Raw genomic sequence first — 1153433 nt, forward strand, 5'->3', positions numbered from 1 at the left:
TGCATCGGCAGGCGGACTCTCAACCACTGCGCCACCAGGGAAGCCCCCAGTTTAACTTTTAAAAATCTTTTTCATTTTCCTAATTTGATGGGTGAAAAACGTATAACATCCAAAGCTGGTGAGGGTGTAGGGAAATGATCTATCTTATTCATTGCCAAGAATAATAAACATTTCTGGTGGAAATATAAATTAATTTGGGGAGGAAATAATCTAGCAGGATCTATGAAGACCAACAATACTTAAGTTCTGTGATTTCAGCAATCCTCCTCAGAGGACTAGAATTTGATCCTACAGAAGTAAAAGCCCCAGTTCTCAACTGTAGCACAGAGCTGTTTATTGCGGCATTGTGATGGCAAAAGCTAGCGCTATGTCTATAAGTGAGCATTCGGGTTGTGGTTCTAGTGATCATGGTAGAACCACAATAAGGAATATATAAGAAATTTTTAAGTGAGGTACACACCCATATTGAGTCACGCCGTGACATATTAAGTGGGAACTAGCTGTATAGTTACATTTTTAAATAAAAGGGAACAGAAATCTTCACGATTATGTTTTGCATATCTGTATACGCAAGCAGAGAAAGGCATAGAAGATACACTAGTTTGTTTGCTATTGCCACAATAATCCACTTCTCCTTCCTAAGAGGAAACCTCAATTATTTGGGAATAATTGCTGTCCTCCACTGTAGGTAGTTGTTAGGGAAACAAGAAATTGAGACACCTGCCTAAACTAAAGGTGCTGAAAGACTCAAAGCCTCCCTCTGATGCCCGTGGTCCAACCAGGATAGCACTGAGCCAGGTCTGCTGAATTAGATGCTCTCTCCAAGGACTGGATCTTGGGAGAAAGGTGGGGATGTGGGAGCAGTGGTTGTCTGTCATTTATCCCGGTGGGTGGGTCTGCTTGGATGCTGGCGGGACTGTCCTCAGTTACTGTTACGGCGGCTGAGAGCTGGCTTGATTCCGGGCCACCCTTACACTCGCGTCTCCAGGCGTCCCTTTAAGGCCAGACCCTACTGCAGCAGCGCTGGCGTCTCCCCGGCTGACAGCCTTTTCTGACCCTCACGCTGCTTCTATCATGAGCTGCTCTTGTGGTCGCTCGGAATCCACGCCCTCGTAAAGTGGGAAAGCTTAAAGCCTGAGCCTATTTCAAAGCTTCTCGGAGGACCCAGTAAAGAGGCTGCACATACAGGGGAGACGAGGGATACCTGATAAGTTCCTGAGGACGTTGGCAGACGGGAAAGGCTCCAGGCTGCGGGGACTCAGGACAGTTTCTCTGAGGTAGCAGAGCAGAGGACAGGAAGCTGCATATGCAGGTGAAGGCGTGTGTCACAGACGCCGAATCTAGTGCAATCAGAGAGGCAGCAACCAGGAGGCGCATCAGGAACTTATTCTGGCGACTGAACCTTACACCACCGTGGAGCCGATAAAACTGTCGCGGTGAGGCAGTCATTGCTGTGTCTGGGCCGGCCTCTGAGGCCTGCAGGGCTGGCAGTCGGGAAGTGACACAGGAGAGGCAAGGACAGACCAGAACACGCACGGCTGGGCCCCTCACTGCCGGGTGGCCTCAGCGAGACGCTGCAGGACTGAGATACACCCCAGGCCCAGGGGGCGGCGGAGCTGAGGGAGGACCCAGCTGCCACCTGTGCCCGCCCGGTGAGCCGCAGAAATGCCGCGGCGACAGCGCTTTCACGCTCTGGGGCAAGAAAAGGAAATGGCTGCTGGTGCGACACCGCCTGCCAGGCCTTGAGCAGAGCCTCCTGTGGCCTCTGCTAACCCCAAACCATGCAGGGAAGACAGTTCTGGGAGGCGTGGTTCCCACTTAGCTAAAACGACATAATACAGATTCCAGCACAGTCCGTCCTTTGCCAGCTTGGCAAAGACAGACTCCACCTTTAACCACACTGGACTTCCAATAAGGACTGTAGCAAACCTGCTTCTACCATGTTCGTGTCAGGCAGTTATCCTTCACCGAAGAAAGACACGCTGATTCTTCCCCCCCCAAAACTGGGTATAAAGACCCTTATTCAACTTTAGATGATGATGATTCCTCTCCTAATTGATTCTTCACCTTTGATATCCTGTAAACTAGACACTGAGATATGAATTTAACTATACATCTTATGTTAGATAATATGAGGCTGGAAGGGAGGAGGGAAGAAACTCAGCTAATATATACACAAATATGGTCATATCACAATAAGGAAGAGATACGCATAGCTACGACGATCTTTGTTTCTACAGCCGGTCATGTGGTCATAGCTGGGATTGACAGGTGCTTTCTCCGGCTGCCCAGTCCACAGTTCCTTTGCCCTTAGCAAGCACCTTGGCTGGCCATGGGCTGTGTAGCTTTCCACTGGCTTTAATCACAAGGCCTGGGAGCACTGAGAGTCCCCTGCATTCCGAATGGAAATGTGGAGTTGTAGGGCAAGGGGTAAACAGGTCAGCTGTAGGCAGCAGTAGATGGCCCAAGACGATTATCGGACGGAATGCGAGAAAAACACGTCTGGGAACTTGATGAAAGTTAATAGAGACCCGTCGAGGAACTTGATAAGGGGCAGTACAGATAAGCAACAAATGTCAGCAAACGCTTAATTATTACGAGCCAAGTTAGTATTGCAGTGTACAAGGTGATAACGGTTAAATTCCCCTGATTTAAACCTTCCTTGAGCACGTTTTACTTTACCAACTCCCAGCTTCTCCAAGTTTCCCATCTGAGCAATAAAGACGTGAAGAGGAAGGATGATATTGAATCAAGCAAGACAGAAGAGAGGGTCGGAGGGAGAGAGCCAAGGACAAAAGTGTGGAGAGAGGGAGGAAAGAAAAATCCTAACACGGGTCAGCGCAAGTCCCTGACAAAGTCTCTTCTTTTTTTTTTTTTTTTTTGAAATTTTGGATCTTTATTTAGAATTAGGAAGGCTGGAATTAATAATTTTATATCTGAAAATACCTGATGCACAATAAAGCAACTGCTCCTAGGATGGGTTCCAAGAAAGGACTGCCTAGAATAGCAAGCTACTGGCAAACATGGATGGGTTGGGTTTCAAGTGTGCTCTTTCTGATGACTCTATGGAAATAACACTGGTAAAGAAAGGATCACTGAAGCTTCTTTCTCTCATTCTAATGAACATGTTGTAGATAAATGGAGTGAAATACATAAATCATAACGCCTAAAATAAAATGAAAGTTTCCATTTATGATCATACTATACACATATCCTCCAAGACATTGAAATTTTCTATAGGAAAGGAACATGGAACTTAACACTACCTGCATACTTCTCTGCTTTTTTAAAAAATGCTTTTGTGAAAGTTCTCATAGCTGCCAGACATAGGCAAATAGATTAAATCCTCTGCCTTAGAGACATATTAGAATTATCCAGAACTCTATTAAATCATTTAATGCTTGAAACACCTGCCTGTGCGAAGAGCTGTAAAAAGAGATTGCTTTCGTGTTCAGTGAGGTGCTTCTTTACTTTCCATAGTCTCACCTTCCTTTCTCTGCACAGGCACAGAGCAGATGCTGTCTTCCATGTGAGTAACGCAGAAGCGGAAGGAGCGCCGATATCCTTGACATTCACCCCAGGAGCTTTTCTCATATTATGATAGAAACAGCAGAAAGTCGATGACACCCAAGGAAAGCACACTGGTGCTTTCTTTTCTTTGATTTTCTGTTTGATTCTTCCTATGGCTTCCTCATCCCTGACCGCGAATACTCTCATCCTTGTCTCTTTCTTTATAAGGAATAGTGTTTTAAGTGAGGAAAATGACTGGTTTACAACCGAGGAAAGGATTACTTTGAACCCTAGTCAGGAAATAGAGTACCGCATTAGAACTTTGGTGTAGCTGGGTTTTTAATATCTCAAAAATTTATCTTCAGAATTGGCTGGAAATAGAATATTAATAAACAAAGAGTAACACTTTTAATTCATAGCCCCTAAATTTGTTCTAAGCTTAAAGCTCAAAATTCTTGGTCATGTTAGAAGACCAGAAAAAGTATTTTAACTAATTTAAGGAACCACATACCTAATTTTGCAACCAGTTTCTTTTTGGGAACAAATATTCATAAAAATGGTTATCTCATGTTGAAATGTCTGCCCTTTTTGTAGTGAAAATGATTTTTATTAATATCTTGGGACAGTGTTCCTAAAACCCCTATATTTATCTTGATAGACACCGAATTATTTTAACTTCTTTTAGAGTTTTAGTACTATTCCTTTTATCCGTGAACTTCACTGCACAGTAGGCATCTGCATTGGATATATTCTGAATAAATTTCACTGACTTTATTCATTTTCACCTGTGCTGTGCTAATAAGTCTCAAATTAAACGGCTCCATCCAGTCTCAGCAGCTGGCATTGTGCCCCACTGAGTATCACAAACTGTACAAGGATTATTTGGGGACGCTTCATAATTATACTAAGATGAAAATGTTGGCAGCCAGGAGATACCTATTTTTCAAGATTTGAGAGAAAATTTAATGAAAGTGCCACAAATATATTACTTAGGATGATAGTTTGCACTTAATATGAGGCCCTTTTCTCTCTGGACTTCAAAGTCTGGACTAATTAATTAGCCCTAATTCCCCTGTTTTCCTGATGGTCAAGCACTCAGACAGACCTCCCGAGACCACAGAGCACAGCCAAGTAGAAGTGCCGGCTGGGGGTCGGGACACCTGTGAGCTAGTTCACACCTGTTGGCTGTTGGTCTTTGGGACTGGGTTTGTGACCTTGGATGCCGCAGCCCAGAGGCGGCAAGCCAAGGCCCACAGGCTCAGTGTGGCCGGCCGCCTGCCTTGTGAATAGAGTTCCACTGGAACCTGCCCCGCTTGCTGGCACGTGTCCTCTATAGCTGCTTTCGTGCTGCAGTGGCAGGGTTGAGAAGTCAAAACAGAGACTTCACGGGCCATGATGCCTGAAATGTTTTGTCTGGCCTGTTGCAGAAAAAGTTCGCTGACCCCAGACCTAATCTCTCTGGACTTGTCTCTCCGTCTGGAAAATAAAATGCAATAGTCAAGGGCTTCCCTGGTGGCGCAGTGGTTGAGAGTCCGCCTGCCGATGCAGGGGACACGGGTTCGTGCCCCGGTCCGGGAAGATCCCACATGCCGCGGAGCGGCTGGGCCCGTGAGCCATGGCCGCTGAGCCTGCGCGTCCGGAGCCTGTGCTCCGCAACGGGAGAGGCCACAGCAGTGAGAGGCCCGCGTACCGCAAAAAAAAAAATGCAATAGTCAATAGCATAGCAACTTCCATTAGAAGAGGCAAGTTTCAATTTTGCCCAACTGTGACTGTCTGATGGTGCCTTAAAACCAAGGTGAAGAATCCCTAGCAGTGATGTTAATTCATTCAAAATGCACCCATCTCCTCTTTAAGTTATTTACCCATCATCCACTTGGCATCAGGCACCACACTATAAACACCTGGGGATATACTTGCTAAGAGCAGTTAAGACCCATTTCAGTTAGTAGAGAAAGGACTGTGTGGGTGTGCGATGGGGATGCTGTGTGAGATGGCCAAAAATTTTAAAATCAAGTCTTTTGGTATTTTAAATGTAAGGGTTGGGAGGAGGGCAAGCTCCCGCATTGGAGGTCCCCTGCCTTGAAAATGGTTTACAGACGCGTCAAGCAGCCATTACACTGAGCTGAGATGAGCTTGCGCACCCTGGTCGGCTTAGTCAGCCTTGATCCAGCCAGAGAGCCCCCAGTTATATAACTTCTTCATAATCACAAATAGAAGGGACCAAAGAAATTCTTTCTCGAGGCACCAGAGATGTTTCATGGAGTGGGACGTTTGAGCGTGGACATAGGAAAAAGAGGTATGGTCTGCACAGGCGCGTACGTGGAGGGTTGTTTCAGGTGGAGAGGTCCAGAGTCGACAAAGCCAAGGACGTGAGAAGTTCCGGATGTGTCTGAGGAAAGGCGAGTAGCCCAGGTTGGTGGGAAGAGGCCTGAATAAAGGGGAGGGGAGCGGGAGAGAAGCCTGGGAGCCCGGGTTCTGGAGCGGGTAGGTGGGCGCATGCTGAAGGTCATGGGCGACTGTGCAGGTCGCGGACGGCGGGCTAGAAGGACTGAACTTCGCTCCGCGAGCAGTGGGAAGCTGCCGGAAGTTTTGGGACAAGAGCAGGAAGGGCTGTCTGGAGAGTACTGTTCTGAGTGTTGTGGAACTCGCAGTACTGCTTTGCCTGCTCTGAACGGGAGCAGGCATTTTCCAAATGGGATCAAATGAAAGGCCCGCTTCTACTGCCTCAGTTTCAGCGCCTACATTTTTGGATAGGGATTCCTGATAGATGGACCCTGCTCGAGAGAAACGTGGGCAGTTACTGTTTCTTCGCACATGGTTTTGCCCTGAAGGTCTGCAGCCTACTTCTTTGCAGTGTCTTCTCAGCTCCGCCCGTCGGGGGTCTGTGCCTGGTCTGCCGCCTCACGTTCATTCCAGGCCGGGCCTCTGCTCAGGCTGCTCCCCCACATGAGAGTTGGTCCCCTCCGCCCCCTCCCCTCCCCCTCCCCCAGAGCCCTCTCACAGCACACCTCCTCAGAGAGGCCCTCCGTATTCATCGCCGTCCCTGTGGTATCTCCCTGCTTTAAATTGCACTGCCTTATACTACTCATGCTGGCATGTAACATGCTGCTTCTAGACTGGAACTCAGTCATCCCGTGGGCGCCTCTTGCTAAGCCTGGCTTCTTAAGCCAGGCCTACTTGCAGTGCACCTAAGTGCTACGTCAGTGTCTGTTCAACTGAAGTGAATTCCTGGTAACCAGACTGCTTCATTTTACTAAATATGTTCGGTCTGTGCTTACAGTTGTACCACCGCCCAAGCCTTCCTCATGTAACTCTCGGTGGACCTGGGCTTCTCCCGGGGAGCGGTGGTGTTCTGGACGAGTGGCAGTGAAGAGGCGTGGGTACGGAAGCGACTGAACCCAGCAGCCCCGCCCTGCAGAGGGCTGACTGCTGACACCCACGCTAGAAGGCACTTGACGAGCTGGGGAAAAGAACAACTCGGCCATTTTGTGATACTGCCTCATTTTCTCTACAAAGTAATTATTTAATCTTTTTGGTTGTATCGCTACATTAGAACATAGTTATCCACAATTGTTTATATTTCTACATCTATAAATATGACAGAACAGGCCTATTTGATTTCCATAAATCATACAGATATTAGACTTATGATTTTACTATGACTTCCCCAAATGTCGTCCGTTTAGCGCATTGACAAATCTGAGGAAAGACAATATTGTAATATGCCATTATACCACATGATAATGTCAGAGAGTCTCCTTTTCGTTAGAATTACTTAGCGTTATTCAATGATTCATGATTGTTTTACTGTCTATAATAACTAAAATCATGTGGTAGGGCTATTTCTTATAAAATCCTATGTTCTAGGATATTTTAACCTTAAATAAAGGATACATCCACTGAGTTCTAATTTGATAGAAATTATTGAATCCTAACTCATGTTTTTACCTGTACCATGTTTCAGAACAAGTGGGGAATAGCCTTTGCATGTATCCGATATCTCACCGAAAATTCCCTTCAATCTGTCCTATTCCTGCCACTGATCATAAAGCAATAAGTCTAGAACGTGGTAGTATTCCCTCTTGTCATAGCTTTCCAATTATTGAAAATTAAGTAACTCCCTATAGAGGAGAAATCATTAAATATATAGTAAATAATGAGGTTAATTAATTTAACCCCTTCTAATTAGGAAACTAATTAAATCAGAAAATTAAAACTGACACAAGACATTAAAATAGGGAAACCCTGAACTTAGATCTAACAATCATCTCTTCGTCCTCAACCAGTTCCAAAAGAGGAATGAATATATATTAGCTACAAAAATATATATCAGTGGACTATTTCCAATCTATATCAAGTTAAACTTTCCATACCACAAATACTATTTTTAGAGTTTACCTTTTTTCTACTTCTGTTATACGTGAAATTAAATCTTGTTTCTTTCAATTTTTTAAAAGAATGAATTAGAGTGAGTAAAAAAAGATGGACTTAGCCCCAAATCTGCTAGTAACTCTCATCATGAACAACTCACTTAAACTCTCTAGGCCTCAGTTTTCTCATCCTCAGTATATTCTAGTAAAAAGTGAGAGTGACTCACAGTGTCTTGGAGATGGAAATACATCTGAATAGGAGGAACAGATTAAGAAGCTAGAATCCGAGAAGATTGTTAAAATCTTTGTCAGTGTGTTACAGTAGAGAACCAGGTCCTAGCCTAGGATCTTCATGAATTAATTGGTGAACAATCTGAGATAAAACTAAGGATACATTTTCAAAGGAGCCCAACTCTCTCCACAACCTGAAAGTGTCATGCCCATCAACATGATCTTTGGATATAATTTCTAACCTCCAGGAAGAGTCTCGGAATAACAATAGAATTAGATTCAAGTCGTGGTGCTTAGTGCCATTGGCAATGGTGTTTCCAAGCTTAAAAATATCTAAGCAGGTATCCTGCTGGAAGTTTTTGGACTCTCCATCCTTTTGACGTTGTTCTCACGCTCCACGCAATTGACAAGGACATGGAGCCTCGTGGTCCAGGCCCTTTTTTGGGATCCACTCTGGGGAGGTAATACGGATTCCTCAAAGCCAGCACCAAAGATCATTGACACAGAAGGAATCTCTGATAGACACTTGATCTACAGGAAAGTGAGTGGCCCCAGTTTGTAGGGAAGCTCCCAAGTTTCAAGGCTCTCACTGCAGTACCTGGTGCCTGTGAACAATGCCAGAGATTACATGCAGCCAATGTGGGCTTGGTGGTGGTACAAACCACTGATGGGGAACAATTTCTTCCGCCAAATTTGAATACTTCATTCATTCATTTAACTACTATAAACAAATGTGTTCTAATTCCTTGGCACGTCAATGCTTCTGGGTGCTTGACATCAAATGGCCAATACAATTCGTAATGACTATTTTTACACACTTCAAAGGCCATAAATGAAGCAATGGTTAATTCGATAGCCAGCCTGCTACAAAGCAGTTAACCTTCAATAGCCAGTAAACTGCTTTTTTTTCCTCCTATTACCAGAGCTACGGGATTATTCTACACCCCAAATTCAACCACCTGCTCTGGTGGAACTCCAGGATCGTCATATACTTGGCATTTATTTTGCATTATTCCCCATTTCCCCCTTGTATCAAATAGCCAATTACTTAATCTCTAAAATGTGCAACTTTTTATTCAGCAACGCCAGCATTCTAACCTCACACCTCTTATCTGTGGCCTCCTCCCCTCCAAGAGTTGCTCCCTTCTCATCCGCCCCATCCGCGAAGTTTGCCTCAGCTATCCTGCCACACAGGGACCCCTTGTCTGAATCTTTGCTGCATTTATTATTATTAATAATTCCACTAGTGTTAGGCTTGTGTATCCAAGTGTTCGTTAGTTTTATGAGGGCAAACATACCATTTTACTTGAAAGAAAAAAATTTCTCAGTGTCCTACCAGGTTTTCATGTGCATTATATAATTAGGGTCACAAGTGAAGCAGCACGTTCAAATTAGGATCATCTGAGAAAGCTGATTTATAAAGGGATTGCTACACAGGTATAGGCAGGATGTGTGGATGGTGAGGGAACCTAGGTCCAAAGGGATGAGAGGAAGGAAAGATGACCAGAGCCTGGAAGGAGAGAGTTGTATAGAACAGATGACTTTGCCATCTCTAGGCAACCTGACCAGGAGCCTGGGAAATAAACACTCTAGTCCCACTCTCCTTCCCTCTCGGGTCTCTGCTGGGGTTCCTCATTCAGCAGATTCAACTGGCAACCAGAGTACGAGGGAGCCTTTTTTTTTTTTTTTTTTTTTTTTTTTTTTTTTTTAGCTGTACGCGGCCTCTCACTGTTGTAGCCTCTCCCGTTGCGGAGCACAGGCTCCGGACGCGCAGGCTCAGCGGCCATGGCTCACGGGCCCAGCCGCTCCGTACTTAAGTACTCCGTAGCTTAAGTACTCCCTTTTGTGGAAAGGTTAAATGTTGTAGTCTATAAACCCAAACTAAAGGTTTACTAAACATTGATAATATCTAACTTCAAGGGGTATGTGATTAGCTGAACGTAATGAGAGCAAGACTGAGATTGTTGTATACAATAGAGATGCATTTTTTAAAAGCCATTTGGAAATACTTATCTAAATAACTGCCTCAAGTTCCCACCAGTAAGTACAATTTGAGTTAAATATTCCCAAGTTTACTTTTCCATTTTTTAATTTCACATTTAACTTTTATTTTTTCTAGCTTCGTTATCTAATTTTGCAAAATAAAAAATGTATTACCCTATTTATCAAATTAGTATTAAACAGGCTGTTTATTCTCCGAAGGTTATCAACAAAATGATCATGCTTTGAACTTGGTTGGGAGAACTGTAAATATAGTAATGCTCAGTGTCGTGTTTGGGGTCATACATGTGTCAGTTAAAGAAATACAAAGCTTTTGTTAAATGAACTGATACTTCCTCAGAACATCCATTATCCACGTGAAGTTAGAGTTCATCTAAAGATGTTTCTTGTACATTACTGGCAAAGCAGCAGTGTTTGATACACTCTACCCGAATGTTTTCTTTGTAGGCCATTGACCCAGGGCCTTCCTGATGCTGGTGATAAGGCCCACATATGTGTACAACACTGACCTTGCATAATTTCATGTTTTACAATCTCTAGACAGGTTGATGAGATTTTAAATAACAGGTTTCTTAGTCCCATAATCTGCCTTCTTGACTATCAGAAGTCACAGTAGGGTAAACTTGCCCTGCTGAAATGTTACAAGTTCTTTTCTAACTTGCAAAATAAAATACCCGGTTGAGGTATGTTTCAAGTCTTTTAATATAAAAGTAGATGCTTAAGGCTTCCCTGGTGGTGCAGTGGTTGAGAGTCCGCCTGCCGATGCAGGGGACACGGGTTCGTGCCCCGGTCCGGGAAGATCCCACATGCCGTGGAGCGGCTGGGCCCGTGAGCCATGGCCGCTGAGCCTGCGCGTCCGGAGCCTGTGCTCCGCAACGGGAGAGGCCGCAACAGTGAGAGGCCCGTGTACCGCAAAAAAAAAAAAAAAAAAAGTACATGCTTAGTTCCCGTTTAACCAAGGAAGAAGAAAGCTATCAATAAATAAGTTCTCTCACACAGGTAAATAAAAGGGCATGCTAATTTTGATTTGGTATTTAGAACTAATTTATCCCTCCTACGTTTTCTTAACATGGAAGGTAAAATGTTACAATGGTCAATACCAAATATATGCTTGGGTATTCAAAGGAAAGACAGTACATTCTTATTCATTCAGGCAAGTACTGAATGTTTTTATTATTTATATAAAAAAATTGTTAGCTTTAGAATAGGGCTGTTTCAGACTGTTCAAAAGACAAATGAAAAAAGCAAAAAGCGGGATATTTAAAAGGCTTAATGTGTGCTTACTTTCTGCCCATACAAAATCACTTATTACATACGTGCGTGCAATCAAAACCGTATTCGCCGATTAAAAAGAGCCAGTGTCCATTGTATTGCGTCCTGGTCAATGAACCAACCACGTCAACTGTCACTTTCAGAACTCCTGTTATCGCAGAATATAAGTAATACAAGGGCCTCAAAAATGAGTTAATGTTATAGGAGGCTGCCGCAATAATTTTGCGAGGTTTCTCTCTCGACCAATTTCACTAACATTTACTTAAAAATGTCTTTCCGCTTAGCAGTTAAGAAGAAGTAGGCCTGATTCACGTCCCTTTCGATTCTCAGTCTTCTCAGGACTAGGACAAAGCCTGCTCCCCGGGGAAGGCTGGGGTCGGGCCGGCTGCACCGCCCCCCTCCCCCCTCCCCCGCGCAGGTGAGCCGGGAGCAGCGCGCGGAGCGCAGGTGCGCGCAGACCCCCGTGCTCCTCGCGCCGCGGCGCCGCCGGATGACATCAGAGCGCGGGTACACGTGGCGGCCGACTGGCGTCAGCGGTGCCGGGAGGGAGGAGAGCGGGGCTGGTTCCGACGGCCCGGGTCAAGACAGGAGCGGGTTCGGGCGATGGGGAGAAGCCCACTGGCCGCGTCCAGGAGGCTGGCGCGCCTCGGCCGGTCTGCAGCGCTCCGTCCCCGACTCGGCCCAGCGCCCCCGCCCTTCAGCTGGGACCCGGGACCCGAGCTCCAGGGCCTGAGGCGTCACCTCGGGTCCCGTCTGGCAGCAGCCGGCGACGCTCCGCTCCCCTGCGCCCGAGGCCAGTGACCCGCTCCCGCCGCCACCGCCGGCAGCCTGCGACCCCGCGGGCCCGCCCCTCGCCGCGCGCATGCGCCGCCCCTGCGGCCGCGCGTGCTGTCGGGAGGGGCCTCCGCGTTCCCTTCTTTCCCGGGACTGGCCCACTCCGGTCCCACCGAGGGGGGTGCGTTTCTCCTCGACCCCCGTGCTTCCTCCTGAGGGGGCGGCGGCGGCCACGGGCCCCCGTCTCTGGAGCGGGCTGCTCGGTGCCAATGTCCGCGGGGCCGCGGGCTGCAGTAGAGGCGCTGGGCGGCGCCGGCCGACCGCCCGTCCCTCGGCTCCCCCTCGGCGGCGGGCGGGATGGTGCGGCCCGCAGGGCTCGCGCGGCTCCCGCGCTTGGGCGGCCCGGCGCGGGCGGGGGCGCCGAGGGCGGGGGAGAGGGCCCGACTCGCAGGACCGGGCCGGGGCCGCGCGGGCCGCGCCGTTCGGGAGCGAGCCCCGCGGGCGGGCCTGGCGGGGCGGGAGCCGCCGCGGAGCCTTCGGGCCGCCGCGACCATGTCGGACCAGGCGCCCAAAGTTCCCGAGGAGATGTTCAGGGAGGTCAAGTACTACGCGGTGGGCGACATCGACCCACAGGTACCGCGTCGCCCCCGCCCCGACCCCCGCGTCCCCGGCCCGTCCTCGCTCCGGCCGCGCGCCAGGGCGCACAACGTCGGGGCCCCGCCGCCGGTTGCCCGCCGGCGTGGCTGCGCAGAGGCTGGGCCGCCTGGCGCCGAGCAGGCCGGTAGCGGGGCCGGAGGGGAGGGAGGGGAGAGGGAGCTGGTCTGTGGGCCCCGCGGTCGGGGAGGGAGGAAACTTGGGAGGGGTGCTGACCCTTGTAACAGGGGGAGGGGACCTGGGGGCCTGAGGGATCCGCGGCAGGAAGGGGTTGTGTCCGGACTGGGGGAGGAGGGCATTGGGAGGTGGGTCTGCCCTGGAGCCCTGCGCCGATTGTCCCCGTCCCCGCGCGGTGGGGGACCGGGGTGCTCTCTCGTGGCCGCCTCGCCCGCTTCCCACTCCGCTCCTTTCTTGGCGGAGTTCGGACCGGGCCGCACTTCCCGCGGCAGCCTCGGCGGTCTGGGCTCCCCTGACGCCCAGACGGTGGGTCCGAGCGTGGCGGGAGCTTCGGCCGGTGGAGCTGGTAGGGACGTGGGTCCCGGACTGCTGAGCGGACGGCTAGTCGCTCTGGTGTGGCAGCCACCCCAGATCGCAGGTCTGCGGCTCGGTCATCTCGTGTGCGGCAGTGAACCCTCAGTTTACCACCAGTGGATGCGTGTTCCTTGATTTCCCTAATTGGGTGAATTACACAGTAATGGAAAAATACCCTGGTAACGCCGTCACACTAAACATTGGACTTTTTTTGTCGTTCGGGCTCATGCCAAAGGATATCGTGGCTTTTCCTAAGTAGAACATGTGTTTGTGTTTGAACGTTAGAATGTTGTTTTTCCATTGTGGGAATTAACCGCAGCTGAGTCTTCAGGTGATTCTTAACACTGTTCGTTTTCTTAAAGTTTATCTTTACAGTTTTATCACCTGGGTGTCTCATTGGCCCCGAGTGCTAAGCTTGGAGACCTGCGGTCTGGGCCTCCTGAGTGGAGACCGATACTTAACAAGTAAAACTTGGGTGGCCTAAAAGGCTCTGTGGAAGGCTGACGGGCCTTGGCCTTCCAGAGGCTTGCCTGTTGGTATCTTAGTAACTAAGCTCCCTTGGATCACCACCTAGGTGGTCCTTTCTCCACTGTCACTCAAGGTAAAGAGGCTTTGAATTCAAAGGTAAACAGGTGCTGAGCTCAGAGGGCTGAAGTGCCTGTAAGGTGCGGCTTCTCCCTTCCAGGGTTTCCCTTTCTTCACTGTCCACTGTTCTTCCCCTCTCTCATCCCACCCCCTATTTCATTTTAGGACTTTGGCTCTTAAGAGTGACCTGAACCATGTGTTACTTAAAACCTGGAGCAGGCTGCACTGGAACCATGTTTACTCAACTGTGAATCAAGTTTAAGGGCTTAAAAATGTCCTTGCAAACCACTTTGATCTGAAACAGTGTATTTTCTGAAAAGTTTAGAGTCAGGATATTCGATTCTCTGAATCTTATAAATGTGGGTTCAGAGAGTTCACGTGCGTTGGATGAACATCTAGTTCACTTCCACGTGTGGGGTGCACTCGGCTGCTCTGAGCGTGAAGCGTGCTCCTGGCGTCCGGCTCCTGGCCTCCACCCTCCCCACAGCCTCCACTGCTGGCCGTGGCCTCTATTCCCTTCCCGCTGCGGCGTCTCATTCACTCCCAAAGCTTTGCCCTGTCTCTGTAGTGGACTGAGGGCTCCACTCAGGTGGGACCCAGGTCTCATCCTCGATGCGCTGGGTGTCTTCCTCGTTCTTAGAGTGGCACCAAAGAAGGCCATGCCCTAAACTGAGACTTTTGTCTTCCCCCCGCACCTGCTCTTAGACGTGGTCCTCGGGAGCAGTGTGCTGTCGTTCCCCAGTTTCTTGTCCACGTGCCCCTTTCGGTCACCAGGTCTTGCTGCTTCTCTCACATCATCTTCTTGTCCCTGATGACCTTTTTCCAGTTAAGTTACCTGCCTCTTTCGCCTGAATTATTGCAGTTGTTTCTTAACAGGTGTCACGGCTCCAGTCCTGCAGTGTAAGTGCATTCTTCTTATGCTGACGGCAGTCTTTCTGTGAAGTCTGATCATGCCTCGTCCCTACTGACCAGCCCTCAGTGTCTCTCCAGGAGACATTCTGTATTTTATTTCAGGATAAAATACAAAGGTTTTTGCACAGCATCTATGAAGCACAGTTGACGGTCTAATCCACGTTCAGCCGTCCGGCGTGTTGAACGCTGCTCTCTCCACACGATGCACGTGTTTTTGCCTTGCTGACGCCTTTAAGTTCATAAGGATTCGGCTCCTATAGCTCCTCTTCCAGAAACGTTTCCGTTTATCAGAAACTACCTGTCCCCAAGCCTTTATGTTTGAGACATGGCGTGTCGCGTGCTAGCCCAGTCTCAGCACTACGGTGCTGTGCTCACCTTGTCTGTCAGTCCTGTGTTCAAGACGGACCCTGTGTAGTACCTGGGTCACAGGAGCCTCCGTGCTTACCTGTCAGTGAATCAAGATTTGCTGCTTTTTGTTGTCCCCATATGTTTCATTGCATATGATTTAGTGCAAGGTTATTAATCTTATGTGGAGAACATGGTGTGCGTTTATTAGAATTTTCACTGTAATAATTTGTATAAATTGAGAATGAAATACAGCATTTTCCATTTTAATTTGTGTGGTTTTTTAAAGGTTATTCAGCTTCTAAAAGCTGGGAAAGCTAAGGAAGTGTCGTACAATGCACTCGCCTCACACATCATTTCAGAAGACGGGGACAATCCGGAGGTGGGAGAAGCTCGGGAAGTCTTTGATTTGCCTGTAGTCAAGGTTGGTAGTAAATTTAATGAATTCTGTGCGCTTCATCAAGTACCTTGCAAGCAGTGCGTTGAAGTTTCCGTGCAGCTCTTCTCACACTCTTTGCTGAGGTGCGGCTCTGGGTGGGAGATGCTCTTGGCATCTGAGGAACCATCCAGCAGAAGGCCCTCTACGTGAAATCAGGCTTCAGCAAGGTTTCTGCACGTTACCGCTTACGCACCTGCTGCGGGTGGCCCCGTTTTGTCACCGTCTGGAAGTTGTCTAAGCCAAGGAAACGTGTTGAAGGCAGTGGACGTGCTGTCTTGAAGCAGATGACGTGGGTGAATTCTGCTAAGAAAGTTTATTGATTCCAAGAGGAACTCCTGGAACAGGGCTCCCTTCCATCCCCAGTGGCCAGGGGTCCTGATTTCCAGGCAGACAAGTCTAGGGGAGCCCTGCCCTCTCTGGGCTATGGCTCTGCTCTCCGACAAGGGTCACAGTGACCACTTGTGCCACTGTCCCTCTGGTGGCTCTCTGTTCCACTATCCAGCTTGACCTGTGGGTAGTTTATCCTAGAAAGTAGAGTCTCAGCTGGTGGGTGAATTGTTCAGTTTTGTTGATCTGCATACTGTGCTGCTCTGTTGTGGCTGCTGGTTGAACTGACTGCTGTTAAATGTGGGTTTTTAAAATTTAAGTTTATAATTTCGATCCTTCCGTTTTTTCTCATCATTTATAGTGTATATTTGTTTTAAAATGGTTCTGTTCCACTACCCTTTTTTTCTCTTTTCCATGCTGTTACATGTGTTATCTTAAAAAAAAATCAACATGACAGTTACTGTGGCTTAATAATGAGAGAGGTAGGAATTAGGAGAGAGTGCCGCTGAGTCCAGCTGGGCAGCGGGGTTGCCGGCTGGCCGCTGCGAGGCCTGAATGCCACCAGCGTCCAGGGTCTGAAACGCTGCCCTGCAGGCTTAGAAGCCTGATTTTGGAACATAAGCCTGAAAGCAGATCTGTCTCACAAGAAGGTTCTCAGGAGGGCGCTGTGTAAGTCGGAATGACTTAACTTGCGGCGGTGAGGATGGTGGTCGTGTTTCTGGCTGGATGCTTGCTTCCGCCTGGCCAGCGGCTCACTCCGCCCGAGCCTTTTTGAAGTCTGACAGCAGGCTCCTGCCGGCTTCACCTGCAGCCGCCTCGTAGGATGGGTGGACCTGCCACGGACACTAGGCTGTGGGCCACGGCACCGGTTCCCTGGGGCCCTGTTTCGGCCTGTGGTTTGCTTCCACTCTTTCTTGGCTTGAGGGACTGTATCTCATCCCTTCCCCTGTCTGCAGACTTTTTTCCCCTCAGACAGTAGCCTGGAGCCTGTTATCACAGTGACTTCACATGTTGTGTGGATTTCCTAGTGCACCTTGAAAGGGCAGCCTTGTTAACACGTTTGGGGCGCCCAGTCAGCTTCCGCAGGCCACTTACTGCGGTGCTTCCTAAGTCCAGCGACCCCTCGAGCCCCTTTTTGTAGCAAATATTTTGTAATACCCCCTCTATTATCCTGAAATGAAATTCTTATGTACGGTAACATCATGTAACTTGAATATATATTTGTATTTATATATAAATTGCCCAAACTGAAATATAAAAAAAGAGGAAAAGAGGAAACCAGATAACAGGAAGTCTGCATTTCATTGTGTGAATACCCTGGAGGATGGGGTGTAGCGTCACCGTGGACCTGCTCCTCTGTCCTGCAGATGCCGGTGCTAGCTGGGAGGTGGCGGTGCAAAACGGGGGCCCCTCCTCGGGGGCCTAAACAGCGCTGTCTCCTTCACTTTACACTGAAGTTGTGTCCCCAGGAAGGTCCGTCTGCAATACGGCTGCATACAAGCAGCCGCCACCCAGCTCCCGCCGTGGTCACCGTTCTCCCAGTCTAGCTGAGGGATCCCCATCCTACTCCCTTTGGCTGTAGTGTTTTAAAACGACTCCCAGGCATCCTGCTCTTTGATCTCTTTCAGCATTCCAGCCTGCTTTTAATTTTGTGGCAGCACCTATACTGTCCAGCGACTGCAGTGTTGCATTACAGGATGGTAGAATTTTCCAGAACCCATCCAGCAGTTTGCGCTCATTCCAGATAGTGCTGGTAGACCCTCGAGTTCTGGTCTGAACCTAGTCAGTTTCCTACTGGGGGCTGCTGTCAGTAGTGTGGTCTGTGTCCAGCCGAAGGCGGAGGCCTGGTTCTCTAAGTGCATATCCCTTGGCCTTTACCTTAATGTTAAATTTGACAAATACTTTAAAAATGTAGGCTTCCTTTTGCCCAGGGACAGTTTATCTTTCTCATATTTGAATTTTATGGATGTTTAAAACTTCTTTAGGCACCAAGATTTTTAAAATTATCTTTTTTAATGGAAATACGTTCCTCAGTGGCCTTGGGCCCTCTTAATTATGCTGACTCTCAGCAGTGAGTTTATTTTAATTTATTATTATCTGCCTTTGGGATAATAGCTCCTCATTACTGTGCTCTTCTAGCTCTCCGTTCCTGCTGTATTATCATTAGTGTGTCCTCCTTCTTTGCTGCGTTATCTTCTCTAGACTTACCTGGATGAGGGCCGCAGGGAGTCTGTTCTGCTTTACTGCTGCCAGCCCTGCAGTCTGTAACCGGGACGCGCGTACTCGCCGCTCCCCAGCCCCCAGGGACAGCTTTCCAGGGTGAATGCTGCATGCAGAGTCATAAGGGCTGCCTGTCCGGAGTGTGAGCTCCTCCGGTCGTGGGCGCTTCCCTTCCACTGGACGCGGGAGGAGCCGCACCCACACCATCCGAGTCGTATTGCAGTGCGTTGACCTAGGTTCTGAGAATCCTGCTGACACGAGACAAAGGGGTGGCCGGGAAAACTGGTCTCAGGCAAGCCTCCCTCGTGCTCCCACGCCGCCGGGGAACAGCAGAGGGCTCTGGTGTCACTGCTGGGACTAAGGCTCGGCCCACGCGAGGGTGTCCTGAATGCAGGAGGAGTGGTGGCCAGTTCCCTCCCGTCCAGCTGGAGTCTCCCCAGGACTGCAAGAAGCGAACAGCCGCTGGAGACAGTGCGCGTGGAGACGTTGCACACTCCCTTCAGCTTGGTGGCTTCATCCGCCAAGTTAGTTACACACTTGGCAGAATTATCAAATCATCATGAAGTGATTAACCCAAGTAGAGCCAGTCTTTATTTTATAAAATGTGTAATATTTCTATGCTTTTTCACAGACGTTACACTTACTTATAAACTTATGCTGAGAAATTGTTGATGTTCCCTGAAAAATGAGGAGGGGGTACTTTGATTTCTAAAGTTCTTTCAAGGTGTATATAATGCATGAGAAATGGGTGTGTATTTATGTTGCAGGTGGCGAAGCTTCTGGAAGGCAGCTGGCTAAGTGGGTTATTACTGTATTTTTACATCGTAATCCTGTGAAGCAGAGCTATCAGGATAATGATTAATGTAATTTTCAAAATTAAATGTAGAAATAATGAGGTAATTTTTCAAAAATGTGAATTACCAAAAAGGTAGTAATTAGTCTAAGGTTTTATAATTAATCTGAGTTCTGCAATTCATAAAAAGATTACCAGACAGTTAGAAATTCTTTCTGTGATTTACAAACATTGTATCTACTTGGCTTCACTGAAAAAACTCACGAATTCATACCTGACTGGATTCAGGACTCCAGAAGGAAACATAGCGGGGCTGTCTGTACCTCAGATGGGGGTAGGGAGGGCTGTCAGTTCCCCGTCCCCCCAGTCGTGAGGACAGTTTCTAGCCGGCCTAGAGGCTTAAGCAGTAGAAAGTGTGTAAACCTAGAATTTAAATTTCCAGGGACTTCCCTGGTGGCACAGTGGTTAAGAATCCTCCTGCCAATGCAAGGGACACGGGTTTGAGCCGTGGTCTGGGAAGATCCCACATGCCGCGGAGCAGCTAAACCTGTGCGCCACAACTGCTGAGCCTGTGCTCTAGAGCCCGCGAGCCACAACTACTGAAGCCCACGTGCTGCAACTGCTGAAGCCCGCGCTCTGCAATGAGAGAAGCCACCCACCGCAATGAGAAACTCGTGCACCGCAATGAAGAGTAGCCCCCGCTCGCTGCAACTAGAGAAAGCCCGCGCACAGCAATGAAGACCCAGTGCAGCCAAAAATAAATAAATAAATTTCTATACATAATAATTTTTTAAGATCTGGTAGTGTTTCATTCTACAATTGGGCTTTTCACCTTGGGCACTAATAACTAACGTTCCACTCTGATGTTTCTGCTACGTGAATACTCGTGACTGTAATCTGGATGCTGTGTAATCGGTTGTAACAGAGCCTTTACTTTTCTAGGAGCTTCACTAGTAACGTGACGACGTGTTGCGTATGAACTGGAACTGTGCTTTGACTTGCGTTAATGTTTTCTTTTTCAGCCTTCTTGGGTGATTCTGTCCGTTCAGTGTGGAGCTCTTCTGCCGTATCCTTTGTGGGGAAGTGGGGCGGGAGGGGTTTAGTACTGGAGTGGTCTTCGCTTACTGAGCTGGCTCATTAGTCAGGGGAGGTGGTGTTGTGTTCACTCTGTCCCTGCTCTTTCCATCCTGTATCCAGGTGTGTGTACCTGATCCTTGTCATTACCCCTGGGGGGCCGGGGCGGGGTGGGGGGACCAGCTGTGTGGAAGCAGCTCTAGGCTGGGACCCAAGGCCCAAGTTCTAGTCTGCGACTTGGCTTTAGGATCTCGGCTGGTCTGGACCTCGGTTCTGTTATCTTTGAAATAGATGGTTTTTGTGGTGTCTAGTTAGATGGACTATTTCTAAAATTCTAAGTCTGTGTGAACCACATCATGAATTGTTTGAAGAATAAATTGGAGAAGAGAACATCAGGACATTTGTAGTTTTATATCACGCACCATTGTTCTTTTTAATTACATTGGTTTATTAATTCAGGACCCATGTTGATCACCTGCTGTGGGCCTGGTTCTGAAAACAGAGGGGTTGACAGGGCCTCATTCCTGCCCCCAAGGAGCTGCCCCGCACTACGTGTTGGTTCATTCAGCGTTTCCTGAGTGTGGCCCTGGAACTACCCAGCCCACATACACACTGACACACACACACTGACACACACTGTGCTGGAAGCAGGAGTGAGCCCTCTGCAGCCTGCTGTTCTGTGCTCTAGGCCTCAGAGTCCCTGTTTTCGCCCTGGAAGTGTGACACTTCCCTGCAGGGTCATTCCAGGCATAATCTGATTTTGGAGGTCACTTCTGTTAAGGTACCTGATACTATGCGGTCATGATGTCCTAGTGTTAGACCCGGGCAGAGGTGATGTTATTTACCATGTTGTGCGGCTCTGCCAGGCATTTACTACTGAATCGATGCGGGTGGAGGGAATCTTCGTGTATTAAATATGTATAGGAGACCTCAGATAAACAGAGAAAATACCTCCTTCCACGCAGTTCTTAGAGGACGTGCACAACTTATAGCAGCTCCAGCTCAAACATTCTAAGATTTCTCTTCCACAGTCTGAAGAGTTAACGGAAATTGGTTCCTGGTTTGTTTTTGGCCTTGGTTTTTTAGGAGTTTGAGTTGTGTTTGTTTGTTTTCTTTACAAGCACAGGTGAAAGAAGACTGGGAGGGAAAGGGTGTTTTTGAGGATAAGAGGCTAGTTTTTCCTGGCCTGGATCGTGCACTCGCTACGCAAGGATTTCCTGAGAAGTTGTCACTTTGTTTGAGCACTTACTGCCTGTTTTCCCAAGGAAGGTTAAAGGAGCAGAAAGAACTCCTGAGACTCGGTTAGGCAGCACACTCTTAGCCTCTGTTCACGTTTCCCCAGGTCTTTGGAAGTAGACAGTCCCTGAACTAAGGTAGGAGGATGGAGACAGAGCTTGGATGATGGGGCTGAAGGCGTGATGTTGGGGTCTGAGGAGCTCAGGGCAGCCAGGAGGCCCGAATCTCTGTGCGGTTTTCTCAGACCTGGGTAGGAGACTTCCAAACTGCAAGAAAATTTTCAGTCTGATCTTTTTTCTTAATTCACCTATCTCAGGAGGTGTACTTTTCTCCTGTAGGGAAAGAGAAGTAATACTTTAATCCATTTGAATTCTAGACACTCCAGATTCTTAAAAAAGTCATGTTTGCTTTGAATAGACCGTAAAGTACAGGCACCTAGAGGTCATGTCTGCTTATGGAGAGCCCTGTGCCCAGTGTCTGCACTCTGTAAGCGCTCAGAAAACGTGTTGAATGAATTTGAAAGTCAGAGCTTTAGAATTGGGGAGAATCTTGGGAGTTATATATACTAACTTTTGTTTTAACAAAGGGAAAACTGAAGCTCAGGGTTGTCTTGCCCAAATTCAGAGAGTTCGTGATGGTAATAAAACTAGAAGTCAAGTTCTTTTATGAAAGACTCTGCTGTGTGACAGAAGTAATCATGTTAAAGTAAACTTAAGACCCTCAATTTGCTTTTAAAATAATCACTATGCTATATGTGGTTGTGTACATGTATAGGCATGTGTGTGTTTATATATGTGTATATAGTTAGATGTTTTTTTCCATGAGTATGTTATGCCCATTTTATTGATGATATAAGTGGAGAGATTGGATTTGAAAATGCACTTTACGGAAAACCTCTCCGTTCTTTCTGTGCTGTCAACTTCTCTTTTTTCCAGTCTGCCCTGCACTCTTCTTTGGTCAACTTAAGTCTGTCTCTTTCCTAAATGGATTGAATGGGAAGCAGAGGGTGGGCAATGTCCTAACGGGCCAATAGGAAATGTCTCTTAGTGAAACAGAGCTTGCACTAATCTCATCTCATTGGAATCTTAATAACTGTAAAACAGAGTAAATGGCTTTTCTCCAGAGTCATGTCAGATTTTCTTTGGAATCACTGCCTGCCTCTCTCAGGTAAGCATAGTACAATTAGTCTTGTGTTATTTACACATAACAGTTCTGAGTTTTTGTATGATTGGATTTATGATGTATTTGTAAACCAGTGTTACTTACTAAACTGCATATTCAGTATGACCTTATGACACACTTAAAATGATTTAAATATTCATACTTAGTCTTAAGATTTAGAGCTTTAATGGGTGAAAGTGGTCTTTCTAAAGGATTACAAAGATTTAAAACTTGAATATGAAAACATAGTAAAAATGAAATTGAAAGATGACAAGGAAAATTCATTCAGAAATAAAGGCAGAGAATTTTATTAATAAATAAGGGGCTCATGCAGATCAATAAAAGAAAAAAATAAGACCTCAGTAAACAAGGCCGAAAAATGAATTTACAGCTTTATAAAGAGGAATTACAAATGAGCATAGCAAAACATTTGATACACTTTATAAACAAAGACGTGAACGCCTTAATAGCGCTGAGATAAGATTTTCTGCTTATCAAATTTGTAAGAGTATATTCGGTGCTGGTGGAGCTGCAGACAAGCTTCCCCTCTCCCGGCAGGAGTGCAGTTCAGTGCAGCGGTTTTCTAGAAAAGTTGAGCCAGGTCAGAGCCATAAAATAGTCTTTCTGCTTCCCCTGCAGTTCTCTTATGTTTAGAAGTTCATCCCAAATTGATAGAAATGAGGGCAGATTGATGCATAAAGGTGTTCAGCGCAGCTTTATTTATAAGAGGGTAAATTTGGAAACAGATGATCCATGATTTGGAAATGTTTAAGAAACCTGTTCTGTACACTTACATACTAATCTAGTTATGTAGCCAGTTGTGAATTTTGTTTTATGAATATATGTTAAGACGTGGGGAATGTCTTAACTGGGGAAGAAGCCGGGTATAACAGTTACGTACAGTATTACATCAACCAAATATAATATATAGGAAATATCTGTAAGAGGGACCAAAATGTTAACGGCAGTGAATTCTGGGTAGTGTGAGAAGTGAATGTTTAATATTGTTTTATGGTATTCTGTCCTCTCAACCCCCTAGGTAAAAAACCCTCAAACAGTAAACGATTATTATGAAAAACCAAGTTGGTGTTGTTTAAACTCACTTTTTAGGTTACATGGAACAATTAGTAGCCATTGGGCAGGAAGAAGCAGTTTTAAGGGCTCCCATTTTCTCTGACCTCAGTAGGCCTCATCCCTGTCTGTAGTTCTTAAGGTGATAGTTTTGAGAAGGTGTTTAGTCTTCCATCCCCGTGGAAGCCTTTGAGAAAGGGATGTATCAAGGATGTTAGGTGAGACGAAAAGGGATTTGATCATAATCTTGCCTTTTTCTTACACCTTTGTAGTAGAGGATTATGGAACCGGGTAATATTAGCTTAATATCGTTAGATTGTCGGCCAGACTCAGCTTTTCATTCAAACGGTATCACCATGATCCCTTCTCTGTCCAAGCAATAAGTAAAATTAATTTTGTCATTGTGTTTTTATGTCTCGTAAATTCTGAAAGTTCTTTAAAATTATAAAATTCTCTGTTTTTGCTACATTGATTTAATAGAGATCCTTGAAAAGTTGGCTTTTTTTCCCTTAAGAACCAGAATTTTGCTGGTATTTGTATTTTTCAGCATTTTTCACATCTTTGCTATAAATGTATATTTACATGTTGATGATCTTTAAAGTTGGCTAAAATGAAAATCTTCTCACGATGGGTACTGTGGTTACACATAATGTTTATTGTTTATACTCCTCTGTATGTTCCAAAGGTATAATAAATATCAGAAAAGTTTTTTAAATGAAGATACTTTATTGCTCCTTATGCATAAACACGATGTACTGTGGCAAAAGGTAAATTTTGCATTTAAGTATATTCGTATGGATTGGATTTCCGGGCTCATGATTCAGAGCCGCGAACCAGAGGGCGAGGAAGAAGCCGGGGCAGGGAGTCCTGTGGGTGTTTTCTGGGATCAAGGTCGTGGTGACGTGGTACTTAGCGGACCTGCCTTGGGAAATATAAAAGAACATCAAGAGCGTGTGAATTTAAAACAGGGTTTAAAGTTAGGGGTTAGACATGTTTAAATGTTAACTGTGACTTTAGCACTGGAGAACCTTGTAGCCTTGGAGAGAAGTAGAACCGAGATTACACGTCACGAAGGCTCTGGCATGTGTGATAGGTTATTATGCGGTGCACTTAACACCTGCAGTTGTAGTGCGCCTGGCCCACGTGCAGGCTGTGCTGAATCAGGGGCACGGGTGTTGGGGTGTGAGTTTAGAGAAGGTGGCGCCGGTGTAGACTGTGGGATCAGGAAAGCCTTGGTGGAGGCGGCAAGATGTGAGGGGCCTGAAACGACGGGCGGGACTGGCGCGGAGCCGGATGGGGGCACAGAGGCTCGTGCGAGGGGACCGGCCTCAGAACAGGCCGTGTGACTGGGAGGAGAGGAGGAGAACAAGCGCGCAGGCAGGCGGGCAGAGAATACAGGAAACTCGATAAAGTAGCCGCTGTTTCACTCTTCTTGTATATTTAACCTTGGACTGCAAACGCAGACGTTTGCATTAGAACATTTGGAAAACACAGGAAAAAAGCAAGCAAATTAAAATCACTTGCAGTCTTGTAGGTGGAACTGGTCTGGGAGCTCTAAGCAGGACAGAGGGCAGGGTAAGGATGGGAATGTGGACAGGAGGGACAGTCACAGTCTTTAGGCTTGAGATGAGGATTTGGACCCAGGTTAGCACCGTGTAGAAGACGACGGCGTGGATCTAAGGAATGGCTGGGAATCGGAAGGTCTTGGTGACTTGGGGGATGCTGTGCAAAGGGAGGAGCCGGTGCTCACAGGGGGCCTCTGCGTGCAGAGCCTGTGGTGGGTGCTCCACCGGAGGCCACTAGGCAGATGACTTCCTTTTCCAAAGTAGGAACATTGCCGGACGTGGGAAACAGAGAGGACTCTGGCTTCTGAGGGAAGGTGATGAAGTCGGACTGAAGCCCCTCGCTGTCTGAGTGTCGGGCCTGGGAGATGCAGCGTGAGGGGCTGAGAGCTACTGCTTCGTTGCAGAGCGGCTAGAGAGGGGAACAGGTAGTCAGGAATAGAGCCTTGCGTAACATGTGGGGTTATGGGGAGATCCGGGGAGAAAGGGGACTTGGAAGTAGACAGAGATGGTGCCGGGGGAGGGGTGTTATGCTTAGGGACCAATAATGAAGTCAGACGTGGTGGTTGGTTTTATTGCAGGGACGGAGCAGGGCCCCAGGGAGCGGGGCGGAGCGGCAGTTGGTGCCCCTCCATGCTGCTCGTTGACCCGGGAGCGGGAAGACGGCAGCGCGGGGCTCTGTCTGGCACACAGGCTTAGGGGTCTAGGTGGACCTCGGGTTCTGGGCTGAGGAGCTACAGGTGAGGTCAGTGGAGGAGGAAAACGGGGACCCCGTGAAGGAAGCGGGGGGCGTGCGGGCGTCTGGGAAGTAGCCCGGCTGCAGGTGTTTCTCCGGGTGGGGAGCGGCTGGGGCTGGAGTGGACCAAGGTGGACGCAGCGAGTGCTCTGGTGGAATTTTATAGCCTTTTAAGCACATTCGTTAGGAATAACAGAGTCGGTATGACCTTTATGGGTCAGTTACTGCACTTATTCTCACAGTTCGCCACTTGTGATGGTGAAAAGAAAGCTCTGCTTTATTTGAATAAAGATCATTCAGCTAAGACTGGGGAAGGCTTTACTTGATACTAGTTCGTACGAAGAAGCCCTGGTTCAGAAAAGCGCACTGGGGACACTAGTATTTTGTGGTTGCTAAAAAATGTGAATTCAGTTGTGAGACATACTAACAAACGTATGTTCAGTGTGCAGCGAAAGGACTTCAGTTCACCAAATACGTGAGGATGCTTTGTGACGGGAACAACGCCCAGGGGTGCGGATAAATGACGATACAGTTCCCCCCCTCGGGTGAGGGCACAGTCCAGAAGGGGAATGTCACATACGCGGAGCTGAAGCGGGTGCAGGGTGTGGGAGCAGTACCAGGAGGGGCGATCACGACAGTTAACCTGCACCTGGTAGGCCTCTGGAGCACCTGCACACGCGCACGTGCACACGGCAGGCAGGCAGGGCTCCAGCGCTGTGAAAGGACTGTTTGCTTGGTGGTTCTCAGTGACCTTCTGTCTTTTCCCGTCAGGGTGTTGATACAAGCTGGAGCTCTTTGTTGGAGTCTTCCAGAGCTCTCCAGGGAGAGGTAGGGAAGGGAGCTTGTACCAGCAGAAGTTGGGAAGCACAGACATCACCTGCCTTCTTCCGAGCCGGTATTGATGCAGGCTGAGGCCTCTGTTGTAATGTGCTGGGTAGGTCGCGGGGACAGGTCACGAGTCTGATGGAGAGCCTGGCCAGGGTCCTCATTTAAATCTGGAGGACTAAAGAGATCAAAGCCTTTCCATTCTGTATCTCAATCCACAGATATTTCTTGACTGCCTACCCATGTGCCTGGTACTGTACTAGGTCCTGTCGAAGGTACCAGAGTGGAGGACGTGGTTCTCACCTAAGGCTCCAGTCGGTAGGATGGTAGCTCGCAAGCAAGACGGGACGAGGAGAGCTTGTGGGGCTGCAGCCAGGAGTGTCTGGCGGAGAGACCTGGAGAAGGAGGGCGCCCCCGGGGCACAGAGGGAAGCCCTTCCTCGAGAGGGACGCGGGTGGAGGTGTGGCCTCTGCTTGGGACAGAGGTGCGCATTCAGAGGGGCAGCTTGCTGTGGGAGTGCAGGGGCCGTGGGCGCTGAGCCGAGGCTAGGGGCGGGGCACAGAGGCAGGGAGAGCAGCTCAGGTGAGGGGCCGCAGGTCAGAGCGCAGGTGTCGCAGCAGCTGGGAGCAGGGCCAGGGCTGAGGCACACACAGAGACACCGTCTGGAAACTTCCAGATCGCAGCCGTAAGGTGCTGAGGAGACATCCAGGCTTTCTTAGCTGAGACCGTAGACTTGTAGTTTAGGAAGATTACTTTTTTAAAAAAAGAAAAGCACTTTTCCCCAGTTATAAAATTAATGCTCTTGAAAATTTGGAAAATACAGAAAAGTATAAAAATTAAAATTAAAATGTCCCCATAATCCTGTCACCACTAGGTAACTGTCATTAACATTTTGGTGTGGAAAGAGCATTCTTAATTATGCTGATACAGATTCATTGAATGAGCTGGTTTGCGCATTCAGTCATTTAACCCAAACGTACGCCGATGAAGAATCTGGTTCTCAGAGGTTTTCCGAGTTGCTCTTAGCTGGAGTTTGGAGGCCCTGTGTCCATTCCAGGCCTCCCTTCTTCCCGATGTGATGTTCTTTCCACAGCAACTTCCTGTGCCCTGTTGAGACCCGGGCCAGGATCCAGGCCAGCAGGGTACAGGACTAGAGTTACTGCAGTCAGTGAAATAAAAATAATACCTAACTGATGGGTGGCCAATCTTTGTGATAAAACCATATCTAGATTATGGGTTTTCCTTCATTTTAAATAAAGATTATATAATGATTCATTAGAGTAATATGTATTACCGTGTAATTAAATCTCACCTCCAGAGGCTGCAGGATGTAAATGTTTTTGTGAAAGTCTCTAAGAAAAATAACATCTTCTGATCCAGTATCCTGAAATGTGACACTGACTTACTAAATTAAAGAGAGAGAAGATAATGATTTTTAAGGTGATTTTATAAAATTAGTGTGTTCTTGTTAGTATTCACAGAGTAGTATGGAATGCAAAATAATTTCGAGGAATATTTGTGAAATGGATGAGAGTAGCTATAGAATGTTAGATCTTTGGCCGGCTGAATAATGGCAGTTAACAAGGAAAAAACATGCTATTTGTCAACACTTTAAAAAAATTAACTTGAGACAAAGTTCAGAAGTCTTAGCCATAATTCACAGTTTATAATAAGTTATCTAGAAAAAAATTGACTTAGAGGATTATCTCAGGATTAACACCTTTATTTTTCTTAAATGTTTCTTTTGTCTTTGAGACGCTAAAATTTATTTTTTAGTAATTACGTTTGGTAGTAACCGCCCTTAGAGAAGCAGTCTAGAGCAGTGGGAAAATACAGCTTGGAGCCGGGTCTGGGTTTCCAGTTACTAGCTGTCATTTCTGTGAGTGTGCACGCCACCACCGGGTCACGGGGACTAGGGGTGGACGCGGAGCCCTTGGCACAGTTCCTGGCACATAGGAGGCAGGCAATAAATGGTAGCTGGTCAGTTGTTGTAGTGAAACCTGTTGTACCACGTGAGCCGTTACATCTGGAGTCTCCACTTCATCGCTCAGCAAGCATAAGAATTGTTCCTTTTATGCTTGCCTTATTTTCTGTGTGTTTGATACTTACGTTTTCCCCTGAGCTTACGCACCACTGTATTTTTACCTTTTATTTTATCCATTTCATAATTAGTATTTGTTATCCATTAATTATTAAGGAGTTCCTTAAATATGATTTTGATACTATTGTATGTAAACATTTTTAAAAAATGACACAGGTGGAAGATGGAGTGGTGTACTAGTTCTTTTTCCTATCATTTTTGTTATTGAACGAAATAATCCTCCATTCAATCTCTGGAGTGTGGATATAAGTATTTTTCAATTTACTTGGTGACAAGGCAAAAAAAGTGACGATTATAAAACTCACGATAGGAGTAAAAGTTTTTATTATAACAAGCAAATAGCTAGAAGCTCATCTGTTTTTCCCACTAATACCCTTAGGCTAATTTCATTCAGTAAGGGAGAAAGTAGATAAAGCAATATTGTTATGCTGTCACAGTGTATTTTAATCATAAAGTGAGCGAGTAGGTAAGCAGAGGTGGAGCCTCCTGATGAAAGCTTGCTTTCTGGTTCCTGCCAGGTGTCCCCTGAGGACAGAAGCGCCCTATGGGCTATGCTCACCTTCCATGGCGGGGGCTGCCAGCTGACTCTCGACAAGAAGTGCACGCACCTGGTTGTTCCAGAACCAAAGGGGGTAAGTGTCCCATGTACGTTCTCCTTTTGAATGTCATTTAAGTATTCCCGGTAATCAGGTATCTTCTTTGAACTTCGTTTAAATTAACTGGATTCCGTTTTACAAAAGCTGATAATATTAGTTTATATTATTTATACACAGCTTCATTCCACAAAGGATGTGAGAGGATTATAAATTTTGTTTTGAGCCAGATGTGACTTTTAAAGACAAAGAAATTTGGGTTTATTTCATGTTGAAAATAGGATAGTTTTTTGAATCTCTAAGAGTTTCCTTTCACGTCCACTGAAACTTCAGTTCATTTTTGTGAAAATACATATTAGTCCTCTTCACAATTTTTTTAAAAGGCTTGTACTGAGGATAATTATAAGTGTGCATTTGGTGAAGTTCTTAGTGTACTGTCCTTCTTACTAATCTGGAATATTTAAAACTGCGTTTATCTCCTTAAGCACAGGACTCTTCTCTCTAAGCACTGGAGGGCCGTGGGGCTCTGGGGGTCCCAGGTGGGGGTCCCAGGTCGCCAGCATCAGCCTCCCGGGACTTGTTAGAACCGCAGTCTGTCCAGCCGCCCCAGACCTAGTAAATCAGAACCTGCCAGGGAAGGGGGAGCCCGGGGAGCCTGAGACACATGAAGTTTGAGAATGACTGTTGTGTGGAAATCAAGCTTTTTTCCTTCCATGAAAATTATTTATAAATTTGAGAATTAAGTCTATTTATAGTAGGGAAAGCCTTTTGACTAGCTAACGTTTCCACGTGTCAGTCATTAGCTCCTTTTTTTGTTGCCTTCAGTCTGAGTCAGCGCTGTGTATGTTTCGCCCGAGTGCCACTGACACAGGAGGGGTGGGAGGCGTGTGGCCGGGCCTGGGCGCGGGGGTGTGGAAGGCTGACGCCCCCCCCCTGCCAAGAGGGTCCCTTTCTAAGGCATCTGGAGCAGAGGTGGCCCATAAATGCATGCCGTTCATCATGTTCATTTCCCGACAAGAAAATAACCTGTTAGCCCATGAGTTTGCTTGTAACTTAGTAAGCTGTACAGTCCAAGGGGAGACTCTGAAAATTTGAGGTGAGTCTTAAAATCTACTTGAGTAAAAAATTATATTTTACATAACAATTTAAGAGATAAGTAGTATCCTTTGGTTAAATAGTGTAGGGTTTCTTTTTATATCAGTATTCATTTATGGCTAAAAATAAGTCGTTTGATTTTAGGTAGCTAGTTTAAGGGGAATGAAGTCTTTATAACTTTTAAAACTATGAGTGAATACTTCTGAAGAGTCAAGTTATAATTTGAGGCAGCATATGAATAGAGTGGATTTGTCAAACAGACTAGCTGACTACACACAAAAAATAAATGGCATGTTTAAAACAAATTCTTTTTTTTTGCGTTTTTGGATAAATTTATGGAGAAAATATATAAATGGCATGATGAAACTATCCTTTGTATTCTTGAATTTTTAAAATGTTTTACATTGAGAAGAATGAAGGAATTTCATAACAATCAATAGAAACCCAAGTAGGTTGATTAGCCTTTGGAGGAGGGAGCTGGTTTCCGGGTGTAAGTCCTTTGCTGGTATCCGAGGCTTTAGAGCAGGTGGGTCAGACTCTGTCGGTCCGAGGCTATAGAGCAGGTGGGTCAGACTCTGTCGGTAACCGAGCCATGTTTCCAAACTTGTTTATTTTAAAGCCCTTTTATCATGTAACTCTCGTTTAAGATCCCCTGCTCATCTCCCTTTCCCTCGCGCGTTCCTTCCTTTCCGCCCTCTACCCCGCAGGAGCGCCCTCTGCCTGCCTGTCAGCGCCCCTGCCCAGTGTCCCCAACTCACTGCTCCCACCAGACCCTGCCAGACCCTGCCGTCCAGCGAGGCCTCCCTGCCCTGTGCCCACGGGACTTCGCGCTGGGTTTCTGTTGTATTCCTGTTGTGCGTGTTTAACTTCTGTCCAGAACTAAGCAGAAGCCTCGCTAGGTCAGAGAATTGTTGCGGCCTTTGTGTCTTAGGTAGAATGAGCTCGATAAACACTCGACCACCTGACTGAGGAGCGTCCCCACGCTCCTAGGACTGCCCGTGGCCCTGAAGGTGCCCCGATCAGTGACACTTTGCACAGAGCAGCAGTCAGTGACAACCAGATTGGACGGCAGGCCGCCTAGCGTTCCTGAGAGTCTCTCGTAGGATTCCTAGCTGTGCGTAGCATTACCTGAAGTTGCTTTTGTAAAAGCGAATTCGGCAGACCTGAGGCCGACCTAAGACCATTGACACATGGTTCGTTGTGTCGCGTGTTCTCTGTCTAAAAGGGGTGTGAGCTTCTCCTCTGGGTAAAGTGGCAACAACAGGAGCTGTGTCCCTCTCCTAAAGTTCTTTCTTCGAGTGCGTATTTCTAGGAAATCTGATAAAACTTGCGGTTTTGTTTCCGTGTGTGTTTGTGCTTCGCCCGCAGGAGAAATATGAATGTGCTTTAAAGAGAGCAAGCATTAAAATCGTGACGCCCGACTGGGTCCTGGATTGCATATCTGAGAAGACTAAGAAGGACGAAGCCCTTTACCATCCTCGTCTCGTCGTTTATGAGGAGGAAGAGGAGGAGGAGAATGAGGAACCGGAGTCCCCGGAGGAGGCCAGCGCGGAGGAGAGGTCCAGCCCCGCCAGCTCTCAGGACGGCTCCCCCTCGGGTGGCCAGCAGCTCTCACCCAAGTCGAACGCTGAAAAATCCAAAGGGGAATTGATGTTTGACGATTCTTCAGATTCGTCACCAGAAAAACAAGAGAGAAATTTAAACTGGACGCCCGCGGAGGTCCCGCAGTTAGCGGCAGCGAAGCGCAGGCTGCCTCCTGGCCAGGAGCCCGGGTTAATTAACTTGTGTGCCAACGTGCCGCCCGTCCCAGGGAACGTCCTGCCCCCCGAGGTCCGCGGTAATTTAATGGCTTCAGGACAAAGCCTCCAGAGTTCCGAAAGGTCAGAGATGATGGCCGCTTGGAGTCCAGCTGTGCGGACCTTGCGAAATATCACTAATAATGCTGACATTCAGCAGATCAACCGGCCGGCCAACGTAGCACACGTAAGTCACTCTTTAAAAAACAAAGATTTAAATACTGGATTTTACAGCCTTTTCAAATATTTATTTTATTGTCTTCTGCTTCTTCAGGACAAGTAACTTACAAGCAGTATTTATTTGCCTGAGAGCACGTCCCATGGTCTTTATTTGTGTATACGTACACGTGTACGTATTTCAGTGTCATAAATGCCGTGTACGAGAGGGTGACGGCAGGCACGTAGTTGGAGGCCTGACTGCTGAGTTGGCACCAGGACGCCAGTGGCGGGCGCCGCCCCCGGAAACGGCTTCCACACTTGCTCGGTTTCATTAGCGGTGGCAGCAAAGAGGAGCCTGCAGGCTGCCAGCTGTTCCTTGTTTGCTTATACCGAGCTCCACGGTAGACAAGTAGCGTAACATAAATTAATTCACTCGTTGAGGGAGCCTTAATCTTAATTTACAGTTTTGTGATTGGAGCCTGTTGGTACAGGATGGACCTTGAAAGTTGTCGTAAACGTTTTTCACGTGAAGACGGAGAGGAAGTCGTCCGGGTGGTGTGGGCCCGTCTGCGTATCTGGGGCCCCGGAGGCAAGATGGTGAATGAGACAGACGGGCCCTGCCCTCCTTGCAGGTGGAGCAGGCCGACAGTCAGCATAGGTGTTTGGAAGGCAGTAATAAGGGGTCGTGTACTATGAGGGCCGCTGGGGGAGGAGGCCCCTTAAATTAAGCGGAGACTCAACTGCAGGCGGCCCTGGGCAGAGCTGAGGGCAGAGTTGTGGGTGAAGGGGCAGCGGCTGTGAAGACCCTGGAGTAGGCGTGACCTTGCTGTGTTCCAAGGCAGCGGTCCCCAGCCTTTCTGGCACCAGGGACCAGTTTTTCCGCGGGCGGACGGGGGTGGGGAGGGATGGCGCAGGCAGTGACCCAGGCGACGACGGGCAGCGGGCAGCGGCAGGTGAAGCTTCGCCACCCACCCGCCACTCACCTGCTGTGCGGCCTGGTTCCTGACCGGGGGGTGGGGGACCCCTGTTCTAAGGGAGGAAAGTCACTGAGACTTGAACTTAGGTGAGTGGGTGGAGGTTGACACGTAGGGTCTTGTCTTCCATGTAAGGAGCCACTGGGGGGCTCTCGTCGGGGTGGGCAAGTAGCTACTTCTTATTACGAGTCGCAGCACCACAATCACGTCTGATGGCGGGGAGGTTTTTAAGAGTCTTTATTGGTTAAAGATGCATGAAAAGCACTCTTCCTCCCCTCCCTCGGCTTCAGCAGTGACCAGTTGATCGTGCCTGGTCCTCGAGACGCCGGAGGGGTGGCATCCCGAGAAAGGCGGGCAGGGTGTGTGAGGAGAGACGGGGCTCAGGGGCTTCGGGGACAAGGTTCCGACAGTCGACACGAGATTCTGGGAAGACGTGTTAGCGCAGCCGGTTCGGAGCCAGTGTAAGTTGACCCCAGCTTGGGCCGTCAGCCAGCGTGAGCACAGTGGGGCCTGGCCCAGGCAGGGAGGGGGCCGCGGAGAGCAGCCCTGCGGCGACGGGTACCTGGCAGCCCGGAAGGGAAAGCAGTTTTGGGGGTGCGGTGGCTTTGGTGATAAAGGCGGAGAGTGAGGTCACGCACCAGTCACTGACGGGCCGCGTTCTGCTCAACACGTTTAGTTTGGCCCAGATGATTTAAATTTGATTTGTTTGCCCAAATTGTGAGATTCTCCGTGACGATGGGGTTTCCGGGCTGTCTTGAGAGGTGGATGGTGTCGTAGAACGGAGCCGGCATCTGAAGTCTGAACGGTGCCTGTCCTTCATGACCGAGCAGCAGCTGTGCCCTGTGGACTGGGGCTCCATCTGTGTGCTCACTTCCCACACCCCAGCCTTCCCGAACTCCATCCCGTCATGCTTTGTGTTAATCCCTCTGGTCCTGGAGGTGAGTTTGAGTCTGAAGGGGGATTGGCAGCGAGCGGCTGAGGGAACGAGGACGAGGTCCCTGAGATGAGGTGTTCAGAGAATGGCAGGGCCAGGCCTCACCCGATGGTGTCACCAAGGCTCAGGGAGAAGGTGGAGCCCAGGAAAGAGTGGGTGCATCTGTGGGTGCCTGGGCCCGCGTGTCAGCACCCAGCTCCGCAGGGGCCTCGCGGAGAGCGAGGAGGTGGTCGGAAGCCGGAGCACGCGGGGTGGGCGGGATGCGGACGCCAGGCCAGAGGCAGAGCGTGGAGGGGAGATCAGAAATTGGGGGCGTGGGGAGGCTGGAGGGCCAGCCGGTCTGGAGAGGCGACCTGGGCTGTTCAGGGGGCCTGCCAGCAGGGCAGGCGGAGACCCACGTGGGCGCTGGGAGGATGGAGGAGCCGGTGTGCAAAGCCTCTTCCCCCGTCCTCAGCTGAGGAACGAGGAGCGGGAACAGGACGGAAGTGCGGAGCTGTCTGTTCACTGAAGGGTAGAAAGCACTGCTGGTCAGTGACTGGGCATGTCTACTGGATTCTGCATTTTTCAAATACAGTGGATGTTGACTTAAATCCCAAGTTCCCTCCATTTGGATGTAGAGGTAAACTCATCTCATTGGAAATGGAAATGCTGACTACACCCGGGGGGGGGGGCGTATCTCTGCCTTTGCGTCGTCGTCCTGCAGGTCGGACCTCCGCAGAAGACGGACCTGATCTACTCAGCCGCGTGCAGAGGCGGGACCAGTTCTAGCGAGGGAACGGTTTTGATCACTAATGAGAACGCTTGCGAAGAGGTCTGAGGGTTCTTCAGCAGTGTCAGAACACTAGGCCATTTTGCTGCTAGATGTGAAGAAAATAAACCTTTGAAATGTTAGAAATAAAAGATTTGGTTTAAAATTAGATCAGGGGGTTGAGGAAACATAGCAACCATCAAACTCCTGGGTTTTTTTGGGGTTTTTTTTGTTTGTTTTTTTGCGGTACGCGGGCCTCTCACTGTTGTGGCCTCTCCCGTTGCGGGGCACAGGTTCAGCGGCCATGGCCCACGGGCCCAGCCACTCTGGGGCGTATGGGATCTTCCCGGACCGGGGCACAAACCCGTGTCCCCTGCATCGGCAGGCGGACTCTCAACCACCGCGCCACCAGGGAAGCCCCAAACTCCTGTTTAAATTGCAAATTTCTGGTGGTTAGGAGCCGTGTGGTGTGTATCGTGCTGTTTTATAAAAATGTCGTGGCTCTCAGTATTAAGTAGTTTAAGGACTGTGGCAACTATGAGGGAAAAATTCAAAGTTGACGTTCACTAAAAATCGTAGTTGGCAGTGTGGCGAATTGTGTGCTCAAGCAGTTAAGAGTCTTTTTCTTTGATTCTTCAGGACTAACATAGGTTCTCGGCCAGAGGCAGGTCAGAGGGTTGAACAAGCCATGTGATGAGTGTGCAAGGTGTTCTAAGGGGCACCTCACACCCCCTGGCCTGCCGGGCTGCCCGCTCCCCAGCCAGGCTGGCCAGGTGCATGCACGGCTTTCCAGGCCATCGTCCACCTCTCAGCCTGGCTGGGCTCTTGCCAGTGTCTGTCTGCTCTGAGTTGCCCTCCTGTTGCGTCCTGGCCTCCCCCAGCCCCTTCAGAACATGGTCGCCCACGGAAGGGGCCTCCAGCTGAGTCCTGGCCCCGGGCGTTCCTGCCGGCCCACCTGACGCCACCAGGAGCTCCCCTGGCCTGGGGAGTGGCAGTCAGGTCAGCCCTGTTCGTGATGGCAGACAGGCAGGCTGTATCAAATCTACCCTAGGCTTTTACTTCTGGGGGTGAAAGAGTAACATATGTACAAAAGTTTAAATTTTAAGGGTACCACAGGCTGTAAAGTGATGGTAACTCCCTCCCACCCCTGACCCCATGACCCCTATGCCAGACCAGTGTCCTTTGTGTGGGCTCGTGGCCCATCTGCAGATATCCAGGCAGGGTCCCCTCCCCACTCCTGCCTCTTTTTTTTTTTTTTTTTTTCTTTTCTTGCGGTACGCGGGCCTCTCACTGTTGTGGCCTCTCCCGTTGCGGAGCACAGGCTCCGGACGCGCAGGCTCAGTGGCCATGGCTCAAGGGCCCAGCTGCTCCGCGGCATGTGGGATCCTCCCGGACCGGGGCACGAACCCGCGTCCCCCGCATCGGCAGGCGGACTTCCACCAGGGAAGCCCCTGCCTGCTTTTTTATGGAAATGTTAGCGTCCCAAATGCTGTTCTGTATACTTGTGCAGGGTATGTGGGGGGGTTCATTTCTCCCTCCACTTTACTGGGTATTTTTTAACACTTGGTAGAGAAGAATTAGTTATCCTGTTGATTACAAACGTGTTGAAAACTTTTTTTCCTGCTCAGAGCTCAACTTGAGTTTTCAAAGTACCCAAAGAGTCTCATAGAGATGTCTTACCTATAGGCTGATTTCAAAGACAGATATACTCAAACCCTCGAGTTTAACTTATTTCAATTTTAATTTATTTCACCACTAAATCCAAAGTCTGTTACTCTTGCAAATTATATAACCTTTATGTTTTGGAGTCTGTTTTAAGTGAAAGAGATATGTCAAAAACATATTTGAGATTTTTGTATAGGTTTGGTTTATGTGAAAGTTGCATTTCTGGAGTTAAATGACAAGGATGTTTTTAATAGGGATAAATTGTATTGATTGACTTTTGGTAAAATCTGTTTGTTACTGGCTTCCTTGACTATGAGAAGTTGGCTTCCAATTTTTCTTACTTGAGCGTGTTGGGAAAATTCATTGTATGACACGTTTCTTGTGTTACATCCAGCGCTGCGCAGGGTAGTAAAATGACATGGCGATCTGACGCTCAGCGAGCTGGTGTCTCCTGGTCCCGGTCCGGCCCCTTCCCGCCTTGCAGCTTGTTCGGCCCTCAGGCCGACTCCTGTCCCTGGGAGGGAGGGTGAGCTCAACCCCAGCTGGCTGGCGGCGGGGTTCTCTAGCTTGAGGTGTTCTGTCCCACGTGTGGAGCTCCCGTCACCTCTGAGGAAGGCGAGTGTACCAGCTGTGCTGAGGGCCTCTCAGCTGGGGGAAGGTCGACCACGCAAGCAAAACTAGTGCTGGTGTCTCTTCCGTCCCTCGTTCGTGTGACAGAGCAGGACGTCCGCAGACGGGGGGGGCCGGCGGCTGCTCTCCAGGGTCGCCTGTGTCCCGTGTCTTCACAGGTCTTTGCGTCCTCCTCTGCCGGACCCCTTGCTCCTATGGGAAGTGGCAGCTGTGGGAAGGAGGCTTGGGTCAGGCTCTCCGGCTGCCGGTGCCTTCGTGGCCGGGCAGGAGGGGGCCCCGGAGGGACAAGGCCGCGCCCTGGGGCCGGTGAGGTCACTGTGGCCGAACCCCCGTCCCTCTGCTCTAGAGCACGTCGGCCACTTGAGCTTGTGTCGGTCAGCTTTCACTCACTAGCTTGTTCCACTTCACTGAGGTTAGTTTCACATTTTGGGGAAAATGTCTCACGATATGAACTTACTTGCTTCACGGAGGCTGGTGATGCTTAGTGCACAGGAGACAACGGCAGCTGTGTTTGCACCGTCCGGCCAGCGAACGTCTGGCTGACGGCGTGTAGGGTGTGCCGTCGCCCTCCTGATGAGGGCCGGGGAGCACATGTCAGCAGCTGCTGATGACCACCTCGCCTGATTTCTGTTTCCAGATCTTACAGTCCCTCGCAGCTCCGACGAAGACCTTAGAGCCACAGGTGAACCACAGCCAGCAGAGCCATGCGAATGCAGCGCTGCTCAGCCAGGCGAAAGTGACCCCGGAGTCACATCTGTCACCACCGGCCCCGCCGTCCGTCCTGCACCTGCCGCCCCAGCAGGCCCTGCAGCTCCAGCAGCAGCCTTACCCGCCGCCGCCGCATCCGTTTCGGCCACCGCCGCAGGCCCACCAGCCTCAGTTACCCCTGCAGCAGCAGGCGCTGCAGCACCAGCTCGCACACTTGCAGCAGCTCCAGCGCCTGCACCAGCAGCAGCAGATGCAGACGCAGGCGCCCCAGGCCCCGCCGTGCCCGCCGCAGCACCAGCTGTTCGGACACGACCCAGCAGTAGAGAGTTAGTAATGTGGCTTCCTCCTCCTTCTCCCAAAAGTCCTGTACTTACTTGGAGAGTGCTTGCAGGTAGGGTAAGGATTCATGCCAAAACAACTCTTAGAAAACGGGGAACGGGGGTCTCATTACCTAACAAAGGGTATAGTTAGGAGGATGGAACCGTTAGATTTCTTTGGTACTTTGGGACGCCATACCCTGAAGTGAACAGTGGCGTCCATAGAACATCAGGCTGCCGCAGGGACCAACTCGGGATGCTCAGTGCCCAGGCAGGAACCGTTGGTCTCGTGTTCTCAGTCACGTAACGTAGACGGGTGAGAACTATGTTTGCAGCAGCGTGCCAGAGGTCCTCACCGTACTGGTGGATACGTGATGGTCGAGCGTGACCCGCTTCACGCATTCATACTGAACTCTGCAAGATGAGCTTGTTTATGTTTTGTGCACACATTCATGCATTTGGGACTTTAATGCGTATGATTCTATTCTAGTTCCAGAAGAAGGCTTCTTACTGGGATGTGTGTTTGCAGTTGCGGATTATCCAGAGCAGATGTCTGACAAGCAGCTGCTGGCCACGTGGAAAAGGGTAAGGTTACTGAGATGCAGATACAGATACGTATACCTACACACACACATATAATACCTGAAGGTGTTATGGGCATTTTTATTAACACCCCCGGGACCTTGGGCAGATCCGCTGTTTGGGCTTCAGTTTTCCAAACTGTAAGTGGAAAAGGTTGGACTTTCTCATTCTTAAGATTATTTTCAGTCCTGAAATTCTGAGTGGCACGGATGACTTGTATATAACCGGGGGAGTGGGAAGAAGATCGGGTTTTGGTGCTCTCGGGTCGGGACCCTGGACTTATACGTAGCTGTGTCATCTCTGTTCTCCAAAGGCGAGTGGTTGGAAGGGACCGCAGAGTCCTCTAGCCCAGGCGTGGAACTGAGTCCGTTGATTGATTTATTGGTTTGCACAGTGGCCTTTAAAGGAAAGGAGAAGTAAACGCTTTCTCTCGCAGTGCCACAACTCAAATTGAGCCCAGTTTTCTTTAAAAGCATGAGTTTGTGTGCTTCAGATGCATCTGCAGTGGGCTTCCCTGCAAGCACTGTCGGTGTTTAAGCCCCCGCCACGTGCCAGGCAGTGTCAGACCTAGGGAACGCTGGTGACTGAACAGGAGTGAGGAAACCGGGAGACGGGTGGAGGAGCAGCCGCACGCTCGGGTGACGGTGAGCAGCACGTTGGGTGCTGGAGAGCCTGGAGAAAGGTGCTAGCCGGGCGGGTGCTTGTCAAGCAGAGGACCCTGTCTGCGAGGCCGAGTAAGCGTTCAGGGGAGGGAGGGGTCCCGGTGGAGAGAGTGGCGTCGGCAGGGCCGCGGGGCTGCGGAAGGGGCGCGGCAGCGGGAGAGCACGCCCCTGGGGGCGGGGTTAGGGTTGGGGTCCGGGAGTCACGGAGGGCCGGAGACTAAGACCCGACTTACCTGGCGCGTTGTAGGAACCGGAGTTTGCTCCCCATCGTCTTGAGAGCGTGTGGAGCGTGGGCAGGTGCGCGTGTGGCCGTGAGATGTTGGGCACGGAAGGCCGGGGAGGTGGCTGGGCTGGGGCTTGGTTGGGAAGCGCTGAGCACCCGAAGGAGGGCAGTCGCCAGGGGCAGGGGAGGAGACGCCTGTCTGAGAGTTACAGCGGCGGACGTTTTGTTTTTAATTATGGAAGTGTAGGGGGTAATGATATTTAGAAAGTATCCTGAAGAAAAAAGTAGAACAAAATTCAGAGATACGAAGAGGTTTGCTTTCGGTTTTGGGGGTTTTGTTTTTGTTTGTCAGTTAAAAGGTTAGTCCGAGAGGTCCAAAATTAAATCCTGGAAGTTTGGGAACAGAGGAAATGAAGGCAAGAAAGTTGAAAGAAGGTCGCTTATAACTGAAGGGCGTTTCTGCAGATTGAAAGGAGAGAAGAGGGCGCTGTTCGGGCTGCCGTGAAGGTGCAACGTGTGAGGGATGCCTGGGCTCAGGGCTTGAGGATGCGTACCAGCGGGACCTGGGTGGGCGTCTGGCTCTCAGAGGCAGCCCGTGATTCCCAGCCCGGGATGCCGTATCCAGTCCGGCAGTCAAATGGGACTGTGGGATGAAGATATTTTCAGACTCCCCCAGTCAGAAACTGTGCCTGCCGTGTGCCGTGCCACCCAAGAGGAGGGTGTGGCCAAGGGTGGGGCTTGACCCAGAGATGGAAAGGGATTCCGAGGGTGAGGGTGCAGGGCAGTCCAGACAGGCGTGAGAGCTGGTGGAGAGGGACCAGCCAGCACCGGCGCGGGGGGCGGCGTCCGGGAGGGACGGCACGGGGTGGAGGAGACAGGTCGCTGGAGGGGCTGGACCGTGTTAAGCGGAGGTGACACTGCGTTCGTCTTCTGTTGCTGTGTGATGACTCCCCCGAGACTCAGTGACTTGAAACAACAGACACTTACTACCCCGTGGTTCCTGTGTGGGCTGGAAGTCCTGAAGCGGCTCGGTGGGTGGCTAGAGCCCTGGCCCCCAGGAGGCTGCATCTGAGGGCTCTGCTGGGCTGCAGGGACCGCTTAGAATGCCGCCCCCATGGCTCTTGGGGGGCCCCACCCCCCCGCCCCGGGCCTCTCCAGGGAGCACGTCCGCTCAGCATGGCGCTGACTCCCCCGTGGCTTTGCTGAGGCCGCATGCCATCGCCCGGCGCGCTCTGTTGGTCTGGCCCACACTCCAGGCCGAGTCCAGCCCTGGCCCCTGGAGGGAGGAGAGTCAGGTGACATGCTTTTGAGCCAGCACGTTGCATTTCTTTGAAGAGTCTGGGAAAGAAATAGTGAAAGGTACATGGAAAGCTAAGAAAAAGACAGACGAGAAGGAGGGGAATGAGGCATTTGTTAACACCAGGGAAAGCAAAAGTTGGTAGCAGAAAGGAACTTCGTCCCGGTGTGCCCTGATAGACCAGGTAGGTGGTGAGCTGTACTGTATTAAATCCCAAAGGCTGATTGAAATAGGGACTGTGATAGAACCAGATTAGGAAGGCGCACGTGCGTGTGTGTGTGTGTGTGTGTGTGTGTGTGTGTGTGTGTGTGTGTGTGTGTTAGTTTCTGGGGGGAAGGTGGCCTCCACAGTAGGAGGTTGTAGATAACATCTAAAGCTAAAAAAGAAATTGCATAGAATGTATGAGTTAGAATATATTAATAATTACCAGAAGGAGTTAAAGAGCTGGATGTGGCAGCCTTAGGGGAGTGGAAAGTGAGTGGGGTACTAGCAAACTGCTGGTTTTGTCCTGGGCCTTATTAAACTATGTTTATGCGTCACTTTAATCAATGTAAAAATCAAATTTTAAAAGTAGTAAATGGAGAGGAGTGGGTCAGGATGGCAGAGGAGAGCGACGTGGAGCTCCGCCCACTTCCACAGGTGCGTCAGAAATACGTGCACATGTGGAAACGGCTCTCACACAATATCTACTGAACGCTGGCAGAAGACCTCGGACTTCTGAAGGGGCAAGAAAATCTCCACGTAACCAGGTAGGACAAAAGAAAAAAGAAAAAAAGAGAAAGGAATCAGGATGGGACCTGTGCCCTTGGGACGGAGCTGTGAAAGAGAAAAGGTTCCTGCACCCTGGGAGGCCCCTCCCTGTCAGGGAGATCAGCGGGGACAGAAAGGGAGCTTCCGAACATACAAAGAAGAACTTAACACCAATCCTTCTCAGACTCTTCCAAAAGACTGAAGAGGAGGGAACACTCCCAAAGACCTTCTGTGAAGCCACCATCACCCTGACACCAAAGCCAGACAAAGACGCTACCAACAAAGAAAATTACAGGCCAGTATCTTTGATGAACATAGATGGATGCAGGAATGCTCAACAAAGTATTAGCAAACCTAATCCAACAAAACATAGATGATAAGACCACGACCAAGTGGGAATCAGCCCACGTTCATGAGGATGGTTCAGCAGACACAGATCAATCAGTGTGATACAGCACATCAACAAAAGACAAAAACCACATGATCATCTCAATAGATGCAGAAAAAGCATTTGACGAAATTCAACACCCATTCATGATAACTCTTACCAAAGTGGGTATAGAGGAACCAAAATATAATAAAAGCTATTTATGACAAACACACAGCCAATACAATACTCAACAGTGAAAAGCTGAAAGCCCTCCTGCTAAAATCTGGAACAAGACAAAGATGCCCACTTCACCTCTTCTATTCAACATAGTTTTGGAAGTCCTAACCACAGCAATCAGACAAGAAATAAAAAGGTATCCGAATTGATCGGGAAGAGGTAAAATTGTCATTATATTCATATAACATGGATACATACAGGAAACCCTTAAGACTACACACAAAAATGAATTCAGCAAGGTAGGAGGAGGATACAACATACAGAAATCGGTTGCATTTCTTTATACTAATAATGAAGTATCAAAATGGGAGTGTGAAAAAAACAATTCCTTTTAAAATCATACTCCCCAAAATAAAATACTTAGGAATAAAGCTGGCCAAGGAGGTGAAAGACGTCCAGGCTGAGAACTATAAAACATTAATAAAGGAAATTGAAGATGACTGAAAGAAATGGAAAGCTAGCCCATGCTCTTGGATGGGAAGAACTAATATTGTTAAAATGGCCATACTACCCAAAGCAATCTACAGGTTTAATGCCACCCCTATCAAATTACCCATGACATTTTCCACAAGTAGAACAAGTAATCCTAAAATTTATATGGAACCATAAAAGACCCAGAATTGCCAAAGCAATCCTGAAGAAAAAGAACAAAGCAGGAGCCATGACCCTCCCAGACTTCGGACAATACTACAAAGCTACAGTAATCAAAACAGTGCGTGGTACTGGCACAAAAACAGACACATGGATCAGTGGATCAATGGGCACAATAGAGAGCCCAGAGATAAACCCACACACCCACAGTCAGTTAATCTTCAACAAAGGAGGCAAGAACATACAATGGAGAAGAGACAGGCTCTTCAGCAAGTGGTGTTGGGAAAGCTGGACAGCTGCATGTAAATCGGTGAAGTTAGAACACACCCTCACACCTACACAAAAATAAACTCAAAATGGCTTAAAGACTTAAACGTGTAAGACATGACACCGTAAAACTCCTAGAAGAGAACACAGGGAAAGCATTCTCTGACTTAAGTCATACCAATGTTTTCTTAGGTCGGTCTCCCAAGGCCGTAGAAATAAAAGCAAAAACAAACAAATGGGACCTGATCAAACTTACAAGCTTTTGCACAGCAAAGGAGACCATAAACAAAATGAAAAGGCAACCTACTGACTGGGAGAAAACCTTTGCAAATGATGCAAGTGCCAAGGGCTTAATTTCCAAAATACACAAACAGCCTCACACAACTCAGCCACAAAAAAACAACCCAATCGAAGAGGACCCGAAACAGACATTTCTCTAAAGTAGACGTAGAGATGGCCAGTAGGCCCACGAAAGGATGCTCAGTATCACGAATTATTAGAGAAATGCAAATCAGAACTACCATGGGGTACCACCTCACACAGGTCAGAATGGCCATCATTAAAAATAACAAATAACAAATGCTGGAGAGGGTGTGGAGTAAAGGGAACCCTCCTACACTGCTGGTGGGAATGTAAGTTGGTGCAGCCGCTATGGAGAACAGCATGGAGGTTCCTCAAAAAGCTAAAACTAGAACTGCTGTGTGATCCAGCAGTCCCACTGCTGGGCATAAACCTAGACAAAGCTATAATTCAAAAAGACGCACCCCTGTGTTCATAGCACTATTCACAATAGCCAAGACGTGGAAGCAACCTAAGTGTCCGTCGACAGATGAATGGATAAGGAAGGCGTGGCACATATCTGCAACGGAACATCACTCATCCATAAGAAGGAATGAAATAATGCCATTTGCAGCAACATGGATGGACCTAGAGATGATCATACCGAGTGAAGTAAGCCAGACAGAGGAAGACAGATACCATATGATATCACTTAGATGTGGAATCTAAAATGCTACACAAACGAATCTATCTACAAAACAGAAGCAGACTCATGAACACAGAGAACAGACTTGTGGTCGCCCAGAAGCAGCGGGTTGCGGGGCGGATGGAGTGGGAGGGAGTGTGAGGTCAGCAGGTGTAAGTGAGAGCGCAGAGAATGGACAGGCAGCAGGGTCCTGCTGTAGCGCACAGGGAGCTGCGTTCAACATCCTGTGATGAACCGTAACGGAAAAGAATATTTTAAGAAAAGGACTTGTATATGTGTACGTGTAACTGAATCACTGTGCTGTGTACCTGAAACTAACACCACATTGTAAATCAACTAGACTCCAGTTTAAAAAACTTTTTTTTAATAAAAAATTTTAAAAAGTTGTAAATGAAATGGAATTGTTTCGTGGGGCAGGTCTTTTTAACATATAAAGTTCTCGCTCTTTCGGTATACAGCGTTTTAAGTTTTGACCAGTTCCCCTTAGTGCCACACAACTATGTAACCACTGCCGTCGAGGTATGGGACAGTCCCCTCACCCCAAAAAACTGAATCTGTTTTTAAAAATAATTTTCTGGTGTTCACAGACTTCATTTTGACCTTTTTTTGGTTTTGTTTTTTTCCCCCTTTTAGAATAACGTTTCTTAAAAGCAGTGATTCTAGCCCCGGGGGACGATTGGCAATGTCTGAGACATTTTTCACTGTCGCAGCTGGGGGAGTGATATTGGCGTCTCAGGGGGAGAGGCCAGGGGTGCTGCCGGCCCCCTGAGATGCTCAGGATCCACCCCCGCAGCTCAGTCAGCTGGTGTAAAGCGTCCGTAGTGCCCAGTTGAGAAACCCTGTTTTAGAAAGAGCATTCCACTTTTCCTTTGGAAGTTCAGATGGAATGGTGTTAACGTTCATTTTTATTGTACAGTGCAGGGTGGAAAAGTCCGTAGATATAGCTGATAACATCTTTTCTACTTTTGGGGAACTAGACGATGAAAATGTATAATGGATTCTTTTAGTAGCCGTCTTATTTGAAATTACAATTCCCTCTTCCCCTGAGCGCTGGAGGTTGACTGTGACTCTGGGTCTTGTGCGTGTCTAGATAATCCAGGCGCACGGAGGTGCTGTGGACCCCACGTTCTCGAGCCGCTGCACACACCTGCTCTGTGAGAGTCAAGTGAGCGGGCTGTTCGCACAGGTGAGTGGGGGCTCAGCTGCGATGGAACCGAGTCTGTCCCTTTCTCTGGACAGTGTTAGCGTTCTGAGTGACTCTAGTGATGATCGTGTTTGGAAAGGACTTTTTTCTACCTCTAAAAATAGAAAATTGCTTCTTACTAATTCTGCTCGATCTTCGGTGGGTTAGATAGATACCTCTGTGGCCACCAGGCCTTTCTGTCTGTGAGGAATGGAGAAGGGGACATCCCAGGTGGTGCTAGGGGAGGGTAGACGGCCTTCCGCTCCAGTCCAGGGCCACACTGAATGAAGAGCGGCCGGAAGCAGGATTTCTTAACTGTTGGGGGATTCGTATGCAGGCCTGACCTGGTCAGTCCTCCAAGCTTCTGTCCTGCAGAGCAGACGCTTCCTCCTCAGTATTACCTGCTCTCCCCTGAAAGTTCATTTCTTCTCTTTTCTTAAAAACGTTATTTGTAGACAGACGGGTGTCAGTGTGTGTGACACACGGCCTCTAAGGAACCCCTGTGACAGAGTAGGTAGTGGTGCCTGTGGGGAGGTGCTCGGTGCTTACTTTTAGGTGAGCAGTTGCGTTCTTTCGTGACTTGTGTGCGGGGCCCTTGGTGTTCTCATGGGGCGGTTTTAATTTTGATGATCAGAAATGTCGTCTCCTTCCATGACTGAAGTTATTTCCAGGTTGTCAGACGTGTAGCTCTTCCCCCGTGGTCGGCTCTCGTTCTTGGGTGGCCGGTAGTGTTTTCGGGGTGTGTTAAAGTTAACCTGCGACACCGTTGCAGTTCATGACTTCAGTAAACTGAGTGCTGAGCTCGTGAAGTTCCTTTATTCATAGGACTCCCGTTAAAGGTGGCCTTGTTAGCTGTCCAGCCTTATAGTCTGTGTTTAGCCTGCAGTGAAAGCCCCGAGACCAGCCCGTGCTCTTGCCTTTGCAGGCGGTGAAGGAGAGGAAGCGGTGTGTCACGGCGCACTGGCTGAACGCGGTGCTGAAGAAGAAGCGGCTCGTGCCGCCCCATCGGGCCCTGCACTTCCCCGTGGCCTTCCCGCCCGGGGGGAGGCCGTGCTCCCAGCACGTAAGGCTCACCCCTCCTCCTCTGCCGGGGGGGTTGTCTGCTCCCGTGTCCTCCGTGGGCTGCGAACGGCCCGCTGGCCGGTGCCGAGCGCGATAGGCATCTTACTTCTTTCTGTTCTCCTGTAACAGTCGCGGCTTCTGCGCGGAGTCACTGTTTCATTGACTCTCCTAAGTCTCTGACACCGTTGCATAAATTCCTGAAACAAAGCAAGCGACTCAAACCAAAAGTGGCTGCTGTTGGCCAGACGTTATCACTTGTGGGTTCTCCCACTCAGCTGAGCTCAAAACTGGGATCAGTAAGAAGAGCTGACTAATATTTACATGCTTAATACAATAGCTTCATTAAGATTATCTGAACGGTGTCGTAGTAACACAAAAATGGTTTTCCCATAGTTGGTAGGTTTCTTTTCCATCCCCTTGCTGGCTGTGTGTGTAACACTTTCACCATTAACAAAGTTCTGGTTTTGACATTCTTAGAGATGATGTCACTAGATGCCTCTCGTGATGCCAGAGAGGGAAGGGAAACACACGTGTCTATAAAACAAGTAAAATGTAGAAGACGGTTCTATTAACTGGGTTAAATTGTCGTTATATTTTGGCCTTCTTGCTCTTCTTCCTTAGATTATTTCTGTGACTGGATTTGTTGACAGCGACAGGGATGACCTGAAGTTAATGGCTTACTTGGCAGGTGCCAAGTACACGGGCTATCTCTGCCGCAGCAACACAGTTCTCATCTGTAAAGAGTAAGCACGGTTCTGAAGCCATCCTTAATCTTCAGTTTATACACACTGTAGTGGCTGTTTCAGCACTTCTGTATTTCTTAATATGTCATAGTTTCGTGACGGAAATTAGGGTGTGAAAATCAAAGTCTGTTAACAGGATAGCAACGATATTTATGATAATGCTAGCAGAAGAATTAAATTAGATGAATTAACGAGATGCATTTTAGCCCAGGTAACAGCAGTAAGGTAAAGGTAGGCCTAGCGATGATCTCGTGACCCATGTGTGCGCTTCCTTACCAGCCAGGGTCGGCTCTACAGAAACATCCCTGCCATTTCTAGTGTGAGAAAACGTGGACTGGCTTTGTTGAACATAAATATAAATTTGAACACAGAACTCTTAACATTTAATAAATGTGTTTTCTCTTCAAAAAAAAGACCAACTGGTTTAAAGTACGAGAAAGCCAAGGAGTGGAGGATCCCGTGCGTGAACGCCCAGTGGCTGGGAGACATCCTCCTGGGGAACTTGGAGGCCCTGCGGCAGATTCAGTACGGCCGCTACACCACCTTCAGCCTGCAGGACCCCTTCGCCCCGGCTCCGCACTTGGTCTCAAACCTTCTGGGTAAGCGGGGCCGGTTCCACGTTGCCGCCAGCTTGCGTTCTAAGCACCACCTGTCTCGGCTTCGGCCCTCTCATCGCTCTGATTTCATTTCCCGTTTCCTCGCCACACTGTCTTCCTCTGCACTCTGCCCAGGAGTTTTTGTTGCTGTGTGTTTTGATTTGCGTTTTCTAAATGGACTCTCAGAGGTAGCAGGAACGTGCAGAAGCCTGCTGATCTTGTCTCAAGCCGGCTCTGGTCTGTCCAAGGCTCCCCGTGAGCCGTAGCCCACCTCCCCTTCAGCTGCGCAAAACTGGTGGAAGGATCACTACCCCGACTGTACACGCTACAGCACTTAACGTTACCGCATTTACTGAACTGAACGTTACTCCAGAAAACGGGCGTTCAGTTCGAACACTGCTTTAACGTGCTGTCTCTCAAAGGAGCCTGTTAAGTTCCAGTTTGAATGGCTTCAGTCACGAGAAAGCTCGTCTTCATTTTGAGCTGTGGTCTGCTTGCTCCCCTGTGACGCACCTGCTGGTGTGACGTCACCTCGTCCTCAGTGGACACGCACCCTCGGTGCTCTGCACGGTCGCCGCCCGGCGCGCTGTGGTCCTTGGTGTCAGCCCCCTTGTCGCAGTCGGTTTCTTAGAAGCCGGACTGTGTGGCTCCCAGTCCGGCCAGGGGGAACAGCACACGCGGGACGGGCAGCCTCTGCCCATCACTGCAGCCGCTTAGTAACAGTCCTCACATTTTCCCCTTATTAAAGGTTGTCCGCCAAGCCACCGTGTGTCCAGGATTACCCGCTCCTGAAAGGGCTTTTTGTTTTTGTTGTTGATGATACACTTCCTTTTTTTTTTTTTTTTAAATTGGAGGATAGTTGATTTACAGTGTTGTGTAAGTTTCAGGTGTACAGCAAAGTGAATCAGTTTTACATACATGTGTATCTATTCTTTTTTTTTTTTTTTAAGATTCTTTCCCCATGTAGGTCATTACAGAGTATTGAGTAGAGTTCCCTGTGCTCTACAGTAGGTCCTTGTTATCTGTTTCATGTATAGTAGTGTGTGTATGTGTCATGAAAAGGCTTTTGTAACACGGCTTATCTATTTACACAGTATATGTGAAAAGTAACCCGTTTCTCTCTTTAGATGCTTGGCGAGTTCCACTGAAAGTGTCGGCAGAGTTGCTGATGGTATGTCAAGCTAATACCCTTACTTTGGCTGTTACTGTGTATTACACATGCAGGAGGGATACATTTGTATTTGTGAATTAAGAATTCTTTTAGTAGTTTGTCACCATAACAAATGAGGGCTGTATCTTCTCGCCTGTCGTAGCTGTTTAGTATACCCTGCATCTTTTCTTAATTGATGATATTGTCAGTTATTCATATTTGTCAGTTATTCATATTTATACACGTTAGGAACATTATCGCTTCTTAAAGAATCGGAGAGCTGAGTAAGTAAGACGACGTGTTTCCATAGGGTCAGGGAGGCAAGAGCTGAGGCATTAGTGCAGTAGCCCTGGACCCACAGCTCACTGCAGGAGCCCGGACCTCACCGTGATGGGACTGTTCCCGCATGTCCCAGGTGGGGCTCCAGCCTGCTGGCTGAGCTCTGATAGGGTACCTTCAGGAGGGACCGTTCTGGACCTGAAGGCCAGCAGTTGGTTGTTACGAAACAGTTGGGGGGGGGGGCATCTGCACTCTCATCTCAGATTGAGAGGTCATTGCTTCAAGTAGTAAAACAGAGAAAGTGTATTTGTGGACGAAGGTCTGCACAGAGGTGAGGCAGGGTGAAGGCTGACTCGGGGGTTCCTCCAGGGGCACCGGCCTCACCCTGCCCTTCGACTCAGCGTGTCCGCAGGTCAGGGGCTCCAGCTGGTTCCAGGAACGTGGGCACCCCGCGCCTGGGGACCTCGCCCCGCCCTCCAGAGCGCTGTGACCTGATCGTCCTGAACCCTCGTGGGTGACATCTCAGTTCAGGAAGAGTCTCTTTTTGGGCATGTAGTTGCAATGAGTATGTTTTCCAAATTCCAAACTGGGACACAAGACAAAATATTTGAAGTGAAAAGTGTTCTGAAAAGTTCAAGGTTGAGGATTAAATCCGTAACGTGAACAGAGAGAGGGGTGAAGACGTTTTAAAGAACTGCTGGGTCTGGTGAATAATGAGGCCACCAGCCCAGGGCTTCCCTGGAAGGCTCGCGTGTGTGTCTGTCTCTCGGCTGGTGAGGCGTAGTGGTGGGTGCATGTGTCTCGTACGCAGTGGGGTGGGTGGAAAGCTCTCAGAAGCTACTGTATTACTGGGGAGACTGATTAAAGTGAATCATATTTTAATCACAGGGTGTACGACTGCCTCCCAAACTGAAGCAGAATGAAGCCCCTGCTGTCCAGCCCTCTTCCAAAAGAGCCAGGTATGAAGAAGCGCCTTTTTTTAATGGTTGATGAGCTTTTACAGGTTTGTTTTAGAAAATGGTGGCAGTTGGGAAAGTTCCCTGAAGTGTTCACAGTGAACAGGATTTGGAAGGATTTGCTGACTGTGTCACAGCTTTATCGCGGCGCGTCTCATTTCATTGCTGGAGATAAACAGGGACTAGCCAGTGTTTTTTCCTCTCTTATTGAAAAAACAGTTGAATCTTCTCCTTTAACCAGAACCACGCCAGAACCCCCGGTGAGCTGCTGTGGTGGAACGGGGGTGGGGGACCGGAACCCGCTCCAGGCGTCCTCGGTGTGGGCCCGGGAGCCTGCGTCCCGACCCCTGACCCGGCGGGTCGGCGGGGGGTGGCTGTGTGCAGACCTGCGCTGGTCTCACCTGGTAAAGAGAAGCCGGCGGCTCCGTTAGGACCCAGAGGCCCTCCAGGCCGTGCTCAGCGAGGGGCTTCCTCTCTTCCCTGCCCCTCAGCGCTCCCTCCTGCCATTCCCCACATCCATACAGTCTGGGAATGATTGGATTTTTTAGTGAAAGCCTAATTATGTGATTATAGATGTCATTAAAATGCCACAAATAAGTTTTTCTTAATTGAATAGACTGTCTCAAATATAAGCTAAAAATAGGATTTGAGAAAATTTAAGGAAATGAAAAAGACTGAGGTTTAATTTAAAATGTGTGCTTGAGTCAAACAGCTTTGTTCTGTGCCTTCTGGGTTGAGACGGGGCAGGTGGAAGACACGGGACTAGAGCCTGGGGTGGGGGGGCCTTCCGCTCTTCAGGACCAGTGAGGGCGGGGGCGGGGCTGCTGATGAAGTGGAGCGTTGATTGGCTGCTTCCCTTGGAGGTGCCACACGGAGTACTTTTGGGGGTGCCTGTGTGTGAAAGGTGGGAAAGAAAAAGAGCAGGTAAGTCATTGTATTTTCCCTTTAAGGAAAGACCACCACACACACTTAAAGCTTGTTAAAGCTATTAAAATCCCTTGTTTGCTAAAGAACATTTTTAAGTAAATAACAGGCGGTCTTTTCTATGTGTATTTTATAGAATTGAAGATATACCACCTCCCACTAAGAAGCTAACGCCAGAACTGACCCCTTTTGTGCTCTTCACTGGATTTGAGCCTGTTCAAGTTCAGCAGTATATTAAGGTGAGACTTCTGCATGAGGATTTCTAGGAATGTTCCTTTCTGTTTATGTTTGCTTGAGGCCAGCAGTCTAATTAAGCTAACATTTAATCAGGAATATCGTATTATAAGTGTTTACAGTGTGTATCTATAAACTGTGTGTCGTCATTACCTCATCACTGACTTCCCGCCTCATTCCTGCTACTGCTTCACACTTAGATACTCGCTTTCTCATTAGGAGAAAAACGATTTAGGTGAGTAGACCGAGAACCATTTCTATGATCATGTGAACATGATTAGCAAGCCCACTCGGACATCATTTTCATAAAGACGTTAGCTTAAAAGAGTAGCTGTGCCTCTTCAGGTTTTCTGATTGAATCCAGCCTTTCAAGACTTGTTTTCTTGGGTAGGTGGGTAGGCCCAAGGGGTGGTGGTATATTTGTGTATTTAGATAAATAAGCTTCTTGGAAATAACACCAGGAGGGATTATGGGATTTTGTTTTGTTATTTTAGGGACGGGGAGGGCGATGGCTAAGAGTAGGAGTTGACCTGTGTTACATGGATTCATACGTTTTACTTTTTTTTTTTTTTTAAGGAAAAGAAACAATTATAAATGCTACTATACGTTTAGTATAATTTATTTTCTTTACTTTTAAAATTGAGTATAGTTAAAGAGATCATCTTTTATATGTTTATGTCTTCTCAGTCAATTCTTAGGTCATCATTTCTTAAAATAGAGACAGTATTTTAACGTGCCTCAGTAACACTCATTTCAGCTTAGAAAGCCTGGGCAGCTGCGTTGTTTTCAGAATTTTACTTATTTATAGGGATGTCTTACTTAATCCTGATCTGCACAGCACTGATTAGGGAAACATACATTGTCAGTCCTAGTTTTCACTTTCCTCCTACAATGGCGTGGGTTTGGTTTTACCAGTTGCGCTGTTTTCCGTGGCCGAGGACTCTGTTCGTAGTCTTAGACGCGTCCCAGGCCGTGTGCGGCTCTGTAGGCCTAGCTCTCACCTCTGGTCTGTGTTCGTGACCCCCAGAAGCTCTACATTCTTGGTGGGGAGGTCGCCGAGTCTGCACAGAAGTGCACCCACCTCATCTCCAGCAAGGTGACGCGCACCGTGAAGTTCCTGACGGCCATCTCCGTGGTGAAGCACATCGTGACTCCGGAGTGGCTGGAGGAGTGTTTCAAGTGTCAGAAGTTCATTGGTGAGTAGCAGCATCTGTACCTCAGTGAACTTATTACTTCAAGAAAAAACCCTTTTAATTTGGCATTATCTCCATTTTCATCCCAGCAAACATCTAGTTCATTTGTTAACTCTTTGTTATTTATCCATGTAAATTCATAAACTTATTCCACGTTCCAGTCATTTGATTGATATCTTTGCATTTTACCATGAAATTTGGAAGGTATTGGGGGAAGAAGAAGCTCTGCATCCCTGCCATGTTGTTTCCTGATGTGAGTGTATTTTGTTTGGAACGCTGGCTGTCGGATGAGATTCCACATGCAGTACAGCACCCGGCGGGGAGCCCGGCAACGTCCGGGCAGGTGGGAGGGTCAGCGTGTCCCTCCCTTGCCCGTCTCCCACTGTCCAGGGCACCGAAAGTGAAATCCTGTTACTGGCAGTGACACTTAGAGAGAGGTTTTTTCTTAGATGAGTCAGTACACCCAAGTGTTTTTAGAGCCTTGCTAATGAGCGCAGAGCGAATATGATTCCAAGTGACTTTTCTCTGCGGAATAGATTTGCAGCTTCGTCTCACGTGTGTTTTCCTCTGTGAGGGCACATCACAGCCCGTTGCCCTCAGGGCACGGGACAGCACTGTGCTTAGAGGCCGATCAAACAGCAAAAATCACTGACAGAAGCACAGAAATGTGAAGAAAGTAGCAGTAAGTGAACCACGGAAGGACCCTTGTTCTCAGAACGAGCTGAGCCAGGGCGAGCGCCGCCGTGTCGGCCCCAGCGGGAAGCGCTGCGTGGGCAGCTCTGCCATGTCCACAGAGAACTGCAAAGCACCACAGACGCTGGTTTTGAGGTTACAGATAAATTGTACCGAGTGGGCATATTCACAAATACGAAATCCACAAATAACTAGGTTCAACTATATTATGTAGTGTTTAGAAATTTTCAGTTGAGATTTTAGAAATTTTTTTCTTAAAAGATACTGGTGAAATATAAATAATGCAGGCAGAAGAAGAAAAACGTAGAAACAATACCATAAACGTAGATAAGCTCTCAATTGTATGAGCTATAAAGTTCAGAATGAGGGAGTCTGTTCTTCAGCTGAAATTTGAGCTGCTTAATTTATCAGGCTTACCAGTCTGCGAAAACAAACATTTTTTATCTGTTTATGAAAGTTATAACAGTTCATATTTGATGGGCAGTTTTAGCTTTCATTTCTTTATGGCCTTATTAATGTTTGCTGTGTTGACTTCTGAGGGTTTATAAGGTGGTTCTGGTCTTATTATAAACATTTACTATTCAATATTGAATAGTCAAACACTTCATATTTGATCCCTCATATTTCAGGATTTCTTAACTTTTCCAGATTGTCATATAGTTGGAATTGCACAGGATGCAGCCTTTTCATGTTGGCTTCTTAGTCACATGCATTTATGTTTCCTCTGTGTCTTCTTAGCTCATTTCTTTTTAGCACCAAGACTATCCCACCGTCTGGACGGACCTGTTTATTTATCCTCTCACCTACTGAAGGGCATCTTGGTCGCTTCCAGGTTTTGGCAATTACAAGTAAAGCTGTGTTCTGTGTGCAGCTTTTGTGTGGATGTAAGTTTTCAACTCGTTTGGCTAAATACCAAGCAATGCGATTGCTGAATCATATGAGAGTAGGTTTAGTTTTGTAAGAAACCATCAAACCGTCTCCCAAAGCGCTGGTACCAGTTTGCGTTCCATCAGCGACTTCCTGTTGCCCCACATCCTCGCCAGCATTCGGTGTTGTCAGTTTTTCTGACCGTTTTAAGAGTTGTGTGGTGGTACCTCATTTTTGTTTTAATTTGCATTTCCCTGATGACATACCATGTTAAGCGTCTTCTCATGTGTTTATTTGCTATCTGTATATCTTCTGTGGTCATGCATCTGTTCAGATCTTTTGTCCATTTTCTAACTGGGTTCCCTTATTGTTGAGTTTTGAGAGTTCTTTGTATATTTTGGGTAACGAACAGTCATTATCAGATGCATCTTTTGCGAATATTTTCTCCCGGTCTGTGGCCTGTCTTCTCATTGTCTTTGACAGAGTGGAAGTGGTCGACGTTAATGAAGTCCAGGTCGTCAGTTATGTCTTCCGTGGATCACGCCTTTGGCTTTGTGTCTAGTCATTGCTGTGCCCAAAGCCATCTTGGCTTTCTCTTGTTACCTTTCTAGGAGTTTTAGTTTTGTGTTGCACATTTAGATCTGTGATTTGTTTTCAGTTACTTTTTGTGAAGGTGTAAGGTCTGTGTCTAGATTCAGTGTGTGTGTGTGTGGACGTCCACTTGTCCCCTTGCTGCCTGTGCTCGTAGGCAGAGTGGGGGTCTGCACTGAGCTCTTGTTGTGTCCAACCATCTGCCCTTTCACCCAGAGCTTTACAGTGCGTCTGGAAGTCTGGTCCTCAGTCTTCCAGCTTTGCTCTTCTTGAGTTGGCTGTGCTGTGTCTTTTGTGTTGTCGTATGATATCCACTAGTCATTTACTTCTTTTTTGTTGTTTTTTTTTTGCGGTACGCGGGCCTCTCCCGTCGCGGAGCACAGGCTCCGGGGCACGTGGGATCTTCCCCGACCGGGGCACGAACCCGTGTCCCCTGCATCGGCAGGCAGACTCTCAACCACTGGGCCACCAGGGAAGCCCCTAGTCATTTACTTTTAATACAGACTTGAGACATTTTGTTTTGCCAAAAGTTTACATTTTGAGGTTGTTCCTGAAATTTCTCAAGAAGAATACTAACCCTAGGTTATTAGTTCTGGCAGTATCTGAAATTTTGCATTCTGATTCATTTCTTACTTTTTTCCATCTTTTAACGTTTTATGGATATTTTTAAAACCCATTTGGCTTTTGAATTAAATTTTTTTGAAACGATCAGTCACCCAGTTGCCTATATAGTACAGACATAGCTTCTTTTTCCTGATCCATTAGAGTCCGTTGCCCAAATAATGCTGTTATCCCCAGCACCTCAGTGTGTTTCCTACAGACAGACAAGGACGTTCTCGTGGATGGCGCAACACGGCCACAGTCAGGAAATCAACATCGATCCATCGCTGCTGCCTCGTCCCCATTCACATCCGCCCGTTGTCTCAGCATCGCCCCTAGAGCAGAAGGACCTAGTTCTGAATCACACGTTGCGTGTAGTCTCCTTGAGTCTGGGAAGGGCCTGTCTGTTCTTGTCACTTGAAGATGTCTGGTCAGTTAGGTCTGTCACTGTACAGAATGCCCTCCGTCTGGTGTGTGTACTGTCTCCTCCCGAGGGGGGTGGGCAGGTGGCGTCTGTGGCGGGACCATCACATGGCTGCGGTCTCCTCCACCTCGCATCCTGCCAGGGGCTGCACAGTGCAGGTCCCTCGACGCAGGTGCAAGCCGGCCAGGCTTCTTGACGAGTCATTTATGGGAAGCACTTTGAAACTTTGCAGATACTGCTGTTCCTGTCAGACTTCTGATTTATTCCCTTATTTCCCCACACGGGCTCCTTTCTGTCTCCTTGTTACCGTCTTGTTGTCACCGACCCTCACATCGTCCCCACTCTGACCAGGGATTGCCACGCAGGCTGGCTTCTGTGTCCTGTCCACCTCTCCTGTCCGGTTGACCACGTGGTAGCTTTTGGCAAAACAAGAATGTTCTGGGCTCATCTTAATGCTTCTCTGCCCTGGTTCCACACCAGCGTTTTCCCAAGGATCCCCGAGTCCTTTCAGTGTAAACCTGGGAGCGGACGGACGGCGCTCGTGGCCCTGGGGTGCTGCTCCTGAACCCTCTTCCCACTTCCTGTGTCTGTCTGTCCGATGCCAGTCTACCACGCGGTTCGTCCTCATTTCCTCCCTCCCTTTGTCTGTAATCCTTTCTCCAACAACAGTGAGAAGCCCGGCTTCCAGTGTCCTGGTAACTTACTTGCTAAGCTGCACTGTGTGTGGTCAGTAGCACGTGGACCACCACTGCCCCTGCAGTGCAGCCCCTCTCACTGGGCTCTGACGCCCTCGGGCCTGACAGCTTTAAACTTGGATTGTTCAAGAAGTGGTAGGGGATAATTTTGGAATTTTGTATTTAATTTATAAAATTGGTGTCTCAAACTATATAATCTCTTTCTGGAAGACGCATGTCCTCTGTGCTGCTGTGAAAAGTTTAATTTTCAGGTTGACTGTTTCTACGGATTCTTAGCAAGTTAATGTAACTCTGCTGCTGCTTTTAGAAAACCAAAATGTCAGCATCTCCTCTGGGACAGGATTGTTTTAGCTACTTCGTTATATTTCAGTGTCATCGTCTCTTATCATAAATATTAACTACTTCTTGGCTCCCTCATAGCTCTCCAGAAGGCATAGCAACCTTGATTCTGCCGTGGACACTTACATTTCAAATGTAGCACTTCAGGGACTTCCCTGGTGGTCCAGTGGTTAAGACTCTGTGCTCCCAATGCAGGGGGCCCAGGCGCGATCCCTACAAAAAAAAAAAAGATCCCGCATGCTGCAGCTAAGAAAATATATCACTTCATGCATGACAGTACATTTTTTGTGCATTTTTTAATTCATCATTTTTTTAGAAATTCTTATCGTCTTCTACCTAAACCAGTCTAGTGCCTTATCTGCTGATGGCTGATCCGTTTTGTATTTCTAGCAGTTGTTAAATTTCAGCGTTTCTTTAGTGACATGATTGCTCTTGCCCAGTGGTCCTTGAGCTCAGAATGGTTTTTACATTTTTAAGGCATTGTTTCAAAAACAGAAGGGCATGTCTCAAAAGTATATGGCCTACAACGTGTGTCATCTGACTGACCCTGCTAGACTCTCCCTGCTTCGGGCTGTGTTACACAGTTTGGTTATTATGATGAAACGAAGAAGAAATGATTTTCTGAACGAGATGTATTTCATAAGAAGATTACAATATTTTGTGATCTTTACCTTTTGACAAATTAGATATTTCTTAAAAATTCTTAAATCTTCAAAATTTGGTAAAACTATTCTTTATAAATTGCTGTACATATTCATAGATTTAAAAGGAACGTGTTTATGGTAAATCTCAGCTAATTGAGTCTAATGGCTCAGGAGTCACTGTGGTCCCTACACACACACACACACACACACACGACGACAGTTCGCGGCTCTCCCTCCGGGACTGGAGCTCTTCCCCTGGGCCTGTGGGCGCCCTGGGACGGTGAGATTACAGCTGAGGGGTGTGGAGGGGACAGAGCTCTCTGTGCAGTTTTTTCCAAACGCTAAGAAACACTGACCAAGGAGGGACAGTGTCTTCGGCCTGGCTGTTTTCAGGAGAAAAGTAACTGACAAGTATAACAGGTGAGGCTTTTGTTCACAGGTAAATGTGAGCCGTGGATCACACGCACCTGACCAGGGGCAGCCTGGAGCGGATGGCACGGTGCACCCCGGGCGCCGTGCACCGGTGGACGGTGTGCACTGGTGGACGGTGTGCTGTTCTCTTTTCCAGATGAGCAGAGCTATGTTCTCCGAGACGCTGAGGCCGAGGTGCTTTTCTCCTTCAGTCTGGAGGAGTCCCTGAGGAGGGCACGCGTGTCTCCGCTCTTTAAGGTACGCTTGGGAGGGAAGTCAGATAAGGCCCCTGGACGCGACAGCCGCTACAGCTGAGGGCGACAGCAGGGGCCTCCCTGGAGCCGCCCCCCCTCCACCTACCGTCCCCACCACATGGGCGGCCCTCCTCGGGCAGGGTGCTTCTGGGGGTCCGGCACCTGCAGAGTCCTGCTGTTTCCCATAGCTAAGAGAATCCACACACAGTTAAACAGATTAGAGAGATGCATTACAGATACCCGGTTCTGTAAAGAGTTACGTGTATGAATAGGTAGGAGACATTTAAATTGATTTTTTTGCTTTTAACAACTTACATTACTTACTACTATTCTCATTAAATGTATATATACTCAGCTAGAGAATGGAGAACATCCTTGGGAACATATTAATTGAATCTGTGCCTAATAATTCTAGACTAGAATATTTAAATATTTGTTAGATAAGATAGAACACTCTGGAAAATTGTCTTTGTCAAACAGTGGCTCAGTAAATTAATAAAGCTAATCATTTTTTTACCCTTCAGGAGCCAATTTAGGAATCAGAAATGATTTGCAATACTAAGAGTATTCTACCTAAGATAGTCTGATTTTTCTAAATATTCGAATTTAAAACAAAATAGTATTTTTGGTACACTTAGAAAAATTTAACCAGCAAAACCATTTCCTATTGAGCTTACAGTTTATAGAAATTGAGAAGAGTGTTCCTATTCTTGTTTTTATTGCTTTTCGCAGAGTACTTCATGTCTTTTAGGAATATAAGTTCTAGTTGCTGTTAATAAGTATAGGTCATACCTAACATAGGAAAGTGCTGAAGTTACTTCCGAATTGACACACCTGGATTCCCCCAGGCCCACTTCAGACTGGGGACTAGCCGGGGCTAGTACGTGTATCCCCCTGAAATTAGACATTTTGTCAAAAATCTCAGGGTAGAGTGAGAAATTATGTACACTAAAAATTCCATTTAAAAAACATAATACACATATTTTCATTTTACTTTTAGGCGAAATATTTTTACATCACTCCTGGAATCTGCCCAAGTCTTTCAACTATGAAAGCGATTGTGGAATGTGCAGGAGGGAAAGTACTGTCTAAACAACCGTCTTTCCGGAAGCTCATGGAACATACGCAAAATAAGGTGGACAGAAGCAAAATACGCTATTGAATTCATCATTGTCGTGTACAAGACCCATTGTTTAGTAACCAATAATTTTCTTTTCATTAGAGTTTGTCAGAAATAATTTTAATATCCTGTGAAAATGACCTTCACTTGTGTCGAGAATATTTTGCCAGAGGAATAGGTATGGTTTATTCCTTTCCTCCTGCTCTGTATTAAGCGTGTGTAGGTGCACGCACGGCAGTGCATTCATTTAACGGCTCTTGTTTTCGTTCCTTTCAGATGTTCATAACGCAGAGTTTGTTCTAACTGGCGTGCTCACACAAACACTGGACTATGAATCATATCCTTTTGAAAGATGTGTGTGCAGAAACCCTCTCAGCACTAGTATCTGAGCTGTGTGTGTTCCGTATCTCCAGAGTTGGCGATAAAAATGATAAAAGACCCCTTACATTTTGGGAGATTTTGTTTCTATACAATATGTGCTCTTACTCTCCGGGTTTTTTTTCCTACCTTTGGGTGATTGGTGGGTGTCATCTCAGGGCCCCCTTTCTTGCGTCTGTAGCCTGCAAGGAGCCTGCGTCATTCTGCCCCAGGACGGTTGGAGCCCCGGGTGGATGGTGCAGTCGCAGGGGTTGGCGAGGGCTCGGGCGCCCGAAGCGCACCACCTCGGCCTGCGGCCTGTGTCGGATGCTGTCACTAGTTTGCATCGTGTTTGTTTGGCAGTTGATTTCCTCAACAAGCTTACATATAAATTTAACTGACGCTCCTGCGCTGGTGACTGGAGCCCGGCGCACGGGTCTGGCTGTGTCAGCTGCCGGATGGAGCGGCCCCTGCGCCCTGGAGACGCCCTTGTTTTCCAGCTGCTTTCTTCGGGGACAAGCAGGAAGACAAATATATTAAATATACTGCATCTTATTAAGATGTGCAATTTTATTCTGAGGAAACATAAATTATGTTTTGTATTATATGACTTTAAGAGCCCACGTTAGGTTTTCATTTGCCGGGTTTTTAAATGTTTTCACAACACTGTTAATGGAACTTTAGCTGCAAATGAAATGGTGTAAATAAAGACCTTGCTATCTCTAAATTATGGATGTTTAAAGATTTGACATGTTTTGTACTTATTTTTATTTCTTACACTCTTTTCTTTTATATTGATATCTTGCCCACATTTTAAATAAATGTACTTTTGAACTTAGACTTGAGTGGTCCCTTGTTATTACACATTTTTTTGTACAATTTATATGATTTGCATTAAACTGGATCACATTTTAAGTAATTTCCAGGCAAAATATTTTCTAGTAAATTTTCTCCCAAAGAAATAATTTCTGGAAGGTAGCCATTTCTGTCAAGGTAATGAATAAATTCCTGGGCAGAGGCATATTCAGAATATTTAGTAATTACTACAAACAGGCAGGCACCAAGCAGCCAGAATCGTTAATACCACAAAAACCCATATATATATATATCCCGCTTCTATTCCAGGCATGGTTCTAATACACGTCCTGTGGGGCTGTAGGTACAGAAGCATACTGGAGACTACCACCTTATCAGTAATTACTAACATGAATATATACTACAATTATTAATATATTCAAGAACGATACTGTCACAGAGGTTCAGCACTGCCCTCACATCACGGCTCGTCAGGTGTGTTCCTGAAACACTGGATTTGCCTCCATAGCAATGTCTGAGATGTCTTCCTAGAAGGAGCTGTGATCTACTCCCAAGTCTACTCACCAATTGCACAGTCTCTACAGTTTAATTCTTAAACACAGTTTAAGTGGAGCATGTGTATTAAGAAAGTTAGTGAACTCCCCATCCCAGGAATTCTCAGCATTCCCGCAAGGCTCTGACGTTGGTTATACACACTGAAGACATCATTACTTCAGGTGTTCTCCCAACTCATGGTGGAACCACATGGAGTTACTCCTACCAATGGGATGGAAATCGCCCACGACTTCACGATTTTAAAGTGAGGCTCAACACCTTCAACCTGACCTGTGCCGTCTCAAAAGCCTTGACCTGTGGCAACTTCCCAGTGACCCAGCCGCTGCCATGTGGGTACACCTTCACTCTCTCTCAACACGAGTGATTGATACGCTGATTGTCCACTAGAAACATTCATCTGTTGAGCTCCTTAAAATACACCCGAACAGCAGTTTTGTTCAGATGTACCACACGCCGGCACGCACTTGCATTTTTACAAACCGTATCTCAAACTGTGTGTACATTTTAGCTCATACTTTTGTACCTAAGCAAACTTAGGGATACTTACCTGTAGAACTGACCTTTTCTCCTCACGTACAACAGGTGGAATGAGTGCTGATATGAAATAATTTCGAATTTGTAAAATCCCAGAAGTACAGAAGAGTTTCATAAGTTGGAACAAAATCTTGATCGCAGAGTATTCAGAATATGGCCCTCCTTCTTACACCCTTGAAGAAAAGTGAAGATAATGATGGAATAAGGGCCTTCTGGGTAGAGTATATGCACCTGTTCAGTCTTCAGTGGAGGCGGGGTTTGTTTAACCAACATGCAAGTATGACTGACTTGATTAACCTTTCAATGGGTGTTTTTCTCAAAACCTGCCAAGAATAATCCTTAAAGACCCCAGGAGCTGTCTGCGGCCAACTGGCTGGTACAGCTGCTAAGCACTGATTGGTGGCTCAGAGGAAGTTCCATGTGAACATTTAAGAATAAAGTAAATCAACTTCTTGGAGAAGCTGATTAGGTTAGAAAATTATTTCTCCGAGGAAAAGAAGTCTTTCACTTAGTCCTGTTGTTTTCGTCTGGCTCAAGGTTTTTTAATAGAAATGCAAACCACATACGTAATTTTAAAGTTTCTGGTAGCCACAGTAAAAAGCTTTTAGATTTAGTTTCTAAAGTTTTATTTAATATATCTAAAATATTGTTTCATTTACAAGTAATATTTTATTTTTTCTTTTTTTATATTTCATACCACTTACAGTTTAAAAAGATATATATACCCAAGTTATTCTAAGGGTAAGGTGTTTTCCAGTAACTGAGTTAGTGCCAACTTTTTAAAATTAATTTTTATTGGAGTGTAGTTGATTTACAATGTCGTGTTAGTTTCAGGTGTACAGCAAAGTGAATCAGTTATACATATATCCACTCTTTTTTAGATTCTTTTCCCATATAGGTCATTACAGAGTACTGAACAGAGTTCTCTGTGCTGTACAGTAGGTTCTTATTATCTATTTTATATATAGTAGTGTGTGTATGTCAATCTCAATCTCCCAATTTATCCCTCCCCCACCGGTGTTCATTTTAAGTTAAAATTCACAAAACTGAGATGGACAGTGCAGCTCCTCACTCGCGCCAGGCACGTTTCCAGTGCTTGGTGACCGGGCGCAGCTGGTCACCTGTGAGGAGTGTGACCCGTCTGTATCCTGTCTCACTTTGCAAGTAAGGGTGGAAGAAATGTGAATGCCACTGAAGACAACAACATACACGCTGCATCCAGGTTAAGCCCAGGATCGTGTCTCTGTGCAGACAAAGCCTAGAAAGACATGGAGCTCGCCCCCTCCCACAAATACATCAGAAGTACATCTACACGTGGAGCAGCTCTCACAGAGCACCTGCCGAGCCCTGGCAGAGAACCTCAGACACCCAGAAGTGCAAGGAAGATCTCCACGTAACCCCGTAGGATGAAGGGAAAAAAGGGAGCAGGACGGGACCTGCACCCCTGGGAGGGAGCTGCGAAAGAGGAAAGGTTCCCGCACACTGGGAAGACCCTCGCTCACGGGGAGATCAGCCGGGACAGAAAGGGGGCTTCAGAGGCTCAGAGGAGAGCGAGGCAGCCGGTGTGCGGCAGGCAGAAGAGAGAGAGACCAGCACAGAGGGCCTGTGCTACCTCCCTGCAGTCCCCAGCCTGAAACACACGCCTGCTGGTACGTGCGGGGTTTGGGGGCTGAAACTCAGGCTTCAGAGGACAGACCAGGGGAGAGGACTGGAGTCGGCTGCACGGACACAGCCTGAAGGGGCTGGAGTGCAGCACGGGCTGCGCGGAAGAAGCCCAACCTGCCATAGAAGCGAAGCGCCGTTGTTAAGGGGCACGTGAAGGGAAAGGTGGGGCCCGCCAGAGCAGCCTCACTCTGCGTGCTCACAGTCAGCTCGCGCCGCCGTTGGAACCCATTGCTAACGTGCGCAAAGGAAGGGCTGGGGCCCCCAGAGCGGCCTCTTTCTCCGCACTCTCAGCTGACACGGCGCTGCCTTCACCAGCTCTGGGAGCACGCACGAGAGCCAGTGGGCTGTCTACACGCCGAGGCGGGGCTGAAATCAGAGCCCTCTCCCTGTAGCTGTACAATCCACAGACTTGTGCCATTGCCGCCAGCTTTGCAAACTCAGTGCTGGGTGGACAACGGGTGCTTCCATGGCTGGGACAGGCCCGGTCTTAGCAGCTGTGGGCTCTGTGTGGGTGCACACATGGGGCGGGGCCGGGGTCTGGGCTGCTTCCGTAGCTCCCACAGCAGGTCTAGGTGTGTAACTACTGCAGTCCTGGTACCTGACTTCAGTGGACCTGCACTGGTGGTTTTGTGAACACAGTACCTGAGGGACACCAAGGCCAACTGCCTGCATCCCCACCATGGAGGTGAGGCCAAGAGGAGTGCCAACAACAGTGCATTCTGGGAGCCCACGCAATGGGTGACAGGTGACACCAGGCAGTGTGCTCTGCACGTGGGGACTGCTCCAGCAGGGCAATACTCAGTGGCTCCTCTCCCAGTGGGACCACTCCAATCCTGCCTACCCCACACTGCAGCTTGAAAACAGATCCAGGGGCTTCTGCTCCAACAGCTGCGGAGCAGACCCTGCCCCCAACAGGGCAGTGACAACCACAGAGCAAGGAGGAGGCCCCGCTCAACAACTGGGCAGGTCACCACAACACCAGTTACACCCCCTTTCAGGGAGATGACGGCCAGGACACACTGAGGAAAGAGGCGGCAGGCATCCGTACTCAAAACAGCCCTAGCACCAAAAATATTAAACCTATGCAAGCTACACAGGGAAACTCCCGCATAAAGATAGCCCTCCAAGACCACAGTAGATGATTGTTTCTCCTAAACTCATAGAGAAGCATAAATAAAATGAAGAAGCAGAGGAATCGCTCCCAGTTAAAAGGTCAAGAGAATTCCCCTGAAAGAACAATGAAACAGACCTCTTCAGTCTAACAGACACCAAATTCAAAAAGGAAATAATGAAAATACTGAAGGAATTAAGAAGGGCTGTTGACAGAGATGCAGATACTGTTATCAAGGAACGAGAAACTATGAAGAGGAACCAAAACAAAATTAGAAAACTCATTTGCCAAGACGAAAGCTAAGCTTAAGGCAATGAAAGGCAGATTGAATAACGAATAACGAGTAAGTGATCTGGAAGACAGAATAATGGAAATCACCTCATCAGAACAGCAGACAGAAAGCCAAACGAAAAAAAAAATGAGAGCAATATGAGAGACCTATGGGATAATAGAAAGCGTGCCAATCCACACAGAATAGGGATCCCAGAAGGAGAAGAAAGGGAAAAGGGGACCAAAAATGTATTTGAAGAAATTATGGCTGAAACTTCCCAAACCTAAAGAACGAAACAGATATCCACATACAGGAAGCACAGAGTGTCCCAAACAGACCTACACCAAGACATAATTAAAATGGCAAAAGTTAAAGAAAGGTCTCTGAAGGCAGCAAGAGAAAAACAAAGAGTTAATGACAAGGGAACCCCATAAGGCTATCAGCTGATTTCTCTACAGAAACATTACAGGCCAGAAGGGAGAAGGAAGATATATACAAAGTCGTGAAAGGGAAAAATCTGCAACTTACGATACTCTACCCAGCAAGATCATCATTCAGAATAGGAGAGAGAAAGAATTTCTCAGACAAGCAAAAAAACTAAAAGAACACAGCAATACTAACCCTGTCCTAAAGGAAATATTGAAAGGTCTTCTCTAAATAGAAGAGAAGCAACAATCTATAGGAAAGAAAAAATCACAATTGGAAAGTAAATCACTTAAATAAGCCAGTACACAGATTTTAAAAAAATTAAAAAATACGATTTCTGTGAAAGCAATGACAACCACAATGAACAGCAAAAGCATAGGCATGCAGATGTAGAAGAGGACATCAAAATCATAAAATGTGGGGAAGGAGAGTAAGAAAATGTACATATATATTTTTCAGAATGTGTTTGAGCCTATATGACTACCAGTCTAAAGCAAATAGATATTGGAAGGGGTTAACATACTTGAAAAACAGGGTAGCCACAAATCAAAAACATAGAGTCACAAAAACCAAAGAGAACACAAGCATAATATAAAAGAAGATCGAACTCAAAAGGAAAAGAAGAAGAAATACAAAATCAATTCGAAAACAAGGTTTAAAATGGCAATAAATACATAACAATAATTACCTTAAATGTCAATGGACTAAGTGCTCCAATCAAAAGACACAGTGGCAGACTGGATAAAAAAAAAAAAACATGAGCCTACAATATGCTGCCTACAAGAGACCCACTATAGGGCAAAGGACACAGATTGAAAGTGAGGGGCTGGAAAAAGATGTCTTGTCATGGCATGAAATGGCAAGAAAGCAAGGGTAGCCGTACTCACATCAGACAAAACAGACTTTAAAACAAAGGCAATAAAGAAAGATAAAGAAGGACACTATATAATGATAAAAAGGATCAATACAAGAAGAGGATATTACACTCGTCAACATATATGCACCTAATACGGGAGCACCCAAATACATAAAATAAATACTAACAAAGGGCGAAATTGACAGGAATACAATAATAGCAGGAGAATTTAACACCCCATCACATCAATGGGCAGATCTTCTAGACAGAAAATCAGTAAGGCAACAGAGATCCTAAATGATACAATAGAACAGTTAGACTAATGATATTTTCAGGACATTAGATTTTAAAAAAACACAAAGAACAACAACAAAAAAACCCAGAATACACATTCTTTTCAAGTGCACGTGGAACATTCTCTAGGACTGACCACATACTAGGGCACAAAACAAGCCTCAACAAATTAAGAGTATAGAGATTATTTCAGCATCTTTTCTGGCCACAGTTGCATGAAACTAGAAATCAACCACAGAAAAACAAGAAAAAAAAAACGATTACATGGAGACTAAGTAATATGTTACTAAAAAACCAATGGGTCAATGATGAAATCAAGAAGTAAATCAGGGCTTCCCTGGTGGCACAGTGGTTGAGAATCTGCCTGCTAATGCAGGGGAAACGGGTTCAAGCCCTGGTCTGGGAGGATTCCACATGGCGCAGAGCAACTAGGCCCATGAGCCACAACTACTGAGCCTGCGTGTCTGGAGCCTGTGCTCCGCAACAAGAGAGGCCGCCATAGTGAGAGGCCCGTGCACCGCGATGAAGAGCGGCCCCCGCTCGCCGCAAATAAAGCCCTCGCACAGAAACGAAGACGCAGCACCGCAAAAATAATTAATAAAATCCTACCCCCAACATCTTCTTTAAAACAAAAAAACAAAAAACAATGCATATGCCCTTTTAAAAAAAAAAGTAAATTAATAAATACCTTGAGACAAATGACAATGAAAACACAACCATACAAAATCTATGGGATGCAGCAAAAGCAGTTCTTGGAAGTTCATAGCAATACAGACTCTCTTCAAGAAACAACAAAAATCTTAGACTTCCCTGGTGGCACAGTGGTTAAGAATCTGCCTGCCAATGCAGGGGACACAGGTTCGAGCCCTGGTCCGGGAAGATCCCACATGCCGCGGAGCAACTAAGCCCATGCACCACAACTACTAAGCCTGTGTTCTAGAGCCCATGAGCCACAACTACTGAAGCCCACGGGCCTAGAGCCCATGCTCCACAACAAGAGAAGCCACCGCAATGAGAAGCCCACGCACTGCAATGAAGGGTAGCCCCCTGCTCACCACAACGAGAGAAAGCCCACATGCAGCAATGAAGAGCCAATGTAGCCAAAAACAACTAAATAAATTTATTTTAAAAATTAAAAAAATTTTTAAAAGAAACAAGAAAAATCTCAAATAAAAAACCTAACCTACCACCTAGAAGAATTAGAAAAAGAAAAGACAAAATCTAAAGTCAGCAGAAGGAAGGAAACAATAGAGATCAGAGAGGAAGTAGAGATTAAAAAGCAATAGAAAAAAAATCAATAAAACCAAGAGCCGGTTCTTTGAAAGGGTAAACAAAATGGACAAACCTCTGGCCAGGCTCACCAAGAAAAGAGAGAGGACCCAAATACAATAAATAAAAGAGAAGAAATTGCAACTGATACCACAGAAAACCATACGAAACCATGAGAAAATACTATGAACAATTATATACCAACAAACTAGACAACTTAGAAAAAATGGACAAGTTTCTAGAAACACACAGCCCACTAAAACTGAATCAAGATAATTTGAACAGATAAGAAGATAATCTGAACAGACCTATCACTGGAAGTGAAATAGAATCTGTAATAATAATAATAATAACAACTCTCTACAAAAGTCCAAGACCAGATGGCTTCACAGGCAAATTCTACCCAGCACACAAAGAAAAACTTAAACCAATCATTCTCAAACTCTTCCAAAAGACTGAAGAGGAGGGAACACTCCCAAAGACATTCTATGAAGCCACCATCACCCCAATACCAAAACCAGACAAGGACACTACCAAAAAAGAAAATTACAGGCCAATATGTTTGAATATAGATGCAAAAATTCTCAACAAAACATTAGCAAACCGAATCCAACAACATATAAAAGAAGATCATACCCATGACCAAGCTGGACCCATCCTGGGGTCACAAGGATGGTTCAACATATGCAAATATGAATGTAATACACCACATCACCAAAACACAAAAACCACGTGATCATCTCAATAGATGCAGAAAAAGCATTTGATAAAATTCAACATCCATTCATGATAAAAAAAATGCTTACAAAAGTGGGTATAGAGGGAACATTTCAACATAACAAAAGCTATTTATGACAAACCAACAGCCAACATAATACTCAACGGTGAAAACCTAAAAGCATTCTTGCTAAGATCTGGAACAAGACAAGGATGCCCGCTCTCACCACTGCTATTCAAAAGAGTATTGGAAGTCCTAACCACAGCAATCAGACAACAAATAAAAAGGTATCCAATTGGTAGGTAAGAGGTAAAACTGTCATTATATTCATATAACATGATACATATAGAAAACCCTAAAGACTCCATGCAGAAACTACTGGAACTGATAAATGAGTTCAGCAAGGTAGCAGGATACAAGATTAACATACAGAAGTGGGCTGCATTTTTTTACATTAACAATGAAATATCAGAAAGGGAATGTAAAAAACGATCCTGTTTAAAATCACATCAAAAAATACTTAGGAATAAATCTGACCAATGAGGTGAAAGACTTATGGGCTGAGAACTATAAAACATTAATGAAGGAAACTGAAGAGGATTCAAAGAAATGGAAGGATATTCCATGTTCTTGCACTGGAAGAATTAACACTGTCAAAATGGCTGTACTACCGAATCTATAGATTTAATGCAATCCCTATCAAATTACCCATGACATTTTTCACAGAACTAGAATAATCCTAAAATTTACATGGAACCATAAAAGGCCCAAAATATTACCAAAGCAATCCTGAGGAAAAAGAACAAAGCAGGAGATGTAACCCTCCCAGACTTCAGACAACACTACAAAGCTACAGTAATCAAAACAGCGCATGGTACTTGGCACAAAAACAGATATATGGACCAATGAAACACAACAGAGATCCCGGAAATAAACCCACACACCTAGTCAATTAACCTTCGACAAAGGAGGCAAGAATTTACAATGAGAAAAAGAGAGTTGGGAACGTTGGACAGCCGCATGTAAATCAATGAAGTTAGAACACACCCTCACACCATACACAAAAATAAACTCAAAATGGCTTAAAGACTTAAACGTAAGACATGACACCATAAAACTCCTAGAAGAGAACACAGGGAAAACATTCTCTGACATAAAAGGTACCAATGTTTTCTTAGGTCAGCCTCCCAAGGCAGCAGAAATAAAAGCAAAAACAAACAAATGGGACCTAATCAAACATAAGCTTTTGCACAGCAAAGGAAACTGTAAACAAAAAGACAACCTACTGACTGGGAGAAAATATTCGCAAACGATGCAACTGACAAGGGATTAATGTCCAAAATACATAAACAGCTCATACAACTCAATATCAAAAAAAAAAATGGGGGAAGATGGCGGAAGAGTAAGACACGGAGATCACCTTCCTCCCCACAGATACACCAGAAATACATCCACACGTGGAACAACTCCTACAGAACACCTACTGAACGCTGGCAGAAGACATCAGACCTCCCAAAAGGCAAGAAACTCCCCACGTACCTGGGTAGGGCAAAAGAAAAAAGGAAAAACAGAGACAAAAGGATAGGGACGGGACCTGCACCAGTGGGAGGGAGCCGTGAAGGAGGAAAGGTTTCCACACACTAGGAAGCCCCTTCGCGGGCGGAGACTGCGGGTGGCGGAGGGGGAAGTTTCAGAGCCGCGGAGGAGAGCGCAGCCACAGGGTGCAGAGGGCAAAGCGGGGAGATTCCCGCACAGAGGATCGGGGCCGACCGGCGCTCACCAGCCCGAGAGGCTTGTCTGCTTCCCCGCCGGGGCGGGCGGGGCTGGGAGCTGAGGCTCGGGCTTCGGTCGGATCCCAGGTAGAGGACTGGGGTTGGCGGCGTGAACACAGCCTGGAGGGGGCTAGTGCGCCACGGCTGGCCGGGAGGGAGTCCGGGGAGAAGTCTGCACCTGCCGGAGAGGCAAGAGACTTTTTCTTCCCTCTTTGTTTCCTGGTGCGCGAGGAGAGGGGATTAAGAGCGCCGCTTAAAGGAGCTCCAGAGACGGGCGCGAGCCGCGGCTAACAGCGCGGACCCCAGAGACGGGCGGGAGACGCTAAGGCTGCTGCTGCCGCCACCAAGAAGCCTGTGTGCGAGCACAGGTCACTCTCCACACCCCTCTTCCGGGGAGCCTGTGCAGCCCGCCACTGCCAGGGTCCTGGGATCCAGGGACAACTTCCCCGGGAGAACGCACGGCGCGCCTCAGGCTGCTGCAACGTCTCGCCGGCCTCTGCCGCCGCAGCCCCGCCCCGCGCTCCGTGCCCCTCCCTCCCCCCGGCCTGAGTGAGCCAGAGCCCCCGAATCAGCGGCTCCTTTAACCCCGTCCTGTCTGGGCGAAGAACAGACGCCCTCCAGCGACCTACACGCAGAGGCGGGGCCACATCCAAAGCTGAGCCCCGGGAGCTGTGAGAACAAAGAAGAGAAAGGGAAATCTCTCCCAGCAGCCTCAGGGGCAGCGGATTAAATCTCCACAATCAACGTGATGTACCTGCATCTGTGGAATACATGAATAGACAACGAACCATCCCAAATTAAGGAAGTGGACTTTAGGAGCAAGATCTATGATTTTTTTCCCTATTCCTCTTTTTGTGAATGTGTATGTGTATGCTTCTGTGTGAGATCTTGTCTGTATAGTCTTGTTTCCACCATTTGTCCTAGGGTTCTATCCGTCCATGGTTTTTTTTCTTTAATTTTTTTCTTAATAATCAATTTTAATTTTAATAACGTTATTATACTTTACCTTCGTTCTTTCTTTCTTTCTTTCCTTCCTTCCCTCCTTTAGACAACGAATCATCCGAAATTGAGGAGGTCGTCTCTGACAGCAAGATTTATGATTTTTCCACCTTTACCTCTTTTAGTGAGGGTGTATGTGTATGCTTCTGTGTAAGATTTTGTCTGTATAGCTTTGCTTCCAACATTTGTCCTAAGGTTCTATCCGTCCCTTTTTTTTTCTAAATAAGAATTTTTTAATTAAATAACTTTATTATACTTTATTTTATTTTTACTGTATCTTCTTTCTTTCTGTCTTTTTTCCTTCTTTCCCTCCTTCCTTCCTTCCTTCCTCCCTCCTTTCTTTCCTTCTTTGCTTCTTTCTTCCTTCCTTCCTTCCTTCCTTTCCTTCTTTCTTTCCTCAAACTTCTACTAATTCCCTCTACTTTTTCTCCCTTTTATTCTGAGCCGTGTGGATGAAAGGCTCTTGGTGCTCCAGCCAGGAGTCAGGGCTCTGCCTCTGAGGTAGGAGAGCCAACTTCAGGACACTGGTCAACAAGAGACCTTCCAGCTCCACATAATATCAAACGGCAAAAATCTCCCAGAGACCTCCATCTTAACACCAGCACCCAGCTTCACTCAACGACCAGCAAGCCACAGTGCTGGACAACCTATGCCAAACAACTAGCAAAACAGGAACACAAGCCCACCCATTAGCAGAGAGGCTGCCTAAAATCATAATAAGGCCACAGACACCCCAAAACACACCACCAGACGTGAACCTGCCCACCAGAGAGACAAGATCCAGCCTCATCCACCACAACACAGGCACTAGTCCCCTCCACCAGGAAGCCTACACAAGCCACTGAACCAACCTTAGCCACTGGGGACAGACACCAAAACAAACGGGAACTATGAACCTGCAGCCTGCAAAAAGGAGACCCCAAACACAGTAAGATAAGCAAAATGAGAAGACAGAAAAACACACAGCAGATAAAGGAGCAAGATAAAAATGCACCAGACCTAACAAATGCAGAGGAAATAGCCAGTCTACCTGAAAAAGAATTCAGAATAATGATAGTAAGGATGATCCGAAATCTTGGAAATAGAATGGACAAAATGCAAGAAACAGTTAACAAGGACCTAGAAGAAATAAAGATGAAACAAGCAATGATGAACAACACAATAAATGAAATTGAAAGTACTCTAGATGGGATCAATAGCAGAATAACTGAGGCAGAAGAACGGATAAGTGACATGGAAGATAAAATAGTGGAAATAACTACTGCAGAGCAGAATAAAGAAAAAAGAAGGAAAAGAACTGAGGACAGTCTCAGGGACCTCTGGGACAACATTAAACGCACCAATATTCGAATTATAGGGGTTCCAGAAGAAGAAGAGAAAAAGAAAGGGACTGAGAAAATATTTGAAGACATTATAGTTGAACACTTCCCTAATATGGGAAAGGAAATAGTTAATCAAGTCCAAGAAGCACAGAGAGTCCCATACAGGACAAATCCAAGGAGAAATACGCCAAGACACATATTAATCAAACTGTCAAAAATTAAATACAAAGAAAGCATATTAAAAGCAGCAAGGGAAAAACAACAAATAACACATAAGGGAATCCCCATAAGGTTAACAGCTGATCTCTCAGCAGAAACCCTACAAGCCAGAAGGGAGTGGCAGGACATACTGAAAGTGATGAAGGAGAAAAACCTGCAACCAAGATTACTCTACCCAGCAAGGATCTCATTCAGATTTGATGGAGAAATTAAAACCTTTACAGACAGGCAAAAGCTGAGAGAGTTCAGCACCACCAAACCAGCTTTACAACAAATGCTAAAGGATCTTCTCTAGGCAAGAAACACAAGAGAAGGAAAAGACCTATAATAACGAACCCAAAACAATTTAGAAAATGGGAATAGGAACATACATATCGATAATTACCTTAAATGTAAATGGACTAAATGCTCCCACCAAAAGACACAGATTAGCTGAATGGATACAAAAACAAGACCCTTATATTTGCTGTCTACAAGAGACCCACTTCAGACCTAGAGACACATACAGACTGAAAGTGAGGGGATGGAAAAAGATATTCCATGCAAATGGAAACCAAAAGAAAGCTGGAGTAGCAATTCTCATATCAGACAAAATAGACTTTAAAATAAGGACTATTAAAAGAGAAAAAGGAGGACACTACATAATGATCAAAGGATCGATCCAAGAAGAAGATATAACAATTGTAAATATTTATGCACCCAACATAGGAGCACCTCAATACATAAGGCAAATACTAACAGCCATAAAAGGGGAAATCAAGAGTAACACATTCATAGTAGGGGACTTAAACACCCCACTTTCACCCATGGACAGATCATCCAAAATGAAAATAAATAGGGAGACACAAGCTTTAAATGATACATTAAACAAGATGGACTTAATTGATATTTATAGGACACTCCATCCAAAAACAACAGAATACACATTTTTCTCAAGTGCTCATGGAACACTCTCCAGGATAGATCATATCTTGGGTCACAAATCAAGCCTTGGTAAATTTAAGAAAATTGAAATTGTATCAAGTATCTTTTCTGACCACAACGCCATGAGACTAGATATCAATTACAGGGAAAGATCTGTAAAAAATACAAACACATGGAGGCTAACCAATACACTACTTAATAATGAACTGATCACTGAAGAAATCAAAGAGGAAATAAAAAAATACCTAGAAACAAATGACAATGGAGACACGACGACCCAAAACCTATGGGATGCAGCAAAAGCAGTTCTAAGGGGGAAGTTTATAGCAATACAAGCCCACCTTAAGAAACAGGAAACATCTCGAATAAACAAACTAACCTTGTACCTCAAGCAATTAGAGAAAGAAGAACAAAAAAAACCCAAAGCTAGCAGAAGGAAAGAAATCATAAAAATCAGATCAGAAATAAATGAAAAAGAAATGAAGGAAACAATAGCAAAGATCAATAAAACTAAAAGCTGGTTCTTTGAGAAGATAAACAAAATAGATAAACCACTAGCCAGACTCATCAAGAAAAAAAGGGAGAAGACTCCAATCAATAGAATTAGAAATGAAAAAGGAGAGGTAACAACTGACACTGCAGAAATACAAAAGATCATGAGAGATTACTACAAGCAACTCTATGCCAATAAAATGGACAATCTGGAAGAAATGGACAAATTCTTAGAAATGCACAACCTGCCAAGACTGAATCAGGAAGAAATAGAAACTATGAACAGACCAATCACAAGCACTGAAATTGAAACTGTGATTAAAAATCTTCCAACAAACAAAAGCCCAGGACCAGATGGCTTCACAGACGAATTCTATCAAACATTTAGAGAAGAGCTAACACCTATCCTTCTCAAACTCTTCCAAAATATAGCAGAGAGAGGAACACTCCCAAACTCCTTCTACGAGGCCACCATCACCTTGATACCAAAACCAGTCAAGGATGTCACAAAGAAAGAAAACTACAGGCCAATATCACTGAGGAACATAGATGCAAAAATCCTCAACAAAAGACTAGCAAACAGAATCCAACAGCACATTAAAAGGATCATACACCATGGTCAAGTGGGGTTTATTCCAGGAATGCAAGGATTCTTCAATATACGCAAATCTATCAATGTGATATACCATATTAACAAATTGAAGGAGAAAAACCATATGATCTTCTCAATAGATGCAGAGAAAGCTTTTGACAAAATTCAACACCCATTTATGATAAAAACCCTGCAGAAAGTAGGCATAGAGGGAACTTTCCTCAACATAATAAAGGCCATATATGACAAGCCCACAGCAAACATCATCCTCAATGGTGAAAAACTGAAAGCATTTCCACTAAGATAAGGAATAAGACAAGGTTGCCCACTCTCACCACTCTTATTCAACATAGTTTTGGAAGTTTTAGCCACAGCGATCAGAGAAGAAAAGGAAATAAAAGGAATCCAAATCAGAAAAGAAGAAGTAAAGCTGTCACTGTTTGCAGATGACATGATCCTATACATAGAGAATCCTAAAGATGCTACCAGAAAACTACTAGAGCTAATCAATGAATTTGGTAAAGTTGCAGGATACAAAATTAATGCACAGAAATCTCTGGCATTCCTATATACTAATGATGAAAAATCTGAAAGTGAAATCAAGAAAACACTCCCATTTACCATTGCAACAAAAAGAATAAAATATCTAGGAATAAACCTACCTAAGGAGACAAAAGACCTGCATGCAGAAACTTATAAGACACTGATGAAAGAAATTAAAGATGATACAAATAGATGGACAGATATACCATGTTCTTGGATTGGAAGAATCAACATTGTGAAAACGACTCTACTACCCAAAGCAATCTACAGATTCAATGCAATCCCTATCAAACTACCACTGGCATTTTTCACAGAACTAGAACAAATAATTTCGCAATTTGTATGGAAACACAAAAGAACCTGAATAGCCAAAGCAATCTTGAGAACGAAAAAAGGAACTGGAGGAATCAGGGTCCCTGACTTCAGACTATACTACAAAGCTACAGTTAACAAGACAGTATGGTACTGGCACTAAAACAGAAAGATAGATCAATGAAACAGGATAGAAAGCCCAGAGATAAACCCACGCACATATGGACACCTTATCTTTGATAAAGGTGGCAGGAATGTACAGTGGAGAAAGGACAGCCTCTTCAATAAGTGGTGCTGGGAAAACTGGACAGGTACTTTTAAAAGTATGAGATTAGATCACTCCCTAACACCATACACAAATATAAACTCAAAATGGATTAAAGACCTAAATGTAAGGCCAGACACTATCAAACTCTTAGAGGAAAACATAGGCAGAACACTCTATGACATAAATCACAGCAAGATCCTTTCTGACCCACCTCCTAGAGTAATGGAAATAAAAACAAAAATAAACAAATGGGACCTAATGAAACTTCAAAGCTTTTGCACAGCAAAGGAAACCATAAACAAGACCAAAAGACAACCCTCAGAATGGGAGAAAATATTTGCAAATGAAGCAACCGACAAAGGATTAATCTCCAAAATTTACAAGCAGCTCATGCAGCTCTATAACAAAAAAACAAACAACCCAATCCAAAAATGGGCAGAAGACCTAAATAGACATTTCTCCAAAGAAGATATACAGACTGCCAACAAACACATGAAAGAATGCTCAACATCATTCATCATTAGAGAAATGCCAATCAAAACTACAATGAGATATCATCTCACACCAGTCAGAATGGCCATCATCAAAAAATCTAGAAACAATAAATGCTGGAGAGGGTGTAGAGAAAAGGGAACACTCTTGCACTGCTGGTGGCAATGTGAATTGGTTCAGCCACTATGGAGAACAGTATGGAGGTTCCTTAAAAAACTACAAATAGAACTACCATATGACCCAGCAATCCCACTACTGGGCATATACCCTGAGAAAACCATAATGCAAAAAGAGTCATGTACCAAAATGTTCATTGCAGCTCTATTTACAATAGCCTGGAGATGGAAACAACCTAAGTGCCCATCGTCGGATGAATGGATAAAGAAGATGTGGCACATATATTCAATGGAATATTACTCAGCCATAAAAAGAAATGAAATTGAGCTATTTGTAATGAGGTGGATAGACCTAGAGTCTGTCATACAGAGTGAAGTAAGTCAGAAAGACAAAGACAAATACCGTATGCTAACACATATATATGGAATTTAAGGGAAAAAAATGTCATGAAGAACCTAGGGGTAAGGCAGGAATAAAGATGCAGACCTCCTAGAGAACGGACTTGAGGTTATGGGGAGGGGGAAGGGTGAGCTGTGACAGGACGAGAGAGAGTCATGGACATCTACACACTAACAAACGTAGTAAGGTAGATAGCTAGTGGGAAGCAGCCGCATGGCACAGGGATATTGGCTCGGTGCTTTGTGACAGCCTGGAGGGGTGGGATAGGGAGGGTGGGAGGGAGGGAGACGCAAGAGGTGAGACATATGGGAACATATGTTTATGTATGACTGATTCACTTTGTTATAAAGCAGAAACTAACACACCATTGTAAAGCAATTATACCCCAATAAAGATGTTAAAAAAAAAATGGGAAGATCTAAATAGACATTTCTCTAAAGTAGACACACAAACGGCCAACAGGCACATGAAAAGATGCTCAGCATCGCTAGTTATCAGAAAAATGCAAATCAAAACTACGAGGTACCACCTCACACAGATCAGAATGGCCATCATCAAAAAGTCTATAAATAACAAATGCTGCAGAGGGTGTGGAGTAAAGGGAGCCCTCCTACACTGTTGGTGGGAATGTAAATTGGTGCAGCCACTATGGAGAACAGTATGGAGGTGCCTCAAAAAACTGAAAATAGAGCCACCATAGGATGCAGCAATCCCATTCCTGGGCATATATACAGAGAAAACTCTAATTCCAAAAGATACATGCTCCCCAGTGTTCATAGCAGCACTATTTGCAATAGCCAGGGCATGGAAGGAACCTAAACGTCCATCGACAGATGAACGGATAGAGAAGATGTGCCATATATACACAGTGGAATACTACGCAGCCATAAAAACGAATGAAATAATGCCATTTGCAGCAACACAGATGGACCTTGAGATTATCATACTAAGTGAAGTCAGTCAGGCAGAGAAAGACAAATACCATATGATATCCCTTATACGTGGAATCTAAAATACAGCACAAATGAGCTTATCTGTGAAACAGAAACAGACTCACAGACATAGGGGACAGACTTGTGGTTGCCAAGGGTCAGGGAAGTGGGGAGGGATGCACTGGGAGGTGGGATTAGCAGATATAAGCTATTATATATAGAATGGATAAACAAGGTCCTACTGTACAGCACAGGGAACTGTATTCCATATCCTGTGATAAACCATGATGGAAAAGAATATGAAAAAGAATGTATTTATGTGTATAACTGAATCACTCTGCTGTACAGCAAAAATTAACACAACATCGTAAATCAACTATTTTCCATTAAATAATTTTTTTTTTTAAAGTACGTTTCCCCTCGTACGTGGCAGATCATCTGTGGCGGGACCAGGCACTGAGAAGAAACGTGGAAGAAATAACGAGTATCCTCGCCCCCCAGGGGTGTAACAGTCTCATCAGGAAAAGTTAACATGTCTTAATCCTGAAAATATTTAGTAATTAAGAAAAATACTTGGATTCATAGGAAGATGGCGGAAGAGTAAGACGCGGAGATCACCTTCCTCCCCACAGATACACCAGAAATACAGCTACACGTGGAACAACTCCTACAGAACACCTACTGAAGGCTGGCAGAAGACCTCAGACCTCCCAAAAGGCAAGAAACGCCCCACGTACCTGGGTAGGGCAACAGAAAAAAAGAAAAAACAGAGACAAAAGATAGGGACGGGACCTGCACCAGTGGGAGGGAGCCGTGAAGGAGGAAAGGTGTCCACACACTAGAAACCCCTTCGTGGGTGGAGACTGCGGGTGGCGGAGGGCGAAGCTTCGAAGCCGCGGAGGAGAGCGCACCCACAGGGGTGCGGGGGGCAAAGCGGGGAGATTCCCGCACAGAGGATCGGTGCCGACCGGCACTCACCAGCCCGAGAGGCTCCTCTGCTCCCCCGCCGGGGCGGGCGGGGCTGGGAGCTGAGGCTTGGGCTTCGGTCGGAGCGCAGGGAGAGGACGGGGGCTGGCGGCGTGAACACAGCCTGCAGGGGGTTAGTGCGCCACGGCTGGCCGGGAGGGAGTCCGGGGAAAAGTCTGGAGCTGCCGAAGAGGCAGGAGACTTTTTCTTCCCTCTTTGTTTCCTGGTGCGCGAGGAGAGGGGATTAAGAGCGCTGCTTAAAGGAGCTCCAGAGACGGGCGCGAGCCGCGGCTAACAGCGCGGACCCCAGAGACGGGTGGGAGACGCTAAGGCTGCTGCTGCCGCCACCAAGAAGCCTGTGTGCGAGCACAGGTCACTCTCCACACCCCCCTTCCGGGGAGCCTGTGCAGCCCGCCACTGCCGGGATCCCGGGATCCAGGGTCAACTTCCCCGGGAGAACGCACGGCGGGCCTCAGGCTGCTGCAACGTCTCGCCGGCCTCTGCCGCCGCAGCCCCGCCCCGCCCTCCATGCCCCGCCCTCCCCCCCCTCCCCCCCCCCCCCCCGCCCACGAGTGAGCCAGAGCCCCCGAATCAGCGGCTCCTTTAACCCCGTCCTGTCTGAGCAAAGAACAGACGCCCGCCTGCGACCTACACGCAGAGGCGGGGCCACATCCAAAGCTGAGCCCCCGGGAGCCGTGAGAACAAAGAAGAGAAAGGGAAATCTCTCCCAGCAGCCTCAGGGGCAGAGGAATAAAGCTCCACAATCAACTTGATGTACCTGCGTCTGTGGAATACCTGAATAGATAACGAACCATCCCAAATTGAGGAGGTGGACTTTGAGAGCAAGATTTATGATTTTTTTCCCCTTTTCCTCTTTGTGTGAGTGTGTATGTGTATGCTTCTGTGTGAGATTTTGTCTGTATAAGCTTTGCTTCCACCATTTGTCCTAAGGTTCTATCCGTCCGTTTTTTAAAAAAAAACTTTTTTCTTAATAATTATTTTTTAATTTAATAACTTTATTATATTTTACTTTATTTTATTTTACTTTATCTTCTTTCTTTTTTCTTCCTTCCCTCCTTTCTTCCTTCCTCCCACCGTCCATCCCTCCCTCCCTCCCTCCTTTCTTTCTTTCCTTCTTTCCTTTTCTTCTTTCTTTCCTTCTTCCTTCCTTCCCTCCTTTCTTTCTTTCTTTCCTTCTTCCTATTTCTACTAATTCTTTCTCTCTACTTTTTCTCCCTTTTATTCTGAGCCGTGTAGATGAAAGGCTCTTGGTGCTGCAGACAGGAGTCAGTGCTGTGCCTCTGAGGTGGGAGAGCCAACTTCAGGACACTGGTCCACAAGAGACCTCCCAGCTCCACATAATATCAAATGGCAAAAATCTCCCAGAGATATCCATCTCAGCACCAGCACCCAGCTTCACTCAACAACCAGCAAGCTACAGTGCTGGACACCCTATGCCAAACAACTATCAAGACAGGAACACAACCCCACCCATTAGCACAGAGGCTGCCTAAAATCATAATAAGGCCACAGACACCCCAAAACACACCACCAGACGTGGACCTGCCCACCAGAAAGACAACATCCAGCCTCATCCACCAGAACACAGGCACTAGTCCCCTCCACCAGGAAGCCTACACAACCCACTGAACCAACCTTAGCCACTGGGGACAGACACCAAAAACAATGGGAACTACGAACCTGCAGCCTGCAAAAAGGAGACCCCAAACACAGTAAGATAAGCAAAATGAGAAGACAGAAAAGCACACCGCAGATGAAGGAGCAAGATAAAAACTCACCAGACCTAACAAATGAAGAGGAAATAGGCAGTCTACCTGAAAAAGAATTCAAAATAATGATAGTACAGATGATCCAAAATCTTGGAAATAGAATAGACAAAATGCAAGAAACATTTAAAAAGGACCTAGAAGAACTAAAGATGAAACAAACAATGATAAACAACACAATAAATGAAATGAAAAACACTCTAGATGGGATCAATAGCAGAATAACTGAGGCAGAGGAACGGATAAGTGACCTGAAGGTGAAAGAGTGGAAATAACTACTGCAGAACAGAATACAGAAAAAAGAAGGAAAAGAACTGAGGACAGTCTCAGGGACCTCTGGGACAACATTAAACGCACCAACATTCGAATTATAGGGGTTCCAGAAGAAGAAGAGAAAAAGAAAGGGACTGAGAAAATATTTGAAGACATTATAGTTGAACACTTCCCTAATATGGGAAAGGAAATCGTTAATCAAGTCCAGGAAGCACAGAGAGTCCCATACAGGACAAATCCAAGGAGAAACACGCAAAGACACATATTAATCAAACTGTCAAAAATTAAATACAAAGAAAGCATATTAAAAGCAGCAAGGGAAAAACAACAAATAACACATAAGGGAATCCCCATAAGGTTAACAGCTGATCTCTCAGCAGAAACCCTACAAGCCAGAAGGGAGTGGCAGGACATACTGAAAGTGATGAAGGAGAAAAACCTGCAACCAAGATTACTCTACCCAGCAAGGATCTCATTCAGATTTGATGGAGAAATTAAAACCTTTACAGACAGGCAAAAGCTGAGAGAGTTCAGCACCACCAAACCAGCTTTACAACAAATGCTAAAGGATCTTCTCTAGGCAAGAAACACAAGAGAAGGAAAAGACCTATAATAACGAACCCAAAACAATTTAGAAAATGGGAATAGGAACATACATATCGATAATTACCTTAAATGTAAATGGACTAAATGCTCCCACCAAAAGACACAGATTAGCTGAATGGATACAAAAACAAGACCCTTATATTTGCTGTCTACAAGAGACCCACTTCAGACCTAGAGACACATACAGACTGAAAGTGAGGGGATGGAAAAAGATATTCCATGCAAATGGAAACCAAAAGAAAGCTGGAGTAGCAATTCTCATATCAGACAAAATAGACTTTAAAATAAAGACTGTTAGAAGAGATAAAGGAGGACACTACATAATGATCAAGGGATCAATCCAAGAAGAAGATATAACAATTGTAAATATTTATGCACCCAACATAGGAGCACCTCAATACATAAGGCAAACACTAACAGCTATAAAAGGGGAATTCGACAGTAACACATTCATAGTAGGGGACTTTAACACCCAACTTTCACCAATGGACAGACCATCCAAAATGAAAATAAATAAGGAAACACAAGCTTTAAATGATACATTAAACAAGATGGACTTAATTGATATTTATAGGACACTTCATCCAAAAACAACAGAATACACATTTTTCTCAAGTGCTCATGGAACACTCTCCAGGATAGATCATATCTTGGGTCACAAATCAAGCCTTGGTAAATTTAAGAAAATTGAAATTGTATCAAGTATCTTTTCTGACCACAAAGCCATGAGACTAGATATCAATTACAGGAAAAGCTCTGTAAAAAATACAAACACATGGAGGCTAAATAATACACTACTTAATAACGAACTGATCACTGAAGAAATCAAAGAGGAAATTAAAAAATACCTAGAAACAAATGAAAATGGAGACACGACGACCCAAAACCTATGGGAAGCAGCAAAAGCAGCTCTAAGAGGGAACTTTATAGCAATACAAGCCCACCTTAAGAAATAGGAAACATCTCGAATAAACAACCTAACCTTGCACCTCAAGCAATTAGAGAAAGAACAAAAAACCCCCAAAGTTAGCAGAAGGAAAGAAATCATAAAAATCAGATCAGAAATAAATGAAAAAGAAATGAAGGAAACAATAGCAAAGATCAATAAAACTAAAAGCTGGTTCTTTGAGAAGATAAACAAAATAGATAAACCACTAGCCAGACTCATCAAGAAAAAAAGGGAGAAGACTCCAATCAATAGAATTAGAAATGAAAAAGGAGAGGTAACAACTGACACTGCAGAAATACAAAAGATCATGAGAGATTACTACAAGCAACTCTATGCCAATAAAATGGACAATCTGGAAGAAATGGACAAATTCTTAGAAATGCACAACCTGCCAAGACTGAATCAGGAAGAAATAGAAACTATGAACAGACCAATCACAAGCACTGAAATTGAAACTGTGATTAAAAATCTTCCAACAAACAAAAGCCCAGGACCAGATGGCTTCACAGACGAATTCTATCAAACATTTAGAGAAGAGCTAACACCTATCCTTCTCAAACTCTTCCAAAATATAGCAGTGAGAGGAACACTCCCAAATTCATTCTACGAGGCCACCATCACCTTGATACCAAAACCAGACAAGGATGTCACAAAGAAAGAAAACTACAGGCCAATATCACTGAGGAACATAGATACAAAAATCCTCAACAAAATACTAGAAACAGAATCCAACAGCACATTAAAAGGATCATACACCATGGTCAAGTGGGGTTTATTCCAGGAATGCAAGGATTCTTCAATATATGCAAATCTATCAATGTGATATACCATATTAACAAACTGAGGAAGAAAAACCATATGATCATCTCAATAGATGCAGAGAAAGCTTTCGACAAAATGCAACACCCATTTATGATAAAAACCCTGCAGAAAGTAGGCATAGAGGGAACTTTCCTCAACATAATAAAGGCCATATATGACAAACCCACAGCAAACATCATCCTCAATGGTGAAAAACTGAAAGCATTTCCACTAAGATCAGGAACAAGACAAGGTTGCCCACTCTCACCACTCTTATTCAACATAGTTTTGGAAGTTTTAGCCACAGCGATCAGAGAAGAAAAGGAAATAAAAGGAATCCAAATCAGAAAAGAAGAAGTAAAGCTGTCACTGTTTGCAGATGACATGATCCTACACATAGAGAATCCTAAAGATGCTACCAGAAAACTACTAGAGCTAATCAATGAATTTGGTAAAGTAGCAGGATACAAAATTAATGCACAGAAATCTCTGGCATTCCTATATACTAATGATGAAAAATCTGAAAGTGAAATCAAGAAAACACTCCCATTTACCATTGCAACAAAAAGAATAAAATATCTAGGAATAAACCTACCTAAGGAGACAAAAGACCTGCATGCAGAAACTTATAAGACACTGATGAAAGAAATTAAAGATGATACAAATAGATGGACAGATATACCATGTTCTTGGATTGGAAGAATCAACATTGTGAAAACGACTCTACTACCCAAAGCAATCTACAGATTCAATGCAATCCCTATCAAACTACCACTGGCATTTTTCACAGAACTAGAACAAAAAATTTCACAATTTGTATGGAAACACAAAAGACCCCGAATAGCCAAAGCAATCTTGAGGGAAAAAAAAAAACAGAGCTGGAGGAATCAGGGTCCCTGACTTCAGACTATACTACAAACTACAGTAATCAAGACAGTATGGTACTGACACAAGAACAGAAAGATCAATGGAACAGGATAGAAAGCCCAGAGATAAAGCCATGCGCATATGGTCACCTTATCTTTGATAAAGGTGGCAGGAATGTACAGTGGAGAAAAGACAGCCTCTTCAATAAGTGGTGCTGGGCAAATTGGACAGGTACATGTAAAAGTATGAGATTAGATCACTCCCTAACACTATACACAAAAATAAACTCAAAATGGATTAAAGACCTAAATGTAAGGCCAGACACTATCAAACTCTTAGAGGAAAACATAGGCAGAACACTCTATGACATAAATCACAGCAAGATCCTTTTTGACCCACCTCCTAGAGAAATGGAAATAAAAACAAAAATAAACAAATGGGACCTAATGAAACTTCAAAGCTTTTGCACAGCAAAGGAAACCATAAACAAGACCAAAAGACAACCCTCAGAATGGGAGAAGATATTTGCAAATGAAGCAACTGTCATAGGATTAATTTCCAATATTTACAAGCAGCTCATGCAGCTCATAACAAAAAAACAAACAACCCAATCCAAAAATGGAGAAATAGACATTTCTCCAAAGAAGATATACAGACTGCCAACAAACACATGAAAGAATGCTCAACATCATTAATCATTAGAGAAGTGCCAATCAAAACTACAATGAGATATCATCTCACACCAGTCAGAATGGCCATCATCAAAAAATCTAGAAACAATAAATGCTGGAGAGGGTGTGGAGAAAAGGGAACACTCTTGCACTGCTGGTGGGAATGTGAATTGGTACAGCCACTATGGAGAACAGTATGGAGGTTCCTTAAAAAAACACAAACAGAACTACCATTCGACCCAGCAATCCCACTACTGGGCATATACCCTGAGAAAACCATAATGCAAAAAGAGTCATGTACCACAATGTTCATTGCAGCTCTATTTACAATAGCCCGGAGATGGAAACAACCTAAGTGCCCATCATCGGATGAATGGATAAAGAAGATGTGGCACATATATTCAATGGAATATTACTCAGCCATAAAAAGAAACGAAATTGAGCTATTTGTAATGAGGTGGATAGACCTAGAGTCTGTCATACAGAGTGAAGTAAGTCAGAAAGAGAAAGAAATACCGTATGCTAACACATGTATATGGAATTTAAGGGAAAAAAATGTCATGAAGAACCTAGGGGTAAGGCAGGAGTAAAGACACAGACCTACTTGAGAATGGACTTGAGGATATGGGGAGGGGGAAGGGTGAGCTGTGACAAAGCGAGAGAGAGGCATGGACATATATACACTATCAAACGTAAGGTAGATAGCTAGTGGGAAGCAGCCGCATAGCGCAGGGAGATCAGCTCGGTGCTTGTGACCTCCTGGAGGGGTGGGATCGGGAGGGTGGGAGGGAGGGAGACGCAAGAGGGAAGAGATATGGGAACATATGTATATATATAACTGATTCACTTTGTTATAAAGCAGAAACTAACACACCATTGTAAAGCAATTATACCCCAATAAAGATGTTAAAAAAAAAAAAGCGCTCAAGCAAAGGTCTACCTCTGTGGGGAGTCTCGCTGTCTCCTGCACACCTCGCACGGATCTCAGCCTGTCCCCGGCGACCTGGTCTCTCCTGCCACTCCTCACTCATCCGCCGTGTTCCAGTCACACTCGGCCACAAGCATGTCACCTTCAACTGTCCCCTCCCCACACCTCCTGTCTGTGCCTCACCTGCTTCGTTCACTTGGCTGCACGGACGTTCACGCTGCTCCATCCCCGTCACCGCCGGCGGATTCCTGTCCCTCCCGGAAATCTCAACAGGCTTCTAGTTGCCTCTGGGCCTCCGGTCTCTTCCATTTCCCAGTGTCCTCCAGACTTTTGAAGGAGCAATTTATCTGAAATAGAATTCTGGTTGTCACATGCCTGCTAGAAAGGGAAGGACCCAGACTGTGATGTTTCGTATCTTTCTTAATCTCCTGTGGCATCTTTACCGCACCCCCTCATTCCCAGCGGTCACACGGGCTTCCTTGCTGCTGCTTGTACGAGGGAACTCCCATTCCCACCTGGCAAGCTTCCCTGTTCACTAAGGCCTGTAAAGCTTTTCCTCATGCTCCCAGCCTGTCTCTGTAGCTTCTTCCTCTTATAGCTTTAGTGCTGTGACCCAGTATAACAAATGCCTGGGAGACAGCACTTGGTTACTCTTCAATCTGTTTCTCCACTGCTGTGACAAAGCACAAGCAACAACAACAAAAACGGATCAGTTGGACCTCGTCAAAACTTAAGACCTTAGTGTTTCAAAAGGCACAACAGAGTAAAAAGGCAACCCACAGGATGGAGGAAATACTGCAAGCCTGTACCTGATAAGGGGCTGATATCCAGGATATAAAAGGAACTACTACAGCTCAACAAAAAGACAACCTGATTTTAAAACGAGCAAAGGACCTAAGTGTCCACTGACAGATGAATGGATAAAGAAGATGTGGCACATATATACAATGGAACATCACTCAGCCATGAAAAGAAATGAAACTGAGTTATTTGTAGTGAGATACATGGATGGACCTAGAGTCTGTCATACAGAGTGAAGTAAGTCAGAAAGAGAAAAATACCGTATGCCAACACATCTATATGGAATCTAAAAAAAAAAAAAAACAGATCTGAAGAACCTAGGGGCAGGACAGGAATAAAGATGCAGAGGTAGGGAATGGACTTGAGGACATGGGGAGAAGGAAGGGTAAGCTGGGACGAATTGAGAGAGTGGCATGGATGGACATATATACACTACCAAATGTAAGGTAGATAGCTAGTGGGAAGCAGCCGCATAGCACAGGGAGATCAGCTCGGTGCTTTGTGACCACCTAGAGGGGTGGGATAGGGAGGGTGGGAGGGAGGGAGACGCAAGAGGGAGGAGATATGGGGATATATGTATATGTATAGCTGATTCACTTTGTTATAAAGCAGAAACTAACACAACAATGTAAAACAATCATACTCCAATAAAGATGTTAAAAAATAAGTAAATAAAATGAGCAAAGGACTTGAATAGACATGTCTCCAAAGAAGATGTATGAATGGCCACTAAGCACAAGAAAAGATGCTCAGCATCCCCGATCACCAGGGCGAAGCACAACTACGAGACGCCCCCTCACACCCACCAGGATGGCCACCAACCAAAAACAAACCAAAAATCGCAGTAAGTGCTGGTGAGGGCGTGGAGAAATTGGCACCCTTATGCGCCGTCGGCAGAAACATGAAACGGTACAGCCATGGTGGAAAACATTATGGCAGCTCCTCAAATTTTTAAAAAAGAATTACCCTACGATCCAGCAATTCTACTGGGTGTGTACCCCAAAGAACTGAAAGCAAGGTCTCCATGAGACATGTATACATGTTCGTGGCAGCATTATTCACAGTAACCAAAAACTGGAAGCAAACCAAGTGTATACCCACGATGTATAAACAGAATGTGGTCCATACATACACCAGAATATGATTCAGCCTTAAAAAGGAAGGAAAAAATTCAGGAAATTCAATGTGGCTGAACCTTGACGATGTAATACTAAGTGAAATAAGCCTGTCACAAAAGGGCAAATGCTATAAGATCTCTACTCACATGAGGTGCCTGGAGAGGTCAAATGCACAGAGGCAGGAAGTAGATGGTGGGGGCCAGGGGCTCCGGGATTGGGGAGGGGAATGAAAGGGAAGCTAGTGTTTAATGGGGACAGAGTTCCAGTTTGGGACAATGGAAAGTTCTGGAGATGGGCGGTGACGATGACCACACAACATTGTGAATATACCTAATGCCGCTTAATTGTACACTTAAAAGTAGCTAAAATGGGAAGTTATATGTGTATTTCACAATTTTTAAAAAAGAGAAAAAGGAGACAACGCTAGTTAAGCCAGCGAGCGGTGAACAGGAGATCGGAAAGATTCTCTCGTGGGCACCTTCTTCTGTCCTCGAGACCATCACTGAACGCCCTTAAACCAAGTTTTCAAAACCGCAAATCCACACAAACAATTAAATTATAACCAAATGTATCAGAGAGTGCGCGCGCGTGCAGTGCACGTCCACATTCTCCTGTAGCTTCCGTCACATCTGAAAAGGGTTTTGACCCAGAAAAGAGCCAGCATTTACTGTGCTAAAGCAAAGAACAACGGCTGGAGAAGCAGTTCTGGAGAGACAGAAGGAGGCCCTCTGAATAGCTGCTGGCCCACAAAGCAACGAGAACCCAGACATCAGGGGCCAAAACCAACTTTCAGACTTTGGAGGCTGGGCCGTCTGCCCACTGAGCTGCGTAGGGCTTTGGTTCTAGGTTGCAAAGCTCTAGGGCTTCTGAGGTTATGCATCTAGATCTTAGAGGCCAAGGTGACACACTGAGACCGTCACTGCTGGAAAGGGGGCGCTGCGGGGGGAGGAGAGGAGGCCCTGTGGAGAGGGGCAATTCTCCTCTGTGAGTCAGCCCAAGTCACCCGGTTAGGGACGGCAGCCCCGCCTGAAACAGCGCTGCAGGCGCCCAGCACCGGGAGGGCCCGGCTGCCCAGGGTGCAGGCGTGAGAACCCGTCCCATAGACACACACGTCGGGACGGAGGCACGTGGGTCACAACGCTCCGTCGTGTAACTGTTGGCTGTCTTGCGGTGCGTTTGTTCTCTGACGTTTGGAGTGAGTGGCACGGGCTCCAAAGCTGGTCCCTGGGCCCTGGAAGGAAGGGAGGGGCTGGTGCCCTGGGGGGTGGTCCTGACGCGCAGGAAGGAGGGTGGGGATGCTTTCTCCACGCAGTGAGATGCTCTGTGAGAATTCTGTTACACAGCTGCCCGACGAGGCCGCGAGTTGGGAGGTGAGCACAGGATGACGCACGCTCCGTGGGCAACGTGTGATGACCTGGTGGTCCCGAGAAGCCACGGCAGCCAAAGCACCCGGCCCCTCCCGAGGGCAGCGCGGGCAGCCCTGCTCGGGTCCCCACGTGCCCACAACTTCCCACTGGGACCTTCCGCGGGGCCGGCGCCCACCCGAAAGCAGCCTGCGCGGCTCCTGGACTCCTTTCCATCACTGGGCAGGGGAAACGTGCCTCCATTCGCGTCCTGGGGATGTGCAGAGGCTTCAGGGAAGCAGGTGGGTCTCTGCAGACGGGCTGCGCCGCCCTGGCTGTCGGGGGCCTCACGGCTCCGTTCCCGGTGTCGCGTCCCATCGGCGTGACAGGAGCATCACCCCGGACGTACTGCACATCTCCCGGGTCCTCGTCCCTCTGACACCGAGCAGAGGACTGTCCCCGCCAGCGTACAGCGGCCTCCTGCTTCCCTCTGGGCCTCGGGCCGTGAGCGGAACAGAGGAGGAGACGCATCTGACCTCTGCTGCCTCCCTGACCCCAGGCGGTCAGGCTCAAGGGCACCGCAGGCCCGACCCAGAGCCCAGAGCCCAGAGCCCGTGTGGAGAAGCCCTGAGAGTTCTGAGAACGAGGCAGCTGCCTTGCTGTGCACGATCTGGGGAAATGACGGGATTTTCTAAGGTCGTTACTGAGACCCACAGATCCATCTTAACAAGAACAACAAAACAGGCCCCCCTCGCACTCACGTCTTGAGTGCGACCTTCCAGAATTCGAGACCTGAATTCCAGCATCACCTGACCTTACACTAACTCGCCAACAGCGTGACACGCCGGACAGGTGTGTCAGAGACGGGCGTGGCTTGTATTGACACGGATTGACAACTGCTAACGTGTTATTTGAGCACCATTTGTACACTTTCCGAGCGGTAGTCTCTTCTCTTTCTGATGATTTTATTGCAGCACCTGCCCTGGAGAGGTAATGGTGGACAGAGCACGGGGCACTTGGCCCGAAATTGCTAAAAAGAAAAAAAAAAAAAAAACCCCAATAAACGGCCCCAGCTGTCCTGAACGCCCCCAGCTGTCCTGATTATTTTTAGTCGGGATTTATCATTGGTAAACTTTGTTTTGCATACGCATGTAAGATATTTGGGTTTTATTTCAATTTACCATTTCCGGATTTTTTCCGAATACAGAAATTAGGTATGGCTGTCGTCATCACCATCACCTGGTATCATATGACAACAGAATGAAGATGATGCCAGTCTTGGACTGTGGACAGTGACACTTCTCTTCCTTAGAATAATGTCCTTTTCTATGGAAAGTTATCTAGAGAAGGAATGATAGCGTGCTAATTATGTTGGCACCTAGACACACAGGCACACACACACAATCTATTTTCCCCAGAAAAACGCTTGAAACGTTTGAAAGCCGCTGCCTGTATATAATACGAAACAAAGTTATTTTCTGAGTGTGGATACAATAGTATCAGAGTTTAAGAACTGGTGACAAGATAGCACAATTCACAGCTCTTTTTCACAGCTGGTAAAGCTCATTTCAACAGCCCAGGAAAACTAGCAACAGTTGCTCTGGGATCAGTGAAGCGCAGGAAACAAAAGCAGCCTCTTTGGAATAATACCTTAACGTGAAGCACGGAAGAGGGGGCATACCCGCTAATCCTGAACAGTTATATCACCAGCTTTCAGCACACACTGACGAACTTACAGATGCTATAGTCAACTGCTCAGTTAACAGCCCCGGTTAGACTCCCCGAGAAGCGCCCGCAAGAACAGTGCTATGTCCCGAAAGAAGAGCCACAGAAACCGCAGGGACCGTGCACTTCAAGGGTCGGTGAACAGCTCGGAGCAGGGAGCCCTGGCGGAGGGCACAGCCCCTGTGAGGGGAGGGCTGCAGGGCGCCCCCCGCCCCCGCAACGCCCGGGCAAGGCGTGTCATTCACGGAGAAGCCCCAAATGAGAAAATTCTGCCTGAAGCCAACGTTACCTGATGCTTCCAAAACCGCAAACTGGTAGAGGTGGCGCAGAGTCAGCGGTCCCGAGCTGCAGTGTCCCTGTGCAGTTGGTACCCAACCAGGCTCCTCTGGGCTGCTGCACAGCAAGCCAAACGCCGAGACGCCCGGGTCTGTCGGCGAGGCGGCCAAGCCAGGAGAGAGGAGGGCAAACCTCAGCTCTGGCGTCCCGGAAGGGAAGGGGCTCCGGGTATTTACGCGATAACGAATAAAGAAGCAGGGCCACCTGAGGCGTGGGGAGCGCGGGGAAAGGTGATGATTGGAGAAAGCTGCGGGACTCCTTCTGCGCAGGCGCAGGGGTAGCGGGCTACAGGCCGCTGCACGGTCTAAAGGGCGCTGGGCGGGCCCTCGCGCAGGCCCGGCTCGGGAATCGGTGGTCCCAGCCGGCCCCAACCAGTTCAGTTCCAACTGGACGCAGCTGATTCCAAGTTGCTGGGAAACAACCCGGGCAAACAGCTTATTGCTTAGGCTCCGTGCTGCCTGGTGGACACGCAAGTCTTAACTGACCTTGATTAGGGCAGGTGAAAAGGATTTGACTCGTGACCCACGGACTCGCAGTCAGATGTCTGAGCTGCAGGTGGCCTGTGGCGGCTATACGGTCATGGGGGGTCTGGGCATCCCCCTCCACCCGAGTCCACGACCTGCCGCTGGTACCCCAGGCGTTCTCCGGGACCCTGGGCGCTCACCAGTCGGCCTGGAAGTGGAGTCCAGGCACAGGCTGCAGGCAGGGACGCGGCCCTGGGGTGGAGGGCGAATCTGCCGGTTGGGATCTCGAGTTTTCCTCAGTCCCCAGCTGTTTCCTCACCCCAAGGAGGCCTGTGATAGGGACTCGACGATCGATCACCAACGCGGGCAGGGTCCCCGAGCAGGTCCTGGGCGAGCGAGGCCTCTCCTGCCCGCCCCCGGGTCCCCAGCTCCGGAGCACGAGGCGGCGGCCGGGGGGAATGAGCCAGACTGAGCCGAGAGCCGGCGGGCGCTGCCCGAGGCGGGGTGGCCCCCAAGTGCCCGCCGCTGCCCTCAGGCCGGGCTCCCTTCGCGGGCCGCAGCGCTGACCCAGGCCTGCGTCCTCACCCAGCCACCGCCCCCGCGCCCGCCCCTGCAGCTCCCGGCGCGCGACCCCCGCGGGCGGCCGTCCCCCGGAACGCAGGCTCCGCGCGCCCCCGGTGCCGGCCGGCCGAGCGCGCAGCCCCGCAGGCGCCGAGCCCGCCCGCGCGCCGCTCGCCCCCGGCCTCTGGACGGGCCCCGGCGCAGCCTCGCTCTGACCCCCGCCCTCGGCTCCCGGGGTCTCGGACTGGGCCCGGCGGAGGCCCGCCCGCCCCGGGCTCCGCGCCTCACGGCCACCGGGGCCCACCTACCCCTCCAGGTGCGGGGGCTGCGCCGCCCCCGGCGCGGTGGGAGCGGACGGCGCAGGCGCAGACGGGGCTCACGCCGGCCCCCGCCCCCCGCGGCCACCCGGTGACCCAGCGCCCGGCTCACGCGGCCCACGCTCCCGGGGAGCCTCGGCCCACCCATCACTTTACCACGGACTAGAGACCGCCCACCCCCAGCGCCTGGAAACCTGTTTCGCAGAGATTTTTCAGGTGGTAGTTTGGGAAACTTGAAATGCAAATGGCCAGGCATCCTTCCAGCTCTTTGGTTAAAAAAAAAGAATTCTAGTCGTTCTGAATAACACCAGCTTCAGTTTACTGACTACCGCAGGCCAGGAGATTCCACCGACGTTCACATCACCGTTCCCTCTGAGTTAGTCTCTGCCTCACGAAGGAGGAACTTGGGTCCTGAGAGGTTACTTAGGACACTTGCCCCAGGACACACAGCAGGCCCATCTGACTCTGAAGCCTGTGGCCTGCACGCGGTGCCTGGCCTCTCTGTCCTCACGGCCTCTCCTTGTCGGAATCGTTCTCTCCGGGAGGCCAGGGGACGGGATGGCTGGTCCCGGGCCAGCCCAGCTCCTCTGAGAAGCTCCCGGCCCGCCAGCCACAGCAGGTGTCAAACCATTCTTGCTGGTTGGGTTTGTACCTCACTTGCTGACCATCGGACCTGCATCTGGCCACGCGGTCCTGGGAGGTGGGGAAGCGTGTGCCGGTGAGCGACGGACCCCCGCCGGCAGAAAGCCCGCCACTCTCCCAAGGGTGTTCTTAGGAAAGTTACCCTCCGTGACCGGCAGGATATTTTGGTAAAACCAAGCTGTCTGTAGTAAAGATGGCTTCGTCAGGACAAACTGTGGTCGAACCCAAGTCCGTGTCCCTGGCGCACAGTGAGGCCGAGCAAAGTCTGGAGCAGAGAAAGGTTTACTGCAGGGGCCGAGGAGGCAGAACGGGCAGCTCACACTCAAAAAGCCAGAGTCCCCAGTGGTTTTCAGGGAAGGGTTTTTCTAGGCCAAACTGGGGAGAGGGCTGCACCTCCCCCTTGCCATTAAGCTGCATTTTGCGATTTTCTAAAATTAAAGGCCTTCAGTGGCATGGGTGAACCCCTGAGAGACACAGCAGCACTTGCCTGGGTTTCGAGAAGGAGCCAGCCACTCAGCCCCACTGCGCACCGGGCTCCTCCGGGCGTGCGCAGCTGGTCCCATGGCCTTTCCCTGACCAGAGAGCCGACAGCAGGCCCGCGGACGGCTGCTGGCGCCTCCCGGCTCTCCCGAGGCGGATGTTGGGAGAATCCGGGCTCTCAGAGATGCCTGAGGAAGGGGGCAGCCCTGCAGGGTCCGGTGGTGCTGCGGCCGCCCCCTTCCCAGGAGCGCAGAGGACACGGTGGGCCCAGCTCCTCTTCCCTCCAGAAGCAGCCTGGCTGCTGGAGCTGCCTCCTGCAGAGGACGGGGTGGGGGGGGCAGGGCCTGCTCCCCGAGCCACAGGCTTCTGCACCCCCGGGAGGGCTTCTCTGTCCTGTGGCCGCCCTGCAGCCCCGGTACCTTCTTCCTCCCCCCACGCCCAGATCATTCCCTGGTAGGAAACCCTGCTTCAGGGACTGAGCTGCATCACTGCCTCCCAGCCCCCGGCCCTAACTTACCGCCAGTGCCTCCGAATGGGACCTAATTTGGAGGTCTTTTCTTCATCACCACAGATGAGCAAGTGAAGTTGAGCTCGTTAGGGTGGGTCCTAATCCAGTGGGAGGGTTGTCCTCATGGAAAGGGGAAAGGTGGACAGAGACAGGCAGGCACACGGGGACGATGCCGTTTGAAGGTCAGAGTTCTGCTGCCCCAACCAAGGGACCACCAGACGCTGGAGGAGGCTTTCAGATCCCTCACTGCAGCCTTCAGGAGCCCGGCCCCGCCTACGCTTCTATACGGACTTTGGCCTCTAGAATCGGGAGAGCACACGTGTCTGTTGTTTAAGCTGCACGGTTTGCGGCACTGTGTTAACAGCAGCCCAGGCAACTAGTAGCCCTGCTATTCTTTTTTACAAATAATGCAACGAAAGTTCAGAAAGACCGGCAGAGCACAGGGTCCCGCCGCCAGAGCACACGGTGGAGCCATGCTCACCCCGATCCAGAAAGGCAGCCCACTAGGGCTGCTGCCACCCCTGCACGCCGTCCGCCGGGCCCCCTCCTGTGCCCGCCCCCCCCCCCCCCCCCCGCTCTCCTATTCCCACCGGGCTGGGCCCCACTGAGCTGTGGATTCAGCAGGACTGCTCTGGGCAGAGAGTAAAAGCGGGAGAGAGAGGAGAGAGAGAATCTTACTCTTCCAGACAGAGGAGCTCAGCACTGAAACTCGTCGGTAACTGACACTTTATACAAACGGAACTTTCAAGCCGTTGATTAGGTCCTAGTGATTGAATAACTGAAGACACATTTGCCGGGTTTGGCTGAAGTGCCCACAGCTGCGTGCTGTGAGACTGATGAAGCCTGAAGAGTTTCGCATGAGCCCGAGCGTTGCTGAGAGGCTGTTACCCCGGAGCAGGGAGGCCCCACCCACCGTTCATGACCTTTGACTTGCACGGGGCTCCCCGGACAGCCTGCTGCCAGTTAGTGAGCTCAGTAAAGCTCCAGAGAAGCTCCAGCCCCTCAAAGTGCTCTCCCCCTCCCCCAGCACAGCAGAGGGTCCGCCTGCGGGGTGGGATTCCCAAGGCTTGGGAGCAAGTGGTGGTCCCGCCTCCGGGGGCAACTCCCCACACCATGTCCTGCCAGCTCCGCCTGTCCCCTTCTGCCGCTCACAGCCCAGCGCTGGCCCTGTGAGGGGAGGGGAGGACAGGATGCAGAAGAAATCAACGCTTTCCCTGCCTCCAGGGGCTTGTCATCGGGTGGGCAGGGGTCGGGCTCTATTTCAGGAAGATCCCCGGTGCCACTGAAGACATAGGGCCACGACGGAGAGTGTGGTTTTGTTCAACGCCCGTAACTCCTCCCTCTGCCGGCATCCTCCGGCCCTAGAAGCCCCGCCCCTTGACTTAGCACATTAGCCAATGTTAAGGGTCCCCGGCCAGGAATCTCACCACTTCTAAGTGGCCCGAGAAGGGATTTCACACCTCGCTCCCCATTCTGTTCTCAGGGGTGTGAGGCTGGTGGTAGTGGAGTCCAGGCCCCACACCGATGCTTCTGGGGGGTTGGCCAGCGTGACCAGACCTCAGGGTGATGTGGGAGCTGCAGGAAGTGGAGAAGCCCAAGATGAGCAGGCGGGACCCAGGGCTGGGGTGCAGCCATGCTCTGGGGGCCCAGGCGCGTCCCTCCTTCTCTGCCGCCCCCAGCGTGGAGCGCCCACCTGTGACCCGGGAGTCTGCTTGACCTTCAGGGACCAGAGAGTGGGAAGGAGACAGACGGGCCTCTGGAGGATGTTGTGGGAGCTGCCACGCGGCAGCCCTGGGGACTCCTGCTTAGGTTCTCTGGGGCGATACCGTTCGGTGCGGTGCTTCCCGGACACGTGTGTGTTTGCGTGTGTACACACGTACGTCATCATCCTGGGGCTCAGGGCTCTACCTTACAAAGTGCCCGGTGGATTCTGATGTGCGTCAGAGTCGAGGGTCTTCGATCTAGAGGGTGTGGCCAGTTCAGGCTGTTCTGTTTCCAAATGTTACTCCCAGACTTGTAGTGGCCTCAGATCCCATCTGGGAAACATTAAAGACACAGCTTATACCGCTTCAGAGGATGCCTGGCGGGCTGGTCCAATGAGGTTTCCTACAAAAGAGGCTTGAACTGAACAGGAATTGGAAGCATCCAGGGATTTGTCATTTGCTCGGAATCTAGACCTTGACACCCTTTCCAGCAAGCCTGGTTCTGTGTTGGCCAGGGGCTGCGCTAGGGGCCCAGCGCTGGTGCCCAGAGGAACGTGCTAGACCCAGGAGGGAGGCCTGCGCTTCGCTTATCATGAAAGAAAACAATGAGAGGGGAAAGCAACGTAGGGCTGTAGCTGCCTTGCTGTGTGATTTTGGGCAACTCCCTTGCCTTCTCAGGGCTTCTGATCCCCTATCTGTGTAGTGTGAGTGATGAGGTTCAGATGGTGAACAGCTTTTTGGAGTTTGTGGTTTGCAGAAGGGAGCGCAGGCCTCTCAGGGCCAGCGCCCTGAGACCTGCCCGTCCAGACCCCCTGAGAAGCCCCACCCATGAGGCAGTGTCCCCGAGGCTGGGTCCTCTCCCTCCCACTTGCCCCCAGGGTCCCCACCTGCTCCTCGGCAGCTCTATTTTCTCTCTAGAATGCCTGGGTGAAGATGAGAACCACGTGTGACAGACTGAACGTGTGTCTCCGTCCCACCCCCATTCATATGTTGAAGCTCTAACTCCTGATACGATGGTTCTTGGAGATGGGCTTTTGGGAGGTGATTAGGGTTAGATGAGGCTGTGAGGATGAGGCCCCCGTGATGGAATTAGTGTCCTTATAAGACAAGGAAAGACCAGAGCTCTCCCCCTTTCTGCTGGGTGAGGACACAGCCAGAGGGTGGCCATCTATGAACCAGGAAGAGGGTTCTCACTGGGAACCTAACTCACTGGCACCTTGAGCTTCAACTTCCAGCCTCCAGACTGTGAGAAATAAATTCCTGTTGTTTAAGCTGCCCAGTCTGCGGTGCTTTGTTATGCAGCCCTAGCTGACTGATGCACACCCAAATCAGAGCAAGCACAGTCTGCTTCCCCAGAGCTGGCTGGAGTGTGGGGGCCGACCACCCTCACGTGTGCTCCACGGAGACTGAAGGCAGACAGGGGAGCGGGACAGCTTCTCGGTGGGAGAAGGGCCTCAGGGGTGCCCTGGGGGCTGGGGCAGGGCTCTTACTGCCTAGGGGATGTGTTAGGTTTTCCCCAGTTGGTCCCAAGTTGGAAGTGGGGGCAGACATTAGGAAACTCAAATGCTGGTCGAGTCCTGGCCGCCCGGGGCTGGTTGCCGCAGGTCGCGGGGCAGAGTTCTACTCGTATTCACGGTCTGGATATCCTAAGTGTGTGTACCACGCGCTAACAGGCTTCCTGTTCCTTCCTCTTGTGATTGTCCCGAGAGCTCACAGCCACATGCTGACAGAAGGATGTATCTCTGAAATATCCTTCCAGCCTCTCTTGTGACACTGAGGTTTTTAACAGGGGCTTTGGGAAGGCAACTAATCCTTCACGAAATCATTTTTCTGGGACTGACAGGTCAGGCAAGAGAGGGAGGGGCAGCGTGTGTTCAGGCCAGGGGTACACACGCCGCCCTCCCCTGTGAATGAGGCAGCTGTGTCCCAGGAGATGCCGAGGAAGAGGGATGCCCCCGGGTTAGGGCTGTGCTCCCTGTACTGGGCTCTGGAGTTCCACAGCTTCATGGTCTTATTAAAACATTTTAAAACTAACTAAAAATGGAAACAAGCAACCACGGTCACATGTGTCACACACGTCACCTCACACACACAGGGCAGGTGCAGGCTCCGGGCTCTCCCAGGCCGGCTTCCCACTGCGTGGAACTGGGGCGGTCCCAGTGATCAAGGCCAGTGTCTGCTTTCAGGGCCGGTCCTGGCAGAGGCGGCGGGGGGGAGGTGGCCTCCTTCCTGGGCGAGTGGGGAGAGGCCGGGGAGAGTTAGGGAATACCTCTATGGCTTCACCCTGAAACTTTTAAGACGAAACTGGAATTCTCTTTTCTGGTTGATTTGGGGCTTTGATATACTTGTCTGGTCCTACTCTTCCTACCATCAGGCCACTGCTACCACAGATGCAGGTTTCACGTGCTGCACACAGGCCCTTGAGGACGCATCAGTGAGTACTTGAAAGACTTCTTGAACATCTGTACATTTTCTAAGGTGAGATGGTGGAGGATAAGCAAGAAAAGAGCTATCCAAGTGGTAAAATAATGTTTTATTCCATGGATGAACAAACACTACCATGCCACATCCTCACTCCCTCCTGCCAGATCTTGTGGCCGGAGCTGGCTTCCCTTTTCAGACTGAGCTGGCTTTGCAGTCGGTCGAGCCCATTGAAGTAGCAAAAGCGTGGCCATGTAGCGCTCAAGCGGTCCTGCTGGTCAGCACGTTCATCCTTTTCCCAAACGGTGATGCATCCCCTGAAAAATATCCTGTGACGGAGATCTTCCAATCGAACTAAGTACAGCTGACATTCAAAGCTCGTGCAGATGAAACCCAAACCCCCAAACACCACAAGTGACATGGACGTATCTTCTCTGCTGATAAGAATGTCAGGGAGTCCCCCTTCCCAGGGGGACCGGGAGCTGGAGAAATCCGAACTGACACTCAGGCTGTCAACAAGCTCCAGAGGCGATGACGGTCGTCAATGTATTTCCAACAAGCACTTGTAGAGAGCAGCTCAGCCAGGCTGTGGCATGCAGGCAGAACACGACGAAAACCGGGCGGAGGGCAGGGGACGCGGCGCGACGCCATGACCGCATTCCCGTCTTTATATACAACAAGGTGAAATATACACGGGATGCTGGCTGTGCACCTGCTCAGAGGATGTCTTACAAGGCTAGGGACATCGACGACACTGCTTGTGTGCGGCACGGAGGGACAGAGGCACCCCAGGGTCGGGGTGACACCAGTGCGGGCCTCACTTGCCTCCAGGGTTCCTGTCACCCAGCACACGTGACAGACCTGGAGGTGGAGTCAACACTTTGTTCATGTTTTTTAACCAAACGTCACCTGAAAAGACTAGCCGGCTTATCAGGGAGGAAAAGGACGGGCCTAAGGGCGCAGGGAGATGCACAAGGCGACTCTAAGCCAGACCCTAATGCAGCTTTGGTGGGAGACAGGTTTCCTTTATGACTTCTTTTAGTGAAGAGTATTGGATGTTTTGTTCCCGCTCAGTGTTTTGAAATGTCTCCACAAAGTCTAATGATGACATTGAGGAGAGAGCAGTTACTTCTGATCTGTTTCTTTATCCAAACAAGTGCAAAGCCTACATACTGACTGATCGAAACAAGGCAAAACAAAGCAAAAAAAAAAAAAAAAAAAGAAAGAAAGAAAGAAAAAGCACAGCAAAGCAACCCCATGACCAGAGACAGTGTCAGGTAAAAACCATAGAAAAATACGAATTAATTCCATAAGGTTAACCATTAGCGTAGCTACAGTAACACTTCGTACAGCCCCTTAAAATGCAGAATCTCCTAATTACAGAAAGGCGCGAGCCAATCTATGGACAAGTACTGGGAAAACAATTGTGCTCTAGTTGGTCCATGGCGCGGTGACATCAGACGGAGTATGATGCCCTGGAGTGGAAGCGGTACCCGGGCGGAGGCCGGGTCTCAACGCTACCGCTCGTGAGCTCGAATTCCAGGGCCAGCTTCTGCACGGCCATCCGTCCTTCGCTTTGTTCCTCGGGGAGGGGTCGCGGGGAGGTACCCGTCACTCCAGGGTGGCAACGGCTCCAGGCTCCGTGGAAGCCCTTGTGAGCGACGATGCATCTCCACCCGGGGAGGCGCTTGTTTCTGGGGCAAAACTGCCCTCAGGACCAGAAACACACATGCTGGGAAGGTGGCGCTTCCTGCCCCCGCCCAGGCCCCTGAGGGAGAGCGAGGCGGGGCTCCCCAGTCGGTGTCCACTGGTCCAGCAGGCGCCGGGCGCGCTCCGGGCCGGCTCGGTCAGTCTTCCTCCTCGTCCTCTCTCGCTGCTACTGTCGGGAGTTTGTCCTGGACCCTGAAGCACTCCACGAAGAAGCCGATGAGGGCTCGGTACAGGTGCTGCCGCAGGGGGGCGCTGCTGAAGTAGTGGCTCTCGTCCGGGTATATCTGCAAGAGAGGCGTGAGGAGTTACCCCCGTGGCCGCCCTCCGCGTGGGCTGGGGCGCCGCTGAGACTCCGAGCCCCACGGCCCGGGCTCCGCGCAGCCGGAAGCTCAGCCTGGAGGGCATCTCAGGGCTGCTTCTCCTCGCGGCTTTGCCAGGTGGAGGGTCCCCTCAGCAAATCAGGGACGGAATCAGAAAACATCGTTTAACAGACTCTGAACGCCTCGCTCGCTCCGCTTGTTTGAATTTGCAACAGGGATCCAGGCTCGGGGACCACCGAGGCAGCGAGCGGCCCAGGCCTCCAGGCATCAGGACTCCCAAAGAAAGGAGAAGCATTCCGTGCTGCCTCTATAACCTTGGTGAGTGTGGGGAAAGCTTCGCTCCCACGGGCACCTGCGTTTGACTCACCGTGCGCCGTGCACAGGGGGCTTTCCTGGACCCCGGCCGTCGAATGCAGATGACCTCATCATAAAATCTAGCTCAGTGAGCTATGTGAGAATTGAATGATGGAACACCTCTGAAATGCTTAGAACAAGGCCTGGGACACAGGCAGGGCTGAAAAGACGGCAGCTAATCATCCCATCCCCAAATGTAATGACACCGAGTACCCAGGGGCACTGCACCACTTCCACACGAAGGGCCCGAAGCTGGGATTCAAAGCCAAGTCTAATTGGCCCCAAAGCCCATGTTCTTTCCATGACACCAGGCTGCTTCCTGCATTTTGAACCCTGTCTTCCTCTTATGTCTTCAGATGATGACACTCACCTTTATTTGCATATTTATGAAGGTGGTCATTGAGCTATTATAGGTACCTTAAACATCAAATAGTACAAAGGGTTACAGAGCAGGAAGTATGTCTCTCCTACCCGGGTCCTGGTTGCCTGGAGCCCTCACCTGGAGTTGTCACCTTTACAAGCTTATCGAGTATCTCAGACACTCGCCGCACCTGCGCAGTGTCCAGTGGGACCTGGGGTGGGTGTCGCCCAGCACCTTGCTGACTTTGCTTCGCCTGTCTGTGGAGAGTGGTCCACACCGGCAGGCAGAGCTCTGCCATCGGACCTACCGCGGCTGCATCGCGTGCATACGACGTACTTAGCGTTGTACTGTGACCTGAGCATGCTCAGAAAGAACTCCAGTGTCACGTGAACTAAGCCCCTCCCTCCCTCCGCGTTCATCAGCACGCAAGCCGGCCTCCGTCCCTGCGGGAAGCGCTCCCCCTACCGGCCAGCGCACACTGGCCCTGTACGAGACAGCCACGCAGCAAAGCCAGGGCTGGGAGACAGAGGCAGGCAGCGCTGCCTGGGACCCTGGTTGAGGAAGTCTCCCGTTTATCCTGGACCCGAGAAGACCACCGGGGTCATACCTGTCTCACCAAGTGAACCAGAGGGCGGGAAGGAGATGGAAGAAGTTTCCAGAAGCAGCACCGTGCATCGCTGGAAAGCACCTACACTAGAGCCGGTGGGTCAGCACTTGATGCCAGTGAGGTCAAGGCTGTGAGTCGGGTTCTTGGGAAGGACAGAGCTCCCTAACTACTGCGGCACCACAGAAGGTTCTGGAACATCCAGCCAGTATTTCGCAGATGTGTGCTTTCCGGGGGGAGGCTAGTGAAGCCAAGGCTGCGCTCATCAGTGGGACAGCAGCCCCCTCTTCAGTGAGCATGGGGTGTGGCTCCTGCCCCGCCTTTGCTCATCCCCCGGGGAGGGAGCGGGGGCGGGGGGCGCTGGTGGAGCCTAAAGGGGCTTAAACACAGCCTGAGTGCTGAACCGAGCCGCCATCAATCGGCAGAAAAAGCAAGCACTGCCCATCTGTCTGATCTGATGTGTCCCCGAGCATCTCCGATGGCCGTGACGGAGGAGTGTTCGCAGTCATGCGTGGCCGGGCACCACTCAGCTCCTCGTCCGTGGAAAGGCATGTGTGGTGTGAGGCAGGGCAGGCGTGCAGCACGGTACCTGTAAGCTGTAATTAGCCTTTCCCTTAATGAGCTGCGTGATGAGTTCTGCGGTGTGCTGGAAATGGATTTTTTCTGTTTAAAGAAGAAAAGAGGAAAGTGTCAAAACCCGTAACCCCACGCAGGGCGATGCTCTCTCCGAGCGCCGTGGTCAGTGTCGGGGGCTCACCGTCGGCGGTCGCGTGGACGAGGAGAAGCCGCTGCCCTTCCAGCGCAGACACCCGGCGCGCCACCTTGGCCATCTGCACATGGGCGACAGGGGTCAGCGCCCGCCGTGGGGAGTAGGGCATGAGCCCAGGAACCTTGACCCGGAGGGTGAGGGCCACGCAGTGTGCTGGGCACAGTTCCTGGAAGCCCTGCGAAAGCTCTCGGGGGCCTGGGCTTTCCCAGCCCCAACCCCTTTTAAAGAGGAAGGGGACAGGAGAAGATCTAGGAAGCAGGGAGAAAGGGTCTCCTCCCCCTGAAGGTGGCCTGGGGCCTTCATTCAACTGATGCCGCTGGGAGGTGCTGCCCTGGCCAGAGCGTCCCGCTGTCCGTGCCCGGGTTGCAGCTCTGAAGCCGCAGCCTGGCCCGCAGCAGCTCTCTGGCCTCCTCGGTGCCAGTGAGATGCATGCGCGATGCCCGCACTCAGCCGCCTGAGCGGTCAAGACCAGGAGGCGGGGTCCGGGAGGCTTCCTGCTCCCCCACCAGGGGCTGCTTCTCCCGGGAGCAGAAGCAGCCGTGGGGGCAGCGGGCCAGCGGCCATCCACACCCGAGCCTACGGCCCTGCGACAGACTCCTCCACCCTAAGCCCTTCCCCACCTCCCGCCTTGTCCCGCCGGTTCCAGAATGGGCAACCAGACCGATCTCGGAGAGATCACGGCACCCGGGTGAATGGGCTTTGACACGGGAGGGAGGGAGGAAGGGAACACAGGCCTGCGGGAGTTAAGAGGGGGCGGGGCCTGGGGGGGAGGGAGGGAGGGAGCAGTTCGGAGAAGCATCATCGCAGGGTTCCTCGTTTTTGCCAAGTGGTGGCTCTGCCCCAAACCCTAACCCTAACCCAAACACACCTCATACGCTCTGTTGTCAAGTCCGTGGAGGCCCAAGTACCTCTCGGAAAATGCAGACGCTGCACACAAGCAGAGGAGAGCGTTAGCCCTTGGCCTCGGGGCCCCTTTGGGCTCCGGGGGCCGCCCTGGGGACGGGGCTGGACTCCCTTCCATCTTCCCGGGGAACATCTGCTTCTGAAGAAGCACTAAACCTCGTGGGTCTTTGCGGGGTTACTCAGCCAGCGCCACAGTGACATTTAGACCTGCTAGTGGTGGTGGTGGGATTGCAGCACGAGGGAAACCGAACTGATCTGATTCCGAAAGAAACAGGATTCACACCCCGCCCCCACTTCATTTCAACGCCCAGAAGGGGGAACAGATACGAAGAGCCAACTTCCATCAGGTTCCCTTATTTTCAGAAAGTGTCGGCTGCCTCCGCTCTGCCTGCCCCCTGGCTCAGGTCCAGGGTCTCGTGAGGACCCAGGCCGCCCCGTCAGGAAGTCCGGGAGTGCAGGGCACCGAGCTCCTTCTACAGGTGCAGGGACCCCTTAGTTCAGTCCAGGAGACCACGTGGGCTCTCCGCTGTCCCAGGCACAGTGACACATCAAGGCGCGGGGTTGGGCGCATTCGTGTGCACTCAACTCAGGCAGATTTGAAATAGCTTGATTAAAAACCCCGAGAAAGTCCCACTGAATTTGAAAAACAGAGAATGTTACACGGATTCCCATGGGACAGTAATTTTAAGTGATTAGAGTTTGGAATTAGGGGGGTTCCTGTATGATCTTGCGTCGGAATGCGCATTGAGCACTTGCAAAAACCAGCACATCTGCCGTGAGCCTCGCGGCGGCCAGAGCTGCTGAGCTGCAGACGCGCGGTGTCCCTGGACGGCTCCGCGCGGTCCACGGGCGCCGAGCTGGGCCAGAGGGAGGACCCCCAGCAGTGCCCACAGAGCCATGTCCGTGCAGCTGCAGGCGGGGTCTGCCCGCCACACTGGGAGTCCGGTCGCAGAAAGGAGCTGGCAGGTGCCGGGGCGGAGGGCGGGGCAGAGCCACCCAGGCCCCTGGGCAGCAGCTCCCCCAGCCCTTCACCTGCCCCCAGAGCCCCCAGACACCCCGCGCCGGACAGAGACACGGCGCAGGGCCCCCGCCGCACTGCGGGGTCAGAGAGGAGGGGCGAGGGCGGCCCGGAGTCCCCTTCCCTTCTGCTCGCGCCACTCCCATCACTGCAAGCACAGGCGCTGGGCGTGTTCTGGCTCCTGGTCTCGTGTGTCGGGAACGCGACTGAGGGGCAGCGGTGGGCTGACCACTTTCCGAGCAAGTGGCGTGAACCCCTCTCCCCCCGCCCCCAGGCCCTGTCTGTGAGGTTCCACCGCGGGCCTCGCCACCCTGCAGGTTATCGGACTGGGCGCTGAGGGAAGGAGGCCTGGGGGCGGGGGCTGGGTGGGACCAGCGCCCCTCCGGTCGGGGCCCTACCGTAGAGCTTGAAGTCTGTTATCGGGGAGAGCGCAGAGCCACAGGTGAAAACCGGGCCTTGATTCTCGCCCTTCGCTGGGAGGATGTAAGTGCTCAGGTACCCGCCGTAATCCTGGGAACGAGCAGAGGGCAGAGAGAAGGGCAGGAGCAAAGTCAATAACTCACCCATGAAAACAGCCTCAGACAATGAGGTCAGTGGCTCAAGCAACCACTGTCACCTAGTTCGTTTTTCTAAAAAAATTTAACGTTGAAAAATTATAAGGGAGGTAAAAAGATAAAAACAAACGCCTTTCCAGCTAAATATAACGTGAGGCAAGTATCCCCCTCCTGGGCCTCGTGTTCGAGCGACACGAGGATGAAGCGTGGCGCTGACTGTGGAGGGTGACTGGGGGCTGGAGTGCGGCGTGCGGTGTGGGACGGCTGTCCAGCGTTCTGACGCAGCGCCCCCTGCTGCCTCTCCCTTGCCTACAGGCAGAGCCGACCCGCTTTCTGTGATTCTGAGGGCGGGCCCATGAGGAGCCAATGTCAAAGGGCTCCAGCACTGGTCGCCAGGATGCTCAGCTCAGGGGTCTGCCCGGGACAGACGTCCGCACGTGTCGTGTATGTGGGGCAGTCCTTCATTTCCTGTACTGCCCTTATTTGGGGCTGACATGAAAGACCCCAATTTCAATGTGAGCCTTCCAGAGAGAGCAAAGCATTACACCGTATCTGCCGTGGGTGCTGGCTGGTCCAGATGCACCTGTTTCCTGCAAGACCCAAAGGGAAGGGGGCACAGATGTGATGTTTTGCTGAGCAAAGGTGGGCAAGGAGAGTGAAGGCCCGGAGAACCAGGATGTGGCAGAGGACTGTCAAAGGTGTGGGCGAGTGTGAGTGCGTGTGGTGAGGTGAGAGGGTGGCGTGTGTAGAACCCACATACCTGATGGAGACGGTCATGTCCATGCCATGCCAAACTCCCTGTAGAAGTAACTGTTTTTGATCAATATATTTAAGTTTGTTACATTATAACAGTGCTCCTTCAGTAGAACAGGAATATCTTAATGACAAGAACAGTCCTTTTGGTTTCTGGCAAATAATATTCATGGTCAATGGAATCTCCAAGCCTTACCAGTCATTCTGCAGTTTGTTTTCTAAAATGTGTTGACTGACAACATCAAATGCTGGTGAGGATGCAGAGCAACAGGAACTCTCATTCGCTGCTGGTGGGAACGCAACATGGCGCAAACACTATGGAGACAGCTCGCTGGTTTCTTACAAAACTAAACATCCCCTCACCATATGCACTCCTTGGTGACTGCACTCCTTGGTATTTACTCTAAGAAGCTGAAAACTTATATCCACACAAAAACCTGCACATGGATGACCAGAGCAGCTTTGCTCGTAATTGTCGAAACTTGGAAGCAACCCAGATGCCCTTCAGTAGGCAAGCGGATGAACTGTGGTGCTTCCAGGCAGCGGATTATCTGGTGCTAGAAAGAGAAGAGCTATGACGCTATGGGAAGATCTGGAGGAACCTTAAATGCTAAGTGAGAAGCCATCTGAGAAGGCTCCACGCTGTGTGATTCTGAATAATCCGTGACACTCTGGAAAAGGCACAGCCGTGGAGACGGTAAAAAGAGGAGTGTCTGCTGGGGGAGGGGAGAGAGGGGTGAAGAGGTGGAGCTCAGAGGATCCTCAGGGCGGAGAGACTGCTCTGTGCGGTCCCGTGATGATGGAGACATGCCATCACACATCTGTCTAAACCCACAGAAGGTACCACCTCAAGAGGGATCCTGATGTAGACTCTGGGTTCTGGGTGATGATGACGTGTCAGCGCAGGTTTGTCAACCGTAACAAAGGTACCAAACGGTGGGGCTTGATAGTGGGGAGCCCGTGCATGCCGGGGGGAGCAGGGGTAATTCTCTCACGCGTGCTGTGAACCTGAACCTGCCGAATGCCCGTCAGCTAAAGGAATCGACGGCTTATTGCCTTGGAGGGGACGCAATCACAGAGTCCACAGCCCTGTACCTGAGGCGCCATTCAAAGAGGCGGGGACCCATCAGGCAGAGCGGATAAGGGTGGTGACCAGCAAACAGCACCACACACATCCTCGGCCTGTCTCAGGGACGGGGGTGTGGGCTGCGTTCTGAAGGACGTGTGGGCCCCCGTCCACACAGCGCACGACGCCCAGGCAGCTGAATCTCCCACTTGTCCAGAAAGCCTCTTCACGGCGCCCTGACTCCTGCGTCTGCATCCACAGTGACCTTTGAAAGGTCCAGGCGCGGGGGCCATGCTCAGGTGCCCATGTGGGAAGTAGCCAGAGGAGGGAGGCCAAGCTCCCAGGAGCAGAGGGCATGTTTGGGGAAGAGCCGAGACTGGACAGAGGCTGACCTGGGCCCGGGCGCCCTGCCCTGAGCCGTGGTCAGTCTGTGGGGCAGTAACTTTCCCATGGGGACGGGAGGTAAGAGCTGTCGCCCCAAGTTATGCTGTAAGTGATCCAACTGGCTCTGAGCTTCGCAGGCTGGGAGGGGCCTCCGCCAGCACAGAATGAGCCCTAGGACTCGGCGTCCAGGCTCTGAGCCGTGCCCTGGGCCCTCCCTTTGCTGCTGCACCTCCCGTGCAGGTGTGGGATACACAGCACGCGTGCTGGGACCTCCACAGGGCGAGCCCTCGTCTCAGATGCACACGGCTCCCTCGAAACCCTGGGCTCAGAGGTGATGACGAACAGGTATCTCTCCGGTTACCTGTTCAAACCTCCCCCTGCCGTGGGGTCCCTGCGAGGCCCCTCTGCAGGACCTGTTCCCTCAGAGGGAAGACGGGTCTGTGTCTATCTGTGCTCCTGCCTTGAGACCAAGAGCCCGCGGGTCCAGGCCGCCTAACAACGGGGGAGGGGCCAAGGCGATAGGACCCCACTCCAAGCCACGACCCCACCACCCCCGGCTACGGCCCTCGGACGTGGGCCACGCCGTGGAAGCTTCTCTGGTTTGACAGTTCAGTGCACGAACCTCCCCACCTCCTCCCTACCACGTAAGTGAACCTGCTGAATTAACGCGGCTACTGCACAGAAAGACATACAGAAATAAAGGCTCCTGCCTCCCCTTCTTTCCTGGGGTGCCACCCCTAGAGCCATGGCGGGCTTGTCTGAAAAGTAACTAGGAGCCTCACAGGGCACTCCCACAAGGACCTGGCTTCTAGCTTTCCTTCCAGAGAGTGTGCAAAGGAGCATTGACACACGAGCTGCTCAGATGAGGGCTCCCGGTGCTGGGACCACTGAACATCTTGAGCTATCTGTAGTGAGCTGGACGGACCCAGAGTCTGTCACACAGAGTGAAGTCAGTCAGAAAGAGAAAGACAAATACCACATGCTCACACATATATATGGAATCTTTAAAAAAAAAAATGGTTCTGAAGAACCTAGGGGCAGGACAGGAATAAAGACGCAGACGTAGAGAATGGACTTGAGGACACGGGGAGGGGGAAGGGTAAGCTGGGACGAAGTGAGAGAGTGGCATGGACATACATACACTACCAAATGTGAAATAGCTAGTGGGAAGCAGCCGCATAGCACAGGGAGATCAGCTCCGTGCTTTGTGACCACCTAGAGGGGTGGGATAGGGAGGGTGGGAGGGAGGGAGACGCAAGAGGGAGGGGATATGGGGATATATGTATACGTATAGCTGATTCACGTTGTTATACAGCAGAGACTAACACACCATTGTAAAGCAATTATACTTCAATAAAGATGTTAAAAAAAAAAAAAAGGCTCGCAGGCGGCTGGAGCAGAGATGTTCCCAGTGAATCAGGTCAGGCCTGGGGGTGGTGCAGGTCAGGGCCTGAGCAGGGGGCGTGCAAACAGGGGCCAGCAACCTCACCTTCCCAAACACGGCCACGCGTGTCTTGTCAATGTACTGCTCCTTCAGCATCATCCTGCAAGGTCAAGGAGACGGGAGTTAGTGCGCGCCACGGCTGAGTCGTGCAACCCTGGGGTCTAGAGCCGTGTTCTCCAACCATTTCAAGGATGAAAACCCCTACTTTAATCAAAGGAAATATTGGAATTCTAATATCATCGGTCATTGCTTTTGCTTTACGCCAAGCGCCAAGCGCCCCTGCCATCACTGTGGCGCGGCCGGGCGTGTAAAGCTGACTGAGAACCAGGAACGCGCAGCAGCAGACTCGCAGGCCCGCCTGGGTCCCCGTCTCCCTCACTTGGACCACGTCGTGACTCCCAGCCACCAGGCTCTGGGAGGGTCCTCCGGGATCAGCAGGAAGAAAAGGCTCTCCGGGTGCGAGTCGGCTTCGAGTCAGGGCACTGGGTCCCCCTTCACCTGCAGAGTCCTCTGTCCCCAACTCCTGGGAGGGGTCCCTGTCTTGGACCTGTTTGGTGGCAGAATCACTCCTGCCAGAGCTCTGCCTTGGATGCCACCAGCCCGGCGCCCGGGCTGGCGCTGCCCGGTCCTGCCTTGTCCCTGCCCGCATCTCACTGCTCTCCCCGAGGTCCCTGGTTTCCCCCCCAGAGTGGCTGGAATCTTTCTGGGTTCTGGACCCTCACTCGGCAGCAGGCGTCCTGCCACCTGCTGGCCAGTAACTGGCTTCTTTCTGAGCCTTCCTGCTGCCTCTCTCCACCTGCCACCACCGCGGAGCCTCCTTCCCCCAGCTTCCTGTCACCCCTGGGTATCGCCCGCTGATTATTTTCTTGCGTCTGCTCTCTGGGGCCACCCCAGGCCCTCTGACCGCCCTTCTAAGCCTGGGGGACTGTAAACCTCCGGGTCCTGGGCCCTGAGAGTGCCCTATCCTTCTCCAGCCAACTCTCCAAGGACACCCACGTCCTGGGACCCGGCCTGCCCTTCATGGTTGGAGCAGCGTTTCCATTATGATGTTGGAAGCAAACGGTCCCCGTTCCCGGGGGTGGGAGGGGAGAGAGGGAGGGCCCAGCGCAGAGCAGCAATTGTCCTGACTCCTCATGATGATACAAATTCAGGTGACTTTTGTACTTTTATTACAGTCAGCCCTCCGTATCCACAGGTTCCACACCCACAGATCCAACCAACTGCGTATTGAAAATATTGAAAAAAAAATCCAGAAACTTCCAAAAAGCAAAGCTTGAATTTGCCTCACCTTGGTAACTATTTACACAGCATTTACATTGTACTTACAGCTGTCTACATAGCGTTTACACGTAGGGGGATTATAAAGGATTGAGAGATGCGTGTATCTTAAGTACACAGGACGATGTGTGATGGTTGTGTACATGTGCTCCACCATTCCACACAAGGGGCCTAGGGAGCCGAGGACTGTGGTACCCACGTGGGTCCTGGAACCAGTCCCCAAGGATAACGAGGGGCAACTGTGTATTACTGTTTATTGTTTCCCCAGAGTATTTGTGGAAAATTGATGATTCATGCATGTTCATCCTGTGGATGGATGTTTGATTCCATTTCAGAATACTAGTGAGAACAAGAGAACTGGCCCCACTACCTTCCCATCCTCCTCCCTCCACCCCTCGTCCCCATCCATCCCTTGAGCGTGTGTCATCTGTAAGCCTCAGTGCCAAGTCTTAGGGACAAAGGCTAATTCACAGGCCTTATTGTCAGAAGCTTCCACTCTCCGAGTCAGGATATCTTGTGTCCAATTCCTGCTCAGCTACTAAGGGGCTGTGGGACCTTCAGACAGGTCACTGAAACTTTCTGGGGAGAAACAGAACACGCTCCAGACGCTGGGACACCAGGCTCAGTGTGGGGTGAGGTGCAGGATTGCAACAAGCCAGCCAACTCCGAGTCTGCACCCTACGTGGGCCTCCCTCGGCCTCTCGCAGACGCAGGCACTCGGGAATGTGATGCGCAGGCTGGAGAAGCTGACCTCCCCTGCAGAGGACACACACCATGTCAAGGGGTGCGGGTCTCTGCAATGAAGAGCTGGATGCCCTCCCCCACCCTCGGTAAAGCCCACCCGCCAACAGCTCACAGTCTGCACACAGAACTGGCAGCCCGGTTAGTGCCTCTCTTATGAGTGAAGAGGCAGCCAGGTTTCATCAGAAATGGAAAGAATCTTCCAGATGACGGCTTCCCTGGTGGCGCAGTGGTTGAGAGTCCGCCTGCCGATGTAGGGGACACGGGTTCGTGCCCTGGTCCGGGAAGATCCCACGTGCTGCGGAGCGGCTGGGCCCGTGAGCCATGGCCACTGAGGCTGTGCATCCGGAGCCTGTGCTCCGCAACGGGAGAGGCCACAACAGTGAGAGGCCCGCGTACCGAAAAAAAAAAAAAAAAAAAAGAATCTTCCAGGTGAGAGAGTCCAAACCCAAACAACAACAACAAAAAACCTCAGAATAATTCAGGAATCCAGAGGGAACAGAGATAATTCAGTGAACAGAAGAAAATCGTCCTAATATATCTAGACAGACAAAAAATATTGAACCAATTAGACAAGAAGAGTATGCTCTTGGATGAAGAGAGAAGGCTAGGGATTTTGAAGTGTCATGCCTGAAAATAAACATTCAACAGAAAGGCTGGAATATAGGAGAGAAAAGGTATGATGAGAATAAACCGGAAGCAGCAAAATAGTACAATAGAAGTTCCAGAAAGAAACAACAGAGCAAAGAGAAATTATCAACACATTATAGTAAAAACTTTCCAAGACTGAAGAACAATTATTCCCCAGATTGAAAAGTTCCACACCAATGGCTGAAATTTCAGGATACCAGGATTAAAGACGTCCTTCTTCTGAAAAGGAGAAAGAAGCAGACCATCTACAAGGATCAGCAAATAGAATGACATCGTTTTTCTCACCAGCAACACGTGGTGGACGATTCCAGGGCCTTCTAGACAGAAATGATTTTGTTTGTAGGTTTTATATCTAGATAAACATAATTTCAAATGTGGGAATAGAATAAAGACATTTTGAGATGTTTTCTAGATATATGAAGGAAAAAGTAAATAAAAAGGGAGACATATATCTGTTGCTCTTTGGCCTATGACCCAGGGTGTGTGCAAAGGACCCAACACAGGAGAGTGGTGAAAAGGGCCTCAAAAGTGACCCTATAGACACCTGGTCCAAATGGACGAGAAGAAAGGGGACTACAGCTCAAGAAAAGAACGTTGGAACTGATAGATTACTAGTATGTTTGAGCATCTGGGAAGAATACTCATGGGAGCCCGAGTGGCATGCAGGAGCAACTGGAAATATTATGAGCAGGTACCAATACATAGAAAGTTACCCAAGTGAAAGACAACGCAGCACTTCAGGAAAAATGAAGTGATGTAAAGGGAAGTAGGGCACGAAGAGACCACCAGGGTCTGAGGTCAGCACCATTTACGTACTGAGCCTGCGCCTCAGACTGCTGATCTAACCAGGCAGTTGATGTAACAGTTCTGGGAAGACGATGGTACAGAGCAGCTAAATCCTCACCTGCGACAACAGGAAGTCACGTGATGAGGAATCGTGACGTGAGGACAACTGTGCTCAGAAGAGACGAGGTGAACTTGAGGAAGGGGATGATGCGCCTGAGGGTGCTTGTGTCTCCGGGGAGCAGGGCTGGTGGGGGGTTGGGCGAAGGGCAAGGGAATTTGTGTGGGTCATTTAAGCCTTTGTTATGGGTTGAATTCTGCAAAATATGTTGAATTTCTAATCCCTCAAACCTTAGTATGGGACAGTATTTGTCAATAGGGTCCACTGCAGATGTAATTAGTAAGTTAAGATGAGGTCACGCTAGAGTGACTCGTGTCCTCGTAAGAGGAGGAGAGACACAGAGACCCAGGGAGGACGCGGCCAGTGGAAGACGCAGGATTGGAGGGACACAGCTACAAGCCAAGGACTGCCAGCGACCACGGGGAGCTGGAGGGGGCGAGGAAGGGCCCCTGCCCTGCGGTGGTAGAGAGAGCGCGGCGCTGCCCACACCTTGATTTTGCCGTTCCAGCCCTAGGAAACTAACACAACACTTTAATACTTTTGCTTTTTAAAAACATTGTGCAGGTATCATAGGATAGCCTGGCAGACTTCAAGTCACGTCTGCCAGGCTTAGGAGTTGGAGGTGTGTGCAGACGCGCGCACACACACACACACACGCACACACACACACACACACACACACACGGCCTAGGTTGACCTTCAAAGCACGGCAGGCATACCCACACACGTGGAACCATTGAATACGTTTCTCCAAGTTTCTGAATTCTCTTCTAAGGACCCAAATCCTTGATACACAGACGTGCGTCTGGGAATACCTGGTGAAATGGTCAACCTGGCCCCATAAGGATTCTGCCCCACGGCCTGAGGTCCAGACCACGACTGCTGGGATTGTGTAGCAGTCTGCAGAGACCACGGAGCGTGGAGAAAGCCACGTGAACCTCAAAGGGCACGGGGCCCGGGTCTCAGGCGCCATTCCAATTCATAAAATACATCGGATTTTTATTCTCAGCGCTACTTCCACATTCGCAGGCAGCCTCTGGTCTCCGGCAACCCCTCCATTTAATTACCTGGCGATTCACTTCCTGATCTAAAAACCACAGGTCTTGGTAAGGATCCTCATTTGTAAAGTACTCAGGAGTCTCCCAAGGAAAATACTTTTTACCAATATCAAATATTTTTATTATCTTCTGCTATTTTTCACTCATCAGCGGGCAGTTCCTGTGTGATGGCTGTTTCCTGGAGAGCAGTGGAGCCCTGAGGCGGACCAGCCTGACCCAGGCGTAGGCACGTGTTTTATCACTGGGATGCTCTGAGGCGCAGCAAGGCCCCGGCGTCCTTCTCCATGGAGCAGGCGCTGAGCTCTGCTCCACGGCAGGGTCTGCAGAGGCCCCGAGTGAGGACGGGGGAGGCTCTAGCCTCCAGAAGCGCATCTGGGGGAGGTGGGCTGACACCCTGGGAGAAGCAGTGCTCGCACCTTCCAACCTTCCACGTGTCCACACCGTCTCAAGCTGTCCCCGCCAGCGACCGGCAAGGGGTCCTCCGAGGCCCGCCTCAGCTTGGCAGAGATGCTTGAAGCCCAGCTGCCACGGGAAGCCCGCTGTGTGTCCGTCCTTTCCCGTGTCAGAGCCCCTGCAGTCTGACGGCTCTGCCCCTGCTGCGCTCTGGGCCGCGCGTCCTGCAGAAACGCACCTTCTGCACATCTAAGTGTGTGTTGGCACCGCTTCCCGGGGACCCACGCTGACGCAGGTGTCACGGGCCACACAGCTGCTCTCAGCACCTTCAGAGTCAGGGAGCCTCACAGCCAGAGACTTGATGGGGCAACTTGGAGGGGCCAGCGGGAGGAATGTGGTCAGCACATTTGTCCTGCCCTCTGCTGGGGGCAGCAGAGCGTCGAGAGGGACACAGAGCTCACCGCTCCGCTCCACGCCCGTCTCCGTATCTGTCCGCTTACAGATCTTGCTGCCACTGCTGCAGAAATGCTTCTTCCACGGCATGGTGCCGCCCCTGCCCTCCCAGGGCCTCCGACAGCCCCAGCGTACCCCACATCGGTCCCCTGGATCTTCCTAACCCTGCCATATGCCTTTGAAGACACGTATGTTATTTCTCTCTCCTTAAACCACCCCCTTTGAATGTTTCCTGCCAGGACTCTGACCCATAAAACCTGCTACACCGCTACCAGCATTACGGTTCTGAAAAATAAAGGTGGCTTTGTCACCTCCGGCTCTGGAAGATGGTGTGGGAGGGTCTCAGCCCACCCCACGTCTCCAGGCATCCCCTGGCCCCAGCGCGGCCCACACTGGGCTTACTGGGGGCCCCGGACCTCAGGCGCCTTTGCGTTACCGGGACCGTTGCTCACAGCACTTTGTCGGTGTGGAATGTGCACTCGCGCTCCCTGGGCAATCCCCACTACCCCTTGAGGTGGGGTCTTGGCAGAAAGCCACCTCCTCCTAGAAGCCCCTCCAGGCAGGGCTGTCTGTGCTCCTCTGCTCCCAGACCACCATTCGCGTGGCCCTCGCCTGGGAGGGACATGCTTCCAGCTGTGGTCGGGGGAGAGCCCCTGCTCCAGGACTTCCTCCAGGTGATGGACGAAGTTGGGACAACTGTCCGGGGCTGCGGAGCTTTGGGGAGCTAGGGTGGGGAGCTGGTCTCAAGGTCTCTTAAACTGAACAGACTGGGCTATTTCTTTCTAATGAAAATACGGACCCAGATCCTAAACAAAGCTTCGTAGAGTTTTCCATGGCTGAGACACTTGGGCATCAGCTTCCGGAGAAGGTCTGCGTGGCTGCTGACGGCTGTAAGGCTTGCGATGGTTCGTCTTCCTGTTCCTGGGAGCCTCAGTGGCCTGAGAGCTGACATTACTTACTGTTGCCCTGGAACAGGTTCTGCCCTGTTTTTGAACAGATGGCCAATCAATCCCTTATTTCTAGAAGCACCGTGAGTGTGAAACAGCCTGTGCCCTCTCGTCCCCTGCTCAGAGCGGGGCGGCCACACCAGCCAGGCTGGCAGGATGTCTGAAGGACGCCGCGTCCTCCCCCAGGGCCTCGGGGGGCCCGCGAGGACTCCAGGCTTCCTGGGAGGAGTCAGAGCAGGGCAGCAGGTGGGGAAGGACAAAAAGAGGGGGGCTCCGAGGGAGGGGGCTCTGCGGTCAGCCTTGTCCCATGCCTCCCAAGCCTGACCTGGGCCCGCGTGCTTCTCCAGAGGGGTCCCTGTGGCCCACGTGCCGCTGCTGCCTCTCCTCCTTTCCCGGCTGTGTTGTCACCACGCTTCCTTCCTCCGCCTGGGGCGGTGGACCGGTCCCCAGCCCACCGGGTCTCAGGGGTATTGCCCCCCTGCTCCAGGGTGATGCTTCTGGGTTCAGGGCGACAGGAGGAGAGGTTTGTTGGGTGCCCCGGGGAGGCTCCTCCCTTCCCTCCTGGAGGTTTCTGGAAGTGGCTCGACCTGCTGGCGGTGCTCTGGCAGCCGTCCTGTGAGCGTGAGAAGAGGTTCAGCACAAGGCCACGTGCTTGGCTGAGTGGAGAGACGAGAGAGCCGGGCCTGCAGTGGCACTGCTGGGCCCCTGAGCAACCAAGCTGAGGCCTGACGTCCCCCTGGACTTCCAGCGCCAATACACTGTCGTGTTTTTAAAGCACGTTTTACGTTGGGTGTGTGTGTGCGCGTGTGTCTGTGCTGTTGTTAACTTCCAGGCAAAAGCATCCTGACAGGAGCGACTTCCCAGACTCGGGTCCTCAGCCATCTCTCCTACCCCTGTTCTCTGCCTGTAGCACGCGCTGGTCTGATCGTGTCGCCTCTCTTCACCAGCTCACGACTCCCTCGAGGAGAGTGGGCCATTCGTTCACGCACTCATGGTTTCACCCACTTAGAAATTATTTACTGAGTACACACCACGTGCCATCAATCTTTTTAAAAACAAGAGCGAAAATGTTCTGAAAAGTCAGTAAAGTGAAATCTTTTAAACCTGCAGAGCACACAGTTACGATGACACACGGGATGCAACGTCCAGCCTTCTTACAGCCCTTCAGTCAGCACTTATTCATCTGGGTGCTGTATGCCGCCCTTTCCAGATGCCCAGCGTCCAACCTCGCGCACCCCGCTTCACCATGAGGATGACAATCGTGCGACGTGCTCTTCTTGTCCCTCCGAGCACCGGAGTCCGTGGGTCTGGCTGCATCTCCCTGGTAAAGTCATGTCTGGCCCTACGGTCCGCTGTGCCGTAAAACTGTGGAAACTCTATCTCTACAGATGCGCCTGCAGGCCGGTTAGTCGGGCACAGGTTCTTGCTGTCTCTTATTCCGGGGCAACAATAAAATTCAATCAGTAACTTCCCCTGCACTAAGCCCCTTTCTGTTCTCGGTGACACTCTATCCGTCCTGCTGCCTCGGTGACAGGGATGTGAAGAAACCAAGGGACAAAACGCGCCCGTCAGCGGGGCTGAGCGGGGGTTCTGACTTGCCGCCTGCAAGCGCAGGGGCCCTTCCTCAGGAACGCAGTGACCCGCTGCGTGGCCCCAGCCCCACTCACGTCCTCTCTCTCGGGGCCCCAGCCCGGCTCTGCCCCCGTGATCGGTGGCCAAGGTCCACAACCACAGCACGCCCACGCCACGGTCTCCGCACCCGCTTTCAATCAGCGAAACGGACAGGCCACCGAGCTGTGTGATAACGAGGATACAAGTCTTTGGGAGAAGATTACTAGCAGGAATTCACTGCGGAATGGCCCGAAGACTTTGTAAGTACAAGCAAGTCGCAGGTGAAATGTGTGTTGACAAGAAACACGCGTCTGGAGAGGACCACGGCAGCCCAGGTAGGAGCTGCGGCCGCCCCCGCCCCCTCTCCCCCGTTCCAGTGGTGCCCCCGGGGGCCCTCACCTCACAGCCTCCATCTGGTCCTTCTCCTCCAGGGAGCCCAGCCTCCGCTTCGCCTCGTGCAGCAGCTTGGTCCCTTGGAAGCCGCTGCCGCGGCCGTCGCACTTGACCACCACGGCCCCGTGACTACTCACCATCACCGTCTCCCAGCTCACCTCAAACTTCTCAGCCACGCTCTGGCTCCCCGGGGCGCCATCCCTGGAAAGACAGGCCAGGGCTTGGCACGTGGCTTGCAGCAGCGGCTGGTCCAGCCGACATCAGGTCCGATGATGCTTCCCCAGGGGCTGGCAGTGCCCTCCCCGGAGGGCGCCCGAGACCCCGGCCACGACGCCCGGCTCCACAACTCTGCACACCCGGAGGGCGATGGGGAAATTGAGCTCCCAGGACCACCCTGAGCACAAGGTCACCGAGGGGCATGTTCTCGGGGAGAGGAACTTTGGAAAGTCCTTCCACGTCCCCCCTCGGTTGGTCTCCCCACACGGCCTGACTCGTCCTGCCCTTCCTGGGCGCAGTTTCCCAGGCTGCCACCTTGGTCCCCATCATGTGTGCTCCTTCTGGTGGCTCCTGGTTTGAAGGAATTCCCTCTGTCTGGTTTGCTCCGCAGCAGAGCCTGTGGCTGACCTGGGTGGCCTTCCTGTCCGTGTCTCCGGGGGCAGCCTGTCTACCGCCCCCACAGAGTATCGCCCATCACTTAGCTGGGTGGGGTGTGGGTTCTCTTGTTCGCGTGGCTTCCCTGTTTCCCGACTGGGGGCACGACCGTGTGAGCTCAAGTCACCCACGGCGCGTGTTCTCAGCCGGGACTCGGCCAGAGCTGCCGACGGGCCTTGCAGCTGGGGACATGGCTGTTGAGCGTTCACTAGTGCTGATGGGGGTGAGGAAGCTCTAAGTGACTTTCCTTCTGGAGGGGACACAGGGTGAGCAGAAGGGACGGCCGACGCCAGGCCCAGGGCCCTCAGAAACGGCGACAGACGCAACGCCCCTTCTGAGGCTGGCCGCCCCTCCAAGGAGGCCACAGCTACTGCACCACTGTCATCCTGGCCTTCTGCCGGGACAGGAGTACAGGCAAGGGGTGTGTGTATGTGTGTACGGGTGTGTGGTGTGTGTATGTGCTGTGTATACTGGTGTGTGTGTGTGGTTTGTGCGTGTATGTGAGCATGTGTGGGTGTGATGTGTATATCTGTGTTGTGTGTGTAGCGCACGTGTGTATATATGTGAGAGTGTGTGTGCTGTTGTGTGTATTTGGTACATTCATGTGGTGTGTGTGTGAGTGTGTGTGTATATGTGTGAGTGTGTGTGCGCGTGTGTGTGGTCGCTGGCCAAGTCCAGACGGTGAGGACAGCGGGTTAGGGGCAATAAGCGGGGGCAGCACAGTGGGTCGTGGCCCGGCGTCCTCACAGTGCAGCCTTTGTCACTGAGGGCTGGGCCCCAGGCCGGGCGCCAGGCAGGAAGCACAGGGTTAGTCAGGCTCTGGGGGGGTGATTTCACTGTGGTCCCTAAAGACCCCAGTGCAGGCCTCTGCTCTCCCCTGGACCCTCCCACATGAATACGGGGCTGCGTCCCCAGAGGCCCCGAGGCTCAGGGTCTCCTCTGTCCCGTGGCCCCTCACGCACCCGAGCGAGCGGCAGCCCTAACCAGGACCCACTACCGACCGTCAGAGGTGCTTAGAAAGCTCTGAAGTCGTTCTCGACATCTGACCCGGAAGCTTGCTAATCAGCACAAGGCAGATCTGGAATCATCCTGAGGACCAACGCCTGGTGTTCAAGGCCGCCTGGTGGCACCGGAGGAGCCGCTGGCCCCAGCCAGACCCTGCCGGGCCCGCCTCCCGGGGCCCGAGGTGACCTCGGGTGCACCCGTCCGCCCTGCACGGTGAAGGTGGGCTCCCCATCAGCTTCCCTGCTGTCCCTGGGGCCGCTGACTGGCCACCGAAGCACGACTCCCGGAATGTGACTCAAGTCCTGCACTCACTGTGGCAAATCCCCCGAAATCGACTGGGGCCCCACTTTCCTTTGATGTCTGGGGTCAGCGGTTGTTACAGAAACAGCCTGCTGAATTGCTTCCAGTGATTAGCCTGCAGTGGACATCAGGCTCCCGCTTACCATCTCCATGAGAGTTTCACCCTGGGATACTTACACCACCAGGAGCAAGGGGTAGTGGGTGGTGTCCGAGAAGGTCGCTGGCTTGAGGATCTGAACGGGCAAGTCTAGGCAGAAACAGAACACAGGGCAGCAGTCAGGGGCCAGGAAGGGAGGGACGGGACGGGCGCTGGCTGGGTGTGCCCGCCCTGGGGTGTGCTCCCGGGGGCCTGGGAGACGGGCACCCTGGAGGGTTAAGGCCGGTCCTCCACAGACAGGGGCACTCCGGCTCACTCTGGACTTGGGGAAAGCACCCAACCTCTTTAAGCTTAGTTTCTCCATCTGAAGCTTAACTGCAATCTTGCCAACAGGAAAGTGTTGAAAAGCAGAAAAGCCTGGACCCCTGTGAGCACTTGCTTACAGCAAAATTCCAGGCGGGGGGGGGGGGGGGGACGAACCCCCAGGGCAGGGTGCACCTCTCTGCCGGGCAGCACTGCCCCAACAAGTAGTTAAGTGGGGACAGGCGGAGACTGAGGGCGGGGTGGGGTAAGGCAGGGGGCAGCGGCCCTGAGGGAGAGGCTAGAGCTGTGGGGAGCCTCCGTGCAAAGCCAGGGGCTGCGCGGGCCTCCCCGTTTGCAGGCTGGAACTGGGCAGGTCTGGCTGCCTGCGGAGCCAGCGGGAGGGAGCTGGTGCAGCCGTGGGTCCTGCAGCCAAGGTCCTTTGGATCTGGTCCTTGGCAACCAGGATCCAGTCTGGGAGGGAGGGGGCCGTTTCCCTCACGGCTTTCTCTGTTCTTCCCCAAACAAAGCTTCCTGCGCAAGTTAGAAATTGTTTACTGACATTAACTACAGCCCAGATGAGCGATTAGGTTGGAATTAGTGGCTTTTTCAGTACAATTGCTGTAGAGGCACCCCAGGCTGGGGGCTGGCTTAGCCGCCTGCTCTGACCAGGGTCTCATTACTGATTCGGGCTGAATGTTAATGGCTTGCAAATTAGATCAATGGCCCAGGGACCCTGGGCTTTATCACTGAAATATCCATAAAACATGGTCTGGGCTGCTTCCTGCCACTGATAAGCCCAGGGGCAGGCTTTGGCCACAGGCGGCGGAATACATTCAGAGAGTGTTCCTGGAGTTGGAATGCTTCTCTGAGGAAAGCCGTAGCCTCCGGTAGCATTAAATGAAAAACAAAGCATAACAAAATAAAAACAGTCTGTAGGGCGACATCATTCGGATTTCCTGGGACCCCAAGGGGCGATGAGCAAATGCCGGCCCTGCACACAGCTGTCCCTGCTCTCCTTGCATCTACGTCCCCGTTTACCCGCAAGGAAAACCTCACCCTGGAAAGAAACCTCATGTGCAAGGGGGGCCGGGAGTTGGCTATTCGTTTCTAAAGACCCTTTTCTGCATTTTTGGAGGAGGGGATGGCAGGCACCCCTTAGTGCTCTGGGGTTTGGGAAACATTGTGTGCAGAGTGGATGGAGGAGGGCCCTGGGCTAGAAGCTGAGACAGGATCCTGTGAAGGAATATGATCTGGCCTCCAAGGCTGTGGTAGGAAGTGACAGATGGGAGAAAACTTGCTGATGGGGGACGGGGGTGGGCAGCAAGCTGAGGTTGACCGGTGGAGGCTGACTGGCCTTACAGGGCGTGACCTGTGCAGTCACGCAGGCCTGTGCAAGAGCCCTGGCTGGACTGGAAGCTCACAATAAGCCCCACGTTTTCATTTTGCTCGGGCCCTGCACCTTACGGGGCCTGCCTGAGGTCTGCAGATAAAGACCAGGGTAGAGGGGGTGGGGCCAGACCTGTGGAGGTTGCTTGCTCACTCATCCACCCTCCTACCCTTCCATCCATCCTTCCCTGCATCCCTGTCTCCATCCATCCAACCATCCTTCCCTGCATCCCTCCATCCATCCTTCCCTGCATCCCTCCATCCCTCCATCCACTATCAATCTGAAGTTGTTTTCTTGCCTCTGGTTCTTCCTTATAAAAGGAAAGCACGAAGATAAATGTCCAGTTAATTTGAGGGCTCTCATGAACTTGGATCTGCCCTGAGTGACTGGACTCCAGGTTCTGCATGGCAGTTTGAACCAGTCACTGATGCCTTCCCCACGGGCAGCCCAGACATTCCTTTGACCCATTTCCTGGCAATACGAAGTCTCAGCGATGGGGCTGTCTGTACAAGACACCCTGTATGGTCAGAGTCACTCTCTTTACAGAAAACAGCTCGGCAGGGAAGAGGCGGAGACTTGAGATGAACAGGTCAGGAGCCGCGTCTCCAGTGCACACGTCCCAGGGCAGCAGAGGTTCTGCTTCCTGCCTGTGGGTAGCTGGTTTCGGGCCTGTCTGACTAGGGGTCGCCGGTTTCTGTCCCAGTGAAACAGCTCCCGGGCTCCTGTGGTGGGTTCCCGGGTCTCCCCGCTCTGCCTTATCGTGTCAGAGCCGCGCCTCCTGCAGGGCTCCTGAGCCCGCTTTCAGCCTGGACTTGCATCCTTCCTGCCCCTCATTTCTGTTCTGTGGTTCCCCAAGCCCTGATGACGGGCATCTGTGGACGGCCCAGTTCCTCTGTCTCCCTCTTTCTGACTGACAGCTCCTCTCCCGCTCAGGACTGGACGTGCTTGAACCCAGCCACCTGGGGCTGTGCTCCCTGGACATGCAAAACTGCCCTCGGTTCCAGAGCCGAGTGCATCCTGTGGGACCTGCGTGCGTCTCAGGGACGTTGAGAGAAACCCAGACCCGGAGAGGCGGTGGGGACAGCCCTGGCCTGTGGGCAGTGATGTCCCCGCCGGGCATGACTGCAGGCTCCACTCATGCTTCTCCTAAGTCTATCTCTTCTCCCGCCTCAGGCCCTTCCTTCTTGTTTCCTCCATCAGCCCCTCATCAGAGCGAGTGCACACGGGCCATTGTAAGAGAAAGGCCTCTGCACCCGTGGGCCCGGGGGAGACGGGTTGAAACACATCCTATTTTCCGACTTTTCTGACTGTCGCAGGTGAATCTCTCTCCCTACCTGTGTCTCTAGCGATGTTTAGAAAGGTTCCCATATAGTGTGATTCAGTGTGGCCCAACGATAGGACAAGGATGAAGGTGCTGGAGGGTGAGGGCCCCCGTGTCGGCTGCCACCTGGGACAACCCCGCGGCTGGAATTCCACCAGCCTCCCGACCCACCCACGACCGACCATGCTGATGTGTCTCCCTCCTTCTCCCCTCTTCTCCACCAACCGAAAGCGACTCCAGGAACCCCTTCAAGCCCCACCTTGCTGGGAACCTTCACGGGACCCCAGTCCATTCTCACGCTCTCCCCTGAGCTCCTGGGCCATTCCTTTCTGCTCTGAAGGACGCAGCTTTACGGGATGCACTGTCTGGGTGGGTTTGATTTCGTTCCACAAGCTGAGCCTTGGTTCCTGCCCTTAGGGGCTCACGGTCTGTCAGGCGGCTGGGTCCAATCTAACAAGGGGTGCGGAGTGATACTCCAGGGCCCACCAGCCCTAGTGACAAGCCGCTGTCCCACTGAAGGGGCAGGGCAGACAAGGAGCTTCCAGACATGCGCTGGGGCGGCAGACACAGGCTCGGGCTACCACCTGCTCCCCCGGCCCAGGCCTGCAGTTCAGGCATCACTAGTCAATCTCCGCACTCTTCTCCATTGATCCCTGGCGACCTTCTAAGTTAGCTCAGGAGACGAAGTCTATTCACCAACCTCAGAGACGAGGGGCAGGTGGTACCTGAATGGATGACTCAAAGATGACTTCAAGGTTTGAAATCTAAATTATCTGAAACCAGTCAGCACAACCGAAGGGTGTCACCCTCGAAAGGAGGAGCGTGTGGAGGGGGACACGGTGCTGGGGGAAGGACGGTGAGATGAGTTCGGAGCATTGTGCACTTGCGGTCCCCAAGGGCAGACGCCCGCTGGGTGGCAAAGCTCCGGGCTGGGCTGATGGGGGACTGTCTGCAGAGGCGAGGAGGCTGCGAGAACCCTGCTTCCCTCCAGGAGAGGCAAGTCCCATTCCAGCCAGTGCTCTGGGCTCCTCGGGGCCTAGGGGTGCCTGCTGTAGGGCGCGCGCTCGGAAAAGCTTATCGAACGGCTGAACGGACAGTTCAAGAGGGAGAAGGACACAAGCCAAGGCAGGGCGCTGGACGGCCGCGGGCCGCACCGACCACCAACCCCTCACGCTGTTTCTCCAGCTTCCAGGACGCCTCTCAGCCCACGAGCAACACTTAGACGTGAGATGATGAAGGACCAAGAACGTCAATGGCACAGAAGGGGAGCTTCCAGGGGACACGCTTTCCTGGATGGTATCATGACCGGTTCCGCCCCAACAAGACCCCGTCTGGGGTCTTGTCTAAACCGTCAGCCTCTCGAGGACAGAAACCACGTGCTCCCGCCTTTGTGTCACAGAGCGAGCACGCTGGCTGTGAGCGCAGTCAGCTCAGCGCGAGCTTCCCCTGGCCCCCGGTCCCCCTCGCTGCTGAGGATGCAGTTCTAGCCCGTGCTCCCCCGCGACCCCCCACCCGGCAGTCATGGTCAGGCTGTTTCAGAGCAGATGCTGGTTTTCCCGTTGAAAGGAGCAAGCGTAGCACTTACTGTAATCGTCAACCTCGATTTTCCTGTATTCTACTTTCGGCATCTGCCGATCGTTTACGGCTTTCTGTACGTGTTCATTTGTTTCTAGGTCAAAAATTTCTGAAAGAGAGAAAAAAACGACACACTCAGATTCAGTAACCGCTTCTTGACGCCGTGAGTCTTCACGCGCCTCCTGTCACTAGCTCCTACGTCGGGGAGAGGGCCACTGTTCCACGGCTGGAACCAGAGCTGCACACATTAGATCATGCGCTCAGGTCCCAGCACGAGGGGAGAGTCGAGCTCAGGGCAGGGGCTCCAGGCTGACGGCAGGTTCTTCCACTGTGTCCAGCGCCCCTGCCCCCCCGCGATCCTCACTCCCCACGGCGTTTCTCCCTCTCCCACACACACATGTTGCTTTAGGTGTGCTTGGTCTCAAGACTGCTGGTTTTGGGAGACCGACATCGTGCCTGTCAGGACAAGCGGTTTTACAAATGTAGTGGCCTCAATACCACTACAGAAAGGAGAGTAGAAGCTGGAGCGTGACCATTATTACGTTTTCCAGGAAAAGTGGTTGGGCTTGGGTTTCTTGCCTTAGTCATAGGGGGTCTGGCTTTGGGGACCTTGGTCTGGACAGGCACTCGAGCTGTTAGTGAAGCCACGTGAGCCGCAGTGCAGGGGGACTGGCCCATCTCCCTTGGAGTCTGACCCGCACCGTAGACACACCAGCTCTGTGACCCTTAGGTTGTAACAGCTCAAAAGGCCTTGGCTGTGGCCCTCTACCCCCATCAGCCCTCTTCACTGATTCCCTGCGGACGTGGCCCTTCTGTTACGTGTCAGACTTCCTCCATCTGACACGTAACAGAACCCACCCCACTTCTTTTCTCCCCTCTCACCTCAGTCCTACCTGGGGACAACTTGTGGTTCATTTGAAAGGAAGTTTTATCTTTAAGGGGCTCGACGTTTGGCTCGACCAGTCACTTTGAAACATTTGTGAACATTTTAAAGAATAAGCTAATCTCACGAGCATCCTCCGTGATAAGTGCCTTTGAGGACAGCGGGCCCTGCACGGACGCGGGCGTCCACTCCACACAGGCTGGGCAGGTGAGTCATTGCTCAGGACCAGGACCTCCAGCAATGAGTGTCTTTTCTGTGGAGCCATGAGGATGGCCTCTGAGCATGATAAGCAAACTTCTGTGGGGCAGAGGCAGCTCAAAGTTCCCAGGGCTGGTGACAAGCAAAGAAACAAAACAGAAGAACTTCTACGGGGGCAGAGGCAGCTCAAAGTTCCCAGGGCTGGTGACAAGCAAAGAAACAAAACAGAAGAACTTCTACGGGGGCAGAGGCAGCTCAAAGTTCCCAGGGCCGGTGACAAGCAAAGAAATAAAACAGAAGAACTTTTGCGGGGGCAGAGGCAGCTCAAAGTTCCCAGGGCTGGTGACAAGCAAATAAACAAAACAGAAGATGTTTTTCAAGTTTGTTAAGCACGTATTTGGATACTCAGCTTTGGTGAAAAGGTGAGGGGAGAAATGGTGAAACTAACACTCAAACAGGTAGGGTTACAAAAAAATCTGAAGTGGGACCCCCGCCACATAGCACGCAAGAAATGCTGTCCTTTGTGGAAAGCCAGAAGGAACCCTCGACCTTGTGGTCACACATGCAAGTTTGGGAGGGGATGCCCGACGCTGGCATGGTGTGCCTGCCCTACTGCCTGCCCAAACTCCTAACAGAGCAGAGAGGGCACTCATTCCCTGAGTCCAAATGCCCTCGGCCCTTTAACACAGCATCCCAGGCATACACAGTCTGTTGAGAGGAGTTGGTTTAGGAGATATCAACTATCTATTCCCCATGTTCTATCCACACTTATAGGGCAGGAAGATTAGAAGGGAGCTCCACAAGATAATGAAAAAGAATAGCATTCTTCAAGTTCTTTGCTGCCTCAGGGCCTTTGCACTTGCTGTCCTATGTTGCTGGCTTTTCCCCCTCCATCAAGTCAAACATCACCTCCTCAAAGAGAAGCCCTGACCCTTCACCTCAGGTACCCCTCTCCAGGTGCACTTAACACCAACTCTAGGAGATATGGTCATCTGCCTGGTTGACCCTATCCCACCCAAGGCATCAGTGTTCAGTCCCATCCCAGGGACAAAACACACTAGTTTCCAGGAACATGAATACATAGAGCTGTTTGTGGAAATCGGATTCATATTCCGGAAATGATGCATCTTCACAGTAGCCGAGTTTGGGTTTCGACCCAAGTCTTTCTTCCTTTTCCCACATGGAAAGGACTGAGAGGTCCTCCTCGGTGTTTCAGAAAGCCCGAAGGCTCTCAGAGCTTCCTGGTGCTCAGACCTCTTAGCGGTAAGAGCCGAAGCGATTGAGGCCTGACTATTAACCACTGCTTCCCGCACAAAGCAAAAAAACCCCCAAAACCGAAGCACATTTTTATTCAATTGATTGAAAAGTTGACAGTGCTTGAAGGACTAATGGTACACCCAAGTTAGTATTTAGTTAATTCTGGGAATTGAGGAAATGCATCGAGGCAACCCAAACCCAAGCTCAGCGTAGGAGCTGGAGCACAGACCTTACAGGGTCTTCTGGAAGCCTCAGCCCTCTGGATCGCGACCTGGACCTCTCTGCCTGCCTATGCGATAAGCCCCGGTGGAGACAGATGAGGGACTCGGGGTGTGCGAATGTGGGTCAGACCAGAGAAACGGACACTCGTGAGGATGAGGGAGTCGTCAGGAACCCAGGAAGAATGTCTTCAGGGTCAGGAGCAAGGCTGAGTCCTTTGCTGTCAGAGAAGCAGCACCGAGCTTCTGCTTCTGGGGGATGGACAAGGCTCCAGCGGGGGCCGACCTGGGTGATCAAACTTCACAACGAAGAGACCTGGTGCAGCCTCCCAAGGTCTGTTACAACCTTCTCTCCGCGTGTCTGCAACGGGATTTGATATTTCTGACACCAGATGAGCCTGAAGGAGAAGCTTCGGGCTCAGGCTTGACGTGCTGCTTTGCAGCCTACAAGCTCGGCTTGCGTGGAGTTAACGAGAACACAGACTTGCCAGCGAAGCACTGCGCTCCCTGTCCCTGGATCCGGGAGCCGCGGCTTCGTGCGGGAGCCCACGGCGTCCTAACCGCACACGGCGTCCTAACTGCACACGGCGTCGTACCCGCACACGGCATTCTAACCGCACATGGTCGTCCTAACCGCACACGGCGTTCTAACCGCACACGGTCGTCCTAACCGCACACGGTCGTCCTAACCGCACACGGCGTCCTAACTGCACACGGCGTCGTACCCGCACACGGCATTCTAACCGCACATGGTCGTCCTAACCGCACACGGCGTTCTAACCGCACACGGTCGTCCTAACCGCACACGGTCGTCCTAACCGCACACGGCGTCCTAACCGCACACGGCGTCCTAACTGCACACGGCGTCCTAACCGCACACTGTCGTCCTAACTGCACACGGCGTCCTAACCGCACACGGCGTTCTAACCGCACACGGCGTCCTAACCGCACACGGTCGTCCTAACCGCACGATTGTCCTAACTGCACACGGGCGTTCTAACCGCACACGGTCGTCCTAACCGCACACGGTCGTCCTAACCGCACACGGCGTCCTAACCGCACATGGCGTTCTAACCGCACACGGTCGTCCTAACCGCACACGGCGTCCTAACCGCACACGGTCGTCCTAACCGCACACGGTCGTCCTAACCGCACACGGCGTCCTAACCGTACATGGCGTTCTAACCGCACACGGTCGTCCTAACCGCACACGGTGTCCTAACCGCACACAGTGTTCTAACCGCACACGGCGTCCTAACCGCACACGGTCGTCCTAACCGCACACGGCGTTCTAACCGCACACGGCGTTCTAACCGCACACGGTTGTCCTAACCACACACGGTTGACCTAACCACACACGGTTGTCCTAACACATGGCGTTCTAACCGCACACGGTCGTCCGGACCGCACACGGTCATTCTAAGCACACACGGCCTCCGCAGGACTAGCTAGTCCCTCTGTACTGAAATGCCACCCTTCACGGAAAGGCGCCAAAGCAACAGACTATTAAATTTAGTTAAATATTAGATTTCTCATTTAATGATTGCCCACACAACTGGTTTTATCAGCAGAGAGCTGGCTGTCCCACAGGGGAGCTGAGTTAAGCCATTTTATTTGTTCCCATAATTGCATACAGAGACGGCAGAAGCACGGCAGAGGAAATAAAGACCGGCCTCTTCCCGAAGGGTTCTTCTTTTGACACTGGGGCCGTGGGGACCTGCAGTCTGAAGCATGCAAACGGCCACTCCTCAATCAGATGTGAGCCCCTCTCATGTTTGGTGGAATCAGCTATTATCAGATCTGGGCACGTGGAGCCTGCAAGAACCAGGGCAGCTGATGACGGCTCTCGCCGGCTGTGCCCCAGCGGGCAGACGCCGAGCGGTGGTGACCGCGGCCGTTCTGAGACTCTGCTGGCTCTGGGCCTTGGAGGAACTGCCACTTGGCCGGATTTGGGGACACGAATGACCAGAATCAACTGGAAGCCAATGAGCAGCTGAGCCAGAGGAGAGAAGAGCCGCCCGCCCCTCTCTCGTGTTTCTGAGGGGAGCAGGAGAGCGGGGACTGCATGCAGATTGCAGATTACTCGAGTCTGGCCGCCCGCCGGGTTTTTCCGGGCCCTTCCCGGCGAGTTTCGGACAGCTTCCTCTTGTGCACCTGTCCCGGCAGCATCAGGGCCCCGTCCTCCCTGCTCAGTGACTGCAGCATCACAGACGCGGCCTGCCCACCCCGGGGCTGCACGGCTCAGACTGGACCCCGGCCCGAGGCTGGCCCGGACGCCCTCCAGACCCCCATCTCACCTGGAGACTGTGCTCTCCAGCTCCCAACGTCCAGTTGTTAAGCCACAGTTTGGGTGGTAATTGTTCTCTTTGCCGTGTCTCTCTTTCTCCAGCCAGATTCTAAGCAACCTGGAAGCAGGGTGATGTAAGTGCATTCGTGGTGTGGGCACCGTGCCGGCAGGCGGGTGGGCTTGGTGAGACGGGCTGTGCGTGGCTCCCACCCCATCAACTACATCCCAACTCAGGAAAGGGCACAGAGCCGTGGACCTGCCGGCCCTCCAGCGTCCCAGGGACGCCGAGGCAGGTGCCCTGAGGGGCAGAAGGCGCCATGTGCTTTGCTCGCTCCGCACTCTGTCAGCCAAACACCAGCTCGCCCCCAAACCTGCCGTGTTTTGGCCTAGAGCGAGCCGTCTGTAAACCCGATCGTCACCTGTCCCTCCAGAAGGGCTGCCAGTGTGTGTGTGGCGGGGGGGAGCTGCGGACCCGGAGGACTTTCCAGACACAGCGGAGGCCTTGGCCGAGACGGGCACACGCTGGCTGGCACCTCCTGGCATCCCCCCATCCTACCTGCTCGCCACGCGCCTGACAGCACAGGTGACATCCCAAGTGGGCCCTCGGAGGAAGATGGCAGGGGGGTCTCCCAGGCAGAGAGAACCGAGTGAGAAAGGGGACAGACACCGAACAGCCTGTGTCTGGGACAATCTCAAAGAAGAACGCCTATGATGCCAGCCGGCCGTGCGGGTTGGTTTTGCTTCTGTGTAACAACCCGACCGAAGGGAGTGGGAAGGAGAGGCCCTGTCCAGGGGTTCTGGTGAAGGAGGCGCCCCGGGCGCCCCGGTGACTTGGGGTCTGCGAGCAGCTGCCATGACACTGCGGGCGCTGCCGGGACACAGACCTCGCTGAAACCGCCTGCGGCGCTCTGTCCCGCGGGCTGTGCCGGGCAGGGAGGCGTGTGGTGCTCGCAGGCCTCTGCACCTGAATTGTGTCCGCACGCCGAGCTCACACCCCCCTCACACTCACACTGAAGCCAGCAACTATTGATGCAGCGACTGTGCCGGTTTTCCTACGCCAGCACCTGAGGAGTGTGCTCTGGTCCCGACCATAATTACGTTCTTAAGGAAACAGCTTCTAAATAATTCAGAGTCACATCTGTGACACCGCAGGCTCTGTCTGCAGATAAGATTTTCTAAAGGGAAACAAGTCCAATATTCCCCGGGTGGCTCTGGGGTCGGGAGCAGAGGAGGAGGAAAGACAAAGACTTCCGAAACAGTAATTTCGAATTTCAGAGCAGGGCTGGGATCCAGGGAACGATCGCTGCCGTCTGACCCTGACCGGACCTTCGGGGTCCGTCTGCCGCCTGCCGAGCTGTGTTCCCCCGGCTTCTGTTTGCCTGTCACTGTCCCACCACGTGGGCCATACACAGCTGGACATCCAGGCTTTCCACAGTTTGCTCAAAGGCCACCTCCCCAAGAACCCAATCACCTGCGGGCCACTGGGCTGCGGGCAGGTGGCCTCACGTCCTGCCTCCGATCCGCACGCCGGTGGGACCTGCCCTCCCGACTTGAGGTAGCTCTGTACTCTGCTTGCCGGGCCCACACACCATCAGGGACTCAGCGCTGCGTCAGATTCAACCGGGGTTGCCTCTGGAGCAGTGACCAGGGATGCTGCGGTTGTGAGCACATCTCTCAGGTGACAGCAAAGCAAAGGCCTTGGGCTCCTGGGGCCCGGGTGTGGGACGCTGTGCTTAGGGTCACATGAACCGAGGTCTGGCCTGGTCGTGGCCATGTGATCTCAGGTAACGTGCTGTGAGGCTCGCGCTCAGTGCTGCCCGGGAGCCTCAGGCAGGCTGGTCCTCGGTATTAAGCGGTTACTTGGTTATGTTAAATAGAAGGGGTGGATGCGGTGCTGACGGGGATTAAGCATTCGGGGTGCAGTTCAAGGGCTCGGTCCTGCCGACCCCAGAATCCTCCCCGAGGCTGCACACCGGGGCTGAGCGGGGTTCATCCCAGAGCAAAGGATCCTTGGCCCGGCTCAGGGCAGGCGCAGGATGGAGCCACTAGGCCTGAGTAGCCCCCGGCCGCGCTGGCCGCAGGCTGAGCTGCTCGGCGCTCCGAGGGGAGGGACGGGCTGTGCCCCAGCGCCTTCCAGCTGAGGCCACTTCAGGTGCGCTCCTCGCCCTCGGTTTTCCTCATGAATAACGGGGGTAGTGAGAGCTCCTGCCTCACGGGCTGTGGTGGGGTGGGACGGGTGGAAACACACCGAGTGTCCGCAGCAGCGCTGGCCCCAAGCCAGCTCTGTAACCTGCCTGAGGTCGCGGTCGCTGTCACCACCACTCCTGAGGCCTCCAGCCTTTCTCCAGGTCCTGTTTCCAGGAGATGCTCACGACGCAGCCTCGGGCAGCACAGGCACAGGGCGTGGCCTCTCGGAGCCCGAGACTCACAGGACAGCTCTTGCAGGCAGGGCCAGCCGGGGGGATGCAGAGCCCACCGCTTGCCTCTGTGATGCTCCTGGAGTGTTTCCACGGCCTTTTCAGCCCCGAAGAGCACAGCCCATGTGAAACGCACCTGAGGCCCGAGGGCTGCTCAGTGAGCCGTGTGGTCCTGCACGTGACGCACGTGGACCCGAGCCCAGCAGAGGAGCCCCAAGGCTCGGACGGGCCCAGGGCCTGGGGGCACCGGCTCCGCCCCTCACCCGAGAGGGGCCCATCCCGTTCGACGGACAATCCAAAACCTGAGGGCACTGTGTTCTGTGCTGGTGCAGCTGGAGATGAGACGGGAGGAAGGCTCCAGACCGACGCCAGACACAGCAGAAGTTAAACACACAGAAAAATCCCCGGCTGCCTCCCCGCCGCCAAGGCCCGCCGGCTGGACTCTGGGTTTGACACGCTGTCGGGACCTGCAGCCTTCAATTCTTATTTTCCAGGCGGCCCCAGGCCTCTCCTGTGGTGTCAGCTTCCGGCACAGCACAGGGAACGGCGCGGGGCGGGGGCCGAGGCACGGGGTCCTGCCCTAGTCACCATGTGCGAGTCACACGGCCTTCCTGTCCCACCCCTGCGACTGGCACCTGGTGGGCATATGCCACTCATGGGCGGACAGAGGGAACAGAAGAAACTAAACATTTGAAAAGTCTTTTTAAAAACCTGAGCCCACTCGTAGGTTAACTTTGCGACGTTTTGCTGTTCTCCTTTCCTCCCTCCCTTCCTTCCTCTTTCTCTCTTTTTAAAAATTTCTTCTCACTTTCTCCTCTTATTGAGAGTATTTGCTCTTGAACAGTAAGAATTCCAGAAGAAACAGTCTTAGCTGTCAGTATTCTTGCAGCTTGAACCTGGGCTGTCTTTTCTGGGGAGCAGAGCCTATGCTGCCTGTGAGGTCTTCCTCACGGGGTCGGGAGAGGGAGGGAGCAAGGGGATGTGGGTAAACGCGCTCTGTCACGCACCATCCGACGGGAACCGTAGGGATGGAGCCCTTGGACGTGGGGTGACAGATGAGATCCAGGCCTTGGGTCTGGCATCTACTACACACACAGGGGTGGTGATTACGGGTTATTCCCAGACGGGGGCAGCCAGGAAGGATGCTCAGCTGAGCTCCGACAACCAGGCAGGACCAACGTGCACAATCTTTGCAGAACACAGTCAACAGGGAGTAAGTACGGGACGCACCCCGAGAGCCGTGAGGAGTGGAGCGGACACTGCATCTCTCGCGGTCTCTGAGCTCCAGTCTTTAAAAGAAAGAGGCTGGACTCGCCGTCAACACTGTCTTCACTCTGAAGTCTCTGACTCCCAGCACAGAACAGGCTTCCCTTCTATTCTGTCACGAGCAATGGGGTGTGCAGCATCTCACAGCTCCCAGTATCGTCAACAAGTAAACCATCCCTTGTCATGTGTCCTGCCCACCATTCCGACAGAAGACCACTTGTTACCTGAGAATTAATTGTTTTGGGTCATTTGAATGATAAGCAAAAGTTCAATTCTTTTGCTGATTAAAAATATAAAACCTCTCTTTTGCCGCACCTGTTTAGGATTGAAATGCATTTCTTAGGAAATAAGACGTTAGTTTAAGCCGAGTTCTTAAATTGGGGTCTGCAGACATAGTATCAGAAGTCTTACTTTCTCCCCTTTATATAGGGTCTGCTTATCATTCAAGTCTGGGAAACACTCAATTACCAGACACTTGCTAGGGCATCAAAGCTGTCTGAATGCACCTGCCAGGTGTGCCTGGGGGGGAGTCAGGAGCCTACCTGGCAGGGTCGGGCGGTGGGCTGCAGCTGAAGACAGATATGGGATGAAGGAGCTGTGGAGCACAAGTCTGGGGACGCGGCCCCCGAAGAGAACAGGTCAGAGTCAAACGCAGACGGAGGGCCAGGCTTAGGTGAAACTGGGGAGGGGGCCGGGGAGACCCTGCTGGGGAGGGAGGCAGCGGTGTGGTCTCCCGCGAGCGGCCGACCCTTCGTCCCTGCGTTTCTGCGTTTGGGGCTGGTGCCATGAAGGACAACAGGAAACCTATTCTCCGGCATCACCTGCCAACTTTCCACTGAGATGTCTCCGGAAACCAGTTCTGCTTCCCACAGGAGTGTGGGGAAAATGAAGACAATTTACAAAATCACAGAAATAACCTAAATCTCAAATCCCTACCAAATTTGAAAGCCCCTGTGACCCATTTTCTCTGAAGCCTTAGATCAAAGCTGGGCTCTTTTTTCAGGTCTTCCGGGACCTTGTCTCTGGGTTTGAGGAAGACCCAGAACTCAAACCACTGCTCAAACCAGGCACTAATGAACATGTAAGTCTTTATGGTTTCTCCTAGATGTTTGTGTTTATTATTACATTTTCTGTCCTTCATCTTTATGTCTTTTATGTCCTAAGCAATGCTAAGCTCTCCCAGTGTAGGGTCAGGTCTTAACACCTCTACAACCAGCCCCGCTCCCGGCCGTTTAGTCCCCCTGTCCTTATGGTTCCATGCTGGGCCCTGGTGCTCACAGCCACAGTCAGAGAACCTTCCTTGGTGGGGTCACCCCCCTTCTATGAGCCTCCCCGGCATTGACCACATCTGTCTGGAAAGGGCCTTCATGGTCAGACCAAAGTAATCTACCCAAGAATGGCCCATACTTACCCACTAGGTCACTCCTTTCAGGGACAGGCCTCCTAGATTCCCTCTCCTTTTTACGTCCTGTGACACTGACTGCTAACTCATCAAAGTTTCTCCCCCTTCCCAGACACACAGCTTCTCTTTTTCTAGGTGGGCCCACGTGCAGGAGTTCTGCCTGGAAAGGACGCACACCACCGCTGGGCCTCAACACAAAAATCACAGAACCTTCCCATTTTTGCTCTTCCTGCCTCCAGGGCCAGAAGCAGGGCCTTGAAGATGCTGGGACCACACCCCAGAAGGAGCCTGCAGCCCTGGGTTCCTGCCAGGAGAGCAACCTGTATTTTGTGTGCGCGAAACAGAAACCCTCGTTCTGCTGAGTGTTGGGTGGAATTGCATCCCCACAGAAGATGCTGAAGTCCTCCCCCTCAGGACTGGTGAGGGTGACTTCATTTGGAAACAGGGTCTTTGCAGAGAAATCAAGCTAAAATTGAAGTCTATAGGGCGGGCCCTGATCCAATACGACTGGTGTCCTTTTTTTTTTTTTAAGATGTTGGGGGTAGGAGTTAATTAATTAATTAATTAATTATTGCTGTGTTGGGTCTTCGTTTCTGTGCGAGGGCTTTCTCTAGTTGTGGCAAGCGGGGGCCACTCTTCATCGCAGTGCGCGGACCTCTCACTATCGCGGCCTCTCATTGCGGAGCACAGGCTCCAGACGCGCAGGCTCAGTAGTTGTGGCTCACGGGCCTAATTGCTCCACGGCATGTGGGATCCTCCCAGACCAGGGCTCGAACCTGTGTCCCCTGCATTAGCAGGCAGATTCTCAACCACTGCACCATCAGGGAAGCCCACTGGTGTTCTTTTATAGAAGGGGCAGATTTGGACACAGACATGCACACAGGGAGAAGATGAAGAGCCTGGGGCGACGTTTCCATAAGCCACGGGAATGTCAAAGACCGAGAGCAGCCAGCAGAAGCGGGGAGAGAGGCCTGGACAGCGTCTCCCTCAGCCTCAGAAGGTACCAACCCTGCCGACACCTTGATCGTGGACTTGCAGCCTCCAGAAAGGCGACGCAATAAATTTCTGTTGTTCAAACCCCCAGTGTGTGCTACTGTGTGATGGTGGCCCTAGGAAACTCATACACAAAGTTGCTGAGATTTCGGTGGTGGTTGTTACAGCAGCTCTGATCATTCAGTAGCAAAATCCTGACTTTATTTGAGGTGCGGGGAGCCCAGATAAAAGACATTTCCCAGCATCCTTGGCAGCCTGGTGGACACGCGGCCAAGCTGTGACCTCTAGATGGAAGCAGAGTGTCGGCAGCCCCTGTGGGGAGACAGCCTGAGGCGCTCAGTTACAGGAACCACCCTGTGCTTCACCCGCCCTCCTGTCTTCCAGTCCGGGATGCAGACACGATGCCACTGTGCATCACAAAGCAACACGTCTTCCATCCAGTTTCAGCAACTGCTATCTTGAGTTTTCTGTTACACGTAGCCAAATGTGATCCCAAATGATCTAAGAGATTTTGTTTTCTTCTTGTGGTACGCGGGCCTCCCACCGCCGCGGCCCTTCCCGCTGCGGAGCACAGGCTCCGGAGCGCAGGCCCAGTGGCCACGGCTCACGGGCCCAGCCGCTCCGCGGCATGTGGGATCCTCCCAGACCGGGGCACGAACCTGCGTCCCCACGCATCGGCAGGCGGACTCCCAACCACTACGCCACCAGGGAAGCCCGATCTAAGAGATTTTTATATTTTAAAAGAAGCCTTTGTGCAGGTGTGATGTCCACACCCACAGGAATGAATACACAATAGGAATATTTCAGGCACCTGCTGGGCGGGGAGAAGTAGGTACTCCAGGGGGTCTTTCTGGAGCCCCTCAAACTGCCATCTCAGAACACACATCAGACACTGAACGCAACACCCCTACTCTCTTGGGTGGTGGGCCCCACAGCAGCAGCCCCATTGAGATCATGCCTTTTCCAACTTAATTTTGTGGCTTAAGTCAAAAGTCTGACCAATTCTGAGCTATTCCAAGAACTATAAACGCAGAAACAGGGAAAGTCAGAGTGAAACATCTCCTGAGTTTGCATTAGGCTGCAGGAAAACCGAGCTCAAATGTAACCACATGCACAGGCTTACACAACAAATGTGACAGAAAAGATTCCACACATCAGCACGGGACGTAAATGCTGTCCAGTGTCCCATCAAGCAGCACGTGGCTGAGATGAAGCACGACGGTGTCACCTCCAGGTTCTCTGTTAAATTTCAGAGACGAATGGGACACCGACTGCAGAGCCAACCTCACCCCGTGTGCAAAGTGCTTTTTATTTCTTATTCCCTGGGCCCTCTCTCTTTGCCTCTGGGAATCAGCCACAAGAGTGACAGCTCAACTGCAACAGTAAAATGCTTAAAAATACCTGCTGTGTCAGGAGCGCCACAACAGAATATGGACGACGACCTACAACCTCCAGTCTGTCCATGGTGGTTGGGATGACTGGTTAATGCAGCTAACCAACCAAACATGAAAATAACTGGTCGTTTGGCTTCCCGAGTAGAATCAGTAAAATACCTCAGAACTCTCTTTTAGAGGCACTGCACCCCCCATACATTATTTTATAAATAGAATAAATAAAATGTTGTGTCGATGCTATTCCGTATATCTAAGATACAAATCTGCTTCATTTTCGCTCACACCCAAGCCTCGGGAAAGTGATGGTGACTACCCAGCACCATGGGAACGGCAAGGCAGTGGGGGGAGGGAGGAGGGGGCGTTGGGAGCTTTTCACGGTCCTGACCGTCAGGACCCCTAATGGTGTCATCACATCCAGGCCTGAACATGACTAAAAGCAAAATCCATTCTGAAAAGGTAGGTATTAACCCATTGACTTGGATAGAAAAATAATAGGACCCTCCAAAGAAGTAAAAGTATTTAACTGAATGGCTTTCTTAAGCAGAGTTACATCTACTTTTTAAATTATGGATTCGCAGGAAGTTTCAAAAATAGTGCATTGAGTTCTGTGCTCCCTAACCTTAGCTTCCCCAGTAGTGACCTCTCATATCACTGTGGGGCAGTCACTGTACTGTAGTCACTGTACTGTAGTCACTGTCATGCAGTCACTATACTGTAGCCACTGTGGTGCAGTCACTGCACTGCAATCACTGGACTGTAGTCATTGTGGTGCAGTCAGTGTACTGTAGTCACTGTGGTGCAGTCACTGTACTGTAGTCACTGGACTGTAGTCACTGTCTTGCAGTCACTGTCATGCAGTCACTGTACTGCAGTCACTGTCTTGCAGTCATTGTACTGTAGTCACTGTGATGCAGTTACTGTAGTGTAGTCACTATGCTATACTTACTATACTGCAGTCACTGAACTGCAGTCACTGCACTGTAGTCATTGTGATGCAGTCACTGTACTGTAGTCACTGTAATGTAGTCAATGTCGTGCAGTGTACTGTAGTCACTAGTCACTGTACTGTAGTCACTGTCGTGCAGTCACTGTACTGTAGTCACTGTGGTGCAGTCACTGTACTGTAGTCACTGTGGTGCAATCACTGTACTGTAGTCAGTCTTGCAGTCACTGTACTGTAGTGACTGTACTGTAGTCACTGTACTGTAGTGACTGTACTGTAGTCACTGTACTGCAGTCACTGTACTGTAGTCACTGTACTGTAGTTACTGTCGTGCAGTCACTGTCATGTAGTCACTGTAGTGCAATCACTTGACTATGGCCAGACCCCCGAATCTCTCAGCCTCCTAGAATGGTCCCCCACTGTAGACCACGCTGGAGAAGTGGCTGGGGCCAGGCACATCTCTTCCCCCTGTAGACTCACCCCTCCTCTGAGGAGGAGAAGCAGCTCCCTCTCAGCTTGCCTCCCTCTGATGCCGTGCAAGTGTTTTGAGTGGGCTTTGTATCCATTCTGACATCCATTCTTTGGCTTTTTTTTCTTTACATTTAAATGATTTAATTATGTACTTGTGATTATATTATTACTTATCTTTAATTCTGAATTCCTGATAATTATTTGATAGTTTTTTGTGTGTGTGTGTGGTACGCGGGCCTCTCACTGTTGTGGCCTCTCCCGTTGCGGAGCACAGGCTCCGGACGCGCAGGCTCAGCGGCCACAGCTCACGGGCCCAGCCGCTCCGCGGCATGTGGGATCTTCCCGGACCAGGGTACGAACCCGTGTCCCCTGCATCAGCAGGTGGACTCTCAACCACTGCGCCACCAGGGAAGCCCTATTTGATAGTTTTAAGAATATTATCATTTTGGATTTTTTTCTAAACACTGTCTCTAAATAAATCTATTTTATCGACGTTTGAACACTTTAACCATTTTTACCCAGTGATTAATACGCTGCTGGAGATCTCCTTTTCAGAACTTTCCCCCTAACCAGCTCTCCTTGGGGCCTGTAACCCTGCCATCGAGATAGGAGCCAGAGTGGCTTCCCGAGGGAATTACAGAAACTGCTAATGAGCTTTGACTCCGTGCATGAAGGTAGAATGCTGAGCAGGGTCCTGCAGGGAAGGTGGCACCTGGGTGGTGGCAACCGTGGGAAGGAGAGGTGGGACTGTAAAGGCCTAGGATTCCCCGTGGATTAGGGCAAAGGAAAGCCAAGAAAGGTCAAGTTCTCTACTTCTCAGCTTTCCCGACAGTCTGCCTGGGACTGCACACATCGGTTCCAATTTTTCGTATAAATATACATGTGCACGTCACCCCCAACATGTGTGGGGTCCTCGAGACTCTCTGGAAAGTTCCGTCCCTGCAGTGGCAAGGACGTGAGGTGCCCCGTGTGCCATGAAAATGCCCCCAGAGCCACGGAGACAGGTGGCTCCTCGGCCCTGCGGGGAGATTCTCAGAAGGGGGAGGACTTGGGCAGGCCCGGCTCCAGATCCCAGGGCTGGACGCGCATATCCGTGCGGCTGGGGCTTTGCCCAGAGTGTCGCAGGCAAGGCCGGCACGCCCTGCGGTGGCCTCCAGGCCTCGGCACTGGTGGAGCTGCGGGACCTTCTGGCTGGGAGGCCCGCACCTACACTTCCATCCCATCGAATCAGTGTTGGCGACCGCGGGCTTCATTCTGAAGTGCTAGGACATGAGCCATCTTGGCCTCCAAAAAGAAACTCTGCGCAGATTATCTCATAAAGCTTTTCTGCTTCTTTCCTCCCGAACCGCAGGAAGAGTTAAGGAAAGATCAAAAGCACTTACTTTTCTTATCTGTCGTGTTGTGCACGGTCACCGTGGGGACCCCAGGACCTGCAGTGGGCAGAGAGACAAAAAGGGGGTCGTGAGTTTCGTGGAGAACAAAAGAGAACCAAGCCTTTGTTACAAGGTGCTCACCGGGGGCTCTGGGGCGCCTAGCTCCGCGGAAGAGTCAGCAGCCATGGACGATGGCAGAGGCCGGGCCCTGGGTGTTACAGGCACGTCTTCCTAGCTTTGTGTCCGCGTCAATTACAATGAACTCAATGGAAAGTGTGTGTGTTTTAGATTATTATAAGGACATAAAACACCTATACCCTTATAACCTCATTCTGACTGTCCAGACCCAATTCCACGTTGTCTTCATGGAGTTCTGGTCAATCACTGCAGACTCAGTCCTAAGTCACCTTTCCAAGCTGCCTTGCTGGCCCCTCCCAGAGGAAGCCATCACCTCCACTGGTCTCCTGTAACGCTTGGTAAAAACTCACTAGTGTAACGGCCTAAGTTTGCAAATGTTCGTCTGCGTTTCAGTTTTCCCTGATGACGTAGCTCGCAGCTTCCAGCTCCAAGGCTGCCCTGAAGCTGCAGCCCTGGGGTGAGAAGGGGGCCTGGCCAGCTGTGGGTCAAGTCTGTAGGTCGACTTCGTTATTCTCTTTAGCAAAAGGAGGGTCCAGAAAGAGAAAAAGGCTTTGTAAATTATTTTTCAGCTATTCTGAAGGTGTATGAAGAGGCAGGCATGGGTTTTTCTAAGTTCATCTCTGCCCCTTCTCTGCACTCCTGTTCGGCCGGGGCGAGCCTTCCCGTGGGATGTGACGGACACCAAGCTTGTTCCCACCGGGCCTACTGTTCTCTCTGCCTGAAGTCTCCGTCCCCAGACACCGGCGCAGCTTGTCTTTGTCTTCATTAAGTGTCTGCTCACACGCCTCCTCCCACCACTTACTGGAAGAGACCCCTCCACGACCATCGGCCCAGCTTCCACCTGCCCCTGCTGCCTGGTCTTCACAGGGCGCCGCCCATACCTAACGGCAGGACCCTCTGGTATGCATTTTCAGTATTTGTTCATTGGCCCTTGCAACTGCCCTAGAATGCAAGCTCTAGAATTTATGTGAACAAATTCTGGAAGTCTGTCTTTACTGCCATTATTTCCAGCATCTAGAATACCGTTTGGAACATAGTTGGGGCTCGATTACATATTCGTGGAGCGAATGCCGAACGAATGATCACAGAACACACAGGACGGAGCAGGGGAGGCTGCCCCTTCGGCCCTGGTGCACTTGGGAGGAAGGAGACAGACAGGAAGTGAAGGCTGGCGGAGGGCAGGTGTGCAGAGAAAGATGGACGTGTTCTGGGAGCTGTAGGCCCTGGGGCTGCTTTTCCTCTGCCTCAGGCTGGGGTCTCTGGGACGCTATGAACTCCCAGGGGTGGCTGCACCTAAGCTGGGGATTCGTACTATTTGGGCAGCTTCCCGGGAATCATCATCAGAACTTCCTGCCTGCTTCCAAGGGGCCACGTGACAAGCGGCTGAGTTGAGAGCCAGGGTACTGGCCATGGATCTCACCACAGTGAGGCTCAGAGCCCACCCCACAGGGGCTGCTGAGGGGACATCCTAGTCCTGTGTCCCGAGAAAATGTGGCAGAAAAGCAGTGCAGTCCGAGGTACCATGGAAAGGCAAGATGGGCTGGTCCGGCCCGCGAGCACCCCCCGGCCTGGCTGAGCTGAGAGACAGACTGCGGTCACAGCAGCCGTGGACCTGAAGCCTGTCCGCTACCTGGGACTGGGCCCAGACACTATCCAATGCACATCCGAAGTCCGGGAGGTCCGAGGCCTCATCTCCCCGACGATGTGGCCCTCCCCCATTCACCCATAGATAGTATTGCCCAAACAGAATGCAGCTTAGCCAGTTATATTTGAATTTCAGATAGACAATATATATTCTTCAGTATAAATACGTCCCATGCAGTACTGGGACTTACTACTAAAAATCCATTTGTTGTTCACCTGAAATTTTGTGTTACTGGGTGTCCTGTGTTTTTATTTGCTAAACCTGGCACCCTTGACCCAGGGACGGGGAGGGCGAGCAGTGATGGGAGACTCTGTGCGTTTAACCTAAAGGGACAGCACTCACTGAAGGGGATCTAAGCACTGGCTGTGGGTTTAAATTATTGAGCCAAACTAAGTTTTCTGGCTCAAAGATCCATTTCCCCATGGGCACTCATGTGGAAGAACAGATCAGTTACTGAGAAATAAAGAACCTGCATCTCTTTTCTCTGCACATTTCAGGGTGAGTAAATTTGCAAACAGAGCACATCCTCCATTCTTATTAATAATGTAAACAATTATTATTTATTTAGTGCCTACTATGTAAAAGGCACTCTGCTAGGTGTGTATATGAATAATTTCTAATCCTCACACCAGCTCTACAAAGCAGGTGCTTCTAACCATATTTTACAGATGAGAAAACACAGGTTTCAAGAGCTCTGTGTTTTTTGTCTCAGCCATACAATAAGAAAGTTGCTGAGCCTGGATTAGTCCCTTCTTATTTTTAAATCCATAAACTTGACATATGTTTCTAAAAAAATTCAAAAACTACAAAAAGGAATAAAGTGACAAGTAAAAGACCCTTCTCACCCCACTTTCCAGAAGTAACCTAAATGTTTCTAAAATGTCCTAAAATGTTTCTCTGCATATAAGGGGTCAAATTTACACATAAGCAATTATTTTAAACATACAAATAAAAAATATAAAAAACCTTTCATGTAAATATGCAGCTTTATCAGACCTTAAGGTTATACCATATTGCCTTACTTTTGAAAAATAAAACATAATACACAGATTTTTGAGGTCACCTGTGTGCCCTGCCCTAATCTCAGTCTGCTCCCTTTCCAGAGGTAACTGTTATCTTGGAGTTAGTATTTATTATTTCTCTGCATATTTAAAAGATATTTTTGCTGCATGGTATGTGTTCACAATAACATATATGCCACACACAGTATAAAATAGCATACCTCAGTGTAACATCTTTTATATTGTCTTAATATCCAGTCTGACAATAGCAAGAGAATGAAGCCAAATGCCCACAGGATGAGTAAACACAGCCACTGTGGAGAACAACTGAGCAACGGCTGTGAAACCTGAAGATCCCTGACACCACCAGACAGTCCCATCCCTGGACCACATCTCAGAGCGAGCCCTGCACATGGACACAAGGAGGCAAGCACGCAGTAGATCGTTCTCAACAGCATTTATGTCTGAGCCACAAGTGCCGAGCTAGCCATGGGCAGGGGAGGGGATGACTTAAATGCAGTCTGTCTGTTCACCCAGTGGAAGATCGCAGAGCATGTGAAATGAGTAGACAGACACCTATCAACACGGGCAAGTATGAAAAATACCACGTTGCATGAAAACAACAAGTTGCAGAATGGTAAATACTGTAATATACAATGATGTAGATAATTTTCACAATCTGTAAACCTTCGTTTTTAGCAGATGTATGGTATTCCATTCCATGGATATACCGTATTTCTTTGGTCCACTCCCTACTGATGGATATTTAGGCGGCTTCCTTTTGTTTTTTCATTGCCATAAACACTGTTGCAGAAGTCCCTCTAACATACATCTTCACACACAGGGAAGACTGTGTTGGTTAAGCTAGTTACTGGCATTGCAATTGCTGTGTTGAAAAGGTTTTATAGCTGGTTTTCACTAAATAAGCTTGTGGTTTCAAACACAAAACCCCCAAGTCTCAGTGCTTTAAAACAATGAAAGTTTATTCCTTGCTAATGTTACATCCTGGTAGATGGTCAGCTGTGGCCGTGCTGGTCCTCCTCCAGGATCTGGGCTGAAAGGGTAGCCTTCATCTAGAACGTACTGCGCTCGTGGCCAAAGGAAATGAGAAGGGAGCTGCAGAAACGCAGCAGCTCCTGAAACACCCTGGGCCATAGCTCCTGTCCGCTCTGGTGCCTTTGCCAATGGAGCTGGAAAACCTCTCTGGGGTGGGGGGGTGCAGGTCACGCACGAGGGGAGGGTGGTTCCAGAGGGCAGACAGGGGACAAGGGCATTAGCGCCCCAGGCAGAGACCCTGGACTCCAGTGAACACTGTCTCCTCGCCCTCTAACTGAGGGTGGGTGCGGGTCTATGGTATAACTTAAAAAAATGTGTTCTTTTTCACCGCTCTAATGGGCAAGTATTGTATCTTGGTATTGCTTTAAGTTACCTTTTTCAACTTTTGAGTGGAGTTGGACAACTTTCCGTGTGTGACATCTGCATTTCGTGTGTGTGTGACTGCAAATTCCCCTTTCCCGTGCACCGTCCACTTAAATCGCGTTGTTGCTCGTTCTTCTCTTATTTAGGAATGAGATCGTCACCATGCTGCTGCAGACTTTTCTCCTGTGTTCTTTCTAATCTGTGCCTCAAAAAGTGTCGTAAGTACCAATGGTAGCAACTGTCATGCTGAATTGTACTTTCAAAAAACATAATCGCTCCTGCGTGCATGCGTGCGCGTGCGCGTGCGCGTGCGCGCGCGCGCACACACACACACACACACAGAGGAATCCTTGGGCTGGGGATCTGAGTCATCCCAGAACCTGTTCTGAATCTGGGAATCAGTGCCCTGAACAAAATGTTTGCTGAATGGATTAACAGCTCATGCAGGATGACTTCCCAAGCATATACTTGGCCACCATGTGTCAAGGCAGCAAAGTTAAATTCAGCTAAAGAAGGATCCCCTAAGACCATTCCCATGTCCTGTGTCTTACAGTTGAGGTCATTGTTTCCCTGCTGATACTGAGCACCCAGCCCGCTTTTCTCTAACCACCGAGGGTAGCTGTCTCCACTTATAGGATCTGAATTGTGTGTGGTTTTCTTTTTGAGAGCAACACACAACTGTGCCACATTCCCTGTTATTTTAATACAGAATATTCTTTAGAATAGCCAAACAGACACAACACAAATAAAAACTGTATTTAAAGAGGCCACAAAGTTAAAAAGCAGCCCCCATGTACGATTTAAATCGACTGATTACAACCTAATCCCATCCAGTTATCCAGACCCTCCTCTGGGAGCTGGGCCCCCTGGGTCCATAGCCATCGTGGTCCAGAAGCGGGGTTCTCCCCCTCAAGCTGCCATCATACGAGCTCCTCTGGCCCAGGTGGCCTCGACCCACTGTTCTGCGTGAATTTTAAGATCACCCATCATTGTGAGACTTCCATGATGTTTGGGCTCCTGAAAACTGGCAGATAATTTAGGAAAACACCAAAATCTAAACAAACTTTCTTATAAGAAATGAAGAAAAAGCAGGAGATTCCCAATTCAGAGTGAAATATTTGGGCTTTGTGATACTTTGACCAGACCTGGGTTAGTGTCACCCAGGATTTCTGTAAGAAGAGAAGAAACGTGCTAAACACAGGAACAGCACACACACGATTTCAGGGAGCTTGCAACATTTAACGGGGAGCCCTCCAAACTCATTTTAAACAATTAAGCATACTTTTACTAATGAGACTTTGGAAGGGCTTCACCACCGAAGTTTTAAATTGGTTTTCTTTACTTTTCTTCCTCTTCCTCCAAACGATCTCACGTGCATCTAGCCAACAACTAACTGATTAAACGCGTCGTTTTGAACAGTAGGAAGCTTCTGTCCTTTTGTCACTGCTGCCTGTAAGTCACCCCCCCCCCCATCATCTGGGCACAGACTATCACGGCCCAAATCCGGGAAATCACGCTTTTTGTTTGCTGGATGGTCAGAGCCTGACAGCACTCTGCTTAACAGCTCTTCTTCTGACAACTCCTATATAGTTTCTTCTTACTTTGCATGTAATTCAATTCAACAAATATGCATTGAGATTCTACCACGTGCAGGGCACAGTGCCAGGTCCAGGGGACACAGGCAGAAGCAGACAAAGTATTTGCCGTCAGGGAGCTCAGAGTCTAGTATAGGAAGACAGCCACGCACAAAAGCAGGCTTTGATGACTGTCACCAGAAGAAGGTGTACCGTTGTGACATCTGCACACTGACTCCGGGACTAAGGATGTGGTCTGGAGCCCTGCTCTGGTTCCAGCCCTGCCACCAGCTGCTTTGTGGTTCCGGCCAAGCGACTTTTCTTCTCTGGGTCCCAAATGTGGAATATAGGGTGACTAAGGTCTATTCTGAGTAAGAGGAACAGAGGTTGCAGCATAAACGATGACACCACCACTCAGGGCTCCTATCATGTGCCAGACGCCATGCTGGATGCTGGAGAGTCGCTGTCTCACTTCCCCAGCTCCCAGAGACAGGGGCAGCCTACTCACAGAGATTAGGATGCTGTGATCAGAGCCTCCCCGAGACGCAACATGGACCTCAAGCAGGAGGGATGCTCTACCCCTGTGCCCAGAAGGAGGCGCTGTTCTCAGCCGGAAGCGGAAGGCAAGGAGGCGCAGGATGAAAGTGAGGGGGGAGAAGCAGGACAGCGTTTCTCTTCCTTCTCAGCAAACCTTCCAGCGTCTGCATGTTTTCGGCTAGTCTTAGGATACAGGATATGCTTTCAAATAAGAGCATATAACTCTACGGCACTGTAAACGCCTCTGGCAATTAGGTTCTGTATTGAACACCTGATTCTCTGTGTGCTCGCCTATGGACACACTCTCATGCACACGCTCCTAGATTCGCGTGAGCAGGTACATATGGACACATACATGTAGACATAAAAATATTTATTATGATTCTCTTTGCCCCCTTCTAACTAATATTTCTTTCTTTCTTTTTTGCGGTACGCGGACCTCTCACTGTTGTGGCCTCTCCCGTTGCGGAGCACAGGCTCCGGGCGCGCAGGCTCAGCGGCCATGGCTCACGGGCCCAGCCGCTCCGCGGCATGTGGGATCTTCCCGGACCGGGGCACGAACCCGCGTCCCCTGCGTCGGCAGGCGGACTCTCAACCACTGCGCCACCAGGGAAGCCCCATAATATTTCTTAAGTCCTTGGTAGGTAAGTGTGTCTCAGCTGGTGTATACCCTTGTTCAAACTGAAATGCAGAACTGCATGAAAACAGTTCTATTTGCTCAGCCTTTGCTTACAAAGACATAACTGCAATAAAAGCAACATTTGGCCTTTTAAAAACTCTGGTTAGCGACAGAGACTATTCTGGCTCAAGTTAAAAATCTGACTTCTGAGTTTATATTGTTCCCGAGAGGGAAAATAACCACACTGAAGCAAGCAAATTTACAACCAACACACAAGGTACTTTTGGTCAGTGAAGACCTTGCTGCCAGGTCTTCTCCCCTTGCTGCCAGGGGAGAAATTCAAATAAACAAAAGAAAAGCTTTGAATGACACAACAGACTTGCAAACAGAAAATATTCAGTTTTGTGTCTCTGGTTTCCAGTCCCATTCAGTTCAGAACATTAACTTACACCTGCTTGAGCGGATGGAGAGATATGACACTTCCAGATGAGAATGAAGTAATGAAAAAGGACACAAACCGGAAAAGAAACAAGTCGTGAGAATAAAAGAAAGTTCACACGGAGAGTGCTTGCCCTCACTGCTCTCATCTGTATCCTCAGAGGATGTTTATGTGATAGATCATTTCCACCAGAAGCTACACTCATGGTATATAAACAACGGAGACTCGGGCGGTCTGGCTGTCACCACCCGAGTCTCTCTCGAGTGGTGATGGACGGTTTCAAAGACCAGCGGCCAGCAGCGAGAGCGTGAGGAACGCTCTGGCCAGGGCAGACGATGGGCCACGGCCCCGCTGGGCATGGCATCCGGACCTTTTTATCTGCCAGTTCATGAGTTACGTATGCCCGATGCACAGGGTTTTATACGTTGAGGTGATATTATCATACCAATAAGCAGGGTGCTAGCCGAGCTACTGGAACTACTGCAGGTAATTAAAGTATGTTCCAACGACAAGATTTCCTCGTCAACACAGCAGATGGATTCTGTGGCTGTTTGACTTTGAAGCCTCGTATGGCGGACATCAACCCTGGGGTTTGGGGTTCCCCTGCCACGCCCCGCAGCACTGAGTCTTTGCTCCAACCCCATTTCACGCGCCCACTTGAAAGCAGTCGTATTTCCCATGCAGCAGGGTACGTAGCGTCACTCAGTGGGGTTCACAGAAATCGGGGTGGTTTTTACAGGCTCGCAACGGTGGTGAAAAATGTCACATTAACCTTTCCGGTCACGTGGAGCCTCTTCCTCTAGAAATTACATGCCACACTTAGGGCACACGACAGGCGTGTTAATAAGAGAGACCAGCCCAGTCATAAAAAGGGGGTCTCTGTGTGCTCCCCAAAGTCAGCTAGTATCTTTGGGTAGTTGATCCACAGAAGTGTTAGGTTTTAGGAACTACCTGCCTTCAAGATACAGCAACACTTTTGTGCCCCGTATGCATCACCCTGGGTGAAGGGTTTAGATGTTCAGCGTAATTCACAGAATACAAAGTATGAAGGAAGGAGCTTAGTTTTATTAATTTCGTGAGAGTAGGCAAACTACAAGAGAACGGATGAAACATACACTGGCTGTTGCATTCATCCCTGTGCGTGGCTGAGCTGGGATCTGGGCCAGGGAGGGATCAAGGCTCCTCTGAGTACACCTCCCACAGCTCCTGTATTGTCCTGTCTCTCAGAACTGTGATAACACTTCTCGTCATCTGCTGACATTGTGATCCAGTAGTTCTGTGACGAATTTCAACCCACGTAATTAAGTTCTGATTTGAGTTCTAATGATACACTATTAGTGATACACTATGTCTTATCTTTTCAACTATATGTGGAGCTTAGGAACCTATTTTATATAACTCTGTATCCCACATAGGAAAATGTACAGTGTCTTATTCATAGTAAGTGGCCAATGGATAGTTGCTGATTAAACGAAGGACAAAGCATTCATGGACAGGATGCATACCCTGGGAAACGGTGAGGTTGGTGCAGTCAGTCCAGAGGCTGTGGCCTGTTCTCTTGAATAACCTCAAAGTTGCCAATTACCTGTTTTAAAAGTTAACTCTGGTTTTTAAAAAGTGCAAAAGATCACTTAGAACTAAATTTTGTAATGAAGGTATTTTAAGTTTGTTAAGTTTGGTGATTACAGCAACTGTCAACATTCCAGCCTATCATAAAGAAAAGAATGGTAGACTCCTTGGGAGCCTGGAACATGGAGATCATGTTCCAAGGAGGACCCTAAATTCTCCCAAGCAATGTCCTCTCAGTGGAGTAAACGGCTCAGCTTCCTGAGAAGAATGGTACTTATCTGGGTGTACAAATTACGGCGTGCAAAGAAATGAGGCTCCTTTTTGTAATCACAGTGAGGATGCGCTACATTTTAGGTCTTCTTTGCTTTTGAACTTGATCAAATCTCGACACAGGCCAGCTGGAAACTAAGGAGGCCCGTTGGTCTGCCTGCTTCCGCCCCCTGCTGGCCACCACTCTGTGTCACTGCCCAGGCTGCCTGCCGTTGTCCCCTGGCCCCTCACCGTCAGCCCACTGAATAAAAGCAGAGTGACTGGCCAAGCACCCGGTGTGCGCCCTGAGGGCAGAGCCTCAGTTCTCAGTGCAGAATCTCTGAGGCGGGGATACCACCTGCCTGCGGGGTAATGGGGTGCCTAGGAGCTGACCCCCTAAGGCTCCTGAGGGGTGGGCACTACCTGAGATACAGAGAGTCCTGCTTTTCTTTTTCGACTCAAGGTTGTAGAACAAACAGATCACATCTCTTAAAGGGAAATAATTCCACACTCCACTCTCTCAAACCACCACATCCAATTCCTCAGTAGGTCCCCTCAGTTGTGTCTGCTAAAGCGTCTCGTGCCCCCTCTCATTGCCATGGTAACGTTCTCAGCGCTGCCCAGGGATCCCCACCAGTTCTGACCTCGGCACTCTTCTGATTAACACCCTTGAGTCGCTCGCCATCGCCCACAGGATAAAGCTGAGACCCCCGGCATGGAATATCAGACCTTCTCAGACCTAATCTCCTATCACCAAACACACACCTTCCAAACTCGTTTTTCTGAAGAGAAGCTGTGCTGCTTCACACACTTGTGCCTGCTCGTCCCCCCTCTGCAAGGCCCCGCCCTCCTGGTCTCCTCTAAACCTCTGCATAGCCTTCAAGGCTCAGTTCAAACATCTTTTCTCTGACCATTCCCTCCTTCGTGGCACCAGTGTGATAATAATAATAAAAGTAAAAATAGCAGCAGCAACAGCAGTTCATAATTACACCATGATCACCATGTGTCAGGCACTGTTTTAAGTGTTTTCCACATAGTAACTCCTTCAGTCTTTAAAGTAACCCTAGGAAGTAGGCACTATATCCCCGTTTCACAGATGAGTAAGCCAAGGCACAGAACTGCCTGTGGTGTCGCCAGGATTGACACCAGGCACAGTCCATCCATTTGGCCTCTTGTGTACATATATTTCTTAATTACAAAGCACAGTAACCCTCAGTGTTCCTCTTAGCTGCATCACTGGCTAGCTGGGTGGAGGTGAGCAGCTTACTGTGATTAGCTGGTCCTTGGTTTCTCCCTCTTCAAGAGTTGTTCTGAGGACTAAATGATGACACACACAAAATGCCTAGAATATGCCTCGCACATAACGATATAGTCAAGGAGCTGTTAACATCCGTTCGCCCGGTGGTCACATTGCAAGATGACTGGTTAGGGGTTAGGGAATGACAGCCTGGACTCCCAGGCACTGGGAGGATTCTTGTGCAGGAATCCCCTACATGATGAAAACCTGTTCTTGGTCAATGTGCCATGTGCACCATCACAGCCCTGACACACGTGTTCCCTCGTCCCCAGGGCTCCTGGCTGAGCAGTGTGGGCCACAGTCTTCAGAATGGTCCCACATTTTGTGAGATGTTGAGGATCTGCACGGCCTACCACGTGCATCAGGCACGAGGAGGCACCTCTGTTCTCCAGATGCAGCCCGGAGCCTCTGACTATCCAGACCTGCTTGTCCTTCAGGGCCAGCGGGAGGGTCCTTCCCTGGGCTGTCCTGACTTTGCCGTTCCCACCCCACTCCCAAAGGCACTGAGCTGCTGTCCCGCACCTTTCGACTTACTGTCTCTGTCTTATCCCACAACTGGCTTATTAAGCATCTGAGGCAGGACAAGGTTGTGAGCACCTTGCAGAGAAATCCTCCAGAAAGCGGCTTTAATAAGCCAAACACACTTCCCTGTTACCCGTAGGCTCTCGGTACAACTGATTTTTATTTCCTTTGAGTAGACTTTTCTTATGACCTAAACTCTGCCCCACATTTCTGTAATCTGCAGTACGAGGTGACAGGACGGGACTGGAGCTTTTCCTGGGAGCCTCTCAAGGCAGCCGTTTCCAGACGGGGCGTCCCAGTAAGTTTTCTTTTGAAGAGGCGGCTTCAAGACTCAAAATGCACCGGAGAACACTGGGATTAGAGGATCTTTCCACTCCCTTCTGCCCTAACATCCTACGAATCTAAAGACATTCCTGACACCCTCTAGCTAGAAGTCGGTCCTCAGTTCTCTGAATCACTTAATAATTGTTTCACGGCTTCCATTATACCGACTGCGGTCTTGTATTATTGTCCTCACGAATATGTATCGTCTCAGCCACCTAAACCCCAGGGCCCCAGGGCAAGGATGGTGGAGCACGGCCCCCTGGGCCCCCAGAGTCTCCTGCACATGGAGGACCCTGAGTAAAGGTTTTAAAAAATAAATGAACAAATTCAGAAAGTGTAACAACTCCTGGGGGATCGTAGGGCACATGTAAATATAAAAGTTTTACTTTCTTTGCGTTGGGATGGAAATGGTGGAAACAGAAGTGAAAAAAAAAACCCAACACAGATGTTAGAACTTGAGAAAGCACTGCTCCAGAAGACTTCACCAGTGGGAAGAAAAGGACAAGAAATGAACAACAATACTCTCACAAGTACAGCAAGTTCTGTGTGTGGGTGTGTGTACCTCTGTGTGGATGTGTCTGTGTTTACATGCATGTATGCGACCATGTGTGCACATGAGTGTGTGCACGTGAATGCATGTGCATGTGTGTGAGTGTGCATGTCAGTGTGAGTGTGTGTGTGTGCACTCTGTCCACAGATGTGCCCACGCCAGGGCAGGGCTCCTCATTAAAACTCATCTTTGAAAATTTTTCTGTTGTTAACATAAAATCCCTTCCCCCAAGTTCCTCATTTTTTTATCATGTCACTGAGCAATCTGGAATACTTTAAACAAAATGAGTGACACCTAACACCACAATGAAATATTTCACAACACCTACGTGAATGCCCTGCAAAAAGGTAGAAATGTACTGTGAACAGCCACGCGAGCGACACTTTTAATTAATTTCCTCTTGCTGTAGCAGCCATGCTGTTAAAGTGACAGAAGAGATTTCTCTCTTACACACCAGCCTCCTAACTGAGCACTATCTGAAGGCCCAGACACCAGGTGGGCAGGGAAAGGTGAGATGGAGTCTGTGTGCTCGGAGGGGAGCACTTCCCGAAGAGGGAGACGGAAACAAGTCGGCCCAGCGCGTGATCTCCCTCAGCCGGGGCTCCTCCCTAAGAGAGGTGCATCTTCGGAGTCAAGCTTCAAGGCCAGACACCCTTCTGAGAGGCCCTGGAGGTGCAGAAACGAAGCCCACGGTGATTAACTAGAAGTGGGGCCCGGAGGGCAGGCCCAGCTGGCTTCGGTGCACCCGGAGTAAAGGGAAGGCTTGGAAGATTCTGGGGGTCTCAAGGCGCCCCTCAAGGGCCACCCCCCGCCACGGCCGGGACGCAAACAGCTTTCAAGTCACTGCCGCCTCCAGGGGTAGCTCTCTCAACACGACAGTGTCAACAGGCATATTGGATGAACGTTGAATTTACCATTTTTCATTGATTCTAAGACACCAATTGCAAGATGAAGCGCTCCTTTCGTAAGATTTTACAGAGATTGTAAGATCCATCCTAACTTCAGAAAAATTCAAAACGGGGGAAGTATACCTTGGAAGCAAGGATACAGTATTTCATGTACTCTCTCCCAGTTCCAGCTGTACCGGCATCACCTGGAGGACCTGGGCCAGCAGCAGCTGGTGGGCTCTACCTCAGAGTTTCCGATTCCCGCGTGTATGACGGGTCTGAGAATTTGCAGGTGTAATGAATCCGCACCCCACGCTTTGAGAACAGCTGCTCTAAGGCAATAATTTAAAGCAAGCTCCTGTTCAGTGATACTGTGATTTATTATAAGAAATATATATTTATCTCTGTCCACAGTTCCTGGCACATAGCTCCTAAAACCCTTGTCATTTCCTGTATTAGGGCAATAAGGCATCTTCTGCAATATCCGGTTTTTGCTCTGGGTTCCTGAAATAGTTTCAGAGCCAAAAAAATGGGAGATGGGGGGGCTTCCCTCGTGGCACAGTGGTTGAGAGTCTGCCTGCCAATGCAGGGTACACGGGTTCGAGCCCTGGTCTGGGAGGATCCCACATGCCGCGGAGCGACTAGGCCTGTGAGCCACAGTTACTGAGCCTGCGCGTCTGGAGCCTGGGCTCCGCAACAAGAGAGGCCGCGAGAGTGAGAGGCCCGCCCACCGCGATGAAGAGTGGCCCCCGCTTGCCACAACTAGAGAAAGCCCTCGCACAGAAACGAAGACCCAACACAGTCATAAATAGATAAATAAATAAAATTAAATAAAAAGGGAGATGGGTCTTTTGATATTCATAACAAGCCCCTTTCAACCACACCTGGATTTATATAACTGAGATGACTTTTGGGAAACCCCAAAGGATGGAGACTGTTTGCAGGAAAACCAACACGATTAGAGGCTCTGAAGTTTCAGCCCCACTCGCAACCTCTCTGGAGAAAGGGGCTGGAGGCTGAGTCCAATCACCAACGGCCAATGATCTAACGAACCACGCCTGCGTACTGAAGCCGCCACAAAGCCCCGAAAGGACGGGGCTCGGAGAGCTCCCAGGATGGTGAACGGGGGGAGATGCTGGTGGTGGGGGGCACGCCCGGAGCGAGCAGGGCAGCCCCGTGCGCACTCCCACGTACTCTGACCTGTGCATCACCTCCATCCGGCTGCTCTTCTCTACAATAAACTGGTGATCTGGTAAGTAAACTGTGTGTCTGAGTTCTCTAGCAAAGAACGGCTCTAGCAAATTAATTACACCCAAGGAGGAGGGCCTTGGGAACCTCCAATTTATAGCCATTCAATCAGAAGCGCAGGTGACAGCCTGAACTTGCACCTGGCACCTTAGGTATGCCCTTAGCATGTGAGGTCTGATGTAACTGCAGATCTGATGTCAGAACTGAATTGACTTTGTAGGACATCCAGCTGATGTCCCAGAACTGCTTGGTGTGGGAAACCCCACACATCTGGGGACCGGAAGTGTCAGAAGTGGAGCGTCCCTGTGAGTATGGTTAAGAGCAGAGCTGCCACCAGGAGGAACGTTTTCCTTTACGGTTGGCCTTCACTCAGGTGGGATTTTAGGTAGTTGAGGAAGGGTTTGAGGGGATATGTAGTGGGGACTGTGTCAGTTTCCCAAGGCTACCTTAACAAAGTCCCACCACTTCAGCGGCTTAGAAACAACAGACGTGTATTGTCTCAGAGATCTGGGGGCTGGAAGTCCGAGATCAAGGTGTCAGCAGGGCCTGTAGGGGAGCATCCTTCCTTGTCTTTTCCAGCTCCTGTGGTGGCTGTCAACCGTTGGGGCTCCCTGGTCTGCAGACTCATCATTCTGAGCTCTGCCTCTGTTGTCACAAGGCATCTTCTGCCTCATGTGTGTCTCTTTTCCTCTTCTTCTAAGGACACCAGTCATATTGGATTAAGAGCCTGCCCTGCTACAGAATGACCTCATCTTAATTAATTACAAATGCAACGATCCTATTTCCAAGTAAAGTCACATTCTGAAGGACAGGGGGTTGAGACTTTAACATATCTGTTGGGGGGAAACAACTGAACCCACAACAGGGACCTAGAGGTGGATCCTAGTTTGTCAGGAGAGCCGCCCACGGTACGTGCTGACCCTGTCTGTGTAAGTCCTTGGCATCCTCCTTTCCCCAAGGACACTCTCCTATATGTCTTACCTAGGTCAAATTTCAAGACACCCCCGGGCCAACCAAATACAGCACAGAAGCAGGTCACTGTCAAACAGCTCTCCCTGGGCGGCCATGCCTGCACCGGGATCCGGGGCACGTCCCCTCGGAACCTCAGGCTGCAGATCACAGCAGAGAAAAAAGCGGGTACTATCCACGTTCCAGGTCCACAAATGATGATCATTTCTGCAATGAATAGATTAAACTTTACTTCTCAGCCCTGAACATCATGATCCCACAGTAGCAGTGTGGACAGGGGTTAGTTAAGAGCACAGACTCAAGTCTTGTCTGAGCTCTCCCACTTACAGACATGCAAGCCTGCTTTCTGAAGGTCCAGACCCCCGCCGAGATCTTCAACATCTACTTCGGCTAGTTTTGAAGGCCACCACTGACTGTGTCTTGTACCCAGAAAGTCAATAAAAATTCTTTTTCCACAGATATGTTCAGTAATAAGCTTTGGTCATTTTAGCCTAATTTTTGCTCAGATTGGAAACTTAATAGCCATTATTAACTGACCACTATGGAAATTTATGCTGCCAGTCGTCAGAAGCAAGAGGTGAAATTTCCCCTCACTGCAAGGAATAGGTGAGAATGATGGAAGGCTCCACCTCTGAGGTACAAGGTCAGAGCTAAGGGGACAACAGCAACAACATCACCAAGCACATCATCATCATCATCATCATCATCAACACCAACAGCATCAGCAACAAATACAACACCATCATCAACAACCACACCACCACCATCAACATCAATGTCATCAACATCATCATCATCAACAGCAAAGCCAATACCACCATCATCATGATCAACACCAGCAACAGCAACCACACCACCACCACCACCATCATCATCACACCTTCACTACCACCAACACTATCTTCATCACCATTATCATCGACATTATCGATGACAACGATAGTTGCCGCAAGTGCTTTCTAAATAATAAATAATTTAAACATAATCATTACTGTCTAAATCTGTTCGGGCTGTTGTAATACAGTACCATAGACTGGTGGCTCATAAAGAACATCAATTTCTTTCTCCCAGTTCTGGAGGCTGGAGGGCCAAGTGCCTTCTCCCGGTGTCCTCACAGGGTGGAAGGAATGAAGAGCTCTCAGGGCTCCCTTTTATAAGGGCACTGATTCCAATCATGAGGGCTCCATCCCCCTGACCTAGGTACCTCCCAAAGACTTCACCTCCTAATACCATCACCTTGGGGGTTAAGATTTCAATATATGAATTTTGGGGGGGAACATAAATATTTGATCTATAGCAATAACCTTACAAGGCAGGTACTATTATTATCCCAATTTTGTAGATGAGGCAGCCGAGGCACCTCCTCTTGCTTCCTTCTCCTTGATGAAGGACCATCTGCCTTTTTTCTGCTTCCCATTTTTACCGGTTACCAAACACTCCCTTTCTGGGCACCTACAGCACTTACAGTGTTTCCCAATTTGCCACATCCTGCCCTTTATTGTTCCCCGTTGGTTGGATGTATTTGTCTCCTCGATGTAAGTTCCAGAGCACAGAGACCTGTAGCTTCGTGCTCTGACAGGTTCCTGCCCACCACGAGGGTGGGGTAGCCTGTCTCTAGCAGAGGTGCTTGGCAATGTCAGCTCACTCTCTCTCTCCCCATGCTCCTCTGCCCCCCTGGCCAGCTGTTAATTCTGCAGACTTTGGGTTACTTGAGGGCAGCCTTTCTCTGTCTTCCTCACGTGTGCATACCCAGCATTCAGCCCCGCCTCTGGCACTTAGCGGGCAGCAAAGGACTCTTTGCATTGGACGGATCAGTCCTCTGTGGCCCCACTGGGTGGTCTGACATATTCAGGCAAGATGGTATGATTTACACACATCGGAGGAGACACCAGGCACAGGAAATTACCTGTAACTCCGACCCCACCGCAGTTCTAGGAAGAGGCACAGATTCGCAGGGCTGCAGTGCCCTCTTGTGTCTGGGGCTTCTCAGGGCTCAGTACACTTAGGTCTGGGGAGGAGATCTTGGTGGAGAGCAATCGGCGAAGAAGTTAGCTTTTCCCAGTGCACCAGAGGGAGCAGATGTGGTGTCACAGGCACCTGGACCATGCAGACACTGATGACAGAGCAGTTTTGGTCCTGGCTCTGCCGTAACGAGCCGTGGGCCTGGGGCAAGGCGCACGCGGTGCCCGAATATTCTCATCTGTCAAACGGGTGGTGGCTTTGCTGGTGGGAAGGGAGGGGGGAAACTGCTGATGTACAGAGCAGCGTCCAGGCTCTAAATCCATGCATTTTTGTCAGCGGGAACCTCCAGGAGCCTCTAACTTCCCCAAGGTCGAGGACGGTGCCTCATCCCAACGTGGACCGTTGGCTCTGGCCAGGTCCGGGGCTCAGAGCTGGAGAATTCCTCTGGCTCCCCCACCCCAGAGCACAGCTCTGACCCCCGGACGTGACAGTTCTGTCAAGTGCCCTCTTGTAGGCATGAGCCCCGTGGGCAGGAACCCTGTGTTCTTCCTCTCCCTTGTAGCTCCTCCTAACTGAGCCACGTGGACAAGTGAGGCAGAGGTCGGAACCCGTCTTAGGGAAGTTCGGGGGAGATGAGGGTGCAATGACTCTCCTGAGGGGTAAACCAGGCAGGGCTTTGCTTTTCCAGTGAGATGGACTGCATTCTACTTTGCAAAGCCTCCTAATAAATTATTTCACATGCATTTAATTTGTGATAAAGAACAGACATAATGTGTTCATATGTTTTTGTAAAGAAATGTCCAAATCTCCTGCTAGCAGCTAACTTTACACAGTAAAGTTCCCTGATGCTCTGGAGCTGAGAAGGCAGAGGTCAGCTCCCCGAAGGCAGGAGCCCGAGAGGGGACTTGATGTGGGTCTGAACATGCAGTTTAACGAGCTGGGGTGACGAGAGGCTCCCAGCTCTCTACGATCCTCCTTTCCCTGAAAAGGAAAACTGATAAAACTAATAAAATGCACCCACTCATTCTAAGTGCACAGAGTCTAAACTTATCCTGGGAGAAGTCTCATTTCAAGAGTTTTTTTTAAAGAAAGAATGTTTTGCAATTTCCTAAGCAATTGCTACAGGCTGAAATGAAAATACAGATCAGAGATGAGCACAGAAACAGAGACGATGTTCAGAAGCAGTTTTCTTAAACAGAATCAACATCCCTTCAGCAGCCTTTTCTTGTTGTTTTGTTCTTTCAAGAAAGATTTTTTTTCTTTTACAATTTCTGCTCAGCTCTGCCTACATTCTCAGTAACTCTAAATCAGGGGCGCCTGGATTTCAGAGGTTTTATTCTATACCATCAAGGCATTTATGTCAACCAGTGACTGAAGCAAGCTTCAAAGTATCCACAGAGACCGCTCTGAGTCTCAGGACCTGGTTCCTGACTGTGATGTGACAGCATTTGATCTGGAAGCATCAGGAGCGTTCTCTTTAGTGGGTATCACGGATTACTCTCATTTTGTCCTGTCGTGTCCTTTTCTTTCTGGGTGGAGAGTCCTGTGGTCCTTTCTATAAGGTGAGAGTGAGGGTGGGGACAGCAGCTTCTGAGCGGGGCGGGGCGGGGGGGGGACGACGCCCGCTCACTCGGGAAGACACGGGAGCACGTGGAAGGCGAGAGGCACCAGTGAGTCAGGGGCAGGAACCACGGAGGGAAAGGTCATCCCGTCATCCTCATACAACACCTGGAGCAAACGCCCAGTCCACCCACCCAAAGGACAGCGAAGCTGCTTACAAATGCAGAGCCTCTCGCCCGAGACATGAACTGGGCACTGGGCCTCCCGGGCTCCCTGGGCTTGGGGTGACGATGCCCATGGCTCTCACGGTGTGCACCTGCCTTCAAAACATTCACGTATGCGTTGTGCAAACACGCGTGAGCAGCGGCCTCACACGGCACCCATGAAAACAAAGCGTGACGAAGCGTGAGTGTAAAGTCACATGACTGGCTTCTCAAAGTGGCACAGAGCATTTTAGAGTTGATGGGAAATGAGAACCAATCTAGGTTAGGGATTTTTCTCGCTCTGTCTCTGTCTCTCTTAGTTTTGTCTGAGGAACGACATACTCGAGGTAAAACAAGATTATTTTTTAAGTTTTGGAGCATCTCAGAGTTTCTGCTGGGACTGTGAGGTTTGGGCGTTGGCTTAATGAATGGGCTGCACAAAAGTGTTCCACGCGGGCTCTGGACGTCGGCGCGCTTGTGGTCACCTGCCCAGACCTCATGGGGGTGAAGCTGCATTTCACTGGCTCAGGGAGATGCTGCTTAAATGTAAACACTACCTAGAAAACAACCCATTTCATAGACAAGGAAGCTGAGGCTCAGCAAGGCTGGAGGCCAGGGCTGTGGAAGCGTCGGGGCTGGAGCTGTCACTCATGCACGCGGTCCTGGCTGTACCGCTGCGACCACAAGAAGAGCCCAGAGGAAAAGAGCGCATCTCCACTTGCACACCTGGCTGTCCTTTCCCTGTAAGTCACGCACCTGCTGAGGCCACCTCACAGCTGGCTCCCTGTCACCCTAACCGTGGCTTCCTCATTTCTTAGCAGCGGAACCCTGTTTAAAATAAAACGTAGCGCTGAACTCCCACGTGTACTGTGTTAGTATAAACTCACTTTCTCCATTTAAAATGTATTGTACTTCATAACTTCCCGATATAAAGTCTATAAAAACCAGACTAAATGAATGGGAGAGTAGAGTTACAGCAGAAGTTTTATTCCAGTCTCAACACCCAATTTATTTTTCTATTTTCACTTGCACAGTAGGAGACATACAAACACTGCCCGCAGTCACGCAACTGCAGATGGATCAGGGTTTCTCACGGTGGCCTGGCCATCTCAGGAGACCTGCCCCCGTTCACATGAGGCTTCCTCACTAGATATACGTGGCTATATACCGGAAACCTGCGTGATATCTATCTTGAAATGCTGTTTGCTTAATCATTACAGATTCTGTTTGTTAAGTGAGCTACACGAGAGTGAATGTCAGAGCAAATGTTCATCTACAGACTGAAATCTAGATCCCTGCGCAGGGCACGGGAGGCTTTGGGTAATGCGGGCCCTCCCCGTCTGCCTCAGCACACCCCACCTTCCATGCTATTTCCCCACCTTCCATTACATTTCCACGAACCTATGAGTCTGTTTCATGCTTCTGATTCTTAGTTGGACTCTTCCCTTTGTTCAGAATGCTCTGCTGCTTCTCATGGCAAACCTCTTTCTCTTCTGTCTGAAACTTCCCCACCAGACAAACTCTTCTAGGCGTGTGCTCATAAAATCGTGGTGACATTATTCACAATCACCTTCCATGGCAATGTTTACACATACCTGTTCCCCTCAGTCTATCTTTCCAAATGAACTTCCCACTACTCTCCTCATTGGTTCAACCTCAACTCCTCTGTCCCCAGCAGTGGACAGACCGCACTCACTGGCCCTGTTCTGCTCTTCCCTCTTCTTGGAATTAGACTCACTTAGTCTCTGGGAGGGGACCTTAGTGAGGGCGACATGGGCGAGCTGGTGGGAGAGGAAGCAGGACCGGGGCAGGGGATGAGTGGGCCGTCAGATTCAAGAAGCAGCCAGTGTCTATTTCCAAGATGGAAAAGAGAGAAAGAAAAAGGGTTTCAAGGCATAGCAGGAAGAGGCTTTTTTAAAGAATTGTCGAGAACATTTAATAACTGCTCAGGAAATATTCAGAGGGCTGGCTGGCGTGAATCAGAGCGCCTACAGGAAAGGTAGGGCTGTGACAGCTTAGAAGATCTGGAAGGACGCGTGAGGTGCAGACAAGACCAAGAACAGGGACGTGGATGTGGGAAGGTTCCAAGCAGTTGTAAAACTCGGACTGCAAATGGGACGTGCTCTGGGGTCGGGGTAGAGAGTACTGGGGGATGCTTCTGGAAGGGTGAGTCCTAGAGGCCACCGGAGGAGCGGAGACTGTACCTGAAGGGGCTGGGGAGGGCTCCGGGCAGGACAGAGGAAGCCTCACGCCTGCCAGCTACACACCGGCACCTGACGTCTGCCTCTATGAGGATTAAATCATGAGCCGCTGCGGCTGCAGCCCTTCAGCACCCCCTGAGAGGAGCTCAGGGGGGAGAGCAGGAAGGAGGCCCTCTGCGCTCTGGGAAAAACTGGCAGAACAGGTCTTCAGATGGTTAGATATTTTCAGGAGAAGATTATATGAGCCCAATTCTTGCATCTCCCCGTATCTAGAAAAGCACTAAGATCCTTCATGGTGACGTCTGCTCCTCGTGACGAGCAGCCACCCTCTGCCAAAGTGTGTACCTGACGGCACGTCCCCACTTCACCAAAATCACACCTATACTGACCTCCGCCTGCCTCTTCAGAGCAGCTTCTCAGAGCTATCTGAGAGCCTGTCTCACGGGCTACAGTCCTCATTTTGGCCCCAACAGAACTGACCTCACAACTCTCACGTTGTGCTCTTTTTCAGTCGACGTGCCCGTTGGAGTGCAGTGCGCAGAATCACTAACCAACCACAGGAAGCTCAGAGTTCCCGTCCGCCAGCGCTGATGCTCTCGGTGAAACGTCAGCCTGGCCCAAGGCCGTGTGAGTGACGGGGTTGCTGTCACTGCTGCTGAGCCCGTGCTGCTCTTGGACCAGCTCCCAGTGTGCCCAGAACCCAGGCCCTTTCCTGCCAGTATCTCCCATCGCTTTTCCTACCATATAGCTTGTGGCAAATACACTGAGTGTTTAAGTAACTTACATATAAGTGTGAATGATAATTAGCTATTTACGGATGTGAGTGTCTGAATTACTGGTGAGAAGACTGATGGCGCCAATGAGAACACAACTCAGAAGATGAGGATGCGGATTTGACGCTCAGGGCCGTGTAATGGCTGAAAGTAGGGCTGGACAGCTGCAAAACAATTCTGAGGCGCACAGGCTGCCGAGAGTTGTCTTAGAAAGTGAAGTGTCAATATGCCATGATTTAAAATTTATGACCTTTTAAAACTGAGGTATATGTAACCGTTTTTCTAGAAGATGGGTTGGATGGAGGCATACAGACACCCGTCTGGATCAAAGAGCCCAGGGGAGACATTTTAGATTTTCTCCCTAAACTATAACTGTGATATTCTAGTATAATAACATTCATAAAGCACATATATTGATTATTGCAACATGGACATATTTTATGTGGTCAGCGTTCAACATATCCCACCAGAATGCATCAGAGAAGACAAGGGAAGCTTGGGTGGAGGGGGTCATGTAGGCAATGTCTTCTCTTGTCTTCAGAAAACGTTAAACATTTTTACAGAATAAGACTTTGTCATTTGCTAACAGCTGTGTGCTTGAGGAAGGGGGGCAGCGTTTGCTGCCTAGATGGTGGGTGACTATTATACCTCAGTTCCTTGACTTTGCCAGCAGCACACAGTTTATTTAAAACAATTTTTGTATAATGTAAAAAAAGATTTTACAGAAGTTTCAAACTTACAGTAGAGTTGCAAGTATAATACGAAGAACTTGCTTCCCCTGAAGCATCTGAGGATGAGTTGCCGCCCTGATGCCCTGGGGGTTGTGCATTTCCTACAAACAAGGCCTCTCCTACAAACCCACAACAGCACCATCAAAGTCCGGAAATCAACACTGATGCACGACTATGGCCTAATCCTCGGACCCCTTCTGGGTCTGGCCAGTTGTCCCAGTAACGTCTTTTATAGCAAAGGTGGCAGTTCTGAAGCACAGCGCTGCATTCGGGAGACGGGGGACCACACCTCCCACCCTGTCCCAGGCCAGCACCGCACAGGGACTCGCTCTATGCTTTGCTTTCCACACTGGCGACTTTCCTCTCCAACACCCAGAAACTCGCTATTCTTACTGACCTGATCCACCCCCCAAACGTAAACCATCTTCCATCACTCTGCCGCCACCTCCTGCCCCTGCGGGGGTCCCACTCCCCACAGCGGGCTGCCCTTTTGGGTCCACGCCCTCCTTACACTTCTCAGGCTCTGACTTCCCACGAGCAGGGGTTCCCTGCACGGACGCCTCCTCACTCTGCGCAGGTCCTGACACCCCACCCAGGGCTCCTTTGTCACCTGGCTGAGGTGTAGTCACCCATGACTCCTCTGTGCAGAAGCCTGCTTTGTCCTACCCCAGCCAAAGGCTTCAGGACTGAACTGGTCACCAAGGGAAGGGAAGGGGGAGGGGAAGGAAGGGAGGAGGGGGGAAAATGAAGGAGAGGAGAGGGAAGGAAGGGAAGAGGATGGGAGGGAGGAGATGGAAGGGAGGGTAAGGGAGGGGGAAGGGGAGGAAAGGGGTGGAGAAGGGGAGGGGTGAGGAGCGGAGGGGGAAGGGGAGGAGAGGGGAGGGGAGGGGTGGGGAGGGGAGGGGGAAAGGGAGGGAGGGTAAGTGGAAGGGGAGGGGTGGGGAGGGGAGGGGGAAAGGGAGGGAGGGTAAGTGGAAGGGGAGGGGTGGGGAGGGGAGGGGGAAGGGCAGGAGAGGGGAGGGGGAGGAGAGGAGGGGAAGGGTGGGTGGGGAGGGGAGGGGGAAGGGGAGGAGAGGGGAGGTGGAAGGGGAGGGGTGGGGGGAAGGGGAGGAGAGGGGAGGTGGAAGGGGAGGGGTGGGGAGGTGGAAGGGGAGGGGAGGGGAGGTGGAAAGGGAGGGGTGGGGAGGTGGAAAGGGAGGGGTGGGGAGGTGGAAAGGGAGGGGTGGGAAGGGGAAGTGGAAGGGGAGGGGTGGGGAGGGGGAAGGGCAGGAGAGGGGAGGGGGGAAGGAGAGGAGGGGAAGGGTGGGGGAGGGGAGGAAAGGGGTAGGGAAGGGGAGGGGTGGGGAGGGGAGGGGGAATGGGAGGGGTGGGGAGGGGAGGTGGAAGGGGAGGGGTGGGGAGGGGAGGGGGAAGGGGAGGGGTGGGGAGGGAGGGGGAAGGGGAGGAGAGGGGAGGGGAGGGGGAAGGGGAGGGGTGGGGAGGGAGGGGGAAGGGGAGGAGAGGGGAGGGGAGGGGGAAGGGGAGGGGTGGGGAGGGGGGGGAAGGGGAGGAGAGGGGAGGGGAGGGGAAGGGGAGGAGAGGGGAGGGGAGGGGGAAGGGGAGGAGAGGGGAGGGGAGGGGAAGGGGAGGAGAGGGGAGGGGGAAGGGGAGGAGAGGGGAGGGGAGGGGAGGGGGAAGGGGAGGGGAGGGGAGGGGAGGGGGGAAGGAGAGGAGGGGAGGGGTGGGGAGGGGCAAGGGAAGGGTTGGGAAGGAAGGAGGAGAAACAGAATAGGATGAGAAAAGATGAAGAGCTAGTTTAGCATTTCAACACCCAGTGGATAGTTTAAAGTGTATACATGTGTGTCTGGAAGAGGGTAGATTTCAGCGTGGCTTTTACATTCTCTCTCTCCATAATACTGATTAAAAATAGTATATATTACCATTCTAAGTGGAAACAAGTAATAAAAACTTAAAACCCTCGTCAACATAGCTTGACATATATACTAAAAGGTTACGTCTAATGATGTTATTCTGTGTGCATGGATTCTTATATTCATGTCCATTTTGTCTCACTACCTATGGACTGACAGCTACAAAGTATAAAATGGATGGCTTTAAAAAATGTGTTTAGGGTGCTGTATTATCACTCAACAACTGTCTAACACCATCTAATACCTCTTCTAGGAAAAAAAATTAATGGGAGCAAAAGCAGATATAACATTTAGCCAGAGGTCTCTGCCCATTTTTCTTTGAATGTGACTATTTCAAGTACACGATTCTACTTTATCTCCATTAAGGGAAAAAAGCTACTGACTTACTTGGCCTCATGTTTCCTGAAGATAGCACTTTGTAAGCAGTTTTTCTCCTTTTTCTAATTCATTTTTCAAATTTTGGCTTTTTCGTTGTTGTTGGATAACATTGAAGGAGACAGCTACTGCCCCCCGTTTGATTTATAAGCCCAATCACATTGCTCTTCTCTTATTTTTCACACCGGGGGAGCCCCAAGAAGCATCTGGGAATTGGGAGAGAATGAATACCTCCCCTTGTGAATTTCTCTTAGCCCATAGTAACTACCCAGTGCCACTTCCGTGATGAGACAATTGGGAAGATAATAGGGAAACTGGTCCAGGGAGTCAGAATTTCAAAGAAAATTTGTCAACCATCCTAATAATTTCAGGGCATATGTTTTAAATGTATAGTATTGACCAAGAAAATATGTCTAATTTCTAGAAGGGAAGAAGACTGGTATAGGAGACAGACTTTTTTTAAAGCTAAACCAACAGTTACTTAATCCTCTTCCCAACAATTACTAGAGATAAGCCATAATGGAAAAGAATATATTAAAAAAAAGAATGTATATATATATACATATATATATATATATATATATATAGCTGAGTCACTTCGCTGTACAGCAGAATTAACACAACATTGTAAATCAACTATACTCCAATAAAAAAGTAAATAAAACCCCCACAATTACTAGAGACCTTTTCCATCCATAAAAACCTTTGTAGTCATCAAATACTTATTACACTCCTGCAATGCATGGAGTGCAGAGGGCATAGGATTGGGATCACCCACAATTCACAAGATTCTGTGTAGCTCCCATTCTTTTAACTATTATGAGCTCATTCTTTTAACTATTATGAGCTGACATACGTTGAATGTGACATTATGAGTTCTGTGTGCTTACATATGAACACTCCTCACTGCAGTGCCGTGTTGGTTGGTTCATTATTAGCATGTGAATCTCCTGGTGGGAGCACGAATGGCTCAGACCACTGTCTTCTTTCACTGTCTCACGTGTTTTGAAGCTGGACAACTTCATAACAACAGCAGAGCTCATGAGAGTCAAGTGTGACTTCCACCTTTCTTTTCCACCTTTTCCTTAGTGAGTCTTCAGGTTTGCTTCTTTCGCTCTTTCTCCGTGTCCAATGTACCGAGCACAGAGAACTCTGAACGACCAGCCGCTGTATTAACCAGGAGAAGGATGGCACTGGCAGAGACACAGGCTTGGTCAGATAGTTTGGGGTCTGGTGCCAACTCTGCTATAAGTAGCTGGTGGTTTGGCTGTGTCACTGAGCTCTGTGCCCGGTTTCCTCAACAGTGAATCAGGGCAAGTGAAGTTACCATCACCACCATCCTTTTTGTGATAACATTCTTTCTTCCTCACAAGAACCCATGTGGAAGTCACTGTCAGGAAGCATAGACAATACCAAACATCTTCCTGGAGCATCAAAGAAAGATTAATTTACAGCTAGCAGAATAAGTGGTAAATATCCTCACGTCGTAGAAGATAATTCATGTGTGGTATAACAGGAAGACTTTATTAATATGACCACTGCTCTACTCCACTGTGCTGGATAGCTGGGAACTAACTACAAGCAGAGTCAAAATACTCTTAGAGATGAGAATAAAAAGTACTGGGGGGCTGCTGGAGAAGATGGCGGAAGAGTAAGACGTGGAGATCACCTTCCTCCCCACAGATACATCAGAAGTACATCTACACGTGGAACAACTCCTACAGAACACCTCCTGAAGGCTGGCAGAAGACCTCGTACCTCCCAAAAGGCAAGAACCACCCCCCCCGCCACGTAACTGGGTAGGGCAAAAGAAAAAAGGAAAAACAGAGACAAAAGGATAGGGATGGGACCCGCACCAGTAGGAGGGAGCCGTGAAGGAGGAAAGGTGTCCACACACTAGAAGCCCCTTCGTGGGTGGAGACTGCGGGTGGCCGAAGGGGGAGCTTCGGGGCCGCGGAGGAGAGCGCAGCCACAGGGGTGCGGGGGGCAAAGCGGGGAGATTCCCGCACAGAGGATCGGTGCCGACCGGCACTCACCAGCCCGAGAGGCTTGTCTGCTCCCCCGCCGGGGCGGGCAGGGCTGGGAGCTGAGGCTCGGGCTTCGGTCGGAGCGCAGGGAGAGGACGGGGGTTGGCGGCGTGAACACAGCCTGCAGGGGGTTAGTGCACCACGGCTAGCCGGGAGGGAGTCCGGGGAAAAGTCTGGACCTGCCGAAGAGGCAAGAGACTTTTTCTTCCCTCTTTGTTTCCTGGTGCGCGAGGAGAGGAGATTAAGAGCGCTGCTTAAAGGAGCTCCAGAGACGGGCGCGAGCCGCGGCTAACAGCGCGGACCCCAGAGACAGGTGGGAGACGCTAAGGCTGCTGCTGCCGCCACCAAGAAGCCTGTGTGCGAGCACAGGTCACTATCCACACACCCCCTTCCGGGGAGCCTGTGCAGCCCGCCACTGCCAGGGTCCCGGGATCCAGGGACAACTTCCCTGGGAGAACGCACGGCGCGCCTCAGGCTGGTGCAACGTCATGCCGGCCTCTGCCGCCGCAGGCCCGCCCCGCACTCTGCGCCACTCCCTCCCCCTGACATGAGTGAGCCAGAGCCCCCGAATCAGCGGCTCCTTTAACCCCGTCCTGTCTGAGAGAAGAACACACGCCCTCCAGCGACCTACACGCAGAAGTGGGGCCAAATCCAAAGCTGAACCCCGGGAGCTGCGGGAACAAAGAAGAGAAAGGGAAACCTCTCCCAGCAGCCTCAGGAGCAGCGGATTAAAGCTCCACATGTGTATGTTTCTGAGGGAGATTTTGTCTGTATAGCTTTGCTTTCACCATTTGTCCTAGGGTTCAGACTGTCCGGTTTTTTTTTTTCTTTTTTTTTACTTAAAAATTTTTTTTTCTCAATAATTTTTTAAATTTTAATAACTTTATTTTATTTTACCTTACTTTATTTTATTTTATCCTCTTTCTCTCTCTCTTTCCTTCTATTTTTTCTCCCTTTTATTCTGAGCCGTGTGGAGGACAGGCTCTTGGTGCTCCAGCCAGGTGTCAGGGCTGTGCCTCTGAGGTGGGAGACCCAACTTCAGGACACTGGTCCACAAGAGACCTCCCAGCTCCATGTAATATCTAATGGCAAAAATCTCCCAGAGATCTCCCTCTCAACACCAAGACCAAGCTCCACTCAACAACCAGCAAGCTACAGTGCTGGACACCCTATGCCAAACAACTAGCAAGACAGGAACACAACCCCACCCATTAGCACAGAGGCTGCCTAAAATCATAATAAGGCCACAGACATCCCAAAACACACCACCAGACATGGACCTGCCCACCAGAAAGACAAGATCCAGCCTCATCCACTAGAACACAGGCACTAGTCCCCTCCACCAGTAAACCTGCACAACCCACTGAGCCAACCTTAGCCACTGGGGACAGACACCAAAAACAACAGGAACTATGAACCTGCAGCCTGTGAAAAGGAGACCCCAAACCCAGTAAGATAAGCAAAATGAGAAGACAGAAAAACACACCGCAGATGAAGGAGCAAGATAAAAACCCACCAGACCTAACAAATGAAAAGGAAATAGGCAGTCTACCTGAAAAACAATTCAGAATAATGATACTAAAGATGATCCAAAATCCTGGAAATACAATAGACAAAATGCAAGAAACATTTAACAAGGACCTAGAAGAACTAAAGATGAAACAAACAATGATGAACAACACAATAAATGAAATGAAAAATACTCTAGATGGGCTCAATAGCAGAATAACTGAGGCAGAAGGGCAGATAAAGTGACCTGGAAGATAAAATAGTGGAAATAACTACTGCAGAGCAGAATACAGAAAAAAGAAGGAAAAGAACTGAGGACAGTCTCAGAGACCTCTGGGACAACATTAAATGCACCAACATTCGAATTATAGGGGTTCCAGAAGAAGAAGAGAAAATGAAAGGGGCTGAGAAAATATTTGAAGAGATTATAGTTGAAAACTTCCCTAATATGGGAAAGGAAATCGTTAGTCAAGTCCAGGAAGCAAGAGAGTCCCATACAGGATAAATCCAAGGAGAAACACGCCAAGACACATATTAATCAAACTGTCAAAAATTAAATACAAAGAAAGCATATTAAAAGCAGCAAGGGAAAAACAACAAATAACACACAAGGGAATCCCCATAAGCTTAACAGCTGATCTTTCAGCAGAAACTCTGCAAGCCAGAGGGAGTGGCAGGACATATTTAAAGTGATGAAGGAGAAAAACCTACAACCAAGATTACTCTACCCAGCAAGGATCTCATTCAGGTTTGATGGAGAAATTAAAACCTTTACAGACACGCAAAAGCTTAGAGAGTTCAGCACCACCAAACAGCTTTACAACAACTGCTAAAGGAACTTCTCTAGGCAAGAAACACAAGGAAAAGACCTACAATAACAAACCCAAAACAATTAAGAAAATGGGAATAGGAACATACATATCGATAATTACCTTAAAAGTAAATGGACTAAATGCTCCCACCAAAAGACACAGACTGGCTGAATGGATACAAAAACAAGACCCGTATATATGCTGTCCACAGAGACCCACTTCAGACCTAGAGACACATACAGACTGAAAGTGAGGGGATGGAAAAAGATATTCCACACAAATGGAAACCAAAAGAAAGCTGGAGTAGCAATTCTCATATCAGACAAAATAGACTTTAAAATAAAGACTATTACAAGAGACAAAGAAGGATACTACATAATGATCGAGGGATCGACCCAAGAAGAAGATATAACAATTGTAAATATTTATGCATCCAACATAGGAGCACCTCAATACATAAGGCAAATACTAACAGCCATAAAAGGGGAAATCGACAGTAACATAATCATAGTAGGGGACTTTAACACCCCACTTTCACCAATGGACAGATCATCCAAAATGAAAATAAATAAGGAAACACAAGCTTTAAATGATACATTAAACAAGATGGACTTAATTAATATTTATAGGACATTCCATCCAAAAACAACACAATACACATTTTTCTCAAGGGCTCGTGGAACATTCTCCAGGATAGATCATATCTTGGGTCACAAATCTAGCCTTGGTAAATATAACAAAATTGAAATCGTCGTATCAAGTATCTTTTCCGACCACAACGCTATGAGACTATGAGATATCAATTACAGGAAAAGATCTGTAAAAAATATAAACACATGGAAGCTAAACAATACATTACTTAATAACGAAGTGATCACTGAAGAAATCAAAGAGGAAATAAAAAAATACCTAGAAACAAATGACAATGGAGACACGACGACTCAAAACCTATGGGATGCAGCAAAAGCAGTTCTAAGAGGGAAGTTTATAGCAATACAATCCTACCTTAAGAAACAGGAAACATCTCAAATAAACAACCTAACCTTGCACCTAAAGCAATTAGAGAAAGAAGAACAAAAAACCCCCAAAGTTAGCAGAAGGAATGAAATCATAAATATTGGAACAGAAATAAATGAAACAGAAATGAAGGAAACAATAGCAAAGATCAATAAAACTAAAAGCTTGTTCTTTGAGAAGATAAACAAAATTGATAAACCATTAGCCAGACTCCTCAAAAAAAAAAAAAGGGAGAAGACTCAAATCAACAGAATTAGAAATGAAAAAGGAGAAGTAACAACTGACACTGCAGAAATACAAAAGATCATGAGAGATTACTGCAAGCAACTCTATGCCAATACAATGGGCAACCTGGAAGAAATGGACAAATTCTTAGAATGCACAACTTGCGAAGACTGAAAAAGGAAGAAATAGAAAATATGAACAAACCAATCACAAGCACTGAAATTGAGACTGTGATTAAAAATCTTCCAACAAACAAAAGCCCACGACCAGATGGCTTCACAGGCGAATTCTATCAAACATTTAGAGAAGAGTTAACACCTATCCTTCTCAAACTCTTCCAAAATATAGCAGAGGGAGGAACACTCCCAAACTCATTCTATGAGGCCACCATCACCCTGATACCAAAACCAGACAAGGATGTCACAAAGAAAGAAAACTACAGGCCAATATCACTGATGAACATAGATACAAAAATCCTCACCAAAAAAAAAAGCAAACAGAATCCAACAGCACATTAAAAGGATCATACACCATGATCAAGTGGGGTTCATTCCGGGAATGCAAGGATTCTTCAGTATACATAAATCAATCAATATGATACACCATATTAACAAATTGAAGGAGAAAAACCATATGATCATCTCAACAGATGCAGAGAAAGCTTTTGACAAAATTCAACACCCATTTATGATAAAAACCCTGCAGAAAGTAGGCACAGAGGGAACTTTCCTCAACATAATAAAGGCCATGTATGACAAACCCACAGCCAACATCGTCCTCAATGGTGAAAAACTGAAACCATTTCCACTAAGATTAGGAAAAAGACAAGGTTGCCCACTCTCACCACTCCTATTAAACATAGTTTTGGAAATTCTAACCACAGCAATCAGAGAAGAAAAAGAAATAAAAGGAATCCAAATTGGAAAAGAAGAAGTAAAGCTGTCACTGTTTGCAGATGACATGATACTATACATAGAGAATCCCAAAGATGCTACCAGAAAACTACTAGAGCTAATCAATGAATTTGGTAAAGTAGCAGGATACAAACTTAATGCACAGAAATCTCTGGCATTCTTATACACTAGTGATGAAAAATCTGAAAGTGAAATTAAGAAAACACTCCCATTTACCATTGCAACAAAAAGAATAAAATATCTAGGAATAAACCTACCTAAGGAGACAAAAGATCTGTATGCAGAAAAGTATAAGACACTGAAGAAAGAAATTAAAGATGATACAAATAGATGGAGAGATATACCATGTTCTTGGATTGGAAGAATCAACATTGTGAAAATGAGTCTACTACCCAAAGCAATCTACTGATTCAGTGCAATCCCTATCAAACTACCACTAGCATTTCTCACAGAACTAGAACAAAAGATTTCATAATTTGTATGGAAACACAAAAGACACCGTATAGCCAAAGCAATCTTGAGAATGAAAAATGGAGCTGGAGGAATCAGGGTCCCTGACTTCAGACTACACTACAAAGCTACAGTAATCAAGACAGTATGGTACTGACACAAGAACAGAAATATAGATCAATGGAACAGGATAGAAAGCCCAGAGATAAACCCACGCACATATGGTCACCTTATCTGTGATAAAGGAGGCAAGAATGTACAGTGGAGAAAAGACAGTCTCTTCAATAAGTGGTGCTGGGAAAACTGGACAGGTACATGTAAAAGTATGAAATTAGAACACTCCCTAACACCATACACAAAAATAAACTCAAAATGGATTAAAGACCTAAATGTAAGGCCAGACACTATCAAACTCTTAGAGGAAAACATAGGCAGAACACTCTATGACATAAATCACAGCAAGATCCTTTTTGACCCACCTCCTAGAGTAATGGAAATAAAAACAAAAATAAACAAATGGGACCTAATGAAACTTAAAAGCTTTTGGACAGCAATGGAAACCATAAACAAGACCAAAAGACAACCCTCAGAATGGGAGAAAATATTTGCAAATGAAGCAACTGACAAAGGATTAATCTCCAAAATTTACAAGCAGCTCATGCAGTTCAATAACAAAAAAACAAACAACCCAATCCAAAAATGTGCAGAAGACCTAAATAGACATTTCTCCAAAGAAGAAATACACATTGCCAACAAACACATGAAAGAATGCTCAACATCATTAATCATTAGAGAAATGCAAATCAATACTACAATGAGATATCGTCTCACACCAGTCAGAATGGCCATCATCAAAAAATCTAGAAACAATAAATGCTGGAGAGGGTGTGGAGAAAAGGGAACACTCGTGCACTGTTGGTGGGAATGTAAATTGATATAACCACTATGGAGAACAGTATGGAGGTTCCTTAAAAAACTACAAATAGAACTACCATATGACCCAGCAATCCCACTACTGGGCATATACCCCGAGAAAACCATTATTCAACAAGGGTCATGTACCAAAATGTTCACTGCAGCTCTATTTACAATAGCCAGGACATGGAAGCAACTTAAGTGTCCATCAACAGATGAATGGATAAAGAAGATGTGGCACATATCATATATACAATGGAATATTACTCAGCCATATAAAGAAACAAAATTGAGTTATTTGTGGTGAGGTGGATGGACCTAGAGTGTGTCATACAAAGCGAAGTAAGTCTGAAACAAATACCGTATGTTAACACATATATATGGAATCTAAGGAAAAGAAAAGGTCATGAAGAACCTAGGGGTAAGATGGAAATAAAAACACAGACCTATTAGAGCATGGACTTGAGGATATGGGGAGGGGGAGGGGTAGGCTGTGAGGAGGTGAGAGAGAGGCATGGACATATATACACTACCAAGCGTAAAGTGGATAGCTAGTGGGAAGCAGCCGCATAGCACAGGGAGATCAACTTGGTGGTTTGTGACCACCTAGAGAGGTGGGATAGGGAGGGTGGGAGGGAGGGAGACGCAGGAGGGAAGAGATATGGGAACATGTGTATATGTATAATGATTCACTTTGTTATAACGCAGAAACTAACACACCACTGTAAAGCAATTATAGTCCAATAAAGTTGTTAAAAAAGAAGAAAAAAAAAAAAGCTAAGTTCCATAATCACACACACAAAAAGTATGTGGATTCATGAGTGTCCAGGGATGGATCCTTGAGACTGAAACACTTCCACCTCTGTCACAGCTCCCTCTGCCTACTTAAGCTTTGGTTATTTCATGGTAACCAAGTGGGCAGCTTATAAGCGGGACCACGAAACAAGACATTACCTGTGACAATCCAGTGCATCACTACCAGGACATCACAAACTGGTCACCTGTGGGCCAGACGTGGCCTGCAGATGTTTTATTTAGCCAAAAGGAAACTGTTTCAAATTTTAGTTGGTTTCCAACATTTAGAAATCAGATGTTTATATAAAAATATGGATTCTGAACTTGGGTTGAAATACCAGAAGATAACAGTTTCTGAAAGGGGACAACTGACTGGGGCCAAGCAGTGTCTGTTCTCATCTGTGTCCCCCCTCTGCTCCCCATTATAATAAACGAAGTGGGGTTCACTCATTCACATCCCTTCCTTCCCCACTAAGCCTTGCGTTTGCCCACGTTCTCTTAAACAGCGAGGTTTGGGAGAAGAAGACATGCCTGGCTACAGAAGCATCTGGTTTTCCCTTATTCCTTTTCTTCTCCATTAGCATCAATAAGTTTGGGATCAGTTCTTTTTATGTCTCCTTGTCTAAAATGGAAACTTTTGTTAAGAGCTAGCTAGACATTTCCAATCTAATTCTTGTAATTCATTTGTGCTAGGCAATAAGATAATGTTCCCTGGTTTTAACAAAAAGTCACCTACTATTCAAACATGGGTAGAGGACATGGATGGATGTTTTACTGTTGATCAAAATATGCCAGCAGTGTTTGTTTAAGAAGAGGATTCCTTTAGTCCAGAAGAAATGCTCCCTTACATGCATCTAAAAAACTAAATTTTCACCAGTAACCACTAAGTGGAAAACCAAAATTGATCCAGATTATGAAATCAGGCTCTGCCACAATGAAAGAGCAGTCAAGTCCTACCTAAGGCATCGTGAACTGAGGCAAAGGCAGCAGAGTACAGCTTACTGTAGACGGCCAGGGCATGAAGCGCCAGGGCTCACTGGCTACTGGAGGGTCTGTGAAAGAGACGCCACACCCCCTTACCTGGCCACCATCATGCTTCCAAAAAAGGCAACCCAGTACATCTAGCCAAATACTACATACTGACTTCACTGACCCAACAGATTTGGTGATGACTTAGAATGTATGTTAGGATCTCTCAATGTGTTCAGCTTTTCATTATTCAAATAAGCACCACTGTATGTGGCCAGAGACCCCAGGTGTCTGGAGAAGGTGTCAAATCTGCCTGGATCCTGGGATGGTCCCTAAAATTGCTCTATTGGGTCGGCATCGGAAAAGAACCACCAGAGATTCCTACTAGGGCAAGGATCCTAGATCATCTAGTCCCCAAAAGCCACAGGGACCCTCCTGAGACATCTCTTACTGGTTAGCTAGTTTCCACCTGGAGAACTCCTGGGAGGGAAGTTTCAATGGTCACCGTGTGTACATACGTCACACCTACAGTTACAACCACATCATGATGCTCCTAACCCTTCTGGATTTTTCTTTATATGAAGTTGAAACATTGTTCCCTGAACTTTATCCACAGGCCCCAGGGCTTCCCTCTGAAGCAAAAGAGAAGAAACATGTCAAGTCTGCCAGAAGGTCTATATTCAGTTAGAAAATTCATTTAGGCCAATCTCCTAAACATATGATTTTAAATGGCATATTACATTATTTTTTTTGATTTTGACCATCTTTCTTCGTTTACAACATTTCTGTCTAAAAAAATTAAATCAGTGTTCATAGTGTTCTGCATCTTGTAAGCATACAGAAGTACGCGTGTGTGATGGCAGGAGATAATGTTTCAAAGAATATTTTGGTTTTTCTAGATCACGTGAGGTAGCATTTATGGCACCTACAAGGGCATGTGAATTAGCTTCTTTTCTAGGAAGTTCTAAGGTACAACTGTGACTTTAAGCTCAGTCTATATTGGCCCCAAAGTGTAGCATTTTGAGGTCGATTTTATTCATCCCTTCAAAAACTATTAATACTTATTTGTTGAGGACCCGCTGTGTGCAGGCAATGTTCTAGAAACTGGGATCAAAGTGGTGGGGAATACAAAGTTCCTGCCACACAGAGCTGACATCCCTGGGTGAGACGGGCACTGGAAACACATGAATATCAGCAGGTGTGAGATGCGCTGTGGGAAAACTGACCAGCACCTGGGGGCGGGGGAGGGGGCACTGGGCCCGTCAGTGGACAGCTGTGCAGGAAGTGCGGGAGGAACACTTTCAGAGCTCTGCTCCCTCGGGCCTTGGGCTGGGTCTCCAGGCCTCCAGAACACACCGGGCACATGTCAGAGCCCTGGCACATTGCTGGTGCTCGGTGAATGTTCATGTATCAATATTCAGTCTGTTATGAGGCTGCTGTGCAGATGCCAATCAAACAGGCCCTGCTTTGGTGAGCTTGGCGCCTAGAGGTGAGGGGTAGAAGATACAAAAGATAAGAGAGGCAAAAAATGCTCTCAGAGCCCGAGGAGGGAGAGGGTGTGATTAGAGGAAGTTCACGGGTTGGACCTTGGAGGTTGTGTAAGATATTTAACAGGCCTCGAAGGTTTAGGTAGAGAGCTTTATAGGTATTGAGATAACAGAAAAACCCAAGCCATTTATTCCAACAGTGGCCCTAAAAGAAGGGCAGCAGTGGTTCTGAAGGTTTGGTTAATTTCATGGATGTTGAAGGTTATTAATGAAAGGCTGTAACTTTTACCTGCATTCCCTAACTTATATTATGCACACTTTGTATTCATCAAAATAGTCTTATTGCCTTCTTTGATTCAACTGAAAAGCACACGCTATACTTCTGAACTTTTAATGCTAGTAAGACATCATTTGTATCTGTTTTGTATTAGTTCCTTTACCATTTCACTTGGAAACTGGTTGTGCTGCCAAGTGTTTGAAATGCTCTAACCCAGGAATAGTGCTCTCTACAGGTGGGGTAAGTACGGTGGGGCCAGGCCGAGGACAGCCTTGGATGCTATCTGAAGGAGCCGTTTGATGTTTCCATCTGCCACTCAACTGGTCAATCACTCCCCTTTCACCTACTTTCTGTCCATCTGCCCTGGGTCCTGAGACAAACAGGATTTAAGGCAGATAGGAAAGATATAAATGCATAGATAAAAACAAGCATTAAAAAGAGTGGATGAGAAAAGCAGAACAATGTAAAAATAAAGACAAGAAAAAAGAAACAGAGAGAAATCCAGAAAACAGCTAGAATAACAAACGTGTTCTTCAAAGACCTACCCACATGGGCTATAAATTTCCCTCTAAGCTTTCTGGCAGCCAACACAGTCTTATGGACTTGATGCACAGCCCATAAGATCAACACAGGTACTTATTTCGGAGAGTAACCCTTTAGCAGATGTGTGAAAGAAAAGGTCTTCTGGGAAATCCTTCTGCTGGAGTTTCCAGGTTACTATTTGATGGTGTTCTGCTAATAATTTTGCCCAAACAGGGACACTTCTGAGAGTGAAGGGAGGGGCACTAACAACAGTGACATGGCCTCCACTGGTCTTCAGGAGGCATCATCTCAGGCTCTTGTTGGGGAAACCGGGTCACGTGCTTACGCCATCGACCCAGTTCTTCTTTCGAAACTTAAAAAAAATACCTTGGTAAACATTTTGTTAAATCTCCAGCAGTCTGTCTACTTTTTGGCCAGTGGCCTGATTTTGGATTATCAACGTGGCACCTTCTAGGAACTCTCTGAGGACATTTCCAGTGAGACTTACAGCAGTAAATAGAAGTGATCGTGCGAATGCTTCTCCTGGGGTTTCTGTTTCTGATGTTCAGTCTGAGGCCTCCCTTTCACACTTCTTTTGTGTCTCAGTGATCTCTGGTTGGCTGCTGCCATGTGGCGGGGAGGGTCCTGTTCAGGAGTGCACCCCCTCGCGGTGGTCATAGACGCTACTGTGCTGATGCCGGATCCCAGGGGTGGGCAGGGGCCCAGTGATGCCGGGTCCTGATGGTGGGTGGGGGGCCAGTGATGCCAGGTCCTGGGGGTGGGCAGAGGCAGCAGTTAGCCACCGTCCTTAGTGCTTGGGCTCCTTGTCTTTGAGGCCACTCAAGGCACAGCCCCACTTCCTGCTCCGGCCAGTGTCCACTCCGGGAGACCCCCACGGCCAAGCGCCTCTTTAACTGTCCAGGGCAAATGTGTTAGCCCACAGCTGTTGGAGCAGGGGCCGGGCGTCCCCTCTCAGCCCCGTAAATGAGGCTATCTTAGCCCATGACGACCTTCAGCTCCCATCCTCTGTCGCCTCCGATCTGATCTGAATTCTGGGAAAACAAACTTTATTTTTAATGTTTTGGTTACCGTGTCTTTCACCAATGATGCCACATTTCCTAGTCGTTGGCTTCCATTTTCAATGTGGTCCATTTATATTTACTTTTCAAAAATCCTTCCATGTCTTGTTCCATTGATGGTCTCCTTTTCGGTGGCCCAGGGGAGTCATTTATTTTTTACTGTTATGTTTCTTCTACCATTTTACTTAGAAAAGAGAGAAATGTATGTGCCCAGGAAGACGTTCCGCAGAGAAATAATCTTTAGGAAGTAGGGTCTGGTACTTGGGAAGGAAGTGGACTGGTCAGAGGGAGACCCTGAAGGCAGACTGGCGAGTAAGGGCTGTTACCACCTAGAGTCAGGGTGCAGGAGGACAGCAGTGCATGGGTCCAGGGGCACTGCTGCTGTGTCAAATAACATTATCTATTTGTCATGGACATTTCAAGCAGCGCACTACCAGGATATGACTCCATTTTGCAGAAAAGTTTGCTGGCCTCAGGCACCAGCCCAGTTCAGACACTTGCTGGGTGACAGGGAAGTGCTACCTGGGCAAGTGAGAAGTTCTGTTCCTTTGGCTGTTATCAGGGAGCAAGAGGGCTCCTACGGAGGGTATGCTTGGGGGCTGGCAGCGTCTACTGATGAGTCCAGCATCTTCCAAAGCACCTGTGTAATGATGCTCGTGAGATCACCTGCCTCGAGAATCCCTCTCCTTGTTCTTGGAACCTGCAACCTCAAAGGAAGTAGCTCCGAATGTTTGAGAGATCGAACAGATGGTCTCACTCTCAGACACACAAGCAATGCCCCAAGGAGTTTCAAACCCAGTTCCAAACATTCACCTTCACAAACCCACAGTTAAAAAGGGCAGCCCAGGTTAATGCCTTGGAAACTTGGATTAAGAGATGTCTAGAGGATTAGGTAGTTACAGAACCAAACCATTTGTTTTCCCCTTTCACATCCTGCTGTTGAGACTTGCTATCAGCCTACCTGTTTGAAGCTAATTAACACACTTTCCTCAATGATGCAGAGCATTTATTATTAACATTATTTATTTATTATATTCTTTATAATGATAAATGTTATGTATCGTTAGCATTATGTTATTATTATTATTTAGCTTTGAGGCTCCTCATTTATAGTTGGATGTGAGTGATTTGAATTAACCTGAACAGAAGCAGCGTATATAATTCCTACGTTGGGTCAGGACATAGGGGACACCTGCTTAGCTGTACACTGTAGGAGTGAGTGTGAACCAGTGTTACCCCAGGTCTCTTTGGAGGGATCTGGGTCTTTCTTTTCCCCCATCCAAAAGATGCACGACAGACAGAGTTGTCCTTCAATCGGGAGTTTTGGGCAGCAGCCTTCCCTCGGGAGACCTTCTGTGGTGGTGTCAGGATTGTAGCCACTTCTGTTCCTTCCAGTCACAGGGTCTCCACGACTGTTCCTTCAAAAATGCACATTTCTGTTCTCTGAAATGATGTGTTGTCTCTTTCACCTCCCCGACCACAATGCTTTAAGATGGTAGCGCCCTGTACGAAAATGTGCTTTACTTCATTCTGTAGGACAAGGTGAGCTCAGGATGGACCTCAACCTCCAAATATGTCCCACGTCAGAGTTTCCTCGTGAGGGGCGTACTCACTTCTTTCAGGGGATGACACCACACGTGACAGGTGCGTGGCACGTGGGCATCCCTCCCCCCTCACTGCTGCACGAGGCACATGTGACGCATCAATTGTTGACGACACTCTTTCTCACCGAACCTTGACCTGGCCTCTGACTCCTTCTCATCCACTGTGCCACGGCCAGCAGCTTCCGGGCAAGGGGAGCTGGGCTGCGAGACTGACTCTGATTTTCCACCCGGCCTTCTCCGCTGCTCCCTTAGGAACAAGACTCCAGGTGCACTCACGTGGCGCAGACGCACAGCCGTGTGCGTTTTCCCACTTAATTATGGTTCCCAAGGGCAGGATGCGGCCGGGGCAGCTGGCAGCCCTGGGTGTCTGAAGGAGTAAAGGCAGAGAGGGGACATGGCACGGAAAGAGGAAATATCAAAGAAAAGGGGAAAATGTGGTTACTTCCTAACACTGCCAAGACCCAGCTGTGGAGGCCCCTTAGGCAGAGCCACCCCTGAAGTCACCAGTTGCTTCACTGCCATGCCTACCCGATGGTTGGTTAATGCTCTGAGACTGCGGCAGCCATGCTCCCTTCTGGAACTTTCTACCCTGCTAGGGTAAGCGCAGACCCAGGGCTCCCAGCTCCACCTTGTGAGGGATGAGGGAGTCTGGTCATTTGGAGGCACTAAGTAAGGGATGTGACTTAATTTCGTGGAAGCTAACCCTCTGTAGCCTCAGCCCCACCCCCTGGATCCTGAGTTAGTAGCCAGTAAATATCTAAGACATTCTTAATTGACTGCTAAGGTGATGATGGTGGTGATGACAGCTGTGATCACATTAGTCAACATTTATTAGGCATTTGCTATGTATCAGACACCAGGCTAAGCTCTTACATGCATTCTCTTGATTAATCCTCCTGACTTGATGGGAGTAGTTATTCCCCTGATTTTCCAGATGAGGAAACGGAGCATTTTAGCAAGCTTAACTGTCACGCCTGAGTCACAGAGCCAGTAAGAGGCAGAGCCTTGAGTCCAGCCCAGGCCTTGGGACTCTGACTTCATTGCCCCCCGTCACCATCTTTTCCATGTTTCTTGATGGCAGCAAACCTGGCAATGGTAGAGGCCCCCGGGAGAACTTAACAGTAAGGGCAGTAATCACGACACAGTCATTCACTTTATTATCAGCTTGGGTCCTATTCTGTTTCAATTCGACTTCAGGATGGAGAAGACTGTCTTGATAACCTAGGCCGCTGACGCGGTGACCTTAAGAGCAGCTGCTACATCAGGGTTTCACAGGGGGAGGGGAGGCTCAGTCTGCAGCATGAGTCACCACTGCAGGTTGTTTCCTCACTCAGAATGGGAAGGAAATGTTCTAATTCTCTCGTTTGTTCCAAGAAAACGATGTTCATTTATTTATTTTTAAAAATATAAAAAATGTTTCGGATGAAGCTGCACACACCTGATTCACACACGGGGCCCGTTTTCCTGGTGGTGTTTAGATGTTTCCCAGAAACAGGGATGGTGGAGTCCTCCTGACAAACCTATAGGGAAATGAATCGTGTTCCTGGGCTTCAGTCTGAAGAGGAAAGTCCACTTCTCTACACAGAGGCTGTGATCATGAAAACTCACGAGTTCACGTGCTCTGACTCAGTTGTTCAGGGTTGAGTTTACTTGGGGAGGAGAAAAGTCAACCACTTTTCACAGCTCCATGAAACGTGAGGATTTATTTCGCGCGATGACCTGGAAGAAGACTTCCTGGAGGAAATGGACACTGGAGCCGTCTTCCTCCTCTAACATGTCAGAGTTGCTTTGCAAAGACACCGTCTGCACCCACTACTCTCCAGGGGACCCTCTCCTCCCTTCTGGAACGTGGTAAAAGCGTTAAGAATGGTCCCTGGCACACAGCCTACCGTGGCTGCCCTTGGTCCTGTGTCCCCGAGAAGAACAGCAATAGTTTTCTGTCCTCTCTTTCTTATTTGAGAAGGTGATATGGGTCTCAGGCGGGGGGAGTCGCTGTGAATTGAGTTGTGTCCCCCCAAAGATGTGGTGAAGTCCTAACCCCCAGCGCCTGTGGACAAGACCCTACTTGGAAGAAACTGTAACCAATTATTTGTAAATGTGACCAAGTTAAGAGGAGGCCGCTCGGGGTTCGGAGGCCCCGTGACTGGTGTCCTTGCGAGGAGAGGGTCTGGAGGCAGGCGCAGGGAGGGGCTGCCGCTAGGATGGGGGAGGCCCCGCAGCCCACAATCCACTTTCAGACTCCGCCTCCAGGGCTGTGAGAGAATCACTTTCTGTTGCTTCAGGCCACGCAGTCGCGGCAGCCCCAGGAAACTCACACAGAAGGTGAGTGCATTTCTCTTTAGCGAAAAGATTGGGCTTTTCCAGGACTGGAGGGTGCGGGTCCCAGGCTTCTGATGCAGGCAACCCCAACAGCTGAGGAGTCAAGCGTCCGTCCCAGGCACCGGTCTCAGGGTGAACCCACAGTCACATCCACGCTGCCCGGGCGAGCTCACCGCTGCCAGTTCAACCCTCCTGGGAGGGGATAAAAATCAACCCTTGCCTGAGAGGAACCTTGGAGGATGTACGGGAGTTCATCAGGCAGAGACAAAAGCATGGAACTGGGGAACACTGAGTTTAGGGAACTCTAAGGAGGTCTGTTTGTGATAAGAGTAAAAATTGCAAGGTGTCAGAAATGGGAATATGTTATCACAGAATATTCAGTAAAGTTCCCTGTTAGTTATCTATTTTAGGTAAAGTACTGTGTATATGTTCATCCCAATCTCCTAATTTATCACTTCCCCCCACGTTCCCCCTCTGGTAACCGTAAGTTTGATTTCGTGATCTGTGAGTCTGTTTCTGTTTTGTAAAGAATCTGAAAAAGAAAGGATTCACTTTGCTGTACACCTGAAACTAACACAACATTGTAACTCAACGGTACTCCAAAAAAAAAAAAAATGCATTTCAAAACTTCAAAAAAAAAAAGGGAATATGAACGTCAAGTATTATACCGTAAGAATGTACTTTTCAAATCGTAAGAAACTGGACAAATATTAGGTAGTTCTGTTACCCATCTCCCAAGGTCATTGAGACCAACTAGGCATGTAAACAACGGCTTACTGGTATACCCCAGAATAGATATGATTTCATTATAAAATGTTATGTCATAATACAATCTTTTGGATGCAGCTGGCTTCACTGCCAGACCCCAGAGATCTGGAAAGGAACCTAAACCTCTATATTAAATAGGTAAGTGAGTTTCCACGAGGTTCTACTGAATATGGTTTACACGTGTCTCTTATGCAAGTATCTGGTGATCACCTAAAACCCATGCCATTTAGATACAAATATTGACACAGATAGATGGGATCTGGCTACGTAATGAGTGGATATGAGCATTACAAACATTTCCGAGTCTTTACTTACCTATATTCTATTTTAATCTATGTTTAATCTAGCAGTGTGCAAAGGTATAAAAATAATGTATGTATTTTTAAGTGGTCGCATACTTAATAAAAATTATGAACTTGAAAATTATAAAAAAATATAAAAGTGGCAAGCTTTGAGAAACCACAGAAGAAATGTTAATGAAAAATTAGAGAAGAAAGTACATGATGATAAGACTAAATGAAACGCTACAGTGATGAGGAAGGACAAGACATACTACAGCAGAGCAACTGGATATTAAGAGAAAAACAATACACCAGAGGTCTAATTAAACAGAAGTACCGACTGCAAGCAGTTGATGAGCTATAATCCACTATGACGACGTTACAACACTGAGCAGTACAGTGTAAGCTAAGGGGACACATTCACATCAGATAAACCTACCAGAAACGATCATAATAGAAGGTCCACGGGAAGGAGGAAGAAGGACTAAGTTTATACGGGGCTGTCACAATTTCACATCTGCTATGATACCTAGCCCTTATGTCCTAATGTGCTGTGGGCCTGCGTCTGCTCTGATTGGGCCTCTGTTTCAGCTGGTTGGGGTCCACCTTGCCCTAGTTATTAAATCCTTTGACCATAATCTCTGCCCAAGCCGAATATCTGTAGTTCCCTTCATGACAGGCCAAACAATTTTGAGTGTGGGAGCACTCACAGATTTTCCTTTCCCTAACTGACCACAGAGAATCGTCCAGTTGCCCCTACATTTTCCCTCAGCCTAAAAAGGAGGGATTCTTGTTGTTGCTGTTATTCTGGTTGCATCTGAGAGGCCAGGTTAATACCCACGATAAAGTCCTGCAGGAGGAGGAAAAGTGAAACGGTGGTCCAAGGCTTTCAACAGTCTCAGAGCAGCTTTGGGACGTGAGAGAAATAAACAGGAGGGGACATGGAGTTTAATAAACGTTGCTGTGAGCTACACACTGGGGTCTACGTTTATATCTACTGAGAAATGTGGGAAAATAAAATTCTTTTTGGATCGTAAATCGGCCTCTTACATGCATGCATCCACGAAGTGACCGCGATTCGCAGGCTGCAAAGACCCCTCCACACGACGACCTCTGCCGTTTCTCACTTCTCTTCTCACTTGCACTTTTGCTCCTCTGGGCTGCGTTTCACATTCTGACCCTACCCACACTTTTATCTGAAGCTTTCCTCAAGGCTTCTTCACCAACAAAACACCCCAAACAATCCATCCGGGTGTGTAATCACTTCTCCTTTGAAATGTCATTAAACCCACCCTCGCATCCCCAGCGGCTGTTCCCCCCAGTGCCTACGGTGTGAACTGGGTGTCCGCTCAGCTCTCACCGCAGGAGCAGGATTTGAATTCAGGGTGCGCTAAGGCACTTACTGCTGTAACTGTGTCCAGGCCGCAGCCGTAAACTGTAAAGTTGGCTGCTTCAGTCACCTCATCCATTCTGCGGTCTTTGTAAATTTACGTCTTTTTAGAAAATCCCTTTTTAAAAATCAGGTTTTGATTAGGTTTTAGGGGAAAGGTTGATTTGGGCATACAAGTTACTTTAGCCAGAAAATAGGTTACTAATAGAAAAAATTTTAAAAAGCAGTTTTGTAGGAAAGAGGGCTAGTTTATGTTTATCTTAAGAGGCAACAGGCTAAATCTTTTTTTTTCTTTTTTGCGGTACGCGGGCCTCTCCCTGCCGTGGCCCCTCCCGTTGCGGAGCACAGGCTCCGGACGCGCAGGCTCAGCAGCCATGGCCCACGGGCCCAGCCGCTCCGCGGCACATGGGATCTTCCCGGACCGGGACACGAACCCGCGTCCCCTGCAACAACAGGCGGACTCTCAACCACTGCACCACCAGGGAAGCCCTAGGCTAAATCTTTAAATAGGTTTTAAATGATTCAGAAAATCCTCAGGTGGCAGCTCCATGATCAATTAAGAGTTAAGTTTCTTAATAAAATGGAGCAGGGGATGGAGATCAGATCAGATGGTCTCTGAGGTCTCCTATCCTGCAAATTCCATGAATCTGTTCCGTTACTAGTGGACCCAGGCATTTGTGGGGAGGGGCGCCCCATGCTTCTGAAGCTGAGATCACGGTGGTCTCAGGGGCTGAGTCATGTCTGTGACCTGGGATGTGGCCGTACGTGTCCTCTGCTTCTGTTTTCCTTCACAGTGACAACTGAGGACCTATCTCTTCACACAAAATATCCGAGACCACACAATACAAGCAGCTTTATAAAGAGAAAATGTCCTCAGACTGGCTGGGACACAAACATAGAAAGAAATGTTATCTCCCCCAGGATGGAACGCTTGCAGGATGGGAAATCTGCACATGAACCACTGTTCAGTGATCTCCACGCACACTGTCCAAGTGGCCTCCCAACATGGGCGCCATTTTTACATCCACCGCACGGACATGGGAGCTTCCCTGCCTGAACCCAGGGCCACAGATGTCCTGGAAGAACCTTTCAACTTCAACCCTGGGCTAGAGTCTGTGGAAACTGGACAAGAGAAGGCTGCCGTCCTCAGAACGAGGCCATTCCCACTAAACTCTGGAGTGAGAAGACCCTGCAGAGCTTAGCAGGAGCTAAGGGAAGCAGAGAAAGTATCTGTTGATAGATAAGAGGCTGGGTTCTGTGAAAGATGACGATGGAGCAAATACTAGTGAACGTTAGTAAGAACCCAAGAACGAGATCCAAATCGCGACCGCCTCGGCCAGTTACAGCACGGACCTTGAGGCCCCCAGCTTACTCTCTGCCTCGTATTTAAACCTATTTCTGGTACGTGATGTCTGCCCTTGTTTAGAGACCTTCCTTGAGGGAGGTTCTGTCACCTTTCCCACCCAACCATTCTTTCTAGGACGTTCTAAAGTTCTTCTTTAGATTGACTTCAATTTCCCCTTCGGTATCTTATCACGACCTTCTGCACTGTAAAGCCACCTCCTCCTTCGACAGGTAAGACTTCAGATTTCTGACCCTGCAGCTCCTGTCAGGCTGCTGTCTCCTTCCCCTAGCGGGTCTGCTCACCACAGTTCCCAATCTCTGAGCTCTATACACCTCTGCACTTCCCCAACGTGTAATATCATGAAGGTCGTGCCCTGGGGCAACAGGTCTTGCTGGCAAAGGAGGAGTCTGGTAAGATGAGCTTCAAGGGGACTGGGGGCTACTGTTGCATTTCAGAACCACCCCGACCCCCCAACACACAATTCTCTCCCATCACATTATCCTAGGAGAATGTCTGGGACTGAGCTTGCTGAGGAGGGGCTGAGATTTTGGATGACAACGCTGATAAAAAGAGGCTGAGGTCCCGAGCTACTGAGTGGCTATCAAAGGCTATCAAAGGCAGTCTGATAAAGATTCTTCAGTCGTTCCCGGTGTCGGCCTGTCTCTGCCCGTGGTGTACTCTCACCCCTGGAGATGATCTCAGTAGATCAAGCTCTTCTCTGAGATGTATTTCGCTACAACCAATTTATTATTTCTCACCTTTCCGTGGGCTCCTATCTTTTCAAGACATGAGGACAAGATGCAAAGGTATTTCTTTGTGTCCACGATGGGACTTGGTCTACTCTTTTGTATATGCTGACTGGTGTGATTAAGAACTTTCTAAAGTTTGGAATAAATCATCCATGAATTCGGTGGCAGGAAAAGAATTTTTTCCCGTCTGAATCTTCTTTTATATCATCTCAATCCTTACACATGCTGAAGAATTTCTGAAATTGTTTTACCACCTTTACAGATGGCCTATGTCCATCAACGTGTAAGATACACATTTTTTTAAGGAAAATGTAGGTGAACTTCGGGGTTAACCGGCACAGCATGTAGAAAGCACTCTGGTAAGCTGCAACCCTTTATAAGATGTAAAATACCAGTGACACACCTGGCAGAGGTGATGCACGAAGGCTGCTCCTGCGAGCGCCGACGTCCCCGGCTAGGCGGCCCTACCTGTCCCGGGATCGCGGAGCTCCTGCCGGGTCCCAGGGGCGCCTTCGAAAGAGGTGTCACTCGGTGGCAGAACTCACCTTCGCACTTGAGCAGGAAGAAGTCGGCGCTGGGGCTGAAAGAGGCGCTGAAGTAGGCGCAGTTGTCCACCAGGTCGCAGGACAGGCACTGCCTGTTGAAGCTGCCCACCGTGTTGGCGCTGCAGGGACAGGGAGCGGGCAGGGCTGTCACCAGGGGCGAGACCCTCGGCTCCGGCCCCTGCGCCCAGCATGCTGGCTTCTCTCCCGCGCGGTCACCTGGGGACCATCCTCCCACCTGTCTCCCTGCTGGTGCGCCTCGAGTGCTGGCTCTGCTGTCACCCTCCCACGGGGCCGTCCTAAGGGCTGCCCACCCCCAACCCGCCAGGAGCGCTCAGCATGGCTGCTTCCTGGGAGTCATGCAGGCCCAGGCGTGTCCTGATGGGAGTGTCGGGTGTGGGGTATTATTTCTAGTGCCTCATCCCTCTGAGCAGGCGACTAGCACTTTAGGAACAGAAGCTACGTGTTCTGGATCTTTCACTCCCCTCAGAGCACCTGCCGCCGGGACAGGACAGGGCAGGGGCTCCAGAAACAGCAGCGGTGGGGGGCTCCGGCTGCTGCCACGGCCGGTGAGGAGGTGCCGGGGGCGCTTCTCACCCCTTCAGGTGCCACCCAGGACCGCTCTGGTCAAGCACAGTTTCACGTCAAGAAGGCCTAACGTGTTTCCAGAAGCTATAAGATACCGAGGCATCTTCCAATAAACCTGGAAGAAGTCCAGGTCTGAGTGTGTGGCGTGGGAAGGCTGCTAACGTGAAAGCGGTCTACAAGAGTGAAGACACTTCACAGGAGACAGGACAGGTCAGAGGAAGCGCAGGCGGCCGGCCTCCATCGCCTTGGCTAATTTGGTGACGGGACTGGTGGGATTATCCTGGTAGACAAGCAGAGATGAGCCGTCCACAGAGAGGAGCAGACCTGTGACGGCGTGGATTTGCCGGAGTTTCCTCTGCCTCCGAAAGGCAGTGCCTCTCTCCCTAGTGCAGCCCTTACTGTCAGCACAGGGGCCGGCGGATAGGCAGGCGGCCGTGCACCCGATGGGGCTTCCCCGACTCCCGGCGGTGGGGGAGGGGAGACTGGCATCGGCTCCGTCCAGGCCACGAGGGCCACAACGCAGTAGCGTCCTCTTAGGTGGCCCTCGTGCGTGGGGCAGGAACCAGCTGCCCCCTCCTTCCCGTCTGGAGAGCAAAGCGGTGGAGGCGACAGTGCCTCACGCCCTCCTCCACTTTACTGGCAGAAGGCTCCTCGGGAGAACCCCACTTCAGAAGCACAAGTTCTCCCTGGTGAGAACGGGAACTGGGGCGGGGGGCAGGCCACGACGTTTATGCTGAAGGCGGATGGACCCTGGAGAACACCTTGTCCTCTGCAGGATGCAGAGGCCAGCCCTGCTCCGCCCCCTTCGAGACTGCGGAACTCAGCCAGCACCCACGTGGAGGAGGCCAGGGCAGTAGGGCCGACCCCACCCCAGTCCACCCGTACATTCCCAAACCCCAGTTCCCTCCTGTGAAACTCCGGCCAAGAGTGATCCTTCCAAGTTCAGCTTCGACTAAGGTGAAAGGAAAGGCTGTCAGACGTCTCCCGAGGGAGAGACTCAGTCTGGCAAAAGCAGAAAACTACGACAATGCCTCCAATGTGGGGGCCTCAGCACCTTCGGTTATTTCTCCCCAGCCTGCGTCACGTGTGCTGGCGCCTCTCTCTGCCGCCCCCCGTGTACTGCTGACGGTGTGACTCTGGAACGCGAAGCCTCTGGCGGGAGACCGCCGTGCGCGGGGGTCGGGGGACGCACCTGTACAGCTGGCGTCTCCTCGGCAGGTCCTCCGTGCTGAGGAAGTAGCTGCAAAGACCGGCAGGCGCACGGCAGTTAGCTGGCTGCGGGGCAGGTGTGTTTCTGCGCGCCAGGCTCGGCCTCCGCAGACCTCCCCGAGGACGCGCTGCTCAGGGTCCAGAGAGAACGTTCCCGCCCGGGGCCAGCTCCACGCTGGACGCAAAGGCTGATCCCGTGACTCGGCGGCCCGTGCCCGCCCGGGACCCCTGCGTGGGAACCCTGGCTCCCGCGGGGACTCCCCCACTGCCTGAGCTGAACCCTAGCTCTTCCTGCCACTGACCGCACAGCCTGGAGGAAGGCACCTGACCTCTTTCAGCCCTGGCCCTACTTCTCTGAGAAGCGGGGAAAGCAGTGAACCTGCACCAGGACAGGAGCGGCTGTCCTGAACGAGGCCAGGCTCGCGACGCACTGGGCTCACAGCGCCCTTGGGTCCCGCCCGGAACCAGCAAAGGCTCAGCCACCCCGCACAGCCACCGTCTCAGCCACAGGACTGGCTGCAGGCCCGACGTCCTCACGGGGACCTCGAGACGTGCGACGTGGGGCGGTCGGGCGGGAATCTGAGGGCGCACTTTCGTGAAGAAACTAGGGCCTCGGGGCGCTGCCCAAGAGGGAGAGTGCTGAGCACCGTGTGAGGGGAGGAGAACACAGAGAGGCGGCCCCGCACGCGCACTCACATCTTACTCCGCGTCTCGTCGTAGGCCAGGATCTTGGTCACGTCCCAGTCCCCGGAGGTGATGGACTGGATGTTGTCGTTGCTGCTGTTAGGCTGGAACACAGATGGGACACGGGGTGGGGGGGGGGCTGGGCCTAGCCTCGCGTCTCGGCCCGGGGCCCTCGTACACAGGCTGACCACCCTCGGGCCGCAGCCCCGCCCCTTCTCTGAGTGCCCGCCTGGAGGGGCAGCGCCCGCGGCTGCCCTGCGATCAACCAGCACCCAGACCAGCAGCAACTCCCACCGTGAGCTCCGTGTCTTAAGCGTCAGTGCTTCTTCACACGCTGCTGACACTGTTCCTTCACCACCTGTAAATCTGATCAGCAGGTCAGTATCACAGGGGGACGAGGAGGGAGGAAAGAGAAATATGGAGGAGTGGATGAGACATGGCAAGGAAACAGAGAAAGAATAAAGAAAGGATGGGAGGGAGGGAAGGTAGGAAAGAAGGAAGGAAGGGAGGGATGAGGGAGGGAGGGAGGAAGAAACCCCCCCGGGTCTTCGTCATTCTCCCCCGTTCTTCACAAGGATGGCTTGAAACCGTTTATTGCGTGTTGTGCGTTTGCACACACACTGTCTCTCCCTAAGTGCCTCCCAGAGCAGAACAGTTACGACAACACATCACAACAGAAGGAGAAAGACGTGACCATCCCAACAGGAACGGGCTGTGAGATGCTGAGGCATGAGCCACAGGCCGGCTGTTCCAAGGGCGGGTGCCCCGGGCATGGGTGCAACGCGAATGCTGTTAAATCAGGCACGGGGCCCGAGGCTCACACTGTGGGGCACGGGGACCCCAGAAATGGCCTCGGGAGAAGGGAAGAGCCTGTGCGGGCAGGACCAGGCAGGAGAAGTGGGCTGCCCGGGGTTCCGGAGGGCAGTGGGGGCCGAGGGGCTCCTGGGGAGGCGCCCCCCGGAGGGGGGGCCCTGCCCCTGCTGGATGACTAACGGGTCCTCAGCCCATGCTGGTCACAGGGCTGAAGGGAACACCCCAGCATTTTAAGTCTTGACTGAAGTGATCCCAAACGAGAAGCCAGGAATCCGGGGCCACAGCGCCCAGGCCTTAGGAGTGAGAGCTGGATGCCAGCCCGTCTGCAGACGTTCTGGAAGCCGTGCAGTAAGTGGCTTGAAAACGAAAACATCCGTATCTGAGTCTCCGAGTCAAAGTGGCCCCCGTCCTGGAGCCGCAGCCGAGCCTCCGTTCCCGTCCTATCAGAGCTGCTCCGTGTGGGGCGCTCTGGGAATTCCGCTTTGGAGATCGCCTTCTGGGGCGTGCCATGAGTATAAATCTTCTACTTTATATCCACAGAATATTTCTGATAACTTTTTTAAAAATAAAATTTTATTCACATGCCCTGATCTCCTTAGACTCTGCTTCAACATGGAAGCCCCACTGACTGAGGCCGAGGGCAGTGCTGATGGGAGGGCAGGGTTCCCTGAGTGCAGCTCCGGGGTCCCACCCCGTGGGGAGGGGGCAGGGGTGCCCGCTCTGCAGGAGGTGGCATCGCCAGGCTGTCCGCTCTTTCCAAACGCACCTATATGCAGCTCCCGCGTTCCCTGCTCAGCGATGCCCTGCTCTTATCCTGCGGCTGCAGCACCGGGAGCGGCAGTGCACCCGGCCGACCGTGAGGTGGGATGCCCTGGGGCCACGAGGACACTGTGCCCGGCCCCCAGGACCCGGAAGAGGGAGGAAAGGCCAATGCGGGCGGACTGACAAAGCGGTCTACGCACACGTGTCCTGTGCTCAGACCCAGCAATGCACCCAGTGTCCTCTGATATCGTCAGAAGTGTCATTCGTATTTTTGAGCATTACAGGAGGCACGAACGCCACCCCTGCCCAGTCAGGACGGCTGGCTCATGAAGGCCCCGTCCGGCCCCACGTGGGGACCCGCCTTCCAGTTTCAGGGCCCGGCTTCCCCCAGGGAGCACTTAGCTCCCCTGCTGAGGCGGGGGGAAGGCCCCCAGGGCACGCCCTAGCAGAGCAGGAAACTAGGGAGCTTACCTGGGAGGAGGACACCATGATGTGGTAGAACTTCCCCTGCCCCCCCTGCGGGATCGCTCGGACAAAGAAGAACTTCCGGCCGTCCTTGGAGAACACTGGCTCTTCATTCTGCGGACGAAAGCCATCGATTAAGTCTACAGACTGTTTTGAAGGGGTTGAACCAGGATAAACTACATTTTGAGATACACTTTCCATGTAATTGCCAATGAGAGATGCAGTTGAAAGGCTAAAGGCTGTGTGGGGCCTTTTCTCTCCTTGGGAATCACGAGTCAAGCCTCCAGTTTCCTAAGAAAATAATGAGAAATTCAGAGGCAACTGCCTAAGCAGAGGCGGACACACAGGCGTCCCCTGGTTCACAGGACACCCAGCTCACCAAGCCGAACAGGAACTCAGCACTAAAAAAGTGCAGGGCTGGGCTCCCCGCTTACCTGTGGCCCCTGCAAAATTCTCCAGGGGCATTTTTTTTTAAACCATTTTTAAAAACTGAAACATAGTTGATTTACAATGTTGTGTTAGCTTCAGGCGTACAGTAAAGTGATTCAGTTATATATATATATATATATATTTCAGATTCTCTTCCATTATAGGTTATTACAAGACAGTTCCCTGTGCTATACAGCAGATCCTTGTTGCTTATTTATTTCATACATAGTAGTGTGTGTATATTAATCCCAAACCTCTAATTTATCTCCCCCCCAACCCCGCTATCTCCTCTGGTAACCATAAGTTTGTTTTCTATGTCTGTGAGTCTATTTCTGTTTTGTAAATAAGTTCACTTATATCACCAGGGGTGTTTACTATCTATCATAATTCTGAACAATCACAAACCTGATTTTGCCTAAAAATGAATTCTAGTCTTTCCATCCTGTCTTTTGTTCTTTTATTTAATAAAATCCACCTCATACTGAAGAGCCCACCAAGGAGACAAGAGAAAAGAAAGAAAGAAACCCCCAGCAGACAAGGACAGATTCTGCACGTTCTACGACGGAGGTGAGAGCACACGCTATTCCCAGGGACTCACTGTGCTTATTACGCAGCTTCTAACGAGAAGGAAGTTCCACACGGGCACTTACTAGATGGCACGTGTCTGCTTGGATCTACTGTCACTGTTCCCTGGAAACAAAATCAGCATTCCCAGTTTTCCCTGGGGGGAAGAATTCCAGGCTGCATTCACAGCCAGCGCCTGTAGCATGTTGCTGCATCTTGGCCTGGCCCTCACCCCCCAAGCTGAGAAGCCACCACTCAGCCCCCAGCCACCCCCTGCGGGTTGGCTGTCGCCTTAATAGGCAAGAGGGATGGGCGTCTCAGCCTCTAGGAAGCTCCAGCTTGAAAGTTTCCATCCGTGAACACCAATTAGTTGTGGCTACGAGCTCCACGCTAACGTGAATGAGAACAAATGGTAAATAAACCCCAGCTGGCATGAGGAAAACTCATTTCCCTGCAGTGAATGAATACATGCAAATATGATACGCCCAGAGAAATAAACCAACATGTGATTAAAGTGACATTTAATCTTCATGAATATCTGCAGTAAAATGAAACCTTTAATCTGCAAATATTTATTTTTCTATTTAGTGCTGGAAGTATGGTATTTAAAAATAGAGGAAATGGAAAAATCAGCAGTAAATCTGGCTTTTTAAATGTACTTTTATTTGCCAACTTCAGGATGGATACCGCAATACTGCTTCCATTTTCTGGGGAAACGTCTGTACTTTTGGCAGAGAAAAATACTATGAGTAAATGTAATAAATAATTAATTCAGGCCTGAAACATTGCTTTTACACTGAGAAGGACTCAGGCATTGCAACGCCATCTTTACATTGATCCTGGGAACATTCCACAGCCGGCAGGTGAAGGACCAGCCTTTGAACCTCTCTGAGACTTGGTTTCTCATGTAGTAAATGTATATTTAGTGAAAAAGTACAATGACTTTTGACTAGGAGACCTGGATTTTAATCCTGGTTCTGACTTTCCTGGATTTGAGGAGAAGCGTTTCTAGCCCTCTGGGTAACAGGGCATTTATCGTACCAGGCCCTGCCTGGTTTCTCCACCTCCAATTGAGCAGATCTATGAAGAACGAGTCCTTTTTATTGGTGAAAGACTTTCTGTGAGCTATTTGTAGACTTTCTGCCCATTCTTTCTATGGTTCAGATACATTCATCCGGTCAACCTCCCTGCCTGAATTTTGAAATCACAAAACCAAAATTCTGGTTAAAGAAGAAAGAGTGTCAGAAATTGACCTGCAGGAGTGACTCTTCAAACACAAAGATGGGTCCTGGGTTCTACCCCAAATGGCCTCGGGCCTGCAGGGCCCCTAGTGGACCTGCCCCAGGACCGACTTTGAAGGTCACAGCCGCAGTGATGGGGTGTGTGTGGGGGGGGAGGGGCTGCCTATTTCTCCAGAGTATTCCCAGAGGAGAGGGAACTTAGTGGGTCTTCACCTTCTTTTTGTGGGCTCGTGGGGGATCTTTGAGGGGTTCACGCTGAGGCCTAGGAAGGAGACGGGAGGAAAAGATGGGGGGCAGGAACAGAGGCTCAGACCATAGCCCCAGGATGCCCTCGCCCACCCTCGTTCCCCTGGCAACGAGCACTCAGAAGACCCCATGATCTTTGCGCCCTGGGTCTCCCCAGGGTCAGCAGAACCGTCCAGACCCCAGTCCTCTCCTCCTCTGATGCGGCCCTGGGCAGCAGGGGTGAGCCCTGTGGCCCCTGATGATGTGCATGAAGTGGCTGCCAGCAGCTTCCCCGGCGGCAGATGGCAGGTTCGCCTTAAACAGATTCCTAACTCGCCCCCCAGGACCTCGCAGGGTCGTGAAGGATGCAGGAACAAGATAGCTTATTTTTGAAAAAGAGGGTCCACAGATTCCTTTGTGAAAAATCTCTTCAAAAGGAACGTCATGAGAAACTGTTTGAAACTGGGTTTCCTACTGACCACGGCGCTGAAGGAACAGATGGAGACGGGCTGAGCGGCGCTCGGCGAGGTGGGGCTCCGTGGGGCCCTGTGCCCGCCTTGGGGGTGGCTGGCACCCTGGGCCACTGGCTGGACTATGGATTTTTCAAAGGCTGTTTTAAAAATGTTAGCTGTTGCCTAATAAGTGCTTTAAAGTTTACGTATTGAAAGTGTAAGAATTATACTTTTACTTTCTGCTGGTTTTTAAGTACTGACTTGATTTTGTTTGGAACGACCTGGTTTCCCAAATCCAGGCTGCCTATCCGGTGCTTGGCTGGCTTCTTAGGTGGGTGACGGAATGTGTGCTCTGAAAATACACAACAGTCTTGCCCACGGCGGTGTCTCTGTGTCCTGTCCGCAGAGCTTACGAGGACGACAGCTCGAGGCCCAGTGAGTGCCGGACAGGAAGGCAGGGGCAGGAGGGGACCCTCTGACCCTGGCTTTCCCACAGCCCTCTGCCCCGTGAGAAACAAACCGCTGGCTGCTTTGGTAAGTCCATCCTCCCTCCTCCAACTCAGACACAGACCGCACGTGGCTTGAGGCCCAGTCCCGCAGCCGGCCTCTGGGCCCCATGCATGCCCACTCCCAGCCCTGTGACGGCCCTTCCACACGCCCTGGGGACGCAGTCTAGGACTCCGCCCACATTCCGCACTTGGGGATCCGCGCAGCTCTCTCCCTTTCTACACCAAGACATCTTTGAGAGCTGCTCTAGCGGATTCATTTCTTAAAAAGTCGAGCATGACACAAACAAAAACATGTTAACACAAGTGAGCCCTTCATGGCATCGAGCACACTCACAATGTCGTGCAACCACCAGCTCTGTCCAGTTCCAAACCACTTCCACCACCCCCAGTCGAGCCCAGACTCCACTAAGCTGTTACTCCCCACCCCAGATTCCCAGCCCCTGCAGCCAGCAAACAGCCTCCTGCTTGTATGACTTCTGTTGACCTGGGCATCTCTCGTAAGTGGAGTCACACGGCGGGTGGCCCCCTTTCACTCAGCACTGTGTTCTTGGCAGGACTACTCACAACACCAAAAGGCAGAAACAACCCGAATGTTATCAACGGACGAATGAACTATCGTATGTCCACACCGTGGAACACGGTTCCACCATAAGGTGGCTGACATGCGCTCTGTGGAAGTGGTGGATGCTTGTTTTTGAAATCCACAAAGCCTAGCATGGCGCCTGGTACAATCCGTATGTATTAGTTGAACAGATGACTACGTATATAATGGATTTTTTTTCTGACTCTTGCATCTCAATGTCTTTGGCACTGTGTGTGACTGTAAGAGGAACATCATAATATTACTTCTGATACTTGTGCTTATATCATTGGTCCAGGTGGCATTCAAGAACTTCTCAGTGGAACTCCTCAACGAATACTTTAAGACGCCCAAGCACAATCTGATTCTGGATACTTCTCAGCATGGACTCGGCATCCAAACTTGGACACAGGAAAACCAAAATGGCCACAGTGGGCGCCCCTCTCTTGTGTCAGGCCGGCACAGAGCAGAAGAAGGACATAGTTAAAAGCAATCACGCCCATTGATGAGGGAACCTCCCCTGAGACAACTGATGGGAGGCTGGGCCAGATTGCTGATTCCACAGGTAACAGAGGTGCACACAGAGTTTGTAGAATGTTCTTGGAGAGCCACTGGTAACAGTCGCATTGTCCAGCTTCACTTCCTTCCCATAAACGGAATCTGTCCCATCAATAAAGAAGCACACCTGTGCCCTCTCCACCATCATTCTGAGACTCAAACCCGATTAGATTTTTCCCACAGAATTTTCAGACGATTTTCATCCTATTCGGTAGGATAAGAAGGAATTGAGCTTGCAAACCCTCCACCTGTGCTTTCTAACCTCAGGGCGTGGAATGAGAAAAAAATAATTAAAGAAAGAAAATACCAGAGTCGAGAGTTTCATTTCTTGTGTGGGTTTAATTTTTCTGTCAGGGTGAGCACTGCATGTCTCCTTTGATTCCCTCCAGTTCCTCAAGCCTGTTTCACGTGCATCTCTTATCCGAGGCGGGGACGGAAAATTCAGGGGCGGCTCTAAAGTCAGGTCCCCAGGAAGACTCAAGCTGAACTGCACGGAATCCACCTCAAAGGAGGCATCCACGACCCACGCCGAGAAAAACAGGAACGTCAGCCCCGTTCCATTTTCTTTGACTGAAGTGGGTTAAATCTAGGCAACTTGTTTGGACTCATCCTTTCAACGCACCAAAGGGACATCACCTAACTGAGAACTGAGATCTCACTGAACACTGCACATTCTCAAGAGCAGGTATTTTCCAGCCCTCTTGCATGGAGGCCACAGTTCTCCAGCAGTGCTGGGGCCTCAGGGAAGCCAGGTGGGCTGAGTGGCTCTGCTGCCCCCCAGAGCCTCTCTCACGCGCGCGTGTGTGTGTGCGCGTGCACGCGTGCACGTGCGTGTCTACCTGGGGCTTCCTGTAGGATTTAACGTGAGAAGCCGTGTTGTAAACACTGGGAAAGGACCTGGTAGCTGGCGTAGGCGGACAGCGTGGGATTTGCATGCGGAATAGTTACCTGTCTGTGGAGCCAGGCTTCACTTTCATCCTCGTGTTTCTGAAACGAAATAAGAGCATTAGAGAAATGAGTTTTCGCGCATATTGTGTCCGCGACCAGCAGCGTAGAAACAGTTGGATTCCCCTCCATGGCAGCTGCACAAGCTCAGGAAGGGGGCCGGCCCTGCTCTGCCTTGTCTCATGACGTGGCTCAGAGCTGAGCGCGAGTGTTCCCCGAACAGGAAAAACGTCACTCTCCCAGCAACGAGGACAAATCCACGGGGCGTGTGAATCCTTTGGAAGGTGGTCTACCATTTGGTGGTCACCCCTGACCAGACACATGCCCGTCAGACGGTCACCGATGACCACACACGCGTCCACTAGATGGTCGCCAATGACCATCTAGTGGCATGTGCCCATTTAAAGGCAAATCTCAGGTGCTGCATTATTTTAGGAATTTGCGCGCATGCGTGCATGTGTGCGTGTATGTGTGCATGTGCGTCTGTGTGTACATGTGTCAAATTTCCAGTTCACAACAATCCTGGCAGACCAAAACATTAAAAGGACTTAAAAAGCATATGAAAAGTAAATCTCAGAGAACTGTGTGGAAAGACATATAATGGGAGACCAAACACACCAACCAAACCACCAGGAATAGCTATTCGGCCGCATGGGCCGTGGACCTGTGCCTGGGGCAGGTCTGTTCTTTACCTGTGGACTCTAACCACGGGCAGGCTGGAGTTTCACTGCTGACCCTCACAAGACCGGGGGTCCAGATGCCAGAAGACCTGGGTTACGAGCCATTCCCAGCTTCCCAGCTGTGAGTCCACTCTTTCCTTCCTTCCCCTCAAGAAGCCCATCAGAATAACCTGGAATCTGCTCTCAATTGTATTAAAAATCAAGTAAATTACTGGCCCACTGAGAACACTGGTCTCAGCGACAGCTCACTGCGACTCCCCTCAAGATTGTCATTGGGCCACGGGGTCAGAGCTGCTGTCGGGGGCCCCGAGGTCACAACACAGCTGCTCTGCAAGCCTTTCTCCTCCTCAGTTGGGAAATAAACATTTAGGGCCAAAAAAGAGTTTCTGAGAGAACTGCCTGGGTTTATTAACTGATTTTAATGGATGTTTCTTTACCCAACACAAGGAGCCCTGCCCCCTGGGGCTCAGGGATTGTGGAGGACGCAGCCCTTGGGCCAGGGCCAGGCCGCCTGAGGGGCTGCGACAGCCGTGGGTCGCTCCCTTGCTTCGCAGGGTTGCCAAGCCTCTCTTTAGATTTTCGTTCCTCCTTGTCTCCTCTCCCCTCCCTTCGCCCCCTGTAACCACCCACTAAGTCAGCCTGAGGCCCTAGGAACACACTGGCCTCACCGGCGGCTTTCAGATATGGTGCCGACCGTCCAGGGTACCAGCTGGCTCTGGTCAGTGAGGGACAGAGAGGCTGAAATGGCCAGGCCAGGTTGCAGTGCCGGGTCCTGGGGCCTCAGGCCGGACCCCTCCCCTCCCTAAACGTCAACTGGAAAATGAGAAGCAGCCCCTGTGTGAAGTAGCTGTGGGCAAGGATAAAGGGAAGTGAGAGCTGTGTGTGCTGGGGGCTGAGAGGATCACCCCGAGTCTGCAGCAGTCCTCAATTCATCCACAAGGTGACACCCGAACAGAGACCCACATGCAGGCTGCACCTGGACCAGCAGGAGCTGAGTGCGTGTGTGGCTCAGAGATGAGCGTGATGCCGGGGGATGCTCCCCGCCGTCCAGTCAGCCCCTCCCCCATACCTTGGTGCAGACCCCGGTGGTGGCATCGCAGAGGGTGAGGATGGACACGTTCTGCGCCCGGCTCAGCCAGTTCACGGCGACCTTGGTGCTGGTGGCCCACTTGACCATGGTGATGTAGTGCTCCCTGAAAGCACGAGATGCATGGTGGGCGGTGATGCAGGGCCCTCGGGGACCAGAGACACCGGCCCAACCTGGACACTGGGCCAACGTGGGGCGCGTGGGGCTCTGAGACGGGGGGTCTCAGGAGAGTGCACTGCCGATGAGCCCCCAGGGGAGGCCCAGCAGGAACTGGTGCTGGGATAAGCTGGCGGGGGTGTGCTTCTCTCCCAGCTGCCCCCCAAGAGCTGTGCGCCCCTGCACCGGGCCAACACCCAGCTGTCCGACCTGTCCCCTGGGGCTGGCCTGTGCTTCTGCCCCTCGGGTGTTGTAAGTCACGCTGGGCATCGCTGCCCACTGACCTGGCTTTCTCGTCACGGTCCAGCCAGACCCCAACTCCACGTGGCTGGAGGTGGTGAGGACGGCTCTTGAGAGGCCGACAGAGCAAGAGCCAGGAAGGGCTTCAAGAAGGGGGCCCCTCGGGGAGGGTTAACCTGTAACTCCCCCTTCCCCTCCCCGCGGGCCGAGCCGCGGAAGCCTCAGTGTTCCTTTCCCTAAGTTCCCAGGGGCATTCTCGAGCTAACTAGGGAAACTGGTTCGCGGCTCTGGGCGCCCGGTGGACTTGATGTGACACTCTAGACGTCACGCGCTTGCTTTCATCCAAACCTGAACACCCCACAGTGTAGCCGGCGGTGGCGGGAGTGTGGGCGGGGAGGATACTGGGGCTCCCAGTCCTTAATTGAATTACCCAGAGCCCTCCAAGAACGGAATTTTTAGGAAAAAATGTACACTTAAGAGTTAGAAGGAAATGACGGGAAAATAACTGCACAAAAATAATATCCTCAGGTGAATTCCGAGACCGTTCTTTCTAGAGGCCCGAGAACACATGCCTCACCGCCTGCCCCGACTCTCTGTAATGAGATCTCGTGTTCAGAATGATGGCTTCATGTCTGACAAGATCCTTTATCACTAAGATGCAGCACGTGCACTGGATGATGCCGGGCCAGCTGGAAGGAGAACCAGCACGTTCAGTAATTACTGTCAACAGAAGAGTCTAAATAACCAGGCGCTTTCAGATAGGCTTCAGCTAACCAGGGGATTAAATCGCGTGGCGCCCATTTCTCGAATCTGCCTGTTAATCACGGTTGTTGTTAATTTAACCAAAGTCAGGAGCACCTGGCACACACGGTGGTGGAGGCCTCTGAGCCGTGGGGCGGGGAGGGGAGGGCGGACAGGCCCTGGAGCGCGAGACACAGGCTCCATGAATTCGCTGAGCACGTGGTGGAGAGTCGTTCAGCGCAGTCCAGCGCTTACGCTTTTCCACCTCCTCGATTTCTGTGATTTTCTGAACTCCAGCTGTTCCTGTTCTTACCATCTGCTCCGGGGACCCTGGGCCTGCGTGTTTACGGGATCCCACCCTGTCCTCTCACGGCTCCTGCTCTGGAAACAACACAGCCTTGCAGCGGCTTCTGCGGCTCCTGCTTTGCTATTGCCGCTTCACCGCCGGGGGGACTGCAGCCACGCCTCTAACGACGCGATGGGACCATCGCCTGCATGTCTGCAGACATGAGACATGTCCGGTCTGTGCCCAGCCCAGCTGCACATGTAACACTTTTAATTTTTAATTAAGTCATAGATGGGCTCTATGCCCTGTCAGACAGACACTGAAGAGGGCCTGGCACTGAAGGGCCTGGTGGATGGACCCGAGTTAACTCCCGTTTTTGGATCCGTTTGACGCAGACGTTCCTGTCCAGGTGTGATATGAGGTTACGGAGACAGGCTGCACTTAAATATATCCCATCTGGATGAAATCAAGGAAGGCAAAGTCAGATCTCCCAGGATGACTGTTTTTTTCTGTGGCCTTCATACTATTGATAATTAGGGGAGTCCCTAATCTTGTTTCCATTTGCCGGAAATATTTCTTCTCATTTTTATGGTGTTCTTTTGCATAATCTTCATTTAGGCCAAATATGAAAGAAGAAATTATTCTGACATGGTTAAAAGGTGAGGCTGACTGCGTTCAGTGCTACTGCGATTGGTATGAGGGCCACAAACAACGAGGCTTTGCGGTGGGAGGGGGATGGGGCTCAACTCCAAACACAAGAAGGAAAGTGTAAACTTCCTGCCGAGGAGCAGGTGGGGGCCAGTGGATGGACAGTTACTAAGAGGAAACATCAGGGATAAAGGGGCTTCTGGCCAAACTTTCTCTTGCTGAAGGCAGGCCAGGTGGCCAGACAACCTCTGGGGGAGGTGGGGCTGAGAAAGGTGATCAGACATTGAGGGTTGGAGGATCCTGGCTGCAAGTGGGTGATGCAAACACACCTGGAAATGTGAATGTCAAGGCCTATTTGCGGAGAGGATTCAGAGGAGCTGGACTAGAGTTTGGTCCAGAAAGAGACAGTCAGTGATCACACACTATTCTCAGTGTTTCCATGTCCTAACTCAATATGAGAACCATTGTAACTGGAAATAAAAAAATGAATGCAAACCTTCTCTTTCTGGTAAGAAACTCCTGAGTGATACCTTTGGAGCGAATCACACAAGAGCATCACTGAGCTGTGAAGCTGGCCTGGGGGTGGGGCTGGGCTGGCGGCATCAACGCAGTCGTGTGGCCAACTAACCACTTTAGTGTTCATGTTTCAAGCTGCCGCCAGAAAACAGGGAGATGCAGTGGCAAACCCGCTTCATGGGGCTGGAGAGAGTCAGGACCGTCACCCTGCAGAGGCTCGCTACCTTCTAGAGGTTCCCTACTTCCTAGAAACGCAACCACGTGCCCAGTTAAAGTGAGCGCTAGAGCCTCGCTCTCTCTTTTTACTTTCCTAATTTGTAATATGGGACATGATTTACAGAGGAAAAAAATAATTGTACTGCAAATTAGGACGGTTAAATGTGGACCCACTCTGCCTAGTTCAGTGGAACCTTGGCCAGGGTGTGGACTGTCACCTGGAGGAAGGGGCGGGATGCAGCTTCCTGCAGAGACTGGGAGAGCTTTGCTTCTACAACTAATACTGTATAGAACTTGAATCCTCAGTTCCTTCATCTGTGGAGCAGGAAGTTCACAAAATTTGGATGGCACCTTTAGAGACTTTTATGGTGATGAAATATAATGAGAAATATTTTTTTAAAACTCTTGAAACAATAAAAATCATTAAGGACTCTGTAAAGATGACACAATAACCTCTCCGAGAATAAGTGGTGCTTCAGGACCTTTGCTTCCGATCGCATTACCCTTCATCAAACACCTTGGGAACCTCTCACCTGACCTGCCTTCAGAACGTCACAGCCATACAGGTCTCATTACCTGTACAGCAACATCTCGTTTTTAATCAATATTTCCTAATTCTGTGAGTGGCATCAATGACTAGACTTGGTGCCAAACAAGTTTTGGTTATTTTAAGTAATCAAGTCTGCCTGCAAAGATACAGCATCGCCAAGAATAAGCTGATTTCAAAGGTGCACCCGCAGCTCTTTGGTGATGAGGTGTAGACCCTCACAAAGAAGCGATGCTTTGGATGGAATGACATTCTTCTGCAACGAAGGCTTCATAGCCACACCATATGTTAATGGAAAGGAAAATAAAACAGGGGCTCCCTTAACGAAGCTTTCCCTAAGCAGAAAGCCTTGACTGGAGTAAGGGAAGGTCTCCTGGTTCCTAACACATTTTCCATCTTCCCTAACTGCAAAGCTGTTAGACTGACTCTAAGGCCCGTGGGGAGTGCCTGGGCCAGGCCCGCGTCACGTTACCGCTGACTGTCTGGGGAAGGGTCTGTCTGGCGGCCCCACACGCCACACGGTCGTGTCGAGTGTAGACTCCACAGACACACGCAGGCGCCAAGCACACTCACGTCTGGTTAGCAGATCGGAGTCAGCCTTTACCAACTCTGCGTTAAATGTGCCTATCAATACACAGAAAGGTGAAAAGTCATAACGTCACTAAAAATGAACGTTGAAAGCCTCTGGCTGTAACGCAGTTGGAGGTGGATGAAGCCTGGTTGCCCGAGTTTGCTTCACCGTATGAAGCAGCCAGTGGGCAGCAGGAGGAAGCGGTTTTTCTCTTCCCCTTTGTCGGATCCTCAGAAACACTGGGCTGGTACAGCCAGAAATCTGGGGAGCCAGACCTTCACTCCCTCGGGGTTAACAACATCATAGTTTGTCATGGACGCTAATTGACTTAGAATGTCAAAAAAAAAGATTCCAAGAAGTCAGAGAAAAATCTCAACTCAGCCCAGCAGAGGCACCCAGATAGATATGGGTCAGACTGCGTCTTCCCGAATCCACCCGAGAAGGATTCAACCAGCGCCGGAGGCTCAGGGAGAGGAGCCGAACATAACCTTCACATCTTGTCTGTCGCCAAATATCAGGTGTGGTGGACCTCTCCTTTCTGAGGTGGGGAACTAGGAAGGTCAGACAAACAATACAGACGAGAAGGGGAAATCATACTAGAAATGCAGAAGAAGGACATGACTGTAAAAATATAGGATGAGATCAGAGAGGTGAGATGAGGGGGCTAACAAAACTGAAATTGAAAATTACAGAAAAGTGATCCAGAGAAATCGAGGAAAACTTGGGAAGCTCCCCCAGAAGGGGTCCCAGAGGAAGACGGAGGATGGCAGATGGTCCTCACATCTGAGAACGTAAGTGCTCCTCACGGAAGAACCAGAGTGATGGGAAGAGAGGCAGTCGCCAAAGACACCATGAAAGATGCCTACGCAGCTAAGACGTGAATATGCAGATTAAAGGGTTTTCATACTCCAGGGAAACTAACAAAACACCTGAGAACATTCTGATAGACTCTTAGAGATCTATGAAAAAAGAAATGCCACAACAATCCAGTTATAAGCAAATAAGTTTTGAGAGACGACACAAATTTATGCTGATCTCAGATTTCTCTGCTGTTCTGGGTCTAATGGTATTTAATACCTCCATGTGTTTTTAACAACCAATATCTTCTTGATTAAAGCATATCTTCTACTTGAATATACCAATTCAAAAATTCAAAAAATTAAAAACAATTCAAAATTAAAGGCTCAAAATTAAAAGCTTAACATGTAAGAAGATGATCTCTAAAACCAATTCATCCATAGCCAGTCCTAAACTACTATCAATTTGATTATGAATTTGAATGCAAATATGAAAAGTAATTATTAAGTGATAAAAATAATATAAAATAAAATAAATATTAGGTGAATATTTCATAGAATTATAAACATTGGGTGAATCTTTTAAGGAAGATTAAAAACAAAGGTAGAAGACTTCCCTAGTGGCATAGTGGTTAAGAATCCGCCTGCAAATGCAGGGGACACGGGTTCGAGCCCTGGTCCAGGAAGTTCCGACATGCCGCGGTACAACTAAGCCCGTGTACCACACCTACTGAGCCTGCGCTCTAGAGTCCGCAGGCCACAACTACTGAGCCTGCGTGCCACAACTACTGAAGCCCATGCGCCTAGAGCCCGTGCTCTGCAACAAGAGAAGCCACCGCAATGAGAAGCCCGTGCACTGCAACGAAGAGTAGCCCCCACTCGCCACAACTAGAGAAAGCCCATGCACAGCAACAAAGACCCAACACAGCCAAAAAAATAAAATTTAAATAAATTAAAAAAAAGATTCTTTCTTAAAACAAAAACCAAACAAACGAAAACAAAGGTAGCACCCATCACAAATGATGAAACAAAGAGAACATTTAAGATATGGGAATACAAACATGCTACATGTCTGGAACAGGAAACTAAACATGAGAAACTTTCAAAATAATCATCAGTTTGGGGAGACCTGAATTGATTAGATTTAAGCTTCATGCGGGTAGAGATTGAACCCACTTCATTCCTTTCTATTTCTTCAGCACCTTGCCTAATGCCTCACATGTGGTAAATACTTAATATTTTTTAAAGGAATGAATTTAATTCTAACAGAAAGATCAATGGGCTTCTTTTCTGAGAGGAGAGCATCTAATAAAATAATTCTACAGTTCATATATAAGGAAAAATGTTCAAAAATGGCCAAGATGGTTTTAAAAGGAAGATTAATGAGAGGGGATTTATACCAAAAGTTGCTAATGATACAGCATAGACTTTTTACTGGTGTAACAATCAGTAGGTCTACAAGTGATGGACAGCCTTACATCACAATGGTTTACATGAAAACAGAATAGTTTATATAAGAATTTAAGTTAGCAGAAGGAAAGAAATCATAAAGATCAGATCAGAAATAAATGAAAAAGAAATGAAAGAAATGATAGCAAAGATCAACATAACTAAAAGCTGGTTCTTAAGATAAACGAAATTGATAAACCATTAGCCAGACTTACCAAGAAAAAAGGGAGAAGACTCAAATCAATGAATTAGAAACGAAAAAGGAGAAGTAACAACTGACACTGCAGAAATACAAAGGATCATGAGAGATTACTACAAGCAACTCTATGCCAATAAAATGGACAACCTGGAAGAAATGGACAAATTCTTAGAAATGCACAACCTGCCGAGACTGAATCAGGAAGAAATAGAAAATATGAAGAGACCAATTGCAAGCACTGAAATTGAAACTGTGCTTAAAAATCTTCCAACAAACAAAAGCCCAGGACCAGATGGCTTCACAGGCAAATTCTATCAAACATTTAGAGAAGGGCTAACGCCTATCCTTCTCAAACTCTTCCAAAATATAGCAGAGGGAGGAACACTCCCAAACTCATTCTACGAGGCCACCATCACTCTGATACCAGAACCCGCAAAGATGTCACAAAGAAAGAAAACTACAGGCCAATATAACTGATGAACATAGATGCAAAAATCCTCAACAAAATACTAGCAAACAGAATCCAACAGCACATTAAAAGGATCATACAGTATGATTAAGAGGAGTTTATCCCAGGAATGCAAGGATTCTTCAATATACGCAAATCAATCAACGTGATACACCATATTAACAAATCGAAGGAGAAAAACCATATGATCATCTCAATAGATGCAGAAAAAGCTTTCGACAAAATGCAACACCCATTTATGATAAAAACCCTGCAGAAAGTAGGCATAGAGGGAACTTTCCTCAACATAATAAAGGCCATATATGACAAAGCCACAGCCAACATCATCTTCAATGGTGAAAAACTGAAACCATTTCCACTAAGATCAGAAACAAGACAAGGTTGTCCACTCTCACCACTCTTATTCAACATAGTTTTGGAAGTTTTAGCCACAGCAATCAGAGAAGAAAAAGAAATAAAAGGAATCCAAATTGGAAAAGAAGAAGTAAAGCTGTCACTATTTGCAGATGACATGATACTATACATAGAGAATCCTAAAGATGCTATCAGAAAACTACTAGAGCTAATCAATGAATTTGGTAAAGTAGCAGGATACAGAATTAATGGACAGAAATCTCTTGCATTCTTATACACTAATGATGAAAAATCTGGAAGTGAAATTAAGAAAACACTCCCATTTATCACTGCAACAGAATAAAATATCTAGGAATAAACCTACCTTAGGAAACAAAAGACCTGTATGCAGAAAATTTTAAGACACTGATGAAAGAAATTAAAGATGATACAAATAGAAGGAGAGATATACCATGTTCTTGGATTGTAAGAATCAACATTGTGAAAATGACTCTACTACTCAAAGCAATCTACAGATTCAATGTGATCCCTATCAAACTACCACTGGCATTTTTAACACAACTAGAATAAAAAATTTCACAATTTGTATGGAAACACAAAAGACCCCGAATAGCCAAAGCAATCTTGAGGAAAAAAAAAAAACGGAGCTGGAGGAATCAGGGTCCCTGACTTCAGACTATACTACAAAGCTACAGTAATCAAGACAGTATGGTACTGGCACAAAAACAGAGATATAGATCAATGGAACAGGATAGAAAGCACAGGGATGAACCCACGCACATATGGTCACCTTATCTTTGATAAAGGAGGCAAGAATATACAGTGGAGAAAAGACAGCCTCTTCAATAAGTGGTGCTGGGAATACTGGACAGCTACATGTAAAAGAATGAAATTAGAACACTCCCTAACACCATACACTAAAATAAACTCAAAATGGATTAAAGACCTAAATGTAAGGCCAGACATCATCAAACTCTTAGCGGAAAACATAGACAGAACACTCTATGACATAAATCACAGCAAGATCCTTTTTGACCCACCTCCTAGAGAAATGGAAATAAAAACAAAAATAAACAAATGGGACTTAATGAAACTTAAAAGCTTTTGCACAGCAAAGGAAACCATAAACATGGTGAAAAGACAATCCTCAGAATGGAAGAAAATATTTGCAAATGAAGCAACTGACAAAGGATTAATCTCCAAAACATACAAGCAACTCACGCAGCTCAATATCAAAAAAACAAACAACCGAATCCAAAAATGGGCAGAAGACCTAAATAGACATTTCTCCAAAGAAGATATACAGATTGCCAACAAACACATGAAAGAATGCTCAACATCATTAATCGTTAGAGAAATGCAAATCAAAACTACAATGAGATACCATCTCACACCAGTTAGAATGGCCATCATCAAAAAATCTAGAAACAATAAATGCTGGAGACGGTGTGGAGAAAAGGGAACCCTCTTACACTGTTGGTGGGAATGTAAATTGATACAGCCACTATGGAGAACAGTATGGAGTTACTTAAAAAACTACAAATAGAACTACCATACGACCCAGTAATCCCACTACTGGGCATATACCCTGAGAAAACCATAATTCAAAAAGAGTCATGTACCACAATGTTCATTGCAGCACTATTTACAATAGCCAGGAGATGGAAGCAACCTAAGTGTCCATCATCGGATGAATGTATAAAGAAGATGTGGCACATATATACAATGGAATATTACTCAGCCATAAAAAGGAACGAAACTGAGTTATTTGTAGTGAGGTGGATGGACCTAGAGACTGTCATACAGAGTGAAGTAAGTCAGAAAGAGAAAAACAAATACCGTATGCTAACACATATACATGGAATCTAAAAAAAAAAAGGAAATGGTCAGAAGAACCTAGGGGCAAGATGGGAATAAAGATGCAGACCTACTAGAGAATGGACTTGAGGATACAGGGAGGGGGAAGTGTAAGCTGGGACAAAGTGAGAGAGTGGCATGGACATGTATACACTACCAAACGTAAAATAGATAGGTAGTGGGAAGCAGCCGCATAGCACAGAGAGATCAGCTTGGTGCTTTGTGACCACCTAGTGGGGTGGGATAGGGAGGGTGGGAGGGACGGAGATGCAAGAGGGAAGAGATATGGGGACATATGTATATGTATAACTGATTCACTTTGTTATAAAGCAGAAACTGACACATCACTGTAAAGGAATTATACTCTAATAAAGATGTTTAAAATATTAAAAAAAATAAATAATAGAATTTAATATTTAATAAAATTGTCAACCCAAATCATTGGGGAAAGGAAGACTTAATAAATGGTGCTGGGAAGATGACGTACTAAAAAACAAAAAAGCAAATAAAGAACAAGTGTGTGTTTCTAGAAAAAAGTGTCATAGGAGAATTTATCAAAATACCCACACTACTTACCAATGGGTAGTGGAATGGCAAGTGATTATTATTTCCTATAGTGCAGAGATGACCTTTTAAATAAGAAGAAGGTTATTAAGGGTAACTGAAAGTTTCCAATTTCAGTTGGTGGGTTCATCACATTTATTCATGTCTTCTCTCTCCAGAAACATAACTGCAGTGATAATGAAGGAGTAAAATAGGTATATACCCACACTAATAAAGATAACAGGAAAGGTTTCACCACATTTCTAGAAGACAGGATGCAGACATAAGAGTAACGAGGGACGAGCCTGGTTGAAAAGCAGCAGCTCAAGATATCTGCAGAGAAATCTGGGGGACCTGGAGGTCGAGGTGCAACACAGTGTGGGATTGGGAAATGTGCTTGGACAGGAGTGTCATCTGAGAGTCTCTGGATGAGACAGATGATGAATGACAAAAACAGAGAAACCCTACCCACATTTAGATATGTTACTTCATCCTAAACGCTTGTAGGGAAAAAAAAGTACATGATTCACAGAGGAACGAGTATCAGATAAACATCAGGTTTCTCATCAGCAACACTGAATGTGAGATGGAATTATACCCCCAAATTGAGGGACAATGATTTTCAAACTACACTTCTACAAATAAGTAAAATTTTCAACAGATGTAAGCAAAACAGACATTTTAAAATATTTAAGAACTCAGAAAGTTTACTTCCCATGGTTCTTCATTGGGAAAGTACCTGGAGGATGTACTCCATACAAAGTGGAAGTAAATCAAGAAAGAAGATCACATGAGATCTAAGAAACAGTAGCTCCAACGTGGGACAGGAGTAACAGGGAGTCTCAGGGTGGCACTAGTGCAGATGTTATAAAGAATAACTAGTCCAGACTAGAGTCAGGGCAGTGGAGTGGACTTGGAGAGACAGATTTGGAGAAAAAGCCAATGCAAGAGAAAACCTGATAGAGTGTGGGGAAAAAAAAGTGAGAGTGTGATAAAATCAAATAGTTCATGTAAAACATAAAAACAACTAAAAACTCCAGGAAGAACAAAAAGCTCAACAAAAAAGAGACACAATTAGAGGATGCTACTTAGCTCTATCAAGAGAGTTAATTACTTAAGATAAAGTCAATGCTATTTATTGATTTTAGTGTTTTAGAATCAACCTATAGATAAATAAGGAATATTTAGTTATCGTTTCAGGGCAAGATGCAAATGCCATCAACTTCAATGATATGAAAATTATAAAAAAGACTGAAGCTTCTAGGTGGGAGAGACAGGGAAGACACCTGTAGGAAAGGGCAGGACTTCTAGATCCATCTTACAAATTGGGGAGCTACAAATTCTTGCCTGTAGTTAACGTGATATGAGAGAAACTTGTAAGAGTATTATTTAAGTTTATAAAGGTAACCCATAGAGGAAATAAAATGCGTACACACACACACACACACACACACACACACACTGCCACCTGCAAGAAGCATGGATGGATATGGGAGAGCCATCTCCACGGGTCCTGTGTGTTGTCACCCACACTCGGGGAGGCGGGGCCTGTCCAGGGAGAAATGATCGGAGCAGAAACGGTGGCACTGGGTATCTGTTGAAAAATCTGCCAAAGCTCACGGCACTGGAGGGGAAACGGTCTCTGCACCCCACATTTAATTACTGGAGTTGGTGGACCACAGATGGGGTCCCCAGACCAGCACCCCCTGGGAAGTACTGGAAGTACAAATTCTCAGGCCTCCCCCCAGACTCACTGAATCTGAAGCTCTGGGTGGCGCTGAGCCACCTGTGGTCTAACGAGGCCCCCAGCTGATCCTAATGGTGTCCCAGTTTGAGAACCTCCAAACTAAGTGACCCAAGTGATGCCTGGTGGGCAGACCACATGAGGACACTCCACGTGCCACGTAATCACAGATCTCTAACCCCACCTCCATCTCTGCCCTCCCTAGATGTTCTTTGAGTGAATAAATGAATTCGTAGGTAGATAAGGTGCTTTAGAATAAAGGGAAGTCTGGCCGCAGTTAAAGGAGAGGAGAAAATAGGATTTGAAGTAGAATAATCTCAGGTGAGATGGGGCTGCGCTTTGAGAGACACAAGGATTGATCCAATGTTGAGATGAAGTGAGATACAGAAGCATTTTGATAATCACAGAAAATAGATAATTATATTTTGAGAATTGTAAAAGGTGCATTTAAAGAGAACATGAAACCAAACAACAGGAAGCCAAGATGCCTGGAAGAAATGCTACCAATTTTCTCTTTATTCTAAAGCTCTTTATGTGCCATAAATACCTTCATTCATTCAAAGAGCATTTATTTAGTCTGGGCTCTGTGTGGACACAGTTCCAGGTGCTGGAAGGCAGAGGCCCAAAGCCTGGTCATAGGGGAACCCACAGTTTGTGGGGAGACAGACACAGAACCCACAGATTTCAGTACAGGGTGAGGACCACCCTGATAGACGGCAGCAGGGTCATGCCGAGCCTGTGAGCACGTGGGAACAGCGGCTGCTGAAAAGCACAGCTTGGCTGAGGAAATATTACAACTTCTTACGACTCTCCAGCCAAACATGCCTTCAAATCAAAACACAGCAAGTCCTCCCGAGCAGTACATGAATCTCTTATTAGTCCACTTGTTTGCCATAAAATATTAACAGAGCACGGCTTCCCTCGCAGGGATTAATGTGCCGTCACTTCTTGGCTTTCCGAATTCTGGCAAAGGTTCTAACAGTTGTGTGGCAATAAAGGGCAAGGGAGCGAAAGGCCTGCTTATCTAGTGAAATAAAGAGCCTGCGATTAACGCTGCCATTTTCCAGTGACGTTTATTCCATGGATTAAGCTGGAGCAGAAGAATACTTTGAGAGGGACATTAAAAACAAAATGATGTTCTTTAATAGAAGGCATCGTTGAACAAACTGAAATGACACCACATACCAAATGCTGCTGGGATCAAGTGTACGGCTCCACACCCGAGACGCGCTCAGGGCAGCCACAGAACTGTACAAAAATACCTGCAGGCAGATTGCACTTTGCAGAACACAAGAATGGTGTGACTGTAAAACAAGTCACTATTTGATGTATATTTCCATAATTTCACTTTCAACGTAGGAGGAGGCCATGTGACCTTTCCCTTCTGTCTGAGGTGAGGCTACCATGCAGAGCCAGATATCGGGATGAGCAATGAGAGGGGGTGTCGTCCAAGGAACTGTGGAGGCCTTACTCAGCAGTTTGCATGCTTCGAACATGAAGGGAATCCTCTGAACTGGGGAAGTGTAGATAAATCTCAAGGCACCCCTCCTCCAGCCTGTCATTTCCACACACTCAGCACCCGTCCACCTCTTTGTTCATCCGTCTGTCCCTCCAGCCATCCATCCTCCATCCATCCACCCACCCACATACCTGACCCGTCCACTCGGTAGAATATAAATTAAGCACCTGCTGGGCACCAAGACTCCCGGTGCCACTTGGGGAGACGCTGGATGCCATCCCTGTGCCTCTGCGGGCCCCCTGCATCTCTCCCACCCTGTTCTGTGCTGGGGAGGGGCGAGCTCACCTGCACAGGTGGCTTCACGGGGCTCTGGCTGCCCCATGGACGCACCAGCAGGAGCTCAAAGCATGGGAGAAAGGGAGGGCGGGTACTGATTCCACTGCTTCCTGCACACGGTCCAGCCGCCGCTGTCGGCCTGCTCCACGGGGCTCTGTGTCCCTGAGATCTGGGCGCTCCTACTTCCCTTGCCCCTCCCGACCTGGGACAGGAGCAGAGACCCAGGCACTGCAGTGCCTGCCTGCTGGACTTCCTTCCCCACCCCCTTTCTGCACAGAGCCTTGGTTAGATGCTGTGGGAATCAATCCCTTCGTCTCCTGCTGGGACACTGACAGTACAAAGAGAGAGGCCACAGCAGCCCCCTGACCACAGCTGTCCTTGCCTGGAGTGCTTCACTTGAGGTGGAAGCAACAGCTGAGGTGTCCACGTGCCCAGGTAACATCCTGAGCCCTGATGGACTCCGAGCCAGAAGGGTCCTGAGATGCCAAGGGACCAGGTCCCTCCTTTTGCAGACAAGGAACCTGAGGAGTGGCCTCTGGGCACAGGCAGGTCAGGCAGTCGCCCAGTCCTCCGCAGGGCTGGCCGGCCCCGCCAGGTACTCTCTCCACGACACCACTTTCTCAGCGAGGGTGCCTGTGGCGGGGCTACGCTGAGCTCTGCGAGGCCTGCCGCCAAGCCCCACGTGGAGAGCCACTCGGCTTCTCTCTGCAACGCGTACCTCGTCCATATCCCTCCCCTCAGAGCCCACCACCTCCACCCTCGCCCTGTGTTGTCTATGGGACGATCACCTCCCCCAGGCCCAATGCCCCATCTCAGACCACCCCCCCGCAGTGCCCATCCCCGTCACATAGCCGACCGAGGGCTCCTTTGCCTGCTGCCCGCCCTGCGCCAGACCTGGCAGGCCCCTCTACTCCCTTCAGGTCCCTGAGCTCTGCTCACACCAAGCCTGAGCAAGCGCACCCCCTGAACATGGACTGCACCCCTACAGCTTCTCCTGGGGACCAGCTGACCACAGGGGGACGCTTCCCTGCGCCACCCCACTGGTCATTTCCCCCGCTTGTCCGGCTTCCCCTCCCGAGGTTCAGCCCACCTCTGTGACCCTCCTTTACCCTACGAAAGAAAACCTGCTCCTGTTTGATTGTGAGATGCTCACAGATTTCCGAGATCGGTGCGTTCTCCCTATCACAGTAGGCCCTCTTCTGCGTCCTTCTGCCTAGCAAAGTCCAGATTGTGTTTGGACACAGTCACCCTTCAGTATGTTGATGCTCCCAGGTGAAGGGCCATAAGCCCTGATAGTCAGTGCTTTAGACAGCACGTGGGCTTTTGTCCCTCAAATGACAACCGGGGGGCGGCCGCCTGTGTGTGTGCAGGGATCCCTACGAGTTGCTGTCACAGATGCATGACCCATTGGGAAGGAAAGAACCATGTCGGGCAGCACTCTGAAGATTTCAGGCTAAGACAGAAGAACCAGGAGAAGGGACAGGTCCACTAGAGACCATTTGTAATTCAGCTCAAAAGACCCAGTGACGCAGTTATTCTCTGACTTGTAATCAGACCCTGGGGAGAGGGGAGAAAAGACTTATCCAAAAGCCCGGCAGTAGAGATGGGAAGAACTCAGTCCCCAGGAGACCCCACCCGCCAAGGGTGAAGGAAGCTATCTTCCGTCCACTCATCAGTCTTCAGGGGCAGGACTGTATCCCGTTCCTCCTCGGAATGTCTAGCTCAGAGCGCCAGTTCTGAGAATGAGGTACAAGTGGACACAGCCGGTGGTGGGAAAGGGTCTGCTCACAGAGATCCTGGGAGCGGGGAGAGCTTGAACGGGCAGAGCAGAAACAAATGGCACTCCAGAGGACAGCAGATTTGGAAACCCGGATTCCAGGCCTGGCCGTGCAGAATCAGCATGACTCTGAGCAAGTCACCTGCCTGCTGGGGGTCCCCTTGCCTCCTCTGTGAATTGTGGAGGAAACGGAAGGAAAACAAGGGCAACTTTCAGAGCCCTTCCAGCCCGAGTCCCAGCAACAGGCAGCCCTTTGGAGGACAGGTGTGAGGGACTGGCCTGCTCGGGGAGCAGGTGTGAACCCCACTCGTTCATGCCTCAGTGCAGGCTGACACATTTCAAAACAAGGCTGCAGGCGAATTTGCCAAATCCCACTCTCCTACAGCTGCCATCCACTCTGTGTGGATTTGCCAGCTGCGGTCCACGGGGGAAACCTGTACCTGTCACTACGCCCTCTGAGTTTACTGTCCTCTGGCTCACCCAGCCTTGTGACAGGGCCTGAAAATCCTGTCCGGTGTGTTGCTGATGTCTTCAAATGTCAACACAGTTCTGCTGGCTGATAGAGCTTGTTGGCTAATGGAGGGGTCTTACTTACGGGGACGGGAAGGCAGAGGCACGGTTTATTTTTCTGATGTCTCCTACTCTGTGTAAGTCTGCCAAACACTAATCATTCCTTGCATATCTAGTTACAGTGTCTTCAGAACAATGTGGCTGCCCCTTCAAACACAGACCAGAACAATGCAGAACATGTGCTCTTCACCAGAAATTGATTTATCTGGACATCCAAGATCAGATTTCCAGGCTTCTGGAGCACTGGACATTTTGACTGATGAGAACATGGAAACCTGTGATCAGCAGTAACATTGAGAATTCCCTTTTCAATGCATCAACAGAATAAAGATCCGGCATTTCTCCAGACTGGAGCTTCCATGTTTCTGCCGTCACCACAAAGAGCTTCTTGCCCTCATGGATAATAAAAAGCACACCCTGATCTGATACCGTCAACACAAAAGCTGTCTGGTGGAGCCAATCCCCTTCAACTGCTTCCTAAGATGAACTTATTTGAATATTTCGGTACCCAGGTCATTACTTTAACACATGAGGTAGAAACAGAGTGAGGTCTAGCTCTGTGGGTATTAGAGATCATTTATGCATTTGTAATTCATCCCTCAAACACTTTCAAATAAATTTGGAAATCAAATTCAGTAAAACAAATATCTTCCCACAGACTTTAATATAAAGACAAAAGGCTAGATTAGAAATATGTCAGTAGGATGGCAAATTCAGGGACGGAGGTGGGGGACAGTATCTTTAATTTGAAAATGAGTTTCCACACACTAGGAGCCCCTTCGCGGGTGGAGACTTGGGTGGCGGAGGGCGAAGCTTCGGAGCCGCGGAGGAGAGCGCAACCACAGGGGTGCGGGGGGCAAAGCGGGGAGACTCCCGCACAGAGGATCGGTGCCGACCGGCACTCACCAGCCCGAGAGGCTTGTCTGCTTCCCCGCCGGGGCGGGCGGGGCTGGGAGCTGAGGCTTGGGCTTCGGTCGGAGCGCAGGGAGAGGACTGGGCCTGGCGGCGTGAACACAGACTGCAGAGGGTTAGTGCGCCACGGCTGGCCGGGAGGGAGTCCGGGGAAAAGTCTGGAGCTGCCGAAGAGGCAAGAGACTTTTTCTTCCCTCTTTGTTTCCTGGTGTGCGAGGAGAGGGGATTAAGAGCGCCGCTTAAAGGAGCTCCAGAGACGGGCGCGAGCCGCGGCTAACAGCGCGGACCCCAGAGACGGGTGGGAGACGCTAAGGCTGCTGCTGCCGCCCCCAAGAAGCCTGTGTGCGAGCACAGGTCACTCTCCACACCCCCCTTCCGGGGAGCCTGTGCAGCCCGCCACTGCCAGGATCCCGGGATCCAGGGTCAACTTCCCCGGGAGAACGCACGGCGCGCCTCACGCTGCTGCAACGTCACGCCGGCCTCTGCCGCCGCAGCCCCGCCCCCAACTCCATGCCCCTCCCCCCCCGCCCCTCCTGAGTGCGCCAGAGCCCCCGAATCAGCGGCTCCTTTAACCCCGTCCTGTCTGGGCGAAGAACAGACGCCCTCCAGCGACCTACACGCAGAGGCGGGGCCACATCCAAAGCTGAGCCCCGGGAGCTGTGCGAACAAAGAAGAGAAAGGGAAATCTCTCCCAGCAGCCTCAGGAGCAGCGGATTAAATCTCCACAATCAACGTGATGTACCTGCATCTGTGGAATACATGAATAGACAACGAATCATCCCAAATTGAGGGGGTGGACTTTGAGAGCAAGATTATTTTTTCCCCTCTTCCTCTTTTTGTGAGTGTGTATGTGTATGCTTCTGTGTGAGATTTTGTCTGTATAGCTTTGCTTTTACTATTTGTCCCAGGGTTCTGTCTGTCCCTTTTTTTTATTACTTAAAATTTTTTTTCTTAATAATTATTATTTTTTTATTTTAATAACTTTACTTTATTTTATTGTCTTCTTTCTTTCTTTTTTTTCCTCCCTTTTATTCTGAGCCATGTGGAGGACAGGCTCTTGGTGCTCCAGCCAGGTGTAAGGGCTGTGCCTCTGAGGTGGGAGACCCAACTTCAGGACACTGGTCCACAAGAGACCTCCCAGCTCCACGTAATATCAAACAGCAAAAATCTCCCAGAGATATCCATTTCAACGCCAAGACCCAGCTCCACTCAATGACTAGCAATCTACAGTGCTGGACACCCTATGCCAAACAACTAGCAAGACAGGAACACAACCCCACCCATTAGCACAGAGGCTGTCTAAAATCATAATAAGGCCACAGACACCCCAAAACACACCACCAGACGTGGACCTGCCCACCAGAAAGACAAGATCCAGCGTCATCCACCAGAACACAGCCACTAGTCCCCTCCACCAGGAAGCCTACACAACCCACTGAGCCAACTTTAGCCACTGGCGACAGATGCCAAAAACAACGGGAAATACGAACCTGCAGCCTACGAAAAGGAGACCCCAAACACAGTAAGATAAGCAAAATGAGAAGACAGAAAAACACACAGCAGATGAAGGAGCAAGATAAAAACCCACCAGACCTAACAAATGAGGAGGAAATAGGCAGTTTACCTGAAAAAGAATTCAGAATAATGATAGTAAAGATGATCCAAAATCTTGGAAATAGAATCGAGAAAATGCAAGAAACATTTAACAAGGACCTAGAAGAACTAAAGAGAAAATAAGCAACGATGAACAACACAATAAATGAAATAAAAAATACTCTAGAAGGGATCAATAGCAGAATAACTGAGGCAGAAGAACGGATAAGTGACCTGGAAGATAAAATAGTGGAAATAACTACTGCAGAGCAGAATAAAGAAAAAACAAAGAAAAGAATTGAGGACAGTCTCAGAGACCTCTGGGACAACAATAAATGCTGAACCAACGTTCAAATTATAGGGGTTCCAGAAGAAGAAGAGAAAAAGAAAGGGACTGAGAAAGTATTTGAAGAGATTATAGTTGAAAACTTCCCTAATATGGGAAAGGAAATCGTTAATCAAGTCCAGGAAGCACAGAGAGTCCCATACAGGATAAATCCAAGGAGAAACACACAAAGACACATATTAATCAAACTATCAAAAATTAAATACAAAGAACAAATATTAAAAGCAGAAAGGGAAAAACAACAAGTAACACACAAGGGAATCCCCATAAGGTTAACAGCTGATCTTTCAGCAGAAACTCTGCAAACCAGAAGGGAGTGGCAGGACACATTTAAAGTGATGAAAGAGAAAAACCTACAAACGATTACTTTACCCAGCAAGGATCTCATTCAGATTTGACAGAGAAATTAAAACCTTTACAGACAAGCAAAAGCTAAGAGAATTCAGCACCACCAAACCACCTTTACAACAAATGCTAAAGGAACTTCTCTAGGCAGGAAACACAAGAGAAGGAAAAGACCTACAACAACAAACCCAAAACAATTTAAGAAAATGGGAATAGGAAAATACATATTGATAATTACCTTAAATGTAAATGGATTAAGTGCTCCAACCAAAAGACATAGACTGGCTGAATGGATACAAAAACAAGACCCATATGTATGCTGTCTACAAGAGACCCACTTCAGACCTAGGGACAGATACAGACTGAAAGTGAGGGGATGGAAAAAGATATTCCATGCAAATGGAAATCAAAAGAAAGCTGGGGTAGCAATTCTTATATCAGACAAAGTAGACTTTAAAACAAAGACTATTACAAGAGACAAAGAAGTACACTACATAATGATCAAGGGATCAATCCAAGAGATATAACAATTGCAAATATTTATGCACCCAACACAGGATACATAAGGCAAATACTAACAGCCTTAGAAGGGGAAATCGACAGTAACACAATCATAGTAGGGGACTTTAACACCCCACTTTCACCAATGAACAGATCATCCAAAATGAAAATAAATAAGGAAACACAAGCTTTAAATGATACATTAAACAAGATGGACTTAACTGATATTTATAGGACATTCCATCCAAAAACAACAGAATACACATTCTTCTCAAGTGCTCATGGGACATTCTCCAGGATAGATCATATCTTGGGTCACAAATCAAGCCTTGGTAAATTTAAGAAAATTGAAATCATTATCAAGTATCTTTTCTGACCACAATGCTATGAGACTATGAGATATCAATTACAGGAAAAATCTGTAAGAAATACAAACACATGGAGGCTAACCAACACACTACTTAATAACCAAGAGATCACTTAAGAAATCAAAGAGGAAATCAAAAAATACCTAGAAACAAATGACAATGAAAACACAACTACCCAAAACTTACGGGATGCAGCAAAAGCAGTTCTAAGAGGGAAGTTTATAGCTATAAAGCCTACATTAAGAAACAAGAAACATCTCAAATAAACAACCTAACCTTACACCTAAAGCGATTAGAGAAAGAACAAAAAAACCCCAAAGTTAGCAGAAGGAAAGAAATCATAAAGATCAGATCAGAAATAAATGAAAAAGAAATGAAGGAAACGACAGCAAAGATCAATAAAACTAAAAGCTGGTTCTTTGAGAAGATAAACAAAATTGATAAACCATTAGCCAGACTTATTAAGAAAAAAGGGGAGAAGATTCAAATCAATAGAATTAGAAATGAAAAAGGAGAAGTAACAACTGACACTGCAGAAATACAAAGGATCATGAGAGATTACTACAAGCAACTCTATGCCCATAAAATGGACAACCTGGAAGAAATGGACAAATTCTTAGAAATGCACAACCTTCCGAGACTGAACCAGGAAGAAATAGAAAATATGAAGAGACCAATTGCAAGCACTGAAATTGAAACTGTGATTAAAAATCTTCCAACAAACAAAAGCACAGGACTAGATGGCTTCACAGGAAAATTATATCAAACATTTAGAGAAGAGCTAACCTATCCTTCTCAAACTCTTCCAAAATATAGCAGAGGGAGGAACACTCCCAAACTCATTCTATGAGGCCACCATCACTCTGATACCAAAACCAGACAAAGATGTTACAAAAAAAGAAAACTACAGTCCAATAGCACTGATGAACATAGATGCAAAAATCTTCAACAAAATACTAGCAAACGAAATCTAACAGTACATTAAAAGGATCATACAGTATGATCAAGTGGGGTTTATCCCAGGAATGCAAGGATTCTTCAATATACGCAAATCAATCAACGTGATACACCATATTAACAAATCGAAGGAGAAAAACCATATGATCATCTCAATAGATGCAGAAAAAGCTTTCAACAAAATTCAACACCCATTTATGATAAAAACCCTGCAGAAAGTAGGCATAGAGGGAACTTTCCTCAACATAATAAAGACCATATATGACAAACCCACAGCCAACCTCCTTCTCAGTGGTGAAAAACTGAAACCATTTCCACTAAGATCAGGAACAAGATATGGTTGCCCACTCTCACAACTATTATTTAACATAGTTTTGGAAGTTTTAGCCACAGCAATCAGAGAAGAAAAAGAAATAAAAGGAATCCAAATCGTAAAAGAAGAAATAAAGCTGTCACTGTTTGCAGATGACATGATACTATACATAGAGAATCCTAAAGATGCTACCAGAAAACTACTAGAGCTAATCAATGAATTTGGTAAAGTAGCAGGATACAAAAAAATGCACAGAAATCTCCTGCATTCCTATACACCAATGATGAAAAATCTGAAAGTGAAATTAAGAAAACACTCCTGGGCTTCCCTTGTGGCACAGTGGTTGAGATTCTGCCTGCCGATGCAGGGGACACAGGTTCGTGCCCCGGTCGGGGAAGATCCCACATGCCGTGGAGTGGCTGGGCCCATGGACCATGGCCGCTAAGCCTGCAGGTCCGGAGCCTGTGCTCCGCAACGGGAGAGGCCACAGCAGTGAGAGGCCTGCGTACTGCAAAATAAACCGAAAACAACAACAACAAAACACTCCCATTTACCACTGCAACAGAAAGAATAAAACATCTAGGAATAAACCTACCTAAGGAAACAAACGGCCTGTATGCAGAAAATCTTAAGACACTGATGAAAGAAATTAAAGATGATACAAATAGATGAAGAGATATACCATGTTCTTGGATTGGAAGAATCAACATTGTGAAAATGACTCTACTACCCAAAGCAATCTACAGATTCAATGCAATCCCTATCAAACTACCAATGGCATTTTTCACTGAACTAGAATAAGAAATTTCACAATTTGTATGGAAACACAAAAGACCCCGAATAGCCAAAGCAATCTTGAGAAAGAAAAATGGAGCTGGAGGAATCAGGCTCCCTGACTTCAGACTATACTACAAAGCTACAGTAATCAAGACAGTATGGTACTGGCACAAAAACAGAAATATAGATCAGTGGAACAGGACAGAGAGCCCAGAGATAAACCCACGCACATATGGTCACCTTATCTTTGATAAAGGAGGCAAGAATATACAGTGGAGAAAAGACAGCCTCTTCAATAAGTGGTGCTGGGAATACTGGACAGCTACATGTAAAAAAATGAAATTAGAACACTCCCTAACACCATACACAAAAATAAGCTCAAAATGGATTAAAGACCTAAATGTAAGGCCAGAAACTATCAAACTCTTAGAGGAAAACATAGGCAGAACACTCTATGACATAAATCACAGCAAGGTCCTTTTTGACCCACCTCCTAGAGAAATGGAAATAAAAACAAAAGTAAACAAATGGGACCTAATGAAACTTAAAAGCTTTTGCACAGCAAAGGAAACCATAAAGAAGACCAAAAGACAACCCTCAAAATGGGAGAAAATATTTGCAAATGAAGCAACGGACAAAGGATTAATCTCCAGAATTTATAAGCAGCTCATGCAGCTTAATAACAAAAAAACAAACAACCCAATCCAAAAATGGGCAGAAGACCTAAATAGACATTTCTCCAAAGAAGATATACAGAGTGCCAACAAACACATGAAAGAATGCTCAACATCACTAATCATTAGAGAAATGCAAATCAAAACTACAATGAGATATCATCTCACACCAGTCAGAATGGCCATCATCAAAAAATCTAGAAACAATAAATGCTGGAGAGGGTGTGGAGAAAAGGGAACCCTCTTACACTGTTGGTGGGAATGTAAATTGATACAGCCACTGTGGAGAACAGTATGGAGGTTCCTTAAAAAGCTACAAATAGAACTACCATATGACCCAGCAATCCCACTACTGGGCATATACCCTGAGAAAACCATAATTCAAAAAGAGTCATGTACCAAAATGTTCATTGCAGCTCTATTTACAATAGCCCGGAGATGGAAACAACCTAAGTGTCCATCATCGGATGAATGGATAAAGAAGATGTGGCACATATATACAATGGAATATTACTCAGCCATAAAAAGAGACGAAATTGAGCTATTTGTAATGAGGTGGATAGACCTAGAGTCTGTCATACAGAGTGAAGTAAGTCAGAAAGAGAGAGACAAATACTGTATGCTAACACATATATATGGAATTTAAAAAAAAATGTCATGAAAAACCTAGGGGTGAAACAGGAATAAAGACACAGACTTACTAGAGAATGGACTTGAGGCTATGGGGAGGGGGAAGGGTAAACGGTGACAAAGCGATAAAGAGGCATGGACATATATACACTACCAAAAGTAAGGTAGCTAGCTAGTGGGAAGCAGCCGCATAGCACAGGGAGATCAGCTCGGTGCTTTGTGACCGCCTGGAGGGGTGGGATAGGGAGGGTGGGAGGGAGGGAGACGCAAGCGGGAAGAGATATGGGAATATATGTATATATATAACTGATTCATTTTGTTGTGAAGCTGAAACTAACATACCATTGTAAAGCAATTATACTCCAATAAAGATGTTAAAAAAAAAAATAAAATAAACAGCCCAATCCAAAAATGGGCAGAAGACCTAAATAGACATTTCTCCAAAGAAGATATACAGATTGCCAACAAACACATGAAAGGTTGCTCAACATCACTAATCATTAGAGAAATGCAAATCAAAACTACAATGAGATATCATCTCACACAGGTCAGAATGGCCATCATCAAAAAATCTACAGGGCTTCCCTAGTGGCGCAGTGGTTGAGATTCCGCCTGCTTATGCAGGGGATGTGGGTTCGTGCCCCGGTCCGGGAGGATCCTGTGTGCTGCGGAACGGCTGGGCCCGTGAGCCATGGCTGCTGAGCCTGCGCGTCCGGAGCCTGTGCCCCACAACAGGAGAGGCCACGGCGGTGAGAGCCCCGCGTACCGCAAAAAAAAAAAAAAAAAAAAAAAAAAATCTACAAACAATAAATTCTGGAGAGGGTGTGGAGAAAAGGGAACCCTCTTGCACTGTTGGTGGGAATGTAAATTGATACAGCCACTATGGAGAACAGTATGGAGGTTCCTTAAAAAACTACAAATAGAACTACCATTCGACCCAGCAATCCCACTACTGGGCATATACCCTGAGAAAACCATAATTCAAAAAGAGTCATGTACCAAAATGTTCATTGCAGCTCTGTTTACAATAGCCAGGACATGCAAGCAACCTAAGTGTCCATCGACAGATGAATGGATAAAGAAGATGTGGCACATATATACAATGGAATATTACTCAGCCATAAAAAGGAACGAAACTGAGTTATTTGTAGTGAGGTGGATGGACCTAGAGACTGTCATACAGAGTGAAGTAAGTCAGAAAGAGAAAAACAAATACCGTATGCTAACACATATATATGGAATCTAAAAAAAAAAAAAGAAAGAAAATCATCAGAAGAACCTAGGGGCAAGACGGGAATAAAGATGCAGACCTACTAGAGAATGGACTTGAGGATACGGGGAGGGGGAAAGGTAAGCTGGGACAAAGTGAGAGAATGGCATGGATATATATATACACTATCAAACGTAAAACAGATAGCTAGTGGGAAGCAGCCGCATCGCACAGGGAGATCAGCTTGGTGCTTTGTGACCACCTAGTGGGGTGGGATAGGGAGAGTGGGAAGGAGGGAGGTGCAAGAGGGAAGAGATATGGGGACATATGTATATGTATAACTGACTCACTTTGTTATAAAGCAGAAACTGACACTCCACTGTAAAGCAATTATATTGTAATAAAGATGTTAAAAAAAATAAAAAAATTGAAAATGAGACAGACCTTCCATCCCAGATGAAAACTACTGCTCCCGAGAAGGGCTTTTCCACGTTGGCCACACTTCTGAATCACCTGAGGAGCTTTTAAAAAACCCCAAACCCTGGCCACACCCCTGATGGAGGAAACTAGGAAGGAGAGACTTATAGAAATTGTCTTCTATCTTTGTGCCATCTGAAAGTTTCAGCACAAAGTGAAACACAGGAGATGTGAAAACTCTTGAACAATGGTATGAGTGGTGGGTTAGGTGTCCAGAATCTTGGGTTCAAGCCTTGGTTCTATCCCTAATTAAAAAAGCAACAATGGGCAAGTCAGGTGGTGGTGACGGTGGTTGTTGTGGTGATGGAGGTGGTGGTGATGGTGGCAATGGTGGTGGTCATGATGATGGTGATGAAGATGGTGGTGGTGGTGATGATGGTGGTGACGGTGATGGTGGTGACTGTGATGGTGGTGGAGGAGGTGATGGTGATGGTGGTGGAGGAGGTGATGGTGATGTTGATGGTGGTGATGGTGGTAGAGGAGGTGATAGATGGTGGTAGATGGTGGTGGTGGTGATGATGGTGGTGGTAGAGGAGGTGATTGTAGTGATGGTGGTGGTGATGATGGTGGTGGTGGTGGTGGTGGTAGTGATGGTAGTGGTTGTGAGAATGGAGGTGGTGGTTAATTGTTGACGGGGGTGGGGCTCAGGTCATTAGGAATGAAGACCCTGTTTTTCTGTGATGTTTCCATTGCTCTGATGACCTCTGTCTTGTCCCTAATCCTGAATAAAGGCTTGCACTGGATCGAATATACCAGTCTCTCAGGGAGTCCATACTTCCTACAGACTGGGCAGAAAGAAGCTGCATTTCCTCTCGAGGTCAGAAGACGGTGCATCACGGGCAATGCACTTGTAGGAGGAGCCTGGAGGCAGCGGCGCCCCCGAGAGGGCAAGCTTCCTGGGAATGTGCGCAGTTAGAAGCGGCGAGCTGCACACACACATATTGATGCGCTAGGTCTTTACAGAGTCCCGGGTGAGAAAAGAGGCAACAGATCCACACAGACACAGACGTGCACACACACACAGGCAACAGTACATTTTACAAACACTGACGGGGAAAAGGCTGCTCAAACACAGTTTAAATCGGTGCCTAAGAGGTGGGGGAGCATGAGGGTAGAGAATAAAGTTGAAAAGCACAAATACACGAGAACTCTTGCACTGACCAAGGAAGGTGTGCCCTGAACAGGGCACATCTAGATCTTGGTGCTGGAAAGTAAAGTGAATACACGGAAGTGAAATAAAAGTGAGGGGTGGTGGGCGGGAAGAGGCCGTCGCTAGCCCGGAAACATCGGGGACACAGCGCCTGCTTCCCTTCTCAGGCTCTGTGAACAACCCCCCGACGACCTGATGCTGCCAGGCAGTCGGGACGGGCGCCCCGGGCCGGCGGCTGGACCGCATCTGACGGGGTGTTTGTAGGAGGAGAATAGAAACACACATCAGCGTAGCGCAACATGTCTTCAGCACGATCCTGCTGGGGATCTGCTGCATCTTAATTCAACACCCAGCTCAGCAGCTCCGCAGGGGCCCAAAGAAATCATCAAAAAACACCTGCTTTTGTTTCTGTCAGTGCAGCTGGGCTTCGCTGTGAAATGGTAGAAACTGCAGGACCCGCGGGCATACTGCTTTCCACTTAGATTCTTCCACCCACGGGAGCAGCTGTGCCTGTGCTTCCTGGAGAGGCTTGCGAGGCAGCACCCCCGCTCCCCTGGCCCAGTGCCAAGGGTCACCATCCTTAGTGGCCTCAGCGCTGCTCTGGCATCGTGAGTGGCGGGGCTGTGTGGGACGCCCTCCCTGGCACTCGCCACCCATGCTCCCGCCACGCTGCACACGACCACTGATCACGAGGCGCCGCGGCACCTGGACTCGAGCCACAGGTGGAGGGGCCATCACGGGCCTAACCCACCACCTGGCACGTGCCGATGCCAGTAGGAGTTTCCCAGGGCAAGGATTTGGGACCCGGTCTTCATCTTCGCCTGAGAACTCTTGGAGGGGAGCTCAGGCTGGATGACAAGCAAACAACAGAAGACGGGAGTGAATGGCATAAAGGTGAGACGGCTGACAGAGGAAACGTCTGACTTCTTCCTGTCGATGGCGCTGACCAGCCTGCCGAAGTGACCCCTGGCCTTCCGGAACTCTCTGCATCTTTCCGTGGAGGCTGTGCGGGGAGGGAGGGGTGACCCCGCCTGGCTTGAGTTCAGGGCCCCCCTCAGGCTCTGTGTGGATTCAGACCCATCCCTTAACCTCTGGGTCCTCGGCCCCTGCCTCTGTGGAATGGGAGAAGGTGGGACCCAGCTCCGGCTGTGTGAGGCCCCCAGGGGACACAGCCACCAGCCCAGGGGACACGACAGCCACACCCTTGCTCCTGAGGGCAGGGCAAAGGGAAGGATAAGGGTGGGAGACGCCCAGTTTGGAAGGAGAAAAGGAGAATGTAAATAGCCCTAGGGTCACACACAGTTTTATAATTCAATCCACAACCACAACTGGGCCTCACATCCGATCCAGGAACCGCCCGGCACCCTCCCGGGTCCTGGAATATCCCTCTAGCCACGTCCCAGTGTGGCCAAGTCCTGCCTGGGCCTCCAAGCCCTCCTCCCCCGACCCTACTCTGGATCTCTCACTCCCTCAGCAAAATTCTGAGAAGAACTGATGCCTATTTTGTGGCACTTACGTTTTTACTGTTACATATTTCTTTGTTTGTCCCTGCCTAGATCTTTGAGGACATTATTTAGGTCTCCTTCCTTTTGCCATCCCTCCACAAAGTAAGTGTCTTATTTTTACCTTTTCTAGATTAGTTCCTTTAGTGTTGAAGGAAACCAGAATATGTCACCCCCAAATATGCCTTTTTGACATGAAAATTATTTTGGGCTGAAGGCAATTAGGAAGCAGCAAACCCAAAAATCTCCCCCTTTTCTGCCTGAAGGCAGGAAATAGTCTCCTCTTCCTGGAGACTGACTCTTACTGGCCCAGAGATGCACCGGGGAACCTGCAAGTACACCTTCCTCCACTAGGTCCTCTGGTTTATTACCTTCCCACGGCTGCCGCCCTTGGAACCCTAAACCTGCTTTCCTTGTCCTGTTAATTCGCTATGAATTTATTGTTCCTGGTTGCAGGTGCTGTAAAAGCTGTAGTTGTAAATAGATGCTTTGAGCTGTTTTTTGTTGAGATTTTTTCCAGGTGATGTGCACCGCACGCGTGAATGAACTGGTTTTTTTCTCCTCTTGTTAATCTGTCTTGTTGTGAGAGTCCCAGCTGAAAACCCAGGATGGGTAAAGTGTGGTCTCCCCTGTGGCATCCTGTATTTGAGACAGCAGGATGTCAGCAATGGCTAAATATTTTAAAAGTTTTGGTTCTTAGAAAAGTACTAGGATAACCAAAGAAATCCATATCTTCAAGAATCCTATTGAAATAGGATTTTTGTTTTGTTTTGTTTTTTGTTTGTTTTTAACATGTATATACTGCAGTTTTATTTCAATTGCACAAAGTTGACGTGTAGGAAATTTAAGTGAAACAGTACAGTAAAAATAGCAGAGAACCAAAAACTCTAAAAAAGAAGTACACCTAAAGCATGAGAACTCAACATTCATTAGTGTTTCACCTTCAGTTTTACTGACACTTGATGCTTGCAAATTTTGAAACAAACTTTGAGATCATAATGACTATTCTGAAGAGATTTCAGCACCAGCACTAAGATTTGTACATTCAGTTCGTTTGCAACTGACTTGTGAGCCATTTACATAGTGTACAGCACAGATTTGTCACAGGTCAGATCACCTTCCTGTAATTAGAAAGGATCCCCTAAACTGCACTCAGCTTAAGACATCCAATGTACAAGGGCACGGAAAGCATCATAATAATGTGGCTCCAATGAAACAGCATTTTACTGGCTAATTTTTTTTTGCGGTACGTGGGCCTCTCACTGCTGTGGCCTCTCCCGTTGCAGAGCACAGGCTCCGGACGCGCAGGCTCAGTGGCCATGGCTCATGGGCCCAGCCGCTCCGCGGCATGTGGGATCTTCCCGGACCGGGACACGAACCCGTGTACCCTGCATCGGCAGGCGGACTCTCAACCACTGCACCACCAGGGAAGCCCTTTACTGGCTAATTTTAAACTTAATTTGCCCATTCAGCAAAGGTTTACCAAGCTTGTACTACACACCAGGCCCTGCTCCGGAACTGGAGATCGGGCTTTGCACAAAACAGACAAAATCCCTGCCTCATGGAGTTTTATGTTCTAGGTGATGGGCGGAGAAGGGACACAGGAATAAAGTGTGGGGAACATCCTGCTGGGATTCCTTCTGTGAAGAAAACTAGAGTGGGGCGGGAAGGGTGCTGGCCAGCACCTGGGGCACCTGCGGGCCAGCTGTGTGGAGCAGCTTTGCAGCAGAGCCAGGCCCCGGCCACGCCCCGGATAAGGGGTGAGCCCTGCAGACTTGAGGAGGGTGGGGGGAGGTGGAGTAGAGGCTAGATGGGCATTTGGGGCTTTTAGGCCACTGTAGGAAGTTGGGCTTTTACCCCGGAGAAAACGGGAAAGCGCAGGGAGTTCTGAGTGGAGGGAGCAGTGATCTGACACGGTTCAGGAAAGGGCCCTGGGAGGCGGGAGGGGAGACAGGACAGGGGAGCCGCCATCGGATGCTGGCTACATGGGAGAAATACCCTGTGGAAGACACACAGTGAAGTCAGAGGCCTGAGTGCCAGAAGGTCGCTGCCCTGAGCAGAGACGGGAAGGCTGCCCAGAGCAGGTTTCCAGGGGGAGCGTGGAATTCTGTTTTCACTGAGTTCACTTTGGGTTGCCATTTAGAGACAGAGAATTTCTCTGAAGCCTGCAAAGAGCAAACGGGATTGCTGCGTATCTTCCCGTGCAACGCCGGGCTTGGCTTGCGATGGCCTGGACACCCCTGTTGGGGCGGACGTCTCCATGGATTTTTGTCTGGTGGGTCAGATACCCCCAAGGTTATAGTTTGGGGCCCCGGGGTATCTGTAACCCCAAAACTTATCCTTACATTTCTTTGTCAAACTGTCCACATACACCTAGCTTATCAATGCCTTTTGGACTGGTTCTAACACCACACTGGTTCCCTTATCAATTAATGAGTTAAATAAAATCTTCAACACACGCTCATTTACTTTGCCTGAGAATCACAACCTGGCCAGTTTAAGGGAGATGTTGGGCCGGCAGTTAGAAATGGACCTGAAGTTCCAAGGGCGGGGCAGGGCTGAGTTCCAAAGGGGAGTGTTGTCGGCCTACAGGCAGGATTTACAGCCGTGAGATGGGATGACAGCCCCGTGCTGCGTGACTTATCTAATATTCACGGTCGCCCACAAGAGCAAATCTTTTGATTACTAATGTTCATCCCCATTTTGCAGCTGAGGACACAGAATGGAGCAGGCGAAGAGCACAGAACTGGGATCTGGACCCAGACAAGCCGGCGTGCGGCTGAGCACCAGCGGTTCCCAGTCTGGGGCATCTCTGACCGTCACGTGCACCCACTGGGGGAAGGCAAGGACGTGGCTGAGGTCCCCACGATGCAGAGGGCAGCCCCCATAGCAAGGGATCCCCCTGGCCCCGAGTATCGGCAGGGCAAGGGCGAGAAAGCCTCAGACTTGGGGGGTCTCCTCTTCCAGGCCCCCCACTCGACGTGCCCCCTCTCAAGCCTGCAATCCTTCACTTGCTTATAACCATTCATTCAAGGCCTGTCCTTCCCCTACATCGTAACCTCCGTGTTTCATTCATGCTAAATTCTCAGTCTAACGGACGCAAATAATAAATGCTCGTTAAACGGCTGCTCACATCGACTGCATGATTTCTGATAGATCTGCGCTCACTCTGAAAAATCCCAAGGCTGTGACGGAGAAGGAGATGAGAAAGTGTGACATTAACATTCTGCGATTTACACTGCATAGGAAAAGCATCACCGCGTTTAGCTTAGGAAACTGGAGAAGCAAAAAACCTGAGGCCCGCGTCTCAACAGCCCTGACGGAGGTGAATTTTTCATTGTCCTTGAAGCTAATCAAGCCTGCGGAAACAGCATCACCAAATGGACTACACGAGATTTTCAATTAACTCAAACAGATGGCTTAAATTTTCCAGGTGACTTTCCATATTAATTCAGAGAGTTTGCTGGACCAGGCCCCAGGAGGCTTGGCACGGATGGAGCTGGAAGAAAACAATGAAATACCTGGGTCTTCATAATCGCAATGTTTCTTCTATCCCAGCAAGAATATCATCAGCCAAACTGATTCGACTCCCCGACCAGTGCACACTAAGGACCCCTCCCCTAGGAGGGGCCAGTGCACACTAAGGACCCCCCCCAGGAGGGGCCAGTGCACACTAAGGACCCCTCCCCTAGGAGGGACCAGTGCACACTAAGGACCCACCCCCCTAGGAGGGGCCAGTGCACACTAAGGACCCACCCCCCTAGGAGGGGCCAGGGCACACTAAGGACCCACCCTCCTAGGAGGGGCCAGTGCACACTAAGGACCCCTCCCCTAGGAGGGACCAGGGCACACTAAGGACCCACCCCCCTAGGAGGGGCCAGGGCACACTAAGGACCCACCCCCCTAGGAGGGACCAGCTGCATGAGGAGGAAGGCCGCTCCAGGGTGGGGAGCGAGAGGTAGCGGGCAGCCCTGGGCTTGATCTGTCCACCTGAGGACCTCACAGCATTTTACACATCACTGGAGACAGAAGAGCTGAAAGAACCTCGGTGGAATCCTGCAGAGGCCCCAGGCAGATGGGTCCTGCCAAGGACAGCGGTGGAAGCCACCACAGGAGGAGTGCATGCCATCATGGACCAGTGGATCCAAGTGCCCGTGTGCCTCGCCCCGCGCTGGGCCTGTGGAGGAGTAAGAGTGGCTGAGGCCACAGCTCCTGCCAGAAGCTACTAATAATGGAGAGTTCCGTAACTGAATAGTGAAGACTCAGGCTGGAGTCACGGCAACATGTGGGCTGGATACTTGCTGACCCTCAGAATGGATCGTTCTCCACTTAACTGGGCCCACGTGTAGCCTTGCAGATCTGTAAACGGGTGGGTCCTGGTGCCATTCCCTTCTCCTTCTGAGTCTCCCGTCAATACTCTCAACAGAGCGAGGTCTAACGCTGATATAAGTGGACTCTGGAAGTATAGCCAGTCCCCAGACTGCTTGAACTTTGGGACAGAATGAAATTGATGTTCAGACCCCTTCACAAAGATAGATTTTACTCAGTTCTTTTGATTAGGAAATAAAATCCACCTACAGCCCTTAATAACAGGACAGTTGCCTTTGTCAACATGTTCCACCAACTACACGGTTGTTATACCAACTGGGAGATTTGGTTTATTGGAACAGGATTCACCACTCAGTTCCTGGAGCTGGCAAAAGACAGTAACGCTCTAAAATAATGCTCTGAAAATGGGGCGCCATTCACAAGAGGTCCGATTACATGGGTTTTCTTGGAAAGACTGCATCTGTCCATCCGAGGGACGCCCTCCAAAGTCTGCCACGTGCCAGGCCATGTGCTCCCTCTGCACGTGGGTGGTTGACCAGTCCTACCTGCCCCCCACCGCCCCCGAAGCCCAGCCTCCAGGGCGGAGAATCTGGGCCTGACCTGAGCCTGACATAAGCCAAGAAATAGTAGCATTGGTTTGACTGGTGTTCCCTTCCCAGAAAAACCAAATCATAAAGCAGTAAGGAAAACTTCAGAAAATGGACCTTTTTCTTGGATGTTTAGATTAGCAGGAAAATAAATCTGAGCCTAAAGAGACCATGTAAATGGACGCTGGTTTCATTATTATCGTCTTAACATAATTGAGGAAAGGGTGCAAACCTCATCCGTGGATCGTCAGGCGGCATCATCTCCAGGTCGTGCGTGGGTCCATTTAGGCCAATGACGTGCAGGGAGATACTGGGGTTTTCACATCCAGCCTGGGAAGTAAAAGGGGACAGAGATGTGAGTGAGCCGCCTCCCGCCTGGACTGGCCTGGGCACTAAGTCTGCCAGGAGATTCATAAGAGGCTCAGCGTGGGGAGGACGGTCCTTTAAGAGGAAGCTGCTCACCCCTGCTCCTCCTCCCTGGACAAGCACTGGCCTGGCAGGGCAGGAAAGACAAGGCTGCTGGGTCTGACGGCCCAGGCGCCTCTGCCCCCACAGTCGGAGATGCTGGGGTGAGGGAGGGACTCAGGCCCACGCAGGGCAGGCATCAGATGGGTCACCAGCTCCTGCCTCCGATTTGGAAGTGGACATCTGAATTCTGTTGGCCAGAATATGCTGATTTTCTATTAAAACGTGAAACCCCAAATCCTGAGCCATCTGGGCTTTATAATTCCAATTTCAGAGCACCTGCCCAGAGTTCACTGTAAAATCAGGGGGCCTGTACCTTTCTGGATTTCAGGTCATTACATCACTCCTGGATTGGGGGGGCTCTCATAAAAGGATTCACCAGGGAAACCATTCCATTTCTAGGTGATCTCTGGCTTCCAGCCTCCTGAACCGTGAGAAATAAATGTCTGTTGTTTAAGCCGCACAATCTGTGGTGCTTGTTACGGAGCCTGAGCTGACTGATACACCTGGTGTTTCCTTTCTCTGGCTTGGGACTCTGGGGACATCACTGGCCTCACTTGGACATTGTCGCCTCTCTTGCTGCAAACTGTAGGCCGGCACGTCCCGTATTTCTGGTACACACGGCACATGGCATCAGCTCCCAGAGCCCTCTGATGGCTTGGAAGCCGAGGCCCAGGGCTCACTGGCAGAGGCTGGAGGGGTCCTTCCAAGGCAGCCCCAGGTGGACGTGGGGACCCTGTCACCAGGTGAGTGCAGGCAGAGCTGCGTCCACTCTCTTGGGCACCCGCCTCTCTCCAACTGAGTGGGCGGTAGAGGTTTCGGCATCAGGCCCTCCCTTCACGTCAGGACGCTGTGATTTGCTAACAAAGCGGGCTTTGGCTATCCGTCCCCTGCCCCACTCCTGCAGCCTCGCTGTTCTGCTGGCTTTTTGTGGGAAGCAATTAGAAACAGTATGGGTCAGAACATGACCAAGGACAGAACAGCCCAGGCCCAGGGGACCAGGCGCAGACAGGGGTCCTTCTGACCTCCCAGAATTTAAAAAAGGAACTAGAGGACAGGGTGCCCCCGAGTGGGCAGTGTGAGTTTTTGTCACCACGGACTCACAAGGGAGGTGATGTATTTTGGTTGCAATGAAGCTTAGACAAATGATTAACGGTAGCTGCATTATTTAAAAGAAAGTAAACCTGCCGACAAATTCAACTGAGCAAAAATGGGAATTTAATGCAATGTAATGGGAAATAATTAATCTTGCCTCTGTTTACTGCACTGCTCATAACACATCTGATTATCACAGCTCCACGCTGGGAGACGGCTGGGCGGGGGAGCTGATGAATAATGCAGAGCTGTCCTGCTGCTGCTTCCTGCCTACCTTGGGGTAGTGGTAGGACTTCACGGTCGGGTAGGCGGAGCCGGTGTAGGTGGGCAGCTCCATGACCGGCACCCGGGAGTCGTTGATGGTGGCGTAGGCGAGCCGCGAACCATCTGGAGACCACCAGTGGGCAATGTGGGTCTTCAAAATCTCCTCTAAGGGAAACAAACAAAGCAGAGGACGGTGGATGGCATGGATGGAGTATCGGCCAGCGCTGCCCAGGCACCACGGGAGCTGGACAGAAAATCACGCGCCCCCTTGGGGTCACTTACAGCCCCTGAGGAGGCTTTCCTGCGCCCGGGATACACCTTCATCTCAGAGGTGCCTGGTCTGACCACCAAACCCTAGCACAGCAAAGCCAGTCAATCAAACCCAATCAATCAGGGCCCAACCGAACAGAGGCTAACTGTCTAAAAACCATTTTGGGGGGCACAAATTTGAGTACGATGAGCCCAGCAAGTCCTTTCTGGTTGACTTATTATTGTTCTGTTGTGGGTTATTATTTTAAGATGATCAGAAAAACAGAATTAGAGGAGATACATTCATTCTGAAGCAGGGCACACCCAGGCAGAAGCAAGTGAGGAAGTAAACTGTGTTGCAGGTTGAATCCCAGAAAATCGACTTGCAGGAGATGCCGAGGGGTGCCGGCACACAGACCCCCTCACACACAGCCGTGCAGGAGGGGAAGGCGTTCCAAGGCCAGCAGGCTCCTCACTCTGAAGCATGGAGGTGGTTTCACTCCACATGGCAGAAGCACAGAATGGCCTTCTCTTCTACGGGACCAAAGAGGAAACAGCAATCCTCTCAGGCTTCCACCAGGCGCACCCGTCACTCCTGCCCGCCCCAAAGAGTCTTGGCTAATTAGAGTTTTGACTAGGGCTGAGTGCTGTAGGATCTGTTATCTATTCTGGAAAGAACAATTCTGTGTCTTTTGAACAAGCCAAGAGAAGACACTTCCCAGGTACAACTCATCAGAGTGCTAGGGTCAGAGGAGCATCTCGGTGCACAACAGCTCTAAGGTTCGCGGATTCCTCCTTGTACATGCCATGTATTTTTATAAACCAAGTCCCCCTAGGTTTGTTTTTAAAATAAAGATCGATACAGCTCTATAATCACATACTGTGAGTCCCATTCAACGGTCGTTATTAGGTGTAGACCATAAACTGGCTCTGTGAGCCTGTGGGGACAGAAAGGTAACTGAGGCGCCTGAGAAAACAGAGTGAGTGCATCAACCACACAGGGAATGATGTGAATCGGAGCAGAGCCAAGGGGTGATGGCCACCGGAGGGAAGGGTCACAGAGATGAGAGAAGCAAGGCAGCAAGGCCAGGAGCTGGGCCAGCCTGATGGCCTGGCCAGGGGGGCACAGGGATCTGTCGGCTGCAGGATAGAGACGGCCGGGGGCCGGGGGGCTGGGGGGCAGGGCCGCATCAGTCAGGGCCCTGCTGCAGTGGCTACAAGAGCATTCCACAGCCAAGTTCAGGACTGAAAGTGGGGCACTGCAACTCCTTCTCCCAGGAGACCGGCCAACCAGGCAGTCTGTCCCTCCATCACTGGCTCCACTGGCCTGGTTTCTTAGTGGGACAAGCCCCCATGTTGCGTGGGACCCGCAGCAGCAATGCTAGGAGTCAGTCCCTTCAGAAAGTGCTGGCCTCCCCCTAAATAAGTCTCCCTGGCCCTCCGCGGGCTTTCCTCCAGGCCTGCCGGCAGCCTGCAGGGACCCTGATCCACTGTGACCCGGGGCCAGCACCAGACAGTAGAGTCTCATCCGCCACGAAGTCCCTGGCATATCTGACTTCCCATCACCCAGACACATCCCAGGCCGGCAGCACAGCTGATCAGTGAAGGATGGTGAAGGGGCCCCAAGTCCTGGGTTCTGCCCCTGTCCTGCCATCGACCGCGGAGGCCCCGAACATGCCCCCAGCTGTCAAACAAGGGGCACAGCTGCTGCCTCTAATGTGTCCTCCCTGACAGCGTTTTGTGACCTTGCGGCATCTGAGAAATGACTCAGAAGCTTCTGCAGAGCCGATAAAAACCCAAAGGTCTGCTGGGGGGGCGGGGGGGGGGGGAAGGAAGTCAGCCAACCCTCCATTGCTTGTAATTTTCCAATGTCTTTGGCGGCCAGCAAAGTGACTTTCAGGTGCGGGTGTGGAAGGCAGTGATTCAGAAATGACTTTATCCAGCACCACCTGACTTGTCTGGCCGGCGCGTGTGGGACAGTGAACAACAGACTCCAGCAGATGGTCTGCTGGAACAAACAGGCACCATTGGCCATGCAACTTCTGGGGGATTCTGCTCAGTGGCGTCTGTGCTGCAGGGACATCAGGGCATGAGGGGACATCAGCGCACGAGGGGAATCACTGGGAGTGAGCGGGACACAAGGGTCAGAGGGCCAAGGAGGTGGTGTCCGCCTGAAACCAGCTGCGCGAGCCTGGCCACGGCTCTCACGGCGCATTCATTCACGGCCAGAACATCCCCACAGAAAAGCGGTGGGTGCGACAAAGCCTTCTAGAAGAGGCAGCACCGCACAAGAGCAAGCAAACAACACAGTCCCTGCTGACACAGCTCTTCTGAGGCTTCCCTTTGACCCCGAGCGACCTCCTGAAATGGGAGAACAGCAAATCAGCAGCCTGGGGGGGTCCTGCCACCTTCATCCCCAGACGGGCCCAGGGGTGCAGGAGGGCACTGCTAGCTCCTCATCCACCTGTCATGGGTCCACCTCATTTCTAGAACTTGCCCTCAGACCAAAAGGAAACGCTCCTGCTTTGATCTGGTCGGTGCAGGGCAGGGGGTCACACAGGCAGGGGTGAGAGAGACAAAATCAGGGGAGAAGGGAGGCCTGATGCTGGGCTGACAAGTACTATTTCTGTCCCTTCTGTCAGCAGATGCCAGAGTATTTCCATTGAGCTCAATGCACTGCTCAGAGAACACAGATGCAGAAGAGGACCACAGGCTTCAGACAATAAATGTGCTGGTCAGAAGGGAATCTGGAAACCACACAGTTCAGGGATGACAAATATCTGGTGTGTGTGTGTTGGCAAATGTTCCTTTCAATTCCATCCCACAGCAAGATGATCACAAATAAAACAGAAATTCCTCCGTGCCAAAGGCCGGGCCACACACAATGGGTGGCTTCCGTTTATTTTCCCCAAATGCCCTGTAACACATTGTTCCTTGGTGTTTCTATTCTCCTGTGAGTTAGCTGCTCATTAAAGAGATAAAGTAAGGATAAGAAACTCTGGGGAAAAGGACCAGGCAAATGAAATCGTGACACTTTTGTGTTAACTGAGAACGTCCCTATTCTCCACATGTTCTCTTCAAGCTTCTAGATTCATGAGGCAGTTGGCTTAAATGCCATGAATCAAATGTAGTTTATGGATAGAGTTTTGCAGGGAAAAAAACCCTATTTCATCAACTAAATTAACCGCATGAACGCTTGGCTTGGAACAACAGGAGAAACTTGCCTTTCTGAGCAAGTACAAATAACTCGTGAGAACGGGAGGATACAGCTTTCCTTCCACCTTCCCTGTCCTGTCCAGGGACCTTCTCAGAATCAAGTAAGAAAGATACATTTGGGGACACTCACTTGAAGAGGCAGAAATTTTTATCCATGCAGCTTAAGCTCATGGCAGGATCTGGGCCCCTTTCCCTCACTTCTTGGCATCGTATCTCAAAGAAGCCAAGTCCACTACATGAGCTGTCATTCACGCCGCACACGTTAAGGGCATATCCATACCCGGAAGGACAAAATCCCCTTCGGGTTCAAGGTGATGAAGGCCAGTCCAGCCAAGAGGAGGAATTCTCGAGTCTTCCAAATGCAGAATAAGAGGGGGCCCCCAAGGTCGGTCCACCACAGTTGCCTGGAATCACTTAGGGAGGTTCTCAGGGAAACGCGGGAACGGTGGGTGCTTTCTGTCACAGACGCTCGGGCCCACTCCAGGCAGTACAGTCAGTATATACTGGGGTGGGGGAAGGGCACAAGCCCCTTTTAAGCAAAAGCTCTGTGGGTGACTTTCGTGTACTTGCCGGTTAATATGTCACATCTGATCAAACGGGCACTGCATTCTGGAAATGCATGCCTATGGTCTGCTGACAGAAAAATGTCACCTGCCATTTCAGTAAACAAAGGATGCTGTTGCCTTAAAGCCACCAGCCACTGCAGCCCACGGTGCGCCCTGAGGGGAATTCAGGATGGAGAAAAACAGGATACTGGCCCTAGATCGTGATGATGCACATCTAGGAATAATTTCCGTGAGACCAGACTCCTGCAATCTTCTCATACATAGAAAAGCCCTACAATCATGAACTTGAGATGTCTGGTTTTTGTGATTAGCAGTACTTTTTTGATATTTGATCACATGATTTTTTTTAGCAAAAACTCCTGTATATCCCGGTTCCTCCCTTTCCTCTTTGGAACAGTCCCTCAGAGATATCTGAGAGGCTCTCTCCCAGGCTATAGTCCTCAGTAAGGCCCCTGATTAAGACACAACTTGCATCTTTTAGGTTGTGTGTTTTTTTCAGTTGAAGGTCTTATTAGCATATAGGAAACAGGCTTCCAAATTATTTGGGGGGGAGTATATATACCTACTTGAACAGAAGAAGAGTAGGTTCTGCTTAAAAGTTCGTTGTAGGTTGAACTGTGTCCTCCTAAAAGATATGCTATCCTAATCTCTGGTACCCATCCATGTGACCTTATTTGGAAATGGGGTCACTGCAGATGTAATTAAGATGTACATTAAGATGAGGTCGTATTGGAGGCGGGCAGGGGCCCCTAATCTGATATGACTGGTGACCTCATGAGGAAAAGTAAAGAGACACAGAGACAGACAGGGGACAATGCCAGGTGACGGCAAAGGCGGAGAGTGGGGTGATGGGTCTAAAAGCCAAGGAGCAGCAAGCGTGCCACCACCAGAAGCTGGAAGAGACACCCTGATTTCGGACTTGCAGCTTCTAGACTTGGAGCACATCTCTGCCGTTTAAAGCCATCCAGTTTGTGGTCTTTTGTTATGGTAGCCCCAGGAGTCCGCACAAGGTCATGACTGTGTTGGCTGCCATAGAACCAGCTGCTTGCTGGGAGAACGCTGGTAGGAGAGAGTCAGCTGAATTCCGCCCTGAAACTCAGCAGGGTGAATTTCTAAGCCAGACCTGACAAGGATGGGGGGTGCCCACTGGCCTAAGCCCTAACAACAAGCTGGCCTGGACCTGGCCTCCTCCGCCCCCGGCGCACATGCACACACGCACTCACGCACTCACACACACGCATCTGATGCTGAGTGTGCTGGGCTGCATCCTGCAGGCCCTGGCACGGACCGTCCCAGCCTCCAATGGGCGGATCGAGTTGGCTTGTCTCAGCTTCCACCCAACATGCTGGGGACCTGCTGTGACTGGGACCCTTCCTGAACCCCAGTCAGATTCAAGGACACTTTTTGGTTGAACACATATTTAACATGTGCCGGACCGTGCTGCAAGCACTTCGCATGAAACAACTCATCTGCTCCTGACAGCCCTCCCGGCGCTAGATCAGCCGCTCCTCTTGAGATCTAAGCGCCTGCAATCACATGCCAAGGTTCCGCCCGCCCTCCTGGCCCGGACCCGGCGCGTCACTGCCGAGCGCTCCCCGCACAGTCTTCAACCAGGAGAGTCACCAGCAATCACCACGGGGACACAACAGCAGCAGGAGTCTCAGAGCCAGGCTCAGGGTCAGAGCCACAGCCCGAGGCCTCCTCGCTCCTCAGACGGCCGGCTCTCCTGCCCGGACCCCTCTCCTGCGCTGTGCCCCCCGAGGCCCCCCCACGCCCCACTGTGTCTGCTCACGCCTGGCAGGGAAACCTCCACCGTCCTTTCCTGAGCCTGATGACCAACGAGTGCATGTGCGCCCGAGGGACGTCATGTTTTATTCTACAGCCTTCACCCTCGCCACATACTTCACTTGCCTTTGCTAATCTTGGATACTCACAAGAACCCTGGATTAAGCCCCTTTTTACAGCTGAGAAACTGGAGGTTGAGAGAAATTAACTTGATGGAGTTGAAGACTGACGGCTCAATACATCCTAAACCCTAGGCCAGAGCACTGGAGAGATGAAATTCTGTAGTCTGAAATGTAGTAAACAAAATATGACCACCACTCCCACCCCTCACCCAGGTGAGCAGAAACCTCAGGACGGTAGGGGTTGGGGACACAGGTCTCTTTCTTTTGGGGGGAAATTAGAGAAAGCTCTTGGGGAGGTGGCATGTGACCTGTTCCCCAATAACCCATCCTTTCTTTTAGGAAAGGAAGCAATGAATCACAGCTGGGCACATGGTCTTCCAGAATAAAGACCCTTCCCCGCCTCCTGTGTGTAGCGGGGGGAGGTGTGAAGCCAGGTGTGAAGGGGGGAACTCTTGTCCATGGGCTAGGTCAGAAGGTCTGAGTAACTCCAGGTCCTCCTTTAAAGGAAAGGGGGGTCCACTACTGCCTTTTCCCTGCCCTGCTGGCTGGAGAGCAGACACGAGGTGAGACTTTGTAGACCAAGCAGGTGGCAAACGCCACAGTACGGACCTAGGGGGTCCAGAGTAGGTCACAAAGTTCCTGAGGTCCTCAACATCAGACAAATCCACGGAGTTAGAGCTGTAGGTCAATACCACTCGCAAGTAGAAGACAGAGTGCCAGCCATCTAGGGGGTCTGCAAAGGACCCGCGCCCAGGAAAGGACACTCGCTCATCTGTCTTCCGACAGCACTTTAACAAGGAAGAGTGACTTCTACTTCCATTCGCAAGCTGAGGCTGGACCTGCAATCCCCCAGGGGGCGACCTCTGCACCAGATGTCGGAAAATGGGGGTCCACAGGGGTGATGGAGGGTCGTGCAGACCTGGAAGGGCGTGGGGAGAGGCAGCGGGGAGAGACAGTGGGTCACGGGAGGCCGGGGACAGAGGCAGGCTTGCGTCTCCCCGACTGCTGCAGCCCAGGCTTCCCCAGGCCGACAGGCCACAAGGGACTGGGTCTGGCTGAAAAGAACCCCAAGGCAGACTAGGGGCCGCAAACATGAGACAGAAGGGAAATGAGAGGCTTCAGAGTCCTTTGGGGAACCTGCTGCCATGTTCTCTCAGGGCTCTTGCAATGCACGTGCTCCTGCAGGACCGGCTCCTGCAGCCTCATCTTCCTGGGGCAGGCGGGAAGGCCAAGACCCACTTTTATCAGGAGCAGAAGGCTAAATCTGACCACACACACACATTTCTATGAGCTGTGTAGCTCGGGATGGGGGAGGGGTGCAGAGACACTTCTGCGTTCTCTCTGCGTTTCTGAACAGCCAGAGGTCACAGACAGCCCCGCTGGGGCGCGGCAACACTGAGAATGCTCACACACACACACACCCCCACCCCGCCTCCAATTCAGCTGTCCGCCGTTTCTACACTTTAGCTGTTTCCCGTGTCTGATGCTCCAGCTTACTACTGGGGCGGGCCAGCCACACCATGAATTCCCTGCTGCCTGGATTTTCTGTCGAGAATGCAGTAGTCAGGAAGCAGACTGTGTTATCTTAGAGATACCATGTAAATTCATAGACTGCCTCCAAAAGCAGAAAACAAGATGTCCCTGAATTTATAATTGCTGCAGAAGTGGCTAGACCATCGCTTAAAGCAAGAGGTTCACAGGAGGCCTGTGTGTCTATGGCTTCCAAACCCCCAGTCTCGTAAGCTTGACCGATTACCTTTTATTGTTTTTCCCGAGGCCCTGTAGGCTCCTGTGCCACACTTGGTCCGTGAATTTAACTACTGGGTGGACTCATCTGGGGGAGATCTTAGGGTGCACAGCCACTTGGTGTAGACAAACATCAGAAGCATCTTCCAAGGCTGAACGCATAGAACCCTCTTGACGTCATTTTTGGGTTATCAATGCTCTTTGTCTCCCTGGGGAGTCGTTTATACCTTAGTATAAATTCCTCTACTGAGCTCGACACCTTGCTTGGCGTGGCAGACAGTAGTTTCCAAAACTGGCCCTGGCAACATTTCTGGGACTTGACGCCCTTCCATTAATAAGAGGTGAGGCTTTGGTCCCTTCCCCTGGACCCGGAGCAGTCCTCCGCAGCCGCTGAACCAACAGGATGCAGAAGTGACGTGTGTGGCTTCTAAGGCTGGGTCACGAGAGGCCGTGTGCTCCCGCTCCGGGCTCTCTCCGGCTTGGGCTGCTCCCCGTCGAGACCGCCCACCACACTGTGGGAAAGCCCAGTCACGTGTCAGATGTCCCTGCCAGCACAGCTCGGGGCCCAGCTAGCAGCCAGCATCAGCCATGGGACACCTGAGGGAGCGCACCTCCAGGAGGCTCCAGCCCAGCCTCCCAGCTGGTGCAGAGGGGAGAGGAGAGCTGTGCCTGCCAAGCTCTGCCCACCTTCCAGGGGCCACTGTTTAAGCCTTTGTATTTAGACCACTGAGAACAACTTCAGCTAAGAAAAGCTTTGAAAAGCAAGATGGCGGAGGGAGGAGGAAACCTGGGCCGGTGTGGTGGGCTCCTGTTCCTGCGTGGTCATCTCTCTGGGTTTTCCCTGCTCTCTCCTCTTCACTTTCACCGTGGGCACTTGAGGGAGCTTCCAGCACTCATGCCGCTGCCCTCTATTTACCCGCTCCACGCCCGGGCAGGGGACCACGTGTCAGAGATGTTCATTCATCCAGCTGTCCGCCCACTCATCACTCAGTGGATAACCAAACGTCTAATAAAGCAGACAGAGGACACGCTCAGTGCCGGACACACAGAGAAACTGGCTCTTACGACGTTCTTTCAGTGACTCGGAGAACGAGAACCATGTTTGCTGACTTGTACCCCTCCTCTGAGGAAGCACTTTAGAACGAAGCTCTCCGTCTGAATTCAAGTTTATTTTTGAAGTAGGGGGTCCCAGCGTGGGCCTCGGCCAGGATTCAGACAAATGTGAGGAAGGCAGGAGGTGCTGCTAAGAGCTGGATTTCCCGAGGCTCGGGGACGGGGAGGGAAGAGCCAGCCAGTCTCTGGTCTCTGTGCTGGTCCCGTGGCCCGGCCCTGGGGGCAGAGCCTTGCCTCCTGGGGCCTCCTGCTGCCCCCCGTGCCGGGCAAGAGGGCCCCACGCTCCTGAGCCGCGTGCCTCACGTGTAAGTAGATTCCCGCCCCGCATCCCCTCCCTTACTCTAAATTCTCATGCTGGTGTGAAGGAGGCATTAAGGTCCTGATCAGGAAGATAATCAAACGATAATCAAACACACGCAAACATCAGGGGCCCTGAGCTGGAAGGTGTGCTTTCCGGGGAAAATAAGCCAAGTCTGGAGAACTTGCAGGAAGGTGAACCTGGCAGGGACACAGGCCGGTGGCTGGAGAAGCTGAAGACACAGGGCCCCTTCTCAGGCCCAATCTTGTGCTCATTATCAGAGTTTTTTTCTGAGGAGGGTCCCCCAGGTCACATGAGCTTTGGGCCCCACAACCGTGAGAAATGTCCTAGTAGAATGAAAAGTGACTTTTGGAGAAAAATCCACACAAAAATAGCATCGCCTAAGAAAATGGTTTCCACCTGCTACTCCGGAGGCCACTTGCCGCCTTGGGGAGACCCGGACCCCAGCTCTGATCCCGCGGCTTTGGGCCTCTCCTCCTTGACTGTGAAATCAGGGGTTTGGCTTACGTTACTTTTTCTCAACCTTTCTGAATACGAGCACACCTCCTTACAGGAAAACACTGCAGATTCCACATTTTAATCCAGTTTGAAATAGTCAATGTGTCTTTTAGAATAATTTGTATTTCGTTCATCACAAGAGCACCTGCACATACTGGACGGACAGTTAACTGTATGGTGGCGTACAGTTTATTTGGTCCCACGGACAACCAGGCACGGGCCTGGATTCGCAGACGCCCCGACCAGGCCCCACGGCCCATTTCCCCACCCTGACTTAGATGTGGACGGAACTTCCTTTGAGCAGGTTCTAGAATGTCTGCCACCAGACAGAACACCATCCTGTTTCCTGAGCTCCTGGCAAAGTAACCAGCAGCCACGAGCAGAGGGTGGCCAAGGCTGCGGCAGGCTTTGTCTACTGGAAATCTGTGAGTCTAGACCAGCCTGAAGGCAGGCCCGGGCGCGCGGGCGCACTCGGGATGTGGCGGGAGGCGCAGAGCAGACCTGGTGCTCGGTGAGGACACGAGCTCGGCCCCCTATTCCTCGGCCCCGGCCTCTCTGAGCATCTCCTGATCTGCCTGCCAACCTGCCCACAGAGGACCTGGAGGTGGCCTCCAGAGCTCCAAAGCTGCTGGCGTGCTGGTGTCAGTGAGTGGGGTCGCGGGCCCTTGTTCAAGGTCAACATTCCCGCCTGTGTGCCCAGGACCTTCCCCCAGTGACCACGCTGAACACCAGCTCCTCGAGCGCTGCGATGCATGCTCTGGGGTATAGAAGAGACCCAGGCAATTGGCTTCTGCCTTAAGGATCTCACACAAAAGGGAAAAACCTTACCAGGGACCAGGAAAAACGAGACCTGCACATAAGCATCTGACTTCCCTCATCCTCAGGGCAGGTGGCCACAGGCAGAAGGGGCTCTTGCTGCAGAATGACTTTGCCTGCATTTAAAAAATCATGCAAGACCCCAAGCAATGAAGGCTTGTTGGCCCAGTGTCAGTTGTGTGCTGTCTTTGGGTGGGGAGGTCGGGTGCAGGAGAGAAGAGGGAGCCTGCGTGAACTGGGCTGGGCTTCTGCAGACACCATGCAGATCCCTGCAGGGCAGTCACTTCCCCAGGGGCTGCAGGGGAGGGGTGGGTGAGGGGGGGAGAGGCTGCATGTGATCCTTGGAGGGACCAGAGGTGGATGGGGAGGACGGTGTCGACCGTGGTGGCAGACCTCGTTTTCCTCTGTTCTGCTCTAATGTTCAATGAGTAGCACGTGTGCTAAGTCAGGTATCACACAGTGCTGACCACTGGGTGGCGGTCGGACGGGAGGGTGACTCTGCCCATCCCCGAAGGCGTCATGGAGAGGGACCTGGAGGGAGGCATGTGCACAGCGTCCTGCCCTACACACGTCGGCATGCGGTGCTCAGGAGGGTGGACCCTGGAGCTAGACTCTTGAGCTTCACATTCTGGCAGGGCCACTCACAAGCTGTGTGACCTTAGGCAAGTGACTCAGTCTTTTGGTGCCTCAGTTTTCTCATCTGTAAAATGGGGATGATAACAGTATCTACCTCACTGCGCTGTCGTAAGAGTTATATTAGTTATTATACATAAATACACTAGCAAGTCCTGAACAACATCTGTTATTATCATGGAATGCACATCAGCCTGGGTCTTTGGAGATTGGTAGGCAGGGTCCCAACTGAGGGAGCAGAAGCTCAAATGGAAGATGAGCCTGGACCAAACTGATATGGCCACTGTGGTACGGCCTTGTGTCTGGTGTGCCTGGGCACCTGGTGACAGAACCAGCTCTCCATCAGGGAAACCTCACTATCGATCACCCTCGCCGCTGGTCCTGGTAATTGGAAGAGAGAAAAAGCAAATGGCTCACGCTCCCTGGAGGGCCCTGGCGGGTTTCCTCTGCCTCACTGGGAACAGCAAGCCTCAGGGGATACACTAGCTGCTCAGGGCAAGAAGCGTTGCTGCTTTTTCATTGTTCATTTTGTAAAGCGCTTTTGGGCGCATTTTGTAAAAAGTTATATTGCCTGCAACAAAAAAATCCCAAACCAACACCCACTGAACTCCTCCCCACTTTTCTTTTTTATAATTAAGAAGACCTTGGCGAGGATAGTAACGCTAGGAAGACAGGGCTGATCCAGGCAAAGTGAAGAAGAAAGCGGAGGTTACCTCGTCTGGCAGCCCTGACACAGACAGCACTTCACTGTGACCCCTCCCCTAACCCCAGGTCTGGGCCAATCATTCTTCCCATCAAAATTTACAGGCAAAACGTTCACGCGTGTGTGTCCACGTGCGTGCGTGCGTGTTTCAGTAAGTTTTCATTTACCCCTCCAAACAACCACTCCAGGTAGGTAACATTATTACCTTTATTTTTCCCTTAAGGAACTTAAAGGGATAAAAGTTTAAATAATGGCTCAAACGACACAGCTAGTATGTGAAAGGAGTGTATCTGTGGAAAATACTGAAAGAGACATTTATTTGGTATCTTCCCATCTCCATTCTGCTTTTCCTACCACTCTCCCACCACGGCCCCTGTGCCCACCTGTGATTTTGGATCCTGTGCGTGCCACTGAACATGAAATGAACAGGAACTTGGTCAGCAGATTGCAAATCATCCCCCCCGCACTGCTACTCTCTGCAAGGCCAGCTGCCAGGTGGTCAGGTAGCCCTGGAGAGAGTCCGCCATTTGTGCCCTGGCACTGACCAGAAATGGTTTTAAGTTCAGCTCCTGAAATGTGTTCCATTTAAAAGAGAACGCTCCCCCACAACTCTTGGATAGTAACTTAATAATCTGTAATAGTGATCGGTTGAGGTAAAATGTATTATCAACCCCACAGTGATTTTTAATTTCCTTAGACAGTCAGATTTTTCTTCCTCGTATTTTGCCAAAGCTGATCATCCTGTTAATAATATTCACAAGAAAGTTAAAAATGACTGACATTCTGAAATTAGAATTTTAATTGGATAGTGACTTAACTACCAACTGAGATTTACCGCCGTTTGTATTTATGAAGAATCCATTTCTTAAAAGTGCTGACTATTTTGTCCTCTTCTGAAAGTTAGAATTTTTCACCACAGAGCAAAATTATAGCCTTAAAATTATATGTAACATTTCTTTTATACATTGACTTCAGCTTTAAAATTAGAAGATGAGAATATTTCCTTTTAGGATGCACTGCAGAAAAAGCTCATTACATTACATATTTTCAAAGAAAATCCTAACAGAGCAATAGTCACCTTAATCAGCCTGAGATAGTCTGCATAATTATTTCTTAATATCAGTGAAAACGTATTTTAAAAATAATGGATATCAAAAACAATGTGCATCAGGAAATTAGGTCTCAAGTTTTTGTATTTATTTCTAAAAAAGAAAGTTAATTAACTGAATTATAAACAGCACTCGGAACAGTTTCCACACCCATAACTGCAGCAAATTATGAAATAGTCTTGGTTCTATTGTTCAAAGAACGAGAGGCTGCCTTTCGACTTGTACAGATAGGTGCTGACTAGGGAGACACAGCTCAGAAATTCGGCGTGAACGACGGGAGGGGGATCCAGGTCACCCCAGGTACGGTCACACAGTGGTGCCGCGCTGCCTTTAGCGTGGACGGGAGGCTGCAAAGCTGGCAAATCTCTGAGCTCAGGGCCAAGCCACTGCCCACAGCCCACGCCGTCCCCACCTGTTCCCGCCCCCTGAATTTCCCGGTCCTGCACCTGGCCTCAGCCTGCAGTCGCTCAGTGTGCCTCAGGCTGAAGACGCGAGGTCCCAGTTCCAGGTGGGAAGGTGAGCTGTACTCTGCCCCAAGCCCAGACCACGTACCCGAGCGGAGGGTTCTTCCTCCGAAACCAGCTGTGCCCGTGGAGGGGAGAGGACGGAGAGGTGGTGGCGATGGTCCGGGGGAAGCCCCCACTTCCCCCCCCTCCCCCCCCTCCCCCGCTTCTTTTGAAGCAGCCGAGGTGGTTGCCATGGCCTGAGCGGGAGGGCTCCATGGATTTCACACGGGGACAGTCCTGGGGCGTCAACAGGTGTGTGCTGGTACTACTTGCACACCCAGGCCCTCCCAGGCTGGCCCCCGGCGTGCACCTTCGTGCGCCCGCGTATAATATTAAGCCGAATTACTGAACAATGACACGAGTCCCGTAAACCCTCGCTAAGTCCTGTTTTGTAACTTGGGCAACCCAACAATTGAGGACTACATTTTAGTTCTGCAGTGTTCAGAGGAAGGAAAGGCAAGATTCAGAGTCTGGGCGGGGCTGGAGGAGGGGGAGGGGAGGCCTTGGCGGAGCGGGATCAGGTCGCCCCTGGGAGGCCTCCCACCTCCTGTGTCCAGAGCTGCTCAAATCCAGTGAGAAAGACACCCCAGGCCGGAGGGCAAACATGGTGCCCACACGGTGCGCGGCACACAGTGAGTGCTCAATAGATGTCTTGAACTAGACTAAAGAGAGGTGATCAGAGCCAAGGGGGCCCATCCCGTGGGGTCACGTCCGTCCATAGGGCTTCCCCTGCCTTTGACGTGGATCCTACAGACTTCCCCAGCTCTCTAGCCCAGCCTGCGCGTCCAGGCCCCGGGACAGCCTGAGATCAGAGCAGCACCGACAGGGCATCGTCCCGCACAAGCGTCCTGCAAACAGGAAATGCTCCGCAAGTGAGAGCGTGAGAACTACCAGTGGTGGTGCCACAGAAATACCCACGACGGCCACATTCACGGGGTTCCCCGGGAGCCAGGACGGGAGCTGGGCCGAGCTACCCGTCTTGGTCCATGGCTCACTTTCTGGCAAAACCCCAACCCTGGTTAAATGCTGGTCACCACCAGAGTGACAACTGTCCCCCACTCCTAGGTCCTGAGCACCGCTGTCCCCTACTGTGGTGGCCAGTGCTAAAAGGTGGGGTGAAGGTGTGCTTCTGGGAGGGTCGTGGACACCCAGGGTCAGAAAAGTGAAATGGAAATCGTTCTGTTTGTTACCAATGTGGCATTTTCCGAGAGCAACAGCACAAGCAGCAACAGCCGTAACTCAGCAACAGCCTGACAGTGACCGTGGTGCTGGGCGCTGCACGGGTTACTGCGGATCCACAAGGCGCCACCTCCCACCTGCCAGAGGAGGCGGGTGAGGCTCCTGCCCAGGAATTAATTCGCTGCAGTTCGGACAGCGGGTTAAGTGGTGGAGTCAGTCCAGGGCTGCCAGACCCCAAGACCCGTCTCTTCCCACGACACGACTCTCACCGGATGGTCGACTTCACCTCGACAACTGCAGGTTGGCAACCTTCTGAGAGCCTAAGATTTTTGGTCCATTTATGGAGTGAAATGCAAATATATACACTGTAAAGCAGACAGGGCTGGAAGGCAAATGGAGATCAAGTGGTTCAGGGCCAATTACAGAGCAGCTCTTCCAGGGGGTGAGGTCAGCTTCTCCCTCCCCGGGACCGACGGGTCTCTGCTCTGGGTGAGCTTGCGACGGCACCCGGTACCCTTCCCACTGCCTTCTTCCGGCGCACTCATTCCTAGCTAACCTTCTACACTACCAGCTCTAAGTGGAGCAGGAACTGTGAGTTCCCGCGGCCCTGGGAATAATGCAGGGCAGGAGACAAAACTCCAGTTCTGAGGAGCTGACCCTTGAGTTAGAGAAGGGCTCCAGTGGGAGTCCCCATCCTCTGAGGGAACTCACTTCTAAGATAAAGGCGGTATATTTTAGTTGTGTTTTGTAGGATCAGCAGTTCTTTAATGAATCTTCTCAAATTTGTACAATAGTTGGCTGAAAATTTCAACTTCATTTTAGAGTGAAATGCAACGGTCACCATGAGTTAATTCTCCCTTTGCCAAGATGCAAAGAGCATACGAAAGTCTAAAATCAAGTGAACTCTGCTCTGTTTCCTCTAATGCTTTTTGGCCAAGTGCAGTCCAAAGGAAAGGGGCTGCCAGAAACTCTCTGTGAATAAAATAACTGCAGGGAGAAATTTCCAGAAGCCTGAGAAGAGTGTGCTAGTACTTCTGGGGTTGGGGGGATCTCACAAGGGAGGGGCTTTGTTAACAAGCACCCAACAGGATCAGGCGCCAAAGGCCATGAAGAGAAGGCAGAATCCACTGGGGCTGTGTCCTCACCGCAAACACGGGGCTCCCCCTTTCTCCCACGGGGAGGCTTTATCTCCTGGTCAAGGGGCGGGGCCTCGGGCTTCCTGGGGGCCTCCAAACCCTACAGAGTTGATCGCCTACAGGTATGTTTTTTGAAGCTGTGCCTCTGGAACTCGGAGGGGAGGTGCCTTGCTGTGAAGACAGGACCCAGCTCAGCACTTTGCCCTGGTCCTCCTCTGACTCTGACTCGCAGAATGTTCTCTGGAGCCTCCCAGCCTCGCTCACATGTGCCTGAGCTCAGCTTCTCCCAGTCTGGCTGCTTCTTCTCTTCTTGATAAATGCTGCAGGAAGGACCACTTTCGCAACCAGACAACACCCTGGGCTCTGGGACCAACAGGCCCCACGTGCCCTGAGCGTCACCGTAATCTAGTGCGACGGGAAGGGCAGGTACGTCACCTGTCCTACTAGTGACCCAAAGCTCACCGTGTGCCAGGTGCTACGACCACCTACTGACATCCTAGCAACCGTGGGGCTGCTTCTGTGATTCCATTTCACAGAAGAGAAAGCTGAGGCCCAGGGACACGGGCAGCTTGCTCAAAGGGAGTGCCTGAGTCTTGACTGGACTCTGGCCTTGGCGAGTGTGGAGTGGACACTTCCCCAGGGCTGTTTCCCAGACTCGCAGGACGGTAGAGGGTGGGGCTGGCTCAGTGTCCAGATTCCTGGTCCACTGCTCGTCCAAACACTGCCGGGGCACGGCCAACCAAGGGCTGAGCCTACAGCCCGTTTCCCCTGCCTGCCCCGAGCAGTCCGGCAGCTCGGGCTACGGCTCAGCATTCGGAGGCGCCATCCGTCTGGGTCATATCAGTGTTACAGAGTCATCTTTCAATGAGGCGAGATGCAGATCAGAACAGATGCAGACGGTGAGACAGCGTTTGGGATCATTCCTGAAACACCCGGCCCCGTGGGTTCTCAGTGTTAATAACTGCCTGCCACTACACCCCCGCTGCTGTACAGACTGGGGAAAACCAAAGCGCCGGAGAAATCGGGGTCCTGGAAAACTGCAAAAGACATAAATAACCTGCCTGATGTATCTGTACTCGGAAATAAATGGCCTCATTCTAAACACAGAAAATCTTATTTATTCCCGCGTGCATCTGCAGCCTTTTTCGGTCACTAAATGTTTTATCCGAGGTGCCGAGAGCAGAATTAAATGGGAGTTAAAAAAGAAATCGGCGAACATCAAGCCAGGAGGCAAAAGGAGCTTTTACCTCGCCGTGCTCGCAGCCTACCTCGATCATCAGCACCGTGTGATTTGCACATTACTCACCGCAAGCATCTCATCATCATCAGAGCAGTCTGCCAATTCCCGCAAATCAGCACTGGAGTACCAGGCAGACGCACCCCTATATTCCTGGGCTGGCCACCAGGGGGCAGCATCCTCAGGGAGGAGACATGAGTCTGGGTTTGATTTTTATTCCACGGCATGATCACTCAAATGTTCATTATAACCTTGCTGGCTGCTAATTTGCAGCTTCTCCAAACACCGATAGATTGCCTCAATTCTCCCGTCCTCCTTTTCTTATTCTGGGGGGAAAAAGTCCACAAATGCATCTCCAGTGGCTGGCGAGTTTTAAGTAGGAAATTGTCAAGAAGCTGCTCTTCTAGGGTGGGCACCCAAGGCCTCTGATGGCCCTTTGATGACCACCTGCAAATCCGTCTGCCGTGTAAAAGCAACTAGGCCACTCTACTTGTCATTGTCCCGCGTGAAGGGCAGTGTTTTAGGACTCCAGCGATGCCAAAAGGAGCCAGCCACACTGAGGGCAAAGAAAGTCCTCAAACTTTTGTTAAATCTCTTTTTTTAGTAAAATCTCTGTCTCTCTCTGCCTCTTTCTGTCTCTGTCTCTGCCTTTCTGTCTCTCTCTCTCTCTCTCTCTCTCACACACACACACACACACACACACACACACTCACACACACACACTCCTTCCTCATCTGCTGCTAAGCATCATCTGTTTTAGTGTCACCTGCTTTGGGAGATCTCAGTGCGGGAAAAATCACTTCCTTTTTCCTGATCCTGTAGCATCTGAGTCAGAGTCAGTAAAGCCCCATTACCCCGAGAAGGCCAGCTCCCTGGCAGCCTGAAAGGCTTCCTTTACATAGTTTTCAATTCCCTTAATGTTCAGCTTTTTGTTCCCTTAATGATGATTTTTCCAGAGTCAGTTAAATTTACAATGAAACAAAGGTAATTATATAAAACTCTAGCACATAGAAAGAGACCCACACGGCCCAGCCTGAGTGGAGAGCATCTGGACATCGTGGCAGGTAGCGAGACCCCTGCCTCACCTGGTCTTCTACAAATCTCAGCCATGACCACTCAGGACGGTTTCTCATTTCCGACTTTCAACCCGCATGGCCACCAAGGTGCAGTGTGTTATGCTCCCTGAAGAGTCCAAGGAAACCTTCCTTTGGCCCAGGAACATAGGGGGACTTCTGGCATGCTGAGGATCTGGGGAGGACTTGCCAGGCGCTGAAGTCTGTGCCTCTGTCCCTAAGTTCTGGGGGCTCTGACCCCAACTCCTTTTAGGACCCAGAGCCTCCTCAATGCAAGGCAGGTGGAGAGGCCGGAGGCTGGAAGTGCTGAGTGGAAGCTGCCACGGTGCCAGGACAGGAGGGCACTGCCCGCCCACGCCTGCCGTCTGCACCTGGCTCATGGGAGGCGGGGGAAGCGTCACTTGTCAGACTTTTCCCCGTGGTGTAGGCGGGTGGCCACGGATTTTCTAACCATCAGGGTTTCCTAAGCTATTTCATAAACCTCCCCCTTAGGACAAGCTTATGTTGGCTCACATCTCACAGGATCTCAAATGTGCAAGTGTGCAGCGAAAGACAGAAACTGAAAAAGAGACTGGGGACCAGGTACTGATAACATCACGAGAGAAGGAAATTTGGAAAAAATGTTTAAGGAATTAGCTCTTGAGTTAATTGATTAGTGGTTGCTTGGTTTTCTGAGTTTCATATTTTTACAATCTTAAATCAGAACAGGTCATTCTGCCAAAGTGTCTAAATGGTGCTGAAGATGTGTACCATGTGACTCGGATGTGCTTAAACACCATCTTTGTGCATGAGGTTCCATAATCAGTCCAGGGCGTGGGCCAGGGCTAGGTCTCACAGTAGCTTCCTCACGGAATGGATTCTGTTACATGCAAATTCCTCACATCTGTGTAGGGACACGGGCACAGGGATTTGTGGGGGGAACCCAGCTGGTGGGAAGCGGGGGGGGGAGAATTAACCTTTAACGGACGTCACGTGATGGGGACACGAAGAAGTCAGAGAGTGATTAAGACAGTGTGAGCCAGACACTCAAAAGAACCGAAAATACAAGGGTTCGGAGTGGATCCAGAACCTTCTGTCCTGAGGGCTGGGCAGGGCCTGCTTCCTTCTTTTTTTTTTTTTTTTGCGGTACGCGGGCCTCTCACTGCTGCGGCCTCTCCCATTGCGGAGCACAGACTCCGGACGCGCAGGCTCAGCGGCCATGGCTCACGGGCCCAGCCGCTCCGCGGCATGTGGGATCTTCCCGGACCGGGGCACGAACCCGCGTCCCCTGCATCAGCAGGCGGACCCTCAACCACTGCGCCACCAGAGAAGCCCCCTGCTTCCTTCTTGAAGTGACCCCATAACCTCCTGGAAAACCGGGCACCTTCCCAGGAACATCTATTTAAAACCCCGACACCTTCCGTGCTCCTGTCCCCACAGCTGTTTGGTTTTTCTATGAATAAAGCAAGGGTCAGATGTACGTATTCCTGCAAAAAGAACAAGGTGCTGGACGGGTGTTTTCCGGTAAGAGCTGCAACGTCACCTCCCCTTTGGGTACAGCCGGCACCTGGCAGTTTCCTGGCTTGGCTGCCTATTTTCCATTGAACGGATGAGCCATGGCCTTGGGAGGGAGGTGCTGTGTCCCGGGGAGGGGCTGACTCATCAGCTGGAGCCAGAGGGAGCAGATGCTCTGCTCGCCCTGGGGATGATGGGCACTGGGCTCTGGGACCTGCTCTGGGGCTCAGAGCCACAAGCTTGTGCGGTGGAGACACGGGGCCTGTGTGTCTGCCCTTGGGGCCAGTGCAGGAGTCACTCTGGGATAACCCGACACCACGACAGTGACCTTCCCAGGACAGCTCTCCCACTGCTGGGAGGCTGAGTACGAAGGTGAGGCTGACCTGAGACCTACGCCCTGCAATCGCCTTCCATGCACGGCCCCAGTTCATAGAATCAGAGATAAGAGTGCATCTTCTCCATGACTCCACGTCCAGGTGGCTCTGACATGGAGAAGCTGAGCTGTCATCTCACCCCCGCCACCCTGCACCTTCCCAAGGGCAGCCCTGAGCAAAGAGAAAAGTTATACTGAAAATGAAAATCTTAGAGAAAGAAAGGAAAAAGGGGGTAAAAGGAAGAGAGGCAGGCTGCTTCCCTGAGCGCAGACAGTCTCCCCCGGGGGCAAGGAGAAGGCGGGTCAGGATCCCCTGAGGATCGTACAGTCCTGTCAGGGGAGCGGAGTGGGGCAGGAGACAGAGGCACCCCGTGCTGGCCCCCCGCCCTGCTGTTCGCCCCTCGCACCCACCAAGGAAAGCCGCAGACAGGTCAGCAGCTCACCACAAAGTCACCTGGCGCCAATACTGACCTCATGCTGTTGTGCTGCACGTCCCCAGCACTGACATTTAAGTACAAAAACATAGCGGGGTGGGGAGAAGTGTTATGGAGTTCACTGCACTATGTTTGCAGACCAGGGAAAAGGAACTAAGGCCCAAAGAGGTTAGGAAGCAGGTACAGTGGCGAAAGAGCAGAGGCAGGAATCTGGCCTCTGAGCCTCAGATGAAGTTGTTTCGAGCACATACAAGCCTGGAGCCTGATGTGTCTCCCGTCAAGCATTTGCTGTTTGCATTTTGGTGGAACGTATTAACAAACTCTCAATACTAGGGCAAATGGTGTCCCATCCTTATGTGATTTAAGGAGACAGAAAAGACGAAAAGGAATTGGAATTCCCAAGAGCATCAAGATTTCAGCCACCGATACCCAAATTTCATTAAGACTCTACAGCAAAAAGATGAAGATGTGTTTATCTTACTCTCACAATCGATGCATAATTAAAAAGCTTTAAAAATATAACCACTGAACATCATATATTATTTATCAGAATCTCTCAGGATTAGGTAATTAATTGTGAGAAACATTTCTCAAGACCAGTGGGAATTCTTCCCACACGTTTAGAGAACGTTTTCCTCTCAGACTTCTCTTATTTCTGATTTTTAAATTTCACATTGAATTAAAGCAATCAGTTATTTTTCTGAGATACTAACAAGGCCCATGCTGGACTATCAAGTGCAGACTCAGCTTCTGACTCTGAGGCCCCGGGGTTTGCAGTTAATCAAACAGTGTCACACAACGACCAGCTCAAGGGGGCCTGCCCCTCCTGGGGCCTCTCCCCTGCCGTTGGGGGCTGTCCGCTGGGAACCACAGCCATTAATTTACGGAATCCAAGGAGACGCCAAGAAGAAGGCAGCTGGCCACAAGGCACAGGTGACACTGACCAACCTTCCATGGAAGAGGGAAACCCACAAGCTAGTGAGTCTGAGGACTCGCCCAGCTATTAGCCATTGAGTGGCAAACAAGGTGAGTGTGCAAGGACAGAAAGCCTCAGCCCCCAGCTGTCTCCTGAACACTCCAGTGCAGGGACGTGGCACGTCCACCTGCAGCAGCTCACTAACGTTGCGTGCGCTCTGAGCCGGCAGGTGGCCCTCACCCGGCATCCCCCCTCCCAGGTCCCCACACCTCCCGGCGTCCAGCGCGGTGGCATCAGCCTTGCAACCACACCGGTCCCACGGCACTCCCTGGCCGCCCCCTGAACCTGACCCTCCATCTCCTCGCCGACTCTGAGGGATCCCCCGTACCCCGCAGTAGCTCCTCTTCTGCTCTGGTCCCAGACTTGGGGCCCGCTGTCCGCCGTCCAGATGTGGAATCTTCAGTGCCGCCTCTGCCGGGCCCGGGTCTCCTGCTGCTGGCATCACTTCCTGGGCCCGGGCACCGAGCCCTGGATTGCGAGTTACGAGCAGGACTGGCCACCAGCGTCACCTGCAGGCTAGCGTTCGTCCCTCCAGAACTGAACCCCCTCCTCCACTAGCGCGCTGGGCTGGGCTGCCTGCCCGCCCGAGAGGAGGGCGGCCCCAGCAGCCTGGGCCCCTGAGGGACCACGGGGGGCGTGCCCCAGCCCCGCCTCCACCCTGACGAGGGGTGCGGCGAGGGGCGTGAGTGACTCCCCTCGTTCTGAATCAGGGAGGTGGTGTCTGGTTTGCTTTGTTGGTCTGCTTTTGTGATTCCCAGCCTGACCTAAGCTATCCTCTTCCCCCTTCTCTGACCGGGCTTATTTTAGTCCAGGGAGGACGCTGGGTTGCAAAGCATAGGTCACAGGCCCTGCCCTTAGCACTGAACTTGAGGAGAAATTCCAGATCGGAGTTCGAGTATTTGATCTCCCAAAGCTGTTTTCACAGTCAGGGCCCTCACCGCTGGCCCGAGTGTCCGGGTCAGAATACCGTTCCTTCCTCAGCCGGCGCAGCGGTCGGGCCCCAGCTTGGGCCACATCACCTTTTCAGTGGAGAACCTTTGGGGTAACACCAGGAGATCGACCAGCCTAACACCTCATCCCCACAACTGGACAGCCCGTTGATTACATAGTTTAAATGGCAACTCTCAGCCTGAATGCTCCCGGCAGGCAATAAGATATAATAGTAATTAAAGTCCAAACCGTATGGTCACCATGGCGATCAGAAGGGTGCTGGGAATATGCAGGGAAAACAAGGAGCCATGACGAGGAAGATGATGAGCCATGAGTCTCTGCAAGCTTCTGCTGGGAGAAATCCAAGGCCACAAACACGGCCCTTAACCCGCTGGAGAGGCTGTGCTTTGAGGTGTCCGGGTCCACCTTCCCGTTAAAAACACCTCCGCCCCTTCGCGGTAGACACTCGTTCCATGCCAGGCACACGGACATCTGAGACTTTGCCACGTCCGACAGTAGCCCTGGCGGCAGGGCAGGCAGGCGGGAGGTTTATCCTCGTGGAACACTTCACAGCCATGTGCTAATACGTGATCACACGTATTGGCACGTTCACGTGGTTCTACCTGTGCTCTCACGGATATGCTCTCATCCAACGTCACACTAATTCTTTGGGGAAGGTATCTGAGCTCTTACTTTTCATGCGAGGGATGGGAGGGCCAGGCAAGATACGTGACTCACTCAAGGTCACCGGGTGGCTGAGTGGCAGCTCAGGGACTCACACGCAGGCCCCCTGGGCTCTCACATCTGCACTCTGAGAAGCGCCTTGCACGGAGCTGGGGGTGTTGAAGGCTGTGGAGCGAGCAGACCGTGCCAAGGCGACGGGTGGTCCACTCATCACTTGGGCATCGATCAAGCCTATTTTTAACCTGCAAGAAGTTAATGCAGCTTTTTATACACACAATGGGCATGTGGTCAGGAGGCCAAATTGGAACCACTCACTGGCTGTGTGACCACTGAGAAGTCACTTAACGTTGCTGAGGCCAAGTTTCCGCAGCTGCGGCAGGATAAGGGCAGCGCCTTCCTCCTGCAGAGGAGTCGATAGATTCATTCCTGTTTAATCGTGTCAGGCGTGCCATGGAAGAAACAGTCAGTTAAACTTTCCTGCAGTAGGTGAGCCACGGCTGGCACTTTAGGAGGTGGTCTGGAGCTGTCAGCTTCAATCTCACTCCCCTCGGCCCCTAGTAAGGGGACTGCCGCCATTGCTAAAGCCTCTCCTGATTCCTTTACCTTTGGGGATAAAAAGTGAAGCTCGTAATTACGACGAGATTACAGTTCCTGCTTTTCAATAATCAGGTTGTTATTTCTGCTGAAGGAAGTTTGTGGAAGTTCTGATGACAGTGAAAAACGGGAGGCCAGCTGATTCCCCTGGGAGGGTTTCTAGAATCCTGCATCTGAATTTTGGAGCCGAGGCAGCACCGTGAGGACAGGTAAGCATTGCCATGTGTAGGGACCGTCACGGTTGGGAGATGTGCTGGCGGGGGAGGTTGTGATGGAACTTGAGGGGCGTAGGAGGAAGTGGAGGGCCCAGATATGGTTGGACCGGTCCAGGGGGCGAGGAGACCCTTGGTGGCCATTTAGATGTAGGCTGGCCATCACCTTCTCCCCACGCACCTGACAACCTCACTCCCTGCCTTAGACCACTGTTCTCATGCTGATATGCACAGACATCTAGAAACCCGAGGACGTCTCTCTTGGGGTCAGAGCGAGCACAGAAGGGATGAACACAGACTGAAGCATCTCGTCCACCTCGATGTCGGAGCTGAGTGGGTCCCCACTGAACAGCATGAGCCTTTGCTGTGTCTCTCTACAAGGTAAAAGCCACCTGCTACGCAAGTCAAGGTCATTACTACGTCACGGAGCTGGAGGCAAGGGCTGTGCGGGAAACTCGCTCCTTTCACTTACATTAAATACTGAAGGCGCTGAGTTACCGCGCAGAAGGCCCTGCCGTCTGGAGCCACTGCTCCACGGCAGCGCCTCCCGGGTCTGGAGGCTTTCCAGAGGCTGGTTACATTCAGGATTTTCATCATCTCTCTGACATTCACATCCTTCTTTAGAAGCCATAGATGAACTGGAATATGATTTTTAAGTATTTAATTTCTACAAGCCATCCTGAAGCACACTTTTTACTGAGGTAGAAGATCTCTGGTGCTCATAGGTTAACCAGCTGTCTGGCGTCGGTGACAAGTGAGGGATGTGACTCCGGCTCGTGACTCTAAATGCAGACAGAAGGTTCCAGGGCGATGTGCATATCTGCACGGACATCCTCTCCAGGTTGAGTAGGAAGCCATGTACTTCTTATATAACACATTATAGACAATAACTCATGAGTGAATAGATTTTAATAGTCTTTGAAACCGATACTGGAGGAGAATGGACTACACATTAGTGCTCCTGACTGCTGGCGATGCCAGGTGAGAAAATGAGGTGCGTACGTGCTATGTGACTAATTTTTGGAGTTACAGATAAAGTAACAGTAGTTTTAACAGCAACAGCTGCAGTTTCCTAGTCCCAAGCACTGTTCTAAGAACTGTACACGTATCAGCTCGTTTAACTTCCATGATGACCTTAGGGAACATTGATGACCTTTACTCTTGTTTTGCAGATAAGAAGACAGACACAAAGAGTTCAACCTCACCCAGGTTCACGTAGCTTCTACGTGGTGAAGCTGTGATTCAAAGGCAGGCATGGTTGCTGCAAAGACCCTGCCTTTACCACAGCTCTGCCACCCTTACACAAGAGGGCTCTGTAAAGCCAATCACAAGCTTCTGGCCATTTCCTGATAGAGATTTCCTGGTCTGACCAAGATTTCCCATCATGTAAATCAGAGAAGTAACCACCACTAATCCAAAGAACTACAGATCTGTGCTTTGAATAATAGCATACAGAACTGACCATGATTCTAAGTCCACTGAACTCCTGGCCATGTAACTTTCTTTAAAGCCATCAGTCCAGTGGGAATGATGCACGATGGGCGTGTCAATTCCTTTCATCTACCACCAGGATGCAGTTTGCTAGCAGCTGAAGTGCCCTAACCAGGTACTTCAGGACATTAGCATTTGAAGAACTCAATCAAGAATGTACACTCCAGTATGTGGCTGGCTCTATAAGCTTCGCAAAATTTCATGATCGAAATGTGTTTCAGGGAGTTTTAAAAATAGTGCAAGGGGCATTAGAAACACTTTCTTACTGACAAAAATCTGGTGTGCAGTATGTCCTCTACCTACACATAATAGTCCCAGGAGAGGGCTGTTCACTAGAGGCCTGTGGCCACAGGGGATCCCACTGGCTCAGTCCACTGACGACCTGTACAAAGTGGGCAGCGGACACAGTGAGCCTAAGTGTACAAGTCAGCACACACAGCTCCCCAAGCATGGAATAAACCACAAGTTTACGTTAAACCCAACAGGCACGTTCCGCGGGAAACGTTACTTAGCAATTTCACCGCAGGGAATTTAGAGAGACTGCGGGGCTCTGGATGATCGGGGAAGAACTCTTTTCCTTACGGGGGAATAGTTCCCGTGGAAAGCACACATATTCAGAATCACCCCACAAATCTCCGTAAGGGCTTCAGTCGTAGTAACATTTCTTCCCATGACAGCCATTCCCCCAGTCAACTCCCTGCCTCCTTGAATAATCCAAATTATAAGGCGTGGAGTCACACCCAAAACAAAAGTCAGTAAAGAATTTTAGTTCATCCACCGGGGCCCCCCTGGCCTCTCGTTGAGGTCTCTCAGAGCACCTCTGTGGAGAGAAAACTGTAAGGTCATTAGTGCTGACTCTGAAAGATACTTGAAGAGACAGTGTTAAGAAAAGCAAAGACGCCTCAGCCTCACCCAGGCTTTGCAGCCTCTGGACAAGAGTCTGAACGTGAAGGGTAAGGACCACGTGACCAGGCTCGCGTGTCAAATGGGCAGCTCTGAACGACTCCAGCTTAGCAAAGCTCCCGCGACTTCCATTGCCCCAGCGAGAACAGGCTTTCTAGAGCACTCTAAGCTTGGGAGCAGGATGCACTGCGAGTGCCTCCACCCGCATCAGCCCTGGGAAGGGGGCCCAGCTGCACCCCAGCCCCAAGTGAACCCAGGCAGTCAGCACGGGGCTGGGGGGAGGGCCTGGGGGCTCCCGGGCAGGTGGGCAGAGGACAGAGTACCATGGGGACCATGGCCCACGGGGCAGTTGGCCATCAGGAGCACCGGGACTCTGGGAAAGGGGAGGAGGTGTGCTAGGGAGGGAGAGCTGAGGGCCCGGGCAAGGGCACAACAGAAGCGTCCGGTCCTCTCCTGCTTCTCCCTCTGGTCACTGTCAACCAGGCACTGCCTGACTGCCTAGGTCCTGAAGCCAAGCAGAGGAGCTGACGCGGAGCAGCCAGCAGGGGCCTTATTCAGCATCACTCCCGCTGACTCTCACGTGGCGAGGCTGCCGGCCGAGCAGCCTCCCTGCATGCAATCACGTTTCCGAGTACCACCAAGCTCTGGACTAGCTCAGGGTAAAATTCATCCCGGGGTTTCATCCGCACCAAACCAGATGTTAAATAAATGCCCTCCAGGCATTTCTCGGCTCTCCCTGACATCCCAGCCTGATGGTGCCAGGCTGTGCTCTGTGAACACCTTCTCAAGTTCACTGCCCCCACCCTACCTCCATCGGGTCTCAGAGGAGTTGAGGTGACAAGGACTGGTACACACGTGGGGACAGAGTGGTTCTCAAACGAGCCTGACACACTCCAGCTTTCCACTGGGGTATGAGCCATTTCACGATAACGACCTATCACTGAATACTGGCTTTCCACTGGGGTATGAGCCATTTCACGATAATGACCTATCACTGAATATACTGCTATTTATTTAGGGTTACGCATATGACTGCTTTGGCAATAGAGGTGTGGAGGTCTCCTAGTTTAGTGGAAACATGTAATGACTTAAAGTTTCATTACTGAAAAATTATTGGCCCAAAATTCTGTGCTGTGTACCACTATACCTCCTGTGTATGATGGCAATGATGAAAATGAAAATACTGAGTTGGCCAAAAGGTTCGTTTGGTTTTTTCCATAAGATGACTCTGGTAGCGCTTAGTTATCTTTAACTTCATTCGAAACACTATTGGTAGATTGTGACAGCTTCATATCAGCGTCTATTTAAAAAAGACTTATCAAAATTGGTGAATTTTTGTGTAGCCATTTTAATATTGAAGATGGAAGAAAAAAAGCAACATTTTCCGTATACTATGCTTTATTATTTCAAGAAAGGTGAAAACGCAACTGAAACACCAAAAGATTTGTGCAGCGTACAGAAAAGGTGCTGTGACTGATGGAACGTGTTAAAAGTGGTTTGTGAAGTTTTGTGCTGGAGATTTCTCACTGGACGATGCTCCAGGGTCAGGTAGCCCAGCTGAAGTTGACAGTGATCAAATCGAGACATTGAGAAAAATCAACGTTATACCACACGGGAGACAGCCGACATACTCAAAATATCCAAATCAAGCGCTGAAAGTCACCTGCACCAGCTTGGTGATGTTCATCGCTTTGATGTTCGGCTTTCACGCAAGTTAAGCAAAAAAAAAAAAACTTTCTTGACTGTATTTCCGCATGCAATTCTCTACTTAAATGGAATGAAAATGTTCCGTTTTTAAAACAAATTGTGATGGGTGATGAAAAGTGGATACTGTACGATAATGTGGAACGGAAGAGATCGTGGGGCAAGCAAAATGAACCACCATCAACCACACCAAAGGCCGGTCTTCATCCAAAGAAGGTGATATTGTGTATATGGTGGGATTGGAAGGGAGTCCTCTATTATGAGCTCATTCTGGAAAATGAAAAGATTAATTCCAACAAGTACAGCTCCCAATTAGGCCAACTGAAAGCAGCACTCGACAAAAAGTGTCCAGAATTAGTCAACAGAAAATGCATCATCTTCCATCAGGATAACGCAAGACTGTATGTTTCTTTGATGACCAGGCAAAAACTGTTACAGCTTAGCTGAGAAGTTCTGATTTATCCGCCATATTCACCAGACATTGCACCTTTGGATTTCCATTTATTTCGGTCTTTACAAAATTCTCTTAATGGAAAAAATTTCAGTTCCCTGGAAGACACCTGGAACAGTTCTTTGCTCAAAAAGATAAAAAGTTTTGGGAAGATGGAATTATGAAGTTGCCTGAAAAATGGCAGAAGGTAGTGGAACAAAAGGATGAATACGTTGTTCAATAAAGTTCTTAGTGGAAATGAGAAATGTGTCTTTACTTTTACTTAAAAACCGAAGGCACTTTTTGGCCAACCCAGTAATATAAACAAGTAGCAGCAACTGGGAAATACAACCATCTCTGTACCACTGGTAACCATGAACCTTTCATAAAAATTTGGACAATCCAGCTCTTTGCCCATAAGCCTACATATTAGGAGCTTTGCAAAATTGCTAACACTTGCATGAAAGTGCAAATTCTTAACAGAAACTTCCTTTCTGACTTCTCAAAAAACTAGTGACATCTTTAGTTTCTGGATAACCAACTTTCGTAAACCTTAAAACAGTTTGTAGGACACTTTTGTCTTTAATCCCATATTAAAATCAAAGTTCTATGTAACTCCATGACATCTGCCCAGAAGAGTAAAATAAAGACATGCACTTTGCTTCTCAAGATCAGTGTGTGGCCACCACGAGGCAGGGCAACTGGAAAGTCAGTGAGACACGTGGTCTGAGGTTGCAGGCAGGGCCGCGGGTGCATTTCCGTGCGTGGGGCTTGCGGCAGTGAGTTGGGGAAGTTTCCTACCGAGTGCATGTAAACCTTTGGTCCAGGGATGGAGATTCCTGGCAGCCCCCAGGTCTCCTTCTTCTCTCCCTCAGTCCTTGATATTCTGAAATGTTCAATATGTTCAAAGTTCCTTTTTGGGGAACACAACGAATCAATATGGCATCTGACTGCCAACAAGCCTACGGACTGCAGGGTGGTTTAGAACTTATATAGCTTCGTTTCTTCTCAGAACTAACACCTCCAAGCGAGTCAGGCCCCCTGCAAATGCTGTCAGGGTATTTTTCCCCCTAATCTTTTTTTCCTTTTTTTTTTTTTTTTAAGTAGCATGTGGAAGTGAAGCAGTTAAGTCACAGATTAGAAAAAGGCAATCTTCAGAGTTTACCTTCCAATTATTAAAAAAGGAATCGAGATTCCCCAGAGCTCTCACGCTCCCAACTTCAGAGACCGAAGCATCAGCAAATATAACCTTCCAGGGGGCAGCACTAAGGAGATGAAGCTGCCACATCACCTGGGACTGATTTAGAACACGTGGGGCCCTGTTATCACACGAACACAATTCTGGGTAAATGCCTTGAGGAAATATTTCTTTTCAACGGATTTGCTGAAACAAAAGCTTACTTTGAATTGCAAGGCAATGAGCTTTTTATTTTATTAGGAAGATACTAAAAAAGACATTCTCCATCTCCTGGTGATGGATTTTTGAAGGAGATTATTCCTAGGGCAGGTCTAGGTCCTTCCAGCCAGGGCTCCAGGGGCCTCTCTCTCTTAGGGGTCATTGGGTTGTCACTGCCCTGATCGCCCTGGAACTTGGGGCCTGCTGCTCATAAGGCTGTTTGTGCACAGGACAGTGGAAGCACAGTGGAAGCTGGACAGTGTCCATTTGGTTCCAGTGGCTCCCTTGTATGAGCCCGATGAAACCTCAAGGTCGATTCTCCTGGGCCCAGAAGGCAGCTCAGTACCGGAATCCTGGGTGCTCCGAGCAGCAGCAGCCATGCTGGAGTAAACACGGGACTCCAGGGAGGCGCAGCGAGAGGGCCGGCCTAGATGCGCGCCCACGTCCCGGCATTCTGCAGGAAGCCAGCTGCACAGAAATCAGGATGGTAGGGGCCTCTGGAAGGGAAGCTTGGGGTGAGGGGAGACGTGACTGGAAAGGGGCTCGGCGGTGCTTTCTGAGATGATGGAATGCTCTATATCTTTTTTTTCTTTTTTTGCCATGCCACATGGCTTTGCAGGGTCTTAGTTCCCCAACCAAGGACTGAACCCGGGTCCTGGCAATGCGAGTGCAGAGTCCTAACCACTGGACCGCCAGGGAGGTCCTGGAATGTTCTATATCTTGATGGGGCTGCCCAGTGTATACTGTGTCAAACCCATGAAACCATGTCTTTATAATTGTGCATTTTACTGTCTACGACTTACATCTCACTTTAAAAAAATGGAAATCAAGTCAACCTTGTGCTTCAGTGACTTCAGTGAAATCACGATGGGAAGTGGGACTAAGCATACAGGTCTATCCGCTCTGTCCTTTAGGATACATAAAGCCCTGCAATGCAGAACCCAGCTTGAGGAATGCACAGCACTGAGGAAACATGGTATTTTATGGGCTTGATCATGCCCAGACCCCGTTGGGGGTCCCCTGACCGCCCCCCACCCTTGCCCCAGCCCAGCACAGTGAATTCTTCCTGTGATCATGTGGTCTCAGACCAGTAGGCTGACAAGAACACCAGCTGTTTATCAGCCCAGTGCTGGGCTGCGTCGGCATCCTGCTGACATCTGCATTTCCAGAAAGGGGATAGTCCTGCACTTGAACAGTGATACTCCATGATACATCTCCCCTAACCTCGTGTAACCTTGGGCAGATGACTTACCCTCACTGAGCCTCCTCTGTGAAATGTCCATAACAGCATTCATCTCAGAATGCTCTCATGAGGGCGTTATGGACTGGATGTCTGTGGCCCCACAAAATTCAGGTGGAAGCCAAAATCCCCAATGTGATGGTGTCTGGGGGTAGAGCCTTTGGGAGGTGATGACGTTACGAGGGTGGAGCCTCCACGGTGGGGTTAGTGCCCTTCTAGGAGGATGAGGAGACCAGAGCTTCCTCCCCATGACTTTCTCTCCCTCTGGCATGTGAGGACACAGGGAGAAGGTGACCGTCTGCAAGCCAGGAAGAGAGCCCTCACCAGACACCAGCTCTGCTGGAGCCCTGATCTTGGACTTCCCAGCCTCCAGAACTACGAGAAATAAAAGTTGCTTAAGCCGCCCAGTCTGTGGTGTTCCTTAGAGCAGCCTGGACTAACGTGGCAGGTAAATGAGGTAATAAAAAGCACTAAAGTGCTTAGCATAGCGCCTGGCAACTAACGGCAATCAATACAGGGCTGTTATTGTTACGACGAAGTTGTCATTAATGTGGAGACGGGTTATAAATGCTTAAGAAGAGAGCTTCTCGCTCAGATTTTTAGTCATTTAATAATGCATACCGCTGGAGTCCTCTGGTGCCAGAGGAAAACCAGTATCAGAAAACGTCCGATGAGGCGGATGCTCACAGGCCAGCAGGCCACCCTGACGCGTTTCTTTTGGAAGCTTTACCCTCTGATGTCTTTTCCAGCTCTCCCTTCCCCAGGCAGTACCAGGCACTCAACCTCTCAGAAAGGGAGCAGGAAACCTGCACGTTTGGGATCCTGACTGTTCCGGGAGTCACCCACCAGCACAGCACAGGGTTGTAGGATGCCCTGCCCACCTGGCCACCAGGTGAGTGCTTGACACCGCAGGCCCCCGATGGTCGCCTGCTGCTCCCCGAGGCTCCACAGTCTCTTTGTAATTTAGCAGAACCTCAAGAAACGGAGTTTAATTGACAGAGTCAGAGGAAACACCACCATGGCCAATCCCAGTGACGCAGCAGCAGCAGTGACCACAGGCACCAAGCCTCCCACATCCCACGTACCTTCGTACAGCCAGTCGCTAAGGCCGTTGTAAATCACGCCTTCCTTCCCAGTTGAGACCACACGGATGGCCTGCTTCCCGACGTGTGCACAGTAGTAGATATTGTTTTCAAAGATAAATATCTAATTTGGAAAGAGAAAAAACATAGCGTTAATCAACGAAGTGCTTACAAATAGGGTGTTCTTTAAAAATCCCAAACCAGCAATGTGGTCCGCATTTTCCTTTGCATTTATCTGACAGGACAGACGTAGTCTCGGGACCCTTTGGAACTCGCCCACCTCCAAAATCATCTACATTTAAGGTCAACCGGAGACTCAAACTCCACAGAGTGCACCCAATGTTATCATTTACCATGACCAGACAATCTGTCTGATACTCTTGGGTATGTTAACATCAAATGGCTTTGACTATCTTAGCAACTGTATTTTTCCTAGCAATTGTGACTGGTGGGCTGGGAAGCTTGAAATCTGTAATTTATTCACTCAACATTTATGAAAAGTTACTTAGTGGGCACCAACTCTGTGCCAATCATGGGAGAGCACAGGGATGAATGAGGTGGGACGTATCATGTGCCTTTACTCACAATCCGGTAAAGAAGACAAACTTTAACAGGAAAATGTTCTGAGGAGCTTTGGGAACACGTAACAGTACTACTAACTTAGGCCAAAGGCAGGCAAGGAGTCCCTGAGAAAGTGACTGGAAAGAAGTTTTCTTATTGTGGTAGAGCATACATGACACAAAATTTGCCACCTTGACCACGTTTAAGTGTACAGTTCAGTGGCGTTAAGTGCATTCACACTGATGTGCAACCATCACCATCATCATCTCCTGGACTCTTTTCATCCTGCAAACTTCAAACTCTGTCCCCATTAAACAATGATTCCTCATCCCCCTCCCCCACTCCCGGCCCCCACCCTTTTGCTTTCTGTGTCCAGGAATCTGACGACTCCAGGGACCTCGTGTGACAGGAACCACACAGCATTTGTCCTTCTGTGTCTGGCTTATTTCACTGAGCATAACGTCCTCAAGGTTCACCCGTGCTGTGGCAGGTGTCAGGATTCTGAGAAACTGGGCTTTAGGCTGAGATCTGAACGGCGAGCAGGATGAAGAAAGGGGGGCTGAGAAATTAGGCTACACGGAGGTAACAGTGTGAGAGAGAACCAGAGGCAGGCATGGGCCTGGGGAGCTGGACGAGAGCTCCAGGCGTGAGGGGGAGGGGCAGCAGGAATGGAAGCCCAGGGGGTGGGGGAGAGGCGGGTGCCAGCCCCCAAGGGTCCGTCCGTGGGCTACAGGACCCCAGAGGCAGCAGGAAGCCCTTGGCAGAAGCTCGAGAAGGGGAGCAACGTGGCTAGAGGCAAGTCTTCTGTGGGCGAGCCCAGGCCCATGCAGATGAGAAGGCAGGGCTGGAGTCATCCGTCAGTTGCGGGGGGCGGGGGGGATGGTGGAGACAGACAGAGATGGACCAGCCAGGGACAGTGGGGGGATGCCCTGGGCGTGGGGAGTGAAGTTGCAGGAGGAGACGAAGTGGTTCCCCAGCCATTCCCTGGAGCAACTGGGTGGCCCATGTGCAGCCTGGGGTGTCCTGGAAGATGCTACAGTTCTGACCTTAGGTCAGCCCCAAATACCCTGGGGCCGGGGGGAGGGTGGGTTAGGTCAGTGGCTCTCGAATTCTGATGTGTATTAGAATGATCTGAGGAGGTCTGACATATCCTACAGCCAGGTCCAAGAGCCCAGCCCAGTGGTTAGGATCTAGGGGTGGGACCCTGGCATGAGTATTTTATTTTTTTTATTTTTTAAAATATTTATTTATTTGGTTGTGCTGGGTCTTAGTTGCAGCAGGCAGGCTCCTTAGTTGTGGCTTGCGGGCTCCTTAGTTGCGGCACGCATGGGGGATCTAGTTCCCTGACCAGGGATCGAACCCGGGCCCCCTGCATTGGGAGCTCGGAGTCTTTTTTTTTTTTTTTTTTTTTTTTTGCGGTACGCAGGCCTCTCACTGTTGTGGCCTCTCCCGTTGCGGAGCACAGGCTCTGGACGCGCAGGCTCAGCGGCCATGGCTCACGGGCCCAGCCGCTCCACGGCATGTGGGATCTTCTCAGACCGGGGCACGAACCCGTGTCCCCTGCATCGGCAGGCGGACCCTCGACCACTGCGCCACCAGGGAAGCCTGGGAGCTCAGAGTCTTAACCACTGAGCCACCAGGGATGTCCCCTGGCACCAGTATTTTAAAGAAACACCCTGGGCGATTCCAGTGTGCAACCAAATCTATGAAGCAGTGGCCCAGGACAAATCTAATGTCTCCCGAAGCTCTTAAAGTATAAATCAGCCCGTTCTCCAGGCACTGCTCAATTCTGCCCTGTGTTTTCTCTGTCTAAATTCTTTGCCTGCTACCCCCACAAGGACCTAAGCACATGATGCAAATATCCAATGTCTGTGGAAACTGAGCTTTGTGGACCAAGAACAGGACTCAATCAGATTTTTTTAAAAAGAAATTCTAAAAAAAATACTGTCAGTGTCATTTAAGAGACCAGTGAGAAAGGGTATTTTGCAAGTGTAGGAAATAGCGTAAATATTGACATTTTAAACTGAAGATGCAGAAAGGGCAGTTCCCATAGATCGTTGTCATGGAAGCCTGGAGCTGAAAGCTCTATCAAGTATTAGCTTCCTGCTCAGGACTCTTGCCTCTTCAAAGATTCACTTCAACCAGAAATGAGCTGGAAAACTTCTAGACACAAGTACACATCCTCATTTAATTTCAGTAGCTGTTCTTACGAGTCTGCCTAAGGGTAAGATGTATTATGAAATTTCAACTTCTTTTATGCATCCTAAGCCTACAATAAATTTTTGAATCAAATCAGACCATAGACAATATTCTGAAGAAGTAAAATTTGCTATGATAGATATTAAATCCCTTTTCATCTTGACTTGATTTTATTTTATTTTTTAAAGAAGATGTTGGGGGTAGGAGTTTAGTAATTTATTTATTTATTTTTGCTGTGTTGGGTCTTCGTTTCCGTGCGAGGGCTTTCTCTAGTTGTGGCAAGCAGGGGCCACTCTTCATCGTGGCGCGCGGGCCTCTCACTATTGCGGCCTCTCTTGTTGCGGAGCACAGACTCCAGACGCGCAGGCTCAGTAGTTGTGGCTCACGGGCCTAGTTGCTCCGCGGCATGTGGGATCTTCCCAGACCAGGGCTCGAACCCGTGTCCCCCGCATTGGCAGGCAGATTCTCAACCACTGCGCCACCAGGGAAGTCCCTTGGCTTTATTTTTAATGGAAGGAAAACAAAAGGAAACAAGCTCTAAGGAACAGTGCACTTTGCTTTGAAGATGTTCACATCTACAAATGGGAGTCTGGGTCCTACACACCTCAGCCCACTCCAGGCCCTGCAAAGGCATCTGCACCATGTGCTCTGGGAGCACAGTGGACCTGCTGCAGGACCTGAGCCAGTGCTGGACTCCTAGTTGCCTCAGTTTCTTTGTCTGTCAATACAGATCAATGCAGAACTCAGTCTTAGGGTGGCTATGAGGCTGAGTGAACTGACAACTTCAAAGCACTGAGAACAGTGCCCAGCACAAAGTACGGGCTCAGTAACACCTATTCATTTTTTTTTTTTTTTTTTGCGGTACGCGGGCCTCTCACTGTTGTGGCCTCTCCCGTTGCGGAGCACAGGCTCTGGACGCGCAGGCTCAGCGGCCGTGGCTCACAGGCCCAGCCGCTCCGCGGCATGTGGGATCTTCCCAGACCAGGGCACGAACCCGTGTCCCCTGCATCGACAGGCGGACTCTCAACCACTGCGCCACCAGGGAAGCCCCAATAACACTTATTCTTGTTGTGGTTACTATCATCATTATAAAGGTTTGTTCTGCCTGGAGAGATTAGGCGAGACTTCATGCGGGAGGTGACACCTGAGCTAGACCAGGAAGAATACCCACATTTTCACAGGGTGCTTACGATAAAGCTCAGCTCGAAGACACACGGAGCTAAAGGGGGAGCTCATTATCTCAGGAACCAGGAATGGGATAAGTACCATAACTGGGCACAACTTAGCTTTTAGTTCTGGACAAACAAGGCCCAAAGGAAAACATATTGAACAGCTCAGTGCTTGACTAAAAGAGAGCAGCACAGCTCTGGTGGAATTATAAATTAGAGAATGCTGGACTTGAAGTAGAAACCTAAATTCTAGTTGAGACAACTAGTTGTCCAGCTCTGAGCAGGTTACTTAACCTCACTGAATCTCATGTCCTTCACTACAAAATACGAGGTTGACTGGACGGTCCCTAAGGTTTCCTCCATACTTAACATTGTTGAATCCAAAGGTCTTATGAGCGTCTGAGATCAGGAAAAGACGTTTAGCAAATTAATTACTGATGTGATTACTACACTTGTATTCCCAAGGAGAACTATTTATCATGAAGGCAAAATTCAACATTCATAGTGAACCCAACATGCTACTGTCAAGGGGGAAAACAGATTCTCTATATTTCAGCTAAAACCCCCAGTTATCATGTCAGCCTAGGTTTCTTTAACTGACACGGTAGAGCGACCGTGCTGATCTCGAGAACACACCCCGGTAGTGGTCACTACTTACTAATTGCTTTTCCCCTGGCTTTCTACTTCCTCTTTTGGGTTACCCCATTTCCTGACCAGGCACAATTTTACTAACACTTCCCACAGTAAACGAGGATGAACGATCTCGTTATATATGACATTAAGCTTAATTTATAGTGTGAAACAGAACAGCTTGGGTGGTCATGGTAGCGCCCATTGGTTCAGCAGTGGTCATAAGGAAGCAATGTATTTGCACAGCAACTGGGATCGTCTCTGTTGTAGGCCATTCTAATCCCACTGGAAACACTGCACAGTTAACTGACATTACTGGAACACTGCACACAGATAAGCCATGTCACCAGAACATGGAAATTCTGTCTCTAAACCTTGCCACCCGGTCAACACCGGTGGCAGACTCTGGTGAAGAAGCAAACTGCTGACAGAGAGGTCAGTATGTCTTCGGGAGGCTGGTGCCCATCAGGTTCGTGTGTCCACATGGCTTTAATTTCTGGGTGTACTATGTCACCTCTGGTCCCCTGAATGGTTTCATCAACAGGCCACATAACAGAAGGTCAGAATTACCAACTGTGGCTAACAGATTGGGAAACCCTCCTGCCTTCAGAACTTAATGGCCGGTTCCCCCTGCATAGAAATTGACCTTCAGGTAACTTTCTGTTTCTATTGCCCTGGACACCTGGTAAGGGTGGATATGGGCTCTAATGGTAGGTGATGCTATTTCTGGTGTGTTGCAACTGGTCGAGGAGAACCGTAAACTCTGGGAGGAAGCCATCACCGTGACCTCCTCAAGTGCATGATTCCAGTCACTGGGCACTTCCCTCTGGGCACCTGGCAGGGATTCCACACCCACCCACAGGGGTCCCGTTTACTGAGCTGTCACCGGTGGGGGCCGGGGAGAAGACACTGCTACACAGCTGTCGGGTGGGTGGCTGTGTGGAACGCTGCGGGGGAGGTGCACCCGAGACCATCTGCCAGCCAACGGCTCCTGTCTACACCCTTCTGAGTCCAGCTGGTGCCAAGCGTGGCCTCTGTGGACTTGCGAGTCAGCACATCTGCTTGGTGGACATGAGGACCCCCCCGCCCCCTGCTGTGGGTGTTTTCCAGCAGCCATCAGGCTCCGAGAATGGCCCCTCTTCCCTGGGTTCATGTCAGGAGAAACCGGGTGATGGTGGGACTTCTGAGTCGTTACCAGAGTAAAGTTAGTGTGGAACAATTACAAGAAGGGATATTTACCAACACTAAAAGGAGGGAGCAGTAAAACAGCGCTGGGCATATTTCTGAAAAGCAAACTAGCTGGTTGGAGATCACACATCAGTTCGGCTGACTATGAAGGTGGAAAACAGGGCAACAAAAGCCACCAAACCCTGACTCTGCACGTTCACCATTATTATTGAAAATACGGGAGAAAGTTAAAACGTCACAACCCTACAAACCACACACATACACAAAATATGACTATTAAAATACACTTTCTTGTATTTTAGAGAGAGAGAGAGAGAGAGAGAGAGAGAGAGAATGTGTGTGTTGGTTGGTGGGGTATAAAACCTAGTTTTAATGAAACTGAAGTCATATAACATATACGGGTTTGCACACTGTTTTAGAATCTACATCAGAAATGATTTTCCATGTCAGTGAGCATTCTCTGAGACATGCCTTTTAGGAGATATACCGTAGTTTATTCAATTATGTCCCTATTGTTTGACATCTGTTCTGTTTTTTATGACAATAAAAATGCTCTTGTGTGCATCTTTGTACTTCACTGCACCTCTGACATCTCCCTAGGATAAACCCCTATGAATAGAAATCATGAATCATATTCATTGTGCAATAAAAAAAAATGGGTGGAGGACAGAAACACGTAGATCAGAGTACTGATCATACAGAAGCATTTGTATTCATGAAGAACAGAAAGAAATCTTATTACAACGGGAATATTTTGTTTACCAAACTATCAGACTGAACAACAATACCCAAAGCTGCTCAGAACACTGTGCGCTCCCCCAGTGGGGGCAGAGACTGGCTGCACGCTCACAAGAAGCAGTCAGCAAGCCACACCGAAGACTTTTCTTGTGTAGATTATGTGAGAAAGACTGCTGGAAACAAAGTACAATTGGCCTTTCCAAACCATATCTACAGAACCTGATGACGGTGGAAGCCGCAGCCTCTGAACTAAAGGGGAATAACATACGTGTATGTGTGCAGACACATGTTTTCCCACGTCAACACGTGAAGGTGCTGAGAATCACTCTCCGATTACTCAACGCTCAGTTTCAGGAAGTGACCAATTTGTAGATTAAATAAATTCTTTCCTTACTGTTTTGCTCTCCCATTCCGTTTTGGCCATTCTACTGCTCACCTGGGCAAGGAAGAGAACTTCCATCATTCCAGTTTGTAACTGTGCCTGGAAAACGCAGTGATGGGGGGACGGCAACGCTGTTGATCAAGGAGCGTTTTCCAGATTCTCGGTTGTCCTTATCCAGTTTGGGAGCATCACACCAACCCCACAAACAGGCGTGTGCGCACCTCCGATCAGCCAGGCAGGGTGCCGAGCAGCTGCTCAGTAAGCTCTCATCTGGCCTGTGCAGGTGGCCAAGACTCCCGAGTCTATTGTGTCAGCGTGTCATTTCCCCAGTTAATCCGTCGCCTGAAATTCAGCACACTTGGCTCTCAGGTTGGTTCCTGCCCAGGCAGAGGGGGGACGTGGCAAAATTCACTTGCTGCTCTGCCGCTGGATTTCGCCACCCATAAATAGAGATAATCACCTGCCGTGCCAGCCTTGTGGTGCTACTGGGAGGATGAAAGGAGACAATTTTGCTGGAGAAACCTTGAGGGCTATAAAGCACACTTAAAGGAAATGCACTGTTAACATAAGCATCATCGGCCCGCTGGATCCCTGCTACGAGGACACCGTGCTAACAGCAGGGCTCTTCCAGCTTCTCATGTCAATACTGCCCCTCGGCCCTTTCCACCAAAAATCAGTGGAAGACTTTACATCACATTTTGATGCAGCAAACTAATGCAGGATTTAATGCCAAAGAGCGGAATTCACTGCCAAGAAAGAGCAAGTCCTGTACATAATCTAAAACCATTCTTCTTGTCAGAAAGTACTCACATATTTCATCCTTTCAAATGTCAACCAAAATCAAGAAGAAACATCTGACACATCACCATAAAGACCCTCCCCTCAGTGTAGCCCTTAAATGGTCAAGGAAAAGCTTCCTTTTCAGAGTCACCCACCGAGAAAAAGCTCTCAGGATCCCTCTCACTTGATGAGCCCACATTTTAACTTGGAGAGTTCAGAGATGTTATTTTTTCAAAGCCGAGGAAAAAGTCCCTAAATGCAATTATGCTCCTGAGGAGTCGACGGCCGTACTCAGTGTCCCCTGTGATATGGGAGCTGAGCAATTTCATCTCGACCACAGAGACGTGAGGCTCCTAACGCACCCAGGACCTTGGGGCGGGGTCGCGTCAGGGAAGCAGCGAGCGGGTGCCTGGCCTGAGAACGGGTGCAAGCACCTTCCAAGCTCTCTCTTCTCCCCGAGGGCCTCTGAGCTGCGGGGCTGCCCACGGACAGCCTGGTCAGGATAAGAAGTGCTGGGAGGGCCAAGTGCTATAAGGCCAGGTGACAGGGCCCCCGTCTGGCCTGGGCTCGGGGTCGCCCCTGAAAATGGCTTCTGAGCTGGGATGACGTGGAAGGTGGGCAGCAGCTGTTGTGGGAAGGAGGGGCACAGGGCATCGCAAGGGAGACAGGCCTCTGTCCGTCTGAGCAAATGGGGCGGCCCATGTGGAATGAAGGGCCGGGGGGCCAGGTCAAGGCAGGCAGTGTCGGGGGCTGGAAAAGGGGCCGGGGAGCCGTGCAGGTCCCACAGGCCACGTTACTGACTGTGCTTCCTTCTAAGAGCAGCGGAGCACCTGGGGAGCTTTGGTGGCATCGTGGTCGTTGGCTGTTTTAAGAGAGCGAGTGAGAAGATGGTGCTGTGTTTTCCATGACACCCTGTTGCAGTGTAGGGGGCGGAGCAGAGGGCAAGGGGTCCCGGGGGATGGTCCAGAGGGACAGTGGAGGCTTGGGCGGTGTTGGCCCAATGGCGGAACTGCAGCGATAGGCGTGGGTTCCCAGGGTGCGGTGCTGCCTGGACACAGGCCAAGGGAAGGCAGGTGTGAAGGAGTCTCCTGGTCTGACACGGGCAGGTGGATGGACGGCAGTGCCCCCGGGAATCCCTGGAGGCGGGGCACAGGGGGAAGCCATGAGCCCACCTAGACACGGGGAACAGGACAATCAAGTGGCAGGGCCCTGGGAGAGTCTCAGGCTGCGGGTGGGACGAGCAGCAGTTACTCTTACTATGAAAACAGCTCGTCAACCCTGAATGAACTTGAACCACCATGGAATCTGCCTCTGCGTGCCACGGCTGCCTACTTGTCCTTCCCTCTTGTGTCTTTAGCTGGCCCCAGAACCCCTGCCTGAGAGCCTGCGCTGTCCACAGCAGCGCCTGGCCGGGGCCGTCCCGTCCCTCAGGCAGCCCAGTTCCCTGCTCCGTGGGGACGGGCACCATCAGTGTCACCAGGAAATGCCATGGAATAGTCCACCGCCTGGGATCAGTGTTAACCACTGAACGAGGTGCCTTTCTTTAGAGGGTCTGGGGGGAAGGCAACTTCAAAGCCACACAAAGGGCCTCTGGCAGGGGCTTTCAGGCCGCGTGGCAACCCCCGGAGAGCCCCACCTCTCTCCATGGGGCACTGCCTCCTGGGCTGAGCCGAAAGCAATCCTCAGATGTGCTGTAACCACTAGCACAGCAACAGCTGCTCTGTGGCAACACGCTTATTGTACCAACAAAAGGACGACTGGGTTTAGTGGGTTACCCGACTTAGGAGAATATTTGCTTCTGTTCTACGCCTGGATGTTGTGGCTGAGCACTGCGCGGAAATCTCCACTCTCCGTTTGCCTAGTTTGAAGCCGTCTCTCGCCCATGTCCTGTGGCTCTGGGCTGTCTGTGAGAGCCACTTTCTGCCCTGGACATCAGCACGGACAGTCGCCCAAGATGATGCACCTTGTCCGTTGGAAGAGCCAGGATTTGGGCCAAGGCAGCATAACCCCGGAGTCCGTGATCTGTGGCCTCTCATTGTCTGGACACCCTGCTACTTTGTAGAACTGAGGAGCAGGCTCAGAGAAGCTAAGCTTTCACCCAAGGTCACAAAGCTACTTAGTGACAGAATTAGAAACGAACTGCTTAACCCACATGCCCGCGATTCCAGCACCAGCAGCGCCAACAGCGTTTAGGAATCGCAAGAATCCTGATCGTGAGAATCAGGACCCTCCCCAGACCAAATGAGTTTTAGCGGGCCCTCCAGTGACTCTGATGCCCACTGCAATTTGCTGCTTCTTCCAGCTGAAAATCATGATCAATTCTGAGCAACTCTGCTGGTGAGAAGGGCTGGACCGCTGGGCCTTCATGGGAGTGGGTCTGAAAACTCTCTAAAAGCATTGAGAGAAATGATAAATGTACTGACTGGCAGAAATCAGTCCGAGGCGCTCTCTCAATCTTTTTATACAGCAGTTAAATTCAAGCCTCATTGGTTGCCAAACATAGTCTTCTGACTCCAAAGAAGTGAATGAATTTTCCAGTATCTTCCTAAGGGGCTGAAAAAATCCATTTATTTCTTGGTAAGTTTCCAGGCTTTTTTGTATACAATCCAAATATAAGGCCAGCAATGCTGCCACTGAAACATCATTTGGACCTCCCTGGTTGGACCACCTGGATCGTACCAGGTACTTGAAGTGTGCAGTGTGGCTCTGAGGGCACACTGAAGCTACTAACACCGTCCCAGACATGCCAGCTCAGCCCTCTCAGACACATTCCCTCCGATGTTGCCCAGGTGACTGGTCTTAGGACTTCATTCTCCAAGATGATGTGATAAACAGCTGACCTCTCTTCAGCCGCTAGGGGCTCATTGTCTGGTCTGTAGATTATTCGCGGTCTTTGAAACTCCCCTTTCTTTTGGCTCTTCACCTCCCAGCTTGTTACTGCGCCCCAGCATCTCCCCAGAGGGTGGGAGTGGGGATCAAAGACAGTCCAGCTCGGAAGCCCACCATCCTTGGCATTTATGCTCAGGAGACATTTGCCGTAGTTCTGCTGGGACCAGCTCCGGGCTACACCATGAAGTCCTTAAAGATGATTTCTGCTACCTGTCACACTCTCGTCAGTGATCTTTTCTATTATTTACACACTGAACAATAAAAGATGAATGGACCCAGAATAAAACCAGAAAATTCACAAGAAAGATACCATGAGTATTAATTTATAGAAAATAATCAACTACTAAATACATATTAATTTAATCAACTACGAGATATAATTAAATACATGCTGATTTAAATAGCAGTGCAACTGAATTACATTAGCAAAGAGTTTTGAAAATTCGTAGAAGCAGCAATATTTTTTTTAATGATACAGCCTGATACTTAATGCAGTAAATATATGACCGATTAAGTACACAGGAAACAATTTGTAAATGTATATCAAGTGCCTTAAAAACGTGTTCAATACTTCAATTAAGAATATCAATTGCTGAGGAGAGGGGGAAGATGGTGGAAGAGTAAGACGTGGAGATCACCTTCCTCCCCACAGACATATCAGAAATACATCTACACATGGGACAACTCCTACAGAACACCTACTGAACGCTGGCAGAAGACCTCAGACCTCCCAAAAGGCAAGAAACTCCCCACATACCTGGGTAGGGCGAAAGAAAAAAGAATAAACAGAGACAAAAGAACAGGGACGGGACCTGCACCAGTGGGAGGGAGCCGTGAAGGAGGAAAGGTTTACACACACTAGAAGCCCCTTCGCGGATGGAGACTGCGGGTGGCCAAAGGGGGAGCTTCAGAACCGCAGAGGAGAGCGAAGCCACAAGGGTGTGGAGGGCAAAGCGGAAGACTCACGCACAGAGGATCAGTGCCGACCGGCACTCACCAGCCCCAGAGGCTTGTCTGCTCACCTGCTGGGATGGGCGGGGGCTGGGAGCTGAGGCTCGGGCTTCGGTCGTATCCCAGGAAGAGGATTGGGGTTGGCGGTGTGAACACAGCCTGAAGGGATGAGTGAACCACGGCTGGCCGGGAGGGAGTCCGGGAAAAGTCTGCAGCTGCTGAAGAGACAAGAGACTTTTTCTTGCCTCTTTGTTTCCTGGTGCTTGAGGAGAGAGGATTAAGAGCGCTGCTTAAAGGAGTTCCAGAGACAGGCGCGAGACGCGGCTACCAGCGCGGACACCAGAGATGGACGGGCATGAGACGCTAAGGCTGCTGCTGCCGCCACCAAGAAGCCTGTGTGTGAGCACAGGTCACTGTCCACACCCCCCTTCTGGGGAGCCTGTGCAGCCCGCCACCGCCAGGGTCCCAGGATCCAGGGACAACTTCCCCGCGAGAATGCATGGCGCGCCTCAGGCTGGTGCAACGTCATGTCGGCCTCTGCTGCCGCAGGCTCGCCCGGCATCCGTGCCTCTCCCTATCCCCGGCCTGAGTGAGACAGAGCCCCCAAATCAGCTGCTCCTTTAACCCTGTCCTCTCTGAGCGAAGGACAGATGCCCTCAGGGGACCTACACGCAGAGGTGGGGCCACATCCAAAGCTGAACCCCGGGAGCTGTGCAAACAAAGAAGAGAAAGGGAAATCTCTCCCAGCAGCCTCAGGAGCAGCAGATTAAAGGTCCGCATGTGTATGCTTCTGTGTGAGATTTTGTCTGTATAGCTTTGCTTTCACCATTTGTCCTAGGGTTCTGTCTATCTTTTTTTTTTTTTAACTTAAAAAACTTTTTTAATAATTATTTTTTTATTATAATAACTTTATTTTATCTTCTTTCTTTCTCTGGCTCTCTCCCTCCCTCCCTCTCTGTCTCTCTTCTTTCTACATTTTCTCCCTCTTATTCTGAGCCATGTGGATGAAAGGCTCTTGGTGATCCAGCCAGGAGTCAGTGCTATGCCTCTGAGGTGGGAGAGCCAACTTCAGGACACTGGTCCTCAAAAGACCTCCCAGCTCCACGTAACATCAAACGGCGAAAATCTCCCAGAGATCTCCATCTCAACACCAAAACCAAGCTCCACTCAACGACCAGCAATCTACAGTGCTGGACACCCTATGCCAAAGAACTAGCAAGACAGGAACACAACCCCACCCATTAGCACAGAGGCTGTCTAAAATCATAATAAGGCCACAGACACCCCAAAACACACCACCAGACGTGGACCTGCCCACCAGAAAGACAACATCCAGCCACATCCACCAGAACACAGCCACTAGTCCCCTCCACCAGGAAGCCTACACAACCCACTGAACCAACTTTAGCCACTGGGGACAGACACCAAAAACAACAGGAACTACGAACGTGGAGCCTGCAAAAAGGAGACGCCAAACACAGTAAGATAAGCAAAATGAGAAGACAGAAAACACACAGCAGATGAAGGAGCAAGATAAAAACCCACCAGACCTAACAAATGAAGAGGAAATAGGCAGTCTACCTGAAAAAGAATTCAGAATAATGATAGTAAAGATGATCCAAATCTTAGAAACAGAATAGAGAAAATGCAAGAAACATTTTACAAGGACCTAGAAGAACTAAAGAGGGAATAAGCAATGATGAACAACACAATAAATGAAATTAAAAATACTCTAGAAGAGATCAATAGCAGAATAACTGAGGCAGAAGAATGGATAAGTGACCGATAAAATAGTGGAAATAACTACTGCAGAGCAGAATAAAGAAAAAAGAATGAAAAGAACTGAGGACAGTCTCAGAGACCTCTGGGACAACATTAAACGCACCAACATTCGAATTATAGGAGTCCCAGAAGAAGAAGAGAAAAAGAAAGGGACTGAGAAAATATTTGAAGAGATTATAGTTGAAAACTTCCCTAATATGGGAAAGGAAATCGTTAATCAAGTCCAGGAAGCATAGAGAGTCCCATACAGGATAAATCCAAGGAGAAACACGCCAAGACACATATTAATCAAACTATCAAAAATTAAATACAAAGAACAAATATTAAAAGCAGCAAGGGAAAAACAACAAGTAACACACAAAGGAATCCCCATAAGGTTAACAGCTGATCTTTCAGCAGAAACTCTGCAGGCCAGAAGGGAGTGGCAGGACATAGTTAAAGTGATGAAGGAGAAAAACCTACAACCACGATTACTCTACCCAGCAAGGATCTCATTTAGATTTGATGGAGAAATTAAAACCTTTACAAACAAGCAAAAGCTGAGAGAGTTCAGCATCACCAAACCAGCTTTACAACAACTGCTAAAGGAACTTCTCTAGGCAAGAAACACAAGAGAGGGAAAAGACCTACAAGAACAAACCCAAAACAATTAAGAAAATGGGAATAGGAACATACACATCGATAATTACCTTAAAAGTAAATGGATTAAATGCTCCCACCAAAAGACACAGACTGTCAGAATGGATACAAAAACAAGACCCGTATATATGCTGTCTACAAGAGACCCACTTCAGATCTAAGGACACATACAGACTGTAAGTGAGGGGATAGAAAAAGATATTCCATGCAAATGGAAATCAAAAAAAGGCTGGAGTAGCAATTCTCATATCAGACAAAATAGACCTTAAAATAAAGACTGTTAAAAGAGACAAAGAAGGATACTACATAATGATCAAGGGATCGACCCAAGAATAAGATATAACAATTGTAAATATTTATGCACCCAACATAGGAGCACCTCAATACATAAGGCAAATACTAACAGCCATAAAAGGGGAAATCTACAGTAACATATTCATAGTAGGGGACTTTAACACCCCACTTTCACCAATGGACAGATCATCCAAAATGAAAATAAATAAGGAAACACAAGCTTTAAATGATACATTAAACAAGATGGACTTAATTGATATTTATAGGACATTCAATCCAAAAACAACAGAATACACATTTTTCTCAAGTGCTCGTGGAACATTCTCCAGGATAGATCATATCTTGGGTCACAAATCAAGCCTTGGTAAATTTAAGAAAACTGAAATTGTATCAAGTATCTTTTCCGACCACAACACTATGAGACTACATATCAATTCAGGAAAAGATCTGTAAAAAATACAAACACAGGGAGGCTAAACAATACACTACTTAATAACGAAGTGATCACTGAAGAACTCAAAGAGGAAATCAAAAAATACCTAGAAACAAATGACAGTGGAGACATGACGACCCCAAACCTATGGGATGCAGCAAAAGCACTTCTAAGAGGGAAGTTTATAGCAATAAAATCCTACCTTAAGAAACAGGAAACATCTCAAATAAACAACCTAACCTTGAACCTAAAGCGATTAGAGGAAGAAGAACAAAAAACCCCCAAAGTTAGCAGAAGGAAAGAAATCATAAAGATCAGATCAGAAATAAATGAAAAAGAAATGAAGGAAACAATAGCAAAGATCAATAAAACTAAAAGTGTTTCTTTGAGGAGATAAACAAAATCGATAAACCATTAGCCAGACTCCTCAAGAAAAAAGGGAGAAGACGCAAATCAATAGAATTAGAAATGAAAAGGGAGAAGTAACAACTGACACTACAGAAATACAAAAGATCATGAGAGATTACTACAAGCAACTCTATGCCAATAAAATGGACAACCTGCAAGAAATGGACAAATTATTAGAAATGCACAACCTTCCGAGACTGAACCAGGGAGAAATAGAAAATATGAACAGACCAATCACAAGTACTGAAATTGAGACTGTGATTAAAAATCTTCCAACAAACAAAAGCCCAGGACCAGATGGCTTCACAGGCGAATTCTATCAAACATTTAGAGAAGAGCTAACACCCATCCTTCCCAAACTCTTCCAAAATATAGCAGAGGGAGGAAGATTCCCAAACTCATTCTATGAGTCCACAATCACCCTGATACCAAAACCAGACAAAGATGTCACAAAGAAAGAAAACTACAGGCCAATATCACTGATGAACATAGATGCAAAAATACTCAACAAAATACTAGCAAACAGAATCTAACAGCACATTAAAAGGATCATACACCATGATCAAGTGGGGTTTATTCCAGGAATGCAAGGATTCTTCAGTATATGCAAATCAATCAACGTGATACACCATATTAAAATACTGAAGGAGAAAAAGCGTATGATCATCTCAATAGATGCAGAGAAAGCTTTCGACAAAATGCAACACCCATTTATGATAAAAACCCTCCAGAAAGTAGGCATAGAGGGAACTTTCCTCAACATATTAAAGGCCATATATGACAAGCTCACAGCCAACATCATCCTCAATGGTGAAAAACTGAAACCATTTCCACTAAGATCAGAAACAAGACATGGTTGCCCACTCTCACCGCTATTATTCAACATAGTTTTGGAAGTTTTAGCCAGAGCAATCAGAGAAGAAAAAGAAATAAAAGGAATCCAAATCGGAAAAGAAGAAGTAAAGCTGTCACTGTTTGCAGATGACATGATACGATACATAGAGAATCCCAAAGATGCTACCAGAAAACTACTAGAGCTAATCAATGAATTTGGTAAAGTAGCAGGATACAAAATTAATGCACAGAAATCTCTGGCATTCCTATACACTAATGATGAAAAATCTGAAAATGAAATTAAGAATACACTCCCATTTACCACTGCAACAAAAAGAATAAAATATCTAGGAATAAACCTACCTAAGGAGACAAAAGACCTGTGTGCAGAAAATTATAAGACACTGATGAAAGAGAGATGATACAAATAGATGGAGAGATATACCATGTTCTTGGACTGGAGAATCAACATTGTGAAAATGACTCTACTATCCAAAGCAATCTACAGATTGAATGCAATCCCTATCAAACTACCACTGGCATCTTTCACATAACTAGAACAAAATATTTCACAATTTGTATGGAAACACAAAATACCCCAAATAGCCAAAGCAATCTTGAGAACGAAAAACGGAGCTGGAGGAATCAGGCTCCCTGACTTCAGACTATACTACAAAGCTACAGTCATCAAGACAGAATGGTACTGGCACAAAAACAGAAATACAGATCAGTGGAACAGGATAGAAAGCCCAGAGATAAACCCACTCACCTATGGCCACCTTATGTTTGATAAAGGAGGCAAGAATATACAGTGGAGAAAAGACAGCCTCTTCAGTAACTGGTGCTGGGAAAACTGGACAGGTACATGTAAAAGTACGAGATTAGGACACTGCCTAACACCATACACAAAAATAAGCTCAAAATGGATTAAAGATCTAAATGTAAGGCCAGACACTATCAAACTCTTAGAGGAAAACATAGGCAGAACACTCTATGACATAAATCACAGCAAGATCCTTTTTGACCCACCTCCAAGAGAAATGGAAATAAAAATAAACAAATGGGACCTAATGAAACTTCAAAGCGTTTGCACAGGAAAGGAAACCATAAACAAGACTAAAAGACAACCCTCAGAATGGGAGAAAATATTTGCAAATGAAGCAACTGACAAAGGATTAATCTCTAAAATTTACAGGCAGCTCATGGAGCTCAATAACAAAAAAACAAACAACCCAATCCAAAAATGCGCAGACGTCCTAAATAGACATTTCTCCAAAGAAGACATACAGATTGCCAACAAACACATGAAAGAATGCTCAATATCATTAATCATTAGAGAAATGCAAATCAAAACTACAATGAGATATCATCTCACACCCGTCAGAATGGCCATCATCGAAAAATCTAGAAACAATAAATGCTGGAGAGGACGTGGAGAAAAGGGAACACTCTTACAATGCTGGTGGGAATGTAAATTGATTCAGCCACTATGGAGAACAGTATGGAGGTTCCTTAAAAAACTAAAAGTAGAATTACCATACGACCCAGCAATCCCACTACTGGGCATATACCCTGAGAAAACCATAATTCAAAAAGAGTCATGTACCACAATGTTCATTGCAGCTCTATTTACAATAGCCAGGACATGCAAGCAACCTAAGTGTCCATCATCGGATGAATGGATAAAGAAGATGTGGCACATATACACAATGGAATATTACTCAGCCATAAAAAACGAAATTGAATTATTTGTAGTGAGGTGGATGGACTGAGAGTCTGTCATACAGAGTGAAGTAAGTCAGAAAGAGAAAAACAAATACTGTTTGCTAACACATATATATGGAATCTAAGAAAAAAATAAAATAAAAAGCTCATGAAGAACCTAGGGGTAAGACAGGAATAAAGACAGAGACCTAGTAGAGAATGGACTTGAGGATATATGGAGGCGGATGGGTAAGCTGTGACAAAGTGAGAGAGTGTCATTGACATATATATACCACCAAACGTAAAACAGATAGCTAGTGGGAAGCAGCCGCACAGCACAGGGAGATCAGCTCGGTGCTTTGTGACCGCGTGGAGGGGTGGGATAGGGAGGGTGGGAGGGAGGGAGATGCAAGAGGGAAGAGATATGGGGACATATGTATATGTATAACTGACTCACTTTGTTATAAAGCAGAAACTAACACACCATTGTAAAGCAATTATACTCCAATAAAGACGTTAAAAAAAAAAGAATATCAATTGGCAAAAAAAAGTGTTCATTTTTTTGACTCAGTAATTCCTCATCATTTTAGGTGCCAAGATATTCCACTGCATTAACTGTAGTAATGAATTTTATAAATAATCTAGATGTCCAACAGGAAAATGATTTAATTTTTGTAAATCCATTCAATGAACTATCATGTAACTGTTAAAAATTATGTTTAGAACAAGTATTTAATTGTATAAAATGCTAACTGAATCACACTGGGCATAAAGTTGGGACACATAAAACTAATTAATATAAGTATAACATAATTAACAATAATTATTATAACTATAGTTATTATTATAAGTGTTTCTATTCTTGGAAAGAAGGTTAAGAGAACACACTAAAATATTAATAGTAATTGTCTATGGATACTGGATCTATTGGTCCTTTTACAAGAAGTTTTTTCCCCTACCTTTTGTATTTTTTACTTTGTATAGTTTGTATTATTTTTACAATGGGAAAATAAATAATAAAAATTAATCAACTACCTAAAATGAGCCTGGCACCAGTACTGGGAACTGGGGATAAAATAATGAACACGCCAGCATCTTAACCGCCAAGGGGTGTCATATATGATGGGAAAGGGGCTGAAACAAGCATTCACCGTACCAGCTGGGTGCACACAGAGGCTGGGGAGCCAGCAGGGCACAGAATCCCAGCCTGCGGTCCTAGGACCTCAGAGAGGCCGTGCTTTCACTTTCGACACCACCCCTGTCACTCACTGATTCCTCCATCGCTGCCTCTGTCTGAAATGAGTCCCTATGTCAATGGATAATTCATATTAAAAGCAATAAACATTCCAGAGACACAAAGAAGACACAGTGAGCATCTCAAGCCCTGGGGCATCGAGGCTTTGCTGTTCCAGGACCAGCCCTAACTGGGCACCTAAGTCACCAATGCCAAAGAGACCTCAGCGTCTTCCCACCGCTGTGGCTGACCTCAGCGTCTGGTCCCATCCTCCGACGCGTGGGACTGAGGCTGGAGGGACCAGACAGGGCAACCCTGAGCCTGTGCCAGGCATTTCTGCCCTTCCATTGCAGTGGAAGCACCAGAGCCAGCCCCTATGCAGACTCTGACTCTCAGATGCCACACATGTCTCTGGAGGCCTCTGGCTGGGGGAAGGCTGAGCAGGGGCTGGGGAGAGCACTGAGCTGCCAGTGGGCATACGACGAGTGTTTGTGGCAGGAGGTGAGGGGTACGTACATCTCCCGAGGGGGGCAGCCTGGACTCAGGGCCGGCTCCACCACTCGCCAGATGCCCCAGACTAACTTTCTCACCCATTAGGTGACTTTGCGTGTCTGTGCAGAGCACTTGGGAAGGTCCCCGTTCGCAGTCGACATTCTACATTCACATCCCCTCTAGTTCCTAAATACTGGGATCCGAAGCCCTCAGTGGAGCCGCTAATTCCAACATCACGTGAGACCCAGTGATGAGCACAGGACTCAGGAACCTTCTGGAAGCCAGCACCATGTCCCCCACTCCCCCTCCCTCTGGGCAAGGCTCTGCTGTCCTGCTGGAGCCCTCAGGCCTGGCTCGGCCCTTCCCCCTGCAGACCTCCCTCTGGGCTGACACGCAAACATGACTCTGACCCTCAGGGCGGCCCTGGGATTGACACCGCGTGTGCCGGTCCCAGTCATTCTCCTGTCACCTGCCTGGTGAGAGTCCCCAGGCTGCTCGCCCCACATCACTGGCCACAGCTCTTTCATTAAACAAACACTGGGACGTCCCTGGCGGCCCAGTGGTTAACACGCTGAGCTCTCAATGCAGGGGGCACAGCTTTGACCCCTGGGTGAGGAACTAAGATTCCGCATGCCGCGCGGTGTGGCCAGGAAAAAAAAAAAACAAACATGAATGTGGCATCACAGGGATTTTTAGTTACATCCTCCTATAAGCCCATGGGCGGTGCTGTTTTGATCCCCAGCTGGAGGAAGATGACACGCAGGGAGTTTAAGTGATTTGCCCAACGTGACAGGCATGAGCTGAGGTTTGGCCCAGGCTGCCGGCTCCAGGATCTGGCTCTGCAGCCTCTGGACCAGGCTGCTCCCTCTGACACTCGCACAGTATCCTCTGTAATTGGTATTAAAGAAACGCGTGTAGGAACTCAGTCGCCGAGGCCAAGGATCTCAGGGTCAATCACTTAGAGCCAGGCCAAAAACCTCATGGCCAGAGATGCCCCATCCACTCAGAGCATCGCCGCTGACACCCTGCGCCGAGGCCTCTACCACGCCCTCTTCTCCACAGCCTGTCTCGGCAGCTCGGGCTGCTACAACAGAGCACCACAGACTGGGCCACTTAACAGCTCTGGAGGCTGGAGGTCCAAGATCAGGGTGCCAGCAGGGCCGGGTTCTGGTGAGGCCTCCTCCTGGTTCACACAGGGTGTCCCTCTTGCTGTGGCCTCACGTGGCAGAGAGAGATCACCTCTCTCGTGGTTCTTCTATAAGGGCACGAGTCCCATTCATGGGGGCTCCACCCTCATGACCCAACCACCCCCAAAGCCCCCCTCCTAATACCACCACACTGGGGATAAGGGTTTCCATATTTGAATTTGGGGGACACAAACATTCAGTCCATAGCAATGCCTTCCCGTCCTGCTCTGCAAAGCCCAAGTCTACTCTGCCTCTTTCGGGAAGCCTTCTATGACTACCTTCATCTCGCTTCCTCTAATTCATGAATGCCAATTGTAGCAACCACTAAGCACAATTCCCTGTCTTAAAAAACACGGGACTTAAAACTCTTTAGCTTCTAAAATTCTGTAATAACTTTCCTAGATTATGTCAGGTGTATATGTCTTGTCCAAATATTAATCTCCTTTATGCCACAGTTATGTCCTTGCTTTTTCCTTTATCTTGTACAAACAGTGGCACAGCTCTGGGCAAGCACAGGGCTTATGCTATGAGTCTGAGCCGTGTGAGTTCTTCGCTCCTGGCCTGGGGCCCCACCAGCCCTCTCAGCTCCTGGAGGCTGAGCGGCAGGCGCTGCACTGGGCCATGGGCCACACGTGGCCCTCGCGTAATCCCTCAGTGGGCGCATCTCAGACCGCAGCCCCACACAGAGAGTGGGGGACAGCGGGTGGGGTCTGGGCCCCCTCCCACCTCTCTGCAACTGTCACTCGCCGGCCACAGACCCAGGGCACATTTTAATGACAAAACAGAAGCTGCCTTTTGAAATGCTGTCCAAGGTGGCAAATCTCAGTTTTTCAGGCATACTGGGAGCAGGCGGGGAAAGGTGAATTAACTGACCTAATCCACGAGATGATGTAGTTGGACAGGATCGTGTGTAGGCATGTGCTTGGGGAAAGGGAGGAGGAGATGACTGTGGGCCGAGGGGAGGGGTACCAATGCCCCTCGGGGGTGGCTAGCAGGTGAGCAGGCTCCCTGCTTGTCCAGACTGCCCCAGTGTTAGCACTGAACGCCCCACAAACACCGGGATGGCCTGTCACCCCGGGTTCAGGTGACTCATAACTGGTTGGGAGGGCTCAGCTGATCTCCATTATTTATATCATGGGTTGAAAATTTCTGGGATGATCAATGAGAAAAGTCATGTATATAAATCCCCAACTCCCGTACCTTCTTATACAGCTACACACATCCACATACGAGCCTTCATGCATGTCTATGTACATCTATTATGATGACATCAGGGATGGTGCTTTAGGGGAGTCCCTCTGTTTTTGCTCAGGCTCAGCCAGAACCTTCCAGGGCCTTCTAGACTCACAAGGAGCCACAGGACTGTGACAGGTCACATGACAGAAGCTCGGCCTGGAGCTGGCGGCAGAGGGGCTGTCTGGAGAGGCTTTAGTTATCTGATGTCACATGTTGGGTTTCGCACTAAAGGACACACTTAGAGACAGATGTGGCATAACTGCTTTGGGAGCACAGCCTAAGGAGCCCCAGGGCTCTGCCGGGTTCAGAAGGGGCTGCGCCCGCCAGGGCCTCCCACCCACGTGGAGGCTGGCTCTGCTGAATGAGGACAGCGTTGAACTCAGCGGGGAGCATAAGATGGAATATTTTAACATGCACCAATCTTCTGCGGTGAGCTTGGTAATTAGCACTTCTGGAAAATCAGTGCACTCCAAAATGTTAGCAAAATGAAAATGTTAATTAATAAAGCAAAATTTCAAACTCCTTAGATTTCAGGAGACACAAGCTGCAAACTATCACTAGGAGTTATGGAAACGGGACTTGAAGGAGATTTAGCAGAACCACCGTCAGGAGGGTCCTCCTTCAGGGCAGCATCACATTGCTTTCCCTTATTGGGAACTAGTGCATGACAGTAACCCCAAGGGAACAGCTGTACAGGCAGCCCCTGACTCATGATGGTTCTACTTATGATTTTTCAGTTTTATGATGGTGTGAAGCGATATGCACTCAGCAGACGCTGTACTTGGAATTTTGGAATTTGCTCTTTGCCCAGGCAGTGCTGTGTGGTCTGATCCTCTCTCTCCCGTGATGCAGGGCAGCTGCAGTCAGCCCTGAGGTCGCAGGCAGGGGGTGGGGTGGGGGGTGGAGAACCACCATACCCCGACAACCATTCCAGACCCAGATGGCCATCCTGCTTTTCACCTTCAGTACAGAGTCCAATAAATTACACGAGATACTCAACACTTTATTATAAAACAGGCTTTGTCCGGAGCCTATGCTCCGCAACGGGAGAAGCCACAACAGTGAGAGGCCCGCGTACCACAAAAAAACAAACGAACAAACAAACAACAACAAAAAACAGGCTTTGTGTTAGAGGATTTTGCCCACCTATAGGCCACTGGAAGTGCTCTGAGAATGTTTAAGGTGGGCTGGCTAAGCTGTGATGTGTGGTAGATTAGGGTATTAAATGCATTTTTCAGCTTAGGATATTTTCAATTTACAATGGGTTAATCGGGACATAACGCCATCGTTAAGTCAAGGAAGACCTGTACTCCAACCCACATTAAGTTTAGAGGCTATCACCTTATAAAAATTCCTTTTAGAGGAGCCAAATTACCACCCTTTAATCCTAAAAAAGACCTCTTGAAAGGCAGAATGTGACTGTCAGTAGAAAAATAGAGATAACAGTTTTCAAATAAAAGTGGCACAAGGAGAAAAGGGTGGTGAGTAGATGTGCTTTCAACGCCTTGAACCTCTAATTAATGAGGTGAGTGCGTCTCTATTTAGAATCTGCGCAGACACCTAAATCACGTAAGTGATCACTGAAAAAAACCCCAATTCCCAAAGCCCGGGAGAATGACTCCTATACATCTTGGTGCTTCTTGACCCCAGACATTTATTAAATGATTTCCCTCCAAACGCTGGAAAATGTTTTATGCACATGAGGATACAACCTGAAAGACAAAGGTGGTTCCAACGAGGAAGGGAAGTCGTGGTAATCCCCTAATCTGGACCATAACAAGAGCCACCATTTATTGCCTTCTATGCACTTTGTGTGGTTACTACTACGTGATTTGATTATATATTACCCCAGGTTCTCCCAATAATCATGCAAAATAGGCATCTTAATTATCCTCGTTTCATGGATGAGGAAACTGACTTAAGGTCAAAAAAGCTAATAGGGTCACCTGGCTCCAAAGTCTATGTTTTTCCATTTTATAATTTTCTCATCATTTGAGCAAAAATTATATCTTTGGCTCAGATTCAAGATGCTATTAGATTTCTCCTTCCACATCAGTGGCCAAGAAAGGGAACTAACATTTACTCCATCAAGGAAGGCTGCACTTTAGCTGTTTAAGTAACCTTCATGGCATCCCTGGCGGCCTTTCTACCCTATTTACAGATGAGGAAACCGAGGCTCTGAGGGGTCATTAAAATCATACACTCCTGTGAGTGGCGGGCTAGGTTTCAGTCCAGCTTGGGCTGCTTCTAAACTCTGCTCTTTTCACCACAGGAGTGGCTCCCAAAGTCTGCTTAACCGCCAACCACCTCCATGATGTTTTTGGATTTTGATTTCAGCACCACTAGTACTATTATTTACGGTATTTTTTCCAATCATTTCCCTTTAGATGTAAACAGGTTTCATTTACAACGGACATTTTGTCTCCCTAGCGTAAAGGGAACACCAGTATGCTTAGCAGTGAAGAGGTGGTAAGCATGAACACCAACAAAACAAAACATTATTTCTAGATCTGTCCAGGTCTACTTAAAGACCTGGACCTGAGGTGTAGCTCTCTTTGTTAAAAAGGGAGATTAGGAGGTATTAGGGGCTGTCAAAGACTTTCTCCTGGTCTATGAGCCAAAGTTTGAAGGAGAATTGAAAATGGAATAATTTCCTTACTACCTATTGATAACTCAATCTTCCTAAGCTCTCTCTCCATGCAGCACCTACAGTCCTGCCCCAGACCATCCTCCAAATGCTCACCACTTTGCTCCATAACATTAAGGAATTCCACGTAGCTAGTGTGGAGAAAAACAATCTTAGGAAGGTGTTTGAGTTGCATCAAAACACTTTAAAGTTGCTTCTCCCAGGTCGTTTCTGCCCAACTAAGATGGTGTATTATGAAGCAAAACAGTGAAAGATGTTCCTGGCTTTACCAGCCTTGCTTTATCTATTTGGTATAAACAGGATGGTGGAACCATCAGGGAACACATAGCAGCTGGTGCTCCTTAAGGCTGTGGGTTGCCTGGCAAACAGAAGGTGCTCAAACACCACTGAATGAATGGGGCTTACGGACATTATCAGGAGGGAAAAGAGATCAGAGCAAATGAAACCAGGGTTTTTTTTTTCTGTCCTCAACATGTTCACTTATTGCAGGTCAGGTTAAAATGAGAATAAAGGCAGCTGTAAAGGGGAAATAACCACTGGCCTGTCTGTAAGGTACATGCAGAGGCTGACTGGGAAGGAAATCAGCCCCTTCTGGTGCCTCAGAATTGGGAGGGGCCCATTTGGAGGGAACTAGTCCCAGCCGGCTGGACCATTTCTCCTCTTCCCTTAGGCTGAGACAGCTGCACGTATACAGAAAACAAGAGAGCACTGTCGGTCCACGGACACAGCTCATTTTTTTTTTTTTTTTCGGTACGCGGGCCTCTCGCTGTTGTGGCCTCTCCCGTTGCGGAGCACAGGCTCCGGACGCGCAGGCCCAGCGACCACGGCACACGGGCCCAGCCGCTCCGCGGCATGCGGGATCCCCCCAGACCGGGGCACAAACCCGTGTCCCCTGCATTGGCAGGCGGACTCTCAACCACTGTGCCACGAGGGAAGCCCTCACTTTTTTTAAAAAATAAATTTGTTTATTTTTGGCTGAGTTGGGTCTTTGTTGTTGCACGCAGGCTTTCTCTAGTTGCAGCGAGCAGAGGCTACTCTTCGTTGTGGTGCGCGGGCTTCTCATCACGGTGGCTTCCCTTGTTGCGGAGCACAGGCTCTAGGAGCACGGGCTTCAGTAGTTGTGGCACGTGGGCTCAGCAGCTGTGGCTCACGGGTGCTAGAGCGCAGGCTCAGTAGTTGTGGTGCACGGGCTTAGCTGCTCTGCGGCATGTGGGATCTTCCCGGACCAGGGCTCGAACCTGTGTCCTCTGAATTAGCAGGCGGATTCTTAACCACTGTGCCACCAGGGAAGCCCCAGCTCACTTTTCTTTTAAGTTCATGATGGAGAAATTACTGAAAGTCAGTATGAAAAGCTGTGGTGTCTATGTGTCTGGTCTTGGAGGAGTCCCCCCAGGGCACAAGGATTTATCTAAAATACTGCTCACTGTTGACGGAGGTTCTACTGTTTCATTTATCATCTGTGCTGTTCCTAATGGAAAGCAGCCTAACGAATCTCACTGATGGTTCCTTCTGGATGGATATCAAGTGAGTGACAATAACCTAGGAGGCTGAGTACACAGATGGTTTTAAAAGATTTTTAAGTTTCGTATGTTCATTTTGATGAGAATCTTAATAAAATTAACATGCCATATTCTAGACCTCCCAGATGACGATCAACGATGTCTTAGCATCTTTTAAAAAAATTAATTAATTAAATTTATTTTGGGCCGCGTTGGGTCTTCGTTGCTGCACGCGGGCTTTCTCTAGTTGCGTCGAGTGGGGGCTACTCTTCATTGTGGTGTGCGGGCTTCTCATTGTGGTGGCTTCTCTTGTGGAGCACGGGGTCTAGGCACGCAGGCTTCAGTAGTTGTTGCTCGCAGGCTCTAGAGTGCAGGCTCAGTAGTTGTGGTGCACAGGCTTAGTTGCTCTGCGGCATGTGGGATCTTCCCGGACCAGGACTCGAACCTGTGTCCCCTGCATCGGCAGGCAGATTCTTAACCACTGCACCACCAGGGAAGTCCTCATCATCTACTTTTAATTCCTGACTTTACGTTTACAAGCACATTAGAGTCAAGTGACACTACTTGAGTTGTTGTGAGAAAAGAATAAAAGTGAATTTGATGTGTAAGTAATACAACTCTGCCAAGCAAAGCGACAACAATATCATGCTCTGTTGTTCCAAAGAAGGTTTCTCAGCAGGTCATAAAGAAAAGTCACAGGAAATTGACTCATAACATGGCATAGGGTAACACAGGTGTGAAAAAGAAAAGGCAGGAACAGTCGGTGCTATAATCACCAGCAACATAAATTGGTATTGCTCCTTTTAAATTTGTTGATTTTACAGATTTGTTGAAGTTAATTGGTAAATTATATATATATATATATATATATAATGTAAGTTTATACCGAGCTTTGCGTTTGTACCTAAGTACCATTTTAATAAAGAGATTTAAGTTTAACTCAATAATGTATTTACCATACTAGTAGATCAATTTTACTCATGAACGTAGATGCAAAAATTATAAAGAAAATATTGGTTTAAAAAAACAAGCAAAATATGTATGTGTATAAGAAAGTTGGATTTATCTAATTGGATTTATCCTACTAACATAAGGTGGTTTTCTGTTGATCAATACAGTACTACACTGACAGATTAAAGGAGAAAAGCCACATGGATCACTTCAGTAGATGCAGAAAACACATTTCAAAATTCAAAATCCATTCAAGATAACGAATAACAGAACACAAACCACAACAGCAACAACAACAAAAAAATAAAACAAGGAAATAAACAAAACCTCAGAGCAAACTAGAAATGGAAATGACTTTCCTTAAACTGGTCAAGGGCGTCTACCAAATAAGTCTGTAGCAGCTTCACACTAAATGGTGAAAACCTGAAAGCATTTCCTTTACGATCAGAAACAAGACAAGGATCAGAGTCCCACAATTACCATTTTATACCACTTGGCCTTGGACAGCACAGCAAGACAGATAAGGGAAGCAGACAGAGCAGGGTGAAAAAGGAAGAAATAAATTTGTCAGCATTTGTAGAGGATAGGATTGCCTAAATCCTTAATCCAAAGAAATCACAAATAAATTTTTGGAATTAAATGAGTTTAGCAAGGCTGAGGGATATGAAATCAATATAAAAAGTCAACTGCAATTCTATTCACCTGCATATATGAATTAGAAAAATTATATTTAAAATAATGAAATACATGCAATAGTTCCAAAAATATTCTAATACCTAGGAATACATTTAAGCCAAATATTTGCATGAAATTTATTAGAGAAGATTGACTTTAGTAGTGGAAGACATGTTTTGAAAAAGTAAATAAATTGTCAACTATACCATGTATTGGAAGGTTCAACAGCTGAAGTTTATAAGCCCTCCCATAACTGGTGTGTAGATTTACTGCAGCTCCGACTAATCGCCCAAAAGTGTTTTTAAAAGAACACACACATAAAGCAGAAACTAACACACCACTATAAAGCAATTATACTCCAATAAGGATGTTAAAAAAAAAAAAAAAGAACACACACACACTACCCAAGATAGCCAAGACACGCCCCAAGAGCAACATGTACCTCTAGTACAATAGATGTAACAATACCTACTGCCAACAGGTATGATGTCATACCTATTATAAAGCTATGATAATTAAGAATGTGTGGTTCTGTCACATCAATAGACAAAAGACCAGTGGGACATAGCAGAGAGTCTGAAACCAAACCTACACATACAGGAAAGTGGATAAAATGGTAGAGGCAGCCCTGAAGATCAGTGAGGAAAGGAAGATTTTTTTCAATAAATGGTTCTGGGACAGTGATTATTCCTACAGAAGAATAATTGTAAGTCCGCTTCACACCCAACTCCCAAGTCAATTTTAGGTGGATTAAAAGACCTATTTTGAAAGATGAAATTACAAAAATGTTAGAAGACATGTAGGAGGATATGTTCTCAGGGTAGGAAAAATCTCTTCAAAAAGACATAAAAAATGCAAACCATAAGTGAATAAATTTTATCTCATTGAATTTAACATCTTTTCCTATCAAAAGAATATCAAAATGATAGTGAAAAGGCACGCTGTAAAGTGCAAGAAAATACTGTCAATAATAAAATGGAAAAATAATTAGATTTTTGGAATATATAAGGACAAGGACCCACTGTATAGCACAGGGAACTATATTCAATATTCTTTGATAGGGGCTTCCCTGGTGGCGCAGTGGTTGAGAATCTGCCTGCTAATGCAGGGGACACGGGTTCGAGCCCTGGTCTGGGAGGATTCTATATGCCGCGGAGCAACTAGGCCCGTGAGCCACAACTACTGAGCCTGCGCGTCTGGAGCCCGTGCTCCGCAACAAGAGAGGCCGCAATAGTGAGAGGCCCACGCACCGCGATGAAGAGTGGGCCCCGCTTGCCACAGCTAGAGAAAGCCCTCGCACAGAAACGAAGACCCAACCCAGCAAAAATAAATTAATTAGTTAAAAAAAATATTCTGTGATAAATCATAATGGAAAAGAATCTGAAAAAGGATACATATATATGTATATATTATACATATATATATATAACTGAATCACTTTGCTGTATACCTGAAACTAACACAACATTGTAAATCAACTCTACTTCAATAAAAAAAGAAACACAACATATTTCTGCATATTAATTTTGTAAAAAAACACTACATAAAGAAAATATACATATCAATAAGAAAGGGACACGCAACCCAAAAGAAAAATAGGTAAGGCATGAACAAGCATTTTATAGAAGATGTAATATAAACAATAATTACACCTGTAAAAAATGTTCGACCTCATTAGTAATCAATTATATGCAAATTAAAACCCACAGAGACTTTGGCACGTGTACCAGGAAATGAGCAACATGTACTTAACAAAACTAAAAAAAATTTTAAACTAACTAGGAATGAACTGCATATCCATGGGCAGGGGACTAGATAAACTCATTGGGACATATTTGTACAATGGACGACCAAATCGCATTGAAAAATGTTCAATTACAGCTACATGTATCACAAATATCTACAAATATCACAAACGGTGTTGAGTGCAGAAATCAAGGAACAGGAGTACATACAAGGTATGGCAACAGTTATTTAAAGTTAAAACCATAACTGATATATTGTTCAGGGATTCATCAGCATGTGGTAAAACTTTTCAAAAAATAGCAGGAGGACTTCCCTGGTGGCGCAGTAGTTAAGAGTCTGCCTGCCAATGCAGGGGACATGGGTTCGAGCCCTGGTCCCGGAAGATCCCACGTGCCATGGAGCAACTAAGCTCATGTGCCACAACTACTGAGCCTGTGCTCTAGAGTCTGTGAGCCACAACTACACGTGCTGCAACTACCGAAGCCCACGCACCCTAGAGCCCGCGCTCCACAACAAGAGAAGCCACCACAATGAGAAGGCCACGCACTGCAACGAAGAGTAGCCCCTGCTCGCCACAACTAGAGAAAGCCTGCGCGCAGCAACGAAGACCCAATGCAGCCAAAAATAAGTAAATAGAATAAATTTATAAAAAAAAATAGCAGGAAAGAGTAAAGAAAATTCAGAGTCTGGTTGTCAGGTGGGGGAGGGGAGTAAGACCATGTTCCATGTTCCATGCTGAGTGGACGGTGTGTGGGTCTTCATTTTATTATTCTTCACACTTCATATATATTCTTTGCCTTTACAAAGTATTTCATTAAGATATAAAAATGCATCTGAAACATAAAATAGTTAAAGGTAGAAAACTAAAAAAAAAAAATGTTTAGGTCACCCCCAGGGAAGGGGACACTCGGAGTTTTATTTGTTTAACCCTCTAAAAAGGCTTTGCACATCACTCAAGTGTGAGTACGTCCCACTGGACTAATGATCCGTCTCTTATAGAAGGAACATTTTATTCCGGTTGGGGTTTAGTGCCTGCTCTGGGGCCCTGACAGCTCATTTATGGAAGCTGCAGAGATTTCAGACGAAATATCACAGTTAGGTCAATGTTTCATTTCCTTTTAGGAGGCGAGTAGGGAGAAAGATAGTGTGTTAGATTAACTACACCAGCGGCTGTATCAGAAGACAGCCAGTTTCTTGACATTGCAAAAATGTTTCATATGGGTGGCCTTGAATACAAATATCATCATTCCCAGTAATAACACTTTGTATTTTCAGGACATTTAAGGGATTTTCAAAGACTTTTCACAGACGTGAACTCATTTGGTCTCAAGATAAGTCATTCTGGTTTTTCAGCTGAAGACACTGAACCCAGACGTACAGTTTGGTGCAGAGAAAAAAGCAGGACTTGGGTTTCTGTTCTGATACCATCATTAATACGTGATCTTGGAGAAACAACTTATATTTTCTGAACTTCAATCTTCTCACTGTTAAATGGAGATACGGTGAACAAAAGAGACAATATATGTGAAATGCCTGTCTTGGTAATTGGTGCCTTGGAAGCCCTAAATAGAGGGTTGCTTTATTATTAGCTATTATGTCCCAACCCAAGCAGCCACGTAGCGACAACTTGCTGTCTGAAATCTAGCACTTTTGCTAGTTATGGCTGTCTTTTTAGTAGACTTTATTGTTTATAGATTTGATTGGAGAAAATCACAAAAAAATTATTAACATTGCATAAAATGTCTATCAATGTGGGCAATGACTCCTCACCCAGAGCTAGAAGAAAAAGAAAACACAATAATTTTGTAACATCCTGATCTTAACTTTGAATTGAATTGATTGGCCAGGACCAAGGCAACCTGCAGTGCAGTCAGCGTCTGCCTGCATGTGCCCACTGACCCGATGAGCGACCACCGACATCGGAAAGTGAAGGTTTCGCTGGGAATGTTCTAATGACTGGAGATTTTATATGCAACACACTCCTTTGCTATAGGCCTGGTGACTAAAAACAATCTCACAGATTCTTTGTTTTTTCGTGAAGTTGGCCCAGTGTCCACGAGGCTTCAGAGTAATTAAAGAGACCATGCAGTCCCCACCCAGCCTGCCGACATCTGAACCTGTGATGCTCAAATCTGGCTGCACATGAGAAGTTCCTGGGAGCTTTGATATTCAGCAGTGCCCAAGCCCTGCCTGGTGCAAACACACCAGAATCCCTGGGCATGGAGCCCAGGCACTGGTCTTTATAAAAGTCAAAGAGTAGCTAAGAACCACTAGTTCAAACAGTCACCTACCACAATAACCCTTTGTTTTCATTAAATGTGTACCAGGCCGTTGGACGCTTGGCCAATAAAATCGTAGGGTTGCTGGAAGAAAGGATTTACAGACTCTGCCGCCTCACTGGGGAATTACAAGAACCCTGGCACTCTTCCGTATGGCACAGGAGATGAAAGGCAGGCCTACCAGCTGCTTGACAGGCTGCTGTGTTCTGACACTGATTGTTCAGGTACGATTCAACAGGGATGTGGGGCGATGGCTGAGGCCACAGAACAATGAGATGCTACAGTGAGGTTCTGTTCTGTTTCATCAGCCCAGAATTGATAGTTTACTTTTCCACTGACTGATGAATTTATGCTTTTATTATTCTCTGCCTTTTGATAGGAAGATTTTGGAGTCAGTTAATCTTCTAATGCAATAACAGGAAATTTAAAAGACAGAATTCACTAAGCAAGTCCACCACGAACCTTGTCCTGGGGTGATTAGAGTCAAAGGAAATAGAGAGCAGTGACTTCAGAGCACATCTTAATGATTCAAATTCTGTTAAACATTCACATTTCTCAGCGAATTTAGAAAATATGAGCTTGTATGGCCACGGAGATTAGTTTAATGAAATAAATACATGCACATGCAATTATATATTTTTTTTTAATCTGGAAATTTGCTGGAAGTTCCCTGAGCCTGAGCTTGAACGTCACATCATGGGTAATTATAACTCATTTGGAGGCTGCAAAGGTTAAGATTTAAGGGGGGTATGTTACAAGTTATGGCCTAAGATGGAAGGCCAGTTACAACAGGTGAAAATACAGGAAAAATATGACAAATGCACCTCATGTTTATGCTTATATCAGAAAAGGTAACTGATTTTCACTTTGGGTAAACAATATGCCTTAAGTAGCAAAAATAAACAAACGGGACCTAATCAAACTTATAAGCTTCTGCACAGCAAAGGAAACCAGAAGCAAAATGAAAAGACAACATACGGACCGGGAGAAAATATCTGCAAACGATGTAACCGAAAAGGATTGAATTTCCAAAATACACAACAGCTCATACAACTCGATAACAAAAAAACGAAACAACCCCATCAAGAAATGGGCAGGGCTTCCCTGGTGGCGCAGTGGTTGAGAGTCCGCCTGCTGATGCAGGGGACGCGGGTTTGTGCCCCGGTCCGGGAAGATCCCACATGCCACGGAGCGGCTGGGCCCGTGAGCCATGGCCGCTGAGCCTGCACGTCCGGAGCCTGTGCTCCGCAACGGGAGAGGCCACAACAGTGAGAGGCCCGCGTACCACCAAAAAAAAAAAAAAAAAAAAAAAAGAAATGGGCAGAAGACCTAAATAGACATTTCTCCAAAGAAGACACACAGATGGCCAAAAGGCACATGAAAAGATGTTCAACATCGCTAAAAGATGTTCAACATCGCTTATTTGAGAAATGCAAATCAAAACTACAATGAGGTACCACCTCACACCGGTCAGAATGGCCAACATTAAAAAGTCCACAAACAATAAATGATGGAGAGGATGTGCAGAAAAGGGAACTCTCTTACACTACTGGTGGGAATGCAAATTGTTGTAGCCACTATGGAGAAGAGTACGGAGGTTCCTTCAAAAACTAAACACAGAGATGCCATATGATCCAGCAATCCTACCCCTGGCCATACATCAAAGATGAAAACTCTAACTCAGAAAGATACATGCACCCCTATGTGCATAGCAGCACTATTTACAATAGCCAGGACATGGAAGCAACCTAAATGTCCAGATATTGGAGGAATGGATAAAGAGGAACGGACAAAGGTGTGGCACATATACACTGGGTTGGCCAAAAATTTCGTTCGGGTTTGTCCATAAGATGTTACAGAAAAACCTGAATGAATGTTTTGGTCTACCCAATATAATGGAATATTACTCAGGCATAAAAAAGAATGAAATAATGCCATTTGCAGCAACATGGATGGACCTAGAGATTATCATACTATGTGAAGGAAGTCAGACAGAGAAAGACAAATATCATACGATATCACTTATCTGTGGAATCTAAAATATGACACAAATGAACTTATTTACGAAACAGACTCAGACATAGAAAACAAACTTATGGTTACCAAAGGGGAAGGGGATGGGGGAGGGATAAATTGGGAGTTTGGGATTAGCAGATGCAAACTATTATATTTAGAATGGATGAACAACAAGGACCTACTGTAGAGCTAAGGGAACTTTATTCAGTATCCTGTGATAAACCATAATGGAAAAAAATACGAAAATGAAAATGTATATATAGGTATAACAGAATCACTTTGCTGTACACGGGAAACTAACACAATGTTGTAAAACACAATGTTGTAAATCAACTACACTGCAATAAAAACAATAAGATGCCTTAATGGATCAAGTCCCTCATTCAGCCCTTGTGTACTCATTCGGTGCTTACGAACAGTCACGTCTGCACTTCAGGGCTGAGGATACATTAGTGAAGAGGAGAAGGTACCTGTTCTTAAGGAGCTGACACACAGAATGATGAGCGGGGGAGGGGAATGAGCAGAGGGTCTCCAGCCCAATCACGGCTGTGGGTGAGGGTCTGGGAATACTTCCTGAGGCCAGAAGGTGGCTTTCACCAGGCAAAGGAGCTCGGGGTCGGGGTGAAGGGTGGGATTAGCAATGTGTTCTAGAGTGCAGGGACAGCGTGGATACATGTGCAGAGGGCAGAGGGTCTGGGACGTTTGGGGAGTTGCAGAGTGTTCATTATGACTGGTCCTCAGCCTGGGATGGGGAGACCAGTGTCAGGGGCAGCACCTCAGGAGCGTTAAGGGGTCTGGGTTTTCCCCTAAAGGCAATGCAGCAGGGGAAGGATTTTACATAGGAGGTCAACATGATCACTCAGTTACAGAACGTTCTGGAGCAGGGTAGACTCAGGGCAGGAGGCCAAGCCAGCAGCTATCACAGTGGGAGGTGATGATGGGAATGGAGGGGCAGGATGGGGCCTAGTAGTACCAAGACAGTAGAATTCACAGGACTTGTTGATGGGTCAAGTTGGGGACGAGGACGGCAGAGGAGTCACGGATGCCAGGCTTCTGACTTGGGCAGCGGAAGAGATGGTGGTCCCTTTACTGAGTAGCAATTACTGCAAGTGTAGCCACAGCAGGCTTGGCAGAAACAATGATGAGTCCAGATTCTGAGTCTGGGTAAGTTCGGGGCAGGCATTGCTCACGTGGGCAAGGACTCCGGGGAGACCAGGGCTGGGGAGATGTCAGATAAAAGTATTGGCCTAGCCTTGGCTTACCAACATGTGTGATTTACACTTATTAAACCAAGCCCAGCTGAGGACATTAAAACATAATTCCAGCTGTTAATGGCCATCAAAGCCATTACGGTAAAAACTGAAACCAGTCAGACAAATGATTAGGTTTTCAAATTGAAGAACAAACAGAAAAATCAATTCACAAACTTGCTAATTATCCTTTATAAATGGAAATGACTGAACTGAATTTCAGCCACTATATACATAAAATAAACACACTGTAAAATACATAAAACTAGGTCTGTTGTTTTAAACTGACTCATGGATTAATTACGATCACTCGCATCTTTGTTCTGTCATAAGGAGATGCCCGCATTCCCCAGGAGTCAGGCGACTAAAATAAAGCCTCGTGGATTGTGGGAATAACCGTGTCAAAGGGCAGAAAGAAGACACTGGTATCGAGAAGGGTTCTTTAAAAAAAATGAAGTATTGTGACTTTCCAAAATTTATAACTGATTTCTAATAATCAGTAAGGGTTGACACGGTGTTATAAAGGAGTGCTGGGAGGTCTGTTTTGAAGAAAAGGCAGGAAGAATCATTCCCACATAACCGTCCAAGATGTTGATAAAGTTCTTAGAAGCATCTTGTTTCACGTGAGCTAAACATTTTCTGTCTGGTGCCCTGTGTGTCTCTGTGCTGTTCACCAACCCAGACGCAGTAACCAGAGGATGAGTGAGGACACACATCAGTGAGGTCTGATTGTCCCCTCTGATAGCAAACAGAATGAAATCACCTGCATCTTGCTGGGACAGGAAGGGGTGCATTTGTACTCTGAAATTCCTGGGGAAAACCAAAGAGTTCCCACTCTTTGGTCAAGACACTCGGTCCAGCCTGTCCTTCTTGACAAGTTTTAATAGTGAAAATTCACATCTTTGTTTTGAGATCTTTCAAAGCATAGCAAACATTTTATAAAAAAAAAAAAAGTCCTACTCAAAAATCCAGCATTCTTTCCATGTGTTGATCACAGTCTGAACTGCTGAACTGTTCACGGTCTAAAGCATCAGACAAGTTGCTAAATCTTAAAATTTTTAATTTGCAACATCAAGTGTTTCTATTTCCATGAATTTTGGACCTTGTGTCCATAAATCTGACATTTAAGTTTATTTTCCCGCTGGGATACCACTCATTCACCAGGTATTTGCTGAGAAGCTGGACTCTGCTCAGTGGAGCCCTGGGCTGGGGAAGATCGAAATGTAATGAAAAACATTCTTTGTCCTTGAAGAGCTTACATGTGGTCTGGGAAATAAAGTTATTCACAAGTGAAATAGCTGAATAATAAAACGAGGAAGCTGACTAACTGCCACAATAAGTAGGGCTGACAATATCACAGCAGTTTAGAGAAACAACAAGTCATGGTTATTTTATGGAGACGAAGAGACGGAGCCACCACTTTGATATTTTCCAATCGTGAGACATTTCAGGAATCATGAGAGAGGGGTGTTCCCTCCATCCAAATGGGAGAAGTCCGCAAAATATCCTGTAAGTCCATTACAGACACTAAAGAGATTCTTGGCAGCACAGATAGTGTAGATCACCCCCGAGGCTCCTGGAAAGAAGTATCTGAATGTCCAGAACCTGTTCTGCACATAATGGGAAATGATGGGTTTGTCCATGGCTGCAAATGGAACTGTGGTCTCCACCCCACGTCCTAATGTCTAAAAAGGTTATTTTAATTTATAACTGCCTTGTTACATTATCTAAGGAATCTATCATTAAATGCACTCTTTCTTAATGTAGAACTCTGGTCCTGCTTTTTAATTCTATTTGATAGATTATCCTGAAATTCTCTAACCTAATATTCTCAAGGCTGATGTGGGCACCCTTCAAAATTAGATTCTTTATAAAAAAATAATACACTGCCCCCATCACGATCGCATCAGGGAAGCCCTGATGAGGAAGAGAACATGGTTTATCTTCACAGACCTACGTGCACAACTAGGTCAGGACCGGTTTTCAACCCTGAGTCCACCTTTTTCTTAATTGCTTTTGGCTTACAAGTCAATTCTGGAAAATCCCTCCTGAGGGTTTGCAGCAGAGCCCGGGGGAAAGGGCACATGCACAGTGCTTTGAACCCAGTGGGACTGAAGGCACCCTCGTCCCAAGGACCAATTTGCAAAAACCACCACGCTTGACCCCCGCCCCCCTTGGGTGGAACACACGTCTACTGAGTGGAATTCCTAAACCTTGCCCTTGACAATACACTTTCTTTCCAATTTTTAATGAATATGTAATGTTGCTCATCCAAGAAACTTTTAGAAGTGGGTAAAATGCCCATATTCTGGCCAGGCTCAAATAGTTATCCTTCCCCATATGCAAATATATACCAAACAGCTTATATTTAGTTCTAATCTTATTTAGTAGATGGTATATTTCCCCTGTTCCTATACAGTCTACCTGCTGCTTTTTGATGGTTGTATAATGGCTCATCCCGTCAATGTACCACACTTTACCAAATTGCTCTCCTATAAACACGTAGGATATTTCCAGCCTTTAAAATCATTATTATAGATAAAAGCATTATGAATGTCTTCGTTTATATAGCTTTTGGCTTCTCTTTAACAGGGGTTTCTGTGCTAAAGTGCAGGAATGTCTTTATGACTCTTACTATATATTTTCATACTGTTTTGAGAATGAATTTTCTCTTATGCCCCCCATATTCACACAGCATGACAGAAGTTAAAAAGAATCTGCACTGAATCATAATTTACTAATTACACTGCTTTCCTCACTTCCTCTCTAACGCCCCAATGACGAAGTTGCCTTTGTGTTTTGAAATCCCTGTATCTCCAGAGAACCTGCTGGTCAAAGGGAAAAGCCCTGGCAACCACTTCCTAATCGTCCTGGTTCTCTGACTGTGATCATCGGGAAGCTCCGCCCCATCCATCCAGGTTATTTGCTGAAAACTCAGCTTATTTACTTGACTGCAAGTGAATATTGAAGTGACTGAGTCCCACAGAGCCGTGAAGTGATAACACGTTGCCTTAAATTCGAAGGGTACCCTTGGCAGAGCTAGTAAATCATGGACTGAACCGGCTCCATCCGTTATTTGAGGACATAAGGCAACTTCCATCCCCGGGAATTAATTTCTTGGCTGCTGTCATGGACTTCAGTGCCCATGATGAATATTTTTACAATGAATACCAAACTAACCCAAACTGATTAGAGACTTTTATAAGTTATTAATGGGGTGTCACTTCAGTCTGGTTCTCCCCATGTCTATGACATTTCATTAAATAATCTTCTCTTGCTGGAAAGATCAATCTTTCTCCCCTCGGCCGACTTGTCAAAGTGGATGAAACGCTCCCTGCCCCCTTTGTTTTCAGAACTGGGTGAGCAGTAATGCCCTTGGGGGCTGTGACCTGGGGGAGGCAGCTCATCCATTTCCGCTCAGCTCGCTGTGGCTGCTGGTAAGGACTGGGGAACAGCGACCAGCTGGAGGTCCCGGGGCTGGGGACTCTCGTTTACAGGAGGGAGAAGGAGACAGGAGGTCCCACAGGCTCGTGGGATTCCCGCCTGCCCCCGCCTCCGCTTTATTGAGATGTAACTGACATGTATCACTGGGTAAATTTAAGGTGTACAGCACATTGATTGATACACTTCTCTACTGCAAAACGATTACCTCCTTCCACTCACTTAATTAGCATTTCATAAGTCAGACAGAAAGACAAATACTGTATGATCTCATTTATATGTGGAATCTAAAAAATCCGAACTCATGGCAACCGAGAGTGAACGAACGGTGGTCACCAGGGAGCAGAGGGTGGGGTGGGGGGAAGGGAGGGAGATTATGGTCCAAGGAAACTAGCTTCCAGTTAGAGGATGAGTATGTTCTGGGCATTGACTGCCCAGGCTTCTTATTTTTTTATTTTATTTTATTTTATTTTGTAGGACATATTTTATTTATTTTTTAACATCTTTATTGGAGTATAATTGCTTTACAATGGTGTGTTAGTTTCTGCTTTATAACAAAGTGAATCAGCTATATGTATACATATATCCCCATATCCCCTCCCTCTTGCATCTCCCTCCCATCCTCCCTATCCCACCCCTCTAGGTGGTCACAAAGCACCGAGCTGATCTCCCTGTGCTATGCGGCTGCTTCCCACTAGCTATCTATTTAGAGTGAAGTCAGAAAGAGAAAAACAAATACCGTATGCTAACACATATATATGGAATTAAAAAAAAATGGTTCTGAAGAACCTAGGGGCAGGACAGGAATAAAGACGCAGACGTAGAGAAAGGACTTGATGACACGGGGAGGGGGAAGGGTAAGCTGGGACGAAGAGAGAGTGTGGCATGGACTTATATATACATATACTGCCCAGGCTTCTTATAAGGAACGTGTTCTCTCTGTTCCTCCAGGGATAATCCTGCGGTGGCATCAGCGCAGGGGAACTGTCACCTGATAACGGTCTTTTCTAAAGAGACACATGTTTGAAAACCGACGTGGAGCCAAAGGCTTAGAGGCATACGAGCTGATGGTGCATCTGGCGAACGGCTTCCCTCCCCGCTACGAGTCGGAGAAGAGTCGCGGAAGAGGCAGCCCGTGGCCCCCCACCCAGACCCTCCGTTATAGGTGGCATCGCCCCGCTCTATCAAACGCAGCCCCACTCAACTTCCTACACATACCAGACTCTCATCTGATGAAATTCATATTTTGTTCTCATTCTCTACATTTTGGTTAAGCCACGTAATAATCCTAACAGCAAGAACAACAATAAACGCCATCCCTCAGCGAGCACTTTCTTCCTAGCAGGTTCCACTCCACGTACTTTAAACAGATTAACTTAATCCATATGGTGACCCCTACAGGATATGCGCTGTTATCTCCATTTTACAGATGAGGAAACTGAGGTCTTGAGAAGTTAAGTATTTTAATCCAGACCATGCCTTTAGCACGTGCCAGCAGCAAGAGCTGAATATGACCCTCCGGCTCCAATGTTTTTATTATTAATGAAGTAATAATAATGTTTTGGGTTTGAAAACCGAAACAAATTAAATAAAACTTCCTTCTCCTTTTAAGGCTTAAGATGGGGGCCTTCAGATTCTGAGACGGATGAGGTGGTTGTGACGCTAGCTCAAGGCTTCTAGGTTCAAATCTGGGTTGGTTCCTGGACTCCCAGTGTAGTGGAAGGTGTCCTGGCTACACCTGCCCATCCTTTGAGCTCAGTGTTGCAGGGTGAGCGCCACCCACTGGGCCCTTCTATCTGCACTTGGCTGTCACCCCGAGAGCTGAGGTCTTCCCCACGGCTGCCAAGCTCTCTGCAGGCACCTACACCTGAGAGGGGCAAGAGGCAAATGCACTCCAATCCTCGCGTCTATTCTCTCTGCCATTTATTCCATTTGACGAAGTGTTTTCAAGAACAACCTCTTCATTTAGTATCTTATGCTGAATTATTGACATTTCAGTAGCATGAATTTTTACAACGGTAATGAGCTATTTTTAAAAATTCGTTTTCAAATTAAAAAAATAAAATCAGATAATGAATCTAGGTTAAAAATACTAGACAGAATAAACATATACCTGTCATAAGCCCTCATGCATCAAAATGCATAGCAACTGAATATAAAGCAAAAATACACAGAAAAGCAATTAAAATTTAATTAAAACACGAATATATTGGTAACCTTTATTCTGCCTATTTCAGAATTAGACAGCTGTGTTAGATCAAAAATGAGGACATACAAAAAAGAATTGAATAATACAATTTTATAGTTTTTAAATGGAAAAATACATTGTGTATATATATCCGTAGAATGTTTACAAGAATTAATTATACACTTGGCTAAAGAAACTGTATAGGGTATGCTCTATGATTAAAATAAAGCTAGGAATAAGTAGTTTTTTAAATAGATTGAAATTATAATTAATAAAATACCTTGAATCAAAAAAGAAATCAGGGGCTTCCTGGTGGCGCAGTGGTGGAGAGTCCGCTTGCCAACGCAGGGGACACGGGTTCGTGCCCCAGTGTGGGAGGATCCCACGTGCCGCGGAATGGCTAGGCCCATGAGCCATAGCTGCTGAGCCTGTGCATCTGGAGCCTGTGCTCCACAACGGGAGAGGCCACAGCGGTGAGGGCCCGCGTACCACAAAAAACAAACAAACAAACAAAAAAAAGAAATCAAATCTGAAATTACAAATGGTTTGGAAGGGAGTGAAAATGAAAATACTTCATCAAAAATTTAAGGATCATAATAAAGGTTGTATTTAGAGGAAAAAAAAAATTTGTTTTCTTTAAAGTGGGAACGCGAATGCTATGAAGTGACCCAGTGGGAGTGCAAAAACCTTCCGCCTGGATTTTCCTGAACCCTCCACTGACCCACAGAAGCGTATCGTGATGCCATCTGGGAGGAAGAAGCATGAGCCAGTGCCAGTGAACAGATGAAGTAAGACCCTCGCTTTCTTTTTTTTTTTTTTTTCTGCTGGTGACATGTTAGAAAGAAAAATAGCCTCCTTTGATAAAATGGTGTTGTTAAGTAGGCGGGAAAACAGCACTGACACAAAAGGGCTCCTAAGAAGTTGACTTTTAAAGCTTACTTTCCTTAGAGCAGACTCAGGCCTTTAGAGTCACAGCTGTTACGTCCCAGGCCTAAGAAGTGTAATCATCACTAAGGTACAGCCCGGCCCAAGACTCTGCAAAGCTGTCTCCACCAGGTAACTCGGAGAACACAGGTGTAAAGGTTTCCATGAGGAAAGGCTGCTGGAACTTGGGGAGGAAAGCCCGACGGACGTGTGGGGCTGGAGAGAATCAACAGGACAGCAGGTGACCTAGTTCACTCCTGGGAGGAGGCCCAGACTTCAGTGTGTTGGCTGAGCAGGGAGAGACCTGGGAGGGCTTTGTTCCAGCAGAATCATTTTATCCAGATTGGAGGGTCCAAGAGGCTTGGGCAGCTACCGATCTCCTGCAGCTCCCGCTGTGGGCAGACACTAAGTCTGGGCGGAGTGGACAGAGACAGGGCAGGGAACATTTCTGAGGGTGACCACGCAACACGAAGCAAACATGGTTGCCAAGAGCTGCTGACCGTGGTGACAGAGGCGCCTTCCATCAGAAGCGGAAGTCGGTGAGGAAGAACCATGCCTCCCTTCTGCAGCTCCAGGATCTGGCAGAGGCTCCAGGACACGGGGAGTGTTCAGTACACAGATGAGCGTCCAAACTGTGCATACACAAAAGGACTGGCCTGCCAGGTCCTTCACGTTTAGCTGGCTGACAGTCCACATCTGTCATCCTCCGAGAGTTCTGGGGCTATGGGCAAATGCTTAGGAGTCCAGTCCCCACTGCCCTGAGACCTTGTCAGGAGAGCTGATATCTGAACCGTTCGTGAAAAAAAGCAACTTTGTTAAACAAAGACTCCTTGACTCTCCTGGATAAATTATTCTATCCATGATTTTGCCTGGAAAAGTATCCTAGGGTCTAACAAGCCATGTCATCGTGAAGTCAAGGTGAATCCCAACTTTGGTAAACATGCTTCACTTTGTTCTCTGGCCTCCAGGGAGACACAGAGCAGCAGCTCACTGTCATCCGTATCACAGCCTCCCGCCCTGGGCGATGATGGGTAAGTCAGCTTCCTCTTCTGAGTGGGGATGCAGAGCCCTGAGCACTCCTTAGTTTTCTTCCATTGGGCTGCCACATCCCCAACCCCATCCGCTCCCCAAGGACGGCGCCAGCCCTGTCTGCCACCAGGTTCCCTCACCAACCCCTCTGCTCGCTCTTCACTTTGCAATTCTGAAGACTTCCCAACTGGCTTATTGTTCATTTGTCCCCATCCTGGGAGCAGGCCAAGCAAAGAGAGACCCAGTCTCTTTGTCTCTGATCCACCAAGTGGACCTGCACAGACTCCAGCCTCAAATTCTTAATGTTGTCTAATGCTGTGCAGTCGCGATTGCAGAAGTTCCCACGTCACTTGGTTCTAAAAGAAAACATTGCTATGCGACAAATTCACCAAGTTCCCTGTGCTGGTGTGTTAGCCCGCAAGGTGCCCTGAAGAGGCCTGAACTCAAACGCCGTCAGCTGTAAACACAAGGAAGGCCACTGCAGCTGCCCTCAGTGTTTGTGTGTTTTTACTAAATGTCTCTAGCAGAGATGACATGCAAGGAAATGAAAGGATAATTTGATCATATTCTAGGCCAGAAGAGACAAAACCTCACATAAATAGACAAACACGCACGGGGGCAGGGCTTCACGAAAAGATCAAAGAACTCAGAGACGTTCTCAATTTAGGCAGAGACTCGTCTGCAGAGGATACCTGGAGAATGATGCAGTATGGAGAGAAATTTTGATATAGTTTATGTTTTAGTGTAAATCAGTACGTGTACTGACCGCATAAAGAATGGGAGAAAGGGGAAGCAACGGGGAGGAATCTGTTCAAAGTTTTACATGTATTTTCTCACTTAATCCCATTTAATCTATCCAAATCCATTTTCCTATCTCTAGGCTTTCAGTAGATGATGTCGAATTCTGGAAACAACCTGGTTATCCGTCTTGAACAACCAAGACCACAGACCAGCACCATTTCAGAAGCGACTTTCCGGCAGAATGGAGGCCTCCCCAAGGTCAAGGTTTTCCCTCCCCTCTAACAGTGCAGAGACCAGTGTTCCTGGCAGTGTTCATGACCTACGATGTGATCGAAGGTCTAACAAAATCTACCCTAAAAGGTAAGAGCCACTAATTGGAGGCCACGTCGAAGCACTGGAGAAAATGCCTTTAAGCCCCTCCTGGTGCCCAGTGTCATCTTCCTGTGGTTTATGGGGTTCCCGACCCAAATGCGTCGCTGAGACCCCTCCTCACGAGGAGGTGGCGATGCTGGGAAAGTTCTCTGGTGAACTTTAACCACAGCTGTGTTCTCTGCTCCCGAAGGAGAATTACTCATTGAAATTAGAGTCGGTTTCCTTGTGGGAGCAGTATTTACTTTTTAAAATAAAATGGCAGTGAGATTCGTTAGTGTTTACAAGGCCTGCTTGTGGGTTTTGAATTTTCTTTGGCAAGAGTGCCCACTGGGAGTACTGGTCAACTGGGTGCTGGCCCCAGGGGTCAGGCCTCCCCAGGTAAGGACGGCCAAGAGGGCATTTGATCCCCTAAAACATTTACTACCTGGCCCCTTATGGGAAAAGTTTGCTGACCCCTGCTCCAAGCTATAGGATATTTTCTCAGTGATGAGCTGTACTGCCTACTAGAATCAGTACAAGAACAGTATAATAAAAACTGCAAAGTTAAAAAAGTTTAAAAACTCAAAAATTCCATGAGCACATGAGTACTTCCGGTACTAAGCTCAAGTATCGGCAATTACTACTTAACCGAACCTTTGCTTCCTTGCACAGAAAGGAAGCTGAACTTCCCTCCCCGTCAGTAACATCCTAAACGTACACGCAGATTCTGGCTACTTGTGTCCACCCAATTACTTTATGTTTAAGTGGTTGAGGACCACAAGAATGTATCAGCTGATTATTAACCCGTCCATTCACGCATTCACTTTTGACCTCAACAGATATTTCCTCAGCGCCAGGTGTTGAGCTAGGCACTCAGAACACACAGACGAAAAGTGCTTGAGGCTTAGACCAAAGGCCACCTCACCGCGGAGAGATGTGCGGGCAGGAAACTGTGTGACAGGAGATCGCACGGTGACACGTGGGTCTGGAGGTGCCACCTGGCCTCCAGAGGTGGTGCGGGCAGGGGAGCTTTCTCAGAGAAGGTGATGCCTGGTTATGCTGCCGGTTATTCTTTAAGAGATGAATATACTAACTTCTATAATCACTTAACCCAGCCCCGTCCACTGGGAAGCCTGGCATGAGTGTAAAGTCAATTTACAGGAGGCAGCAGTGGCTTCAGGCAGGGGAGGGACTGGCCAATGAGTAAGCTGCCCAGAGAATGATCAGGCCAGGGCCCCAGCTGCCCCGCATTCCAGACAGAATCCTAAGGCATGCAATACACACCACCTCCTTTTGCAGCTGTGGGTTGATTTTTCCTTAAATTGCAAGCCCTTTCCAGAAGGCAGGCCTAGGGGGCACGACCTTGTTATAGCATCCGGCCTCCCCCACGGGCGCACGTGAGCCTGCAGGTTTAGTGAGAATCACTGAGCAGGCAGGAAGACAACCCGACAGTGCCCGGGTCCTGATGTTCTTTTCCGGATGACAATAAAACGGCTGGACGATGGCCACTCAGTAAGGTGCCCATTCCCCGTGCCCGCCCCCGCCCCGAGTGGTGTCGTGGGCCCCCAAAGGACCAAGGAGAAAGGGGAGAGCCCTCTATGGAGGTGCAGCGTCACGTTTACGGAATGACTTGACGGATGTGGGAAAGATCTGCTTTCCAGAAACGTTTTCCATCGTTGATTTTCAGAGGGACTTAGCTATCAGAGATCAGTCACATGAGTCTTAAACACTTAGGTCTTCTACAGTCTCCTGTGGAATTGCAGTTTTTCCTTGGGTAAGAGTTAGCGCCTTTGAGCAATGAAGACTTTTCTCTCCTGGTTCTGACTGCATTGATGGACTGCTGTCATCCTGCCGAGTCGGCCTGCAGCACCCTCCTGACCTGCTGTCACTGGTTTAGATCTTTACATGTGCCTTTCGAAACCTCTGCTCACGAAGTGCGCAGCACCAGGAACACTGGGGTAACAGCTAAAGCAGCCTCGTGGCCGATACCCTCCTGTTGCTTCAGATCAGTTTGAGGCAATGGAATTAAACGAAACCAAGAAAAAATAATTGTACTATTGGGGAAAGTAGAACTGTTTTAATTCCTAAGACAGCAGGCAGCCTATCCAATAGAATCTTGCCCCAAGATTTTAAAAAAATCATCATTTTCTGTGCTTTTTCTGGGAAAAGAAAGCTTTTAAAATGCAGCTTTGTTAATCAGCTTAAAGATGTAAAAGAAAATGGTGACACGATCAGCCACCATGTCACCTGATCTTCAAACTGCAGACACTTTCTGCAGCCTCCTGAACGGAACTGACAACTGTCATCCGGTTTTAGACAAACGTAACGCTGGAGTTGGGACAAACCTGCAAGGTCACCTCATCCAGATTTTTCACTCAGTAGCTGGGCCAGGTGACAGCAGCCTAGCAGCTAGTTTGTGAACACCCAGGGTTAGAACCTTTGTCTTCTAACCGGTTGTTCAGACCCCTTTTCACTACACCATCCTGGCCATTCAGTTTCTTGAAACATCTTAGCTTTGCCAGTTTGAGTGGGAATCCACGAAGATGTTCAGTGTAACGCAGAGAGGGCCACACTAGCTGTGGAGGATTCTGCAGATGCTACTTGCAGGGAGCCCGGCTCTACCATGGCCAGCACATCTACTTTTCTCATAAAACCTGCCAAAGAAAAGAGCCAGAGCTCCAAGAGCAAAGCAGAAGAACCTTTCATGACTCCATGATTCTGATCGTTCCCATCTGCGGCCCTCTGACGAGGTGTATCTCAGATTCACAGTACATCTATAGTCCATACACACACACAGCTCCAGTCAGGGACTGCTTTAAGGATAAAGGGTACCAGAACCAAGGCATATGCTCTCCCAATTTCAAGACGGTTCTCAAGCAAAAGAAATGGCCATTTACATATGCAGATGTTCTGGGGACTTTTTCAAAACTTAAATTCACACAAACACAGATTCTGAGTATAGTGAGATACATTCAGTGTATAAAACGGAAACTTCAATGCAAAAAGTTGGTCACTGAAAGCGACCTGCTTACCAGCTGTTGACCCTTGGGGCCCCATCCTGCATACTGAAGTTTTGCGTTGCTGACTTCTGGTGGATCTAGACTTTGAGGATCCCTGAAAGAAAAAAAACAAGCAAAGAAAAATGGTGGGAAACAAGCATTTAAGACGCTGTAATATTATCCTCCAGCTGAAACTTACTCCTTTTTCTTCCACTGAATCAATTTCAGGAACTTGTGTTATTAAATAAAATGTCTCATTTCAGCCTCCATTAGATTTCTTCAGATAAATAGATAGATAAAATTATATATTTATATATGCATATAAAATTTACATGAACCTGCAATAGGTCCATCACTGCTTAACTTCAATAGTAAATATTCATCAAGAGAGAACATGCAGAGAGGTCTGTAGATCAGCTTTTAAAATATCCATAACAGTCAAAATTAAAAATGGAAATGCATAGCTATGCGGTAGTAAGTCCCCACAACTCATATTTCCATCGTTGGCTTTCCTGGCAGATAGGTTTCTTCCCAAGCAGGTCATTCTGACCTTTTAAAACCAGTGGTCTCAGGACGGAGTCCACCCTTTGGTTTGTGTTGATAAGAAGGGAGGGAGGGAGGGACAGAGAGACAGAGAGACACTGAGGTGAGAGGGTGTGAGAGGAAGCATGGGAGAAGGATTTTTTTCTTTCAAACATCACTTACGCTTTTCATTCTTAATTTACTGATATGCAAAACACCATGCTAAAAAAAAATCCTGTCTATGTACTTAAATAAAGGTAATAATGAATAAAAGTCATAACGAAAAAGAAAACAACACTTTTATAGATATTACATATTTCAGCATATTTTGTAGCTACCACTGTGCTCACGTGTAGGAAAGACTGACGTCTGTGTTTCTTTCGGATGCTGCCTCTCCCTGTGTCCTGCTGGAGAGGCCAGACTCTGTCAGGGGAGCTCCCTACCACCCGGCTATGGTGCTTCTTGTGCAGAGGACACAGCTATGAATGTGCTCATTCATCTACAGAGAGACGAGGGTTGAGTGGTCTTTGGTGAATTTTAAAGACGGTGAATTTTAGGAGTTGCTTGAACCAAGACGAAGCAAGAAGGGAAGGGAGGTGAAATGGTTAAGGATGTGCTGATTCAGAGCTTAAATCAGTAGAAAATTCTAAAGTAAATGTTTAACAATACTATCAGGGCAAGGCAGAATACATTTCAGAGTAAAAAGTGTCAGGGAAGACAAGATAGTCTGCAAAGCCCCAGGGTAGTTTTAGATGGCATGGAGATGGGTCTGGAGAAACCAGGGAAGCCTGAAGGTGGGTGATAAGGTACGGAGTAAGGGGTGACCATGACAAGAGGAGTTGGCTGGGAAGGCTGGTCCCCAGGCAGTTAGAAGAGGAAGGGCGTCTAACATTCCAGCTTCCAAATGATTTTAACAAATCCTACCATTTGTATGTTTTTAATATTTCAAAGTATTTTTGTAAACATAGGTGATTTCCTCTCTAACCTTGTGGAGGGAAAGGCTTTCTAAGGATGACTCAAAATCCAGAAGTGATAAAAGAGGGGTAAACTTACATAAAAATTAAGCAATTTTTGCATGACAAAAAGCCCACAAACAATAGAAAATTGGAAGAAAATATTAATAACAAATACCATGGAAAAATGGCTAATATCCCTATTACATAAATAACTCTAAAATATGGAGGTTATAAAAGACCAGAACAAAAAAATAAGAAAAACACATGAACAGATAATTCACAAATATAGAAAAATGGTCCTCAAATGTATTAAAAAGTACTCAAACACAGGCAAAATTAGAGAAATACAAATTGAAACTACACTGATATCATTTCTCACCTATACATCCACAGACATACATATAGATCCAAAATCCAGATATGTGAGTCCACAGGTTAGTACACATACATACATGTCCTTGCTCTGTTCATAGAGAAGACCAGATCCAATAACCACCAGTAACAACGAGCCCACCCAGTGGGCTCATATGTTGCTCTCTCAGCACCATCTTCCAATTAAAAAATAAATAAATAAAATAGTGCTCGTAGGAGAAGAAATTTATCCAGGCTAGAACAAGAAAAATGCAGGATGATTCTGAAACATCTTATGGGCCAGAAAGTAAGGAAATACTCAAAAAAGGTAGAGCTTGTTAACAGAAGGCAGAACCTCACTTACAGGGATCTCTCACGGCCAAAGCTGGAATAATTTGAGCAAAAAAAATAATTAATGATAATACTGGATTAACCCATAGAATAAAACAAATATCCATGAATCCTTACTAATATAAATAAATAATCCAATATATAACTAAGTGGGGGGAGAGCCAACTCTTCCTCACAAGAGAATTCCAATCAATTCCAATCAATTCCAAGGGGAGAAGGTCGGAGCATCACCCTTGGTCGGCCACCACAGTGGTGAACCCTGCAGACAAGATCCACCGAGATATGCTAAAATCAGTGGGTGAAAGTCTGAAGAGAAACAAGATCTGCACAGTCGCAGGATACTTACCAACCACAAAGGGGAAGAAGATGGCAACTGTGCAGGGAGAAGCCTGGCAGACAGCAACTCAACCCGGAGATCCGCTCAACACCCCCAGAAGTGAAACACATCAACATCACGAACCTTTAGCAAGAGGCACTGAGAGACAACATCCTACATATGGTATCGTCACCGGCAAACCCCGTCAGTGACTCCCGGAGAATGAAAACAGAATCTGGGTAATAAGTCTAACCTTTCCTTCCTCTGTGCTTAGTCTAGTTCCACTTGCTCACAGGGGGTCGCGTGCAGAGGCCTCGCCCGCTCAGACCAGAGTTTCTGCCGCAAAACGGCTGCGCCCGACACTTCGGCTCAGGGCCCTGTGCACGGACACCGCTCATAACACCGCGATTCAAGATGGCGGCAGCGGGCCGTGTGCAGAACCGCTGCGCCCGGCACTTTGCGATCTGGAGCGTGAGCGACGCGGCTGCCCCGCCCCCGAGAACCCCGGCCAGACCCTATAGAGCAGCCCCGCCCCGGCCTGGCGGGAGAGCGCGTGCTCTAGAGCCCAAGCAGGTCTTCGCTCAGAGAACAAAGCTTCCCTCTGCCTCTGAACTGAGCTCCGTCCCCTTCTACTGGCTCCAGCGACACCACGCAGGAGACCCCTATTGGGGACCAACTTGGGTGGCTCGGTAACAGTATTTTTGCCAAAAATGCATCGCCTTACTCCAATCATGAGAAAACTTCAGACAGACCCAAATGGAGGCGCTCACCAAAACAGCTGACCTGTGATCTTCAAAAGTGATCTTTCTTTCCATGAAAGACGAGGAAAGACTGAGGAAACGTCATAGCCTGGAGGGGACTGAGGGGAAGTAACATCTACAGGAATGTGGGATCCTGAGACAGAAAAAGGACACTGGTAGAAAAACTGGGCAAATGCAAATAAGGTTTGTAATTTGAGTGAATAATATTGTACCAATGTTAATTTTCTGTTCTTGTCATTATAAAATACACTGACAGTAGGAGAAGTGGGTTGAGGAATAGAAGAGAATTCTTGGTACTATTTTTGCAACTTTTCTTCACCCAAAATTCTTCAAAATAGAAAGCTAAAAAATTCCGAAGAATTTTAATAGCTTATGTCTCATTGGTCATAAACATTATTATAGGAAATAAAGAACAGAGAATTCCCCTCCCAACATACTGTAATCTCGATATTGAATTGAAAAAAAAAATTACTTCCATATCTAGACAGCATCAGCACTCAACACACACATTTGCATAAGCAAATAAGTAAGGATGGAGGGGTTATGGGGGCGGCCTTTTGCAGGTTTGAAGGTCTAATGAATTCACCTGGCCTGAGTTGATTTAGAATTTTCCAAGCACAGAGGACAGGGTAAGAGATCAGAAAGGAACAGCCTTACTTAGTATTGAAATTCAGTTTGTTAGATTATGGTTTCTAGCAGGTGTCTAGAATATTCAGGAACAGCAGACTAACTTCTCTTTAATCTAACGAGCGTCAATTTCCATAAATGCTACCTGGAAAGGGTACCTCCAGTGGATCAAGTGTCTCAGAAGGTTGGGTGAGCACCCGGCCATGCACACCTTCCAGCTTTATGACCTCTGCTCCCCTGCACACAGGAGACCTTTACACCCTCTCTAGAGACAATGCACATTTCCCTCTGCTCATCACCAATACATCAGACGAGTGTCCCCAGCGTGGAGGCAGCACAGTAACAGGAAGAACCACAGACTGGGGATCAGAAGTCGAGCGGCCGAGTGCCAGCTTCCCGAGGCACAGAGCATGCGCTGGGGCTGATCACACGTGACCACAGATCACATGACTCAACAGTATACCGTATTACATGATAGATACTGACACCAGGTAGCACAGTGCTTACCTAGTAGATATTTGAAAAATGCCTGTTTGTTTACTCATGGGTAAACTGGTAAATACTCAAGTCAACCATGCACCACTATCTAGGTGTAATTCTAACCAGAGGCACAATCATCTACCATCTATAGGGACAAATTTACTCCACAGGACCCAGCAAGCCAGTGCATGTCCTACCCTTCTGTATTAGGTGGGAACTTGGGTATAGAGAAGTCAGCTCTCAACCACGTCTTCCATTTGTTTCTATGAAATAAGCCTGTGTTTTGGCATCTGTCTGCGACTGGGTCGGATTATTTTGCTTTCATGTTAAAAGCGCCTTTCAGCCTTATCTCTTCCAACTCCCCCTCCAATGATCCACTTGATGGTCATTCATCCTCTGCTCACAACTCCCACTGAATGGCTCCCCTCTCACAAGCCTAGCAAACACCCAACTTGGCTTTATGTTCAATCTACCTCCTTCATAGACCATTGGAAGCAGCAGAGAAAAGCACGGAGCCAGCTGGAGTCTCCAACCCTTCCCGTCATCGTCCTTACAACCAAGTCTTGGGTGGGCATGTTCTTCTCAACAACAACTCCAATCTTTTGCTGCTCTCTTCACATCCCCTTTTATCTACTGCCTCTGAGCAGAGGCCCACCTGTGGGGCAGACAGGACGGGGCCCCCGGTTCTGGTCACCTTCCAGGAAGAACCTGTGGCTCGGCTCCCAGCTGCTCACATCAGGAGTCGGCTTCAGCTTTCAAGCCAGGCCATGCTCACCTTGGGCAGCCCCCAGCCCACGATCGATCATGGCCGGGGCGCTGGAGCCTGATACTTTAACCCAGTGCAGGGTCCTCGATGGGCAGTCTTTGCTCTGAGCTCCCCATTGGGTTGTCCCAGGTGGTCAGACATGCAGGAGTCTGAGGCCCAATCCGGCTTCTTCCCCTTTTCCCAGCCTTGCAGCTGCCATGTCTGCCTTGCGGCCTGAAGCTTCCCTCCCAATCCTGCTGCTGCCCTTGGTCTTTCATGGGCCTCACTCTTAACGTAGGTTCAGCCTTCGCTTCCAGGAAGGCTCAGCTAGCACCCCAGCTCCCTGCTACCAGAGGCAGTGGTGTCCCCTCTGCCCACACATGTAGGTCCCTGTCCATCCTCACTCCAGGGTCTGAGGATGAGGCATCCCCTCTCCTGTCTAAGCCAGCTCCTCCTCTGTCCCTCCCTTTCCATTCCAGCCTAGAACCATCAAATCCTTTCCTTCCCACTTACCTTCTTGGTAAAACTTTATTAGTTATTTTTGAAAATTAACACTTATTTTCCAGGGCAGTTGTAGGTTTACAGGAAAACTGAGCAGAAACTACAGAGTTCCCATATGTCCCCTCTCTCCTGGCATCAGTTTCCCGACTTATGAACTTCTTGCACTAGTGTGGTACATTTGTGACAACTGATGCACCAATATCAATACATTATTATTAACTAAATTCTATAGTTTACATCAGGGTTCACTCTCAGCCTCGTGTGCTCTGTGGGTCTTGACAAATGTACAATGTCATGTATCCACAGTCGCAGGGTCAGAAGAGTCTCCCTGCTGTACGAATCCCCTGTGCTCCACCTACTCATCCTTCCCCCTGCCCCCTACAGCCCCTGGAAATCACTGAATTTTTTTTTTACTGTCTCCATAGTTTTGCCTTTTCTAGAATGTCATCGAGTTGGAATCATACAGAGTGTAGTCTCTTCACATTGGCTTCTTTCACTTAGCAATATGCATTTAAGGTTCCCCTGTGTGTTTTTGTAGGTAACTTTATAAAAAAATTTATTTTATTAAAGTATAGTTGATATACAATGTCGTGTTAATTTCTGCTGTATAACAAAGTGATTCAGTTATACATATATTTACATTTTCTTTTTCGTATTCTTTTCTATGATGGTTTATCACAGGATACTGAATATGGTTCCCTGTGCTCTACAGTAGGGCCTTGTTGTTTATCCGTCCTACAGATAATAGTTCGCATCTGCTCATCCCAAACTCCCAATCCTCCCTCCCCCACTCCACCCCCGTTGGCAACTACAAGTCTGTTCTCTATGTCTGTGAGTCTGTTTCTTTTCACAGATATGTTCATTTGTGTCATATTTTAGATTCCACATATACGTGATATCCTATGGTATCTGTCTTTCTCTGTCTAACTTCACTTAGTATGATAGCCTCTAGGTCCATCCATGTTGCTGCAAATGGCATTATTTCATTCTTTTTTATGGCTGAGTAATATTCCACTGTATATATGTACCACATCTTCTTTATCCATTCATCTGTTGATGGACATTTAGGTTGCTTCCATGTCTTAGCCATTGTGAATAGCACTGCTATGAACATAGGGGTGCATGTGTCTTTTTAAATTATAATTTTTGTCTGGATATATGCCCAGGCGTGGGATTGCTGGATCCTATGGTAGCTCTATTTTCAGTTTTCTGAGGACCCTCCACACTGTTCTCCACTCCCACCCAGTATAGGAGCTCCCTTTTCTGTGGAGTCACGTTTATGCAGCCCCAGCCTCCCTAGGACTTGCTCCGTCTGCACTTTCTACCTTCATCCTCTCCTCCTTCTTACTCCTTTCCACGGGGGCACCTTCCCATCTATGTACAAAAGATACGTAATGCAGGAACAAACAAAACACACCTAACCTGACGCGGCATCTCCATCCACTTACGATCCACCCCCTTGCCTTCTTTCCCGGACCTCAGTGGGTAGTAGGTCCCATTCGGGGCCATTTTCTGACCTCTGACCCCATCCTCAACCTAGTGGAATGTGGCTTCCGTCTCACTGAGGGGCTGAAGCTGCTCTTGAGATCTCCCATCACCATCGAGTTGCCAAATTCTCCTTCTGTGGCCTCTTCTTCCTCTGCCTACTCCTTCAGAGTGAGTGTCCTGGGTTCCACCAGCCGCACCTTCTCCTCCCGTTCCACACTCCCCACCCTGGTGATTCCTTCATGGTCAACCTCAGTTCCTACTCTGAGGAGCACCAACACCGCACCCCAGCCTGGGTCTCCCCCCAAACCTCAGTCGACATACAGGGTGTCTGCACATAGACATCCCACTAGTCCTCAGCGCTGACGTGAGTGAAACGAAGCCCCTTCTGCCCCCTCCTCTGGTGCTGACACCACAGTGCCCCCAGTCATGCAAACTAGGAACCTGCTGCAGGCATCTTAGAGGTCAAGTAGCCAAAGCTATATGTTGTGGGTCAAATTCTGTCCCCACGAAAGATATACTGAGTCCTGACACACAGTACCTGTGAATAAGACCTTATTTGCAAACAGGGTCTTAGCAGCCGTTATCACATTAAAATAAGGTCATTCTTGAAAAGGAGGAGAGGCTAACCCAAATCCAGCAGCTGGAGTCTTCATAAGAAGAAGAAAAGACACAGAGGGAGAGGCCACGTGATGATGGAAGCAGAGATCAGAGCGGTGCGCCCAAATCCAGGAGCACCGAGGACTGAGTGCATCCTCCAGAAGCTGGAGGAGGTGAGACGGGGCCCCTACCGGTGTCAGAGGGAGCATGACCTCTCTGACACCCTGATTTCGGACCTCTGGCTTCCAGAACTGGGAGAAAATTAATTTCTGTTGTTTTAAGCCACTGGGTTTGTGGTAATTTGTTACTGCAGCCCCAGGAAACTAACAACCTTTCATTTCTCAGGGAAACTGAAACCCTGAGTGGTAAGTGATATGCTCAAGGACACAGAGCTGATCAACTTTTGTTTGAAGATTAATCTCCTGTTTTGGTCAAAGGGGAAAAAATTCTCCAACTGACTGAGGAACAAAGTAGAAAGACCCTCAGAGAGACCAAAGTAAACCCAAGGAAGCTTTATTTGCTGACCTCTGTGCTTTCATGTGGCTCCCTGTGGAGGAAGCTTCTCCATCAGAGGGGCCTGGATGCCGACTTCACACATGGAGGACCACTCGCAGTGCTCTCTGCCTGGAGCCCAAGACCTGGTTCATTGTCATCAAATGATTTTCCATCATGGACTGGATTATTCTGAAGGGTGTGTGTGTGTGTGTGTGTGCGCGTGTGTGTGTATGTGTGTGTGCGTGAGAGAGAGAGAGAGAGAGAATAAGAAAGAAAATGCATGAAGCTGTGTATTTATTTTGGGGTTGGTTGGTGCCCTCCCCCCATTTTTCTGTCTTTTTATTTACTTATTTATTTTAAAGAATCTATGGTAAGCTCTGTGATGAATCATCTCCAGGGTGAAGATGGATCGGTAAAAAAAAAAAATGATTAAGGAAGAATAAAATTGTCTGGACTTATTACATCTGAAAATAATCATGCAATCAGTTCTCATTTTGCTTATTTGAGCAATAAATGAAATAGGGCATAAATCATGATGAATTTTGAAAAGTAAATTAATGTAGTGAAGTTTACTCATTTATCTTCTGAGGCTAGTTCAGGGGATCGAAAAGCTTCCCCCAAAAAACAGCATTTGGAAATGAAAAGCAAAAAATTACTTTTTTGGCTCCTAAACTTTCGTGGCGAAAGACATCAAAAAATAGAATTTTCTTTTTTTTTTTGGCCGCACTGTGCAGCATGCAGGATCTTAGTTCCCCAACCAGGGATTGAACCCGTGCCCCCCTGCAGTGGGGCGTGGAGTCTTAACCACTGGGCCACCAGAGAAGTCCCCGAAAATATCATTTTCAATATTAAATGATAAGTGTTTTCTGAGTCTTCCTATGTGCTTTGCATGGTGGGTAATATAAAAATGTAAGATACACTCCTAGTCCTGGAATAGTGTCTGACACATTGCAGATATCCATATGTATTGACTGAATAATGAATAAATGGATGGATGGATGAACAAATGGGATCTAGTCTAATCACCGTTGTTGATGGTCAGTAATACTGTAAGCTGATACAGCACTTAAAGATTTGCATTATCATTTTTTTATGTATATCTTAAATTACACAGTTAAATTCTTGAGGGCAGGAATCCTTATAGGCAAAAACCCTTCCTGATTGGCCAACATTTGAGTACATAACCTACTATTCATTTTAAGATGTTTCTGTGTCTATGGTGTATCAGAAGTTCCTTTCCTTGTGAAAGATCTGGATATAGAACTTTTGAGGCAGAGATGCTCTACCCACGGAAAGAGTGACTCGGGAGGCTTGCTCTGAAATATTCGTGATTTATCCCCCACCCCATCTACAGGGATACTTTAACATACATGGTTACAACTACAAGTACTAAAGAAAGTCACGCAGAAAGATTTTTTTTTAAATAAAAGGGGACTTGTGTCTTATTTGTCACTGTATACCCAGTGTCTAGACCTGTTCAAGGAGGAGGTGGGGAGGGGTGGAGAGGGGTCCGGAGCCTTAGCCAAGTCTTGAAGTGTATTCTGGGGGTGAGGAAGCATTCTACAGCTGATGGAGGTGATGGCTGCACAACTCTGGGAATACACAAAATACCACTGAATCATACAATTCACATGGATGAGTTGTGTAGTATGTGAGTTACAGCTCAATAAAGCTGGGACAGGAAGTGGGAAGGGGAGAGGAGGAGGGGGAGGGCAGGAGGAGGAAGGGGGTAGGAAGAGAGGGAGGGGGAGGGGTAAGAGAAAGGAAAGAAGAAGAAAAGAAGGAAAACAGGAAGAACAGAAAAGAGGAGGAAAAGGAGGAGGGAGAGAAGTGGGAGGAGGGAAAAAAGGAGGAGGGGAGGAGAGGAGGGGGGAGGGGGGAGGAGGAAAGACAGGGGAAGGCGGAGTGGGAGGGGGAAAGGGAGGAGAAGTCCTCACTGTGTCTGCTTCAGGGCATCAAGCCTCATGTGCAGAATCTAGGTTCAAGGTTATTTCTGTTCGGCTAACGACCTAGTGCCAAGGCTTCATGCTCTAATGTTTCCTCCAGATGCGTTCCCTGAATTGGAATTCCCATGCCTCCTCCCTGGAAAGGGTGGATGATCTCAAAGATGGCAACAGCAGCAGCAAGCCTGAGCCCACAGGCTGACGCGCTGGATGGAAGTGGAGAGAAGCCTGCAGGACTAAGGAGGCCACCCGCTGTCCTTTGCCCCACCACACCCAGGGACGAGTGCGTGCTTGGTTAACCAAACTAAAGGAGCCAGCCCTGGTCAAAATTAACCAGCTAGGTTCTGGGTGCCTCTCAGCTTGGCCTCCAATCCCTCCAGAAAGCCCTCTCCTTGAAACCAAGCAGGATCCTATGGGGCTCCTGGGCACGAAAGCCTTTCAGTGTCCCCTGTTTCTTGTTTGTGGGGAACAGATTCCAGCCTCCATGACCTTCCCTGAGTTCCAAAGGGCAGGTTCAAACAGTTGCTCATCAGGGAAGGGAGGGGTGCAGAATACAAGGGAGGAGCAGCTACAAGACAGTAGTGCAGCCTTGGGGCAGGTCCTGGTTCCCCTCAAGGGATACGCATAACAATATCTTTGAGCTCTTCTACAGAACTAAACCCCCAACAAATAGAAGATGTTAACTACTTGATGAAGCGTTCTTCATTCCAGAGAAGGTCGCAGTTTGATGAACTTGAGAACCAGAGAAGCTCATCAGGAGACCCCCTGAGGCCAGATTAAAGGAGCACAGGCCCTGCACACACCCCGGTCCTTATCAGCAACCCTACCTTTAACCCAATGCTATAAAACTCCTCACCAAATCCTCCCAGGCTGGGGCACACGGTTTTGAGAGGCACAAGCCTGCTGTGTCCTCCTTTGCCTGGCAAAGCAATAAAGCTGTTCTTTTCTACTTCACCCACAACTCTGTCTCCAAGATTCGATTTGGCACCAGTGCACAAAGGGTGAGTTTTCGGCATCACCCTCTGCTGCTCAGAGAAGGTCCCCCCACCCCACCCCATGGTGCCGCATAAGGCTGCTCACTCGACACGGCTTGCACAACCCAGAACTTTCCATCTTCTTTTTTCCTACATCACCACATGCCTCTTCTTGGTCCCTTTCCTCCAGGCGCTGCTCTCTCAGAGTAGACATGCAGTCAATGTGATGACACATGTCACATGCTCTCAGGTGAAATTACAAAAGGGGCTCTTTGGAAGCAATGCCTTAACTCTGTGCTGTTTTGAGAAGGAGAGAAGGAGGCCTTTGGATTCAGACATGGGTTGGAATTCCAATATCTCCACTTATAAGCTGTGTGGCCTTTAACCTTTCTGAGCTTCTGTTTTCTCCTCTGTGAGATGGGGTCATTTCCCATGGGGTTACTGTGAGGTTTAAGTGAGCAGGTCTAGCACCTGGGTCCTGGAAATCAGGGCAGAGGTGTGACTGCTATGATGTTACTGCTGCTGATGGTGGAAGAGGTGGGAGATGGGAGAGGTGGGCATAATTCATTTGCTCAAGGTTTTGCCAAAGTCCGTGTGGTCTGGAGCTCTCGGCACTCTCAGGCACCTTTGGGTTCAGGCAGTCTTCTGCAGGTGGGCTGCCAGTGTAGATACCCTTTGGCTTCACAGTGAGCTGTGCCAGCCTGGGCATCTGTGATGACCCACGTCACACTCGGCTTTCTGCCACCTATTTGTTTACCTTCTTAGAGGTTCCACCTTACACCATACAGCATAAAAAACAAGTTTTTGACAGTGTGGTATTGGCATAAAAACAGACATATGGATCAATGGAACAGAATAGAGAGCCCAGAAATAAACCCACATACCTCTGGACAATTAATCTATGACAAAGGAGGCAAGAATATACAATGGAGAAAAGACAGTCTCTTCAGCAAGTGGTGCTGGGAAAGTTGGACAGCTGAATGTAAATCAATGAAGTTAGAACACACCCTCACACCATGCACAAAAATAAACTCAAAATGGCTTAAAGATTTAAACATAATACACGACAGCATAAAACTCCTAGAAGAGAGCATAGGCAAAACGTTCTCTGACATAAATCTTATCAATGTTTTCTTAGGTCAGTCTCCCAGAGCAATAGAAAGGAAAGCAAAAATAAACAAATGGTACCTAATCAAACTTAAAGCTTTTGCACAGCAGAGGAAACTATTAACAAAACGAAAAGACAAACTATGGACTGGTAGGAAATATTTGCAAATGATGCGACCGACAAGGGCTTAATTTGCAAAACATATGAACAGCGCATACAACTCAATAACAACAACAACAACAAAAAACCCAATTGAAAAATGGGCAGAAGACCTAAATAGACATTTCTCCGAAGAAGACATACAGATGGCCAATAGGCACATGAAAAGATGCTCAACATTGCTAATAATCAGAGAAATGCACATCAAAACTACAGTGAGGTACCACCTCACACCAGTCAGAATGGTCATCATTAAAAAGTCTATGAATAATAAATGTTTCAAAGGGTGTGGAGAAAAGGGAGCCCTCCTATATTGTTGGCGGGAATGTAAATTGGTGCAACGACTATGGAAAACAGTATGAAGGTTCCTCAAAAAACTAAAAATAGAGTTGCATGTGATCCAGCAATCCCACTCCTGTGCATATATCCAGAAAAGACAAAAACTCTAATTTGAAAAGATACATGCAGCACTATTTACAATAGCCACGACATGGAAACAACTTAAATGTCCGTTGACAAGATGAATGGATAAAGAAGATGTGGTGTATGTCTACAATGGAATATTACTCAAGCATAAAAAGAAGGAAATAATGCCATTTGCAGCAACATGGATGGACCTAGAGATTATCATACTAAGTGAAGTAAGAAAGGGAAAGACAAATACCACATGATATCACTTACATGTGGAATCTAATATACGACACAAATGAACTTATCTACGAAACAGAAACGGACTCACAGACATAGAGAACAGACTTGTGGTTGCCAAAGAGGGTGGGAGTCGGGGAGGGATGGACTGGGAGTTTGGGATGAGCAGATGTAAGCTATTATATATAGAATGGATAAACAGCAAGGTCCTACCATATAGCACAGGGAACTATATTCAATATCATGTAATAAACCATAACGGAAAAGAATATATATGTGTATAACTGAGTCACTTTGTTATACAGCAGAAATTAACACAACATTGTAAATCAACTATATACTTCAATAAAATTTTTAAAAAAGTGTTTGATCATTTTAAGGGCTTTTTTGTTCCTGCCTTTTAGTAAAGTCCCAGGACAGAAAAAAACAACTGAAGAAGGGCTGCCTGGAAACACAGGCTTCAAGGAAGTCGGTGATTGCTTCTCAGTCTGTGTCAGGAGTGAAATGAGATCCCCGCCTTGTAGACTGGGGAAAACAGGAATTTTGAGAGGAACAGGAGAAGCTCTTTAAGGAAGTGGATCGACATGAGCGTAGCCAATTCACAACAGTGCTCTCTGCCTTTCTTCCACTCACAGGGTCTGCATTTCCTCTCTGTCCTTTCCTGCTGCCTTTTCACCCTCTCCGCCAACTCATGGGCATAATCTCCAACTTTGGGAGAATCTGCTATCATTGGTCCAGAGAACAAATTGCTCGGAACTCTTTTATCCAAGATGTGGTTTCAGCGAACATAAATGGTGTAAAAGACAAGTAATCAAAACCTTAAAACTCCTCAGCTATTTGAAAGCTTTCTTCCATGGTTTAGAAGCAAAGTTGGTACCGAAGACCAACCCTTGTAGTTGATGGATGAAAATCGGTTGCACACAGCACAGCAAGGCAGCGTGTGATGGAGACGAGGGTCTGGAGGGAGCTGCTCACCACTGAGTCAGTGACTCCTGAGAGTCGCTTATCCCCATTCTGTTCAGGAGGAAGCAGGGCGGTCGATACCCCTTTATCAGCTCACAGTGTTTGAGGAGGAAACGCACATCGTGTGCGGAATTTCCCTAAAGAGCACGAACGGTTCTATGAAGTCTTGGAATAAGATGGGGTTCATTAATGATAAGGTCCCTTCAAGTTTCTGGCATCTAGCAATTGATGAAACATCAGCTAGGCTGAAAAACGGCCAACATTTCAACAGAATAAAAAAACAGAATGAGCAGACTGGAGTGTTAAAACTTGGGGACTCTGGAAGTTACCGTTTCATTATGAACTCTCATGAATCCACAGGGTCCCAAACACTCTTGCTATCACTAGCAAGTATTATCACAGATATGGGGAGAAAGTCACATTTTCCTATTCCTATACTTTAGACACTTGTTTCTACTATTTCTTAAAGGCTTTCATAAACAATTTCTATTTTCCCATTCAAGCATCTCTTCCAAGGAGAGATCGGATATTCAGTAGAAATGGTAGACAGTTGGGAGACTTGCCATGAATGGTTTAGGCAGTAAGAAGTCATACTATTTAAGTGTAGACCGTACATATCTGGATGGGAGGCTACGAGTCTTACTTATTAAGGAACTTTAAATATTTCTTACATCTAAGCTTACAGAAAGCTGAGATAAGGAAGCCTACCTTTCATACAATGAGAGCAGGGCTCTGTTACAATACACTCTGTCCACGGTCTTCAAGAAAGTCCAGATCTGAATTTTAGGATAAAGTGTGCAGGTGCAGTTAAAAAATGCATATTATATATACGTATATATTTTGAATACAACCATATAAACCATAGAAAGAAAACTCAGCAAAGCTTTACAGCTTGTGTGGCAAATGGGGTTTTCCCAACATGGCCACAACAGTATTTCTGGTCCCAAATGCTTTTTCAAAACCTTGGCACTTTCCATCCAAAGATGGAGTTTATATCCTTGAAACTGGGCAGTGCTTTTGACTGCATCAGAGTCGAATGCAGCAGAAATGAGACTCCTGGGGCTGAGTCACAAGGCAGTACTGCACGCCGCAGGTTCTCTTTCTTGGGAAATTCGCCTGTGGAACCAGCCACCACGTTGCAAGGGGGCCCAGGCCACATGGAGAGACCACATCGAGGTGTTTTAGGTGACAGACCCGGCCGAGGTCTCAGCTGACAGCCATCGCCACCAGGCATGGGAGGGAGCGAGCCTCCTGAGGAGCCGCCCCAGCTGACACCGCAGCGCAAAGCAGAGATGCGCTGGTCGCCCCAGCCCCGTGCAAACGGCAGACTTGTGAGCCCAGTAAATGTCAGATTTAAACCCCCAAGTTTTGGGGTAGTTTGATATTCAGTCATAGTAACTGGAACTTCCAACATGAGTACATGGAAAATAAGAACAACATATTGCATGGGGGGCAGTTAAGATGGTTGGGACAAAGTGATCTTCATGGTGTCATTTGAAAGGTACAGACCTTGGACTTGCATCTATAAAAGGAAAGCCTCCCTCCCCACTGGCCCAGCCGACCCTTCTAAACGGGCAGAGACAGTTAGGAAAGGTGAGAACTCCCCAAAGGCCAAGTATTTCTCCCCACACAGATGAGCCGCAGTGCCCTGCGCAGGACAGGGCGTGGGCCGTCAGGAGCCGGACGCTGGAGGCGTCCCCCAGCCGCTCTGGAATGACGCCTCTTTCTCGCCCTTGCTCTTCTTCCCCTGCATCCGCTCTCTTCCCCTCTCCTCCCCGTCCCCTTCTCTCTCTGAATGCCTCCTTTTACTCTTTCCTACCTTACCTACCTATGTGTTAGACGTTGGTATCTGAGTTGTCAAATATTTGGGAGAAGTCATTGGAATCATTTGTAATGAGGACGATGAAACTTACTTCCTGGGTGGTGCTGAAGATAAATTCATTTTTTTATGTAAGGCACTGTTGGCATTCTGCTCAGCAGGCTAAAGGCTGGTGTGTGGCTGTGAGTACAGGTGAGCTGGTTAGTGCTTCTGCAGCGGGTCCAGAGACCCCTGCATCGTGATTACTGAGGAAGCTGCTGAAAGAGGCAGATTCCTGGTCTCCATTCCTGAGTGCTGTGCAGAATGGGTTGTCACCCTTTCCCCGTTTTTTGTCCTCAAAAAATCCCTCCTGGGCCCTCAACAGCTGGCCCTGGCCACGGGCACGAAGGCATGCTCTTCTCCTCTTGGTCCTTCCCTGCTGGCCGAGAGTCCTACGTGATCGCTAGGCCAGGAGCAGCCACCAAGAGACGCGATGTGGAAGCCACCAGGCTGGGGTGGCAGCATGGCGGCCGGGGTCCCGGGGCACCAGCCGGGCACCCATCTCTGCACTTTCACATGCGAGAGAACAAGTTCTACTTTGTCAAAGCCTTTGTTATTTTGGGTTTTCTGCCCCCTGCCCCGCCCCACCAAATCTGACCGAATCATACCTAACATACCTCATTCTGGAGAGATCCTAGAAATATGCATTCTTATTACCTCTCCAGATGTTTTCAAAATAAACCAAAGCTTGAGAACTGGCCCAGCTAAATACCCCTGCATCTCACTGATGGCAGTGAATCACACACTGATGGCGTGGGCTGGCCCTGGCTCTTGGAATGAACACCTGGGAAGGCTGGGTGGCCACGGCACCTCTGTGTAGTCCTGAGGACCTGACCACACACATGTTCTACATGCACGTAGGGGCAGGGCTCCCGGGATCTGTACGCATGGCCCCGATGAACTTTGCTCCTGACCGAGAGCTGGGTCTGTTATCTGAAGACACCGATGACGCCCTTTGCGGAATTATTTTAAACCAATTGAACTGTGTATATTGATAATAATAATAATAACAATAAAGCACAACCCAGAGAAGCCAGACAACGTTAAATCTCCAACAGGTCAGGTAGGGAATGAAAAGCAACAAATGAGAAAGCAGAATGGTACCGAACACAGAGAGGAAAAATTATCTTTGGAGCAGGAACGATTCAGATTCTACACTAATCAGCAAAGCAGGGCTCAGGTGAAGACGAGTTCCAGCTCCTTTGCATCTCTCCTCAGCATCCCCACGCTCGGCTGAAGTAGCAGCCCACATGTCTGAAGCCTGCACAGAAACTTCTTTCTGTTCTGTAAGATTCCACTGCTGGTTCCAGGACGCCACCTCCTCCTCCGCTGATCACAGACTCGCCCCTCCATCTGGTCTGTCATCCCTTTCAAGTTCAAAGGCTTAACACAGACATTTTATCTAATCTAGGGCTTCTTTTGAGAACCAGGCCTGAAACAATCTTGTTATTCCAAGGTGTGTTTTGCGGGAGGAGGCCCTGGGAGGAGGTTCCAACTCTCAGACACTGGTCCAGCCCCCTGGGGCTTCAGGGCGTCACTCACCCGGTGCCCTCGGGCTGCCCATGTGTAAACCGTGAAGGCCGAGCCCAGAGGCGTGCTGAGGGTGACTCCTGTTGCTGAGTTTGCAGAGAGAAGAGCCATTCCTCTGAGAAGGGAATCCAGCAGCCTGCCCACAGTCAGGCCCACCTGGGCGGCACCTGACACAGTTAGGACTGGGCAGTGCGGCCTGGATTTTTCCTACTCAAGTGGCCCTGGCTCCAGAGCTGTGCTCCATGGTTAGTAGCCAACAGGGCTCCAGGATGAGTTTAACCCATGAAAGGATGTGGTGAGACGTGATGCTGTGTAGACGGGGAGCAAACTGGAAGAAAGCAGAGGAGATTCCCACATGCAGTGGATACAGGGGCTTAAAATTATATTTATTTATTTAAAATTTTTTATTGAAATACAGTTGATCTACAATGTTGTGTTAGTTTCAGGTGTCCAGCAAAGTGATTCAGATGTATGTACACATATATATATTCTTTTAGAGTCTTTTCCATTATAGGTTATTACAAGATATTGAGTATAGTTCCCTGTGCTATACAGTAGGTCTTTGTTGTTTATTTTATAAATAGTAGTACACACTACTATATGTTAATCTCAAACTCCTAATTTATCCCTCCCGTTTTTTACCTTTCCCCTTTGGTAACCGTACGTTTGTTTTCTATGTCTGTGAATCTATTTCCCTTTTGTAAATAAGTTCATTTGTATCATTAAAAATTACATTTAGCTAACTCCCAAATGTGCTTCTAAATTTCTCAGCTGGGCCCCTAAATCTTCATGTCTTTCCTCTATCTTCTGTTATCTCAACCTTCTTTTCCACTTTTCATATCTCTTTGTCTGTCTCTGTTGTATTTTCTGGAAAATGTCCTCACCTTTGTCTTTAAACTTTCCTATTGAGTTCCATTTCTATCATACTTTTCATTTCTAAGAGCTTTTTGTTCTCTGAAATTAAAAATAGTACGTATTGTTCTGTTTTGTCTCATGAGAGTAACATATTATCTGAGGATATTAAGAAGAGGTTTTGTCCTAACACTTGCTTCTCCTCTTATGATCCCTATTTTCTCCAAAATACCTGCTTCTGTTAGTTGCTTTGATTTCTATCTTTCAGGCGAGAAGGTTTCTTCAGTCCAATCACGTTCTTTCTCGTGGGCCCACATTTAGGAACCTGGCTGGGGCTGAGGAGCTGATGGGAAGCTCTGCGGAGAAGGGAAGGTTTGCCTGGGGCATTTGGTTCCTCTGGTCGGCATCCCCTGGACCTGGCTTGGTCAGTTTCTTCTGGAAAGGATCCTTCAGTCCCCACCCCGGTGGGTGAAGCGTAGCTGCCTCGTGTCTGGGACAAGGAAAGAGAAGGAAGTCTCTCCATCCAGTGTGAGCAACTCTTCATCCCTGTTTCAGACCTTAAACTGTCCCAGTGTTCCTCTATCGGAGGGCCTCTGCTCTATCCTGGCCAAGAAATAAACCTCCGGTGTTCAGGGGAGTAGGCAAGGAAAAACTGGGGTTCTGATGGCTTCTTAATTTTCAAATGGCCCTTGTTTTTCTTCCACAGCCCACCCATCGACTTTCCAAAAGCAGCTGGAGGAGCCCATGCCGAAGCCTTCTCATCAGAGGTGATGTTCTAAAGGGCTAAGCCACCAGAGTGGAGACCACAGCCAACCAGGAGAAGCACCATGCGGTCTAAACTGAGCACTGCCTGTGCCTTGTGTGCTGAGGACCCCTCTGGGGGCGGGTGGGGAGGGGTCAGGAGAAACCAGGTCAGTGCTTGGGGTGGGACTCGGCTGTCTTGTTTGCGCTGCATCATTTCCCACTCTCCCTTTGCTTTCCAACTTTCACAATTTTGTTGTTTATGTTTCTTCTCTTTGCTCCTTGTGGGTTATGCGTTAAATTTTATTTTGTTTCATCGGTGGGGCTTAAGAACACCTGAAAGTAGAGAAAGTTGCTCTGCCCTCTTGACCTGGAGCTCCTCATTCATTCTTTTGAAGAAGGACGGGGGTGAACAGAAAGGTCAATATGCAGACAAGAAAAGCCCAGAGCGGCAGAAACAGGCAGCACGCCCACCTTAGCAGAGTCATCCCTGCAACCGGGCCTCCTGGGGGTGATGCTGGCTCTGCCACTGACTCACTGTGCCACTGTACCCTCTACGCCTGGGTTTTTATATGTAAAAGGGCCAGTAAGAGCCTTTACATCATAGGTATATTGTAAGCATTCGATGAGGGGTATATGGAAAGCACTAAGAACAATACCTGACCTAGAAACTGCTGTATCAGTGCTAGCCGATTTTTTTTTTTTTGGTTACGATTGTATAAAATTTCTGGGGTCGAGAAATAACTTTTTGAAAACATGGCTCTTTAAAGAGTTCAACCTGTTGTAGAAAAACGAGAAGCAGCTTGAGAATGATCAGGATGAGTCTCTACCTCAAGCTTCCTAACCATCTCCCCTGCATAGTCCATGGGCCACTTCTGCGGACCTGTAGGAAGCTGGCAGAACTCACAGGTTTCCAGAGCAGGTCCTGCTGATAAAGCCTCTGCAGATATATTCCTGCATCTCTGGCTGATTCCATCTGCAGATATATTCCTGCATCTCTGGCTGATTCCATCTGCAGATATATTCCTGCATCTCTGGCTGATTCCTTCTGCAGATATATTCCTGCATCTCTGGCTGATTCCTTCTGCAGATATATTCCTGCATCTCTGGCTGATTCTTTCTGCAGATATATTCCTGCATCTCTGGCTGATTCCATCTGCAGATATATTCCTGCATCTCTGGCTGATTCCTTCTGCAGATATATTCCTGCATCTCTGGCTGATTCCATCTGCAGATATATTCCTGCATCTCTGGCTGATTCCATCTGCAGATATATTCCTGCATCTCTGGCTGATTCCATCTGCAGATATATTCCTGCATCTCTGGCTGATTCCTTCTGCAGATATATTCCTGCATCTCTGGCTGATTCCTTCTGCAGATATATTCCTGCATCTCTGGCTGATTCCATCTGCAGATATATTCCTGCATCTCTGGCTGATTCCTTCTGCAGATATATTCCTGCATCTCTGGCTGATTCCATCTAGTGAAGAATCCTTGAAGTTGAATGGAAAAGAAGTTTTTTTTGCCATTTCTTTATGAAAATATTTCACATATCACGCAGCTTTTAGAGACGACTACATTGGTAGCAATGGCCTCTATTTTCAAAGGAGTCTTTTTTCAGGTCTGGCTTCTCATGGCAAATGTATGATTTACAGTGATTTTCATATACATGTGTTAGCGTACAGTATTTGTTTTTTTCTTTCTGGCTTACTGCACTCTGTAGACACAGGGAGGGGGAAGGGTAAGCTGGGATGAAGTGAGAGAGTGGCATGGACATGTATACACCACCAAATGTAAAATAGATAGCTAGTGGGAAGCAGCCGCATGGCACAGGGAGATCAGCTCGGTGCTTTGTGACCACCTAGAGGGGTGGAATAGGGAGGGTGGGAGGGAGATGCAAGAGGGAGGGGATATGGGGATATATGTATACTATACATATAGCTGATTCACTTTGTTATACAGCAGAAACTAACACACCATTGTAAAGCAATTATACTCCAATAAAGATGTTAAAAAAATAATAAATAAATAAATAAATGACTTTCAGATTGACTTTAATTGGGGGAAAAAGAAAGCAGTGGACTTAAATTAACAATTTTTCTTTTTAGAAACATTCTCCCTCTCTCCTCCTCCTCCACACACACACACACACACACACACACTCTCTCTCTCTCTCTCTCTCTCTCTCTCTCTCTCTCTCTCTCTCTCACACACACACACAGATGATTTTTCTCCATAGACTGGGAAAACATTCTTTATCCAAGACTGAATTCTCTGCTTTGTGGCAAAAAGTATTTCTTCCATTCTAATGCTACTTAGTGTTTGGCATTAATTTGGTAACAAATCAGCAATAGACAATTTGACATAGCTAAAGTCAGGTGTTTTTGGTCCATGTCAAGATAATAAGGACACCTAGGAACTCAAAATGATATGATCACTTTCACAGAAGACCTTTCTCTCCGTGGGTCTAAAAATCATGCCAAAAATAGCACTAGATACCAAAAGGACAAGTGGCCTGGCTTAATGCCCTGTTGTTGATAGGATGGGCATCTTGTTGTCAACAAGAAGTTGCAAGTGGCAGAGGGCATCCCACCTCTGAAAATAAACACTTCCCATGACTGGAGTTGCGTTGTTTAGCATCTATGAAACACAGGGATCTGAAGGTGAAAGTCAAACGTAAAGACCAACCACAACACTACCACCATCGACAACAGTGAGACCCGTGCTTAGAGGTTACCACTGCATGGTAAGAACCAATTCTTTTGAAGGATATATTTCTTTATATTTTTAATTGACTTTAATTAGATGACTTTTTACAGCCAAATTTTAGTCAAACTCATAAGGATCTATATATAACCAAGAAAGATAGTCTATTAATTTTTGATGAGAAATACAACGGGCCAATTGATCAGGCTCACGTGAATGAAGCAATTAAGCTCAACTGTCATCAGAAGCTGCCCGGTTAGCTGGACAGAGTGAAGGGATGAGACCTGTCATTCAGACAGGGACATTGGCCTCTCTATGGGCAAGGACAGCTTTCCTCTGCAAGGGTGGGCGCACTGCCTGTTTCGGCCGCTCTGGGTTTCTCTTGTCTGAGTATTGATCTTTCTGTTCACCGGCTCTTTCTTCAAAAGGGTTCAACCCAACCCTTCTATTTCAGATTTTTATTCCCTACAAAATAAGCATGCCCGAGTTCCCTCCCTGGATTGAGTTCTCAGCATCGCCACGTGGTCCAGCCACATAATTTCAGATAAATACCTGGGCTGTGCCCACAGGGACTAGGGCAACCAGTGCCATCGGATTTCCTTGACTTTCAAAAGACAAGTTTTCCCTTTTTCTCAGGGTTCCTGGGAAAGTTGGGGGGGGTGGGGAACAGGGGATGGTCATTTGAAAGCTCAGGTATGCTCAACACATGGAAGTAGGAATTTTAATGCAAAACCAAAACTATATTCTCAGTACTTTCCAAAGTCACGTAAGACTCTGACAGCCCTTTAGAGCATCTGGAGCAGTTGCCTTTAGCTCCAGGAACAAGGAGACCAAGGGCAGTGCCTGAGGTTACACAGTAGAACCCAGCTCCGTGACCTTCAGCTCAGGTTCGAAAGGTCACCTCCACCGAGGTGCACACTCACCGTTTCCTCACGGGACAGAGACGCTCAGGGATGACCTTCTTTTGGGAAAAGCACCCCTTCACTGCTTCCAAACCCCAGAGCCTCTCCTCTAGGAGGTAACGCTGTCTTGGTAGCCGACACATGGGACAGCGCACAGCAGACTGGAGGGGGCTAGCCTGGAGCCATGATCTCTGGCGGGTGGTCTGGGATCACCAGGGACACACAGGGCCCTCGGGGTATCCTCCCATCTGGCCTCTTAGCATGTTTATACTTAATATGTGATGATGTATAATTTTCTTTTGATAGGGGTCACTTATTTGCTTCAGATATCCTTTGTCTGTCAAATCAAAACAGCACCGATGTTGACTGTTACTCTCTGACGTCAAACAGAACATAAATTGCAGCTCGAGGCCACGCAGACACACACTGAGTAGAGGCACCCATCAACGTCACCTCCGCTGGTCAAACAATGCTGGTTACTGGGTCATGCCCGGACCTCAGAGCTAGTGAATACTGGCCCTACTGTGTGCTTCAAAGGGCCCTCAACACAAGGGGGAAGAGCTACCTCCATAAAACGAAGGGTGTGGTGCTCAGTTTGCCTCAGTGTCTCTCGTCAGACTGGAATGCAGAGCAAAGTGATGTTGTCACAGAGAGGATGCTATGCTTGGAGCCGCAAGAGCCCCGCCGAAGTCCTGGCCAACAACCAGCTGTGTGACCTTGAGCAGGTTACTCCAACTTCGAGCCTCAGCTTTCTCATCTCTGAAGTGGGGCTAAGACCTACACCCCATCATTGTTACGAGTACAAAATAAGCTTCCATATGTTAAGGTCTGTGAATCAGACGCACGATAAGTGCTCACGAAATGCCTACATATGCATTCGAAGGTTCATTCATTCATTCATAAAGGAAATCAAGAGATTAGGGAGCAGAAGGAATTGGGGCCTACGCTGGAGCTTACACGGTACGGTTTCTAAAGACACGCATAGAGGCATAAGGAAAGAACTTCACTTGAGGCACCAAGGTGACAAGATGGAAAGTGGAATGAGGGTGGCTCCTGCCTGGAGGGACGGGTGGGTCTGGGCAGGGCAGTCTGGGTGACATGGTTTCGAGCTGAGTGGACGGAGCCCGGGAGCCGGATGGTGTTCAGATGCCACAAGGTCAGCAGTAGGAAACTGCAGGGAGAGAAGCAAAGGAAAGATCCCGAGGGCTGCCTGTGGCCTGCAAGTAAGGGAGACAGACCAGGGGCCGGCAAAGGATGGCAGCACCCTCCCTGGGGCCGTGTTCACGGGCTTCAGCAGGACGTCTGCTCTCAGCTTCAGTCCTGGTTCAGGAATTCTAGTTCTGACACCACTGATGCATAAGTGTGAGGCTCACATCAGCCCTCACTTGAATTTTTTTCTCTCCTTACTTTCCACGTTGGGCCGTTTGTGCAGGGAGCCTGGGAGGAAGCCGTGTTTGTTAGCACTGCCCCAAAAGCCCGTCCAAGTGCTTGGAATGTCGATAGAAATGTACATCAGGGCCATGATGCGGTGAATCAAAGATGTGCAGAGAGATGGAAAAGCCTTGACCTTGTGTTCGTACTTGGGAACTGGTGTCCACATGTCTGAGTTCATGGACCGGGCTAACTCTCCACAGCGGCGGCCCACAACCTTTTGGCACCAGGGACCAGTCTCATAGAAGACAGTTCTTCCACTGACTGCGGGGGGGGCTCTGGTACAGTACATTTACTGTGCACTTTATTTCCGTTATTATTACATTGTAATATACAATGAAATAAGTATACAGCTCACCGTAATGCTCACAGGAGGTGGAGCTCAGGTGGTAAAGTGAGCGGTGGGAAGCCGCTGTGCATACAGATGAAGCTCCGCTCGCTCACCCGCCGCTCCCCTCCTGCTGTGTGACCCGGTTCCTAACAGGCCACGGACTAGTGCCGGTCCGTGGCCTGGGGGTTGGGCATCCCTGCTCTACAGGGTTCTTGGGCCGCAGCCCTCCCCCTGCAGTGTGGGAACCTCCGTAGGCCTTGCTGGATGGAGAGAACACCGGGCTATAGGGGAGGGCTGTTAGTTTCCGGTCCAGAGAGGCAGAAGCCTTACTGTTGTGTGACTGCTTAATCCAGGTGCCTCGGCCCCGGCAGTGCATCGACCTGCCCCTGAGTGTCCCAGTGGCGGCAGGCGGTGCTGGCCGAGCTGAGTCCTGGGAGCCGAAAGCTTCACCTGAACAAACAGCTGTGTCATCTCCACCGAATGCTGTGCGATTCAGGTCTGGGAATCAGGCCTTCTCAATGAGAAATGCCACAGCTTATGTTCTTTCGGCCATTGTGAGCAGCTTCAGAAATACTTACTAGTCCGGTACACAGCCTGGACGGGCTGTCCTTTGGAGGACCAGCGCTGTGGCCTGCCTCCTTCCCTGCTGTAGTCAAGACACAACAACAGAGCAGACAGGAGCGCCTGACACAGCCTACCATGCCCTTTGCTAGCCTAGACGGGAACCCGAAGGTCAGAGGCGGGTGTCTCTGTACAGATGCTGGATGCTGGGTGTGGGGCCTCTGCTCCCCTTCAGCCTTGAAGCAGCTGGCAGACGCAGTTCAGCGTCAAGCTGCTGGGACATGCACACTTTTGGACCGGGTCCTTCCGCCAACGAGAGGTGATTCTCAAAAAGAGACCCCCTCCTCCTAAATCAATCTGTCCAGGAGGTGAGTGATGCTTGGGGCTGGAGTCCTCTTAACCGCTCCTGAGGTTTGTGCCAGGGCCGCCCATGAACAGCCTCTTCAGGGAGTTTCCACCCTGCTCGCCACCTACTTCCCCAAGGGCCTGTCATTTACAGAGCGCTGCAAAGGGAACGATTGTGGGGACCTGGCTGGAAGGGCCCCCCGAGTGCCCACGTCGGGCAGGAGAGGCACAGGCTCTGCCCTGGGCAGGAACCCCAGCACGCAAATCAGCTGGCCTCTCGCAGGGACCAGGTGGAGGATGGGGCGGGGAGTTTACAAAGGGGGTCTGGACAGCCCCCTTGGAGAGCAATCTGGCAGTTTCTTACCAAATTATACATTTACCGTATGGCCCAGCCATTCTACCTCTAGCTACTTACCCAAGAAAAATGATAACGTGCCTATGAGAAATTCTGTATGCGAACATTCACAGCAGTCTCGTTCACAACAGCCCCAAGCTGGAAGCCACTCAAGTGTTACACGGCGAGAACACATGAGCAAACTAGTCTATCCACTCACTGGACCACTCCTCAGCAGTAAAAGGAATGACCTACCTGCACCAGCAGCGACGTGGGTGAACCCTGAAAGCAGGCACGCTAACGAAGCAGCCACTCACCAGGACTACGTACACATGACTCCATATATAAGACGTTCTGGAAAAGGCAGAACTACAGGGCTGGACGCCAGGGGCACCCACAGTGGGTGGGGGATGGGCATGGCGGAATACTCCGGGGACATGGAAATGTTCCCTGTCTTGGTCGTGGAGGTGCTTCTGTGATTGCACCTGTTAGTCAAAACATAATGAAAACTTCTCATTTAAAAAGTGTGAGTTTTACTATAAGTAAGTTATGCTGCAATGAGGCTGTAGCTATATAGATGTGACCAGTGTATCCTTGTCTCTCTAGAGTCTGGATGACCGCCCATCCCGCTGTCCTTGAGAGCTGCTTTTCTGGACAAGGCTGTCCTTGAGGTTTAATCTATGCGAATGTCACTGAAGTAAATAAGGCAGGGGGCTTTGTGTCCAGCCCCCGTACGGACCGCCTGGATCAGAGAGAAGGTGATGTGAAGACAGAACAAAATAGACTAGACAGCAAGCGACACACGTGGCCTTTCCACTCTCCATCCGTGGCTAGTACAGTTCTGGCTTGTGGCGGGGGTGTGTGCCCATCATTCTGCAGCAGGAGTGGATGCACAGCACACGCTGCTGCAAGCATCTGGCAGGCTTGGCCTCCAGGGCAGTCTGCTACATGCACCAGCCTTTTCTCTTTAGGAAAAGGTCTGTGAACAAGAACAGAGCTGACCTCAGGGATGCAGACAGAGTCTTCTCAGGTGACTGACACTCAGGCCCAGTTGAAAGGGTTCAACATAGTTGCCTCTAATTTTGTGTGACTTAGAACTGGCTCTGTGATTCTTCAAGAGAAGCTGGTGAGCAAATGCACGAATCGGAATAGGCGGCTTCCAGGCTGAGCCCACTAGGTGGCGCTCACGTCAAACTCCAGCCCAGACACAGAATGAGCCTGAGCCCACTGTCCCATTCTGGGCATGAACTCCGAAGACAAAAGCGCAAGGCTGTATCTCATCTCCGCGGTGCAGATGGCAATGCTATTGAGCCTTTAATGCATATCATTAAATAAATCTCCAAGAACGCTGTTAACCTGCGACCTGCCACTATTTCTCTGTCGAGAGGACAAGGAAATCAGTGTTTCTGGGGAAATGTTTGTCATTTTTTCCAGAAATTGAAGGGTTATTTCTCAGCTCCGGATAAAGTCCTGGGGGTCACTTAGTGATGAGAGCAAGTGAAGAAGTGGGGTAGGACCAGCTGACCCCAGATATTCAAACTAGAAACACCAGTAACTTAAAAGAACTCTCGTGAGGTCCCACCCTCTGAGACTCTGGTCTAACTGATTTGGGGTGGGTCCCAGGCTTGCATCTTATACTGGACAATATCATTTAATTAATTAACTAACTTCCTCAACTGTCAGCCAACACCTATGGACTCCCTCTTGCGTTGGGAACAATTCAAGGATACGAACATGCAAGTTTAGGCTCCACAAGGCGCCTGACAAAACGATGCATCATGCATATCTTCACCTCGTTTCCAAACGGGTTTGTTTGCTTGCAGATCTTCAGATGTGGCAGGCAAGTTTTTGAGGACAGCAAATGATTCAGTGGAAAAGAACCCCTTTGCATGTGGCTAGTGGCTTTTCTGCCGGTAGCTCAGATCTACGGGTGCAGCCTCTCCTGTGGTTATTCTTGGGCAGCCCTGTTCTCATCCTGAGCAACGGCCACCAGGGCCACAGACACAGGCCAAGCCCCTCCCAGCAAAACCCCTCTTTCTGACACCTGACACCTTAGAATTCAGGAGAGAAATGTGTCGGGCAGTAAATGCATATTGAAAACATTTCTAAACATTCTGTTCAGAAGCATTATATACCTACAACAAGGTAGCTAGCAATCTAACGCAAGGATACATTACAGTATGAAATGTGAGGCAGTCTTACTCCAGGGGTGCAGGAAGCTGCAGGGGGATTTTTACGGGAGGGGTTTTGATGTCGGGGCTTGGAGGAGCTGAAGGAGTTGGACACCATGAGCAGGGAGTTTCTGGCGCGTGTGTGGAGGATGGGGAAGGGCGGGGAGGGCGAAGGCGGGAGGGCCTTCTGCGGGGGCAGTGCTGGTACACGCCACCCATGCGGCCCTTGAGGCAGGCAGGTCCGGCACCTGGAAGGCACCACGCGCATCCCCGCTCCCCTCCACCTCCACCCTGACGCGTCGATCACGGCGCCCTTCCCCACGGGGCCCAGGCATAGCTCTAGACCACCTTTAAACTCAGCGCTCCAGGAAGCCGCCGGAACTGACCAGAGCTGGCACTGAGGATGAGATTTATTTTCTGTCTAAAGGTAGGGAAATTGCGGGGAGGGAGATTAATTAGATTTGGTTGTATAATGGAAGGTCTTGTTTCCACCATGAAAAAAGCCCGTAGTGCATTCTGCACTCCAAAATAGGCACTTAAATGCACCATCTCGTTATCCTACAGTACTTCATAACCTTTACATGAACCCTATCAGTCAGGCATTTTATTTCCATCGTATGTGTGGAGTAATAGTGCCGAGAGAAGCAAAGAAACTTTTCCATGATTACACAGGTAGAAAGGCTGACTGGGAATTTATTCCCAGATAGATTTGACTTTAAAGTGCATGTTATTTTGATAGTGCTTGCTAACAGTTTGGATTTCAGGGGAGGAAGGGAGAGATGGAGGGTGACCTGGAGGGGAAGGGAGCAGGAGAGGCGGAAGCAGCTAAGACCAAGTCCTACAGGAGAGCTCGGAGCTGTCCACAGTTCTGAAATTACTGGGAAAGCCGATTACAGCAGAACTCCCCCTGCCGGATGCCATGGTAGACACGTAAAATGCCATTCTAAGAACTCTCTTTCTCCTACATTTTGGCTTCATGTTGGCACCTCCTCAAGGCATACAAGCAATCCTATTCATGCAACTTCCGGCAGCTCTGCAGAGCAAAGTGTGTCTGAGTGGAAGGTCCAGCACAGGGTCCTGGGAAGGAGATGTGGAGACACACACTGCTGGGATTCTCCCCACTGCCCTCATGAACTCACTACTTTCAATATTCTCATGCATCAGGCTCAACTCACACAGGCACAGGCCGCCACAGATTTAATTAGAGGGACATGGAGTATAAACCCTTGGCATCTGTCTTCACTTTCCAAGTGAACAGCGGATGCCCATAACCCCAATCATGTGGTCTCTACACTGAGCCTTCACTGCTCCCCACCGGGTCTCCTAATTGGCTCCATGTTCCTGTTCATCCCTTTCCTTCTCTCTACACACATGCATAAAACTAATCCACGCCCGCCACCTTCACCACGTCTCTCTTCTGCTCGGTGTTCAGTGTGTTCTTATTGGAAAGACCCATCACACCGGGGTGAGGTTTAGGTCTTCCACACGCCAGGCTCACCCTAAACCCACCCAACCCTATCTCTCCCCATGCAGAGCCCCATGAGAACAGCCCTGCTCGGGCCTGGCCTGGCACCCCACTAACTCCAGGAAGATGCTGGCTCATGGAAAAGGTCAAGCCTGTTTAATGATTTACCCGACCTGGAACATCTCCTCTCTGTCTCCATCTATTAGACCAAACCAAACCAAACAAGACAAAACTTACTCAATTATAAGGCTCCACTCAAGCCAGACTTCCTTTCTGAGATCCTTTATGACATCTCTTCTTTTGTGTTCAGTGTCTAAAATACCCATTTGAGGCACTTAATTTTATATTGTTATATAAGTCTGTGTCTTTCCTCTTCAACAAGATTTTAAACTTCTGAAGGATAGCAACTGTGCTTTTGTTGCTCAATACAGCATTTCAATAAATGTTTGTTTATTACCAAGTCTACCAAAAACTTATATTGTCTTTTCGGCTTCCACTGGAGGCAAAATAAGAAAGTCTTAAAAATTAATTGCAGTAAGTCAGATTGAGATGAGATAAACAGAACTTGCTGAGCATTGAGAACTGTAGATAGTTGAAGCTATAGACATCTCTTTTAAGAGAGAAATTAAAATCACATGCGCAGGACTTCCCTGGTGGCACAGTGGTTAAGAATCCGCCTGCCAGTGCAGGGGACATGGGTTCGAGCCCTGGTCCAGGAAGATCCCACATGCTGTGGAGCAACTAAGCCTATGCACCACAACTACTGAGCCCACGTACCACAACTACTGACGCCTGCGCGCCTAGAGCCCGTGCTCTGCAACAAGAGAAGCCACCACAATGAGAAGCCCGTGCACCGCAACAAAGAGTAGGCCCCACTTACTGCAACTACAGAAAGCCTGCGTGCAGCAACAGAGACCCAATGCAGCCAATAAATAAATTAATTAATTTTAAAAAATCACATGGGCATTAAAATCACCCGAGTGTCACAGAACAAGTCTTAGCTTTGAAAACTTATTAAAGGGAATTTTATTATTGTAGGGGATATATCATTCCTCTCCTTGTAACAGAAAGGATTTGAGCTGGCTAGAAAGTAAAGTCTAAAAAAATTTAATTACAAGACTATAAATATATATTGGGGATATATTACAATATGAAGAATAACATTCCCAGGCATTCACTAGAGGCAAAGTTCTCTGCTGTGCACTTTGCATGTATCAGTCCACTTAATTCTTATAATGTGCCTATGAGGTGAGCACTATTATTAACATCTTAAAAATATGGAAACTAAGATCTGTAGAAGTACAGCAACTATCAAGGTCACACAGCCAAGAGTCAGTTGTAGACTGGGATTCACATTAAGGTCTATGGGACCACAGGGCTTCAGTTCTTAACTCCTGTGTCATGATATCAGGCAAGGTACTGGGGCATTGTGCTATGCTGTCAACCTAGATTTCTATTTTCTAAATAAATGGAATGCTCTTCTGCATCCCAGCCTATAATGTTAGAGAGTAACCCTGGGCAGAAGGAATCTATGTCTCAGTTTATTATTTTCACAGATGCAGAATGTGACTTCATAAGTCAACCAGAGTTCCAAAGGAATACAGTTCTGTACAGTTTGTTTGGTACAGGTAAATAAGCAAGGTTAGGGCAACAATATCCACAGAGGATGGCCTGACATGTAAACAAAATGCCTCTGAATACTTCTCAGTTTCTGTTCTATTATTGCTCTGCTTGCCAAACTCCAAAATGCCAATGCTACATAACTACGGGGTATACCAAATTTTTCTTAAAATTGATTTCTGTTACAGAAGGATTGATTTTCTCTAGCCCATATGATTTTCAGAATGATCTTAAAAGATACAAGAAATTTTAATTATATAGAAATATAATTTTTCTAAAAAAAAGCACTCAAGCCAATGGGAAAACTAATCCAAAAAAAGTCATGTCAGGAAAATGTCAAGAAACAGCCAAGTCTACCAAAAACTGCTATGAAAACACACAATGGACCCTTAACTGAGAACATTTAGCTGGTTATAATCTCTATTATGAAAGATTGCTTTATTTTGTTGACATTCTGATATAAAGACTTAGTGAAACACTTTATGTTAAAAATAATAACTTTGGGCTTCCCTGGTGGCGCAGTGGTTGAGAGTCCGCCTGCCGATGCAGGGGACACGGGTTCGTGCCCCGGTCTGGGAAGATCCCACATGCCGTGGAGCGGCTGGGCCCGTGAGCCATGGCCGCTGAGCCTGCGCGTCCGCAGCCTGTGCTCCGCAACGGGAGAGGCCACAACAGTGAGAGGCCCGCGTACCGCAAAAAAAAAAAAAAAAAAAAAAAAAAGCAATAAATTAGCACCACTAAAAATCTGATATTTACAGCTGTAATTTTACCCAAGGCAGTTGTTCTGATGGCACAGGATTGAGAGCGAGCCAGGCCATGCTGGATTCCAGCTCTCCTGGGCACCAGCTATGAGATGACAGAGTTCTCACTGTGAAAGGCGGAGAAGAATGCTTTTTTGCAGGACTGATGTGCTAGGGTGGGCGCACTTAAGACTCATTCAATACGTGACGGCAATTATTATTACTATGATTATTTAAAAAATACCAAAAGCAGCTCACTCTTCGTTGGCATCCTCTATGGAGGGGTCGTCATCCTCATCGTGAGCACTGAAACCAAGGCTTCAGCCACACCGTCTTGTCCTTCGGTTTGTGGCTGGTTTGGCAAACTCTTGTGCCAGGTCCTCAGAACCTATTTCTCTTAAATTCTAACTGATGCAGTAAAATCTTTACACCATGTGTCAAGCACAAAATGCTTTTCAAGTTTTGAGTTTTACAAATTTATATAAGATGAAATGAAATATCCATCATCTACAATAAATTCTATTGTTCCCAGAAGGGGTAGATAAATCTCAAGGCATAATATACTCCTGCCTGCCGTGACCTTGGAAGATGCATATCTGCTTGAAAAATAATAGAATAATTCGTCCTTAGTGAAAAACATTTGAGTTTCTATTTGAACTGTGCTTTTTTTAAAAAAAAAAAAACACCTATGGATACCTTGTTTTCACTACGGGGGTCATCTTCAGTTTCTCGGGGCTTGATTTTTCTACTAGTCTAATGGAAACGATTAATCACATTTGGCCGCATGTCTACATGTATCTTTCATTTATCAAGTGAAATTATTTTCCCCATGTTGTTTTTCCAAGGATATCCTCATATTCTACCTAAACTTAGTAGAAAACAGACAGCAGCAGTTGTGAAACACAGATGCTGTGATTAATGCTCTCTATGGAACAATACTTTTTAGCAACTCCTGCTGTTTGTTTACATTTGCTTAGGAAAATTAGGATGCCTCCCCGTAAACAGTCACAGGAATTTATACAACATTGCCAGTAGCACAATCCCATTCCTTTGAACATTTCCTGAGCACTTCACCTTTTCGAACAAAAAGTGAGAGAAACCGTGGAGGGTATGAAGGAGAAGGAAAAGGTGGGAACAAGAACACAGGCAGGGGTGAGGGTGGAGGGGTTGTAGGTGGGTGGGGGAGGGGAGGAAGAAGGAGGAAGGAGGAAGACGAGGGGAGAGAAAGAAAGAATAAAAATGGAAGCAGTAAAAGCCATCCCTGCCACACTCTCCTTGCTCTGCAACTGGTTTTCCCCTTGCCCACTCAACAAATGGCTTCACCGAACTTCAATCATGTCTTAACACCTCCGGACCCCAAAGATGAGCTCCTGATAACGCACCCCACGTTGTGTGCGGCTGTGTCTACCCAGAACTGAAAACTCAGCAAAATCACGCTTGCACTCATGTCTTTCCTCCCCACTCACACTTTTGGGTCCCAAATGTTGCATTTTTGAGAAACAAGATGAGCTTAGGGGTGCTGCCCTCTCTATTATGTGTATAAAACCAGGAACCTTCCTGGGAGTCCTAGGTCAAATCACCATGCCCTAGAGGGGCCACAGCTGATTACAAAGTGGGGCTGGGAAGGGGGAATCTTTCTCTGCAAACCTGGGAACCAGAGCAGGAAGTGGTGGAGCTGTTCTAGGAAGGGGGGCTTCACAAATGGGCAAGAAACTGGACTCAAGTGACCCCCTCGGCCCTGGAGGCATCACGGAGGTCCCACAGCATGGGGACACTTTGCTGTCAAGAAATAAGGTGCCTCATTTCCTGCCCTAAGAATTAAGCAACTAATCAGCGCTCTGCTTTGCGCTTTGTTTTGCAGATTTCGCGTTAAAAGAAAATGAAAGAACAATCTTACCCATGAGGAATTTTGCTCAGGACATAATATCCAGTATAGGAGTGTTGATATATCTGAAACAGACAAAAAAACACAAGAAACAATAAAACAAGCGTTGAGACAATGGTTGTGATTATGATATTTTTCAAATCACTGTGACTCCTAATAAACAGCCCTGGACCAAAAGTAGTCAGTCCGGAGACCTGGCAGCAAAGTCTTTTATTTACTCAGGAAGTTAATTTGCATACCCTGTTTGTTTTATTTTCACCATTTGCATGTAGTTTACCGGGCAGCCAGAGGCTAGATGTCATCTCCATGACTACCTGGCTTGTGATTAAATCAGGGGCAGAGACTTCCAGCTCAACTAAATGTAGCACAGAACTAAGAGGACACTACTCACTGGAGGCTGCCTGACAGCCAGCTGGACCTTGAAACTGTAAGACCCACGCACTGCTGTAAACTATGGCCGATTCTACTGTGAATCCTCGCTGAGTACTGGAGCCAAGATAGGCTTCACTGGGCAAACTCCTGCCCCCTTGGACAATTTGATGTGCAGGTTTTAGCTTCACGGAATGGTCAATAAACTAAGAACTCATTGCAAGGGGAGCATGGCTTTCAAAACTAAGGTAACAACAAAACAGCATTTCCAAACTCCTGTAACCCCCAAATCTCAGATGTCCCTCTTAAACTCTTGAACCCAGGAGAATACTCCCCAACCCATAAATGCAGTGACTACAATGCGAGGGATACCCCCAAAGAAGGGAGAACGTGGTCTCCATCCTCTCCAGCTTTCTGGATAGAGGCCCTCCCCAGGGTGTGGAATGTGATGGGTTACCCCGCTGGGTTGAAGTGAGAACCGTACACTTCACTTTCTTTCCTCTACCTGTGGAACTTTGGAGAGTTGGCACCCTGTGTGGGCAAATGTTCAGGGACTAGCATTTTAAAAGCAGCTCTCTACAGATAACAGGTGAGGGACATGCAGCTGAGTAAGACAGATCTACTGTAGAGCACGTGTAATATGCATGCATTTGGAACTGATGATGGAAGTGAATCTTCAAAGGAAAAATGGGTAGGATTTGCTAATACCTCTGACCCCCCATCTAGTCTGGGCCCCAAGATTAATTTCTAGGAAGTCACAGTGGATCAGTTATTTGGAGAAAATAAACAACAGCACTTAAGTCCCAATGACGTTTTGCTTGCAGTGATGTCAAGACTCCTGAACCAGACACATGGGGCCTGGGGTGACCTGCTGGATGGGAGGAGATGGGCATCTGACTGGGGAGTTACTTTAAATACTGGTCTAATTATGAAGAAATAACCTCTAAGGAACAAAACCGTGAAGAAGAACTTCACAGAGCTGCCATGGCGATCTGGGCGGGGCCAGAGGACCCTAACTGCTGTTTCTGAAGTGCTGCACAGTGACACTCCCCCAGGAGAAGTAGGAAAGGCCTGTGGACCAGCCCCTGTGTCCCGAGCAGACTGATACTCAGAGAGCCCCTCCGAGGTCCTGGAGCTTTGACTGAACGCTGCCTCTGTGAGCAGACGCTGGAGCGGAAGCTGGGTGGATCCGTCCCACCTCTCCACGGTTATGGCATCAGGTGCTGTGCTGTGTAGCGTTTCCGACCTCTCCTTCCAACACGTGTCTTTTCATACTATGTTTCTCACTTTATTTTCACAGTAACCCCAGGAAGGCAAAAGATTACCTTTGCTTGTTAAGATAGGAAGCTGAGGTGCAGAAAGGGTAGAGGAGGGTGGAGGAAAGGCAAAGGGGATGGGAGGAGGGGAGGCACAGGGAAGAGGGGCAGAGGAGGGAGAGTGGACCCTAATTCCGTACGCTTGAGTGCCGGGGGACTTAGTGACTCAAACAAATAGAATGTGACAGAAATGATGGTCCTGGGCTTCTGAGAGCCGGTTATAAAAGGTAGTGTGGCCACCTCCAAGCTCCCTTTCAGATCACTTGCTCTGGGGGAGGTTGGCCACCATGGTGTGAGGACACTCGAGCAGCCCTGTGAGGAGGTCTATGTGGTGGGGGGCCAAGGTTCTTCCCCATTCGATCACCAACATCCAGCAAGGAACTCAGGGAGCTTGGAAGTGGATTCCTCACCAGCAGTCAAGGCTTCAGATGATGCAGCCCTGGCTGATAACCTCACGAGAGAACGTGAGCCAGAGATGCTCAGATAAGATGGTCCTGAATTCCTGACCCACAGTAATCACGAGATAAGGTTGGTTATCTTAAGCCACTAAGTTTTGGATAGTTTCTTACACAGCAATAGGTAAATAACATATCTAGTTTAAATCCAAAGAAAAAAGATAGCTAATAAATCAGATGTGAGTACACTGAGTTACTGGGTTCCCTCCCTAAAAACTTTCAGCAACTTCTAAAACAAATATACAAATTCCTTATCGAAAGAGTGTCAGTACAGAAGAAGTGAGGGGCTGGTGGGGGGCCATTATAGGCAAAAACACTTGGAGGAAGCCTTTGAAATGACCGCAGAGAACAGTCCAAAGCCCCAAAGGTGACGGTGGTGGTGATGCTGGTGTTGAGAATGGCTAGCATTCTGAAGCACATACTATGTACTAGGTAGCATGCCAACTCCTTAGCATACATGAATTCATTCAATCTGCATGAGGAAGGTATTAGTATTCCATTTTTAGGATAGGAGAATTGAGTCAAACGCAAGCAGGATTTGGCCTGAGGTCTGTTTCTCTCTAAGCACATACTGGAAATTGCCTGAACAAGGGGTATAGCTCTTAATTCTCAAGTTACAAATCCAAGTTGATTGTTGTCAACTGAAAAATCCAGAATCCCAACAGACATAATAAACACGCAAAGTAAGGACATGTGCTGTCTTTCTTGGTCTTAATCTGGAAACAGTGATTTCAATTCATTCTCTGGTTATGACATTCCCAAACCCCTAGACTTACATCTTTGCATACCTCTTTAAATATACCTGCAAATGACCCTGAAATTCAGCTTTGTGACTATCTTCTGAGTGGAAGCAATGAGAACAAGGAAGACAGAATTAAAATAACCTTATAAGGGCAATGGTAAGAAGAAGATGAAAGAGAACTACCCCTTTACAATTCTATGTCTGTACTGTCAGGCAAAAAGAAAAAAGACGGCATATATGGATGGGAAATGTAATAGAATATCTGGAAAACTAAATCACTAATTAGAAAAATTCAAACAAAATGAAAGAGAGTCAAGAAGTAGAGACTGGATCTGCCAACTATGTATGGGACAGAAGCATTCCAGAGTAAACCGTTAATGCAAATGGAAAGCCTTTAACATGAAAGTGCAATTATGACTCAGTGCTACTCAAAAAAATGCGGAAGTGGGAGGAAGATGCAAGGATTTTCTCATTGCTCCAAGATGAAACAATCAAATACCATTCTCTTCCACAAAATATTCCCTCAACCTGGAGCCAAAAGAACCCCAGGCACAAAGAAAACAACTTTGAAAGAGGACAAATTTCAAGAGTTTCATTTGCACAATGGCTTACCTCAAAACGCATTAACAATAAACTATATCTCACTGAAAGAATTTGTTCCTTGGAGAGATAAAAGTCTTTTTTTTTTTTTTTGTGGTCTCTATCTCCTGTATTTATGCTTCTTTCTTTAAAACAGACTCTAAATACTTCTGATCATGGAAAAAAGTACAAAGAGTTGGAAGTTGGTAAGACTGCATTGTTATTTTTCTGTGAGTGGACTTTTAGAAGTTCATGAATATAAGTTACTTCGGTTTCTTCCCACAGCAACAAATTGCTCTTGGAAAATGAATGCATGAAAACCTGTTACCCAAAATGCCATTCACAAGATGGGACGACAATTTCAGCACAGTATTTTTTAAAATATATCATGCAACATAGTTGATACTGACATTCAATAATTGGGAAAAAATAACCAGGGAAGGGCTTGTCTTGGGCTAAGGTCATATTTGGTCTGCTTCTAATATTTCTGAAACATCTCTCTGCCCACAGCTTTCTTTCTGATCCTCTCCCTTCATCACCCCCTGAGCCACACTTTTCATTTCTCTCCGGTCTTTCCTACCTCAGCCCCATCACGCATACCAACCCAGACTCACTTTACATCTTCTTCCTCTATGAAACCTTCCACTCTTGTAGTTTTAAACTATGATTATCTGAATATTGGTAATTTCACAGATCTATCTCAACTGTAGACCAGTGTACCGGATTCCCCCCTCGATATCTCCATCTTATGTCTCACAGGCACCCCAAACTCAATATTCTCCAAGTTATCTCTTATCTACCCTTAAAACCCAGTTCTCCTTTGATACTTCCTGTCCCAGTCGGTGGCTCCCTCATCCCCTCAGTAATCTGAGCTGAAAACCTCGTTTTTCCTGACTTCATTCTTTGCCTCCTTCCTCCTCTGGCTCAATTCAATCTATCTCCAAATTGTACCAGATTAACTTCTTAAGTCCTTCTCAAATCTATCACCCACTCGTCATCCCTATGGCAAGCACCTTCCTTCAGGCCTCCCTCCATCCTTCCTCTCCGGGACTAACCTCTGAGATCTTGACCCCATCCCCTCCTGATACCTGTTGAACTTTATCAACTCCTCTACCACGAATTACGTGCCTTATATTTTTCATCACTCCCTCTCCTTGTTCCTTCTCCCGAATCTGCAGAATTCAAATCTCCCACATTAAAAAATCCTTGGTCGTTCTCCCTGCCACTCCTCCGACTCCTTCTTCTTTGAAACTATCATGGCACTTCATAAGGAAAGTCTACACTGCTTCACTTTCTATCACTTTGAACCCACTGCATTATCCTCCCGACGTCCTCAAAGCGCCACCTCCAGGCGGATGTCCCGCTGGCGTACACATGATATCTTCCTAATGTCCAGCGCGCTCGCTCTCTCTGCGGTAAGTGATAAAGGTGACAGGAATCCTTCTCCCTTCTTCACTCCATGGCGGGTCACTGCTTTCGATCTCCTCTTGCCTTCCTCCTTCCAGCCTCTTTGCCTTTCCTTTCTGCTGTGCAGACGCCTTGAATGGACGCAGGCACCAACCTGCCACTCTTGGGGGTTTCCCTTGTCGGTCTACATCCTTGGTCTGGAAGAGCACATTCATTTCTGCTTTCTGTGAGGCTTCTTACTGAATTCATATTTTTATACTTGGTCCATCTTCTGAGTTCTAGACTCATATCTTCAGCTTGTGTCGGGGCTTTCAGCATAGATGCTTTTACCCAAAACTTTTACACCACATTCAATATTTTGAAAACCAAATAAACTCTTTTCCTCCTAAATAATTCTCTTTGATGTTCTTCCACTTACCTGGTCTCTCGGTAGAAACATACTGGAATTAGCGCCAACCATTTCTATTCCTTCCTTTCCTTACTGTCCTTGTACAACTGGTTTCCGAATTTCACTGGACTTTATAACTTTGGAATGAACCTTAAATTCAGAGCACATTTTCCATCCCCAGTAACACTGCCCTAGTTTGGGATGCCTAAGTGGCCCCAATGACCTTCCAGCTGCCCCGCCAGCGCTCCTCCCCTCCTGCCCAAGGCCTCGGCCAGTCCCTGCTTCCGGCCAGTCCGGAGCAGCGTGGGGGGTGTGGCGGTTCGGGACAGGTCTGGAGCAGGACACGCCTACTCCCGTGGAGCCACTACTATTCTTACACAGTCTTAGAGGAAGACACAGGGTCAGTTCTCAGCCTGCTGATCGCCGAGGGGTGAACTCAGGAAAATTACTTAACCTCTGAGCCTGAGTGTTAGAGCTGTGAGTATTTGTTCAGGAAATTTAAACCACGAGAAAGGAACCAAGAATGCTCTCGTTTAAATTTTAAGGAGAATTATACGATCGAGTGACTAGCATTATGCAGAATCCATGAAACTTTTTTCTTCTCTGCTCTTTTGGGCTGTAAGAAAACAGGAATTCCACTGAAAATGCAGAGTTGGAGCTGACCTATTTCAGGGGCTGGGAGAGGTAGGAAAACAACTGAGATTTTGCCCTGGTGCCTGGTCAGCACAATCTCTCTATTCTTTAGTGTTCCAATAGCGAGATGGATGGTCCCCTGAGGTGGTAAGCCCCCCAGCACTGACAGAATTCAAGCAGAGGCTGGACAGCCGCTGTGAGGAGTGCAGCTAGAATGGGTGTGAAACGGAGCAGGACCCTATGGTCCTTGCCCTCCCGTGTCCACCGCCTGCCTTTCATCTGTGGAAACACTTTAGCCAAAGAATAAGTTTAATCAGAGAAATGAGAAAATGCAGAAACAACAGAAAAAAGTCAAAAGAGATCAAATCATAATAGTCAGTAAGCAAAGTCAAGGACCTTTAGTTCCTCCTCAGGGGCTATAGGTAATATTCTGAGCCCTGTCCTGTGAGCTGTCTTACAGATACTGAAACCCACCAGGTGGGAGAAGTTAACTACATGATGACCAGACGTAGCCATGACATAAGCTGTCACAATTCTGAGAACTGGCCTCAAGGAAATGGGAACAAACCGACCCTGGAACTGAAGACTAGCTGTACTTAAAACAATCAAGGTGACGCTGGTCAGACCACCGCAGGACCGATCTCAATATGATGGTCAGAGCTGACTGCGCTGCTGCTGCATGTAGCCCCCTCCCTGGGCCTATAAAAGCTCTTGCCCCCTGCCTGTCAGCGGCGAGGGGGGGAGCCGGCCTTTGGACAGAAGTCCGCCCTCTCCTCCACCCCCGCCCCGGCTGCCGGCCTCCAAACTAAAGCAAACTTCCCTCTCCACCAACCTGGCCTCTTTAATGGCTTTCAAGTGGTGAGCAGCCGGATCCCACTTTCGGTTACAGGTGTGACCATCCCAAAGCAGATGCTCCGGGGCACATGCCTATCCCTTTCCTATTTGATCCTATATTCTATTTGTAGAGGAAATTAAACATATCAGAGGGTGCAGATGAGCTCAGAGTAAGAGTCTCCCAAGTTAGGATCAAGGACACATGGATGGAATACGTGGTTAAAGAAATAAGATATGGTAACGTGATGTGAATAGAGGCTAAAAGTACTGGCAAATATTAACACAGGAAAAAGATCGAAAGTGAGATTTGGAAACCGAACGGTAAAAAAAGAAGAAAAATTATCTGCATGAGATGCACGCTGATGAGTGAAAAAAACAGAAACCTGAAGGGAAAAAATAAAAACTCTAAAAGAAGTTGGAAAATGTGAGATTTCTGGGCTTTAAAATTGGAGAAAATAAAGTGTTTACCCAGAGGGTCTATCTCCTCACAGTTTTAAAAGTTCTATTTCCCAAAGAGAAGGAAATTCCATTAGGTTCTAGCTGGCAATACCCAGCTCTACTGAGAATTAACACACAGCCAGTCCCCCAGGAGAAAGCGAGCAATCTGTCTCCCAAACCCAAGCCAAGGTTTCATGGACCATGACAGATGCTTCATGAGAGTCATGCACTGTTCGTGTTCCTTTTGTAACATTTTGTAAATGTTCCCTCAAAACCTTTTTGAAAACAGCTTTACAGAGGAATAACTGATATATCAAATACTGCCCATATGTGAAGTGTGCAAGATGATGAGTTTGGACACGTGTGACACCTGTGGTGGCATCCTCACCATCAAGGCAACGGATGCACCAACACCTTCCAGAGTTGCCTTGTGTCCCTGACAACCTTTCAGGAAGGTGGTGAAGATCAAACAATTAAGCCTGAAGCCCTGGTGCCCCTCAGTTAATGTGGGGAGAAGTGAGGTGAGCAAACATACCCTCTGTTTTTTCAAAAATACATCGTGAATCGCCACATTCACCTGGTGCATTCCTAAGTCTTGGTCTTGACACATTCTTCTGAACAACCTGCACTCCTGCTTCCATCCATGGTCATGATCCATGATCATGGAGCAGCTGTCATGCTTCCGAGAAGCTCTCAAAGGCCTGTCTGTGGAATGGCTAATGACCCGGTGGGCCTTCAGGATCTGACAAAGGCTCCCCTGACTATTCCATCCAGGTCCCTCTTTGAATAATTGAAACAACTGAGCACATCTACAACATGTGATGAGACAGGAGCTAACCAGCTCGTAGGGTCTTTCTGGGAAGAAACGATGAGTATCTTGTCCAGAAACCCTTTCCCTTAACATTTGGAGAAATGGGCCGAGCTCAGAGTGCTGCTTTTCTTGAGGAGTGAGACCAATGGGTCAAAATACTCTAGAGAAGATGCCCAGGTTGGCTGGAGTCTGGAAAGAAAGCCACCTGAGAGACACCCGGAGCAGGTGGTCCGCCCGGAAGAGAGAAGATGAAGGGGAGCTGGAGGGCTGTCCTTACAGGTTTAAGGGGCTTTGTGAGTAAGTGTGAGCAAGCCTGTTCTCATTTACTACAAGAGGAAGGATAATGTTGACAAGTGCGCATGATAGGGAACTCGATTTCAGTCCAACGATGCTAACTTCTGGTGATGAAAGCTATCCAACACTAACAAGGCTTCCCGGCCCCATTACTGAAAGTATGGAGGCTGAATTTGCTGGGGCGTCCAGGTGAATGCAGCGAGTGGCGATGTTGAACCTGGTGACCCTAAACTTCCTCCCCATTCAGAGAACCCCTCAAGTCCCAGTGGAGACCTCGCCCCCTGCCCTCCCCGTCTCTGCTCTGGCCGGTGCTTACGTTTAACTGCGTCTCAGTGTAGGTGCTGAAGCCCGGATCTGGGAGCTCAAGCCTTAGCATGTCCCATCTGACAAGATCCTGACTGTGACAGAGTCCCACATGAGAACCCACACTGCTTCCTTTCCAACATTCTGGAGAAATCTCATCTCCTGGCAGATTCAAGTCTCTGCTTGATTTTTAATCTCCTGTTCCATTCACGTCTTCTATTGGGCTCTACCCCCAATGACCCAGCATCTTGCCCAAATATCTGACCTCCTGCCTGGTCTCTGTGAATTTCAAGTCCTGATGTTGATGCTGATGGTGATGGGAAGTTTCCTGAAGGCACTGGTCCTTCCAGAGAAGCTGCTCCTTCTGTCAGCACAGGGTCACGATCACCCCTGGGTTCTAATGACTGCATTTGGTACATATTTCCTCACCCTTTGCCAACTTATTTGATATCATTTCGTGAAGTCAAAGTTCTTGCTGTAATAATTTAAAAAGAAAATTTCTCTAGAGGGCCCCAAATAACTAGAAACAAATTGAAACATTTAGTAAAAGAAAAAAAAAAAAAGATGTTTAGCTCCTATGATGTAACATAAATGTTAGGAAATGCCTCCATATAAACAAAATGTCCTTTGTTTTCCCCTTGGTTGCATATGCCGTTCCTTCCTCGTGATCTGGACCTCACAGTTCAGGGTAAAAATCTAGCAGGTGTAAAACAGAGCAGACATAGGGTTGCCAGTTTCAAACTACAAAAGTAATTAAAAGCCCTTAGGATTCAGTATTTGTATCTCAACTCCTCTCCTCCTGGAAGCACTGGTCTTCCACCAAACTTTCTAAATTTAAGAGAGTAGAGATGGTGGTTTCCTCTTGAACCTGCAGTCTCTTCAAATGTCTAGTTCTGCTCTGCGTACCACACCCACCCCTAATATGCCCTAATTCATTCTTTTGCCACCAATCCCCATTCATCTAACTTCTTAGTAGAGAATGTTTCTTTCATCCTCTGTGCCTTTCACACATAATGCTCTCCAGAACCCACTATGAGAACATCTGAGGATAAAAACAACATGGTTAAAAATGAGGATGCATCTAAATAAATATCTTAAATTTCAGAGATGAACAGTAAAACTTTCAGCTGTGATTCGGATCGTGTTTCCAAATATACATTTCAAGAGCATCTCTGACATCCAGACAGAGCTGAGAAATTTCTTTTTAATCATTTCCTGTGTCTTCACTTGGACATTTCAATTCAAGGAGCGTGTCCACGTGTCTTAAGCTCATCTTCTGGAGACAAATGAAATCAGTCATAGGGTTGCTAGGAAGAAATTCAAAGGAAGTGATCCATGAGGCTCTCCTTCCTGATTTTCAGGGACACACACCAGCGTGCCCCAACTTCCTCCCGGGCTCTGTCACTCCCTGTCCTCTGCGTGGCCGGCCACTAAGAAACGATGCCTGACTTCCATACTCTTCCTGGCAGCCAACTTCCCTCCCTCACTGCCCTCTCTGTTCTATTGTTTTGCCAGGCCTTTCTGCTGACTCATTCCTGATTTTGCTTGAGAACGCAACATTTTCTTTTTCCTTGCTCTCTTTTCTGTCTCTTCTCACCGGCACATATTGCCTGTAGGATCAGCCTTGTGGAGAGGCAAGATAAAAATAAGTAAAAATTCCTTACATCATAGAGACCTTTAGAATTTACAAACCACTTTTTTCTGTATCCTTTGACTTGACCCTCACAACACCTGGTCCTGTGGCTGGAGTATCGATAGCTCCTCCTCGATTCTCTTTTAAATTAAGAAACAGAGGCTCAGAGATGCAAACTGATTGGTCCAAGGCCACATACTATCACAGGAACAGATGCAGGAGGTCAATGTCTTTTCACACGCGGCTTGACCTTGTTCTCACTATAACACCCTGTCAAGAAAGCTTCTCCCACCCTCAATCACCTCCTCTTTACCAGCCGTAAAGGCTACTGATAGACCCATTTTCAAGAGAACAATATTAAGAAGAAAGTAACCGTGAGAAGATTAACACCAGAGCCATAATTAGCTCTCCAACTGCACAAGACCAGCTAGCAGCCAATGGAAGTCAAGGCCTCGGGGAACGGCACAGAATCCCAGTGGTCCCGGGGGCCAGAGTGAGACACGGAGAGCAAGGAGGACATGAAGAGGGTGACACGGGGGAAAGTCGCTCACTTGCAGCTACACAGGGCTGGGCTTCTGCACCACCTCCTTTGCACAGCAGTTCACCGGCTTCTCTGTAGCCTCTCCTGAGCCCTGTCCCTGGGACACTGAAGGCCAAGTGCACTGGACTCACTTCAAAGGACAGAAAAGGAAGATAGTGCGTGAACACCTGGTTCTCTCCTCTGGTAAACGGGCGTTGATGGATGGAGGACCCACCGGCACTTAATTAGCACAATGTAAAGACCAACAGCGGCACGTCCCTCCTGGATAAGAAGGTGCACTGGAAACACCTATGTGCTCCCAGGCCCGGGCTATGTCTGCACCAGGCCTCCGCCGAAGGCCCGTGAGAGGTGCAGTCAGTTCCTCTCCTCCCCCCGCTCCTTCCCCTCTTCTGTTTTTTTCCTTTACATCTCCGTATTTGTGTGTGCATCATAGGACGCTAAGTAGCAGGTAGCATCACAATCCCAGCTCCCGGTTTTCATCGCCCGCTCACTGTCTCCGCGTGGGTGCCCCCCTGCCCTGCTTACCCGCGTCTAAGGCGACTACTTTCCCCTCCCCGCCTCCTGAATTCCCGTTCGCGTGCAGCAGGAACGCTCCTGTGCTCACATGCAGGAGTGGGCTTTGGACCCGGGTCTGACCTCTCACCAGACTGGTCGTTTGGGTACCTTTCTTTCTTTCAGTTTCTTTCCTCTGGATCCCCCTGGACCCAGTACAGGCCCCCGTCCCTCAGGAACTTTCCAAGATGTTGCCATCTGCCCAGCACATCCTGATATAACACTTCCTTCACCTTCACTGGAACTTCAGCAAGTTTCCCCCACCTCCCTCTCGAGTTCCCTTCTCAGAGACTCTCTGATGTGACATCGAAGCGACCTGGGCAGCGTGTTGGCGAGACCCCTCGTCCCCATCCCACAGGCATTAGCATCAGTCAGCTGGTGCCAGATGAGAAGCAAGGGCTCGGGCTTTGCTGCAAATGGCCACAGAGCCACAGCTCCTCGAAGACAGGACCACGGCACAGTGGTCCAGGAGAGAGTCTTAGCGCCGCCTGGAACGGAGCATCAGGGGACAAGTCGACGGGTCCCCAGGAGTGTGTTCTCCCAGTCATGCCCGACTGAGGGTTTTCTACAACTGACAGCTGCCCTTCCGTATCAGAAACCCAGCATTCTGCATCCAAGGCTGATTCAGCTACACACTGATGGTTCTCAATCCACAGAGTCCCTTAAAAAAAATCCTTCGTGGGTACGACAGACAATAAATTAGGATACAAGTGACCTGAGAAGATTCTGGAATCCAACAGGTAGAAATCGCTGAGAGCGACCTGTCGCCCAGCTGCCCCAGCAGACACACCGCCTGCGCTGCCACGCTTTGTGTAACACTTCACACTCCCTGCAGTACGACCTCCTTGTAGCTGTTCTCTCATTTTCATGAACATTTTTGAAGGTTTTGTTCTCATCCACGTTACTGTTTTCCATGCACGTCATACTAGGTTTTGTGGGAGGTCATGTCTGTGCTTCCCCGTTTCTCCTCCACCTCTGAGGCAGCTCATGTTTCCCTTTCTTCAGTTTCTTGAGAACCCCCCATTCTCAGGCTCTCCTTTGCTTATTATTCTCAGAGGCCTTTCCTTTCATTTTTCAGCAGTAAGAGATCCTCAATGCCCCTGAGACAGGCAGCTCCTGGGTGACATGGACACTAATGGTAGGAAGAGAAGGGGATTCTGGCAGAGGCTAGCCTTCCTGCTCTGATTCCAGCTTGTTTTCTATCCCCTTGGCTGCCTCCTTCTGGAAGAATCAACCCGGGTGAGCAAAGGGCTGGGACTTGTACCACAGCCCTGGGAGTGATTTCAGAGGCTCCAGTGGGTCTGGTTTGACTGGACACCATACACGCACAATGAGGGGTAATCAGGTACCACCAGGGTCCTGCCTATGTGTCCAGAAGAGCAAAATCTGGCATCTGTGATTATCATCATAACCAGCCTCTCCGATGTCTTCTTGATCTGGAATTACCAAATATAATGCCATTGTCACTATATAATGTGCCACCCAAACAGGCACAGAGGAAGTGGAGCGATCAACAATTATGTTGGGAAAACAGGCACAAATTGTCTGGAACCGTCCGTTCCAGACAAACCAAGATATATGGTTTCCCTCGTTATCGTTGCTATGTGAGCGATCCTACCACAGCCCGAATAAGAAATTATTTTCTCAGTTTAACTAGGGGCAGGCACTTGTAAAAAGAAATGCAACAAAGACCTGGTAAATGAGTCTAAAAACAGACGAACTAAGCACGGGGGTGGGGTACTGTGTTGAGCACATCTCCAAGAAGGACTCACAAAGCACGGGGCTGTTGAGGCACCATCTTCGCGCAGGTCAGCTCCCCACACCACGTGGCACCTGCCTCTTTCCCAAGCCTCGAGGCAGATGTCCCACGCCAGAGTTGGACGGCAGTGTTTGCTGGCAGGTGTTATGTGTCCAGCTTGAGGGGAGTGGAGAGGGCACTGGGGCTGAGAGGGGTCGTGGCTGGTAGATGAACAGTGAACACAGGGCAGGAGGAGAAAACCTGGGGACAAGAGGCTGGAAGGACCATCCTTCTTCAAGTCAGAAGAGGTAACTTAAAGGTTTAGAAAGCGCATACTGAAACAAATGTAGAAAAAGCCCTGTAATCGATTGGTTATACATACGTAGGGTTATACCAACCTTGGAGGGGCTTAATACATTCTATGAACGTTATAGACATATTACAGACACATTCTCAGCAGTCTCCCAAATCACGTCATAGTTACTAGGATATAACATCCCAGGTTAGGAGGAAAAGTAGATGGAATCAATTAAAAAAAAAAAATTCAGGTCCAGAGTTGACTATCCTTGAGACAAAAAGAACTCTTGAAAATGGGGGGGGGGGGCAGGGGATGAGGGAGTAGCTGGGGTGGTGTTTCAATTTTCATTCATCTATGAATGTCCCTAGAAATCTCAGTCTTAAAAGATTTCAAAATGTAGGGCATCCTAAAGAAAATCATAGGTGATCTTAAAATGGCATTTAGTTGATTTAATGTGAGTTGTTTGTCATCGTGGATGGGGAGGAATCCACTGAAATGATACAGGAAAGTACTGTCTGCAGGTGAGGACAAAACTGTGCCATGAGGTCAGGGAACTCAGTACACAGAAATGGAGAAGGGTGTTCTCTCTGATCGCTGATGGGACAAGAATAATTGCTTGGAGAGAAGATTCCGTGGGCAGCATCAAAAGAAGAAAAACTCATTCAGAGTTAGTGCATCCTTGAAACTATCCTTGTAATTCAGAGGGGAAAACTGCAGCCTGCCTGCGTCATTACCGTCATTCTGCACCTCCCCTCCTAATTGGCAATTCTGTGTGTAGTGAAATTTTGTGTTCTGCACAAGAGGGCTCTAAATATATCTTCTGGTTTGACAATTCCAAAGATATCTGAGGAATCACGGGATGTTCTGCCTTTGATATGAGTTTTAAACCAGGGTTAGAAGCAAAGGAGGTGGCATTTTAATGTATGGCATTCAGATGCTGCACGGTTATGATGAGACCGACATCAAAAAGTGATCAGTCGATACTGACTATACATTTGCCATATGCTCAAGGTCCTCTAATGAGCATTTAAGGAAGAATCCTTCCCTATTTGGACTGGGTTGCTGAGTTCTGTATTGCTGTTCCCTGAACTAAAAATACTGAAGCTAACCAGCTTGCACGGCTCTTCAGGACTCGCCAGATGGCAACTCAAGGCTGTTCTCAGAGCTCAGAGCTGTAGCAGAGCTTTTCAAAGTGTGGTCCACAGACCACCTACTTTTGTCAGAATCATCTAGTGTGCTTGCTAAAAATGCAGATTTCGGGGTCCACCCCATATCTGCTGCATCCGAGTCTTTGGATCTGCCTTTTGACAAAACCAACCAAATACTTTAACAAGTGTTCCCAGGCGAGGACACCAACGTTTGAGAACCTCTGTCCAAGGCATTTGGTTTGCAAACCTGGCACCACGTAGTGTTACTGGGGACCTTTTAAAAAGTACTGATGCTCAACCCCAGCACCAGAGAACCTGATTTACTACATTACTGTCAGGTGACACTAATGTGCAAGCAGGTCCACATGACCCGTTCCTCCAAGTACACCTCTGGATGTTACTGTACATCCACACATCTACACCCAAACACACACCAACAAGTGTCTGAACACGGGGTCAAATGCCCCGGCAATGAGAAACACTGGGGCGATGATGGACAGCACTGACCAGGGACAGCCTCTCGGCTGCATCACTCAGAGCTGTGCAAACACACATTCTCTAGCCTCTGTTTCCTCATCTATGAAATGGGGATGACAACCGTACTTAATCACATGACTGAAGTTAAAACGAAATAGTGTATCTGAAGCATTTTTAGGGACAGGGCTGTGCTGGGTTCTCAGGACACCAGGTCAGCATGGAAATCGCCCCCATCGGGGAGTCTGAGGCCAAGCTTCAGCCTTGCCTTTAAGTGATAGCATGGCTCCGAGCACATAATAAACTCTGGGTTTTGGTTTCCACGTCGGCAAACTGTAGCGGTTCTGTAAAAATATTATGAGAACCAGACTAGCCTGATGGCTAAAGCTCCTTTCTGTATTACGATTTTCTACAGGAATCAGTGGTGTAACAATATAAAGGGGAGAACTGTGCATGAGAAGGAAACACTACGAGTCCACAGGAAGGATGGAGAATTCAGGTTCCTGCAAGGAGGCTGGTCTCCCACAGACCTCGGTCCGAATATCTGCATTCAGCCCCTCAATGAAGCCTTTTCTCATCCCTAAGAATCTCTGCTGAGTGCCCTCAGGGAGGGGAAAGGGCACCCTACCCTGCGAAAGCCCATTGGGGCCAAATGAACAGTGCTGGCCTTTGATCTGCAAGAAAAGTGACTGTGTTATTTCCCACGGGGTATAGTTCCAGAACGATCCAGCCCAGAAACTTCTAGCAGCTTTCCTACAGCCACATGGGGGAAAGAGCCGGAGAGCACAGCCAGCACCAAGCCCAGAAGCGAAGAGGGAGAAGCCGGGTCCTGCTCACGTCACCTGAGTCCTGCAGCTCCCATGGCCGCCTTTCCCCGTCAGTGTGTCCTTCCCTCCCCTTCCTGACTTGAGCCACCTGGGGCCAAGTTTTCTTTCTCATGGAAAGAAACCTGTGCTGATTACCTGAAGAGCCTTTGTCCTCCTCCTTTTCAAGCACCTAAACTTTCTCTCTTTCCCCAAACTGTCCTCCACTAGCCTGGCCTCCAGGGCTCCTCTCAGCCTCCTGACCAAGGACAATTGCTACTTCCTGAGAGCAGCCCGTGGGGTGAGCCTTCCCTTTTTTATACACTAATAAATACTCCAGAAGCCAAAACCCTTCATGTTTATTCCTTTACTTCTCTGCTGATAACACTGGCAGGTGGTGCGGGGCGGTGAAGGCCGCTGCTACCCGCACAGACGGTCGGGGATAAAATAGCGCCTGGAGCCTGGTTTCAGTGTTGGTCAGCAGGTTTGACCTCAGAGGACCCACCCTTACTGACCACCTGATACAACACAGCTCCACAGTCAGATCGTATGAGCCTGAAGGCTCCTTGCTGTTCATCGGATGGAGATGGTAGTAGGATGGGAATACCAGACCCCACAGTTCCAGGGTCCTTGGCCACACGGGCAATAACTACGAACAATACATTGTGTGTATCCCCAAGAAAATGCCTGTTTCCCGCATGGGGTGGAGTGAGGTCCATGTGGGAGTAAAGACCTTGCCTCCCACCCCTCTGTCCTCACAGCTGGGTTTGTTCTCTGCTCCAAATACAAAGTGTTGCGTCCTCCTACAAATCCCCAGGTGGGGTCAGTGGGCACTTCGCCTCATGGGCTAAGTCAGTGAGTCTCCTTCAAAACCAGACCAAACACGTTCTATCAGAGATACATCAACATGCAGTGGACACATAACGTGTATTTGATGTTGGTGGTGATGCTGTGACATCAGCAGATACTCGGAGACACTTCTGAAGACCATTCCATGACCTCCAACTTGCAGCTGGGTTTTCTTCTTGGCTAAAAGTTACAGATTTTTAACTTGATGAAATAATATTCTTCAGAAGGTAAGATTAGGGAATTTATGTGTTGGCTTCCTTCTAATGAGATGGGATCTTTAATCTAGTGTCCACTCCAGAGTGTCTTCTGTTGCTATGGTTACCTCAGGTGAACAACTTCTGCTCCTCAGGTAGGTGGAGACTGACTTTTATCTGTTTGAGCTTATTTTCTCCTCCTGTTTGAATTTACTCTGTTTACTTAGTTGAACAAGTTCTAGATCAAAGAACCATCTTATGTTTGGAGGGAGTGGCTCTGGTGCCTTCCTTGAGAATCACTCACGCCCAAGGTCACAAACAAGCAGATATTCTCCATCCTCATCATGCCGTCTCCTTCCCTCGCAAACCCTCAACCCTGTATGTTGGCATTTTCAGACTCCTTCTAAGGATGTTGGACCCCACCCTCTTTCAATTCAAAAATAAAGGGAGACTTTGGGTCTTTCCAAAGCTCACAATTTCAGACAGTCGTGAGCTGTTTATAGCAGACAATATTCAGTTTTGTAAAGGCACTCAGAGCATTAGAGTCACTTGTTAGAAAGAGATTCCTAAGTCTCGCCCTAGACCAGCCCACTGAGAGTCTCTACGGGGTGGAGCAGAGGATCAGCTTCTTTACTAACAACCTGGGAAGTTTTTGATGCTCATCAATATTTAGAGCCATGGGTTGATGGGAGACCAAGTCCAGCTGAGTATCTGGGAAGGTTTGTTCAGAAAGTCTTGGTAAAAACCCAAGGCCTCCAAACAGAGCTAGTCCTGGTGATGCGACAGCTGGTCGACCCGGGAAATGTGCGAGGCTCCCCAGAGCTCAGGGACCAGTGGGCTTGCCACTGGGGTGACTGGGCCCGAGAAAGTCAAATCTAGGGCCTCTGGGTGGGGCTGTACGTAAACCATGCCAGGAAGCTGGCAGCCTACTTCTTAAAAATCTCCTTGGGAAGAAGACTGTCTTAGAACTGGAGGGGAAACACTATGCTTAAGTGAATTAAGCCAGATGCAGGAGGACAGACAGTATATGATTCCTTTATATGAGGTAGTTAGAATAGGCAGGTTCATGGAGACTGAAAGCAGAACAGAAGTTACCAGGCTCTGGAGGAGGGGGAGTGGGGAGTTATTATTTAATGGGAAAGGTAGTGGTAATGGGTACACAACACTGTGAGTGTGCTTAATGCTGCTGAATTGTATACATACGAATGGTTGAAATGATAAATATTATGTTATATATGCTTACCACTACGACAAAAAACTGTAGAGAAAATGGATTATAATATTTTAAAATCATTGTGTAATCAATAATAGTCATTTTAGAAAGAAATATGAATACAATCCTTGATAAATCATAAATCTAAGAAACAAAGGGATTTTATTACTTGCAGGAGTAGTTACATGAGGTATGATTTGTTGGGCTCCGAAGGTTTTTGTTTTGTTTCATTTTGGTTTGTTTTTCTCGCCCACTTTTCTCATTTTCCAGGTGAGGAAGCTATTTGGCTCTGGTCTCATGTTCCAGAAATCTACTAATGGCTGAGCAACTAGTCCTCCTGATGTCTAGCTACTGTGCCCCACTGCAAACCCTCCTGTATAGTAAACCGAAAGGCCCCGAGGAAATGCATACTTTAAACTCTGCCCAGTGGGAACTTCCTTGGTGGCACAGTGGTTAAGAAGCCACCTGCCAATGCAGGGGACATGGGTTTGATCCCTGGTCTGGGAAGATCCCACATGCCGTGGAGCAACTAAGCCCGTGCGCCACAACTACTGGGCCTGCACGCCATAACTGAAGCCTACGCACCTAGAGCCTGTGCTCTGCAACAAAGAGAAGCCACCATAACGAGAAGCCCACGCACCACAATGAAGAGTAGCCCCCTCTAGCCGCAACTAGAGAAAGCCCATGTGCAGCAACGAAGACCCAACGCAGCCAAAAATAAATAAATTAATTTAAAAAAACTAACCAAAAAACCACATTAAACTCTGCCCAGTGATCTCCTGTCCACATGGGGCCTCCAGTTGACGGCAGCACTCGAGACAGGCCCCACTGCATGAACCCTGCACCCTCGGGCACTACCTGTGTTTGCCCAGGTGACCTCACAACAGCCCACGAGGGAGTGATTTATTACCTTCACGATACAGATGAGAATCCTGGGTCCCAAGGCGTTTGACTTGCAGCAGTTTGCACATGGAGATGGGGACTGGGAGACAACGGCGTTGGACACCCTTCACCCATTCTGTGATTTTTGGTCAAGGGCAAGTCCCCGACAAACATCTCACAGAAATGACTTACAGTCCATAAGGCCCTCTCCCTCCGTGTTCCCTCTGCTTTGTTAGCTAATAAAAGTGCTCGAGACGGTTAATACTGATACCTCAGGATGCTTCAATTAAATGAAACATTAACATTTTATGTTCGCTCCCAGGAGAATTTAACTTGAAGTTTTACTGATTGCTTTGCTGCTGACATTAATTTAAGTACACACAATAAAGGGACCCCCAAATAGTTCAGAATAACATGTTTTTCAAGGGAAGGTAGGACAACTTTGTCAGAGAAAGAAAACAGAGCTATAAAACCCAATAAAACTTTCAAAACAAGGCACAGTAATCTGTCTGGAGTGCAAGTGTGTTTCACTCCCACCTGAGTTCTGCCCCATCAGCGCTGGACGGAGGAGAAAGTGCACACAGACTCCATCCACCTTCTTCCCCTTTCCCTTCAAACATCATAGGCTGATACTGTTATTAGTTGGTTAAGACTTAGACTCCAACTCTTCCCATAATTAAACCACTCAAAAAACACAACCATTATAAACAAACAGAAGAAAACCAGTTAAAGAAGCTGAATGGCACAAGCCAACCCTATGTCGTTCTGTTTATTTGAGGAAAGAAGGGAGAAGAATGAGTGAAGGGAGCGAAGACCAAGAGTCCACATGGATGCACTGGATCAGCAAGGGAGACCAGCAGACAGGAGAGACGGTAGGAAGAGAGAAAAAAGAGAAGAGGAGGAGAGCAGTGAGGATGCAGAGTGAGGGATAGGCAGGGTGGGATGGAGAAGTGGGGGATGGGTGGGTGGGATGCAGAGTGGGGAATGGGCAGGGGGATGCAGAGTGGGGGATGGGCGGGGTGGGCTGGAGAGGGGGATGGGTGGGGTGGGATGGAGAAGTGGGGGATGGGCAGGGTGGGATGCAGAGTGGGGGATGGACGGGGGATGCAGAGGGGGATGGGTGGGGTGGGATGCAGAAGTGGGGAATGGGCGGGGTGGGATGGAGAGGGAGGCAGAGAGGGTGTCCGCAGCTGGAGAGTGGCTTGGAAGAGTTTACATCAGAAAGAAGAATGTGAAAAGAACAGAAATGGTTTCCGGCCAAGTCCACTGTACCTGGGGCTTGGATTCGGGGGTGACTGGCCCCTTGCTCCTTTCTCTCCACTAATGGACATCCTGCAGCCTCAGCCTGCGTCTGACAGTCTAAATTAAGGTAGAAAGTTTGGGGGAGGGGCTTCTCAGTATTCACAATTTTAGGAATAACAGGTTTTTATGATCAATTAATTTGATAGGAATAACATAAAGCAATGAGTCAGGAATATAGGGTTCTAGCCAGTTCTACCATGGTTAGCCCTGTGACCTTAAATAAGCATCTGATCATGAGAGCCACCTGCTTCGTCTGTCAAATAAAGTTCACAACTGCAATCCTTCCGCCCATATCCAGCTCCCAAGCTCATAAGAGAAGGGATGTGATGTGGGTGTGTGTGAAAAGCAACATCATTCATCTGAGCTAACATGTCTTCTATTATGAAGATTCTACTTGCCTAACCATGGTGCAGGTAGAACCACTCATCGAAACAACACTTACAGGACGTATGAGTCAGAAGTCAGGAAGTAACAGATAGTTTGGGCCCCCACAGCTATCATTAGCCCTCTGCACAGCTGACTGCCTGAAACCGTCTATAATGTAATAACACAAATTCATCTCAGGCAAGGGACCAAACAGGCTGCAGCACCGTATATGAGTTTAACTGGCAGCCAGCTTGGGTTTAAAATACTATGTAGATTCAGAGTTTGAAAGAACTGAAGAAAAGATGATTAGCCGTCATTTTCTTACTAAGGTGAGAGGTTAGGAGTTGGAAACTACAATCCAATGAGAAAAAGCTCAATGCCCTATAAGCTGCTGGGATTTAAACTAAGAAAGGTCATGTCAGATGGTGAACAAGAGTGAACTCTAGGAACAAATTTCCAGAGAATGGCAAATGGAAGCACACACACCACACAACATCACACATGTGCAAATGACATAAAGAAACAGAAACTGGAACAGATTACTCGGGTTTCAACATAAAACTTGATGTTAACGCTAATGCAAGGTCTTAATATCAAAGATCAAATGTTGCCTATAGAAGCAATATGCAGAACTTTGAGCAGAACTCAAAGAAGATATTTTCAGTTAAATAGGAGACGTTTGCTGCACGAAATGACAAATTCATTGTCAGAAGTTGGTACCTCTGAGACAGGCTGGGATCTGGAACCCTGTGCTGCGATGCTGCAATGCTTGCACCTGGATACACCTCTCCCCGAGCAATAAAATGCAAAGAAACTATATGGGACTAAAAATAATGCATGCATACGCCGTTGGGGCAAATTCTGGACAAAAGATACAAAGAGACCAAAAAACCCAACTGCCACTTCTGAAGAGCTCATAGCAAAAGCAGGGGGTCGGGAGCAAAAGCAGTGTACTGTGCATGCCCCCTGCACTCAACGCCACCAGAGGCGTGGGCAAAACACCTAAGCCACCCCTCTGGCCCGACCCCCCAGACACACCCCTACCCTCACCCTGTATAAGAAGAGCTCGCCCCCCCTCAGGGAGAGGCAGGCTGGGGAACCGGCTGTTTGTTCTCCCTCCCCCTGCTGCAGCCGGGCCTGAATTTCCTGTCTGGCCTCTGGTCAGTTTCTGTTGATTAAGGAGGCTGACAATCCTGCTCCGTATCAGCTCCACGTGGGAGGAGGCCCTCCTTTCTCTGCACCCCACATAACATCAGGCATACGATCACCGCAGAGCTGTTATTCATTTCCTTCTCCTCACCTGAACTGCCTTCCCATCTAAATTCTGGGGTTGGAGAAATTCTCCTCTTTGCCAAGACTCAGTTTCAAGTTTGTTAGGTGAAGCCCTTTGGAATCACACCAACCTACACTGCTTTCTGCCGCCTCTGAAGCAAGCCGTTCGTACCGGCAGCCCTCTTTTCACACTCAGTTAACAGAAATCTCATCTCCTCAGTTGGAGCATGTGCCAGTCGAAGCTGGGACGGACGGAGCTTGTTTTCTCTTCCTGGGGGCAGACTGTCTACTAGCTCACTAGTCAATATCCAGCATCTCACACACCACCCACAGCACGGCCAGTGCTCAGTAGATGTCTATCAAGGAAAGGAATACATGCATGAACAGATGGTCTTGAGTTCTGTCTGGTTGTATCTGATGGGGAAGACAAAGGTCAAGATAGATGCTTTTGTTTTCCAAAGAGAATATAGAAAGCAGTAATTTCTTAGAAGAATGCCAGGGTGAAAAGGAACCAATGGATCTATTGAAAGTAAAGACTGAGGGACTTCCCTGGTGGTCAAGTGGGTAAGACTCCATGCTCCCAATGCAGGGGTCCCGGGTTCGATCCCTGGTCGGGGAACAGATCCTGCATGCTGCAACTAAGGGTCCACATGCCGCAACTAAAAGATCCCACATGCCACAACTAAGACCCAGTGCAGCCAAAGTAAGTAAGTAAGTAAGTAAATAAATAAATAGAAATCACTGTTCATTAAAAAAAAAGAAAAAAAATCATACTGGCAACAATTAAAAAAAAAAAAAGAAAGTAAACCTTGATCCTAGAGTGGGAATAGTAACTTCCAGTACATTCCATGAAGATTGTATGAGATGCACCGTCGAGATCAAGTAGGAACGACTTGGGAAGACAGTAAGACTGGCACAGAGGCATGGACACACGTGTCAGTAAGACGAGGAGGTTTGTTCTGTGCTGACTGTGAACAGATCGCTGTGCCGTGTGCTGGTGTGTGAACATGCGTGGGTACACGTGTGCATGCCTGTGAATGTGCGTAGTGAGTGATGCAGAAACACTAGAAGATGTACCAAAGGCACTTGAGAACACAGGAGAATATATTCTATCAGAATGACAGGAGAGAAAACAAACACACCTATACAAAAAAACGAGAGTCACATCAAACCCAGTGTGGCTACAAAGTAAATCCCTCAGTGAATGGACCTGTCAGCCTGCATCCTAGATGTGATGCCTCCCTTGAGGAAACACTCTGTGCAAAACGTGTAAGAGAGACCAGCTGGCAGGGAAAGTCACGCAGGGGTGGGGTGGTTACATGGACAGTTCAAAGAATCAAGATGGCACTGGGTTCCTGCAATGTGCTAGATTAAGCGGACAGAGAACACACTCCCATTAAATACATAAACATAGGTACACATCATAAAGCTTTCTGAAAATACATAAAGCTTGAAATAAGGGAAATTTCTAGATGCCAGAAATGAAGACAAAATTTGTGGTGAGAATACAGAATTCCAGCGTAGGCCTGGGCAGCTGATGGGGGTGGGTAGTGTCAGGCATGAATATAGGCTTAGGGTTGGGGTCTGAGGTTTTAATGCCCCCAGGGGACAGGATGCCTTGGGCCTTGATGTGGCCTTGAGCTGAGACTGTGGACCCCTTAATAAATCCAGTGCCCACACATGGATTAACCTTCTTTGAAAATGGGACTAGCAATTAAAGTACAACCAGTCAGGAGCAGGATAAATAAAAATGAATCTCCCCCCCCACACACACACAAATCACGGTGAAGAGGCAAGACGTGCATCCAAGCAATCAGGGCAAAAAGACATTTCCTGAAGAACAGCACATGTTGGTTATACCCAGAATTACTACCAGTAACACAGAGGCTGGAGAAAACGGATTATTGTTTTTAAAGATGGAAGAAAAAAGCAATCTAAATTTTTAGCTGAACAACTATCTATGTGACGGCCAAACAACTGCGGTAGTTTATCAGCCACAGACATTCACCGAGGTGACATGGCAGGAGCCTGAACCAGGTAGCGGTCAATGCCGCTGTCCACGGTGAGCAAAGAAGGGACTAAATATGCAGGACAAGCAAAAGAGCCTGTGGAAATAATCACTGATGATTATTCTGGCGCCTGGAGGAGGGTTAAACAAGGTGCGTTGAATACGAGACAGCAATAACATGAAGTGGGTGCAGGAGTGACAGGAGAGAAGCAGCAACAAAGAACGCTGTCAATCCTAAAAAATGCAATACAGGGAAACGAGGAAAACAAAGAAAAAGCATGGTGTGTAGAAAAAACAAATATGATTTTAGGCATCGTCAACATTTATCAGTAGTATAGTAACTGAGCTAGTGAACAGTTTTAGAGCCCTATTTCAATCATCAGTCAGAAATTCATCATTGTTATGAAATTTGGTCATGTAGCAGACCTACAAAGTCTCATATGTACTCCTAAAATGCATCTCAAGCAGAATACACTCTGTGTTGCAGGAAATTAGGAACCGATTACAAAAAGCTAAGGGTAAAAACAGGCATGTTTGGAAGCTAAATAATATATGAGTAAAAAATTATAACGTAAAATATGAACTATTTAGAACGGAATGGCAATAAAACCATCCATATCAAGATTTGTGATGCCCCTAAAATAACAGAGGCAAATTCATACCTATTCTCTCATAAAAAGAAAGAAGACTGAAATTTAGTGCTAAGATTTCATCTCAAAAAATTTTAAAGTAAATGCAAAGACAGTGCAAAGAAGGAAAGAGTACAGTAAGAGTGGAAATTAATGGGAGGGAAAACAAAGATGAAAAGAGAAAATAAAAACCTCTGAAAATAATACGAATATGCAAAATTATGTCAAAATCAATTAGGATCAAAAAAGAAAAGGGATGAACAATATTAGTACTGAAACATAAGGCATAACTACATTAGAAAAATGTCAGATGAAAAGATATGAACAACTTTATTATAATAATTTTGAAAACTTAAATGTAATTGATGATTTTCTAAACAAATATTAGAATTGACTCAGCAAAAATATACCTGAATAGAACTGCAACCAGTAAAGGAACTGAAATACTAGTTGAAAAGGAATTAGTGAACCATAACAGCATCAAACCCAAACGCAATAAATACCCTCTACTGAAAAATAAAAATAGAAGGGAGAAAGCCTCTCAAAACATAACTAGCAATGAATATTTTAAAAATACTTCATATCCAAATAAGGTATCTCAATACCTGCAATATTGGTTCATTTAACATTGGGAATTTTATTTAGCAATGGAGTAAACAGAAAGAAAAAATATGATCACCTCTTTAAGTATAAAATCATAAATTCTTAAAAAATCCAACACCTGTTTATAATTCAAAAATAAAGCAATTAAAACTAGGGATGGAAGGGAGCTTTACTAATCTTCTAAAGGGCAGCTACCCTTTAGAAATATTCGCAGCATCAAAGATAGAAACAGTCACCTCAAATTAAGAAGAGGACTAGAGCGCAGGCTCTCATGGTTTCTAGATTAGCTATGGACTAGAAAGTAGTGGCCAATGCAGTAAGGCAAAAAGCAAACCAACAGTGAACAAGAATGCACGTAAAGTAAAGAAGGAACAACCTTGTCACTGTTTACAGAAGTCTATATAGAACTATCCATGAGAATCCAACAAACCAATAAAACTGGTAACATTACTATATATAAGGTTCACATTAAAGAGTCATTAACATTTCAATTCATTGATAACAACAATCCCTGTAAAGTGTGATTAAAAAGAAAGAACTAATTCCCATTATTTAAAAATTATATAGAATTAATTATTCTAAAATAAATTTAAGTCATTTATGGCGAATATTATAAAATTGGAAGACTTAAAAGAAGACCTACCTATGTATGCTATATATCATATTCCAGGATGGGATAATTCAACATTATAAGTTGTCAATTCTCTCCAAATTAACATCTCAATTCAATATAATTTCAATAAAAATGCCAAGAGGGATTTTAAGGGAACTTGCAAGCTGATCCCTGATTCATAGGAAGGAGTTCCAAATGGATTCCTGATTTACATGTGAGAGTAATGGGCAAATAATAGCCAAGGCAGTTTCTGAAAAGAAGAATTTGAAGAAGGAACTGGCCACACCAGGTACAAAGATTGATCATAAAGCTATGGTATGTGAAAAGGTTGGTACTGTATAAGGATAGATAAAAAGAACAGAGGTGAAAGACAAAACAAACCATCAAACACAGCATTGGTAAATGACCATTATTGCAAGGAGATCCAAGAGGGAGGGGATATATATGTATACATATAGCTGATTAACTTCATTGTACAGCAGAAACTAACACAACACTGTAAAGCAATTATACTCCAATAAAAAAACAATAAAATAAAGACTACCAGGACATGATGGAACAGTTTAATGAATTATGATCAAAAATGGACTATTCATGTAGGAGGAATACAAAGTTAGATCCTTTCTCCACAATATAAATAAAAATACATTGCAAAAAGACTATAGATGTAAACAAACTGTATAACTTTTAGATGAAGGATACATTAGAATTTTTAATTTACAAATAAAATTTTAAATTGAAGAATAACGCAGCCAGAAAAAGTGCACAAATCATGCATACAGTTCAGTGAATTTTTGCAGTGAACCATGCAAATCAAGGACTAGAACTTTACCAGACATGACCAAGTCCCCTGTGCACCTCTCAGTTGTTTACACTCTTACCCTAAGGTAACCACTCCTCTCCCGACATTTATCTCTATATAGAGTAGTCTGAGTATGGTTTTTTTTTTTTAACTTTGTATAAATGGAATCATTATGGTATTACTCTCTTGTGTCTGACTTTTATTCCTTAACATTACTTTTATGAGAAAAGATGAAAAAAGAAAAAATAAAATAAAAGCAGAACAGGGCACCCAGAGCTCTGAAAGAATATGTATGGTTTAACACACGTGTAAGTGCAATTCCAGAAAGAGGGCAGAGAGACAAGGGGGCAGAAGAAACATGGGAAGAGGTGAGGGCTGAATGAAAGACAGCTAACTACAGATCCAGGAAGTCACAGAACCCCGAACAGGTTAAATACAAAGACAATTACTTCTATGCACATCATATGCAAAATGCTGAAAATCAAAGATAAAGGTAAAATCTTGAATGCATCCAGAGAACAAAGAAATATACATCTGATGTAACAAAACAAGAAAGGCAACAAAGTTCTCTTCAGAAACTATGCAAGCCAGAAGATGATGAAATGCTGTATTTAAGTACTGAAAGAAAAAAAAATCAATTTGGAATTCTTTATTCAGCAAAAATGTCTTTAAAAAATGAAAGTAAAATAAAGACTTTTTCAGATAAACAAAAGCTGAGTGAACACCAGTATTACAATGTTAAATGAAGTCCTTTAGTCAGAAAGAAATGATGCCAGAGGACATCTGTATCTATAAAAAGAGATCAAGAATTAATAAAAATAGGTGGTAAAACATAAAGCTATTTTTCTTATTTTAATCATTTTTGAGAATAGTTGATCTCCTAAACTAAAAAACATGCATTGTGGGTTGTAGAAATAAAACATATGACAACATATCACAAAGGATGGGATAATGGAAATGGAAGAATACTGTTTTAAGGTTTTCACACTTTATGTAAAGTGTGAAATATCATTTGAAAATAAGCTGTAAAAAGTGAAAGATGTTAACTGTAAACCCTAGAGCAACCATGAAAAAGCAAGGGAAGAGCTTTAGTTTATAATCTAATAGTGGATATAAAGTGGAATAATAATAAAAAAAACTTAACTAAAAGAGGGCAGGAAAGACTAAACCAAAAATCAGATGGGATATATTAAAACAAAAATCAAATAATAAGATGGTTGCTTTAAACCAAATCACGTTGATAATTACCTCAAATGTAATGGTCTAAACTAGGGTCTAAACGTATTTTCTCTAAAGGGACAAGTTATAAATGCTTTAGGTTTTGCAGGCCATGCAGTGTCTGTTGCAAATACTTTTGTAGTGCAAAAATCTTAGACAATACAAAAACAAATGCCCATGGCTGTTTTCCAATAAAACTTTATTTACAAAAACAGGCAATGAAGGCTTGTTTAAACATTCTGCTTAAAAGGCAGAGATTGTCAAATTGAAAACAAACAAACAAAAGCAAAAAAACAAGACCTAACTATATGTTATCTACAAGAAACACACTTTAAATGTAAAGATACAGAAGAGTTAAATGTAAAGGATGGCAAAAGTCACATGATGCAAATACTAATTGAAAGAAAGCTGCACTGGCTATATTAATATATTAATATCAAGCAAAATAGACTGCAGAACAAGGAATATTAACAAAGATAAGGGAATACTACCAGGAGGGATGTTTCATAATGATGAAAGGTTCGGCTCATCAAGAAGACATAAAAATCCTAAATCTTATTACGTATCCTAATAAGAGCACATCAATACTTATTAAGCCAAACCTGACAGACTTGAAAAGAGAACTAGACAAACCTAAATACAGGTAGAGATTTCAATCCTCCTCACTCTGTAATTGGCTGAAAAGGTAGACTGAACACATCAGAAATTAAATAGAAGCCTTGAACCATGATACCAACTAACTGAACCTAATTGGCATACTTTAAACAGGCCACGGACAGCGTCAGATCACATCTTTTCAAACAGCCCAGGTACAGCCACCAAGACAGACCATCTCTGTTGAATCTGAGCGTTCTGGATGTGGGTATCTATCAATAATGCTGTCTGTGCTTTTCTGTACCTTTGAAATATTTCATGATGACATGACAACAAACCAAATGTCTGATTACCTTCAAAACAGTACAAGCTTTGAAAATGAATAGACCCGGGTCTGTGACCTGGTTTCCCAAACAACCAGCCGAGCACCTGAATGTTGCACTGACTTTCTCTTATCTTGCTTCCCTCATCTCGAAAAGGGGATACCTTGTATGGGCTACCATGTAGGTTTCTTTTGAAGATTAAATTAGATCATGTCCATAAAGTTTTAACATGGTGCCTGGCACACATTAAGCACTTCAAAGCACTAATTATTATTACTTTATGAAACTGTCTTTGGGACAGGATAAGAAAATTAACCAAAAGGGAATATGATTCACGGAAGTTCACATTTCCCCCAAAAGAGCTGGCAGATTGAAGTAGGTTGTGAGTGGCAGGACAGCTTTAGTTGAGTCGAGAGCTCATCCATGACACAGTTTTGCAAAGAAAATGGTTCACCCTGTAGAGAAAAGCAGGATGGAAATGATGTCACAGTGAGGGATGGGAGGGAGCGTTTCTGAGACCAGGGTCAATCCTATTACTCTGGATAGATGTGCCCTGATGAAGGAAGTGCTGGGATCTAGTAGAGGTCCCCGCTCGAGGGGAGAGAATGGCTGGAAATGAAGGCAACGACTCTTGTTCCACCGCTGCACGAGTGTTCACTTAACCACGGAGCGCCTCCCTCCCCACCCCTCCCTCCCTCCCTGTCTCCTTCCCCTCTTCTTTCTGAAATAGACTTACTTTAGTTTTTACAGCAGTTACAGGTTCACAGCAAAACTGAGTGGAAGGCACAGATATTCCCCATATACCACCTGCCTCCACACACGCATAGCTACCATTTATCAGCACCCCTCCCCATCACTGGTGCATCTGTTAAGATTGACGAACCTACACTGACACGTTATAATCACCCAGAGACCATGGTTTATGTTAGGATTCACTCATACATTCTATGGATTAGGACAGATTTATAATGACTTGTATCCACCATTACAGGATTATAAAGAGCAGTTTCACTGCCCTAAAAATCCTCTGTGCTCTGCCTGTTCATCCCTCCCTCCCCTTTGCCCCTGGCAACCACTGATCTTTTTACTGTCTCCATCGTTTTGCCTTTTTCAGAGTGTCAGACAATTGGAATCATACAGCATGTAGACTTTTCAGACTAGCTTCTTTTGCTTAAATTCATTTAAGGTTCCTCCGTGTCTTCTCATGGCTTAATATAGCTCATTTCCTTTTAAGGTTCAATATCATTCCATTGTCTGGATGTACCCACATTCTCTTCATATATAAAGCGAGGATAATATCTTCAACCTTCTCAATTTCATGTGAGTATTTTGTGAAATAAAAGAGGTAAACGATATGGATATGAGAGTACTTCGTAACTTCCAAACACAATGACAGTCCTTAGAGAGACCTGCCATCTGTGCACACCGTGGGGCCGTCACTGCCCGTTTTTATAGCGCAGAGCTTGCAGACAGCTGAGTTCTCTACAAGGCATCAGTGTGCTCTCTCACTGACTTCAGCTGCACCTATTTGCAAGTTTGCATCCAACAGCAAAGACATCAGCAGCAAAATGAACACTGGGCACATTCCCGGTGCTTTTGTCATAACCCGCAGAATAAGGTGCAGCTATGCCCAGCTCTGCCTCTCAGGAGCCCAAGCCACTGCCGGGGGTTCTCCTCTAAAGGAGAATGGTTGCCAGGGCATCTACACCATGGACTCCTCTATTCCAGGGTCCACGGTGATACTAATCATTAGCACCAAGGTGGTGGATTCATGGTGAGGTGCCTGAAAATTGATATGTCAAACGGCACTTGATACAATTAAGATGAACAGGGACATGCAGCACCGTAAAAATAAAGACTATGGGATTCTCTGAGCATCCTTGTCACTGAAAGATGCACATGGACTGTGCCAGCCTATTCTTAGTTACCGCATGGAGTCGAGTTCCAGAACATAAAAAAGGAAGCAGTGCATCTGATCTGTTGTCAGGTTCCTTCCCTGAGTGACAGAGGGATTTGGCAAGGCTTTACTGGAATTGTGTTCGATTGTTTCCAGGGGATAACGGCAGCCTTTTGTCTGTCAGAGCTGCTATAATCTATTTATAATGCTGTTAATTTCATGCACCAGTGTTTCACTGTTGGAATCAGTGACACCGAAAATGCAGTCTTAACTTGGGTGGCCAGTCGGAAACTAACTGGGTGATGATTTGGGTGTCTGTGTCCCCGTATCCAGGATCTGTGCCGGGGCTGACAAGGGTGTGAATGAACACCATCAGCTGGAAAAAATGTTTGCTCTGCATAGTTTACATCTAGAAGTTCAATGTTAGCCTGTTTCAATCAGTACATTTCTTTTTTTTTATCTCATAAAGAGGTTTTCACCTTATGAAGTGCTGACTAAGCTTTGTTTCTTGGTATAAAATTCAGGACTTAAAATTTAAGTGTACTTGTGAAATTGCCTAGTAAACAGATAATGTTAGCCTGTAACTTGGTCCTGATTTGGGTAAACAAACATCTCACGGTTTTAGTAGAATTCTGAACAGAAGACAATGACCAATTCCATTGTTCTTTCTTCACTATGGGTTACGGGTTGAATTGTGTCCCCCCCAAAAAGAATGTGTCGAAGTCCTAACCCCCAGTACCTCAGAATGTGACTTTATTTGGAGACAAGGACTTTACAGAAGTAATCAAGCTAAAATGAGGTAATTAAGGAGGCACCTAAAACAATATGAGCGGCGTCCTTGTGAAAAGGACCGAGACCAGGGACATCGGGAGAACGTCATGTAGAGGAAGGCAGAGATGAGGGTGATGCTTCTAGAAGCCAAAGATGCCCAACCAATCACCAGAACTAGGAAGAGGCCTGGGTCAGACTCTCCTTCACGGGCCTCTGCAGGAACCAACCCTGCCGACCCCCTGACCTCCTTGCACGTCCAGCCTCCAGAGCTGTGAGACAGTTTCTGCTGTTTGGACCACCCAATCTGTGGCACCTGGTTACAGCAGCCCTAGCAAACGAATGCACCATCCAGGTCGCAGCTCATCACTGGTGAGCCGTGCGGCAGGTGCAGTCACATGCCGACGCATCTCCTCTCTCTCACCTCTCAGGTCACATGAGCTTTCAATGCCTTCAACAGGCCCGGCTGTCCTGCTTCATGGCCTTTACACATACTCTTCCCGCTGCCTTGAAGTAGTAAGAAGCTCTCGGCTGCCTCTTCACTACTTTTAGAATTTAATAGTAGTGAGCAGTTCATTGGGTCATCACCTTCTAGAGACATTAGCCAACTCTTAGCTAAGAACATCACAAATACTTTATTCATAGCTTTTTTCTACCCACACTTCTAGTTAACCTAAAACAGATGGACCAATAGAAATAATGTCTTGTGCTTTCAAAAATCTGAAGAAATGTATTTTATCTTAAGTAAAGTCGGATGTTATTAGTTTCCTAAAGTTGTTCAGATTGGCCTCACTTGTCTAATTGTGAAGGTTCACTGGTTGGCACTCTTAGGCTCTTTCTACAAAACTGCAAATTCCTAAGTGTGGATGCCATTTCTCCAATGTTCTCCACTTGGGCCTTTGTCTCCTCAACTCTTCCTTCAAGGGCCACATCAATATGCATTTTCCCTCTAGAAGTTTCTCCCATATTAATCTACACCATGCCAGGCTCTCTCCTGCTTTCCTCAACCCCTTCATAGACAGTGGCTATAAAAACACCATGAACATCCTTCAAGGGGCTTCCCTGGTGGCGCAGTGGTTATGAACCTGCCTGCCAATGCAGGACACATGGGTTCAAGCCCTGGTCCGAAAAGATCCCATATGCCGCGGAGCAACTAAGCCCATGTGCCACAACTACTGAGCCTGCGCTCTAGAGCTTGTGGGCCACAACTACCGAAGCCTGCGAGCCTAGAGCCCGTGCTCCACAACAAGAGAAGCCACCGCAATGAGAAGCCCATGCACTGCAATGAAGAGTAGCCCACGCTCGTTGCAACTAGAGAAAGCCCACGCACAGCAACAAAGACCCAACACAGCCAAAAATAAATTAAAAAAAAAAAAAAGAACATCCTTTGAGGTTTTCTCAAGAGTGGTGCTTGCATATCGTTAAAATCGCCAGTTGCAATGCAGCCAGGTGCTGACAGGGCTCCATGCCACCGGCTGAAATGCAAATTCTCTGCATGCAGGATTAAGCTCTTCTTCTCCTCTCCTCAGAGCACCCAGCTTAGCACTCAGTAAGTAGGAGACCCGCAAGTCATTTTTCACTGACAGCATGAAGAAAAAATGGAACAGTTTTACTTCAATGGTTTTTGTAATTTGGGTCAAATGCCCTTCTCCTTTTCATGACTAAAATGAATACCTGATCCTGGGAAAAGTAAGTCCTGCTTCGTTCTAAGTGGGAGATAAGGGTTTTTATGTACAAAGAAAAATGCTCCAAAGTGCAAACTCCACTCAGATGTCAGAACATATTAAGCATAATAAGGTAAAGAGAAGTGCAGCACAGCCTCCTTTGCAAATAAAGCCCATTCTCCTCTCTTCTGCCTTACCTTCTCTACTGCAGGAACTGAGGGAATACAAGAGCTTTTTTACTTAGCAAATGAGTGGTACAGTTACCCAGCTCTTCTGCACTATTATGGAAAGTGCCACCTGGTAGAGATTTTTCCGCTCACTGTAACAGTGGAAAAAATATCTCTTTAGCCAGCCCCACAGCTATTATGATTCACTCCTGTAAAAATCATATATAGTTGATAATCCTAGAATGAATGGCCGTTAATAAGTGATCTAATTCACTCTCTTTACAGGTGAATCAGGGTGGGAGGGTTGCAGTAATTTCTCAAGGTCAAACTAGACAGTAGCAGCATGGAGGGGACAATCGGTTTTGGGTCCAGGACTCTGTTCCTATAGCACAGCTGGGTTCAGGAATGCCAGGTAGGAAGCAAAAGAGAAGGGCAGGGTGGAGTGTAGGAGAAGGAAAAAAGAGACAGCAGGGGCAGGACAGCAACAGTGAGAGAAAGCAAGCTGGGGAGAGTGAGGGAGCAGGCAGGGGCGAGAGAGCTGGGAGCAGAATGAAGTCAGCCAACACCCTGCACTCACCTTTAGGATGCTGTTATAATATCCGAAATCACACGGCTGTTTTAAAATTCATCAACACCAAGTAAAACTTGAACTCCATACAAGGAATCAGTTACACAGCTGGGGGTTAAAACACACAAAGCTCACCGAAGTACAAATGCTACTCCCTTACCAGCGCACCCTGCCCATGACTGGGTCTGGAGTCCAGTCTGGGTAATCCACGGGGATTTGGGTCTCTATTCATGTTGCCTTCCAGAGCCTGGGGAGAGATCTGATGTCCAGGCAGGGTCCTGATCTGGTCTAGGTCAGACGTAGAATCCCAGTCTGATACCTACCGTTGACAGTTTCCTGTATGTTCAGTACTGTGGTAGGTGCTATGGCGGAGGGCAGAGGGGGGAGCAAAGACGATACTTTCTATTCCTTTCTGATACTTCAAGTTGGGGATCAGATATGCATATTAAGGAAGTCAAACAAAATGCAAGAGGGGGAATATTTACATGTCAATGAATCAGAGGCAGCAGACACTCTAGGGATTCAGTGTCACAAACAGCATCGACCAGAGAAGACCTGGGATGAGAAGAGCAATCATTGCTACCTAAGGGGAAAGTAACTAACTTCTATTCCTTCATTCCTTCATTCAGTATTCACTTAGCTTACACAGTGGGGCAAGATACCAAGGATGCAATAATGAAGAAGATATATTGCCTACCTTCAAGCCTGAGTCTAGCAAGGGATACAGACAGTCATATGCACAGAGTAATCAGTCATGCAGTCCTAGAAACAGCATCAGCAGGTGGGCATATTACAGAATGACTGAGCTGTGGTGGAGTGATTTTACAACATGAAAATTTCCATCCGCAATCCCCTGAGCTGTCCTTCCTGATGCTTGATTTTGCATCCAAAAGGACCACCTAGACCAGGGAACCCAAGGGAGTAATGTGACCCCTGGAGTCATCCTTTGGCTAAAATAAGAATCAGAGTCTGCTGCCTTGGAAAGTTGGGGGAGGTCTGTCATCACTCCTGTGTTTTCTCCCAGGTACCTGACCAAGGGGCACGTGTTCTTGCTGCCAGCCCCTTGGTTCTCCTGCCTGCATGGAGGCTGCACACATATCATACAATTAGGATGTTATTAGCTACTAAACTGTTCTCATCACAATTCTAGCATAGGATATAGCTGTGAACAATGCAGCCTAACCCACCAGCTCAATCATTGTATGGGAGACTTGGGTCCATGATTAAAGGGCAGAGAGGTTTGCATTTCCCCTGTTGGAGGCTCCCAGCCCCCCCAGTACCTAGAACGAAGCTGCACACACTGACGGAGCTCGGGTTCTGGTTGACTGATTCCTCAGATGCAGCCAGGAGCATCCCTCCACTCCAGAGCTGGCGTAAAGACTGGGGCCCAGAGGCAAGTCCATTCTTCTGCGCAAGGGGGTCCATTCTTTTTGTTTGTTTCCATTTAGACACACATCAGTGGCCACCAGGGTCCAAGAAGGGATGTGTGACTTTTTTTAATGATCATGCCCTCAGACTCTGAACAAATAGCTTGCTAGAGCTGAAGATCACCCATCCAACCTCTAAATGAGGTCAGTTCATAATGCTAACAGCACGGTGAATGAGCACAATCTAATTTTTAAAGTATTTTAAGATCTCATGTATTTCTTTCCTCAAGGATTCATAGAAAAGAAAGTACACCCTGTGGTCTCAAGAAGGTAGCTTTCACACACCAAGCATTAGTAACAAGGCAACCGCCTCATTATTCAACCAAGATCTGTGCTAATCTACCAAGGAGACCAGAACCGAGCAGGACGGGAGCTGCTCATGTGACGCTGACAGCGCCTGTACCACACTCACGCCTGGAGCAGACACAGCCACAGGCAGACGGATGGGGATCAACCTGCAGTGTCTGTAACACCTGTCAGGCGCCCCGCAGTCATCGCCCTGCTGACAGAGCATCACACCATTAACGAAGAGGACCGGGAAAGCTAACTGCCTCTGCGGCGCCCTCCCCCGTGGCTCTCTTCCAGTCTCACTTCTCCCCAACCTGCTTTCCGCTGGAGCCTGCAGAAAGAACATCCATAAGGATGAGAGAGATGCCTTTCTTATTTCAGCACCCGCCCCGCCGGTCAGCTTGTCAAGGGGCCAGTGACCCGGCGTCTCCCAGCCCCTGGAGAATGCATGGCTTCCCCTCCTCTTTTGCTCATTTCATGAAGCTGGGTTTAGGGTAGTTTGTGGGGTAAAGATTGGCTGGTGAGGCAGTCTTGTGCGTCACTGGACCTGTGTTTCTTTTCTTTTTAACTTTTTATTTTATATTGGAGTATAGCTGATTAACAGTATTGTGTTAGTTTCAGGTGTACAGCAAAGTGATTCAGTTATACATATACATATATCTATTCTTCAAATTCTTTTCCCATTTAGGTTATTACAGAGTATTGAGCAGAATTCCCTGTGCTATACAGTAGGTCCTTGTTGGTTATCCTTTTAAAATATAGCAGTGTGTACATGTCAATCACAGAACTCCCTAACTATCCCTCTCCCCACTATTCCCCCCGGTAACCATAAGTTTGTTCTCTAAGTCTGTGAGTCTGTTTCTGCTTCGTAAATTAGTTCATTTGTATCATTTCTTTTTAGATTCCACATAGAAGCAATATCACACGATATTTCTCTTTCTCTGTCTGACTTACTTCACTCAATATGACAATCTCTAGGTCCATCCGTGTTGCTGCAAATAGCATTATTTCATTCTTTTTAATGGCCGAGTAATATTCCATTGTATATATGTACCACATCTTCTTTATCCATTCATCTGTCGATGGACATTTAGGTTGTTTCCATGTCTTGGCTGTTGTAAGCAGCGCTGCAATGAACATTGGGGTGCATGTATCCCTTTGGACCATGTTTTACTCCAGATATATGCCCAGGAGTGGGATTGCAGGATCATATGGTAGCTCTATTTTTAGTTTTTTAACGAACACGCACACCTATGTTCATAGCAGCACTATTCACAATAGCCAAGACACAGAAACATCCTAAATGTCCATCAACAGATGAATGGATAAAGAAGATGTGGTATACATACAATGGAATATTACTCAGCCATAAAAAATGAAATAGTGGCTGTGTTTTTAAACATGGAGAGCTCACATACCATTCAGTGTGCTCCATCTGGAATATGATGCCCTGAGCTCACATATTCCTTGCCCGTCCCTCCAAGGAGCAGCACTGATGCCACACTGGGGTCTGGGCACTGGCTTCCTTCTGCCCCAGGGGCCTCAGATCACCTGGCCCACTCCCACTCTTCTGTCTCTGCTCCACATGACTTCCTCAGAAGGCCCACCCTGTCCATCCCCCCTCCGGAGCCCCACTTCTGCCCCTTTTACCTTACTTCATTTTCCTTTAGAGCACTGGTCCCCACTTGACATCTTATAAACATAGCTATTAATGGGGCATCTCTTCCCATAGGATGTAAGACTCGTGGGAACAGGGACTTGATCTGTTTTGTTCACTGCTCTATTCCCAGTGCCTAAAAGAGTGGCTGGTACATATTCTGGGCTTAATCAATGGTACTTGAATAAATGAATGGGCGCTGACCAGGATGAGGAGTAAAGCAAATGCACTAGCGGATTATTTTGCGCTGTGTTATCTTTGGTAACATTGTAAATCATTCTTTTTTTTTTTTTTTTACTGCTGCTTCTTCTATTCTCCTCCTCCTCTCCAAGTCAAAGCAACAGTGTTTTCAAGCAGAATGGAATGAACGTGTTTCTCGGGTCTCTACCCCATCTCCGCTGCATGTCTGCCTTCTGGTGGGGAGCACAGACTGTGCCATCTGCCCTGTGGAGGCTGTTGACTGGGGCTCCCCTGATCCAAAGATGGTGAAATAGTAGCGGATCCTGTTCTCAGGTCTGTGGGTCAGTCTGCAGGTGGGACTTCGGGGCCACACAGCCAGGCCCCTCAGGAGAACGGGGAGCCCACATCAGTCCATCTCTGCCAGAATCCCAGTCTGTCTTGGCACACAGCTGCCACCATCTGCAATCTTGTCAGGACCTTCCCACACCAGCAAACAGCATCAATGTGGAGTCAGGGCACCATGTTTTCACCGGACTCCTCCAGACCCGCTCTGTGACTCAGAACACCAAGGGCTGCTCTCACCTTCCTTGAACCTAGGATTCCATCCTCAGGCTCACACCTTTTGGAATCTGTTCACAGCAGGATGGCCTTTTTTCCCCCTAAAGAAGCCCAGCCGGGGTCTGCAGCTGGTGATGGATTTGGTCTGCAGCTGTGATCTCCTCCACTGGATCGGGGCCTGAGGCTGTTTCTATTTAGAAATGCTGTTGAAACAGCAAAGCCCCTAATCCCGGCAGTTTTGCTCCCAGCATGCAGCAGGGAAGACAGTGTGACCTGCATACTCCTGCTGCTGCGTGCCCTCTGTTCCCTGTCTCCTTCCAGGCTTTTCATTACCTCCACCCTCTTCCCAAAGAAGGGTCCCCGAGAAATGATGACACCAAGTCGTCCTCTGGTCGTTATAATTATCACCGCCATACTTGCCTCTGACATTGGCAACACTGTAATTAGCAGAGTTGTCACCATCGTTCTTGTTAATGCTGTTTTTGTCATCATCCTCACCAGCATCACCACTGTCACAACTGTCATAGTGTCATCAGCCGCCATCATTATGGCTATACCCATGATCCCGCTCTAAGTCTTAACCTTCATCTCCAGCAATACCTCCTTTCTGGCAAGTTAAGAACTCATCCTGGGCATAAGTGATGGTGAATTAGCATCAGAGGAAGAATGTGGCCGCCCTTCCAGGCTCTGCTAGTTGCCTCTACTCTCCTTCCCCACTGGTCTTTCTGGTATTGGGATCTTTGCACCTCTGGGCTATCACGTCAATGCCAATAAACACCAAGATGCTCGGTGGAAGGCACAACTAAGCACATTTTAATTATGCTTCCTCAGCTAAGCTCATTTCCCTCCCTGGAATATCCTAGGGCCCAGCACATTCCATGTGCCCATTTCTTGGGTCACCATGCCCATCACTGTTGTCTAATGAGTGACACTGATATGGTTATCTTCCTCCTTGTGGGGACCGTCATGATGGCCTGGAACACGACAGGTAGTCAATAAATGCTTATTAACAGAATGGATTTTTTGGTTTGAGTGAAAAATATAGCATCTGCCTCATTAGTAAATACAGGCGTATTTGCCAAACTTGGCTTTTCCATTTCAAATGAAAGCATATCATGGAATACGCTCTTTGTTCACCATAAATGTGAATGCTGTGACACTGGTAGGTTCTAAAAAAACACTAGAAAATGATGTTCAAGCTTGCATGGGATGTGAAAACACAGACAGAAAAAGCTTTGGAAAATGACAAGGATGTAATTTTTTATCCATAAAAATAAAATTGGGGCTTCCCTGGTGGCGCAGTGGTTGAGAGTCCGCCTGCTGATGCAGGGGATGCGGGTTTGTGCCCCGGTCCAGGAAGATCCCACGTGCCGCGGAGCGGCTGGGTCCGTGAGCCATGGCCACTGAGCCTGCGCATCCGGAGCCTGTGCTCCGCAACGGGACAGGCCACAACAGTGAGAGGCCCGCGTACTGCAAAAAAAATAAAATCGAACCTGGAATTCCCAGGCTCACACTTTCGGGAAGCTGCTTACTGCAGGACCATTTGTTTCGTGTTGGATTTGTTACATCTCTACCCTTGTGCTTTCTCAGGAGAGGAATGGTTAGAGGGACTCCACTGCCAAATAGAGACCATTTTGCCAAGCGATCGACAATCCCAACTATCACTGCAGGACCGTGTGCATTGCTTTGCATGTCTTATTTTCATAAGCCCATGATACCTGAGAGCTAAAAAGGCTGTGTTTTGCCCAGATGTGGGGGAGAGGGAGCTGAAGGAAACATGACCCTCTCCTGTCCTGTCTCCCTCCCCCCACCCCGCCACCCCCGAACCCATGGCCATGCAACCAGAAACCTCAGTTATATAAGAAGACACGATGACTAATTAGGACGAGATTTACATGCAGAAAGAAACCCCACCTATTTGTTCACTAATTTACTCAATTATTGTGATCATTAATTTGGATATTTAACAAGATGAATCAAGGATGACTAAGCTGTTAGGAGTCTGGACACTTGTTCAGCAAAGACAAAGGATGTAAGACAGCTGCCTTCACATGCCTGAAGGTCATCAAGTGACAATGGAGAAGAAATTGTATTCAGTGTTGCTCTGAAACTGGACTATCTAATGGGAGCACCTGACTATCTATGGCTAAATGAAGTTAATTATAGTCAAATAAAATCATGAATAGAGCCCTCAGTCACACCAGCCACATTTCACGTGCTCCACGGCCATGTGTGGGCAGTGGCTACCGTCTTGGACAGCGCGGATACAGAGCATTTCCATCAATGGGGAAAGTCCCACTGGCCATTGCTGTGTCAAAGGTGGGGCAAATTTCAGCAGACAGGAAATTGTACAAAGTAGACTTAAACCAGTCTATAGAAGAACTTGGCAAAAATCACAACTGTCCAGTCTGGGGAGAGGAGGTCTACGAGGAAAGAACTAAGTCATGAGAGAGAAGGAAGTTCCCTTCCAGAGAAGTTATTCTGCTGGAAAGTGACCTGACAACAGCTCTTCAGTCTCAAAATCCTATGATTCTGTGAACCACAGATTCTGTTCAATCAGCACAAGAAGTTCACATTCATGTTGAGGAAAAGGTAAAGGAAGGGAGAGATGGAAGGCACCTGCTTAACAGGCATCAGTAGATGATCCTAATCCAAGTAGAGGAGATTCTGGGACTAATCAAAATTCTTCAGTGATATTGCAAACAGGAACCAAAGCTGATACCTCCACCCCAGCCAACCCCCAGCAGTCAATGAACATAAAATAAAAATTAAACAAGAATAACCAATACACTCAGGAATAAGTGCAATCAGATGACAGCTAAAAGGAAAGATCTGAGTAAACTGATGCATATGGGCAGAGGTTTTCGCCAGAGCCAGCTTCCGTTTTCCCTTGATAAATGGCTTTGTGAGAACAGACTAATCCATCAGTTTAACAAGCCTCTTGCTTCTTAATGGAGAAAACCTTTGTCCACTAAGCTTCCAGGTAACTGAGCGTGTGTCAGGGTCCCCAGGACAATAAATGAGGGGTGATTACCAGCTGTAGACACAAAGATAAAGTCCATATGATTATTTTAAAGCATTACAATTTGACTTAATTTATAAAACCACTTTTTAGGAATACATACATTACTAATTCCTTGAGGCCCATGGCTATTTCGTTTCAACAGAAATGCTAGCTCTTTTATTTAGCTCAAGGTTATTAAAAATTCCTGAGTCTAAGGTGGACATTTAAGCATAACCTGTTGGGATGAGGTCCTAGAATAAATCACAAGCTAATAAAAAGGCAAGAGTCGTCTCAGTAATGAGAAACCTAGAGTAAGAATTATTCTCACTGTAATAGTGAGGAAGAAAGTCAATTTGAGGGCAGTTGAGACCTCAGGTGTATATTAAATTCTGAAGGAAGACACACTAAAGTGACATCACCTGCCCCTCGGAGGAATCATGAAGGAACCTAGCTGAACCAGTCTCTGTCCTGTGATTAGGGATGAAAATATTCACAGGAACTCCACTGCCAGCAGCTTTTAGAGAAGAGCCATTTTTTAATTTTATTTTTTAAAAATTTTATGGCAGTATAGTTGATTTACTATGTTGTATTAATTTCTGCTGTACAGCAAAGTGATTCAGTTATACGTATGTATATTCTTTTTCATATGCTTTTCCATTATGGTTTATCCCAGGATAGTGAATATATTCCCCTGTGCTCTACAGTAGGACCGCTTTGTTGATCCATCCTATATACAATAGTTCACATCAGCGAATCCCAAACTCCCCGTCCATCCCTCCCCCACCCCCTCCCCCTTGGCAACCATAAGTCTGTTCTCTAGGTCTGTGAGCCTGTTTCTGTTTCATAGACATGTTTGTGTCATATTTTAGATTCCACATGTAAGTGGTATCACATGGCATTTGTCTTTAGAGAAGAACCAATTTAACCAGTGAAAGATGCCTCCCTCCTTGGTGGGAGCCTTCTGGGGACACCAGTGAGCAGGGTCGGGTGAAGAGAAGCAGCACTTCCGAGCTCGATGAGGGTGCGTCTCTCCTCCAACGGTGTTTAATGATTGAAGCAGAAGCAGAGCTGATAGGGCTCTGGCTCTGGGCTTCCCTGGCCTGAGCTCTGCCTGCAGCTGCTCTGCATTATCATCTGGGGAGCAGATGGGACTGGGGAGAAAATTACTGACGGAAGCCTTGTCCCTAGTGCACACACATCACGCCAGCGAGAGCTGCCCGGGCCGGCAGCTGTGCACCTGCGATCCTGCTTCCTTGGATTCTGCTTCAGGCCTCTGGCCAGTTCCCAGCACGGAGTACTGAAGCAGATGGGCCTGTGTATGTGCAAGCGGCCACCTCTGTCGGCTGCTGAGACGGGGCACACAAAGCAGTGAAGAGGGAGAGACAGTGATGGACGGAAAAGATGGCCCGGGGCAGGAAGGTGGGTCCCCGCCCGACTTCACCACGCTGACCCCTGCCCGGCACGTGGGGCCAGGCAGCTCCAGGCCTGCAGATGGCACGTTCCTCTTCTGTGAGGTGGGGAGCTGGTGGGACCGCCTTGGAAAGGTCCACATCAGCTCCATGACTCCATGACGCTGTTTTGGCCGAGGGGGTGGGACGCTGGGGACACAGACATAAAAACCAGCCCCCTCCCCATGGCTGCGCATCACCTCCCGGCTGGGCTGTAGGCACAGGTATGCTCTTCTGCACGGAGGAGGGCAGTGATTAGAGCCAGGTCCCCGTGGAGGTGCATGGGGGGTGGGGGTCGGGAGGGAGATGTAGCACACTGGCCTCGGCAGGCGGTAACGAGAATCCAGACGGGCAGCAGCAGTGGAAATGGAGGGAGAGGAACAGGGGTCCAAGTCCGTGGGGCCAGTCATGCAATCCAGTTCGATTCAGGTATGACGCGGCCACACGATACCCTAGCCAGACAGGACGGTGTAAACCGATGGCCTGTGACTTACAGGGAGAGGCCATCTGGACGCAGCAGAACTGACGTGAGGATGTGACGTGGGCTCCCTTACCCTGCAGTGTCAGTTGTGATGCCCGATGATAAACACAACAAGAATTACCACCCTGGTTGTCAGAGTCAAACCCTCAACCATCACGCTGCCTTTTGTGGTGGAATACAGGCCATGATTTAGCAAGGACTCATAGGACCGTTCGTTCCCCATCTTTCCCTTTCTTGAGCCTGTGGCACTGGTTCATTCATCCGTCCATTTATTCAACTAATACTTGCTGATCATTCATTGTCTGCCAGGTGCAAAGGGAACCAGGCCACTTTTCACGTCCAGGGGGCCTCGCAGCTCAGGGACGGGGAGACAGGTGTGTTTAACAGTTTACCGAGTTCCATGCGATGCCAGGGCATCTGCGGAAGCGTCCATAAAGAAGTTAAATTTCTGAATGGAAGAGGTCCCAGCTGGACAAGGTCGAGAAGCAGATCCAGAAGCAGGAAAGAGCACGTGTGGCCAATGGGGGTTCACTTACCTGCAAGTAAGAAAATCCCTGCGGGCAGTGGCTCAGACAACCAGGAGTTAACTTCTCTGGCTTAAGGAGTCCAGAGGACAGTGGTCAGAGCCATCCAGGGCCTGGGCTCTGCATTTGCTCTGACATCGTCCCATGGGCTTTGGTCCTGGCTTACCCTCAGGCCTGACATCTCAGCTTCCCTGAAGGCGAGGACGGTCGAGAGGGAGTCCGTCTCTCCTTCAAGAGAGCCGAGCTTTCTCAGGGGTCCTCCCACCAACATCTCCCTTGGTCTGTTAGGCCACACGGTGGCTGAGTCCCCGTCACTTCCCTGTCCTCCCACTCAGCGGCCACGTGGTTCTCTCTCCAAGATGGCAGCACAAAGGACCAACCCAAACATGTCGGTCTGGTCGCAACCCGCCTTCCTGCCAACGTCAGCTCCACAGACTCACCCTCACGCGCTGGCTGCTCCAGGTGCACGGTGAGGATAAATCTTACTGCCCACGATCACCAGGCACATCCCACCCTGAGCATGTGCTCGTGGGGTTCTTCCATCTGGAATGCCTCTCCCCTTCTCGTTTCTTCATCACTTGACCACCAAAGTCGGACCGCTGCTCCAGCCCCCGTGCCCCCATCAGCTCCCCGCAGAACGCCCTGGAGTCACCGCTCAGAGACGTGGTCGTGACTCTCTCCGCTCAGCCTGGTCTTGGCAGCCCGTAGGTTCCTCTTCGCACTGTCATCGGACACTCCACAGGCAGAGACCCCACCCCGTGCAGAGGTTACAGCCACTAAAGCCCTGTTGGATTTTCAACATCGAAGTTAAGGACACGGTCACCACATCTTCTACGGCTCAACTTGGTGTCATGTGCTTCACCAAAACAGCCAATAAGTTCTTCCAGCAAAAACAGCGCAGGTAATAATATTCCAAAGAAGCCTTAGATTTTCTCCATATTTGGACATCAAAAGGTACTCTCCTCTTTAAAGGTACTCTGGAAAGGTTACATGCTGTTTGTTGCCACTTATATGACATTCTAGAAAAGGTCAAACCATAGGGACAGAAAACAGGTCGCTAGTTGCAAGGGGCCGGGGTGGAGGAGGGCCTGAAGGCAAAGGGGCAGCATGAGGGGGTTTTCCAGGGGATGGAGCTGTTTAGGATCCTGATTTGCGGTGATGGTTACACAAGTCTACACAGGTTTTGAAACTCATAGAACTGTACACCCCCCCAAAAAGCTATAAACATTAAACAATGAGAAAGAAACAATTCAATTTTTCGTCATGTTATATATAAACTGAAATCCAGGGAGATACTTCAGATGGGTCGAGAAGCATCGTAACCAGAGTCCACCAAAGGCAGCAGTTCTGTGTGAATTCTGAGCTGAATAATTACAGAGATCAGCCACAAAGTGTTCTTAAATATTTATGACATTAAAAGCCTCCTCAGTACAAGAGGCTTTAAAAGATATTTCAGCAAAACACCTCTCGTACACACGCAGCTTAACAAAAGTGCATTTGTGTCAGGGAATTGGAATCGTGGGAGCTGACATTGTTCGCTGCCACGATGGGCTTCCTGGGCAATGCAGTCCATCCTCCCCTGTGCTCACAGCCCAGGAGGCTTGAGTGGTCACGGGCCACCACGTGGAGGTGGGGCTGGGGTCTTCCATTTGCGAACTGAAGACCAGTGGGGGATCCGTTATGGGACGGCCAGCGTGCAAGGCCACCTCTGAGGATCTTCAAGTAAAGAGCTGCGGACCCTGTGGTCTGCACAGGGGGCACTAGCGCCCTGTTGCACACTCTTTCTACGGGAGGGATTTGCAGGAGCTCTGGGGTGACGGAGGTGGGGGTGGCAGTGTTCCTGGCAGAGAGAACTGCAGCGGTGAAGGCGAAGGCCAGAGGGAGGTCTGGTCACGCAGGGGCTGAAACAGGTCTGGACGTCACAGATGGAGACGTGTCAAAGCCAAAAGGACCCCTTCCTGAAAGCGATACCGAGGATGTGGGCAGGAAGACACGAGGGGAAACCAAGGGATGGAAACTGGGGACTGGGATAATCTGACTGGTGCATTGGAGGTCACCCTGAAGGCAGGTTGGAGAACATGTTAAATCTGTGGACGCTGGGGAGGGAGGCCTAAGGCAAAGAGGCCCTTTGGGAGGCGAACGTAGTTCTTAGGCAACAAATGAAGGTGGGCTTCCTGGGGCAGCAGCAATGGGGGCAGATGCAAGTGGGCATATTCAAAGGCAAGGGCGCAGTGACGATGCCAGGTGGTGGAGGGGGAGCACGCAGGTGCAAGGCCTATGCCCAGGGCCCTGGGACTAGGGGCTGGTGGTGCTTATCCCAACGCACTAACATGCGGGACACAGAAAGCGAGGCCAATTTGGGGTGTAGTTGATGAGTTCACTTTGCACATGAGGGGTCTGAGGTCTCTAGGGGCCCCCAGGGGACAGCAGAATATACGACCTGGAGACCGGTGAGAGACCTGGACCAGAACGTGATTGGGAGTCACTGTTGTATAGAAAAGCGCGTCTCAAACTTCAATGCACATACAAGTCTCATCCAGATCTACTTAAAGTGCAGGTTCTGATCCATTAAGGTTTTTTTGTTTGTTTGTTTTATTTATTTTATTATTATTATTCCTTTTTACCTTTTGGCCGTACCCTGCAGCATGTGGGATCTTAGTGCCCCGACCAGGGATTGAACCCACGCCCTCTGCGCATTGTAAGAGCGGAGTCTTAACTACCTTCCCAGGGAGGAGCCCCATTGCCAGATACTAAGTTTCTCAAGTTAGTAGTACTTCCTTATGGGCCCATCTCCAGTAGAGTCACATTGGATTAGGACTTCAACATATGGATTTTGAGGGAGCACAGCTTCCATAGCTTTCCACCCCCAGTCCCCCAAAATTCATGTTCTTCTCACGTGCATTCATCCCATCCAAACAGCCTGGAAAGTCTTAACTTATCCCAACCTCAGCTGTACGTCTCGGTCCAAAGTCTCACGTAAACATCATCTAAATCAGGTGTGGGTGAGACTCCAAGTATGATTCACCCTGAGGCAGAATTCCTCTCCAGCTGTGAACTTGTGAAACCAGACAAGTTATGTGTTTTCAAAATACAACAGTAGGACAGACATAGGCTAGACATTTCCATTCCAAGTGAGAGAAATCAGAAAGAAGAAAGGGGTCACCGGCTCCACGAACGCCCGGAACCTAGCAAGGCAAGTTCCTTTCTATCTTAAGTCCCGAGAATAATCCTTCTCGGGTCTCTGCTCCTCCTCCTGGGCCCGGTGGGGTGGCAGCGGCGCCCTCATGGCTCTCAGCAGGGGGGCACTGCCCCGAGACCCTAGGCGGGGCATCCTGGCCCCCCAAACTGGAGAGGTGACCCCAGCCCTGAAGATCTCTGAATTGCCTCAGGGTCTCTCATCCCTTTTCTCGAAGGTTGGAGCACGTGTGCAGCCAGATAGCTCTGCGCTCCCTTCCTGTAGCATCTGAGAGGTCTGGCATTCCCTCTCATTCTGCCCCATTTTTTCTGTGCCCTTAGTCCTAGAGGGCAGTGTTTCTGCTGCTTTAACCCCGTCTCTGCTCGTGCCCCTGCTGAGTGGCTGATGACATTCGTGGCTCACACCCACGCCAACCTGTTTATCAGTGGCTCTTCAGGACCTCTGGAGCACGCGCTTCAGAACAAGCCTTCTCACTTTTCATAATGTGGACAGGTTGAGAACTTTCCAAATCTTTCAGTTCTGGTTGCTTTTTTCTCAACCATTCCCTCTTCAGCTCATCTTGCTCCCTTCATGTTTTACCAAGAGCACCAGGAGGATGCAGGCTGCACCGCCAACATCCTGCTTAGAAACCTCCTCAGCTGAGTTTCCAGTTTCATGGCTCACAAGCTCTATCTTCCGTAGAAGACTGGAACACAGTGCAGCCAAAATCATTTGCCACTTTACAACAGGAGTTGCTTTTCTTCCTGTTTCCAATAGCATCTGAGACCTCATCAGAACGGCCTTTCAGCCCACACTTCTACCAACAGTGCCTTCTCTGCAATCCAGGCTTCTCCTGGCAGGCACCTCGGAACTCCTCTAGCCTCTGTGCATCACCGAGTGCCAAAGCTGTCTCCACACTGTTAGGGATTGGCTACAGCAGCACCCATTTCATGGCACCCAAATCGGGCTGCTGGGACAAAATACCACAGACTGGGTGCATCAGACAACAGAAGTTCGTTTTCTCAGTTTTGGAGGCTCGAAGGTCAGGGAGCCAGCAGGTTCGATTTCTGGTGAGGGCCCTCTTCCTAGCTTGTAGGCGACGTCCGTCTTGCTGTGCCCTCACGGGCCTTTCCTGGGTGTGTGTGTGTGCAAACTCTCTGGTGCCTTTTCTTATGAGAGCATCAATTCTATCAAATCAGGGGCCACCCTTGTGACCTCATTTAACCTTAATTACATCCTTATAGGCCCATCTCTAAATACAGTCACATTGGGGTTAGGACTTCGGTATATGAATATGTCGGGGATACAAACATTCAGTCCAAAACACAACCCTCCTCCAGCCTCCTCTGGCTGGTACTCTTGACAGAACCCGAGATTACTCACCAGTCCTTCCTGCGTTGACTTCCCTGGTCCCGAATCCCCAGAGGCTCCGTTGGTGCTTCTCCTGTGCCTGCCCAGTTAGGGTCCTCTCGTCTAAGCATCTTGTTCCAGGATATACAGGGAGTTTATCCTCCTTTTCCCCAGGGTGTCCCTAGGGTCATGTTGATAACTCGCTCTCCTTACTGCGTCTGCCTCTCTCTTCTCTGCTGCTGTGCTTACAGGGATACTTATCATTCGAAGCAGCTCTCATGCTCCCGCTTTCCTAACCCTTCCTAGGTTTTCACTCACGATCCTCTTTTCCCTCAGGGGTTCAGAGGGAATGTGCATTTAAATACATGTGGATGGACTGGCCCCAGGACCTGTTTGCTCCCTTCCCGTCTGCTCCCGTCTGGGCCTCCTCTCATGCTGGACCCACATGCTTCATCCCCTTGGGCTGCCTGGTGACCCTCAGCAGCGGCTGTGACTGGTACTTAAGTCACATCAACTTGCAAGGCAAGTATGCCAACAGCATCCTCCTACCTGGCTTTTTAAGAAAACCCGGAGGCTGTCAAAACTATCGGTTAATTCAGGACAGGGGCAATTAAGTAAAAATGACTCTTGTGACATTATATAGATTAAACTATTGGATGATTTCACTAATTCTTTCTTATTTTCTCATCCAAGGAATCATGTAATCAGAGCTAAGTAGCAACTAAATTCTACTCATGAACTTCAGTCCCTTCATCTTTCCTCATTCCAATGTTAAGGAAAGAAAGGGATTTCCTTCTTTTGATGATTAATTATCTTTGGTAGCTTTTTGGAAGCCAAAAAAATTTCAGAACCCCTCAAAGCTGTGGTGCGTAGGTCAGGTAGAGAGCTGGATCATGGAGTGGTGAGACTAGCTCACTCTCCTTCCGCTTAAAAGGAGGACTAACTTTCCAGTTTATAACTTCTTAATCATACAACAGATGGCGGTGCTGTTGGAAGAATAACACTGTACACTCCCCCCGTCCTCTCTCAGCTTTAGTGGAAGTTATTTACTACCGCTTCACACGCATGTACACACGAGCGCACACACATAACACACAGATCCTGCAAACACCAGCACTTCGTCTGTTAAGCTGGCGCCACCATCCAGTGGAGGCAAGTCACCGACAGGCCCAGGGCAGCACCCAGTCTAGGAATGCTTCAAGCAGCGCTCTGCTCCTGCTCATTAATTTCTACAGATTCAAAAGCTGTGGTTACTGGCTTGGCTGGAAGTCCCACCAGAGCAGGTGCCTCAGTAAAACCCGCCAAGTCTGGATAGTCGTGTGCGTTATCACACGACAGAGCAACACTGAAGACTTCCTCTCTTGCTTTCAGGCTTTTTGCTACAGTAACACTCAGGAGTAAAGAAACCCAGTAAGATGGAAAAAGACTACAGAAAATTAAATCCCATTGTTTAATAAAATTCCAAATTCCCAAGGCACTTGCTGTATCGTGCACAGAGTGTATCACGGGGTTTTTCCAATTACACAGCTTACTTACTGTGGGAAACACGAAGAAAGAAGTGGGAACCCAATAAACTCTTGAAAATGACATTCAAGAAAGTCTACCTGTTACTATAAAAATAATAAGTTTAGTTGCCTAGAGAAAAAGCAAAAGCATGTCCTAACCTGCTTCTAGAAATGGGTTGTCTCATTTTACCCCTGAACTAAAATGGCGATGTGTGTGCTATTGGTAATACTCTGAATGGCATCTTCATAACATTCTGTTAAATCATTTTCTTTGACGGCGGTTGGAGCTGAAAATCACAAATGGAATTGGTCCTAACTTACAACAATGATTAATTCCTACAAGTTTTAAGTAACATAAAAATGCTCTAAACACCAAGGAGAGAGAATGAGCCCCGTAAGAGCCTCTGAGCCCTAAATTTTGTTTGGAAGGCCCAGCAGCTTGGGTCTGAGTCTCTGCCTATAATTGTTGTTAACGAGCTCACCCACAATAACGGACTGCTAAACTGGAATGAAGATCTTTCCCAAGAATTTGAGTCATTCTTTTTCCCCTCACTACATTACAATGATGGCCATTCATAATAAAAGCAATTAAGTGTGCTCTCTTTCCTACCTCCCCGTGCCCCTCCGAAAACCCACTCTTCTTATTTCCATTTCTTCGTTTCTTTTATTACTCATTACACAACTTCACTGGTTAACTGGGGCTGCTCAGAGACCCTCCTCCAGCTGGTGGTCTTTGGCAACGACCAGTACAACACCATCACTGCCGCCCAGGAGGCAGCAGCCACCTCCTCAGGACCTTCTCTTCACGGATGCTCAGCATCTGCAGCCAGGACCATCCTCTGCTTCTCAAACCCTCCGCCATGTCCTCTGAGACACCCGCCCTTTGACTAGTGGACTCTTCCTGAATGCTGTCCCTTCCTCCCCTGTGCCTTCGCTGACTCCAGGCTCTCGGCGGGTCACAGCGCCCTCTCTTCAATGGAGCAACTCTTTCATCTCACCCCCACCTTTCCATGTACCAAGGGCTGGAAGATGTAGGAGAAATGTCCTTCCCCTGCCCATCCCTAAATCCTCCCTCCTCTCCCAGGTCACACCCCCCAACTTCCAGTACGTGTGTCCTATACCGTTAGCACCGACCCCTCACCTGTCTTTCTTTCTTCCATTGACCTTGTCATCACGAGGCACAACCTGCAGCATCTCACATGCACTTTCTGATAACCACACTTGATCCTTCTGCTGCCTTTGCTCACCCTTCCTCCCCTCCAGGTTTCTGACCTGACCAAAGACCCCCCCACTTTCTACCTACGGCCCCTCCTGGCTTTACTTCTCTCCATGAGCAGGTGAGTTTCCATGGTCCATCACGATAATCACTCCTTTGAAAACACCCTTAACTCCCAATTTCACTCACCTGACAAATTCCAGCCCCAGATGACACCAGGGGACTGAGGATTGGGCAGGTAAGTGCTCCTGGGGAAAAGCACGTACCTGGCGGTCTGCCTTCACGGCATCCTCATCGGTACAAACCCCACAAGCCTGCTAATCCCCCAGCTGTTAAAGGCAAGGCCTTCTTCCAGCGGCTGAGACGCCAGCTCGTCCTTTTTGGCTCTACAGACCCCCCACTCCTCTGTCATGGCACTTACGCATTATTGGGAAAAATAAAAGGATGCATCAAAAGAAACTGAATGATCCTGCCGCCACTTTGCCTACAGACAAACAAGCTTCTTCCCCCACCGGGAAGTGTCCCTTTCATATGGTCAGAAGGCTCCAGAGAGGGTGGGAGGGGGCACAGTGAGTTCAAAGGTCCTGAGGTCAGAAGGGGCATGACATGGTAGAACCACAGAGGAGGCGACATGGCTGCGAAGAGCAGGCGGAGGCGTGTGTGGGGTGGGGCCTGGGGCCTCCGTGAATTGGAGCAGGCCACCAGTCTCAGGAGAGAGCCAGGGGGACAGAGACCCACGTGATCCTATTTACGGATGTCTTAAGGTTATCTGGCCACACTGGGGAGACCGGCTGGAGAGGGGCCCGAGGAGAAGCACAGAGGTCAATTAAAGGGCTACTCTTTTTTTTTTTTTTTTTTTTTTTTTTGTGGTACGTGGGCCTCTCACTGTTGTGGCCTCTCCCGTTGCGGGGCACAGGCTCCGGACGCTCAGGCTCAGCGGCCATGGCTCACGGGCCAGCCACTCCGTGGCATGTGGGATCCTCCTGGACCGGGGCACGAACCCGTGTCCCCTGCATCGGCAGGCGGACTCTCAACCAATGCACCACCAGGGAAGCCCAAGGGTTACTTCTTTGATTCACGTTAAAAGTATCCATTTCTATAGATATTTTTACATAGCACACATTTTCAATACTTTAATCATTTTTATAGTTTAAAATATAGCTGAATCCACTCTAAATTTTTTACATTTTCCCTCAGTTGATCACAGTTCTACCGCAAAGGCCAAGGGACAGTGCACAGGGAGAAAGGGTTAGTCAAGGTTCTTGTTTACAGCCAGCGTTCTGCATGGTGAAGACTCAGATTTAGCAAAATGTTCTTTCCTTAAATGGTTATCTGTGGCAATGGGATCCCAGGGCACAGTTTCCAGAGGAGCATTGGGAGAAAGGAGGAGGATGGTAGAGAATTCTACGATGGACAGAACATAGGGTCCTAGGTTAGATCAACGTATTCCAAATGAGCAGATAGGAGAATCTCTTCTAAAAGATTCTGAACAAATATAAAACTTTGTTTTCAAGTCTTGAGGAGCAGGAAGCTCATTACCAAACAAGGTAACTCATCCCACTGTTGGGATCCTCTCATCATTAAAAGATTCTCTGGTAAGATGACCTGAAATCTATCTTTTTATGCTTTTCTCACTCAGGCGTTGGTTTTGTCTCCCTGGAGCAAGCCAGAACAAATTCATTACCCCATTCCTATGAAAGTCCTTCAAATATCTACTGGGAGTTTTCTCTTATTCAGGAGTGGAGGTTACATTTTTGCTAGCTTCCATGGGTGGTGAAAGGAGCTGGAATACTCTGAGCCATGGACATCACGCTTAGAGGTATGTAGGGCTGGGTGTAGGATGTGCAGAGTCCCAAGGCTAAAAGTTGGTTTTCAGTACATTAAGTTCACTGACTTCCCTGATCAAACAGATAAAGCTGACCAGTTGTTCCAAAGGATTCAGATGGATAAAAAGAAAACTTTTACATAACGGACATTAAAAAAACTAGTAAATGGAAAATTTAAGATAGAGAATTAAAAAAAGATCTACTTTTGGAGGAATAACTCTCCAATTGAAATTTTAATTGAGACTGAAATCTCCAAGAAATAATCCAGTTGTCAACAAGTAACTTTTAGAAGAAATTCTAAAATTTCTAGAATTAGAGTTGCATCTCTATGCAAACCCCAGCTTCCTCGTTGGCATGTAACTTAACAAACTGGGCTGTCTCATGCCAGGGGAAGAAGATTCTCTCAAACTCAGCAAGGAGCTACTCAGCCCTGAATGATGACGCAGGTACCATTACATCTCACAGAAGCTTCACCAAACTCTAATTAGAACGGTCTCAAGAGAGCTAGAAAGGCAGTGGAATTCTACATTTCATTTGCCAGAGAATAAAGTTCCACTGATGCACATTTCGAAAGCTGCTAATATCTCTTACAAGCTGAACATGTTTCACTTACACAAATACACTTCACCTTCTTGCTCATTTAAAGAGCCAAAATGAACTCTAAAATATTAGTATGTTAACAAAAAAAGCCTGAGTTTTAGGCTGCCACTAAAGACCAGGGTGAGATTTTATACAAGATTCTGGTGAAATTTTATGGGAGACTCACATAGAAAGCGCTTAAAACAGGGGTTTATATAATGAAAGTGATAGTTCAAGTCTTCTCTAGAATACTGTGATGGCTAGGAGATCAATAACAACTGATTTTAATTTAGGGCGAACCTGGCATTCACTTTTTGTTCTTAGGATAGAATGTATGGCGTGACTGAGAAAAACGGCAAGGAAAATAATTGCACGAAAGGGTAAAATAAATCTATAAAAAGACAACTTCTCACCATCTCACCAAGAAAATCCTATGAACTAGGCCCTAAAAGTAGGGATTTTTTTTTTCTCTGCCAAAAAGATTTTCATACCTTTCCTCTCTCCTAGGTGGCAGTGTAGCATAAAAAGAGACTAACCCAGGACTCACCAACTACTACAGGATTCAAAGATCACTAAGAATAGAGATTCAAGGAAAAATACTTAATAAGGTATTAGCCTAAAGAAACATTTTTTTTTTATAAATAGAAAAGAGTAGTACTCACTGGTTCCACGTTATATGAAAAAAGAGCGTACTCTCTATCTGGAGATATTTCGTATCTGACAGCTCTTAACGATTCCTAAAAGAAAAAACAAAGAACAAAGAATTTTAAAGTATTACGTATAACATAACTCAAAACCTTGTAGTGAAACTGTGCCTGTGGTACCATTTTCAAAATTTGCTAATAAAATTAGTATGGAGCCAACTTGCTGAAGTCCATTAAAAATGGCTACATCCTTTTTTTGTTAACCAAATAGTGTTCAGTTAATTAATGCTATTTTACATTTTATTTGTAGTTTTTTCAAATTTCAACAAAACATATTGTATCTGCTGAAACAAATCAGAAGAAATAAACATAAAAACAAATAACCTTTTCACACAAGACTCGCAATCTCTCTGTATCTTTAAACACACTTTCTTTTGCTCATTCTTATACTTAGAAGCTTATAGTAAGCAGATCTGTTCCTAAAATAGAATCACATTCCACACATGATTTGGCAACGTGCCTCTTCACCTTCATGGATTCTGACCCACAAGTCAGTGTATAGAGGGCTATCATTTTTTCTTTCAAATTTCTTCAGAGCACACAGGGAATTTTACATAAATGAAATCATCGAAAATGCTGTTTCCCTTCAACTTGCCCGTCTTCTCTGATGCACTCCCACTGCTGTACAGACCCTCATACCCACTAGAAAAAGCCGTATATTGTCAACTTGGCGTGTATCACTCTACAAATGATCATAGGACCACACGCAAGCATTAGATGTATAGCCGCAGCTGAAAATGACGTCACCTTACACAACACTCACCTTAGTGTCCCCACGTGACAATAACTTAAGGTTTAGCCTGAATTAGCACTCTTTAAAGCTTGCATACTATTCTGTGGTGTGGCTATATCTTCATTCACTCAGTCCTTACTAAAGGGTAGCTACAGAGGTTCTTGTTATTCATGGCAGTTACATTCTAGAAAGTCTCCACAAATCCTGTTCCTAGGGGAATGCAGAGTTAGGTTCCTGTGAGCCTCTGGTCACAGTGTTTTTGTCAACCAGTCAGTACATAACCTTGTCTTAGGTGTGTTTCTGTTTGAAGACATCTTACTGAGTATATATTGCTTTCATCAACACAGAACTCATGGCTAACAACACTGTAGCCTGTGCCGGAATGAAGCTCATTAACACGTCTTTACTCTGTAAGAAAAACAACATCACAGCCTTCTTGAACTTAGGAACACAAGACAGGCCTTCAGCGTTATTCTTGTGAGCCATTTTAAACAGCATAATCACCAATAAAAAGCACAAAAATGTGAAAAACTTGGCACTACACAGACCACAAAAAGAACACTTGTTTATAGTACGAGGTTTGACACCTGAAGACAATGGACTTCAATATTCTGCCACTATGCACGTGTCCAAGGACGACTGCAGAAGCACCCTGAGTATTAACTTGAGGGTCACAAATAAACTTTAGCACAAGGCAAATCTGCAAATATGGAAGCCGTGAATGATGAAGGTCAACTGTGACGTGTTTCCAGTCTGCTGTTATTACACACAATGTTGTAATAAGGGTCCTCATCCAGATATCTTTACTGGTGTGTGTATGACTTAATTATTTTACAGGGTAGATTTCTAAGGGGAGAATTGATGATGTATAAGTTTTTTTAAAACTTTAAATAGATATTGCCAAATTCCTTTTCAAAATTGTTCTTGAAATGAACATTCTCACTATGGATGTAGGACTGCACCCATTCTTCCCTTCCTTGGCAGCAAGAAGTCACTGTATTTTCTTCCATTTTGACCCTCTGATGGGTGTGAAGTGGTGCCTCACTGATAGCTTAGTTTATTTCACTGCTTACATTCCATCCCCACTGGAGATGTTTTAGGCAATGTGGATTTTATCTTCAGAGAACTGTCTATCCATATCTCCTTGAAAGTATTTCCTACGCTGAGTTTTCTCCCATTCTCTCTTAAGCTCGCTCCTATCATGTTTTCACCCCACCTTGACCAAGACCGCTCTTCTCAAGGTTACCAGAGGCTCAGTCGCTAAATGTCATGCTAATTCCCCAGCTCTCACCGTACTTGGCGCTACTGACCACTGTCTCCTTCCAAACCCCATCTGCACTTGGCGGCCAGGGTACACCTGGTTTCTCTCTTACTTCCCTTGCTGCTTGTTTTCATGCCCCTTTGCAGGTTCCCTTGGTTCCTCTGACCTCTGAATCCTGGAATATCCAACACTCATTATTTGGACCTCTTTACTCTTCCATAAGAAATCACATCCCAGGTGATATCATCCAGCCTGGTAGCTAAAAATCCACGTACCTGCTGAGGATTCCGACAGTCAAGTCTCTGTCCAGATCTCCCAACTTGGTCTGGACTTGACCTCGACCTTCAGACTCGTCTATCTAACTGCCTCCCTGACATCTCTCCACTTGGATATCAAATGGGCACCTCATGTCAATGTGCATAAAACCAAGCCCCTCACATCCTATCCCCTCCCCCTGCAGCTCCTGGCAGCTCCTTGCTCATCTCAGATGTAGCAACCCCATTCACTCAGCTGCTCTGGCTAAACTCTTAGCCATCTTTTCTCTTTCTCTCTGTCTTACACACCTGAGATCCAGTTGATCAGAGAACACTGCTGGTTTACCACCAAAGGACACTCAGAACCCTTCCTTCCCTGCTGCCACCACACCAGTCTAAGGCATGGGCCTTATTTTCTTGAGCTATTGCAGTGACCGTCCAGCTGCATCTCCAGGTTCTGTCTTTGCCCCACTGCAGTCTGTGCTAGCCACAGGGGCCAGGGCCAGCTTTTAAATATGTAAATCATGATACTGCACCTTGCTTGAAGCCCACCCACACGGCCTCCCATCACACTCACAGTATAAGTCAAAGTTCTGGCTGAGCAGTAGCCCTGCCTGGCCAGGGTCCCCATCTGCTCTCTCTCCCATCTCACCAGTGTCCACACCTTCTCAGAGCAAGCCAGGCACTGCTGTCTCAAGGACGCTGTGTTTGCTCTTCTCTCTGCCTGAAACTCTAGATTTTCACTTCTTTCATCTTTTTCCTCAAAAGTCACCTTTGGCGTGAGGACTTCCATGTCCTTGAATAGCCATTATATCTACAAACTTTAACAGGCTGGCCTCTAATTTTTTATAACTCTCTTTCCTTATTTCCCTAGAATAATAATTATCTAAAATAAAATATATTTTACATTTATTTATTTCCTCTCTTCTTCATTAGAATGTAAGCTCCTTGAAAGGAGGGTTTTCTCCAAAAACAATGTTTAATTTCTCTTGGCCATGTTTTGTAGTTTACAGCATGCAGATCTTGTCCGTATTTTGTTAAAGTTATCCCTAAGTATTTAGTATTATTGATATTTTATACATATATATATAAATAAAATACACATGTATATCTTAATTTCAATATCCAGTTGTTTATTGCTTACAGAAATATAACAGAATTTGGTACCCTGACCTTATGCTCCGCAACCTTGCTAAATTACATTAATTGTGGGTATTTTTTGGTAGATTCCTTAGAAGTTTCTACATAATCACTCTGCTCCCCTGTGGAGAGTTTTCTCCTTCCTTTCCTAACTGGATGCTTTTTGCTTCTTTTTATATCCAATTACTGCCAGTATGATGCCGTGTAGAAGTCATGAGAGTGGACACCTCACCTTTTCCCGATCTTATGAAGAAGGCATTCACTCTTCACTATTCAGTGTGATATTAGTGGTGCATTTTTTTTGTAGATGCCTTTAATCAGGTTGAAGATGTTCTTATCTATTTCCAGTTTCCTCAGAGTTTTTATAATAAATGTTGAATGTTATAATGAATGTTGCATTTTCTCAGTTGCTTTTTCTACATTATTGAGAGATGATTAGGTTGTTTAGCTTTTTTAAATCTGTCAATATGGTGAATTACATTGTTTGATTTTTAAACATTAAACCAAACTTGCATTCCTGGGATAAACTCTATTTGGCCATGTTGTGTCACCCCTTTTATATATTGCTAGATGTGATTTGCTAATATTGTGTGGAAGATTTCTGAAGCTGTGTTCATGGGGGAAATTGTGGTTTTCTTTTCTGGCAAATATCTTTGCTTGGTTTTTATTTCAGAGTAGTGCTGCTCCGCGAAATAATCTGGGAAATTATTCCTCCTCTTCTTCTATTTGTTTTATGAGTTTGTGTAGAATCAGTATTATGTTTTCCTTAAATGTTTGCTAGAATTCACCAGTGAAAACATTTGGGCTTTGAATTTTCTATATGTGGAGGTTTTAAACTATTAATTAGATTTTTTATGTCAACATAGGACTATTCAGATTGCCAGCTGCATCTTCAGTGAACTGTGATAATCTGTGTCTTTCAAGCATTTATTTGTTTCATGTGCGTTGTCAAATTTATTGATAGAAAGCTGTTCAAAATATTTTCTATTATCCTTGTAATATCTGTAGTGATGGTCTCGCCTCTGTTCCTGATACTGGTTGTTTTGTCCTTTGTCTTCGTTCTTCATCAATTTTATTAATCTTTTCCAAAAAACAGCTTTGAGTACTCTTTAGTTTTTCTATTTTTTCTGTTTTCTATATGGTTGATTTCTTCTCTTTATTACCTTTCTTTTGTGTACTTAGGTTTACTTTTTCTTTTTTCCCTAGTTTCTTATGGTGAAAGCTTAGATATAAGCACTTAAAGCTATAAATTTCCCTTTAAGTATACTGCCTTGCTGCATACCGTATATTTTGATATTTTGTATTTTTATTTTCATTCATTTCAAACTATTCTCTAATTTCCATTTGATTTCTTCTTTGGCCAATTTTTTATTCAGAAGTATGGTGTTTAATTTCTAATCATCAGGATATTTTCCAGATTTTTATTTTGCTATTGGTTTCTAGTTTAATTTTGTATTTGCTAGAGAACATACTTTGTATAATCTCCAAGCTTTGAAATATATTGAGGCTATTTTAATGGCCCAGACTATGGTCTATCGTGGTAAATATTCCATGTGCACTCAGAAAGAATACGTACTCTGCTGTTGAGTGGTGTGATCTACAAATGTCAGGTCAGTTGGTTAATTGTGTTTTCAAGACTTTCTGTATCCTTACTAAGCTTTTTTCTACATGTTCTATCAATTACTAAGAGAGGATTGTTTGAATCACCAACTACAATTGTGAATTTGTCCATTTCTGCTTTTGGTTCAAGCAACTGTTGCTTGAAGCACTGTAGCTCTATTGCTAGTTGAATACACCTTCAGGATTCTCATGTCTTCTTAATGAACTGACTCCTTTATCATTATGAAATCTTTCTTTTTATTTCTGGTAGTATCCCTTGCTCTGCAGTCTACTTTGTCTGATATTAGTTTAGCCATTCAAGCTTTACTTTGGTTAGTGTTTGCATGGTATATCTTTTTACAACCATTTAATTTCAACCTATGTCTTTATATTTAAGGTAGATATCATAGATAGCTTATAATTGGGTCTTGCTTTTTAAAACTAATCTTAAAATCCTCTAGGAGTAATAAGGGGAGCTTGTGTACATACTAAACACGGGGACATGAGGAAAATCTGTCCTTCACACTGCAGTTATTTTCCATTCTCTACTGGATCAGCTTTCTGGCCCTGTGTGACATGCTTGAGAAAAGTTACAACACGTTCCAAAGATTTTAGGTGTGTATGTTGGTGTTTCTTATGTCAATTTTTAGAGTAGGAGAAAAGGTTCAGAAATCTTACATAAGGTTACATAACGTTAAGAGGAGCTGGATATATATCACATTTAAAGAACCCTTTTATAAAAAGACAGATGTATTTGTTTTCAGGACTAGTTAATTCATTTTACCGAAATTTCCATCAAAAGCCTGGCCACACATTGACCACATTTATCATTCCGGGCACTTGTCACTCTATTATGTAGACCCAACTTTTCATCTGGTAAAAGCTTTCTCACTCCAAAGAATGTCCTTTAAATTTCTCAGTGTGCAGGTACATGGCCAATGAATTATCTTAGATTTTATCTCTGAATACTTTATTTTATCTTTATTTTTGAAAGGTACTTTTGTTGCATATAGAATTCTAGATTAACAGTTTTATTTTTCTCCCAGTACCTTAAAGGTGTCACTCCTCTTCCTTCTGGCTTGCATAGCGTCTGGTGAAGAGCCTGTTGTCACACTTATGTTTGTTCTTCTGTACAAATGTCTCTTTGCTTTGGCTGCCATTAAGGTGTTCTATTTTTCACTGGTTTTCAAAACTTGATTATCATAGTGTAACTTGCTTTGGTGTGGTTTTCTTTATGTTTATTATGGTCAGGGTTTACTGAGTTTTTATACCACATGTGGTAAAAATTCAAAAGTGTGTTTTGTCTTTTCTCTCTTCTCTTTCTGGGGCATTAATATCAAGTATCTTACTCCACTTTATATTGTTCAACAAGTCATTGTGACTCTGTTCAGGGTTTTTTTAATGTATTTTTTCCTCTCTGTTCTTCATTTTGGATAGTTTGTACTGCTATTAGTTAAAGTTTAATTTACTTTTTCCTTCCGTGGTGTCTAATCAGCTATTAATCTGGAGTTTTAAATTTTTATATTTTATTTTTCATCTCTGGAAATTTTATTTGCGTATTTTACAATCTTCAATTTCTCTTCACTATACTCATGGTTTTCTTTATATTCTTGAGCATTTGGAACATATTTATCTTAGCAGTTTTAATGTGTTTTTCTGCTAATCCCATTATCTGTTATTTGTGGGTCTGTTTCTATTGACTGATTTTTCTCCTTATTATGGGTCACATTTTTCTGCCTCTTTGTATATATAGTAATTTAAGAAATAACACCAGATATTTTGAATTTTCTCTTGTTGAATCTTGGATTTTTTTGTGTTCCTTCAAAGAATGTTGGACTTTCTGTGACAGGCAGTTAATTACTTGTGGACTAATTTAATTCTTTCAGTTTTGTTTTGAAGATGTTGTAAAGGCTGTTCTACAATAACCATGATTTTGGGGGCTAGGTGAGCCTCATTCTTAAGGGGTTGCTCTTCTGGAGTCTCTGCTTAATATCTCATGGCCGGGAGACACTTAAATGATCCCTGGTGATGTATGAGCTCTGGGAATTTTTCCTCTTAAAGTGTCCTATAGTTTTGCTCTTTACTTGAAACCTTATTTTGTCCTGCCTTGTGCTGTTTCACGTTTTATAAATAAAGGTCAACAATTAACCAAAGTCTCAAAGGGGACACTATGCAGATTTCTCAAGTATCCTTTAGTTAGCTTCCTCCTCTTGGGATGTCTGTTTCATAAATTGCAGCCATCTTTTTTCCAAATGAACTCTGATCTCCTTAACTCAGCAAGACTGAAGGACTTCTGTCTTCCTCCTTGTGCTGAAGTCCAGCAAGAACATTCATGCAGAAGATCAGCTGGTTGTTTGGTTCATTTAATTTGTTTTCCTTTTCTCAGTGATCACACGTGTGAGCTGCCTGTTTTCCAACGTATGAAAATTGTATTTTTACCCTATATTTTACCCTGTTCTACAGTTGTGTTAGGAGAGTATAAGAATGATCAGCTTATACTCTCATAGCCAGGACCAAATGTCGAGAAGAGAATTTTAGTTTGTTTTGTCATATTGTATTCCCAGTGCCTAACAGTGACTGGCACTTAACAGAATCTCTGTAAATATTTGCTGAATAAATGAATGACTATATCCTCAGTTGTTATAAGAGTGGCAATCATGTTACTGGTACAAAGATAACACCAAGCAAAACCAGCAAAGAGTCCAACTTTCTACACTTGAAAACCATCATAGGTCACATCTCTTGATGGAGGGTCAGCTGCCAGTGATACTACTTGAGACAAGTAGAATTTCATTAGGCTGTTTGAGAAGCTTATCACTGCCATTCTTAGGTAGAGTTTCACTCATTTTTGACAATCTCAGTCCCCATGCCCCCTGGGTGTGAAAATTATAGGCTGTATGTCCACCTTTTCACCAGGTGCAAATAATGGATGCAAAACTCACTTAGCACATTTCCTAAACATTTGCACCAAGACTATGAATCAAAGATACATTTTCCCAAGCAAAGTAGGCTTTGGTTTCAGGTTTGTCTGAGGGATGTTCCTGCAATGTTTTGTCTATTTTAGATTATTTGTCTTTTTCTGATCAATTTGAAAGAGCTCCTTGTAGACTGTAGATATTAGCCTTTTATTTGTTACCTGGATTGTAAATATTGTCCATTATTTTTCCACCAATTCTGCCTTTTTAAATTTTGAAACTTAAAACTCTTTTATGGTAAGTTAAATATGGCTATCTTTTTTATAGCTTCTGGATTTTCCATTTAAAAAATTTTTTCTCTTTTGTACTAAACCAAATGATAGATTCTTTTCAACATTTATATCTTTAGTACAATTGGAAATTAATTTTGTATGCCTGTGAAATGAGACATTATTTCCTTGTAGATAAAGAGTTAAGTTATGCTCATATTGTTTTCTAATTATGTGATCATCTCCCCCAATGATTTTTATATATCAAATACCCTTTATATTGAAACCCACTTCTGAATTATTTGGTCTTTTACTGCTCTCTAGGCTATTCCTATGCAAAATTTTATGGTTTTAAGCTTATACTTTGGGGTCAAAGAGCCTGTGAGTCACACTCTGCTTGGAACATTTACTATGTGAAATTTAGAACATTTCTTAGCTTCTCTGTGCCTCTGTAAAATGGAGATAATATCATGGTTGATGTGAAATTCAATGACATAATTACAATGCCTGGTGCTATCAGCTATTATTAGTAGTATTAGTTATTACTGTGATTGAGTTGAGTACAATGTGTTTATTATGTGTTTTAATATCAGGTAAAGGAGTACATGTTACCATATATTTTGAAACTTTCTGTGGCTACATTCAGGTGTTTATTCTCATATATGTCAATTAGAATATTTTATCAAATGTTCAACACTAATTTTTTTCAAAGTTCTAATTAGGATTATGTTAAAGTTTTATATCAATCTTAAGAGAATTAACATTTTAAATACTATATTCTCACCTAAGATTACATTGTATCTTTAATTTTTTTTTCCAAATCGTCAACAAGATTTTATAGTTTGCTTATTCTTTTATGCTGTTCTTAGATTTATTCTAGGTCTTTTTATAGATTTTGTTCTTATTGTGAATGGAGTATTTTCTCCATTTCTACTTCTAGATACTTATGTTAATGAAGAGAGAAGGCATTGATTTATTTATGTATTTTTATATTTAGCCATATTAATAAATTTTCTTATTAACTGCAGTAGTTTTTAAAAACTAATCTCTGTTAGGTTTTCTAAGATAGAATTATGTTATCAGAAAGAGGGATATAAGTTTTTCCCAGTTCCTATTCCAATCATGTAGTTTGCTTATATACTGCATTTCCCATGATCTCTAAGAACATATTAAATATTAATGATGATGTTGACTATTCCTTCCTGACTGTAATTGAAATGGTTTTATTGTTTGCCATTTAGAAATGTTTTCACTGCTAATTGGTTCATGATAAATAGTCTTCACCATATTTAAGCAGTTTTTATTCTTATCTTACCTGGAATTTTTATTAGGAGTGGTTGATAAATTTTACCAGATGGCTTTTCAGCATCTTGTGATATAATCATAAGTATTTTTCTGTTATTTTGCAGTTGTAATTAATTTTGTTGATTGATTTCATGACATCATTGTCATGATTAGACCTCACTTGTTCAGAGCACATTATGATTTTGATACATGACTGAATTCTACTTGCCAATATTTTATTTACAATTTTTGCATTTATGCTCACTAGTGAGATTGGTGTATAGTTTACATTTTGCATTATTTAGGGCTATTTAGTTATCAATAACACAATTTTTTAATAACATTATTCTGACTTTAAAAAATATTGGTCTACATATATGAGGATTCCATATATATATATATATATATATACATACACACACACACACATATATAAAACTATAGGCCTGTTTCTGGTGAGATGCATATCTAAATGGTTGTGTCTTGTTTTCTTGTACTACATAAATATGTATGTGATTAGGAATGCAGAGAAAGAAAGGTGGCCATTGGTGGGAGAGAGAGAGATAAAATGATAGAATGCTCCAAATTATCAAGTAATGAAAGTAAATGAAGAGTACAAAGCATCAATATATCCATAGGCTGTTTTGTGAAAACAATCTCCTCATAAAGGGAAAAAAACCTAATAATTAGTATGACTACTAATTACAAGATTAGTAATGATAAAACAAAAGCCAAACACTGACAAGATTAAATGATTTCTAAGAGGACACTTTGTGCAACTCTAGGGGAACACGTATTAAACAAAATAAATGGACAACTGTAATCTCACCCTCCCTAGTCAATAAGGAAGAGGGGAACTTGTGGACAAGGTAGCACAGCCTGCACCTGGGCTCCTAATTCGCCTAAAAATCATTTCATTTGGAATCAGACAGTCCCAGGTGCCACTCCCAGCACTCCCAGAGAAAATCGGAACATGCAGTCGCTATAGAACAGGAGAAAGGAGGATGAATGCTCAACCACTGAGAAAAGCGTCCAGATGGTTTCACAAGCTGAATTCTCTCTAACCTTGAAAATGGATCATTCTGTGCACTCAGGGGCATCAGCATTTTTGCATTAGGCTAAGCTGACACACTATTTTGCATCTGTAATCTTTATTTTAGGCAACATGCAGCAGCCTCCAGGAGCAATCTTGTGGTATGTGACGATGGACCACAGGTATGAACACACCTCTGAAGCTGGGCACCCTTCTCAGCCGTGGGATGCTGGCCTCAGTTCCCTCTGGAGCCCTGTGGGCACAAAGGCTGCAGCTGGATACTTTACGCAATTTAGAAATAATTTTGTTTGGAATTAGACAAAGCTGAGTTCAGTTCTCAGGACTCCCAGCTCTCGCTCCCAGCTACGAGAAAAAGTTTTTTTTTTTTTTTTTTTTGTGGTATGCGGGCCTCTCACCGCTGTGGCCTCTCCCGTTGTGGAGCACAGGCTCCAGACACGCAGGCCCAGTGGCCATGGCTCACGGGCCCAGCCGCTCCGCGGCATGTGGGATCCTCCCGGACCGGGGCACGAACCCGTGTCCCCTGCATCAGCAGGCAGACTCTCAACCACTGCGCCACCAGGGAAGCCCGAGAAAAAGTTATTTTAACCTCCATACACTTCAGCTTTCTCATCTACAAAGCAAGAGTAACAAAGTACTGCTGCTCACAGGATTCCTAAGGATTTCAATTAAATAAGATGATATATGTACAGTGCTTAGGATAATTCTGGTTGCATTGTAAGCACGGAAATATCAATTATTAGTTGATTTATCCTGCATAAACCTTGCAGCATCCTCTTCCTCAAAGTGTCCCTGGTTTTCCACTCCGCCACGCCTTACTTCTCTGGACTTCGTGTCTCTGAGATTGCCACTCTTCCCATTAACAAGGGTCAAAACCCCCAGACCACACAGACCACTGCTGCAGTCTCACTCACCTGCACACAAAATGTCACCATTTGTTCTCAATTCTACCTCCACACTCAGACTTACACCCACTCCACTCCCCGCTTTCCTGCCTTCATTCAGGGCCGCATTCCTCTTCATCTGGACCTGAAGCAGCCCCTGGGGACTCCTTGCCTAGAATCATTCTCTTCTCCAAATTCCCTTTCATACTGGTCTGGAGTTACTTTCCTAAAGCACACACTTGTCCTCAAAAAACCTATCCACTCCAATTTCCTACAGAGTAAAGACGAGCCCGCTAAGAACAGTACTTGATGACTTGCTCTTTTTCCTGGGCCTTTAAGCCCCAGCCTTCCGAGCCCCTCCCAGTCAGGCTACACCAGGTCAAGACAACTCGCTACATGGTTTACCCACGAACTTTTGTTACTCCGCCTGTTCACGCTGCCAGGGTGCCATTTCCCACTTGTCTCTAGACTGCATTCGCCTTCCAGGGGCAGCTGGAACGCTCCCTCTTCACACCCTCAACTACTGTCGACACCAATACCCTTCTCTCCTTCCTCACCTTGTTCCCATCCCATACGGGACCTCAACTCAGAATATATTCCATTCATTTAGATCTTCTGACTTCCTTTAGATCTGGGCTGAAAGCTTCCCAGGAGTAAACATTGTGGTTTACAAATCCTGTATCCATCCACCCATCTCGTGGAGCCCAGGGCCTTGCTCAGAGAAGACTCTCCCTTAATGTCAAATGATGAGATGCAGGTGTGACAGGACAGTGGCATCAGGCCACCCCTCACCTAAAGAGAACAGCATGTTTGGGGCCAGAAAGATCAAGCTGCTACTTTATTTCTTTTCAGGTCTTTTAAAGACGTAAGTATAAGGTATGCTACTCATGTACTTTAAAAATTAAAAACATGGGGGAGGGAAGGATTGGGAGTTTGGGATTAGCAGATACAAACTAGTATATATAGGATGGATAAACAACAGGGTCCTACTGTGTAGCACAGGGAACTATACTCAACATCCTGTGATAAGCCATGATGGAAAAGAATATGAAAAAGAATACATATATGTGTAACTGAATCGCTTTGCTGTACAGCAGAAACTGACACAACATTGTAAATCAACTATATTTTAATAAAAATTTTTTTAAATAGAAAAAAGAAAATAATCATTTGAAAATGATTTGTCCTACTTACAATTTAAAAAATTAAAAGCAATAGCCTATGAAATGAAAATGAGAACTAAAATAAGTCAAAGATACTTTTGGTTTTTGTCCTATCTTGTTATATGAGAAGCAGACAAAGAAAGGGGAGAAAGAGAGGGGAAAAGAGTAAAAGAAAAAAATCAGGAATAAAATGAAAGCGATCATCTGAGACACCAGAGGAAAACAGAAAAACACAGAGGGACAAAGAGGATGGGCAGAACCATGTAGACACAGAAACGAATACAGAATACAGAGAGACAGTCTGTACCAAAGCTTTCTACAACATTCTTGCAAAAGACGTTGACTTTTTAGGCCACCCTTTTGTTCCTGGACTAAGGGGGTTTGAAACCCTGAGGCCAGTCTGGTCAGAGGTCAGTGCTTGTGGTCAACTATGGGGACAGGCCAGCTGCTCCCTGCCCCACCCGCCAGATTTGGATCTGTGAGAGAATTAGGTCTCGCTGCTGCCAGATCTTCCAGTTTTTCAAGAGAAGCCAGAAATCTGGATGTTGAGTTTGTGAAAAACTACTCTGTGGCCCAAATAAGACATTTCAATGGGCACCATTGGTGCCAGTGTTTACCCTCTGAATTATGGACACACACAAGGCTATTCTCCTTCCTCGCTCTAACCTGGGTGCCAAGTGCAGTCAGCCTGGGGTGGAAATGCTCGCTGGGCACGGCTGGCGCCACCACAGATGCTGTTCTAGCTGTGGGTCTGGCAGCATCAGTTTGGGGAAGAATATGGTTGAGATTAGAAGCACATCTTCCAGAGGGCCTCTGTTGTTTCTCTCCTGGATTCTGGAATGGCTCTAATCATACTAGTAATTATGTCTCTCCCTGTGAGGAGTCAGAATTCATTAATTTTTAGAGAGTGAGATAAAATTCAAATTCCACAGGCTAATTGTATAAAATCAGAGAGAGAAATTAGAGAAACAAAAAGGCTAAATGTTAATCTAGTAATTTAAATAAGTAATTAAAACAAGTGGATTAGTAATTAAACAAGTAAAGACATAAAAAGTGAGAAAACCTGACATAAGCATAATGACAGGATGCGTTTTTTTTAATTTACTTGTTTTCTCTTCCAAGTGTTTCTAGGAACCATCTACAGCTCTTACATATTCATCAATGGAAGAAGTCTAATGTCTTTGAAATGTAAGGCTGAATTTTTAAAAATCTGATTAAAATTACTGAGTAAACAGCATTGAAACAGTAATTATGGAAATCATCACTCTGGAAAATAATACACAAAATGTCACCACCTAACATGACAAGCTACTGTCAGAGTTCATTGTTCACTTCCCAGCTTTTTCAATGGACATAGCTGATGTTTACAGCTGTTAACTGAAGTGTATTAATATTGTATTCTTCTGTGTCTATTTAGTATAACAGCATAAATATTTTTCATATTACTTTATAGCCTTCATAACTATTATTTTAATGGCTACATCATATTTTATTTTTATTTACTTATTTCTTCAGTTTCAGGTACTTTTCACTGTTTTTAAAAACTTTCTAGATAATTTACTTATGAAAAATTCCCTGGAATGAGTCAAAAGACATAAATACTCTTATTAATCTTGAATATATTGCCAAGTTGCTTTCCCAAACACCTGGAACAATTTAAATAATACAGTGAATGACTGTATCCATTGTACCACTCCTTGCTACCGCTGGTATTATCAGTAAAGAGGGTGTAAAAAGGATGAACATCACAGGTAACACAGTGGGCTATACTGAATGGGCCTGCTGGGTCAACAGCTCGTGAAGTGCAGGTCAAGCCACTGTTGTCTGTGGACCGTCTTGGCTTCCTCATCAAAGAAAAGAAGGGTTTGAATCACATAATCTGCAAAGACTATTTCAGCTTTAAAAACTTGAATCTCAAGCAAAGGCTAACACTTCATCCTCCAGAGAATTTTTGGTGTATTATGTTTTAGACGGATTGGAGAGATAACAGTAAGTTTCTGTATGAATTACAGCCCCTGAGAAATCAGTGTCATTAAGTCCACTGTAAATGCACTTCTGGGGGCAGGGGGGGAGAGGGAGAGGGGGAGGAAGGGGAGAGGGAGAGAGAGGGAGGGAGAGGGAGGGAGGGGGAGGGAGGGAGAGAAAAGGAAGAAATCAGTGGGGTGGTGTGGCAATTTCTTTTTTTTTTGGCACGCGGGCCTCTCACTGCTGCGGCTTTTCCTGCCGCGGAGCACAGGCTCCGGACGCACAGGCCCAGCAGCCACGGCTCACGGGCCCAGCCGCTCTGCGGCACGCGGGATCCTCTCGGATCGGGGCACGAACCCGTGTCCCCTGCATCGGCAGGCAGACTCCCAACCACTGCGCCACCAGGGAAGCCCGGCAATTTCTTAAAATAAGACAGCAGTGAAGTTTGCCACATTGACCCTTCCTTTCACAAACAATTTCTCAACCGTGCAACGCTGTTTGAAAGCATTTTTCCCACAGTAGAAGTTCTTTCAAAATTGGAGTCAATCCTCTCAAATCCTGCAGCTGCTTTATCAACTAAGTTCATGAAATATTCTAAATCCTTTGTTGTCATTTCAATAATCTTCACAGCATCTTCACCAGGAATAGATTCCATCTCAAGAAACCACTTTCTTTGCTCATCAATAAGAAGCAACTCCTTATCTGCTCAAGTTTTATCACGAGATTGCAGCATTTTAGTCAACGTCTTCAGGTTCTACTTCTGATTCTAGTTCTCTTGCTGTTTCCACCACATCTGCAGTTACTTCCCCCACCGAAGTCCTAAATCCCTCAAAGTCATCCATGAGGGCTGGAATCAACTTCTTCCAAACTGCTGTTAATGTTGAGATGTTGACCTCTTCCCACGAACCATGAATAGTCTTAATGGCATCTAGAATGGTGAGTCCTTTCCAGAAGGTCTTCAAGTGACTTTGCCCAGATCCATCAGAGGAATCACTATCTCTGGCAGCTACAGCCTTACGAAATGTATTTTCTTAAATAATAAGACTTGAAAGTCAGAATTACTCCTTGATCCATGAGCTGCAGAATAGATGTGTTCACAGGCATGAAAACAACATTAATCTCATTGTACATCTCCATCAGAGCTCTTGGGTGACCAGGTGCACTGCCAATGAGCAGCAGTATTTAAAGGGAATCTTCTTTTCTGAGCAGTAGGTGTCAACAGTGGATTTAAAATATTCAGTAAATCATGTTGTAAACAGATGTGCTGTCATCCAGGCTTTGTTGTTCCATTTATAGAGCACAGGTAGAGAAGACTTAGCATAATTCTTAAGGACCCTAGGATTTTTGGAATGGTAAATGAGCATTGGCTTCAGCTTAAAGTCACCAGCCGCATTAGCCCCTAACAAGAGAGTCAGCCTGTCCTTTGAAGCTTTGAAGCCAGGCATTGTCTTCTCCTCTCCAGCTATGAAAGTCCTAGACGGCATCTTCTTCCAACATAAGGCTGTTTCATCTGCATTGAAAATCTGTTGTTCAGTGCAGCCACCTTCATTCATTATCTTAGCTAGACCTGCTGGATGACCTACCGCTTCTACATCAGCACTTGCTGCTTCGTCTTGCACTTTCATATCATGGAGATGGCTTCTTTCTTCAAACCTCAGGAAACATCGTCTGCTAGCTTCAAGGTGTTTTTCTGTAGCTTCACCGTCTCTCTCAGCCTTTATAGACTTGAAGAGAGTTAGGGCTTTGCTCTGGATTAGGCTTTGACTTCAGGCCATGTTGTGGCTGGTTTGATGTTCTATCCAGAACACTACAAGTTTCTCCACGCCAGCAATAAGGTTGTTTCACTTTCTTATCATTCGCGCGTTCACTGTAGGAGCACTTTTAATTTCCTTCAAGAACATCTCCTTTCCATTCACAACTTGGCTAACTGATTGGAGCAAGAGGCCTAGCTTTCAGCCTGTCAGCTTTCCACACGCCTTCCTCACTCAGCTTCAGCATTTCCAGATTTTGATTTGAAGTGAGAAATATGCGAATCTTCCTTTCACTTGAACACTTAGAGGAACTTGTAGGGTTATTAGTTGCCCTAATTTCAATATTGTTGTGTCTCAGGAGACAGAGAGGCCTGAGGAGAGGGAGAGAGACAGGGGCACGGCCAGCTGGTGGAGCAGTCAGAACACACACAACATTTTCAATTAAGTTCTCCGTCTTGTATGGATGTGCTCCATGGTGCCCCCAAATAATTGCAATAGTAACATTAAAAATCACTGATTACGGTTCCCATAACAAATATAATAGTCATGAAAAAGTTTGAAATATTGTGAGAATTGCCAAAATGTGACACAGAGACACACACTGAACAAATGCTGTTGGAAAAACGGCGCCAAAAGACTTGTTTGACGTAGGGTTGCCACAAACCTTCAATATGCAAAACAACGCAGCATCTGCAAAGCTCAATAAAATGAGGTCTGCCTGTATGTAATCCATGTGAAAGTTAGTTTAGGTTTTACTTTTAGAAATCGGAGAGAATGCCCCTGCTTCACCCTGGGAGGCGGCCCAGACACACCTCCTGCAGGGAAGGAGCTCGAAGTCAAGGGAGGCCCGTTCCCCTTCCCTGCTGCTGACCGGGTCACCCTGTGTGCCTGAGCCCTGAGCTGCCCGGGTCCTCCAGTCCACCTGACCATCCTGAGTCACACTGACTTGCACCCACATTCTACATCTGTCCTCTCATGTCATCCAGACAACGCTCCTGAGGGGAAGGACGGGGTACACAGAGCTTGCACAGCTGCCTGAGGACCTGTCACTGTGGAGCAGAGAGCAGTGCTGGCAGGGAGGAGCGGGGTCAGGGACCACCTCAAACCTCTCACCACACTGACGCTCAGGGAAGCCGCTCACCTCGGTTTTGTGTCTTTTATATCCATTCATAGAATACACAGTTACAGAGCACCCACTATGCACAGGTCACAGTGCCAAGCACCGTGGAAGAGACAAAATTAATTCAGCTAGAACCTGCCTCCAATGAGCCTGACTACTGAGCAGGCAGCAGATGTCCGAGCTCATGCAGAGATGATGTGCTTGTGATTTCCTTCCCTGCAGAAATCTAACGGAGCACCTCAAAAATCTGTGGAGACGTGGATGGACCTCGAGACTGTCATACAGAGTGAAGTACATCACAAAGAGATAAACAAATGTCATATGCTAACGCGTATGTGTGGAATCTACAAAAGTGGTACAGATGAACCTATCTGCAAAGCAGAAACAGAGACAAACAAGTAGAGAACAGACGTATGGACACCAAAGGGGGAGAGGGGGAGGGGATGAATTGGGAGATTGGGATTGACACATACACACTATTGATACTATGTATAAATAGATAACTAGTGAGAGCCTGCTGTAGAGCACAGGGAACTCTACTCCATGCTCTGTGGTGACCTAGATGTGAGGGAAATCCAGAAGGGAGGGGATTATGTGTATATGTATGGCTGGTTCACTTTGCTCTACAGCAGAAACTAGCACAGCACTGTGAAGCAACTATACCCCAATAAATAAAAACTAAAAAACAAAAACACTCTGGGAGGATCCTGCAAAAAAAAACAAAAAACAAAAAAAACACAGAAGTTGGAAAAGGGACCAGGATATTTTGATAAATCCTTCCTAAAATCAATTATTATGTCACATCAAATATGAGATGCTACCAAATAATAAGGATCTGAGAATATCTCACCATCAAAAAATTAATATAAAAAACAAAGGAATGCAAATAACAGTGTGAACCAGGATGGAACTGCCTTAGAAGGTTAAATGTCTATGTGAACTCACAATTTAAAGTGTTTCTGGTATTCTGAAATATTTCATGATCTGATTTCTACCATTTGGAGGTGTGAGAAGGGACGACTGAATTCCTTTCGGTCAAAGGAAGCTGTTTGGGGGGGCAGGTGAGAACCCTCCAGGTGAGCCCAGCACAGCACAAGCTCTCATTTGCATAATTATCAATGATGTACAAAGCCCTTGTGCTGGATTGCCTAGTGTTTGCATTCATTTGCCTCCCCTTCCATTGATCCATCCCGGGAAAGAGCCAGTCACGGAAGCCAAGGAGCCAGGGGGATGCTCAAGGCCAGCAGGCTGGAGGACCCTGGTGTGACCTTGTGTGTGACGGTCCTTCTCAGTGGCTGGGGAAAGAGAACGAGGTCAGAGGTCAGATTGTAGGTTACTATTTTAAACTTCTGCTGACCTGGGCATTCACTGCTTCATGCTCATGTCTCCACTAGTTTCAGGTTGTTTTAAGATCAACCTAAAGGGCTTCCCTGGTGGCGCAGTGGTTGAGAGCCCACCTGCCGATGCAAGGGACACGGGTTCGTGCCCCAGTCCGGGAAGATCCCACATGCCGTGGAGCGGCTGGGCCCGTGAGCCATGGCCGCTGAGCCTGCGCGTCCGGAGCCTGTGCTCCACAACGGGAGAGAGGCCACAACAGTGAGAGGCCCGCGTACCGCAAAAAAAAAAAAAAAAAAAAAAAATCAACCTAAAGATTACAGGTGGCCTCACAGGTAGCACAGCCCTCTTCCTCAGCTTACTTTTATCATTTAAACAATCTCAAAGCCTCCAGGTTTCAAATAAGGAGAGACCACCTAGGGAACCAGCATCAGAAAGGCAGGCGGGCAGAACCGGGCAAGAGCCACTGCCCTGTGTGCCCGCTCTCTCCAGCCCACTCATCCTCCCGGGAGCAGAGGGTCCGCCGACTGTGATCCCTTCCGAACATCATGCTTCCCCTTCTTAATACTTGCTCATGAAAATACAGAGAGCTGGATCATTCCATCAGCTTTAACTTGCAGATGGAGTAACTGAAGCACAAGTTTAACTGGCTCAAGAGAACTTAAATCCAGAGCTTCTGTGTTCTAAATGATGATGCAGACACTCAATGACTTTTCCTTTCTTTCCTTCGTCTGAGGTCTGTTTACAGGAGCCTTTACGTGTAGCTTTGAGCCAAGAATAAACTGGCATGATCACAAACAGTGTCAATCAGGCTGTACACATTTGGTTCTCAACAAATGTTTCTGAGGTGAGTGAATAAATGACATTTTAAGAAGGAATTTCATCATACAGAATAAACCTTCCAATTTTCAAGATGAGCTCTTCCTTTTTTCTTTACCTAAGGAGGTTTCTGAAGTCACCTTATTACTTGGCTAAAACAACTTCAGTTAAAATACACGATCTGTCACAAGTTATTGATCGGAGAAAGAGAAGGCTGTTCCTACTCTTGTATTTCCTTACTAAGTGCAGCTGTACCAACAGTACCCTACTTTCAGCAAACTGACATCCTTACGGGAAATATCGATAACATCCTGGCATTAACATGTACTCACCCTCAGCAATGGTCTGATCATTTTCTCCTTTCAATTAATATGAGAAAACCATTTCTGCAACTTCAGTATTTTTGAGTTGAATCAGCTTTTCTTACAGGAGCCGTTCTACCAAAGATGATTTTTTAATGCAAAAATGCAGGCACATTCATTCTTTCCAGGTCGGGTCCTACTTTGCAGACTACTACTGAATTCAATACCTGTTGCTTTGGGAATTACAGCATCATACAACCTTGCTAGCCCTCTCTTACGCCAGCAAACAGTCTCTGTAAAGGGCAGGATCCAGCCCATACTAAACCTCAATAAAATGTTTATTCTTAAAGAAAAAGGTATCGCTACACCAAAAAGAAAGGAAGAGTATTTAAACAGCAGTGTCATGTTCTTGAGAAGGTAGGGCAGCATTTGTGTGGGACAGGGGATAGGGCAACGCAAAGATGGAATCATCCTTTCATCCATTGTTGTCCCTGGGACAAGGCTCCGGGGACCTGCCTGAACGCTCACCCAAGGACTCCGGAAAGCTCACTCACTACACTGGGCTCGGGATCCTTATCTGTAAAACCAGGCAGCTAATTTTTTCTATCGTCTCTGATCCCCAGATCACAGGATTCTAGGATTCCTATGTTTCTGATTCTCATCAGAGGCTTCTTATGATGGTTCTGATTGAGAATTCGTGGCCTGTTTTAATTCTTGCTTTTAACACAGACTTGGCCTTAGTTTCTTCCTTTGATTTCCTCCATGTACTGGACAAGAAAATGATCAACTCCCTAAAGCTGAAGATTTATTCCTTCTAAAAATAAGCATGAACATATATGAAAAAAACAGTTAATTCTCTTTAAATCGATTTCTGGTACATAACTTCAGTCAATTCTTTAATAAATATCATTAACTGTTACATGGACTCCAAATCTTAACGCCATTTCCTTTGGGGAAACAGGTTTTCCCAGATGATGAAGCAGTGGCATTCATATCGACTCAGTACTTGTTCTAAAGCATAAACATCACTTAATGTCATTAGAGCGAGTATAGTCAGTGCCTAAATTAATATTCTCTGTGCACTTTAAGATGCATTTTTAAAAAAATAGGAGATCGTGCAAGCAGTCCTGAAGTATTCTCTGAATTACTACAATTGTTCTGTAAATGTGCAAAAGCCTGAGGACTTAGCTTTGAATTATATATGATATGCAACACTTGTTTCCAACACCTGCAGAGAAATTTCCCGTATACTCAGAGAAATGGTGATTTCATCTTATTAAATTAGTGTGGTTTCAATTTTACATTATCTGTAGCTGCTCAGCCTGTAGTACTACAAGTTTATCGCTTCTGCTTGGCTATATGAAAAGTTGAAACCTAAAGTCATTTTCTGCTTTATTGACTTGAAGGCGGGAAAACTGAAATTATCCTTGTCATTAAAGAGAGTACTTACAATTTTTTTGCCTTCTATTAACACCGTAGAAGTATTTGTTTCAACATTCTGCAGTATCACACTTCCTTTCTGCTCTCTGTAGATGAATTCTTTATCTACAAGAGAGGAAATAAAACAGAAACATGAAACATCAAGGAACTCACTAGCTTTTGATGGACACAGGTAAATGAATTGACTAGTTCCAACAAAAGTATATCCTGCATTTCATCAAAGGGTCCTTTAAATATGGTGAAATGGGTCCTTTAAATATGCTCCTCTCCATATAACTGCATGTGAAGCTTCTCTCTGAATCATTTCTCATAGTCTGCACACTGACATAAAAAGCACAAGCATATACACACATAAAATCTTTAGAACATTCTAGACTTTTCTTGGGTAGGACAAATAGAGTGGACACAACAGAGCAGATTAAGAAACCCGCTACCATAAGGGGCGGAGATAGTTGGTACTAAGGGGACTGATTTCCTATATTGGAAACTTTGGGGTGAAATCTGTATACGTCCACATGCATACCATATCCTGCAAAATTATTTTCATTTGGTCCACAGCTTCCTTTGCTATTCCTGGAGGAATTGGCAGTTTCACTGTCATGAATATCTTTGGCTCTATACATTGTATCCTCAGTGACACTTGTCCTTTGTAACTCAACAGAGATTTCAAATATCCCCTTAGAAAATTAATGGAGCAATCCCCCTGAATAGTATGCATGTAGGGGTATATATGTAGGCATGTAGGGGTGTGTGTGTGTGTGTGTGTGTGTGTGTGTGTGGTGTGTACACATACTACAAATGAAAGAGTAAACTTTCTGAAAGGATTGCAAGTGGAGAGACAGGGCACACAATTGGAAGAAGAAATGATAAACTGGGAGATTGGGATTGACAAATACACACTGCTACATATACAACAGATAACTAACAAGGACCTACTGTATAGCACAGGGAAATCTGCTCAATACTCTGTAATGACCTATATGGGAAAAAAAACTAAAAAAGAGTGGATATATGTGTATGTATAACTGATTCACTTTGCTGTACATCTTAAACTAACACAACACTGTAAAGCAACTGTACTCCAATAAAAATTTTTTAAAAAGAAAATAATACTATCTATCTGAGTGAAGGGGATGACACTGAGCCAGTCTGAAGGTAAAGAAATTTCACACGATAATCAGTTGATGAATGAAAAACACTGTGTAGACTGGATTAATTCCAATGGTATTATCATTTCTATGCTTTTTAAATTCTACTCCACAGAATTACATTCTTTTCTTTCTTATTCCTTTATTCTACTTGCTTTGCCTTTAATATTCTCTTCCTTTTTCTAGTCTGTTAAGATGGAAGTTTTGATCTTTGGTTTGATTTTCCATCCTTTTAATAAGACTATTAAAGCTAAAAATTTTCCTCTATGCATGGTATTAGCTACATCTCACAAATTTTGATATGCTGAATTCAGTATTATTCAGTTCAAATTATTTCTAATTTTTCCTGAAAAGTCTGCTTGGTCCAATGATTATTTAGAAACATGTTTAATTTTCAAATATGTAAAGTTATTCTGGTCCTCTTATTTTTATAGATTTTTAATTTAAATTCACTGGATCAAAGAATATTCTGTACATGATTTTAGTCTTTTAAAACTCATTAAGACATTTTTGTGGCCCAAAATATGGTCTATCCTGGTAAATGTACCATATTCACAGTTAATGAAATTATTGATATGGCTGAGTTTGGTCTATAACTTTTTTCATGGGGCTTTGTTTTCTACTTTTCTCCTCTACTTCTTGTTTCCCTCTTTCTTGTTTCCTGACTTTCATTTTATTTTGTGAACATTTTTTACAGTTTTAATTTCCCTATTTTTAGCTGTATTTCTTTGCCTTTTTTTAGTGGTTGTCCTAGGGATTATACTATGTACTCAACTTTTCAGCATCTACAAAGAGTTAATAATGTATCACTTCTCATGAAATATAGAAATCTGTCCAGTTTTCAGATCCACATCCAGTCCCATGCTGTGTGTGATAACTGTTATGTGTATTACATCGACATACATTATACATTCCACAAGACAATGTTATAATTATTGTTTATAACAATAGTATGGTTTATAAAGATATTAAGAAGAAAAAGTAAAAAAAGAAAAATCTGTTCTTTGCATTTACCCACTATTTACCATTACTGATGCTTTTTGTTCTTTATCGAAAATATGAGCTTCCATCAGATATCATTCATTTTCCTACTTCATAAAGAACTTTCTTTAGGATTTCTGATTATATGAATCTGCTGGCAACCAACTCTTTTAACTTTGTTTCATCTGAAAGTCTTTTCCTTTAACCTTCATTTTTTTTTTTTTTTTTTTTTTGCAGTACGTGGGCCTCTCACTACTGTGACCCCTCCCGCTGCGGAGCACAGGCTCCGGACGCGCAGGCCCAGAGGCCATGGCTCACGGGCCCAGCCGCTCCGCGGCATGTGGGATCTTCCCGGACCGGGGCACGAACCCGTGTCTCCTGCATCGGCAGGCGGACTCTCAACCACTGCGCCACCAGGGAAGCCCCTCATCCTTCCTCTTGAAGGCTCTCCCACTCTCCCAGTGGCCCTGCCCCGGGTTGGATGGCTGTCACCTTCACCCTGGACTACTCCAGGGCCTCCCAGTGGGACCCTCTGTCCCTTTCTCTATTGGGACAAGGCCACACTTCTTTTTCAAAACTTTTTTTCTGGCTCCTTGGCAGAGAATACTTTGGCCGAACTCCTTAGTCTGACATTCGAAGCCCTTCGTCTTCTGGCCTGTCTTCTCTTCCCATCTTAATTTCCCACCATCCCCCACTAACTAAGCATCCTAACAAGTCCTGCCTTCCAAGCCTCTCTGATGCCTGTGCCGCTGCCTTGGCTGCGGTGCCCTTCTCCCACCCCCGCCAGGCACAATCTTCCTGGGCTCGGCGTGAAGGTCTCTCCTCCGGGCAGTTTTTCACGCCTCTGCCAGGCAGAATCCATCTCTCTGCTGACCCCCGACGTGTCATTCACCTTGTTTTATGCCCATCACAGCACGTTGCTTATTTGCTACTACAGCTCTCTCCCTCTAGAGTCATGATTCTCAGGGGAAGAGGCCACACCTGTTTGGTTTCCTCTTAGCATAATAACTGATATGAAAGTTGGTGCTAAAAAATATGTGAAGCATTTAACACATGCATCCTATCACAAGTCTGAGTCACCAAATATCCAACCTACTTGTGGAACAACAGGCAGAACTCCTTGTAGAAGAGGGAGTGCTCTGGGCCAAAGTAAAAGGAAGGAGAGATGGACCTGGTGGTTTTCTCAAATTACACCTTTTGTGTCTCTTTGTGAGATTCTGTTACAGCTACTTTACTCCTGTCACTGCAGGGCAAAAGGATGTTACAAAAGGAGTGCATCTGAATGCTGTGAGGATAGGAAGGTAAAATTGAAAAGCCATGCTCAACAGGGAGGTCCTTAGGAAAAGACTTCCCAAAGAAAATGTGGCACAGGACCACCCACTGGCTAGTTATTCTTGTGTGCCAACTATCCAGTGCTTTGCATTTAAAATACATCATTAATTTAATTGTTCTGTGTACTTTAGCAATTCTTCAAAGCTAAAAAGTTAAAGAAATAGAGTAAGTTGCACTGGTAACTAGCACAATTATTTAAAAACTGGTAAAGCATCAAGAAAATTTCCCTTCTTTCCTATACAAACCGTATCACTGGGTGACCAAATTATAGATAAGGGGAAGTTTCATTTTATTTTGTTTCTCTAAATTGTGATATAAAAATATACAGCAATGCAACAAATTATTTTATGTACTCTTCCAAAAATAAGATAAAATTCCAGTCATTTCCTCTGAGTCATTCCTCTGATATTAGCTATAAAGATAGCTAATATCATATATTAGCTATGTTTTGCTTACTTTTGCTTAACAACAATGTATTATTAGCAACTTTCAAAAGCCTTACCCATGGTGAAAACTTTAAAAATGTATGGCATTTTATGGTACAATAGATTTCTTAAAAACTGAGATAATTTAGTTCTCATTGTCAAGTATAATTTGTATATGCTGGTTGGTTTTGAGGAGCATATTAATCCTTGATTATACAAATATCACAAAGAATTAATGCATAGAAATAGATTTTAATTACTGAAACAAATAGTGCACATAATAAATGGAGATTTGATTTTTCTCATGATTATCTTCTTTTCTTTTTTTTTCTTTTTCTTTTTTTGCGGTACACGGGCCTCTCACTGTTGTGACCTCTCCCGTTGCGGAGCACAGGCTCCGGACGCACAGGCTCAGCGGCCATGGCTCACGGGCTTAGCCACTCCGGGGCATGTGGGATCTTCCTGCCCCGGTGTCCCCTGCATCAGCAGGCGGACTCTCAACCACTGCGCCACCAGGGAAGCCCCATGATTATCTTCTTTTAATTTTAAACAATGCTGATAGAAACACTGTTCTTTCCATTTATTATTTTTTTCTCAGATATAATTTACTTCTATTTATGTACATTCTAATAACACATAGCATATATTTCCTAAAAATTATATAAGCCTATATTTCCTACAACAGTCAATATCCATATGATGGTCATAAAATACAAATCCCTAACAGCCACGCTGTAGTCTAGAAATACCATTTCCCACCAAAGGAAAGCAGGACTCCTTCTGTAGACAGTTGATTCCAGGTCTGGGACAGGAGCTATCCTAGAGACTAGCAAAGCTATCAAATTCTATTACCATGTCAAAATGATTCAGAAACCAACCTGAAAAGGCTCCCACCAGCCAAGGACCAGCCAAGGACCAGCCATTTAGGGCTTTAATAAGAATAACTGGAACGGACTGAAGCTCTTTAACTACATATAAGTTCATGAATTTAGAATGATACTTCAAAAAGAAACAACTAATTCAATTGATCATTATTAGAGGATGCTTATAAATCAACATATTATTTAAAAACTGGTAAAGGAAAAGGAAAGCATCAAGAAAATTTCCCTTCTTTCCTATACAAACTGTATCATTGGGTAACCAAATTACAGATAAGGGCAAGTTTCATCTTATGGAAGTATCCCAGTTATCAAATGGAAAAGGTTGATGGAATTAGCATATCACCATTTTGCAGCTCCTGATGAGTTAAGGTGCCAATCAGCCAGGGCTGCTACACCACAGAAGGAGAGCAATCAGCATGAACTGCCTCCTTAAGGAAGAATATAGCACTACTGATGAAGTGCTAGCACAACCAAAGTCAAAACCCTCAAACCCAGTCAGGCTACTAGACCAACTAGAACTTGCAGGAAAGAGAGGACGGAGGACCATTCACGCCATAAAGAATCAAGTAGGAGACTCTGAGAAACTACAGGGAAAATGGCCTGGCTTCTTCAAATAAATAATGACATTTATATGACAATTAGAAATTTAAACACAAATAAGATAATTAATGCTATGAATAGGATTAATAGGATAATTAACGCTATTAAGGAACTAATAGCGTTTGGGGGTTATTTTTTCTTTTAGTGTGATATGGTGGTTATGCTTTTCTGTTTAACAAGATAACAAGTCCTTATCTTTTAGAGATGAACATAGTGAAACAAAGAGGATAAAACTATATGGTATCTGGGGTCTGCTTCTAAATAGCATGGGTGGAGGAGAAAAAGGTCAGCATATAGACACAATAAGATTGGCCAACAGGAAATAATGGTTGAAGTTGGGTTATGGACAAATAGGAGTTTACTTACTATTCTTTCTACTTTTGTTTAAGTTTAAAATTTTCTATAATAAAAAGTTAAAATTGATTTTAAAGTTCAAGTAGTTAAAAAAGATCATGCAGCTACAATGAGAATAAAGCTATGCTGGCTCATTTTTACATTTTATCCTTTGTTAGGCTTTTGCAGTAATTTGCACGTACTTGGGTTGCAGGCAGGTAGTGGTTGTGTTTTCATCGTATTTCACCAGTAACCACTAGGTCATAAAATAAAAATTCTGAAATCTCTCTCTCCAAGGTCAGGAGCCAGGGGTGAAAATTTGCAGCAACCAATGACAGTCTTCAATCCAGATGTAGATACACTGCCTACAGCTAAGAGCAATTTTTCCTTTGGTTTGTAAATATTAAGCCTTGTATGGAGAGTTATAGGAAGAAACAACTATAATTAGAAACCTGATGTCATAATTAACACATTTCAGGAAATATAAGCCAAATGAAAATTTTAGGTGGACCATATTTATAATGTAGAACTGTGGTGCTAATATGTAGCCACTAGCCACATGTTCTTACTAATATTAAAAATTAATTAAAATTACATAACATTTAAAATTTAGTTCCTTCTTTGTACAAGGCACATTTTAAGCACTCAAAGCCACACGTGGCTAGTGGGTAGTGGTGTACTGGACGCAGCAGAGACCGAACATCTCCATCACTGCAGGAAGTTATTCTGAACAGCAATATTTTGAAGTTATAATAAGTGAGAGCATTTTATTCCCAAAGAATGCCTTAGTTTACACCATAGTCTATCATTGATCTGGAAAAAAATCACTCTTCTCAAGCCATGGCTATCAAAGAGAAAATCAAAGGATGTCCTTCAAAGGTGGTCAGCAGACCTTCCGATACCTCTTGCCATTTATGTGCCTCCACTCTTATAGGCAATGAAGGCAACAGCTGTGGGAGAAAAAGATTTTTAAATAAAGTATTTCCAGATTATCCCAAATGTCACAACACCTTAAAAAAGAACATGAAGTTATATGGTAACCAGAGTCCCAGTAATCATCATCAGAATCAACAGATTAAAAATAGGAGTCAAGGGCTTCCCTGGTGGTGCAGTGGTTAAGAATCTGCCTGCCAATGTGGGGGACACAGGTTCGAGCCCTGGTCCGGGAAGATCCCACACGCCACAGAGCAACTAAGCCCGTGAGACACAACTACTGAGCCTGCTCTCTAGAGCCTGCGAGCCACAACTACCGAGCCCACATGCCACAACTACTGAAGACTACACGCCTAGAGCCTGGGCTCCACAACAAGAGAAGCCACCACAATGAGAAGACAGCACACCACAATGAAGAGTAGCCCCTGCTCTCTACAGCTAGAGAAAGCCCACGCGCAGCAACGAAGACCCAATGCAGCCAAAAATAAAATAAATAAATTTACAAAAAAAAAAAGGAGTCAAGTGGAAAGAAAATGCCAAAGGTTTTTTTTCTGTTTTTTTAGGTTGGGTTGAAATTCGTGATTTTTTTTTTTTTAAAAAGTACCCACCATGATAACTATGGCCTTTTATTTGAAATTATAAGAACTACACACAATCCTCCAACATACCAGGGAAACATCAGTACAAATAGAGATGGTGAGAAAATGTAAAATAAATGATGTGCATTTTACTAAGAGTGGATAAGTAACTTATTTTCATGAGAATGTGCTTAGAAAAGGTAGGAGTTTCCAACTCCAAGGTAGGAGTTTCCAATGTGCTTAGAAAAGGTAGGTGGGTGTAAGAAGCAAAACTCAGAGAAAAGAGTCTAACCAGTGGACATTTCATTTATTCCCAAGAACATTTACAACGTGAGGGATACTCTTCTAGACACACCATGAATTAGCCATGTTCCCCGACTTAAGGACGCTTACAATTAAAATGGTCAGATGGCAATTACTGATGCTGGCTATCGAAAAGCTCCAAGTTAATCACAGCACTGTACTATAAGACATGATTCCAAGCAAATATAATTCTACTAATGTTATGAGAAAGTAGGATTTTCTATATAAGAGAAAATAAATCCACATTTAAAATCATAAATTTCAGTAAAAGTTAAAATCCTGTAGTGTTATATATGGAATCTAAATAAAAGGTACTGATGGACCTAGTGGCAGGGCAGGAATAAAGACGCAGACGTAGAGAACGGACTTGAGGACACGGGGGGAAGGGGAAGATGGGACGAAGTGAGAGAGTGGCATGGACATATATACACTCCCAAATGTAAAATGGATGGCTAGTGGGAAGCAGCTGCATAGCACAGGGAGATCAGCTCGGTGCTTTGTGACGACCTAGAGGGGTGGGATAGGGAGGGTGGGAGGGAGGCTCAAGAGGGAGGGGATATGGGGATATATGTATGCATATGGCTAATTCACTTTGTTGTACAACAGAAACTAACACAGCATTGTGAAGCAATTATACTCCAATAAAGATATGTATATATATATATATTATATATATAGGCCCTGTAGTATTAAATTTGTGTCAGAAATATCAATAGGAACATTGATTATCAATAGGAACATTTGCTTATTTTTTAAAGTATGTATTTGCTAGTTTTGTCCATAGAAATATTAGATACATGATTTCCTAAACACTCAGATTTTGGTTCCTAAGTACCATTCTCACTAAAAAGAACAAGGAATCTTTGAAGAAACAAGTATTTTTAGATCTGAGGCACAGGAAGTACAGTATGAACCTGGGACACCTTACTGGCCAGAAGGCAAAGAAGAGTTCAGTGAGTGACGGGTCTTGGCGCCCATTCTTGCCCCATCCTGTCTCAGCCTTCACATCTAACTCTGACTGGTCCTTCCTCTTGGCTCTGGGCTCAGACACAGGACTTGAACTGGTGGATGGAATATAAGCAAGCAGACACCTGACTTGCACTTGCACAGTTGACTTGCCCCCTCCTGGCTCTGCCATCGCCATGAGACAAACACACACATCTCTCACCTCATCTTCTGGCACCAGGAGGAGAAACACGTGTGAATCACAGCCGGGTTATCATGGTCACCCGAGGAGAGGCTATCCCAGATCAGCCAGCAGCCTGCTGGGTGTCCAGCCACACAGCAGATCACGCAACGGATAAGCAGAGTTCCCTAACCAACCACCAGCTGACAAGCAGATGTGTGAAAAATACACAAGTGTGTGTGTGTGTGTGTCCCTGAAGGTGTGTGCTCGTTTATTACACAGCACTCTTGTGGCACCAGACAACACACACGTGCACAGGAGAACCACCTGGGAGGGCCCTCGGAAGTCAAAGTTGGGAAAATCAGAACGTGAAAAGAACAATGCTGTAACTGATTAAAACACATCAAATACATAAAACTGTAAGGTCGGATCTTAACAAACGGCACCGCGAAACAGAGGAAAGCTTCAAGTGAGCTTTATTAGGGAGCGCTCCCGGGCGAGGTGCACTGGTCCGAGAGAAAGGGGCCAGAGAAGTCGCGCCCGGGCGAGGGTTGGGCAAGATTTTACAGGGGAAGAAGGGAAAGGGGTGTGGTGAATCTGGGAGGGTGCAGGGTATTCCTTATTTGGTGGTCTTTTCGGGTATCCTGGGGGACTGTTAGTGCCGCCCCTGGAAAGGCGGGAAGGCTGGGCTGGGTTCAAAGTCCCCAGGTCAGTTCCTGGAACTGGGTGGTCCGGAATGTCTCCAGGGCAGTTCCTGGAACTGGGTGGTCCGGAATGTCTCCAGGGCAGTTCCTGGAACTGGGTGGTCCCGAGAATTTCGGTCTGATGCAACCTGTGAATCTGATTGTGTTCCCCTGCCTCGGGCCAGTTGGCCTTACAAAAACAACTCATGAGTCCATAATGGTACCCACATAATGGTTCTCATTTTCCACAGCTGAAGGCAACTATTATAGCAACTCCTTTCTCTGAAAATTGGTAATTAAAAATTCATAATTAAGGATTCATCCTGCTTTTTCAGTAGTATGGGGACACCAAACAGCCTGTTTCTGAAGGAGAGCCCCTCCTTTCAGAAAACTGCCCACTCATAAATGAAGAAGGAATGATGAATTTAGAAAATCACCACTTTTAGAAGGAATGATGAATTTAGAAAAGCACCATTTCTAGAAGGAGTGATGAATTTAGCAAATCACCATTTTGCAGCCCCTGTCGAAATACTCATTTCAGGTGAGGCCCATCCATGGATGCTACCCTCACTTAGAGAAAAGCTGATGGGATACTTTCCTGGTGCCAAAATACTACCCCAGAGAAAACGTGCCGGTGTCAACGGGGAAACACACATTCCTCATGGCGGAATCTGGTGGCCACCACTTAGAGTCCCTAACAGTGGGACAACCAGCAGTGGACACACTTATGAGAAATCATTCCATGAGGAAAGAACCAGACAAATCCAGGATGTGGGAAATTCCACTACACACTGGCCTAATATGGGGAAATAACACTGTAGAAAAAAGAGGAGCTGCCTTCCATTAACAGAAACGTTAAGAGACATAATCAAGTATAATTATGACCCTTAATTTGATCCAAATGGTAGAAAAAAGCCACAGAAGATATTTTGAGAAGGAATGAGGAAAACTGAATATGGCCTGGGACTCCTATGATATTAGGAAATTATCCTCATTTTTTTGTTAGATCTGATAATATAGATAAATGGGAGGATATACTTTTGGAGATACATGTGTTAGTATTCAGGGATGAAAGAAAATGATGTTATAATTTAAGTTTAAATATTTTCAGCCAAAAAATTGATAGAGAACACAAACATGATAAAAGTGTTGATATTAACTGATAGTTATGTGGGTGTTCACAGTACTCTCCTGTATACTTTTCTGTAAATTAAAAATTTTTCATAAAAAAGGAAGCAGACCATATGACCCAGCAATTCCACTCCTGGGTATATACCCATCCCCCAAATGAAAACACTAATTAGAAAAAATACATGCACCTCAATGTTCACAGCAGCATTATTTACAATTGCCAAGACAAGGAAGCAACCTAAGTGTCCCTCAACAGATGAACAGATAAAGAAGATGTGGTATATATGTACAATAGAATATTACTCAGCCAGAAGAAAGAATGAAACTTTGCCATTTGCAGCAACACACTTGGACCTAGAGATTATCATACTAAGTGAAGTACGCCAGACAAAGATAAATATCAAATGATATCACTTATATGTGGAATGTAAAAAATAAACTATTGAATGTAATAAAAAAGAAACAGACTCACAGATACAGAGAACAAGTGGGAGGGGAGGGGCAAGATACGAGTAGGGGATTAAGAGGCACAAAGTACTATATATAAAATAAATAAGCTACAAGGATATATTGCACAGCACAGGGAACATAGCCAGTATTTTAAAATAACTATAAATGGAGTATAACCTGTAAAAATTGTGAATCACTATTTTGTATACCTTTAACTTACATAATATTGTACATCTACTATACTGCAATTTAAAAAAATCAAAGATAAAAGGAAGCAGAAAATAAAACAACATAGCCCCTGATTTCTAGGAACATACAACAGAGTTGGGTGGACATAGGAGCTCTTTTCTACAGACCATGAACTGAGATGCTTATGGCAGAAAGTCGGGGGTGAGCAGAGGCTCTGAGTAACAGCCCTGGTGTGTGGGTAAAACAAATGCAGGAAACAGAGGTGCAGAAGTGGGAAGCCAGATGTGCACAGTCCTCACGACACTGGTTTTGAAGATGAGGGTGCCTGGGTGAGTTTTGGAGCCCTAAACCTAACCCTAACCCATTTGTCCAGAAACTCTGGAGCAGGGCTGCAGTTTAACATATGTGTTTAGGTCTGAAGTAGCCAAAGGGCTCCAAAATTTTTTTTTTAAATTTTGTTTGTATTCTGGGTTTTTTTTTTCTGGTTTACATCACAAACATGTCAGAGGGAGGCAATGTTGGCTCAAAAATGTCTTTCAAAAGAGCAAGCTTTTCTAATTACACTCCCTAAATGCTAACAGCGCTCACTGAATCCACAGCAAGCACTTAACCAAGAGAGGACAACGCTGAGATTCTGAGACTCGATCCTGAGACCTGGGGGACTCCCAGCTTCACCCAACCGTGAAGTGAGACTTAGACACGAGAACCGCTGGCTGGTTAATTTGCTCCCTCTGGCTCAAGGGCCTCATGCAGCCATCTTGATGCAAACTTGCAGCTCTACATCTGTGGCAGGACAGCCTGACATTTTCCTGCAGGATCTTGAGAATAAGAATAAACTGGAAGGACTGCAAGTGATGCTTCCCTTCCCCCTTTCAAGAATGCAACCAGGGTACTGTGTTCTTTACATCTGAGGGTAGTAAGAGGCATCTGCTTCGGAAAATCGAAATTCTTGGAAACAAAGAGCTGGGTTGTCTGGGGCTGGGATGGGTAAGCAGATAGATGGAGGGCAATGGGTGATTAATTTCTGTGGGCTTCAAATTATGATAAAATGACGCCACAATACCCACTTTTACAATTTGGGTAATTACATCAACAAGTACCTTCCAACAAATAATGGTCTCAGCTTGGAAATTACTTGGAAAGTATCTACATTTCAAAGATGACATAAGTGGATTCAAATTTCACTGAGTTTTCATCACAGGATCTGAGATTGCCCAATTTTGTCTTTGATTAATGGACTGCCCAAATAGCTTTTAAAATCTTTTAATTTTCATTCTTCTTATGGGGAACAATTTTTATGTGGCTCTACAGAGTCATGTTTATACTTTTAAACAGCTTATTGTATGGAGACCCCACCAAAAAGCAACAAAGCACTTGTTTCTGTATTTAACATTGCCAAACATATGCTTATGTGGCAAAGGGAAAAAGAAACCAATATTTGTAGAACTAGGATTTGTTTTTTGCAATTTATTTTTTTCACCTGATTCTATCACGAAAGAAAATATATAGGTTAGGAGGCTTTCAAATAAAAAGGTTTAGGTGGGTGAAGACAAAAGAAAGATAGGGAAAGAAGTCCTTTGCTCATAACGTATTTTTAACAATATTTATGATTAGTTGCTGTAAAAATCTAAGATTCCTTGAAGGGACTTTAAAGTGATTATCGCATAATTGTTCTATTTAATGAATCTGACTTAGAACAAATCAATAACAAACATTATTGAAGGTGTCAAAAAGTTTTAAAAAGACTTTGAAATGGGCAAAAAAGACCACCGGGTAGCTGGTAGATGCTCACTGTCATTGTCTTTGAGCTTTTTTATACTCTGAAAGTTGTAGAAAACTGATAGTAATGCAAAGGATTCTTGCCAGAGAGATGCAGTTGATTTTTGTCTGGTGGAGATGCAACTGACCCCTAAAGCCAATTTCCCAGCAAATTCATTTCAGCATTGTTGATCGCCTATGTATGTATTTGTTTTTCTACCCTTCTCTTCAGATCTTACTGGTTCTCTCCTTAATTTGTGAGCTAAATAAAATCTTTGATAGATGTTTATTTTATATTAACAAAATCATAAGCTTCATGGTTTTTACCTTTAAAATATTCTTCTTCAATAAAAGCTCATTATTTGCAAGATATGGACAAAATTTCACAGATGGGCTATGAAAAGAAAATCACTGAAACACTTGAAATGTAATTTTGGGTACAAACTTGTTTAGAAATGAACCAACTTACAGATTAAATATAACTATTTTTTAGAATACCAAATTGTATCAAAATCAGATATTCTTCAAAAGTCCTGAACTATTAGTAGATTATGAAATTCACTGGTCAGTGAAAGATGTTGCTTATGTCATTCCAATACCATAGCTTATTAGTAAATCAGTAATTACTTCTCAATAAAGCAACATTATTCATGGTTCTGTGGGCTACCATTTTAATCACAATGCTAAGAGCTGAATCAATGTTAAACTGTCTACATATTTTCGTCAACAGGATTTGATGACAATACCTATTTTCCAGTACAAGTATAGAAGATATATTTTTTGAATAATCTAATTGTCAGCAGGCATTATGTTAAGGCAGAAGACTACTGCAGAAAGTAAACTCAGGTTTTATGTCAATACTGTTAACCATAAATGACCATTATGGAGCAAATTAGCAAATAAAGGTACCTAGAGGTCAAACTGAAATGACCACCTTACTTTATCTAGGCTTTCATGAGAAAAATCACCTACTACGGACAAAGAGTAATGAATGAGCTAAAAGACAGAAATTTGAGTGTCTTCCTTCAAAAAAAAAAAAAAAAGAAAAACTCTGATGAAAAATGTCAAGAGTAGCAGACAGATTGTTGGGAAAAGCTTGGAATAGGAGTCTGGAAACCTGGCTTCTATTTCAGGCTTTGCCACAGACTAGATATGCCAGGATTATGCTGTGAAACTTGTGAAGCAGTGTCCTTAGATACAGCATGCTACTCTCCTCTCCGTTTTTCATTCCTCCTAGCAGGAATGCTTTTATGATGGCTGGAGCTAGAGCAGCCATCTTGGACCTTTCAGTGATCTTGGAAATGGAATATAAGAGCAAAACAGAGCATAGATCCTACCTCTTGACCTTGATGTGAGAGAGAAGTAAATTTAACAGACAAATAAATTTCTCTCTTGTTTAAACCAGTATTGTTTTCATTTTTCTGTTGCTCAGTGATGAATCTATTCCTAATAAAGAGATCAGATCTAATTTCTGGGTTTGCAGTCAGGATACTGGTTCTAGTCCCATGGTAGTGTTCTCCTGAGTCAGGTTACTTTATATCCTAGTCTTTCATTTTCAATACTAAAATGACTTATTTTTCAGAAAGAGTAATTGCTGATTAATTGAGATCAACCATATGAAGGCATTTTGAAATTAAGAAAAAAAGAAAGAGTAATTTGTATAAATATAAGATGCTATCTCCACCTGCAACACTCATTTGAAAAGGAGAAATGGTTACGTCTTCCTGCTAAACATTCACCTATTATTTTATTTGTAAAGAAAGGAAATGTTATGAATCACATTCCAGGAGAACTGGGGGTAGAATCTTTAAAAAAAAAAAAAGATTGCCTCTGCACAGCTCTCCTCCTTCTGACTTAAAAGCAAACAAAATAATTCAAAATGTAAGCAGCAGCAGGCTGATATCCTACACAGAATGAAGAAAAGCATTACACGAAGCCATTTTGTCTATTCTTTGGGGTGGAAAAGCAGGGAAACAAATGATTAGAGGTTCTTTCACTCTCCCAGGGAAAGTAGGCAGGTACCTTTGAAGGAACCATTCACTCCTTCAGACCTGCTCACTTACAACTGTCAAGCCTCGAAGTGCCTGATTATATGGTGGATGCTGGTGGGCTGTTTCCTTCAGAGTGGATCTGGCATGTGTGACAAATGTGAGCTGTCAATGGCAGACCTCTCCCCAGGCTGGGTGGCCGCCTGGGTCTGCCAGCTCAGGTAGCCGGTGAAGCCTAATTGGATGCTCTAGGGCCTGTCGTGTCAAGCAGGCACAGTCCCGCTGCCCAGGCTCCTCCTCCAGGTGAGGGGCTTTGGAAGATTACCAAATGACATCATTATTACAAATCCACCTCTGTCTTCAACTCTGCTCTGACCAGAGAATCTCTCTCTTCTGGCTCCGAACTGCAGAGACTTTGCTGGGATGGTTGGAGAAAATCAAGCCAATTAGAGAGCTGGCAGAACCAATCCATCTGAAAGCTGGGGATGACTGGGTTATGACTCTGAGGTTGCGAGGGGGAGCGCCTGTCACACACTAGTCATTAACATAACATTGTAATTACAGGCAAGGAAGTCCCTGCATTTACTGCAGTGAAGTGAGAACCCATCTCTGATGGTAAACTATTAACCTGAAGTACTAGAAAATTCCCACCTTTACTAGCAATTAACTGTGCAACCTTAGACAGAATATCTGACTTTTTTGTGCCTCAACATTCCCATCTGAAAAAAATGGGGATATGAATAACACCTACCTTATATGACATTAGAATAATGTCTACATTAGAATAATTCTACTAACACTATTAGCAGCAAACAACCGACATCTGGGTAGTCCCATGAACGTTCATAGGAATGCTTTACATGTGGGACCTGACATAATTTTAACCTGAAGGTCAAGGATTGCTACAGCCCTCCTATTTCACATATTCCCAATATAACTGTGCATTTTATCATCCATACCAGGACACTTGAAAGTGCAAGGGGAGCAGTGCTTTAATAATCACATCAGGGCAAGTGACATAACTTGGGTATTTGAACACTGGTTTATCCCAACTTCAACAGAGTTCAGGTGTTCATGAATTAATAAGGCTAACGTTGGCAGAAACAAATTTTCATATTTACCCAAAGTTTTTAAAATTAACAATCCTGACTTAATTTAATGGATATAAGTTTCACTCTGATGTATTTGAAATAAGAGGATAACTAAACTTGAATTGTCAACATTGTAAATCTGACAGTTATATTCCATGGATGCCATCAATAAAGACTCTAGTTTAAGAAGCAACAAATCAGCTTGCTCAAAAAAACTGACTGCTCTGTAATTTTACAAACTTAGAATAAGGCTCAGCTAACCTTTAGGCTGTAGTATCATAGCCATCAACAAAATCAGTGAATGGTGTTTCAAGTCTTCTGTGGTGAAAGACATTGTTTTTATGAGTGGTGAGTAGCATTCATTTTAAGGGTAGACATCTCAGTCAAAGGCAACGTAGCAATCTTTGGACAGTAATGAGTTCTGTCCTCTTAGCTGATGGGAATGTTCAGCTCAATTTATAGCTATGGGTAGAGCAGAAAAAAGTCATCACTGCATCTCATTTATTAGAGCTGCCCTTTCTGAAGAGGGGAAGTACAGGGTAAATGATATTGAAGACTATAACTTGCAGTAGAATATCTGTTTATTTTATTAGGGAATGGATTTTTTTAAGTGCCCAAGTTCTATTGCTTTCCCTTTTTCCTGTGTTTGTTTGCATTTGCTTTTAGCAATGCAGCTGCTGTGATTTACATGTGTACACTATTGTATATTAAACAGGTATGGGGGCTTCCCTGGTGGTATAGTGGTTAAGAACCCACCTGCCAATGCAGGGGACACGGGTTCAAGCCCTGGTCTGGGGAGATCCCACATGCCGCGGAGCAACTAAGCCCATGCACCACAACTACTGAGCCCGTATGCCACAACTACTGAGGTGTGCGTGCCTAGAGCCCATGCTCCGCAACAAGAGAAGCCACTGAAATGAGAAGCCTGAGCACTGTAATGAAGAGTAGCCCCCGCTCACCACAACTACAGAAAGCCCATGTGCAGCAAGGAAGACCCGATGCAGCCAAAAATAAATAAACAAACAGGTATGGTACAGCAATCAGCTAGGTGCGACTAAAAAAGGCAAAGCTTTCTTCCCCTACTCTCAACACCATGGAATTATAAAGTAAAAGTTCCTCCCCTGAACAATGTTTTTATACCTTATTTATTCTACAGAATGAAATAATGTCAACTAGATCAACTTTCATGGGAGATGCACGCAAACACACACACACACGCCTACCCTAGTGCCAATGTTATCTGATTTCGTGAACAATGGACTAGCTTTCCAAACCCTGTCCTGGGTTTACTTACTCAATTCGATTCATTCACCAGATATTTCTAAGGTACTCAATGTGCTAGACCTTGCAAGTGCTAATCTCTTATTGTTTGCTCGCTGTTCCCCAACCCCTCCCCCCAGCAGCATGGCTGAACTTGTAATTCCAACTTAGAACATCGAATAATTGTTGACTATGGGTGAGCTTCCTTGCATTAGGCATTGCTAAAAACAGGCGATGACCTTGGTCCACACTCAACACTTTCTCCACCACCCACCACCCTTGGTTCACGTTTTTCCTTCCACAATGGCGTCATTCTCCTCTGGAGGGAGAGGCCGCTTTACGTTATGTTCTGATGTATTTTCTTATAGCCAACGCATAATGGATATTTCAAAAGGAAAACAAAAAAAAATTGTGATGAAAAGACTGAAAGCACGTGAGTGAAACTGGAAAATTAGGTGACAACTTGGTGCTCTGGAACAATCAAAGACATATTGTCATAAGAAAAAACCCACCTAAGTGCTAAAATGAACTACACCACAGAGACATCTGAGCCCTGTGTCCTTTTAGAAATGCCACCGATTACTGCTGAAATGGGAGAGTAGATTTTGTAAGTTTGACAATTTGATTTCTGCTTAGGTTTCTATTTTATTTTGCATCTACTTAAACCACTAGCAAATAAATATTTCAATTTTATTTTTATTTTTGAATTTCATGCATGTTATACTTCTTTTAACAGTCCTGGTTTTAATCATCACTCCATGTGCTACATCAGAGTATAGGATCTTGTCAAGTGAATAAATACTTGTTCTTCCCCAAATAGATTTGCCTGGTTGCTTCTCCCTCTTACAGGAACCAGCCATAGTATTCACGACATATGCCCTTAATGACTGTAAGTCATATTTTCTTGAATTGGTTTACGTGGTACATCTCTCCTAGGAGACATCAAAGCCTTCCCCGGCTCTTTACTCTAATTCACCGTTCTCCTTTTGGTACAATTTTCTCAGTGCCTTCTCAGGCTCATAAACACAGTCTTATCTCAAGTCTTTTCGATTCCAAGCATCTTGGACGCTTTCATGTTTCTGTCTGAACCAACCACCACCAGAGCTTTGGGTAGGTGTTGAAGAAGTACCTTTGGAAAAGTCTTATGAAGTAAAATTAAGTAAAACTGGTGTCACAAGAGATTTCAACGGAATATCACCAGCCCTGAGAAAGAGTCACTATTTCTACATAAAAGAGAGAAAGGAAAATGGAAAAGCTGGTAGGTTTAATGTGTATCATGGACCAACTTTGGTAAAATTCCCTGAATACCAATGACGGTGTGGGGAACTTTGCATTGCTGAATTTTAGAGCTGGAAAAAAATGTTGGTGCCATCTTCACACTTTCAGCTTATTTATTTAACTAATAAACTCAGACTCAGAAAGAATAAGTGCCTACGCACGGCAAAGGACTAGGACCTGGTCCTCGCGCTACTGCTTCACCTTGTCTCTCGGGGTCCTGGTGTGGTCTGATGGCTGTGGAATTTGACTAAGGACAGGACAGAATTATCCAGTGAGGAAACAGAACACAAATCTTCAATCATACTGTATTCCAGGGGATAGCAGTTAACCTCTTAAAGTGCCACACAAGATTTCCTAAAAGTAAATTTTATGTCAAGACTTTCTAAATCAGATAATCTCTCCAGCCACTTTTGCACAATGTAGGAACAGAGTAACAAACAGAAACAATTCTATTTTAATCGCAGAAAGATAATTGTGTGTGATTTGTTGTTTCGCACATAAAGATATTTTTTCTTTAGGTTTAATTTCCCGGGTGGTGTTGTCAAAATGGCATTAAAATAGCACTGTCTCCTTTGGTCATCCACTATTTTGAGTGATTTCTGGAAACATTAAGAATTCCTGAGACACACATGGCAATACCTTAAAACACTAAACACAGAATTACCACTCTTTCTGGCAATTCCACTTCTGGGCATACAAAGAAGTGAAAGAAGGGACTCAAACACATCTGTACACTCATGTTCACAGCAGCACGGCCAATACACTCACAGTAGCCAAAAGGTAGAAGCAACCCAAGTGTCTGTAGACAGATGAGTGGATAAACAAAATTGGAGACACATACACACACACACACACACAATGGAATATTATTCAGCCTTACAAAGGAAGGAAATTCGACATACGCGACCACATGGATGAAACTTGAGGACATCATGCTAAGTAAAATAAGTCAAATACAAAAGGAAAAATATAGTATGGTTCCACTTATATGTGGTACCTAGAGGGATCAAATTCATAGAGACAGAAAGTACAACGGTGGGCGGCAGGGGCTGAGGGGAAGGAGGAATGGGGAGTTAGGGATTAACGGGGACAGAGTTTCAGTCTTAGGAGACGAAAAAGTCCTAGAGATGGATGGTGGTGATGGTTGCACAATATTGTGAATGAACTGAATGCCTCTCAACTGTACACTTAAAAATGGTTAAAATGGTAAATTTTACATTATATGTATTTTCCAACGATTGAAAAAAAAGAATCCCTGGGGCAGAAAAATGGGTTTGATGTACAGTATACGCAAAAGAAAGAGGGGTTGAAAAAGTATATAGCTGTATATTTAATCCCCTCTTACTTTCATTCAGTCCCAAGTCTACAGCTCTGGAAATCATGGGTTCTGAAAAAAAAATTCAGTATGAAATTACTTATGCTAACTTCAGGAAGATCAATGGGTCTGGCAAGTATTTATTTGACCCGTACACCACCCCTCTCCAGCCTGCTACTCTGAATCACTGCTGGATCAGTCACTTGTTCTTGGATGCCCCCAGGCACAGATAGAAAGGAAACTGTCCAGGACCGACCAAGATGGCGGAGTAAGAGAACGTGGAGCTCACCTCCCAGCACGAACGCATCAAAAATACATCTACAGGGGCTTTCCTGGTGGCGCAGTGGTTGAGAGTCCGCCTGCCGATGCAGGGGACACGGGTTCGTGCCCTGGTCTGGGAAGATCCCACATGCCACGGAGCAGCTAGGCCCGTGAGCCATGGCCGCTCAGCCTGCGCGTCCGGAGCCTGTGCTCCGCAATGGGAGAGGCCACAACAGTGAGAGGCCCGCATAACGGAAAAAAAAAAACAAAACATCTACAGGTGGAACAATTCTCACGGGAAACCACCTAGAAACTGGCAGGAGAACTCTTTACAACCAAGGCTATACAAAAAAGATCCACATGTGGGCTTCCCTGGTGGCGCAGTGGTTGAGAGTACGCCTGCCGATGCAGGGGACACGGGTTCGTGCCCTGGTCCGGGAGGATCCCACATGCCGCGGAGCGGCTGGGCCCGTGAGCCATGGCCGCTGAGCCTGCGCGTCTGGAGCCTGTGCTCTGCAACGGGAGAGGCCACGGCAGTGAGAGACCCACGTACCGCAAAAAAAAAGAAAAAAAGAAATAAAGATCCACACGTAATCAGGTAGGAAGGGAAGAGAAGATTTCAGGCTGGGACCTGTGACCCCCGGAGGGGAGGTCAGAGAAAAGAGAACTTATATGGGTGGAGATCTGTCCTGGGGAGTGAACGGTTCAAGCCACAGATTGGGCACCCCAATCCTGGGATCCTCTGCGGGGGAGACAAGCCCCCTTGGCTGGTTGGAGGACCACTGGGAGTAAGAGGAGGGCAGTGGGAAGCCTGGACTCTGCTCGTGGAGAGCATGCATGTGCTGACTTGCCCAGGGCTGAAGGGCGCAGAGATGGCTGCTTTAGGGGCTGCTGGGTTTCCTGCATCCACTCGGCTGTGCACCCAGCCCAAGCCAAGCAAATGCTCCAGCCCGACTCACTCCCACCTCACAGCGTGGCGCTGGGCTGGAGGCCACCACCAGGGGGAGACTCCACGGTGGGGCGCTGAGTTAACTGGGCATTAATTATTAACAAAGAGCAGAAGTGTGAATTACAAGTTCAGCAGCATGGAAGAGAAGACAGGAAGTCATTCTATTTACAGCAGACGTGGTTTTAGAGGACACTTAAAGGAACTCTGTCATTGGATGGATTTAGGTCAGTCTGAAGAGAAAGAAAAAATGATGAATGATCATTTCTGCATGATCAATTGCAGGGCGGTCAACACATTTAGAGTTGGAAGGACACTTTTAGGATACTTTTCATAAAACACATGATATTTTTGTATTAGCTGTTTAGGTATAGTCACCCCAAAACTGCAGAGCAGATGATGGCTTTTCCTGTTCCTACAGGTTATGAATTCATCACCTATTCTATAGTCTCACACAGCCACTAACACATGTCTCCTCAGGTAAAATCTAATGACCGACATCTCAGTCGACATCTGTTTGTTCTCACAAAGTTTATCAATCAAGAGATGAGTCTGTGTTCAATCAACAGTCGGCAACCCACGAGCATTCAGCACGAGTCATTCATTCTCAGTAAGACTCTGTCATTTTGCCAAAGAAGATGATCTCACTCCCTTCCCGTTACACATGATTTCTGTTTTGTAATAGAGGAGTGGAGATTTTATCTGTAAGACAGGCTGACTGGACACTCAAGGTCCAAGGGTGATCATCTTCTGTAGAAAGAACCATCCTCATCTCCATCATCTTCTCCACAAAGAAGTTCCTCTTCCACAAGTGGGAATAACTCATGGCGACGGAAATGAGAAGAGGGTTAAAATGCTATTTTTTAGCTTATAATCCTCCTTTCTTCACCTGAAGGCAAGGAGCTTTAACATTCAAAGCTTTGAGTGATATGGCATCACGCTTGGCAAGTTTGAAGGAAAAATTACTATTAGAATTATCAATGATTCTATCATGAAAAATAATATAACATCTTTAAAGTACTTTATGTAACATTACACCTAGAAATACATGGGGATACTTTGGTTACCAAGAATAGAGAGAAAAAAAGTCATTTCTGTGATAGGATTATCTGTAAGCTAATACAGATTTCCCAATGCTGTTATAAAGAATCTGTCTCACAGATTTAAAGCTTTTGCCTCTAAATGGGCAATCAAAGTGAAAACACAATTATGTTTAAAAGTATACACAATGTAGAGAAAAAAATGTGTAATACTTATGAATTGGCTACCATAATTTGAGACAAAAAAAAACAGCTTTCTGTCAATGACCTCAATGACTTTTATCATTCATCACTGGATGAATTTTGTGTAAGTAGATTCCAGTTCTATGAGGAATCGTGGAACTGATTATGTGATGGTTTATGGCAAGCGTTAGTCTGGCATATATCTAGAGGACTGTGTTGCATTAATAATTTAAATGTTTTAACAAATTCTGTTAGGATCATTTACAGCATGAGGAAAATTATATTACCAACTAATGTTTGAATAAATCAACTTCATTTGAAAATATAAAAGCTGTTAAAACAACACTACTGTAGGGTCCTAATAGATTCTCTATAAAAAGTTAGGAAAATGGAATATTCATATGGCCTACAATTCAGTTACATCAGGATACAATATACTTTATTTTTATTTATTTATTTATTAATATATGTATTTATTTATTTTTGGCTGCATTGGGTCTTCGGTGCTGCACGCAGGCTTTCTCTAGTTGAGGCAAGCGGGAGCTACTCTTCATTGCGGTGCGTGGGCTTGTTGCGGTGGCTTCTCTTGTGGAGCACAGGCTCTAGGCGCATGGGCTCAGTAGTTGTGGCACGTGGGCTCAGCAGCTGTGGTTCGCGGGCTCTAGGTGCACAGGCTCAGTAGTTGTGGCGCATGGGCTTTGTTGCTCTTCGGCGTGTGGGATCTTCCTGGACCAGGGCTTGAACGCGTGTCCCCTGCATTGGCAGGTGGATTCTTAATCACTGCGCCACCAGGGAAGTCCCAGGATACAATATACTTTATTGGATACACCATATGTTTACTAATCTGCTCTAGAATTTTGCTAAATTTTACCTTCTTTTGACAGTTAATACAATAATTTCTGGTTTTCTCCCCAGGCTTTGGCTCCTCTGTCATTTGCCCACACGTTCTTACAGATTATTTACAATGATTCTGTCATTTCCTTGACAAGCTGGTTGCTGTGGGTTAGGAAGAGCTTTTTGACAACTGGACAAAACATCAGCACTGCAAACCTGAGGCTCCTTTACCTGCTCGGAACCCTTAAACACATGGTATGGCCTTTCTACTCGGCCTCCGGGTCCAGAAAGAGATGTGCTCAAACTGGCTTTGAACCTGACTATATGTGTGATATTGAATAAGTTAATTAACCTCTCTGAATGGGTGATAATAATATTACCTACGTCACTGGGCCGTTACAACAGTTCTTATATACTCTGGAGACAAGTTCTTTACCAAACGTGTGATTTGGAAAATGTTCTCTCATTCTTTGGGTTGCCTTTCACTCTCCTGATGGTGTACTTCGGAGCACAAAAACTTTCAATTTTGATGAAATCCAATTTATCTATTTGTTTTTCTTTGTTGCTCATACTCTGGTGCCATATTTAGAATCGTTTGCCAAAACCAATGTCATGAAGACTTACTCCTTTGTTTTCTCCTGAGTTTAATAGTTTTACATTCAGGTCTTTGATCCATTTTGATATAATCTTTGTACATGGTGTGAGGTAAGGGTCCAACGTCATTCTTGTGTATATGGCTGTCTCGTCCTAGAACCATTTGTTAAAGAGATATGGCCACTCATTTTCATGCTGCTTTACCATATTTTAAGCATTTTCACAGATGTGATATTTTGCAATTTTACTCTGTAACACAGAAGATTAATGCAATCACCTACCTCTAAGGTTGATAGGCTTGGAAAGTGTAATTACTGCCTTTTTCCTCCTGAGCCTTCAACCAGCCTACACTTCCCAGAGTCCTTTGAAATCAGGTGTGGCTAGGTGCCTGAATTCTAGCACAAGCTGAGGCAGAAGTGATACACAGGACTTCCAGGTTTGGCCTTGTTCTTCCCAGTCACCCAACTAGACTAAATTTCTCAGCCTCTTTGGCAGTTAGATGGGGGTCATGTGACTGACTCCCAACCAATTAGAAACGCAGGTAGAAGAGATGTACACCTCTTGCAGGCCTAGCCCCTAAAAACCTCCTGTAAGAAACTCTCCATTGTCTTCCTGAGTCTGTCACCAAGTTACAGAGTATCCAGTGGAGGAATCGGAGCTCTCACAGATACGGCAGCCACTAGAGGAAGGAACCTCAGTCCCTGAAAGATCACACGGAGTAACCCGCAGGCCAGCCCAACCCACATTAGCTGCACTGTGAGGAAGAAATAAAACTCTGAAATTTTCAAAGTGCCCAGGCAGAGATGGGGAATTCAGGTACAAGACAACAAGAGGGAGCTGGACTCCTGAGACACAAGTGAGTCACACGGGGGGGGGGTCATGGAAAAACATCCCAAGCTGGGGAGCAGGAATCAGAGTTGCTTTTCAAAGATCCAAGTCCTGGGCAGGGAGGGAGCAGAGACAGATGGACACTTATCACAGAGAGCAGCAGCTCAGACGGCTTAACTGTCCTTTGCTTAAAAAACTAGCAGACTTGTAATCTAAGGCTCCTTCAGTTAAGCTGAGTAGGTGTATGTGTAGAGGGGAGACAACAGCTCTGTTCTCCAGGATTTGAAGAACTGTCAAAAATTAGATTGATTCTGAGTCGCCTCAAAAGAAATAATTAAACCCAAGGATCAACAATTCTAGGGATAAATTTTAGATTAATAATATAAGGAACTATCTACCAATCACTGCTGGCTTCCTCAGTAAGAGCAATGAACTACACTGAACTGATGGTTCAGACACAGCTTGGTTGAGCATAGTCCAGGGGTAGCAGAGAGATTGCTTTATTGCCTTTACTGTTGAGGACATGAAATTAAACCTCTTCCAGTCCTGCTTCTGCGTGCCGTCCCCACACATGGTTGACTAATGTCCACAGCGGGGTCTTAGTCCAGAATGCCCAAAGATGCTAAATATATGCTCATAAATTCCTTTAAGATCTCACTTAAGAATCACCTCCTCTGCGAAGCCTTTGAAGAGTAACACTTCTCTTTCTTCACTTTGAGTTTAAATGTATTTTTCTTCTGAACCTCTTCATGTGATTATACTTTCTAAGTATTCTCCAGATGTACAAAGGTTCATTTTTTTAAAACTTCCCTGTCATTCCATAAGTACCAAGGGCCTTTAATAACTCAACCCAAAGAGCTTTGTATTATGAAGGGCATACAGTTGGTACTTAATACACTGAATAGTCATCCAGAAAAAAGCACCTTAGGAAATTAGATAGTATATTTTGTTCACTTGGAGGCCAATTTCTGCATCTGCTGGAGACTCTGGCAAACTCGACGTGGTCCAGGCCTAGAATTTTACACCATTTTATGGTATAAAATTTCCAGGCTGTCAGAGCAACTTTCTAGGGAAATTGTCTCCATCCCTGTTAACCAATTACTATTAAAAAGGGAAAATGGAGCTTCTCTGGTGGCACAGTGGTTAAGAACCCACCTGCCAATGCAGGGGACATGGGTTCGAGCCCTGGTCCAGGAAGATCCCACATGCCGCAGAGCAACTAAGCCCGTGTGCCACAACTACTGAGCCTGCACTCTAGAGCCCGTGAGCCACAACTACTGAGCCTGCACACCTAGAGCCTGTGATCCACAACTACTGAGCCCACGTGCCACAACTACTGAAGCCCGCGCTCCTAGAGCCCGTGCTCTGCAACAAGAGAAGCCACCGCAAGGAGAATACTGCGTACCACAACAAAGAGTAGCTCCCGCTCACCGCAAGCAGAGAAAGCCCGCACGCAGCAACAAAGACCCAATGCAGTCAAATATAAATAAAATTTTAAAAATAAATAAAAAGGGAAAATCTATGAGTACAAAGTAATTCTGTCCCTAACTGAAAGTACAGAAAGGAATTTTTGATAATACTTCTCCATGTTAATGCCATGACTACACCAAGCAGTGTCTGGGTCGAGGGTCACTAAGTTCTTTTATCCTAAATATGGATCTTAATTTCAAGAGAGAAAGAGAAACATTTTTCTCTTTCAGGTACTATGGGTTATCATCTTTTATATGCTCTCAGCATTCTATACAGAGAAGAATGAAAGAAAAATTGCTTTTAAATATGTTATTTGGAAGAATTTAGCTAAATACTGAGCGCCACATTAAGAAAACAAGACACATGCATTTTATTATTCAAAGGATAGTCCCTCTCAGAGCACTAGCCATTTCAGCACTGCACAGTAAACGTGCCAACGTGATTCCTTTTCAGATAATGGTACTGCTATGAAAAAACATATTCTTAAACACTAAAAATGTCAGAAATATGGGTTTCAATCTGTTCAACCCTCACCCCCACAGAAACACACTGCTCCCAGTAGCATAGAAAATTGTGAATATTTTAAAGTCTTTCCTGAAAACTCTTGAAAGCATTGATGGGGAACAAGCATCCTTTTGAGTATCATCCAATATTATATGTATCGAAGATGACAATCAGGTAACTGTGAATACAAAGAAGAAAAGGATTATAAGCAAAATCCCTTGGAATGAGGAGCCACTTCCAGAATGGCAGAGTAAGGACCTCTGAAAACCTGCTCCTTTATAAAAGCAATGAGACTGCAAAAATTGTCAAAATGAATTTCCCAAAACTTTGGCAATTAACCAGTGGCTTCCAACAATTCTAGATGCATTTATTCCAGAAAACTGGTTGAATTTTGGTCAGAATACTGAGCTTTGTAGTCTTTTAACTTGCTCTATTCCCATCTTCCTCCCCCCATCTACATGGTAGTCTTGAAAACCAACACCCTCGTGATCAGAGTTGCCATTAAAATCATCAGCTCAGAAGCTACTGGAGGGGGGACAACAGCTTTATAGCTCTCCAAAAGCCCCATTGCTAGAAGATTGTCATTATTTCATCTGTCTGGCTATTTCTTAGAAACCTGCACTCACAGGGTTTGTCTTTACTTGATCTGACTCAGAGCTTGCTCACTGCAAAGGACTTTCCCTTGGGGCATTTGTCAGAAACAACCAGTGACAATTGTTTAACACAGCAGCTGCCTGAGGTGATGATACCAGCTGGAGTAAATGAGAAGTTGACCAAAAAACCTAAAAGGAAAAGCTAGGGAATGAGCTGTCCATGAGGGCTTTGAAAAACTCAAACATATGGCTGGGAATCTAGAAGGCTATTTTTATGTGCAGGACTAGATGCATACCTAGGAAATATCTAAGAATGCCCTAAGCTCTCACCTCTGGCTGACCTTGAGACTCTGAGAAGGCAAGAAATAAAGACTATGGCAGGGTTGTAAATTGCCTGAGTGTTGACATTGTGTCCTAACACACACACAGAGCTTGTTGGTAAAAACTGGGAGATTTATTGGTTCAAGGTGTTTAAGGAATCTCTAGCCAATCATTATCTGAACACTAAGCTAACCCAGCAGAGACTTTAGTAGCTACACATGAAAAGAATGCAGACTTTACTGAATTAATTCAGGAAGGCCATTAAACATATGAACATCAAAAACAACAACAAATATCAATAAGACCTGGGAAAAACGGTAATATGATTTCCAGAGCTGCCACACTATATTATTTAAAATGTCCACTATATAAAAAAATTACCAGACACACAAAGAAACAGGAAAGTATGGCCCATACACAGGGAAAAACAGCAGTCAATAAAAACTATTCCAGAGGAAGACCAGACATTAGACATATTAAAAAAAACAAACTTTGAGTTAGGTATTATAGATATGTTCAAAGAACTGAAGGAAATCATGTCTAAAGAACTATAGAAAAGAATGAGAACTATTTCTCATCAATAGAGAATGTCAATAAGGAGATAGAAATTATCTAAAATGAACCAAATAGAAATTCTGGAATTGAAAAGTGTAATACCTGAAATAGAAAAACTCACTAGAACAGTGTAAAATAATATTTAATCTGACAGAAGAAAGAAGCAGTGAACTTGATGATAATTGAGATTATCCAGTCAGAGAAACAGAAAGAAAAAAGAATGAAGAAAAACCAACAGAGTTTCAGGGACTTGTGGGACATCATCAAATGTACCAACATATGCATAATGGGAGTCTAAAAGGAGATGTGAACGAGAAAAGACCAGAAATAGTATTTGAAGAAATAACTGCAAAAATAGAAGAGAAGAAAACCCTTTTCAGCTCATTCTACAAGGCCACTAATTCCTTGAAACAAAAAAACAATGACATCATAAGAAAACTACAGACCAATATCTCTTATACTGATGCAAAACCCTCAACAAATATTAGCAAACCAAATCTAGCAACCTAAAGAGAATTATACACCATGATGAAGTGGAATTTATCCAAAAAATACAAGGCTGGTTCAACACAGGAAACCAACCAATGTAATGCACCATATTAACAGAAAGAAAAACAGAAGCTGCATGATCATTTCAATAGGTACAGAAATAGTATTTGACAAAATCCATCACCCTTACCTGATAAAAAGACTGAACACACTAGGAACAAAAGGGAACTTCCTCAACATCATAAAGGGCATCTATGAAAAACGTACAACTAGCGTCATAAATAATGGTGAAGGACTGGTAACTTTCCCCTTAAGATCAGGAGGAAGACAGGGATGTCCACTCTCACGCCTTCTGTTCAACACTGTACTGGAGGTACTAACCAGGGCAATGAGACAAGACAAGAAATAAAAGGAAGCCAGATTGGAAAGGAATTGCTTATTGTAGAAGATATGAATATACTAAAATCCGCTGATTCATATATTTAAAAAAATATTACTCAAACATATGCTTGTACACCAGTGCTCATAGCAGGATTATTCACAATAGTCAACATGTGGAAACCACCAAAATATCCATCAACTGAGAGTGGATACACAAAATGTGATATACACACAATGAAATAATACTCAGCCATGAAAGGAACGAAATTCTGGTATGTGCTACAAGATGGATGAACCTTGAAAATATTATGCTAAGTTAAATAAGCCAGGCACACAACGACAAATATTGTTCAATTCCACTTAGATAAGGCGCCTAAAGGTGTCAGAGAACAGAGAGTGGAAACGAGATGACCAGCGGCAACAGGGGGCTAGTATTTTAATGGGAACAGGGTTTCTGTTTGGGACGATAAAAGATGATGGTTGCCCAACATTTTGAATACACTTAATACCATCGAACTATACAGCAAAAAGAGCTAAAATGGTAAACTTATGTATATCTTACCACAATACAAAAGTGTCTTGTAAAGAAAACAACAACAAACTTTTAAAAGGGCAAAAACATTAGGGAGCAATGAAAAAATACGAGTTTTTAAAAATTAAAAAATGAAAATCAGAGGGAAGGCTAATGCCAAAGAAACTGCATATGAACACTATACTCAGATGAGGAAATTTGTTTCTCATTGGGGTACAGCTTAACGGTTCTGAAACTTCTGTACATATATGCTGGGGTTGAACAAACCAGTTAATGGATGGCAGACGGTGGAAGTCAAGTTTTTTACTGTGAATGAGGGAAATTACCGATAAGCAACAACTGACAAGTAGAACATTCCATGTAGACACCTCAATATGAACTCATGTTTAGCTTAATATAGACACAGGCAGAGATGAGAGAGGGAGAGACAGAGAGACATGTGGATATACACAGGTTTGTAGGCACACATGTATTTCCTCACTCTGTCAGCGGTGAGGGCTTAGAAGCAATGATGTCCTTCCTGGTACCAATGATCACAGATCTTGTTTCTAACATGATTACTCAACAGAAGGAACCAGAGCTCCTTGGAGAAATGGTTAATTCTCGGCTGGGAAGGGAAAATGTAAGTCTGGAGCATCCTGTAGTATGAGGAAGTAAGAAAGAAAGAAAAAAAGGAAGAAAGGAAGGAAGGAAAAGAAAGGAAAAGAAAAAACCCACAGTAATGAAATGGCACACGAATCGACTTGAAAGGGCACCCAATGGACGAAGCCAGACCACTTGAGAAAAAAAAGCAGTATTGAATTACAACACAAAGTATAAAATGAATATCTATGGGTTGATATTCAGATAAATAAATGGTCCAATAAATAAATAAATGCAATGGCACAGAACAGACAAATCTGTCATGCAGAAGGATTCTAAATAATTGATACAGATACTCTGCTGCCAGCAAGTTAGGACATGACCTTCCACTCCTGTGCATGGTCATCTCCTTCCAAAAAGCACAGTGTGAAAAGAGGGAGGAAAGAGAAACTTTACAGAGATCCAACAAGCACCGCCTCAATCAGGTGATCAAGTGTACCTGGGCATCCGTCATGTCAACAGCACATACCCTTAATATAATGTGGTGAAGACGGCGCTTTACTCCCATGGTCTTCCTCTCAAAACCCTGTAACCCCAGTCTAGTGATGAAAAAACCAGAAACACTGCCATTTAAGAACATTCTACAAGACACTTGACAAATATTCCTCAAAATACCTGACTTTGACATTTAGACTTTTCAGATGCTACAATCCAGAACGTAGTGAAAAGAATCTGTTCCTGGTCGGCCAGAAAAAATCCTCCAGTTCTAGTTCAGCAAAGACAAAGTGGAACAGTTTTTCTCAGTTCAGTTCACCAAATATTTATGGCCCTTAACTTCCCAAACCACCGAGTCTCTTTCAATACGGTAATTTTGCAGGTCCCAGACATGCATGTCCTGTGCCCCAGGGAATGCATGATTGAGAATTGAAAGCCACAAACTACAAGTTTCAGAAACTCATCTGATTTTAATCAAGTTCCATAGCAAAAGAAAAAATTGATATTGTATATTTTCCATTTACTGTTTTGTCTTTTTAACCAAAAGCTGCCTACATTTTTAAAAGATAAACTTGGATATTTTTAGTGAAGAAAGGCTATTTTTAGAGGCAGTATTTAATTTTCATTCTCAGAAATATGGTATTGAGGTACTGGGTTGTAATGATCTGTTGGACAGAGAAAGAAGGATGAAACAAGAGTAATATTTCACATAAAATAAGGTCCCATAAGTTGACCGTTTGACTTATCTATTCCTGGACTTGTATCTCTTCCAAATCATACCTAACTACATTTAAGAAAATAATTATTGGGGCTCTTGGCTTTGGCATAAAGCAGCGCCGTCGCTCAAATGATTATCTGTCACGTGGCTAATATTATAAATGACAGGCAGCTAAATTTATACTCAAGGTAACATTATATATTAATAAGAATTAATAGGTCAGTGATCAAGAAATCATATAACCAGTTAACATGCCAGACAGCATCTGTCTTCATGCTTATTTGCTACACATATGCAATACATACATCTGCAGGGCAATCATAAATCTCTTTAAATGCCAGCCTTACAATCAATCCTCTAGCTAGACTAAAAATAGCGCCGTTACAGTGATTTTCACGTGTGTCCTCAGCCACTGGGGGGCACTGTTTCATAAAATGCTCGAAGCACTGGCTTTCAGAACTGATTAAATAGAACAGGGAGAATGAAGACATATTTCTGAATTCATCAATATTGGTAACAGGGATAATTCAGAAAAATCAATATGTTACTGTTCATATTATTTATCCGTAGCTGTCATGAACTCTGGGTTTTAATCCCAGTTCACCTGTAAACTCAGCATGTCCCCAAAACCTGCAAGCCTGTTTTCTTATCCCAAAATCAGACATTTGTGGAAGTTTTCAAAACCTATTTGGAATGTTTTCACAAAATATGTAACTCTGATCTTAAATGTTGTGGCTATGAGTCTCACTGGGTTCTTGAAATGCTCCTCTATTGAGAAGTTTTTTTTGTTTTTTTTTTTTGGTATGCGGGCCTCTCACTGCTGTGGCCTCTCCCATTGCGGAGCACAGGCTCCGGACGTGCAGGCTCAGTGGCCATGGCTCACAGGCCCAGCCGCTCCGCGGCATCTTCCCGGACTGGGGCACGAACCCGTGCCCCCTGCATCGGCAGGCGGACTCTCAACCACTGCACCACCAGGGAAGCCCTATTGAGAAGTTTTTGTTGTTGGATTTGACCAATTTAGCTGAAGTTGAACGGTCATATCCGATTTGAAAGCAAGAGCCGAATTCTTTTATCATCATTTGTAACAGCCAAGGCTGTGTGTTCACAAAGTGCTCTCAGACAAGTAGTCTCACCTTGCCTCAAACAATTACCTGAGAAAAGCATTATTACAGGTACATTTAATAGATGAAGAAACTGACGATGGAAAAAGCTGGGGTGGTGAGTATGGACCCAGGAGTTTCCTGACTTCAAAGCAGGTACTCGCTCTATTTCACTGTGATGCTGTTTCCTCATCACCACAGGACCTGAAGGGGCTCAGTGAATATCTGCTGAATAAATAAACACATATACGGCAAACACACAAAGGGATAAATAAGCCTGTTACTTTGCCTGCTTGGCGAAGGAACGCTACAGTGACAGGCGGTACTGTACTGAGAAAGGTACTCTCAGCTCACTGATGGATTCTCAATTTTCTGTGTTAGAGGAAAAGCAGAGAAAGCAAGAATAAATGGAATTCTCAGGGGATCTGGAATCATGCAGGGGCGGAATAACCATGGTAACAGCAGCCAACCAGGCAGAAACCTGGAAAGACAAGTTCAGGTTTCCTGTTACGAGCACGGAAGCCTTCAAGTGTGAAGACTCTCACACTTGAAAAGACTAATGAAAATGTTACACAAGCCTGTGCCTTAGTTTGCATGTTGTCCTCTTCCCTCTCCTGCTGCAAAGTCACAGTCCTCAACCGTGGTCCTGATCCCATGGTTCCCATGCTCAGGTGGCCTGGAGCGCCCCCACGTGCTCACAGAATGACACTCCAGGTCCCGAGGGCCCACTTTCTCCTGTCTCTCACTCAAGCTCCAGCCCAAATGTGAAACGTTCCCAGATCTTCTTTACTCCAAATGTCCTCCGAGCCCGTTGGCCGTGCACTGCGGTCAGGCCCGCGCCCACACCAGGGCACACTCAGGGTCCAGCACCCTCCCAGAGAGGGCACACCTTCATGCTGGAAGTCATCATGTAACTTTTTACAAGAGAGCTTGGCCTATTTAAATACATCTGAGTTTATTGCTAGGTTTTTGTTTTTGTTTTTAAGTAACATGAGTTTCAGAATGATGGAGAGCTGTGTGAAGCGTCCCCAAAGGACACCCCTGCAGCCATGTGGCCTGCGGACAGACTGGCATTGGCACAATTCTTTGCTTGGTTTTTTATCTGTTTGTTTTTACTATTCCATACATTTCAAGCTTGGAGAGTCAAAAGATTAAGGATGCTATGGGTGTGTGGTTTCCCATCATTGGAAGAAAAACCCCCAGGGAGCACAGGCTGGGAAGAGAATGGCTCCATCTCCGGGCACTGCCCCCTCCCCACCCCAATCCAGCTCTCCTCCACTGGGGGTAGAAGCGCTCCTTTTCCTAACCCTTGTTTCATGGGGTGGGAGGGGGAGCATAAAGCGGTGTTCCCGCGAAGCTTGTCACATCTCAGGAAAACCCTGAGTGTAGTGCGGGTGTGCGGCTACAGCCGCGCTGCCCTCGTCTGTGATGCTGGGGAAACGAGGCCGTCATCAGCTACCCAGCGGGTCCCCTGGGGAGGCTCTCAAGTCCGGCTTGTGCTCCTAGGAAAGCCCCTGATCCTTGCCCTTCCACACCATCTACATCCTATCTCAGGGCCCTCAGCTTCCCCTCAGCAAAATCTTCCTAGGATGGTCTTCCTAAGAGCTACAAGATAGAATTCAGTCGCCTGACCTGACATTCAACATCATACAACCGGGTCCCCAAATCAACTCATAAATTTTATCTCCCTCAATCCTCTTTACAGAAATGGTGCCAGGTCGGATCTTTTCAAAGATAAAATTCATGTAATGAAAGTCACCAGTGCAACCATTTTCAAGTATACAATTCAGTGTTTCGGGGGCATATTCACACAGCTGTGCGGCCGTCACCACTGTCTACATCCAGAGCATCTTCATGCAAACTGACGAGAGGGCTGTCTGTGCCTAACCGCTGTACAGTGTGGCTTCTGCTGAACCCCCGCTGTCCCTCTGGAGTCTAGGATTTGGGGATGTGCTGGGCACCTGCCCCCCATGCCTCGTGTGACTAGCCCAGACAGAGCCCGTGAGCACAGAGCCCGTGAGCACTGAGTCTCTAACAACGCTCCTGGGACATGGTATTTCACCCATGTTGCCACAGTCTGTTTTGGGGGAATTAAACGTGTCCTGCATGACTCCACTGGGTGAGGACTCTTGGAAGCTGGTGGCCAGTGTCCCCTGGACTTGGCCCCATGTGCCTTTCCCCCTGATGATTCTGCTTTGCATCCTTTTGCTGTAAGACGTCACAGCTGTGACTAACTCTGTGCTGAGTCCCGGGAGCCCTCCTAGAGGATCACCAAACCCCAGGGTGGTCTTGGGGTCCCCGGACACGTGCAGGTAAAAAGATACAGTGTATGGGATTTCTTTCAAAATAGTTGTATGTGTGGGGTGTTTGTAGGGTGAAGTTGAAACAAGGATGGGCTTGTTAATCGTTAAATTTAAGGTGGGGGGATGTGGAGTTGACCACTCTCTAATGGTATATGGGATTGACATTTTTTGTTAAAAAAGTAAAAATAAGTGAAAGGGTCTGGTGTTCTAAAGGATGAAGGACACATTCTAAAACAATTTTCTAGCTGATACAATGAAAATGAATGAGGAGACCTAAGTGATGGCCAGTTATGTTGCTCCACGCCAGCGCCCAGCTGCTGGCTCCACACCACGACGTGGCGTTTGTGACAACTGTGACGTGCACACGAATGGACCCACAACTCTCCTCCCGGTGGTCAGGTTAAACTGGGTGCTAAATATAAACAAGAGCCTGGTTTCTCCGGGAATGGACTGCTGCGGGGCTCACACTGTGGTCCTAGAGGGTGGGGACATGGAGCTCCAGACAGCGTACAGCACGGCAAGGGCCCTTGTGGGTTCGCGCACTTGTTTACCCTTCCCCTCTGACCTCCTATGGTCCACACTGCCAGATGCCCGCCCAGGGTCCACCCTACCTCCTCCTCTTTACTGTAGGAATCTCAGTTTTGTCTCGGGATTCAATATGTCCAGCTAAAAATACTCCCCTCCTATGGGGGGATGGGGGAGGGATGGAGTGGGAGTTTGGGGTTAGTAGACACAAACTATCGTATGTTGGATGGATAAACAACAAGGTCCTACTGTACAGCACAGGGAACTAGATTCACTATCCTGTGAAAACCATAGTGGAAAAGAATATGAAAAAGAATATATATGTGCATAACTGAGTTACTTTGCTGTACAGCAGAAATTAACACAACACTGTAAATCAACTGTACATCAATAAAAATTTTTAAAAAATACCCCCCTCCTGCACTTCCATGCAAGAAGACAGCGCAGTCACACAGCCAAGTCCAGGGCAGAAGGCTACTGCGTCTTCTGTAAAGTGGTTACTCTCCAACAAACTTAACCGCCTGCTTTTCTTTTTTAAAGCATCTGAAGATAAAAGCCGCACGTTACGGATGGAAGATCAGGGATCTACAATAGTGGTTCTCAAAGGGGGGTGAGCGGGGTGACTTTACACCCCAGGGGACATTAGGCAATGTCTGGAGGCATTTTTGATGGGGTGCTACTGGCATCTTAGTGGATGGAAGCCAGGGATGCTGCTAAATAACCTACAGTACATGGGACAGCCCCACACGAAGAATTACATGGTCCAAACGTCAACAGTACCAAGGCTGAGAAACCCTGCTCTGAAAGAAGCCGGCACTCTCGATGACATATTTTGGGCAGTGACACCAGCCACAAACCATCTATCTCTGGTGTCCTGCATGTGAGGAAAATTAATTTTTTAGTTGGTTAAGCCAAAATCAGTCTGAGTAATTCACTCTCCTTCCATTTTTTTTGAGTTCTCAACTCCTTCTGAACTTGGAAGTTTTCAGAGGGATCTCTTCTAATCTCTATCTCACTTAAGTCACATGTCAGGTCTGACGTCTTCTGTAACTACACAGAGAGAGGCTGACACTGTTCTCTGAGACTATTCTCTTCCATGCTTCTGTTTCACACCTTTCCCTGAACATAGAGCTCCTTCCAGACTGCGTCTTCTCTTTCTTGTTACCATGAGAGAGACATAATCCACCCCCTCCCCATCGCCCAGCTGAGGAGGAATACCCATGTGACCTCGTGGGGTGAGCTGGCTGGGTTTTGGTGTAAAGTAAGATTGGGGGGGGCGTCCAGTGGTCAGGGGTGGGGTATGGAGATAAGTAACAGAAAGGAGGAAAGCACCCATAAGCCTGATTCCAGGAGATATAAGTTGCTGACACTCTGTTTTACTCTCTTTCAGATTTTTCCCTCTTAAGTATATGTAGGAAATATAGATTCTTTTTAAGAAAAATGGGTATATTTTATGCTATTTTCATTTTTTTTCAACTTAATCCCATATTGTGAACGTCTTTCTGTGGATGATGATCTTATGTAGACAGTTCTATTCCCATTCCTGTTCTTGAGGACAGATCTCCCCACCTGCCCTTCATCCCTCAGTCTCAACTCCAGGTTAAAAATTCTCTCAGCAGATACAGTTCAGATTAGAAGACGTGCTGCCTGGACTGGCTATCCTAGTGTTCTTAGTTGTTTAATCTGTAAAAGGAGAGGCTGGGCTACAAGATCATGCAGGTTCTTCTCCGCACTCCCCGGCTTTGAGCTCTGAGAAATACCATCCTCCGAACTATAAGGTAAGCTCCCTGAGAGAGGGAGCTGGCTTCCCCTTCATCCTTGGTGTCCAGAACAGTGCCTGACACATAGTAGGTCCTCCGCACAGTGTTGCTTGAGTGAATAAATGCCCGCATGAACTAGAATGCGACTTCCTTGAAGATGGGGGACACATTTTCTTTCAAAGTAATACAGGCTTTAACAATTAAAAGCAAATCCAAAATTCCTTAGCTACCATTATGCAGGGGTGATCTACACTGGACATTTAAAGAATATTGGATGGTGGGTGGACGCCTCTAGCTTTTGATGTGACACAGAGGCCGACTTCTAGCTTCTTCCCAGCTGGTACTCCAGGCTCCTGTAGGACCATGAGGGAGGCTGGTCCAGCTCAGCAGCACTGCCTGGATGCTGTTGCTGGATCAGATCTAAGGGACCCTTTCCCCTTCCCGTTAGAGAGGCCCCTACAAAGCGTATAACAGAGTCAAAGCTCCATTCCTGCCATGGACAGAAGGGAGCCCAACTCTCCTTCTGGTCTCTCCACATGTGCGATTCCTTCTCAGTGCTCAGGGGACATTTCCCAGTAGAAATGCTGGAAATTATGGGATAAATAGATGATACCTGGTAATGGGATATTCTCATCTAGTAAAAACCTTAAATCCCTGGGCTCCCAGATTCCCCTTTTGGGTCAAGTTAATTACATTAAGTGAATTCTCATAGCTTTAATGTTCGTAACATCTTCATGCTCCTTTTCAGAAATTAATTCGTTCCTTCTAGACAGGAAATTTGCAGGCCCGGGCGCTGAGAAAAAGGATTACGTTTAGCGCACTTAAGAGGTCCACCTACATTTGTGTTTTTACTGAAATAAACCGTGTGCCAGTGTTTATTTTAGAGAGAAAACAGCTCTAAAAACAACAAACAGCTCCTAAAAACAACAAACAGCTCCTAAAAACAACAAACAGCTCCTAAAAACAACAAACAGCTCCTAAAAACAACAAACAGCTCTAAAAACAACAAACAAACAGCTCCTAAAAACAAACAAACAGCTCCTAAAAACAACAAACAGCTCCTAAAAACAACAAACAGCTCCTAAAAACAACAAACAAACAGCTCCTAAAAACAAACAAACAGCTCCTAAAAACAACAAACAGCTCCTAAAAACAACAAACAGCTCCTAAAAACAAACAAACAGCTCCTAAAAACAACAAACAGCTCCTAAAAACAACAAACAGCTCCTAAAAACAACAAACAAACAGCTCCTAAAAACAAACAAACAGCTCCTAAAAACAACAAACAGCTCCTAAAAACAACAAACAGCTCCTAAAAACAACAAACAGCTCCTAAAAACAACAAACAGCTCCTAAAAACAAACCCTGGCACATCGTTAAAAAGTGAGGTATATACCATGGGTGGAATCCTCAAATCTTACGAGATTCCTCCTTAAGAAAATGTAAGACTTTGCCCAGTAAATTGTCTATTACAAATATGTACTCTGGCTTGGGTATCCCCTATTGTTGAATCAAGGTGGAGGAGATGTACTCTACTCCAGCAGGAATTTATTTAATGCTCATTAACAAGGGCCTGCAGAAATCAGCTCCAGTGAGCCCTTGCTAGATGTACTGTTGGCCCAATGCTCAGGGGTTTTTTCCTCCTCTTCCCCTCTCTGCATCCAGGTACATACACGGCCGTTTGTGTGTATGACTCACCATCCCTGTTGGCTTCAGAGCTTATTAAAGGAGGCAGACTTTGCTTAAGCCATCCTCCTGTCCCCACTGTGCCCTGCGAAGGACTCTGAATGAAGAAAGTGATTCATAAAAACATATATACGTGTCCTTTTCCTAGCCTACATCTACTCTCCGCCCTTGTGATCCAGGCAGTAAAACAGGGCAGGTGTCACCATCCAGAGGCCACCACGGGTCCCCCTGCTCAGAGGAGCAACCTGCAGAGAGGCCCTTGTGGTCTGACCCCCACCCACTTACCCCCCGACTCCCACCAGTCCCCCCAGTGTTCCCAGATTAGCTCTCCACAAGCCACATCTCTTTTCCTGCGATATTAACAAAATTCCCTCCTCTCACCTTATACCACCAAGCATTTTTCCTTGACAAAGTCCTGGTAATGTTGAAATGTCCCTTTGGTCCAAGTGTCACCCCAAGAGACTCTCTGAGCCCTTACGGCAAGAAGTTTGTATATTCTCTCAATGTCCTTTCTATGTACCCTCACTACACTCTGTCTGTGTCTTGGGGAAGCACTCGTGGTTCCTTACATCATTTAATTATTTCTCTCAATTTCCCCCTAATCTTCCTGAGGGCAGGACTAGGTCTTTATTTTTCTTCATACCATTTTTTCCATTTCTGACCGAATGAATGAATGGAGTGAAACTGATTGTTTTAGAGGAGTAATGGGAAAACCCTGGACTGGGAACCACAAGGCCTGATGTATGAACTGGAGAAATCATCCAGCCTCCATGGCTTCACGCTTTCCATGGAAGGGATTTAGGAAGTCTGTCAGATGGTGCTCCTGGCTCTTGTCTCATCCCACATTCTACGGCGTCTTGGAGACGCCCAGCAGCTCCATATCAGGAGGGATCGACGAATGCTGCGTGGTTCTTACTGATCCACGATGTATCCCCTGGCACAGAAAACAACTCCGTGCTTGCATCTCTATACAGAGGCTTAGCAATCACAGTATGACACATGTGAAATGCCAGAAATAGCACTTCTCGTCCGGAATTCTTTTAAAAATTAAAAATAATTACACAGTTCAAGAAAGCCAATTTAGTGTAAATGAACTACTCCAGGCATTTTTGTTTCTTAAAACTAGCAAGATTTCACATCATCAAATGGCATTTTCATTTATGTAAGACGACTGTCATCATATTATAACTATTTTAATCTCTCTAGGCATTCAAAAGATAAAGAAAGTCAATTTCAGAGCAAAGTCAATCCAAATATTTCAGTCCCGTCTTCTACACCTTTAAACAAAATGATGGGCCAGCAAGCCTCAACTGTTTCATGTCAAGGTGAATAGAATTTCCCCGGAGACCTTGGATGGTGTGTGTGTCCTGGGTGCCCAGTTCCCTGAAGCGTGGAAAGTCGCGCGTCTGTGCTTACAGATGACACAAGTTCCGACTGAGATTTGGATTCATGTCATCATTTTGTCCTCTTGTAAAATGACTCTCACCCAACTATATTTCATTCACTAAAATCTCACTTGTCCCAAAGGCCTGAGAAGGCCTGAGAAAGGCTTGAAGCTGAGCCTCAGAAAGACCTGATTCTACCTCCGATGTGGCCCCTGCAACAGCCCTGGGGGCCCTTGTCCTCAGGTCGATGACTTCTCTGAAAGACCCCATACTGAACTGCAGTGATTGCTCCTGTGAACACCAGCCATATAAGAAGCACTATCTTCCAGAGGAATCTCAGGTTAGCCTGCAAACTGGGGTCACTGGGCCTTGGCTAAAAGACAGATACAGGATACTGGCTGGTGAAAGGCCATCTCCTGACTCTGGGCCACATCTTATAGGATAGTCTCAAATGAGTCTCACTCCTAAGAGGGTTTTACAGTTGATCTTCTGACAAAGCCTCAGATGCAAAGGAAAGGGGAAAATGAGAACAAGATCCCCATCCTGCTTAGAGGACCAGCTCCCTGTAGCAGGTGTAGGGTCCACATAACAGGTTTTGGAGAGAGACAAACCTGAAGTCATCTGCTCTGCTGCGACACTGGCCATAGGACTCAGATGATTCATTAACGTCTCTAAGCCTCAGCTTCCTCATATGTAAAATGGAGACACCAGCAGCCACAAGGAATTGCTGTGAATATCAAATGAGCTAATGCACACGCAACATCCGGTGCAGTGTCTAGCCAGATGGAGGAGGACAGGACAAGAATGAGGGCAGAGGTGGAGGCAAGAAGGAGGGGCCCCTTTGGCTATCTCACGCCACAGAGAATTTTTATTCCTTTGGGATTCCTATAAAATCAACATATACTTATCTCAACTTTCCCAGTATTTCCCTTTTGTGGTTGTTGGGCTCTTATATTGCTACCTTTTGTTGGCATGGACCTGCTCCCAATCTTTTCCGGAACAAAACGGGGTGAATTCATTTATTTCACTCTATGCATTCATTTAACTAACACTTCCTGGGCACTGCATGAGGTGCGGGGATACAGCCCTGGAATAATCAAGCAAATAAAAGTAACTGATGCTTTATAAGTTAACGTTTACAACATGCCTTATGTTCTACATACCAGGTACAAACAATGCCTTCTATCTATCTCCTTATGACCCTGAGTCATCTAACTACCCAGAGCTCCAGGCATCTGGCAGACACTTAATAATATTTATAAAGTGAATGGGTGATGCTCCAAGGATGCTGCTTTGTTGTTTTTATTGGAGTATAGTTGCTTTACAATGTTGTGTCAGTTTCTGCTGTACAGCAAAGTGAATCAGTTATATGTATACATATATCCCCTCTTTTTTGGAATTCCTTCCCATTTAGGTCACCACAGAGCATTAAGTAGAGTTCCCTGTGCTATACAGTAGCTTCTCACTAGTTATCTATCTTATACATAGTATCATAGTGTATATATGTCAATTCCAATCTCCCAATCCATCCCACCTCCCCTTTCCCCCTTGGTATCCATACGTTTGTTCTTGACGTTTGTGTTTCTAGTTGTGTTTTGCACATAGGTTCATCTGTACCATTTTTCTAGATTCCACATATACGTGTTAATAAACAACATTTGTTTATCTCTGTCTGACTTACTTCACTCTGTATGACAGTCTCTAGGTCCATCCACATCTCTGCAAATGGCACAATTTCATTCCTTTTTATGGCTGAGTAATATTCAAGGACGCTGCTTTACCTGTTTACATTGTTTTATGTAGTTTGATCCCTGGAGACTTAGTCTTGTTTGGTGCCATGATGGAATGAATCCTTGAGCTAGTGCGGTTGGAAATAAATCACTTCAAGAGATTAAGTTACTATCCAGAAGAAAAGTCATGAAAAGACGCATTAGTAGAAGATTTGCTAAGGCCATAAACAAGCAGAGAAAGGGAGATTGCCATATTTTGCTTGGGAGCCCCAAATCACAATCCCCCTGCTTATGTCTGGGGCATTCCACAGTACCTAGAATAAACATCCAACACTCACAGTCAGCAGTGTTAATTTAAAACTCAAGCTCCCAGGGCTTCCCTGGTGGCGCAGTGGTTGAGAGTCCGCCTGCCTATGCAGGGGACACGGGTTCGTGCCCCGGTCCGGGAGGATCCCACATGCCGCAGATCGGCTGGGCCCGTGAGCCATGGCTGCAGAGCCTGCGCGTCCGGAGCCTGTGCTCCACAACGGGAGAGGCCACAACAGTGAGAGGCCCACGTACCGCAAAAAAAAAAAAACTCAAGCTCCCGAATAAAAATTAGAGCATGACCTTGCTCCCTGGTCCTATTCATTTTCCCTGTTCATCAAGGACACGCGTCAGATGGAGGGGGGATGAGGTAAGGTGGAGGAGTCCTTCTTCTTCTTCTAAACCCTGCTGTTGAGTGCTGATTCAAAAGAGGGAGAGGCAAAGATCCTGGGCGAATCTGAGGCTCTAAAGGCAGAGAAAGATGATGGGAAGGGTAAAGGAGAGCACGGGTTTACCTGAGAGTCAAGTGAAATGGAAAGTGCTTTTTGGCCTTTAATACACTGCATCTCCTCTTAGGCCCTTAATGACTTATTCTAGTCCTGTCCGTGGGATTCGGGCATCAGGAAGAAAGGCTTTTCTTCACTTAAAGAAGAACTCAGAGAGGTGCTGATGTGGTCATAGTTTCTCATGTCCATCATCTGGTAAATGAGCAGCCTCTTATTTGCAATCCATTTTTTTATTTAACCTGACTTACTTCGGGCTCTTAACGCCAAATTAAGTTTTAAAAACCCAACAATTTGGTTTAAGGATGAACACCAACCTAGGCATTTTATGTTCAGTAAAAACCTATTTTCATGTGAGGAGTCACTGAGAAGAAAGTCAGAAAAGAAAACATCCCCAGAAAGGTTGGTATTACACTATGTTGCCATTTACCACTCTGATTTCAGCCAGAAAGCTGCCTTGCCCCTAGCTGCCCACAGCACACCCCGTGCCTACTGCTGGTGTATATTCACAGGCAGACTGCACGGATCTCATTTCCGAGACAATATGAACAAGGTATTAAATAGCTACAATGACTTCTAAGATGCATTCCTGATCTCTGGCTATTGCTCTACAATCCCTGTTACCAGAGGTGAGAACAAGACAGCAAATGGGCAGGATCTGTATACATCTGTCCTTTAGAATTCCCGACGTGGAACTTATCAACCCCCAAGTAACTAGCCTGGATTTACTGAAAATCTACTAGCAAAATGTCAGATTAGAAACAAAAACACAAAAGTCAGTCCTAAAAATAATTATCCGGCAACATTATTCTTGTCAGGTTTATCTGTTTGTTTCTTAGGCATTTGTCTTTGCAGATCACAACTGTCTTAAGGAAAGTATCTGGTGCCTGGAGGTGTTTGAGTGGAGGCTGAGAAGCTAACAGAGAAAACAAGTCAAACAGCAAAAGGAAGCAAATAACCTGGTGGAGGAAGCAGAGCTCACACTCCACCTGGCTGCCCTGCGGAACCTGGTCGGGGGGCTGCTGATAACCCGGTCCCCCCATACCCAGCACTTCTGCTGTGACCTCCCAGGATGCCAGGCTCACATGAGACCAGCAGCAAGGGGGGTGATGCGTGCACTGGACGAGGCCACAGGCCACCTAGTGAGCTGGGTGATCCTGAGAGAGCCCAAGGGGAAAAGAAACTGCCCAGGGGACACTGTCTTTTGCTTCACAGACACGTCCAGACTCCCACTGTACGTAAGGATTCAACCTCACAATCTATGCTCTTGTATGTAGTAAACAGACTTTCCACTGAACTCTGGGCAAGTTCTCAGAACCCTCAGAAAATATTTTCAGCGTAAGTCAGACAGAACCCTTAAAAAGACTAGTTCTGCTACTCGCGAGCTGTGTGACCCAGGGCAAGTGACTGAACCTCTCTGATCCTAGAGGTTACAGATCCTTATCTGTAACACTAGTGTTATTAGGAAGCATTCTGCTACATTGTCATTTCTGAGGTTTGTTCCATTTCCCCCTTACTTTTGGTGGGGATGAAAGCCCGTCTAAGGGTCTGACTTGGGAGAAATTAACAAAATGAAGTCACTTTTCGGTTCCTTGCTTTGCAAAGCGCAGAAGTCCCAGAACTCTGTCTTTACTTTGGAAAAACTCCTTAATTTGGCTTTTTGGCTGTTACTGAGAAAGGTTGACTGGCAACCGAGGCAGGAGCTCAGAGGGAGGGTTGCTGAGCACAGCTAAGTCATCTGCATAATGATGCTGCATAAGCAAGTTGTTTGCTGTTTTCTCTGGAGATGGAGATTGTGGAGGAGCCCAGGATATTCAGAGAAGTAAAGCGTCTGAACACAGAAGAGAAGACTGTGACCCAAGAGACAGTCCCTGCTGGGACTGCAGGGTGTTGGGTCTGAAGCAGCAGATGTGAGGTTGGCCCTTAGGTTGGAAATCCGGACCTTTATAAAAGCCCCAAACCTGCTGAGCATTAAAAAAAAAAATCCAGATGCCATATCTGGACAAAACTCTAACTCAAAAAGATACATGCGCCCCTATGTTCATAGCAGCACTATTCACAATAGCCAGGACATAGAAACAACCTACATGTCCATCGACAGATGAATGGATAAAGATGTGGTATATATACACAATAGAATATTAGCCATAAAAAAGAATGAAAAATGCCATTTGCAGCAACGTGGATGGACCTAGAGATTTTCATACGAAGTGAAGTCAGACAGAGAAAGACAAATACCATATGATATCACTTATATGTGGAATCTAAAATATGACACAAATGAACTTATCTACGAAACAGAAATGGACTCACGGACATAGAGAACAGACTTGTGGTTGCCAAGGGTGGGGGCACAGGGGTGGGATGGATGGGGAGTTTAGGATTAGCAGATGCAAACTATTACATATAGGATGGATAAACAACAAGATCCTACTGTACAGCACAGGGAACTATATTCAATATCCTGGGATAAATTATAATGGAAAATAATATAAAAAAGAATGTACATATGTGTATAACTGAGTCACTTTGCTGTGTAACAGAAACTAACATAATATTGTAAATCAGCTATACTTAAAAAAAAAAATCCAGCTGTCAACATGTCTATTCCTATAAACTCCCCCTATTTCTGCTCCAATAAGATATAAGAAGAGACAAGAAAAAAGGTGAATTCCACATCAACCGCTTGTAAGCCACCAGATATTAGAAGGACCTACCCCGGCACTCAGAGCGCCTCCTTCTGGAAGATGCCGAGCTTTGCAAGGACAGCACAGGACGCTGGCCATTTGGTTTGCCCAGGAGGCCCCCGAAACACTTAAACTGGGAACAGGAGATTCGCGCTAACTTTGCAGGCAACTCTGATTCATGTGCCCAGCCCCTGCCGTGGGCATCTGTGCAGGGAAGTGAGGATGAGTTCACAGGTTCTGTGATGGAAGCGGCAGCAGCAAAGCAAGGCCACTGGGTTTGGGGAAGGCCTCTAAGCAAGCGGAAAAAAGGAGGCACTGAAAATTCTCCGAGGCAGGGATGCCAAGGGGCCTTCAGAAGACGGAGGGGCAACAGTCACCTCTAAGCTGCTCCATCTTCTGGGGTGTGAAAGTGTTCTCTTCCCTGACCCCCAACCCTGCCTAAAAGGCTGCCATTAAGCAGTTTTGTGTCCTTCAGTTTGGGAGATCAGAGGAGTGAGTGTCCCTGCAGGGGACAAAGTGGAGACGAGAGAGGCTCATTGGCACGGGAGCCACAGCAGAGCACAGGACAGACAGTGAGGTGGGGGTCAGTCTGAGAAGAAGCCAGAAAACATAACAAAGTATTGAAAAGGCCACCAGACAAATGAACTTACCTGAAAAACAGAAGTAGAGGCACAGATGTAGAAAACAAGCTTATGGTCACCAGGGGGTAAGGGAGGGAAGGGACGAATTGGGAGACTGGGATTAACACATACACACTACTATATGTAAAACAGATAACTAATAAGGACCTACTGTACAGCACAGGGAACTCTACTCAATCCTCTGTAATGACCTATATGGGAAAAGAATCTAAACAAGAGTGTGTATACGTATACGTGTAACTGACTCACTTTGCTGTACACCTGAAACTAACACAACATCGTAAATCAACTATACTCCAATAAAAATTTTAAAAATAAAAAAATAATAAAAGAAAAGAAAAGGCCACCACTTTCTGTAGGATCTGTGTTCAAACAGTGCAGGTAAAGGACTTAGCACAGTTTCCGGCACATTTTGCATATAATCAATAAATGGCAAGGACAAAAATTATGAGGGGTGAACATGTCTAGTATCAGGAGCTGTCTCTACCACATCCATTAGTCTCCCTACTAAAGCAGGAAAATGGAATTGGATACATCTTTATCATTACACACGTATGTGTGATTTCTTACAATGCCAAGAGTCACCACAAATAAAGAACCTGGTTGTCCTTCAGTCAACCAGAAATTCATTTACCCAGAGTCCTTGTCCATGAATACTCGATCTGCCCGACCCCTGAGTCATTCATTCAGTCAAGTAATATTTACAGAAACTTTATCACATGCCAGACACTCTGCCCTATGAGGGAAATAGGACAGTCACAACAACATGCTTACGGCCTTAAGAAGCTTGCTGTCAAGGGCAAGGCAGAGATGTAAACAAACACCTGAACACAAAATTAGATATGCCATGGGCACAGGGTTGATCGGTCATCAGGGATTACACTCATTTATGGAAGAGATCAAGTGATTCATTTTTTATTAATTAAGAAGGTGATCAATGTTTGAAAAGGTGTCAATGATAATTAATTAGCCTCTAGTAGGCTGATGTGGTTAAGGACTTGGTGGGATAATTTAATTGAAACAATAAATGAAAATGTCAGTGTTTGTGTCAGGGTACTGCATTCAAGGATGCAGAGGCTCTAATTAATAGAACTTCCCGATTTGCTTTTAAAAGAGCATTCTAGACACAAAGGAATCTCACCCCTGGGCTCAACAGCTGCAGAAAAATTAGGACTTAGGTAACTTCACAGGCTCCCTTAATCTGGATGAAAGTAAAATAAAACAAAACTTGTGAGTCCTGGGCTGTACACTGCGGGGGTGAAAGCACCCTTGACATTCCACTGTTGGGAGGACAACCTGCCCTGCACCCTGATCTAGTCTTAAGGCGGATCTCCTGCAGTGACATGTGGTACCTCAGGGCACACCCTGAGTGATGTGGGGCGGAATGCTCAGGAAAAGCCCTGACCAGCCTTGAAGCCCTGGAACAGCCATAGAACATTCTGAAAACTGTCTCTCCACCTCACTGAGGATGAAACACAACATGTCAATCTCACTTGAGATATCTTTTCTCAAGAAAAAAAATATATGGGTGCATGTGTGAGTGTGTGTGTGTGTTTTCCTAGATCCAAAAAAAAAAAGCCTGTCCCTTTGGAATGCAAACAAACAAAGTTGAAATGGGATTTCACTCTTCGCTCCTGCCAAGGGTCTGCATTCAATTCAACAAAGACAGAGGTTGTATCTAAATTCCCACAGAAGCGGCACTTGCCAGCTGTAAGGTGATGAAAAGATTCAGAACACGCCTCTCTTTGCTGGGAGAGTGTTGGCCGAGCTCAGCCTGCAGAGGTGCAACTCCTCAAACCAGGAATTCCTACAAGCAGCAGGGCCTGGCCCCTCAGACAGAGGACCAAAAACGGTGAGTGTGATGTTCACATAGTGTCAGTGCCCCTCGGAAAGGGAAGAACCAGGCTGGCCCCGCCTCTGCCCCAGACGCTCCTTTAGCTGCTGGTGAAGCAGGTCCAGCCTTGCAGAGTGGGCTGTGTCCCCAAGGCTGGGGACCCTAAGACGATGCTCCAGGTGACGCTCTGATGGAAGTTTTACAGAGTTCTAGCACAACGTGGAGGAGCGAGCAACTACTTCTCCTTGGGAAAAGCCAGAGAGAATTTATTTTGGATCAAGCCATAAAGAGTGAATGAGAGCTTCTGAAGCACAGAATTGTTGAATAAAAGCACTCTCTCTCTCTCTCTCTCTCTCTCTCACACACACACACACACACACACACACACACACACACACACACACACACAGAGAGAACAGACAAAGGCACTAAGTTACTGAACGTAGCTACTGTTCTCATTTGTTACACTGCTATTATTGCTTCTACTGCCCCGGGCACTAAATGCTACCCTCTTTTGATTGTTTCCTGCCAGTAACTCCAATAGAAAACCTCGCAGGACAGTTAGCAGATAATCGTTTTAGCTCAGACACTGGAAATACGGGAGATGCACGAGGAAGAAGGCAGAAGGACGCGGAGAGGCAGCTGGGGAACCGTCTTGGTCGGCGGATACGGGAGCTGTGGTGGGGGTGGGCTTTACTGCACTAAGACAGTCCAAGGCGTAACTGGCCTCACGCCAGACGACTGGGTTTTCTCCTCCCGAGGAAAGGGGGAAACCTCGAAAACTACAACAAAAGCGAGAGAAAGTATTCAATAAATGGGTGCTTGACCCAAACATGTACTCTGTACATGTACATTTCATCTGTTTCTCAGGGGCTTTAATAAGACACGGTGATGCTCTTCGATGTGCATTTTATGTAATGACTTCAAATGATTACTATTATTATGTCCTTCCACACACTGAGCCACGTAAGAACATTTTCACTCTTTGAAACCTGTCCTTTCTGGGCATTCCTTTTCAGTGACTGCTGGCCGATTGGTACAGGCGGTGCCGAATAACCCCCAGGGAACTTTTTGACTCTCTGCAATTCTAAGACTTAATGGTTTTCATTGAAAAAATGTGGCCTTCGAAAACAGCAGAAATACCCAAACCATTTTAAACTCGAATTCCACCTCCATCTAACCCCCTGAGCTTTAGGAAAAAAAAAAAAAAAAACCTATCTGGTTTTTCAGAATAACAACAGAGAAGAAGAGAAAGCAAATGTGGAAATCAAGCTGCTTTGAGCCCTGTGCACTATCTCCAATTTTATCTTCTGAAACATATACTTTTCCAGGATCAACCAGCACCTGTTATTTTCCTACATTCAAAGGAAGCAATTTTCTCCAATTTTACAGTCTCTCCCACAGAGCGTCCGAGAGACAGAGAGGGCTCTTTGCTCACAAGTGCCTGGATTAATGGAAGTAAGAATCAGCAGACAGAGTGGAGAGATTCAGGAGCCAGAGGCCACCGCGGGCTTTCACCACGTTCCACTGAAGCTGAGGAGAGAGCAGGCTGGGAGGCCAGGCCTGGCCTGGAGCTTGCAGACAAGCTAATCCAGCCCCGGGCCTGCCTGCATCCTGAAGACACTGGGCAGGGGAAAGCGGGTCCCGGAAGGGGGCAGGTGGCCTCGCCTTGCCCAGAGCACAGGGCATGGGGCTCATCAACCCGTTGCCAAATTTCAGTCCAGGCTGACTTCGCAGGAGAGAACCTGCAAAAGCAAATACTCTTCTCGAGAACGTGTGTTGCCCAGGACTCTCCCCAGGTGCTACGGCATCAGACCACCTGTGCAGAGTGACTGATGTCATAGATACAGAGGAGACCATTTTTCTGTTGTTGGCAAGTGTGATGAAGGGAAAGCAAAAAGCCGTTTATATACAAATATCACGCCGTCTTTCTGGAATTCGCCTTCCCCCATTATAGTCTGAAACAGGGTTAGTAAGAGGGTAATTGCCATATAAACTAGTCTGATTAGGGGAAACAAAACCCAAACATGGGTTAGGCTGTACAAGAGACTTGCAGAAAACGTGCTCCTGGCGCAGGTAGGGGTTTGCAGCCGCCGAGGGGCCACTTCTCATTGCCATGTCCTCCGCCTGCCATCACAAAGTCAGCCGAGCACTAGCTCTCCTGCCTCGCCCTCTCCCAGGTCTTCTCTGAGGCCACCTCCTCAGCCCACTGCCCCTCCCCAAAGTGTAAGCAGCTCCTCAGCGATGCACGCTTTCCACTGGCCGGCGTCACGCCCAGTTCTCAATACTTAAAGAACGTTCCACTGGGTGACCTTTCATCGACCTCTGTTCTGAACTCTGTATGTGATCACAGAAGCTGACTCACATCCCTGGAGTCGTGGTCCTGGTTCACCAGGCTACCATCTCCGCGGCATCCTTGCTGCACGTCTTCCCGTCCCCTCCCTTTCTACGCGGCCAGCACATCCTGTTCATTTACCGTTGTTCATGGTGCCTTTTCACATCTGTCACTTTGTTTCCACTCACAGCCAAAACTTTCAGTCTCTGAAGACTGACCAAATTAAGGCACATTTATGTACTGAGAGCCTCTGAAGACATTAAAATGATCAAGGAAATATGTTTATGATATGTGTTATAAACTTTTCCCCATGTAATAAATACAGTTAGCATTGTCCCACATATTATGTTATCTAAAAGGATAAATATGAAAATGTAATGGTGGTGATTTCTAGTTGATGGAATTACAGGGGATTTATTTTCATCCTTTAAAATAGCTTTCATCTCTTTTCTAATTTACTATAGTAAATACGTAATTCAGATATAATAAAAATATTTGATACGACAGTTAAGCCTAAGCTCTCTAAAACCTTCAGTTCCAACTCAACTCCTGTTTCTCTAAATTCTGTCCCTTTCTCACTGGCTACCCTCCTCTCCCAAGAACCTGCCTAACCTGGTCCCACTTTCCCCTCTGGGCTCATCGATGGCTCTTCTCTCTAGCTGGACATTGTTCACAGACAGTCCACGTGGGCTCCTGCCCCAGGGCCTCTGTGGCCGCTGTTCCAGGCGGCCTGGACACCCCCCCCCAGAGAGCTTATCCGCATGATTCTCACATTCAGGTCTCTGCTTAAATCAACTTCATCAGAAAGGATTTTCAACCATTCTGTGTAAAATAGCATGTTCATAAGTTTCCTTATCTTTAAAAGTGGATTTTTTTTTTTCCTGCGGGCGGGAGAGGGGCACGCCACGTGGCTTGTGGGATCTTAGTTCCCCGACCAGTGATTGAACCCGGACCTTTGGCAGTGAAAGCGTGGAGTCCTAACCACTGGACTGCCAGGGAAGCCTCCAAAACTAGGTTAAGTAGCAAATGAGAAAATGTTCAAGAAGCGCCAGCAGATGGCCACAGACCGGGTGCTTTGCTAGGTGCTGCGAACACATGGTAATTAAACAGAGGCAAATCCTATTCTTGTGGCGTTTACATGGAAGGAAAGATAGGCGTTGAGTAAATAATTATATTTAATGTGTGTAATAAAAGGTAAAGTCCAGGGGCTTCCCTGGTGGCGCAGTGGTTGAGAGTCCGCCTGCCGATGCAGGGGACACAGGCTCGTGCCCCGGTCCGGGAAGATCCCACATGCCGTGGAGTGGCTGGGCCCGTGAGCCACGGCCGCTGAGCCTGCACGTCCGGAGCCTGTGCTCCGCGACGGGAGAGGCCGCAACAGTGAGAGGCCCGCGTACCGCAAAAAAAAAAAAAAAAAAAGGTAAAGTCCAGGATGCATCAGAGCCTGAATCTAGAAGAGCTAGGCAGCAGAGAAAAGCCGGCAGCGGGAGTGAGAATTAGGGAGAGATCAAAGGAAAATGATAAACTGCAGGGGTGGTGCTGAGGAGGGATGAGAGTAGAATAGAGAAGAGGGGTGTTCTGGGCAGAAATAACATCCTGTGAGAACCACCCTGAGGGAAAAAGAAGACGGACTTCAGAAGCCATCAAAGAAGTTCAAGTCGGTCCAGAGCAAAAGAAAACTGGGGACACATGAGGGACAAGGCAGGAAAAGTAAGGGGACTGATCTCAGAGAGTCTGAGAAACAGAGGGTGCCCAGGGCTGGGGCTGCACGCCTCTCCTGAGAGCAGTGGAAAGCCAGGGAAAGTTCTGTGACAGGAGATCAGGGGCGGGGAGATGAGTCCTCAACCCGTGAACTCGAAGTGTCCACAAGACATCCTGGTGGACATGTAAATCAGTCAGGGAGACACACACACACAACACACTCAGAAGAGGGTTTGAGCTGGAGCTGCAGAACTGAAACTCAGTGGCATATAGATAGTAACTAGAGTCATGGGACTGAATGAGTGTACAGAGGCTTGAGGATTTCAGACATCTAAAGGTGGAAACATAAAAACTCCACCCATGTGAGTGACCCCTTCTGCTTGTACCAGAGCCATTACCTGAGGGTGCACTGAGGAGCATGGCTCCTGGTCCTGTCTGCTGCCATGCCTGTCTCCAGTCCTGTATCCTTCAGATGAACCAGCTGACAAATATGCCAATGGCAGTCAGGAGTGCCTGACTGAATCTAAGATGGGCTCCGAGTATTCTGAAGGCGGAGCTGGCAGAAGTTCTTGGTGGATTAGATATGAAGTACAAGGAAAAGAGCAAAGTAAACGATGACTTCAAGTCTTTCAGCCTGTTCTGCCAGAAAAACAAATTTCTCATCAGCTGAATTGGAAGAGGCTGTGCATAGAGCAGGTGGGTTTGGTTTTTTGTTTGTTTTTTTTTTTTGGGTGGGGAGGTAGGTCAAGAACTCAGATTTGGTGATACTAAAGTTAGGGTTGTAATGTATATGAGACATCTGAGAACTTCAGGAGAGAGGTCTGGTCTGGAGAATAAGTTAGGAGTCATTGGTAGGTGAATATTTTAAGCCATGAGACTAGATGAAAGCACAGAGGGAATGAGTATAGATACCAAAAAGGGAGGATGAAGACTGAGTCCCAGGGCCACCAACATCAAAAGTCAGAGAGAAGAGCGAGAACCAGCACAGGAGACTGAGAAGGAGCTGCCCATGAGGCAGAGATAAAACCAAGAGAAGGTGATGACCTACAGGTCAAGTGAGAAAGCTGGTGCAGGTAGAGGGAGTAATCGTGTCAAATGCTGCTGATGATCAGATTAAGATGAGGTCTGAGACGTGACCATGGAATTGAGCAACCTGGAGGTTACTGGTGACCTTGACAAGAGGAGAGTCAGGGAGCGCTGGGGGTGAAAGCCTAACTAGAGTGGGCTTGGCAAGAACTGGAGAAGAGTAATTGAGATGTCACAGAGAGACAACTGTTTCAGGCTGCAGAGGAGAACAAGAAATTGGGCAGTGCTCGGTGGGGAGGGTGGAGTCACGGTAAGCTTTGTGTGTGTGTTTCGGTGAGGCAAATAAGAGCGTATCTGCCTGACGATGGGAATAATCTGACACAGAGATTAAAAAAATGAACATTTACAGAAGAAAGGAGACATTTGCTACAATTATTCCTCAAGTAAGTGAAGCAAGTTCACCTCTGATTTTTGTAGATGGAGCGCAGACAGGTCCTGTGGTTACAGGCTGGGGGAGGGGCAGAGCGCATGGCAGGTGCAGATGGTGGTGGGTAAGGAGATGTGATGGTGAGAGTATTCTTAAGCTTTCTTCTAGTAGTTTTAAATGAGAATGAGGATGGGAAGAAGGTTGCAGAAAATTAAGGAGAGAGGAGAAGGTTTGAAATGATCCATCATCTAGGAGTTGCAAAGAGGGAACAAGACAGCCCAGGAAGACTGGTTCATGGACATAAATGGACTTACGTGTCTGGAGTAACCAGAAGACCTCATCACAGTGGCTACCTCATATCACAGAATCCCAGCACAGCACATTAAAGGATCCAAAAGGTTGAGAAGTCCAATGTGGTCACTTATAAAAGACAGAAGAATTTACTCAACTAAGCAAATATGCGGCGAGACTACACCCTGGGCAATTTCAGGAAGTGTATGCCTCTTCCTTTGTAGGAGGGAGTTCAGAGTGAGCTCCGAGTGAGTTCAGATGTTGTCAGTTCTACTGCTCTACACACCTCATCTGACTTGACCCAGGGGTTGCAACAAATATGTGAGGGAAGTCTACAAGAGCTTTCGGACGTTAGAGAATTTGAAGACTGTTACACCAATCATTTTCAGAAAAGGTAGATGAAAAAATCGTCTCTAGTATAAAAATGGGTGAGGAGAAATTTAACTCCAACCCAATCCATTTTCTCCTGATAAATAAAGCATCTTAGTTCTAGACTATTAACTCCAATATTAAACCCAAGAAACATTTGTTAACTTTAGTGGTTAATGTGCACTAAAAGAGCCAAGTCTCTTTCTCTGTGGGGAATTACCCCATTTTTCTTGATCACTTGGGTATTTTGTTAGTTCAACATAGGCACCATGAGAGTAAGGGATACTAGAACAGAAAATTTAAGGAATGGCAACAATTCTGAAATACAACCTACAGCCTTGCTTAAAACATACAATGTAACCAGTGAGGTTGTGAGAGAAATTGGCTGGAGACGGGGGCTTCGATTCTATACAATGTAGCCGTTTACAGAAACCAGAGAGACCTAGGTTTAAGTCTGAATTTTGCTACTTATTAACTGTGTGATGTTGATCAAGTCATTTAAACACCCTTGGCTCAGTTTCCTCATCCATAAAATGTGAATAATGGTAGTTGTGAGAATTAAATGATTTAATGTGTGCAAAGCACTTAGTAGAGAGCTTAAGATGTGGGAAACCCTCAGTAGTTGATGGTGATGGTGATGGTGATGGTGATGATGATGGTGATGATGATGGTGGTGATGGTGATGATGATAATGATGTGATGATGATGGTGATGGTGGTGGTGGTGATGGTGATGATGATGTGATGATGGTGACTGTGATGATGATGATGGTGGTGGTGACAGTGATTATGATGGTGGTGGTGGTGGTGATGATAATGTGATGATGATGGTGATGATGGTGGTGATGATGGTGATGATGATGGTGATGATGATGGTGGTGGTGGTGTTAGTGACAGTAAGGAAGAAGAAGGGGAGGAGGCACAGACAGAGGAGGAAGAAGAGGAGAAGAATGAGGTTGCCGTAGTGATGATGGTGGTAGATGGTGGTGGTGGTGGTGTGTGGTGACTCCAAGTCTACCACAGGGAAACTGTTCCAGAGGCAACAAAAATGCTTCCATTTTGGGGGTCCATGGGCAATTTGCCTGCTACATTGTAGACACTCAATAATCACTAATTGAATGAACTAATGTTCTGATAATTTCCAAAGCTCATCTCAGCTCCACAGCATTTGATAATCCTATGAATGTATAGTAGTCTTTCTGTGGATCTTCACATTTAGACTTGTAATGTAAAAAGTGAATGAATTCTTTGTGGTATTTGTAAAAATCCATTATGAAGGCACAGTTAATCACCACAGTTATTTCATCCACTTTAAGCTATTACATCTTCAGGGAGCAGGAAGCAAGGGACTGATCAGGAAGAGGAATAAGTGAAAGAAAAGTTGGAGGGGGGCAGCTAAAAGGGCAGGGGAAACAGTTATGGTCCCTCACACTCTTGACAGTGCCTGGTCTCTGGGGATACCTGACCACCTGGCTAATTTGCAATAAAACTTCACACTGTGCTTAACATTTACAATGGAAGAATCCACTTAAGAAAGCTCCTGGACCCCAAAGTCATGTGTATTTGAAACGCAGGTGGTCTTATGAATAGACTTAACCTGCTGAAACAGAGAGGCTGGGCATTTTCTGCTGGGCACAAGGCCACTTCTCAACTGCTTGTATTAACGCCCAACTTTGTGGCTATAACAAAATCTTGGCTGGCTTCCTCCGGCCAGAAAGCCAGCACATCTCAGAACCAGCTCTATGCATCTGCAGCATAGATTAGCTCATGAGATACAAAAACACCTTTCAACAGTAACCAACACAGGTTCCTGCAGAAACTTAGGTGCCCCTGGGCCTCCAGATCTCTGCTTTTACACTTTTTACATTTTTTGCACAGGGAAAGCTGGTTTAGGCCAAGTCTGAGACCATGGGCACCCTAATATAAAGATCTCCCTATATTATTTTAGCACCTCATGGAGTCTTTGCAGGGCCCCCTCTGACCTGCTCTGAACCCTATACCTTTGAGACCAAGTTTATGCACCTTCGTTGAAACCCCTTCTCAGGAGGATGAGGGCATCACACGCTTCCTGCACCTCGCTCCCGGCTGCCTTTGCTCCTCCCCGTTTTGTGCCCAGAATGACTCTGTGCTCCTTAAGAAGAGAGCGATCACCTTTTATCCCCAAGGTCAGGCCCAGCGCACGATCCATGCTTACCTCCTTCCTCCGCAATATGGGTAAATGCAAACAGGAAGCAGAGACTGAGTCCCCCTCAACACCAAACGTAAAATTACTTCCTCAGTCAAATAACAAAGACCTTGGCTCAATATATGCTTTGGATTTCCATGTGCCCCCCACTGGCATTCACAATACACTGCTCTCATTTCTCCCCAATTCCATCTTCTAAAATACATTCCCTCTGAGATTCAGCTACTTCTTTAATTTTTAAATAAGTGAATCTAAGGATCAAAAATTAATACCTAAGCCATAGTGGAGGACAAAGGAGAAGCTACTGTCCTAGTAGGAGACTAAAGGCAAGAAGTCAATGCTGGTTGATTTTCAAGAGTTTGTGAAGCATAATAAGCATTTCAGAGGAGTCTGACAGCAAGAAAACGTAATCACACGGTGTCACTCAACAAAACATTAGTGGAAAGAGCACAAAAGGGGAAGTGAGGAGACAGGCTTCCAGCCACAGCTGTGTCACTAACTAGCTCTGTGACCTCAGAAAATTCACTTAACCTCTCTGGGCCTCATTTACTATAGAAGGCAGGATGTGAACTAGATCTCTAGCATTCCACTACAAAGGTTTTTTGACCTGAGGATTAATTTTCAAGTGCATCCCACTGAGGCTAAGACTAAATGCAAACAATATCCATGGAGATAGCAGCAGAGGTTCTAGGACCAGACTACACGAGAGGGATGCAGCAAAGCCTGCAGAAGATGGGGAGCAGTCATTTACATCTTTCCTCCCAGGACTGTACCCTGAAAATTGTTTCAGACCCAACTACAGGAAATGGACTGTTTTGAACCAAAACATGCCTTATAAACATACTGCCTTTTTCCACCAGTTCTATTTTGCTTTATTGTTTATAAAAATCAGCCCAAAGAAGATTTCATCCAGATTAAAGTTCAAGAGGAAAATTAATTTATCTGCATCGATGCACGAGGCTCCACTGTTTCCTTCATTAGACAGCATTCTACAAGAAACCTTTTAGTTCCTTTTGGCCCTTGTATCTAGCTGGAGTGAAAGCAAGAGGAGTACAAAAGGGAATAAAGAACATGGAGAAAGGAGGAAGGTTCAGCTGTGTCTCTCCCCGTCTTGTTGCTTAGCAACACCTCACATCTCGGTCTGAGAAATTATGATTCAGGGAGGCGACACGGAGGACCCATTTCCCATGAAGAAGCAGCCTGATTTTACCAGATGCGCATTTTCTTAGACTGATAATAAGATGGTGCTCACAGCAAGAGCTCTGAGGATCCACTTCTACAGCCAGAGAGAGAAGGTGAAAGGCAAACTACGACACCCAAACTCTCAAAAAGTGGCAGGGAGTGGGAAAGTGCTTTCTCACATGCACTCAGGACTCAGGACTCACCACTTATCCACTTAGCCTCGGGATCATGAATTTTGAAATCTTCACTGAAGAGATCTTCCACAGTCACCTTCTTCTTTTGAGACAGACTGTTATCTTCCGCTAGAAAAGAACGAGGCAAATGGTCAAAATTTTTGTTTTTTGGTAAAAAAAAAAAAAAGAGGAGTATAAAATATTCTGATTGCCATTCAGAAATAATACATATGGTAAGACATAATTTCTATAAGTAAGTGCTGAACAAAAGAATGCTTTCTGTTTTTAGCTAAGCTATCAAAAACTATGGTAAGGGGGCTTCCCTGGTGGCACAGTGGTTGAGAGTTCGCCTGCCGATGCAGGGGACATGGGTTCGTGCCCCGGTCTGGGAGGATCCCACATGCCGCGGAGCGGCTGGGCCCATGAGCCATGGCTGCTGGGCCTGCGTGTTCGGAGCCTGTGCTCCGCAACACGAGAGGCCATAGCAGTGAGAGACCCGCGTACCGCAAAAAAAAAAAAAAAAAAACTATGGTAAGGGGAATCACGGTTCAGTAAAATGGCATCATTATGCCCCCTCTGCCTGCAAAACATGAATGATCGTATTTCTTACATATGAAGGTAAACAGTTGTTTCAAAGCTGACTGATGAGCAATAAGGCGGGAATAGTCAAGAAAGGAAAGGAGCTCAACTTGTTATGTAACCAGTCATTCATTAAGCACTTATAACGCCAACTGCAGATAACATGTTGGATGCTGAAAATTCAAAGACAACTAACACATTCCTTAGGTATTTATTCTCCATGTGCCTCACTTGTCCCTGGGTGCCTTTAGGTTGGGGATTAGTTCTTCAGATAGAATCACGCCCCAAATTCTGTGTGCAAACTAGCAGATTTTGCCCTCCCTTACCTGGATCACCATGCTTGGGAGTAAGCACCTGGGATAAGACTTGAACATCCATCCCAAGAGGCAATGTTTAGCTAAGGGCCCCAGCAGGAGACTTTAGGAACCTGGCAGCTTTTATCCTGTTTCCTGAGGTTGAAGTGTCTGGGGTTTTAGATCTGCCTCAGAAGACGTTCTCTCCAGTGGCACAAAAATCCATTCATCTACTTTGAAAAGACAAAGGGCTGTCTGGGCATCTGACCTGTGAGACTAAGCAGATTAAACCCACAGAACAGGACACCAAACCACCTTCATTTCCTTTATAATAAAAAGAAACTCTTTATCTTAACCATTTCTGATGTACATCATTTACTAGAATGTTTATTTATGATCCCGCCCTCTTAAACAGAAGAGGCCAGCTGTGGTGCTCTTCCTGAGATTCAGGTCCTCCTTTCTCCCGTTTTGTGTTGGGCTGCTCTGAGGGGGATCCTCAGTGCTAATCAAGGTGTGGAGGTCTGTGTGCCTCCTACGTGAGGTGGCTTCAGATCAGTATGCTTTTACATTTGGATGTTTGGTTGTTAGGTCTGTTTCTCTCCTCAATTTCTGGCTGTTAAGCCACCTTCATTTCTTGGGCTGTCACAATGCTTGCCCTCAACAGTACCCTTTGCCTCTTTCAACTTTCTGTTTCAAAATCTGTGGCAGGTTGGGAAAACAAAAAGAATTTTTGTTATACTACATAATCAAATAAGAATATAGACTCTCTGAATGAAATCTCCAAAGCTTCCTCTAGGGTTCTAGCATGTAGATTTTGTTACATCTCCTATGGTTTCTTTCTTTTGGCCTCCCTGGATGTGATAGATTACTGAAATTCTCAGAAACGTTGCACACTGACTGATTTCTTGCATATCAAATAGGATTACTGTGTGTAAAAGTCTTTCGAAATTTACAGAATGATAAGGTTCAAGGTGGCCTTCTTGTTAGACCTGATTATATGTGGAGCTCTCCCAGGGGCTGATCAAAACATGTTAAAACCAAACCAAATTCTTTCCTCTAGGACCTTCCTATCTGCAATTGAAGCAGCCCCGAAAAAAGACACACCGCTTCAAACACAATGCATTTCAGTATGGAAGACAGACAATAAATGAAAATTTTAAAGATTACTAGACAACAGTCTGATAAAAGCTATACCGTGATCTAGTAATTAAGAAGTATACCTGCAACTAGTCGATAAGTGCACAGTACAGTGATTATAGACAACAATACTATATTATAAACATCAAACTTGTTAAGAGACTAGATCTTAATTATTCCTACCGAAAAAAAAGATAATTATGTGACCTTATAGAGGGTGTTAGCTAACCCTACAAAGGCAATCATATTGTAATATATAAATGTATCAAATCAACATGTTGTACACCTTAAACTTACACAATGTTATATGTCAAATATATTTCAATTAAAATACAATAAATAAAATCTAAAAAGAACAAAGAATAAAAATTTCAGAGACACTCAGCTATATGGTCAGAAAATAATCATATTAAAACTTAAATTGTTATCTAAGTAAACACCATTATTCAGGGATGATTCTAGCTCCACATTTTGGTTATCCACATGTCTAATAAGAAAAGAATGAAAGACTGTCATTTCAACAAACTTTGGGTAAACTATGAAAAGCCAATTTATTCACTTCATAAAAAATTTTCTTTTCACAAATGACTAGGAATTCATCCAAAAATATATATATATTTGGGGTTTTTTTGGCTGCGCCGCGTGGCACGCGGAACACCCCCGACCAGGGATTGAATCTGTGCCCCCTGCATTGGAAGCGTGCCTCTGCACCACCAGGGAAGTCCAAAAATATGTTTTATTTTTAAAAAACTATTACTTCCTCTGTTTTTAAAACATACTTTAAAATCTTACATGACTTAAATAGGGACAGCTTGTAATGGCGGCATTATGATATACACTATACGAAGTGCTCCGCCCACGCCAGGACACTTGATTGTGTCAATATCAGCTCTGCCTCCTCAAAACCATCACCGCTGGCCTCTCTGGACCTTGACGGCTTGCTCACGTGGTCAAGTGCTATCTGAGTTACTGACTTACGGCCTGATGCATTCCAAAAACCCTTTGAGGTGGTGACAAGCACGAGTGACTGCCATGTTCAGGAGTCATGCTGAGCCCTGAAGAATCACAAATGAAAGACCTTATAAGCTGACCTTAAGAATCTCACAGAGCAATGGAACCAAGGCTGAAAGAATGACCACACTGTAGCAGTGACAGGGCTGAGGGCATCAGGACCTGGCGTGCTAATATTTAAGGAGACTGCAGAATAAAAAGTAGGGGGAATTCCAGAAAGAATTCTTTGAGAAAAGAACCCCCTAGCCGAGATAAAAGAAGAACATTCAAGCTAGGAGGATTGCAAGGGCATGAAGGCATTGGTGAAGGCAGTATTTTCAGGAAATTGTGAGCATGTCAACATTGGCACAGTAGAAAGTGCGAGTTGAAAATGTCTCGAGATGAAGGCAGATTCTCTCATTATATCTGATATTCTGAAATTCCATTAGAAAGTGTCTGCTTGTGGATCTTCTTTAAACATCCTGCTTCCCAGTCAGTAGTATTTTCAGTCTAAGAACTACTTTCTCTGGATCAGGAATATTACCAGTAACTGTCTCAGTCAACATTACCGCTCCATCCTTCCAGACCCCACTGGACCTGCACAGGAGCTTTTAGGTCCAGCCTCCAAACTCCTAGCTTTTTCTTTCACATCTTTGGCATTTTTATGTCTTTGGGAGCATTTGCATGATTTCTTCAGCTCCATCTTCCACTTTATGAATCAGCATGATTTCTTCAGCTCCGTCTTCCACTCTATCTACTTGCATGATTTCTTCAGCTCCGTCTTCCACTTTATCTACTTGCATGATTTCTTCAGCTCCATTTTCCACTTTATTTTTTCTCTAGTGTGTCTAACTGTTTCATTTCACTACTAAGTTTTAAATTTTTAAATAATTATATTTTAATTTCTAATATTCCTAATTAGCTTTCTCAAGATCATCGACTCTTACAGTTGCAAGCTCTTTTATCACATCGATCATTAAAAAAAAAAAACCCTAAAGTGTCATTTTCTGTTTTCCCTAGCTGATTTATATTTCTTTGGAGTTAAGTTCTTATATGTGTTAAGCTGGTATGCTGCTTTTAGGGGATGGTTTCTGTGGGTCCTTTGATCTTAGTTGTGAGGTTCTCTCCTGCAAGTGTCCTGGTGGTGTGGTCACAAGAATGTCCTGGACAGTCAGAGGGTCCATCCGGGTAATGGCTCTCACCAGGCCTATGTGGCCATTTGGGCTGGAGCCCTTTCAGAGATTCAAGAACCTCTGAACATAAATGCCATTTTAAGGCAGGGGCCACTTGTCCAGCCTCTGGCCTCCATAGACACCAGTATCCTATCCCCTCCTGTTGGGCCTGACTTTAGCCTCTGTTCCTTTAGGGCAGCAGGGATTTGGCCTTACTTGCTGCTGTAGGTTTTTACCCGGTCCTTCTTCTAAGAATACTTCTCTATTCTAGGTATAGGAAGAACTCCCTTTCTGGTTTTTGACTGCAGCTATGTTTTTACTATATATCTTCTCTCATTTCTAAACGCTTGAAATGAAAAGGAAAAACTTCTATGCTCAACCTGTCACCTTTAAATGAAAATCAACATACACATGGAGATATAAGAAGTGGCCAGTGGCTCTCAGAGTTTGGACTTTATCCTGAAGAAAATTTGGGGATGATTGAAAAGTGCAGTTTCCTTCAGTCCTATAGTCAGATAACCACATGGCACTTGTAATTAACTTGGCATCTTGGTTAGCTCACTGGCATGCAAAGGTCTGTTACAATCTGTAGTGATGTAGTTGTTCTTTGTGTAGGTCAGTATATAATGCAAGGCTCCTTTCCATTCCTGATGCTTGTTAAATAGTTATGTTGTTAAATAGTACAATTATTGGACAACATTCTGGAACCTCTTCTCCAGAGATTTTTAATATTAGAAACAAATCCTTTGACCCTAAAGCAGGTTAATCTGACGCATAATCCTCCCAGGTGTTTTCAATACTGCTAGTGGGGGCGGGGGTTAGCTACTGACAAACCCAAGGTGATAACAGAGAAAACCTACCCAGATTACTCAGAAGTCTCTTGTAAACTCTGCTTTTGTTAGAAATTGGAATAACTGACAACTCTAAAATGTTTTGCAGTCTTTGGAGGATTCTGAGAGTTATTACCTCTCGATCCTACAAGAAGGAGGACGAAGGAACACCATTTTATGGAAGGTAAACCTGAGCTCCTGAGAGGCTGAGTGGCTTCTCCAAAGATTCATGGTAAGGCAGTAAAGCTAACATTAACCACATTTGCAGAACTTAAATATTGACATTATTCACAGAATCTGGCTTGTTCACAACCTAATCCAGAACTGGGATGCTAATAAAATCACAAAATGCAGGTAATGTTAATGATGATCCTGATAAAACACTATGTTCTCCAGGTAAAAAAGTTTTCTGTAAATAAAGAAAAGGTTGGAAAAAAAAATTTTAAGGCATACATTTCCTTAATTAGAAAAAACTTAGCCACCAAAGCAGATTAACAAGGAACTCATACTATCAATATAATGACTGGCACATAGCAAGTGGTCACCCTGCTACGAGTAGTTTGGCTGATGTCAAGTACTAAGTGCTTTCAAAACTCGAAGGGGACAAGGATGGTGTGGGTGCGTCAGAAGTAGCTCCACAGAGAGACAGACCCCAACCTGAGACTCAGAGTAAAACTACTCTTACATTTAGAATAAGTCACTGGGAAACTTGCATGTTATTTCTATAGAAGTTGATAATATTTGTATGTTTCCATACAAACACCTACAGAAGAACATGTGGAAATCAATTTTTCATTTTTCAGTGTTTGCACTGTTAGTTCACAAGTTCCAATGACAAAGCATTTGCTGAAAAGCAAATCACTGCAGCCTGTTCCACTGACGACTATCCTAACACAGAGAGCTGCGCAGTAAGAGGAAAAAGCTCAGTGAAAACACAGGAAACATTTCCCTTCACTCTGCCCGCATGTGAGCTGAATGAGTGCACTATGTCAGATATGGTTAGAGGCTGGGCCCAATACTTCCAGTTAGATTTCTTTTTTCTTTCTTTCTTTCTTTCTTAAATAAAAGAAGTTCAGTCAATAATAATGTCTGCTATAGATACTACTCATATTTCCTTGGTAGGTAGATTCTTATCACAATGAAAGAATAAATTTAGTTACGCTTCACTACCCCCATCTTAGGAACAATGACATTTAAACCAGGTAACATGCCTACAAATCATGATATGAATTTGGGAATTTTTCACCTAATCCTGAGTTAACCTGTCCAGATCATTTACCGCGTGAATCCTTAGGTCAGGACTGAGAAGGAAACATCCCATACACAGACAGAAATCCTAAAGACAGTAGGAAGCAGCAGCCACTGAGTCAACGGAGCACTCTCTCCCTTTACAAATAGTGAGATTTACTCCAAATTACAGCAAAATACAATTCTCTGGAGAAATCTCTCTGGAAAAGTCCACTCCCGAATGTAAGAAACAAAGTATCTATGGTTGGGTTAAGAACTGTATTAAAAAGAGAGTTGCCATATGATCCAGCAATCCCACTCCTGGACATACACCCAGATAAAACTCTAATTTGTAAAAATAGATGCACGTCAATGTTCACTGCGGCACTCCTTACAATAGCCGAGACATGGAAACAACCTAAATGTCCACCGACAGATGAATGGATAAAGAAGATGTGGTACATATATACAGTGGAGTACTACTCAGCCATAAAAAGAAATGAAATAATACCATTTGCAGCAATATGGATGGGCCTAGAGATTATCATATTGAGTAAAGTAAGTCAGACAGAGAAAGAAAAATACCATACGATATCACTTATATGTGGAATCTAAAAAGAATGATACAAATACTTATTTACAAAACAGAAACAGACTCACAAACATAGAGAACAGACTTGTGGTTGCCAAGGGGGAGGGGAGTGAGGGAGGGATGGATTGGGAGTTTTGGATTAGCAGATGCAAACTATTATATACAGAATGGATAAACAACAAGGTGCTACTGTATAGCACAGGGAACTATCGATATATTCAATATTCTGTGATAAACCATAATGGAAAAGAATATGAAAAAGAATGTATATATATGTAAATTGAGTCACTTTGCTGTACGGCAGAAATTAACACAACATTGTAACTCAACTAGGCATCAATAAAATTTAAAAAAAAGAATTACATTAAACCACATTGTCAGGAGTGATGGTGGAGGAGCTACAAGAAAATCCACAGTCAAGGCTGCTTTTAGGAGGTACCTCTCTTTGACTCGTCCAAACAAAGTTGATCATGCTTTCCCTTCTGCTCCCAGGAGTCAGCATGGAACTGATTATTTCCTTTCAAGTCTACTTCCCATACTAGCTTGATTGTTCCCCTTTTCTTTTTAAGACAAAAACTGTGTCTTCTTCATCCCTGTAAGGAGCCTGGCACATACACACGTTCAGCTAATTTCTGTTAAATGAGCGTTTTTAAAATCTACATCTTTGCTTTCACTTTTTGCTTATTTTTTGTAATAAAGTCTTTTCATTACTGAAATATATTATTTATGGTTATAACCCAAATTTATATCTACAAAGAGTCCCACAGATATTGATCTATCTTAAAGGCTTTTTCTTACAAGTTCACATACCTTCTGAAGCATCTAAGGAAGCTCATAGCATAATACCGAAATTAGTCATATTGCACATTTTACTCAAATGCTAGAAACCAAGTTATCAGCATTATTCAACACACCCTATAAATTAAGAAGTTCTAGATGTCGTGCTTTTTTTTTAAGCTTCTCAATCAAAAACATCAAAGATATTCATCTCTTCTTTATGCCCTTACCTTATTCTTTTAGATCTAGGAAATAAATTAAAACCTTAAAATATATTTATCTGCCTGTTTCCTTTAGTGAGCTATAACCATTGGACTTCACATAACAAAATGCACAAAGGTTGATATGTTTACCTAATCTTCTCCTTCTTTTGGACATTTTTATTAAGATAAAATTTACACACTATATAATTCACCCATCAGAAGTGTACAACTCAATGGTTTCAGTATGTTCAACAGAGTTGTGCAACCACCACTGTGATTTAAGTTTAGAACGTTTTCAGTATTCCCCCTTCCGAAGACTCCATAATCATTAGCAGTCACTCTCCATTTCCACCCCTTTCTTCCCAGGCCTAAGCAATGAAAAATTTATTTTCTGTATCTATACATTTGGCTAGTATGGGTAACTCACATAGGATCGTACAATATCTTGATCTTTTGTGATTGGCATATTTCACTTATCATAATATTTTCAAGTTTCATCCATGTAATAGTATGTAATAATATGTATCAGCACTTCACTCCTTTTTATGGATGAATAATACTCCAAAGCTAATGGCATTGAGCATCTTTTCATGTGCTTATTGGCTATTTCTGTATCTTCTTTGTCTCCCCTTATCCAGATTGTAAAAGATGCAAAAGTTGAGAAATTCACTACTAGGAGAGGAGAAGCAGTAGATGTGGCACAACAAACTTTTGCCAATATGTCTGAAAGATCAAAAGCTCAGGGTATGCAGACACACGAAAAGCTCTTTGAAACCTAAGTGTGTAACTCATAGATCTCCTCAGCCATCTCAGCAGAAGCCAGACATAGAGAAGGGAGTATCTAGGAAAATCCTGTGGAGGAGTCTTGTCTAACGGAATGGATCCCCATGACATACATAGGAGACCCACAGGTTCTTAAGAATTCTATACCTGCAGTAGCATTGCCAGCTCGGACTGAAAAGGACAGAGAGACTATGAAATAAAAGAAGGGTGTCAGAGTTCCAAATTCCTCAGTCGGGAAATGTGCTGATAAAATTACTCAGCTACAAACTCATGCTACCTTTCATGAAGAAGAAGAATGATCTCCAGAGGGCAGAGCTGAAAGCCTCAGAGCATTATTCCCAGGCCTTTAAAACTAAAGGAGTTTGCCCAATTGGATTTAGAAATGGTTTGGAACTGGTTACCCCTTTTTTCCTTCAATTTTCCCCTTTTTTGAACAGAAATGCCTATAACTGTTATCCTATGCCTGTCTCACCACTGTATTCAGAAGAAGACACTTATTTCTTTCGTTTCACAGATTCATGATAGTGATGAATTTTGCCCCAGGATGGAGCACACCCAGTCTTACCCATAACTCATCTAGATTATTTTCATGATGATATTTGGGACTGCTGAGCTGATGAGATTTGGGGCTTTGAACCGATGCTGTAATAGTTTGAGGCTTCTGGGGGCCTTAGGATGGAGTGAATGTACTTTGTATGTGGGATGGATGTAAATCTTTGAGGTCAGACTGTGTAGACAAGGTAATGCCAAGCAAAGTTGTCCTTATGTACTGGACTGAATTGTCTCCTCTCTCCTCAGTTCATATGTTGAAGCCTTAAATCCCAATGTGACTGTACTTGGAGACAGAACCTTAAAGGTTGCAGTTAAATGAGATCATAAAGGTGGGGCCCTAATCCAACAGGACTGATATCCTTGTAAAAAGAGAGGAATAGAGACAGAGCTCTCTCTTTCTTTCTCTCTCTCTGTGCATTCAGGCAGAGAAAAAGCAATGGAGACACAGTGACAAGATGCCATCTGCCAGACAGGAAGAGAGGTCTCACTAGGAACCAACCCTGCTGGCCCTTAACCTTGGGCTTAAGGACTCGAGAACTGTGAGAAAATAAATTTCTGTTGTTTGAATGCAGTCTGTGGCTTTGCTATGCCAGCCCAAGCAGAATAATACAACTGGTATTTTCAAAATTTCAATTTGCAAACATTTATGGTTAGTACACGGAAACACAATTAATATTTGAATATAGACCTGTATTCGGTGCCCTTTCTAAACCTACTTACACATTTTATTAGCATTATCTATATGGGTGTTCATTTTGTCTGCAATAAAGACAGTTTTACTTCATTTCAAGTAGAAACAATCCATTAGAATTGCTAAGAAAACGGGTTTGTTTAAGAAAGGCAAGGTCCAAATAAGAATAAACTAGTTGCAGCTATTGATGGATTTTAAGAAATGAGAGTCTATTTGACCTGAAGGCCTCCAGACAAACTGTTTAGTGATATAGAACTACAATTTCTCTCTCCCTATGGCTTTATCTGCATTGTCAAGGTTTTACAAGAGAAATATACGTCTAAGCAAAAAATTGTGAATGTTTTAAATAAATTTTCCTATTTATTTATTTATTTGGAATAACTTCTCTTGTTTTTATTTTTTATAGGTTCTTTAGGTGATTATCCATAGACTTTGTAGTAAATGGTAAAGCTGTAATCTATTCTTGATACTTAGATAAATTTCATTTTTTTTTTCAATATAAAAGCAAAATGCTGGGCTTCCCTGGTGGCTCAGTGGTTGAGAGTCCGCCTGCCGATGCAGGGGACATGGGTTCATGCCCCGGTCCGGAAAGATCCCACGTGCTGGGGAGCGGCTGGGCCCGTGAGCCATGGCCGCTGAGCCTGTGCGTCCAGAGCCTGTGCTCCGCAACGGGAGAGGCCACAACAGTGAGAGGCCTGCGTGCCGCAAAAAAAAAAAAAAGCAAAATGCTTTTGCACTTGTTTTAAAGATCTGTGTTTTTTTGTTTGTTTGTTTTTGTTTTTTTTTTAGTTGAAGGATAGTTGATTTACAACGTTGTGTTAGAATTTTCCATTTTAAAATCAACTGATCGTTTCGGGGGAGATTTTATTAAGTGGAAAGTTGTAAATGTCACCCAGATCTGAGAGAAAGAGCTGTAGGCACCGTGTTGGGATACAGGAGAAGATGCGTAGGCACCAGCTTCTCCCTCTTGTGTAGTGAGAAGCCAGGAGGCTCCATTCAAGATCAGCAGAACAAGAAATGTATGTTTAAAGAAAGTCTCGCGTGAACTTATGAAAGAGATCTCCAGAGGAACGAAAAATAACCTGATAGGTTCTACAACCCAGAGTGAAGAAAAGGAAGTGGGAGGAAATGTAAGTGAACTAAATGTTCTACTTTGATGGGAAGTAGTCTGTGAATACTGATATACGAGCATAGCATTAAGGATGACAGGAATAAATGCCAGAAGAACCAAACTCAGAAATGGTCAAAAGTAATGATATCTAGGGACTGGTTGTAGAACAGATAATATGAGAAAATTATTACTATAATTTAATTTAGATTGTTAGTATCTTTTTCACTGTTTATTCTTCAGTTTATATATATCATTGGGGCAATAAATATTTATAAAGTTGTATTCTGATCATAAGCATACACTCACACCCAAATATATTATTTGGGCAATAAATATGTATAAAGTTATATTCTGATCATAAGCACACTCACACCCAAATTTATTTTCTGGGTGAGCATGTGTCTTCACGACGCACCAATGCCAAGGTCAGCTAACTTAGTCTTCCCCAAGCACAGTGTGCTACGTGAACCAGGTGTGCAGATCCCAACAGAGAAGTGGGCGGGGCCACTCTTTACCTGGTGCCTGCAAGAGCAGGCATGTCCATCTCAAAATATCGGTGTCACAATAGCAAATACCCTACACACATTTAACGGATGATTTCGTTTCGAGAACCATTATTATTTGTCATACAAAATGTCCACTTTTTAATTTGAATTTTATTAGCTTTGTTGATTGATCTGTATTTAACTTGGCTCTTGCTGTTAAGTTTATATGAATTGTAAGTGGAGTCTGTATCTGCTTAGTGCTTGTAAGTAAAATAATAAAAAGAAATAAGTCAATGTGGGAGATAGATACTGTCTTTTCCTCTCAAATTTTTAAAAACACAAGTATACACCTTAATGTGAATGAATTTCAGTCCTTTTTCTGGTGGTAGAGATGCTAAAGAATCACAGTTTGTAACTGAGAGGACTCCCCCAGGGAGGAGGGAGGCGCGGGTGTGGGTTCTCACTGGGAGGTGAGGCACCGAACACGGCCATCACCTTGTCCATGGTCCCCAAAGTGTCCAGCACGTGTCTCTCTAGTTCTGATCACTCCATGAGTCCACGTTCATGCCTGTCTTCAAGATGCGGTCACTGTGAAATTGCTGAAGGCATTTATTTCCCTTTGTACAGTTTCCTGGGGCTGCTGTAACACATTGCCACAAATTTGGTCACTTAAAACACAAGTTTATTCTCTCATGGTTCTGGAGGCCAGAAGTCTAAACTCAGTTTCAATGGGTCAAAATCAAGGTGTCAGCGGGCTCCTTGGAAGCTTTAAGGGAGAATGCCTTCTTTGCCTCTTTCAGCTTCTGGGGCTCTGGGTGCTCCTTGCCTTGTGACTGTATCACTCCAATCTCTGCCTCCTGGTCACGTGGCCTCTCCCCTCCCTCTCTGTCACATCTCCCTCTGCCTCCTTCTTACAGAGATGCATGTAATTTCATTTAGGACCCACTGGATAATCCAAGAAAACCCCACATCTCAAGATGCTCAATGGGACCACATCTGTGAGGACCCACCCCTGGGATGACAGGTCCTTTTTTTGCCTACCACATCCCTCAACACCTTTTGTCCCGTTTCCAACTAACCCACCACTTTAGAAGGCATCCTCTGAAAATGCAATAATCACACACTTACTGAACTTTTAAAAAAGACATAAAAAAAGAATCTGAACAAGGGAAAAGTGATGGAGAAAAAAGACTGGTTAAATCTGACGTTCTGTAGATTATCATTTAACCTAATTTCTGGTGATTTTAAATACCTCACATAAAAGCACAGAGTTAAGTTAGCAATAATCTGGGATTTGGGGAATATGCAATAGCAATCTGAGAAAGTGCATATACATGTTGTTTCTACTTCAGTGATAAATGGTTGTTGAACCAGGGTTTAAGGTGAGAGTTCTGTCTCACTCAGGCAGGTGATTTAACTTCAACTTCTTCAGTCCCCTGAGCTGCCTAGTTCATTGTGGACAACTTCTCTCTATTTCTCTGACTTTATTATATCATCCATTTCTGTGTTCTGACCTAGACCCAGAAACTCAGCTTAGACCTGAATTGCTGCCTTTGGGTCCTGACTGGCCAGAGTCTTCCCTAAAATAGCATCTACTAGATCAGCCAGCCCCTTGTAACACATGGTCCCTAAGGATCCCAAAATTCACTTGAAATTTACCAACAGGCTCTCATCTAAACCAAGCAATAGACTCCAGAGAAAACCAGAGTGCCAGGATAAGATGTACTCCTTTTCACACTTTATATGCAACTATGCCTTTAAAATAGGATGCATAATGTAGCAACGCTTTGAAAAGTACCCCTTTATGAATAAATATGTAGGCACATTTGCCTTAATTTAGAGTCTTCATGCAAGCATGAATAGTAAGCATCTATCGCCATCCTGTTGATAAATGGCTCTTTAGTGTAAGGTTTCAATAAATAAACACGATGCACCTAACAATCCTTCTAGAACTAATGATGAAAAGTCAGAAGAGAGATTGTTAAGATTCTCCTAGGGACACACTTCTCAGGACTTTGGAAGTTTGCAACTAACTATAAGGTTAGTAGCAGTGTAAATTAATTCTTTCTTTTAGGAGAATCTGTCAGAACTCCCTCTTTTCAAATTTGTTTCAATTTAAAGAATGGTGCAAACTCACTGTTCAAGTTCAAGGAATGTAGACCTCGTTCCTCCACTACTTCATAAGTCAAGGGGTCTTACTGATTGTGGCAGATACTACACTGCCTCCCCAGGAGCCATGGCCCTCTGCCAACTCAGCAGAGGCAGACTCCTGTGAAATACTTGTTCTCTCAACCCTTTCAGCTAAGGGTAGCCATGCAATATAGTTATATGAATAAGCTGCCTCCTGGCTAGTTTCGGGGAAATAAAGAAATACATGAGGCAAGTTCTGATTTTCCCTTCTTTCCTGTGAGGGTGCAAGATGAGATGCGTGGCACCGTTGCAGCTACTTTGCTGACATGAAGATGATGGCAGCAGAGAAAGATGGTCTTTGAGCAACTGAATCATCCTGGGACTGAGTGGGTCTAGACTTCTTGTTTTGGGAAACATGACAAACACCTACAGTTTGAAGTATTTTAGTTAGGTATTTTGTTCCTTATGGACGAAAGTACTCTAATGGATACATCATAACATCTGGGCTTTGGAAAAACACTCAAGCTGATCCCTAAGATGGTTAACAGATAGGCTGACCAGGTCCACGAACTTCCTGAAACGTATTCACGTATTTATGAGCACATATATGCCCTTTTCCCCCTTCCAATGATAAGATCACTCATGGGTTTAACACATGCTAAAAGCAGTTATGACATATAAATTGTTATAGACAGTTGGAGCCATAAGAGCACAATCTCGAATTCAGTGCCTGGCCTTCCAGACTCTCCCAGTCAGCCTTAACTCCTGACACTCGTCCCGTCCCTCAGTGCTGGCAGGCCAGGCATCTCCTGTTCAGCAAGCACACCAGGCTCATTCTGGCTCATGGTGACCCTCCTTCTTTTCCTTCCATTAACACCGGATCTGTCTTTCAAATTCCTCATCCTCCAAAATACCTTCCACAAATGCTTCCTGTTGTCACCGATCTCTCCCATATTCTGGATTGTCATAACAAATATTATCCGCACCACCCGTTTACAGCACTTAGTCTCAATTAGCATTGACACATTAATCAGAAACAACAGTAAGAAGAGTAGCAAAACAAATACCTATTTCAAGACTAGAGAGACACGACTCACCCAATTCATCAGCTGGCAGGTGGGTGTGAAAAGAACCTACAAACACAACCACAGATGCCCAAGTGCAAATGAACAATACTAGAGACCCATCAAGTAACCTATGTGTCCCATGACAGGACACCTGGTCATGGTCACTGATAATAGATGGACTATGACAAGACTGGATTTGGGGGATGAGTTTAATGTAGGAAGGAGAACAGAGAGGAAATGCCTAGAAAAAATGGGCAAACCACCTATTTCTACAAGAAACAATAAGAAACAGTAAGGTATTCATTACTTGTTATGATATACACAAAAGTTATTAAATTACTGTTAAGCTACTGTGCAATTTTCATAAGGATTATACGAGACCTCATGAAAAGACAGTCCATCACCGATTAAAACACTGGGCATAAATACAACTTAAAGTATAACAATGAATCTCACAAACATTATATTGAACAAAAGAACCAGCTGTAAAATAATAGATATTACATGATTACATCAATAACGTAAGCGCAAGAAGTATAAAAGTATGCAAAATTATTTTATGATGTTAGAAATCAGGTTACCCTTAGGGAGACTAATGATGAGAAAGCATATGGGGCAGCTTTGGGATGCTGGCTACATTCTGGTTTTTTAATCTGGGTGCAGGCTATGTAGTCTGTTCAGTTTGAAAATTCATCAAACAATATAGTATTTTATATATATATAAATTATACATATTTGTGTATATATATATATATATAACATTTTATATATATAATGTTTTTAAATTGTTTGTTCCAGAATTTTTTTCTCTTTTTAAAAAGATTTTTATTCGAGTAGAGTTGATTTACAATGTTGTGTTAGTTTCAGGTGTACAGCAAAGTGAATCAGTTATACATATACATATATCTACTCTTTTTTAGATTCTTTTCCTATATAGGCTATTACAGAGTATTGAGTAGAATTCCCTGTGCTATATAGCAGGTTCTTATTAGTTATCTATTTTATATATAGTAGTGTGTATATGTCAATCCCAATCTCCCAATTTATGCCTAACCCCCCTTACACCTCCCAGTAACCATAAGCTTGTTTTGTTTGTTTCTAAAACATTATATATATATATATACATAATATATATGTATATATATTACACATAATATATACATATATATTATATATCTAATATTTACATATATATATAATGTTTTTAAATTGTTTGTTCCATAATCTTAAACAGATAAGCTTAAAACACTGAGTTACCACTTCACAACTATTAGAATGACCAATTAGAAAATCTGAATCACTGACAACACCAAATGCTGGCAAGGATGTGGAGCAACAGGAACTCTCATCACTGCTGGTGGGAACGCAAAACGGTGCAGCCACTCTGGAAGACAGTTTGGTGGTTTCTTACAAAACTCAACATACTCATCATATGACCCAGCAATCATTCTCCTTGGTATTTACCAAAGGAATTGAAAATGCATGTCTCACAGAAGCCTTCACACGAATGTTTACAGCAGCTTTATTCATAACTGCCAAAACCTGGAAGCAACCAAGATGTCCTTTAGTAAGTGAACGGAGCAATAAATTGTGGTACATCCAGACAATGGAATATTATTTAGTGTTAAAATGAAATAAACTATTAAACAATGATAGTTCCTCCATGGAGGAACCTTACATGTATATTGCTAAGTGAAAGAAGCCAATCTGAAAAGGCTACATAATGTATGATTCCAACTATATGACATTCTGGAAAGGACAAAACTATGGAGACAGTAAAAAAAAATCAGTGGTTTCCAGGCATTATAGTGGAAGGGAGAATGAACAGACAGAGCACGGAGGATTTTTAGGTCAGCGAGACTACTCTGTATGATACATGCCATCATAAACGTAAAGGTAGATACGTGCCATTATACATTTGTCCCAGTCCATACACTGTACAACACCCAGGATGAACCCTAATGTAAACCATGGACTTTGAGTGATAATGACGTATCAATGTATGTTCATAAACTGTCACAAATGTACCGTCTGGTGAGGGATGTCGATGGTATGAATGCCATGCATTTCTGGGGGGTGGAGGTGAATGGGAAAACTCTGTACCTTCCTCTCAATTTTGCTGGAACCTAAGACTGCTCTAAAAAATAAAGTCTATTTAAAAAAATCCATGGAAATTTTATTACAGAACTTTCTTTGTTAACTAGCAGTAACAACTCAAGTGGAGGGATTCTCTCAGATGTATCAATAATTTTAATATGTAGCTTGTTCCCACATAAACCCATTTCATGTTATTTTGACTAGTGTAAATTCAGAACACTTGACTAAGTTTCTGACTTGGATGCACTTACACCCACTTGTAAGAGAATCCGATTTATGAACTGTAACTGCCAATTTGCTAGATTTCTCTCCCTCTCAATAAAGCCTATTGAGTCCAAGTGAAAATTAAAAAAAAAAAAAAAAAGATGAGCTGGGCACTAGCAATGCAGTTATAAACATTAGATATAAATCAAACAGCTGTGAAATTTCAATTCCATAACAATAACCTCTCTGTTATGCTCCCACCCAAAAGATTGGGTCTTATATTCTGGTAACCTCTGCTTGGCCTTAACCCAAAGTCTACCTTCAATATGACTTTCAAATATCCAAGGCTTTTCGCTTTTATACCACCTGAAAGTGTTCTAGTGTTTTCCGTCACAAACAACTGTCCATCTTCTCTACAGTGAAAATCCAGAAAAGTCAAATGTCAGGGATGTTTTAATGCAAATATGATCCTGGTGGATTTTTCAGCTCCCACAACCATTAACTGTGGCATTAAAGATTATCAGAGTCCTTTTCATCAGAATGCAAGAGCTGTAGCTGCCCAAAAAAAGGCATACACTGAGTGTGACCTATTGCAGACACATATTTAACATCTGAAAATAAAAAAGGTAACTTTGAGTCTATTATTCCAAAGAGAAATTTAGAAAAGGGCACAGACTAGCAAGGGAGAAATGAATGACAAAATTGAAAAGGACACATTCTCATCTGGCTAATCCCTTTGGAACTAAGACTGCCTTAAACACTTTTAATTTGATTTTTAAAACATAAATTGTGCATAACTGGTGATAATTAGGCTGCACTATAGAACAAGGGTACTTGTTGCTCAGAAATATTACCACAAGGCCCTTAGAGATCCTGGGGCACCAAAGTGGCATTCCATCACGATCCTTCCCAAGTTGGAAAGGGGACCCACACATACTCAGAAACATTTTCTCCAAAAGACTGAATCCAAGGAGTTCGTAATGGATTGGGGGATTAAGTAGAAAGCAGATACTTTAATCTGAGTTTTAACAAACCAGAATACAAGACTGGAAAGAGGTAGCACTTGAAAAGATAATTTTTTAAAAAGTACATGCTATGAATTTCAAGTCAGTCTATGAAAGGGAAGCAAGGTTGGTAGGGATGCACCCAAACTGTGCACATATGTCCAGGGTGTTATTACTACTAGGACTCTCTACTCTTCAAAACTTAACTTCCTCCCTTGTACAGTGGAAGCCACTCCTGCCGTGGACTCATGGAGAGATCAGTACTAGAGAGAGATGTGCTGGACACTTTGGGGGCCATGGATGAGTTGATGGCCATGCCGTATGTTATGTCCAAGATTCAGTTATTCACAACTCAACAGGTCTTTAACCAGCCCTGCCTGTGACTTCTGTTTTATTTTTGCTTAATGATTACACCACTGTGAAATTCTCACTGTGCACACTCTTTTTCAGTGGATCTAAGCTCCCGTGGAGAACATGTGCATCTTCTTTGCCCACACTTCACCCAGCACTTAGCTCAGTGCCCTCAGCCCCTTGCAGGGATCATTCACGTTTGATCAATGGATAGGCACTATTGGTCGATGTGAGGATGCTCTGCATGTCAGTGAATTCAAGAAGGCTCTGAATGACCTGACATCCTCTTGTGCGTGGAAGAATTTTGAAACAAAAGCCACTGCTGCATCCCGGGAGAGGGATGAGCCGGTGATGGGAGGCACTCACCACTGAACCGGCCTGACTGTCCTAATCCTAGGACACACAGCCCCTGAGCAGCACAACTGAGAAAGAAGCACTAGCTATGAAAGTCCAACAAAGCCAAAGGGTCAGGCAGGCTCAGCCACATTTTTATTTTAACAGAAGAATAAAAGAAATTCTGCTCAAAGCCTTTTCTGGAACACAGGGATTCACTAGAGCCTCACCTCACTGTTGCCCCTGACAACTGGCCATCAGCATTCAAAAAGATAACGGTTTAGGATGACTGTGTTCTCTATTTATTGCAGAAGGGATGCTGCTGTGATGGTTCCGGCTGCACAAGGACTGAATGTAAAACACTTTCAGGATTAGCAGCTGCATTTGAGAGAACAGGAGTTTCCCTGTACAGCTGGGAAGACCCAAGGACAGCTCTCTGCCTGGCATTGAGTTGGCCACATGGAAGGGAAGGTCACAGAACTGGCTCTTAGCCTTAAGTTACTCAGTCCAGATGTTTCCCACCCAGCCTTGTTGCTCTGAACCAGCAGCTCTTCTACCTCCCTTTGAAGTGATGGCTGCAGGAGCCCTCGGATTCTGGGTGACATGAATGCTCAAGTACCTTGGTGGGGGTGGGAATGACTGCAAACTACCTAAACCATCATTGCTTCCTAACTTTCAAAGTGAGTGCTGGACAATCACAGTATCAAATCTTCGATAATCATGTTCTCACATAAAGCACACTTATGTTCAAAGAAAAGCAAAGGTAGGAACGCATGCTCCACAAATTCTGAGGGAGACCTGATTTCCTTTCTATTAATTTAAAATATGTAGTTGCTAAAGTCCCGGGCTTGTACAAATTGTTAATTAATATGAAACATCAGCAAAATTATAAAAGAGAAGAGTATTTGTCTTTACCAACCTCCTGCCCCAATCCCTCTCGAATCTACTCATTTAGATTTTGAGAGTTGAATGGATTTTTTTCCTGTTCGGTAAGATGTTCTGTGCTTAATCAGGAGTCCAAGTGTTCCAGGAACTCTTGGCTCTTCATAAAACTCACGGAGAGAGCAACTATCTTTTCATAAGCGCCACTGAAACCTCTGCACCATTAGGCAAGTGTTGTTGGCACTTTAGTATATAAATGGCCAAACTCAATCACTTTTTTTTTTAAACATCTTTATTGGAGCATAATTGCTTTACATGGTTGTGTTAGTGTCTACTGTAGAACAAAGTGAATTAACTATACAAATACATATATCCCCATATTACCTGCCTCTTGCATCTCCTTCCCACCCTCCCTATCCCACCCCTCTAGGTGGACACAAAGCTGATCTCCCTGTGCTATGCAGCTGCTTCCCACTAGCTAGCTATTTTACGTTTGGTAGTGTATATATGTCCATGCCACTCTATCACTTCATCTCAGCTTACCCTTCCCCCTCCCCGTGTCCTCAAGTACATTCTCTATGTCTGTGTCTTTATTCCCGTCCTGCCCGTAAGTTCTTCAGAACCTTTAGATTCCATATATATGTGTTAGCATACGGTATTTGTCTTTCTCTTTCTAACTTACTTCACTCTGTATGACAGACTCTAGGCCCATCCGCTTCACTACAAATAACTCAATTTCGCTCCTTTTTATGGCTGAGTAATATTCCATCGTATATATGTGCCACATCTTCTTTATCCACTCCTCTGTCGATGGACACTTAGGTTGCTTCCATATCCTGGCTATTCTAAATAGTGCTGCAATGAACTTTGTGGTATATGACTCTTTTTGAATTATGGTTTTCTCAGGGTATATGCCCACTAGTGGGATTGCTGGGTCGTATGGTACTTCTATTTTTAGTTTTTTAAGGAACCTCCATACTGTTCTCCATAGTGGCTGTATCAATTTACATTCCCACCAACAGTGCAAGAGGGTTCCCTTTCTCCACACCCTCTCCAGCTTTTATTGTTTGTAGATTTTTTGATGATGGCTATTCTGACCGGTGTGAGGTGACACCTCATTGTAGTTTTGATTTGCATTTCTCTAATTATTAGTGATGTTGAGCATCCTTTCATGTGTTTGTTGGCAATCTGTATATTTTCTTTGGAGAAATGTCTATTTAGGTCTTTTGCCCATTTTTGGATTGGGTTCTTTGCTTTTTGATATTGAGTTGCATGAGCTGCTTGTATATTTTGGAGATAAATCCTTTGTCAGTTGTTTCACTTGCAAATATTTTCTCCCATTCTGAGGGTTGTCTTTTTGTCTTATGGTTCCCTTTGCTATGCAAAAACTTTTAAGTTTCATTAGGTCCCATTTGTTTATTTTTGTTTTTATTTGCATTTCTCTAGGAGGTGGGCCAAAAAGGATCTTGCTGTGATTTATGTCATAGAGTGTTCTGCCTACGTTTTCCTCTAAGTTTTAGAGTGTCTGGCCTTACATTTAGGTCTTAAATCCATTTTGAGTTTATTTTTGTGCATGGTGTTAGGGAGTGTTCTTATTTCATTCTTTTAGATGTAGCTGTCCAGTTTCCCCAGCACCACTTATTGAAGAGGCTGTCTTTTCTCTGCTGTATATTCTTGCCTCCTTTACCAAAAATAAGGTAACCATATGTGCATGGGTGTATCTCTGGGCTTTCTATCCTGTCCCACTGATCTATATTTCTGTTTTTGTACCAGTACCATACTGTCTTGATTACTGTAACTTTGTAGTATAGTCTGAAGTCAGGGAGCCTGATTCCTCCAGCTCCGTTTTTCTTTCTCAAGATTGGTTTGGCTATTCGAGGTCTTTTGTATTTCCACACAAATTGTGAACTTTTTTGTTCTAGTTCTTTGAAAAATGCCATTGGTACTTTGATAGGGATTGCACTGAATCTGTAGGTTGCTATGAGTAGTAGAGTCATTTTCACAATGTTGATTCTTCCAATCCAAGAACATGGTATATCTCTCCATCTGTATGTATCATCTTTAATTTATTTCATCAGTGTCTTTTAGTTTTCTGCATACAGGTCTTTTGTCTCCTTAGGTAGGTTTATTCCTAGGTATTTTATTCTTTTTGTTGCAATGGTAAATGGGAGTGTTTCCTTAATCTCTCTTTCAGAGTTTTCATCATTAGTGTATAGGAATGCAAGAGACTTCTGTGCATTAATTTTGTATCCTGTTACTTTACCAAATTCATTGATTAGCTCTAGTAGTTTTCTGGTAGCATCTTTAGGATTCTCTATGTATAGCATCATATCATCTGCAAACAGTGACAGTTTTACTTCTTCTTTGCCGATCTGGATTCCTTTTATTTCTTTCTCTTCTCTGACTGATGTGGCTAAAACTTCCAAAACGATGTTGAATAATAGTGGTGAGAGTGGGCAACCTTGTCTTGTTCTTGAGCTTAGTGGAAATGGTTTCAATTTTTCACCATTGAGAAGGATGTTGGCTGTCAGTTTGTCATATATGGCCTTTATTATGTTGAGGTAAGTTCCCTCTATGTCTACTTTCTGGAGAGTTTTTTATCATAAATGGGTATTGAATTTTGTCAAAAGCTTTTTCTGCAGCTATTGAGGTGATCATATGGTTTTTATCGTTCAGTCTGTTAATATGGTGTATCACATTGACGGATTTGCATATATTGAGGAATCCTTGCATCTCTGGGATAAACCCCACTTGATCATGTTGTATGATCCTTTTAATGTGCTGCTGGATTCTGTTTGCTAGTATTTTGTTGAGGATTTTTGCATCTATGTTCATCAGTGATATTGGCCTGTAGTTTTTTGTTTTTGTAACATCTTTTCTGGTTTTGGTATCAGGGTGATGGTGGCCTCACAGAATGAGTTTGGGAGTGTTCCTCCCTCTGCTATATTTTGGAAGAGTTTGAGAAGGATAGGTGTTAGCTCTTCTCTAAATGTTTGATAGAATTCGCCTGTGAAGCCATCTGGTCCTGGGCTTTTGTTTGTTGGAAGATTTTTAATCACTGTTTCAATTTCAGTGCTTGTGATTGGTCTGTTTATATTTTACATTTCTTCCTGGTTCAGTCTCGGTAGGTTGTGCTTTTCTGAGAATTTGTCCATTTTTTCCAGGTTGTCCATTTTATTGGCATAGAGTTGCTTGTAGTAATCTCTCATGATCCTTTGTATTTCTGCAGTGTCAGGTGTTACTTCTCCTTTTTCATTTCTAATTCTATTGATTTGAGTCTTCTCCCTTTTTTTCTTGATGAGACTGGCAAATGGTTTATCAATTTTGTTTATCTTCTCAAAGAACCAGCTTTTAGTTATATCGATCTTTGCTATCATTTCCTTCATTTTTTTTCATTTATTTCTGATTGATCTTTATGATTTCTTTCCTTCTACTAAGTTTGGGGTTTTCTTTGTTCTTCTTTCTCTAATTGCTTTAGGTGTAAGGTTAGGCTGTTTATTTGAGATGCTTCTTGTCTCTTGAGGGTAGGATTGTGTTGCTATAAACTTCCCTCTTAGAATTGCTTTTGGTGCATCCCATAGGCTTTGGGCCATTGTGTTTTCATTGTCATTTGTTTCTAGGTATTTTTTGATTTCCTCTTTGATTTCTTCAGTGATCCCTTGGTTATTTAGTAGCGTTTTGTTTAGCCTCCATGTGTTTGTATTTTATACAGTTTTTTTCCTGTAATTGATATATAGTCTCATAGCGTTGTGGCTGGGAAAGATACTTGATACGATTTCAGTTTTCTTAAGTTTACCGAGACTTGATTTGTGGCCCAAGATATGATCTATCCTGGAGAATGTTCCATGAGCACCTGAGAAGAAAGTGTATTCTGTTGTTTTTGGATGGAATGTCCTATAAATATCAATTAAGTCCATCGTGTTTAATGTCTCATTTAAAGCTTGTGTTTCCTCATTTATATTCATTTTGGATGATGTGTCCATTGGTGAAAGTGGGGTGTTAAAAGTCCCCTACTATGATTGTGTTACTGCCGATTTCCCCTTTTATGGCTGTTAGCATTTGCCTTATGTATTGAGGTGCTCCTATGTTGGGTGCATAAATATTTACAATTGCTATATCTTCTTCATGGATTGATCCCTTGATCATGATGTAGTGTCCTTCTTTGTCTCTTGTAATAGTCTTTATTTTAAAGTCTATTTTGTCTGATATGAGAATTGCTACTCCAGCTTTCTTTTGATTTCCATTTGCACGGAATATCTTTTTCCATCCCCTCACTTTCAGTCTGTATGTGTCCCTAGGTCTGAAGTGGGTCTCTTATAGACAGCATATATACAGGTCTTGTTTCTGTATCCATTCAGCCAGTCTATATCTTTTGGTTGGAGCACTTAATGCATTTACATTTAAGGTAATTATCGATATGTATGTTCCTATTACCATTTTCTTACTTGTTTTGGGTTTGTTATTGTAGGTCTTTTCCTTCTCTAGTGTTTCCTGCCTAGAGAAATTCCTTTAGCATTTGTTGTAAAGCTGATTTGGTGGTGCTGAATTCTCTTAGCTTTTGCTTCTCTGTAAAGGTTTTAATTTCTCTGTCAAATCTGAATGAGATCCTTGCTGGGTAGAGTAATCTTGGTTGTAGGTTTTTCCCTTTTATCACTTTAAATATGTCCTGCCACTCCCTTCTGGCTTGCAGTTTCTGCTGAAAGATCAGCTGTTAACCTTATAGGGATTCCCTTGTATGTTATTTGTTGCTTTTCCCTTGCTGCTTTTAATATTTTTTCTTTGTATTTAATTTTTGTTAGTTTGATTAATATGTGTCTTGGCATGTTTCTCCTTGGATTTATCCTGTATGGGACTCTCTGTGCTTCCTGGACTTGACTGACTATCTCCTTTCCCATATGAGGGAAGTTTTCAACTATAATCTCTTCCAATGTTTTCTCAGTCCCTTTCTTTTTCTCTTCTTCTTCTGGGACCCCTATAATTCAAACGTTGGTGTGTTTAACGTTGTCCCAGAGGTCTCTGAGACTGTCCTCAATTCTTTTCATTCCTTTTTCTTTATTCTGCTCTGTGGTAGTAATTTCCACTATTTTATCTTCCAGGTCACTTATCCGTTCTTCTGCCTCAGTTATTCTGCTATTGATTGCTTCTAGAGAATTTTTAATTTCATTTATTGTGTTATCATTGTTTGTTTGCTCTTTAGTTCTTCTAGTTCCTTGTTAAATGTTTCTTGTATTTCCTCCATTCTATTTCCAAGATTCTGGATCATCTTTACTATCATTACTCTGAATTCTTTTTTAGGTAGACTGCCTATTTCCTCTTCATTTGTTTGGTCTGGTGAGTTTTTACCTTGTTCCTTCATCTGCTGTGTATTTCTCTGTCTTCTCATTTTGCTTAACTTAGTGTGTCTGGGGTCTCCTTTTCACAGACTGCAGGTTCGTAGTTCCCGATTTTTTTGGTGTCTGCCCCCAGTGGGTGAGGTTGGTTTAGTGGCTTGTGTAAGCTTCCTGGTGGAGGGGACTGGTGCTGGGGTTCAGGTTTGGGTTTGGCCCTGCCTCTGCACGTAGGTCACCCTCTGGCATCTGTTCTTCGCCCAGACAGGAGGGGGTTAAAGCCGTGAGTGATTCGAGGGCTCTGGCTCACTCAGGGCCAGGGGGAGAGAGGGGTACAGAATGCAGGGTGAGCCTGTGGTGGCAGAGGCCAGCGTGACGTTGCACCAGCCTGAGGCGCGCCATGTGTTCTCCCGGGGAAGTTGTCCCTGGATCACGGGACCCTGGCAGTGGCGGGCTGCACAGGCTTCTGGGAGGGGAGCTGTGGATAGTGACCTGTGCTCGCACACAGGCTTCTTGGGGGCGGCAGCAGCAGCCTTAGCGTCTCATGCCCGTCTCTGGTGTCTGCGCTGATAGCCACAGCATGTGCCCATCTCTGAAGCTCGTTTAAGCAGTGCTCTGAATCTCCTCTCCTCACGCACCCCAAAACAATGGTCTCTTGCTTCTTAGGCAGATCCAGACTTTTCCTGGACCCACTCCCAGCTAGCTGTGGCACACTATCCCCATTCAGGGTGTGTTCACGCAACCAACCCCAGTCCTCTCCCTGGGATCTGAACTCCAAAGCCTGAGCCTCAGCTCCCAGCCCGCACCCGTCCCGGTGGGTAAGCAGACAAGCCTCTCGGGCTGGTGAGTGCTGGTCGGCACCGATCCTCTGTGTGGGAATCTCTCCACCTTGCCCTCTGCACCCCTGTTGCTGTGCTCTCCTCTGGTCTCCGCCAGTGAAGGGGCTTCCTAGTGCGTGGAAACTTTTCATCCTTCACAGCTCCCTCCCAGAGGGGCATGTCCTGTCCCTATTCTTCTGGCTCTGTTTTACTTTTTTTCTTTTGCCCTACCCAGGTACGTGGGGAGTTTCTTGCCTTTTGGGAAGTCTGAGGTCTGCTGCCAGCATTCAGCAGGTGTTCTGTAGGAATTGTTCCACATGTAGATGTATTTTTGATGTATTTGTGGGGAGGAAGGTTATCTCCACGTCTTACTCCTCCGCCATCTTGAAGGTCTTCCGTGAATCACTTTTTTAAACAGCTTTCCCACCATTGTTTATGCTAACATCTTAATTGAGATAAAATTCACATATCATAAAGTTTACCTTTTTTTTTAAGTTTACCTTTTTAATGTATACAACTCAGTAGTTTTCAATGTGTTAAAGAACTGTGCATTCATCACCACTATCGAATTCCAGAATATCTGCATCACCCCCAAAAGAGGTCTCATTATGATGTGTTGAGGTAGGTTCATCAGTTGTATCAGATGTACCACTCAGGTGGGGATGTAGATAATGAGTGGAACCATGCATGTGTGGGGCAGCGCATATGTAGGAAATCTCTGTACCTTCCTCTCAATTTTGCTGTGAATTTAAAACTGCACTAAAACTATAATGTCTTTATAATAGAAGAAATCTCATGCCTATTAAGAGACATTTCTTACTCTCCCCACTTCCAGTCCCTGGCAACCACTAATCTACTTTTTATCTCTATGGATTTGTCTACTGTGGAATCATACAATATGTGGCCTTTTTGTCTAACTTCGTGCACGTAGCATAATGTTTTCAAGTTGTATCTATGCTGTAGTATGCATCCGTATTTCATTTTTTATAGCTGAATAATATTCCATTGTATGGATATACCACAATTGTTTATCTATTCACCAGGTGAGGGACATTTGGGTTGTTTCTACTTTTTGGCTGTTATGAATGTTTCTATGCATATCTGTATATAAATTTCTGTATGAACATATATTTTCAATTTCCTTGGGTATATACCTAGGAGTAGAATTACTGGGTCGTATGGTAATTCTGTGTTTCATTTTTTGAGGAACTACCAGAATGTTTTCAACAGAGGCTACACACTTGTACATTCCTACTAGTACTGAATGAAGGTTCCAATTTTTCCACATCCTCACAGATACTTGTTATTTTGCTTAAAAAAATATATATATATATATTTTTTTTTTTTGAATTAGACTTGGAGGGTATTATGCTAAGTGAAATGTCAGAGAAAGACAAATACCGTATGATATCACTTATGTGTGGAATCCAAAAAGTACAACAAACTAGTGAATACAACAAAAAAGAAGCAGACTCACAGATATAGTGAACAAACTAGTGGTTACCAGTGGGGAGAGAGAGGGGAGGGGCAATATAGGGGTGGGGGAGTGGGACGTGCAAACTATTGAGTGTAAGACAGGTTACAAGCATTTTTAGTATAACACAGGGAACAGAGCCAATATTTTGTAATAACTGTAAATGGAGTGTAACCTTTAAAAATTGTATAAAAAATAAATGCACAAAAAATAATATGTATATATAGGCATCTAACTGTGATTTTGACTTACATTTCCCTGATGACTAATGATGTAGAGCGTTTTTCTTGTGCTTCCTGGCCACTGGTATTTCTTTGGAGAAATGTTCAAATCCTTTACCCATTTTTAAATTAAATTGTTCGTCTCTTGTTTTGAGTTGTAAGAATTCTTTAAATAACCTGGATGTTAGATGTTTATTAAAGATATGATTTGCAAATATGCTTCTTCCATTCTGTGGGTTGTCTTTTCAGTTTCTTCATAGTGTCCTTTGATACACAGAATGTTTTATGCTTGCTGACATCTAATTTATCTATTTTTTCTTGAGTTGCTTGTGCTTTTGGTGTCATATCTAAAAAATAGTTGTCGAATCCAAGGTCACAAAGATTTACTCCTATGTTTTCTTCTAGGAGTGCTATAGTTTTAGCTCTTATTTTTCGGTTGTTGAGCCACACTGAGTTAATTTCTGTACAAACTGTGAGGCAGGAGTTCAGTTTCATTCTTTGCATGTAGATACCCAGTTGTACCAGTACCATTTGTTGAAAAGACTACTTTTTCCTCATCAAATGGTCTTAGCACCCTTGTCAAAAATGAATGGAAAATAACTGTATGGGTCTATTTTTGAACTCTACATTCTATTACATTGACCTATATATCTATACTTAGGATAGTACCACAATACTTTGATTACTGTAGCTTTAGAGGAAGTTTAATATCAGAGATGTAAGCCCTTCAACTGTTTTTTTTCCCCAAGATTGTTTTGGCTGGTCTGAGTACCTTGCATTTTCATATGAAGTTTAGAATTGGCTTGTCAATTTCTGCAATAAAACTAATTGGGATTTTGATAGGGATTGGATTGAATCTGTAGATAAATTTGCGAAGTATTGCCATGTTAACACTATTACATCTTCTAATCCAGGAACATGGGGATAGCTTTCCACTTACCTAGGTCTTCTTTAATTTCTTTCAATTATCTTTGGTGATTTTCAGTGTACAAGTCTTATACTTATTTTGTTGATTTCTAAGTAACTTATTCCAGGGGTCCCCAACTCCTGGTCCATGGACCGCTACCAGTCCATGGCCTGTTAGGAACTGGGCTGCACAGCAGGAGGTGAGCGGCGGGCAAGTGATTTGAGCTCCATCTGTATTTACAGCCACACCCCATAGCTTGCATTACTGCCTGAGCTCCACCTCCTGTCGGATCAGCAGCAGCATTAGGTTCTCATAGGAGCGCGAACCCTACTGTGAATTGCGCATGTGAGGAATCTAGCTTGCTCGCTCCTTATGATGATCTGAGGTGGAGCCAAGGTGGTGATGCTGGCGCTGGGGAGCGGCTGCAAATACAGATTATCATTAGCAGAGAGGTTTGACTGCACAGAGATAATAAATCAATCACTTGCAGACTCATATCAAAACCCTATCAGTGAGTGGCAAGTGAAAACAAGCTCAGGGCTCCCAAAGATTCTGCATTATGGTGAGTTGTATAATTATTTCATTATATATTACAATTTAATAATAATAGAAATAAAGTGCACAATAAATGTAATGTGCTTGAATCATCCTGAAACCATCCCTCCCCACCCCCATACATGGAAAAATTGTCTTCCACGAAACTGATCCCCGGTGCCAAAAAGGTTGCAGACCGTTGACTTATTCCCTTTGAAACTAATGTAAGTGGAATCATTTCTAAATTTCATTTTTGAATTGTTCATTACGAGTATATAGGAATATAAATAATTTTTGTATAATGGTTTTGTATCTTCCAATGTCGCTGAACTCAGTTATTAGTTATAATGTGTTTTATTTTTTGTGTCTGTGGATTCTTTAAGATTTTCTATACATGAGATCATGCCATCTATGAATAGAGATAGTTTTACTTCTTTTTTACCTGGGTGTCTTTTTTCTCCCTTACTTAATTGTTAGAATCTCCAATAGAATGTTAAACAGAAATAGTGAGAGTGTCATCATCAGAGAATCTACAAACAACAAATGCTGGAGAGGGTATGGAGAAAAGGAACCCTCTTGCACTGTTGGTGGGAGTGTAAATTGATACAGCCACTATGGATAACAGTACGGAGTTTCCTTAAAACACTAAAAATAGAATTACCGTATGATCCAGCAATCCCACTACTGGGCATATACCCTGAGAAAACCATAATTCAAAAAGACACATGCACCCCAATGTTCATTGCAGCTCTATTTACAATAGCCAGGACATAGAAGCAACCTAAATGCCCATCGACAGACAACTGGATAAAGAAGAAGTGGTACATATATACAATGGAATATTACTCACCCATAAAAAGGAAAGAAATTGGGTCATTTGTTGAGATGTGGATGGATCTAGAGACTGTCATACAGAGTGAAGTAAGTCAGAAAGAGAAAAACAAATATCGTATATTAATGTATATATGTGGAACCTAGAAAAATGGTACAGATGAACCGGTTTGCAGGGCAGAAACTGAGACACAGATGTAGAGAACAAACGTACGGACACCAAGGGGGAAAAGTGGCAGGGGGGTGGTGGTGGTGGTGGGATGAATTGGGCGATTGGGATTGACATGTATACACTGATGTGTATAAAATTGATGACTAATAAGAACCTGCTATATAAAAAAAAAATAAAATAAAATTCAAAATTTCAAAAAAATTGCATAATATGGGAAATATAGCCAACATTTTATAATAACTATAAATGGGGTATAACCTTTAAAAATTGTGAATCACTATATTGTACACCTGTAACTTATATAGTATTGTACATCAACTATACTTCAATTAAACCATGCAAAAAAAATTAAAAAAAAAAAGAAATAGTGAGAGTGAATATCCTTGTCTTATTCCTGATCTTAGCAGGAATACTTTCAGTATTTCACTGTTAAGTATAATATTAGCTATGGGCTTTTTATAGATGCTCTTTATAAGGTTGGGAAAGTCTCTTTCTTTGCTCGTTGAATGTTTTATCATGAAAGGATTCTGAACTTGGTCAAATGCTTATTCTGCATCTATTGAGATGACCATGTTTTTTTCTCCCTTTATCCTATTAATATGGGTGTATTACATTGATTTTTCATATGTTAAACCAAATTTTTTTCCTGGGATAAATCCCATTTGATCATGGTGTATAATCCTTTTTATATATTGCTGGTAATTTGGTTCTATTGGCTAGTATTTTGCTGAGGTTTTTGCATCTATATTCAAAAGAGATACTGATCTGTAGTTTTCTTGTGATACCTTCCTTGAGTTTTGGTTTCAGGGTACAAACTACTCTTTTTCCATTTAAGTTTTGTGATTATAGTTTAAACATACCTCAAAATTTGCCTGCACTTCTTGTACGTATCAAAAATTTTTTTACATTGCATTTTTTCCCCCTTAAAGTCTAATACCCATGTAGTCTATTTATTGAGGATGGGAACTTTTTTTTTTTTTGTCCACACAAAGTGACATCTAATACGACAAGGGGAATGGATAGTTACACACTGTTTATATATGGTATAATGTTTTCCTATCATGACCCCCACATGTTTATCTTATGGGCAAAGGCTTTCTTCTTGCCCTAATCTCACCACTCTCTTGCTACTAAATTCTTACCACTCCATTAAAGCCCACTTCACATATAACTTTCTCCATGAACTTTATCATAAAGGGTCTCTCTCTCTCTCTTTCCTCTCAGCTTCTATACAACTTATGTTTGAAACTTTCAATAATCCATCTCTACATATGTTTTTTTCTGTAGACTTTTGTGGACAATTTTTGTGTATTTTTCTTCCCTGAGAGATTTCTGATTCTGTTTTATACTTCCTTTATTTCATCAGTAGTATCTAATATTTAGTTTATCCTTAGTTCACATTCAATATATGTTGTTTTTATAATTTTCTTAATTCATCCTCGATAACACACCCAGGAATGCCATTAGATATATAAAATTATTATATTTATAATGACACCATCTTTAAGCTCATCAAGCATAAATTAATACTTGTGAATTTTAATATATGCCAAGAATTTCCACCCAGTCAACAATTATCTAAACAAATTCAAAGCATGTAAAATAAATCTTTTTCATTGAAAGTGTATTACATCATTTTAAGGTATGGCACAATGAGAATTAGAACCTGGAAAAAATAAATTATATAATGGGTATTTACTTAGAAAAAATCTCAAAGTAAACTTATGCCCTTTCTCCCTTATAGCAGCTTGCTTTTCCAAGAATAAATGTGAGTACCTGGTGTCAGCAGCACCACTGAGGTGACAATCAGGGAGCAGATGACCAGGATGACAAGCAGTGCGATCGCTATGCCTTTCCAGTTTCTTTGTGGAGGATTACTCCCCACCAGCTCCTAAAGCAACAGCAGGAAAGAGAAACTCTGTGAGTAAAATAAGGAACTAAAATAAGCCAGTGGATACACTTCATTCAAATCAAGAGCTCAGGCGTATTCTCATCCTTGAAGCTATGATCAACTCCTTTCTCTGCCCTCTGCCTCAGTGTCCAAAGGCCCCAGGTTCTCTTCTCTATCCCATGGCAAAGCCTTATCTCAAGAAGAACTGGATATTATGTTTACAGCTTTTGTGTAACTTAATGCTTCTCCACCCAATAAACTAGATTCCACAGCATAGGGTGACTGTGGTGTTTCTTATTACAGCCAACCTATTAAGCCCCATCAAATCAAACCCAAGTACGATGAATTTTCCAGCCCTAAGACCTCTCTCATCTTTCTCTTCATTGACATCCACATTGTTAAGTCCTATTTCAGGCTACCAAATTCAAACATTTATTTAGCACATACTATGTGCCAATTTTAATCAACGTTTGCCTACTTCTCACCATCCTGGGCCTTTTCTTCCTTCTATAGTTCCTCAAACAAAGCTGTAAGACTTCCTAGGTCTTGCTAGTGCACTGGGTAACCCCCTACCCCTTTTCTAGGTTTAGTCCCCTCCAGGGGCCGCATTATAGCAGGTGTTGGGGGTATGAGGGGGACCTGGAGACATTGCTAAAGAATGCTAAAGGTTGAAAAGATCTAGGAAATTAATCAGGCATATTGGCTGCTGAGACCAAACTTTCAGTTCCTTTCAAATTAGGATGATTATATAATTTACAGTCCAAACTAGGATCATTTGCGAGACAAAGGGGGTAATATTAATAATCAATAAATATAATAGTTACATACCAATAATTATTATTATTAATTATACAAGAGCAACTGGGACTCTCCAGGACAAATTAAGTCATACGGTCACACTGCAAATGAACTACTGCCCCTTCTGCCTATACATAGATCACAAAATATTCTCTCTTATAGCGCCCACTATTGCGACTCGCATTAACTGCGAGTCAAAATGCAATAGGATGGAGATGGCCTCAAAAAGTAGGCAACGTGATATATAAATACACCCTCATCCAAGGCTGAAAGTTCATTAGAATGTATCAGATTTCTGTAAATCAAAATATAGATAATATTGAACCATGGGATAGTAAATAATATTTGACATCGAAATATTTAATATTGGCTATCTAGGTTATAGCATCAAGAAAAATTTGACTCCAAACTATTAATATTGGCCATCTAGGTTATCCAATTAAGAAAAATTCTGAGGACCATTAAAACCTTAGCAGGAAAGTGTTCTACAGCTTTTAGAAATTTCTACCAGTATGCTTGTTTGCCATTGAGAACTGAATTTGCCTACTAAAAAGTGGCTTTTCAGCCCTTAAAAATAAGACTAAACATGAGTATGAAATTACGACGAAAGGTTATACTGAGTCAACCTCATTTCCTATTGGATAGGGTTTTCTATGGGAGGAAGTCGCTGGCCAGTGACAAGAAGTGATCAGATCTCACTGATTCAGCAGCTTTTCATTTCATTTACAGAGGAAATAAGCCATTCTCACCAAAGCTGTGAATAGCATAAATCTTGCAGTAGTACTATTCCTAAGACCATGATAGTGTACGTGATCTCCCACAGAACCGAAGTGGACATTTCTCAAACACTGTTCAGATTAAATCCCAGGGTAACAATCAAAACCATAACGGTTTCATACTCAAGACTGAATCTTATCAAGATGAAGAATGATGAAATTAGTGGTATTGTCTTCATCAGCTCAAACAATGGATATCTTTCAAATCTTGTTTCTAATAATAATAATCTAGGATTCTAAAATTTGTTTTAAATATATCTATTAGATGCACTGATAGAAGTTTATATGAAAAAAAAAAAAAACCCTAAGGCTTCTGCTTTGCATCAACTTCTCGAGCAGCCAGTAGCGTAACTAATTTCCTTGCAAAAGTGTACTTGAATGATGTTACAGTGATGTTCCCAGTAGGTCCCTCCCTGGCCCAAGTACGCTCACAATATGGTGTCCAGGTCTAGGCTGGATATTGTCAGAGATAACGATGGACAGAGTGTTTCTACAAAGAGGACCCGAAGACAGAGACATTGCAAAATATGTCATATGAAGTAAGGCTGAAGGAAGGGTTCAGACTCAAAAACCAAATACTTAGTCTCTGTCTATTTGAATTATCACATGCCAGACAGAGGACTTCTTCTGCATAGTCCAGATGCCAGAGTTAGAACCAAAAGGAAATTTCACAGAGACAGAATTATGTATCAAAAAACCTTCAGAATTTCTAACTACTAGTATTGCTTCATGACAGAATGGGCTGCTTCACCAGGACGTGAGCAGGGTGGATGAACAGCTCCCAGGGATCCAGGAGGGCGAGCCCAGGGAGGAAGGTGGATATAAGATATCTTAAAAATGTCTAACAGTGTACATTCTATGGACACACACGGCCGGGAAAAGAAAGATGAAGAACCATGAGGTGGCTCCAGTAAGTGGGAAAATGAATGAAAGGACAGTTCAGAAAGAGGACAAAGACTCTGCTCCCTGCATGCTCACTGTGCTAAGAACAGAAAACCAATTCAGGGTATATTACTGGATGGACGAATGCACAATAGGATAACCAAACAGGCGTTGATAGCAGAGCCCACTTAAGTGAAGTGATTCTGGATCACTGAGGCCATTTTTTAAGTAGAGATGAACCACACTTCTTTCAGGTAACATTCTTACTTTTAAAAAGCAGAGTAGGGCTTCCCTGGTGGCGCAGTGGTTGAGAGTCCGCCTGCCGATGCAGGGGACACAGGTTCGTGCCCCGGTCCGGGAGGATCCAACATGCTGTGGAGCAGCTAGGCCCATGAGCCATGGCCGCTGAGCCTGCGCGTCTGGAGCCTGTGCTCCGCAAAGGGAGAGGCCACAGCAGTGAGAGGCCCGTGTACCACACAAAAAAAAAAAAAAAAAAAAAAGGCAGGGTAATTTTACCCACAGAAATGCAGACACTCTTTAGCCAAATTTCATTTTCAGAGTGCAGGTAATTTATTTTTTTAACTACACAAACAATATTACTACAATAATAATAGAAAACGAAGAGGAGAAAAAAAAAAAAAACACGAACCATCTTGCTAATGGTTCCAAGAAAACAAAAGTTTTCATTTTTCCATCTTCCTCTCCAGTCCTGGTCGATATGCATATTTAATTTTTACACAGGTAAAACCAGAACATATATCTGGTTTTTGAGTTAGAATGCAGGTTAACAGTGAAAATCTAACTTGAACATGTAATTTGGCATCCCAGATTCAGACTTCCTCATCTTAACTTGCAGGAGTTGAATTATGGAAAATTTGAGTAGAACTGTTCTTGCTTCCCATGAAGGGCAAGAGAAGTTAATAAATTATCCCGTGAAATGTTGAGCTTCAGTAGTGTATCTCTCAACAGAATTACATATTTTTGCCTAGAATGATGAGATTGAGGCTGTAATATATTCTCTGTTCTGTTTGGTAATCATGCATATCTTACAGATGCAATAAAATGGAAAAGCATGCTTACAATTAAACACTGGCCTGAGAAGGTGAACAAATCTCCCATCCATCCATCCATCCATCCATCCAACCATCCATCCATTGATATTTTATCCAGGCTTACTCTGGCAAGCCCTGTTCTGAGACCCTGTTATGGCACTGTTATCAACCCGACAAGTCCAAAAGCTTTCATTTGTTCCATATTCCTTTCTTGTATTCTAGTGCAGGGATGGGGGACAAACAATAAACAGATAAGCACACTAAGAGAAGAAGAAAAAAACAGGACCAAGGGGGTCTTGTCACCTCTTTGTATATAAAAAGGTCAGATAGACTTCCTAATAAAGAGACATTTGAACAGAAACTGAAAGAAGTACAGCTGGGAAGAAGCACATCAGACTGCTGTTGACTGAACTGTGTTCCCCCTTAAATCCATACGCTGATGCCTTAAACCTCAATGTGATGGTATATGAAGATGGAACCTTTGGGAGGTAATCGCGGTTAGGTGAGGTCATGAGGGTGGGGTCCTCGTGATAGGGTTAGTGCCCTTATAAGAAGAGACACCAGAAAGCTTGCCTCCCTTCTCTCCACCTGTATACGTGGAGAAAAGGCCGTGTGAGGACACAGAGAGAAGGTGACCATCTTCAACCCAAGGAGAGAGCCCTCACCAGATACCACAGCTGGCATCCTGATCTTGGACTTCCAGTCTCCAGAACTGTGAAAGATAAATCTCTGTGTTTAAGCTGCCTGGTCTATGGTGTTGTGTTATAGCAGCCCCAGACAGAGTAAGACACAGGTTGACATCTGAGGGCAAACAATCCAGGTAGAGGTAGAGGCAGGAATACAGTCTGTAAGATAGTGTGTGCTTTGGTGTGGAGGACAGCAAAGAGACAGGGGCCAGGGTGGCCATAGTGATGTGAGTGAGATGACCACACTGAGCAAGGAGGGTGGGAGTCTGGATGTCACAGTTCAGGAGAGTAGGGTCTGGATGCCACAGTGTGGGTTGGCTTTTCCTCTGAGTGCAAGGCATATGAGACAGCAGTGCATGAACCAGACTCCCACAAAAAGATCCCCAGGGGAGCTGCTTCATGGAGAGCAAAGAATATGGAAGCAAGGGTGGGCCCAGCAGGGACCCACTAGGAGGCCAGGGTGATGGAGGTGTGTCCCAGGTGGTAGTGGTACAGGTGGTGAAAAGTGGTTGATCCTGGGCACGTAATAGAAAACGTCAGTCAACCATGCTTTTGGGAGCAGATAATACACATCTAGGTGTCAGGACACATTTATGTACCCCTTTTGCATTTAGAGCCCTCTCTGAGGCTACTGTCTTCTGTGCTCAAGTAAAAAGCCCTTTGCACATCACTCCAAAGAAAGTCTCCCCTCCTTCCCTCTACCTCTGAGCCAAGCCTAAGCCCTCCCCACTCTCTGCTCCAGGAACCATTTCTTCCTGTGTCCCAACCCCCCCACCCCCAGCTTCGCACATACCATTGACTTCTGTCTCCTGACACTCCTCTCTGGCAAACCCCTTCGCATTCTTTAGTTGTCAGCTAAAATATCATCTCTCTCTGACATTTTAGGAAGCTGTGCCTGGTTTCACAGGCAGAGTTTATTATTCTTTTCAATTGGAAGCAACTGCAACACTTTGTAAATGCTTTTCTGTAACGTTACTGTGCTATGAAATGATGTATTGAATGCCTGTGTCATCGGCAGACTGGAAGCTACTTAAGGAAGTGGGCTGGATGTTCATGTTCCCAATGCCTGGTGCAAAGTCTAGGACACCACAGCGCCCAGGGACTGTGGGCTGAATGAATCCACAGATGCCTTTATGAGAAGGAACATTGTTGTTTGCCGGCACACCTGTCAGAGACGCAATTGCTGGTTGATGCAGAAAGTAAAGCGTTAATACAACCCCAACTGCATTAACTATGCCATAAATAGCAATCGGTCCTAAAAGACATAATGCAAACTGACATCTAAGTCTGGCAATCCCCTTGTCCCTAGTGACATAACTGTTGCTCATACTTATTTTTAACTCAGGCAAAAAGAAAACAAACGAGGAAGTAAAACCAAACTAAACGCTTTCCTAGGTCGTTTGGTTGTTTTAAATATAAAATTCATCTTTCCAGAATGCTATTATCTTAGCAAGTCATGATTAGAGCTTGATTTTTTTTTTTTTTTTTTGGCGGTACGCGGGCCTCTCACTGTCGTGGCTTCTCCCATTGCGGAGCACAGGCTCCGGACGCGCAGGCTCAGCGGCCATGGCTCACGGGCCCAGCCGCTCCGCGGCACGTGGGATCTTCCCGGACCGGGGCACGAACCCATGTTCCCTGCATCGGTAGGCGGACTCTCAACCACTGCGCCACCAAGGAAGCCCAAGAGCTTGATATTTTTGTGCCAATTTTACAACTGAAATACAGATTAAAAAAATGCTTACAGACTCCACCACGTCCTGTGAACTGATTCAAGAATAAGTCCACGGCATGCTGCCTCCCTAAAATCGATGCATCTTATCTCATCCTGAGCTCCATCTGTCTCACAGAATTCCCTGCTGCCTTTATCAGACTTCATGCCTTCTGATGAGGAGCAGAGATCCAAATGAAAACTCAGGGGTGATTATTTCAAAAGTAGAAACTGAGACTACAAAGGTGGAGAAAAGAAAGGAAGGGGTGGGAAACTAGAGGAATCTAGAGCGTTGTTGTCACAGGATAAATGCAAACGTGTCTGAAAGCCCATTATAATTTATGAAAATTATAGATACCTGAATAAACATTGCTTTACTATTTACTGCGCTCACTACCAATGTCCCAGCAACATCTGACATACAATATGGGGAAAAGTCAAAAGCACATTAAATTTCCTGTACTTGATAAAGAAAGTAAACGATACAGAGATCACATTCCTTTCATCCACTCTTTGCACCCCAAGCTCTAATGAGGAGAAATCAGCATTTTAACTTTTGTTGGGTACCCAGAGTAGGGTGACGCAGGTTGCAGCTGTGAGACTCCACCACAAAGCAGTGCATTCCTCAAGCAGCAATAACCGACTTGCATGTTTCCATGCATCATAGGCACTTTGTTTAATGCACTGTGGGTATAGCCTCACGTGGCTAAAGGGACAAAGGAGCCACGGCCAGCAGAAGTGAGACTGGAGGACGATTTCTGCATAATACTGAGGCCTCTCCTAAAGAAGCCCCCCGTCCTAGGAGGTCAGAGCACGGGAAGCTGCAAGGGCAGGAGCGCTGGGCGTGGCGGAAGGAGAGCAGGGCCCGCAGCAACAGCCGAGGTCCAGGCCTTGCCAGCCGTGATGGAACAGCTGGCGATTCTGCATTTTATTTCCCGTGGCTGAAGGCAGAGGGGTCAATCAGATGGCCCACTCACCACAGAAGGAGGAAGTGAATGCAGTTGTTTTTCTCACAATAATCCATCTTTGAGCCAATCAATCTCCTCTTCTATCAAGCAGCTTTCAGAAGAATATTAAGACTAGAAGACTGTTTCTGGCTCTCAAACTGGAAAGAGACCTTCTCTGGGATATCACTAGATCCAAGCTTAGGTCACTGATAGTTTAAAATATTCCCAGAGAATATATGTGAATCAGCAGCTCAACAGAGACTGGATATCCTTCGCAGGGAGAGTTCTCCACTCCTTGAAATTCTTCCCTCCCGTGACTGTTGTTTTGTGTCTTCTAAGTACTTTGGGTGCTTTTGCTGGTTGTGAGCATGAGGAATAGATGAAAGCTGTGGCCACAAAATACTAATGAACGCCGATTCCATGTCGGTGACTCTGTAACTGACTATAGGGCTGGGGTGGGCTGGGCAGCCAATCCTGAAAGATGGAAGCAACCAATGCTGTGTGAGAGGGAGATAGTGCTCATGGTGAAGGGTGGAGCCTTACCCTTCAAAAAGCTTCTGTTGATTTCACTAATTAGAAATTAAATTTGGGGACTTCCCTGGCAGTCCAGTGGTTAGGACTTCACCTTCCAATGCAGGGGGTGTGGGTTCGATCCCTGGATGGGGAGCTAAGATCCCACATGCCTCACGGCCAAAAAGCCAAAAAACATAAAACAGAAGCAATATTGTAACAAATTCAATAAAGACTTTAAAAATGGTCCACATCAAAAAAATATCTTGAAAAAGAAAAAGAAATTAAATTTGGTTGACAGGCCCTTCTTTCGACGTCTGGCAGTTAATTACGAATCATCACCGCCTTAGTGACAGAGAGGAGCTGACACGCCCGCGCTATCAGACCCATGCTCCGGGGACCCCTTTCCCTGGGCACTGTCTCTCCATCATCTTCCTCCGGGTTATACGGATGCCCCACTCCTTAGGTTATCCTGGGCTCTCACCACCTGTTCTCTGTCAGCCTTACAGACTGATCTGGGATCCACTCTCCTTTTCTCCTATGGATTTGGAAACTTCCGAGGTTGACTTACATAACATGAATTTAACATAACATTACCGCCTGAGGGCACAGCACTTTGAAATCGAATCCACCACTATTACTAAGGCAGCTGTCACCCTCTACCTGCAACTCAACAAAACTGTTGGAGGAGTAATCTCCTGTTCTACCAGTTCCTCTAGAAAAGGAAGAAGAAGACCAAACAGGCAAAATATTGAGCGTAATTATCTATCTCTTAAAACTTCTTCTTCATTATTTTTTACTTGCAAACTCATCACCAGAAATGAAATTATTTTAGGCTCTTCAGTTTAACTGACTGTGTCTGATAGCTTCTTTATGAAATTAATTCAAAATGTTAAGTCATTCTTACCTTCACAGCTCAGGCTAACTTGGACCTATTTTGATAGAATGTTTTAAAGGTATCATGTTGTCCCATAAATCACAAGAGCAAGGGCACTACGACCCCATCACCGTCGGAAGAAATTTCACAATATATCATGCCCAAGAGAAACCCCTTTCAGTAAAAATATGGCTATGAAAGTAAGTGGCAGCATTTAAAATCGAGCATTTGAATCTCACATCGCTGTGTATGGTAACGATGCCTTCAAAGCATCTTTAGACACCGTCTGTCCTTGCCTTGACTCACTGAAACCCACAGGCAATTGTGAGACAAGTTTCCTATACCAGGGCAGCTTTTTAGCAAGCTCAACACGTCATTTCCCGATGTCACAAATCCCTGCAGGCACTCAATAAATATTAAGTAACTAACAAACAAGACTCAAAGGCAAGAACCACCAGCAATTTAATGACAGAGTCTAAAATAATTTAGCTCATTTTTTCAAAAGGGCTCGCCACCCTGATGCAACCGTCTGTCCAAGTACTAGATGCCTCTTGACAAATGATCCCAACTGCCCTCCTCTCCCATCCATGGGTGCTAGAGCTATGCTTCCACACTGTGAGCGCCCCCCTCACTGCCTCAGCCCCAAGTAACTGGCCCAAAATGGGTCAGAAGTCTGCTCCAGGATTTTAGGGGTGGGGTTAAAATACTGTAGTAGGGAAGAGCCCCTGTACTCTCTTACAAGTTAATCACTAAAGAGTGTTGCCTATAAGCTTCAATTATACGTAACGGCCCATCTCTGGGAACCCTGCTTCCCAGGCAATAAGTGTTAAGCTAAAATACCTTTGTCTAGCTCACAGGAAACATCCTGACTGGGCCCACCTGTGAACGACTGCAGGGAGGAAGAAATTATCACATCCCCTCCAGAGGCTGATGGGAACCAGTACGTGTTTGATTTTATCCCCTCCCCTTTCAGTATAAAAAGAAGCCTGAATTCTAACTCAGGCAAGATGGTTCCTTGGGGAAGGAGTCCACCATCTTCTCGGTCTGCTGGATTTCCAAATAAAGATGCTATTCCTTTCCCCAACAACTGGGTTCCAGATTTATTGGCCTGTCGTGTGGCAAGCAGTACGAGCTTGGACTCGGTAACACTATTCCAATTTATTCTTGCCTTTGTCACGCAACACCAGGATGGAAGCGGAGGGGGGTGGCAGGAGGTGTCTACTCCCATATGGCATACGGCTTCGGAAGGAAGGAGAGCAGGCTTACAGAATATGAAGAATGAGTTACACCAACACACAAAGAGACAAGAAGAAAAGAGAGAGAAGAGTCCCTATTGGTTTGAATTTCTTGACCTAATTTTTCTCCCGAGGCCTAAATAAATTTTTCCCTTAGATTTAACAGCACACTCCTGTTTCTTTATGAAATATTTTATTTCCCATTTTACTTAAACTAGTGTGAGCTGATTTCTGACACTTGAGAACAAAGAATCTGACACGTGTCACTAAGGACGTCCAGCCCAGCAGCCAGGATCCAGTCAGCGCTCCGTTTCCAGGAGGCATCCTGTGCTCCTTACTGAGGTCGCACGCTCCACTGTGCACAGCATCTTATGGCCAAATCCACACTCGAAAATGAGGTGAAATTTTAACTACATGCCTGGTTTATAATATCAAAATAAAGAATTTTCTAATTGGACACATAGTTTTCTTTGAAAAGACCAGCTTTTCCGTAAGTACGTATAGTTACTCTTCCCAGGGAAACGCTGAGTGAAATTTAGCAATTACCTTCACAGATCCCCACGGATCCACACCTGTCATTACCCATCAGTGTTGGAGTGTAGCCCCTCTGTGACAGGAGGGGCTCATTCAGATTAAAGCAAATGCCAGCCAAGACAGCTGGTACAGCCCAGTGTCCATGAGCGTCTTGAGAGGGTGGGCTGTTCCTGAGGTATTCACTATTTTTAGGTCCCAATTCCTCAAAGGAAAAGCTCCAGAATTTTTAAATTATAGCTGGCCTAGAGTGGCTCTGTTCAGTAGATCCATATGTAACAGCTATTTTTATAATCAAGAATGGTCTATAAGTTACAGATGTAGAAAACAAACTTATGATTTCCAGGGGGGAAGTGGGGGGAGGGATAAATTGGGAGACTGGGATTGACATACACAGACTACTACATATAAAATAGATAACTAATAAGGACCTACTGTATAGCACAAGGAACTCTACTCAGTGCTCTGTAATATGGGAACAGAATCTTAAAAAGAGTGGATATATGTATAACAGATTCACTTCCCTGTACACCTGAAACTAACACAACATTGTAAATCAACGATACTCCAATTAAAAAAAAAAGAATGGTCTATACCAGCATTTTCATATAATTCAGTCTAATAGAAAGACATACAGCGTCAGAGAAATTATGACCTACAGGGATACAAGTGATAAACCATCTTGATGCCATCTGCAACCTAATCCCCTTTGCCATGTAAACTAACATGTCCACAGGTTTGTGAGTTTGGGAGGTGGACATCTTTGGGGTGGGGGCGAGGTCATTATTTTGCCAACCACAGGGTGTATTCCCTGTAATGAAATGTTATACCTCAATGGAAATACCAACCTTCTACTACATGCACAGCCAGAGGAAGACCACAAGTATAACTGTAAGTGAGTTGGATTAGACACTAAAGAATATACACCGCATAATTCCATTTACGTAAAGTTCAACACTGAGCAACACTGTGCCCCAAATATAGGGCGCACCCTTGAGTCTATAAAGACAAACAAGAAAGGAATTTCTATAAAATTCAGGATGTTGTATAATTTAGGGGGGAAAGAGGAGTCCCAGCTGGAGAGGGGGAGGCAAGATGCAGGAGTTTTAGAGGTGCTGGCAGGACTCTCTCCTGACCTGGATAGAAGTTAAAGGGCTGTGTCAGGCCACACTCATCTGCTCCGCTATTTGCTTGCATGTTATATAGTTTTTATATTGTAGTATTTCACAGTGCAAAGGTAAACCATGCACAGTGTATAGCAGCTTTGGGACAGAGCACTGGCCGAGAGCGGTGACATAAGGAGATACTTCCTAGCACTCACACCCAGGAGGAAACAACATCAGGCCAAGGAAATGACACAATGAGACATGTATGATGGCCAGAAAGACAAGGTGCTGAGAGAAAGTCTAATGATGGCGGGGTGGGGGTGGTCAGGGTGGGACCAAGGCAGCAGGCAAGGCTCTCTGAGGAGGTGAAATTTAATTTGAGCATTGCAGGATGTGCAGGAACTAGTCAGGTGAGTGGCTGGGAAGGTTTTCCACGTGGAGGGAGCCCAGTGCAGAGGGCATGAGCCTGGTACTCAGTGTACCTCTGGCGTGCGGTGTCCAGGATGAAGCTGGAGGGGGAAGGCACTGATAAAACCTGGCCGGTTTTGTAGACGATGCCATGTATTTTGTGTTGAATCCAAAATGCAACTGGAAGTCAGTGAAGGATTCTGTAAGCCACTCGTAATAACTTCTAGAAGAAGGCAGGCATTAATTGTTTATTTTATTTATTGACATCAGAAAAAGTACACTGAGAAGGACCAGGATTGGTTACTTCTCCCATTGTGCCTAAAATATGTCAAATATCAGGCCAAGGTGAAATCAAATACCTCCAAAAGGAAAATATTTACATAGCAACTACTAAAATTATTGAGAGAAAATAAACCACACAAACTGAACCGCGGGATCTCCCATTACAGGACTCCAGTCTACTGTCTAAATGTATTTTCTTTCTAATATTTATTCACCATGAACAGCACTGACATAAATTTCTTTTATGTATCATGGACCATTTACCATAAGTAGAAAGTAGCAACAAATTACAAAATCAACGGTGCGTGTATCTCAGGATGGTAAAACAGCTTTCTAATCATTGTATTTCCATATCCAGAGGACGACAAATGACTTTAAGACTGCAAGAACAAGTTTCAAATAACATTTAGCAACTGACACACGTCCATCAATATCTATCAATATCTGTCAGCCTGTTGGATGCACACAGCCATTTCTGTTCTACTGGCTCATTTACTTAATCTTCCTTATTGGTGGCTCTTATCTTTCATCAAGGGCACACAAAGATAATAGTTGGCCAGTAATTGCCCAAGGAACCTAAGAGTGGACCGAAGCAGAAAGCACGACTCTTGAGTGGTCCCCAGGTCACTGAGATGGCAATGGGGCTGTGGTGAGGAACCCTCACCGGTGAAGTTAGTGGGACACGGGCCGCCCTGCACAGCCCTTGGGAGGGAGTCATAAGACCACTTGGGATGGTGTGATTCCTCCTCTTTCTGCCTCTGCTGCTCCCTCAAGGCCCCTCCACCACCTTGCTCACACAGCTGATGCCCCCTGAATCCAGGATTAATTGATCGATTGATTTTCTTTTTTTAAATTGAAGTATAATTGATTTAAAATGTTGTGTTAGTTTCAGGTGTACAGCAAAGTGATTTCATCATACATACATATATATCCATTCTTTTTCAGGTTCTTTTCCCATATAGGTCATTACAGTGTATTGAGTAGAGTTCCCTGTGCTGTACAGCAGGTCCTTGTTTATTTTATATACAGTAGTGTGTATATGTTAATCCAAACCTCCTAATTTATCCCTTCCTGCTTCCCCTTTGGTCATCATGAATTTGTTCTCTGTGTCTGTGAGTGTCTTTGTTTGTAAATCCGTTCATTTGTATTGGATCCAGGATTTCAGTGACATTCCCTGCCCTCTGGCACAGCCACGAGCACAAAAGCAACAACAAAGAAGTTTCAGAGTCCAAGAAGCACCGTTCAAACAGGCTGAAGAGAGTTTCCCCGGTGGCGCAGTGGTTGAGAGTCCGCCTGCCGATGCAGGGGACACGGGTTCGTGCCCCGGTCCGGGAAGATCCCACGTGCCGCGGAGCGGCTGGGCCCGTGAGCCATGGCCGCTGAGCCTGCGCGTCCGGAGCCTGTGCTCCGCAACAGGAGAGGCTCCCAACAGTGAGAGGCCCGCGGACCAAAAAAAAAAACCAAAACAAACAAACAAACAAAAAACAGGCTGAAGAGAAGCAAATACCCAGAGAGGAATTCACTCTGCTCTGCAGACCAAAGATAAAGCGCCCTGATTAGAAAACGCTAATGATCTCAGTAACACCGAGCACAGCGCAGGGAGCAGCTCAGAACAAAAGGTGGAGAAAAGAAGAAATAGGAATAAAAGAATTTCAAATGCACTGAGGGAGAAAAACGGAAGAGAATATCAGACACAGGACGAGTGAGAAGCACCTGGTGACACTGAAGACAGAAGCAGCAGCTGGAAGAGGCCAGTCTGGACCCCTGGGCGGGGCAAACAGCAGGCACATCCAAAGACCTGCAGGTCCTACCGCATCTGGGTGCAAAATCACGCCACCGCCTTAGTAACAAAAGGGAAAATGCAGTTTACGGTGTTGGGGTTTTTAACAGCAGCTGTTTACATGGCACATTCTTAAATAATTTCTACCTGAAAATATTAAAACAAAGTCTGCACTTGAAGTGGCAAAATTTTAGATACCTGTAAGTTACACACATCAAGAACAAGCCAGGTAAGTATATATTTTAAACCAAATTCATACTGTTAATTTTTTATTTTAATTTGATCAATCCAGTTTAAGTCATTACCTTATTATGATCCAATGTCTTTAAATACTGCACTTAAACTTAAGGATATCATTCCTGCTGTGACAGGTAAAACTGGTTTTTTTTTTAAATAACCACAATTTTTGATGTATTCAGGAGACCCAAGGCATGGGTTTAACCATGATGTGTAGAACACGAAAGGAAAAACAGAAATATTTGTTTTACTTTGGATATTATGTAACAGATGAAGAGACCCTGTGGGGAGCTTAAAGGGAAGCAAACAGTGACTATCTTGTTGGAAAATTGGATCTACAAGGAAATGTCAAGGTAATTAGTCTACTTATCTGAAGAAAAATGGCCCAGACCAGAACTTAATTACCATCTCCAAATATAGCCATCCAAAGATTTTTGGACAAAAGAAATAATTATCTAGTCCCTAGGAAAGAAACAAATTAACACCACAAGAAAGATTACTTGAAATGCGTATTTCTCAAAATGCTGCTAGAGAATTTCTGAGAACCCCTGGATGTGATGTTAAAATGCAGATTCCTCCGGCCTCTGAACCCTCCTGAACTGAAGTCTCTGGGGGTTGGAGCAGAGACCAGTCATGTTTTAGTCTGCACAGGTGATGTTTATAATGACGAAGGTATGAGAACCAGTATCCACAGGAACTTCTCACCACATACCTGTGCCCAGGTAAATCAGTTTAGCAAATTCCCTTAAAATTGGTTTAAGAATGGAATGTTCAGGCTGCCGTCTTGAGACACAGTTCAGAGCTTAATGTTCAGCTCAGGGTCGCCAATCCCACCGGATGCAAAGCCCAGCTCATCTTCTCCAATATGCTTTACCCTCTCATTTTCCAAAGGGAGAGTTCAAGGGCACCTGTGCTGGGGCTTCTCCCTTTGCCCCTTCCCAACTTCACTCTGCCCCCTTCTCCCCCGCTGCTCCGTGTCCTGGAAGGCTGGCCTCTGACACTACAAGCTGCCCCCCTGCACATCTTTGCTGATGGCTTCAGATTGGTCAAGAGATAAAAAAAGAATGAAATAATGCCGTTGGGATCAACATGGATGGACCTAGAGATTATCATACTAAGTGAAGTAAGTCAGACAAAAACAAATACTGCATGATATCACTTATATGCAGAATCTAAAAAAAACTGATAAAGATGAACTTATTTGCAAAACAGAAGTATACTCACAGACACAGAAGAAAACCTTATGGTTACAAAAGGGAAGGGGGGGAGTGGGATAAATTAGGAGGTTGGGACTGACATATACACAGTACTATATATAAAACAGATAATCAACGCACAGGGAACTCTACTCAATATTTTGTACTAACCTATAAGGGAAAAGAATCTGAAAAAGAATATGTATACTTTATATATATAAAACTGAATCCCTTGGCTGTACACCTGAAACTAACACAACATTTTAAATCAACTATACTTCAAAAAATAAATGAATGAAACAGGTTGGCCCACAGGAGGTCCAGGTAGGAGACCTCTGGGAAGGAGGAGAGGGCCAGGGACTCCCTGCTCCGCCCAGGTTGCCTGATCCGGGCGGCTTCCTCTCAGGATTACATCCCCTGGGGGTCCGCTCTTTGCCCCTTCAGGCTTAGTTTAGGACAGGTATCAGTTTCAGGGGGCTGCTATTCCCTGGGGCTCACGTCTCTGATTGCTCCCTTAACCCTCTTCAATCCGCTGCAAACAGTCCTGAACCATGTGAGCTGGATTAGGCTTCCTGCCGTGACTCTGAATGCCCTAAAGCTGAACCGTACCCGCCATGAGAGGAGGAAGCATTTATTATTTGTTACACTCAACTAGCTCTCAGCCTCAGCCTAGACTGACTGGTCTCCTTCCCATTAAATGTGAAGTTCCTCTAGGTAACCTCCTGCCACAGTGCCACATACAGTATTTTCTAAGATCCTAAATGAATTATTTGCTTTCCAGATTGATCAGAATGTATAAAGTACACAGCCAGGAGGAGGTCTTGCTTGAACTGCAGTTGCCTTGTCCATGCAAGGGGATAAACAGTTCACATCTAACATTCATACAGTTTCTCAAGTCTACACGACTGAGGGTTCACTGCTGCACGTGCTTAGGGACACCTTCAAAAGTTGAAGACACTGCTTTGCTTGAAACTCGTAAGAGGCTTTCTATTTTCCTTACTGGTATTTCTCTCTAGCTGATGGGAAACCTTAACTTTCTTTTCTGACAATGTTAATTGAAGAGGTCTTGAGGAAAGCCAATTTTCTTGCTCAGAATATTAGAATAAGAGGCACAAAAGGTTTCTACCTATTAAACATATCAGTGGCACTGTCCACCTGTAACTGTTACCCAAATCACAAATTCACATTCTCTACAACACTTAACAAGTACATGAAAGTAAGGGTTTGTGAGGACAATTTTTCAAATGCAAAATTCCACTCACTGGCATGGAATAGAATAGTTTGGAAACATGCCCACGTGGGAACAAGATTCTGGCTGGCATCTTCCGGCACCAGTGCCCACCCTGCCGCTGGGCTGGCTTCACTGACTGCAGTCTTAGCGCACCTCTCATCAGAGACCACTCGCTGCCTGAGATTTCCCCTCACCTCACCAGAAGCAGTGTGGGTGACCGGTCACATGGTCACCAGAGAACTCACGATGTTTTATGCCCACTCCTGTGTCTTACCTGTTTCAGTAAAACTCAATTTAAAAATGAAGCTCAGGGCTTCCCTGGTGGTGCAGTGGTTGAGAGTCCGCCTGCCGATGCAGGGGACACGGGTTCGTGCCCTGGTCCGGGAAGATCCCACATGCTGTGGAGCGGCTGGGCCTGTGAGCCATGGCCACTGAGCCTGCGCGTCCGGAGCCTGTGCTCCGCAACGGGAGAGGCCACAGCAGTGAGAGGCCCGCGTACCGCAAAAAAGAAGCTCAGAGCTTCCCTGGTGGCGCAGTGGTTGAGAATCTGCCTGCTAAGGCAGGGGACATGGGTTCGAGCCCTGGTCTGGGAGGATCCCACATGCCGCGGAGCAACTAGGCCTGTGAGCCACAACTACTGAGCCTGCACGTCTGCAGTCTGTGCTCCGCAACAAGAGAGGCCGCGATAGTGAGAGGCCCGTGCATCACGATGAAGAGTGGCCCCCGCTTGCCACAACTAGAGAAAGCCCTCGCACAGAAACAAAGACCCAACACAGCAAAAATAAATTAATTAATTAATAAACTCCTACCCCCAACATCTTTAAAAAAAAAAAAAGCTCAGCATATGTAAGCTTTTAGCTAGCACCTACTGGTAAGTAAACAAGTAAATAAATAGATGAATAAATAACAACAACAACAAAAACTCAAATGGATTATAAAATTCATTACAGCTGCTCAAAGGCTGTCCTAAACATGATCGTGGGGTACAAACAACAGCACTTTCTTTCCTGATTGCAGAGGGGAAATATGTACATATTTCCTACCTGAAGCCCCCAGGTCGGTGTTGAGAAAGGAGTATACTCCCATTAAAGGACTAGCTCATTTTACCATGTTACCCCCATTTCCCCCCAAATGTTGAGAAATCTATCAAACAACGAATTTCAAGTTACTCAGGGCCGTAAATATTTGAGTAATAAACTGTGACTATGGTTATTAAGTGATGGCAACACTGGCATTCAGCACCAGAACGTACGAATATTGTAAATATTCTTGTAAAACAGCAGTTACCTATGAGCAATTTTCAAGAGAATCATAAAAATAACACACAAGATATCACAAAACCCAGCCAGCTTGGTACATGGGGTTCACTAGAACCTAACTACTTAAAACTAGCCTTATTTAACATAATTGCAGGTTAACTGAATTGAAGATAAAGGACTTTGACTATTATTTCCACTGCTCACTTCTTTGAATGATTTGGACAACAGAAACTACTTTATGGAGATGACCTTCCTATTCTCACCTCCCTCTTCTGTCCAGGGAGGTGGGAGGTGGCGAAGCCAAGGGTCAGGACCAGACGAGATCCAGTTTCCAGCCCTGAGATTGGGCCATGGGGGTGATGGGCCCAGGCTGCACCTGCAGGGCACAGGGCTGAGGGCGTCGGAGTCTGTCCTGGACCACTGGGCAGGCGCTGGGAGAAGTGGAGGGTCCTGCCCTCACGGGACACGTCTCTTCACCTACCCTGTGGTTGCTGTGGCACGTGTCTCGTCCTTCCTACCGAGCGCTCCTGGAATAAGCAACTTGGGGACAGGACCTCATTATGAGCCATCACCGTAGGATCAGGGCTTAGTAGTGGTGACATTCGACACACAATGCTTGTTTCCTGAATGGAAAAGACTTAACTCCACTTGGGGAAAGAAGCATTCAAATGACCCTGGGCCTTAGAAATCCAGACACAGCTGGACTTGCCTCCACCTCTGCTAGCTAAGTGACTGTCTTCAGTCAGTTTGGGCCCCTGTAACAAGAAAGCACAGATTGGGTAGCTTAAGCAACAGAAATGGATTCCTCACAGTTCTAGGCTGGAAGTCCCATACCAACTAAACACTGGCCCTTGCCATCTGCCTCTACAAGGACTAAGTCACGAACCGCTGCAGCCGCTGCCCTTCAGCACCCCCCGAAAGGAGCTCAGGGTGGAGAGCAGGAAGGAGGCCCTCTGTGCTCTGGGAAAACCCGGCAGAACAGGCCTTCAGATAGTTGGATATTCTCAGGAGAAGATTCTATGAGCCCAATTCTTGCATTGCCTCGTATCCAGAAAAGCACTAAAATCATTAACAGAGACATCTGCTCCTCATGACGAGCAGCCACCTTCTGCCAAAATGCATGTTTGACGACACGTACCCCCCGCCTTCACTAAACTCACACCTATACTGACCTCCCCCTGCCTCTTCGGAGCAGCTTCTCAGGGCTATCTGAGAGCCTGTCTCCCGGGCTATAGTCCTCATTTTGCCCCAAATAAAACTTAACTCACGACTCTCATGTTGTGCATTTTTTTTCAGTCAACACCCAGAACAGGGTGCCATATGATTGGGTTCTAGGTCAAGGCTCCCTTCCTGTTCAGAGACAGTCATCTTCTCGCCGTGTCCTTGCATGGCGGGAAGGGAGATGACCAGCACTCTGCCCTCTTCCTACAAGGGCACTAATTCCCCCTGAAGGCCCCACCTCCAAATGCCTTCACTTGGGGTTAGATTTCAACATCCCCAAACATCCCATCCCTGACACGGACCATGCATTGAACTGATGCTCAGTGTAATCAGTGGTAAGTTGGGGACAACATACACCTTGTGACACTGAAGTGAGGGTGACAGTGACGTGTCCAGGAGAAGGCCTAGCATGGAGCAGGTCCAGTGAGCAGCGCCTGTTATCATGTGAAAATAATACTAACACCCCTCTGTGGTATCGTCCTGGAAGTGAAAGTGACCGTTCAGAGGACATTTCTACAGCCCTGGCGCCTCCCGAGTGACCTGCAGCGCCAAGCCAGCCCCGGGCCAGAGAGCTGTCTGCTCCCAAGACACACATTGCTCCCGAGACAGAGGCAGCAGCCAGTTTGAGAGTCCAGGGCTGTTGGCAGAGCCTGGCCTGAAGGAGAGGGAAGCAGCTCGGAGCCCTGAGCCTCAGAGCAGCCCCAGAAAAAGAAACTTCCAGCATCTGAACAGCTAGGAAGGTGGATGGACACTTGTGTCTGAGTCTTTGGTGATGGGCAGCGGCTGAAAGTGCCTCCACTTTGGAACTGTCAGAAAGGACGGCCTGTGTTCCAGAAACCAGACAGACAGCACTGTGCCGGTGTTCCTTCTGAGTTGCCAGGGACAGTGATAAATGTCAGGTCGTCTGTCACAACACACAACCCAGCTGAATTGTTTACAGCAGGTCCTGACCCAGGCGCTGCTTTCCCTCATCTGAAAGACACATATACCTTCTCCAAAGAGCAGGAGCCTTGCCATACTGATGTCACTGCCCCCTGCACTCCAAGGGGCCGGGTGCTAGCCCTAGCTGCCCCCTCCAGAGCAATCTAGAGCAATTCCCAGAGAAGGCCTCAATTTGTTCATGTTTGAATTCTGCTGACCAGCTCAAACGGATTTCACAGAACTCATTTCATTTGATCAAAACAAGGGGTAAGACAAATGATCCTTATTTTACAGATTAAGAACCTGAAGCTCAGAGAGGTTAAGTGACTTTCCCACATCTTCACACAGATGTGAAGTAGCAGAATGGGACCGGAGGCCAGGTCCTCAGGTTCTAAAGCAGACACTTTCTGACTACATCATCTGGGGAAATAGGCTAGATACCCTTGAGAATGATTTCTAGCTTTAAAATGCAATGCTCCTCTGAATATTCACTCACTGTGTATTAAGTAAAATGTCTCATTTGTTTTCGAAGGGCGATGCTAAAAATGGGACATTCAGAAAAAATAAAAACAGAGGCTGAGTTTTCTCTCTCCAATAGTTGCAGCTAATTTCTGACTTTTCAAAGTTTCTTTACAATAATATTGAAGTATTTTATGAAATTCTATGAAGAAATCATACTTCCCATTTTACAGAAAAAAATCTCTCAATAGAAGTTATACCAAATTCTTAACTGCCTCTTCCATCTGCCAAATCATTCGTATCTTATTCAGACTTTGAAACACAGAGCCGTAAGTTTATCTAGGTTTCTTTAAATGAAGTTACTCGCCTGTAGTATTAATATGAACCACAAAATGCTGATAATTTTGATTAACAGGTACAGCCACTGACTTAGAGCTTCAGTACCACTCACACCTAAGGGTTGCTTTCTAAATAAGTATTCTGGTTTGATCTTGGGCAAGGCAATGAAATCAACGCTTTAGGAGTTAACTTCAAAACAAACGAACAAATATAACAAAACAGCAACAGACTCAGATACAGGAAGCAAACTAGAGGTTGCTAGAGGGGAAGGGGGTGGGGGGATGGGCAAATAGGTGAAGGGGAGTAAGAGGGATGTTATAAAATAAGTCACAGGGATGCAATGTACAGCTCAAGGAGTAGAGTCAACAATATTGTAGTAACTTTGTATACCGAGTAAAGTAGAAAGATACTGAATCACCATTTTGTACATCTGAAACTAATCCTTGAAGGAAAAAACTAAGCCGCCCCTGGTCCCGTTTATTCAACACTGAATGAAAGCCTGGTGCCTGAAGGCTGCTGGGTCAGGTCCTGCATGGCTCCAGAAGCAACAGACACATGGTTTCCTTCCTGGAACAGCTCACAACTGAAGACACAAGACATGCATATACAGAATCACCCAGAAGAAACAAAAGATAAATGAACACTGATGTCAATGTGAGCGAAAGAAGAAAAACAGACTTTACGTCTATTCTGTTATTGATGAAAAGCAATGTCTAAATCCAAAGCTAAAACATTTAGATGTTTATAACACTTCTGCTAAGATTAACGTGCAGCATTGGGTTAGCACGCGCAGCCTGCTTCAGCCAAGTTTAGTCTCTTCTGAAGGCTGAGGGTTGTTTTTCAATCACTGGACTTTTGAACACAATATTATTCAACTCCTGAATAATATTTATTTCTAAGAAAGGGGAAAAAACCCATAGAATAAAGAGGATACCTATGACTGTCTCAACTATACACCAAGCTAAGAGAAAGCTTAAATTTATCTCCCAAAAACTATTGTCAAAAGCATGTGAATTTCACTTAATCTCAAGTTTTTTCAAAACAACTTCATGAACACAAAACAATGCAGAATGCACTTATCCCTAATTTTAGGACATTAATACTGAAGACAATAATGCATGTGTCTATCTCTACACACTCACTCCATTTGGGGAAGGGAGGTAGAGAAAAAACAAGTGAAAATGGGATTATAAAATAAATTGCCTACAACATTAAAATAGTAATGATCTTGGTTGCTACTTTTATGTGCACAGAGACCTTTACCAAAATAATTTCTGATTAAAATAACCCATCTCTTGTTGAACCATGTATAAAAAGCATTACCAGAGAAAGTGGTAATTTTTTTGGTCAGAAAATCTTATATATTACTCTCAAACATATTCAACTCCTAGTGTAGCAAACAAATGATTCTCTTGGAATTTTGTGTTCAATGATCTATTCATACAAACTTTTCTGGAGTATTTATGGCTCTATTTTTTTAAAAAGTATATTGAATAACCCACTTGGCTGATGCTTTTCCAAAGTCATCATCTCTCAGTGGTTTTATAGGTCATTCCAACACTTCCTCTTTGTGACCCGGAAGCCAGAGCAGCAAGTCCTCAATCCTGTGACACACTTCCTTTGTCTGCAGTGAGGCTGTCAGTGACCCTACACTGCAGAAACCTTCCAACCATACGTCCTAACCATGACCTTCCAAAGGGCTGAGATATGCCCCCATCAAGCACCAAGGCCAACATGGAATAAGCCTAGTGCAGAGTTCTCTACATATCTGTCTCTACCGCAGAGCTGTGAACGCCTCTGAGGTCATGTTATGTCATCACCATGACTCACCAAATTCCCACAAAAAACTTTTGCATTGAGTAGGCCCTCAACCAAATAAGTAACCAAAGGTTTGTGTGGTAAACGTTTTCTTTTGAATGTAGACCTCAGTAGTACTATAACTGGCTGATTTTCCATCCCCTACTCAATACTACAATAAAAAACACAAAATGTTCAATTCTTAAATATACTTTATTGTTCCAAGGTGTTTGGCCAAACCTCTGGCTTGAATACTCTTGTCCTGGTGAATTCAATGCGGGATGAAGAGAGGAAGTGACAGGACAACTCCTGTGACCATCTTGGAACGATGATTCAGAAAATCCAACCCCCAATGTTCTCTACTGGCAAAGGAAATTGAATCTAATTCTAAAATAACACCTAAGTTTGTTTGTAGCAACATGGCATCTTGTGTTTTGGCTTGGTAACATCCAAACTTACTGTCAATCGGTGCCTATAAATACACACAATTGTCTTCAAGCAAACCTTAAATAAAGAGTTGGAAGAGGTTCCAGCCACCCTGAGGCCACACTCCTGCATGTGTCAATGGGACAGCAAGCCCACATCGGGACAAAGCTAACATTTCCCCAACATACGAGAGACACGCCTTTGGGTCCAGACCAGAACAGTGTTCAGAGGTGTGTGACTGAACTTCACAGGGGATGTTCATGGCTGCACCAACTGCCTACACGCAGAAGACACAACACTTGAAATGGTTATTCTTCAACTTTTACAGCTATTTTTATCACTTCAAATCCACTTAGGAGTTTCTAATTTCTGTTCAGTGTTGTCTGCAAGGGGGTTAAAATATGAAAAATAAAAACTGTTTTTAATCTATTTCTGGAAGGCACCCAAGGTGTCTTACCGTAATCTGTTAAAACCCATACCTGATCCTTTGGGAAGACCATGCATTGACCCTAGGACAAGTCAATGACTGGTTTCCAGAGGGACCAAGAAAGTTGCTACTGGGTTAGTCTGTTCATCTTCTTAAGGAAAGAATAAACTATGTATCTGACACTTCGAGTTATATTCATCTACATTAATTACACAATGAGGGAATAACTAACTTTAAATGTGCATAAACTTTAAAAGCATCTAAGATAATAATAAATCGACAAGAACACAATAACCACATCAAAGCAACTTATTCTTCACGCCCTTCACCTCAGACCAGAAGGATTTCTCAGACTTGGAGGGCTTTTGCAGAGGTTATGGCAATAGTCTAACACAGAACCTTCATTTTACAAATGAGAAGACTGAAGGGAAAAATTTTTGTTTAAGGGTCAGGAGGTTTACCTGAGGCCACAGAGTTGTCAAGTGGCAACTGATAGATCTGGCATCTCTCCTAACTCCTAATCCAGTTCCGTGTTCCCTGATAAGCATTTTACTATCACGTATCATGATTACAGAGCGGAACACAGTGTGCAACGGGCACCTACACAGGCCAATGTGGAACTGCACTGGATGAAACTTATTTCATTGTGATAAACATTTTCACCTTCAGTAGGCAGAATGCTGGCTTCCCAAAGTTGTCTACCTCCTAATTCCCAGAACCTATAAATGTGTTATACTAAATCACAAAGGGGAATTAGGGCAGCAGATGGAATTAATGTTCCCAATTCACTGGCCTTAAAATGGGGCATTATCCTGGATTATACCTGTGGGCCCAGTGTAATCACAAGGGCCCTTAACTGTGGACGAGGGAAGGAGAAGAGTCAGCGTCAGAGTGATGGGCTGCTGTTAGAAAGACTCTGCCTCGGCTGTTGTTGGTTGTGACGACGGAAGGGGCCACGAGCCAAGGAATGCGGCAGCCTAGCCTCTAGACGCTGAAGAAGGCGAGAAGACAGCTTCTGTCCTGGAGTCACCCGAGGGAGAAACACCCTGCCCACACCTCGATTTGAGCCAACAGAAACCCATGTCAGACTTCCGAGCTTCAGAATGGAAGATCATAAATTTGTATTATTTTAAGTCACTACATTTGTGGTAACTGGTTACGGTTAGCAATAGAAAATGAATGCACCATCTATCATGTTTCCTTTGGATGAGTACCTGTTCTAATGGACCACAACTCTGCCCTGGGGACGGGACCTGAGAGTGTTGAGATAAACACCACGCCTCAAGAGCGCAGAGGTTTCCAGGCTAGTGGTACACCTGCATCCCATCTTTCCAGCAGTGTGCAAAGACGAGAGATCGTGGTAGAAAATATCATTATTTTTACAGTCTGGTTGGGAGAGGTCTAAAAATATTTATATATATGTCCACATCGGTGGGAAAAGTGGCGATCGTTTTCTCTCCATAAAAAGTACACTGAAAACAAAAGACCACAAAACAAACTCCATAAAGAGTCCATGGCAGCCGGGTAAGAGGTCATTCTCTACATTTCTTTGACTCTGTTACTCCATAAAGAGTCTATGGCAGCCGGGTAAGAGGTCATTCTCTACATTTCTGTCTATGGCAGCCGGGTAAGAGGTCATTCTCTACATTTCTTTGACTCTGTTATTTCCTGGATATGACTTTTTTTTTTTTTTCTATCACTGAAGGTATTTGTGTGAAATTTGGAAACTTTCATCAGCACCTTTGAATAACCTGACTAATGTGCTTCCTGGATTTTTGAAGAGGAAATAAACTCACACTCAATAGTTCTTTCCATTCTTGGCTCGAAACAATATAATCAAAAGTTTCAGCTGTGCTGCAAAATGCAGTTAATTTATAAGAGTGATTAAGGGAGGCATCTCACAATTCTCCATTTCATTAATCATCACTGAGATGCCTTTTGCCAATGAAACTGTTCTTTGACAACAGAGTTTTGTCGTATTCATTTTTCCTATATTCTCTTATTTAGGTATCCAGAGAAAGCTATGTGCTCTACCAATAAAGAATGACAAGAGGTGACAAAGACCTCTCCTCAACCAATCACTAGCCAGGGCCCTCTCCTCCCCTAGGCCTCAACCTCGGTCTCTGAGGGCCTGAACAAACACCAACAGGGTTTCCGACAGCTCAAGGCCGCATCACTAGGCTGACCCCCGCCCCCCATAAGGTGCCTGCCTGAGAAAACTCGAGGCCACCACTCTGGGGGTAGGAGCCAAAATCCCACCACGCCAGCTTGCAGACGCAGCTGGCCTGCTGGCCCCTGCACTGACCGACCCTCACAATCTGTCACCTCTCTGACTACACGAAGCCTCCACACACGACTCCCTCCATCTCCTTCCCAAACTTCCCAAACCTCCGCACAAATCAAAGCTGAGTCCAGTCCACACTGACCCCTTTTCCTGCGGCAGGAATTATTACTGATGAGAACCTGCCCTGACCACTTTATCTAGTGTCTAGTGTTGTTTATCTCTGACACAGGTTAGTAAAGAGGAAACAGATGTAACCGTACCAGTGACAACTACGCAGTCATAGGAGGTGATCTCTGAATAGGCTGAGAAACAGTAGCAGGTAGTGCCTCCCTATGAGATGCTGGGATTAAAGAAAAGCTAAATCTCTCCTGGTCATTAAAACCAAAGCACCTTGACAGTTTGGACACACCTGTGACGTAGCTGGGTCCTCACTGCAAGCCCATCAGGGACTCTGCTCTGGACCGGTCCTCGCTGGCTGAACGTTACTGTCTGGCCAATACTCTGGTCTTACGGTTGCTATGCTCCTCTGGTTGCCAATCCCAACTTAGCCGAAGCCCATGCCTCCACCACCCACCCCCACCTATCCTGGACGTCATCTGCATCCAATCCACCCATCCACCAAAATCTACTGATTAGCGACCTCCCTGGAGGTCCAGTGGTTAGGACTCAGCACTCTCACTGCCGTGGGCCAGTTTTGATCCCTGGTCCGGGAACTAAGATCCTGCAAGACGTGCAGTGCAGCCAAAAAAAAAAAAAAGACCTAAAACCAAAAACACTAAAACATCCTGATTAAACCTGGCATTGACTAATGAATCTTTGTTTTTTGAAGTTAATCACTGCCTTCGTTACTTAACCCTACTAATTTCCTCTTAGAACAAAATAGGTAGTTATTTCTGTGCCTGTACTAAAAGCGTCCCAAAACAAAATACTTTAGTCCACCCACCTTCCCTCCCTCCCTGTAACACACACACACGCGCGCGCGCGCACTGACACGGGCAGCTACTCAGGTGTGCTACGTATTCTCCCTTTGCCCCTTACAATTCACTTTACGCCCTTCTCTACCTGCTCTTTGCCCCAGAGGGCAGACCTCGAGGGCCAGCCTCAACCTAGTTTTCCTTGTGCTCTGGGTTTCGTTGGGTTTGGCCCATGGGGAAGCTCTACCAGGAGATCAGAAAGTCAGGGAGAGAGGCCAGGTTATCTATGGGCACAGTTCCTGCCCAGTGGCCTTCCTCTATGGCCAACCAACTTGCTGGGTCCAGCAACTGCTCCCTGGGCCATGGGGTGATGGTGTCCTCCCGCTGTTCCAGTCCCAGCATGTTTCCATCTTTCACTGCTTTCTCCTAGTCCTTCCCGTTCCTTTCTAAATTGTCACATCATTTATCTCTTCAAACACTCTTTTTGAATGTGCCATCTATTTCCTGGGGCTGTGACTCATATGATGTTATTTCAATCATTAAACAAATGTTTCCTGAGTGTCTACTACACGCTGGGCACTGGGGCCACTGTAATAAACACGATGCACACCAGTACTGTAATTAAATGGCTGGTTTCATTTCCCTGCTAAAGATTTGTTTGACTGAACCCACTGGATTGGCCCAAAGCTTTGGGCACCACTTGAATGTGTTAGTTTACAGCCCATACAGTACAAAGTCTTTAGACAACCTGACAAGTAGATAATCCAGTCCAATTCCCTCTTTTCTACAAGGGTAGAAACTGACATTCAAAGATGAGAAATGACGTGTGAAGCCAGGTGACATACAAAGGCCAGAGTGATATCAGCCACATAAGCTGTAAGGTTCTATTCCTGCAGTGAACTAGCCCCGAGGCAGGGTCTGTAATTCTTCCAACCACCCTGAAAATTAGACCTTGTTATGTCCACTTACAGATGTGGAAACTGAGGGTGACAGCGGGTATAAGTAAGGTGTCTGACATCACATACTAGTAACTGGAAGAATCATTCTTCAAATCCTAGTTCCAGAGCCCATGAACTTTTACACAAACTGCTTCAGAATTCTAAGGCTCTTCTCTCTATACTAGAACAACACTTGCCCATTTTACAGACTGTAGTTGCCCTTCAGCTTCTGGTTCTAACCACTTCCAAGAGAAGAAAAGAAAAGGAAGACAAGCCCAGAGCAGGACCAGGGGTGTGTGCGGGGGTGCTCACCAGCAACCCCTCCGTCTGAGACCCTACATGCAACTGTGAGAGCAGCAAGAACATCCTCTGCCAGGACTTGGTTTTACCCAAGGCCACCTGGCTATCAAATCACCAAGAGACGTGTGAAAAATGCGAACCCATCAGAACTAAGCTGGGAGCTATACATTTTTTTTAAAAAAGTGAATCAACCACGAATGTAACTCCTGGAAGGATAACTATCTGTAAATAAAGGACATCCGCGGTGTCTGAAATATAAACCTCAGCTCTTCATTTAATACCAACGTACAGTCATTCTCACACAAACAGTGAGCAGGCATTTTACAAAGGTTAACCTTCCAATTTATTGATATAGACAAGCCCAACATCCCTTTAAGGCAACAGTGACATGGCACTGCATTTCAATTGTTTTTCTTTCATACTCTCAGGACAAAAGTCTGTGGATGAAGCCATAAGCTTTTCTGAAGATGATTTTTTAATTCTTTGAAACTCATATTCCATTCCAGCAGTCACTGCTACAACTACATTAAAGATTGATAAATGTTAGTTGTTGCCTGCAACTACTGATATAATTTTCATTAACTTGCAACAATATGCCTAAAACACAGCAGACGATCAGACCTCAAGGAGCTGAAATTCACAGCTCTGCCACAGCGGGCTCCTGGTGGGAGGTGTTTGGACTACCTGGCATCAAACATTAGACCTCACTTTTCTAGTGCTTGCTCGTTAATAAATTGATAGCAGAGCTGTGTGCCTTACTGATTCTCAATCTCATGCTCCTGTGGGAGCTGTCTCTCACAGTTATAAAGGGAATGAAAAAGTACAGGAAAATAATCTTTAATATAATATTCCCCAAGAGGGGTACAAGAGATATAACCAGGTGGTAAAAAGCATGAGAAGTAAAGAGCAGGGAGAGGTATGGTTTCCCTACGATGTCACGGTTGTTTCTTAAATGTCATCTACAGCTCCAGGATAAATCTGTGTTTCAGGGACATTTGACACCATCTCTCCCAGCCTTCCCTCTCTGCACCATTTATTATTTCATTATGTAGTGTCCTTTAATCTTTTCCACTCTCCTTTCACAAAATCTACTCTCAAGAACCCAAGAAACCCATTCATTGAATTGATAAATTATTAAGCACCTCTTATAAACAGGTTCCTGCACTAGCTGATTAAGGAGACAAAAAGATTAATAAAACACAGTCTCTGTCATCCCAAATTTACAATCCAGTAAGAAGAACTAAACGAACAATACTAACAGAAGTAAAAGACCCTCCAAATGCTAGATGCTCTGGTGGGTGAGCTGGGGCTGCCTATCCTGATCTGGATCTCCACTGGTGGTGGAGCTGGGGAAGCCTTCGTGCAGAAGGTGGGGATTTAGGCAGAGCCTTGGAAGGTGAGCAGATTTCTGCAGGCTCTGTCATGGCATCGTGGAGGGGAGGTTGTTACTGGCAAAGGCGTGCCTTGTTCATGACAGGGTGCATGTCCCAGTGTGACTGTGATGTGGCCATAACTGGTAACCAAATGGACCACATGAGCAAGCCTTTTGGTTATGGGAACCACTGAAAGTGTCTAAAGAGGAGAATCGATACTATTCCATCAGTGCATTAGTAACAGCCCCCAGGCAGAGGGTGAAGAGTGAAGGAGAAGAGCAGAGGTGGCTTTTGCGCTGGTTGAAAAGGCTTAGGCAAGAGGTGATGAGGGTGGAGGTGAAGAAGGAAGGAGGAAGTGTAGGGGGACACCTTGTAGCCATCATCACAGGACCCAGGGGTGAGGGATGGGAAGGAGAGAAGATGAACATAACTGCTAACTCGGAGGGTGCAGAGGTGGGTGGCAGGGCTATGGCCCAGACCAGACAGCAAGGAAGGTGAAACCCACCTTCTCCCTCTTTGTTGTAGCTGTTGGGGTTTTTTGTTTGTTTGTTTGTTTGTTTTGGATGGGGGGAGGAGGAGGGGTAGGGACAAACCAGAGGGGAAAATCATCAATTCAGGTCAGAGCACATGATACTTCAGGTGCTTGGGGCACTTCCATGGTTGGAGCCTGTGCGAGTGGTCTGTACTGCACATGTGATTTTCAATTAGCAAAGGGTCGGGTGTTATTTTTCTAGAGGTTTATGCATTCTAATACCTCCATGTATGGTATGGACTAGCAGTACATAGAGCCTCACCCCAGATCTACTGAAACAAAATCTACATTTTAACAAGATCCCTGGGTGAATTCTACACAGACAAATTTGGAAAAGCATTATAACCACAAAGACAGAAAAATATTCTAATTAAGGAATTTCAGGTGTCACTGAGCCCATTTGGAAGGTGACTGGTGGGGAGAGGCTCTCTGAGATCATCCTAAAATCAAGTAGGCTGGTCACCTGGGCCTTGCTTCATTCACATCCTTGGTGAGAGGCCATGCATTCTGAAGACACATACTGAAAATGGTCATGTAGGTCAGTTACCCATGATCTGAATGCATCATAACTTGACCTGGGTCATCAGGTAGACTGTAGACTTTTAATCTACAGCTAAAAAGGCCTTGGCAAGCAAGCTGATACTATATAAACAAGATTTTAAGGAACCTGCTTAACCCACTTGAGAAATGAATTGCTTAAGAGATTTGGCATATTAATTGTTTGCATGTAGAAAGAAAAGGGGGGACCATACACTTCCCGGAACCTCTATTTGGAAATGTTTCCTCATGTCCATGGAGGTTACTGCTTGCATTTGAAAGCAAGAAAACTGAATTTCTATCATCTAGTTTGACCCTTATTTGTTCAAATTAGTAAGACTAACTACACGGACAGGTTAGAATTTAGTAGGAGTATAACCACGGGGATGTTTCTCCCAAAAGAGTTATGAAACTCCAAAACGAGGGCAGAGAGGGTCGGGGAGGGGTATATGTTCCATTTCAAGCCCATCCAATACACTTCCGGCCTTGCTTCGTCCAAAATCACCGTGGTGTTTGAATACTGTGGAGGAGCTGTCAAACTCAATCTAAAAGATGAGTATCTCTAATAGGGAAAATGGCTCATCATCTCCAATCCTGAGAATGTGCTTCTCTGACCCAGCCAAGGAAAGGAATGTTCTAGATGACAGAAGGTTGCCCAATACCACCATTATTGGATTTATAATTCTAAAAAAGGGTTCAACTACTAGGTTGAAACTTAATACTAAAATCATTCTGAATTTAATTTAATCTCCTTTACTTATTCAGAAGGGAATCAAGATTAGCACCTTGCGGTCAGGATCTTAATGCCACATTAAGATCTGCATTTGTGCCTCAGATCTCACAACCTAGAGAATCTGCAATATCAGACCAGCTTTCCAGAAAACTCGGCCATGTTGCATACACTTTCCATTCACAACAAATCTGAGCATGCCTGAGGCATGCAAATTAACTTCAGCCAAAGACAAAGATCGATGGAGGTTTTGAATATATCCTACGCAGCAGATTTACCTTCTTAATTCTGAGTAATGAACATTAAGAAATCTACCACATGAAGTGTGTTCTAAGAGTTAGAACCTTGTCCTTGAATGATTTACGAGGGTATAACTTCTGTGTGCAAAGACAGCATACACTGCCTGATTGGTAAAGGTAATAATACGTGCTAAGGGGTTTCATTCCATCTAGGGTGGGTCAGGAAGGTCCACAGGGGCAGAGGGGTTTTCCTGTGCATGGGAGGAAGAATGGAGAGGTGGGATGGGACGAGCACTGCTGGTGTGAGAAAAGGCTCTGAGGCAGCCAGCCTCGAAGACAGCCCTCGTAATCCACACTCTTGTTATTTGCTCCGTGGTGGGTTTCCCCTTCCAAATTAAATCTGCACTGGCTACATGTGGCCTATAGAAAATGGTGGAAATGACAGCATTTAGCCTCTGAGGCTGGGTTATAAAAGCCATCACAGCGTCCACCTTGGCCTTTTAGATCGTTTCGTATGGAAGAGGCCACCCTGCCATGAGACTCCCAAGCAGCCCTGTGGAGAGAGGTACTGAGAGTCTTCCAGACAACAGCCAGTACTAACTTGCCGGCCATGCGAGTGAGCCAGGAGTGGGTCCTCCAGCCCCAGCCCAGCCCAGCCCAGCCCTGGCAAACATCTGCCTGCAACCTCAGAAGAGTCAGGTCAGACCAAGTAGCCAAGCTAATGACACGTTAGTCTCCCATCTACATTTGTGCCTCAGATCTCACAATCGAGAGAATTTGCAATGTCAAACAAGTTTCCCAGAAAACTTAGCAACATTGCATACACTTTCCATTCATACCAAATTTCCTGACCCATAGAAAATACAAGCAATAATAAAGAACTAATGTTGTGTTAAGCCATCAAGTTTAGGGGTGATTTGTTTTGCAGCAATAGATAACTAACTAATCCAGGCTCTGAGGAATGACTTAGTCAGGCCTGGTATATACCTTGTAGGTTATTTGCAGCAGGGTATCTGTAAAGAGAAGCAGAGACAGACAGTGGAAAGAAGTGTTAGGGGAGATGGAGTTCAGCTGAAGATGCTTTGAATTTCACGATGGGAAATTTCTATTTTATCCTACAGGAAACTGAGAACGATTAAAGGGTTTATAAAGATGATTAAGTAAAGGGAGGCTTTGAGAAGACTGATCCAAACTACGTATCTTACAAAGAAAAGTTTCCTTTTTATTTTTAATTAAATTATACCACATAACCAGCATGGGAGAGGAAACTCAAAGGTTGAAAAGCATTTCTTTCTGACAGAAAAGCTCTTCATTCTATTTCTTTCAGGTGTATCTGAATTTTGGTAGTCTGAGCAGTAACAGTCCTGAGCAAAGTTCACATTAGCCAAAATTATGAAGCCAATATTAATGGTGGCAAATCAAAAGGCAGAGTTTTAAAGTGGCTCTTTGGCAAAAGTCACGAGATGCTATAACACTATGCAGTCTGAAGACGTCAGGTACCAGAACCGTTTTCCTCTCAATGGAAATGATGGCTTTTGAAGCACAATGGCTTCAAAAATCCAAGCAATTTACAAATTGTATGCTTCATTTATTCTCATTGGTGTCTTTCAAAAAAATTCTATACGGCACTAATGCTGAAAGAACATGTTCTGCAAAGCATTTTGTGATTGTTAGATCATTACTTTTTATGAGAAAGCAGGCAATTTTTATTTGGGGGAATAAAGATGAGCATGCATTATTGGTGGGGGAAAAAACTTTATACTCATTTTGATTTTCACTTAATTTTCAATTATTCTAAATGATTGGTTATTGAATTTTTCAAGCAGTTGCAAGGAAAGCATTTGACTCACATCACCTTATTCATACATCTAAAACCCAACGATAAACAATGAGAGAAACTAAACAGAGAAGGAATTACTATCTGAAAGACATATTTATAAAACCCTTTGTGTATTTAATACAAAATAAATATCCAGAACTAAAATTACTTACATTGTGGCTTCAGGTGAATGGATTTAAATACTATCCCCTATTTTTTTCTGTAGAAAATCAAAATGGTACATGAATAAAAGGTGGTGACGGTGAACAAAAATTTCCCAAACCAATGACTATTAGCTACCTTGCTATCTTTGTATTTCAACCTTGTGATTCACCAGAGATTACCTTACTATCAAAAAGATTCCTGCAATATGCAACAGGTTGCATAGAAACAGATCTGTGATCTCTGAATAACTGAATAATTCTGCAAGTAGGTACAGAAACATCAGATACACTGTTTAGGGAAATGAGTTCCCTGAGGAAAAGCTGGGGTGACTAGGTTTACTTAAGCAAAGTACAAGAGAGTGAAGGGGAATTTAACTATAGCTCAAGTGGCTGGAAGTTGGGGTGGGTAGCTGGCTTTTTTTGGTTTGTTTCTTAGAAATTTTTATTCAACGTGTTGACTCATTATAGTGAAACAATGCTTTGGCTTTGGATAGCCTTTTCTTTTTTTTATGTCTTTTATGTCTCTTTATATCATCATGATTTCCCTACTCTTTTTTTAACATCTTTATTGGAGTATAATTGCTTTACAATGGTGTGTTAGTTTCTGCTTTATAACAAAGTGAATCAGTTATACATATACATATGTTCCCATATCTCTTTCCTCTTGCATTTCCCTCCCTCCCACCCTCCCTATCCCACCCCTCCAGGTGGTCACAAAGCACCGAGCTGATCTCCCTGTGCTATGCGTAGTCATTTTTAATTCATATCAAGAACCAATCTAGAGCAGTGTTTCTCAAACTTTAATATTCATGGGGAATCTTAATACTCATGAGGATTCATTACATTAATATTAATGAGGAATGTTAATATTCGGGAGGTATGGGTGGGGCTGGAGAGTCTGCATTTCTAATAAACTTTCAGGTGATGCCGCTGTTTCTCAGACTCCACTTGGAACATTCTAAACTGGCAACCAGAGGACTCAGATTAGGAAGGTGTTTATAATGAGGATCTGTGAGACACTGGACCAAGTCACCTAAGGCTTTAGGGCAGAGAGCACATCAGCAGTGCCGAGCAGGCTACCCCTGTGAGCATGTGGGATGCTTCATCTGCTCAGACAAGCACCCTTGGCAGGGCAGAAACCAGGAGAGAATCAAGTAAAGACAACAAGCGGGGAAATAAAGTCATCCTGATTAGGCAGCACTGAGTCAGTGGAGTACAGAAATGCAGAGCTCCAAAAGATTTCTTATGTAAAAAAATGTTGCTTCTCTTTCTCTGGAGCTGCTGGAAAATAGGGGATAAAGCTTTTACTGAGGAAACTGAAAATCCATGATTATGGACTGAATTGTGTCCCCCCCAAATTCATGTTGAAGCCCTAACCCCCAGTGTGACTGTCTTCAAAGACAGGGACTTTAAGGATGTTATCACACAGGTCCATCTCTGTGACATTTCTGCTGAACATCAACGAGTGTTCTCTTTACAAAGGTTACCTAGGAGTGGTTTCACTAAAGGTAGAGGACCATTCAAGGATCTATCTAGTCCTAAAAGTGTCTGATTTGATGGGAATTTTTCACAGGATTGGGGCAGAAGATATTCTCAGGTCAAAACTACTTCAGGCAATTCTTGTGGACACATATTTCTTCATTCCTAAGAGTTAACTATAAAAGTTCACATTTTCTCAGGGAACCAAATGTGCACTAATTTCTTTATAAAAAGATAGAATTGTGACAGTGTGTTTTCCCATATGTTAAACAATGTTTTTAAATGCTTTTTAAGTCTAGCAAATGAATCAGGCTCTGTGGAAAAACACCAAACTTAATTTTTTAAAAGGAAAGAAACAAACTATCTCACACTAAAGGACTTTAATGCTTATTACCAGTAAAAATAAAAAATCCACTGCAGTAATAATGCAGAATCCAATTTGCTCTTAACATCCATTGATTAAAGATCCTTAAGTGAAAAATAATGTCTGGTTATTTAATTCCAACCAGCACTGCCTCTTACCTCTCTCTCCAGAGATCAACATACTAGGAAGACACAGTATATCACAATACTGGTTAACCAAAGATATGTACCATCAAACATATGTGCACAGAACAAGAAGAATTTTAAGATCTTGTATGCTTCAGTGATGGGGGGGAAAGCATTTATATCCAATGAAGTACTGAATCTGAAACATTTTAATCCAAGTAGACATTTAAGCCAGCCTGCACCTGTTTAAGTAGAGTTAGAAGAAAATTCTGTAAACCTCATTACTGCTTTCTCCGGAATCCACTAATCTTACCTGTCACGAAATGCACCCATCTTAACTCAACCCTTCAAGCCACAGCTTAAGCACATTTCCTCCTGAATTGTCATCACTAAGACATGGTGTTAGGCAAATCTGAAATCATGTGATCTTTGTTCACATAACATTTTGGACAGTGCCTCATATTTTCTCTTTAAAGAGGCTCTCTTGTCCTCTTCAAGGGATGGATTTGCAAAGATACAGGTACTACTCATTAAACTCTAAGATTCTGAATTTATTTCACCCAAGTTATATAGCTTCTTTCCTTTATTAGCTTCACAAATGTGAACAGAGAATGACTGTAACTGTGCTGAAATGTGATATTCTTACATGTTTTTCTCTCTTCCCCAGCACAAGGAGAGCCTTTCATGATCAGTACCTCGGAGAGTGACATGTGTCCCACATAGAGAAATGGTTTGTCAGGCATGAGTCCGGGCTTTGGATAGTATTGCTCCAGAACCAGAACCAGAACCAGAACCAGCTGCTGCAACAGGTCAAGAATCAAAACCTGGTACCACAGATCTTGGTTTCTAGATGCCACTTTAAAATAAAAGGAAACTGCATTCTTTGGGGGAAATGGCTGCTTCTAGGGCCAGGGTAAGGAAAATACATGATGAGCCTGGCTTATCTCGTGGTATCAGAACAGAAGTGCTCAAATATCAAAAGTACGGGACATGTCAAAGAAACACAGGGACCAACCTGAAAGAGCTCCCAGTGGCCAAGGCTGGGACAATCTGAGCAATGATTTAGCCTATAACAGTACTGATATAAATAAATGACTCAAAGTCAGGAAAAACAAGGGAAAAGTGAGAAATAGTCACAGATCAGAGAACGCTGGGGAGACATCACAGCCAAATGCAATGTGGTTCAGGACTGGATCCTGGAACAAAAAAGAGGGCATCAGGGGAAAAGCTGGTGAAATCCAAGTAAAGTCTGGAGTTTAATTAATGTAACTCACCAATCTCAGTTTCTCAGTTTTGACTAACGTGCATGGAAAAGTAAGCTGTTACCAATGTGGACACTGGGGGAGGGGTACACAAGAACTCTCCGTACCATCTCTGCCAACTTTCTGAAAACCTAAAATTATCCCCAGATAAAAAAAAAGATTACATTAAGAAAGATCAAACAAACAAACCCAGGGCTGGCTCTAGCTCAGCAGTTCCTTCGAATGAATCATGGTTCAACCACCTTTTCGAGAGTGGTTCAAGACCAGTGAGCGCTCTCCAGTCCTTCAAAAAAAGAAACAACAACAACAACAACAAAAAACCAAACCACACAAACCGAACAGTAGCATTTGGCTCAAGGAAATAAGAAACCAACCTGCTTTTCCAGCTTTGATCTAACAAAGACCAAAGCAAGTAATTGGTGAAACTGGCTTTTAGCCCCCTTCACGCTGAATACTGTACCTCACATTAAATGTACAGGAAAATCCTTTACTTTTAAAAGGAAATGTGCTTTGTCTCATTTTTATTGAAAGATGGGCAAAGAACATGACTTTCGTGACCCATCTTTTGTTTTTCTACTTAGAAGAGAAGCACTGCTAAATATTATTACTATTACTGCTGTCAACACTGGCCCTAAGAACAATGACAGTAACATCAAACAAACACTTCCTGAGTGCTCAGTATGTGCCAGGCTTGTTTGAAGTATTTTAAATATATTAACGCATTTAATCCTCACAACCTATGAGTTAGGTACCACTACTATCCCCAATTCACAGAAGGGAAGCAGAGACAGAGGTTAAATACCTTGTGCCAGGTTGCTGAGATACAGCTGGTAAGGTGCAGAGCCAACAGTACAAGCCAGGCACTCTTACAGAGAACTGTCTCCAACCTAAGAAAGTCACTGGTGCACCTGTGATGACTAACAGGTACTCAGTTCCCATAATGCACACAGTACAGGAAGTACTGGGGACTCTGAAACCCTGGAATTCACACCCTCCTCAGAGGGGCATAACCAGTAATCAACTCCTGTGGGAATGAAGATGTAGGCTCTACATCTTCTTTTATCTCAAAGGAAGCCATAAGTTTTACGTTGTGCATGAAGTTTCCCAACTTTTTTTTTTTTTTTGGCAGTACGTGGGCCTCTCACTGCTGCAGCCTCTCCCGCTGCGGAGCACAGGCTCCGGACGCGCAGGCTCTGCGGCCATGGCTCACGGGCCCAGCCGCTCCGCGGCATGTGGGATCTTCTCGGACCGGGGCTCGAACCCACGTCCCCTGCATTGGCAGGCGGACCCTCAACCGCTGCGCCACCAGGGAAGCCCCCAACTTTTAAATGCAGGTTCAAAAGGAAAACCAACCATGAAGGCACCAAAGCAAAAACACCTCCCATGAGCCACCCAACTGTGGCCTCTTGTTAGAGAAGCAGTGCCAAGGATATGCAGAGAGCAGAGAGGGACCAAGAATGAATATACTTAATTACATCCTGGAAAAATCATGGTGAGGAAAAGTTATATTTACTTCAAGGGCGTCAAAATAAACACCATAAATGATTACTTGTAGGCACTTGGCTGGACACTGAAATGATACAAAGACATGTTAGATGTGAGTCTTCCTCTTTGAAACTTTTATCAATCAGATTGAGGCAGTCAAGATGTAACACACATAAAATGATTTTTTATAAAATGACAAGTGATGGACCAAATAAATGCAGTAGAAAAGAAGAGTTATATGCCATTTGGAAAAGGGAACCCTTGGAGAAATCTCAAAGGATCTTAACTTAAATTGGAAATTTAAATGTGGGTAGGAATTCTAGTTGGAGGAGAAGGTTGGCAGCAGAGGCCTGAGATGGTGCTTGCTACACAGAGTTTGTCATCTGCGTGGAGTGAGTAGAGAAAATTAATGGGACGTATGACATCAGATAAAGACTCAGGATTTGAGTTCGTCTCAAAGAAGGGCTAGGATAAGAATGGCTGATTTGTGCACAGACAGGAAAGGTGATGTTAGCCTGAGCCTTTAGTAGACGGTCATGTGACACTGATGAGGAGTGCACAGATGCGCTGCGTTTGCACAATTCCTTCTTTTTCCCAGGAACAGACATGTTCTCATGGCCTGAAGAAGCCATATCAGGTGTTCTATACTCTCGATCCCGACATCCATCTTGCTCTTTCTCTGACTGCCCTGAGCTCAAACAGAAGCATGTTGTGAAAAGGCACTCGGGGATAACAATCCCCTAATTGACCCAGTAGGTCTGGGACAGGACCTGAGAATTCACTTTTCTAACGACATCCCCAGTGATGCTGACGGTGCTGGTCTGAAGCCCACACTTTGGGAACCACTGGCCTAGAGGTCTAAGGCTGATCTGTGACCCTCAGGGGGCTGTCTGGTTGTGTTCAATGTCAAGCCAAAGTATGTGTGTGAGTGTGTGTGCCTGTGGAGCCTATGTGTGTGTGCATGTCTATGTGTGTGTCTGTATCTATGTGTGTGTGTCTATGTGTGTATGTCTGTGTATGTGTGTCTATGGAGCCTATGTGTGTGTGCATGTCTATGTGTGTGTCTGTATCTATGTGTGTGTCTATGTGTGTATGTCTATGTGTGTGTGTCTAGGTGTGTGTGTGTCTGTGTGTCTATGGAGCCTATGTGTGTGTGCATGTATCTATGTGTGTCTGTGTCTATGTGTGTGTGTCTGTGTATCTATGTGTATGTGTGTCTGTGTGTGTATGTCTATGTGTGTCTGTGTGTATCTATGTGTGTGTGTCTGTGTGTCTATGTCTGTGTGTCTATGTGTGTCTGTGGAGTCTATGTGTGTGTGCATGTCTATGTGTGTGTCTGTATCTGTGTGTGTCTATGTGTGTATGTCTATGTGTGTATCTATGTGTGTGTGTCTATGTGTGTGTGTGTCTGTGTGTGTGTGTCTATGTGTGTCTGTGGAGCCTATGTGTGCATGTCTATGTGTGTGTCTGTATCTATGTGTGTCTGTGTCTACGTATGTCTACGTGTATGTATCTATGTGTGTCTGTGTCTATGTATGTGTGTCTGTGTGTATCTATGTGTGTCTGTGTCTATGTGTGTGTGTCTGTGTGTCTATGTGTGTGTCTGTGTCTATGTATGTGTGTGTCTACTGTCCACACTTCCTCGTCCCCACAGGTTCATTGATAGAGCCAGCTCTCAGAGTTGTGAACCTGTGAAATAACTGAAGAAAAGACTGGCCTACAAATCACAACAAACCTGTGAAATGTGGTTAATAAAAGAAAATGTTTATCTGCCTTTAAGACCTTATGGAAATGACACTGTAGACTTATCTTTTCAAAATGTAAATATAATGGTTGACTGGTGAGCTTCTAGTTTCCTTTTTCAGAAGTGTGAGAATACCTAGTCTAACAACATGTGACGTTCAGCCAGAGTCTTCTCCATGGGCTTCCATGTACTGAGCAGACTTCACCGCAGGCCTCTGGTTTCCCTCTACTCAGTATTAATATAAGATTTATTTGCACTTATTTCTTAGAAAACCCAGTAGCTAAGTTAACTTCACATTATGCATCATATTTCAAATATTTCTTCCTTCTGTGTAGCAGTCTTCACCAAAGGCTTCCTTAATCTACTGAGTTCCTTTGTGTGCAGGAATATGAGCTCATTCACCAAGCACAAATCTTCACATTATCTTCCAGAAGTTCTCCAGCAGGTAAAGGGAAACATTTTTGTGTTCATTTTGACAAGTAGGAAATGTGAACTGAGTCATGCAAAGCCAGCGTGTGGATCCCAGGGTCACTGTGTGTCCCCCACGTCCTGCTGCCCAGTGCCCGTTCAGGCTCCCTGCTCCGCCCACCCTCGTGAGCCCTGCTGCCCACGCCCTCAGTCTGCCCAGCTCCGCTCAGACGTCGCACAATTAAACCAAGCCTGCAAAACCCGAGCGGGGACCACTTCTGCCTCATATCACCTAACTCCCACATTGCAATGTGCATTTAATATATTCCTTTCTCAGCTTAGAAAACATTGCTGTTTTTTTAAGAGATGGCAAACAAGGGGGAAAAGTACCTCCTAAAGGAATTCATAATACTTTTATATTATCAAAGAAAATATTTTAATTTTCATCTGTAGCTAGAAGCAAAAGCAAGCAAGAACCTGCCACATACGCTTCACAAAGTGTTATTTAAAACTGAACATCTTTACTGAGCTGGGGCAACACTTATCCAAAAGCAAGCTACGGGGCTTCTACTTAACGTTGTCTGCTTTTTCAATGGAGCTGGGGTAAGAGCTATGAAATTCAACGGGTGCGTGACCTTGGGTGGGCTACTGAATTCTCTGATTCAGTCTCCACATCTATAAACTGGAGAACAATGGCTCCTACGTTATCGGGTTAGTTCTGAAAATTAAATGAGAACACGTATGAACACACACAGATGAACACAGCTGACCCTTGAAGAATGCAGGGGGTGGGGTCGTCAACCTTCCCCTCAGGCAGTTGACAATCCGAATATAACTATGAGTCAGTTCTCCGTGTCCATGAGCTCAACCAAGCTCGGATCACGTAGTGCTGCTAGACATATGTAGTGGAAAAATCCATGTGAGTGGACCTGCGCAGTTCAAATGAGAGTTGTTCAAGGGTCCACTTAAAAATACATGCATACATGTACATATATAAACAGACATGTGTGTGTACGTATACATACATGCATATATAAACACACACAAGCAGAGTGCCTGGCACGTAAGTGCAAAATAAATGTCTGCCATTACTATTAAACTTGTTTTTAAATACAATTTTTAATGGACTTCCCTTTGTTATCTAAAAAATGCTACCATGAACATACTGGTGCATATTTTTGCACATCAGCTCCCTACATGATAATATTTACTTGGGATAAATTTCTAGAAGTGAAATTTCTGGGTCAAGGCACCTGAGCCTGCTTAAGGCAGTTTCCGCTCTGGAACACATCCATCTACTTTGCAGCCTCACCAAGGGTTAAGAGAGGGTGCCCATTTTATTGTGTCACTACTAGATTTGGAAATGATCTGTTTTTAAAACATTTACTGATTTTATAAGGAAAATATTTCCTTTCAGTCTTCATTTGAATTTCCTTGATTACTGGGGAGCTGACACTCTCACTAACCAGCAGTTCATGTTTTTTCTTTTGTCCGTTCATCTGTTCGTATCCAAGGCTCTTTATACATTTGGCCTTTGTAATTTTGTTTATTGATTCTTCTTCTTCTGAGCACTCCTGTAGCTCAAAGGCATGATCCTTTTTCCTATTTGTTGTTAACATTTCCCAGAGCCTCTTTTTTCTTTTCTGATTTCCTGTGTGGAACTTTGCAAAGTCTATGTTTTTGCCTTTGTTCAACATGGATGGTCTTTGCTTTACGATTCCTTCCCTTGATTTGAGCACAGGAAGTCCCCACATGGCTTGCATGGATTCTGCCCATTACTGTCAGTTATGTGATACGTGCTGTTACTATCACCTGTTATTATCTCTTGGAATTCCTGCCTTCAGTTGCCGCTGCAGGGGAGGAATGGAGCTATGATTGGGAGTGACTTTAGTTCCAGTTTCTGTCTGCATACAATGAGAGGGATCACCCATGAGCTCCAAGTCCAATGAACTACGTTATGGATGAACATTGTTACGACAACAAAGAAAAGGGAAGGTGGTCATTTTTATGATGCTCTTAATGCACGGATAGTACAAGGTGTTTTCAGGTGTGTATATGACTCAACCCTATAAACCCTGATAGTTATTAGTACCACTGTTTTAGACATAATACAACTCCAGAATCCTGCAACCGTGGGCAATGCCTCAACCCCCTGAGCTGAAGAACCAGAGTTGTTATTTGAACAAGACTTGCGTGTCTTTAAAATTTCTACTCTTTCCACTTACATCACATCTAAATCTCTCCTACTATTCCTGATGGCTCTTTCCTCTCATCCAGCCTGTTCCCTTTCCGATAATGGTATTGGTAAACTATCTTTGAGTCTGACTCTTTAATCCCAGATTTTAGAAGGCAAGTGTGGGTTCAGCAGAAAGGACCTCGTGGAGAGGGTAAGGATCCTGCCTCTGGAGTGTCTCAAGAGCAAAAAGACGCATTAGTCAATAGTGTTGGGTTGCACTGAATGAAGTTGAACAATGAAATCCTGGATATTAGTTTCCAAAATTGTAATTATTTTAAAATGTCTCCTTTTCTTCTTTAAGGCATCCTCTATTTTTTCCTCTCCTTAGAATCATGCCCAGTATAATTTGGAGTATTGTTTTCAAAGAGGGTGACGGGTACTACCTTTGAATTAACTTTGCAATACATTTTACATAATAGTCAATGCTTAATAAATACTTTTTAACTAGGACAATAGCAGTAAGGTTAGGAAAGGACTGAATTAGCAGCAAGACAAATTCATGGTTCTTTCCTACCATAAAATGTCATACAATTAATAACTAAATATTTACCAAATACATAGAAAGTTTTTATTTCAAAACAATTATCTGCAACTGTATCTCTCTCTCTGAAAATGTATTTTGCGTAGGTACGTGTGAGTCCTTGCTTGCCCATGTGGCTGATAGTGGTTTTTTTATTCTAAACCAGACCCATGTCATATACAATGGAAAACTTAAATTGGATCAAAGGGCTCATTGGATGGCTCCAAAGAAAGGAGTAATGTAGTTGGACAGGAGTATGACGAGCAGCCTCTAAGATGTCCCCAGTTCCCTCACCCACTGGAATTCGCACCTGTGATGGTCTCCCCATATTGTACCTGGCTTGTGTGAGCAACAGAATACCAACAAAAGATGGTATACTAATTGCAAGATTAAATTATAAAAGACACCGTGGCTTCTGTTTTACATAGACACTGTTGGATCACTCGCTCTGGGGGAAGCCAACCTTGTGAGTGAGCCTGGACTCATGAGCCTCAGAACCTGGGAGACACGACACGTCTCTCCTTTCAAGTTGCTTGCTAAGCTTTGGGATAATTTGTTAGGTGGCAATGGATAACAAATATTGATACGTGGGGGAAAATGTTTTCAGAATCTGACCAGAGACTTCCAGTTCAGGACGGTATTTTAGATCTCAGATCGTCAGGGACAATTAGGGGTTAAGTGTCTTGTGAAGACCTCCAGACTCAACGGGCTATTTTTTAAATTTTATTTTGTTTTATTTTATTTATTTAATTAATTATTTATTTCATTTTCTTTCCCTTCCTTTGCTCGAGAGGAGCCATGGAGTGTGTGGGAAATAGCAGCTTGATGTGTGCATCTGTAGCACATCCTTCTTCTCTCACCGCACACTGTGTCCTAGGAGCTCAGAAAGAGACACATCTCCTAAATGCTTGGAGGGCTTTTAAGACAATATTCCTAGCGACATGGTATGTGAGAAAGTTCACAGAATTCTTACTACTCACTTCCTCACAAAATTTAGCAATTAATATTATGATAATATGTAAATATTATCCCATTTACAGCCATTTATAATCAATATGCATTGGCGCACTGCGTTACTAAATGCAGAGGCTGTTATAAATACTTGCTCAAGGAAGTCATCAACGGGCTACTTTAATCAACCAAATTTACAAAGTTCAGTTGTGACAAAGTCTCACTATACATGGACATGAATTGCCCAATACTAATTTCTAGTCTCATAATATTAGGGTTTTGTTTTTGTTTTTTTGGTTTGGTGTTTTTTTGTTTTGTGAGTGGTTGCTGTTAGGAATTAGTTGTGCATTTCTTCAGCATTCCAGTGTAATCAGCTTCCTTGCCTGTGAATACTAACCAGGAATAGTGATTACCAGGCTGCTTATATAGTATCCTTGGGATGTTGGCAGGTGATTATCATTAAACATACATTAAGACTCAGAATATTAAAAAAAAGAATGTACATATATGTACAGCTGATTCACTTTGCTGTACAGGAGAAATTAACATGACACTGTAAATCAACTATACTTCCATAAAAAATACTGATAAATTAAGACTCTCAGACTGTGCTAGGAGCTTATGTTTGGGGCACTTGAGAGCTTTATCCTTTGTCACCTTCCCTAACCCAGGGGGCTTTGTGCGCTCACCTGAGCACATATGTCTCAAGTTGACGGGAAACGCAGGGCTGGCTGGCAGTCACTTCCCTCTCTGAGCTTGCTTCCTGATCTTTAAATTGAACAAGCGTGCCAGACGACGTCTAAAATCCTTTCCAGCTCCAACAGCCTACGAGTCGATGAAACCTGCTGTCTGCAGATACTTGTAATTAAGGCATCCCCATCCTTCTGTAGAATTTGGTGAAGGGGAGAAATTCTCCTAGTGATGTGATCTTGGAAGACTTACAGACAAACCTGCACGAAGTGAGTTCCTTTAGAGAAACCTCTCTTTTCTACTTTGATTTTGTAAAACAGAGTCCACAGGAGACCAAATGAATATTTATTTGGCCACTCAGATAAATCAATAAACACAAAGTAAAAACCCTCTTTCTTCTACCACTTATCTAGCACTGGCCTAGCTTCCCTTGCAGTGGGCCTGCTGGGGCCCCCAAGCCATGCTGCAGCTCCAGTGGGGACATGCTGACCCCCAGCTCTCCCCCCACCCCACATCCTCAAGCACGTGGCACTGGACACCTGGCTGCTCATCAACTCAGGAGGGCATCTCTTTCCAGCAGAGTTCTATCAATATGTAGGAGCCAAGAGTTAAGGGAGCTCTTCACCATGAAGAAAGACATGCTCAGGAGGGCACAGAAGGAAATAAATCAAACTCGATGAAATGGAGGCATCAAAACTGAACCTCAAACCTGGAGCATCACACCTCATTGCAAGTACATCTCGATCAAACAGAAGCCCAACGCTCCTACCTGTGAAATCTGAGCAGCTTTTCCCCTCTGACTCTCCTTGGCCACCTTGCGGCTGAAACTCTCACCTGCCCTGGGAGTGGGATGGCCGGACCACCTCCCCTTTCCTTTGCTGGCTCTGACCGTCTGTTTTCTGTCCTCTTCTCCTTCAAAGTTCTTTTCCTACATGATCTCATTCAGGCCCATAATTTCAGCAATTACAAGAATCTTTGGTTCAGCACACTCCAAATTCATTCCACACACACTCCCAAAGCTGGAATTTACTCTTCACCATCCATTCCATGTGGCTGCCTTGCCTACACTTAGAACACTGCTCAGAGTCATGCCCTCTTTCAAGACACCTCCACTCCACCTCCGGGAAGGGACGTCCACCTGTGCCTCTGATACTTCTCTTCATCAAACCTCCCTCACTCTGCCTTGGCCAGGGATAACCAGGGAGAACCAGATGGCATTTTCCCGAATGAGGGCACTGGGCTTTGATTTTTCCAGGGCAAGTACAGCACGATCGGAAGTACTCCCCACACAATCATGCCACTTGCTGGCCTCCTTTACTCCCCATCACTTCCAGATAAGTTTCAGCAACATTCTCAGCCCCCTGCAAGCCCCCCAGATGTCTTTTTCTAGCAAAACTCTACACTACTCCTGTATACACCCTACACTCTCCCTAAGCTGCACCCCTCAGCCTTATCCAAACATGCCCATGCTTCTTTGTGTGTTTGGCCTTGGCATTCTCTCTTTCTTGAAGGCCCTTTCATTTGTATTATATTATATTATATATTATATTATTATACTATATTATATATTACATTGGCCAAAAAGTTTGTTTGGGTTTTTCCGTGAGATGGAAAAACCAGAACGAACTTTTAGGCCAGCCCAGGATTATATTATACTGACAGTATATTTCTATTGGAACACATGCACGTAGTGACTTACTAACTTATGTCTAGCATCCCAGGCCCAGTTAGAACCCAACCTCATCCACAAGACACCCCAACCCCCCACCTGGACAGAAGCTCTGCCCTTCTTTATGCCACTTGAAGGGCTCACCCCAGAGCCTGGCAGAACGGAAGGCCATTGGCATCTGATGGCTTCCACCCCTCCATCCCAAGCCTCCCAGAGCATCGAACCGCCCCTCAGCACCTATCACCCGCTACTGGGCTGTTTGTGTGCAAAGACAGACTCGCTGTTTCATTTTCTGCAATAAGACGAGCACGCTCGTTTGCCCAGAGTAAGCCCTCAAGAGAAACGCTCAGAACGATCCCTTAGTATTTTGTCCGCAGCCAAAGTATAAACAAACTGACACCTGGTGCTGAGTTTGGGCAGTTCCAAGTTCTGATATCCGAACAGTTTCATTTCATCTTTCCAACAATTCTGGGAAGTTAATAGGGAAGACCTGATTATCCTCATTTCACAGAAATGATAATGGAGCCTTGAAAAATTACAGGACTTAATCAGCAGAACTGTAACCAAATGAGGAAAGTGTTAGAGAAATAACAGAGATGTCTGATTCAGGGACCATTTTACCGCATGGTTGCATTTGAACATGAGCGCTATGTTGAAACAAAATCAATGACACAAAGAATGCCACAATGGGCATTAGTGCCTGGGAAGTAACTTTCCTCAGGACAGAGGATTCCTCCTCCCCCTCCTACGAAAAAGAAAGGTGACAACTGCAGAAACAGTATGGCTTCTCTTCAATTTCCGGAATCCAAAGATTCATTATCACTGGTGCCTTGTCCTCACCCACCTAGCACATGTCTGAAACGACTGCCATTTATTTGAGTTGGTTGCAACTTAAATATTCTGTTCACTGTTAATTACTGAAGCAGCTACTATTCACTAACAAAGCCCCACTGCACAGCTCACAACAATGCAGGGTTGTTGAGAGACAAGACCTCTCCAGGATTGGGTTGAAAAATTTTACTCTGGAGAAACAATATGTTTCCTTCTAAAGAGAGCACTTTTAAAATTTGTTTTCCTACGCAATCAAGTGTGCCATGTAAAAATGACCTTCAGTGTACCCAAGTCTTTCCGTGTTTAGGAAGGGAACTTAGCAGACAGAAGTGGTAAATGAACAAGGTCTGCAAGACGTAATTTACCGCCAAGAAAATTATGCCTCTGTGACACCAGAATTTGATACCCTGGTAGATGAGTGACATTCAGATGCACTGATGCACCTAATTTTCTGCCTATTGTGGGCGTTTCACTTTGCAAAATGAAAGCAGCATAACCAGAATCAGGAGAGAATGAGAGAAATGCAGGCTGCCCATTCACTTGAGATGGAGAAAAAATTATGATCATAAAGTGGAAAGAACCAAGAAATATGAAGAGAGATTAATATTTTCTTCATAGGATCATTCTGGTGCCTAAATACAAGGGTGATCAGACGGGTCACGAAGGCACTTTGAAGTACAAATCAAAGAAGGAGACACCATGCTAGCATCAACGTACAAATGCATCTCTAAGAGCAGGCTGGCAGTGTTGACGGTCTAGCATGCCAATTCTGGAGTCGAATTCACCTGGGACTGGATCCAGGCTCTGTTACTAATTAGCTGAAAGATCTTAAGCAAGCTATTTAAATGATGTGCACCTCAGTTTCCTAGGTTTTTAAACTGGGGTTAAAAACTTCATGGAGGTATTGGGAAGATTGAGAAGTTACACATATAAAGGGTCTGGTGCCCTCCTGGCAGATCACAGGTGTGCAACGTAGCATCTCAATACACGGCCGTTATCACCCTCAATTCTCACCCTCACACATTACACACGCCCACGGAGAGGGCACTGGTGGTACTAACAGTGTTGCCATGCCCAGAATTACCATACGTTTTATAGCATTGCAATCGTTGTATATAAATCTAGAAATGTACATTCAGGGAAAGATTAAGTTGACATGAATACTGCCCACCCCCCAATCTGTTCTATTTCAAAGACTGGCCAAAGGCACTGAGACCCAGAAAGATCTGGGGACCTAGCAGGAGAAAGACGGGTGTTTCTTAGAAAAGATGCCTTTGCTGCTCTCCTCCCCGCACAGACGGCACAAAGCGAACGAACATATTGTACACCTGCTGGCCAGACTTTTTCATCTGCATCTCAGGAGTGTTGAAAAGTAAACAAATATATTAGAACTCATCCCAAACCCGGCAACATCAACATTTCCATCAGAATGTGTGCAGCCTCCCCATCAGAAAAGCATTAATCTTGATATTAGCAGCCGGCAGCCATGGCATATGATTTATTATGGGTCATTCACTGATAATTTCTCCCACGGAAATAACATGGCACACAACTTGGGTAATATTTTATTCAATAATGCAGGTGCAGCTTCATGACAAAGACATTACTTTTCAGGGGAAGAAAACATCATTTTCCATCAGTTTGCAGATTCTCCTTTCTAATGAGAAATAAAACCGAAACGTGGTTCTTTTATTCCTTTCTCAGCAGATTGTCCTCTCCATCACCATTTCCATAAGATGAAGGCTACACCTGCCAGCATGCACATTTCTCATCATTCTGGGGACCACTGTACCACTGTTCAGCTGATGCCCACTGCTAGACAGTCAAGGAAAAAGTCATCAGAAGTGGCTTCATTTTGTTCTAAAATAATTAGATGATTCTAAAAGTAGGTCCCATCTCACCCCTATTTCCTGCACATTTAGTCATTTATTATAATGTCCTGCCTCTCCTGACAAGTGGAAACTGTGTCAGGAACATCTAGGAAATCAAGGTTATTTATGCTCCAGGCTCTTTGGTATACATTATGTCAGTTATTCGTCACTACAATCCGTCAAGGGCTGCATTTTTTTTTTTTTTTTTTGCTGTATGCGGGCCTCTCACTGTTGTGGCCTCTCCCATTGCACAGGCTCCGGACGCGCAGGCTCAGCGGCCATGGCTCACGGGCCCAGCCACTCCGCGGCATGTGGGATCTTCCCGGACCGGGGCACAAACCCATGTCCCCTGCATCAGCAGGCAGACTCTCAACCACTGCGCCACCAGGGAAGCCCAAGGGCTGCATTTTTATCCCTGCTCCAATATAAGCATCAGACAGCATCCCTTTGTGCCCAGGAAGGTGCGAGATGATCGGTTTTTCTCCCAGAAGTTACAGGGAAAAGAGGAACATTTTCTTTCCTTCCTTCCCTCTGTCTCTTCCTTCCTTGCCCCAAAGCAGAAGAAGCTCCCTGGAGTGTCTGGGGACAAGGGTCTCTTCTATGGTCCTAGCACTGCAGTCACCAGTACAGGCTGGGGGTTAGATGATAGAGTTTGAATCCCAATTCTGACCTTGCTGGCTTGTCACCTTGAGCATATTACTGAACATCTCTGAGCCTCAGTTCTTCACCTGGGGATACTTATAACTCCTGCACAGAAGGTGTTCTGAGTATTAAGAATATAATGCATATGGATTGTTTAGCAGGGCGCCATGCATATAGTAAGAACACACAATCATAGCCATTACTACTTTCATTTGTGCTATTATTTCAGTGCCTGGAGAATCAAATCAGGTCAATTTTTAAAAATTCAGCAGAGTGTATTCTCACCTAAAGGTTATGAGAACTTTTTAAAGAGCAATGAATATAAAACCTAGAGTTATTGGGTCCAAAAGGAGAAACAAAAATGCCAAGAGTTTCCTGTGTGCCGTCCAATTCCAGAGCTTTCCCACAGCCTGCTCCCCAGCCCCAGCCCCAAGTCCCATGGACAAAAATGGAAAAAACTAGATGATAATTATAAGCAACTCTTTGACAAAACACTCCCCCTGAGTAACCTGTAAGTGTTTTTATTGTCATAAATAGTACTTGGTCCACAAACCAGAGTCAGTTTGCACTAGAACCTTCCAAGGCAAGGGCTATCATACAAACTCTAATTGTTTCCACGATAAGCTTTAAGCCCCAGTGTGGACCATTCAGATTGTAATTTGTTTCCTGGTGGAGGTTCTCCCATTGGGACAGTTAAAACTCTATCTTAAGACTGAAAATGTCCCACCTAAATCCCTCAGCCATTTAGACTTTTGGCCCCTCAAGAGTCTAGACTAGTTCTCCACATTGTGCATTTCTAAATAAGTCCAGTTCACACAGTCTTCTATAGGAGACTATAGAAGAATGCAGACATTTGAGAGAAGAAAAACGTTTACATTTTAAATGTAAATTAAAATCATCAAAATGACTCTAATTTAGGGTTTATGCTTTAGATTTATTTTCTTCTGATGAAGAGTGGAAGGCAACACTTTCACCTCCTGAGTTCTCCTTTAAATAGCTCTTGACCCACAGCTGGCCTGCCCTGAGGACTCAGACTCTGGCCCTGAATTCTCACAAAGCAATGCCTTTGCCATGGAACTTGCGGCCTTGGAACTTTGCAAACTGTCTGCGGTTCCTTTGTCCCTCCATCCTCTAATTCTACACAATTATAACCCTGTGCCTCCTGGGGTCTTCTCTAACCCGAATACAGCAACACATCAATTAACCAGAAAGCTCTGGGAATGAGGCTTGTGGTTAATTTAATTTTCTAATTAACTGAGGACTAACAAGAAACACTGTTTAATTTTCCATTGAAAGTTTCCCTATATTGGTCCAGCTTTTACCTTAGTGGTCAAACAAACAAAATCCATCTAAGACCTCACTGCCTCCCTGGAGCCCAAGACCACCCCTCACTGAATGCGAGTCTAGCCAGAGAGAATGTGAGGAAGGGCAGCAAATCCACCCTCCATCTGCACAAAATAGCTCACATGGGTTGCTTTACGGTCACTTGCTTCTTAGAAGTGGAGTTAACAAAGGAAAGAAGAGTTAATCAATGGAGGGTTTTGCTCAGTTAAATTACAGGTATACTTCTTAGCTGAATACCTATTGAAAGAGTTCCTTTTTTGATATGGCATCTCACGTGCTTTAACAAACAACGAGGCTTCCTTCTCCTGTGAATATAATGTTACTGTAACAGGGAAGAACTAATCTGACTCCCTATTAGATGTGTTCCTTTTCCTATGCTTAGTCATGCTGGCTCTGCACCTTTTGTAAAACAATGTTGCCTATAGCCTGAAATATACATGATAGCCTATTCTCCGGGCTCTGACCTTTAAGACTCCATTCATACAGAGATTAAAAGCTGCAGAACAGAGAATAACATTTGTTTTATTGGAGGTTAACAGAAATATGTGACCTGACCTATGTGGACAAGAACAAAGGATTCTGACACCAAGAAGTTTGCAACAACCAACCACGGTCCTCCCTCACCTTGCCTTTAAAAGTGCTTTGCTGAAACCCTTCAGGGAGTTTGGGGTTTTTGGGGCATAAGTCACCCATCTCCGTGCACGGCCTGAAACGCCAACGTTTCGGTTTGTCTGGCCTCACTGTGCATGGGGCACAGGAACTCGTGTTCAGTAACAATACCGAGAGGACCACTGTCATGAAGGGGGACACTGCTGGCTCCTCTGGCCACTATGACCCTGGTCACGCCAAGGTGGCCTCTATGTGTGCTTCACTCAGAGAACCCCTAAATCAAGTCACCAACGTGCCCTCTGCAGCACCCACCCTTCACCCTCACCAATTTTAAGAACTGACGTCTTTGCTTATAAATATTCCCAGGCTGAGGCATGCAAGGGTGGGGGGCAGTGAGTACCTGAGGGAGGGGGCAGGTCAGGGGGGTGATGAGTTTTTCCAGGTGGGATACAAGGAAAGTCTGAGGGAAGGGGAAGAATTAGAGGTTTCTTGCCTGACTGACACAGATTAATGGAGGTTGTGCTCCCTGAAAGATGAATTCAGGAGAAATAGGCAGTAAGAGGAGGAAGGTTTGAGATGCACTTAATTTGAGTCTGGGAAGTGTCTGCTGATAATGAGTAATACCCAGTAGGGGGCTGGAAGAGTCTGGAACAGGGGCCATCATTCATCAGGCATGAGTCTGGAGGTGATGCTGAGGCTGTGCAGGCTGGAGGGACCAGACAGAGAGGGCACAGGGGGCCGGTATAGAGATGGCTGGTACACAGCAGCTGACCAGCCAGCGGAAAACTGAGGGCTCCACTGCCCGCCCAATGCTCTGTGTGAAATACAGGAATTCTAAGCCCCAGCTCCTGCTCTTGAGAATGTTATGGTAGAGCTGAACCAATACACGTGATATTGCGTACAAAACAACAGCACACATACGAAATCGGGTGCAAATACAGGAGCGCGACGGCGGTAGCAACGTTCACAGAGCATCCCACAGTCAGCACACACCAACGGCTTTACAGCATCTTCTCACTTGATATGTCCATTGAGGTGGGTGGGCCTCTTGCCCCCATTTTACAGATGACGACACTGAAGTCTGAGGCATAAAGCAACCTGTTGAAGGTCATGTACTTAGAAAGCGCAGAACCGATCTCTGGTTGCACAAAAATCAATGACAGACTGTGTGCTTGCCTCCAGGCCCTGCAGGTGAGGAGGTGAGAGGCAGGCAGGCCGGCCAGGGCAGGAGGAGTCACGGGGGACCGTGTGTACAGCGGTTAGCAGGTCAAAAATAGGAGGCTCTAAAGGGAAAGCAGAGGGGGTGGTCGGCAGCCCAGAGAGGATGGGGGCCAAGGACAGAGGAAGCCGTTCCCTGATTCCCGCTTCTCCCAGCCCCACACCTGCAGGGTATTTGCTCCTGGGACTTCTGAGGCTCCATCCCGCCTTGGACATGATTCCCTCTTATGTTGCCTGGAGTTTTACAATTTATTGAGCACAGGCAGATCTTGTGGCTTCTCTGATCCAATGCCTCCCATCTTCACTCAAAATAAAACACAAAGCCTTACACTGGTGAGCACGCTCTGGACCCAGGTGATCTCAGGGCCACCCTCCCCTAATTTAGGTAAGAGACCCACACTGACCTCCCATGGATGTCACGCTTTAACCCCCTACTCTATTTTTCTTTATATCTCTACTTGATATTACATATTCACTCATTTATTATCTTCCCAACTTGGATCTAAATAACTGTAGAGTAACTGGTAGATAGTAGGTGCTCAATAAATTGTTTGCTGAATTAATAAACAGATGAATAAAGGAATGAAAGCCTCCAACATCGTTTGATTAAAGATAAAAGTTCTCACTGAAGGTATGCGTTTGAACATACCTTCGGGGATATAGTAAAAAAAAAATAGACTATTTTAGAGTCATACATTGTAAACATATATATTTTCAATAAAAGCCATTCTTACAAGGTTACTTATAATGTCACTGTCACTGTCTAGAAATTCGGTCAAATTGTATTAATCTGGCTTTTGTGATAATCACCCATCCAGCTTCAAAGCTTAGATATTTAATCCTTTCAGAGAAAATTCATTTGCTACATATGAAAATTACCATGAGAATTTTAATTAAATGGATTTTGTCTAAGAATGAACTTGCCGATTATATTTTGGGAATGTCAGAATACAAGGAAGATCAATATATTATGTCCTATATCTTCAAAATATTATCTAGCTCAAAATTTTGAAAATAAAAATCCCCCCTAATTCTCTTAGTTTTCTAAATATTTAGGTGCTGAAATAAATCACCAAATAGTATAAAATACATTATTGTTTGACACTAATTTCAGGACACAAAGCTTATTGCCAAGTGCAAAGAGACAATGAAATGAAAGCTACTTTATGAAATTATTAGAACACTGATCTCTGCAGTGAATTTAAGTAAAACATTTTAGAAATCATAAGCCCATGCTGAGTAGATGAAGTCATCTCAACTTTATTAATTTCTAACCGATTGTTTTCACCCTAATATGAAACCTCTAAATTTCAAGGTATGATCACCGCGGAAGCAGTAACACATCTATTTAGCCCCCTTATCTTATCCCTGTATGAGGTCCCTGAGTGAGTAGCCAGCATTGCCCGTGACTTTTAAAGTCCTCCCTCTGTTTTCCCCCAGTTGCTCTGGGATTGCTGAAATCAGCAAGAATGCCTTCCTAAATAATTTATCGACGTTCCTACATAAATTAGATACTTCAGGTGAGGGTGCTGTGAACTCCATAGAGGCTGCGTGCTCGCTATGGGGACGATAATCCGTCAACATGAAGGACAGTTTTCAAAGCAGCTCACAGGCTGGCGGGCCCACCGCCTGGAGAGAAGGCAAGTGCTCGGGACTGACATGGGCTCTCGGGACGTCGCTGGGTCGCTGGCAGTAGGGAGCATGTTTGAGCAGCAAACACATCACCAAGAAATAGGACAAAAGCCTCTGACAAATGGAAAACTATATTAAATTATCCAGGTCCTATGATCTTAACTCTACTTAAATGGCACCAGGTGTATGTTTTCTTCACCTGGAATCAACTTTCCATTATCATTACTAGTCACAGACCTACATTTCCCTCAAGAGCCTACTCAAAACTCCATCCCCACTCACCTGTCAGGGGGACGACTCCCTCCAGGCTCGTGTTAGATGTGGACCAGGTTGCAGAGAAGGCTGCTGGCTGCTGTGAGGGAAGGTGTTTTCTGTCTCTGAGCCCACTCTCTCCCTTGTCAAATAGGGAAGATAGACTCAAACCGTGGTTCCCAAGCCTGGATTGTCATCTGAATCAAAAATACCCACCCCCGGATCCCACCTCCAGAAGTAGTAACTCCCAGCGTCTTGGGGGAGACCTGGACATTTTTAAGGGCTCCCAGGCATCTGGATGATCATCTTAATTCAGAAACTATTGAATCCCAAGATTACCATGGTCTTCAAAGGCTGAAAAGAACTCTCCTGAGAAGATAAATATAGCAGGACAAGGTGTAGGGAATAACTGAGCATTACAATTCATCCATTCAGTGAATATTTTTTGCGTGCCGGCCGCCTGCCATGCCCTCTTCTAGGTGCTGAGTATATAACAGTGGATACAAAAGTAAGCAATTCCTGCCCTGACGGAGCTTCCCTACCGGTGTCAGATGGTGCTAAGGGCAATGAAAAAATAGCGACAAAGAAAGACAGGAAAAGTGTGGTGCGCTAGGGTACAGGTGGTTAGTGTTGGGCTGCTGACCCAGGTAAAAGGGCGTAAAGAGCAGAGCCCGGAACATCCCAACGCCAAGGGCAGTCTCCCGAGCGCTGGGGGCTGTGACAGCTGGAATGGGAGACGCGGGGACGGACCTGAAGGAGCACATTCTGCCCTCCTGCCATGACAACGAGGGGGCTGCCTCAGCTCTTACTACAAGATAAGCGGTAAGAACCTACGTGCTACAAACAAGCGGAAGCCCTGAGTTCCGGGCGGACCACCAATCCTCCCGAGACGCTGTTCCCATGGGCACTTGGAGCTGGCCAGAGACGGTCACCACGGGCCTGGCCGCGCTCACCCGCTAATCCTCCTTTGAGCCTTGGCTTAGATGCTCACACCTCTAGGAAGCCGTCCCAAACCCTCTCAAGATTCGGTCAGAAAGCCTTCCCTGGACGCTTGCAGCGTCCGTCCTCACCTTGTAGCAGCAGTTGTGGAGTCAGAAATCGGTGGCCTCCACTCCCTTCCCTCCTGGTCTCGCGGCTCCTTGAGGGCAGAGCTGTGTTCCTGCAGGTGGCCTGGAACCCAGTGTAACAGAGGTGGGGCGGGCGCGCGGCCATTAGCGCTGGACGCCCAGCTCGAGACACTTAACGCGGGACAGACCCTCGGCTCGAGACAGTTAACGCGGGACAGACCCTCGGCTCGAGACAGTTAACGCGAGACAGACCCTCGGCTCGAGACAGTTAACGCGAGACAGACCCTCGGCTCGAGACAGTTAACGCGAGACAGACCCTCGGCTCGAGACAGTTAACGCGAGACAGACCCTCGGCTCGAGACAACGCGAGACTGGCCCTCAGCTCAAGACAACGCGAGACGGGCCCTCAGCGCGAGACACTTAACGCGAGACGGACCCTCAGCGCGAGACCGTTAATGCGAGACAGACCCTTAGTTCCAGACAGTTAGCGCGAGACAGACGCTTAGCTCGAGACCGCTGGCGCGAGACAGACGCTTAGCTCAAGACCGCTGGCGTGAAACCTGGATCTGGGCAGTTAGAGGTCGCGCTCCGCCGAGGGTCAGCGTTGCAGCGATCTTTGGGCGGAGAGTGTAGTGAGAGGCATATCGCGCCTTCTCCCCGGGGCCCTCGGGGCCCTCCAGGCCCTCTGGCCTCGGGCCGGTGGGTGGGCTGGGGGCCCAGGGACAGCCTGTGTCCTGCAGGGCCCGAGAGCCCTGGCCAAGGCCAGTGCTGGGTCCAGGGCTCGAGGCGGCGAAAAACCTCTCTGCATCCCCAGCTCTGAGACCTGATGGCGGTGGCGGCAGTCTGCATGGGTCTGCATCGCCCGGTCCACCGGACCCGCCCCTGCCGTTTGGGCAGCCTGAGAAGATGGATCGCGGACGCCTGGCTCCCTCAGTGATGATGGCTGGGCAAGGCCTGGGGACCTGGCCCTGAGGGCGCTGCCAACTGAGAGCTGTCTCTTCAGCAGAGCCGGGACACTGGCGGGAGGACGCAGCCTGGGTGCTGGATGAACGTCCCCTGGCAGGGTGACTGGCCCACGCAGGGACCCCTTCCTCTTAGCCGGGACGTGGACCTCAGAGGGTGAAAGTTGAGCCTTGGGACCTTGCCCTTTCTCGTCAGAACAGAGATGACATTTGTTTTGGTGGAGATTTACAGGAACACGATGAGCTGACTGTGACCTGACCTCAAGAACAAAGGATCTCACACCAAGAAGTCTGCAACAACTAACCACGCCCCTCCCTCACCTTTCCTGTAAAAGGGCTTTGCTGAAAGCTTTGGGGAGAGTTCAGGGTCTTTAAGGCATGAGCCACCCGTCTCCTTGCAGGGCCCAGCAATAAACCTTTCTCTGCTCCAAATTCCGACGTTTTGTAGCGACCCACAGATGTTTGCTGAAATGCATGACTGCCGCCTTCTGCCTCTTGGTGAATGATGTACGTCACTTTCAGAAGTTGCCTGGGGTTCACAGACCAAGAAAGACCTAATTCTAGAGCTAAGATGATGTGCTCGAAGTTTCTATAGGTTAGTTTTTTCTTCTCACTCTTTCATCCTCTGACCATGTCCTCTCCCATGTCCACATCCTGGCCCCTGTAACATGGCCATTTCTCACCACTCTGGCTTCTACATTCTGAATACTTGCCCACTCCACCCAGAACCCCATTCTGAAGTCTTCCTGTCTTTGGTCATCTGCTCTTTCCTCTGCACTGTAATTACACAGGGAAGGTGCTGCTTCCTTCAGTCCTGTCCCAGCTCCACGGAGGCGCCAATAAGTGTCATATATTTGGAACCACTGCCACTTTGATTCTCCTCTGCTTTCTCTAATTAGGTGAGGTTTTTGCATCTCTTCTCCTGAGTTAACCTATTTCTTATGCATTAAACAGAATGATCTGGTGAAGATCTGGAGTCCCCTTTGTTTTATAAAAGTTGCCTACTCCTTGACCTTGGTTGTCAAGGGGGGGTTTATGTAACTTCCACACTCATCTATGCAAAGTCTGAAGCCTGAAGCAATGCCAGTACTGCCATAACGTCCAGTGAGATCTGGATCTGGTGGAGCCGATGGGCAAGTATTCCATGGAGGAGACAGATGGAGACAACTGTGAACTTATCCCGGGATGAAGATGCTCCCAGGCAACGTGGGGCATCAGAAACACCAGGGCATCCTGGATTGTTGCAATGAAAGAAATGTTACATATATAAATAGACTCTCGGAATATCTACTGTAGAGTTTAGAAAGGTGAGGTGATCCTGTTTGCCACATCAGGGAAGACAGGGCAGAGACACCAATAGAATCCACCAAGATTCGGTGCGTCAATCCAGTCCATGTCTTTAAAAATACCTCAGAAGGCCACAGAGACTGAAAAAGGCACTAGTAACACTTTTCAAAAATATACCCTGTAATTCTGCTAGAAAGGATTGGCGTTCTGGAAGAATGATATCATGAAGACCAGCCCACAATCAGGGGAAATAAAAAATGTGATTCTGCAGAACTTCCTGCTTTCCATCTAAAAGTATCTGGTGAGCTCATCAAAGCTGTCGCTGTTCAAAGGCTGGGAGAGACCACCCTCCTGCCTGCCTACCCCCCCCCCTCGCCAGGGCCCTGTTTATTGGGTAGTCAAACACCATCCTTTTAGCTTTCTCCATGAATGCTCCCTGACACCAGTTTCTGTGTAAGATTGTGTCACTGTTCCGAAGAATTCCTCTGTACACAGGTGCCATCCACGGGGAGCGAACCTCTACTGATGAATCTCAGCTGGGCAGAGCCGTAATTCTGGGCGTGTCATAGCCTGTGCCCACCAGGATCTCATCTGAACCTCACAGCAGCCCAATGACATAATATTTAGCATGTCAACTGACACAGGAGGGAATTTTGTCTCGCAAAGATTAAATGACTTTCTCAGCAATTGGGGGAAGAATCTGATCTGCAATCCCACTCCCATCAGCTTTGCCTCCTTTCCCTGTAGAAACTGATAAACATGGACTGATGGATGAGGTGGACGGGGGGAGCAGAGTGATGCCAGACCACTCATCTTGCGTGGAGTAGGCATGGAGCTAAGTGTTTGATGGAAAATGTCTAATTTAAAAAGTAACACTTTTATTTCGTGGAAATAAAACTCAGTTAATACGCTCATCTGATTCTCAGTGGTTTTCCCTAAAAAATGGATAATTTAGCAAGAGAGTGAGCCGACGTGATGTACAGTTGACCCTTGAACAACTTGGGGGCTTAATCCGTGTATAATTTAGAGCCGACCCGCAGTTTCTCAAATTTAACCAATCATGGACCATGCCGTCCTGAAGTATATACTGTTGAAAAATATCCACTTGTAAGTGGACCTGCACAGTTCAAACCCGCTTTGTTCAAGGGTCAACCGTAGAGTGAGAAGGTTTTTCGTCTTGTTCTCAGTGGCCCTGCGAGCTGGTCTTCCAGCCTCCTCCAGGCACTGCCCTCCCCTTGTCCATATGTTCCCCCCTCCCAAATCCTCTCCAGCATTCAGGTGTCTGCCCAAGTTCAGGCTCCTCTGCAAGTCTTCCCTGAATGCTTCTGGACCCCAGGGACCTCCTTCTCCCAGAGGCACACATCTGCAGTTGGTGCCGTTTCTCGTAAGGATGCCTTAAATTGTCCTCTTGATGCCTTTCTGCCTCGTTTCCTGACATCGATTATAACCTTCCTGAAGGCCAGGGGATGCCACTCTCTCCATCCTTAGAAGGCACAGTCTTTGCCTTTATAAAGCTCTGCATCTGAGTCCTAGCAACACATACCAATGCCCTTGTTCAGCTCTCTGACCTCAACTGTCAAATGAAGACAACCACACAATACATGTAAGGGTTCAACGAGATCCATGTACAAAGTTCCCAGCTGAACGTCTTCGTACAACAGCTGCTCAATGCTCGTGGATTGAGAGTGACTGTAAGCCTATCAACCGGGGGTGTCAGGTGGTCCTAGGCCCTCGCCAAGGAGGTTTAAGAATCCTTTCACAGCTCTACGAGACAGTGATTATTTTAAATAATTCACTAACATTTTTTAAACTGTTGAGTCATAAGTCATAAGGAGACAAAAAGCTCCGCTGTATTTTTTCATATAATTATCAACAGTGCATATAACTTCCATATATTAAAATACTTTGCATGTCGGAATAATCAGCATATGCCCTAGAAGGCAATCCACAGGAAACACTTAAGCATCAAATAATGTTTAAAAATAGGCACAAAAAGGTGAGTGTTTCTATTAACGGGAGGATCCAAAAGGCAAATGGAGAGTGCGGGGCTACAAAGTGAGGGACAGGAAATTAGGGTATTTTGTGAGTCTGTAAGTATTCCGTTCAGAAAGGCATGATATAGGAATTCCAAGTATGTGCTCATTTACCTTTCAACTTCAGCCTGAGAACGGATTAATAGTTTTCTGATTATTCACTCTGGGCTTTGCCAGAAATAGTCACATGTGTGACTACACCAGGTGTAGTCTGTGAATTATGTTCCACTTTATCACCAAGTTCATTGTGATACACTGAATCTGATTGGCTAATAATTCTCCCTCTGATATGGTTTGGCAGGTTTGAGTTTTTCAAGATGAATATTGAAATATATGCCACCAACCACAGGTGGAAAAGAAGGGAAATGATGAAAGCATGTAACTATTGAGTTTACTCTCTACTAATGAGTTTACTCTCTACTAAGGGAAAAAATGCACAAAAGCACTTTGCACTGAGTTGAGCTCACAGTGAGGGTTTGTTGTTATTATTATTACCACTACTACTACTGCCATCGTTATTCTATTGATTGGAAAATTATACAGGACAAACCCTTGAACTTGGGAAAATGAAAATTCCTACCAAAGCAGGCATATCTGCTAGGCTGCCTCAATAGCTAATTAAAGTTCTGATGACACCTTGACAAGGACACCATCAGTCAGTGATCGTCATTTCAAAAGTAATAAACTTGAAACACAAGTTGGCCATCCTTTGCCCAAGGACGCTCTGCACCACCAGACCCAGACCCAGACTCAGAGCATCCCTGACCGCAGGCCACGCTCTACGGAGAGAACCACGCTCTACGGAGAGAGCCACTGGTGAGCACGCCTGCAGTCCCGGCACACCATAAATATGCACACACTGCTGCTGTTTCAGCAAGATTAGTGTGTGACAAATAGGCTCCCCAAAGCAGAGAGCCCCTCCCCTAGACATAAAAACCCAGTTTGCTTGTAATTTCACCGGGATGCAGTCTGTCCTCCAGATTCCCTTCCTGGTGCATCACATAGCCACCCCGTCTCGGATGAAGCACGGGGCCTCTCTGTGTCATCACATTACACTTAGGGAGAAATAAAGCAGAAGTTCAGGCACCAAGGACAAATTCACCCACAGCTTTGATAGGACCTCACCCCAAAGAAGGAGAGAAACACGTACCAAGGGCAGCAGGCTAACGGCTATACCGCATTCACTGCAAATACAAATGTAAATATATACACAGGCCGGCACAAACACACACACACGAGCATACACACACACACAAACACATGCAAATACATATAAATACACTTATCTAATGAAACACACACACTATACAGAATCGGTTTCACACCCCTGTTCCACTATTTATTAGATTTTTCTATGTTATCCGTGTTACTTAATCCATTTTTCAATCTGTAAATTGTGAACTCAACTTAGGAGGTCTCAACCAGCAACATCTCTTTAAAAAAGGAAGCATATTAATAAACATCAAAGAATAAGTGTAAGGCTTGTTTGATAAAACTTTTGTATCATATATTTAAAAAAACATACACACACACTGATATATACACATCTAGAGGTCCCCCTGCATGCAGATATATATACACATACATATACACACACAAACCCACATACATGCATGGTTGCTGTACAAAGATTTTTTTTTTATGTGGGCTCACTGTCAAAATTTTGAGATACTGACAACACTACCTGTTAGCTCCCTCCCTTCCTTTAAAATACTTATGCCTGCAAAGGAAATGAAGGCACAGGAGGAAAGGCAGGCAGGGGACAGGATGCTGGATGCCTCTGAGTGGCAGAGGTTCTCGGGTTTGCTCAGTGGCATTTGAGACCCAGAGTATGGAAACATTGTGCTGTGAAAGTAAGATGCAAAGCCCGCTAGAAACGTTCATGTTTGTGTCCAAGCCCACCTTTGCGACGTCGCCTGTGACACACCCACAGCATCAGTGTTCCTCTCCCACACTCGGGCAGACAGGTTTGGGTGAGGCTGGACACAGATGAGTGGGTGGACACTACTCTGCTGTGGACCCTGCACAGTGTGTGATTTCTGGGCGCCTTCACCCTCTCTGTCCATCTCCACCTCTCAAAGGTGTTGACCACAGTACCTACCCCATCTGCTCACCTGGGGAAGAAGCTAAGATAAAACATGCTTCCCTAGAAAACATAGGGCCAGGTGTGCCCAGAAGTCAGAGATGCTGGCACCAGGCAGGGACTGACCCGGGGCCTGTGCCCCACACAGGACACAACTCGAGAAGCTTCACAAATAGCCCACCACCCCTGCCAAACCCGTCCTCTGACCACTGGAGATTCACAGCTCAGAGGAAAGAAAAATCGCAAACGGATGCTCCCTCTGCGCCCCCAAAGCAATGAAACACATCCATCCCCCAAGAACAGGGTGTTTTAGAGGAGGCAGGTGATCCTACCAGGACCCAGCCTGACATTTTCCCACCGGCAGCCTCATCTGCTCTGCACAGACATCACCTCCTGCCACCTGCCCCAACCCTTTTTCTTTTGAAGAATCATGAAGCTAGGGAAAAGGAGAATAAACAGTGCAATGAACACCTGTATAGACTTCACGGAGACGTCACGGTTGTTAACATTTTACTGCATTTATGCTTGTGTACTCTCTCTATAAATACACATACATCTATCTGCAACATACATGTGATACACACAGACTTTCCCTGCTAATTTGAAAGTCACTTACAAACACCACCCACAAACAGTTCAGCATGAATTTCTTAACAAGGGCATTCTCCTACACTATCACAGCCGATACCATCATCCCTACGTTACAACACTTAAAATATTTAGCAATAATATAGAGCCCTATTCAGATTCCCTAATTTTTTCAAAGTGTCTTTTATATCTATTTCTTTTTATCAAGCAACCAATCACAGTTAATGTTTTGCCCTTGTTGTTTATTCTATTTTATCTCTTTTAACTTAATATATCCTCCCTCTCCCCACCTCAGCACTTTTTAGTTTGTTTATTTTGTTTTTCATGATGACATTGTTTTTTGTTTTGTTTTGTTTTGTTTTTATGGATCCAGGCTTGTCATCTTTCAGAAAGTCCCACAATCTGGATTCATCCGATTATTTCCTCATGATTAGATTCACTTGAACATTCTTTTTTTTTAACATCTTTATTGGAGTATAATTGCTTTACAATGGTGTGTTAGTTTCTGCTGTATAACAAAGTGAATCAGCTATACATATACATATATCCCCATATCCCCTCCCTCTTGCGTCTCCCTCCCACCCTCCCTATCCCACCCCTCTAGGTGGCCACAAAGCTCCAAGCTGATCTCCCTGGGCTATGTCGCTGCTTCCCACTAGCTAGCTATTTTACATTTGGTAGTGTATATATGTCCATGCCACTCTCTCACTTCATCCCAGCTTACCCTTCCCCCTCCCCGTGTCCTCAAGTCCATTCTCTATGTCTGCGTCTTTATTCCTGTCCTGCCCCTAAGTTCTTCAGAACCATTTATTTTTAATCTTCCATATATATGTGTTAGCATATGGTATTTGTTTTTCTCTTTCTGACTTACCTCACTCTGTATGAGAGTCTCTAGGTCCTCCCACCTCATTACAAATAACTCAGTTTCGTTTCTTTTTATGGCTAATATTCCACTGTATATATGTGCCGCATCTTCTTTATCCATCACCTGAACATTCTTGGCAATATTACATAAGGAATGCTGTGGATTGCTGATTGCATCATACCAAGAAGCACATATTTTGTTCCAACATTGGCAATACTGAGTTTGACCATTTGGTTAAGTGATATTCATTAGATCTCTCCATTAGAAAGGTAATTTCATTTTCCCATTTTTAATTAGTAAGAATCTATGGAATGATACTTCAAGAGTTTGTGGCTATCTTATTCCCCAACCTGTCACTTAATGATTTTTCCCTGGATCACTTATGGTATTGGGAACTGCAAAATCTTAATTTTCTAAATCCATAATGCTTTCTATATTTATTAGAGAACATTCTTCTGAAAAAGAGAGTCTTCATCCTCTTTACACTGCTCACATTTTTTAAGGTAAACCTTAAAAAAATCAAAAAATCTTAAAATCTTAAAAAACCTTAAAAATCTTAAAATCTTAAAGCAAAATTTTAGATCTAAAAATTCACTGTTGCAACCCAGGGAGCTCTTTGTTCTGGGAGTCTGTGTGACCTTTGCTAGGGCACTGCTTGGAGGCAGGATGTCACATCAGCATGTTTTTCTCTAGGGCCTTAAATCCATCTCTTACTTTTTGATGGTAGTTTGATAGTATATCTATTTTTACATTACTACTTCCAATTTCTTTACTTCTCCCTCTGAAAAGATACATCAGCTTATTCTACTTTGCCGCTTCCACGTGCTGAATAAAGTATCAGTACTTGGAGAAAAATGTCTGGCAATAGGTAGAAAGTGTTGTATAAAATCCTGCAGCTTTGAAAAATGGCTAACATTCACTCAGAAACATTTGAGTGGCCTCATCATTTTGCTGGGTCCTGGGAAGGAAAGAGTAAAGTAGACACAGCTTCTACCCTCAAAAAGACCTTACCATACCCGATTTCTATACACTAATAAGAAGCTTATTTAAAATTATTAAGAGGTACTTCTATTATGTCCAGAAGATACACCCTAAGATCCCAACCTAGAATTAAGTTGAAGTTCCCCTTTTACAACAACAAGGGACGGGGTTGAGCTCTGCACCCAGATTTTCATAGCTGCTCAGCTCACCTGGAAATCCAATGCAGGTGCCCCAGTGGCTCAAGTGGTCAGGTCTACAAGGAATTCATTCAAATGCATGTTCTAGAAGCTAGATTGAATAATGATTGAGTGTCTGGACTGGCTTTTGTCTCAGCTCTGCCACTAACTGTTCAAATGAAACACAATCACTCAGGGCCTCAGTTCTTCAAATGCAAAATGTGGGTAAGAATACCTGTCCCCTATGGTTGTTATGAGAATTGTGAGTTACCACAATAAAACTGCTTATAACTCTCCTTAGCACATAATACGTATTCAATAGCTATTAGTTGTTATTATGAGGGTTATGATTATTGTTATTTATTTGACTTCTTTGTCACAAAAAAGGTTTGCTATAAGACACAGTAAGACTCCCAATACAACTGAGGCGTCCTCCCCGCATCCCCCACCAGGTGAGGAATATAATATAGAATTACCGACTTTCTCAAAAAGCAAAATGCGGGAAAACTATATACTATTCCAACCGTGCCACACAATAAGAGGAGAAAATCCTCCAGTTAGGGGCCAAATTACAACATACTAATATAGGGGATTAGAGCCTATTGGATGGGCTTGAGTTCTCTGAATTCATGAGGTCCAAGCTGCATGCTCTTAACCAGAGAGATCAGCTTTATGGGCCGGTGGTCAGACAGAACGGCTCCAGCGAGAGCCATGATGTTGGAAGCAGGTGGACCGCTGCATGCAAACCTGAAGCTACTGTTGTAAGTCAGTTAACCCCGAGGGCTCACTGTATGCAAACAGAACTGACTGAAGTTTCTTCTACAGGATGCACGAGTAGTTTTTTACACGCGTCACATATTCATGGGCATCGCTACATGCAATTTTAGCAGAGCTGCAAAATTTTAAGTCTCATAATGTTTAGTGTTTATCTACTGAGAAGGATAACCTGTCTCCCTTTTAACCACATGATGATTAATCAGAGATGATGTATTTCTAAGTATTAGAAATAGTTGTTAAAACACAGGGGTGCTGAAACTGTCAGCATTTACTGACAGCGTGATATTTTATAGGCTGGTGATGCCTCGTATATTGAATCATTTTCCACTAAAAGTATTTTTTAAGTAGGGCCTGAGGATGGAGCAAGCACCAACAGCCTCAGCCCTTCCAGCGCAGTTAAGCTTGGTCACACGTTGGCACCGGTAATGACCACCATCTGCTCAAGTCCGCGACCCAGCAGCCCTTCCCGCACACGGAAGTCTCCACGTGTCCACCAAATTGCCCGATGCTGGCAGAGGCCCGAAGGCACCAGATGAGCAAGAAAGCTGCCCAGCATGAGTCTATGGTCGAGTGCAAATGCACACACTTCAGGAGGCTGGGGAGCCGAGCAGCTCTGGTCTGGGGGCTGGGGGAGGGGGCCAGTCACACCTGGGACCGACCTGGTTTCTCCTCAAGTGGCCAGGCAGGTGAGTGTATCTGTCCAGAAGTGGGAAGGTCTTTGACTCTTCCTCCCTTTAACACAGTGTCCACTTATCAAAAGGCAGGTAGGTATTTGTTTAAAAAGTTGGTGGGAATCATAGAGAAAGTGTGGGCCTCGGGACATGATGTGAATCATTCAGAGAACAAAAGGCTTGTCCTAGTCAGCTCAGGCGGCCATAACAAAACACCAGAGGCTGGGGTGCTTAAACATCAGACGTTTACTTCTCATAGCTCTGGAGGCTGCAAGTCTAAGGTCAAGATGCTGGCAGATTCAGTTCCTGGTGAGAACTTTTCTCCTGGCTTGCAGATGGTGCCCAGAGAGAGAACTCTCATCTAAGGACACTAATCCCATCCTGGGGCCCCACCCTCGTGACCTCACCTAACCCTAATTCCCACCCAAAGGAGCATCTCCAAATCACTACATGGGGATTAGGGCTTCAACATGTGAATTTTGAGGGGGACACAAACATGCAGTCTATAACAAGGCTCATAATAAAATGGGGTAAATGAAGGTCAATGGATAGAAATCTATGGCCCATAAAGCCTTCCTGTGTCTGCCTAACTCCATTTGCTACACTCTGCCCAGTTCTTTAGGGCCCAGCCGTGTCGTCTGCTTCCTACCCTGGGGAAGAGCCAAACATGCAGCCACCCAGGGGCTCTCGAGTTTGCTCTGCCCTCTGCTCAGAGCCCGTCCCCCAGGGCTCTTCATAATCTACCCCCTGATTTCATGCCAGTCCTTGCTCAAATGTCACCTCCTCAAAGCAGCATTTCTTGCACATCCGTCTGACTGTTCACTCTCTTATTCCTGATACTCTTATTGTGCTTTAGTTTTCTTTAAAGTAACCCCCCCACCTAAACACAGGTATAGTGTCTGCAAGTTCATTGCCTTCAGGGCCAGGTCCCTATTGATCATTGCTGTGTCTACAGGGCCTTCAGAGTATCTGGCATGTGATAATTACTTAATATATGCTTGTGGAGAGAATTAATTCAAACTATAACGCTGGCCCCTCTCTCACAATGGGAAGTGAAAAGACAAAGGACCAGTTAACCCTGTTCCCTGTTTAGAACAGGGGATGCAAAGTCCTTGCATGGTCTGCATGCATCGATGCATTTGCGTAGCAGTTGTCATAAAAATATAATAAGGAACCTGCCCTTTTTTCTTAAAATGACTCCCAAACAGTGGCAATGATGACCCTCACACCACAAGGACAGCCAATACTTTGCAAGCCAAGCTAAGTGTTTTATGAACCTCTGCTCGCGTGGGCCACGTGACACTATGAGGTATTTACTAATATTATCCTGATTTTATAAACGTGAAACTAAAAGAGATCAAACAACTTCTCCAAGGTCACACAGCTAGTGGTCACGGGGCCAGGGATCCAACTCGTCTGTCTGACTCCAAAACCTGTGGTTTCTTCACCTGCCCTCATTAGAACAGATTCAGCCATACTTCTGGAAGCTCAAAGGATCTCCTGCATGAAATTGGCTGGTTTCCAGAATTTCTGCTTACAAGTCAACCAGTTAAAAATAAGCCCTTACAGCTTTAAAAAGGAAGGAGATTCTGACACCTGCTACAGCATGGATGAACCCTGAAGACATTATGAAATAACCAGTCACAAAAGGAGGAACACTGTGTGATCCCACATATATAAGGGACCAGCAGGAATCAAATTCACAGAGACAGAAAGTAGACGGTGGGGGCCAGGGGCTGGAGGAGGGGACGGGCAGGTAGTGTTTAATGGGACAGAGTTTCACTTTTGCAGGGTGAAAGAGCTCTGGCTTTGGATGGCGGGGATGCTTGCACAACGGCGTGACTGTACTTCTTGCCACAGAACTGTACATTTAAACATGGTTATAGTGGTACATTTTATGTTATGTATGTTTTACCACAATGAACTGTTTTTTTAAAAAAATGAGCACATACAGAAATATGGTTTGAAAAATTTACGATCCACCTGCCGATTCCACACGGCTCCCAGTGAAGCACAAGTTGTGTCCCTTGACAGTGAGAAGCAGTTGACGAGGGAGGAGACGGCATCTGTGAAATGCACGTGTTCGATCAGGTGCCCATCATCGCATGACAGACCCCTCGGAGCAGCCTAAACATCATGACCTCCTCTTCCTTTTGGAGACACAGGGACCTGTCCTAGTAACTATCCATCGAATAAAAACAATCAAATCGAATTAGCTATTTTTACGTTTTCTTGAAGGCTGGTCCTACCGAGGGAGAGGCAGTGCACAGATACTGAATCTTTTGGTTCTCGCTCTCTGTTTTCTAAGTTTCCTCCCTTCAGGTGCACAACGAATACTATCGTTAATTTTATTAATCGCATGAAAGGTCATTTTTCTGCTCATCCTTGGAAGACAACAAGGTGAAAGTATGAGGAGAAAGAAAAGGACAGAGTGAAGGGATCCTGCAGGAAAAGGATGAAAGGACCTTGCTGAGGGTGAGCAGAAGGTGGTCAGATGTGACCAGGGCCAGCATCAGCCTAAGCGGCCCTGCTGATTTGGTGAGTCTGGTCCTGTCTGGAGCAGCTCAGCCTGGGAGGCAGGGGAGGAGGTCTGTCACCACGTGTGGAACGCCCTGTAAGAAATCCATCTATAAATGCCTCCGCCTCACGTGTGCCCGACCTCCACATCCCACGGTCACCTAGCAACACCTTCACCTAACAGGATCCGCACCGTGGACCGCCAGCTGTTCACAGCCCTCTCCTTCCTCCTGTAATTACCCCCTTTCTAGGTTTAGCCATCTCCTTTGGCTTTTCTTTGGAAATTAAATTTGGACCACTTCAACTAAGGCATGAATAACAACTCCTTTTTCTTCCCAGGAAGTAATTTTTTAAAAAGCACCTTTGGACCTCCACAGTGTCTTGGCTCCATGGCCCAACAGGTAAATCAGCAGTGTCAGCACTGTCTCTGCCACCAGTCAGGGAAATGGGCTGGAAATCGGATGCATGACCACTGCCACACTCAGGTCAGGCCAGTGATCTCAGTGCCACAACCTGGGGGACGGCTGATGCGGGTGTGGTCCGTGGTGGGGAGCAGCCAGCGCTGGACAAGTTTCAGGAAGCTGCTCTCAGACTTCCCTGGTGGCGCAGTGGTTAAGAATCCACCTGCCAATGCAGGGGGCATGGGTTTGAGCCCTGGTCCGGGAAGATCCCACATGCCGTGGAGCAGCTAAGCCCATGCGCCACAACTACTGAGCCCACGTGCCACAACTACCAAAGCCCACGCACCTAAAGCCTGTGCTCCGCAACGAGAGAAGCCACCGCAAGGAGAAGCCCGCACACTGCAACAAAGGGTAGCCCCCGCTCGCTGCAACTAGAGAAAGTCCGTGTGCAGCAACGAAGACCCAACGCAGCCATAAATAAATAAATAATTTTTTAAAAAGGAATTTGTTCTCTATGATGACCTCACTCCCAATAAGACATCCTGTGGTCCCTTTTCAATCACCCAGGAAGACGGCTCTAATCGGCCTGCGTTATGCTTGCACACACGTCTATGGTGGGGGAGTGTCAGTTTTCAAAGTCCAGGTTACTTGAAATGATTCCTGCCTGAAGAACGTGATCCAACAACATAAAAGCAAACAGACGTCTCCACACGGGCTGACCCCGGGCCAGTCTCCAGTAAGAGGCTTTCTCTCTGACTCACCCCAAACCCTCCCTGACAGCTCTCCCTCCCGGGCACATGGGTTCTCATCTGGGCTGAAGCATCCGTCACTCTGGGGTGTGCTCGTCTTCCTCCCCTCGACATCCTGCCCCACACAATGTCCAGTTAAAGCCTGTCTTCCGGAAGAGCTCGATAAGCGCATCCCCACCGCAACTCAGCCAGGAGGGCCTGGCACCTCCGGCTTCTGGCAGGTCACATGCCTTCTCCGCGAACCACTGCGATTCACAGCAGAGGATGAACCTGCAACCAGCAGGGCCTCAGCTGGTCCGTGCGAGAGGTCTTGATTTGCAGATTTGTTTTGGCTCCTTTGTTTTTCTGTCACCCCTGCAGTCACGTGGTGTAGGTGTCTGCCCAGGTCCACACCTGGCTGTCTCCTCCCTGCCCTTCTTTAGGGACGGGAAACCTGTCCCTAAATCCCACTCAGGCCCCCTTCTCAGGGACCCCCGGAGGGAATGTGTCCACAGGGCCTCTTCTAACTCACAGGCCTGCCAATCCCGGATGCCAGGACAGCTTGTCCGCACCTCGGCCATCACAGGCCAGGACCATCAAATCCTCATCTGTTCCCACCTTCTCTTCAGAAGCCTGAGCCTACTCAGGAGAACCACCGTTCCCCAAACAGGATGAAACGATCTTTTTTCATTTCAGCATTTCATTGGAAGTTGAAAGAGGATTTCTTTTGTCAGACAGTTGAAACCTCCCCTGAATCGGGAGCAGACCTTTGGCTCCGACAAGCAGAAAATCTGAAAGTGTACAGGGAGAGCTTTGGCCCGCTCAGGTGAGCTCATTCAAGCTGCTTCATTATTCAAGTTTGAAAGACGCTTCGGTCCTTGGTGGGAGAAGAAACTACTTGTGCTGAAGTAATCAGATTTCTGCACTCAATTTCTTGAAGAACAACTTCTAGTGGGATGTGTTTACCAACATTAAGAATAGATGAAGCACTGTCAGAAAAATTCTGCCAGTATTTCATCTGGTTCTGAGGTAAGAGTACTTGAAAGAACTGATGTCTAATATTTCTGCAAAGAAACAGATGAGTTCTGAGTCACATGCAAAAGTTCAAATGCTTTGGCTAAAGTTGCTGCGCCAACATTTTTCAGAAGAGATGGGGGATACGGGAACAGGATATCACACAGATGCAGATGGACGAAGGGTTTGAATTCAGCTAAGGACTGTAATGTCATATGTCACCATCAAGACTTGACTGCTGGCTTTACTGTGTCACAAAAGCTGACCCAGCCTGAGACCCAGCAGAGAAAGCAATTATCCACCTGGGTTGATCTGACAAGCGTGAGAGCATCCTGCACTCCCCTCCAGCTCCCCACTGTAGCCCCCACCCGACAAAGAAAACAAAATCCCTCCCAAGAGCCCGCCCGTGTGTCCAAGATTGCTGGCATCTACCTTCAGGCATGCCACATTCAGACTGACTGCATGTACCTGCTTCATTATGAATACCCTACCTGGGTGGATGGATTGGATGATAGCAGTTGGGCACCTGGCTGTGTACTTGGGCATTTTCCAGAGGAGTTAGGGAGGCTGGGAGACACGGACTGTGAAGTGAGGCCAGAAAAGCCAGGCAGAGTGTAGAGTCTATGAGAAGCAGAGGAGCTCTGGAGGCCCAGGGCTGGGCTGAGAGCAGAGAGGCAGACGGGCAAACAGGAGGACCAGGGAAACATCAGCTCAGGACTTCCAGATGTTGCTGAGGGCTGACTCAAGTAACCACTGGCACAACATCAATGACAAAATTTAGCTACAAAAATGAAAAGAAAAAAAAAACACTCCGCCAATAGATTAATTTGTAGACTTAAGTGCCTGTGGAGCTTATCGATGTTGTATGGCGATGGGTCTTCTGTAAGGGGTTAATGGACCACCTGCACACCTTGGCTGGCCAGGTGTTCCCACTGCAGCCACTTATCAGAAGAGCATCACCTGGACCGCTGTGAAAACATACTTTGCTGAGCCCACACCCAGAGCTTCTGACACAGTAGATTGGGGACAGGACCCCCGAGAACTGGCTTTTCCGAGTTTCCCAGTGATGCTGATGCTGCTGGTCTGGGGACTGCACTTTGAAACCCACTGGTCCAGCTACTCATCACAGAGTCAGATGCAAGTCAGGCTGCTCCCGTGTCGGTCAGAACATACGAGAGAGTTTACCGACCTGGTGTCTGGTTTGGGCAAGGAGGTTACCGGAACTAATACAATGATCCAACAGCTTTCCAAATTCTTTTCACGTACCACAATATAAAATACACTTTACATGGCAGCCTAATTACATACACACACCATTGAAGTAAAGGTTTCAGGGGGCAATATTTACCCTTACTCCTGTTATGTCCTCTGAGGTTTTCTACTTTTTCCTTCTTCTACTCAATTTCATTAAAAGAAAATGCTGAACATGCTCCTCTTTGACTTTCTTTTAAATGGAATGCTAGCAATAATTGGGGGGAAAAAGTCAAGAAAACAAAACTACATCATAAAAATAGACTTGTAGCTTTTAGATTCAATGAGAAATTAATATTTAAGAAGCACATAAGCATGCAACAGCCGTTGGTACTGATTTTTACAAGTTCATGGCTTTTCAAATTGTTAGAAGCAATGAAATTAGAAATGCCAGGACTATGAATGCAGAAATAATTTGTCAGAGTCAATTGAGAAAGCCTGACTAGCAGACTTGAAAAACGAAAGGAAGGAATTTTCCAACTTGGTAAATTACGCACTCCCACGTTACACTAACAACGGACACAATGTTTTTTCTTTCCATCATGCTGTGGCTCAATGTTATGGCAATGAAGACTGAGTGACAGTGGAGCCTTGGCTGACGCTGGGATCATGCGACATGCTGGGTCCCCTTTCAGGAAGGAGCCCAGGTCCCTGTCCACCTCTGTCACTGTCAGTCACCTTGGCAGTAACCCTGGGAAATCGCTGCTGGGCTCCATGATGTGATTCGGCATGTTCTTATCTCTCAGTTACTTCCATGGACCTAGGGAAACCTTTTCCTCTCAAGTGATGAGTCCTCCCCAGGAAAGGAAGAGCCCTCTCTTGTAACAGGACAGTATTGATAACACCCGACCTCCTATTACACAGAAGCATGTCTCAAAGGCAAAATAATAAAACCAGCAAGTTTTCCACTCATGCCCACACTCCTTCTAGTCAATCTGACAATCTCATCAGACAACTCTGTTACTAAAGACAGTTCTTAGACACTTTTAAGGTTCCACAGGGGGTAAATTATACTAAGACTTGGCAAAACTGCGTACCTTGATGATTAGGAAGTAATACCTGCCTTCAGTTTTTTCAATTTTGTTTTTTTTTACCTTTTTAATTATTTTTAGTAGGTTCTGCCCATCCAATTCCTCAACCTCATACTCATGAAACCTACTGATTTAAAAAATTCTATATATGAAGATATATGTATATGTATAGCTGATTCATTTTGTTATAAAGCAGAAACTAACACACCATTGTAAAGCAATTATACTCCAATAACGATGTTAAAAAAATAAATAAATAATAAAAATAAAACACCTGTATGCAGAAAACTATAAGACACTGAGGAAAGAAATTAAAGACGATACAAACAGATGGAAAGATGATACTAACAGATGGAGAGATATACCATGTTCTTAGATTGGAAGAATCAATATTGTGACAATGACTACACTACCCAAAGCAATCTACAGATTCAATGCAATCCCTATCAAATTACCAATGACATTTTTTACGGTACTGGAACAAATCATCTCAAAATTTGCATGGAGACACAAAAGACCCCAAATAGCCAAAGCAGTCTTGAGGGGAAAAAACGGAGCTGGAGGAATCAGACTCCCTGACTTCAGACTATACTACAAAGCTACAGTAATCAAGACAGTATGGTACTGGCACAAAAAGAGAAACATAGATCAATGGAACAAGATAGAAAGCTCAGAGATACACCCATGCACCTATGGTCAACTAATCTATGACAAAGGAGGCAAGGATATACAATGGAGAAAAGACAGTATCTTCAATACGTGGTGCTGGGAAAACTAGACAGCTACATGTAAAAGAATGAAATTAGAACACTCCCCAACACCATACACAAAAATAAACTCAAAATGGATTCGAGACCTAAATGTAAGACCAGACACTATAAAACTCTTAGAGGAAAACATAGGAAGAACACTGTTTGGCATACATCACAGCAAGATCTTTTTTGATCCACCTCCTAGAGAAATGGAAATAAAAACAAAAATAAACAAATGGGACCTAGTGAAACTTCAAAGCTTTTGCACAGCAAAGGAAACCATAAACAAGACATAAAGACAACCCTCAGAATGGGAGAAAATATTCACAAATGAATCAACGGACAAAGGATTAATCTCCAAAATATATAAACAGCTCATGCAGCTCAATATTAAAGAAACAAACAACCCAATCCAAAAATGGGCAGAAGACCTAAATAGACGTTTCTCCAAAGAAGACATACAGATGGCCAAGAAGCACATGGAAAGCTGCTCAACATCACTAATTGTTAGAGAAATGCAAATCAAAACTACAGTGAGGTATCACCTCACGCCAGTTAGAATGGGCATCATCACAAAATCTACAAACAGCAAATGCTGGAGAGCGTGTGGAGAAAAGGGAACCCTCTTGCACTGTTGGTGGGAATGTAAATTCATACAGCCAATATGGAGAATAGTATGGAGGTTCCTTAAAAAACTAAAAATAGAATTACCTTAAGACCCAGCAATCCCACTACTGGGCATATACCCAGAGAAAACCATAGTTCAAAAAGACACATGCACCCCAATGTTCATTGCAGCACTATTTACAATAGCCAGGTCATGGAAGCAACCTAAATGCCCATAGACAGACAAATGGATAAAGAAGATGTGGTACATATATACAATGGAATATTACTCAGCCATAAAATGGAACGAAACTGAGTCATGTGTTGAGACGTGGATGGATCTAGAGACTGTCATACAGAGTGAAGTAAGTCAGAAAGAGAAAAACAAATATCATATATTAATGCATGTATGTGGAACCTAGAAAAGTGGTACAGATGAACCGGTTTGCAGGGCAGAAGTTGAGACATATATGTAGAGAACAAACATATGGACACCAAGGTGGGGAAACCGGGGTGGGGTGGGGATAGTGGTGTGTTGAATTGGGCGATTGGGATTGACATGTATACACTGATGTGTATAAAACTGATGACTAATCGGAACCTGCAGTATAAAAAAACAAAAAGCAAAACAAAACAAAAAAACAACGAATACTAAACTTTCTTTGTTATTTGTATGGAAATATGTTAATATAAATGTTTCAGACATTACATGAAATTTCTAAAAATCTTATATATTCTGGTATAATGTTATAAGTCATAATTCTAGTTATTACTTTAAAATGTATATCTCAGAAATAACTAAATTTCCTTGTCAATTGCATTATTATGAAGTTTCATCAAATCTTTAACCATGGTCATTTTTAAGTCTTTTGTCATTTACAGACAGTTCTGGGTGTACTCTGATGCTTTTGCAAAAATGTTCCTATAAAAGTGTTTCATCTTCAAGGAATTCATGGAAAAGACTGACAAGTACAGGTTTCTGGTAACTGACTATACTGCTGAACTGAATGAATAAGCATTTTCAGAACTCTAATGGAAAACTGATGAACTCATAAAAGTGCTAACAAAAGATCAAGATGAAAAAAACAATTAATTACATGGGACTGAATGAACTGATGAGGATGATTATAATTTTTGTGACTTCCTGTTTGAATAATAAAAAAAAAATCCCACAAGGACTCAGAGGCAAAAAACATACGAATCAATTTTCACTGCAAAGTAAAGGAGATGTTACAGTGGAGGATTCCTGGGCTGAATGTCAATATTATGACATAGTGTGAGTGTGTTTCGTGTTTGGTAATTGCAGTCATTGGTGCTTTTGTTGTGGCCATCCATTTACAATGCTTGGTGTCAGTTTATTTATCTCTTGTAAAAATAAAATACAGTGTGTGTGTGTGAGTTGTGGAAAAAAAAATTCTGATGAGGTCCTTCACCCTCATCAGACAAATACATATGATATCGCTTATATGTGGAATCTAAAAAAAATAATGGTACAAATGAACTTGTACACAAAAGAGAAACAGACCCACAGACATAGAAAACAAACTTACGGTTACCAGAGTGGGGAAAGGGATAAATTAGGAGTTTGGGATTAACATATACACACTACTATATATAAAATAAACAAAAAGGACCTACTGTATAGCACAGGGAACTATACTCAATATTTTGTAATAACCTATAAGGGAAAAGAATCTGAAAAAAATAGATACACATGCACGTATAACTAAATCACTATGCTGTACACCTGAAACTAACACAACATTGTAAACCAACTGTACTTTAATAAAAAAAATTCTGGTGAGGTCGTTCCCACTAAGACAGTGGCTCCCATCTTGGCTGCATAGTAAATTCACCTGGGGGAGTTTATGAATGACCAGCGCACGAATCCTGCCCCAGATCAACCGAATGCCAATCTCTGACGATGGGAACCGGCACCTGCATTTCTCAAGGCTCTTTCCATGATTTTACCGTGTATGCAAAGTTAACAACCATCGCTCTGTCCACGATGTAATCCCCGCCCCCTGGTGGAAGAGATTCTAACAAAAAAGTGAAGGTGCAGAGTCAACCTCCAGTTGTAGGAGTTTTCCCATCAGGAAAGAGAAGGCAGAGGTATATGGCTAGAGCTACAGAGAATCCTTTCCAGCATTCCCCAATCCTGTTCATTTGCACAGCTGGGTCATTAGATGGCCAACAGCTCTTGCCCACCTTGCACTTCTCCACTCTCTTCCTCCTTGGTGGTCCCCTCGGTGGGGACACAGTCACGCCGTAGCTGCACCACCATTCTCCTCCTGTCTCAGCAGCATTGCTCAGAGCCAGGCTCCGGTTCAGCGCCTGTCCTGTCACAGCCCCAGGTGCTGGAACAGGGTCTGTGACACCTGCCGGGGGCCCAGCAGTGCAGGCTCCCCCGGAAGACCGAGAAAAGGCTCTCACTTCAAGAGGGGCAGTGAGATGAACAGTGGGCCCGGGCCCAGTAATTAGGGGATCTGTGTTGTGAATTCTACGTGAGTCGGAGACTCCGAGTGTAAGTGGGCCACGCTCTGCTCCTGTTTGATTTGCACCGCACAGTTATATACGCTTGCATTCTGTAAGACCCAGTTACACACAAAGGGGATTTATCTCCCCAGAAAATACGACACAGTAGAGGGCTCCCTCGGGGTTCTTTGCTTCTTAGCTTCCGTCAAACGCACGTGGGTCACACTTTACCCTGTGAACTTTACATTCTCTGCTAAATCTATGAGTCATGATTCCCTTCTCTCTTTTTTTTTGCCATGCCATGCGGTATGCGGGATCTTAGTTCCCCGACCAGGGGTCAAACCCCCGCCCCCCTACAGTGGAAGCACGGAATCCTAACCACTGGACCACCAGGGAAGTCCCACGATCCCGTTCTTTAACATGGGCTCTGGTTCTACAAAGTTTATTTTTGCTTTTTTCCTATTTTCCTTCTGCGGGGCAGCCTGACTGTCTAACTTGGTACAATCCAATAATGCTCTGGCATTGGCATGCCCTCTAATTCCTTGTCGCTGGGCGGGAGTCCATGGTGTCACTAGTTCCTGGATTAACCCATTTCTTGAAAGGATGGTGAGTCAGGCTGCTTTTTCCCAGGCTGACACTGTGCCGAGTGGACTGTCCGGTCACTTAGCCCAGGCAAAGCAGCGGTTTGGGACTGCAAACCCAGTGTAACTCATTGACAGACATCCCTGTTTCCGTCTTTGCAATGCACAAGCGTGGGGCTCCTGAGTGAGGACCCCATACTGGGGTGAAAATGTAATAGACGAAGGCCTGTCCTGTCACCTCATCCATCCTTTCAGAAGCAGGGAATGGCCGCTGACCTTCCGCTGCGACCACACTCGGGGGAAGGAGGAAAGGAGGTCCGTGGAGGAGGCTTCCAGAATGCACTCTCCCGCCCACACACTGCCTGGCGGGTGTCAAGCAGCTTTATGGAGTACAGACCACGAATTTCAGATCTTGTTTCTCTTGTGCTCATAGATAAATTGGGTAACTAAAGAAAGAATGCGATGATGCTGGGCTGGCAGGTCAGTGTCTAGACTTAAGCTGAATTACCGTTTCTCCACATGGGCATAAATGTGTCCTGTGCCCTCAGTGTGTCTCTGCCTATGTGGCCCCGTCCCTAAGAAACTGACAGAGAGAAAGACCAAATATGGAGATGGGGACATCATAAACGTGAGTAGGGTGAATTTCAAGTTTTGCTCTGGGTCACTGTTTTTTGTAATGGTTTAACACAATAAACTTTGCTGAAAGTTTATACGTCTGACTAGACTGATTAGTTTGTACTTACTGGTTATGTTTATACTTAGCCTTTAAGGTAAGAAGGTGACACTGAAGCAAGAACAGGCGCCTGAGGAACCCCCAGACCACTCATTTCCCAAGCAACGGGGTTAGCTGATACAGCATCTTCCCTTTTTGCCCAAACTCCCTGCTTGCCGGCTGTTAAAGCAGGGTTTTTTTTAAAACAAGTAAATAGCTATTAATTAATAACATTTAAAAATATTAAAATCAAGCAGATAAAATGATTAAAAGAAGGCACAACATAGCCACAATTTAAAATATGTAATGAGCAGACTGAAATAAACATGATAATTTATAGAAAGTCAATGGTAAAACCAGGTTAAACAAAAATAAGAGTTGCATGTTAGCTAAAGAAAATGGTCAAAAGTTAAAGTGAAAGTGTCTATATGAGTGAATTCGGCTAAAATGTCATCTTAGAAATAGACGGTTATTTTAAGAACAAACAAATAAGCTAGCAGTTGTCAATATACAGACCACAGGTTCACGGGCGCATGCTCAAACAGGGATGGTCAATCCAGGGGGCCACAGACAAGGGCTGCTCCCCTTCCCCGCCCTGGAGACTCCCAAGCCTGCCACTTAGAGGACAGGGAACTCTACTCGATACATTGTAATGGCCTATTTGGGAAAAGATTCTAAAAAAGAAAAGAGTGGATATATGTATATGTATATAACTGATTCACTTTTGCTGCACACCTGAAACTAACACAACATTGTAAATCAACTGTACCCCAATAAAAATTAAAAAGAAAAACACGTAAAGTAGAAACCTGTGACTCTTCTTGAACACTGAGTGTGTTTCCTAACAATTGTCTTTCTTCTTAACCTAAACGATGTGCAAGAGGCTAACGGGAGCCCAGAGTATGAGCTCACCGTTCCCCCTCAGGAGGGTTGGGTGCTGGGGCCGGCTGCTATGGCCTTCGGCCAGGCTTCTCAAACTCGGCCGCGTGACAGAACCACCTGGAGAGCTCTGAGAACCCTCGACGCTGAGGGCTCACCCCAGAGCAGTGTCGGGGGAGGAGGACCCAGACCTCAGTCTTCTGAAAGCTCCCTGGGGACCCGGATGTGCAGCCATGTCTGGGCATCCTGGCCCAAGGCTGTGGTCTCTAACACGTGCATGCGAACCATCTGGGGCCTCGGAGACAGGCAGCGCTAACCAGGGGTCAGTCTGCCTTCGGAAGGGGCTCCAATTACTGCTGCTGCTGCTGCTGAGCGGGCTGCCCTCTGACAAGCCAGACCTCCACTGTGGTGGCTTTGACCCTGGTGCCTGGGTAGAGTGGCACTGGCTCAGGGCGTCCTGTCCACGCCTTCTGTAAGAAGGAGTCAAAACTCTATCCTTCGGGAGGCAGTAGCACCTTCTTCTCATCTAATACCAAATAACCTCAGGGTTTTCCTGGTGCAGGAAGCACCCCTGCCCCAGGGCTCCTGCGAGGTGCTGCCTGGCTTCTTCCTGAGCTGAGCCTCAGATGCTGTTTGGAAGTCTGGCAGCCCACGTCTCCCAAATTGAGATCGGTTTGCTTGGGACCAGCTAATATGTCAGTTCTTCCCACTGAGGCAAGAACGGACAATGTTGAGTCAGTTTACCTGCTTTGCAAAGGTCATCACAGCACCTCCGTGTCTCTGCTGTCCAGCCTCTTTGACCATAGTTGTAGGACCCTCTGTGGACCCAATGGCTTCTAGGTTTTCAGGGCTCCCCACCGAATAACATGCTGCTGAGGGTGACCCTACGCTCCAGAGGTGGGGCAGTGACTGTGGAGGACAGCAAGGCGGGGAACCCTGGAGACGAACTGGGTTCAAAACCCAACACTGCAGGACAGGGCGAGTTACCTAATGCCTCTCACTGAGTTTTCTCATCTGTGATGCAGGATTAATAACAGCATCTACTTCACATGACATGTGTGTGAATTCAGTGAGTGAATACACGTAAGCACACGTCTGGGACCTGCCACATAATGGTCAATTAATCAGCAATAATTTAACACTAGCTAATTGAGCAAATAATTAATATAATATTATTACTTTGAGTTAATTAAGCAGAATGTCTCACGATGGGGCCCCTATGAAGCATGCCGTCAGCTTGGACTCCAGGTGTTTTGTTTTGTTCTGTTTTGTTTTGCTATCAAGTACTCTCACGATCTCTCTGCTCAGGTGTTCTCCAAATTGCTTTCTTTTTTTAACCGACATGAAAGATTACATTTATCCCTGGTAGATTTTACCTTGCTGATTTTGATTTCCGTCCCATATGCACGTTGTAACACAAACAAGTCAACGTGGTTTCATAATGTCCTTACAAACACAGGCAAGAAGAAACCTAAAAAGCCCTTTCAGCTCACCCTGACCTTCAGGGTGAGCCATTCCAGAAACAGTGAGGAACAAATACAAGTCATGCGGTGTCTTGAAGCACACAGCACGGCAGTGCACTGGACTCAGCTGGTTATTATTAAAACTACATATTAGATCCTCAATGGCAACTTGCATCCCATCAGATAACGCTGGACTAGAGGCACAGTCAGAGGTTCTCAATCAGCCGCCAGCCCATGTGTCCAGCATCCCATACACACGAATTCTCATCATGCTCAGTAAGGGTTCCACACACAACAGAAGGCAGACCCAGCCCAGGTCATCAGTGATGGATTCCCAGTGGGAGAGGCCAATAATTATACTGCTTCCTGTTATCTTGAAGCTCCATGCCAACTCCCTAGTTATTTATGTCCTATAATTTAATTTTTCTGGAATACAGTCATAAATCATGCAGGCTGGTCACTTAGCAAACAGCTCACTGTATGCCTGGCGAACTTTAAACAAGGCAATCATTCTGTACTGTGCTTTCAGCTTCTTTTTATAGAGCTGAACCAAGTGACATGTCACGTAAAGACTTCTGCTGCAAAGCACTGAATCCAGGCGTTTTCAGAGGAATCAACACTTTTGCCTGCGATGTTCTATTCAGGTCCATTTTAGGTTACTTTTCTGGTCTTAAGAGTCTCTGTCTTTGAAAGATCATCTTATACTGGTTTTGGGCAGCTGGTCGCAGAAATAGAGAAACCCTGGGCCTGAAATTGGTGATGTGAAAAGAAGAAACAAAGGGAAGTCACTTAGGATCTTGCATCAAAGTCTGGAGACTTGAGAGACGAACGGGGCGTGGAATTAGGGGTCTGGAGATGCCCTCAGTTCCCCGAGAATCCCATGGTTAGCGGCCCCTGGAAAGCTCCCTATCCAGGGCACCCAGATAAGATTTCAAGAATAAGTAAGTTAACACACTACACTGTTCCAACTGCTAAACGGCACCTTGAAATCAGACTCACGCCAGCTTCAATTCGTAAAGAAATAGGAAAAAAGAGGACCATTACTGGTATAGGAAAATGAGCCAGCAAGTGTCCCACGTCCAAATCTCCCATGTCAAAGCCAGGCGACGTTCAGAAAACAAAAAAATGTCCTCTGCGCGGAGGCCTTCTGTATCCAGCCGCTATGTCATTTCCACCTGCCCATGGAAAACCCTCCTACCCTCTGCACCTCCCTGCAGCTTTCCAGACATTCTAGGTTCAAGGCCAACACTTAGAAGGTTTCCTTGATTAATCAGAACGTTTAGCTGCCATGGCACTTTAGCGCCTATTGTTTTGGGTTACATCTGGGCGGACTCATTCATCAAGGTGGGCATGCAGGCTGTGAAGTCAGATTCCCCAGGGTCAGACCTGCGTTCCACCACCTACTAGTTACTAGTTAATATCTCTAGGTTACCCTTCTGTAAGACAGTTCCTAAAAATAAGCGTTCAGTAAACGGTGCCTGCCATTATTATGATCAATAACCAAAGTAGTAGAGTCTATGTAAGAGAAGTTTTTTTATTGATTTCAAGAACTAGTCCATGGTTGTAAGAATGTGGGGTGTAAACATGCAGAATGTAAATATGTCCTTGGTAATGAATTCCACGCAGGAAAAGGCACTATTTGTACAATGTTTTATTCATCTGAGTCTATCACGATTATTTTAGGAAACTTTTAGGAAACCATTTTTAGGAAACTTTCTTTGAATTTCTCCCAGACTACCTCTCAAGAATGCCCGTGTTTGAGGAAAGTTCAGTTTATACCTATATACTTCAAGTATTTATCTATTCATGAATTCATTCATTCCCTCAACAAACACTTTGGAGGCTTACTTTCCAGGCACTGTTCTAGGTGCTTGAAATACCTCAGACGAAACAGGCAACAGAAAAGGACAAAACTCCCTGCTCTTAGGAGCTTGTGGGTCAGAGAGGGGGACAGACAGTGCACAACACAATCAAATGGAAGTCAGGGAGGGCTCTGAAGATTGAGGGGGGGCGGAGGGGGCGGAGGAAGGCAGGACACAGTAGTGAGTCCTCGCCCCACGTGGCTTCCCCCATCTGCCATCTCACTAGGCTGAGAGCCCTCAGGGCACCAACAATGGCCTTCCTCTGCGTCTCCAGCACTGAGTGCAGTGCCAACGGCCTCAGCAAACAGGACGTGGTAACTGGACGAACGCCGGTTAAGGCTGACACTGTCTATGCCATGCGCTGAGGTGAACCCTCCAAAACCCAGCACCGCTGCAGGGCTCGTCCAGGGAAGCACCAGCGTTCCCGTCTGCCACCCTCCCTGCCCCCCTGCTGTGTAGTCCACGGTCAAGTGGGGAGCACACTTCCTGAGTTCACTGGCTACCAAAGGTCTTTCTGCTCAAAAATATAGTTTCTGGAACTGTAGCATCAATACTTCAGTAAGTCAAACACACTGTAATGTAAGTGTGGCCTTATGTGGAGGCAAAGAATAGCCAAAGTCAGCGTCATTCTTCACCGAGTCCCAGGCACCCGCCCGGCACATCCGGTCCCACTCTGGTGCCGCCCCTCTGCCCCCGCCCTCACTCCCGCTCCGTCGGCCTCTTTCACTTGTCTTCGTCGTTTCCTGGCTTTCCTTGCTATGTGCCTCGTGTAACATGCATGCCCATTGTTTCACACACACGTGCACGCGCGCGCACGCACACACACGGTGTTGGTTTACAAACTGAGACGGTGAGAAGAATATGCACATTCCGGGATAAAACTTACTGAAGATTCAGTCGAGTCCTAAGAACTGTGTCAGGTCTTCAGAATTCACGGGACCCCTGCAAGGTCCTGATCCCTGGAGGCATCCAGGGCCCCTTCCCTTTATCACGTGGCCCAGGCTGCCCGGCTCACCTAACCAGCCAGCTTTTACACCTCACACTGCAAAGAGAGCGGAATTGACTTGCAAACATTTACTGTTTGTGGCAAAGGAAGTTAAGGGAAAAGGGGTGACATGGTCCAGACTGATTATCACTAGAAGTCAAGGTCCATCATCTATATCGAGGTGTTCATCTGAGGGACACCACTGACATAAGAGTAACAAGGAGAATGTGTGAAGAAAGCGTCCGTTCTAAAGGTGCTTTGGTAATTCCAATCCCCCCAACCATTCTTTGAAAATTGAACACTTTCAAATCACGTAATGAAAATCCTGATCCGGTAACAGTTCTCCTGCTACAAGTTGCCCAAGCCTGAATTAATTACAGAGAAAAGGAGTTTATTTTCTGCCATTTTCAAGAGAGGATATAAAAAGGCAACATTTATTGACCTCACGTAAGCCTTCGATGCAATTAGCAGCGATTTGGCTAGAATAAAACTGCATGCAATTGACCTTAGTTCATTAGTTTGAAGATTATTTTACAAATGGAGAGCAAAGTGCTGTGATTTAACAGATGAACTAGGATAGCTGATTAAATGAAACTTACTTCAATTCTGACAAACTTGGATGATTTTCTAAAGATAATGCATTAATGAAAGAGGCACTGTGCTTGTTTGGTATAAGATCAAAGAGAATTAATGTGGTTTTTTAATTTTAATTTTAGATGAATTTCTTTTTACTTTAACCTCGTGCTTTACATATTAAGGTCAGATATTCATTGTTCACTGTTCATTTAAAATATATCATATGAGGATGGTACAATGCAATATTAGGATTCTTTCATTTTAACAATGATTTTTCCATTAAATGATAGGTTTGAAAGAAACTTTTGTCCAATAGACTTTTATTTTTTAAATTTTTAAAATACAAGGTAATACTGTCTAGATGGTGAAACCTGGAGCTTCATGGAATTTAGCTGCTAAAATAGTAGCATCAAATTTCAACAAAATTTGCTGATCACCTTACAATTTTTAACTCTTTATGTTTTTTCTTATTTTATTCTTTTTGTTCTTTATTTTATGCACTCTCAATTTTACATTAATTCAACGAAAATTGAAACGAGTACGACTCTATGGTTCTTCTCCCCTCCCAAGTCCTCCACCTGCCTTTTGCCTGTAGAAAAATTTTAGCCAAAGAATAAGTTTAATTAGAGAAGTGAGAAAATGCAGAAGCAAAGGAAAAGCAGACGAACAGGACAAAATAACAATAGTTGAGTCATTAAACAAAGTCAAGGACCTTCGGTTCCTCCTCAAGGGCTGTAGATAATATTCTGAGCCATGTCCTGGGAGCTGTTTTGTAGATACTGAAAGCCCCACCAGGCAGAAGAAGTTAACTACATGATGACCAGCGTATAGCCATGACTTAAGCTGCCACAATCCCAATAACGGGCCTCAAGGAAATGGGAACAAACTGACCCTGGAACTGAAGATTAATTGAACTTAACACAATCAAGATGATGCTGATTAGACCATGACATGACCAACTGCAAGATGACTGTCAGAGCTGCCTGGGCTGTTTCTGCGTGTAGCCCCCTCCCTCCCTCTGTACACCCCTGAAACTCCCCTATCAAAGTTCTCGCTCCCGGGGGCTTCCCTGGTGGCGCAGTGGTTGAGAGTCCGCCTGCCGATGCAGGGGACACGGGTTCGTGCCCCGGTCCGGGAAGATCCCACATGCCGCGGAGCGGCTGGGCCCGTGAGCCATGGCCGCTGAGCCTGCGCGTCCGGAGTCTGTGCTCCGCAACGGGAGAGGCCACAACAGGGAGAGGCCCGCGTACCGCAAAAAAAAAAAAAAAAAAAAAAAAAAAAGCTCTCGCTCCCTGATCAACTGGGGGGAGTTGGCCTTTGGACATGAGTCCACGCTCCTGCCATTGCCAGCCTCTGAAATAAAGCAAACTTTGTTTTCCACCAACCTTGCCTCTCGAGTATTGGCTTTTGAGCAGCAAGCAGCCAGACCCCACTTCTGGTAACAAATGACCTTTAGGAAGATGACATGCAGCACAGAAACACTGTAGGAATATGTGCGTATCTGATGTAAGAGGATGTTATGTGTTTTAAAAATTGTAATTTACAAGATGATTGAGATACCCATGGAATCTAGTTACATTTAACTTCTTAGATTTAGCTAAAATGGTGTGACCATTGAAGAACTGGTTTAATAAGTTATCTTTTTTTGATATTGAGGAGCTCAATATCAAACAAACAAACAATCCAGTTAAAAAATGGGCAGGAGACCTAAATAGACATTTCACCAAGGAAGGCATACAGATGGCCAAGAGGCACATGAAAAGATTCTCAACATCACTAATTATTAGAGAAATGCAAATCAATACTACAATGAGATATCACCTCACGCTGGTCAGAATGGCCATTATCAAAAAATCTCTGAACAATAAATGCTGGAGAGGGTGTGGAGAAAAGGGAACCCTCCTGCACTGTTGGTGGGAATGTAAATTGATACAGCCACCATGGAGAACAGTATGGAGGTTCCTTAAAAAACTAAAAATAGAACTACCATATGACCCAGCAATCCCACTACTGGGCACATACCCTGAGAAAACCATAATTCAAAAAGAGTCTCGTACCACAATGTTCATTGCAGCTCTATTTATAGTAGCCAGGACATGGAAGCAACCGAAGTGTCCATCGACAGATGAATGGATAAAGAAGATGTGGCACATATATACAATGGAATATTACTCAGCCGTGAAAAGAAACGAAACTAAGTTATTTGTAGTGAGGTGGATGGACCTAGAGTCTGTCACACAGAGTGAAGTAAGTCAGAAAGAGAAAAATACCGTATGCTAACGCATATATATGGAATCTAACAGCAACAACAAAAATGGTACTGATGAACCTAGTTGTAGGGCAGGAATAAAGATGTAGACATAGAGAATGGACTTGAGGACATGGGGTGGGAGAGTGAAGCTGGGGCGAAGTGAGAGTAGCATCGACATATATACACTACCGAATGTAAAATAGTTGGCTAGTGGGAAGCAGCCGCATAGCACAGGGAGATCAGCTCGGTGCTTTGCGATGACCTAGAGGGGTGGGATACGGAGGGTGGGAGGGAGGCTCAAGAGGAAGGGGATATGGGGACATATGTATGCATATGGCTGATTCACTTTGGTGTACAACAGAAACTAACACAGTATTGTGAAGCACTTGTACTCCAATAAAGATCTATTAAAAATAAATAAATAAAATACTTGATAATAACTATAAATGGAGTATAACCTTTAAAAATTATGAATCACTATTGTACACCAGTAACTTATACAATATTGTACATCAACTATGCTTCAATAAAAATAAAGAAAAAGAAAAAAAAATAAGTTATCACTTTTATAGTAACCAGAAAAGACTAAAGTTCCTTCACAAATCATCAGTCAACAAGCAGTGAAACATTTATTTGGTCAATATTCAGGTAAGCACTGTGAGGATAAGAAATAAAAAGTCCAAAATGTTTTCTTACCATAAGGAAAATTAAGATTACAAAACCGTAGAAAAAAAATCATTGTTTTAAATGAGGACTAAGAAATGCAAAATCAATATAAAATTAGTCTTATTTGTATTCCCATTTTACTAATATAAACAAATAGAAAGTGAGTATAATAGAAATGAAATAGAAAAAATAGAAAAGAATAAATGGATTTATATTAGATCAACAAGCCCCAAATACTTAGGAATCAATCTCATAAAAGTGTGCAAGACCTCGACACAGAACACTTGAAGATGTTATTAAGAGAAATTAAAGGTCTAAATAAACAGAGGGGTATATCACGTTCATGGTTTGGAAATTTTCATATTGTAAGTATGTAAATTCTCATCAATTTCATCTTCTATAGATTGAAAGCAATCTCAACCCCAAATCCCGACTGCTGTGTGTGTGTGTGCCCATCTGCACATGCCCATGTGTGTAATTTGACAAGTTGATTCTAAAATTTTTATGAAAATGTAAAGGGCAAAGAATAGTAAAGACAATCTAGTAAAGACAATCTCGATATCTGAAGCACAACCATCAGTTAACCAGACTTATTGAAAGGTACAGTAACTTAAACAATGTGATTTCAGTCTAAGGATACACAAATAAACCGAGAGAACAGATTGTCCAGAAATAGATCCACATGTCACCTAATTTTTAGTAAAGGTGTAATAGCTTTACTATGGAGAAAGGATGGTGTTCTTACAAAGTGGTGATGAAGTAATTCAATATCCACATGGAAATAATGAACTCTGACCCCTACCTCACACCACGTTCAAAAATACATTGTGGAGCAATCATAGACTTTAAGTGTTGAAGGTAAAATAATAAAGCTTCTAGACGATAACAAAGGAAAACATTTCACGTCCTTGAACAGGGCAAAAATTTCATTAGATGATAACAAAAGGAATACATGAAACAAAACGCAAAGATGAACAAATCAGGCTTCACTAAAAATTTAAAATACTGCTTTTCAAAAGACACTATTGTGAAAATCACTGTGTCAGAAGGCAAGCTACGAACAGACAGAGGATATCTGTCATAATCCATGTGATGGTCTCATATCCAGAATATATAAATAGCTTTTACAAATCAACAAGTGGGGGGGGGGAGTCAGGTAACCCAATGTAATAAAAAATAGACCAAAAAACTTGAATTGGCACTTAAGGAAAGCTATCCAGAATGGACTACAAGCACGTGAAAAGGTGCTCGAGCTCATCAGCCATCAGAGAAATGGAAATTAAAATGAAAATGAGATCCCATCACACACCCACAGATATGTCAGAAACAACTATGACTACAACCTAGCACAGCCTGAGCCATTCCGAGGGTTGGCGAGGAGAGATGGTGGTCTCTGCACTGCTGATGGGAGTATAAATTAGAAGGTCTACTGCGGAAAACGCTGGCAGAATCATACCTATAGTTTGCAATCCTCGGTATGAACGCACGCATTCACGCACTGAAATAACATGCGATGACCACTGTGCAGAAGAGCCAAGTCAGGGAACAACATGCGTGTCCGTGAACAGAAGAAGGAGTAAAGTGGTGCTGTGTTCATACAATGAAATACTTTACAGAAATGCAAGCGGGGACTTCAGCTGTGGCCCAGAGGACCCTCTTGGACACGATTTGGAGCAAATTAAATGTGGTGCAAAAGAATACGTGTTACACGATTGCATTCACATCAAGTTCAAAAGCAAGAAAAACAAAAGGATCGTGAGAGGTGTCAGAATGGTGTTTGGCTGTGGGAGGACCCTGATTTAGGGATATTCCAGGGAGGAGATGGGCAGGGGGTGCTGGGAAGGGGCACCTTGGGATTAGGAGGGAAAGTTCATAAGCCACTGCAGTGGCCCAGGGTGAGCAGTGTCTGGATGGGGGTGAGCACAGTGCTGTGGATGAAACATCACAGGGCTGCGGTATTAAATGGCAAAGTGCACATAAAACACCTACAGTGCCTGTCACGTGACACAGTCAAGAAATGTCAGCTATTATTATTATCATTATTCTTATTATACTGATGAGAACTGTGGAAATGGAAAGGAAATGCCAACTACAGATTGGCCCTTGCCATCTGCCTCTACAAGGATTAAATCATGAACTGTTGCAGCTGTTGACCTTCAACACCCCCTGAAAGGAGCTCAGGGTGGAGAGCAGGAAGGAGGCCCTCTGTGCTCTGGGAAAAGCTGGCAGAACAGGTCTTTAGATAGTTAGATATTCTCAGGAGAAGATTTTATGAGCCCAATTCTTGCATCGCCTCGTATCCAGAAAAACACTAAAACCATTAACAGAGACATCTGCTCCTCGTGACGAGCAGCCACCTTCTGCCAAAGTGTGTGTTTGACGGCACGTACCCCCCGCCTTCACTAAACTCACACCTATACTGACCTCCCAATGCCTCTCTGGAGCAGTTTCTCAGGGCTATCTGAGAGCCTGTCTCCCGGGCTATAGTCCTCATTTTGCCCCAAATAAAACTTAACTGACAAGTCTCACGTTGTGCATTTTTTTCAGTCGATAAAAAGAACAACCTGGGAAGAGGTTCTGATAGAAGAGCGGACGTTCTGAGTGACTGGATATGGAAGATGGTTGGGGTGTTGGCAGCCAGGACAAGTGGGGGAGGAAACTTCCACAGATATGAACTCGGCAGTTGGTTTGCTCCTGCTTTAGTGATTCCGCCGAGCCAGGGCTGGTGCAGAGGACACACGACCGTGACTCATTTCTAATCTCCTGTGTCCCCGCAGTGCTGGACACAGGGCTAAGGCTTAATAAATACATGATGAGTGAGATAATCCCCATCCCCTTGGACACTAGCGGGCAGAATAGAATGTGAAGGAAAACTTGACAATAGAATTTATTTTCTTAAAAAGTGTTCTCTTTGGGAAAGCCTTGCAACAGAAGTATATCATGTTTGCTCTCTGAACCCCAGAGATTTGCCTGTTATTTTCATATAAAGCTGGCCGTCCTCCAGCTTAATTTTAACTGCAGGCTTCCTGCCCCTAAATCAGTGTGAGGTCAGAGATGGCCTCCGTTTGCAGATTTATTGTATTTGCAGCAGAGAACCATCGCTTATTTGACGAGAGCTCAATTCTAATAGGTTAGATGTCTGGTGTGTTTTCGTCTTTACATTAAAGACCCTGTAATCAGGGCTCATTACAAGGCCTGGCCACTTTGCCAAAAGAAACGCAGAGGGACAAGTTTAAAACTCCCCCATCGCCCAGTTGTCACGGAGAATTCCCAGATCATTTTAGAATCCTGGGCTGCACCCTCCTGATGCGGGAGATAAACTCAGCGTGCTCACCCCTCCACACGCCCTGCGCTTCCCGGAGGGGCGTTATTCTGCCTCTTGATTCACTGGTACACCTACCTGAATGCAGGCGTATCTTTCCTTCCACAGCAATTCAAAAATTTCATCAAAAATCTAGTCCAAACTCTCGTTACAAGAAGAGCAATGCAGGTCAACCAGAAAGAAAAAGGAAACTTTACTAAAAGTTTCACCAAATATACTATTAGGCTAATCCGCTCCTGTTTTCTTTAAACAGTGCTTCTCAAGGTGTATCCAGCCCACCCGGGATCGTGTTAAAATGCTTCATTGCAGCTCTATTGACAACAGCCCGGAGATGGAAACAACCTAAGTGCCCATCATCGGATGAATGGGTAAAGAAGATGTGGCCCATATATACAATGGAATATTACTCAGCCACAAAAAGAAACGAAATTGAGCTATTTGTAATGAGGTGGATAGACCTAGAGTCCGTCATACGGAGTGAAGTAAGTCAGAAAGAGAGAGACAAATACCGTATGCTAACACATATATATGGAATTTAAAAAAAAATGTCATGAAAAACCTAGGGGTGAAACAGGAATAAAGACAGACTTACTAGAGAATGGACTTGAGGCTATGGGGAGGGGGAAGGGTAAACGGTGACAAAGCGATAAAGAGGCATGGACATATATACACTACCAAAAGTAAGGTAGTTAGCTAGTGGGAAGCAGCCGCATAGCACAGGGAGATCAGCTCGGTGCTTTGTGACCGCCTGGAGGGGTGGGATAGGGAGGGTGGGAGGGAGGGAGACGCAAGCGGGAAGAGATATGGGAATATATGTATACACATAACTGATTCATTTTGTTGTGAAGCTGAAACTAACATACAATTGTAAAGCAATTATACTCCAATAAAGATGTTAAAAAAAATAAAAATAAAAATAAAGCTACAAAAAAAAAAAATGCAGATCCTGATTCAGTAGGTTGGAGCAGGGGGAAGGGGCTGAGAGTCTGCAGGTCTGAGGTTCCCTGGACTGATGCTCCTGGCCCAGGGAGCAGGGCGAAGGGCACACATCCAGCACCTCTGTCGGGGCGTCGTGTTGCTGACAGATCTGTGTAGTTTCTACTTCTAAGGAGGAAATCAGTGGAGGCAGAAGGAGGCTGTTCAGTCCTCTGGTTCTTGAAACACAAACAAACAAACAAAAGCACCGCGGGTAGTTAAATCCCTTCATCAGCCCATAAACATGCAGATTTTTAAGGACAAACGAAGGAAGCTCTCAGAAGCTGCTCTGTAAATGTTTATTTCTCCTCCGATTGAGGTCCGACGGTCAGACTCTGAGGGCAGCTCCGAGGGGCCAGTGGGCAGCGCGTCCGCCAGGGGTGACCGGGGAGCAGGTGGGGTCAGCAGGCGCACCATGTGCTGATGTGTCACTGACACTCCCTGCGTCCAGCAGGCGTGGCCCACACCACATGGGACTGGGGCCCCCTGCCAGGCCCCAGGTGAGGCGAGGGGCCACCCAGCATCCTCTGTGCCCGAGACAACGGTGCTCAGCGTTAGCAGAGACGGGGCACCCTGTGGGAAAGCAAACTCCGAATCTGTAGTCTCACTGGCTTCAAATCCCAACACTGCCACTTAACCTCTGTGTGGGGCAAGTGAGCTTAACTTTCCCATCCTTCCTGTGGCCCCACTCATGTGGTCACCCCACAGGCTGGCTGAGCACAGGCCCAGGGCTCACCTGCCCAGACACTGCTCCTGTCCTGGGGCAGGCAGGTCCCTCCAGGTGCAGCAGGGGGCTGGCCCGGGAGGGGGAGGGCTGATCTCCTGCTCCTCTGATCTCCTGCTATCAGCAGGATCTGCTGATGAACATTCATACCCAGGTGCTGATCTACAGCGGTTTCTCCTGGAGGCCAGGTCTCCCCAGAGGAGAGAGGGTGGCAATGAACCCCACCTCTCCGTGATAGCACTTGCTAATAACTTTAATCCCCCTCCTAAATGCAGGGCCAGCCCCGGAGCAGACTTCCCCAGTGAGGGTCCTGGGAGTGAGAGCAGAGAGGGCCGTGGAGATGCAGATGTGGGAAGGGGGTCCCCCTCCTGCAGGGCCTCAGCTACCTGATCCCACTGCCGACTACCAACCGGCAGCTGCCAAGCTCCCTCCACAAGGACTAAGCCACAAGCCGCTGTGACCCCTGCCCTTCCGCACCCCCCGAAAGGAGCTCAGGGGGGAGAGCAGGAAGGAGGCCCTCTGCGCTCTGGGAAAACCCGGCAGCACAGGCCTTCAGATAGTTAGATATTCTCAGGAGAAGATTTTATAAGCCCAATTCTTGCATCTCCTCGTATCTAGAAAAGCACTAAAATCATTACTAACTCTTCGGAGCAGTTTCTCAGAGCTATCTGAAATGCTGTCTCCCGAGCTATAGCCCTCATTTTGCCCCCAGTGAAAGTTAACTCACAACTCTCACGCTGTGCATCTTTTCCTTCAGTTGACATCACCCTCTGCAGCCAGACACGCACCAGGTCGCGCCTGCTCAGGCCTGGCCCCCTGAACTGAAGAGCACCGACCCCCACTCTGAATGACTGCGGAAGCCTGCTCTGTATTCACTGCGGGGAATCACCAGGGTCTCCTCTGGAGCCCTGGTTGCTAGTTTCGTCACAGGGTTCATCCGTTTGCGTCACACTTTACCTTCTACTTGCCCGCCAGGCCTGCCGAGGGCAGAGATGACGGCTCGCTCACCCTGGCATCCTTAGCACAGTATTTTTATTTCTGGCAAGTATTCAGTACCCGCTTGTCAAGTGGAAATGAACGCAGCTCTTGCCAGTTTCCTGACTCCAAGGTCTGTCCCCGTAAAAAATCCATAAGTAAGTCTTTAAACATTTTTTTTTACTCTCCTTCAGGGTAAATGGCCGAAATTCTAATTCTGACCTTTCCTCATGCACATGTTTTTCTCAGCACTTGTGTTGTGAGGGAGGCCCCTTAGCAGAGGCCTCCGAAGCGTTAAAGCCTTGTAAGGTATCATTCCAACGGGCACTCTGGCTGTAACCCACACGGCTGGAAGTCGCACATGCTGAACATATTATGAGAAGTTTACTATTTCCTAAAATCTGTATCTTTCACAACAATCTCCTGGGGACAAACACAATTCCGTTTTTACTACGGCACTGGCAATTCACGGCTCAGCATACTAAGCCCTTACAAGGCAAGCGTGGCCTTGAATCGAGGGTTTGTGGATTTAACCGAAAACTTCAACAGCGCTTTCCTTGACCTCAAAGAAGGAGCAAACATAAAACCCACAAGTCATCCCCTTGCTTGTGGCCTGGGCTTCACGGCATGTTTTCCAGATGCTTCCACTGATTGTTCTCAGCCTCTCTGTTCTCGAATCCTCTGCCGACTTAGAGGACAGTATTAATGAGGTATGTCCTCTTGCACTGGATACCTGATCAAAACAACTAACACCCGTAACACCGTGGAGACAGGCTGGGACCTGGGATCCTTGGCTGCAGTGCCTGCACCTGGACACACGTCTCCTCCAGCAGCGAGATAAAAAGAACCCACAAGGGACTAAAAAGAACTGTGTGCATGCGCAGTTGGGCCAAATTATGGACAACAAGATAAAGACCAAAAGACCCAACTGCCATTTCTGAAGAGCTGGGAGCAAAAGCGGGGCACTGCGCATGCACTCTGCACACAGCACCACCCAGGGGCGGGCAGACCATCTAAGCCACGCCTCTGGCGCGACCCCTGGACACACCCCTCCCCTCACCCGATGTAAGGAACCAGCTTGCCCCCCACCTCGGCGAGACAGCAAGGGAACCTGTTACTTGATCTCCCTCCCCCCTGCTACAGCAGGAGCCCCGATAAAGCTTTGCCTGAATTTCTTGTCTGGCCTCTAGTCAATTTCTACTGATTAAGGAGGCCAAGAAGCCTGGTCGGTAACACCATAACCTAACTATCATTCACGAGACGATGACATTTTCCTAAAATCCTGAAAAACTACGGCAGAGAACAGGTCACCTGTGCTGTCAATGGCATCCTAAGTACTAGCTGTATCTGCTAACTTTATCATAATCCCTTTACTCTGGGCAACCATAGGGCCATCCAGTCCAGTGGCAAAATAAACAAGAGAGAGGAAATGACCGCTGAACTCCTAGAGAAGAGAAAAGGGAGCTGACTGGGCCACAGGCAAAGGGGAATGCTTCCAGAAACGGCTATTGCAATCTTGAACAAATCATTAAGAATCTCTCTCCTCTTCAAATCTCCCCTCCACAATTTTTTAGAAATATCGTCAGAAGTAGTTATTCTGCAGAACGTCCAATTATGCCAGACAATTCTGCATCAGAGAAGAGTGAGGATAACGAAATGAAGAGGTCCTGGCACCAAAGTCTTCGTGAAAGGAGGGCTCTGTGCAAGCCTCTTTCATCGTCTACATTCCGTGAGTCTAAAATGATTTTTCATTTGCTTTGGGTTCGTTTCGATGATACTATCCTTTAAGTAATTGGCTATTTCACCACTTATATTCTGCTTTCATCATAGAGGATGTTCGGTGAGGATGAAAATAATATTAGAAATCTCAGGCCTAGGAAGGAGCGTTTCATTTCTTGAGGACTTTGATTAAAACCTGCAGTGCTTTTTAAAAGTAATACTTTAGTCCAATTATTTATACGCATAGAACTGAACTATTGGGGGGTCTGCCATTTAAATAAGGAAAACCTCTAGTTCGAGAACAGCATCCCATGACTTTCCGATCACTTTAAAAAATTAATATGAACTTTTTTCGCTTTCAGCAGCTCACAAAGGAAGATGATTTCATTACATGGCTTCGGGTGTGTTACATACGCCTCCTGTTTAAAGAACCTCTGCCAGGAGAACTCGGAGGCAACAGAACATGTGGGTGAGAATTAAGAGATACCTCCTCTGCCTTGGGCTATAATTACTGCACGGTTCTTCAAACCCTAAAAAGGCAACACCCCCAAATACCATGCCTAACAAAGAGCAAGTGATACTGAAGCTCTCAAAGGAACCTCAGAGGCTATCAGAGCCGATTTGCTGCAGGGGCTTAGCTATACCTATACGTGTCCAGGACCCGGCCAGGATTTATTGGCTGGGGTGATTCACCCACAAGTTGGCTCTCCTCTGGCTGACAACTGAAGGTCGAGCCAGTGGGAAAAAAAAGAAAACAATTTCGTCATCAACACCCTATTCTGCTGCTAACAGACACTTCTCTATCAGGCTCATAATCTACAAGCCATTGTTAGTAAAATGCCTGTTCTCCTGTGGTTCTCTGTTTGGCAACATTTGAATGGGACAAAATAAAAATGGTAATTTATTTCTAGCAATGTTCCTGTAGAAGAGGAGATGAGCATATTTACATGTATACAGAGGAAACACCAAAACACTAATTAAGTAAATTTCGTTTTCCCTTTAATCAGACTTCCAGGTAATTAGCTGTCAGAGAAGATAAATTACAGTTTATTCCATTTTTAGACCATGCTTTGGTCAAATAAAGATTATGCTTTAATGGCCAGATTTAGTTGCTAATTTTTCATGCCAATGAAAGGATCTGCAAATATTATCACTGGACTCTTTTAATGTTCTGAAAACTAATTTCTGCCTAAAACATCACTCTTTAAACAAACAGTCTTATCCAGGACTAGGGATTATCTGTTGGATCTTTTTGATTTCATACACAACGATTAAGATTTTTTAAACCCCAGATCACAAGTTTATTGTCTCTGTGAATATGTCCTCAACCCAAGTCAAGTCTGGAAGGATAACGTTAAATAAGTCCTCTGTTCTCCATGACTTGAACAGGAGGTGTAATTCAAATCCATTGGGTTTGGTCGAAGGCAACAATCTGACAGGGAGTAACGTTACAAGGGTTCCTATATGTATAAATGATGCATATGGTGGTTTAAATGGGCTTTGCTTAACTGAAGGTGCTTCTTGCATTATCTCTGTATCAATCTCAAGAAGAGCTACAGGGAAGGAGAAATGAGTGGAAAACATTTTACTGGAGGTGAAAGTTCAGAGATTACTAGATTTTCAGTTACTGGAAACCCAGAGTCGATATTGAATATGCCGTTGCTTTAATGTATGCCCAACACACATGTTGTTTTGCGTTAAAAGAAAAACGACCACAAGGCACAGTGGTACATTTAAAGCCTTACTAGCGACATTGCCGCAAACCTGAGTGTGAAATCAGTGCTCCGAACAGGGTGATTCATGACAAAGCGGCTGAGTTGTAACGTCACTCAGGGCCCCTCAGGACACAGGGGGTTCCCCATTAGAAGTGAGTGAGAAGGACACCCACACAGTAGGTTTGACATACTTGAACAGTCCTTTTTTTGGTCTTCACTCAGTGTGTGAAGACGCAATTTCCTTTGTCCTGGGAATCTGAGTCGATGTCTGGGAAGGAGTGAGGTATGCTTCCCTTGCAAATAATTTCACCTTTAGGAAATTCAGAGGAGCTGGCAAATAGGATGTGATTGGAATCCCAATTCTCAAGTGCAGTGCACCTTCCATTGTATTGGACAGTGGGGAGGAAGGCTTTTATCTCTCTGAGAAGACGTCCTTGGTGGCAGACAATGGAAAGCGGCTCTGCTCGCTCCTTGATCAGAATATTTCTATCACAAGCAAAAAGTATGTCTACTTTAAGGGCTTAATTTCCAAAGGAGACAAACAGCTCATACAACTCAATATCAGGAAAACAAACTCAACCAAAAAATGGGCAGAAAATCTAAATAATGTCTAATTTTTTCTGCCAATGTCTTCTTTGGAGAACATCACAAATTATTAGAGAAATGCAAATCAAAAGTACAATGAGGTACCACCTCTCACGGGTCAGAATGGCCATCATTAAAAAAGTCTACAAATAATAAATGCTGGAGAGGGTGTGGAGAAAAGGGAACCCTCCTACACTGTTGGAGGGAATGTAAACTGGTGCAGCCACTATGGAGGTTCCTTAAAAAACTGAAAACAGTGTTACCATACGATCCAGCAATCCCACTCCTGGGCATATATCTGGAGAAAACCATAATTCAAAAAGATACATGCATCCCAGTGTTCATAGCAGCACTATTTATTGATACAATAGCCAGGTCATAGAAGCAACCTAAACGTCCATCAACAGATGAATGGATAAAGAAGATGTGGTGCATATATACAATGGAATATTATTCAGCCATAAAAAAGAATGAAATAATGCCATTTGCAGCAACATGGATGGACCTAGAGATTATCATAGTAAGTGAAGTAAGTCAGAGAAAGACAAATATCATATGATATCGCTTATTTGTAGAATCTAAAAAAATGATACTTACATGAACCTATTTACAAAGCAGAAACAGACTCACAGACATAGAAAACAATCTTATGGCTACCAAAGGGGAAAGGGGGGGGAGGGATAAATTAAGAGTTTGGGATTAACAGATACACACTACTATATATAAAAAAACAGATAACCAAGAAGGACCTACTGTATAGCACAGGGAACTATATTCAATATCTTGTAATAACCTATAACAGAAAAGAATCTGAAAAAGATATAAATAACCCTGACTCACTTCGCTGTACACCAGAAACTAACACAACGTAGTAAATCAAGTATACTGCAACAAAAATTTTTTTCGAAAGAAGTATGTCTATTTTAACTCACAGAAATGATATTGAGAAGGTACTCTGCATACAAAAAAATGACGTATAGAAAGAGGGGCAGTAGAACTTGTCCAGAGCATCCTTTCTCTCTCAGCAGTTAGAAGCCATAGGAAAAGGGAGCAGAGGCAGGACACATGACCCCTGACTGACCGACTGATGGCGTTCCGTGGATGCACGCTGCAGGGTCCACACGGGTCGGAAGGGACAGCTGGTGACAAGAAACACCTCCGTGGGGAAGAAGAGAGCACAGCAAAGCCCAAGCAGGTGGGGAAATGGCAACGACTCCCGGGAGATGTGTGGGGAAATGCAGCCGTATCAGCGCAACTCAAGTGACATAATCCAAAACGTACCATTTGCCCAGTGGCTACTTCACAGATTTCTCAGTTACGTTTCTGTAGGTGCCAAGTATTAAACACTTGAACCATAGTCTCCACTTTAGTCCCTACAATAGCCCTTTGGGGTTATTATTCACCTTTTACAAATGAGGACAAGGTGACCCAGAGGCACTGATAACCAGCTAGAGGTGAGGAGCTACCGAGTCACGAAGGTGGGTTTGACCTCAGATCGTTCTTATGTGGCCCCGAGCCCTTTATCCATATTCCATGCTGGTCTAGCTGGCAGCAGGACTCATTTCAAAACCTTCCACTCATAGGAGGTTAACCTGAGGCACTTACAAACTACATGTGTTATTGAGAGAAAGCAGATCAAAGGTGGGCGTTAGAACACTGACGTGGGGACGAGCTTGAGAAGACAATTGTGGGCATGGGGTTTGCCAAGGAAGCCGCCTTAATATGAAGAAGAGAAGAAGAAGAGAAGATGGGTCCAAGGACAGAGAAGCGGCCCTCCCACCCGCTTCCATCAGTCTTATCTCCTCCCGTGCCGTGTTGCTTTTAGAAAGACGTTAGAAAAGTGAAGCTGAGTGACTTATTTATCAAACCTTTCCCCACGGGGGCAGGAGAGAAGAGCCTCACAGGTACAGTGGTGTGACTTCAGACCTGAGGCTGAGTCCAGGGCTGGTTGCGACCTGCATTGTCTCAAGATCAAGACACCATGAGCTGCCGATTTCAGGGCCGAGGACGGAAGACGCCTGTGCTTGGAGACACAGAGCCCTCGTTTGGAACGTGGCTCCACTACTTACCAGCTACGCTCCCTTGGGGAATGTGCATCCTCCGACTGCCACTACCAAGTGCATGGTGTTGTAGTGATCTAACGAAGCGATGACACACGGCCTTGCACTCAGGCAATACTGAAGCAGTAGCTCTCTTCCTCTTTTCAGGGCATTCAAACCTGTATCATTTTAACAACTGACATTCCCTTTGCTCGATGCAAATATACCTTAAGTCACTTTCAGGGATGCCCCACAATCCAGCTGGGTCTCCGTTAGCAGCAGGGTGAGTTTTGAACACTCCAAGCAAAACCCCTCCGATATGTCCATTCGATGCCCTCCGCCCCATTCCTGTCTATCCTATTAGAAGCACATCGATCATTTCAACGCCCAGCTTACCCTGAGGCTCCGACAGGGATTAGTTTGCCATTGCCGCACCAGTAACATCACTAGAGTCTACTGCCCTCAACGTTTAAGAAGTGGGTGTTAATTCTGCTGTCAGCTGGGTCTCCCACGTGGAAGGAAAGAAGTGGTCTAATTCATTTATGTCTCCCTTAAATCAAAATGGTCACCACGTGGTTTCTGACTGAAAGGTACAGAGGCCGTCAGGTGTTCACATCCATTTCTGGATAAGCAACATTGACTGTTCTGTCCACTCCCAGGTGGACTAGTTTGCCTCCAGGAAAACAGTGCTTAGTGTGATGAATCTTTGAGCTACTCCCAAAGCCCCTCCTGCGAGGGGCCTACGCCAAGGGTCAGGGCCCACTTCGTCCCCACCTCAGTACAGACACGGGGAAGCTTCCGGAAGCCACTCTGATGTTGCTCTTGCATCCTGGTTACTCTGCAAAGGGCAGAGCCTGGAGAACAGGTGGGCCAGACAGAGCCCACGGGCTCCATGCCCTCCTTCCTGGTCCCCCGAATGTGCGGAGCCTCAGCTCCGCCCTCCATCCAGTCACATCCCGGCCCCCGGCTCTAACCTTGGTCACATCCCCCGCTTCGGCATCACAGGCCTCGTGTGGTCATGGACTCAGCTGCCACCCACTCCACACCTTCTCTTCATACCGTCCACACGCTTCAGATCACCTGGGGTTGCCAACCCGACCTGCCCATCAGACTCTGCAGGCCAGTCCTCGGGCCCTGGTGCCTGACCGACAGCCTCGCCATTCTCCACCTGAAGAATCCCACCTCCACCCATCCCAGCTGTGATGTCTCTTCTTCATCAGTTTTAACGATTAGCCAACAATTAACGATATGTTTCTAGAGGATAACAAGAAAAGAACTACCGAGGATTCAGGTTCCGAGATGATTCCAACCCCAAAGGACCCAAGCACTGTCTCCAGTTCATACCCCTAATGTAGGGCAGCAGCCCCCACTGTCCATGCAACACCCCTGGTATCGTGTCCATGCAACACCCCTGGTAAGTGCCGTGCCCTGCACTGAAATGTTTTCTATAACCAGTTCTAAAGTTACTGCCCTTTTAATTAAAAAATTGTTCTCATATATCTACAACATAGGAGAAGGCAACTGAGGAATAGCTAGTCACTTTGGCAAGACCTAAGATGCCCGGAATATGGACACGCATGCAATTACATGTCATCAAGGGGAAAAAGTTAAACATACACACCTCAAGACCAAACATAAGGGACAAGAAATGGAATATGAAACAGGACGTTTTGCTACTTCAAAGGGATAATGCTGCTTCCAGGAAACAATAAAGGTCTCACGTCTGTCCTTTTTTATTTGGCAGAAGGTAAGAAGGCAAGAAGTGAATCCTGACCCTGGGGCGAGTGGTTTCTTTCTATTCTGCATGCCTCTGGCTTTTTTCATCAGATCTTCGACAGAGAGAATGTTAGAAAGGCACCTACAATCGTGGGTTTCATTTCTAAAAACTGAAGGAATGGAAACCCAAAATGATCCATTTCCCCAAGGCCTATCTAATCACTCCCTCTTTCTGGACCACAGCCACCTGCAAGGTGAGAGGACGGAGCCAGGGAACATCCTCTCAACTCACGTGGGCGTCCTGCCTCAAAAGGAAAGCTGTATAGACTGGCCGCTACCTGTAACACCTTCACTGTTTAATCCCATCATTTAAAAACTCTATTTGACATATTTCATAAACGTGTTTCTGTGTGTTTTCTAAATGCCAAAAGGGAGACGGAGTCACTTGTTACTCTTAGATTGAATGATATTTAAGCGTGATATATTACTCGTAACGAAATCGCTTAAAACTCTGGTGTCTACACTAACAGCCGTAAATTCATTCATTAGAGAATGCTATCTACATGTTTATGCAACAAGAAATTGAAAGAAGTCCAAATATCAGAAGGAAAGGAGGCCCCAAGGAAAGTGTTCTTTGAAAAATTATACACATACCCTCAGCCAGCAAGAGCAGAGCCACATCCCCACAGTGGAGACGGGCTTTGCAGTCAGATTTCAGGTCCATGTCCGCCACCTCAAACAAGAACATAAACTGCTTAAGCATCATGTTTCTCAGTGGTGACGTGGGTATACTAATAATGACGCAGACGAATCTTGTATTAATTGAGATAATACAGGTAGAATACTTTGTGAGCTAACTAGCACCTACTGTGTGATAAATACATGTCAGCCCTTGCTGCTATGACCAATACTTCTCCATTCAATACCTAGAAAAGTAAAGGAAATATTTTTTAAAAACACAGGTTTAAACAAAGAGATCATGTGACCTGCGGTCTGGGTCTCCAATTTTTAAAAACACAAGAAAATATACTGAATTAAAGTCAGAGGGATAAATTATTCACCACAGCCCGTGAACCAGGAAACCTGGATGAAGGTCAAGAGAACTGAGGACATTTCTGCAAGCTGGCTCTGTGACAGCACGTCAAAAGCTGGGAAAAGGAGAGAATGGAAGAGACCAAACGGGCATTTGTGGGCTGAGCTGGCAGAGAAGTGTTTTGGGGATTCTTGATCTATTTCATTGTTAAACTGCTCACTCATTACAATCGTTCACAGAATATAAATCGCATCAGTGATTACAGACTATCAGTTGTTGTCCTGTCAAGGCATTAAGACTTTCTTGAAACTCTGTGTCTAAAACCGATTAATGAAATATTCACATTTACAGCAACATGGATGGACCTACAGATGATCATACTAAGTGAAGAAAGTCAGACAGAGACAACTATCAGATGATATCACTTATACATGGAATCTAAAAAATTGTGCAAATGAACTTACTTACAAAACGGAAACAGACTCACACACATAGAAAACAAACGTATGGTTACCAAAGGGAAAAGGGGGGGAGGAATAAATTAGGAGATTGGGGTTAACAGACACAAGTTACTATGTATAAAATAGATAAACAACAAGGACCTACTGTATAGCACAGGGAACTATATTCAATATCCTATAATAATCTATAATGGAAAAGAACCTGAAAAAATATGTATATAAAAATATATTAAAAGAATGTATATATATAACTGAATTGCTGTGCTGCACACCTAAAACTAACACCTGGTAAATCAATTATACTTCAATAAAAAAATAAAAAAATAAATTTTAAAAATAAATAAAATCTATAGTGCCTCCTCTTATAAGTGTCAGACCTAGCATTTGATCTTCGTGTATCAATCCTGATCAACTAAGATGGCTCTAAATTAACTCGATGTTGTGCTTATAACGGTCAACAAATTGCTGACCACCTAACAGTAGGGCAGATGTAACGGGTGCATTCCAAGGAATTTAAAACATTCCTTCTTTGTACAAAAGACTGGCTAGTTCTATTGTACTTTACCAGATGCGCATTTCCTAATCTACCACAGTGAAGAATACACACAGAGAATGGTGTGTCAAAGCAACCATTCATTGGACGGGGACTGAATTTTAGACGATCTATTCATATTAATTGCTCGACAAATTATTGCTGAATTCAAAGGGACTGTTATGTAGAACATGCCCAACGACTGCAAGAAGCTTCTTGGGAACTTGTAGGAAGTGAGGTTTTTCTATCCTGTGGGCTCCTTATGAAAAGCCACTTAGGAAACCTCAGTTCCACCAAGAGAGCTGCAAAGCGCCCTCCCCGCTGGACGGGCAGCCGGCCATCAGCTCTCCCCCACTCCACATCCCCAGTAACCAAACTACTGCATTAAAAATAAACCAGCCTGAACCGCCGCTCTACTGCCCTGTGACCCCGTCGTCTGTGTTGCTCTGCCCTCCTTCCTTTCCCTGTAAATTCCGAATGAGTAGCATTTTCAGTGCATAACACGTGCCACTAACACCTCTCAAAGAAGAAAAAGCAGCAGAATGTTGGATGCAATCACTTTCTTACACAGCCTACGCACGCGTATTACGTTGGCAGTGACCGCCAAGGACCGACCCCGCAGTCCAACAAGTAAGCACTTTATCTAAAAGGAAACAAATCACCTGGCCTGTTCACATCCAGTTTGGGGCAAGTTTAGAAATCTGGAGTTTAAATAACAACTTTGGAGGTTTAATAACCTCGAGGAGACATGCTGGTACCAGCCCTTCGCTGCAACAGTTCGGCCAGGCTCAGGAAGAAAGAGAAATGGATGGATGCTGAAACGGAGGAGGGCAGGGCTATGCCACTGCAGGAAAAGAGGACCCCAACGTTTGCTTTCAGATCAGGTTCAGAAGAAGAAAGAAAACAAGGCAAGCGGGAGAGAGGGCGACGCACAGCCTTAGTGAGTGTGAAAGAGGACATTGTGTCGTGCACAGTGGTTTCAGGGGATTCAATGGGTGTCTGTTCCTTAAAGGGCGCAGACATTTGGAAAGACGGGATGCTGATGCAGGAGTACCACAGCCCCACTTTCTGATGCTAAAGGAAGAAGTAACGCGATGAATCCAAGCACACTCACTCAAAAAGGTGTCCTTAAACAGACATCAGCACTGACCCTGAGTTAAACACCCTGACTCTCATAGTTAATCGGTTCTTCTTACTCCTTTTCTTTTCTTGCTTTTGACTTGAACCTTTCAGATACTGTAAGGGTCGGCCATTTTCAGTTCACTGTGTATGTTCAGACGTTAAATTTCTCAGAATCAGGGCTTTTCTGAGTTCATTTCTTTTTTTCTTGATGCTTTACAAAACTCTGTTATCCCACAGATATTTGTCTTCATAAGAAGCCTCTCAGAACACAGCATCCTTCACACGTTCAAAAAAGGCCTTTCGGGGACTTCCCTGGTGGTCCATTGGCTAAGACCCCGCACTCCCAATGCAGGGGGCCCGGGTTCGATCCCTGGTCAGGGAAATAGATTCCACACGCTGCAACTAAAGAGTCTGCATGCTGCAACTAAAAGATCCCGCATGCCACAACTAAGACCCGGTGCAGCCAAATAAATAAATAAATAAAATATTTTAAAAAAAAAAAAAAAGGAAAGAGAAAAAGGCCTTTCGGGTAAATATCAGAGGGGTTCCGGGGCATCCAGACACTCAGAAGCAGGCTTCTCAGGCCAGATCGAGAGTCCGGTTTGGGACGACAGTTCCATCAGAATAAAACTATATAAACTATGCTTCTAGAGCCCTTTGAAAACAAATGGAAGCGGCTTCTAACTTTGTCATCCACCTTCCTCTGTGACATCCTGGCAAACAATCTCATCTTCTGAAGGAAACGATCTGAAACCAGGGTAAAAATAAGCAAAATGCCACATGGAAAATATCTGCCAGAAGGCAAGACAAATACGTGCTTGGTTAGAAATGTCAAGAGGGAGCCGCCCAGACTCGCCCACCGCGGCCAGCCCGACACCCGGGGTCCAGCACACAGAGGTCGGTGTTCGGTGTGGCACCATCTCAGGGGCACCAGACCAGAGTCCCCAAACAGCAAATCCTTCCAGGGCTCCTAAAGAGCGTCCCTACAGCTGGTGCTTCGCGGTCCCCCCGTCTCCTTCCTCCCTGGGCATATCACCTTTGTCGCCTCTGACACGCAAGTGACTTTCTCCATCTTTTACCTCTGGGGGGTGGCTTTACTGGATCGCTTCCTGAGCACAGGGCTTGAGGAGACCTGCCTGGGAAGAAATCTGGCAGGTCCTGGGTATCTGCCTGGGTGGGAGGTAAGGGAGGGCACCCCTGAGCCCTATGAAGGCTCAGGAATGCTGGGCTCCTTCGGACCCCAACCTAGTTCATCATTAGCCACTGAGCCTGGCAGGGGTGTGTCTGCTGTATGGACAGCGCCCTGCCAATGAGTCTAGATTTTAGAAGATGTTTTCTGAAAGCTCAGATCCTGGACATATGCCATTATCATTCAAGAATTGACCTTTTTTTTCTCTTTTTACAATAGTGAAAACTACTCCATGGTTTGACATGAAAACTTCTGGGCTTATTTTAACTTTACATTTGCAAAGAGAAAAAGGAATTCTTTGGGAGAGGATGGAGGAACTGACGTTCAGACATGGGAACATACAGGAGACGGTAGAACGAGGGACTCAGCCACCCAGCTTGACGTCACTTGCAGCCCACTTTTCCTCCTCTGCCCCTGCAAGAGTTCACGTAGGGTCAACTTTGAAATGAGGAGAACTGATGAACTATATATCAGGAGTGATTTAACTTCCCATACCTGGGATATTTCGAAAAGAGATCTGAGGCACTCTGACACTTAAACGCTTCTTCTTTCCTACCTCAGCTCCTCCGGCCCCCAATCCGCAGTTAACACCGTCAGGTACCCACTGGGAACTCCCAGCCTTCCGATGCCCCTTCTGGCTGGTGGGCTGGTGGCTTCCCCAGCAGAGGAAGCTACAAAGCGCCCATCGGCTCAAGTGGGCAGAGCATGTCTGGCCCTCCGTGGGGTGGTCCTGCCCTCATGCATCCACGCTACCTGCCTCCTGTGGCTTTCTGCATCTTTAGTCACGGACCTCCCCACATCCTTCCCATCTATCAGAATCCTACAAGGGCTCTCAGATGCCACGCTCCGCTGACTCATCTGGCCCACGAGGCTGATCTTGGTATGTCAGTGAGAGATGCTGATCTGGAGCGTGGGAAGAGGAGTTGGCAATCTCACCCTCATCAGGAAGACGGCACAGTTCCACGATCTGGGCTATGCCACAGGCATCCAAGTACAAAGCAGGGACTGAGACCACGAGCCTCTCCAGCTGAGGATCCTGCGGTTAGCTTGAGTCACGTACACATTGGAATTAACTACACCCTCTATCTTGAATTGTATTCCAAAGCGTGGGGTGGGTGCTACGTTCAACAGCCCTTGGAGGTCCCTGTCGCCCACACAAGCCTGTGTTCAGTGGGCAGCACGACTCCAACGCCGAGCTTGCCTGGACTGTCAGCGTCCTCTCTGCCAGGAGCAGAGTGTCCTCAGCCTCCTCCTGCTTCCTGGGCGGCCCTGGAACTTGTCACTTTCCCACTCTCCCCACGCTTGTCACCAAAGCAACAAAGACAAGAGCCCTTCAGGCAGAACTGAAAAGGCATCCAGTCCCAGCTGTGCCATTTTGTCATCTTAGACCAGACACTGCACATCCTCCAGATGCAATTCCTACTCCTATCAGGGCTGGGATACAGGTCATTCTGAGTTCCTATACTACTGCAGAATTTTATAACGTTAGCTCTATTTTATTTGGACACACAGGTATGGGTTCTCCATCTAAGCCAGTTGAGAAAAGAAAATCCCACATTCTGTTTTATTACATTCTGCAGAGCACCTAACTAAAAGCCGTCAACGTTGTAAACTGCATACATTTTATTAACATATTGATTGGTACCTTTCCACAAATAACTGTAGAATTGCAAATTAGAATATAAAACAGGAGCCCGCCTTCAGGAAGGCTGCATCTAGAATAGCGTACAACCTTTCAAACGCAGTATGGCAAAAGCACTGGGACTGCTGCAATTATCTGTACGCTGTACTTGGATTACGGTATCTAATTCCAATTTAGCAGCCTTCTGGATTGATTTTGTATTCTCAATCTACTACAGTCATTGTCTATTAAAGATGTGGAACATTTCCCACCATGGGTATGGCTTGGGCTCCGAGTGTCACGGTTTACAGCCTGTATCTGCACATTGTTTGTAGGTTAACAACGTGTGCTGTGTCCTACAAATCAACCTGATGGTCATTTATACAACCCATGAGTGGCAAAGTATCGAGAGCTCTTAGGTGAAATGATAGCTACTCACAATTCAGGTGTGTGGCCCTGGGAGATTTTTTTTCTAAGAAATACTCCCATTTGAAACGCGGAGCCAACAGTGAGGAGAGGCACCTGTCTTGCACCAGCATCCAAGGGAAGAGCCGTAACAGAAGAGTGATAGCTCAAACCTATTGCTTCTTACCCATGCGAGGAAACGTGGCCATGCGACACCGCCAGTGCATGGAGTCATCACTCATCTTCAGCCACTTCCCTTCGGGCAGTTCTCACTCTCCCCTTACACATCACAGATGCTTACCCATTTTCTATGTTTCAGTCTTGAAAAGAAAATGAAATAATCATTCAACCTCAAGAACAGGATTTCCTGACCAGAAACCTGAAGTAACAAATACAAGTTTAAAGAAACACTTTGGGTCAGAAATAAGCTTGGAGCTGAATGCAAGGACCACGTATAACTAGTGATTCTGCAGGGTTCCCACGGGCATTTATTGAGTAGCTACTACACTCCAGACACCTTGGCTTCTTCCCTTAGCCAGTGAGCATCTGAGCTGGGATTCAAATTCTGGTCAGAATCTAACGTCTACAAACGTCCCATTATACACTCTGATGAGAGCTGTATATTGCAGGTGACAGACATGAGGCTTCGGTCTGAAATCTAGGGGCCTGAATTAGTATCCACGCCTCCCCCCACAAAAGCTGCAGAAGGGGTAACTTCATAAGCAACGAGGTCCTACTGTATAGCATAGAGAACTATATTCAGTATCCTATGATAAACCATATGGAAAAGAATATTTTAAAAAAGAACGTCTATCTATGTATAACTGAATCGCTTTGCTGTACAGCAGAAATCAACACGACGTTGTAAATCAACTATACTTCCATCAAAAAAGTCATTTAAAAAAGCTGAAAATCATTGTTTAAAAAAGAAGAAGAGGTAACTTCACCCTCCACCAGACCTCAACATCAGCTCCTAAATCTCGCCTCCCCCAAGGTCAAAGGGGCAGAGAACGACCTGTGGCTTCTGTCTCCATGCTCCTCTCTTCCACACCCCATCAGAGGCACAAGTTTCTCAGGTTTACAGGAAAATAAAACGTTCTTTACTGAGTTACTTATTCCTCCTTCAATGCACGCTGATGGACTTCCTTCTGTGAACCGCTACTGTGAGAGGTTCTACGAAATGTAGACGGGCAGGCTCCCGTCCCCCATGTCACTTATGGTCCAGTAGGAAAAACATGGAGCAGACAAGTGAGGAGAACAGACAGGGATGTGTGTGTGGATGCAGGAAGCCCAGGAACCTTGAGAACCAGAGCAGTTTAAAGCTTCTGCCCACCCGGAGCCCCAGGAGGTTGTAGGAATAACGTCTTCTGGCTGGTTCCTAGGCATCTTGTTCAGACACACGTTGAGCAAATGTTTGTGATCCTTTCTGACGGATGGTTTCTTCTCCCTAGACACCGACCAGCAGCTCATTCTTTTTTATTTCAAGATGTCAACCTCCTTCCTTAGATCTTCAGTCTTTAAACTAAGGAAAATGTCTGCTTGGGCTGTGGTTTGCAAAGTGACATTGGAGTTATTCTCTTCCTCCTTGAAACTCCAAGGATCAATTCCACCTTCGTTTGGTAGCAGTTATAAGGTGTAGCTTGTTCCTCCATCCCAGGCTCCAGGGAGAATCCGGGAAGGACATCGGAGGAACATCTAACACAACTTCTGCCCTCCTGTCTGTGCTCATTGCTCCAAGTTTCCACTGAATTGTCACAAGGCCAACCTGGGTCTGAGGATGCTGTAGGGCACTGTGTATGTTGCCAAGTGTAAACTGAGGCTTTGCAAATCTGTCTGCAAACGTTCTGTCCAAGTTTATGAACCCAGAAAGAGTGGCAGTCTGCATAAAAAAGAAGCATGTAGTCAAAGCCTCTGCCACCTGGAGAAAGATCCCTTAGTTGTTCCATCCCCTCATTTCAAAAATAAAAGGAGTCACTGTAAAGTATTTGGAAAGGACGGAAAAGCACAAAGGAAAAAATCAGATAAACACCATTTAATACCTGGAGACGAACCCCGATAAAGATGGATATACCTCTCCAGCCTTGTTTTCTAGGTGCTGTGTGTATGTGTAATGCTAATTTAGTTCCCTAAATATTAGGTGAGGCCACCCTCCCTCTTCAGATTTAAAGTCAAGCTGGAGTTCGCCACCTGGGCCAATGGCACTGCCATCTCCTCAGTTTTTCGTGATCCCTTCTGGCTCCAAGCTCCATGTCACCACAAGCCCATGGACTATGGATGGTCACTTCCCTAACATAAGGTAGAATGTTGCCTTTTCTTTGGCTCCCCACAAAATTACTCAACAAGGCTCATGGGGAGATAACACGTTTCACCGAAGGCTCGGGCCTTAGAGAGGTTTATCCTGAAGACACAAACTTAAAATTTCGCATCAGTCAGCCCCTTGCTTAAAAGGTTTTGGTTCTCGGCTCACCAGGAATTTCCCCTGGATTATCTGTCCTCCTTCTCATCATTGTTGTTTCTCATAAACTCAATAACTAGGCACACGTCTCCGCTCCTCTCATCTTCGGGCTCGTCCTTCTGGATGTTCGAAGAAACTCAACTCACTTCACCTTATTGTCGAGAGAAATCTAGCTCCCAGACCTCGTCGGCTCCTGGCCCACAAGGCATTTCCATTCTTCCGAGCTCGCCTTTAACCAGCTCAGGCCCCCTCCCGGTAAGTGGGAGGCAACAATAGAAGAACTGGGAACGTAGGAATCATGCCACTGAACTCCCTTCTCCGCTTCCCCCCGCAAACCTAACCCCCAGCCGATGTAGGAACAATTAATTTTTTTTTTTTTTTTTTTTTTTTTTTTTGCGGTACGCGGGCCTCTCACTGTTGTGGCCTCTCCCGTTGCGGAGCACAGGCTCCAGACGCGCAGGCCCAGCGGCCATGGCTCACGGGCCCAGCCGCTCCGCGGCATGTGGGATCTTCCCGGACCGGGGCACGAACCCGTGTCCCCTGCATTGGCAGGCGGACTCCCAACCACTGCGCCACCAGGGAAGCCCTGAATACAGTTATTTTGATAATGCCCTGAATTATCTGTACCTGGTTTGAAAAGACTTCTCCATTTTCCATTCAGCCTTAATGCAGCCTTAACTCAGCCATTCTGCCCTCTAAGCGTGTGTCTACAGTCAGGGGTCCCCTCGAACATGTCAGGGGTCCCTTCATCCTTCTCACATCTGTGACGAGGGCACCCACTCTCACCTCTACCAGGTCCTGTTTCTCTCACTCACCAACAATGCCCCCACCTCACTGACCACCTGCCCAAAGAGAAGTCTGGCATTTGCCCTCAGCTCCTGGGATATGATCTCCAAGCCCTTGGAATGTCCTGCCTGATAAGAACGTCTTTGTTTACCTGGTGATCTTGGGCTGCCAGACAGTATATGTTAACACCATTCAGGATGGGCCTTTGGGTCATGCGGTATCAGCCTGACCTCTGGAGGGGCTGGAGACCAAGGTCAGCATGTGGATGGTCAACCACGTCTACATGACCACGTCCCAACAAAAACTCTGACACCAAGGCTCGGTGAGGCTCCCTGCTTGGCAACACTCTGTGTGTATTGTTGCTTGGAGCAGCTGGCATTGTCCACAACCCCACGGGGAGAGGTCAGCTGGCAGCCCCACACCTAGAACCTTCCTGGACTCGGCACGTGAGTCTCTTTCTTTGGCTGATTTTAATCTACACCTTCTCCCTGTAATAAACCACAACCACGAGTATAAGGCTTTCTCAGTTCTCTGAGTCCTTCTAATGAATTATGGAACCTAAGGGGACCCCGCAACTTGCAGCTGACGGCAGAAGGGAGCGTGGTCTTGGGAACTTCCAAATGTTGCAGTCTGGCATCAGGTGTGTTTGTTCCTGCACCACAAAGACAGGAACTGGTGAGAGTTCCTATTATGGGCTCTGACATCACACTTCCTTTCAACTTTGCGTCCCACTACTTCCCTCCCAAACTATCCGTTCTAGAGGGCGTGGTATGAGGGAAACATCCCTGGAAGAAGAATCAGGATACCAAGGTGTGGGAAAAGCTAGTACACAGAAGAGAATTTGTGATAAAGTTTTTCCTTCTCTCTACCCCCTTTTTTAAAATAAGTAACAAGGTACAAACCTACACCAATTCAGTCAGTGCACGTGTAAAATCCTCTCTGAAGATGAAGTATTGATCTTATGCCCGTGACCAGAATAATAGAATGTCAAGCTGAAATTCCTCCCCTCACTAAAGTTAGTTCATATTTATTTCATTACGTTATAAAAATGATTTGGGACTATATTATGGAAACAGTCTGCTACAAACCTTATTTCTAACTACAAACGATGATATAAAGGAATCTGAATTCAGTTACTTCCTCTTGCGTTCTCTAACAGTTTGCCCCCAAGAGTAAACATTTTTAAAAGGTTTGATAGAAATCATTACAGAATATAAACTAACCCTAATGACTGACCTTACTAATTAAAATTATATAAAATCATGGGCTTCCCTGGTGGCGCAGTGGTTGAGAGTCTGCCTGCCGATGCAGGGGACACGGGTTCGTGCCCCGGTCCGGGAAGATCCCACATGCCGCGGAGCGGCTGGGCCCGTGAGCCATGGCCGCTGGGCCTGCGCGTCCGGAGCCTGTGCTCCGCAACGGGAGGGGCCACAACAGTGAGAGGCCCGCGGACCGCAAAAGAAAAAAAATTTAAAAATTAAAAAAATAAAATTATATAAAATCAGATGTTGAATAAACGGCCAAATATCAAACTGAATGTTGTTTTGGATCCTACATTCTTGACCTTAATGAGGAAGTTTTGTTTTTCTAATTTTAACAATGATTTAAAGCACTCTTCATATCCCAGGTGCATTTATAATAAAGAAAAACTATATGTTTCACCAAGATTCTCTACTGCAAGCAACATGTGAGCTACAGAGATTAACCGACCTTCCTACATTTGGGGGGCATCCAATATCCTAAGGGTTGTCAGAGAGAAACCAATGCTTTAAAGTCTCTAACTGCAGCCTGGGAGCTCAGCTTTGAAGCTGTAGACAGCAGTCATCTATATTACTAGCTGCTCATCACTCAAGCACTAGAATTACACAAGAGTAACTGTCACTACACTGCTGTACTGGCAAGGCCAGTCTAGAGGTTTTACAATCAGGAACATGTTCCAGGAAGTGGTAGAAAATAAATGTGTTTGTCTTTCACACTAAAGACGTCCTAGAAATCAAACATCAAAATCTCAATTTAAAAAAATTAACCTGAGAAATATGCATATTTCCTCACAGAATCAAACGTGTCACGTCTCTCCAAATAGAGTTAATACAGTATAAGACAGATTTTTCTCAAAGACACTAGAAAATAAGGAAAAACAAATATGTTGAAGCAGAAGTATTAAAACAGACCAAAAGGAACATGTGCGATCATCCTATGGGGGCAGAGAGCTCTCTAATGAGACAGGGTTTGGCCACCACGGCATCCCTCATAGGCTTTCTGACGTCAGGCATCCCCCCGTGCAGGAGCAAGACAGCTGTTCCTGGGACACACAGCCAGCCTCCAGTCGCTCCTGCAATCCTCCAGTGCCCAAGGCCCAGACAAGCGTCTAACTTCCAAGGCCAGAGTTTTCTACTGTTTCCAATTACGGTGCTGCCAGCGTGCTGTCAGGGACACTGAGAGGGCAGCTTGGGTGAGAATGGACCAAACACACACTCTCAAAACTGTATTTGCGATGAACAAATTATTCCCAGAACTTGACAATGGAAGACTTCATTTTGCTTCTCTTTAGAAGAACCCCCGAATCCCAAAATGTTTGCACGCTCTCCAAACTTGGATCCGTGGATAAATAACTCCACTTATTTACTTCTCAGAGTCCACTGGTCCTAGAGCTTCACACGCTAAGAGCCTCCTATCTAAATCCAGACAATTTCTTCACAGCAGACACACATAAGAAGACCCAAAGACTTATCCATGGGCCAGCAGCAACCTCATCACAGGGGAGTTTGTTAGAAACACAGACTCTCAGGACTTGTGCCAAACCCACTGAATCAGAATCTGCATTTTGACAACATCTCCAGGTGATTTGCGAGCACATGAAAGTCTGAAGATCACCAGATGAAGACATGATGGAAAAATAGAGCCACCATAGGATCCAGCCGTCCTACTCCTGGGCATATAGCTGGAGAAAACGAGAATTCAAAAGGATACATGCACCCCAATGTTCACAGCAGCACTATTCACAATAGCCAAGACACGGAAGCAACCTAAATGTCCATCGACAGATGAATGGATAAAGATGTGGTACGTGTATACAATGGAATATTACTCAGCCAAAAAAAGAATGAAATGCCATTTGCAGCAACATGGATGGACCTAGAGATGATCATACTAAGTGAAGTAAGCCAGATAGAGAAACACAAATATCATATGATGTCACTTATATGTGGAATCTGAAAAAATGATACAAATGAACTTATTTCCAAAACGGAAACAGACTCACAGACATAGAAAACAAACTTATGGTTACCAGAGGGGAAAGGTGTGGGGGAGAGATAAATAAGAAGGTTGGGATTAACATATACACACGACTATATATAAAATAGATAATCAAACAAGGGCCTACAGTATAGCACAGGGAACTCTACTCAATATTCTGTAATAACCTATATGAGAAAAGAATCTAATAAAGGATAGATAGAGGTATATGTATGACTGAATCACTTTGCTGTACACCTGAAACTAACAGCATTGTAAATCAACTATATTCCAACATAAAATAAAAATTAAAATAATTTTAAAATAACTGAAAAAAATTTGAAAAGACATAATGGAGAATAGATTTTTGATCCCTTCATGGGTTGCTTTCCGTGATCCCTGGCCACAGACCCCATCATACAAATAGGTGAAAATAGGAAAGATATAGTACGTTCAGCCCATTCCCCAGATAAACATATATGCCAGTGTAGGTATTTAGACATCAAGCCATCCTAAAGAATCCTGGGCTTTACTAGGTACATGTATAGTAACCCTACTGGGGGAAACTCAAAGAGTGTGTTTTTATGGACCCTGAGAACGCGGCTCTATTTTCAGTAGGCTGTTAATTTCACATCAGAGCTCCATATTTAACTACACCTGCTGAGTTAAGGATCATATCGCGTGTGATACTCTGTCCACCTTTCGAGATGACAGGTACAAAACTCTCTGGGTGTGCTGCCGATGGGGAGGGCGCACAGGAATGGCAAATCGATGGGTATTCTCCCCCACGGGTATCTTTCAAAGCTGGGTCCTCCTCACCTGCCAGCAACGCCCCCCTGCTCCATTTGTCGTAAAATCCGCTTCCCTGCAGATTAGAGCAACGATCGCTGATGCAGAGAGAATTCAAGGGCCTCAGATCAAAAGCCTGAGAGGTTCATTTACAAAAGTGAGTTCTTTCTTCTCATCGACGCTCTTTTGGTCGACCAGTTATCCGTCTGCCTATTAGTACAGCTCAAGTGAGATCCCTCAGGGCTTGGGAGAGGTCTTTTGTACCTTGCCAGCAGGTAGGTCATGGAAAAAAGTAAATCTTTTGTTCTTCTCAGAAGAAGCCACACAGACAGCCCCTGTGTACTGAGTACTGTCAGTGGACGTGAGGGTAGATGAGTGATCCCCCGAATCACACCTCTGCCTGCCGGTTCCAAATACCATTCACGCAGTCTCTACACAGGCGCCAGAGAGAGCGCTTATCTTCGGGATCGAATACCTGAAGGGGAGGAAATAAGGCAGCTACCAAGCACGCATTCCAAGCATGAAAACGTTACGTTAGCTGGAAGAGACCAACCAGCACCCACAACTGGGGCAATCTGTTCAACTCTGAGGCACCTCTGGGAATCCTTAGTTAAACACCATGCAGCACCAAAGATGCCACCAAGGACGTTCTCACAGTCTTGAGGGAAGGCCGTCACAGGGTCTTGTGCAGGCAGGGGCTACCCAGGGCCCATCATAGTGAAGCTAATGCTCGCTAGAGGTGGGAAGGAGTCACCCAACCGCTCCATCCCTGCCTCTGGCTTTGAGTTGTAACCCCTCATTTCCACAAGAGGAGTCTGAAGTCCAAAGAGCAGATTGATTTGTCTGAGGTCACACGGCGACACTGCGTGTCATGGTAAAACAGGGGCTGAAACGTGCACAATACTCTAGGGTGAGTTCTTTCCAGAACCATCTGCTAGTTCACCTCCCCAAAGAAGGAGGGGATATTTATATATATATTTTTATATTTATATATATATATATATATATATATATAGAGAGAGAGAGAGAGAGAGAGAGAGAGAGAGAGAGGAGAGAGAGAGAGGGAGAGGAAGACAGACAGAGAGAGAAGGAATTTCCAACAATGGGAAAATGAGTACAATTGAATGGTCGTGTGAGAGGAGAGAAGAGTCCGGAATTACAAGATTCACTCTGGGTCCCGCTGCTCTGGAACCACTGTGAGTTTGTACACGTTGCCCCCAGTGTTGAAAATTCCTTCCTCTTTCCGTTCATCTCTGATGTCTGCCGTAGACTCGCCTTATCCATCAGGAGTCAAGTATCAGTTCTTTGCTGCAATTTCCCTGATGCTCCCCACCCTAAGGAAGAGTCCTGCTCTTTTTTCTGTGCTCCCACAGGACCTCATTCGAACTTGTAACAGAACACTGATCCCCTCTCCGGTGATGACTGTTCGCCCACCTCTCCCCTCCCCCACCCCTAGAGGCTGCAAGTGCCTTGTAGTCAGGGTGGCGATACATCTTCCCCCCGACCCCGCCCCATACCGGCACCTAGAACTGTGCTGTACAATATGATAGCCACTAGCCACATGTGGCTATTTCAATTTTCTATAATTAGAACTAACTAAAATTAAAACTTCCATTTCTCAGTCACACTAACCACATTTTAAGAACTCAGAAGTAACACACACCAGTGGCTACCATGTGGGACAAGGCAGCTACAGAACAGTTCTATCTCAGTTCCAATGAACAATGCTGTTCTAGAAAATACTGTCTGGTGCACAGGAAAGATGAGTTGGAATCAGGAAGAAAACAAAAGTGTACAGCAAAGCTTTAATGGGGACCATCTAAGTAAATCCAGAAACAAACCATCAGCGTCCTCCTATCTATACTTGCCTAAGAGATATCCAAGTTCAAAACCGGTGGTTTCAACTTCTCACTCAGAATTGTTACAAGAAAAAAAAATTGTAGTAAGTCTTAGGAAGATGCAAGTTCATACTCACAGGGCTTTCCACATTTGGAAATATTTATTTTCAGGGTTTCTAAACAACACTGGCTGTGCTACCACAGGAAGTTAGAAAAACTTCTTGATGAGAATTAGGAAAAATAACCTAATGATAAATAATCTTTATTAATGTCTGTGAAACTCCTTCCCAAGGTTTTGGGTCTGGCCTTGCAGATACTGCGTCTCTGTCACAGGGTGACCGCGGGGCCCCCTTCTGCTCTCTAGAAAAACAGGGCTGATGGCAGGGAGGGGGAGGGTGCATCGTAAATGTGGTTCCTGTCACTAATCAGCATGTACACTCAGGAGTTAGGTAAACCCTTTCCTTCTATGGGCTTGACTGTTTCTCATTTCACAATGAGCGTAATGATCACCGAGGCTCCTTTCTACTTTAATATTTTATGATTTCTTGATACTAAACAGAAATCAATAGGACTCCCAAGGTTTGCATGGCTATTTTAGACTCCACGGGCGGATCGGCAGAGAAGCTGCAGGGCCACATCCATATCAAATTGATGGTTTCCTGTCCCTGTTCTCCCTTCATTCTACATCACCAATTAAATCCATCTTCAGAAAAGCGCTTCAGTGAATGTCCGCTAATTAAGAATCTCTGCCATGCCCTGCACTGCCAGGCGAGTTTACTTCCGCTTTGGGATGTAACATCATGATGGTTCCAGGTCCCAGCACTCCACGTGCCTTTTACTCTTTGGTTCCTGCCTCTTGTCCCCTCATCTGGCCTCATCAGCTCTCGTGGACTCCTTCTCCAAGAGCTCACATCCACCCAAAGCAACACCTGATCCGCACACCTCTTTCTGACCTTGAGCATATATAATACTCTGAGTGAGGCAAAGGGACACGGAGTTTGGAGGAAATGATCTTTTCCTTTTCTTTCAGTCTCTGATGATTGGCACTCTATCGTTCTGAGACTGCCACCTCCCTGAGCTCGTGGACCTCATGAAGATTGTTCCAGCAAATATGAATAATAACCACCTCCTTCACAGGAGTCCCAGGAAACAAACTCAAACAGCACTCCTGTTTCAAAAGCATTAGTGGTGGGCATTACTCATAGAAATACACATTCCCGGGCTTCCCTGGGGGCGCAGTGGTTGAGAGTCCGCCTGCCGATGCAGGGGGCACGGGTTCGTGCCCCGGTCCAGGAAGATCCCACATGCCGCGGAGCGGCTGGGCCCGTGAGCCATGGCTGCTGAGCCTGCGCGTCCGGAGCCTGTGCTCCTCAACGGGAGAGGCCACAACAGTGAGAGGCCCGCGTACTGCAAAAAAAAAAAAAAAAAAGAAAGAAATACACATTCCCAGTGAAGGCAGAACAGAAATGTCATAGCCTGGGCAAATGATCACAAGGCTTATAATATCTGTGTTTCTTCTTTGCTGTCCTGGAAAACCAAATCACATAACCAGTGTAAATGGTGACAGTGAAGGGACACACTCGTAACAGAGGAAAGAAATGCATACATTTCATATCCTATTATTTCTTTACCTTTTTCCATTTCCCCCACGATATTGGGGTGGAAATTAGTACAGGCAATGAAGTGCTTGAGTTCTGAATTCCAGTCCCAACTTAGAAAGAAAATTTCACAACACCCTGAGCAAAGTTTTTTTTTTTTTTTAAATCTTCACTTCTCCTCTAAGAAACATGGTCAATACTACTCCTCAAATAAAAGTAGAGATTGACATAAATATCAGATTGTGGTGTAAAGGGGGACATCAAAATCAACTTCACCAAAATCTTCATCTCCAATCTGTTGCTATTTTCAAATACTAATTCCTCATCAGTACATATGTTGACCATGGAACTTACTGCCCAAACAGGACACCACTGAGAATAAAAGGGAATGATATTAAAACTCAAGCCAGGACCTTGGCATAAACCAGGACTGTCCTAAGCAAATTGGAATATATGGTCACCCTACCTATAAAGCACTTTTTTAAAACCCATAAATTGCTTTTTATTCTCATAATGCTAATAACTACTGATTCTTCTATTTTCTCCTGATACTCAACATCCCATGTTTCTGCTTTTAATTCCCCACGTTGCCTAGAAGCTTAATTTTTTTTTCCAGAAGCATTCGTCTTCACACAGACTCCAACAATGATACGCAGTAACCAAGACTCAAGCAAAATATTAAGACTGAACCAAAGACCCAGATCCATGTATTTATCTCTCTAAAAATACATGAACTTCTTTTTTTAAATTTAATTTATTTATTTTTTATACAGCGGGTTTTTATTAGTTATCTATTTTAAACATATCAGTGTATACATGTCAACCCCGATCCCCCAATTCATCACACACACACCTCCTCCGCCGCTTTCCCCCCTTGGTGTCTATACGTTTGTTCTCTACCTCTGTGTCTCTATTTCTGCCTTGCAAACCGGTTCATCTGTACCATTTTTCTAGATTCCACATATTTGCGTTAATATATGATATCTGTTTTTCTCTTTCTGACTTCCTTCACTCTGTATAACAGTCTCTAGATCCATCCACGTCTCTACAAATGACCCAATTTCGTTCCTTTTTATGGCTGAGTACCATTCCATTGTATATTTGTGCCACATCTTCTTTATCCATTCGTCTGTCGATGGGCACTTAGGTTGCTTCCGTGACCTGGCCATTGTAAATAGTGCTGCAGTGAACGCTGGGGTGCGCGTGTCCTCTTGAACTGCGCTTTTCTCTGGGTGTGAGCCCAGGAGCGGGCTTCCTGAGAACAGGAACTCTGCCACACGTGCTTCCCTGCATCCTTAGCTATACGAGCCCTCCGAGGACTCGCTGGATACTGTTTGCAGACCAAGGAGTCCAATCGCCTCCCTTTCTTCATTCCTTCCTCATGGGAAATCAGATTATTTTATTTGTCATCTACCTCAGGAAAAGATATGAATCAGTGCTGAACAGATAGCTCTCTAGAGAAAATCATGACGGGAAAACAAAGTGGTATTCTTTCTATGCAGCAACTACACAAATTATACGATGATGATTATAGCATCCCGCAATAGAATAGAATAGAATGCCAGAATTATGCATTCTTGATAAACATGTAACACGGAGCAAGCATATGAGACTGTCTAGATCTGGACAAATTCTACTAGGACAGCAAGAGATGCCACTGGTATCCACCAGTATCAGATAGAGTTTTCAGACCTTTGAAATTATGTTTCTAGGGTCATAGGTTCAAATTTAATCATAATTATATCTGCCTCCTTGTTTCATCAAAATGTAGGTTTTGAGCGCTGACTTTTATCCTCCAGGGATGACTTAGGACTATGAAAGAGTAGTCTCCCATGAATTAGGACCCACCAAAAGATATGACCACACCATGTTTCCGAATAGGGACCAGAGCCACACAAGGGTTACATCACCATGAATAGAACCCCACAGCTCGAATGCCACAGAACATGGCTGATCCAGAGATGATAGTTTGATGAGCTGAACTGGACGCAATTCAGTTTCTTTCCTTCCCTACAGCCGTTTCATGATAGATCTTTGGAGAGTTAATTGATCATTTTTTGCCAAATCTCAAGGATATGAGATACAAGGTTTTATTTTTCCCTTGAAACATGGAGATAAGGTCATCCACGTCTGAGAGAGACTTCACCAATGAAGCATAGATTTAGCAGCCTTTATGTATGAAAAACAACTTGAAATCCATTTTTTTCAATAAAAGTGTCAGGCTTAAGGTTCAACTAAACTGATGCATGCAAGTAATCTGGCAGGTCCTGACAATAAAACCTCCAAACAGGTAAGATATTCAGGTAACAGAGAGGCACAATTTATATTTGTTATTTGAATCCATTAAAAATGTGCCTCTGGCCTAAACGTTTAGAGATGTGTGTATGACAGAAAATGTAAGTGTGTTTCCTCTGATTATTAATAAAATGTACTGAATTCCGACAGTCTCGCTGCAGTTCTGAATAAGTCATGAAAGCAGTATCCAGATCTTTAGTTTATAATGAAAATAAAGCAAAGGGACCAAATGATTCTCTTTCTGAATCATTAGAATAAATACCTAATTAAGAAATATTGCTCTATTTCTTTGGGAATGGAATTCCCATCAAGGAAGAGAGACTCCAGCTATAGTCATATCAATTTTAAAAGTGATTCTTAGGGCAATGTGCAGAGATCAAATGTAACGGAGAATAATGAGGATCCAGTCTGCATCTGAAATAAAACTGAAAAGTCAGTCCTAGAAGCAAGGATGGGCCATGGGAGCTCAAGATTACGCAGGCCAGGCATGGATATTTTTTCTCGTTGTTGGAAAGAGGTTCTCTGGAAAGTGCTATTTGCTAGATAGGCCCTGAATCCCTCCTAAGTGACGGGACGTGGGATGAGGAACCCAGTCTGAGCGCTGCCTGCACACACACCAGCCACGTGGTCTTGGGCACGTTCTCACTGAGCTTCTGTTTCCTCGTGCGGCAAATGGAGACGGTAGAGCCCATCCCAAGAGCTTGGGAGGACCAACCAAACAGCTGCCTGTGAGAGGCTCAGCAGCCCGCCAGGTTCCCTGCAATGTCACTTAGTGGCACGGTTTGGTTTCTAGATCTGTTACAACTCAGAACGTTCATGAAACGCACAACGCATAAAACGCCTGGGTGAACAAGGTGCCCGCTGGACCAGAGCATACTCACAAAGCTGATGTGGAGGATGGGGGCCTGGGGCAATGACCGCGATGCTGGGATGACTCAGGTGGGGAGAAGGGAGACAAATGGGTTCTACTCGGTAGAAGCTGGAAGGGAAGGTCACACACTGGGATATCTGTGGTCAGAGGAAAAGACAAAGTCGAAGCTTAGTTCTGATAGGGACCAATGAAAAGTAAAGGAAAAAGGCAAACGGAAATACAGCCGGTACTCAGCTGTGCCTGCTCTGAATGGGCGAGAAAGAGAGAACAATTCATAAGCAAAGAGAATTTTTAAAAATTGACGTATAGTCGATTTACAATATTATATTAGTTTGAAGTGTACAACAGTCATTCAAAATTTTTAGATTACACTCCATTTAAAGTTATTATAAAATATTGACTATATTCCCTCTTCTGGTCAATATATCTTCATAGCTTATTTATTTTATATGTAGTAGTTTGTACCTCTTCATCCCCTTCCCCTATCTTGCCCCTCCCCCCTTCCCTCTCTCCCCACTGATAACTACTAGTTTATTCTCTATTTCTGTGAGTCTGTTTCTGTTGTGTTATATTCGTTCAATTGTTCTATTCTTTTAGATTCTACATATAAGTGATAATATATGGTATTTGTCTTTGTCTGTCTGATTTATTTCACTAAGCATAATACCCTCCAGGTCTATACACATTCTTGTAAATGGCTAAATTTCATTCTTTTTTATGGCTGAGTAGTATTCCATGAAAACAGAGTATTTTATCACACCATATACAAACATTAACTCAAAATGGATTAAAGACCTAAATGTAAGATCAGAAACCATAAAACTCCTGGAAAAAAACAAAGGCAGAACAGTCTTTGATGTAAATCGTAGCAATATTTTTTGGATCTGTCTCCTAAGGCAAAGGAAACAAAAGCAAAAATAAACAAATGGAACCTAATTAAACTTAAAAGCTTTTGCACAGCAAAGTAAACCATAAACAAAATGGAAAGACAACCTACTGAACGGGAGAAAATGTTTGCGAACGATATGACTGATATAGGGGTTAATATTCAAAAAATATAAACAGCTCATACAAGTCAATATCAAAAAACAAACGACCCTATTAAAAAATGGACAGAAAACCTAAACAGACGTTGTTCCAAAGAAGACATACAGGTGGTCAACAGGCACATGAAAAGATGCTCAACGTTGGTAATCACCAGAGAAATGCACATCAAAGCCACAATGAGATACCACCTCACACCTGTCACTATCATCAAAAAGACGACAAACAACAAATGTTGGTGAGGGTGTGGAGAAAAGGGAGTCCTTGTGCACTGTTGGTGGGAATGTAAATGGATGCAGCCACTTGGGAAAACTGTATGGAGGTTCCTCAAAAAACTAAAAATAGAACCACTGTATGATCCAGCAATTCCACTCTTAGGTATATATCTGAAGAAAACGAAAACACTAATTTGAAAAGACACATGCACCCCAACGTTCATAGCAGCGCTATTTACAGTTGTTAAGATACGGAAGCAACCTAAGTGTCTGTCAACAGATGAATGGATAAAAAAGAGGTAGTATATGTATATTATATATACACACACACACACACACAATAGCAAACAAGTTTTTATAAAGTATTTGAAACATAGTTAAACCAAGTAAAGAGGGACTGGGACGTTTAGGATAGGACTAGATAGCTTCCCAAACAACTGTCTGCACAAGTGGAAGGTAATTGTGGCTGGGAAGTTAAGCAGGAGTTGTTACAGGAAGCCTAACTTAATCCCTAGGATATCTACAAATAAGAAAGAATATGTCCCATTTCTTTCAGGGAACCCCACCCACTTAACCCTCCGTTCAAGACCCTGTCCTGTTTGAAGAAATCACACACTGTACTTAGTTTTTTCTCCTGTCTTCACCCTCCTCTTTACTATAAAAGGAATATATGAGGACGCATATATAAATGATGTGCACTTGTTTTACTAGAGTTTCTGTAAACTTTTCACCTGTAATTGTCTCACTCGTACCTCTCAGCAGCCTTCACCGATAGCAAACCCATCAAACTTTTGATCTAATGATCTCAAGTTGGTTTTATCTGTTCCAAACCTTAACTAGCTCAGATCCAAATATTACTCACTCAGTTATCAGCTAAAAAGGAAACTTTAGAACTGTTATGGAAATTCTACCCAAACTAAAGACAGCATGCCTCATGCCCTCCTCCCAATGGCCTATGGTTCACAGAAAAAGAAGAAAGGAGCTAACACTGAAATCTGTAAAAACGGCAGAGGCTCAAATGCTCGGAGACAAGTGTACTATTATTCTTGGAGTTTTCCCATCAAGAAAGATGATTCCATCCACTTATATGAGAGATGGCAAATGGGTCAATAAAACTTCACAGTTGGGGGACCAAAAGCAGCACGTGCCACAGAGAAGTTAGCTGATGATAAAAATGGACGTGGACCTTTTGAGTAGAGCTTGACAAAACCCTCCGTCACCAAGATCAGAGCTTGCCCCAAACGTGGGCCAAATGGCAAATGGCAGCTGGAACCCATACACGTGGAACCATCCAACAAACGCTCTTTCCATGGAGCCCTCCCTTCCTAGAGCAGTTTGGGCAGAAGAGCTTCCTTCCTTTCTTTCCTTTTAAAACAAACTATAGAGTTTTTGCTTCAGGCTAACTGTGCTGATTTAAAGAACTCTACATAAATTCCAAGAGAGTCTTTAACATTAGAACCATCTTGGAAAAGTGAGTCTCGGAAAGGAAGCGATATCCTTCCAGTTTATTGCCGTGCTTACAATAACCCTCCACGGATAAACTACTTTATCAACTTTTTCAAGATGTGTATGGAATGGCGTTTTATTTCGCTTTGAATTTTCTTCATTATTCCATTTATTTTTCCCAGAACAGGGCCAACGGGCCCATTCTTCTCTGCAAGCAGGCTGGCTTCCACAATGAACTATAAACCACAAGGTATGATCACAGTAATACCATCTCGGTTTATACGGTATGAACTTTTATACACATCACCTGATTTTAGTTTTGCATGGCTATTGAAACCAGGTTGACAACTTCACAGTTATGTGACACAGTACAGGCATTTGAAGTAAGCTTATTTAGCTAATGTGAGCGTGTTTTATGTTTCAAACGTCTTGAAGAAAAAGGCTGTAATGTTTCCTGCCTATGAAAACCCTCTCAGCATTTGATCATTTTTTCTTCATAGTAGACATCCAATAAATGCTGCTATCTTCCTGAGTACACGTGGAATTAGGAAGTTTGTTAGAGTCTAGTATCTGTTCTATCCTATACTGCTATGGTTTCCTGAATCTACCCTAATTCCCCTGCCACAGCAACCTGAAGGTGGAGGTTAGGGTTCCCGGTGTTTGCAACCTTCCACGCAGCCTAATGCAGCTGAAAAATGAATTACTAAGCACGATGCTCTTCATGACACAGAATATCGCAGGTACAACCTTTTAGAACAAATGAAAACTGTCTTCCTTCTGTTGTTGACCTTTTCGCTGTGACAGTTTATTGTTAAAGTGTCAGAGCACGATGCGGGTGTGTGTAAGGAATGCAGATTTGGTCAGACCGTGTGGCTTCTGCCTGAAGAAGAAGAGCTGTGGGGAAAACCAGCTGCTGTGCTCTCCACAACTCCAATGCTTCTCCCTCCATAAACACACGCAACGCACGGTGTCATAATATACAGGAGCATTTGAAGTCTACTTCCTAACAGTTATGTAACCCGATTCAGTATGTGGAATCCTAGTACCTCTGTCCCGAGACAAGGTGACAGATCAGTAGATGGACATGTGACTTTGGCCAGAGACCTACCATGAACTTTTCCAGGCTGGGGATGGAGGGGATGGGAGTGCTCTCTTAGGGACGGAGCTAGGAGGTGTGGTGGTGGGAACTGCCGGCAGCCAGCCTCTCTGTACGAGGGAGAAGAGGCTTGATTTCTCAGTCCTCTGCAATTCCGTATCTTCAATCCTGGTGTCTTTACAATTAATACCCCTTTTGCTTAAAACAAACAAAAGTCCACAGGCCACTATCTGCAGGGGAGGGAAGAACAATGATTGAAACTCCCGTACATGGCCATCTCCCACTTATAATCTTCCACAATCCCCAGTGAGCAGTGATAATGAAGTAACTGGGGAAAAAAAACAAAACACTTTACTGCTTCAAAGCCCTCTCCCAACCCCCTTCTCAGCTAGCTGAGGCTGCTGCCTTATCCTAGAGCCAGGATTCCTCTTAAGGAGGGTAGAAAGGGACATAAGGAAAGCAAGGTTTGTAAAATTGTAACACATTTTCTTTGGTGAAAACTAACCCAGGCTACAAGTGTACATTCTATCAATACAGAGAACAATGTCTAGCACATAATCAAAACTTGCTATATTTAATATGCTTGTATTTCCTCTGGATCCGTTGTGTCCAGCAGTGTGCTTGACACCTAGTAGATGCCCAGTAAATACACCTATTGAATGAATCCTACCTTTTTCTCAGTTAGTTCTCAGTAAATATTTATATAGGAAGAAGACTACCTTTTCTGAAACTTTAGAAAATTACTACATTTGCCAATGTAAGTTCAAACAGAAACACGACAGTCTAATTTTCCTCTTCATGATAAGAGACCTTAGATACAGTTTCTATTACCTGGGGATGAGTCCTTCATTTTACTGTAGAATTGAAGATATTAGAGGATATGGGATAATTTCTATGAAACCAAATACAGTATAGAGCTGCTATCCAAAAGCTAGACACTAGACACACAAGGAAATTTGGCACTTAAAGGTGGCTAGTCTGACTTGAGATGTGCTGTGGGCGTAAACTACACACCCAACTTCAAAGACTTAGTATGTGGACATAAAAGAATGAAAAGATTTTGCTAATATTATTTTATATTGTTTTCATGTTGGAATAATAAAACTTGGGATTAAATAAAACATTATAAAGTTAATTCCATCTATTCCTTTTTAAGTTTTTAATGTGACTACCAAAAAGTTTTAAATTGTATATGTGGCTTGTGCTACATTTTTATCAGCACTGGTGTTCAAATGTTATACAAATATACAACAGCATTATTACTCTATTCTAGATATTAAAATTATACAGAGAGAAATCAGGAGTTTTATCTTTGTCTTTGGAAATAAAAATTTCACCTGATCTAGAGCAAAAACAATTTGAGGGCAAAAGGGTGATCGCTTTATTTTAATCCTTACATCAAAACAGTCTTTGGAATTTTACATGAAATAGATAATCATCAGGTACAATTTCTGTTTCAAAAAATCAGTGAGACTGTTGAGGAAATTCACGATGGCAAGTGCTCTAGAGAGACTGCATTTGGACAATCCTTGGGAGTTTCGACTATATTATTTCCTCGGACGTGACAGCCTCCTTCCCTATAGCTGCAAGACTTGGGAACCAAGTAAACATCAGCTGAGGGGATCAAAATGATGTCCATCCAAGCCAGAGGGGCAGCGGAGGACAGATGGACGGCAGGACAGACGTGCATGCATATGCTCCCATCTCCCACATCAGTGGCTGCAACTGCCAACAGAGAGGTAAGAAAGAACGTATCTCTGGCATGATCAACTGCACTCAAGCCATTTCTTTTTTCTCTAACATGTATGCCCCTGCATATGGCTGGGAACAAGTGGTACTGGATTGTTACTTAATCAGCCCAAGAAGAAATAAAATAATACCTCCTGTGAACAAAGGGACAGAAACACATCTCTCCATCCTCACCTTGCAGGTATAACTTACCTGCCAGTGAGTTCTAGTTTCGCTGCAGTGGGCCTCAACTGGGGCCACTTCAACCTGCTCAACAAAAATCAGTCAAGGGATTTATCTCTCCAATAAGTTTTATCAGTGTACAAATCATGTTCAAGGGCCTCAAGGGAGGCAATCCCTCGCTTTCTGGTCCAGTGGTCAGGAGATCGGGGTGGGCGGGGGTGCTGGCAGAGATGTAAGGAGTACAGGACAGAGTGTGGCTGATAAGCATGTAATTGGTTTGGGGCTTAAGAATCCCCCCAAATCTCTCTCATTATCTTTAAATTCATTACACCTATTTACGGGATAATATTAGAAAATAACTGACATTCCCAAACATGGAAAGGGAGGATGAATATTGAGTCCTACATCATTTAAAATCTCTCACACTTTTCTAAATAAAACTATGTAATACACAGTCTCTGTGAATATTTTCAAATCAAACAAACATGTGATTTGAGGCTAGAACTGAGGCTTCTCCAACAAAGGCACATTCATAGAATTTTTCTCTGTGTACTCCTAAAATTCAAGCCATTGAATCAGCTCAGAAGCTTCTACAGAATTAAAAGGTATTATAAGGTTTTTTTCACGTAATTAAGATGAGTGAAAAATGCACATAAATTTAGTATTTCCTCTCCTTGGTATTCATTTGATGAGAACATTTTCTTCAAGCTTCACAAACGGCACAAGCCAGCCTTTTGGTGCACAGCAATCTTTATTTTCTTTAGTATTTTTCTTGAATTCAATTACTGTCTGTTACTTTAAGTATGATTTCCTCATTCACGCAATGACAACACAATTACATAAATCTAAAATTTTCAACAGGGATGTTACAGCATAGAAGTAAACTAATAAAAAATTCTAATCTTATACCCATTCATTACAAGGACCCATAATTCTTCAGAAACCAAGTCCAGTACTCTTAAAACCTGGCTACACTGTAAGATTTTAATAACTTTAAAATACAGAGTCGATTTTGCAGGCAAAGTTGCGGACATTAGCTGCTAACATCTCCATGTTCATAGCAGCATCACTACGGAACCAAATTGGATAAACAACTAAGTTGCAAATACATTTCTGACAACGAAAAAACAACAACTAAGTTTCAAGTACCCTAACATAACTATTCAAGCCACACCCACACACCTAAGTGAATTTAATAGAGCCAAAGACTGCAGGTTAACTGCTTCAAGGGCAACTTACTATCTATGCAATTTCAAGCACGAGAGCCGTTAAGGAAACGTAGACTACTTCATTCAATGCAGCAAACACATTTATATGAAGTAAACCTTTGCGTCCGTTTGGTTACTTCTTCCTACAGCCAGACTGTTTGGGCCGTGCAGACAGTAAAAACCTGGACCCAGATCACATCACGCCATCATGTTTCTACTCCTTTACATGGTGTGATAACGTAACCACCACACTGACAGTATTTGCAGCTATTATCTGTCTAGCATTTGCTCAGCATAGAAACTGAGGTCACCCAAAGAGTCCAATGCCACCAAGCTGGTGACAGAACTGAATTTAAACTCAAACCCAAAGCTGGTACCCCTTCTCCTAAACCATCCCTGCCTCGCCACCCTGGCTCTATAAACCACAGCCTCACTGTTTCATTTCTTTCTTCTTAAGAAAGCATCGCATCCTGTTACTCATGCCGGAAATCACTCTTGCACCTCTACTGCCTCATGAAAAAGTTAAACAAAGTTGGCAATCACACCTCGCAGAGGGCAAATAGGGCGAACGTTCCAGACCTTCTCTTCTTGTTCATCTCGATCCACTTCCTTTCTTTCCTTTTCCCTGAAAGCACTTTTCCCAGCTGGTTTCAGAGGACCAGCTCAAATGTCCAAGTCAACTCTCTCTGCATCTGGGGGAAGATGGTTCAGTTTGGATCTTACCATCCTTTCATTTCAGCAAATCGCTTCCGTGGAGGAGAAAGACTCGGTGCTTCAACAACAGCAAAGGGCTTTGGGGATGCACACTGTCCATTTTTTCTCCAGTCGCCTTTTCTCACCAGTTGGTTTTCTTATTTATCTACCCAGTTGGTAAATAAGAGAACATTTAAAAGGGCTTTGGGGATGCACACTGTCCATTTTTCCACCATCGCCTTTTCTCACCAGTTGGTTTTCTTGTTTATCTACCCAGTTGGTAAATGAGAGGACATTTACTTACATTACAGATATGAGTCACGCAAGACTGAATGTCCATGCCTGGTCTGTAACTGTGGCAAAGAGTGGATGCTTCTGTGGTGGAGAAACGGCTTCAGGCAGGTCTGGTGGAAGTGGGATTTGGGAAAAGGAAACGTGGCAGTGACACTTCAAACACCAGGAACAGCAAGGTGAGCTGGTCGTTCAGGGGGCTGGATTTTATTTTGCCCTAGGGCTCCAAAATTTTAATCTATTTGTTGAATGAATCAAAACCACAGACGTCTGAACTCTGAGCCATTCACTGCAGGGGCTTTAGAGAGGGCGATACCCTTCACTCCTTCACTGATTTCTTTTGCACACACGTTCATAGGACTGGCATGGTGCGTGGTGTTGGAGATACGTAAGGAACAGGGCATGTTTTGTGTCTGCCAGAGGCTCACAGCTGTGTGTCAGGGAAGGTATAATAGGTTTCACATTAGAGTCTTGAGACCTTCAAGCAGAAGGGCCCTTCATCAAACTTGCCCCTATTGGAGGCCGACGGGCATCATGTTTGTCCTGGTGATGAGAAGACGGCCAGCAAGTCACCCATGACCTGCAGAGCACGGGCTGACCTTCAGCTAAAGCTGCCGTCCAGGGATCCATAGATCCCACAGTTTTGCCTTTTAGAGTAACCCAGAAAATAAAAAGATCAAATCATCTCCCTTCTTCTAACAGTTCTTCCATTTAACAGTTCCTCAAGTATGAATTAAAGACATACTTTAGGTCTTCAGCTATACAATTGCCTTTCTTTAAACTTTCTTCACCCACATGGCTCACAGGTCCTTCATCGACCACTTTCAGGGTGTCATAGCCACTTCTTCCTGACTCCTCGGCCTAGCCCCACTCCCTCCTATGTGCAGTGAGGGTCTCCACTGTGCCCAGCACTGCACCCAGATGTGACAGCCACCTAGTCAATATCTGCACAAGGTTTGGGCAGTGAGCACATTTCTATCCATATATCTTAAGAAGATGCTAGGAGGAAATACAGCTCAGAGAGGTTACGTAAATCACCAAAATCACACAGCTGACAAATTCAGGACACAAACCACATTAAGGGAACAGAGATACTCAACTTGGAGTCTACAGACAGACATGAGGGCTTCTGCAAGCCTCAGGTAATCAAGAGATTATAGTACTTTTTCTGGTGAGCAGATCTATGGCTTTCATCAGACCCTCAAAGGGGATCTGTAATCCAAGGGTCGTGATCAACGCACTGTTGGTTCAGTTCAAGCTTGTGAACTGATAAAATTTCCAGATGTTTCAACATCAGAACTCCTGCTGTGCCGAGTACCTGGTGTGTCCAGGTGCTTTGCTGGGAATTCTCTTTCTTTGACTTTCGTCTCCCCACACCTGTTGTATAACTACTACCTTCAAAGCTATTCAAGTGTAAGGTGAGATTGAAAATTACCTACTGCCTACTTTCAAAGCAAGCAGAATTTATTAATTGTTGCTTACTTTTAAAAGTTGGGGAGGAAAACATTTGTTATATCCTCATTTTTTTCCCTAGTTTCAAAAGCAACTCATTAAATAACTAATTAAAAATGAAAAGTTGCCATGAAAAACCTAATGCCTCCAGGGATGGTGCAATAAAAAGAAGAAACAACTCTGTCTCTCACAGGACATGAAGACAAAGGATGGCCGTAAACCCCCTGCTGCCCTAAGTACATACCTTTTCTCAACTGATCTGCAGACAAGGATTTTTTAATGCATCTACAATACTAAATTCTTTTATTTCCTTTGCAGTTTCCAGCCAATATCAGTTTTTGTGTTAATTTTTATTATATATATTTTTTACCATGTCTCACCCGGAATTGCTTGATTTGGAGCAAAAAATAAGGATTTGTGTTCTGAATCTGCAACTTGTTGGCTGTGTGATTTCGGTAATTTACTTAACCTCTCTGAGCCTTATTTCCCCCTGTGTAAAATCCTACTGCTGAATTAGGTATCTGGTTTGTAAGCTGTACTCCAGGTTGCTCCGGAGCTCTGATGACATGTCCCAGGGTCACTAGGGCAGTGCTTTCACCTCTTTTACATGTTGGATTTGGCTTATTTTCTTTGGGGAATAGGTTTCTGTTACTAAAACAAAAGTCCAAAAATCACTGGGCAAGATGGTCTATAAAATGCCTTAAAAGTCAAAATTCTATGATTTCACAGAACAACCCCTCTTGGAATAGACACACAAGCCCTCACCAAATGCTGAAAATCAGGGCTTCCCTGGTGGCGCAGTGGTTGAGAGTACGCCTGCTGCTGCAGGGGACACGGGTTCGTGTCCCGGTCCGGGAAGATCCCATGTGCCGCGGAGCGGCTGGGCCCGTGAGCCATGGCCGCTGAGCCTGCGCGTCCGGAGCCTGTGCTCCGCAAGGGGAGAGGTCACAACAGTGAGAGGCCCACGTACCGCAAAAAAAAAAAAATGCCGAAAATCAGAAGATCCATTCAAATATCATTGTTACGCCAAGAAAGTAAGTACTCATTCAACAGCACGTTGAAATCTCAGTTTTAAGAACAGTATTCTGTGCTTAACAAATGTTTTCCTCACAGCAAGGGTGTGATGGGCATTATCTCCAGATGAGGAATCAGACCAGATTTGCCCAAGGTCCCTCAGCTAGGAGGGGGAAGAGCTGCGATCAGAAGTCAGCTATTTCCAGGCCAAGGCACACATGTTCTCCCAGCTCCTGGCAAACAGGGCTATTGGCAAGGTCACGGTGAAGGGGCCACCCCCCATCCCCCCATCCCGTCCTTGTAAGGAGCAGATAAAATTCACGAAATGCATTAAGGGAGTTTTGAGGCATTAAGGCTTTATGAGTTTTGAAGGCACAATAGTTTTCACCTGCTGAAGTTCTCTCACTGGTTAATCTCCTTCTCTGACTGGGCACCACATGACTTGGTACTGGAGGAATGGAGGGTTTATTTTGCTTTTCAAAATCAGAGCGAGAAATTCTAATTGTCCTGAGTCCTAAAAATGTCTCAGTCTACTTTAAGGAATATGACATCTACCTATCTCTCCATCTATACACACACACGTGTGTGTGTGTGTGTGTGTGTGTGTGTGTGTGTGTGTGTGTGTGTGTGTGTGTGTGTGTGTGTGTACCATAAGGCCTTAAAACACCTTGTTGCTTCTAAGTGAACTTGAATTTTATTGGGACATCACACACCCCTTTAGCTCTCTGAAAACCAGAATCTTGCAGTGCCCTTTCCAGTCTATCAAGACACGCCTAGATGACATGACCCCCCCCTCACCAACCAAGTATAATTTTATGTCCAAGTCACCCTTCCAGTTTGATATATTCCCCCCAAATCCGGTTTTTAAAGCAGGGTTCTGTCGTGTTAAGTTCAGGTTTCTTCCCTTCGTTCCAGAACCTGACTAACCCTTCACTGCTTCCCGTCCTTTCCAGACCACTGTGGCTTTAAAACCACCTCACGTAAGCGTGTCCTGTCTCCCCAAACCACCTCCATGCCCCACAGAACATTCCACCTCCCCAGGCGGACTGCTCAGCCGACCCTCAGGCTCTGATGGTACAGCCAAGAATCCCTCTGCTCTCCTGACCTCCAGCTGCTGCATCCAGGTGCCCTTTCCTCCTCCTCTGCCTGTGCTCCGACTGCAGAGGCTATCATACTAAGTGAAGTCAGGCAGAGAAAGACAAATACCCTAGGATATCACTTATATGTGGAATCTCAAATACGATGCAAATGAACTTACCTAAGAAGCAGGCTCACAGACGTAGAGAACAGACTTGTGGCTGCCAAGAGGGAGGGGGGTGGGAGAGGGACCGAGTGGGAGATTGGGGTTATCAGATATAAGCTACTATATACAGAACGGATAAACAACAAGGTCCTACTGTAGAGCACAGGGAACTATATTCAGTATCCTATGATAAACCACAATGGAAAAGAATATTAAAAAAGAATGTATACATATGTATAACTGAACCACTTTGCCGTACAGCAGAAATTAACACAACATTGTAAATCAACTACACTTCAATTTAAGAAAATAAAAAAATACAAATCTTCCTCTGATCCAACAGCTGTCTAATAAGTGGATGGGGTATTAGGCAGCTGTTAAAATTTAAAAAGATGTTTACTTGCCTCTCCCATCCAGGGATCCAATTTAAGAGACATAGTCAGTGTCATAATTTTAGAATTCCCTGCATGAACACTGTCACAACCTCAAATACTCTAACAAGAAAAATACAAATCTCCTCTTTAAAATAGAGAAGTAAAATTCTTTCATTAATTTTAACACACACATCACCACCATTCAAGGACATCTCTGTTGTATATTTCTAAGAGAAAAAAAATGGGGATACACTTCAGATTCTTTGGGTTGATGACCATATTGCACTGGGTAAACTAAAGGGTGGACTCTGTCCTTCCAAGGACACGGATGCCCATTATCTTCAAGAGGAATCACGTGAGCGTGTCAGCAGACAGATTTTGACCTCTGAAAGTGTTTTGAAAGAGCTCTCCCGCCCCAGACCACGCTGGTGCCTTTGGGTCCCTCATCTCCACCTCCACATGGGCGCACACACACATTTTTGAAAAGCATGTGTTCCAAACTAACGACTTAACAGCTTGAGAAGACGCTCAGCGTCTCGTGCAGTTTCCGCGGGGGAAAACAGTTTTTCCTGAGATCTAGCAGGAGAAGATACATCTCTCTAAAAATTGATCAGATACTAGTAAGGGAATAATATATACACTGTCATAGAAAATTCTGTTATCAAGACTTTATTCTATCACTGATGTGTTTGTAAAGTTGCTGGTGGAGGGCTGCATTCCAGACTCCAGCCACCGCCGGTAAAAACAGACAGGCACCACCATGGATGCGGGCCAATGGCACTGACTCAATGTCTGTGCTTACGGCCATTCTCCCCAAGAAGCGATTGCTGCAAATTTCAATTCTATTACCATAAAATCCTCCTGGAATTGGAAGTTGAACACAGCAGCAGTATCTGCTATCTGGTCCTTGTCTGATGATGCAGGACCTACTCCAATATAAATGCAGAATTCACAGCACTGATAAGATGCACACAACCCGACAGTGGTCTAAGGGGTGCCAAGACGGTCCTCACCATGACCTGTCCTTAGTTTTCCATGAATGGTTGTGACTAAACACCATATTTTTTCTTGCATCAACTCTGCCATAACTTTGTGCCAAAAATTTCAACCATTAATAATTCAATTCCGTTTCGCCACCAACAGCTATTATTAAATTCTTTTAATTCTTATTTTATTTGGAGTGTAGTCGATTCACAATGTTGTGTTCGTTTCGGGTGTACAGCAAAGTGATTCCGTTATACATATACATGTATCTATTCTTTTTCAAATGCTTTTCCCATTTAGGTTATTACAGAATAAAGAGCAGAGTTCCCTGTGCTATACAGTAGGTCTCTGTTGGTTATCTATTTTAAATATCCACACTGCTATTGTTAAAATTACCAACTTTATATGTTTTTCGGTGATTGCATTTGTCTCAGGCATTTAGCGAGGCCAGGTGGAATACAGCACGTGTGCAGGTTTGATAAAAAGAGTCGACTATATTGGTACTCTATAGGTACCAGAGGCGATTAAAGAGCCTACCGGGGGCACGACAGTAAAGAGGTCTGAAAAGTAAATGGCAGATGGGGGAGGAGGACAGAGAAGAAACTTCGTGGACTTAATCACTTTCCCTGGGCTATTTTTAAAAATCTTTTCCACCCCCTCACCCCCTCCTCTCTTTCATTTATTTCCCCACTTTGAGAAACACAGGGTACCAGGTCAGGAAGGACCTGGGAATGTCAGTCTCATGAAGAATTACAATAAACGGGAGTTAGGCTGAAATTCCACCCAGTCCCACGGTTATCTCCTCCCATGCTTTTAAGGCTACAAGGTTTCCAAACCCAAATTCGAAATAAAAACACTTTAGTACATTCCGGGTTTCCAAACGATGCCTGAAACAAGAATATACACCTTCCACTTGTCTGATATTTTAATTTTATTATTATTTTTTGCGGTACACGGGCCTCTCACTGTTGCGGCCTCTCCCGTTGCGGAGCACAGGCTCCGGACGCGCAGGCTCTGCAGCCATGGCTCACGGGCCCAGCCGCTCCGCGGCATGTGGGATCCTCCCGGACCGGGGCACGAGCCCGCGTCCCCTGCATCGGCAGGCGGACTCTCAACCACTGCGCCACCAGGGAAGCCCTGTCTGACATTTTCAAAGCAAGGGCTTCAAACCACCCTTTATCTTTAAAAGCTTCTAGAGATTTGCTTCTTCCCCCAATTTTATTCTTGTCCTCAATTTTCAGGACTCGATCATCAGACTCATTCTGTCTTCTCTTTCTCAGTGAGAGAGGGTGAAAGATGTCTACTGCAAAACCAAAACCGAATCAGTTAATGCCGAACACAGGCACGGCTCATTTGCCTAAAAGATAATGAAGCCACGATTCCCAACGAGCCGGAAACGTGGTGACTGTTCTTTCCTGCAAGAGGTTAGCGTCTTGGCATTTTTCACAGGCATGCCAGAGCTGAAGCTGTTTTGCTGAAGGTCAATGGAAAGCATTCTCCAACCCTCTAAGTCCCCCAGGTTTTCTCTGTGGAGCACTGTAAGGTCCTGCCGAAGCTTTCCGTGGCAACTCCAGGACGGAAGATGAAGGGCAGGACCAAGTTCAGTGGAATGTCAGTACAACACAATGAAATGTGCTCCATGCAGAGAGGAAGCATTTTTTCAGAAAGAAAAGTCAGCTGCTTTCCATTTGTTTTGAATCTGAGCTGTGGATACAGCCCTTCTGGGGTTGCTGGGGCTTTCGTTTAGTCCCTTAAGTGACCAGAACACTCCTAGAGCTCATCCACGAATCTGGTAAGGTTGCAGGCTACAAAATTAACGCACAGAGATCTGTTGCATTTCTGTACGCTGCCAATGAAAGATCAGAGAAAGAAATTAAGGGAACGCTCCCATTTACCATCGCATCAAAGAGAATAAAATACCTTAGGAATAAACCTACCTAAGGAGGCAAAAGACCTGTACCCCAAAAACTATAAGACGCTGATGAAAGAAATCGAAGATGACACAAACAGATGGAGAGATGTATCACGTTCTCGGATTGGAAGAATCAATATTGTTAAGATAACTATACAACCCATGGCATCTACAGATTCAGTGCAATCCCTATCAAGTTACCAATGGCATTTTTCACAGAACTAGAATAAAAAAACTTATATTTGTATGCAAACACAAAAGACCCCGAATAGCCAAAGCAATCTTGAGAAAGAAAAACGGAGCTGGAGGAATCAGGCTCCCTGACTTCAGACTACACTACAAAGCTACAGTAATCAAGACAGTATGGTACTGGCACAAAAACAGAAAGATAGGTCAATGGAACAGGATAGAAAGCCCAGAAATTAACCTATGCACCTGTGGTCGATTAATCTACCACAAAGGAGGCCAGATTATACATTGGAGAAAAGACAGTCTCTTCAATAAGTGGTGCTGGAAAATCTGGACAGCTACATGTAAAAGAATGAAATTAGAACATTCTCTAACACTATTTACAAAAATAAACTCAAAGTGGATTAAAGACCTAAATGTAAGACCAGATATTATAAAGCTCAGAGAGAAACACAGGCAAGAACACTCTTTGACATAAATTGCAGCAATATCTTTTTGAGCTTCTTTTAATATAGCATGTAACTTGCATCCTAGAATACTGGGAACTACCTGTAGACACCAGAGCACACAGATTATGGCTTCAGGCTAGTGTCTGCCTCATTGCTATATTCTTCTCTCTGGTGATGAGAGTAAACATCCCTCCTCTGAGAAAAGCACCACACCAGCCCGCCTTTCCTCTCCTCAGAGATGTCACACTGCTTTTGCCCTGGTCCCTCAGCTCCAGGAGCCACCCTGGCAAACCCAGGCACTAAGCTTTCGTTCTGAACCTGCTCTCGCTAGGATACCCAGGGCTTCTGAGTTCTCCCCCCAAATCCTTCACACGTCAACCCATTTTGCAGCCAAAGTGCTTCTCTCTTTCTCCCTGCTCTGGAAGTTCACAAGTCCTAGAGGTATTTTGAGACAATCTTAAGAACCCGGCATCCCTATTCTTTGTCCAGTTCCTTCAAGTTCCCTTTTCATCCAGAGAGTCTTAGATAAGTCAGTTCATGGGCAGAACAGAATTTGATTTACACTAGTACAATGACTGCAGCCACTGCCACTTTTTGAGTCATAAAAGGACCACCTCTCTATACGTCATGTTTGCACTTCCTCATACTGAATCTTGTTTCTCTGGTTCTTCTTCTTCTTCCTCTTCCTCACCCTCCCCTTCCCCCTTTCCTCCTCCTCTTCCCCTCTTCCCCTTTTCCTTCTTTTGGTAAGATTCCCTTACCATAGTTACATAAAAAATTTAACTCTCATGACTGTCAAAGCCAGATCCTCTGTTTCCGTATCTAATTCTACTACTGAAAGAAGCAACAGGATCTCATGCAAAGAGTACTGGACAAGGAATGTCAGAAGTCATCACCTATGTACCCTTGGGAAGGCCTACCCTCTTTCAGAAGTCTCGGCTCCATGCATTTTAATGTTCACTTTAGAGCTGTTTGTAAAATTCTCTTCACGTCAGAAAACTCTTCTGTAATGGCCTTATCATTATGAAGTTAATTATCAGATTAATAACTATCAGATAAATAATTTAACATATCAGTCAACACTAGGTCCTGAGGCCCATCATTTAATAGGAGAAGAGACACACTGGGGCTATATATTAGGACTTGTGCAGATCAGAGAAAACTGAGAAGCAACAAAAAATAATCGTTGCATCTAATAGGACTATCAGACCCACTGGTTTTCAGATTGAGGGAAGTTACAGAGGTGACTGAACTTAACATACAGCAACAGATACAAGTTAGCCCACAGAACACAGAATATTTCTATATGAAAAGAGACTTTCTTGAAGACCTTTAAAGAAAAGGCATATTCTCATTTATCTGTGAGACTCCTGAGCGAAAGAGGGTAGGACAGATCACGTGATGCACTTTTCCAACTCTGTGATGCGTGAGGCCTGCCTCTGTGTGTGTGTGTGTGTGTGTGTGTGTGTGTGTGTGTACATATCCACGTACACACAGATACAGAATCTGCCACTCATCCCTGCTCAATATTTGAGAATGTGTCATGGCTGACTGGAAACATGGAGAATGAAGCCTTCTTTCTCCTCTGCCTCTTAACAGCATCGCTGACGACCACTTTTCAATTTTAAGTCACTTGAAATGAGTACAGCATAGTTTAAAATACATTTGTGCTTTTACTTATTTTTAAGGGGAAAAAATCCCTCAATTTGGTTCTCTAAGGAAGGATCTAGTTTGTTTGCAAGAACACACTAAATTTAAACCGAACTGGCCTCAGCTTTTTCTACTTCACCTCCGAGGCTGACCTCTGGGCACATGGTGCAGCGGGGTGCCGGCCAGGGCGGATTCTGTTCTCACCGACAAGCCTCTGGAACATCTGATTGGCTTCAGAGCCAAAGGACGGATTTAATTCCTTCAGCTTAAAAAATATATTGTTTCCAAACCTCTCTGGGCTTTCATACTTCATTTAAAAATAATTTTTAGCATCTCCAAAGAGAAGGAGAAACAGTCTTCTAGAAGTCTATTCTCCACTTTATTCCAACATGTTCATACAGTACCCTTAAAAAAAAACAACTCTTTCCACATATTCATCTATTCTCAGTACATTTTTAGAAAACAAGTTGGAAAAACTTGGCAATCTCTAATTAATAGGTAAAATCAATTGGTTTTATGTCATTTCCTAGACTTTTTTCATTAATCTGCAGTAATCCTCGGCATACAAAAGTTATTTCCAGCTGCCACCCACGTGCCTTGGTTCCCAACTACCAAGGCAGATAAGAAACTGTACTGTGCCTGTGTTAGCTTGCTAAGAACTAAGTGGTCGTCTACTGCAACACCACCAAAATTTTTAAGACTGTTGGAAATACGTATCATGCTACATTAAATCCAAGTCCTAGGTAATGCTAAGGGTTTCAACCAAGACATGAGGCTTGGTGATTTGAAGGCAGCCACGAAGTTGGTTAGTACAAGCAAATGATCCCCAACCTAACAACCAAACCAAACCACAAACCAGCATCTATCTCTTTCTCCTACAAAAACGTGGAGCAGATTCCTCCCAGCCTGGGTAAGGGGCCATCCCCTTCATTAATAATGAGGAAAAAACTGATACGAAGAATTAAAAGATTCATTAAGAGCTTTGTAGCCTGAGCACATAAATAGTTTAAATATCTTTTGAAAACTGACAATGGAAGAAGATAGTCTTCATGAACTAGATATTCCATTTCCCTCTTTGTGTTTAGAGCAGTTACAATTTTAGCCAATGTCCCCTAAAGGTATATTTATGTTCGATGTGAGACCTCTGCCCTCCAGCCCAGTTTGCTTCTCCTCCTCTAGCCCTGCTGTCGACCTTCTCTTTATTGGACTGTGGGCTGCTCTGTGCATTCCTCAGGGTCAAGATGATGTCACTCTGAGAAGAGAGGAAAGGGCCCTCCCAAGTGCCTGGGAGGGGACTGCTTCTTCTGGATGCCCTACCTGCTACCCGAATCCACAGCCACCTCTGGTTTTCAGATTATGCCAGCTGAAGTCTTCCATGATTCCAGCACGTTCAAGTATAAGGGATTAACCATGATCAAAAAGTATAAAATCAAACAAGAGCTTACACCTCCTCCAAAACCCACACCCTAGTTAGCTATTTCCCGTATGCTGGCATGTGAGGGTATCAGGCAAGATGAGAGCAAAACTGAACAGAAGCCATGGACCTTCTTCTACATAACATAGCCTGGGCTTCTGAGTGCCCGCACTTGGGTTTAGACCTATGAACAGCAAAGTCGTCTCTCCATAATTATTGTCCCATGGTCCGAGATGCTACCTAAGCCCTTGCTGGAGCCTGTAAGCCCAGGGCATGTTTATTTTATAGCTAGTGAGGAGGAGATCTGTAATAAAAGGAAGCCCAGTCAGTCACAGGATGTTAATTCAGGGTGGACCTATTTCTTTATTGAACAAATATCCTGGAAGAGAAGGGCCTGGCTTGCCTCTTGCGAACCTCTGCGTTCATGCTACACCGAGCATTAACCCTCATACAAGCTCGCCCACTGCATACAAGAATTCCTAGATTTCCATATTTACAAAATCTCCTTCCCGGAAGAAATCAAACTGTACTTAAGTTCTTTAGATGATGAGGATGATGATGCAACTAATAAGATGGTCTCATTTTTAATGGAAAAATGGGATTTGAGGAAATGACCACAAGTATGCAGCTTGCAGTAAATACAGATCCGAAGTTGTCTTCACAAGGTCTCTGAAGAGTTGATGACGGGCTGGTCGCAGTGTCCCCAAAGAGGCTCTTTGCCTTCCTGAACTTTAGACGGATCCCCTTTCTTCGCCCCAATCCTAGCAAGTGAAAGCTAACACCCCTAAAATAAACAGGGAAAATCAGCTCCGCTGTTGGTTTACCAAGCCTGAGCGAGCTGCTTTGATAATCTACTGGTGTCTCCCAGGATCTGTTTTAACGATCTGCCAGAGGAGAACTAAGCAGTGATTAAAAGATAAGAACCTTCAAGATCTTTTGAGAAGGGAATTACAATATAACAGATTGCTGGTTCCCCTTTACTTCCTGCAGATGCTGGGCCTCTTCAGGGCAGGGTGAGCCGTGGTGGTCCGCTGCTAGATGGGGACACCAATGCAGTCCTGAACACCTGTGTCAGCCCTTTAAGCCCCGCTACTTCTCAGCTGGGGCCCCTCTTGATCCTAACTGTGCCTCCGCTGGTTTTTCTGGCTGGGAGAGTCTGAATTCTCTAAATGCCAGGATGAACAGCAGAGATTTGTTAGTACCTTCAGAGATACTGGGGAAAAAGCAGGAAAAAGAGACACAGGTATCCAGAAAGAGTCCTTTAAACAGAGCTCATATGTCTTCTTTTGACTTGTGTTAGAACCAAAGCAAAGTCCTGCTGGAGAGTCAGAATAAGCTGAATTATCTGGGGGGAGGGGGGTTGGCACTAGCCACTTCCTCCATCACCCCCTCCCCACCCCCAGATTACAAAGTATTATAGTTGGCAACCTTCACAACTGACATGCTAAATTTGGCAACTCTGAGAGTGGCCTTTGTCCTCAGGTCCCTACACATCAAGTTTACCTCTCCAGATGTCCCCTGGGCGCATGCATTATTGATGGACCAGGGGTCGCTCAAAAACAGAAGCGGGGGAGAGGTGAGAGGCAGCCCCCAGCGCACACGCTCGGCACTTTATCTCAGGGACCAGCTCCGTGGCTCAGGGGGCTACAGTGGTGCAAATACAAAATCATTCAAGAGGCACAATCCCCCCTGACTCCCTCACACGCACACGCACACCGAGACGCGGGCACACTCCGGAAAGCAGCATTACCTGCTCCTGCTGTTGCATGGATTTCCCCGAAGCATTTGGCTCCTTGGCTGTAGTCATGATTTCCTGTTCAGGGTGCACACAGGCACAGGGGCAGATGCGATCTGCCCGGGAGTTTGGGGCCACCAGAGTCCACTGGGCGGGAGGACCGGGATTTAGTCCATGCTTCCCCAATCACACGGCTACTGGGGCAGGGTGGGGGAGGACCAGTGAGCTGAGCAGCCTAGTTTTCTTTTTAAATGCAAAGAGCGGAGAGCGGCTCCGAAAGGGGAGATGCTGCGGCTTAGCGGGGCTTCTCCTGTTAGCAACAGCCTCTGCAATCGCCACAGAAACAACGACAACTGCTTAGCAACCGGCAAGTGGCGGCGCGGTGCAGGAAGGGGACCCGAGTGATGCGCGCCGCTCCCACCCGCCTCCCGTGGCGCACGGCGCATGCTCGGGCCGTGGCCGCGGGGAGGGGAGGGGGCTGGGCAGGGGGCCCCGGCGGGAAGGGGGTGCCGGCGGGGGGAGGGGACCCCGGCGCGGCGCGGCCACAGGTCCGGGAGCTTGTCGCCAACCTGCCCAGGTGGCCGGAGCTGCCAGCGCTGCCGGCAGGTCCCACCGGGGCGGGGCCGCGAAGGGGCCACACGCGAGGTGCCTTGTTTTTCCCTCTGCCAAGCGCAGGGCCTTGGGGGAGGAAGGTGGCCTGTGGGCACCAGAGAATGGCTTCGTTTCTGTTTGCCCGGTGTGTGTGTGTGTGTGTGTGTGTGTTTTTCTCCTGGATCGCTAGCTATGGAAATCTTGGCCTTTATTTTCCTTAAAATTCAGAAAACTTATTATGTTCCATCTTTTAACTCAAAGAATCCTCTGTTTCTCTGTGAAAATCAACCAGGACCTCAAGGGTGTCTGTTGCTTAAAAGAAGCAAAGAAAGAAAGAAGCCCATGGGGTGACCTTACAGGAACGCAAGGGCTCCCCGCCGAGTCCTGAGCTCAAAGCCGGGGCAGAGGCGGCCATCCTGCTCTCCCGGCCTGATGTCCTTGAGCTTGGCGCTGACCCTGGGCGGCCCGAGCCGCTGGTGGAGGACAAACGCGCTGGGGGACTCTGGGCTTGATGAGCTAATAGCTTGCAGGTGGGGATACCTGGGCCTTCCAGAAACTGCAGCCAGCTCGTGCCCGGGGGTCTTCTGCTGGCCCTGTGTGTGACGTGGCCTCTGTTAGTACTTGTCTCTCCCCTCCCTGCCTTAAGCCTCTGCCTCCACCAAAGGGCCTCTGGGAGGCCCGGGGGAGCGTAGCCCTCACCCCACCCAGCCCTGACAAGCGCTCTCAGCAAGGAAGTCCTGCCCGAGCCGCTGGTCTGTCTTGCCTTCGCCCCTGCGAAGCCAGTGCAGTTCCCTGTAGAGAGAAGGCGAGGTAGGTCTGTATCCAGTTGAAAGGTGTTTCATAGAAGACTTCCCTTTGTCCTGCCCCTTCCCTGGCCCCCTGGCCCCAGTCGTTGGACAAGAACAGACACACGCCGGCAAGATCCATGGCACTGTGTCCTTCCCTCGAGTTGACAGCTGAGTCCAGATAGCGCAGAGTTGCCTGCCCCTTCCACGACGCCTGGGCACAGATACCCGAAGGTCAGGATGGGCAGCTGGAGCTCGCCTGGTTTGGCCGAGCGTACGAAAAGGAAAACCCCGTGTAAGAGCCTTGTCCCACAGTCAGGCTTTGCTTTTGTTGTGTTTGCCTTTGACTTAGACGTCCCTGTGGGACGGGGAGTTTCCGGGATGGGAACAGCAGTGGCGTGGATCCCTGTGTTTGTGGCTTGATCCCAGGGTGTCTGGAACATAGGTTATCACCAGTGTGGGCTGGAGGGAGTTTGCCAGGCCACACAAGCCCTCAGGGGAGGCGTTGCCCAGTTACGGGTTTCTAAGGAGGGAAAGCTGGGGTCGCTGCGGTGTGAGGTCCCCAAGCGAACCTGACATCGAGGCCCCAGCAGCAAAGACTCAGAAAGGGGACCTGGACAGTGAGGTGAGCAGCTACCCGCCCCTCGCACACCTGGACCACAGCAGCCCCGGGGGGGGACCTCGGTGACGGGTGAGACCAGCAGCCCTTGTGGCAAAATGGTTCATCGCTGAGCATCTCAGAACTGGTCTGTCCTCCAGAGTTGCCTCTTAAATCAAAACCCCTGGGGTGGGTCAAATCTTAAACCACCACCTGTTAACATCTCCAAAAGCATCCACCGCTAACTTGTGGGGGCCATGAACGCCACCCGGGACCGATATCCAAGGACAGGGACACCAACGGGGGGCAGGGAGAAGCAAAAGGAGCCAGGACCTGCCTCCTCTTCACGGTTTCCAGAGCCCTGGGTCTAACCCACTCGGTGGTACCCCAGGGTGCTCAGCTGTGTCTGGTGGGGACTGACATGAAACCCTTCAGGCACTTCTATTTTATTTCTCAATAACGACCTTAAAAGTTATTTTACATCTAAAGTGAATATGGATGTAATGCAAAGTTCACGCACATTTGTAAGATTATACCTGATACTTCAACGAAGTCTCCTGCTGGCATCAGATCACCTGGGCACTTGCCCTACCAGCCCCTCCCCCACCCACCCCCACCCCTCCTTCAGCTACTCTCCCTTCAAGAGCCACTGGGTGGTGCAGCTCGCAAATGGCTGGTGGATGGACAGGACAGGTGGTACCACTCGGAACCTTTCCATGGGCTTTTCTGGCACCAGGTGTCCAGAGGCCAACTTTTCTGCCTACTTGACCTTGACTGCTTTTCAAAGAGAAAGGGCAGGACTTATACAGAGGAATCTAAAATCGTCAGGCTTACAGAAGCAGAGAGTAGAATGGTTCTGCCAGGGGCTGGGGGGCGAGGGAAGCAGGGAGGGGCTATTCAACGTGGATAAACTTTCCATTCTGCCAGATGACAAAGTTCTAGAGCTGCTGTAAACATCACAACTCTAGTGAACAATGCTGCATGGTACACTTAATAACCTGTTACCTGAAATAAGTCACAGAAAAACAAATACCGTATCATTTCAGTCAAGTGCAGAGGAGAGCAAACGATCAAAAATAAATCAACAAAACAAAAACAAAAACATAGATGCCGAGAACAGGGTAGTGGTTACCAGAGGGGAAGGGGGAGGGGCAAAATGGATGGGAGCTAAATTTCTGGTGGTGAGCACACTGCAGGGGACACAGAAGTCGAAATACGTTGTACACATGAAACATATCGTGTTATACACCCGTGTTACCTCAATAAAAAATAAATCTATTGGGATTAACAGATACACACTACTATATATAAAATAGATAAACGACAAGGACCTACTGTATAACACAGGAGGGATTATAGATCCCTGTATAACACAGGGATCTATACTCAATCTTTTGTAATAACCTATAAGGGAAAAGAATCTGAAAAAAAAATATGTATGTATAATTGAATCACTGCTGTACACTTGAAACTAACACATTGTAAATCAACTATACTCCCACTAAAACAACAACAACGACACACATAAATCTAAAAAACAATCTGTTAAGAGGGTAGATCCTTAAGAGAGAGAAAGGGCTGCCTTTTGTCCATGTTCTAAAATTAATCAGTATCCCTCTAGAAGGAAAACACCCCGCCCAAGTTTATCCTTTCAGCTGAAGTGTGTCCCGCACCCTTCTCTCCGAGCCTCAGTGAACATTCAGTGGATAGCATCCATCCTTAGCAAAGGGAGAAAGTCAACGCTTAGCTACTTCATAATAATGACAGTAACAGTGGCTGCCTGGTACTGCCCTGGGCTATGCACCCAAGCCCAGCATCTCTGTGAGGCAGGCCCTGCGATTCGCCCATTTTACAAAAGAAAAGTGACATTTAGAGAATTTATGAAACCCATGGTTACCCAACAAGTAAGTGCCCAACCTAAACCTGGGCGTGCAGGCCAGGGGCCACCATACCACACTGCCCTGAAAGGCGTGCAGAGTAGAATATTGAAAATACTGAGCTCGTCCGTGCCAGGAAGGACGCTGAGCACTTGATACCTATAATCTTAATTGCTCCTTAAAAATCTCTTAGCTACCCATGGCATTAGCTCGCTAGGGCCGCCACAACAAAGTACCACTAGAAGTCCAAGGTCAAAGTGTTGGCCTCGCTCTCTGGTCTGCAGGTGGTGGTCCCTCTGTGTGTGTGTCTGTCCTGATCTTCTCTTCTCTTCACAAGGACACCAGTCCTATGGGATTAGGGGCCACCCAGTGGTCTCATTTTACCTTAATCACCTTTTAAAAGATCCTGTCTCCAACTACAGTCACGTTCTGAGGTCCTGGGGGTTAGGACTTCAAGTTATAAAGGTGGGGGGGGACACAATTCATCCCCTAACACCTATTGTTACCCCATTTCACTGATGAGGAAACTGAGGCTTGAAGCAATTAAGCAGCTCTTCCAGAGTCACACGGTCAGTAGTAAATGGCAGAGTTACTCAAAACAAGAGTAAGGCTCCCAAACATCGCAGCATCTTCAAAGCGGCAGGCAGCTAAGGTGGTCTCACGAAGGCCTCACTCTGGGCGAGCCCCTCGTGTGGCTCTAGGGAGGATCTGGAGAGCAGTATGGACCTAGCCCTTCCCAGGTGAGTGTTCCCTGTACCAAGGGGGCAGAGAGAAGCTGCAAGTGGGGCATCTTCATTCTGCAGCTGAGCACCTTCCCGGAGCACCGAGCAGGGGCTACCCTGACGCCTGCTTCTCAGCTCCGCCAGCTCTTCACTGCACTTGCTGGACACAGGCAGCTGAGCCTGGCAGAGCGTGGCAGCCTGCCTGCCAAGGCAGGGAGTGTATCCATCTCCCATTCCCACTGGCCCCATTGCCCGGTGCTACGAGAAACATCTCAGAGCCCGCAGTCAGCCCCCCTGCGTGGACCCAGAGCACAGCAGTCCTGAGCAGGTGCACCTGGACGGAGGCTTGTTCGCGGAGCGCGATTCAGCCTTCAGCCTTCTCTCCCGCCCAGGTGTGTCCAAGATGGGCGGCTGCCACAGGCTCGGCTAGGTAGGTTTGTCTGTGGATGTGCAAGCCTGGGTCCCGCTGCAGCTCCAGGCCATTTCTCACTCCTCTGATTTCCGTTCACCTTGCCCAGAGTAACCAATCGGCTAAAACAGCTTTGCTTCACGACTCGCTCCATCAGCAGGTCTTTATGAAGCACCTACTATATGCAGATAGCAAAACTGCCAAGAGACAGACACGCTGGCTGCCTCGTTGCTGTGAGGTAGGGATGAAAATGTCCTTAGAGGAGGATCCCTGAAGATTTAAATTTTTTTTTTAGCATTAACCATCTGCAAGAGAAGCCACTTCTAACTTACAGTTCCCTGAAAATAAAAGCGAATATGGGCAGAAAGGTAAGATTCCCTGGAGAGTTCAGCCAGGATCTGAAGAAGCAAGCTTAGAAAAACAGCTTATATAGATACATACTGAAAATAACCAAGGGGGAGGAAAAGTGGATACGTTTCCTGAAGACTGGGTTTCTCTAGAGAAACAGAACCAATAGGATGTGTGCGTGCGTGCGTGCGTGCGTGCGTGTGTGTGTGGAGCGAGAGAGAGACTGAGTATTTTAAGGAATTTAAGGAATTGGCTCATTTGACTGCAGGGACTTGCAAATATGACAGCTGCAGGGTAGGGCCATGCAGGCTAGAAGGCTGGAAACCCAGGGAAAAGGCCATCTGGAGGCAGAATTCCCTCTTCCTCCAAGGAGGTTGGTCTTTTTTCTCTTAAAGCCTTCAACTGATTGGACAAAGCCCACCCATATGGTGGAGGGTACTCTGTTTTACTCAGGAGTCTACTGATGTAAATGTTAATCACATTAAAAAACCCCAATCCTCCACAGCAACATCTAGTTTGACCGAAAGCTGGGTACCATGGCCTAGCCACACTGACACATAAACTCAACTACGACAGGCTATGAGCGGAAGCGACTGGTAAAGCATCTGACAGGGTGAATATTCTTAATTTACTATTCTTCTCCTCCCCCTTTTTCCCATCTATCTTCCTGGGATGCTTGCTGCAATCTTTATTTATTTATTTATTTTTGGTACGCGGGTCTCTCACTGTTGTGGCCTCTCCCGTTGTGGAGCACGGGCTCCGGACGCGCAGGCTCAGCGGCCATGGCTCACGGGCCCAGCCGCTCCGCGGCATGTGGGATCTTCCCGGACCGGGGCGTGAACCCACATCCCCTGCATCGGCAGGCGGACTCTCAACCACTGCTCCACCAGGGAAGCCCTCCCATCACACTTTTTATGTCCCACACTTGTGTAAAGTCTTGTTCCATCACAGCTCCACCGTCCACTTCCCTTCCTGGCTTCCTAGCCCCATTGTGGGTTTCTCCAGGGCAAGGCCAAGGTAAAAGGAAGAGCTGCATATCAGTTAAAGGAATGAGCTTCAACGTCAGAATCATTTATTTGCAAACCCCAGGTCTGCTCACTTGCTGTCTGTGTACAAGCCACTGAGTCCAGGTTTCAGCTGTTTAATGCACACAACAGTGGGCGGATTATAGAGTATGGTCAGAACTAAATTAGGTCAACTCTGTAAACCAGTGGACACAGAGGAGGGGCTAAATCAGCAGCTCTTCTCATTGCTGGACTGAGGTCACCTTAAGGACATGTCTTCTTCTTTGTATCCTCAGTGCTTAGCACACAGGAAACAACAGAAAAGTGGGTGTGTTAGGGAGAGAACTTTGGGAAAACTTGAGTGTCACCTGCACTGAAATTCAGAGGACAAGAGTGTTTCTTCACATGAGCACCAGGAGAGGTCAGAACCAGATCATTCATTTTAGGCAACTCGTCATCAGCAAAGACATTCAGACAGAACCACAACACAGATTTCCTGTTTGAGCCTCATGGGGTAGTACGGCCACGGTTCACAGATCACTGAGAGACGGAAATGTGGATGCAGACCGCCCTGGGAGGATGGAACCGCGTGCACAGGAGGAAATGTCAGGTGGAATGGCTGTCAAAGTGACGAGGTTGGAAGAAGAGGCTTCCCGAGAACTTGGGGCTCCATTCTGCCCTACCCCTGTTTCAGCACCCAGCCAGGGCACTTGTCCTCCCCGCACCCCCCGACGAGAGCCACATGTCATTGAAACGAAGGGCTCCCCGGCTTAAAACACAGGATCCACCAAGTCCCTCACTACAGATGACCACCTTTCAAGAAGAAAGAATGAAAAGGGAAGAACAATGACCACAGAAGAGAAAACAATGTCTTACATTTTAGAAATCAACGATGAAATACACGAGGAAGATATATTTCCTCGATTCATCAGACAAGCTTAAAAGGTTCTATGTGCCTTATTACGTCTTTTTTAAGAGTCTCTTTTGCTGAAAATTAGAACTAAGCAGAAGTCCTTAAGAATTAGAGCCCAGCCTATCGAATAAGATTATCTGCCATTGAGTATCGACTGGGAGGCAGACTCTCCGCCAGCCCCCAGGAAACAGAAAAGATAACTACTTGTTGGGCAACACAGAAACAACTTCATGAAGACAACTGCCTTCCTAAGAAAATGAAAAACAAGATTTATATTGTGAAATTTATTCTGTCACTTATTGTGTCAACCAGCAATGAAGGAGAGGAAGTAGAATAAAAGAGAAAATATAAGTGGATGTGGCTCTTAGTAAGGGTATTATTTTGTGAAACTTTTGTGAAATGGGGTCACCTGTGAAATATTAGAAAGCCACTGTTCTAAGATCTATAGGAGATCTGTGCCTGTCCATGGGCCCATGATTCCCTTTTATTCCAAGTCTTTCTCTCCCTTTCTGAGAATGCTCTGACCCTGTAGCTTCTCCAGGAAGCCTTCAGAAACTGACACCAGAGCCAGATCCCTAGGCAGCCTCGGGCTCCAACACAAGTAATTTCCCCTTTTCAACACGTCCATTTACAAAACACGCCACTATCCCAAAAGGGTCTGCATGCGATGGAGAAAAAGCACGCCCGAATCAATGAATTATGTCTCTTACAAAGATGCTCAGATGAATACTGAATAGAAAGATCGCCCTTGTGATGAACATATTACACCAGGAAATTAGCTGAGTTTGAGCCACATCTCATACAGGATGCAAGATTGAAACCTACATGATTGATGATTTCTCAAAGCCCATCCCCAGTAGGATGACAGGCAGCAAAGAGTACAGTGGATGCGGTAAAATTCACAGGGACCAGAAAGGCTCCGATTTGAAAGGATTTTCCTCATCGAGACTTCAGAATCACAATTATGTTTTTATCCTTTGTGGCTGCTATCATTCATAAACTTATTGATAACAGATACAGTTGACAGAGACGTTAAGACACCCCGTATCTCTACATTAACCAAGTATTGAGATCCTGTCAGTGGATCAAGTTAACAGACCTACCCCACCAGAAGCACTAACTTGAAGAAACTCGGGAAAATCATTTCTAGATTCAGGGCTACCTTCTTCCCTGACTCTTTTCAGCAGTTTTCAGAAACCCACCTCTTCCTTCAGATGAAGCATGGTCTTCTGATGGGTACAGATTTTTGCTATACCTCTAAAAAGGAATGGAGTCAAATATTACTCACTGATACTAGAGTATTAATTATTAATACTAGAGTATTAATATTACTAAATATTACTCACTGATACTATACCTCTAAAAAGGAATGGAGTCAAATATTACTCACTGATACTGGAGTATTAAGGAAGGAATATGTTTTCCTTCTCTTGAGGGTTTATTATGTTCTAATAGAAAATACCTATATGTCCATCATTAGGTTCATTCTGGATGGAAATCCCCCTCTGAGTATCCCTCTTAGGACGAGACAAGAATACCACGTCATGTAGGACGAGACAAGAATACCATGTCGTGGGTGATAGGACCAGGGTCTGTGGCCTGACCCAAGGACAGCCAATCTATAGCCATATAACCCATGTGAAGAGTCAGGCCAATCTGATTCTCCTTTTCAGGAACTTGAATTCATGCAAACTCAGAAGCCTTCTTTTCAAGCCCAAGTTGGTTCCAATTTATCATTTGGTGGTAGTGATGAGCAAGTGAAAGGTCCCCGTACAGACTGACGCCTAAGGATGCCCAAGGATAGTCCTACCCCAATGACCCTCTTGTCCTGGGGGTCAGATGGAATTCACACAGCTTTTCTAGGGAAGAAGTGACTGCAAACTAGTTCAGGTTCCCAAAGCCCAACAATAGTTTTCAACTTGCTGAGAGTTTTGATTCCATTCAAAACAAGAAATTATTATTGGATAACCCTGATTGGTCACTTTTTTTGTCTCTCTCATTTAATTCCCAGACATTTATTGAGCATCTACTATATACCAGGGCTTACTGGGACACTGGGGAAACACAGATACAGAAAAAGCACAACCCCGGCTTTGAAGGACACTCAGTCTAGTGGGAAGGCAGACAAACAAACTGTATCACGAGATGAATGTGAAGGCAAGTGCGTACAGAGGTGGAGCAATGGACCTGTGGTCCTCAAAGGTTTTGGTAGGATGTCCCACTGGAATGACAGGGGGCCAGGTGGACTAGTGGAGAAGGGACAGAGCAGCGGGACCTATGTGCAAATAAAGGGTGGCAATGCACGAGAAGGTCCTTTGAGGGGCTGTAGGGGTGCTGGGGTGCAGTGTGGGTGAGGCAGCATGGACTGGGCAAGGCTGGACTATGATGACCCTCTTCATCAAAGGGACAAGCTCCACCCTGCAGACAACTGGAAAAAAATGTAGGCGATAAAATGTCATGAGCACATTTGCCATTTAGAAATGTCTCTTTTCAGCATGTGGAAAATGCACTAGGACAGAGACAGCAGTTTAGGAAGTTTTTGGAGCTGTCCAAGCAAGAAAAAGGAAGTGCCCGGAGTCAAACGGTGCGGATGGATAGAAAGGAAGTTAAAATTGCACGTCAGGGTCCACTTGAAACGGTGCGGATGGATAGAAAGGAAGTTAAAATTGCACGTCAGGGTCGACTTGAAACGGTGCGGATGGATAGAAAGGAAGTTAAAATTGCACATCAGGGTCGACTTGAAACGGTGTGGATGGATAGAAAGGAAGTTAAAATTGCACGTCAGGGTCGACTTGAAAGAACACGTTGGCCAATTAAGAGTTGATCCATGGGACTTCCCTGGTGGTGCAGTGGATAGGGCTACGCGTTCCCAATGCAGGGGGCCCGGGTTCGATCCCTGGTCAGGGAACTAGATCCCACATGCATGCCGCAACTAAGACCTGGCACAAACAGATAAATAAATAAATTAAATTAAAAGAAAAAAAAGAGTTGATCCATTTTCTTTGGACACATTTAGCTGCAGCAACACAAATAATTCTCTGGAAGGCCCAAAGCAAGGTACTGCCAACGTTAGAAACATCTGTCACTTATTTTCACCTTTTGTTTGTACCACGTGGAACTTACAAATAAGCAATTCTGTAATGATGGGGATAAATTGCAATGATCACACCTCACTTATTTTTCCTCCCCACCTGGTCATTCTACCAAGGGTTATATTTTCTCCAACCATTGTATTTCAACCCGAGGATTCCTTCGTTCCTTATTTTGATTAATCTGGTCAGTATGGCTCAAGGAACAAAAGCAGCTCAGGATTCAGGACACTTAGACCCAGTGCCTGCCAGGGGATGGACGTTGTGTCCCCCAAAATTCATGTGTTCAAACCTAAGTCCAATGTGCTAGCATCTGGAGGTGGCACTTTCGGGAGGTGATTAGGTCATGAGGGTGGAGTGGGATTAGTGCCCTTTTATAAGAGACCTTGGGGGCCCCTTCCACCACCTGAGAACACACTCAGAAACTGCCACCTATGAACCGGGAAGCTGGCCCCCACCAGACACGGACTATGCCACAGCCTTGATCTTGGACTGCCAGCTTCCAGAACTGTGAGGAAAACATTTCTGTTGTTTATTTGCTACCCAGTCCATGGTATTTTTGTTATAGCAGCCCGAATGGACTAAGTACCCTGCACACTGCACAAAGGCAGGGTCCCAATTCACACTGTGCTCTATGGACTCTGGACCGGGGTTGCTGGGCAAAAGTAAATACCTAGAAACTCAATGTCATTGATGCTCTCTGGAGTCACGTGAGAACATGGTGCTCCCTGGCGTCCACGCAGGGCCTGCCACCTGCACAGGCTGTGTGAGTCTGGGCAGGTCACTGCCACCTTCCAGTTCTGTTCACCCCAGCCTGGGCCCTGTAGAGGCAGCAGGCAGCCCTGCTTACTGCTATCCTTGTGCCACCACACCTAGTACTTAGCATACAGTAGGTGGTCCCTAAATGTCGGTGGCCCTTGAGGCAATGAGAGGACTGAACCAGCTCAAGGGGGCGCAGTGCCTGTCACTGTGAATTAGGTACCGTCAGTGCCCTGCAAGCCACTGGTCCAAAGATGGAACTCATTGGGCTTCCCTGGTGGCACAGTGGTTGGGAGTCTGCCTGCCAATGAAGGGGACACGGGTTCGATCCCTGGTCCTGGAAGATCCCACATGCTGCGGAGCGGCTGAGCCCGTGCGCCTCAACTGCAGAGCCTGCGCTCTACAGCCCGTGCTGTGCAGCAAGTGTAGCCACCGCGGTGAGAAGCCCGCGCACTGCAATGAGGAGTGGCCCCCGCTCGCCGCAACTAGAGAGAGCCCGCGCACAGCAACGAAGACCCAATGCAGCCAAAAATAAATAAGTAAAACAAAGATGGAACTCAGAGGGGAAGGACTCTTTGTCATTGGCCTGGTGACCGTTAGCCTGCATTTGCAACGCATCCCACACGGAGAGCTTCATCCTACATCCAGGAGTTGGGAGCCAGCGTCTGGATGATTTATTAAGTCTATGAAATATTCTTCTGCCTCGGTTGATGACAGCGTTTTATTTTTCACCCAGATATTCTATTGTAAGCCATCCCTCCATCACTTCTCTGTCACCAGGCTCTGCTTTCTCTTGTGGTGTATTTTTCTCCATCTTTCATCAGCTTCTGCCCTGAAACGCCTTTTTCTGCCATTCTACAAGCTTCCTTCTTCAAATAGGTCTGCACTCCTGACACATTTTATTCATTGAATTTTACAAGTACAAAGAGAGAGAGAGACAAGGGTCTGTCGGTCTCAGAGTGGCAGAGCCTTGGAACACTACACTAATTTAAAAAATCAATCTTTCCTGATTGGCCCATGATTTTCATGTTCTGCGTATAACTTTTCCTGTCATTTCACTCTATGTGGAACCAGATTTAAGTATCCATTAGAATGCCAACTCCAAAAGGGCAAAAATTTGAAAGCTGCTTTATTCACTAACACAGGCGCTTCAAACAGTAGGTGCTCGATAAATAACTGTTGAAACATTCATTGTTACAGAGGCTTTTTTTTCCTGCCACTTGCAGGGAGCAAAACGTGGAGGGATTCATCATCTAGATGAAATTGCTTTAGACAAATCATGGCTCCCATGGAGAGAACTTATGATATGCCTTTATCTACGACGTCATCATCATTCAAACCGGCCTTAAAAAGTGGGCAAGCCATAAATCGTCTCCCCTCTCAAGAAGAACGGTCGTTGGAGGCGGCAGGTGCACGGGGAGGTGGCAGAGTCCCGGTCTAAGGTCCCTCAGCGAGTCCGCAGCAGAGCGCGGGCCACCCCAGTGCCTCCACTCTGAGTCCTCTGGGCGTGGCTTCGGTCCCTACAAGGGAAACGGGTGGCTGGTGCATCTGGGGGAGGGGTGATGCAGAGTCACTGCGTCACGCTGCCAGGTAGGCATGGCGGCACCCCGACCCCAAGCCCAGCTCACCGGTCCTGCCTTCCCAGGTCTTGTCCTCCGCTTGTGCGCCACCGCTGTTCACACCCCTTCCTCACCTCTGGGCAGGAGGTTCACACAGGACAGCTCACTTGCTGGGTTGCCTCAAGTGAGGACAACGGATGAAAATCACACCCCTTGATAAGTCTCGGAGAAGCAAAGTCCCGAGGTCAGAGGAAAACTTTCCTGGCTCCAGAGATCACGAGCTCAAGACTGGCGGGGCCGGGGGGGGGGCAGTGTGTGGCCAGGAGGAGGACCAGATCTCAGGTGCATAGTGGCCAGGGCATCCAGGGGAGACCCGTCACGCTCCTCTGGGTGGCAGGGGCTTTGCCCCGTTTTTACCAGACTCATTTTCTGTAGAAGAAAATCTCTGCTATGGTGGTGGCCCAATCCTCTATAACCATCCAGACATCTTCAGGATGGATCCTGCCTGTCACCTTTAATAGCCTCAGTCATTTGGGGACACAACGAGCAGGAACGTCTCTGGACAGCCTTCCTTACAAAAGGCAGGGCTCGACGCCCCCCCCCCCCCACCCCACCGGCTCACAGCTGATCGCGCTTCTCCTGCTCTGCCAGGCGCTGCTGTTTAATTAAGGAAGGTGGCAAGTGGCAAGAGCCCCTTCTGCTGGCCCTTCGGGGAGTCTGGTTCCAGAAGCGTGGCTGGGCCACCGGTCTGAGTCAGGCAGGCAGATGGACCCGCTGGGAAGCAGACGATACGCCTGGTCCCTCTGCTACTCCCAGCTCCTGTTTACCCCTCAGCTCCCTGTTTATTCTTTTCTCTTCTCTTGGGGACAGAATTCTTGGAAAATAGATGACAATGGCAGAGAATAGGTCGCCATGAGATTTGTCCAGATGCATTACAACATGGCGTTTACCTAAACCAGTGACATAAACTATTAACTTGGGAGGCTTTTTGCACTAAGTAGGATTTGTCCAAACCTAAGACAACGAACCCAGCCATCAGGAATGAACAAGGAGACTGTGGCCTTGGGGAGGCCAGGGAGCGTCAGGAGAGGAGAGCTGCTTCCTTGACACCATAGCTGGACGGTCCCCAAGGCCACAGTGACGCTCCACCAGGAAGGCCCAGACGGCCTGGGGAGAGGGACAGCGCCATGTGAGGGCTGAGCTCGAAGGCCACTTGGCCACTGACTCCGGACATTGGGGAGCCTTGCCTTAAAATTCAGGTCCTGTCAATAATTCCCTCGCCTGGAGGAGAATGTGCTTTTCAGAGTCACTTGACAGATGAAGGCCATCAGATGACCCTGCTGCCTACCTAAGGGAACTCTAGTGCATTGTATGGTCTACCTTCCATAATGGTCCGAAGCGCCCATGACCTGAATGGTCCCAAGGACCCCAAGGCTCAGTCTCTGTCCTGAACATGCATCCCGGGGGTTAAGCATCACAACCATTTTACTCATGGCCTCTTCGAAGTGCAGAGAGGATGAAATTGCCCCAGCCTGTTGATGAAGCTGGAGGCTGACTGGAGACCTGGATCTGGGGATCACTTCCTCTTTTCCCCATCACTAGACAGAACTGTCTCCCATCTCAGTGCCTCCTCCTGCCATTTCTGTAAAAGGGCTCATGTCAGTTCCATGGTTTTGGAAAATTGAATCTAATCTCTTCCAACCTACGGCACACAAACTATGAAATATTTAGCACACTGATCAAGAGCAGATATATTTAAAAAACAATATGGAGGAATTAGCTCTATTTTCTTTGAGGTGTATTTCAGTATGACAGGGAAAAACAGATGACAAATGGTTCTTGAGAATGTAAGGATAAACGAGTTTACCAAAGACCCCACATCCTTCTTATTGCCAGTTGATTGGTCAGAGTGAAAAACACGCCAGAGTTTTCTTGCAAAAAGTTAAACTGTTCTCTCTTTAGAGACTTTGCCTTTTTCCATATTCTACACACATCAATGCTCTGCGTATGTTTCATACACACACAGAAAGAATAATCAGTCTTAAAGTGAAACTAAGATCACCTCTGTATTGTGATATCAATGCTTTTTCTCATGAAAAATATAAGAACCTACCATGCTTCTCAAAAATTATAATATTCATTGTGTTGCCATCTCTTCACTTTTTAAAAACATTTCCTCACAAAAAGTTACTATAGCTGTGGGGTTTTTTTTTGGTTTTTTTTGTTTTTTTTTTTGCGGTACACGGGCCTCTCACTATTGTGGCCTCTCCCGCTGCGGAGCACAGGCTCCGGACGCGCAGGCTCAGTGGCCATGGCTCACGAGCCCAGCCGCTCCGCGGCATGTGGGATCCTCCCGGACCGAGGCACGAACCCGCATCCCCTGCATCGGCAGACGGACTCTCAACCACTGTGCCACCACGGAAGCCCCTATAGCTGTGTTTTTAAACACACACACTCACTCCCCGCCCCACACACACGGCACACGGGCATACCTTGGAGATACTACGGGTTTATTAGTTCCAGACCACCACAACAAAGTGAATATTGCAATAAAGCAAGTTACATGAAATTCTTGGTTTCCCAGTGCATATGAAAGTTACGTTTACAGTCTACTGTAGTCTATTAAGTGTGCAATAGCATTATGTCTAAATAAACAAGATACATACCTTAATTTTAAAATACTTTATTGCTAATTTTCTGGTGGTGTCTTTAGGATTTTCTATGTATAGTATCATGTCATCTGCCAACAGTGACAGTTTTACTTCTTCCTTTACCATTTGGATTACTTTTATTTCTTTTCCTTGTCTGATTGCTGTGGCTAGAACTTCCAATAGTACGTTGAATAAAAGTGGCAGGAGTGGGCATCCTTGTCTTGTTCCTGATCTTAGAGGAAAAGCTTTCAGCTTTTCACCATCGAGTATGATGTTAGCTGTAGGTTTGTCATATGTGGCCTCTATTATGTTGAGGTAGGTTCCCTCTATGCCCACTTTCTGGAGAGTTTTTATCATAAATGGGTGTTGAATTTTGTCGAAAGCTTTCTCTGCATCTATTGAGATGATCATATGGTTTCTAGTCTCCAATTTGTTGATGTGCTATATCACACTGATGGATCTGTGGATACTGAAAAATCCTTGCATCCCACTTGTTCATGGTGTATTATCCTTTTAATGTATTGTTGAATTCAGTTTGCTAATTTTTTTGAGGATTTTTGCATCTGTGCTCATCAGTGATATTGACTTGTAATTTTCTTTTTCTGTGATATCTTTGTCTGGTTTCGGTATCAGGGTGATGCTGGCCTCACAGAATGAGTTTAGAAGTGTTCCTTCCTCTGCAATTTCTTGAAATAGTTTGAGAAGGACAAGTGTTAACTAGTCTCTAAATGTTTGATAGAATTCACCTGTGAAGCCATCTGGTCCTGGACTTTTGTTTGTTGGGAGTTTTAAAATCACTGTTTCAATTTCAGTACTGGTTATTGGTCTGTTCATATTATCTTTTTCTTTCTGTTTCAGTCTTGGGAGATTGTACCTTTCTAAGAATCTGTCCATTTCTTATAGGTTGTCTATTTTATTGGCATATAGTTGTTCATAGTAGTCTCTTACGATCTTCTGTATATATGCGATGCTGGCTGTAACTTCTTTTCCGTTTCTGATTTTATTGATTTGGCTAAACACCATCTGAGCCTTCAGTGAGTTGAAATCTTTTTGCTGGTGGCGGGTTTCAAATATTTTGAGATTTACCAAAACGTGACACAGAAACACTAAGTGAGCAAATGCTTCCGGAAAAACGGTGCCAATAGACTTGCTTGATGCAGGGTTGCTACAAGCCTTCAATTTGTAAAAAAAATGCAATAGCTGTGAAACACGATAAACCGAAGCAAAGTAAAATGAGGTCTGCCTGAGTGTGTGTGTGTATAGATATAGAGATTTATATATAAAATTTGCCAGTTTAACCAGTTTTAAGTCTATAATTCAGTGGCAGTAAGGACATTCACAACGTGGTGCAACCATCACTACTATCTATGTTCAGAAGTTCTTCATCACTGCAGAGGGAAAATCCCTAACCACTAAGCAATAAGTCCCTTTTCCTCTCCCCAAAGCCCGTGGTAACCTCTAACTACTTTCTCTCTCAATGAATTTGCCTATTCTACATATTTCAGATAAGCAGAATCATAGAATAGCTGTCCTTTCTGCCTGGCCTATTTCACTTAGTATAATTTTTCAAACTTATCCATGTTGTAGGACATATCAGAACTTCACTCTTTTTTGTTTGAGTGACATTCCTTTGTATGTATAGACTGCATTTTATTTATCCATTCAACTACTGATGGACACTTGAGTTGTTTCCACCTTTGGCTATCGTGAGTAACGCTGCAATGAAAATTGCACACTCATTATCTGCGTACTGCATACTCAAGTCCCTGTTTTTAATACTTTGGGGCACTTTAGCTGTTTTTAATTTCAGAAGGACAATTAATTGGTTGAAATTTGCACGATTTATCCACTTTAAAAAATGTATTTATTTATTTTTGGCTGCATTGGGTCTTCGTTGCTGCGCGCGGGCTTTCTCTAGTTGCGGCGAGCGGGGACTACTCTTCGTTGTGGTGCGCGGGCTTCTCATTGCGGTGACTTCTCTTGTTGCGGAGCACGGGCTCTAGGCGCGCGGGCTTCAGTAGTTGTGGCTCGCGGGCTCTAGAGAGCAGGCTCAGTAGTTGTGGCGCACAGGCTTAGTTGCTCCGTGGCATGTGGGATCTTCCCGGACCAGGGTTCAAACCTGCGTACCCTGCATTGGCAGGCGGATTCTTAACCACTGTGCCACCAGGGAAGCCCTATCCACTTCTTATGTCTTGCAAATCATCTCACAGTCTTGGCAGAACCCAGTAAAAGTTACCCCATTGGTCTATAAATCAGCTAAGACCCACCTACAACAGGCACCTCTCAGCCCCATAGACCACAGGCTGACCAGGAAGGGTTCCAGGACTCACTCCCCCATTCTCCAGTGACCATGATCAGGTGTCTTCTTGTGACTCAGCCCGCATTTGTCAAACAGGGCAAATAATACTTTGTGTATCTAATGTGATTGTCATTAGGATCAAATGAGGCAATGTTTGGAAAACCTTTGAAATGCAAAAAGCTCTATGTAGCACAATATGCTATTTTTGAATTCGAAAACAGCTGTTTTCATGCATCTGCAAAGAGGACTGAAATGATTTGGGTCCAGAAGCACCTGTTCCCTTGTCCTCATGGTGTCAGAATCATGAGGCAGCGACAAGCATCCCCAGGAGAGTACAGTATCCAGTTTACCCCGTGTAGACGGTGGGCATCTGATGTCAGCTCATCGCGCCCTCATATACCTGGGGTTGCATGGAGCTCACTCTGAGTCCTTCCTGCTTGGTCGTCTGAGCTTCTATCTGGAAAGATACCAGGATCATCAAGGATGCTCGAGGTCTGTCTATACAGGCCCACTTCCCAGGCATCCTCTTTGTTCTTGGAATTCCCATAGTACCATGTGCTACATGAGCTTCATAACAAAGACCATTTATGTTTTCTGTTATTATTATTCCTGTTTGCCTGGAATGGAGAGTGAGCTCCTTGAGTAAAGGAGCCATGCCTAGCCTACTGCTGTATATACCCCACGCATGTTGCTTTGCCTTTGTAAGTACTCATCAAGTTCCTGCTGGTGATGATGGTGGTCTCGTTGATGATGACAGTGCCGATGGCTAACCCTTAGTAACAAATACCAAGCTCCCAGCATTCTCACAATTCCTGTGTATTAACTCAGTTATCCTTAAAAGAACCCTGTGAAGTAGATCGTTTCTATCTTCCTCTTACAGATGGTAAACCTAGGCAGAGAAGGTTGCTTCAGATCACACAACTGTGTCGAGTCCAGGATTCAAAGGAGGCATCTCTTGCAGATTTCATGCCTGGAGCATCTATGCTCGTCTTCTCTCAGATGAGTGGTCTAGGGCAATGCAACAGGGATTCTAGGGTTCAGAAGCTGAGCAGATCATATTAGTGGGGCCAGTGGGGCAGGTGGAAATGAACCGAGTCCCAATTCAGAGAGGGCTACGGTGAACATCACCGCCTGCTCCCTGATGAGGGAGGGACTGGAGACAGGATGTGGGTACCCTGACCCTTCAGGTACGCACAGGTATTGCCCCTGAGACCAGAGCGAGACATCAGATGTGTTCCGACTCTGGCCTGAGCAGGACGCCCCGGGAAGTTCTGGCTTTCGGGGGCAGAGGACAGGGAGGGTTCCAGAGTCACCACCTCTCATTTGACCTCCTGTTATATATGGACCAGTTATGATTGCTTCCAATCCCCTTAGAAACCACTGAATATTTCTCTGCCCAAACACACAATAGAGTTTTTGGTTTGTTTTATTTTGTTTTCTCATGGACGGTCTTCATTTCAATGCCTAGCTACTATAAACAAGCCATTATATGTGAATTCTTTCCAATAAACATACACCTTGATAACAGCTCCGAGGAAACCGCCCCTAAGAGAAGGCCATGGCACAGCCTTCTGTCATGGGCTTCTCACTCCAGTCCCAGTTTTGAGTCTAAAGCCAGGGCTATGCCCAAGGTCAGGGGCACACTTGTCTCAGCCTGCAGCTTCCTCCTGAGGGATGTGGGGAACAAAGGGAAAGAAAGGCCCAGGAGGAGGAGACAGTGTAAAAATTATCTACGAGGGATGCAAACCAAGACCCGAGGGGGGGCTGCCTCTGCCTCGTTTCCCACGTTGGAAAAAGGCGTTTGTGTGGACCGCTGGGTGTACTGTGTCTGGGAGGATAAGCCTCAGAACAGCTGCAGTGAAAGAGCAGTTATTGGATCGGACGACGGAGCAAAGATTATCCGGCAAAGTACCAGCATCAAAGGCAAGCCAGGGATCTGCATCTTCCTGATGGGGCCACAGGCAGAGTGGGAGATGGAAGGACAAGGAAGCCACCTACTTGCTGAGAATATGCCCGGCTCTGTCCCAGCCCCCGCCAAAACTCCTACTACATGGAATTCTCAAGAAGACTCACTTAGGGGAAGCTGATTCTTCCTTTGACAGTGAAGAAACTGAGACATGAGGTTAAGTCACTGAGATAAAGTCACAGAGACCCACGTCTCAAACCAGTTCGTGACTCCAAACCCCGCACCAGTCTATCTTTGCTGAGCTCGACACCGAGGATTATGGGAAGCTCTTGTTAAGCAGCAAGAAGGTGGTTCGCATTTTTCTCAGGTAGCAGGATGCAGGCCACTGCATCAGAGAGAGTTCAAATTCCTCAATATGCAGTATGACTCTAAAAAAGGGACCACTGATATGAACGTGTTCTGGTGCTAAAATCCATCTGTGCCGCCAATTGCAAAGCATTGCACGCTTATTCCAGAGATATTATATCCAGACACAAGATGCATTTGAAAGACCACTTAGCACGATATCCTAAGATCTCCTGGGTACACAATGGTGGTAAGTCTTTGGACTTTGTGACACCTTTGATTTCTTTTAAACATTAGTCCAGCTACGTAGGTTTATAATTGAACAATGCTTGTGTTAAATCGTTAATACTCTTCGGATCTATCACTCAGTTATGATGATGAACATAGAGCTCCAAGCGTGACTCATACGAGTCGGAACCCAATTCCCAGGGGAGCCCCAGCAGAGGGAACGTCTGCCACATGCCAAGTCTGGAACCAGATGCAGCATCTTCAGATGCCGGCACCTAAAACTGTATAAATCCTGGCATTTGAAACTGTATTCTTGTTACATAATAGTTACGTATCTCCCGCTTACTACCGGTGTGCCTTTAGTCAAGTTCCTTAACTGCCTCAGTTTCCTTACATGTAAAAATGAAGTGGTGCCTGTCCTAACCTCACAGGCTGAATGACATGTTAAGACGTATAACATGGTTAAAGCAGGGCTGGTTTCAGAGTGTGCTACCAACTCAGGCCGGCTCCTGTGTCGCGTTATTGGAACAAGGAGGTGTGAGGAAATAGAAAAGTGTCGATACTGTGATCTTTCTAGGAAGGATTTTTTTTTTAACATCTTTATCGGAGTATAATTGCTTTACAATGGTGTGTTAGTTTCTGCTTTATAACAAAGTGAATCAGTTATATATATACATATGTGCCCATATGTCTTCCCTCTTGCATCTCCCTCCCTCCCACTGAAGGATTTTTAACCTGCAAATATGTTGTGATTGGAGTGGATTTTTAGGAAGGATTTTTAACCTGCAAATACGTTGTGATTGGAGTGGTAATGAACTCACTCGTTACCATTATTAATTAAATCCCAACATAAATTGAATTAGTAACTAATTAATGGATAGGCGTAACCACGGCCATTGTGTACTGAACAGCTACAGGAGACCACGCCCAGTGTCGGGCACATCGTGCTGCGTCCCCGCAGCAGCCCTGCCCTGATGACACTGTCTCCTGAACAAAGGAACCAACGTGACATGTCTCAGGTCATGGGCAGAGTACATGGGAGACAGCTCCCACCCAGGGCCTGCCGTCCCCAAAGCCAGAGCTTCCTGCATTCACGCCATAGGCAGGCCTGTATTTCAGCCTCGGAAGTGGGGCCGGTTTTAAGAGCTGCTTCCCCAGAAAGATTTGCTCCTTGAGTCTTTAGCTCCAGTTTGTGAAACTCAAGGGAATAAATTTACGATGTACATTTGCATTTAGTCTAACCCTCAAGAGCTCTGTGATGGAACCTTTTAAAAAATCCACTAATACTAAAATAACATTAAGAGGGATCACCACGTTGCTTCCAGCAATGACAGGCCAGCTACACGGCCACGATCCCAGAGCGGTTCCTCCCACTGTTGGACCGTTTGCATGCAGTGGTGGAGGATAAACAATTACTTTACTTTTCTCTATACTAAATGTAACTTTTCTTTCAACATCCTGCTGACTATTCTCCACATCTGCTGAGAGTTATAAAATGTTCTCAGCTTTGAATAGGACATAAGCATAAACAATGGCCCAAGATGCTTATTATCTCAACAGGAAGAAACAGGATCTTTTCTAGGGTTTTAGAATCGTTTTGGTTTTTTTTTCCCCAAAGGATCATCTCCTGTGCAGTTAGTGCATGAGGGTTCTTTTTTTTTTTTTAACATCTTTATTGGAGTATAGTTGCTTTACAATGGTGTGTTAGTTTCTGCTTTATAACAAAGGGAATCAGTTATACGTATACGTATGTTCCCATATGTCCTCCCTCTTGCGTCTCCCTCCCTCCCACCCTCCCCATCCCACCCCTCCAGGCTGTCACAAATGAGGGTTCTTTATTGAAAGCTAAATCCATCTGAGGACAGTCTAAGAGTCAAACCTAATCAAAGGAGTTGCCAACATGCTCATCAATGAGCAAGACCCCTAAACAGGCACCGTGTACCACCCCCAACGCGATTAAACGTCACGTTCCATTCAGCTCCTTCCCAGGGCTCAATAGCTTTTTCTAGGAGTTTATCTGGACTCAGAAATCAGACTAATGAGACTCTGCCATCTAAACACAATGATCATCAGTACCACAGTAAGAAGGCTCCAGTTAACCGACACGGGCTTTTAGATCCACACACACGCATGGCGCGTTACTCTAAACACTGCGGGATTCACGCGTCTGTCCCAGTAAGTGATGCCCTTCGAAGCTGCCACCTCAGAAAGCCACGTTCTCATCCGCATGATCCCACCACTGACGGCAACCTAGGAATATCCTGACGAGGGTCAGTTTGGGGACCACAGCTGAAAATCAGTCACAAAATTTCGTAATCATTCTTTAACCATACAGAAAACATCTAGATTGATCAACCACGGTATTCTCCACATGTGCCTCCAAACGATTAGATCTGTGCCCCCGCACCCAGACACAGATCACACACACACACGCAACACACATACCACGCATGCACCACAAGCACACACTCATACACACCACATATACACACTGCACGCACGTACACACACAGCCACGCACATGTCTTTCCTTAAACGACCGTGATTTAGTATCATCCAACATTTTCAAAAAATGTGGTGAAGATGTTCAAACACTTCCAAACGTATTTGGAACGAGAGCATCCTTCATAGGACGAGGCTCTGACTTCATAGGGGCCCCTCTGAAGGTGAAAGCATGTATTTGGATGGATAAGTTCTATCACGACTGCTCCAAACTCACATCACCTCACAGTCCAAGGTTTTTCCTTGTCCCTACTTTTCACCTGAGGAAACAGATGTAAGTGCTATATTCCTGATGGATAGGACTGTCTATGACCGTATATTTATAGCAGTAAAATGCAGGTTCTAAAGTAGTTTGGGTCCCACTGTTCCTGCCTGAGTTTTCCCCAAGCTGCTTTTGAAAATAAGGTCGTAAGTGAATTCTTCGTGGAGGTCGCCTGATCCAACAGCAAATGAAAGCTATTTAGAATTTTTTGGAGTTTAAAAACTGTTTCTCCAAGTATTCTAATTGTTTTAACTTAGCAAGTGGGTAAGTGGCCAAGATATTCCTGTGCTTGTGCTTGGTATGCGCGGAGTCGGGACCCCTCTGCCCCTCCACGTCTGGAGAACAGACTGTCTGCATCTCCCTCACTTAGTGAAACAAAGTCCTCACCTAACTCGGCTACAGGGAGGGTCTGGCGCTTTCCCTGAGTCGTCCGAGCCATACCCATCACCTGCACAGGGGGACGGTCAGCCCCCTTCCTCACGGTTATCCAGCAAACATGACAGGAGACTCTAGCTGGTCTGGGCGGCTGTGTCCCCCAGCACGTCACCTGCCAACAAGGTTGTTCCACGTTGTATGGGAAAAGCAAACGTATCAACAGACTATGACAATTCAGAACAGCTAGACAAGGATAGAGATGAATGCTTTGCTCTTTGCCACCTTTAAAATTTTACTTTTTAAACCAGAGGAACAAATAGATCTTCCTAAGCTAATCACTCCTTCGGTTTGTCCAGGAACGGGTATTACCTAGTCTGATTTTTTTGCAGCTCAGAAGCATTCTGAGGATTTGCAAGATGGACAAATGCTCTAACGCGAAGAGTTGGTCCTTGTCATTCACAGACTTCTTATTGGCCAAGTCACCTGTTCGCTGACATTTATTTGTAACCCCCCAAATCAACCCTCGTGGCACTTTTGTGGTCATTCGCGGACGTGCATAGTGGAAACAAATTTGTTGCCTGATGTGCATGTTCCCAGCTGAGGTCCACAAGACATCCCTCTGCCACCTTGTTTCAGCTCATACTGTAAACAAGGGTCCTGCCCATGGTCTACTTAGTGCCACGTTTCCCACATCTTTGTGCTATTTGGAGATGATTTCATGGTTTAAAATGGCCCCTAAGCATCACACTGAAGGGCTACCTAGTGCTGCTGAGTGCAAGAACGCTGCGATGCACCTAAGTAGAAAAATGCGTGTGTTACATGAGCTTCACTCAGGCATGGATTACAGTGTGTTGGCCATGGGTTCAATGTGAATGAACAAACAATAGATATTCAATAAGGTGGCCTTTAAACAGAAACACTGTTTCATCTACTGAAACATTTCATTCTTGAAAGGCTTAAGGGTCATGAACATCAGGCAGACCCAAATTGGAATGACCTGCGTGACCCTAGGAAAAATCAGTTAGAAATTCTGAGTCAGTTGCCTCATTTCTCAAATGGGAATAGTAACTGCCCATGGGGTTTTGGTCTGTAGCTCTAAGATAACATCCATTAAGTTTGGGAAAAACCGTGACCAACAATAGGTTATCAATAGGAAGTGTTCATCGTATACCTCCATGCTGACCCCCATGCCAGGTTAAACACTGACTACCTGGACACCAGCAAGGCCGACAAATCTCAAACATCAGAGCTACAGGAGCAGAGTCTGTATTCCTAAGAGATTTCAAACTGTGCTCTGAATTCAGAGCTATTAGCTGTGGAGAGGGCGGACGGGGGCAGTGAGATAGGGAGGAAGGAGGGTCGTGATCACAGACCGAGTCCTTCACAAGAAGCAGGGAAGCAGCCTCACTGGCTTGATCATTCTTAACAATTTTAACATTTACTATGAAGGAGCAATTAATTTATTTACAGTGGAACAAGTCCCCAAACAAATGGCTCAGGGCAGAAAGGTCCAAATCAATAGGTCTCCCAGAAAACAAATCAGGCGATTTACCCGTGTGAGGACCACAGAAGAACGTGACCAGCTGCTAGCCTTGGTCGTGAGCATGCACCTGGGGCAAGTGTGCCCAGAGACAATCAGGGGAACCGAAGGCCTGCGGGGAGAGTGGTCAGAGTCTATCTCCATCTTTGACCACAACCCTCGGATGGTCACGTTTGCCAGAAATGTGGCTCAGTGGCCTGGGATGACGCTAAAGCATGGTAACAGTGATGGAGATAAAGCGCTGTGTATTACAAAGAAAAAAGGTCAGTCTTAATTTAAAAAAATTTATTCCCAACATTTTGTACTAAAATACAAGAAAAGCAGTGACTTCAGAACTCACTAGGGTTAAAATTATAGCCATGATTTCCCAGAGCCAGGTTTGGAATCTGATGTACATGTAGGCACTGAGATGCTTTTAAGATGAAGGTAAGTGAAAAATCAAGACAGTCTCACAGATTTTGGTAACTAGTGCCTGAGGACAGGAAAAAAAAAAATCTTAGGTTGCACGTCCGCATTTAATTCATTGAAGAATTAGATCTTTTTCTTATGTGTATGGAAGAATCCCAGTTCAGTAAATACTAAAATTTAGGGCCTAACGCTTCTGGGTGCCAAGAGGTCAAAGCTGGCCCTCGACCGCAGGCTGGAGCTGTCGGTAGGCGCGCAGATGGTCAACGGCCGGGTGGATGGACCTACTCTCATAGAGCAGCTGGCCTGCGCACAAGACCAGCTCCAGGTGGAAATGGCTCCTGCATCCCTGCAGTGGGCAACTGGCTGCCCTGCTTGCGTGGGATGATTTTACTGGTGTTGCCCAGACTGGAGAAGAGGGTTCTGTGTGAGGAACCACGGAATCCCGTGGACGTGCCGATCGGAACTTAGGAACCTGGCAAGAAGGTTTCCATTTCACAATGAGGAGCTTTGGATGAAGGAAAGGGACGGGGCCATGACTGCAGGATTCTGCAGTTGAAGAGGTGCTGGGAGATGACAAAGCAGCCTGTACGTTTCCTGCTGAGGACCCTGAGTTCTCAGGGCTTCGGGGCATCAGCGAGGGAGCTAGCGCCTCAGCCACCGTGGCCTCCACCACCACGCGGCACTGCTCACCCTTAACGAGACCTTCTTGTTATCTGTCCTCCTCGCTTCCTGAAAGGAGCAGGGACAGACATTTATAGAGAAGCACCTAGGGTTGTTCCAAGGAGAGTGCAGTTTCTCTCCTAATTGTTAGTGCTGCTATAACTACGTTTTTCTACTTGTGCCGAATTGACTATACCATCCAGGCTACATCTCGAGAGAAATCATGCTTAAGAACAAGCCATCTTACTCCCCCAATCTCCTCTACATAAAAAAGCCCAAAGTTTATACTTCACTTTCAAATGGTTGTTTAAAACATGCTGCTTATTAATAAAAGTGGATGGAATCAGATAATCCTCAAAAGGTGAACACAATGATTTGTTCTTTTCTTGTTGTAATCTTCCATAATGAGGTGCACTGTTCCACAGATCATCAGTCTTATCCACCGATAAGCCTGTATTTCGCTTCAGTATAAAAAGCGCACTGCCCCCCCCCCCCGGCCCGGTATGGGTAACGGCCACCTGACAAACGTAAAGCTAACGGTCACCGTAGCAGGGAGGGAAGCCCTTGCCTTGCTGCACAGCCTGGGTGGCTCACTGTCACAGCTGGCTGTGACACAAGCCGCATCTCGTCATGAGCTTCTGTTGTCTTTGGGGGCGGAGGCTGGCTCCTCTAGCCCAGATCCTCCACCTAAAGCTCTTCCCCGCACATCTGGGGGCCCCCCACTGCGCCCCGTTCTCTGTTCTGCTTCCTTCACTGTACTGTTGGGCATCACAGCTCATGGCAGAGAGGCTGAGCTGAACAGGGAGGACCCTCCAGGACTGGGAATTTCAAGGTGACTAGACAACGATACAGATCAAAAGATCCTTGGGACAAAGAAAGTGGGAGAGATAAACAGCAGCAAATATTTGTTGTGTCCGCAGATCAGTGGAACTCCTGTGTATTCTAGACAAATGAGGTGAAATATAATTCACAACAGCCAAGACACGGAAGCAACCTAAGTGTCCACTGATGGATGGATAAAGAAGATGTGGTGTATATATATAAACAATGGAATATTACTCAGCCATAAAAAGAACGAAATAATGCCATTTGTAGCAACACGAACGGACCTAGAGATTACCATACTGAGTGAAGTAAGTCAGACGAGAAAGACAAATATCATATGATATCACTTATATGTGGAAGCTAAAAAAATGATACAAATGAACTTATTTCCAAAACAGAAACAGACTCACAGACATAGAAAACAAATTTGTGGTTACCAGAGGTGAAAGGTGGTGGGGATGAGGGATAAATTATGAGCTTGGGATTGACATATACACACTACTCTATTTAAAATAGATAACCAACAAGGACCTACTGTACAGCACAGGGAACTCTACTCAATACTCTGTAATATCCTATATGGGAAAAAGAACCTGAAAAAGAATAGATATATGTATATGTATAACGAAATCACTTTGCTGTACACCTGAAACTAATATATTGTAAATCAAATATACTCCAATATAAAAAATAAATAAATGAAAAAAAAGAAAAAAGAAAATCACCCCCCCTACCACCACCAAAAAAAAAAAAGAAGTCCTTTGTGAGGAAAATGGTAAAAGAGCCTTGGTGGGAACAAAATGAAAAGGGTCCGTTTGCTCGATGGTACGTGACTCTGCTTCTGCTCTGGAGAGCCAGGTCTTACAAAGCAGAAGTTCTGGGGCTCCATGAACAGAAACCTCTGCAGATCTGACGGCGGGGGGGTTTCAGGGCTGGGTGTCGGGCCAGCAGAGGCTTGTGAGGGGAGTAGCTTGGCTGCAGCATCAGGACCCTGGAGGGACGCCCGCCACCGCCAGCTCCTTGTTCTGTTACCCACGTAGGTCCGGGGGTGGTCACTGTCAAGGTCACCTCTCATCCCTCTGCGGCTCTTTCCTGAGAACTTTAAACACCTATGTATGTTTCCCCTCGTTAACACTCCTCGTGCCCCGATCCCCCGCACTGCTCACCGACAATGGGGGATTTTGAAATGAACATCAGTGAAATTCTAGAGATCCCCAAATTTCTAAACTCCAATTCCAAATAAGAAAAGGGACATCTGGCTGCACGCTTAGCAATGAATCTTTAGGTGAAATTCAAGGAGCCAGCGCCCTACTGGTCCGACCACCCCCGTGGAGTTTTTACCCAGGCAGTGTTCAAAATGCTTCCCTTTGGATTAATGTCCCTTTCGATTATACTAATAAAGGATATGAAACTAAATCCCCAGCTGTCCCAAAAGGGCCATAAGAAGTAACAGAGGTGCGTTCTCTGTGGTCTGAGTGAAGCATGTTTCTCACTTTGATGAACGTTCCATTTAATTAAAAGTAAATATTAGGAAAGCCCTGTGAAGAATGGATGGAACATGCAGGCCTATTTCAGCAGAAGATGCGGAACACTTATGTGGACCTTTCGCTCAGTTCAAGGCCCTGTGCTAGCAGCTGGGGATTTGCAGGTGAATAAATCAGGCTGTTTCTTCTCCAGAAGCTACTCATCTGTCCAGGGAGAGAGATATACAGAGTCCATCAAGATGCTGGATGTAGAGGGATTTTTCAAGAACATTTTACTTCAAATCAGGAAACTGACTACGGTGATCCTTCGATTTCACCTAAGGGTTTTGATTACAGACTTTATCCAAAGCATCACATTAATTAGTCAATCTTTCCGGAAGGCAAGTCTATGCAGTGATCCCAGACACAGAAGCGTCTCCAGGCCACACTGAATCGTACCGCCTGCCTTCGTTAGAGTCCTTTCGTTCAGGGGACGCTGACTGTACTTTCAGATCCAACCTTTGAGACATTTTTGTGTCATTTTAAGGGAGTGGCAGCCTGATGTCTCTAGTGCTGGCCCTGTGGCTTTTTCTGGGACCCTCTTATAAATGCCAAGGAAAGAGGTTCTCCGTCTCAGTGGTGGTCACGGCACTTGCTGGCCCCGCTGAGCAGTTGCAGGAAAGCCTGTCTGATCGGTCTCCAGCACCCACGGTAAGTGGAGGGAGTTGGGTTGTTGAAATGATAAGAGTCTCCCGTCCCTCAAGGCCTTGTCTTGAGGCCTCCTGGTCACTGCTGGCCTCTTTGTGTCCTGCTTCCCACTCTCCTAGCTTGTTCTGTATCCTGACTAAACGGAATCCCATTCCACCCCCTGCCCATTCCAATTTCAACAGGTTTCCTGATTGTTGCAACCAGTGGTACCACTTCATCTTTGCCCCCTCCCAGTCTGCTACCCCAGGAAGAGGCAGCCCTGGCCTCTATCTCGCTGGATTGATAGATAAACAGGGTGTCGTTGAATCCTTAAACTCAGTAGACACAAAATACACGGACAATAAGCCATTTACATAGACTGGAGCTTAAATCTTTGAGCTGTGTGACTTCCCTCTGATCAGAGGAGCTGCACCTTCTGAGTTGGGAGAACAGAAACAGACATCCGGGGACCATGGAAACTTCCCAGGAAAGTGCTTAAGAGGATGACCATGAACCCAGTCCTTAATCACAGCTCATTATTACTGCAGTATATCTTGTCCACTTCATAACCCCCCTATCTTTTGGAAATGGAGGTTTTCAATCAAAGGAGAGACGGTCCACAGGGGTTGGGGCAGTGCTCAGGATGAAGAAGGAAACCCACGCGCTGGAGCATTGAAGGGCCCCATTCTTGCGAGTTTTGTGTGTTGGGATAGGATGAGCTCCGGAGCCAGGGTGGAATTCCTCAACAGCTACACAAAGAGTGGGGACACCAGCACCCTTGTTTACATGGAGGCAAAACCATCCCCACCCCTGCATCGGCATGCCTTCACTCGACTTCCCCTTTTGCTGTCTTAGTGCAAACTTTGCCATAGCAAGGCTGGTCTCAGCTTCTTCCTCTCCCAGGGAAAAAAGCTCATGTGCTTTTGACCCAGAACTTACTGGACGTTTCCGTCTGACCTGAGCAGCTCTGGGAGCTGGGCGATTGGACCAGCCATTCCCCTCCAGGTACTTGAAAGGCCTGGATGGACGGTTCTCAGCACCCCCCCCCCACCAGCTTCTAGATTCCATGATTCTGAGCTCTTACTTGATAGCCTACATGTATTGTATTTCACTTTTCTTTAGGAAAGTGATTTTTTCCTTCTATCCATTCCAAACGGGTTCTCCTGTATTATCAGTTCATAAACAGTAATGATCAGATTTTCTAAGTTGATGGAAAACATGATTCCTGTATAGAAACTTGGCCCGATCAGATTGACAACAACAGCACAGCCTGCAAAACTGGGTGACGACACTTCATCTTTAACTGAACAACAACGGGATTAAATACACTTAATAGTTACATAACATGGTGAATGTGGAAAACTAACCATGTAAGAGCAAAACATGTTCCTCTTTCAACATGAATTTAATCTTCCCGCTTTAATTTGAAGGGAAAATGAGACTTAGATAATCATGAAAAGAAGCATGAAATGAAAAGCCTTTGTGGTTAGCCTGCGGTTGAAAACATACCCAAATAACGGCTGTGAGGACAGTCATTCTTTCTATTTACTAACAGGAAACGTATTTCCTTTGTATTATTTCTCATTATTTAGGGTTTGACACTGGAGGAAGGAAGTCATTTTTATAGCATCAATTTTTTTTTCTCATATGCCTAGGAATTGTGAAAGAACAGATATATCTTACTGCTTTTCTTACTCATCACATTTCCTTAATTGCAATGCAGACTTCCAATATTACCTCTGGGATTTGGGGAGTGCATTCAAATACTAAAACATCATTACTTCTGGGAACTTCTAAGTTTGTTAAAAAGTTGAGCAATAGTACAATAGAGACTTGGCTAGGTTGTATAGATCTGTATAGATCTTAGGGTAAATTTGTCCAAATTCATACTTTTAAAGAAAAGAAAATCAAAGCCCAGAGAAATTGAGGAAGCCCTGACCTCACCACAGGAGAGTTAATAGCAAGTCCCTAACTGTAAATTAATCAGCAAATGTGCATCGAGCATTCTTAGAGCTGGAATCCACTGCATCCATGCAAACTTGTTCTCTTGGGTTCTATGTGGCTAAACCTACTCTGATGGTACCATCTGATTCTACAAAGTAGTGTGACCAGGAGAAGGGCAGGGCATGGGAACTAAGACTGACTGAGCACCTTTGAAGATGAGTACAAGCCCCTGAGCCCCAGTCCTTTGAGGTAAAATGCTTTTGCTTTAGTCTCCCAGGCCTCTCTTGAGTCTTAAAAGGCTGGCTCAAGAGTCAATGATTAGGAACGTGAAGACGTACAATAAAAACAAAGAATAGCTGTTGGGCTGGGAAACTGGTAACGATTTAGACTAAAAACCAGCCACACAGCAGAGTCACTGAACTCCCAGTTCCCTGAAGGATGTAGATAAAGGCCTGACACACATTCCTAGGTTGTTTTTAAAGGGAACAGACCCCCACCAGATGAAAACTCTGACCGCAGGAACATAGGCCCTAGACTGGTTGAAACCAGAAGGTTGATGATGCTTGAAACTTCACCTTGATGTCAACCAATCCGAGAATTGTGCACAAGCCCCCTCCCTCACACTGCATTTAAAACCCCTTCCCTGAAAGCCACTGGGGAGTTCGGGTCTTATGAGCATGAGCTGCCCATTCTCCTTGCTTGGTGCCTTCAATAAATGCTGTACTTTCCTTCACCACAGCCTGGTGTCAGTAGATTGGCTTTACTGCATGTGGGCGAGTGGACCCAAGTTTGGTTTGGTAACACCCATTATGCCCCTGGCATTGTACTGGGCTCTTTGCAAGCATTGCTTTATTCAATTATCCCAAGAACTCTAAAAGGTGACCATTGGAATGAGTTCAACACAGGGAAAAAAATTACAAGCTTTAGGATCAGACAGCTTGGATTGAAACACTAGCCTCTCTGCTTACCAACTGTGTGGTTTTAGCCCTAATTCTCTAATCTTCACTTTCCCCATTTGTAGAATGAGGATCACAGTGTTACCTTAGTGAGGTGTTTTTGTGAATTAACTCATTAACTCACACAAAGTATCTTTTAGAGCAAAAGGAATATTGTACGAGATTTTAAAATGTTAGTTAACATCCCCAAATTATAGATTTTTTAAAAAGACTCATGGAATAGAAGATTTGCTGAGAATCCCGTAGATAGAAGAGGCTGGGTCAGCTGTCACCCCAGGTCTGACTGCCTCGAAGGCTCCACTTTTCATCTGCTAATCTGCCGTGTCTAGTGCTATGACCCAGTCTTGTGTCAAAATAATCAACAAACAAGGTGATTTCCAAAGTTCTAAGGTAGCTAATTAATGTCACCTGGTCCAGCATTGTGAGTTTAAATAAGATTATTGAGACAATAATTGGCACCAATAGAAAGTTTCTTAATAAAATATAGGTGCATTTTGTGGAACATACACTGTTCAGAGCATAGTGTGTCATCACAGAGAAAATCACTGAGATAAAGGGAGAAGCCACTTTCCCCAAACCCTCTTCTGACAGTTCCCTGAGTCTGAACCACACAATTTAGACCTTGACGCTGGGCTGTCTACTTTCCCACCTTCGTGTAGATGCTTGTCTCCCTAACAATGTCGAGGCAACACCGAGGGCAAAGACAATCACTTCTATTCCTCATAGAACACAGCAGGGTCTGGGCATTTTTAAGAACCAAAAAAACTTTCAGGCTGGAAAAGGACTATAGAGTTAATCATCTAATCCAGTGGTTTTCAAAAATTTTCTAATCAGGACCTCTTTACACTTTGAGAAGTTACTGAGAACATCAAAGAGCTTTTGGTTACGTGTTTTGTTTATGTGTTTATATTCTGGTTACACGTATAAAAGTTAAATAAGAAATGTAATATATATTTATTGATTTACTTAAAATAAAACCTATTATGTGTCAAAATAATTTAAATATTTTATGAAAAATAGGTATATCTTCCAAGACAAAAAATAAATTAGTAGAATGGCATTGTTTTAAAGTTTTTCAAATCTCAATAATATCTGCCTTTATAAAAGAAAACCGGATTCTGACATCTGCTTTTGCCTTCAATTTGTTACAATGTATTATTTTGGTTTAAATATATGAAGGAAATCTGCTTCATGCATTTATGTAGCTGGAAAAGGGAGGCACTATTTTAATTGCCTTTTTAAATAACTGCAGACACCCTTCTTTGATACTACATCAAAACTTGACAAGGTTATTTGGAATGTGGACTCTAAAACTAAATTAATGAATTTTTCATATACATGAAAGAATGAAAGGGTAAAAGGTAAATAAAATCGTGGTATTATTATGAAAATAGTTTTGACCTTCCAGACTTCCTATTAAAGGTCAGAGGTGCCCCCAGGGTCCTCAGAAACACTTTGAGAACTTCTGGTTGAATCTAATTATTTAACAAATGTGAAATTAGGCTCAGACACGCTGAATGACTTCTGCTGACTCTCAGGGTGAGTTGTTTTAAACATAAAGTGTAGTAAGTACTGTGGCTTAACCAATGGTCTTGCAGTCAAAGACATCTTTGACCTGGTGTCCAGAAAGGACTAATAATCTTCCATGTTCCTTCTTTCAGAGCCTGAGCCTTGGTGAACAAGACCTTGACTCTTCCAAGCTCCTCCAAAGGACAGACTGATTTCAAGGACGTCTCCATACTGAAGGCATGCCCATGATTGTCTCATTTGTTCTTTTATACCTTAATTCCTGCAACCAGCCTGCACTGAATACCACCACTGAGGAGCTCCAAGTCAGGCCTGCTTTAGTGAATCACCCACAGATGCCCAAGGAGAAAAAAGAGAAACATCTCTCCTGAAATGTCATCCCAGCCAGCTCCCCACAGGCATGGGGTGGGCGGGGGCACAAGTCTGTAACTTCTCTTCATGGTTTGGCAGTTACAGAGACATACCTCACATGTGCACACCCAGGTTACCTCTAGACCATGCCACTGTGTATGTTGCACTTTCAGGGAACGGTCTTTGGTTTTGCCCTTTATCTTTTCTTATCTCTTGCTAAGCATAGGATCAAAGTAAGGCCAAGCAATCAAAGTAATGATGAGAAGCCAGAGTGAAAAAGTTTGAGGTTTGAAAGACTATTCACTTGTACATATTTTTAAAAAGAAACACAAAAAACCCCTAAGAAATATACTATAATAGAATCAAATATTTTTCTTTTTCTTATCTCCCTTTTCTGATCCAAGAAATTCCCCTGGACAGAGCAGTAATTTTAAGCTGATTTCATGTAAGTGGGCTACATTATCACCTAAGGTTTTGTTGGTACTTGCTAATGCCATCTATGGTACAGTAATAATGAACATTTTGATCCAACAAATTTACTCAAAGTTACAACACAATTGTCTACATCTCTGTTTCTTGGTCTTATATTATGTGAGGGAATATGAGATGGTGCATTTCTGTAAAGTGAATTTAAGTAACTTCTCCTTCTTATTAGAAAGCATACCAAGGACTTGAGTGGCACAAGCCACAGCAGGGGCATGTCCTAAGAGGGCCTTCTATGTGCCCAATGATATGAAGAGGCAGCACTATATTTCATTTCAGAGAAACTTTGTTCAGTTAAAGATCATCATCACCACCAGCATCATCACCACCACCAGCAGCATCATCATAATCGTGTCATGACCATCATATCACCACAATTAACATCACATCATCATATTATTATTATTTTCATCATTATCGCCACTCATAATCTTCATCATCACCATCATCACATCGTCTTCTTTATCATCATCACCAGGTTCACCATCACCATCATCATCTTCATCATGATCACCAGCGTCACAGAAACCAGACTGTGCCCTCTTTACTCTATGCCAGGCAGCACGCTAAGCTTTTGATAATACAATTTGCATCTTCACAATAACCTTACTAGACAAATTTTGTTATTTTTCAAATGGAAATAGGCTTAGGGAGATAGATAACTTGTCCAAGGTAACAGCTAATTAGAGGTTGAACAAGGATTAAACTCAGATCTCTGTGACTCTGAAGCTGAGTCTTAACCACCATGTGACACAAAAGAACTCTGTGTTCTGACTTAAAGAGTGCTCCTCTGTCCTACCACAAAATAAGACTTCAGAGTTTGAAAACTACGTTATGGATTTTATGCATGGCATGTTTTGGCTTCTTCATTAGCAAATGCATTATACATAATGAAACTTAGGCATATCAGTACTCAGTGCAAATATACGTACCGGCAGACCTCACTCTGTTGTGCTTTGCTTTCTTGCACTTCACAGATATTGCATTTTTTTTACAAATTAAAGGACTGTGGCAACCCTGCATCGAGCAAGTCTATTGGTGTCATTTTTCCAACAGCATCACTTTATGTCTTTGTGTCACATTTTGGTAATTCTTGCATTACTTCAAACTATTTCATTCTTGTTATATTTGTTATGGTGATCTGTGATCAGTGATCTTTGATGTTACTACTACGATACACTGAAGGCTCAGATGATGGCTAGCAGTTTTTAGCACTGAAGTCTTTAAAATTAAGGTATGGATATTGTTTTATTAGACATAATGCTATTGCGCACTTATCAGATTACGGTATACTGTAAACATAACTTTTATAGGCACTGAGAAACCAAGAAATTCGTGTGACTAGTTTTTTTTGTGATACTCTCTTTATTGGGGTCTGGAACGGGACCTGCAACATCTCTGAGATGTGCCTGTAAATAAAATGCACATCTCACACTCCTTGAAGAGGCCATTTTTCAGCATGACATAACCTGAATGAGCCTTAATTGTGACAAAGAGCAGGGCTTCTTGGGAGCTCTAGTTGGTCATGCAAGTTATTTTCTTTATTTTTATAGCACACAGTCCCCACAGACCTCCAAAAACAGAACATCACAGGACTGCTTGGAAAGCCATAAGTACTTAGTCTGAGGCTAGCACAGGGGAGGCATTGTAGGAGGAGGTGCAGAAATAGACGTGTAGAATTAATGACACACCCACGTACAGTGGAAACCTATTAGTCCAAGTGTCACGTGACCGCACATCTCGATGTCTATTTCCGTCCATCCCATCTTCCAAAGCTGCAAGCTTGCGGGAGGCTGATCTAGCTTCTATCATTGAGGTGACAAGTACTCAGATTGTTTCCCCCAAATGGGTATGGAATTCAAAATTGGTCATGTATAAAAAGAAATGAATCTGTTCTGACCAGCTTCCTAACCTGACCTTTGCAGGTGAAGACTTTATCCTGGTAAGAGGAAAACGTGCCGATTGACTCATGCACTGACTTTCTTCATTCCCTTGAGGGGACCCACTCTGTGTCACATCACAGTGTCTATGGCATCCTCTCTCCCTTTTGTTCTTCCAATAATTCTTATTCTTCCAATGACCTTTCTCCTGTAACAGACAATAACTGCAAGAAAGGCAGAGAGGGCTTCCCTGGTGGCGCAGTGGTTGAGAGTCCGCCTGCCGATGCAGGGGACACGGGTTCGTGCCCCGGTCCGGGAAGATCCCACATGCCGCGGAGCGGCTGGGCCCGTGAGCCATGGCCGCTGAGCCTGCGCGTCCGGAGCCTGTGCTCCGCAACGGGAGAGGCCACAGCAGTGAGAGGCCCGTGTACCGCAAAAAAAAAAAAAAAAAAAAAGTCAGAGAGATCGGTTTCTTATCCTAGACTGTCTATTGGTTGTCAACATCAGGACTATTTTCTTTCTTTTTCTTCCCCATGTTTTAATGGTAGCTCTTTAATAGTCTTTATTTTTAATTTAATTTAATTTTTTTAAACTTTTAATTTTATATTGCAGTATAGTTGATTTACAATATTGTGTTAGTTTCAGGCAGCAAAGTGATTCAGTTATACATATACATGTATCTATTTGTTTTCAAATTCGTTTCCTATTTTGGTTGTTACATAATATTGAGCAGAGGACTGTTTTCTTTAAACAGGTTCCTGTGTTCGCCTGACTCCTTCCCACACTGGAAAGAGAGCTTGTAGAACTGAGGTGCTGTGAAGTCAACAAGGCCATAGTTCCTGGCTATATACCTCCTAACTGGCTGAGCAGATTCTTGGACCAGACTATTCATGGGGGGATTTTTCCCACGGTTGATACCTAACAAGACAGAAACTTCCATAAACCACAATTTCTCTTTTGCTACATTGACGTTAGCCTGTGTCAATGGGTGAAAAATACAGTTAAACCACAAGGATATACTGAGAAGTAGGGCTCCAAGAAAATAACTGAAGATATTTAGTACCAAATCAGAAAAACTGCATCGCTGCCTAGGAATATGACTTTTGATTCCCAATAAAATGACTGGCTCTGATTAGGTCTCATGTCAGCTTAACCTATAGTTTTGTTTTTTTTCCCCTTGAGTTTCACTTGTTACCTTTTTAATATATTTAAAAGAGGGCCCTGGATTTCCCTCTTCTTGTCCCCAAACTATCCGTATTAGTTTGCTCAGGCTGCCATGACAACGTACCACAGACTGGGTGAAGCAAAAGAAATTTGTTTGTTTTCTCACAGCTCTGAAGCCTAGAAGCCCAGGACCACGGTGCTGGCGGCTCTGGTTTCTCCTGAGGCCCCGCTCCCGGGCTTGCGGGTGGCTACCTTCTTGCTGCGTCTTCACATGGTCTTTTCTCTCAAAGTGTGCATTCCTGGGGTTTCATTGGGTGTCTAAGTTTCTTCTTCTTCTTTTTTTTTTAAATTTCTTCCTCTTATAAGAACATCATAGACACTGGATCATGGCTCACTTTGATGGCCTTATTTTGCCTAATCACCTCTTTTTTTTTGCGGTACGCGGGCCTCTCACTGCTGTGGCCTCTCCCGTTGCGGAGCACAGGCTCCGGACGCGCAGGCTCAGCGGCCATGGCTCACGGCCCCAGCCGCTCCGTGGCATGTGGGATCTTCCCGGACCGGGGCACGAACCCGTGTCCCCTGCATCGGCAGGCGGACTCTCAACCACTGCGCCCCCAGGGAAGCCCCTAATCACCTCTTTAAAGGCTCTGTATCTCCAAATACAGTCACATCCTGAAGTACTGGGGTTCGGCTTCAATTTTGAGGGGACACAACTGAGCCCGTAACACTATTTCTCTAACAGTCACCCGCATCAAAGGAAACCAGACTACATGTACTTAGTGGCTGGGGGGAAGAGGGAGCTTAAGTGATCCTCGACTTCCACTTTCTTTCATATTTCACATCCAATCTCTGAGTACATTCTGAAGGCTTTAATTTCAAAACATCCCCTGAATCTAACTCTCTCTTTTCGTTCCTTCCTCCACTCCCTCCTTTAACCTCACTTAACATCTACTACCCTGGTCCAAGTCACCATCACCTTGCCCCTACCTGGTTGTGGCGATTCCAGTTTTACCCACTAAAATCGATTCTCCATGCACACAGTGATCTTTTTAAAAATGTGAAGCAGATCATGACAAACTCCTGCTTAAAAGGATCCAGTGGCTTCTCATGAAACGTAGAATAAAACCCTAACTCCCTACCATGAACTCCAGTCCCTTCCGGGGTGTGGCCCCTGCTAGTCCAACATCCTCTCACACTGTTTCCCTCTCTGCATCCCCAGCCCCACTCCACTGTCCGCCTCCGATGTCTAAGGATCTTTACTTTCGATGTTTCCTCTGCCTGGACCAACGTTTCTGGACCTGATCCCCACTCCACATGGGCCACATACTATTCAAATGTCCATACCTTAGAGGAGAGGGTTCTGGCCGCCTGCTCTCAAATAGCCACCTTCCCAAACAAACCATCATTCCCAGTCCCCTTATTCTGCTTCACTGACTCGCAAGCCCTTAATTCTATTTGACATTACGCTGTTTGTTTCCTGGCTTTGTTGTTGGTGGTCTCCTCTTCCAGGACGTAAGCTCCTTAGGGCAGATATTTTGCCTTCCATGTTTACAGCCGTGTCCTCAGCTGTGAACGCTGTCTGGCACTTAGCAGGAACTCAACAAAGACTGCTGAAATGACCAAGATGGGCTAAAGAAGACAGAATGATGGCATGAACTCGGCAAACATTCCTCCCTCAGTCCCCGCAGCAGACTCCGCGCACGCCCACACTCTCAAACCTGCCTCCTTTATCGTGATGCTCCTCAAGGACACCATGGCCACTCTAGCTTTGCCCCGATCTACCGATTTGACCTCATTTCCCATTCGTCCCCAAGCAGCTCTCTCTTCCGAAAACTCCCGACTCATCCTTCCGTGGCTGAGACACCTGTGCGTGCAGCTTGGCACTTCCTAATTCAGCCTTTCTTCTTTATCCACATTTTATGCTGAACAGGTTCGTAAACTCCTCAGAGGGAGGACCTACGTGCGATCGGTTCTGTTAAAATGCTTGTTTCGAAAACGTGACTTTGTTCCAATGCCATTGATGTATTAGGGAACGATCTGAGCATAGCACTGATTTCATGTTTGCTTATGTGTGACTCGTTGGTGAGAACCGCTAGATGAATGTAGAAAACTGTGCAGCTGCATTGCGGCTGAAGGAGCACACGGAACACACACACACAGCCCCAAACAGCGCTGCTGCCCCAGTCCGCCACCTGTCGTGAACCACACCCACCCATGACCCGTGTCACGGTCTTCCGTCTGATTTCAGATAATGCTCTGTCCATCTCCATGGTAACTCACAAGCTACCACCCTCCCAGTGCCCTCTTCCCCAGACAAGCTCCTGGTCTTTCTCAAGGTCAAATACCATATAGACTACAGTTTGCATGTCCTTCTTAACCATTTAACATGTGTAAAACCGTTCTACCATTTTTAGTAGGTTCCTGTCTTTCCATGTCACTGGCAGAGTATTTGAGTGTTTTGTCCACAACCCCATTTTCCCCATAAACCCTGTAGCTTTTATTGTGTGAGTTTGCATAATGTGCTGATGTTTAGTAATGCACATTATTTGTTACAGCAAAACACCTGCACATTTCTTAACTATGTGCCCCCGTTCTACGTACTTTGAAGGGATGGGCATCATCAAACACTCTTTCTTGAATATATGACACAAATGAACTTATTTACAAAACAGAAACAGACTCACAGACATAGAGAACAATCTTGTGGTTGCCAAGGCGGCAGGTGGGGGGGGGGGTGGGCAGGGAGGGAAGGACCGGGAGTTTGGGATGAGCAGATGCAAACTATTATGTATAGGATGGATAGACAACAAGGGCCTACTGTAGAGCACAGGGAACTAGATTCAATATCCTGTGATAAACCATAGTGGAGGCACTTCCCTGGTGGTCCAGTGGTTAACACTCTGCGCTCCCAATGCAGGGGGCCTGGGTTCAATCCCTGGTCAGGGAACTAGATCCCACATGCCGCAACTAAAAGATCCCGCGTGCCACAACTAAGACCTGGCGCAGCCAAATAAATAACTAAAATAAATAACTATTTTAAAATAAAAACATAATGGAAAAGAATATATATACGTATGTATGTATAACTGAATCACTTTGCTGTAAAACGGAAACTAACACAACATTGTAGATCAACTGTACTTCAATAAAATAAATTAAGAAAAAGAAAAATTGAAAAAAATCGGACTTGAATGTGATTCTATTCATTTGCATCGTACAAATACCATATATTTGTAGCGCTTGCTATTTCTTATAAAGATGATACAAAAAACCTTGAAATGATAGGTAAGATGCATGTATTCCTATAACCAAGTGCGGCTCCCTGACCTGCGCTCTTCCTGCCGGACCTCAGTTACTCTCCAAGTTCCACGATGAATCACCTCTTGCAGGGGTTTTTGGGGGGTCGTGTGGGTCTTGCTTAGTCTCTGTTTTCTCATTCCTCAAATGGGGATGATAAAAACAGAAACTGCATTGTTAGGAAAATCAAACAAGATATATATTAAAGCAATTTAACATCTAATGTATTATTTCATTGCATTTCCCTATAACGCGATCTGAATTTCCTTCGAAGCTGGAGGAATCATCTGGATAGATGCCAAAAGTGAGGCAGTTCTTGACCACACTTTATCCCTGCTCTTAACCTCCTTCCAACCCGTTCTTGTTCTAAGTTCCATTTCTGCCCCATAATATGTGTAATTTCCAGTGATGCTTTGGCTTCTCAGCCTTTAGAAAGGGTGCATTAGGAAATGACAGCCAGACATGCTGTCAAGTGGTTTGCCCTTTAATATTTGTTCTCGAGAAAAAGCTAAGATTCGAGAAAACAATTGGATTGGGTTGATGTCAAGGGTCTCTTCTAACCAAGGGCAGCCAGACAAGGTTGCTGGCTTTGCCATTTATTCCATTAAACTACACGAACCGTTGGCCCGTGCCCGGCTTCCTTACTCAGGGGGTGGAAATTATCACCTCACACCTGATTTGACTTCTTCCCCACTTGTGCTCGCTGTTGAATTTGAGTGTCCCAAGTGGGAGATGTGCCTTCTGAGGACAGAGTGAGTTCAAGTCAGAACAGGCAGGTAACCCCAGGCGAATGAAACAATGCTGCTAGGGGAGGGTGGTGGCCGGCGGGGAGGACCTGACCAGGCGCCAATAGAGAAGATTCATAAGAAAGGGTGAGAATATCCTCAGGTGTCTTCTGTTAAAGAAATGCCTGGCATTTTCTAAATACACTTGCCTTCCATAAAGTGAGGCTGAAAAGGAAACATGGTGGCAATTCTGTCCTGATACCCTTCCAAAGATCCCACCAGAACCTCACAAAACGTTGCTACACTAAGGGATTGATTGGGGGTGAGCAGGTGTCAATCAAGGGCAACCCCCTGAGAACCCAGATTCTAACTTTCTCTTCTTTCGACAATGATGACTCTAAGAGGGGTCCTACCATGATGTGATAGCCTCACACTTTTTTTCTGTTATTTGGTGATGGACTGAGCCGATAGAAAAGTAAATGCGGGGGCAAGACAAGGCAAAGCCGTTGGGGACCAAACCCCAAATCTGTACTGACTTGCTTTGTAATCTGGAGGATATAGATACACATGTGAGTCTGGTTCAAGAGAGTTTCAGGATCTTGGGAGGAAATGTGTCTTCAAATATCACGCTTCATTTCTCTGCACCAGTCCTGAAGACTGACCATAAAATCCAGCACCTGCTCGTCCCAAGACTGTGATGCAACACATCAAGCAGAGGAGCAAAGGATGCCGAGCTTTTGCCCAGCGGCCAGCTCAGTGCCCTTATGGAGCAGCTCAATTCTGCATGTGACAGTGAAACCTTTCTGCTAATCGAGATAGATTATTACCACTACTGGACTTTTTAAAGAAAAAGTCCAATCATTTATTCCATAAATCGGGTCTCATAATTCATCAGGAAGTCATTTCTCTTCTCTTAGTCAGACTTTAATTATACTACGTCAGAGTTCACCACAGAATACATCTTTCCTTTATCAATTTGTAGATCTCAGACACAATTAGTGTTGCTTGAGCCTTATGAAAATAACACCGTGCTTTTCACAATATGTTTTCATATATTTATCTCGTAGGCTCCTTAGGGAAACTGGTAAAGAGAGCAGATAATAATACCACTCTGATTTTGCACATTGGTATTTGCGATTTTGCAGGTGGTGAAACAAACATGGAGAAGTTAAGAGGAATAAAATAATACCACAAGCTTTCATCAGGTATAGAAACCAGGTGTTCTAACTCACATGACAATCGTTTCTTCTGTATTATTTTAAGTGTTTATCACGTGTCTCTTAAGTGTGAAAGCATCATGAAACCAAAGAATTTGCAAGCACTGTGCTGTAAAACTCCTGGAAACGTCTAGTTTCTGTTCTGGAAACTATGAAGAGACTGAACAAGCATGTTGTAGTCAGGGACGGCAGGTAGAAGATGAAAGAAAAAGATGAAGGGGGAATGTTCTCCCCAGAGGACATGAGAAAGTGGGCAATGAGGCTCCCTTGGCGCTCGAAGCCCTGCCTGACTCGAGGTGCAGGCCTGTGCCCAGCACCCGGACACCTGCTCTGTCCTCTGTCTCTTGACCCACGGGGCTGGGGAGTGGCTAAAAGTTTGTCTATAGAGAAAGCATAACAGATCCGATTAAGGGTCAGAAGGATTTGTGTAGACCAGAGACCAGCAATTCTAAACAACGAGAGGGCTCAAATGCCCTCCCTGCCTGGGCAGAGGTCTCCCTCGCCTCTGTGCCCAGCCCTGCTTCACCACTGAATGGAAGGAATTTTATCAAAGCTTAATCTGATCTCAAACATTCTTACTGTATTTCCACCACACACACACACACACACACACGCACGCACGCACGCACGCACGCACGCACTACTGTGAAATACAAGGGCCTTGATTTTCAATTTATCTGGAGTAGATAAATCTGCTCACGCTGGTATAAATATAGATACAGATCCAATAAAACCTATTAGCTGGGGGTTCCCTGGTGGCACAGGGGTTAAGAATCCACCTGCCAAGGCAGGGGACATGGGTTCGAGCCCTGGTCCAGGAAGATCCCACATGCCGCGGAGCAACTAAGCCCGTGCGCCACAACTACTGAGCCTGCGCTCTAGAGCCCGCGAGCCACAACTACTGAGCCCGCGTGCCGCAACTACTGAAGCCCACGCGCCTAGAGCCCATGCTCTGCAACAAGAGAAGCCACCGCAATGAGGCCCCTGCACCGCAACGAAGAGTAGCCCCTGCTCTCCACAACTAGAGAAAGCCCGCATGCGGCAACGAAGACCCAACGCAGCCAAAAATAAATAAGTACATTTATTTTAAAACCCCACAACCTATTAGCTGACATTTGCATTCTTATCCGAGAATAAGTCCCGCTGAAATCCCACTGTAGAGACGGGTCAGTGCCAGGCTGTCCACTGCAAGCCTTGACCATACATATTTTAGTTCAGAAGCACTCTTATTATTTGGACGACACTATCTCCGCCGCGTGTTCCTAGAAAACCTGCAGAGCTCTCAGCCGACACGTGATCAGACCCATAACCCCTCATGGCGTGCTCTTTCCCTTCCCGCCCTTTCTTCCATCCCTCCCAGTGCATCAGCTTCCAAACCACCTGTAGATTTCCCTATGAAATACATAGCTCTTGTGAAACATCCATCTGTTAATTGGGGCAGAAACCTATACCTTTCTCTGGGTCTTTCTCATTTGCTGCCAGAAGGCTTTCTGCAGCTCAACTTTCTGTTAAGGGAAGAGAAACTAACAATTAGCCGCCTTCCCGCAGTAAGTCAGACTCTCACGAATATTTTCACATCGACTCTGAAAAACACCTCGTGTAATTAATCTACAAACGGAGAAACTGAGGCTCAGGCAGGTAACGTACACCCCGTGAACCCACCCAGTTCATGAGCCTCGTCTTTCTGAGTCTCAGCATCCCCCACGTGGCCTCTGAACACTCCTGGGTCGAGATCCTCAGTGTCCCAGCTTTAGACTTCCAGAACCGACGTGCTGACGGCTGGGCTTGCTGGCGATAACCGCCCTCAGCCGCCCTCTCCCTGCTTTTTCCTTCCTTTATCTTCTCTCCCTTCCTGTGTCTTGACAAAGACCAGTTTCAGGCAAGAGACTAATTTTTCTTTTTGCCAGGTAGAAGCCACCAGGGAAGACTGCATTTAGAGGCAGACGAGACATTTTTTTCCATTAAATAAAGCTGTCTGAATTCATCGTTAGGAAAGGCGTTTCTCTCTAACTAGGCAGAAGCACCCGTTTTTCTGTAGCTCTCACACAGGACTAGAAAGAGGGAAGAAATCCACTGTCTCCTCCTAGAATTCACAGGCAGAGAATGAAGCCAAGAGAGAGATTTTCAAAGGCTCGTGGGATAAACTCTCCGGGCAACCCCATTACCTGCCTAGAGCTGAGCAAGTGAACACACGCGTACGCCCTCCTCAATGCAGACCACGGTCCAGATGCCACCACAGTAGCCCGGTCTGGGATTCCTTAGAGGCAGCTGCGTGAGAAATGAGACCCAGGGCTCCTGCCCCAGAATACAGTAAACCCCCAGAGGATACCAGATAAAATTCTAGGGGGTCCCCAAACCTTCCAAAACCGTCTAGAAAATTGTGTGTGCGCGTGTACTCGTAAAGTATCTGCGGACAGTGCCTTGGCATCCAGGCAGCTGCAACCCAGGAAAGGGTCTGAGGCAGAGGCCGATGCTTGGACCAGGAAGAAGCTTCTCCTCCACCGCTAAGACAAATACAAAACAAAATCTTTGAAACACAGACATATAATCTTCTACAAGCTGAAGGAAACATTCAGGAAAGAATCAGGATTCTCTGATATACAAATGTTCTCAAATATCTCAGAGGGGAAGTAGGAACAGCAGATGTTGGCCGAAGTAATTATTTGTGCAGTTTGCCTGTTGTCAGGTAATCTTTTCAAAAGCAATTTGATGATCTCCCTGGCTCACAGTTGCTCTGGGTTAATTAATAGGTTCATTGATATTTTTCATTCTCTGTCCGACGGAAGCTTCTGTCCTACAGAAAGCAGGATTTGGTTTCCTGAAATGAACTGTATGCTTGTCTTTGAAGCACAAAACCAGAAAATGGCCTCTTTTAAAGTGTTTGAAGAGAGAAAGCCTCATTTCCCATTAGCTATCGATCTGTACTCACACGCTGTTCTGGGTGAACATCAACATTGTATGTAAGAATCTGAGATAGTAACAACAGCTAATGATCGTTTTGAGCTTCACCATGGGACTTTCAACACCCTCGGGCACCCTATGAATCTTAGGGTGACCCCACACATGGCTATGCTCTAGGATCTGAGTAACCCAGTTTTATCATTAATGTGCTTAAATAACGGAGGCACATATCAAGACATGCCTCCTTGGGACTTCCTTGGCCATCCACTGGTTAGGATTCTGCGCTTCCACTGCAGGGGGCGTGGGTTCGATCCCTGGTTGGGGAACTAAAAAAAAAAAAAAAAAAAAAAAGACATGCCCCCTTTTTTCCACTGAGATGAAATTTAGATACAACAAAATGCACAGAACTTAAGTATACATTTCATTGAGTTTTGACAAATGTATATACTTATTTGGGTATACACAGTCAAATGTATATAAGCAAATCAAGATTTAGGGTATTTTCAGCATCCCCCAAATTTCCTCTGTTTCCCCTTCCAAGTCAATTCCACCCTGACTTTCCTACAGGCAACCACTGTTTTGAATTCTTTCACTGTTCTTGAACTTCTTATATACCAACTTATGAGCATGTACCTTTTCGTCTGGCTTCACCCATGCCAGACATGAGGTTCATGTCTGAGATTCACCCTCAGTGCAGTATGCGCTGAACACTGCTCACCAATAGTAGTTCATTGGATGAATATAGCGCAATTTATTTTCCCATTATCTTCTTGAAAGATATTTGGGCTCTTTCCAGTTTTGGGGATACTATGAATAAGACTGTTATAAACACTCCTGTACAAGTCTTTTCAAGGACTTGGGTTTTCACTGCTGTTGGGTATATACCTAGGAGTGCAATAGATTTCAGCTGGGAGCTATGTACTTGGCTTTAGAAAAAACTTTCAGACTGTTCTCCAAAGTAGTCATACCTACTGTACACTTCCACCGACAATGTATGGGAGTTTGTGCCATTTCACATTCCTGCTAACATTTGTCACTGTCAATCTTTTTGATTATAGCAATTCCAGTGGGTTGAGAAATGGTATCGCAACCTGGTTTCAACTGCCGTTTCTTAATGACTGATGACATGGAGAACCATTCCATGTGCTTATTAACCATTTGTATATCTTCTTTTATAAAGCGCCTATTCAAATCTCCTGTCCATTTTTAATGACTGATTTGTAGGCATTTTACATATTGTGCCTTCAAGTCCTTTGTCAGATGTATGAAATGGAATATAATTTTCCCAATCTGTTACTGGACTATTCCTTTTTCTTTAATAGATCTTTAGTGGAGTATAATTGCTTCACAATACTGTGTTAGTTTCTGTTGCACAACAAAGTGAATCAGCCATATGCATGCACGTGTCCCCATATCCCCTCCCTCTTGAGCCTCCCTCCCACCCTCCCTATCCCACCCCTCTAGGTGGTCACAAAGCACCGAGCCGATCTCCCTGTGCTATGCTGCCACTTCCCATCAGCCAACTATTTTACATTCGGTAGTGTATATATGGCCATGCCACTCTCTCTTCGCTCCAGCTTCCCCCTCGAAAACCAAGTCCTCAAGTGGACTATTCATTTTCTTAACAATGTATTTTGCTGAGCAGAAATTTTTTTAACATCTTTATTGGAGTATAATTGCTTTACAATGGTGCATTAGTTTCTGCTTTATAACAAAGTGAATCAGTTATACATATACATATGTCCCGAAATCTCTTCCCTCTTGCGTCTCTCTCCCTCCCACCCTCCCTATCCCACCCCTCTAGGTGGTCACAAAGCACCGAGCTGATCTCCCTGTGCTATGCGACTGTTTCCCACTAGCTATCTATTTTACATTTGGTAGTGTTTATATGTCCATATATATACTACCACTCTCTCACTTTGTCCCAGCTTACCCTTCCCCCTCCCCGTGTCCTCAAGTCCATTCCCTAGTAGGTCTGCGTCATTATCCCCATCTTGCCCCTAGGTTCTTCATGACCGTTTTTGTTGTTGTTGTTGTTTTAGATTCCATATATATGTGTTAGCATACAGTGTTTGTTTTTCTCTTTCTGATTTACTTCACTCTGCATGACAGACTCTAGGCCCATCCGCCTCACTACAAATAACTCAATTTTGTTCCTTTTCATGGCTGAGTAATATTCCATTGTATATATGTGCCACATCTTCTTTATCCATTCATCTGTCGATGGACACTTAGGTTGCTTCCATGTCCTGGCTATTGTAAATAGTGCTGCAATGAACACTGTGGTACATGACTCTTTTTGAACTATGGTTTTCTCAGGATATATGCCCAGTAGTGGGATTGCTGGGTTGTAGGGTAGTTCTATTTTTAGTTTTTTAAGGAACCTCCATACTGTTCTCCATAGTGGCTGTATCAATTTACATTCCCACCAACAGTGCAAGAGGGTTCCCTTTCCTCCACACCCTCTCCAGCATTTATTGTTTCTAGATTTTTCGATGATGGCCATTCTGACAGGTGTGAGATGATATCTCATTGTAGTTTTGATTTGCATTTCCCTAATGATTAATGATGTTGAGCATTCTTTCACGTGTTTGTTGGCAATCTGTATATCTTCTTTGGAGAAATGTCTGTTTAGGTCTTCTGCCCATTTTTGGATTGGGTTGTTTGTTTTTTTGATATTGAGCTGCATGAGATGTTGTATATTTTGGAGATTAATCCCTTGTCAGTTGCCTTGTTTGCAAATATTTTCTCTCATCCTGTGGGTTGTCTTTTTGTTAATGGTGTCCTTTGCTGTGCAAAAGCTTCTAAGTTTCATTAGGTCCTATTTGTTTATTTTTGTTTTTATTTCCATTTCTCTAGGAGGTGGGTCAAAAAGGATCTTGCTGTGATTCATGCCATAGAGTGTTCTGCCTATGTTTTCCTCTAAGAGTTTGTCTGACCTTACATTTAGGTCTTTAATCCATTTTGAGTTTATTTTTGTGTATAGTGTTAGGGAGTGTTCTAATTTCATTCTTTTACATGTAGCTGTCCAGTTTTCCCAGCACCCCTTATTGAAGAGAGAAATTTTTATTTTGATGAAATCCAACTGACTGATTGATTTCTACGTTTGTTTGTTTGGTTTTTCTTTGACTCCTACCTATGAAGTCTTTACCAACTCCAAAGTTAGGGTATTTCCCGTGATTCTATATGCATCATAATTTTAGCTTTTATGGCTAGACATATGATTCACCTAAAACTGATTATTGTTTATGATGAGAGGTGCAGGTTAAAGTTCATCTTTCCCCATAATTTTATCCAGGCCTTTCCACCTTATCAAAAATTAATTGGTTGTATATGTGTGTGTCTAACTCAGGATTCTCCACAGATAAGTTCCATTGATTATTTGTCTTCCCTTATGCTAATACCACACTCTATTGCTGTAACTTTATACTACTCTTGAAAACAGGTAATAGGAATTCTTAAAATACGTACTTCTTTTTCAAATTTTTTTTAGCTAGTCTAGGTTCTTAGAATTCATATGCTTGTCAAGTTCTACTGTCTGTTTCAAATTTTCATTGAGCTTTTATTAAAGCCATAAATCAATCTGGGTTAACTGACATTTTAACATTATTGATTCTCCTCATTTATGTAAGTTGTCATATTACTTGTCAGTTTTCTACTTTATTATTTTTTCTGTATTTTTCCATCTTTCTACTTCCTTGAGGTTCATTTGCATTTTTTCTGATTTCTTGAGATTTATATTATTGATTTTTATCCTCCTTTTTTCTAATATAAACCTCTAAAGCTATACATTTCCCACCAAGCACTACTTTAGCTACGTACCAAAAGCTTTGATATGTATGTTTTAATTGTCATTTAGCTTAAAATATTTATTAACTTACTCCTGTACTTTCTTTGACCCATGGGTTAAGAGAGTGTTGTTTATTTTCTAACCATTTTGTACTTTTTCTAAATATCTTATTGGTTTTGATTTCTAATTTAATTGTCTTGTGGTTAACGAATATACTCTGTAAGATTTAATCTTTTGATTTTTTTTTAGACATATAATGGCTCCACACAATGTGAGCTCTACGTGTATTTCAAAAGGATGTATATTCTGTGATTGTTGGGCTATGTTCTATAAATATCAAGAGAGAATATAGATAGATCAAGATAATAATATACTTTAAATCTATATATTTATTGATATTATGTCTAAGTATTATATCAATTACCGAAAGAGGGATGTTAAAATCTTCAACAATTTGTGGATTTATCCACTGATCCCTTTAGTTCTGTCAGTGTTTTACTTCATGTATTTAAAAGCTCTGTTACTAGAAACATACAGTTTATTATTTTTATGCCTTTCTGATAAGTTAACAATATTTTTATCATCAAATATCTGTCTTTGTCTTCAATAAGATTTCTTGTCTTGAAGTCTACCTTGTCTGATATTACTAGACAGAGCCACTCTTTTATGTTTACAGTTTTCATGGTATATCTCTTACCATTCTTTCCTGTTCAACCTATTTGTGTCCTTCTGTTTAAGGTGAATCCCTTGTAGATAGTATATAGTTAGGTCTTGAGTTTTTAAAACTCCAATAGGAAAATATCCACCTTTTAATCAGGGTGTTCAATCCATTTGCATTTAATGCAATTATTGATAAGTTTAGTTTTAAGTTTACCATATAGATATATTTCTCTGTGTCCCGTTTACTATTTGTTTCTCTATTCCTTCTTTTCTACTTTCTTTAGAGTTGATCAAATGTTTTTAGTATTCCATTTTTAATGCCCTTACTGGCTTTTTAGGTATACCTCTTTGTATTATTTTTTTGTTTGTTCCTTTAGGGATTACAACGTGCATCCTTATTTTCCCAGTCTATATAACGTCAGTATTATACCAATTCACATAAAAGAGAATTTTAACAATCTACCTCCATTTAATTCCATACCCTTTATGCTATAATGGTCATACATTTCATAGTCAGTTATCTTTCAAGGAAATCAAGAGATAAAATACATAAAGTATTTTATATTTACTCACGTATTTACTATTTCTGGTGTTCTTCATTTCATCCTGCAAATACAATTTTCTGGTCTCATTTTCCTTGAAAATCAGGTAGTGTAGGTATGCTGGCTCTTAATTCTCTCAGTTTTCACTTATCTGAAAACCTCTCTATTTTATGCTCGTTGTAGAAGATAATTTTGCTTCATATAGAATTCAAGGTTAAGGAGATTTGTTTGTTTGTTTGTTTGTTTTTTTCCTTTCAACATTCTAAAATGTTACTTTGTCCTCTTCTGGAAAGAAATCAACTGTTAATTGGATCATTATTTCCCTATGTATAATGTGCTTTTCTCTCTAGATGCTTTGAAGATTTCTATATTAGATGTTCAGCAATTTGGTCATCATAGATATAGGAGTGATTCTCCCAGTTTTTATCCCACTTGGGATTTCTTGAACCTCTTAAACCATTCTTTTCATTTTTTTCACCAAATATTAGCAAGTTTAAGTCATTATTTTAAAAACTTTTTTTCTCTTTTATGTCTTTTTGAGACTCAAAGTACGTGTATTTTCGACCACTTGGATGTTGCCCTGATGGTCACTGAGACACATTTCATTACATTTTCCCATGTCTGTATCTGTTCTTCAAGTCGGATAATGCTGTTGAACTGAGTTCAAATTGACTAGCTTTTCTTCTGTTGTTCTCAGCGTGTTATTCAGTCCGCCCACTGAATTTTTATCACACGTATTATAGTTTCAGTTCTACAAATGTTTTTATACTTTTTTTTTTTTTTTTGCGGTACGCGGGCCTCTCACTGCTGTGGCCTCTCCCATTGCGGAGCACAGGCTCCGGACGCGCAGGCTCAGCGGCCATGGCTCACGGGCCCAGGCGCTCCGCGGCACGTGGGATCTTCCCGGACCGGGGCACGAACCCGTGTCCCCTGCATCGGCAGGCGGACTCTCAACCACTGCGCCACCAGGGAAGCCCTGTTTTTATACTTTTAATCTCTCTGTTGCAGCTGTCCTTTTGTTCACTCATTAGGACCATGTTTTCCTCTAATTTTTCGAATATATTTATAATACCTTTTTTAAAGTCCTTGTCTGAAAAAATCCAGCATCAAGGTCATCTCAGAATTTGTTTTTATTGACGGCTATTTTCCTTGATCATGGGTCACCTATTAGTATTTCTTTACAACCCTAGTAACTGTTTAAAAGTTTTTACACTGGATACTACAGATGAAATATCTCAGGAATTCTAAGAATGTCTATCTGTGTATAACTGAGTCACTTCGTTGTACAGCAGAGACTGGCACTACACTGTAAATCAACTGTACTTCAGTTAAAAAGAAAACTGAACTATCTCAGGAATTCTAAATAGTGTCTTCTTAAAGTATAAGTGTGTTGAGTTTTTTTCTGGCAGCAGGAAAATTACCAATGGATTATTTTGTTCATATCAGGTTTAATATTTTCTTTGTTAGACATGAACCTAGTTCATGATAAGACCCTTATGGTAAGGTGTGACTTTTACTTTTAAGGCATAGACTTTCTGAGGTTTCAGCTGAAGCCTGGGACGCTCAGCGAGGGCTCCTCATTCTGGCTGGGCTGGAGGTCCAACGTTGCCAGCAGTGCATGATCTCTTATACCTTCACGCACATCCCCTGCAGCAGGTAATCACTGCCAGGTCCTGGGCACAGCCATCCCAGCTTTCAACCAAGAGACTGCGGTCAGTCCTCACCAAGACTTCTGGCAACCCCTCTGCCTAGCTTCCTCTTCTCTTGTACCCTGCTCCACAAATCCCAGCTGCTTCTCAGGCGAGAATTCCAGTCTCCTTCTCAGGTCAGTGAGGCCATAGCTCTGCTGGAGGTTCACCTTCCTGCCCCTCTGCCGGAAGGTGCTCCAGGCAGGGCACTAGGGCAGCCATGAGTCTCACCCCCTGTGCTTCCTTTCTCTCAAGGGTTGTGGCTCTGCACTGCTTGCGTTCAATTCCTTAGAACGATCGCCTTACACGTTTTACCATTTTGATATCTGATGCCAGGAAGACTGTGTGGTACCAGTTACTCTGTCATAGCTAGAAGTACAGTTCACTGGTTGCTTTCATACAATAGCCCAAGGGAACATGCAAAGGCACACATGCTTCTCAAAGCTAGTGTCATCAGAGCTTAAAAACTACAAAGTCAGTAGTCAACTTGGTCTCTGCTTCACACTGTTAGTTATTTATGGAGCACTGCGGATGTGCGCAGAACTTCACAAAGCCTGAGTGAGATCAAGATGCCTGCTGCAGGGTGCTTACGTGGCGATGTCATACTAGTCAGAAAGAGCAGGTGAAAGGGCTAGGTACTGTCTGAAAGGTTTCAGTCTGGGGAGGTGCAGAAATGACAGACCCCTTTGTTGATTCAGAGAACTTCTCAAAGACAGAAATGGTAGCAGATTCTAAGGGATGAAACTGAGTTCTGGGCCTATGAATAGCTGTTTTCTTTGTTCAAGCGATTGCCTTCCCCTTTTCAAGGTAAAAAAATCTAAGGAATCAAGCATAAAGAATTTAATGAATATCTGTCAGAAACTCAGTTCTCCGTAAATTCTGGAAGATAAATAGCATGGAATGTGCGTGGGAGGAGCCAGGGGAGGGTCCACTGTCATGTTACAGAGAAATGGGACAGACGGCTCCTTTCTTAGGTTTTCAGATAGACTTCAGTCAATGGATTTTTTTTTTTTTTTTTAACTTTTGGCTGCGTTGGGTCTTCGTTGCTGTGCACGGGCTTTTCTCTAGTTGTGGTGAGCGGGGGCTACTCTTCGTTGTGGTGTGCGGGCAGTGGCTTCTCTTGTTGTGGAGCAAGGGCTCTAGGCGCGCAGGCTTCAGTAGTTGTGGCATGCGGGCTCAGTAGTTGAGGCTCGCGGGCTCTAGAGCGCAGGCTCAGTAGTTGTGGCGCACGGGCTTAGTTGCTCTGCGGCATGTGGGATCTTCCCGGACCAGGGCTCGAACCCACGTGCCCTGCATTGGCAGGCGGATTCTTAACCACTGCACCACCAGGGAAGCCCCGGATTTTGTTTTTTAAACTTAAAACCTAACATTAGAGGCAGGTTAAACATAATGTTTCCTTTGGGGGAAAATTAAGTAGACTATAGGATAATCAAGTGCCAATAGTGTGATATTGAGTCAGAAGCATTATAATAGAATCTTGAGGAGGAATGAAGTAAAGGATATAAGGATGATTGAGGAAGGGTTTTTGGAGTAGATGGGAGTGTGGGATATTTTAAAATATCAATGCTTTGGATAAAATAGGGAAAGGCAGGAAGGCACCCCTATTAACTACATTTAAAGGAAACATCGTTGTGAATATGTTTGTTTTCTCCAATGGACAACCTGTATATATACAAGCTCATTGTATTACCTGCTACTTTGTAACACGTTTTCTTTGTACCACACCAATGGTGCAAAACACTTTGTGCTTAAATCATAAAAAAGGAAATTTTAACCCATATCTTTAAGAGTGAAACACCCCAGTATTCTACCAATAAATAAAGAAATGACCTGAGAGTGAGCTGGTCTGTTGTTCTGAGGTTGAGTTCACTAAAGCCACAGTCCTTTACCCAAAGGTGTATTGGTCCAAGCCCAGGACAATGTGGAAATACCAAATATACGACATCATTTCTGGATGGAAACATTGCCTTTTTCAAATTAATTGAATCGTTGAAACTCACTGTCCATCATGCATAAAATCCACTGACACCAATTAAACAACTGTCACTGCTGATTTGCTAATAAGAAAATACTGGAATAATCATTATACAAATTAGCAGCGCTTGATGAAATAGAGTTAGTCCCTAAAGAAATCAGGTGGAAAACTGAACATGAATATCAGGTCAGATGCAGCTATAGCCTGAATCTTGGAACAAAGAGGAAATATTCATAGAAAGTATATCAACCAATAAACACTGGGGAACACAGGATCTGAACACCTCTAACTTACGGTATGATGTTTTATGATTTTACAGGAGACAGAAGTTTCTAATATTCTAGGGAGTATTTCATTCTATGCCATCGTGCCTTGGGGGAGGCGTAAGACGCAAGTTGGATGCTTATTGGTCATTTTCTATTCCTGTTCTCAATACAGAAAGGAAGCTCATCAAAAGACAACTGCCTGTGGATTGTATTCAGATGAGATCAGCGCGCACAGTTAACAGGCCTGTCCAGTTAAAGGAAGTGTAGGTTACCTCATCCTCCCTGCTTGACGCATGGAATAAATGCCTTCTAAAAAGTGGCATTCAGCGATAACAGTGAGAATCTACATAGGGGAGATCTTAAAATATTACCAGAATTACATCACTGGACATAAACTCTGCTAAATATAGAGATGAAAATATCACAGTTGACGCTTCTTCTTTTAAAATCTATGAGATGAATGAACACTAAATGGAGTCCTGGAATATTTTTCACCGTAGCAAAATGCATATATAAAGAGGAAATTGAGAGCTTGACACTATAAAAGTAGGTATGGGGGGTGGTTTTGTTTCTCTTGAAAATACAGAGCCTCAGTTCCACTTGGGAAATCAGATACCAACTGTATTCTCTAGGGGAGGAGGCTTGGTCTTTGGGATCAGAGCTCACACTCAATCCTGTGGGACGATGAGTTTGAGGATTCTTCTCACAAATAGGTAGAGTAATGGGTTCCGGTGATCCCTCCCCACACCTCTCCCCACAAGCCCGAAAAAAAAAAAAACCCTCAATTGAAACATTCGTCCAAAGCTTGTTAGCAAAGACCAGGCTATACTTCCTGCACAGATGCCCTTCACCAGCGCAATCGTCCAGAGAAACGCACAGCTTATCTTCTCTTTTAAATGTAACCAGAGGACCTATCAATAATGACAATAAAGGTAATAATTTTGTGTGGCTCAGATCAAAGAGACGCATGAATTGGAGGGAGGTAATCTGCTGTTAACTACAACATGGCATTGGAGAAATCCTTTAATATCTCTGGGCCTCAGGTTTTTAACTTCAAAGACGGGGATAATAATATTTGCCCTGTGCACGTCAAAGGAGTTTTGTAAAACTCAAGGGAGAGAGAGAAAAAACGCAAAGGTGTGAAATGAAACACTGAAGATATTAAAAGCATAATAATAAAAGTTACACCTACACATACAGGTGTAACTATAAATAGAGCACAGGGGCTCACAGTAGGGGTTCTGCAGCCAGGGTGCTGGGGTTCAAACCCCAGCTCTGCCCCTCAGTAGCCACAGGGCAGCGGACACCTTGCTTCACGTTGGTTTGTTCTTCTAAGTTATAAGCATGGTACTTCCTTTTGAGACTGTCGTAAGGCTTAAATCAGAGACCCTAACCTGACTCAAAGGTAGGGCTTAATAAATGTCAACCAGCTTTGCTACGGTCAACTCACATTTTCCTCTGTTTAATTCAAAACCAGAAAATTTTTACACCGCCTTTGAATCGTTAAGCTTTCAGGGTAAATCATACCCTCTGATACATGTCAATAGTATTTCAGAACTCAGGATTCAGACCTCAGGAAAAGTACACATCTTCATATTGGATAAGAAGGGCTTCCCCGGTGGCGCAGTGGTTGAGAGTCCGCCTGCCGATGCAGGGGACACGGGTTCGTGCCCCGGTCCGGGAGGATCCCACATGCCGCGGAGCGGCTGGGCCCGTGAGCCATGGCCGCTGAGCCTGCGCGTCCGGAGCCTGTGCTCCGCAACGGGAGAGGCCACAACAGTGAGAGGCCCGTGTACCGCAAAAAAACAAACAAAACAAAACAAAACCAAAAAAAACCATATTGGATAAGAAATGATGTTCTTGGGCTTGGCCGTCAAACACAACCTGAAGGTGATGACAGAGCAAATGAAAACGCTATTTATAATCTCAAATATCAAACTGTTCCCCAAAGTGACAAGATCAATTCTGCAGCTCAGAGCTTTCCCCTCCCTGACAGATGGTGCTATTAAAAATAGCAACTCACACATGTCTCTGGTGAAGAAAAGCCTGCCTTAGACAGCGAGGTGACCTCATGAAGTCTTCTCTCCCACTTAGAGGGGAAAGGCCCTCAGGGGGGTCCCTGAGAGTCTCAGACAGGAGCTTCTAAAGGGCGGTGGCCACTCAGCATTTCCCGCCCTCTAGAGGACCCCTCAGACAAGCCCCTTCTCTCTGTTTTAACAGCTGCGTCTCTGACCAGGCCCCCTGCCCTCCACTGAGCCCGTGAGCTCCTAGGACCGTCCTGAACCTGGACGTGACATTTGCTACAAAGCACTATCCCGGTGCCTACTGAGGTCCTCGGCCCAGACCCAGTGCTTCATTTCTCTCGAGATTCCCTCCCGGGAGCTCAGAGCCCTGAGGCGTCTGCTGGGCCAGGACCACACTGACCCCTGTTGTACAGTGAGAGGTTTGTCCAGAGCCGCTCAGCTGCAAGGAGAAGAGAGAACAGAGCAAAGCAGAATGAAGATGGGGGTTTCAGGAGAACTGATTCCCTGGTGACCATGGAGCAGAAGAGGCTGAGCCCAGGCACAGCAGTAAATTGGGTTCCAGGTGAGGTCAGGTGACCGGGCACCTGGCCGCAGATCTGCCGTCACTAACACGGCCATTTCCCAAGCCCAGGGGAGTCCGGATGGACGGCCCGCGGCATAATACAAATCTGACACTGAGGAAACAGACACGAAGGGTAGAGGGCACACCTCCACTCCCCACACGTGGGATTTCATTTCAAGGGCTTTTTCTATCAAGAGTTGAACTGGCCGCTAAAAGCTGTCAACGGTGTTACCTTAAGGTGGTTTGCTTAATTTTCCCCTTCACTCTACTTTCTGATGAACATGTTTGCGTTACTCCGGGTAACCCAGGGTACGGAGGAAGCAGTCAGGATGCCCTGGAGGGCTCCCAGGCGTGGACTCTGAAATCCGACTGTGTGAAGGGCAGGTGACAACAGCTGCAGGAGGAAACGCTGCCTCCAAACCGGACCCCTCCTGACCCCTGGCTGCCATCTGAAATTCCGCCACCAGCATCAGCTGTAGCTTCGTGCCCAGGAACACAGTCCTGTCACCTCTCCCTCCCAGTTGTGATATTTTAAGTCTTCACCAGTCATTGAACCTCACTGGGAATGAATCGGGGGGTCTACAGGCACAGGTTGGAAGGAGAGGAAAGTGGAGGAGACCAGCCAGGTGTCAGGAGCACTGAGGGATGCAGAGGAGACCCCATACTGGAATGGGGGGTAAGGAGGTCTCCAGGGAAGAGCGTGGTCCTGTGCTGGCCTCCAGCTTACTGGCCTGAGGTCTTTCCATCTTCTCTGCCATAAGGCCTTTGTATAAGTACAAGAACGTGACAACAGAAGAGACAGCAAAGCATCAGTGATGCCAATGAGACCAATAACGTCCAGCAGTGCAGACGTCGGGGAGACGCACACGGCCACGCGTCTCTTTCCTTCTGGGGATTTGCTGAGGCTCTCCTGAATCCACAGGAAGATCACTAACCACGAACCACCTCCCCATTCAGAGTAAAGGCTTCTGAGAACAAAAGGCTGTAGCTCCCCCCAGATTCCTCTGATCTTTTAAAAGCAGAAAGTGAATCTTTCACTGAAGACTAAAAAATTATTCTAGGAATTGAAACCACTTTGAGATCGTTGGTACAGATCTCAATTTCTGCCGCATGAAATTATAAGGGAAATTGTTTGCTTTAGCTGTATAGCTAGTTGGATTCATAAGAAGTTGAAGTATATCAGGGGTCCTGGGGGGACCCCCTGCCCCAGGGCAGGTCGGCTGGCCCGTGAGGACCTCAGACTCCTTGTCTGTAAAACAAAGAGCTATTCTCCAAAGTGGTGTGTGTTTCCAAATGTCTGGTTTCTCTAGGCTTAAATGTGTCATTTTGTTTGACTCTAGTGGGCTTCTGGAATGATCCTTTCGATAAATTGTTTGTAATTTCATCCCGTAGGAAATGAAGGAGGAAAGGTGATCCTTCCTTTAACTGCCGCCTGGGAAGGCTACGTCTCCAGAGAACCGTCTCTTTTCATGTGTGAGGGCGTGGGTAGAATTGGATGATTTGTCCATTTAAGTGATAACATTTCAGCCCCTCAAGAGCACGCCCAGAGGTGGGGTCAGGACCCAGAAGAGAGGCTCAGGGCGAAATATCCTGAGAGACAGCCTGGCTACTGGACCCAGAAAGAAACACTGATCCTGGCTGTTCTGGGGGGTAAGTGCTCAGAAAGTTAAAAATACAGAAAGATGTTACAGGTCAACAGCTGTCAGGGGCATTTTCTGTGAAGCACCTGGCTCAGAGCTGGATTTTTGTTTCACATGATGGTGGAGTTTCACCATCCCTGAGGTCTGACCCTCCTCTACATCCCAGACAGCAAATACTGTGGGATGTGGTTGCCAAGAAAGCCCCATTGAACGAGTGGCTGGAGAACCCAGGCGACCTTCCCGGTACAGCCTTCGGTGGGGGGTGGTTCGTTTCCACATCCTCACCTTTTTCCTCCTATTCCCTCTGGAAGCTCCTTCCTGTTGAAAGGCTACATCTCTGCATGGTCCAGTCTTCGTTCACTGTTGCACCACCTAGCAGGGCACCTGGCACCCCTGCCACCTGAACTAGGCTTTGATGGAGACTAACTAGTAAAAGTGCTAAAAGAATTTATCCCCTTTTCTTGCCTTTATCCTCCCAGACCAACCCCACACTCCCTTATAAATTCAGTTCAATTTTTCTGGGAGGCTTTTCAGAGTAATCCCAAACCACCACCTTTCTCATGCCATAGATTTATGAATATCGTAGTGTTGGTTCTCTACACATGTTCTGCTTTGCATTGCGTTTTTAGTTTTTCTCAGGTACTGTATTAGTTCTTTAGAGCTGCTGTAACAAAGTACCACAAACGGGGTGCTTTGAACAACAGAAAATTATTTTCTTAGTTCTGGAGACCGGAAGTCCCAAGTCAAGGTATCAGCCAGGTTGGCTCCTTCTGAGGCTGAGAGGGACAATTGGTCCCAGGCCTCCCTCCCAGCTTGTGGTGGGTTTCTGGCCATCTTGGGCATATCCTTGGCTTGCCAACACATCACCTGATCTCTGCCTCCATCTTCCCACGATGCTCTCCCTACATGTGTGGGTGCTCAAATTGCTTCCCCTTTTTATATGGTTGGGAACTAAAATATTGCCTGCCATCTCAGTAAGCAAAGGATGTTGCAGTTATCAAGCCATCACATTATAGCTACCAGGACGGTGAGCCCTGAGGGAACTCAGGATGGAGACAAACAGGCTGCCCACTGCCAAGCCCATCAAGTCCTCAGCTGCTGCAGGCCACCCCACCCCACCCCACCCCCCACCCACAAACAGTACACCCTGAGGACACTCAGGATGAGAAAACACAGGATACTGGCCCCACCTCACCCCAGCTGAGGTGCATGTCAAAGGAATGACTTCAGCCAGCCCAGACTCTTGCATCTTCCCATACACAGAAAAGCGATAAATTCCTTAACTTGAGATGTCTGGTTTTCTTTTATTAACAGTAATCTTTTGGTGTTCCGACTACCTGGTCTTTTTTGCAAAAACTCCTCTATGTCCTGACTTCTCCCTTGCCCCTTCAGAACAGTTTTCTCAGCGTTATCTGAGATGCTGTGTCCCGGATTTGATGCTGTGTCCCGGATTTGCAGTCCTCAGAAAGTCTGCCAAATAAAACATAACTCTCAACTTTTTAGGTTGTGCATTGTTTTCAGTCGACAAGGTCTATAAATCCCATGGGATTAGGGGCCCAATCTACTCCAGTGTGACCACATCTTAACTAATTACATCTGCAATGACCCTCTTTCCAAATAGGACCACACTCTGAGGTGCTGGAGGTTAGGACTTCAAGCTATGAATTTTGGGTGGACACTATTCAACCCTGACAATCATGCTAAACATTTCATTAGCATAGAAGCTCCTTAGCCACAGGTGCTGTGTTATCTAAATATTTTGTATCACTGCAGTGACGAATAAATTATCATTGAATCAACAAACAAATTAATGCTTGCAGAAGCCTCCTCTCCCCAACTACCTAGAATTCACAACTACATCCCATTGGCCAGCAAAAGGGTTTCCCTCTCTAGTCCAGCTTTTCTCAAGAAAGTAATTCCTGAATTCAAACTCTCAGAGATTACTCCAGTTCACAACAGGTAGGACCTACTCCCTACACAAATTGCCTCCCTGCATTCAACAGTTTCATTCTCGGGCTTCTACGTGAAACCCTTAAAACCATGTTCTTTCTTCGGAACACATAAACCGGCAATTACTTATTTCTGACACCCGCAGGAAACTCAGCGATCTGTAACGTAAATAATGGGATGAGTCTGAGAGCATCCTTGCGATTTTAGCACTTCGTGGGTTCCTGCTTCTCCAACGCTTATGCCATCTGTCTCCATCTGCGTTCCTCCTGCGTTGTACGTAATTCATCTCAGCTGATTTCTGGCTTCTACCTGCCTGTCCTACGCTTGGTAGCATCGAGATACAAATACAGATATAGTTGGAGAAACAGATACAAATACCCTGATCCGAGTTGGGCAGGGACACCCTGTGAAGACTGTTACGTGACTGGACAAAAGGATTTTTACTAAATGTCGAAGAATCAGAGCAGGAATCATTATTGAGTCCCCCTGAACACTGGTCCAACCTGCACGTGACGTTCTAGTTCTGATAATGCCCGTCTTCTTCCCAGGGATTGGGAACCTGACCTTAAACCCCTGCTCCATGTCTGGAGTTTGCTATCAGTGGATAATCGCTCCACACCAGGACACGACCTACCTGAACGCCCAGGTGTGTCGGCCTTAGATTCTGTTTCTGGGCTCTTGCATTTGCTACCAGTTACCGTTGATGGCTGGTCCTCTGCCTGCACCTGACTGGATATCAGCTGACCCACTGAAGAGCACGCTTCTTAGAGAGTTTATTTCAGTACCTGACCCTCCCCGTGCCCACCCCATCATCCTGTCCTACCTGTCAGGTCCCTTCCAGCTCCTAATTTTTTTCCCCTTGTCCTGAGGTAAGTGTTTGCCCCTGTGATGCTGCATCGTGAAAGACCACACTGTTTAGGTAATTCTCATCACGTAGCAAACCTGTAGCTTCATCTACCTCTGTAAGAAAAATGGGAATTATGATGCTGGGCACTGCCATGTTCCTTCCTGGTGGGAGGTGTGGGAGGGTGGTTATCTTCAAGGATGTCTGCTGACCTCAAAGTCCATGAATATGCTCCAATATTCAAAACTCATAAATAAGCTATTGACAACCTTTCGGGGGTAGACATATGAGCAGCCCTCAGTGAGGGTGATTTCTGGTACCTTTTAGGATGTGATGAGTCACGGATACATTATCTCGCATCAGTGATTGGAAAATGATCTAGAAGAAAGGGGACCAGGTGGTTTTGTAAAGGTAAAGAAGAGAGAGAAGCAGAGAGACACAGAAGGGACACGGGGTAGGAGTGAGATGGGGAAGGACCAGGCAGTCACCCTGGAGGAGGGGAGCAGAGGCTCGTCATATAGGGGCAGGAGTCAAGGAGGCCACCAGATTCAGAAGGGCCATCGGCACCTTCATCTTGGAAAGTCATTTATCACACGTCAGCATCTGTCCTTGCCCTGCCCCACCCTCTGCTGCAAGGATGTGCTGACTCACTGAGTCCATCCATTTCCTTGTCCCTCCCCGAGCTGATCTCAGACAGCCCACCTCCTTCCTAAAGTTGGTTCCTGCTTTCTGATAGAGGCAGAAGTCACCCCTTTTAAGGTCATGAGTGGCTCGTGTAGACTTTTTTGGTTCACTGCGTGGCCTGGACTTCTAGCAGCATAAGTTCAAAAGTTACAGAAGCCAAGGCAAAGTAACCAATATTTGAAACATTCAGGAAAATTGTCGTAAAATCTTATTGTCTGTAAATGTAAGACAAAACAAGAACTTTCCATCAGGTCACTTATTAACAACAGCAGAAGAAAAGTTTGGTTCCACTTGGGATGCTGGTAGGTTGGCAAGACAGCCCAGCATGTTGCTGAGGTAGCCGGAGATGACCGAGCAAATCCGAATAATCCAGAAAGATCGGGAAGCACTGAACAATGCAGACCCGCTATGGAGAAAACCCCAAATGAAAACCTCTGTCCCAGGAGGGCTAGTAGATGTAACTTGGTAGTGTAAGGAAAAAGGAATTTGCCTTTACATGCAAAACCCTAAATGTATCGTACTTTTTGTTAATTGAACTGATTAATAAACTCTGTCCTGCCTTTCGTGCTCTTCAGAGCACCATGAACACACCGTTTGGAAACTGCCCATGATAATACAATGCTACAGTAACAATGACCTAAGTGAAGAATTTGATGGTGTGTCTTCACAAGCACAATCTTGTTTCGAGATTGTCCACCAGCCTGTGATACCACCAGGGTCGAGCCCTACTTGCTCCTGTCCCTTGTGAACCTAGGACAATATCTTGAGGGTCTCACTTAAAATTAAGGGAAATAGATCCTCTTCCAATTTCCATTTCTCTCTCTTTTCTTCAGCCTGCTGGACTGTCTATCTTCTGACACTATTTAAACTACGGAGGCATCTCTGCCATTTAACTATCAAAACAAAATAATGACTTATTTGAAACAAAAGTTGTGTCTTCTACTTTTATCCCTAACTCAAATGAAGGACACAGCATCTTTTCACATGTCTTTGTAGTGGAAATTAAATAAATTAGCACTTCAAAGTGGTTTGAGGAGTCAAGGACCCCTGTGAAATGCAGAAAAAGAATTGACTATCGGCAGAAAGAGAAAAACAAATACTGTATGCTAACACATATATATGGAATCTAAAAGAAAAAAAAGTTTCTGATGAACCTAAGGGCAGGACAAGAATAAAAACACAAACGTAGAGCATGGACTTGAGGACACCGGGAGGGGGAAGGGTAAGCTGGGACGAAGTGAGAGAGTGGCATGGACATATATACACTACCAAATGTAAAATAGACAGCTAGTGGGAAGCAGCCGCATAGCCCAGGGAGATCAGCTCGGTGCTTTGTGACCACCTAGAGGGGTGGGATAGAGAGGGTGGGAGGAAGATGCAAGAGGGAGGGGATATGGGGATATACATATACATATAGTTGATTCACTTTGTTATAGAGCAGAAACTAACACAACACTGTAAAGCAATTATACTCCAATAAAGATGTTAAAAAAAAATTGACTGATTGTACACTGCCTCTTCAGTGTTGGGTTTAAACAATCAATCTTTTCAACTATCAATTTGGCATCTTTCATAGGAATAAAAGTCACTCTAACTTGTTTTAAAATAAGACTGTCAGATTCAGTCTGAAGGATTCACTGGGAATTACTGGACTACACAAAACAATTTGAGAATTATTGATCTGAAGATTCCATTTGATTATTAATTCTATTAAGCTTGGGTTCTTGAGTTTATAATGACATCATCTTTTAAATTTGCTGTTACTAGTGGGATAGGGAAAAAGAATCCCTAATGATATTTCGGAATGGAAGATTGTTCATTCTTATTGATTTCTCATCCACTTATTTTCCTCCTGAAATTTCTAAGCAGGTTAAATAAATTGTAGCTACAGCGAGGGAGAGAGAGCAGGAAACATGGGCTTAAAGACAGATGTCGAAAAACACTCAGCACGTCCTAGGTGCGCCCAATGGGCCATTCAAATAAATGCTGACGACAATAATAACAGTGCCTGGCACTGACCCCAATGCAGGGGAGCACGATGGGATGAAGGATGCCTCTTAGGTACATCTGGGAGGGCACTTTAAACTGCTTTTTACTGTGGTAAAGTCAGATAACATAAGATCTACCCTTAACAAAATTTCAAGTGTTCAGAACAGTATTGTTAGCTATAAGCACAGTGGCGTAGGACGGATTTCTAAAACTTATTGACCTTGCATAAGTGAAACGTTATACCCGTTTAACAGCAACTCCTCATTTTCCCTGCCCCTAGCCCCCTGGCAACCACCATTCTATTTTCGGATTCAAGCAGTTTGACTATTTTAGATTCCTCATATGAACGGACAAGCATATAAAGTGTCCTGTGATTGGCTTATTTCTCTTAGCTTATATAATGTCCTCCAGGTGCATCCGTATTTGTAGCATGCACCAGAAGTCCTCACTTTTAAGGCTGAATAATATTCCATTGTATGTATGGACCACGTTTTCTTTATCAGTTCATCCATCGAGGGACACTCAGATGGCTTCCATCTCCTGGTCACTGTGAAAAATGCTGCTATGAGCATGAGTGTGTAAGTATCTCTTTGAGATGCTGTTTTCAATTCTTTTGGATAAATGCTCAGAGAAACAGGATGGCTTCATCATATGGTAGTTCTATTCTTCTTTTTTTTTTTTGCGGTACGCGGGCCTCTCACTGTTGCGGCCTCTCCCGCTGCGGAGCACAGGCTCCGGACGCGCAGGCTCAGCGGCCATGGCTCACGGGCCCCGCCGCTCCGCGGCACGTGGGATCCTCCCGGACCGGGGCACGAACCCGCGTCCCCTGAATCGGCAGGCGGACTCTCAACCACTGCGCCACCAGGGAAGCCCTATTCTTCATTTTTAAAGGAAGCTCCCTGTTGCTTTCCATAGCAGTGGCACCATTTTACGTTCTCACCAACAGTGCCCAAGTGTTTGCTTTTTCATCTGTTATCTTATCAGTGCCCTGAAATCAGTTGAAGGGCATTGTTACCTCAACCTTCAGGTGCAAAAGTGAGATCCAGGGAGATTAAGTGACCTTCTAAAAGTCAGGGGCAGACCGTGGACAGCTGACAACTAAACCGAAGTCTTATCATCCTTTGCCCCTAGAGATCACGCACCATCATGAATAAACAAAGGAGTCCAACTGTCATTCCTCTCTACAAATTGGCACACGTGACTTGATAAATGCTAAAACAACATTAATTATGGATTTGTGTGAGCAGAGACTACCGAGGATGCCTACGTGGGGTCAATCCCGCGACAAACTGGAAATAGGAACCTGTATTTCCTGTCATATAGTCTGGAACTCGGCCAAGCTCCTATGCTTCATAGGGTGACGTACAGTGAGAGATGCTTAAAATTTTAACACCTGTGAAGACGCTGGAAGGACCTACCAGCCAGATCTCTGTGTCTCTGCCGTAAGTTATTGGCAAGAATGAGCACAGGGTCCCCTCCCTCGCTGATATCTTTCTCTGCCTATGAACTGAGATGTGCCTTCCTTTTCTCTGCTCTGCTGTGATCGTCTGCAGCCCTGATGCTCAATCCTTGAATCATCAGTTTACATTCATCAACTCATGCTCAACACAAGACAGAATTTCCCCAGTTTCAATACCTCGAAGGCCTTCTAATTTCACCTGCAAGACCCTGTGGCTCTTAGACTTTCTTGAAGAGTATCTTGCAACATATAATACGATCTGGTGCAAGGTTCTCTGTCTTCCCTCCGGCCTCTCTCCAGCGCCTGATGCCACACAGCCCACGGCTCCCACTCTTCTTCCTCCCCAGTTTCTCTTCCTTCCCCCTCTGGGGCCATTTCCCGAGTCTCAGGGGCCTCCCTGTGCAACTGGGAGATGCACTACATAGAAGACATGGTTCCAGTTGTGTCTGTCACTCACTAGCTGTTGCTTAATCATTTCATTTGCTAATTCATGAGACGTGGGTAGTAACAACTGCCTTCCACATCTAAGGACTAATGGGACAAAAATCGTGAGGTTGCTTTAAAACATTACTTGCTAATCAAAGTTAAAGTATTACTGGCTCCACTGAGAGAGGGTGGGTGAGGTCTTCTGGGAAATGAGGGATTCCAATGGCCTGGGGAAAGAAATGGGCCTTTGAAGCCAGACAAGCCTGTGTTTAAATCCTGCCTCAAGTAACATCAGAGGAGTTAATAAATATCTTTGTTCCTTAAATATCAGTTTATTTATTCATAGATTGGGTAAAATGAGCCCTTCCATACACAGATGTTACAGGTGCTGTGATTACTAATGAGATTTCACACGCACACACACACACACACACACACACACACACACACACAGCCTGTCACACTGTAACTCATGGTAACTCTTGAACCAATAAGATTTTCCTTTCCCTCCCCAATTTTTCTTATAGTAAAGGGAAAAAAATCAATCAACATTCTTTTATTTTATTGCTGGGTAGAGCAGTGACATTAAAATAGTGGAATTAAAAAATCTGGAAATCTAAAGAAAATTTAGATAACATACAATCTAAGTACTCCATCATGAAAGAAGGTGAGGTCAAGAGAGGTCATGGGATTTGCTCAGAATCATGCACCTGTTATACATGCGTATATATAATATGAACATTATCTGTATATAATATATGCTATATATATTCTCTGGGAGGAAACTCTTATTTTCTTAATTTTTTGCAGACTATTTTTGGAAAGCTGAACATATGAATGCATTTTTTGAAAAACCAGAAAGAGGATGAAAGGTTGGTGTCATTTCTTGTTCATGATACACTTATTCTGAAATCAAAATCTTTGTAAAAATGCTAACAGTTGGGCTTCCCTAGTGGCGCAGTGGTTGGGAGTCCACCTGCCGATGCGGGGGACACGGGTTCGTGCCCCGGTCCGGGAAGATCCCACATGCCGCGGAGCGGCTGGGCCCGTGAGCCATGGCCGCTGAGCCTGCGCGTCCGGAGCCTGTGCTCCGCAACGGGAGAGGCCACAGCAGTGAGAGGCCCGCGTACAGCAAAAAAAAAAAAAAAAAAAAAAAAAAAAAAAAAAACTTCTAACAATTAAGGAGCTGACCAGACATTGCAAAAGGCCTCTTATGTCATCAAATTGTGTTGCTGATGTTAATTTCCTCTGGCTATTACTAGGAATCTTTTGTGTAGTTGATTAATTTTGGTAAATTCTGAAATCGAACCCTGTACATTGGGGACAGCTGTGATTTCCATTTTGAAAAAGAAGACTATTGAGGTTGTCAGAGTGAAACAAAGAATCTGGAAATGTTCATTTTCAGATTATTCATTATGTTGTTCAACATACAAGGCAAATTTAAAAAGTTAGGTCTTAATGTCATGTTTTATGGAAGATGAGCTTTGCAGTCGATGGGAGTAGCCCAGGGACCAATTCAGAAGCATTTAAAGTGTACCGTTTCATCAGACTTTGGTTGAATTGTTACCTTGGGGCACAGAACTTAGCAGTCATCCTAGATGCCTCCCTTTTTCTAACTCCCAACACCTTGTCAAGTGAATGTTACATCACAGTATCTCTCAGCACTGCCTGTTTCTCTCCACCTTAACCATCACCATCAAAAGCCAAGCTGGGGCTTCCCTGGTGGCGCAGTGGTTGAGAGTCCGCCTGCCGATGCAGGGGAGATGGTTTCGTGCCCGGTCCGGGAAGATCCTACATGCCGCGGAGCGGCTGGGCCCGTGAGCCATGGCCGCTGAGCCTGCGCGTCCGGAGCCTGTGCTCCACAACGGGAGAGGCCACAACAGCGAGAGGCCCGCGTACCAAAAAAAAAAAAAAAAAAAAGCCAAGCTGTCTGTGTCCCTGGTCAGGGTGCTGAAGTGACCGCTAAGCTGTTCTATCACCTCCATGCTGACTCCCCTCCCAACTGTTCTCCACTCCCAAGAGAAAGGGATTTTTCCTGTATGCAGGTGTGGTATCATCCCCACCCTATTCTAACCCCCCAGGCCCTTGTCACGGGTTCCCACTTGTTGTAGGGTGATGTCAAGCTCTGTAACGTGGCCCATGGAACCCGAGCGGGCTGCACACATCGCCCGGCCCGTCCTGTCCGTCTTCTCTCTTCCCTGGCAACACTCAGCCTCATCCCGCCCGCACAGGGCTTTGCTGCTTCTTTCTGCCTTGAATATTCCCCCCACCCTCTGCACTCATCCTACTCGCCCTTCAGGTCTCAGCCTTAGCTTAGATCCTCAGGGAAGTCAGGTTCGATTTGTGATCACAGGGCCTTACCAGCATCTCACCACGCTTGGGACACTGGTCTCGGTTACAATTTTACATTTGTTTATGCAGTCACGTTTGGCTCCTACCTGTCTCTCTGACTCTACGTCATTAATTCTAGTTCTGCTCACCATTGAACACCTGGTGCTCAGCATAGGTAGATGCTCAAGAAATATCTGTGGGATGTACGAATGGATGAATGCATGGGTAGCACGTACATCTGTTTATCACCTACAATCAGTGCACGATGTCCTGGTGAACTGTGCTTCTGCTGGTGGAGAAGGTCTGCGTACGCTCTGCTTGTCCTTGGTCATCTCCTCTCGTTGACCAAGAGGAGCATCTCTTTAATGCTCAGCTTGAGGCTGGGGCTGTGTCATGGGAGGAAGCGCAGACTCTGAGTACGCAAATACACCCAAAGCCTCCAGAAACGGAAACCACGACTCTTCTCATCAGCACTCAACTCTAGCTCCCCAATTTTCACCTTGGGTTCCACAACCTCACTGGACTGCTTCCAGCTTTCCCAAGGATTATCATTTGATGAATAATTACATAGTATACTATTCATGGAAGTAGTGTAAAGTCCTAGCTGATGGACAACAACAAACAAAACCCTTTTCAAGACCTGTAAGGTTTGGGCATCGTAGCTCTCGCCAACCAAGCCGTCAAAGTTTCCCCTGTGCCTTTAACCCCAGCCTGGAGCTGATCAACAAAGACCCAGAGGTAAGTGAGGCAGGTGATGACAAGGCAGATAAAAAAAAAAAAGCAGGAAATGGTCTTCCTGATCTGGAAAAATTCATTGAAAGATTCCCCTCTATGGCAGGGTACACTGTTCTATTTTATTTCAGCTCTTTCAGTCCTTTTATCCCCAACTCAGCTGTGAACAGCAGGCTAACCACAGGGCAACGGGATGGATGTTGGCCTGTGGAGCTGGAGAAAGCACGGAGAAGGTGGAATTTGAGTTGTGCTCTGGAAATGTGCACAGTCTACAGTGATCAGGAGCGGGGGCTTAGAGACGAAAATGCGTAGACAGCAAACGCCCGTCTGAGAAGAGACTGAGCCGTGTAGGTGCTGGGGTGGGGGTGGGAGATTCATGGAGAAGAGAATGAGGCGGTCACGTGACACGAGGCAGAGTCTCTCCCCGCAAAGATTTTCTGTCCCTGTGGCCGCCGAATGAAGCATAGTAAAGATGCTTCCTTTTTTCCTAACTAATTTAGGGAAAATTAAATTCTCAGTTTACCATGAATTCATATGCCTTTTTTTTAAAAAATAATGCCAAAGAGTTATATTTAAACTGGGGACACTATAATATGACCATTATCTCTGAAAAGGGCTTGGCCAGCTTCCAACATTGTTCATCCACCTCTGTGTTTAATTCAGCAGAGGTTAATAGCAATTCTCAGATGCCTTTGCATGGCGGGCTTCCCTGGGATGAACAGAAGATCTGGAAATCTCAGAGTGTAATGAAGTCATTATCACAACCATTTAAATAAAATTTTCAATAGTTAAGCCACCTTTCTATGATTTATTGTTGAAAAAAAGCTAAGACACCGAGTCAGAGGCTTGAAAAGGTCAGGGAACAGGCTGTTTAATAAAAGTGATAAAAGAAGAAAGAGGATGGATGGGGAAGGAAGCCCAGGTGATGGTGTTTGGGGAACCACTGTCCGAAACGGCCCTCCATGGCCAGGCACCACAGTAACCACTGGCATGAGTTACCTTAAACAGGAGGTCCTGGTAAGGAACGCGGAACTAACAAGCTACCACTAACCAGAAGAATTCAGGAAACGTCGAAAGGAGAGAGGAGACGCCAGTCCATATGTCCTACCAACCTCCCAGAATCCTCCTCGCCAGAATCCATCTGGGCTGAGTGATGCGCGTGCCACCAGGAAGGACCCCGAGTCACAGTGATTGGCCAGAGACACCCCGGAAACTAACCCCATCGCCGTAAAACCCGAGACTGCAAGCCACGTGGCAGAGCAGTCCCCCCTGGGCTCCCTTACCCTTCTGCTCTCCACCCGGGCGCCCCTTCCCAATAAAGTCTCTTATTTGGTCTGCACAATTCATTTCTGAGTGTTAAACAAGAGCCCACTCTCAGGCCCTGGAAGGGGTCTGCCTGCCTGCAACAATAGCAGGGACCCCTGTGTCCATGCTGGGCAACTGGCCAACACTCTTCACAAACCAGTTTCAACTGAGACGTGCACGCACTGTCCGTGTATAAGCTAAGACCCTACTGACATGGAGATCGTGAATTCAAGAGCAACCAGGCGTAAGGACCAAGCACCCACCACACCCCAACAAAGAGCCCCTGGGATCTCAAGGAGCTAAGACAAGCAAGACTCATTCACAGAAGCCTTCGCGCTAGACACTGTAGGAAGGGACTTGGGCGTTTCTTCCGGACTTACCAGCTCTTACTGTATAAAACAAGCCTGGCAAACTGGTGCTTGGAACGTACCCCCTAGAAGACCCAGATACAAGGCCAGGTGAGCTTCTACGCAGGTACCTGATGGTCTACAGCGAGACCCATGTCGTTATAACAATTCCCAGCAGAAGCAAAGAAGGAAACAGAACTGTGATGAGTGCCCTTTGCTTAAGCAAATCATAATAAATAATAGTTTCGAAAGATTCCGATAAAACAGTTGAAAGGTTAAACAAAAAAAAACTCTTCAATGAGTAAGCATCAGTTACCTGGAAAGTTCTCCCGTCTTGAGAACGCCAGGTAAAGGAGGTGTTCAAGCGCATGTGCGTGTGTGGGCAAGTTGACGTGTTCTCCACAGTCGCAGTGAAATCAGCGGGTACCAAAGTTTCAAGGAGTGGAGCACCAGGATTAGGTTTGTTTGCTGGGCAGAGAAGCAGTTGCTGGTGAAAATTTTTCTGAAATATCTAAATCCCTTTCCTTAGTAGGAAGCAGGTTTGGTGAACTGAATTTTAATCTTTGTTCGGAGATTAAGAGCACTGCCATGTCTGGGGGCATCATTCTGAACTAGTGGCTTCACTGTCCTGGCCTGGGGATGAAGGTCAAGGAGATGGAAGGCACTGGCTTCACAGCACAACGAAACTCAGAATTTAAGCAGATCTTTTATGCTCCTGCCATTCAACTGTCTTCTAACACTTCCTGAGTGAAAAATTTTAGGACGTGAAATTTCAGAATAATAAAGATTTAGTGTACCAAGAATTCTGCAAGAGACACAGTCCCCAAATATAGACCCATCTGGGAAGTCTATAAATGTACATCTCTTCTGTATGTGTACAGAGATGCAAATTTCTGATGCCCTAGAGTCAAAGAATTCATTCATTCAATTCTAACACCTTTTCTGGGGGACAATCCTTTAGTTTGGGCTCATCTGCTGGGAATTCGAGATGGCTACGTGCATTTAAAGTACATACGTTTGCCTTTCTAGCCCTGCTGTTTAATAGAAAAGTGATTTATAATGCTGGATTGGCAGAGACAGATTCTGCGGTGGTGCAGTGGACTGCTTCCAGATGAGTTGAAAGATGGTTTCTGAGCATGAATTATATGTCCGCATGTAAACAGGAAGACAAGGAAAATGATGAATCACCTCCTACCATCTCTTAGTGCAGAACTGCAGACTATATAATTTAAAATTTACTGCCACCAATACCCATATGACGCAATCATACACAAAGAACCTACCAAATACATTAGGAAACAAAAGCTGTGTTAAGGTTTCCTGCAACCCAAAGACAGCCCGTGAGGAATCCACGTTTCCATGTATTGAAGCCACCTCAAGGTGAACACCTATGCAATGGCCTCAACCCTGAAGGAAACTGATGACTTAGCTGAACAATTTGATTTAATATTAATACGATATTTCAGTTACCTTGGGAGATAAAGTTGCCCTGTTACATCTCTTTGACAGTAAACCGTAAGTGTGGGCAGTGTAGATGACACTAGTTGTTAGCAGGCTCTTTGACTTGGGCGGATGGGTGGGAAGGCTGGTGTGTGAATTAGGAAACTAGGAACCTCGCCATAATGATGCTTCCTGCATCTATTCTGCCGCCCGTGATAAAAGCAAGCGGCTGGCTTGCCCAGGATCCCAACTGACCCTCCAGCCAAAGGCAGTATACATGCAAAATCCAACTCAGCACGCGGCCCGGGGTAATTTGTTTTCTGTTGATGAAATGGGAAAACCGATGTTGGATGGACTTTACATGTGAAGTGCTTCACCATTCCTTGCTTTATTCTGCTTCTTTTTTTAATATTAATTACATTCCAGGTGCTCAGAGAACTAAGCTTCAATACCCAGGCAGCTACAGCAGAGTGAGCACGTGTAATGAGTCACAGGGGTTCCTTCCCCTCCGGCCTCTCCTGATTCCCTCTGAACCCATGCGTCTTCCGTTCATCAGCCCGGACTCTGAGACTGATCACCTGGTAGGCAGTTTGTGGATGACCTGTGCCCCCCACCCCTCATCCTTTCTTCCTCCTCTGTGGTCACATTGGTGCTTCCTAGCTTCGCTCTCCTGACCTGGCAGAAGAAAATGGAAACGATAAAGGACGTCACTGGCCCCACTGTCCGTGCAAGACAGGGATGAGGTGGGAACTCAGGCCCCTTGAAAGTCTGGGCATCCGTCACCTCCGTGTTTCCTTTATAGACCTCTCCTAGCTCACACTAGCCTCAATGAATACAAATTGGCTATAGATACACTCATTTTTAAAAAGCAATATATCTGTTCACAGCCTAAAGGCTTTTATTTTCTTTTAGAAAATGTAACTTTCTAAATGAAATTTCCTAAAAAAATTGAGGATAATTCTAGTGGTCAAAATGGAATCTTATTGGCCCATGTATATGATAACATTTCAGAGACGTTACTTTCAGTTGGCAATAGCTCTTAATACTTTGAGTTTCTATTCCACCCCATTCTACGCTTTTTGTGTGGATGGGGGTCAAATAATTTGCAATTCCATGGAAAGCAACGTTTGGAAGCTTCCAGGACCAGTCTCACTTAAACGTGCTGACACGGCTTTAGAGCCCCGTGTTTGTTGGATGAAATAACCTGGTTATCAAGGAAGGGCTGATGCGAACAGGTGCAAACCTCAAGCCGTTGGTTAGTCCTGGGGACCATCACGCCTTCCTTTATGTTTATGCTTATGCTTTTGCCAAAACGAATCTACCAGGAGTATTCACCAAATGATTTGAGAGTTTTTTGCTTTTTGTTTTAATTCAATTTCCTTGAGGTGAGGCTGGTGTTTCGGTCTTCACAAGGCAAGTATTTTTACTCCCATTTTGTGGGAAGGGTAACTTCTTAAACACGGAACACAGATCCAGATTAGCACAGGTCTCATATACTCTCAAGTGCTTCCTTAAGCCTTTTTCTTGTTTCTCTTTCTGAGAGGGTTTTCGCTTCCATGGTTAAATCACAAAGTCAGATTGAATTTAGCTGAAGTGTGAAGCCCTAACGCGTGTGAAGTCTGTAATTCAGCAAAAACAACAGTGTGACAAAAACTTGAACTCCGCTAAAACGCTGTCAGAGTTACGTTACCCAGGGACACGACCGCGTGCACGGAGGGCGGTTTGCGAGAGCAAGGACACACCTTCTCCCGGGAGTCGGCGCCCGCGTGGGGACCGGGTGCTGCTTTACTGGGTGCCAGGAGACGAGAATGACTCCTAGCTGTCCTGTAGTTTGACAAGAACCCCCTTTTTTAAAAAAGGGTCATCATAACCCCTTCCTCTGATGGAGATGGATTGTCAGACTCTCTGGGCCTCTGCCACAGATTCCCCCACCCCTCCCCCAAACCAGGGGCTACTGCAGCCCCTTCCCTGGTTCCTGGACCAAGTGTGGCCTTTGTCCCTGGAGACCGGCCCTTCTGAATACCTCGGACCTTCCAAAACACTATCTTAGGATCTTTACGTGGCAACAAACTTGACTCCGCGTTCTCAAATGAGACTCATTGTCAGTTACTTCTCCAGAAAAAAGATTTTGTGTTACTAGACAGCAAGATGGGTGGTTTCCAAGAGGTGCAGTTAGAGAGGGTCCAGTGGCCTCTGTGGAGGGTGAATCCCAAGAGGCTCCCCCTTTCCCTTAGGTTCCAGAGGTTTCCTATGTTTATGCCCCCCTCCTCCTGTAGTTAGCTGCATCCCTGGTGGCCCCTGTGAGGTCGGTGGGGGGGGCAAGCAACGTTGTGTTCTGTCGTCCAGATGCTCAGAGACAAACTGGCTGTCAAGTGGGCGAGTCCCTACAGGCCCTTGGCACTGTTAGCATTTCTGGCAGGAGGAGAAGAAAAGAGGGCCCGGGAAATGCGTCTGTCTACAGGGCCCAGGACTGGTTCCTTTGTTGTCCCTTATCAGAGCAGCAGGTTGTTTTATTGGCAGGTTGAACAATTCAGTCTCATAGTCAGAAAAATCCCCACGAGTGCCCTCCCTCTTCACATCACTCAACTAGAGACTTAATCAAGGAACCCAGTAAACCAGAGGGGGCTGCGGTGTACGGGCCAGTGTTTCCTTTCAAAGCGCAAGTGAATCATCTGGGATCTCGTTAAACGTAGATTCCAGGTCAGCCGCCTGGGGTTGGAGCTGAGATGCTGCGTTTCTGAAAGGCTCTCAGGTGATGCCGAGACGCCGGTCCACAGACAACATTTGTGAGAAGCAAGGCTACTGGCAAAAGAAGGAGGGGCTACTTCCCTCCTGCCGTGACCAACCGACTGGGAGAGACAAGACCTTGACAGTGAAGAGCAGACCTCAACTGGCTTCGGAGAAAGGAGATCTGGTTCCGACTCTTCTCGTTTTTTGTTTGTTCGTTTTTTTTTAATTGAAGTATAGTTGCTTTAACAATGACCTGTTACTTTCAGCTGTACAGCACAGTGATTCAATTATATAGGTACATATGTATTCTTTTTCAGATTCTTTTCCCTTATAGGTTATTACAAAGTATTGAATATAGTTCCCTGTGAAATACAGTAGGTCCTTGTTGTTTATCGATTTTATATACATTTTATATATTTTGTATCTGTTAATCCCATTCTCCTACTTTATCCCTCCCCCCTCCCTTTCCCTTTAGTCACCACAAATTTGTTTTCTATGTCTGTGGGTCTATTTCTGTTTTGTAAATAAGTTCATTTGTATCTTTTTTTTTTTTCAGATTCCACATGTAAGTGATGTCATATGATATTTGTATTTCTCTGTCCGGCTTACTTTACTTAGTATGATAAACTCTAGGTCCATCCATGTTGCTAATTCAAAAAGATACATGCACCCCAATGTTCATAGCAGCCCTATTCACAATGGCCAAGACATGGAAGCAACCTAAGTGTCCACTGACAGAGGAATGGATAAAGAGGATGTGACGCACATGTACAATGGAATATTCCTCGGCCATACTCTGTTCAACCTCTAGGAGCATTCACACACCAAACTGTCTCATCTCTATAGGTGTCCTTAAAATTACCCAAGTCTCTTCACCCCCCTCCAAATGTAAAGGCCACTGATGGGGCCAACACTTATTAAACTGCTCTCTACACCAGGGAAGAGCTCATTTGAGCCTCACAGCAACACTATGAGATACATATTCCATCCCGACCTCACAGATAAGGAAACAGAGGCTCTGAGTTTAAGTAATTTGCTAACAAAGTCACAGGTGGACATGGCATCTGTGTCTGACTCAAAAGGCTGCACTCTTTCCTCTACCCATCAAAGTGGTTACTTGTCCATTCCATGATCCATGTTTTTTCCACTCACCTATCTACTGAGTACCTGCCAGGCCTGGCTGAGGCGGGTTTAATAATCTACAGAAAAGTCCCTGGGGGTTGTGAGAATTCTCAAGCATAGGAAGTCTTTTTCTGGAGGCCCTACAGCAAGAGCACATTTCTCAAATCTCCATTTCAAATGGTCTGATGTAAAACGGATGCTGGCTTAAGGCTTCGGTGGATAAGTTGGGGGGCTGGAATTTTCAGAAAGACTTTGGTCTCAAAATCCCTGTCCTTTAGAACCTAAACACATATCTGAAATGTGTTAAGTGTGCCGACAGCTTCCAGGACTGTGTCACCATTTCAAATAAGCGGTGACTCTGTTCCTCATTAATGATGGGGCCTGCAAAGCTGGGAGTGTTTGAAGCCACCTGTCCTCGGGCGCTTCAGTTGGCTACCAACTGCCCCTCAGAGGCACAATTTACTTGCAGGGAAAGGAGGAAGTCGGCGACCCTCAAAGACCACACGCTCCGGGAATAGAGCGGCTTCTGCCTGGAAATGCAGCCCATTCCCTGGCAAGCTGAGGTCTCTGTCTGTCTCGCAGGTTTTCCAAAGGGCCTCCACCTGGGCTTGTGCTCACACTGCCAGGTGTCATCGAGGACCGATGGCATCAGTTTCCTCAGAGGGTCTGGAGGGGCCACGGCAGCCACGTGATGACCAGACAGACTCATCAGACAAGACAGGAGGGCGTGGAGAGCAGCCAGGGGGAGGTTCCAATTCCTGACTCCTGACAGTGCCCCACGGAACACACGACTGATGGAGGTGAACAGAATGTTCGTCCCAGGCAGGCAGGGCGGTAGGTCTGAGCCAGGCAGCCGCCTCCTCTGAGTCTTGGCAACTGTCCCTGTGTTGGGAGGCTGGTGGCGGTGTCCTATTCCCCTCTGCTCTCTAGCCTGGCAGTGTCCTGAGGGAGAGACGTGAGGGTCTCACAAGTGGGAAATGGGGACGGCCTCCGGCACGTCGCGTTGAGTGTATGTAAACCAGTGGCCAGATGGCAGGGTCTCAGATGTCCCTTGAGCCCTGCATGAAGGGCATCTTGCCCGCACGTTTCCAAGGGCCCTGGGGAAGTCAGGTTATTGGGGTCTTTCGTATCCCCGTTGCACGTGCCTCCATCTCTTGCCGCAAAAATCCCTCACTGAACACTAGAGCTGCGGTGACAGCAAATGAAAAGGATGGGCAGAAAGGACGGCCATAGCTTGGAAACGCACGCCTGGGCTCCAGGGCAGAGAAACAATAGTTTGCAGCCATCATTACCTGAAACACCTACAGGAATTTTGTGGTTCCACTCAGCCCGTCCTCTCCCTGGACACAGCCCCATCTTCAGGCCTCTCTTACCCCTTGCCCTCTGCAAATCTCTTCCCCCATAGCCACAGTCAAGGAAACTTAAAGTAACTAGTTCCTGTGAGCTGTTTTTTTGCTGCGTCTTCCAGTTGCTAGACAGGGCACCGAGGTCACATAATAAAAATAACTAACTTTACTGCATGCTTATAACATGTCATGCATTATTTAAGACCTTTACAAGCACTGATTCACACCATCCTCCCAATGCCATTATCAGATAGGTACTCCCACTATCACTGTTTTACATTTTCCTCTAAGTCACTGGGTTATTAAGAAGTAAATCCAGTAATTTCCAAAATATACAAACAGCTCATACAACTCAGTAACAAAAAAACAACCCAATCAGAAAATGGGCATAAGACCTAAATAGACATTTCTCCAAAGAAGACATCCAGATGGCCAACAGACACACGAAAAGATGCTCAACATCACTAATCATTAGAGAAATGCAAATCAAACTACAGTGAGGTACCACCTCACACTGGTCAGAATGGCCATCATCAAAAATCTACAAACAATAAATGCTGGGGAGGGTGCGGAGAAAAGGGAACCCTCCTACACTGTTGGTGGGGATGTGAATTGGTGCAGCCACTATGGAGAACAGTACGGAGGTTCCTTAAAAAAACTAAAAATAGAGCTACCATAGGATCCAGCAATCCCACTCCTGGGCATATATCCAGAGAAAACTATAACTCAAAAAGATACATGCACCCCTATGTTCATAGCAGCAGTATTTGCAATAGCCAGGACATGGAAACAACCTAAATGTTCATCGACAGATGACCGGATAGTGAAGATGTGGTACATATATACAATGGAATGCTACTCAGCCTTAAAAAAGAATGAAATATTGCCATCTGCAGCAACACAGATGGACCTAGAGATTATCATACTAAGTGAAGTAAGTCAGACAAAGACAAATACCATATGATATCACTTATATGTGGAATCTAAAAATGACAAAAGTGAACCTATCTATGAAACAGAAGCAGACTCACGGACATAGAGAACAGACTTGTGGTTGCCAAGGGGGAGGGGGGCAAGGTGAGGGAGGGATTGGGAGTTTGGGATTAGCAGAGGCAAACTATTACATATAGAATGGATAAACAACAAGGTCCTACTATATAGCACAGGGAGCTATATTCGATATCCGGTAATAAACCATAATGGAAAAGAATTAAATAAAAGAGAACTCAGCTCTGCAGCGTGACCCAGCGCTCAGGATCTTCACCAGCACAGTGACAGGTTGCAGGCGTTCAGGCACCATGGCAGGCCTCTGGCAGAGGTAGATTTGCCCAGGGAAGTCCCCTGCAGCACCTCAGAACATCATGTCCACTGCAGTTACCTGGAGGCCCCGTCCCGGATGACAGGACATCCTTCCATTTGGACACGCGAGGCTCGAGGGAGGGCAGGCTTTTCAGCAACCACGCTGGGCCAATGAGGCATTTGTTAGTAATGAGTCTTCTCAAGTCTATCTCCCTGTTACGATGGCCTTTCTTACACCAACTGGGAGAATGGAAGGTTACGGGAACAGAGAGTTAGTGAAAGGCCACGACCGATCTATTCAACTCCTCTTCACCATCATTTGGTTCAAAATGTGGCATCACGTTTCTTGCTGTGAGGTTTTCTCAACCCAACCAGAGAGAGTAAAGTCTGAAGCTGTGGGGATCCCCGGGGCAGAATTCCGCAGCCTCCCTGAAAAGTCCTGTTGCATTAGAGATGTGTGCGCTGAGGTCTAGATGCACATCTTTTAATGTTTTCAATCGATGGCCAAAGGTCAATGCCATCGGACTGTCTAGCCCCTCCCTTTGACAAGAAAGAAATGAGAAGCACAATCTTAACGTTTCCATCCCGGAACCAAGGGCACCAGTAGCCTCACAAGGGCGCCTGGTACCTGCGGTGGAGTACTCAGCTGGCTTTCGGGGCAGGCAAGAGGCGAAAAGCCCTTTCCGAACTCACTGTGAGAAGCGATGGCCACACTTCATGGTGGCTTTCACTGGGCTTCTCTATACTTGCTATCTATGAGGATAGAAAACTAAGTACAGTTTGTATCACTGCATCCTTTTCAATCAGATCTGAAGGAGGGTTTTCTGGTTTGAACTTCAATGTGCTCACAGTATCTGGGAATTACTAGGGGATTTGAATGTCCCACCAGAGGTAGCGCTACTCGCTCATTTTGTAAAGTGGCGGATGGTGATGAGAGACAGAGAGGAAAGCCACAGAAAGACATACCCACGGAGGTTAAATTCTGCACATCAGAAGGGCCTTGACAGAACCCTGGACAGCCTTTTGTAAATGTGGGCACCTAAAGGAATGATAAAGAGAGCGAAAGTTCTAGAAGGCAGGCTCTGGCTGGAGTTCACTACTGCGACAACGTCTGCAGGAAACGGAGCACGCCCGTGGAATCTAACAGTTCTGTCTGGGAACCAGATTTATCTAAGACCACTGCCCATTGTCTGAAGCTCACTGTCCCTGTCTCACTGGAACACAGGCAGGGCACCGCATTTACTTTCCATCTGAGGGGATGTGACAGCCTTAATTTCCTGCTAGGAATTCTCTTAATATTTTTGGGAAATCACCATTATAAAACGCTCTTACTCAGTGCAAATCAGTTTCATGAGGCCTTGCTAGATTTCCATTTCCTTCAACTTAAATGGTAGATACCCAACATAACCAAGATCGTGTCTGTGTGTATTACTCTGAAATGTAACAATTCTCTAGATTTGAATAAATTATTTAGGCAAGGAGAGAATCTTTAAGATCTGCGTATTTGACAGGTTCTAAATGCTGATTTAGGAAGCAGACAGGAGGAGGAAGAGATTACATTCTGGTGAGGCGCTTCTCCAGACTGAGGCTGCCCCATTTTTTTTCACTTCAGTTCAAGGACCTAATTTTTTAATGGCCAAAAATGAAAACTTATTTCCCTGACTGTGCTATCTGGACTGTCCCCTCAAACTGTAATCATTTTATAATAGGTTTCCAATGCACAATTGCCAATTAAACCGTGCATTTAACCTTTGCACAAAGCACTCCATTTTCTTTTGTGAGGGAATCAAGCTTTTAAGTCAGCCGATCAATTCTGCAAATTATGTAAGTACATAGTGCTTGCTTAATATTTATTACGCTGGGCAGAGTGGAATATGACCACAGCAGTGATAGATAGCGCATCTCGCGCTCCAGACAGGATGAATCAGCTGGAGCTATGTGGGCATGGCAGGGTGAGGGACATCTTTGGTTACCTGGGGCTCTTCAAATATGGAGGAGAAATAAATATGCAGTGAGATCTCAGTGGCTATGAGAAGCAGAGTTCAGCTCTGTATCTGTCCGAGGAAATGCTTCACTTTCTCTAGCCAACTCTTACCTCACGGTAAGATGGTTGGCTCCATTTCTGGACCCCTGAAATGCCATGAGGAGTTCCAGTAGTACAAGTTTTTGATGTGCTGAGGCCACAAGTACTCAGGGCCTCTTTTCTCTCCAAGTAACCACCAGAAATGGAGGCTTGATTAGATATACTGAGAGTAACCACTTATGGAGGTGGGCGATTTATTTTTCTTCCCATTTTTAAATAATGAGGAATTATTCACCAATGCCTATTTTCTGTGTCATACCACTGGAATAAAAAATCAAAATGATCTGTAATTAGAAGAATTCAATTACATGTAAAAATCAGAATACAAAGGCTCTTCAAAATAGATGCTACTTTAAAAAAGTATTTTGTCTTCAAAATTCCTATTCAGAAGACGATTCTCTGGCTTCTGTTTCTTCATTTATAAACTGAGAGTCTGAACTCAAAGGTCTATTCTGAGTCTTAACTCTGCACATGGCTCTAGGTTTGTTTAAAAGTAAACTTGTTTTGTTCTACGAAATAAAATTCATTTTATGTCCAGATAAGAAAAATTTAAACAAAAAACCTTCTCTGCTCTTTGGCCTCCTCTCTCCCCACTGGGCACTGTGTACCTGCCTTATGCATGGACCAAACCTCCCCCATCAGCAGAAATACCTGCTCAGCAAAAAAGAGCCACACTCTCCCAGCATCGACAAGAGAACTCCTTAAAAGACAACTTCTAAGGGGTCACATGACCCACCAGGATGGTGCTTAGAGGTGGGTTATGTAAATTGTCAATAACACGTCATCTGACGTACAGCCCTCTGTCTCCAAAAGCTTCTGTAACTGTGCCTTGACTTACAACAGGTGGAACAGTCCTCAGAGCTTTCCGAGATGCTCTTCCCGGGTTATAACCCTCAAATCTGGCTCGAATAAAACTTTCTTCGACTGATCGATTAATTTATTGTCAACAGTAGATGGAAATCATCTTACTCCACGGTCATTTGTACTGCAAAGTACAAATCACTGTGATCCAGATTTTTGGGGCTCTACTCTTTGGAGGTGCCTTTTGTCCTGAGGTGTCTGGATTTAACTGTGAACAGGCTGTGGAGAAGGGAGCATGGAAACTGATTTAGCAGCATCGACATAATTACAACATTTGTATATATTTGGTGTTAATGTTATATATTGTTTTCTCAAAATCATGCAAATTGATAAATATACTACAGAAAATCTAAAAGTAAAATGTACCTCCTTCCAAACGTTGCAACTCTTTTACTACATAGAAACAAATGACATTATACTTGCAGATTCAAAATGTCAGGAAATGCATATGATTCGATTTTCACAGTTAGAATGATTCACTGGAGTTCCTTGTATTAAACCCTGGATTTCGAAGTATCAGACAGTCATTGGCAACTGTTACATATGTGCCATGTGGGTGTGTTACTGCTGCTTTGCCAACAACGTAGTTCAGATTTTCATCTTGTTATTTCCCCCATAAAACTCTTCCATTCTGAATATATAAAGCTCCCATTTTTGAGTCTTTAATTACATGCCATTTTAAGGAGCTGACACTGAGAAGAAGATCCACTTTGGGCCCCTTTTCCCTGTTTCACTCTGTGGCTCCCCTAAGTTTTTGCTTGAATATGTTCAAGAATGTTCTATCTAAACCCCTGTAGATAACAGGAGTATCTGTCTATTGAGAGAAGACTGGGGACTCCACCTCTGAAGTGACAGCATCTACATTAAAAAGAGTAACTTACCCAAGTGAAATTCACATAATGTTAAATTAACCATTTTAAAGTAAACGGTTCAGTGGTATCTAGTACAGTCAGCATCTTGTGCAACCACCACCTCTATTTCTAAAATATTTCCGTCACTCTAAAATAAAACCCTTATCACATACGTTTTCCTAGGACATTTCGATGGTTTTGGATACATGGATGAGAAACGAATGAATTGAAACAATGGTTAGTTCAATAAAATCTCCCTCTTATTGTTTGGATGCATTGGTGGGGCTGTGCAGCGTGCGACGAGCACAGCTAAGAACGAGGTCAACTGACTGAGTCATATTAGGTTAAACACATTTGGAAAGTTTCAAATATATATTAAAAGGTAACTTTGTGATACGTTAACCCCAAACTCCTAAATTACGCCCCCCTTCCTCCTTGGTAAGAAGTTTATTTTCTATGTCTGTGGGTCTGTTTCTGTTTTGTATATAAGTTCATCTAACCTTAACATATACACACTACTATATATAAAACAGATAACCAACAAGGACCTACTGTATAGCACAGGGAACTGTGCTCAATATGTAATAACCTATAAGGGAGAAGTTATACGTATTATACATGTATATAACTGGATCACTTTGCTGGACACCTGAAACTAGCACAACAATGTTAATCAACTGTACTGTAATTAAAAATTAATTAACTAATTATTTAATTTTATAAGGGTAACTTTTTAAGCTGTTAAGACCCCAAAATTAGCAAAGTATCTGGGACAGGAATACATTCAAGGATATGTACTTAAGGCTTCTCCCTCTCTCACTTTCTCTTGCAGAGCTCACCTCTGTGCTGTTTCGTACTACCAGACAAGGGGCAGGGGTGGCTACCAGGCTGGGGGCTCCAGAGGAAGGCTGTGGATTTCTATCAGAGCACGGAGGTGCCCAGAGGACGAAGCGGAGAGAGATGGGGGTGGTGAGAGGTCCTGGCTGGCCCTGGTGTGAAATGGTCAAGGAACGGAGGTGTGCAAACCTTGTAGGGTGGAATGTTCTTGCAGAGGAAAGGAAAGAGCAAGACGAGGTGGAACGGCCTGCTGGCGGGGGGCGGCTAAGATTTTAGCCAGAGAAAAGGCAAGGAAGATGTTTTAATTTCGTCTTGTGAAATGTCATGGCCTTTGCTGCTTAAGGACTTTCCCTCCAAACAAAATGTTTACAGATCAAACTCGACAAAGCTTTAGAGGAGACGCATTTCTTTTGACTGCAGTCCTCAAGCAAGAGGAGAGGAGACCCATGATGGCCTGGAGGACGCCAGTACGAGGTCTACGAGCTGGGCAACAGAGGCCACGGCCTCGCTGGTGACCAGGAAGGTGGGGTGGCCAAGAACCCCTGTGGGGAAGCAGTAACAGGGTATCTTTACACCTCTCCTTACAATTCCAGTTATGGCAAAAGTAAAGAGGTTTGTACTCAGCTGTAAACAATCTCTCCATGACAGACGACCTCTCTGAGCCTCCGTCACTCAGGGACGGATGTCCTACAGCTCCGGTGTCGTTGGATCTTGACTCTAGGATTTCAGGCTTGGGATTCTTTCAAGATGAAACCACATGAGTGCATATAAATCATCTCCAGAGAAATACGCTGAGTGGAAAAAGCCACCCGAAGGTCACACGCTGTGCGATTCCACTTACATAACGTTCTGGAAATGAAAAAATTACCTAGCTGGAGAACACATGAGTGGATGCCAGGGTTAAGGAGGGTGGAGGCGGGAGGGGAGGGTGGGAGTGGCTATAAAAGGGCACCATGAGCGGCCCTTGCGGGGACAGAATGCCCTGTATTCTGTCTGCACCAGCACCAGTATCCTGGTTGTGATGTTGTCCTCTGGTCCTGCGGGACGGCACCACGGGGGGAACCTGGCCGCACGGTACTCGAGATCTTTCTGTGTTATTTCCCATACGTGCGTGCGAACCTACGATTACCTCGACATAAAAAGCTTAATTATAAAAGGCTGAAACCATTGAGTACCGAGGGTGTTCTCCATAAAGGAAGGTGAACACTTGGAGAAGAAAACTCAGTGATGGCTGACGAAGGACAGCGTGTTGTCTCAAGGTGGCGCTGCAGGTGTGCTTATCGAAATAGAAGTATTAGAGCAGGCGCGCGACCTGAGCCGTGATCTAATGGCTGCGACGGAGAAAGCGGAGTTCAGCACAGGAGAGAGTTACCCGAATTCAGTTTGTGATTGAACAATGTTTATATGTGTGTGTGTGTGTGTGTGTGTGTGTATTCATTATGTACATTCATTCCTTATATATGTGTGTGTATATACACATATAAAGAATTCGGGAATGAATATATACATATCAAACATGCACACAGACACCTACGCACACCTACACACACACACACACACACGTGTGTGCACAAGGTCACTAAGCCAATTAGTAACAGAAGTAAAACCACAGGTGTAAAGTCCGGGTTATTTGCTCCTTTCAGACCAAGCTCTCCAAGACAGTCAGGCCAGAGAAAACAAACGCCCTTCTCCCCACTTAACCTTGACAATGACCTGCCATACAGGTGTCCTTAGCCATGGGATTTCTGCTTGTCCAGGGAGATCAGAGCTTGCACATGTGAACAGCATCCTTTCAAAAAAAGACTCATCAGGGGCTTCCCTGGTGGCACAGTGGTTGAGAGTCCACCTGCCGATGCAGGGGACGCGGGTTCGTGCCCCGGTCCGGGAAGATCCCACATGCCGCGGAGCGGCTGGGCCCGTGAGCCGTGGCCGCTGAGCCTGCGCGTCCGGAGCCTGTGCTCCGCGGCGGGAGAGGCCACAACAGTGAGAGGCCCACGTACCGCAAAAGAAAGAAAAAAAAAGACTCATCAGGGTCTGTCATCTGTTCCTATGGGGAAGGGGAAGGCTAATGATGATAATTAACTCTCCTTCATTTAAAGCACCTGGAAGTCATTGAAGAATCAGTCCTCTTGGTGTCACTCTGGGCAGGGCCCAAGGCTCCCCACACTGTCCCAGGCTGGACAGAGAAGCCAGGCTCTCGAGTGAGAAACAGGACAAAAGCCCCCAGGACTCCCTCCCACGCATGTCCCATCAAGGAGCCGCCTGCCCTGCTGAGGCAGTTTATTTCCTGGGTGATGCACGTTTGGCCCATTTAAAGCGGTTTCCAAGGACTGGGCAACAGAACGGCAATGCTGCCCGAGCCTCTCCGTGCCGCTCCCGGAGGCCCAGGCGGCAGGGCGCTGCGGGGTGATCAGACAGGCAAATGCACACAGGAGGGACCGCAGTGCGACCGTTAGAGAAGAGCGAGAGTCATTAAGTGAAATGAACATCGTTCCAGGGCTCATTAGCGGGGACACAGCCTCCATAAAGGACCACGTCGCCTGGACACACTGACAGCCCCTCTGACACGAGCTAACTTACACTCGGAGCAGCCATTTACTCAGCACTTCTCTCTAACTGGCCCTTCCCACATCGTGTCACTTTCATAAGCGCACACTCAGGTGGCTACGGTGACCTCTATTTTCTTGCAAGGCAGGAAGACCACGCTGCGCATGGAGGGGCGGCAGGGCCACAGGTGTGGGACAGCAGCTTGAGCAGAGGCTGGTCCACCTGGCTGTGGGCAGGCGCTGCCTCCATGACACAGGCGTCACAGGTCATGAGACAGGGGCCCTATCTTCCACTGTCTCATGTTTTCTTAGCTCTTTCCCCCTGGTCCCCTCTGTGCTCCGGTACTCACAGTGCACAGATGTACTTGGATTTGTCTTTGTTTACGACTCACCCAGCTGCCTCTGTCCTTGTTATGCCTCGTCCCTACTGTGGTTTTTGCAAACCCCCGGGGTGGAGGTGGGGGGATGTTTTTGTGACGGCCACGCAGAGCCCAGGCCACGTGCACCGGCGCACTTCTGACCAGGGGTCAGGAAGCCAAAGAAGGACATCTGATGGCCAGGCCACACCATGCCACTTGCAAACAGCCTCAGCTTTGGGCAGCGGTCCTGCCCGTGGTGTGTAGACGACAGCGTTCCTTCAGGGATGGGGCTTGGGGCCTACCTTATCCCAATAATTATTGCCCCATTCCACTGTCTACTTGTATTCGTACAACGTCAATATCAAAACAGCAGCCAAAACGTATACTCTGAACGTTAACTGCAAATTTTCTGTTCTAGGCACGAGCTAACTTTATCTCATTCCCATAGTTGATGCTCTCGGTAACTACTGTGAATATATTATTACTATTATTATTCCTATTTTCAAGAGGAAGGAAAAATATCATAAGTAATTTAGTCAAGTTTGTCAGCTAGTAAGTGATAAAATCAGAACCTAGAGCCAGGCTTTTTGAACTTTAAGGTCCTTATTTCCAATCTTTATGCTCTACTGTTAAAGTCAAAACCCTGCCCTGTGTCCAGAGCAAGGAAGAAAGAAATTGGGGTTTGTGTGTCTGTGTGTCTGTATTACTTGATGTTTGTGAACAGTTCAAAAGCCTGCTATAGGTTCTAAGCTAAGTTCAGGGATCCAGAGATAAAATGAGACCTGTTACCTGCCTTTCAGGAAGCTCACTGCACAGAAGGGGGAAATGTTAAAAACAAAACCCAAAAACCAAAACCTTCTGTGGGAGGGAGCAGTCTATGATGGAGGAAAATTCCAGGGAACAGAGGGAGGTGGCATGGGGGCAACATGAGAGAGTCTACATGACGATGCAACCACCGGTGTCCAACTCAGAGGGTGAGGGCTTCCCGGAGGGAGCAGCAGGAAAGGTGTCAAGAATGGGGAAATGAGAGCGAGGAGGTTTGGGTTGAGGCTCAAGTGTAGGGTGGTAGGAAATGGGGAGGGGAGCTATTACTGACCATAACAAGATTAAAACACACACACACGGAAATAGGCAAACGTGTTCTCAGTGATTATCACTGTTCCAGTAAGGGTCGGGGGCGGTTGTTTTCTTCTACATCCCCACATCATCACTTAAACTAGAAGTTTTTTTCTAACTTTATTGAGATATAATTGACATACAACATTGTGTAAGTTCAAGGTGTATGTGACGATTTGATATACGTATATATGGAGAGATGATTACCACAATGGTTAGTTAACACAGTGACACCGCACATAGTTACTAGGGTGTGTGTGTGTGTTGAGACCATTTAAGACCTACTCTCGGGCTTCCCTGGTGGCGCAGTGGTTGAGAGTCCGCCTGCCGATGCAGGGGACGTGGGTTCGTGCCCCGGTCCGGGAGGATCCCACATGCCGCGGAGCGGCTGGGCCCGTGAGCCATGGCCGCTGAGCCTGCGCGTCCGGAGCCTGTGCTCCGCAGCGGGAGAGGCCACAGCAGCGAGAGGCCCGTGTACTGCAAAAAAAAAAAAAAAAAAGACCTACTCCCTCAGCAGCTCTCATATCAATACTTTGGTGCTGTCTATTTCAAGCAATCCATTCATGACTATGCTGTCCTCAGCTGAATGCAAAGTCTCTAAGGATGGGAACACCTGTCATTCCCAGGACACCTCAGAGGTCCGGAACACATGAGTCACCCCAGAAACATTTGAGGAATGCATGCACATTTTATATAGTGCTTTAGAATGCCCAAACTCTGTCAAACCATTAACTTATTTAAATCTTCCAAACTCAATCCAAGAGAACTAGTCCTAACTTCCATTTCAGGTAACAGTAACTACAGTGAGGGAATAAGACACCAATTTTTTGAAAACCTGATATTTACCAAGTGTTTGATACGGATTGACTTATAATTTCGACAGCAACTCTGTGATGTAAGTATTATTACAAGTATTTAAAGAAACAAATAGACCCAGGAAGTGTAAGGGATTAGATTAAGATCTCAAAGTTAAGTGATGGCCTAGGACGTGAGTTCAGATTTTTCTCATTTTAAAAGCCCTTTTCAGTTGTGTGTCCTCTCACTTACAGAGTTTAAATTTTTCCCTTTCAATAGAACTGTGGCACATGGATTTACTAATTACTATTCCTGGAGTCACCAAGAGCAGTAGACCCATCGATAGCCACGTCTCACACAGAGTCAGAGAGGACAGAAATGATTTATAATCGTTGCATGGAACCAGCCTCAAAGTTCCGTACTGTGACCTGCTGTCCCAGTGCCTTCCTATTTAGAGAAGTGTCCCAGAAAAGCACTGGAAGGGTTTTCAGAATCTAAACGTAGATGAGGCCCTAATGGCAATGAACGTTCTCGGTAGACATGAGCCTAGACCGGCATTCAACAGACTTTGAGTGCCTGGAAAAATCCATTTTTAAAATGGAAATCCTCTCCCCACCACCTGCAACTATGACTCAAGTTTCTCTTTTTACCGCTGATTATGAAATCGAACACATCAGAAGATCCAGCTAGAACTGCAGGGCCATATCCAGGGCACCCTTCACTAATCTCAAAGGGATATCCTCTGTTGGGGGAAGGGAAGGTCACAATACTTTAAGCCAAATCTAAACAGATCCTGCCAATGTCTTGTATCAGGACTGTCCAAAGGAGGTCAGGAAGTTTTCTACCTTGGACTGCATTTGTTCAATTAACACAGAGCTTCACGGCCTGTGCCAAAGGGGAACTAGTGCCCCAAGTGATAAACATTTTGCAACCCGGTGTTTTCCAGGTACTAAAATAATAATGGCACTGTTTTGTTTTTCTTTTAATCGCTCACCATTCTTCTGAAGAAAACTCAGTAGGAAAAAAAAAAAAGATACTCGCAACCTAATTCAGGAGACAGTGAGCTTCTTGTAAGAGTTTTTACAGGAGACAGAAACCACTAGGTTCTACCTGTTTTAACATTTTCTGAGATGAAAATGCTCCGGAATGGCCTCAGTAGTTTTGGGCCCTGACTCTTAGAATCTGCATGATCAAAGCCTCCCAAACCTTTTCCGCAGCGTCTCAGGTGATTTTTAAAGACCCAGGTGTCTTCCAAGCTCTGCCCCAGTGGTTCTCATCCCTGGCCGCACATGAGAACCCGTTGGGGACCTTTAAGAACCCCACAGCCCGGGCCGTGCCCTAAAGTGATTAAACCAGAACCCTGGCATGGGATCTATAACGGAATTCCTATTTGGAAAAGCAGCCCTGGGGGATTCCACCGTGCAGCCCCACGAGAGGAGGCCCGCCTCGCAGTCTGCGGTGTGCCAGGTGTTACACAAGAGGCTCCTCACAATAAGGACGAATACAGCTGTTCGTTTCTCAAATACAGCTGCCGAGGGCAGAGACGGCCCATGATTCATTTCTCTGTCACTAACACAGTGCTAGGCTCGCATGCAAATTCTTCATAGATAATGGATAAAGGAATAAACAAATGAGTGAAATGTGTAATTCTAACTCAGCTACCAATCAGCTTTGTCCAAAATCAATGTTTCATCAAAAAAAAAAAAAGAGTCCTGCCTAATTAACGAAGGATAGTATGTTGAAAAGTTACCAAATAACCTAGAAGCCTTCTCTAAATGCAGCTGAACACTTGAAACAACAAAAGAGTCAAAATTTGGGGGGCAGGGAATGGAAGGGGGGAGGGGGGTGAGGTCATGACTCAGGAGGCAACAAGCAACTTCAGATGAACCCCAGCTGGTGTCTCCAGGCAGGCCTCCCTACATGGGGGCAAAGCCTATAAAATTTCCCTGCAGGGCTTCCCTGGTGGCGCAGTGGTTGAGAGTCCGCCTGCTGACGCAGGGGACAGGGGTTCGTGCCCCGGTCCGGGAAGATCCCACATGCCGCGGAGCGGCTGGGCCCGTGAGCCATGGCCGCTGAGCCTGCGCATCCGGAGCCTGTGCTCCACAATGGGAGAGGCCACAGCAGTGAGAGGCCCGCGTACTGCAAAAAAAAAAAACAAAACCCCCCCCCCAAAAAACGCAAAAAACAACTTCCCTGCAAACCAATAGCCCAGGTTGAGCTCACCAGGGCCTCTGTCAGGGAGACCCAGGGAAGGCAGCTGGGGAGTCAGAGGGTGGGAGTGTAGAATAAACACCACGTCTCACCAACTCACTCCATCCTCCTCACCCCCTCATCTAATGCCAAGACTCATTCTGGAGCTCAGAGGCTGAAGGTCACGTCACACAACAAAGGAAAGGACAGAGGCCTTTGGAATCTTCTGACGTCCAGATGCACTGTGATGGCTTAGTTTATGTCAACTTGACTGGACCAGGGGGTGTCCAGACATTTGGTCAAACGTTATTCTGCGTGTGTCTGTGAGGGCATTTCTGGATGAGATTAACATTGGAATCCGTACGCTGAGCAAAGCAGATTGCCCTTCCTGATCTGGGTGGGCCTCATCCAAGCAGTTGAAGGCCTGAAGAGAACAAAAAAGCTGACTGTCCCACAGGTCAGAGGGAACGCCTCCCGCCTGACTGCTTTCGGTTGGGACATCGGTCTTTTCTGACTTTTGGATGGGAAGTGACCCCATCAGTGTTCTTGGCTCTCAGGCCTTGGGACTCAGACTGGAGCTACCCCATTAGCCCTCCTGGGTCCCCGGCCTGCCAACTCACCTGCCAGTTTTGGGACTTGTCAGTCTCCATAAACATGTGAGCGAATTCCTTATAATAAATACATACATATGTCCTATACATGTCCTATTGGTTCTGTTCCTCAGGAGAACCCTAACATGCGTGCATCTGATACCGACATAACTAAAGGTGATGTCCTTAAGATCTGTAACCTTTTCGGTGTAGACTTATCTTTGTTATATAATCAACGTCGTCTAATGCTTAGGCTGGTGGAGTAATTTTAAAACAGAAGAAGTGAAAATTACACTAAGCACCGATTTGTCCACTCTCCCACCTCCCCCCGCAGGAGTCAGAGAGAACAGGCAAAAGATGACATTAGGTCACAAACAACCCTGTCTACACGTGAGGAAAAGGAAAGAGCTCAGGAAGAACAGCAGTGCGATACGCAGACACGAAGCACAGCGCACATTACACGGGGGCTCTGTGCACCCGATGTTCATTAACTTCCAACATCTACAGCTGTCTGGTCCACATTACAAGCCCGCAGTGGCAGGTGCTCATTCCAGCTGTAAATCCCCAGATGGCTTTGCTCCCTGCCCAGGGTGCCAGTGATGTCATCAGAGAGAGTGACTCATCTCTCTTCTGCTCCTGGGGAGGGAGGCCACAGGCTGGGTGTGCTGTTCCTGTCGGAATGAAACTCTAGGTCTGGGAGGAGGAGAGATTAGTTTCTCTGCCTTTTTCCATCCTGGTGGTGTGGCCTTCTAGGTGGATGTCACTAGGCTCAGTTAGGTCAGGATATGAATTGCAAAGCAGTGACATGCTAAATCAACTGCTTGGTGACATAATCTATATTAATTGAACATTATTGATTCTCATCCAGAACAAATGGGCCCCGTGGCATGGATGCAGGGGTTTGTCAGAAGGGGTTCATTACTGGACCGCATAGTCCATAGATAAAGCTGCTGAACTGGGTCAGTGGGTACCACCTCCCCTGTCCTTTTGACGTGATATCACAGAGCCGAGAGTGGAGAAGAAGAGGCAGATTTCAGGGAATCCTTCATTTTTTTCCACCTAGGCTACCTCCTGCTCGGAAGAGCACGGACCAGGACTGTCCTCTGATGAGGAAGGCTTCCTCCCGAACGTCAGTGAGGAAGAAGGCTTCTGTCTAGTTGTTTCCACTGCACCATCTATGGTTTTCAAGGCTGAGCTGGGCTGGGCTGGGGGCTTGGGTGGGGAGAGGTACCCCACAAAGGTGTCTGAAAGCTTCTTGTCCAAAAGGAAGCTATGGTCTGGTTATTTCCTGGGGATTCTGTTATCTCTTCCAATGAATCCTCACTCTCTATAGTCATAGCTTTACCTGTGTTGCACTTGACGACCCTCAATAAACTCTTTCCTCAGACCCACGTTCACCACCATCATAATATCAAGGAAGAGGTGTTGCCATGCACCGCGTTAGACTCTGCCGGGGTTACGGAAATATACATAAATCTACTTGTACCGCCAAGCTTGATAACAACACAAAGCAGGTTCCGGTTAGACACGGAACTGCAGCACAGGCTGTAAGTTCAGAAGGGGAGACCTCATGGAGGACAAGACTCAAACGGGGCCCCCAAATATAGAAACTTGGAGGTGAGAGAGGAAAAGGGAGATTTACTTGAATCCCAGGGAATTTCCAGGCTAAAATCACGGAGGTGGGAATCTCCAGGATTATTTGGGGAGCAAGCTGAATTTCAATGAAGTGTTGTAGTCCACGAGTAGATTAAGTAGGGATGGGAGAGGGGACCCACTATGAGAGGACTTCCAAAGCTTGCCGAGAGGTGGGCGTGTGTCCTGACAGAGCCCGGCCTCCTGCAGCTTTCTGACGGGGCCGACGCGTGGTGAAAGCAACGTTTTCAGACTCATCTAAGTCCGAGGCCTTGGGGCAGACTTGGCGCTTGGCCATAAAGCCCAGGTGTTTCTTGAAAGCAAGGCAGGGTGAAATACTCCACAGCTGAAAGGTAATTATCTTCTTAAAAACCAACATTCAACAGAGAAATAAGGGCACTCCAAGAAATTCAGATGAGTCTGAATAACACAAAAATGTGCTAACTTCATTTACTCATTCATTAAACGAACAAGAAGGAGGAACACAGGGATATGCTTAGGGGTGACGGTCTGTTCATTACACGTCCGGATTGCGGGGCTGCTTTCTGGATGTACACACACGCCAACGCTTATCAAATTACACACTTTAAATGTGTGCAGTTGATTGTATGTCCTTCAGGTCAATAAAGCTGTTCAAAAAGATCATCAGGGGCTTCCCTGGTGGCGCAGCGGTTGAGAGTCCGCCTGCCGATGCAGGGGACGCGGGTTCGTGCCCCGGTCCGGGAAGATCCCACATGCCGCGGAGCGGCTGCGCCCGTGAGCCATGGCCGCTGAGCCTGCGCGTCCGGAGCCTGTGCTCCGCAGCGCGAGGGGCCCCGGCAGTGAGAGGCCCGCGTACCGCAAAAAAAAAAAAAAAAAAAGGAAAAAGAAAAAAAGATCATCAGAATCATATGCATATGCTCCATGCCTTTCCACCTTGATTTTTATGATAATTCCCTTTTATTTCACCCTCTGATTCTCCTGACATCTTGATTTCCCTGTCTCTTTACCTTGTACCTACAAACACACGTAAGCTGCCTTTATCGTAAGAAAATTATACATTGATTCTTCAGACAACACTAGCAGAGGCGGCACCCGGAAACGGGATGGCTTTCTACGGTGTCATATGAAAAATGTTTAAGAAAATGGATCTCATCAAGGTGAAAGATACATTGTGGCTACACACAGCTCTTCCCTGCAGTTCAGCAGCTTCTCTGATGCGCATCCCTTTCTCCTAGACGCCACCAGAGCTGACTCAACCTGGGCACAGCCTTTTTCCAGCGAAGCTGCTGTGCTACAAACTGACGGCAACCAGACTTCAGAGGCTAGAAGGCTTATGCTCGTCTTCTGCCCTTGAGGCCGGTCCCTACCTCTGTGGTGCATCCGGACAGAGCAGGGTGAGCTAGGATGCTGGGATTTTCATAACCCTCGCCGCAGGGAGAAAGAAATAATTTTGCTTTCCTCCTTGTTTAATATCTCTGCTTGGACTTGAGACTGTTACTACAGTGAAGTATCTCTTTCCCCCTTCTTTCACAGGTCCTGGTTAACCCTGCCCACTACAGATTGGCACCTGCCACCTGCCTTTATAAGGATTGTCACTAGCTGCTGCAGCCGCTGACCTTCCACACCCCCTGGAAGGAGCTCAGAGTGGAGAGCAGGAAGGAGGCGCTCTGTGCTCTGGGAAAAGCTGGCAGAACAGGTCTTCAGATAGTTAGATAGTTTCAGAAGATTTTATGAGCCCAATTCTTGCATCGCCTCGTATCTAGAAAAGCAAATTCTTGCATCTCCTTGTATCTAGAAAAGCAAATTCTTGCATCTCCTCGTATCTTCTGCCAAAGTGTGTGTTTGACCGCACGTCCCCCCTTCACCAAAATCACATCTATCCTGACCTCCCCCTGCCTCTTTGGAGCAGTTTCTCAGAGCTATCTGAAATGCTGTCTCCCGGGCTACAGTCCTCATTTTGCCCCAAATAAAACAACTCACAACTCTCACATTGTGCACTTATTTTTCAGTGGACAACCCAAGTCATGGAGGCTTTGTCCCCATGGGGATGGCCTCCCACTGTAAAGGGAGAGACATCAGGTAGGCGAGAGCACCAGTAAAAAGAATAAAGGGTTTTAAGATCTCCCATACTCCTGTCTCAGCCCAGCAGTTCAGAGGGGTTGGCCATCTTGCTGACATGTAACTTGCATCCTCTGTTTCAGCTGCTCCATCCCCAGACTTAGGCTTTCCTGTCCCTCCGTTCAACCCGGTTCCTCACATCCCCTCAGCCAGACTTCTCCGTTTATTAAAATGCTACCCACCATTCAAGGTTTCAGTCAGAACCTAGTGCCTCTATTTCAATGTTACCCACATACAGCCCCAGCAAACATCCAACTCTTCCTTCTCCGTGAAAACTACGCATAATATCAAACGGCAAATATATAAAACATGGTATGTAAATTAGGAGTCTGTTTATCGCACACATGAATGCTAATTTTTCCCGTTTCTTCCATCACCCCCAAGATTTCTAGCACGTGTCTGCACACACAGTTAATGCTCAATAACAGACCTGAAGGGAGCCTCAAAGTATAAGGTACTTTTGATTTACAGCAAAGTCATCCCAACATTTTCAATCTGGTATTGAAATTTCCATGTAAACAGCCACGACAGCTCCTGCAATCCATCCGCAGAGTTGGTTAGCTGTTCCACAAAAGATAAAAATGCCTAAGAACCTCTAGTTCGCTCCCCTAAATATATGTAAATATAGGAAGAATTATCTCCAAGTGTTATTCACTGAACACTCTGAACAGAGAATGCCTTAACTTCTAGGTTTCCTATTTGAAATAATTCCCGGCCTCAGCTCAACGACTCTCTACTTCCTCACCCTCCCTGACATGGATGTGTCCCTAGCTGGTCCTAAGTCTATTCAGTCACCCCTGGACCCCAATTCCCACCCTGGACACCTAACTCACTAGCTGGAAGGGAACAGTCTTCTCTGCATATGTTTCTGTAAACGTTCACGTTTTGATGCCTTGGATCACACAGTGTTCTCTGCTTGGACTCCATTTGGTCCATATGGGAATTCTTTCTTTACTTATTTTTAAACATCTGATTGAAATATCTCCTCTGTGGGGTCTTCCTCCAAGCTCCCTGCCTTCCAGATGACATGAATGGCCCTGTTTGGGTATTTCAAGAGCAATTTATCCCTGTCTGTCTCTAGCACTTCACACACCGTGCTCTGCATTCTTAGGCTAAATGCCTGAATTCGTCCTGCAGAGCCTACACAATGCCGGGTGCCTAGGAACAGTCAAGGAGCTGAAATGTCTATTTGATTCGTTAATTGGTAACTAGGTATTAGCTAGCTTTTGCAGGAATCAAATTTGGGCGTTTTAGAGGTAGGAGAAGTTTGTTCTTTGTAGGTGAGGTCACCAAGTAAGAATTATTAAGAGTTTTAGTAAAGGAATAGATGATGCTATCAACCAGTTCAACGGAAAGAAAAAAAAAAGGAAATTCAATGTTGAAAAGAAATTCAAGGATTACTGCCTACTCAGCTGAAGACTTTGTTTTTAAAATCTTTGCGAAGACAAGGCCTCAGGATCTAAAAGTCTCTGCTTCTTTCAATCTGGCTTTACCTCCCTCTCAGCATTCCTGCAGCTTAAGACAGAAGATACTCAAGCATCAAGAGACAGAAATCCACCAACATTTGGCCCCTAAAAGGCTTAGGTTAAATGGTTGGGTTGTTTTTTTCTGCCTTCCTTTCCTAACTAATACAAGTAGAGTCGAAATACTCTCCTTCCTAGTCCAAAATGCTACCTTCAATTCAAAGGTAAACACCAGACAATGCATGGATAATGTCTGTAGGTAAAGGCTAATAGCCACACTACCTAATAATGTTAATAATTCCAAAGAGAACCAGGCAAGAACCAAAACAACGGAGGAAAGGAATCTGTTCTGATGTTTTCGGATCATGTGGTAATGTTAACATCAGCAGTGAGGATGAAGTTCAAGCAAACTGATTAAAAATAGACTTGATGAATTCCTAATGATTCATATTCAATCATACATTTTAATATAGACATAAATTGGATGTAAGTTACCTCCATCTATCCATCCATCCATCCTTCCATTCAAGGATACTCACTTAGCACATACACCCTCGGTCTACAAGCTGTAGTTAAAGGTTAAACATGGGTTTGTGCCCACAGAAGGAGAAAAGAGAAACCAGCACTTGTTAGTGAGGGACAGGCCCCATGCTTGCTTGTGACATTTGTAATCTCATTCATTTCTCACAAAACCTTATGGAATACATAATCTGATCACTATTTTACTGATCAGGCAACTGAGGTAAGGTTTTAAAGAACGACTCAATTTACCCTAAGTCCATCTGCCTACAAAAGTGGGTTCCTCTACCTACTCATTGTCAAGGATAATTATCAGTCTTTACTCATTAAGATGCTGGTAACCATGTTTACATCGTAACCCTTTAAAATCTTCCAGGTATGCTCGTATCTCACACGATCGTCTTTCCAATCAGTGACTCGGCTCAGACATGTGCAGAAAATAGCAATCAACAGTCAAAGCACAGAATCGCCATCCAGCAAAGTACTGCCTCATAATAAACTATCAACAGACTTCCCAGTCCCTCAGTTTGTTCACTGGGTCTCTCTGCAACCTTATCAGTTGCTTTTTGGTTATGAGCTATCAAACACATTATCAGACAAGTCACATCTCACACATGAATTTTTCCCCTTGTAAATATTCAGCATATTTCCTTTTAAAATGCCTGAAAATAGAAATTTTCTAGGTTCCTACAGGAGCACAAGGCAGTGTAGGCTTCTTCTTCATTTTGTTTTTTTTTTTTTAATATTTATTTATGTATTTGGTTGCACCAGGTCTCAGTTGCGGCAGGTGGGCTCCTTAGTTGTGGCATGTGGGATCTAGTTCCCTGACCAGGGATCGAACCCAGGCCCCCTGCATTGGGAGTGCGGAGTCTTAGCCACTGCGCCACCAGGGAAGTTCCCAGTGTAGGCTTCTTAAGGATTTCATTGGTTAGGAATAATTCTTTGAAAGACCATCCCAGGAAAAACCTATTTGATGCTCTTTTTTCTTCAAGAAGTAACAGCTCTTGCCAGCACACAAGGTGAATTCATGTGATTTTCAGACCTTTGGAAAAAATTGGCCCTATTTATCCTACTTCCGTTCTTTCAGCCCATCAGAAAGGTCCATCCACCCGTTTAATCGATAGCAAACTCAAAGAATCTGCTCTGGTTCACTAGGGGTAGGGAGAAAAATCTTTAAAGAAAACCAACACTGCAGCTGAGTTCCTGAACATATTTGCAGAAGAAATGACACAGTATGAACCAAATGTATACTGAAGCCCTTTTTATACTGGCAATGAATACAAAGACAGAAAGAACTGTCTGCTGATTATTTCAAGATTAATTTCTGATTTTCAAAAATACATTCCAGCCCAGGAACCCATCACCTTTTGCGAAGGAAGAGCCATTATATATTTCTTTGAAGTCTTGACATTACAGGATGAATTGATGGTGTTGCTATCAGCTCTATCTGCCTCCCTTGGGAATTCCAGCCACCTTCACCTGCAAGAGTAGGCAGAGGTGTGATGCTCTAACTACCTGAGACCTCCCAAGGGCAACGCCAGTGTTTCCAGGCAGCACCGTTCCATCAGAGACCTCCTGCTCCTGCCAATGTCAGTAACACACTCGGTAGGTTAGTGAAAGCCCACTTTGCATTGATTTTGCAAGTTCTGGAAAGAGGAGGCCTTTCTCCTCCCCTCCACTCTCCGTCCCTCAATATCAATCAGATATGCATTTTAGCTTCGGGAGCATAAAATATTTACTAACTTCCAGCTTTTAATGTTCATGAATAAAGAGTCAAATTAATAATTTTTGAGTGTTGGTTAAAAAGAAAAGAAGAACTTTCTCTAAAGGGACAGGATTCAAGGCCAAATGAAGAGCCGTGACTGGGTCTACCTGACATCCAGATGCCTGGCTGCGAAACCAGCCATTTCATTGGTTATATGAATCCTAGAGACTTTGAGAAATAGAATGGTTCAAACGTATTCTATTTTGTTTTTCCTCCAAGAGCTGAAAGCGGTTGATCTGGTTTGTGTAGAAAGAGGCACACTAAAGTAAAAGGCAGAATGCAAAGAGAAATTCAAATACAAGGACAGCTTCATTGGTCTCCACACAGAGAGGCACGGGAGAAGGGAGAAAGGAGAACTGGCCGATGGAAACCTATGTCATGGTATCATTTACTCCACTATCTTGGGAGGCTAGGATGTAGTATGGATATTTTCCTTCTTCAAAGGTACCACTGCCACCCTAGGACCTCTCCCACATCATGGAGCAAACATCCTGCTGGGAGGAGTGCACTCAGCCTCCCTCCACAGTGAGCCATATCCTGGACATCACTAACTGAGCACCTACTACGTGCCAGTGCTTTCACAGATGCCCTATAGATATCATCCAATTTAGTCTTCACCCCCAAACACTACGAGTATGACACTAGCTAATTACCAGCTTCATCTTACATAGGAGGAAATTTGGGTTCAGACAGCCTGACACCTACCTCACATCATACAGATAGGTTGTGGAAGAATCCAAATTCAAATTCTGATTTGTCTGCAATGCTGATGACTCTTCTACTAAACTACACTGGGAGGTTGGTGGACTGGTTAGTCCCTGGAGGAGAAGGAATCGCTTTCCGCTTTGACTCCCTCTTTGGAATAATACCAGCTTTAAAATAGTCTTTCTGACTTCCTAACAACCTGAAGAAAATGCTTCAGGTAGCATCACAGGACATTAGGAAAAGACCTAAGGAAATCTAGTCTACCCCCATCCCATCACAGATAAGACACAAAAGTGCACAGAGAGGCAACGGCTTCCCTACTAAACCCAACCCCTACAGGCAAAGCTACAATTAGATCCCAAGTATTCAGACTATTTTCTCTTTGAGACCTGAAGTAAGCTTCACTGACAGATACTGAGGCCAACCTTAAACAGAGAGACTCAATATCATGACACGGGAGCTGCCTCAAACCTTCCAGGGAAAGAATCAAACATTGACAAGTGTTTTAAATTGGTGTTCATGCTTGTGTCATGACTTAGGAAATACCTGTATTTTCTTCTTCTTCTTTGTTTTGGCCGCGTGGCTTGTGGGGTCTTAGTTCCCTGACCAGGGATCGAACCCACGGCCCTCGGCAGTAGAAGCGCAGAGTACTAACCACTGGACCGCCAGGGAAGCCCCTGTATTTTCTTCTTTTATTAAAATGCATAAATGTAGGTTTGCGTATTTAAATGCATAAATGTTTGTTGAACATCAGAATAAACTCTTTGTGCTTTCAGAGTATCTGTGGGTATAGATCTGGAAGTGTGTGTGCTGATTAGACATCTGTGTATCCCAGAGAAATGTGGACAGAATAATAAAATGTTTACCCCCCCCCAAACTCAACTACCTTTAATGGGCAAATGATAGGGGCAGAGCAGTCTTCCTTCTAGTTCTGAATGCATCAGCAAAGTTTCTGAGACTGGAAAATTGCACAGCCAGCCAACATGAGATTTAGATACCCCCAAACCACACATCCACTATTTCTTTTTCACTCACCTCCACTGGATTGTAAATTAATTAAACCAAGGACTGTGTCTTCTTAATCTCTGTATACCTAATACCTGCTTAGAGTTCTGTGACAACAAAGACAAGCTTATCTTTGGGGAAAATTATTATTGTCACTGGTTTTATTCTCTTGCAACTAGAGTTCACTGCTCTTAGGACCAAAAATATCCCATTAGGGAATTAAAAATTCAGATGGCCATTAGATGCTTTGTCCACACCAAGGATATTCAAAGTCTTCAGCCTGAAAAGCCACTTGGGGTGGTGGTGGTGGGGGGTTGAAGTCCTTTGTAAATTTCACTCCACCACTGTCAACTCATTGTCTCTTAAAATGACCTGAATATTAAGAAGAACCACCACAACCACAATATAAACTGTGTTGTGCTTTCACCTTGAGAAATAACCATTAGAATATTTTTAAAAATATATATATTTTTTTATTTTTTTAATTTATTTATTTTTGGCAGTGTTGGGTCTTCGTCGCTGTGTGCGGGCTTTCTCTAGTTTTGGCGAGCGGGGGCTACTCTTCATTGTGGTGTGTGGGCTTCTCACTGCGTTGGCTTCTCTTGTTGCGGAGCACGGGCTCTCGGCGCGCGGGCTCAGTAGCTGTGGCACGTGGGCTCAGTAGTTGTGGCTCGCGGGCTCTAGAGCGCAGGCTCAGTAGTTGTGGTGCACGGTGCTCCGCGGCATGTGGGATCTTCCTGGACCAGGGCTCGAACCCGTGTGCCCTGCATTGGCAGGCGGATTCTTAACCACTGCGCCGCCAGGGAAGCCCCACCATTAGAATCTTAGTATATAGAATGTGAGAGCTTGGAAGGGACCTTCAGGTGATAAAATTGCTCTTGATTCTGGATGCCCGTTAGAATGACCTGCAGAACCTGAAAAGATATACTGACATCATGGGCCCCACCTACTGCGACTCTGAGTTAATTGGAGTGGGGTAGAGACTGGGCATAGACGGTTTAAAAAAAAAAAGCTTTGGGGGAGATTATATTATGCTACCCACATGGAGAAACACACTGATTTGATCTACACTCTTCTCCCGGTTTTATAGGTGAGAAAACCAACACATAGGGAGGTAAAGGAACCCTTTGGGCAAAATCATGGGAAAGACGGGCTTGCGCCAGGATGTCTTGCGTCCTACCTACTGCTCTGTGAAATTGCACTTCCTCTCTTGAGTGTGGCTATGCTTAAATGTTCAAGTTTGGGTTGTTTTCTGTCACTGTCATCAACAATAGAAACTCCACAGAGGAAAAAAAACAAACAACCTGTTTTGCTTCCTCTGGTCAACTTGGACGAGCTTTCCCGGTTCGCAGATGTCTGTCATCAAACATCGGTTGAATCGAACGCCTTCACTCGGCATCCAATAACTGGATTTACAGATTTTCTGGGTGAAACCAAATTGTCGTTTGGCTACTGCATGCCTGCAGTCTACACAGCAGAGCCATTTAAAGCAGTGATTCCAAAACCTTTCTGTTTCCGACTATTGCAGGTGGACCAGTCCCGGGTTTCTTTAAACAACCCCCTTCTTATTTCCACTTGCTACCAATAACAAAATACACATATACAGAAGCTACATAAATCACGGGAAGACTGCCATTGACACTGACTGCAGACCACCACAGACACGCTTCCTTCAAAGTTGCCCGGATCGCGTGGAGGAGCTTCCGCTGGAGCAGGAGGTGGCACTGGCTGCAGGGGGAGGGTACTCCATCCAGCCCACGACTTGACAGTGAGCTGACTCAGGAAGTGAGACAGGCTGGCAGAGTGGAAGAAGCCAAACCATTGGCTTTGCTGTCTGCCTGTGACGCTGCAAAGGCCACTCACCGTTCCGGGTCTTCTCCATCCTTTCTTTGAAACTGTTTTCAAATCTATCTCTGATTTTTAAAAATCGTATTAACAACAGTAGTCTGGAGTTCTCAGCATAAAATCACCATGAAAAGGGGGATAAATTATTCAGAGTTGAGACTACAGAGTAATTACATCACCCGTTTAAATTCCCAGCCCTAAATAATGAAGGAGGTCCTCAGATAATTTAGAATCTGCTTCCTTATCTGGACTGTGCTGTTGGCTAGTGAAATCCTGGGTGTCTTTTTATATTGATCTGAGGCCTCCTTCCGGCGAAGAGGGTCAATGTAGCTGCTGTTAGTTTGAGAGTCTGTGCGCATCACAGAGGATGCCAAGGGGCCCTGGGGTCTCTGTTCCAGACATAGCTTCCTGAGGGGTTCATCTGAAGCTCTGGGGCGTCACATGTCATGTTTTTAGATCACTGGAGGTGCTAATAGCTAAAAATGAAGCTTAGTCCGTGAAAGAGAAAATGACACTCAACCCTCAGCCTTTCTCAGACACAGTCTAGACAGATCTTGGGTGAACTGGGAGCGCACAGTGATCTGTTTTCCATGTGATCGGATTAAATCTCCGAGCTGGGAGGAAGCACTCTCTCTACAGATGGGAAATGAAGGGCCTTAAGCCCTTTTGTCCAAGATCAAGAGACTAATCCCAGAAAACGGTTGGTTGTCGGACCTTCAGCCAGGGCTGTGCAAGCAGCATATGGCGTTTCTGTAGTTTCATTTAAATATTTTCAATAGGCTCTGCTTTACTCAGATGAAATACACACACACACACACACACACACACACACACGTATATATATATAGATAGATAGATAGATAGATAGATAGAAAGAGAGAAAGAGAGAGAGAGAGAGAGAGAGAGAGAGAGAGAGAGAGAGAGAGAGAGAGAGGGAACCTATGCTTCCATTTGGGAAGGAATTGTTTTAGTTCTACTCAGTTGAATGTAGATCCTTGCTTAAGAAGTAATTTCACAATTACTGGCAAACTCACATTATCTGATGATTCCAAGTACAGAAAAAGAGATATTATGACTCACTAAGTAACTGACTAAGCACATCTGTAACCCCAGGCCCCTCTCAAATGACTCAGAGCATCACACAGAAGGAAGAGCCCTTCACCTCCGGTCAGAGGCGCATTCGACGCACGAACTACCTGTTATTTATTCATCTAATAAAGTGATTTCTATTAGGGCACTAATACGAGCACACACCAAAAAACCATGGAATCAAATAACGTTAGGGTAACATGGAAACTTACCCACAATTTTATTCCAGCTCTGCCTTTTATATTAAGAGATCACTGAAAATCACCTTCAGGGTCATTTGTTCCTTCCTAGGTCCTAAACGCGCAAGGGTTTTGACTGATGGACGTGAGCAATGAACATGTCCCACCTCCTTGAATCCCATGCTGCACTACCATGCTACTCAGGAAAGAATTCTTGTTGCTCTGAATCCAGATTCCGACAACCGAAAAAGAAAAGCAATGATTTCCATAGGTGTTTCATCATGTTGTGAGGAGAGGCAAACGCTGGAATTCCAGGAGCACCTGCTACCAGCCTGGCTCCACGCTGATCTCCTTACAGAGGAGTATGGTAGAAACAGTCTACAATGCGCATCACACGTTTGAATGGTTTGTGATTACAATTGCCTTTTACTTTCTAATGCCTGAGTCCTGCAATACAAAACTCGAACGTGTCTTAGCTTTTCTCTTTCTAGCCACCCAAGGCTTCTGACAGACTCTATAGTTGGAAAGGAAACACATACAGACCTTATTTTCAGGATTTTTTCTATTAACCATCACATTCGACACTCTTCCCAGAGGCTAAGATCAGAATAGGCTGCTTGATACACGGGTGGCAGTAAATAACTCAGCCATCACACAGCGGCTCAGACGCTAAACGGCCTTTGCTAGAGAACTTTTGCTGGGAGTAAATACCCAACGCTGAAGTAGCTGCTGATTGCATCTGCCTCAGATTAGTTAAAATTACATTCAAAACCTTGGGCGAGACATCAAATATGCACAGTTGAATCTCCCCACTTGAGTTTTGGAAGATAACACATCTCCCAGCACATCTCCAAAAGCAGCTTAGCTTTTTCCCTTTCTTTTCAGAAATTAAATTTTTTTTTCCCCAGTAAGTTGATTCGTGTCTTTTTACTCACCTTCCAAAACTGTTTTAACCTGCTCACTCTGGGCAGTCTGGAAGTGTTCATCGCTGCCGGTCGCAGGTCGTAAGTGTACCCTTTGCAGCCGCCAGGAAGTCGGTGGGACTCCCACGGCTGATGTGAAACAGAGCGAGGAGGGCTGATGCCCAGGGATTCTTGCAACCAGAGACACTCCCTGGCTTTTAAAGCTGCTTTCCAACAACCACAGAGTCCTCTGCTCAGCACAAAGCAACCAATAGACGCACACGCCATTCTCAGCCTCTAAGCCTCAGAGGGGAGCGGAGAGGCCCCGCGATAAGCCGACGGGGGCAGAGGGAAGACTTGGGTGTCAGCAAATGTCCCCAGAACAGCCTCCCTGGTGAAAAACTGGAGATGCTCTCCCCATGGCCCTGCTTTCCTCTTCCTACTTCACCTGGGCTCAATCGAAGATCAGATTCTGCTCTGGAAAAGACAGACACTAATTTGTCTCAGCTCAAAATGATGAGCCTGCCTAAGGCTGAGGGTCCCCATGGTGCCCGGCTGGTTCTTCCTTCTTGTTTTGGGTTCTGACCAGGGGCAGGTGTGTGTCTGGAATACGGGGGGACGGGGCTTTCTAGCCATGATTCCTGATAAAGTGTAAATGCTGAGTGCTAGGTTGGCTGCATCTATTCAGAGAAATAGACATTTGGTCTTTATCCACTTAATTGTATGCGGAGAGAGCAGGTATTTCAGAGCAGTACTAAGCAGTGTTCTGGATACCGAGGGATACATTTACAGACGCCCCCCTCCCCAAACATCTCAGCGTCCCCATCAGAGAGAAGCCCTAGGCAGATGGTCAGACTCAGAGTTCGCCACGCTCACTTCTACTACGGTCCTGTAATAGATTCATTCAAGACATGGTTTGTGAGTACCAACTCTACGCCGAGCACTTAGGGTAGGTTCTGGAGTTAAAGGGGTGAGCCACAGAACAGCCAGCTCTGAGCTTGTACCAGAACTGTGCTGGTAGTCAGGGGAATACACTGGATCAGAGGGCACTGAGAGACACAGGGGAAAACCTCTTTGTAATCACAGAATACCAGGGGTGCCTCATTTCTGGAAGTTGGCTGAAGGCTTGTCTTTCCGGCGAACATCATAGGATTATCCATTGCATGGGGGTAGCGCTGGTTGCCAACTATTTCAGGCTCACCACCTCTGGACACATATTATAGGATCATTCCTGGTCCCTTGTGATTGGCAGGAACCATGTGACATAAGCTCTGCAAAGAAGCAACGTGCCATTTCAGCGTCGGTACCTGGCACTGCCAGTGCAAAACGCTCTCACTCGGCATGGCGACGGGGGTGAGGAAGTGTAGACCAGAGATGGACATGTGGCTTTGCTTCTCTGAGCCTCAGAGTTCTTGGACATGTTTGTTACTGAAGCATAACCTAGCCTAGCCTGGCTTTAACAACTTGTAAAGTTATTTCCTAAGTTTGTCTTCTCCTGAAGCAATCAGCCATTACCCCAAAACAAAATTTTCAAGGTTTTGGTGTGTGATGGTACTTTACAGTTTTTGAAGTGAGAAGAGCAGCTTGTTCCTCTTCCTGAACACAGGCAGGATCACACCTCAACAGCTAGACTGATAGTCATGAGGCTGAGCCCAGAGATCATTAGAAGATACACATTCACGAATGCTCCACACTTCAAGAAAAGAATGAAATAATGCTATATGCAGCAACATGGATGGACCTAGAGATTATCATACTAAGTGAAGGAAGAAAGGGAAAGACAAATACCATATGATATCACCTATATGTGGAATCTAAAAAAATGATACAAATGAACCTATTTACAAAACAGAAACAGACTCAAAGACATAGAAAATAAACTTATGGTTACCAAAGGGGAAGGAGGGGAGGGATAAATTAGGAATTTGGGATTAACAGGTACACACTATTATATATATCATAGATAACCAACAAGGACCTACTGTATAGCACAGGGAACTATACTCAATATCTTGTAATAACCTATGATGGAAAAGAATCTGAAAAACAATATATATATATGTATAAACATACATATATACATATATATAACTGAATCACTTTGCTGTACACTTGAAACTAACACAACATTGTAAATCAACTATACGTCAATAAAAATAAAAATTAAAAAATAAAATGGCAAAGGCATGATTTAAGTCCATATACAGATGTAAGGGATCCAAATGAGGGCTTATAACCTAAATTATAGCACCTTAATACTAAGTATATTCATAAAAGAAGCTATACATTGTCTGCTGTTGGTGTAAAGGAAAAGTCTAGGTTTGGTGAGTTTGGTTTCTCCTCCACCATTGAATGGAGAGGACAGAGGGCTCAGAATCTTAACTTTCAACTGCCACTGATGGGCCATCGCTATTTAGGTCATTCATATTCTAGATGGTCATGCCTCACTCAAAACCAACACTGGGAAATTTCTGGCACCAGAGCAGGTGAGTGCAAAGAGTTACTGCAGGGGTGGGATGGAGTGGGGAGACTTCTAGTGCCTCTCAAATTATGCCAAGTCACCAGCATGGTCTGGACAGCAGCATCCCCTTGCTATCTGAAAGACAGTAGTACGTTATTTTATTTGGAAGGACAACCAAGATAAAGAAATGGTCATAATCTCATGAGCTTAAAGGTTTACTGGAATGCGGAACCTCTCACAAGCTATTTTCAAGGGTTGTATGCCTATATTTGGGAATCGAAATGCATAGGATCTGTATGTAGTCTACAGATAATGTCAATATGGAAACGGAGCAAGTTAATACTCTCAGGGCTCTTCAGCGTTCCAATTACGAGAAGCCATAAGTTAAGCAACACAGATAGCTACAGGAATTGGTATTGCTGACAAAATGATTCCAAGGCGAGGGATGTGACCTGATGGGGCTTCTCGTGCTTCCCCTTCAAAGACTCTTTTAAGTAAGACCTGCGGGCTAAGGACCAAGAAAAGCTGATGAATATTTCATTTCTGGCTGATAAAAATAATGTGAACTTGAGTTTATATGATCTGGAGAGGTAGGCATGATGGATTTGTAACCCTGGAAACAGATCATGGAGAACCTTAGCATCAGGAAAACTTTTAACCACTGAAAAATCTGGGTAAGAAAATGTAGGTTTCATTCTTCATTATGCAAACCTTGAAAAGATGCGATTCTGTCATGCTTATTATATTTTCTTCAAGTCATTTGTAGTTTTTTCAAGTCATTTGTAGTCACTGCTAAGAAAAGGATATTCATGAACCTCAGTATTTGGGGTAAAAGGGAAGTTGTTGAAGACTTTAAAAAAATGACATTAACTCAAAAAATTTTTTTTTTATTTTGGCTGTGCCAGGTCTAAGTTGTGGCATGCATGTGGGATCTAGTTCCCTGACCAGGGATCGAACCCGGGCCCCCTGCATTGGGAGTGCACAGTCTTACCCATGGGACCACCAGGGAAGTCCCTCAAATATTTTGTTAATAAGCCATAGTTTAAAGTGTACCCTGCACTTCCTTACATTTCTATAGAAAAAGATTTTTTTTTCAGCATTTTAAATCAGAATCCTCTTGTGAGATTCCAGATCTTAATGACATTGTAAGCAAACCAAGAACTGCAATGTCATTTTTAGCTTAAATATTTCTCAAACATAACATGAATGGCTTACTGATTTTTAAATAAATGAGTCTGTCTTCACTTAAATTTTTGCCTTATTTAAAAGGGTCTAAAGTGAATATCCTCAAAGTGTTCACAAAGCAGTGTGCAATACCACCCAGCTGAGAGACAACATAGAAAATTAACAACTATGAATGTAGTTTTCTACTTTCAAAAGATGAAAGTGACATAAAATCAGGCCAGCTCCCCACAGCAAGTCAGTGATTCCTGGCTTGAATAAGATCCAATAAGCCTTACGACAAAACTAGGGCTTTGATTTGGGAAAGGAAGTGACGGCCATGACTGATGCTGGTTTGGTGGTGGAGGAGTTGGACGTCATGTTTAACCTCCAGGCTTTACAGTTTCCCCTGAGTTATAGATAATTACAGATAACTTATTATCTGATGTTCAGGACAGTCGTGAAGTAATCACTTGTATTTAGAAGGGCTGAATTTTGGGTAGTCAAGAATTTACCTTCACATTACCAACACCCAGGACTACTGCTTCTAATGTAAAGAACCATTTCAAGACACACATTTTTGAATCTGATTCCAGTGGCCACTTAAATACCCTTTACTCAAAGGTTACATAAACACTCTGCATTACCCTCTTGGACTCTCCTTTTGTCCTCTCCTTGTTCTGTATGGAATCCACAAATTCAGGTGTGCAAGAATATCACATTTCCTTATTTTCTTTATCGCATCTGATGTTCTGTCCGACGGAACGACAGGCAGCTCAGTCTCGGTCACCACTGGGACATCCCCCCGGGATTGGTCCTGGTCTGTGGGTTTATGCAGTGCCAAAGCCCAGGGAGGGGGCCTTCTGATCATTAGCCATCGGTTACAGGATGTTATTTCGTTTAGCATCATTCCTTTAAGTGTGGGAACCCTGCTGTTTGGGGGCTGCCTTGGGGCACAGAACACCTCGGAGAGGCTGGGGGCCAACAGCCTAGGACCCAGCTTCCAAAAGCACACCATCGAGCCTTCCCCTTGGGGTCTTGCCTCTTCCCTCGGGTTCCATCTTGAAGCAGCACACAGACCGTGCTCCAGGCGGTCATGCCAACTTCTCTTTTCTTCTTGGTGATGTCTTCTCTTACTGCTTCCAAGGCTCCCCAACCTCCCCTTCCCAGACTGGGACCCTGGACATAAACTGAAAACGGCTGTCACAGAATACGACAGAGATCTTTCCGAATTTCAGAATTCTGTATAAATGTTCACTGTACATTTAAGATAAAGCCATAGCTGGTGACTTCCTTCACGTCTACAGAGACCTGCGTGTGAAGTGCCGCATTCAGCAGAGCGCTTTTTCACTACTCGTGTCCCCCTTACGGGGCACTGAAACAGAGCCTTCACCTAGAGTTAGTATTTTCCAGAGCATTCCCTTTTGCAAGTATCTATGACTTATTAAAACTATGATATGCCTGCTTGGGTTGGGAAGAGAAAGCCCATTTATTGTACATTTCTCCCTTCCTGTGGTTTTTGGCTTTGTGGCAGAGACTAAAGAGATGAACCAAAGAGAAAAATAATAATGATGGTCAGCATGAAAGCATTTTAAAAGGGGCATGGGATCCTTGAGGCCCCGGGTATTTCAGAGTCTGCTCAACACGACTTCTCTGCTTCCTGATCAAATGGTGAAGGCTAACCTCTCTGCAGTAATTGCAGGATGTTGTCTCTACAAAGGTTTTAACTCCAAATTGGCAATGACCTTTTGTTCTTCAAAGCTCATGGAACAGAAATGTACAAATTCCACCTTCTGTAGGGATGAAATCTCACTAAGACTTAAGATTTACTCTAAGGATTGGACCCTCAGTGGTCTGTGAAGGGCCACGGGCTGGTCAGAGGAGTGGGATGCTTGGATGCAGGCAGCGTGGTTTCCTGGAAAGAGCCCTGGACCAGGAGTCAGGGCTTCAGTGTTCCTGCCTCAGCTCTGACAATTACGATCACGGTGTGCTCACCCTACCTCTCCAAGCCTCGTTTTTCTCTATTGCTAAGTGTCAAAGATAATATTTTCTGTGTGTCTGTGGGTGTAAGTACTCCACCTAGTACTCGAGTACCACTGTCATTACCACCATGGCTGGGAATGCAGGCAAAGCTAAGGGGAGGGCTCTTCACTTCAAAATCAATCTCAATTATTCATACCAGAGATGATTCTTTTAAAAAGTATAAACAAACAAATGTCCCCTTTTCTGGGGAAGTTCATTAGCAAATTGTATTCCAGTGACTCCAAACCATGCCCACTCAAGCACAGGGTTCTTGGTAAGGGGCCCCAGCCATATCTGCAAACACTCTTCAGCTCGAATCCCCCTCTGCCTTTCCCTCACGTTGCTTCATCCTATTACTTTATCAATGTTTCCATTTTTAAAAACTATATAGGCATTTGCTTTTATCACTGTCTTTCTCTGAAACCTAAATATTTAAGGTAGCATATCACTTTAACTTGCATCGTTTAAACTTCCTTTCTCACCATCTCTCACTGTTGAAGCTAATTTTGAAGAGACTTCTTGCCTTACTTGGCATGGTTGGTCTGCGTCAATCAACAGCTTCTCCTAGAAGGAAGACATCCACTTTTACACATCTACAGCCAGCTTCCTATATTTAATATGTATATATCTCTGGGAAATGCTCGAAGGAACTTTATTCTTCACTGAACACAGTAAATGTTGCCCATCGACATGTTTAACAGGTCCCCAAATAGAAGGAAATATGTCACCGAGAGCCTCTACCATGGCTGGTAAAGTCCCTTCTATGCCCTGCCCGCGTTGTTCTTTACAAAACAGCCCTGAAACACAGGAGTCCCCAACCCCCAGGCCGATACCAGTCCGTGGCCTGTTAGGAACTGGGTGACACAGCAGGAGGTGAGCGGCGGTTGAGCGAGCAAAGCTCCATCTGTATTTACAGCCGCTCCCCTTCGCTAGCGTTACCGCCTGAGCTCCACCTCCTGTCGGATCAGCGGCGGAATTAGATTCTTATAGGAGCGCGAACCCTACTGTGAACTGCGCGTGCGAGGGATCTAGGTTGCATGCTCCTCATGAGAATCTAATGCCTGATGATCTGAGGTGGAGCTGAGGCAGTGATGTAAGTGCTGGGGAGCGGCTGCAAATACAGCTTATCAATAGCAGAGGGGTTTGACTGCGCAGAGACCATAATAAATAAATTGCTTGCAGACTTATATCAAAACCCTATCAGTGAGTGGCAAGTGACAATGAAGCTGCCTCTTATGGAGCAGACTGGACATAGCAACACACTTCCGGTGTCACTGTCTCCCGTCACCCCCAGATGGGACCATCCAGTTGCAGGAAAACAAGCTCAGGGCTCCCACTGATTCTGCATTATGGTGAGTTGTATAATTATTTCATTATATATTACAATGCAATAATAATAGAAATAAAGGGCACAATAAATGCAATGCACTTGAATCATCCCCCACCCCGCCGCCCTGGTCCGTGGAAAAATTGCCTTCCACGAAACTGGTCCCTGGTGCCAAAAAGGCTGGGGACCACTGTTGTACCAGGCAGGCCAGGTAAGCAGACAGTAAGTATCTGTAGAGGAGCCTCAGTTAATTGGAGACGACCAGACAAAGGTTTGGAATTCACAGGATCAGATTAGAGCCGTGTTTCTCAAATATCTGTGATCTTTGTGATCCTTTTACACGGTGACCTGTATGCACACGTGTGAAAATGCAGGCATGCACACACACAGACACAGAAACAAAACTTTCACCAAACATACTTATCCTTATTGCTTTGCAAGGCATTCCGATATTTTTTTTTCCATTCACTTCTATTTTTTTTTTAAAGATTGTCTCTTATACTGATTTCATGATCCACTGGGTCTCAACCAGCTGTTTAGATCACTGAGTACAGCACTGGTTTTCAAATGTTGGTGGCAGAAGAACTGCCTGAGTACTCCTCAAAACGGCGCATTCCCTACCCATATCTGGGGAGATTCTGAGTCAACAAATGTGAATCGATCCACAGAATTCTGCACTTTTAACTTATTTCCCAGGAAATGCAGTTGGTTTCCAAATAGTCCTTTGGTACCAGCACTGACTCAGAATGTACACTTTCACTCAATTCGCTTGGTGAGGGCATATTTCTAAGAAAGAACTGTGTCACATACTTCTGTAATGTCAATTAATTTCATCCTATTCCATGGAAACCAAATACATATTTACCTCAGCTAGGGATCCTGTCCATGGACAGGGTTGGTCAGAAAGAGGCTGAGGCAAAAAGTTGCAATGAGATCAATACAAGTCTCTCCTTTACAAGAGAAAACAGCCACAACCATAAGCCAATGACCTGCCAGTGAAAGGTGTGGGTATTAGTCTTCTGTTGCTGCTGTAACGAGTTGCCACAAACTTAGTGGTTTAAAGTGAGACTCATTTATCATCCTGTGGTTCTGTAAGGCAGAAGCCCAGCACTGTGTGGCTGGATTCCCTGTTTAGGGCCTGACAAGGTGGAAATCAAAATATTGCCAGGACCTGGCTTCCTTTGGAGGCTCTAGGGAAGAACGTTCTTCCAAGCTCATTCCGTTGGCGGGACCCCCTTTGCTGTTAAGGGCTCATGTGCTTACACTGTGCCCACCCAGATAGTTCAAGATAACCTCCCTGTCTTAAGGTCCACTGGTTAGGAAACGTAATTCCATCTGCAAACTCCCTTTGCCATGTCCTGTAATATAGCCATGGGTGTGACACCAGGGGACAGAGCTCATGGGAGCCAAAATTCTGCCTCCCTCAGTGGGCCAGGAACGTCACTTTTTGTGTGGAAGGCAGTATTAAATATTAAGAATAATTCAAGAATAAGAAATTTTAACTGGGAAATAATTCCATATGATGTGATATTTAAAATAAATAGAAATTAAATGAATGAGGTTTTGCCCTATTGAACATCAGTTCATCCAGAAGTCTTTCCACAGGCAAATAAATGACTCAGACATAGTGTTTGGTTATAGTTTCAGAGGTTGGGAGCCAGCAAGAGTCCTCTGAAACCTTCTTGAATACTTTATTTCCATAGTTGATTTTGCTGGAAGGCAGCTTGGAGATGGAGTCATGTGGGTAAAAGCACTCCTTAGCCATGAACGTCAACTGCCTTTGTTCCCCAGCTACCACCCGGGAACACTGCTGTGCAGCCCCCTTGGCTTGGTCATGGCTCAATACTGGGTTTGCTTGAAAATCAAGCTCTTAGCATGTCCAGTTGGCCAAATCACCATCAATTACAACCTCATTGAATTAAACATGAAGCAGTGGGTTGAAGAAGGGATTCTAAAAGAAATGAGAGGAGATGGGAGGAGAGAGAAGAAAAAAATACACAAGAGAAATCGGTGGTGGGGGGGGAAGGAGTTACAATGAGATAACAAAGAGGGTAGGAGACGGGAGGGGAGGGGAGGGGATGAGAGGGGAGGGAAGGAGGGGGGGAGGGGAGGGGGAAAGGATGGGAAGGGGAAGACAGATCTTGAGAAGCTGGAAATTAACAACTTGTAATCATTATAGAGATCAAAATCTCCACTGAAATTTATATATAAAAATAAGTTATTTAAATTTGGGGATATTGACTTATCTACAAAGAGCCAGGTTTACGGTAATGAAGAAATGGTGATAAAAGAAAATTCTAAGCAAAACAAAACATTTCCAGGGAGGTCTGTGAACGTGGGCAGGCTACCTCTTAGATGCTAACATGTCTTGGTCTTCATATCCTAATTAGTGATGAGACTGTTTCTCAACACGTCTAAATACCAAAGGTTAATTTCTAACATAGGTCTCTGCATTATGAACATGTGCCACGCACTGGAGATCTGTTTCAAAACAATGTGAATATACTCAACACTACCGAATGGTAGGTACACGTACCATGGTTAAGATGGTTAATTTTATGTTGTGTGTTTTTTACCACAGTTTTTAAAATGTGCCGTTCACTATAAATGGATCAACTCATCTAATTCTCCCCAACCATGTAAGATTGGTACTCTTACTATTTCCTTTTTCCAGTGGGAAAACTAAAATTTCAGGGAAGTAAGAGACTTTTCCAAAAAGATCTGGCATTCAAAACAAAATAGTGCGATCCAAGTCCCTTGGTCATAACCATTTTACTCTTCTCTCATGCCAAAAAAAAAAAAAAAAAAAATTAAATAAAAAAGGAAAATAAATATGTATTTTAAAAATAATCTATGACTAGAAGGATGATAAAGAGGCATGTGTAGGAAACAGCATTTTAGGCTACGAACCCATGTCTCTAGGAAAACAAAAAGTAGAAGGTCTTCATGTAAGAGGACGCATACCTGGAGTTTTAAAAATTAGATTTACACAAGATACACAGAACAACTTTTTACAGCTAATGTTGGTGGGCGGGAGAGCCCTGCCACCCTGAAGCAGCCTTAGTAGACCTGGGTGGGTATTTCTCAGTGAGCCCAAAGGGAGGGTGAGCCTGCATTCGCTAAAATGTGAATTCTGTTTCTGTCTCCTTCAATGATGCAGACATAAAAACGGAAGAATGAAAACAAAATTCCTGTCTGCCTATTTCATTTAGAATTGTTCACTCACTCTTCTAAATCTCCATTCCTTAAAACTCATCCTGATGCCTTTTCATTTCATCTATGCCGGCACAGTCAGAAACAAGTTTTGTTATACAAATACTGTAATGCCACTGTTATTGGGACAAATTAACCAGGTCTTCAACTGGGCCAGAAAACAAACTCTATTTGCCAAAATTCCTCTGAAAGAAATTAAAGTACTTAGGATTTGAGACTCAATTTACATAACCCACCAGGAAATCTATTTACTCCAAACAATTTTTTTTTTTTTTTTTTGCAGTTCGCGGGCCTCTCACTATTGTGGCCTCTCCCATTGCGGAGCACAGGCTCCGGATGCGCAGGCTCAGCGGTCACGGCTCACGGGCGTAGCAGCTCCGCAGCATGTGGGATCTTCCCGGACCGGGGCACGAACCCGTGTCCTCTGCATCGGCAGGCGGACTCTCAACCACTGCGCCACCAGGGAAGCCCTCCAAACAATTTTTAAATGCAAAACTAGCCTTTTCTTTGCTACAGTTCCTTTCCCATTAAGGAATTTTAACAAACAAAATAGATTCTTGGTGAGGACACACTGGTAAATAATGTTTTCTGTTAAAGCCTTCAACCACAATGGTCTCAAAACTCCGGCAGCGCCAATCACAATTGCCTCTACTAATTTCCTAAGCTGTGGTCCAAGACTTAGAAATGCACTTTATTCAAGGCAAGGAGTGAGAGTTATGGTTAAATATTCTGGCGTTCGGATCTATTAAGCTGATAACAACACGCAAAGATAGGGCTTCCCTGGTGGCGCAGTGGTTGAGCGTCCGCCTGCCGATGCCGGGGACATGGGTTCGTGCCCCGGTCCGGGAGGATCCCACACGCCGCGGAGCGGCTGGGCCCGTGAGCCGTGGCCGCTGAGCCTGCGCGTCCGGAGCCTGTGCTCAGCAACGGGAGAGGCCACAGCAGTGAGAGGCCACAGCAGTGAGAGGCCCGCGTACCGCAAAAAAAAAAAAAAAAAAAAAAAAAAAGTAAAGATAAAAACAGTACAGTATTCTCTTCCTGGAATGTTCTTTATCTAGTTCTTGACATAGTAAGCTGCTCAAATAACACTTGCTTACTTAATTTCTCTCTCATGAGGTCATTTGCAATATCACCATTAAAAAAAAATTTTTTTTTAAACAGGGCTCTTACCACTCCTTGATACTTTCTTATTTATGTATTTTTAAATTTACTCTTTCCTTGCATTATTCCCCAAATACTGCACAGTCCCTGGTACATGTTTGGTGCTCATTAAACATCTGTAGAATAAATGAATGAAGGAAAGGAGGGAGGGAAGGAAGGAAGGAGGGAGGGAAAGAAGGAAGGAGCATGGTGTCTGGATAAAATACTGGAAGGCAGCTCATTTAGAGGGAGGCATATCCTTTTTAACGGGAGACAGAAACCAAAGGAGACTTGACCTTGGGCTCTCTTTGGGTAATATAACCTTTCTGAACCCCACTGTGTGCATTTATCAAATGAGAATAATAGTGCTAGCTCTGTTTCACTCATTATATTAGTGAGAAAAAATAGAAAATAATTCATCAATGTAACAGAAAAATTACCATCCTAGAGGCTCTGCATTTTAAGTAATCAGAGACAATGTTTGTTTCAATTATATATAATTCAATATATAATATATTCAATTATATATATAGAGAGAGTCAGGGCAGGAGGGGAAGAATAGGGAATGATGGGGGTTGTTCTGGATGTCACAGGTTTTGGTGGGGACTCTTGGACTCTTTTTATTTTTTTAATTAATTAATTTATTTTTGGCTGCACTGGGTCTTTGTTGCTGGGCATGGGCTTTCTTTAGTTGTGGCGAGCAGGGGCTTCTCTTCATTGCCGTGCATGGGGTTCTCATTGCAGTGGCTTCTCTTGTTGCGGAGCATGGGCTCTAGGCACGCAGGCTTCAGTAGTTGTAGCACACGGGCTCAGTAGTTGTGGCTCGCGGGCTCTAGAGCACAGGCTTAGTAGTTGTGGCACACAGGTTTAGTTGCTCTGCGGCATGTGGGAGCTTCCCGGACCAGGGCTTGAACCCATGTGCCCTGCACTGGCAGGCGGATTCTTAACCACTGTGCCCCCAGGGAAGTCCCGAATCTTGGACTCTTCTGGGGGATTATAAAGGTAAACAGTGAGGCTGGAGAATGTTCCAGCACCCTCTCCACTGGGATGTGGACGGCTACACAGTTCTCAGCTAAGGCCAGCCTTTGCTGTGCTTGCATCTTACGTGCCTCTTAGGCCTGGGGTTGGAATTGGAAGATGGTAACGGGCTTCAAGCAGAGGCCAGATTTATTGAAACTGATACATATATGAGTAGTTGAACCTCAAACTCAGTTAGCCCCTTACCCATCAAGCGGGGTCGTATAAAGGACGCAGCACTAAGATATGCAGAGAACAAAAGCCAGTTCTCTCAGGGCTTTTCCTAGACTATGACTATAAACACCCTCTATCATCTCAGCTCAGGAAGTGAAAGGCCACAGCCGTATGGTCATCCAGTGTGCATTTATTAAATAACTGCTGTGTTCCAGGCACTGGGATGGAGGTGCAGCGGTGCACAAGGATACACCACACTTCCTGCGCTCAGAGCTCCCAAGGGTATGACATCATGCGAACTACTCCCGGCTTTGCTGGGATGTACGTTTGGCAACGCAGCTGTCCTATTCCGTATTGGATACTGGAAGCCATAAAAGAACATCTAGTCCAATCCTTCATTTGACAGAGGAGAATGAGGAGTCCCAAGACTCCAGACAACTAGCCCAAGGTCAAAGAATCCAAGTCATAAGAACAAAAGCTCAATTAGAAATTCACCTACAAACTCAGGGCACATGGCTCTTGCTTTCAGCCAATAAATGAATGGACTTGGTTTTCTGTGCACACACCAGCTAGGAACAGAAAGAGAAGGAGGCAGTGGAGGTACCAAGAGAGCTGTACTGTGATCACAAAGGTGTTACCATCCCTTCTTGGCATAAATCAACAATTGATGGAATATTACAGTTCAGTCATATTGGTAAATTAATTCTCCAAGGTAGAAAGTGACTTTGGGCAATGTAAATACAGCCTTTAGAAAAAAAAAAAAAAAGTTGCTAACCTAGTGGTAGAGGATGAACCAATCCACAGAGTCCAGTCTAGAAGGACGCATTTTAGTAGGTCCTATACTGCGACTTGCTCATTTGTACATTTAGGCTCTTCCTACTTCCCTTCCCTTGACAATGGTCACTTTCTTTGTATCAGTCATTGTGGAAAGGGTGAGGTTTTAGGCAAAGGACAGCCGTGGGCATCCAGGTCTTGTCGAAGACCTGGGCAGATACCTAGGATAATAAATTCTAATAACTACGGAATCTCTATATAGGTCCTGAGGAGAATGGTCATGTCTGATCCCTCTGATGAATAAAAGCCTGGTCAAGCTAATGGACACAACCTCCATACACAGAACAAAATGGACCTATAGAAGGGCTGGTTTCCAGAAGCAAGGGACAGTCTAAAACATCATGTCCAAGGTGTGGGCAGAGAAGGAAATTAGGATTAACAATTAAGGGGTAAAGGGTAATAGACAAAACTTAGGAATTTCAGGAGATGGAACCTGTAAAGTTCCCATCGGGCAATGGCTCACAAAAGGTAGATACCTTCAGGATGGCCTACAGCCATGCCCATGGTCTGGACAGAGCTGGATCAGCTGGGACAAAGATGGTTGTGATCAGGGTGTCACGATGATGGCTGTTGAGTGTGGCCCCATTGAGCATATCAGTGTAATCTATGAAAGGGAGGGCTGCAGGGATATGGGCCTAGGGCCTTCTGAGGAGGAAGAGATCGTGCTACAATGTGCCCCATTTTAACCTTGATAAAAATCCTGGCTCTGGGGGCTTCCCTGGTGGCGCAGTGGTTGAGAGTCTACCTGCCGATGCAGGGGACACGGGTTCGTGCCCCGGTCCGGGAAGATCCCACGTGCCGCGGAGCGGCTGGGCCCGTGAGCCATGGCCGCTGAGCCTGCGCGTCCGGAGCCTGTGCTCCGCGACGGGAGAGGCCACAGCAGTGAGAGGCCCGCGTATCGCAAAAAAAAAAAAAAAAAAAAAAAAATCCTGGCTCTAACTTTTACTTATTAGCTGTTAGAGGGACTTTGGACAAGAATTTAGCTCCTCTTAATAACAGTGATGATAATGACATGATGATGATGATGTGACGATGCTGTGAAGATGTGATGATGATGATGTGACGATGATGACTGTATTAGCCGACATTAATGAAGACCTACTTGGTACTAGGCATGACTAATGTACTCATTCCTTTAACTCACCAAATAATCCTGTGAGGTAGATGCTGTCATCATCATTTTAAAGTAAAGGGAATTGAGACACACAGAGAGAAAAATATAATCTTTCTACAGCTACAAAGCTAATAGGTATTGACACTGGGACTTGAACTCAGCTGCCCTGAATCAGGCTGAGCACCCGTCCAGTTCTGTCTGACACAGAAGCGGAGACCAGAGTGACGGCATGATTCTCACCGGCTCTCTCTGTGCTCACACGTCCTATGTCTTCCCTCTTCTGACGACAGATTGCACCTCATCACACCCCCGCCACTGGGCGCTCCAGTTACTCAGGACTCATCTGAGGGCCTCATTTACCTACTACAGGACTGTTTCAAGGGGCGGGCGTAGGATCCATGCCAGGCCAATAGGATGCTTGCCTGAGATTCTCCAAACTGGGGCTGGAGAAGAGAAGCCTCCTTTCCCCTTTACACAGAAACCTGAGGTAAAGACTCCAGGATAGCAGGTGGCCACCTCCTCTCATTCCCTAAGAGGAGAAGCCAGCCAGTGAGGCGGGGGTATGGGGGTGAGTGAGGGGGTCTTAGCTGCACGCGAGCCTCTGTCCAGCCATCCCCACCCAGATTCACCATTTGCTACAGAAATACACCTCTGCTCACGTATCTAAACTTTAACTTTCTCATCTAAAAATGGGCACAATAACACCAATGTCATCGGGAAGTGGTGAGATTTTAATAGCTAATGCTTGGAGAGTGCTTGGTACAGTTCCTGGTTCCTGGTGAGTTCCCTATCACTAGTATCTTTATTTTTGGAGAAATACATTTCACATTCCTCTACAAGTCACTATAAATCCCTAACATCTGACCAGCCCTGATGTCAACAGAACACACAACAAGTTAGACTCAATGATTAAGAGACTCATGACTCTAAAGACCTGCAACTAAGGCCCGTGTCAAGCATCTCTGTTGGAAGGTGGAGCCTCAGCCTTGGCCTGGAGACCTGCCATTTGCTGGTAACACATTGGCCTTGGTTCCAATCACTGCCTCTGCCTGTGTTGTCAAGGACGGATCCCAGTGCATACAGCCCTGCCTCAGAGTCAAGGAGGCAAAGTGTGGCCCAGAGCTACATACGGTGTATTTCCTTCACCACCCACATTTTCCACGGAGGGCAGACCAGCAGGTTCCACTGGGGTGATCAATGTGTTTACGTGTCTGTCTGTCTCTGTGTCCCTGGGTCAGAATGGCTGGCCTGGATAAAACATTTATTTTATTGATCCTGTGTCTCTACCCAGAGCAGGAATAATAAGGTCTACTGGGCTGTTCCTGTCTCGCCTCTGTCTGGGCTGCCACAGTCTCAGAGTCTTGGGACCCGGAGCTGATTTTCTGTTGACTCCACAAGCTCTAGAGCGAGCGAAAGTTTTAATTGCAGTGTTTCTGTTCCTTCCTTGGAAGCTGATTTCCCTGGTGTTATCTCCAGCATCTGTCTGTCTCCAGTGTCTGCCTCTGCCTCAACTGAATATAATAGAAAGAAACAGACTTGCTCACTGATAAAGGCTCCAGGTGAGATTGGACGGCGGCCCAGAAAGCAGCAGCGTCAGGAGGACAAGCGCCTGACAGGTGTGGGACAGGCCAGTCTGTCCTGGGTCAAAACAGAAGCCACGGCTCCAAGCAGACTCTGTGCCTACGGCTCTGCGAGTCCGACAGGCTTTGGAAAGTCAAGGCTGCCAGACACAGGCAAGCGTCTATCTCTGCTGGTTACAGGCTCTCTGACTTCAAAGCCACACATTTCATCTCACTGGAAGCTCAGTTTACTCCCCTGAAAACCAGGGATAATAACAACTGTCTTCCAGGCATTTTGCAGAGATTAAAGGATATCACTTGTGCTGGGCAGTTGGCAAACAGGAGCGCTGTTCAGCAAAATGACAAAGTCATCAAATTAGCAGAAAAATCTGAATTCTTGCTAAATCAATACAGAGCTGACGTTGTAGGGCCTGGAGCTCAAATGCCCCTTGAAAACAGCCACCAAATGCCCCAAGGGTCCCAGCCCCAGAAAAGATCCATGTTTACTGGGAAATAGCAGATTTCAACCCAGTGAGAAAGCTCTCCTGGGAAGCACCAGGTTCCAGGAGCTCGTGCGACCCTTCTGGACAACAGTTAGTTTTGGAAGCTGTAAAATGCTATGCAAAGGAGTTTAGTTCATCAAATCTCAAGATCTGGCTGAACATATGAAAGCCCTTCCAAGTGATCATTTGCCTTGGGCAAAATGCATGACCTCAGCAAGTAAGTTCCTGTTAAGAAGTGGAGACATCAGCTGAAAACACTGTGAATGCGGCTTTGCTCAGAACTCACCTGCATTCATGCAGGAGTTGGCACTAATTTGGGAAGCTCCCTAGAAAATGCCCCTTGCTAAGCATTTGTTTTTCTGCGTGGCTTAGCCCTGAAATCTGCGGTGACTTCTTTTCTGGTACTTAACGTTTTTCATTTACCTGCCCACTCTCCCCTCAGTGCCTTATACACCCACCCTGTTCCCTTCAGACCATCCTATGGTTTCTAGCTGTGAATCACCTGATGGGAAGGCAGGGCTGACACCAAGATAAACTGGGGGCAAAGGGTGGTCTCCCAGTTGGTGGTTTTCCTGAAGACCGCATCCATAGTTCGGACAGACACAGGGGTACATGGGAAGAGATTACCCCGCACAAATCTGCTCGTGAGCACACATATGCTTGCAATTCAATTTAATCTCTTTCATGAAAAATACCTCCCTCTTTGCTTCTATGTCCCAAACGTCCAGAACAGGGTTGGATTTTGAATAGATACTTAATAGATCCTTGCTGGCTAGTGGAGGAATAGGCAAGGCTGCCTTCCAAGACAAACAGGGGAGTAACTCACTGTCCATTAGTAAAGAAAGAAGGATTTATTTTATCTTATGCAAATTGGGGACTTGAAAGTAGAAATCAGTTCCCACACACTTGCATCTGCACGCAGGGGCTGCCCAGCTGAGCCGGTGGGAGTGAATCTTGAGAAAAATCATAGCATCTCCCATGAACTATACTTCTTCCGGGACCCCAGTGTTCTTCCAGGCCAATGTGTCAGAGTCCATGGCACAATAACCTGGCCATGCTCCTGGCACCTGGAATCTGAGAGGTAATCTCAGATTTCACTGGCTCTTGTCAGGGGAAGAAGTGATGGTGAGACAAAGTCAGGACATGTCTCCTTTTCTGGAGACTGGAAACCATTTTACTATCTTTACAGTGGCCAGAGTTACATGGCTGCCTGTGGAGTACCTTCCACCTTTCTTTTTCTCCAAATATACTGATGCATATATTACTTCATGCTTACATTTTTTCTTTTAAATGTCTTACTCAAAGTTACAGCAACAAACATTGTCAGTCTTACTCAAAGTTACAGCTGTCAGTCTTACTCAAAGTTACAGCAACAAACATTGAAGAAAAGAGGAGAGACACACAGGATGGATAAGAGTTACCAAACAGAAAGAACTAGACAGGCCAAGGGGCCAGGAAGCGGGTATTGAAGAAGAGTTGGCAGCAGAAAAAGGAATAAAGGGAGAAATCAGAAAGGCAAGGCTCTCGGTGATCTGGAAAACTCTTGCCCATTGTTCAAATCCGCACTGAAAGTATAACCCTTCTCTAGGGAAGCTGGTAGGTGAGCCTTCCTTCAGGGACACATAGCACTTTGCTGTGATGTCTATGACAGCAAAGTAAACAAGAAAAACTACAAGACATTTATTCATCCCCCCGTCAGACTGTGGGCGCATTGAAGAGGTCGGGTATCTCTGGGATCCAAAACAGTGCCTGGCAAACAGGCAGTGGTCCATGTACATTGACTTGTTGAGTAAATGAATGAATGAAATAGACATGAAAGAGGAAGATATAGAGAAGAAATAGGATGGTGCACCAGGTCTGTATTAGAGAGAAGAATCATTTAAGTGCAAGCTCATAGCCAACCTTTCACACTAAGACTTCTGAACAGCTGGGTCTTCAGGCCCCCCTTTCCTACCTATAATCCACTACAGAACTCAATGTGTATCCTGTCCTTTGTCACTCTCCTTGTATAGCCTCATATCTCTAACTGGTATATGCTCTTCCCTGACCAACAAGACTGTATGCAATGGGAGGGCAGGTACTTACTGCCAAAACACTTGCTCTTTTTCATGTAAAGCCTCACCTTTGACCTCTAGCTGGGGCGAGCATGCCAAGGCTTGTGTAGAGTGGTAGATGCTTAACCTTCAGACTCGTGATCCTAAACAATTCCCACTCTCAAGAAAAGAGGCTCCCAACCAACTCTGGCAACCTGTGGAGCTCCTTAAAAACCCACATCCCTACGATGCATCACTGAGGTTATGGACTCGGTAGATCAGGAAAGGTGTCCTAGACCTGAACTCTCAAAAGCTCTTCTGACGAGGATTGGTGCTACAGTCCATCCCTTGGTATACCAGAACTCCCTGCCACTTGCGCATGTTTAATTGTTTCTCTTTTCCCCCCAGGATGCCTGAATGTTCCCTCTCAGCTCCTGAGCCCCCACTCCACTCTCTCGGTTCCCAACCCTACTAACCCTCATGCGATGTGATCCAGGACGACCCCTCCAAGGGGACCTCACACACAGCCCTCCCCCCCAGCACACTGCAACTCCCTGGGGAGGTCTGAGTTGTGATTCAGTGATTCAGATCCTGCTTTGAATTTCCCTCAGCACCTAGCAGGGGGCTTTGCACAGAGCTGCTGTTTAGCGGTGATCTGTTGACGGACAAATCCAAAGCTTATAATGCCAAAATCTCCAACTGGAGGAGTTGAATAAGGCTGTAGACTTTAAACTGTAATTAAAAATGGGAAGAAGGGACCAAATCCCAGTTGGGAAACAAAGCTTCTTTTAAATGTTGCAGGATATATTGCTCTGGGGATGCCAAGGACAGAGGAAATTGTAAGACACACACAAAAAACTGAACAACAACAACAAAAAAACTAGAGGAAAGGCATCAGTTAGAGAAAAAACAAATATCTTGAAACTGCTTATTTTAATTGAGTGTTTGATGCCTGGACGAGGTGGCTCCAATATTTTCAAACACAATTTACGTTTAGAATTTTACAAGTTCTCTCTCTGAGTAATAAAATACCCAATTTCATTTGAAAATATCGAAATGGCTAATTAAAGTATCACTGGAACCCAAGAAAGTGCCTGGAAAATAGTGCTCATTGCTTACTGACTGAGGAGATGAATGAATGAGTTGGACAAGAAGAAAGAAGGTAAAGAGGAAATAGAATGTTTCACAGAATCTTTAACAGAGAGAACAGTCCTTCGAGTGCAAGCTCGGCGCTGACCTCTCACACCAAGACCTCTGGACCTCCAGACTCTGCCCATTATAAAATTTAATGGTCATGTCCTCAAAAAGACTTGTACACGATTGTTCATGGCAGCCTTATTCATAACAGACAAAATACAGAAACCACCCAAACACCCACCAAATGATGAATGGATAAATAAAATGTGGTGTTATAGGGCTTCCCTGGTGGCGCAGTGGTTGAGAGTCCGCCTGCTGATGCAGGGGACGTGGGTTCGTGCCCCGGTCCGGGAAGATCCCACATGCCGTGGAGTGGCTGGGCCCGTGAGCCATGGCCGCTGAGCCTGCGCGTCCGGAGCCTGTGCTCCGCAACGGGAGAGGCCACAGTGGTGAGAGGCCCGCGTACCGTAAAATAAATAAATAAATAAATAAAATGTGGTGTTATGTCTGTACAATAGGATATATTTCATCCATAAATAGGAATGAAGTTCTGATGTGTGGTACAACATGCATGAATCTTTACAAAACATTATCCTAAGTGAAAGAAGCTGTATACACCAGAGCACACGTTACATAATTCCATTTACATGACATGACCAGAATAGGCGAATAGAGACCAAAAAATAATAATAATAATTAGAGGTTGCCAGAGCTGGGCTAGGGATGGATGAGAAGTGACTGCTAATGGATACAGGGTGTCTTTTTGGGGTGATGAAAATGCTCTAAAATTAGATTAACATGATTGTTGCACAATTTTGTGAATATACTAAAAACCATTGAATTGTACTCTTTAAAGGGGTGGATTTTATGTTCTGTAAATTATGCCTCAGTGAAGCTGTGAAACAAATGTCACGGTCCATGCAAAGTACCACATTAAGTCAGACACAATGGTGATGTTTTAAACAGGACTGTGGAGATAACTGCACAGTCATGTGTGGGTTTTCTGTCAGTTTTAGAAAAAACATGGATGTGAGATGGAATGCTGATTGTATTAATTCCTGGAGGAAAAGAGAGAAAGAGAGAGAGCGAGAGGGGGAGAGAGAGAGAGAGAGAAAACCTTAAAGGCTTTGTATTAGAAGACAGTCAGAAAAACCTAGGTACCTACAACCTATACTGGGAAGGGAACTCCATGGATGGTCCAGGACCCGTCAGTCTGAATAGTGACAAGGGCCACACCACAGGTGCCAGTAAGAGGTTGGCCTTAGACAGTCAGAGATGATGCTTTGTGGTGGTAGCCAAGCCAGGCAAGTGGATGGGGAAAGCGATGAGGAACCTTGGGGCTATTCCCACTTGGAAGTCCAGATGGAAGGGTCAGCTCCCAAGCTCCAGGCTGGAGTCCAGGGAAGACACCTGTCTCTGAGGACAGCTGGCAGGAAGGTGAACCCTGGTGCAGGAGGGAGAAACCAGAGCTGGCAGAAGCAGGATGGGGGCCAGACTACTGTCTTCCTCACTGCACTTCTGTGGCCCAGCTGTATCCCACCTGCACGTCCTGCAGCTCCACGGAGCCATCTGAAATCCACAGATCCTTTCCAGTGGCCAATAACCCTTTCTGCCCACAGCTCTCATAGGACAAATAACATCCAAACCCACCTACGAACCAATCCCACTGGAAAAAGAATTCACTGAAATCAGGAAGCATCACTGTCCTAGCACATCTGTACATCTCATTATTACATCTGCCTTACTAATCGGGACATTTAAGATTTACATTCGAACTACAACGCATACAAATCTTATGAATTAGTTTTGGGAAAACTAGAGATGAAAAGCATTTTGGGAACAGATCTGGATCTCTAATACGTTCTTGTGGATTAGTTGGTTCAGTCAAAGAAAGAAAGGGTGATTTCAAATGGAAACGAAACAAAGATAAAAGCAAACATAACTGCAACAAAAAGCCACGACCAAGTCGAAACACTGGCAGTACAGGAAGACCAGCTGCTGGGCTTGACTTTGCTGGCAGGTGGGGAGCCGAAGCTCGGCGGCCTCACCAGGCACTCGATGAGAGGCAGACGCAGCGGACCAGAGATGAGTCCTTGGCCAAATGCAGCAGTGCGCTAATTTTAGCCTGTACATTCAAGAGTTTGATTGCCTTTAATAACTCAGTAACCCTTACATGTAAATAAAAGTAAATCTCTATGGAATTGTGGGCCATTCATTCCATAAGGACCAAAGAGTGGGACTTATCTTCGGATGAGTTTGTCAACCCATCTACAGGACACTCCGTCTACAAAGCAGACGGCGAGGACACTATTTGGTGAATCACAGATCTTGACCAAACCGTCACTTTACACCAGGGAGGCTTAACCCCAACATAGAGCTCGTACCTTCTTTGCACTTGATCACATTTGCTTTGAGCTTTTGGATTCACCCCCGGTATATTTTTGGAAGAGACAGAGAACAACAACAACAAAAAATGTATTTATAATTAAATGAAGCCTTCTTTAGAATGTATTTTAAACCAGAGTATGTTTGCTAATACTCAGGATAAATGTTCACAGATAAAATCATATACTTTTAATTTTCTGGTTATTTTGTCCCTTGAGTAGATTCACTCAACTGAGATTTAAATGCACCTGTTCAGTTCTCTCTTTCTTCTCATGAAGCAAGAGAGAGTGAATAGTCTCTAATAGTCTCTAATTCTCTACTCATGAAGCAAGAGAGAGTGAATAGTCTCTATAGTCTCTAATTCTCTACTCTTTGTCTTTTCAGTGGTGACCAAGAGAACAGACAACTTTCCCATCACATGAGCTCTCTGGGAAGCTTTGTATCAACTCTGGCTCTGGCCTTTAGCCTAGAAAGTCAGGTAAAATGCCCCCTCCTAAAGAAGCCTGAAGCCTAAAGGTTAGGCATCTGTCTCTACCTCTCCCCATAGCAACACGTGTGACTGTGAGCCTCTGGACCTCCACCTCCTCATTGGCCCCCTGGGGGGGCGGGGGGCGCAGAGAGCTCTTTCCAAACCCACAGAGCTGGGCCGTGCGTGTGTGTCTGTGTGTGCGCGTGCGCGCGTGCACGCTTGGGTCAGATACACCTGCTCTACAGCATATTGTATTCTTATCAGCAGCAAAGGTCTTAACCTAAACATTAACAACCAACACTAAAACGACAGGGTAAACCCGACAAAGATGTGGCTTTATCTACTGGTTTCGTTTATCTCCTCTGAATTTTTAGGGTGTGTCTTTTATAATTAAAAAAAAAAAAATCCTTCCAGAGGAAAAATAAAGAATGTGGGGATTTCAGTTAGCAGTAGGGCTAGGTGTCATCTGCATCCTCCAGGGCTCACAGTCACACATGTCACTGTCACCACAGACCCGCTAACAGAGGATTCCAAATGGCATCTCATTCCCACTCAGGAAAGAAGGCTCTGCATTTGCTAGGCAGTGTTTTTTAAGAAGAGCTATCAAATATGCCCCGTTTTTTGGTAAATAAGAACATGCTTTTTGGTGTTCATAGGAAACCACCTTGTGGGCAGTTATACCATCTTATCTGTTCTTAGAAAGAGAGGAAAAGGAAATGGGGCCACGGAGCCCTGCTGGCTGACTCAAGGCTTCCTGAGCCCAACACTGGCTCTGAGCAGACACCACCATCAGAACCACGGTTGCTCCCAGGGGAAGCCCTGCTGTTAAGTAGACCAGTGATGGGACCTCCCTCTGTGCTGGGACATGAGCACATCCCTTTCTTTTCTCAGGCTCCCATCTCCCAAGAACTTACCCTTGGACCCTAACTGATAGAACTGGGGAAAGGGTGGGAGCAGAGATCCTGTAAATCTCACCTTGGTCTCCTCCTCCAGGTACTTACAGATTACAAGCCACCCAGGACAGCCTGGGAAGGGAAGTGGAGTGCCCTGGGTTGCAGAGTCTAAGTTCATAAGCAAAGCATCTTCTAGAAAAACCAAGGTCACATACTAGGTAAAGAGCAAAGAACACCAAGTCCTGGACAGAAAGGAAACCTAGTGTTAAAGGATCACCCAAGGCTGCTCTGAGCTCAAAAGGCCGAGCAAAAGAAATAGCGAGGAACAGCGGGTCCATGGAAAGACATGGTGCAGCGTTGGGCTGTGGCATTTCTAGGTGGCTTTTGACTGCTCCCTGGCAGAATGGCCGCCATTGGTTTTAAAACTATGAGTATTTTAATTTGGGGAATTGTAGGCACTTACTTATTTACGATTATTTTCAAAAGAGTTGGAACTTCTTGAGGTCAGATGACTTACAAGTTTTTGGTCTTCCTCCACTCCAGCCTACTGGGGTTAAGTAGAATGTTAGCAAGTCCTCTACTGAATTGTATTAGGATAGTAATTTCATTGCCAAGATGATAAAGAGAGGTGGGTTTAGGATTAATTAACTCTCTGCCTTTAAGCTATTTTCCAAATCATCTCTCTCTACCTTCTGGAAATGAGTCTAACTCATTCAGCTTAGAAATGCCTATGTCTCGATCTACACCAAAGTTCGGTGTGCACTGGATCTGGGGGATGACCTCCATAAATGTTCCCACATTCTCCGTCACAATCCATCAGGGACAGCCAGCCAAGTGACGGATGGAGTGCCTAAGAGACAGGTCCCATCTTGGCTGTTTCTACTCCTGATAACCCCAGGCATCCTCTGATCTGATCTTTCTATGACAGTGTACACAGCATAGACCAGAGAGGAACCCCTTACTCCTTTAAAGATAGTTTGTCAGAGAAAAATCAATGACTTTTCAACTCAAAGTTTACAAAGCCTAAGATGGGGAAAAGCTTGTAGAAATAGGTTGCCTTCTTTAGCATAACAAAATAAGGCACTGAATAACACATAACGGCCTAAAAGAAGTTAATGTATGCCCTCGAGGACTGTGGCATCCTTTATAGGTGATCATTTGACTCTTGACTCAGGATGGAGTAAAGCACACCGAACACAAGTGAGAAGACTAGGTTCAAGGCCTGTTTTTACTACGTAGACCTCTGGATTGGGGACCCACTTAACCTCTCCACAAGTGTATATATATATATGTGTGTATATACACTTGTGTATCAGATGGTAATCTGATACAACCAACTAATGGCATGTTTGTGGGGATAGGTATAAGCAATCTGTATACAGTGCTCAGTATTTGTAGCACTTTACCCATTCTTTACACCAGGTAGAGTTGTTTAAGTGGTAGTGTGGTGCACAATCTCTCTCTGACTTCTTTGTGACCAAGTTCATGTTTGCCAAGTAGACTGAATAAGGTAAAGAGTAGAGATTTTATTTTTGTTGGAGGAAAGGGTAGATCTTAGTATCTCATAAATATCGCCTTTTGATTTAAGTCATCTTATTCATTTGATCTGAAAAAGCAGAAAGGATCAAAGACTGCCACAGAAACCTTCTGGATTTTGTTTCTGACACAGGAAAAAGGCAAAGAAACACCCAGGTTGATGGTGAGGATGATGGCCCAGCTAGAAGCTATGCACCCAGCTTATAGAGCGCTGATTCACTTGGAATTAGAGATGGGAGGCTCCAGAGAGCTCATCTCCAGGAGGAAAACTGAGCTATTTAAATACTGTTAATCCTGGGAGGAAAAGCTATATAAAAAGGACACGTAGTAATATTAAACCTCTTGTTCAGCAACAAGGCAATCATCACATAATGGTTTAACCAAAAGGGTGAAATGACTAAATGGGAGTATAGTAGAAGGTGAAATTGGGTGAAAGTAATACAGAAGAGTTAATCTTCATCTGCTATAATAGGAAAGTACTAGATAATGTCTAAATAAATAAATACAAATATTTTAGTACATTTTTGAGAAATATTAAAGTAGGTGTCAGAAAAAAATAGCAAAAAGAATTAAAAATGTTAGCCTTTGGGGATCAAGACTTGGGGTGAGGAGGAGGGGACAGAGAACTATTCTTTTAGTCAGTATGAGCCTTGATGTACTACATAGTTGTACAAAATCTGTGTGTAAATTACTTTGAAAAAGATAAAAACGAAACATGGTTTTAAAAGCAAAACAGACACAAAGCAGAAAAACAATTAGACAATCAATCCCCATTCACAGAGAGATTCTCTTCTTGTTCGTTTTCAGTCTCTCATAGGCTTTGTAGAAACAGAAAGTGGTGGGGAAATGGAACTCTGTGTAGGGTTACTGGCTCTAAATTCATCCAAGCTTTCTCACACGAGTTGGGGAGAGAGAATGCACGGCAGCTTAAATCACTGAGTTAGCATGATCTGAATCCTCCTTGACTTCCGGCTCAGAAAATTCAGATGAGGGTATTTCATACATATGCAAAAATACATACGCCCTGAAGTTTCGCAACTCTGTGCGTATTAAGTAAAAATGTTCAGAATAACCACAGTGTGGACACCTAAAATAGGTCTTCCACCCGACAAACAGAAAGAACTGCACATATCAAGACTTAATTATCCCAGTGAAGGTATACCTCTTAAGTTAAATTCCTCTCCAAATATTACAAAGATAACTTGTTCTTTGCCAGCAGTGAGACAACACAGAGGTGCATAAAGGTCAGCATCAATACACAGCTCCCCCACCTACCATTCTTTTAAAAAGTGTGTTCCCCTTAAGAACAAGTTTAGTAGATCACTTTGGTCTCTTTCGGCTAAATTTGATACAGATGGACCCCTCTGATATTCAAGGGTCATCTGTATAGGTAAAGCCCGATTAAGTTCAAGGTCTAAATTTGATCAAGAAACCAAACTATGCATTGTTCTGTCATCTTACTAAAAAGTATTGGTCAGGAAGGAGATTTTAGTAAACAAGAGAGAAACTGTATGTGAGTTTCCTGTGAAATGTATGTGTACATACACTTGTGAAATTTACTTTCAGTAAGGATTAGGTAGCCCACTGCCTCAGTTTCTCTTACCATGTGCCACCAAAGAGGGCTAGCTTTATCCAATAAAGATCAATGCTCCTCTCGCTAGTATAAATGCCTAGCAGTAATGATTTCTCAAGACCACTGAGAACAGTCTAAAAGAGATTAATGTCTTTGGGAGATGGTTCATCAATGTTTCCCTGGTCAAAGTCACCACTGTGGGGTTCTGAGCCTGGCCAAGTATTATTTACAGAAGGGGCTTGGGCCCTGCCTGGCCATGGGGCCTCAGGATGACCCTGCAGGTGAAAGTCCCTGAGTTCCTTGGGACATCTGGTTGACCCATGCCCAGGGCAAGTGGGTAGAAGGTTAAAGAACACCCAAAATGGAAAGAGGAAATGGAGTCCAGGATGAGCCTGGGGGACTGAGGGCTGAACAGGCCCAGACACTGTAGATGTAAAACTGTGGAGGAAGGTCCAGCAGAGCATGGGGCCACTTGGGGTTGAAAGGTGACAATGTCCCTGGTTTGCTAAGACAAACACTGGAAAATACTCAGTGAACACATTACTCTGCCAACATGTGAGTGAACATTTAAGGCCACGGCCTTCTGTTCCTTGGGAACAGAGTTAATAAATCAGGTTCATTGGACACGCAGGTTATCAACTAGCCAGCAATGTTGGAGCAGTGACATGGGGGATTATACGTGATTTGAAATGTATGGGTTCCTATCATACAAACTGAAGCGTGTAGTCCTGGCAGTGAGTATGATGTGTTCAGAAGAGACTGCTCCCCTAGCACACGGCTATTGGACCATTCCAGCAACTTCCCAGGAACACTCTAGCCATTAGGGCTTACAGTTTACATCTTTGCATGCAGAGCTCCCAGGATGGAAGGTAACAGTTTAGAGTTCTAGGCATTATCTCTGCATCCTGGACCCTCACTAACTGACTCAGCCTGTGGCCTGCTGGGTCTACAGAGAGGGACGCTCATTTAACCCTTAATTCCTAACTGGTGCTAAAGGACCCCATTCACACAGGAGAGAAAAGGCAGGGTAAGGCAACCTCTCAATCCTGACCCTGCCAGTGGCCGTCACATATGCTTCAGGATAAGGGTCTAAGGTCATGGGACAGGCATTGGACCCCAACTAGGGTGGGAAACCCCAGGGGGCTTAGGAGAGAAGCTGTGAGGAGGAAACGGGAGGACTCCCAGGACATTCCTGCCCCTGGCGCTTCTCAAGAGGAGCCTCCTAGTCAGGGTGGCATTAAGGACCTAGGAACTTGGACCAAACCCTGACTGTGGAGAGTTCATTATGCAGGAACATGGAACAATCGTGAATGTGGCATGAGCACGGCTGCACTGGCCTGGTCAACCCAGCCCTGCTGTGGCGCACCGGGGCTCAGCTGTTAGCAGTTCAGAGGAAGCATCGGGGCAGCTTAACGCTCTCCATAATGTCACCGGCCCACCTGCCCTGGCCCTGCAAAGGGACTGAGCCAGGTGTGTTATCATTATGCGTGTGCTTTACGACCGTCAGAGGAGATCCTGAGCTTGTGAGCTGAAAGGGATCCAGACTTTGAGGCGGGGGGAGGGTGTGCACATGTGCACCTTAAGGTTTCTTTTAAAAGAAATCTAACACATTCTATCGCTATTTCTTAGAAGACACTAGAAAGTCGGCAAATCACATCTCCATGAACCTCAGTCAATCGGCTATAAATAAGGGCTTGGACTAGAAGAATTCTTGGGTTCCATCTGTAGTTTTGTTCTCTAAATTTAAGTGATATCTGGTAACACCATGCACAGGTTTTAGGGATTAAAGTGAGTAAATTTGGGGGACTGTCTTTGTCTATTTCTTGGGCCGCCTCAGTCATGTTTTACTGAAAGCACCAGTCTGTTTTGAGGAGCATCAGACATGGGAAGATGGGAAAGACTGGGTGGGTTTCATCAAGATCTCCGGCAGGTTAATCGTCACTGAAACCATCCAGAGATCTTGTGAGCCCAAACAGCCCGTAAACACACACAACTGGTTAGCACCCAGCAATCAAAATGCTTACTTGGCTACCTTCTATCAAGACTTTATGGTCAGAGAAATCGCTCTGACTATATATCAGTTCAAAAAGACTTCAGTGAAATGGCCCAGCCAAGTATGGACAGAATGGATGAAAAGCCACCCTAAAGCCTTTCTTTTTGGTTATAGTTTTGACCGTTCTCCATGGATAATGCCAATCAAGACGGTAAGTGCAGTAGCTGAGTTCAAACTTGTCCTCATGCCTGACATCTACCAAGAGCTGATTCCTCCATCACTTCCTTGCTAATAGGAACTGGGGGGGAAATTATATGATGGGCTAGGGCTGACCAATGAACAGTCAACTGCCAATGAAATTATGGCTGAAACTCTAAATGACTCAGTCAAAGAAACAATTGGTGTCATCGAGTTCAAGAGGATATGCCACCCTCAACTGAGCCCTTACTTTTTTAAAAAAAAGTTTATTAATTTATTTGGTTGTGCTGGGTCTTAGTCGTAGCAGGCAGGCTCCTTTGTTGTGGCATGCGAACTGTTAGTTGTGGCATGCGTGTGAGATCTAGTTCCCTGACCAGGGATCCCTGACCTGGGCCCCCTGCATAGGGAGTACGGAGTCTTAACCACTGCGCTACCAGGGAAGTCCCTGAGCCCTTACTTCTGAGCTCCTCTGCAGGCTACACTCTGGAACAGGAGTTAGCAAACTGCAGCCTGTGGGCCTGTTGTTTGCATTTATAAATAAAGTTTTATTGGTACACCACCACACACACAAATTTGTGTATGTGTTGTCAGTGGCGGCTTTTACAATACAACAGGAAACAGGAGAGTTGAAAAACTGATGAGACCGAATGGCTCACAGAGGCTAAGTCCCCTGACCCCTGCTCTGGGGAGGGCCACTGAGCTGAGGCCACCTCGAAAGGTCACACATATTTATCGATGGATGTGAGATGCCTGATGTGACAAGGGGCTTTCATCTACACGTAGTAAGTTTCCTCTTGTTCAAGCAAGATGGAGTTGAGATCATCTACTTTCTTTCTACAATTCCACAGAGCAGAAGTTCGTTTGACACCAAAGGAAGAGACGAGTTGGAAGACCAAGATCTGGACCAGAACAGGTGCAGCTGCCTTCACTGGCAGGCAGAGGCCACTTCCTGGTGTTTTTTACTCTTTATGCAGGCTCAGAAAATTACCTGAGCTCAGCCAGCCATGAAACTTTCAGTGGAACCACAGGGGGAGGGAAGGCGTACTTGTAATTATGTCTATAACAGGAAGCTTCTCTGTTTACGATCAAATGGTGGCTTTGGGTGGACATGTGGGCAGGAAGGAACTAACATGAAAGCTGGGGGACCAAGTTAACAGAAGACATTGGGGGCACGGATAAAGAGCTTGGGCCCCATGCACGCAGCACTCCTTTTGAGCCTGGCTCTTGAAAGTACCAGCACTGATTTATATTGATGAGAAAAAAACAGGGAATACTCTGGGTGCTGTCGAGATCTGCTGCGCCTCCCCCTTCAGGACTGAGGCCCCCGGTGCCCCCAAAGCTGGGAGAGTTGGCAGCTGGTGGCTCTCAGGTGGAACCAGCAGGGCGCTGGAGACAGCCCGTCCCAGCTCGCAGGAGCCGACTGACTGTATCTCATCCTAAGTCCACACTCAGCGGATGCCAGAGTGGGGGAAGGTGATAAAGACCTGGGCTTCTTGCCTCAAGGGCAGACAATTCTGAAGAGTCACCCCCGCTCCAAGCTCCCCGTGGATCAGCTGAGACCGCCACAGACCCCGCACTGCACCGCAGCTCTTCCCTCTGCCCTTCCTACTCCCATAGGGGTTGGTCCCAAGGGCTCCCTAATAAAATCCCTGCACAAGAATCACCATCCAGGGTATTCACTGTCCCAGAGATTCTCAACCTAAGACAGACACCAAAAAGCACTGAGATTTTTGGAAAAAAAAAAACAATAAGAAACAATAAAGTACCTATGGAGAGCATGGAATCATCAAACAAGGGGTCTGAAGGACAGTTAGCAAAAATGTGAGGGTGATAAACCACTAAAAAGTGAGATGGGGCTTCCCTGGTGGTGCAGTGGTTGAGAGTCCGCCTGCCGATGCAGGGGATGCGGGTTCGTGCCCCGGTCCGGGAAGATCCCACATGCCGCGGAGCGTCTGGGCCCGTGAGCCATGGCCGCTGAGCCTGCGCGTCCGGAGCCTGTGCTCCGCACCGGGAGAGGCCACAACAGTGAGAGGCCCGCGGACCAAAAAAAAAAAAAATAGTGAGATGACCAGAGGAAATATTTACAGTAGGTCACGGACCAGAAAGAACAGAAACCCTGGTCTGAAGTCCAGGGAAATGTGTCTGAACAGGGAGAACGGACTCAGGGGGTGAGGTTCTTCTTCCCGAGAACTGAACTGGGCAAGTGAGAGCGGAGGTGAGAAGTAGGCAGAAATACTCAGGGACCATCTGAAGCGCGAACAGCAGCCATGTGCATCCCAGTGCAGTGGGGAGAGTCGGGAGGAGTCGGGGATTCTCCTGCTCACGCTGGCCGACGGCACGGACGTTAGCAGCCTCACCTGAAAACCCGGACAGGTCCGGGGAGAGGATGGGACACCCTCATCCAAGTTGCAGAGTCAAGCTCAGTACATGAGTCAGCTGTTGGAGACACGGGTTTGGGTGATAGTCTAGGCCAGAGATAAGATGGTGGTGGAGAAGCAGTCACCCAGGGAGCAGCGTCTGGCAGAAGAGAGGCAGCCTTGCCTTCTCTCTCTTCTTGGCCTTCAAGGGCAGGGCAAGGAGGAAGAGCCTCCAATGAGGCCTGAGGAAGGTGACGTGCAGGGAAAGCACGTAGGCAGAGCCTCCCAACGAGTCACTGGGGTCCTGAACGTGCCATCAGATTCTGTTACTTGCATGAATACATACTTAGATATGAAAGTGAGGAGCTTGGGGAACCCTTCTGGGCCAGCCTTCCAGGAGGATGACAGAGTGAGCCTCAGGTGCTGGGATGGTGAGGACCCAGGCACAGAGGGGGCTCATGGAAGCTGCCCGAGATGAAATTCTTAGCTGGTTCCTGGCATCACAGAGGATCTCCTTCTTCGAGGACTTTGGACTTTGTGGGGTACAGGAGCCAGCCGGGAGGAAAGCAGGATGCAGTGATGATTAGAGCGAAAAGATCATAGCCCTGGAAGAGGCTGGATGTTCTGACCACGCTGTGCGCCCGCAGGGTTCAAAAGGATGCACGGCACCTGCGTGTAACACCGGGATGAACATCAGTAACAACATCGACGAGGCTCCCAGTCTTCAGGTGTCCTGTTAGGCTAAACGCCTCTCTCTTTCCAGTGCCCGGACTATAGGATGCTGTAAGCTGGGAGCACTGCCATGCTTTTGAGATTTAATCATCATGACCTTCTGCAAATGTGCTGGGCTTCCTCCTTTCCCGGTGCTGACTCTGCTCTCAGGGCAAACCCTTCCCCAGTTGCTTTCTTTTTCAGAAGCCCTCCCAGAAAAAGCCCTGTCTCCACCTTCCCTTGGTGTGTTGGCCCCAGAGATTGGCAGATTGGTGGACGAGTCCCAGGGCTGTCATCAGGTATCCTCAGCGACTTCCATGTTTCTCTCCGTCAGCCGAGGTGAGTGGTACCTAAGAGCCCAGTACAAAAGTGGGTCTTGTCAGAGGAGAAAGGCAGCTCTCAACAATTCTATTTAATCTTTGTTGACAAACTACATATTTTCAAAAGAAAGGCTCCAAATTGAAGATGAGATGTCCTAATGTCTAGGTAGCGCGTTTGTGCTCAGGACAGCAAAACAAAAGCATGAAGATGGGTTTGTGTCCTAATAAGGAATCAGATTTCCATGAGCAGATCTTCTCTGGAGATTTTGCTGTAGGTTCAAGAGATACAAGAAAAAGACCCATCCATTTTTTTTAACATGTTTATTGGTTTTTCTTTGGTAATAATAACAATACAAATCAAATTTCCCCCCACCTACTCCTGTCAGGAGAGCAGGGGTATCCGTCTGCCTAGAAGTTCGGGGGCCTGAACCGCCGACCCCTCCCCATTTTACCCATTTCCTCTCATCACTGGCTTAACGGGAGCCTTCACTCTGTTCTCTCTTCCCTTGATCCTAGAACTCCCTCATACACTTGGGATTTCTAGCTTAGCAGTTAAAAAATAAAGAGTTTTCCATTTTTCTACAATCTTTTCTGTTTCTGCCTCCATATATTTCCTTCCAAATGCCTGAAGCATCATCCAGGCTTAAATAAGCCTTTTTTAAAATTGTTTCTTATTGGGGTATAGCTGCTTTACAATGTTGGGTTAGCTGCTGCTGCAGCACAACGTTTATCAGATATATGTATACATATATCCCCTCCTTCTCGGACCTCCCTCCCCCCTGCCCGCCCATCGCACCCAACTAGGTCACCACAGAGCGCCGAGCTGAGCTCCCTGTGTATACAGCAGGTTCCCACTAGCTATCTATTTTACACATGGTAGTGTATACATGTCAATCCCAATCTCCCAGTTCATCCCACGCCCCCCCGCCCCGCTCACCCCGCGTCCACACGTCCGTTCTCTACGTCTGCGTCTCTATTCCTGCCCTGCAAATGGGTTCATCTGTACCATGTATAATCCGGTTCTGCATGGGGCTGAAATGCTCTCCGTGGGGCCTCCAAGAAGAGTACTTGAAGATCTGCCATCATGCTTGTAAACCGGTCAGCCCTGCCCGACGTTACAGTTCCGAGGTCTCATCAGTCACTCCGAACACGTTCTCCTGGTGCTGGAGGACCAACTCCAGATGCTTCACCAGATGGAGCTTTGGAGGCAAGACTCTCAATGCAATTCCCCGTCCAGCAGCCAGAAGGCAGGGTAGGCTCGAAAGGACGGGCAGAGCATCAGGCTGCCGGGTGGGCTTCTGCTGTGGGTCCTCCAGCAGCCCTCGAGAGCTGGGCTGGGCACTCTGCACGGGGCCAGGAGGGATGCAGGCTATGCTGGGACCTGCAGGGTTCTAGACAGAACTGACAGCAGAATTCATGTCGCCTTATTATAAAAGGCACAGCAAATGTTCTGCTGATACAGGGCTGCTGCCGTGGCTGGTTTACAGGCTGCAGGCAATGGCCCAGGGAGGGACTGGAGGCCAGTGGGACACAGGGAGGGCCACCAGGCCATTGACCTGCCACTGGACAGCACTGTGGCATTTCTGCCGGCTGGACTTCTAGAGAAGATGCACCATTTCTTCTGTCGCTTGCTTTCCAAATTCACTTTGCAATGCCTTTGGCTTTCTAGCTAAATCCCCCCATCTTGTGGCTGGTTTCTGTTTCCTCACAGCAATATGATATCCACATGAACGTGCACAGAGGCTGGGTTAACTGCAAGCCCAGGGCATCACGGTCAGAACCGTGACTGACTTCCCGATTCTGTCCCAGCCACGACATTGCTCCACGCTCCCCTGGAGCCCAGAGCACATTCTGTGAACCCTGCCCCCGTCAGTAGGGGACTCTGTGGGCAGAGCTTCAGAAAGTCCTGAGGACCACAGGCACACGCTCTAAATGAGGAGCGGAAGGGTGAGGTATTTTGGAAACGTTTTAAATGCATGCCCTAAAAATAGCATGTCTCCTTTAACAGCATTTGAAATTTCAAAATAAATTAAATATCATTGCTTCAAAAAATTAAAGCTCTTAGAGTAATGAGCAAGCATTTACCATCATCAGTGATTGATATAGTGAAGCCCGAACGGCACCTGCTGCAGCACCCGGCATGCGTGAGCTCTGTTTTAACTCACTGAATTCTCATCACGTCTGTGGTTGCTAATATTATGACTGCATTTTCAAGATGAGGCAAGACTGACTTAGGACACATCACGTGTCCTGTAAGGAGCAGAACCTGGCCCCAAATCCTGTGCTCACAGCCAGGTAACTATTCCCTCGCATACCTCTCCCCCTAACCCCTCTTCCCTAAGGATAGTCAGCAGACATCAACGAGTTGGAAGGCAGTCCCTCAGTCCAGTCTTAGTTCATAGGTCACTGCTGGTGGCCAGAGATGGGACGGCCCTGACAGGCAGGGTGTTATGGACTGAATGCTTGTGTCCCTCCAAAATACACATGTTGAAGCCCTAACCCGCAAAGGGATACTATGTGGAGACAGGCCTTTGGGAAATAATTAGGTTTAGATGAGATCATGAGGGTGGGGCCCCCAGGATGGGATTAGTGTCCTTATAAGAAGAGGAAGAGACCAGTGTCCCCCGGCTCTGTCATGTGAGGAGACGGGGAGAAGGTGGCTGTCTGCAAAACAGGAAGAGAGTCCTCACCAGACACCAGATCTTTCAGAATTCCCAGCCTCCAGAATTGTGAGAAATAAACCTTTGTTGTTGAAGCCACCCAGTCATGGTACTTTGTTTTAGCAGCACCCAAAGGGCAAAGACTCAGCAGGAAGTCAGGCAGGGGACCTCCCACTGTTCGCCAGAGTTCATCTATGTTCATGTGAAGGAGACTTCTGCTCAGCCCTGTGAAATGCTGCAGGACTTGGGCTGTCAGGACACCTCTAGGAACTTTTCCGGCTCTTAGGAAACTTGGGGAGCTAGTCTCAAACGTGATACATATGGGAGGGGGTACGATGCGGGGGAAGCTTAATAACTATGAGACTTGGGTTCATTTAGGAAAGAGGAACCTGAGGTATAGATAACACTGTACCTGTCTTTGTTTTTTTTTAAAAAAAATTGTAAGAGAATTTCAGGTTTGTTGTGAAAAAAAATCAAACACAGAAAATAAGTAAAAAGTCAAAGCTCCCACACCCAACCTGCAGTTAACCGTTTGATAGATTTCCCTTCAAACTTTTGCTTTATTCCTATGCTTACGTGTATCTTCATTCTCAGAAAGAGAAAGGAAAGAGTGAGAAGGAGGGAAAGAGACAGACAATACTCCCAGAGTCTCTTCATGCATTTCATGGCTGTGTTAGGTAGTCACCATTTCAACCAGTCTTTCTCCAATACAAGCCAATCTGGTCGGTCTACCCAGCATTTTTTTTTTTTTTTTTTTTTTGCGGTACGCGGGCCTCTCACTGTTGCGGCCTCTCCCGTTGCAGAGCACAGGCTCCGGACGCGCAGGCTCAGCGGCCATGGCTCACGGGCCCAGACGCTCCGCAGCATGTGGGATCCTCCCGGACCGGGGCACGAACCCGTGTCCCCTGCATCGGCAGGCGGACTCTCAACCACTGCACCACCAGGGAAGCCCATACCCAGCATATTTATAGGAACAATGGGGGCCGGATACAGAGGTGATATGAAATTCTTAGATATGGGTATTCAGTTATGGCCGTGGGTTTCCACACTGAGCACCTGCTGTACAAAAGGCATCCCCCACCACATGCTGCAGGTTGGGGGAGTGGACAAGTAAGGTGTGAACTTCTCTGGGGGCATGGAGCCTCTTCCAGGCTCACTGGTGGTTGGCAGGATTCATATCCTGTAGTTGTAGGATGGAGGTCACCCAGGATAGCTCTCAGCTCTCAGAGGCACCCACATTTCCCTGCCATGTGGCTTTGCTTGTGGCCCCCACGGGCAGCTCATGACAAGGAAGTGTGCTTTCTCCCAGGCCATCCGGAGCATCTTAACTCCTCTTCTGCAAGCAGTCAGAGAAAACTGCCTTTAAAGGGCTCATGTGATTACATCACCCTACCCAGATTATCTCCCTATTCGAAGGTCAACTGACTGGGGACCTTAATCACATCAGCAAAATCCCTTCACAGCAGCACGTAGATTTGTGCTTCACTGAATAACTGGGAGTGGGTGTGGGTACAACAGGAAGCAGAAATTATAGTTGCCGGGGGGGTTGTCTTAGAATTCCACTTACCACAGTTGGTAACTGCATCACTGCCTGGGACTCAACTTTGCCTTCCTTCTAAAATATTTCAATTCTGAATATTAAAAGACTCTCTACCCATATTTCATTGACCCTCACTGCAAATGAAATCATCATGGCTTTAGGAGGCGCAATGTCAAATCCACTGCTGTTTTTTAGCTTAAATATCCTGGTGAAAAAGTGAATTCACAGAGATTCCAAATATTTAACGTCAGTAATCATAATGGAAAAGATTGGTGAATTTGGCTCCATAAAAATGAAAGATTTCTGTATGTCATAAAATACAAATAAAATTAAAAGACATATAATAAACTAAAGATGGGGGTGGGATGTGATTGCAACATCTATGAAAAAAAGAGATGCACCACGGTAAATAAACAAACACACAAACAAATAAGTAACTAGCAGAGCAATAAGAAAAAATCACATCAAATTTCAGGAATAATGATATGAAGAGGCAAAAGAAACAAAAAACAATGCTCAATAAACATGAAAAAAATTTAACCTTACTTATTAATCAACAAAATGCAAATTAAGTCACCGGTTATCCGACTGGCAACAATTAAAAAGAATGATAACACCTTGTGCTGAGGAGTGTCTGATTAGAAAGGCTCTTTTCTATACAGCTGGTGAGTAAATCAACAGAACTTTTCCAAAAGAAAACTTTCTAGCACATATCAAATGTATTAAAAACATAACTCTGACCCAGCAATTTTATTTCCGAAAATCTTTTCCTAAGGAAACTAGTTAACAAATGTGCAGAAGTGTGTACTAGAAGGCTAGTTGCACTGCAGTTAATAGCTGGAGACTGCCTGGAGCTGAAATCTTCCAAGGTTTAGCCCAAGAAAAGAATGTCAAGCAGCCATTAAAAATGACAAATGTGTGGTTAGTGACATGAAAACACGTTCCTAATTAGTTTCTATGCAAAAGGACAGGTGACAGAACAAAGTGACACCACTTTTGTAAAGTAAACATATTTATATGCATAAATAGATGTGGTATAGATAGATGGAGATCTAAACAGAACCACAGATGCCTGGAAAATTACAGAAGGAATATTTGCCAAACTCTTTACAGGGATATCTTTGAGTGATTAGATTATGGGTCACTTTTGTATTTCTTTTTCTGCTTGTTTTTAATTTACTTGATATGACAAACCCACAGCTAACATCATACTCAACGGTGAAAAGCTGAAAGCATTTCCTCTAAGATCAGGAACAAGACAAGGATGCCCACTCTTGCCACTTTTATTCAACATAGTTTTGGAAGTCCCAGCCACCGCAGTCAGAGAAGAAAAAGAAATAAAAGGAAACCAAATTGGAAAAGAAATAGTGAAACTGTCACTGTTTGCAGATGACATAATGCTATACATGGAAGACACTACCAGAAAACTACTAGAGCTCATCACTGAATTCGGTAAAGTTGCAGGATCCAAAGTTAGTACACAGAAATCTGCTGCATTTCTATAACACTAAAAACAAAAGATCAGAAAGAGAAATTAAGAAAACAATCCCATTTACCATCGCATCAAAAAGAATAAAATACTTAGGAATAAACCTACCTAAGGAGGCAAAAGACCTATACTCAGAAAACTATAAGAAGCTGATGAAAGAAACTGAAGATGACACAAACAGACGGAAAGATAAATCGTGTTCATGGACTGGAAGAATCAATATTGTTAAAATGACCATACCACCCAAGGCAATCTACAGATTCAATGCAATCCCTATCAAATTACCAGTGGCATTTTCATAGAACTAGAACAAAAATTTTTTAATTTGCGTTTTCATTCTTCTTCCTTAAACATCTATTGCTTATTCAAAAATAAAACGTTAAACTGCTTTGAAGCTTATTTGAGAGCTAAACTTATATTCCCCAGTTACATCACTCAAAGACTGAAATCTACTAACAGCATTGCAATTTCTGATTGGGTCAACGTGTTTCATCACTTCAAAGACTTAATACCAAGTAGTCTCGATTTAGAACTTTCAAGAACTGTGATCAGTGGGGGAAGATCTGCCTGGCACCCTACAACACATTCTGTATTGGTTGCCTGTTTACTTCTGGGTTAGCAAACTCTGCTTCTCCTGGCTTCCTTCCTGAGTACAACAAGAGCTCTACACACAGGAAGCAGTCGCGAGACTGCCCTGTAGGCATCACAGCCTACAGACATTGCACCGCAGGTGACCCCAAAATCCTAGACTACTTTCCACAGCTTTCTTACACCCGTGGGTGTCTTAATACTGCCATGTAGCATAGGACACTAGAAAAGAATACATTTTGGAGGGTCATTTGACCTTGGAACAATCTGCTCTTTGAGCCTTATGTGCTAGCTTATGGAAGGCTGTTTAGGTGTCGAATTTGGAACTGTGTTCATTGCTGGCAAATGAACATTTGCTGTGATGCTGTTTGCCTGAGAGCAGGTCAGTTTGGGCATCATCTATGTTTTTTTCTCCCCCACGTAAGTGTTTGCGTGAGGCACAGATCATATTAACTTAATTTCCACAGTTTGCTGAATTATATGAATAGAATTTTTTACAATGAAAGTCCGACCAAATTCAGTCAACTGTATAAAGAACAAAACTAAATAATGTGTAAATACTACAAATATATTAATGTTTTATCTTAAAGATGAGATGTAATGAGGGATTTTTTAATACCTTCTAGCTTTCAGAACTACCCCTAATCTCATAACATAGAATGTTATTATTTATCATTTTCACATCCCACGTTTGTACATATTTGGGGGAACATTATAAACAATAAACATGGGACTGTCTTTATATCTGTGTTCACTGTCACCTGCCCACTGATTTATGCGTTCGGTTTATAACCCCAAATCTAAAACCAAGTTAAGTTACCTAATGCCAACCAAACAGCAGTTTCTTATCCATCATTCAGCACATTGTGTTAATCTCACTTAAACTCAAATATTCTACTAATATGCTTATAAATAACCACCTTTATCACTATTTAAACTGCTTAACTGAGTACGTGTAGGATGAATGAAGGATGAGGTCAGTATCAATTTATCTTGTGGCAATCTTCGTACCTTTCTCGGGAATATGGTATCTTTCAATTCTAAGGCACAAATAAGAAGAGTACTCTGAATAGGTGATGCTTAATTAATTGTGTGTATTCCAGCTGATGTCTCTTTCTGGGTATTAGGTTTAGGTCTTTTTGACTTGCTCTGCTGCGATGAAGCAGTTGGCATTACCTGCAAGGCAGTACCTGATACCCAAATCCACTTTCAACATGAGCCCATTGATAAGTTAAATCCATGGTTACTAATTTCTCCAATCCTTTGCTCACCTCTAGTTAACTCTTTTCTCAGGATGGCCGCGAATGTGGGTCCTCCCATCTCTTGTTTATTCCGGGACCACTGAGAAATATTTTCTTGAGGGTTTCTTTTCACGACATAAAGGACAAGCCGCCTACTTCACGTGAGTTCGGACAGAAACTCTAATTTGGTGCCAGTGTAATTGCTTCTCCATCAGCGGGGGCTGCGGACGCGATTCTGGCAATCAGGTCCTGATTTATACATCAGGTTTACAAAGGTTCCCTCTAACAGAAGCAGAAGCAATGGAATGTTGCAAACACATCCAGGACTCAAAGGGGTTTAGGAACATGTACCCAATTTATTCGTTCATTTATTTTCTTATTCATTCATTTACTCATTCATTCACTCATTCAAATAATATCCATTGAGCAGCTTCTGTGTGCCAAAGCACAGCGCAAGGTCATAAAATGCTGATGTTTGCAGAAACTCGGGTAAGCAAGGCAGAACCCTCAACGTCTCCAGGTGTAGAACGAGGGGACTCACTGCAGAGGCTCAAGAGAAAGAAGCGTCATGAAGCACATTTGATGCTTTTACCTTCTTCCGTAGAGAAAGAAAATCAACCATTAATTATGACTTGCTAAAATTGAGCATCATTGTCTCAGTACTCAGGTGCCGTAGCCAACAACGGCCCACGTGTCCGCACTCTCCAAAATTTGAGGGTGTGTCTCTGGATGACCCCAGAGCCTTTTTTTTTTTTTTTTTTTTTTTTTTTTTGCGGTACGCAAGCATGTGGGATCTTCCTGGACCGGGGCACGAACCCATGTCCCCTGCATCGGCAGGCAGACTCTCAATCACTGCGCCGCCAGGGAAACCCCCCAGAGCCCTTTTAATGCTGGGACACGAACTCGGCAGGAAAGTGGACTCCACTTTCACCAAAGACTACCATCAAAGTCAAAAGCCAAACGGCCTTCAACTTAACCTGGGATTCACAGAAAACCCATAGAATTCGACATCCATGGGACTTTAGAGATATCTTAGTGGGCTCCATGTCTAATTTGATATATAGAAACCTGAGAACCGGAAGGTCACAAAGCTTCAGGCATCTTATTTACATATTAGCTGATTTATTTATACTCTGCCTGCTTCCAAAAAGGCTTTGAGGCAGTTCTCCAATCGCTGTGGTTAATCACTGTGTTATTATTAGAAGTGAACCTTCCTTTTTAAATTATGTTTCTAAAACTCCATGGATTTAGATAGTGCTAGGTAAATAATTCAGGCTATTGTGTATATGCTGGCATTTTGAAAGAGACGCCAACAAGCTGAATCCTCCTGGTATTTCAAAGGATTCCTAAAATCAGCTCCTTGGGTTTGTACAGGGAGAGTGGCATGAACTATAATAGAGTGAAGAGTTACCCACGTTTACGGGGTTATCTTATGAAATCTACAGAGCAAACGTGGTGTGAATAAGATTAATTACTCTGGGATATTTGGCCTCTCTTTATAATATGTGGGTTGATGTGTGCTAACAGAGTGATGGTGGTTTAATCAGATGTGGCCCTTTTCTTAAAAATGCATATAAATAAAGAGATCACTGATCGGGGAAAACAAGGCATAAATGTGGGCTTTGAATGTGGAGTCGGCGCGCCTCGGGTGCACACTGAAGACCAAGGAAGAGTGGCGTAGGGGGCGGGGTAAGAAGCGTACAGTGCAAGATGGGGCAGCCCATTGCTGGACCACTCCCATCAGATCGAAGTCATGTGCTGGAAGAATCTGATGGGCATCTTCCCATGGGCTCCCCTTTGACACTTTCACTTAGCAGGGCTCTTTGCCACTGCTCACTCCCAGAGCTCAGAAAACTGGAACTAGAAGCAGGAACGGGAAACCAGGGCAGCTGTTCTGGGTAAACTTGGTCTGCATGCAGAGACAGGACAATGACTCGAAGGTCACGCAGATATGAGAGCAATGGAGCATCGTGATTGGTCTATTTTGTGCTGAAGGGCAACGCCATCGTTTCTCTCTCTTTCCAGCCAACCGGCTGCGGGAGCTGTCCGGAGCCTCGTGTACTGCTGGAAGCAGGAAGGGGATGCAAAGGAGACTTCCGTGTGGTTGTGGCCCAGCATAAACTATAGACGGAATGATGGGTATCAAGCGGGAGAGAGCGGGCCAATGCACCCTGAGGGTACATGGGACTTAGGGGCCGTAGTGCCCCCACCCACCCTGTCCCACTGCCTGAGAATCTCATCTGAGTCTGGCCAGGCCTGCTTCCTCTGTTCTTAAGAGAAAGGAGGGGCCCTTTCTGTTATATGTAGATAGATGGGGGTCACAGGACTTCAGGCTGCCCCTGCTGTGACAGGAAGTGTTCTGGGTCCAGGTGTTTCTCAGGTAACTGACGTGTTCCCTTGTCTGGCCTGAGCTGCTATGGTATTTATTTGCTAAGTGATGTTGTCCATTCACATCAGTCCCTTGACAGGCCTAGATGCCCTTTGTGTTGAATTGGCTTCACATCAATGGTTACCGTGTTCAATTAATATTTAAAAAACAATCGGTTTAGAAAAATAATCACTCAGACTCATTGTTGGGCAGCAGAGTTGCCCTCCTCCCAACCAAACACATGGTGGCATTTTTCTTTCTATTTCACCTGTGCAGTCCCAGGTCTAGGCTGTGACAATGTTGGTTTCATGGTTGATCCAGTATGCTGGTGCCCACAGAGGATCAGTAAAAGTCCTCATGATGAAAGAACTCACGTGACAATCAAAGTCCACGGTCAACAAGTTCAAGGGTTCCGCTTGGCATCCCACTTGTGGATCTCTACCTCCCAGGTGAGCCGTGCTGACACAGAATGAGCTTCTCTATCCATGTCTCTTACAGGGAGTCACCTGCCTGATCCAGGCTCTCCTCAAGCTTTTGAGCATCTCGAGGTTTTCCAATAATATCTTCCTTCCAAAAAGCATCTTCAACGCCATAATCTAGCATTTCCAATTTGCTATTTTCACCCACTTGAAGGAAGTATCTTCTTCACATAACTAGAACTGGCTCCTTCTGGAGAGGTGTGTCTACTGGAACCCTACACACAAAACATCTTGACTGTGTCTCATAAAGAGTCGTGACTGGTGTGTAGGCAAGCTTCCAATGAACTTCTGAGAGAGTAGGCCAAGCAGTAAAGTCCACGTATTTTCTGTTCATAAAAACACCTCGTTTGCAAAGGAGAGGTATGGATTCCAAGGAAACAGACAGGGAGCAGAAGCCAGGCTAGTGATTTATGAAAACTGGTCTATTTCTTTCCTTCCAGAGACCCTGGGCTTGGATAGACTGACCCCAGATCCCAGGAATTACGTCCGCTAAGGCTTTGGGGGCAACACCAGGGCAACAGTGCATTATAAATTGAGGGAAGGAGGCAAAAAAGGCCCAATACTTTTGGAGGAAGAAGCGGTATTGATCACGCCCTGCAGACCACAACCACTTTCAATTTAAATCACTGAAGATGTTGCGTGTGGTGTGTGTTGGCTCAGTGCTCCGCGGGAGGGGAAATGAAGGTCATGGCAACCAGCCGGGGGCCACGATCATCCCCTGAGCACCCTCTTCAACAGGAAAGGTATGTGTTAATCCAAGGGGCTTGGGCCCTTTCCAATACGATAATTACATTCCACCCACGCACTGCCCCTGTGGCTGCCCCTCCCCCAGCACTGTTCTCCTGTGTCCATCGCCCCACCGGCCGTTGGCAAAGAATCTGACAGCAGCCAACTGGCTCTTTCCTGCTCTGTGATGTATGTATTTCTCCCTGTAACCCCATCCTTCAGAGATTTCAATTCGGTGTAGAAATACCATATTTCATCACTGGAATGGGGTGTGGGGAGGAGCCATTGACAGACTCACACGTCACGAAGATCCCTCCATGTTGCAAGGGATCATACGCTTCTACGATTCTGCTCGTGTATAATCGCTCTAGAGCAGGGGACTTGGAGGGTCTGAATGCACTGGAAAGAAGAAGGCCTGCATAGGCTGCGAGAGAGATGGGTTACGATGGGAAGAGGGCTGATTTCCAGCATGGACTTCACTCCTCGAAGGACTATTCGGGGGATGGGATGAGGTCGCCTCCAACTGGACAGGCCAGAGGCAGGTGCAGCTGAGTTCAGAGAGTCGGCATAAAAGAAGGCTTCAGAAGCGGTCCTCGAGGGGGTGGAAACAAAGAAGTTGTCTGCTCGTTTCTCTACCCTAATAAACAATTTAGAGGACGGTTATCAGGAAGGTGGAAGGCGACACTTGGGTTCCTAGGCATGTCTCCCAAGGGTTCTCTTCTCAGGTTCCTGCAGTGTCCTGAGTGGGTTTACACTGAGATAAGACAGAGCAGTACCACCACCTCCGGCTACAGGTAAACTGTACTTTCGCGGAGCACAGTTCTGCAGTGAGACGGTGCTATAATTTTTAGGGGCTGGCTTTTGGTGGACCATGCTCACCAGTGGGAATAATATTACGTTTTCTGTCATTTTTGCAAATCTTCTACTATTAGGCGTCTATCAGTAGATGAATGTTTTCTCAGAGCGCTGCCTAAACTGACATCGTCTTTTCAGCAGGTTCCAAAGTTTTGGTAATAACATTTTACGGTACTTTACCTTCCTTAAGAAAACTGTCTTGGAGGAAGTATGAGTCAAGATTTCCAAAAGCCATCCTCCAGATCTGAAGTGTCTGAGTAATGAGGGAGAAGCAAGGTGTTGAAGAGTTTGTGAGAGCATTTTAGGAGTTAGGAGATTCACAAGTGATGTGTGTCTGAAAATGTACTGACAAAAGGGTACAAAGTACGGCTACCCATCTAAAGGAAACTAAATGAAAGCTACTCTCCACCTTTCCAAAAATCTGGAATTAAGATTCTGTAACATGCTTAGAAGTGTGTCAGATTACAGAAAAATCAATGGGTCCTATGTGGTAACACAAATATCCCTGGTATAAGAGGCGTACTAAAAATACCCCAAGCCTACAATTTATTTATTTTTAATTAATTAATTATTTATTTATTTGCGGTACGCGGGCCTCTCACTGTTGTGGCCTCTCCCGTTGCGGAGCACAGGCTCCGGACGCGCAGGCTCAGCGGCCATGGCTCAGGGGCCCAGCCGCTCTGCGGCATGTGGGATCCTCCCGGACCGGGGCACGAACCCGTGTCCCCCACATCGGCAGGCGGACTCTCAACCACTGCACCACCAGTGAAGCCCCTCAAGGCTATAATTTAAATTTAATTATGACTCCTAAGGAGAGAAATCTCAGCTGTAATAGGTCCATTCAGTTAAGAAACATTTGGTGAAGGTCAGGGATGGCTGACCCTGGAGATTCTGTGAAGAACAACGTCGACTTAGTTCTGCGACTTGCCATTTAGCCGGGGAAGACATCAACCGTCATTAAATAACGATCCTTCTCAATAAATGCCACAAAGAAAAATAACACAGGTCTCAACAAAAGCACACCACAGGGAGAACAACAGTGTTTAAGGAGAGATCTGGAGGATGAACTGGTACTGGGAGAAGAAGACAGATAAGAGTCTGAGAGAGCAACGGGTCCCAAGGGTCTGGGGTAGAAAGGGATCCTGAGTGTCTGGAGTGAGTGTGCAGGTAAGTGTGCACACAGAAAGCACAAACAAAGGCGTACAAACACACTCACAGGAAGTGTGCACACACAGGAATGAAATGTCACTCGCTCCCAGGGAGGGGAAGCTGGCGATCCTGCAGGGACCAGATCACAGGAGATTCCTTGAGGAAGAGAAACAGTACTGACTGACACACCACTTGGGTTCTATATGGAACTCAACCCGTGAAGTGTGGGCATGGAGGAGCCCAGATGTGCCTGGGATCGAATGGAAGCAGGGCCACGAGGACGGGAGCCGTGGGAACAAGCAGATCTGGGAACCTGGCCATTTTCTCACAGCGTCTCCTTCCTTCTCCCCAGACCACACGCTCAGGGTCTCCCCTCTCTACCACCTCTCTCTGAAAGTATCAGTGGACGAATCTAATAACATGACTATCAAGAGGACAAGGGAATGGGCAAGAGATCACAGTTCCAGAGACTTCTATCCCAAAATTCCGACTCCTCCCTGGATTTCTCTGCTGGAAACACTAGTCTTAGGGGCTTCCCTGGTGGCGCAGTGGTTGGGAGTCCACCTGCCGATGCAGGGGACACGGGTTCGTGCCCCGGTCCGGGAAGATCCCACATGCCGCGGAGCAGCTGGGCCCGACTAGTCTTAGCCTCAAGTGGGGAGGAGAGTCCAGTGGATACGCAGCCAAGGAAGAATTAGCCTTGTTTTTCTGCATCCTTGAGGTTCCCCTGGGTGATACCTAGAAACTACACATCTCACGGATTCAGAACCAAACTGTCTACTGAGGGAGGAAATGTTTCCAAATACAGAGATTGTACTGAGTTGCCACGCTGCTCAATGTGACACTGAATAAGGCTTTTTGGACCTTCAGGCATGAGTTTCCACCACTGGAAGCTGCCTGGAAGCTCTTCAGCGTGGGGTGTGTCTCGTCCCAGCGGCAGGCTGCCGAGCAGGGTGTGGACCTGATCGGCGGAGGCCACGGGAGGTGCATGGAGCCGGTGGGGAGGCTGGCATGGTCCTGTGGGCACCACTGAGTTGGTCCTCTGCCTCCTGGGGATAAGGCCAAGGCAGTGCCAGGAGGATGAGTCATTGAGCTCACAGAAGCAAGAGGTCAAGTGCACCCCATGGATTCAAAAGCCACTACTGAAAATAACCTCTGTCCCAGATACGGCGGAGAACATGACGCCCCAGATTTGGAACAGCCCTGCCCTTGTCATTTTCCCTCCTGAAGACCCACATTTTTCTCACTTCATCTATTCTTTGATGGACCCCAAGTTGTAACAAAACTATGAAGTGAGGAAGCTGAAGGAGGATAACTATTCTGTGTTTTCCCAGCCACGTTACGTTTCGTACTTGACCGGTGTCATCGTGTGTCTACTTGTGAAGAACCTCTCTCTGGCTTGGGAGCCCCCCGAGGACGAGCATCCTATCTGCCCCCTGCTTGGAGTGCCTTTATATCCTGACACAGGACACTTCTCCCGACAGAAAGCTCTTCAGTTCTACTCAAAAACACTCTTGTAGCCACGAAGTCCATTGGCCAATCTCTGGGAAGACACACGTGATTGGGCAGGATGGCCCTGGAAAAGGAGCAGGACGTGACTAAACCTCAGAGCTTCGGCTGACTAGCTGTGTGGACTCGGGGACTGTACTTCACCTCTGAGAATCCATTTCTTTATCTGTGAGGTGTGCGATTTTAAAGGTGAAAGAAGATAGCATTTTTAAGGCACCTAATATATTCCTGGCCTTTTCTTCGTAATTAGGAGGATAACGACGACGATGATTAATGATTATATTCTCTGTCTCTGTCTCTGTCTCTCTCTCTCTGTCCAGGGTTCACAAACCAGGGAAAGACAGAAGATGCCCGAGTCCAGTGCCCAGTACTGTACACAGTAGAGTACAGGGCACAGAGGAGGGGATCGTTTCACAGAGTAGAAAAGCATTCCAGGAGAGTCAACACGAGCTGGGACTGGAATGATGAGCAATGCTGCTGCTAGCAGAGAGGTGTGGGAAAATCATCCTGGGAGAAGAGAATAAACGTGGAACAAAGCTCAAAGACGTGCGAATGCGTGGTACGTCCAGGGAGGGATGAGCCGTGTCGCGTGGTTGACGTGTGGCGTGCCCAGGTAGCACCATGGGGTATGAGGCCACGTGATGGCAGGCTCTTTGTCCTGCAGACTGTATCACGAAGGCGATGGAAATCCGCTGAAGATGTGAAACACCCTTTTTTCCTGCCAAGTATGAAATGCACTTGCGGAAGGAGTAGGAAGATGCCTCTTACAAGATTCGTGGGATGGAGGGAGGGCCTGAGGCAGGGGCGTGGCCACAGGAAAGGGGGAGAAAGAAGGGGATGTCGAGGTGGGGATGGTGGCGAGGTGGGGATGGTGGCGAGGTGGGGATGGTGGCGAGGGCTCCGGAGGGAATGGAAAGGGAGGGAGGGGCGAGAAGCACAGCTACAGTTTGTAGTCTGAGCGGTGGAGAGGACGGTGACCCTCTGTGTCTTCTCGGTGGGCTAAGCCCAGCTGAGGACTGGCTCTCAGGCAGTAACTGTAGTCCCATTGCCTTTTAAGACATCAAACACCTGACGACGGAAGAGGAATACTCAGATCAAGGATGAGCCAGCAGTAGGACCAGCAAATCAATCAGCCGCCTGACCGGTTTCTCTGATAATGAGGGTTGGTGGAGACTTGAGTTTAGTGATTTGCTTTTCTTTTTTTGTTTGTTTTTAGGTTTTAAACTAGTAATGTGAGTTTGGTGTTTTATTTGAGAATAATTCAATTCTGCTACAGAAAATGAGAAATCAAATGGGAGAAGTGAAACTTGTAAGATGTGCTAAGTAACTTATGAGACATTAGGCATAAATAAAATACGTAGACGTGCTGAACACAGAAAGGGATGGAAATGCTGAATAAACACTAAAATTGTCACTAAGCGTTAAATACACATGAGGTATTAAAACTGTCACTATACATTACATATACATGATGTATCAGAGTCACTCAATATTTATGAAGTCTTGAATTGGTCACACATTGGTTCCACCCATTCTAGCTCCGCAGATACTCTGCCAGATAAAATCCATAGCTGCTCACAGACTCACTGGTGAGTGGACAATTGTGACTAAGTGATTTCCTTGGTGTCCTTAGAACGCCAAGATCTAGGATTCAACGTGTAGGAACTGAAAATACTTCTCCCGCCAAGCTTAAATTTAGGAAGAAGGGAACAAGGCCTGACCCTAATTTGCAAAACCCTTCAGCTTGCTGTGTTATCCTTCAAGGATATCATGTTTTACCTAGTGGAAGAAAAAAAAAGGTGTGTGTGTATGTAAAAATGCAAGATCCAGCTTATTTTTGTATTTTCAGGCTAATATTTAACTTTTCAGAGGAGTACACAATTTATGAATTGAACTCATTTCTATTATAATTAGACTTTATATAAATGTTCATGAGACAGTTTCTTCTTTCTCCTGGAGTATTTCTCCATTAGCCGTATCTCAGCCAGGATCCAAAGAGCACCTTTTCAAAACATGTTTTTATCCTTAAGTTACCTTCATTTACATAATGAACAAAGCTTCACATTTGCTCCCCACAGACATTAGTTCTTCTAGATGTAATTAGTGCGAGAAAAGTCCCTTACCATTCCAGTTATTGATTTAATCAAACATGCTGCTAATCCAATATTCTCCAAATAGGATTTTGATAATTTTCCTGATGCACCTTATAATTACAGAACAAAAGACAGAAAGCAGCTGAAGATGACCTATTTCCACATGAGCCTTGCTAATCGCACAGAGCTCTGCTGGATCTGGCCGTGAGGACCCTCGACACGAAACCCTCATTTTCGACTTCTCTATATGCAACCACAGCTGCAGAGTATCACGAGGGAAAAAGCCTTTCAGATCATCTATCCCGCTTTCCCAACATGGATCCGGAAATCATCAGCCACAACGGATACTCCTTGAAAAAAAGGCATCGTGGTGGTTAAGTCTGGGCTCTGCCGCCTGCTACCCTCACTTCTGGAAGCTTTCACATCAGCTTAAAAGAGGTTCTTGGGCTTCCCTGGTGGCGCAGTGGTTGAGAGTCCGCCTGCCGATGCAGGGGACACGGGTTCGCGCCCCGGTCCGGAAAGACCCCACATGCCGCGGAGCGGCTGGGCCCGTGAGCCATGGCCGCTGAGCCTGCGCGTCCGGAGCCTGTGCTCCACAACGGAAGAGGCCACAACAGTGAGAGGTCCGCGTACCGCAAAAAAAAAAAAAAAAAAGAAAATGTTCTAAGTCTTACCATAAATAAGGAAATGTCATTGCAGAGGATCTAGAACACTTATTTGATCGCCTTTTCCCCTCATAACACCTGTGACCATCCTGCTGAACTGATGGTAAACAGAGATCTCATCCAGCCCCATGCCCACACTTAAAGATAAGACCCAGGAATTGAGCTGTCTGTCCCAGTTCCCTCAGTTAAGACACCGGCTTCTGATTCTGAATCTGCTACCTGCTGACTCCTACCTCACTGCTATGTTTACTAAAACACGCTGCCTCTTTCATGTTCACCTTGATGCTCGCTGCACTTGACAAAAAGAATCATTCCTCTACTGGCAAAGTGTTCCGGAAAAACCTGAAAACATCCGTCCCAGGCATCTTCCATGGGTCTTTGCCACATCTCAGGTAGCCGATTCTTGCTGTATCTCACTCGTAGTGTGAATTCATATTTATATTTACACTTACATTTATACAGGCACACCTCAGAGATATTGTGGGTTTGGTTCCAGACCACCACAACAGAGGGAATATTGCAGTAAAGTGAGTCACATAAAATGGTTGGTTCCCTCGGGCATATGAAAGTTATGTTTACTATACTATAGTCTATTAAGTGTATGAGAGCATTGTGTCTAAAAAACAATGCACATATCTTAATTAAAAAATACTTTATTGCTAAAATATGCTAGCCATCCTCTGAGCCTTCAGTGAGTCCTAATAGTAACATCAAAGGTCACTGATTACAGATCTCCATTACAAATACAATACTAATGGAAAAGTTTGAAATACTGGAAGAATTACCAAACCGCGACAGAGACATGAAGTGAGCGAATGCGGTTGGAAAAATGGGGCTGACAGACTTGCTCGATGCACGGTGGCCACAAACATTCAATTTGTAAAACAAAAAAGTAAAAAACCACAATATCTTTGAAGTGCCATCAAGCAAAGTGCAATAAAACATGGTCTGCCTACATTTACGATGGAAGTTAAAACGACGTCCTCTTTGAACACGACTGTGATTTCAAGTTAAGGCAGCAGAAGGAGGGAGAGCAGGAGGGTTGAGGTTTGGCCACCTGTCACTTTGGGTTTAGCAGCTTTGTCTTCCAAGAAGGATTCTAGACCCCAGGTCCAGCATCAAAGCAAACAAACAAACAAAAATCACCAGAACTCTAGTCCGGAATTTGGACATGAACCATCCCGGGTTATAAGGGAGTCACCACCTAGAACCGCTAAGTAGTAGAGTAGCTCTCGAGCCGAGGTGCACACCGGGCTCTGGCCAGAGATGTCTTCTTGTAGAAGCCACCTTCCTATCTAGCATCTTAGTTACTCCAAGTCCGACGAAGAGAATGCAGGAGATGTCGGCTAAGATCCCTTCCAGCTTCCACCATCTCTCTCTCCTTCATGCCCAGGTTTAGATGACCAGCACTCTCTAAGCTTGAGCATCTAAAGAGAGCAAGTTGGGAGAAAGAAATCTCCAAGTTTGGGGGGCATAGGGGTGACGGGATGAATTTTTAAAGATCCATGAGGAAGATAAGATGTCCTCAACAAGGTAGAGAAGAAGCAGAACTCAACTGCCACTGCTCTCTTTCTGGCCCAGAGAGGAATATGCTGCATGTTGGGTTTCTTAGCTAAAGCCAGATACCCTGGAAGGTGATCATCTGCCCAATCACTGAACAGTGCATGAACGACTCTGCGGCTACACTTCCCAGGCTTGACAAGACCAAGCAGTAAAAATCTGACTTAGGTCCCTGCTAAGGTTGCCTTTGGCAAAACGCCTGGAAGCATGGCTGCTATCAGGCTCACCAGCTCACTTCTAATTGTAAAAGTCCAACAGCCATGTCTACAGGACAGATCACTGAGAACACAGCTCCAGAGCCTCTTCCAGGAGGAAAAGCTCATGCACGTAAATAAATGTCAGGGATGCGTGCAGTCATGCATGGAGTATCAAGGTCAGCTGGCCAGGGGTGGTGAAGGCCAATCACACTGGGAAGGTGGCCCAATGGCCCTGTTTTCACACTGCGGGGGCCCCTCTCTGGATCAGTTCTCTGGCTCCTGATCTACCATCTCGACCCCCGCCCCCCGCCTCCTCTCCCCTCTCTCATGCCTTCATGCACACTTTTGAGCCCTTATCTTTGTGTTCATAGGAACAAAGACTTGAGCTTCTTCCTACGAAGTAGAACTGAACTGGAATGCTTCCGAAGGACAGGTGTAGCTCAGTCCGCTTCTTGGAAAGCACAGAGGTCAGAGCTGGAGCCCCTTGTAGGGTCAGGGTCCAACCAAGAACAGCCTCAGAAAGGGAATACCTATCTATGTTCTTGGACAAATGGAGATCCCGATCTGGCCCATGGCAGACGACCACGCCAAGGGAAGGAACAACATCTTCCCACCCTCAGAAACAGCTGTTTCTTGTGATGTTGCAGCATCCTCACTTTTGTCTACCACCCCTCTGCCCCCAGCACAACAGGGGACAGAAGGAGGCAGCAAACCGCAGGCCCTGGAAACAGAGCTTGGCTGCATGGGGTCACCTGCGTCCCCTCCCCACACACAGCGGGCAGCTCAGCGAGTGATGTGCTGGGGACCTCCTCCAACGGGAGTCAAGCCCTTTTTTATGATTCCACTTCCTCATCAAAGATGGTAGTTCTTTTTCTTATCTGTACCTGAAATAAACATAATGTATTTCTGGCATAAGAAAAAAATTGTTATATTCGATGTCCCCTTTCTTTTTTTTTTTTTTTGCAGTACTTGGGCCTCTCACTGTTGGGGCCCCTCCCATTGCAGAGCACGGGCTCCGGACACGCAGGCTCAGCGGCCATGGCTCACGGGCCCAGCCGCTCCATGGCATGTGGGATCCTCCCGGACCGGGGCACGAACCCGCGTCCCCTGCATCGGCAGGCGGACTCTCCACCACTGCGCCACCAGGGAAGCCCTCGATGTCCCCTTTCTCTTGGCAAGTGCTTTCCTAAAACGTCCACAGCAATCACTGTTTTCTTAAAATGTCCACAGCGATCATTGGAATTAGCTTCTGTTTTTGGTTTTGGCTTTGAGATATTAATTTAATTGCTTTAAAACAACATAACTCAGTGCCTACCAAATGCCCAAACCGTATCAGTTATCGTTGACCTGATGGTAAAAATTAACATTATGTTTAACTTTTCAGCAATACAGAAAGCATTAAAAAAAAAAAAAAAGGAGTGAAATTCCGAAGGAAAATAAGAAGAGGGGACACAACTGACTAAAGTTAATTAGTTTAAATCTAACCCCAGGATCCCAGTCTCAGAATCCCGCAAGGAGCTACAGGAAGGGTAGAGAGAGTAGAAGACTTTGGGAAATATCACTTAAGGCAGCTTGGGGCTTAGACATAAAGAAAATCAGTATGACTAGAGAGGAAAAATGGGGGTTTTTTAAATTCAAATGATAAAGTCTTCAAGGATAGCAAAATTAGTGTGTTCAGAAGACAAAGTGGAGTTGGCCTCAAACTAGGGCATACAAATTCTCTTTTCTATATATCCTCAATTTTTCAGCCAGCTTTGAAATATCCTAGTTCTGCACCGAATACATGGTAACCACATTTCCAGGCATAAATTCACACAGAGACTGGAGTGTGTAGCAACAAGAGGGAAAAACCAGCAAAACCTTTTAAAGTTTGTGCATAAAATTGCAATGCAAGTTCCTAAAAACTACACTTGTGATAATCTTGGGAACCAAATCCAGAGAACATGTTTAGCAGATCTACCAAGAGGAGATCTCCTGGTCTCTTCTCTCTCCTGTCAGGGAAGGGTATACCCAAAATGTTCCTAGCCAATGAGAACCCTCTATAAGGTGACAATTTATCCTGGCTTCCCCCAAGGCCGACCGAGGTGATGTCTGTTGTCTTGACACGAATGCTAAGAACTCCCCTTTCCCCTTCCTGCGGTTCCCCATTTGGATGATAAATGATACGGTCACCTTAGTTATAGGTCAATTTCCCCTCATATCAATTCAGCTTAACCTGATTTCACTGTTGGATATTTAGTCAGTCAAAATGTAAATTCTGTTTTACATCTTTTTTTGTAAACTGACAGTTTCTAGATTTGTTACCTCTCCTGAAGCCAAAAGAATTTCAAAGAAGTTGCAGATTTCTAGGTGACACACTTAATGCCTCTCCTTCAAGTTCAATGACCCCAGACAGAAAGTGTGCCTGAATTCCTGCAGCAACGGCGTAACTGATAGGACCCTAGCAATCAAGTCCCGCAAACCAGTGCACATTTACATCTAAGTGGAAACGAAATACGCAGGAAGCCAATTTATGATTCTGCTCAGGAGTCTAGAGGATGACTTTTTGGTGGCCTGTTCATTCTAGGCTTTTTCCAACAGAACAAAGATCATCTCTGTTTGAATCTCTGTACTGTGAGCTCATTATGGTCTCTAGCCCCAGGCATCACTCCTGAACCCAGGAAGCAGCCACACCTGATGCTGACGAGCAAAACAAAGTAACACTGCAGACCCATTTGTGTCCACTGGTAAGACAACCAAAGCACGTGCCCTACTGACGGTGGGTCAGAATTAGCACTTGGCTGTAAAGGCCATGCATGCTACATGGGTAGATTGGCCATTTCACGTTTATCGTTTCCTCTAGACCTGCCAGTGTGTTTTGTGCCTTCCCTCCAACGTGCGTGGCCCTTTCACGGTCACCCTAGGATTCCTGCACATCATTTTCATTATGTTTTACAGTCATGCTTCTCTGTAACGTGACTATAGCTTATTTAATAGAAGTAAAGCCAAGTTATAATTCCACACGTACACTGTGGCTTTGCAGTAGAATTTTCAGAAATCCAGGCAGTATATAAAGAGAGGCAAGTCAAACTCGGAAAGGCCTTCTGGGAATTCGAGTTCATGTGCTCACTGGGCCCTGGTAAAGCCTCTGCCTCATTCCTGGCTCAGAGTCACCTCTGCATTAGTGTTTCTCCTCCTTACGTCCCGTCACCCTTTAGCGAACTCTAATCTGGCTCTGACGTCGACTCTTCCTGGTGAAGTGTCCGTAAGTTTTTCCTCTCAGGGTCTCCAAAGACCTCCGTGCTGCGTAACCAGTGGACCTCCAACCTCACCTGACATACCCCCTCGGTCTCCTCCATTGGAATGTTTTTTTTTTTTTTTTTTTTTGCGGTACGCGGACCTCTCACTGTTGTGGCCTGTCCCGTTGCGGAGCACAGGCTCTGGACGCGCAGGCTCAGCGGCCATGGCTCACGGGCCCAGCCGCTCCGCGGCATGTGGGATCCTCCCGGACCGGGGCACGAACCCGCGTCCCCTGCATCGGCAGGCGGACTCTCCACCACTGCGCCACCAGGGAAGCCCTGGAATTCTTAAGGATCCTCTTTTTATCTGCCTTTCCTTCCTAGCTGTGAGCTGTCACCTCTGCACATTATCTATGGCTAAGTACTCCCACATTTTCTTCCTGCCTGATCTTCCCCCCCCACCAGTGCCCCAGCCAGAGAGCTGACGTTGCCGCCTGGACATCTCACGGGCGCCCCAGCTCCGCAGGCACTGAGCCCTCACCCCGAGGAGCCTGCCCTTGGCTTACTCTTCCCAGTTAGAGAAAACGGTGTCAGTATTCAACTGATCGCTCCAAGAGCAAACAACACAGACACCATCGTAATTTTTTCCCCACCACCCTGCCTGCAAACCAAATCCACCAGCAAATTCTGTATTTACTTTTGCTTTGCTTTGAGTATGTTTTGGAAACATCTACTCCTTCCTACCTGACCCGCCAGCACCCTTGGCATTCAGAATAAAATGCTAACTCCTCGCCCGGGCCTGGATCTGGTTGCCCCTTTCAACGCTGGTGCGTCGCTGTCCCCTGTCAATCCTCCTGCCGCGGCCACGCTGGCCTTCTCACATGTCCCATAACCAGCCTTGCACCTGCCCATCTCAGGCTCCTTGGAGATGACTCTCTCTTGACGACGCAGCCTCCCTCCCATCTCTGTCTTCTCCTGCCTCTGGTCCCCAGCTCTTCACAGGGTCAGCAGTGCCTTCTCACCCCTTAAACCTCAGCAGAAGCATCATCCTAAGAGGGCTGCTCCCCACTGACCCCATGAAAGAGCATTTCTCCCAGCTCATCGCTCCACAACTATATCTCCTCCTAATGATATAAAACACTGAAGACAGTGGGAGAGACAAGTAAATAACAAGCAAACAAGCAAATGAGTGAGAGGGTGCGCCCCTGAGTCCCTGGCGCCAAGCTTGGTGACCAGCACACAGACGGCACCCAGCAACGTCTGCTGGGGGAAGGCACACTTGGTCATGGGCCATTCTTCAGTTTAACCGTGATGCGTCGCGCACTGCCCTGTCTGCGGGCCATAAGGAAAGAAGAGCCTTGGGTCTGGGACAAGGCAGCTCTGAGAAAGGAAGAAAGAAATCGATCACGCAGCCTGCTTTTGTAAAATGTCAGTTATTCTCGCTGGGAAAAAATGAGCTGCACCCCTAACACTCCTAAGAGCAAATGCCTCTGTGTAAATGTTGATCAAATGTGTAAGGAAGAGTTTTAAGACTGAGCTTCAATTGAATTTAGGCTAAATCAGGCAAATTCACAGGACTGCCTCAAACAAAGCCCCGGAGTTCACTCTGAAGGAAGAAGCCGCTCTGGCTGGGAGGGGCTTGGGGTGGGGCGGGGCAGAAGCTCCAGGAGCAGATAGATATTCGCTGACGTAACTGCTTGACGTGGGTCAGACACAGAAGGCTTTGTTAGGGGAGGGCAGACAGCAGTTCAGTCTGTTCGAGTTCATGTTCTTTGTTAACAACTGGTTTCCCCCTGAGACTCCTTCTCCTTGTTGTAAACAACCCCAGCGTGTCTGTCAGCTCAGCTCCTGGCACCTGGACGTGGTGCTGATTGTTTGGAAAAACAGCCCACGGGTCTGTCCCTGAGTGCGGCCGGCTGCTTGCTTCAGACCCACTCGATGGCTGCTGGGGGCGGGGGGAGCAGTGGAGGGGGAGAAAGCAAGGAGGGCCTGATGGTCAGAGGGGGGAGGGTATGATGGTCAGAGGGGGGAGGACCTGATGGTCAGAGTGGGGAGGGCCTGATGGTCAGAGGGGGGAGGGTATGATGGTCAGAGGGGGGAGGGTATGATGGTCAAAGTGGGGAGGGTCTGATGATCACGGGGGAGGCCCTGATGGTCGGGGGGGGGGCGGCCTGATGGTCAGGGCCCAAAGTTCATAAGCAAGACTCACAACCTAAAAGAATAGCTTTTAACGGTGGTAAAAATACAACTCTAAACGTGCTAAAGGTACATTATATACCAGACACTAGAACGGTACTTTAAGATATTGTTGCTAATGATTACAGCTAATCGCCGAAGCAGGTGTCATTATCACTGCCAATGCACACGTGAAGGCATGAAAGCTCGCAGAGTCTAAGAGGCATGGCCAACGTCACTGAGCTAGAAAGCGATAGACAATTTAACCCCACATCTCTTTCCAATAACCTGTATTTATTTTATATAATACACAGGGAGGCATATATGTTAAAAGATGTTATTTCAAGATCACATCTTATGTGTGTTGCCATCTCTTGATTTATTTTCCTTGGTTTTACACGGTTTCCGTTGCAGTTTACACTTTAACAGGTTCTAGATCTTAAGTTCATCGAACGCTTTATGTTTCCAGGTCACGGTCTCATCCTCCACGCCCTACAACCTGTGGTCAGTAAACAAACACACAAGTGTGAGCTGCTCTCTGCAACTCAGGGATGGTGTGGTAAAGGGTCAGTGATGGGAATAATCATTTCTAATCATCATGTTTTACTTTGGGCTCCCAGAAGGTAATTACCTTTGAGCCAACCTACACAGACACCCTGAGAGAAGTCCAGTGTCTCCTGCAGCTGTGTTCTTCCTTAGCTTTATGTGCAAATTTCTTAATTGTATTAAATGGAAAATAAGACAAAAATGATATTTCAGTTGAACAGAATAGTCACATGTGGTTGTTTTCAGTAATTACTAGAATTGTGAGAAATACAGTCAGTTGAATGGTCTCTGGGTTGATAGGTCACTTTAAATAGCGGACAGCCAAAATAATGTATGTTTATATTTGAATTTGGCATCTACATGGCTTTACAAATAGAAAAAGAAGAATTGAATTTTGTGTGTGTGTTATGTTGAGCTGACACAGCACTTGGCATATTCTGGCCTATGTTAGAAACTGTGGTCTGTTATGAATTATTACAAAATTTCTACAGAGCTCTCCACCCAACAGCAGCAGAATACACATTCCCCTCAAGCACACATGGAACATTATCCAGGACAGACCAGATGTTAGGCCACAAAACAAGTCTTAAAATACATTTTAAAAGATTGGAAGCAAACAAAGTATCTTTCCTGATCACAATGGAGTGAATCCAGAAATCAATAACAGATGGAAAGTCATGAAACCCACACAAATATGTGGAAATTAAACAGCACACACATAAACAACCAGTAGATTAAAAGAAGAAACCACAAGGGAAATTAAAAATACTTTGAGCTGAGTGAAAATGAAAACACAACATACCAAAACTTACGGGATGCAGTGAAAGCAGTGCTTAGAGGGAAAATCATAGCTGTGAACTATATTAAGAAAAAACATCTCAATCAGTAACCTAATATTCCACCTTAAGAAGCTCGTGAAAAAAAGAGCAAAATAACCCAAAGCAAGCAGAAGGAAGGAAAGAAGAACAGAGCAAAATAAATAAAATAGAGAATAGGAAAATATTAAATTAACGAAGTCAAGAGTGGATTCTTTGAAAACGAATGAAGTTGATAAACCTTTAGCTAGACTGACCATTATGAATTTTAATTCCAGGATGACTTCCTACAACTTCCCATCAAGCTAATGTTTCTTATGCCTACTGATTCTAATCAACCATATATTAGTCTTTTAGAAACTTATTTGATAAGGATACACTTCTGTAATTCTTATAAAGCACAGGGATTTCTATAGATGACGAATTTCCAGCATTACAACCAACTCTTCACTTTTTAGTTCAAGGCGCTAAGTTTTAGGAAAATCTCTTTAAAAATGAACATGTACAATGTAGAAAGGAGGCTGAAGAAAGGAGACATCTTAACACGGTAGGATGCAGTGAGAGAATGGAACAAATCAAAAGTTGTATGAGTCAGAGTTCAAGTTTGGGAGTGAAACTCTGAGTATTATAGAGTAATATCTATTATAGGAATTAGGACTTCCACATTTGTGGGGGCAGACGGGGAAGTAAAGGCCTGTAGAAGGGAGCTTGAAAGCATCTGGTGGGGACCCTGGGGTCTGGCAGTTGGGAAAGAGAGCTGGATGTTGGGCAGCGAAGGGCAGACCAACTGGAGCCTTCTCGTAGCTCCACGTCTGCGTCTCATCATCTCTAACGGCTACTTCGCTTTACCTCCCAAATCTCTCACAACTTCACTTTTGGCCAACTCTAACTCAGAACCACATACACACGGAGGAAGATCTGGGAAATTCCCAACATCACAGGTTGATGCTACGACAACCCATCACAGGTAAATTACTTAATATTTCTGCATTTCCATCTCCTCACCTGTTAAAAGGCTACGAATGATATTATCTATCTCACAGCTTTGCTGTGTCACATGAGATAATATAAAACTGTAAGTGTTCACAGTTGGTTTTTATTTTAGAGGCGCTAAATCAGAACCTGTGTGTGTATATGTTGATGGATGTGTTATAAGGTCAGATAAGGAACTGGAGCAGATCCAACTCCACTTTGAGGGCACCACGAAGGCTTTCCTGCCTGATGTGGGATTTGTCTGGGAAACATGCATTGAACAAACCTTGGAAGAGTTCTGCCTTCTTTGCTAGCTGACGAAAGCCCCTTCTACCCTGCTTCCCCAAACTCCCATCATTGACCCACACGTTTGGTTTGCATGAATATCACTGGAGGGGACCAGGTCTTGGCTGGCTGGCCACTACTCATCCTGATGACCACTGGCATAGGTCTCTCCCTTCACTCAGGGCAGGCATTCACGGTGTTCCCACTGTATACAACAGTACGTGTCCACGTGTCTATTAAATTGTCAAAAGTCACCCGACGCCCTCCACAAAAGGTTCATGACCTCCACAGGCCTATTGCCCCTCCCCATTACCTGTGGACCACTAACCTTCAGGAAAGTATTCACGTATTATAAAAATACCAGTGATCCTCTGGAAACAAGACACCCAGATTTCACAGCATCTCTGGAGACTTTCCATCCTCGGCCAAAAATCAATGCATTGTCATCTTCCTGCTGTCTCAGATGTAGAGCTGAAGACATTCCATGGAGATGCCATTTCAGATGTGAAGAAGGAAGAGATTTATAGCTGCCTGATAAACTACTTGTATTTCCTTGTTGCTTATCCTGAACTGCCAAATCTCTAAGAAGAGCTGTATGTCAGTAACACAGGTGACACTAGACACACTCGCCTTATAATCACTCCCAGGTTTTGTGTTTTTCTTCCTGCCTCTCAGCTTCCATATGACATTCTTGACATTTAGACACAAGCATCTCCTCTTTGGTCCCATTATCTGTGCCAAGCTCAGTCTCATCGAGATGACTATTTTTCTCCGTATGCACGATCCCAGCAGGCTTAGCCCCTAAAGCAGACTGGCAGAGATATGGATGTCACCTCCGTGTCTCAGTCCCAGAACTCGGCACTGGGCTCTATCAGGATGGAAAAACACGTCTATCAGGGGAGCTACGGGGCCATGCCATATTCCTCACTCAGAAACGCTGTACAGGGCTCTGCTACTTGTCTGCTCACCTGTACCTTCTACATCCTATCCAGTCTTCTCCCATCCGCCCCACTGGGCAGATCAGATTTAGCATATGCTCAGTTAATTTAAGCTCATTAAACAGCAGTCTCTAGTATGAATCCCTCGAAAGCGCAAGGCGTTTGACATTCGTTTTGCAAGTCATTATGTCGCATAGTAGTGAACCGGCAGGTTCCAAGTCACACAGAACAAAGAAGAAAATAAAGGTTTGCAAGAGAAGATAAAGGGAAGGACAAAAGGAATCTGAGTCTCAACTAGAATTGAGGTAAGAGTGTTTTTTGTCCTACTTTAGTCCAAAACCTAGATTCCCTTCCCCTAAAAGACAGATAAAAACACCAATGTGCTGAGTGTGTCAACAAAATATATGAGAAGAAAAAGACAAGGGCTATAGTACTTAGTCCTTAAAAAGGATGGATTAAAGATAGGCAAAAAGATAATTCCTTGAATGTAATATATATGCCTCTAAGACAAAAAGCAGGGTGTCTTGTACACAGATCCTGCCAATAAATTATTTTGAGTGACCACTTGGTGACTCTCATGTGAAACTGTAATCTTTATAAATGTATCTTTTATGCAATTACAGACTGTCTTAATAGATCTAGTAAATGAAATGCTTGGGAAATGAGTGGAATAAATGAAGTTTCTGACAGTCTGAGCAAGCAATCCCTGTGATGTATATTTTAGGTTAAGCACGCATTAATTCCCAGGATTCACCTTGCTGCCACAGAAAGCAAAAACCTGTGAAGAGAGGTTCTTTTGATGTCTCAGGATCTTAGGGAACCTTGAGGTCCTCATTCTGAGGAAGCCACTTCACCAACTTAAACTGAGCTGAAGAAGAAGGATTTCATTTGCCCTGGGCTCTGTCAGAGCTTGGGATTTGCTTATTTTTTTTCTTTTTTCAATTCCTACTACCTTATTTTCATAGAATTGTTCTCCAAGTTCACCTTCTCAGAAAAGAGAGAGGTCTTGAACAATTTTGATATCTGGATAAACAAAAGCTTGGCTGGATTAATAAGTAAGTAAACAAAAAGTCAAGAGAGATGGATCAGAAATGATGCGAGAAGAAACCACTGCTTTATAAAGGTGGGCTCGTCCAACAGTTCAAGAGAGGTTGAGATGAAGGACTGTTTGAATCTCAAACAAACACGGAGAAGATAATTCTCAGACATCTGCTGAAGCACAAATGCCTCAGGTTTTGTTTTATTGAGAAAAGTACAAGTGGAACCGGCTGCTTCTCAGTTGACTTTCGGAAGAATTAGCAAATCTAATCATAAATGAATTGCTTCAGGTCAAATTTATCGAGAGGCCCCTGTGGAGCAGCAGAGGCCAGCACGTGGATGCTTCGTGTCCCTTCAACAAGGGAACAGGGACCCTGATTTGTAAAGGCCAGAAATAAGTAGTTTGAATCAAGTATTTTATGCATTCTTTTGCAAAACAAAGTTGAATATATAGGTTTTATTCAAGAGAGTAAATACCCATCCATCCATCCATCCGTCCGTCTGTCCATCTATCCATCCATGCGTCTATTTATTCAACCATTATTTATTAAATTCTTATTTGGATGAGAATTTTTAAAAAATTTAACTATAGTTGATTTTTTACCAACAGTGTAGGAGTGTTCCCTCTTCTAGAGGAGAAAATTTAAATGAAGCAAAAGACAGTCCCGTTTATTTATTTATCCATCCATCCATTCATTCTAATTTTCGGCTGTGTTGGGTCTTCGTTGCTGCACGCAGGCCTTCTCTAGTTGTGGCAAGCGGGGGCTACTCTTCATTGTGCAGCACGAGCTCTAGGCGCGCAGGCTTCAGTAGTTGTGGCACGTGGGCTCCAGCAGTTGTGGCTCGCGGGCTCTAAAGTGCAGGCTCAGTAGTTGTGGCGCACGGGCTTAGTTGCTCCGCGGCATGTGGGATCTTCCCGGACCAGGGCTCAAACCCATGTCCCCTGCATTGGCAGGTGGATTCTCAACCACTGCGCTACCCAGGAAGCCCCAGTCCCCAATTTTAAAAGTTTATAATCTATTTGAGTAACTTAAGTGTGTAAGTCTTAGCTAGCATACCCAGCACATGCCCATATAAGAGTGGGCGTGTGAAGGAATTATGACCACGGAATGTTTTGTAAAAGGTAAGAATCTGACCATTTGCCACACAAACACACATTCAGCTTTATATTTGACTTTATAACTAAGTTGTTTGTAACTGGAGCGAGATCCTTTCCTTCTGCTTAGAATGTGAACTCTCACGTAAGGTTACCTTTGCCTGGAGGACCGAATCCTGGTGTCCACCTCAGCCCTCATCACTCCAGCACGCCAGTGAGCCTGTGGAGGCGGCCAGCAGCGCAGGACCAGGACTGAGGAATAATTCTTACCCTCTCCACCAAGCACACCTGCCTCAGCCCTGATATTTCCAGGCAAACTCGTCTCAGAAACAGACCCATGGCTTCAGGCTAGCATTCAGCACAAACCTAAACACCCAGTGTCACAGAATGTTCATGTACCTCAGGGCAGACCTTCTGGCAGCAGAAAAGACTGCGGACGCCTCCTGGACACAGGTGGAAACATCTAGAAAACTGAAATTCTAGGAGAGGGTTCACTGAGATGCAAGATTAATTGTATCATTAATACTGAAAGTACTGTCCCTGACTCGACTCTATTTCCGCTGCGGGGCGCCTGGGATTTTGGCAGGGAGGTTGGGAGTTTGGCAATGAAATTAATGTGTCTTGGCTCTATGGGTGCCCAGGGAGAGGGTGTGAGACCATGCAGTTAAGGCCCTCCTTCTGAGAAGATAAAACTCATGGGGAGTTTTTTTTGTTGTTTTTTTTTTGCGGTACGCGGGCCTCTCACTGTTGTGGCCTGTCCCATTGCGGAGCACAGGCTCCGGACGCGCAGGCTCAGCAGCCATGGCTCACGGGCGCAGCCGCTCCGCGGCATGTGGGATCTTCCTGGACCGGGGCACGAACCCGCGTCCCCTGCATCGGCAGGCGGACTCTCGACCACTGCGCCACCACGGAAGCCCCATGGGGAGTTTTTGAAGCTCACTGGGAAATAACCTCTGTGCTGTGGTCTTCCACGGTCTCCTCCTTCCTCTACCTCAACAACTGAACGGAAGTTTTATTATTATGTGTCGAGCTCTCGATCTCACTTGATCTTTATAATACCCCTGTGGCGTAGGCACTGTTATCCCATTTTGCAGATAACCAAAGTGAGATTCAGAAAGTTTATGTAACTCGCTCAAGGGAACTCAGCTGGTGCACAACAGGGTCAGGATCATCTGAAAGGGATGGTCCTGCTGCGGATAACTGAGAGTTTGCCGTGAATCTGGAAATGGTCTGGCATTTGTTGAGACCTGGTAGTGCGTCCAGGGCTATGCTAAACGAGACCCCGGCAGGAGCACCTTGTTACTGGCCAGAGAGAGAAATGATCCGAGTGCCTCTTCCAGGAGTGCAACTCTTGCACAATATTCTCACAGAGTATTTTGTGAAGATCAGCAAGTTTATAGGAACTTTCCCCAACACTTACTGAAGGATTCCTTTTATCTATTGACGATGCATTCCTTGCTAAAAAGCATCACAGATTTCTTCATTCTTCCTTTGTTGACAACGTCATATTTGATTTAAATTCATCAGCTGGTTGGTCTCTCTTTGACAGCAAGTTCCCCGGTGCCTGATGGGAATTATGATGTAAATGTTGGCGACGGTTTCATTGTGACACTTGAGAGATAACTGTCCACATTGTGTACGTCCCAGGAGCATTTCAGTTCAAGGATGTTGGACATTTCTAATTACTCCATCTTTGAGCATCCTTCCCAGCCTCTGTGATGCATTAATGGCCAACACGCAAGGAGAATTTTTCGGAGTAGAGGAGGGTAAATTGGAAAACATGGGTTCTTTCACCCAATCCCTGCCTATCTGGGTCTCAATGAAATTTCAGCGGAACTTTTTAAAAAAATTAGAAATATATGTTTCCCCATTTTTCTGTTAAGGAAAAGGATCCTGTCTTATGCCTAAACATATTTTAATGATGTAGGAAACTTCCCCTTAATTATACAACCTGCCTGCCATCAACACAGTATCCGTGTGGTGTTAGTCATATGCTCCCATCTTGACACTCCTTGGAGGTTTTCTTTAGTTATATTTAGGTGAGATTTTATGGTCCAGTGTGAGGACAAAGAAAAACAGATCAGAAGAGACATCTAATTTCACCAACTAAATCGTGCTTGCAAACAAACAAAAAACACACCTGCTTGTTGTTATTTTTACTGTCCCCTCTGGTACTACCCAGACAAGAAAATAACTGAAATAAGTACTTTTCACCAGCCACTGGCATAAATCATGATTCGCTCTGACAGATGCCTCAGCAGCATAAACACCTGTGATAATAATCATCTTGGCTAATGTTTCTTGAGTGAGTATTGTGTGCCGGGCACGATTAGAAGAGCCTGGCGGAGGTTTTCCTGTTTGAGGCTCACAGAGTGGTTACAAGCCAGACACAATTCTCAGCCTGCGTTACAGGTGAGGGCACCGAGTCAGAGCCGGGGGAAGCAGTTGGGCCAATGAGCTCTCCTACCAATTCAGCTCAATTCCGCTGGCCTGCTCCCCACTCCCTGGAGCCCTGCAGGTCTGATGGGAGAGCCCTGCTCAAAAAACGTGCTCAGCTCCGCCGGTGATGGAGCTGACGATCACTGCACATCACAGCCAACTCAAGTGCCTGCCCCTCCAACGGAGCCTCATACACTGTCCAACCCCTTTCTCCTGGACCCATCCAAATTCTGTTTTCACACTTGGAACCCCCATTCTGAACGGGATGGATCTCCTGGCCCAAACAGCAGCTCTCTCAAATGGCCACCCCCCTCCACCCCTCCTCACTCTTCTCTTGCTCTCCTTTATCCTAAAACTGCTCTCCCCAAGCCCTCCAGCCCACAGTGATCTCCCACTTTCTCTGGTTGCTTCTCCTTCTATCCAGACTCAGATGCCCCAGACCCTGAAAGGTTTTGTTTTGTTTTGTTTTTACATCTTTATTGGAGTAGAATTGCTTTACAATGGTGTGTTAGTTTCTGCTTTATAGCAAAGTGAATCAGTTATACATATACATATGTTCCCATATCTCTTCCCTCTTGCGTCTCCCTCCCTCCCACCCTCCCTATCCCACCCCTCCAGGCGGTCACAAAGCACCAAGCTGATCTTTTCTAACCTTGAATAGAATAGCAATTTCCAGAGCCTGGGGCCATGTCTATCTGCTCCACCACCTCCAGACTATGGAGATCTCCCTACCCTTTCCTCCTGGGGGGGATGAGATTAACAGTGGAACCTTCCAAGAATCACTTACATAGAAGTCAAGGCCGGCTATTCCTGTGGAAACCCCGCTCAACACCGCCAAAGCCCCACCACTCTTTGGCCCACCCCGTGTATTATGGACATGCACCCTCTCTCCTCTCAGGTTGTGCACGTTTATGAGAAGGGCCTGACGTCCCATCGTGGTTTTCTCTCCCCTTTTCTGTCCTTGTCTACCTGCCAGTCTCTGGCTGTTACTGCACATCCACATGGTAGCAAACACCAGATTCAAGGGACAGCAGAGCTTCCTTCCTGACTGCGCAATCGGTGGAGAGATTCACCCGTGGAGTTTTCTGTTTCAGGTAACTCAACCCCTCGGTAAATACGAGGTAGGCACCTCGTCTCCGTGCTGCCCGCAGCTGCACTAGGTGAGCTGAGTTGGCACCCAAGAGCACAGACGCTTGAGTTGGATTGAATTGAAGAAACTCAGTGAATTGAATATTTCTGCATCTGAAACCTCAAGGGGAGCGCAACAGGATGCAAATCTGGTCCCCCCTCCCCACCCACGTGGAGCCTGAAAACCACACTTGATAAACGCACAGCTTTAGAAAGCCGGCAAAACAGAGCTTCCATCCCTCCTACTTTGACTTCTTTGATCACCTACACTTCTCTTTAGAGCCATGTGAAACCTTCTGGTCAATTTTTGTCAAAGCATTAAATGCTGTTTTACCTTTTTTGAAGCCCACTTCTCCCCATCACAGTTTCAGGTCACGCTCTTACCCTCCCTTGGCGTGGACCCTCCGGGTATCTGAGGCTCCTGGTCTTGCAGACCACCCCCCATCCCCATGAGGATCCTGAGCTCTGAAGGGTCCCCTCTCCTTGTTCTGCCATCAAAACATGGCCATCAGGGCCTCAATCCTCCGGCGGTCCAGCGTCCTGATGGCTAACAATGGGTGGTTAATCAAATCAATTAATTCCGACCATCTTTACCCTCTAAGAAGAATAACTTCCTACCAGAGATAAAACGTGCATACCACCAATAAAGCTTTGCAGGCAACTTAAAAAAAAATTATGTTGGTTAAAAAAACATTTAGAAAAGTAGACAGCAGAGTCGGGCATAATTAATTTTCCTATTCCCGTCATCCAGATTGTGACAACTCTTCCTCATTTTGCACATTACCCTTTACCCACTTTAAAAAATTATTTCAAGTGAAAACATTAAGACATCTTCCCTGTGAACAGTTTAGCACGCATCTTAAAAAAATCCGTGTGGGGCAACTCTTAAGAATGGAGACCCTGGGCTTCCCTGGTGGCGCAGTGGTTGAGAGTCCGCCTGCCTATGCAGGGGACGCGGGTTCGTGCCCCGGTCCGGGAGGATCCCACGTGCCGTGGAGCGGCTGGGCCCGTGAGCCATGGCTGCTGAGCCTGTGCGTCCGGAGCCTGTGCTCCGCAACAGGAGAGGCCACAGCAGTGAGAGGCCCGCGTACCGCGAAGAAAAAAAAAAAAAAAAAAAAAAGAATGGAGACCCTAAGCCCTGTATATTTTGCCATATAACTAATTTAAAACATTTCACACTTCTAAAAAATGAGTATAGTTTCTGAATGTCATCTAACTCTCACCCAAGAACTTCCCTAATTATTCAAGAATGGCTTTGTGGAGCTGGTGTGTATGCATAAGGATTTAACCAAGGCTCACGTGTTGCCCTTGTGGCTATGTGTGTTCTAATTGAGAATGTGCCCGCCCTAGGGGCTCCCAGCCCCCCAGCACATCACGGGGCTGTGGAAGAGAACAGGCCAGCTGTCTACCTGTGGATTCTTCTGCTTGTCTCCTCCTGGTGTCCGTGTCGATACCCTGTATCCATATCTCCTAAGAACTGGAAGTGAGACCTAAAAGCTTGAATTACGTTCAGCTTAGACTCTGTCCCTTCTCGGCACATGTGGTGCCGGCCCCGTCATGCTGCATCACAGAATCTGGTTGTCCTGCTGTTGGGAATGTGACGATGGATAACTGGGTCAAGGTGGTGATGGTCAGCGCTCTCCGGTAGAAGCTCACCCTTCTGCCCCTGCACCCAGCAAGTGAGCCCTAGGGTGATGCTCTAGCACCATGTAAACACCCTGATCTACTCTTTCTATATCCATACGTGACATTCGTCTAAATCAGTTGTTTTAGTAAAGGCTCCCACGTTGTACACGCAAGGAAACAAGGGCTCAGAGACAACTGTTGGGCCATTTGGAGAATTGGTGACCGAGAGTCGGATGGGCAGTGGGCAGGCTGGCCTGCAGGTGGGGGAGGAGGGAGGACGTGCCCATCTCTGGCTCAATCCCAGGCCCACGGAAGTCCTACGGTGTCTGTCCTGAGTGTCCTGAAAGAGTGAAGGCACCCCACCACCCCCGGGGTCTCATAAATCTTCCCAAAAGCAAGCTGGCCTGCGGATCGCAGAAGAAGGGCTGAGGTACACGGTGCCCCTTATGAGTTTGGGAGAACACATTTCTTTATTTTCCTTTGCCTTTCATTTCCCAGCCCTCATGAATTATTTATTTGTTATTAAGTTCAACTGAATGAGATTTCAAAGGCAATGAAAACCGCTGAAGTTCAAATGAAATCAAATTATCACTACGAGCGCCAGTGGGTGTTGGAGGGCATGGAAACTCTGCCCGATTTTGTGAAGGGCCTTCAGGTGGGTTTTCTGAGCCTGGGTCTAGGATGTCACCAGGCGTGGAAGGTCCCCGCTCAGCGTCGGGATCACAGATCCCCGGAGCCGGAGCATCTCCGTACCAGAGCCTGGCACTACGTCTGGCTTCCTGCCCCCAGGCCTGAATGCCACCAAGAAAGCACCAGCCCCTGCTTCGTCACACATGCTACCAAGGTGCGTGCCCCCAACCTCCACATCCACTCTTACAGCAGAGCCAACTCCAGGGCTCCCCTGTTCCCATGTTGAGTCTGTGCTCACAGGCTCTCCTCTCCAGGCCCCTGACGCGGCCCCTACAACCACCCCCTCCCCTGCACCCGTTCCCCCCCATCCACTCCAGCCTCATGTCCATCCCATCAGTGGTCCAGAGGTCCAGGTCCCCTGCAGGTAAAGCGTTCACCTCTCCCTGGGTGACAGGCTGGTTCCGTCTTACCCTTTGGTCTCGGTTCATGGGGCGTCTTCTCAGAGAAGGGACCTCCCAGCCGCCCTCCCCCTCCAATCAAAGGGCTCTCCCACCCAAAGTCACTCTTCAGGCACCTGCTGAAAGTCACCATCACTTGACCGTTACTTTTTTCTCATTCATCTCCCACCTCCTACAGCGACGGGAACACAAACTGAACGAATGACTAGGGAATCGCCAGCACCCAGCCCGCTACAGGGAACACAGCAGGATGCCTCCAAGATTATACGTCGTATAAGAAGGTCAAAGAAAAGGACTCTGCAGAGTAGGAAGAGCTCCGTGTCAGGGGCCCCCGACACCGCTCAGGGCTTGGTCCTCACGGCCGACGCTAAGAGGTGGCTATAGGGCAAAAGCATACATGACGCTGGGGTTCTGTTCTTCCCTTTGTGGCAATGACCACAATGGTTAATATATGTTTAATGGTGTTTGTTTGACCTTTAGCCAGAATACAAATCACGTCTGTCCTGTCCACCCCTGAAAAGCCACCGTCCAGCAGCGTGTTCAATAAACGCACACCGAGGAGGTGATGCCTCTCGAACCCTAAAAAGCAGCTGGAGATGCAGAGCAGACCAGTCTCTCTGTTCCTATTCTGAAGGGAGTGAGCCCCTACCAGGGAAGACAGACCGGCATAAAAACATGCCTTGTACAACAGAAACAGCTTAAAGGGTGATATGCTCTGGGAGCAAAGGAGGAACTCACTGATTGAGCCTGGGCTGCTCACGATGTTTTCTGAACGAAATTATCTCCGAGTGAGTCCCAAGGACGGGCAAACACAGAGTGAGATGTTCCCATCTCTCTTCTTCAGGGGCAGCACAAATGGAACGTGCAGAGGCACAGACCCGCGGGAGCTTCGGATGTTCGGGGGTGTATGGGATCGATAGGTTATAGCTGGATCTCCAGGTGCCTGTGAGGGAGGGGCGAAGGTAACATCGGAAAGGGAGTCGGCCACGTGCCGAAGAACAAAGGGCCTGTGGTGAGCAATGAGGACTCATCCTGGAGACTCAGCCTCTGGAAACTATGAGCGCAGAGGACCTCAACCTAGGACCTGGTCTTTGCTGGGCTGTCCTGAGCAAGGGCTGAGTGTCGCTCGTAGCCACGCATCTGTCGCACTGAATCAGAGCTGAGGCCCAGCCACTGACGAACTGGCCAGGACCGGGACGCCCAGCGGTAGAGGCTCCTTTGCTTAGATCCCCTCTCGCATTGGATATTCTGGCCAACCGTCTCCGTGTGAATGACCAAACAAGGAGGGGGCAGTGACCCATCACCTGGGCCTCACCCCCCGACTTGCCTTCTTTTGTACAAGTACTTCTGACTCCTTAGATCATTCGTCGGGGAAGAAGGGTGGACCAGAATTTGCTCTTCTTTTGGGTGTTTATCCCCATTCTTGATTATGCTTGGAATGCATTATTCATAGGTTAAGAGCTACAGCATATAGAAGCAGATAAATGTCCAGCAGGGACCCGGAGGCATCTGTAAAAGCAGAAAGATCCCTGAGGAAAGTCCCAAATGCGTCCCCTATCAAAGCCGCCAAATAAATTCATGGTAGCAGCCTGTTCCAGAGGTCACAGGAGCTTTGAAATATGAATACTGTGCCTTCAGAGTCATCACAACACACTCACTGGTGTCACTAAAGCAGGTTCCCCCCCGGGCACCGCACCTGACTTTGACAGAATGTGGAAGGAAGAGCTCATTATTCCTCCCCGGCCACACATCATGCGTGTCCAATTTTCCTAGCCACTGACAAGTGATCTCCATAAAATATGACTAAATTGTCCAGGAAGCAACATTTCTCAAGGTCTAGCCGACAGATATCAAGAAAACACAACCCCTTCCTTGCCCTTCCAGCCAGGTGCCTTTTCGAACGGTCACCCATCAGCTGGAGTGATGGAAATCCATGCGGAGGGGCAGACCCAGCATGAGGAAACTGTGATTCTAGGAAGGCAAGGCAATATGGAATCTCTAAGGCCACATGGTCGTGTAGGGGCCAACGGAGGGACAAACAGGATGGTCAATGCACTGGGCAAGCAACATACTGAAACTCAGAGAGGAAGGAGGCGGGGTGGTGGGAGCTCTGCAAACCCCAGGATGAGAGGCAAGATGTTTAAATCCCCGGCATTACAAACGCTTTCCCCCATATGGTCAATTAGGTCCTCATGCAGATGTTTACGGAGTGAATGCGTGAATGAATGAATGGGTAAGCAGCAGGGTGAGAACCGAAGTGTTCAAATTCTTTACACACAGCTCCCAAGCAATGTCCCAATCATGAACTCTAACGACATCTTCTGACCGCACATTTCTGGCCTTTGTTTTACAGCAACCGTTGCTGATCACTGTCTTATCTGCTTTGCCCTCGTCCTTTTGCTCTTACATCCTCCCATCTAAGCATCTCGTTTTGTTTAATTCTTCTCCTTCCACTGTTTGGAGTTATACCTGTGTGTGCTGAAAGAAAAGAAAAGGAAAGAAGGAAGGAGCAGAGGACGGGGTGGGAGGGAAGAGAGAAGAAGAGAAAGAATGAAGTTACTAATACGTCCTGAGCTCCGGCTGGGCAGGAACACAAAAAGGCAGTTTTGTTCTTTTTGATTTTTCTGGACCACATAGAAAACTACGCAGACTTTTTTTTTTTTTTTTTTTTTTTTTGCAGGACGCGGGCCTCTCACTGTTGTGGCCTCTCCTGTTGCGGAGCACAGGCTCCGGACGCGCAGGCTCAGCGGCCTCCGCGGCATGTGGGATCCTCCCGGACCGGGGCACGAACCCGCGTCCCCTGCATCGGCAGCGGACTCTCCACCACTGTGCCACCAGGGAAGCCCCTACGCAGACAATTCTTAATACAGAGTTATGTGTTGTGGTAGAAATAAGCACAGGATGTTACTGGGCTCACAGGATGAACAATTAATCTGAATTCGAAGTGCCAGAGGAAGGAAAGGACACCCAAACTGAGACCTGAAGGATGGGCAGGATGTGCCTTGTGATGGGGGAAGGGTAGGCGGAGATTCAGCGAAGCAGCCAGGGGGTACGAAGACCCAGTGACAAGAGATGGCTGAAGGTGTGCAAGGCAGGAGAGGTAAACACGCAAGCGCCCATAACACAACCAGACATGCTCTCACAAGGATGACTACAGTGCTGCAGAACCAACAAGGGTAGACCAGGGATGGGTCCCGACGGAGGGCCAAGCACACGGCGGAAAGGTAGCAGGAGCCGCGGTGGGCTTCGCGGAGGCTGGAGAAGCTGTGTGCTGAAGACCCAGCAGGCTTCCTGTCAACCAGTGAGCAGAGGCAGGAGGGAAAGTCCGTGTCAGAGAAAGCAGATAATCGTCAACAGAGAAACAAAGGCTTGTCTTGCCTGCTCTGCCTTGGAATCCCACCGACTGGGTCTCGAGTCACTTGCTGGGTGTGCTGAGTGATGAGGCTGTGAAGGGACACTGGGGCCAGAGAATGACCACTAGACCACTCCAGGGAACGCAAGGTGATTCTGTCACCAAACAGCAACTGCTAAAAGTCTAGTCTGATTTAGTTGAAACGTTCCCCTGAAATCTAGACTCATCCGCTGACATGAAGACTCAACAGTATCTCAGAAATGTGCAGTCCCAAACCTACCCCCAAACCTGGTCCTGCCACAGTGTCCTCATCTCAGAAAATGGCAATTCCATACTTCCAGGGCCACAGCCAAAAACATGACTTCTATATTCCCTCGGACCCCTCCCCCCACCCCATGGAGTCTGTCAGCAAATCTTGGCAAGTTTAGTGACAAAATTTATCCTCAATACGGCCACTGCCAAAACCCTGGGCAAGTCACCACCAAATCTTGCCTAGATTCCTAACCATCACCCTTCTCCCAGGGTACCAGAGGGATGTTAGTAAATACTTGTCAGATTCGATCCCTCTTCCCTCCCACTCTGTAGCAGCTGCTGATTCACTCTGGTTAAAGCCAAATTCTTTAAATAATGGCCCAAAAGACATGACCTGATCAGGATCCTCCTCGTGCCCCTGACCTTCATCCAGCCATGATGGCCTCCTTGATGTTCTTGTAATAGAACAGACCCTGCTGGCCTCAGGACCTCTGCACATGCTCTGCTCTATTCTTGGAATTGTCTCCCCTCATGGAGCCCACGGTTCGCTCTCTTGCTTTATTCCGCTCTTCGGGCAAATGTCAGCTTCTCAGTGCGACGTCCTTGGCCAAACTTTTTATAATTTTGAGCCATGCCTCTCAAACCCCCTATATTCTTTCCTTATTTTTTTCCTTAGAATGCATCACCAGATAATACACAATAATTTTTACTGAATTACCTTTTTGTTTCTTTGTTTGTTTTTTGGTTTCTACCTATTAGACTGTAAGCCCAATGCAGGCAAGGATTTGGGTTGTTCACTGCTGTACCCAAGCGATTAATGTAGTGTCTGGTACATACTGAGGGTCAGTATTCACCGATGAATAAACGGCTTCTTTTATTGCTAACATAAGTTGATATTGCTATAATTTGTAGACAGGCAGATAATGGAGCAGATTGTTTTCCATTCTCCTCTGAGTCAAATAAGCCCCTCCCTTACAGGCAGCAAACTTCTACTTTATTTCACTGGATATACATTTTACTCTGTGCAAATATATGCCTCTGTTTTGTCGTTCTCCCCAATCATCGTAACTCTTTCATCTATATCGGTATATTAGAACAGGTGCTGATGTGAGTGTTTGCAAAGCAAACCTAAAAGCTGTTTACAGTTTCTCTCTATACGTCCAGCCTTGCACGATTTACTGTCCGAGTACAGAATGAGTTTAGAGGCTTGTTTTGTTTATACACATGTTGAGAAGTGGACAAGTTCACTGGTGCAAGTGGCATTACCAATTCCCTGCGAGGAAAAGCTAAGGAACTATATACATCACTGCCCAATGAAGCAGCCTAGCGGTGGTTCCCATGACAGGGCCGACCTTCTCCTTCTCCTTCTTGAGCTGGATGGCGAGATGCAGGTGAACTACAGACATCTGCTGTCTTTCTACCCTCAGCATCGCAAAGACGGAGGAGACCCATGCTGTGGTAAACTGAGCCGCTCTTCCTGGAGCCGAACGCCCTAAGCGAGAGGTAGGCGGCGCCCCCTAGAGGTGTGTTTCCAGAACACGGTACGTTAGCAAGGCCACGTCTGTGTTACTGCTCAGAACCCCACCAGACACCAGCACCTCGAACAACTTACCTAAACTTCAGTCCTGCTTAACTGAACCTCCTGAAACTTCGTGGTGATTTTAAAAGTATGACCACCAATTCTCTGAGATCTCTCCTTTCAAGGGGTGGCGACTTGTGTGTGGCCTGGAGCTTGTGACTTCTTTCCAATGAATAAAGACAAGTGACCGAGAACAACTTTGGGGACGAGGTCATCAAAAAGCACTGCACTTCTGTCTTGGTCAGTCTCTCCCCTCGTCCCCCTCCCCTCTCTCCGATCTCTTATCCTGGAAGAAGCCAGATGCCACGTCATGAGGAAGGGCCCACATGATCCCCAACGGAGGCCCCCTGATGACAGCCATGTGGATGGGCTTAAAATGGGGATTCCCCCCACCCGGGATCCCCCCGCCCACCCCAGTCGGGCCTTCAGAACATACTGCCCATCCAGCATCTGGGCTGTTCGCTCCTCCCAGCTAAACTTTCAAATTCCTGGTCTCCAGACACTGTGAAAGAATAAATGCTTGTTTTTTTTAAGTAACTAAGTACTGGGGTAATTTGTCACAGATCCGTGACTATCTAACTCAATCTTCAAATAGAGATAGTGCTATATTTTAAAAACATAATCATTCTGCTAAGCACAATCATCTAGTTCACAGAGGAACTTGATTGGTGCATTAAATACAGTTTTATATTTCAAAGTTTAGCGAGCACGTCCTGGGCCGGAAGCATCCTGCTAAGGCAGCCTGGCGCTATGGAGTTGACCTGCATGTGGTCCTGCGCCCAAAGTGCTTACAACAGAGCAGGAGAGTAGAGATGTGCCTCTGCACAGGGCTTTCTGGATAAATGACTGCAGTTCTCACTGCTGTTCTGTTTCTGCTGTCAGACACACCCCTTCTCTCCCGGGAGACCAAAGTGAGCCCACCTCTGCAGGTGTCTTTAGGGTGGGAGCTTGTGAGAGGCCTGCTAGGAGGCTGAGCGGCTGTCTGCAAGTGGGGAATGACTGGCTGGTTCCAGGGAAGTGTACCTGGAGCCAACAGAGGGCCATGAAGGGAAGGGTCACATCACGTGGAAAATGGACAAGACTCCTAAGAGGCCAGAGGGGAAAGGCCTGGCATTCCCTGGGGCGAGCCACGGATGTGGAGGCCTGTAGCTGTGGTAGAATCATCATCTCTGGACCCACCCCATCACTTCCACCCAAGGAGGGCGGCGTACTGTGAAACCCTCACGAACCATCACATCCTCTCAGAGGTGACCTGCTTCCCAAGCCAGTCTTGCCATAGAACCATAACTACTAATACCTGCTTGTTTGTCTTTTCAATTAAGTATGTTGGGGTTCTTTGGGGGGGGTTATAAATGTAACTGATGCTTATCGTGAAGTATCTGTAAGAACACAGAATAAAACAGAATTACTATTTAATCATAATCTCACCCTCAGGGACAGCCAGTATCAGAGAGTCACTATGTTATTTTTTCCCAGTATTTTTACGATATTTGGACTCTATATCTAGCTTCAGATTCTATTTCCCCACTGTTTTCACTGACTGTTGTAATATAGAGATTTTCTTCTGTAATGAACAATGCTTCCAAAATGTGATTTTAAGGATGACATAATATTTTATTATACGGATAGAGCACAAATACCAAGGGTTACCGTATTTTCCTTTGAAATCCACCAAGCGCAAATGATTGCCCCGTAGTAATTCACCCACGTTAACGATTTCATTTTGCCAACTTGCTTAACAGGTACACAGATATTCTTATATAAACACCCAATGTTGGTGTTCAATTCTCATCATTTTCTAGAACTAGAAGTACCGGGTCAATAATCAGAGAACCTGATCAAGTCATTCAAGTCTCTGGGAATTTTTCTTTTCTGTCAAAGGTGGGTATGAAATGATTTATAACTTTTCACTCAAATACATACAACTGAATTGATCTCATGGTGCATAAATTTCCGTGCACACAAAATGGCACAGTGAGGCTTTGACCCAAATCCCTTTCACTTTCCACCACACCCCTGCCTTCTCATTCTATTTAATATACGTGTCATTAAAGGTCTCTGGAGAAGCTTTAACTATCACCTCTGACTTCAGAACAACCTCCGCCGTAACCAGGGAAACCTCAAGCAGCATCCTGAGGCAGCCGGGGGTTCCACCTGTCTGCACTCACCCTAACCCTAACCTGGGAAGCAGGGGACTGGTCCAGGGGATGTACTGCTGGGGTGAATCACTCCCTGACTCCCTGGTAAATCTGCTTCCACGTGCTGTTCTCTAACCATCTCTCTCCTCTGTTGCTGAAAACAACCTGCCACTATAGCGGACCTTTCGGACGGAGCCAGACACACCAGAGAAAAACAGAGCATCATCAGAGGGGTTCGGGGACAGGCGAGGGCTGCCTTCCAGGAAAAGACGTTGTGAGGAACCCTTATTTCCCCTCAAGGTAGTGTCTCTTACTTTGGCTCCTTTCAAGTTGGGGGTTTCTTGGAGGACAGGTGACCACACAGGTGCTGAGGGTTCCCCTTCTACTGTTTTTCTATTATTTAATGAGAATTGACTATGAATTTGAAAAAATATATATATTATTTAAGAACAAAGAGGCTGTTCTTCGCTCTGATTCTCCAAGTGGAGAATCTCGCCAAGTGGAGAGATTCAAAAGTAAAAGGTTGGTGAGCCCCCCTCACTCAGGATGCGTTTCAGTCTTGTGCCATCACTCCTGGCAAGCTGTTATGGAAAAGCCTTCTTACCAGATGATACATCCTGAATTTCTGCCACAGGCTCAGGTAACGAAGGCGTATCCCACACCCATGAGGAAGTGTGGACCTTAGATCCCAAAGCCCCGTTCCCGACTTGGTCTTGGGTGTGTGATTTAAGCAGTGGGGGCCTTGGTCTCCTCACCCACAGATTAGCAACATGGGAGTTATCTTTAGACTCGCAGAGATGAATGAATGTCTAAATCACTTAACGCCACGCCTGACACATGAAAGGCCAGTTCTCTCCCCTCCACGGGGAGAGATGACAGACACAGGCCAGTCCTGGGCCAGCTCACTCTCACTGGAATTGTGTTTCCATCAGAACGGACTCAGAATGGAGCTGCCCTTGAAGTCCTGGCGGATTTCGACAGGTCAAGGGAGGTGAGGGAGTCCTCTCTGAGGGAGGAAGGATGCCCTATTGAACAGAGGTCCCTGTGGGTGAGGTTGTGAGGACATCACCCTCATGGGTCCTGCCACCAACTCACCCTCAACCAGGAGGTCCCCTGCAGGAAGGCCACAGGCTGGGTCACACGGCACCTCCCTGCCTGGTGGCGTGGCTGGTGTGGGTGTCAGAGGTCAGCCACACGGGGATACTGCTGACCCCAGAAGATGACCTTGACAAAGACCCACCCACAAGCAGCTTGTCTGCTTCCCCCAGGGGACGGTACGGCACCAGGATTTCACACCCCCTCCAGCTCTACCAAGTCCTCTCAGCCACACCCCCTTCTCCACACCCCCGAGATCATTATAAAAATAATTCACAACACAGAGCCCAAATCCTTATTTCCGGATAACACGAGCAGAAACACACAGTTTTCCTGAGAACCAAACTGAGCCCCACTGACTGTGCAATACGACAGCAAGTCAGGGGAAATCGCACGTGAGCAGAAAACCCTTCCGGGGCCGACATCTCCTCCAGAAGAAGTCACCTGCCTGCAGGGCAACCGTCCGGCTGAGCTGCATTTTGATGGCAACGTCCCCCTCGGCCCTCCCCAGCTTAAATCAAGGTTTATGGATCTGTATTCTAAAACATTCCAGGAAAATGCACACTAACAGGCCAGAGAATGACCCTGCATCTATTATGATGCAAATGGCCCATTCCTCAAGGAGGACTCCTCTAAAGGGATTATATATAGGTATATAAATACAAACATTTATATTATATACAGATTTATATATATAAATTATATATAGATAGATATTATATATAGAGATAGATATTATATATATAATTATTCTGTCTTTTCAACATTCTCATCCCCAGAATCTCATTTTCCAGACCTAGAAACTGCTTGATATAAACTCATTCTTTCATGCCAAGAGGAATGAAAGGAAATGACCTTGGCCAAAGCATGAAGAGCACTTTAATATGAAACACAATGAGATGGGAAAAATTGAGCTAGGAGTTAGGAGGGTCTCATGCTACCCAGCTGTGTGAATTTAGGCCAATGACATAAAAAGTCTGAGCTACAAACTTCCTCACCTCTAAAATAAAGGAGATTAAACTTTAGTGTGTACCTCAGTTTCGCCATCCGTTAAACGGGGACAGTTATCTCTAATTCACAGGATTGTCATTAATTGTCATTAACGAGAGTAATCCATGCAGAGCTCCTAGAACAATCCTGGAAACGGTGTAAAAAAAAAAAATCAGGAAACAGAAACGTCGATTAAACAGAGCGGGGAGACCAGCAGGGGGACCTCTCAGGCCCTGCGACAACAGCAGAGGCCAGTCAGGAAGAAGAAAGCCCCCTGTTCTTTCCCGGCCAGGACTCCGCCCATAACCACGGACTCTGTTTGCTGCCTCCTCCCACTTCCTCTTCCCCTGTATAAGAGCGTCCTCCTTCCTGTGCCCTGCCGGGATCTGCGTGTGACTTGCCACGGTTACAGACCCTGAATTGCAGTTCTCTGCTGATCCCACACAAACCCATGTTTGCTGAGAAAATACCTGGCAGTCTGTTTATTTCAGGTCAGTATCAAGCTGTAAGTAATCACTAAAATGATGACGATGATAGCAACTACGCTACGGCTGCTGTGAAATACACTGAGAGCGGTACCACCTGGGTATTAAGAGAAGGATCGGTCTGTGGCAAACTCGCAAGGGCGAACACCGCCTCCCCTCTTCCACACACTTCCACCGTCCTTTGCCGTGACACCCCTTTGCCTGGGAGTTACCCAAAGCAGGATCAGAAGGGGGAAACGAGCCTCTGCTAAACTCATTCACACCGTCCTGTGAATCCAGGAGGCCCCCAGAGAGAGAGAACAGGGGACCCTGACATGGGATCTGACGCCCTTGAAACAGGACGTGCTTTTCCGCGTTAGCAGCTGTGTGGTGTCCTCAAATCTCAACGAAAGGATAATCGCCCTCTTTACTGATCCTGAGTGCCGGGCCTGAAAATACTACCTATGTTCGGAAGAGACGGAAAGAGAAGAGTGGTTCCCCTGCACTCAAGACAGAACAAGCCACCGCTGTCTACAGAGTGGCCAGCCAGCCTGCTATGTTTTTGGTTTCAGCAGAAACTGAGTAATTATAAGATGAGAAGAGATGGGCAGGAGGTGCGCCCGGAAAGGGAGACCGTGCGGAACAAGTTCCCCCACAGAGGACCTGTGGCGTCTGTCTGGCCAAAATTCTAATTATGAGGAACCATCAGACAAGTCACATTGATGGGCATGGTACAAAAGAACTCAAAACTGTAAAGGTCGTGAAAGATAAGAAAGACAGATGGGGGAAACGTTCCAGTTGAAAGGAGATTAAAGAAACAACAACTAAATACACCAGTGAACCTGGATTGGATCCTGGAACAGAGGGAACCATGGATACCAGGAGCAGCACCACCATGGAAGAACTGAAATTAGCCTACTGAGGGTGGATCAGATGATACTGTATCGACTGTAAACATCCTGATTTGGGGAATTGCACTGTGCCTCTGCTGGCCCTTCTTACGAAATTTACAACTAAACACTCTGGAACATGGAACCTTACACACATAAACCTTGTTGGAAGCACTGTGATGCCCCCAAGTTGGACAGGCCTGGGACCCACCCGGCACGGTGGTTCTCAGCTTCTGTGTCACAGCATTTGATAGCTGTGCAGTGCGCTGTAACGAATCTCCTTCTAGTAATGATTAAAGTAATCATTAAAGTAATGATTCTGTAAATAGTTTATTTTTAAAATACATCCGAAAGGATGAAGGGTTATCCCTATAATAGCATCACCGTCACCCTCATTTCCTTGCATTTCAATTCGATTTCTTGAGCGGGGTGGAGTTTTAGGGAGTGCATGGGACTTGCCCTCGGAATGAACTGGCTGTGAGGAGGTGTCTGTCCAGTGCAGCCAGGACCAGCTGATTAGGAGGGAGGACGGAAGACAGGTGGACTGAGCACCTACCGTGCGTGAGGCCCTGCCCTTGATGCTCTGTATTTGTTGTCTCACTGAATACCCCAAGCGGCATTTTAAGACGATTATCCTTACTGTCTCCATTTTATTTAGGTGAATCTTGGGGGGCCTAGTGAGTCCAGCGTATAGCTGGAAAGTGACAGTACTGGGATTTGGGCCAAACTTACCTGATTCTAAAATTCCTGTTCTTTTGCAAGACACGGCACTACCTCTGTCGGGGCAGGAATACCACCCCTCCCCCCCAACCCCAGTACCTCCAGTAACTGCATACCAGTCTATCAGAACGCCTTGAATGAAAGAACAATCAGTTCCTGGGGACATCACTCACATTCTGCTTTCTCAACAGTTCTGATTAAAATGTTGTACTTAACGCTGCGCTAAAACCTACTCTTTTTACATTCCTTCTGTTAGTCTGAGGTAAGGTCTCTTGAGCCCCTGTTGAGAAATCCAATCCGTGTGAACCTGACTGGCTACCAGCGCCCAGGTAAACGTTGTTTCTGGGTGTACCTGTGAGAGTGTTTCCAGACAAGACGCGCATTTGCATCAGTGGCCTTGGTAGACTAGATGGCCCTCCCCGCGGCAGGTGGCCACCATCCCATCTGCTGAGGGCTGAACAGAGCAAAAGTCACAGGAACCCGCCCTCTTCTTCTGCCTCACTGTTGAGATGGGACGTTTCATCTCATCTTTTCCTGCCCTCAGACTGGGACTCACACCATCAGCTCCCCTGGTTCTCAGGCGTTTGGACTCAGACTGAATTACACCCCCGGCTGTCATGAGGCCTCCAGTTTGCAGACAGGAGATTGTGGTGATTCACCAGATCTCATAAGACTCACCCTTCTCTTCCCTTCTTTGTACAAGAACCAGTACAGAATTAACGCCAAGGCAAAATACACCTGTAACCCTTCCACACACTCTGTCCATCAAGCCATGTTTTCCTCCCCCATCACTCATGCTTCAAAGTCCTCCCGTGCCCGGAATGTCTCCCCAAGTTGTCCAAACGTGCTTACCCTTGGTCTCGCTGAGATTCTGATTCACTATGAGATTCCCATATTTATATTCACTGCATCTCAATCTGTCTCATATCACCTGGATTCCAGGTTCTCGGGGACAAGAAATCACAGAGACTCTATGTATCTATTTCCAAATAACTCGCACAATGCAATGTTCTCTTAAAGCTTTAATCAAAGATCTGTATTTTGCTTTGCTTAGCAACAAATGCTAAGCAGAATATGAAAGTTAGAAGAGAAAGCCATGCACAAATAGAGACACAGATGTAGAGAACAAACTTACGGACACAAAGCGGGGAAAGTGGCGGGGGGCGGTGGTGGTGGGATGAATTGGGGGATTGGGGTTGACATGTATACACTGATGTGTATAAAATGGATGACGAATAAGAACCTGCTGTATAAAAAATGAATAAAATAAAATAAAATTCAAAAAAAAAGAATAGAAAACCATGGCTTTTTTTTTTTAACTTTATGATTTTTAACTATGCCATACATTGAGGCCAGTTTCTCAATTCCTCTCTGCTTTAACTTATGTAACGAAACAATGTAATTAAATCTAATTAAACAACACAGTTCTGGAGAAGAGGAAGTACATCACAGAACACGTCCTAGTCATTCAGCAAACTCTGAAAGCTTACTTAGGAGGTAGCATTTGATAAAAATGATAGAAATTAAAAGGAGATGTAAAATGCCCATGATTTCGTTGGCAAGACACAGTGAAGATTAATCACTATATAAGAGATGCCACGGAGGTCATTTGGGTCAAGTTGACAAGAAGAACAGAAGAGGTGGACCCTGTGAAATATCTGGGAAGGCTTCAGAGTGGGGAAGGGGCATGCCTGGGGATGGGAAGGAATGTTAGAATTTGGATAAAATGAAATATGAAAGAACATTCCAGACAGAGAAATATTATCAACCCAGTGTGAACTGAGTCAGAACTCCTAAATGCCTGTCCACGGATCGCTTGTCCTTAAGACGTTGTCTCAACTGGTGGTAACATTTTAAAAAGAGAGAGAGAGATAATGTGTGTTTTGTAAATATAAGGTTTTTTTCCATTTAAAACCACGGTATTTATTTGGAAAATATGTTCTTCCTGCATGCTTTTTTATGTTAAAATGCCCTTTCTTTTATAAAATTATGGTGATAAAAGACAGCAATTTGGGTTTCTTTTCCAGTCAGCTCATCAGGAACCGGTTGGCAATGCCAGGTGAGGTCTACACTCCCAGAGAGTCTGGAAAGCACTCCGGGGGCCCCAGGGCTGGGGGCTGGGGGCGGAGGGCATTCATGGAGCTGGGTCTTTGGACGTGGAAGCTGGAAAGGCAGGGTGGGAGGAAGCTGGGGGCCGGGCTCTGAAGAGCTGGACCGAGCTTTCCCCTTCACTCCAGGATTATAGAAACGCTTTTGAGAAGGGCGTCCATGATGACAACGGAGTTTGGGAGAAACCCACGGTCTCCTTGGAAGACATCACTTTCACATAAATCTCACTGATGACCCTCGTAAGTCAAACAAATAGGTTTAGACAAAACAAATGTGTTTTGTCTGTTCCGTGTTATCTTTCCCATTTTCCTCCTGTGAGATGGAACCAGCCTCCCTCTCCGCCCTCATCAAAGGGTCCAACCCAAGCCCCCGCTCCCTTTGCACTTCCTCTGGTGCTTCAAAGAGCCCTGCACTTGGTTACAAGGTTAAAGGTTCGACTCCACCATATCTTCTGTGATAAGATGCAGTTCCGCCAACTGCACACGGGAGAGAATCAGGTGACGTGTCTTTTACAAGGTACAGAAAGTCACACCATGAACTCGAAAGCACCGTGTTAATTACAGCACGTCTCTTCCTCGGACACAGCCCGTTCTCAGTCCTGGCTCCTGGGGTCCAGGTAAACTGCCCAGTGTGTGAGGCTGCATATCTCCCATCCGCACCCCATCCCTCCAAACCTCTGATTGAAGAACCTCAGGCCAGTCTGAATGGAGGAAGCTAACCGGCCCGGGAAAAAGGAAAGGCTGGAGGGGCTGCCGACACCTGGACTGTCACCGATGGGAAGATGCCTGCGTGACTGGAGAGAAAAGATTAGGTGTATTGCTTATTCTCTCCTTCACTGAAAACTTCCCAAGCCAAATCCTTGAGATGTTATACAGATATCCATCTACGCCTGGATCTTAGAAAAACTGAAGACAAACAGTGCTCAGAATTTTGAGCTGTGGCTTTGAGTATTAGAAACAGAGGGAGAGAGAGGAAGGGGGGCTGATGGAGACCTGGGTGATAGAAACCAAAGACTGAGAGCTGGGGAAGGAGGCTGGGGACGTTATCTCCTCCAGAAGGTCCGTGTTTATAGACCTCTCTCTCCATTTCCCGGCACCTAAAGAGAGATGAGCAGAGGGTGTTTATTCAGAGCCTACCTACCTGAGCGACTGGGCTGTTTCTCCTCCAAGGAGGGCCTCCTGGGCCCCACTGCTCAGAGTAGGTAGTAAGAATCAGATCAGTGCAGCAGCTGACTACACTGGGGAGAGGCACGAAACTAACCAACCCTTCGCTGTTCAAACTAGCCGGTCACAAATACACACGTGGCAGAATCCTCAACAGACAGGAGCTTTTCATCTCAGGGCTCTTCCTCCCCGGGTTTGTGGAGGTTAGTCCTCATGAAGCAGGAGTTCTGATGGCAGCAAGACCAGGCCTGAGCAAAGTGGATTAGATCAACGTTCGATCGTGAGCTGAGCTGGGGAGGGAGTGCCAGCCTTGGGTGGCCTGCCTGGGCTGGGCACATCCTGCCCGTCTCTCCACTTACAGGAGCAGAGCACGTGCTATTCTTTCCCCTCCCCAGCTTCCCGCCTGCCCCTCCTCTCTGGAATCACCGGGATGTGAACGCCCACTGGATGACTCCAAAAGTTCTTCTCTCCATCCTATGAACTCGGTATGCAACACCGGATCAACTTCCCAAACGCCCCGGGATTCACTTTTCTCCTCTATCCATTTGGAAGTACTGAGAATATCAAAACTAGCCCTACAACAAAACCGCAGTGAAGATGAACGTAGAAGAGATAAAAAGGACTCTTTGCAGAGTTCTACGATCCAAGCAGGTGCTAAGTGTACACGGACTAAGGTTCGTTCACTCCTTCATTCTTTCAGTGCTAATCCAGGGTCAGAGGATCTTTGGGGGGTTGGGTTCCCACTCTGACAGCACCCTCCCCGTGAGACAGTCAGTCAGTTACCTGCTGTGCCGCTCCGTCTGCACCTGCAGAGGAAGGTCTGTGCTGTGTGGACAGGCTCCGAGGGGCAGGCGTCGCCTGGACCCACTGTACGTCCGGGACCGCCTCTAATGTGTTTCGTGGGAAGGCCACACCTCGAGCTGATTTCTAATATGAGGTGATGGGGAGCCCTGTCCAGGAAATGTGACCCCAGGAAGACTTCAGGAACAATCTTGAAGGTAAACATCCATTTTGCGGTACGTGTACCAAACTACTGCAGGATACGGGACGTGCAACCATATTTGCTCACATCCGGAGCTGTCACTTTCTACAACAAACTACAGCACAGAAAGATGCATTCCCTCTCAAACTAGCAGGCCCTGAAACGCTCCTTCTGAAGGTTTTGGGGTGTCGCTCAATAGCACATCTAGCAGACCTGTTTGCTTCTCTCCAGGCAGTAAGAAGTTAGTATTTGCTCCTGCCATAGCCTGATTTTCACGCTTGCCTCACCGAATCCCACCACTCAGCACGCCAGAGCGCATCTTTTCTAGAATGTTCGATGGCCAGCCTATCCCATGCCACATGACGGCTCCACCCTCCAGCTTCTGATGGCGCACGTGGTGGGGACAGTGTGATTGAGGCGGGTGGGGAAGGGAGGCAGAGAGAAGGGTGACCATATGCTCCCACTTTGCTAGTCACAGTCTAGCTTATGTCTGGCTGGTATAATGATTCATAGCACATCTGCCCTCGTAAGTGTCCCAATCAGGACACTAAGTTCCGCGGTTTTCCCCGGCACCGGGCTGAGGGGTGCTGCAGAGGCTCAAACCTTTCCAGGTTCGTGTGCACTGTTGCCCTATGCAGGAAAAGAGAAGCGCAATTTAACCGGGTGCCAAGCTCCGTGTGTCCCCAGCACGGGGTCCTCACCAGACGAGGGTCCTCCTGCTTCCAGCCCCAGCAGATGGTGCCCTTGGACCACATGCACAGCCCCCACCTCGCTCCCCGGCTTCCACGGGACGTCACGTGACGTGATGTGAGCCAAGGGTCGGACAGCAGGAACCCAGCAGTGAAGGCTGGTGTCCACGTCCCAGCCCCTCCCTGCGGGGTTGCCCTCACTGCCTGCAGCCCTTCTCCCTCTGGCTTCTGATGACAGTCCTCCCACTTGTCCCGTCTACCTGGGGTGGCAAGGGACCCAGCGTCCTGCACCATCCCTTGTGGCCCCCCTGCACCCTACGCCCACTTCGTGCCTTTGAGAAACTCTCCTGGATCGCCCTGCTGTGGGTGCCCCGTCTGTCACCCCCGGGACCCTGACGGATGAGCCACATCACAGCGCCTGGCACTTTCTCCAGGTCTTACGCCGGCGGCACAGGAACCAAGCTACCTTGAGCGATGCTGGATGTGACCATGGTCTGGGGGGAGGGCAGTGGAGGGCGCAGGGGGGAGGGGAGCGCTGGATCGTCAGGGCAACAGGAGCCACGTCGCGGGGACAGGCGCTCCTGACCCACCATCAGAGAAGCTGCTGCTGTCACGGATCCCCGTGCCAGCCTCGGACCCTGAAGCCACCAACACACTCCCATCTTAGCCTCCAGTCCCCGCCCACATTTTCCCAGCCCCACCCTCCACCCCGCCACGTGGGTCTCCTTCTCCACCCTCCGTGGGCCACGCTTCTGCCTCTCACTGGGTACTACCCTGTCCCCGTCCTGCAATCACCCATGCCTACCTTCTCCAGAACCCTGTCAATGGAGAATTCAGCCTCCACCAGCCTCCTCATTTTAAGCCTTCTTTTCTAAGCCGTGTTCATTCTCCCTTTAGTCACTAGTACTCTCCACTTGCTGACTACTTGAATTTTCTCCAAGGGCTCCCAAGAGCTGTTGGTATTTAGTCAACTGGACAGTAACCTCTTGAGACCGAGGCCACGTGACATATCTTCTTTAAAAGCAACTGCTGACTAGATGAAGGTACTTAATGAATAGCTGTTAGTTGGCCTTTAAGGACAGCTACCCTCAAAACAGCTTCCGGGGCAATTTTGCGGGGCGCGCAATTTCGTGGGAGGTGTGGACAGAGGGCCGGCACTTTGACATGGAAAGAAACTGTCTTTGTTTCCTTTGGGTTTCCAGTTAGTGTTCTGAATTTTAAAAAAGCAAGAAAACCCTTTTTCCTCCCTATAATCATTTGAAAAGGAAAAATAGAGTTTGTTTTATAAATCATTTTGGGTGAATTTCTCTCTCCAAAATTAAAGTTGAAAACCAGGTGGCTTCCTTTGATTCCAATCCTTTTCATGTTCTTCCGTGTGTCATGTGAAAGCACGGTTACCATGGCGACCACTCATTATTTTTCAGGAGTTGGCTAGATATTTTAACAACAACCAAAAAAAAAAAAAATCTCCAAATCTTTCTAGCCTCCAGATAGTCTTAATTTATATCCTATACCAGTTTCTAATTTTTACAATTCCTTAATTAAGCACTTTGCAGCAGCTTTAACAAGCCTAACCAACCTACAACTTTGTCCCTAAATGAGCTTTGGGGAATAATTCAGTCGCTTGACTTTTCCCAATATTGGTCAGAATCTAAGAGAATTTTAAATCTTTCTTACATTTTGGAGTCTTTCTCTGTCTTCAAGGTGGAAGATGTATGTAGGTTTAATGAAGTCTAAAGAGTGTGGAGAGAGAGTGTGTGTGTGTGTGTGTGTGTGTGTGTGTGTGTGTGTGTGTGTGTTTCTGCAGGTACCCTTCAGTTGGAGAGAATTGCAACATAAATTAAGGAAGAAAGAATTTCTTCTTTAATCATTCTACCTACATACTCTTTTTCAGAGCATTTATCATATTCTCAGCACGGTGCGAGAACCTCTAAAGGATCCGGGAGAAGCAGGTGATGCCATTCCTATCTTCAGCATAATTAATATCTGGATGGAAAAAGTATATCAAAATATTCCTTCACAATACAGAGAGATGAGATAGACAGTAAGGCCAGGAACTATTCAGATGCACATTTCAGAAATCGCAGCAACAACTAAGGGAGGAAGTGGTTGCTGTCAGCGTCTGTAAAGGAGTAACAGGAGAGTGAGATCCATGCGCTATTCGGGGGTCTCAAGGGAGAAGGTCTGCATTCTCAGCCAATGTTTCCTGAGCCCCAGTTATCTGCTAGGCAGGTGCATTTAAAGGAGGTACATCACATGACCTTTGCTCTCATGTGGTTACTGCCCAGTTGATGAAATAAAAACAACTCTTGGAGAAAAACTAAATACTCAGCAAATGAAAAGGCTTTTTTTTTTTTTTTTTGTGGTGCACGGGCCTCTCACTGCTGTGGCCTCTCCCGTTGCGGAGCACAGGCTCCGGACGCGCAGGCTCAGTGGCCATGGCTCACGGGCCCAGCCGCCCCACGGCACGTGGGATCTTCCCGGACCGGGGCACGAACCCGTGTCCCCTGCATCGGCAGGCGGACTCTCAACCACTGCGCCACCAGGGAAGCCTGAAAAGGCATTTTTGAAATGAGGAGCATTTTCAGTCAGCACAAGGAGGGCAAGACTCAGCTGGCATTTCGAGTAGAGGCCGGGGGGGGGGGTCTCCATCCCAGCACAATCAGAGGCCATGTGGCTCATGGGGTCAACTCACAGAGGGATAAATCAGTGGTACTTTACTTCAGTGCATGATACTGAAAGATTTTATAAGAAAATAAAGGGCCCAAGGACTAAACAAGCTAGTTATGAAGACAGAAGCTGGCTTCCTGGCCCTATACATCCTGTCCGGTTAGTATATTGTGGCAGATCCAGCTACAAAGGGAGTAGCTTCAGCTCAGTCGCCCAGTTACCACCCAGTGAAACCACCTAAAGGGATTTTACATCACCTTGGTTACACGTGAACAGCCTTAGAACCAAACATCACTCTCAACTGAAGCACACGAAATGTAGAGGTCTCGATAATTTTGTTAGGAAGGTTGTTTAAAAATATTTCATAGTGTTTCCTCCTATATGTTTGAAAATTATAGCACAGGGATAAATCTACACTGTAAACATTACATATTGAAGTTATTTCTTGGAGAGGGCGAGTTGTCTCTTGTTTTTCAGTCTTTCTCTGATAGGGTCCTTTGCGTTGATCACACAACTGCTCTGTTGATTTGTTTCTTTATCCAATCCATGATGTGTTCCCCACTGGGTAGCAAAGGATGCCGTCTCCAAGGCCTTATTAAGTGCCACAGACAGAATGTACACCCTGACAGGTGGTGAGATCCCAGGGAGATGGCCTCTCCACCCATCCATGCCATACCCACAGAAGACACTGGTTTGACACCACGCTTAAGAATGAGACTTGATCATCGTTGAGATTCTCAGACCCCACTCTCTCCACCCTGATAACATGTAACTGTCTCGCGAAGCAACCCTTACTTCAGCAGACTGCATCCCTCTTTTTCTTTTCGCATACAAATAAAACAAGTCTATCTTTGCTTATCCTGACACTTTTCTTATTCTAGGGTTCATCTGTATTATCTGCTCTTTCCTTTTCCCAATTTCTTATGCTTTCCGATCTTCTTTCTTTTCAACCCAGATTTATTCTGTATATGCAGGATTGAGCTGTGACTCCCTCACATAGCCGTTAGTGCTGTAGCAGGACACCACTGGCATCTAGGGCCTGAACACTTACATGCCGAAGCACATATTACTTTACTATAAATTATTTTATATCACCTATATTGAATTTTGGGGGAAAATGGTGTAGTTTTATTATCTAGGCACTAATTTAAGTTAGGAAAGGGGCATTAAAATCATTTCCCATAGCAAGGGGAGCATGGGCTCAGATAGAGCTCTCCATTCCAACACATGCATCTCCAGGTTTGCATTTCTTTTCAAGAAAATAGACCTATTTGCTCAGGGCCACCCTCTAATTATAGGACGAGGGGGAAATAGCCCCGGTTCCTAGCTCTCGACCCTCCCCTCCCTCCTTGGCTGGTTTCTTTTGAGCATCAGGCCCTTGGACAAGCCACTGTATGAGGCCCTGATACATGCAGCACGCTTGTCCCCGGTAACCTGAAGGGGAAAATGATGCGCTGGCAGGCTGCCAGAACTGAGAAGCTCTGGTCAGTGTCTCAAGGGCCAAGGCTACTTCAGGAGGGCCCCTGCTGGTCAAGGCCGTCCCCTTCACATTGCACACGGCTCTCTGCACACACACCACCCTGGACAAGGGACATTTCCCTCTTCTCCTTGAAACCAACAGTACTTGACATGAAGATTACTATATTTCTTTAAAAACTCACCTTCACGCTTTTAAAATTATGAAATAGAAAATTATATTTCATATGTGGAATACGACATACGTGTGGCTTAACATGCTATCGCTTGGTTGTAGTTCAAATAATATTTTAAAAATAAAACTCTGTGAAACAGTTGAAGCTCAGTACCGTCCACAATGCTCCTCCCTTTTCCCTCCCCAATAACCTGTAGCCTGGAGCTAGTGTGCATCTTTTTATCCTGTGTTTTTACACTTTACCTTCATATGTCGGCAACAATAAACAATAACTGTTCTGTATGAGTTACGTCTGCCCTAGGTGATATCATACCATATCTGTAATCTTTATCATAAGGCAAAGCGTTGTTTCTGAGATTTAGCTATGGTGCCTCAAAACATCTAGTTCATTTATGTGATTACGGTATAGTATTCCATTTTGTGAATATGTTACTATGACTTACACGTTCCCTATTTACAAACACTAAATTGTTTTGTCTTCTGTTATTACTAATGAATATTTCTATGCATTAATTCTTGCTTGTGCATCTCAGTTTATTCTAGGGACTAGATCTGGAGGAAGAATTTCTGGGTATAGCATATAAACAACTTCAACTCTTATTATATAGAATCCTAATTAGAGAGAATTCTAAATTACTTTCAAGAGTAGCTGTACCAACTTCTTCTATGACCAACAATGTGTGTGAATTCATTTTTCTCCATATTATCACATTTTATCAAACTTTTAGATGATATATATCCCCCCGGTCTACTTATGTGCATTTTTATCAAAGTATAAGCACATTTATGCAATGTTTTGTTTACTCATGTAATCTTTTTTTTTCCCCAAGGACTTGCTACCTTGATTTAGAATCAGCTGAAGTTCTATGAGAAAAAAAATATATCAATTGAAATTTTTATTGAGAAAATTCAACTTGATCAAATTGGTATGGAACTGGGTGGCATATTTTAAAAATAATAACATATTTTTAATATATTAAATAATAACACATTTTCCCATCCATGAACACCAGTTTCTCCTTAGCATCCTTGTCTAACACGAGGAGCGTAGATCTGACGGATGGTGGGAAATCTGAAGCCAAGAACTAAAGGTCTTATTCCTCATACTGGCCTTCCCGTGACAGGGCTTTGACCGAAGTCCACTCATTTATTCATCACAAGGTGTACTGGGGACCACATTTGTGCAAAAATAAGCATGAAATAGCCTTCATCCTTGAGATTCTCAAGGGCTGGTGGGCATGGCTGATACTGAAGAAAATAATTGTCCACACAGACAACAAATGCTCTCATGAAACAACTCAGAGATTGTGGGACAGGGAAGGCAGAGAGCCTGAGAATACTTTCTAGGGGGCGCAGATCTAGGGCAGGAGAATGCGGGCCAGTAGGAGCTCAGCAAAGGTAGGACACTCAGGGCAGAGGGGAAGGAGACCATGGCAGGTACCAGAACAGGGACGGGAGCCAGGCGGCGCCAAGTGCCCAGGCTGGGGAGAACGTGCTGGCCACACTTAATGCTTCCACGTCTCAGCTCTTCCTTGTATGGAACTGAGGGTCTTGGCGGAGAGTAGGAAGCTGACGGGCGGCCACACTGAGGTCTCCAGGTTAGCAGATACGACCCAGGGATGGTCATAAACTGGGGACCGGAGGTTAGTCAGGAAGGGAGACAGACACTCCCTGTGTCCTCCTGGTCATCAGGGCTGTCACCGGCAGGGCCTGTGTGAGTGAGGGGGCCCAGGGTTCTCCCCTCCAAGCCTAAGGTCCCCTGAGAACAGCACTGAGCACGGCGCAGACCAGAGGCAGGGCTAGTCTGGCTTCTGACCGATGTGTTTGTCCATCAGCACGGATCAGGGACCAGGCGAGCAAATCCACGCCCTTGAGCCCACGAGCCTGGCGCTGGGGCAGGTCCCCAGGTAAGTAAGTGCAGGTGACAGCTATTCTTCCTTACCTCGGACTCAGTGCAGCCTAGCAACCCTCGGTGGACAGTGAGATGATCCAGTATACTTGCCAGCAAGAGGCTACTGATAACCACTAACACTGGGGTAGGCAACTACCTGCGCCTTTGCAACACGGGCCGTTGTATTTCAAGAACATATTGGAAATAATGACACAACCCTGCGATGTAACCTGGAAGCAGGGCAGACCTGCACGTCACAAATGCACAGCCAGGGAGTGTTCTCACCACTTAGCAGAGTCAAATCCTGCCTGTTATGCATGATTATTCTGTCGGGTACGCAGAGAAGCTGGGAGGTTTCTCAAAGAACCTCGCTCAGCTCAGCTGAGCAGCCCCCCCACCCTCCCTCCTGATGCTGTGAGCATGGTCGGGGGCGGGGACAGGCCTCTGGACAGGGGCTTTTGTTTATCACAAAATAAACAAACGACAGTAAGAGACATTTGATTCTCCAAAGAAGAGCCCCTCTCATGAAAATCCCGAAATAATGTACAGAATTTAAAGGGAATTCACAGAAATGCAACCTGATTCCAGCCCTTCCATCTTGCTCGCTCTCCCTGACATAACGATTTCTCTCTCTTGGCCTAGGGAACAATTTTGTTGATACACGGCTGCTTTTCCTCCTCAAGCCTCAGCCCCGAGAACAGAATCTAATCAGTAAACTCTGCCCTCTGCTGTCCACACTTAAAAAGTACATAACCCCATTTTTCCCCAGCATGCATACCGGCCGCATGGTAAGCTACCCTAAGGGGATTATATGTGTTTCCTTAAAACTGCTGATTTTTTTGTTTTCAAGGGATTGAGGTTTTTAGGCTAATTTCACTGGCTGGATTTTTCCCTGCAATGCCAAGAGAAGTTGAAGAAAGGAGAACCACGCCGCTCCCGCCCACCCCTTTCCCCCAGAATCCGTTTATCGTTAACAAGAACCGTTTTGCACTCTCACATAAAGACATTCTAGAACACAGTTTGTGTCAAGGCTTAGCATAAAATGGGACACAAACAGGACCACAGCCACCAATGTAATGAAATATTTTCAGTGGAAACAACATGGTATCTCTGATTTGCCTTACGATATTAGTAGTGGTGAAATGGATGAAGCAAGACTGACTGAGAGATGCTTGCTACGAAGCTGGATAATGGATGTGATGAGTTTATTATATAATTCCCTCTACTTTTACATATGTTTGTACATTTCCATAAGTTTATTGCCCTCATCGTACTTTGATGAAGACTCAGCAACTGGAGCTGAAGGACGAAGATGTGACATTCTGATGTAGGAACCAGGGAAGTGGGAGAAACATGGGTTTTAAAATCAGAAAGTTCTGCGTTCTCACCGTGCTTCTGCCTCTGACTAACTGGGAGGCCTTGAGCAGGTCACTTAATCTAAGATTCAGTTTCCATATTTGAAAAATGAGAGTAATAAACCCTACCACATGGGGTTATTATGAGGACAGAGTAAGAGAATGTATTAAACTACAGATCATTCACTAATGTTCAGAGATTGGTCCATGGATAATTCACTTCATTAGAAAGGCTTTGAGTGAACATTACAAATACCGTTTGCCATACCCTCAACTAACCAAACTATTTGAAGAGTGCTCCCTCCGTGCTACCAATTTTAATTTTCTGTTAAACGGAGGACCATTCTTGTTTAAAATGGATTCTAATGAAGAAAACTGACCTGGTTATTCTCTTTAACAGTTTTGTATGACCGCAATAATTAAATATGTCATTCAGGAAACTAAATGCAAATGTAAAAGTTGAAGGAAAGCCTGAAAGCATGTGTATCAGATCTAAGACATCCACCTACTAGCGTGTCATAGAACTGATGCTGTAAAACACCCAGAAGTTTTCTGGTCCGTCTCCCAAGGCAGTAGAAATAAAAGCAAAAATAACCAAATGGGGCCTAATCAAACTTACAAACTTCTGCATAGCAAAGGAAACCATAAACAAAACGAAAAGACAACCTACTGAAGGCAAATGATGTGACCGACAAAGAGCTTAATTTCCAAAACACACAAACAGCTCATACAACTCAACCACAAAAAAACAAACAACCCAATGGAAAAATGGGCAGAGGAACTATAAAACAGACATTTCCCCAAAGAGGACGCACAGATGGCCAAGAGGCACATGAAAAAATGCTCAACATCGCTAATTATTAGAGACATGCAGATCAAAACTACCATGAGGTTATCACCTCATGCCCATCAGAATGGCCATCATTAAAAAGTCTATAGGGCTTCCCTGGTGGCGCAGTGGTTAAGAGTCCGCCTGCAGATGCAGGGGACACGGGTTCGTGCCCCGGTCCGGGAAGATCCCACATGCCGCGGAGCGGCTGGGCCCGTGAGCCATGGCCGCTGGGCCTGCGCGTCCGGAGCCTGTGCTCCGCAACGGAAGAGGCCACAACAGTGAGAGGCCTGCGTACCGCAAAAAAAAAAAAAAAAAAGTCTACAAATAACAAATGCTGGGGAGGGTGTGGAGGAAAGTGGACCCTCCTCCACTGTGGCTGGGAATGTGAATTGGTGCAGCTGCTATGGAGAACAGCATGGAGGGTCCTCAGAAAACTAAAACTAGAGTTGTCATGTGACCCAGCAATCCCACTCCTGGGCACATATCCAGACAAAACTATAATTCAGAAAGACACATGCACCCCTATGTTCATAGCAACACTGTTCACAATAGCCAGGACATGGAAGCAACCTAAATGTCCATTGACAGACAGATGGTTAAAGAAGATGTGGTACACATATACAATGGAATATTACTCAGCCATAAAAAAGAACAAAATAATGCCATTTGCAGCAACATGGATGCAACTAGAGATTATCACACTAAGTGAAGTCAGAAAGAGAAAGACAAATACCATAGGATATCACTTATATGTGGAATCTCAAATATGACACAAATGAACTTATCTACCAAACAGAAACAGACTCACAGACACAGAGAACAGACCTGTGGTTGCCAAGTGGGAGGGAGGTGGCGGAAGGATGGATTGGAAGTTTGGGGTTAGCAGATGTAAACTATTTTATATAGAATGGATAAACAACAAGGTCCTACAGTACAGCACATGGAACTATATTCAATATCCTGTGATAAACCATAATGGAAAAGAATATGAAAAAGAATGTATATATATATATATATATATATATGTATACCTGAATCACTTTGCTGTACAGCAGAAATTAACACACTGTAAATCAACTAAACTTCAACAAATAATATTTTTAAAAAGAGAAATCTCATAAATTATTGATATATCACAACTTCCCTCTGAGGAATGCATGTGTTAACTGGTCTCATTTTATAAAGGACAGAAATGAACCGAGGCTTAAAGATTTTCTTCCGTATAATACATTTGTGGTAGAGCTGGGATTTGACCCCGGGATTGGACCTGTCTGACCAGCTCTCTTCCTCTCTCACCTGTGCAGAGTGAGAAGCCCGAGGCATGATGGGCAGGTGATCACCTGTTCCCCAGGCAGGGAATGTTGGGGGCATTTTTTCTTCATTTTTGCTGCTTCAGCTAAAATCCTGATATCAGCTTAGCTGAAGTATGATCGGAATCTACAGATGCACCGCATTTGAGAAAACCAGGTATTTTTAAGTCCTCCAAGTTATTGGGCATGTGGCAAAGCTACGTTTCTATTTTTTTTAAGGCCTCTTTAAGGAGGAATGAAGTAAATGCTGACTTAATTCATCTGACTATTAAACATAGGACCATTTGTATATTATTAAATAAAATATCATTAAAAGAAAAGACAAGAACCAATAGTCCGTGACCTTTCAGCGGTCAACCAGGTTTAAATGTTTTAAAAACAAAATACTACTCTGAGTTCCAAGTGAGTATTTCAAATATAAATAATGGGCCAAATACTTTCATAAATATCATCTGAATATTTCCCAAAATCGTACTCTTCCCCTCAGGCTCTGGGGTTTAGATACTGGGCCGGCCCAAAAATGTGTTCGGGTTTTTAGGTACCGTCGTACGGAAAACCCGCACGAACGTTTTGGCCAGCCCAGTATTAAGCCTTTAAAAGTGTCCTAACAGAGGAAAACCCAAGCAAGTTAGTCATCTTCTTTGAGTTCTCTATTTTTATAGTTTTATTTCTATTTCAAGATATGTCAAGAATAAACTATGTGTGTTTTCAATGCAGAATATGGAAATAATCCGGAAGTTGATTTTAAGTGACCCTCTTCACTGTTTTTCAATCTAATGCTTGACTCCGGCACGTGGACCACAGCCCAGTGTCTTACTTACAGGACGGGCTCTGAGATGCTTAGGGTGTGCGTATTTGCCATGGCTGATTTTTGTTCTCTCTCTTAAAAGAGGGGTGGTGGTGCACGCACACACACACAGTACACACTTGTGTAAGTGCAGGGAAGACCGAAATTCCTTGTTATTTGACCATTCTCGTTGGTTAATTTCCAATCAAGAGACTGCACAGCAGCGAATTGAGTCCCTGGTGACCTAAGTTACTGAATTTCCAACTGTCAACAGTCTGGTCTCGTGCCCCTTGGACCAAGGAGGTCCTCTGTACCACACAGCTGAATGTGTCCTCAATCCCTTTCTTTATTGAATGGCATCTTCCTGGCGTCTGCAGGCTCTCACCAGAAGCTGCTGTCTGGGCATGAGGAAATAATGCCCAGTTTTGCAAGAAACTTCCAGTTTATTGCAAGAAAACCAGAGACTGCCCCTGTCGCTCCAGCTTTGGTTCACCCCACTCCTCAGGGTTTTATCAATCCCCCTCATTTTCCGGTTAGTGAGGTACTAACTACTAACCGAGCCCTGTGCCTTGTTCGAGCCGTGGCCACCTCCCCAGCCCCTGTGCTCCTAAAGCCAGTCTGGCTGTGGACACCAGTGATGCCCGCGTGCCGAATCCACTGGGCATTTCCTGCTTTCAAGGGACTTGCCCGGTGTGGAGCTGCCTCCTTATCTAAGAAGCTCTCTTTCCCTTGGGTTCCGTGACGCTGGTCTCTCCTTCTTTTCCTCTTCAGCTGCTCCTGCTGTATCGGATGCCTCTGAACACCTTCCAACATCTTGACTTGGTCACCTGCCGCCTTTTCCACCCATTGCTTCTGGGCAACGTCTTCAAGCCCCACAGCTTGAAACATCCCCAACAGAGTAATGACTTCAAAATGCGAACTTCTCCCTCTCAGGTCTTTCACCACATCAGGCTCTTTATACCCCAAACTGATTACTCTTGTCTCTTCCACTGGTTCTGCCCCCACAGTCCCTCTTTCAGCACAGATGTCACACCCTGAGGCCCTCCTACCGTCTCCCTTTTCCTGACTGTGTCAGTCCACTGTGCCTGCTATAACAAACTACCGCAGACTGGGCAGCTTAAACAGCAGACTTTCACTTTCTCCAGTCCTGAAGGCTGGAGGTCCAAGATCAGGGTGCTGATCGGCGCGTTCTGGCAAGAACCCTCTTCCCAGCTGGCAGACAGCCTCCTCCGTGCCGTGTCCTCACGTGGCAGAGAGGGCAGGAACACAAGCCATCTGGTGTCTCTTCCTACAAGGACGCTAATCGCATCATCAGGGCTCCACCCTCATGGCCTCATCTAACCCTAACTACCTCCCCATGGCCCATCTCCAAATACCATCACATTGGCAGGCAGGACTTCAACATATGAATGTGGGGGGAGAAATCACACATTCAGTCCATAACACTCACCAACCTCACCTTTCAAACCTAATCTATCACCACTCAGCCTCTTAAGAATCTCTTTCACTTGCCCCCCCTTCTTTCCAAGGTTGCTTCTGCTATTTGGAAAATACTGAAATGGAAACGGAAAAACAGAAACCCACGCAACATCACAAGCAGAGCTAACCTGCACTTGTAGTGTGTGTAACGCCTTCCACTTGCTGTTCAACTTAGCGCTTTTGTAGGAGGCGACCATAGCCGTCTTGGCAAGAGCTCCGGGCCAACTGTCCCCGAACTTCCCTCTCCCTCAACCAAACATTCCCGGTCCATTCTCCAGCATGAACTCGGGATGACTTTTTAAAAAAAAAACCTCAAGAGGACTTTGCCACGTGTGTACTTTAAATCTTCCCATGGCTTCCCATCACCTTGTAAAGGGCCATCTAAGGTCTGAACTCCACGTAGGAGCCCCATGACCCCTACCCATCTCTCTGCTCACTTCCCATCACTTTGTCCCACAGACACTACTCTTCAGGCTCACCTAAGTACTGGGATGCTCTGAGCTCACCTCATGTCACTGGGCCTTTGAAGGGGCTGTCATCTCAGCCTGGAATATCTTTCTCCTTCTTCCTATGGGCTACCTCCTACTAATCTGTCCAGAATCATCACAAGCACTCATGTCTCCCAGGAAACGCTCCCTGACACCCTGGAGAGGGAATTAAGTGTCTCTCCTCTCGCTCCCACAGGGCCTTTGCATATTCTATCAGATAATAATAAGGTCACGTGTTCAACTTGAGGGCAATGACTGTTTTATTGATGGAGTGCCACAAACTGAACTCCTTGTACTGGAAAAGAGATTCATATAGGGGTTTTCAAACAAATGAATAAATCAACACATCTTCCTATTACTTGACTACAAATTTCTCACCCTGATCCCACAGGCCTGTGCTATCCAAGATGGTCGCCACTATCCACCTGTGGCTATTTAAATAGGTTAAGATGAAATAAAATGTAAAATTCAGTGGCACAAGCCACATTCCAAGTGTTCCACAGCCACAGCGGGCTACTGGCTACAGGGCTGGACAGCACAGATGTCAAAAATTCCCAGCATCACACAAAGTTCTAGCCGATGGTGCTTCTTGGGACGCTTCCTGCGATGCATCCAAGCCACTTCCTTGTGTGCCTGTCTCTCCCACCAGCATGAGAAGCTCAAGCACTCCCGTATCCCATGGCAGCAGCCGTGCACTGGGCTGCAGCTGGCGTTCAGCAAAAGTTTGTGATACGAAGAAACGGTCTCTCCTCCACGATCCCTGCTATGTATTATCTGGTCAGGGAAGTTTCCTCACCGCCGGCTCCTTTCCTATTCTTGGATAGGCGAGGATGCTCATTTGCCAACCTCTACCTGGAGGGTGGAACTGCTCAAGGACCCCCTTCTCTTGAGCTCTCCCACCGCTTTCCACCTGAATGCCGGTAGGTTTTAGTCCAGCACCTCCTGGTCAGCGGGCTTCACAGCTGCAAGAACAAACGTGCCGACCTGGCCCTAGAGCAGACCGGCAGAGGGCGCTGCTCTGAAGGACCGGTCCATGGGATTCCATTGTGGTGTGATGACAAGGAAACTGGAACCTAGTTAGGGCGGACATTTGCTTCAGTGGTTACAGAAATATTAAGATGAGGCTTAGAAAAGGATGAGGGTTTCCAACATCGAAAATGTGGATATTCGGGGTGTGCTTACAGCCCCTGGGACACAGGAGGGCTGCACAAGAGGATAAAAGACAACCCCCGCTCCGCAGCCCTCACGCGGGCTTCAGGGGAAGAGATCCTCACCCCCGGGGCTCTTACCACCCCCTGAGCAGAACCTGGCCCGACTCAGGCCTCTGTCCCATCTGATGTCCACGGGGCAGCAAGGCTGGGGCCTCTGAGGAGTTACGGGGGTTGAGCGAGGACAGACAGGCTTATTTTGTTGACCCCCCCCGCGACCTGGTCCTAATTTGCACCCTTTCTCATCACGCCTCGGGTGCTAACACACTTAAAAATATTAGTCTGCAGAGGGCGATGGGGCCAACAGTGTAACTATTGAATTCCTGGTACACAGTGGGGTCTGCCCTGTGCTTCCCAAGGTAGTGAGAGGCACGGGACGTTCAGGAGGGGCTGCATCTTACTGCTGGTTCTGTGTCTTTCGGGCCCTTCCTGTTTTTTTCTCACTCAAGGAATATCACGGGAACGGGGCTCTGGGAACTCGTATATTTTTTCATTCTGTACCGTGACCAGGGATGTGAGGCATCTCCCCATCTCCCGATGCCCTCACAGCCTTTCCTCCCTTCTTTATTCAAATTCATTTCTGCCTAATTTGGGTTTGTTGTTAAATAGCAGTGGTGGCTGCCCTCAGCTGCCGCTCACACAAGGATCTGTGGTTCGAGGCAAAATGGTAAGAAAAGAGAGAGTGACAGTCTTAGCAGGGCTGTGGGAACCCGGGCACAGGAGCCATCACACACTCAGGAGGCAAGACAGGCCAATGAGATCATCCTTTGGGAGCCGACAGCATTAGAACAGGACCTGAGAGGGTGGGTGATTTTGAGAGGAAGACATTATAATGACAGGGCATTCAAGGTGCTGATAAGTCCTGAGAACTGTGTGTCCCGATGGAGCCCTACTGCTGGCCAGTCCCCCTGTCTACAGGGTACACTCATGACACAAGCGTGACAACAAGACCGATTCCCAGTTCCTGGGACACGGGACCAAAGCTGGCTGCATCAGAAACCTGCAAAGAGATTGTACACGTAGTCATCAGGAAAGAGCAAACGTTTACCAGTCCCTGGACCATACCGATGACCTGGAAGTCAGTTTTACCTAGATCTCTCCTAGTTTTATTAATGATTTCCTGTTTCAGAAAACAGAGAGGTGCTGACATTTTAGAAATAATCCAAAGCAAGATGTCTCTTCCACCAGTTCACACGTTCTGCCTATACTAACACGTATTTGATACGTGCTCTGTTTCAAGCACTAGGTATCCCCAAATGAAAAGACACGCCCTTGGCTTTAAAGAGCTCTGACCTAGTGGCAGTGTTCAGTGTGTGCAGGACTCATCCGTCGCAGTGAGGATACTTCTTGCTTTGTGCTTGCTTTACGGAGTGGTACCCTAGGGGCAGAGGGGAGGGAACTTCTGATTCTCCCATCCCCACCTCCACACCCAGCAGACAATGTGACACTTGTGCTGTCTTGAATGACGTCTAGACTTTGTCCAGAAATGGAAAGGGACAGAGGGGCAGTGGATAAGCCTGTGTACCAAGGCATGGAGGCAAGACAGAGCCTCCGTGAGATCCTGGATGTTGGTGGAAAGGTCAAGGGTCAGGTAGTTGAGACGCAGGGCTCAGGGAAGGAGGCGTCAGGTGAAGGAGTGGCTGCATGGGAAAGACACCAAGCTGCGAGCCAGGGCACACAGATGAAACTCGAGTCCCAACCAGGGCAGAAATGGGTCATCTTGGAAAGCAGACTTGTGGCAGTGATACATCCCTTGAGGTGACACTGAGTCACTTGACAGACGGCACGGAAAGGGCAGCAGAGGTCACACTGCTTTTAATAGCTTGTGACATTTGCATGTCTTTCTTTCCCAGCTAATCCCTCCCCTTTTATCATTCATCCCAGGCAGGGATTTTACCCGCTGCCCTGGAAGGAACTGGAAACGCCAAGGGAGAGGTGGCCACTGCTTTTGGAAAGGACACATCTTAAAAATAAACTCATTTCTGTTCAATTGGGCACAGCATGTGAGGAGGCATCTGGGAAGGAAATAATGAATAATGGAGAAATGTCAGCGGCGGGGCGCCCATGGACCAGGCTGCTGGAGAGCTTCCTGCCTCTTCTTCACGTTCAGCCTCGGGGATTCATCGCTTCGCATCCTGGACTGCTTGTTGGCCAACTAATGAATAGATGGCCTGACAAGCAGGACAGACCACACAAATTCTTAGTCATGACCACATAACCAGCGCAGGGCTGGACCTCGGAGGGGCCTGGAGCACGTGGCTCGGCCCCTGACCTACAGACGTTCCAATTCCAGTGGAAAAGGAAAGAAAAACTGGCCATTTCCTCTGCGGTGTGATAAGCGCTCCCCCAGCTGTGTGCAGAGGGCATTCCGGGAGCCTGTCGCAGTGACATTAAACCCAGATTGGGGATCAAGGGTAGGAAGAGGGGCCATAAAATGAGGTTCCCTTCCCTAAAGATTCTACCAAAAGAGCAGAGTCTGAGCTGTAACCCCATGAGCCAGGGAAGAGGACAAAGCGTCACTCAACAAAGAAACCTCTACCCACATACTTGCAGCAGTAGCAACTGCAGGGACACTGCGATTAGCCACAGAGGGACAGCAGTGACATATGGCCAGGCCCGTGGAGAGAGGCCTGGGTGGTGCCGGTGGGAGCAGGTCCCTAAGAACCTCTCCTCACCGTGGTTCTCACCGGAGCTCCCGGCGCTTCAACTCCAGCCCTAACCCCACGCGGCATCAGGGCTAAAAGTCGGGGCGGCACCTGGCATCACCAGCTACTCGTCTGCATGTAGGTTTGGAACAGGTAGGTTAGGAGTGGCTTCCTAGGAACCGCCACTGCTCACATGGCTGCCCGGTACGCACCTGTCTCCTCCGCTTCCAGGGAGCCCATGCCCCACTCTCGAGGGGCAGGAGGAGAAATAATGAGGCCGACAGCCTGGCCCCCAAGGACGCCAGTCCTGATTCTAGGCAGCGATAAGGTGGCTGGATACCTTCAAAGCACCAGGTTCTAGACACCCTCCTGTTCTCACGGCACAGAATACACAGCAGTTTTCTATCCACCGTCTGGCAACTCTCTACGTTTATTTTCTCATTTCCACGACTCACGTCTGCAATCTATTTGGGGTAGGAATATAAATAAAGCCAGGCACCCTCCGCCAACAGTGATCCTGCCAGAGGCTGGCTTGCTGGTTCTCGGAACAGGACGACAGAAGCAGGCGTGTATGTCCCGGGGCTTCACTGTCACAAAACTAGCTGGGCCAAGGTTCCCAGACCAACAGGGCGCACAGCGTCCTAGAACAGGACCAATCAGAAGTCTCTGTGGAGTGAGGGAGTCATCTGGAGAAAAGAATGGTTTCCACACCTCTGGGTTTGGACCATCCTGGTGCCATTCTCTGGAGTCTAGTGACACCAGCTAACCGGTGATTATCCCTTTCCTGTTTAATTTATCCAGCCGTGATATGCCCGTTTGACCACATATCCCCCAAAGCACGATATTCAGTATCTCATTATTTTGGCTTTCCTAACTATTTACATCAGAATCAGTTTCCTCCCCCAATTGCTTTCCCCAAAGGAAAAGTCACCAGGAACAGTAAGCACCCATAAATGGGCAATAACGACTGAATCATGGATCCACTACGCAGAGAAGACGAGTCAAATTTAGTGACAAAAACACTGTTCCTTAAAATTCCGATAAGCCAGGCAGTAACCCTCCCAATAGTTTAAAAGAACCAAAAAGCTACTTGCTTTGAGAAAATCATCAGTAAGTCAGTGTTAAGAGTTGAATTGGGGCTCCCCTGGTGGCGCAGTGGTTGAGAGTCCGCCTGCCGATGCGGGGGACGCCGGTTCGTGCCCCGGTCCGGGAAGATCCCACATGCCGCGGAGCGGCTGGGCCCGTGAGCCATGGCCGCTGAGCCTGCGCGTCCGGAGCCTGTGCTCCGCACCGGGAGAGGCCACAGCAGTGAGAGGCCCGCGTACCGCAAAAAAAGAGAGTTGAATTGGGTTCCCCAAAGAAGATATGCTGTCCTAACCCCCAGTATCTCAGACTGTGACCCTATATAAAAATAGCGGTGTTGGAGATGTAATTAGTTAAGACAGAGTCGTGCTGGGGTATAGCGGCTCTACATCCAATATAACTGATGTCCTTAGAAGAAGGGAAGGGACACACAGAGAGAAGAACGTCATGACAATGAGGCAGAGATAAAAGTGGGCCACCAGAAGCTGCAAGAGACCAGGGAGGATCCTCCCCCATAGGTTTTGGAGGAGGGTGGCCCTGCCGACACCATGATTTTGAGCTTCTGGCCTCCAGAATTCAATACGTCTCTGTTGGTCTAAGCCACCGCATTTGAGGTGTTTTGTTACAGCAGCCCTGGGAAACGAACAGGATCCGAGATAAACTGACTTCTTAACCTGGATGTGATGCAAAGTAACCAGAAGAGTCTGCAGGACATTTCCTCCTCCTGCCCCCAAAATACTGCCATTCCACAAACTGACATAAAGAGGGAGAAGTCCTGCCGTAAATACATCTACTTAACATGCTCGTGTTCACTGTGAAGCTCTTATTTAAAGCAAATAAGGTGAGCTTTAGTAAGTCAATGTTTTACTGATGGCCTACAGACACATGAAAAGATGCTCAACATCACTAATTACTAGAGAAATGCAAATCAAAACTACAATGAGGTACCACGTCACACCCATCAGAATGGCCATCATTAAAAAGTCTACAAACAATAAATACTGGAGAGGGTGTGGAGAAAAGGGAACCCTCCTATATTGCTGGTAGGAATGTAACTTGGTACAGCCACTATGGAGAACAGTACGGAGGTTGGTTAAAAATCTAAAAATAGAGCTACCGTATGATCCTGCAATCCCACTCCTGGGCATATACCCAGAGAAAATTCTTATTTTAAAAGATACATGCACCCCAACGTTCACAGCAGCACTAGTTACAATAGCCAAGACATGGAAGCAAACTAAATGTCCATCAACAGATGAATGGATAAAGAAGATGTGAGATATATATATATATATATATATATATATATATATATATATGCAGTGGAATATTACTCAGCCATGAAAAAGAATGAAATAATGCCATTTGCGGCAACATGGATGGACCTAGAGATTATCATACTAAGTGAAGGAAGTCAAAGACAAATATTATATGATATAACTTATATGTGGAATCTAAAAAAATGATACAAATGAACTTATTTACAAAACAGAAACAGACTCACAGACACAGAAAACAAATGTACGGTTAACCAAAGGGGAAAGGGGGGAGGGATAAATTGCGTCTCCCTCCCACCCTCCCTATCCCACCCCTCTGGGTGGTCACAAAGCACCAAGCTCATCTCCCTGTGCTATGCAGCTGCTTCCCACTAGCCATCTATTTCACATTTGGTAGTGTATATATGTCCATGCCACTCTCTCACTTCGTCCCAGCTTACCCTTTCCCCTTCCTGTGTCCTCAAGTCCATTCTCTACATCTGCGTGCTTATTCCTGCCCTGCCACTAGGTTCTTCATAGCCCTTTTTTCTTTTAGACTCCATATATGTGTTAGCGTATGGTATTTGTTTTTCTCTTTCTGACTTACTTCACTCTGAATGACAGACTCTAGGTCCATCCACCTCACTACAAATAACTCAATTTCGTTTCTTTTTAAGGCTGAGTAATATTCCATTGTATATATGTACCACATCTTCTTTATCCATTCGTCTGTCGATGGACATTTACGTTGCTTCCATGACCTGGCTATTGTAAACAGTGCTGAAATGAACATTGAGGTGCATGTGTCTTTTTGAATTATAGTTTTCTCTGGGTATATGCCCAGTAGTGGGATTGCTGGGTCGTATGGTAGTTCTATTTTTAGTTTTTTAAGGAACCTCCGTATTGTTCTCCATAGTGGCTGTATCAATTTACATTCCCACCAACAGTGCAAGAGGGTTCCCTTTTCTCCACACCCTCACCAGTCAGAACGGCCATCATCAAAAAATCAACTATATTTCAATTAAAAAAAGAATTCAATGTTTCCCAAATTTTTTGACCAAGAACTCTTTTCTGCACAAGAAGACAGTTAAAAAGGACAGCTTGGAAGGTGCCCCTGCACGGTTTCCCCTGAGCTCTGTTAACAAGGACCCAAGCTTATTGCAAAGGAACTGCAAAGCTAACAGTTAAATATATACACACTCATGATGTGAAAAGAATTAGATTAAATTAGATTCTTCATAACTGTATTTTTAAGCAAAATTTTATATTTTACTAGTCAACAGATTTTATTTGAACTCAATGAGTATGAGACCAGGCCAGTCCTGGAGCCATAAAGACCAGGAAAAGTGCCAGGAGCTGCGATTATTCCCAACAATCAGATGTGCTCTGACTTTTCGACACTGAACTAGAGTCATGTCATTAAAAAGTGCTCTCCCCCAAAGCAAGGCTTTCAGAGCTATTGGGAGCTTTTCTAAAAGTGGACACAGATTTTCCCTTCTCATTCTGGCCTGGCTTCACTAAAATTTGCATCTCGCCTCTCAGTTGAGCCGGGCTAATTAGAGATTTTCCTTCCGTATTTCCCTAGATACGTTTCTGCTCTCATAGTATTTTGGTGTGTGTCCCCCTGGGAAGGCCCTTCTTTGTAAACATGAGCACTTGGGAGGCACTGAGTTTTGAGAAACACTGACCCAGAGAGCCAGTCAGGTGCCCAGAGATGTTACCACGTCCTCCTGACTTTCTACGTTACACCTGCTGCATATCAACCCCAGTAGGGTGGGTGGTCATGGAACCATTGATGCCCACAGCCAACCTCAAGATGTTTTAGGCAACACAGTTGACCATCAGGTATTTCAGGTACACGATACCTTTCCAAGGTTTTCACTGAGCCACTGAGTCAGTTTGGGAGTATTTTGATCTTGAAGGTTTTTGAGTTTGTAGAAAACTCTCCAAGGTCTCCTTGAATACAATGCTGGCTGTGATTCATTTTGGGAAAGCCTTCCATTCATATTCTCTCTCCCCCACCCCTTCCAGTCTCCAGTGGCGTCGCATTCTCTGGTACATGTCCTGGCGAGCTTTCTGCGACCAGCAAGCTCATGGGGACTGCTGCCTACGTCCAAGAGAGATTGAGCACCTTGATGTTGAGTCTCTCTCTTCACACCATGGGTTGAGTTCTGGGAAATCAGGCAGGTATCGTGTGCTCTGGACCACGGCGGCGACCAACCAGAGTCTGGGTGCTTGAGTACAGCCTTCCTCACCTCCGAGAAGAACGTTTCAGATGAAAGTCTTGACAAACCCTGGTTTAAAGGGTAGCACATCTGTTGTCTTGGGTTAGCCACTGTGCTGGACCTTCCTCTGTCTCTGTGCTTGGTGTGTGTGTGTGTGTGTGTGTGTGCATGCATGCGTGTGCGTGTGCGTGTGTGAGAGAGAGACAGAGACACAGAGAGTTAGAGAGACAGAGACAGACACGAGAAACCTGAAATTGACTAGGTAAGCTCAACGTGAGTAGAAGAAATATAATGGCTTCCTTGGTTTGCTCTTGACCAAGAAACATCACCACCGGACCACCGAATCTCTAAACACCCCTCCAACTGCTGAGGGTAATAATGACAGTCTCCCTGCTGGGGGTGGTGAGGACACTTCTCCACCCACATAAAGCAGCAGAAACCACTTCAAAGGCACATACGCCTTCTGTTCTGACAATTCGATGGTACACCCAGGTCCCCATCCACCTGCTTCTGAAGCCCGAGTGAAGAGACTTCTGGAAGATTTTAAATGAAAAGAAAATGTGCCGACATATTTGCTAGTAGAGAGAGACGTAATTAAGAGGCAGAAAAAAAAAAAGAGGCAGGGATTACGCTAAAGTGAAATTTTACAAGAATCATAAAGAGAAGTGGGTTCAACACTTTTGTTTACAGTTAGAACACTTTTTTATTTTAGTTACTGTAGTCAAATCCATATCTGGCCAATCTTCCACTATTTTCCTAAACAGCGCCTCCGATTCCATACTTTCTTTCATTCTGTTTTATGCGGCCATGTTTGCTAGCCTGTCCTTTTATAATAAATCCTCAAGTTGAAGTCCCTGTGTTTATGCTTCCCCTTCCCTAGCAGCCAGTCCCTCAGTAATGTTTTCTGTGTCTTTCAGTTGGACCTATTCTGACCACTGCTGGGGAAAATCTATTTATCGAGCGTGATGTGTCAAATTCTCAATCACAGGACGGTCTTCAAGAGAAGTCATGTTTTTCAACCACCGTTTTCTAGTTTAGTTTTGAGGCATCAGGCTCCAGAGGGTCGCCGTGAACATCTGTGTCGAGATGACACCATCCCAGGAATTAATCCAGGGTCAGACTGTACTTCCTCGTTTGTTCTCCTCTCAGGAGGGGAGCCTGACCTAGGACCTATGGCTCCAGCCTCCACGTTTCCTGCACGGAAGTCGGGGCAGGCGTGTGAGGGGCACAAACCCACCCCAAGGGGATTCCTGATTAACTCTGGCATCACTGGCTCCTCCTAAAACCATGGAGCCCATTGGTCCAGCTCTCTCATAACCAAACCACTCAAATAACCCACATATTGGGATTACACCTCAGTTATAAATACAAGGGATTACAATTAAATAATCAGAGCCTATGTGATCACTGGGGGTTTATCACATTCCCTTCCTTTCCACAGTTCCAGCCCCAAGATGCTCTTCCGAAAGGCATAGCAGAGTCCTCCACCCTTCCTTCTCAGAACAATTAGATCTTGTAATAAGGACTTCATGATAAAACTGCATTGATTTATAGCGTGCTGGGCCCCGTCCTAAGTGTTTTACATGTAGGAACTAGAAGGTCAAAATAAACCAATGAGAACAATACCGTAGCATAATATTTTCCCCTGAACTTTATAAATGAGGAAATTGAAGTCCAAGGACAGTTAAGTAACTTTTTAAGGCTAAACTACAAGTAAATGGTCAGTAGGGTCCACGTTCAAGCTCAGGTGGTCCAGACCCAGCACATCACCCGCTGCAGTGCCCTGCCTGCACCATGGACCATCAAGCGACCGCCCAGCCCTGTGCACTGCCATAACGGCGTTGGGTGGACACGTGATCGATTCTATGTGCCGCGCTTTCACAGACCACAGCAAGATGAGGTCATGAGGAAATCCTGCCAACATCTGTGAGACACTTGGATAACCGGGCTGTCACTCAAGAGCTCAGTAACACCCACATCCCCTTTTTCATGCGAAACTGTACGTACACGTAAAATATTTTAAAAGCACAACTGCTCTAAGGAGGGGATCAAGTTCTGGCGGCTCCATCCCACCCCCCTGGTGACTCCAATCAGGAGCCCATGACTCGGGGAGGCAGAGCTCGAAAACCACAACAAATCCAAACTAAAGCCTGGGGTCTGGCTTCCATGAGCCAGTTAAGGGGGACACCCTCTGGTTGACAAGGCACCAGAATGACGCTCTACCACGTAGACCTTTGACCTCCCTGGCTGAAGCTTATTCACCCCAAGTTGCCAGAACCTCCCGTCTGCACGCCGGGCTGGGCTCTGCTGTCTTCTCTGAGGTTCCCCTCTCTGGACCCCTGCCCACATACCCAGTGGCCTCATCTCGGGCCATCCCTGGACCACTGGCACCTGGCGGTGCTCTGACAGTGGCTGGCTGATGTGGTCGGCCCGGGACCATCCCTAATCCCTGCCATCATACACCTGACGCTCAGAGACAGAGGGAGGGTGGCGGCCCCGCGGGGTGGAGCCCCTGCCTGGGCTGCTCTGCGGGTGGGTCTGCAGGGGCCCAGGGCTCCCTGGGTCCTCTCAGGTACAGAGAGCCAGGGGGTGTGTAGGAGAGATGCCTTTTCACATGCGGTGTACACCCCTCGGGCTCCCTGCACTTGAACCGGGGTGCTGCGCTTTGAAACAGTGTGACATTAACTCGCGTTCCTATTCTTCACGAAATGATAGCAGGAAATATGCTTCTGTGAGTTTTTTGGCCTTAAGCGTACAGAGGCACTACTTAAATCCAGTGGTCAGAGAGCCGACTGTCCAAGGCTACGCATCTCCTTATTATCTGCTGCGTTATCTTTATCTAATTCCCTGCACTCTGGTACCATCTGACAAGTCAGGAGCTACACATGCTATTAGCACGTCCTTAGACCAAGGATGGAGTGCCCCTGCCGGTCCCCGATGACCGTTCAGAGTGTTGCCCGTGACACAGACGGTATTCCAAAAGGAGGGTCTGATGGGATTTCTCCAGCGTTGTGAAAAGCACAGCCCAGTCTGATGTGGGTATAAGAGCCCTCACAACATATGTTCGCATTCCAACCCTGTCTGGCCACAGAAAAAAACAAAACTGCACATCTTTATTTCACATATTTTATTTAAGGAGTCTTGAATCAGTCTTACTGCAGCCTTGAGACAGCCTCTGGAGGGCAGTGTTGCCAGACCAGATTGCAGATGGGCAGAAAAAGAAGGTAAATCAGGGTCAAACCTAAAGATCTCAGCTGCCTGTTCCCCCTCCATCCTAAGCGCCAGGTGCCTCTGACTGTATTATCACAAACATGTATGCTGTAGGTAGCTAAAGCGCCCCTGGCAGTTTGAACTAGATTATGGGATCCAGGAATATTTTTCTTCTGTCAGAATCTGTGCATTTTGGTCTGGGAACTTTAGTTTTCCTCTAGTGATATACAGTTCAAAAACATTCTGATTTGACTTTCTACCTGCCAGATAAAGAGACGATCACAGTATCACAGAAAAAGAAGCTGTGATCGTTTCCTTTCACTTAAATTGAGAATTAGGTAATGCAAATTTCTAATCAAAAACAACTTATCGCATTGCTGTATTTATAAGAATCTCTTCTTCTCAAAGATTTGCATTTTCCCTAATGGGACTGCTTCCTTTGATAACCACAAAAAAAAAAGAGAGAAAAAAGTCAGCAGAAACAGTTATATATAGAAAATTTAACTCATACTTTTTTACTGAATGATTCTTTAAATTCTATAGTGCTTTACAATTTTCAAAACTTTCATGCACATGATTTCATATAATCCCATAAAACCCCCTTTTTAAAATCCCCTCCCCCTCACTGGTAACAACCAGTTTGTTCTCTATATCTGTGTCTGCTTTTCTTGTTTTGTTCACTAGTTTGTTGTATTTTTTAGATTTCACATATAAGCGATATCATGCACTATTTGTCTCTGACTTATTTTTAACTCGCACTTATTTTTAAACTCAGACAAAATATTACAAATGCTAACTATTACCCATCTTAAGCAGGTCCTACAAAAGTAACTCCTACTGTTTCCTTAATAGCCATTTTGTCTTCTCAACTGTTGCTCAGAATCAAACAATAAATGAAATCCTGAAAAGAAGAGAATTCATTTGCAGCCACTTGTAAGTGGCCACGCAGGAGGTCCAGAGTTCTAATTTCAGAACTCTTTCAATTAAAAAAAAAAAAAAGGCTGGAGAAGTGTGATTATTCAAATAGACGCGAGCAGAGAGTTTTTTCAGGTGAGATGCCAATCCTTCACCCATTCCTTCAACAAAGACTTACTGAGCACTTTGGCTGTACCAGACGCTGTACCAGGCAACTGGATACAGCAGCAAACAAATCAGCCAGAGATCCTGACATCAGTCAGCTGATACTCTACAATAGGGGGAGACAAAAATAAAACAGGCGTAATAAGAAAATTATATAATATATCAGCAGGTGATAAATGCCATATGGTAAAAGACAAGAAAAGCAGAGCAGTGTGGGGAACATTGGGGTTGATGGGCTGGGGAGCTGCAACTTTAAATAGGGTGGCCAGCGTGGACCACTGAAATAGCGGTGCTGAAGCAGAGACGCGAAGGGCAGGAAGGAAGGACGTTCCGGCAGAGGGAAGAGCCAGTGCAGTGCCTTGCGGTCGTGGCAGGGACCTTGGCATTTGCTGAAGGAGTGAGGAGCCTGTGCCCAGCTCCCAGCCTAGGAGCAGCTCTGACCCGGGGCAGGGACACCCAGAAGGGCAACTGTCTGTAGTGAGGTGAGAAGACAAGGACGTGCACTGGCCTCACGGCAGGACGAATCGGACGGGGGCAAGAGGAAGCACAGCTTGGACGATGGTGGGAAACCTCTTCCCGGGTGTCTGTCAAAGGAGGAAAATGATTCTCAGGTGTCTGTAAGAGGGAGTGACAGACACCAGGGGCCCAAAGTGACCCCTCGAGCACTCCCCTGCTTCAGAGACACTGCGATGAACGCCAGGAGCACCCAAAGGCCAAAGAACCAGACTGTGCTCTTCCTATGGTTGTGATGAAATAAAAGACCCACTGGAGCAGAAGCAGCAGGATTAAAGGTCATGGAAGGCAAGCGCGGGAACATCAGGATTCTGCCCAGTGCACTCCCTGTGCCCGTGGAAACAAAAGCCTCCGGTTGATAGGATCTCCCCAGAGCTGCAGGACAGCAACGAGGAAGCATGTCAGTGATTGCATGCCCAGTAAGGATAGTGCCAGACAAGGAAACCAGACCTCCCTGCTTATCACAGTCAGCTCCTGTTGCTATAGAAACAGTGCCCCGTCTTCGACAGCATCCCCCTCTCCCTTTAATAGGTAACCAGTCATTTAGGGGCTGAATTTTCTGTCCATTCAGAGGAACTAAAAATCTGGGAAAAAGAAAGAGAAACTAATGACACCTTTCTACGTATAAAATGGAGATGAACTGATCACAGGCAGGACAGGAATTGGAGAAAGAGTATCGTGCTAGAGCTGGGTGTTTCTGATAACATTTCCTATCATGTAGATGAAAACATGCCCTCTTCAATTCTACGTTGTAAATATAGGCTCCGTGTAAAATGGATTCCAGAATGCTTGTAAAATGAAGAGCAGAGCATACACCAAAGACAGAGCCTCAGGATGTCGAGGCTTCCTGTGTGAACCTCTGATCCCCTACTTTTCCAGCTTGAAAGGTCTCCAGTCAAAACCCCCAAAAGCTCATTTCTAAGGCTGACCCTTAGCAACATCCTGACGGCTGCTTTCATCATTGTTATCTAGGAACCTGTCTGTCCACTCCTACTGCCCAGTCCCTCCCTCCCCACCCCTACACCCACCACGAATGCACACACTGTCTTTAGAAAATGGGTCCCTTCTTATCCTTTCCCGTCACCCAACAAACATGCTCCCAAAGACAGGAAATGAGGGAACTGATAAGACTCAGGCACTCCTACATCTGTTGCCCTCCCAGGGGAATTCCCATTTCAGTTTTTTTTTTTTTTTTCGGTACGCGGGCCTCTCACCGCTGTGGCCTCTCCCGTTGCTGAGCACAGGCTCCGGACGCGCAGGCTCAGCGGCCATGGCTCACGGGCCCAGCCGCTCCGCGGCATGTGGGATCCTCCCGGACCGGGGCACGAACCCGTGTCCCCTGCATGGGCAGGCGGACTCCCAACCACTGCGCCACCAGGGAAGCCCCATTTCAGTCTTTTTGAGAACTAAAAAGTTTTAAGAGAGATGCAGGAAGGTAGAACGAAACTTCCTGTAGAAGGTTGAAAGTGCTGATTTTGCCCATAGATGACGATGCAGTCAAGGTCCAGAAATGATGAATGGCGACTTGTCCCTGAACACGGATTGCCCTGTGCCCCTCAGCTCAGGCTAGGTGATACTGTCCTAACATAATCTCAGTGGTTTACAAACATAAGTTTATATCTTTCCCACTGAACGGCCACTACCTGGAATATTGCTCGTTTCTACGGCAAAAGGAAAGAGAGAGCACAGCAACTCACGTGCCGGCTCGTGAGGCGTCCACTTGGGAGAGCTAGCCTCACCCGCAGTCCATTCCAGCGGCCACACGCAACGCTAAGGGGAGAGGAGGACAACCCCACAGGTGCCTGTGAGACCCACAAACACGTGCAGAGCAGCACCAAGGGCCCTCCCCCCGCCAGGAACACTTAGCTTGAAGTCCAGTTCGAAAACTCTGAGCCCAACTCGACTCCCCTGCTCCGTCCCTCCACCTGCACCCACTGGTGACCCCTCCGCATCCTTCCACCTAACGAACCACTGTCCTCATGCAGGTTTCAGCTGAGCCTCTGTTCCTTCCGAAGGGCTGTTCTCGCCAGCAGTGCGCTCTGGGGTGAGGCTGTGAACAGACGGGTTCACTGTGGATTCAGCGATTCGCCTGCAGCACTCTTCCCTCATACCCGGCACGGGGAACACACATTTGCAAATCGGAAAAGATGAAATGAACGTGATGGAGAAGACCTAAAAGTTCACCTGGGAAACTAGCTAGGTGTTCTGTAACGTAGCCAAGCGGTCCAGAAAATGGCATCCAACCTCTTCGTGAATGTTCCCGAGACCACGTGGCAAGGTGAGCGGGGACGAAAGTCTAACCTTTGAGGCAGCCTGAGGAATAAGAAGGGGCACGGGACCACATGTCTCCATCGACTTCAGATACCCGGAGGCAGCAGTCTTTGCTCAGAAGCCGTGGAGATGCTGGGGAAGGATGCACAGAAGCAACAAGGGGCCCTGAACAAGCAATGCATCTCCAGGGCTTAGAGCCGTTCACCTGGGGGTCGGCTACCTTGTGTGGTTGCAAATATCTCGCAATTCTAAAAGCAGATGAGATAACTTCACCTCTCAGGACTTTTAAAGAGGTTTCTCATTTTTGTTTTTAATTTGCAAATTACTGGATGGCACGTTGCATGAAGCATAGGAAGGGTTTGAGTACAGTTTAGAAAACTGAACGTTTTGGGGAAAATGATTAGGGAGACTGGAAGCCCGTGATTGTCTCCTGCATTCCTCTACCTCTAGTTTCTGCTTTACCTTCCCCCCGCTTCCCTTGTACAACTTCTTTTGTTCCGAGTTCTTCAATGCTCCCTTACTCCATTCCTGTTCCCCTTCTAGCTGATGTCACCTTAAAATATATGAGGTGTACCATATATAAAATATAATGGATATACACAATCCTATAAATATATCACAGATAATATAAGGAAGAGCCCATTGCTGTATGAAAGTGGCTGTATTAATTCCAGTAGTTCTGTCTTTAAAATAGACCTTCCCAAATAGTAAACAACAGGAGATAGAAAGGATTAATTGGTCTTCTCAGTTCCAAACTGGCGAAGATGATAATATCACCTGTTCCATTTTTTTTTAACAGAAGCATATTAAAACTGACCCCAAATCACCTAAAGTAAAAGCTGATATCAAATGAAATCTGAACACTAGAGGAAGCTAAAAATTGATTTTGACAATGACTGTGATGCCCTGGGAAATCCTTAAGTTCCTTTTGAATTAAAAGCCGTGTGTGTGTGTGTGTGTGTGTGTGTGTGTGTGTGTGTGTGTGTGTGTTTCATTTCTATTGGGCATGGTGCTAGGATGCTTTTAATGCATTCTAAATGCCTTCAAGGTGTTTATCTACACACTGAAGGGATGAGTGAAAGTAAACTTGTTTGTCTTTTTTGAGGGAACGACTGTTCCAGGACAGAGTCTCCCTCTTTCCTGCGTCCCTACAAGAGCCCAGTCCCTGCCAGGTACTCATCTACAGCGTTCAGCCCCCAATGCCTGCTGCTCTCAACTGAGATGTTCCCTAATCTGGGAGGCACGGTGTTCACCACCTGGAATTCTACCATCTGGACCTTGTGGGCTTTACTGGCTTCTAGGCTTCCTGAAAAATTACCTATATACGTTCCTCCATCATGGGACAAAAGTGAACATGTCCTGCGCTTCAGAGGGATCTGGATGTTATTAGAAAACCCAGGAAGAAATACATGGAGGAAAAAGAGTAAAACTATTGGGGAAACCCATTCAGGGCAAAAATCGTATACTACTGTGGCAAAACTGTTTTTTCCTTTGGCAATTAGCATATCCATTTAGAACCAAAATAAGACCGTGAGATTTCATAATGTTCATACTTTTGAAATTCAGTGATATAATTAAGTTAATTCCTCCACTCGATTACGGTACCACAGAGGATACTGAGAAGAACACAGGACAGAAGGGAAGGCTGAGTTTCTCTGAGGTCCAGAGAACACAAGTGATTTGTGGAATATTATTCACATAATTACTTGTAGTCTTCTCATTTGTAAAATGAGATGTTATCAAATTTTTAAATGTTCTATTTCAGATAATTTCACGAAGCTAGATCCTTCTAAAGATAAATGTTCCAAAAGTCATTAACCAGAAAGGTTGAGTGCGTTTTTTTTTTTAATGTACATAAAATCAAACCAATGTGCTTATTAAAATGGAAGAAAATCAAAATATGGTACATGGGCACTCAATGCCCTTAACGCTAAATTTATTAGAATTTAATTTTTTTTTACATCTTTATTGGAGTATAATTGCTTTACAATGGCATGTTAGTTTCTGCTTTATAACAAAGTGAATCAGTTATACATATACATATGTTCCCATATCTCTTCCCTCTTGCATCTCCCTCCCTCCCACCCTCCCTCTCCCACCCCTCTAGGTGGTCACAAAGCACCGAGCTGATCTCCCTGTGCTATGCGGCTGCTTCCCACTAGCTATCTACCTTACGTTTGGTAGTGTATATATGTCCATGCCTCTCTCTCGCTTTGTCACAGCTCACCCTTCCCCCTCCCCATATCCTCAAGTCCATTCTCTAGAAGGTCTGTGTCTTTATTCCTGTCTTACCCCTAGAATTTAATTTTAAAAGGGTTACTGTACATATTATTTTTATAGGCAATGCTCTATGAAAGGGATCAATACTGTATGTTGCAGAGAAGCATTCCATATGTACTTGACAAATGCACTGTTATCATCAGAGTAATTAAAAGGAACAGGGTTATATACAATAAGACTGTACATCTTACTCAGCAACTCCTGCCAGATGCTTGCAAAAATTAAACTCATTAATCATTCTGACTCTATTAAAGGAGGGAAAGCTTGGGGTATGAAATAAAAAGCTCTATATTATGGAGGAAAAATGTCCAAAGCCAACATCTAGAGAAAGTCCTGTCTACAGAGTAATACCAGGATATTAATCCCATGTGGGAAAATGAGTGGATTCCATTGTCAAAAATATAAATTGATATTATGTTATTCTAATACTCCAGACCTCCTTAAATCTACAGTTAACATATACAAGTAAATTATTTAAAAGTGCGCACTGGCAGGAATAAAAAAAAGCATGCCATATAAAATAGGCTGCCGTGCCCACTTCAACATACCTTACTGCTACACAGCACTCAAATCCACTGAGAAGGCAGAATGCTCATTTTTCGCAAATTCGGCTTTAAGCAAACATGTAGGTTTTTGGCTGACTCAATTGTTAACAGATTGAAATTTATTTGCTAGAATTCACAGTGGACAATTGACTCATCCAAATGAAAAAACGTAGGCTTACCCCGATTAATTTTTCAAACCAACAGATTAGCTCTCTGTTATGGTTCTCCCCAAGCCAAGGTAACTATGGAGGTGAAATGAGATACGCGTAGTGGTGCTTTAAAAAATACAAGGTGCAATGCGGAGGCACGGTATCTTTGATGCTATACTTGGTTTCACTCATCAGTCAACTAGCCCTTAATCCTTGTTTATGTCACCATTCTTACTTCCTTGTAACACAGACAACTTCCCAATGATGACTACATGCTCTGTGCTGAGACAGTAAGCAAAATTTTGTATAATTTTGTTATATATACTTTACCAAAACACTCACAGAGAGACTGTCTTAGACAGTAAACGCTTCTCATGTGTTTAACATTGTTCTGCAGTGCAGAAAATAAACTTTTCATGAGGACAACTGTTGTGTCCAGCAGGGCATTATGATATGGTGTTACAGGGCATTAAACCCATAAGGATACCTCAAAGCTTATCTAGTGAAATACTTAATGTTATAAGAAAGAAATCAAGATAGTGGGAAAATGTAACTGTACAAGTTTATGTATATTGTATGCCATGCTCAGAGGTGGAAGGCATGGCAGTACTAGAAGTAGAAATAAGGAGATTAGGCAGAACGTTATTCAGAATAGGGAGTTGTAAGGAGAGGGGAATGACATGTTTAGGGATATATTCTACGCGGGTATCTTGGCAACACCACAGAAACGGTCTAGCGCCCAGCTGCTTGACATGTGGAACAAAAGCTGGGAAGAGAAATCAAGATGGTGACTGCCAAGGTCCTTCCAATTCTCCAGTTCTCCAATTCTGTAATACAGAAAAGCAAATGATCTCCACAAGAGATGCTAGGACATGTATACCAGAGGAATAAAGCTTAACTTTAGCCATCTGCTAATACAGAAGCTGTGAAACTGACTCAGCTCCCTTTTATCTTCATTCTAATGTATCCCATCACTAATTTATCTTAAAAAGAAAGCATGGAAGGGAAAGAACAGAATAGTGGAGACCAAAACCTTGGAGTGTAGGTTCCCGCAACCCCCTGCATGAAAGGGAGGAGGAAAGAATGATTTACCAAAGAATTCAAAGGCCAAGGTCAGAGAGAGACAGGACATGAATTCATGTGGCATCATGAAAGACATATGAGGCAAAAGTTTGAAGTGCAGGGTGATGGTCAACAGGAGGAAAAGCGATAACGACAAAGACTGAAGAGGAGTCAGGCCATTGTCTCAAGTAATTAAGGGGACGCTGACGACATCTGTGTGCAGTTTCTGCAGTGAAGACAGTAAGAATGTGAGTCTGTTGTCAAGGTAAATAAGGAAAAGAGGATCCTCGGAACAAGTTAGTGGATTCAGTCTTAGACCACTTGACTGAGAAGATGGAACCTCCGAACAGCCCTATGACATCCCACAGCTGTTCTGTAGGTGAGTGACACTAAGCACTGTCAAATTCGTCATGAAAACAATGGGATCAAGCAGGGGGATGAAAGTTTCAGCCTTTTTCTCATATGTTAGGAAGATACTATGAACCTAAATATTTTTAAAAGCATTTGAAATTGGAGAAGAAAGGAAGAGGGGATATAAACATTTCTGTGGAGCCAAGCTGCTTAAAAAACTTAAAGTTGATAGACTCCAAGGAGAAATTAACAGGATATGGGCATTGTACCGGTGAAAAATCAAGGTGGAGAGGAAGAAGAAGGGCTAGTTGCTGCAGACATACAGGAAGATGAAATACAACAGGAGCAGTGACAGCGTAAGCTGATACACAGCATAAGCAGTGATTTTTGCTCAATCCCTGTTTCAGCCAAATTGCTGTTTGAAAATCCTGTTGTCATCACACTTGTATTCTTAGGAAATCATGTGCCACTAAAAATGAAGAACACAGGAACATGGTGATGTGGCCCCAACAGGACCGCTGCCCTGACAGTTACCCATGTCCTCCTAAAGTCCTTTAAGAAATCAAAAGGAAATGCTCAAGCAGGGGCGTGACAGAGTTCAGTATTCTAAAAATAATTGAAGTTAATTTCTATCAGAAGTTACTAAATTCCATTAAAAGCCACTTCCAGCAACATTCCCTTTAAGAGTCAACTTATTTTTAAACCTACAAGAATGAATTTTAAACCAAAATAGCTATTGATTCCTCAGAGGGGTTTCCCAAGTCATTGACTTTCCCGCTGCGGACGCGCAGGCTCAGCGGCCATGGCTCACGGGCCCAGCCGCTCTGCGGCACATGGGATCTTCCCGGACCGGGGCACGAACCCGTGTCCCCTGCATCGGCAGGCGGACCCCCCCCAACCACTGCGCCACCAGGGAAGCCTTAGTCATTGACTTTATACTTAAATAAATCTAAGATTGATGAGGAAACTCTAACAGAAAAAGCGCTCTGGCTTCCCTTCTTTTTCAAAGTAAAACTTCACATTTTAAAACTGACCCACCCCAAGCACGCTTTTATGTAGTGCTACACAGCAGAGAGGTCCCTTACATGGGTAGTTGGTGCAGACAGGTAATGCATTCCCAGTCACCCGCCACGCAACCTCGTCATTTGACTTATCTCTTCTAGACCTGATAACTACCTTCAATTTTATTTTGTGAAGAATTGCCCGTTCTCAGTCATATTCAGGCATGTGTGTGTACACACATATAGAGGTCAAGAACTACATTTTATTTCCCCGTTTCTGGATGGAAGGACGAGGCACAAAGTTCATTGGATTTTAAAGGTATGGTGTTTACCAGCATCTCAGTGACCAAGGTGGGAAAGCTGTTTCTGTTCCATGGAACAGACAAGCCACAGAAGAGCAATGACACACCAGCCTTAGGGTTGGGACTCCAAACAGAAGTGCTGAAGATTTCCTGTGCGCTAATGCAAAGGACCCTTCAGGACCTCGGACAGCTCCCACCTGTGCCCAGCGGACGCCCAAACTGCTGAAGTACATGTTTACGTGGCCGCCCCAAGATACACAGAATGATACGTAATGCGTGCCTAATCAGTTGTATATCTTCATGTTTAAATTTGAGTAGCAGGATGATTACTCAAGATTGTTTAAATCTTGACAAGGGCTGGTATCAGAAAAGCAGTTCTTATATCTACTTTCTTTGGCTAGCGCTCTTGTCTTCAGCAAACGGCAGCCACTGGGCCTGGAGGAAAGGTAATCTGTTTACTGTGCACTTCTATCATTTAGCACATTTTTAGACATAGTTTTTTCAATTTCGAATATTTTTTCTGAGAAAAGCACATAAAAGTTTTCAAGCAATTGATGCTACATTTACCCGTGTGTCATTGTTTAATCGTACATTTTAAACATGATATATATATATATATATATCTCTCATAAGGATACGACACACACATACACTATATTTATACCTACACCTACACACACACACATCCTTTTTTGTATTTTCCAGGAAACAAAAAATTGATGTCAGGAGTTAATGAATTTAAATGACATATACTGTTCAGAGCCATTTCAGCAGAAATCATTTGCAAATGTTAAATTCATAATTTGCTCGTCGGTTCAACCCTTTGGCTTATCTGAGAAACAGTTCTAGACATATGTCAAATTGAAAAGGAGGAATATATGCTCAAAGCTAAGATGAGGAGAGAAAAAAAAAAATGATGGGTGGAGATGATCTAAAACAAAATGCAGAAACTCTCCCCTTTCCTTTCCCCTAGCGACACCTAGAGCCTATTAGGAAGAAATTGCTCATGGTTTTCACTTCAAGCATAACACAATCCAACAGTTTTAAGTCAGATTTGAGGCAAAAAGTGCATCATTTCTGTCTGCACTGCAGCTCAGTGGTCTTCCCCAAGATTCTCAGGAGTTTAATCCTCCAGAATTTTTCAACTGCCCCAATGAAACTGCTCCTCAAAGATTCTGGCTCCTTGAACCTGAGAATTCATGCATTTCCCTCAGGACCTGACCCACTGAAGTGAGGGACATCTCTCTGATAGCTCTCTTTTAACCAGGGGAGTCTAGAAATAACCCAACATAAGAAAATCTCATGCAAGATCCGATACAGGGTGTGTATCGGATACGCGCGCACACACACGCACACACACAAATGAACCACATCTCCCACAAACTTTTGTCATGTCTATTACACTCTCCACATCCTCCACTGATAAAACAAAACAAAAACAACCAGTTCATTGGATTTTAAAGGATTTTAAAGTGATCCCAGGCAGGACATGTTGAATGACCACAGCCTCCTGCTGAGGGCAGGGACATGAACTGCCGGGGGTATGTCGGGGTAGGCCGTCTGAGAGGCTTGTGTGAGGACCTGTGCCCAGGTGCCCCCAGGTGGGAAACTCTCAGAGCTACTACACACAGTGAGCTCTAGGACCCAACACCGCCAGCCAGGGGCTGTACCAGCCAAGCCAGCCCTGCCTGCCTGCCTGAGAGCTTGTCTGGGATTTTTCTCTTTTTTTCTGGGAAGAGAAGGTCTCAGAAACATCACTTTCCTCTCTCCGTGGCCTTCCCTGGCCCTCTGAACAGATGGACAGGGTCAACAGAGGTGGTTGAACTCATCCATCTCTGCAGCCGGCTGGTGTCCTGCCTGAGTCATCAGTTACTAAGGTGATATGCAAATCCAAGCTTTGAAACCCAGGCTGCCAGCCCCACGAAGAGTAAAAAACGTGCTGCCCGAGAAGTTTTCAGCTCACACAGCCTAAGGTGGTTGCTAGTCCAAGGCTAGGTGTGGGCACAGGCAGGGCCTGACTCCCACCAGCAAAAATTGGGCTGGGCCCTGGGACAAGGGCTTGGGCCTCGGATGCCAGCGCTTTTATTTTATTTTTCGGAAAAGAACACCACCACCAGCAGCCCTGGGGGGGAGGGCGAAGTGTTGGAGAAGTGAGTGAAGGGAGAGCGCCCCGAGGTAAGGATTCCAGTGAGAGGTGGGAGGGGGGAGAAAAAGAGCCTGGGACAGTCTCCTCCTCGAGTCTTAAAGCAGACAAAAGAAAGAAAGGAAAGAAAAGAGAAACCAACTTGTAAGCACCGACAGATCGAATTCCCTCCTTGGCATGCACAGCACCAAGCAGTTAACACCAAGCATCCGCACGCCCGTGAACCCCCAGCCAATTCCACGCCCCAGCGGCGCAGCTCCACCAGCGCTGCTCTCTCAGCGCCACCAACTCCTGGCCGCCGCCGCCGCTGCAGACAAGGATCCGCTCCAGGACAGCGGTGACCGAGATCCGCGCGAGGAGTGTATTTGCGGGCGCTCCCGGGAGGGGTGGGGGAGGGGTGGGGAAGGAGGGCGCCCCAAGACCATCGCAGACGCGGCGCGGGCGCGTCTCCCCCGGGCTGCCCGGAGCCCCGCGCGCCCACCCACCCACCCACCCACCCAGATGCTCTTACGTCCTCGTCGTCACAGTCGTTCTGCGCCTGGTACTGGAACCGGGGCCGGCCGCCCGCGCCACCGCCGCCGCCGCCGCCGCCGCCGCCGCCGCCGCCGCGCTCCGGGGGCGCCGCAGCGGGCGCCTGGGCTCCGAGGGGCTTGGACCCCGCGCCGTCCTCCTCGGGTCCCTGGCCGCCCAGGAGGCGGCTCGCCTCCGGGGGCGCCGGGAAGGACCGCGAGGTGTTGATCTTGCCCGTGAACCTCTGGTACAGCGAAGCCATCGGTCTCCGCGCGCTCTCGCCGGCTGCCTTTGGGGCGTTTTGATAATGGCTTTCCCCCTTTCGGGTTCCCGCTCCCCACTCCCGCCGGGGGAAAAGGGGAAGAAGAACAGGAGGAGGAGGAAGAAAGGACGGCGGCCGCGCGGCCGCTCCTCCCGCGCGCCACTCTCAAGTCGCCGCCGGGCGACTGCCTGGCTCAGCCTCCTCCGCCCCCTCCCCCGGCGGCTCGGCGAAGCCGGGGTCTGGGGGTGTGTTCTCTCTCGCTCGTCTTTTCTGCTTTTCAACTCCTTGCCATGGCCACGTACGGCCTGCTCAAAGCCATCGACAGAAAGAAAACAAACAACAAAAAACCATAAAGGGAGGGAAGACGCCTAGGCCCCGGCATTTGGCACCCCGCCTAGAGACCGGCGGGCATCCAGAGCGCATCTCCGCGCCCCGCCCCCGGCCCCCCGCGCGGCTCCTCCTCCCCTGCTCTCCCCACGTGGCCCCTTCACACACCCCCGCCCCCGGGAACTGCGCCCGGGTGGCCAGGGCTGACAGCGAGGAGGCGGCGGGGCCACGCGCGTCTTGGGTGCCGGCAGGGCGCGGAGGCGCGCTGGGGGCTCTGGGGCTCCGGGCCACCGGGAGGGCGGACCCGGCGATACGCGGGGAGGGAGCGTGCGAGAAGAGGCCCGCGATGGGGAGGGGCGTCGGGGGCACCTAGGGAGGGGGCTGTCCCCGAGACGCCTGTCCTCGGCTCGGCGCGGGGCTGCGCTCCGCGTCCACGCGCTCGCACCGCGCGCAGCTGCAGCCCGGTCGCCCTCCGAGGCGCTCCCCCTCGTGTTTCCTTCCCAGATTTTCTTGCCTCACGTGAAACAGCCACGGCCGAGACCCCCGGCGGACCTGGGGGTGTGCACGGGCGTGATGGAGAGCAAACTACGGGGCTGCAAGGGAGGGGGCTCGGGGGTCACTGTCTCTGACGAGCCCCCTTCCCTCCCAAACCAAGCTCTTCTCCAAAAACAGATTCCTTTTCCTTCACCCGGTCTCAAAAAGAAGGCAAGGAAAAGGTCACGGAAGGCCAGCGAGGGCCGGCCTGGTGGATATGCCTTCAGAGCAACTCAAAAGCTCCTCCTCGTACACCCCACGCATTTGTCTATATCGCGAACTCCATTTTCATTTTCAACAAATGCATCACCGCCAGCGGAGGCTAAAGCATTTGTGAGGCCGGCCACTCCTCCAAAGCTTGCTCCGCGCCGCCCCAAACCCCTCCCCTGAGAGGAACTGGGAGCGGAGATACGACACCAAAGGGGCGCGCGGGTCAGGGTGCGCATTCACTCCTCTTGCTGCAGTCAAACGTGCTCCAGCGCCCCTGTGTGGAAAGACACCAGCTGAGCCTCGGCGCCGGGCTCCGACTCCAGACCGCAGGCGGCCTGTCTGGTTTCTCCCCTCCCTTTCCCGGGGTGGATTCCTCCCTCCTGGCCTCCGGGGACTCTCTGTCCGGCTGGAACCCGCGCCCCCGTCTTTCTCGAGGAATCGGGGCGCTCTTCCTTCTAGTCTCCTTGTCCCCCCCAAACCCCGTTCTCCTTGCGCTGCCCTTTCCCTCTTGTTTGCAGCGCTTCCAGCTGCGATGGACCTGTCCCATCCTGAGCCGACGAGGAGCCCAGACTCCGGAGGGAGGGGCCGGGTGGAGGGCTCGCACCTGCCCCGGCACTGCTGCCCCTTCCACTCGAGGTCGACGTGGGCATCTTCGCCTTTACCTTCCAGCGGTGCTTCTGCTCCGCCACGGTTTCCGTGACCATCGCAGAAAAACGGGCGAGGCCTCGGCCACTCAGAGGGCCCTACGGCAGGCTGCCGGCCTTTGCTGGATCTGAGTCCAAGGCCATCTCCTGGCACCACTGTCCAAGCCCAGAAGTCCCAGAAAAAGAGACCCACCTGTTCCTGGTCCTAAAAATATTGCCTCTTCCCGCTGTGTCCTTAACTTGGGGGGAGAAACTGAATGCAGGTGAATAAGTCTCCTGGGAGAGGACCCCTTCCAATCCTTTCTACACTCTTCCCAAGCTCTCAACCTAGCAGGTAGTCTTGTTTTAATTAAAATTTATACCACACCACCCTCTGTTTAATCCCCTGTGGTTTCCTTCCACTAAGAAGGAAAGCGCATCTTAACCGTAGTTCGAAAACGTTTCCTTTACAGAAACTATAAAAACACGTAAAATCAGCATCTCGGTAGCTGGGAGGCTCCCCGCACCACCAAAAGGCCTGTTACCCAGGCAGCTGTGCCGGCCACAGAGCATCGCTGCGCCCTTGACTTTGAAGACAGAGGCAACAATTACAAGGGCCATAAGGCTAAACTTTAGAAGTCACCACATTTAGGTAAATAGGAAACCTTGCTCTCATCCCCCCTCCCCTGCCCAGCTGTGCTTTAGATCCTTGAAGCTGCCTTTCCAAACCGACTTAAAAGGAAAGCCCCCGCTGCCCACTCTGGCATCTAGATCTGACATTTCACTAAATATAGATGCTGTTAGGGTCCTACTTATGCACTATACATACACACGTATATATGAAACGTGCGTGTATATATTTACACAAATTCTAAGAAGAAGCATGATAAAACTATTTCTCGTACCAATATAGTTTATACAAAATAGAGTATTTATATGGAAATAGTTTAGCGATCATACAGCATACTTTATAGATGTGTGTGTATAAAGGAGAATAGATTGAAGAAGGGAGATAAGAAAGGCACACATACCCCTCACTTTTGAAATTATATTCTCAAGCGAGCCTGTAGGTCTTCAAATTACAATCTGGTCGAAGTTAAAAACCCTAACTAAAGGATTCAGACAAGAGGCTAAGCAGTTTTTATTTAAAATTATTTGTAAAGTGAAAAACAGCTATAAAATTCAAACAACTGGGGGAAGAGCTGAGGTACAGATCTGTGTTAACAGAAGCATATCTGAAAATTAGACGGGACAAATGGAGGGCAGGGGGCTGTCAGGGTGCACAGAGCCCCTCAGAGGCCAGTGTGAAGGGAAGGAGACACAACACTAATAAAACAACCACCCGCACGTGCAAAGCTTCTCCGGTGCCGTCTAGATCCAGGGCCCATCAACTGACTTAAAAAGAATCAGGCTACTTTGCTCCACCTGCACACTGAACGCAACTCATTTTAAAGAATGCTCTAGACTTTTGAGTGTGAGTCTGTGTGCCCATGTTTGCAAGCGTGTAGGCACTCACACAACCAGATTTGCCTTCAACTTTGATACACACATTGCGGTGTCTCTTTGGATAGACTGTCAGGACTCCGAAGTCCCTAATGCAAAGAGGAAACTAGCTAATATTTTAGGATGAATGAAGTCACTCAGTTGCAGAGAATCGCAAGCGGTGGCACTGTACGGTGCATAATTAATTCACTTACTGCCTTCAGTAACCTTTTCAGAACCCCATCCTCTAAATGAGGAAAAAGACCCTGAAGAGTACCAAAACTTCCCAAGGGGCATGTAAACAGCGGTGCAGCACTGCAGAAGGAAACCTGTCAATCCTAACCCTAACCCTTCACTCAACCTTTAATACTTGAACATGTTGACTACGCTCTATTGAAGCAGATTTCCATTCCTGCTCATTGGTTAAGTATGGGGAACTATTTTTGAAAATATTTTGTGGGTTATTTCATATTAAGATTTTAATTCCTCCATATGGCTTAAAACCCTGTTCACTGACCCATTTTTCCATCTAGTTTCATATGATTATTTATTCCCTGTTTATTAAATAAAAGTGGGAGTGTGTGTTTATTTTCCCTGAAACCAGTTTACAAAACAAATATAATTAGGCAGATGCTGCAAAATATAGCGGACAGTCATTTTTTTAAATGACAATAAAGGGAACTTTTTGGTCTATATGCAAGCTAAGCATTGTAAAAATACCCAAAGTATATTGAGCCCAGCAGCCTAAGCATGATTTTTATTACCCAAGAGGTTTTCTTATTTCTAGGAGAGAATTATGCCCTATAGTTTACTTCCCCTTTCTCTTGGAGGAGAAGGAGGAGGGAAGAACCCTGTTTAAGGTATTTATTCTTTTCCAAACACTGATATTTGGAGAAATGCAATGGCCAGTTGAGCATACTCCGACAGAAAGGCTTCCCTAAAACACTGGGCATCAGTGTTTTTTAAATATTATCACATTGCATTCATACAAATGGGGAGAACTAAAGCAAGTATTTAGGTAGCTTGAGAAAATACAGTACTAACTACATAAATACAGAGCAAAAACTGTCTCTTGCTCTCTTTAAAATAATTATTTCTTTGCAAGATGACGACCAATACGGGTCTGCGTGGTAAGACTTCTTTACAAACAGGAAACGTCCAGCACAAGAGAAAGGAATTGCCACTCCTGGCTTTAACACAAAGTTAAAGTACGAATTAACTTGGAGCTTTTCAAATGGATACTTATGTACTCATGTGTTTGAAAGAAAAACATTTATTTTAACCCAACCAAAAGGCTTATGCTAAAATTAATACAGTTAAAGGTTCATTTCCAGCAGCACACTTCCCTGCATTTTAGTACTGACGTTACGCATTTGCCTGGTTTTTACACACAGTTTGAAACACACGTACAGCTACCTGCCCCAGCTGCTCACACGGACGTAGTCATCAACACACGTGGTAAAGCTGATCTGATCGCCAGGTATGTGAAACCACCACGGATTCAACTGAGCACACATTTTCTTCTTAGCCCACTGGGGCTGCAGGAACCCACCCTCCCTTCCTTTAGGGATCCCCTCTCATTTGTCACCTCCGCCCGTGGACACTGGACCGTGACCCACTTCCTCGTTCCTCCCATTTCTCACCCTCCTTTCTTCCCTTCCTTTTTCTGCTCCTCCGTGGCGTCTTGCTCTGGACCAGTATCAGGAGATGGTATATTTTGCTTTTCTCTAAAAATTCCTTGCTGCTCTCTGAATATTTAGAGGACCTCACCTTCCACTGCCAATGATGCCTCAGAAATTATCTAAATAATCACTTTCTAGAGGAGGCACCAACCTCCGTCTGCTCCCATCGTCTGGTGATTCGATTATAGCTTGCACCATGCTTCCCAAGGCTCCTAGGGTTTTTAGAGCATGAGATACAGAAGAGAGTCTGTTGTTTCTGTCTGTCCCTGGTGATCACTGGAGAGCAACCATGTCATCGGCCGAAATGTCTTCATTCATACATCACACGTTATTAGATTAAAGGGAAAGTGACTCCTGCTCTGAAATGCCCCCAGAGCTCCTTGCCTTTCACATCAGGCACTTCCCTGGGTCCCGTGAATTAAGTTGAATCTGCTTCCCTTTAATGTGAAAGTGACATTAACCAGCCTCTGCAATTCAGCGTCTCCCTTTCTTTAACCAACAGAGGTGATGGCTGTGTTTTGGAAGAAGAGAAAGCTTTTATCTGCTCTCTCTTCGATGGCGGGCATTTCAAAGGACCAGTTCTGGTTTGGCCATAACACTAATTGTAAAACAGGCCTGGAAGTACAGGGCTTTAGACCCTCACTTGTTTTAGGTTTTGCTTTTTTTTTTCTTCCATCATGTCCTGAGAATCCAAAGGGGTTCTTGGGTTTTCACTGGAAAGGATCAATGCAATAGAAAAGAAAAGATAGAAGCAGGGTCATTCAAATGCAGGGTCTTATTCAAATAGTAGAAAACAGAGCTAGTGCTGATTCATTCATCCTGCCATGTAAATTCTACTCAACTACAGGCCAATGGAGATCGTTACAGAAAGTGAAAAATCTGGCTCCACTAGAAACCACTCCAGCTGTAAGGAACAGAAGGGGATATGATGTATTCCTAGAAGGTACGGCAGGACTGAAATTTGGGCAAGGCTGGGTGTGCGGCTGATTTAGTCCACCAGCCAGAAACAGCATAAGAAGGTGAGCTAAGCCCCGGGAACTGGCGCCCAGGTCCAGGCACCGCATGTTCCAGTGCATCCTTGCATCTGCCTTCCACACACAAAGAGGCAGGAGAGAAGAGGACCTCCTCTACACAGCAAATAGCGACAATGAGATGCCTTAGAGAGTCAGGGCCAGAAGCCATCCCTGAGGCAGGTCAGGGAGGGGGAAGGGCCACCTGCTTCCTGGACATCTGTTCGGTCAAATTTGCAAAAGTCTCTTAAAAAACCCTGTCGCTCTCCATCTTACCCCGTGTCAAACCCTGCCGGAATTAAGACCATTCCTTTGAGTTCAGACATTGTCTGGCAGAGCATCAATAAAAAATAATTAAGAAACAACAGAGACCTGAGTGAAAAGAAAAACACACAAGCCTCAGCCGTGGCACAAACACCAGAGGACACACCACCCTTTCAAGTGTGTGATGGGGCAGTTCTGGCAACAGCGGCCTCTTCCAAAGGCACAAGGGCACAGCTGGACGCATGACTACATCTCCAAGCCATGAGTTTCTGTGTCCTGATGATTCACTTTAAGGTAAGCTACTGTTCCCAGATTCAGAACTGTGATGGGCTGGAATGTTCGGAACATATCCGCTTACCCCGGATGCCTCTTTGGCTCCACTTCTGGCAGGACTGTATGGCTTGCTTTGGCCAATGGAATGTGAATGGACCTGATACAGGCAAAGGCCGTCACGGTACCTGGCCGACCTCTTGCCTCACTCAGGTGACCCACCCTACAAGAACATGGCCTGGGTAGCTGCAACCACTTCAGCTTGGCCTCCAGAACAAACACGCTTGGAGAGACTTGAACCCAACCCATGGTTTGGAGTTAAGCTCAGGGATCAGGGAACACGAAGCAAAGCCACCCAGCTGAGCCCACGGCAGACCAGATATATCACAGCTGACCAGCAGAAATGGGAATCTTGATCTTATGGAAGCCACGGCGTTTGGGATGATACAGCGTGCTTGCATCATGGTATATGTCATGTTCTAACTCACTAAAACTAAAATCAGATCTATGCGTGAAAAATGGTATAGCTAATGTCAATGTTTGTTGTAAGCATTTTACTTACTTATTCAGTAAATATGTGAATGCCCACCATGTACCAGTCATTGTTCTGTTTTATGTGCTAGGGATGAGATGAATAACTAAAATGAACATAGTTCTGGCTTTCATACAGATTACAGTCAGCCCTCCTCTCAGTGGATCAGGGCTGATGCTCTAAATTACTTGGCCGTATCGATAAGCCCTTCCTTTTCTGAAAAGGTGTAGTTTTCTCAATTTATTGCTCATTTTGGTACATTTACAGCCCACGTAGTTTTATTAGAAAAAGACTGTTAGAAACCTAGATCACAAATGTTTCATAATAGCGCCCTAGTTATCTATTGTAGGAGCACAAAGCAGCAGTTTCAACCCCAAAGCACAGTGGCTCTCAAAGAATTGTCCCTGGACCAGGAGTGTAAGAATCATCTAGAAATTTGTTAGAAGGAAAATTCTGGGCTCCATCACAAACCTGCTGAACCAGAAACTCAGGGAAGGGCCCAGACATCTGTATTTTAATAAGCCCACCAAGTAATTCTGATGAACACTCAAGTTTGAGAAACAAACACTGCACTAGAATAATCCCTAGAACATTTTTCTAAAAGGCAACCAAGGTGAACTGAAAGATACTCAAAATGTTTGCTGACTCTCAGGAAATGGCTCACCCATTTAAAGTATTGAACAGAGATTCTCCAGGGGGTAAGAATTTTTCCAGGATGTACAAAGGCCAGTCTTCCTCACTAAAAAGGGGGTTATCTTAGCAGTTTATTCAGAGTCAAAAATAGAATAGAGAGCAGGTGATCTTTTCAGAATGCTGTTCCACCCGTGAATTGAGATGTTTAAGGCTCGTCGCAGGAAGAAGGTAGTGGCGAAAAGGGAATTGACAAAGCAGACACCAACGATGTGGTCAAAGCTAAGATACCATTCCTGTTGGGGCTTATCTCAGAGAGACTTTGATTTGGTATCTCAGCAGACAGCCTCTCCCATGTTGCCTGAATATATGCAATTTGGCAGACAAACTCTGCAGAATTTCAAGAAAGAAAGGACATTGCTTTCAAAAATTGATTTCATTAAAAATGCTCAGTGCCTCTGGCTTAGCCTCATTGCTTTTTTAATGCAATAAAAAAATCTTGACGTGAATTAAAAATCAATGAAGTTAATAAACATGTTGAAGTTGAAAACCAACTTTTACGAACTTAATTTTCCTGAATCTACTCCTTTAAGACACATTAAAATGTTCAATATAAAACCCATTTTATTTTATTTTTCACCGTCACTTAAGATTTCTTCCAAATTCCCATGGAACATACAAATTTTAAAATAGACTGATGCGACTTCATGTGGTTCAATAGTTTTTCTTGAATTTTAACACATTCTCTGACCCACATGCACACAGTTAATATTTATGGCTAACTACCAATGTATATACACAATAGACCCTATGAAGCATGGGACCTAACCCAGAGGAAGAAAATAAACTTCAAGCCCAATGCTCTGTATCTTCACATTGCCTTGAGCAAATGCAGGCGATATCAATGCAAAACCTAGTTCTTGCGTATATGGGTATGTCAGATGTGAGATGCAGAGGACCCTCATTAACGAAAACAGATTATATTAGGGCAATAAAACTGAAATGAAGCCACTCATTTGCTTCACGTGGGTAATTCAATTCACTCTGCACTGTAACTCTATCAAGTCCGCTGCTGTACCCATCTCGGAACAATTTCCTTCTCGTAAAGGGGAGACATAGCCTTTTCTATACTACTAATTGCATTTCAAATTATTTTAATTTGGAACTCAAAAAAAGTAATTCTCCTAACAATCGCTTCTATTTATGTATTTCTTGACAGGTAAACAAAAATTGCCCGTTGGCTAAATAAATCCATGAGTCATATAAACCTGCAATTTGAACAGATTTTTCCTCACTCACAGCAAAACCAACACTGACTCTCTGCTCCAATAGGATGCGGTGGGTCTCATTCGTTCCTCCGACTGAGCTTAAGTCCCTGACGGGTCCCATCACCTCATCCTTCGAGTTGCAGCCATAATCCCCACCATTACTTTCTTTATAAGCCAACAATAAACGTTGTTTATTGTTGACACAGAACCTTCTCAATCTTCATGAGAAAGGATGGATACATGGATGCTTTCAAGGGACTCTGAAGAACTTCTTAGCCATCCTATGGTGAAAGAAGCAGCAGTATAAGGCTATGTGTACACCTCTGTTTCAGCATCCCCGTATTCCTCTCTCTCTGAGACCTCTAATATCCCACACAACCTCAGTTCAACTCTGAATGAGATGTAAATGGTTGGTTGTAATCTAAATGAATTTTGAGTTTCCAAATTGAGCTATTCAAATTCATAAGAGAAATATCTTTCTTGAGTACTTAACGCAAAGAAAAATAATTTACAATAATTAAATCCAAATCTACTGTGCAATAGAATAGAAGACTCATGAGCTTGCTAAGATACAGCACAGTGCTTCAGTGAAGTTACCGACTTACATCAGACCCTCAGGTGGGATACTTGTGCCGTGATGGGTACTCTCACGGAAAACCTCAGAATAGGTACTAGTCTAACCTTATACCCACTGATTACATCTGCGTTTTGTTGTTGTTTTTTTTTTTGCGGTACGCGGGCCTCTCACTGCCGTGGCCTCTCCCGTTGCGGAGCACAGGCTCCGGACGCGCAGGCTCAGCGGCCACGGCTCACGGGCCCAGCCGCTCCGCGGCATGTGGGATCCTCCCGGACCGGGGCACGAACCCGCGTCCCCTGCATCGGCAGGCGGACTCTCCACCACTGCGCCACCAGGGAAGCCCTACATCTGCGTTTTACTCTTTTCCAATGATATAACGTAAACTTCAGGACCTGAACTTAGCAGATAGCTACCGATGCCCTGACAAAGCAGGCAGTCTGCTTGGGTTTATCCACATGATGAAAACCAGCCCCTTGATATGATGGCGTCTCAGAGAGCAGACCGACTCGGTGCTTAAGCCCCAGTCCTTGCTCTCCACTTCCGATTTAGGTGGAATGATGGGGATGTCCTGCACCAACTGGTACAGCTCCGGGGAGAGGTTTAAAGCAAGCGATCCACAGACTCTTCCATCTCCCTTTGATGTCAATTATCTTTGAGGAAAAAAAAATCATCATCCCTAAGATTAACGCAATTCTGGTTTTTTAGCTCCTGGAACCATATCTTATCATTTCCGTGTGTGATACTGGTCAGATTAAAGAGTTCCCCAAAGACGTATCCTATTGTCCATTTACTTAAAAAAAAACCCAGACTTGTAATACACTTTATACTGGGAAAAAGCTGGATTTTATTCATTAAATTAGTGCTTTGGAGAAAGCCAAAGCTTTTTTGTTTGTTTTCCAGCGGAAATTACAGGAAAAATTTCTGTAAGCATCTTCTTACACACACGTCCTTCCCTCTCAGTGGTGAGAACTGCCAGTGTGATTGACTTTTGGTTCCCCAAAAGTTACACCCCTATTCCTTCTCACTTTCTGCCCATCAGTATAGAATTTCTGTCCTCACACGGTGTCTACTTGGCTAAAGAAATGGATAAAGTTTTATGGGCGGCATTGGAAAGATTTTTTTCCTCTCAGATAGAAGACAGAGTTATGAAGAGGGACCTCTTCCCTGTCCCCCAGCACTGCCCCTCCAGTTTTCTGTCCCTGAACACATCTGTGTGAGGATCGGAAGGTACGGAGCTACTGCAGCCTCTTTGTGACTATGAGAAGAAGGTCAAATGCTTTTGCACTGATACAAACGCAGAGCCCCAATGGCATGGAGCCACTAAACAAAACTCAGAACAGCCTCCCAATTAGAAACCCTGTTTTAGCCCCTTTCAGTCAGGAATAGTTACGTAGCCCAAAGTGTCCCCAACAGATACAATCAGACCCCTGGCTCTTCCTCAACGGCTCTTTGCGTAAGGAGGATTCACTAAGCGTCAGTTTTCTCATCTACAGCATGAAGATGATAAGAGGTTATTCCCGTCAGCTTTACCTACAACACAGGGCTCCTGAGAGATTCCAATGCATTATTATTATAGGGAAACCCCAAAACTTCTTATATATACCTAACCTTTGGGAGAATGGGGGCTTGCCCATAGTTCATACTCTACAAAACACATCATTCAGCTTTTTCATCTGATTTTTCCTTATTATTGTCTATGATCGTGCATTTAGACAGCTTGTTGATTTTGACACATTCTTCCAGCTAGAGCATTTGGAGGACAATGTACTTCAACTCTCGAAAGCCTCATGTACGTGAAGAAACATGTTCCGTGAGATATTCTCTATCCAGGGTTCCTAAAGCCACAGAGAAGACTAGTGCGGGTCCAAAACAGGGAGGGAAGAAGGGAGGAGAGAGTCATTGCTTTACCAAATTAAATAATAGTACCGGAACTCTTAGGCTGATCAGCACTCTATACTTAAGATATTGTCCAATGTGCAATGTCATTACCTCAAAGACGGTCCTAAGAAGCAAACCTTGACTTGGCGTCAGAAGAGCCCGTTTGGAACCCACTCAACCAGGGCAGGTTGTGCCACCTGCAGGCTGGGCATGTGCCCAGAGCGCTAGGAATCAGAGTAGGAATCAAAACTACAAGTAAAGGTATTCCAGCTCCAACAGACATGCAGAACTTTGAACTCAGACGATCTGGGAAGAAACCTATTTCAGCACACATACATGTTTTTAATACTTTACAGAATGAAGGTCTGGAATTTCCTTTTGGGATTGCACGTGGGATGGGCAATGCCTTTGCATCTTTAATCCAGCCTGCAGAGGTGGTGACCCCTAAAAGTTAGTTGAATATAAAGTTTGCTCCGTGTTTATCAGCCTCCTGTTTATCAAAGGCAAGGACCATTAATATTTCAGATGATTTTCCTTTTTTTTTTTTTTTTTACAGAACTCAGAGTTGAGGGAAGAAAGCATGAAAAACAGACTTATAAAGTATGGTGCCTTTATCTTGCAGCCTGTTTTTTGATTGTTTGGACCTTGCGTGTTGTTTGTTCTTTGCCTCAATCCGGGGGAAGGAAAGAACACGAGGAAAATAGACAGAGACATTTCTCTCGGTCTCCTGGGTCTCTCTTTCACTCTTATTTCTTCTCATAGCTTCTCTCCACAGTCCTTCCACACCAACAGTGCCCTTGAGATAGCAGCCCTGTCATTCCAAAACAACTCGGCACATCCTGTTCCCCTACAGCTTTTCATTTCGATGACCCTTTGATGCATTCAATAAACTGCAAAAACAAAAGCAACACAACAAACAACAGAAAAGACAAAGCAAAACAAAACCAAGAGTCTTGTGAATGTGCTGGTTCTGAGCACACGGAGAGCAGCTCAGAGCTTGACGTTGCCGCTTGAGGGCGCTATGGGAGTTCAGAAAGGCAAGCTGTGCTCGGCCCTGGATGACTAAGGGCGGCCCTTCATTCTGATCACACCATCTCTGTGTTCAACTGAGCGCAGGAAATGAGGCAGCCTCTTAGAAGACTTTTGTTTCCTATGAAAAGGAAGTCTGCTGTTACACGTTTTCATGCCTTAAATCTTTTAAATGCTTTCAGAAAACTAAAATCGAGTCAAAAATGAACCATAACTCTTGTCTTTTCATTTGTTGAAGATTCAGATATTCTGCAGGGGGAGGGAGAGTGGGCATATTAATGTGCTACATTCCCATTCATCATGGAGGACAGCTATGTCAGAAAGACGGTTTGTGCACCAAGAATGTCATGGTTCAGAAGGGGTCCTGGATCACCTTTGGTCTTTTTTATCCACTGTGCCCTCGGTGTATGCGATACCAAACTGGCATGGCTGATGTGTCAGAGCAGCAAGGGAGCTACTGAGAGGGGGTGATGGACTGGATTATACACAAGCATTATTTGGCCTAGACTGGCTTATTCCACCTATCACTTTCTTCTTCTCCCCTCCTCCTCTCCCCTTCCTTAAAAAAGATAAAAAGAAATCCAGAGAGAAGAAGCTCTGCTACAATAGCTGACACCCTTTCCAAAACGATATGAAATAAATTCAGGACCTCGGAGAGCAGCCTTACAACGGTCATGGCTGCACAAGTCTTCGCGGAGAATATGAATTTTATGATCTTTGAAAAGTTATTCATTAATTTGGAAAACACAGCGTTACAATCTATTTATTTTCAGTCAGATTTTAAAACATGCATGTTTTAATACAAACTTGCAATGGATTTTGGAAGCTAGGACATCCATAGGTCCACTGACACCTGCAAATGAACTTTGAATTTCTTTTGTAAACATTCAACCCATGAAGGGTTTTGTTGATTAATAATAATAATAATAGATTCAATTGAGGGGGAGATTTATAATCATATATTTTACATTCATCATCTTATTTAATAATTTTAGAAGTCCTGTGGTGTTGGTATCACAGTCCAAGTGCGACATTATACAGGAACATCTCCACTAGATTTCTGTCCACTTACTTCCGTCACTTTGATGAGTCATGCACTGAAGCACATCTCAGGAAGATGTGAAATTGAATTTCCAGATGGCACAATCACAGCCTTACTTCAAAGCCCAGCTCAAAAGGCACTCCAGGGCTTCCCTGGTGGCACAGTGGTTGAGGGTCCGCCTGCCGATGCAGGGGACACGGGTTTGTGCCCCGGTCCGGGAGGATCCCACATGCCGCGGAGCGGCTGGGCCCGTGAGCCATGGCCGCTGGGCCTGCGCGTCCAGAGCCTGTGCTCCGCAGCGGGAGAGGCCACAACAATGAGAGGCCGCATACCGCAAAAAAAAAAAAAAAAAAGGCACTCCATCCAAGAGGTCTTCCATGATTTTTTAAAAGTTACTAATCGTCTTGCTGAACCCTCATAACGTCTGTAAGTACCTGCCTTATAAAACACACCACTCTCTATCTTGTGCTATTCATTCATTTATTCACTCAACACACATTATGGAGCATTAATATGGCTGACCATGTCTTATCTCCCCCATCAGAAATTCCTTAAGAAGAAGATATGGGTCGATTAAGGTTCATGCGAGGAACTCTGTAGTATACAGAGAAGGTGCTCAAATTAGAGGGAAGTTCACTTAAGCCCCACTTTTCTGCAGAGTCTGCACAGAGGTGGTCTTCTGGAAGATACTGTGTTGGAGTCTGTTGGGAGATGCTCTGATTGGTGACTGCTGAGACACTCCAGTGATATGAGGATGCTATATTTCACAACAGCGTCTTTCAGAAACTATGGACCATAACCCACAGGTAGGCCATGCTCATTATGAAATTAGTGTATGATTTTAAAGAAGAATTTGAAAAACCTTCCACATTGTGTGTGCTTTCCTCTTGCAGACATGTTGGGCTCCTGCCCCAGAGTACAAGCTCCTTGAGAGGAGAAACTGCTTCCATTTCCCTCACTGTTCACACCAGTGTCTATCACAGTGCCCGGAACATTGGACACGAGCAATGAATATTTGTCAAACGAATGAATGAGGCTAAAACAACAACTGTAAAATCGTGGTAGACAGGGACCTGCCTGGTGGTCCAGGGGTTAAGAATCTGCCTTCCAATGCAGGGGATGCGGGTTCGATTCCTGGTCGGGGAGCTCAGATCCCACATGCCGTGGGGCAACTAAGCCTGTGCACCAAAATTACTGAGCCTGCACGCTCTGGAGCCCACAAGCCTCAACGAAAAGCCCACACGTTGCAATGAAAGATGCCATGTGCCACAACTAAGACCCGATGCAGCCAAATAAATAATTTTTTTTTCTTTTTTTGCAGTACGCGGGCCTCTCACTGTTGTGGCCTCTCCCGTTGCAGAGCACAGGCTCCGGATGCGCAGGCTCAGCGGCCATGGCTCACGGGCCCAGCCGCTCCACAGCACGTGGGATCTTCCCGGACCGGGGCACGAACCTGTGTCCCCTGCATCGGCAGGTGGACCCTCAACCACTGCGCCACCAGGGAAGCCCTAAATACATATTTTTTAAAAAAATCATGGTAGAATAAAAACCATATGATCATCTCAATAGATGCAGAAAAAGCTTTTGACAAAATTCAACACCCATTTATGATAAAAACTCTCCAGAAAGTGGGGATAGAGGGAACCTACCTCAACATAATAAAGGCCACATATGACAAACGCACAGCAAACATCATTCTCAATGGTGAATAACTGAAAGCACTTCCTCTAAGATCAGGAACAAGACAAGGATGTCCACTGTCACTGCTATTATTCAACATAGTTTTGGAAGTCCCAGCCTCAGCAATCAGAGAAGAAAAAGAAATAAAAGGAATACAATTTGGAAAAGAAGAAGTAAAACGGTCACTGTTTGCAGATGACATGATACTATACATAGAGAATCCTAAAGATGCCACTAGAAAACTACTAGAGCTAATCAATGAATTTGGTAAAGTTGCAGGATACAAAATTAATGCACAGAAGTCTCTTGCATTCATATACACTAATGATGAAAAATCTGAAAGAGAAATTAAGGAAACACTCCCATTTACCTTTGCAACAAAAAGAATAAAGTACCTAGGAATAAACCTACCTAGGGAGACAAAAGATTGGTATGCAGAAAACTATAAGACACTGATGAAAGAAATTAAAGATGATATCAACAGATGGAGAGATATACCATGTTCTTGGATTTTGGAAGAATCAATATTGTGAAAATGACTATATGACCCAAAGCAATCTACAGATTCAATGCAATCCCTATCAAAATACCAATGGCATTTTTTACAGAACTAGAACAAAAAATCTTAAAATTTGTATGGAGACACAAAAGACCCCGAATAGCCAAAGTAGTCTTGAGGGAAAAAAAAAGAGCTGGAGGAATCAGACTCCCTGACTTCAGACTATACTACAAAGCTACAGTAATCAAGACAATATGGTACTGGCACAAAAACAGAAACATAGATCAATGGAGCAAGACAGAAAGCCCAGAGGTAAACCCACGCACCTATCGTCAACTAATCTATAACAAAGGAGGCAAGGATATACAATGGAGAAAAGATAGTCTCTTCAATAAGTGGTGCTGGGAAAACTGGACAGCTACATGTAAAAGAATGAAATTAGAACACTCCCTAACACCATACACAAAAATAAACTCAAAATGGATTCAAGACCTAAATGTAAGACCAGACACTATAAAACTCTTAGAGGAAAACATAGGCAGAACACTCTTTGACATAAATCACAGCAAGATCTTTTTTGATCCACCTACAAGAGTAATGGAAATAAAAACAAAAATAAACAAATGGGACCTAATGAAACTTAAAAGCTTTTGCACAGCAAAGGAAACCATAAACAAGACGAGAAGACAACCCTCAAAATGGGAGAAAATATTTGCAAATGAATCAATGGACAAAGGATTAATCTCCAAAATATATAAACAATTCATGCAGCTCAATATTAAAAAAACAAACAACCCAATCCAAAAATGCGCCGAAGACCTAAATAGACATTTCTCCAAAGAAGATATACAGATTGCCAAGAAGCACATGAAAAGCTGCTCAACATCACTAATTATTAGAGAAATGCAAATCAAAACTACAATGAGGTATCACCTCACACCAGTTAGAATGGGCTTCATCAGAAAATCTACAAACAACAAATGCTGGAGAGGGTATGGAGAAAAGGGAACCCTCTTGCACTGTTGGTGGGAATGTAAACTGATACAGCCACTATGGAGAACAGTATGGAGGGTCCTTAAAAAAGTAAAAATAGAATTACCATATGATCCAGCAATCCCACTACTGGGCATACACCCTGAGAAAACCACAATTCAAAAAGACACATGCACCCCAATGTTCACTGCAGCACTATTTACAATAGCCAGGTCATGGAAGCAACCTAAATGCCCATCGACAGACGAATGGATAAAGAAGACATGGTACATATATACAATGGAATATTACTCAGCCATAAAAAGGAACGAAATTGGGTCATTTCTTGAGACGTGGATGGATCTAGAGACTGTTATACAGAGTGAAGTAAGTCAGAAAGAGAAAAACAAATATCGTATATTAACACATATATATGGAACCTAGAAAAATGGTACAGATGAACCGGTTTGCAGGGCAGAAATTGAGACACAGAGGTAGAGAACAAACGTATGGACACCAAGGGCGGAAAGAGGCGGGGAGTGGGGGTGGTGGTGGGATGAATTGGGCGATTGGGATTGACATGTATACACTGATGTGTATAAAATTGATAACTAATAAAAACCTGCTGTATAAAAAAAAAGTGATGTATTCTATTGGAAAGAAGCAAAAATAGACCATGTTTACTGTCTAAATTACATAATAATTTAATGATATTTAGCATCTATTGAAGATGTATTTATTATTGCAGATTGTATTTGCTTTATCGATGTCTTTGCTTTGGTAATCAAAATAAAATAAAATAAAATAAAATCTGAAAAAAAATCATGGTAGACAAGTCTGGGTTGCCTATCCTATCAAAGATCCATTGAAGCAAGTTTATATACTCTTTCCCTGAATTTATCAATATGTATTCCGGGGGTGGCTTCTAACATCTTAGATTCCCAAGGGAAACAGAGAAAGATAAATAGTTTGCTATTAATCAAGCAAAACATCTGAGTACATGTGTTATCAAGAAAGGTTTTGACACAATTCATGAAGGAAATGCACTCAGGGCACCAGGGCTGGGCAGCCACTTGGCCTCCTAGTACCCTTCAGGTATGAACAAGTCTTCCATCTGGAGGAGGCTGAACAGTGTGAAGGGAGAAAGGGCTTTTATTTGAGATTTTTATTTTGTTTTAGTGGCATGGCAATTTATCTCTAAGAGGCTAATAAAAATGTATTATCTATCCAAATGTATATCTATCCAAAATGGAATTCATATACACTAATGGAATGGAATCCAAATGTATATCTATCCAAATCCAAATGTATATCTATCCAAAATGGAATTAATACCATTGATAAGAAGCCAATGTACTATTTCTACATTATGAAATTAATTGCTTTCTTATATATACTAGTGGTGTCAAATGCTTAAATCAGTTATTCACATACCTATTCATCTATGAAGTCATCTTTAAGGACTAAGTGTTATTGTTAATTATAGCAACAGTGATTCTTAGAAAAAAACCTCTATAAATATTTGCTTGAAGGGCTACCTGTGAACCTTGGAAAAATACATATGGTTCCAGGCCAGAGCCTTTGGATAAGCCTGCTGTGTGGTCCTGGGAGACTTTGGCTATTGGTTTCAAACAGTGATTCTGTCTCAGTGAACACCTGAGAATACTGTCGGGGAAAATGAATTTGCAGAATGTAAACAGACTGAAATTTTTCCTCCAAGGTACCTGCCAGGGTCAAAGTTGGTCACAGTCAACTACCCCTCTCCTCTCCGGTGCCGGTAAAGGCTGCCATTCTACGCAGTCCAAAGCTGCTCAAACACAGCTTACTCCTGATACTGCAATAACATGATTCTTCCCTGAGCCCAGGGATTTCCAAATGCCTGCATTAAGGTGCACAGATCTAAACCAACCCTGACCTGGAAAGACTAAGAAAGACACAACAAAATAACGTTACAGTTTTGAATATTATTCTCAAATCAATTGTTTCCTGCCTTCCTTTTGCCTTGGGATATCATTTCTACTGAGATCTGTGATGACCAGGCACGCACACCAAAAACATGCCTGTTGGGTTCTAGATCCCAAGGAATATCACCTCCTCATTGGAACATACATCACGGATGAGTGGTGCACACGTGAGTACAAAGTGGGCACACGCCTGTCATCATGCCATCTCACTACGCATAATTGGTCTCCCACAGACACTGAAGTATAGCAAGTGACAAACAGAAATTCCATTTCCTGGTGGGAAAGTACCTCCTTGCTTGAATGAGTAGAATACCTGCAGTGTAGGGAAGTCTGTTCTGTTTCTAGCCCTGCTTCCTGAGGAGGGACAAAAATGATGCCCAGGGATGATCTGCTGGTGCGCTTTCCACATCTCACCCGACCATGAGTAATGGGAGCCGCCACCGGATAACGCCACAAATGGCAGATTAAGAACCCTGACTCAGGGCCTCCAACTTGCTGTAGACAATACATTTGAAACTCAGTTCCTTCAGGTTTTTCATTGGAGAAAGTAGAGATTCAACAGCTATTTCAGAGGATTATTAAAAGGATTAAGTAAACTTCTTTTTTTTTTACATGTGCATATATAATTATTTTATTTTATTTTTTTTAACATCTTTATTGGGGTATAATTGCTTTACAATGGTGTGTTAGCTTCTGCTTTGTAACAAAGTGAATCAGTTATACATATACATATGTTCCCATATGTCTTCCCTCTTGCGTCTCCCTCCCTCCCACCCTCCCTATCCCACCCCTCCAGGCTGTCACAAAGCACCGAGCCAATATCCCTGTGCCATGCGGCTGCTTCCCACTAGCTATCTACCTTACTACGTTTGTTAGTGTGTATATGTCTTATATGATGTTTATTTTCACACACACACACACACACACACACACACACACACACACACATCCATGCACTTTCCATTAGTCTCCCTGGTGCTATACCATGACTGTCCTTTCACTGGGTGGTTCAGCCAATGGGTTCATATTTATAAGACAGGCTACTCATTTCTTAAAGACTTTATGTTTGCCAAGTTCTCCAGCATCAAGGAGAGTTGCTCTCCTATTTTCATCAATGTAGCTAATAAATACATTGTACTGAAGATGTAAAAAAAGGGCAAATGGGGGCTTCCCTGGGGGCGCAGTGGTTGAGAGTCCGGCTGCCGATGCAGGGGGCGCGGGTTCGTGCCCCGGTCCGGGAAGATCCCACATGCCGCGGAGCGGCTGGGCCCGTGAGCCATGGCCGCTGAGCCTGCGCGTCCGGAGCCTGTGCTCCGCAACGGGAGAGGCTGCAACAGTGAGAGGCCCGCGTACAGCAAAAAAAGAAAAAAAAAAGGGCAAATGGTGCCAGAATGGTCTATGGGATCATCTTCGTGGATATCTGTGGACGAGACAAGAGTAAACAACATTCAGTTTGTGCCTGTGCTATAATTTTGAGCTTGTTGATGCTTCTACGTCTTCCATAAGCCTTTCTAGGTGTGTTGGCGTTGACAAACGCCTCTCTCGATAAAAGTGTAATGCTAAAATATACAGATGGAATTTGTACACCAGCAGCTGGATGTCTCAATCCCCTGGTGTTACTACCAGCCACAAGTAATTCCTGCAAGGAAAATAAAATATTTTCTGTACTTTGATGAGCGGTAGAAAGGAAATTAAATTAGTAGTGTATGGGAGACATCGCTTCAGGCCTGTGTTACTGGTTCATGATCTGTAATGAATGAAATGATTCATGTAATTTAACATTGAAAGCCCAAGTGATTACTGTATTTTTGTATCATTGCTATATCTGAAAGGGGATGAATTCTAGAGTGTACCTTATTCCCTTATTTATTTTCAAATCTTAAAGTAAACCCATTACTTGACCACACCATGAGTCTTTTCTAATGGAGCCTTTTCACTCTCTCAGTAAGGTGGCGTAGGAGAGTATAGCGTCCACTGAAGCCTAACAATGAGCTAGTGAGTGATTTCTCCACAAAGGAAGGGTATAGACTGTACCCCCAAAATGTAGACCCCAGGAAATACCCTTAAGGTTGAATATCTTAGAGCACAAAGAGCTTGCTGGTCCAGGGGTCTTGGGATTGGGTGAGACGGACGCTCTAGCAGGAAACCAAGATCTAGAAACAGGTCAAGTTGAAGCTGTGGACTCTGGCCGTTCTGTATATGTTTTAGCTTCAGAAAAGTTCAATTCTCTCCATTTGGATTGGATGGGTGTGGGACTTTGAATTCAACCACTGTTTAGGACTGACCAAATAAACTGACGGATTCATCTTCTCAATTTTCTACTGGTTGAGTCTTTCTGAGACAAAAACAGCCTTCAAGTACGTCGACGATAGAAGGGAAAGGAAAAAAAAACAAGAGTGAAATTGAAGTGATCCGCCAGTGCCAAGATTAGTGAAGGGAGATGCAGACAAGGCCCAGGGACTTGCAGGGATAACTTACTCGTCCTTGGCTGGTTTCACACCTTTAGAGCATTTGGGGATGGCATTATGTGTACTGATGATTGCTGGAAGGATAGATTAGTAATCTGTACTAATAAAAAGGGAAGGGAAGTGTTGGATTGTTGAGCAATGCACGTCAAGCTCCAAAACAAATTGCGTCTTAAGTCAAAGGCAGCGCAAAAGAGGAACCACTGATCTCAATAGCCCCCCCCCACACACACACAGAAGGAAGGAAGGAAGGACGGAGAAAAAAAGGGGGGAAGGAAGACCCATACATTTGCTTCTGGGGACCTTGGCCTTGGTGAAGGGCATCGCGGCATCGGCAGTGGTATGCAGGGGTGGCATAAAGGCACAGTGGGGTCTGGAGCAGTAAATGTGGTATATGCTTCTCTTCCTCACCTGTATGACCTTAGACAAGTCTCATGTCTTTCCCTGAATCTCAGTTGCCTCATCTATAAATTCACAGGGTTGGAACAAGGGCATTCTTAAGGTTCTTTCATGCTGTAAACTTTATAAAATATACTATCAGAAACAGAAACACCTTTCTTGCTTTGAAAGGATCTGAGCAGGTACATCTCTGTTGTTAGATAAAATAACAGATTGTATAGTTTCTGGGAAGGAAAAAATTTAGCTGGACAAGAGTTGTACAGAAAAAAGTGGTGGATTTAGTTGGCCGTACACTTACTAAGTCACATTTTGGTAGAGCTGTGAACAGTATTACTACAATTGTAGAGTTCACATCACTCGTTGTAATCATCTCAGTGACCTTTCTACCAATATCACCATGGCAGAAACAGTCCACTAGCGGTCTTTATGAACACGTGCTGTTTTCAGACAGAGAAAGACAAATATCATATGATATCACTTATATGTGGAATCTAAAAAAATGATACAAATGAACTTAGTTACAAAACAAATACTCACAGACATAGAAAACAAACTTATAGTTACCAAAGGGGATAGTGGGGGGTAGGCATAAGTTAGTTTAGGATTAACAGATACACACTACAGTATATAAAATAGGTAAACAGTAAGGACCTAGTGTATAGCACAGGGAACTATACTCAATATCTTGTAATAACCTATAATGAAAAAGAATATATATATATGTATGACCAAATCACTTTACTGTACACTTGAAACTAACACAACATTGTAAATTAACTATACTTCAATTAAAAAAGAAAAAACCGTGCTGTTTGATGCACATAAATGAACTCTAATTAATTACATTCAAATTGCAGAGAGGTCTAGAAATAATATCACACTAAAGTAAATTGAAAAAGCGGCCCTTTGTAATAAACATTGCTTGTTCTTGTTTGCACAGGTATGGGCACCAAGTAAAAAGAGGCATTGTGAACCAGCATGCAGGATATATGTTAGGATCCTGTTGGTTTCCAAAAAGAACTATGATCTTGAACGGGATCTTTTTTTTTCTAGAAAATTAATCAACAAAGAACTATGGGCAACTGCTGGTTTAGCTGTGGAATCACTCAAGGTGACAAATACAACTACACCAAAGGCACATGGAGATGAAGAAGTTGTAGGTACAAGGTCACCTCTTCATGGGAAAGATTTAGAGCCTCGCAGGAAACCCTCTGCCCCTGTGGTCAATACAAAGAACCATCACTCCTCACGCAGCTGGGAGGCCATCACAGTCAGGAGTCCTTTTTCACACTGAACTTAAATAGGGATGAGGATGCCGGAGGGCTTTGGGGATGACTCAGCTTGACGTTCTTTGGTCGGAGACAAGGAAACAGCCTCAGAATGCAAGAGACTTCTCTGCAGAGTCAAATCCCATTGCAGAGGGACAAAAAAGAAAAGAAAAGAGAAAAGAGAGAGACAGAGAGAGGAAACAAACGTTTTCTTTTTTCTTCACTGCAGATTTGTGGATATTCTAGGGACAAAGCAGAAGGAAGACAACTATGCTGTATGTATTTGTTTTGAAAGTTATTTGAATGAGTCCAGAGCATATAATACAGTAGCTAAAATCAAACTGCTTAGAGTCCTAGGGCCAGAATCCCTAGATTCAGGTTCTATATCCCTAACTTACAGGGTCTCGGGTGAGTGATTTAATAACTTTGGGAGATAATCCAGGGAAATGACTTCCCACACAGGAACCGTCTCCAGTTAGCTGTGATTAGCAATATTACTGGTCACACTAGGACAGCGTCAGAGATACTGCCCTACACGAGGCAAAGAAGAGTTAATTGTTCCACACAACAAAGTAACCATTTGGGAAGAGGGTGTAGATAAATTTTGAAGACAAAAAGGTTGGAGGCTCTAAAATTATGTGAACAGAGAAGATAAGGAAAACGTCTCTTTACCACAGAGATTCTAGTTCTTTTTGTCTCTTCAGACATAAATGAGACAAAAAAGTGACCCCTACAACAATCTGGCAAAGCCCATGCTTCTTTTCTCAGAATCTTATATTTAAATTCATAAAATAAAAGACATCAAATTATAAAAAAAACCCATTATTTGGAGATATAGGGTTTTGGGGGTTTTTTTGGTTTTGTTTTGGTTCGTTTTTTTTTTTTGGCCATGCCTTGAGGCTTGCGGGATCTTCGTTCCCCGACCAGGAATCGAACCGAGGCCCACAGCAGTGAAAGCGTGGAGTCCTAACCACTGGACTGCCAGGGAAGTCCGGAGATACAGTTTTAAAAATACAAAAACTACAATGTATTTATACTTGTTTATTAATGATTCACAGCGCAATACCTTTAAAACGTAGGCAGTTAAAAGTAAACTTTTGTTTGTAATGATGTATTAGTGCAAGGGCGGTTTTGGCTGAGATAAATTAATAACATTTAACTGTGGATGCCTCTGACAAGGAAACATCCCCATCAGGTTGGAGATACAATTCTGACTTTTTTGTTTTGATGATCATAGCAATGGAACTCCTGTTTTGCAAAGAGACATGATTAGAAATAGGATAAAAATGTTTATAACTTGTTTCATAAGGAACACTTATTCTGGACTCCAGAAACACTAGGCTCTCCAAAGGCTTTTGAGTTAAATGCCACCATGAAGGCAGCTGCTGGAAGTTTTGTGGCTGAAAGGTCTCTGGGCCTAGAAATTCTGAGCCTGACCATTGCTGCTGTCTGGGGGTCTGCCCACACTCCCAGAGTCCAGGAAGCAGGGGTGAGGCAGGAGAGAGATGGCCCTAGGCTGAGCAGTTCCAACCAGTCTCCTGCTGACACTTCGAGATGACCGGACAGAGACAACTCGGAAAACTGCCCCCCTATAATCAACCTAAGACGCCCCTATTGTGCACGACTCATTCCAGGCTCACCCGTGTGCTCTTCCACACGTACTTTGCTTCTAATAAACACTATCTCTATTTCATAACCTTGGTCTCTTTGCTGAATTCTTTCTTCAAAGAAGACAAAGACCGCGGTCCTTCTTCCAGCTGTTCCACCACCGGAATCACGGGCAGGGCTGAAGTGACTATCATTTCAGTGAATGGTGAGAGTAAACTATATACTTTGAGATACCTTCAGCGGTCACTGTGATATGAAAATACCCTTGATTTTTATTGGTCACAGGTACTGACAAAACTACTGTAGTTTTTCTGTCAACAGACATATTGAAAGGTAGCTCTGTTTTAGTCGGACACTGGTAAAAATAATCATGACCTTTTCTTTCATCCAAGTTCATGGACCCCTGGATCAATGCTAAGAAATCTTGTTTTAGAGTCTGAGTTGAGAAGGAGAGGTCTAGGTCTAAGATATAAGAGAAAGATTCCCGAGCCGGAGGAAGGACCTTTAGGAACAGAGAAGCCTGGTTCTCATTAGGATTTTCCTTCAAAAATCTCGAAAATTTCAGTTGGTGAAACCTAACACACACATTGTCCTCATTGAGCTGGTGGTGCCTTGGGAGGGTGAAAAGGAAGGAACTGTGTTCAGTCTGGGGGCAGAAAGGACGGGAGGGAGAGGTGACGGCCAGCAAGAGCACTGCCGAGGCTGGGAGGTGACGGCTTCCAGTGGACACAGCCTCAGACCCCTAGGGAGGCGCAGGAGGGGTCTTGAGCTACGTTGATTGTGTATAAACAGCTCGGGGACACGGGTCCTCTGAAATGTCTCAGAGCTGGGACATGGTTAGCAGACGGGGCTGGGGGTGCACGGTCACTGGGGACTTCTGGAGGGGAGTTTCCAGGGAGAGGTGCAGAAGGGAAATCCCGATGTCAAAGCAGAGAATTCCGCAGGCGTCCAGGCAAAGCAGCTCCTGGGGAGACAGGACCAGACCCAGAGGGGACTCTGAGAATGGAACCTGGACACCATGAAGAAGCGAGGCCAGGGTCTACAAGGCAGTGGGTGTGGAGGCTGAGATTCCCCATCCGCCCCATGTGCTTCCAGAACCTCTGAGCTATGGAAACATCTTTTGAAATGTTGGCACTGCCCCAGGTCTTGCTGGGGTGTATCCCCGAAGTGTGTACACCTGCACCATCCTGAGAGGGACCCCTCAGCATCAGCATCATAGCCAGGACAGGCTCGGGTCCCCTGATGCACCTGGACGCTCCCACCGCCCCACAGAAGGCTCAGCGTCACGTCTTGTCTGTCAGGTCTCTGTGTGTACGAAGGAAACAAAGGGAGCGATTTCTGACATTTTGGTTGATTTGGTGGGGAAGGTGTCAGTAACATTTCAGAAGAACTGGCTCAGGGGCTGAGAAAGAGCCACGAGGCCAAAAGTGCTATTTTTGGATATAGACCATAGCTAATCCTGACGAACCGTCCCGAGGAGGCAATGGGCACGGCATCACATAAAAATGGCCATGCCTCTCGCTTAAGTTTGACTTAAAAAATGTGGTAGAAAATCGATATCTGGAGTGTTTTAGAGTTAAACTCATAGGCTAGCACGGGCACAGCGGTGCACCCTGAAAACTCTCCCCAGAGCCGGACGCTCCCCCCGACACACACCAGGCTTCGGGGCCAGGTGGGGCTGGGGGATAGAGATGGTGCGTCTGTGGGTGTGTGCGTCTGTACGCATGCATGTGGAGGTATGCGTGTGCGCATGTGTATGTACGTGTGTGCATGCAGGTGGGGGATGGGAGGGGGGGACAGAAGCTGTGCTCAGAGGCTGAGAAGGAGAAAAAATGCCTCCGCAAGGCCAGTGCGGGGGTGTTTGCTGGGGATGCCGGATTCCAGCCTTCGTTCTCCTTGGCGGTCGAGTCGGTGGATGGATGAGAGGGTCTACAAAGGAAGAGAGAGGAGAGGGTGCAGGACGGAGGGGACAGAAAGAAAGAGGGGCTCAGGGGGCGCAGAGACGCAGAGCAGCTGAGCCTGCCTCCCTCGTCTCCTTCCTCGAGAGGGTCCAGAGGCAGGAAAAAGAGTCACTGCAGCTTTCGTGGGAGGCGAGGTTTGTCCTGAGGACATACAGAACATTCACCTGATGGTGAGCTCTACTGAGGTGAGTGCAGGGGGAAAATACACATGGATGTGCACATGTACATATACGTTGGGGGGTAACATATATATGTTCTAACCCCAGGAAATGAGGGGTTTGACATGCCCGTCACAAAGCAGAACCACTGGAGTTACTATGGATAAAGAACATCACTTGCAGAAGAGCTGGAAGCTCTGGGAGGACCAGGAGGAGAGACGCCCCATCCCCCCAGAAGGAGAGACGCCCCATCCCCCCAGGAGGAGAGACGCCCCATCCCCCCAGGAGGAGAGACGCCCCATCCCCCCAGGAGGAGAGACGCCCCATCCCTCCAGAAGGAGAGACGCCCCATCCCCCCAGGAGGATGGCTCATGGGATGGAGGGTGACCTTGCTGAGACACCAAAATCAGCGTGTGCAGACTTTCAGTGAATCCAAATGAATGTATCTACAAAACAGAAACAGACCCACGGACACAGAGAACAGACTTGTGGTTGCCAACAAGGAAGTGGGGTGGGGGAAGGATGGAGTGTGAGGTTGGGATTAGCAGACGCAAACTATTATCTATAGGATGGATAGACAACAAGGTCCTACTGTAGAGCGCAGGGAACTATATTCAATATCCTGGGATAAACCCTCATGGAAAAGAATATAAAAAAGAATGTACATAAACGTGTAACTGAATCACTTTGCTGTACAGCAAAAAGTAACACAACATTGAAAATCAACTATACTTCAATTTAAAAAAATAATTTCAGTGAATGAGGTTTGGGGGAGAACTGTGGTGAAATTAATTTCTTCCAGAGAGAATGAGATGACTTTTGACACACTGGGAGCTTCTCAACGCAACAAATTGTAAAGAAACAAGTGCCCCGGCTGACCCAGGGGCCCAAGATGCGAGGCCACGTGGGCACAGCACGCGGAGCCCCAGGCGCGGGGAAGGAGGTGCAATGCTGTCTGTGATCGCATAGCCCCGCCCCACTCGGCAAAATCAAAGGCTCCACGTGGCCGAGAGCGGGAAACGCGAGGCAGAGGTCCCCCTTGGCCCGGGGTCCAGGGTGGATGTGGGGAGAAAGGCTCCGGCTGCATCTTCAGTTCAAGAGATGCAGATACATTTCCTAAAGCCAGAGGGAAAAAGGAGGCTGAGAATGCGAGCTCTGGCAGAGGAGGGATGAAGAGGAATTCAGCATCCTGAGGAAAGAAGGAAAAGGCCATCTCCCCGGGGCTGGGGGGAACCAGTGGGGAGGGAAGATAGGAGGAGCCCTGAGTGCAGAGTCTGGGTTCGCCGGGGACCACGGGGGAGGAGGGCCGGGGTGCGGAGCACTGCGATCTGAGAAACTGCACAGACAGACTAGAGGAAAGGGCCAGACAGACAGGGACTAGAAAAGGTGGGAGCCCTCTGAGGGTTAAATCATGCTGCGGGAAAGTGGAGCACAGGTGAATCAGAAACACAGGTTTACGTGGCACAGGGCACAAGGGGCTGAGAAGTGTGGTCCATGGAGTCTGGTGAAAACAGAGACCCAATGGAACCTCTGACCAGGAGGCAGAGTGGGACAGGAAAGAGGAACCTGAGAATCTTGACACTGATGAGAGGAAAATATTGTCAACGTGGATGGGATTTGTGTTTAATAAATGAAATACAGGAGTTATGCGTCCTCAAACTGAAAGGTACATGGTCGGGAATGTGAAAGATCATAAGTATAAAATCCCTTGTGCCCTGAAGAAATGATGAGGGGACAAGATCACTTAAAAGGATACCGCTTTCCGAAACAGACTCACAGACGTAGAAAATAGACTTACTGTTACCAAAGGGGAAAGGGGGATAAGGGATAAATTAGGAGTTTGGGATTAACAGAAACACACTACTGTATATAAAACAGATAAACACCACGGACCTCTACTGTATAGCATGGGAACTCTATTCAATATCTTGTAATAACCTATAATAGAAAAGAATCTGAAAAAGAACATATATATATGCAGAACTGAATCACTTTGCTGAACACTTCAAACACTGGAAATCAACTATACTTTAATTTTTAAAAAGTATATAGCTTTCCAAAAGGAAGGGTGTGCTGGGAAATAAATTTAATGAAGGGTGAAGAACGGATAAAAAGGGACCCATGGGACCAGATATTGAGATTTAGGCCTGTCGGAGTGCAGGATGGAGAGACACTCGTTCAGATCCAAAAGTAAACTTAGAGGAGGGAAGCAGGTAATCGACAAGAGTTATGGCCAAGAAAGAACAGAGCATGTGGACACTCACAGCGAGGCTTTGACTTTTCTGATGGTGCTATCGCAAGAGTCAAAATAACTGATCAAAGCCTAGGGCACATAGCATGGCATGGAGAAGAGGAGAAACTTCCCATTGGCATGGAAGATTCTGGAAGGTCCAGTGAGAAGCAGAAACACCAGAGCTGTTTGAGAGCAGGAGAGACTCTCCCATGGAGAACCAAGGTCCAGCAACGTCCATCTCAGGTCTCCCTCCGCCACAGCCCATGGTCTCCCACACTGACATTGTGGAATCTTGTGGCTACTCTGGTCAATGCAGAAGCGGTGGGGGGCGGGGGGCGGGGGGGGACCCAGTCTTGACCACCCGGTGTCCCCTCGTCTTCCTCCTCTCAGGCCTGTCTCAGCCGGGACCTTTCACCAAAAACCCAGGGCTCTTGGAGTGAGGAAGATGAGGTCAAGCAGCAGTTCTCCAAAAACCCAGGGCTCTTGGAGTGAGGAAGATGAGGTCAAGCAGCAGTTCTCCAACTACATATTGTGTGAAAGTGACTGCGATGACTAGGAAAACCTGGGAGAATCAAGTAAATTAATGATGCAAGAAAACGTTTAGATAAAGTAACAGTGTCATAAAAATTCAGACACTATTATTCGTTAATAAGAGTTCTCAAATATTCTTTTCTACCTCCTGATGGGAAAAGAGCTGGCTGTATGGGGAGGATTATTTGCTAAGATGCTCTATTACATTTATATATATATATATATATATATATATTTTTTTTTTTTTTGTGGTACGCGGGCCTCTCACTGTTGTGGCCTCTCCCATTGCGGAGCACAGGCTCCGGAAGCGCAGGTCCAGCGGCCATGGCTCACGGGCCCAGCTGCCCCGCGGCACGTGGGATCCTCCCGGACGGGGGCACAAACTCGCGCCCCCTGCATCGGCAGGCGGACTCTCAACCACTGCGCCACCAGGGAAGCCCTACATTTATATTTTTTAAAAGTAATCATGCTATGTTTAATTTCCTTTGGAACTCCCTCATTATAACTAGATTTCAAAGCTTTTACTACTAATCTCTCTGTGTTATTTTCCCTGACACAACAGAATAAGAATAAGCCCGAGTAAGAATCGGAGAATGAAGCTTCCATTGATAAACTTTCTTTTTGTGCCTTGGATTCTAATTTTATCCTGATTTTAATTCACGTGGACTCCGAAGAGACAGATCGTTGGTTTGCAATATACCATAATTAAATATAATTTTAAAAATTACATATCACTGAGGTCATTACTTGATGAACAGAATAGGCCCGAATGAAAGATCTCAGAAAAGCTAGAATTACTTTTGGAGATAAAGTTCACGATAAGCCCTGGTGTTTATCTGCACCAGGTTCATGCCCTCCATGGAGACTGAGAAAGGAGTAAAATATTCCCAAGCTATCGCTCTCACCCAAAGAAACGCACCCAATGGCACCTAAACAAGTAGTGTCCGGGAACCACTGCTGTCACAAATGGAGAAAAGGTAATGCCTTCCCACCTCCTTACCACCGAAGGAGTCATTTACTGTGGCCCCTTCATGGGAGCCCAAAAGCCCACGGTCTAACCATGGTCCAGGCTCAGACTTGGTTCAGTCCTATGCCTGCATCCGGGTCAGGGGTCCCCAGACCACCCCAAGGCTCGATGACTCACTAGGAATCAGAGGACTCAGAACAACTGTTATACTCAGTTATGAGTTATTACAGCAAAAGGATACAGATTAAAATCAGGAAAAGGAAAAGGTACGTGAGGCGAAATCCAGCGGGAATGAGGTGTAAGCTCCCTGGTGTTCTTTGCTAGGGGAATCTCGTGGACGTACTTAATTCCCCAGAAACCATGTTACTAACCAAGGAAGCTCCCCCGAGCCTTAGTGCCCAGGGCTTTTATTAGGGGTGGGTCACGCAGCACCCGCATAACTGACCTCGGCCACTCAGACTACCTCAGAGAAAAATCAGGCTTAACCCTAAATCACGTTTAGGACAAACTATCTGGTCAAACCGGTACTAAGTGGCCCAAGGCCTCAGGCCTATGACAACACTCATGGGGCAGGGGCAGAATGTTCCGAGGGCTGGGAGCTAACGTTCCAGGAGCAGCTAAGGGCCAGCCCTGAAGACAGGGCTTTCCAGGGAATGTAGAGCGTTTGGACACCCCAGGCCTACAAAGTCAATCCTTTCCAGCTCAGCATCCCTCTTCTTTTCCATGGTCAAAAAAGGGGGTTCCGAGCTTATCAAACTTCTGTCACTACAGTCTATTAGGAGAGAGATTTTACCTAGCAACACAGTAAACATAGACTAAATCCATATATAATACACCAAATTCCACAATTTAATAGTTCATTCTACTCACTACGATGCACGGGGTATTGTTTTTTATTGCTTAAAAAACCTGATCAGGACCCACTAAATTCATTTCACGGCCTTCAAATGTGTCACAACTTACATCTGAGAAAAATGGGTGGGCAAGAGAATTGAAACCTTTGAAGTGACAAGGAGCCTGAAACCTTTACTGTAAGAAAAGGCAGCCTCGTTCATACCCGCGCAGGGCTTGGGGTCATTCATTGCGACAGTTGATGGGGAGATTGTTGCATGGATAAAATGACGTTGCAGGATGAAAGATTTGCCTAAAGGGTGTAAACACGGTCCCCACTGCTCCAGTTTTAGTGAAAGGCAACATTTTCCCGAGAACCTTCCACACTCTGCTTCCCAACCTCCTACCTCCTAAGGATCTTTCTCTCAGCTCTCTTCTCCCACTCCACCAAGATGATCACTCATCATGGCCTTTTCTTGTCTTCTGAGCTAAATGTATTCCTCATCTGAAGACTTTCACTCCTCATTTCCCTTCTCAGGGAGAAAATAATCAGATGACCTGATTAATACAACGTGCTGAATACTCGAAGTGAATAGTTGCTGCTCTTGGGTATTAACGATGAAAGCAGGTGTCCCAGGAGTAACCTTGTTTTAATGTCTGCTCCCCTCTGCTCCAGATCACAACCTTTGGAGTCCAGCAGCCTGTGGGCAATGGTTTTAGACAACATGGGACATGCAAGCCCACGCGGCTTAGTCCACAAAGAGCCCTTGGGTGATGATTTGACCCTGGAGAACTCCAGTTCATGCCCACGGAACTAAAAGTTTGAGAACCTCACTCTATTTTTTTTCTAGTTCCCCATGTTTGGAAAGAAGTGTTCCAACGAGCACTGGCATATAAGAAAAAAAAATGAAATGGATCGTCTAATAAATCTGTTCTTTCTCCAACAAGCCTGGTCTGTAAGTACACACAGCCATTTATTCAATTACCGTCAATCTTTCTGGACTATGATTTGTGGATGACAAGAAAAATAATACACACAAAAGTGGTTTTGATGCTTACAATGCTCACATATAAATAGATCAACTAATCGAATTCTCCGAATTGGGCACCTAACAACAGACACGACGTGTGGCTCGAGAGCTGGACAATTGGCCAGGTTTAGTCTTGTCATTCAAATGAAAAATACCATATTTGCTCCCATAATTCCTTCTCCTCCACACTTTTTTTGGAAAGAAATATTTTACAGCTGAGACAGCAATTATGCAGCCTGGTAGTTTAACTTCCTCTCTTGGCAGACTGAGTGAATCTAAGCACCAGAGTCCCAGACTCATCAGAACATCAAAGGTCACAGGTAAGCATTGAAAAGCAGTAGGAACTCAACCTAAAATTGCTGTAGGTGACAGCCTCCACTTCGAATAATCGTTTGGATGTATTTTTAAGATGGACAGACCAATCTTTTATAATCTTTTTCTCCATTTTGGAGTCATTTAACAAAACCACCTAAATTATTTTTGGAGAAGTGTAGTCTTTGTAATACCACACGCTGTTGCTTAAGAAATACAGAGGCAGTGCTTCAAATGTCCCAATTCCCTTTCACCAAATGGCAAAGTCCTCTAAGCTTTTGGGATGCAGATGGCTGTGAAAAGACAGGCCCCTTACGATTTGGGGAATGCAGACTTAAGAAACGTGTGTGTGAGTGTGCGTGCACGTGTATGTCCGTGTGCATCTGTGTGTGTGTGTGCACAACCGTCTCCAGACCCCGCTCTAGGACCCCTCCCTCTGTTAAGTCACACAACTCCATGAGAACTCTGTGGATAAAGGTTCCAAAGATGCCCGGGGTGGTGTGTGTGTTTGCCATCTCAGAGGCAGGATTGGTACAACCCACACCAGGGATCCTAGGATCTCTCAAGGGCCACTCAAGGGGTCCTAAGTGTTCACTGAAACACAGAGGCTAGTACCTGGTGTGGTGGGACCAGAGGTGATCCTAGTTGATGCTCAGGACAGCCATCAGTGCCTCTATTTTAGGAGGCTCCCACCCCGAGGGAGCAGGGGAATCGGTCCCGCACTGACTCTCGGGCGAGGAGTTGAGAAGGAGACAGTCCATACCACAAACAGCACGGAAACCACATAGCACTTGGGTCCTCCCTGCCCTCTGAGGTCTGATTACGACAAGCTCCAACCTCCCCATCTTTCCCGGAGGAAGCCCACAATCCTCACCGAGATTTCTTTGAACACCCAGGGAGGGTAAATGCACCTCTGCTGGCCATCTCCCCTTCCCACTCCTGTCTCTTTGCCCATCCACTCACTGCGATGCAAATGTGCGTCGGATCAGGTGTGAGATTCGGCATCTTCCTCAACCCTATGCTCCACACACACACAAAAGACAATACTCTTACAAGGCAATGGCTGTCTCCAAAAGGTGGCTTAAAATTGGAGGAGGGAGGGGTCATGGCAGGAAGCGACATACATCCTTCAATCACGTATCGGGCGACGCTGCAGGGTCTTTTCCCCACCTCATCACTAGGATTTTTTCAGTAGCTTCTACTTTCACCCTGTGCTCACCATCTGTCTTTCCAGCTCTTCTCTCACACCTTCCCTTCTCTCTTGTTCTCATCTCTCTTTCCTTCTCAAAGGCAAATGCAAATGGTCCCCACTTTCCACTCAGCATGGCGTAACCAGCTCTGTGTTGCCTGGGTTCTCAGCGTCTTACTTTCCATGTTAAAGCAACTTTTCAAATTACGTTTTTGAAAGAAAGGTCATTCTCTTGCTAAGAAAAGGTCTGGTGGCAACTGTAATTATAATTTATTATGTTTGTTTCCATACAAAGACTGTAAGTGGAATTCGCAACATCATGAAGGCTCCTTCTACAACCATGCTTCAAGTTCATGCTCATCCTACTCACTTGGGAAGAATAGCAACAGGAACTTCAGTTGCTCCAACTTTCCTCCCACTGACAGGTCCCTTGCCTGAAATCTGACGTGGACTTAATGACGTACTAGATTGACAGAACACGGCCAATGCCATCCTGGGACTTCCAAGGCTAAACCAGCAGGAGCCTGGCAGCTTCAGCCTGAGACTCCAGGAAGACGGCATCAGGGAGCCCTCAGCCACCCGGGGTGCAGACCTTAGGTTGCTGTGCTCCGGAAACCGTACGACCCCACCTTCCAGCCACCCCTGCCCAGGCACCAGATCTCTGAGAGAAGATACTTAGGATCCTACAGACCAGCACTACCAAGGGGCCTGAGGTACATGGAGCCTAAGAGTTGCCCAGCCAAGCCCTGTCTGAAATACTCACCCCCAAAATTTATTTTTAAAAAGTTGGTTGAAACCACTATGTATGAGACATAGAAAACAAACTTATGGTTACCAAAGGGGAAAGGGGGATGAGGGATAAATAAGGAGTTTGGTATTAACATATACACACTACTATATATAAAATAGATAACCAGCAAGGACCTACTGTATAGCACAGTGAACTCTACTCGATATTCTGTAATAACCTAAATGGGAAAAGAATTTGAAAAAGAATAGATGTATGTATAAGTGGAGCACTTTGCTGTACACCTGAAACAAACAAAACATTGTAAATCAATTACATTTCAATTTAAAAAAATTTTAAAATCCACTATGTATGGAGATAGTGTGTTATGGAGCCACAAATAAATGGAATAGAGAAGCCTACAGTCCATGACCTGGTCGGAGGAGGAGAAGGAAGCTGAATACAGGTAGCATTCTACAGATGCACGTGCAAAGTCGAATTGCCCCTGTTAAAGAATGAGGCATGGAACTTCCCTCGTGGTCCAGTGGCTAAGACTTGCCTTCCAGTGCAGGGGGGTGTGGGTTCGATGCCTGGCTGGGGAGCTAAGATCCTACATGCCTCACAGCCAAAAACACAAAATATAAAACAGAAGCAATATTGTAACAAATTCAATAAAGACTTTAAAAATGGCCCACATCAAAAAAAAAATCTTTAAAAATAAATGAGGCAGCACGACCTCAACGTTTCCCATTTTTACGTGAAGCTTTGAAGGCTGCAGAGGAATCTGGAGGCAGTCTCTGGGCCTCTCTCGATTGGAGGTGCTGCTGAGAAACGGGATGGCACAAAGGCTTCTTCTCAGGCCACACTCCCGGGGAGGGGCTGGGGCTGGGGTCAGGTGGCACCCACAAATGCCTTCGGAGTCCCAGCTCTGACCCCTCTGGGAGGACGGGGGGTGACCCAGTCAGAGGAGACGGCGGGGAGCTCACTGGTGCCTAAGTGACTCCTCCAACCCGAAGATCACACACTCCCTCTGTGACTCCCCCGCCTCAGCCACGTTAAATGGAGACAATGGCAACAGCTCAACCATCTATCTCACAGGGCTGCTGGGAGGCTCGTGGGTGATCCACAAAAATTAACAGCAGCAAAGATTCACGAAACGTGGACTCTTCCCCGTGCGAGAAGGTGCAGTACGGTTGAGTGCCATCTCTGTCGGTGATGGGGTAGGGCTGGGAGTGGTGCCCCCACGTGTTAGCTCTTACGCAAATCCCCGTGGTCCTCTGTTGGGGAAATGATGCCGGCAGCTGTCTCTCTTCCTCTTTGCCTGGAGCCTTCCTATGTGGCCTAGTCATCTTTCGTGTGCAGCATGTGCTCCTCGCTGAGAGGGCTCAGTGCTCTTTCCATTCTGCACGCCCAACCGTGGGGGCATGTGTCACGTGCCTGCTTAGTTGGTTAGCCATGGAGTCTTCTTTTGCCAGCACTACCTCTGCACTTCTCCCTTCCTGAAAGCCTCGTCTTCCGTCTCCTGCCCCTTCCCCCAGACATTTCTAGATCTTCCTATGCTCTATTCACTTTTGCACTTGCCCTCTGTGCAGTGTGATGGTTCTAGGATCCATGCGTGGGCTGGAAGTTACCTCTACAGTGAGAAGCTGAGCTCACTGAGGTCAGAGAATATTTAAACTCTCCTGCAGTATTCAGAGGCTTGACCACCGTGGAGAAAAGTGGGCGCTAAATGAATACGCGCTGATATACCTCAGACAATAAATGAAAGCCATGGAAGCAGCGGCAAAATGGAAGGGAAGGCTCTGGATCAGAACTGAGAAGACCTGGTCCATCTCAGACTCCACTACCTGACAATTTCAGGCTGATCACTTCATGTTCTCAAAAACCACGATCAAAGTGGGAGGTGTAGACTTTGTGATCTACAAGGGCCCCAGGTCACTGGTGAGCTTCCCTATCTATTATTTTTTGTTTTATTTTGTTTTTCTTTTTTTTTAAAATTGTATTGAAGTATAGTTGATTCACAATGTTGTGTTAATTTCTGCTGTACATCACAGTGACTCAGTTATACATATATAGACCTTCTTTTTTATATTCTTTTCCATTACGTTTTAATCATAGGATATTGAATATAGTTCCCTGTGCTATAAGTAGGACCTTGCTGTTTATCCATTCTCCATATAATAATTTGCATGTGCTAACCCCAAACTCCCAATCCTTCCCTCCCTTCTCCTCGGCAACCACGAGTCTGTTCCCTATGTCTGTGAGTCTGTTTGTTTCGTAGGTATGTTTATTCTCTCCTTTCTTTCTACCTCTTTCTCCCCTTACTTCTCTCCTTCTGTCTCCTTCCTTGTGCCTCTGTGCTGTACCACATTCAGCAGAAGTTCTCACACTAATTGTCTATGGAGAAGCTCTACTATGTTTTGATCTGAAGGAAGAAATTAAAAACCTGTGGACAGAACTCACAATATAAACAAACCCTGCATCTTGACGAGACAGGAGAGCTGGTGTATGAGTGTGTACAGTTTGTGTGAGTGTGTGTGTGTGCGCGTGTAAAATGTCATGGAGCTTCATCTGGAACCTGAGGGTGTCAGGTCAGCTGCCTGCCCAGGGTGTGGTCAGCAAGAGACGCAAAGATGGACAGTCCACGCGTCCTATGGACACACAGGCATGGGATTTCCCACGATCACCCAGACGCCATAATGAAAGGGGTCCCTGCAGGAACCAAAACAAATAAAGGCTCCCTGGACTCTTCTGTGAGTTCCCTGAATTGAATATAGCATTACCCATCAAGACTGAAATGGTAAGAGGAGAAAACCATAAGCTCAGAAGAACTAATTTTTGGTTATTATTTGTAAGCTATTAGTAAATCAATACGAACACCATCCTCAGAATGTGGACACAGCTACACTATACAAGTATTTCTTCCTGATCCAACTCTTCATTGAGCATGTTCCCTAAAGAGGGAATTTGAAAAACAATGCAACTGCCTTGCACGCTCCTTGTCTTGTAATTAACATCCCTGGAGGAAGAACGATTGGCTACTGTAGATAGTTACACCTTGTGTGTTAAAAACGCAGACTGGTGTTGAAAATTAACTTAAAAAAAAAAAGAAAATGGCAGAGGCAGATAAATATTTGATAGAGGTGGGAGGGAATGAAGAAAGTCTGGCTTTAGACAGGATATTGGTTTTCCTCGGATAAACATCACATTATTCACAAAATTAAATTTAAAAAGTGATAAGAAACTCTTAATAAGATGGGGCATGTGAGGTTTGTGTAAGGTCCGTTGGCCCGGGTGAAAGGAGGCCCGGGGGGTAAGAGAAAACATCGACCAGTATGAGGTAGGAGAGGCACTGGGACATAACGACCTCACCTGTTCTGGGAATCAACAAGAGACGCTAACTTCCTGCCCAGAAAACAATGGGGCTGACGGGAAGGGAAAATGGGCTTACAGCCCACAACAGACAAACCAACACCTGGCCCTGCTGTATCCTCACCAAATAAGGAATTACCCCGTATGGCAAACCACCCCCTCCCCTTGCAAGCCGCCTTCTGCTTTTACCCCAATAAAAATTCCCCTCATCCAGTACTGGGCGCGACCTCTCTGGCCTCTTTCTCTCGGGCCAGTGAACCTCGCCCGGGAGCGCTCCCTAATAAAGCTCACTTGAAGCTTTCCTTTGTTTCGCGGTGCCGTTTTGTTAAGATCCGACCTTACAGTTTGTAGCCAGAACACAGTGGAGTTGTTAACAAATGGTGACAGCCATTTTTCTTTGCAAATTATTAATACTGAATGTTCGTGTTCTACATGACAAACACGATGGAGGTTTGCATTACTCATCTGTGTTAGAAATTTTTGAAACTGTTTTCTCTATTGATGGCATTCGTTTTGCATTTTGCTGTATTCCCCCCTACACACACTTGCTTTAATGGCTGGATGTGAAGCCCTGAAGATATGGGGGACAGTGATACCTGAGAAGTTGCAAAACAGTGGCGGAAATGCAATTTCGAACCCTTTCTTATCACCAAAGCCACCATCCTAATGCAGAACAAACAGGCAGGGTTGGAAGGGGGTGTGCTCTGTGCCTGTCCTGCAGGAGAGGAGTCACAGGTGACATGCATTCTTCTCATGCAAATGTGCTCCGCCTGCTTTTTTTTTTTTTTTTTGGCGGTACGCGGGCCTCTCACTATTGTGGCCTCTCCCGTTGAGGAGCACAGGCTCCGGACGCGCAGGCTCAGCGGCCATGGCTCATGGGCCCAGCCGCTCCGCAGCATGTGGGATCTTCCCGGACCGGGGCACGAACCCGTATCCCCTGCATCGGCAGGCGGACTCTCAACCACTGCGCCACCAGGGAAGCCCTCAGCCTGCTTTTAATAACTGTAGCTTCACCTTGATTTCCTCTGAGCATAAACAGCAACAAATGCCTCTTTTAACATCACAGTCACCCTGTGCCCTTCGTCTGGGAACTGCCTGGAAGGTCCTCCTCGAGTGCCGGTTATGTAATGTCATGGCATCCACTCTACTGAAAAGCCCAAATGAGCCTGGTTGTGAGCTCAAAAAGCTCAGGAACTGTTCTTTCTTCCCCAAGCACAGGGATGGTTGCCTCTTCCTAGACCCCACAAAGAGCTGGCTTCTGCCCATTCAGGAAGAAAATAAAGCTGGAACTTTGAGAGTAGTCACAAAGCGAAGGAAAGACTGCCCAATGGGCAAAAAATGGTCTGGAACTTTCGATTATTATTCCCTTTCAGTGCCCTTCTCCCATTTCGTACCCCAGCAGCCAGTGACCCTCCCTTATGGAATTTTATTTTTTAAATAATGTATAGTTGATTTACAATGCTACGTTAATTTCTGCTGTACAGCAAAGTGATTCAGTTATACACATATTTATATATATACACACACATTCTTTTTTTAACATGTTTATTGGACTATAATTGCTTTACAATGGTGTATTAGTTTCTGCTGTATAACAAAGTGAATCAACTATACGTATACATATATTCCCATATCCCCTTCCTCTTGCGTCTCCCTCCCACCCTCCCTATCCCACCCCTCTAAGTGGACACAAAGCACCGAGCTGATCTCCCTGTGCTATGCGGCTGCTTCCCACTAGCTATCTGTTTTACGTTTGGTAGTGTATATATGTCCATGCCACTCTCTCACTTTGTCTCAGCTTACCCTTCCCTCTCCCGCGTCTTCACGTCCGTTCTCTATGTCTGCGTCTTTATTCCTGTCTTGCCCCTAGGTTCTTCAGAACCTTTTTTTTTTAGATTCCATATATATGTGTTAGCATACGGTATCTGTTTTTCTCTTTCGGACTTACTTCACTCTGTATGACAGACTCTAGTCCATCCACCTCACCATTTAAAGCTTGTGTTTCCTTATTTATTTTCATTTTGGATGATCTGTCCATTGGTGAAAGTGGGGAGTTCAAGTCCCCTTCTATGAATGTGTTACTGTTGATTTCCCCTTTTATGGCTGTTAGTATTTGCCTTATGTATTGAGGTGCTCCTATGTTGGGTGCATAAATATTTACAATTGGTATGTTTTCTTCTTGGATTGATCCCTCGATTATTATGTAGTGTCCTTCTTTGTCTCTTCTAATAGTCTTTATTTTAGTCTATTTTGTCTGATATGAGAATTGCTACTCCAGATTTCTTTCGATTTCCATTTTCATGGAATATCTTTTTCTATCCCCTCACTTTCAGTCTGTATGTGTCCCTAGGTCTGAAGTGGGTCTCTTGTGGACAGCATATATACAGGTCTTGTTTTTGTGTCCATTCAGCCAGTCTATGTCTTTTGGTTGGAGTATTTAATCTATTTACATTTAAGGTAATTATCGATATGTATGTTCCTATTCCCATTTTCTTCATTGTTTTGGGTTTGTTATTGTGGGTCTTTTCCTTCTCCTGTGTTTCCTGCCTAGAGAAGTTCCTTTAGCATTTGTTGTAAAGCTGGTTTGGTGGTGCTGAATCCTCTTAGCTTTTGCTTGTCTGTAAAGGTTTTAATTTCTCCATCAAATGTGAATGAGATCCTTGCTGGGTAGAGTAATCTTGGTTGTAGGTTTTTCCCTTTCATCACTTTAAATACGTCCTGCCACTCCCTTCTGGCTTGCAGAGTTTCTGCTGAAAGATCAGCTGATAACGTTATGGGGATTCCCTTGTATGTTACTTGTTGTTTTTCCCTTGCTGCTTTTAATATTTTTTCTTTGTACTTAATTTTTGACAGTTTGATTAATATGTGTCTTGGCATGTTTGTCCTTGGATTTATCCTGTATGGGACTCTCTGTGCTTCCTGGACTTGACTATTTCCTTTCCAATATTAGGGAAGTTTTCAACTATAATCTCTTCAAACAGTTTCTCAGTCCCTTTCTTTTTCTCTTCTTCTTCTGGGTCCTATAATTCGAATGTTGGTGTGTTTAATGTTGTCCCAGAGGTCTCTGAGACTGTCCTCAATTCTTTTCATTCTTTTTTTTTTATTCTGCTCTGTGGTAGTAATTTCCACTATTTTATCTTCCAGGTCACTTATCCGTTTTTCTGCCTCAGTTATTCTGCTATTGATTGCTTTTAGGGAATTTATAATTTCATTTATCATGTTGTTCATCATTGTTTGTTTGCTCTTTAGTTCTTCTAGTTCTGTGTTAAATGTTTCTTGTATTTGCTCCGTTCTATTTCCAAGATTTTGGATCATCTTTACTATCATTATTCTGAATTCTTTTTCAGGTAGACTGCCTATTTCCTCTTCATTTGTTTGGTCTGGTGGGTTTTTATCTTGCTCCTTCATCTGCTGTGTGTTTTTCTGTCTTCTCATTTTGCTTAACTTACTGTGTTTGGGGTCTCCTTTTCGCAGGCTGCAGGTTCGTAGTTCCTGTTGTTTTTGGTATCTGCCCCCAGTGGCTAAGGTTGGTTCAGTGAGTGGTGTAGGCTTCCTGGTGGAGGGGACTGGTTCCCTGTTCTGGTGGATGAGGCTGGATCTTGTCTTTCTGGTGGGCAGGTCCACATCTAGTGGTGTGTTTTGGGGTGTCTGTGAACTTATTATGATTTTAGGCAGCCTCTCTGCTAATGGGTGGGGCTGTGTTCCTGTCTTGCTAGTTGTTTGGCATAGGGTGTCCAGCACTGTAGCTTGCTGGTTGTTGAGTGGAGCTGGGTCTTAGCGTTGAGATGGAGATCTCTGGGAGAGTTTTCGCCATTTGATATCATGTGGGGCTGGGAGGTCTCTGGTGGACCAATGTCCTGAACTCGGCTCTCGCACCTCAGAGGCTCAGGTCTGACACCCGGCTGGAGCACCAAGACCCTGTCAGCCACATGGCTCAGAAGAAAAGGGAGGGGAAAAAAAAAAGGAAAAAAAAATAAAATTAAATTAAAAAGTTAAAAAAATAATTATTAAAAACAAAAAAGAAAGAAAGAAGAGAGCAACCAAACCAAAAAAATCAATCCACCAATGGTAACAAGCACTAAAAAAGTAAAAACAAACAAACAAAAAAATGGACAGACATAACCCTAGGACAAATGGTAAAAGCAAAACTATATAGACAAAATCACACAAAGAAGCACACATACACACTCACAGAAAGAGAAAAAGGAAAAAATATATATATAAAAAAAAGGAAGAGAGCAACCAAATCAATAAACAAATCTACCAATAATAATAAGCTCTAAAAAGGAAACTAAGATAGACATAAAACCAGAAACAGATTAGATGCAGAAAGCAAACCCCAAGTGTACAGTTGCTCCCAAAGTCCACCTCCTCAATGTGGGATGATTCGTTGTCTATTCATGTATTCCACAGACGCAGGTACGTCAAGTTGATTGTGGAGCTTTATTCCTCTGCCCCTGAGGCTGCTGGGAGAGATTTCCCTTTCTCTTCCTTGTTCTCACAGCTCCCGGGGGCTCAACTTTGGATGTGGCCCCGCCTCTGCATGTAGGTCGCTGGAGGGCGTCTGTTCTTCGCTCAGACAGGACGGGGTTAAAGGAGCCGCTGATTCGGGGGCTCTGGCTCACTCAGGACATGGGGGAGGGAGGGGCACGGAGCGCGGGGCGGGCCTGCGGCTGCAGAGGCCGGCATGACGTTTCGTTGCACCAGCCTGATGCGCGCCGTGTGTTATCCCGGGGACATTGTCCCTGGATCCCAGGACCCTGGCAGTGGCGGGCTGCACAGGCTCCCGGGAGGGGAGGTGTGGAGAGTGACCTGTGCTCGCACACAGGCTTCTTGGGGGCGGCAGCAGCAGCCTTAGCATTTCATGTCCGTCTCTGGTGTCCGCGCTGTTAGCCGCGGCTCGCGCCCGTCTCTGGAGCTCGTTTAGGCAGTGCTCTGAATCCCCAGTCCTCACGCACCCCAAAACAATGGTCTCTTAGCCAGGTGCAGACTTTTCCCCGGACTCTCTCCCAGCTAGCTGTGGTGCACTAACCCCCTTCAGGCTGTGTTCATGCAACCAACCCCAGTCCTCTTCCTGGGATCTGACTTCCGACACTCCCAGGCCCCACCAGCCCTGGCGGGGGAGCAGACAAGATTCTCAGGCTGGTGAGTCAGCACCGATCCTCTGTGCGGGAACCTCTCCGCTTTGCCCTCTGCACCCCTGTGGCTGCGCTATCCTCCGTGGCTCCGAACCTCCCCCCCGACCCCCGCTCACCCCCGTCTCCGCCAGTGAAGGCGCTTCCCAGTGTGTGGAAACTTTTCCTCCTTCACAGCTCTCTCCCAGAGGGGCAGGTCCCATCCTTATTGTTTTGTCTCTGTTTTTCCTTTTTTCTTTTGCCCTACCCAGGTACGTGGGGAGTTTCTTGCCTTTTGGGAGGTCTACGGTCTTCTGCCAGCGTTCAGTAGGTGTTCTTGTAGGAGCTGTTCCACATGTAGATGTATTTTTGATGTATTTGTGGGGAGGAAGGTGATCTCCATGTCTTATTCCTCCGTAATCCTGAAGGTCCCCCTCTACATTCCTTTTTCATATTCTTTTCCATTATGGTTTATCACAGGATAATGAATATAGTTCCCTGTGCTATACAGTAGCACCTTGTTGTTTATCCATTCTCTATATAATAGTTTACGTCCACTAATCCCAAACTCCCAATCCATCCCTCCCCCAACCCTCTCCCCCTTGGCAATCACAAGTCTGTTCTCTATGTCTACAAGTCTGTTTCTGTTTCATACATAGGTTCATTTGTATCATATTTTAGATTCCACATATAAGTGATATCATATGGTATTTGTCTTTCTCTGTCTGACTTACTTCACTCAGTATGATAATCTCTAGGTCCACCCATGTTGCTGCAAACGGCATTATTTCATTCTTTTTATGGCTGAGTAGTATTCCATTGTATATATGTACCACATCTTCTTTATCCATTTGTCTGTTGATGGACATTCACTTTTTTTTTTTTGCGGTACACGGGCCTCTCACTGTTGTGGCCTCTCCCGCTGCAGAGCACAGGCTCCAGACGCGCAGGCTCAGCGGCCATGGCTCATGAGCCTAGCAGCTCCGCAGCATGTGGGATCTTCCCGGACCGGGGCACGAACCCGTGTCCCCTGCATCGGCAGGCGGATTCTCAACCACTGCGCCACCAGGGAAGCCCGACATTCACTTTTAATCACTGAGCATCTAGCTTGAGCCGGGCACTGTGTTGGGCTCTGTGGTACTGCAATGGATGGACGACATGGGTATTCATGATCAATGCCAAAAGGAAGTGATCTCTAGCAGGATGGGGACAGCCAGATAGGGAACATCTCAGTGGTGGCACCTTGAAGGGTACAGGAGTGGTGCCCACTCTGGCCACCACCTACAACACCGGCTGCCCAGCTGCTCCTGTGGGTGTAAGAATGCCAGTGCGTTGAAGATCAGGTGTGTCTGACCACAGCCTATTCACATGAATTCTGCCTTGTTCTACACACAGTCAAAGAAAACTTTCCAAGTGGCTATTTCAGTGTAACATAAACAAAAATCTAACGTTTATGTGGTGCTTTATGATTCTCTTTGTATCTGCCAAGGTCTTATGTCAGCTGATCTCCTCACTAACCCTATGAAGGAGACCCGGAAGGTATCAGAGTACCTAGCAGAGAATCAAATGGGAGCTCAGGGTCACCCCAGGGAATGTCAACGTTTTGGCTAGGTTTCAAGACTCCCGGCTCTGAATTCAGACGTCTTATTACTATGCACACCAGTTACGTGGCATCAGTGAGAAAAACAAACCCACTTTTAAAACTGAATGTTTTGATTTTTATAATTTATACGTATTGATTTCATAAATATTTATTGAGCACATTAGAAACAAAACAAAGAAAAAACTTTAATAGGGAAACTGTTATAGAATAATCTATAATTATTTTCCTGTTTAATGTCTAACAGTGATACGTGCGTAGGAGAAAATAAAATAGAATTTGGAAACAGTGTGACTGAGGGGTGGGGGAAAGAGTTTAGGTAGAGTGGATGGTAAAAACCTCTCTGAGGAGGTGATGTTCAGGTTGACTTGAACGATGAAGAGGACACAGCCACACAACGGCAGAGATAAGGGCTCTAATGCAGAAAGAACTTGGCATATTTGAGGAAGAGAAAGTGGACCAATATGTCCAGAGCATGGGGAGTGCAGAGAAGAGGGATCTTACGAGGCCAGGGAAACAGGATGTGTGCACCTTGGATCTTGGTAAGGAGCTTCAGGTTACGATGTGCAGGAGGGTGATCTGATCTGATGATCCTTTTTGCAGGATCACTCTGGCTTCCTTATGGAGAATGGCTTATAGGAGGGAAGAAAGTGAGCAGGGGGATCTTTTGGGAGGGACTTCAGTGATCCAGGCAAGAGATGATGGTGGCTAGGACTCATATGGTGGCAATGGGGGTGGAGTATAATGAATTGATTGGAGATATATTTTGAACTTAGGATTGATAGGAGATGCCGAATGGGTGAGAACGGCCATGAGAAAAAAGAGGAATGAATTATAGCTCGAAGGTTTTTGATCTGAGCAACTGGGTGATTATTGGTACCCCTTACTGAGATGGGAAACTATGGTAAAGGAACAATTTTGGTAAGCTACGGGGATGAGGGGTCATATTTTGACTGAGTGAGGATTCTACGTGGACTGGTCAGATAGGCATTTTGAAAACTGAGTTTGGAGATCAAATGTGAGGTCAAGGCTAGAGACAGAAAATTGGAAATCATGACCATATACATAGTACCTAAGGCCATGGACTTGGATGAGCTCATCCAGAAGTTAGATATATCAGAAAAGAGAAGACAGACCAGATTTGGACTCTAATGTATTTCAGCATTAAGAGGTCAAGCTGAGGAGATGGAACCAATCAAGGAAATCAAAAAGGAGCAGCCACTGCCGTAAAAGTGAAAATCCCAAGAGTGTTTCAAGATGGAGGTCAGCTATGTCAGACATTGCTGAAACGGAAAATAAAACACAGAAAAGATGTTGAGGGCAGAGGAGACTGTGGGTCTCCAGAAACCCTGGAACATGCTGGGTTTGAGAAGATTAACCAATACTCGGGGGCTTCTTTCTTTCTCATTCCATTGAGGCCAGTTGTCAACGGGGAAACAGCTTCTCCAAAATTTCATTTAGTAGAGTTCAAATGTCTGAATGAAAAGTTGGTCCATTCCAAAAGCATATTCTGAGCCCCTTAATGGACGAGTTTAATAAATATCCATTGTTATCATGCAGGTGTCCTTAGATGATGAACTTGGTGGTTGACCTGTGATGGGATCACTAGTGAGCACTGCATCCTAGTACTTTCGGGACCAGGATCGTTGCTTCATTATCCTTTGGAGACACATGAGAAATTTGAAGGGAGGTTTCATTTTCAGTTTATTGAGAGATGTACAGTAAGAGGAAGTGAGGAACTGGAAAATGGCAGCAGAATCACTAGTTTTATGATAAGAACAATGAGGGAGTGAACTAATGACAAAGCCAGCTTCAATCATTAACACCTTACTGGAATTAGATTATTAGTTCTAGAACCTGAGGGTGAGATGCACAGGCCAGAGTGAGCCTGAGAAAAATGATGGTGAGGGATCGGAGAGTGGAAGGCAACTTGATGGCAAGGGAGAGGTCAGAAAAGGACAGAGTGGATGGCCGTACATCTCTCTTCCCTCGTCGTTTGACTCAGATCAGATTATGACTTCCAGTGTTTAAAACCAAAGGATAGTGGAGTTATCTCAAAGGGACTTGGGAAAGAGCTTATATCCTGTCCCTTTTATAGTCCTAGTGAATTTTCTAAATGAATAGACGTATGGGGAAGCAGAGCAAATGACATGCCAATCAAGACAGGAAACTGAAATAAGAATATAGACTGGTGGTTCAGAAACGAGCAGATAAAGACAATAGGCTGCACTCTGAATTATTTCCCTGTGTGATCCTAGTACACACACAGGCTGACCTCTAAACTTTTGCACCTATAAAATGAGAATTTTACAACATTTTTCTGAACATGACCATCTCATTTAGTAGAATGGTGTGAAGTTAACTCAAAATAGCTATCGCGGGGCTTCCCTGGTGGCGCGGTGGTTGAGAGTCCGCCTGCCGATGCAGGGGACACGGGTTCGTGCCCCGGTCCGGGAGGATCCCACATGCCGCGGAGCGGCTGGGCCCGTGAGCCATGGCCGCTGAGCCTGCGCGTCCGGAGCCTGTGCTCTGCAACAGGAGAGGCCACAACAGTGAGAGGTCCGCGTACCGCAAAAAAAAAAAAACACCAAAAAACAAAATAGCTATCGCTTGTTTAACTATATTTGGTTTTACCTAATTTTTAACTTCTAAAAAAACATGAAGACCTAAAATTGTTTAAATGCACCTGAGATTTCTCTAAGGAATACACACTGCACTAAAAGTTTCGTTAATCTTATTATTTCTCTTGAACTTCTCCCCATAAGAGAATTTAAACATTGCAAACCACTTAAATATATCTAAACCAGGATGATCAAAAATAAGGTGGACGAGACCTATGGTTCAGGTCATGATGGAGCAAGGAGTTATCAGACTTACCCTCCCACTATAAGCAATTAATAACACTGGACAGAACACATAAAACAAATTCAGGTACTGGATTACAGACAGTGCAGGGCCACGACCCTTGAAAGCAGGGCCAGCACAAAGCAAGCTCCTTGTCCGCACCGGCTGTCTGCTTAGGGTGACGTTCAACCTACAGCACAGAGAGGTGGAGACCACGGGGGGCAGTGGCCTCACTGGGGGGAGGAAATAGGAATCACAGCCTGAATCTGTCGAAGCAGCTGACACACGGGGGCGTCACCAGTCTCTGATGTAGACCTGCTCTGACCCGCCGGCAAACCAACTGCCTGAACAAAACTCAAACTCTTTAAAGAAATTTTAAAAATTCAGACTCTCAACAACACAGAATCCACAATGTGTGCTACATTAAACTAAAAGTTATTAGACATTCAGAGAACCAGGAAACTAACCCCTAACCCGGGGGAAACAATTCCACAGGAATAGACTGAGGGCCGACGGATGGAATAACAGCACAAGAACTTTGCGACAGTTGTTATAAACTGTTCAATAATTAAAAAAAAAAAGATATACATAATACTAGCACCTTTTTAATTGGGCTATTTCCCTTTTTATTATGGATTATAGTCTGTATGTGTTCTAGGTACAAATCTCTTGTCACGTACAGGATGTGCAAAAATTGTCTCCCATTCTGTGAACTGTTTTTCCACTTCCTTGATGGTGTTCATTGATGCACAAAACAGTTAATTTTGATAAAATCCAATTCACCTATTTTTTCTTTGTTAGTGCTTTTGGTTTCACATCTTAGAAACAATTGCTTAATCCAAGGTCACATTTAATGATATTTTTAAAGGTGATATTTTTTTCTTTTCAGATATTATATATTATATTTTCTCTTCAGTTTTAGAATTTCTATGTGGCTCAATTTTAGATGATGCCTATGCTTGTTTTCTAAGAGTTTTTAAGTTTTAGCTCTTACATTTAGTCTTCGATCATTAATTTCTTTGGAAGGAAATTTTCTGCCTAAAAAAGAAGACAACAAAAAGTCACTCTCATGGGATGAGAAGAAAACAAAGAAACTGACTCTCTGGTTAGACCAGCCCAGGTGCTAAAGCTAGCTCTGACACTCTTTTCTCTGTGACCCCAGGAAGGTGACTTAACATTTCTGAGCCTGAGTTTTACTAACTATAAAATGGAGATGGTAACATCTGTGTTGTCTGTAGCTGTTTTTGCCACTATTATAATCCTTTCCATCATGTTGTACAGTTTCATCAGAAGAACATGAATGTGGGAATCACTGTTCATGGTTGTAAGACCAGGTTTCCAACTTACTAGTTCTGGGACATAGGAGCGTTTGCCTCTCTGAACCTCGGTTTCCTCATCTGTGAAACGGAGGATGAGTAAGATCTTCACTCAGGTCCTTCCTGACGTGACTCCACGCTGCTGTCACTAATCTAAAGAATGCATTTGGCAAATGGTTACATTCACCCTTAGGGAATTACATTTCATTTAAAAACCTGCTTTTCTGTGTGATGGACTTGGCTACCCGCACCCGCCTCTGCTTCCCAACAGATATTTGCCTTAAGTGAGAGAGAATACGTTGGGTAGAAATAATAATATATAAAATCACTTTCTCTTCCCTTGGACACTATTTTCATAGAGAAAAGACAAATACAATTTGTATCATTTCTGAGTTTTTGAAGTTCACGAACTGAGATTTATTTTGCAGGTCTCACAGCCCACTTAAAAAAGATTCGTTTTTTGCCTCTCTGTTGAGATCAGCTTAGATTTCAGCTGCCTACTGTGCCACGGAATGATCCAAAGACACAGCTCAGAGCGTGAGTCCAAAACACTGTAAATCAAGCAGTGGGGACTCCTGACGGAAACACCAGCTACAGAGGCGAGTTCTTATTAGCATCGGGATATAAGACTCCATGCGTTCATTTTTCATTGCCGGAAAGAAGGGCAGTCATGGGCCCACCATGACTCTGCTTCCCAAGTGGAAATTCTGTGATGCAGTTTGTAAGCCCTGGGGACCTGCACTGGATCAAGGGAGGTATCTGTCAGGTCCTTCTTCTCTGGGGGCTGGAGGGGCTGCCTGTGGCCCGAGGGAAGACGATCACATCCACCAGCAAGGCGACGTGAGGGGACACAGAGGTGCTACAGGAAGGGTCCTCTGTGCCCAGCAGCCTCCCCGATGCACGGTGGGGAATGGTCTCCATGCTGTTCTGTCCACGTAACTCCACTCTGCTGTCACTGACGTGCCACTCCCAGCTCTGACTCTTTCTGACCGGGATGGGAGCCAGATGCACCAGCATAAATAAATGTACAAAATCAAATACAATTCTTCAAGGGTCGTGTGCCAGGAACCAAATGGACTTGAGCACGAGTCTGGTGTGGAGGCTTGTTCTGAGCACAACTTCAATCCAATCACGCAGTCGGCTTTTATAAAATTTCCAAACTCTGGGCCACTTCAACGACTTCAAGCTCCACCTCTGGAAGCCGAGCACCCTTCATTCATCACTGATGAAAATAAAAGCCCATTTTAAAAAATGAATTGAAGACAGAATCCATTCCGCGGTTCCATCCGTAGTTGCTACCTGGATCAATAACATAGAAAAATAGACACTGAGAACAAAACCTAATCCTGCCTTTCATTTTCTGGTTTGAAATAAAACAGGATATTGGTATGCAAGTAGAGAGGCTCGTTAATTCATGAGAAGTCGTTCGAGGCAGTAGAGATCATGGTGAATAAATGATTCTGGTTGAACTGATGAGTTTGGCTGTGACCGCCATTACTCCAGGATCACTGAGTAGCAGCCTCCACTGTGGCTTCTGCCTGATGTGAGCTTTCTGGACTCCGCTGCTGCACGATGCCGGGGCCTCTGAGCTTCCGTTGTAACTGTCTATAAATCACCTTCCTGATCACTCAGATGAAAGCAGAATGCGTGTGTTCGCTGGGATGGATTTGCTGCCGTCTGTTTCTGAAAGGTGTAGGAAGCAACCCCAGACCCTGGAGGAGGAGATAAGCTCATCTGTATTCTTCATTAGGAGGCTTTTGGCGGAAGGCGAGAGGCCCGCGGTCCCAGGGCAGGAAGAGGCAAATGCTAAACAACCTTAGAAGAAAAAGGAGCTGATCCGCTTCCTCCACCATGAGTCCCTCCTAGCCGGGCAGGGCAGCAGTGGAGATGCATCTAGTCCCAGGTATGTCGACCTCGTTCCTTTGCGAGCTCAGGCACATGAGATGTCAACTTCCTCATGTAAGACACGTAAGTTGGAATGCAAGGGCTCAGTGACAAAGTTCTAGTTTTCTCCAAGTGCCTGAGGCCATGGTTTAAGGGTCTTCATGCTCGGGCTTTGCAATTTAGCTACTTCCTTAAATCTTTTCATGGTCGAGGGGTCAATTCTGGGGTGAAAAGTGGCAGCGACCTCTGGGGTGAGGCGGGATCTCTACTTCATGCTGAGGGGGGCTCAGGGCCCAGCAAAGCAGGAAGGACCCACAGTGCCTTTGCCCATCTGAAGGAATGAATAAGCTGGCATGGAACTACCGATAGTGAACTTGGGCTGGGAGGAGAGAGGAGACCAGTATGATGGATGCAGAGTGGCCAGACCCCTGCTGTTCACCTCAGCAGGACGCCAGCTGGGCGGGGCTCTGGGTCCCTCCCACGGAGCCAGGGCTAAGGGTCAGGGATGACTCACATGGGGCCTGGAAGCCTGCTGAATCCTCCTAGAGCCTGTGTAGCTGCTGGCTATACCCTATTTGTCTTCCAAAGAGGATAAGCTGACAGTTGGAAGCCCCGGGCTGGCGGGTCAGACCGGAGCTGCTGAGATGCCCTCAGACCATATGCCATTGACAGGTGGCAGCTCCCTGAGCACGCTGGGGGCTCTCAGCTCCCAGAGGAACTAGCTTCAGCTGGACTTGAACAAATATGACCACTGGGGACAGGCAGACAAAGTGAGGAGAAATGCAACCTAGTAAGACCACCTTTTCTCAGGCCATCGGCTTCCAAGCAAGTTCTTGTTTGGAAAAACACCTGGTGTCTATCAAACGGAAATCAACATTGGAGGGTACTTTCTCTGGGAGAAGGTTGACATGCAGAAGTCCTGTGTGCTATAAATAATATTTCTAATTACTGCTTGTCCCGTTGCTGCTAATCTGGGAAAGATGGAACCTTCTGTGAGGTTTTTAGAGAGAAGCCCCTCAGGAGAGGTATGAACAGATTTCAGGAAGTAGAAAAATTCCATATTTCCATTTGGTAACAGGAAAATGTTCCAGAAACTTTTACTTAAGTTTTTTTTCTTTCTTTTTTTCCCTCCAGTCAATGAAGACTTGCTTCAGCCTGATTCCACAGACCATGTGGTAACACAGCTCAGAACACATGATGGGAAATAGTGCCACAACGGTAGCTGGGAATCGCTTTGTTCTAGCCCCACAAGCTACGGGCAGCGGGTGTGGTCCAGCCAAACCACCCTGGACTTAGAGGTGGGAGATGAATGTGAATCGTCTGGCTCCCCACTTCCTCAGGGGGTGTTCACTGAGGTTTTCTGCATCTCAGATTTTTCATCCTTAAAACGTGGGGAGATAAATAACTACCTCTTTGGATTGCTGTGATGATGAAAGACAATGTCAGTGGTAACAGAGGCTTAACATAAAGAAGATTCTCACTACTTAGATTTCATTGTCTTAAGGTCATCAAGTAGTGGTAGAAGCTATGCCATATGTTCACCAAACTGGGTTATTTCTCCCAGACACACAGAAACACTACATTTTCCAGAATCCCTTGTGTCCAGGTGGGCTGCACACCTCAGTTCTGGCCAATGGAATGTGGGCCCAGGACATGGCCATCACTGCCAAGCTGGCCATAAACACGGCCAGGCTCTATCTTCTGCCCACACAGCTGGGGGTGAAGGACCCGGAGACTGGGAGACCACAGAGGAGGGGAAACAGCCTGGACAGAAAGATGGAAAGGCCCTGAGACCCTCCTCAGATGGCGAGTCCAGGGAGCCAACTACTGCCAGTTAACCGTGCTGTAAGAAATATACATTCCCCGGTTAAGCCACTGAGATTTAGGAAGTGTTGGCTAAGGAACAGAGCTGTAATTACCCTGAGCAATGCCTGAACTAATTACGTGGCCTCAGACACATCTTACCCTCCAGGTGCTGGTTTCCTCACCTATAAAATGGGTACAACGACATCTCTCCAATTCTCTCTCTCAGGGTAAAAACAAGAGCCTCAATCAGAAGCTATTATCCCTGGCTGCTCATCTGAGGATTTCTTTTTTAATTGAGGTAGACTTGATGTACAATATTATGTGTGTTCCAGGTGTACAACATAGTAATTCACAATTTTAAAGGTTATGTTCCATTTATAATTATTATAAAATACTGGCTATATTCCCTATGGTGTATAATATATCCTTGTAGCTTACTTATTTTATATATAGTAGTTTTTACCTGTTAACCCCCTACCCCTTTCTTGGCCCTCCCCACTTCCCTCTCCCCACTGGTAACAACCAGTTTGTTCTTTATATCTGTGACTCTATTTCTTTTTTGTTATAGTCACTAGTTTGTTGTATTTTTTTACATATATAATACAGTGTTTGTCTTTCTCTGTCTGATTCATTTCACTAAGCCTAATGCCCTCTAAGTCCATCTATGTTGTTGCAAATGGCAGAATATCATTCTTTTTTATGGCTGAGTAGTATTCCATTGTGTGTGTGTGTGTGTGTGTGTGTGTGTGTGTGTGTGTGTGTATACACCACATCTTCTTTATCCACTTATATGTTGATGGACACTTAGGTTGCTTCCATATCTTGGCAACTGTACAACATCGGGGTGCATGTATCTTTTTGAATTAGTGTTTTCTTTTTTTTTTCAGATATATACCCAAGAGTGAAATTGCTGGGTCATGTGATAGCTCTATTTTTAGTTTTTTGAGAAATCACCATACTGTTTTCCACAGTGGCTGCACCAATTTACACTCCCACCAACAGTGTAAGAGGGTTCCAGTTTCTCCACAGCCTTGCCAACATTTGTTATTTGTGTCCTTTTTGATGATAGTCATTCTGACAGATGTGAGGTGATAACTCATTGTGGGTTTTTTTGTTTTGTTTTGTTTTGTGTTTTTTTGCAGTACGTGGGCCTCTCACTGTTGCGGCCTCTCTCGTTGCGGAGCACAGGCTCCGGACGCGCAGGCTCAGCGGCCATGGCTCACGGGCCCAGCCGCTCCGCGGCATGTGGGATCTTCCCGGACTGGGGCACGAACCCATGTCCCCTGCATCAGCAGGTGGACTCTCAACCACTGCGCCACCAGGGAAGCCCTCATTGTGGTTTTAATCTGTATTTCTCTCATAATTAACGATGTTGAGCATCTTTTCATGTGCCTGTTGGCCATCTGTATGTCTTCTTTGGAAAAATGTCTATTCAGGTCTTCTGTCCACTTTTTAATCAGCGCTTTTTTTTTTTTTGGATGTTGAGTTGTATGAGCTGTTTATATATTTAGATATTAACTCTCATAGGTCACATTATTGCAAATATTTTTCCCCATTCGGTAGGCTGTCTTTTCATTTTGTTGATGGTTTCCTTTGCTGTGGAAAAGCTTTTATGTTTAGTTAGGTCCCATTTGTTTATTTTTGCTTTTATTTTCTTTGCTTTAGGAGACAGATCCCCAAAACATGTTCGTGCAATTTATGTCAAAGAGTGTTCTGCCTATGTTCTCTTCGAGGAGTTTTATGGTTTCAGGTCTTACATTTAGGTCTTTAATCCATTTTGAGTTTATTTTTGTATATGGTGTTCGGAAGCATTCTAATTTCATTCTTTTGCATGTAGCTGTCCAGTTTACCCAGCACCACTTACTGAAGAGACTGTCTTTTCTCCATTGTATACTCTTGCCTCCTTTGTCGTAGATTAACTGAGCAAAACTGTGTGGGTTTATTTCTGCTCTCTCTATTTGGTTCCATTGAGCTATATGTCTGTTTTTGTGACAGTACCATGCTGTTTTGAATACTATAGCTTTGTAGCTGAGGAATTTTTTAAAACGTAGACACCTGAGTTTTCCTGGAAGCCCCTTAGAACCCATCTCCTGGTTGGGACCTCAGTGTGTACAATTTAAATGCTCCTTGGGTGTCTTGGAAGCAAGCAAGTATTGAAAACCACCATCATACAAACGAAATCACTCTAAAAAATGAAACGAATGGATGGCAACTTCTTATACTCAGATGTGAGTGTGGGATTGCTTTACGAGAAGACCAAACATACGTCTGTCTGAGCGGAAAGTGAAAAGCTTGGGCAAGTGGGTTCATGTCACGTGGTCTTCCCTCTGAGTCACCACACAACTCCAGGGGGCGCCACTCATGTTCCCTCCCTGGGAGTTCACACAGAATGGTGCCGTCCAGGCTGTGCTCCGTGACTCATGGGATGACGGAACTCTGTCCGGAGTCGCTTCCAGTAGTTTAGGAAGAGCCGAACATCTCAGGGGAGCATCTGAAGTGAGAGTGAAAACCCAGGTCCCTTTTCGGGGGGCGGGGCAGAGGGGGGATGGAACAGTCAACCACCTGAAAAAGCCCCACTGCTCTACACTTTGGTTTCCCTGCACCAAGTATCCAGCCATGCTGACCAGGGTAACTGAAGATCCTTACCGGGGGGGACCATTAATAATCACAACAAACAATTACTGAGGGCTTCTCATGTGCCCAGTACCCTGTTAAGAGCTCTTCATGGACTAACTCATTTAATTTTCACTGTAGCCCTACGACGTATGATGTACAGGGCACAACTATGTCCTCCGTTTTCCAGTGAGGGACTGAAGCACAGAGAGGTTAATGAACTTGGGCAACGTCCCACCAGCTGTTAGTGGTGGAACAGGGACTTCAGCTCAGGTCACATGGCTGCAGAGCCTGCCCCGGAGATGGGGTTTTGTAATCCTTGGCTCTGCTGGTAGGAGAGACCGTAACTGGTGGAGCCCTTTTTGTGACTTCAAAGGTCGCTGAATTTAGCACTTGAGCACAACTGTGGCTATTCAGCAAGAAACCGGAAAGAACCACAGGTAATAGAACCCGGAATAAAACCTACTTCAAACAGCCTCAAGCCATTTAATTCCATTTCTTGCTACAACAAAGGCCATCCTGAGGTCTCCAGATGAGCTGGATTCTGACTCTGACCTGACAGAATAAAAACCTTGAACCTCAACATCCTGGGGTCTACCCAGCGTCGAGGGAAAACAGCTGAGGTGTAAACCCACTGTTGGTTAAGGTTGGTCCTCAACGACGCGTGTGTTATTACAGAACCAAGGAAGGCGCAGGCCCTCCACCCTCCTGAGAGCCGTGTTCCCCATCACTGGGCCTCAAGCGGCTGGACCCCTTGGCACTAACCCCTTGGCACCAGGGACAGGTCCCTGAGGTCTGGCTTCCTCCAGCCCTGCAGCTACTCACGTCCACCCAGGGCCAGCCCCGCCTGGGCCCCTGAGGCTCCGGGCCTGCCCGCTGCGTTGAGATATGGTGGGTGGGGTGAGCACCGTGTCCATCTAGCACCGGATGACTGCTCTGAGTAAAGGGCCATTGCCAGCCACATTTCCACAGCTGCAGAGAGAGCTTGGCCCCTCCTGGAAAATGCACCGCACTGCTGTTCAACGTGAAGGTCAAGTTGGAGTGGAAGGAACACTTCACCACTTGTGTCCTTTCATGCTGCCCTGCAGGGAAGAGGCAGGCCACACCTCACCCCAAAACCATCCCTCCTGCGGGTCCGGCCTCCTGGGCAACAGCTGCCCCATCTGGGCTCCCCCCATCCCACCCTGTGAGCTTTCTCTCCTGCGTTCCATTCTTCCAGGCTCTTTCTAGCGTCTCCCAGCCCTCAAACTGAATTCTTTTTTTTTTTTTTTTTTTTTTTTTGCGGTACGCGGGCCTCTCACTGCTGTGGCCTCTCCCGTTGCGGAGCACAGGCTCCGGACGCACAGGGCTCAGCGGCCATGGCTCACGGGCCCAGCCGCTCCGCGGCATGTGGGATATTCCCGGACCGGGGCACGAACCCGTGTCCCCTGCATCGGCAGGCGGACTCTCCACCACTGCGCCACCACGGAAGCCCTCAAACCGAATTCTTGATGAGCTATTAATTAATGTTAATGACTTCATATACTTCCTTCCCAAGCAATGAGTTTTTGTTCAAAAAAGATCAGAAGTTGGATCCCCAGCTCTGACCACCGGACCTGCCACCGAATCGTTTGCCTTTTATCTGCTGCGCCCCGGTTAGAACAGGTACAACCACCTAGAGTGAGGCCTCCCTGTGCAAACCCAGGCAGGGCGCTGGGCCCCTGGACAGAGCTGGCCTCCTTCTCTGATGGCCCAGGCAGCCGTTTCAGCTGATTCCATAGGGGAGAGCAGAATTCTACCTGAGTCTAATCGAATTAAGTATCTTCTAGGGGTAAGAATTCTGATTAAAGACCTCCAAGAAGCAATGAAAAACAGGCCTCTTCGTGTAATTTCAACTTCTTTCAATTGTTCGCCAACATATACACTTGGAGAATAAGAGTTTGTATCATGCCTGATAATGCTTTTTGTAGGTCAGGAAATAAAGTTACTTTTTTCAGGTCTGATGATACCCCCATTTTTGAAAGCAATGAAAACAGAAAAAGGCAGAAGGAAATGATATCTTTTGACATAACAGACCATAATGACCGTCTTTAAAACCATTCATTGTAATAGAAGACAAATGTGCAGAGAGCCTATATTAAGAGAAGTGCACCATATTCAGGCATTAGTTCCATAAGTGTATCCAGTAAGAAGGAGAATTGTAACATTTTGAAAAAGTAAAAGACTGTACAAAATTCTCCATATAAACTGCAGTCACTAAGCCCTGGGACGTGGGTGGCGAAATTCCAGGTCATCTTATAGACATGCTCCTGCTCTGAGGGCAATCTCTGTGGCTTCAAACTGTGTGCGCCGACATTCTTTAAAAATCGGTTCAAAGTTTGGAGGGCTATTGTCGATCACTGTTTTCTATGCATCAAAAATATAGCCGTCACCAAAGCCACAGGAAACTTGCACGTACAAATTTTTATCTTCTGCATTTGAGCCCAAATCCTGGAAATTCGGCATCCATGTCTCCAAGAACGCTTCACCTTGGAAATACACCTGCACTAACACCAAGGGAAGGCCTGCAGCGTTCCTCCACCAAAATGCGCATCCCACTTAACGTGGAGAAGACACAGTTGGTACACAGTTCCTGACATGATCATCCAGTAAATGTCAGTCCTTCCCCCGCCCCCTTCGGCTCCAGGAACCCAGACGCAGCAGATGCATGTCGTCTAGGAGCGACCCGGTAAACGCGGTGGATTCCTTAGCGGACGACAGAAAAGAAATCCAAGAATCAAACATCTATACCAATTCAGGAATCTAAAACTCAGCAAGTCTCCAAAAAGCAAGACTGAAAGCGAGGGTCAAAGTCGGTCATGACAGTCCACCTGTGTCCCTCCTACAGCCTCCCTCGTGGCCACCTGGGCATCTTCAGGGTCTGGAAAGGTCACTCATGCCTCAGTGGGATCTCAAGCGGGAAACTGCACTCACAGCCTCAATTCTTCACCCCTAGTTTATCCACAGTCCAGGTACATTGCAGGTCCTTCTGCCAAAGGGATGGAACATGCTTCTCTATCCCTTGGCTATGGACTTGTTCGGAGCAAGAGAATGAGGGGGCCGTGACAGTGCACCTGTCTGGGTCTGCACCTTAAGAGAACTTGCCTGGGTCCACCTGCTTTCCTGCATGTCTGCCGTGGCCTCATAATCACCATGCCTCTCAGTCCAGGAGGAAGAGAAAAAGACTCACTTGGAGCAGGGCTGCCTCAGCTAGGATGCCCCCAGCAAACCGGGTCAAGAGATAACAGCACCGCATCAGCAGGAGGCAGCCCGCCCAGGAGCTGACAGCCAACAAGTCACAGCGAGATCACGCCAAGCCTGACGCGTGATTTTTTTTTTCTCTTGTTATCTCATTTTATTTACCTTTTAGAACTCTTCCAAATATTAGAGGAAAGAAATCAATATCAATTTTCACCTGTCACGTTCCACACTTCAATTATTAATGAATGTCAAATTTCTTTTTTTACATCTTTATTGGAGTATAATTGCTTTACAATGGTGTGTTTCTGCTTTATAACAAAGTGAATCAGTTATACATATACACATGTTCCCATAACTCTTCCCTCTTGCGTCTCCCTCCCTCCCACCCTCCCTATCCCACCCCTCTAGGTGGTCACAAAGCACCGAGCAGATCTCCCTGTGCTATGCGGCTGCTTCCCACTAGCTATCTATTTTACGTTTGGTAGTGTATATATGTCCATGCCTCTCTCTCGCCCTGTCACAGCTCACCCTTTTCCCTCCCCATATCCTCAAGTCCATTCTCTAGTAGGTCTGTGTCTTTATTCCTGTCTCACCCCTGGGTTCTTCATGACATTTTTTTTTCTTAAATTCCATATATATGTGTCAGCATATGGTATTTGTCTTTCTCTTTCTGACTTACTTCACTCTGTATGACAGACTCTAGGTCCATCCACCTCATTACAAATAGCTCAATTTCATTTCTTTCTATGGCTGAGTAATATTCCATTGTATATGTGGGCCACATCTTCTTTATCCATTCATCCGATGATGGACGCTTAGCAACTCAATGACGGGTGTGTTAAGCCCACTGAGTCTGGGGTGCTAACGCAGCAATATCTCACTCATACATCTAGCAAAGGCACCCCCCCCCCCCCGCCAAAACCACAGGATTCTGTGTCAGGAAAGCGTCAGACAAGTTCTGCTTTTACAGAATGACTACTGATTATAAGCAAGGCCAAACTAATGGGAGACTGACTTTGCTCTTAAAGCTTTCTTCGTTGTTCAAAACTTACAGCCCCGAAGTATCCACACAGGTTTAATTTTTTTCTTTCCATCTTGTTATCTGGGACACACGCATTAGTAGAGATTTGTAAGCTCCAAGTCGTGCCTTTTGGATGCTTTCCCACAGCCATTAGACTGAGGGCTTCTGCGGTTCATCCACACCCAGGAAGACACTTGCTCTTGGGGTGGAACTGAGCAAAGCAGTACATATAAAAGCAGCAGCAACGTGAACTCTCCCCGGATGTAGTTATGACCTAACCTTCAGGAGGCCTCCAAAACGAACCAAAGCCCTTTTCTTCTTTCTTGAAAACCTGTCTGAAAAGTCATACTTCATTTTTTTTACCTCTTTTCCTTTTTTCCTTCCCCTCCAAATGTCCTGTTTGACCCTGAACTCAAGGCTCTGAAACGCCATGACAGAAGCTACGCTGACCTTTGGCAGAACAGAAAGACACAGTGACAGACTCAGGCAGAACCAGGACGTGAGCAGGGGTAGAGTTCCTAGCCCTGGTCCTTCTCGCTTTGGACGTTTGCTACTGTCCCTCAGGCAAACCCACCTCCTGGTTCTTTACTTGGGGCCCAGGCCCACCTTCTGCTACCTGCAGGTGCCCTCAAACTCTGAGGCAGAGATGATGACTTGAGACACAGGTGTTACCCCTCCTCCTTCACACACTCAGGTCAGACTCTTCTGTAGCTCCAATGGATAAATCCTCAGAATCCTTCTCAACACTGTTCCCACCAAGTGCAGTTTTCAGTACATGAGCCAACCCTATTCATCCAGATCTATCCATACCCTATCTCCTGTTTGAGCTCATGAAACATTTAGAGGGTATCCAATAGTTTCAAGATACCTATTACATCCTACGTAATGTGCAAGAAACTAGACATACAATAATAAACGAGACACAGCCAAGACCTCCAGGAAGTCTTGTGTTTTAGGAAGCTTTTAGCCTTGAGGCATCGGGCTGAGCCATGCAGACCTTTCTGGAACTGCTGCAGGTCTATAAAGGAAACCTTTGGGGGCAAGTTTTGCTTTCAGTGACCCATAAATTCTGTTCCAATGGCAGCTACTTACTACGCTTAGGAGTAAGCTGGTGAGAGCATGAAAAAGCAGACAAGACTTATTCTTCCCAGAATATATAAACAGCCATGACATGGGAAGTCTGAACACCTGTATTGCTAAATACGACTATTCACCCAGGCTCCACGAGATCCACTCACCTTGCTTCTGCTTTGAAGGACAGATAAACGTCAGAGCTAAACTGCATTTTTGAACTTCAAGTGTTTTTTTTTTTTAACTTCTAAATATAGTAAAAAAAAAAAAGTGTGTATAACTGTAACTTTGAAAACATACACCTCGGAAACAAAACACAATACAAATGTGTAGATATTAAGTACCAAAGAGTAGCACAGACAACAAAACCTGTGGGGTTGCAGAGAAACCTGAGGGCTCCAGTGGTGACACCTGCAAAGCTTGGCCGGCACGGAGCAGTCCAAGCTGCTCTCTGGGAAGTGGGACATCCACTGGGGAAGTAAAAGAAAATCATATGACATGGAAGCAACCTAAATGTGCCTGGACGGATGAATGGATAAAGAAGATGTGGTACATATATACAAGGGAATATTGCTCAGCCATAAAAAAGAATGAAATGATACAATTTGCAGCAACATGGTTGGACCTAGACATTATCATACTAAGTGAAGTAAGCCAGACAGAGAAAGACAAATACCATATGATATCACTTATATGTGGAATAAATAGACCCACAGACATAGAAAAGAAACTTATGGTCACCAAAGGAGAAAGTGGGGAGGGATAAATTAGGAGTTTGGGATTAACATATACACACTATATATATAAAATAGATAACCAACAAGGACCTACTGTATAGCACAGGGAACTATACTCAGTATTTTCTATTAACCTGTAAGGGGAAAAAATCTGAAAAAAGAATATATATATATATATATATATATATATATATATAGAACAATCACTTTGCTGTACATCTGAAACTAATACAACACTGTAATCAACTATACTTCAATTTTTTAAAAAAGGAAATCATATGGATTCCCTTCGCTCATTTCATCTTAAAATTTTAAATACAGGATTTTGCTTATTAATGGGCTCTAATAACATTTCGAGTGGAGAACAATCTGTAGGAACTTGTAACTGTATCTTCATCACCAGAAAGAAGAGAATGAAGTAGTGTCAGAAGTGGTGAAGGCGAAGGCCTTGGAGGTCATGTAGCTCAACGACTGCCAAATACTCTTTATCCTCTGCCTTCCGTGGAGCCCTTGGGTACAGACAGATGCTCAGGGGCTGGCGAAGCAGAGGAGGATGGACCTTCAGATCTCTGTCTACACCTCTATCTGTACCTCCAGAGCTGGCTCCCTCGGATCATTCTATATACTGCACTTCCCGAAAGGTTTTGTTTGAAGAAAGAGCTTAATAATGAACATCACTGCGTCGTATCCCCTCCACAGAATTTCAGCAAAGTGTAGTTATGACTATAATTGATGGATTTCTGATTAATGAAGACCCTGAGACCCAAGCCGTGTTGGGAAACATCTCCAAGCAGGGTCATGAGTTTTCTCACCATCTGGACAGCCTGGGGCCTCTAAGATGAAGAGGGCATGGTTTCAGAGCTCCCAGGATGATAAATTTGCAGGATACCTGATGCTAGGCTGTGTCTCAGGGCTGGGCTGATCTTTGAGGGATGTGGGAGGCAAAAGGAAGGCAGAGCTGGAAGGGGGAGGGCAGATTTCTCAGGCATCCTGGGAAGACAATGGTCACCAACAAAGGTGGCCTTCAGGAAAGGCCCTCCCTGCAATCTGCCTGTGCTATCCTTTCTCCACATCTCTTTACCCCCAGGACTGGGCCTGAGGTCACAGACAGCATGAGTAGAGTATGGCTGTTGGGATCAGTGCCCGGGCTCCTGGCTAGACAGCTGGCCTACCAGCTGTGTGACTTGTGACAAGTCACTCAGTTTCCCTCCTGTGAAAGGGACATGGCAGTAGTATCTGGTCACAGAGTGGTTTGCACTGAATCAATTACAACATGCAGAAGATTTTAAGTACCCAGGATATGTTGACTCAGTATTTTTCTTTTATCCCAAACCCTTCTTTTGAAAGATGAAAATACTGAAGCCAAAACAGCTTCCCAAGGTCAGGAAACTCAGCTCTTCTGATGGAAAGACCAGAACCTGGTCATCGAGCCTTCCTGGTGCAAAGCCAGAGGCCAGGTCCCAGGCCATGGGTGCACAGGAAGGGCGTCCTTTCCCTGCTTGAGAGCACAGAGGCCCTGGGTAGGGTGGTCAGCCAGAACATCTCTGCATGAGCAATGCCAATCAGTCACTGAGTCCTCCTCCTGTCAGCAGACAAGGAACCAAAGGCTTTCGAGATGCCCATGGTTCACCATCAGCACGAAGCTAATGAGGAAGCAGAACTGATTGCTGGTACCTGAGCCGAGTTTTATGGCCTTTGGGGAAATCGTATTCCAGCATCTTGAAGTGAAAATGTCAAAATATTTTGTGCCAGTGAAACAATGTCCTTTAGTAATTTTCCCCACTGGCTCTGACAATCCTAAAATATATTTGTGTTCAAAGGAAACATTAGCACACCCAGAACCTATTCACACACCCATCCATTTAAGGCATAAACGCTAAATGCGACACACTGTAAACATTACACTGCAAAGCTACTGAGGCTTACTTTCTCAACTATTTGAATATAAATATTCCACCTCTGAGGAGTTTCTTTAAGAATATCATTTAATCTTGTTTCTCCAGCCAAACTGAAATTACAGAATGATATGAAGTAGGATAGAAATTGACTATAAAAATGGCCCCTTTAAGGAGCTGATTGCCCTTGACTGCGACTCTATTTCCATCACAGGGAGCACACAGGAAATTTCACTGAAAGAATCAACAGGTTTAAACAGTAATTGCTACATGGAGTCAGAGAAGCAGGAAGTCAGGGAGCGCCCATGAGTTCAAGCCAGGCTTTGTGGATTTGGTGGGAAAAGGCAGCGTGAATGAATGAGATACTAGAAACAAGTATCCTGGCGGAGTTAGCAATGTCCTATCTGTCAGTTTTCTGTACCAACTGCACTTGGCGCAGGTGACGGCAGGGAGTTAATTACAACTAAAAGCTGTGCGCTCGGTGAGCTGCAGCCCGAGGTAAGTAGTCCCATTACTCCCCTTATGATCCTAAAGCATTGATACTGTTGGAGAAGGTTACTGCACAAGCCCAAACGATGCAGCTGAGAAAACCTGACTCACAGTGCCTGGTTCTCCTTCAAGGGGAAGGCTGGGCTGCTCCTGTTGCATTTGGAAGGCATTATGGGTTCCCACCATAGCTTAGCCAGGGCTTCATGGAAATTGAATCAATCATCGACCAAGTTTAGTGACCTGGGAGTCTCATGAGACTTCCTTGGCTCCCTCTCCAGCAGCTTCCTACAGTTTCTAAATGAATGAACAAAAGAGCTTTCATCAAGGCAGAGGCATAATGGACTGTCTATGGATGGGATTCCATGTGTTCAAAAAATATTTACTAAGCACTTGATAAAGGCTGGGGTACAATGGAAAACTACATCTTCTTGGAGCAAACAGTCCCTGAAAAAGATGGGCAATTCTACAAACACCAAATGTTATGAAAGGTTTAATAGGAAAATGTGAGTCAGTGGGGACATTTAACTAATAGGGAAATGAGCTTGAGAGTATCTTTAAAACTATAAATACTATTAAGAACACAATCACTTCCTATCTCACTGCAAGTGAGTGAGTTTATTACTTGGTTTTCTATAACGTTCTCTGTCAGACCCACAACCACAAGCCCTCTGGCATTCTCCTGGGATATTAAGATCTAGAATAAGGTTGTAGAAGCAGACATCCCAAAATTTCTGAGTCTCCTGTACCAGGGCATTAATTGCATTGAGGGATTTGGGGTATTTCCCCTGACATATGCTTTTAACAGCCTAAGGATAGTATATGGGTCAGCACATTATCCAGCTATATAAAATGATGACTATGGTCCCTGAGAAATCAGAGCAAATATTTACTATATCACTGCGCCCTTACAGTATGAAATCAGATATAGAATATTTGATCAAACGTTCGGGAACTTATCTTTCAGCTAGTTTCTTACACGCTTTGTTAAATGTTTGGGCAGATTCTCTGCATAGTCAACGTTTGACATTTTTTCTCTCTTTTTTCTCCTCCTAACTAGAGATATGTCTTTGTGAAGCTGAACTTGGACCTGTAACCTCTTCTTGGTCTCACTTTGCTTAAGTGTAAAGGATGCTAGACTAGATGATGCTGACATTCCTTCCAACTCTCACATCCTATGACCCAAAGGCAGGGAGAACTCTGCCGGAACATGACAAGGGAGGCTGCTATCTTCCCTGGGGTACCCTCATGGCTCTGGCCCTTTCCCCACTCAGTTCTCTCTCACGTTCCTTTATCAGAAGGGTCTTCCATGACCTGTCTTTCTGAAATAGACTTTCCCCATCGCTCCCTATCCTGTCTTTATTTTTCTCCTTAACACTTGTCACTACTTGACAAGTGCTTCTTTCATTCTGTCTTCTCACATTAAAATGCAAGTGATATGAACGCAGAACGTTGCCTCATTGGTACCCGGGTACATCCCCAGACTCTGAACAGCACTACACGTTGTGGGCGCTTGGTGAGCACTTGCTGAAGGCTTGATAAATGCATTTGCTTGAGCTGATCGTCACCTGCCTTAATTTTGGTAGCACCTGAAGTAAGGGAAATGCTGTATTCCAATGAGCACGATCAGCTTGTTTGAATACAAAACAGGCATGTGTGAGAGCGTGTGTGTGCGTTCATACTCAGAGAGCATAAGACGGCCTCTATTTTAGGTGAGCAAAGCAGGGAGCATGGAAACAAGCCTTCGGTGGTGGCCCAGTGAATGCCTGGCTTAGAGCAATAATGTACGCAATTAACATGCATTGAACAAAACTGACTTATAAATGGCATGTTATTCACTCACTCACCAGATAAACAGAGATAATGGGAAATGGATATTGAAATATAGAACATAGTAGCAAGGTTCCCAGCTTGGTCTCAGCCCTGAGGAGTTTGGGTCAGCACATCTGGAGTGGACACCTGGGCAGAAGAGCCAGACAGGGAGCAGCAATCCCAAATCCAGCTCAGTGGGGACAGGGGCAAAGTGAAGGTGACTCCCCAGAATGGGAGTTTCCATACACCCTGCAGCTGCTCCATCCCATGGTAAGGTTTTCTCCGGTTCAACCTCAGGAAACCAAACCATGATTTCCATCACAAGAGCTGCTGGACCTCACTGCCATGTGGGTTGCAATGTAATATACAAGACATGTAGGACTTGGGCATCCTGAAGGAGTCATCAGTGCAGTTGAAAGGACAGCTGGTATGATTATAGGCACCAGAGAGAGAGGTGTGTAAATGTCTTTAATTCAAAGGGAATACTGTCTTCCCCAAAATTACCCTGTCATTTATTTCTGTGACTCTGTCATGGTTGAAGGCACTTTCGCTCTGTAGGTAATTCCATAAGGGATTCAAAATTTACAAAACGTGCAGACACGATCAGTTTCCTTACTTTTAGGACAGCTAGTTTTTTGGAATCCAAACCTCCTATCAACCATCCTGAGTATCTGTTTTATTTATTATTCTTGGCATCGAATTATTTTTCATTGTTTGCAGGTTGTTTGCAAAAATTATCCATCGGGGAGATTTAAAAAACTTGAAAACCTAAAAGTTATTCAAAAGGCTTAGCAGGAAATTAACCCAAGATGACTACCACCGTAACGAGTTTGCAGGGAAAACACATTCTAGCGTGTATTTTTCTGTTCGGTATTTTGCCCCACAAACAATTTATGATACACTGTAGTTATAAAACATTTATACACGAGATGATGGGCTTATGTCCTGGAATCATGAGTGGCTGATGCCAAACGCGGGGGTACTGAGGAGGGCTATGTCTGTCCGCACGGGGATGGACAGAGGTTTTCCCGAGAAATAGCCTGTGAGATTGAGCCTTGAAGGATAAGTAAGAAAGTTCATGTTTTCTCTACCTCTACATCTTTTTAAGACAGAAGGAACTGTTTAGCTAATGGAAATATTTTAAACTATCCAACCACAGAACCTATTTGTTTTTATCTTACATAATTTCTCTCTTCAAACCATACCAAATGAAATGAAAATCAGACATTTGCTACTTTTCCATCTGGCCTTAGTTTTCTCCTATCTTCATGCTATGGAGTCACAACCAGAGCACCTCTTGAACGTTGGTGCAATGGCCTCCAATGCCTAACTGGGCCTGCTCTATGTACTACCAAAGACAACAAAACTAAGGGCGTACTGGGTGACAGGAAACAAACTAGCTACTGGCTTTACGACAGCACGTGACACGACCACAGCCCTTGAGGAATATCACCTACTTAGACACACATGCCTGGAGGCTTTTGTTAAAGGTCCCTCTTACTGTTAAGTAAATGACATAGCTAATGAACGCCACAGAGGTTTGGAAAGACAGTGATCGACGTGGCCTGTGTCCCTCAAAGAAGGCTTCTTGGAGGAAATAATGCTTCATCGGGATCTTGAAGGTAAAGAGTGATTTCATCTGGTGATTTAATTCCCTCTTAGAATTACCTTTCCTGATCACACTGAACTGCCAATATATGCTGACGGCACATTTTAAGGACGGCTGTATGAAATTTCTTTTTGAGAGACGTGATCAAGCACGTCATCCACTAAATCCCTGTACCACATTGCATCTGCCCTCAGTCCTTCTGATAAAAGGCTGGAGAGACTTCACCCTTGGGTTTCACTAGCAGGTGATGCCTGGCAGGTGGCTGGTTTGCTTCCACCAGGTGAGCTCTGCGGAAGCCCCATCCCTGCTCTCCCATCCTTGCCGGGGCTGCTGGGAATTGAGGGCTCCATCCATGCCTTACATCCCGCAACTGCCCTGAAACAGATGGCTGTCTTCTGATCCCTGTGTTCTCTTCAAGAGCATTCCTGCCACTATTTCCTTACAAATGGAAAGGACGCTGTATTTTCGAAGCTTCTGAAAATCTCATACGGAAAAGGCAGATTCAAAGTAAACCAGAGAGATCTCATGCTGGATCACATTTCACCTGGGGGATGCCAGATACCTGCTTAGGGCAAATGAAAAGCCTCTAAGCATCTTCTAAAATCAATTAACTGGAACTTCTCTGTAGGCACATTTTGTAAGCAGGACGATTTTATGTTGTCATGGGCACTACAAGAAGTAAAACTTAATTCATACCTGAAGTCAGTAAGAGTTTTGACTTGTATTTCAATTAGGTACAAAAAATTACTTCCTAACATGAAATTAGAATTTTAGAATAGAGCTTTTAATACAAAGAAATGAAACACCAGCAAAATGAGGTTATGGGCAATTTCTAACAGATGTTTGGGGATCACTAAAGACACAGCCAAATCACTCAAGCTCTGCGTTTCCAAGTCCAAATCTATGGTCATTCTTGATCAGATGGATGGTCCTCTCTAGATTCCAATAAACAGGGTGCAAAAGTTATCTAAGATATGCCTAAAATAGCTAACGATAAATTCAACATTGGATACAAAAATGATTTAAAAATTAGCTCCAAGGTAACTTCCACCCAGGGCACTCACACACCCCACTTCCCTTGAATATCACAGCTGAAGTCTTCCTGAAAATTGATGGGGATGGCTCTGTGGGTAGACAGAGAAGTTGATATTATGTGGCGTGACTTGAGAGAAGGACCACCTTCCTAAAAATGGCACTCACACTTTTTATTCCCTCGTTATAATTTTGTTCCTTTAGTCTCTTTAGAGAAGAGGCAGCATGACGTAGTGAAACACAGTGAACTAGGGGTTAGTGCCACGGTCTGAATTAGAATTCACATCACCTGACTAAGAGAGGTCATTTACCTTCACCTGTAGAAGGAAAGAGTTGAAACATCTTCCAGGTCTAACACTGTACAGCATAAATCGATAATGTTGGATCACTGACAAAACAGCTGTGATAGAAGTTTCTTCAGCTATCCCTTGAAAAACATCAGTATGGAGGTTCCTCAAAAAACTAAAAATAGAGTTGACATATGATCCAGCAATCCCACTCCTGGGCATATATCTGGATAAAACTATAATTCAAAAAGATGCACGCACCCCAAAGTTCATAGCAGCACTATTCACAATAGCCAAGACATGGAAACAACAGGCCATTGATAGATGAATGGATAAAGAAGATGTATTACATATATACAGTGGAATACTAGTCATAAAAAAGAATGAAATAATGCCATCTGCAGCAGCATGGATGGACCCAGAGATTGTCATCCTGAGTGAAGTCAGAGAAAGCCAAATACCATACGATAGCACTTATATGCAGAATCTAAAATATGACACAAGTGAACTTATTTACAAAACAGAAACAGACTCACAGACATAGACAACAGACTTGTGGTTGCCAAGGGGAGGGGGGCAAGGGGAGGGAAGGATTGGGAGTTTGGCATTAGCAGATGCAAACTATTATATCTAGAATGGATAAACAACAAGGTCCTACTGTAGAGCACAGGGAACTATATTCACTATCCTATGATAAACCATAATGGAAAAGAATATGAAAAAGAATGTATATATATATATATATATATATATGTAACTGAATCACTTTGCTGTACAGCAGAAATACAATACTACAATAAAATACATTTTTAAAAAAGAATCTCCTAAAAGAAACTGGGCATTGCACTCGGCCAACAGCGCTAACAGCTGCAGTTAGCCCCTTAGTAAAGACTGGCTGGAACTAAGGCCTGGAGGTGCTTCCCTTCGTCCAGGTAGGGGATGTGCTGGGTGACTGAGAAAGCGGGGGTACTGACTGCAGTCTATTTTTCAATTTGGTTTAAAACCTGCCCCAAAAGGATCTTGGGGAAATACAAAATGATCAGCCCTACACAAGGAAGGGTAGAAGAATGCAATGGATGAATGAGATTATTGAGGTGATCTGACTCAGAGGCCACACACACAATTTTCTTGCATCCTCAGTTGTCCCATCGCCTGTACACTCTTGAGGATGAAGTGAGGCGTACGGGGTGGGTGTTGGGCGGGTGGAAAAGAGGAGCATGCCCTCGTGTACACACACACTCTTGAGGATGAAGTGAGGCGTACAGGGTGGGTGTCGGGCAGGCGGAAAAGAGGAGCATGCCCTCTTGTACACACACACTCTGCAAAGTTAACAACTTCGAGTTTAAACCAGGTGTGGTTTGCTGTGATTTGCTGCTGAGGCTGATACATCGCAGAAGTGTATTAGTCAGGAAGAGAACTTTAAGAATCTAGGATGCAGAATTTCCTAAGGCACCGCGGGCTCTGGGCACATCAATCCCACACAGTATTTCTGATTCAGGTGAAATAAAGTTTCAATAAATATCCGTGTCAGCCTTGAAGAAGTCAAAGAAAGACAGCCTAAAGGTGTGTCTGGAAGATGACAGGTGCAATCCTGGTGCTGGATCCATTTGTTTCAGCAAACATTCGTTCTTCCGTTCATTGAATCAACACCTTTGAACCCCCTGCCATATATACATGCATGAAATGAAAGAGAGAGAAAGAAGACAGGGAAGGAGACGGACAGAGGGTGTGATGCTGGAGCTCTAGGGCTGGGAGGTTAAAAAAACCTTCTGGAACTCGAGTGGGTGGAGTCAGTGATTCCTGCACAGACTGCTGTCTGATAGGCAGTGAATGACTCAGTGGGGCTGCGTCCTCAAAACAGGTTCCATGGGCACTGAATGAGCACTTACAGGCTTGGGTGAAATAATGATGTAAATAAAGTCAGGTGCAGCTAGAGCCCACAAGCTCTAATGTACATTAGTTTAACCCAGGAAAGAAGACTCCAAATACCATGGCTGTGGAAAACCAAATCTCCTTTTTTTTTAAAAAAAAATTAACATTCGTTTTAACTGCAAATGAACTCATTTTTATTATTAGAATAGGTACTAAAAGCTTACAGAGGAAATTTGGTAGCTTTCCTTGAATGTTTACTTTGCTACGAAAATGTAAACTATTGAATTCAGGAAAACACAAGTAGGAACTGGAAGTTTTCCTTTTTAAGAGATAAAAAGACACCAAAAAGATCACTCTAACATAAACACAGATATTTGAAAATAGTTGATTCCCAAACGGAAAAGGCAGATAAGGGTCATCACGATGCTCTCCTCTAAAAGCAGTGAGTTAACTCTTTTCCCCCCAAATCCACATGTGCTCTTTTCTTCCCTACCCCTCTCCCCCCACTGCTCGTCTGCTCTGGGTGCCCACGGGTTGGCAGCAGGCTTCTCTTCTAGTCGTTGCGGTTTGCAAGCACCCTTATCCTTCCTCAGCCTTCCAGAGAATCCTTTTACCTGTCACTATAATGACTGTGGGCTTTGTGGGCTTTGCATTCTTTGTGGGCTTTGCATCCTGACATTTTGTACCCCCAAACATTCTCGACACTTAAACCCAGAGGGGACATAAAATTTGAATCCGCTTTCAGCAAACAACGGGAAAATCCTAAAATGGGACCCAGATACTATCTTTCCAAAGCTCAGTAAACCTGGAAGTCTTTCCTTCCTCTTGTTTGCTTCAGTGAGCTTTAAAATTACGTGTTAAAGAAGAAATGGTAATTATGTGAGGTGATGGAGGTCTTAATCAACCCTACTGTGGCAATCATTTGGCAATATATAATTGCGTATCTAACCATCACATTACACTCCTTAAACTTACACCATGTTACATGTCAATTATATCTCAATAAAGCTGGAAAAAAGAAAAAAAAAAGGATTTCCCCTCAAAAATAAATAAATAAAATAAAGTTATGTGTTAAATGTGGACAGGTTGCCCACTCTTCTCTGAGGCTCTGACCCTGTAATTCTAGGGCAAAACCTAGAGACAGTCACTGGATCCTGTCCCTGACCTGTGCCAACAACGCCATCGTTCAAAGCCATGGGAATTGTCCTGTCTTTGACCTTGAGCCTGGACTACTCCCGGAGAGGATACTCAGAGGCAGGTGAGGAATGCAGCCTATTCTTGAAAGTCACCCCACGTTTCCCAAGCGATAAGAACTGGCACTAAACGCAAACAAACAACATCATGCCCGTCTGAGCCCTCTCCCCCCTGCACATTCCCACACCAAATGCCTCCCGTTTCTCCAGCTGCATGTTGGAAGTGACTGCAAATCTCTGGGCAAAGGAAGAAGGAGAAGAAATGTCCTCTTCAGAGTTTAAATTGTTCTCCTCTTAGCTCTGGTGACTTCTCTGGGAAGGATCCCTCAGGGGTACAGGGGTCAGCCACGCAGCCAGGGGCAAGACTCTTGCTTGGGCTGGTGCAGCTGGCCGGGTGCTGGGCGGGGCTGTCAGGGAGGGAGTGGGCAGTGGGCAGGGTCATTTATGGGCAGGGCCATCCGTGGGCGGGGCTGTAGGGGTGGGCACTGGGAGGGGCCCCAGCCGGCCGGCCCCTCCTCCTGAGCCCCGGGCAAGGTGAAGACCAGGCTGACCAGGGCCTGCTCCTGGAAGGATCCCCTCCAGCCCACCGCCTCAAATGCCCCCCTGGCCCTGCACGCGCACGCGTACACACACACACATGCTCACATGAGCTTTCACACCTACACACTCTCACACAGGTACGCACATTGACACTTACACACTTATAAACACACACACTCACACGCACACACACTCACACAGCGCTGGGCACCAGAGCACCCCGTCATGCCACCGCTCAACGCCCCTTTGCGCCCCACCTCTTCCGCTGTGAGCCTCTGGCTGTCGATCTCTGTGACAGGGAAGGGAGGGTTTACCTCAGGAAACACACACCAATTCCCCCACCAGGGTAAAACGCTGATTTCGTTTTTCTGTGCCAAGAAATCCCTGTTTAATGAACTGAGTGATTCATCTCCCATCACTCTCCACCCCACAGCTTTCCACACGTCACGCGCTCTGCACCTCTCGCTGTCTCCTCACTTTCAAGCCTTGGGAAAGCAATGCAGTCTCCATGGCAATTTGGAGTTCACAGAAACTGCATTTCCGGCATTCATTTATTCCTCCGACTTATCGCTGGAATCCCCATAATTCCTCATTCCTCTGATTTCCCATCCGCCTGAAGCACTCCCACTCCTTGGCGCCTGCCCATCCCTGCGAGCAAGTGACCAGACCTGAGCTCCCAGCTCCCATCTCCCCTTCCCGCTGGGCCACCCTGGGCTCCCCCAGCGAGGGCATCCCCTGTGCCCGTGCCCTCCTCAGCGCTCTGGGTGACATTCAAGTTTGGAGACAGGGTGGGTGACATCAGAATTTAGGAGACAACCAAAAGTGTCAGCCCCAACTCTCTTTCCAAATGAATAAAGGTAAAAATTGCCCACCTCTTCCCCTTCACACCCACAGCCACAGACACAGCGCTTACCGGTGCACCGGGAAAACCAGAGGACACAGTGGTATCCACTCTGTGATGGGCTGCGATCAGGAGGGACATGGTGGCCACATCCCTGTCTGCTCACCTTGCTGGCAACCAGACCCCAGGGGCGGCTCCGGCACACCCACTCCGGCACCATCAGCCCTCCTGGCCGGCAAGTGAAGCAAAAGCCGCCAGCTTCTTGTCACCCTCGGCTTGACGCCTCACCCTTCCATGCCCTCCCTCCTCCATCAAGGGAAAAAAAGAAGGGGGAAAAAACACCCACCTAAGATGAAATTCACCGAGAAAAATCCCACCCTCGCTCTCAGGCATTCTCTGGGGACAAGGAGAGGAGTTGCTGAGAGGCTCTGCATATGCTTTGGCATTGGTTTCCAGGGTTCAGGTCCCCATGCCCCAATTAGTTCCATCTGGCGTTCTGTCTCCCCCTGCCTCTACTTCCCTCCAAGCTCATCCCTGGGACCAAGTCCATACTGGCTGGTGACAGAGCGCCCCCCCCCCCGCCCCGCGGATGCTGCTGCCTCGGTCCTCATAAATTACAGCAGCTTCCCAGACGGAGGCCCTCTGGCTCCGAAGGAGGATACCGTTTTATTTAGGGCGCACTTACACACCTGCAAATTGAACTCTGTATTTAAGTCAGACAACAAATCAATGGTACCAAGAGGAGGCAGATGAAGAAAGTCCTGCCTGTCGTCCCCGGGCGCAGGGCTTCAGGACTGACTGCCAGCCCTGCGATGACAAGTCACCCCTGGAAGGAAGGTCAGTGCTCACATCGTGCACCACTCCACCCAGCAACTGCTCCTGGACCGATTTCACTGTTCTGGGGTCAGGAGAGGAAGCTATCAAGTCCAGCAGAGGTGGAATGTGACTGACATTTAGTTTAGTTTTCTAAGGGCAAAAAAAAAAAAAAAAGATGGTCTGGCTTCATTCCTTCTCTTGTCTGTTAATTCTGTGTGTTAATTACCAAGAAGTCACTTCTCTGCAGACTGGATTGGCAATCTTTCCTCACCTCTTCCCCCAGGAGGGGGGATAAGCTTCCAAGAGGAGTTTTGTTCTCAGACTACATGAAACATACCTACTTTGGGATGATTTTTTCTTTAAATTTATGTATTTTTGCTGTGTTGGGTCTTCGTTTCTGTGCGAGGGCCTTCTCTAGTTGTGGCAAGTGGGGGCCACTCTTCATCGTGGTGCGCGGGCCTCTCACTATCGCGGCCTCTCTTTTTGCGGAGCACACGCTCCAGACACGCAGGTTCAGTAGTTGTGGCTCACGGGCCTAGTTGCTCCGTGGCATATGGGATCCTCCCAGACCAGGGCTCGAACCCGTGTCCCCTGCATTAGCGGGCAGATTCTCAACCACTGCGCCACCAGGGAAGCCCTGGGATGATTTTTTAAATCTGCTCAGTTCACAGAGGGGGACCAATAGCTGGCAACTCATCGTCATGAAAAGGCAGCGCACCCACAGTAACTATACCAGGAGTCTCCTTCGGTTGAGCAGTGCATGAATGGAAAGCTTTTTAAAACAATGTTTATGACAATCTGCCGCTTGCCTTTGAGAGTTTTCCCTTCTAATCGTGAAAGAATCAGCAGGGGAGACCCATGAAAACTCAAAGGTATGAAATCTTACATCCTGGCGCATCACAACTTTTACCAAACGATAAACGACATCTAAACAAATACAAAATATATGCTCACTTCCTAACTAACTCTGCCTGCCTAAATATTAAACAAACCAAACCGAACCAAACAAAACTTACTCAGGGCCAATGTGACTGGACTACAGACTTATTTTATAAGCACGTCTTTGTTTTTCTTGATTTTTTTCTAAAGCTTCATTCAAATGAAATGATTCGACTTAAACTTTCTGAGCTCCCACTTTAGGAGCCCAGCCCTGTGTCAGGCAGCATAAAGAGAAACGTTGTCACATGAATGCCACTCGCCCCCAAACTTACATACGGCCTGGCCAGTTTTCCTCAGAAGAAGTCAATGGCATTTCTTGCTGAAATTTAAATCATCTACGATAGTTTTAGCATAAATGCCTGCAAAGTCAAGAACGTGCAGGATTTTAAAGGAACAGTTCACCAGTGATTCTGGCTAAACGCTGAATTGCCGCTTCAGATTACACTCAATCCCAGTGTGATTTCTGTGCTTCTCTGCTCCTGGCTCTGGCTGTGACCATCTAATGAGTCCTTTCATGTGTGGACTGAGACAGGGGGGTTAAATTCTTTCTATCTGCCTAATCTTTTCTTAAGGGTACTTTTTCAGATCTGTAAGATCTAAGCAAATGTCTGGCTGGATCACACCTTAATTAAAAATGTCAAGTCCAGGGGTTCCCTGGTGGCGCAGTGGTTGAGACTCCCCCTGCCGATGCAAGGGACGCGGGTTCGTGCCCCGGTCCGGGAAGATCCCACATGCCGCGGAGCGGCTGGGCCCGTGAGCCATGGCCGCTGAGCCTGCGCGTCCGGAGCCTGTGCTCCGCAACGGGAGAGGCCACAGCAGTGAGAGGCCCGCATACCGCAAAAAAAAAAAAAAAAAAAAAAATGTCAAGTCCAGTTTGGGGCCAGCAGGAGTCAGATGAACAGATGTTGGAGGAAGTTCAGAGGAAACCATAAAAAATTAGTACGATTACTTATTTCTCTACTTAGACAAAGAGACCAAAGGCACTGAGGAAGCCATGATTGCCTGGAATCAGTTCAAAGGCAATTCTTTTGCATGAAGACATCTTTAAAGAGTGACAAACCGGTATGTAGTTTTCACTTCCAAAGGGGAATGAGAAAGAGAAGAACCGGATTTGTATTTTCAGCAGAAGGGCTGCTGGTCAGACACCAGAAAGCGGAACCAGTGGAACTGGGGACTTTATCCCTCTTTCTCTCTTTGGAGAGTCTCTAAACAATGTATTTATTGAGTGTTTGTTTTGAAAGAGAAGTTAGTATTTACCTTAATGATTAGTCAGGTGCCCAGAAGTAAGGCACGGCTATAGTTTAGACGGCTTCTGTTAAGGTCTCTTGTTTTTCTCTTCCTCAAAGATTTTTCCTCAAAGGACAATTATGGACTCGAAATAAAGGATTTTCATACTCAGATACTTGCAGTACTGTACATTGTTCCAGAATCCCAACCACAAGCTGTGGTTCCGCTTGTGATGAGAGCATCATGGTACCATCTGAGCACGTGGTGCCACCACCTAAGCTTAGCGCACGAGGAGGATGGGGGCAGAGAGGAAAAAGAAAGGAAACCGGAAGATTTCTGAATTTAAGGCGTATTGGCGCCAGGAAAAAGAAAAAGAAAAAGAAAAATAAACAGAAGCCACCAAGACTGGGTAGGCGTGCGGTGGAAGTGAAAGGCTGGGAAAGGCTCAGGTCGGGGTCCTGGCTCACAGGCTGATGGCCCTCCCATCTCTGTGTGATGCTATGAGCACACCTGCCTCACCTGACACTGCACTTCTAAGTCCAGCAGTAAAGCCCCCATGGCTGCCTTTGTGCTGTGTCCCCCTCCTGCCCTTATGTATCATGTTCTGAGTCTCCATCATCATTTATTTCCAGGCAGCTAAGCTTTTGAAAATGTTGACAATGTTTTTGCATTTTCCATGAACATCGTTGCTCCTCACTGGGTTAAATATCAGATCTTTTACTTTCACTACACAATTATTTCTAAGATATATTTTGATTGAATTTGAAGTTCTCGCTGCTTTTGACGAATTGTATTTTCCATTATCGGTGTTTCAAAGTACGAGCGCACTTTTACCAAAGTATCTGCGTGATTCCTTCTGCGTCCCTGAAGGGATAATAAGACTTAGATGCCACAGGAAACCTAGCTTGAAACCACGGTTTGCTGCTGGCAAAGTGGAATGAACTGGTCTTTGATGTTACTGTTGGTAAGATTAGGTTTCCTCATTACTGTGTTTTAGAAAAATGTCTCCCAGAGGATGCAAACAGCTGGCTCAGATACCTTCATATTTCGCACTTGAGAACCTGTAGGCCCTAAATGTCGTTCCTCTCCTGCACTCTCTTCCTTAACCTCAGGATCTGGGCTTCTCTTTCCTTCGAAAGACTGACACTGGGTCCAAGGACCTACTGTATAGCACAGGGAACTATGCTCAGTATTTTGTAATAACCTATAAGGGAAGGGAATCTGAAGAAGAAAAAAATATATTTATACGTATATGCATAACTGAATCACTTTGCTGTACACCTGAAACTAACATGATGTTGTAAATCAACTGTACTTCAATTAAAAACAACAGATTGACTCCGGTCTTGACCTGTTCATGTTTGGGGCTCACCTGCCGCCAGGGCTCCCACTCCAAGTCCAAGCACCTTCCAACATCTTGCACATTGTAGGCCAAAATAATAAATAACAAAATCAAGAATAACATTCATAGAAATTTACTGAAAAGTTTCTGTGTGCTGGGTACTCATAGCTTGTCAAATATTAACTCACTTAATTCTCATCTCAGTGAAGTAGATTGTATTATTTCCCCACTTTATAGATGAAAAGACTGAGGCTAAGAAAGGCTGTGTTCATTGCCCCAGATCACACAGCTGGCGAGTGGTACAGCCATTATTTGACGTCAGGCATTTTGACTTCTAAGCCTCCACTATGCAGTACGCGGGCCTCTCACTGTTGTGGCCTCTCCCGTAGCGGAGCACAGGCTCCAGACGCGCAGGCTCAGCGGCCATGGCTCACGGGCCCAGCCGCTCCGTGGCATGTGGGATCCTCCCGGACCGGGGCACGAACCCGTGTCCCCTGCATCGGCAGGCGGACGCTCAACCACTGCACCACCAGGGAAGCCCTCCACTATTCATTTCTATGCTTATACTGCTTTCATCATTCTTAAAGGATATGCAGTAGAGATTTAAAGAATACTATTATCTTGACTTCTACAGCTTGTTTTCACCATTTTCATGTTGAGACAAAGTTATAAGAACTCTTATTTTGACCAAGGCCTTAAGAGGAAGCTTTAGGTAGGACTTGCTTTGTCAAGTCAAGAAATAGAACTATAGTCACAGAATTGTTTAGAAAATGTACCATATTTCCTCTTTTAGTTCAAGTTGCCTTAATTCCCTGCAGGCCCATAACAAGAAGACATTCCTCTGAAACTTGCAAGGTCTCTGGGTAAAATGAACCCGATTTTCCTGAAAGATAACCTTTTAGTAAAATTTCTCTACTAGAGACTTTAAAAAGTCTCTAGAGGCTAAAGTTCCCAGGCACTTTGTGGGACTTTTTTGGTCCTATTTCCAATGATCTAGCCTTAAAACGTGTGCGTAAGGGTGGTCTCACGGATGACCCCTTTCATAACTGAATTCTCCTCTAAATCTAAGAATCCTTGTGTTCCCACAGTGGCTCTTTCTTCTGCTACATTTTCTTCACTTGGATGTGTGCCCAGATTCTCCAGTTCTAACATGTTTCCTGTTTTGGACCATGGACCCGGGGTAGTGCCTGGGGGTGACCCCATGCTGCCTCTGGGCCTGGCACATAGGAGGTATTAAGCGTCTGTTCAAATGTCTTAGCCCAAATGTGAGTCTGCACGTGGACACGGTCCAGGGGCCAGTACATTAGAAAGGATCAGCTTCACCTCCAACCATAAAGAGATTCTGCAGTGGTAGCTTAGTGGAGTCCTGCCAGGGGCTGGGCACTGGGCACCTGCACTCGGCTTGTTCCCTCTGCTGAACCCCAAGTAAACAGCCCACGCTTTGCTTCCGACGGCTGTCTCTCGGATCTCAGGGTCCTTGACTTCAAGGGTCAACCAAATGCCCCCCAAATGAGACTAGATGTAAAGCAAAGGACATAATATTCAGGCACTTTGCAACCGACCCTCAGGGCAGAGAACTGGAATAAGTGACCTTGGGGACAAGAGGAAAGAGTGACAAGAAAGGAGGAGTATCTTCTTGCTTCAGTGTATCTGAACACTCTCGGGTGTGTGTGCGTGTGTGTGTCTTCAGGTCCCGTCTGCTTCTTCCACATTTAACACATTCCCATATATTTCTGATTCTGAACCAGGAAATGTGTTGTAGACTCTGAAAGCTGAGGGGCTCTTAGAAACCATCTCAGCTTTCTCTTTTATTTGGGATGATGTGGGGATCACCAAGGAGGAAACGGTGAGTTAAAATATCTCCTTCTCTAGGAACTGAATCTTTAAGAACACTAAGCCCTACGGTCCTGCTTTCACCTGAGCAAACTAGGGAGTGTGCACCACAGCACAATGTGAACACACCTGCCATCAGCTACGGCCTTGAACTAACCCCGTTATGAGAAAGCCTATTGTGAAAGGTGCCATGACTTACCTGCAACACCTGCGAAGCTGTGGCCTTTCACTATGGTCCAATCGAGGCCTGGCATTTGGCCCGGGACAGAAAAAGCCCAGGGATGGCTCGAAGGTGGGCAGACTTATGGTCTGAAGGTTGATCAAGCTCCAGGGTGCCCGATCCTTTCCAGACTACCGGACCAGCACAGGCAAGGCCACCTTCTGAGGACTTTGTCAGTGACACGCCCACCTGATGGGCGTGTGCAGGACTAACGGGGCTGCATGAGCCCCAGTGGGAATGAAACTGTCAAAGTCACCGAAACGAAGATATGCCAGCTTTGCCTGAGAAGCCTCATCTCCAGAAACAAATGTAGACCAAGGCCAGCCTCAAAGCTCATGAGTAATAAATGAACATGGCCCCAAACTCTAGCTACTCTTTTTCATGTAGACAATAAATGCTCTGCGGCCGAAACTCTGCCATGAACCACCAGGAAGAATTCTCAGAGAAGGTGAACAACCACGGCCATTCCATCCGGAACAGTAAGAGACGAGATTGGACCGCCCTACCACTATACACGTGCACACACGTGCACATACAGACACAGACACGCAACCACAGCATATCCACCATCCCTGAGACCCGTCTGGGTGACCCGTCAGAAGCCAAGGGCCCATCTCGCCCCTTCCCCTGGAGCCATCATGATGACAAGTGCCAGACTTCCCACCAGACTTCCAGCTCTACTGCCCGGTCCAGGACTAGGGATGGATTCCCAGGATTTGTTTCAGCTTTCAGTTGACTTAAGTGCTCTGTAATATAACGGGAAGCAGAAAATGCACGGCAGCTACACAGAAGTTTCTTCCCAGTTGTGTTCATGGGACTTCCACAGAGTTCATTTTAGATTATGCCTACGTGGCAAAATTTTACTGAATGTATAAAAAGGATTGCTTGATGCAGGTCAGAGCACTGGCGTAATCCTTCTAGGATTTTCATGAGCTGTATTTCCAGCCACACCACAAAATCCCACAGCAGAACTTGATTCTGCACGTGAAGGAGAAAAGCCAAGGGGATTCGGTCCTATAGAAAGATGGAGGGAATAAAATGCAAATAACTGTGAAGAAAACCCTCCCCATGTTATTGTCCACAGTTTTTCTTTACAGCATCATCATTACAAAGAATCTGAAACTTGTACGAGGCCTAATTTCTGAAGGCACCATTACATCTATCCCACTTTTGCTATAACTCACAGTACTTTATTTATTTATTTATTTATTTTTTGCGGTACGCGGGCCTCTCACTGCTGTGGCCTCTCCCGTTGCGGAGCACAGGCTCCGGACGCGCAGGCTCAGCGGCCATGGCTCACGGGACCAGCCGCTCTGCGGCATGTGGGATCTTCCCGGACCGGGGCACGAACCCGCGTCCCCTGCATCAGCAGACGGACTCTCCACCACTGCGCCACCAGGGAAGCCGCACAGTACTTTATTAAAGAACATACAACATACTGAATAGATTTGTAGTTTCCCCCCTTTTATCAATTCCTAAATGCTTTCACTTGGTGTATTTTATTTAAGCTTCACTAAGTCTTGAAAGATAACAGAAGTAGACCATTTTCCACAGGGGAATACTACAACAGTACAGAGGATAAGAGACGTTAAATGTCCTGATCAAATTCGTACACGAGGCCAGCTGCAATTTACAAAGTAGCAAGCGCGTGCCTTAATACTCCAGTACAAGATCCCAGGGCACTGCTCTACCATCCTCGCCATATTCAGCACATATTCAGAGAAACTTTCCAACTACTATTGTACCACAGAGGGAGGTCAATCCCTCCTGCCCCTCAACTCCGCAGAATAACTCCAGCAATCTGAAGGTATGAGGAGTCATGTATTCCCACATCGTGCCGCCTACATTACAGACAGACCTCAGACCTCAGAGAAATTGCAGGTTGGGTTCCAAACCACAGCAATAAGGTAAATATTGCAATAAATTGAGTCTCACAAATTTTTGGTTTCCTGGTGCATAAAAAAGTTATGTTTCCACTATACTGTAGTCAATTAGGTGTACAGCGGCCTTATGTCTAAAAAATGTGCATACCTTCATTAACAATACTTTATTGCAAAAACAATGCTAGCCATCATCTGACCCTTCGGCGAATCATAACTTTTGGCAATGGTAACGTCAAAGATCACTGATCACTTTCCACTTATATAAGGTACCTAGAAGAGTCACATCATAGAGTCAGCAAGTGCACTGGTAGATGCCAGGGGCTGGGGGGTGGGGGGTGGGAAGGGGGAATGGGGAGTTAGTGTTTCACGGGGACAGAGTTTCAGTTTAAGAAGGCGGAAAAATTCGGGAGACGGATGATGGTGCGAGTTGCACAACAATGTGACTGTACTTAGTGCCACTGAACGGTACAGTTAAATAGGGTTACAGTAGTATGTTTTACATTATGTGACTTTACCACAATAAAAAAAACTAAGAGAAAAGATAACTGATCACAGATCACCATAATAAATGTAATAAAAATGAAAAAGTTTGAAATATTGTGAGAATTACCTAAAGGTGGCACAGAGACGCAAGGTGAGCAAATGCTATTGGAAAAATGGTGCTGATAGAATCGCTCCAGGAGGGGTTGCCACAAACGTTTGATTTTGTCTGCAAAGTGCAATAAAACGAGGTGTGCCTGCCCTTCAGTTCATACAGACTTGCACCTGGGAAGCCTATGCACAGCCGTCTTGGTTATCTCATACAAGAAAGGTCAGAATCACCTTAACGGGGTCAGCACAGTGGTTCTCACACTAGTTGTACCTTAGATTCACTGGAGTAGCCTTTATAAAATACTGACACCCAGGCCCCACATGCAGGTATTCTGATTATGTCTGGGGTAGGACAGGCCATCTGTATCTTTCTAGATCCTCCCTAGGCCAATCTAATACATTATGAAGAACAACGAATGCCAGAGTAGTTTTCTCGTGTTGGACACTTGTCTTGTCATTACTGATCTTTACTTCTCTTAGAGAAAATCTATTTCTGGAAGTTTCTGCCTCATTCAAGCTTCCTACCTGAAATCACAGACTCAAGATCAAATTCAGACTTTAAGGATGTCATGAGCAAACTTATAGACTTCTGTTTCTGGCCATATGGAAAAACAGGGACTGGATTCACTCTCCTTCCTACAACTATAAAATTGGAAAAACACAAGAAATAATGCATTTTGTGGACTTTAGACAATAGGCAGTAGAAGAGAGTAATCCCTGAAAGATGGGAAACAAACAGATGAACTAACAAACGCCCCAGATCACAGCCTGGAGAAAGTCCCCAGGCCTTAACATAAGAAGGCAGACTGACATAACACCTGGCAGTCTCATGAGTTGAGGACACAGAGTCTAGAGCTCAAGGAGGCCAATGGAGCTGGAATTTTTGGAGCAGAGGACTGTAAAGGAAAGAGCTTCACAGTCAGACCTGCAGCTGTGTCCCCTGGAGCCTTTCACTGAGTATTTATCTGCATACAGGTGTGACTGTGAACTGAACAAAAAAATCCCGTATCAAAATATGTGCAGTGCAGGTAAAGGAGTGCCAAGAGGGAGGTTATGGCAACTTCCATAATCTGGGAACTTCCATAGCCTGATAAAAAGCACCTAAGAAAAAGCCACAGGTAACATTATACTTAACAGTTAAAGGCTGAACACTTCCCCCAACTAAGATCAAGAACCAAGCAAGGATTTCATCTCTCACACTTTTATTCACCATTGCACTGGCAGTCCCAGCCAATGTAATAAGGCAGGAAAAAGAAATGAAAGCTATACAAATTGGAAAGTAGTAAGTCAAACTGGCTTTGTTTGTACATGATATGATCATCTATGTAGAAAATCCTAAAGAAAAAAAAAATCTATGGAAAAGCTACTAAAATTAACGAGTCAGTTTATCAAGGTTGTTTGACAAAAGGTCAATGTACAGAAATAAATTATATTTCTATACAATAACAGTGAGCTATTGGAGTTGAAATTGAATTTTAAAACTTAAAAAACATTTAAAATATTATTAAAAATATAAATGAAGGAATGAACTTTAAAAATGTGTAATACTTTTAAACTGAAAGGTATAAAACGCAGTAGAGAGGAATTTTAAAAGACTTAAGTTTGTGGAGAGATGAACATGCATATATATTAATAGACTCAACATTACTAACATGTCAATTCTCCCAAAATTGATCAACAGAGTCAATGCAATCCCAATCAATACCCAGATGGATTTTCTATACAAATTGACAAGCTCATTTTAAAATTTATATTGAAATGCAAAAAACCTAGAATAGCCAAAACAATGTTAAAGAGGAAGAAACCTACGACTTAAACTAACTGATTTTAAGACTTTTTACTAAAGAAACAGTAATCAAGATTGTGCAATAATGGCAGACCAAGAGAAGAGAAGAGAGAGTCCAGAAATAGACCCATATACATATAGCTAATTGATTTTCAACAAAGGTGCAAGTAAAGGCAACTCAATGGGGAAATGATCTTCATTTCAATATACTGTGTTAAAACAATGTAGTATGTATACACACACACACACACACACACACACACACACACAAGATCCTACAAAGTTATTTCACATCACTTACAAAATTTAACATGAAATGGATTACAGAACTAAATGTAAGAAAACAATAAAATATCCAGGAACAGACATAGGAAAACAATTTACTGACTTTGGATGAGAGAACAGTTTCTCAAATAGGACATGAAAAGCAAAATCATAAAATAAAAAATTTGATTAATTAGACTTCATCAAAATTAAAAGACTTTACTCTTCAAAAGACACTACTAAGGCTGTTAAGAAAATTAAACCAAGCCACATGCTGGAAGAAACGAGTTACAAAATATTTATTTAAAAATACATATTTAGAAATTCAATAATATGAAGGCAAACAGCCTAATAACAAATTAGCAAAGGCTCTGCACCTCCCCTTTGCCAAAGAAGTTACAGATGGCAAATAAATTCACAAAACCATTACCCACCATATGCCAGTTTCTTACAAAGTTAAACATGTACTTATTGGATGACCAGCAGTTCTACTCCTATATATTTTCCCAAAAGAAACGAAAACTTATGTTCACAAAATTACCTGTACATGAACGTTTATATCTTTATTCAGAATAGCTCCAAGCAGGAAGGAACCCAAATGCCCTTCAACTGTTGAGAGGATAAACAAAGAGAGCTATGTCCACACAAAAGAATTCTACATAATAATAAAAAGGAAGTAACTATAGAGAGATTCTACAATACTGCTGAATCTCAGAAGCTTTTTACTAAGAGAAAAAGCTTAGACACAAAGGGACACATACTCCATGATTCCATTCACATGAGATTCTAGAAAAGACCTACCTGTTGTGATTGAAAGCAAACCTGTGATTTCCAAGGGCCAGGGGTGGGGAAAGGAATTGACTGTAAAGGAGGGGAAGGGAACTGCTTTTGGTGATAAAGTATTTTATATCATGATTACGATGATGCTTACATGACTCGATACATTTTTCAAAACTCACCACATCACACTCGAAAACTGGGAAATTTTAACACATGCAGATTTTGCCTCAATAAAGACAGCCCAAACAAGCGGATAAAAGAAAACGAAGAAGAAAAGAGTGTGAACTTACTGTGCAACGAAGGGAAAATATTTCACCATCATCACTACAGTGCCCCAGTTAGGGTGTTTTTCTATCAGAGTTGGGGAGGATAATGTAATTTAATGAGTTGATCTCTGGAATACTATGCATCAGTGAGAACCAAAGTTCAAGAAGCGACACTAATAGAGCTCAAAAGCAAAGAAACGAAGGAAAAATAATAACCCGAATGAGCACCACGGCACAGTATCACTTACTGAACTTTGTACCCCATCATCCTGACGTAGCAAAGCTGGTGGAAGGAAGCTACTGCTCCTTCAAAGCAATGAGAGCAGCAGCAGAAACAGCCCAGACCTGCTTCTCTAGAACTCTGGAAATTAACCAACGGCATGCAACACCCAAGGAGCGTTGATTCAAGGAAAATGGCTGAACCTCAGCAAGGACAGAGGGTTTCCCGTCATTCTGACTTGTCCTGTTTCCATACCCCGCTCCGGGTGGGCAGGTTAAACACAGTTACCAGATCACACAGTGACCCCGCTCCTGGGTGAACATCCCAGAGAAAGGAAAACCTGTGTCCGCACAAAGCCTGTACACCGGTGCTCAGGGCAGCGTTATTCCTAATAGCCACAAAGTGGAATGAGGCCACATGTCCACAGTTGAGGCGTGGATGCATGGCATTTCCATACCCTGGGATATTATTATCAATCAGTCACAAAAAGGAATGAAGCTAGAAACACACAGTGCAGCGCAGAGGAGCCCAGAGGACACTATTCTAGATGAAAGAAGCCAGTCACAGAGATCACACGCTGCACGATTCCATTTACAGGAGACGTCCAGAACAAGCAAACGTTAGGTGGCCGGGGCAGGCGCAGCAGGGAACGGTGAATGAATACTAACATAGAGAAGGTTTCTTCCTTGAGATGATAAGATATTCTAAACTTAGATCAGGGTGTAGGTTGCACAACTCTGAATACACTAAAAACCAGTTTAATTTTGTACACTTCAAAAATAACAATCTTGTGGTTTGTGAATTACACATCAATAAAAAAATTCATCATTAAAAAAGTCATCCCAAGACGGAAGAGATATGGGAACATAGGTATATGTATAACTGATTCACTTTGTTATAAAGCAGAAACTAGCACACCATTGTAAAGCAATTATACTCCAATAAAGATGTTTAAAAGAAAAATCATCCCCAGGACTTCCCTGGTGGCCCAGGGGTTAAGAATCCACCTTCCAGTGCAGGGAACGCAGGTTCAATCACTGGTCGGGGAACTAAGATCCCACGTGCTGCAGGGCAACTAAGCGCATGAGCTGCAACTACTGAGCCCACGAGCTCTGGACCCCCCCATGCCACAACGACAGAGCCCACACACCCCGGAGCCCGCGAGCTGCAACCAGAGACAGAAAACCCGCATGCCACAAGTAGAGGGAAGCCTTCGCACCACAATGAAAGATCCCGCATGCCTCAACGAAGATCCCGCGTGCCACAACTAAGACCCGACGCAGCCAAAAAAAAAAAAAAAGGAGCCCCATAAGTTCAACGGTATATATTTTTTACAATAACCTATTTAGAGAAAAGGACATACAGCAAAAACATTAGAATGAATGCTTTGGGGAAGGGCAAAGGGAGAATGGGACACGGGGAAAGGGGAACCTTGCCCCACATCTTAATTCTTATGCAGAATTAAGTCAGGATTTTGCACAAGGTGTTTAAAAATTAAAAAGAGAATAAGAAGACTTGCTCTCCAGTGAGCTGCCCTCTCGATGCACCCACAGCCCCCGCTGGAGGACAGGACAAGCCTTGTGCTTGGCTGCTGGTGTAGGGAGTGAACAAATGTCCGTAGGTGCTGGGGCAGCCCTTTAGGTCAACAGAGCTGTGGAATATGGGGCAGAGCGCACGACCAGGCCAACTCCTCTATCTGGGATCTCACAAGATTCCTAGAGATCCTTGATCAACGTGGCATTAACAAGACTCTCTGAAGCCCAGGAGTTTGGTTTCAAGGTGTTGAGCTAGTACCAGCAGAGAACCCCAACCAGAAACTCAACAACTCAGCTGTTTCTGCCACACCTTCTATTTCTGTAACTGAATTAATTATTCCTTCTCTGATTCCTGGTTCCTAAGTTTTAATAGCCCCTTGACTTGTGCCCATGTAGAGTCTGTTAGAGAATTAAAACCCTCTCTCACACACACACAATAACAATTCCATGAAACACCACAAAGAAGCACCACAGACAGCCAACAGGCTTGTGGTGGAAAATGCGGAGGGAGGGACTCGGGCCTCTGGGTCAAGCGGCTGGTGTTCCAGCTGAAGGAGCGCATTGTGTTCAGCCAGTCTGAGAAATGTTCCCAGTGGTACAGCTGAAGAGACGTGCAGTGAAGCCAGTCCCCCTGCGTCCCCCCGCCCCATCCCCCACCCCCTGCCAACGACGTCCAGGTGGTCTCCAGGGGCTCTGCTGTAACCCCGACTGCTGGCCTGTTGAGCGGGCACCTTGCTTCAGCGGCTCCTATAACAGCTGGGGTTCAAGGTGCTGGGAAATCTCCTTAAGGGAAACAGAGCTAAATTACATAACACGTTGTGCTTCTCAGGAAGGATAAGGGCATCAGGTCTGGAACGCTAGACCCTAAGCCACCAGTGTCCTCCAAGCACAGGAGGGCAGGGCTATGCATGTAGATAATATTCCCCCTCGCCTTTGAGAACTGGATCTCCCGGAAGTCTCCTCCTGACCCAGAGATCACTGACTTTGGGAGAAGTGAGGTTTTCCTCCTTTTGTCTAGTACCTCTTCTAAGAGTAGTTGTATTTTACCGAAGTCCCACATCCCTCAAAAAGTCAACTATGAAAAATCGGCTTAATTACTCTCCTTCACTGGAACAGCAGGGCGGGAAGGTGCAGAGGCCGATGTGGGTGGACGGAGAGATGCAGGGTGAACGGCAATGGGACAGAGGGAAGAGGGGAGGACAGAGGCAGCGGGGACCGAGGTCCCTCTTGTCCTGCGGAGGGTGAGTGGGAGCCTCCGGGGGGATGACTGTTTTCTCTAAAAAATTTTGGAGGAAAACCGACTGCATCATAAACACCAGACCACACACACACACACACACACACACACACACACACACACAATCAATTGTGAATACAGTTGAATATGGTTTATGTCAGAACCCTGGATATATGTGTATTTTTCAATCTTATCACCTCACAACACAAAAGATTTTCTCCACAGGAAGCTTTTGGTCACCACCAGGGAGATGCTTTTATAAGTCTTTGATTCCACTCTCATTCATCTGTCACATCCACTGTCACAAAGGCAAAGGGGTTCCTTCCCAAAGCCTCTCTCACAGCTCCCTCTTCTTTAAAGCCTGATCCAACCCCAAGGGTCTGAAAATTGATCAATTGGCCTGGGATGATTTTCCTCCGTGGAGAATGGAACCCTCAGCAAGTCTGTATCATCAAAAAAATAAGTAAGTTAATTAACACCAGCTCAACAGGAAAGCAGGTAATCCTTTGTACCCAAACAAGCACGTTTCCAAATGAACAGCGCCGCCGTAGGTTCTGTCATAGCCCAGAGTAATACAAACATTCTATCAGGGGTGCCTGGGCTTCGTTTTTCACAGACTGATGAATCGAGGCTATTTCATTTTTGTCCACAGAGGACAAGACTCTGGAGCCAGGGCTTCGCTCTTAGCGCCTGTGTCTTGTGCACTAAAGCAGGACCACAGCGGTTAACGAGGGGAAACTACAGAAATACCCCAATATCTAAGCGCTGAGAGGTGTAGACACAGAGACACCGTAACACTGCCAAGGTTCCAAACTGGCGCTAGTTGTAACGTGCGAGCTAATGGGAGCCCTGTGGAGTATATGCCTCAGCTGATTTTACAAAAGAAATATTATGAGATGCCCTGGATAAAGGCCACGGGTGCAGATCAAGAAAACCCTGGCTGACCGATGAAACGCTGTATACAAGGAAACAAAGAGAGTAGACATTTTTATTAACACACTTGTCCGAATTCACCCAAAGGCTAACTCCTTCCCCAAAAAACAAACACAGAGAAAAGAAGAACGAGGAGGGTATGAGGGCAAAGCCAGCTTTCACACAGCCCCCTCCGGCCAGACACCTCTCAGAAACGACACCTGTGAACAAGGAAGGAGCCACCAATGTTGGAGACGCAAGTCCACCTGGTCCACTGTTCTTGGATATCAGGTGACAACTAAGGTCCCCAAAGTCTACTGGGAGCGGGTGCACACTCAGGTTTGGGGGCCCAGGCCCTGGAGCCTGACAGGAAACACAGGCATCTGGTGAGCATAGGTCATGGAGCCCCGTGTGCCCGGCGGGTATTTGTGCTGCTGGGTGACCTCAGACCATGTTACCGCTAGAAAATGTCCTATTTTCAGAAATGCCAATAATGGAGGAGTATAACAGACATTTTCCAGAAAAACTCGTAACATTTTAACACCTCCAGACCACATGAATTTTTGTTAGTAAATCTGGAAATCAGAACACATTCACAAATAGTAAATTCTCCTCAGTAGACTGAGTTGCAAGGGCGCAGGGAGAGGCCTGGTCCCTTCTGGGGTTTAAATGAGTATCTAGGAAGGAGCAAGGGGGCCCCGTCTCTCTGAAAGCGGCCTCTGAAGCAGGAGGCTTTCTCCAGCTCAGACCCTGAAACCCAGGAGGGAAGCCGGGCTGCTGCCCCGTCTTTCACTCTGGTGCTTCCTTGCTCTTGCCACAAACTTAGTGTGTTCTTTTCTCCCCCACCCTTCTCACCTTCTCCCTTACCCTCACATCCCTTTTGCTCTCATTCCCCATTTTACAATATGGCATACTCGTTACAACAGCTACAGCTCTCGTGAGGATATTTTCTTAGCCTAGGAGCCTTCAATAAGTATGATAAAATATATATATATATATATATATACACATATATATATATATATATAGTGCAAACCCTTTAAAGGAAACAAATGAAGGAGCAGTTCATTCACTCTGGGTAGGAGGGCCTAAAGTCTCCAAAATAAAGAGCACCTTGAAACTGGGTCTTGAAGGATGAGTAGGAGTTTGTTAAATATAGATATGAAGGAAGAACCTCCCAAGAAGAAAGCACATGCACAAAGGCATGGACATGAGAAATTTCATGTGAAATTCAAGAAATTGCTGGTTGTGTTCTGTTGCTTAAAGGTTGAGTACTTATGGGTTGAGAAGGTGGTGTTTCAGGATGATTCTTAGGCTTCTAGACTGTCCTTTTTGGGTGTATGAAGGCAGCATTAACCAAGACAGGAAGTACAGGAAGGCGGGAAAGTTTCCAGGTGCAGATGATGTGTTTCCCTTCTACATGCTGAGCATGAGATGGCCATGGAGCTACCAGTTCTAAATGTTCGTTAGGAGTTTCTCAAGTAGAAATCAAGTTCACGTGAGGGGCTGGTACTGAACATACGGCATGACGGCTGTGGTATATGAGGCCAAAGGAGCAGATGAAGCCACAGTGACTACATGACATTAGATAATTAACAAGACTGAGGCCAGGAAGGCCAGGAAGCCAGTGTTTAAAGGTCAGGAACACACAGAAGCAAAAAGGAGAGAACTGAAATAGTTTGCAGAAAAGGCGAGAGCTCGTCTTATCACAGGAACAAAGGCAGAACCAAACTTCAAAGAGGAACAAGGTCACTGGTATCAAATTCTGTAGAAATATACCAAACAGGGTAAGGATTTAAAGTAAACCATTGGAGTACAAAAATAAAATAAAATAAAGAATAAAAACCTATTGCACAGAGCTCCCCTTCAAAACTATCGTGTGGAAGGTGTTTATCCTCAGGGCACTCACTGCCCCTTTCAGATTTTGCCTTTCAAAATCAGTCATCCGCTGTGGATCTTTTAAATAAAGGTTTGTGAAAACCCAGCTGAGCTGCCTTTAAACTGCCTCCAGAACGCCAGGACAGCAGCTTTCCCGGAGACACAGCGCTACATGTATTCTCTCCTCCCCAGCTACAAACGTCTCTCCTGTACCACGGGCGCTTCTACGGGAAACTCATCAGCCGCCTCGAGGTCTGACGTGGGGTGGTGGCCCTGTCCTCTGGGCAGGTAGTGGACAGACTCCAACAACAGCGAGCATCATTCCTTTGGAAAAGGAACACACCTTAATCCTCGAGCCATGCTGGAGGACCCACAGCCTCGCAGAGCTGCAGGTGAAACCAGCCCTGGTTGGCAACTGGTGAGGAAAAGGGAAAATCATCACCTTCCGACCTCTCCTGAGAGGATAAGCAGATGAGATGAGGTTTAAACACAGCTTTCGGATCCCCGATGCAGATGTAGCCGGGTAAGCTGAGTTGGTACCTGAGGACAAGGGGCTTGGATAAACGCCAGGGATGCTTGCTCTCGGCAGCCGCGGGACACCTGCTTCTTTCACCTTCCTGCGGAAACTTTTTATTCTGAGACTCCTTAAAAATAGCTCTGAGCAATTTTCAAAGACCCATCATCATTAAAGCGGTGTTAGAAATCATCACATCTCTGCAAACTCAAAGCACAGCAGGATCTTCCAGCCACCTGCCCACCTGGGAGGGTGAAGAGCAGAAGACTCGCAACACCTGAGCTTCCAGGACGCTTGAGAACCCTTTGGAAAGCAGCCATGAAAGGCTGGACTTTCCCCTGAAGGGATACCAGTGGAAAACATGTGCATGTCTGCAGGCGATGATGCGCCCTCAGATCACCTAATGACCTGGTAGGCAGGTAGATATCCACTGGGGACCCCTAGCTGGTAGCTCGGAGTCTGCAGAGAGGACGTATTCCTTCCCTAGAGACGAAAACTCAATCTGCTCAGAGTGAGCTGGGCTGCTGTGTTTTGCTTAAAGTACCAACAAATGATTCATAGGTTCAGTGAGGAAAACACTGCATTTTTTTCCCTGTGACAAAATAAAGTTCAATGTTTGCTCACCCTGTTCAATTTCCACTTTCCCTTACATCAACCATCACCCATCTTTTACAATAATGTAAAGAGCAAATGTCCGTGGCGTTTGCCCACAACAATCTTTCCTGACCCAGATGGTGTGTGACTACAAAGAATTTGTTTTGACAAACTAAATTGATTCCAATGATAAGATTATGTCGACACCAGAAGCCAGCCCAGCTGCTAGAGCTCGACCACAAACTTCATGGGCCAGACTTGTCTCCAAATGGCTTTTACTGTCTACAAAAAAAACCCAACAAACATCTATCCTTAAGGGATCAACGGCTGCCCCCAAGTTCTGAAGAGATTCCAAAGGAATTGTCATAGAATTCCAAAGAAGAGAGACAAGTTTGTTCACACATTGACCAAATTATGCCGTATGCCAAGGGAGCAGCATTCATGTTGATCATCATTTACAGTAAACTTGACAGAAAAAAGTCAGTTTCATTACTATGTCTCTGTGGACTATATAGAGGAGTATATATATGGACTCAAAAATAATACTGGAAAAAATCACAAATGCTGATGTGTCTTTCCAGATTCTACCTTAACACACTAGGTGCTTTACATTTTTATTCTATCAGAAAACGTGAGTAATGTTATTACTCAGCTGTAAAAAACACAGAATGAAATAATGCCATTGGCAGCAACATGGATGGACCTAGAGATTGTCATACTGAGTGGAGTAAGTCAGACACAGAAAGACAAATACCATATGACATCACTTAGATGTGGAATCTAAAATGAAAAAGAGATACAAATGAACTTAGCTACAAAACAGAAATAGATCCACAGACACAGAAAACAAACTTACAGCTACCAAAGGGGAAAGGTAGGGGAGAGACAAATTAGGAGTTCAGGATTAACACATACGCATTCCTATATATAAAACAGATAAATAACAAGGACCTACTGTGTAGCACAGGGAACTCTACTCGATATTTTGTAATAACCTATAATGGAAAAGAATCTGAAAAAAATATATATATATGAATCACTGTGCTGTACACCCAAAACTACCACAACATTGTAAATCAACTCTACTTCATTTAAATAAAAGGTGAAGGAAAATATGCATTTTCATACACTGTTGGCGGGACTATAAGTTGGTGCCGCCACTTGGGAATATGCTTGTCGTTTGCAATTTCAGTTTAAAATATAGGTAACTTATATCCCAGCCACTGCATTTTTCAGTATCTCTGCAGGAGGAACACCAACATAAAGGCAGAAGGGGAATACAGCAAGATGATGATTGTAGCCTCCCTGCTCAAAGCGAAAATGTGAAAGCCACCTGAATGCCTGTCGATAGGGGGACAGCTCCTTTAGTTGCAGTATATAGTTGCTGTACGATATTATATGTTACAGATGTACAGTACAGTGACTCACAACTTTGAAAGGTTACACTCCATTTATAGTTATTATAAAGTGTTGGTTATATTCCCTGTGCTGTACGATACATCCTTGTAGCTTGTTATACACATAGGAGTTTGCACCTCTTAATAGGGGAACAGTTTTAGAGGCTGCAGGGTCTCTGCACCATAGATCACTCAGCAGGGGTGTGCGTGGATGAGGTGCATGTGTTCAAATCTAAGTCAGCAAATGGGTGTTAGCAAGTCCTGCTTGGGTGATGCATTAAGGTGAGGAAAAAAACCTCAGCATAATGTTATTTATGCTAAAAAATCTACAAAGTTATATCTATATATCTAAGTACCCTAATGTGTATATACATATATATGAACATGTATGTATATGTGTATTTATGTATATATAGGTATATATTTTATACCTTATATATAAATACTTAAATATATTGATATTACTTAATATTAATATGTATGTCAATATTCTATTAATATTATATATACTATATAAAAATTAGACATTTACATAGCAAAGTAATGACAGCAATTCCTTCTAGGAATTCCCAGGGGAAAGGCTGTGGAGATGATGAAAGAGGACGTGAGCCTTGTGTTCAATTTGTTAATATCTTATCAGGATAATGCATTAGTATATTTCCTGCATACTTAAACTAAAACTACAGTACCTATGACGAGCTCACAATAAGATTATACAAACAGCTGCCTTTGTTTCACACATCTGATGCCCACTCCTAGGAAAAGGTATTGAGAGAAACCAAAGCAGGATAGAGTCCAAAGATAAAAGAGGAATTCTATTTTAAAATTTGAAATATAATTTGTCATTTTCAATTTAAAGTATATGTAACTTACATGTGTCTACTGTCCATGAATCCACCCTTACACACACACACACACACACACACACACACACACACACACACACAGTCCAGCAAGGGGTCTTAGGGACACAAGCCACCTCAAAGGGGGTCCAGTCTATTCCTGTGAGATTTGGGTCCCTCAACAAGCTTCTCACCAAGCACTCCTGTAACTCAACCAACACCAAGGATGCCAGGGAGTTGACCGACCACACACAGTACTGTGAGGCCATAAATATATCCTAACAAGAAAGATACGGGAACGGCAAAGAAAAAAAAAAGAAGAAAGTAAAGGAATGAACATCCCACTGCATAGTAATTATACTAAGAAGTATGATTTGCACTGGAAGTTGGCATTAATCTCATTGCAATCAACTCTCCTGACTCCAAAACAGAGTCGAAAATGAACTCTATTTAATTCTTTCAGAGTGGGAATTAATTAGGAGAAAAAGTTAACAATTTGGCTTTCCACTTGAAGTGTCTGTAGGGAATGTGTTTTTTTGTCTCAACAAATTCTACCCTTTTCCTCAGGAGGCTGCAGTGAAAAAAAAAAAAAAAGGCAACAAGTTGAGTCCCCCTGAAAATATAACAACCGAGGGGATCCTACACCCCACACCAGCTGAGCGAGTGGGGTCCCCCCCACTCATGGGCCCCAGGACCCCTGGGTTCATGGAGGCCCGTTAACAGCACGCATGCTCTGTGCCAGGAACAAAGATCTGAGGATCCAAACAAAAGTCATGGCTTCTCGTTATTGTCATTCTCTTACCCTTAGTGCCCAGCAGCATCAAAACAGCCCCCAGCAGAATGGAGAGGAGGGCAAGCTCTTGGCTTGCCTTTGAAGCGTGCCATCGTTAATTTCTGCCGCCAAATGCCTTTCATTAGAGGATCTCTGCAGTCATCAGTAGGTGAGCACGTGTATTCCCTGGACAGCTCTCTCTGCCAGGCAGGTAAATATTATCACAGGCAGAGGGAGTGGGTGTGTGCCTACAGAGCAGATTGCCTTCCAGGTGCTTGGGAAGCAGTTTTTTGTTTGTTTTTGTTTTTAATTTGTCCATGTTCACAGGTGCCGAGCGGAGGCCCTGGAGAACAGAGTGCCTCCCTCTACACAGCCCAGGAAGGGAGCCAGATGTGAGGGGCGAGGTGCCCTGGGCTTTCAGGGGGCAGCACCCAGAGAGCTGATTTCAGCTATAGTATCTGCTCCTGCTGTCCGGCACCCCCAGAGATGGGGCTGCATGAGGGGAGGACAGAGAGCCTCATGTGTGTCCACGTGGGAGGGAGAACGGTGACTTGCCAAGGGTGCGAGCCCCCTCCCACCATCCTGTGGTTTACAGAGAAGTCAGACTCACCCAGCCAGGAGGAGCTGAGGTTGAAGGACCTCTACAGAGAAGAAGCTGTTGCTACAGGGAATATATGGATGGATGAGGGAGCAAAAGAAAATATATGAAATTCAGAGTGGCAGCTCCCTCCCCAAATCCACCCTGCAGCTATAACTGAACTGTAGTTGAGTGCACTCCCAGCTTCCCTTGCAGCTGGGTGCGGCCATGGACTGAGTTCTCACAGGTGAAACATAAGCAGAGGTGACGCCAGGTCTTGATGGAGACTCCTCCGTATTCTCTCCCCTTTCCCATGAGCTGGAGCATTAATGTGCCCTGTGATCCAGCTTTGGCCATACCCAAGGTGAAGGTGGAGCAAGAAATGGAAAGGAACCAGAGTTCCCAAGTGATTGCATGGATCGGAAGTGCCCAGAGAAATAAATTTTTTATGTTTCGATAAAAAAAATAAAGTAAAGTAAAGTAAAATAAAATAAAATAAAGTAAAGTAAAGTAAAATAAAATGAAATCAGACTCAAAAGAAACAGATGTACCCAGCGCTATGCCAAACCCTGGGGCCCTGGCCAAAACTGCAGGTCTTGGGCAAGGTGGATCTCCCCTTCTTTTTCTGCTCACCCACCTCATCTCCATTTCCCAGCCTGCCTTGCAGCTGGGCCTGGTCACATGACTGAGTCCTGCGCAGCAGAAGGGGATACATGCGGGCACCATGACTCCCTCCACGTGGAGTCCTCCCTGCTCTTTACCCGGCCAGGGGCTGGAATAAAGCATTCCCTTAGAGAATATCAGAAGAGGTACAGTGGAGACGGCCGAGCCCACTTAGAGGTACCTGCTCCCATCCCACTAGCTTATTACACTGGCATCAAGTAGACATTTACTGTGTCTGATTCTTTATTTATCACGTGGTCTATCTGCTACAGCAGTTCACCTGCCCTAAGCTCCGTGAATCACAGAGTTATTCACCAAAGAGCATGTGAACTTGTTGAGGAAGGAGATGAACACACACTTCTTCACGTGAAAGAGGAATGAGAAACAGAAAGAGGTGGTTCTGAATTTTTTACGTCCAAACATCCGAAAACACAGAGAGTGGAAAGTAGGACGGATGACCCACCGGATTAAAGCTGAATTAGGGATTTCCACAACGTGGGATAAACCACAGCATTGCCCCCACTTGGGCCTCATTCTCTTCCCCTGTAAACTGGGGGTTTGCACCCTGTGAACGAGGAAGTCCATCCAGCTCTAGTCCCCAAGATGTCTGTGTGCAGGTGGGAAGTGGGTTGACGTGAATTGTTTCAGAAGCTCTGAGAGGCAGGGTCTGGCTCTGGAGGGTCTTCAGAATGGCTGGAGGTGCTCATCCATCCACACAACAGGCCCCGACTCTAGACTGACCCAGTGGATAGTCGGTGGGACTTGTAGTGACCTGGGAGGACCCATCAGTGCAACAGGCATGGTAAGTCCTTCAAATCCTCCTACACTTGTCTCTCAAATCCTCCTACACTTGGCTCTCAAATTCTACCCTTATTGTCCGATACCTCAGAACCCTGAGGACCATGCCATTGGCTGGATTATTTCGCTGGGCCTCCATCTGTTGCTTGAACTACTGTCCCTCTGACTGAACCTCACTGGTGATGTTATCGAACTCAGGTCCGGCTGCTCATCGCTCGAAAGCCAATACTCGAGAGGCGAGTGTGGGTAGAAAGGAAAGGTGGTTTTATTCAGGAGGCCAGCAATCTGGGGAGAGGGTGCACTGACGTCCAAAAGCAAACTCCCCCCTGTCCATCAGGGAGCAAGGGCTTTTAAAGGAGAGTTTCAGGGGTGTATAGGCAGAGACAGGGGGCTACATGCAAAATCAGCACAGGCAGCTCTGACAGTCATCTTGCAATTGGGCCTGCGGTGGTCTGATGAGTGACATCTTGATTTTTCTAAGTACAGTTAATCTTCAGTTCCAGGGTCAGTTTTTTTCCATTTCTTTGAAGCCAGTTCTTGGGACTGTGGCAGCTTACGTCATGGCTACAGTCTGGTCACCGTGTAGTTAACTTCTTCTGCCTGGTGGGGCTTTCCGTATCTACAAAACAGCTCAAAAGATATGGCTCAGCATATTATCTATAGCCCTCAGGAGGAACTAAAGGTCCTTGACTTTGTTTAATGACTCAACTATTATTATTTGGTCTTGTTTGACTCTTTGCTTCTGCATTTTCTAATTTCTCTGATTAAATTTATTCTTTGGCTAAAGTTTACTACAGACAAAAGGCAGACAGAGGGCATTGCGGGTGGTGTGTGTGTGTGTGTATGTGTGCAGGGCCAGGAAGGCTCCACAGGGTCCTGCTCTGTTTTAGTGATGGGAAGTCATTTCCTTGGCAGGTCATCCATTCCATTTAGGAACAATGTAAGGAAGAATGTACAAAGAGACTTATCCAAAGTCTGCCTTCTTATGACTTCTCTATTAGCCAGAATTTAGAACTAAGATCGTATCTGGGTTTTGTTTGCTTTATTTTTTTTTTAATACTGGGAAAATCCTCAAAGCTTTCACACTGACGGCCGTTTTTAAGGTGTTGGTTAGAACAGACTGCAGGTAATGAGCACAGCAGGCAGGCATACTGCTGCAGGATGGGGCTGCTTCTAGAAGCAGGGACAGATAAGCACGCGTGCAAGGTCACTGACAAGTGTTGCAGTGGCCGGAAACCCCCGCGTGCCGGGGCTGGGCTCGGCTGAGGTGTGGAGGAAAGCGGGCTACCACGATCGGGTTGCCTTTCTGAAATCTGCCCAGTGACCCGCTGAAAGGGTGCAATTCTCGAAAAAGACAGAGGGCTATGGCTCCCCCCATAGCAGCTTACATTTGGTCCATCCTTTGAAAACTGCTGAAGAAAATGCCCAGCCGAGCAGCCTGTATTCCTGAGTCAGACAGGCTGGCCCAGCTGGTCCCCGTGGGGAAGCCACTGGAGACTGCGGCCGCCCTCTCTCTGCCATGGCCTTGCTGCCACGTCAGATCCGTCGTGGGGTCTTCTATGCCCTGTGAGCTGACAGCTGTTTCCATGCTCATCTGGCTCTCGACCCTGAGTGCTGTTTCCTCAGGCTTTCTAGGACAAACACCTCCAGGTCTTTGCAGCCTTCCTCAAAGAGCACCGCTGCCCATCCTCTCCATCCTTCCTCTCCATCCATCCTCTCCATCCTTCCTCTCCATCCTTCCCCTCCATCCATCCCCTCCATCCTTCCTCTCCATCCTTCCTCTCCATCCATCCTCTCCATCCTTCCTCTCCATCCATCCTCTCCATCCTTCCTCTCCATCCATCCTCTCCATCCTTCCTCTCCATCCTTCCCTAAGTCCTTCTCTGGGGCAGCCCAGCAACCACCCCCGGCCCCGAACTGTGGTTCTGCACTAAGCAACCAGCAGCTGGAGTCTGAGCATTGGACAAGATCAGGGAGCCCCTGCCCAGGTGTATCTGCCAGCTTCTCCGGCCACCTTCTTAGGATCACAATCCGAGGAGTCCTGGCAGGATGGAAAGAAGGGCGGCATCTGTCGTTCACACAATCACCACTTCCTCCTTCTTTACATTATCCTCAGGTTTAATAACTGTACCTGAGAGAGCTTATTGGTTAAGAACGTAGGCTCTGAAATCATAACTCTTCTCTTCCATTTACTATTTGTGTGACCTTTCCCAAGTTACTTAGCATCGCCTGTGCCTCATTTTCTCAGCTCCAAAATAATAACAACATAATAAAAGGGCCCACCCTAACAGTTATTAGGAGATTATATAACCCAATGCAGGTAGAGTACTAAACAGGCCACAGTAAGCATTCATATGTATCCATGGTGATGAGATGATGAAGAGGACTTTTTCCTCCAAGAAGGCTGTACTTCTCCATCAAAGCCATTTATGCAGGTGTTCAGTAGGACAGGATGAAGAACAGAGTCTGCAGAAACGCACTGGGGCTTTCTGTCTAGGCTGATGTGAATCCACACCCCACTGTCTTATTTTCCAGCACGTTTTTCTCCATCTTATTCATCATGACACCATGGAGGAATGATGTCACACTCAGGTATCCTGCAGGCTGAAGAAGGCTTCCAGGCCAAATAAAGTTTAATTTTTTTAAAGTTAATTGCGAACGCTGTAAAATTTTTAATTTATTTTTTATTATTTATTTTTTTTTTTTTTTTGCGGTACGCGGGCCTCTCACTGTTGCGGCCTCTCCCGTTGCGGAGCACAGGCTCCGGACGCGCAGGCTCAGCGGCCATGGCTCACGGGCCCAGCCGCTCCGCGGCATGTGGGATCTTCCCGGACCGGGGCACGAACCCGTGTCCCCTGCATCGGCAGGTGGACTCTCAACCACTGCGCCACCAGGGAAGCCCTAGATTTTATATAATAACCCATGTTTACAACTTATCTTAAAAAACTAGGAGCTCTGGTCATTGGGGGTCCCCATTCCCACACTGTGACAACTGGCTAGAACGTCCTAGGTAAGGCTGGGTCTCCAGGTCCACTCAGCCCCAGCTGCACACCTACCACCCAGCACTTCTGCCTCCTTGGGCTCAATTTTCTCACCTGCCTGACCACAGTGGGTATCGAGTTTTCAGCCTTTGTTTGAAATCGTTTCCATGTTGCATGAACCAGATCAACCCTCTTGAACAATTATGACTATCTGTACTACGAGGAGAATCTTACAGGCCTCAAGTCTGAAACATGAAAATGAGCAGATGGACGGGGAGACACACACACTCAATTATTCGAAACTTAAATTTTATGAGCCTTTGCAATTTGATCTTCAAGGAAATTCTTCAGGATTGAACGTATTAGGTCATAGTTTGCTATGCAATTTAGGTCTCTCTTGACGAAAGAAACACACACCATTGTAGTAGTGATGGGTGTATTTTACAGACATACATCACTAATCCTGTGTGGCCACTTGGCTGGACTAAGGTCCCAGGCCGTTCAGTCCAACACTAGTCGAGATGTTTCCGTGAAGGGATTTTGGAGATGTGATTAACACCTACGATCAGTTGACTTTAAGTAGACTATTCTCCAGAAGGTGGATGGTCCTCACCCAATCAGTTGAAGGCCTTAAGAGCAAAAACTCATGTTTCCAGGGGAAGAAGAAATTCTGCCTCAAGGCTGGAACGTGGAAATCATTCCTGAGTTTCCAGCCCGCCGACTTGACGTACAGATTTCAGACCTGCCAGTCCCACGACTGTGTGACCCAACTCCTTAAAATAAATCTCTTTTCAGGAAAGAATTTCCTTTCCTGAAAATCGAATTGCAAGACAAACAGAAAGTAAATTCCTAATCTCTTTATGTATGTGTACACACGCACACACACACACACACATGCACACGCACATGCACACGTATCCTTTCAGTGGAGTTTCTCTGGAGAACCCTGACTGATTGAACAGCATAAAAAAGTCTCAAATCCCAGAGTTTGGTCCAGGTGACCAGGCAACCACTCCTTTTCCAGCTCCATCATTTCAGAGAGGAGGAAACTGGGACACTGAAAAGCCACACGGTTGCCCAAAAGATGCAGTAAGTGAGCAGAGGTGGTCGGTGACAATCTCCCGAACCACAAGAGCCCCTGAATGAGCTTCAGTGAAAACACACAGTATTTTGAGGGTAAATACAGAAGAGATCAGACATGTTTTACTTAGGTAAAAAAAAAATGCCAGGAGGTCCACATCACTACTCTCGTTCTATCTCTAACCAGCTGTGTGACCTTAGGAAATTACCCAAAACCCCCTCGTCTTCAGTCTCCTTATCTGTAAAGGGGCAGTGATAACACAAACCCTTATTTAATGCTTGTGGTTTTGAGGATGAAATAAAATATAGATTTAAGGGCACTCGACATTTAAAGGAAGATAAAAAATGTTTTGAGAAGTGGGTGAGACTACCAAATAAAAAAAGATAATGATAGTATTCATATTTATTTTCAGTGCTCCTTCAAGGACTACCTTCTCAACTATCTCATTTCACTGCTGCAGGTTGGAGATAAATATAGGCTCTGTCCCTCCCCACCTCGCCCGCTACATTATAAGATTATAGAAGAGAACATGAAAATTCTTCTAGGGGAAGACCCACAAAAATAATCTTCTCCTGTATTAAGACACACTTGACTATGCGAAGATTTAGAGCTTTCTACGGTGAGCCTTTCTAAACTGTATCTGACTGACTTCTGTACTTGACAAGACCTTGAAAGATGGTGTGGTCTACTCATTTTAAGCATTTCCATAAATTGTTATAACTGAACGCTTGGTTTCCTCTCAAGTTCTCCTGGTGAAGGATGTGATTTATCTTGCCCTAGAGATTTAGCTGAGACACATAAACTATTAATAAAATAAGTCTGGAGTATATTAAAGAAATAAAGATGCCCGTCAAGAGGTCCTTTCTTCACCAGGAGGAATAGGGATGCCCATCCTAAAATGTACACAAAACCTTGGTTCCCCACATCTCAGTCCTTCTGGGGGTGAGCACATCTGTAATAAACTCAGAGCATAGTCTATATCTGGCAAAACCAAACCGCCCTTCTTGACTGAATCCTCTCAAGGAAAAAATTTAATTAAACACTTTATTTGATTTCCGTATACTTGAGAGGATTAAAATCTGGATTTGAATCTCAACAAGTGTCACCCAATGATACACCAACTGCCCATATTACGTGGAAACAGTTGCCCGAATTTAATCATCTGCAAAGTGGGGATGATAGTATCTATTTTACAGTATGGTTGCCAGTTACTCAGGAAGAGTAGCCACAAAGAAACAACACAAATGGTAGAAAATTTAGTGTCACGTTAATTGAGCACTTACTATGTTAAACATTAAAAACGCTATTCTCAATACAAAGAACAATAGGCAGTAGGTCTTGCATTTAGGAGGTATAGATTCCAAAACAATGCACAAAGACAAGTGTCTCGAAAGTACAGAACCGTCCAACTGAGCAGTGAGGTAAATGTAGTAAGGTTTGCTTGACTGCGTTGTTTCCGAGGGGAAAACACACAAGTGAATGTTTCTTATGTTTGGTGATAGAAGTGGTAGGGGGATGTCACCCCCAAATAAGGTAAAACAAAATAAGTCTCTCACCAACCCGGCTGTAAATGCCTCCGTGGTCAGGCTGGTCAATTACTTGTACATTGTTTAATTACAGCACATCCTGAGTGATGATCGCCAGGGAAGGAAGGGATTTGGACAAAGCAAGGCAATTCCCTGCAGCCTGGGTCTGTCAGTCAAAATACGGAGGGGTGGGCGGCACATTAGGAAACCTTAGGAGATGAGCCACATTCTGTGGACAAAACAACCTGGTAAAGGAAACAGCTGCTCCCCTGGGATTCACCGCCCTTCCTCGCCATGTTTCTCTATCTCCACCCCGCCCACCCGACTCCTCTCAAAGCTCTTCAATCCATTAGCATCTCACCTTCAAATAGGAATATGTTCAGATCCTTCTTGATGAAAAAGAAAAAAACAACAACTCCCTTTCTTCGCCTGGCTTTATGACTAGTACATTGGAGCTGCAATTAGTAGCTAGATGGATAGGTGGAGTGTTCTACAATCATGATCTCAACTTTTTTTTTCTTTTTTTTTTTTTTTGCCTCCTATTCACCCTGCAACCCAAGGTCCTCCATCCTTCTGTCCTCACTGGTCCTCAGACCAGCTCTGGACGTACGATGGGCCACTTCTTTGGTCTTTCTTTGACCTTCGGCATTTTGAATGTTCCCATCTCCCTTTTTCCCCCAGTGCTGCTTCCTGTTTATCTGCTCACCCCCTAACGCTGGCTGTGTCCCAGGTCCCATCTCTCAAAACGTTGGAGAGCGTCAGCTTACTACAGGGGGAATTTCCTACCTTCCGCACAAGGATGTCTGTTTCCCCCCTAGAGTTACACAGGAGGAACTGAATTCTTCTTCCAGCTGATTAGAGGGAAATAACGTTCATATAAGGTACCTACATAGTTTGGGGTGTTAAAGTCCAGGGCTTAACTTACAAAAAGCGAATTCTCTACCTTTTAGGTGAGTGGGGGAAATCAACTGCTCATTTTTTAGAAGAAACACAAACCAGTGTCATGACTCCCCTTGACAGATTCCACCCTTCCCTGCTTTCTATCTGCAAATGTCCCCACTAAGAGGCAGGCTCTCACATGAGGGATGAAAAACTAGCCCAGGGGTCTCAGAAGCATCTCTCTGAAGCGCACCATGTGAGCCCTTGCCTGAGTTCTAAGAGCAGCATTCCCAAGCTGAGAAGGGTGATCTGAGCTGCAGGAAAATGAGGTTGGTCCCCTCGGGTCTGCTACAGAAGAAGGTTTGGGAAATGAGGCATGGAGTCTGTGCCTTGGGGCACAGCCCCTGCCTCAGGGTAAAGGGTCCCGTGCTGTTATACAGTAGCTCCCCTTACCCGAGATGTCAGTTCCCCACGCCAACCTTAGCCTGAAAATATTCAACGGAAAATATCAGAAATAAACATCATAACTGCTAAACATGTGCTGTTCTGAGTAACGTGATGAAACCTCTCCACCTTCCAAGACATGAATCATCCCTTTGCCCAGCGTGTTCCACCCCTTAATCACTTAGTAGCCGTCTGGGTCACCAGATCAACTAGGGGGTATCGCAGGGCTTGGGTTCAAGTGACCCTCATTTGACTCAATAACGCCCCAAAGCGCAAGAGGAGCGATGCTGGCGATCCGACTGTGCCGTGGAGAAGTGCTTCCTTTAAGTGAAAAGGTGAAAGTTCTTGAAGGAAATAAAAACCGTATGCTGAGGTTGCTAAGATCTATAGTAAAAACAAAGACCTGCAGTAAAAACGAAGCTTCTGTCTGTGAAGTTGTGAAGACGGAAAAAGAAATTTTTCCTTACTGCAAAAGTTGCAGACACAGTGCTTAGTTAAAATGGAAAAGGCATTAAATTTATACAATATTTTGAGAGAGGAAAAAAAGACCACATATACTTATTATAGTATATTGTTATAACTATTCTATTTTATTATTAGTTATTATTGTTAATTTCTTACTTGCCTAATTTGTAAATTAAACTTTATCACAGGTACTATTTGAGGTTTCAGGCATCCACTGGGGGTCTTGGAATGTATTCCCATCAGACAAGGCGGACCAAGTGTATTGAATCTCTGAGGCTGCACTTAACAGCTGCATTTCCAAATTCCGCCCACCCCTCCCACCGCCGGGCACTCCTTGTGCAGGCAAGCTGGGCACAGACCATGCCAGTGCCTGGGGAAGGAGCATCAGAGTGGCGTCCCTGAGCTTGGGATGAACGTACACACACTACGACATATAAAACAGATGACCAACAAGGACCTACTGCATAGCACCGGGAATTCTACTCAATATTCCACAATAACCTAAATGGGAAAAGAGTCTGAAAAAGAATGAATATATGTATAACTGAATCACTTTGCTGTACACCTGAAACTAACACAACATTGTAAATCAACTCCAATAAAATTAAAAAAACAAAAACAGAACGGCATCAGGTCATCCATGAGTTTCAGCTAATGCTTTGGGAACACAATCATATATTATTCTGTTGTACGTGTTTGCGGTTTGAATATCTCTTTAAAAACATGACAGGGACTTGCCCGGCGGTACAGTGGTGAGGACTCTGCCTTCCAATGCAGGGGGTCATGGGTTCGAACCCTCGGTCAGGGAGAGCTAAAATCCTACATGCCGTGCGGTTCGGCCAAAAATTTTTTTTAGAAATGACGAAATTAATTGTGAGCTTTTTAAGAGTAGAGACCACACGTGCTTTCTCTTTCATATTCTTTCCTGATGTAATGACACGCCCTGAACGTGAATCAAAATGAGCTTCTTCAGTTTTCTTTAATAGCACCTCTTTATTTAACCCTGTTTAATATATCCTACTGGGCAGTCTTGATTACTGCTGGAGTGAGGAGTCCCTACTCCTTCTAGGTGACAATAGTTACCATTCTCAGTGGCAGGGGGCGGGGCGGGGAGGGTTCTGCATTAAGACCACAGTCAACGGGACCTTCTTTTAATTCGCATCACACTTTATAAATTCTTTAATACGTTTGTAAATTTTAGCCTTTAAAAGAATCCAGTAAGGCAGACAAAGTAGAAGATCTCTCTAGGCCACATTTATCCACCTCAATATTAAGCGTCATATTTCAAAGTGGTTTTTCAAAGCCATGAAGCGAGTTATCCATCAGGCCAAGCCTAGCCCCAAAAGTAATTCCTGACTTACAGAGAACAACTGTTGCAGGTTTGCTGGTTGTCTCGTAACGTGTCCAAAATTCATGGCGAAAATGTTCACGCATCCTCATGCCCAGTCCGCTGAGTGCCAAACTTTAGTCTATTTTCACACACGTGCGCGTGCGCACACTCACACACTCTCACATACACACACACTCTCACACGCACACTCACACACACAGACACACACACACTCAGGCACACATATACAAACACACACACTCACTCACTGTCTCTCCTGCCCTCTCTCAAACACGCACCAACATAGTAATGCTTCAGTTTCCAAATAAAACAAGAGGAGAGCACGTGGCTGCCCTAAATCCTCTTCCTCTGTAATCCCCAGACCACAGAAGTGCTACTGCTGGCAACAGAAAACACTAGAGTCAAGTACTCGGATTGGTCTGTTCTTTTCTTAAATAGCAGCTTCTCTGAAAAAGCTCATGGTGGGTTTTATGGGTTAAATCGTGTCTCCCTAATTCAGATGTTGCAGTCTTAACAAACAGGATCTCAAAATGTGACCTTATGTGGAGACAGGGTCCTTACAGAGGTGACTGAGTTGCCAAGATAACTGTTGTCCTTATACAAAAGGAGGTTTGGACACAGGGGCAGGCATAGTGGGAGGAGCCATGTGAACATGAAGTCGGCCGTCCACAAGCCAAGGAGAGATGCCTGGAACAGACCCTGCCCTCACAGCCCTGGAATCAACCTTGCCTTTACCTTCATTCCAGATTTCTGGCCTCTGAAACTGCGAGGCATCACGTATCTGTTGTTAAGCCACCTGGTTCGTGGTACATTGTTACGGTGGCCCCTAATGGGAGCAAATCAACACAGTACGTGATCTTGGATTCAAAGTCATAACTTACAAATGGCATGTTTCCACCTCTAAGTGTGTCAATGATTTTTCCAGGATTCCTTTGGCCAAAAGGAAGCTAAAGCAAGATTACTTTTTTATGTTACCTTATCCAACATACACTTTTTTTTAATTGAAGTATAGTTGATTTACAACGTTGTGTTATTTTCAGGTGCACAGCAAAGTGACTCAGATATACATGTATATATGTGTGTGTATATATATATATATATATATATATATATATATATATATATGCATGTGTGTGTGTATATTCTTCTGCAGATTCTCTTCCCATATAGGTAATTAGATTAGGTTCTAAAGCACCTTCTGGGAAAGAGAATCACTGCACACTGTGCAAATTATCCTGACAGTCTGAGGAGTATCACACCTTCAACAGGACCATAACAAGTTTAGGGGGTACTTGCCAGCCTGGCCTTGCTATTTATTCGTCATCTGTTTGGAAATTGGCATTTTCCTGAGGAAAAATACAGCTCCTCCAGGATCCCCTCCAAACTGCCCAAACTGCTCCCTTCTCTGCCTAAAATTCCCCACCCCTCCTTGGTGTTGCAAAATCTTACCACCCTGACTTGCTACCCCCCTTCCAGAAAGTCTCCCCCAACTGGCATCCCTTATCAATTATTTCCACGCATCCCGCTCCTGTGATATGTCACTACGTTGTGTGTATACGCTGGCCACAGCTGCAAGCTGTGTTACCCATGTCTGTGCCCTCTCACATGAGGCCACAGGCTCTTTGGAGGCGAAATACTGGCCTTAGACTTGGAAATATTTCTCGTGAGCCCTCAGGGGTTGACCACACACATCCACGTGTGCTCCACTGAGGAATCTGGCGAGCTGATTGAAAATAAATACTTTTATACTTCAATAAAAATGAGGATTTGAGAAAAATTCAATGCTCAGTCAACAGGGCATGCAGCTTGGGGGCACGCAGGACAACATATCCTCACAGAATCAGACTCTGCCAGCTTTCCCCTGCAACACTGGGGGTGTTTCCTTCACCCTTACTGATGCTAAAACTGCTTTCAGAAACCACCTTTGGTTTAGCAGTTTCATCAGCAGCAATGAGACCTTCAGACGCATCCTCAGAGGAGAGTTACAACAAATAAGGAAAGAGCAGGAAGGCTGTCCGGTTGGCGCCTCCCGAGCTTTCTGTTCTCCACCCCAGCCCCGCGCCCCTGATTCTCAGGTGAGGTGGTCTCGAGACGCCTTCCTCCGTCATTCTGTTTCTCTAACTCCCTAATTTCACAAGGCATCTGTCTTAGCTCGAGCTGCTATAACGAAGTGCCACAGACTGGGTGGCTTAAACATCAGGCATTTATTTCTCACGGCTCTGGAGGCTGGAAGTCCAAGGTCAGGGTGCCAGTGTGGCCGGGGTTCTGGTGAAGCTGTCTTCTCACTGTCCTCATGGCAGAACAGGCGAGGGAGCTGTCTGGGGGTCTCTTTACAAGGGCACTAATTCCCTTCATGAGGGCCCCACCCTCAGGACCTAGGCACCTCCCAAAGGCCCCACCTCCTAACACCATCACAGTGGGGGTGAGGACCTCAACATACGAATGTTGGGACCACAGACGTTCCATCCGTAGCACCACCCACTTGCTCTCAGGACTCACCCATCCCCGCTCCATCTGCTTCTACTGTAGCAAGCCACCACTGTCTCCTGACCCTGACACCTCCATGCCTTCTCATGGGCCTTCCAGCTCTGAATCCCACTCATGCACCTTCCAGCTCTGGATTCCTCTGACACACCGATATCTATTGATGGAATGTTCTGTGTCAGGTAAGGCTAGGTATGGAGGGAGACGGGAAACTCAGAAGATGTCAGTCCTCTCACAGAAACTGCAAAGAGAGAAGGGAAGAGATGGACCCACAATACACAAGCGAACAGAGAAACAAGGCGTTTGCGACTTTGTGGTACTCTAAAAGGAGCACAAAGCAGAGAGGCACTATGTAGTCACCGGCTGGGATGAGCCATCGTGAAAGGGAGGCCAGGATGCCCTTTAGAGACTGTGGTGGTCGGGGGGAATTGCTGAGACTGACACCTGCAAGAAAGAACCAGTCACAGGCAGAGCCAGTGCAAGGGCCCTGGGGCAGGAAACACCTTGGTTTGTTCCTAGAACTAAAAGGTGGTTCTTGGTCTGAGGACTCACAGGGTGTCATCTTTCAAAAACAAGAAAATGCCAGTCACTCCCGTGTGCGTATGGTCTTCAAGACCCTCTCCTCATGGGGCCTCCACCTCGTCCTCCTTGCCCGTGCACTGTTGCTCATCTCTGTCTGTGTCACAGCAAGACCAGCCTTCCCTCAGCTCCTCCAAGACACCCACAGACCTTCTTATGACAGCAGCAGCCCCGTGTGCTCTTCCCTCTATGCCTGGAATGTCCCCTCTCCCTCCCTTCTGCTTGTCCCTCAGAACTCAGTGTCCCACGAACTGGGCAGGGGCCCGTCACCTTGCTTATCCCTCTACTGACAGATCCAAACACGTGTCTGTGCTCAGAGTATGTGTTCAAACAAGTGGCTGGAAAAGGTCTTATTCCAGTGATGAATGAACACACGCGCGCGCACACACGTTCACGGGCAGACGGTAGGAGTACGTGCTCGCTGCGAGGTGAATGGCCAGACAGACCAGAGCCTGGGCGTTCTTGAATCAGTGCAATAACCAGGGCTTCTTATGCAATCTTATTTCAGTTGATAATCTGGGGATTATTTTACATGCCAGGAGCAGCATCCTCCTTGATTTCCCTTGGACCATTTTCCACTTACACAGCAGATGCTCATTTGCCTAAGTGTGAGCCGCTATCTGGGGAGGGAGGGGGACTCGGCCTCGGCCGGCACAGCCTCTGCTCCAGGCTGCTGCTGGGGCACATCGTTCTCCCCATCCTCTTTCTCCAAACATGCAGCATCGCATCCGTCCGACTAGGGGTAAAAAGGTTTTCAATATTAAATATAAATTCTCTACTACATGTTTAATAAACACTGTTGGCTTCTGGGAAAGCAAAGTTGCTTTTTATAAACACAGAAGCTGGCAGACACATTTTTCTGACAATAATCTATGAAAAACTCGCTGGGCTCCTTGTTCATTCACACCACGGAAGGAGCTGAATGGAGCGGGTGTGCGGCTTCCTGGGGGTGTTTGCAATTGAGATTGACACTTAGGAAGGGAAAGAAAACAGAGCAAGTCATTAGAAAGTAAATGAAGATCTGAAACCAGAGTGCACCAAAGGGACCAAGGGAAACCTGGAGGAAGCTCCGAGGTCCTGCCCCGCCTCCCCAGGGCTGAGGTAAGGAGGGGACTGGTGGGATGTGGCCTGGCTGGGCTGACAGCCCTTCGAGGCCCCAGACACGGGTCTAACTGAATCCACCTAATGTCTGAAAGTTCCATGATTCGTCATTCTTTTGAACAGATCCTACTTACAAAATCAGCAGATGTGTAGGTATAGAATTTGAGAGACAAAGGACAGTCTCTTTACCTCAAAATCTCTCCCTGGCTGACAGGTAGAATGCCACAAATTGGCCATTCGAGATTCATTCCTTTGGATATTTCGATTTCGGTATTTGGGAGTTCACTAGTTAATAAAACAATTACCCTTGGGCCCTTTTTAGTAAAACTTTATTAGGGATATTTAGCGAGGAGCAAGGCTCTTACAAAATCAGAACAGTCTGAAAGGGAAGAGGGTGGCAAACAGGAGAACGTGGGGGTGAAGTAACCCCACCGCCACGCGCAGGCTAGATCCCACGCAGCGTCGGCCAGGCCTGCCTGAGCAGAGTCCTCGCCAGCAGTTTAGGAAGGTCAGCTCTGAGTGAAGTGGCCCTTCCACACTTAGCACAGGGCCTGTCAGGTGTCCTGTGAGGAGAGGCCCCCGAGACCAGCAGGCTGTGCATCTGGGGACATTAGAGCAGGGCCACCTCCTGACCCTCAGAGCACCTCCCAACACTGATGCTGAGGGCACAGCCTCCCCCCTGCACTCTGGACTCCCCAGCATCACCCCTCCCGCCTGGGGCCCCTGGGGCCCTTTATGGTCCCTGCTAAGTCACCCAGCTCTCAATAACCCAGTAAACCCAGTAAACCCAGTAAACCAACCCAGTAAACCCAGCAAACAATCAACACCAGCCAGAGCCTCTGGGGTCAGGAGCCCGAGCCGGAGCCCACACCCACGGGCTCCCCAGGGAACAGGCATCTTCTGTGTCATCACCTGGTGTCATGAAAAAGCGGGTTTCGGGCATCGACCAACAGGTGCAGTGCACAGGTGACAGAATTCCTCTAAGTCCCAGAGCGAGAAGATGCAGCCTCCAGCCCGGAGGGACTGAAGTTCAAGGAAGCCAGGACATGGGGCAAAGGCCCCGCTCCTGAAGACAGTGAATACAGAGGCGTGCAGGGGTGGACCAGTGGGCTGCCATCAGCCCTCTTTTTCATGGAAATGTGCACCTTGGAGGCAGCAAGTTGGATGGAGGCTGGGGAAGGGCCAGCCCCTCGGGCACCGTTTGACCCTGGAACTGCTAACAGAGTCCCTCTGTCCGATGCCTTTCCACTAGGACTTCAAGTTCCCACTGAGGCATTCTTGAGAGCTTCTTGGCTTTCCACACTACCCTTCTTTCCCAGCTAAATGTGAAATACTTGGTTTCAAGGACTTGTGGAAATGGAACTTTCCTCAGAAAAGGCGGGGCGGGGTGGCGGGTATAGAGAGAAAAAGAGAAAGAGAGAGAGATTCTTATTTAGCTTATTCCAGAAACTCCTCTGATAGCTTCAGTGACAAAAACTGATCCTTTTTCAACAGGATTGTATTTCTCATGTGGCCCTGTGTACCTTCTTTAGCTCTACAGCCAATGACATTTGCAAACCTTACCCTTCGAATCCATATTTCTGGGAAAGACCCTGAGCCACCAGCATGGACGGCAGATGCTTAGAGATGCACTCAGGCCACTGAAGATGAAGGTGAGAAATTCACAATCCCTCCTTTCTTCTTTCTTTTATGCAAAAAGTCACCCAAGTGGTGGAGCTGCTTGGGGCTCTGTCCAGCCGTGTCCAGCCCAGGGCTCATTCCACGGCTGTGACCTTGGCAATGGCGAGAGATACTCAACCACCAACCTCAGAGGGGCCTGGAATCTCTGCTCCGTTACAGACCCCACCCTCCCTCACCCCCACCCAGACGTGAAAGTCAAAGCAGCGGATGGGCTGATGCACTTGCTTTAGAGAAAACAGCACTGCTGACGTGGTCTGGCATCCCAGGTTGCAGGTAATTCAGCACCTGGCCTGACCTTGTACCAACAGCAGCTGGTCCTTAATGACAACGTGCTCTAACCCTTCAAGGGCTTATTTCTGTGTCACCACTGGTGTGTGTCACAGGCTTAATACGCACTAGCACATTTCATCTTCAGGAGAAACCCGCACACAGGGCACACTTCTAAGACCGCACGAGACCTTCCTGGATGGCATCAGTGCAGAAGAGTTAATCCATCCGCGGTAACTTCCTGGTCTACACGGGAAAGATCTTGAGGCAATCTGGTCACTCGTGAGAAACAGACCCTACCCCTCAATGCCTTCTGGATGTCCCTCCCACATCCAGAATTTCTCTAGGGGGGAATTCAGGAGCCGTGATATGGTTGAAAGCAAGAGGTCAGATGACTCGTCTGGAACCAACATATGCTTAGAAAATAAGTGGCCACTAACACACCATTGTAAAGCAATTACACTCCAATAACAATGTTAAAAAAAATAAGATACAAAGATGTATTGTACAGCACAGGAAATATAGCCAATTTTGTATAATAACTTTAAATGAAGCATAATCTATAAGATTATCAAATCACTATGTTGCATACCTGAAACTCATATGTTATAAATCAACTGTACTTCAATTAAAAGAAAAGGAATGCCACTCTAAAAAAAAAAAGAAAAGAAAAGAAGTGGCTTTTTTTTAAAAAAAAGGAATTCCTTTATTTTTATTATTTATTTATTATTTATTTATTTATTTATTTTTGCTGTGTTGGGTCTTCCTTTCTGTGCGAGGGCTTTCTCTAGTTGCGGCAAGCGGGGGCCACTCTTCATTGTGGTGCGCGGGCCTCTCACTATCGCGGCCTCTCTTGTTGCGGAGCACAGGCTCCAGACGCACAGGCTCAGTAGTTGTGGCTCACGGGCCCAGTTGCTCCGCGGCATGTGGGATCTTCCCAGACCAGGGCTCGAACCCGTGTCCCCTGCATTGGCAGGCAGGTTCTCAACCACTGTGCCACCAGGGAAGCTCAGAAGTAGCTTTTTAAAAGATTTTACATGGATCGGGGCTGTGGAAATGATTGCTCCCAGTGGCAGCGGGAGCAGTGACTCACCCCTCCCAGGTAGGCTGTCTCCTCTAGAGGGTGAGCGTTGGGGACCGTTGTGGCATTTACATATGTTTCATCCCTAGTCACCAGAGCCATCTGGGGAGGTGTGAGAGGAAGTGGGTCCAGTAGAGTAGACAGTACGTCGGAGTGCGTGGATCGTGGCCCCCATCCCTCTTTTAACTAACAGGTAATCAAATACGGAGTAAACCGTTTCACCTCTCTGGGACCTTGGCGTCCCCAGCTATAAAGCAGCATCACCTAGTACAATCCCATAAAGGGCATTTCAGTGCAAAAGGCTCACAGTGAATTGGCTGCAGAGCAATGGTCTGCTAGGCCTGGACGCTCGAGCTACTGTCCATGTAGTTTGTATCAATCCTACTGAAGCCACAACCAAGGGGTCTGATAAGGGAATTCCGTGTCCTCAATCCTCTGCCAATACTCACGCTGACTCTCCAGGTTGGGAGGACAGGTCAGTGTCAGCTTTTCACTGGTGAAACTGACTGGTTTTTCCCTGTTTTCTTCTGCCTGGTTTCCGCTTTCTATGTGCAGACTGGCTAAACCTCCCCTCTATAAGCAGAGTCAAAAGAGATAGGACAAGGGCTTCCCTGGTGGCGCAGTGGTTGAGAGTCCGCCTGACGATGCAGGGGACACGGGTTCGTGCCCCGGTCCGGGAAGATCCCACGTGCCGCAGAGCGGCTGGGCCCGTGAGCCATGGTCGCTGAGCCTGCACGTCCGGAGCCTGTGCTCCGCAACGGGAGAGGTCACAACAGTGAGAGGCCCGTGTACCGCAAAAAAAAACAAAAAAAACAAAAACAAAAACAAAAAACGAGGTAGTACGAAGCCAGGGGGCCGTTATTCATAGTTAGTACGATTTTATTTGTGGGGAGGAACCATGCCATCTCTCAGCCTGGCCACACCACCAACTGGGTCAAAATAGTCCTCAGCTTTCTCTACTTTCTGCTGCTTTGACGATGCTCCTAGTTATATGACGGTCGGTAATGTTCTGTTCCTTTGTAAGAGAAAGTTTTATGCTATATGCCACCCACGCACCCTCCGAGATCCACCGGTTTTCCTAGTCCTCTGGGTAGCTGTCTCCTGGTACCCCTTCCCAGGAGGAAGTACCAGCAACTTACCTTGCAGACGTGGTGTGGTAAGTGGTGTAACAGAAGTCTGGGCACTTACTAGCTTTTATATATGTCTTTCTTACTGGGGTGTGGCGCTCCCTGAGAATAAGAATTAATTTTGTCTTATTCATCTTCTTATCCCCCTGAACCTAGCGCAAGCTTTCTGACATGCACAGAAATGCCAAGCGAGTGAAGGAAGCCATGCAGAGAAACCAGACCTTGGAAAGGATCCCTAACTGTAGCCTGAGTTAAGCCCCTTCATCGTGGTCCTCCCAGCACCCCACACTCACCTTGGAGTCCCTAACACAAGTATCATGTAAGACTAATTTCGATGATTGTTTGTTGAATGTCTGTCTTCCTTGCTAGCCTGTGAGCCTGTGCCCTCTACCAGCCCCCAGCCCCCCGGGGCCATGTTTCTCTTGCTCGTGGCTCCGTCACTGCGCAGGCACTTAAGAAATATTTGTTGAATAAATAAGAGAATCATTCTTGGCAGTCAGAAGAGACTGACACACTTCTATAATGTAACGCCTGTACCTTACAAACTCTGTGTAGTACCCAGAACACTTTAAGCGTTGAGTCCATATTAACCAATAATAACGAGTCTATTCATGAAGTGTAAGTAATAACACCATTTCTAATTTAATGGATGGGGATCTGAATGTACCCTTTTCTAGGCACTGAAAAATAAAAACATGATCAAAAACGACGTCATTCTACCTCTTATTGAATATTTTTATTCTGAGTATAGAGCATTACACTGATAGCCCAGAAAAAAAAAAAAAAAAAGAATCTTACTTAGGAAAAGGGGAGGGGAAAACCTTTGTATTATAAGAGCACACCAACGAATTAAAACCTACTTTTTTGGTGGCCCTGATGTATGTTGAAAAAGTGCCTTTGTGTCTACAGCCTAAGAATTTTTAATTAAAGGATTTGGTTGGGCAAACGGAGTGTCAAAGTACCATGACAGAGATGAGGCTCAATGAAGCATTCGGTGCACTCTGCAGGGTGACAAATCCGGTGACCTCGCAAAGCACCCAGTGATTAGGAACAGTCATTCTGAGGTTCGCGGATTTTCCCACCATTCTTTGTTTTCCTTCTTCAAGGGACAGGACTTGAAGAATAGAAAATGAAAAAGTGAAGATGCAGGAAAGGAGAGGGGAGATGCGGGGAAGGTCGTGCCCCGCGGGGACAGCGCTGGTCCTTATAAAGCAAAGCACACGCCCGCCTGTGATGACTGTATCACTAATTCTGACGCGTGCTGTTTTTTCTCAGCTCATCTGTTAGACTTTTTCTAGCGTCCAGTCCCCCAGAAGCAGAGACTCTATGTGTTTTTCAGAATCCAATGTCATTTTCCTCGCTTTGCTCTCTGAAGACTTACAGGCTTGGTTCTCGACCCCAGAAACTCTCATTTTTCCTGAAAGCATCTGAATGGCTGCTCTACATGTCCAAGTGATAAATCTGACTGCTTCCCTCATACACCTTTTTAGCAACCCAGTGACAGAGTTCGGTACAACATGGGAGGTCCCTAATCCAGATCTGGAGACCTCATCTGAGGCAACACGAAGGGAATGAAGATAAAGGAGAAGGTGACAAAGGATGATCTGTGAGATGCCAGACACAAGCGTATGCCCTATTCCTCGGGGTCCACACACGCCTCCCGCCTGGGAGGTCAGACCTGGGGAAAGTCCCTCACATTCTTCAGAGAGAGAGAAGGGACCCTGGTTGGAATGCACAAACTGTCATCCTCACACGAGAACCAGGACAGCCCCTGCGGTCCCCGGCACACTCTTCTGAGCCCACGCCACCCTTTCCTAAGGGGAATGGGACTTTGCTTGTGGAATCTCATGTCTTAACCAAAGCGTGTGCATTCTCACTCCACTGGCTGTCATGTCTCCAAGGGGCAGCTCAAGCCCCTTTCCTACCCCTACCACCCAGCTTCTCCTGCACCAGGGTGAATGGAACTGAAATGGGCATCAGGGCAGCTCTGACGGAAGAAGAAAACACAAAAGAGCAAACTGGAGGAGGAGGAGGTGCCCTGAGAGAACTGGGCCGCATGACTCCTTGGTCTCAGTGATCATCAGTTTCGTGTAGGTTTTATATAATAAACTTCATCCTTTAGGCAGCTGTGGGCAACCACGATCTTCTACCCGCATCTCCTCACCGTGGGGTACCCAGGGGCATGGCGCCCACGGGACTCTCTACACCCCTCTGTCTGTCCTAAGAGCAGCTCTAGAATTTCAGACTAGATGCTTTTCCAAAGGCAGGGGCTTCTCACCCAGGCCCCAAGGCCCCAAACAGCTGCTGTCACATCCCCAGGGCACCCCCTCCACGTGACTCTTGTCTACCGCTCACCACACAGTGCCTGGGAGCCAACCTCCCATCAGCCCCATTCTCAGGGCTCCTGGCGGCCCCAGCCTTGAGCTTCTCTCCCTGAGGAATCATACTGCCATCTGGTTGGTCTTGGTCAGGCTCGGGCGGCCACAGCAAAGCACCACAGGCCAGGAGGCTTACACGACAGAATGTAACGTCTCACGGGTCTAGGGGCTGTCCTGGAGGTGCCATGTGTCACTTCCTCACCCACGACAGTGGCAGAAACTCAGTCCCAGGGCTACGTCTGGCTGCAGGAGATGGGGGATGCCATCTAGTTGTGCGCCAGGCAGACCTGGTGACAAGCTTGTGGTCCCCATGCTGGCGTCTGACCTGGGCTCTCCATCCTGAGCCAGCATGGGGACCCCGGCTCACACTTCCCACCAACTTCAATTCGAAACACAAACCACCTGACCTCACTTAAAACTCTTCCTGTTGTAGACACGTGGATGGACCGAGAGACTGTCATACAGACTGAAGTCAGTCAGAAAAAGAAAAATAACGTATATTAACGCGTACATGTGGAATCTAGACAGACGGTACAGATGATCTTACTTGCAAAGCAGAAATAGAGACAGCGACGTAGAGAACAAACATGTGGATACCAAGGGGGAAGGGTGGGGGTGGGATGAATTGGGAGATTGGGACTGACATATATACACTACTATGTATAAAACACATAACTAATGAGAACCTGGTGGATAGCACAGGGAACTCTACTCAGTAGGAAATCCAAAAGAGGGGATATATGTGTCTGTATGGCTGATTCACTTTGCTGTACCCCAGAAACTGTCACAGCAGTGTAACCCAACTATATTCCAATTAAAAAAGAAAAAAAACTCTTCCTACATCGGTAGGTAATTCCTTCTGCCTTGCTACCTTGTTTATAACGGTGTATTATCTTGATATCTGGGCCACGTCTCCACTGACTAGTTTATAAGCCTCTAAGAAAACTTGCACCCTCTTGCACGTTACTGTGATACCTACATATTTTCTGGGAGAAGTTAGAGCTCAAAAGCCAGTATGGACAGGACAGCTTCACTTTCCCCTCAAGAGAACTGTCCCAGCCCAGACTCAACTAAGGGCACGAGAGTTCTGAGAAAGAAAAGCAAATTAAGTAACATTTCATCCCACTGGTTAGAGGCTCATCACATGTGCTGGTGACTGTGAGTGCAGCGCAGAACTAGGTCCCCGGAGAATGGGGAGGCCAGCTTTCCCAGCGAGGAGGCCTCGTAATCCGGCTGCAGGCCTCGCTCCAGACAGTGGGGCCTGGTGGGTGCAGGAGGGAGCCGGTGGGCTGGGTCACGCACAGGCTCCACAGAGGCGGCCCTTGAGTGGAAGTGTGAGGTCAGGGGAACGGGCCAGCGGCGCGGCGAGCACCACAGACCAGAGCCAGAGGCAGGGCGTGGGCCCAGGCCTGGCCGGGTCTGACCACGCGAGCCTCGTTTTCCCCATCTGTACAGTGGGGCTCCTGTCGTGTGTCCCAGGGTAGCACAGAGAACAACCCAGAGAACGTACACCAAGCACGTGGCCATGGGGCCGACAGGGGCCTGCGTGAGGGCGGGGAGGGGGGTCTAGCGGGGCGGGGGCTGCTCTGCGCTGAGAGTGGGGCGTGGGCCTTGATGCCCAGACGTTTAAGCTGACGTGAGAGGCCGTGCTCCCTTCTAAGCTGAGGATCGTGTGAGAACAGCGGTGATTCGCGGCCTGGCAACGGGGCCGCCCTCTGGGGACATGTGCCCTGTCCCGCCCCCAGTCTCTGACTCACTCCTTGTCCTACCAAGCAAAGCCCGCGTCCTCGTGCGCCCACATCCAGGGACACAGGACTCCAGGCCCATCTCCCCCGCTGGCCCGCTGCAACCTCCTTCCATCACCTGCCCTGTTACGTGTCCACAGAGCCCGGCAGGTGATGAGCTGAGTGGGCTACGGCTGTTCCTGCTGTCGGTCCTTCCCTTGTTGCCACACCACCCGGCAGGACGGGCTCAGCATTGGTCAGGCCGTCCACCCACCGTCCCCGGTGCTCCTCTGATGGCCCAGCCACCTCCTCTCGGCTTCCTGAACCTCAGCCAGGACAGCGGAACTTCTGAGGTCTGTTTTCATCTCATCCAGGTTCACGGGCGCTGCCACCACACAACTGCCACCTGATCTGCTGACCAGTGTCTATCCTGCCTCCCTGATTCCCTAAAGCTCCTGGGATGGGCTGGCTTCCTTATTAACAGAGGGGTTTGCAGTGTGTGTGTGTGTGTGTGTGTGTGTGTGTGTGTGTGTGTGTGTGTGTGTGTGTGTGTGTGTGTGTGTGTGTGTGTGTGCAAAAGAGAGAGAGAAAATGAGAACGTGGGACTACAAAAATATCCCAACGAAAGGTAAAGCACTGGCTGGTGCAGGAAGAGACTTGTCTGCATCAGATCATCTTCTCATTTCCTCTGTGCCCGACTAACGTGCCACCGACTGGCTGGTCCTATGCCAGCTGTTCAGCCAGGCATCTGCAGAAATTAACTCACGTGCGATGGGAGAAGCGTCCCTGGCGTTGATAAAGACACAGCGAATATTCTGGCATTGCTTTTCCTTCTCGCTCTGAGACAGGTAATTATATTCTCAACCCAGACAAGGGTTTATCTGAATAGGCAAGAGCTGGGCGTGTCAGCTTTGGCAGCTTCCACAGGACGCCCCTCGGCTCCAGGCAGAAGCAGGGCAGGAGCTGAGCCCATCACAAGGCAAACTGAGCGGCACCTGTCACGGAGTCGGAGGTCGTTACAGCCAAATGCGGTTTTGCAGATCATCGGGGGGATAAAAGGTTTTTTCGTTTCCAGTTGAGGCAACTGAGGGTTCTAACGGGTGGATGACCACCAGGGGACAAAGACACTGATGGTGACCTTGGATGGAACCCAGGCTTCTGGGGTCCTGCCCAGTGTCCCTCAAAACATGACAACCTTATGCTTGGGTAGATTTACAGGGTAGATCACCTCTCCCCACAGTTTGGAGCAAGTCAAACAAGTGATACTTCTAGACTCTGCGGCCAGAGTCTGGCCCGTTTGTCCCGGCCCCACAGGAGACCACGCAGCCTGCTGTCCTTCAGCGGCTGCCATTTCTCAGTGATCTCCGTCTCCGTCAGAAGACACGTCCCCTCTGTGGATGTTGCCGATCGACACTTTACATAAACAAAGTGATAACTCAAAGGCAAGTAGCAAAAAAGAAAACGGCAGGTTTACCTTGCCTTCTAGAGCTCTCACCTTCGTCACTTGTAAATGATCGGCAGAGTTCCTTCTGCAGTTCTGCTCCGAAAACAAATGAGAAGGAAGCGTTTTCCTACCCGTTTTGGGAGATCAGCTACTCTGGAATGCCATACATTAACCAGCACACGAAAGCTGCTTTAGGCAGAAGACCAGCTGATGGGGGGATGCAAACTGATGCACGAAAGGCTGAAAAACCACTGGATGCACAGCCCTTTGATTTCACACATCCTTCTGGACACTTTTAGAAGTGTTGTTGAAATACAATCCTAAGGGCACCAGCCGTAATACAAGTTCAAGATAAACATATTAAAATTCAACTGGCATCCCAGGAAAAATCATTTGTAAACAGAACTCGTGTACTCGGGGTATGACAGAAATCACGGCTAGGAGAAAATGGTTGTTACTGACAGCCTCAGAGGACCTCCGCCGAAGCTGACAGAATAATGAATTTAAATAGTTTTTTTTTCCCCCATGAAATACTTGAATTAGTTTGTTCAGCAAAGAACAATATTTTTCTTCTGAGGACATTTACCCGAAGAAAGAAAAGTTACATTGATCGCCGTGAGCCTGAAATGAGGGCAAAACTTGTCTCATTTCCCGTCATAGGAAGACTGTGGAAGCTTCCAGAAGGGCTAGGGTAGTGAGCCTTCGCTTGCCATGTGCTTTGGAATGGGAGACTTTTTCTCCTGAAAACAGCACATCTTTCAAGGACCTCCACTCTAATCTTAAGTGATGAATTTAACTTTCTTTTAGAAAGTGGTTAACAGCATCTTGTAGTTCACTGGGATTCTTACCCATGGGATTTTAAACACAGTTTCTGGCAATCAGTTGGTGTTCCAAATTCAATAGGGAAGCTCCAGGTACACATGTGTGGCCTACAATCTCCTGAGGCTGTCTTTTAAGGCCAAACAAGATACACAAATAAGTGTGATTTCCTGTAGAAAAGTCACCTCAGGATGGAACGCAGCTAATCCTTGAAATGCTGCCTCTGTTCACAATATTTTGGAATTCCTGTTTGAGAACTGCTTTCAAAACCGTTTCAGAAAATTAGGCACATTATTCTAAAACAAGCTGTGCATGTGAAGCAGGGTTGCCACTGCTAGCTTATTTGAAACCAAGTTTAGTAAATATTTCCTCAAGTCAAGCTCACCCCAATGGCCACCACTGAATGACCGTCTTTTTTTTTTTTTTTATTCAAGAGAATGTGTCCTTCTGTAAAATGGTGCAGCCACTATGGCAAACAGTATGGAGGTTCCTCAAAAAAACTAAAGATAGAGTCACCATATGATCTAGCAATTCCACTCCCGGGTATATATCCAGACAAAACTATAATTCAAATAGATACATGCACCCCTGTGTTCATAGCAGCACGGTTCACAATAGCCAAGACGGGGAAACAACCTAAATGTCCATCAAGAGATGAATGGATAAAGAAGGTGTGACACCTATACACAATGGAATACTACTCAGCCATAAAAAAGAATGAAATAATGCCATTTGCAGCAACATAGACGGACCTAGAGGCTATCATACTAAGTGAAGTCAGAAAGAGAAAGACAAATACCATATAATATCACTTACATGTGGAATCTAAAATATGACACAAATTAACTTATCTACGAAACAGAAACAGACTCACAGACATCGAGAACAGACTTGTGGTTGCCAAGGGGGGTGGGGGAGGGGAGGGATGGATTGGGAGTTTGGGATTAGCAGAGGCAAACTATTATATATAGGATGGATAAACAACAAGGTCCTACTGTATAGCACAGGGAACTTTATTCAATATCCTATGATAAACCATAATGGAAAAGAGTATGACGAATACACACACACACACACACACACACACACACACACACACACACACATATATATAACTGAATCATTTGCTGTACAGCAGAAATTAACACAACATTGTAGATCAACTAGACTTCAATAAAATAAATTAAAGAGAATGTATCCCTAGAATATCCCCAGGCTCTAAAGGCAATTCCACAAGCTGAAGTTTGCCTCCCTGAGCTGTCTATGCAATGGCTTTTGAGTTGATTACACTGGAGGATCTAGTGAGAGGCAGCAGATGGTTCAGGATGTTTCCTGCTTTTGAAAAGTCTACTGGGACCACATCCCACTGAGGCCACTGGGAGGCAGTGGTTGCCGAGCCTGGAAGTCTTGCTACCTTCCCTGAAGATGATGAACCACAAGTGGCTACTCTGACTCCATGTTGTATAAGCTAGATGTGAATGACGCTGTCACTTCCTGTGGTCTCACTATAGGGAGGGGTGGGGTGGGAGATGGGAAGGGTAATTGGCTTTCAGGAGCAAGGCAAATAAAGGAATGGGACTCTGTCTCCCATACTGAGAGTCTTGACTTCAAGGCTGACAGACAGTCCTAAATGGTTGTTCCACATGGGGCCAACAAGAATTGCAAAGGTTTCCTTCCATTAATGGTCAGCTAACTCACTCACAGTTGACTGGTAGTTATCCAAAACCAGTTTCTCCGAACTTTTCACACAGCTGAAGCTCTACAGTCTAAATCACTCATCAATGACTTATGAGGGAAGATGAACGGTTAGGAACTCTCCTCTTAATATTCCCAGAGAGCCACCCTCGTCATGTTGTGCTCATTAAAAATGTTCAGTGGCCCCCACTGTGAGAGAATAAAACACAGTCTCTTTGACTTCAAATTATGGAAAATGAACAGATAATTCACTTCAGAGTAAGTAATGGAAATGACTAACTACGTTTATGGAAATTCATTCTATCTGACAATCAAATAAATTACAATTTAAATAGTAATTCAGCAAAAAAAGTATCTTTTAAGTTGGTCACGATTAAAAACTTAGTAACAGAGAGATCAGATGAGAATGCAGTGGTGCAATTGTTCCCACCTGCTGCTAATGGGGAAACACGTTGATTCCTTTCTCCAAAGCCATTTGCAAACGTCACCAATAACCTTACAAGTCTTCCTATTTTCTCCAAGGCTTTTCTCTACCCATATTTGTTTCTTTCATCAGCTCATCCATCTTAAGACTATATATATCATCTGTTTGCTGATGACTCCTCAGAGGGATATATGTGTCTATTTTTGTGCAGTTTGGTTTGCTCATTTATTTTTTGTTTTTTTATGTTCCTCATATGAATGAAGTCATATGGTATCTGTCTTTCTCTGATTTATTTTACTTAGCATGATACCTTCAAGGGCAAATGTTGTTCCAAATGGCAAGATTTTGTTCTTTTTTACGGCTGAGTAGTATTCCATGGTGTGTGTGTGTGTGTGTGTGTGTGTGTGTGTGTGTGTGTGTGTGTGTGTGTGTGTGTGTGTGTGTGTGTGTGTGTGTGTATCACATCTTCTTTATCCATTCATCCATTGATAGGCACATGGTTGTTTCCGTACTTTGGCTACTGTAAATAATTCCAGCCCCAATTCTGATGTCAGCCGTGGCCCCTCTTTGTATCTCATCCCTCATGTCTAATCTGACCCCAAATCCTACTTTCCGTACCTGAGGACTACCTACCTCATCTGAGCCACCAGCAATCACTTCTTGTCTGAATTACTGGAACAGCCTCCATGCTCACACCCCTGCAGCCTCTTCCCGACACAGCAGGCAGTGTGATCCTGCACAACCCATCAGACCACTTCACTTTTCTGCCCAAAGCCCTCCCATCACTTCCCTCTCACTAGAGGAAAAGCCAGTCTTTACAAAGGTGCCAGGCCCTCCATAACTGGCCCTTCGGCGTGTCTCTGACCCCTCCCATTGGACGTGTCTCGAATTCCCTCTTCTCTCCCTGCTGACCACCAACCCAGCAGACACCTTTCTGCTTCGGGTTCCTGCTCAAGTTGCCCCCCCTGCATGGACTCAACCACTAGGCTGGGCTGTCTCTCAACCGTGCCCTTCTAATCCGGTTCTGTATATAGAAACAGAAAAATCCTGGAAATAGTTTAATATGGTATTAATGTAAATCTTCCCTGGGTGCTGCTGTGGCTTTTACTCTCTCGGTTTTCTATATTTTCTAACTCATCCACAATAAAAATGTGTAAGAACAAATCATTTTTAAGATAACGTGACGTACTTCTTGTTCATGTACTCGGTAACATAGTTCCCATATCTCTTGGGGACCCAAGAGTCCCAGCAGATGTTACAACGAACATAGTTCAAGTAGAATTCATGATCTCATTCATGAAATGCAAAATTCCACACTATATATGTATGTGTAACAGAGATGAAGTAAAGGTGGCCACCAAAATATTAAAGGTGATATATATCAGCATGACAGAATTTCAGGTAAATTTTTACTTTGGAATCTCTTACAATGAGCACAGGTATGTATTCTTTTTTTGCGATAAGAGCTTTAAGTAAAACACATGGTTTTTTCCTGCAAAATAAAAACATATACCAAGGAAATATTTTTGTAACAAAACCTTTTGTTTTTTTCTTAACTTTTATTTTATATTGGAGTATAGTTGATTTACAATGTTGTGTTAGTTTCAGGTATACAGCAAACTGATTCAGTTATACATATACATATATCTATTCATTTTCAAATTCTTTTCCCATTTAGGGTATTACAGAATATTGAGTAGAGTTCCCTGTGCCATACAGTAGGTCCTTGTTGATTATCTGTTTTAAATATAGTAGTGTATATACGTCGATCCCAAACTCCCAATTTATACCTCCCCCTCACGTTTCCCCTTTGGTAACCATAAGTTTGAAAAACTTTTTTTTAATCTGCATTTTTCCAGTGGACCTGGGAACAGCTATCTGTTTATCTGGTGGAATGTCATACAAGGAGAAATTCTAAACAGCAAATCATTTCTCCAATCCCTGTCCACTTAAACAACCAGTTCCTATAACCAAGACATATTCTCAGGTTCTCTGCATAATAGGTAAGGCAAAAACAGAGGAGGAAAAATGTGTAGCTAACTTCTTATACATTTGCCCACTGATCAAGTAACAATGACATACCAACTTCCATCAAACCTCCCCACTTCAGACATCTGAACCAACTAAATAAAACACACCCATCTTCCAAAAACACCGTCCACAAATATGATGGAGAAAACTCCAGCCCTTCGGTGGTAAAGGCAAGTAGGCCTGGCATTCTCCTGCCCCTGCTGAACTCCCAGCATCCCTTCCCCTTTTAATACACCAATGTTCTAACATAGAGAGTGGGTATCAGGTGTGTTTCTCTCGCTCTCTTTTTCTTTCCTATTAGGATATAAATGGGATTTCAAGTAATTTGCAATAGAGTCTCACAATTTACCTGATTCCTGCTCTGATGTGATTTACTTGTACATATGAGCACAAAAGGCTCACAGATAGAAACACGAACGTGACCAGCGAGAGGCAACAGATTACATAGGATCAAACAGCTGTGAATCAGGACTGTGATGCCAGAAACCTTACAAGCATGGCTGGTGCTTCCTAGGGGCTGATAACTTTTTTGTTAAATCAATGAATTCCTGGGTTCAACTGGAGAGGCTACCAGGAGGAAGACTCGGTAGTGAACAGCTGTTACGTGTGTCAGGAGTTTACCCCTGAGAAATCCCAGTGATGTCAGGCGGCTGCTGTGGTCTGCAGTGGACTGTTTAAGAAATCCATCACCATTACCCTCACTATCCTGTCCCCCCTGGGGACACCTAAGATGTAGCCTGACACTGACACCATGTAACAAACGTGAATATTCAGTTACCCCTAATGAGGAGATGTTTTAGAGTTTGTAGGGACAGACGTGCAGGAAGATTAAGGAACCTGCCTCAGGTCACACACCTTCCACCAAGCTGGACTGCCACCTTAATCGGAACCTAGAACTTCATTTAGCAGGGGCTTGACCAGCCCTCGCAGGGAATCAGAGCTCTCCCTGAGCTCCAACTAATGGCTCCTCTCCCCAGCCCCAGCACCGTCCCACAGGGTCCACCATCCACCCTTGGCCCAGTCAGCTGGCTCTGTCATCACCCTGGATGGCCCACAGCCCTGGAAATACAGTGTCAATGATCAGACCAGGTGGAGCTAAGCGGGTGACAAGGATGGCAGTGTCCTCTAGTCCAGAAGCTTTCTTGACCTCCCCACCACAAGCTTGCAGAAACCTCCCACCAAACCCTGGTGCCCAGGATCCTGACTTCTCACAGGATCCTGGGTGGTCCCCTCGCCTACAGAGAGCACTGGGTACCCACTGTGGCTCTGGCTTTGCACGCAGCCTGGCTTGTGGGTGCCCACGGTGCCCAGGAATACCTGCCCCAGAGCCCTGGGCCCTCTGGATCTGGCCCTCAATGCCTCAGGCCAACAACCAGCCGGAAGGTCCATCGCTCACCAGCCTCAAGGGCACAGCATTCACGGCTACAGGGATCCTCCCACCTCTAGAAGCACAGATCCAGAACCCAGGCCCCAGGCCCAGTGCTGAGATCGCTAAAGGGGAAGGAAAACCCTGGAAAGGGCCCAGAGAGCTGAAGAGTTTAAATAAGATCTCCAAGAAGGAGGAAAAGCTGGCTATAGGCAGAGAGAGAGAGAGATGGCTTAATAACAACTTTAATGTGCATCAATGATATATGTATATATATGTGTGTATATATATAGCTATACATTCATTGATGCAGATTAAATGAATGTGCATATATATATATACACACAGACATATATACACATATACATATATTATATATACATATATTACAGTAATGTTATATTTATTAATAATTCAACATATATATTCATTTAAACCTCCTCAAAAACCTAAATGGTGATACTGTTAGTATTCCATGTTACACATGAGAAAACTGAGGCACAGAGAAATGAAATAACTAGTCCTAGGTTATCCAGCCAGTAAATAACTGTAGATAACTTTATGCTTGGCAATATTTAAGTTTGGCGATTTTTAAACCACGGCATGATCAACTTAGTATTCGTGTTCAGCTACTACCCTCCTGGACCCCATCCCTCCCACTCTGGAGATCTTACAGAGACCCCCCGAATGACCGGATGAGGGATATAAGAGTGACACTCCTCACTGACCCCTCAGCTCCCCCCATGGAGGTGACGGAGTCTTCTGCCCATAAACATGTCTTCTCTAGGCTTGCGAACTTCCAGAGAAAGTGTCAACCCTCAGCCTACTGCGGTCGTCTTCAAGTTATACCTCAGGCGCTTAGCATGCAGGATCACACACACCCGTAATGAAAGTGGCTTTTGCCATTTTAAAGATGTAGGATGCTGTGTTCACCTGGCGCTGTCTTTGGAGGCAAGTCTTTCTAACAGGCAGTGATTTTCACCATAAAGAGATTCCGGGCTTCTAAGCATTGGTCCCCTAAGTCCTCCATGCCTGGTCATCTCAAATCCCTTTATGTCCCTTTGCCACTTGGGTTGCCCTGACTCCCCTGCCTGGTTGGCAGCATTTGGCTTCATCCTTCATTCCTTCCTTGATCGCTGGAGATTCAAAGAGCATTTGTAGCACCTGCTTCTACAAATACGTGGCTTTGGCCATCTTGAGGGCAGCCTGCTAGTCCCAAACCACTTGGAGCCCTGGATGTGAGGGACGGTGGATTCCCGTGCCTCATTTGTGGGCTGCCAGCTGTGGACTACCCGCTCCTGGCTGTATCCAAAGACGGGACGCCCAACACCAGGAGCGTCTGGTCTTGCGAAAACCCCCACGAACCTGCAGGCTCTTTTCTTCTCTGACACGAGGTGATACTTCTGCTCTGACAAATGTCCTTATGTCACATTTCATCAAAACTCAGAGATCATTGGTCGAATATGCAACCTCATTTTTGTGGACCACTTATGAAGGAAAAGTACTCCCAATTAAAATATGACCTACACACCGTGATATTAAAGATCCAAAAAACCAGGTAAATCATGTGCATCTCAGACTTGAAGAAATGTGTGACATCAGTGACAGGTGGCCGGGACAGTTGCTTGAATTTTCAACAAAGAAAAGCAAACCCACCAGGGTCTGCAGTGTGTGGGAGGGTTGGGAGTGCTTCCACATCATCACAATCATTAATGACTCCTACCTCTGGGTTCCCGCAGGAGACCAGGATCTTCATGGACCCAGATTAATGGTTCACGGGGCTGCAGTGCCGCAAGTCACCGCCTACCAGCTTTCTGCTTCCTGGTGTAAACAGAGCTGATGGCAGGTCCCGCCACGACTGTGCTTTTTCATGTTTGCTCTCCGGGGACACAGCTGGGTGTGTAAGCGTGGCCATAGCCTCCCTCTCACACCCGGCTGTCCTTCTCCCCTGGCAGGTATGTTAGAGCCCCTGGAACCAAGACTGAGCTGTGTGAGCTGGGAAGAAACAGAAGGAGGCAGGAGGCTGTCCCGAGCCTGATGACCTGTGATGTGCGCGGATCCAGCGCCCGAGTGCAGAGGTTCTTGTGAGCCTGCTTGGCTATTAATAAAGTAGTGAATCTGAATTCCCACTCTGCTATTGTTCGCTGTGCAGTTAGCTCACCTGAGATGAAAGCAAGGGGTTTGTTGAAGCCTGAACAACATGTTCCCTCTTTGTAACAAAGTCCAGAAAGGGCCAAGCCCACACGCTGCTTGCCTGGGGCAGACGCCTCCCAGCTCGCGTTCCATCTAACGGTATCGGGCTTGCCCTGGATTTATTTTTCTGCCTTCATTTCTTTTACTCAAATAGGTGTGTGTGTTAGGTAATCTATGCATTTTAATTCCGTGGAATTGGGGGTGTTTTTTAAGTTGATTTTAATTCTTTTTTGGAACAAAGGGACACTATACAGTTTTACATAAACAGAAATCTAGAATCCCAGAATGGTAGCACTTAAGGCATCTGGTATCAATCAGGATCAGCTGGGTTATGCTGCAGTAACAATCACGGCCAGGTCCCAGAGGATCTGTTGTTTACAACACCTCTGCTGTTTACAAGAACAAGACTTGCTTCTGGCTTTTGCTAAATGTCCATCACCTGTCAGCAGTGGCTGTGCTCAGGGTCATCTCCAGGCTGGGACCCAGGCTGACAGCACAGCCTCCACCCAGAGCACATGCTGATCTCCTAACAGGAAAAGAGAGACACAGAGAACACCAGCAGGCTCTGAACACTTCCATTTGGACATGAAGCTGTCACTTTCTCCTACATTTTGGTGGTTAATACAAGCTGTATGGCCAAGTCTATAGTGCAAGGAGTTGAATAATTGTGAAAGACAACTGATCCCTTTGCTGTACACCTGAAGCACTGTAAATCAACTATACTTCAATTTAAAAAAAGAATAGCTTGATGAATAACAAATAAAATAAAACCAACACTCTGTATTTTCTAAATAAATAAGCAAATACAATCTACCACAAGTCCTTCAAGATCCTATGGGTAAATACCATTATTTAAGCCTCCTAAACCTCAGTTTTTCAATCTATGAAGGGAGTTTTTTAGTACATTTCATTTAGTAGTGAAATTGGTGACACCATTTGTAATAATATTAATAATGGCTAAGAAAGACTGACCACCTAAATATGGACTGAGGTGAGGACTCACATCGGTGAATCGGGATCTGGGAGTGTCCTCCACTTCAGAGAACAGCGATCCCTCCCTTCCCCCTACCCCCCATCTCTCCCCATAACAAGCATCTTTTCCAACCACAACGCTATGAGATTAGAAATCAACTACAAGGAAAAAACTGCCCAAACACATGGAGGCTAAACAATGTACTACTAAACAACCAATGGGTCACTGAAGAAATCAAAGAGGAAATTTTAAAAATACCTAGAAACAAATGAAAACAAAAACACGATGATTCAAAACCTATGCGACGCAGCAAAAGCAATTCTAAGAGCGAAGTTTATGACGATACAAGCTTACCTCAGGAAACAAGAAAAATCTCAAATAAATAACCTAACCTTACACCTAAAGCTACTAGAGAAAGAACAAACAAAATCCAAAGTTAGTAGAAGGAAAGAAATTATAAAGATCAGAGCAGAAATAAATGAAATAGACTAAAAGAAAAAAAAAAGAAAAGGTCAATGAAACTAAAAGCTGCTTCTTTGAAAAGATAAACAAAATTGATAAACCTTTAGCCAGACTCATCAAGAAAAAAAAAGGAGAAGGCTCAAATCAGTAAAATTAGAAATGAAAAAGGAGAAGTTAACAACCAACACCAAAGAAATACAAAGGATCATAAGAGACTACTATGAACAACTACCAATATATGCCAAGAAAATGGACAACCTAGAAGAAATGGACAAATTCTTTCTTTCTTTCTCTCCCTTCCTCAGTTCTTCCCTCCTTTCCTTCTTTTAAATCAGTTCTACGAGTAACTGAACCATGAGAGGATTATCCCCAAATGGCATCAGAACATTCTTGAGCTTTCGGAAGAGCAAGTGGGTTACATCCTGTTACTCTTGGCCAATAGCGTGAAGACCTGACACATGAAAGAACTTTGTTCCAAAGGCAGTTCAACAACGACAATAGAAACTAGTAACCCAGTGCCATGTCTACAGTGACTCATCCTTCTAAACTTCTTTCATTGAAGCTAATTATCAGCGGTCATAGAATGGCTTGTGGGCTGTACCTCGTGGGAAACAGGGTTCTGCCAACAGCAGCAAAAATTGTAGATTTCCTGTTCTTGATGTGGCCTCACTTGACCTCCCGTGAGATACATTTGAGTCATTTTTATCATAGAACGTTTTGTAGGGAGTTCCGTCTCAGGCATAGTAAACATCTATTAATAAGATCACGTGATCTGGGCTTCCCTGGTGGCGCAGCGGTTAAGAATCCATCTGCCAATGCAGGGGACACGGGTTCAAGCCCTGGTCCGGGAAGATCCCACATGCCACTGCTCAACTAAGCCCGTGTGCTACAACTACTGAGCCTGCGCTCTAGAGCCCGCGAGCCACAGCTACTGAGCCCTCGTGCCACAACTACTGAGCCCACGTGCTGCAACTACTGAAGCCCACGCACCTAGAGCCCGTGCTCCGCAACAAGAGGAGCCACCGCAATGAGAAGCCCGGACACCGCAATGAGGAGCAGCCCCCACTCGCCACAACTAGAGAAAGCCAACGCGCAGCAACGAAGACCCAATGCAGCCAAAAATAAATAAATTTATTAAAAGATCACATGACCTCCAGATACTATTACGATTAGGGAGCATCTCCTCTGCCAGGCGGAGGTGTGATTTTCTGCACAGATGTATCCAAGGCTCAGAAAGTCTTTCCATTTTCTGGCCAACTTTACAGCATTCTGTACCAAGAAGCAACCCACAAATAAAGACAATCACAGCATCAACAACTCCTATTTAATTTTTCTGATCTAAAATGCGTGAAACAACAGTTTCAAATTTCAGGCATGCTGCTATATATCTCACTACCTATCCTATGAGTTCTATTGCCCTGGAGAACCCTGACTCAGACACCAGGTATAAAAGTTCCCTTTCGTAAATGAAAGGAGTTGGACTGATGTCTTTTACAATCCATCCGCCTGAGTTTACATCTCCTTGATTAAAGTGTATTTCGCTGCTCTAATCCTCTGAAAAGTATCACTTACAATCAATCTGCTACATCAGGAAACCTTCTATTAAGCACATTCTTTTCATCGAAGTAGACAACTATACAACTTAGGAAGAGGTAAGAGGTTACTATGGAATCAAATGGGTAGAAAATAATAGGTAAGAATTCAGGTGAATGAGGCCCAGAGTGAGCCTGGGGTCTCTACTGGAGCCAGCTTGCTATATGAATGTTCTTTCGTCTCTTCATCCCAGCCGGGCATCCTGCACACGAACACCAGGGGTTCCCCCGGGGACCATATGAGAAGCTGCTGAGGAAATGCATAACCCGGTCCTCCACCGATGGAGCAGGGACATAAGAGCAGATCACCTGGCACATGGATGACACAGCACCTTCTCCGACTGCCAGGCCCAGGGCTTTCTCACTGATTACAAACAGTTCCTGGGTAAGACCAAGGAAAGCCACCTGTGGTCTAGAACTTACTTCCAATCCATGAATTCTGCAGCTGGTCCACAACAGGGGCAGCATGAGACTTTCCCAAGTAACGCACAACAGCTTGGATTTCACCCCTCAAAACTTCTTGGAGAAGATAATGATCTGTTGTTGGTGTGTTTGGCTATACAGAGATGACACCACTCAATAATGTTTGGAAAAAATCACCTGTTCCTCAAAAAACTAAAAATAGAGCTGCCATATGATCCAGCAATCCCATTCTTGGGCATATATCCAGACAAAACTCTAATTCAAAAAGATACGTGCACCCCTATGTTCAAAGCAGCACTATTTACAATAGCTGAGACAAGGAGATAACCTAAATGTCCATTGACAGATGAATGGATAAGGAAGATGTGGTATAGATATACAATGGAATATTACTCAGCCATAAAAAGGAACGAAATAATGCCATTTGCAGCAACATGGATGCAACTAAAGATTATCATATTAAGTGAAATAAGTCAGAAAGAGAAAAGACACCATATGATATCCCTTACATGTGGAATCTACAATATGGCATAAATGAACCTATCTATGAAACAGAAACAGACTCACAGACATAGAGAACAGACTTGTGGTTGCCAAGGGGGTGGGGGGAGGGAGGGGATGGACTGGGAGTTTGGGGTTGGTAGATGCAAACTATTACATTTATAATGGATAAATAACAAGGTCCTACTGTATAGCACAGGGAACTATATCCAATCTCCTGGGATAAACCATAATGGAAAAGAATATGAAAAAGAATGTATATATATGTATAACTAAGTCACTCTGCTATACAGCAGAAATTAACACATTGTAAATCAACTATACTTCAATTAAAAAAAAAATCACCTCTTCCTTTTGCCTTCCTAGAAAATGGCCATAGTGACTAACTGATATGATCAATCATTTTAAGGCAGCAAAAGATATTCAGCTGAAAGGAATCTTTACTGATAAATTATTTTCACCATTTTATAACAAGGAACAATGAAGAAATCTTCAAACAAGCAATTTAAAATTATATTTCCCACTATTTTAAGTGTCAGTCTCCACAGCAAAGTACCCTAAGATCATGTTGTAGAGACAAATAAGACATGATAACTTACGACTGTTACTTCCAGAAAATGGTATCTACCACAATCCCACAGGGAATAAACACAATGTGGTATTTAATGCAACAGGCCTGTCTGCAAGGCCCAAGCGGGCCACAGGCAGTGTATTCTCACCGGTTTAAAACTAACAACCAATATTATCAGATGTACATCCTGCAGCCTTTCATAACTCTTCCAGGATGACAGAAAAACATCATGAATGACCAAATAAGATGTTTACAGGGAAATATGCCATTTTCTGAATTGCGTGACTAAAGGTGCTAAAATTGAGGCAATCAAGTCATTCTGGAAAGGTCTTTGAAATTTTTCTTTTATCTTGCCATCACTAGAAAGATAAACATAATTTATATGTTTGCAGAGACAAGCCTGGTGCACATGGAAATGATGGAAATATGAAAGATAAAAACAAAAATACTGTTTTTAAATAGAGGCTTAGCCTACCCTTAGCACACTGGAAGGGAATACTCCTATATAATCCACAGAAGGTTTCTGAGTCTACAATAAAGTTTCATAAACTTTTTTTTGAATGGAGGTACTTAATTCTTATCTCCCCAGAGCCTTTCAATACCTGGAGGGAGCCCAGGTGTCCAGGAGGGAGGGACGTGGCAGCCACTTCCTGACAGCACCCACCCTCCCTGAGACCATAAACTCTCACTGCCTGGTCCAGACAGGTGGTAAAAGTACTGCCCCAATGACCTTGTAAGACACCCAGGGGTTTAAAATTTCCCCAAGGTTATATATATATATGTCTTACTATATGTACAATCACATGCTGAATCGATTTAAACACTGGTAAACTATAGGAAAGAGAGCATCTTTTTTGTTTTTTTATAAAGTCTTTATTGAATTGTTACAATATTGCTTCTGTTTTATGTTTTGGTTTTTTGACCCCGAGGCATGTGGGATCTTAGCTCCCCAAACAGGAATCGAACCCACACCCCGTGCATTGGAAGGTGAAGCCTTAACCACTGGACTGCCAGAGAAGTCCCGGGAAAGAGGGAATCTTTTAACCAAGCAGGACTTTCCTTCCAGAATAGATTCCCCTGATCCAACTCTGATGGGCGGAGCCCTAAACCCCATGAACCGAGGTACCGGAATGGCAGTCTGGGGAGACCTGTCTGGATCACCAAATCCTGGGCCTTAGAAGGCTTGCTACTCACAGTGCGGCTCAAAGATGCAGCAAGGGCATCACTCTGGGGTTTGTTAGAAATGCAGAAGCCCAGGCCCACCCCAGACTAAATGAACAGAATCATTCTAGCAAGATTTTCAGATGATCCCAATGCACATTTCAGTTTGAAAAGTCATGCGATGGTACCTACTCGCCCAACCGTGACAGCAAGAGTCAGTGATGCCACAGCTGTGGATTACTTTCAAGACAAAATCATGTCCCAACACATTATGGGAGTCAGCGAAAGATACATAAATAAGAGACATTCACCAGAAATTTTTCTTTACCACACATACATACACACTCGCCCACGTGCACGCTCACATGGTAATAAAATTTATAAAATAGAAGGTAAATATGTTCATTCCTTTTTATAGCTTTGAAAGTAAGAGCCAGAGTGAGCCAAAGCCTGCCTCTACCTCTGAGGAATATTTGAAAATACAGAAGAAGAGGTAAAAGGGAAGAGAATGTGGCAGACTGCTCAGGCCCCCCGCACTCGTTCTAAGAAGACGTTTCTTTGGAACCATGAATAGAGGAGCCATTTATCTTAGAGTGACAGCTCCTGGCCCAGGTAAGGGGCTTACTCTTGTTTACTAATTTCACTTTCTCAAATTCTGATGTATTAATCCTTTCAAGACATGTCTGAAGATATTACTGTCTTGTACTTCTAAATATTATCATTTCCTGTCTTTTTACCAAAAATACAGAAAGTGGCACAGGAACCCTGCAAACCAGGCAGCACAGGACTAAAGCAGGTCCAGGCGGCCAAAGCCCTTGCCCACACCCAGCAGCTCTGTCCCCAGCACCAGCGGCCAGCGCTACCTTCCATCTGTCTTCATCCCACACCTACGTTTCATCCTCATGAACCGACCCTCCTCAAAATGCTCCAACGGCATCTCAAAGTGCACCTCTGCCTTCAGCGTTGACACTCATTCTCTCAGTTTCCACCTACCTAACTTCGGGATTAGAGAGAAGCAAACTTCTTAAAAAAGAAGATCTTGTTAAAACTATTGGCCAATCGAAGAGGGGATGCCACGTAATCAACGAGCTGCCAGGAGAGGCCAGCTGCACTGACTTCCACAGGTGAGACAAGTGGAAGATACACCTGGTGTCAGGAATGGGGGCGGGGCGCCATCCCGGGCACTCTGTTCTTGGACGTAACTAAGGATGCCAGAAAATGGTCCAAAATCTTGACTTTCTCTAATCTCTTATACAATGGAATCACTTCGGGCATGCTGACTGTATCCTTCGCAGGTTCCTATCACATTCGGGAGGGGTGGGTTTCTGTGCTCTATGGAACTGAACTTCTGGGCTCCCCACTTAAGCTTTGAGCCCGATTTTTGTGTTTTCCCCTCAACACACTGACCAGCAAGTGTATAAGAACAAATGCCTCCCCTCCAAGAGAGCACATAGATAAAACAGAAGCAGTTCTATTACTGGACAGTTTGATCTCTTTACTAATTGAAACTGAAAGGGTATATTAGCAATTTTAGCTAGACAATATCAACGACAATCTGACATTTTCACTTATAAATAAAAGAAAGCGTTAAGACCCAATTATTGATGAGCCCGGGAGGGAGAAGGGAGAAATGCCACGCATAGACAAAATAATCTAATAATAACCCAACATCTGTACAGTGCTTTCTAATTGACAGTGCACTGGCGGAAAGTTTTCTCTAAGGTCACACCTGCTTGACCCTATGAAATGAGGACAAAGGTGGTTTCTGATCCTGGACATCTTCATCTGTGCAGAACAGGAACAAGTGACTTTTCCAAGATCCACTTTCAAAACAAACCTGTGAAATGACACGAGGCTTCCTTTAGAGTGAGGAAAGTGTTATAAATTCGATTTGGTGATCATAGTATCAGTCTGTACGTGTACTAAGTTCACTGAATTGTACACTTAAAATATGCCATGCAAATTATAACTCAATACAGCTGCTCCAAAAACTTTTCCTGTGGACAGAAGGCACTCCTGAAACTTGAAAGTGTTCCCTCCCGTTGAAACAATCCTAATACACACACTGCTGGCAGGTAAGGGAAAGGGAAGTGGGGATTCCTGGACTCAGGAACTGGATTAACTAAATAAGCCAGTTTTCAGTGAATATCAAAGGCGAGTTTTCTCTCTGGTTGTTCAGAAAATAAGAGACGTGACTAGATTCTTGGCATTCATAAGAAACGCCACATTTCTAGTATGTAACTCTCAAATGTGAACACTTAGGTACAGAACTGGCTGAACTCTCTTCCCTGCGTTACTCTGATAGAGCCCTACGGAGAATATTCACTGTGTTCTGCAGTTTGCATCACTAACTTCCGGGCGTGCAATATTAAAGGGCTACCCTGCAAAGCTTTAAAATGTTTCCAAGGTCTAAAACAGTAAAAGGAAACAATGGCCCCCAAGATCAGGGGATAGTCTTTCACTGTACAAAAAGAATGCTGAGGGAAGATGTGATAGGTTTCCTCAGATACTGAATATATACCCAGTGAACACAGGTAAGACATACATGGTGCTGGTGCAAACTACAGCTCTCGGACCAATAAGCAGAAGTTACAGGGTGGCAGAAATCAAGGTTAAAAGGAGTACTTTTACAGTTGAGGGGAAGCAATACCAAATAACCTCTCTCTAGCACGCATCCCAATTCTGAGACTATGATACTGAAAGGTAGCTTATAGAAACAAGAAGGAACAATGCATCTCTGTTTGAAGAGGTACTTTGATACATTCTAGATCAAATCAAAGAATTGATACACTAAGAGCTGGAAAGAACCACAGTGTTTCACTGAGACCCATTCTTCGAAGATGAGAAAACCCAAACACAGTACTACATAGAAAACTTTTATGAACATGGTTACTACTGGAAAAGAGACCTCCCTCCCTGGTTCCAGCTAACATAATAGCAGCGTTTCGACAGGCACCCTGACGTTCCAAAGCTCGATTGAAGATGTTTATGCTCATCTGTTTTCAGGTTATTCCATGTTTTTCTTAAGGCAGAAGAGCTGCAAAGGGTCTGATTAGAGTCTTAATGAGGAGGCCTTAGGGACTACCTGGAGAGTGGAACTCTCCACAGTTCAACAGTTCAACTATTCCTTCTTGTAAAATGTCTATATATTATATATAAATGTATTTTTATATATACATGTATAAAATATATATAAATATATACATATATAATATATGCATATAAAATATATATTATATACACATATATAATATATATACATATAAATATATATATATACATAGATATAATTTTAAGAGTTTGATTTTCTACCCCTTAAGAAAAATGAAAGTAAAACCCCTTGGAGAACACTGAGCTTGAGAAATTTCAGTATGAGGCAGATTGCCTTATTTTAATCCTCACTTTTTTTTTCCTCTTTCAAGTTCACGCTATTATTTTCAACAACCCACTTCTCTACCTCCATTGCTTTCTTCTTACAAATAGCTCTGTAGGAAATGCTGCAATTTTTAGTATCTCTAAATCCTTCTAAGCACCAAATTCAAAGAGCTATTTTGGCCACAGAAATGAAACAGGAAAGGGAGCCTGAGTGCAGACCGGGCGGACACGGCTGTTTGCAGAGGCTCCCAGGTTACACTGCAGCTGCAGGTGCAACCCCTTCCTGAAGTCTCTGCTCCCCAGGTTCTCACTGATCCCCCGTCCAAGGGACCCCATGCCACTTTCTACCTGCATCCGATGCAATGACCCCCATTCATTTCACTTGGGTGTGTTTATATTATGACTTTGCAATGAGTTCAGCATACACTGGCCACAATTTCCAACTCCATCAAGCTCTCTCAAACTCACCTGGCCACCAAATCTCACCTGAACTCATTTGGTGGCAAGATCTACCAGAACTGATATGAAGCTGATATGATCATGTTAGTTACCCCATTTAGTGCCGATATTATTTTTTTTTCCATAGAAACCATCCTGGTTTTGTTTACAGGCTGGTACCCCAGACACCACTCAGGGTGTGACCTAATATACAGTAAAAGCCCTGAGTTAGTTTCTTAAACTCTGAAAAGTTCTGAATTCCTAACTGAACCCAGGGTTCTCAGATAAGTGGTCCTGGACTTGTCCCAGGATAAGCTGTAAAGCATCGGGCGGGTATTATTGCCTTAATAAGTGCTTAATGGAATGTTCACAGCACTGAGTGTACTCAGTGGTGCCTGACCCAAAGTGGGGGACAAGACAGGAAAACTGCTTTAAAATAGTTGACAAAACGTAACAGCATTGAAACTGAACTGGTGACAGTGATGTAAAAGGACATGGATTTCTCTCTTTCTGAATCCCGTGTGAATTCAGAAGGAACTGCAGAAGGAACTTCTTCTGACCTCGATTTATGAATCCACATGTTATAATGTTGCTACTGAAAGCAGGGCCTGACACGTATCATTTTCTTTATGCCATGACAATCCCCACAGGACTTTTCCATAATCCTACTGCGCTGCTCTCCCTTGCTTCAGTTCACATTCATTACCGGTTTGTATACTTATGCCCTGAATTACTTTAAATGGAAAACTTTAAAAAGACAGAGACACTCAAAGGCTGTTTTAAAAGACCATATATTGAGCAATCCCAGCCCCACATTAATCCCTCCCACCCAGATTCAGTAGAGCACCTGCAACATGCCAGCCACCGGGGAAGCAGAAAGTGAACGAGGCAAGATCCCCCTGGGGAGCTTACATTCTGGTGGTGGAGACAGATTATCGTCAATCCAACCAGTGCATAAATTATATGATTTCAAGAAAAGTACCAGATACTAGTTAGCAAAGGACTACGGAGGTGTCACGATATTGGGGCAGGGGGTAGAGAGTGAAGAATGAGTTTAGTGTGAAGGTTTAGAGGAAGAACATTCCAGAAAGGGGGAAGCCAACATCTAGAGCCAGAGATCCCCAAGGGGAGGGAAAGTAGGTGAAGGGAACCGAGGCTGAATAAGGATGATGTGGTGCAGGGACCCCAGCGAGGCCAGCGGGTTAGAGCAGACGCGAGGAGGGGCACGGAACAAGTGAGGCTGCAGGGATTTGCAGCAAACAGGCAGCGTCAGGGTAAGGACATAGGTTTTATCCTAGTCTAGTGAGAAGCTATTAAGTGAAGTAATCTGACCTGCGTCTCAAAAGATCACTCTAGAGGCTATAAAGAGAATGATCTGCGTCTGACCCAAAGTGGAGGCCGGGAGGCCAAGGAAGAGGCTATTTCCGGTCCAGGTAAGAGAGGCTGGTGGCACTGCCTGAGGTGAAGGTCCTACAAGAGGAGAGAAGAGGTCAGATTCAAGAGGCATCTGAAGCCTGAGCTGTCTGCTGATGGAGCGACTGGCTGTGACGTGTGAAGGAAAGTGAGGAGACGAGGATCATCCAAGTGTTTGGGCTTGAACCTCATCACGAATGGTGGGTCCATCATTCCACCAAGGTCAGCAGGGAGCCTAAGGAGAAGGAAGGTTTGGAAGTGTCACTGAACTCAGGTCCAGCTGCTCATCACTCGAAAGCCAATACTCGAGAGGCGAGTGTTGGTGGAAAGGAAAGGTTGCTTTATGCGGGAGGCTGGCAACCTGTGGAGGAGGTGGACTGACGTGCAAAGGCCAACTCCCCCGCAGTCGATCAGGGAGCAAAAGAGCTCTGATAGGGGAGCTCTGATACAGAGGGAGGGCGGGGGCTACACGCAGAACAGCCCAGGCAGCTCCAACAGGCACCTTGCAGTTGGCCACATGGTGGTCCAATCAGCATCATCTTCATTGTCTTAAGTTCGGTTAATCTTCAGTTCTAGGGTTGGTTTGTTCCCATTTCTTTGAGGCCAGTTCTAGGGATTGCGGCAGCTTATGTCATGGCTACAGGCTGGTCATCGTGCAGTTAACTTCTTCCACCTGGTAGGGGTTTCAGTATCTACAAAGCAGCTCAAAGGACATGGCTCAGAATATTATCTACAGCCCTTGAGGAGGAACTGAAGGTCCCTGACTTTGTTTAATGACTCAACTATTATTATTTGGTCATGTTTGACTGTTTTCCTTTGCTTCTGATATTTTCTCACTTCTCTGATTAAATTTATTCTTTGGCTAAAGTTTTTCTACAGACAAAAGGTAGGCAGAGGACAGGGGGGGAGTTCTGTCCTGGGAAGGCCCCATAGGGTCTTGCTGCATTTTAGAAGGAGTGAATCAGGAGTTCTGTTTTGGCTACGCCCATTTTGATAAGCCCATGAGGTACGTGAGAAGAACTTTGGTACAGAATCTGGAGCTCAGAGGCTGAGATATAAACTTGGGAACCATCAGAACATAAAGCCATGGGGACTGGATGAGATCACCTGGAAATGGGCAGAAGAACGATGCCTGAGCTCTGGGTTGGTGGGGGGGCAGGGGCTGTAGCCGGGACAGGATATGAACATGAGCGGCCCTGAGACGGAGAGATTGGTGACCCAGAAGCAAACAAAAGAAGACAGTCCAAAAGAAGGGGGCGTCCCCTGTGGGGGGTATTGACAGTGTCAACTGACCTTTGGATCTAGCTGCAAGGAGGTCACTTGTGATGTGGCAAGACTTCCCTGCAGTGGCAAGGACCAAAGCCTGACCAGAGAAGACTTTAAGACGGAATGAGAGGAGTGGAAATAGCGACATTTGGTTATTATTCATTCCTGCAAGGGAAGGACTGGTCACTGGAAGGGTCCACGGCTTCAAGCTGTTTTGTGGGGTTTTAGATTTGGTTTTTTTTTAAGACAGAAAAGGATAAGAGCACATTTGTCCCTCTGATGGGAACAATTCAGCAGAGAGGATGGATGGGCAGTGGTTTTCCCCTACGACAACAAGGACCCTTGCTCGTCATGCAGGCTGCAGCGGCACCAGCTAGTCCCGATCTCCTGCGGGAGTCCCTAGAGGTCACTTAACACCCCTCCCCTTCCCCAGGCTCAGAACCTCACCAGGTCCATTCAAGACCCGGGATTATCTCAGCTCTCTAGGTAAACCACATGGGAACAAAAGAAAGCAATATCCCTACCAAATACCAGTCCCAAATGAATTAAAACAACAAAAACAATGCATTGCTTAATGCTTTTCACCCAACACACATATAATCCTTTTAGAATAAATTCAATATGTGACCACTTATATTTTCCTTCACAAAAAAATATTTGGACAATGTAACCATTCATTTTATGACAGTATTCATAAGGAATCTTCTACTGAAATCCTTGAAGATGGGCAGTTTTTTAGTTCATTTGAAATGTGTTCAATTGAGTTAAAGAATACATACAGTGTTCTTAGAAAAAGAGCTGTATAAAACGTCTCTGTGTAGAGAATGGACTTGAGGACACGGGGAGGGGGAAGGGTAAGCTGGGACGAAGTGAGAGAGTGGCATGGACATATATACACTACCAAATATAAAATAGATAGCTAGTGGGAAGCAGCAGCATAGCACAGGGAGATCAGCTCGGTGGTTTGTGACCACCTAGAGGGGTGGGATAGGGAGGGTGGGAGGGAGACACAAGAGGGAGGGGATATGCAGATATATGTATACGTATAGCTGATTCACTTTGTTATACAGCAGAAACTAACACACCATTGTAAAGCAATTATACTCCAATAAAGATGTTAAAAAAATAAAAAGAAAATGCCTCTGTTCCTTTACCGTGTAACCATAGTGACACAAAAATCGTGTCTGCTTACCACTCCCTTTACATTTCAAATGGATCTTTATTGATACTCCGCTATTTGCATTTTTTTCTATCCATATCTATAATAAGTAGTATTAAAAGAACCAGAACCTGTCACTATTTCCAGGATTTTGCTCCTATCCAGACGCATTTAATGATTTCACACAATATAGTTGTGGTCTGAATTTTCCATTTAAAAGCCATAACTATACCTTCAGCTTTTTATTAAGTCTATTGTTTCATCCTTTATAAAATAAACAAATGTTTCTCAGCACCTCACAATGTGTGTTACCAGAAATACAGACAGTTAGACTAGAAACTTCCAAAATTCTTTATAATTCTAACTCCCAATGGACACACTGAGTCATTTCTACAATATCTTGTGCAACTGATTATCCCCTAACTTTATAAACAGCAAAATGTTTTGAATTTTGCTATCTAACATGTCAACTCATATATATATTTTAATTTTTAGATTGATGTGTCCATTTTTGTTGTCTTCCTTCTATTAAGCTAAACACTGCCAGCCTCTAATTTCAATCCTAGGATCTGTAACTCTCAAAAATCACACCAAATAAACCTGAACATATTTCCATGAAAGCCCTCCAAATATTTACGAACACCTGTCACACCCTCCATCCCAGTGCATGAGTGGGCATTCTGCAGAGAAACAGAAGCCACAGGATGTGTACATATATAAAAATGAGACAGGGCTTCCCAGGCAGCACAGTGGATGGGGTTCCACCTGCCAATGCAGGGGACGCGGGTTCGTGCCCCGGTCCGGGAAGATCCCACATGCCACAGAGCGGCTGGGCCCGTGAGCCATGGCCGCTGAGCCTGCGCGTCTGGAGCCTGTGCTCCGCAGCGGGAGAGGCCACAACAGTGAGAGGCCCACGTGCTGCAAAAAAAAATAAAATAAAATAAATTTTTTTTAATTAAAAAAAAAAAGAGACATTTTTTAATTGGCTCACTCATTTATGGAGACTGGCAAGTCTAAAATCTACAGGGTAGGTCAGAAGGCAGGAGACCCAGGAGCGAGTCGATGCTATGGCTTGAGTCTGAAGACCGTCTGCTGCACGATCCCTCTTGCTTGGGGGGAGGTGAGTCTTTTGTTCTCTCTAGGCCTTCAACTGACTGGGTGAGGCCCACCTGCACTATGGAGGGCAATCTGCTTTACGCAAAGCCCACTGACTTAAATATTAATCTCATTCAAATCCACCCCCACAGAAACATCCAGAATGATGTTTGACCAAATATCTGGGCCCTGTGGCCTAGTCAAACTGACACATAAAATTAACCAGCACACCCAGGTTAAACACCATTCACCTCCAATTTCCTTTGCTAACACAACTTCTCACCATTCATAATGGTGATGCCTCTCTTCTGGATGGGTACCACCTTGCCTGGCCCTCTTTATTTAAGTCCCCAGAACTGAAAATCCAGCTGTGATCTAACACAAAAGGCATCAGAATGCTTAGCTCTTACGTATTAGCTTTTGTAGTAGCTAATGAGATTAGATATTAGATATTATTTTAATAGAAGCCTGCAGTATTTTTCTTCCACTTTGACACATATTTGTTCATAAAAGTTGAGGCTGAGTGTCCTTCAGTGCTCTGAAAATATATTCCACTTATAAACAAAACTACACGTAGAACCCTTCTATTCATCATCTTAGTTTTTTTTTTTTTTCTCAACTTTGTGAATTGTAAGTTCCACTCTCCAAGCTTCACTGTAGCTTTGCTTTCTATTGATTCACTATTAGTGGCTCTAAGTTCTTTGGTATTTGCTTCCAGCATCAAATCGCAATTCAATCTCCACTTTTCAAAACTGATCTGCTCACCTGTTGCTCCTCTCAGGTGCCCCGCACACTTCCTTGTTTCCTGACATCTTATAAGCACATCTTTACACCTAAAGTGAGTCCGTATGCCTTTCCTCAATTAAGTATCTTAGATTTCTCTCACAACTCTCAAAAACTATAAATACCCAAGCTTCACTTTAAATTTCATTGAAATTTTTCGTTTTAAGCTCCTTGCTGTAATAGCAGATTGCCACTATATACTGGTTTCGTCCCTTTGAAGAAATATCCGTAATTATGACATTTTTATTTGGCCTTGGATCGACAATTTGGGAGAATCATCTTTCTCATCAGTGTGTCATACCTTTCACATAGATACTAGTTTCAAACTTCCTTTCTTATTTGTAAAATCAGCCCGAACTGGACTGCATTGCCTATGTTGAAATACTAAGAATCTCAGTCTACTTTTTTTGCAGAATGCATCAGACTTGTAGTTACATAATTAGTTTTGTAACCAGTTACATATTACTTTTGCCACTAGGATGGAAGCCCCAAAAGGGGAAGGTAGGATTATACTTTGTTCACTGAGGGGTCCTCTTGAGAGCCTGTGTGATGTCTGCATAGGAGAGGCTCCACAGATGGTGAGCAAACGCCCTGGACTCGCCAACCATTCAAGAAATAATAAGGGGAAGTGAGAGCCAGAATGCGCCCTGTCACCCCACGGTCCCACTGCTGCACCCACCAGCCTTTTCATGAGATCATTAGCATTGGAGGAGTTCAGTTTTATCCCCTCCACTTGCCCTTCTCTAACTGATGAGGGTGCCAGGCACGGGCAAATTAACCCAAGGCTAAGGAATTGAAAGCTGCAGGAGATCCGGGGCCCAAGAACCCCACACTTTACTTCTCTGCTTAGCGAAATATTTGCCCACCTGCTTCTTTACACAGAGAACCCTACGCCTGTCCCGGAGCCAGAGACTGACAGCTTCTGAAAACAGCAAAAAGCCCTGCTAAGCAAAGTTCTCCCCCACTTCAGTAGCAGACAGGGAACCTCTGGTGAACTCCTGGGATACACAAAGAATAGAAAGTACTGGGCATAGTTAATGGCAACACAAACCCTTAATGCTGGAGCCCAAATTGAACAAATGAATAATCAAAAGATGATGTGATGGAAGGGTAAGAAGATAAAAAGAAAAGTTAAAGTATTATTATAGCCAACAAACTGAATTATTGGACCAGCTTACAAATGCCCTTCACGTGGCCTCAGTGAACAGAGCATTAATTTTTTTTTTTTTTTTTTTTTTTTTGCGGTACGCGGGCCCCTCACTGTTGTGGCCTCTCCTGTTGTGGAGCACAGGCTCCGGAAGCGCAGGCCCAGCGGCCATGGCTCACGGGCCCAGCCGCTCCGCGGCATGGGGAATCCTCCCGGACCGGGGCACGAACCCGCGTCCCCTGCATCGGCAGGCGGACTCTCAACCACTGCGCCACCAGGGAAGCCCAGGCATTAATATTTTACTGAGTGATTACCTTTTTTATATATTGAAAAGTTTCCTCTTTGCCTGGGCAATCTAAAGCTTGATCCCTTCTCCTAAGACCAGAGTGAGCGCCACATGTCTGAGTTATACGATCCTGGACTTCTCCCTTCCATCTAAGTGACCAGGGGCAATTTTCCGATTGAGCATCTTTGAGCCTCATTTGATACATGTAGATAATATTACCTCCATGCAGGGCCGTTATGGGAGTTTGGAGAGATGCAGCATGCAAAGTGCCTACTTCATTGCCTACCACGTGCCAAGCACGTGGTAGGCAATGCTTCGCCCTCCCGCCCAGGGCAGGACCCGAATGCTTCCTCCCAGCCCACGGGAGGCAAGCCCTGCTGCAGCTGTTTGGCTGAGTGTGTTTCCTGCTCGTAAATTCTGGGAAGAAGGAACGGTCCCATCAAGCACTGGGGTCTCTGGCCTGAGTCACCTGAGCCTCAGTTGTGCCTAAAATCCTGTCGACATCTCAAGCCCTCAGCCTCTGTCCAGTCACTGCTGGTGAGTGTCTGTGGCTTTGCTGGGTGTTGTACAGGTTACTCATTTGAACGTTTTGGCTTTAAAGACAAATACAGATTAAAAATAAGAGGCTTCTGGTGGGGATGAACTGGGAATTGGGGATTAACAGATACACACTAGTACACATAAAATAAACGACAAGGACCCACTGTACAGCACAGGGAACTGTATTCAGTGTCTTGTAATAACCTATAATGGAGAAGAATCTGAAAACGAATAGACATATGTAGAAACGAATCACTTTGCTGCACACCTGAAACACTGTAAATCAGCTATACTTCAACTGTAAAAAAGGGAAAGAAATAAGCAGCTTATTCTCCTGGTTGAAAATAAGGGAAAAAATTCCCTCCTCTCCTTTTTCTTACAGCATTTACCTTAGAAAGCTTGTCTTTGTAAGCGCTGTTTCATCTCTTTCAAATATATCTTTTTCTAGACCAGAGACGTCTTTTGTCAGCTTTCTGACCCACGAATGCCTTTCCCAGGGCTCTGGGAGCCGCCATCCCTATAAACTGGCAACATCCAGGAAGAGAGACCCCCATCTCCCAGGTCTTGCGGGGACAGGAGCCTAACATTAATTGGTGGACACCTTGCTCCAACATGCAAACGTCTGCCTCCCCTCTGGATGAAGCCACTAAATTGACACAGAGGGTCACCAGATGACCAAGTGGCCACTGGAATGAACTATGTCCACAAATGGTACCGTCAAGGCCTCTAACTTGAGGACTAGTTACTGTTTATCATGAAAACATGGATGGAAGGAGCCACGCCTGCTTGGCCATATATAAGGGGTGAGATTTCCTTCCTTCGAAGCATTTTCCTGGTGGATCACCTGCGATGGGCATTCTGATTTAATGCCAACTCAAAGAATAAAAGTGTTTTCTTTCCCTCCTACCTACGTGGAGAGGATTCCTGGGTAGGGAGACTTTGTTTTTAATTACACGTGGGAGCTTGCAGAAGGTACCCAAACGGTGTTCTCGCTACAACTACACTGCAGTGCAAGCTCCACACACCTCTCCTCATTTATGTTTAATATTCAGGAGTTCAAGGAAGGAAGGAGGGAGGACACAGGGCTTGAAGCAGTGAGAAGAGCTTCTAGAGTAAGATGCATGTGTGCCAAGACCCCATGGCAACCTGAGTCAACCTAAGGAAAGCTACTACAAAGAGTGTGACTCTATTCTCCAAACACATTGCAGGAAGAATTCCCTGGGTCAACAGAGGAAAGACAGGGGTCTGAAGGCATAACCCAAATGAACAGTGTCATTGCTGTGGTCACTCGGGTGGTCCTGGCAGAAACTTGACGTTATTCTCAAGAGGCTGGTTCTTCATTATCATCACTTGACCTGCTTTTGTATTAGCCCTTCCTCACCTTCCTCCGCTTTGTTATACGAAGACAGTTCCCCTTTCTAACGACTGCAGTGACCATCCCTCCCAGATTCCTTAGCCACTCCACGATCTGGGAGAAAAGGGTCCACAGAGACCTACCTCTGCACTGAGCTACACGGACTTTTCAGCTCTTTGTACTCCCTTAAATTCACACTGAATCCATTTTTCAAGGAGCTAATCTCCATGAAAAATTCCACTGCTCCCGTATTTGCCATATTTGCTGGGTGGTCCTGAAACATTTCTAAGCCTCTGACTGGGATCACACAGAAGCTTTGGGAATGCATTAGCTGTCATTAGCATTGTTCATGTAACAGGGAATTTTCAAATTTGCATCAGATCATTTCAACATTATCTCCTTTATATGTATTGACAAAGGAAAAAAGCCTCTGTGGTAGGCTTCAGAATAAAGTCTTATCTGCAGTCATTAACATTTCCTAGATGTCTGAAAAAAAGGAATCATTTACAATAATCATAGCCAAAAATAAAATTTAGTGAAAAGTGGTAAAACACCCAATGCTTCCTTAATGGCAAAACTCAAAAAATGAAAGTCATCTTTTGATCCTAATTCTACCCCTGTCAGCACCCCCTAATGAATCGATTTTAAAATGAAAGGGTTACTCTAAGAAAATAATGTTATTCTGGGTTCCTAACTCACAGACCTGCTTGCTACCATAAAGCATGCTACTGATAAGGCTGAAAAGAAAAAGAAAAAGACGACATGACACCTTCAGAATTTAGGGGTATAAAGGCAAATACAAATTAAAAATCAGGGGCTTAATTCTCCCTGTTGCAAATAAGGGAAGAGACACTGCTCTACCTCCCATTTCTTTCAGAACTTCTTCCTCAGTTCTTTTCCAATCTTGTTTATAAACCTTTTTAATAGTTAAATAACCCTCTCAAGAGGGAGGTTTCTGTCTGTCTTTGCAGTACTGTTCAACGTTTATTCAATAATAAAACTGGCTTCTTCCTCTTCTGACTATGTGGCGAGAGATGCTGGGCTGGGAGGAGATTTTGTTTTTAATTATATTTCCCACCAGGGGTTTGGACAGATAACAGGCCGTGCTACCCAGCAGTAGAGGGTAGAGGAAGGCTTTCCAAGGCCCGCCAGCCGAAAGCGATTCTGAGCGTGGTCTTCGACCAAGAGCCCGTGGGCAACCTCTTATCACTGGTTCTCTTAAGAGATAAATACAGAAATGGAGAGCCTGCCATTTAGGAAGGTTTACAGCAATTTGATGGGGTAATTTTAGATCTTTGGATCTAATAATACAAACTCAGGGTGTGTATTTTATATATCATTTAAAAAAAATTGTTTCATTGTGATTGCATTTTATAAAAGTACTGATCTGTGATGGAAAGTTAAAAAACAAAAGCAAAAGAAATGGCCCTTCCCCCCAGAAAGGTGGAGAACTGGTAAATTCAGAACCAAATTTTAGCATATGCACCAGAATCACCAGACCTAACTCCAGGTGCTTGTGAGACTGACTTATGTTTAAGTATTTATTTAAGAAAACTCCTGTCTCCCATTCGGACTTAAGCAGTATTCTCTTTTGCATAGCCGAATATTTGCAGTTATGTCCTACACTGGGATTTCTGCTGCGAAACAATAAAAGCAGGATACAGAAAAAATAAAGTACGGATGCTGGACCCACCCTCCCCGTTTCCATTTGGGTAGGTGTGGGTGAGCACAAGAATTTGCATTTCCAAAGTTCCCATGTGAAGCTGGTCCGGACACCACACTTTGAGAACCACTCTCCACAACGACCTTCAAAGCAGTGTGCGTGAGCAAAAAACAGAGCACTCAGTTCAGCACCCAGTCCCACAGGGTTAAGTCCTAACCCCCAGCAGGGCTGGCTGACAGTGCACCCGGAGAGGAATTCGGGATGAAAACCCAACGAGGCACCACGTGCTGTAGATGAGCAGGCCCTTAAACAGTGACAGGCACATCTCAGGAAGCATTCCAATGACCCCAGATTCCTGCGTCTTCCCGTACTGTATACAAGAGCACTAAAAGCCTTAACTTGAGGATCTCTGTCCTTCGTGACAAGCAGCAACCTCTTACCAAGATGGATGCTTGATGGCATGTACTTCCTACCAAAAAATCACACATAAACTTCCTTCTTCCCCTCCTCATCAGAGCAGTTTCCTTGGAGCTACTGAGACTCTGTCTCCCGGCCGCAGTCCTCAGCAAGTCTCTGAACAAAACTTAACCTCCCAGCTCTTATGTTTTTTTTGTTTTTCCTCAAGTTGACAGTAGTGATGACTGATTCATCCTGAGAAACCAAACTGGGAGTCTACAGCAGGTTAATTCCTGAATGCTTTTCAGATTATAATGGACGGTCTTAAAGTATCACAGTGCGAAGGATGCAAAGTTCAGCTTCCTAAGTATTTGTATGCAAGTGAGCACACGTGGGCCTGCCTGTGCACACACTCACACACCTCAAGCAAAATCAGTGTGCGCTGTTGATTTCAACACCCTCCATTTTAATTACTGCTCCAGCACTTTGAGAATAACACAGGAGCAGAGCAGTAGTTGAGAGATCAAATTAGGTTAAACTTGGTTTTGCAAAGCAGCTACTTGCAAGGTTCCTGGAGAACTTAAGTGAGAGTCAAAATCCAAAGCGGTGTGGCCTGGAAAAATAATGCACAATCTAAACGTTGAGAATTATGTCTTATTTGGCAGACTTTCTGAGGACTTCAAGTCCAGGAGGCAGACTGTCAGCTCTGAGAGACTGCTCCAGAGAGGTAGGCAAGGAGCCAGGGTACTTAGAGGTTTTTGCAACAAAGACCAGGGATTTGGAACATCAAAACCATTCATTAAAGAAAACCAGACATCTCAAGTTAATGAATTTAGCGCTTTTCTAAGTATGGGAAGATGCATGAGTCTGAGTTCAGGGAAATCATGCCTTTGAGAAGCACCTCAGCTCTCTGGGGCCAGTATCCTGTGCTTTCCCATCCTGAGTCCCCCCAGGGTGCACATGGGTAGGGGTGGGGCCTGCAGTGGCTCAGGGCTGGGCAGTGGGCAGCCAGTTTGTCTCCATCTTGAGTTCCCTCAGGGCTCACCCCTGGGAACGGCTGACGGCTTGATGGGCTGATGGCTGAAGCATCCGTTGCTTGCTGATACGGCAGCAACATTTTTCATTCACAGCGGATCAGTTTTTCAAGGGCGTCTACAAAAACAATGGACTTGCCCCCTAGACCAGTTCAGTCTCCTCTTCCTTCCAGAAACCAGTAACTGTTTGGACATTCCCTCTTCAGTAGGCTTATTAACCCAAGCTTATATTTTCAGAGAAAAACATAATTCAGGAGAAAACAAAAACAAGCAAATCAACAAACAAAAGGGGGATAAGAGAGAAACCCCATCTCATTGCTGGTCAGCCAACACCCGCCTGTCCTTAGCGTCAAGGGATTCTTTTAGGCTGAGATCACGGTGGGCTGCTAAGGTTAGGGGAACAGTCCTGTCCTAGGAGCAGGGCTCAACGGCCTCAAGCTGGGCATGCAATTGCCATGGGAAAAACAGAGACGGCACATCACAGTCTCGAGGGAGGATATAAACTTGGTTCAGGGGAATCAGACAGAGCAGCGGCGGCGGCAGCAGAAGAGGACATTTCTTCCCATTCACCTCTGCACTGTGCGGCTGTTAATTCTGAGCATTAATGGAAGCCCAGTGCCTTGTTTCTACCTCCCTTCTTCTCTAGTAATGATGAGCAGCAAGATTCCATAAAGCCCACTATTCAGGATGCAAAACCCACTTCACCTGAGTAAAATGTACATACACATCAGCAAAGCCCATGATCTGGTCAGACCTTCAGGGGCGAGTTGCACTTAGATGGCATATAAGTCAGGCAAGACCTTGGATTCTAGTAGAAATAAGGGTGGCTTTCATCACTTGTGTTTTTGAAATGATTAGGACCCTGTGGGGGGGCCACTCTTTGTTGTGGTGCGTGGGCTTCTCATTGCAGTGGCTTCTCTTGTTGCAGAGCACAGGCTCTAGGCATGCGGGCTTCAGTAGTTGTGGCTCGCGGGCTCTAGAGCACAGGCTCCGCGGCCATGGCTCACGGGCTTAGTTGCTCCGCGGCATGTGGGATCTTCCTGGACCAGGGCTCGAACCCGTGTCCCCTGCACTGGCAGGCGGACTCTCAACCACTGTGCCACCAGGGAAGCCCCCCCTGTTTCTTGATGACAGGAAATAGGCTTCCTTCAGCCTCCATGACCTTCCCTGAGTTCCAAAGGCCAGGTTGTTGCTAATCAGGGAAGGGAGGGGATGCAGAGACAAGGGCAGAGCAGTCAGGAGACAATAGTGCAGCCTTGGGGCGGGGTCCTGGTTCCCCTCAAGGGATACACAGAACAATATCTTTGAGCTGTTTTGCAGATTCTGAAGCTCCCACCAGGCAGAAGTTAACTGTCTGCTGCCCACAAGCACACAGACCCCAGACCGGTTGGAACCAGAAGGTTGATGAGGCTGACTCCCGATGACCTCACCACCAACCAATCAGAAGCATGTCCGCAAGCTGACCGCCCTCTTTGAACCATTCCTATAAAACTGCTCACGACCCCCTCCAGGGCGGGACGCGCAGTTTTGAGGGCATTAGCCCGCTGTGGCCCCCTTTGCCTGGCAAAGCAATAAAGCTGTTCTTTTCTACTTCACCCCAAACTCTTGTCTCCGAGATTTAATTCGGTGTCAGGGTACAGAGGCCAGATATTGCTTCATTTTCTCTCGGCCGCTGTTTGCCCGTCGACACTGCTCTCTTTCGAAGGCCTCTGATGTCCACAACTGAGGACAGTTCCTCCCCAGGGTCAGTGGTTCCCCAAGGGCTCTGTTAGTTTTTCCAGCCTTTCTCAACTCTCCTGATAGATCTGTTCTATTCGCTGGTGCCCCTGGCTTCTTATCCTGCAGCTGTTGCCTTGGCGTTTCCTTTCTCTCATGGTTCCCGACCTGCCCTGTGTCTGGAGATCATCCCTGTCTCCGGCCACACTGCTGGCTTCTGTCATTCCCTGGCGGCTCCTACAGGGCAGCCCTGATACTTACCTTTGCACAAGGGACTTACCACGCCTCACAGATGAAGGGCCCTTAACTTCTAAGGGCTATGGTTGGTTTTCTTCTACAAGAAAAAGGGGGTCTATGTCCGCCATATGTGGACCATCCATTCACCCAGTAGATGCAAAAGACATTTGACAATCTGTCTCTACGCCTTGTGAAATGCAACACAGGTACAGAAAAATGCGTCCAATATCAATGTACAGACCTAGACGGAATTATTACGAAGCAGCCTGTGTAAACCATGGTCAAGCATGAGAATCCTCCCCACACTTTTAAAGTCCCCCGAACGCCTCCCTGCCATAACCTCCTCTCCCACCAACCAGAGGTAACGGCTCTTTGATTTGTAGAGTCAGGATTCCCTTCATTTTTCTAAAAATATCCCATCCATCAGGGATTCCACGTCAGCATCCCCTAACAGGACATCTTAGCTTTACCTGTTTCGAACTTTATATAAACAAAGCCATACAGTATGTATTCTTTCAGGCCCGGCTTCTTTTGCTCAGTGGCATGTTTGGGAAAGTCCCTGTGTTTTCGAGCCTGTGTCCCCGTTTTTGCCTCTATCTGGTACCCTGCTGTATCAATACACTGATGGAGTCTTGCATCCTACTGCTGATAGCGATTTGACCGGCTTCCAGTTTGAGGCTAGTACAAACATTCCTGCCATCAGCATTCTTGTACCTGTCCCTGAGTGCACACCTGCAAGGATTTCTTGCAGGTACATGCCTGGGAGTGAGACAGGGAGTCACGGGGCATGGAGACCATCCACGTGCAGCTAATGTGAAATCGTTCACAAAGTTTCAGATGTGCCCCTCCCCCCCCCAGTGTTCCACATCTTTGCCAAAATTAAGTGTTACAAATCTTTAATAAATATTTGACTTTTCATTGGGTGTTTTGTCACTGCGATTTTAATTTGCCTTCCCCTGGTTATGCTTTTCCCTCTCTTACTAGAAGGTCCTAGGGCAGATGACCCCTGGTCAGGGTCTAATATGTTTCTCAAGGGAACAGAAAGGTGAATTCTAAGTTGTTGGAGTTTCTTGTTTCCAGGTGATACTGAACTGCTTCTTATACAGCAAACAGCAAGCAAGAGTTCTGAGGAGGTGTCACCTTCTATCAGCTGGACTGAAATAAATCTTGCTTTGCAAAAGCCTCATCATTGTCGTAAAGTTTTGCAGGGACTGCTTCTCTCTTTTCTGTAAGCAAACCCAAACCAGTTGTGAATGTCACAACATTCTGTCCAGAAGGCTTAGCCTTCTCCTCTCTGGAGATTTTCACAAAAGTTGCGGCTCCATTTTGAAAAGACCACCTTTGCTGTGCACACCTGAATTTAATCACAGCTTTGGAACCTAGTTTTAAACAGGTGAAAAATCAACAACAACAATAAAATAGGGAGAGACTTGGGGAAGCTAAGAAATGGAAAAAGACAGCAATGGATGGATGGAAATAAGGAATCTCTAATGGTTAAATTCATAGTCACTCCGATCAAATGTAAATAAATGGAAGGACATGTTTTTCCTGGAAAAGAGACCACAAAGGAGACACAGCAGCTGAAGGTCAGACTGTAGCTTAAAGCAGGGATTAGACTAACTTTCCATAGTTCAAAGGCTTCGAGCTGGGACTATGGGAAATTCCCTGAAGGTAGGTTTCATGTGAACAGACTGTTCTAGCAAGTTGAACTTGTCAACAAGGGCCGGAGCTCTGAGTCCCTGAGTGAGTTCCAGAAAAGGCTAGAAATCCTACAGGGACAGAGCATTAGAAGAGATCTTGTTCTAGATGGTTTCTGTATCCCTTCCAACATTCAGGCTCTATATTTCCTTCCAGTTGTGGTGGGAAAGAAGATAATTTTTGAAAGAATATATGATGGGCAAAAAAGACCCTGGACCGGGAGTGGGGAGCAGCTGAATAATCTCTCCCAACCTCAGCAATTTCAACCATACAAAAGAAATGATATTTGGCCTGTCCACACAATGGGTTGCTCTAATATCATAAAAGAGTGTGTGCAACGTTGCTTTATAATCTCTAAAGGTGCTATGCAAACTGTAAGTTATCATACAGAGTGAAGTAAGTCAGAAAGAGGAAAACAAATACCGTATGCTAACACATATATATGGAATCTAAAAAAATATATATGGTTCTGAAGAACCTGTGGGCAGGACAGGAATAAAGAGGCAGACGTAGAGAATGGACTTGAGGACACGGGAAGGGGGAAAGGTAAGCTGGGACGAAGCGAGAGAGTGGCATGGACATATACACACTACCAAACGTAAAACAGATTGCTAGTGGGAAGCAGCCGCATAGCACAGGGAGATCAGCTCGGTGCTTTGTGACCGCCTGGAGGGGTGGGATAGGGAGGGTGGGAGGGAGGGAGACGCAAGAGGGAAGAGATATGGGAACATATGTATATATATAACTGATTCACTTTGTTATAAAGCAGAAAATAACACAACATCGTAAAGCAATTATATTCCGATAAATATGTTAAAAAAAAAAAGAGCGGGGATCTTAAAAATATACACACAATTTACCAAGTCATAGGGAGAAGACCAAAAAAATCCCATTACGGAAAGTGTATCAGGATTTGATTTGGTCAGATACACAGAAATTTCTGGGAAACTCATATTCAACCAGAAAATCCTTGGTCTTCTGTCATAAATAATTATAGGTTTTATAAAAATGTGTTAATTCTTTTTTTTCCTGAGCATAGAGATTCTAGTCCACAATTGAATCCTTTTGTAAGAAGGAGAGAATTTTGGCTTGAAGAGCATTAACTCTCATTTTCCAGAAATGTAGAATTAGAAGGTATAGAAAAATGACCTAATGTATATAGAGTCAAGAACAGACCCTAGAAGTTGCATTTCAGCCTCAAGTGCTAGAATCGTAGGAGACGGTTAGTCCAGCTGGCTCAAGTTCCGTTGGGTTCCCGTTAGTAGAGGTTTCACTCCATGTTGTTCATATGCCACCAAAATCACAAAAGGAGAAAAGACAACCCACAGGACGGGAGACAATATTTGCAAACGATGCAACTGACCAGGGCTTCATTTCCAAAATATACAAACAGCTCGTGCAACTCAACAACAACAAAAAAAAAACCAAACAACCCAAAATCAGAAAAAGAGAATTATTTGAAGTAAAACTGTATGTTGCCTAATAGGGGATGCGAAAAAAAGAGGAAAATCTTATTTTTCAAACACCATTATCATGAAGAAAAGCAATTGGCCCTAGTTTCTCCCCATGCTTGAGACCCAATCACAGCTGGTACATTGACAACCAGGTCTTGCGGCTGGCCTCTGGCCAGCAATTCCTTTTTATTGTCACCGACGAGTAACACCAGCCTGGAAACCAGAACACCCTTGGCACCGTGGTTATTACAGCGTGGTTACTTTCCCTTCATAGCCAAGAAAGTCAAGCTACCAAGGCGACTGTGCCCACCGAGCCCCCACCCAACCAGTCTGCACTCTGCTCAACAGTGGCGCAGGCACTGACCTCTGGGAAGTGGTTGCATCACACGCGTGTGGGAACACTTTCCCCACCCTCCCAGGAGCGACAGGGATAAAGGGGAATTCTGCCCGGTTCTGTCCAGCTCCGACCTCTCAGCTCAGTGTGTGCATGTGTCCTATGAGGCCTGGGACATGCTCTTTCTTGAGTTCTAAGCTGTGGGTCCTGTTAATCCAACAGAACCCGCTCCAAGAAACCAAAGGAGGTCACAAAAGTCTCCTCCTCACTGAACTTATTTTAAAGGAATGAAAGGAAAAGACAACAATGACCTGGGATTAATTTATTTACCTCCCGAAATAAAAACGGTACTGAGGTGATAGTTACTGAACTGTGATGTCGTGATTTATAACAAATACACAGTTTGGTCTTCAGCCACGGTTCCCAAAGCCTTGGGATGTCCAGAGCTGTAAGAGCCACAGGGCATCTTCTGTCATAATATTTGGTCTTTTGTCCTGAAATCACTTCAGAGCCTTAAAGTGAGAGGAGTATCTTGTTATTCGTAACACGCCCCTTTAAATGACATCTGAGTTCCCTGTTAACGAGGTGACCTTAGGGAATCCCCTAAGGATGGGGCTGGTTTCCAGGAGAACCAACCACGATTAGAGGGTTGGAACTCTCATTCCCACCCTCTGATCTCCGGGGAGAAGACAGAAGCTAGAGATTGAATCAGTGGTTGGCGGCTGACGATTTAATCAAGGCTGCCTATGTAATGGAGCCCCCGTAAAAACCCCAAAGGATGGGGTGTGTGGAGGGCTTCCGGGTTGGTGAAGGAGGACACGCCAGGGCTGGCAGCACCCCAAACTCCCCAGGGACAGAAGCTCCTGTATCTGTGACCCTTCCAGACCAGGCCCTGTGCAGCTCTTCATACGGCTCATTTATATTTTAACATCCTTTGTCATAAACCAGTTATCCAATAAGTAAACTGGTTTCCTGAGTTCTGTGAGCCATGCTAGCAAATTAATGGAACCCAAGGAGGGGTCCTGGGAACCTCCGATCTCTAGCCGATCTTTCAGAAGCAGCTAGACTCGAGGTGTCGTCTGAAGTGGAAGCAGCCTTGTGACCGAGTCCTTTACCTGTGGGATCGGACGCTCTCTGCAGATGGATGAGGTTGGGACTGAGCTGAATTATAGGACACCCAGCTGGTGCGAGACAACTGCCTAGTGGCGCTAGAAAAAAGCCACACGTGGCGACCACTAAAGTTGAGCACGAGCTTCAATTTCATTGTAGTTTTTTTTGTTTTTGTTTGTTTGTTTGTTTTTGCGGTACGCGGGCCTCCCACTGTCGTGGCCTCTCCCGTTGCGGAGCACAGGCTCCGGACGCGCATGGCTCACGGGCCCAGCCGCTCCGCGGCACGTGGGATCTTCCCGGACCGGGGCACGAACCCGCGTCCCCTGCATCGGCAGGCGGACCCCCAACCACTGCGCCACCAGGGAAGCCCTCATTGTAGTTTTAAGTGGAAAATACACTATGTGTGGAATTCCCTCTCCTCTTATCGGACACATTAGAGCTTGAAGAAGTTCTTAAAAGAAAGAAAAGCACAACTAGAACCATGGACTTGCTCATAAAAGCCGTCATCCTGAGCTCAGAAATGAACACCTGTCCATTCACGCATCCACCTGGGGCTCCCCATGCCCAGCTCCTGCCCACGGGTGAACGAAGATGCTAATGTTTTGGAAACACACCACACCTCTTAGGAATAATTCAGGGAGTTCAAAATCCAAATTAGCGACCAGGACAGATCAGAGAAGGGAGGGAAATCATCGAGGCATAGGAAAAGGCCAACTTAGGGTATCTACATGTCCCAACAGGAAGACCCAGCGATCCATCCAGTGAAGACTTGCACAGGACTCTGGAAAAGCAGGACTGCCCTATCTATGCTCTACAGTTCTACTCAAGACACTTTATAAAAGATCCTGACCTAACCATCCATTTCTGGGTTAGGACTTCTTCCTGGAAATCTTAGCACCTTAAATCCTGTAAGAGGTGTGTGAAATGATACCTGCTTCAGGCTTTTTTCTGCACAGGTGGGACTAATCAGCATTTCAAGAGGAGTCCGGTGATGGGGTTGATGATTTTATGAACGGACATGAACAACTAGGAAGTAGAGAAGTCGCTAAGTAGATGTCACACCCCTGGGATGCACAGGCATAACTCTTGAAAACCATGACCTCCGAAGTAATTTTGGAACCCATTTCAAGAAGGCAAATCCCGTCCAATATACACGCCCAAAAGCTCACGTTTAGAACTATCACCATGGCTTTTATGTCACCAGGGTGCCCATCGCTGTAAGGAAGCGGGGTCATGTTTCCAATTACCTTCAGATAGAGGAAAAACACTGCATTTCTAAAGGATGTGCCCCTCAAAGTCATTTCACAAGTCTGTGTCCCTGTTCCCAAGGAAGGTCAACAGCGGCGGGGGGTGGGGGTGGGGTCTGTGTCCCACACAAGTTCCTATAACTAACTCATCTATAAACCTCAAAGCCTTTCCTCTGCTCACCGGGCTTATTATAAGCGGGGCATCAACACGAGAAGGTCATCCTGTTTAGTAGAACTGAATCAGTAAAGTACCCAGAGGGCCTGAAAGCCAGCTCTCACTGTGGGTGGTTCCTCTCCGGGGTTTCTATCCAACACAGGAAGGGGAAGTAAGATTGCAGAAGATCCCAGGCTCGTGGTATCACAGATATATCCAGTCAGTGATCAGAGCCCTACCATCAGTGGCCACTGATGAAAGCTGATGAAAAACATCAGCTTTCCCTACATGAGAAACTCATCCCCAGGCTGCAACTTTCATCTAAAAGCAACACCCACCAACCACGAAGATTCTCAGGCATCCCTGTGGCCTGCAGACCTCTGACCCTCAGCTTCCATTTTCTGAACCTCCTCTGACACAACTCTGGTCACCAAGGGCCTGGCCATCCTCCTTCACCCACCATCTGCTTGCAGGGCCACCAAAACACACCAAGGAAGCAGGACGCTGTCACCTAGGGCACAGGGCAGTCCCCCTGGGACTCTGATTTTTTAAATAACTTTTACTCAGTCTCCAGGAAGCAACCCCATATCTGGGAAACGCTCAGATGGACAGAGTGAGGGAACTGAGCATGAAGTAATATCCTCTGGATAATCAAATTTTCCACTGACCCTAGAACCTACTGCAAGAGGATAAGCCTCTCTCAAATAGCCCATTTAATTCAAACAACAGTTTAATAAGTAGGATATCAACACAGTCATAAAGGAAGATTGGGTTGAAACAAATGCAAGTCATCTCCCATATGAATTTTCAAATGTAGGTTTTATGAAAATACAGTGATTTGAAAAAACAATTTCTGTTCTGAGAGACTGGAAAAACCTTGGTCACTTTCTAGGTGTGTTAAATCGCAGATGGAACGTGGCTTAGTTCTCACAATATCAGAAATAAAGTTTATGAAAAAGACTCTTCTCAAGAATGAAAACAGAAGTTGCGAACGATTCCACCGTGTTCTTTCTTTTACTCATTTATTACGCCAAAATGAGAACGTTTACCAGGGAGGCTGCCTTCTCTGAATCGGCTGCCAGGAGTCATAAACTTCTCAAGCAACATGTGAGGAATAAAACGTTCACTGAGATTTTAGGAAAATAGATTTTTCAATTAAGGGTTACAGCAGGGCAAAGACAAGCCACGCACTATTGTCACAGTTCTCAGGAACAAGAGACCACAGGTCCAGACCACATGGTCACACATGGGAACGTGAGTGAGTGGAGACTGGAATGAAAAGCAATTTCCATTCCTGGCTGTAAGGGGACGTGGCACCTCTCCCGTCACTCTGGCAGGACCAAGTGTCTCCCTTTTCCACATCAAACCTCAGATGTGGGTCCAGAGAGCTCCAAGGGCCCTGCATGGAGATGGAGTCTGTGTCCATGTCTCTGTGTGTCTGTTGATGCGTCAACACTGCATATACGGCACGTTCCACCCCTTTTCACAGCAGTCAGATATGCAGCCGCTCAACCGTCCGTAATGGGAGGAAGTCATCCTCGCTCTCGTGGGGAATGTAAAGTATCATCTGAATTGCAGTCAGGCGGCGAGTGCAAAGAATTTGCCCGTCATCGAGTCCAACAGAGGCTGCGATTAGCCAGAGTCTTCCAAAACAGCTGATGAAAAATTAGGGCTCGGTAAGTCTCCAAACAACGATTTAAGTGCGGCATGATCACTCAGGTAAAGCTGCGTGTGTTTAGCCAGAATGTGACATTTCAGAAAAGGTACAAACCCAACCGCAGAGCAATAATTATCAATTTAAGAACTGATGCAACGTTGAAAAGTTGAGTGAGTCCGTGTCTCATTTTTCTCTTAGGCCAACAAACAGATGAGTCTAAAAACCTAACTGGTGGCCGTAGACTTATCTAGACTCAGTTCAACCTGCTCTGATTACACTTATAAAAAGCAGACACAGAGGAGGGTGACAGCCTGATTCACCGTTTGAGTGAAAATGAGATCAGTGTTCTTCTCACTCTTTATTTTCTGCAATGAACGCAGAGAGCGGGTAGTGGGAGGGAAGAGCTTAAAAGTTTTTAATGACGATGTCGTATACAGATGTTGCTATGTCACAACGTACCATCTAACTTACGAGAAGAAACACTTACTGGACAATAGACTTAGGTGAAGAATCAATCAAGCATCGTTATTATTAACAGGAGCACAAATCTGAATCCTCTCTCTCCCCTCAGTCCTAAATGTGTACGTTTCACTAGCACATTATGGCACAATATATGAGAGGAATTACGGGTGTGGGTGGGAATTTAATTGGAAAACATTACTCCATACGCGTTTCTGCCCTGTTTATACATGAAATTACGCGGAACAGCCCGACGTCTAAAAAGGGAGTGGGAAAATTAGGGACACAGGTGTATTTCCACAGACAATTAGGTAAGCCACTCGGAGAACCCAGACTGATGAAGGAAGGCTCTGGAATGACTGGCCTGTCGTCTGCGTGGGGAGGGGGGTCGGGGGCGTTCTACACAATAGTCCCTTTAATACGGTTACCGCGCTCCTCAGGCCAGAAGCCAAGCTCCAAGCGGATGGCACTCCTTCCTCCGGCAGGCAACAGGTGTCTTGCCGTGGGTGTGGTTAAGTCGGCTGGGTACTGGTTCAATTCGAATACATTTTCCACCTCCCGTCTCTTTTTGTTGAAAGCGAGACCTCGAAATGGCTCACCGGCTGAGTTCTCCCAAACACACCTCTGCTCCCCGCCCCCCACCGCCTGCACCCAACCCACCTCGTAACCAGCTGCAGACCCTGGACCTGAAGGAGTCCCTGCATTTCCAGCGGTACCTTCAGAGCCGCACGCCAACCCCTACCTCCCCGCCCCTGCTTCACAACAAAGTACCGGCGGGCGAGTAGCGTGAAAACAGGGGCCCTCCTCCGAAGCATCCCACAGCAACCCGGAAAGGGTTAAAGCGTCAGCCAAATAAACACGCTCAGGCACACACACAGTTTCCAGAGAACAAGATGGCAACCTCCTCGTCCTCGACCCCCTCAGCCCCCGGCACCGGCTCGGGATGAGGACGGCAGGAGCGCCAAAGCGGCGGGGTGCCCGGGAGCGGAAGGGGGTCGGCGGGGGACGCGGGACGCCGGGGTCCTCGAGTTAGCAAAGTTGTCAAGGCGCAATGCCCCCTGGCCCGCCGCCCTGAGCCTCCCACCGATCCGAGGTCCCCGGCGGCGCACGGTCCTCCTCGGGGAGCGATGTGCCATTATTACGCTCGCTGGCAGAGTCGGCCTTTCGGGGGAGTCGTTGTTGTCATACCCGGGAGCAGGGCCCCGCCCGGCCGGCCGGCGGTCGCGGGGGCAGCCGCCGGAACAGAGCGACAGGCGTCCGCCCCGAGTGAGCCACAGGCTTTGCGGACCCTACCAGGTCCCGGGCTCGGGAACTCGCGGCCCCGAGGCCGGCGCGGGCATCCCGGCCCCGCGGTCCTCCCCTGGCCTCGGCGACCTCGCTCTCCGCGTGTCTCCCGGGGGTCTGCCGCGCACTGGGACGGACGCGCAGCCGGCGAGGGCCGGTCCGCCTCCCCTTGCCCACCTCGCGCACCCCGCCCGTGGCCCAAGACACCGAGCCACCTGCCCAAAGCACAGGGACCCAGAGCTGCAAAGTTGTAATTTGCAAGCGAACGCCTGATCCTTCGCAACCGGGCGGCCGCCGCTGCGGGTAGGGGGTATTCAGGTGGGAAATGGTGGCGGCACCGCCGCGCTCCGCACGGGGATCGCGGTCCTTCCCGGGGGTGCGGGACTCGCCCCCCGTCCCCGATCCCCCCTGCAGGTCCTCCCGGCCCCCGCGCGCCTCACCAGCACTCACCATCACGTTCCCTTGCATTTTAGCCGTCTTAATCATCGCCTTTTCCTTCATTTTGCCCCAAGTCTGAACCCGACTTTTGGCCCAGAGAAGAGTAACTTAATCCATTGTCTCGGTGATGATTAAAGTAGAGACTGGACCGGCCGAGACTGGGTGGAGTTGGCTTTCGCAGGAAAAAAAAAAAAAATTCTTCCAGCGCTTCGGCTTCCCCCTCCGCCACCCTGCCCCTCTCCTCTCCCCGGCGGATCACAATAGCAATCAAGTCTTTTCGGCCGCCGCGGAGATAGAAAAATACACAGCCGGAGAGCAGGGTGAGATCCTGTTTCAACAAACACCGGGCGCCGGGAGCGGGAGCGCGGGGAAGAGGCTGAGAGCCGCGGGGCCAGCTAGACAGCCTGCGTGTCCTGCTGGCTGGCCGGCCAGCCGCGCTCCGCCAGCGACAGCTGGGAGACGCGCGGGGCGCACGCGGGGGCACTGGGCGGCGCGGCCGGCTGGGGGGATGCTCTGCGGGCAGCGCCGGGTGCCGCCGGCGCCGCACTGGTCCCTAAGGGCGGGGACCCCGACGAGGCGGCGGCGACGACAGGGCGCGCGGGCCCTTGTGTGTGTATCTGTGTGTGTGTGTGTGTGTGTGTGTGTGCGCGTGTGTGTGTGTGTGCGCGCGCGCGCGCGTACACACACCGGCTGTTCAGCCCGAACCCGGCTGAACCAGGAAGCCTCGGGCTGCATCAAGGTTAGGCGCGCCGAAAGGTCTGTGTAGAGCCGGGAGCCCCTCCAAGCACCCTCTCCTGGGGTACACGCCTCCTCCCCGCGGGCCGGGTGTGCGCGGAGCACGCACGCTTGGTTTTTACGAACAGGCACCGCCGCGATGTCCGCGGGTAGAGCCGCCGCCTCCCGCCCAGCGTGAACGCTGGATCTGCTGCGACTATCTCCTGTCTGCGCCCCCGGGAGGGGAGGGAGAGGCCGGGCAGAGTCGGGCGCCGCCTAGCACCGTCGGCTGCAAGGGTGGAGAAGCCGAGCAGGGTGAAGCGGAGGGCTCATAAATAATGTTGTTTAGGGTTACCATGGGACACACGTTGCGTCTCCATGGTTGCACTCTGGGTCTGCATCCGAATCTGCCGCCGCGGCTGGTCCACGGCATGGGGTTCCTTGCTGGGTAGCAGCACTCCCGGCAGCGGCTGGCCCGGCTGCTCTGCGCCCGCACACCTGGCTTCCCAGGCTCCACCTTCCCCCCAGGCCTCTGCCCCAGCTGCGGCCCCTAAAGCGTCTTTGTTTCTTCGGACCTGATCCCACGCTCTTTCCACAGCCCAGCCCCGCACCAAGGGGTCTGCCTGGCCCCGGAGCCCAAACCCCGGCTCTGAGCCCCCACCCAACCTCCACCCCAAGCGCGGGTTGCCCAGTGATCGCGCCCAGTGTTTCCTGATCACCACCCCCGGGGCGCTCGTGGACGGTTGAATCTTTCACACCCGCGGGTTAGCTCCCTGGACCACACAGGGACGCGCGCTCCCGAGAGCGCGCACGCAGAAGGTGGCCAAATTCAAATGCTGACCAACCCAAGCCGCCGGGAAGAGCGCACAGAGGATGCTCCGCACGCCGCGGCTTTCCTCCACCGAGGACCAGACCACCGCCAAAACCGGACTGGAGCTGTTTCAACCGACATCAGCGCATCAGGCTTGAACTCACTGTCGTGTGTGTGTTTGTACGTCCTCGCCTGGGGGGCAGTGGCGGGAAGGAGAGGCTAGGAGCGGTTTGAGAAGCCTTTCCATTTTTTTACATTCACAAAAAATCGCATGTAAGAATGAATAAGAGGCCAGTTTCCAACCCACACTCAAGCAGAAAATTCTGAGCGATTGCAACAGTAATTATATGTAAATTATCCAAAATGCCTTCATATATTAAACATTATATATATAAGCATTATATATATATGTATATACACACACACACATATGGTAGGTATATATAAGCACACGCAAGCAGCAGGTGAAAAATACTTGTAACTAATGATTTGGCTTAAGAATTAAGTGGAAGAAATAGGTAAAACAAAGCTAATGGAAAAGCAGCTTTTAAAGGAACGTGGATTAGGATTTGCCTGGAAAGTGGCAGGCACAACACTATTCTTTTTTTTTTTTTTTTTGCAGTACGCGGGCCTCTCACTGTTGTGGCCTCTCCCGTTGCGGAGCACAGGCTCCGGACGCGCAGGCTCAGCGGCCATGGCTCACGGGCCCAGCCGCTCCGCGGTATGTGGGATCCTCCCGGACCGGGGCACGAACCCGTGTCCCCCGAATCGGCAGGCGGACTCTCAACCACTGCGCTACTAGGGAAGCTCAACACTATTCATTTTTTCAGGTTTAAGAAGCACTTTCCTATGTTAGGATTCTTAATGACAGCCTTTCTCTAGAAAGGAACATGGGCTCAGATCATCCTTGTACTGTTGACTTTTACACTAAACCCAGCTTCATGTGGACCAAAAATATTGCCAATCTAATTCTGCTTTTAAGCAGCATTAAAATGGTTCTTTCTCTTCTTTGTTTGAAGTGGCATTAATTCCTTTAGAATCTTCTTCCCTCTCTTTCTCACCAAAACTTCTCCCTCACAACCTGGCTTTTCCCGTCCCATCACACATTGGAGGAGGGAGGGAAAACTGAGAAAACACAGCAAAAGTATATTTTACCGAGGTATAATTGACGTATCAATTATGTTAGTTTCAGGTGTACAACATAATGAACTGATATGGGTAAACACTGTGAAATGCTCATCACAAGAGGTCTTGTTAGAATCCGTCACCATACCTAATTTAAGTAAAAATTTTTTCTTGTGATGAGAACTTTTAAGATCTACTCTCTTAGTAACTTTCAAATGTGCGATACAGTATTATTAACTATAGTTACACTGCTATACATTACATTCCCATGACTTATTTATTTCGTAACTGGAAGTTTGTACTTTTTGACGGCGTTCACTCATTTCTCCCTACACCCCTACTCTTGCAATCAATCTATTTTCTGTATTTATAAGCTTGGTTTTTGTTTTGCTTTTTAGATTCCACATATAAGTGAGAGCATACAGTATTTGTTTTTCTATGTCTGACTTATTTCAGTTAGCATAATGCCCTCAAGGTACATCTACATTGTCACAAATAGCAAGATTTCATTCTTTTTTATGGCTGAATAATATTCCACTGTGTGTATATCTACCCATCAATGGGCACTTATGTTGCTTCCATATCTTGGCTATCGTAAATGATGCTGCAATGAACATGAGGGGCATATGTCTTTTGAAGTTAGTGTTTTCATTTTCTTTGGACAAATACCCAGAAGTGACATTGCTGGATCATACAGTCGTTCCATTGTTATTTTTTTTGAGGAACCTCCAAACTGTTTTCCATAGTGGCTGCACCAATTTACATTCCCACCAACAATGCACAAGGGTTCCCTTTTCTCCACACCCTCAACAACATTTGTTATTTCTTGCCTTTTTGATAAGAGCCATTCTAACAGGTGTGAGGTGATGTCTCACTGTGGTTTTGATCTGTAATTCCCTGATGATTAGTGATGCTGAGCATTTTCATGTACCTGTTGGCCATCTGAATGCATTCCTTGGAAAAATATCTATTCAGATCCTCCACCATGTTTTAATCAGCTTATTTGTTTATTTGATATTAAGCTGTATGCGTTCTTTATGTATTTTGGAAATTAGTCCTTTATCGCATGTATGATTTGCAAATATTTTCTCCCATTTGGTAGCCTGTCTTTTCATTTTGTTGGTTGTTCTCTTTGCTGTGAAGAAAATTTTTAGTTTGATGTAGTCCCACTTGTTTACTTTTACTTCTGTTGCCTTTGCCTTTGGTGTCAAATCCAAAAAAACTACTGCAAGACAAATGTCATTAATATTTTCTTCTATTGTTTCAGGTCTTACATTCATGTCCTTAATCCACCGTGAGTTAATTTTTGTGTATGGTGTAAAATAGTCGTCCAGTCTTCCCAACAAAACTTATTGAAGAGACCGGGCTCTCTATTCTGTTTCACTGATCTATGTCTGTTTTTACGCCAGTACCAATACTGTTTTGTTGACCAGAGCTTTGTAATAAAATCAGGGGTTATGATGCCTCCAGCTTTGTTCTTCTAAGATTGCTTTGGCTATCTGGGGCCTTTTTTGATCCCATACAAATTTTAGGATTGCTCTATTTCTGTGAAAAATGCCATTGGAATATTGATAGGGATTGCATTGAATCTGTAAACTGCCTTGGGTAGTATGGACATTTTAACAATATTAATTCTTGTAAACCATGCGCATGGAATATCTTTCCATTGATTTATTCTTCATCAATTTCTTTCATGAATGTCTTACAGTTTTCAGTGTCAGTGTACAAGTCTTTCACCTCCTTGGTTAAATTTATTCCAAGGTACAGGACAAGATTGTTTTAACCTGCCATTTTTATAGCTTCCTTGAAATTACCTCTAGAAATACAAAGCAGAATAATATGGTTTAAACTTAAGTTAATAAATGAATAATTCTGACAGTAGTCCGAATGTTTTTCCCAACACTCACCCGAGAGCTATCAGCCAAAACTATTTGTCTGGCTCGCCTGTGCTACCTTACTCCTGCCTGTGGCCTCTGGAAGAAATGCCTGGGCTTCCCTGGTGGCGCAGTGGTTGGGAGTCCGCCTGCCGATGCAGGGGACGCGGGTTTGTGCCCCGGTCCGGGAAGATCCCACGTGCCGCGGAGCGGCTGGGCCCGTGAGCCATGGCCGCTGAGCCTGCGCGTCCGGAGCCTGTGCTCCGCAACGGGAGAGGCCGCAACAGTGAGAGGCCCGTGTACCGCAAAAAAAAAAAAAAAAAAGAAATGCCTGTAGAAAAAATAGGGCTAAAGCAGGCATAAAGAGGGAATAGAACAGCAAAGCAACTCTGAATATTAAATAATGACTATTCAGTCTTTGCAGCTCATCTGCTTTTAGTCATTGACCTAGGGAATGCTGGAGAGACAAAGAATGAGGATAGATAAAGAGGAATCCAGGAGGAAGAAAGAAGCCAAGAGTAAAGGGGGGAAATGCTTAAAAAAGGAGGAGGCTCAACTGCCATATTATTTTGGGATATTAAATTTTATAAGAAAATTAAATTAGGAAATATTTGAAGATAGCACAGACATCAGAACCCCTCTCCTCACCCCCATCCTCAGAATGTTTTTTTTTTCCTGTGCTGCATTTATGAACATGGGATGCAAATGTGGTCCTACATTTATCAACTAAGTGTTGACTCAGCTCCAGTTTTTGCAGTTGAATTTCCAGTTTTCTTTCTAATCTACAAGAAGGCATGCTCATCTCATGGTTTTCACTGTAGTATTTCTGTGAGGTTTGAGCAGGTGGGATCTGCCATGCTTTGCGGCACCTACACACCATCTACCTTTGCTCAGTGGACGTTATTTAACTCGGACAGGCTCTCTCCAAACCTGCTATAACGGAGTTGTTGTTTTGTCCATCCTTCTGCTCCATCCTTAATTTACGTATTGTTGGCATTAGCAACTGCGATGATCAAAGCAGCTTTGATTTAAGTTGAGACATTTGGCACAATGTTCAGTTTCACATTTGACAACAGGTGATATTTACAACAGAAGAACAGATGCATCCTGTCCTTTTGTCAATGTTCATTTCTTGTGACTTACTACTAAAAGCTTAACTTTGCCGAGGTGAATTCCGCTGTAAGGAGACTCAACATGTGAAATTCCCAACTCATAAAACTGAAAGTCAAGGTAGCTGTATTAGGGTTTTCCAGAGAAACAGAATATACATGTATGTGGTGTGTGTGTGTGTATATATATATGTATATATAGTATAAATTTACTATAAGCGATTGGCTCACATGAATCTGAAGGCTTTCAAGTCCCCACATCTACAGCAGGTGAGCTGGAGACCCAGGAGAACCAGGGGCATTAGTTCCAGTCCAGAAGCCAACAGACTCAAGACCCAAGAAAAGTTAATGTTTCAGTTTGAGTCTGAAGGCAGGAAAAAAACACTGATGTCTCAGCTCAAAGCAGTCGGGTAGGAGCTCCCCCTTACTCAGCCTTTCTGTTCTATTCATGTCTTCAACTGACTGGATGAGGCCCACCCACGTCAAAGAGGGCAATCTGCTTTACCCAGTCTACTGATTCAAATGTTAAACTCATCCAAAAAAAACAAAACAAAACTCACAGAAACATCCAGAATAATGTTTGAGCAAAGATCTGGATACCCTGTGGCCCAGTCAAGTTGACACATAAAACTAACCATCACAGTGCACAGGAAAAGAGAGTGATTTTCTCATCACAAACTATTCTTTACCCACAGATTAATCCATTACTCAAGTTCTTTAAAATGTGAGCTTTCTTATTGCACTGAAGACATCATTCATCCTATATAATTTGATTTACCCATGAATTTCCAGGAAGAGATCTTCTGAAAAAAATGAGATCTGTCAATATTTATTTTAAAAATTTCACAGGGGGCTTCCCTGGTGGCGCAGTGGTTGAGAGTCCACCTGCCGATGCAGGGGACACGGGTTCGTGCCCCGGTCTGGGAAGATTCCACATGCCGCAGAGCGGCTGGGCCTGTGAGCCATGGCCGCTGAGCCTGCATGTCTGGAGCCTGTGCTCCGCAACGGGAGAGGCCACAACAGTGAGAGATGTCAGAGAAATCCCAAGTGTACACGTAAACGCCCTTCCAAATTTAATTAGAAGACCTTTATCTTTGACAGCGTTTTCCCTTGCCTGTGTAGACCAAGAGTCGAGGAAATTGTGTAAGTTAATCTCTGTCCCTGGCCTTGCTCAATTGAACGGGGTTATTTTCCTTGAGCACTGACATCATGAACTTCTCAGGAACGAGATGATTCTGAACCAGATCCTCTACATTAGATGTGCCCTAGCGGTTTCTATTTTAGGAAATAGACCACTATGGACCAAAGCATCTGTGGGTTGGGGTTTCTCTTCTCTCCGAGCACCTGTCTCTGAACACTAATGAGTGTGTTCTACTACATACCCATTTCACAGGTGGAGGAAGGAAGGGTAAAGAGCCTGGGTTTCATACTCCTATTCATGCCACTAGTCAACGTTCCAGGCTACGACCACAGCTATTTCACCTGCTCAGCTAACACTGCCTCCGTACCCCAGTGAAGACCTCTTGACCAGTACAGTATTTTGTTGGTATTAAATACCTTCTTAATGAAGTGTAGGAACTGTTAACTGTTGATAGCTCTTTTATACATTAGGAACATCTATATAGAGAAGCTCTGTAAATAAGCAAAGTATCGGAAAATAAAAGCAGTTAAATGCATGAAAATCCTATTATCTTTGGGCAATGTAAAATTCCTTTACATAACATCTGTTTAAGAGAACCAGGAGAGCAGAGTATATATTTTAGGGTTCCTATGGAATATTTTGTAGAAAAAAAAAATAGCCCAACACTTAACGGTCTAAAAGTAATGGACATAGAACATGTCTGTAGGTAAAAAGAGGGACTTGAATTTGCTCCTAAGATTATGCATTCGGTTTAGCCACTGAGCTGGGAACACACAGATCTCTTGACTTTTGCCAGGATTCTTTTCTCTGAGCCCAAGATTATAAATGCCCAGAAAGGAACGAAAACCTGAACGGTTGTCAGGAAACTGTCATCTGTCTCAGCAATCAAGGAGAATCAAACCTGGATGTTCTGGAGTTGTGGACCCACTGCAAATTGATGGCTGAAGCGCACATACAACACATTATTTCTTCCCTGCTAAAAATGCCACAAGCAGACTTTTTAAAAATACCTTTTAAAATATGAGTTTGACTCTTGTTTTTCTACAAAAGTAATATTAACTCAAAGTCACAACAAGCTGTCACTTCACACCCACTAAAATTGCTATAATAAAAAGGTCAGATAATAACAACTATTGGTAGGGATGGAGAGAAACTGGAACCCTCACACATTGCTGGTAGGAGTGTAAAATGGTGGAACCACCATGGAAAACAGTTCCTCAAAAGGCCTGATGTTAAGTTACCACTTGACCCAGCAATTCCAATCCTGGGTATATAGTCAAGAGAAGTGAAAACATATGCCCACCAAAAACTTGGATACAAATGTTCATAGCAGCATTATTTATAATAGGCAAAAGGGGGAAATAACCCAAGTGTCCATCACGGATGAACGGATAAACAAAATGGGATGTATTCTTACAATGCAATATCATTCAGCCATAGAAGGAATGAGGTACTGATTCATGTCACAACATAGAGGGATCTTATAAACATCTTATGCTGAGTGCAAGAAGCCAGTCACAAAAGAGTACATGTTGTATGACTCCATTTACATGAAATGTCTACAGAGACAGACAGTAATGGTTGCCTGGGACTGGATATGAGTTGGCGGGAGAGGAGACAAGTTTGTGATGGGCATCCGGGGGGGGGGGGAATGACTGCAAGTGGGTATAAGGATTCTTTTTCATCTAGAATTAGATTAAGCTGATGGCTGCACAACTCTGTAAACATACTAAAAATTGAGTTGTACAATTTGAATGGGTGAAATTTTTTGTATGAAAATTGTATCTCTATAAAACTTTTTAAAAATGCTGTGAGGGGAAAAAAGGAAAACTCCAGAAGGATTCTGCACTTAGAAAGTTTTTAAATTTTACTTTCAAGAAACTGAAATTGGAAATAAAAGGTAATGCATCACAGGTATAGTTAATTAATAAAGAAAACCTGAAACGCTCATCATACCGAGAGATTGGCTAACAGATGTGTATGTTTTAAATAGAAACAAAACACTTAAGATAAAATCTTATTTGCTATTTAATACTATTTAAGATAAACCCGTCTTCTTTATACCTTTTTCTATAGAAATTGTCCGCTCATAGTATTTGCCTACTTTTACCTGTTGTTCTATTTATGTTTCCTCATTTATGTTCTATTTATGATTCTTTTTTGCATTAGGAAAACTGACCTTTGATGATATACATTTTAAGTAATATGTTACCCCTTTGTTGCTCAGCTCTAAACCTCTTTAAATGTATAATTTTTATACTTCAAATATTTTGAATGCATTAAGACTGTTGAGACATTTGGTGAAACTTAAAATATAAAAACCAGAATTGATGCCAGCAAATCTAGCTTGCTTTCCCTTTGCAGCTGTAATTTCACTTAGGGGAAGAAAACCTGTCTATCAGGAGAGAACATTTTAGGCATTCTTTAGGTACGACTTCTAAAAACAAAACAAAACAAAACACAACCCCAGAGTTTCAGTTAAGAATTATCTGGGGCTGCTTTGCGGGGTCAGCCCACTCTGGGTGAAAGGGGCAGTTGCCACGGTAGCAGGTGTTGTCAAGCAGAAACGCACTCAGTTCGAAATGTAGATTTGAGATGCTGGAGTGGGACCCATATCAGGTCTGACTTTGATGCTGACGGACCAAGGTCTGGGAGCAAAAGATCATGCCCTTTGCTTTCTCAGAGCTCTGGGGCCCCGGCAGGAGTTCTTAAAGGTATAGATGGTCCCTCCCTTTCTTTTTCTTTCTCTTTCTCTCATATTTTAAAATCTTGCTGCATCATTTCCAGCTGCATCTATTATAACTCCATCCTGATATTTTATCATTTTTCTGCCTCTTCTCAACTTCCTCTTTCCCTTTATTTCTCAAATCCAGGTTGGGTGCATTTGTTTCTTAAGCCTGAAGTCCAGTTTGGTGCCAGGCTTTGCAGGGATGGAGATGAATAAAGTCAAACATGGAAGCATATGAGCATTTTTCTGGGGGGCAGCGCAGCATGGCATACGAGATCTTAGTTCCCTGACCAGGGAGCGAACCCGGGCCCGGCAGTGAAAGTGCTCAGTCCTAACCCCTGGACCGCCAGGGAATTCCCCAGATAAGCATTTCTTTCCCCACCTTTTTTACATGTCTATTTCCACCAATTGCTCGTTGCTTTCGTCTATGTGATTTTCCTGAGAGATCTATCTTCTCTGAGACCATAACAAAATTTTGGGAAGATGAGTAAACTAACAGCTATGATTAAGCCATCATCAGATCATTTTTCCTGGTTGTACCACTGTGCGTCTTTGACATAGCAAGAAATAGATATTCTGTCTCTGCCCCCAGTTCCTGACACAGGTTTCCTAAAACCCTTGTAATTTCCTGAGTGATAGGTGTACTAGGAGCATCTTTTGTTCCAATATTTGTTCTCTGACCCAGGTTCCTGACACAGAGCTCCTAAATCCCTGAGGATTTCCTAGGTGATAGGAGCGTCTTTTGTTCTAACCTGGGGACTCTGGGTGGGTCTTCAGGAAAACCAAATCAGATTAGAACTGTCTGCCCCACCGTCTGGGGAGGGAAGACGGGATGGGGTTGAATTAATAGTCAATCATGCCTGCAGAATGGAGACACCATAAAAGTCTCTAACGAACGGGGTTCAGAGAGCTTCTGGTTTGATGAACACCTGGAGATCCAGGGAGGGTGGAGGGCCTGGGGAGGGCCTGGCAGCTCTGAGCCCCTTCCCCAGACCTCACCCTATCTATGCACCTCTTCATATCGCTGCCCATCTGTATCCTCCATCACATCCTTCATAAGAAACAAGTACATGTAAGCAGTGTGTTTCTCTGAGTTCGGTGAGGTGTTATACCAAATTAATTGAACCCGAGAAGGGGTTCATGGACCCCTAATCTGTAGTCAAGTTGGACAGAAGGTGCGTAATCTGGGGACCCGCTACTTGCAGTTGGCATCTGAATTGGGGACAGTCTTGCGGGATTGAGTCTTTCACCTGTGGGGTCTGTGCTAACACCAGGTAGATAGTGTCAGAACTGAAGTGGGTTGTAGGACACGCAGTTGGTGTCTGGAGGCTTGGAGGACTGATTGGTGTGGGAAAACCCCACACGCATTTGGTGTCAGAACTGTTCTGGCTGTAGTGAAAGAGAAAGTTTCCTTTTAGGGCATTTTCCCTAAAGAATTGCTACCACCAAATTGTCCCTTGGGTTATGTTACAATATCTGTCTACATTGAAGAATTCACTAAAAAGCAGTTTTCATTCATTCATTCATTAAAAACCAGTCCAGTGATGTCATCAAGAGCATTTCCCTTCCATTGCCACAATGTCCCTTTCAGTGAGTAAGCTTCTCTTTGTCTTGATGCTAGAACGAGATTCACTCTACCTGACCAGGTGGTGTGTTTTGTGGATAATGTACATGGTGCATCCCATTGTCTTTCTCTCAATCGTGCCGGGTGCACAGCTCATGATAGAACGTGTCAAGACATGTAATTTATCTTCAAACCCAAGTCCTGGCTTCTTAGTTTTCCAACTCTTATCTACCCTTTACCCAAACTTCCTTCCTTATTTGACAGAGCAATTTTTTTGGAATGATTTGTATCTTTTGGATAAGCCAGATGCATTAGAGAATAATGGTAGGTATGGATAATCAATTACCATTTATTTATATTAAGTAATTGGCCAGATATGTCCTACTTAGAAAGTGTGGCTATGCAGAAAGTTTTAATTTTAAGACTATAAAATTTAACTACAATTTTTAATATTTTTACAGCAAGGGCTCTATTTTTATACATATAAATGATAAATCCATAGTTTATGATAACTATTATTGTTAATAATATTAATACCACTGTCTTAAATTTACATAAACTCTTTTCTCCTAATATAGAAAATTAATTAACCTAAAAGTCTCTAATTGTCCACATATGATTTAAAAGGAAGCATTATCGGTGATAACTGACTAGGAACATTTAGCAAGTGGTGAAATAGTTGGAGAGACCATCATTTCCACGTCTGATATGGGGAAGGATAATAAAAATGCAATTTTGTAACACCTGCTCCTTTACTAAGCATCTCAGTCATGCTTTTAAAAATTACCATATTCTATGTAATTATAACAGGGATACGCAGGCAGGGAGCATTCATTTATGTTTCCCCTGCTCTGTTGGCATGTTAGGGGTGCCTGTGAGTATCTCTGTGCCAAAGGTTACAATGTCAGCTGTTTTTGCTGATGAGAAAAGAAGGGAGTGAGGCAGAATAGTCTCTAAATAGCTCGGAAGCCATGGAAACAATGATAAGGGCGTGGTTTCAAGGGCAACAAGAGTGCCCAGGGCAGGACACAGAAGTCGTCATACTGAGAAACGGAGGAAAGCGTAATAAAGGGACATTTTTATTTTTTTCTAAAAGTGCTGCATTTTATTATTAATTTTTTTGGCTGCCCTGAGCGGCTTGTGGGGTCTTAGCTCCCCGACGAGATATCGAACCCATGCCCCCCTGCAGTGGAAGCATGGAGTCCTAACCACTGGAAACCCCTAAAGGGACATTTTTTAAGGCGTAGGCAAGATTTAGGAAAAACCAACCAAGGGTAGTGCAGCATGTGGGGCTAGTAACTGGGGAACCATTTCCCATCCCAAGCTTGGAGGGGCTGGAGGAGGGGGCAGGGATGGGACCCCAGGAAGGGCAGCTGCTGCAGAGGCTGCCTGATGGAGGCTGGAAGCTCAGGGGCTTGGTGGGGAGGGAGTGCCCTGACTCACTCCCCTCCGCCCTGCCCCTCCCCCCAGTGCTTCCCTTTGGACGACCTCTCAGAAGCCACAAAGCAAGGATGCGGTCCCTGGGGCACTGGGAGGGTGGAGAAGAGTGAGGGGCGCCAGGGGGGTCGGAAGGGCCTTGCATAGCTTGCTCCTCCAACACGGGGGAGCCTGCCCCAGGTGCCACGCTATTTGGAATTCAATTCTTCGCAAGTCACTCCTTTAGACAGAAAGAGTGGTCCACTTTTAAAAATCTAAGTATACTAGAATAGATGATGCAATCTATTTTTAGTTTATTCTATTGAAGTATAGTTGATTTACAATGTTAATTTCTGCCGGACAGCAAAGTGACTCAGTTATACATATATATATATATATATATATATATATTCTTTTTCATATTCTTTTCCATTATGGTTTATCCCAGGATATTGCATATAGTTCCCTGTGCTCTACAGTAGGACCTTGTTGTTTATCCATTCTATATATAATAGTTTTGCTAATCCCAAACTCCCAATCCTTCCCTCCCCTACCCCCAACCTGGCAACAAGTCTGTTCTCTACGTCTGTGAGCCTGTTTCTGCTTTGGAGATGGTGCAGTCTTTGGTTGTCCAGGAATAGTAATAATAATTTATATAATGAGAATAAGAATAGTAAGAGCAACCTTTACTTAGTGATAACTGGGTCACAGACACGCCCTGGGTGCGTCACGCACTACCTGACTTAGCCCCAGCACACCCCTACTCAGTAGGGACCATTCCGTCTCTTGGTACGGATGGTAACAGGTTGTCTGTCACATCACTTGTTAATGGTGGAGCCAGACCTCAAATCTCACATGCCTGTGTTAGAGTTGCTGTCCTGCCCAGTTCAGAACACTGATTTCAGTTCTCACATCTCACCCACCTATTCCTGCACAGCGTGGGCTGGACGGCCATCTCTCATAGAGCCTGGGGTTCCTCCCCACTTGTCATTGACTTTGATCATTGGCGCTACTGTGCCCCCTTGGATGGGAGCCTCCTGTCTCCTTGCCTGAGTCCAGACTCGAGTCAGGGTTGCAATATGTATCTTGATGTGAATTGCATGAGCAGTCAGGTCACGTCCGTCTTAGTCTGTGCAGCTGCTATAACAAAATACCACAGACTGGGTGGCTTATACACCATAGAAATCCACTTCTCACAGTTCTGGATGGTGGGAAGCCCAAGGTCAAGGCGCTGGCAGATTCCGTGCCTCGTGGGGCCCTCTGCTGGGTTGCAGAGCTCACTGTGTCCTCACAAGCTCTCTGTGACTCTCCGAAAGGCACCAAACCCATTCATGAGGGTTCCACCCCCACGACCTCATCTAATCCTAATCACCTTCCAGAGGCCCCACCTCCTAACACCATCCCAATGCGGGGTTTCAACATGTGAATTCTGAGAGGACTCAGACATTCAGGCTGTAACACTGTCCCCACCAGTCCTTGGACTGGACCCCGCTTCCCCTTCTCCAGTTGTGCCTGCCCCTGCATCTCTTCCACCTCTGTGCATCTGGTCCCTCTCTCCCACCCCAGCCATGGACCCCTTATCAAGAGATTCTAGCACTCCCGTGACACCAAGAGATTCTGTGCATCGTCCAGCGACTTTTTATTTTCTGCTCAATTCTATGCATTTATTCTCATTTTGTGGGCTGCATTCCCAGTGTAAAGGTCCAGCAAACTAGGGCTATGCTGAAGACATATGCTTAATCCACGGAATGAATTTATATAGCTATGAATTTCTGAGTGGCAACGCAGTCCAGGGGGTTATAAACATCACTTTCGGGCATCATCACACAGCCCAATAAACTGTCACAACACAGCCTGGTGCTGCCTTAATTGTCACAGATAATGATGATTATATACGGCTTCCATTAACTCCACCACATCAAGCTGTGTTCTTTCCCACTCACATTCAGCAAGGCCTACGTATGGAAAAGGAAATCAAAATCTCATCTTCAACACATGAAAGAATGCTCAACATCATTAATCATTAGGGAAATGCAAATCAAAACTACAATGAGATATCATCTCACACCAGTCAGAATGGCCATCATCAAAAAATCTAGAAACAATAAATGCTGGAGAGGACGTGGAGAAAAGGGAACACTCCTGCACTGCTGGTGGGAATGTGAATTGGTACAGCCACTATGGAGAACAGTATGGAGGTTCCTTAAAAAACTACAAATAGAACTACCATATGACCCAGCAATCCCACTACTGGGCATATACCCTGAGAAAACCATAATTCAAAAAGAGTCATGTACCAAAATGTTCATTGCAGCTCTATTTACAATAGCCCAGAGATGGAAACAACCTAAGTGCCCATCATCGGATGAATGGATAAAGAAGATGTGACACATATATACGATGGAATATTACTCAGCCATAAAAAGAAATGAAATTGAGCTATTTGTAATGAGGTGGATAGACCTAGAGTGAAGTAAGTCAGAAAGAGAAAGACAAATACCGTATGCTAATACATATATATGGAATTTAAGGAAAAAAAATGTCATGAAGAGCCTAGGGGTAAGACAGGAAAAAAGACACAGACCTCCTAGAGAATGGACTTGAGGATATGGGGAGGGGGAAGGGTGAGCTGTGACAAAGCGAGAGAGAGGCATGGACATATATACACTACCAAAGGTAAGGTAGATAGCTAGTGGGAAGCAGCCGCATAGCACAGGGAGATCAGCTCGGTGCTTTGTGACCGCCTGGAGGGGTGGGATAGGGAGGGTGGGAGGGAGGGAGACGCAAGAGGGAAGAGATATGGGAACATATGTATATATGTAACTGATTCACTTTGTTACAAAGCAGAAGCTAACACACCATTGTAAAGCAATTACACCCCAATAAAGATGTTAAAAAAAAAAGATCTCATCTTCATTACACATTTCTGTTTAAAGCTGAAGGAAACAAACCACGGTCTCCAAAGCGGCTTGTGGAGTGGTCTTGTGAAGGAGCGGTGGATTTAAGTCCTCACACAGCAAACTGCAAATGTGCTCGTAGACAAGGTTTGCAAAAGAAGCAAATGGTTCTTGGAAATACTGACCTGTGAACTATTCAACTACTTGAAGCCCTTTGTGTGACGGGGGAAGTGGAGGTGGGAGGTGGCATCATAGACGGATACAGGGAGGGAGGGGGATGAGAACCAGCATCCGGTCCTGGTCTGGTCCAGACGTTCCCTGGAGAAAACAGTCCTGACACTCATAGCAGCATCTCTGCCTTCCCTGGACACCGAGAGCTGTCCCTCCGAGAACTGTCCCCCCATCACTGCGCTGCAGCAGGACCAATCCCTGGGGCGACTGTCCCAAACTTGGGAACAAGAACCTTATTCCTGGTGGCTACATTCATGTGCACCATGTCTTTCTCCCAAATATTGTGACCACACACCTACAGGTCATCGGGTCACTGATTCCACTGAGTCTCTCTTTCAACTGATCGCATAGAAAATTACCTGGTCATTTTCAAGCAAGAAGGGGAAGGGGAAGAAGAAGAAGAAACAACAAAAAGTGAAAAACCCGCGGCTCAATCCAGGCTGAGGGAGTATCTCTTACACTGGCCTTAGGAGACCTTCCTTAGCGACTAATTAAAAAGATAGACCCGTGCATCAGTATGCAAATAGTGCTTGAAAACAATCCCATCCCCACAACTTTAGGGCCAGAGAGAACCTTGGAGTCAACAAAGAACTCAGTTTGTAATATTTTTATACAATTGATTCACTTCGTTTGTACAAAGGACAAGCTACCTTGACCACATCTAAATTATCACAGGTTTCAACTATGTGGTATTTTGTCCTCAATGAGGTTTGAGAACTCTGCAGATACGATCTGAATTACACTAGGCAAACCAAACATCCCCAAAATCTCCACAGCCATAACTCTATCAGAAAGTATTCTGGATGTGTGCTTATATGCTAAGCATCGTGACTAGTCTAGATAGAACATCAATTCTGCATTCTCTTTAACTGATGTCTTAACACTGCATGAACAGTGATGCAGGCATCAAATGAAAAGAACATCATCCCAAATGACTTAGCATTCAAAGTATAACCCCAGCCTCTGGTGGAAGAATCACGGCTTTGTTCCAAAGTCACGGCCAGAAAGCCGTGAGCAGGGGCTGGGCAGAGAGGACATTTGTCAAGCGGTAGAAATAGCTCCTTTCTGATTGAATTTTAGATTTTGTGTCGAGCTTAGCACTTTAAATGTTGACTACAGCGACTAGTGCCAGCAATTTTACACACACACACACACACACACACACACAGGATTTCTGTGTTCTAAGGACACACACACATACTAATAAGCATAAATTGGAATTATGTCCAATATTTTCTAAATAACCACTAAGGAGTTTGCCTAACCTGTTAGAAAAGGGATATAATAAAAGACTTTAGATGAGAGCTTTAGTCTAGTTTGTGACCTAAAATGTGGTCTTGTAAGGAAACAAATTATTTCCATTTTTTAAATCTTCTCCGTAACAGAAAAGGAATGAATTTGGAGCATGGATTATAATTTTCATCAATATTTTCTATCCTTGCAAAGTAAACAGAGAGTCAGTGAATTAGGTGACAGGAAGTCTAACATCGTCTCGATCTTTTGAATACAATTGTGTTTTGGCATTTTCAAATGCCAGAGATACAAGTTTTGATACAGAAAGAAGCTCTAACTCCACACATCGCCCTGACTTTTCCTGGGGCTAATTATCTTGCTTACATCTGGTATACCTAGCAGATTGATCCTCTGATGGAGTCAATAGCCCTCCCTCGGATTCAGGCACAGAGGCCTTGGTTATCTTGAAAACTGTGAGTTGGATGATTACATAAAGGACATTATTAGTCATTAACACTTGAAGCTAAATTAATTATTCTAATAAGTTAGCAAAACAGAGGGCCCTTGAGAATGGGACTGGGGGCAGATGTGCTTACATAAGGGTCTCAGAGGTAAGTGACAAACGCGCGGTACACTGCTCCTAGGGTAGGCTCAGATATGAATCCATAGTGAATAATACCTCTGAAATCGTAATTATGCTTAGGGCTAGCTCTTCTCTTGATCGTAACCAAACCTCATATTTGCACTAATTTTTTAATACATAACATTAGGAATGAAATAACTTTGGTTTGTTTGGTAAAGAATATGTAATCTGATCAACTCTAGACACCGCTGGGAAAGTATGGGTGTGAGTAGGAATGTTAAAATATAAATAACCGAAACCATTAAAAAAAAAAAGTAACAAAGAAAATAATCTCAATGTAGAAAGGGCCTGGGAAATGTGGTGGATGGACTTTAAGGCAGTCGTCCTGCCTCTTGCGTCCTGATGTCCGTGGGCTTGTGTAATCCCTTCTCCTTGAGTGGGGAGGACCTGGGATGTTCTTCTAACAGGAGAATATGGCAGAGGCGATGGGGTGTTTGTGATTGCACAATGTGAGCTTGTACATCAGTCCTCCAGGCAGATCTGCCCCCTGCTGCCTTTGAAGAAGCCACCTGCCCTGCTGTGGGCCGTCCTATGGGTTTGCGGAGGCCCACATGGCAAGGATGGTGACGTCCTGCTGACAACCAGCAAGAAACGGAGCCCCTCCCTTCAATAGCCCACCAGGAACTGAACACCGCCAGTGACCACACTGAGCTCAGAAGCGGGTCCTTCTCCCGTGAAGCATCGGATGAGACCACGGCCCCTGCGGCCACCTGATTGCAGGCTCGAGGGACATGAGCAGGGGAGCCAGGAAGCTGTGTTCAGACTCCCGACCTACAGCCACTGAGATAATAAATGTGTGTGTTTAAGCCACTAAGTTTGGTGATGCTTTCATACCTAATAAGACAAGGTAATAATACAAGAAAGGGAAAAATAAAAGGCTAGAAAGTATTAAAAGAAGAAAGCACAAAGTAAGACAGAAGGAATATGTCCAAAGATATTCATACTCCCAGTAATGGCTAATGGAGCCACATTTATCTACTAAATAACAGGGGTGCTGCTGTAAACAGAATACAAATTAATTTTGCTTTTTCACTCGTTATAAGACACTTAAAAATAAAAGGGATAAAAACGAAGGTCTGTAAAGAAAATACCAAGCAAATGCTGACAAAGAAACGTGCTTGTATGAGACAAAGCAGAAGACAAAGGGGATATCAGCGGAGCACATGAGGAGGGGTGTTTCTTATCGGTGATGAGAAGAGGGCTCCAAGAGCATCAAAAAAGTCAGAAGCCTTTATGTACTGAAGACCCAGCTTCGAAACACATGAAGCGAAAGCTGACAGGAAAACTTCCATCCCCAGCAAAATTGCCAGGGACCATTGGAAGAAACTTGGGTTTTATGGCATTCCAAAAGAAATGACGGATAAAACGTTTAACTCGTCTTGCTTTTTAAAAAATGTGTGGTTTAACAGGAGTGAAAGTGGGAGGAAATTTCGGCTTTTTATGGACCATCAGGAAAGGAGGCAAGTTCTGGTCCCAAGCAGCCCAGGAGGTGGGGTTGGCAGCTGGACTCAGTGGGATGACAGCAGTGGTGACTGAAACAGCACACCTCTGCAGGGCAGCCTGAGGGGAAATCACCTGGCTCGGCCTCATTACTCGTGGAACATTCAAAAGCAAGAAAAAGAAATATTCCTGACCACTTCCAGATTCACATGAGTTGTATGGCCCCAAACACATCAAGCCAAACATTAGTTTAAGGCAATCCAATTTTGGATGTCCTCCATATTTTGGTTGAAGAAAATACAACAAATTTCTTCTCTGCAGGAATGTACTTTAAAGTCCATGCTTGAAGAATTCCTATAAAGTTTCAAAAGGGAGAAAAACTTACAGTAACAAGCAGCTCAACTAAATGTAACAAAACAAGCCGTCATAAATTAAAATCAAGAGACAACCTTCCCCCTCTACGACAGACCTCAAGTTATAGAAGACATCACATAAAATGAATAGGCTTAATGTGGTGAAGAAATCCTTGAAAGCATGACAAGAGAGCAGAGACTATCAACACTGACTGGCCAAGTTAGAAAAATATTCAGAGAATGGTTAGAAATTAAAATACAAAAAAACAAAGAATCTTAAAGGATGCGTATTACAACACAGAAAACACAGCTCGAGAGAGCTCATGAACTAAAATAGTGATTTGGATAATTCCGATTCTAGTAATGGTTAAGTAGTGTATATCAGACTAACCTCGTCAACTCTGGGAAAGAATTTTAAAGTAACACAATTTGATGCTTCAGAGAGTTCCTAAAAGTAGGGATAAGCTGAACCCTTGAAAGGAGAGAACTTCACTGAGTTAGAACCATCTTTCCCCTAATGATACTCTCCAGTTCATGGACGCGGCTCAGTTGGAAAGAAGGCAGGAAGCCCCAGGCTTACTGGCTGTAGCTGCCGGAGCAGAGAGTTTGCGGCAGCCAGAGTGGCTGTAAATTGAGGTGAGAAATCTCAGAAATGAAGGAACCACAGTGGGAGGGGGGCAAAGTCTGCCTATAAAATCCCACTAATGTTAACTGACTTGTGAAGTATAGGTGCATGCAGAAGACACCAAGTAGCCCGCAGAAAGCAACAGGTGAAAGACTAGACATGCCAAGGAAGAGCGAAGTATTACGCACACTCAGGAGAACGGCGCCCGTAGAAACAGACCTTGAGATCATCAAAATCTTGGGGTTAGCAGACAAGAAACCAAACGCAGCTATTAAAACATGGCCAAGGGCTTAAAGGGAAAATGATTCTAAAGACTGAAGAGATGGGTAATCCCAGCAGAGACAGGTGCAGTATAAAAAATAAAACAAGTGGAAATCCGAAAACTGAACAATATCTGAAATTTTTTAAAAGTCCCTGGATGTTCTTAACACCAGATTGGTGACTGCTGGAGAAACAGTCTATAGACTTGAGGATAAATCAACAGTTATTGTACAATCTGAAAAACAGAGAGGGAAAAAATATGATTAAAAAAAGAGAACAGAGCCCTGTCGAACTCTGAGACAGTATCATGTGGTAAAACGCATGTATTGGGCTCTGGAACTTTCCTGGTGGTCCAGTGGTTAAGACTCCACGCTTCCACTGCAGAGGGCGCAGGATTGATCCCTGGTTGGGGAAGTTTCACATGCTGTGTGGTGTGTCCCAATAAATCAATATAATATAATATAATATAATATAATATAATATAAGATAAGATAAGATAAGATAAGATAAGATAAGATAAGATAATCTCCGAAAGGATGAGGCACATGAACTTCCACTGAAGTTGGACACTTGCTGGACCACAAAATAGGTCTAAATACATTTCTCAGAAAAGACACATAAAGAAGTTCTCCCACACACACACACACACACACATAAGTATAAATTGGACTTCATCAATACTAACGGCTTTGCTCATCAAAGCACACCATTAAGAGAATGAAAGGCAGACTGGGAGAATACATTTGCATATATCTGACAAAGGACTTGGATCCAGATTATATAAAGAATCCCTACAAGCAGCAAAATAAACCACCCAATAATAAAATGGTAAAAGGACTTGGACAAAAAGAGAGGAATTAATTTGAGAAGCCAATGAACACAGGATAAAAAGAAGCAAACTTATGCCTGTCTCCTCTTTCTTCCCCTCCTGCAATTCACTTCACCACCGGGGCTGCACTTGTCGGCATGAGGACTTTTCTGAATCATACTGGGGAACAGTGATTTTTAAATCTCAAGTTTTTAATCATGATTTAAATATTCTGTATAACGTTCAGTGTGTCACTTTTTAAAGTTTGGATGTATAGCGGGATAAATAGGAAATACAAGAATTGGTTATCTCGGGGCTTTTCTACTTACAGTATTTAAAAATGCAAGGGACTCCCCTGGTGGTCCAGTGGGAAAGAATCCACCTCCCAATGCAGGGGATGCGAGTTCGACCCCTGGTCAGGGAACTAAGATCCCACATGCCGCGGAGCAACTAAGCCCATGTGCCACAACTACTGAGCTCACGTGCCTCAACTAGAGCCCGTGTGCTGCAAACTACAGACCCCCTGTGCCCTGGAGCCTGAGAGACACAACTAGAGAAGAGAAAACCCGAATGCCACAACTAGAGAGAAGCCCACGCACCACAATGAAGAGTCCATGCGCTGCAGCGAAAGATCCCACATGCCTCAACGAAGATCCCGTGTGCCGCAACTAAGACCCGACACAGCCAAAAATAAATTAAATAAATAAATAAACAAATAAATAAATCTTTTTTAAAATGTAAGGGTATGAATGTGAAATTATGTAAATTTCATTCAAATGCTTCTGAATCAAATCACTGTAGAACAAAAGATTTGTTGCTGTGTAATTATTGTCTTGCATGCACTTGAGAGAAGTAAACATACCCATACTTATGTTTTAAGAAAAAAAACATTGTACGTTATCAGGGAAAACAATTAAAAACCCATTAGAACAGCTAAAATAAAAGTGACCAAGTGTTGATGGGTCTGTGAAGCACCTGAAACGCTCCTACAGCACTGGGCAGGCAGGTGAAACTAAGGACAGTGAATCTGGAAAGCCTTTGGTGGCACGTCATAAAGCTAAACATGAACCTGTCCAATAAGCAAGATGCCACTCGTATGTATTGATTCAAGAGAAAAAAAAGAGCAAATAAGTCGATAATAATAATTTAAATGATCAAAATACAGATCTTCCTCGACTTATGATGGTGTTACTTCTCCATAATCCCATTGTAAGTTGAAAATATCCTAACATGCATTTAATACACCTAAACTACTGCACATCGCAGCTTAGCCAGCCCATCTTAAATGTGCTCAGAGCACTCACATTAGCCTAGAATTGCGCAAAATCCTCTAACACAAAGCCTATTTTATAATAAAGGGTTGAATATCTCGTGTAATTTACTGGACTCTGTACTGAAGGTGAAAGGCAGAATGGCCGTCTGGGTCTGGAATGGTTGTCAGGGTATCATGGTTTCCCCCATGATCGCGGGGCTGACTGTAGCTGCCCTGCATCACGAGAGACGATCGGACCACACAGCACTGCCTGGGAAAGAGCAAATTTCACAGTTCCGAGTACGGCTGCTACCGAATTCATAATATCACTTTCACACCATCATAAAGTCAAAAAAATCTTCAGCTGAACCATCATAAGTCAGGGACCATCTGTAATAAAAATAATTGGAAATAATTAAAACAATCAAGGTATCATTAAAGCCTGGGCCATAATAGGAGTCCAGGTGGGGCAAAGGGAGGGTGGGCATGATTAGAGGTAGATTTGCCTAAAGCCTTGTTTGTTGAGATGAGAAGAAGGAAATAGATTGATTTTTGACGAATTACATTCAATGGGCCTGTTAAAATGTCTGTGGTAATGACCAAAGGGCAGAAAGACAGTATTTCACTTTCATACTAGTGAGGCAAGAAAACGAATTGGTTTCTTTAATTCAAAAGAAAGCAAGGCAAGAGAAGAGAAGCTTAGCCACGTATGACAAATAAATAGAAAGGAGAAGAGTAGAATTCCAATGTACGAGTAATTATAGTGATGGTGAAATCCAAAATTAACAAAGACTTAGAGCAAACACAAAACTCTGTTTAGGAGAGGCATATCTAAAATACAAGTACACATCTATCTAAAATAGGTAACCAACCAGGACCTACTGTACAGCACAGGGAACTCTGCTCGGTACTCTGTAATGACCTATGAGGGAAAAGAACCTAAAAAAGAGTGGATATATGTATAACTGAATCACGTTGCTGTACATCTGAAACTAATACAACATTGTAAATCAACTATACTTCAATAAAAATTAAATTAAAAAAAGAAAAAACAGAAAAAGTACACAAAAGATTGAAGGTATAGAATAAGAGATTATGTGATACACTGGTCAAAAGAAATCTGTAGTACTATGTTAATATCTAACAAAGTAAGTATTACGGTAAAAGGAATCCACTTGTTTACACCGAATAACGTGTGTGTTCATCAAAAGAGAAATGGAAAAACCACTGTAATTATTAAAGTAGAGATTTCAGCTGAACAAAGAGATTGGCTTATAAGATCTCCTCACAGAAAATCTCCAATTTAGCCTATTTTAAGAAAAAACAAGTTGTACAATAAAAAGTATTTTTGCTCACTTCTACCATACTCCTGAACTTATATTTTAATTTAGAGTTTGGTTGTTCATATAACTTTGTAGTAAGTCATCTCAATTAATTGGTACACATGCCAATTCAAAACAACGTATTTTATAAGTATACTGATTACCAACTAGAAATTATAGAAAGTCTATTACAACTGTCTTTAAATACACGAAGGGCTATCACATAGAGCAGTGCCGGCAGGTTCTACACCACAGACCCAATCGCACCCACCACTTGTTTTTGTATGACCCGTGAGCTAAGACTGTTGTTTACATCTTTTAATTGTTGGGAAAAAATCAGAAGAACAATAATTTCTTCTTTGTGGAAATTAACATTTTTGTGAAAATTATACACAACTCAAATTGCAGCTCCCATAAATAAAGGCTGTTTGGAGGGAATCTTCTTTGGTACAACAGCAGAGTTGAGTACTTGCAACAGAGACCCTGTGGCCTGAAATATTTACCGAAAAAGTTTGTTGACCCCGGTACAGAGGATAAGAATTGTGTTGGGGGAGAAAGTCAATTTTTATCCCATAAAAGGAACTTTCTATCAAAGTCCTGGAAATACTCAGACTAATGATATCTGTGAAGAATTTTTAGAGGAGGTTTGACTCTTACAAGAATACCCTATGTGTCCTAAAATTTATCCCAATATCTGGGTCTATTTCTCTACTAAACTTTGTCTCTGAGTCAGAGCGATGAATAAATAATAATTTACAGTATGATTAAAGTGGATTTCCAATCAGAGAAAAAAGCATGACTTCAATAGGTTTTGTGACAACTGGCCCATAATTCTGGAAAATAATGAAGGTAAATCTTCCTCGCTCACTACTGTAAAGTCAAGTCCACATGGCTTGAGGATTTAAATATAAAAGATGAAGTCGTAAAAGGACTACAAGAAAATTAAGGTAAAAATTTATGTCATTCTGCAATACGGGGGCAGATCTCAACATGAATAAACAGGCAGAAACCATGAAGGAAAGGAAGGAATGCAAAATACCATAAGGAAATGTCTCAGAAAAAGAGAGAAAAGCTAAAAGGCCAATGATAAGAATACTAACCGCAAGAGTATTGAATTATGGGAGCTGATGTATTAATCACTCATCAAATATCTTACTCAAAATGATTAGCAAAGAATAAGAACAGTAAATTAGAGAGAGGAAATATGACTAGATGATATACAATGCAGATTCAATCAATAATGAGATATTTCTCAACGCAATACTAAATTGTTTTGGTATGCGTCAAGTTTGGTAGCATCTCTGTCTACTGCTCCTTGGACTATAAACTTGTGTAACCTTTCTGGAGGGCAAGTTTGCAGTGTTTTGCTCAAAAGACTTAAATATGTGCAGTTGATATTCCCTTACAGGAACCACCAGTTTCTACAGAAAGCTCTTGTTTTCATCGCTTTACATTTCACAGTTAACTCCCTCCATCTCAGCATCACTTGTCCTTCATTTCCATTCGGACATCCACGAGAAGCCAAGAAGGACATGGATACATATTAAATTGGTAAATCATGGGAGGATCTACAGTTAAAAATATACAGTGACAGTCACTTTGTATCTGGAAGCTTCTTCATCAAGATAAATATTTTACATAGAAAGAAAAAAACACTCTGTCCAGTGACTGCCAGCCTCCCCTTCTTGAAGTGCGTTAAATCAGCTCATAAGCTATTGCTACTCATCTCAGTCACGTCCCAATTCCCCTCAGCCTATTTTCTCAGATATCCTTTATTCACAGTAAATGCTTAGAACATTCCTTTTTTCAGCTGACTCTAGTTACTTTGATTTATGCATTTGTGTGGAATATATAGGCAAAATGTGAAAAGATTTTCAAATCTGGGCAAAACCAATTTGATTGGAGTAGTTCTTGCAGACTCATTGGACTCAAACCATTATATTGTTTAACAAGACACAAATCTTCCTGGTAATACAGAGAGCCTCTTTAATTTGAATTTAGAAAATTTAATTCAATGCCTCATTCGGCACGAGAAAAATGAGTTGGAGCAGCCTGAACTTGCCATTTGAAATTGGGAAGAAAAAGCGCGGAGTGGGCAAGCCAACGAGACGAGAGGGTTTCGGTCTTGAAGACAAGAACCTCAGTTACTCACATCACTTACCGCACGTGAACTGAGGCTTTCATTGTGCAACTTGCTGGAGGTTACTCATGGAATTAAGTGATAAAATATGCGCTATTCTGACTTGCAAAGTAAGAATGCATCTTTGTGTATAAGCAATAGAATAAACAATGTTTCAAGACTGGAAATTCATTTCTCCAAAATATTTTGCACCATGCTGAAGTAGTCTCCATCATTCTATAATATTTATGAAGACAGAGTTCGGTGTTGTCAGTGATCCAATGATGAGTTCAGCTGGTACTTTAATATTTCACTATATTGCAGGGGATCTGCTGTCTTCTTTGCGGCTCAAATGGCAGCCCACGGAGGAGGTGCTGGGTTTGGCGTTCTGCTCTCTTTCTAGCCACCATTTGCTTCTCTTACAGGAGGGAGAGTTTTTCTGCCCGATAGCTCGTTGGGTACCATTTCCCTGACGGATCAGGGCTCTGTACAATGCACTGTTTCTCTGACGTGCCCTCGCCTCTGGTGTCACAGGCTCAGCTCAATAAGAAAAGCTCTCTTGAGCTTCTTATTCCAAGAAGTGAGGATGCAGGGGCAGGAGCTGTTGCTGCAGGAAGTAAATACCACCCCCATCTCAGGGCCCCTTGATGACACTTACTGGATCCTAGGCAGAAATATCTGCTGTCTTTTTCCATGAATTGTTTGGCTATGAACATTCAATTCCTTCAGCAATCTCTTCTGTTTGGGTTGTGAGATCGTTTTCCCCCAGGCCCTCCTCAATGTCCTCTTCCCCCAGGACTCTTTTGTACCGCATCTCAGAGAGCCTTTGACTTCATTTCCAAGTGACTTTCTTATACTAAGAGACAGGGGCTAAAACTTTGATTTAATGAGAAAGCATTAACTATCTATTATATGTAAGGCCCCATCTAAATACCTAAACATTAGGAGCAGAAATCTTTTTCAATTTTATCCTGCCCTTAGGAAATCTCCTACAGAATACCAAAATTAATGCAAGTCATACAACCAAATTACAGGGTAAAATGCATGAAATGCTTTAAGAAAAAGCATGAGACTTTTTACTGAAGGATTAAACATATTTTAATTCAATACTCTCATTTCTAGGATTTAACATTAGAAACGTAAAATTATACGAAGTTCCTTTATATGCATCCACTCTTTCCTGGACTGGGAATTTCTGGGCAGTGTGTCCTTTTTCGCTAATATTTTTATGCAATTAGTAACAGAACAGTAACTGAAATTTTCACACTCCCATGCATTTGCAACAAGTTAGGTGAAGTAAGCTGGAATGAGATATTATACTAGATGTTAAAGGTGGTCATCACAACTGGCATCCTATTTGAATTCTGCCCTTGTACAAAGTCAAAGTAACAAATTTATACATTCAGGAAAACTATTTATTCCTCATACAGACTCTGGGACAGGATGGTTATATAAGCTGTGATTGTCACACAACGACGAAAGCCCAGGTCTCTGCTGTTCTGAATAATTGTCTTCACTTTGTCAATGTAGAATCTTTCCGTATATTTTTGATATGGACCCATGGTTCTCAAAGTATAGCCCAGCAGCAACACCCTCATTTGGAAATCAGAAAAGCAGATTTTGGAGCGCCAGCATCAGATCTAGACTTGAATCAGAAACTCTGGGGCGGTCCCAGGAATCTGTTTTTTTAATGAGTCTCCCAAGTGATCCCGGCACTACACTTTGAATCCATCATCCCATAATGAGTAGGTATCTGGATGCAATCAACTTTAAAGAGTCTATTTATGTCCACCGTAGAAATGTGTCTCTACCCCAGAGGTAAGTGGAGGAGAGAACTCTGTCTATGTAGCTGTGACCCTAGAAAGGAGAAACAGCTGGTCCCAGCGGGAAGTGTCCCTCTGTTGTGATCTTCTGCTCAGGTGTCTTGCCTTGGCAGGTACATCTTCAGGCTCCATAACTCAACTGAACACCCTACTTGCTCATCATTCTACAGCAAAACCTCTGGCCAAGGAATTATGCTCTCAAGGCCTCAGCAAAGAGATAATATACACACCTAAGAACCTCAGAGAGATGACTAATAATATACTGCCTTTGTATTTATGTTTTATCTCACCTGCCAGATTAAATCTGATTGTCAAACTACTCTTTGTTTTCTCCTAGTCGGTGGTACCAGTATAAGAATTATAGCTTTTTCTCTTAGTTCATCTTCTCCAAAGGGAGAAAAAAACAGAAGAGTATAGAGCAGGACGTTTGTCATGGTTAATAAGGCATCACTGTGCAACAGTGTGGGCCCAGTGGCAGCACCTGGGGACTTTTAGAAATGCAAGTTCTTGGGCTCTAGCCCAGATCCTTGGAATGAGAAACTCTGGGGGAGAGGCCAAACAGTCTGGTTTAACAATCCCTGCGGGTGTTTCCAGTAGTAGGTATGAGAACCACCAGCTTTGAGCACTGAATGTTATTCAAAAGCTACAATGCTCCTAACGTCTCAGTTTTAAAGGGGGGAATGTCATGAATAAGCTCAAACAATCAGAGCGATCCTATTGCATTATTTTAGCTTAAGTGAAAGCAAATGTCATCGTGCAGCTATATCAGCTTCGGGCAAAAAGTGAACTCCAGGTCTCAACCCAGCCATTGTCGATTTTCTTGTTCAAGTTTGAGGAATAGTTTCCCACTTCTTATACCAAGAAATCGAGCTGAGATAAGGTGATCCTTGATGTGAGCTCTTTTGCCCTGAATTTGGTTTCTGTCATTTCCATCAATGCATCCTCTCCGCAACGCCCAGGCCTTCTTTGTTGCTCAGCGTCCTGTCCTCCCCTTGGTCTCTGTTTCTCTTTATTTTATCTCTATCTTGTTTCAGTAACAGTGATAGAATAACCCAATTCTCATTCTTTCTACCTGACTCAAGCAGGGCAGAGTTAACCTCCGGGTTTGTAATTGCTCGCTAATTTTCATCAACATCTGTGGTCCAGAGTCATCGAAACGCAGAGGAGAGTAAAGCACAGATCAGAGAGAACAATCACTCTGTTCCACAAGTGGAACAGGCGCAGCAGTGGCCAGTAGAACCCCTATGCCCAGTGACAGGTCTGGTCCCGGTTCTGCCTGAACACACTCATTTATCTCTAGGATGACAGTGTGAGGGTTGCAGCTGAATGTGTAGACATTTTTTTCTACTGCTTGGGGAATTTCATACTGGCTTTCTTTATTTCACTCCTCCAAGATGACTCTTGCTTTCTTTTCCCAAGTAGCTCCCTTCCCAAAGCTAGCTTCCTTATTACTCACCTGGGATGCAGGTAGTGGAATCTTATACATATAACTACAAAGAGCTATAAAAGTGCAAGATATTCGGAGAGGTTCTCATTGGCTCTCTATATATTCAGTGAGATGGTAGAAAACTGGTTCTGTATTGGTGCTGAAATTTATTTATTCTGGAAAGAAAGAGGGTTTTAAATTGTGAATGAAAAACGTTGCCTGCCTTATCAACAAAGGATGCTGCGGCCATCAAGCCATCAGCTGCTACTGTTGCCCCTGTGGTGAGCCCTGAGGGAACTCAAGGCGTAGACAAACGGGCTGCCCACTGCCACGCCCTGAGCCACTGCAGCCACCACAGCGGTGCACCCTGGGGGACTCAGGATGGGAAAAACAGGATACTGGCCCATATCAAAGGCATGATTTCAATGAGCCCAGACCCTTGCATCTTCCCATACATAGAAAAGGCACTAAATTCCTTAACTTGGGATGTCTGATCTTCTGTAATTAATGTTAATCTTTTGACGTGCTGACTACCGGGTCTTTGTTGCAAAAACCCCTACAGACTCTGGCTCCTCTGATCTCTTTGGAGCGATCTCTCAGAGCTATCCCGGGCTTCAGGTCCTCAGAAAGTCTGCTGAATAAAACCTAACTCCCAACCTTTAGGTTGTGCATTTTTTTTCAGTCAACAAAATGAACAAGTTTCCTGCAGAGGTAGCAGGGCACAAATGTGAACTTCAGTATTAGACGAGCTGGAGTCCAAACCTTGCCTCTACTATTTTCCAGCTGAGTGAATTTGGTTACACTATTTAAGTTGTCTGAGCCTCCATTTTTACAAAGTAAAGCTTGGGACAATAACGTCTGCTTTGCAGGTTTATGGCATTAATAAATTCGTTACTCTTTGTAACATAAATGGCACATAGCTGACAGTCGACTGATAGGTATTACTGTGAATACCTGGATTAAAAACAAAAATCTATTTTTTTTTTTGTAGATGTAAAATTGGCAACATTCTATTGTAAAGGACAACGTCTATATTTGGGGAAAGACAATAGCTCAAAAATGCTCATTTTCCTTCAGCTTAAGTCCTGTTTAATCTCCCAATGTTTAGAAATGATGATGCTCTAAAAAGAAACCCTATCACTTGTCTTCTGACCTCACTGATCATCAGCAGATACTTGGTGATACGGGATTATAACGACAACGGTCACATCCATCCTGTCACTCTGCCTGGTTGTATAGGGAAGTCCACGGCCGTGAACAAAACAGGAACTGCTGGACCTCTAGGTGGACCAGAGGCAGGCTCTGTCTCAGCAGCACCAAACAGAGAGTAACCCATGCATTTTCAGTTTCACAACCTATCTGAACCTTGAGGGTAATTTTAACTAGAATTCAGAGTGGATCTAAGATCCATTCACCGGGAAGAGCTCTGGAATTCACAACCTGGTTACAAAACCCCACGATATATTAAACGTACTGAAAATACCTAACTCTAAACATGCATCACGCCTCGTTGAGACTGATATGCTACATTCCGGCAGGGCTGAGTCCTGGCAGGCACCAAAGTGTTATGAAAAGGACCGAGAGAGAAACTTGAAAACTCTATAAAACTGAATCCATTATTTTTCTGTAAACGGAAAGATGCCATTGCCCTATTTTTGCGGAACACCTTGGTCTAGGGAATAGGAACCAGTTACTGCTATTAAAGAAAACCAGAAAAAAATGAAGTTATATAATGTCCTTTATGGAGGCATATGGAACTTCTAAATCCGCTTCGCTCTGGCTGCTTTAAAATCAGAGCAAATTGCTATTTTAGATACTAACGTCTAAATAGCAGGGTGATGCAGAGGTCTGGGATGTGCTGTTCTTTTTCTCCCCTCAGGTGCTTACTTTTCTAGCTTTGTAGATAACGCTGCACCTATTTTTCTCTCCAAACCTTTGGCCAAAGGCAATAAAAGGTGAAAAAGACTGAGCCGAGAAGATCTGTGCGAAGATTTGATTTGTTGATTGGCATCAGCCTTTGGCATGAAAAACTTCCTGTTTCCCAGATTCTGAAGTCTGTGCACTACTGAGTGTGCATATATAAATATTCATGTTACAACACAACACAGGCATCAGCTGGTGGCTGCTGGAGATCGTATAAGGCAAGAAGACTAAACCACGTTTAGCGAGAAGGAGAGGACAAATCAGGAGTACACTTTGCTGGGCTTAAAGTCAGCTGTCAGCCCCTTCCCGTCCAGCTGAGCCATATTTTGCACCTCTCCCTGCACCCCACTCCCGAGTCTCCCAGCCTGCAACCGTCACCGGCATTGGTCCAGCAGCAGGTGCTGTGATGACACCACCTCCTAGACTGCTGTCCCAGGGATGCTCAGAGCCAATGAACTGGGAGCACAGTTTCTTCCAAAGGCTACTGACCAGCATCTTGTCCCTAACACTACCTGCGCCCTCAACTCCCAGGTCTGCACTCATGGGCACCTGATTGATGATGTTTTAGATTCTGGTACGATTTTATTCCTGGAGTTGTACTGAGTCCCTAACACCAAGGCAAAACAACTCGGATTCCTAACTGTCTGTTAGTTGATCACCCCTATTTTGCAAAATGAGTCAGAGAGCAGAAATCACTGCTGTGATTACTTCGTAGACCCACCTGATCGTCTGCTGTTCAAAGCTGTCTTCCATGGGAACGTGGAAGATCAACCTTGAAAGCATTTGGTTCACCTACTTGGATCTATGTTGAGAATAGACACTACAGTAGATTAACCAATTTGGTAAGAGGAGGCTTGACTTTTAAATGTATGAAACAAAAAATACAGTGATCCTTTCTTTCTTCCCTAAGCTCATCAAACTGCCTGTGGTGTAATTCTGAATTCCAGTAGAGGGCAAGCTTAGTCTTTTAGTTTTCTAGGTATTTGCACTACACCAGAAAGACAGCCTTTAGATCTAAAACAATGTTTCCTATAACTGCTCACCCTCCTTAAAAACCACATCAGCATTAATCATACCCCTCACTAAATTACTTGTCAGGCATTTTGTTACAAATTGTATTACAAAGGAAGGAAACTGACAAGGAACAATACACTAGACAGAAATAAATTCCCTTTTCTTCCATTAATTCACCTCTGGACTCATTAACATCACACCTATTTACAGTCTGTTCTCTGCATACATAATAAAAAGGGGGCATCTTCAAGTCACATTAGCCACGAGGAGGAAGATCTTGCTGTACCAGTTTCCCTGCAACCTACTGTTATTCGGGCATGGTACTACATTGGGTGGCTGAGATATTCCGTACAGCACTTGCTAACGGTACTGTAAAATGAATATACAAACGTCCTCCCTTTACTTACCTAAGTAATCAAAACTGAAATTTAGCATTAAAATATAGCTACAACAACAAGGTCCTACTGTATAGCACAGGGAAGTATATTCACTTATCCTATGATAAACCATAATGGAAAAGAATATGAAAAAGAATGTATGTATACGTATAACTGAATCACTTTGCTGTACTGCAGAAATTAACACAACATTGCAAATCAACTATATTTCACTCAAATAAATTTAAAAATATACAGTATATCTATAGCTACTTAATTTAACTGGATTGATGTCTATTTGTTTGCCACACCATTCCTCTGCATGAAAAGACACACTCTTCTTGCCTCAAGCTGTTTACTTATTCAACAATGATTCAATAGGCAAAGGTAAGAAAGTATGATTACAATTCCAAAGTTCCAGTAAATACTGCTTGCTAACAGGTCAGTCTAAAAATTACCCTGAGTGTTACTGAATTTCAGTTTACTCAACTGAAAAATGGAGATAAAAATGCCTGTTCCAGCCATCTCATAATACTGTCTCAAGAATCAGACAAGATAATACTTGCAAAATGCTACGTGAACCGAAAGGTGATGGGCAACCACAGTAATTCCTTATGAGAGACACGCTGCTGGGTTCTTTTTTTTTAATATATAATTTAATCTTTAGAATCACCAAGGAGAGTGGATATATCCTCATTTTGCATATAAAGACACTGTGACTCTGGAAGTATTTTCTCAGGAAAGTGAACCCCAGAAGGATTAAGTATATTACCGAAGATGTGCAGCATTGTTGATATTATTGTCATAAAGAAAGAAAGAAATTAACTGACTCTCACTTTCTTTGGTATCCTTTTAATATTTCTGAGGAGATGGGATATACTCACATTATTAAACAACAAACCAAGAGTTTAAAATACAAGATGGAAGTCGACGAGATATCTTAAGACAAGATGTGAATTCTTGGTGTCAGAAGAGGTCCACTATGACCTAAGGATGCAAAAATAAGGAAGGAACATGTCCCGTGGTCCAGCTGGAGCAAAACGCATGAGCAAGACAGGAGAAGGGAACACTGCAGGCTGTTCTAAAGTGAGTGGGACCTTCAGGGCATAGGGCTTCAGTCTTATTAGAACCGAGTGCCGTGTGTATAAGACAGATAGAACTTAAGTATGTGGCATAGAGAGATTCCAAAGCCAGACTGGTGAAGTTGACCCCCTCTCCGCCCATCAGAAACATTCCAATTCAAGTCTTGAGCGTGAGTAAATTGGGCTACGCTTGAACCAAAGGAATACTAATTTTTAGATGGTGTATGACGTGGGGAGAGTCAGCGGATGAGGGTCTGGAGGCAGGGCTCCGAGGAGGAGATGGTTTCCATCACCACTGTGGTGAACTCCGGCAAATCCCTTTTGCAATCTGAATGCACTTCCCCTATAGCATTTGTGAGAGACGAATACTTTAGGAGATCATGACAGCGATTCTTAATATCGCCTTGAGAGATGACAGGCCTCAACCAAATCTCTGTCCAAGGGTTGAAGACAAGTTCTAAGCTTTTCTTGCAAGGCAAGGGAAACTGAAACCCTCCTTGACTGTGCCACATTGATAAGGACATCTCTACCTTCACCCCACCTCTGCCATGAGCCTGCAAGGGCAGAAGGAGAAGAGCTTTGGGATTGTAACAGTTCTATGGTGAACGACCACCTTTGTCCCAATATAATGTGTTGCTTGGAAAATGGAAGAAGAAAAAGTATTCCAAAAGACTGTCAATTAAAATAGAGTCATTTATGCTTAGAAGTGTATATTATCTTCTGAATAACAATGCTATGCTTACAGAAACAAAATCAATCATTACTAAATATAAAACACTGCAACATCTGTCCTACATATTTCTATGGCATCTCATTGGTCAAATTTAATATTTCACGCTCAGTCATTCATTCATGACTTATTTCTGTACCCCTGGACCCTGCTCAAAGTTATGTTTCTGTGTTCAGATGACTTTTCGTTTAATTTAATTCATTCCACAAAAATTTTCTTTTCCTCTAATGGGGTCTGCAAAAATGTAGCAAGAATGTTCAATCTAAATCAGTTATTTTATGGACACTAAGTGGATCCAATAAATGCAGAACAGCTTCCTTTAAAAAAGCTAATCAATCCTTTATTTCATGGAAGTAAAACAGTCCACATTTAATAAAATAACATATTTTCTCTTTTGCAGAAGCTCTTTAGCCAAAACATGTGAAATGTATTCTAAACTATTGTGTTTTCCTCATGCAAAACTCTTTCTTAAGTGATAAGGACATTACATTTGGAATGAGATAAAATGCTACCTATGATGGACTCACTTAATACAACACAGTCCAGATCCCCCAAACCACTGTCCTCAATATACACACAGAACAACCAAATGGAGGCCAACTTGGCAATCAACGTGGAGAGAAGAGATGTTCTTGCCAACCCTCTGTCCTACACTTCCGTCCTTATTCTTCTACCTTTTGTTGGAAGATTCGCCAGGGCAGATAGTCTCCCAAAGGCTGACTTTCCAGTTGATCTTGGAAATTCAAGAAAACTTGCAAAATTCTCAAGAACATGAATCAAAGTCCGGCGTCGGCTCATGCCAATCACGGTTTCATTTTTTAAAAAATGTTGTGCACGCAGATTCGCTTTATGAGAGAGAAAAGCAATCTAACACAAGCTTGTTTTTAGCAGGTTTTGCTGTGCTAAGAAGTGAAAATCCAATGACTGAAGCTTTGAAATCTTTCCAAGCCCATCTCAGAGAAGAGTTTGATATTTCTAAGTCATTTACTTCACTGAGGGCCCTTGGCTAACAGCTAAAACTGGAAAAGTTTCTCAATCCACTGCCATTGATGGTGAGTCAAATTCATATCACTGAAAAGGATTTATACCATTTAACAGAAGACTCAAGCTGTAACCAGGAGACCAGTGCATTATTCTTGGGCCCGAATCTGTTTTCCCTTGTTCTATTTCAGTTTCCCATAAACACATAATGAAATGGAGCACAGGTTCTAAAATACAATTCTGGGCCCAAATTCCCTTCTCAGATGAAGCATCTGCTTCCCCTCCTTTGGAGCACACAGGGTTGCTGAGTAGCATTTGGTTACACCGGACAAGAAACATGTGCTCCTGGAAGCTGTAAGAAGGGGTTTCCACTGTCCATATTTAAGTCTGCACGGAAAGGATGCCCTGAGCAATTAGTGAATATGTTTGACTTGCCCAATTCCTTCTCCACACCGTGCTGAGTCCATGAGAATGAGGCGTGCTGACATGGGAGGTGGTGGCCCTCAGAGCCCGTTCACAGCACTGGTAAGTGCCCTCCCGTCCAGCAGTGACCTTGGTTTCCCCACAGTTGTATCCTCAATGCCCAGAACGCTGCCTGTCACACAGTAGACAGTCAATACATGTTCTGTGGAATGAACGGGGACAGATACCTGGCGACACGAATCATCAAAGGGAAAAAGGAGAAACTCAGCAAGAGAGGACAAACAAGGAAGAGGAGAAGCAATTGTATAGACCAAAGTATCAGAATATGGCCTTGAGTTTTTATAATGCTTTGCTTGAGGGTCTCGGGCCTCCCAAGTGGCAAAATATTGTTTATATAGTCGCACACAGTCCTGCATTTTTGCCTAGCTGATCGCGTACTCGTGGAGATAACATAAAGATAAATGGACAACCGTAATGTATCTATGTAACTGCACTGCACGCTGGCGATGACTGGAAAGAAATCCAAGAAACTGTAAATTCTGGAATAAATATATTTAAGTGTTCTATAGACCTTGAGTCAGAATTACCCCCAACTGTAGATTTCTATGGTTTGAATTCCATTTTGTTTTCATATTATTTCCAACCAGGTCTTTTCCATATGATCTGTTTGCAAAATCATTTCTTCCTTTATAGCCTGTAGGTAATACAGTTATGAAACTGTATATATAATACAGTTATATATACAGTTATATATAAGTTCACATGATAAAATCTGCAAGCATGCAGAAAGGCAGAAATGAAAAGCAAAGTCCCATCCTCTCCCCAGCTGTCAGCCCCAAGATCCGAAGTTCCTGTGTATTCTTCCAGAAATTTCCCACACATACACAAAATGGATTCGTGTATATTTCCATTTTTTGCCCATGAATATATTCTCCCATTGGATATACAGTAGTTCCTTTCCCAATTGGAAATTTTTATCCTAGTCACATGCAGTGAAATAAAAGCAATAATAATAATAATAATAATACGCGATCTCTGGTTTCCTTTATTTTCTATTTATTTAAATATTTATATACGGCACATGATTTTTAAAAGCTTTTTTGTTTGAAAATAAGAGTCAGAGGAAATCATAATGGTAGTCCTGAGAGGTCCCATATAGCCTCCACTCAGTTTCTCCCAATAGCTCTACCTCTTAAATAATTGTAGTACCATACCCAAACCTGGAATTCCACATCTGAGCAGTGGGTCTGTACAGATCTATGTCATTCTCTCCCATGAGCAGATTCCTATAACCACCACTGTGATCAAGATACAGACAAGTCCATCTCCCTCCTGCTGCACCTTTAGAGTCAGACCCTCTCTGCCCACCATCCCTATTATGTTCTAAGACTCTCGATCTTATTTAATGTTGTGTTTTGTGGGCAGAGGAAGTGGGGGCTCTGGCTGGTGGGAATGAGAGTCCAGGTTCTGCACTTAATGTCCAGTGATGCCAGATGCCAGGACAGAAGTGGGACCCCAGGCTCCCCAACACACGCCCACTAAAACACCCAGGTTGGCGGGGTGGGGGGCACCTCTCCACTGCTCCTCATGTGGTCTGACCCTCTGGGGTGCTGTCCTTCTCTCCGGGCACCAGCGAGAGTTCTGACTCTCCAGTGGCAGTGAGAGGACCTCTTGCCACACCAGCTGGAGGTGGAAGTGCAGCTCTCCACGTGGTCTCCATGGGCACCATGGCAGGGGATCCCCTTCCTGCTAGGGGAGAGGGAAGGGCCTGGCTCCTCAGGAGGCTTCTCTGACAACACCATAGCGGGTTTGAGGTGCCCCATTACACCCTGGCATGGCTCTCCTTCACTTATTCCTCTGGCCTTCCCTTGGGGAGCTGGGAGTGGGATGCAGTTTGTTGCATGCTGTTAGCTGGAGTCGGGTGGTCCTCGTCTGGAAGTGTTCTGCCTGGCTAGGCTGCCCCTTTCCTGGTCCTGCTGGAGAGCGCGGGCTTTTCGTGGGACATTCCTGGTTTGGACTCACTGGTGTCTCCAGGTCTCCCACTTCTCCATACCTCGTCTGGGAGACGTGAGGGGAAAAAGAAACCCAAGGAACTCACGCTGGCTGGTTCCTCGGGTCTCGAGGTCTCTGGCTGGTCTGCCTTCTCTCCTCCTTTCAGAGTCTCCTTACGTTTGTTTTACATAAATGGCCAGGGTTGTAGCTGTACTCCGTGGAGGAATACAGAAAAGCGTGTCTACTCCATCTTTCCAGAAGTGGAAGTCAAAATTATAAAATACAACTTTAAATTCTTTTTGTTGTGTGAGTGTGTTTCTTTCTGGTATTTTGGACATTTTCATAGACTGCTGAATGTTCTACTGAAAACTGTTAACATTACAAATTGACATAACTTAAACATCTGGTATTTTTTTCTAAAAGATGAGAAAGTTGCCCCACACAGATCCTGTCACCTCATCTTGGAAATGTTTCATAGTATTTTATCTGTTAGTTGTTTTAACTTTTTCATTTACACCTCCTGATTTTCTTCTGTTCAAAGTTGGTCTTCAACATTTGGTGATCATAACTTTCCCAGTAAACGTCATAAAAGTTGGTGATTTCAATTCTGTTTTCAGTATTCTACTTATTTTTCCAAATACCTCTAATTTTATACACTTGAACAACTGATGAGTTACACTCTTATTTTAGCATACATATGTGTTAAAGTTCATATTTTGCATTAGTATAGGTATGCATATATTATTCGTATGTACTTATATATGCTACATGTAATATTTTAAACAAAGATCAACAGAGCTTACAAATTGCATGTCTATAATTAACATACTGGGTTTCTTAATCTATTTTTCTCTCCCATTTGATATGGCATATGGAAGCCAAACTGATGTTTCTATATGCAGAAGAGATACACTGGAGCTTCTAGGTGAATTTTTAATGAAGGTCATAATACTCAGACCCTTCCCAGAAAAATGTAGAAAACAAATTAATTCTAGTGGGTAAAGTATGTAAGCAGAAACCTTTTATATCCAATCGTTGATAGCAATGCAGGTTTTCAGAATCTGTAGGCAAGCAGCAAGAAATTGCAAATCTTTTTAAAAGTCTGAAACCAAACTGAGCCAATAAAGGAAGCCCACAGAGAGAGACCATGCTTCAATGGGCATAGTTTCAACTGGAATTAGGGGGTCAGGTGGAAAAGAGAGCCTCCTTTTCCATTCCTAGAAAAACCCAGAGCACTTCAGGCAACTAAATTCCATCCCAGATGCATGTCCACTTTGGTTGGGCCAGGAGCATAGCAGACCAAGTTGTCATTTTTGCAAAAGTGCTAAGTGGGCTTTGAGGAAAAGGGTTGTTATGTGATACATGCAGGAAAGGAGGCTGACTCCAAAGGGAATGGATTCCAGTGTGATTGCTAAGAATTACCGAATTCAGCAGTAATACATGAGGCCCTCTCGGAATATTTCATTTTCAAAAGCCTTTGAAAAAGCACTTGGGTGAGGCTTTCCTGAAGGCTAGAAAAAAATATGATGTCGAATGTATATTTTAACTCAGTGCTGCTGAGAGTATGGTAAGCGCCTCAGAAAGCCTGATGTTATCCAAGTTATATATGAGGTAATTTTAAAAAAAGTTAAGGGGTGAAGTATGTAATCCATAAAGGATTTATATCTTATTACTAGGAAATATTTCTGGCAGGGATCTTACAAACACAATTTCTGTTAGATCAGCTAAGTGCATACAAACAAGGAAGTATTTTCTGTCCACCAGTGGGCTGTTTAATCATCCTCATTATACTGAGTATTTATATACTGATTTTATTTCTGGAGGACTTTCTAGATATTAGCTGATTAATAGCTGTACCAGCTCTGGGGTGGGTAGGCAATGTACCACCCACTTTGACATAAAAATGGAGAACTGAAGTGTGTTCTGGGATTGGGGGAAGGCGCTGTCTTGGTCCATTCGGGCTGGTGTAACCCAATACCATAGCCTGGGTGGCTTCCCCACAAGAGAAATCTATTTCTCAGTTCTGGAGGCTGGGATTCCATGGTCGGGGTGCCCACACAGTCGGGTGCTGGGAAGGGTTGCAGACTCTTGACTTTTCGCGGTGGCAGGAAGAGGGTGAGCGAGCTCTCAGGGGTCCCTTTTTAAAACAAATTTATTTTATTGAAGTATCATTGGTTTACCATGTTGTGTTAATTTCTGCTGTACAGCAAAGTGATTCAGTTATACTTACATATACATTCTTTTTCATATTCTTTTCCATTATGATTTATCACAGAATATTGAATATAGTTCCCTGTGCTGTATGGTAGGACCTTGTTATTTATCCATCCTGTATACAACAGTTTGCATCTGCTAATCCCAGACTCCCCATCCATCCCTCCCCCATGCCTCCTCCCTCAGGGGTCCCTTTTGCAAGAGCAAAACTCCCACCATGAGGGCTGCACCTTCAGGACCTAATTATGTCCCAAAGCCTCCACCTCCTAATACCACCACATTGGGGGTTAGGATTTCAACATACGAATGTGGAGGGAGGGACACAGACAATCAGTCCCTCGCAGGGGTGAAAAGAAACATTTTTTTTCATTTTGTCCTACGAACAGTTCACCTAGCCAAATAACCGAGCGGAAGAAAGGGGGTTTGGGAACAAATGATACGGAATATTATAAGTGCACTAACAGGGTCATAAACCAACCTCATGAGGAACTGGTAGAAAGGCACAGAGAGAGTGAATCGGGATTATTCAGTTAGAGACAAGAGAAGGGCAGAAGTGCTTCCCTGTAGAGGCTAGCTGTGTGGACCCTCCAGCTACATAAATACGGCCAATGGATAAAAGCCACAGGAAGCAGATTTTAGATGAATCACAGCAAGGCTCTTCTCACTTTGCAGGCACCTCATCCCTGAAGGTGGAAAAAAACACACATTTCCTATGATAGGGCTCTGCGGACTTTACTCTGCTTTACATCCAACGGCAGCACAAGTAGGTTACGAGTGTGGTCATGAGAAAATGTTCAGGTTGTAGGTACTGAAAATGTAAACATCAACTGGCAACTGAGAAACTGAGGCACTGATAAAGTGACTTACCTGGGATCATATGTTTAATTAGCAATATATTTGGGATAAAAACCTAGGACCTTGATTCCTAGCTCTAATGGTTATTCCATCATTAGACAAAGCCAGTTACAGTTCCAAGCACTGTATGTACAACTTCAATTGTAAGTTATTGTGTTATCTTTCATGGCTCATCTTTTTTTTTTTTGAGAATAAAATCAATTTCAATTTTTGAGACAGAAAAGTATAGACAATAATATAATTCACCATAAGTATAGAAAATAATAAAGACAAAACGAGACAAAAGACAAGAAAAGAATTCATCATAAATAAATTACCAAAATAATAACTGTTTCCTTCTAGGCTTTTCTATGCATATTACCTATGTGAAAGAGATCATATTTGTTAAAAATTTTGTATCCTGCATTTTCCCCCTTAATGGTATGAGGATTTGTTAATGTAATAATCAAAGTTATGAAAAATTATTGTTTCTTATTCCTTGTCTATAGTTACTTATTATTCACGTGGATCTCTGCCCTTGGCTTTAATTTTTTAGCCTATTACCACTATTACTATGATTAATTGAATAATTACAAAAGATATCCATAGACGTAAGGATAAAAATTCAAAATAGCACTGAAAAGTAACAATAAAAATGTAAATTATTCCTCATCACCACAATCATCACCAAAAGCAGCATTAGCACCACCCTAAGTCCACATCCTCAAAGGGGGCCACTTTGGGTGGTACCACTTCTAGTTGTCCTGTCAGCTACCTCCACAACCTGGGAAAGAAGCGTAGGCACCTACCTAATTTTTAAAATTTATTTTATTGAAGTATAGTTGATTTACAATGTTGTGTTAATTTCTGCTGTACAGCAAAGTGATTCAGTTATACCTATATATACATTCTTTTTCATATTCTTTTCCATTATGGCTTATCATAGGATCTTGAATACAGTTCCCTGTGCTCTACAGTAGGACCTTGTTGTTTATCCATTCTATATATACCAGTTTGCATCTGCTAATCCCACATTCCCAGTCCATCCCTCCCCTGCACCCCCCGCTTGGCAACCACAAGTCTGTTCTCTATGTCTGTGAGTCTGTTTCTGTTTTGTAAATAAGTTCATTTGTGTCATATTTTAGATTCTACATATAAGTGATATCATATGGTGTTTGTCTTTCTCTGTCTGACTCATTTCACTTACTATAATAATCTCTAGGTCCATCCATGTTGCTGCAAATGGCGTTATTTCATTCTTTTTATGGCTGAGTAGTATTCCACTGCGTGTGTGCATGTGTGTGCGTCTGTATCACATCTTGCTTACCCATTCATCCATCAATGGACATTTGGGTTGCTTCCATGTCCTGCCTACTGCAAATAGTGCATGTATCTATGCACTAGGGGTGCATGTCTCTTTGATGGGGTGCATGAACATTGTGGTGCATGAGTCTTTCCGAATTAGAGTCTTCTCTGCATATATGCCCAAGAGTGGGATTGGTGGATCATATGGTAGCTCTGTTTTTAGTTTTCTGTGGATCCTCCATACTATTCTCCACAGTGGCTGCTCCAATTTATATTTCCACCAACAGTGTAGAAGAGTTCCCTTTTCTCCACAGTTTCTCCAGCATTTATAACTTGTAGACTTTTTGATGGTGGCCATTCTGACTGGTGTGTGGTGACACCTCACTGTAGTTTTGATGTGCATTTCTCTAATACTTAGGAATGATGAGCATCTTTTCATGTGTCTGTTGACCTTGCCTTTCAACTGTTCTCTTCTCTTCTTCTTACCAACTTTTCTTCTTATATTTTTTAAATCACCATTATCATTTTAATAATAAATTTGAAGCACTCTTTCTTTATCCATTTTGGAGGAAACTTGTTTATTTTTCACCATACCCATTTTCCTCTTCCAGCAAATCACACAGCTCATTGCATTTCTTAGCCTGCCTTTCTGTGTGACTAAGTTCTAGCTATTGGAATGTGGCAGAAGTATATGCCATTCCCAGGCCTGGCCCATAAGACATCCTGGACTCGTTCTGAGAACCTTCTGGTTCTTTCCCATTCTGAGGTTAGAATTAAAATAGTCTTAAAATATTAGGAAATGATGGATCCACAAGTAGGAAGGACGTGGGTCCTTGACTCACCATCTTGAAGGCCACCTGCTTTCACTCAGTGACTGAAATAGAAACTACGGTTTTGTTAAAAGATCAGGATACCAGGGTTTATTTGCTATGGCAGCTGGAATCGCTTTCAGTAATATATCCATCAATTTTAGACAGCATCTCCTGACTACCGTTTGTAGGATGAAGAATGTTTGCACCTATATTACCTCTTGTATCTTCCAGTATGAAACCTACTATTCATTCCACTTAAAATGTCAAGGTTTGTACTATTTACATGCTGTTCTCAAATTACAAATAAACCTTTTCTGATACACTTGGGAAATTCAAAATCAATTAAAAACATTTAAACTATTAGGATTCTGGAAATATTATTCCCTGCAGTATCAAGTAGTGTGATCAAAGCTACAGAGAAGACAGAAGTTTAAATTACTAAGCTTGCGCCCCTGGAAGAAAAACGATCCTAGCTTTAAGATCAAATGGATTGTCTTTTTATGTAAATGATGTGAGGGAGTGTGGAGAGAAACATAAATAACAACAAAAATAACAAGGAGAAACAAACGAAAACTGAACAAATATTCCTGAAAAAACTGAATTTTTTCCAACTTGGTTATCATCCTCGCTTAACCACAACTGCTCAATATTTCAGTCAGGTCCCAAGAAGTCCATTTCAGGAAGGAACATGAGTACTAGTTATTAACAGAAATTTCTCTGTGGACACCTTCTGGATGATAAAGAAAATGACCTTGGAAAGTATTGCAAAATACCATAGTGTAGCACTGTTTTAAGAACTGTTGCGTCAACCACGCTACTCACGGCACAGAGGATGATGTACGGAAAACAGCAACACGAATGTCTCTCTATTGAAAAGTTACTCTGAATATGACATAAACAATTTACTTAATTTTCCTTTTTTATTATGCTTCCAGTCGGTCTATGATTTTAATTTTTTTTTTTTTTTTTCGGTTCGCGGGCCTCTCCCTGCTGTGGCCTCTCCCGTTGCGGAGCACAGGCTCCGGACGCACAGGCTTAGCGGCCATGGCTCACGGGCCCAGCCACTCCGTGGCATGTGGGATCTTCCCGGACCGGGGCACGAACCCATGTCCCCTACATCGGCAGGCGGACTCTCGACCACTGCACCACCAGAGAAGCCCTATGATTTTAATTTTTAAATAATTCTAAATGGGCCTTTTCAATAAATATAAAATTAACGTGCTAAGAGAGATTAAAGCATTTGGGTGAAATATAACTGGCGATCTTTGTTTCTTTCTTAGGGCATGTAAAGTATGGTCTATCTTACGATCAGTAGTCTTAGAAATGGAATAAAAGGCAGCATGATTGATGAAGTCAACTCACCTTTTAATCCTGTTAAATAGAAGAAATAGGTCTTTTCACAACCCGCAAGATCATACATGTGACTGCTTAATTTTAATATTCATTGAAAGCTGTAATGTACTTTCTAGGCTGCCCCCCTGTCATTCAATTATCCCTGATGATTCTTTACTGTATTCCCGGTTTACTTTCTTTCTTTTAAAATATCTTGTTTTCTCATAGCCAAGACATGGAAACAACCTAAATATCCAATGACAGAGGAATGGATAAAGAAGATGTGATAACACATATACAACGGAATACTACTCAGCCATAAAAAAGAATGAAATGCCATTTGCAGCAACATGGATGCACCTAGAGATTATCATACTAAGTGACGTAAGTCAGAAAGAGCAAGACAAATATCATACATATGTGGAATCTAAAATATCATACAAAGTGAAGTAAGTCAGAAAGAGAAAGACAAATATCATATGATGTCACTTATATGTGGAATCTAAAATATGGCACAAATGAATCTATCTACAAAACAGACTCACAAATATAGAGAACAGACTTATTGCCAAGGTGGAGAGGGGGTGGAGGAGGGATGGATTGGGAGTTTGGGATTAGCAGATGCAAACTATTACATATAGAATGGATAAACAACGAGGTCCTACTGTATAGCACAGGGAACTATATTCAATATCCTGGGATAAACCATAGCGGATAAGAGTATAAATAAGAACGTATATATGTGTATAACTGAGTCACTCCGCTGTCCAGCAGAAATTAACACAACTATAAATCAACTATACTTTGATAAAATAAATAAACTTTTAACAATCTTGCTTTCTCGTCTTGGGCTCCTGTTTTGTTTTGCTGGATTATGACCTTGACTGTCTTTGCCTGAAATGGGTCGTGTGAGATAAAGGCTTCCAAGTTTGCAAGGCTGAAAATGGCCTTATTTCACCTTCACACTAATGGGACGTTTGGTTAGGTGTTAAATTCTGGAACCCATGAATTCCGGATGTTCCCTTCCAACCTTGGAGACATTTATCCATTGTCTTCTGGTTGAAACCTTTTAATAAGCAAAATACCAAAGAATTTTCATTTCTTTGTAGGTACCCTGCTTTGTTTCATGCAATATTCCTCTCTCTCCCTCCCCCTCCACTCCACTCCCTCCCACCTCCAGCTTTTAAGATCCTGTCCATATATTCTTCTATAATTTCATATTAAATATGAATATTCTGGGCAATATGGAACTTATTTTATTTGTCCCATTACATGGGACATCTCCACAGAAGACGCAATTTACAGAACAGGTGCGTGCCCTGAGAGAAGAGCTCTCATATCTGCATCTGTGAAATGAGGGGTCCAGACCCAGAACCTCAAAGGTTCCTCTGACTTCACACACTCAGGCTTCTGTGGACTGTTCCCATCTTCACTCTGAGGCAGCTTTCCCCAAAGGATGAATATGCCACTTCCTACCACCAGAGGGGTCCTGAGGACCTAATAACAAGGAAACACGCTTGGAAAATCACAGGGTCGGCTGCCTGTGCCCTGCCCCCTTCTCTCAGCTGTCCCCCCTCCTTCTCACACTGCTTCCTCTTAGGCACCTGACGCCGGGGGGGGGGGGGGGGGGGGGGTGGCGGGTGGGGAGCCTGGGCTTTCTGGCCCAGGGAAGACCGCCTCTCCTCACATAAGCCGTTTAACATGCTGTAACCCAGATATGTTTGCATTTTAAACAGGGCGTGTGAGAGGGCAAAGCTCAACCTAGTAAGATGTCATCGTCCAGAGCGAAATATCACATATTGAGAAGAAAATGATTGAGCATCTTTTTTTTTTTTTTTTTTTTTTTGCGGTACGCGGGCCTCTCACTGTTGTGGCCTCTCCCGTTGCGGAGCACAGGCTCCGGACGCGCAGGCTCAGCGGCCATGGCTCAGGGGCCCAGCCGCTCCGCGGCATGTGGGATCTTCCCGGACCGGGGCACGAACCCGCGTCCCCTGCATCAGCAGGTGGACTCTCAACCACTGCGCCTCCAGGGAAGCCCTGAGCATCTTTTAACTCAAGCCTCCTAGGTGGCCATCGGGTCCGGTCAGGTACCGGCAATTTGCTTCGTTCTCATGCTCACTGGTCACTGTTCTAGACATTTCACTGCCCAGCATCCTGACTCACCAGTAGGAGCTATCCGTACTTGGGGACCTTTTCATTCTGGGTTATTGTATCCCTGCTTGACGGTAGAGAGCGTGTCCTGAGTAACAGTCTAGGCCAGGTAAAATAAGGCTCCCTTCGGAGCGGTGTGTTATTAAAACCAGGTTCCAACTGAACAGTTCATCAAAAGAAGAGCATCTTGGATATCTGTGATACTGTGGTTTATAGGAAAAATACATTTGGCCTTCGTCCAGTTTCTGGCTTCCAGCTCCCCAGTGCCTTGGAATTTCCTGAGCAATAAGAGTGATGGAATTATATTTGAAACGCTTCTGGGAAGGAGACTTTTGGATCCCACTCCAGGGTGAGGGCTGGCGGCCCGAGAACCAACCACAAGATGGGAGGGTTGGAACTTCCCGTCCCACCTCCTGACTTGGGGCGGGGGAGGGGCCCGGGGTTGAATCAGTCGCCAATGGCCGATGATTCAATCAATCATGCCTTTGTGACGAAGCCTGCATAACCACCCAGAAGGACAGGGTTCAAGGGGCTTCGGGGTGGTGAACACGCGGGGATTCGCAGAGGGTGGTGCTGGATGAGAGCAGGGAAGTTCTGCACTCTTTCCCCAGCCACGTCTTGTGCTCTGCATCCTTCATCTGGCTGTTGATTTGTATCCTTTAATATCTTTGTAAAATAAATCAGTGACCTAGTGAGTGAAAGGGTTTTCCCAAGTTCTGTGAGCCATTCTAGCAAATTCACCAAACCCAAGGAGGTGGGAACGGTCGGTCAGAAGTACAGGTGACAACCTGGACTTGGCAACTGGCTTCTGAAGTGGAGGGTGGTCTTGTGGGACTGAGCCCTTCACCTCTGGAGTCCGGTCCTGTCTCCGGGGAGACAGTGTTAGAACTGAGTTGAATTCTCAGACACACTGCTGGCTTCCGAGAATTACCTGTTGGTGTAGGGAAGCCTCCACACACACATTGGAATTGGGATTGAGAACCTTATTTAATATCATGGCACATTTACACCGCGTGGTTCGCCTTGGATCATCAGGTCAATTGCCCACCATTCTACCATTATCACATAATTATTGTTTAAACTTTCAATGGAACGCGACTTAGGACTTTATTATCTAAGTCAGAAATATCAAGAACCTGCCACAGGATAGATGTTCCAGTGCTTATTAAGAAGGAGAGGCAGAGTGATAAACCGTGATGGCAAAGAATAGGAAAAAGAATGTATATATATGTGTAACTGAACCACTTTGCTGTACAGCAGAAATTCACACAACATTGTAAATCAACTATATTTCAGTAAAATAAATTTTTTTAAAAAGGAGAGGCAGGGGCTTCCCTGGTGACGCAGTGGTTGAGAGTCCGCCTGCTGATGCAGGGGACGCGGGTTCGTACCCCGGTCCGGGAAGATCCCACATGCCGTGGAGCGGCTGGGCCCGTGAGCCACGGCCGCTGAGCCTGCGCGTCCGGAGCCTGTGCTCCGCAACGGGAGAGGCCACAACAGTGAGAGGCCCGCGTACCACAAAAAAAAAAAAAAAAAAAAAAAGGAGAGGCAGACATTTGGATTATTTTGGAGAGGAAATAGGGAGAAGAGATACTGAGAAAAAGCCAGATAATTCCATTTAAATTTCTACAGTTTCTGAGATAAGCATTAGTTAGACAAATGGCTTTGTCCTCCTCGGACAGTGCAGTTAGTAACTAAATATATTTTCAACGGTTTCTTCCCTATTACCTCACATTTCAATGGCATCATTTTGGCCATTTTTCTCGACTGTGTATTAGAATCACTATTAGGGCTGAAATAAAAATAAATATACTAAAATGCATTTATTCCATCTAGAATTTTTTTTGGGGGGGGTGCTGTGCTGCCGGCTTGGGGGATCTTAGTTCCCCAACCAGGGATCGAACCCGGGCCCTTGGCAGTGAAAGCGCAGAGTCCTAGCCACTGGACCACCAGATAAGTCCCCCATCTAGAATGGTATATGATTTATTAAAAATTGCATGGCCCACGGAGGGGTTGGTTAAGCCTATGTCCTACAGTCTTACCATCTCTGAGCTCTCTTCCAACTCTGAAATCCTGAGTCATCTGTCAACACCAGAAATGAGCTGCTGTGAACAATGATGATTTTTCAGTTGGTCACTGAAATCAAAGTGTAATTCAGACAGGGCTTTGCAGCTGTGAGATGACAAGCATGGGACTCGTCTAGCTGACGTCACGAAGAAATGCTTTCATGGCACCAAGTCAGTGAACTTTGTCTAAAACTTCAGCATCAGGTGGCCACAGAGGGGACCCAGGGCCCCCTCGGGACACCAAAGCATTTTCCTCCTGGGTCGGACTGGGATTCCTTCTATCAGCAGCCCCTTTAAGGCCCTGGTGATTTCTACTGGGATGCAAACGTGTTCCCTTGCTGAGAAGAGCCTGAATAATTATAATCGCTCATCCGTGAGCAATGCCTTCATTTGAAGGGCTGTATTTGAAAGCTTTTACATCAACGAACTCATTTGATCTCTACAACAACCCTGAGGAAAAGGCAGAGAGGAATGATGGTACACCTGCAGGAGATGAGAAAGTGTGGCTCAGAGAGGTCACCTGACTTGGCAAAGAGCATCCTCAGGAGGAAGGAGATCCAAGACCTTGTCCCAGGCTCTCTTCGTTGTATGTTAGTTTATCACACCGTCTTAGGGACTACAATTCCCTGAGCGGGACAGCTCACCACCATCCCCACGTCAAGTGAGGGGCTGGAGGATCCTTCCAACTTGAGCATATTCTCAGCGGGAATTAAGAAAAGAGGAGCATGGGCTTCCCTGGTGGCGCAGTGGTTGACAGTCCGCCTGCCGATTCAGGGGACGCAGGTTCGTGCCCCGGTCCGGGAAGATCCCACATGCCGCGGAGCGGCTGGGCCCGTGAGCCGTGGCCGCTGAGCCTGTGCGTCCGGAGCCTGTGCTCCGCGATGGGAGAGGCCACAACAGTGAGAGGCCCGCGTACCGCAAAAAAAAAAAAAAAAAAAAAAGGAAAGAGGAGCAAACCGGGGAGGGGCGGGGGGTCACTGAGAGTCACAAGACTGTGGACTGATGCAGGGGGCCAAGCATCAGGTCACATTCATGGACCCATTTATTCATCATCATTTTCTGCACCTCTGCCCCATGCTAGGCGTTTTGCAAGGTCATAGTGATACACAGACATGATGGACGGCTAAGGGATGGCTAAAACGTGGTGGAGTGGGGGACCAAGCCTTTGAGCCCCCAGAAAGCAAAGAGTTAATATCAAGGGGAAGAAGAAGGACACAGATACTGTTTACAATGACATTTGCTTCCTCCCTGTGGTTGCCTGTTGGAACTCCTCTCCCTCAGGTGGGGATGGTATTTCTCTCGTTTCAGGCCACCTTACTGCTGTCCAGGGTAACAGATTTTTCTCTCACACTTCATCCTGCCTCCACAGCTTCCAGGCAGAAGCTGCCTTCAAGCCAAAGCAGCGACCCGAGCCTAGGAAGGAATCGATGTGGGTATTTGGAAATGAAGAACGGCCAGGAGCAGAGGTATTCAGCTTTGGCACACAGCAGCGTGCGTGTGCATTTCCCTCCTGCCACTGAGCTGGAGGCATCCAGGTTAGAACACATGCTCAGCCTCAGAGCGTTTAAGGAATAATTCATCACCTGCATTCCACCTAAACACAGCGAAAACCTCAAATAAGTAATGTTTCCTCGGTTATAAACGTTCAGGAAAAAGTGGCAAATCTCTGGAAAGCAAGCTGGTGTTAGGACTTGGATGCTCTGTTTTCGTACTATGCCTGCATCAGTACACATTCCTAAAATGGACATCAAACCTCCTAAACCTTTAAACTCTACTTCTATTGTCTTTTAAGGTAAGAAATATGGGCATATTCTAATTTCTAAAAGAATTTTCAGTTTTCTAAATGTTACGTGTGACATGTCAATTCCTGCTTACCGAGACAGTAGGAAAAGGATTCCACAATTTTAGAAAGCTTTCTAGCAAAAAAGATGAAAATAAAAAGGCTGTGTAAGGGTCATCCATTAAATCACACTTAATATTCATAAGTCTAATTTCTAGCACATTTTGGTAAATCAAATTTCCATCGTCATATTTATTTACATTCAAAGAAAACTTTCTCCCATCTCTATTTATTCTTTCTCCTGCTTCTCCCATCTTCACCCTGAAACTAGGTCAGTTCCTGCCCGCATACCACCACTAGAACAAGGAGAAATGGTCATTCTTAAAGGGCCATAAGAGTAAACCCACAGCAGTATAAAAAAAGACCAGAAGTAGAAAGCATATTTTATAAGGAAAAGAAGATTTAAAAGTAAAAAAAAGTTCATAGCTACAGAGAACAGATTGGTGGTGGCTACCAGAGGTGGGGAGAAGAGGGTGGCAAAAGGAGTAAACAGGGTCAAAGGGTACAAACTTCTAGTTATAAGATACACAAGCCCTGGGGATGTGACGTGCAGCAGGGCGACTCTAGTTAACAATATTTTACTGTATATTTGAAAGTTGCGAAGAGAGTAGATCTTAAAAGTTCTCATCCCAAGGAAAAAACTGTAACTATGTTTGGTGATGGACGTTAACTAAACTTATTGTGGTGACCATTTTGCAATATACACAAACACTGAATCACTATGATGTACACCCAAAAGTAACATAATATTCTATGTCTACTTCTCAATTTAAAAATATGTAATAGTACAAAAGACTCAAACTAACAAATAAAACAAAAACCTAAAAGTAAAGTTGTTCGATTGTAAACAAGAAAATAAGTAAAATATATACTATATTTTATTAAGTTTAAAATGTTATCGATTGTAAGATAGACCATTACTTTATATACCATTGAGAAAGAAACACCATTTTGAGACGTAAAATGGAAACACTAATTTTCACTTGACTTTATTAAAATAATACTTTAGATTTTTCTACATTATTGTTTATCATATATCATTCTTGTCAAAAATTAAGAATGAAATAACCTAAATAGGCATTTCTCCAAAGAAGACATCCAGGTGGCCAATCCAGGCACATGAAAAGATGCTCAACATCGCTACTTATTAGAGAAACGCAACTCAAAACTACAGTGAGGTACCACCTCACACTGGTCAGAATGGCTATCATCAAAAATCTACAAACAACAAATGCGGAGAAAAGGGAACCCTCCTACACTGTTGGTGGGGATGTAAATTGGTGTAACCACCTCAGAGAATAGTACAGAAGCTCCTTAGAAAACTAAAAACAGATTTACTATATGATCCAGCAATCCCACTCCTGGGCATATATCCCGTAAAGATGAAAACTCTAATTCGAAAAGATTCGTGCACCCCTATGTTCACAGCAGCACTACTCACAATAGCCAAGATATGGAAGCAACCTAAATGTCCACCAATAGATGAATGGATAAAGAAGGTGTGGTACATATATACAGTGGAATACTACTCAGCCATAAAAAAGACTGAAATAATGTCATTTGCAGCAACATGGATGGACTTAGAGATTATACTAAGTGAAGTAAGTCAGACAGAGAAAGACAAATACCGTATGATGTCACTTACATGTGGAATCTAAAAAAAAATGATACAAATGAACTTATTTATAAAACAGAAGCAGACTCACAGACATAGAAAACAAACTTATGTTTCCCAAAGGGGAAAGGGGGGGAGTGATAAATTAGGAGTTTGGGATGAACAGAAACACACTACTGTATATAAGATAGATAAACAACAAGGACCTACTCTAGAGCACAGGGAACTAGATTCAGCATCTTGTAATTACCTATAATGGACAAGAATCTGAAAAAGAATATATAACTGATTACTTTGCTGTATACCTGAAACTAACAAAACATTGTCAATCAACTAGACTCCAATAAAAAAATGAATGAAATACATTGGTTAAGACATTCCTAAAATGTCTTCACATTCAGGACTGACTCTTCTGAGTCACTTTTCAACGCAAGTCAAATCATTATCATTTTTCCCTGTACAATACCATGCTCTGTGCCATTAAGAGTGTTTCACTGTTGTTAACGGGGTTTTCTTGACAGCCTCTGACACCTGCGCTCTACGTTTTGATGTAAGTGGATAAGTAATGGCAACAGCCTCATCACCTTCCCTGAGGCCACAGATGGTGACGATGCATCCCAGTCTTAGAGATATCAAAATCTGGAACATAATCTCTGCATTAGAAGTGATGAATTATGGCATTATGAAAAAGAAAACGGGACTTTCCTGTGCCACAGGGTGGCACAGAAGTTAAGAAACCGCCCGCCAATGCAGGGGACATGGGTTTGAGCCCTGGTCCAGGAAGATCCCACATGCCGTGGAGCAACTAAGCCCGTGTGCCACAACTACTGAGCCTGAACGCCACAACTACTGAAGCTCGTGTGCCTAGAGCCCATGCTCCTCAACAAGAGAAGCCACTGCAGTGAGAAGCCCGTGCACTGCAATGAAGAGTAGTCCCCACTTGCGGCAACTAGAGAAAGCCCGCACCGAGCAACGAAGACCCAACGCCGCCAAAAATATAAATAAGTAAATAAGTTAATTAAAAAAATAAAAAAAGAAACCCAAGTAGAGCTAGATAAGAACAATCAGGAATGAGAGGAAGCAGAGGACAGTTTCCAACCGAGTGGACTGGCAAGGCCCCCCTTGGGAAGTTTACATTTGAGCAAAGACTTGAACTTGCTGGGGAGTAAGGCACTCAGGTGTCTGGATGGTGGGTACAAGTGGACAAACATCCCAGGCTGAGGCATGCTGGGTGCTAGAGGAACATCCCAGGACCGATGTCTCTGGAATGAACAGGCCAGTGGGGAGAGGTGAGAGATGAAGGCCGAGGTGTCTAGGAAGGCGCGGGGGCTGCTGTTGGGACTGGGTTACTCTGAGTGAGACCCTGTCCTTTGTCCTGGCAGGATTCTGAGCAGAGCAATAAAGGACCCAGCTTCTGTCTTTCCAGGACCACCGTGCCAGCCCTGCTGGGCATGACCTCCTGCGCGAGGGAGGTACTGCAGTGATCTGGGCAAGAGATGGTGGCTCAAACAACGGCAATCGTGGTGACAGAAGTGGGCAGATTCTGGATGTACTTTGAATGGAGAGCCAGTGGGGTTTCCTGACCCAGTGAAATACTTCTTTCCAATTATTTAGAATAAACATGGGGGAGGGGGGCTTCTTATTCAACGATTACTACAGTTTTCAAACTTTAAAACCTAATTTTATCTTCAGCAGTAAGAATTCAAATTTCCTTTCCCGATGCATTTTCTGAGCAGGCAGGGAATTGCAGGTAGCGCCATCGGAGAGAGAAAATTTTAGTGTATTTCAAAGCACCAGTAATTGAACAAAGGAATGTAATAACTTGCGCTGAAAGAGGAATAATCAGATGTCATGCTTCAGGCCAGTGTAGGAGCTGATTTCAGAGATCAGCTAGAAGTCAATATTTTTGTTTGTCTTTTCTTTCTTAGTGTCTGTCAAATTTCTAGAGCACAGATAGAATTCTATGCGGAAACAGTACTGTATCAGGGCCTCAATACCATTTTGGCATCTCAGCAATGAATCCCCTAAATAAAGCTCAAGATGACTCATTCCATGAAGAATTCCCCACCGGTAGGCACAGGGGGCCTTGAACTTGGGCCTGGAGTTTCCATGATTCATTGCACCTCATTGAACCCTCGCTGGGGCCTCTGTGCTGGGGGTTCCCCCCTGGTCCCAGGTGAGGTGCTGGTGGGTTAGGTATATGCAGACCTGCCCCATTCCAATCCTGGACCCTGGTGGGCAACTAGGAGGCCCACCTAGTTGCCTCCTGCAGACCAAAGCTTCCCCAGCTCAGTGAATTCAACGTCTCAGTGTCACTGCCATGAAACTATCTGACCTTAGGCAGGTCACTTCAATTTTCCATGTATTTCTCCTCCTGCTTTAGGGATGAGGGAATAAATCAATACCTGCCCTTCCTCCCTAGCAGAATTCTTTTTTTTTTTTTTTTTTGAAAATAAAGTGACATGCTAGACGTATGAAAGTAAGAAAAAAAAAGATTGGAAAAAAAAAGTCAGATAACCTTCACAGCCACCCTGAGGACAGAAGCTGACTCAAGGGTTCTCTGAATTTAACACAGTTTTTTGTTTATGTACCTGCCTTTTAAAAAAATGTATACAACACGCTTTCAATCTTCCTTTGTTCACCTGCTCTACATTCTTTGAATATTTCTCTCATTGTTTCATGTATGCCTTATCCCCCCATGTATATCTTATCCCCCCAAGATTATAAAGCTCAAAATACTTCAGAACAGAAATAGTGAATACTAGGCATTTAACACTGGTTGACCTGCGGTTTACTGAAGTTCTCAAGAATGTTTATGAAGAAACACCCACCTAATATCATTCATACTTCATTTTCCTTGTAATGGGAGAACACCGATTTAGATGATAAATCTCAAATTTGGAAGAAGTAGTAATAAACTGAATACAGTGTGAGAGAATCCCATACAGTCCAAAACTAATGGACCATTTCTCAATGTGACAAGAATAAAAGACATTTTCCAAAAGTTTTGGTAAATGAATATATTACAGTTCCATGGCCGTTATGACTCTTCACTTTGAGACGAGCACAAGGATAAAAAATATGAAAATCTGTTTCAAAATATTAAGCTAATATAAGATCTCAAATGAGATCAAACACCAACATTGCAAAGTACATCAAATAAAGTTTAGAAATACAAAGATAATTACAAATACTTCTGAGCGTTTATTATGGTCTTATCACTATGAATATGTACACACAGAGGAAAAAGCCTTTATAGGTATCCTTAAGAAGGCAGTGATTTCCAATGTCTTTGCAGAATATTTTCCATTTATCTTGCTAATTCTAGAGTTCTCTAGAGGAAATTGTCACCCATTGATGGAGGTGGTGATGCTACCATGTAGGTCTGATGCCTCAAGGAGAATGAAAACAGACCTGGAGAAGATGATTATTTACAAGTTTGTCACACATATGTGATATATATGCTACATATATATCACAATGTACAATATTTTAATCTCCTTTTGTTCATGTAATATACATTCAAGATTTTTTCACACATATGTATATATAACACATATATATTGCATATGTACACTCTGTATGTATGTACTCGCTAGATGTATCTGTACACACAATGCTGCCCAAAGATGGTTATCACTTCAATGATCTTTGTTAAACTGGCATCAATTAAAACTTCATTTCTTTAGTTATTAGTTTGATGAAATTCCTGTTGTATTTGCTCTGTTTTTCATACTTTGTCTTCCGTTCCCATGGATTGAAAAAAATTATACCCTCAAAGCTTTCAGTGTTCTTTGAGACATTTTTCTTTACTCTCAAGCCTAAGATATATTTCCCACCCACGATTTCCATTAATTTCGTATGGCTTTTTTCCTTACCATATCTGGAATTTAATATTATGTGTGTGTGCTACACAGCTTTTAAACTGATTTTCTTCCAGAAAGCTAACTGTTCCAGAATCACCTGCTGAATAATGCTGGCTTCCTCTGCTTAAAGCAAATGAAGCATTCCTAAATATAACAGTAGCTCAATTAGATAAATGTGGGTACATTTTTATAATTTTTTATTCGAATAATTCTAGGTTTTCAAATTTATTTCCATTTTAAAAAGGAGCTTTAATATAGTGTTCTTGGTTTGACTTTAGTAATAAATCATTTTTTGTGTTAGTACTGATAAGACCGACAAAAAGTGACCTAAAAGTGAGCCTTCTAGAACCTTTCCTACATATGTCTATTTCCCACATAATTCTAATTTGATTTAATTCTTTCTGGTCAGAATAAAGTAGATCCTATAGCATTGTGTCCATTAGTGTGTGTGTGTTTCCGTGATTCCTTCTTATTATATCTAAGGAGACATTGGCTATGCCTGGGATCACTCCCCTCAGTGACTGTCTACTGGAATTAGCTGATACTTGGCTGTGTTGCCATCCAAGACAAATAACAGAAACTTTCCTGTGCACTCTTGGTTGATTAAAATGCTTAAGTTCCAAAATAATGAGATGCCACTTTCATCTGTCATTCCCAAGGGTGTAGGGAGAAGGTTGTGGGATGTGTCCCTTCACTTTTTTTTTCTTTTTCTTTTTTTAATTTATTTTTGGCTGCGTTGGGTCTCCATTGGTGCAGGCGGGACCTCTCTAGCTGTGGCGAGTGGGGGCTACTCTTCGTTGCAGTGCGCAGGCTTCTCACTGCGGTGGCTTCCCCCATCATGGAGAACGGGCTCCAGGCACGTGGGTTTCAGTAGTTATGGCTTGCAGGCTCTAGAGAGCAGGCTCAGTAGTTGTGGTGCAGGGGCTTAGTTGCTCCACAGCATGTGGGATCTTCCCGGACCAGGGCTCAAACCCATGTCCCCTGCATTTGCAGGTGGATTCTTAACCACTGGGCCACCAGGGAAGTCCTGTCCCTTCACTTTTTTGTCCAGATTTCCTGGGAAGAAGAGCATGCCATTTTGGACTGACTCGAGTCTCTGACTAAAATGCAGGCCCTCCAAATAGCCAAAGCAATCTTGAGACAGAAAAACAGAGCTGGAGGAATCAGGGTCCCAGACTTCAGACTATACTACAAAGCTACAGTAATCAAGGCAGTATGGTACTGGCATGAAAACAGAAATATAGATCAATGAAACAGGATAGAAAGCCCAGAGATAAACCCACACACATATGGTCACCTAATTTTTGATAAAGGAGGGAAGAGTATACAATGGAGAAAACACAGCCTCTTCAATAAGTGGTGCTGGGAAAACTGCACAGCTACATGTAAAAGAATGAAATTAGAACACTTCCTAACACCATACACAAAAATGAACTCAAAATGGATTAAAGACGTAAATGTAAGGCCAGACACTATAAAACTCGTAGAGGAAAACATAGGCAGAACACTCTGACATAAATCACAGCAAGATCCTTTTTGACCCACCTCCTTGAGAAATGGAAATAAAAAAATAAATAAACAAATGGGACCTAGTGAAACCTAAAAGCTTTTGCACAGCAAAGGAAACCATAAACAAGACGAAAAGACAACCCTCAGAACAGGAGAAAATATTTGCAAATGAAGCAACTGACAAAGGATTAATCTCCAAAATTTACAAGCAGCTCAATATCCAAAAAGCAAACACCCCAATCCAAAAATGGGCAGAAGACCTAAATAGACATTTCTCCAAAGAAGATATACAGATTGCCAGCAAACACATGAAAGAATGCTCAATATCACTAATCATTAGAGAAATGCAAATCAAAACTACAATGAGGTATCACCTCCTACCAGTCAGAATGGCCATCATCAAAAAAATCTACAAACAATAAATGCTGGAGAGGGTGTGAAGAAAAGGGAACCCTCTTGCATTGTTGGTGGGAATGTAAATTGATACATCCACTATGGAGAACAGTATGCAGGTTCCTTAAAAAACTAAAACTAGAACTACCATATGACCCAGCAATCCCACTACTGGACATATACCCTGAGAAAACCATGATTCAAAAACAATCATGTACCACAATGTTCACTGCAGCTCTATTTACAATAGCCAGGACATGGAAGCAACCTAAGCGTCCATCAACAGATGAATGGATAAAGATGTGGCACATATACACAATAGAATATTACTCAGCCATAAAAAGAAACGAAATTGAGTTATTTGTAGTGAGGTGGGATGGACCTACAGTCTGTCATACAGAGTGAAGTAAGTTAGAAAAACAAATACCGTATGCTAACACATACATATGGAATCTAAAAAAACAAACAAACAAAAATGGTTCTGAAGAACCTAGGGGCAGGACAGGAATAAAGATGCAGACATAGAGAATGGACTTGAGGACACGGGGAGGGGAAAGGGTAAGCTGGGACGAAGTGAGAGAGTGGCATGGACATATATACACTACCAAATGTAAAACAGAGAGCTAGTGGGAAACAGCTGCATAGCACAGGGAGATCAGCTTGGAGCTTTGTGACCACCTAGAGGGGTGGGATAGGGAGGGTGGGAGGGAGGGAGACGCAAGAGGGAGGAGATATGGGGATATATATATATATGTATAGCTGATTCACTTTGTTATAAAGCAGAAACTAACACACCATTGTAAAGCAATTATACTTCAATACAGATGTTAAAAAAATAAGGTAATTACTGATAGGTAAAAAAATAATAATAAAATAAAATGCAGGTCCTAGTTTATAGTGAAGGATGTCTTAGGTTAAAATTTTGTCTTGTTTTGTTCAGTCTACTAAGGTTCATTACTTAATTAACTGAAGGGTCCAACCTGGGTCACAATGTCCTCCCCCATTGAAATATGCTCGAGAAACATGCAGTAGAACAATCATGCAGCCAGTACTATGTGTGGACTGGGGACAGAGTTCCAGGTTGCCTACTTCCTACTCGTTTTCCACTCTTGGCTCCCAGGGCTAGTGACTGCGGTGGTTCTCCATGGGGGCAATACCACCCCTAATTGGAGTGTTTTGAAAACCTCTGAGAGTATTTTTAATTAGGGATGCTACTGGCTTTTAATAAATTGGTAAAAATTATGCTAACTGTTCTTCAACACACAGGTCAATTCTATAAAACAAAATTGTCCCACCTCCTTTGTGAATTTCAAATGCCCCAGTAGATGGAATCTACTGTGGATGGTATATTTTCGATACTTTAGTACCCCTGTGAACTGACTGTTCATATGTTCAAAATTCATAGGTTAAAACCTAATCCCCAGTGTGATGGTGTTAGGAGATGGGGCCTTTGGGGGTGATTAGGTCATGAGGGCGGGGCCCTCATGAATGAGATTAGTGCCTTTATAAAAGAGACCCAGAGAGCTCCCTCTTCCCTTCTGCCACGTGAGACCACAGTTACAAGACAGATTCCTGTGAGCCAGGAAGGGGCCCTCACCAGACAACAGATCTGCCGGTGCCTTGATCTTGGACTTCCCAGCTTCCAGACTGTGAGACAGAAATTTTTTTTGTTTAAAAATCACCCACCCTATGGTATTTTTGTTATAGCAGCCTAAATAGACTGAGATGAGTGCATAGTTATCATGGAAATGTTTTACAAGAAGTTACATAAACGTACAAACATTTGAGAGAATATTATTGTGGAGAGGGATGATTCAGTGGATTAAAGATATTGTCTTGAGTAATGGAATAATTTATTCACTCCATACCTCTACTTAATGCACTGTAAAATTTTCAATGTCATAGTTAGTAGAAAAGTGATAGCAGATGCTATACAAAAGCATGTGGACCCAGTTGCCATGATGTAAGAGAGGAGATTTGAGACTCCTTCTGGGAGACTTAAAGTCAAATACAATTACATTGATGAGGTCACATGAAAGGCAGGGATCTCATTGAATTTCATTAATAAAGGTGATTTTTAAAAATATTTCATATTATTGCCAACTTACACATCTTAAAACTTATATAGCATAGTGATATAAACTTATGAAAATTAGCTACTGTAATATTTATTTGTTTTGGGATTAGCTGCTATTTTTCCTATCCTCCTCAGATAATACCCTCAGAAGTTTACACAAATTCTCTACAGACGCCTGTGTTATAATTTTTTCCAGTTGACCTGCAAAAAGCATTGTATATTATCTTCAAGATCTTTTTAAGTTGTGGAGAACTGATTCACACCTGGACTTGTAGAAGAATTTCCTAACAGTAAATATATTTTCAGTGACAGTTGTCACTGTCCCATCCCATGTCACAACAAAGGCAATTATGTTGACATTACACTTGTAAATAAATCTCAGCTCTTCTGTGAAAACACTCTCTCATTATTTCCATTTCAACAGTTTATAATTTTCCAAGCGGTGTTATCTCCACCTCAATTAAGGTTATTTTCTTCTTTGTCTCATCAATACAAACAAAGCTTACTAGTTATTGTTTACTGTAGCATTACTTTTTACACTAGCACCCACCTGTACCTGTGCATTTTGTTTTCATGTACTTCTTGTAAAGAATAGCTTCTGATTACCTCATTTCTCTTAAATCCACTGTTATTCACTGCAGGGAGATACAAATATTTGACTACTCCATTATGTATGTGCTTATGGTTGCACGAAATCATTCTCCTTGAGGATGCATATTAATACCCTTTTATTTGTCATATTGGAGATAGATGATTATATTGATTTTTGAAAATTATGTACGTAGGTAGCTTTATTATCTAGGAAATCTATTTTAGGATAGTAAAGGGGACAGTACAAAACATGTTCTTTGTTTGATTGAATCTAAGACACCATTGATTGTAAGACACATTATTTTATGTTAAGACAATTACCACAGACATAGAGAACAGACTGGTGGTTGCCAAGGTGGGGGGTGGGGAAGGAAAGGATTGGGAGTTCGGGATTAGTAGATGCGAACTATTATATATAGGATAGATGAACAACAGGGTCCTACTATATAGCACAGGGAACTATATTCAATATTGTGGGATAAACCATAATGGAAAAGAATATGAAAAAGAATATATATATATAAACGGAATCACTCTGCTGTACAGAATTGACGCAACATTGTAAATCAACTACCCTTCAATAAAATTTTTAAAAAAACACATTGACAAAAACACAGTGCAACTAAAGTATGACACAATGTCTTACCATTACTTGTAATTTTAGACAGAGTGGCATCTTCTGGAGCATCACAGCACTAACGACGCAGTATTTCTTAAAAGGTTTCTCCACTATTGTTAGCTAGATTTTCTTCTAAGCACCAATAACAACACTGGTACTTTCTTACCCGAGGTGTCAACTGAAGATTTTCAGGTAACGACAGGAAAGAATTTGATGGGAATTGAACCCAACACAAGTAGCTACAATAATCCAGAGAACTCAAAGTTATGACAGCATGAACTCCCCTGACCAGGTGGACCATGTCCAGGCAATGATGACTGTGTCCCAGGGGCCAGCACTGATTGTGAGATGCCATCATTGCAAAGCACCTGTTGTGATTGCAGAGATGTCGTGAAACAACAGAATAGGGTATAAAGTGGGCAATGAAACTGGTAAATTTCAGAATCACTGAGCTAATGGGATTCTTCTCACCTGGCTCTTTTTCCAGTGAAACTTTTGCACTTATTAATGATTTGGTCCAGAAAGTCTACAGACCCCCTGATGGATGAAAAGTCTATACTGTCCTCAACTTGAACCGGTCATTCTATTGGCAGCTACAGAATATAGTTCACTAAATGTTACCAATAGGCCAGGGGATCCATGCTTTAAAAGAAAAAAGTCCCCAAACCACACCCACAAGCTTTAATGGAGTAACACAGCTTTGGGGTTTTGAGATTTAATGTCTATAAAATAGATACTATGAAATTATTCTCTGAGTCTTAAAGAATTTAGATTTTCTTCTTCTTGCCATAAAAGAAAATCGGATGAAGGTATACATAGGTTGGCTAGGCAGCCTGAGGAAGGCCAGTATTGAGCCACTAACATGTCAATGACATTTTTCTTCCTCTCCTGCTCTAGCTCCTAGGGTGTACACTACAGGTTCCCAGAAGGAACACCCTTGCAATTCAGATCACCATTACAGAAAATCAGACAAAATAGATCAGCACACATGAAAACAAAAAGTGCAAATCACTCCCACCTTCAATGTCTAAATATTGATATTTAGTAACCACAGTAAACAAACTTCTTCCGATGAAATTTTGACATATCATTGTATAGTTTTTTAAAACAAAAATGGAACACTTTTCTCAGTTGACTGTGTTGCCTGTATAAAGACACCATCTCTAGAGAATGGCTGTTTAGGTTTGGATATTGCTTGGTTTTTTGTTTTTTGTTATTTTCAGTTACAATGAACCTCTCTTTACAAACATTTTTGTAAATTTATCTAATTATTTTTTCAAAACACATTTCTAAAAGAAAAAACTTCTCCCCCAGAGTTTTGTGCATATAGTGCCAAATTCATTTCTAGAGTGTTTGTATACATTTGTACTTCCCTAAGCAGCGGTGAGACTTTGTTCCTTTGCTGAAAAGAACACTGGATTTAAAAGATTGATCTTTCCAAGCTTATAGATCAAAATAGTAGCCTCATTTTAATTTATATATATTTTAATTACTAGAGATATGGAGATCTCTAGATGCTTTTGTTATCTGAAATGTTATTTTGTGAATCAGTTAACATTATTTACATATTTTTACTGTGTTCATATTTGCATTGATATATAATTGCTCATGTACTTAGATTAATGCTTTTAACAAGCATTCTTAGTCATATACCATGAATACTACTAAAGAAAGAGTTAATATAAAAAGACTGAAGTATGAATTTTGCAAAAGAGAAGTAAAAATGATAAATGTCTGGCAAGAGCACTCAAGCGAACCAACTGAAAACCTATGAGTCGCGGTCCAGTAGATGGCGGATTACAAAATAAATGTACAGAAGTCAGTGTGGCCTTAGCAAATACATTCAGTTAGAATATGAAATGGATACGTGTTTACATGATAAACAATAATAAATATTTAGGTACTTAAATATTTAATCCTCCATATTTGTTTTTCATTCCTACATGAAGAAAACAATCAAGTTCTACTAAAGATCGGAAAACACTTTTAAAAATGAAGAGATACAGCACCTAGTTCTCAATGAGAAAACTCAAACTTAGAAATGCATTAGAATTATAGATCGAGGGCTTCTCTGGTGGCGCAGTGGTTGAGAGTCCGCCTGCCGATGCAGGGGACGCGGGTTCGTGCCCCGGTCCGGGAAGATCCCACATGCCGCGGAGCGGCTGGGCCCGTGAGCCATGGCCGCTAAGCCTGCGTGGCCGGAGCCTGTGCTCCACAACGGGAGAGGCTCCCAACAGTGAGACACCCGCGTACCGCAAAAAAAAAAAAAAAAAAAAAAAAAAAAAAAAGAATTATAGATCGATTTGCAGGGCATGCCCACCATACATTAAAAATAAAACTTTTTCAAAATTAAAAAAAAATGTATCATAGTAAATTTGGAAAAACTGAAAACATGGGAAGACACCTGGTAAATGACTGAAAAGATTAATAAATAGAAAAGAGGGGAAATAAGGGGGATGAAATTGTCCCTACAAAATACTAAAATTGTGTATATTTAATTCAACCAACAAATATATATTCAAACCCCATAAGCCAGACCCTGTTCTAGGCAATTGGGACGGGTCAACGAACAGAGCCCTGCCCTCAGGAAGCTTTCAGTCTAGCAGTTGGCCAAACAGCGTGCTAACCGTGTTAGAACAGACAAAGGGACCTGAGGAGAAGATACAGACAGACGCGAGCACAGAGAGATGTGGGTTTGTGATAAGCCATGATAACCAGCTCCTGGCTCCTTACCAAGCCTCCCTCCTGCCCTCCTGGGGATCTAAGTTTATTCCAATTCCCAGCTGCTCATTTTCCACAGATTGGAAAACAAACCAACCAACAAAACAAACAAAACACAAGAGCAACAATGGTAACAAGAGGTGACCAGAGAGCCCTGAAGTCTACTTTTGACTACTGTGGATTTATTATTTAGATTTCTGGATTCCCTGTGAATTAGAGGTAGTTAGAACTTCATTCTCATCCCCCTGTGCTGGGTGATTGAGAATTAGCTATATGCCGAAAAGATTTTATCATTCAATAATTTGAGATGCTTATTCAGTCTTCAATTTTGGTCTGATATTTTAGGGGTTAACTTTAAATTATTTTATTCAAACCCAGTAAATATAAATGAAATTTATATCAACTTCCCACCATTCTCTACCTGCCTGTTCCCTGTGAAATTCAGCATTTCAGGGAAAAAAACACAGACTTTGTTGGGGTGGCCTATTAACAATGGACCACTAGATCTTTTCAGACTCCTAAAGCATGTCGTTAGAACTCCAATGTGCCCTCATTTATAGTCAGTGATTTTTATGAGCTTCTCTGCAATTTAACTCTGTGGATGTTTAAGATTTAAAATGGAAGTCATGAGGCATATCTTCACCTGAAATTAAGTCACTCTTATCACAATATATCACCCCAAACTAATTCTCTTCAAGAACAAGAAGAACTCAAATACTGAGGATTATCAAATATCTCCCCTGCAAACAATCTGATTCTTCTCAATGACATAAAAGATGACAGGATGAATGCTAGCTAAATATTAATGAACAAGGTAGAATCAATTCTGGGAATTCAAAAGTAATATTCTCTATCATTTTTCCTATCATGTAATTCCAAATTCAGAACCTCCATCTTCTACAATTAAATTCATGCTAAATACAGAAGTGCCTATTTTTGTTTCCAGATTGATGAATTAGGATTTGCAACACAGGCTAGATTATATGATGGCAATGTTCTTTGCAAAATGCTGATTACACATGTATTAGATTTGTTGACACACTTTAATTACACATGCCATACTAGAGGCGCAGAGAAAACTAGGAAAACCTACTTCATTTACTCACTGAGCACTAATTGTAACTTCTCACATGCTTTTATATTTCAAGAGGAATGACAAACTAACATTTATAGAATAACTACTGTGTTCCAGGCACCGTACTGTGTGTTTACACACACATTACGGATTCTTTTCCTTAAAAAAATATGATCATGTGATTTGTCCATGTTGCTGCATGTCACTGTGGCTCATTCTTTTACATTTTTTATAGTATTCCAGTACCTGAAAAATACCACCATGTATGTAGCCAGTCTACTCTGATGTCCATCAAAGTTGTTCCCAGTCCAGGGCTCTGACAACAACGTTGCTATGAATATTCGTGTACATGTCTTCTGGTGCATATGTGTGTGTTTAGGAACGAAATTACTGGGTGGTAGGGTCTGGTCACGGTCGGCTTTAGTATACAGTGGTACTTTCTCAAAATAGCTGTACTAATTTATAACCTATCATCAGAGTATTCAAGTTCCTATTGCCATTTTAACTTTCTAACAGTGTTTGGGAGCAAAAGCTGATAAACACACAATGTCAACTTCCACGGCTTTACAGCTTCCACAGCTTTACAGCTTCTATATCTTTACAACTTCCATACCTTTATATCCAATATAGATTTTATGACTTGCCCAAAACTATAGCTGGATGTGGTTAAAAAGAAAAGCTTATTATCACACTAAGTGAAGTCAGTCACACAGAGAAAGACAGAAAGACAAATATCATATGATATCGCTTATATGTGGCATCTGAAAAAACGATACAAATGAACTTAGTTACAAAACAGAAACAGACTCACCGAATTAGGAAACAAACTTATGGTTACCAAAGGGGAAAGTGGGAGGGATGAATTAGGAATTGGGGATTAACAAATACACACTACTATATATAAAACAGATAACCAACAAGGACCTACTGTATAGCACAGGGAACTATACTTAATGTTTTGTAAGAACCTGTAAGGGAAAAGGATCTGAAAAAGAATATATACATATATATATAATATTATATATATATATATATCTGAATCACAATGCTGTATACCTGAAGCGAAACAACATTGTAAATCAACTCTATCTCAATAAAAATTAATTAATTTTTAAAAAAAAGAAAATCAAGTACAGAGAATTCTAAAAGAGAAAATAATAATACACAAGATGACACCTCTAGTTTGGGCACTGTCACTAGCAGATGATGGAGTAATGCTTTTAAAGTTGAAAGTAAAAATAACTTTCAACCTAGAGTACTTACGCCACCCAAATTATTAATGATGAGTGAATGCAAAATTAAAGATGTTCCTACCTTAAAGGATTCAAAATTCACGTCCCACACACTCTTCCTCAGGTTTTGAGTTTTAGTAAAAGGATTCCCCACATGAAAAAGATGTGACTTATGGTAAACAGGGGACCAACCAAACACAGCAGTGAGAAGAAGCCTCGGAATAGCAGCTGGGCACCAGGCCTCGCAGCCCAGCCTGAAGCCGGGGATGGAGGCCTTGGGGGGCAGGGGGATGTTTTTAACCCTGAAGGAGACCAAAAAAGAAAAGCTTACCAGTCAGAAACACCTGACTGCACGCCTGCCCTGTGCCTCGCTCTGTGCTCTGTGAACACGTCTGGAATACACCCTGCACGCTAACTTCTACGTGCTCCATAAAAGGTTCTGTGGGTTTCCCAGCTTCATCTTCAGCGAGGTTCAGGTGAGCAGGTAAAGACAGGCAAGGACTTCATGAACCTGCAGGTGTCACTGAAACCGAGCAGGACCCTGTGGGGCTCCTGGGCACAAAAGCCTTTCTGTGTCCCCCGTTTCTTGATTACAGGAAACAGGCTTCATTCAGCCTCCGTGACCTTCCCTGAGTTCCAAAGGGCAGGTTGTTGCTAATCAGGGAAGGGAGGGGATGCAGAGACAAGGGCAGAGCTGTCAAGAAACAATACGACAGGAGGACTTCCCTGGTGGCGCAGTGGTTAAGAATCCGCCTGCCAATGCAGGGGACATGGGTTTGAGCCCCGGTCCAGGAAGATCTCACGTGCCGCGGAGCAACTAAGCCCGTGCGCCACAACTACAGAGCCTGTGCTCTAGAGCCCGCGAGCCACAACTACTGAGCCTGCGTGCCTAGAGCCTGTGCTCCACAACAAGAGAAACCACCGCAGTGAGAAGCCCGCGCACCACAACCAAGAGTAGCCCCTGCTCACCGCAATGAAGACCCAACGCAGCCAAAAATATGTATATAAGTAAATTAAAAAAAAAAAGAAACAATAGTACAGCCTTGGGGCAGGGTCCAGTTTTCCCCTCAAGGGATACACAGAACCATATCTTTGAGCTGTTTTGCAGATTCTGAAGCTCCCACCAGGCAGGAGAAGTTAACTGTCTGCTGCCCACAAGCACACAGACCCCAGACCAGTTGGAACCAGAAGGTTGATCATGCTGACTCCCGATGACCTCACCACCAACCAATCAGAAGCATGTCCGCAGGCTGACCGCCCTCTTTGAACCATTCCTATAAAACTCCTCACGACCCCCTCCAGGGCGGGACGCGCAGTTTGGAGGGCATTAGTCCGCTGTGGTCCCCTTTGCCTGGCAAAGCAATAAAGCTGTCCTTTTCTACTTCACCCCAAACTCTGTCACCGCATTTCGGTACCAGGGCTCAGAGGCCAAATTTCGGCTACATCACCTGCAGGCAAGGTGCACATTTCAGCGAGTTCCGCAGAGCAGGGCAGCAGTGGGGCTGTCTACAAGGCGCCCACGTGGTGTTGAAGTTGCCAGGCTCAGTTCTGTCCTCCGGGTGTTAGTTGTTTCTTTTGCGTCGCGGGACCTTGACCGACTGCGGGGTCTGTAGACCAAGGTTAGTCACAGACTGGGTAGAGAAACGCACACGGCCAGCCATGACTCTGGCTCCACACACACCAAGGGCACAGGTCAAGAGCTCCACCTTTACACCGGCTGGCGGTGTGCTGGAAAGACACGAACCTTCCCTTCCTGAGCCCTCCTGGTTTCCCAGCCCATCCTCAGTTCTTGGAAACTCTCTCTCTCGCACACCTGCACTTGAAGACTCCGCCCGGGGTGACTGTACCATTCAGAACTCATTTTATTGCAAATAATAGTAGTAAACACAACTTCAAAGGGGGTACACACTAATGGGAGTTTGAGCTCTCACAACTAGATGCTTAATCCCACCTGAGCAGTGAAGTTCTCCGTGGTCTGTTGAAGGCTGGAGCGCCATCTTAGATTCCCGGGGAAAGCCCTGCCACTCGACATGGTTGGACCATGCCTACCATGACCTGGGCAATGTCACAGACTCGCTGGTTAGGCCTGAGTTCCTGGAGCCGGTCGCTTTGTATCATTCTTATCGGTTTAGATGAATCATGTCCACCCAATAGATGGCAATGGGACTAAACCCTCCCAAACAGCACGGTGCCTGTGAAGAAGATTATGGGGGGGAAAACTGGTGTCTACCACAGTGATCCTGACTGTCCCTTCTAGACTGAATCGTCAATGTTAAATGAGAGATGCACATGAGTAGGTTCATGTGTGTATTTCTCTGGGTAGCGGGCCTATGGCTTTCTTCAGATTATTATAATAGTTTGTGACCTTAAGATAGGACTACTGCTTTATCACCTGATTACGTATCTTGATATATGAGAAAACCATTAATGACATCTTATAAATTAGGCTAAAATTCAAATACCCTTAAGATGACTGAGGCAGCTAAACTTGTTTTCAACGAGTGTCATCTCCGTCTCCGTAGAGGCAGATTCTGGGGCAGATCACAGGGGAGGGGACTTTCCTGTGCCGTCAAATCACCTCCCACCTCCAGGACGTGGCGAGCAGGGCTGCCCTGTCCCCTGAGAGATGCCCAGGGAAGCACAAGAGCTCTCAATGGGCACATGAGTCTGCAGAGCCTGGTTTCCCTTAAGTAGACCGACTTGATGGAGGGGATAGAGCTGGGAGCCATGTGCACAGGGACTGCGCCTGGTCCCCGAGGGGCCGCACGCCCATCCCTCCCCACCTGTCAGCCCGCTGGCAGGCCCCGTGAGCAGGACACCTTCCCTGGCTGATCACTTCTGGCCCGTATCTGCCTCTGCTCCACCTGAATGGCCTTCCCTGCAGCCCTGGGGGATCTTGATCCAGGACTAATGAAGGATTCAAGCGAGTTGCTAGGCTATTTCTCATCTTGGACCAAAACCTCAGGACTCTAAAGTGATGGGTGGCTGCCCAGGGTCTGCAGGAGACTTCAGTCTGTACAGGCGAATTGAGACATGGACCCAGAAGTAGTCATAATGCTTCATGATCCTGACTAGCACAGATAATTCATTAATCTGCACTAAAAACTCTCTCTTCTAGAACAATTCAGGGAGGATGCCTAAGTACACAAAATGGTCCGGACCTCATCAGTGTCTCTCTCACAAACGTCTCAAGAAAGGATTGTAATAAATATGACAGGGAAATTTATCATGGCCACCATTGCTCATTATTTTTCTCTTTTATTCCTTCTCTAGCGTTAGGAACTATATCTCTTTCCTTTCCTCTGAATCCAAGATTATGAGGAGACATCAGGTTATGATCCATCCCATGGGGAAACATCTTTGTTTCAACGCACCTCTTTGCATCAAAATCCAAATGGAAACCTAGAGGACCAGCTGGTAGAATTAATCAACCTAAAAATCCCATTCTGTCCACGACCACACATCCCTTTCAATTTACCACCAATTTGGATTCTCACTTCATCCTTCTTATCAGCAGGCTTGGGAGAGAACTGGTCCTCGTTTTTCTACGCCCATATTCTCAGGGTTATTCACTCTTATTTGCCCCACGGCTGCCACCCTCTTGTCATTTTCGTGTCTGTTCAAGCTTTGCCCAAGCATATTCCTCAGAACCCAAGGTCTAAGGGATGTTAGTGGGTCTAACGACATCCCTTATATTGTTAGATGATAATACTTGTCTAATGAATAAATACCTATTATGTGCTGTGGACTGTATTTGTATAACTGGCCCCAAGTAGACCTCATTCCTGATATCATGAAGTTGATTATCAAAGGGCTATTTGAAAATAAAGAAGTACTCATAGCTAAAGAATTTTGGAAACATTGAATTTGTTTTTAAAAAAGGGTTCCGTGGTGAGGCCTTTCTAAAACTCATTACTGTGCTCACATATACTGTTAATTTCAAGACTGACCACCCCACAAACGTATGGAATCTTGGTATCGTTTCTTTGTCTGGGGGTGAGTCCACAGGTGTGCTCTGTAGGGGCGCAGTTCCAGCAATGCCATTTTCTTGGTTTGCAAGATACAGTATTCTTTGGATTCACTGCTTCTCTTCTCTAAACCCTCATGCTCAGCTTCCATAAATGCTCCTTTCTCTGTGTGCACTTTTTTAACGATAACCAGTTTCACACTTTTCTTCATACACTCTTCTCTGTAATCCTTAAGCTCCTGTTTAAAAACTCTTCATTTTTAAACAGTTTTAGTCTAACAAAAAAGTTGCAAATATAGGCGTGAATTCCTGCGTACCCTAATGTTAACATCTGTACAGCAATAGTACAAGCAGCAAAATCAGGAAATTAATATTGCTCCAATACTCTGAACTAAAGAATGTGTTGCATTTCCCCAGCTTTTTCATGAAGGTCCTTTTTCTGTTGCAGGAACCAATCTCGGATCTGAAGTGGCATGAGTTACCACCCATGAGATAATTTCTTCTTGTTCCAGAGAGTGTGAACCTTCCCCCTCCCCCCCAGGGGCCTTCATGGCTCCCACCCACCTGCACTTAACCTCCACCAAATCACCAACTGTTCAGGCTGAATTCTTCCTACTGGGGTCTGAAGCATCAGAATCAAGTAAGTAAGTGTTCACATCCTTTTTTTTTTTTTTAATTTTTATTGGAGTATAGTTGATTTACAATGTTGTGTCAGTTTCTGCTGTACAACAAAGTGATTCAGTTATACACATACATATATCCACTCTTTTTAAGATTCTATTCCCATATAGGTCATTACAGAGTATTGAATAGAGTTCCCTGTGCTATACAGCAGGTTCTTATATAGAGATATATCTATATTTACATACAGATATAAATAGGAAAATAAGGTATGGAAAGTAAGAGATACAGCTGTCTTTATTTGTGGATAGTAGGATCAAATATACAGAATCAACCAAAACTTATCATTAGAACTAATGAGAGAGTTGTGAGATTAATGGCTACAAGATCAATTTGTGAAAATAAATGACCTTTCAGCAAATATATCAGAGCCATAGTTTCTGCAACAGCAGGGTACTGCTATTGTATGATAATGTTCCCCTGATGTACAAGAACTTTACCTAGTGAACAACCAATTCGACTAATGCCCAAATAGCTAAATGATGATTTTGATTAATTTACTTCCTTTCCACCATTGACTATCCAGTATGGTGTTGGCGTAAAGCAGTAAGATTCAGAGCCTAGGTCTGAAGTCCAGATCTGCATCTTAGTGGACATGGGACCACAGGCAAGTTACTTAACATCTCTGAGTCCTTGCAAGAGCACCTCGGAGGACCACTGTGAGGGTTAAGTGAAAGAAATCCACTCCTGGCACACAGTCTTCTATCTTCTACTCCACAGAGAAACCGTCCTCCTTTTCTTGCCTAATCACTGCCTAATCACGAGGAATACTTCCTCCTTTTCCAAACTGCTGCACTTTACCCAAAGAAATTAAAAATGCCTGGTCCACCATAAAGCACTTTCTTTATTTCTAACTGTATTTTCACAGCTGTTGAGATATTGCTTTGTTGACCCTGGATTAACTTTCTAGTCTATTTCCCATAATACCACACCCAGATCCAAGTAATTGTTTTTCTCCTGCGACCCTAATACCATTACCAATTTTCTAACTTTGAATCTTCCACTTCAGATATTGAAATCCATTTAGATGATAAAAGGAGCTCATGTTGCCTCGGTTTTCACTCACCGACACACTCGTTACCACCGAGGGGCTACCTTCACACCCCTCCAAGAAACATCAGTTCCGGGTATCCATTTTACGTGAAACACAACAAAAATGGATGTATATGGCGCTATCAAAGCAACAGTGCTGCAAAGGGATCTTCGATGGGGAGTAATGTAAATTTAAAAATTTGTAGTCTCTGATACATTTGTCCGGAATAAGACTTCAAAGTCTCCCATAATATCGAATCCATATATGTAGAGCTTTTCTCACTCTTTTGAAAGTTGGGTAAAAGGCGTAAATTTTACACTTGAATCTTCCATCTTCAAAGTTGCCTTCCGTGCAGCAATTTACTCAATCTATAGCCCTTAAAATAAAAGCTATAATTTAACAAGTAGATTAAAAAAAAATAAATGGGTATTTTTCTGCTCTCCTGGATAAATGGAAACATTTGCCTCACTCCAGTATGTGGATGTACCAAGTAGGAATTTCTAGACTTAAGCTTACTTATAACTCCTGCTCACCCCCTCCTCCTTCCTCTTTTCCAGCTAGTAAATGTCACAGTGACATTTCCTTGTTTGTAATAGCACATAATTTAAAGATTTTGACTGGGTCATTTTGCCTTTTCCATCAATCTTTTTCTTGACTCTCCTTAATTTAACACCTCTACAACACAGGAGGGAGTACGTGACGTGACAGCTCAGAGCTCCACCAAGGATTCTGCAAATTATTAAGTGGATTCTGATGTGTCTAGAATTAAAATAGATACTTTAAGAATATAGGAACTATTTAGAAAGATTAAGGGGTTTTGATAATGTCCTGGTGAACCATAACTTAAAGAGAACAGGAAGTTTTATTGATGCAGAATCACTAAAATGTGTGAGACAGGAAATATAGGTTTTCTTTGCCTATATTTCTTGGCCTGTTTCTTCCAAAAACTTCATTGTTTTATAATGAGAAAGTTTATAACTCTCTTGCTCTACGGATCCGACTGGATTTTGGAAGGGTTGCCTCTCTTAACCCTAGTCAAGCTCAGAGACGAGAAACTCAGCACACATGGACATTATGGAATTTATTATTTTCACTTAGGAAATCAACATCATTAATCAATAAAGCTTTGCTAAAAACACTTTACAAAACCTGGTGGAGGGCTTCCCTAGTGGCACAGTGGTTAAGAATCCGTCTGCCAGTGCAGGGGACACGGGTTCGTTCCCTGCCGGGAAGATCCCACATGCCGCGGAGCAACTAAGCCCGTGAGCCACAACTACTGAGCCCGCGTGCCACAACTACTGAGACTGTGCTCTAGAGCCCGCGAGCCACAACTCCTGAAGCCTGGGCGCCTAGAGCCCGTGCTCTGCAACAAGAGAAGCCACTGCAATGAGAAGCCCGCGCACCGCAAGGAAGAGTAGTCCCCGCTCGCCGCAACTAGAGAAAGCCTGCGTGCAGCAACGAAGACCCAGTGCAGCCAAAATAAATAAATTTTTAAAAAATACCCTTTAAAAAAAAACAACCTTGGGCTTTCCTGGTGGCACAGTGGTTAAGAGTCCGCCTGCCGATGCAGGGGACACGGGTTCATGCCCCGGTCCGGGAATATCTCACATGCCACGGAGCGGCTGAGCCCGTGAGCCATGGCCACTGAGCCTGCGCGTCCGGAGCCTGTGCTCCGCAACGGGAGAGGCCACAACAGTGAGAGGCCCGCGTAACGCAAAATAAATAAATAAATAAAAATAAATTAAAAAAAAAAAAACAACTTGGTGGATCCCTCACTATTTGGATCCACTCTCCTATCACCAAAGTTCTTCTGCATTGTCACCATCATTCACAAATATTTACTGGCCATGAACTAAGGGCAAGGTTCTAGCTCCTGTTCCAGGAATAAAAATATATGGAAAAATACAGAGTTGGCGCCCAAGTTTTTTTTAATAATATAGCTGAGTAGACAAGCACAAAATATATTTAGAAATATAATATTAGTATTTTCTAGGCCCCTGGAGACCACCTAACACAATAAACTCTTTAATAAAAGTGGCTAAACATGGAGATGCTGATTCCTTGGCAACGGCCATAAAGCCAGTTGAGAGCCTAGCGGACCATGGGAAGCCCACTCTTTTCCTTCCTATTTCAATCCTCCTCTCCAAATGAATGGTACCACAATTTCTAATCACAGATCAAAGAAATGAGGGACCATTACGTGCAAACTACGACGAAGACCCTTTTCCCAAAATGAAAGACTTCCAGCGATTTGTCACAATTACATACCAAATGCGTCACTTAATACGAGACGCATTACTCAGGGAAGCAAAGTGTGCTCTGAGGGGAGAAACTACCAGAGCAGGACGAGAAGAAGATGCTATCTGAAGTGGACAGCTGACCCAAGACGCTGGACCAGGCCTGTATACAAAAAAAAAATGGGTGCTCTGAGGATGACCACCAATAGCAGCGTTGGGGGGCTTTCTAAGAAATGCAGAATCTCGGGCCCCACCCCAGAACTACTCAATCAGAATATGCGTTCTTACGAGAATGCCTAGGTGAGGGGTGTACACAGCAAGGTTTGAGAAGCACCACGCTAGCGGGGACTTTAGCGTGAAGGGTGAATTTGCCAAGAGTTCCCACTTTCCTTGGATACACATGAGCACGTAAGCAACCCCCGTACTTAATGAGTAAAGAAAATGGAAACTTTCCATTTCGGCGAGGCTGCCTGTGTTCTTTAGGTAAAGCACCATCTCAAGCGAAGCACTGTGTCCTCCACTGCCCAGCAGAAACCCCAGCGCTTCCGTGAATCCTTTTCAAATCACAGAAGCCAAGACACATCCTCTCAGTACACACACTGCGCTTAGGGAACATCCCCCCTTACACATGTCACCAACTGCCCGGTGTTCTCAGCGATGTAAGATAACTCCAAGTAGAGAGAGAACCAAGCTTAACAGTATCTTCCTAACTCAGTTTCAACTGAGGCACCAGAAGTTAAGAACTGTAATGATGGTAGCCAAGCATCCCTACAGCCTCAAGGGTCTGTTAGACTATTAATACGGGAAATGATAAAAGGGTTTGAAATGGATAGCACACAATAGCCATCATCGACCTGAGAGGAAGCTTCCAATACAGAGAGTTGGTGGAATTCTCTGGAATCTCCATCCTTCCGGTGGAGAAGGATGTACAACCGGATGAGGAAAAGCAAAGCTGTTGGTTGTCTCCGAGAACAGAGTTCCCCTCAGGGAGCTTGAAATGGGGCCCCCCGAAGCATAAAGCAGTGGTACACAGACCCCTCCTGGAAAAATTTAAAATCAAGGAGCTGAACCCAGAGTGCCTCTCAGGCAGCCGGATGTGAAGAGTGAGCAAGCTGTACCAGTAATGGTGATGGGACACAGGATGCTTCTCATGAACCAGAAATGGACCACGTGGGAGGTGGAAGCCAGGAGTCCCACCCAACGGAGCAAAGTACCTGGCCCAGGGTGACACCAGGAAGCGTGAGGATGGGGACGGTATCACAGCTGGGGAAGATGCTACAGTCACCCATCAATATCCCGCGTGAGCACATTCAAAGAAAACGCCCTGAAAACACCCCACGAAAAGAAAAGGTCACTTTTGTGCACTTGCCACATCTAGAGCCATCTGTGACCCTCCGTATTCGCTCTGCCTTTCCCCTCATTTCTTCTCTGTCTGAACTCAGCCTTGGAGGAGTGACAAATGGGGACTGGTGGGCGCAGAAGAGGAATAAGAAACGTGCCAGGAAGGAGGCACAGAGAAGCCGCCCCCCACCCATCCCACAGGCTTCTAGACCTCAAACAGGTCAAGCTGAGAGAGAGGAGAAGCCTGTCTTAAGCTTATTTCAGTAGACTGGCCTGGGCATTTTAACTTCTGAAATCACACTATTTGTAACAGAAAAGGACCCAGCAAAAGCTAAATAGCTTCACAAATCTGGGTACAGACTAGCCAAAGATTTGTTTCAAAGGCACAGGTGGAAAAAAATAAGGTCATTTCATGAAAGCTCCATGAGGCCAGGGCATTCAGAAGAACGCTGGGAATTCATTGAAGAAGGAGGTCGGGTCTCAGGCTTATTGAAGCCCCCAGGCGCTTTACACATTCCACATCATTTTTCCTAGAGCTCATTTGATCGCGAAAACTGTAGAAACCCCCCAAAGTAGCTCAAATTAAAAAGCAAAGCAAAAACAATAACAAACAAATGTATTGTGGATGTAATCGAGATATTCTGGGCAGTGGAGACCTTGTCCGACCCTCATCTTGAACCTATATTCAATGTTACATCAAACGACCCAACTCCAATCGCCACAGAAAAGCCAGGTCTAGCCATATAGCACATCAGTGAGCCCACAGGTTTTCTTGCTACTTCTCTGAAAAGTGACATACGACACCCAACATTTCTATTCTGTTCCCCAACCCACATCTCCTGGCCGCCAGCAACATCATCTTTTTCTTCCTTGTTCCCTTTTATCTCTTGCTATAAAGCCTCACACATACCCTCTATTTTTCTGACAAGTTCAGCTCTGGCGAGCTCTGTCCACTAATAACCTGGAACGTAGCCATCAGTCCCACTCCTGCTTAGAAAGCAATTCAGTGACTTTTGTTTCCCCCTCACTTGTGTCTCCTAAGATACACAGCACGAATGCAAAGAAGCTTATCAAAAAGTCTGTTCAACCAAAACAGTTCTATTTGGTAGGAATGGGGAGAGGGAGTGAAAAATAGGAAATCTTGGTAGTAATTACAGAGTTTTCTTTATTTTCTATCAACTTTACATATTGGACATCTCAGGAAACAGAAGGAGCCTACGAGGAAATAAAGGGGAGTAGAGACAGGCTTCACGTGAACTGTACCCAGAAAGTCTGAAAGTGAGGCCGGGTCCTCTGAGTCTCAGGGGTCATCATGTCTGTCACCTCTGCTGCTCCCCCCTCCCCTTTCTCCCAACAGTTATCCTTAGCAGCCCATGACCGTACATGGCTGTCAGAGTCTATGTGATCTTACCTGTGAGCCCTCTGTCCTCTGATGGGTGTCTCTTAGCTCAAATTTCCAAGAGAGTGTTTGACTGGCTCAGCACATCCTGGGGATTTATCCCCCTGGGAGCACGTGGTCGGCCCTGGTCTAAACAGCTGTATCAGGAGAAGGTCGAGTCCTCTGTTTCAAACAGGAAAGGAGGGGCGTGGGCAGGGTTCTACTGTCACAGACCATAAATGGCCCAGGAAGCAATGAATAGCATCTCTGGTACACACATGTCCAGCTGGGAGTTGACGAGTGAATTAAGAAAGAAATGTTGCACCACCACAAAAGTGGATACAGCCGGGGAGAAGATGATACACATTGCTTTATTGTTTTTATTTGTTTCATATTGTGTTCCTCTTGATGATTTCTCAGACTCTTGACTGTTACTCAGAGGAAATTAAGCTGCAGAGTTCCTGTACTGGAAAGAACGAGACTCTATTCTCACGGGTTCCAAATAAAAAGCACCAGAAGCCAATACAGACAATGTGAAGTAATAACTGTCTATCAGAATTCTATGTGTCCCTCAGTTGCCAAAGATCACAGTTATCAATCAGGGAAGAAGAAAAAGTGTGTTGCACTAAAGCTTGCGTCTGCGTGCTATTTCTGTGACTGTAGGACACATGCTATGACCCGGCTAAACACTGCTGACCACTCTTTTCTCTGACCAACTGCAATCCTGCAATGTGGCTGTACTCATGTTTCACACCCCCTGATATTTTATGCTGTTGTTTCCTGTCTCATCTGTGAAAATCCTATCTCACTCATAAAAGTAGCAGTTTTTTTTTTTTTTAAGAACAGTAAACAAGGAGTCCAATGCCTATGAAATACATAAATAAACCTCAGCACTGAGGAAAGGAATAGATAGACTTAGGGGTTGAAACTTACTGAATAACAAAATGCATTACTATTTATTTATACATTTTCAGTTTGAACACATTTTCTTGCTTTCTACCCCCTCCCCCACCGTGACTACAAATGCTTTGCATATAATCATGGAGCTCCATTTCCTCAGTTTAAAAAAAAAAGGAGAAATAGAAACTTAGGTATCTACCTTAGTAGCTGTTATGAAGATGAAATAAGATAACATTCAGGAAAAAGTTGTGAAAAGCGGAAGGACAGAGAAAAGCATCTCAAACTGTTGATGGCCTCTTCATTTCATTTAGGACCTTCCAGTCTTCAGGCCTCAAGTTTATGTCAGATATTCATCGTGTTTGTTTTTACGCTAAAACGTGAAGGACTCCCACTGGCTTCGAGTTTCCATCGAGTACATTTTACTACAGAAATGTCTTTGATTTCTGTGCCCAGGGATGTCTTAATAATGGCAATCACTTCGCCCTGGCTCTTCCTAGGGTTGAAATATCATCAGCAAGTAAGAGCTTGACGGGGCTCTGAAACCTAGTGAATGTCCTCAGTTTTCACATAATGAGAAAAAAAAAAAGGCCCAGAGGGCTGCAGCCACTTCCCTGAGACTCAACCCAAATAGGAGGCACAGCTCAACCCACTGTGAGACCCAGTCATCCCCCTTTCCCTCAATGCCACATTCCTCCGTCGAACGAGTTTTTCCACATCTGAACTCATACATTTGAGATGACTTTAGCAAAGGCCCCATGCATCTTCATCTTTTAGTTTATGAAAAATAAAATTAAAAAATATGAACTTGTTCTGCTGCATTCACATTTTATCAGCTATAATTTTTAATTATCTAGTCATGTCTAAACATCTTATGTCTTCTTAACTGCATTTGAAAATTTCATTTAAAAAAAAGGAAGACGGAAGTGTGGGATTAACAGATACATACTACTACATATAAAGTAGATAAACAGCAAGGTCCTCCTGTATAGCACAGGGAACTATATTTGATATCCTGTGATAAACCATAATGGAAAAGAATATATATATGTATAATTGAATCACCTTACTGTACTCCTGAAATTAACACAACATTGTAAATCAGCTATATTGTTCAATAAAAAATTATTTTAAAAATAAAAAAAGGAAGATAGAGACACTTGAAAGAGCATTATAACCATGTGGCATGAAGACAGTTCAGACTTTCTAAGGCCCTAAAATGTGGGGAGGGGATGAGTGAGGTGTCAGATAACTTTCCTCCACCTCTGTTGACTAAATATAGATTTCCAGGCCCTTAGTCAAAAGTAATATGAGATTTGGCATCTACAAAATTCCAATCCCTCTGTTTCCTTCACAAGAAACTAGATGCGAGATCATTAAAATACTGCACTTGAGGGACAGCTTTTGACTTAAAACAATCCAACCTGTTAGACCAGAAAAACATTTACTTCTCATTTACTGCCCTCTATTCCTGGTTAACTTATGCATGAGCTTATCTTTGTTTTATGCATTTTACTGAGAAAGCGAGAGGACAATGAAAAATTTAAAAATCAATAAGACGTAAACCAAAATAACATAAATAGATTTTCACTAATATTCTGGAAGTCATTAAAGCAATTTATGTTTCATGCATTCCATTAAACTTTCTAAAATTCTCCAGGATGATTTAGATTCTGGGTAGCTAAAAGAATTTACATATATATATTTTTATTTATATGGGTTTCTTTTCCTATTTCTTTCAGAAATTACTAACTACACAAGGAAGCTCCTTGTTCAGCATGAAGAACCATGGTTGGCAAGACAAACCCTGATGAGGACACACCCCTGGGAACATTAAATACCACTGAAGCGTCCTTAGGCTGATACAGCATGTGGCCCTTGACTTTGTGTGCAAATAAAGACGACAGACGTGAAAGAGCCCTGGTTCCGTGGAATCTGGCAAGTCTGGGAAGCAGGGAACGAAAATTGAGTCTTGACTCTCTCACGAACTACTTATACCCTGTTGGAGCTCAGGTTTTATGAAACGAGAGGATTGAGCAAAATTACCTGAGCAAAATTATCTTTGGTTTTTGTTTAATTTTTTAACTTTCTAGACAATTCTATAGGTTACATTCCATTTACAGTTATTACAAAATACTGGCTTTTAAAATACAGAGGATTCTCTTGAAATAATACCATTTGCAGCAATGTGGATGGACCTAGAGATTATCACACTAAGAGAAGTCAGAAAGACAAATACCATATGATATCACTTATATCTGGAATCCAAAAGAGGACACAAATGAACTTATCTACAAAACAGCAACAGACTCACATGCATTTTTTTAAATCTTAAGAATTGCCTCTATGAAGGGAGGGCATCAGGAAATATGTAATAATCCAGGAAAGAGAGAATGAGAAGGTAAGAAAAAAATGAAGCAACGGTGGGCAAACTTGGGAAATAAATTGGAGAAAAAATAAAACCGTCACAGAAATTAAGGGGAAACTGGAATAGGAACAGAAGCAAAAAAGATACTGGCATACATTTGCAGCTACATGGATGGACCTAGAGATTATCATACTAAGTGAAGTAAGTCAGAAGGAGAAAGACAGATACCATATGATATCACTTATATATGGAATCTAAAATATGACACAAATGAACTTACCTATGAAACAGAAACAGACTCACAGACATAGAGAGTAGACTTGTGGTTGCCAAGGGGGAGGGCATACGGGGGAGGGATGGATTGGGAGTTTGGGATGAACCAATGCAAACTATTATATATAGAACGAATAAACAGCAAGGTCCTACTGTATAGCACCGGGAACAATATTCAATATCTTGTGATAAAGCATAATGGAAAAGAATATGAAAAAGTATGTATACATATGTATACCTGAATCACTGCTGTACGGCAGAAATTAACACTACACTATAAATCAACTATACTTCAAATAAATAAATTAATTAATAAACAAAATAAAACAGAGGATTCTCTCTAATGGGAAAAACAGGCACTCCCACAGAGGATGACAGATGTCAGTGGTCAGGATCAGGGAAGCTGGGAATTCAGTAAGAGCTGTCGGCTGAGGTCCTGGTAGGTACAGGGATCAGAACAGGTAGAAAGGTCTGAAATTCAAGCCAAAAGACAAGCTGGAGAGTGATACCTGCAACCCGGCGTTACGATGGACACCTTGTCAGGTGAATTCTAGATCTGTGATGTGCTCACTCCCAGGCCAGGGATGGTGGCTGTGATGTGCTCACTCTCAGGCCAGAACGTGTGAGGGAGGAGAAAAGGCAGGACGTGAACCACGTTATGACAGCGATAATCACAATTCCCAAGCCTCGCGTGTGTCTGTGATGCCCAGAGCAGCTTGCGAGTCACGGCTGGTCTAACCACTAGGAAGGCCTCCTAAGGAGAGGAAGTCGGTGATTAAGCTGTGTCCCCAGACGCGGTAGGGAAATCCTTCAACCCGTGAAAAGGAGGAGGAGGTGCTTAATTCCAAAAAGAAAAAGTGCAGACTGAGGAAAAGTTTGGAAAGTGGGTGAAATGGCCCATGAAGCAAAGCTCTGCGGATCTAAACTGGAAGGGGCAGGAAAGAGTGGGAAGTGAGGAGTTATCCTGGAGAAGGGAGATCATTAAATTGGCTTTTGTTTTCTGTGAAAGGGGGAAAAAGGAACAAATGAGAACCTTTCGATTTAACAAGTTATCATTTATCAGAATGTGAATTTTGGAGCACATACATTGGGGGAAAAAAAGAGAGACGGAGAGGCAAGAGTGACAAAAGAAGATATGAAAAAAGACAGAACCAACAAGAAGAGTGGTTCACAGAGATTTAAAGAGTCCTGGGGAGGGGAAGGTAGGAGGGTAAAGCAATACTGGGAGAAGGTACCAGCTGGCCTTTCTTTCCTGGATATGGTCTCAAAGTGCAGAGGAGCATTAAATTTTGTACTAAAGATTTAGAAAAACAGGAGCCTGCGCTGGGAGTTCTCCTGAAGGAAGAGGAGTGAAGTGGGGGGGACGCGGCGGTGGCAGCACCGACAATGGGTTTTCTTGGAGGATTTTTTTGGTCCCACGTGTGAGATCGATGTTGTCCTTAATGATGGGGAAAACAGGAAAATGGCGGAAATGAAAACGGAAGTTGGCAAAGTAGAAAAGCGCTATCTTTTCTGTGATGGAGAATCTGTTTCAGGAAAGGTAAACGTAGCCTTTCAGCAACCTGGAAAGAGGCTGGAACACCAAGGAATCCGAACTGAATTTGTAGGTCAAACTGAACTTTTCAATGACAAGAGTCATACTCACGAGTCTGTAAACCTAATGAAAGAACTAGCCTTGCCTGGAGAACTGGCTCGGAGCAGAAGTTATGACTTTGTATGTACGCAAGTGGAAAAGCCACGCGAATCTTATATCGGTGCCAATGCCTGCTTAAGGTATTTCCTTAAAGTGACAATAGCAAGAAGACTGACAGATTGGTAAAAGAATATGTATGCCCTTATCGTTCACCAGCCTGCTACCCATCCTGATGTCAACAACTCTGTTAAGATGGAAGCGGGCACTGAAGATTGTCTACACGTAGAGTTTGAATATAATAAAGTATCATTTAAAGGATGTGATTGTGGGAAAAATTTACTTATTAGTAAGAATAAAAATCCAACACATGGAGTTACAACTGATTTAAAAAAGAGATCACGGGAATTGGACCCAGTGCCACAACAGAAACAATCGCTAAATATGAAATAATGGATGGTACACCAGTAAAAGGAGAATCAACTCCAATAAGACTGTTTTTAGTGGGATATGACCCAACTCCAACAGTGAGAGATGTGAACAAAAAATTTTCCATAAGGTATTTTTTTTGTTTCCTTTTGGCTACGGACATGCAGGCTCAGTGGCCATGGCCCACGGGCCCAGCCGCTCCGCAACATATGGGATCCTCCCGGACCGGGGCACGAACCCGTGTCCCCTGATCGGCAGGCAGACTCTCAACCACTGCGCCACCAGGGAAGCCCCATAAGGTGCTTTTTAATTCTAGTCCTTGCTGATGAGGAAGACAGGACGTACTTCAAGCAGCAGGAGATCATTTTGTGGAGAAAAGCTCCTGAAAAACTGAGGAAACAGAGGGCAAACTTTCACCAGAGAGTTGAATCGCCAGAATCACAGGCATCTGCTGAGCCGCCTGAAATGTGAACTGAATAGGAGAAAAAAAGAAGAAAAAACCTCCTACATCCGTTGAGATTTAAGCTCGGCAGGTTAAAGATGGTCGCAGCGTGTAGGGCGGGGGGAAAAAGCCAAAACCCCATTTATGATAGCCTTCCTTTATCGTACAGTGCTGAGTTTATTTTATGGCATAACTAAATGTTCTTCACGTATATACATATTTAAAAAATGCTTTCTTTGAAACACTGGAACTTTCTTAAACTGCCATGTTGTTTTTTTCTTTTTTAACTGCACACTTTCATTTAATGATAAGCACTCAGCTATACATCAGCATAAACATTAAAGATTTTCATGTGAGTAGGTTGGTATTTGTAATTTTGCTTTCTTTCTGCATAATGTTGATTACAAATTCTTTGCTTCTCCTTTTTCATGCTAATGATTACCTCTTATTCTCTACATGCAAAAAATTACATATTGGGTGTTCAAATAAAATTAGAAAACCTGAGTGGCCTGTACATCCTGCAAAGATTTAAAACATGGCATTTCAGTATTTTTGAAAACTACATTTATGATTTTCCATACATGTTTGAGAAATGCATACAAGTGTTTCACTGTAGGTGCCTCTGAGTCCACCATTCCATGGCTTCCTGAATTTTGTTCTCTTTGAAGTCTTCTGTGGTGTGAATTTAAAATTTTTTTCCATAAGAGATTATGTGGCATGTCATTGCAGCTTTTTTGGGGGGGTGGGTACCAGATTAAGTAACCATTTTGCTACTACTAACTGATAGGTACCACTGTATGTTTTCTGCAATGCGGAGTTGACTCTAGGTTGGCATTTTAGTTTGTTAAAACTATATAATTTTTCCATAAATACTTTGAAAAAAAATTATTGGTTTAATGAATCTTTTTAGCACATATATGCAAGTATAATTTTCTTGCAAATATTCTCTTCCCTTTTCAGGGGAAAATTTGAGGATGGGGGGACCCAGGAGAACAGGTGAAGTATGTAGTTACCCAGATCTGGACAATTTCATGTTTGTTAAATTGGAACCTTGACTAGTTCAAACTCAAATTTAAACTTCTTCATCCACTCTGTTTAAATTTTTTAAACATTAAATTCAAGTAATATTCAAACCCTCTAAAAAAGAAGGTTGCAGTCATCTGTTTTTATGCTAAGCATGGGGTCTGACTGCAAATACACTAAATGTGGGGTGTAGGAACTAAAACAAAGCCTGTTGTGTGAAACTACTTTCACTTATGGTTCAGTGGTTTTTGTACCAATATTTTTTTATACACTTCAGTGCAAGTCTTGTCAGTTAACCTTACTTTATGAGTAAGCTAAGTAACTCAAATTACATTTCTTTAAGCCTGTTTTACTACTACAGCACTTTGAAAAATGGTCAGTAACCAACTTCTTAACTGGCAAAAGGTTCCATGTACCATGTGCTGAAGCATCTTTTTTTTGTTTTTTTTTGTGGTACGCAGGCCTCTTACTGTTGTGGCCTCTCCCGTCGCGGAGCACAGGCTCTGGACAGACAGGCTCACGGGCCCAGTCACTCCAAGGCATGTGGGATCTTCCCGGACCGGGGCATGAACCCGTGTCCCCTGCATTGGCAGGCGGACTCTCAACCACTGCGCCACCAGGGAAGCCCTGAAGCAGCTGTTTCAAATGTGGTTATCTGTGAATGGTAATGTTTTCCTTCATGTAAGTGCCTGTTCAGAGTTTCAAAATTTTAAAATGCCAAATATTCTCATGGTCACTTCCATGTAGTAATCTGGAAAATATTCAAAGAAAAATTGAAAATCAATTGTATTGAACCATCTTCAAACTGTGCAACCATGATGTATAATAAAGAATTTGAAACAGAAAAAAAAAAGATTTAGAAAAAGTTAGGAGTAAGTCTAGAGGGCTGTTGAGTTATAGAAACTTGATGCCACTGATTCCAGGGCTCCACTAGGCGAGGTCCCCCAAACCACTGATTCTAAAGTCTGGGCATTAAATTTACTGGTGAGAAAGACAGGGGGAGTCCCAGACCCAACAATGGCTGAGTTAAGGTCATGACAAACCAGCTTCACACATATAATTTTCAAAATGCAAAACAAGTTGATAATCTGAAAGCCCTAGAGAACAACCCGAAGTGAGCAGATTTTGTAGAGGACAGGGTTTGAGGTAGCTGCTTCAGCTAGAAAGTGAGGGGGGATTTCTAGAACTAAAAAAAGAACAAAAACAGTAGGAGAGCCTCAAATTCTGTGTATAAATGCTGCCCAAATCCCTGGGTGCCCCCTGAGGCATGCAAATACTGGAGAAATTCAAGGTGATCTAGATAAGGATAAAGGAACACAATTACATGTAAGTTGCTGTTTACTTAATTGCCTACCTTAGTGAGAATCGACAGAAACCAGTCTCCACCCAACATTCACAATGTCAAGCATAAAATTGAAAATTACTCAACATACAAAGAAATATGAAAACGTGACCCATTCTCAACAAAGAAGCACAATCAACACAGATCAGTCCCCAAACGACCCAGATGTTAGAAGGCAAGGATTTTAAAAGTGGCGATTACTAATGAGGGCCATCAATTAAAGGAAAATGGGACTCACACAACGAATGAAAGACTGCAAATCTAAGCAGGGAAGATAGAACAAAGTGGGAATTCTGGAATTAAGAATACAACATCTGAAGTAAACCACTGAAGTTGCAAACAGTAGAATGGAGAAGACAGCACAAAATGTGAAAACTGAGCAATAGAAATGACTGTGTATCTGAAGAAGAGAGAGGAAAATGAAGATCTGCAAAATGATATAAAGTGCCTAACATATGTATAATTGTCATCTCAGCAAATTGAGAATAGGGCAGGAGAAAACACTGGGAGAGGTAATGGCCACAAAATTCCCAAATGTGGTGAATTTAAAGATTCAAGATGACCTTTGAACCCCTAGCAGGATACACAGGAAGAGAACCATGCCCGGGCATGTAACATTCAAACAATGAAAACCAGAGAGAAGATCTTGGCAGTATATAGAGAGAACTGGAACATTGCACAGAGGGACCAGTGTAGCAAATGACTACTCACTTCTCAGTAGAAAAAACTGAGACCAGAATTGAGTGGAATGCCACCTTTGAAGTGCTGCAGAAATAGAGACACAGGTGTAGAGAACAAATGTATGGACACCAAGGCGGGAAAGGCGGTGGTGGTGGGATGAATTGGGAGATTGGGATTGACATATATACACTATTATGTATAAAGTGGATAACGAATAAGAACCTGCTGTATAAAAAAATTAATAAAATAAAATTAAAAAAATAAAAGTGCTGAAAGATGCTAACACATATATATGGAATCTAAAAAATAAAAAGGCTCTGAAGAACCTAGGGGCAGGACAGGAAGATGCAGACATAGAGAATGGACTTGAGGACACAGGGTGGGGGAAGTTGGGGCAAAGTGAGAGAGTAGCATGGACATATACACACTACCAAATGTAAAATAGCTAGTGGGAAGCAGCCTCATAGCACAGGGAGATCAGCTGGGTGCTTTGTGAACACCTAGAGGGGTGGGATAGGGAGGGTGGGAGGGAGATGCAGAGGGAGGAGATATGGGGATATATGTATACGTATAGCTGATTCACTTTGTTACACAGCAGTAACTAACACACCATTGTACAGCAGTTATACTCCAATAAAGATGTTAAAAAAAAAAAAGTGCTGAAAGAGAAACCAAAATCTTTTCAACTCAGAATTCTCTAACGGGAAACAAATACCTTTCAGAATAAAGGCCAAGTAAAACTGCAGGTGGGTCTAGCTAGTATTATTTCACAAAATGCATATTCCTGTTGGACCAAAATGCTTTCTGTTGACAGAGTCCTTTGTTTTTAAGGCCCTGAAGGGAAAATGACAGCGACCCAACCTGAACTGAACCCATAGGCCATATCTTTGCCATCCCTGTCTCGTGGTGAAATAAGCACTAGAAGTAGAAAGCAGAAGTGAATAGGAAGAAAGAAGCTAAGTTCATCAGAAAGAAACTTTTACCACTTGGATTATTTCTGGTTCAAAACCTCAGGAGCTTCGGGGTGCAATCTGAAACCTGCCCCCACATGTGGAGGGCAAGGAGAGACCACTCCAGACTGGCAGGGGGGCAGTTTTAATAAGCAAGGGGACTTGGATCTCGGGTGGCCCCAAGACCCGCAGATCTCCTTACCCGCCCGCCAGAACCTTCAAGTTTATAGATAGGCCTTAACTGGGTTCGGTCACGTATTCAGGTCAGGTGGTCTCAACAGCAGCTCACTCTCTCAACGCTGCGCTGCGTCCTTGGAACGGCTCCCACTGTGGGAACAGTAGGCAGACGCAGCTTCCAAGGACGGGGGCGGGGGGAGGAGCCTCCAACTGCCCTGGTCCAGCTCACAGGTCAACCAGCAGTTATGTCCTCTTGATTTCCCCCAACAACTATAAAAATGCCCAACATAAAGCAATCAAAATTAGGGCTTCAGATACAATATTGTATCTAGTTTATCAGTCAAAATGTTTTAAATATAAAATTTATTTTCCTCTCGATACGCATGACATTGAAATTTTAATACTCTGGCGAGATCAGAAAACAGAATGAGGGGCTACCCTGCAGGCCTGAATATGCTCACCCCACATCAGTAGCAGTCACTTCTATGTACCACTGCTCTTATGTTTCAAAAAGCAGTGAAGAAAAGTATTAGTAATTAGCACCAATGAAGTAAGAAGTTAACATAAGGGAAAAAAAATTTTTAAAAACAAATTACAGAATAATTTTGGAACACAGTTGAGCGGCTACACATTAAAGTTTAAGTTGTCCATTCTGCAATACTGAGATGTATCAGTAAGCCCACCTTTTACCACGGAAGACTTTAGTATCTTTCAGACTGTGAAAAAGAAATGCAAACATCTTGTATAAATAATAAAACTGCAGCTCTTCTTTCTATAAAGGTTATATTGGATTTTAATAAATTCCTTCTACAATGGTATGTAAGTTTTCCAAACCAAAATTTTAAACGTTCACATTGTTTAGTGATATTATTGCAAAATATATTTTAAAAAAACCCTACAAAACCCTACAATATATTATAACCATGGAAGATTTAAGTGGAAAGTATAGTGAAAATAAGAATCATTCCCTCTCCTAATACTGAGCTCATCAGAGTTAACAGTGTGGTATCTTTCCTTACTGTCTTTTCTCTTCACATGTGTATTTCTGTGTAATTAGTAGCATAAAGTGTATACCATTCATTTTGTATCTTTTTTAAAAAAAAAAGAAAGCAAGAGAGTAAGGCACTTAGTGAGTTTCCAGAAAGTCTCAATAGCAGACCAGAGCTGGCAGGAGTCAGTAAGCCCTGGCGGGTGCAGAGCCCACCCCTGTGGAGTTGCCCCAGGTAAGCTGCTCCCCTGGTCTGTGGGTTGCACCCAGCTGTCAGGCCCTCTTGCAAGTATCTGTAGAACAGCCCTCGCTGTTGACTGGTGCTTGACGGATACGTTCACTGCGCCCAGCACCAGACTGACACGGGGTAGGGGAGACTGCAGGATCCCATGGGGACATTTTGCTTTCCCAGTGCCAGGTGGCTGTCACTCTGGACCAGTGGCTCCTGCCCACACCAGGGATGACAGTTGGATTGGTGCCCTCTGTGGTCCGTGGCAGCTATTAGCAGATGGTCGATGACCCCACAGTCAGGGGCAAGGAAGCTACAAAAAGAACCTTTCTTTTCCCAATTCTGGGGGTGTCAATATTTGAGAAGGATCCCAGAGGCAAAAAACACATCCCACGATGGCTAAACTCAACCACTGAGTGGCCACCCGAAAAGAGGAAGACAGTAAATGTTTCCCAAGGAATGTCTGCCCAAGAACAAGTCATAATAAAGTGCCGAACAGAAATGGCTGCGACAGTCCTCAGGAAATAAACAATGCGAGAGGGAGTCCAGCTGAAACGGCTTCCGGAGAGGTTGAGGCTCTTCCGCCCAAGAAGTGTCCCAACATGAACCCTCCCAAGAGCACATAAAATGGAAACAAACACTTCAAACGTACAATAAAATAAACTGATATTATTAAGTTTGATGCTTTACTAAAATGATTGAAACCTAAGTCTCATGTGGTCTGTGCAGTACTTTCCAATGTCGACTGTTAACCCCTGCTCCGTACGTGCCCCGCATTCTCTCCTGAACATTCACTAACCCGCCATCCCAGCACTGCAGCAACATCCAAAACCAACTACCAGCTACAATTTACAGAGTGCGAAGGCAGAGGACAACCTAACTAGATTCTTCTTTGAGGAAGGGGATTGGCATTTTTTTCTCCCAGCAGATGGATGATCATAACCTCCCTTTAGGCAATGGGGACCATCAAAGATTTTAAAGCATGAAGGGTGGGGATGACTAGAGCTGTGTTCTAGAGAGTGAAAGCAATCTGCTGATTTGTATTTGGGTTCTTGGAACTTAGCAGGAGTTTACAGTGTTTGCTAAATAAATGCCTGACGATGATTGTTTATTGAATTAATATCATTCAATGGACCAAGCATTTGTTGGGCACCGGCTAGAGGCACAGGGTGATCCCTAACTCATGACTAGAGGTTTTCTAGTACATTCTAAATTGTTGTTGTGTGGTTGAACGCTTCCCGGAAAGTTTTACTGCTGTCAATACCCTGCAGTATTGCCAAGAAGCCACTTTACCATCAGAACCGAAGGCAGTTTAAAAAAGAAATTACTGAATGATCTTCTGAATGTCTCTACTACATACTCACTGATGAGTGAAACTTTATTATCTTTAAAGTCTTATAATATCAGCTACACCATATTAAAAAGACATCTCCTAAGGATATTAAATAAAGTAAACGTGAAAAGTGTAACTACTCGAATCATAGTTAATGAGAACAGAGATCAAGACATGAGTCGCTGATTCAAATATTTCACTCAGGCCTGAACGGAGTAGAAAACGCTGGGTATCACTTAATTGAAATAAAAGTATTCAGTCCTGAATCCTTATGTTACATAACAGACCAGGAGTTCCCTTATCCACCAAACGCATCTAATACCATTACTCACTTCAGCTCCACATATGTCCAACAGCCAACAAATAGGTATTAATGAGAACAATCTGTTAATAACACGCTAGTAAACACATGCTTCTCTGCATATAAAGAAGGTAGAAGCAAAAACAGGCGTAGCAAACACAAGACAAAAGCTCAGAGCACAGATTCAGGTAACATCAAATCTAAGATCCAAAGTACTTGCCTTCTTTCAGTTAAAAAAAAAGAAATGAGAAATACTCTAAAATATTTTTAAAGCACATTGATACACACACGGCCGCGCAGCTTCCCTGTGTAACCCAGGTAAGGAATTTCCTCGCAAACTAACCACTACCTAAGGTGAGAACAGACTGGTGAGGCAGAAAAGAGGACAACTGACCATGGCCAAGCAAGGCTGTGCCACGCACGAGATCGCCGTGGAACCGAGACCTCCGTGGGGATCTGCTTCTCTGCGTGCGGACAGAGATGCTTCCCTGGGCATGTCCCTCCCGCTCTGGGCCACTGGAGAGGTTCTCAGAACAGCTCCTCAGAGGGCCGCTGCCCGCCCCTCTTTCCTCCGAACGTCAGTAATTTCCTGGAAATCATTCCAGGCACGCAGCGGCCCATTAAAGTTAATTACGCACGTGTCCGTGACACCGACAAGAGCGTGCGCCCCGGGCAGAGCCCAGAACGCTTCCCGGGAAGCCCTTAATGGAAGCTCCGGCGCAGGTGTCGCGGGCTGATTCCGAGAGGCCCTGCCTCCCGCCCCCCGGCTGACCTCTCGCCCTCCCCGAAACGCGGCAATCAGTGGAAACAGCTGCGTCTGCCAGCAAGTCGGCCGCGCCCCGGGCAGCCCAGAGCAGTTGCACCTGCAGAGCCTGGCGTTGGCTTTGGGTCGATTAAACACAACCTGTTCTCACAAACCCCCGCGCCCGGTCCACCGACAGGACTCAAGGACCCCCTCCCCGGCTGAGGAGGGGCCGGCGGCTCGGAATACGCAAACCAGCGCCTGTCCACTCGCCCGCAAACTGCAGCCGCCACCTGCTCTCCAGGTTCCCGCACCAGCCCCTCCGTCGCGGGTCCCTTACCTTGTGGCCTTTCCCCGGGGGACATCTGACGTTATTGGAGGCTCCCGCTGTCTGATTCATGTCCGGAGGAAGTTGGAGGCCGATTCTCCACCTTTAAAAAAGTTCCTTGGCGCGTGGAGGATGGCAAGGTGTGCGTCTCCCAGAGGCGAGGTGGGTCCTCCCTGTGCAGCCACGTCCGGGCGGCGTCCCCACGCGGCAGGTTTCCGTGGGGCCCCCCGCCCAGGGATGCTAAGCCCTGCAGCCCGAACCGAAGAAGGAGAAGCAGCTGCTGGGACCCGGAGGAAGCCCGGCCGGCTCCGCCTGCTCCGAGGGCGCTCGGCCCAGGGCTGCCTTCCTGGGAAATAGTCCAGGACTCTCCAGACCAGAAGCGCGAGCAAATCCAAAAGGCGAGCTCCGAGGTGGGGCGAGGAGGTAAGTGTATGGGGAGGGTGGGGGCGGCAGGACTGAGCTCTTCCACCCGAGTAAGGGGTGGGGAAAGCCGCGGAAGCACGAGAAGCCCGCGCCCCCCGCCCCCCCGGGCGGAGCTGCGGCTGCAGGGCGCGTAGCGCACGGGCTCGCGCGGGCCTCCAGCACCGACCTTCGCACACCCCCTCCACGCCCTCCAGCGCCGCGCCTGCAGCCGCAGTCCGTGCGGACCAGGCAGCCCAGCCGGCCGGCACGGCTGAATTGAGCAGGGCCACTTGGAGGGGCGGGCACCCGCTCTCGCCTGCAGCTCGTGCCCCGGCTGGAGCCGCCAAATCTTCCCGGGATGGTCGGAAGGTGGCAAAAGAGGCTCTGCCGGGCGCCACTGCACGGGGAAGACGAGGCAGTGGAGGGGGCGGAGGACGAGCTGGGACGGTATCCAGGCTCCTCGGCAGAGTCCCCACCAGCTACAGCTCCCGGGGCAGGCACTGCACGAGGCGGCGGTCTGCGAGGCGCCATCTGCGTGACCCGGGCCGTGCTGGGGGGAGGGCAGCAGAGTGCATCCACTTCTTTCTGAAGTGAAGTATTTGCATGTCCCCAGGGTTTTTTCTTTGTATGTTCTCCTCCGTCTTCTTTCTTTGGCGCCTGGGAAGTCGTGGTCTAATTAGGCAGCCTTCGGGTAGAGGTGGAAAATTAACCCTTGGGAACTAAAAATAAAGAAAGAAATCAAGAAAGGGCACCTGGTCCATGAAGACTGCATTGCAACAGTTAGAATCACAAGTCTGAACAGTGGACCGTTAGGATACAGCCATGTTATTTAGCCAAATGTGAAGTTTTGCCTAGATTTCTCTAGGTAGTGGTAGTTTGAATATTCTGTGTGGAAATGTCAAGGCTCATAATTCGGTTTCGATTTCCCAGTCCCACAGCCTTAGTTTCATCATGTGTAAAATGAAGGACGGAGTTGGTTTCACCTGTGGGAACCAGCGCTGCACAGGGAGTTGCTAACAGAAGCACATCTCCATATGGTGCCCCTAGAACAGTAGAAGGGAGATTTCAGTCTCAGGTGTTGGCTGACGTTCAATCATTTCTTTAATAGTCCCGAGTCCAAACAGGAATCGTCTCCGTTTTGTAAAATAAGTTATCATGTACCGTCGCTTTTGCCCACTGACAGTTCAAAGGTGACTCGTGACATTTCTGTTCCACAAATGTGAAGGCACATTTGGGGCATCTGAGTACCGCAGTGGACCTGGCATGGCTGTGGAGGCAGGTGTTGGTCTAGAATCTGGGCTTTGCTTTCCCTGGTGAATATCTCTGGGCAAATTATTTCTCTCATTGATTTTACAGCTCTGAGGTAGGTGTCATCGTGCTGTGTTCTGGGTAAAGAAACTGGCTCCGAAATATTGATGTGTAGAAGGGGCTTAGCAAGGCGGTAGGCGTCATCAGGTGGCAGGGGTCATTGTTACGGCTGCCTGGAGCGACTGGGAGCGCTTCACACTAACACATATGCTCAAGTCCACTCTTTTCTGGAGGTAAAATCCACAAGTGGGTGGCGCCCTGAGGCCCCGCAGAGTTTCCCGCCCCCGCACTGCTCCACTCTCAGCCTCCAGAAATTCATCACAATTCCCGCTGAGGGAGGGTCCTTCGGGTTTGTGTCTCCAGGGAAGCAGATCTCAGCCCCACCTTCCTGTATTCACTCACCTCTGCAGATTCCTGGGAAGCCCAGTGCCCTGGCGCCTCCATGCTCTTCTGGGTCCAAGAAACATCATCGAATTTCAGTGCATTCAGGTTTTCCTTGTTTTAAGGATGGGAGTGATGACTCCTAAACTCTTTCCATGTTGGGGCTGAAACCAGAAGTCTCTGAGTATATCTTTTTAGTCTTGGGGTCTCCTGTTGTCTTTTTGTTTAAATATTCTTTTTGTTTGTTTGTTTTTTGGCTGCGTTGGGTCTTTATTGCTGCGCGCAGGCTTTCTCTAGTTGCGGCGAGTTGGAGCTGCTCTTCGTTGCGGTGTGTGGGCCTCTCACTGTGGTGACCTCTGCTGTTACGGAGCACCGGCTCCAGAGCGCAGGCCCCAGCAGTTGTGGCACGTGGGCTCAGTAGTTGTGACTCGCAGGCTCTAGAGCACAGGCTCAGCAGTTGTGGTGCACGAGCCTAGTTGCTCCATGACATGTGGGATCTTCCTGGACCAAGGCTCGAACCCGTGTCCCTTGCATTGGCAGGCAGACTCCCAACCACTGTGCCACCAGGGAAGCCCTGTTTAAATATTCTGACCTCACTTTATCTCTCCTTATCTCATATTATACTATAAGCAGCAAGGAAAACCCAGGTGGTAACTTTTACAGTGCTCAGAAGTCCCTTTAGTTAAATAACCAAGTTTATTAGGTAACATTAGAAAACCTCTTCTGTTTTCAGCATAACTGGAGACTATGCTATCACTAAGCATAGGATCCAATGGAATCCTTGGGAGGCATTTCAGAAGCCACCTTCTATAACCCATATCACTATTTTTTTAATCTTATTGAAGTATAGTTGATTGACAATGTTGTGTTAATTTCTGCTGTACAGCAAAGTGACTCAGTTGTACATATATTCTTTTTTGTATTCTTTTCCATTATGGTTTATCACAGGATATTAAATATAGTTCCTATACAGTAGGACCTTGTTGTTTATCCATTCTATACATAATAGTTTGCATCTGCCAATCCCAAACTCCCAATCCTTCCCTTCCCCACTCCCCTCCCCCTGGCAAGTCTGTGAGTCTGTTTTTGTTTCATACATAAGTTCATTTGTGTCGTATTTTAGATTCCACATATAAGTGCACATCACTATTTTTTAATGATTAATTTGAAGGTTAGAAAATTCACTGTAGTGTGGCCAGCTTTACTAATGAATCGTACTTTGGGGATAGTAAAATTTGGAGCTTACAGATCTGGCCGTATTCATTAGTGATCCATTTTTCAGTCCTGAATAAACAATACTGTACAAAAGATCACACTGTGTCAGGCTTGAAGATGAAAATAAGGATACAGGCAGAAGTTTCCCAGTTCTTTTCCTTCCTCCGTTGCTGCCCACTCCCCAGACCCTCCCCCATCACTGGGACACCCGTGAGCTGTGTACTTGCTACTCTGCAGTGTAGTTGCTGTCTTCCAAGTCCCCCAGGCATCTTCTCAACGGCCCTGAAGTTGGAGCAAACACCAGCCACCCCAGATTAGGGCAATAGAGGAGTTCTCCAGGGTAAAATGTGAACCGTCAATCCACACTTCTCAACGTCCTTCCTCCCAGGAGTCAGGAAATCAGTACCTAGAACGAGCGAGTCAAATGTGACATAGGTTTTACCAGGTGAAACACAGCCTCGCATTATTGGCTGCCTTCGGCTACTGTTTCCTTGCTTAACAATTGTCTGTTTTGCTTTTTCTATAACTTGAATTGGGAATTTAAAAACAGACAAGTGCTGATTTTCAGTATCTGAGGGAAGAGTGGAAACCTGGGCCTAGCCGTGGGGTTTCTGCTAATTGCTCCAGGGGATGAGCTGTAATGTCACTGTCAGGCCACCACCACTGGGAGTTTTTACATCAAGTTTTAGTGGCCATTCCATGTTTCTGACGGTGAGAATTCAAGTTTACCGGTCTCTGTCTTTTAGCTGCCCACTCTTCACACCACGCTAAGCAAACGACAGAACAACAAGATGAGGTGACACGTTGTACATTGTATTTGATTAAAATTCCTATCTGTGATCATCCCTTTCAGAAAAGCGGGATAGTTTTAGTTTACCCACCTGCGATGCAAACTGGCATCCAGCCTTTACAGCAGAGGGAGGCAGAAGCAAAAACCAGGGACATTTTGAACGTGTGACTACACGCTGGCTGTCTCATCTTTAGCTCTGGATCTGGGAGAAGAGTGAAATGAATTTACTGTAAGTCATTCTCTCTCATCAGTCTAGAAGCAGGACTGAAAAAAATACATTCCGCGTAGGAGCAGTCTTCCTGTGATGCCACCTACCACTTCCACAATTAATTTAGCATCAACATTCATTAATATTTATTGAACACCTACTGAACTTTCAGTGGGCCCTCTGCGGAGCTGATGTTTCTGCAGAACACTGAGACCGAGCACATATCGGTCACGCTGCATCTGGGGCCGTTCTGGGCGGTTCTGGAATGCTCCTAAATTCTGTGATCCATGAGAGAATTTCTGGCACATAGTGTGAAAGCTCTGTCCTCCTAGGAGCTATGATGGATATTCATATATTTGCAGGTACATCATCTATTCCTTTGCAAGTCAGTCCAGAAGAATTTGTCATGTTGATTGCTTTGGCGTTTTCAGCCCCTATTAAAATGAGTTGGTTATATAACCCCAGGCTGTGGAGTAGTCCAAGTCTGCATTTTGCAAACGATGACCACCAATTAGAAGTCTGTTCTAAACACCCTGTTCTACAGAATCTGTTCTTCTGCAGTGAGAGACTCATGTCATCACACCCACTACCTGCCCCTAGAGTGTGCCCACCCTGGCCCCCTTGGCTCGCTAGGGCTTCTTGCAATGCTAGCTCTGCTCTTATTTGAAACTTAACTGTCTTGTACCTTGTTTCCTTACTTCAAGTCTATTGGGTCTTCCATATGATGGCCTGATTATTTACCTTTTAAATAGTCTGTTCAATTTATTTCATAAAGAAAGAAAAAAAGGCTGTTAAAAGCTCATGGTGGGGGACTTCCCTGGTGTCACAGTGGTTGAGAATCGGCCTGCCAAGGCAGAGGAAACGTGTTTGAGCCCTGTTCCGGGAAGATCGCACACGCTGAGGAGCAACTAAGCCCATGCGTCACAACTGCTGAGCCCCTTGTGCCACAACTACTGAAGCCCCCACGTCTACAGCCCGTGCTCCGCAACAAGAGAAGCCACCGTGGTGAGAAGCCCACACACTGCAACGAAGAGTAGCCCCCGCTCGCCGCAACCAGAGAAAGCCCGCACACAGCAATGAAGACCTAACACAGCCAAAATTAATAAATTAATTTTAAAAAAAAAAAGCTCATAGTGGGCAGTGATAAGGCTAAATAGAGCTTCTTGGCTGCCAAGAGAGGAGTCTGTCCCAAGATTTCTGTATCTTCTTGTAAAAGTCAGCAGCGAGGGCTTCCCTGGTGGCGCAGTGGTTGAGAGTCGACCTGCCGATGCAGGGTACACGGGTTCGTGCCCCGGTCCGGGAGGATCCCACATGCCGCGGAGCGGCTGGGCCCGTGAGCCATGGCCGCTGAGCCTGCGCGTCTGGAGTCTGTGCTTCGCAACGGGAGAGGCCACAGCAGTGAGAGGCCCGCGTACTGCAACAACAACAACAACAAAAAAAGTCAGCAGCGAGGAGTAGGTATTTTCACTTTGTTAAAGCTTTCACACATAGCAAATCCTGACCATGAGCTATCTTTAGAAGGTCTTTCTATGTGGCCTTGATGCTGGAGAGAGGCATCCAGCATGGGGCTGGTGGATCTCTGCTGCCACGTGTCTCTAGCAGTGGCACAGGCTCTACTGGGGCCCTGCCCATATCCAGTTGGCCATTTCTGTCCCCACCGGCCTGGCTTCCAATGGCAAGTACCTGTATCGATTGTCTGAGGGCTTTTTCTGCGCTCTGATCGGTGTGTGTCAGGCTAGAGGCGCCATGGATTTCACGCCCCTGCCCGCAATCCTAACCAACTCGACAACGGGGCTTGGAAGATGAACACCCCAGCCCTCAACCTGGGATAAGATAACTCTGTATCTCACAGTCCCCATTGCCCACGTGGAAAGTTGATTAACAATGCACCCCTACTGGGTCCCTTCCGTGGCTTACGTGGTAGCCTTGAGAAAGCCCTGGCCAACCTCCAACTGCAGGGAGAGACAACAGCTGGCTGAGGCCCCAGCTGTTATGCTTTGGAATCTGTCACGGCAGTTGTGCAACATCCAGCCTCCCTCCTCCCAGCCAGGAACAGAGTGTGGCGGAGACAGTAACATCTCTTGGGAGATCGGGGACCTCGCTGATGGCCAACTTTCATTCAAAGACTCTCTGAAGAGCATGCATGGACCCAAAAAAGGCACCCAAGCTTCTCTCCTGCACTGGGATCAGACTTGCACTGTGGTCTGGTAGCTTCCAGGCCACCCTCGCTATTTTCCTTCACAGTAGCGTTTTCCCTCATCAAGTTTTTTCATGTTTAACACCAACGTGGAGTCTCTTTCTTGAGGAACAGGGCCAACACAGCTCAATTCCCCACTCTCCTGGTGGCGTGTCTGGAATCATCTTCCAACTTAACTACTGATGCCCCATAAGCCTTGATTTAGAGTCTATTTCTAGGGGGCCCCAAACTAAGACACATGGGGAAGTACAACCTAACAGCCATCGCCTTAGTTCAGTTTTATCATGTTATAAAATCACAGAATAATTAGAACTACGAGAGGTTTCAGAGGGGATGTAGCCCAGCACACTCACGTTTCATAGGAGGGAGAGAAATCAGTTCACCTCTCGGGCGGGGCAGAGGCAGGAGTGGAAGCTTACTTCGGATAATGACTGTGAACTCAAGAGTTATAGACAGGCGCTCTGTGTTATAAAAGGAATCAGTCCACATAACTGATACAAAATAAGTTGAACAGGTAACTCTCTTTCACCAGCACAGATGCTGGCAAACCAAGCTGGAAATCCCAGGACGCAGAGCTAAGGATTTGTAGATTTCCTTGCAATGTGAGTGTCTGGAGTCTGGAGAGGGAAGGTCGTTTACTCACCTACTACGCACAACTGTACTTGAGATGTATTTAGAAGCTGGTGTGAATAGCAGTGTTGAAGGAATTGGTATCTATTTCTTAGTCAGTATATGCCACCCGTTCATCTATTACCCAATAAGGGTTATGTGAATGGTTTTGACGTTTGCAGGGGTGACATAATATTAGGAAAACTTGGGAAATCATGATCTCTTCCATTTCCTGGCCCCAAATACACCATGCAGCCGTGATTAAGGGAATCCCTTCCTATTTGCCTTTTTCCTTGACAAGTAAAATCCGCAATCACAATTCATTTGCATCGGTCTGATATATGGCACTCCTGAAAATATATGGGTGCCTTTTGAATTGATTGTGCACGGTCCTTCAGGGTACGAAATTATTATTTCCAAACTGTATAAGATGACAGAGTTCATTCTCCGGGTCTTATTATTTTAATTTGATGTTGTAATCGTGCCAGGTGAATTCAGCAAAGTGACCTTGAGTATTGGCACTTTGTTTCTCTTTACTAGCTTTTCATCATCTACTGTACTGCTTGGCCCCTTAGATCTGCCAGCTCTGTGTTCTCTCTGACCGACCCCACATACCTTCCCTTCCCCCATGCTGCATTGCAGGCTGCTGCTGCCCACACTGGGAACAGTTTCCTTCATCCGTTCTGGCCACGACTCTCTGGCCCCTCTTCTTCAAACCGAGACACATGCTCGATTTCTACACACTTAGGGCAGACGCCCTAATGTATTGACTCCAATACATTAATTCCTCAGGAGTTTATGTCAAATTATGATATTGATGGTGTGTGTGTGTATGTGTATAGATACACATGTAGGTACGTGTAGATACAGGTGTAGCTCAAATATGACCTTAAACTGAAAGAACCTGCATCTCTTAAAGTAATTGTCACTATGCCCACTGGGAGAACTGAAATGTTTCAGTGCAGAGACATAAAAATTTGCTCTAATGGGATGTACTTTTTAGGGAAATAAATGAATTATTCCACTTTGAAAAAAGTAGTCATTGAGGCCCTTTCTTCTGATAGTGGTGCATCTGGCTGGACTCCTAGTCCGGTTAATGATTTTTGAATTCTAGTCTAAAGCTTCATTAGATGGAATCTTACTAATTTGGCAGAAATCTGAGCTTGTTTCATTGCTGTTCTCTGTGATGAAGAGGTTGACTGAGCAAATCAATAGTGCAAACAAAACCCAACTCCTCAAGAGAAACGAATGTTTCAAGCAATGTAGCGTATCAGTTACCTTTCTTATCATGGCGGAGTATACAATTCAGTGGCATTAAGTGTGTTCACAGTGTGTGCGAACATGGCTACCCTCTAGTTCCAGAACTTTTTCATCATACCACCTGGAAACCCTGTCCTGGTTGTAAAGATCCTTTCTCGGGAACCCACAAGCATGTTCGTTGCAGCATTGTTTGCGATGGCAGGGAGCTGGGAGCGAGCTCCGTGGTCCTTGCTAGGAAAGTAAATAAGAAAAATGTGTGGACGCACTGGAAGTACGATGCAGTAGGGAAACCGATGCTTGACTTCTCTACAGGTTGTCAGACAAATTCCTTCTCCCTCAGAGGCTGTAGACATCATTTGTCCACGTTATCGTGTTAATGGCTGATGCAGGATTAGAAGCTGTGTTATGGTTACAGATTATTGCCAAAAGAGTAGTTCAGCACAGCCAAGGTTTTCATTTTAATTTCCTCAGAGTCTCCTGCGGGCAACACAATGACTCAGAGATTCAGCTGTTTTCACTGTGCCGCTCTGTCTTCTCCACGTAGGGCTTGCGGTTCCCGAATCTGGGACCAGAGGGCTCATGCTTCCTTGTAGCGGGAATTTGCATCTCTGCTCAGGGCCCGCTGGCCAGAATTAGTCCTGTGGTGCAAGCCTCCTGCACGAGAGTTGGGAATTGTATTTTTTTGTGTGCTCAGAAATGAAACAAAGCAGGTAGTGGTGAGTGTGAGCAAAGGCTCCCACACCAGCAATCTTTAAGCCAGGTTCTTCTTCCTTAATAATGCCACTGGTAGGTGAGCTCTCAGCATGTACGTTCACCGTCCTATTAGTGGTGCAGCCCTTCAGAGCTGTCCATGCAGGAGACTGGGAGGTGGGGGTCCTGTGGGTGCAGGGAAGGTCAGGGTCACAGGCAGGAAGGGCACGTGGCTTTGCCTTGAGGACTCAGGAGGATTTCAGGAGATAAGGAAAATGGTTCGGGTTATTCTGAGCCACGGGCATCACTTAAGGAAAGGTGAGGGGGAGGAATTCTCATAGCCCGTCTTGGTAAACCAGGCAGGTCGGTCTAATTCTAGCAAGATGGTTCTGTAGAGAAAAAGCAGGTTGGATCTTTGAATGCTTGACTACAGAGCCTGGACTTTATCTCACGGTTAATAGGCAGGAATCGGTTTGCTGGCCACTCGTTCTCAGCAGGAAAGAAGAATGTGCTGTTTGGATTCTCTAGAACCAATTTCTTTTTTTTTCTTCCGTCTCCCTCCCTCCCACCCTCCCTCTCCCACCCCTCCAGGTGGTCACAAAGCACGGAGCTGATCTCCCTGTGCTGTGCGGCTGCTTGCCACTAGCCATCTGTTTGTATTTGCAGATTCGGCTTCAGACAGTTTCTTACGTTCTTAAAGTTCAACAGCAGGCACTCAGGAGGTAGTGGCTGCGCATTTGTGCCTTGGGTTTCTATGACTAACCACCCGGTGAATTTTGCAATACGCTGTTCAGTGATGCTCCTATCCGTGGAGGACCCAGGAAAGCCAAAGGCACAATCAGGGCCTCTCTGAGCGATGGTGGAGCTGCAGGCAATGGCAGGAGCTAACGCATTATTCATAGGATAGGGCTTGGCGATGCCTGTCATCTGAGTTACCTGGGCTCTCTTTGTGTGGCCTGGGGGACTTGTAGCCATCACTGTGGACCATCATCTCCAGTGACACTGTCCATGACAGTATATAAAATAAAGTTGAACATTCACTGAATACAGTATTTGTGAAGGAACTTCATCTTTCAAAACAAAATGAGTGCTTTTGAAAGGCAAGTAAATAAATAGAATACCCATAATCATTGTTGAGTTATCCTGTGTTTACTCGGGACGGAAATGAAAACAGAGCTCCTAAAAATTGTAAGGGGTTAAATGAAAGCACGTTACTTGAATGAGGACCCCGTACATTTTTGCTCTTTCATGCTGGTATTGTGAATAACCCAGTAGGGTCATCATTAGGTTCTCAAAGAGCAAGGAGCTTTTTATTATTGCCCCCCTGGCTAGTCCTAAAGAAAACAGTAAAATAATGATCACTTAGGTGACCTCCAAGCTCCTTTTTCCCTGCAAAACTTTTATGTTCTTCATGATTCCGTATAGAAGTAGTCAAGGTTCCAAACAAGAGGGACACGGGATAGACATCATCCCGAGGATGTACACCTGGGAGAGGAGGCGGGGCCAGAGCCAGTGGAAAAGATGGGACTCAGCTGTGTCTGTCCACCGTCCTCTCCTTAAAAGAACTGAAGCAAATAGGGCAAAATGTTAGCGTTGGATAGATATCCAGTAGGCTGCTATTATCATCCAAACGCTTCCCTTTGTTTGAAATTTATAATCAAGTAGAGAGTTACAAAATAAAGCTGCAGTGAAATCACGCAGTCTTAGAGACCACTGTGAGGAGTTTTGATTTATTTAAATACAGTTGAATGAACAAGGTGATAATACGGATTCAGGTGTAGTAGGGAGTCTTTACTGAGAAATTATATTTTTAAGCAACTGCACACAAAAATATAAACTTCAGGAACATTCTGTTCAAAATGGTGTTACTCAGATTCATTCCAGTCGGTCCCATGGACGGTTGTCCTTGAGTCACGGGACAGTTCAGAATTCATTTTCTTGTTTTGTTAATTAACTTGGTTGCGGAAGGTAATCGTATTCCAGCTTCAGATGTACCAGCAGAATAGGGCACGTGTACCAAGAACTACGATTGCTCGTCAGCTCACTGAAAAGAGATTAAATCTAGCTTTGCCTTATCTACAAATCTAGGGGCTACTTCAAGTCTTTGGAGAGTGTGAAAAATGGTACAGAAATCTAAAGATCAGTGCTTTCAAATAGGTCCCCCTTCCTGGTTTTCTGCCTTAATCTCTCATCAACTGCTTACCACTCTTCCCAATTACATTCCACTCTTCCCAGTTACATAGCACTCTTCCCAATTACATACCTCTATTCCCAATTACATTCCACTCTTCCCAGTTACATACCACTCTTCCCAATTGCGTACAATGAGGCAAAATCTTCTACGGTCAATTCTTGTCATTCGCCGTGGCGTGTTCTATAAAGCGTCGTGAACACCGAATTAGTGAACATTGAACCACTGCTCCTGGAAGAAACACAGCCTTGGTTTCCTGTGGGCCTCTGGTCACCACATTTTCTTAACTGATCAATCCAAACCTTCTTTTATGTGTTTTCTGTTTAAAGACACCATATTGAATATGTAACTCTTGATTTACCAACACTGAACTCAAGGCCACCAGCGGTATAACCCATGCGTGAACGAAGTTTGTCTCACACACGTGGCTTCTCCGTGAGGCCTGTGTCACATTTAGGAACATGAGGCGGTCCGGCTGCACTATGCTTGGGGGTCTTTTTCAGCAGCGAAATCACCAAGAAAAAACCCACAAAATGTGAAAAACATGGCACGAAATAACCCTGAACAGGACCCTGGTTTGCAGTCTGAGCTGAAACAAAGAGGAAGGGCGTCGCCCTGTTTGACCTCCTCAGGGGACACGCATGGCAGCAACTCAAAATCTCACCACCTTGGGCACGTTTGTGAAAGACTGCAGAGGTGACACGAGTATTGATTTTGAGGTTACAAATAGATTTTAGCGAGTCAGTGAATTTGCAGATGTGGAGTCTGTAAACCGTGAAGTTCAGGACTGACTATACTTGACAAGTGCAACTCTGGCCTAGTGACCTCTTGAAGTAGCCCGTGTGTGTGTGTCTGTGTGTGTGGGGGGGAGGGTCTGTCTGTCTAGAGGTAGGTGTAAATGTAGGTGCAGATGTAGGTGTACAGGAGGATATAGATGTAGGTGTGGATGTATCAGACTTAAAAAGCAGAAGCATCTGGGACAGACCAGGAATAATGCATCTTGCAGTCTCTGCCGTGTTTAGTAGCGAGGGTCCTCCTCTGCTCTGAAGACAGAAACCAAATGACCTCCAAGCCCAGGGACCATCGCTCAGTTCCTTGCATGTCTGAGACACGTTCCTACCATGAGGACTTGGTGTGTGCTGTCCTCTCCATCTGGAATCCTCTTCCCTCACTCACCCCATAGCCAGCCCCTTCCTCCCTCAACGTCTCAGATTAAACGTGCTTCCTCAGAGCTCCTTCTCCGACCAACCTTATAACTCGGGTTAATCCCACCCTTTAAGCTCCAGGACACTAACCTGTTGTTTGCTCAGCAGCAGTTAACCCGATCAGCTTTTCTAGGTTCCGTTTTACACCCACTGCCTGCAATGGTGCCTGGTGCACCGTGGCCAGGTTTGTTGAATGAGTGCTGGGATGAAGGACACTGAAGATGGCCAAGCCAGGCCCAGGTTCACACAGATGGGTTATCTCCTGGCTACCAGCTCAGGGGGGGCATTCGGGCATAGCCAGCTGTGGCTCTGTGATATTAACTAGATTTCCAGATGATGGCAGACGCATGTAAATTACATGTAGAGGGAAACCCCAGTGATCTATAGCAGTGGTTTTCAAGAGTCTGAAGGGCCTCTGGTTTCCATGAGGCTCAAAACCACGGCAGTGGGTAAAGGGGAGCTGAGGAAGGGAATGTGAGCCGTCCGCGCACTTGGCTTCCAGGTGGCCCAGAGCAGCCAATCATGGTGCTGTTTATAGATTTAGGCCTCGTATTGTGTATTGTTTGACAAGAGGTTTTCCTGACTTACTCAGATGATATTCATTGGCCATTAGTTTTCAGTAATTTAGTTTGGCTTTCAGAGTCTTCCACATTGTGGCCCCAGTAACCTGACTACTTGTCTATCTCCCTAAATCGTGCTCCTTTCCTGGCAGGTGGATTGACCCCAGGTCCAGAGAACGCATGGCCTGCGGTTGAAACACTGCCCTTTGCTTGATCTGGTCCTCCTACCTACAGGCCTTCATAGACATCTCTCATCATTATCCTTGTTTCCAAGAAAGGTGAATTCTTACCTCCACGAAGCCATGGAGGATACACTAGGCCACACTCATCCCAGCTTCCAAGATATTACAGATCTGTTAAATTTTCTCTCCTGTTTGATTATGAACTATTTCTATCAACAAAGCATCTAAGATTTTCTTGTACAAAGCAAGTATTCAGTAATACATGTTGACTGATTAGTGGCTGACATTTCATGAAGTTTGAGGCCTCCTCTCTCTCTTTCTGTTTCTCTCTGTCACACACACACACGCACACGCACGCACACACACAGAATATGTGAAGATAACATATAATTAACACCCACTGTTTTTTCAATGCATTTATTGTCACTTGCTAATTCAATAAATAATTATTGAGAATTGATTATGTGTCAGGCATTGGAGATACTGCAGTGGATAAAAACACAAAAATCTTTGTTCTCATATAGTTTGTTAGTAGGAAGAGACAGAGAATAAAAAATAAGTGTAATATTTTGTATGTCAGATCCTGAGAAATGCTGTTGAGACAAACAATGCAGGGAAGGGGGGTGTGGGGTGGGAAAGGGGTTGGGTAGGGGAAGCCTCACTGAGAAAATGCTAGCTGAGCCCAGACCTGGAAGAGGAGAGAGAGTGAGCCCCACGGCCGCCTGTGGGCAGAGAACTGCACGTGACGGCAGCAGGTGCAAAGGCCCCGAGGCAGCACCGTGCATGGTGTGTCGGAGGAGGGCGAGGGGTCTGGTGGAGCTGGTGCAGAGTGAGTGAGGAGAGCGATGGGGTAGAGAGGTAATTGGGTGGGTTATGTATGGTCGTTGAGGCCGATTGTAAAGATAGTGGATTTTTCTCTGAACAAGATGCTATGTATGTCATTGGAGTTACTGAGCAGTGGGTGACTCGATCTTACATTTTTTAAAAATATATTTATTTTATTATTTTTTTTGGCCACATTGGGTCTTCGTTGCTGCTGTGTGAGGGCTTTGTCTAGTCACGGTGAGTGGGGGCCACTCTTCATTGTGGTGCATGGCCTTATCATTGCGGTGGTTTCTCCTGTTGCGGAGCATGGGCTCTAGGAGCAAGGGCTTCAGTAGCTGCAGCTCACGGGCTGTAGAGCACAGGCTCAGTAGTTATGGCGCACGGGCTTAGTTGCTCTGCGGCCTGTGGGATCTTCCCGGACCAGGGCTTGAACCCATGTGCCCTGCATTGGCAGGTGGATTCTTAACCACTGCGCCACCAGGGAAGCCCCTGATCTTACATTTTTAAAAAGTCACTTGGCTTCTGTGTTGAGATTTATGCATAGAGGTTTAAGAGCAGTTGACTTATAACCTATTAGGAAACTGTTGTAGGAATCCAGGCAAAGCCTTTGGGGGTCACGATGGTGGGATGGGGAGAAATCAGATTCTGAGGACACAGCATTTTGAACACAGAGCTGAAGGATTTTCTGCCAGAAATTCTGGGGTGGGGGTGGGGAGAGGAATCAAGACTGACTCCCAGGTTTTTGTGGGAGGAGCAGTTTGGGGATGGCCAATCAGAAGTCTGGTTAGGTTTGAGTTGCCTATTAAACATCCAAGCAGTGGGATATGCAAATCCCTATTTCAGGGCAGAGGGACAAACCTAGAGATAACAACTTGGAAGCAGTTGCTATGTGGATGCTGCTTGAAGCTCTGAGGCTGCACCACATCACGTAGGCAGGGAGCCTCAACCCTATTCATAGACCCATAAAAATGGAAATCCAGAAAAAGTAGCTGGAACGTAAGTTCTGGTGTACCCCAATTCTTCATACATTCCCCCAGCATATAGTAGCTGCTCAATAAAATTTACTGACTGAGCAGTGATTTACAAGACTTGTCCACCGAGACCTGGCCATTGTTGAACTAGAATTGAAATATCCTAACTTCTAGTCGAAGGGTCTGCTACTGTCCTTTACTCTCAACCAGATTTAATTCTTATTATTTTACGCACAATAAACACAAATGTGCTTTACATTTCTATCCTAATTTCTTTAGTAAATTGCAGTTTGGCCAAGTTGTTATTTTAAATAAAATTTTCTTAATCTTATGATGCCTTTAAAACTAAAGTTAGCTGCATTTTTTATTCTTATATTTTAAGAACAAATGAAGACATGACATAATTTTCTTGATGAATCCCATTTTTTAAGGGGAGAGTGAGAATTTTGTAACTTAATAACAATGCTTTTTCCCCGTTCCATTGAATTATAACAATATTCAACACTTTTAAAATCTGATTGTTACAGATTTTCTCTACATCGTTAGAGATGATATGCTATATTAGATGTTTAAAAGCCTGAAAAAACATAAAGATCCGTCTTGGTTTGTGTCAGGTAAATTTTATAATAAAAAGGAATAATAGGTATACGGAATGAATTAATAATATAATGTACATTTTTTAAAATATAGGTTAAATTAGATTTAGGATTATATTAAATCCAACTGAATCTTGTTATTAGCACTGACTTGGAGGAATACTGTTCTCCCATACAGGTGGGTTACTGTGTGTACTCAGTGTTACTGAAATATAAAAAACACTGCTTTTGTTTTATTATCCTCATTCTGGCTTTCCTCCATCTATGTGACAAGCATCCTTTCCATGTCTCTCTTTTCCTTCTGTCCCTTAGTGATTCTGGAATTCCCACTATTTTCCGTTATCATTTTTAGGGGTAAAACCTGTAATGATGGGAGATTTTTCCTCAAAACAATCCTGCTATACCACTTACACTTACGCTTGCCTTGGAGAAGGCAGACACTTCCATGAACACTGTCGGGGTGTAAATTAGTTCTTCTCTGACAGAGGACGCCAGGACAGTGGGTTTTGTTTTGGAGATGTGTCCCATGAGCACCGCACTGGGGTCTGTGGGAGGAAGGAAGTGCTGTGTGGCCAAACTGGACCATGAGCCTTATGAGTAGACATTGCTAGAACCTTCTATGAGGAGTAGGATGTGGAGGACTGAAGCTCTCTGCCCATGAATGTCTCCCTCTCTGGCCTGATGTGTCTGCATTCAAGATGCATTCCTTTGCAATCTGAAAGATGACAAAACCGAAAGGAAAATTTTCCAGGAAGGTAATCAACTTATAATGATGTGTGCACATCTCGTGACATCATTGATTATTTTTCTCATAGAAAATATTGGGTGGGCCAAAAAGTGGCCCATATTAAAATGGCTACACAAAAATTCACCAATTTTGATAAGTCTTTTTTTAAATGCACGCTGATATGACAACTGTCACATGCAATCTAACACAATTGTTTGAAGTTAAAGACATCTTACGGAAAAAAAACCGAACGAACTTTTTGGCCCATCCAATATATAAACAAATTAGGGGTCAGGAAAAGATATGGGTAGCCAGTTTCCTGACAGTGGGCAGAAGAGGGAGCTCATAAGGACATATAAAGTTGCTCCTAGGAAAAGCAATGATTCTAGAGACTTCCTCTATCACACCATTTTTATGAAAGATGACTGCTTGGGAATTTCAGACCAGCTCCCCAAATTGAAAAATACATGTGTCAAGTATTCACGGAAAATCTGAGCGAGGGCACCTGGCAGAAGGCCGGGCAGACCTCTCATAGTCAGTGAATAATTGTTGTCCAACTCATCACCTGCCCTGGAACGGGGCTGGGAAGGACGAAGGGTCTGACCTACCCAGGGAAGGCTGTGTAGAGAGCATGATGCCTGTAACATTTCTTTTTTTTTTAAATTAATTAATTTATTTTTGGCTGCATTGGGTCTTCATTGCTACGCTCGGGCTTTCTCTAGTTGCAGCGAGCGGGGGCTACTCTTCGCTGTGGTGCGCGGGCTTCTCATTGCGATGGCTTCTCTTGTTGCGGAGCATGGGCTCTAGGTGCGCTGGCTCAGTAGCTGTGGCACGTGGGCTCAGTAGTTGTGGCTGGCGGGCTCTAGAGTGCAGGCTCAGTAGTTGTGGTGCACAGGTTTCGTTGCTCTGCAGCATGTGGGATCTTCCCGGACCAGGGCTCAAACCCGTGTCCCCTGCATTGGCAGGCGGCTTCTTAACCACTGCGCCACCAGGGAAGTCCCGATGCCTGTCACATTTCTGACCACACAGAGCCTGGCTTCTGTGATGGAGGCAGGAGGGAAGTCTGGACGGGTCAGAGCCGCCGCCTGCTGTTTGTCCCCATCTGCATTTTCAGCAGCACCAAACTTTGTCAAAGCGTATGGTTTACTCATCTTCATCATACCGTGCACAGCACACCTGAACCTCAGGTGCTGCTCCATCACGACTGGGGGGTCCAAGGAATGTCTCCCGGTTCCCTCCTGTGGTTATGACTGTCCTGGTCTTAACCAGCACCCGACGATTTGCGGTGGTCTTTCTGTGACCACATTATAAGCAGCCCTTGAAGCATAGAGTGTTTGTTTTATTTATTTATTTAAAATTTTTAAAAAATTTTTTCACACACACACACTGTATTTTATTTTTACAAGAGATAAATAAACTGACACCAAGCATTGTACATGGCTGGCCACAACAAAAGCAACAATGACTGCAATTACCAAACACGAAACACACTCACACTATGTCATAATATTGACATTCAGCCCAGGAATCCTCCACTGTAACAGCTCCTTTACTTTGCAGTGAGAATTGATTTGTCTATTTTTTGCCCCTGAGTCCTTGTGGGATTTTTTTTTTATTCAAACAGAAAGTCACAAAAATTTTAGTCATCCTCATCAGTTCACTCAGTCCCATGTAATTAATTGTTTTTTTATCTTGATCTTTTGTTAGCACTTTTATGAGTTCATCAGTTTTCCATTGGAGTTCTGAAAATGCTTATTCATTCAGTTCAGCAGTATAGTCAGTTACCAGAAACCTGTACTTGTCAGAGTCTCTTCCATAAGCACAGAGTGTTGGGATGTGGGGAACAAGCAGCCCGGCGACTACAGTTTGATATGGCCCGAGCAAATCATTCTTAACTTAAAAAATGGATAATTTATTATTAGACAGAGATAATCTAAGCCATATCAAGGAAAGTGAAGAATAAAAGGAAAAAAACATCTGAGCACAGAGATTTGATTTCCATTTATTAGCTGGCCTTTCACTGTCTAGCTGCTCACCACGCTTTCAACATATTCCATGGTGTTTTATAAACACCACTGCGTTTACTGAGTCTAACATAATCCTTTGAGTTTACTTTTTAAATTTTTTTGTTCTCATTTCTCAGAGCAGCAAGTCCTCTGCCCATGTTTATTATTCTAATTATCATCACCATCATTAATATCATTTTATTTTGTTTTGTTTTTCTGAAGTTGTCCCCTTTGAGAGCCCCCATGCCTCCAGGGTGGACTTTTAACTTTTTTTTTTTTCCAGATAGTGTAATTATTGAGTATGGATTCTCAACCAATCATGCTTACTAGGACTCTTAATTATTAGCTATAATGGAGCCAGCCCCTCCCTGGGTGGGTTTGAGGTCACCCCACAATTCCTGCAGGTCTCCAAAGTGCTACTGTAGGGGTAGGAGACCCCGCAGTGTCTCAATTTTCACAGTAAATTCACTCTGTGTGAGTGTTTGCAGGAATCAGCAGACTGGTTTCAAGGAAGAACCACACAATGGTAAGCCCAAATTAATGTGCACCAGAAACATGTATATCATTTAAAATGAGCACTAATGAAAAAAATGTGTCCTCACCCTGTCCAATTCTACTGTTAAGTGAGGACCCCGAGGTTCACGTGCAGATGAGGCATGCTTGGTGGAGGCTGGCTGGAACAGAAGTCTTATGACTTGAAGTTCCTGTCTTTCCCTTTCACACCCTTTCAAGGGTGTAGATGGGACTTCCCCGGCGGTGCAGTGGGTAGGACTCTGTGCTTCCAGTGCAGGGGACATGGGTTCGATCTCCGGTCGGGGAGTCGGACCCCACATGCCGTGCGGCACGGCCAAAAATAAATAAATAAATAAAGCGTACAGATGGGTTTTCGGGAAACATTGCAAAAGGAAAAGCCCCCCGGCCCCCGCATGCTGCCTGCAACAGGGAGACTCACAGAGAGTAGATCTTCAATATTTGCTGAGTCCGTATTTGCAAAATCCCCTACTCCCTAAAAGTTATCTGTAAGCCCCAAATCAGTGCTCCCAGCACCTTTGCGGCCCTTTGCAGACTTACACAGAGCCTCAAATCCCCGAGCTGCTCACTGAGGTTGAGCCAGGCGACGCTCTGCCTTCTGGTATCAGCTCTCATGGTGTAGACCAGTGTCCTTCTCAGGGTCTCTTTAGTGGCATGGTCTCTGCATTTTTTAGCTCTTTGTGGGTGATTTTGTTGTTAAAAGGGGACCCTGATCGTAGTGACGAGGTGCCTTCTTGTGTTCCTAAGAGCAAGAAGGCTGTGATGTGCCTTAGAGAAGATGCCCACGTATGTTAGATGAGCACCGTTCAGGCTGCATTATGGTGCTGCTGGCCATGAATTCACTGGTAATGAATCCAAAACTATATTCAATGAGGTTTCTTTTAGCAGAAACACAGATAAAACGAGGTCACGTATTGACTGGCTGACGAAAAATGTGACCAGAGGCTCCCAGGAACCTAAGCCTGCATTTTCCATAGGAAAAATGGTTCCGTGTTCGCTAATTCAGGACTCATGGAAACTTTATAGGACATAAAAATTACAAATAACAAGAATTGGCTGTCCCTCTTTGAGTGCTTTGAAGTCTGTATTTCAGGTCGGCATAAATATTTAATTCCCTTTGCGTGTGTGTACACATGTATATGAGTGTTTACGATGAGAAATAACTATCCTCATTCTCCCAAATTGCTCTGGGTTATTTAATTGACACATATTTCTAAACCTCTTCCTTTGCATCAGCATTTTCTTAAGTTCTTGGGAGAATATGGGTATGTGAAGTCTTCATCACCTTGGCTCCAAAAATGCATTCCAATGCAGCATTCACACACAAATCTAAGGAATATAATATTGAAATAGAGCTAAAAAGGGCTACAGGAATTTATTGGCCTATTCCTGCTTTGAAGACCAACATGGTCAAACAAAGGGGCTGCTGGGAGGATGCAGAGGCTGAAGGTGGCAGGGTTTTGGGCAGGCACAGAAGAAGGTCGTTAATTTCAGGATGAACACAGGATAACAGGTGCACCAGAAACCCTACGGAAGGGAAGTAAGGAGAGAGTGAGCTTATACTATATGAAATATTTTTTTTTAATTTTTTTTTATTTTTGCTGTGTTGGGTCTTCGTTTCTGTGTGAGGGCTTTCTCTAGTTGTGGCAAGCGGGGGCCACTCTTCATCACAGTGCGCGGGCCTCTCACTATTGCGGCCTCTCTTGTTGAGGAGCACAGGCTCCAGATGCGCAGGCTCAGTAGTTGTGGCTCACGGGCCTACTTGCTCCGCGGCATGTGGGATCCTCCCAGACCAGGGCTCGAACCCCTGTCCCCTGCATTAGCAGGCAGATTCTCAACTGCTGCGCCACCAGGGAAGCCCCTATATGAAATATTTTTAGAGTAATACGATGCAATTTAAAGCCGATGGGAAAAGACAGCTAAGTTATTGCCGTTTCATCACCATTTTATTGTGATTTAAAAGCTTTGCATAAAACAATATCTGAGACCTTGAGAGGTAGTAGTTAAGTAGAAATACCTTTGTATTAAAACAGCTTTGAAGTCTGTTTAGTATTAGTATTTTAAAAATAGAACACTAGGGACAAGATGGGCCCTAGAATGAAACAGGTTTTAAATTGTGTTGAGGTACAACAATGCCTGCGTGTTTATTGTGTTAATTAATAGGACATATTGTGTGATAGCTGGGCCTAGCAGCTGTCTCCGTTGTGGGTGACGTTTATAAAAGAGCAAACTTAAGAATGAACTTCTGTAGGTCCTGGGGCGGGGGCAAGAGTCCTTCCTGACTGTTCTGCTGGACGTGGATGAAAGTGTTGCTTATAGAATGTGACCCAGCTGAATCACGTATGCTGGCAGAAGACAGGGGACAGTGGCTGTGTAAATTGGCCACATGGTGTAGAGATGGTGGTAATCCAGTCACACGCCCCCCGACTCCCCACAGGAAGGGTAGGACAGGCAGGTGACTGTTCTCTGACTAGTTCTGAGAGGTATATATACTGCACTTTCGCAGGGACAGAGCAAGTGATTTTCTACTTCTTTGAGCTCAAAAATTGAGTTTCAAGTTGCTTTCTTGAGTTTGCAGAGCTTTATAGGCTCGGAGGCGAGACCAGCCTCCCAGGTTTCTGATTCCCAGTGAAGCATTTTTTGTACTTGACTCGAATATTTTTCTGTGGTCCAGGCAGAGCTCTGGCCTCTGCCTTAATACCTTTAATCCAATTGTAGTCAAGTCTTGCTCTCACCTGAGGTCTCTTTTCTCCCCACAGTGACTTTGCGTAATGCACTTTCGGTGCTTTATAGATTGACTTTATAGTTTAACTCTCAGGGATATTCTTTGTAACAAGTGTGTTTGTCAGCTCAGGCACCCATAACAAAATACCACAGGCCGGCTGGCTTTAGCAGGAGAAAAATATACTTCTCACAGCCCCAGAGGCTGCAAGGCCAAGATCTAGATGCCATCTGATTCATTTTCCTGGTGAGGGCTCTCTTCCTGGCTTTCAGATGGCCGCCTTCTCACTGTGTCCTCACATGGCAAGGAGAGGGGAGGAAGAGAGCTCCCTGGTGTCTCTTCTTATATGGGCACTAATCCCATCACGAAGGCTCTCTCCTTATTAATTCGTCTAAGCTTCGTTACCTGCCAGAGGCCCTATCTCCAAATACCATTGCACTGGGGGTTAGGGTCTCCAAAATGAAGGGGGGGATGTAGGGACATTCAGTCCATGACACCAAGTAACCTGAAGGAAACAAACTTCAACTATAATGTCCAGACGTGGAAATCCGTAACTTGGGGACGGTAGTAAATAGTAGGAAGTTTTACTTAAAGTCAATGCTATTTTCCTAAATTACACGTTGATACTTTTTAGAGGCAAACTGCCCAGTGGTATTGCCTATTAATCATAATTGAAACAATATGCCTCACAATTACCTGGACCTCTCCAGGTGTGACAAAGGACACATCCACCAGATGGAAGTAACAATGCGATACACCCTGACTCTCCGTCACAGTGTTAGGCAGTTTCTCTCTCAGCATTGTCACGGGCATCTTACCGACTCTGACTCAGATTCACAGTCCGTAAGGACCGTAGAAGTCCGAGCTTGCAAACTTGAAAATTGCTTCCAAGGCACCCTTGAATATTCCCCACTTATGTCCCTGCTCTACTGTTTGTTTACACCTGACGATACATTGCACCATCAGTTATAAGGTACTTATCGTGATGTTTGCCATCCTTTGAGCCAAAGCTATTTGCCAGAGGACGTAGGCTTCTTCCATTACCTTTCTTGTCTTTTCATAACAGAGCATCAAGCTCAAAAGCGACTCTACAACTCCGTTGAGTTGACTTAAATGACATTTAAGTCAGTGTTTAAGCCAAACTGCCCCCAGGATTCTCTAAACAGAAATCTCATCATTATACAGTCTGTGGTGTTTCAGTTCCTGGGTTTCACTTCATCATCTTTCAGGAAAATTTTGAACAACTAGAAAAAAGAAATTAAAATTCTGCAGAAGTCATAGCAGAAGAACATGCCCTAATTCCCTGTAGGCTGTGTGTTTAATGGAAGTGAGTAGTCCTTGCTGGGGTGGAGTTGTTTCCTAGCGCAATTGGGAATCTGCCCAGAGTTCTGTGGGAATCTCTTGCTTTTGCATTTTTTTCTAGGCTTGAGAAACAGCATAAAGGTATCAGCCTGTTGACAAGACAGGCAGCTGCCCAGTCGTATCTGATTTGCACCATTTCTTGAGACTGAGTCAGATTTGGACCCGAACAAGGATGAGCTCCCGTATATGCCTTCCTCGAATCTAGACTTAGGGACCCTCTGTGAGGGCTGCTGTGAGCACCTGGGCTCAGGACGCCCACCTGGCCAGCTGAACAGAGACTGTCAGCCTCGGTCACACACCTGCTCCCTGGCAGAGTCCAGAGTCCGAGGGGGGGCTATTCCCCCAAAAGTGGACATGAAGAGATGCCTGCATGGGCGGGTGGTTCCAAGCAAACAAGAGGAACTGCCTGCGGTGGCATGACGACCACTTACCAACCCAGGAGAGAAGCGGTCTCATCTCCATCGCGGGACTTACCCAGGACCCAGCTCCCTCCATCCTTACCCCAGGCGTGTATGGGCGTGAGCGCGTCAATCTGAAATTATTGATCAAATTTGCTGCAGGTTCTCTAAACTCATCTTGGACTTTTACAAAGTTTATTTGACCAGGAAAAGAATATTGTAGGAACTCACTCAAAAAGGGGTCACGAGCTTTGAAACAGAAAAGTCAGTGGTGTCTGCCTGTAACCACAGTCCTTGTTCACAGGCTCCTGCTTCTAGAGAATAGGCAACAGGTTGTGTTTAGTTCCCTGTTTGGGGGGCCAAGCCTCTCCCTTTGTGCTCCCCCCACCTCCAGGTCTCCCCTGAGTCCCTGTCTGGTTTTCTGATGGGAGTCCTTCTCCTCTGTCTCACTCTGATGTCCCTGGTTCCTCCCAACCATCCTTCCTCCTCTTCTGAAATGCTGCTTTTTCTTCCGTCTCAGCTTCCCCTAGACCCCGTCTCACCAAGAAGAGGTTTTGGAAGCAGGTATCTTCATGTGACACTAAGGTCAAAATTTCATTGAACCTAGTTTTCTGCATCTTTCTTTCTGTTTTTGTTGTGAGTGGAGGTGGGAATGGGGTAAAAAAGAAAAAAATTACCCTTGAGGCTCCTGTGAGAGAAAAAAAGAAAGACAATACATCAACATCAACCAGAGTAAGATATAATTTTGCCACATGTGGTCCAACTTCAGGTGGAAATGCGGTACAGAGATGTATGTGCTCCTTTGGAAGTAGGGACATCCTCTTAAACATCAGAGATAAAGTGCTGAGAGGATAGACCTCATGTTAGGACTCCCACTGCAAAACACACATGCACACAAGAACACAAGGAAATTTTGGAAGGTAATAGAGATATTTAGTTCCTTTATTATAGTGATCATATCATGGGTATATGCCTATGTCCAAAGTCATCAAATTGTGTACGTTAAATGTGTGCAGTTTCTGTGTGTCAATTATACCTCAATAAAGTTTTAAAAAGAAAGAATCCATCTTCTGGGACAGGTGAGCACAGAAATGGTAGTCAGTAACGAGAGAGCATGAAACAGATTCCCATCACTCACTCCAACAAAGGAGCAAAGCAACAACAAAGATCACTTCCCAGGAGCAGGACTAAATTTGAAAAGAAAAGCATCTGGGGTGCTCCTGGGGGATAAACGGACATGGATACACTTGAAGTCACGTAGCACAGTTAAGCTCACCGGCTCAGGTACAGGGCAACTCTGGGGCATCCCAGTGCATGGGGAGGGTGGGGCTAAGGATGTGTGACTCAGCTGGGAGAGCACACCTCAGGGGTCTCTGACAGAGGACCCTTCAGTGACCGAGGACCCTTGTCTGCTGGGACGGCCCCCATTGTCGCACCAGCGAGCATGGCAGAGATGCTGAGACAGGTCCATTTCTGGAGACCTGGGACTCCTCTGATGGAGGACTTTGGATTGAGGGCTCCCACTGGCCTCACCAAACTCTCCTGAAGGCTTCTCTCCATCTTATACACTCCCGCCTTCCTTTCTCCTCTCTCTTGCCCTGGAGGATGGGCAGGGAGGGGAGGGGCCCCTCTGATATCCTCCTATCCTCTCCTCGCTCCCCCCTCCTTTTTCTCTCATAGGGATTTCACCTAATACACTTCTTACCTGTTTAATCCTATCTCAGTGGTCAGAGGTCATGGACTAACAAAGGTGGCACTGACAGTGGTCTGAGATGTTAGGCAGTAAATTGGGGAAGTGATGCTTTTCACCCTCCACCTGCAGGTGAAGTTGTCGTGCTGGTTGTGAGCTGGGGCGTGGGTAATCCCTGGCACAAAGCGGTAGCTGAGCTGTGTGACGTTTCACTGATGCTGACTGGGGAAAGTGTTTGTATTTTTTAATGAGATGGTCAGTCAGGTGTGGCCACAAGAGGAGACAGAAGAGAGGCTCAGGAAAACAGGGTATATCATACACACAGGTCCTAGAGATGGGAAGCACGGCACTCGATGCAGGGCAATGTGGGGTAGCACCGCGGTGGCTGGGAGGCAGAAGACGGGGGTGATGAGAAGGTACTTTATACTGAGGAAAGCAGAACAACCAGGCATGTCAGAGACGGCTGGACATAGGGTCTGCACTGTCGTTGATACCCAGAGGTCCAAACGCTCATCATGGCCCAGCTTTCAGAATGGGGAGCATGTGAGCTACATCACATCTGCAGTCTTAGCTTCCATCCACCTGACAGTGATCCACTGGGACCATGAATCTCCTCAGGGGTCGTTTCTCCAGTCCCAAAGTTCATAACTGGAATTGATATCCTTAGTTTTTGGAGTGACCCCGTCCCTGGTTTCTAGGATGGCGAATAAGAGCTATGCTAGTGGGGAAGGTCCAGTGGAAACTTCTGAAAATCCCTCCTCACTCCCCTGCCAAGATAGTAAATAAAAAATATTATATCCTTGGGCTTCCCTGGTGGTGCAGTGGTTGAGAGTCCTCCTGCCGATGCAGGGGACGCAGGTTCGTGCCCTGGTCCGGGAAGATCCCACATGCCGCGGAGCGGCTGGGCCCGTGAGCCATGGCCGCTGAGCCTGTGCATCCGGAGCCTGTGCTCCACAACGGGAGAGGCCACAACAGTGAGAGGCCCGCGTACCAGTAAAAAAACAAACAAACAAACAAAATATATATATATATATTATAACCTAGAGGGAGATGGCAAAGATTTATGCTACCACTAAAGACTCAAAGAATACTAGGAAAGCGAACCCATTATGTCTCTACTCAGTTCAGCAGTTTGGCCCCTGCAGGAACTGTACACATCCTGGACAAAGACCGTTGGCTAACACAGACTAAAGAATAAGCTGTGATTGCAGCCAGACATGGACTGTTGCTGAAGCAGATGGGTGTGGCCTCATGTCCATTGTCTGCAGCCGTTGATCTTGCAGATGTGTTCTTCCATTCCAATAAGAGAAGGCATCGGAAGATGTCCACCCTCACTCGCGATGGACAGCTGTGTTCATTTGTATTTTGTCTCAGGGCTGTGCTAATTCTCTCTCCCTCTCGCTCTGTGGTGTCCCCCAGCCTCCCCCACCCCGATCCAATCCTATTTTTCATCACAGGCGTTTCTCCCAAGAGATTTTCTGTATATTTAATCTCATCTGCTTTGCAGAATAGCTTGACCAAGTCAATGAGCATCTCAGAAGCTATAGAATGTCTGACATTTCTAACTCTTACTGTTCTGCATGTAAAAGTATTAGTGTTTATGTTAATTTTTTAAAAAGAAATTTAGTAAGTTAAAGGTCAGTATGGCCTAGTGCAGACTTTCAGTCATGCCTGGAAATCACCTGGAGAGCTTTCAACGCAATCAGAAAGAACAACCTCTTGGTCTGGGTGGGCCTGGGCATCTGAATTTTGACAAGTAAATTGTCATCAAGTCTCAGGTTTCTTCCTGTCCAAAAGAGACAGTATAATTCCCTGACTTATGGCTTGCTCCTGCGTTTCCTTAAAAATTTTCCTCAAATGTTCCTTTCTCAAAGAGGCCTTCCCTGCCCCTTAGTTAACGTTGCAGTCTCCCCACATGACGCCCCCGCCCCATCCCTTGCTGGGCTCCCCGTTATGACACCTCTGTCCTTAAAGGGAGCTGTAGGATGAACTTGTTGGCTTACGGTGCAGGCCCCTCTGCTAGAAAGTAAGCTGCATGCAGTGGAAACGGTGTGTCCTTTGTTCATGAGAACAGAAGTCAGCAAACGACAGCCCATGGGCTCAATATGACCCCACGCCTTTTTCTGTGAATCAGCTTTTGGGGAGCACGGTCCACCGTTTGCTTTCACATTACCTGTGGCTGCTTTTGTCCTGCACTCAGCTGCTGCAGAGACTGTCCGAGGGCCTGCAAAACCTAAAATATTTACTGTCTGGCCCTTTAGAGAAAAAGTTTGCTGACCCTTGGTATAGAAAGTACCTGGCAAATAGTATGTGCTCAACAAATAGTCACTCGTTTATTCAACAGTGTGTCTAGCACAAAATGGGCACTTGAAATGGTAATTTTATGTTTGGTTTGATTAAAAGTGAGTGTGGCCAGATCAGAGAATCAAATCCCTAGTATTTAGAGAGTAAAACATTCATCCACACGGATTGTGAGAGATTTGCTAAGACTGTAGGTAGAAAAGAGTATTGGGTTTCTTTACCTTCACACTTTTCTTGCAGAGGAAAGGGGCGTGATTGGGAAGAGGGAGGTTTCATTGCCTTTTTTTGTTGTCCACGTGCTTGTTTCAAGCCTCAGTTAATACCAATCAAAAGAATTCTCCCTACTTAGGAAATGGTGTTCTTTTATTGCTCTATAAAAGGTGAATTGCCCTGCACAGAGGTTCAGGCTTTTGGCCTCCCCTAAGGTTCAGGGTCTGGATGACCTTTGGCCCTCAACCTAGAAGAAGCTGTGTTTGGAATTTGCTCACCATCACTACCCTGAGATCGATTTTTAAATTGTGCATTAGTGGATTCATGAGGGGACATCTGCTTTTTCCGCCAAGAGCAAAATTGTGAAGTTGGAGAACTTTATCAACAGAATCTCTGGCTTTTCCTCTCTTCCTTGACCTTCAAGGCAGGGTTCTTACCCTTTTTTCAGAAACAGACCCTTTGACCCTCTGGTGAAGTCTATAGACCCTCCTAAGAGAGAAGTTCTCAAATGCAAAAAGAAGAAGAAAAAAAGAAAACCATGGGATTACAAAGAAAATGAATGACTATATTGAAATTGCAGTTATCAAAACTTTAAAAAAGAAATTTTGATATAGGAACGTGCTTTTTAAACTAAAAGTTACAGATAAGAATTTCAAAGTCATGCTGAGAGTAAATAATATCCTGAGACATTTGCAACAAGCTTAACGTGGTATTAAAAGCGTCAATGATTTCTAGTGGTAATGAAGTCACAGGCATTGCTACTGCAGCAGGGTTGTTGCCTATGTTCCTAATTGAAGGAGATGCTAAATTTCAGTTAATGGTGAAGGAAATAAAGATGGAATTTTATCTCCAGATTCTTTCACGGACCCCCCTGCCCCCCCGCCTTTTCCACCGCAATGAAATTTTCTGGGAACTCTCTGGTGTTGGAAAGTATACTTCATTTTAACCTTAGGGTGAATTTAAGCCCATACATTTTATCAGCCAAAGAGAGGTTCCTTTTAAACTGTACCTCTCAATTGCAAAGGAGGTCTTCTTTACTTTTTTTCTTTTTTTTTTTGATTGGGGTACAGTTGTTTTGGTCTTATTTTCTTTTTAAAGAAATATCTGTGGTAGCCCCTGAGATCTTATACAGGTGTACTGGGGACTCTGTTTATGCCTACAGTTAGCCTGGGTTTGCGTTAGCCAATTTGTCCATAGCTAGTGTGCATTCTGAAAGCTGATGAGATGGATATAGAATTGTACAATTTGCAACGAACCTGTTAGGCCGCGGTAGGCTACAGTTGGCCCTTTGCAAAATAATTTGTGTAGCATTTTTTAAAATAAATTTATTTATTATTTTTTATTTTTGGCTGTGTTGGGTCTTCGTAGCTGCGCGCAGGCTTTCTCTAGTTGCGGCGAGCGGGTAGTATTATGGGAATCTGTCCTCTGCACTGCCTCACGGTCTTGATTATAGGGGCACTAATTCCTAAGAAGTTGTAGTAATGGAGTATTGTACTCTTAGAGTTGGTAGAATAATAATGATCTTTTGCAGTCACTGAGCATCTTTGGCCCCTGACTTTGTTTGCACAGGAAAATTAAAGGAACAGATTGACATTGAGTGCGTTTCCACCTCTGCAGGAAAAATCAGCAGGAGAGCACAAGCTCAGAATTATCAATGAGCAGATGCTAACAGGTTATGAAACTATGCAAATTGCAGGACCCTGGAATAAATGAGCTACCGTTGCTGCTCTGTCAATTTAGACATGCTCATGGAACTCAGTAAGGGATGTTAGGGAAAATATTTAAAACAGAAAGAAATGTCTATAATATTTTCTTTGTCCAGGCCGAGACATTTCTGGGAGAGCAGAATTACTAATAAATCTACAAACCCTGTGTTTCACTTACCCAGTGGCCATTTTCCTCCCTTTTCTTTGTGGCCGGCATTGCTCACCTTTTCTTCCTCCCAGGAAATAAGATTGTAGGCACTTAAGCTTGTGCTGGTCCATGATTTGAAGAGGATGTGGAGCTGAGAGTATCCTAACGGATCATCCGTGCTGAAAGCCAAAACCACGTGACTCTATATATGACACACTTATAGAAGGCAGCATAGGTATTCTTCTACAT

At 45.7% G+C, this 1153433-nt stretch overlaps 2 protein-coding genes and 2 long non-coding RNA genes across 7 annotated transcripts; 1 reads left to right on the forward strand and 3 right to left on the reverse strand.

Moving 5' to 3' along the window:
* The first annotated feature begins 12634 nt into the window (after positions 1-12634).
* PAXIP1 (PAX interacting protein 1) lies at positions 12635-60466 on the forward strand. Of its 4 annotated transcripts, XM_060156291.1 has the most exons (21): positions 12641-12791; positions 15475-15609; positions 19987-20030; positions 22378-22441; positions 29249-29362; positions 31787-32401; positions 37962-38358; positions 38840-38934; positions 45404-45499; positions 46422-46559; positions 47180-47301; positions 47716-47900; positions 49025-49068; positions 50215-50285; positions 51343-51445; positions 52468-52636; positions 58055-58155; positions 59152-59286; positions 59374-59449; positions 59548-59607; positions 60013-60466. In XM_060156291.1, exons 1-21 carry the CDS (start codon positions 12711-12713, stop codon positions 60027-60029), a joined length of 2862 nt encoding a protein of 953 aa, XP_060012274.1. In that variant the 5' UTR covers positions 12641-12710; the 3' UTR covers positions 60030-60466. The 4 variants fall into 4 exon arrangements, with proteins under 4 accessions (XP_060012273.1, XP_060012274.1, XP_060012275.1 ...); XM_060156290.1 differs by having other exon boundaries at positions 12635-12791; positions 59548-60466; XM_060156292.1 differs by lacking the exons at positions 19987-20030; positions 22378-22441 and having other exon boundaries at positions 59548-60466.
* LOC132524435 (uncharacterized) lies at positions 50963-58743 on the reverse strand. Its single transcript, XR_009541862.1, has 3 exons — positions 57954-58743; positions 56969-57055; positions 50963-51173 (listed from the first exon to the last, which is right to left on the reverse strand). It is a non-coding gene; the product is annotated as an uncharacterized LOC132524435 (long non-coding RNA).
* Positions 60467-61595: 1129 nt separating the features above from the next.
* Positions 61596-90938, reverse strand: LOC132524053 (uncharacterized). Its single transcript, XR_009541785.1, has 3 exons — positions 90651-90938; positions 85558-85721; positions 61596-61706 (listed from the first exon to the last, which is right to left on the reverse strand). It is a non-coding gene; the product is annotated as an uncharacterized LOC132524053 (long non-coding RNA).
* An 8702-nt stretch (positions 90939-99640) lies between these two features.
* On the reverse strand, positions 99641-872591 carry DPP6 (dipeptidyl peptidase like 6). Its single transcript, XM_060155875.1, has 26 exons — positions 872331-872591; positions 506234-506348; positions 474714-474812; positions 417440-417534; positions 396103-396177; positions 342547-342599; positions 309111-309192; positions 262615-262735; positions 230673-230827; positions 229071-229168; positions 196675-196798; positions 194929-194967; positions 189429-189536; positions 187395-187486; positions 186682-186729; positions 184905-185023; positions 138213-138260; positions 123112-123210; positions 118596-118665; positions 116469-116663; positions 108079-108133; positions 104231-104342; positions 102780-102838; positions 101900-101972; positions 101732-101805; positions 99641-99787 (listed from the first exon to the last, which is right to left on the reverse strand). The coding sequence occupies exons 1-26, from the start codon at positions 872589-872591 to the stop codon at positions 99641-99643; spliced, it is 2616 nt and encodes an 871-aa protein (XP_060011858.1).
* Between the last annotated feature and the right edge of the window lie 280842 nt (positions 872592-1153433).

Source organism: Lagenorhynchus albirostris, chromosome 8, assembly GCF_949774975.1.
Source record: "Lagenorhynchus albirostris chromosome 8, mLagAlb1.1, whole genome shotgun sequence".
Classification (NCBI taxonomy): domain Eukaryota; kingdom Metazoa; phylum Chordata; class Mammalia; order Artiodactyla; family Delphinidae; genus Lagenorhynchus; species Lagenorhynchus albirostris.

What these genes read in the sequence shown, in the direction of transcription:
- PAXIP1 (XM_060156290.1), top strand. Translation starts at nt 12,711, where the DNA reads ATGTCGGACCAGGCGCCCAAAGTTCCCGAGGAGATGTTCAGGGAGGTC. An exon ending in TTGATTTGCCTGTAGTCAAG is followed by an intron (nt 15,610 to 19,986) that starts GTTGGTAGTAAA and finishes TTTCTTTTTCAG; the next exon opens with CCTTCTTGGGTGATTCTGTC. An exon ending in GCGTGTCTCCGCTCTTTAAG is followed by an intron (nt 58,156 to 59,151) that starts GTACGCTTGGGA and finishes TTTTACTTTTAG; the next exon opens with GCGAAATATTTTTACATCAC.
- DPP6 (XM_060155875.1), bottom strand. Translation starts at nt 872,591, where the DNA reads ATGGCTTCGCTGTACCAGAGGTTCACGGGCAAGATCAACACCTCGCGG. An exon ending in ACGACTGTGACGACGAGGAC is followed by an intron (nt 506,349 to 872,330) that starts GTAAGAGCATCT and finishes CTGTTGCTTTAG; the next exon opens with GAGCTGGTGGGGAGTAATCC. An exon ending in AATCGAGGTTGACGATTACA is followed by an intron (nt 118,666 to 123,111) that starts GTAAGTGCTACG and finishes GTTTCTGCCTAG; the next exon opens with ACTTGCCCGTTCAGATCCTC.